This window comes from Notamacropus eugenii, chromosome 3 (assembly GCF_028372415.1).
Source record: "Notamacropus eugenii isolate mMacEug1 chromosome 3, mMacEug1.pri_v2, whole genome shotgun sequence".
In the NCBI taxonomy this organism is placed as follows: Eukaryota; Metazoa; Chordata; class Mammalia; order Diprotodontia; family Macropodidae; genus Notamacropus; species Notamacropus eugenii.
In genome coordinates this window covers 110,948,703-112,102,135 of record NC_092874.1, presented here as the reverse complement: position 1 = coordinate 112,102,135, position 1,153,433 = coordinate 110,948,703, and the positions used below count along the sequence as shown (strand labels likewise).

At 38.5% G+C, this 1,153,433-nt stretch overlaps 4 protein-coding genes, 3 long non-coding RNA genes and 2 pseudogenes across 17 annotated transcripts; 4 read left to right on the top strand and 5 right to left on the bottom strand.

Annotated features, from left to right (window-relative positions):
* Positions 1-28,981: 28,981 nt before the first annotated feature.
* On the bottom strand, positions 28,982-152,510 carry PTN (pleiotrophin). 9 transcript variants are annotated; one of them, XM_072652616.1, is made up of 5 exons: positions 152,055-152,510; positions 47,312-47,427; positions 46,585-46,758; positions 45,106-45,267; positions 28,982-29,508 (listed from the first exon to the last, which is right to left on the bottom strand). In XM_072652616.1, exons 2-5 carry the CDS (start codon positions 47,424-47,426, stop codon positions 29,453-29,455), a joined length of 507 nt encoding a protein of 168 aa, XP_072508717.1. In that variant the 5' UTR covers position 47,427; positions 152,055-152,510; the 3' UTR covers positions 28,982-29,452. The 9 variants fall into 9 exon arrangements, with proteins under 9 accessions (XP_072508717.1, XP_072508723.1, XP_072508720.1 ...); XM_072652622.1 differs by having other exon boundaries at positions 28,982-29,505; positions 152,055-152,505; XM_072652619.1 differs by having other exon boundaries at positions 45,106-45,264; positions 152,055-152,505.
* Positions 152,511-199,895: 47,385 nt separating this feature from the next.
* Positions 199,896-751,972, bottom strand: DGKI (diacylglycerol kinase iota). The gene is made up of 33 exons (XM_072652615.1): positions 751,480-751,972; positions 602,211-602,319; positions 580,030-580,125; positions 542,272-542,346; positions 539,340-539,396; positions 518,626-518,691; positions 501,008-501,079; positions 496,685-496,801; positions 487,657-487,731; positions 487,022-487,120; positions 465,173-465,255; positions 460,353-460,413; positions 454,989-455,102; positions 453,108-453,245; positions 449,377-449,455; positions 424,110-424,165; positions 421,694-421,756; positions 417,382-417,455; positions 414,979-415,090; positions 394,629-394,828; positions 356,594-356,694; positions 330,748-330,827; positions 325,250-325,294; positions 297,488-297,557; positions 294,128-294,168; positions 292,428-292,555; positions 291,571-291,693; positions 261,066-261,091; positions 233,858-233,895; positions 223,640-223,760; positions 209,425-209,461; positions 207,391-207,490; positions 199,896-202,636 (listed from the first exon to the last, which is right to left on the bottom strand). Exons 1-33 carry the CDS (start codon positions 751,884-751,886, stop codon positions 202,520-202,522), a joined length of 3,180 nt encoding a protein of 1,059 aa, XP_072508716.1. The 5' UTR covers positions 751,887-751,972; the 3' UTR covers positions 199,896-202,519.
* Positions 266,252-270,437, top strand: LOC140531040 (sodium-dependent phosphate transport protein 2B pseudogene; annotated as a pseudogene).
* Positions 698,956-705,929, top strand: LOC140533194 (uncharacterized). The gene is made up of 3 exons (XR_011976826.1): positions 698,956-699,206; positions 703,778-703,903; positions 705,404-705,929. It is a non-coding gene; the product is annotated as an uncharacterized lncRNA (long non-coding RNA).
* Positions 751,973-787,920: 35,948 nt separating the features above from the next.
* Positions 787,921-961,648, bottom strand: CREB3L2 (cAMP responsive element binding protein 3 like 2). Of its 2 annotated transcripts, none has more exons than XM_072652614.1 (12): positions 961,118-961,648; positions 864,890-865,106; positions 837,499-837,659; positions 831,038-831,125; positions 825,233-825,408; positions 819,950-820,096; positions 815,844-815,902; positions 813,120-813,188; positions 795,782-795,881; positions 795,358-795,484; positions 792,925-793,159; positions 787,921-791,084 (listed from the first exon to the last, which is right to left on the bottom strand). In XM_072652614.1, the coding sequence occupies exons 1-12, from the start codon at positions 961,217-961,219 to the stop codon at positions 791,009-791,011; spliced, it is 1,557 nt and encodes a 518-aa protein (XP_072508715.1). In that variant the 5' UTR covers positions 961,220-961,648; the 3' UTR covers positions 787,921-791,008. The 2 variants fall into 2 exon arrangements, with proteins under 2 accessions (XP_072508715.1, XP_072508714.1); XM_072652613.1 differs by having other exon boundaries at positions 825,233-825,411; positions 961,118-961,623.
* A 13,906-nt stretch (positions 961,649-975,554) lies between these two features.
* LOC140533192 (uncharacterized) lies at positions 975,555-994,205 on the bottom strand. The gene is made up of 2 exons (XR_011976825.1): positions 994,076-994,205; positions 975,555-976,204 (listed from the first exon to the last, which is right to left on the bottom strand). It is a non-coding gene; the product is annotated as an uncharacterized lncRNA (long non-coding RNA).
* A 13,571-nt stretch (positions 994,206-1,007,776) lies between these two features.
* AKR1D1 (aldo-keto reductase family 1 member D1) lies at positions 1,007,777-1,072,496 on the top strand. Of its 2 annotated transcripts, XM_072652611.1 has the most exons (9): positions 1,007,777-1,007,969; positions 1,018,460-1,018,627; positions 1,024,943-1,025,059; positions 1,040,461-1,040,538; positions 1,046,903-1,047,025; positions 1,047,402-1,047,511; positions 1,058,467-1,058,632; positions 1,060,028-1,060,110; positions 1,070,949-1,072,496. In XM_072652611.1, the coding sequence occupies exons 1-9, from the start codon at positions 1,007,883-1,007,885 to the stop codon at positions 1,070,989-1,070,991; spliced, it is 975 nt and encodes a 324-aa protein (XP_072508712.1). In that variant the 5' UTR covers positions 1,007,777-1,007,882; the 3' UTR covers positions 1,070,992-1,072,496. The 2 variants fall into 2 exon arrangements, with proteins under 2 accessions (XP_072508712.1, XP_072508711.1); XM_072652610.1 differs by lacking the exon at positions 1,024,943-1,025,059 and having other exon boundaries at positions 1,007,797-1,007,969.
* On the top strand, positions 1,025,071-1,032,050 carry LOC140533191 (uncharacterized). Its single transcript, XR_011976824.1, has 2 exons — positions 1,025,071-1,028,299; positions 1,028,826-1,032,050. It is a non-coding gene; the product is annotated as an uncharacterized lncRNA (long non-coding RNA).
* On the bottom strand, positions 1,050,282-1,051,229 carry LOC140531039 (tripartite motif-containing protein 59-like; annotated as a pseudogene).
* Positions 1,072,497-1,153,433: the final 80,937 nt, after the last annotated feature.

Genomic DNA, 1,153,433 nt, shown 5'->3' with positions numbered 1-1,153,433 from the left:
AGGGTCACCATTTCAACTCTTGGGGACAGTGAAAAGCATTAGCTTTCCTTGCTAGTTTTTACTTTAGTGAGGAGGGGGGTGTATCAGATAGTGCAGTTTTATGCACAAAGGAGCTTCCAAAAGAAAAAAAAGCAGATTAAGTTGAGAAAGGCTCACCTCAGGTTGGATCTATATTCCCAAAGACTAGATACTAAGTTATTAAAGGCTTACAATCAACTTTAATGAGGGAAACTTCTACTTCTATGAAATTACAGATCCTTGAAGTACTGAAATACTATGTGCCACTAAAGATGTCATCTGACTACACTATTACAATTTTTTTCAAAAATTGGATATCAGAACTTGATATTTTTATTCCATTGTTGACTTTATTGGATTCAAAGAAACTTTTAAAATGCCATGAGATAAAGGCAAAACACCATTGGTCCTTTTAGCAGATGGGAAAATCAAAGCACCCCGAAGCTGAAACCTACTCAAAATCACACACTGTAAGAGTGAAAGAATGTATGATGAGAATCACAGATAGATCTCTGTTTTCCCTGAATTCTGACTGCTCAGTCGAAGTGCCCTACCATTGCTGTGCTTGATTTAGCATATTGAAAAGCTGTCTTTAACTCCACAGGACCTGTGATATCTCAGTGCCATAATGGCTTTGTCTACACAATACCCTGATTGCAATGTAAATAACAAGGACTCCCAAAATATTTGTTGAATGATTGAATTAATGAATTAGCTTACAAATAATAGTGAATTCCATTGTTCAGAAGTCACATAGAAAAAGGAACCACTTGAAAAATAAGCTTAAAAGAGGTCACAAAAGTACTATTGATAATCACTCTAAGCCAGGATGGTCCAGACAACAGTCATTAAATGGAGCTTGGGTGGAACCTATTATTGCCCAATGTATGGGCTTCAGAAACTTGAAAATGAGAAATTAGCAACATGCTTAAGGAGGGCCAAAGCAGCCTAGGTCAGAAAAACAAAGATAAAGCTTCAGTGCTAATCAACATCAGAATTAGACCTTTGAGTGGCCACTACAATTCTACCTTGGGCAAGATAGGAAAGGAAGGAAGGAAGGAAGGAAGGAAGGAAGGAAGGAAGGAAGGAAGGAAGGAAGGAAGGAAGGAAGGAAGGAAGGAAGGAAGGAAGGAAGGAAGGAAGGAAGGAAGGACATGTACAAAAGATAGAAGCCAAAATAAATGATGTAGGATAACTACAAAATCATCATTGAAATGGAAGGAAGGCAAATCTGTTCAATTCAGATTCTGCTTGTGTTTTCCCTGTTAAAGAAAATTATTTTTTGTATAAGGATGGCCTCAGTAAAGATGGCAAATGGAGAGTTGAAAATAAAGATAGGTAGGGAGATATTAAGAGTATACATGTTTTCCTTAAATAAATTCAAGTCATCAAATTTAGATCGACTATATCCCTGAAAAGTGAGTGTGTAGGAGCAAAGTGATTGTGACTGATGACACACTCATTGTCAGTGATCTATGAATGATCATGCAGAATAAGATAGTACTCTAGTCATAGAACTGAAGAAGTTCAATTATTGTTCTCATTTTCCAAAAAGAGTAAAGTATAGGATTTTTAAGCATACCAAGAGAGAAACATTATTTCACAGCTGGGCTCAAGGCAGCTGGAGATAAAGTTATTGTCCTTTCCAGACATTCACTCAACCTCAACAATTAATCAAACTTAGCTATCATGTGGTACACATTGCTCTACTGATCAGCACATGCTTGACATGAGGAAAAATATATATTGATATCTCTGCTATCTATAAAGACTCTCAATAGACACAGAAAGTGGGTGAAATTGGTTTCCTTTCATTCAGCCTTCTTCCTTTTCAACAACCTTTTCCTCTATTACTATTCATTCCCCCTATGCCCCCTATGCCTAACCCTTCACATATCTAAACACATGTTATATTATTAGCCAATCTGCTAAACAAAATTCATATAATCCATTTATTCATTTAATAAACATTCCTGAAGCAAATTCTATGTGCAAACTATGGTATTACATGTCATGGGGAAGACAAAAATCTGTAATGTAACCCTTGACTTCCAGTAGCTTACAATTTACTAGGGAAGATTCAATTGCATTTAATCAGCACCTGCAAAGCACTTGATGTGCAAGAAATTATGCTAAGCCCTAGAGAAGGTAGAGAGATGAAACAGTATATGGTCCCTGCCCTCACCTGTTAGGAATTAAATGGGAAGAACTGAAACAAGAAATTAGAACCACAGGATCTTAGATCATGGAGTCATAGATTTAGAGCTGGAAGGGATCCTCAAGGTGACCAAGTTCAGTCCCTCATTTTATATTTACACAAATGAATACAGCACAGTTTAGGATAGTACGTGCATAAAAATCTGGAAACAGAAGCACAAAGGCATTGAGAAAAGATAGAAATAATAGAGTACAAAGAACATTGGAATTACAGGAAAAGACAGGTTCAAATCACAACTCTTCTACTTTAAAACAGTGCAGTCTTCTGACCCTTGAGCATATCAGCTAATTTCTCTGGGTCTAAGTTTCTTCATCTAGAAGATGAAGAGTTGAACTAGATAAATTTGAAGGTTTTTGGAGCTAAGATTGTCAGGGACATCTTCAGGGAACAGCTGGTGCCTGATCTTGGCCTTGAAGAAAAGAGATTGATTAGATTAATCAGTAGAGTTGGAGAAGTAGTCCATTCCAGAAATGGGGTACTATGTGGGCAAATTACACATAGAGGCAGGAAAAAAGGGTGGTAGACGATAAGGGAATAGCTACTAATTCTGTTCAATAGGAATTCAGAGGACATAAAAGGAACTAATCTTTTAAAAGGTTAGAAAAGGAAAAAAGGAAAGAAATAATTATTAAGTGCCTACTCTGTGTCAAACACTGAACTAAGAGCTTTACAAATATTTCATTTGATCCTCACAACCCTGAGTGGCAGGGTTATTATCTCTAATTTACAGTTGAGGAAACTGAGGCAGAGAACTTTGAATTCCAGAATGAGTAATTTTTGTTGTATGCTATAGAAAATGGAGAGTTGCTGGAATTTTTTTGACCAGGATAGTGACTTGGTGCTTAGACTGGCTCATTAGGAACTACTTTGGATGAAGGAGAAAAGATACATGGAAAAGGAGAGAGATTGATGACAGATGGATCAATTAGAAGACTATTAAAATAATTCAGACAAAAGTTCAGATGAAAGGATGCAGCAAAAGACTTTGTGGCAGCAATTTAAATCTGGGGAAGTCAATATGAAGTCAAGGAGTAGGCAGCATTAGTTATCTTTAAGATCATGGTTTGTCTCACAACCTCTGTGCTCAAGATAGAATTCTTTTTCATAATAATGACACACACACTCTCTTCAATGGATTGGTATTGCCATCGTCAGAGACAGAGAACCCAATAGACTGGTGACAATGGGTATGTAAAGTTGGTGATGCTAGAGATATTCCAGAGGGTAAGCAATAAAATGTGGAAAGTGTGTGTGTGTGTGTGTGTGTGTGTGTGTGTATACATATGTATATGTATATGTATATATGTATATATATATACATATATATGTTGTTGTCATTGTTGCTTTCAGTTATGTCTGATTCTTTGTGACCCCATTGGGGGTTTTCTTGGCAGATAGCTAAGATAGCTAAGTGTTTTGCCATTTTATTCTTCAATTCATTTTACAGATGAGGAAACTGAGGAAAACAGGGCTAAGTGACTTGCCCATGGTCACACAACAAATAAATATCTGAGATCAGATTTGGATTCAAATCTTCCTGACTCCAGACCCAGCTCTCTAGTCACTGTGCTAACTGTCCCATGTATATGAATAAGTATATACAAAATGCAATCAAAATAAATATGATATGTTTTAGAGGGGGGACATTAAAGGACTGAGGTTCTCAAGAATGTCTTCATTTAGAATCCATTAACTTGAAATAAGTTTTTGAGATGGGGAAAGGATTCTAAGACAGAGAACTAAAGTGGAGTCATATCTGAGATATAAGAAATATCCAGTGCAAAGGTGCAGAGATGCGAGATGAAACATCATGTTTGAAGAAGTGTAACAAAGTCAGTTTGACTATATCAGAGAATGAAGAAATGGGTATAATGTATAAAAATGCTAGAAAGATAAGTTGGGGTCAGGTAATAAAGGGTTTTATAAGTTAAGGAAAAGAACTTATTTTACATACTAGAAATAATAGTTATTGGAAATACTGCATAAGGGAAATGACATCGTCAGACCAACATGTTAGGAAAATCGCTTTGACCTCTGTGTGTAGTAGCATGGAATAGAGAGAGACCAGGCAAGAGGAGGACCTGATGGTGACCAGTATGTAAGCAGAGAGAATGGGATAGATTTAGGAGATGCTGTGAGGGAGACATTCTTTCTCCTGTGCACTAACTTCCAGGGAAACAGAATATAGAGGGTTTTATGTCTGGTCCCTGGTGTTTTATGGAAGCCCTTGGTATCATTTCCATGTGGCAAAATGTTCAGTGTTCCGGGAAGAATGGAATTTCGGGGGGAGGGGGGTGTCAGAGATAGCATTGGCTGTATTTCTATTATGGTGCTTGTTCTAAGACTGTCCAATTATCCCAAATGTGTGTCTGAAAGCCCAGACGTAGCAGATCTATCCAAAGTCATATTGAAAGGAAAAGGTGTCTAAAAGGATTAGTGAACTGGTGACCAACAGAGACATGGAACAGGGATCTCAGCCTGTCAGAGAGCTTAGGCTGGCATTCCAAGGCAAGAAGTCTTTGATGTAGACCTCTTGTTTCTAACAGGACTTCTGAATACATGGCTTATACAAAACCATTGTGAATGTGGACAGATTATTCCTTTGAGTACACAGTGTCTGAACTTCAGGCAAAGCTGAGCCATGATGATAACGCTGGACTTGGAAAGTTTTGATGCTTTGTATGTTCAGTGTCTCCCTTAGATAAGGATTCCTTTGGTGGTTACTGATTGGAATGGGATTTGATTAAAATCCAAGTCTGACTGAACGGGCTTGTTGTCTCTGCTCAGAAAGGAGTGGTATCAGTCAGAGCTGTGAAGAGTAGATGAGATAATTAAGTGAGAAAGAGTAGAAGCAGAAGAGGGCTCAGAACAAAATGTTGGGGGAGAGGCCCAAAAGGAAGGAAGAGGAAGAGCAGCTAAGGAACAAGAATGAAAGCAAGATACGCCATATACACAAATAACTACAAACTAAGGCAGCATCCAGCCAACAGGGCTAAAGTAATGGTACACGTGATTAAATGCTTATGGAAGAGGAAGGAAGAATCATTTTTGGTGATGTATTCAAGTATTAATGGGATAATAATGAGCTTTATGTGCTATCAATATTAATATTCATATTAATAATGAGAGTAACTACTCACCTTTGCATGGTGCTTAACAGTTATGATCCCATCTTATTCTCCTAACCCCAAGGCAAGTATGTTAGTTATTATCTCCCCCATTTTATTGAAAAGACAAATAAAGGTTAAAGAGGTGATTACTTTCCTTAGGTCACATGGCTTTGAAGTGGTGGAACTGGGTATAGAACCTAAGAGATTTTATGATACTTGACCATAGAATCCTAGTACATGGAATATTAGAACTGGAAAAGATCTTAGATATTAACTAATCCATAGGTTCCCAAAGTGATGATACTGCCCCTGGGGGGCACTGGAACAATGAGGGGAATAGTAGCAACTTCTGCTGCAATGGGGGGAATGTTGAATAAAACTAAGGGGGAAGTGGAAGCAAAAGAAAAGAAGAGAAGAAAATTTTGAAAATCCATTCATACATGTCTCATCTCTTATGTAACAGAGTTAAAGGTGTAGCGATTGCATTATTTTCCAAAATACACACACACACACACACACACACACACACACACACAAAATGCAAGTTATAACCAACAGGTGGTCAAGTCCACCAACAGGTCTTAACAAGCAGGTGTTGGCAGGCAAGTATGCCGCATATTATTGGGAAGTCCAGCATACATTGGCAGAAATATGTGTGTAATGACTTGTTTATTATATGATACTACATGGTTACATGACACAATATTGCATCATCAAAATTCTGATGCAGGAAAAGAAACCACAAGTTTACAACAAATTATTAAATTTAAGATGTATCATTTGATAATCATATATTTTTTGAAATGATGCAAATTTCAAAAAAGACTTGAGTTAGAGAAAGTAGATTTCTGGTGGAGGTGCTGAGTAAGTTTCTAATTCTTCTAATCAAACTTTTTCACATTACAGATAAGAAAACTGAAGCCCCAAATGGGGAATTAAGCTCATTACACAGGATCTGGGTTTGAATCCTAGCTCTGCTAATTACTGTGCTCTTGGTCATATCATTGATTTTTTTTCTTTGCTCATTTTCTTTATTTGTTAAATGAGAAAGTAGGTAGATGATCTCTCAAGTTTCTTGACATATTAAACTCTCCCATTTGATGCGATACATGGCATAGCTGTGGAGACAACAATGTGAACATTTGATTACTGTTCCAGAACACTTTAATTACATAATATGCTGTCTATAGTAGCAGTTTAACTGAAATTCCAAAGTTAAAGGCTCAATAATATTATGTTTATTTTCCTACAGCATCATAAAATGTTCATAAAGAGGAGGTAAGCAAAAATGGTGAACCATAATCTTGGAAGAAAGGTTCTGCCTGAAAATCAGATACCAGAAAATGTAGGAAACATAGTGAAGAATTCACTAAAGTTAGAATTACTTTAGTAGAATAGAATGTTTCAAGCTATGGCTGTGGCTGTGACACATAATGCTTTTGTGACTGAGCAGTGCACTTGACATCTCTGAAACTCAGTTCCTCTCTCTGTAAGATGGAAATAATGCCATCTGCCTTATCCATTAATCTATCTGTGTGTCTGTCTGTCTGTCTATCTATCTATCTATGTATCTATCTATCTATCTATCTATCTCTATCTATCTCTCTATCCAACTATCTATCCCACAGGGCTGATGTAAGAGCTATAGCTAGGAAATTCTACTTCACTCATATAGAGCATAGCACCTTCTTTGATACAGGCACATGATACTGAGCAGTCCTTTGCCAGTGTCTCCCATGTCTCACAATCAATTGCACAGTTCTTCACAGAGGTCTTGAGAATGAAAAGGTATTAGACTGCCTAACAAACTGAAGGTCTACAGAGCTGTTGTGCTGACCTCATTGTTGTATGCCTATGAAACATGGACTGCCTACCAACACCCAGGAAACTGAATTGTTTCTATTTGAACTGTCTTAGGAAGATTCTGAAGATCACATAGCAAGATAAGGTACTGGACATTGAGGTCCTTTCTTAAGCTAACCTGCTAAGCATTCAAACTCTACTACAGAGGAATACAACTGATAAATATCTAAGGACCAATCTGAATTCTTGTTTTCCTGAATCCAGGTCACTCTTTCTACTGAACTGCTCAGCAGAATAAGCTGCTAGGTGGCAGAGTAGAAAGTGTGCTGGGCCAGAAAGACTCATATTCTTGAGTTCAAATCTAGCCTCAGACACTTACTAGTTGTGTGACTCTGGGCAAGCCATTTAACCCTGTTTGCCTCAGGCTCCTCATCTATAAAATGAGCTAGAGAAGGAAATGACAAACCATTCCAGTATCTCTAACCAAAGAAAAGCTCCAAATGGGGACACAAAGAATCAGACACTACTAAAAATGACTAAATAATGATAACCTAGCAGAAGAGACAAAGATAACTCGGAGTTTGAAAAACTAAATGATGGAAAGATTCAACAAAAACAGGGGAGTTACAAGGAAAGAAGGAAGCAAGTTCTATTCTGAGCATGTTAAATTTTAAATGCCTATGAGACATTTAGGTGGCCACTAGGCAATTGAAAGTCAGTGGCTACAGCATAACAGAACCTTATGAGAGGGTGCATCTAGGAAAAAAAAGAGCAACATCTAAAAGAGAATTAATTCGAGCTTTTATATTGGGAATGAATGTCATCAAACATAACCACTTGAGAGTAGTACCCGTTTTCCTAGTTTCATTAATTTTTTTTTCTTTGAACATTTTTAATGGAAAGATTTGAGATTTTGGGTTTTATTTCATCTGTAGTGGGCAAACCATTAAAAAAAAGCTCATTGATGGAAGTGTCTTGGAAAAAAAACTGTAAAAGGAAAAGAAACTTGGAAAAGATGTCCTGGTTTCTTCTTTCTCTGAGAAGATGATGGAGGTTAATTATAGTGCTTGGGCATCTCTAATTATCATTATGTTTGAAATCTGAGCAAAGAATATATTTCATTCCTTAATTACTTAGATTGTGCTGGTAGAGGTGTATTTTCTCACTGACCTCCTTAGCGTGCTAGTCTTGAATTTGCTTGTTGTACCAAATATCAATCTTTCATTCTAACCAGATTTTCACCATTTTTTTCTTCTTATCAGTAAAAAGGAGATGATCCCTTTATATATAGAACAAAAGTAGGAAATCTTTCCACAGTGAAGGGAAACATAATGAGATGTATCCTTGAGCTGCTATTAATGTCTTAGTTAATCCTCAGGCATAATTGAGGGGTAGCTTATATGCATAGCACCTGAACGATGTTATCTTGCTTATTAATCTGCTGCAGCTTTTATTTTATATTTGGTCCTCATTCCTGCAACCATTATTTGGTGACTTCCAAGAACTAATTTATAGGATAATGGAGCTCAGATTTTGCTATGTGACCTTGGGAAGACACTTTCCCATCCCTGGGTCTCAGTTTCCTCAGTTATAAAAATAATAGAGTAGAAAGCAAAATGGACTTGAAGTGAGGAAATCTGTGTTATAATATATATTAGCCATGCTATAATGAACAAGTCACTAAACCCCTCTGAGCATAAATTTTGTTTTCAATGTTGATGTAGGAAAAGTGTAGTCTAAACCTTAAAATGCTACATAGGGTAGGCTATCATTAAAACTTTCAGTACCAAAATTCTGTGATCTTCTATTTAAATATTAATAAGTGATTAATATTGATATTATATACAATTTAGAATTAACATTCTGAGAAGTAATGTATTAGTGGTAATGGATGAAAAGCTGGCCCCAGATTCAAGATGTAGGTTCTCACTCATATTGGCTGTGCTACATTAAGCCAATTATTCACCCTCTCAGTGTCCCCAAGAAAAATATATGAATGCATGTTGAAGAGTAGTTCCCAATCTGTCTGTATGTAAGAAATGTCTTGATTTAGGATACTGGAGGTCAGTGAAATCACAGATCTGGTCTTAAAAACCATGTATTTTCATTACATTCCATACTGAAGAATCAGAATTTCAGTCTGTAATTTTTCGGATGTTTTTTTCTCAGTCTTCATTTTTTTAACTTCTATATAATATTTGATAATATTTGTCACTCATTATTCCTACATATTCTTTTCTCCTCTGAGTTTTCTTGATTCTGACTTCTTCCTTCCACCTATTTGTCTACATCTCTGTCTCTTTTGCTGCCTCATCATCCGTAGCTTGCTGCCTAACTTCTGGGTATTATCCCAAGGCTTTGTTATGAACCTTCTTTTCTTTTCTCTCTACCTTTCTGTCTTGGTGATGAAGGCAGTTCTCAAGGGCTTAATTTTATTTCTATACAGATCAGTCACAAATCCATATGCCCAGATGCAGTCTTACACATGAGCTTCAGTACCAGGCTATTGGACATTTTGACTTGGATTACCTGTAAACAACTCAAGATAAACATGCCCAACTATAAAAATGTGCATACCCTTTGACCCAGCAATACCACTTCTAGGTCCATATCTGAAAGAGGTCACACAAATGGGAAAAGGATCCACATGTACAAAAATATTTATAGCAGCTCTTTTTGTGGTGGCCAAGAATTGGAAATTGAGGGGATGCCCATTAGTTGAGGAATGGCTGAACAAGATGTGGTATATGAATGTAATGGAATATTATTGTGGTATAAGAAATGATGAGCAGGCAGATCTCAGAAAAACCTCAAAAGACTTTAATGAACTGATGCTGAGTGAAATCAACAGAACCAGGAGAACACTGAATACAGTAAGAGCCACAATGTGTAATGACTAGCTTTGACAGACTTATCTCTTCGTAGCAATGCAAGAATCTAAGACAACTCCAAAGGTCTCTGATAGAAAATGCTGTCAGCATCCAAAAAAAGAACTATGGTGTCTGAATGCAGATTGAAGCATATTATTTGCTCTCTTTTTTCTATTTTTTTGTTTCTTCTTTCTCATAGTTTCTCCCATTGGTTCTAATTCTTCTTTACAACATGACTGTGAAAACAGGTTCAATGTGAATGTAGATATAGAGTCTATATCAAATTACACACTCTTGAGGGGAGGGGAGAGATGGGAAGAAAATTTGGAATTCAAAGTGTTGTGGAAGTGAATGTTGAAAATTAAAAATAAATTACTTATTTTTTTTAAAGATAAGCATGCCCAAATCTGCAAACTGGTTTACTTCCCACTCAAATTCTGAAAGGCATTGTCTATGGATAGGCCAATGATAAGGGAAGGAATGAGAAAGAAGAAAGACTGGTGAATCTGAGATCCTTAAGGACCAAGAAGGCATAGACAAAAGGAAAAAGAGGATTGAAAACTTTGCCTTGGTCATTCATAGGCAATTCATAGGCAAACAGAGCAAACAGCGATTTACTTACTGAACATGGATTTCATATGTGGAAGGAGTTAACTGAAGACTCCTTGTTGTAAGACTATTTTGATGCCCTATCAAGATAGGGGACCACATCTCTGTTGCATTGGGTGAGTTCTCTGCTCTTTCTATTGGATTCTGGGGGCAGGATACAAAGGATGCTGTTTTCTTTTCTTTCTCTCATAATATTTTTTCTCTACTTACAGGTAAAATCAATTTTAACATTCATTTTTTAAAAGTATGAGTTCTAAATTCTATTTCTCCCTCCCTCCCTGAGATGACAAGCAATCTGATATAGGTTATACATGTACAATTATGTAAAATATTTCCATATCAGTCATTGTGTGGAAGAAAATGAAAAGATGGAGAAGGAGAAAGGGGAAGAAGAGGAGAAAAGCAGTCCCTTTTCTCAAGGAATTCACACTGATAGAATAAGTCAGTACAGTTTCATGATTTTCTCTAGTTTCATTCTGCTGCTTCTGGATAAGAATGAAGGCAGTTAATTGGCAGATAAAGCCAATGCTGAGACTTGGAAAGGAAAAATTACCAATAGGATAAGACAGCAAGGGACTGGAAAGAAGATGACAGTATAGAATTGAACTGATTCACAAAGGGTTCAAGGTGAGGAAGACAGGAATTTGTAGCCAATGCAAGGGTGATGCTCTGGCAAAAGAACAGAGAAGTGGAAAAATCTGAAGTCACAGCAAAAATGAAGGATAGGGTTTGGGGTTGCAATGCAAAGAGAAAGGTAGGATGACAATAGTCTATGATCAGACAAAGGAATTCCAGAGTTTTTGAACTTTCAATTTGTGAATTAGTGCTTGATGACCAAATCAAAGATATGACAATCTCTATGTACAGCTTTGTAGGGTGGAGAAATGAGTAAGTTGAAGAACCAGGAGGTTATGATCCTTGAGAAAGTACCAATATTAATGCAAAAATCCCCTAGCATGAGGGCAAGAGTTGGGAAGAGAAAGACTCTGAGTCAGGCACACCAACCATGTGGAGGAAGGGAGAATGAATGTCCTGGAGGTTGGTAGATAACAGTTACCAGAATCTTGTCTGGGTTGTAAATATGGATTGAATGAACCTCAAAGGAGGTTATTGAATGATAGCGGTAGAGAGAGACTGGAAGTAGAAGCAGAAAGCAAGGCATATTTAGACTCTCTCACTAGGACCAATGAGTTGGAGGAGCCTGAGTGAAAGTGCAGCCACTGTTGGAAAGGGTAGGCAGAGAAACTGAGTCATTAGGAGGGAGTCAGGTCCATTGAGTGCAAGAATACAGAAGGAGTGAGAGAGAGAAAAGGTCTGAAATGAAAGTAGGTAACAAGTGATTATGTAACTGAGATGAAGGGGGAATTTCTGGACAATAACCTTGCTCTCTTTGAACTATATCCTTCATAAGGCTGTATTCCCAACCTGGGACAGACAAAAGACTTTGAAAAGCAATAGGAGAATTCTTTTTTTTTTTTTTTTTAGTGTTTAACAATCACTGCCATACAATTGAGATTTTATCCCCCCCACACCTACCCCCCACTACCCCCCTCCCTCCCCACGACTGCATACAATTCTGTATAGGTTCTACATATGCTTTCCTATTGAGTATATTTTCACTATAGTCATGCTATGTAGTCAGACTAAAATAAATGAAAGAAATCATATAACAAATCAAAACATGATACACAAACACATACACATACACAAACATGATCTGCTACATTTTGTGAATGACTTCCATATTTCTTTCTCTGAGTGTGGAAGGCATTTTGCCTTGAGAACCAGCTTTGGGATTTTTTTTTTTTTAGAAGTTTTTGCGTTATTACAAAATTCCAAGTCTACCAGAAAAAACTCTCGCACACTGTGGTCGTTGCTGTGCATAAAGATCTCCTGGTTCTGCTCCTTTCACTCAGCATCAGGTCATATAAGTCCTTCCAGGCCTCTCTGAAGTCTTCCTGTTGATCATTTCTTATGGCACAATAGTACTCCATTACATTCATATACCATAATTTATTCAGCCATTCCCCAATTGATGGACATCCCCTTGACTTCCAGTTTTTGGCAACTACAAAGAGTGCTGCTATAAATATTTTTGTACATGTGGGACCCTTTCCCATTTTCATGATCTCTTGGGGATACAGTCCTAGTAGCGATATTGCTGGGTCAAAGGGTATGCACATTTTTGTAGCCCTTTGGGCATAGTTCCAAATTGCTCTCCAGAATGGTTGGATGTGCTCACAGCTCCACCAACAATGAATTAGTGTTCCAACTCTCCCACATCCTCTCCAGTATTTATCATTTTCTTGTTCTGTCATGTTTGCAAATCTTATAGGTGTGATGTGGTACCTCAGAGTTGTTTTGATTTGCATCTCTCTAATCAATAGTGATTTAGAGCATTTTTTCATATGATTATAGATATCTTTAATTTCTTCCTCTGAAAATTGCCTGTTCATGTCCATTGACCATTTATCAATTGGGGAATGACTTGTATGATTATACATTTGAGTCAGTTCTCTATATATTCTAGAAATGAGGCCTTTATCCCCAAGCTTAGCTGTAAAAATTCTTTCCCAATTTACTACATCCCTCCGGATTTTGGTTGCATTGGGTTTGGTTGTGCAAAAACTTCTCACTTTAATGTAATCAAAGTTATCCATTTTGCATTTCATAATGCTTTCTATCTCTCCTTTAGTAAAGAATTCTTCGCTTCTCCATAGATCTGATAAATACACTATTCCTTGCTTCTCCAGTTTATTCATGGTATCAATCTTTATACCTAAATCATGTACCCATTTGGACTTTATTCTTGTGTATGGTGTTAGGTATGGGTCTGTACCTAATTTCCGCCGCACTGTTATCCAGTTTTCCCAGCAATTTTTGTCAAACAATGAGTTCTTATCCCAGAAGCTGGGGTCCTTGGGTGTATCAAACAGAAGGTTGCTATATTCCTTGCCTACTGCATCTTGAGTGCCAAGTCTATTCCACTTGTCTACCTCTCTGTTTCTTAGCCAATACCAAGTGGTTTTGATAATTGCTGCTTTATAGTACAGTTTGAGGTCTGGTAGCGCTAGGCCGCCTTCCCAAGCATTTCTTTTCATTAGTCCCTTTGATATTCTGGACCTTTGGTTTTTCCAAATGAATTTTGATATTATTTTATCCAGCTCTAGAAAATAATTGTCTGATAGTTTAATTGGTATGGCACTAAATAAGTATATTAATTTGGGTAGAATTGTCATTTTTATTATATTAGCACGGCCTACCCATGAGCAACTAATGTTTTTCCACTTACTTAAATCTGACTTTATTTGTGCAAAAAGTGTCTTGTAATTGTGTTCATATAATCCCTGGGTTTCTTTTGGCAGGTAGACTCCTAAGTATTTTATACTGTCTACCCTAGCTTTAAATGGGATTTCTCTTTCTATCTCTTGCTGTTGGACTTTGTTGCTAATATATAGGAACGCAGAAGATTTGTGTGGTTTATTTTGTAACCTGCAACTTTGCCAAAGTTGTTTATTAATTCAAGTAATTTTTTACTTGAATGTCTGGGATTCTCTAAGTAAATCATCATATCATCTGCAAAGAGTGATAACTTAGTTTCTTCTTTGGCTATTCTTATTCCTTCAATATCTTTATCTTGTCTAATTGCTACAGCTAACATTTCTAGTACCATATTGAATAATAGTGGTGATAATGGACAACCTTGTTTCACCCCTGATCTTATTGGGAATGCATCTAGCTTATCCCCATTGCATATAATGCTTGCTGAAGGTTTTAGATAGATACTGCTTATTATTTTATGGAAAGTTCCCCTTATTCCTACATTCTCCAGTGTTTTTAGTAAGAATGGGTGTTGTATTTTGTCAAAAGCTTTTTCTGCATCTATTGAGATAATCATGTGGTTTTTGTTAGCTTTGTTGTTGATGTGATCGATAGTGCTAATAGTTTTCCTCATATTGAACCAGCCCTGTAATCCTGGTATGAATCCTACCTGATCATAATGTGTTAATCTCGTGATAAGATGCTGTATTCGTTTTGCTAAAATCTTATTTAAAATTTTTGCATCTATATTCATTAGGGAAATTGGTCTATAATTTTCTTTCTCTGTTTTGTCTCTTTCTGGTTTGGGTATCAAAACCATATTTGTATCATAGAAAGAATTTGGGAGGACTCCTTCTTCCCCAATTTTCAAAAATAGTCTATATAGTATTGGAATTAACTGTTCTTTAAATGTTTGATAGAATTCACTTGTGAATCCATCTGGCCCTGGAGATTTTTTCCTAGGGAGTTCATTGATAGCTTTTTCAATTTCTTTTTCTGAGATGGGGTTGTTTAAGTATTCAACTTCCTCTTCTGTTAATCTGGGCAATTTGTATTTTTTAAAATATTCATCCATCTCATTTAGATAATCGAATTTGTGAGCATAAAGTTGGGCAAAGTAGTTTCTAATTATTGTTTTAATTTCCTCCTCATTGGAGGTGAGTTCACCCCTTTCGTTTTTAATATTAGTAATTTGATTTTCTTCTTTCTTTTTTTTAATCAGATTGACCAAATGTTTATCAATTTTATTAGTTTTTTCATAAAACCAACTATTGGTTTTATTTATTAATTCAATAGTTTTCTTAATTTCAATTTTATTAATCTCTCCTTTGGTTTTCAGTATTTCTAATTTGGTATTTACTTGGGGATTTTCAATTTGTTCTTTTTCTAGCCTTTTCAACTGCAAGTCCAAGTCATTGATCTCTCCTCTTTCTCTATTTTATTTATGTAAGCATTCAAAGATATAAAACTTCCCCTAATAACTGCTTTTGCAGTATCCTGAAAGATTTGGTATGTTGTCTCACTATTGTCATTCTCTTGAATGAAATTGTTGATTGTTTCTATGATTTCTTCTTTAACCCAACCCTTCTTTAGGATTAGATCATTTAGTTTCCAATTGATTTTTGGTTTCTCTTTCCATGGCCTTTTATTACATGTAATTTTTAATGCCATTATGATCTGAGAAAGATGCATTGATTATCTCTACCTTTCTGCACTGGATTGTGAGATTTTTATGTCCTAGTACATGGTCAATTTTTGTAAATGTTCCATGTACCACTGAGAAAAAGGTATATTCCTTTCTATTCCCATTCAATTTTCTCCAAAGATCTATCATATCTACCTTATCCAGAGTTTTATTTACCTCCTTAACCTCTTTCTTGTTTATTTTGAGGTCAGATTTATCAAGTTCAGAGAGGGGGAGGTTGAGGTCCCCCACTAGTATAGTTTTGCTGTCAATTTCTTCCTTCAACTCCCCCAACCTCTCCTCTAAGAATTTGGATGCTATCCCACTTGGAGCATACATGTTTAGTAATGATATTGCTTCATTGTCTATGGTGCCTTTTAGCAGGATATAGTTTCCATCCTTATCCCTTTTGATTAGATCTATTTCTGCTTTTGCTTTGTCTGAGATTAGGATTGCTACTCCTGCCTTTCTTACATGAGCTGAAGCACAATATATTCTGCTCCATCCTTTGACCTTTATCCTATGTCTATCCCCCCATTTCAAATGTGTTTCTTGTAAGCAGCATATTTTTGGATTATGGCTTTTAATCCATTCTGCTATCTGTCTCCGTTTTATGGGAGAGTTCATTCCATTCACATTCACAGTTATGATTACAATCTGTATTTCCCTCCAACCTCTTTCCCACCATTTGTGCTTTTAGCTCTCCCGTCTCCCTACCCCTCCTCAATAGTATTCACTTTTCTCTCCCTCCTCCTGCAGCCTTCCCCTCCTTCTTTTAGCCCCCCTCCCTTTTACTTCCCTTTACTCTTATTGCTTCTTTCCTCCCTTTTAGCCACCCTCCCCTTTCTTCCCCCTTCCCCTCCTACTACCTATAGAGCTAGTTAGGATTATCTACTTAAGATTATTGTTCCCTCCTTTAAACAAATCAGATGAGAGTACCTCTCAAACAATGCTCATCTCCCTCCCCTCCTTCCCTCTACTATAGTTTTGTACTTCTTCCTGTGATATAATTTGCCATTTTCTGCTTCCCCCTTTTCACACCTCCTATTACAATCCCTCCTCATACTTAAATCATATTTTTGACATGACATCATTTACTTTATACCCATTCCCTCTACATATATCCCTTTTATCATAATAGCTGCACAGTTCTCAAGATTAACAGGTATCATCTTCCCTTATAGGGAGGTAAACAGTTTGCCCTAATTGAGTAGCAAGTTTTTGTTTTTGTTTTTTCCCCCCGTTTACCTTTTTATGATTCTCTTGAGACCTGCATTTGAAGATCAAATTGTCTATTGAGTTCTGGTGTTTTGGTCAGAAAGCTCTGGAAATCCCTTATTTTGTTGAATGACTTTCTCCTTGCCTGAAATGTTATGCTGAACTTTGCTGGGTAGTTGATCCTTGGTTGAAGTCCCAACTCCTTTGCCTTACGGAATACTGGGTTCCAAGTCTTTCGATCTTTTAATGTAGAAGCTGCAAGGTCCTGTGTGATCCTGACTGTATGTCCTTGATATTTGAATTGTTTCTTTCTGGCTGCTTGTAGTATTTTCTCCTTCAATTGATAGCTCTGGAATTTGGCCACCATATTTCTTGGTGTTTTGAGTTTGGGATCCCTTTTTGGAGGGGAACGGTGGATTCTTTTGATGACTATTTTACCCTCTGAGTCTAGTACTTCTGGGCAGTTTTCCTTAATGATTTCCTGGAAGATATTGTCCAGACTCTTTTCTTCATCATGGGTTTCTGGCAGGCCAATAATTCTTAAATTTTCTCTCCTGCATCTATTTTCCAGGTCAGTTGTTTTTCCAATTAAATATTTTACATTTTCTTCTATCTTTTCATTCTTTAGATTTTGTTTGACTGATTCTTGTTGCCTCATTGAGTCATTAGTTTCTACTTGCCCAATTCTAATCTTCATCGCATTGTTTTCTTCAGTTAACTTTTGCATCTCCTTTTCCATCTGACCAATTTTTCCCTTTAAGGAGCTATTTTCTCCATTTAATTTTTGTACTTCTTTTTCCATTCGACCAATTTTCCCAGTTAGCTTTTGTGTTTCCTTTTCCATTTGATCAATTTTCCCAATTAGGTTTTGGGTTTCCTTTTCCATTTGATTAACTCTTCCTTTTAGGGAATTATTCTCTCCAGTTAATTTTTGAACTTCCTTTTCCATTTGTTCAATTTTCCTTTTCAGAGTGATGTTCTCATCAGTGAATTCTTTTTTTATAATTTTAAAATCATTGGCCAGTTTTTCTTTTATTTCCTTCTTCAGCTCTTCCAGGTAATCTAGTTGAGCTTGCAAGAAATTCATAGTCCCTTCTGAGGTTTCAGATGGAAGTACAGTCTCAGCTCTGACCTCTTTGGTGTTTGTGTTTTGGTCCTTATCCCCATAGAAAGATTCCATGGTTTTTTCACTTTTCGTCTGCTTCATGATGTTGACTGAGTGTTGTAGCTTCTGGTTCTTTCAGTCAGAAGATACAGATCTTTGAGTTGAGATGATGTGTCTAGGCTAAAAGCAGGCTTTTGTTTTTTATTTCCCAGATCAACCCTGGGGTTAGCTTGTTAGGTGTGTGGGAGGGATGGTCTGGTCACAGGAGATCTCCTCAGCTGAACTGAGGCAAAGGCAAGCTTGGGGATGGTGATCCCAGCTTCCCTATTGTCTTCCCTTTTCCCCTGGAGGGCTGGGGCATGCCTAGAAGCTAATGCATGTTCCCGCCCCTCCTGGGGCTCGTCTCCCAGCGCTGAGGCTTGCCTGGATCTCAGTGCAAATTTTCTCTGCCCTGGGTCGTCTGTCCTTCCAGATCGCCTCTGCCACAGTAGGAAGAATCCCCCTTTACTATTTTTCTAGCCTCTGGTGTTATGAGACTATTTGCCCCTTTCTGCTGTTCCCGCTGATCCAGGATTTATCTGGGGAAATATTTTATGGTTCTTTCACGGTCATCAGGGGGGAGGAGAGAGCATTTACTGATCACTCTGCCATCCTGGCTCCCGGAAGTTCAAGTAGGTGACTTACCAAAGTTTAGTCTTCAGGCTGAAGGTTTCAAGGGCTGCTGCGCTGATATCTGGCACTCAGCGGCTCTCACCGGCTCGGTTTGGCTTGTCTCCTGCTCCGCTGGTTTCACCCGCCACTCTCGGGCTTCTCAGGTCCCTTCCGCCCTGCTGCACTGACCACGCTGCGCTGTGCGCTGGGGGCTTACCCCCGCGGAACAGATCCTTCCCATGAACCTTCCAGTCTAACCTGGGGTCTGAATCTGTCAAAGTCTGTCACCCACTGGATTCCACACCTCCAAAGTTTGGTCAGATTCTCCTTTCAGAGATATCCAGAGGAGTTTGTCCAGGAGCTTAGGTGAGTCGTTGCTTTCACTCCGCCATCTTGGCTCCGCCCCTCAGTAGGAGAATTCTTGTGAAAGATTCAGTGCAGTGAGAGGAAGAAGTACAGCAATTAGATGAGAAGAAAATGGCAGTTGTGCTGAATCTTGATATTCCTCTTATAACTTTCACATTTTGGTCATGTCATTATTCGTGTATCATTTGGCTGAAGCTCCAGAAAGTCATAGATCGTGTCTTAGTTTATTTGCCTACAATAATATCTCACACATAATAGACATCCAAGAAATCATTCTCAAATGAACCAATAAGGAAAAAAGCAAGATGGAAAATGAAGGAAAAGCAGTTGCACCTATCTGACACTTACCCACGCCCCTGTTGGTGGTTCTGCTTGCTGCATCCCTCTTTTCACTTCTAATAAGCACTCCTGCTTCTCTTCTATTCTTCTTTCCTATTCTATTGTCTTTTAAAAAAAACTTCTTTTCTTCTTCTTGCTCTTTCCTTTCACAAGTCTCTCTGCTTAGATAGAGTCAGGGCTAGAATTTAACACTAAAAATCTTTCACTTAAAGAAAAAACAATTGAGAACTCTTTTTATCTACCCCTAGACTTTGGAGGGGAGAACATAGGTAAGTAGAGTTGCTCCTTCAAGAAGGAAGAAACAATCAAATTTTAAGACAGTATTATGTAAGGTAATGCTAGAATTGATTTTATCCTATATGAAAATATTAAATTAAATGAACAATTTGTTACTTTATTAATTGTTTATATATACATTTTAGGCATTTAATAAATGTTTATTTACTGTCACTCTTAATACTATGTGGTAGACAAATCAGACAAGGAAAGATGAGGGAGAGACAGATCAGATAGAAGAATATAAGTTCATTCATTCCACTTTTTTCCTCCACTCCTACTAAAATTATTTTCATATTTTCCTTTATCCTGAATTTTCAATTTCTACATCTATAAAATAGAACAATAACTACTATTCTCTCCAAATCTCAGAAAATCATTAAGCATTCATTTTTGAAAAATGTGGTCTTGAGGCTCTTTTAAGGAAAATGTAGTAAAGATAAGGGTGACTGAACAAATGTAACAAAAATGACAATCTAGCCTAAATTATTCTGAGCCTGGTGTGATAGACCTTTTCTGTCATCCTACCAGGCTGTCTTCTAGATTTTGTTTAGCCCGTAAAATACTAGCAAAAAATTTTTCTAAACAAATTCTAGAAGAGCAGAAGGCACAAAATGACAGAGTGAAAGATATTTCCAGTCCAAGACAGCCTGGTAGGATGACAGAAAAGGTCTATCACACCAGGCTCAGAATAGAGCATGCAGCATGGCAGGGACAGGACTAGAGCAGGCTTCAGGATATGGAATCACAGGTAGTAGCTGTGGTTTCCATATTTCTCAACACAGAAATGTCAAAGACACCTTCAAAGGTCAATAAGAAAGCTCTTTCACCTGGGTGAGAGGGGTGTGCAGTCTGGTCCCAGCCCCAGCAGTGTCCACTTTTGGAGTCCTCTGGCCTAAAGACCCTGGGGGAATCGAACTGCTGATCTAGGTCTCAGTTCAGAATGGCAGACCTGGGGTGAGCAGGAATGCTGGTGTGGTGGGGTTGGTGGTGACTGCAGAAAGGGAATCCTACTTGTAGTTCCAGGGCAGAAAAAAGTGCTTGTGGTTGCCCACAGACCAGAGCACAGGCCAGGAGAGGAGTGAACTCCTCTCCCTTGATTGTGCCACCTTGGAGGAACTGAGATCTTACAGGTCCCAAAGTAAGCCCTCCACTTGACAAAGGACTCAAAACTTAAGTAACTGGCAGTGAAAATGCTCAAAAAAGAGAAAAAATTAGAGTGCAAAAGATTACTTTCTTGGTGAAAAGGCATTTTCTTCCATCCTTTCACATGAGGAAGAACAAAGAATACCATCAGAGGAAGATGTCAAGTCAGGGCTTCTGCATCCAAAACCTCCAAAATAAATGTGCAATGGTCTCAGGCCATGGAAGAACTCAAAAAGAATTTTGAAAATCAAGTAAGAGAAGTGGAGGAAAAACTGGGAAGAGAAATGAGAGAGATGCAAGAAAATCATGAAAAGCAAGTCAATAGCTTGCTAAAGAAGACTCAAAGAAATGCTGAAGAAAATAACACCTTTAAAAATAGACTAACCCAAATGGTAAAAGAAGTCCAAAAAGCCAAGGAGGAGAAGAATGCTTTAAAAAGAAGAATTAGCCAAATGGAAAAGGAGGTTCAAAAGCTCAGTGAAGAAAATAGTTCTTTAAAAATTAGAATGGAGCAGATGGAAGCTAATGACTTTATGAGAAAAGAGGAAATTACAAAACAAAACCAAAAGAATGAAAAAATAGAAGACAATGTGAAATATCTCATTGGAAAAGCAGCTGACCTGGAAAAAGATCCAGGAGAGACAATTTTAAAAATATTGGTCTACTTGAACACCATGATCAAAAAAAAGAGCCTAGACATCATCATCCAAGAAATTATCAAGGAAAACTACTCTAATATTCTAGTACCGGAAGGTAAAATAGAAATGGAAAGAATTCACAGATAACCTCTGGAAAGAGATTCTGAAAGGAAAGCTCTCAGGAATATTGTAGCCAAATTCCAGAGTTCCCAGGTCAAGGAGAAAGTATTACAAGCATCCAGAAAGAAACAATTCAAGTATTGTTTAAATAAAATCAGGATAACACAGGATCTGGCAGCTTCTACACTAAGAGATCAAACGGCTTAGGATATGATATTCCAGAGGTCAAAGGAGATAAGATTAAAACCAAGAATCACCTACCCAGCAAAACTGAGTGTAATACTTCAGGAGAAAAAATAGAACTTCAATGAAATAGAGGACTTCCAAGCATTCTTGTTGAAAAGACCAGAGCTGAATAGAAAATTTGACTTTGAAATGCAAGAATAAAGAGAAACATGAAAAGGTAAACAGGAAAGAGAAGCCTTAAGGAACTCATTAAAGTTGAACTGTTTACATTCCTACATAGAAAGATTTTATTTGTAACTCATGAGTTTTTTAGTATTAGGATAGTTAGAGGGAATATATATATATGTACATATGTATATATATATGTATGTATATGTAGGAGGGTATAGGTTTGTATGTATGTGTATAATATATATGTGTAGGTATGAATATGTACATGGGTGTGGGTATCTGTGTAGATAGACAGACAGACAGATAGATAGATAGATAGATAGATAGATAGATAGATAGATAGATAGATAGATAGATAGATAGATAGACAGACAGAGACAGACAGGCAGACAGACAGACAGACAGACAGACAGACAGATAGATAGATAGATAGGTAGGTAGGTAGGCAGACAGACAGAGAGCACAGGATGAGCTGAATATGAAGGGAGAATACCTAAAAAAATGAAATTTACTGTTGAATGGAATGTACTAGGAGTAAGAGAAAGGTAAAGGTAGAATATAGCAAATCATATCACATAAAAGAGAGAAGAAATTGCATTTATGATGGAGAGGAGGAAGGAGGAGATGAAAGGAAATAATTGAACCTTACTCTTATGGAACTTGGCTTAAGGAGGGAATAACACATACTAAATTGGATATGGAAATCTATTTTACCCTGCAGGAAGGCAAGGGGGAATGGGATAGGAGAGGAACGACAAGAGAAGGGACAGCAAATTGGGAAAAGGGATAATCAGAAGCAAACACTATTGTGGGAGGACAGGTCAAGGAAGTGAATGGAATAAATAAAAGGCAGGATAAGACAGAGGGAAATGTGGTTAGTCTTTTACAACATTAACTATTATGGAAGTGCATTGCATTGTTACACATGTGTGACCTATATTGAATTGCTTGTTTTCTCAGTGAGGGTGGGTGGGAAGGGAGGGAGAGAATATGGAGCTCAGAACTTTAACAATGAATGTTAAAAATTGTTTTAACATGCAACTGGAAATTTAGCCGTATGGACAACGGAGTATAGAAATCTATTTTGCCTTACAGGAAAATAGAGGGGAAGGGGGATGGAAGAAGTTTGGATAACAGAAGGGAGGACAGACTGGAGGAAGGGGTGGATGGGGTGCATGCTGTTCTGGGGTGGGGGGTTGGGGAGGGATGGGGAGAAAATTTTGATGTCAAATTCTTGTGGAAGTGAATGTAAAGAACAGAAAAATAAATAAATTACATATTAAAAAAAAAAGATCCCAATGTTACTTCATTGAATCAATCTGTAGTCAGGGTTCTGTTTAAAATATGAAAAAAAAATCACAGAAGAGATTTAATAAGAGTTAGAAAACTGATCTACCCATCAAGTGCCTTACAAGTCTTTCAATTCCATTATAACATTAGAGGTGCAATGTGTCTTAGACCTACAAAAACCAAATATTAAAAAGGATTAGAAGTACATTGCACCCAGCTACTATGTTTTCAAAAGTACTTTTTTTTCCAAAGGATGCAGGGAGAAAGAAGAATGGTAAAAAGGAGGAAGAATGAATCATTTTTAAAATAGGATTTTTTTAAATAGACAACCCCAAGTTTTAAATTGATCTCAGATACATCATTTCTGTACTTAATCAATGTGTTTAGGCAAGTGAGTCAGAAAAGCAAGATTACAGGGCTTACTGACCCTCTATAGTTTTAATGACTATATGGGGAAAGTTTTACATAATCTAATGTATCTATTTCTTCTTTACAACAACTCTGAGGTAAGTACAAAAAAGTATCTCCATTTTTTTTCAATAAGGAATCAATCTCTGAGAGTTGATGTGACTGGCATATGGTTAAACAGCTACTAAATGTCAAAAGTTGAAATTGATCACAGGTGTCTTCTCCTGATTACAAAAGCAAACTCTATCAATTACTCCATGCTACCTCTCTGAAAGGCACTCATAAATACAAGGATGATGATTTTGGTAAGTGAGGTAATTGCATAGAAGGTGACAAAACCACTTAGAAGAAGGCTGCTCAGCCTTTGATTAACAAATTAATTTTGCAGAAAGGCAACCATATAAATCCAACCTCAAAATAAACAAGAAAGAGGTTAAGGAGGTAAATAAAACTCTGGATAAGGTAGATATGATAGATCTTTGGAGAAAATTAAATGGGAATAGAAAGGAATATACCTTTTTCTCAGCGGTACATGGAACATTTACAAAAATTGACCATGTACTAGGACATAAAAATCTCACAATCCAGTGCAGAAAGGTAGAGATAATCAATGCATCCTTTTCAGATCATAATGCATTAAAAATCACATGTAATAAAAGGCCATGGAAAGAGAAACCAAAAATCAATTGGAAACAGAAAGGCAACCATATTACACTGGTTGGAAGGTGATTCAGCTACATATTCTTCATGTCCCCTTGATGAATGAGACTGATAGTATGAATTTGAAGAAGGAATCAAATTCCAAGGCATCTTATGTTTTCTGGAACTACTCAGTATTTGATCAAATTATGGCTTTCCCACACCACCCATCTCCTGCATTTCCAGTACAATAATTGATAGTCACCAAGGCAATGAGTCATCAAGGAAAGTTCAGCATAATCTATTTGTAAAAGTATGTAATACTTACCACTCTTCCATTTTTATCATATGAGTATAATAAAAATGTTTTGTCACTTAAAAAAATCAGCATCAATTTGACCTTTCCAGACTGCCAAACCCATAGCCATTTACGATGGCTGAGGTATTATTGTAATTCTCTCAGAATTTTAGAAAACTCCTAGAAGAGAATTTGAATTCTGTCTGATAGTTTTGACAGGCAAAAGACAACAGCCAAGTTCTCTGATTAGTTTATTTTTTTTATTTCTTATCTCCACTAAGAGCAAGTCAAGTAGGTAGATACAATCAATAGATGTGTACATTCTCTAAGGCGTCCCACCATCACAGGAGGCTAGGAAACCATTAGGGATATTATATCAGGATTATTCATGTTTTTATTCTATTATGCAGATATATGGCTTTCGTGCAGATTTTTAAAGACCAAAAGATAATATGCTTCTAACAATCAATATACAAAAAAAATTTTTTAAAAACTTCACCCAACTCCATGAGTAACTTGGTACTATAATGTTTAATAGGTATATACATGAGATTCATCAATCTTTTGTGCCTGTTAAGTTTTTATTTGAACATATTTTCTTATTTTAAGCTATCATAGCAAAGTTATGGATGCAGGGAATGGATGATTTGTTTATTTTTTTTTCCCTTCTCAAATGGAAAAGTCATTTAGACCACCATTTCCTCACATGAAAACATTCTTGAACTGGGATATTTCATTGGCTACCCTGTCTAGGCACTGCCAGGTCACCCTGAGGGCATATTTTAACTTTGGTTTCTACTTGGCGTAATGGGTGACTGGGAGAAATAAGAGAGAGATATTACTTTAGCAGGGGGACATTAGTCACCCTCTATGAAGTGTCCTCTACACTGTCCTTCCCCTGGAAGCCAGCATTCCAGACAAGTATGAGGTAGGCACTACTTGCTACACACTCAGGACCTTCTTCCCTCTTGAGCAAACTCATTGGAAAAGATCAATAGTTTCTTTGAAAACTGGAATCAGTGCCTTGATAAACTGCTTAAAGGACTCACTTCGTGCCCTTGTCATTATGGAAAAAGATTAAAAAGCGAGAAATTCTTTGCCTCCAACCCATTTAGCAAATTAAAACCATGTATAACATTTTTGCAAAATTTTTATTTTTCATATGGAAATAGTGTTATGATGATATAATCTGAGGGGAAAGACTCCTTTCTCTTTCTCTCATAAATCATCACACCCCAAGATGTCTCCTTACTTCTTTTACTTTTCACTTAAGAAGGTGAGGTCAACTGAATCATCTCTTTTTTTGATAACAAAAGTTGTGTAGCCTTTTCCAGCCACTCAAACATTTAAGAGTCCAGAAGTTGACTAAATTTTGATTCTTCTTGGGTTAGATGATATATAGGAAAAGACCTAGAAATCAATGCTTAAGGAAGGCTAATAAATTTATACCTTTAAGGATTTCATTCCGTGCCCCCAGTGAATTTTAAATACTTATGGGTCAAAATGGACAACAGTGAGAGTCAAATTTCATTTGCTTTTCAAATAAATGCATAAAGAAATTAAGCATTATCCAGGACTCACTACCATTATTTTCTTCAGTTTTTCTTAGTTTAAAAGCAACCCAGGTTTCTACAGTCATCTTTCAAACTTTCAGTCCCAGAGCAAAGCTAAGCATGACTCTATCCCTGTAGTCCTGAACTTGGATAATGAGATGGAGTTTTCTTCTTGCTGTTTCTTAATGTGGTATCCTAAGAGTGAGGCACCAGAAAAGTCTTCCTGAAAGTGAATTTTCCTTCTCTTTCTAAGTAATCAGATTCTTTACCATGGGCTGTAGAGTCTTTCAACTCCCTGTATGACTCTAGACAGAAATGGTTTCAAGGATGTAATTGTCTCAAAGAACCATCCTCTGATAAAACTGCAGAGACTGGGAATTTTATATGTAATCTCTTAGACCTTGGGGAACTTATTTGCCATCAACTGCCCAAACATAAGGGTTTCATTTCAATGACTCCTTTCTTCTCCCTCTTCCTTACAACCTGCACAAATTGGGTTGGAGCAGAGTCATAGCTCATCATGGTATGTCAGAATAACTAAGGAAGTAGATGTGTTACTAGTCAAGGGATAGCACCTTTCCTGAATACTAAGGCATGATTACTGGGGACCCTTTAAAGGGAATTCTCTTTTTAACTTGCCAGAAGATTTTGTGAGAAAGCCTCATGCCCACCATATTCTTCCACTCATGCAATTGGCAAATTCTGGAATGACAGCTCTTGAAATACACAAGGAAATCTATCAGAGTTTTCTCTGTAATCACCCTTCTTTCCTCCCAGACTTAGCATGTTTAAACTCTCATAAAATGAAAAGGATTTGAGAATGGGTTTCCCCTGATGTTCTCTGCGACTCCCAGGTCTGTAAGGATCATCTGTTGTTTTACCTCCACCACCAACAAATGAGATAAACATCCATGTTTGGAGACTGGTCGTTTTGATCCTCATCTCCTCCATTTCTCATTATGATTTAGCAAGTCAGAGAAAGCCAGTTTCGGTAGAAGGGTTATGGCAGTTGGAAGGAAATCTAATTTCACACGTATGCAACTGAGATTACAGCCCTGCTACACAAACTGACCTTTTTTTTCCATAACAAGGGAGAGAACCGGAGGGTCAATTATATGGTTTGTTAAGGGCTGGAGATAAAACAGCAGAAATCTCCTGCATTTCTTTGGCTTCTCATAATGTCCTGTCAATATAGGAGTGTGGCATGGATATTTACCAGACTGTCTGTCACTTGAGAGATCTTGTTCTGACTCATTACTGATTCATGGGCTGCTGGTTTTGGCTAGTACCCATAGTAAATGCTAATGGAAAAGCAATGCTAATGACAAGCTAATAAATGTAGTGTAGCTCCTTCCATCACTCCCATCATTCAGTTGTGTGAAATCTTGAACAGTCAACAAACAGTTGGATGCAAAAAATTTCTTTCACCTCATCCCTGTACCCCCATGCATATTTTTCCCTCTTGATTAGGGTTGACTTGAAAAAAAGACAACATTTCTTATGCATCTGGCTATCATTCATGTTTTCTAAGTCATTCTGCTTTTATTAAATGGAAATCAATCTAAAGGCATGACCCTTACCTCTTTCAAATTAATTTTGTGGGTTGGCATTTAAGGTAGAAAGAGAATTGAGGACAGCCCCCCTAACGGTGAGACTTTGCCAAGAATTTAGCATGAAAAAACCCAGACAAATAGTAGAACAGATGAAACTTCTGGGAATAAATCTCATGCCTTTTTAAGATTACTGGTGCATATATATATATATATATATATATATATATATATATATGTATATTTTCCTTTCTTAAAAGAAGCATGATAATAATTTTAATCTTTTGCCTTACAGAATAGTTGATTATGGCAAGCTTGATATTTTGAACTTAGGCAATGCCAAACAGCTTTCTATATCTCACAGAATCATAAACCTTCCACTCAGAAACATAACTGGGATGGTGTAATTGAGGCTTTGCTCCAGGGCACCAATATTTAGAGACTACAAAGATTTAACACATGTATTCCTGCAGCTAGAAATAAGAAATTACTACCTAGAAACTTATAACTACCTAGTTAACATTTTAAAAGTTAAAATAGGAGGCTACAAGTTCACAGGAAATGTTAATAGCACCCATCTGTAAGCAATTGCGATAACTAAGCCCCCCTTTTCAACTGATTTTGTCCTGATTACTAATTTTATTATTTGCACATCATGAATTTCAAGGTTTATTGGAGGATACAGTCTGTGCTTGTTTTCCCTGGGCCCCTTAATTCCTAATTATAGCTCTGCTCCCTTTATAAAAGCCCCTTGCAGGGCCAAGAGATAAAGGTGCTACACAGATGGTCTTTGGCACTCACATGATATCTACTGGAACCAAATAGCCTGGCATACACACAGGTCCCACACTCTTCTATTTCTCACATTGTTACCTCAGGACTGGTAAGGGCTTTGCAATTGCAAACCTTTCCATTAAAAATGGAATTCTTTCTTTCCTAGTCCCCAAAGCCAGTCCTATATGTGGCCTTGCTGTAGGCCAATAGCACCAAACTAACCAAACTTTCCAATAATTGATGTAAAGGAAAAGAGAATCACTTTTTAAAAATCTTCTGCTCATGCACAGATATAAGTGAAAAATCCTCATTGATATTACATCACACTGAGTGTAGTAGGAGTGGGGCAGTATGGTGGGAGGTAGGGGAGGGTTATGGAGGTGAATTATTTCAGAAAAAGGCATATTTTTCTTCCTAGTAATTTCTCAAATGAAAAAACCTCTTTTGTCTAGAAAATAAACATTGGTGTCAAAATAGGATACCATTTCTAATACAAAACAATATTTTTTCTTTAAAAAAAAACATTTGATCCAGAGCATAGAAGAAAGTTTAAGATTACTGACCTTTCCTCTTTTAACCAACTAAAAGCAAAGAAGAGTTCATTGGCTAAAAAGATGTCATTTCTCCCTATAATAAGTGGGCAGAGGAATTCAGTTTTATTTTGCTTGGGAAAAGTTCAGTTTTGAAAAGGGGGTAGGGAGGTCACCTAACCTGAGAATGTATTTACTCAGTCATCATGAAATCTTAACTCCCACCAAAAGAAAAACACTATATAAAGATGGTTGGTTTTAGACCTAAAATTGTGCATGACTTTGAAAATTTGACTTTAAGCTTTTATATATTGTTCATTGTATAATAGAAATAAATTTCTAAATGAAATTATAATCTTTTAATACAGGCACCTAACAGTGTTATGGTTACACATGAAAAAATACTACTATAAAAAAGTTCTTTTTTTTTTTCTTTCTGCCTATTGTATAATTAAGCTATAAATAACTTTAGGATAGAACCCCTACAGTTGGTGTAAATAAAACTGTTAAATGATCATGTTTGCTGATGTCCCTTTCATGTACTGCACAGCTTGCTGTCTTTTAGTCCAACATCTTCTCCTGTTTCTTGCCTTCCTTTTTCTTCTTCTTGGATTCTGCTGTGGTAACCAAAAGAAGAAAAAAAGAAAAGAAAAAATGACATTAAAATACTAAATCACATAAATACAAGAACCTGCCCTGCCTCTTATAAAAGGTAGTAGGATAGGGAGAGGAGTTCAGGGAGAGAATGAAGTGTGTCCCACCATCCTGAATGCAAATGCAAACATCTGAAGTGAAGTGGGTGGTAAGGGCTATATATATGTGCATGGTATATGTGCGTGTTTGTGTTGAGGGTGGAAACCGAAGAGGATATTTTAGTGGGAGAGATGATTCTTTCTGTCCAATTGGCTGCCCCTACTTGGCATGCAAGGTATTGTCTTGAGGTCTTATTTATAAAATAGGAAAATAGCAGGTGATGGAGACAAACCAGGTCACAGCTCAGTGGAAAGCTGAAGACTAGCATTGCATACCCTACTTCCCCTCATTCCCTTTCCTGCAAATCTGCCTGTAAGCCCTGATGTGAATATTTCCAGAGAATGGCAACAGAGGACTGAGACCCTAGATTTCCTCTCAGCTTCAGTTCCCTCTGCTTTCACTTAGCACCTTTCTGTGCCTGAAAACCCATGAAAAAGCCATTTGTAAAAAGTGTCCAACAGCAGTTGGGGTCTTTTGAGTTCCTGGGATTTCATCACCTTTGGGGAGGCATAGAGAACATGCCAAATTTGGTCCATCTGCAGCTGTCTAAGGAAAGCACAGATATGGATGATTTTCATGAAAAAAAAAACAACTCTGCTTTTGTCATGGAATGTGCTACTTCTCAGGAAACACCAACTCAAAGTCAAAATGGGCATGTTTGGGGGCTCCATATAGCACATAGGAGATGCTAGGAGAGTTAACCATGGGGTTAAGAGGGATTCTACGAACCCACAAGCATTTCTTGAAAAACTTATTATAGACTGGACATTCAGGATACAAGAACAAAAGTGTAACCATGGAACTTAAATGGAATTCTGGGATTCTATACTCCACCCACTATTTAAGTCTCTTGTATGAGGGAATGAATGCTGGTCAGTTGCTAATAATGGGAGAATCTCTACTTCTTCAGCATTCTTCACCTTCTCAAACATCACCAAATACTATTTATTACATGTTTTCGTTATGTCCACCAGACAGAAATTAGGATTATGCTTGTATTTAAGTTTATAATATGTTTCTTTTTCTTACTGTGTATTTCAATTTTAGTATTTAAGTCCAAAAGAAAAAATATCGTATCAGGCTCAGATCACCAAATATAAAATGTACATCTTTTCAAAGCCAGAGGCCAAAATCAATTCATCAGTCAATCAACAAACATTATTATGTTCTCACTATGTGTCAGGCATAGAGATAAGTGCTGAAGATACAAAGAAAGGTAAAAATAATTCTTGCCCTTCAAGGAGCTCCCATTCTAATAGGGGATTCAACTATGTAGATGGAAGATATTACAGATTAAATGGAGGTACTCTCAAAGGAAAGAGCATAAAGGTATAGGACACTACCCATTCCCTCATTCATTCAAGAAGTATTCGCTAAGCAGCCCTCCCTCACTCAAAACAAAGTCAAGTGCAAGTCATCATTATTTCTCTGATGGCATGGTTTTCTTCATCATTGAAGGATGAATACACACACACACACACACACACACACACACACACATGTTCATTAAGCATTTACTCAGTCCTACCCTGCTAAGTGCCCAGGACATGAAAACAAACAAACAACAATTCATGTCCTAAAGGACCCTATTGTAATACTAAAAAATACAGCAATTGGCTGAAAACAAGGAGATAAAAATTAAATCCGTTGGAATAAAGAAGTTCACGAAGGGAGAAAGATACATGCACACCCTTATGCAAATTCAGCCAGACACACATACAAATACATAGCCAGGAAGGGAGGCACAAAGTTAGAGGTCTGCAATAATGGCCACTACAAGATACCATCCAATGTTTGATAATTTGTTCTGCAAACCAGTCCTATTTTATGAACTTTGGAAAGGTTGAATGGTCATTGAGGAAGCAGCCTGGTACAGTGGAAAGAGCAGTAACATGGTAGTTACAGGACCTGGTTTCAATTTCTGCCTTGGATATTTAATACCTGTGTGATCTTGGGTAAGTCACTTAACCTCATGAGGCTGCACAAATTACAATTATTTGTAAAATTATTTCCTGGGGTTTCTTATACCTGTAACTCTATGATACTGTGATGAATTTAATTACAATGGCTTCTTAAGAGATCCTTATCTAAAGGATTTTAGCCTTACCTGAATGTGAATCCAGCTTCAGACACTTACTAGCTTTGTAACCATTTGCCTCATTCTTGTACACAGAGATTTACTTCTAGAGCTGGAGAAGGAAATGACAAACCACTACAGTATCTTTGCCAAGAGAACCCCTAGATGGAGTCACCAAGAGTCAGACATGACAAAGCAACGAAGATCATGATCAGAAACTGGTCTTCTAGGAGACTAGAAATATTCAGGGAAGGAAGGAAGAAACTTCAGACTTCTACTCTAGCATTAAAAGGAAGAGGGAGAGGGAGGGCTGAAGTACATATCTATGAGGATTGAGTTAATTCATCGATAATTTTTTTTTTAATAACAGAATTGCATATCTTGTGAGATAGTGTTTCTTACTACTTTTTTTTAATCACTAACAATGCACAAGTAGAGTCAGGACAACCACTTCTAGAGGGGTTACATGTTTGAATATGAATTGGAAAAAATCATCTCTGAGATCCCTTATGATACTGAGATTCTGTGACTCTCAATCTAAGGCTCAGTCCACGGATGGGTGAGATGAGTGTGCTATTCTGGGAATGCAAACACCTGGAAGGTATGTAGTCTTTTGGAACTCTTGGTTTGGAGTTTGAATGGATTAGTTTTCTGTGACCTTAAGTGGTACTTTATAATTCTGGAACTTCCATAAAATCTCCCCTTCCTCTTAGATCCAACTGACCAACACAGCTATCAAGGGCCTATCAAACTAGCCCAGTGCTATATGCACTGAGGGGAGGAGAGGGGAGGGAGGAAGGGGCAGGTTAGTAATTGTCTACTACTTATTTAATCAGGCACGGAACAATATGAACTCTTCTCACATGACTATGTGTCATAATATGATGTCATTCACTGAATTTCTCAATATTTGAACTTCAGGAAGAAAACATTGACCTTTATAAGTATTGCATTGCAAATGGAAAGTAATATACTCTTTTACTATTTGAGTTAATGTATTCACAGCTGTATTTCACCCTCACATTTGTGATCTTGGCTAGCAGTAATAAAATAAATGGAATGCATTATTCAACAGAAAAACTAAGTTTTGCAATGTTAGCATTTTCTGTGCACTTAGCTTACAACTCCCCCTCTCTTTTCTTCATATACTCTCTCTATATAGGTACTGACTCAATGTCTTCTCATCTGACAATCTTTTTACTCTCTCTCTTTGACTAGACAAATCATTAGCCTTATCAATCATCTACCTCACTAGAACAGGGGACTAGTAATACATGTAGGTATAGATATAGGTGTAAACAAGTACATGGATGTCAAAGTCAATGTCTGTATAAACGTAGGTACCAATGGGAATGCGCATCTGGTCGTAAACCTCTATGTACAAGAATGAACACCTCAGGTGTGTGCATGTATATTTTATATGTGTATCGCTGAGTCTATCTACAAGCATTCTAGCTTGTCCACTCTTGCTAGCTGTGTGAACCGAGGAAAATCCTTATCTATCAAATGGAGATAATAATACTTAGGCAGTTAGGTGGCTCAGTGGATAGAGCCTGGACCTAGAATTAGGAAGATTTATATTCAATCTGTGTGTCCCTGGGCAAATCATTTAACTTCTTTCTGCCTCAGTTTCCTCAAGTGTAAAATGGGGATAATAATAGCACCTGCCTTTCGGTGTTGTTGTGAGGATCAAATGAATAATATTTGTTAAAAAAACAAACAAACAAGAAATAAAACTAAGTACAGTGCCTGACACATAGTAAGTACTGTATAAATGTTTATTCCCTTTCCCTTCCCTTCCTTCTCTGTGCCCTGGCTCTTTCTCTGCATTTACCATAATATATAACTTGGGAGTAATAGTTCCTCATCTACAAAATAGTGAGGATAAAAAGAACAATGTTTACAAAGCATTCTGCACACCTACAAGTACTATGTAGAGGACAGTTAATACAATAATATATATACTCAAAGCACATTTTTTTGAGGAAAGAATATTCTTAGCATTAAGGTGCTTTTGAAATGTAATTATTGTTCCTAAACCTACTGTAATTATTTTTATGTAGCTATACTTGTATCTGCATGTTAGAGTATACTAGCATATGGATCTGTAGAGAGGGAAAGATGTATATGACTATACCTATCTACACTTCTATCACAGTGTGGGTTTTTGGGCAATAGCAAATTCATTCCAAAATTCCTGTTGCCCGCTAATTTGTGAGAAAATATTTTAAACCTAGCACACTTGTCTCATTCTTGTGCATTTACTACATTTACTTTTGGGTACTCCAAGCTATATTTTGGTCAAGGGGAATGTGAGTTTTGTGGGATGAGTGATATGTGTGTCTCTGTGTGTATATCTGTGTATGTGTGGGAGCGCACACATGACGTGTTTGTGTACATGACCATCTCACTTGAAGTATGGAGGCTGTCTTAACTCATGATCCCCTCTCTTCAAAAACACATTTGAATTTCCTAACCTCCAGAAAGGGGAAGATGCATGTGAGGAAAACTTTTACTACTGTTTCTTTTCTTATAGATACACCATGATACCATGGAAATATCATTGAATTTCAAGTTGGAAGACTGGTTCAATTCTGATTTGTGCCACTTACTTTGTGATCTTGGGTAAGTCATTATACTTTTCTGGCCTCAATCCCTTATCTATAAATTAGGGAATTGGCCCGAATTCAAAATTCTTTTAAACTTGAAATGCTGTCATCTACATCTCTACTAAACTATTCTCTAAGCCAGAGATTCTCAAAACCTCAGAAAGTCCAGGTATGGGAGTAAAAAAAAATTACATCTTTCTTTCATTGATGAATTTTTAAAAGATAAGCTAAGAAGTAAATATTCCACAGGTGTCACCAGGCTATGTAATGGATTTATGACACAAAACATGTTAGAAATATGTGACATGGAGCCTGGAAATTATTTTTCAACCAAAAAGGGAAAATTTCTACCAAAAAGGGAAAAATGTAATATTCACATGTTCACCTAGGCCAATAGCAATATGAAACTGAGCTACTATGCTAGGTTATTCTCAGAAAAATACAGAGCAATGTGGAAAAGTAACTTAAAATCTACTTCTGGATTTCTAAGCCCTATGGGAAAAATCTGTAGTGGAAGGAAAATGCATATCTATCTATGTCTGTATCTATCATCTACATCTATTTATATGTATGTAAGCAAATGTGTAGATATATGTATATATACATATATATGCATACACATATATGCACACACACACTCATATCTGTGTTTTTGCCTTTCTTTGTATCCATAGCACTTAGCATAGTGCCTGGAACACAGTATATTCTTAATTAACGCTCATATTGTCTGATTGGCAAATAGACTTCTTATTTCTCTATGGTCCTTCCTATATTATAATTATGAAAAATAAAGGAAGGATTGCATTTACTTTATAATTAACAATACTCCTTAGGTGCAAATATTATATTTAAATCTATGTATGTATATATACATATATATAATAGTGTATAGGTATTTAAGATGTATAGACCTAATATCTACATGTTAGACATTAGAAATAGTCTAACTCAAATAGGCACCCTGAAAAGAAGTGCTAAAGTGATGGAAGAGTCCAGTGGAACAGGATTAGCAAAACCTACTCTATTGTGCATATGTATTTGTATTTATAGCTATAGTTATTATGTGTATGAACACACATACATACATATAAATATCGCGGAAGGATTTGTTGTTTGGTTCATTTTAAATAGCCTTATACCAATATATTATCTAGTTGTCCTATTTCACATAGTTTAAGGGAAAGATTGAATGAGGTGAACTCTAAATTCACTTTTAGCCCTAAGCGTTATGATCCTAAATTCACTGTTGTTGTTCAGTAGTTTCAGTTGTGTTCAACTCTTTGTGATTCCATTTGGGGTTTTCTTAGCAAAGACACTGTAATGGTTTGCTATTTCTTCTCTTACAGATAAGGAAACTGAGGCAAACAGGGTTAAGTGATTTGCCCAGGGTCACACAGATAGTAAGTGTCTGAAGCTAGAGGTGAACTTAGGAAGATAAGTCTTTCTGGCTCCAGACCCAGCATTCTATCTAATGCACCAGGCCAGCTACCCTCAAACACTTATTAGGTACCTTCTATAGTCAAGGCATTGATCTACACACTAGGGAAAATAGAAAGTTTAAAAATCATGCAGGCCCTGACCTAAGTTTTCAATACAAAGGAAGAGATTCACAATTCATGCAAGTAAACTTTCTGTCCTACAAGATAGACTGTGATAAGGCAAAATAAAAAATTTAAACTACTCTAAAATCATCTGAGAAACGAAATCATTTCAGGTGAAGGAATCAGCACAAGGTTTATGAATTCTTCAAAGGGCACCTGAAGTGAATCTTCAAGAGATAAAGGTGTGAAGTGAGAGTATTTCAATCCTATGGATAGCCTAAAATTTGAATGAATGAAAGTATGAGAGAAAAGAGCTAGTGGATCAATGTGACAGGAGTCTTAGTGTGAAGGACAGGAATTGCTAGACTAAAATTCACATGAAAACAAAAAGATCTAAGGGTTTAGCAGACTTCATACTCAAGATTAGAATACATTATGATAAGCATCTAGCTGGTGTAGTAGATAGTGTGCTAGGCCTGGAGTCAGGATCTATCTTCCTAAGTTCAAATCTGACTTCAGATACTTACTAGCTCTGTGACCCTGGGCAAGTCACTTAACCCCAATTATCTCCAACAATAATAATAACAAAAAGGTATGACTACTTGGTCCCAAAAGGGAGGAGCAGCATGCTAGAGTGGATGGAGAGTTGGCTATGTAACTTTGGGGAAATCCTCACTGCTCTGTACAGAAAGTCTCCACGATTGTAAATTGCAGAGAAGGTGCCAGCCCCAGCCTGCTTTGGTCAAGTGAGTTTATTCCTCATATGGGAGGTTCCTTTAGTAATGAAATCACACGTCCAACCTCCATCCCAAAGGGTAAAACTGAAAAATGCTTAGAAGTTGCAGAGAATCAGATTTTGACTTAGCATAATTAAAGCAAGGGGGATAGAGACTGCACACTGAAGGAAACAAACATTTATCAAACGACAACTATCTGTCAGGCACTGTACTAGGCACTTTAAAATATTATCTCATTTGATCTTCACAACAACTCTGTGAGATAAGCTCTATTATTTCCCCTTTTTACAGTTGAGGGAATTGAGGTAGACAGAGTTTAAACTTATACCCAAGGTCATACAGTTAGTATCAGAGTCGGGACTTGAACTCAGGTCTTCCTGACTTCAGGCCCAGCACTCTATCTACAGAGGCACCCAGCTGAAGTGAATGATAAAACAACAGAAAGTTCATGGACGTATGTAATCAGAAAATCGCAATTAATTCACTGTACAAAGGGAGATTTTTTTGAGGAATGATTTACCTTAAGAGTGAAGAAATGCAATTGTTCTCCTTCCTGTTCTTTTGAAGCTAAAATTCCCCTCAATCCAGCAGCTAATAAGTTTGAGCAACATTCTATGACACAACCTTCCTTAATACTAATTACTGTATAACTGTGTGTGTGTATGGCTAATGAGGCTCAAAGCTTGGAATTTACCAAGGGAGTTCATAGCAGCCTGAAACTGACACTTAAGCCCCACAGACATTGTCAGTTTCCAGTTCTTGCATCTGTTTTAGCAATTAGAACCAAGACTTCTTTAATAAGGATGAGAAGACAACATCCAGAAGCTTCCTCGAGGTGAGATTTTCAGTGTCTAGCAAGCAGCAGATATTCAAACATGTGTCATCATGCACTTTAGCCATAGGCTAAAAGTCCAATTTAGGGGTCCTGGTTTTATTTGGTTAATTATAAACACATAGGTCAATCTATAGTTTAATTTTAGAGAATAATTTAAGAGGGAGAGGGAATGTGGTGTATAGAGTGGAGAATGAGTGTGCTGATCTTGGAGTTACAAGACCAGGTTCAAGTTTGGGCTTTCACACAAACAAGCTTAATTACCATGGAGAAATCACTAATTGCTCAATTCCTACCTAAAGTAACTCTCGTAAAATTAATTATCTGCTTTTGAGGAAGGAGTTTCTGTAATGGAAGTTTTTCTCACACTGATTAGTCAAATATACATATATTGTGATTCAGTCATGTCCTATACTCTTCATGACCCCATATGGGTTTTGTTTATTTGTTTTTTGGAAAAGATAACAGAGTGGTTTGCCATTTCCTTCTCCAGCTTATTTTACAGATGAAGAAACTGAAGCAAACAGTTAAGTGACTTGCCCAGGGTCACACAGCTAGTAAGAGTCCAAGGCCAGATTTGAACTCAGGAAGATAAGCCTTCTTGACCGGGCAAGGCACTTCATCCTAGCTGATAAATACATGCATACATACACATGCATACACACACACAGTATATATCCATATATCAATATACATCAATTAATAATATCAACATACATCAATTGATATATCTATATATAAAATCACATCAATGATATATATATATACATGTATGTATCAATTGATTTGTATATTGGTATATTAATATATCCATAGTTGTATGTGGATTAATGCATTTATTAAACATGCAATTGTAAATAATTTTAAAATATGTAACATATGTAGATAGTTTTAAGGCATTTTTTTGGTGGGGAGAGACTCCTCTCAATTCAACTGAATAAATTTTAAAAGTATTTACTTAATCCCTAGAAAGCTAGGTGATGCTGTGGACAGAGCAATGGGTCTAGAGTCTGAAAGACCTATGTTCAAATCTGTCATCACATAGTTACTAGCTGTGTGACCCTGGGCAATTCATTTAACCTCCACTTGTCTCAGATTCCTCAATTGTAAAATGAGAATAAAAATAGCTCCTACTTCCCAGGATTGTGTGAGCGTTGAGTGAGATGATATTTGTAAAGCATTTAGCACAGTACCTGGCTCATGACAGGCACTTAATAAATGCTTGTTTCCTTCCTTCCTTCCTCCCTCCCTCTCTTGCTTCCTTCCTTTCTTCCTCCTCCCTTCCTCTTTCCCTCCTCCTTTCCTTCCTTCCTTGTTTCCCATATACAAACCCAGTGTTAGATATGGAGAATATAGTGATAGATATGACTTAGACCCTGATGTCAAGGTGCTCATAAATTACTCTCTCAAAAGAATAGAAGTGATTCATAGGACCTGTGAGTTCAATTGATTTAAAATAGTATTACTGAGGTTAAATTTATGAATTTATTTCTCTTCTACAAGTTTGTTTAACTCTGATACCGTGGGCATATACTTCATCTCTTCATGTAGCTAAGAATCATACCAATGTGCCTCTAATCAAAAGGCGACTAGGGAGAAGATAATGTGGGAAGATGAGCACAGACTATTACATCGAATAGAAAAGGCAGAGGCCCAAGTACAAGTCATTAGTATCATTTTTGTATACAAAGCATTCCATATTATTTATTAATATGTAAATAGATATGCTAATAGCATCCTAGCCAAAAGAATATGGTAGATTCTGTCTATAAATCCAATATGCATAGAAAACAAAAATCACAAAAATCTCTATTTATAATTAGGAAAATGGTATCACTTTATTCCCTAGAATTAAGAAGTGAAGGGATTTAGGGCAAAGGAGTCAAGGAGTCAGGAAGCCTGGGATCAAATTCCACCCCCAAATCATAGGAGCTTTATAATGATGGGGAAGTCTGTTCAACTCTCAGTGATCCAGGTCATTCTAACATTATAAATATTTGAAGGTAATCTAAAGGTGTGGAAGAGAGATTCAACTTGTTCTATTTGGCACTACTGGGTAAAATCAGGTCAATTGGTAAAAGCTGTAAAGAAGCAAATTTAGGATAGAAGAAGAAAACCCTTAACAGAACTATCAAAAAAGGGAAATGGACTACCTCAGGAGGTAGTGAAATCTCCCTTATTAGAGCCCTTCAAGCAGAGCCTCAATAAATATTTGTTAGCTATATCAAAGTAGATCTTCCTTCTTCATTATGGGTTGGACTAGAGGACCCCTAAGGTCCCTTTTAACTTTCAAATGCTGATTGTGAAAAGTAACAGAGAAGTTATTGATCTTTATGTGTGAATGGAATTTCCGAACTGGGGGATCCTTATCCTGATGAAATCATGGATCTGGACTTTCCTGCCTTCCCCCTCAATATATACATACATACATACACACACACACACACACACACACACACACACGCGCACACACAAATATAGAAACACACAATAGAAATTCACCTCAGAACGATTTTAGATTGACCTACAGTAGTCAACTGGAATCTACCTCCATTACTAAGGATGAAGTTATGATCAGCATATTGCATGTTTGTTATGCATCTATAATAGGCTCTTAAAATATACAAGGTACTTTCTATGAGGCAAGTCTTGAGGTAACTGTAACAATAAGTAATGCTATTTTTCCTATTTTACATATAATTAAACTAGGCTCAAAAAATTTAAGTGATTTTCTAGTTAACTAGAAAATGCCAGAGCTTGGATCTCAACCTCGAGCTCCTTACTCCAGGTTTAACATCCCATCTGCTATCTGTATGCCTCTCTGTGAAGAAGGTATTTTGGGAACATTGGCACATTATTGTAGCCTTGGAAGTTTTCTACAAATATCAGGGTATGTATGTTTTGGTGGGGAGGAAGAGAGAAGGTACTGGATGGAAAAAGGTCACTGGTGGTATCTATTATGCAAAAAGGGGAGCTTCTGGTCTTCCTTCTCATGAATAATTCCTCAAAATTAACTCCAAAGGAAAAAGAAATTTCAACAGAAAAAAGAGAAGGATGGGCATAGGATAAAGGACCAAGGTTTTCTGAAGGCTACCCAGTGGAGCTGTGGACATTGTTCCAGTCATAATTCAATTCCATTTAGCTCAATAAAGATTCACTCAGTGCCAGAATTACACTAGATGTTGTGAAGATTACAACAAAAATATGAGACAATTCCTACCCCAAAGAAGATTATTTGACCAGAGAGTTGAGTCTTACCAGCATGAGACATTTGGAGGACCATAAAATACAGCATGTAAAAGGCAAAGTGCTAAATGGAGTGGAATCACACAACTTAGATGTGTGGGATTGACACTAAGTCTCTGGGTATTCTGGAAAGGGATGGCTAGAGTTCTGAAGGAAAACTATATGAAGGTAAAACTTAAACTAGATTCTGCAGAACTTCACAGATTCGGAAAGACAAAGGGGAGATGTAAAGGCATAAGAGACAGGAAAGGAGCAGAAAGTAATATGGTAGATATCATCCAGGTCTCCTGAGTGCTTTGGGTGGGAAGAGAAAGGAGGAACCCCAATGAGGCTTTTCTTAAAACACAAAAGTAGAGTCAAAAAAGGAGAGAAAAGAAGTATACTGTGGGGTTGAGATGAGCAGGAAAACACAGAGATACTAAATGAGTTATTTCTATCAGGAGAACAAGAAAGAAAGAGAATCCTGAAAGCAAACTCATGATTGTTTCCTTCTGACAAAGAAGACTAAAATGTTCTGAGAAAGTCCCATCCTGTCTCTTTTGTCAGTTGAAAGAGAAATAATCATCAATTCAACCACAGTGGCCATGGTAAGGAGTAGCAGATGGGGATGCATTTGCAGGAATTTCTGCCCATCAGAGCCTGGCAAAAATGCTTGTCTCCTTCAAATCGTCAGCATAGCTTCAAGGCTGTGTTTTGAGTGCTTTCAGGCTGCCAGATACCAGCTAGGCTGGGCTACTGGCACATTCCTATAGGATGTCAAAGCTCATGCAATTCAAGGGGAAGGCAGTGAAACTCTTCTGTTATTTTTCAAAGACCCAAGACACCTCTTGGCAAAGAGAGAACATCAACGATCACTTTTATTACCCTTTCTTGTTATTTAAGAGAATGTTCACCAGATGCTATGCCCTATAAACAACTGGAAAGACACAGTCACTGAACTCAAGTACTTGCTAATCCTTTGATCTTTCCAGTTGAAAGGTCAGACAAAAGAGAGTACTCGGTAAAGTTCCAAAAAAGAACAACAAAAAATAGTAAAAATAGTGGTTTTGAGTAGAAATTAAAGGTTATTGGGATTTTTTTTGCAATGCCATTCTCCAAAAGCTCAGGCTCTGTAACTCTGCTCTACTGATTTTAAAACAAAAAGAATCTTTGTTTTTACATCAACTGTATATCCCAATATATTCCCTCCTTTTTGCTGTCAGAAAGTCATCTCTTATAACAATGACTAAAAAAAGAAAACAAAAAAGTTTAACAAATCCAACCAACATATACATCAAATCCAACTTGACATGAAGTGCTCTATATCGATAGCCCCTCAATTCTCTAAAATGAGAAAGGTGATTGTATACTTTATATGATAGGTTTAATGGCAATGAAAATTTCTTTTTCTATTCTCCTTACATTTGAATGGAGTTAGATATCATTAGCAATTAGCAGTGTTAAAGAGGAGGAAAATTCTGGCCATCATTCCTGGTCCTACCTTGCACAAGTAAAGAAAAGGGGGTATAAATGGAATACTTTGACCTTCATAGAAGTTTGTGGAATTATAGAATTGGAAGAAACCTCAGAGATCATCTAGTACAACTGTCAATGCCTAACAGATGAGAAAAGAAGGTCTAAAGTGGTTCAAGGACTTGTCCTGTATTAGATAATCACTGGGTGAAAGCCCAGTGGCAGAATCATGACTGGAATCCTGTTGTTTTTGAGAACAGACACCAAAATCTGAAATAGTTTGAGAAAGAAATTTATTAGGCTGTTTGGTAGAGAAGAGAGAGCCGAAAAAGGAGTGGCTCTCTCTATTCAAATTCTGGAAAATTTACATTATACAGGAGTTTGGCAAAGGTTTCCCACATGGGAACTCCATGTACTCTGAGTATGCACTTGGGGTGAATTTCTCAAGAGTATGGTAACCCAAAAGAAGAATGCTTCAGATAGATCTGGGGCTTGGGAGAATTGGGAATACTTTCACCCATCTCTGGCATTCCTAGAGAGTTACTGGTGTCAAGCTACATTTTGGCTATGGATAACCTTTAATCTCATCAGGTTGGATTTAAACAGTATAATAAAATTTCCCAAACAGTATAATAAATTATTTTCCCCACAATCCAGAAAGGCTTTCAACATCCATTGCCCTTAAGGTCGCCTTTGGAGGTTCAAATAGGCTAATTCCAGCATTTAAATTCTACAAGTCTATATTCCCAAAGTATTTTCATCCCATAAAAAATAAAAACATGGATAAGAATTTCTGTCTATGGTTGACTTAGGTTTTTCCCAACTATTGATTAGAGCATGGAAAAAAATATGTTGGAAAAATGTAAAGCTACTCCTAACGTTAAAAATGACAAAAAGCAGACTATTATTGTCACTCATAGATATGAAACTATCACAAACACACAATCTACCTATACTATCTTTCATGTTACACTTGTATTTAGTCTAAAAAACATCTGGCTGAGTGGGAAATCTATTTGATGCCCATGAAGCAAATCATCTGAGACACGACACTGCCTCTACTCCTGGTATAAATTATTCCCAGTACTTTGTGCCTGATGCTGTAACAGAATTCATTAGTAAGCTCAATTGATTAGGAGAAAAATGAATGTCTGGTATTAACAAGAGTCTGTGACAAAAAGAAGAGAATTGCTTTGTGAGCTCTGAAGATTGACTTTGAAATTGGTAACTACTCTGTTATATGTATTTGGAGATGCTACACTACCCTCTCCTGTCTCTTTCAAGTACAACTAGTAACTTCGCAAACTAGGTCTAACTCAGTGCAGATACTATAACTAAACAATCCTGTATCAAACTCCATCAAAAGACCTTGAAAATGACCAAAAATATGCCCATTTGAAAGATTTTCACCTATACTTATTTCCAATATGGTAGACTGAACCAAAACTTTATGTTGTATCTTTAATAGTATATTGCACTTAGTCAAAAAAGTCCCTTCCTTTGAAATTTATAGAAGCAAAAGAAAAGTGGGAAGTATATGCAGTCCAATCAAAATAGAGTCAACACCTCAGAATGCCCTTCCGAACTAGTTCCCTTCTTTTCCTTCCATAGATCCACTGGATCATAATCTTTCTCTCTCTCACCTTCCTTGTATGTAGTCACTCTCTCCTATTCATTGAACCCTCTCTAACTTAGTAACTCTAAGAGTTTCTTCCCCAACCACCAACACAATCACTGGTTCTCTTGGTGGGAATATATACATTGATGAATTCTGTCAGTGACTATCACAGCACTAAACACAAAACAGATGTTTGTTGAATGAATCACAATTGGTCTCATATAATTTATTAGAGCAACAAAATAGTCCTGTTAATATTTCTTGCTTCCATAGCAAAGAAGTGCTGAATTTCTCAGGCACTTTTTCTGTGATGTTTATTTTTTTAAATCTGTTTCTTACATTTATGTTTTTATCAATGAATAGTTTTGCTTTCTTTGATTAAGTAATCCATCTATGGATAGTTAACAGAAGTGTTTTTATGTCCACTGCCAGACACACACACACACACACACACACACACACACACACACACACACCAGTTGCGAGGGATAGGTTCTAGATATCATCAATTTCAAAATTCCTCAGCCACTATAAACAAGCAAAGTCTTCACTTGTCTGAAGTGATCAACTTGAAATTGATCAAATCTGGGAGGGAAATGGCATGAAATTGGCAAACCCACCTGGAGAAAATGGGTTCAGAAGTGTGAAATACTCCTTTAGTGGCCACTATCCATAATATTGATAAATTTTACTTTCTTTTGTCTTTCATTTTGGAGACTTTTTTGTTTTTCTTTTGCAATATTTATTTGTAAAGTGCTATGCAATTATTTTTTTAGAAATTGCTTGTTAAGGAACAACATGATCTCATAAGAATTAAAATAATGGGTATTTTGTGCTATGGGTATAAGCAGGCTGACACTTGTTATCAACAACTTGCATATCAAAAGTTATGGGACAGATATTACTGAGGATGCACAATTAGAAAAGCAGGTGTACTAATTATGTCCTATCAATCGGACGTGTAGATAGCCTAAATGGGACATTACTAAATCCTGAAGTGCTAAAGAAAGAAACAGAGAGATCTCCAAGATGCTATGTATCTATTCTGGATGAAGAATTCATATAAATATATGAGTGTAAACACATTTATAAACACATCTCCATTGTCTATTATGTCTAAAATATATAGATAATAATCACAAAAATAAGACCTGAAAGAGTTTCATCTGCATGAGGATGTCCTCTGACAACACTATCTATAGACAATCTCACTATTGTTTGGCACTCCTCCAACTCTTCTTTAAGAAAATTCCTAAAATTTCCCTCTAAATTATCTGGGTTTTCATGGATCCAGATCTTATATAATTCCAATACCCTCAGAAGATTATACTGTAACCATCAGATTCTACCTTGTGGTTTGGGTTTGGTAACTTTCCCACACGGCTTGGAGATGGTGACTGTCTTCTGACACTCAGCATTATGAAGAGCTCTCTTCAGGTTACCCGTTCTTGTCTTCAAGGCAGTGTTTGCGTCACACTCTCCCCAGGCCTGGAACTGGTATTTGCACTCTGCTAAAAACAAGAAAGGGACCAAAAAGACATTTCAAGATAAGCTCACTATTGAAGAGTAAATTTTTTTTTAATTTCAGATTTCCAACAAATAGGTCTTCAGGGATTTTAAGGAATTTAAGTACAAAGATGCTTTACCTTTCTCTGACAAGTATACCTGCTCCTTGTGCTCAAAGCCAATAAATCACACATTTTGTGCAGTATGTCCCTTTATAAAGGGTGACTTTATACAGGGCTCATTCTGAAGTGATGAGATTTGACATACATCATAGAAAGGCACAGGGAAAAAAATCTAATGCCCCTGGCTAGGAAGGGCTCAAAATTTTGGAGGTAGAGGGGAAGTGTTCACTAGGAGTTCAACATTAGACTTAGGAGTATAAGGCCTGGGAAATTCAGCCTAAGAAAGAAGGAAAGAAACTATGTGAGGACCATTGCATAATGCACCCTTTGATTGCAGAGATTCCACATCTATTATATGCCCCTAAGCAATACAAAGACAGGAAGACCTCCAAACACATCATAATTTTTGTTGCTTTGGTTTTGTTTTGTGTTACTTTATTTACTGTTTTTGTTGCAAAGAACTAAAAACAAAGTAAGGACTCACTGGTTGGGCAAAAGCTAAAAAAATTATTACGTGATTGTAATAGAATATTACTTTGCCATGAGATACAAAGAAGATAAAGCATTCAGAAAAAACATGAGAAGATATATGAAATGATGTGCAGTTAAGTAAGCAATATATATGATTACTATGATAACATAAATAAAACCAAAAAATGAAAATGGACATTATATAATGTCCCTGGAGAAAAAAATGAAAAAAAAATACTTGCTCTTCCTTTTATGGAAGAGGTGAGGGATAATGGGTATAAAATATTACAGGGGCAGCTAGGTTGCACAGTGAATAGAGCACCAGCCCTGAAGTCAGGAGGACATGAGTTCAAATTTGGCCACTTGACACTTACTAGCAGTGTGACCTTGGGCAAGTCACTAAAGCCCAACTGTCTTACCTCTCCCCTCAAAAAAAAAACAAAACAATGTTGGAAACACCTGATACAATCAATGTGTTAGTTGGTTTTGCTAAACTGTTTTTTTTTCTTTTCTAAATTATTGTTATAAGGGAAGGGGAAAGAGAAGTATATTCAAAAATTATTGTGATATAAAAACAAAATGTACCCAAAACTTAGATTAATATAATGAATCATTGCACCATTGAAGAATCACTACCAAAAATTTAAGGAGATGAGTTGGAAAAATACTCTGATTCAAGAAAAATAGAAAATTAGTAAAAGAAAATGAAAAAGCGGTATTTATATTTACCTCCAAATTGTTTCTTCCAGTTGCATGGGATCTTACATCTTTGGGTCTTCATAGTTTGTTTGCACTCTGCACCAGTCCGGGTACCCTCCCGGGTACCCAGCCCACAATCCCCACTGGTTGGGACACACACACTCCACTGCCATTCCCCACAGTCTGATTTCTTCACCTTTTTTTCTGAAGAGATTTGATAGGAAATAAACAGCATTCAGGCAAGCTTCTTTAAGTACACAACCTTCTCAAGTACCCGCCTGACCTTCTGAAATGTGCCATAAAAAAAGTGTTGGGTGGGGAGTGGCCAATATTTAGAATTAGGGATCCAAAGTAGCTGACACTTAATGAGAAAACATTACCTGCACTCAGATTAACTGTCACAGTCTAGTTACTTCCCTTTTGTGAGGATTCAGTTTCATCTACAGAATAGCATGATTTACTGGAAAAAGTATTCGCTCTGGAGCCAAAAAACATGAATTCAAATCCTGTCTATCATCTACATGAATTTATATGTGATATCACCATTCGGGGCCTTGGTTGCTTCATCCGTAGAAAGGGAAGGTTGGTCTAGAAGATTTCCAAAGTCCTTCCAATTTTAAATCTCTGCCCCTCCTTGGGGCATTATACCCAAAAGGACTGTTGGTGCCTACCCTTTTGTGGCATGAAGGTCTTTGGGAATAAAGAGTGGTGCTAGCTATTCCACTTTCTCTTAGACCCAAGAGGATCTTTTACTTGCCTGGTTTCTCTTTCTTGCCAGCTTCAGCAATGTCCACAGCTGCCAAAATGAACATGAATGCCAGGAAGGCAGCTGCAAATTTTCGACGCTGCAGTTGCTGCTGTGGTGGCTGCATTCTGGGGATTAACAGAGAAACAAGAAGAAAGCAGTGTCAAGTGAAGTCAGAGAAGGGAGCTGAATGAACGCCATGATGAAAGAATTTCACTTTCCATTTCTGGAAGATTGGATCCACATGAGATTGGTATTAATTATATTTGCCCAATTTTCATTTTTTTTTTTCTCTAGGAGAGCTACTGAACCAAGAGCTCTTCTGCAATCAGCTAAGTATTTTCTTGCAGAATGCAATACACTCCCTACACATGACTTTACAGACAACCATTTGTTAAATAGCATTCTGAGACTGTAGAGGTGCTAATGAGAAAGGCTTCCTCCTTTTATGTTGCTTACTATCCAGCTAGTTCATTGGCAGAGAAATCAGTTTCATTCAAAAAGCATTGCTTATTGTGACTGTATGTGCGAGATGACATACTAGACAACAGAAATACAAACAGGAAAAAAAATACTCCTTACCCTTAAGGAGTTTATATTCTATTAGGAGAAACATGGATATCTCAATGACATCCACTCTGGCTGTTATCTTTCAGGTCTATTTATAAAGTCATGGCTCCTTCTGTAAACTAACCCAGACAATAGTATGACCAGGAAGTACTCTTATCTCATGCTGAATTACAGTCAACATGGTTCCATCTATAGTGCATTCAATTCTGAGTGAAAGGAGCTAAATTCAAATCCTAGTTCTCCCATTTACTACCTCCATTATCTTGGGCAAACTATTTAATATTTTTGGGTCTTGGCTGTCAAATGGGATAATTGGACTAAACGATTTTTATGGTCCCTTCCAGTTCTACAGGTCCAGGTTAATCATGGTATTTATGCTGATTGAGTAGTAATTCACATGTCTTTAAGAAACAAAATATATAGCTCATTTAAAGATAACATATTTATTTTGCATGTGGAGATATACATTTAGTCTCTAGAATCATGAGTACCATTAACATTCCTTGATGAACCAAACAGTGGAAGACAGAAGGTAAGAGGTGAGAAAGTAGCAAATCCATACTAGTTAACATTTCCATAGCGCTTTAAGGTTTGTAACCATCTCCTAGGTTATCTCACTGGCTCCTCGTAACATCCCTGTGAGGTTGGTGCAATTATTATAAATGAGGAAACAGATGCCTAGAGAAGTTAGGTAGTTTGCCCATAGTTACACAGCTAGTACAATGCCCAAGGCAGTGTTTGAGCCCTTCCTAACTCATGGTGCCTCCAAACTGCCATAAGTAAATTTGATCCCACCTATGGAAAGTAATTTAAGAGACTTAGGAGTCTATCCTTGGCATCCGTATTGACTACCTTGGGAACAGACAAGTCACAACCTATCTGGTTCCAGTTTCCTGTTGGTGAGATGCAACAATTGTTCATGTCTTCTCTGGTCCTCAGTTTCCTAAACCTCAAATGACAGCTATCTTTAGAGGTCCCTGTGATCCTCTTTTCTTCTCCACAATTTCAAGGGAAATCTCCTAAAGTAAAATAGGAGAAATATTTCCAATCCTTTTGGAACAAGAAAACTACTATGTATGTTTAAGTGCTAACTCTTGCCTTTCCCAAAGAGACAGGCAGACTTTGAATGTGTTCCATTTTAAAATGTCATCCAGAGCTTCATATGAAAAGCCCAGTTTACACTCTCATTTTTACTATCTTTCTCCAATGTATCAAAGACAAACACAATGAAAGACCTGGCCTTGCTAAAAATCCTTTAAATCCCGTGAGTTCCCACAGAAGAGTTCTCACACATGTGCAGAATTTGAAAGAGTTCCAGATCTCAGGGAGCTGAAGTCCCAAGGTGTCTTCACTCAAAAGTCTCATCTAAGGCCTGAAAGCACTGGTGGCAGCTGAGGATTGACAATTTACTGTTTCCCATATTCCTATGGTGTTTGTTCAGTCAAAGCCCATTCTGATCCCTGCTAATGTCACTAGCCAACAAAATTTTTTAAATCACCTACTCTTTATAGCATGTTGAAAATAAAAAGGAATTTATTCCAAACATCTTGGGATTAGGTCTAATAACTTGCTGACTCAACAGATTTGGTAGATCACAGAAACATGGATAGTCACACGCTACTTTCAAGCTATGTGTTTTTGTTTTTCAATTTTTAAAAATTTTGACTTAATGTTTTATTTTTCCCCAATTACATATGAATATAATGTTTAATATTCACTTTTTATATTTCGTGTTCCACATTCTCTCCCTCCCGCACTCCCTGAGAAGGGAAGCACTTTGATACAGGTTATATGTGTGTAGTAGTGCAAAATAGATTTCCATATTAGTCATATTATGAAAGAAAATACAAACAAAAAAAAGAAAAAGAAATTTTTTTTTAAAGTATGCTTCAGTCTGCATTCAAATTCCATCAATTCTTTCTCTGGAAATGGATAACATTTTTCATCATAAATCCTTCAGAATTGTCTTGGATCACTGTATTAGTGAGAATCAGCAACTCATTTTTTGACATTTAGAACATCTGATATCCAGCTTTGGAGACACTCAATTAATCAAATACTCCCCACCTCTTATCTAGATCATTCTTTGGTCTCATTCTGGTTCTTTAATCATAACACAGTTTGGTCACCCAAAGCCATAACTTTGTTATAATCTTTTTGATTGTAATGTTGTAATCTTTAGAGATTAGAAAGGCACTTTAGCAGAGAGAATATAGAGTAAACATAGTGACTGAGGAAGACCTGATTTCAAATACTACTTGTGATACATACCAGTTGTGGTACCATTAAAGGCAATGGCAGGTAGGTGGCAAGTGAACAGAGTACTTGGAGTCCAGAAGATCTGAGTTCAAATCTTGCCTTAGACATCTATAAATTATGTGGCCCTGGGTATGTTACATAGCCTAACTCCAGTTTCCTACTGTGTAAATTGTGGATCTTAATAGTACCTACCTTAAAGTGCTGCTGTGAAGATCAAACGAGAAAATACGTGCAAATACTTTTAGTATTATATTAACATAGCTTTTATTATTATCACAAAGGAAGTTGTTGTATTTCCACAACTCCATTTCCCAACAGCAATAAATCACAAGTTCCCTCCAAAAAATGACGTATTTAGGCATGACCCTTTTCCAAAAGCCTCCTATATGGCACACACTGTACTAAATGCTTTGCAAGTATTTTCTCATTTGATACAGACAACAACCTTGTGAGGTAGGTGCTATTACAATCCCCATTCTACAACTGAGGATTTCAAAGCATATTTGAGAGATAAATGACTTGCCCAGGATCACACATCTGAGGCTAGATTTGAACTTAGGTCCTCCTGACTCCGAGCCTCATGATCCATCCACTGTATCATGTAGTTGCTGTTGGAGCATTATGAAAAATAATGTGCCTTATAAAAACTGCCAGGAGTAGGGGGTACACAATTTGTGACCTCACGGTGAAGCCAAATGGTTCACATGGGCACCTAATTCTTGGCCTCATTGTGCTTTGATGAGAGGCACTGTGGTACGTGAAGGCAGCATGACTTTTGTCTAAAGCTCTCTGAACTGGAATTTGGAAATCTGGAATCTAGAGACCCAACAATCACTTGGTGAATATGTTACAGTGGGGATTCCTTTCACGAATAGGGGCAGGAGTAAGGAGGAAAAAGAAGTCATATGAAAGAATGCTTTTGCTTCTTGGATTGACTCAGGATATTTCAGAATCTGATAAAATGGTGGGCTTGTCTTGGGCTCCTTGACTAATAATAATGACATTTAAATAGGTATAATAACTGCAACCTCATGAAATAAGTGCTACCTTAAGGGAAAGACATTATTACCCCCATTTTACAGAAGAAAAAATTTATGCTTAGAGTGTTCAAATAACAAAGAGGAACCAGTGGTAGAATATGAACCCAGGTCTTCCTAAAGCCAAGTTTGTCACTCTGTTCACCACAGCAAGCTCCTTTGAGGGCAGGGTCTATGCTATATCTCTATCTTTGTATCCCCAGTGCCTAGCCTGATACTTTGCAGAAGAAACAGACTTCCTAAAAATTGAATTGAATTATAAATTGGTTTCCTGGAATAAGATACTATCTTGCTCCACCTAGTTTCCCTATATTACCTTGAGGCTCTATTCAGTAGAATGAGCAGTGAAAGTTTAGGAATCATAAAAAGCTTTCATATCCCTAACTATCTCACTCTTGGGATAAACCTGCCTTGTGATTTTATAGGTAAAGAAAATGAATCCTTGCAATGAAGCCTATTTGAAAGAAAGGAGCTTGGGGATTTAGAGCAGAATGATTATTTTTTTTAATCTCTTAAAAATCAAGTGAGCCAAAACAATAGCCAATTAACGGGCCCAAAGCCCGTTCTACTAAGTAAAGGAGTAATTAGTTTAGTTGTAGATAATACTTCCCCTTGCTTAGGATATTTGCATAGCTGATTGCATGTTTGTCTCCTGCACCAAAGGAAGGCAAGAGCCGCACTGCATATGCCTTAACCCTTCCTGCTCCCCAAATGAAATGATGCTAGAGGACACTTGGAGCCCCAGGTATTCACCCTTGAACCCAGTAGAAACATGCAAACAGTATAATTCAGCTGTCATTCTTACTGTCTGCCTAGCCTTGAGAAAGTCATAACTTTCAGGGCACCCTTTACTTAGTAAATTCTAGTGATTCCCAATCATCTCTGAGACCAAATATAAACTCCAAATATAAAACTCCTCACAAATTGGACCAGTCCTTATTTTATAGGCTTATCGTACCTGATTCCCTTCTATACACTCTATGATACAATAATCTTGACCTCACTGCTCCTCACACGAGATACTCCATCTCTCTTCTCCATGCCTTTGCATGGACCATTGTTCTACATGCCTAGAATGCTCTACATCCTCACCTTTCTGGTTTCTTTCAAGACTCATTCTATCAGCTTTCTAAGGCTTTTTCCAAATCTTCACACACACTCACACACACACACACACACACACACACTCATTTACTCATACACCAACTGTTAATGCTTTCCCTTCCAAGGTTACTATTTATCTGTTTTATGTTTATTTTGTATAGACTTAGAGCAGTTAAGTGGCACAGTGGATAGAGCTGAACCTGGAGTCGAGAAGACTCATCTTCCTAAGTTCAAATCCAACCTCAGACTTGGCTATGTGACCCTGGACAAAGAACTAGATCCTATCTGGACAAGAAACTTAATCCAGTTTCCTCATCTGTAAAATGAGTTGGAGAAGAAAATGGCAAACCACTCTAGTATCTTTGAGAAGAAAACCTCTAAATGGGATCACGAAGAATCGGACACAACTGAAACCAGTAAACAGCATAAACCTATACATAGGTCAGCCCTATAATAAGGAGTAACTCTTTTAGGGTAAGAAGTAGTTTCTCTTTGCCTTTCTATTAGTGTTTGCCTAGCACAATACCTTGCATTGGGTAATACTTATTTAATGATCAGTTCTGAATTTTCTCATCTATTAAATGCAGAAATTGGACTAGATAAATTCTAAGGTCCTTTCCAGCTTTGAATCATGATCTATAGCCCCAGTCTTCAGGGATGAGCATTATTCCAGATAAAAGCAAAATTATATTTCAAAATAGGAGATCAGTTAGTATTCTCAACAAGGAGGCATAACACATAAGTACTGTATAATCCACTGGGAGAAATGGATTAATCCAGAGAAAAATCTAAAGACTCAGATAAAAATAGAGACAAAATTGTGGAAAATCAAATTGAGGATTTTTAAAATGTATTTTATGAATTTTTTCAACTTAAGGAATTTCAAATACTTCAAAATGGATATCAGAAGACAGAGAAGATTGCTAGAAGGTCCAAGAAGGACTCTCTGTCTCTTTAACTGTTGCTGGACAACAGTTAAGGAGAGATTAGAGTATATACGTACATACACACACTCTGTTTTGAGGTATCAGAATGTACTCTGCTGAGATTAAATCTGTTTAAGATAGGATTGGGTAGTTATACCATTGATGTGAAGGGCTTTGTAAAAGTTTATTACACTGTGAAAAGACCGATGTTATAGAAACAGGAGACACAAAGTCAGTATATCATCATGGAGTCTAGGAAAAAGAACAATTACAACTGCAGTACAATTTGTCCCCAGTAGGAGACTGACTGCTTGGTACTTAATAGTTGTACCCCCTAAAACATTCCCCCAAAATGATAAAATCATAAATTTATAATAGGAATGAATCTCAGATGTCATCTGGTCCAATCTCCTTATTTTATAGATGAGGAAAATGAGGTCTAGAAAGGGTGTGCCTCACCTTGATCAATGCTAATCCACAATATCACTAAAGCATTATAATCTGATTTCAAAATCCCAAAGGTTCACCTTCATTCTACTTGGTGAATTAGCCAGATTGACAAATTGGATGTTTGCTAACTATCTGAGCTAACTCCGGAGCACCAGTCACATTAACTTACCTGAGTGTCCGTCTTCTTATTATTACTATATTATTTTGGCACATATGTAAATATCATACTTAAGGAATTGGCTGCCCCTTGTAACATTATTTTCCCTTAAGACACCTGCAATCAGTGTAATAGGGAAGACTTGTGCCATAGGCACAAGACAGCCATAGTCTTGATGAAGAAGTCTTTCAAGACATTCTACATAAGTATGTCATGGAATTATTGTTTTTCTTGTTTAGTCACTTATGTCTGATTCGGTGACCCTATTTGGGGTTTTCTTGGCAAAGAAACTGCAGTCATTTGCGATTTCCTTCTGTAGTTCATTTTACAGATGAGGAAACTCAGGCAAAGAGGGTTAAGTGAAGTACAGCAAAGATGTAAGAGACATTATTGAGACATCAACTCTGTATTGGATGTTTCTGCAGGTTTATCTTTGTCAAAAGAGAAGGTTCAGTCTGGAAGGGAATGGGAAATAACTGAGGTGTAAAAACAAAATGCATCAACAAAATGTAGACAGAGAGAGGGAAAAAGAGAGAGAGAGAGACAGAAAGAGAGAGGGAGAGAGAGAGAAAGAGAGAGAGAGAGGGAGAGGGAGATGGAGAGAGGGAGAGAGAGAGAAAGAGGTCCAGTGTTAGAAATTGTTTGGCCTTCAGATAGGATTTAATCTCTCTCTACTATCCTGATATTGGATGTCTGCCCTTTAGACCAAAGGTATCAAACACATGGCCTGATATGAACTTCAGCAATCTCAAGTGTTGCTGAACCAGAGTAAAATGTAATTGGGAAATATTTGACAGAATAAATAAAAATACAAAAAAACATACAATATTACCCTGAAAATTAAATTATATGTGGCCCACAAGGATCTTTATTATGGATTAGTGGTACCACCTCTATTTGAGTTTGACCCCACTGCTCTAGACCAGAGATGCCAAAAACAGGCTGCCATGTGTCTGAGTGCAGTGAGAACCAGTAATTGATTAAAACTGAGTAAAATGTAATTGAGTAATAATTAGCAAAATAAGTAAAAAATACAACATAACATAGATAATGTTAAAATGTTTCTTTCTAAGTTAATATATGGCGAGCAGAGATTCTTATGTGCGGTTTAGTGGCCCCCATTTCTATTTGAGTTTATTCCCACTCCTCTAACTCTGTCAATCAAGGTAGTAAATCATACTTCGAATCTGAACTTGACCTGTTTCTCTGACCATTAGTTCAGTAGCCGACAAGCATTCTCTGGCTATATATTACTATTATATACCAAGCCAATGCATCTGATCCAAGATTCCCTAAACAATAACACTGCACTCATGCTCTGAGACCATGGCATGTACTTCCCTTGGTGTATTTTGAAGCATACCAAATCATTTTACTCAAGTTGGATTAGGCCTATGTGAAAACAACCAGTTTCTAAATGTATGAGGTGAGAGAATGAACTCTAAAGCAGAACGAACCAACCCTGAAGCTATCAAATTTAAAAAATGAAAAGTTGGGTCAACTTTTATTCAAAGAATTCAAAGCTAATTCTTTTAAAATAGAATTTCACCCTCTACTACCATGTTTAAGGTTGACTTTTTGTTTTGTGCAGTTAATTTATTAATCTTAACAATATCTATTTTACTTGTAACTTTTCAAAATGCTTACAAGGGATCATGAGAACTTAGTGATCATCCCACCCATTATCTTATTTTATTGGTTAGACTTGCTTTGGTTCCCAAAGTGGAACAATCAAGGGAGGAGATTTGGTTTGGTTTGGTTTGGTTTGGTTTGGTTTGGTTTGGTTTTTAATGGTGCAAATTTAAAAAAAACCTTAAAGGGTTAAAGAAAGTAGATTTCTATGGGAGTGCTGCATAATTTTTTTTTAAAAAGGGGCAGCAGGTCAAATAAGCATGGGAACCTCTGGGAGAATGGCATGGCTACTGAAATCAAGGTCATTGGTTTGATCGTCTGCGTACTGCCCCTTTAAACTGATTATCTCTTCTTCTAGTATCTTCTAAGACTGACTTATAACATATATCAAGCTAAATGTTTCCAATCAAGAGTTTCATTACCTAAGATCATGAGTGACATGCCTGAATTCTCCAATCCCATTGCCCAGAAGAGATCCAATGTTGCCAACAGTTAACAGAAGTACCATCTACTTGTGATCGATAGAAGCATTAGGCACATAATGCTGAAGGCATATAGCAATCAACCTTCGTTTATTGTCTGCTATGTGCCGAGCACTGCACTAGGGTAAGGGGAGGGAGAAATACAAGCACAAGGCAGACTCTGTAGTAAGGAATTCATATTATAATAGGTATTTAGTAATGGTTCAAAACACATGCTTTAAATGCACCTTGCATGCATAAACACACACGTACACACAACACCAAATATGGCATTCCCAATAAATGGCAAATCCTTTCATGAGCTGTAAATCATGTGTAATATCTTTTTTATATAATGAGATAATCTATGTAAAGTCTTTCTGCAAACAAAAAACCTATATAAAATTGGTGGTAGTGGTGATAGCAGTTAGAGGAAACATGGTGTGATGAATAAAGAACTGATATTTAGTCAGGAAGATAGAGATACCAGTTCTACCTATAACAGAAACTGACTATATGGTTATTGAGAATGACACAACCCTGACAGCTATCTAAGATGATAAAATCAAAAAAGTTGGCAATCTGCATTGGTAAAGGAGGAAGAGGAGGAGGAGGAGAAGGAAAAGAAGAAGAAGAATGAGAAGAAGGAGGAGGAGGAGAAGAAGAAGAGGAGGGAGAAGGAAGAAGGAGAAGAAGAAAGAAGAAGGAGAAGAAGAGGAAGAGGAAGAAGAAGAGAGAAGAAGAAGCAGGGGAGGAGGAGGGGAAGAAAGGAAGGAAGGAAGGAAGGAAGGAAGGAAGGAAGGAAGGAAGGAAGGAAGGAAGGAAGGAAGGAAGGAAGGAAGGAACGAAGGAACGAAGGAACGAAGGAACGAAGGAAAGAAGGAAGGAAAAAGAAGACATATCAGTAATAATACTACCCCAAGGACCTTGTCATGCCTGCATACCATAAGCATTCAATAAATATCTTTGATTGCAAGTGAATTGAATTTAAGTGAGGGAGGACTGTGCAAAGTCACCAGCCTCTTCAAAATGAAATGCTAAATATCTGATATTAAAATCCGATTTTTATTCACGAAAAAAATGGTACATTTTTCAAATACTTGTGGAATTATAAATCCCTTTGTATTTGTGATTTCAGAGATGGATGACCAATCAGATATGTCTGAAGAAAACTCCTTCCCTCCCTAAAATACCTGGATCAGTTCTGCATAGCCCTGTTGTGTGGAAATAATTGGAAGACTAATTCTTCAAATGGAATAATTGGAGGATTGACCAGGGCAATAAGGGACCTCACATTCATGTCATCCATCCTTACCCTCTTCCTGCTAGGCCTAAAGATGACCACACCCAAACCTAGGACCCAGTGTTTTGGATGTGCTTTTTAACCGTTGTTTCCTCCTCACCTTCCTCCCCTCTTCTATGACATCCTAAGCATCTAAAGTAAAGTAACTTCCCCTATGTGAGATAAAAGTGTCCGTAAATAAAGGCTTATGGCTATTTAGCACTATTGATGGCTTTGTTTCTTTTATGGAAATTTCTAAATCCTCTCACACACACCCCCACACACACATACAGAAATAGCTGTAACAAACTGGGACATACACACACTTCTTACTTCACAGGCTTGTTGTAAGAAAAGGACCCTGCTGCCTTAGAAATGCTATAAAAACATAAGGTAGTAGCAGCAGCAACAGCAGTAATAGTAGTAGTATCAGAAATTTTATATAGACAGAGGCAAATGGACTGAGAATAAGACCTAATACAGAGACCAGTAAGGAATCAATAGATGGCTTTTGATGCTGCTGCTGCTAGTTGTATATCATATAAGACACTCAGCTTACTAACCCATTACAATCTACTTACCTCTAAATCTAACAAATGTATCATTCTCTTCATCATTTGTGATTCTGATTTAATTTACCAACAGCATCTAGCTACAATATAAGGTTTTCCCCATCCTTTCCTATAAAGAGCTCGATGATTATCAAATATTGACAAACCTATTTTCTAGGGCTTGTCATCAGTTAGGTGAGACAATCTTTTCTTTAGGCATTAAGTCATGGAATCACATGGTTACTTCTTCTCCCAACCTCTGGCACTTTACATTCCTTGCATTAAAAAGGCCACCTCATATATTGTATTATTCAGTCATATCCCAGATTTGATATTTTGAATCACCTGAATACTTCCTCCCAAAGATTTCTCATTCATTCAACCTTCTTTTCTTCCCTTTCTCCCTTCCTCCCTTCCTTTAATCTTTTGTTTGTTCCTTCTTTCCCTCATTTTTTCCTTCTTTGCTTCTTTTCTCCCTTCCTCCCTTCCTCTCTTCCATTCTTTCTCCCCATCTCTCTGTCTTATCAGTTAGTTATTTTGCTTGTTAAATCATACTTTTATACTTCATTTTCTATTCTCAAAGAAATTACTATTGAGCCTGACCATAAAATCATGGGATCATAAATTTAGAACTGAGAAAGGGCCCTTAAAAGTCAACTAGTTCAACTCTCTCATTTTAGAGATGAGGAAACTGAGGCCCAGAAAGTTTAAGTGACTTGCCACAGATCACACAGGTGCCCTTGACAGAAATCACAGAAGAAGGATTTCTAATCCTAAATCCAGTGTACAACAAGCTCTCTGGAGCAATGGATAGAGAGCTGGGCCTGGATTCAGGAAGACCTGAGTCCAAATTTGGTCTCAGACACTTGTGTGACCTTTGACAAGTCACTTAACCTCCATCTGCCTCAGTTTCCTCAACTGTAAAATGGAGATGATAATAATAGAACCTACCTCACAGGATTGTTGGGAGGATCAAATGAGATAACATTTGAAAAGCACTTAGAACAGTACCTGGTCTATAGTATGCATCTAATAAATGCTTATTCTGTTCATCCATCTATCCATCCATCTTGCCATCCATCTTGCCATTCAGCCAGTGTACCATGATACCTCTCTGCACATTCTCTGGTTATGCTCATTTCTCTGAATGTTCAGCTGAATATGTGTCACTATGTGAACCCAATACCCTGTATGTTCATCCACATACACAAGATCTGCAACCTAAATTGTTCAACCTGAGAACTAAATACTGTACTCTAACCCAGGCTAGACAAACCCAGAAATACAGACATGGAATTAGTAACACTTAACTTCAAAGTATAAAAAAAAATCACAACCTTCAACTTTAGGAAATGTCTGATTTTCTCCAAGAAAAAAAAAACCAACCCTTGATTTCATTTAGTCAAAGCATTTCTCTTCCCTTTTGCTATCTGAGTTTGTAATTTAGTGGGAAATCTGTTTAGACTGAAAGCATGTGGCCTTTTTACCTCTGCTCCCTATTAATCTTTGCAAAGATGCGTGGGCCTCTATTTATTTTTCTTGGAAATTGCCTCTCTACTTCAAATGAAAATCTCTGAACACCAGGGAAGAATGAAGAAATGAAAGAGAGAAAATTAAATCAAGTGAAACAAGTATTCTATGTAAATGGATTTTGTTTTCAATCCATGAGATGATGGTGATGTGAAGGTATGTTTATTAAATCCTTTTCGGGAAGCTAAATTAGTTTAAAAGGGACAGAACTTGACTGCATGCCTCTTTGCTGCTTTGATTCATTACAAAGAAAAGGCAACCTTTGGGACTCGCAACAACTTTGGGAATAGAGGACTTTGAGAATGTCTTCTCACCTTAGTGGCACTTATTAAATCTTTCCTTATCTTTTAAGAGTTAGCTCAAGCTCCTGTGCACTAGCTCTAGCCTTTGCTCTCCCTCCTTTGAATTTATGTCAAGTCTCTGTCATTCATTTTATAAGCATCATATCTACTTATAAACATTCCCTTTGGTCTGGTGGTAGTATTACAGTGAAAAGAATTCTGAGTCTGAAGTCAGAGGACATGGATTTGAATCCTGGTTCCTGTGTACTATTTGGGTAACTCTAAGCAACTCACTTAAGTTATCTTGACCATAGCAATTTCATTATTAAAAACAGATTACCTTCTAAATCCTGATCTTTGGTATCATTCATTATCTTTATACATAGCTGTCTTAAATAATTATGCCTATTTCCATTTAACTGGGGGAAACAAGGTAGTATATTCTCCCTGAAGACAGGAATCCTATCTATTTCTGTATCCTACTCAGCACCTGCCTGCACATTTGAAAATGCTCAAAAAATATTTTTTTGATCAATACATTGGACGGTGCTTTGGATTTGTCTTTTTGGGTTTGGTTACAGCAGCTATTTCCCCTTTTATTGAAGATAGCCAGTGAACTAAGAATTAAATGAAAAAAGCTTGACTAGCAGTTCTTATGCTCAGGGATAAAACATACTCAATGTGTTTTCAATTGCTCTTCCCCATTAGAAAGTGAGCTCCTTGAGGGTAGGAGATGATTTTGACTTTTTTTGTATCCCAGTATGTAGCACAGTGCCTAGTACATAGTAAGCACTTTGTAAATGTTTGCTGGCTGATTGATTCAGTTGAGGAAATTGAGGGAACAGAGACCCCAGGATTTAAGCTTTTTCAGGTGGGAGTATTGCCAAAAGACCCAAGAAGCAGGACAGGACTGGATAGTTGAGGGCTCACCTAGAAAGCCAGAAATGGAAGGGAGACCAACCATACAGGAGTTTTCTGTTTTAACTGTCAATGTGTCCTCATCATAACTATGAAGGTGTCATTGCAACATCAGTCATGTCCAACTCTTTGTGACTCCATATAGGGTTTTCTTGGAAGAGATAAAAAGAAGTAGTTTGCCATTTCCTTCTCCAGTTCATTTGCAGATGAGGAAATTCAGGCAAACAGGGTTAGGTGACTTGCCCAGGGTCACACAGCTAGTAAGTGTCTAAGGCCAGATTTGAACTCAAGAAGAATAGTGTTCCTGACTCCAGGCCTGGCTCTCTATCCACTGTGCCACCTAGCTGCACCCCCACACCTTTTTTTAACTGGGTATCAAGCTCAGCTAAAAATACTTAGCAGTATGTCTTCTGCATTTCAGTAACTGGGGACAAAAACCCAAATTTTCCTGCCTTGGTTATGGGTTTTGGTTATAGTTTCATATAGCTCTCACCAGATAAATATGTCAGACTACTTATCTATCATGAAAGGGAGAGTAGGTTAATATAAACTATATGGTGTAACATGTAGTATTAAGATAGGGAAAGGCCAGCCTTTCACTATTGTCAAGGCATATCTTCCATTACACAGTATGAGATCTGAGGGGCTACTAGACCCTGCCTGCTTCAAAGTGTCTTCTCTGAGGTTCTGCCTCCTTTTGTAATCTGCTTAAAATTTCCACCCCTGGAATTACTCATTAAAGTTAGAAAACATAGGCTGGATCACAGTGTACGCTGTTAAAATGTACCTAAATTACTTGGATGGAGTTGGAGGAGGTTGCCAATACCTTCTCCTTTTATCACAGAATCTTTTATCCATAAAGATAATTGACCTATTGGATAACCCAGAGGGGAGTCTGTCAGGTAATAAGATACAGGACTTTGTGTGACAGTGCAAAATATGAGGGCCTTAAGGGACAGGCTTGGGATCATTGGTCACTTGAAGTAGATGTTGAGTAAAAATGAGGGTAGGTATGACATGGGGAAGTGAAAAAAATGAGAAATTCATACATTGCTCACTTTTACCCAGGAACATGCCTGTTTTATAACAATTCAATAATGTCTTTCCAATGAATATTGGACTTGGTTAAATGTGTGGTAAATCAAAGGAACTGTTTTGCAATGCCAATAAGAACTTCACAATTTAACTAAATAGCTAAATAACTTAAATTTGCATTGCCTGGGATTACCTTGAATTAGTGTGTACATACATTAGTAAATATGCACTTATTTCACTCTCCTACTGATCTCCAAAGCTCTGAGACTAGGAGACTGATCACATAATCGTGGCACACAGGGGAAAGAGATAAGTAAACTTGGTGAATGGGGCATCCTGTGGGGAGATTAAGTAGGTGTAAGGAGGGGACATTTCTAAAGAGACAGAAGATAGGCAAGTGGGTTAGGAAAACTGGTTTAGATGTTAGTGGTTACTTAAATATATTTCTTTAGGCTAAAATGACTTAATTTTTTGGAAAATATATTTTGAAACCAATTCACACAGAGAAGAAATAGAGGGTCCTGTTGGATCTGAATTAAACATCACTTTCTCAGGAGCCAGAGTATTGTACAGTAAATAATAACCCAACAAATCTACCATTTCTATTTTAGTTGCTTATTACATTTTCTCCATCTCCCTCATGAGAATGACAGTATGCTCTGCATGCAGATGCTCACTGATTCTCTCCCCCCAACCTTTTCTTTGTTTCTTCCTCAGTTATACAAGGTTCTTTTCAGTTTAAAGGTCTGTCTCTTCCCTTGATTCATTGGGAAGAAAGGCAAGGGGAGGGGGGAAAAGAAGGGAGGTTCTGGATTCTCCTATAAACAGACCTTGTTTAGAAATGGAATTTCTCAATGAGTCAGTCAGCCTCTTAGTGTGCTGGGGTCATGTAGCTGCTTCATTTAAACAATCTGACCAAGCAGTACAGAAATAAAGTTTGACAATGTACAAACATCCTTCCTTTTAAGTAAATCTCTTTTCAGGATTTCAAGGTTGCAGAATTGGTAAAGTAGGGCACCTAATTCATTCTACAGAAACCAAAGCCTAAAATGTAAAGAACTTTTCAGCTGGAGTAAAGAGAGGATATTCTATACTACAGGGGCACCTGCTGGACAAGTGAGATATTGTAACCCATTTCTGTTAGGCATTGTAAAATTCTTGGAGAGAATAGTGATGGAAACTAATTCTGGGACTTGGGGAAGATGACATTAAAGATCCCCAGCCATGGAAAAGAGGGAGAGAAGCAGACAAAAGGTCCTAGAGCATGAAAAAGCTACAAAATACTCCTAATTATCAGAAAGATAGGTCTAGCACCTACCCACTATATTCTTAATAAAATCTGATTCTTTCCTCAAATTGTACATTGATGATATTTTGAAGTTCTTGCATTTGTGTGTTCTTTTCAAAAGATCTCTTGTTCAGCTACTCATCCATACTGCATAAAAAGGAACTCACTAAAGGTCAGATGAGTAGTTTGAACCTTCTGTTTCAAATGCGTGAACATTTAGTTCATGAGCTATTTAACCTCGACATTTTGTGCTCATACCCAGTGATCCCACTTCACTATCACCTCAACTGATGGAGGACTCCTCATTATACTTCTAAAATTCCTTTATCCAGCAAATATTTCCCATTTGGGGACTGTATTATTTTTGTACTATTTAGAAATGGACTTCTAACTGGCTATGTCGCCTCCTCAGACTATATTTCCTGTTTCTCAATATTGACCTTCCTGTCCTCTGATTAGGACATGGGCTTGAAATTAACTCAACACAGGGATAGCTATATTTAAAGCAACTCACAATTCTATAGAACCTTTTACTATGGAATCACAGGAGGGAAAAAGAGGAAGAGAAAGAGAGATTCTATAACTCCATAGTAAATGATATTACATGAAGGGGTTTCCTTTCTTCTTTCTTTCTTTGTCCCTTTATTTTTTCTTTCACTCTTTTTTCCTTTCTCCCTTCTTCCCTCCCTTACTTGTTTGATAACAAAGAGATTACACAGAAGGGATGTAGACAAAACATATTTCTCAAAGTAAAACCATCTAGTATTTGTTATCCAGGCACTGAATTCAATAGAAAGTTCACCTCCACTACTCCAAAATTGCAGAATATTTACAAAGGAACAAAATTATTCCTATGGTATTTCTACAGCTGTTTTATTCCTTTTGAGAAAACTGAATCAATTGAAATATAATTAAGAAAGGAGTGACATCCTTCTCAATGACACAGAGTCCAAGACTGACCATACCTGTGTATGTTTGCAAGTTAGCTCATATGTTGATGGGGAATAAAATTTTCAGGATTTACTGATATTGTGCAGATGTTCTTGGTTGTCAATACAAAACATAATCTTATCAAGGGAATACAGTATAACTGCCAACTCCTACTTATAAAAGCAGTTTATCTTTTTTGTGAGTTAGGAGGATATCCCTTCTTTTCTCCCTAGCTCCCAGAACAAAACAAAAAAACAAAAACAACTCCATCAAGGATAAATATAAAGAATTTATTTGTAGGGCTAAATGAAAACACACCTAAGTCCCTTTAAAAATATCATCTTGGGATACATTTTTTTAAAAAAAGGAATGATCATTCAAATTATTGTAAGTTTCAAGATTTTGAAGCAATTAGTGATTCTTAAAGACAATCTGTTATTTTACCTACGTGGGAGGTTTTTAAAGTAATTTTTAAGAAGAAAGCAAATCTGGCTTCTAGCTTAAAAAATAGAAGTAGGTTTGTAAGCAGCTAGAAATCTAGATGAGTAATTAGTAGGCAATCTCAACTATTTTATTTAAATTTCGGTTGTGGGTTATGTGACCAAAAAGATGGTCGGATTAGACATGTTTTTTCAGTCCCCACTCTCAAACCCCTCCTTCCAGAAGAATTATGCTCCAGAAGTAGGACAATTGCAACTGAATCCACAGGACAAGAAAACTAGAAGCCCAGCAAGGTAACAAACAGCTTTAATATACTCACTCAGCAATCCTCCCTCACCAACTTCCACTTTCCTGGAGAGTGCACAAATGCACCACAGGCTTGTGCTTGGAACCTACTCAAGGATTTTCTTTCTGCAGTAGACACCCTGCCAGCACGTCTCACTTCCTACTCATCTCTCACCCAGTTGTAACAAACAGCAGATATCAATTCTACCCAGAAAGGAGAGGAGGAGGAAAGAGGAGAGGTTCAGGCTTTTTTCTTCCCGGTAAATAAAAACAATTACAAAGAAGAGGAATAAATTACCCCATCTTTAAAGATAATTTATGAAAAAGAAAAACCTATAAGGTACCCATTTACTGGTGAACCAATTTATTCTGTAGGACAAAATTACAAAATGGGAGGGTGTACAAGTAGGGAGAGGAGAGAGAGAGGACAGAGTATTATGTGATGTTTCCTAATCAGGTCCATGGGTGAACAATGAAGGGGAGATAATTCTCTTAGTCTCTCGTTTAGAAAAGAATAAAAGAGAGGCAACATGGAAGAAAAAAAGGATTGAAATAGGAGGAATGAAAGGGGGAACTGGAGACCAAAGAGAGCTAAGGAAACCCATTGAACAGTACTCCCAAGGAAAGAGTTAATTGTCTGCAATGGAAGAGGGAGAGTCTTAAAATGAATCTCCTCTGTAGGGAGTTGGTACACAGGGAGACCAATTCTTCTTAGAGGGTGTTGTTCCTTTGAGAACAACATTCTACATCCCAAGAATGGATATCATAGCTCCTGGGAATAGCTAATACCCAGGAGGATGGGTAGACATGGACTCAGAAATGAGATTACGTGGCAAATGGAAAGGAGAATGATCACACATATAGTAGGGGCTAAAAAGGGGCCAGAAAATTACTGTTATGGGGTAACTTGTACCCAAAATGCTTCTGTCCTCAAATATTTACCTTATGAATTGATATTTTTAAAAATAAGACACATCAGATAAAAAGGATGATGCAGCAACAGGTATAGAAACAACAGGAAAGAAACTGGTTAGAAAGGGAAGTCAAAATTGGAGTTTTGGAGCTTTCAACTACATGATAAATGCAAAAGGATTTGAGTTAGAATAAGTAATCATAAAGATGATGAATCAAATAACAAAAATCTGGAATAGTCTGAAAATGAAGTGAATTATCGAAGATAACAAGATAAAGAAATTCTCCTAAGACAAGGGTGCAGAAAAAAATTTTTAGCAAAGAAACAAAATAAATTCAAAGGGAAGGGGGGGGGGGGGGTATTACCAACCAGTTAATTGAAGGGAGATGAAGAGAGGAAAATAAAATAACAAAATAAAGAAACAAAAGAAATCAATAAATTAAATAAAACTCTAAGACAAGGAGAAGGGATGACAAATGGATGCGGGGGAAGGAGGGAAAAGAGACTGTGGGAATATAATTGCATCAAAGTAGATTGAATCATAGGGGCAAAGTACTGACTTTAAAAAGGAAGGGAAAGAACAACAAAATCCTAATCAAATTATTTTCTATTCCTGCCATTGTCTTCAAAATGAAGGCAAAGGACTCCCGTGTGGAAAAATATCCTCTTAACTGAAACGAAACCATTACATTTTTTTTTTTACATGGCTCTTTGATGTGGAAATCACTTGTGCCATTTTGTTAATGGTTTGAATTTTTTCCTCTCCCTTTTCTTCCTTTGTCATGAGAAGAAGAGGAAGCTAGAGACTGGAATGGGAACTGGACTTAACCCTTGAGTACTGAGCTAGTAAGAGTGCGGATGGCTAACTAACAGGGGAGAAAAGGAGATGGGGGAGGGTGATTTCTACCAATGACTTTCAAAACCTTTGACCAATAGATATCTAAATTTAGATACTCTAAAATCTCAAAAAAAAAAATTATTCATTTTTGACTTCTGACACTAAGGAAAGTTTAAAGTTAATTATTTTAAGCCACCTTGGCATAGAAATGGAGTTAACTTAGATAGTGACTGATAACAATTGAAGGTAGGGTAAGAAATTTAACAATTTAGCCTCTCCTTATGTATGCAGTTTCTAGTTACAGCTTCCTTCTTCAGAAAACCTTGTATTTATTTATCTGTTGTGAAAGCTAGGTGGCACAGTGGATAAAGGGCAGGAGCCAGGAGTCAGGAAGACATCTTTGCGAGTTCAAATCTAACCTCAGACATTTACTAGTTGTGTGACCCTGGGCAAGTTGCTTAACCCTATTTGCCTTGGTTCCCCATCTGTAAAATGAACTGGAGAAGGAAGCAGAAAATCACTCCAGTATCTTTGCCAACAAAACCTCAAATAAGGTCACAGAGAGTCAGGCATGACTCAAAAACATAAATTCATGCTTTGCATATACTAGGGTCTTAATAAATGTTTGTTAAATTATACTATTATTTATATTTTAAAAATAGATCCTCCACATACTTAGATTATTCCAAATAAATATGATTGGTGAGGGAATATTTTTTCACTTTTCAGAGCTCCTAGGGCATTAATGGTCATAAGGCCTTAATTTGTGTTCATAAGACTCTCATATACCATAGATCCAGAACTGGAACTTCAAAGGTCATCACTAAATCACTGAATCACATAATTTGAGAGGTGTAAGGGACTTCATCAGTCATTTAGTCCAATTTATAGGCAGAAAACATTCCCATTATGATGTAATCAACAAGTTATTGTCCTGCTTCTTCTTGAAGATCAACTCCCCGCTTCCTACAGATATGGAAACCAAGGTCCAGAGTGTGATTTATCTGAAATCCTATAGTCAGTAATCATAAGAGGCAACATTTGAATGAAATTCCTTTTACTCTTGTACTTTGTATAACAGAAGCAAAATAACCAGGGGGGGTTCTATTACAAACCCAAATCTCTAAAGTGAAATTTTAAAAAACCATCATAGCATCCTGTTTCTCTTTGGAGAAGACTGGAGTTAGAAGGAGACGACTGAACACTAAAAGATATAGTCACTCAGTACCATGGAGAGAAAGTGCTCCTCTCCCTTTCTCAATTCTCTCATCTCTCCTCCAGTTTCCCTTACTCTCTCTCTCCCATTCTTGAAGTCCCTCCCTTGATCTCTCCCTTTCTTACTCCCTCATTAGAAAGACTTAAACAATGACAAGAAATGAAAATACAAAAGTGAAAAATTGATATTTCTGTGTCTGATCCTTCAGTTGCTGTACTTTCTCTATCATTAATTTCATCTGTAGCCTAGTGCCTGAAGGGAATGAGGCAATAACCATTATCATAGAGCATTTAACAATTTTCCAAGGTCTTTTGTCATTGGTCAATTCACACATCATCTTCTCCTTAGAATTATTTTAATTGTAGAATGGAGATAGATAGATAGGAAGAGTGATCTCAACCTCCAAAGGTCTTTCAGCAACTTTTAAAAAGTCATACAGTAAGTTGTCCAGAGTTAAGATGAAAAATTATCTTAAATCTACATATAATTAACCTTTGTAAATAATTTCCAAAGTCCACTCAACATTCACAGACTGTATTGGTCTTAATCATATTTACCAATCCTACTCCTCCTCAAAACCATTCCTATCTCCTATTGCTCTATAAATCTAGTTTCAATACATACACACACACACACACACACACACACACACACACACACACACACACACACACACCATGGAAATACATTATATAATTATATTACAAGATAAATAAATATATGCATCTATGAATAAATTCCTATAACATCCATTCTACTCCTTTCCTCCCAAAAATGTCAACCCTCACCCCAGAAAGGTAGAATATACCATATACCTTATTTTATTAATTCCTTAATTTCTTGTGTGCCTGTTTTTACTTATCCTATCATACTTCAGTGAGTGTTATCATAGGACTGTAAGTAAAGGCCAGAGTGATTTAAAATTAGATGCACATATTTTCCCCATAATGCTGTCTGTTAATTTGTCCATCCACAACACAAAGGACTCATGGGTCCAATGTTTGCTGCCCACTCCAAGGGGGTGCAGGATCCCCTCCCCCATGGTTCCCACACCACTAGAAAATGGCCAAATTAGGTCCTAAGGAAACCTGACATAGAGAAGTGGTTTTTTTTTTTTGGTGAAAGGCTGGGTTATTAATGCCTTGGCCTGTCTGAGGGAAAGAGCCCTGGAATCTGTGCACAATTGCTCAGGAAGCTATTTGGATCAAAGAGAACCTCTCTATCAGGAGCGGAAGAGGTGAAACTTGCCAATTTTGATTTGCACGCTTTTCACCCACCATTTCCAAAGGATTCAGCTCATACAACCTCCAGCTTTTATTTAGGGCTGAGCTCATTGACTGGGGAGGGGGGGAAATCAAGGAAAAGACTTGATTGCTTATTCAAAGGGTTGCTTTGAGAAAGGGGCAAGTGTTGTTATAAACCTGGCAAGCCTGTCTGATTATGAACTCAAAGACTTCATGTTCAACCACTAAGTCTTGTTCGTTTATTTTTAAACTCCATTTTGCCTATAATTCAAAAACTTAATTATGAGCAAAGATCAAATACAGACATAACAGTGAATTATTAGAACTCAGATATTCTGGATTGTTAAATTCTGCTTATAGCTGGGAATCGCAATAAACCCTCTTCATATTCAGTTAATTCTCTCTTCTCTATTCTCTCTTTCTTATTTTATATCCCTCTCATTGAAGAAAGATTAGATTCACTCTGCTTCGTCTCAGAAGTCATGTTATGAGAAGTTACAGGTAGGCACATTTTTTACTGAATATATAGAGAAGTTTGCTCAAAATTAGATCAGTGCAAACTGAAATAGGTTACATTAAGAAGTGGTTAAGTTTCTTAATACTAGAGTCACAAGCAAAGATTGAAATCCCACACTATTGGGATAGTGTGAACAAGTTTCATGCTTCATACTTAAGATTTTATGACCTAGAATCTCTTTTGAATGTAAGATTCTGTGATTCATTTCAAAAGAATGTTCATTAATGGTTCCGTGTCGATCTTTAGAAGTACTTGGTAGGAGCCAGTGAAATTTAGCAGGTAAAATGATACAAAGTCATTAATTGTGATTAAGAAATATATAGGATGGAGGAGACCTTGCTGGAAAACATTTCAAATAAAAAAAGTCTCTAAGGTATCTTTTAGTTCTAACTCCTATGACCATATGATCCGAGGGAAAAAAATTGTAGAGTCACCTAATAATTCAAAAAGATATAAAATGCAAGAAATCAATCAGTAATTGAACCTGTGGCTCCATTGTTTATAAATAAATGTACAAAGCATGAGAAACAACCAAAATGAACTAGATATTCCAAAACAAGGAAGCAAATTTGACAATATAAGTTGCACTGAGACTTGGTGGGATAGGGTTTATTCCTAGAGTAAGATTCTGGAAAGGCATACCTTATTTAAAAGGAACAGACTAGACAAAATGAGTGGTGAATTATAAAGAGCTATATTGATATAAGGAAATTCAGGATCCATTGTGGAAAGCATGGTGAAGAATATTTGGTTGAAGGGTAATGGAGAGATCATAGGATCGTAGAACTGGAAGGGACCTCAAAGGTCAACTAATCCAACCCCTCTATTTTACAGATAAGAAACCTGATGCTAAAGGAGGTTGAGTGACTTGCCAGGCAATGATTATTGGAGTCTATACAAATAAGGAAAAGATGGAAGAGTGGGTATCATCTGAATTTCACTATGACTGATGCTGATTGAAATGAGCAGAACCAGAACAATGTATATCCTCCTTTTTCTCTATATTAGGTAGAACATATCTAGAGTTTCATTCTATGTACTATATCTTCACTAACAAATTACAGGTTGTCCAGAGGAAGTCCACCAAAATTGTGAAGGATCTAGAAAATCATATCTTCTGAGGAATGACTCAAGAAAGTAGACCCAGTAAGACTACAAAAAAAACATAATAGATCTCAAAATGAAGGCTCCAGGAGGAACTATCCAATAAAAGATCAAGATATGGGGACTGAAGTAGAAAGCAACTGAGACATGGTGACAAATTCCAAAGAATAAAGGTTAGATGAACTAACCCTTAGGAACAATGGGAGAAAATTTTAGTATAGTAATAGTTTCTCTGAATCCTTAGGCTCTTGCATCAGATTCTGAAACCCCTCCCAGGACAGAGAAGAAGAAGTTTGGGAAGAAATAATACTAGACATATCAAGTTGGAAGTGCTATTATTATTTCAACTTTAGAGATAAGAAAACTAACTCTAAAAGAGGCTAAGTGACTTGACTAGGGTCCCACAGAGAGCATGAGGCAAAATTCTAACCCATATTTTTGTGATTCCATGTCTAGCACACTCTACTACTATCTCCACTTTCCATCAGCAGCTCTGCTTGTTCTGAATCCCTTCACAGGGTATCTCCACAGTGTCCTTTTCCCAAGTCCAAGTCCCTGCTTTCCTGCTTCCTTTTGTATGCAGTTTCCCCCATTGGATTATAAATTCTTTGAAGACAAACACTTTCTTTTTTATTTGTATCCCCAGCACTTGGTATAGTTCCTAGCACATAGTAGATACTTAATAAATGTTTATTGAATCAAACTGAATTGAAGGTAATATGCCATAGTGATTAGACTGAAATCCCTAATGAGGGTCTGAAGATTGTTTCCACTGCTAATTGTTTTAATCTTGATTAAAAATTTTACTAAAAAGAAAAATGAATCATGATATCTGCATTCAAATATACCATACACTGTGAGAGTTGAAAAAGATCTTAGAAGATCAGTTAATACATCTCCCTTTTTCTATAAAACGAGGAAAATGTGGTCCAAAGGAATTAAGCCAATTTCCCATGTTCTCCTCACATGACTGGAACACTTCATTTTTCTAATGATATATTCCCTAGATGAACTCAAGAGAATGAATTCTTAACTTACGCTCTACAGTCTCCCAAGAGGTAAAGGCATAGATTTCAGGGGCTCCATAAATTTGGATAGTGAAAAATTGCATCTTTATTTTCATTGACTTCTCAGGGAAATTTAGCATTTCCTTCAAATAAGAATGTAGGCAATGAAATTTATTCTGAGAAAAGAATCCATAGATTTTGTCAGATTGTAAAAGGGGTCCATGACCCCCAAAATATTAAGAACTTCTGCCATAGAGGGAGGAACTAAGATTCCACTATAGCCAAAAGAAAAGCAATGACCTTGAACTCATGCAACTGAGGTGGAAGAGGTTGATGTAAAGCACCTTACAATGAACCCTGTTGGCAGACTTGGATACTTAAATCAGTTTCTGTTAGAGGAAGTTTAATATCTTGGCACTAGTTTTCACTAAAGAGAAAGAAGTTCTTGGGTACTTGATAAGACAATAGGTTAAAATGAAAATAAAATTTGCTCCAGAATCAAAGAACTTGGATTCACATCCTTCCTTCCTTGGATGTTTTATTACTCATGGCCCAATGCAAGAAACTTTAACTCCTTAAGTTTTATTTTCCTAGAAAATCACTTTCGTCTCTAGTTCTAAGATCCTAAATTCATTTTTTTATATGTAAGTTGTTTTTAATCTATTGCAGACCACTTATGCTCTACATCCACCCTTCCATCACTCTTAGGCTCAATCTTTTGAGCCATAGACCCTTTTTTACAATGTTGATTTGGGGGAGAAATTGTGGTGTTTTATGGTTTTCCAGTAAATAGCAGCAACAGAATTATATTGGTATTGGAAAGATGAATTCTAGTTAAGAATGTTATACAAAGTAGATAATGAAGTCTCGGTTCTTGAAGCCAATTCAGAAAGACACTTGCCTAAGTTGGTTCACATATCAGCTTGACTAGTGACAGGTGAATGAGCTAGATGATATCTGAGGCTGTTTCTTAAATCTAAAATTCTGCGATTTCTATAAAGACACCTTCTGTCCAGTGGCACAATTCAGATTCTAATTTCTGGCTAAATTGGCAGCAGAGGCTGCTAACACCACCTGTAGCTTGTTAGGGTCCTGTGGGGGATTTTCTAACGGAACATAGGCCCAACACTTCTCTAAGCAGCATCATGGTGTATAGCCTTTGTGGAGCCCTGTATTAGTTCTGATAAGAACATTTGACAAAAATCACCTTTCACAGATTATATTAACACTTTTCTGCAGTGAAACGCTTAATGTGAATAGATCTCTGTCTTTCTCCCCACCTGGGATTTCTCTGTTATGTGAAGAATGCTATCACTTACAGAGTTCTTTGCCTACTGAAACTTCCTAGTCAAGCCTTTCAAAGATATAAAATAATGAGAAATAAGGAGCCAGAAAGAAGAAATGGCAAGTAGAAAATAAGTTCATATTGAGAGAGACAGGTTATCCAAGTCCTTTCCAAATGCTAAGAACTAGCTCAGTGTGTTGCCGCATTAATACTCTAGATGTTGAGAAGGAGGAAAGCCTGTCTTGAGGTCCAAGTGAAGAAAACATTCTCCAAAGTAAACCAAGCAATGTATGACAAGCAAAGTTGGCATCATACAGGAGAGCTACACTTTATATGCCATAGCTTGGTTCACTGAGGAAAGAAATTGCTGATCAAGAAGACCTGAGTTCAAATTCTAGCTTTGCTCCTTACTACCTGTGTGACCTTGGGGAAGTTACAAAACCTGTATAGGTCTCAGTTTCCCCCTGTGTAATATGAAAGGAGCTGGACTAAGTGAGCTCTTAAGATCCTTTCTAAGTTTTAATCTATGAGCCTAAGAGTGGCTGAAGTTTAGATCCGACTCAGTGCTAACATGTGACACCACCACCCTCTGCTGGCTGATTGCAAATTTCAGCTCTTGGAGCCAGTGTCCTGGGGCTCCTTAAGCAAGAGCGGGACATGAAAACAGGTGAGGGTCTTCAAAGGGCATTGGTTCTCTCCTTACTCTATATCATACTTCATTTTCCTTTCATTTTTTTCCAGAATAACTAACCTATCAGGTATCAAAATAGAACCTCACCTATAGGGGAAGAAAGAAGATTTCAGATTCTGAGATTCTCAACTATTTATCTAAAGACACACCTCCTAGGGTCTCTGGATGAACCACATAAAAGATCTTGATATAAAACCCCTGGACACAATACTAGAATTGACATTGTACTGTCAACCATCTGGGACAGGTTATACAATCTTGGGCAAGGCTCTTTATCTCCTAAGTGAGCGAATTTGACAATTATTCATGTCACCTCTAAGATTAAATGTAATCATGTTTGGCAGTAGAGGAGGAAGGGGAGAAGAATGGCATACTTGGTGAGGGTGGGAGGTGTTTAGGTAGGAATAGAAAGAGTCATACCAACTACCAACACAGCCAAGAAGATGAATGGTTAACTTTGATCAGAATGAAAGTATGGCAGCAGAAGATAATACTCAAATGGGGCTAGAGATTATTTACTTTCTTCAACCAAATGATAAATTTTGGGTAGCTTTAGGTTACCAATATAAATACAAGCATGGGAGATGCAGAATGTCATAGTGAATAGAGGGCTGGCCTCAGAGCCTCAAGAAGACCCAAATTCAAGGTCCATCTCTAATATCTACAGGCTGCCTGACTCTGAGCCAACTACTTAACCTCTCAGTGCTCTTGGTAATTTCCTAAAACTATAAATTGCATAGGAGAAGCCAACCTGCTTTGATAGAACCTCTATGCCAATGAACAGGTCTAGTCCTTAGTTTCTATTTATTAAGCACCTAACAATGGGTGCAGAGCACCATGCTAGACTACTCAGGAAATATAAAGTTGACATAACATATAGCTCCTGCCCTCAAGACTTTATAACCAAGTACAAGGATAGGATACCAACAGAGTTTGCCAACTATATACTATTAAGAGAAGCAATAAATAAACAATAACAAATCAGATGTCAAAAAGAAGGCAAGAACAACTTAACTTTCCTTATTCATGCTTACTAGGAAAAATGATTTCCATATACCAGAAACTATAAAATAAAAATGGTTAACAAGAGATTAGACTCCAAGATAAAAAACATAGCTGTCCTCACTGAATTTAAATTACCAGTACTGGGAAAGTTTCATCCCAAAAGAAATGAAATAACCTACGTATGCTAGATTTCTGAGTTTGGATTATGAGCCTGGCCATCTTTGAAAAATCATGGAGTTGGAGGGATATACTACAGAATAAAAGATGAGCAGGTACTATGCTGATTTTCAAAAAGGGGAGGAAGAATAATCCATCAAACTCTTAAGAGAGTGGATTTGACTTCAATTCCTGGAAAAAATTCTAGAATATATTATTAAATAGATAATTTATGAGCACTTGGGAAGAAATAATCACTATGAACTAGGATGAGTTCAAGATGGAGAAATGGAAAGAGAAGCAGAGGAGTATCTATGTAGCACCTACTATATACCAGGCACTACAATAAGCTCTTTGCAAATATCTCATTTGACCTGCACTACAACTTTGTAAAGTTATTATCCCCATTTTAAAGTGGAGGAAACTGAAGCAAGCAGAGGTTAAGTGACTTGCCCAGAGTCACACAGCTAGTAAGCATCAGAGGCTGGATCTGAACTAAAGTCTTCATGGACTCCAGGTCCAAAACTATATCCACTTGGATCCAGTACTAATTAAACTATCACGACCCACAGTTTAAGAAGCACTGAAGGAGTCACTAGTGGAAAAAGTTTAAGAAACCCTGTACTAAACCACCTAATATCTAAGAACAATTCATGTCAAATTAATTTGATCTAGTTTTTTAAACAGTGTTAGAAGACCAAGCAACCAATACAGAGAATGCAAGAGTTATATATAGTATGTGCCTAGGGATATGTAAGGCCCTACCAGTAACACAGTGGACAATCGTTTCCTAGTAGGATTGTGATATTTAATTAGCTGAACATCTTGTCATGGAATTTTTACTGTAAAACAGTTGCTTTAAAAAAAACTAGAGGGAGGACTTTACAAAGCAAAGTAAAAACAAAGAAAAAACAATTAGAGATCATAATGAAGTCTGACTAAAGTAAAACTAAACCAAAACCTTTGGTCCAGACTGAGTTGGCACTAAACTGAACTTTTGCTAAAGTTTCAAAAAATGTTTACAGTAGAAGTCACTAACAATATTCAATCTGAATTTCTTCCAGATTTGAGTAGTGATGCTAAGACAGTGCTTATATGCCACAAAAGAGTTGGAGATACAAAATGAGAGAGGAGACACACTATCAATTGATCATTACTATCTGAAAAACCAAAATCAATGCATCCCTGAATTTTAGGCATAACACGGTAAAATTTATACTAGCCATGAGGAGTCAAGAATCTCTATGTTCAATTCAAGCTTTTCTACTTGCAAGCTATGTGACCTTAAGAAAGTTAATTATTTACCTGAGCCTTAGTTTCCTCATCTGACTTAAAAAAAAAAACAACAGAAATGGAAAAGAAAAAGAAAGGTGAGGCTGGGTATTTGGCAATGAATATAGTCCTCAGTGCAAAGTACTCAATAGAGAATAAGAGAATTTGCTTTTCATTCCTACCTTTGCTACTTGCTGGGTTACCTTTTGCTTAGCATTAAATTAAGGTTTTTAACCTGAGATCCATGAACATTTTTTAAAAAAACCTGTTTTGAGAACTGTATTTCAATAGAATTGGCTTCCTTTGTAATCCTATGTATTTTATTTCATGCTTTTATTACCATTTTCTTGGGAAGGGGTCCATAGGCTGTAACAGGTGACCTAAAGGTACCATAACACAAAGAAGGGGCACTAATTTTTTACCAGACATCAGTTTTCTAATCCATAAAATAATGGATTAGATGATTTTTCTTTTAAGATTTCTCCTAACTCTAAATCCGAAAGGCCTATACCACACAGTTCCTAAGGTCTCTTACATGTTGGCAGATCTAGGATTCAGTTTCTCCTCTAAGTAGCACTAGCTTGTCATTCTCAGTGAATGACAGACTCCTCCTATCTGACGTATTAAGACGATAGCTGGAATGACAGTCCTACAATCGGCAACATTTTCCTACTTGGGTAAGGCTGGAAGTAAAGGAAATATAATCACTCTTATAAGGTAAAGAAGATCCAGACTCAGGCTGTTACTAGGTATTGTACCTACGATAAGTACAAGTGTCACAGCATACCAGGCACCTAATAAATGTTGTTTGATTGATTGGTTGATAAGTGCAGATAGTAAAAACAGTTGAACATCAGGCTCTCTTGGCCTAAGGCCCAGCTCTATCTCTAAGTTTCCACATCACAAGGAGTATATCAGAATGTCTCAGTTTTATTAAGTGTTAAGTGGTTTTTGCAATTCTTGTTGTGTGCCTAAAAGGATGTTCAAAGACTATCTGGGGACATCTGGTGAAAAAAAAAAAACAATGGACAAGTACATTACCAAGTGTTATTCATTGTTGAATGCTGTTATTTTTACTTTCCTATGAAAAGGAGCAGGACTCCAAGAAATCATTCCCTTGCTTGGAATCCTTTAGTGGATCCCCATCATCTAAATAAAATACATACTCCATTCAAAGGCTCCCATAAACTGATTCCAACCTATATTTTTAACCTTTCCCACATTCTAGGAAATAAAGATTTTCCAAAGCTTGTAAGCTCTGAAATAATTCTTTTTTTTTTTTGATCCAGTGTGTTATTCTCTGTATGTATTTCTGCACCGATATAGCCAATATTAAGTGCCTATATGAAGGGCCATATTGGGGGATATAAAGATGCAAAAACAGAATGACATAACCTGTCCTCCATAGACTTCCCACACTCTACATTCTAGGAAAACTGGATTTTACAGGTTTGAGTGGCCTGCTCAGGGTCACACAACTAGGAAGTGACTGAGGATCAGATTTGAATTCAGGTCTTCCTAACTCCAGACCCAGTGCTCTATCCACTGTGCTATCTTCCTGCCTCAAAAACAGAATCCTTTCACATATCTATCTGGTGAAATTCCTTTTTTTTCTCAAAGTGTGCTGGTGCCATATTCTCTAGAAAGCCTTGACTTACTTCCTGAGCCAAAAGCCATCCCTCCTTCATACCACTGACTACCAGTGTGACTTTGGGCAAGTCATTTAAGGATCTGGGCCTATCTATAACATGTAGTTTCCTTGTCTGGATTAAATAACCTTTAACATCTCTTAAAGTTCTAAATCTATGGTGCAGTGATTCTCATTCATGGCTTTGTGTTTGACATCTTCTACAAACTTAACAATGTTCTGACTTACCCTTGTGTACATAGAATCACAGCTTTAGCTCTGGAAAAGAATTCAGAGTATATCCCATCCAATCCACTCATTTAAAAGAAGAGAAAACTTGGACTCATGGATGTTAATTGATATTCCTCAAGGTCATACAGTTGGTAACTATCAAAAGAGGACTATGGAGTCAGGTTCTCAGACTCCAGAGCCAATGTACTTTTTCAGCTGAATAATGTTTTCGATTGTAAGTCTATGGAGGACAGGTTATGTCATTCTGTTTTTGCATCTTTATGTCCCCCAATATGGCCCTTCATATAGGCACTTAATATTGGCTATATCGTTGCAGAAATACATACAGAGAATACCACACTGGATCAAAAAAAAAGAATTATTTCAGAGCTTACAAGCTTTGGAAAATCTTTATCTTCCAAACTTTAAGAAACCAGCAACATCACAAGACACCAATAGAATGAAAAATCACCAAAAAGCAGGAGTTATTCCTTACTTTCAAATGATGGTTTTTCAAATGATGGTTTATAAACAGGAAGTTAGCAATTCTGCAGGTTTAAGCGTGTAAAGATGACTAGTTCACTAAAAATAATAATCCTCAATACCTATTAGAATATAAGCTCCTTGAAGGTAGGACCTTCTTTGTTCTTGCATTTGCTTTTGTTTTTATCTGCTTTGATATTAGTATTACTAGCACTCCCAGTGATTAGCACACAAGATTCACTTGGTAATTTTTTTTCCCATTCATTCATTATTTCCTTCATTCATTCTCCATATGATCCTGGTTCTATTGTCACCTGAATTTCAATCCAATTCTTGATTTTCTCCTTTGGCATGTAGCTCTCATAATTAACAAAAATAATATAACATCAAATATTTATGCTAAAGATACATGGGAAGGGGGTGGCGGATTATTGATGGAACATGTCATCAACATGGTAGGTAAAAGAGTTAACATTAGCAAAGAGAAAAATGATCTCATCCTTTAAGACTAGAGGAAAGGAAGAAAGCATAGGTGATGATATTGAGAGAGAGGGAATGGTGCCATAGAGGGCATTCAAATTGATTGCCTTGATCTCAGTAAGGAGGAGGTATGATAGTTTACTAAGGATAAGCAACAATGGAGGGATTCTGGGAGTTGAGAAGTAACAAAAATGATTTAGAACAGTTATTTGGGAGGTGAAAGAAAGTCAATAAGAAATGAATAAAATTATTATCATGCAACAAAGCCTGGTTATAGTTAGATAAAATATGTTTATAGTGGACCCAAACAACATGATTTTATGGTCTCTCCTAACACGACTTTACCACATGAGAACAGAGGCCGAGAAGACAGATGGTAAGAATTACCCAAGGTTAAGAGTTATCCATCAATAAATGATGATGATGTCAAGGGAGTAAGGAATTTACAGACAGAGGAGAAGGTATGAAGGATTTGCCTGTATATAAAATCAATAGTGGACAGGCAAGAAAAGTTCTAGTTAACTTGCCCAAGATGACAAAGCAATTAAAAAGCAGAATAGGACTTTTGAACCATTTTACAACGTATTATTGAATATGACATTAGTTTGAATTTAGTCTTCTTAATTACTCACTTAAGAGGGCCAGAAGAGAGGAACTTAGTTTGATAAGAAGGATAAAAAAAAGAGAGATAAACTGAATAAGAAGTAAAAGGACAAAAGGACGATGCTCAAACATTGGGGATTCAAAGAGATATAATCATATTTGTCCTCACAGAATTTGAGAAGCTAAGTGCCAGGACATCAGTACTTGTCAGGACTAGGTGGCAAGTATTATAGGGAAAGACAGAATACAAAGTTGACTTGGTGGGGAAAATGTCCTAGAAAAGCTGGGACTTGAACTAGTCCATAAAGGATAATGGAAGGGAAGGGGAAGCACAAGGCAGCTCTATGGTCAAAATGGAATGGAAATGAGAGAAATTATGAAAGAAGAATACAGAGGAATAATGAGATATACAAAGTAAGCTACAGGGACAAATCAAAGATGATAATAAAGAGTAGGAAATGATGTTTAAACAAATTTAAACAAATAGGAAAGCAAGGAAGCAGAGCTAATTTGGGATATTTGTAGCTAAAGATGATAAGCAATAAATATAAATCAATGGTGGGGCATCCAAATGGAAATGTCCTACAAGAATTTAGAGATGCAGGACTGGTGTTCAGAAACAGAGTCTAGAGCTGCAGATGTAGCCTGGGAATCATTCTCACAGTGACGGTAGCTGAATATGTGATATTACATGAGAAACTCAACAGAGAGTGAACACAGTAAATAACAATGGGTCAGGGGATGAATCTTAGAGTCAATTCACTTGTAGGGAGTTGTAGATGGAAGAGGATCTAACAAAGGAGACAAAAAGGGGATGACCAGAGTGGTAGAAAGAGAAAGACTATATGTTGTCCTAGAGATCAAGAGAGGACACAGTTTCATGGAAAGAAAGTGTTTACTAGTGTCAACTAGCTAGAGAGGTCTAGGATTTAGCAAAAACTTTAATAACTGGCAGTAAGAGGTTAATCTTGATGTTGGAAAGAGAAATTTCAGTAATTCAGTGGAGGTCAAATAAGACTGCAGGAGGTTAAAGAGGAGATGATAAAATGGAGGCACTGGCTATAGATTATTCTAGAAATTTGGAAGGAGAAAAATCGAATGGGAAATTAAGAGACTAGCAGGGGTTAAAGGAGCATTGTTTTTCAATTTAAGGGAGACAGGACCATATTTGCAAACAGAAAAAAATAGGTTATGAGAAGGAAAAGTTATAGTGTTTTACAAATGGTGTAGGATCTTAAAATGTGAGATACTTAACTCACTGATTAATTAGAAGGGATGGAAATTCAGAGAGAGAATAAATATGCCAGAGGTAACAGTAGGGTAGGGGGAGGAATGTAAAGCAACTGACTTGTCAGCAGGACCTGAAATTTGACTTTATTTCTCTAATGCATTCTAGAGATGCATTGGAGAGAGCTAACAACTGTCAACATATTATGACTATGGGTCCACATGTAAAAAACTGAGCAAGTCTGAGCAAGTCAGAAACAGAAGGTGATTTTTTTCTTTCTTCATCAAGACTAATGGGGCAAGTCATTGTAAGCTGGGACTTGTTAGCACTTCACCTTTAACCAACTGGACTATATAAATGGTATACCCATTTGTCACACACACACACACACACACACACACACACACACACACACGCACGCACCCATACTGCCAGAACCCATGAACACACCCATTTGAAATTATTTTTGTTCCTTTTCCTATCAAATTTAAGCTATAATTAGTCATCCCAAGGTTGGGCGGAGGGGTTCCCCTCTCCACAAAGCAGCATAATCTCCAAGTGTCTTTTTTGACAACATGGCTGAAATAAGACAATATATTGATAAATAAAATAAATCCAAGCATCATCCAAATGATGTGGGGTCAGGCTGAACCATCTACTACTACCTGTGTTTTTCTGAAAAATAAAAGATATTTTCTGTTTTCCCCCTGCAGCCTGAACAGCCAGGTTTCCCGTTAATTTAAAGTCTGACATACCAGCAACATTCGTTCTCTGAAGGATGACTGACTGGCAAAGAGTATCACAGTTGCATTGCTTTTGTCATCTTCGGTAAACACTTGCCTTGCTTGGACAATTCTGGGGATATGTCAGCATGAAAGAGTTTCTCTGGCATCTAGTCACCCTCCCCATGAGAGAGACATGCTGAACCCTGGCTCCATCCTCTCTATTGGTAGTTTTTTCCCCTCCTACCTCTCAGCTGGGCTTTTAGGTTTGTTTCTGCCAAAACAAGCTCCAACGATTAAGCTAACAACTACAAAAGTTCATAGTTTATTTTAACCTATTTTCAAAGCCAGAAATAGTTCCAGAAAAGGAAAATCAACCCATTGGTCAGATAGTTGCAAGGGCTACTTTGTTATATGTGTGCTGGAATTATATTTCCACCTACCTTGTTTTCAGAGTCTAAAATAATGCTACTTACTTTTTTTGGGCAAAAATCCTACAAGAAAGGATTGATAGTTTTATGGGATTTTTTCTTTTTAAGGAAGAAACCCAATCACTAAAACCATCTTTTAGACCCCAAAAGAGAATCTATTCTATAGCTCTGACAAGTGGCAAGGATAGATAAAAAGTCATTTTCATCTTCTGGGAGCACCAAAGACCCTGTCTATTCGCTCCCCAATCCTTCATGCCCTTTCTTGTACTGGTTTGTCCCTCCTCAACAAAAATGGCCAAACAAAGAATGTAGCTGTGGGACCCCAGAGAGAGGGGTTCCAGAATAGACAATCCAAAAAAGAGTGGGCAGCTAAATACAACAGCCAAGTCATATCTAACTTCTCCAACATAGTGAAAAGGAATCTTAACCATTTCTATGACCCTACTGCTAGAAATGCCTTGATAGATTTAGAATATTCATTGAAGGGTATATTTGAAAGGAATGTGGCATTTTTACCATTTGTGGAGTGAAAAGAGGAAGAACTGAGTGTACGAGGAGAGCAAAAGTATGACTTCCAACTGTGGTATTTAAAGAATGGATGAAGAAATGAAACTTAGATTTAAATCCCCAGAGTATTAGAGTAAGTTCTCAGGAGTTCATTTCATTTGGAATGACATCTTATGCAGCACCATTTGTCCTGGCTCACTCAAGAGCCCAGCAAAGTCTCTAGAGGATCAAATAGCAATTGCTACAAGAGTCAAACCTGGTTGTGAACATGGTTTGGACAAGCATTTGCCAATATATTTGTTAACAGACTGTATGGGCCATAAAATCTCTTGGCTTCTTTAAAAAGAAGTTTAAATGGCCACTAAAAGGTAGGAGTCTGACCCTGTACTTCATTCCCTGCCTCCTTGGAAATCATCAAAGCAGTTGTTCATGCATTTCAGTGCAAAAGAAAGTGACTTCCATGTCTCTCAGAATTAGATAAACAAGCTAAAATACTATTTCAACAATCTTGAAGTCTAGTGTTGCTTTTTATTGTTAGGCTATTAAGTTTCCCTTAGCACCCTTCACTAGGGACAGAGACGGAAGGAAAGTCAGTTTGCATTGTTCAGAAAGACATCGCTAGGCTGAGTCTGACGATATTGTTTCATTATTGCTGTCATTGAGACTGCCATGCAATGGAGTATAAGTGGCCTGACATCTAATCCTTTGCTAAAAGACATTCAAGACAGGGTTGGTCCTTTGGCTTTAGGTACTGTAATGTGTACTATAGAGGATTGACATCTGAAGGAGGAAGAGCCATTCCTTGAATGGGCTTTAAGGATCAAGAAGGGATGACTTCCAATTACTTTTGAGAACTCTCCCACTCTCTCATTCTCTCTCTCTCTCTTTTCTCTCTGTCTCTCTGTCTCTCTGTCTCTCTCTCTCTCTCTCTCTCTGTCTGTCTCTCTCTCTCTCTCATACACACACACACACACACTCACACTGTTGTTGACACAATCAGTCAACAATCATTTTTAGGTTATGTTCCAGGAACTGTGATAAGCTCTTAAGATAAAGGAACAGAAAGAACAGGTCCTGATCCTCAAAGTGCTTATATATTTTTTCTTCTGTATGTGCTTTAGGTTTTTTTCAGCTTAGAAGTATATTTTCTCTACCTCTCATTATGCCCCCACTCACTGAGAAAGAACAAAAGGAAAAACAAAACTTGCAACAAATATATAAGATCAAGTAAAATAAATTCTACTTTGAAGAAATTCTAATTTGAACATCAGCCATGGTCAAAACTGTGTATATCATTCTGAAGCTCAGATCATTATCCCTCTGGTAGGAGGTGGACAGCACTCTTCACCATCATTCCTCTGAAATCATGACTGGAATCATGTGATGATCAGAATTGTGAAGTCTCTCAAAGTTGTTCATCTTTACAATGTGAATGTTGTAATATAAATCATTCTCTTCCTTCTTCTCCATTTTGAATCAGTTCATACAAGCATCCCTGAGCTTGCTGGAAACTACTTCTTTCATCACTTCACATAGCAAAATAATATTCCAAGATTACATCCATATGACCCAATTTATTCAGTCTTTATGCAATTGATAAGTGCTTTCTTAGTTTCAAATTCTTTGCCACCAAAACAAGTTACTATTAATATTCTTGTACATTTGAGTTCTTTTCCTTCATCTTTGATCTCTTTGGCACATGAGCCAAATATTAGGTACTGATTTCTAGAATATACACAGGTTAATAACTCTGGGGGAATAGTTCTAAACTGCTATCCAAGATGGCTGGACCAATTGACAGCTCCACCAACAATCCATTTACGTACATATTTTCCTGTAACCCCTCCAACATTTGTCTTTTTTTCTTTTTGTTTATTTTGTCAATTTGTTGAGTATGAGGTCAAACCTCAGAGTTGCTTTTATGTGCATTTCTCTAATTATTAATGATTATATTCCAATGAAAAAGGGAGGACTTGCAAGGTTAGACACCACAGGCATTGCTGTAATAGCTTCCTCACATTTCCCAGCCACTACTCTTGCCTGCCCTATCTTCCCATTTAATCTCCCCTTCACCTCTGAGTGCTTATTAGCTCATCTGTTCTAGCCAAAAAACATTCTCTCTGGTTCAACCATTCTACACCACCAAATAACAGCTATAGTCTCTAAAACTGACAGATCTTTCCTTCTTCTTGTTCTTGTTGTTTTTATCCAGTTGTTTCAATCATGTCTTAATTTTTGTGACCTCATTTGGTGTTTTCTTTTCAAAGATACTGGAGTAGTCTGCCACTTCTGTCTCTAACTCATTTTACAGATGAAGAAACTGGGGCAAACAGGGTTATCACTTGTCCAGGATCACACAGCTACCAAGTAAGTGTCTGAGTCCAGTTTTGAACTTAGGTCTTCTGCCTCCAAGCTCACTGTTCTATCTGCTATGCCACCTTTCCTATATCTGCCCCTATATGCCACGCCCTTAAATTTCCTGATGGAAATGTCAACTTGACCAGTCTCATCACCACATCAGACAGCTATGGAGCACAATGGTTAAAGGACTGGAGTCAGAAAGTCCTGGGTTCAAATCCAGACTCAGGCACTTACTAACTGTGTGACCCTGGGAAAATCATTTTACCTCAGTGGAACAATTTGCCTCAGTTTCCTTAAATGTTAAATAGTGATAATAATAGCACCTACCTCAAAGGGTTGTTGCGATGATCACAGTAGTTGGCACATAGTAGGTACTACATAAATGTTCATTCTTTTCCCTTCCATTCCCTTCTCTTCTCTTCCATTTGCTTACCTTCCCTTTCCCACCAAATAAAGAGCTCTACTAAAGATGTTCTCTAATTTTGAAAATGGCAGCATAAGCATTTACTCCATATATCAGCCCTACAATAGTATCATCTCCTGACATTTCACATAAAACCAACTTAATTCCATTCCTAAACCTTTGTAAAAAAAAATCAGTCTTTCCCATGCAAGGATGGCCAGTTTCAATTCCATTTGACAACCATTTATTATGTACCTACTACATGCAAAGCATATTATCAGGGGCCAATGTTTTCTAATGATACAATTATTAATAATAACAGACAAAGAAGTATCCTACAGAACTTAAGCGAGGTTGCATCTCCAGTGTAAAAAAACAACAAGGAAATAGCAGAGAAGGAGTTGAACACAGTTATCTCAGAACAAAATGGAGGAGTTAAGAAGTTGTCTGCCATTGGAAAGTCATAGAATTGTACATTTAGACTGGAAAAGACCTGATAATACATCCAATCCAACACTCATATTTTACAAATAGGTGAATTTGGATCCAAATTAAATAACCTGCCCATTTCCACAAAATTAGCAAACAGTGGAGCCCCTACACCTAACATTCTTTTCACTACACCACAATATGTCATGAGAAATTGTATGTTTCTTGATGGCACCATAAGCTGAAATAGCCTTTCTCTTTTTCCTATTTTTGGACAAGAAAGAAAATATTCAGGACAAAGAAAAACAGGATAGCAGAGAAGGAATGCTGTGTTTCCTTCTAAAACTGTGAGTAGTTCATTCTCTTGACAGTTGACAGAGAGGCTAAGAAGGTAGCAATTGCTGAGAGACAAGGATGCTTTCATGTTGAGCCAAGCAAAACTTTGAGAACATATCTTAGATTTTGATTATAGGCTGACAATTTGAGGAGAATTGATAAGAGAAACATCAAGAATTAATGAAAAGGGTACAAAAACTGTACCTCTGATTTTGCTTTAAAAATTGCCCATCTTTAAATACAAAAGATCATTTACAATGTTTAAATTCTGTGTTTTAATAAACAACTTTATTTAGAATAAGAAAGTATAAATACCATAGTTATAAATGTGCAGAAAGCTATTCACAAACCTATCATATGAATTTCAGGTCAGCACCATATTTTGAACTTTGTATCACATGACCAAAACCACCTAATACTATTTATTTGTAGTTCACTTATGTAAATCACAAGTTAAAAGATAACCCTATTGATTAAAACATGAAGAAGCTTGTTTTCATAGTTGAATCTGTAAAACTACACACAGTGAAAACAATCCCATGCCCAATGACACTGTGAACAATACTACTTGTAGAATGAACCAATTAATGGAGGCCTTGAACATATATGTCCCAGACCAAAAACAACTTTCCTATTATTTTAGACTAATGGGTAAAGGACATGAGGAAGGGGAAAGGTTTTATTTTTTTTAAGTGAACTATATAGCATGAAAAGGAAAAAATATCAATATTGATTATGGGGCAGTAGAGAAGAGCAGGGATTTATAATATGCATACTTTTCCCAGATGCAAATATAACTATTATCTCTTCATTTGTGTAATGCAGGACCAAAGAGGAAAGCAAAAATTTTAAACCTTTGATTAGTTCTCCTGTTGTCGTGTTTGTCCTTCCTTCTTGAAGAGGACCACGACATCAAGCTGATGACATCACTTGCATTTGACTTTGATTTGAGTGAGGGAGGGCTGTGCAAGGTCACCAACCTCACTTTCTTCTCCTGAGCCATCTGGGTCCAGTGGCCTGATATTCATCAGGACGACTGGAGATGGCCCAGGATGCAATGAATAAGCTTCTTTAAGTAGTTGCTCAAGGGATGGCTCCTTTAATCAAAAAAAAAAAAAAATCAAACTGGGAGGAGAAGACCCTCAGGGTTCCTAGGTAAAAGAGAAAGTAGATTAGTTCTCCTAAACAGCTTAGGACAGCCATAAATGCAAATGTAAAAGTGATGGAAAGAGCACTAACCTGGAAGGGAGCTAAGGACCATTGTACGTTGAAAAGAATTAAGCAGCTACTTTTGTTCCTTTCAATTTGAATAGCATTTATTAAGTATCTACTGGGTACAGAGCACTGTGCTGGACAAGATAAAAGGACAAGATTGGCCATGACCTCTGTGCATATAAAGCTTCCAGTATATACCATATTTCACCGTATAATCATCACAGATTTTATGCCAAATTATTTTTTGCAAAAAAGTGGGTGCGACCACTCTGTGAAGCTTTAAAAAAATTGTGCCAGTATACCTTAAAAATTATTTATTACTAAAATGTCTTTGGTGAAAGATTTGGATGTATAAAATACTCATGAATATACCTCAAAATTGGGAAGATGCGAGTGTTACCATATCACATGTCTGTCCACTTCCCTTGCACCTACAGATCTTCATTGGGTTAAGAAACAATACCGTTAGTATGGCAGCATTCTAAATAAACCATGCAAGTCACTCTAGACAAACCACACAAGTCAGCTTTCAGAAATATACTGACATTGCACATGTGTTGAGAATTCTAGGCTGGCAGTTCAAAATATGCAAGAGATAAATGCTTATCCATATGCCACTGGTGAATACATTGCTGCTCTGTTTATCTTGTAAGCAGCATGACAAACAGAATTATACCATTTGATGACTATGCAATGAAAGGTCATAAACCAGCTTTTGAACTGAAAAAAATAGAGTGCAATGTTTGTGCAGTGGTAATGATTATATAGTGAAATATGGTAGTTCCAGGGAGATGATACAAGAATACAACCACTTACCAGTCAATGGGCAAGTAGCCTGCTCTCTCTGAACCTCATTTCTTTAATCATAAGATAGGGGATAACAGCATCTGCCTCACACTGTCTGATCTGCCTCAAGAGGCTGTTGTGAGATTCACATAACCAATGTATGTAACAAGACAAGAGAGCCAGCTCATATTGGCTCCACCTAATTTTTACATTTTCAGGGTGGGAATTTATGCTTCTGAAATCAGTCATGGTACATACAAATCAGGGCTTGTTTGATTGCTTTCTCCATTTTCTAGACTTAAGAAAATGATGAAGAAAATGTGAATATTACAGATGAAACTGAAATATGTGAAATATTTTTTTTAATTTGAGAGCCATTTGTTAAATAGTTAGCAGCATAACACTGAATAGATGGAATAGTACTTTGAAAATCAATCACTTCACAAATTATCTCACAAATGTCTCTGCCAATTAATTCAAGGCCACATCCAGTACTAGAATTTCTCAGATAACAATATATACCTGCAGATTGTCTATTATGAAATCCACATTTAAAAAATACAGTGAGTAGTAAAAAAGAAGCAATTGTTTTTTAAAAATGGTTTAAAAAGTCAATTAACAAGCATTTATTATGGGCTTACTATGTACTAGGCTCTGCACGAAGTTCTAGAATTGCAAAAAGTATGGTGAAGTGAAAATACCAAAGGTTTTAGAATCTAAGGACCTGAGCTGAAATCCAGTCCATCACTACATTTATGATGTTAGATGGGTTATTTACCTTCTCATCTATCAGTTTCCTCATCTACAAAGTGAGAGGGTAAGACTAGATAGCCTCTACAATTCATCCCAGCATAAAATCTATGACCACATGATCCTACGAACATTCCTTGTCTTCAAAGACCTTACATTCTAATGGAGAGACATACACATTTATAATAAATATATTGAATATGATTTATATATAAAATAATCTATGTATGCATGAATACAGGTGATGAAAAGTAAAAACTAAAATACGCTATAGTCTTTCAAAAATATTTTTCAGTTATGTTATTAGAAAAGGAGTTAGACTCAGGCCTTTAAAATAGAGTTGGGAACATAGACTATTAAAACAAGTAACTAATACAAAATAGAATATGGTGCATTAGAGGGAAATAAACAAAATGCTAGACCAATGTGAAATATTACCATTCAGTTCCCTATGTCTTAGATCCCAAAACGATCTGCCAGACTCACTATCCCCTGCCCAGCTTTATTCCTCCATATTTCTCCATGTGTTTGTTGCTGCTGCTTGGGATGTATGTTGGGGAGTGCTCAGAGAATTATTTATTGAAGAATCTATTGAAGAACATGAGCTGTTTGCAAGGCTGGTGCAATTTTGTCTTTACAAGAACCATGTAACTAACTCCTAAAAGTAAGTTCCTGAGGCATTGGTTTCCATCCACTTGTTATATATGCACAGGTATCCCTCCCCTAGTATCACAATGTCATTTCCTGCCTTTGACATTCCTAAGAGAAACTGTTTCCTGGAAATTTCAGGTATGCAAAAGTCTCAGAGGCTTGGATGAGAAGGAGATTTTTATTTTCAACACTTCTAATTCCTGGATCCCAACTGTGTTAACTCTTCTTGCCAACAGTTCATTGGAAAGTTGTCAAAAGAGAAGCTCAGGAGACTGTTCAGAAAGGAAAATGGCAGTTGTCTTCAATTGCAAAAGGAAGAGTGCTGGGAAGATCCCAGCCATGGTGGCTATTTATGTGAGGCCTCATGCAGTTCCATATGCCTCATGCAGTTCCTAATGCCAAGGTCCCCTGGCAATATCCAGTAGACACAGTCTGATGGCTCAACAAACCAATATGAACTTCACATTGCCTTGCAAGGTCTCTCCATACAACACTAGGCTCCTTTGCCCTGGGTTGTTGTAAAGGGGGCTAATTTGCATCACAATGACTTGCATCCCTGCAGGACACAGCATTAAGTATCCCCACTTAGCCTAATCCACATTATTCTGGGAACCACTTCTCTGTAGGGGGTAGGCTTACACTGCAAAGAATTCAGGAAAGCTAAGACTCTATTCGAGGTGAGTCTCTCAACCAAAATTGAACTAGTAAGCAAAAAATAACAACAAATATTTGGGGTAGCACATGGAAGGAGCTAGAAAGAAAACTTGCCTTCAGGGCTAAAAACTAACAATGTGCCAATGATAAAATTCATTCCCTCCTCTACTGTCCCTTTATCTTTTCTAGAGAAAACTAAGGGTTCAGTCCCCTAGAGAATTCTGTGGGATTTGCTAAACCATCTGACTAATCAAAACTAGCTTTAAGGTAAAGAACAGATTGCTTCTCATTCAGTCAGAAGCCAGAAGACTTGAGTGGTAGTGTAGGATAATGGAAAGGGCATTGGACTTGGAGCAAGAAATACCTACCTGGATTCAAAGACCTGCTTCCCTCAGTATCCATAACTAGAAAACGAGGATAATAATAGCACCTACTTTTCAAAATTGTTATAGGGGTTTAATTTTCAAAAAGAACTTGGGATAATACTCAGCATATAATGAGCACTATGTGAATTTATTCCTCTGTTCTATGAATTAAAATATAGAGGACCCTTCACTGAAAAAAAAGGGATAGGAAACTTTGCACATATTATAACATTATAGAATGCACCTTACCACTTGCCTGATCCCATTCAGCAATAAGGATTATACCATTAACCAAACTTTTCCAAGTGATTATACACTCCATACAACACCAGAGGGTGCAGTAGGGTAACACTGAGCCCTTCTAGCTCTCAGGAAGTTGATTATCTCTCTCCTGCCATGTTCTACCTCTTTTATGAGTGGCAATACTCATTTCATTAGTGTAAAGACTTAAGGTGCGTATACTCAATCATATTTCTGTTTCTGCTATCTGTCAACTGACATGACACATAGTTTTTTGTTCATAATATTCTAAAAATCCAAGTAAATTAAAGCTGAGCTCCCATGAATCTCCCTAGACCAAACAGTCTAAAACCCAAGAGGCTAAAAAAAGACCCAGTTTAGGTACTCTGATTCTAATGTCCCTTTTTTTTTTTTTTAATCTGTAGGCAAATTAAGTCAACAGCAGCCACTGGATTGGAAAAGATCCATTTACAATTCAGTCCTAAAGAAGGACAATGCCAAAGAATGTTCAAATTACCAAATAATTGAGCTTATTTCACATAGAAGCAAGGTTATTCTTAAGATTCTCCAAATTAGGCTTTAGCAATACATAAATCAAGAATTACCAGAAACGCCGGCTGGTTTTTGAAGATGCATAGGAACTAGAGACCAAATTGCCAATATTTTCTGGATTATGGAAAAAGCAAGGGAGTTCCAGAAAGAAAATCTAATTCTGCTTCATTGACTACACTAAAGCCTTTGACTGTGTAGATCATAACAAAATGTGACAATTCTTCAAAGAGAAGGGAATGTCAGATTATGTTACTTTTCTCCTGAAGAATCTGTTTACAGGTTCAAGAAGCAAGTTAGAACTGAACATGGAGAAACTGATTGGTTTGAGATAGGGAAAGGAATATAACAAGGTCGTGTATTGTCACCTTATTTATTTAATTTATATACAGAGTACCTCATGCAAAATATCAGGTTGGATGAACCAAAAGCCAGAATTAAGATTGCTGGGAGAAATATCAACAGTCTCGGATATGCAGATGATACCACTCTGATGTTGTGTTTGTCCTTAGTTCTCAAAGAGGACCATGACATCAAGATGATGACGAGACTTGCAGCTGACTTTGTTTTGAGTCAGGGAGGGATGTATAAGGTCACTATCCTGAGTCATCTGGGTCCAGTGGCCTGATATTCATCAGGATGCCTCGAGATGGCCCAGAATGCTATGTGAGACCCTAGCCCTTTCAGGCTACGGTCTTACCACATTCTCACTTTCAGTGAGATACACCCATTCAATGAATAGACTTCTTTAAGTAGTTACTCAAGGGATGGTCCCTTCAATCAAAAAAAAAAAAAAAATCAAACTGAGAGGGGAAGACCTTCAGGGTCCCTGGGTAAAAGAGAAATAATTACTATTTAGTAATTACATTCACTCTATGCTAGGTGGGTGGGGACTTGTTGTCCAGTCTAAGAGCTCCAGAGTGAATTCGGTTTAAGGCTTGATCTTTGAGCAAGAAATGTAGCCAGGAAATCCAAAGGAAAAAGGCAGCTTTTGACCATGGAATTTATATTCCCCTGGATAGAATGCCAGAGAAGAGGAAAGACTCTGATGACAGAAAACAAGGAAGAATTAAGAGGCCTTTTGATGAGGGGGAAAGAGAGGAGTGCAAAAACTGGCTTGAAGGGATGGAGTTCTAATAGAGTTGCCCCCAGCCCCAATATTCTCACTTCAATACAGGCCTACTACACCTATCTATTCCACCCCCCACACTGCCAATGTCCTAACTTCTTCATGTATGGCTCACTACTCCCTAGAATAGGTATGTCTCTGAACACTTAGTTCCAACAGAAACAACAGGTGTGTCCATGTAATGGGAACCCAGCCACTGCCTCTACCTAGTTACTGCCCCAAGACCCATTCCCACATATGTGAACAGGTGTGTTCTTGTATTCAATCACAATCGCATCATCCATCTAGCCCAACACAGGACCACAATACCTAATTACCTATCTTGACCAGACAGGACCACAATAGCTAGCCATTTGGAGGGCAGCATGACCAGAATGTTTAAGCACCCAAACTAGAAGGGAACCTTCCTCCATTGTCTAATCCCTTAACAAACTCTTCCTGCCTTTTTAATATTAATCACATTCCTATACTCTATGTAAATTTTGATTTTGTAATCAGCATCATATTCTCTATAAAATAGTATGCCTTGCCTTACTGAAGTGGCTAAATTCCTTTAAGGGATTTAGTCACTCGTCAGAGCATGAAACCTCAAAACTATAATAAATCTTTCAAAGTGGTTTGGAGTCTTTGAAATTCTTTTGAGACATCTTACCACAACTCTACAGGAACGTCATCAGAAGCATAGCTTAAAAAAAAAAACTTAAGGTCATGGCACATGGTCCCATCATTTCCTGGCAAAAAGAGGGAGAAAAAATGGAAGTAATGTCAGATTTGATATTCCTGTGCTCAAAGATCACTGCAGACCATGACTGCAGCCATGAAATTAAAAGACACTTGCTTCTTGGAAGGAAAGCTTTGACAAATCTGGACAGCATGTTAAAAAGCAGAGATATCACCTTGCCAACAAAGGTACATGCAATACAGTCAAAGCTATGGTTTTTCCAGTAGTAAGGTATGACTATGAGAAGTGGACTATAAAGAAAGCTGAGCATTGCAGAAACAAAGCATTCAACTTGTGGTGCTGGAGAAGACTTTTGAGAGTTCCTTGGACAGCAAGGAGATCAATTTTGTCAATACTTAAAGAAATTAATTCAGACTGCTCACTAAAAGGTCAAATGCCAAAGATGAAGCTTAAATACTTGGCCACATAATGAGAAGTCAGGACTCATTGGAAAAGATGTTGGTAAAAATTTAAGTCACTAGGAGAAAGGGACAGCAGAGGATGAGATGAAATAAGTAGTGTTGTGGAAGCAATGAATGTGAGCTTGGACAGACTTCAGGAGACAATGGAAGATACAAAGGATCTGGGATGCTATGGTCCATGGGGTCACAAAGAGTCCAACACAATCGAATGAATGGACAAAAAATTCCCTAAGTTAAATCCCCTTCAGATTTCAATACCTTCCCAGCCTGTATCTTCTCTAGGTTTTCCTCATTTATAACAAACCCTCCCAAAGGATAAATATCTAGACAATGGAGGGAACTTAGTAAACAGGGTCATCCAGCTAGTGACTGTCTTTTTCACCAAAAGCAATGTAGTAGATAAGGCAGGGTAACAACACGAAGACTGCATCCATGGATCCCTCGCGTGGGCTATCTGGTCTCTATTTCTCTTTGTAACTAGGCTTCTGATAGTATTCATTTGGTATTGCTTCAACCCTCTTTCACACCATCACGTGTGAAAGGAGGAGATCTCCACAAGGCATACTGAATGGAGATCTCTCAGTCCTATTCAATTACCAACATTAACTAATGTATAGATCTCTGTCCAGGGTCCATTCCCTCTATTTACCCCTTACTACATTCATCCAAAATTTGAATCCAGCATCCTATGCCACTCTCTGATAGGTTCCCACTTACCCAGATTACTATCTCATGGGCCCTATTCTTCCCTCTTCTTTGTGATTTCATGATTCTAAGCCATTCTTGTCCCCTGAAAATTATTTGAAATTCTATTGCATTTTAAAAGGTTATTGGTGGCCTTGGTTTTCAGTAATAAAGGTCATTGCTTGTCAGAGTACTGTAGAGGTCTGAGTAGTTGCCCTTTCCTCCTATGAACCATGAATCACATCTCATTTGTTATATGGGGGAAATAAAGCCTGAGTTACCAAATGGAGGCAAAAAGTCACTGAAGGGAGCACCCCTCCCCCCCAACTGATTCCACAAACTGGAATCCTAAAGAAAACAATGGGGAATAGTAACTAATTCTTTCTCCAAGCATTTCTATTATAGCTTCTGAATGAGAATTTAGCATAGCCCCTTGGTACAGCTTAACCAAGAAAGAGGATAGTAATATGTCTTCAAGGACTTCTGCCATATGTCTTTGCTCATGAGACATCAGAACCCAAAAGTGAGAAGAGAAACATTCAGTATTTTAGGAAGTGCTGTGACCTGCTTCCTGCCTGGGAATCTTGTTGTGAGGTAGACTAGTAAAGAGAGGAGCTCTTAGAGTCGTGTTGAACATAGAGTAACTAAGTAATAAGGTTTACAATAGGAGAGAACAGTGGGGACTAAAACTGAGCACATCCTCCTATTCTATTGCTAAGTTCTTACTCCCCTCAACTATATTTCACAATGGAATTCATCTCCAAATAATTTCATGAATCAGCTAAACCATGTAGTTCTCCTAGGACTCTCAGGTCTCAGATCACCTCACTGTAAAATAACAATGATGATAATGAAGAACTTATATTTATTTCTAGTGAGATTTTTTTTAATGTTCAAAGTACTATCACATCTGTTGAATGTCAAGTTTTCCATGCTAGAGATCAAAGCCAGTTCTTATCTAAAAATAAGATGCCTAAGTGAAATGAGAAGCACTGTGGTACAGTAGGAAGGATAATGGACATCATATGTATCCTTCCATAAGTCTTTTATAGGAGTCCATCCAATGTGCTTCTCCTTTTAGGAGACCGCACCAGATCCTGTTAGGTGTCCTTGCAGCATCTCAACTGGAACCAGTACCCAACAAGCCTCCGATTCTCACTATCCTCATTCCAGAGTATACCCTTAATGTCCTGTCAATGTTCCCTCAGTCTTTCCTTCTCCCTCAGGGGAAAATGAGCCTCTAGCCTCACCTCAACCTAAGGAAGCCTAGAATTCCCTTTCTACTCTTACCCTTAATCCCACTCCCTCCTTTCCAACAGTGCTGAACTATTGCTACACTTTCTCACAAGATGGTCACTGGAGAATCAATTTAATCAGTCAGCCTTAAGAAATTTTTTGAAAGGGATACTTATTAAGGTGGCAAAAGAATAAAAATTGGTACAAAACATCCCCCCAAATATTTGTGATACCCTCTCCCACAAGTACATGCAGAGTTCAAATGGAAGTGGATTCCAGTTTAGAGAGCTTATATGGCAGAGAGGTAACTCAATGGTCCTGGTTGCTCAAAGTCCTTTCCTCCTATTCATAGTGTACCCCCCAAAAAATCCCGTTAAGTCCAGTGAATCTGAAATTAGTTTGTCTCTGTATCCTGATACACACTGCTGCCAGCTTCTCTGGGGATGCTACATTGGACTCCAGTGGAAAGAGGGAAAATTCAATATCTTCCATGAATACAAATGAGCTATAAAGCTGAAAGGTCTTACTCTAGTCAAAATTAGGAATCAGGGAAGGAGATCTGTCAAAATCCTGTTATTCTATTCCCGCCCTCAGTCTCACAATGGTTCCTCCTCAGTCCTGTGGTAGAAGACTACACATGATCCAATTACTGGAATAACTCCATTCTAGCTAACTTGATCTTTTTATATTGGAGCCAGAGGGTATAATGGAATCCTTGGTATCATTTTACTTCATCAAAACTCTTTCAAAGAGTTTTATTCACTATTTTAAGGTCTCTTGAATAAATGAATGAATGACACATTGTCACATAGTTAAAGTATCAGAATAAAATCAAATGGGGTTGTTTTGACCCCTTACAACTGTATTCTCCACAATGCCTAGGATAGTATAGGCTATGGATTAGGATACAGTTCAGTGGTCAGTTAATGAACATGAGAACCAAAATAGCATAGATTTGAAGTATTCAGACGTGGTGTATTTCCCCCTCTTTCCAAAGCCATTGTCATAGCTACTTCTACTCCCTAAAGAAGACAGATATATTGGAAAGAACTTGAGCTGGAGTCAGAAATTCTGGGTTCGAGTTCTGGCCTTGCTATTCTTTAGCCTTGAGACTGTAAGTGAGTACATCCATTAAACCATCTGAGTCCTACTTTAAGCTATACAAGGAAAAAGTGGTTTTTTTATTTATTTTTTTGTCCATAGCACTGTAGCATGCATAAAGCCCTGCCCAGAAGGGGCATTCAACAAACACATACTGACTTGAATTAATGAATACAAACAAGATGAAGACAACTAATCTGGCTTATCCAGACTAATTTGTCAGCTACAAAGTGCTACTATCTATATTCATGTGTACTATCATACTTCTACCTATGATCTCGAATGCTATTACCTTATTTCCAGTGATATACAGGATATGTCTCTGCTATCTCAAATTTAACATTTTGAAGCTTGTATTCATCGCTTTCCTTTCTGCACCAACTTGGCTGATCTCAACTCTTCCATTTTTACCAGGTATTATTCTTCAATAACAAATATTTGATGGATTGACAGAAATCAGTTCCTTCTAAATTCATCACCATGGAGCAAAGCACTGATTGCCCCACCCTAGATATCTCTATGGTTTTGGGGTATGGCTCTTACTTTCTCTGTGCCTCATTTTCTTTATTAAAAATGAGGAAACAAAACATTTTCAAAGGACTCATAATACAAAATGCTATCCACAATCAAAGAAAGAACTAGGGAATTAGAACGCAGAATGAAGCAGATTATTTTCTCCTTCGTTATGTTTTGTTTTTCTCATGGTTTCTCCAATTGGTTTTAATTCTTCTACACAACATGACTGATGCTGAAAATATATTTGACATGAATGCATGTGTAAAATCCATATAAGATTGTATGCTGTCTTGGGGAGAGAGGCTGAAGGGAGGGGGAGAGAATTTGGAACTTATGAAAGTGCCTGCTGAAAACTGACAAATAAATTACTAAATTTGGGGGGAGGGAATGAGGAAATGACTTATAATGCCCCCTCCTGTTGTAACATTCTATGATTTCTGGGGAAAAAGTAATAACTATTTTATAGATTATCTGTGTTACAGTCAGAGTGAAGGGTTATATAAACTGAGCTCATTTAAAAAAATTGAGGAAGCATGATACAGTGGAAATGGTGCCACATCTAGAGTCAAGGGTTCAAGACAAAAGTCTATATTTACTACCTAAGCAAGTCACAATCTCTCTCAGTTTTCCCATCTTAATATCCTAATACTAGAGGGTTAAACTAGATGCCTTCTGAAGTCCCTTCCAACTTTATTTCTATGATCCTATGAACTTTATCTCTTGCTTCTCCTCTGTTCTGGATTATTCTTGGCAAACTGCTTAGTGATGTTTAAGCATTTTAATGATGCCAAGCTGTTCATTACCATAAATGTGCATTTCTAACACTGATATTTTCCCAGTGATGTTTATAGGGCTGTGAAACATGGAATATTATCATCTGAGAAGAATCAAAATTATAAATGGAGGGCAACAGAAACATTCCAGGTAGATAGAAACAGAGCATAACATTACCAACTACGACTTAAGAGAGAGAAGTGCTATAAAAGACAGAGAAGATGCATGGGTCCACTAAGGACCAGTGATAGACCAACTATGAGACATAAACAGATTGCACACATGTTGCATTCATATCCTCAGGATACTAAAAGATCTAGAGGGTGTCCTCTGGTGCATTGAGTGAATTCCCCATGGAAGGCTTATGGAAAGACATACAAAGGAAACAGGACAAGATGAAAAGTCAAAAAGGAATTGTAATCTGCAGATGGCATCACACTGATTCAATCTCAGATTCATGACAGTATGTGTCTGTGTGTTATTCTTGAATGTCCTTAGAAATTATTTCTTCTGCAAGAAAGCAAAACAAACAATAATAAAAATTGCTCTTTTAATATAAAGTTTGTGTCTGATCTCAGTGTATTAGAGCTGTTTGTTATGGGGGCCATTAAGTGTATATTTAAAGTAAACACATAGAAGGAAACAAGTATAGTCTTCTCAGAAAGGAAAAATAATGGAGAAAAGGATGTGACAGCCATCCTTCTGACTAAAAAAAAATAGACAGACTTCATTGTTGGTTCATTGATACACATAGTCAACAAAGAAAGGTGACATGTGACTGTCATCTCCTGCTTCTTGATAATAAAGAAGTTTCAAAACTGGAAGTTCCAGGTATCAGAAGAAATATCAAAGTTATCACTTTCTTTCAATCTATTAGCCTAGGAAGAGAATGGAATAGTCATTGGATCTTTGTCACTGAAAGAAAAAATGTTGAGCAACCAGGGAATTAGAACATGTGTATGGGAACTTTATCACCTTGAAATAATACTTAAGTTGTCCTGGTTTGACTAAAAGTTAAAAGGTGCAGATCAAGTTGAAAGAAGCTTTCTCCTGAAACCTGGGTGGTAAATTAGGGTTGGATTATGCAGGGATTATAAACAGTTGAGAACTAGTGAGAGCAGCACTGAATTGTATTGTACCTAGGTGTTTATATATTTCATTTTCAACCCATTCTTTAGTACTATCTACTTCACTTTTAAATACTTGTGCTTAACTATTTTAATGTAGTTCTATTTTGGTTGTTTGAGCTTTGTTTGTTTGCTTTTTCTATCGAGTAGAAAAGCAGCTAGTGTTCCTTTCAGTTAATTACACCTTCAGGAAGCCCACCTGTGTAGACTGTAAGGCCACAGATAAAACTCCCTCACAAGCCTAGTAGCAACAGCAGATTGTAATTGCATGAAAATTGCTTAAATGAAAAAAAATATTTTTATATCTATATATGCACACACACATATAGGCATTGTGTACATATACATGTATGTAAGGGTGTATATTTGTGTGTGTGTATCCTCCTGAACACTAGAAAATCTGATATGAAGATGTACAATAAAATAGAAACAAAGATCAGATGCAATTAAAAGACTACCCTAACACTAGGAAGGCATTTTGCATTATAAATAAAGACTGTACAAGGAAGTTCTTGATCAAAGAAACTGAACTCATTCCTATATAGAGTACGCACTCTATTAACATGGAGCCTTTCATCTTAAAGCCTGGGAAAGGCCTCTTGTGCAATTTACACAAATAATGACTCTTACATTAAGTCACTACACATTATCTTGACATTCCAAGTGTTGTTGACTGACAAGAAGGACTTTCATCCTTTCCCCTTTCTCTGATCTCCATCCTTCTCTTCTCTTCTCTTTCTCTGTCTCTTTGCTTTGCATCCTCTGACAGCCAAGTTCTTACAGAGTTACTCTAGGTTACAATGTGTTGTCCCTAGTGGAAATCAGAAACTTTAATTCAAAAAGTGGCTACTCTTGACCTCTCACCCTGCTGCCACCCACTCCGACACTCCCATCCTTTTTCCGTCTCCATGGAAATGAATGGCCAAGTGGAAAAATGGGAGCAAGTGAAGCCTAAAGCTATTCACCGAGCCCCCCGAGAGAAAGATGAATGAAACTCATTCATCAACAAGCAGGAGATGGAGAAAGCATTACTCACTGCAAAGCAAGCTGAGAAACAGAGAGGGAGAGAGAGAACCAAAGCCAGAGAAACAGAGAGGGGTAAAAGGATAGCAGGAAGGGAGCACGATATAGAAAAAATGTTACACAGGTTGAAAGAGAACACTAAAAATAAGTGAGTAGTAGCATTACCCAGTACCCAAAAATGGGCTATATAGAGAAAGACTGCTACTTAGGAAAGAATTCACCTACATATAAGAAGATTTGGAGAATGAAAAAGAAAATAAGGCAGAGGCTTGGATATAGGGCAGCTGTCCAGAATTATTTGCCTATAGGTCAATCAGCCTATTGATTTTGAATGGGAGTGAGAGGCTATGTCGGACTTCAAAGAGATGGCCATGGCTGGCTGCCCCAGGCACTCTGAATTCCTGAAACAATTTTGAATTGAGGAGCTCATCTATGCTGCCCCATAGTTCAGAAATGGTATTAGAAAGCAATCAAAGGTCACAGAATCACAGAATTTGAGAGTTGGAAGGGAACTCAGCAGCCAGATTTATATACTCATGCATAGATTCAGAATTCCACTTTCAGCAGCTGAGTTCCTTGTGTACGATATTTTTTTAAAATGAAGATAAATTCAAATAAAATCACTTTAGAGCTGGCATTGATCTTCAAGGTCTTCATTTTAAAGGAAGCTCAGGTCAGATTTATAGACTCATGCATAGATTTAGAATCCCAGCTAAGGGTATGAGCTAATGGTATCTATAACCAATGACTCAGAGAAAAAAAAGAGGTATCTAGACCACTTCTAACTACTGAGTATGCTGTATATAATATTTTTTGAAAATGAAAATACATTAAAATAAAATAAATACACCATAATGAAACATAACTTCTCATTATTTTTATTTAATAAAGGCTTTCCAGTTATTTTTTTCTATAGATCTAATAACTATTAAAGAAAACCTTGTTTCTTACAAGGTCACAATTGGACCAGATAGATTCTTTCCAATTCTAGATTTTATTATAATAGTTTTAGAACTGGCATTGACCTTAGAGGCTTTTATTTACCTCCCTCTCAAACAGCTTCTGGCTGAACAAGGACATGATCCCTGCACCTTCGAATTAAAAACCAGTTCATCTCCTTACTGAGATAATCTGGCAATCACAAACCTGATGAATTTACTCAAATGTTCTTGCTCTAGAGTTGCCAGGTTTTAGTACTTTACCAGCCAAAATGTAGGTTATCTTTGAACTTGGGTTCCATAACAAATGATTCATCTCATTTTATGCCCTCCCCTTCTCCCATGGATGGACTTTGTCTTTTTTCTTCAACTGAGTCTCTCTGTCTCACCCAGCATGAAAGTGCAGTAGCTTTCCACAGGCTCAATCTCGCTACTGATTGACAAAGGACCTTTCAAACTAAGCTAGTTAGCTTCAGGAAGTTAGGTTGTACAATGGATAGGAGACTGGAGTTAAAAAGACTTGAGTTCAAATCCAATCTCAGACACATACTAGCTGCTTGACCCTGGCCAAGACACTTAACACTCTCTATTAGTTTTATCAACTATAAAATGGGGATAATAACGGCATCCACCTCACAGGGCTGTTGCGAGGATCAAATGAGATAACATTTATAAAGTATTTAATATAGTACCTGGTACATAGTAGGTTTATTTCCTTCCCTCACCCTTTCTCTTTGAGGAGCCTGATGGCTCCAAGCTGCCAATGTGATACTATTGCAGATACTCTATCAGCTTAGATCACTGCAGCTCAGAACTCCTGAGCTCAAGCAATCCACCAGCCTCAGCCTCGTATGTAGCAGGGATTGATTACTGAAATACACAGTCATGCTTGAATTGACATTGTCTAAACCAAGAGAAGATTGGAAGATGGGACAGAAACTTTCCAGAGAAGTAAGAGTTAAATTATGTTAATACAGGCTACCAGCAAATCACCTCCTTGCTTTCCAGATAAATCCAATTTTTAATTTAAAGTAAAATCATTTGCTCTCTTGGTATCTCCTCTCCCGCACATCTATTTTAAATACAAAAGGTCCATGTAGGATGGATGGGATCACAAAAAGGTAAGAACCTCAGGAAAATCCATCTATGCTTTTAGGAGCAAGTTATGACAGATGTGTTCTTTGTCTAGGTATAATCACCCACTCAGTCATTCTTTCAACAAGTACTTTTCAGTACATTAGTGGCCTAGAATGGCATTGTACCTCATTATCAAAAGGGATGTTGTTCAGACCTTGAATTCTGACCACCATCAATCAGATAACAAGACCTCCCAAGCTATTCATTATCTAAAGAAGCACCTAAAGAAAAAACTATATTCAGTGTATGCAGGAAATAGGAAAGATTTAGCAGAAATCAGAAATGTGTAGATAACAATTGTCTCCTGGCATCCATATGATATATCCCTTTCTCTTAGGCACAGAAGATAGAGCTTTCCTCAACAATCCTCATCGTTTACCAGATGGAAAGATATCCTATGCTACGTGCATATGTTTAAAAAGAAAAAAAAATCTGTTGATCAAAACAAACAATATCCTTCAGTTCAATACCTAAACAAGAGACTTTCCCTTTGGTTGAAGGAACCTTAAACAAGTCATAGCTCTATAGGTAAAAGAAATACTGGAGATCATCTAATTCAAAAGAAATATAAGATGATTCAGAGGATCTTTGAAGGGGCTTCAAAGGCAAGATAAGCCAAACCCATCATTTTATAGATGATGAAATCAAGCTCCAGACAAGTCATTTGACTTGGCTGAACTCTCACAGGTTATAAGCAACAGAGGTTAGGTTTAAACCCTGGTCCTTTGACTCCAGAGCCAGAGCTCATTCTACTTTTTACTGCCTCCTCTTACTGAAACAAAACTGAGCATGAAGTCGGAGCAAAGCTCTGGGGATATGTCTTGGTTTTTTCACTAAGAAAGCAAGATTTTTCTTAATAGTTATGATCTGGGATAAATCATTTGACTTACCTGGCCCTCAGTTTCATTATCTGAAAAATGAGGGGATTGGACTAGATGACCTCTCAAGCAGCTCCTCACTCTAAATCTATGATTCTACGATCCTTGGATAACTTAATTTGAACCCAGGTACTCTATCTTGAAATCTAGTTCACACAGAATCATTAAGGTGGAAAAATCTTCAGCCGTCATTTAGTCCAACCTGGACAAGAACCTTTATAATTATACCTTATTACTTCTTATACTAAACATCATTAACTTTGGGGTATTTATACATCTCTGTAGACCATCTATTTCAATTCCCTACCATCAAAACGACCTCATTATAACATTCCAGATGAATGGTTGTTATGGGCAAATCCTACCCTTTTCAACCCCAGAATAAGCTTTTTCATTGCTTCACTTAGAAAAACTCACACTGACTACACCTACTAGTGCCTCTTACTTCTCATCATCTCCTGAACCCCATGTTTCCAGATTTTGCAAGTGAGCACAGAGGTCAGGGTCTGACTCACTGATGTGCTAAGAAAAAACAAGATAAGATCTGAGTTTTAGAAGTGGATCAGACCAGGAGTGCAACTCTTTATTTTTACAATGAAGAAACCGAGACTCAGAAAAGGTTTAACTTCCTCATATTTAAACTGAAAACAAGTGTCAAAGTCAGAATTTGAGCCCCATTTCTCTAACTATGAATTCACCATGACTTTTCAGACTTCAATTCACCAAGTAAATTTCTAAAGAAAACATAGCAACTTTCTATTTTTAGACTTTAGCACAGGGCTATGATGCTCAGAGGAGAAAAAATTCAACAACATGGGTGACTGTCCCATACAACCAAAATGAGCCCATCTACCCATGTCACTAAGCTAAAATACAAGCATCTGTTGGTGATAAATATACTTGAGTCTTAGTTCCCCTTCATCTCACACTCCCCGATTCACAGATTCCCAAGGAAAAAAAAATCAAAAATAGAAGAGATTGTAGAAGCAAAGTAGATTCAACTCTTTTCAGGCCCTCAGCCAGATCCTCATTAGGCCCTGGACATGTGAGCCAATGCTTATTTTCATGGCTGGTCTAACCTAAATCTGCCCTTCCTGAAACACTAGCCTTTGTCCTCCCAATCTACATCTCTAAATAGGGATTTGGGTGAGAGTGACACCAAGGGGCCCATTATTATGAAATTGATGGGCTCTAAGTCTTTCTGTTTAAAAGCTATTAAAGGGAAAAATCGCTATTCGATTTTGGAATCATTATTTCCTTAAGAAATCAGGTTACAAATGAGAAGGGGGAGGTGGAGAGATAAAAGAAGAATGCTTTCGCCTCAATTCACCTCCTCTTCCTTCAGGAGGGAAAGGTCATCCATACTCAGTAAAGGCTAATTATATAAATAAGATACCCTGGCTCAGGCTCCAGCCTCCTGGGAGCAGAGAGAGCTGGGAATAAATGAGACCCTTTGCAAACTGAAAAAAGCCTATTGAAAACATGCCGGAGCTGATGGTTACACAGTTTAACCCAATGATTTTTTTAACGTCAAAAAAGAAAATGTGGACCCAAGACAACAAAAGTTCCCAAGTTCCAGTGTTCCCCAGGATTTTGTGTTAAGAGCTCATTTACCACCACCTTTTTCATTCCCATTGCTAGTTTCCGCTCTTCATCGGATGCCAATGACCATAACACTGGTTGCATAAAGTAATCATGTTATGTACATCCCCTGACCTTCTTGCTTCTCGTATGTTCCATTTCCCATCTCTTTACCTTTGAACTATCTTTTTTCTCGTATCTGGAGTATACTCCCTCTTTTCCTCCACCTCCTAGAATTCCTGGTGTCCTTCAAAACTCAACTCAAATTCAATCTCCTGCATTAAGCCTTTCCCCAAATCCCTTCCCACCCATGCTCCTAGCTGCTAGTGTATACCTATTGAAGTTAACTGAAGATAGAAGATAGATAGATAGATAGATAGATAGATAGATAGATAGATAGATAGATAGATAGACAGAGAGACAGACAGACAGACAGACAGACAGATAGATAGATAGATAGATAGATAGATAGATAGATAGATAGATGATAGATAGATAGATAGATAGATAGATAGATAGATAGATAGATAGATAGATAGATAGATAGATAGACAGGCATAGATACAGATAAGTATCTATATATGCACACATATATGTATGTGAGGCACATGCACATTTATACATACACATACACATACAAATGCACATATATACATATTATGTGTGTGTGTATATATTCAGACAATTTTTGTAATCTGGCACCTAGTAGACAATTAATAAATGCTTATCGATTGATTGGCTTCCTTTCTCCCCTTTCCTGATGGTCAAGAAGCTCAAGTTTTTTAACATTCTCTCAAGTAGTAGTGATGGACATCTAACTTTTCTGAGCCTCAGTTTACTCATCTGTTTGCTTCTACCTCACAAGACACAATATTGGTTTTTTAGGAATTAGCTAGTTTTTCAGATAAAACAGGATTTCTAATAACAATCAGGCAACAATGAAGCTAGATAATAATCATGAATGAGTATAAAACTGGCTAGCAAATCTTAGGAGGTCCTTTGACAAATGAGAATGTGCCCACAGGAGGATGAGTTGAATGGTGAAGGACCTCAAAGGTACATTATTTTGAAGAATACTTGAAGAAACTTGAAAAATAATGATGAACATAACTAATCTTTATAGATACACACATATATATGCACATATAGTTATATATATATATATATAAAGTTGTAGCTATATAAATATATATATAATATGTGTGTGTATATTTGTTTTTTTATTCTGAACTTCAAATCCATATAGGCATTTCCATATACATAGTTGAACACTCAATGTATTATTGTACGTGAAGTAGTAGATTTCTAGCATATTTTGTTTGCTTTTCTTAAACCTGCCATGAGGAAGAAGGATCAACCTTGTCCTATGTGATTCTAGACAAAAGAACAAGGCCAGTGGGTAGAAATCACAAGGACATAGATTCCAGCTCAATAAAATAACTAAATTCTTAATAATTGCAGCTAACAAAGAATAGGATGTTTCCTTGGTCAAGGAGGTGGACAACAAAGATTGAATTTCCCATCAATGGAAGAGGATCAAGACGTGGAACTGTGGACTAGTTATGCTATGCCCTCCAGTCCCCAGCCTCTCATTCTTGATGTTCTCCTTGATGCTCTCCTTCTCCTTAAATTACATTATTTTTACTTAGCTGAATAGATGTTGTGCCTTCTCAGTCAAATTTAATTTAAGATCTTTGAGGGCAGAGATTTTTTTTCTTTTTGTATCCTCAAGATCTAGCAGAGTGCTTCATTTTTGCCTTTATATCTCCAGCACCTAAGTTCTTGGCACATAGTAAGAGTTTAATAAATGTTAATTAAATTGAATTTGTCAGGGATAATGTAGAGAAAATTGCTCAGTCAGGTAATACAGTACTTACACTAATTGACCCCTCAAGTCTCTTTGGATTTTTAAGATATGATTTTGCCTTCTCTGGGCTTCAGTTTCCTCACATGCGACCAAAAGGGTTTGACTAGATCAGTAGTTCCCAACCTTTCAGAACAGAACTACTTTAAAGTTGAGTCCCACATTTTAGAAAACCTTCATGTCAAAGAAGTTATCATTATCACTACCCATTAACTAAGGAATCAATCAGCAAACATTTACCAAATATTTAAGATGTACCAGGAACTGTACTAACCTCTATGAATACAAAGAAAGGCAGAAACAGACCCTACCCTTGTCAACAGGCATCATAATGTCACAAGATTTATGTGAAAATTCAATTCATTACAAGAGAAATGAACATGCATATGGAATCTGAAGGGTTCTCAAGGTCACATTTTGATAATATCAGGACAAAGAGAAGAGAGGATACCAGGAAGGGGCGTGAAGTGGGAGGAGGAATTATGCAGCAAAGGTGAGCAAAAGACAAGACCATTCCTCACAGGGTCAGGAATAAGGTGATGGCAAAAATCTCATTCATTTCCCTTGGGAACTGCTTGAGTGTTCATCCTTTGTTGCTGAAGAAGACCATGTCATCAGAGAAATGATGACGTGACTTGTACTTGACTTTGTTTTGAGTGAGGGAGGACTGTGCAGGTCACCAACCTCATTTTTCCTCCAGAGCCATCTGAATCCAGTGACCAGATATTCATCAGGATTACCGGAGATGACCCAGGATACACTGGGAGACCTTGGGCCCTTTAGGCCAAGGTCTTTGCAGGTACTCACTCAGGGTGAGGTAGTCCCCATTCATTGAATAGGACTGTTTAAGCAGTAGCAAGGCATGACCCCTTTAATGAGGCCAAGAAAAAGAAAGACATCAGGCTGGGAGGGAAACAGCAACAGTTACTATTGATTATGACTCTAAAGCTAGGAGGGTCCAGAAGAGCCGTTAGGCAGGGGCCCATTGGCATCCCAGCTTCAGAGTGCAGTAGGTTTAAGGTTTTGGGAAAGGAAAAGACAGGGAAGGGAAGGGAAGGGAAGGGAAGGGAAGGGAAGGGAAGGGAAGGGAAGGGAAGGGAAGGGAAGGGAAGGGAAGGGAAGGGAAGGGAAGGGAACTAGCCAAAAAAATCCAAGTCAACTGGGCAGCTTTTGGCCATCCAAATTTACCTTCCTTTGGAGAGGAGAAGGAATGGGAGGGGGAGGTAGAGAGGAGAGGAGGAGCTGAATTACCCAGCTAGTTGGGTCCCTATTCAGCCAGTTGCATCTACTCACAGGATTGTGTTCATCCTTCATTGCCAAAGAAGACCATGCCATCAGAGAAATGATGACATGACTTGCACTTGGCTTTGTTTTGAGTGAGGGAGGGCTGTGCAGGTCACCAGCCTCAACTGTTAGACTATGAAGAAAGGAGGGTCTGCTTATCTGCAAAGAACCCTCTCTGTACAGGCATTTTTCCCAACCTGGCACTGACTGCCACCTGTCTTGCCTTCCAAGGACACACAGGGAATCCAGTTGGGATGCAACAACAAATTATTTCAGCTTAGGGGGAGCTTCATTCTTGACACATTCAGGACCTCCTGTATGCTCTGGGTCCAGTGTTTCTGGAAAATATGGCAACTCAAAAAGACAAGTTCAGGGGACCCCTCAATAGCCCTTAATACCTTACTGTAGAAAGTGACAATACACTGAGTCTTGAAGGAAGCCAGAGCATGGAAGACAGCCAGACAAAGGCATGGAGTCTAAAGATGGAGTGTGTATGGAATAACTGTAGCTCCTCCAGGACCTGTAGCTCACAAGTTGGCAATCACTGTGCCAAATGATTTCTAAGTCCTTCTCACTCTAGCATTTGGTTTTTCTATGGAGCATGAAAGCTGATCTAAAAATCATTAAACATGCATTTATTAGGCACTTGCTATGGGCCAGGAATTCTACTAAGTGCTAGGGACTCAAAGATAAAAATGAAATATTTCCTGCCTTCAAGGAACCTATATTCTTTTGGGAAAAAACTATAAAAACATATGAGTAAATGTAAACATATATGAGCATGTATATATTCATGTATGAACACACATGCACACACATACGCACAAAGTAAATGATCCATCTACAATGGTGCTCAGCAGTATACACTAGACCAATACTAAACTAACTTCTTTACCTTATCAACAAGTATCTTTGAACAGTAAGAAAACAAAGGAAGGAGAATCCTCTGAAGGGGAACCCCTTTCTTCTTCCTGATTCATGGCATGCTGTCACTCCAGTATAATTAGCAACCCTAACGCCTACTTTCCATCAGATCTACAATTTGCCAGTAGATTTCTAATTTGGCAGCAACAGACTACCAATGAATTCACTACCAGTGAATTCAGATGGAAATAACCTTCAAAAATCCCAGGAACCGTTGGATTTTTAGTCCTCACTACCATGTGTTCTTAGACTTCAAGGTCTGAGGTACTGAATGAAAGTTTGTACTATGAGGCTCAGAACCACAAAAGGAACAAAGGGTCAGTCTCACATGTAATCAGCAGGCCACTGCAATAGTCTGGCAAGAGTGGAATATATATCTCCTTTGATGTCCTTTTTCTGCCTTGGCCCAAAATTATTTTCTCATCTGCTCCTTGATGCCTGAAATTCCACCATTAGAAACTCATTCTTTTACATCTAGACATGGTTCCCTGTTTAAATGTCCTCTCATGAATGCATCTTCAATCAAAAGTAACACAAAACAATGACAAGGAATTTTCCTTGTCCAGAGAACGATGACCCAGAAAGGGAAAGGACTTGAGACTGTGCTGCATTAGGCTCAGGTGAAGGAACTGAATTATTTAGACTGGAGAAGGAAAGACTCAGGAGGAACATGCTTGTGCTTGTCAAATACTTGATAGGCTGTCTCGTGGAAGATGGATTAGACCTGCCCTGCTGGGCTCTAGAGCTAAGAACTTGGAACAATGGGTGGAAATAGCAGACACCAATTTGGCATGGTATAAGGAAAATGTCTAAAATTAGGAGCTACCTGAGAGGGGAATGGCCTGCCTCAGGGAGTGGCATGTTCCCACAAAAAGGGGAGAAGACAGTAAACAAGCAAAAGCTGAATGGCTATCTGTAGGATAGGATGTACAAGAGATATTTGTTCAGATATATTCAAGTGTCTAAGGTCCTTTCAAATTTTGAACTTGATATTCTGTTATCATAAATTGAAGAAAAGCCAACTAGCATTGTTTAGATCAAAGAATTTGCTCATGGATAATTGGCCCACATGAAAAGTCAAGAAGAAGATATGCTGAGACAACCGTTCATTCGTTCAATGGCACCCAGATAGTTGTCAAAGAATGAAAAATTAATTCATAAAACTAATGCTTTATACACAGCTTCTCAGTAGCTATATAAATCAAGTGTACTATCGAGCCTACATGCAAAAATAGCACTTACCACAAACATCTTGCTTCAATACCTCAAAGCACATTATTGGATCACTGTGTGTCTCCCATTAAGTTGGAGACTTGACCTTTCTATACTTGAGCAGATGATCGTCATGAGTTGCCATGCTACATCCCCACAAAATCAATTATGTGTTGTTCATCCTTTGTTTGTGAAGGAAACTAAGGATATCACAAGGTGATGTCTTGATTCATGGGTGAATTGGATTTACGTGCGGCAGAATTACACAAACTCATCAACCTCACTCTTTCTTCCAGAGTCACTAAAGTGCAGTGGCAAGACAAAAGTCAGGATAACTGATGATGGTTCAAGGATGGCCTTGGCGTCTTCGATGTCTGGCCAAGCCATAAGCACTCCATAGCACTTGCTTCAGTCACTTGCATGGCCAAAGCCTTCCTCATTTCCACACTTATCTAGACGGATTGTTTTACAATAGTCAGTCACTGAACCCTATCCAAAATACTTCTTAGCTTGGTAGAATCTACTAGAACTTATGGTTCGCTGGCATATCCTGTTGGAACCCAGAGTCATCACTACAATATAATGAGACTTTGGGTTAAGACTTTAGCAGTGATCCACAAACACCATACCCAGGTTATTGAGCCATTTCAATAACGATACCTATGCCCATACTAAACCCTGTCATTGGGTCTAACTGCCAAGAATAGGTTACCACAACACAGTTCTATCATTAGCTCTGAAACTGTTCATCAAAACAGGTAGGACTCACTTGCCACTATTGGAAAGGGGAAGAAAGTAGGCAGAAGGCTTCCACATACAGTCAATCAAATGATAAATAAATAAGCACCAGTTGAGTGCCTAGTATATACTAGACTCTGTAAAAGGAGCAGTTAGGTAGTAAAATGGATAGTGTTGCTGGGCCTAAAGACAGAATATTCTTCTTCCTGAGTTAAAATCTGACCTCAGACACTTATTAGCTGTGTAAATCTGGGCAAGTCACTTAACTCTGTCTGCCTCAGTTTCCTGTAAAATGAGCTGGAGAAGGAAACGGCAAACCGCTCCAGAACCTTTGTCAAGAAAATTCAAAATGGGATCACAGCTAAAGTGACTGAAAAACAATAGCTATATAATTAAGTGGTAGGACATGATAATCACTGTTTCCTTTTAGCTCTTACAATCCATGACTGGACAAATTTTAAAAAATTTATCATATGCTTACTATGGTCAAGACACTGCACTAGCCACTAGTGATTTTTTTTCTAAAATTTTCATTATTTTGATCCATTATTTTAATTCATGATTTTTGTCAAGGTGAGGAACTTCTAGATGAAAACTCCCTCTACTAATATAATATCAGTAACTTGTCTGCTATATTTGCATAGATAGATTGAAATAAATATTTAAAGAAAGTAAGCAAAATTAAGCATTGTAGAATGTAAGTATATACCTATATATACAATAGCTGTGTGTATATGTGCATACACGCACATCCACACATATGCACACAACATTCCAAAGCTTTAATGTTAAGATATTGGGGACATCCTACATATATACTCATATATACACACAAGCAGAAAAAATATATGTATATATAATACATACATAAATATACATATACACACAGATACATAGACCATGAGAGCTGAAAAAGACCTGAAACACTTGGTCTTGTCCATTGTTTTTAAATAAGAAAACTGAGATCCAGAAAAGTAAATCTATTTGCTCTATATTAAATGGCAGATTAGGGGCAGAACTGCCACAGGAACTCAAGTCTCTTCCTATCATATCACTTGATTTTCTAAATTTAAAGGCACACAAAGCCTCTAAGACAGCTTCCATGAGCATAAACAAGTCTCCTGTGAAAGTCTATCAGTATTTTCCATGGCTGCATAAGTGATGCGACAGAAGATTATTTTACAAGATGGGTCAAAATCACTTCTCATTTCAAACTACAGTCTCATTTCTTTCAATTGCGAAGTATTTTTTTTAATGACCCATCCAATATAGAAGAGGATAATGGAGGGTGGGGAAAGCACTCCTTTCTTTTTTTTAGAGCTAATATTCCAGAGAGAGCACAATTCAACCCCATAATAGAACAAGAACGATAAGGCAGAGGGAATAAAGCTCTCGTGGGGAATATAGGTTTTCAAGAGGTAGGCCCCCCAAAGCATTACCTTTCCTGCAAATTAACCAGCTGCCAGGCCTGGTAAATATCATAAATCTCCAAGAACAGGGCCAGCACTCATGAGGTAATCCAGGTGTTGGACCATCCAGGATGTTGAAATGTGCAAGGCCAGCACTGCCCTTGCCAAATGGGTCACAATGGCTCCTCTGTGCTCCAGTTTCCCAAGGCCCTTAATGGGAATACATACAATGAATTGCTTTGTCAGTCACTAAGCTGGGCCTGCCCAGATTTAGGGTAGGATTCCCCCAGAGTGCTTCCCCTAAGGTTAAGTTTATAAACACACACACATACACACACACACACACACACACACACACACACACACACTCACACACTCACACACAATGCAAAATTCATCTGAAAGCAAATTAGCAAGCTTTTGCTTTTCCTAGAATGCATCCATAATAAATAATTTACTGTGTTGAACTCACCGAACATAGCTAAAAATGCATAGAGGAAAAAGACCTTGAATCCCTTCTGCTCACTCGCCACCTCTGGTTCTGTGGATTTACATCTCTTCCACTCCCTCCACAAATGAACCTGGTTCTGTTATTTCCACTCGATGTTTTAATTTTCACATCTAAAAAGAATGCGTAGAACTCCTACCCAATTCTCTTGAGGGGCATAAGTTGCAGTGCTTTATAAAGAGCTTAATAAACAAAAGTTTCAACTCTTGATTTGAGGAATTTTAACTTTAAAACTGACCTTTTTAACTTTCAAAAAAATTGTGGTCAAACAGAAGAGGAGGAGGAGGCAGAGGAGGATAGAAACTTAAAGAGACAGATGCCAGCGTAGAATTTAAAACCAACAAAAAACTCCAAAAGTGAAATGGGCTAGCTCAGAATCCTCACTCACCTATCATTGTAGGTCTCTAATTCTAGGTGGCCACTTGTCAGGATATTGTAGAAAGCATTCCTATGAAGGCACAAGTTATACTACATGACAACAGGGGTCTCTGCCATTCTAGAATTCTGTGAAGCCCTACTCAGATCACTCATTCCACCTAGAACACTCCAACATGTAATTACATTAAATCAAAATCTGCCTTCCTGCGATTTCTGCCATTTTGTCCTACACTTCTGTTCTAGTGAGTGGAAAACAAGTTTAATCTTTCTTAACATTTTCAGTGTTTGAAAACACCTAAGGAATGAGTATCTTCTCCACATTATCCATCCCCAGTTCCTTCCACCTAACCTTATATGAAATGGCTTTTAGTGTCCTTGCCATCCTGGTCACTTCTCTTCTAAATGGAGTGTAGATGGCCAACGTCCTCTCTAAAATGTAATGTCTGGAATAAGGTTCTATTATTCTAGATGTGATATGTACACTGCAGAGTATGGCAGAGCAATAGTCCTTCTCTCCGATATCAACCTGAGTTCTCTCCTTCCAACCCTAATTCTGTCTTATTGAATATTGTATGACAGGACTTTGGGGGATGGTTTTCGCTTATTTTATTGCCTGGAACCCTAGTTAAGTTGTAAGCACAATACTGGTGGCAGCAAGGTCATTGGAAAGAGGGTCCTCTCAAACTCCTTTTTAAAATGCAAATAGTCCCCAAGAGAGTTTGGCCCATTCACACTTTAATGTGTGTTACTTTATTTAGATAATGGAATCAACACCCAGCTGGGAACAGTAACTTTTTTTAAGGGAATAAGAATTATGACTGATGTGGGCAGAAAGGAGGGAAAAATGTACAAGTGGAAGGCATAGTGACTTCAGCAAGGGAAATAGGTGGGTGACAAAGACACACTTGTGTACTTTGGAATTTTGCATCAGTTCCTCTCCAGTGTGACATTTTAAATAACCATCTTATGTTTCCAATTTCTTTTAACACCACCCAGTTCTCTCCTTCTCTTACTATCTCTCTCTGTCTTTCTATCTCTCTATCTTTCTGCCTCTGTCTTTCTGTCTGCTGTCTGTCTCTATATTTCTATCTGTCTGTCTCTTTGTCTCTTTGTGTGTCTCTGTCTTTCTGTCTCTCTCCCAGTCTGTTGCTGGATCTCTCTCTCTCTCTCTCTCTCTCTCTCTCTCTCTCTCTCTCTCTCTCTCTCTCTCTCTCTCTCTCTCTCCCTCTTTCTCTCTCCCTCTCTCTGTGTATATGTCTTTTTCTCTCTGTCTTACTGTCTCTCTTTGTCTGCCTTTGTCTCTGTCTGTATCTGTGTGTCTGTTTCTGTCTGTCTGTCTTTCTGTCTCTCTCTGTGTCTTTGTTTCTGTCTTTCTGTCTCATCAGGGTTTCGATTTCATCATATAGTCAGTCAACAAGCACGTGCTAAGTGCGTACTATGTGCCAGGCACTGTGCTCATCTGTAAAATGAGTGAATTGGACTAGGTAATCTTTAGGGTCCCTTCTCTTCTAAATCCAATGACCTTGCAACTGATGCAGATGACAAGTTCCATGACTCTTCAGAAGAAGAGATCACAGATATCTAGAATAGCTATATTAGTTCTCATGGAGGTTTGATGGAAAAAAAAACAACACACTGCAGTGAAAGACACAGAATTCGTGCCTCATCCCTTCCTGTCTCTATTTTCCTCATCAGTGAACAAAAGGAGTTAGACTTAATGATCTCTAAAGTCCTATTGAGTGCTCATATTTTTATAATTCTAAGAGTCAAGGACTGACCATTGACAGAGGGATGATTCTAATAGTATTTCAAGCATCATTAGAGACTAGTGGGGGACACATTTGGGGAATATTTTTCAGCATCCTCAAGATCCCACCAGTGAACAATCATCTATTCTGCCTACCCACAAGATTGGCCCAATGGTAGTAGGTCTACAAAGCTGCCACTGCTCCAAAGCTTCTAGTTGTCAGTATGTTGGGAGACATTCCCATGGGAATCAGAAACATTTCTCTAAGTTTATTCTGTACATACTTTTCATTTACTCAGTTATGTACATGTATTTACCCTAGACCCACCCCTGCAGAATACAAGCTCCTTGTGGGCATTATTATTAGCACTTATCAATAAATAGTGTCTGGTACTTAACGCATGTTTATTGGATTGAGTTAAATAATTACCATCATCCTCTCAACTCAGATCAATGATTGTTTTCACCAAACCTTAAGGGTTTCCATCTTTCTCAAAATGCCCTAAGTAAAAATCAATGTTCCCAGGGAGCTTTGTTTCAATAGAGAAGATTTTATGCTTCAATCCACAGAATTACTTTTGGTAAGATTCCATTAATTTTATCATTGAATTGAACCATTCCACAAGTGCTAAAAGCAAATCCTTACACCCTCATTCTGGCACTGCTAGTATTTCTTCTTTTGGCTACCCAGATTCTGCTGTAGTCAAGAAAATGAAAAACCCAAATTTTCTCCCTTACTGGGTTTTATTTTCCATTATCTAAGGATCTAATGCTATGTGCAATGACCATAAGATGTATTACGGCCTGTGTGGTTAAAGAAAACCACTTCCATCACTCTTAAGATCTCCATGAGGAGGTAGAGGCTCTTATACACAGTGCATCCATAATTTAATTGGTTCTAAAAGAATGCTGAAGTTATGAAATATGGAAAATATGGAGGGAGGCTTGGAGGTAGATTTGCTTGAGATTTGATTTATTTCAAGTGAATTTCTGTACATTTAACCCCTCTCTCTGAAGCTACTATCCATGTCTCAAGGCACCATTATAGTAATTAATTATTGTTTACAACAGCTAGCATTTAAAGTTTACAAAATGTTTTACAAATATTATCTCATTTTATTCTCATAATAATCCTGGTAAGTAGGTGCTATCATTATCCTCATTTTGTAGATGAGGAAACTGAGTCATACAATGGTTAAATGATTTGCCCAGGGTCACACAGCTAGTATGTGTCCAAGGCCAAATTTGAATTCAGGTCTTGCTTAACTCCAGTGCTCTATCCATTATAGAGCACTCAGCTGCCTTCTTCCCTCTCCCACCCTAACCTTCACTTGATTTCCATAACAGGTATCAGTTTAATTCAATACAGGAAATAATTATTAAGCACTTACCGTGTGAAGAACATTTTGCTAAGTGCTGAGAATGATTCATGGGCGAAGAACCTTCTGCCTTGAGGTCACCTCTGGCCTTCTAGGTCCTTGGGTATGGCCTTTGGACTGAGTCTAAGTTTTATAGGACAAATTCTTTGATTAGGGGAATTTGTTCTGTAAAGTTTAGAGTCAGTCAAAGAGCCGCACTTGAGGACCTAGAGGGCCATATGTGTCTTCGAAGCCACAGGCTCCCCACCCTTGGAACTTTAAACAATCCCTGCACCTCTACTGAACTTTTAGTCTAATAGGTGATAGACAGAAAAGGCAAGCTGTAAATGAACAAAATTTGTGGAAAATACAATCAGGGGAGAAAAAAGGACTTAGGTGGGTGGGAAATGGAAGCTTCCATTAGGGAAAATACATTGATAGAACTCTTCAAACTTGCATTCAAAGCTATTGCATTTTTAAATCAATAGCTAGGGCATTTTATCAGTAATTTTCATCTCCTGGTGCTATCTTACTCACTCTGAGTATTGTTATCATGGAGGGAATCATGGGTGGGTCCATAAAACTCTCTCCTGAAGAATACCAGTTCAGAAGATTAAATTTAATGACAACTGATTTTCCTATCAGTCCTCCCCTCTTCTTTCCCCTTTCTTCTCTGTCCCAAGAAAAGTGAGACTATTATTCTTTCCTGAGCTGGACATTGTGGTGACATGCATTCATGGCCACGAGATACAATACAATGTGAGAAGCTTTATTAAGCACTTGTTTGTAAGAGGCATCATGCTAAGAGCTAGGCAGAAAAAAGCACTGTGAAAAAGTAGTCTCTCTCTCTCCAAAAAGTTACTACTTGTGGGGTGAAAACAGTATGTAAACAGAAAAGTTGCTTTGATCTAGTCTAGAACTGTGATTTCATCTGTATAGGTTACTTCCTGTGTGGAACTTCTCTCAATATCTATTAGTAACTCTTCTGTAACTTGCAATCTGATTTGATTTGGTTTTGTTCTGAATTTAAACTTTTTTTTTTTTTTAAAGCAGACTAAAGAGGATTCTCTATGAAAACGTGAATCTCTGTTTCTGCAACTTGTGGTCTAAAAAGTTTCGCCTCACATTTTAAGAACTTAACTGGTTTGCTTGGGGTAGCATGGTGCCCCCTGGAGTCAGGAGGACCTGAGTTCAAATCTAGTGCCAGACACTTACTAGGGTTGTGTGACCCTGGACAACTCATTTAACCCTGTTTGCCTCAGTTTCCTCATTTGCAAAATGTGTCAGAGAAGGAAATGGCAAACCACTCCAGTATTTTTGCCAAGAAAACCCCAAAATGAGGTCACAAAGAGTTGGACATGACTGAAACAACTGCACCACAAAAACAACACACTGCCAGTTTGTGTTAAAAACTTGGACACAAGTCTTCATAAGTCAGAGATCAGAGATTAGCTATTTATTCATTAGGCCAACCTGCTTCTCAAATAAATGTATATGCATACATTTCGTGTAAATATATACATATTTACACATATGAACACACACATATATGCATATACATATATACATACATATACGTATGCTTACATACACATACACATATATAAAGATAGATAGAGATTGATATTGGCTTCCCCTTTGAAGCCACATAGATATCTGTGTCCTTCAACAGACACTTCCACCCTCTGAAATTTCATCTCATTGATTCAAATTAATTTAGTGCTGGAGATTAAAAAGAGAGTTATTACAAGGTGCAAGAGTAGCTATGCCAAGAAATATGACTATGTATATTCTTGCCTAAAAACTGGAAACAAACATTTAATTCATGTATTTTTATAAGGATTATATTCCTCTCTTTCTCTTGAATTTCTCAGATATGAGCTTGTTGATGAATTTTCCTCCTTCATCTCAAAGTATTATCTAACCTTGGGATTTGTCTTCAGCAGCACTGCCAGCTCTCTATCATTCTTCCCCAAACGATGCCTTGTTATTCCACTCTATACCACTTGAAGAGACAGCTATTTATCTTCCAGAGCAATCTGGATTTGGCAAAACTTTGGGGTTGCCCATTTTCTCTTTAAAAAAAACTGAAATCTAAATGAAAATGTCAACATTGGGAAGATTTTTTTTTTTTTTTGCTATTGGGACATCAACCAATGTATGCTATGCAGACAGATGTGACATAAACAGAGCATTCCAATGAATTCCAAGTGGAGGATCCACACTAGCAGATCCTGAAAGCCAGGACCACTTGTCCATTATCTCTTTCTTTCTATGACTAATCTTCTTGTGATACTTGGTTCTGAAGACCACACACTACATACAACAAATGCTAAAGCTCTGAACCCACCATAGTCTTCTCACATAGTGAGTCAGAAAGAGTAACTCAGTATTTATTTACTACGTTCAACAAAACTCATTTATCGAATGTAGAACGACAGGCCGAAGGACAGGATTTATGTCAGCTCAGCTTGTCAAAGACTCAGAGAAGTTTACAAAACTGAAATCCCTTATTGCCACCTTCTAGTGAAGCATTGGCTTTCTCCTCTCTGGTTCCACAATGATATGAACCATGTACCTTATTTATCATTTTTTCCCTATTCAGAGTGCATTATTTTTCATTATGCCATTTGAAATGCATGCCACTGAACATTCACGTCTTGTTAGTGTATTTGCTCAGTTTTTTGTTTATTCTGCCTCTCCTCTTCTAGGTCTAACCATGTTACTTTTCCAGGTCCCAAAAGGGTTCCTTGAACAGAATAGGTGATTAGTAAATAGTTGATGACTGAAACTGAATTAATGAATCTATCTCAGATTGGAAGCTTTAAGATAGAAAGCCCTTCTTTGAAATTTGTCTCTCATGAAATGGTTTACATGGGGACCCCTAATTCATTGATAACAGTGCTGTTGTTGCTAGGTATTGATGAAGGTTAAAATTGAATTGTTATATTCTCCATGAGCGTCAGAACATGGCATTTTCTTTCTTTCCAAGAATTCTGAGAAATAGGAAAATATCACAGGCACATATACATACAGTATTTATAGACACGTGTGTATGCAATTCACTATTGAGCTGTGCGCTTGCTGACAATTTATTATAGGGTAAATATAGTGACAGGTAATAGCCAAACACTCAATGCCTAATGCTTGAAATATGGAAGAAAATAAGTGAATTCATTTAAAATATTTATAGCAGCATTGTTTACAATAGCAAAAAACTGGAAATGAATTGAGTTCCCATCAGTAGAAGAATGAAATAAAAAATGTGGTACATGAATTAATGGAATATTATTGTATAGGATTAAATCAGGAAAGAAAAATTCAGAGAAAATAGGTAGACTCCACAAACCAATGTAAAGTGAAGTAAGTAGACATAAGGGAATGACATACATAGTAACTACAATTATGTAAATAACAAGAATTCTAAAAGGAAACTAAATTCAGAATAATTTAAATTATCAATCTTTGGTTCTGGATAACAGAAAACGAATATTTTACTCCTCTCAGCAGAGAAGTGGGGCCTTGTGGGTGAAGAACACTTCATACAATTGTCCAATTCAATTGCTGTATTGTTCAGTTTGGTTTAATATTTTTGCATGTTACAAGAGAGAATACAATGCTGATGGTGGAAAGGGGTATACAAAAATGAGGAAATGAATAAGATAGAACAAAAAGGCATTACCAAACTTCTTTTTAATCATTATTTACAATTTCATTCTCTGGACTAAACTATTGATGTAAAATATTCTGCCATGGCTAAGGCTCTTAATGATCATGAGTAAGTAGAAAAGCGTCCACTGTTCAAAAATCAATTTAATTTTCAAAGTTTCCTCCAGAAAAATGTAAAGATTGGAGTAGATGACCTATAACCCAATTAAACAAATACTGCATACTTACTCTAATTTAATGATATGTGATCTTGCATTTCACTTAGGCTTAATTAGTAGTTATAGATATAATTAAGGAATATACATTGTTAAAACAGTATCAGATGATCATTCCTTCACAATAGAAATGCAAACAGAATCCTTTAATCAGTGAGTTCACAATTCCCCCCCTTCTCATATAACATTTGTATGTTGTTTTTTTTCATTTGTGCATTCAGAGGGAGCTAAGTTGGAAATATGACAGATATATATTTAATTCTTAGACCTACAGAATTTTTTAAAATAATCTATACACTGTCACTGGATCAAGAGCTGGAGGGAGAACTTAGTGATCCAGGGGCAGGGAACCTATAGCCTTGAGGCCACATGTGACTTTCTAGGTCCTTGGGTGTAGCTTTTTGACTAAGTGCAAGTCTTACAGAACAAATTCTTTTATTAAGGAAATTTATTCTGTGAAGTTTGGATTCAGTCAACGGGCTGTACTTAAGGACCTAGAGGACCACATGTGGCCTTGAGGGTGTAGGCTCCCCACCTCTAGTAGCCTAACCTGTTAATTTTATAGATGTAGAAACTAAGGTTAGAGAGTTGAAGGTGGTAATTACTGGGAATCAAATCCAGCACCTCCAACTCAAATGCAAGTGTTTAAGAAACTGGTATGGCTAAAAGGGATCAGTGTGAGATAAGGCTGCAGAGATGACAAACTAAATGTCACAGTGGTAAGATCATTGGCTTAGAAGTCAGATCAAATCCTACCTTCACTATTTACTGCCTCTTTGATCTTCACAAGTCACTTAATTTGCCTAGGGCCTTAGAGTCCTCAACTATAAAATGAGAAGATTGGACAAAATGGCCTGACATACATCTAGGATCCATGAGTTTTTACTGTATTTTCTAAGTAATGAGGGCTGAGCAAAGGGAAGATTTTGAACAGTAGAGTGAGATGAACAGAATCAAGCATTAGGGAGATCAAGCTGGTGTGATATATAAAACGGATTGGGGAAATAAAACTGGAGTCCTAGAAATCATTTAGTAGAGGCTACTGGAACGATCCAGATGAGGGACAATAGGCTTGTGAGCAAGAGAAAAGGGGATGAATGTAAAAGGTAGAAATACAACAGAACAGAACTGAGGGTCAAGGGATTTCTTAAAGATGTACTAAACATAAGATTTGTGAATCCATCATTAGGGTCACTTGTTTGCCTTCATTTGGACCACAACAGATGATAAATTATCTTTCCAATGGTTAGTGATTCATCAGAGATTACAACTTCAAGAAAAAGATTATGAGATCTATAGCCACAAAGGACCTTAAACTATTGTAGTTCAGTCCTCTCATTTTATAGACAAGGAAAGAGAGCTCCAGAGAAGTTGAATAAATTCTTCAGAGTGACAAAGTTATTCAGTAATATTGTTGGAATTGGAACCATGTCTTCTAATTCCAAGTTCAGGGTTGATTTTACTATGCTATGGTATTCCTTAAAGTAGAGACATCATCACGAGAGGCCCCAAATCTTTACCACACAATACCCATCTTTCTCTGGTCTAGGACATTTTCATCACTAAACTGGATATTATCAGCATCCTAAGCTTTCCTTGGAAAAAATCTTGTAAACAATCTATTCCCAGGACATTTTCTATCTCCTTTATCTCACAAATGAATTGGGAATTAGAAGCCAAACAACTTTGACTTCCTGTATCTTCTTGTCTTTTATCAAGACTGAAAGATAATTTTTGAAAACAGAAAATGAAAATGATCCCTGGGTTACTCTTAACACCATCGTTAGTAGGGAATGAATTCATTTCAGATGGACAATGGGCATATTGTAAGTGATGGTTGCTTCTTCAAACTCTGGCAGGATATATGGGGAAAATGGAGCAGATTGTGGATAAGGAAGAGACAGTAGAGTTATTAAATATCCACTCAGAGTTGGAAGTCTGCTGAGCAGTACCCACATGGGATTATTTCTTCCTTTCATGGGCCAGCACTTTATTTTTCTCCACATATTTTAATTAATATCACTTGGCATTTATTGAACTGTAACAATCTGGCTGTCTCTTGCATTATGGTATTGAGTTTCAGGAGTGGCTAAATTTTCCAGCGGAATTTGAGTGGCTGAAAGAATGCCTCCATACATAATTTTGGCAACATGTTTTAGAATAGGGAAAAACCAATGTTTTTACAGGCAAATCAAGCAATTATATGAGCCAACCTATATACATCTACATTCAGTTACTAAATTCACAGGAGACCAGGAAGAGTGTTTTAGGAGTACAGGCAAGTATGTTTCTAAATCAAATTTTAGTAGCTTTTAAAATATGTATATAGCTCCAAAACCTTTTTACATACAAGTTAAATTTGCTAAGCCTATAAATGATGTTTTTATGAAAGTTTATACATACAAGTTAAATTGATAAGTCTATAAATGTTATTTTCATGAAAGCTTATATATCCTGCCAGATCTCAAGATCTCAAGACCGAAGATAGGTTTGGATTAGCAAAGATCTCATAATGCAGGAAATAAAATGTCTCCCAAAATATGATATCATTAATGCAATCTTAAATTTTCCATAGCTCATCCTAGTAAGAAAATCTCCAGGAAAATAGACTGTATTCTATGTCCTCAGGGCTTACAAAGTTGATATTGGTCACTGTTCTCTTCTGAGAAAGAGTCAAGACATATCAAGGTAACTATTACTAGAACAAAATGAATGGAATGGGAAGGGATGGATTGGGATGCATCAGGAAGGCAAGGCAAGGGAAGGAAAGGGAAGGCAAGGCAAGGCAAGGCAGGGCAGGGCAGGGGAAGGGAAGGGAAGGGATGGGATAGAGTAGAATAGAATAGGTAGGACCAGATAGAATGGGGTAGGATGGGGGTATGATGGGGCAGAACAAAATAGAATAATTGATAGACTTGAACAGAATGTTAGAACTGGGAGGATTCTTAGATAGTTACTGCTTCAATCCCTTAATTTTAATTTTAAAGATTTGAAAAATGAACCCAGAGAGTTGAGATATCTTGCCTAGAGTTAAACAGTAACCATAGTCTTGCCAAACTTCTGGACTCCAACTGCAGTTCAAGTGTTTTGTTCTTATTTGGAAAAACTAACAAGACAGAGAAAATCTCAACCTTTGGTTCTATGACCAAAGGATAGAGGGTGAATTTTAGGTCAGCCGGGGAACCATTTCATCTTCCTATATGTCCTTTAAAATTACATATAACTAACCATTCCTTTTGCCCCTCATTCAAACAGCTCCCTACTCCATCTTTCAAATGCAGTTCTCTCAGTCATTCAGCCTTCAACTCTAAGTCATCGTTGATTGCTTGCCCCCTCAGATGCAGTGCCTGCATTCTATCAGTTACTTCTTTGTAATCTGAGTCTTCGTTTGCTTATCCACAAAATGGCCAACCTTGTAAGGTAAGGTTATAGTGAGGGAAGGTGCCTTGTAAACTTTAAAGCATTATTTAAGTATATTGTTATTATTATGCCTCTGGAATGTACTTTTATTTTCGTGGCCTTTGTCACCTACCTAATTCAGGCCCTCTTCAGTACATACACATGGCTACCAAATTAACTGTCCCAAAAAATAATTAGCCTCATCACACCACTCATTCAAAACCATCCATAATTCCCTATCATCTATACAGAATGAAACTCAACCTGCCTAATCATAGTTTGTACCTACTTTATCATCTCTAGCTAACTCCTCCGCCCCCTTGCATACACTCCATAGCAACAGTTCTCAAACTTTTTGGTCTTACACTCATAAAAGTTATTAAGGACCCACTCCATAGAACTTTGGCTTATGTGGATTTTATCCCTCAATATTTACCATATTTGAAATTAAAATGTCTTAGTATTATAATAAGAAATGATTTTGACCTCTCAGACCCTGTTAAAGGATTTTGAAGATCCCCAGGAGTCCCTGGACCAGATATTAAAAGCTACTTTTCTACATTCTGCACATTCTCCTCACTTTTTGCCCAGAAATGCCTTATTCCTTCCCACCTTTGTGACTATTCTCATGTTATTCTCCCTTCTAGAATGTAACCCCCCTCTCCATACTTAAACCTTGCCAATTCTGCATTGTCTTCAAGTCCTACATCTTTAATAAAGGTTTCTTTGATCATTCCTGTCTACACTGAATACTGGGTCCTCTGAACTCCTGTTATATATACTGTATGCCCCATCCATTTAATAAAGTACAACCTAGTAGTTACTGAACTTTTTCATGTGTCTATCTCTTGTCTCCCTGATGAGACTGTAAGTTTTTCAGATGCTATAACCATGCTTTGGGGTATTCCCACAATACCTAGCACAGTACCATGTGCATGGAAGGAATTCAATAAATATTTTATAGACTGATTGATTACAATTCAAGGTCAAACTGGATTCCTTCTCAAAGAGAAGGTGATGAAGAATTAGTTTCATAGATTCTTATGTAGGTGCAGTCATTTTGTTATTAGACTAACAGGGCAATTGTCCTACAGAAAAAATAAATTAGATATAGTCATGATGATAAAGAACAAAGAATTTCATTTCCTCTTCTGCTCACAAGTCATTGACTTTGCCACTGGAACATGCAACAATTGAATGAAAGAATGACAAATTTTCATCTTGAGAACCAAACTAGATCCATGTTTCCTTTCAACCTCTGCCAGTTGACCAATGCTTTTTTCCAGGCTGAGATTGGCCCATTAATGCACATGAAGAGGTCCAGCTGCTCTGACCCCTGATAGCATGGGAATCACTGCTGCTTTCCATTCCTCTACTATCTCTCTTTGCCCCCTGCTGCCCCCCACCAACCCTTCAGTCCCTCAGAAAGCAACAACTTTACATATGAAAAATTCACCCAGGCAGAGGGGAAAAGGGAAGATTTGATCTTGATACTTCATGGAAATAAATGAAGTCATCCTTAAGACCTGGTCCCTGGTCAGAGCAAGCACTTCTCCAAACTGTTCTGAACAGACTCCCCCTGTGAGCCACTGTGGGATCACTGAAAATGATACCAATCGCCTTCCAATAGAAAACTGTAACAGGATTTTTTTCTCTCTACTCTTTGGTCCCTATTGTATGCTCAGCTGCACTGTAGCCTGCTGCTAATCAAAGCCAGAGACTCTCACACACAAACAAAAGCATCATTGTGGCCTCCCCCAGGACTGGAACGCAGCAGCCCCAACAAACAGTTTAGTCAGGTGACATCAGGCTGGAGAGGCCAACAGAGCATCTTTCCTGCTGATCTGAGGAGTCTGGCTCTTTCTACTCCTTCCCCTCTTTCTACTAGCACAGAGAAGTGAAGCCATGAGAATGAGAAATTAGGGTGTTTGAGAACACAAAGGAGAAACAAGCAAAAGTAATGATAAGAAGGCATTCCAACCATACTTCATCAAAAAGTTCTTCGCTAAAAGGTCCCACATGTACGAAATATTTATAGCAGCCCTTTATGTGGTGGTCAAGAACTGGAAATCGAGGGAATGCCAATCAATTGGGGAATAGCTGAACAAGTTGTGGTATATGAATGTAAAGGAATACTACTGTGCTATAAGAAGTGATGGACAGGTGGACTTCAGAAAAATCTGGAAAGACTTATATGAACTGATGCTGAGTGAAGTGAGCAGAACCAGGAGTACACAGTAACAGCCACAGTGTGCGAGGACTGTTTCTGATAGATTTAGCTCTTCACAGCAATGTAAGGACATAAAACATTCCCTTCTTGATGCAAAATGCCACCCACATCCAGAGAAAGAATTATAAATTAGAATACAGAAAGAAGCAGACTCTTTTCTCCTGTGTTATGTTTTGTTTTGGTTTGATTTTTCTCATGGTTTCTCCCATTCATTTTAATTCTTCTATGCAACATGACTCATGTGAAAATGTGCTTAATAATAATGTTTATGTAGAACCTATATAAGATTGCATGCCATCTCAGGGAGGAAGTGGGGAAGGGAGAAAATTTAAAACTTATGGAACTAATTGTTGAAAACTAAAAACAAATAAATTAATAAAAAAAAGAAAAAAGTTTTTCCCAAGACACAAAATAGTACAATGGGCATAGGGGCATTTTCCCAGATATCAGGCAGAGAATCTTGTAATGGAAAAATACATCCTCACTAAATACTAACCAATGTGATGTCAAAGGTCCTCTAAAACATAGGTCTGAGGTTCTTGGTCTAAGGCAAAGGAAAGGCTAAGGAGGATTCAACTACTGCTCTGGCAAGAAAGGGAAGTGATGAGAGGGAGACAGAGACATTTTAGGTGGATGTCTCGGAAGTTTAGAGGAATTAAACATAGAAAAGGATCCTGATTTCCCCATCTGTGATGTAAGGAGTAATATTGACTGTCTCTGAGGCCCCCACAATGAAAGGAATTTGTTGAGTCTTCCATATGGAGTAGATTTCAGAGCAAGGATTAAAACTCAGGTTGTCCATTTCAAATCAATGCCATCTCCCCTTTGTACCAGAGGCATCAAACATGACCTGTAACGTTCCTGAAGTGAAGCTCAAAGGAAATTAAAATGTTATTGGAGAATATTTAACAAAATAGGTAAAAATACAATAGAGAATAAATAATATTAATATATTATTTTCTAAAGCAATATACAGCTCACCAGCACTTTTATGTATGGTTTAATGGCCCCTACAATTTGAACTTCACACCAATCAATACCTGATAATATAGGAAACAAAATCTCCTGCTTCCCATACTTTCCAAGAACAGCTTTTCATCCACTACATCTGGGCAAGTCCTAGGCTCATTCTTCTCAGGAGAGTTGGATGAAGACACCAGATAGGAGTTTAAATAACCATTCTAAGAGACTTTCCTGTTTTGATGTAGATGAAGCCAGGGCACCAAGTCTCTTAAGCTACAACAGGAGTCCTCATTAAGTAAGAGAAAAAGAGCAAGAAAAAGCTAGAGATGTTGAACAAAAATTTTGCCAAGCCCACACATTTGCTTTAGGTCATATCTACTAACTTCAACTTCATGTAGGCAAGTAGAACTGGTTTTGGCCCATATCCACACCATGAGTATACAGCATAATGAGAACTTTATAACTCAACTCTATGATTCTTAAAGGATGACGTCTCTGCTTCACATGACTTATAAAGCATTTTAAATAGTCAATTTCATTATCAAGTAGCCTAGCTCTCAAAAAATTCAATGAATTGAGGCATTACCATGTGAACTAGCAGACTGGGATATGCCAGCCTGAGAACCTTCTTCTAGTAATGAGAAAAAGCTGATCAGATATTCTTTACTACCAAGTTTATCTCTATATTTCCAATTCCCGTATTTCTTAATGAAATATTTCTTCTCAATGTCACTCATTGAAATATCTTGTCCATTTACTGCTTTGCTCCCTTCTCTTGATTTACTCAGTTTGAATAATATTTACTTATTAAATCACACCAAAGGATACTATTTCACCTTTTCATGTGATCCCGGCACAGAAGTATTGATCTTGGGATCGTAAGTCATAGGTTCATTCCTAGTTTTGATATTTGCCATTTATGGGATCATAACAATACCCATAATATCTTTGTCAGCAAGTTAATTGTGAAGAACATATAAAATAACATATTTAAGATATTTTGAAGAACTAAGTGTTAGCTATCATTACCTCATTCAAAGGATTGTGGCAAGGAAAACACTTCATAAACCTTTTAGTGCTATGTAAATTTAAGTTACTATAAGTAAAATAAAGATGCATGCATAGACGGTATAAGAACAATTAGTTCCTCTTAATAATTTCTAGATTATGAGGCTTGGTCAGATTATATCCCAGAGTAATAAAAGAATTGGTGGACTTAATGAATTGTTGATGATCTTTGCAAAATCATGGAGAGTGAAAAAAAGTGCCTCCAGACTGGACATAGGTAAATGTCCTTATTTTCAAAAAAGAGAAAAGAATGGTGCCTTTGGCACCAGATTCCATGAATCTGAGGTCAACTCCTAGCAAAATTCTTAAATGTTATAACAGGTCAGAAGCACTTAGAAAAAGAAAGTGGTGATGACTAAGAACCAACATGGTTTTATCTAGAACAAGCCAGATTAAACTCATTTCCTTTTATGATAGGGTGGATATAATAATGGCAGATATAATATAGATATGATATACCTCAATAGTATCAAGATAGATAACAAAGCCTATCATTATTTCCCTGTAGATAAAATGGAAAAGTTTTAGCTAGACTATAGTACAATCAGTGGGAAGGGGACAGGTTGACCAAACCTCCAAAGTAATCATTAGTGGATCAGTTTTGACCTAGAGGTAAATATATAGTGGTATGCTCAGTCCTCGACTCTGTGATATTCAACATTTTCATCAAAGATTTGGGAAAAAAAAATGAATGGCTTGCTTGTCAAATTTGCATATGAAATAAAGCTAGTAGAGACAGTTAACATCTTGGAAGGGACAGTCAGGATTGAAAAATACTTCAGGCTCAAACAATAAGCCAAATGGAATAAAATATGATGTAACAGAGATGAATGTAGCCATAAAGTTGGATTTTTAAAAATAAGCTATACAATTATATGGTTTGGGAGGCCTGGCTAGACAATAGTTCATATGAAAAAGATTCTGGGGACTTCCACTTCCATCAAACTCAACATGAGTCAATAGTATCACACTACAGTGAAAAAGTTAATTTAGTCTTAGATTCATACCACACACATCCCTTAATTCTAATGCCTTCCCTCTGTTGATTATCTTCAGTTTATTCTGCATATATCTTATTTGTGCATAGTTGATGTCATGTGGTCTCCGCCATTAAGCTGTGAGCTCCTTGGGAACAGGGACTGTCTTTTGCCTTTCTGTGTATCTTCAGTGCTTAGCACATTGCCTGGCACAAAGTAGGTGCTTAACAAATGTTTATTGATTAATTGCTAGAGGAGCAGTATACAGAATGAGGGAATAGTCTTATAGTCTGCTCTGGTCAGGCAACATCAGCAGTATCACATTCACATCTGGGTGGCAGATCTGAGGAGGAACAATGGGTATCTAGGATGATGAAAGAATCGGATACCATATTATGGCAATCATTTGATTGGGGATGTTTAATATAGAAAATCAAAGATGGAATAGAAAGGGGATATGATGGCCATCTTCAAACATTTAAAGAGTTCTCATGGGGAATAGAGGTTAGACTTTTCTTCTTTCCTTGGAGGACAGAATTATCAGCAATGCCTGAAAATAGCACAGACAGATTTAGAGTTAATAGAATTTAAAAAACATATATTTAGCAGTAATTAAACCTGTCTAAAAGTGAAACGTGCTTCCTTATAAAGTAGTGAGCTCGCCAGTACTGGAGGCATTCAAGCCAAAGTGAATGTCTACTTTTCAGGGATGTTATTTAGGGAATTTTCTTTCCAGGTACTTAGGACCAGATGGCCCTTGAGGTCCCTACAAACTCTGAGCTTCTGTAATACCTCCTAGGATTCTGGGAAAGAAAGAAATTTTTGAAAACCATGAAGAGTTCTAGAAGTATTTGCTAACATTATTAATTTTGCATCTGGAAAAGTTACTTTACCAATTGTTCTTTCCTTTTTTGGCCACACTCATCTTCCATCTGGTTCTACTAAGATTTTGTAAGGTATAGCTATCATGTAGACACCCCTACACCAAACTTAATGTTCTCCAGACACCGCTCTAATAAATTGTACACTCAAATAAAATGATAGAATGACTACTGCTTTTCTTGATTTCCTCATCCCTTGAACTGAATCCTCCCATTTCTGTATTTTGAAGTCTCTCCTTTCCTTTACTTACCAGGAAGCCTCCTCTGACTCCTCTCCATGGTAGTTCTCACTCCAAATTTATCATTTGCATTGGTATCGATTTCTCCTTTGCAGTCATCACATTTTTTTCTTGCTATTTTCATTTATGTGATAATGTTTTCCCCAGGTAGATGATAAATTTCTTGAGAGCAGTATTTATGACCTACTGTATCCCTAGTACATTATCTTATACAAAGTAGGTGCTCAACACTTGATTGTTGAAGATATGACTTTTTTTCATTATGTTCACCCTGTGTCCTACATTAAATAGCTGAAACCTGTCAAGGAAAAAATATAACACGTAGATTTATGAAACCCTTCCCTTTGCTTACTATATGATATAGCAGCATTTTTTTAAAAAAATAAATGTGTACAAAGAAAAAAAATCTTACACCTCTGATAATCTTTCCATCTATCCATATTTAGGCCAGAAGGTAAATCATCTATCCAATGGTTCTCTAACAAAGTTCTCCTGCAAAGCAACTCCACAAATTCCTTTAATAATAAGTCTGAGTTTCTAATGACTTCTTACCATCAGAGAAACTGAAGAGGCTACTTTAGAAAACTGAAATTGGATAACATTTTTCCTATTCAAATTCAACTAAATATTTATTGTGTATTAACTACATGTACAAGTGCTACTACTCAGAGTTGTATGGCTAATGAGACCCCATGTAAAATAAGGGCTTGTTCTCTCTCTACCCGAATTTTATTAGATCAATTTATCTGGATTTTTCCTTTCTTCCTATCACATACACAAATTTATGATTGTCATACATTCTACCCTTAGACAGCAAATTCTCTGAGGTCAACAGATTACATTTTTGAAAAGTTTTTCTGTTACTAGAACCCAGATCACTTCTGGTACATACTCAGCATTTAATATTTGTTTTAACTGGAATTGTATTTTGAGAAACTTAGTTCTGGTCTCCGCATAAGTGGGAAGTTAACATTTGACCTTCCTCTAATGTTCTAAGGCAGAATAAACCAAAATTCTTTAACATTCTGAAAGTATAAAGTATAACACTAATACTAGACAAAATACTGCCTGAACAGCCGTTTGAGTGGGAGCAAAGAATCCCATAGGAGTCTGGATGGGTCAATTAAATCTATGATGACCTTCTAACTATTTCCGTTCTTAGGAAACAAGATTGTGAAGTCTTAGTTTGTGTTGGATTATTCCAAGGTTTCACAATCTCCCCATGCTAACATAGCCATCTAAGCAACTTGGTAAAACTCCAAGAATTCTCAGGCTCTTCCCATCCCACAGTAAAGCAAACAGAAGTAGACAAAGAAACAAATTCGATTCAATATAGCAAGCCCTCCTGAAATGCCTACTGCAACAAATGGCATTGTGGTTGGTGCAACAGACTATGAAGACAGTGAAGTGAAACCATTAGAAAGCTAATGGACTGGGAGAACTGTGAGAAGCTGAAGGACTGGAGTTCTTACTGAAGACAAAGTTCAGTTTGGGGGAGTAAGGCTACAGGAAACGTGGAAGGATAGGAAATTGTGATCTGAGAGCAGAATGTTAACATTCAAGGTGTTGGAGCTGGAAAAAGTTTGGCACGATGGTAAGATCTAAGATGAAGCAATCAAGATGACTGAAGTAGTCATGGGTTCTGAAGAGGTCAAGAAAATAGGAGGTCAACATCATGAAAGTCACCATGGGCTTCTGAGATCCTTTATGACTTTATTTATATCTAGTAACAAGAAGGGCAAGGAGGAGGGGAAAAAATGGAAGGAGGCAACTCTGAATGGAATAATCATGGTAAAGTAACAAAATTAGTGAAGGTGGCCTATCAATGTAAAGGCAAGCCAGTTTCTCTCTCTCTCTCTCTCTCTCTCTCTCTCTCTCTCTCTCTCTCTCTCTCTCTCTCTCTCTCTCTCTCTCTCTCCCTCTCTCTCTCTCTCTGTCTCTCTCTCTGTCTCTCTCTCTCTCTCTCTCTCTCTCTCTGTCTCTCTCTCTCTCTCTGTCTCTTTCTCTCTCTCTCTCCCTCTCTCTCTCTCCCACACACATCCACATATCCTTCTCCTCCCCCCACCAAATCCATAGTAAGGGACATTATTTCGAGGAATCAATAGACCAAAGGAGGAGGGCTCACCCAGAAAAATCAGTTAAGGTCCCCAGATTTCTAAACTTTTACCAATGAACCTGAAATTTCTCAGACCAGACTTCTTTTTGGGGGGAAAAAGAGCATTTCAGTAGAACAGCTGAATAAGATTTGTCTTCAAACACTTCCTTTGCAAAGAGAAAGGCAGGGGGCAGGGGAACAGCACACAGTGTTGGCTTGGCTTCACAGGAATATTATGCCAAGAGGCATCTGAAGCCAAGGGAGATTTAAAAAACAAACACAACAAATCCACTTGGGAGAAATCTCTAATGAACACTGCCTAAGTTAGCCGCTCCTCAGGGTGAGTAGGGCCTGAAGGCCCAGAGTCTTTGGCCGATGGATCAGCCATATTAGGAAAGTATCCCTTAAATCTAGGCAGGTGTGGGGAACCTGCAGCCTCAAGGCCTCATATGGCCTTCTAGATCCTCAGGGGAGGCTCTTTGACTGAATTCAGGACCCAGAGGGCCATATGCGACCTGGAGGCTGAGGCAGCAGGTTCCCCACCGTGCGAGGGTCCCTCTCTCTTTAAGATAGGTCTCCTTAGAAAGAACAGTAGGACCCAACATGGAGTCAAGAAAACTTAGATTTTAGGCTCTTCTACTGTTCTTAGTGGCTTTGTGCGTACATCAGTCAACTTCAACTTCTTCCTTAGAATAGTTGTGAGATCAACCCCTCTCACAGGGCTGTTGACATCAGATGAGAAGGAGAAAGGGCTTTCTAATTATACAGAGGAGACCTATGATTTTTCCTATTTAATCATCATTATGAATTTAACCAACTGTCCCCAGATCCTCAGATTCTTTCAATCCAAGACCCTTCCCACTATACTGAGGATAGTGATAAAGACATAAATTAGATAGATAGATAGATAGATAGATAGATAGATAGATAGATAGATAGATAGATAGATAGATAAAGATTACACACACATATACATATAATACACAGCATCACAGACAATTGTGTGAGGCACTGGTAAAGTTCACATATGATGTGGCCCTTCTCCTAGGACCATAGTTCTAAAGTTGGAAAGAGACTGGGAGGCCAACTGGTCTAGATCAAATATCCCATTTTGCAGATAAAGAAAATGAAATCTAAAGAGATGAGCAGGCTTGCCAGAAATCACATTGGTAGCGAGTGGCAGGATTTATTATTTGATCCCAAATTCTCTCTTTATGGAACTCAAGGAACTCTCTGCTGAACCATCTTTGAACTATTTAGAATCATTGAATATTAGCTCTCTAAGGAGACTTAGAGATCATTGGGCCCAACCTCTTTATTTGACAAGTAAGGAAACTGAGATCCAGAAAGGGGAAGAGATCTGCTCATTATTGCACAGCTCAGAAATGGCAAAGCCAACTTTTCCAGATGTTTCTCTAATATATGACATCACTGAGCATGGAAACATTGATTGTCAGGCTTTGTGCCTGAAAATCATTTCCAACTAAGGATGATTTTGTTTTCGTAGTTGGTTATTCATGTTGGTAGAAATTCCAGTGCTGGGTTAGATAATAACAGAAATTTATTTCACTCTCCTTCTATAATCATAAATGTGGGTATCGAACCTATAAGCTAGCCATTTGTGCTGTATTCAACACCTACAATGGTAAAGCAAAAAATAACTGCCTAAGAGGGCTAAGTACCCTAAGAGAACATGTATCAGAAGGGCAGTTCACCCAGCCCAAAACAACTAGGGGGCCTCCAGACTGACTCTAAGGGGTGAATGGGCCTGAAAAGAGACCAAGGAGTCCAGAGCTAGACCAGGGACTTTTTCTCGTCAAGTTCCCAAGCCAGGGATTCATAGAGGAAATGGAGGGAAGATCAGTTCTTGGTCATTCAAGTTTGCAAAAGATCACCATTTATAGCAGGAAGAGACCTTGAGGTGATCTGATACAATAGTCCTTACTTTATAGATGAGGAAACTGAAGCACAAGGATGTTAAATGACTTAGCCAAGGTCATTGAGGTGGCAGAACTGTCTACCATTTGAGCACTCTTGTCATGGCTTTACCCTGTCTTCCCCATCTGACAACCTACACACACATTGAAATCTCTAAGAAGTAATTTTAAATTGTTTCCTTTCCCTTACATACAGATCCCTCAAAGCATCCGAATACTTCAAAGAAAATTTGTAATACAGTGTATTGTGTGGCTTGCCAGCTCAAGTCTAGACAATGAAGAATACCATCAAATTCCTCTGCTGGCAAAACAAAATGCTGGATTTGATTAAACTCCAGAGACTTTTCTGGTGCCTGAAACAAGAAGCCAATGGAGGTGTGGAGGCAGCTCGTAGTCATGAGCCTTTTGAAAACTGATTTCTGCTTTGGTTGTCAGTGAAGAGCATGAGAAAGAGCACTAGACTGAGGAATTAATGACCTGGATTCTAGCTCCAGACTTTTTGCTAATTACTTTGTGAATCTGGTCAAGGTGCTTCAACTCTCCATGCCCCAATTTCCTCATTGGTAAAATGGAACTGATGGTATTACGCTGTAAAATACATACATCGATTACATGAGGATCAAGTGAGATAATGTATAAGAAATTATTTGGATAAATCCAAAGCACCAAATTAAAGAGTTATTGTATACACACACACACTAGGAATTCAATAAGGTCCTGTGAACTGCTGTTAACATATTGTTAAAGATGATTGTAGGTTGGTTGGTTAGTCAGTTGTTGTCCTTCATTCTCGAAGAGGAACAAAATGACTTCACTATGCTACAGTTAAGTTTCAATGTGTTAGACTGTGGCTGATCAGATCAACATGAGCTTGGACTCAGAAGTCTCTTGAGCGTCTAATTCAAATGCAAAGTTTCTGAATAAAGAGGCATAAACACTTACAACAACTCAGAAAACCTTATAATGCTTATAGCAAAAGAATTCTTGGATTGAAAGAGAGTCCATGAGTCATCTCATCTAGCCTTCTACCATGGGCAAGACCTCCTCTCCTTTCATCTTTTCTCTTCTCCCCCCCTGTACATTATCCCCTACAAGAAGTCTGTTTGAAGACCTACAGGGACATGCAACTTACTCCATTCCATTTGTAGACAGCTCTAATTTAGGGAAGGTAATTTAATTTTTCATCTAAATTGTATGCCACTATCAGTAACTTCTCCCATTGCCCCTATATGTGCCCTCTTGAAAGGACACATCAAATAGCTGTAATCTTTCTTCCACATGCCAGCCCTTCGAATTTAATAATAGCTGACATTTATAGAGCCCTTCAGATGACAATAGAGATTTAGAGCCAGAGACTTCAGAGGCGATCAAATCCAGCCCCATCATTTTACAGATGAAGAAACTGGTGCTCAAAGAGATCAAAAGACTTACTACTTCCTAGTGGTCAAACAACTAGTAAGTGTCAGAGGTGGGATTTGAACTCAGGTCTAATCTGACTCTCAAGTTTAGGGCTGTATCAACTACACGATGATGCTTTTGTATGCCACATCATACCTTCTGGCCCTCCGAACAATTCTGTGACTTAGAGAGTTGGTGGATATATTACCATCTCCATTTTACAGATGAGAAACTAAGACTTAAAGAATTTAAATGACTCACTGAAGGTCAAAAGTACCAGAAAGTAGCAGAGTTGAGTTTTTCTGACTCAAATTCAAAGACTTTCTCCACGTGTCACATTCCTCCTAAGTTTTCTTTTCCCCAGGCTAAACATCCACAAGTTCTTTGAACTGGCCCTTCCATAAGGTGATCTCTTGTCCCCTCACTTATAAAAATGTATTATTTTTAATGAAATTCTTGGTGCCCATGTAGAAATGGACAAATGCATTTACAGTGGTCACTGAGGTGCCAGATGCTCTGGGTGACATTACAAAAGCGTGGATTGCTTCTAATTATCCCAAATAAGTTGTCCCCAGACCCTATATCCCCCAATGCCATGTATCTACTTGATCTTTCTGTTATAAATAATCTGTGTACACTTGGAATTCCCATTGTCCAGGAATAATCATAAGGCAACAATTCTTTGGTTCCCAGAACAGGAATTACAAACTTTTAGAATGCTAGAATTAGAAAAGACCTATCAGATTATCTAATGAATAGTGCATAATTAAATAATGCTAACTGAAATTTATACAGTACCTTGAAGTTTACAAAGTTTTTTGCATGTATTCAAGTCTCATAAACACTGCATGTTATTATTATCCCCCATATTCCAGATGAGGACACTGAGGCTTAAAGATGTTAAGTGACTTGCTATTGTCACGTAACATTTGTTGTTGCTATTCAGTGACTTTTCAATCACGTCCAACTCTTCATGACCACATTTGGGGTTTTGTTGGCAAAGAAAAAGAGTGGTTTTCCATTTCCTTCTCCAGCTATTTTTTACAGATGAGGAAACTGAAGCAAACAGGGTTAAGTCACTTGCCCAGGGTCACACAACTACTAACTGTCTGAGGCCAGAATTGAATTCATGATGATGAGTCTTCCTGATTCCAGGCCCAGCACACTATCCACTGTGCCACTCAGTTGTCTTTGTCACACAACCAGTAAGCATCAGAAGCAAGATTGTCCCAAGTTTTCTTAATTCTAAGTCCAGTACTCTAGCTAAGCTGTCTAATGACTGTAGTTTTAATTTATAAATGAAAGAACTGAGGCCCACAAGGATTGATGATTTGCCAAAGGTCACACAGTCATTCACTGGTAAAACTGAACCCACAGAATCTCTAGAGCAGAAGGAACCTCTGAGATCATTTAGTTCAACCCTTATCTGCACAGGAATTCCCTCTATAACATTCCTTCCATGTGATCTCCCAACCTATGCTTAGATACCTCCTACCTCTTGAAGCAGACAATTCCACTTTTACTCAGTTGCAATTCTTAAATACAAACTTTTGCAGTTTCATATATAATCATCTATTTCTTGTACTATGTTATAGAAATGCTTGTTTTATTCCATAAATTAAAAATAAAATTTAAAAAACCTTCCCTATAGCAAACTAAAATTTACAACCTCCTCCCCTTACCCTCTGGGTCAGGATACCCATGTTTCCTGATTCTCCATTCAGTACCCCTTCTAACATATCATGTTGCCCCTGCACATTCATACTCAAAGTAGGTGAATGAAAAAATCACTACATGAGTACAGAAGGTAAGAGAGGAGTTAGAGCCAGTCTTGCCTAGCATTCACAGGATGGGGAGTTAAGAGAAGGAAAAGAGCTTTAAAAAGTCCCGGGTAGGGACCTCATTTTTTTCTCCCATTATAACATGTAGTAAAGCAAAACAAGTTTTGACATTGGCCATGTCAAAAATAAAAAACAACCCAACATATGCCTCAGTGTAGACTCTGAGTCCTTCACCTCTCTGTCATGCTTCACCATGAGTCCTACAGATTGTGGCTGACTATTGTATTTACCAGAGTTCCTAAGTCTTTCAGAGTTGCCTTTACAAAGGTTTTTCTATTGTATAATTCTCTCTATTTGGTTCTGTTTACTTCACTTTGCATCAGTTCATACAAATCCTACAGGGACTTCTTATGTAAGAGAAAGGTCAAAACACTTCAGACTATCTTTGAGAAAACAGGGAAAATCAATCACCCATATACGCATGCACATGTACCACTGTGTGTGTAGAGCATAAACCAGCCACCAGATGCCTACATCGTCACAAATCAATTTTAATAATAATAGCACTAATCATAATCACAGTAATTAGAACAGTAGCCAGCATGTCTATAGTACGTTAAGTTTTGCAAAGTACTTCATATGTTTTATCTGACTTGATCCTCACAACAGCTGTTTGGTTGGGGCTATTATTATCACACTTTACAGATTAGCAAACTGAGGTTCAAAGAGATTAAGTGACTTGTCCATAGTTACACAGCAGTATCTCTAAGAGTATTTGAATTCAGGTCTTCCTGACTTTAAGTTATCACTTCTATCCATTGTTCCACATATCTCCCAACTTTCACATTACTGTCTCGTGTATATGTAGACCTAAAGGCAAAGCTACAAATGCTAGTATTTATTTCCTTACACACACACACACACACACACACACACACACACACACACTCAATTTTCAGACAATTCTAGTCATGAGGAGGTTTTTAATTATTTCTAATTGCATTGCCTTTCAGAAACTTCAACACTTTTTTTTTTCTCCTGAGACGGCAAGCCAGGCAAATTTATTCCTTCTTCTGTAATAGATATGATAGCCTTTTAAATACATAGGATCAATATTTGGAACAGGAAGGGACCTCAGAGGCTACCTCTTCCAATGCTAGCATTTTACCGATGAGGAAGATGAAACCAGAAAGTGACTTTGCCCAAAGCCGTTCAGGAAGTAAGCATGGAAGGCAGGACCAGAACCCACATCCTCCAATGTTCAAGCCAGTGTGCCACACTTCCTCCCTTTAAAGGCAACAATCATGCTATGCCCCAAGCCCCCAAGCCTTTTCTTCTCCAGCTTCTTTTGCTCATCGTCATTTGATATGCTTTTTTTAGTCATCTCACCACGCTATTCACTCTTTTCTGGACACTTCAACGTCTCAGCGTAATCTTGTATTTGGTCTCCAGGCTTTTGACATTGATCCTATCTCATTCGCAGGCTTCTCACCCAGCCTCTATAAGACAAAGTTGGGGGCCAGTGCCTTGGCCATCATCTTCTCTGTAAGTTGAAGCACTGAGAAGTCACAAATAGGAATAGAGTTCCAAAGGGATGGGACAGTGAGAGATTATGGCGATGGCTTTAGACTCCATAGCAGCTGCCTGATTGGGCTCCAAAGAGGGTTCCAGACAGTTAGCTCTCTAACCTCAGAAGCAGAGTGATCATCAAAGCTCCTCATTCATCAATGCCATGGGTTAAGTAAAGTATACACTGTGTGAGTAAAGCAGGAAAAATACAAGAAGGTTACAGTCTAAGAAAAGATTTGATGATTACATAAAACATGGAATGAGTGTCATGACCACAAATAGGTAAGAATGATTAGCAAAGACTTTATGGAGAATGGGAGAAAGCATTTCATGTGAATATACATCAAGTAGAGGCAGAAGGAAACATATGGGGGAAATGTTATCAGGTTTTCTTAATGACAAACTGGGAAGTAGTGGGAGGATGCTGATTAATGGTGAATGCCTTAGAAGTCTATTAAGCCAAACTAAAGTATCTGGATTTAACTTCTGCAACAGTTAGGATTTGCCACATACTTCTTTGTAGAGGTGAGAAGATATAGTCCAGAGTAAGAATCAGGAGAATTATGATTATAACAATCCTGTTTATTAATTATGTGACTTTGGGAAGATTACTTTTAGGCCTCGGTTTACTCATCTGTAAAATGACAGCAATAATACCTATGCTAGGGGGAGGAGCCAAGATGGCAGAGTAGAAAGACACACATATGCTAGCTTCAAACCCACAGCCCATAAAATACCTGTGAAGAAGAACTCCCAAAAAATTCTGGAGCAGCAGAAGCCACAGAACAACGGAGCAGAGGAGATTTCTGTTCCAGAGAGCCCTGAAAAACTGACTCGAAAGGTCCGTTGAGCACCTGACCTGGAGCACAGCCCAGCACTGAGAGGAGCAGATCTGAGCAGTTTCCAGGGAGAGAATTTCCAGCAGCCGTGCAGGTCCCTCCACCTACAGGTGCCAAAGGTCAGTGAGTCTCTTTGGCTGGCCGAGAGGGGAGCGGGGTGTCCCCATAACTCAGGCCCCCTTGGGAGGCAGCAGCAGAGGCAGCAGCAGACAAGGGCTCCCAAAGCAGGCAGGAGCCTGGATCCATTGTTGAAGGTCTCTGCATAAACCCCCTGAGGGAACTAAGCCCATGAGGTGACCCTGCCTCCATCTGAGCACCTGAACTTAATCTCATACTGAATAGCAGCCCTGTCCACCAAAAGCCCTGAGGCTGGGAAGCAGCATTTGAATCTCAGACCCTAAGCACTGGCTGGGCAGAATGGGAGGCATGGTGGGTGTGGAGAGGACACTCAGAAGTCAAGTAACTGGCTGGGAAAATGCCCAGAAAAGGAGAAAAAAATAAGACCATAGAAGGTTACTTTCATGGTGAACAGATATCTCCTCCCATCCTTTCAGATGAGGAAGAACAATGTTTACCATCAGGGAAAGATGTAGAAATCAAGGCTTCTGTATCCCAAACATCCAAAATAAATATTCAATGGGCTCAGGCCATGGAAGAGCTCAAAAAGGATTTTGAAAATCAAGTTAGAGAGCTGGAGGAAAAACTGGGAAGAGAAATGAGAGACATGCAAGAAAAGCATGAAAAACAGGTCAACACCTTGCTAAAGGAGACTCAAAAAATGCTGAAGAAAATAACACCTTGAAAAACAGGCTAACTCAATTGGCAAAAGAGGTTCAAAAAACTAATGAGGAGAAAAATGCTTTTAAAAGTAGAAATAGCCAAATGGAAAAGGAGGTTCAAAAGCTCACTGAAGAAAATAGTTCTTTCAAAATTAGAATGGAACAGATGGAGGCTAATGACTTTATGAGAAACCAAGAAATCACAAAACAAAACCAAAAGAATGAAAAAATGGAAGATAATGTGAAATATCTCATTGGAAAAAAAACTGACCTGGAAAACAGATCCAGGAGAGATAATTTAAAAATTATGGGCCTACCTGAAAGCCAGGATCAAAAAAAGAGCCTAGACATCATCTTTCATGAAATTATCAAGGAAAACTGCCCTGAGATTCTAGAACCAGAGGGCAAAATAAGCATTCAAGGAATCCACCGATCACTGCCTGAAAGAGATCCAAAAAGAGAAACTCCTAGGAACATTGTGGCCAAATTCCAGAGTTCCCAGATCAAGGAGAAAATATTGCAAGCAGCTAGAAAGAAACAATTTAAGTATTGTGGAAATACAATCAGGATAACACAAGATCTAGCAGCTTCTACATTAAGGGATCGAAGGGCGTGGAATAGGATATTCCAGAAGTCAAAGGAACTAGGACTAAAACCAAGAATCACCTACCCAGCAAAACTGAGTATAATACTTCAAGGGAAAAAATGGTCTTTCAATGAAATAGAGGACTTTCAAGCATTCTTGATGAAAAGACCAGAGCTGAAAAGAAAATTTGACTTTCAAACACAAGAATGAAGAGAAGCATGAAAAGGTAAACAGCAAAGAGAAGTCATAAGGGACTTTACTAAAGTTGAACTGTTTACATTCCTACATGGAAAGACAATATTTGTAACTCTTGAAACTTTTCAGTATCTGGGTAGTGGGTGGGATTACATACACAGACACACACTCACACATGCACACACACACACAAAGTACAGAGTGAATGGAATAGGATAGGATCATATCTTAAAAAAATGAAATTAAAGGGTGAGAGAGAAATATATTGGGAGGAGAAAGGGGCAAATTATCTCTCATAAAAGAGACAGGCAAAAGAGTTTTTGGTGGAGGGAAAAATAGGGGAGGTGAGAGAAAAACATGACGTTTACTCTCATCACACTTGACTCAAGGAAGGAATAATTTTTGGTATGAAAACCTATCTTACAATACAGGAAAGTGGGGGAGAAGGGGATAAGCAGGTTGCGGGGGATGATGGAAGGGAGGGCAATGGGAGGAGGGAGCAATTTGAAGTCAACACTCTTGGGGAGGGACAGGATCAAAAGAGAGAATAGAAGCAATGGGGGCAGGATAGGATGGAGGGAAATATAGCTAGTCTCACACAACATGACTACTATGGAAGTCATTTGCAAAGCTACACAGATATGGCCTATATTGAATTGCTTGCCTTCCCAAAGGGAATGGGTGAGGAGGGAGGGATGAAAAGAAGTTGGAACTCAAAGTTTTAGGAACAACTGTCGAGTACTGTTCTTACTACTAGGAAATAAGAAATACAGGTAAAGGGGTATAGAAAGTTATCTGGCCCTACCGGAAAAAAGAGAAGATGCGGACAAGGGAAGAGAGGGATGATAGAAGAGAGGGGAGATTGGTGATAGGGGCAATCAGAATGCTTGGTGTTTTGGGGTGGGGGAGGGACAAATGGGGAGAAAATTTGGAACCCAAACTTTTGTGAAAATGAATGTTAAAAGTTAAATAAATTTAAAAATAAATAAATAAAAATAAAAAAATTTGTTAAAAAAAAATAAATAATACCTACCCTACTTATTATATAAAATGAGAAAATAAATACCTTAAAATGAACACATTGTCAAAAATGACAAAAGTTTAAGAGAGTTAATGCTGAATATGCTGTGGGAAAATAGGTCTACACTGTTAATGGCATAGTAACTTAAACTATTCTGGGAAATGATTTGAAATTATGAGAGCTAAGTCACTAAACTATTCAAACTCTTTTTCTCAGAGATTCAGCTGCTGAGCATATATCCCAAGGAGATTAAAAATAAACAAAAAGAAAAGCCTCATATTAAGGGGAGAAAGAGCAAGCAGTTATTAGGCACTTACTATATGTCAAGGCACTCTGCTAAGAGCTTAAAAAATATTATCTCACTTAGTAATATGAACCAAAATACTCACAGTAAAAATGTTGATTGGAAAATAAAACAAAAGTTGGAAACTAAGTCAATAACTTCATCATGAACTAAGTCAATAACTAAGTCACATTGCCCATGTGTTGGGCAATGGCCAGATGAATTGTTGAATGCTATAGAATATTATTACTCCAAAAGAAATAGATATGAAGAATTCAAAAAAAAATGAGAAGACATTTGATTCTGGGGAAATCAGAATCAGGAGAACAATATATATTGTGACTACAAAAATGTAAATGAAAAATACATTCTAAAATGAGGCCAAACTCTGAGTAATTGTAATGATCAGTCTTGGCCATAGAGAACTGATGATGATGATGATGATGATGATAAAATAGCTACCATTTCCATAGTACTTTAGAGTTTACACAGTGCTTTGCATATATTATCTCATTTGACCAAACGAGAAACAGCTGAGGAAATTCACCCCCACTCTCAACCAAAGAAATGGGGCATTACATGTTGCATACAGTCTCCAGGCAGCTAGTTGCTCAGTGCATTGAGAACTGGCTTTAAAGTTAGAAAGACCTGGGTTCAAAACCTACCTCAGAGGCTTACTAACTACATGACCCTGAGCAATTCAATTAACCTCTGTCAGCCCCATCTGTAAAATGAGGATAATGAATGGCACCTACTTCCCAGGGTAGCTATGAGGCTTAAATGAAGTCATATATGTAAAGTGCTTTGTACACCTTAAATAACTTATATAAATACAACTATTACTATTACGTACTATAAGATATGTACACCATGTTTTGCTTAACTGTTCTTTGTTACAAGAAAGGCCTCATCCTTTGTGTATGTGTGTGAAGAGGAGATAACATATCCAGAAATGATTATGCAAAAAGGAATCAGCAAAATATTATTTTTAAAAGGCAAAAGCATTTAAAAAAGGAAAATGCTACGTCTGCCCAAGAGTCTATTACTAAAATTTTGTCTCCAAAAAATACCTAGTCCTGAAGATAAGAGTTAGAGGACCTGAGAAAGTTATGTGAATTCAGAGATGGTTTCATCTGTAGGAATAATGTAATTCCAATCTGTATTAAGGTCGTAGGTATAACTGAATATATGAAAGGGTTGGTGACTTTTTGTAGGAATGGCTCACAGTGTCAGCTAAGTGACATAGTAGATAGAGTGCTGGGCCTGGAGTCAGGAAGACTCATCTTTGTGAGTTCAAATCTGGCCTCAGATATTTAGTATCTGTGTGACCCTGGGCAAATCACTTAACCCTGTTTTCCTCAGTTTCCTCATCTGTAAAAATGAACTGGAGAAGGAAATGGCAAACCACTCCAGGATCTCTACCAAGAAAATCCCAAATGGAATGACAAAGAGTCAGTCATGACTGAACAACCACTCAGAGACTGAAGACGAAATCAAAGGTTATAAGACTAGAGGACACATTCAGTGGTAGGATAGAGAAGCTAGAAAGGATCGAGGGAATCTTAGGAATGGTCTTGGTGAGGAAAGAAGATGAACTCAATTTTTGGCATATTTTCTTTTTAATGTCCTAGAATAAGCCCCATTGACTTTGCTGTAAAGTAAGGTCTGATTAGAGGGCAAGGAGAATTCTGGCAAAATTCCTATAATAGCACTTGGAAAGGAAGGGGGATGAGAATATGTAGACCTCAAAATCAATAATGATTACTTTGTTCAGTGGTCCAGGGGCTGAGAGTTAAAGATGAAGGGGGCAATGCAGGCTGAGGAAAACAAATAATCAGGGCCATCCTAAAGTATAATTGGTTGATTACAGGTAGTTAATTTCCTATCAATGAAGGTTTTCAAGGATGGCTCACCATTTATCAGTGATGTCATAGAGAAGGTGTTCATTCAGGTATGGGTTGGATTAGATGGTCTCTAACATTCTCTCCTACTCTGAGATGATGGAGGCTAGGGAACTGAGGGGGAAAGAATAGGTGGTTTTACTTTGGGAAACATTCCACTGGAGACCCTGAGTTTCTGGGCGCTACCTAAACTTCACTCCAAATCCACAACTAAAAGCAAAGAATTTTGTTTCTCAACTTTACTGTCTCATTTTAAAATAAGAACAAGTCTATGATTAGAGTGCATTAACAAAAAGTAAACTGTGTCCAGAATCCCATTAGTTAAGGATGATCCCTTTAAATAAATATATATCCTACAGAGCCATAACTAAATTTCAAATGTTACTTTTCATATCTGCATTCCGGTCTGACTGTGGCAAATGTGAAAGGAAATGAGAGGCAAAATGTATTCGGCTTCAGTAAACAGTCCTAAAACTATATAAAAATCTAAATGGGTCTATTTGAAAGAATCATAGAATAGGAAAGAGAAGACCTTCAAATAATCATCTCCCCTCCAGGGTGGGCTGTATTTAAAGGTGTTATTCATTCATTTAAAAAACAATCTATTGAGTACCTAATATGTGCTTTCCTAGGCACCATGTGAGATACGAAGATGAGTTAGACGTGGTCCCTGTATTCACAGGATTTATAATACAATTGAGATATTATCATCATACAGATGATGAATACAAGATAGTATGTGGGTAAGTTCCACAAGAATGGTTCAAACTATGAATAATAGAAGGTCAGGCTTATGAGATCAGGGAAATCTACATGGAGTCAGTAATATTTGAGCTGCGTCCTTCAGAATTGGCAGTATTTTGACAATGTGGACACTTTAGGAGAAAGCATTCAAAAAATGGGGTACCCACTAAGTAAAGGCGCAGAGGTAGGAAACCACTAAATAACTTTAGTAATAACAAATAGTTCAGTTTGGTTGGATCCTAGAATCCTCACGAAAGGGTAATGAAAGAACAACATAGAAGCAGAGGTTGTGGGGAAGAGTGTCATACTATAGAAGATCTTAAATACCAGGTTAAAGCATTTGTACTTTCTTTGATGCAAAATGATAAAACATTGAAATTTTTTTAAGTGTGAGCGGGCATGGGAAGGGGTGATACAAAATAGTGATTTAGAAATAGTAATCTGGTGATGCTCAACAGGATGGATCAAAAAGGAGAGAGATTAGAGGTGGGAAAACCAATTAATAAGTAATTCTATATATGTATAATATTTTATTATAATAGTCCAGACATAAAATAATAAGGATACAAATTAATGTAATGGCTGCAGAAATGGAATGAAAGAGATGGATCTGAAAGATGCTAGGGTAGCTGAGAAGAGGGTTTAGTACATCTGTTAGCTCACGACCATGATGACATGTCAGAGCAAAGCATGGTTGGGTAACACACAATAAAAGACCAGAGCAGTACACAAAGGCATATTACATCAGACAAAGAGTCATTTTGCAGCCATCCATACCACCATGCCTCTAGATTTTCATGCAGACCTCCTTGGTTTCATGCTTTTGGCCCTTGGCTTTCTGCTTCCATCTTATCCCTTAGGTTTTTGAATTCCATTCCCAGTCTGTCTTTGGGTTTATCATCTCACATGGATGATTATTTAGACCTGGTCCCTCTTTCCCCAGAAAAGGGAGGAGTTCCCTCAGCTGGAGACTGGTCTATTCACCAGCACAGGTTGACCTCCTGCTGTGAATATAGCATAAAAGTTGTATGGGCAATTAATACCAAGGTTTTAAGTCTGGGTATATAATGATGTCATTAACATAAACAGAGGAGTAGAGAGGAGTAACTAATTTGGAGCTGGAGGGGAGTAAGGGAAGGAGGCAAAGAATGAATGTTAATAAGATAAAAAGTTCAGTATTGAACAAATTATTAAAAAAAAAATACTGAGATGCCAGCAGGCTACGTAGCTGCAGACATCCAACAACTGGTTAGGAATGTGGATGTCTTTGCACTCTGTCTAACTTTTCCTGTTTGTTATTATTAAATAGCAAACACTGGAGTGAGTTTCTGAATGTGCTCTCTCTCTCTCTCTCTCTCTCTCTCTCTCTCTCTCTCTCTCTCTCTCTCTCTCTGTCTCTCTCTGTCTCTCTCTGTCTCTCTCTGTCTCTCTGTCTCTCTCTCACTGTCTCTCTCTGTCTCTCGCTGTCTCTCTCTCTGTCTCTGTCTCTCTCTGTCTCTGTCTCTCTCTCTCTCTCTCAACCATTGAAGAACCATGTCACATAGGTCAATACAGAAATCAAAGACAGAGCATAAAAGGTTGCTGAGAAATCAAGGAAGAGAAAAATTGACAAAAAGTCATCGGATTGCATAATTAGGAGGACATTAGTGATCTTTGAGAGTGCAGTTTCAGTAGAACAGATTGAAATCATATAGGATCTTTTGGGCAAGTAGCATTTCTTGTTTGTATTGGGGAAAAATAATCACTTGAATTATAAGCTCCTTGAGGGCAGGGGACTTTGTGTATTCTATTTCTTTTTATCTCATAGTGCATCATACAGTTTGGCACACATAGTAAATGTTAAACAAATTTATCCAGCTTTCTCCGTTGACCACAGGAAAAAACTGCTGGGATGGGCCAGAAACATGGAGGACAGTGGTTTGAAGGGGACTGAATATGGAATTAAGATGTTGTAACATTCTGCTGAGGTAAGCTGAAGGAGTAGGGATGGGGGCCAACCTTTCTTGTGGTGACATAAACAAATGCTGAGCTTAGCTAGGTTTGAGATCTAGGACTAAAAAGGATGATATGCTTTGGACTGTAATAATGCCTACGTCAAAATGGGAAATAACCATCAGGAAGCCCTGATTAAGCACCTACTATGATTTTTGCCTTTCAAGAGTTAAACAGTCTAAGACATGGGGGCATGTGTGGGGGAAGGACACAACATGCTCACAAAAAATTAAATACAAGATATAGACAAAATGAATTCACAATGACTTGGGTGTGAAAGAGCCTCCAGTAAATCAGGGAATTAAGGGAGGCCCCAGGGAGGAGGCGATACTTAAGCTGAAGCTAGAGGTGAGGAGGGTGAGCATTCAAACAGCGGGTGACAAAGGTAGAAAATGGGATAGCATGTATTAGGGAACAGCAAAAAGACAGTGTGCCCAGAATGTAGGAATGAGGAGACATAACGTCTAACTTAGATGGAAAGGCTAGGATCAGTCAAGAGAGGCTACATGAACTCCCAAACTAGCTTCCAATATGTTCAACCATAAGAAAATGTCTCACTGCTAAGAATAACTCATTTCTATACACTCTAGAAACAGCAGACATTCCCAGATCATTAGGGGGTCCCAAAAATCTTAGTGCAATTTTAAGCTTTTAAGTACAGTTTTAAGCTATCAAGAATACACACAAAATCCCCTGACCTTTAGTGCACTAATACTTTGGGGACATCCTATAAAGACAGAGGAATAGATAATGAATGAAAGATTGTATAACTTTGTGGGTGGGGAAGGATGAATTAAGAGAGTGGGGGGGTGGGGTAACAGAAAATTAAAGTAAATGTGAGGGGACAAGTAGACAAAAACAAAGCGGAGTGGTCAAGAATCAACAAGCTAGCAGTAACCTTTGCATCCCCAATACCTAGCCCAGTGTTTGGCACGTAGTAGGCACTTAATAAAGGATTGTTGCTTTATTGATTGATATTAATATGTTGCATTATAATATTATCTCTGTGCACGTTAGGATTTTTACTCAGACATATTTCTGGAAGATGGATAAGAATTCTATTTGTTATGACTCATTTCCTTGGGGACTGGTGTAATTTAACAATGGAATGCTTTCTGGAAGAGAAACCAGTGGTTCTAGGAATACCATTTTTAAGAAATTTGTGATCAAGATCTCTCTTTAGCCAAATGCTAAACAGGTTTACCTATCAAGAGACAGCTTTTACAGTGAAGTCTAGTGGGGGCAACTGCATCCTCATTATTTCTCAAACCATGCCAAAATGACATCTGAAGCTAATCCTAACCTAATTACACTTCTGTTTCTTCTGAAATTAAGTTCGATGTGCTTACTATATTCTTTGACTGTCCTTAGGAGGTTGAGAGTCAATGATGCATCAGGCATTTTTGCATGATATACATACTGGCCAAAGGATTTAGATTTAAAACTTTGGAGGCAACAGAGAGATCATTTCATCTGACTCCTTCACTTTATTAAGATGAAATGGAGACCTAGAGAGTTTAAGTGATTTGCCGATGGTCACACAGATGACCATGGCAGAGGTTGGCCTCAAACTCAAGTTGTTTGATTTCAGACCCAAAGTGTTTGCCACCCCACTATGATATCATACATACATAATAAAATGCATAATATCACTTTACAGATAATATCTAATGGCTTAAGTTTAAGTCCCTAGTAGTTTAATGGAGCTAATTTTGACTAATTAAACATCAAAAGCAACAAGATTTTTGCCATCAGATTTTACTACCTCAGAAGAGTGAGATGATCTACGGAAAATCTGCCATACACAAGAATCGTATTGAGTGGATGGAAAATGAGCCTGTAGGTAAGAGCCTGAGTCTGCCAGAAACATCAAGAATGCTGAATGGCCTCCAAAAGGTGAGGTCACCACCCAAATTCTTTGCAAACTAATCAGCTCCAGATGGAAAAGGATTGTACTGCCAGAGTAAAGAGTTAGATTGGCCCATTTCAGAACCCTCTTATTACCCAGGGGATGTGTTCGGTGACCTGGTACCCACCTGGAGACTAAAGACCTCCTGTTGATTGATTCATTGGGACAGCCGTCAAAGGAGAGAGATTTTTTACTATTACAGTTGATCCCCATTTGGCTTCATGGTCAAGTACATAAGAACAAAAGCCAGCTAGGAAAACACAAGGCCTCTAGAGCCACTGCTCTGAAGGAGATGATGGTTTCAGGGGAATTCTCATTCAGGTACTCAGAAGAGTTCACTTTGCCTAGAAATAGAACCAGTTCACCCTTCAATAATCAAAGAAGAGGTTAACTGTCAGGAGAACCCTGAGATAAAGATGGTCCTCAGAACAGAGGAAGTAGGACAACTCTAATTCTTTACGGTCTCTATCAACTTATTATGAGAGTAAGGAAGGTAGGGACCTAGAAATTAAGATTCCAAGTCTGTCCCAGGTTCTGCCTTTGAATTGGTAAGACTTTTAAAAAGTTAATTTAATCATCTTTCCTTCCATTGTCTCCTCTGAGAAACCCTTGGGACAATATAGGTTCCATTTCTCAGTAGGGATGTGGTCACAATGTAAAAGAGTATGTGTTTCATGCATGTTGAGTTATTAAGAAAAAAAATTGCCTCTGAATAAAATGCATATCTGAGGTTGATTTTATTGATGAAGATTATGATAATAGAAGACAAATTTAGATCTGGAGGGTATCTTAGAGATTATTTAGTATAAGCCTCTATCTTACAACAAAGGAAACTGAGGGTCAGAAAATTTAAGTGGCTTGCCCAAGATGACCCAGATTTTAAATGAAAGAAGCAGGATTGGATCCAGGAAATTTGGCTCCAAATTCAGGGTTCTATTGCACTGCACTGCCTCTAAAGTATCTTAGATATTATTCCCTGTGGAACTTTTGAAATGTCCAGTAAGTCTCTCAAGTTTGAACCATTTCTTGGGAGTCAGTAGTGTAGATTTCACCTGAAGAGTCAAATATCTACCCCAAATCAATATCAGCTTTTAAAAAAATTGGCAAGTGTAAATATAGTACTTTCAGAGAAAATTCCAAGTAACAGTAAACTTTTGCCTTCTTGGCTCCATAAAAGTTCATTTTAAAGCAAAAGTTTTCTTTGTGTGTGGGTTGTTTTTTTTTTTTTCTAACTTTTAAGTTCACTTTGAAAGGAGTTTCCGTTTTGGTTAATCATTAACTTTAAGGAGACTAAATAGACTAATTTTTTATTCATTTGTTTTGGCAGAAAATAACTGGAGTAAATCAATAAGATTATGATTTCAGGTTAAGAATGGGGAGAGAAACTCCCCAAAGATATAAGATCTCTTGAGAAAAACCTCTAATGGTGTGTGAGAGTACAGGAAGGATGTCTGTGAATACATAGATGGAAGGCAGTGCTGTGGAGCCAGAGAGATAAAGTCTCTCAGGAAGAACTAGGATCCAATTCTATTTCTGACACATTCTGACTGTGTGATCTTGGGCCAGTGGTTTTATCTAACAGTGTCCCAGGCAATTCTCAAAGATGGCAAGCTGTAGAAAAGTTAACAATGTGCATGAGCAGAGAGATTTTCCTCTCTGAGAATTCCCTATACAAATGAAAAAATCTAAACCAAAGTACATACACATACATGGACACACAAATAGAGATGGATAGGAAGGTTCTACAGTTTCATTAACTTAGAAAACTCTCTTACTAAATAAATCCTAAGGATGTATTTAAGGCACACAGAAGTTAAATGACTTGTCCTTAATGAACAGGCAGAATTTGAACTTTATCCATTATATGTGTGTATACAATATGTGTGTACCTATATCAATATACACATATGTGGCACAGTTCAAATTCTACCTCTGATATATGCATATGTGTATTATACATGTATCCATAAATACATACATGTACATATGCAAATATTACTTTGTGAGTATATCATATATGTATGTGTGTGCGCATGTGTGTATGCAGAATATATATGTGCATATTGTAAAGACTCATGTGTACATGTACCTGCATGCATGTGTATATGTGTGTATAAACATGTGTGATTACATATAAATAGATATAATTACTATTACACATTTTAAACAAAACACATCCGAAAGCCATTCATTAATCCTAAAACAAAATAAAATCCCAAGCCTCTAACAAATACAAAATTACATGTATTTCTTTCTGTTCTGAAAGAACCTGAAATCCTAGGGAAGCAAATTCAAAGCAGATCCCTATCTGCATGGTAGACCATGTCTACCCCATTCTCCTTTGGGTCCGTTAGGCTTTTATATGTTTTCATTACTTTGGTAGCACACATGGGTCTGTAAAAAGAACACTAGAGTTTGGGGGTTTTTTAATGAAAAGGGTAGAGGAAGTTTCTTTTTCTATACTGGGATTATTTTTCTCCTTTTTTTGTCTCTCCATCTATCATCCTTCTATATTTCTACATATTGATCAGCCTTAAGACCTGAAGATGTTATTAAGTGGTTAAATAGAATTCTGCTGTTTCAGCAAATCCACACTTAGCTGAGATCATGGAACTGCTCCATTATCCTATTAGTTCAAAAAAACTCCCAGATATCTCCTGAATCTCCACATCCCTTCAGCTTTCATATGGTAAGAAGAAACCAGTGAGGGGTGGAAACAACAACAAAAGGTTGAAAAACTTTCAATGGAACTTCGAGATCCTTTATTTTGCGTTCTTCCCTCAACACAAACCCCCACCCCAGGTATGCCCAAACTTTCAAAGCAGTTACTAAATCAGAGGGAACAGCAAAACAGTCATTAAATTCATGGGGTCAGGGAGCAAATGGAAGGAGAAAATCAGGGTTTTTTCCTTTATTTCTTTTAGACGCATTGATTTATTCAACAAAACCAATTCAAAACACACACACGGACTTAATGAGTTTGTCTAAGTGTCCAGTCTTTGAGTCTATGTATTTAAGAAAGAATCAAGAATTCAAGTCTTTCTTTGAGGAACTTAATGAAAATTGCAATCAGAAGAGGAGATAAAGAGAATGGAAATCAATCTTTTTTTTTTAAGCTTGGAACTTAATCTTTCTATATTGTGGCTTCCAGGCTTCCTCATCATAGCACTAATAATACACGCTTCCTCTATGAATTTTCAGGCTTTCCGTCAAACAACCTAGGAAGGTGGGAGAGGCAAATACTGTTATCCCCACTTTACAGATGAGGAAAATGAGGCCGAGAGAAGTTCAACACTTGCCCGTGATCATAGCACAAAGTGTCAGGGCCCAAACTGGAACCCCTAGATTTTCGAATTCCAAATCCAGTGCTCTCTGCATGAGGAAAGTGTCTCGCTCCTCCCGACTGCCTCTGCTCGGTGCCCTTACTCTGGCCAAAGAGCAGCTGCTGCCCTGTGAACAGTAGCAAGCATCACTGGGCTGAGCGAGGATGGAGCGCCCCCCACCAACTCCTGCCCCAACTGGTCGGAGGTAAACTGGTCAGGATAAACTTCTAGGGAGCATCTGTGGCACTGGGGAGACGCAAGGGCATGAGCTGCAAAAGAAAATCCTTTCTATGTCCTGGCTGCCTTACCTTCATCCACTACCCCTCACCCACCTGCTAAGCGCCAACCTTCTTCAAGAACTAATGAGGTCACTTGAGGCATAATCCGGCTGCGTTCTCAGCACCAGCCTTAAAACTATACTAATATCCATGAAGCCTAGATACCAAGTGGCCCACAAGCGCTATCACCCGTGATTGCCTCAGTTTCCTTTCACGTTCGGTAAGACCTCTCTCATCTCCCCTACTTCAAGCGGAGCCACACCACCAAACACTCGGGCTGCAGTCAGAAAATCCAAAGGCGCGGTGATTGCAAACTAACTCTGAGGAAATTCAACATTCCTCCCTTTGCGCCTACTTACTTGGAGTTGGGAATCTCCGCTCTCCTGCTTTGGCCGCTGGTCAATGGAGAGAGATGAGGCTGGCTGCTAGGTTTCTAGAGACAGGAGATCGGGCAGGAACAGCCCCGCTGCCTCCGCCGCTGCCTCTGCTGCTGCTGCCGCCGCTGCTGCTGCCGCCGCCGCTGCTGCTGAGGAAGCTGTTTCTCCAGCTGCTCGCTCTCCTTTCTGGACAGGATCACTCACTTGTCTCTTCCTTTTCCCTTTTCCAGCTGTGGCTTTCCTTGCCTGCTGGGACTTGCTATGAAAGATTTCTGGACTCCAAGGCAAGGGAACCTGATCCTCCCTTGGACTCAATTAAGCCTTGACAGGGAGTGAGTCCAGAGAGAAAATGAAGAATGGAAGGAGGGAGTGAAAGGAGGGAGGGAGGCAAGTGGGCAAAGTGAGGAAGCCAGCACCAGCAAGGGCACTTTTTAAGTCGGGAGCTGGTTGGAAAGCTTATTAAAAGCAGGTCACTCAAGGGGCAGTCTCTCCCATTAGAAGCAAAAAAAAGGGGGGGGGGGAGGGACAGGGAAAAGGAGATGAGATAGCAAATTGGACTTCTTGACTAATAATTATTCCAAAAGGAAGTCTTGACAACACATTTCTTCTCTGAAACTTTGTGCAATTCAGAGGAATGAGCTTTTTACCCAGATTTTGATAAGTAGGGAATCAAAGTGATCTCTCAGTACTCTGAGAGGAAGGGTGTCTCACTGGTGTCAAACAAAATAGAACTAGGGATCACTAAACATAAAGATTCCTACTGGCATCTAATAGACCTCGAATACGGCATCTTAATATTTTTGTTACTGTTGTTGAATCATGATCAACTCTTCATGATCCCATTTGGGGGTTTTTTGGCAAAGATACTAGAGTGGTTTGTCATTTTCCTCTCCATCTCATTTTACAGATAAAGAAACTGTGGCAAAAAGGGTTAAGTGACTTGCCTAAGGTCACAGATGGTAAGTGTCTGAGGCCACATTGCAACTCCTGAAGATAAATCTTCTTGATTACTGGCCCGGTATTCTAGTCATTGCTGCATCTACCTGCCTTCATATTAGTGATATCAATGTTTTACTGCATTTTCTTTCTTTTGTTGAATATTTCTCCATTACATTTTAATTTAACTAGGGTAGCACTTGTGAGTCCTATGTTTGACACTCCTTGAGCTGGCCTAGAGATCCTGAAGACCCCAGATGCAAATGCTGACTGTGTGACCCTGCCCAAGTTGTTGAACCTCTTAGCATCCGCAGGCTACAACTTGCAGAGAAGGTGAAGACCTGTGGAGAAGGTGATCTTCCTCACAGGAAGCTTCCTAGATTGATGGTCTGGTCTAAAGCAAACAAAAAAAAATTGGTTCTGTGTAGTTTTTTGCTATTTACAAAGTGCTTTCTTAACAACAATCCTGTGAAGGTTCAAATACGATTATTCCAATTTTACAGTTGTGGCTGCGGCGACTCAAACACATAAAGTGATGTGCTCATGGTCATACAGCTACTAAATGTCAGAGCCAGGAGTTTGTCAGCCAGTCAATCAACAAGCATTTACTTAGTCCTTATTCTGTGACAGTCACTGTGCTCCCAATTTTCCTGATAAAGTAGGGAGAAAAAGGACAGAGACAGGATGGGGAGAAATGGATCTAGTGACCAAATATCTTCATTCCATTACCACCATCATTCCTTCCTCCTGCAATTTCTAATAGTTCAATTATCAAATCCTTCTTAAAGAATTTCCCATTTGGCTTTGTATAGTAGACTGAGCCCCAGTGATACTCTATGTAAAAAACTACTGAGGTCCCAAAGAAGGCTAGGTAGATGGACGTCTGAAGGGCCAGAAAGGTCAATTAAATGCTCCAGGAGGTGGGGAGCATGAAGGATTACAGATGGGTGCTTTAGTGGATCAGGCCCTGGAGACACTTGACCTCAGGAGGACCTGAACTCCAATCATCTCTCAGTCATTTACCAGCATTATGACCCAGATCACTTCACCATGAAGTCTGTTTCCTCATCTGTAAAATGGAAATAATATCATCTACTCACAAGGTTGTTGTGGGGATTGCCCAAAATAATATACGTAAAGAGCTTTGTAAAACTTAAAGCATTGTATAAGCACTACATAATCAGAAGTGATAAGGATGAAGATGCTTTCAATGAAGCACTTTTGTCCCCCAAGCTTTTAGGTGGTGAATGGTCTCTTAGGTCCTAAAACGCAACAGGAGGTAAGCCTTCTGACGAAAGAGCTCTGTGAGCTTTCTAGGACTTCTGATCAGGTCTGCGTATTAATGGTGTTAATATGAGCACCTTAACTAGAGAGAGAAAGAGACAGAGACTGAGACGGAGACTGAGTCTGAGAGACAGAAAAAGAGGTGAAAACAGACACAGAGATTAATGCTCTTTTCACTCAATTATATTTCTTTCATATTAAAATAACTGAACAACAACTAAGTATAAAATATTGAGTTGAATGAATATTTATTTTCATTTCAAGTAAATAGAACAGAGCAAAATTTAAAGGAATGCAAACATCCAAGAACAATTATTAATTTATTTATTCGTGTTGAACATATTTATATTAAGAAAATGTTAAGCACAAGCTACTATGTTAAACATCTTGGGGACACACAGAGAATAAAATAGCATGGTTCTTGATGTTAATGAGTTTATAATCTGGGATTAAGATGTTCACAAAAAATATATTACAAAATAAAATACTACAAGTGTTATAAAAGAGTAGAAAGGTACTGTGGAAATTCAGTGGAATAAGAGGCTATGACTAGGAGGATCAGGGAAGATTTCTTTAAGAGAGTGGCATCTAAACTGAATGTTCAAGGATGAATAGAATTTTGACAGGTGAAGACTGATGAGAAGGGTGTTAAAGGTGATATGTTGCTACACATGTGTCAGTCGTGTTAAAATCTTCAGAGGTCAAAGTGAAAGAAGACTGGGAAAAGACAATGAGATTTAGGGGAGAGGGGTGAGAGATTACCAGTATCTTTGGAGACAGCAACTTTCACAAGATGATGGAATTGGAAACCAGATCACCAGGGGTGGAAGGAGAAAGTGGACTGTGCTTGATGAAAATTTGGAAGGGAAAGGAAGGGGAGAGAAAAGATGAAGTTCAAGGTGACCATATTAACTAGGTTAAGGGAAAGATTTTGTATGTTTGTTAAGCACAGCAGAAACCAGGTTTGTTTGCTTTTTTTGCCAGAGGAAGAGCCATTACTAGGGAGAGAAAGATGGAAATGCAACAGAAAAGAAATAATTAATAGAGCAAGGTCCTGAGAGGTTTGAGGACTGTGACATAGCCCTCTCTGTTAAGAATAAGCACCATCATTTCCTCTAAGAACACAGGGAAGGGAGACTGGATGGGCAAAGATAAAAGAAAATTTTGGGGTGGAAAAGAATAATGGATGTTAAAGTAGGTCACATTGAGTGGGCCTCCTCATAGTAGGAAGAAAGCTCATCTACTAAGGGTGAGAGATTAGGGACCATTTGGAAAAGATTTTGCTAGGAAGTTAATTTGTTTTTTTAATCTGGAATGCAAATTTTTTAATCTGTAATGTAATCTGTAATGTAATGTAATCTGTATGCAGCCTAGTAGCTGCATAACTTGAAATCTTAGTTGCCTGGTCAGTCAATAAAGGAATATTAATCCCCTGCTATGTTCTAGGTACTATTCTAACCACTGGTGATACAAAATAATATAAAGAACAGCCCCTACTCTCAAGGAACTCACACTCTAAAGGGAGAGACATCATGCAAACAATTTTATAAATGAGCTATACACAAGATCTAGTGGAAATAATCATGAGCAGAGAGGCTGATAGAATTATCTGGATCCTGAGATCTTAAGTTACTTGCTCACAGTAACACAGCCAGTATAGGTCAAAGGCAGAACCAGGTATTCCTGATGCTCAGTAAATTTTTTTATCTACAAAGGCATACTGTCCAATTAGAGATGAATAAAGGAATTGTGGAATAGCAATGACCTTTATTCATTAATCCTTTACTTTTATCAATCCAGACTTGTGCCAGTCTTAAATAGATTCTTTCTTTATAATCACCCTGAATACCTCAGGTTAGAAGCCTTCTTGAGGTATGATTATGGGTGCAATATGATTTTTGCTTTATAAATGAAAGAGGTCTATACTTTATCACAAGCAATTAGCTATTTACTAACAATTGCTTTGCTCTAAGACCATTTGGGAAATCTTTCATTTCAGATTTCTCTGGAAATCTATTTGAAATCTCCAGTTGTCACTTGGCGATGCAGGTCTGAAGCTCAGGAGAGAAGCTAAGCCTGGATATATAGATCTAGGAGTCATTAGCGTAGAAATGACAATTAAATTCATGGAAACTGATGAGGTCTCCAAGAGAAAAAAAAAGAATAGAAAGAGAAGGGAAGGGAAGAGGGCTCAGGACAGAGTTTTGGGAACCACTTCCTTCTGGGAAGCTTTCCCTGACCATTCTAGCCTAAAATTCTCTCTCTTTCATTGAAAGTCTTGAGGGACCATTTCTGAACTCTCATATGTATATTGCTTGTAAAGCATCTGTCATTTACTCTATCCCATTATTATCTTTTTCTTAAGAAAGAAAATCATTGGATATTCCACAACTTGAAAATGTGATGACAATAATTCCTTTTTCTCAGTTCAGTATATCCCAAAGACATCACTTTACTCATCTATTATTTAAGCAATTGAATCAAGTGGATTTTTTTGGCTTGAATCAGAGGCAAAGTGTTCTAAGATATATATCTCACATGACAGATTTCATTTAAAGATGATGCCAACGTTTGAAGGGTCAGACAATCCATAGGATTGCTTCTTTCATAAGGATATAGCTCTCAGGTAATAGGATATCTGCATCATAGAAAGACCACTAAACTGCACTCAACAGGCCTACTGTAGTCTGAGTCTTTACTCAGTTCTCTTACTAGCTATATGTCCTTAGACAAGTCACTGCCTCATTCTGCTTATCTGTTTAGTAGGAATAATCAGTCTTGTACTCTTTGAAATAGAGAAATTTTTGAGGGGTAGCTCTGATGCTGATACTATCCACCTAGACCAGAAATGAAAATTTGAGAATATAAAAGAAAAAACAACAGTCTTCTGGACATTCCTCTAACATCTAAAAAACAAACAAGTGATAATAGCTCATATTTCTGTAGTGCTTTTCCCACAATGGGGACAGGTGCCAAGTGGCTTCTTTCTTGGCCACTACTCAGTTCTGGATCATAGATCCAGCAAAGATTGCAAAGGAGACCTGTACAATGGGTGGCATTCCCAGGTAGGGAGGCCCTATGCAATATTCTGAGAAAGGTGGAAGTTCAGAAGCAAGCAGTAGCATTGTGGCTTAGACACCCAGGTCACAGTGGGGTCTCAGTCCCAGCATTCAGCCCAGTCTGCAAAGGAATAACCAGGACAAGAATCCTAGACCAAAATTAAGTCTACAATTCTGTCACTGTGAGCTGACAGTTTTCCAGCTGGCTGATAAGGGCTGAGTCTGGCAGCATCTACCATTGCTGAGACTCAAACCCAGATCAGAACCTTTCAGAACTCAGACTGGCACCCCTGGATCAGATCACCTTGGAAGCACTGAAAGCTTGCAGGTCTCCAGCTTGTCTTTGACCACCTGGAGTAACATAACATATATATAATCTATCCATCTTTTAAGATCCAGATGAATTCTTTCTCAGTCAATCCAAAAAGCATTGATTAATTACCTGTCAGACAGTATTCTAGGTGCTGTGATACAAACACTCAAAATAAAACAATCCCTAATTCCAAGGAGCTTTCTTTCTTTTAGAGGAGGCAGCAAGTACATATATAAGTATATGCATGTTATAAATACAAAGAAAATAAAGACAAACTTGCAGTTATAGTAAATAGATGACTCTTCAAGTAGAAGATAACACTTGAGTAGTATCTTGAAAGAAGAGAGAGATTCTATAAGCCAGAGGTAAGAAGAGAGTATATTCCAAATATGAGAGTGACCAGAACAAAGGTATAGAGGTGGAAGTTGGAGTGTTTTGTGTGGAGAATGGAGAAAAGGACAGTTTGGCTGCATCAGAATTCAGGAAGGAGAGGAATATGGGTCTGGTAGTGCCCCAATGTAGGGCTGAGACCACTTGCCCTGGTGCTGGAGTCTTCCACAAGCAACCTGCTCTGAGTCTCACCTGTCTTCAGTGTCCAAAGAGCTCTGAACAAGTGATTCACTATGACTTTTTTCTGGATTTTCCTATCAAGATTCAATCTAGTGCATTTTCTTGATAAGTTTGGAAAGGTTTTGTAGGGGGAAAGTTGGTTTTACTGCTTCCTACAACTCTACCATCTTGGTTATACTTTTTGGATAGACTATAGATAGGAATAAAAGAGGAAAGACAGTCTAGGTAGGAAGGAGTATATGAGTTCAGCAAGAATCTAGAGGTCAAAAAACAAATCAGGTTGTCTGGAATAGGATGTTCATATTGGGCAGCATCAGGAGGTAAGTTTTGTAAAGTATCTTGGTGACAGAATACAGAGAATATGGAATATAAGACTCACTAATTAGGACAGAAACTTGGTGTCCTGTCCCAAATCCCTCCTTTAATTGTCCTTATTTGCATAGTAGACTCTACCATCTTTCTAATTATCCTGGTTTGCAAAGTTTTCTCCAACTCCATTTTCCTCTCCTTCACCCTCCATAGCCAATCAGTTACCTTCTTGTCAATTCTAACTACAGAAGTTCACATCTGACCCTTCTCTCCATTCTTATGGCCACTGACCTAGTGCAGGTTCTTATCACCTCTCACCTGAACTGTTACAATAGTCTCTTAATTGGACTCCATTTCCAAGCTTACTTCCTATCTTATCTGACCTCAATGTATCTGCCAAAGTAATCTTCCTAAAGCACAAATCCCACTATGTCTGTCCCTTAGATCAAGAAGATTCAGTGCCTCCCTATTGCCTCTAGAATGAAATACAAAGTCCTCCATTTGGTATTGAAAACCCTGGCCACAGCCTACTTGATCCAATTACTTCCCATCATTCCTCATCAAACATTCTAAGTTCCAAACATATTTTTTTCACTTTCCCCTTTTCACAGGTTTTTCTCTGGTACCTGGAATGTATTCTCACATATCAACCTTTACTTCTTAGAATTCTTCGATTCCCTGAAAACTAAACTCATGGAACCCCTTCTATGGAAAATCTTTCATAATCTCCCGAGCAGTTAGTGTTTTCTCCCTACTCAATTTGCAATGGATGTATAGCTGGAAGGGAGTTCAGAGGTCATCTAACCCAACTCCCTTATATTACAGTTAGGGAAACTGAAGCCTAGCGAGACTAACTGACAAATTTGTTCACAGAGTGTGTGCATGTGTGTGTGTGTGCACATATGTGTGCATACACACATGTGTATATATATACATATACATAGTTATATAGACTCACAAACATGTACATATTTATATACAGACCTATTTGCAAGTATCCCCAAATTATAATAGAAGTCTTTTCTTGAAGTTGCAAAAAAGATACTTGTTGGATTGGTTTGGCTTGTACATTGTTCTGTGGGTGGTAGAAAACTTCTTCACTAGGAGAAAAGGAGACATGTATGGCCAGAATGAAGGGCTCAGTTACTAGACAGAAGAAAGTGAGAAGACTTTTATCATCATTCTCATGCTCCAGTATCTATAATGATGCCTCATTTCCTACATCAAGTGCAAATTCTTCAATTTAGGATTCAGATTTCCATATTCTAGATTTTCCTTTCCTACACCAGTGGTTGCACGCTAATCCTGCCTACTTTCCTAGACCAATTTCCATTTCCTTCATGGATTCATTTTCATATTATCCACTTACATGAATCCATCCCTTTTCTGATCTTCTATAGCAAGATTCACTTTCCTTTTTTTAGTTAAAATTGTGGTTTGAACATTATTGCCAGATCACAAAATCATGGAATCTTAGAGTTTGAAGGAATCTTGCAGGTCAGAGTGTCAAATATGTACCTGAACAGGAGTCTCTTCTACAATATTCCTGGCAAGTACTCATTCAACCACCACCTGATGACTTCTAGTGATGAGGCACCATCTAAGTTCCAAGATAACCCATTCTAGCTTTAATCGTCAAGGTAGCTTTCCCTCACATCTACCTGGAGTGTCCTTTATCCTGTCTCTGTTTAATGAGGAAGAGGTGCTTGCATTGTAAATCCCAAGTGATGACTGTTCTTTAGGTTCCAGCCTGCATTGTAACAACCACAATTCCAACTATATATGTTGCCACTTAATGGTTCATTCATTCACTCATTCAAGTTTTAGTGAGGGTCTACTATATTAAAAGCACTGTGCTCTCTACTGTTCTATGCTATTTCTTCTCATCAAAATTGTAAGCTCTTTAAGTTCTAAGATCTAGCTAATATTTTTACAGTTCTTATAGTGTCTAAGCGTATAGTAAGCAATTTTTTAAAAAGTACTCACAGAATTTAATTTAATTTAATAATTATATTTTATTTATTTTAGCATTCCTTTTTTTAAAAAAAAAATTGAGTTCCCAATTCTCTCCTTCCTTTTCTGCCCCTCCTTTACCCATTGAGAAGGGGAGCAGTATTATAGTAATAAAACATATGAAGTCATGTAAAACATTGCCATTGAAGTAAATTCTTAAGAAACAATATTTTTGCATTCAGTTAGAGCAAAAGGAAAGAGACTGTGTGGTGGATGACATAATTTACAATTTTAGAGATGTTTTGCAATCACCCTCATTAAGGGAGAACTAATAAAATTTGAGAGCTGGGAGCTATAGTGTCAAAATCAACCCATTCTCTGGCTCTTCATTCTCCAATGCAGTCAAGTTGACTTGCCATTCTCCTACCATTTCTGTGCCTGAAGACCCTGGCCTCAGTACTTTAGGAGATGGGTTCTACCCCCAGAAAGAAGAATATGAGAGAAACTAGATGAGGAAGAATTGCCTTCATTTCGATGCTTCCTTACCCTAGGCATCTAGTATTCATTTTTTTCTGTATTCTTGCCTGATCCACTGACTTCTTTACCCTTCTGTACCTGTAAATTCTGTGATTCTGACACACAAACCAGAACCTACATCTTGTCACTTTTAAATATAGTACTTTGACTTTGACTTTCTCTGGGATTCACAATGTTCATGGTCTTGGCTTCATAGTAACTTGGGCACCTATCAGGACTTTATTGGAATATTTTAGGAATCATAATAATGATAATAATAACAAATTTATATAATGTTTTAAATTTATAAATATCTCACTTGAACCTTACTACTACCCTAGGAGGCAGGTGCTATTATAATCTTCATTTAGAGTTGAGGAAACTGAGATAGGTAGAAGTTAATTGACTTGCCGAGGGTCACAAAGGTCGTATGTCTCATCAAATCACCACAAAATAAGTGCCTGATGCTATGTTTAAATTTAACTCTTCTAGATTTCTTGTCCAGTGCTCTATTCACTGTGCCACCCAGATACCTCTTGCCCTAAATGGACTCAGAGTCCTTGAACTCTCAACACTGCAAATTATTTTTATAAATTGAATTTTTTAATGAACAAAAATCATTATTTTTATCCCTTTCATCTATCCCACCCTGCACCATTGGAGAAAATACTAAAGAAAAACAAAATCCTTGTAACAAATATGCACAATTATGCAAAACAAATTGATATACTCTCCATGTCATATATGGTCATATATGCATATATACATACACATAAATATGTGTGTATGTATACATACTCTTTATATATATATATATATATATATATATATATATATATATATATATATATATAAAATGTCTTAGTTTAGGGGGAGGAGCCAAGATGGCAGAGTAGAAAGATACACATATGCTAGCTCCTAACCCACAGCCCATAAAATACCTGTAAAGAAGAACTCCCAACAAATTCTGGAGCAGCAGAAGCCACAGAACAATGGAGTGGAGGAGATTTCTGTTCCAGAGAGACCTGAAAAATTGACACAAAAGGTCCATCACGCACCCCCAAAGCAAAGCCCAGCCCTGCCTTGGCAGCACAGCACCGAGGGGAGCATATGCGAACAGGTTTCAGGGACAGAATCACCAGCAGCCATGCAGGTTGCTCCACCTACAGGTGTCAAAGGTCAGTGAGAGGGTCTTTTCACCTTGCCGAGAGGGGAGCAGGCTGTCCCCATGACTCAGTTCCCCCAGGGAGGCAGCAGCAGAGGCAGCAGCAGACAATAGCTCCCAAAGCAGGCAGGAGCACAGATCCATTGTTGAAGGTCTCCTAATAAACCCTCTGAGGAAAGTGACTAATCTCACACTGAATAGCAACCCCACCCCCACCAAAGCCCTAAGACTGGGAAGCAGCATTTGAATCTCAGACCCCAAGCACTGGCTGGGCAGAATGGGAGGTGAGGTATGTGTGGAGAGGAAACTCAGAAGTCAAGTAACTGGCTGGGAAAATGCCCAGAAAAGGGAAAAAAAATAAGACCATAGAAGGTTACTTTCTTGGTGAACAGATATCTCCTCCCATCCTTTCAGATGAGGAAGAACAATGCCTATCATCAGGGAAAGACATAGAAGTCAAGGCTTCTGTATCCCAATCATCCAAAATAAATATTCAATGGGCTCAGGCCATGGAAGAGCTCAAAAAGAATTTTGAAAATCAAGTTAGAGAGGTGGAGGAAAAGCTGGGAAGAGAAATGAGAGAGATGCAAGAAAAGCATGAAAAGCAGGTCAACACCTTGCTAAAGGAGACCCAAAAACATGCTGAAGAAAATAACACCTTGAAAAATAAGCTAATTCAAGTGGCAAAAGAGGTTCAAAAAGCCAATGAGGAGAAGAATGTTTTAAAAAGCAGAATTAGCCAAATGGAAAAGGAGGTTCAAAAGCTCACTGAAGAAAATAGTTCTTTCAAAATTAGAATGGAACAGATGGAGGCTAATGACTTTATGAGAAACCAAGAAATCACAAAACAAAACCAAAAGAATGAAAAAATGGAAGATAATGTGAAATATCTCATTGGAAAAACAACTGACCTGAAAATTAGATCCAGGAGAGACAATTTAAAAATTATGGGACTACCTGAAAGCCATGATCAAAAAAAGAGCCTAGACATCATCTTTCATGAAATTATCAAGGAAAACTGCCCTGAGATTCTAGAACCAGAGGGCAAAATAAGTATTCAAGGAATCAACTGATAACCACCTGAAAGAGATCCAAAAAGAGAAATTCCTAGGAACATTGTGGCCAAATTCCAGAGTTCCCTGGTCAAGGAGAAAATATTGCAAGCAGCTAGAAAGAAGCCATTCAAGTATTGTGGAAATACGATCAGGATAACACAAGATCTAGCAGCTTTTACATTAAGGGATCAAAGGGCATGGAATAGGATATTCCAGAAGTCAAAGGAACTAGGACTAAAACCAAGAATCACCTACCCAGCAAAACTGAGTATAATACTTCAGGGGAAAAAATGGTCTTTCAATGAAATAGAGGACTTTCAAGCATTCTTGATGAAAAGACCAGAGCTGAAAAGAAAATTTGACTTTCAAACACAAGAATGAAGACAAGCATGAAAAGGTAAACAGTAAAGAGAAGTCATAAGGGACTTACTAAAGTTGAACTGTTTACATTCCTACATGGAAAGACAATATTTGTAACTCTTGAAACTTTTCAATATCTGGGTAGTGGGTGGGATTACATACACACACACACACACACACACACACACACACACACACACAGCATAGAGTGAATGGAATAGGATGGGATCATATCTTTAAAAAATGAAATTAAGGGGTGAGAGAAATGTATTGGGAGGAGCAAGGGAGAAATGGAATGGGGCAAATTATCTCTCATAAAAGAGACAGACAAAAGACTTTTTAGTGGAGGGAAAAAGAGGGGAGGTGAGAGAAAAACATGAAGTTTACTCTCATCACATTCAACTCAAGGAAGGAATAAAATGCACTCATTTTGGTATGAAAACCTATCTTACAATACAGGAAAGTGGGGGAGAAGGGGATAAGCAGGTTGGGGGGGATGATGGAAGGTAGGGCAATGGGAGGAGGGAGCAATTAGAAGTCAACACTCTTGGGGAGAGACAGGATCAAAAGAGAGAATAGAAGCAATGGGGGCAGGATAGGATGGAGGGAAATATGGTTAGTCTTACACAACACGACTATTATAGAAGTCATTTGCAAAACTACACAGATATGGCCTATATTGAACTGCTTGCCTTCCCAAAGGGAATGGGTGGGGAGGGAGGGATAAAGAGAAGTTGGAACTCAAAGTTTTAGGAACAACTGTCGAGTACTGTTCTTGCTACTAGGAAATAAGAAATTCAGGTAATGTGGTATAGAAAGTTCTCTGGCCCTACAGGGCAAAAGAGAAGATGGGGACAAGGGAAGGGAGGGATGATAGAAGAGAGGGGAGATTGGTGATAGGGGCAATTAGAATGTTCGGTGTTTTGGGGTGGGGGGAGGGGACAAATGAGGAGAAAATTTGGAACCCAAAATTTTGTGAAAACAAATGTTAAAAGTTAAATAAATAAATTTTAAAAAATGTATTAGTTCAAAGATTTTTATCCAGATTCCTCTGGAACCATCTCTTTTTATCATTTCTTATGGCCCAATAGTGTTTCATTACATTAGTACACCATCATTTGTTCAATCATTCCCCAATTAGTAGGCATGCTCTTCCATTCTACTTCTTTGTCATTCCAAAAGCAGTTGTTAAAATGTTTTTTGTACATATGGGTCCTTTCCCTCATTCTCTGATCCCTTTGGAGCAGAGAGCTGGTAATAAATAGCACTGAGGAATCAAAGGGCATGTATGCACAGTTGAGTGACCTTGGGGGCAAAGTTTCAAATTGCTTTCCAGAAGGATTGAAACAATCCATAGACACACTATCAACAGTACGTTAATATCAGAATATGGCAAACTAAAGTGACTTCCTTATAGGAGGAAATAGGATCTCTGTAATCCAAAACTCCAATAAAGGCCTAGCCAAAAATACTTTCAATTACATACCTATTCTCCCTCTTCTCCAATTTTACCCAACATAGTACATTGATAAGCAATCCTGAGAAAATGGATTAATTTCTGAACCAATTTTGCAATTCTCAGATAGTTCTGCTCTTGGAAATGTAGTTAAATGTTTTATCAAGTCATTGCAATAGGAATATATAAGATCTATATTATAGATTTAGAGAATCTATACCTACAAAGGTACTTATCATCTTGTCTATCCCTCCTCCATTTTAATAAATGAGAGAACTTTGGGTCCTGAAGAAAAAGAGGAAGGAAACAAGAATTTATTAAACATCTACCATGTGTCATCATAAACATTGTGCTAAGTGCTTTACAAAAATTCTCACTTAATCCTCACAACAACCCTGGAAGACAGGTGATATTTTATCCCCGTTTTATAGTTGAAAAAACTGAGGCAAAGAGAGATTAAGTGACTTGCCAGAGTCATACAGATACTAATTATCTGAGGTTCAATTTGAATTCAGGTCCCCTCAATTCTAGGCCCAGCATTCTAACCACTATGCCAACTGACTGCCCATGAAGGAACCTGACCTCTTGGTCATAGATTTGCCTTGGCTGCAGCTTTCTAAGTACTAAAACTCAACTCTGACTGTGCCTAAATGCTCTGATAGGGTAGGTGCTTATGTCTCATTTTACCAATGAATTACATATGAAGCGTATGAAGTAGTCTGAGGCAGTACATTGTATTAATTTCTTAGAGGGCTTCAAATTAGTCATAAAAGAGGAATCTACCATAAATGCCCATTTGGTCCTAGACAATTTTGTAGACGTTATGTCCAGATTGACCACCTTACATAAATATGGTGAACATACACATAATTGTAGGTCCTGCCTTCTTTGTGGGATCATCATTATGAAATAAATCATTTGCCTTACTGTTCTTGGATCCTTGGCTATATGTGACAAGTTAAAATGTCAGAACAAAAATAAAACCCATCACCAGTCTTAATGGAGTTTTAGTCAAGTAAACAATCAATCAGTCATCATGTATTAAGCACTTACTATGCTTTGGACATGGAATTAAGTGCTGGAGATACAAAGGTAAATATAACCAGCCCTGTCTTCAAGGAACTCACATATTAATGGGGAAAATAACGTATAAATGAATTAGTATATACAAGATACATACAGAGTAAATGGAAGGTAACTATAGAAGTTAAGGCCTTAGTAGCTGGGGAACTGAGAAATGGACAATATTTTCATTCAAAATTCTATTAGATCTTGGAGAGCATACTGTAGACCTTTCAAAAAGCATTGACAGTCCTCAAAGGCCTGGTTCCAATGATCATAATTCTATTGCACTAGAGTCAGCTGTCTCAAACAAAAGTTTCGAGGACATAATAAGTTACTTGGTACCTGGGACTGGAACAGGCCAATGCTAGTGGAGGTATTGGCCATGTCTCTAACCACTCCTTTTTGAAATCAGTTTTCTCAAAAGAATCATGTATACTTGTGACTTCCACTTCCATCCAACTCATCCATTCCTTAACCCTTTGACATCTGGTTCCCGTCCCCATCAATGGAGTTGTTCTCCTCACTAGCACAAATGAGCTCCTAATTTGAAATTAAATGCTCTTTTCTTAAATGTTACATACACCTGATATTTTTCCTTTTCTCTTGATTTCTATGATGTTACACCTTCCTGGTTCTCCTCCTACAACTCTGACTACTCCATCTATGTCCCCTTTTCAAGGTCCACTTGCACCTTCTAGTCCTTAATTGTTGCAATATTTCCAAGACTTACTTTTTGGCCGTTCTTTATATTCCCTAATTTTAGAAAACTCATCAGTTTTCATGGCTCCAACTCATAGGGTTCTTAGGTCTACATTTTTTTATCATGAATTCTTTCCTGTTCATTAGTCCCATATCTCTAACTGCCATGTAGGTATCTTTACCTGGTATAACAGCAAGCTCCCCACTTGCTGCACAGGTTCTTAGATCTGCTTTTGTAAAAGGAAAGCAGCTTTTGAGGGGTCAACAATCTTCTTTAATTGCATTTATCAATAGAGAAAATACAAGCAGAGAAATAAAGACCAACAGATAAGACTTCGTCTAACTGTCTGACCACAGTCACAGATCAACAGGTAGATCCAACTGTCTGACCATTACAGACATACATAGTTACCAACATCTGGTTTTTCAAAGCTGGGGGGAACGGGGTAACTCCTTAACAGCTACCCAGAGTCTCATCTCCCTCTGGAACTTTCTTCCAAGACCCCAAAGCAAAACCTCACCTCAGTATACATATACTCTTCAGAGTCAGAGAGCAAGACCCTTGTGACCCAGTGCCTTATTAATTCACAAAAGGTATGGGCCTTTCTACAAAACAAGCTTCCCCTAATCAAGCTTCCCTTAATGGGCTTCACTTGAGGTCTATCAATGGGGGGGAAGATCTAACTCTCATTAACATTCCACCTGCCATCTTGCCAGTATCTCAGATTCAGTATTACTATATCAGAATTTATCATTCATTGGCAGTCCCCCTCCCGCTCCTGCCCCTGGGGTTCTAATTTTCTATCAATGTCCATTATTCTTCCAGTTTGGGAAGTAGAAGCATGCTGAAACCGGCTTATACTGACTCACAGGAAGTGAATTAAATTTTCAATGTGGACAGAAACTAACCATCACAACAGATTAGGGCTTGATTTATCTTGCCGATGTCTAGACTTGAACAAGTAATAGAGAAGATGTTTAATAACACTGTTTGAATTAAAAAAAGGTCTTGGACATAAATTAACTTTTTAAGAGAGTCAGTTGTTAAACATTTATCCTTTGAATCTCTCTCTTCTTCGTAGCAATCACCCCCAAGTCTTGTCATTTCTTCCTTAATGATATTGTTTCATAAACATCTTTCCCTTCATTTCCTGCTTTCATTATCCTAGACAAATCCTTCATTAATATGTAGAGGAGACCACAGCAATAGTCTCCCCCGTGGTTTCCTTACCTTCAGTCTCTTTTCTCTCAAGTATATCTCATTGGGATCTAATTAATCTCCGTAAAACAATACTTCATATACATTGAATATATAGTGAACCCTTCATTCTCTTTTTTCAAAATCTTCATCCATTTTAAGCTATCATTTCTATTAATCAATAATTGGTCAAAATAATTCCTTACTTTTCACCTTGTGGTGACTTCTTTTTTTCACTATTGATACTGGCAATTTGTCTTTCCTCTCTGTCTTTGGATCAGATTAATTTTTTGTGTGTCATTGTTTTTAAACAGCCACAAATTCAATGTTTTTCTTTTAATTATAATTTAATCTCTCTTTGATTTTTAGAATTTCTGGTTTTGTGTTCATTTTTTAGAAATGATATTTTTCTAGTTGTTTATTTGGTTGCGTGACCAATCCGTTCATTCGTTCTTTTTTTTTGTTGATGATAGTATTTTTTTCCTCTATTCCTTATCAAATAACTTTGGATATTTTTCTATTGCATACAATCTGAAACTTACTTCCTTCCTTCTTTCTTTCCTTCCTTCCTTTGTTGTTGTTGCTCTCCTTCTCCTCCTCCTCCTCCTCCTCCTCCTCCTCCTCCTCCTTCTCCTCCTCCTCCTTCTCCTCCTTCTTATTCTACTTCTTCCCTCACCACATGTGAGCCCTCTCTCCACTTGGGGCACCATACCCTTATATGTGGGTGCTCTGTCCAGAAGAATATAATTTTTTATCTTATAGTTGTAAGATATTTTGGGGTTTAAGGTCTATATTTTTAAATATTTCCTTTTCTTTTTATTGTTTTCTTCAAAAGCTGAGACCATTTACTTTTCATACTGTGAAGTTTTCATTTAAAATCTCCCGAAATATAACTCTAGAAAACCAGGCTTTTAAAAAACCCACTGTGATTCAAATGGAGCTACTTGACTAGGCTTTTAAACTCAAATTACTCTGGCTTACAATGAATGGCCAAAACAGACCCCAGCCCAAGCCTCTGTTTCTCATTGTTTAGATTTTGATGGCTTAGAGTGATTATAAATAGCAATTTCTTTTTCTGTTCCTGCCAGAAATTCTGGAGGGTCTTCCCCTCCTAGACTGATACTTTTGTAATGGTAAATCTTTATCTCATTTTTTACCTAGACCTTAGTCATTAAATGGGCATTTCCTCAGACAAACTGAGACCAGCCTAAAACCTTAATTTAGTTATCCTACCAAGGATAACTCACTACATCCTGGGCCATCTCCAGTAGTCTTGACTTTTGTATTGCCAATAAACATCAATGACTCTGGAGGAGACAGTAAGACTTTGTGCATCTCAGCCTCATTTTAATCCAATTAATTCGCACCCTACTGAAGTCATTGGTCCTCTTTGAGGACCACTACAGGATGAAGGACATATTCTTTAGCCTATTGTCTTCCAAAGTTTATACAAATTTGCACCCAACTTCCCTTTTCAGTTTGTATTAATCAAACAATTCCTATAGAAACCCTCTGCTCATAATGATCAGAGACTTAAAACTAAGAGATCTTCTTTCCTTGTTGATTTGTTTCAGTCAGATCTGACTCTTTAGTTTCCTTGGCAAAGATACTAAAATGGTTTGCCATTTCCTTCTCCAGTTCATTTTACAGATGAGGAAACTGAGGCAAACAAGATTAAGTGACTTGCCTAGGGTCACACAGCTAGTAAACATCTGAGACTGGATTTGAACTCAGGTCCTCCTGACTCTGGGCACAGACCTCTATCTATTTTACCACCTAGCTGTCCCTGGAGGTCATCAAATTCATCCCTCATTTTGCAGATGAAGAAAATTAAGGTTTAGAGAGGTTGCCCAGGTTCACATAAGCACTGGGTGTTGGAAGAGAGAATTTGAACTCAAGTCCTATGCTCTGTCCTTTGCCCCAGTTAGCTACCTCTAAGTGAACTGCTTCTAAGTAAAGTGGTCTATTTATTTCCAAAAGATTTCTGCCTCAGCACTTTTGATCATATCATTCTCCCACCTTGAAATAGACTTTCCCATCCTTTCTGTTTCTATACATCCTACCTTTCCTTACAAGACTAACTTAATCCTTCCCTGGACTTTAATGACTCTTTTTCTAGACTTCAAGAAAACATTGTCTATACCATAAAATGTTATAGATAGAAGAATTCATGATCATTAAGTTCAAACCAGTAACTGTGTAGGTGAAGAAACTAAGACCTAGGGAGGTAATGAGATTTGTCCATGGTCATATACCTATAGTAAAGCATGGACCAGAAGTCAGATACATTAACTCCTGACTCCATGCCTTTTCTTATAGAATGCATTCCCCCCTCATTTAGTATTTAGCATATACTGACATATTACTATTTTCCTTTTTTTTTTTAATGTATGAGTGTTTTGCCCAACTAGATTATAAGCTTTTGGGCAGATGGAGATCTTGTAGCACTTTGCATTACCATTCCTAGTTCACATAAATTGCTTAATATTTTTTCTGTGATTTTAATATTAGCTAACATTTATATAGAATTGTTTGGTTTGGGGACCAAACATGTAATTCCTTGGTAGAGAGGTCTTGGTGAGAAACTATCTGTTCTTAAACTCCGAGTTGGTTGAAGATTCAGAGGTTGAATGACTTGTCTAGGGTCATGTAGTCAGTATGAATCAGAAATGGGACTTAGTCTCACCTCCACCCCCAACCCCACTCTTCTGAGTAGTTTACTCTTGAAACATCAAGATTCACAAATTACTTTTCTCTTCAACTTGTGAGGTAAGTGGTATAATTTTTATGCCCATTTCATGGATTAGGGAACTGAGGATTTGTGAAATTAAATTATACCTATAGTTACACAGCTGATAACTGAGGCTGATCTTTCCATTGGATGATGATCATATCAGGCTTCATGAACATAACACTTTTCTAATTTACTTGATTTAATTACTTATGAAAAGCAAACCAAAGGAACTTTTATTATCCTGGGTCTATTACTTGAGAAGTCAACTGGATTCCTGTCACTTCAAGTAAGACTACCCATTTGAAGAAGCATAAGATATTGTTTTTAATATTTTTCTTTTTAAAATCTACATATGTACATTTGAACAAATATAAATATAAAACGGAAGTGAATCAATGAAGTTTCCCTGATTATATACCTGCCTTTCTTATACAAATATCCTAAGCAATTTTTTTTTTAGCCAGCATTTTTCTCTATGGATTTTACTGGAGTCTTCTCTGTGGAGAATCAGTGGGGTCAATAGAGATTCTGCTTTTCTCTCCCTGTCCCCTACCCAATTCTCCAGAAGAGCATTGGTTTTGCAATCAATCAACTTGGGTTCAGGCCCCATTTTTGTCCTTACCTGTCTGAGCTTGAGCTAATCGGTTATTCTCCCTGGGTCTCATCTGTAAAATGAGTAAGTTTGGCTAGCTAGCCTCTCAGCATCCGCCCAGGATTATATCTCTGAACATGGTTTGCTGGCATAGTCTACTTTCATGTTCAAACTAAGATGTAAATGTTTTCTTTCCATGCCCTCTCTCTAGGCTGGTTTTCCTGAGAACAGGAAATGCACTTTTTTTTTTTGGAACCAGCCAAAGGATACATGGGTCTGTGTTGTATTGGCATGCAATGCCTCATTGCATTGTATCTAGGGTCTGGGCCTCATTTTAATAGAAGTTGTTTTTCAATGATTCATCATCTCAGTTACAGTCTACCTAATGGCTTTCAGAGTCCTCTAGGTAGAAATACTTAATAAAACAGCTTTATTGGTGTAGTTCTGAAGCTTTATCCTTGGGGGCTGAGTGGAGAATTCCCTGAGACTCACCAAAGACAGCTTAGGCACATCATTATTGCACAAGAGCACTGAGAAGATGAAGGAATCTACCACCCAACAGTACTCAGAGGAAACAGACCCTTGCTTTTCTCAAGACTAAAGAGAGAAGTCTGGTGACCATGAAGCAGTTTTTACTTTCAGGAATGTAGAATATCTATTTCCTGCTAACTGCATGCATGGTTAACACTACAGATGGTGGATAAGTTACTGGGAATGGAGACATTCTCCTTTCTTCTGGGATCCCAAAGCTCTGAGTTTGTAGCAACCTCTGCCCCTGCCATCCCTGCCATATTGGATTTTACATCAAGAGGGAGATTCTGTGACTAATATCAATGAGAACAGAAATAAAAGCTCTCTAATCCCTGGGCCAGCAGCCAGCAGCCCCACTGTATGGGGACCATTGGCCAGAAGTCCCACTGTATGCTGGGCCCAGAGCCAATTCTGGTTGGATACAATGAGTTTCAAAGCCACCTTTTCAGAACTGACACTGAATGTCAGGACACCAACAGCCTTTGATAAGGGCTCCAACTTTCTCTCAAATGCTTCTCCCAGATACTCATAACGCTTATTTTATTTGTACAGTGCTTCCCTCTTGAGAATCTCCATCATGATTTTAGAGACACAATCTCATTAATCTCAATGCTTACAATGAGTTTGTGGGTAGAACTGGTGGCCAAGAGGGGAAAATTAATTTTCTATGCTTTAAACAAAATACAACAAAACATGTCATTTTCAGCTACAGTTCATTCCATTATGGAAGTTTCCAGACAAAAGGTGCCATATGAATATTCCTCTTCTTTAAATGAAATATGCTTCTGATGAGATTACTAAACCTTGCCCTGTGTGGTTGTTTACTTAGAAAGCCTTCTGTCCTCATAAAGACACTGCTTGCTTTTGTCAGGCAAGTTAATACAGACACCTTGTATTAACAATTGAACCATTTTTTTCTCGCTTCACATTTGAATATTGATTTTTCCCCCATCATTCTCTATGACTCTTCCAAACAGCAGCAGCTGCTGGGAAGTTGGAAACTTAATTCCAGGAAAGCCCACAAAAGAAACCGACCACCATTTAAAGATTTTTACCTTTCTTTCCATTGTTGCTCTCCAAAGCTATTGAGTTCCTAGGCCCTCATACTGAGGAACCAGGATTGGCTATTTCTCTACTGGGGAAACATTGGATCCAATTTCCATTAGAGATTCTGAATTATTTAGTGGTTATTGAACTCCCAAATCAGTTGCTTTCAATATTACTTTTTCTCCTAGTATTTTTCACACTGGGCTTGAATTAGACTCCTTCTTTGAGCATAGACAGAGGATATATGATTTGCAACATGTTTGCTTTAATTTTGCATGGTTTGAGGAAGGAAAAAAAACAAACTCCACTTTCCAAGAATGAGGTTGGCAGACGTGCTTGTCTAGTATGCAAAGTGAGATACAGCACATTGGAAATTTAAAGAAACAGATATTCATAAAAGCCATGCAAAATCGCAACTTGTTTCCAATCCCAACTTTTGATAGAAAGCAATTCTAGCATATTATTTTCATCTTTTGAAAAGTGAAAATAAATAGGCAAGGCAAATCTCAGGATGCTACATTCTTAGCACTCAGATTACATCCACTAAACATTATGTTCAGCCTGGATGGGTAAACATGTTTGAAAGGCACTGGTAGAGAAAAATATGGAATTGGTCCAGGAAAACATTTTTAAAATTGGACCAGAAGAGGAAGACACCAGAATGGGGATACATGCTATTCTAGGAACATTTGTGAGCTAAATGGGAATGAAATCGTGTAGTAAAGTGGAAAGTGCATGAAATTTGGAGTTGAAAGAGTTTGGGTTCAATTTCATCTTTACCATTACTGTTTGCATGGCCTTGGATATGTGATTTAACCTCTCAGACCCTTAATTTCCTCACCTAAAAATGAGAAGGGTAATTAGACCTCTAAGGTCTCTTTCAGTACCATTTAGGGGAGCAACAACTAGCCAGTGGTTAGGTTATAATTTTCTTGCTAAAACCTGAGAAATGCCAATTTGACATTTTGAATCTTCCTATAGTCTTCTGTATAAAGAGGCAAAACAATTTTAACACTCATTGAAATTCTACTGCTCTTCCCGACCAGATCATGTAGCCTCCACCATCATAGCTATCTATTCATACAACACATTTGGTTGAATAAACTTGCCTGTCTTTGGGTGAATGCACCATTTTTGTGTGAATATCTATGAGAAGTATTCATAATAATTATTCATATTTCTATAGTGCTTTATGATTAAGGAATATTCTACTACTATATTATAACAATGTACATTCTTTCTCTAGGAATATATGCATTAAAGGGTATGTAATGCATGTTTATATGTGGGGAAGTTTAAGGCATTTCCCTTGGGGGATGGGCTTCTGAAAGGTCCCTCTATAAGAAGAAATGGAGGCCACTAGCCCATCATTAAAACAACAATTACTAGAATATGGGCCAAGCATGTCAAAAATAGTTCTGAATTCTCAGTTTGATTTTGTTTCTTTGACTTTTCCTGACTAAAACTTACCTCGAATATGCATGCTAGTTCCAGCTTTGTTTTTTTTCTGCCTAAACTATGGGCCCAGCCTTGGCTCTCCAGCCTACGTTTCTGATGAGATCCTTGACTTTCTTTTTCTTTTTGGAGAAGGAAAGGCAAAGCAGTTGGGATTAAGTGACTTTCCCAAGGTCACACAACTAGTTAAGTGTCAAGCGTCTGAGGCTGAATTTGAACTCAGGTCCTCCTAATGCCAGGGCCAGTGCTCTGCACCACCTAGGTGCCCCAAAGTCCTTGACTTTAAGACATCTTTTGATCTTTCTTTTTCTGTCCCATTCTGTCCGCATCCTCTCTTCTTCTCTCTGCCTCCCTCTCTCCCTGCCTCCCTGCTGCCCCCTCTCTTTCTCTCCTGTCTCTGTCTCTCTCTCCTTTTCTCTCTCTGTCATTTAATAAACACTTGTTGATTGATCATATTTCCCATTCCTTGATCTAAATTGGATCTTGCTGACCAAACTAGTCATGTGGACTATATACTCCTTTTTCGAGTATCTGGAAGACCTTTGCTTTTGGCCCCAGAGCTTTTTCTTATTACTAATTTTTAAGCCTCATTTATCTCTAACTCAAGGCAATTGCCCTCTGAACATTTTTAGACCTTGCACCTGCTTGGCCCTTTGGGTTACAGAATGGCTATCTGAAATCTGATCCCAAATTACCTTGTCCTCCGTCTTCGTTATTCCCATGTATTTTTTTTTTGTGCCCACTGTTTCTTTCCCCTGAAAATACTCCTGGCTATAAGAGCATACTTTCTGGGGTTTACTTACAGAAGAAAAGGGGTCTTCAGAAATAGCAAGGCCAGAACTGGGAGGGTAATCAAAAGTTCATGGAGCATCATTATCTAGTTTCTATCAGATGGCACCCTAACCTTGTCATTTAGCTGACGTTCCCCAGACCTTGCTTGGTCTGTTATTTCCTTGGCCTAGCTCCAAAATAAGGAAGGCAAATCTTGCCCAGAGTACCCTGGCCAGTTTGTGATTAGCCCACGAAGGTACCCTGGGATGAGTTTATTCTTTGAATTGCAATCCACGCTTATACTCTATCTGTTACAAATGCTCTTAATTTCTGGAAGATTTTTGTTATTTTGACCACTATCTGATATAATCATTCAGGTAACTATGTATTCCATCATGCCCCTGGGCAAAACATAGGCTGGGACTTGGTGGGTAGAACTATCACTGAGTAGGATCCATAGTGTTGATTAGTTCCTCTATTTGGGTAGTAGGGGCAAAAAGAGGGGTCCTAGTGCAAGAGGAAGTCAGGAATGTGATATCAGCCCTAAATATTAAGAGTAATATTAGGAAAGGATCAGAGCCTGGAGTGTAGACCCAAAGTGGAAGAAGCATTAAAAATGAGCAACCTACAATCACATCTGAGATGTCAGGAAGCAAGGTCCCAGTTTTAAACTGCTGAGCTGTAGAAGAGGCATTAAGATAGACAAACAGGGATCTACTTCGTCACATTCTATTTTCTCATGGACAGAAGTGATAATTAATCTTAGCCGCTAACCTTTAGCTTCATTGAAACTCATGTAACACCTGAGTTGAAATTTGGAGGATAAGGCAAAGAAAATAGTCTAACGAACTAGTACATTAACGAAGTTGTTTCCTAACATTCAGAAAACAAAGTAAATTTATATCTCTCAGTTCTGCCCTATTTTTCCTTCTTCTTTTTTTGTAGGGAAAGAATTATTTTGGTCTCCAAGTATTTATAGAAGGGAAAAGATGAAATTTAATATCCACTAACATCATTTTACAAATACACACACATGTACACACACACACACTCACATACCGCACATACACATGGAAACCAGGCAAGGATTAATGGATGTATCTATGCTAAGTCCTTCGGATACAAAGAAAAAAAGTACGACAGCCTTTTGCCTCAAGAAGGTTACATTCTAATAAGAGAAACATTTACATATATTAAAAAACATAAAACAGATACAAGGCCATCTGGAAGCCGGAAGGGAAAGGGAAAGTACTAGCAGCTGGTGGGACCAGGAAAAGCCTCAGGTAGGTGGCACTTGAGCTGAAGTTTAAAGGAAATTAGAAATACCCAGAGACAAAAGTGGAGAAGAAGTTATCAAACATCTATTAAGGGTTTATTATATACCAGGCACTGGCCAGCACCTGGAATTCATGGGAGAGATCGCATTCTAGGCACAAGGGATGAGCCACTGCAAAGATGCAAAGCAAAGAGATGGGAGATGGTGAACCATAAAGAATTTCAAGGACAATTGGACTGGACTGTCCATTGCACCCTTAGGATTTCTAGGCCTTTCTATCTGCCTTGTAAATGAAGGTTCCTTTATGCATTGCCTTCCCCAGTTAGAATGTGAGCTTCTGGAAAGCAGGGACCTTCTTGATTTTTCTATTTGTGTCCCCAACAGTTATCAATGCATTGGGCATTTAAATAGTAAGTGATTAATTATATTTTCTCATTCATTCACTATGGAGTATATTAGAGTGATTAATATAAGTAAGCTTGGAAAGATTTGCTAATGGCTTATTTTTCGCATATGTTTAGGGAACTTTACCACTGAAATAAGATTTATAGTTGTGGTTTTTTTAAATCACTCATCATATTATTTTTTAACTTTAGGAAACATGAAACAATTTGAACTGGTGAATTTCCATGTTTAATTATATTTAAAATTTCCCAGAAGGAATAAAAATATCATTGTTGTGTTTCAGGTAAGCCTTCTTATCTTTTCTCCCAAAGCCTCAACAAATGCCTCATTGTGGTGGAGAGATGACACTGCTGCCTTGAAGGACGTGCTGGTGGTCCTCTTCCAGAACAAAGGACAAACAGCCTCTGTGAGTAGAAAAGGTGCTGCCCACTGGGGATGAGACTGGAACTGGACATTTGGGCAGTTTCTTTTTCTTTCTTTCTTTCTCTTTCTCTCTTTCTTTCTTTTTTCTTTCCTTCTTTCTCTTTCTTCCTTTCTTTCCTCCCTTTCTTTCTACCTTTCTTTTTTGCTTCTTTCTTTCTGTCTTTCTTTCTTCCCTCCCTCCCTTCCTTCCTCCCTCTTTATTTTTCTTTCTTCCTTTCTTTGTTTCTGTCTGACTTTCTTTCTGTCTGTCTGTCTCTCTTTCTTTCTTTTTCTTTCTTTCTGTCCTTCCCTCTGCCCACATATGGCATCACAGGGTGCTCTGCCCAAAGGGCATGTAAATGTTAATCTCTGAAATCTTTTTTTTCTTTTTTCTTTCTTAAAAACCAGCTTTAACCTTAAATCACTCTGGCTCTCATTGATTGGCCAATAATAGGTCCCAGGCCAAGGCTTACTTGGTCATTGTTTAGGCCCAGACTGGCTCAAAATTAATGTAAATAGCAATTGTTTCTGTTTTGGCCAGAAACTCTGAGGGGCTTCTCCTCCCACATTGATCTTTTTTTTTTTTTTGACTAGGTAAAGAGGCCATTCTCTGCCTCATTCCTTACTCAGCTTTAATCACTGAATGAGCATAGCCTCAGTCAAATTCAGACCTGTCAAAGACTATCTCGAAAAGGCCAAGGTTCCCCACTGCATCCTGGGCCATCTCCAGTCATTCAGATCCATTTCTGGCCACTGGGCCCAGACACCACTGGAGGACAAAGTGAGGCTGGTGACTTTGCCCAGCCCTCCCTCACTTAAATCCAATTCACTTGCATGTCATGGCATCACCTCCCTGTTGTCATGGTCCTTTTCAAGAATGAAGGACAAGAAGCAATTACGACAGGAGAGCAGCGGCTCTGACAGGTTACCATGCTAGAAACAAATTGTGACCACTTTCTGAGGAACCAGCTGACTTGCTACAGAAAGGTTCATCATCACCAGCAGAATGGTTCCTTTGGGATGACTTTTTTTTGCCACAATACCCTATGAAACAATCAAAAGTACAAAATGGTTCTCAGTCCTTTATAACACTTATAACACTTCCATTTTCACACTAACTGTGTTAGGGTGGTGGATATGGGGCAGAGGATGCTAAAGATCACAAAGTTTTTAGCCTATCCATAAACGTTAACTTAGGATCTCTGCCCAGTGACAGATCAGTGGATCTGCTACTATATAAAGCAAATGATATCAACCTTAGCATTCTGGATATAAATGAAACTAAAAGTCAGAAAGCAGTTGGATCCAAATGGAATGATGTCTCCAAAGTTCTCCTCCAGGAGGAAAATTGTTTTCCAGAGAAAAACAACCAGAATAGTAAAGGGCCTTGAGTCAGTGTCATATGAAGATCAGATGAAGGAACTGAGCAGATTTGTGGTGGATAACAGGAGGTTAAGGGAATCAGGGGACATGATAGCTGTTGTTAAGTATTTGAAGTGCTTTCTATCAGTCAGTTAATCAATGAAGCATTTATTATGAGCTTACCATGTGCCAGTCACTGCCCTAAGTATGAGGGATTCAAAGAGAGGCAAAAACATGTTCCCTGCTTTCAAGGAGTTCACAATGTACTGGTGGAGATAATATACAATAAATGCATATAATACATAAGAAGGTGTGTCTGTGTGTGTGTGTATATATATATATAGTAGAAATGAAAATTAATCCTAGAGAGAAAGCACTAGCAATGGGGAGACAAAAGCTTCTAGCAGAAGATGGGATTTGGGCAGAATGTCGTTGACCAGGGAATCCAGAAGACTATGGTGAGGAGGGGTTAGATTTATTCTTTTTGGCTCTAGAGGGCAGAAGCAGGAGCGATGAGGAATTGCAAAGCAGTCAATTTATTCATGATGTCAGAAAAAAACTTACTAAAATTAGAGCAGTCCCAAAGCTGCTCCACAGATGGAGAGATCCATTTCGGTAGAGGGTAACAAACAGAAGTCGGACATCCACTTGGAATGCAGTGGTGTGGATTCTTTGTATGTATGGACACTGAAATGCCTTCTAACTCTGATGCTGTGCTTCTTTGAAATAAGAGTTGTTAGAGTTTTTGTTTTGTTTTTTTATCATTCATCCAAAGACAGTAATTAACATCTTCAAAAGCACGTTAAGCTAATCCTTCACCTGAGCCCTTGGGATTTGGCTTTTTAAAAGGTGACAGAAATGGAGAGCCACTGGAGGAAGGTACAAAGGATGGAGAACAGAGGGCCCACATACAGAGAGCATAACACCTGCTCCTCCACATCACAGTTCTGTCCCTCACTGTCCCTCAGCTCTGGCTTTGGACCAAGAACTTTTTATTGTCTAGGAACTCTGGCTTTGTTCAGGGACTTCCCTTTCCTCCAGGAGGCTTGCTCCAGAAACTCCTTCTCATGAGTTTCCTACTCCAGGATTCAGGGGAGGTCCTGAAGAGATGTCTAGGTTTTCTCCCACTCACCACTCCAGGACCCAAGTCCAGCCTCTATCTGTGGTCTCATCATCTTTCTCGGTCCTTAGGATCTCTATCCAGTAGCTCTCCAAGTCTGCCTACCTCTGCTCTCTTTTTTTAAAGATCAAGTCTAAGGGCTTAGCTCGGATGTCTCATCTGCCCTGATTCTTCAAGTGTGTGGTTTTTAAGAATGTTTCTTCAATGGCATGAGAAAGACCTTCTGTAGCAATGAGGATCCAAGGACCTAAGTTACATACCCCTGGCACTAAATTGATGATAATAATACCTCCCAAGTATATATATGTATATGTGTGTATATGTATATATGTGTGTATATTATATGTATATTCACATATATCTTCACACACGCACACACACACACATATATATATTGTTGGGACTGGAAGCTCAAATCCGTGTGGACAGTCTCGGGCGGGTAAAAGTGGGACTTCTAAATCTTAGAGTCTTACGAGGCCCTCCATGAACAGCGGGGGTTCGAGAAGGTCAGACCGAGCTAGCTCGGCTAGCTCGGGTATTTCCGCCTCTCCCCCGGAGATACCTGATGGGTGGAGTCTCCCTGCCCTCGAGGTCGTCCCGGATTGGAGCACACCTAGTTACCTAACAGCATGGTATTGAGATGCAAACTGTGTGGCTGAAGATTAAGTAGGATTGAGGAAGCCTAAAAGCTCTCTTAGCACGTGTGGAGCCAAAGAGAAAAGTAGGGCTCCGCTTCTTTTCTTTCCTCTCTCCCCTCCCCCTCTCTCCCCGCTTGTACTTCTACTTCCAATCCCTTAAGCTTAGCCTCCTTAGGAAATCTCCCCCTCTTCGTCCTAAGAAAGAAGACTCCCCTGCACTTGTAACCGAAACCCTGTAATAAAGCTCAACCCCTGTTTGACTCTGGAACGTCCTTTCTCTCATACGTGCATCCGGCGTGGCCAGCCGAAGACCTCGGGAGGTGAGGTAAGGAAGACTCGGGTAGCCCAATACAGGCCTCTAGGCTTGGCAATATATATATTCACATTTTACCAACCACTTTCCTACTAAATAGCTCATTCAACCTTAACATCTGCACTATAAGATAGGGTAAATTTGATCTCCATATTATAGAGTAGAAAGGAGATCAAGAAGATGGAGTGACAGTCCTAAGGTCACGTGTAAGTTAATGGAAGAGTCAGGACAAGAACTCAGATCTTCTAACTCATAGTCCAGTAATTATTTTTTCTACTCCTCTCTGAGATATATTTCATGGTACGTCAAATGAGTAGGTGTCAGATTTCTCTACACTGAAAGAACCATACCAGATCATAGGATTTTGAGCACAAAGGGACATTTGATACCATGTAAACCAAACTCCCTATGTTACAGATGAGGAAACTGAAATTGAGGGAGGTGAAGGGATTTGCTTAAAATCATTCAAGTAGTAAGTAACTGAGGCAGATGCAAACTTTGGTGCCCAGACTTCCAATCCAATAATATTCCCACTGCATCATGACCTAAATGTCCGGGGCAGCTTTTCCTTTTCTCTTAAAATACAAGAAAAATTGTGTGGCTAAATTATTAATTGCCTCTGCTGGATTTAAGATCAAATAGCCAGATATCTCAAACATTCAGAGTCTCATAATTTAGGAGCTGAGTCCACCTGATAAGTTTGGTGGCTATTTTACATTTTCTCAATGAAATATTTGGATAGAAGGAGGAGAAGAGAGAGAGAGAGAAGGGACACAGGGGAAGGTTGGTGCTGTATAGGCTGAGTAATTTCCTCCTGATCTCCCCTACCCAAAGAATGAAGCTCTCATTGGCAATGGGAGCAGCTGCTACTTCTCCCTACAGGGGCCTGGCACAGACCATTCAGCCAGCATAAAGTCAGACCATTGATTTTTCTTTTCAGATAATTGAAAGCAACTCTTATGCCTATGTCTCATAAACATCACCTGTGGCAGTGAGAAGGCTCAACTGGTGTGTCTTTAGTAAGGCCTCCACTGAAAGACCTAGGCTTAGATTAAGTAGATACTTTTCTTTCTGGAAAAAGGACAAGGTCTTTCTGAGCAAAAGCATTCCACAGTCGTGAAATGATTTTTCTCCTAGATTCTTCCTTTTGAAATGCCTCAGTTTCTTCAAGGTTCAGGTCAGATACCTCTTCTTACATGATGAATTTTAAAATATTTTTTATTTTATTTTTAATTTGTAGAATAAAAGAAGCATTTCTATAACATAGCATAATAAAAAAAGATGATCGCACATGAAACTGCAAATCTATTCTTTTGTACAACAATTCGTACAACTTTTTAAATATATAATTAAGTTATTGTGTAAATTTCTTTCTTTCCCTTTTCCCCCAAATAGCTACCATTAGACACAAATGTGTGTGTATGCACACATACATATACACATATATGTAAAGTCATTCTGTACATACTTCTATTTATCAGTTCTTTCTCTGGATGCAGATAGCATCTTCCTTCCTATGTCCTGTGTAGTTAATTTGGGTATTTATAATAGTCAAAATGACTGAACCGCTCAAAGTTGTTCTTAAAACAATGTTGCTGTTACTGTATACAACACTGCCTTAATAACTTCCTTATTGATTACCTTTACTTTCACTTATGAGTACTCTCTATCCTTAAAAAACATCATATTTTACTCTGTGTATATTTACATATGCTTATCTGCTTATATGTTGTATCCCCCCAGGAGAACAAAGAACAATTTTGTGTTTGTCTTTCTTTCTGTCCTCAGAACCTTGGGTCCAAGAGCTGCTTAATAAATTGACGCACAGAATTGTTAAAGAGGAGAGCCAAGAATGGAAGGGATATAAAGCTAATGATGCTAACTGACCTTCATATATAGTGCTTTCAAGTCAGCAAAGCAGATTTTACATTTTATCTCCTTGATCCTAACAACAAAATCATAAAATTGGTTGTTTGTTGTTGTTTTTCAGTAGCTTTTCAGTCATGTCTGACTCTTCATGTTCTGATTTGGGGTTTTCTAGGTAGAGATACTGGAGTGGTTTATCATTTCCTATTCCAGCTCACTTTACAGATGAGGAAACCAAGGCAAATGGGGTTAAATGACTTGCCCAGGGTCACATAGCTAGGAAGTGTCTGTGGCTAGATTTGAACTTGGGAAGATGAGTCTGCCTGACTCCAGGCTCCGCACTCTAGTCACCATGCCATGACATCATGTCCTTATGATATTGATACCGGTATTGATTATTTGTTTTTGAGGTGGGATTGGCCCAGATTTGTGCCTCCAATGGTATAACGAAAGGCCTCATGAGGAAACTCCCTATAGCAAGGCAGGTCCATACCTTCTTGATCACAGATAGTTTTAGAGAATTGATTGATTATATTGAATAAGTGACTAGAGAATGGTTGGTGTCATAGCTATTATTATCCCCATTACTTAGATGATAAAACAGAGCCTCAGAAAACTTAATGACACCCATGATTCCATAAAATAAGCAACAAAAGCAGGATTTGAACCCATGTCTCCCTGACTCCAAATTCAGCACTCTATCCACCACATCTCCACTGTGTCTTATGAAATAGGCTTCAAGCAACTGGAATTGGATGGTCCAGCCTCAGAACCTTGGGCGCAGGCCTACACTGACCTTGTAGACCTAATAGGTACTTATCATCAAAGTTGGAAGCTGAACTGATGGTATATTCATGAGTGAATGGGGAGCATCAGTATCACATGTATAGTGTGGGGGGAGGAGCGAAAGAAACGAGCATTTATATAGCATCTCTTATGTGCCAGACATTGTGCTAAGCACTTTACTAATTTGATTTCATTTGATCCTCACAATAATATGAGATAGTGGTTTTTCCCATTTTGGAGTTGAGGAAATTGAAGTTAAGTGACTTGTTCAAGGTCACACAATTAACAAGTGTCTGAAGCCAAATCTGAGCTCAGGTCTTCTTGATGTATCCTACTGCCTAGGTCTAGAGAGGCTCCCACACTATGTTCTAAAACCTGTCAGAGCTTTGGCTCTGAAAAAATGAACTCAGCTAATTCTTCTAAGAATGAAAACATCTTACTAGGAGGCAGACATGAAGAAGAATGATGTCTCTGATATTTCACCGAAAGGGATGTTGATTTCTAAAGATTATGACATGGTGATTCCTTCCTAAACCAGCAGTGACCACAGACTGATAAAATAGGAAACGAGATTGTATCAATAACAAATACAGACAGAACTAGATGGTTTAAAAATTATTGTCTGTGTGTGCATGTATTAGTTTAGTTTTTTCAAATGCCTCCCATAGTCAGTTTCTGACTCATTTTTCAGAACAGCATCTTGTTCATCACCATCAAGGTTGTTTGTGATGAAATGATTTCAAGATGCCAGAGAAGAAAAAAAGAGGCAGCTTAAAGGTCAGATCTCCATAGTTCAAGTAACACAGAGGGCTAAGCAAGACTGTTCAGTCTCAAAACAATGCGCATTTTCTTCGTCCTTCCTCTCTCATCATTTGTTAACATCCTATGAAGTCTAGATCAAATGTTACCTATTAGTCCAAGCCTTCCCTATTCCCTTCAGCTAAAAGTGATCTGTTTATCTCATATTAGACCACTCTGTATGCCCAAGCACGTACATAGTCTATTTTCTACTACCTTCATCTATGTGTGATATTCATTCCTGTCTTTGTGTATCCCAGCAACTAGAAAAACACATGATTTGAGGATCTATGATATCATCAGTGTGACTTGCATTCCCATAGATTGTCACCCTTCTATGCGTTAGATTCCACCTGTTGTTGGGGACTATGTATTTTTTCCCACCTGACTGCCAACCTCGTGATAATGATATTGAGCTTCTCTGAATTGACCTATGCTGTCCTTGGATAACAGACATCCGCTTCATTGTGTCTGTATTAAAAGTGTTTACAGCTTGAAACCACATGTCTCTGGCCTATTGTTCTCTGGCATAGACACTGAGAAACCCAGGTCATCACCTCAGTATCATGAGAAGGCATTGGAATGAGACTTTAGTAGAGGACTCTGACCTTAGTAGGCATTTGCTCAACATTGAATGAATGTATTACTCACAGTACCTAGGACAGGGACTAGTTTAGCACACATTTGGCAAGTGATGATGGTTGTTGAATGAATGAATTTGGGCAGGGTAAACAATTGTGAAGAGTAAAGAATATTATTTTAGGGTTTAGTCTTCCCAGGTGAACAAAATAAACAAAAAAATGTTTCATCAGTCTCAAAATACACATAATATGTACTTAAACATTATTGAACAGGGCACAATATTAGCAGTGGGGATAAAGAATATTGGACGATTACTGCATTGAGGAAACTGTTTTTGCCAGGGTAGACTCATTTCCATCACATTTAAGTTTCTAAGTGCCTTTGCTACAACGTAAGTCAGTCAACAATTTCATTGTGCACTCACTGTGTGCTGAGAACTAGCATACACACTGGGTATAAAACCAAAGAAATGGGACATAGCATCTGTCTTTTAAGAGATCATATTCTACCATTTTCTCAACTCAGGGAGAAAAAAATCAGTAGAATAAAAGGATAAAGGCATTAATATATACATGTATATATACATATACATACATTTATGTGTGTATATAGAGAGAGAGACAGAGAGACAGTCATCTAGAAAGTTTAATTCCTGACACTTGTGAAAAAGTGGAACAATTTATCAAAGGACTTTGTGAAAGTCTTCTGTGAATTTTTAAACAATAAAAGAAAAAGAATCTATTTTAGGAAGCCATATGTAAAAAAAGTGCACATCTTCTCTGGAGTTGTGTAAATTTTTCATTTAACAAATATAAGGAGCTGCTATCTGATATTTTGGCTCCCAGAATTTTACTCTAGAATACAGGAGAATCATATTGACCCCTGCCTAATGGAGCACTGAAAATAGCAACCTTTCCCAGAGAAGCTCTTTGCCTTGATAGGTCTAGAAATGAGAAGAACTAGGTATCCTCATGCCCCAAACTTGCTACCATTACATAGATTGACTTTGATTAAGGCCCCTGAATATCAGAGTTGGAAAGGATGTATAAGGTCAGTTAGCTCAACACATAACTGAGAAAGTAGCCCTTTCTATAATGTTTCCAGCTAGTAGTCATCCCACACTGCTTGAAAATCTTCAGTGATGAGTAATCCACTTACAACATCCTATTATTGGGTTGGTCTTTTAAAATATTTTTAAAATTTTTCTTTATATTGGCAGAAATTTCCTTTCCTGTAATTCCTAGACTTTGGTCTTATTTAAACATTCTTTAGCTAAACAGAAGAAATATAATCTTCCTTCCACGTAACAGTCCTTCATGTACTTGAAGAGAACAATGATCCTCCTAGCCCCATGGAATCTCCTTTCTAGGCTAAACATGCCCAGTTCCTTCAACTGGGCCTTATATGTCATGGCTGCTGCTCCATTACTTATCCTGGTCACTTTCCTCTGTATGAACTACAAATTTGTGGATGCTTTCCTTAAAATCTGGTGAACCTGGGATACCAGATGTGCTCTGACCTGAGCAGGATTTGTAACCCACCTCTACTTTGTTTTTGACTTGTTAATACTGGAGTTGTTTCATATATCATAGTTGTAGGAAAGCCATATCTTTATATTTCATGGCTGGAGAGCATTTGCTCACTAACTCCAGGAAACTGAGACCCACAAATGGGAAGAGAACCTTTCCATATCATGTGTGTAGCACAGCAGAACAAGGTGTCCTCTTCATGGACAGAAATCCTGCCCAAGTGGCATGCTCCTCTTCGATGCTTATGTATTTGGCAATTAATAAAATGGAAGTTTGGGGTTTTCTTTTTAATAACAAATGGGGTAAAATCATAGGGCTTGATGTGTGGAATATATATGTATGTATGTGTATAGAGAGACAGTATATACACATATACACATGTTTTGTGTATGTTATATATGTCTGTGCATATATGTGTGTATATGTATATGTGTGTGCACAAAATTTGTTTTGTTCAATCTTTTCAGTCATGTCCAAATGCTTACAATCCCATTCGGAGTTTTCTTGGCAAAAATATGCTTGTTATTTTGCTTCTCTGACTATTTTGCTATTTCTTTCTCTAGTTCATTTAACACATAAGGAAACTGAGGCAAACAGGGTAAAATGATTTGCCCAGGGTCACACAGCTAGTATCTTAGGTTGTATTTGAACTCAGGTCTTCCTGACTCCAGGTCTGGTGATCTATTCACTGTGCCACCTAGCTATTATCTGGTTCAATTCAATTTAATCTAGAAAATACTTTAGTAAAATATATTCTATATAAGGCTCAGTCAAACCCTTGCATTTTCTGGAGGCCCAGAATGATGAAATTATTTTACTTGCTTCAGGCCACCCAGTAAGTTAGGGCCAACATCAAGACTACACCCTAGACTCTGGAATCCTGGTTCAGTGTTCTTTTATAATATCCATAATCTAATCTACATTCCTAGCTTTTTCTTTTATCCCTTAGGTTTCCCATTAATGGCTATGGGTCAACCTATCTCTTGATACCAGTGTGGTAAAATAAAATAAAAAAAGAAAGAAGGAAACATTTTTAAAGTACTTACTATGTGCCTGGAACTGACCTAAGTGTTTTACAAATACTATCTCATTTGATCTTCACAAGGAGTCTACTAGATAAATGCTATTATTATTTCCTATTTTACAGCTGAGAAAACTGAGGCAAATAGAGGTTAAATGACTCGTTCAGGGTCTCTCAGCTAGTAAGCACCTGAGTCTGGATTTGAGCTTAGGTCTTCAGACTCTAAGCACAGAGCTCTATCCAGTAGATCACGTAGCTGCCTAAACAGAAAGAGCACTGCCTCTGGAATCAGAGGACCTGAGTCCAAATCCAGTCTGTACTTTTGTACCTGTGTGACTCTTGTCATGTCACTTAATTGCTCTGGACCTCAATTTCCTTGTCTGTAAGATTATATGGCTTCTAAGGTCCTATCTTATGAGTATAATCCAATTAAAGGGATTCCTGCACATAGGATTGCTTATAGGTCTCTGTCCATGTCCTAGATCTCCAACAAGGTAGTGTTGCCATACTAAAATTTTATTCAGTTCAATTCAATAAACATTGATTATTAATCTAATATATCCTAGATACTCTGCTAAGCTCATGATGACTTGTTGGTAAAATGAGCCAAAAATCACAAATCAAGAATCTCAATTAAATGAACAAGGACATGAGAAGGGCTATGTTTTGATGGAAAGAAAGTACATAGACTACATTCACTTTCTCATCCCCTAAATAAAAACCCAACTTCATGTATGAAGAATGATTAAGAAAGAATTCTATTCTGGGCACCATATGTTGGAAAGGATATTGACCAATTGGAGCCTTTCCAAAGCAGGCCGAGCCATATGATCAGGGGATTTAGATGTGATGGCATTTATGGATAAGTTGAATAAAATGGAGATATTTAAGTGGAAAAAGAGAATGCTTAAATGATACATCATAGCCAATTTTAAACACATGAGAGACTGTCATGAGAGAAGATAGATGATACTTTTCTGTTTGGCTCCATAATACAGAATTAGGATAAATGGGTGGAAGTTTTAAGAAGGAAAATTTAAGATAGATGTCAAGGGAAAAACAACAACAACAACCACAAACTTCTTAATAATTTAAGCTGTCCCAAAGTGCAATGGGCTGCCTCATGAGGTGGTGGATTCTCCATCTCTTGAGTTCATTAAGGAAAGGCTGAGTGCCCAATTTGCAGATGTGTTGCAGGGGGCATTCTTTTTGTGGCATAGGTATAATTAGCTGAACTCCAAGATTCCTCCTAGCTCAGGTTCTGAACACATCTGGTTTGTGACTGAAGGATTTTGAGGAATTCTTAAACATCTGCTCTATTACGGTGTGTAATGATAGCTGATATGCATTTCTACTATAGATAGCATTTTGAATATATGGCCCTATATATTAACACAGTGATGGGTGGTGCAATAATTAAATTAATTTTACATGTGGGAGAAAAGAGATTCAGAGAGTTTAAATGGCTTTTTCTATGCCATTTCTTTCTCCAGCTCAGAGATGGTGAAGTGATTTATTTGCCCAATGTCACACAACTAGTAAGTGTATGAAGCTGGATTTGAACTCAGGGAGATGAGTCTTCCTAACCTAAGGCTTGCCACTCTATCTACTCCATCACCTAGCTGCTATCATATAGCTAGTAAATTCCAAAAACAAGATTTAAACCTGGATCCTTTGACTTTAAATCCAATACAACTTCCATTTCACCATTCTGAATGGACTAGATAAGTTAAAAATAAATAAATAGAAGCTCTCAAATCAAATATATTTAAGTCACAACCTTGCTGGATCTCAGTTTCAGTATATTTGGTTTTTGTTTGTTTGTCTTAAAGAGGAAGGAAGAGAAAAGACTTTCTTCAATTTGTGTCATCTTGTTCCATTCATTGAATGCTCATATTCCCAATTGCCCCTTAGATCCTTGTGAATTCTGTGTAAGAGTTCTAAGATAGCCTTTGCCAAGATGAATCTGGAACTCGACCCTACAAAAAAATCAGGGTTCTATGCACTATTCTCCCTTGCCCCAATCTCATTCTCATTTTACAGAAAAGGAAACTAATTACAGGCCCACAGGATTTGGAGTTGGAAGAGACCAGCTTTGCACCAGAAATGATCTGGTGCAATCTCACTCCTTCTACCAGACAAGGAATGAGAGTCAAGTCTTATCAGAAACATGATCCCTGTGACCACACAATTTGAGAATTGGGAGGGATCTCAACTCCACTTAGTTCAATCTATACAGAAAGCTTGTTGTGTTTGTTCTTCGTTTTTGAAGAGGACCATGACATCAGGGAAATGATGACATGACTTGCAGCTGACTTTTATTTGAGGAAGGGCTGTACAAGGTCACCAACTTCACTTTCTCCTCCAGAGCCATGTGGATCCAGTGACCAGATATTCATCAGGATGACTGGAGATGGCCCAGGATGCAGTGGGAGACCTTGGCCGATTTAAGGCTAAGACCTTTGCAGGTATTCACTTAGAGTGAAGTAATGTCCATTCAGTGAATAGGTCGTTTTAAGAAGTGAGTTAAGGGATGGCTGCTTTAATTAGAAGAAAAATAAATAAATCTGGGAGGGGAAGATCCTCAGGGTTGCTGTTCCAAAGAGAAACAGTTACTATTGACATTCACTCTAAGCCAAGAGGGCCTAAAACAGCCATTACGTGGAGCTTGGGCAGGAACCTATTGTGGTCCAATCTATGAGCTTCAGAGTGAGCTGGATTTAAGGTTGCGTGAAAGAAGAAAAATAAGAAAGAAAGGAAGAGAGAAAGAGAGAGACAGAAAGAGAGAGAGAGAAAGAGAGGAAGAAAGAAAGAAATCTAGCTAGTAAATCCCAAGTTAATTGGGCAGCTTCAGGCAATCAAAATTTACCTTCCTTTGAAGAAGAGAGGGAGAGGGAGAAGATGAGCTGAGTTACCCATGTAGATGGGTCCCCATTCAGGCAGCTCAGTCTACTAACAAGTTGTATTTGTCCTTCGTTTTCAAAGATGACTATGACATCAGGGAAATGATGACATGACTTGTAGTTGACTTTGATTTGAGTGAGGGAGGATTCTGCAAGGTCATCAGCCTCACTTTCTCTTCCAGAGCCATCTGGGTCCACTGACCAGATATTCAAAGAAATCGTTACTATCACATACCTGATCTTCAAGATCCCTTCCAAATATGGCACTCTATGTTTTTTCAGAAATGGAAGACTAGTTCTACCCTTTTTATAGATTGAAATCAAACTTCAGAGATATTTTCTCATGGAATAAAATCACTGGAATCATCCCATCCACTCACCAGGCCCCAACAGGTCTTTCAACTGTTTTAACTTAATAACATCATTTTGCATAATATTTTCACATCTAAGACACTCAGGAGCAGTTAACAGAAATAGACTGGTCTAGTTGTGTTTCGTTTTTATTCTGTACATCTCCACAAGTCACAACACACAAAGTTTCCAAAAGTAACTGCAACCAGTTGTTTTCCTTGTTTAGAAATTATTCAGTCCCCAAACTGATTCAAATTTAAAACCTTTGTTCAGCAACACAGTGATCAAGATACTTTGTATAAAGAGGAAATGCAAGAAAAGTAGAGAAGAAAATACTTTGTGACTTTGATACAAAAAAACCCCAAAACATTCTCCTTCACTGCCTTATCTCATTCCCTCCCTCCCCTGCAGATGACCTAAACAGTTTTTTAAAAAATAGGTAATGCCATCTCTGCTACCTTTTTTTGGACTCCACCTGCCAGCTGGCAGCTTTGAAATAGCATACTGTAAAGGGGGGTGAGACAGTAGGATCAGAAAGCATGAAAGAGCCCTTTATGACATCATTGCAACTTCTGGTACAGATGTAGCCTTTGAGAATAAGGATGTGAAAAGCATGGGAACTCTGAATAGTCATGAAACATTATCAGCAGAGAATCGAATTCTATGTGTCTTTCCTGAAGGACCAATATCTTCCTTTCTGAGTTCCTCTTTGCTGAGGGAGGGAGGGAGGGAGGAGAGAGAGAGAGAGAGAGAGAGAGAGAGAGAGAGAGAGAGAGAGAGAGAGAGAGAGAGAGAGAGAGAGAGAGAGAGAGAGAGAGAGAGAGAGAAGGAATGGACAAAAAAAGGGAGGACTTTGTTTTCTATGAATGTTCTCTTTCATTCATGGATTACTCAGATTCACAATTTTCTCTGGAGTTTTTAGTGTTTTGATTTAAGAGTTCAAAGATTGCCTTCTCTCAACTGAATTCAGAATTTGACTATTTGCAAAAATCTATGTCATCTGTACTATTCTACCTTGCATCAGTCTCATTAGGATCAAAATTCAATTTGTGTCCCCAGGACAGTACACCACAGTAATGTCATGGAGATATAACATCAGAGACCCTCTCTTTCCTAGGAAAACATCCAGAGCTTTATTGATGAGTTCTATGAACAATATGATTCAGTGTTAGCTCTAGCAAAAAAAAGTAAGCCTCTACTTGTGGGCAAACCAGGCAGAGGGATCATGAGAAGTCTGCTAGACTCTTATCTTCCTTTCTATGTGATCTGGAGCTTGGTTTCCATGATAATCCAAGAGTTTTGGTTATAGGCATGTTTGAGATAATGTGTGAGCATGTGTGGATGGCATATACAAGGTGGGGGAGTGGGGAAGGAAGAAGGGTAGGTAAAGTACATTCTGTTACTGGTTCTCCTGGCATCTTTAATTTTAACCTTACTTGCCATTTCCAGTATTCCAAAAGCATCAGACCTTGGATACTGGTGATAGTATTGTAGCTCCTTTCCCACCTCAGACTCTATATCAATGATCACCTTTCCCACAGTCAATGTGTAAGATGACTTACTCCAACTATAGAGGGAAGAGGATTGAACCAACGACTAGGAGAAATAAGTGATATTGACAAGTATCTAAGGAGTGAGTGAGTATGTGAGGAGAGAGTCAGTTCAAGTTTTGTGGATTCTGTAAAATGTTTGTCTGGACGTTTGAGGAATTATTTAACAAGACTGAATTCACTGTAACCATATGGTTGTTACCACTTTATATGGGAGTTCAGGATCTCTAGATTCTAATTCCAGCTCCACTAATAACTGTTAAACCTCTGAAAAATATCTTCATGTCTCTGAACCTTGATGAGATGAGAGGTGGAAGAGATCATTTCTCAAATCTCTTCTAGATCTAAAATTCTAGGTACTAAAAACTGGGATCCATCATTATCTCCTCCACTAATATATATATATATATATATATATATATATATATATATATATATATATATGTTTCATCGTGGCATAGACAAGGTTTATTATTGGATGATAAATGGTTTTGGCTACAAGAACTCACAAAGACAGTCTACTAAGGCATAGAGGGGCAACAATCTGTGTTAGTGAGGGAATTGCTCATACAAACACAATAGCACATCCTTACAGTATAAGTAAGAAAAATGATTCATCACATAATCTTAAACCTTTCTAAAAATCACATAGTGGTTTATTTTGTAGGGGTGTCAGGAATCATCTACCCTAGCCTTCCAACAATTATAAGAATTGCTTCCATAGCGTCCCTGTGGACTGTCATTCAGTCTCTGTTTAAAATCGTAAAGGAACTCATTGTCTCTCAAAAGGTAACCAATTCTATGATAAGAGAGCTATGATTTCTAGAAATTCTTTCCTTATATGAAGCTTAAGATTGTATTTACTTTCTTGGCAAAAGCATCAGATAGAAGAAATAGTGGCATGAACAAATATACAAACTCCAGAGTTTTAGGAGCAGTACCCTGAAAGAAAAGCGTTCCCCTGGCTTTTCACACTGGTGACTTCAGAGTAGTTTAAAAAAATGTATTTGCTTCAGTCACTGAAGTTGGACCAAGACACAAATGATCAAAAGGACTGAGGAAGGATTTAAAACCTGTGAAGGTCATGAGATTTCATAAACAAGCTAGAAGAAAATTCAAGAAGTCAAATTAAAATCTGAATCATCTTTTAACCTGTACTCTTATTTATACATTTTTATCTGACTTTCTTATTCCATCTCTGATGACAAATTTTCTTGTTCAGAGAATAAGTAACTTAGGTCCAAAAGATGTGATTACATCATCCTCTTCAGCTCTGACCGTAGTTACTTGTGGCAGCCTGGGCAAGTCATTTCTCAAAGGAACAGTTTCTTAATCACAGAAATGAAAATAGGTCATCTCATAGTAACATTATATCCAATGGCTAAAAAATTCCTGAGAATGATTGAAGTAGGTGTTTACAATGTTACAGGTGTTGTCTAGAACGAAGAATGTATGTCATTGTCAAAGGTATTTCAGACTGGTGATAGGCACAGAATGTGGTTTAGTGGCTAGAAAGCTGTTCTTGAAATCAGGAAGACTGCCTTTGATCCATGCCTCTGGCACATATTGGAGATATGTCCTTGAGTAAATCACTCAACATTGTAGTGTTCTAGGCTAGAGGTATCACACCCAGCCTTGAGGACAAGCCAAGTGTGACCAGGATCAGATTAAAATATAATTGGACATATTTGACAAAATAAATTTAAAAACAATAGAACATGACGTTAATATATGGTTTTCTACGTCATCATACAGTTTACAGGGATGCATATGTGTAATTTAGTGGCCCCATTGCTATTCAGGTTTGATACCACTGCTAAAGGTAACTTTGTAGAACTAGAAATTGCAGAGAAGATGCTGACATACATTTGACAGTGGGCATTTAGATCTCTAAACCAGTGAAATTCCAAATTCCTTTCAGGATGAAATTTTTTCTGCTGCTTTTACACACACATGCACATACACACACATAAACATACACATATGTGATGTGTGTATCTATTTATATCTTAAATCTGAGGATAAAAATAAAGTGAAGAATATCCAGTGTGGAAAGAGAACAATGCATGTGTCTACTTTGGCATTGCTAAGAAATGTCTAAGAGTGGACGTCTCATAATACAAATTGGTTAAGAGAAATATTGAATACATTGTAAGACCATTAAAAAAAGAAAGAAAGAAAAATTAGCAGTTTTCAGGAGCCTTTCCTTTTCTCACAGGCTTCAATACATCCTTCCTGTAATATGAAAGATTTAAAAGGTTAAAACTGAATGTTATCTATGAATAATTAATTGTGTATACATACAAGAAAATGGAGAACTATTGTTAAAAGGTACTAACCGCTTTCCATGTGCTCCAAGTAATTGAAGTATAAATATAGCCTCTTAAATTCATATGAATTCTTATATGAACAACATAAAATTGAGAAGTAAAAAACATTAAAGCAACATGGTTCAGTGTTGGCTTAGGCATCAGGAGATGAGTTTTAAGTTCTAACTCTCCAGCTATCTATGATAATTTTAGCTGAGTCATTAAACATAAATAAGCCTCACTTTCCTCATCTATAAAAGGAGTTGTTTGGATTGGATGATCTTTAAAGTTCATTCAGGCTCTTGCAAAACTATATTAAGATGAATGGTTGACATCAAAATTTCTTGTTCCCTATTCCCATTCAAAATTCTCTGAAGAAAATTTAAATACCTCCCCGTTAACTGAACTTTTAAATGTGCTGGGGAATTGGTCTGTCTCTTAGGGAAGACAATTTAATTACATAAGAATTGCTTTTAAAGAATTATTGTACCTCAGAGTTGGAAGGTGTCTTCAAAAATCATCTTGTCCAAACTAGGCATTAAGAGAAATTCCCTATACAATATCCCTGACAAGTAATCACCAAGTTTCCATTGTTTGGGAGCTCCTACTCTTGATTATGGAAAGTATGTTTCTAGAATTCTATATTCAATGAGTATAATAATAGCCATTAGTCATTTTTTCTTTTTAAAATAACAGGTTGAGTGGGAAAAACTTTTAGATTTCAATCTTTAAAACAATTTATTTATGTTTCAGCCACTGAGATAGAGATATATAGGTTTATAACTATACATACATACATACATATATATATATACAAATATATATACACATAACTATATATACATATATATGTATATATGTGTGTGTGTGTATATGTATATATGTATATATATATATACATACATATATATATATATACATATATATATAGCTATTTTGCTAGCTAGCTAGCTAAACTTGGGCACCCAGGTTAAGTATCCTCTGGGTCTAGCAGGACATAGGAAGTGGAAAGGCTTTAAGTGTAAGCCTAATGGCAACCTCTGCCTCATTTCATTTAATCCCTAAAAGTGTAATATTTCATAACCAAAGAGTTGGGCCCCACAAAATTAATTTATTGACTACAGTAATATATGAAATGGGCACTAAAAATAGTCCTCATTCCTATGCAGTCCCCTGTTTCTTATATAATAAAGCAAGGCAGGAAGAAGGGAAGAGTGCCTTCACAACATTATTGGTATTCTCAATGCTTGATGTTCCAATGCCTGATTTTCAATTCCAGAAAAAATATTTGCTCCATTCTTAGTACACTTTAAAAAAAATGCACAATTAGAAATTTTACTAACTCTTCCATCTTCCAATGAGCTTCAGGGCTTTCTTTCCAGAATATGGATAAACATAATGAAGAAAAAGCCAATGGAACACTTTCAACGTTAAGTGGGTTCTCTCTGGAACAGTAATAGAAGGATATGAGAAATTAATGAAAATCACACTGGATTAAGGGCATGAAAAATCTGTGATTTCCACTCCTTGGGAGGAATGCTTACAATAATGAAATCACAGATTCACCAAAGGTTCAAAATAAGACTTATTTGCAGTTCGTGTGAATGTTTGTTAAAGGAGGTAGCTATGCAAGTTTTGAGGTATGGTAGGGTGATTCTTAAAATATAAGTAGAATATACACTTATTTTCCTTGACATATCTGTCAAATTTTCTTCTTCTTCCTCTTCTTCTCCTTCTTCTTCTCCTCCTTCCTCTCCTTATTCTTTGTCTTCTTCCTCTTCTTTTTCTCTTCTTTTCTTCTCCTTCTTCCTCTTCCTTCTCATTTTCTACTCTGCCCTTCCTTTCTTCCTATTTCTCTGGTTACTGTTCTATTTCCTTCTTTGCTTTTCTTTTTCCTTTTGTGTTCTAATTGTATCCATTCCCTTAGGTTCAGTTCTTGGCTTTCTGTCTGTCTCTTTCTGTCGGTGGCATAAGGAGAATCCCAGGGATGCAGGATCAAATCTTTGGAGAATCATCCTTGATTCATTATTGTTCTCTGTCCTCTTAAGTTGAGTCAATGAATATTGCTAGTCTCTCTTTTGATGGATCTCATATTCATCTCTTTCTCTCCATTCTCAACACTACCACATCAGTCCAGGACCTCATTAGCTCACTCTTGTACTATGGCTAAGTGATTTCCACAGTCTGAATCATGTCCTATTCCCGCTCAGTTTGCATATTGATTTATTGAACAGAAATATTCAAGAGCTTCCTGTTTCATACTGTGCCAAATCTATTCTCTGTTTAGCATGAAAGACCATAAAGTAATTTAGTTCTGTCTCACTTATTATGAAATAGCACAATGACCACTTCCTTCCCTCACTACTCCAGCCTTTATGTTCTCCCCTTTCTTCTGACATTTGTAGTATATATGGCAGTCTTAGAGAGGTAGTGTGGCATAATGGATAACAGTTATTCGTGGAGTCAGGAAGACTTGGGTTCAAGTCTTGCCTAGGACATAGTATAGGACAAAGAGGGACATGGGTTAAGGAGCACTGTGGCCTAGAAGATATAGGAGGGTAGTCTCTGAGGGTGCAATCTTTCCAGCAGGGCATGGCTGTTGTCTGAGAGAGCAGCACCATGGTGATGAGATGATGACAGATGGCACCCAGAATTAGTTATACTATGCCCCACTGATGCACTTTGAGGCAAGACACAGGAAAATCATTTACTTTCTGTAGGAATTATGCTGTTATATCCATAGGAAAAGCTTTGTTTGTCATCTGATAATTAAAACTGCTAACTTTCATATGTGTAGCCAAATCTCTCCAACTATTTCCTAGGGACAGGGACTGGGTCTTCTACTTTTTCTGGCTCACCCAAAGCATTAAGTAAAGTGCTGGAACACATATTAGGCATTTGGCAAATACAAGTAGATTGTTTCATACATGGGTTTGATTTAACTTGAAGCTGTGGGAGAATCAATTCAATTCAGTTCAATTAACATTTAGTAAACACATAGTATGTGCTAGGCAGGACACTAAGTGCAGAATTGTTATTATTTTTTTTGTATTTTGTGAATAATTACAGCCAAAAATATTCATAACATTAGTAGTCAGCCCTCCTCTTGAAGCAAAGGGAGTTATCTAATTTAGGGAGTGAAAAGAATGAGGAGTTTTCTCTTGAAGAAACTGACCTTTATATCCTCTGAGTTTTCTTTGGAAGTGACAACTGTTATAAGAAATTAGTGCTACCTCAGGTAATCATGCAGATTAAGGAATAGTAGTAAGGAATAGTAACTGCTTTCTTTTAACTGGGGGTGATATGGCCATATGGCACTTGAACTTTTGCCTGGCACATAAACATATAGTAAATGTTTCTTGATTAATCAATTGATTGAACATTATTTTGTGTATTTCACATTACTGACATAAATTGCAGAGGAACAATTCTATCTCTAGAAAGTTATACTCTTCTTAGATATATTTTCAAAATTATGTTCTGAGTGGATTAGTAACTTATGTCCTTGAACAGAAAGTAACCTGCATGGGGGGAGCAACTAAGTGATAGTTTTCAAGGGACAATTCAGCTGCCTATTTATTGATAAGCACCTTGGTAGATAACTGATGAGAGCACGAGCTTAGACTCGGGAGATAGGTGACAGGAAAATGTGTGATTAGGCAAAACTGATCATGATCATGGGATCGCTGGACCAAATAACTTGGACTTCTCCTTCGGCTTTGTTATAGGGTGAAATAAGATGCAAGAGAGCACAGTAAGAATATTCTCTATAACCATGGATGTCCAAAAGGTCAGTTCGACTTGTTCCTCCTTTAATTAATAGGCTAAACTATGTGAATAGTTTGGACGGAGGTGAAGAGGCATCACTCTCTAAATTTTAAGGTCAGAACAATTGTTTGGGCTTCTTACAGCAGAGAGATGATCACACGCTGGAAGGAAGCCATCGGAAAAGAGATTTGATACAAAGAAAAATTAGTTAATCAAAGATACTTGAGCAACGCACAACCCCCAAGAGCTTCGAAATTCAAGTAGAGATTCAGGGTGATTTAATTGTGCTTAGGCCTGAGGAAAACAAAGGTGAGATTAAGCTGCAATAGGGAATAATTAGTATGTGGTGAGAAAGGTCTTCAATTGTACTTGGGTGTTTGTATTTCTCTATATCTTATTCTAAATTTTTAATAATCTGTTTAAATATACTGGTGCTACGTGATGATTATAATTAGTTATTTTAATATATTTTAATGGCCATAACTGAATGGGAAAGCATGCTAGCCTCTGATTCAACCACACATAGTAGAAGCTTAGCTGTTTGCCTTCAAGGCCATAACCAAAGCAATGCCATCCACTACTAGTAACATCTTGACTTCATTATGGCCTTTTCATTTATTTTCTAAATCAATACAGGCTGAAATCCCATATGTTTTCAGACATGGGTATTGCAAGGCTTCTAAGTGAATAAGCTTCAGAAATGCTGTAGGCTAAGCCATCCTTTCCAGGTCCGAAAAACATATTAAAGTTCTCATAACACAAACAGATCTGGCTCAGCACCAAATCCAGTTATCACGTAAAGTTTGAGAGCAATGATATTTTCAATTTGTTTCAATATGGCCAGTGAAGCAATCAGCTTGAAGGCTGGCTTCTGTTCTGGGCTTCTCATCCCTCACATAGGTAAATAGAACTTCCCTTTGAAAATTCTCTTTTGTGTCTATTTCTTCCTTGCCTGCCTGCTCACATCACTAGAGATATGAAAAAGTACAATATCATTGGGTTCTATTTCTTAAATATGTAATACTGGAATAAGAAACTGCAAGAATAGCTAACATCACTTTGAAGTTATGTTTGAATAAGAATAGCCCATTTTTCATCTCTCTATCAGTATGAGCTAAAAATGGAACCTAGGAGCTGATGTGGCCACCCCAGGAAAGATAGAACACAGACCACAAAGGGAAACCACCAGCATATGGAACCATCAAGTGGTCTCAATGATTTTGGGAAAACACCATTTTCATAGGTGTATGTCTTTTTAATTAAGCTTTTGGTGGGATCTCCACTTAAAGTTAGTTTTGCCTGGGCACTTGGTACATATACGAGTCCAGAGAATGCAGATGCTGAGACAGTGAGTGGTAAATTCTTGAATGGTAAGGTTTGATTGTATTACATTACACTCATTTGTCCAACTGAACAAATGCTAAGGAAGGTTTGAGACAGCATGGTGAAATGGACAGTTGCCTTTGGAGCAAGAAAGACCGCATTTCAAGGTCTGACTCTGACACATACTATCTGTGCAATTGTAAACAAGTGATGCAAGTTCTCAGTTTTCTGTTCATCTAAGGCTATCTATTGTAGAGAAGGGGTCAAGTTGCATTGGCAGAGGAAGCCCCCAATGCAGAATTTCCTACATCAATGAAGTAGATCAAAGTGTGTTGCTGGAGGTGAATTTAATGATATGGTCATATTATAATTGGTGCTTTCTTGCATGCATGCTTGGGAAACCTAAGTCCCAGTGTTTATTTTTATTTTTGGAAAAAAATTTCCTCAGCTATATAAGATGGAATCCTCATTCCTTTATTTGCATAGATAACAGTTTCCGAATGGCCCATGGCCCCCCAGGAGTCAATACTTCATCCAGTCTTCACAATAGGAACTTCTTTCCTTCTATACTAGGGCTATCTGTAGTCACTTGTACCTTTTACTTATGCAGTATCAGTTTGGGGGGACTCATGGAAAAGTTTAAGACCCTCAGTGGTCAGAAATGAAGGTTTCCTCCTCACCACAGCCATGAAAACACACACACACGTACACACACATACACACACATGCATACACATACAGAGTACTGGTAGCTATGAGAGCAACTGCATTGCCAAGTGCATCTTCTAAAGCCAGATACAAAACTGGTTTTATGATTGCATTGCATTTTTCATCACTACCCCCTTCTGGCAGACTTACCAACTGGAAAATTTCCAGCAGAGAAGCACCAGGGATTAAATTCTTCTGCAGTATATTTTTTTTCCAGCTTTTGGAAATAATCTACTACAGTTTCTCCATTCACCCCTCCCCAATTTCCATTTTTGAAGGCTGGTATATAGAAATAGATCATTCACAACCTGCCTTTTTCTCTCACAGATGAAATAAGATCAAGGATGCAATTTGAAGTGACTGGGGAGACAGAGGTTATAATCAACAACTAGTTTGGGATAAGTCCTATTTTATATAGTATCTCTAATCTGTACTTGCAAATTGTGATATATAATCAAAATGTGATTCAAATAACCAGTGGATCAATGCATCACCACTGGACCTGCAAGTTAAAAATAGAAAGACGATAATTTAAGTTCACATGCAGAAACACTAGGAAAACACTTTATTCATGTCCAATGAGAGGGGATGGGATGGAGACTAAGACAGGGTCACTTTTAGGCAGTAGCAAAGTCTTTGCACACCCAGTAAAGGAATCATAAACATTCCATCCCTGCAGCTTATACAGAAGCAAAGCCAAGATTGTTTGCCCCACGCAAGAGGTGTTTTCATGGGCTCTAACGAGCACTAAGATCCTGGCAGTATAAACCCACAGAGACCTATGTGTGCAGTATGAGCTGAGGTGGTAGAGATGGAACAGCCCTACTCCACTGATGAAAGCAACACTGTCATGCACCCTCCTTCTAAGATCTCTCCAGTGATAGGTTGTGAGAAAGAGAAGGAAAAAAGGGGGATATAAAACCCTTCTTTTCCCCTGCAAAATGAGATTTTTAATGGTGTCAACATTGAGCCAAGAGAGTTAAAGATGTAATTTTGGTACCTGACATGCAGTGTGGTTAAGAGTCAATTGTAAAGAAACGTGGATATTGCCAAATTGTTGTAGTAAAACAGAAATGGAAGGTGCAGAGGCTATAGTTCTCTCACTTTGGTGACAATATATTTGGAATTGAGTGATTAAAAAAAACCCTAACAGCTGGAGGAGACACCTAATACAGGCTCTCTAAGTCTACTGTACCCAAGATGGTAGGTTAGGGTAGCACTGGTTAGAAGACCAATGGCTGCCATTTTGTTTAAATTGGTCTTCTTAGAAATTCACCGTTTTATGCCAAGCCTCTCCATGAACAGGCCTGCTCTCTATTCTCAGAAATGTCTGGAAATAAATTCAGCCACAATATTCCATTCCCTGTTCCCACAGTTTCCAAACTCATGATTGTCTGCTCTTTTTTTTTCTTTTTTTGCTGCAACTCTTATAAGTGGGTAGCTGTGCCAACTGTGTGACTGCCTTTGTTCCGTTCATCTTTCAATTCCATTGCACCAGAAGGCAAAAGTGGCTACACATAGGCAGTACTCAGCTATTAAAAAAGCCCAAGCTGAATCATTCTTTTGTTGCCATGGCCAGAGACCAGGAACCCCAATCTACCACTTTGGGTGCATGAGCAAGCCACCTTAGAGCCCTGCTCAGTGACCACATAAACCCACATGTTTCCATGCCACCTCACGAAAGCTCAGTGATTTATGAGGACACATTTCTGATACCCGTTGACATCATCCATGAGGTACTTCTCAGTTCCCATAAGATGAAAAAGGAAGAGAGGGACCCATGCAAAAAAGGGAGAACACTCCCTAGTCACTAAATATTTTAGATGAATTTAGTCATAGGAAACTGAAGCCGAGTCATGTTTTTTTTTGTGGGCCATCCAGAGCTCCTTCAAAGTCCTTCCAGAAACCACATTAGCTGTGAAGCCTGGCTATTAAGAGAACAGACATCCTTTTAATTTAAAACCAACTGACAGATAGCTGGAGTAGGGCTGTGTGGATGTAGGGAGCCACTCTGTGCAGAAGGGGAAAGAGGAGCAGTGCCATTTATAGAAACATCCTTTCCGACTTTAAAATAAATTATACAGGTGAACACATAAGTTCATGCTACTTGCTGGAAGCAATAAGGATCAAATTTTGTGGACCAAGTATTCCACAAACCTCCATGAATCCTGCCTCATTCCCTGGGGGCTATAGTATTCTGTGGTGCATCTCAGTAGCCCTTAGAAACTGGTGGCATGTCCTCAGACAGATATCTTGCATGATAAAGATAGACACATTGATTCCATCAGTTTCTTCTGCAGGAGCTGCCGGACTGCCAAGGGGCATTGTCGATAATTCTCACCAGAGTTCCTCTCTTCCTTCTACCTGAGTCAAACTGCAGTCTCTAGGTCTTCATGGGTAAGAACCGTGTAGCTCTGACGACTCTCTAGATACGAAGCCAGATCTGGGTCCCCAGCCTGCTGGGCTCTGTCTTGAGGGGTCTTGCCCTGTGATTTGCAGATAGAAAGAAACAGACACAAGCACAAAAGATAGCATATCAGAGACACACAAGGACAAAGCTGCACACACAGTGGCTGTTCAGAAACTGAATGTTAGCAGCTTTCTCAAGGAATGAGCTAATGTTAAGGGGGATGGATGCTATCATAGAAGACCTAACAAATAAGAGTTTTCTCTGCTGATTTTAAGGTTCTCTAGACTATTCCTTACAAACTCACACACTCTAGGTTCTTGAATTGAATTTTTTTTTAGTCAACTCCAAGATAAGATCATGACTAATAATTTGGTGTCTCAACCAAAAAGAATCTCCCTGTTATGCTTTGTTAACTGCAAAAAGGAGAAAATGCAGCCCCAGTGCTGTATGAGGATTGCCAGGAGGTTTCTGAATCTATGGGAAAAGGAAGCAGCTGGCAGAGAGGGCTATTTATCTTTTCTCTTTAGCTTGTTGATTTTCCTTAACCTTACTCATAAGAGAAACAATAACGAAGATCCCTGGATACAAATGCTATCTGGGAGGCATTATCTACCATTAACAACCTAATCTTAATTTGATGGGTCAGACCCAACTGGTGACATAGCAGAGCTCTGAGGGCACAAATGATCTGCCTGGAAAACGGCAGGTGCTTAATAAATGCTTCTTGACTTGATTTGATGATTTCATATGGAGAAGAAAAGATCCACAGCATTAGCGATGAAGGTCAGAGTATAATACCCTGAATCAAACAACCCCAGACATCTCTCTAATCATGTGACCAGTAGAGGAGAGAAATAGGGAGAGAAAATTACAGAATCACAGACTGAGATCTAGAAGTGACCTTTGTGGTCATCTGGCCCAACCCCCCTCAACTTACAGAAGGAAAAAGTACGACCCAAGAAGATGAAGTGACTTGCCAATGATTATGAAACGATGAGGGACAAAGCAGAGATCTGACCTTAGTTTGCCTCTAAAAGCATTGCTTTTCCCATTATATCATACCACCTCGGAGAGAAACCGGTACCAAACAGAGGACGACCCATAGAGTAGATGATGAGCAGCAACGGAAACCAGTTCAGCCCATTCCTTAATATTGCCTAATGCTTGCTTTGCTTACGTACACATCTTTCAAAAACATGCTTTCCTTATGGAGTATCTTCTCTTTCCGGATCGTCAATGCTCTCTTCAACAAGTTCTCGCAGGCAGTGCTCCCCACTTCCACCACTGCCCCGCCCCCTGCCCCGCAACTCTTTCATTTTGGATGATGGGAAATTTAAACAGCTAAAGGCGTGTGGATGAAAAGGTAACCCCGAATCAGCGGGGTCTCTACATACTTTTACTATCAGTAAACTGTGGCCACACTGCAACTGAATTTTCTTTTTTGCCTGAATCCTTGGGATGCTGACACTTCTCCTTTCCTATCTCTCCCTGCCCCCGTCTCCTATATCCTTAGTACAGGACACACTCCATTTGTCAGAGTACAGAGTCCCTTCACTATGGACACAGAGATCTCAAGGTGCAAACTACACATACGACAAGAATGCAAAGACCCAGCTTCATTACCTATACTCAGTTCAGTTTTGCTCAGTTTCTCTCCTTTCATCACTTAACAACTAAATCCAAAATGTGCTTACTTGGTGTTTCCTTGCTGATTCCTATTTATCCTATGTCAAATATTCTCTCCTTATAATCACCTGAACCCACCTCAGTGGTTTTATCTTCCTTTAAACTCGAGCTGGCATCCTCGATCAAGTACCTCTTCTTCTTGAACTTGTGTCTCTTTTCTAGGCACATAATTCCTAGGTCAGTTCTACTGGTTTTCTTCTTTTCTGATAACAGCTCAGCCTTAACTAACTCATCCAATATGCAGATCGCATGTCTGATACAACTGCCCTTTTTTGTTCTTCATCCCTGCCTTTGGCAACTCCCTACTCACAAGATGTCAGGAAGGTCATAATCATATTTCTTAACTCTCTCTTCCTTTCAGTAAAATAGCAGCACATATAAAATCCACATTTATAGAAAAGGACTGAGGGAATTGAGGGGATTGGAACAGCAAGTGGTAGTGGGAATTGAGTGAACCAAATTGACTCCATCATGTGACTCAATTCTGGAGCTAGCTCAGTTTCCTTTCTATTCAGTTATGGGTCCAGTCAATTTCTGTCTTGTGAGAAAACTTTATTCAATTGTGGGAACAGCTGGAAAATTTTATTGCATTGTTTGAACTCAGCCCTGCATGACTGGAAAGTTAGACCACCCCTACCTATTGTTTAAAGACCTTTACCTAAGAACTAGGTTATACATACCAGAAACTCCTCAGATATGAAGAATGATGCAAGAAGTTTTCTCACAATTATACACCTCAAGTAATCCATATGTGTTATCTGAAAACTGGTCCCACACTAACCAATCAGTTATTGTTTCCATGTTCTTTTGATTACTCATAGACACTTGGGGGGAGTGGGATACCTTTTTCAGATTTCAGGGAATTGCATCTCTTTACTCTCTCTTTCCCAATTTGGAAAGTCCTTAATCTTTCTCCTAATTAGAAATCAGCTTAGCTAATGTGGTATCCTGGTTTCCTTTTAATTAACTGGCATTATTTGATTGTTTTTCACCTATGAAAATGTCTCTTCCTATTCAGTGCTAAGCTGAGGAAAGGGCCTGGTCCCAATTTGTTAGGTAACTGATATGTACTGCCTAATAAATCAAAATGCTCAGAAGCCCAAACCTTTGTTTCCTTGGTCATTTTATTTTTCACCTACCATAGGGCAAATAAGAGTCCACACTTACATTTTAATGCCATTTTTTTTAATATGTGTTTATAATATATGAGGTGTGACTTTATAGTCCTGAGCCCCATAGGAAAATCAACCTCACTATTTTATAGTCACACTCACACTTAGGGTAGAGAACAGTCAGTACTCCCTTCCAGGCTGACACCTTCCCCCAACAATCTACCCACCTCATTAGATGACCTGTGCTCTGCTGGAGCTACTGAATGCTAATCTTTCTTTCCACCATTGAATACCTCAGTATTCCAGATCTTCCCCACACTTACTACCACAGTGCAAAAAAAACTCCATTTCTTCCCTCAACTGCTTTAGAGGATCATGGATTTAGAGCTGGAAGGGTTATCACAAACTCATTTTATAGGTGATTAGAACCCCAAAATGTTCCATGACTTACACAAGGACACACAGATAGGATTTGAACCTAGGTCCTCTGACTTCAGACCCAGGGCTCTTTCCTCTATACTAACTTTACTGGACCTAGAGTGTTAGTTGGGAATCTCTAAAGTTAGCTTCTGACCCTACCTCTACCACTATTACACATATGACTTTGGGAATTCAATCTATATCTCATTTTCCTCACCTGTAAAATAGAGATAACAATATATATCCCACCTAGATCACAGAATTAGTGTAGAAATCAAAAGAGATAATAGATGGGCAATCATTTTGAAAAAAAAATTTAACTGCTCATACATGCAAGGTGAGATAAATGATTATTAATAATGATGTGGAGAGATTCAGATTTCCTCTTTTTTCTTTTATCCTTATTTCAAAACCTCAGTCTCTGAAGGCTGGGCTAACCTTTTCCTCTATCCAGAGGATATATATTTCCTCTACCCACCCCTGGGGTGCAGCCATTGTGCTCTACTCAGGGTTGGGAGGGGATAAATTCTTTGGATAGATTTCCCAAGACTGGAGCTAACTTAGAAGTAAATAACATAACCAAAGTTCAGGTCCAGCCCCTCATTGTAATATTCACTCTCTCATTAATTGCTAACCAATCAGAGCTGATTGACATCCTCAGGAACACACCTGCCCCCTTCCAATGGGCACATAACTTGCTACCATGAATGTCTTTGATCTAAGAGAGAGGGCCAAATGACAATCCTTTGATTAAAATGTTGACATTATTAATATAATGATCAAATTACCCAGAGGTTATGTTCTTGAACCTTTTAAATCACCACAAAGGGATTATTATTGAGTATTGACCTTTATTGCTTGGGACACTCTCTTGGCCAGTGAATTTTATCTCCCCCCAGTTCCCACCCATGGATTTCTTTGTATATATTTATCTCTCTCTCTCTCTCTCTCTCTCTCTCTCTCTCTCTCTCTTCATACACACACACACACACACACACACACAAATAGAATATAAAGTCCTTCAGAGCAGAGACGATTATTTTTTTCAAAACATAGCACAATGCCTTGCATATATCAGCCACTTAATAAGAGTATTTTGAAAGGACTTAAATTCTATGTCACTTATTGGAACTCCTCCCATATGGTACCATGAACACCATAGTACATAAATATTGGGTTGAATGATGAATCCCATTCCTCTGCCTTCCTTCCCATGCTCCCTTCTACAACCCTGAAGGGTAAGAGTACTCCATACCCATGCCATCACTCCACTAGAATGACCCTGATTTCCATACTTGAACATTGGATATCTTCTCTGCCCATAGTCTGGCTGCCAGGACTTAGCCAAGCTAATAGACTAGCCAAAATAAGGCCAGGCACACACGGAGATTTATAAATGTACCTATGCAAACACACACCCTTTCTTTGTGGTTATAGATTTAAACTGCAGTTTCTCTAAATAAAGCACTTTATTTTTTCCTCCTTTTTTTCCAAAGCCCCAGGCCCTGCCATCAGCATAGAAAGGATGCCCTAGCTATGTGCACAAGTGAAGGCTATGGTGCCAGTGGCCGTGCCCAGCTAGGAGAATGTTTCCACTCATTCATCAGGTTACCTTGGAATCCCTCTTTCTCAGAGATGCCCCTGCATCCACCAGGAGTTGGCAGACAGCCCGGTTCCGCTGGCAGGCAGCCTTATGCAAGGCTGTCTCTCCCCTAAATCAAGACCAGAAAAGAAACTAGCAGTGAGCAACTTTAACCATGGAGGGGGAAACCCCACCTTGCTCTAGATACTGTACTCTCAACTATTCCCTGTCACTGTAAGTGGTGAAATGACATTTGGGGAAGGCTGAAAATCACTTGAGTCACTCAATCCACAGGGTTTCTTTAATGAAGAGTTCACATAAGCACAATATCCAGCATCAGCCTCTCTCTCTCTTTCTTTTTTTTTCCAAAACAGTATTAGTCAACTGGGCCCAGTGGTTGAAAATGTATGTATTTATTATACCAAATTATTAATTTTTCTTTATTAATAACAAATCTCCATGCTTCTTAGGGAGGCAACATGTTAAAAGAAAGCCACTTGAATGGGTACAGAGACAATGGATTGGAGGTCTCCAGCACTGGCAAGCCTAGAACTTATTAGCTTGACTGCCTTGGATAAATTATCTGATTTCTCTGGACCTCTGCCCTCTCATTTATAAAATGAGAATAACAGCTTTAGAACTGGAAAGGATGTCAAGGAAAATTTGGTCTGACCTCATTTTACAGATGAGGAAATAGAGACTTGAAGGGGAGAAATGACTTGCCCATGGTTGCCCATGTAGTAAACAGCAGAGTTGTTGGGAAGCTTGAAGTGCAAATGAAGGCACTTTGAAAGTTGCAACATGTACTACAAATGTGGAGTAGCCTTAGCTTAGTCTAGTGGAAAGAACACTGGTTCAGGCATCAGAGAACAAGTGTTCAAGTACCATCTCTGACTCTTAGTACCTGTCTGAGCTGAGGCAAATCCCTTATCTTCTCTGAGCAATTTCATCATCTATAAAATAAGGGGTTCAGACTATGTGGCCTCTTAAGTTCCTTCCAGATCTAACTCTCCAGGAATGAGCTATTTATCATCCACATTTTACAGATGAATCAACTGTGGCTTGTAGCGGGTTGAATGACTTGTCAGAATCATTCAATTAATCAGTGTTCTAGATAGGATTCAAACCCAAGTACTCCAGATTCTGAGGTTAAGATCAATGCTTTTCCTTATTATACCACATTTTCCCTCTATTAAAATATAGATGTTGAAGCATATCTCTGAGGTTCTTTCCAGCTCTAAACATTCTGTGATTCATTTATTCAATTCTGGGCTGCTTGTGTGCTGACAGATGAGGTTTATGAGAGAGAATCCAAATTATAGGATTCAGATTGCAGGGATGAATATGTTCCTTGGAATCCATCTTGTCTTATATTTCTATCCCCAAAATAATGTTTTAGCTTAGACCATCATTCTTTTTTAAGATTTCTGCCTAATTTCTGAATGTGGGCATCTCCTCTGGACTCAGTTTCAGCTGTAGCGACCACTGCCCAGAAGTTTCTGTCCCTGTTGGATATAGGATGCCTGGCTAGTTGAAACACAGAGTCCTGGGCATCATGTGACAGATCAAAAGTACAAAACCAGTCAGGAGTTACATATGATTCCTAGTCTAATGAATTGTACTACTTCTGTGTGTACCATTGCATCATTGTGTTTATGTCCGAGGAAACCTGTACATATCACGGATAGATAAATTGACACATATCCATCAACAGGTCTTGGATGTGCAATTTTATGCAATAACACATATCCCAATGCATTCACAACTTAATAGATAAGTCTTAGGGAAAGGTTAAATGACCTGTCCATGGTCACATTACCAAAAAGTATCAGGGTAAGATTTAAATTTAAGTAGTTCAGATTTGAAGTCTGGTATTCTATAATCTGACATGCTACCTTCTTACAACATAACGAAGATTTTGTACACAGACATATAAAATGGCCAAGCAGTGGACACTTAGTATCTAAGTATCCCTTTAAGAACTTACAGACTTCTCTCTTTCATTTTCCCAATCATATTCCTAAGAGAAACCCCAAACCCATAAAATGCTGGACAAGTACTCACGTTTCACTGTCTGTCATATCCAATAATTCAGAAGGACCTGTGCAAGAAACAAAGAATTTACATAAAGAAGAAGCCAAAAGAATTAGCCAGAGGCAGGCAACATTATAGAAATGCCCAGTGTATAATTCCCTGGAAAATAAAATGAAAACTAGGAAGAGTAGACTAGGAAGTCTGTATACTCAAAACCTGCCCTCTCTTTCAATCAACAATTATTTGCTGAATTCCTGCTAGATTCCAAGCTTGGTTTTAGATTCTGTGGGATATAAAAAAAGAAGTATGAAATATGATATCTTCTCCCAAGGATCTAATTGGGGATACAAAACTAATACATGAGAAACAATTGGAGAAGCAGCACTGAATGGTTCAGTTATGAATGCAATAGGAGTCCAAAGATGGAAGGGAGAGATGGCTCATATGGCAAGTTTTAGACTCACCAGTAGCTAACTTGGCTGGAATGACATAAGAGCACTATAGACTATTAGATCTGGAAGACCTCAGAGACCATCTGGCCCAAACCCCTCATATACAGATAAGTAAACTAAAGTCCAGAGAGACATAGAAAATGTTGTAAGTGGAATTTTTCTTTGGAAATTGTGAGGACTTGCTATACTTAATAACAAGGGGAATTCTTTCCAGTACTTGCCCTCCATGAATGTGCAATATTTTATTATAGAAAGGACAGTGCCAGCCCTATCTTTTCTACAGAGGCTTCCTCCTGGTGATTTCTTTCTGTCCATTTTTGTGGGCACTGGAACAAAAGGAAATGAATTTGCTTTTCAGGGAAAAAGAAAAAAATATTCAGGAACTATTCCCCTAATAGATAACTGCGAAAGGATATGAACAAACAATTCAGAAATAAAAGTTATCAAGAATGATACAAAATCTTTCAAATTAACAATGATAAAAGTTAAAATATCTCTGAGCTTCCATCTCTAACCCATATCCAGGAGAAGTTACTTGGCCCCAGATCTTTCTGTCTCTAAAGGTAGCTTCCAATTATTCTCCCAGTTACCTTGGCTTAAATTTGTCAAGTGGCTTTTGACTCCTTCCTCTCTCTTGCCTTTCATGTGCAATCTATTACCAAACTATGTTCCTTTTTCTTTTGTAAAACTTCTACTTTTCATCCCTTCATTTCTACTCTATCACAGCCACCCTAATTCAAGATCTTATAACCTCATGCCTATTCTATTGAAATAACCTACTGATTGTTATATCCTCTGAATATATTAAACACAATAAAATATATTGAATGAATGGCCATGGTACATTTTTGTCTTACTTCCTCAAATATGTTCAATAAGATGCTTCTGACTTTTTTAAAAAATCAAAAATATCTTTTTAGTCAAATTGCTTTACACTTAAAAACCCTTCAGTGGTTTTTCACTGCCCAGACATTAAGCAACAAACATTTAAGAGTGGTATTTAAGGCATGTCAGCAATCTATCCTCAACTTCCCTTTCCAATATTCTCTCATCTACTATTTTCCTAAATGAAATGTATGATCTGGTCAAATTGCTCTCCTCACTATTTCCCAGGCTGCTTCATCTTTTCTTACTTGTGTATATTTTCACATTCCATCCCCTAGTATTCTCCTTCCTCTCCATCTATTTGTTGTTTGCCATTTATTTGTTTGTTTGTTTTTAATTAGTATAAAATAATGATTATTAATAATAATTAGAGATAGTAATAATACCAATAGCTAACATCTACATAGTGCTTAAAGGTTTGCAAAGTCCTTTACAAATATCTCATTTGATAAAACAATCCAGAGACATAGTGCTTATTATTATCCCCATTTTGCAAATGAAGAAACAGCCTGAGAGAAGTTATGTGACTTGCCCAGAGTCATACAGTGAATAAGTGTTTGAGGATGGATTTGAGCTCAATCTTCCTTTCTGCACCGCTCTATCCACTTTGATACCTGACTAGCTCATCCATTCTTAAGTCAACATCACCCATGTGATTTTTTCTTCTATAGATTTTTGTGCCATTGATTTCTGAACCATTCATTTAGTGCTCATTATATATGCCTGGTAGTTCTTGTTATCTTGTTACAGGGAACTCTTATCTCCCTAACAGATTATAGGCTCTTCACAACCTAGAACTATGTCATATTTTTCTATTATCTCTGCGATAGTACAGTAATGATGAAGTCAAAGCCATCCCCTAGAATATTTCATAAAAATGGTCTAATTCCCTCACAAAGAAGCACAAGGCATTTAAGACTGCCCCTTGTTTATATTTGTCCTGTAGGCCTCCTCTATGTATAAAGCACATCTCACCTCACCATTGCCTTGCACTGGCTATTAATGGAGTCCAAGGTTACATGAGCTAACACTAGAGTTGCCAAAATCCTGCTTAAGAGTATGGAGCATAAAGAGCATCCTAACTCCCTCAAGTTCTTTTCACAGGAAATGCTTGCCCTCTGGTCATATCTCCTCCCTCCAGTTGCATGTACTTCATGCTTTGAATCTACAGATAGCACTTTCCATTCAACCATATTAGATTTCATCTTATTAGACCTAAAAATTTAGGAATTGGGTAATCTCATATTAAGCTCATTTTAATAATATTTTTAAGTAGCTATCATATGCAAGAAACTGAGCTAGTATGAGGGTACAAAGATTAAACACATGTACACATACAGACACACACACACAAATGGTAGACTCTGATGGTAGGGAGCTTACAATCTAATATGAAAATAGGATTTTTACATCAATAGCTACAATGTAGAATGTGATTAAATGCAAAGGAGGGATAAAGAATCCTATGACAAACTGGAGGAAGAAGATGTAATTATCAAATAGGAAGGTCAGGAAAAGATTAATGAAGCACAATGTGGCTCCTTGACTTGTTTCAGATGAGAGTGAGAGGAAATGATTCCAGGCAAGATCAGGGGCACTGAGTCCATAAAGGAGGCTCATGTGAGAGAGTGCGGGGATAACAGAATCATAAACCTAAGAATCTTAGAGATGATCTGCTCTAGACACACAGGGCCTGTGAGTCCCACTTACGGGTACTGTCCAAATTAGATCAAAATGTAATTTTTTCTCCAGTCTTTTTCAGTCATCTGACTCTTCAGGATCCCATTTGAAGTTTTCTTGGCAAAAATATGGGAGCAGTTTGCTGTTTCCTTCTCTAGCTCATTCTATAGATGAAGAAACTGAGGCAAACTGGGTAAAGTGACTTGCTCACGGTTACACAGTTAGGAAGTGTCTCAGTAGGATTTGAACCCAGAAAGAGGAGTCTTCCTGACGCCAGGCTTGGCACTCTTATAGCTGTGCCACCTAACTGCCACTATGTGATTGGGAAATACTTAACAAAATAAATGAAAATACAATGAAACATAGGTAATATCACATTTTAAATATGCAGCTGGCAGGAATCCTCATGTATGGATTAATTAAATTTGATTTGAACACTATTCATCTAGTCTGACTCTCTTATTTTGTTAGATGAGAAAACTGTGGCCGGGAGCAGTGGCATGATTTCCCTACAGTCACACTGATACTAAGGGGCAGGTTTTGCACCCAGTTCTTCAGGCTCCAAAACCAATTCCCTCTCTACTGCACCATGCTAGATTGTAGAGTGTCTTGAATACTGGACTAAGTAAATATTTTTATATGGCATTTTATTCAGTCAACTATGGAGAGTCAATGAAGGTTTCTGCACAAAGGAATAATGTGATTTGACGACTTCATTAAGCATATTACCTGGACCGCCCAAAAGGACCCACTGGATCAGAGACATTCTAGTTAGAAAGCTATTATAATAGCCCAGATGAAAGGTTATGAGGACCTAGCTAGGGTGATGTCCACATGGCTGGAGAAGAGGGTGCAGACACAAGTGAAATGCTTCAGCTGGTACTGATTGATTGTGTTTGTCCTTCATTTTCGAAGAGGACCATGACATCAGGGAAATGATGACATGACTTGCAGTTGAGTGAGGAAGAGCTGTGCAAGGTCATCAGCCTCAGTTCCTCCTCCAGAGCCACCAGGGTCCAGTAGCCAGATATTCATCAGGACGACTGGAGATGGCCCAGGATGCAATGGGAGACCTTTGCTGTTTTAGGCTAAGGCCTTTTCAGGTACTCACTTAAAGTGAGGTAATGCCCATTCAGGGAACAGAGATTATCCCATAAAATGAAGGCCTCCTCTTGGCAGTTGGCAGTAAACAGCAAAGGGAGGAAGCCTAAGAGAAAGTTTACTCTTGCCTGCTCTGCGCTGCCACCCCCCACCCCCCAGCCCCCTACCAGGCCCCTTTCCTCTCCATTACGCATGAAGCCTCTTGGTGCCTTAAATTACGAGCCCCTGAGAACCAGTCACTTCAGTTCTATTCATTCCTGACAGGGCAGCCTCAACAAGACCCAGGAGCAGGAAGGTTTCCAAAGCCCAACAGTCTTTTAAAGAACCACCGACACCCTCTGCTAACCTCTGGAGCCATTGACTCTGAAACAAGCGACCCAATCTCTCCAGTAGCCTGTTCTCATCATTACCGTTAATTGCAAAGATATTTGAGCAACAGAAGTGGTATCTTATTGAAGTGTCTGCTTTCTCCTTCATTCTACTCCATCACTCAGGGCAATGGGGACTGCATCAATAGAGGAGGTTCCCCGAAGCCATACAGGCCAAGTTTTAAAATCTTCCAGTAAGCAAGAGTGACAAGACTGCAAAATTATTTTCTCAGTGTAACATATCAATAGTTTGATGCTGGGGACAGGTAAGGCAGGGAAGGAATGGTGAGGGGGAAAAGAGGAGGCTTATTCTGACCATTTATGAGCGAGAGTTCTTAACAACAAAATGTTTAATTTTTTTTCCAGTACCTCCTTTTCATTGTTAGCATCTCCAACAGAAATGAGAGAAAGGAGAAGTGATTAATATCTCCAGTAAAACTTTTGCTGACTGAGACTGAAACCAAGGGCTGATTAAGGTTTCTAGATAACAGGTACTTTCACTGAAACTACCCTTATGCCCCTATTTGTAGAAATATACAAGAGAAGGCAGATCATCAAGGGAGAGGGGCACAAATCAGATGATCAGAGTTGAGAGGGGAATAGGTTTAGCCAAAAACTTGGCTTGGATGGCAGAAGTTCAAGAGGATTTTCTAACCTTCCATTCTCTCTTCTAGCTACATATTGGGCAAGCTTGGACCCTAATGCTTGAGGAATTATTTTTCATTTCTCTTTTCTCCGACTTCACTTTCTGGGCATCAAAGGCTCACAGATTCATTATGGATCCCAATTTTAGAGGTTCTAAGGCAGATGAAAGTGAGCCTTGAGATTTTTCTGCCTGAAATGGGGAAAGAGGTGGCATGGATAGTCCTGCTTAGCAAAGGTGCCAAAGAAGATATGCGAGTGGTTAGATATGAGTGGACCAACCAGCAGTAGCAGAAAGACCCAGTCATGAAAATATAAGAAAAAAATAAAATAAACACAACAATCCTGCTTGGTGAGGGAAAATGATTTTCTTTTAGCCAGGATAGAGAGAAGAGGCAGAAAGAAAGAAAATAGGAGTTGGGCTTTGCACAGGACAAAATACATCGGTGAGGAACCTTCTGAGCAAGTTGTCAGCAATGATGAAATTTAAAAGCAAAGCTTAGAGAAAGGTCACTTCACAGCTGGGCTGGGCACACAGAAAATGATCTCAATCTCCGTATTCTCCGAGGATCCTGTGATAATTTGTCTAGGTTAGGAGGCAAAGACTAATGTATAATACCTTGAAGATACAAATCTTACCTGTCCCATGAAACCTTTCCTGGACACCTCAGCCCCAGAAATAACCTATTCTTTCTTCTGAATCTGTAGAATACTTATTGCAGCACTCATGAGATTTGCCATACAGTCTTGTAGGGCAGCTATTTAAATATTGTCAGACAGACAGATAGAGCATTTATTAAGTTGTTCATTATATGCCAGGAATGAAGCTAAGCTCTGGGAATAGCTTTACAAGCAAGCAAGATTTTTGCCCTCAAGGAGATTATACTCTAATGAGGAAAATGTATACCTAAAAGGAACTCAGAAAAGCAGGTTAGGAAGATGGCATGGTATGGATATTTCTGGAAGTTAGGTGGAGGCTGGTTCTCAACAAGGTAAGGTGAAAGTTCACCTGTAAGGGCCTAAGAATCCAATTGGTAGATATGAAGATGATGGCCAGAGAGAAGATAACATGGTATGAAGATGTTTGGAAGTGAATATTTTAGCTCCTCTGCTAAATTGTAAGACCCTAGAGGTCGGGCATGATCTCTTTTACATTAAATCATCCACAGCACTCAGCTCAGCTCTTTGTCTTTATTCAGAACTCAATAAATATTTGATGAATAAATGAATGAAAGCCTCATTCTTGTTCGTGTATTCCCAGTACCATGTACATTGTAGGAAATTAAAAAATGTATATCAAATTAAATTGAATTGTACAAATGTAATCTGGTTTTAAAAATCCATTTGAACCTCCATAGGATATACTGATGGGTCTAAACAAATAAGATTAAACTGTAGTACTAACATTTGTATTTCAAAAACCAACTAACTATACAAGTCTGAGAGACGTGGCTAAGAAGCAGTTTATTTCAAAAAGAGCTTGGGTTTAAGATATCAGCAAGCTCCATTTGAGCCAACAGCATAAGATTGCAACAAAAAATAGTCTAAGATTGTGTATATAAGCTTACACTATATTAATAGGAGCATTGTCTTCAGAATGAGAATGGTGATAGCCTGCTATACTTAACTTGATAAAACCACACCTGGAGTACTGAGTCACTTCTAAGAATCATATTTCACTATCGACAAAACTGAGTTGCCTTAGGGAACGTATTTTTACATCTGCAATGGGGTCATAGAAACCATAGAGTCCAAATCTCTGAATTTATACATGAAGAAACTGAAACACAGGAAGTTAAGTGACTTGTGCAGGGTCACTTTGGCAGTCTGAGGCACAGTTTGAACACAGGGCTTCTTGACTCCAAGTTTAGCTCTTCAACCAGTATACTACATCTCATCTCTCAAGATCTCAGTGGACAATGGCAAGGAGGATGAGGGGATTCAAAACTAGACCATGGGCATTTCAGGTGAAGGAAAAAAAGAATATTTAGCTTAGAGAAAACAAGAATCCTTGGATACAGCCTTTTGACTGAGTCCAAATTTTACAGAACAAATCCTTTTATTAACAGGATTTGTTCTGTGAAGTTTGGATTCAGTTGAAGAGCCACACTTGAGGATCTGGATGGCCACATGTGTCTTTGAAGCTGCAGGTTCCCCACCTCTGCATAAGACTTTTGAGGCACAGGATAGCAGTTTTCAAGTATGTGACAAGCTGTCATTTGGAGGAAAGAATTGACTTATTTTTGCTTGGCCAAGGAGTGCAAAATAAATACCTCTGGTTGATAGTTTTAAAGAGGCAGGGGAGAGCCTAATATAAAGAAATACTTCCTATCAATCAGGGTTTTGCAAGAATGGGATGCAAAGGGTTCCTTGTCACTGATGGACCACCTTAAGATGCAATGGATTCCCTGTCAAAGAGAGATTACTGCTCAGGAAGGGGTTAGATTGAGGTTGCTTTCCACTCTGAGATCCTATAATTCAGTCTACTTGTTACATGGCCCAGATGATGTTTTTATAAGAGTGAGTTCATATTTGAAATGTGAGGTCAGAAGACACCGATCTCTAGAAAGTGGGAGAACCATGAAGGAAGGAAGGTAATGAGGCCAAGGTGCAGTGGATTAAAAATAGAATGGCTTTCAGGTAAGAAATTATTTGGGAAAAAAGCAAGACTTTCTAGAAAATCTTCCTCTGCTCCAAAGACAGCACAGTTTAGTGCATTATTCTAAACATCACTTTTTCTCCTTAAACATCTTCACCATGTAGTAGCAATTGCACAGGCCCTGTATGAGGGCATTCACTGGACCTCTGGATTCCTAACAGAGAAACTGGAACCTTTGGAGTCTTTGTAGTGTACACCCTTTAATTTGGAGTTTTTTCTCCTGTGTCTCCTACCCACTCCTCCAAATCCCCTTTGCTTTCCTTCCCACCTTCCCACCCCCTTCTCTTTGGCCCTCATTTTCCATTAGTCTCCCTGACGCTGCCAGCCGACCATTCCAAATCCCCCTCTGCCACGGGACAAAAGCTGCACAGATGTGGGGAAAGCTGGCACTGGGAACGTTCGCAGTACTGTCATCCTGTCCCAGCGGGAAGGTGGCTGTTTCTCTTGGGGACAAGAGGCAGGGAAAGAAAAAAGAGACTGAAGGCAGCACAAGACGACAGAATAACCCCATAGAAATCCAAAAGGAAATGCATGAGGGAGATTTCTATCAGGGAAAACGACAGGGGGGCAGGAGGGGGGAAACAAAAACAAAAGAACAAAATGTGTGGGGAGGTAAAAGAATAAAACGAGACAAAAGTCTCTCAGAGGGGCCAAACAGGGGAGGAGGAAAGGGGGGTGGGGTGCAAAATATGGTTGAAAGGAGCTGAAAAGCAGGAACCACTGGGGGTAAACTCAGCTGGAATGACTCTCCATCCTTAATGTCTCTCACCACTGTCTGTGAGGAATTGTTAACTCTCCTTGTCCCTTGATTCTCTTTTCAGCCCTCCAAATACCCAAAGTGGAGTTTTTCATAAAAGAAAGCAGCAGGTTGTGGCTATGAGAGAGGTCGGGGAGAAGATGAAGGGAGAACAAGATTCAACCTTTCATAGACTCCTCTACAATGTACGACATCCTTCAAGCCGAAATCCGTTCAGAGCCCCCTCCCTTTGCCTCATTGCTCAAAAGTCTGGTTTTTGAAAGAGCCCTTGGAGGAGAAATTAATCACTGATTACTGGGTCTGTGAGAGTCACTAATCTCTCATTTCTGCCTTTTGGAAATGGGGTAGTATTTAGTGAGCTAAAGTCGTGATTAGGGCTCCAATCCCTAACCACAAATGCCACAACTGAGAGGCAGGAGAGACAAGCAGACTTGGGGTGGTAGTGATGGAAAGAGGCAAGAAAAGTAGCTGATGTTAGAACCACATACCATGGCACTTATTCACTCTGCTAAATGGCCCTGTTGGGTTCTTAATGTTACTGTAATCAATAGTGTCTTTGCAAAAAGTCAGACAGTCTCATCATGTACCTTGGATATAGACCATATTAAGCCACAATGGTGACTTGAGTCAAATCAGAAAACCTTCATAAGATTCAGAGTTCACTGTCTAGGATCTTAAGAATATAAATTTAGGGCTGAAAAGGACCTTGCAGGCTATTATTCCAATCCCTTAATTTTACAGATGGGGAAACTGAACCTTGTAGAGTTTTTAAAGTGATTTGTCCAGGACACTTAAAGCTCAGGCATTAATTAGCACAGTGGAAATTCAAATATATGTCTTCTAACTCTAAATCCAATGTACCAGCTATGCCACTTCCCTTTTTTTCTTTCTTTCTTTTCTCTCTTTCTTTCTCTTCCTTCCTTCCTTCCTCCTTTTGTATTTCTTCTTTCCAGGGTTTATTTGACAAACCATCGAATTATTTTGTCCAATCTGATTCTATTCCAAATTTAAAATCATATTTCAATTAAATGAAATCAAATTTGCATATGTGGTGGCAATTTCTGAGTGTAATTTTTGAGGGTATGTGAAATGTGACTCAGTAATCTCATCATTTTGATAAACTATCAGCGTGGAACTTGTCTCCACATTGTCCTGACCTCTGAAACTTTAGTCTTAGAGAGTGGCCTGTGGCACTAAGTGCTTAAATGATTTATCTTGGGTCACAACGTTAGTGTCAGTATATGATTCAGGGTCTAAGTATATCTAATAAAGATTGGTAAAGGTAGATTTTTTTCTGTTGTGAGTATGATTGAAAAAATGGGAAAGGAAGCTCTTCTCAAGTGCAAGGATAGCTTTGGTCATTATTCCCTCATTATCTCTCCATATTTTATAGCCTTACTGACTGCTGTTTAATAGAGAGAACATTTTCATTGCCAGGCTTAAGAAACTGGACAGCTTTTGTCCACAATCCAATCTGAAAAGCAAGTGCTAATTTCATCATAGATGGCATTTAAGGGGTGTCTGCTGCATAAAGCGAAGGCTTTGTTCTAGGCAATTTGTACCTTCCCCAAAGGGGAAAATAATTTACTTGGGATGGCAGGGAGGAAACTTCAAAAGCTATATGACCAAAGCCACAAGTGACATGAACTTTACATCACAGACTACAGAGACGCACCCAAATGGAAGTGAGCACCTGTTCTTGCACATTTGTATAATTCAGACTTTATCACATCCAGCTCCATGAACAAAAAGACAGAGTACAAAGGACATTAAAAGTGAAGCTGGTATTACGTGCCAACTCGACAAGATGTAGATCTGAGACCAACAATGGTTGCATTTCACTTTTTCTTAACTATCTTTGGTCAACAGGAGATATCAAATTGGTTTGTTTGAGTAGTGGTGACTCATGCTGTAGCCTTCACATTCTATCAAGTCCCCTTGTGATCAATGGGACTAATATTAGTGAGAGAGCTGGCTGGAGCTGAGGGTATAGTTGATAGCCAGGGGAACAGTGTTTTTCTTGGCGTGGAGCTAATTGAGTCATATGGGAATCAAGATTTTGTCCTCATTAGTTCTATGCTCACACTAACTGGGTTCACTAACCTAGATTAAAATATATATTGTATTTAACATATTTCAGTTCTGTCTGTTTCTGTTTCCATCTTTTTCTCTGCCTTATTTTGTGTCCTTTCTAGATTTAGCAGAATGACTTTAATCAGTATATCTTACCCCTACTTCTTAGCTCCAGACATCACTATGGATCAAATAGAAGCCCTTGCTTGTGGGAAACATGATAAAATAAAAAAAGTGAGTTTTAATCATGCCAACATTTTAAGTGAAAAAAATTGCAATGCCAGGATATGTGTGCCTTCACATACTATATACTATATGAAGAAGTGGGAATGATCTCAGATGAATAAGGTCTATTGGTCAGACTACAACATGAATTTGAATGAGGAGTTGATTGAGCCAGTACTACATGTATTTTGGACATCCACTTCCAGCAGACAATGAGGTAGGTCTAGAATTAATAAGATTAAGAAAGTGTACTAGAGCATACTTAGAAAATTGCAAAGCACTTTCAACAAACTACCATCTGACGCAAAACTTTTTCTATTAAATATTTCTTTACAGCACCAATATTCTCCTGGTAATGCTAAATGGTTGTGAATAATGGAACATCTCAGTCTCTGAAAAAAACAAAAATTCTTATGACTCAGAGGGGAATGGAGAGTTACCTGTGATATAAATAGACTGTAGCATGTTATTCTTGTTGACATATGAAAAAGAAGATTATAGGCCATCATCCAGGCAAATATGTATGACAGGAAGAAAAAGCCATGGAGTAAGAATGAGGTATTAAGAGGCAGACAAACCAAGAACTTCACTGATACATACAAAATGTTTATAAATCTAGAATAAGGCTTCTAGTACTTCGGTAAGTCCTCTATGGAAGATTTATGGAAAGGTATGAACAAGAATTGCCCAGAACGGAAAGAAATGAATGGGTTGTAATCTGTACATTTTAAGAGAGTACCTAAATTGATGAGAACATGAATCCAATGAAATAATGAAGTAACATAAAGAATATGAAGTCCTATATGAACAAATGAAGATCTTAAAGGCACAGGGAATATTTTCATAATTGGTGTCATTTGAAGATATGGAATTTAGAGAATGAAGTACCATTTGGGAAGTCAATATCCAATTGACAAGATGGTGCCAGAGAATGGGATTTGAATTTCTGAACAGTAATTTAAGATACAGTAATGACAGACCAGGGATGAAGTACATTGTATATTGAACAAGGACTATTTTTCTGTTGTGAATGTGATTTAAAAAAATGGAGGGAGAAGGGAGAAAAACTACCTAAATGTAAGAATAAAGAGTAAGGACACTATAGGAAAAAGAAAAGCAGTGGAAGTCCTAGTTATTCTTAGGAGCTAATATCCAGAAGAAGGGCAGTAAAAACACTCATAGTCTCAGATGAATATGAATGCACACAAATGTACATTATAGTAAATAGTGAGCTAGAGATCTTAAGGCAATGAGTGAATTAATTAATTGATTTATTAAGTACTTAGTATATGTTTGGCACTATGCTGAGTGCTTGGAATAAATATGAACAAAACAAGAAGATCCCTTCCTAAAGGACCTTGTTCTATTGAGGAAAGACACCACATAAACGGGAGTGGTGGTGAAAGAAGTCATAAGGATAGGAAATGGAATCATAAGGTAAGTGACTGAACCATTCTATCCAGTAATGGTAGTGTCGATTTGGCTGTTGTTTCCAGAGCTAGAAATGTAAAGTGACAGATTGTGGAGAGGAAAGAGACATGCCAGCCACATGGCATGAAGACTGTCAGGGAACAGAGCCTGGGGCGTCTAGGAGGTCTGACTAGAAAAAGTAAAGGAGATAGATTCAGTGCCACAAATATTACTGAAAACTGGTGGGAGGTGACAAAAGACTATGATATGTGAAAGGTATCTCATTCCTGAAAGAACAGATTAATAAACTTGGTGGTGAAGATAAAACTGGTGAGGGAAAATACAGTGGAACATATTTGGGTAAGGATCAATACAGAGAGAAACAGAAATAATACTGTGATGGGAATATATTAAAGACTGCCTAGGCAGAAGGAGATTTATTCATGATAAATTCTAGGAGTAGGCTATAAAAACTGGCAAAAAGACATGATATAATAATGATTGAGCACTTCAACTGTCTGAACAATCTCCCTGTGATAAAAGCAAAGCAACTGAAAAATTAGTGACTTACTTCAATGACAATTTCACCCTTAAGAAGATGAAAGAGGTAGTGAAGGGAGCCATCTTTCTCAATCTGATTCTAACCAATAAGGAAAAATGTGATGCAGAAGCACCAAAACTGGAATCTGAAGGATTATCCGTTCTGCCTTAGAGGCTGTGATAGGTAAGGAAGTGAATTCCAAGCGTAGCCTAATATCTAACCAAGACTTTGAGGCACAGGATATAGACAACGTGTCAACAGAAGGGTAGGCCATATCCTATGGCCTAAGATTCTCCAGGGGAAGAAGGAAAAGGTACTCCTAAGGGCAAAATTCTTATAATACAAACACAAAGGATTCACATGAGGAAGAAATGAACTGTCTAAAGAGAACAATTTGGCTGTATAGAGAACTCCCTTATAAGCAGATGAAAGCAAAGGCAAATAACTGCAGATTACCAAAGTGTGGCAAAGTCCAGTAAGACTAGCGCATCTAAAGAAAAAAATCAACAACAGAATAAGCGAAGAGTTAAGATGAACATATGGTAGGCCAGTGTTTTTAAGCTGTCAGGGTAAGACGAACCCAATAAAGGAAACATCACTGCTTGGGAAAGTAAACAGTACAATGGTAACAAATATATACAAAAGGCAGGAAAAACTGTGTGATTTCTCTGTCAAGGGAGATAGTCTTCAAACTCAGAAGGATAGAATCCAAATGGTTAATAAGAGACAGTAAGAAAGTACTTAGTTGCCCTGAATGAGCTTCAGTCACCAATCCCTGATGAATGAAATCCAAGGATCTGGAAAGAACCAGTGGATTTGATTGCTCAGTTGTTGTAATTATCTCCAAAGAGCATAAAGAATGGTTCTGCAGGACGATAGAAAGACAAACACAGCCCTCTTCGAAACAAGAAAGAAGCTAGATAGTGGTACAATCAGATTCAGAACCAAGTAAATGCTCAGACCCAACTACTGGTAATTAGCGAATCCTTGACCTACCACTCAGAACCTGGGTGAATATTGGCAAGTTACTCATCATTTCTCAACTGGGGTTAGATGACTTTAAAAGTCTCTTGGAGTTCTAAAGCTCTGATCCTATGTCTGTCCTTCAGAGGGTTTCTGTGATCTACATAAACTGTGTGTAGATGTAGAAAGCTGAAAGTAACAGCTAAGCTTCATTAGCTTGTGACATTTCATTTCAGGAAACCTCTCTATGAATACCACTTTCAGAAGGATGCAAGACTCAGTGAAGACAGTATCTGGAAAGTGGTAGCTTTAAAATGCTAGAAATGTTAAAAAAAAAAAATAGTAGAAGCCCCTAAGATGAGTTTGGCCATTGAAGGGGTGTAGAGGGCAAATCAGACCCACTCTGAAGGTAGCCTGCGTCAGAGTTGGCTTCGTAAGAATCACTTCTGTCTGCAGGTAGCTGATTCTTAATTCAGTCTGCCTACTCACCATGGTCAAGGATGTATTTCACAATATCTCCATTCCCAGTTTTAGCTGCGTAGTGAAGGAGTGAACAGTGATCCGGTCCCTGGATTAGTAGACTGCCTCCATTCTTATAGCACTCGATGAGCTGAAAAAACAGACACAGAAAGAAACTGAGGAATCGTTTGGAACTCAGGTAGAGCGGAAGAGGCAAATCCTTAGACTAAAGGTGGCGCACCACAAATGCTGTCTGCCTTGGAGGACCCAGAGGAGAAGCCAAACAATGGAAATCACATCCCTCAGTTGGATCATTTCTCAAATAGGCAGCCAGGATGTTCAGCCATCTCTACCTATCTCCTGATATAATCATATTCATTACATAGCCAAAGTATAACTGATATACATGCAAATAACCACTTATTTTTTATTTCTCTTTTTTCTATGATAGAAGGGGTGTGTGTGTGTGTGTGTGTGTGTGTGTGTGTGTGTGTGTGTGTGTGTGTATGCACGTGCTTACATACATGCTGCATAAACCTATTGCCACCCCATCTGTTTAATAATTCTTCTGGACGGGAAAAGGAGAGAGAAGACTTAGTGGAAACAGGCACAGACAAAGTTTACTCCCATAGCTAAGCTACTGCTCCATGGATAAAGCTTTCTCATTTTCTTTAGACTTCCATATAGGGTATGAAATAAAAATAATAATTCAAACAGCATTGCAACTTTTGTATAGTGCTTTGTGGACATTATTTTAGTTGATTCTCCCAACACTGTGAGATAGAGACTATAGATATGATCATCTTAATTTTACAGAAGAGAAAACAGGCTTAGGGAGGTCAATACATGGCCACAGAATTTGTGGCAGTGACTTGAACCCAGATCTTAAAGACCTAATTCCCAAATTTCAAGTCCAGCAGTATTTCCTTCATAAAATACTTATGAAACATTAATGTGTTTAGTTGATGGAAGAATAATGTGAGTTTAGTTTTCTGTGGCCAAGAAGAGTTAGCGTGAATATCTGCTATTATATCCTGCCTCAGATTCTTACTAGCTGTGTGAATATAGGCAAGTCACTGAATATCTCTTGAGCCTCAGTTGCCTCTGAGGGAATAATGGGAACATAAGAATAATGGGTATAATAATAGTACCTATCTCACAAGGTTATTGTGAGGATTGAAATATTAATGTATGAAAACCATTGGGGCAGCCAGGTGGCACAGTGGATAGAGCAGCAGCCCTGGAGTCAGGAAGACCTAAGTTCAAATTCAGTCTCAGACACTTGACATTTTTTAGCTATGTGACTGTGGGCAAGTCTCTTATCCCCAATTGCCTCACCAAAAAAAAAATCATCTGCAAAACTTAAAGGAGTAGATAAATATGAGCTATTATTATTATCTGGTTATATACAGGATGAATGAGAGGTCATATGGAAAAATGAATGCATTATTATATGTCCCTGGTTCACCATACCTAGACTACAAGATGTTATTCTTGGTGCTGTAACCAAGAAAAACAACAGAGAACAGTCCACAGAAGGCTTCCTCTATTCAGCAGATGGAGTGACTTCTGTATGAGGATAGACTTTTTAAAAACACAATTTTTAAATTTTAATTTACAATTACAATTGTAATTTTAAATTTTAATGTAAAAATGTAAATTTTAAAATTTATAATTTTAAAAATAAAAATTATATGGGAATTATTAATCTAGAAAGATGAAAATCTAGGTGGAGATGTGGTCACACACAATCTAATAAGTGAGAATGTAGACATGGCGAGCAAACTTACATTCATTAAATGGCACATTACTAGAATTACAGAGCCCTCTTTGAAGTTTGGAAAAAGGAGCTTTAGGTACTGCCTAACCCAGCAGAAAGTAAACACACATTATTCTTTTATCTAGAGAGGCTATATATGAGGCAGACACAAATACTCACATCTTTAATAAAGATAATAAGGGTAAATTCACTGATGAGGAATACATACCAGGCTAGTACAAAGAAGCAATAGATTTTTTATGGTAGGGAGGAAAAGTGGTGCAGCCCTGAGCTCAACATCACACATAAACCAAAAGAGACAACTATGCATTGCCCTATGAGGTCACTACTGGAAACAGCATTAATAGAATACAAAGCTGGCTGAGCCCTCAGGTTAACTCAGGATATTTTTTATGTTCTCATGCAAAAATTACACACCCTGTAAATATCCAGGCCATGGAAAGTAGGGCAGGTTTGGCATTTTTCCACACTGTAGTTCAAGATAATCTAATATAGTTTATAGCACATACAAGGCACTGAGGATACAAAGATAAAACATAAGCAAAAGCCCCTTCGCTTAAGAAGCTTATATTCTCTTAGGGGAATGTCCTTTCTATCCCTAGCTATAGGAAATATTTCTTACAGTGATGTATTATTGGGAATGTATCCCCCAAAGCAAGAATAAATTAAACTCCAAGAGTATGCTCCTATTTTCCATTCAATTCAATGAGTATGTATTAAAGAACCTAATTATTATGTGTGGGACACTGTGCTAGGTAATGTGAGGTGAAAAAAATGAAACCATCTTCACCTTTAAGAAGTTTGCAATCTAATTAGGAGGATGTGACAGGCTTGCAAACATGGATTTTACAAGGTAGAAAGTGATAGAGTACAAAGAAGAGATATAGAGAAAGTGCTGCCAAAGGAAAATTTGAGGATGGGAGAGAGGGAGGGAGAGAGAGAGAGACAGACACAGACACAGAGACACACAGAGACAGAGACAAAGTCAGAGAGACAGAAAAAGAGAAAAAGAGACAAAGACAGAAAGACAGTGACAGAGAGAGGGGAGAGAGACAGAGAGAGAGACAGACAGAGAGACAGAGACAGAAAGACAGAGTGACAGAGAGAGGGGACAGAGAGAGGGGAAAGAGAGAGACACATAGAGAGAGAGACAAAGAGACAGATACAGAAAGACAGAGTGACAGAGAAAGGGGAAAGGGAGAGACACAGACAGAGTCAGAGAGACAGAGAGAGATGTTATTCAGTTTGAAGAACTGAGGACAGTCTTTATAAAGCATGTGGTACCTGAGCTGGTCCCTAAAGGTAAAGGATTCCCACAGGTGTTTTTGATATGAACTAGGTCTGCCCTGGTATGCACAGGTGAGAGAGGGCCACTAGATGAGATTGGGGAGCAGCTGGCTCATCAACCTATAAAATCTCCTCAGCCTGGGGGCTCCCTTTCTTCATTGCCCAATGCCCCTCTGGAGGGAGGGCCCACAAAGTCCAAAGGCTCCATTTAAGGAGGGAGTTCAGCTCTGGATGTCTCCTCATCTTTCACCAGGCTGCTCTACTTTGGGGCTTCTCTGATCTCTCCACTATGGCCCTGAAATGGGCACCTTCCCTGGAGCTCCCTGCCCCACACCTTTCTTTTGTGCACTGCCTTCCCCTAGTTAAATTGTAAGCTCCCTGAGGGCAGAGATTGTATTTCTTTCTTTTTTTTCCCATATTTGTGCCCCTAGCACTTAGCACAGTGCCTGGCATGTAGTAGGCATGAAATAAAAGTTTCTTGACTGACTATATAGAATGCATGAAGGGCAGTGAGAGCAAATAAGGAATACAGGAACTAGACTGTCGAGGCAATTAAATGACAGCCTAAGGAGTTTATTCCAGATACCCACTAAAGATTTTTTGGCCAGGGGGAGGAGACTGGTCAGACATGCTTTAGGCAGGTTATGTGGATGGCTATGTAAATGATGGATGAGAAAGTAACATAGACTAGAGGCAGAGAGACAAGATAGTCTAGAGAAGAAATGGTGAGCACCTGAATGAGCATGGTGGCAGCATGAGTAGCGATGATGTTGTGGAGGTGGTGTGGACAGGATTTGGCAGCTTCTTAGACATGGGGTGAGGTGAGGGAGAGGGAAAAGTAAAAGAGCATCTTCCATTTTTAAATTCCACTGCCACTGATTCCCAACTAGGGATGATAAGGGAGGGGGGGGGGTTGGGATAGCAGAAGATAGATTCCATTTTGAGCCTGTGTTTGAAATGACCATTGTGTCCACTTGTGTCCATAATATAATAACAGCTAACACTTTGTAATACTTCAAGGTTTAAAAAGCTCTTTATAAATATGATCTCCGGGGGCGGAGCCAAGATGGCAGAGTAGCAAGACGCACATACACATAGCTCCAAACCCACAACCCATAGAATATCTACAAAAAAGTAACTCATGGCGAATTCTGCACCCAGAGGCCACAGAACATTGGAGCGAGGGAGATTTCTGTTCCAGAGAGAACTGCAAACCTCTCGCAAAAGGTCCTTCGCGCACGGACTGGGCGCCGGGACTGGGAGCTGAGTACAGCCCTGCCGCGGCCGAGGTACCGAGAGGAAAAGATCTGAGCGGGCTTCAGGGGCGGAATCTCCACTGGCCACGCGGGTCCCTCCACCCACAGGTGACAGGGGTCAGTGAGAGGGTCTCTTTGGCAGGTTGAGAGGGGAGTGGGGTGCCCCCATAACTCAGGCCCCCTTGGGAGGCAACAGGGGAGACGGGAGCAGACCGGGGCTCCCCAAGCAGGCAGGAGCCCGGATCCATTGTTGAAGGTCTCTGCATAAACCCCCTGAGGGAACTGAGCCTGAGAGGCGGCCCTGCCCCCACCTGAGCAGCTGAACTTAATCTCACACTGAATAGCAGCCCTGCCCCCGCTGAAACCCTGAGGCTGGGAAGCAGCATTTGAATCTCAAACCCCAAGCGCTGGCTGGGAGGATCCGGAGGCGAAGTGGGTGTGAAGAGAATATTCAGAAGTCAAATCACTGGCTGGGAAAATGCCCAGAAAAGGAAAAACAAATAAGACTATAGAAGGTTACTTTCTTGGTGAACAGGCATTTCCTCCCTTCCTTTCTGATGAGGAAGAACAATGCTTACCATCAGGCAAAGACACAGAAGTCAAGGCCTCTATATCCCAGCCCACTCAATGGGCTCAGGCCATAGAAGGGCTCATAGAAAATCAAGTTAGAGATGCGGAAGAAAAGCTGGGAAGAGAAATGAGAGACATGCAGTCAAAGCATGAACAGCAGATCAGTTCCCTGCTAAAGGAGACCCAAAAAAATGCTGAAGAAAATAACACCTTGAAAAATAGGCTAACTCAACTGGCAAAAGAGGTTCAAGAAGCCAATGAGGAGAAGAATGCTTTCAAAAGCAGAATTAGCCAGATGGAAAAGGAGATTCAAAAGCTCACTGAAGAAAATAGTTCTTTCAAAATTAGAATGGAACAGATGGAGGCTAATGACTTGATGAGAAACCAAGAAATCACAAAACAAAACCAAAAGAATGAAAAAATGGAAGATAATGTGAAATATCTCATTGGAAAAACAACTGACCTGGAGAATAGATCCAGGAGAGATAATTTAAAAATTATGGGCCTACCTGAAAGCCAGGATCAAAAAAAGAGCCTAGACGTCATCTTTCATGAAATTATCAAGGAAAACTGCCCTGAGATTCTAGAACCAGAGGGCAAAATAAGTATTCAAGGAATCAACTGATAACCACCTGAAAGAGATCCAAAAAGAGAAACTCCTAGGAACATTGTGGCCAAATTCCAGAGTTCCCAGATCAAGGAGAAAATATTGCAAGCAGCTAGAAAGAAATAATTCAAGTATTGTGGAAATACAATCAGGATAACACAAGATCTAGCAGCTTCCACATTAAGGGATCGAAGGGCGTGGAATAGGATATTCCAGAAGTCAAAGGAACTAGGACTAAAACCAAGAATCACCTACCCAGCAAAACTGAATATAATTCTTCAGGGGAAAAATTGGTCTTTCAATGAAATAGAGGACTTTCAAGCATTCTTGATGAAAAGACCAGAACTGAAAAGAAAATTTGACTTTCAAACACAAGAATGAAGAGAAGCATGAAAAAGTAAATAGCAAAGAGAAGTCATAAGGGACTTTACAAAAGTTGAACTGTTTACATTCCTACATGGAAAGACAATATTTGTAACTCTTGAAACTATTCAGCATCTGGGTACAGGGTGGGATAACACACACACACATGCACACGCACATGCACACACACACAGAGACAGAGTGCACAGAGTGAACTGAAGAGGAGGGGATCATATCTTAAAAAAAAAATGAAATCAAGCAGTGAGAGAGAAATATATTGGGAGGAGAAAGGGAGAAATGGAATGGGGCAAACTATCTCTCATAAAAGAGGCAAGCAAAAGACTTTTTAGTGAAGGGAAAGGGAGGGGAGGGGAGAGAAAAACATGAAGTTTACTCTCATCACATTCCACTAAAGGAAGGAATAAAATGCACACTCATTTTGGTATGAAAACCTATCTTACAATACAGGAAAGTGGGGGATAAGGGGATAAGCAGGGTGGGGGGGATGATGGAAGGGAGGGCACGGGGAGGAGGGAGCAATTTGAGGTCAACACTCATGGGGAGGGTCAGGATCAAAAGAGAGAACAGAAGTAACGGGGGACAGGATAGGATGGAGGGAAATATAATTAGTTCTTACACAACACTACTATTATGGAAGTCATTTGCAAAACTACACAGATCTGCTTGCCTTCCAAAGGGAAGGGGTAGGGAGGGAGGGAGGGCAGATTGGCAGACAGGGGCAATTAGAACGCGCGGTGTTTTGGGGTGGGGGGAGGGGACAAAAGGGGAGAAATGTGGAACCCAAAATTTTGTGAAAATGAATGTTAAAAGTTAAATAAATTAATAAAAAAAAGTTTCCCATAAAAAAATAAAATAAAATAAAATAAATATGATCTTCGCTGGCCCTCACAGCAGCCCTGGAAGGCAGGTGCTCTTATTATCCCCATTTTATAAATGAAGATATTGCGGCAAACAGAGGTTAAGTGTTTTAGCCAAGGTCACACAAGCTAGTAAGTATCTGAGATTTTAACTCAGGTCTCCATGACTACAAGTCCATGTTCTAACCGTCCCTGGGAGAGAGTTGCTGTTATTATTTTCCTTTGACAGATAAACTAAAGCTCTGAGAGGTTAAAGGACTTGGCCAGTGTCACACAGCTAGATATTGTACAAGGGAAAATTTTTACTCAGGTTTTCTTGACTAGAAGTCCAGAGTGCCACCCATTATCACGCTTAACTACCTAATCTAATTCTGTGAGGGGCGGTGTACAAACTGGAATCACAGAAAGAGATGCAGCTTCTGAACTTATATTCACTAAAGACTAAAAGAAACAAGAAGAAAATAGGGAGCAAAACAAGGAAAGAGAAGAAAAAAGAAAGCCATTGTCTCTTTGCTTTCATTTTAGACTTCTCTGGTTACAACAGAGAAAGGTCAATATAACTATTACATACATACATATATACACACACATACACACGTGTGTGTGTGCCATCAGGTGTATGTATATATGTAGACATATTTATAGACACACACGTAAATGAATGTGCATATCTATATCTCTCTCTATCAATGAGGCAGCTAGGTGGCAAAGTGGCACATGGGGCTGGGACATAGGAAAATTCATCTTTCTGAGTTCAAATCCAGCTTCAGATTAGCTGTGTGACCCTGGGCAAGTTACTTAACACTATTTGCTTCAGTTCTCTGGCAAACCATTTCAGCATTTCTACCCCAGAAACAAATAAACAAAAAACAAATTGGGGTCATAGAGTCAGACATGACTGAAACAACTCAACAATAACAAAAATCTATCTTTTATTTTTTTTAAATAAAATACTACTTAGAAGAAAGGCAGAGTCATTTGAGGACTGGGAAGACAGGGCTGATGATCCGTCCAAAAGAATGGAGAAAATGGAATGAGAAGAAATGTCTAAGAATGTTGAAGTTTTGCCTTTTCCACTTGGATTTTGGGCCATAGGTTAAAGGTAAGTAATGTATTATAATCTGGATAACGAGAATCCTTTTTCTGCAGTGGAATGCTTACTTCTGACTGGCCAATAGATAAGAATCAGATTGGGATTGTATAAAGGTACAAGGAACCAAAGTGCTTAACTGTTTCTAAATTTACCTTTTAAAAAAATAGCTTCCCACCCACTTTGTGACAGACCAGGGAATGGACTCTGACTACAGAATGAGACTTTTTTTGGACATGGCCAATGAAGGAATTTGCTTTTCTTGATTATACTGTTTGCAACACATTTAATTTTTTTGCTTTCTCAATGAAGGTGGGAGTTGGTTGGGAAGGAGAGAATGTGAACCTACCAATAAAATATAATTAGATTAAAAAATCAAAAAGAAAAAATACCATCCTGCTTTAAAAAAAAAATAAATTTGTACCTTAGTTTAACACAATAAAAACATTCTTTAAAGGCTCCTTCTAACCTTAATGTGAGGAAACAAACACTTATTAACCACATTATGCCTTTTAAATGTGCAAAGGATACTATGTTTCTCAACTTTTATTCTATACCATTGTTATTTGCCCCCAGATCTAAAAATTCATAGCTATAGAGAATTTGCAGTTCCTCTTACCAATGCAGATTGGTATCCTATCTGATATTTATAGTCTTTTTTAAGCCTGAGCAACTGAAAGGCTAAGGTCACACTTGCCTGTGGTCACACAGCTGATACGTGTCAGAGACAGAATTTACAGAATCATAGATTCAAAAGTGGAAGAGACCTCAGAGAATACTGAGTCCAATTCCCCCCCAAAAAATACAGATGAAGAAACTAAGGTCCAAAGAGGTGACTTGCCCAGGGTCACACAATTGATACGTGTTTAAGTCTAGATCTGGACCCTGGTTCTACTAACTCCAAATCCTGTGTTTATCTACTGTCTTCATGACTCTCTAAGAAAGTCACAGATCAATATCTTCCTGACTTTTAAGCCAGCTCTCTAGTTATTCAAATTCTTATGGCCTATATGATGGATAGGGGGGTCATGTGCATTGATAACTGATGGCAAAAGAGAGGAGGTTTGAAAAATAAATTAATGACTATAATAATGGAAGGAGAGAACTAGAAAGGCAAAGGATTGAGTGAAAAAGAGAAGAACTCTGCATGGCTGTTTAGTTATTAGGCATGGGGCCCCTCTAGGAGGAGAATTCTCACGTAAGACTTCAGAGAATTGATCCAGCCTGATGCAGACAGCAGGAAACACATCCAATATAGATTTAGAAATGTATTCCAAGGGTGATGTTCACTTATTTGATTCAATTCTTGGCCACAATTCTCTCTGATGTTTTCTCTGTCCCTTTTCTATGACTCATTTATTTCTTCTTCCCACTAGACTCAAATAAGTACATCTTACAAATGTCATGCCTGAGAAGCCCTGTACTTTATCTACCTGACGGTACATATCGTCCACATGATCTCCCAGACATAACAGCTGGTAAATGATGAAAGGGGAAGAAGATGGGATGCATTTCTTACAGAGTGGGAAGTGGTAGGGGGCATACATAGTTCGTGCTTTCAGCAGACCCATATACTCAAAGTTTGCAGATCTCTTATCTCTGCTGAAAATGTGGATTAACACTGAGTTGCTATGTTTAAAAAAAAATGTTTTATGGCTGCGTTTTGATTTTACATCCCTGTCTACTACACCCCCTCCCTGGTTGAATCCTCCCTTATAACAAAGAGTAACAGTTAAGCAGAAACAACAGATAAAACAACCTTGTATTATAATGTATGCAGCATTCTGCCCTAGTAGCCCATCTCCTTTTATTTCTGAGAGGAGAGAGGTATTTTTTCATTATCTATGAGTCCACTCCCCAAAACCTTTTGTTTTGAAGCTAGAAGTAAAAGCCTCCTCTACTCTTAAGTAAATTGACCTGTACCAAAAATTACCAAGTTTCATTTTCAGTCCCACAGAAGAAAGATCTTTCAAAGGTTCACCCCCTCCAGAAAATACGATGCTGACATAATCCTGGACTATCCAACTTCCCTCTGGGAACTATGTTTCAGTGACTGTCAGAATAGTGCCTACAAAAATATATCAAGATGGTCTCTGAAAAGAAATCTCAGTCCCTCAAGCATCCATACTTAGAGATCAGGGACTAGATTGTATGCTTATTCTATTTCCTGCAGACACTCCATCTACTTTAATTGATCAAGGTAATTGCCTTATGGAGGCCACTTAACTTTCCTTCTTAATAAGAAATGTGGGAGCTACTACTATATCTCTCCTCTGATCTTAGCAATCCATACCTTTTTGTTAGCACGCAAGTTAGCTCAGTCAAAGAAGACAAATGGCAGATGGGCCTCACTCATGACAAAAGCCTGCTGGCTTGGGATGAGGGATGGCATTGAGAGTTCTTGAAGAATTTCTTACCTTCATTAGGTCTCCAGCTATGACTGCCTGTACAAGTGCTGTAAGAGACAAAAGAAAGACTTCCTATTAGTTCTAAGACCTCCTTTTGAAATATTTTCAAGGTCCAGGGACCTCATTCTCCGGAAATACAATTAACATGTAGGGGAAGAAGGAGTAAGGTGTGTGGAAAAAGAGCATAAATGGGGCAAATTTATGAAATTGATTGATTAGCCTTTTATATGCTCTTCTTAACCCATCCAGGCACCTTCCTATGGCACATACTAGCCCTGGATTTGGCTTCTTTGTACTCCTCATGTACTAATACTCAGAGCTTGTCACTGTCATGCTTTCCCAATAACGCTTGTTTTGTATTTCACTGACTTGGGAACCAAGGTATCAAAGAGTTTGTCTTAAAAAATTAATCTCAGTTAAAGGGAGAAAACTAGAGACCCAGTAAAGCAATGAGTATAGTGCAGTAGAAGTAGTAGTAGTAGCAGCATTAGTAGTAGTAATAGTGGTGGTGATGGTGGTGGTGGTGGTGGTGGTAAAGGTAGTGGTGAAGTAGTGATGGTAGAAATAGTAGTAGCAACAGTAGTAGTAGTTGTCATAGTAACTAGCATGGATATAATTCTTTGAGGTTTATAAAATGCTTTGCATTGTCATCTTGTTTGATCCTCATGATAATCCCCTTAGTTGGATCCCCATTTTACAGATGAAGATACTGTTAGCTACCATCCTATAGCTTTCCTTTTTGAAGCTACGCTTGAGAAGGTTGTCTGCAACTGATGCCTCCACTTCCCTTCCTCTTATTCTCTCTTAACTCTCTACAGTCTTTACATCATTCAGCTGAAATTGCTCTCTCCAAAATTACCAATATTTTAACTGTCAAATCTAATGGGCTTTCACAATCCTCATCCTTCTGGACCTTCCTGCAGTCTCTCACATAACTGATCACCTTATCCCTGATACTTCTCTTTAGGTGCTCATGACACTACTTCATCCTGGTTTTCCTCCCATATAACTCACTGATGCTTAGTCTCCTTTGCTGGATTAAGCTCCCAAACTGTGGGTGTCCCCAGGGCTCTGTCCTGGACCTTCTTCTCTTGTCCCTTTCTACTGTTTGGCTTGGTGGTTTCATTAGCTCCCATGGATTCAATGATCATTTTTATGAGGATGATTCTCAGATCTATTTATTTGTCCTAACCTCCAAACTCATCTCCAAATACCAGATACCGGGCAATCTGTAGATAGCTTAGATTCAGCACTTCAAAAACTCAATGCATTACCTTTCCTGTCCCCTTCTCAAATTCCTGATTACTATGTAGAGTATCCCATTCCTCCCAGTCACCCAGGTTTCCTATCTAGCTGTCATCTTTGGCTTTTCCCTCTCTCTCACTCCTCATATCTAATCTGTGGACAAGGTCTGTTCATGAATTTACCTTCATAACATCTCTTTTATATACACACTCCACCCCTCTGGCACTGCCAAGCACCACATGACACATGGCTTACTGTAATAGCTTGTTGGTGGTTATTTGTGCTTTAAGTCTTTCGTCCACTTGTCTATCAAAGTCATCTTTTCTTTAGCAATTATTTTTTTTTGACAAGTGCTTTGTAAACTTTAAAGTGACATATAAATTCTAACTATTATTATCATTAATTATCTTATTTGCAGACTCGTATTCTACTTCTTTCCTACTTCCAACAGAATATAAGCTCCTTGGAAGCAAATATGTATTACTGTCTCTTTAGCTCCAATACCTATGGTGCCTTTCACATCATTTAATACAATTTGGTTGAATTGTCTTGAACAACACTATTTATCTCAAAGAGTTGTTATGAGGGAAGTATATCAGGAACGTTTGTATACCTTAAATCAGGGATGGGGAATCTGCAGCCTCCAGAACACATGTGGCCCTCTAAGTCCTCAAGTATGGCTCTTTGATTGAATCCAAACTTCACAGTTTTATTTGGATTCAGTCAAAGGGCTGCACTGGGGGACCTACAGGGCCACAGGTGGCCTCAAAGCCACAGGTTTCCCACCCTTGCAAATCATTGTATATATGAGAATGATGGTGTGACTACGAAAAAGAGAAGCAGAAGCATTTCTTTGTCATCAGTTGCCAAGATATGATCTTAATTTTTTTTAATGGAGATTTGGGTTCTGAATGCCTTTTGATTATTTTTCTTTCCTTTAATTTTTTCTCCATTTGTACTTATAGAAAACCATCACAACTGCTGCATTTATATGTAGAAATGTATGTATGCCAGAGACAGACAGACAGCTAGTCACCTTCCCATAGGCATTAAGTTTATTTGTGTTTGATTTTAGTTTTTCTATGCAATGTTTAGGGGTAAGCACTAGTCCATCAGCCATTTCAGGGCCTAGGGTAGAAGAAAAAAAAATCTAACATTCACTGTCCTTTCTGGTAATGTCTTGATTTATATGGCCTTTTGGTTCTTCTTTATCCCCAAGAGACTTGCAATAACAAGGAAATATAACTCTCTCTGTTTGTCTCGAATAAAATCCCTAGACTGAGTACATGAAAAGAAGTTTACATTTTCTTTTCCATAGAAAATATCCCCACCTCACCGAGACACATGTTGCTTAGTCTTCTCATTAGATGGGGCTCAGAGATGCCACACAAGTGGTAGAGAATTCTCTATAAGAATCTTCAAGCATAACCTCAAATTTAGTTCTATAAATGTGTTCGAACACAGTAAGAATTCTGAAGCCTGAGTTGGGACCCCTGAACCTCAAGATACCCCATAATGTATATCCATTCTCCCTCCTCTCCTTACCAGCTTCTTGAACACAGTATAAGCATCACTAATCATCTCTATTTGAATCTACTCGCTCCCTCCCAGACTCAGTTCTCCAAGAGACAAGCTGCAAATGTAATCATGAATAATTTCTGAGTGCCAAGCTTCAGTATGGGAAGCAAGAAGGGTTATTTTTAAGTTGCACACTGCCCCAGGGCGACCATTATGCAAACATTAACTGGCACAAAGCTCATTTCTCTTCTTCTGACTAATGCTATTTCCTATGAGAACTGAAGCTTTAGATTTCTTCCCAATAAAAAAGAAATCTAAATTGCTCAGTATTCTGCTCCAGACAACTTCTCCTGAAAAAAAAAGTCTTAAGAACAAAGCAAGAGCAGGCTGTTATGATTACAGCATTTTTTTAACCATTTCTTGAACACTTTTCCTGGAGTCTGGCCTGCTATAAAACTTTCCTGTAAGGCAGAAACCACATTTCACAAAGTGAAATTGTTAATAGTGGAAAGAATACTGAGCAAGGGAAATGCTAGGTCAGATTCCCCGGTAGAGTTGGATGAGTGGACAGCCCAGGGACAAAAGGTATTGAACAGTTTACCTGGAGAGAGCAAGGAGAAAGAGAAATGTGACATCACATCACTTTAGCAATTAAAGCTGTCAAAAGTAGCAGCATTTCAGAGAAACTTCATTTCCTTTTAAAGCTTTTGCTTGACATTTCTGGAGCAGCCACTGAGTGATGTGTGGTTGGATAGTAGATTATTTTTTTAGTTTTTCTTCAGCTGTGGGTAACTAAGATTAAGCATAGGATCGCTTGTTTGTTTTCCTTTTTTAATAAGTTATTAAAATGACAGCAAAGGCAGAGTTAAGAGAATTTTGGAACTAGGAGTTAGAACAGGGGTTCTTAACCTTTCCTTTGTTTCATGGACTTCTTTGTCAGCTGAATAGGCCTATGAATCCTTTCTCAAAATGATGTTTTTAAATGCATAGGACTATAAAGGAAAGCAATTGTGCTGAAATGCTGTTATACACACACACACACACACACACACACACACACACACATATTGTAGGAGATAAGTTCAAAGTCTCCAGGTTAAGAACCCAGACCTAGAAGGGACTTTGATGATCATACACACTGAGTCCTTCATTTCTCAGCTGAAGAAACTGAAACTCAAGGAGACTGTGGTTATTGTCCAAGTCAAGGCATATACCCAAGTTTCTTTATTCCCAGGCTAGGCTTTTCCCTCTACCCCCAGGTGCCCTCAGATATTAGCTATCATTGATGACTGCGCTCTCATCTTTCTGTTCAGATGTATGCAACTCTTCGTGACCCCATTTGGGGTTTTCTTGGCAAGGATACTGGAACGGTTTGCCATTTCCTTCTCCAGCTCATTTAACAGATAAGGTAACCAAGGCAAACAGTGACTTGCCCAGTGTCACAAAGTTAGTGTCTGAGGCTAGATAAATTAGGAAGAGGAGTCCTGACTCCAGACATGGTGCAAATTTAGGAAAGGTCACATATGGCAGACAGAGCCAGAAAAACCTTAGCTCAGGTCCTACCCTTGGCACATACTTGGACAAGTCACTTAACTTCTCAGTGCCCAAAACAATGATCAAAGGCTAAGAGTTAGAGAAAAGGTCCTGATCTGCATGAGTGGAGGGAGATTCTTCATTGAGGAATTCCCTGTCCTCAAAAAACAGGGTATCCCTATCCTTATCATTTAGACACATTTTAAAAGAAATACACATGCCTATGTCTAGGACAGCTCAACTTAAATTAGTCACTTCTTAACTGGCACTATGATCCTTGGTCATTCCCTCTCTCTTCATTCCCCTGGTCCAATCAATTGCTTCTAATCAGTTACTGCTTCTAAAATATCTGTTCCTTTCCTTTCCACCCACACTAGCAACATCCTAGTTCAAGTCCTCATTATTTCTTGCCTACTCTTACCTAAACTACTATAAAAAGCTAGTCTTTCTATGCCCAAATGTTTCCTTCTCCAATCGCTCCTTGTTCACATAGCTGCCAAAAACAATGTTCTTATTATGCAGTTCTGATTATGTCATTACCGTGTCCAAAAACTCCTGGGACTTCTTTTGCACTCTGGATAATTTGCAAACTCCATAGGTTGGCATAAAAATCCCTCCCCAATCTGGCTGCAAACTACAGTGCCTTTCCAGACTCATTCCACAAAATTTCTCTTTGAGCTTTCCACACCCCAATCAAAAATCATTTGCTGTTCTGCCATTTAGTTCTTCTCCTATGGAAACGTGCCCTCCTCCATGCTTGAAATTGGCTTTCTCTCTGCTCTCCCTTTCCTCTTTCGGTGGAATAACTTGGGGCAAGAGGGCCCGAAATTAAAATATTAAACAGAAGTCAAGATCTCATGAAGGCAAACTGCATAAATGAAATAAGGGAATGATGGCATAACACGTCACACACATACACACACACACACACATACACACACACAAACACACACACACACACACACACACACACACACACTTGTTCTGCAAAGGTGCCCCCTACTTCTTTTCATGTCCTCCAAATTGGTTATATCTTTTGCCCCAGTTTTAAGTATCCTTATCCTCGTTTTAATCGTGTCCAACTCTTCATGACCTTATCTGAGGCTTTCTTGGCAAAGATGCTGGAGTGGTTTCTCATTTCCTTCTCCAGGTTATTTTACAGATGAGGAAACTTAGAAAAACAGGGTTGAATGACTTGCCTAAAGTCATGTAGCTAAGAAGTATCTGAGGTCAGATTTGAATTGAGGTCTTCCTGACTCCAGGTCTAGAGCTCTATCCACTGCACCACCTACCATCTCTTTGTACTCCTTTTCCAAGTACCATTGCTTTGCCACTCATGTCAAGTTAAGGGACTTACCTAATGTTACCTATGTAATAAGTAGCAGTGTTTGCTGTGCCTGAGGCAACTGGATATGTTGGCCAAGCTTAGTGGCCTTAGGACAATCTTTTAATGTCCTTATGCCATGATAACATAGATTCTTCATCCTCTGATGTTTTCCTAGATTGATGATTTTATAATCCATCCCCATCTTCATATTTAATAGCTCCACTGAAAGATCTAAGAGTCTAACATGAAGCATTTGGCTTTAAACTATACTCAAATGTGGACAAATTTCCCACTTGATATTTCCATATAATTATTATAACAGATAACCTTCATATAACACCTTAAAGTTTACAAAGACCTTTACATGTACTATCTCATTTGATCCCCAAAACTCAGTGAGATAAGTGTTATTATTGTCCTCATTTGACAAATCAGAAGACTGAGGTTTGAAGAGGTTTGAAGAGGTCAAATGACTTATCCAGGGTCACAGAACTAGTAAGTGTCTAAAATAGGATTTTAATCCATGTCCATCCTGACTCTGGAGTTTAGCACTCTATCTGCTGTATCACTTACCTGCCTTTTCTGTACTTAAATGTTTTACATCTATCCTTTAGGCCTCTAAAAATAAACTAGGTTGAAAAGCATACCCATATTTCAGACAGTAATAATCCTCCCCAAAATGGATAGAAATAGTTTTGAATCAAAGTAGCAAGATCTTCATTTTCCAAAGACAGAATCTGGGATAGTGGTGATGAGTGTGCCTTTTTATTTAAGAAGATCATGAGTGCCTAGGTCATCTGATCACCAGGAGGCACATTACAAGCCTTATCAGTAAACTGCAGTGAATTAATCATTGTTAGCCAAGGGCAGTTTGACCCAGAAAGAAGATGGAGTTGGACAAAGTTTCCTTCAACAAGACCAAAATAAGCAAACCTAAAGGGTTAATATAGAAGATAGCGTCTCATTGAATATACCACCACCATGTATACTCTAAGCAATTTAGTCACAGTCAGGGAAGGTGGAGAATGGGAGAGAAAAATTCCTGTATCCTAGTCTCACTTACAAAGAGATATTTGGAAAAATAATTTGTATTTACAACCTGCCATTTTAAAACATGAATTCATTAATCTTCCTAATGTCCATGCAAGGCAGGTGGCAGCTGGATGTAGAGAAAAGCTAAGTCATTAGTTTCAGGTCATAGAACAGGACTAAGAAGTGTCCTGACTCTCATACCAATGCAGCACAGTAAAGTGAAAGTGTTGTATTTGGAGATAGGACCTGGATTTAATCCTGATTCTTTCCTCGTGTGACCTTGGGTAAGTCAATTGACCCTTCGGGGCCTCATTTTCCCCGTCTGTAAAATGAAAAGGTAGGGTAAGGTAATTTCTATGGTTGTTTCTAGCTTTAAATCTTTGATTCTATAATCAGCCCACCTCACCTTTCTAGAATCAGATCTGTTCACTACTAACTTCTTTAGGGAGTTATATGTAAGCCTGAAACTTGCCTGGGGGATAAAATGTATGCTAGGCTGAATTTGAGTTTATTTGTCTACTACTTGTCCTCTATTCAATCATTTTCAATCTTGTCCAACTCTTTATGACCCCATTTGGTGTTTTCCTAGCAAAGATACTGGAGTGATCTGCCATTTCCTTCTCCAACTCATCTTATAGATGAGGAACGAAGGTTAAGGGACTTGCCCAGGGTCACACAGCTAGTCAGTGTCTGAGGCCAGATTTGAACTCAGGTCCTCCAGGGTAAGTAATGTATCCACTATGACATCTAGCTGCCCTATCTACTACATATATATACATATATATATACACATACACATACATACTACATACATTATATATATGCATATATACGTATATGTATATATGTACATATACATATATATGTATATACATATATATGTATATGTATATATGTACATATACATATATATGTATATACATATATATATATCTAATATATACACTACATATGTACTCAATACATCTATTGAGTATCCACAGAGTACAAAGATCTGAAGGAATTATAGTAAAGAGATATAAAACGAAATGAAGAAAACCAGAAGAAATATAAAGAATAACCAAAACATATCATTCACAGTAATATACTAACAAAATTATCACAAAAGTAATAGAGGAATACCTACAAAATATAAAATAAATGAACTATCAGAAGATCATATAGAAATCTTAAATAACCCAATCTGAGAAATAAAAATAGAACTAGCAGTAAATGAACTATCAAATAAAAACTCCTGATCCTGATGTATTCACAGGAGAATTTTATTAAAAATTTTGAAGAACAATTAGTACTAATACTTTGCAAATTATTCTCAACAATTAAGAAAGAAAGCACCCTACTATAATCCTTCTATGAGACAAATATAATTTTAATACCTAAACCTGTGAAGGTTAAAATAGAGAAGGAACACTGTAGATGAATATTATTAATGAAAATTGACTCATTAAAAAAAATCGTGTCAAACAGACTACAGTGATTAGTCTAAGAAACTATTCATTATGACCAAGTGGAATTTATACCAGAAATGCAAGGATGGTTCAACATTAGGAAAAGAGACAACATAACTAATCACATCAAAACCAAAATATCCAAAACTACAGGTTATTCAATAGATGCAGCGGGGGGGGGGGGGGGGGGGGAACTTTTGACAAAGTACACCATTCATTAATGCTAAATACCCTTCAAAGTAGAGGCATAGAAGGACCTTTCTTTTCCTGTCCTAAAAAAAAAAACTGTCTAAAATTGTATTGTTAATGTACTGTTAATGGAATGGGAAGATTTTTCTCATCCATTAATAAGCATATGTGACCTGCTTAAATTACATGGAAGCCTGAGTCACATGAGTCTAAGTCACATCAAGCAGGAAGGGTGTAGCAGAGCTAAGAAGAAGTGAGACAGAGCAGTTAGAGCTAGGAAAGAGAGAGGAAGCAAGCAGCTAGCTGTGAGTGAGAGAGGGGGTGATTTTGCTTAAGGGAGGTGGTCTGTGGGAAGGTCCAATAATGTATATAATCTTCTTGGTTACTCTAATGAATATCTTTGTTACTATGATGGATTTGGCTTTTTGGTGTTTGAAAAAATGTCTTGGTTCTGTTTTCAATGAAGAGAGTCTGTTATATCTTGTGATTCAAACCTGGAAATATGCCAATGTATTTATAACTGCCATTGCAGGTATCACCTTGGTGATATCAAAAGGAAAAGAAAGAATCATCTGCAATGGAGATATATTAGTATCTCTTCCATTAAATATGGGAGTGAAGCAAAGATGCTCGCTCTCCCCATGATTATTCAACTTAGTTCTGGAAATCCTAGGAAAAGCTTATAAGATAAGAAAAAGAAACCTAAGATAAAAATATAGAAAAAGAGAAACTGAAACAATTCTTATTTTTCCATTATATGATAAGATACTTGGAAAAATCCTTAGGAATCAGCAAAGATACTAACTGAGATAATAGCTTCAGTAAAGTTGTAGGCTACACACAAACTCAAAACCCACCAGAATTTCTATATAATAATAACAACAAAGGCCAAGAAGCAGTAATAGGAAGATAAATCTCATTCTAAACAATTACAAAATGAATAAAATATCCGGGCATCAACCTACTAGAGCACATAAAAGGATTGTATGGATTGTATTGCAAAGAATTCCTTAAAGAAATAAAGAACAATTTAAATAACTGGAAAAATATACAGTTTTCATAGGTAGGCCATCATAAGACCTAATAATAGCAACATTTATATAGCACTTACTATATGTCAGGCATTGTGTTGAACATTTTACTATTATTATCTCATTTTATCCTCACTAAAAACCCTGGAAGATAGGTACTATTACCCTGATTTTACAGATGAGGAAATGGAGTCAAACAGAGCTCAAGTGACTTGCCCAGAATCACTCAGCTAATAAGTGTTTAAGGATGTAAACAGTTATCAAAACACTTGCAAAGGAGTCACAGTCGCATGACAGAATAGTCCAAATGACCAATAAGAAATGCAAATTAAAACATCCCTGAGGTTTTACCCCACACTGAAAATTGGCAAAGATGGAAAAAAGAAGGGCAACAGTCAGGGATGGAGGGGTTAGAAAATGGTAAGTGCATAATACATTGTTGGCTGAGCTAGAAAGCAATTAGTATGTTTAAAAAAAAGTGACTAAAACAACCAATCCCTTTAAAGCAGAAATTCCATTAATGGGCTTGTATACTCTAAGTAAGTCATGGATAAGAAGGAAATCCCCATATACCCCACCATCTTTATAGCAGCACTTTTGGGGATAGCAAAGAATCAGAAACAATGTAATGATAACCAACATTGACAAAACACTTATTATATCTCTGTTTTGCAGATCACATGGACATGAACAATGTGGGAGTTTGTTTTACCTGACTATGCATATTTGGCATGAGGACTTTTCTTTCTTTCTCTTTCTTTTTTTCTTTCTTTCTGTCTTTTTTTCTTTTTCTTTCTTTCTCTCTCTCTCAGTGGGACAAGTGAGAGGGAGAGAAAATGTCTGCTTGTGAATTAAAAAATAAACATTTAAAAATGAAAATGAAAATTATTAACAGCTATGAAAATGTGGGAAAAATTTGACAGGAGTGGGGTTGCCTTGTAGTTTATATCTAGGAATCCTGCAATCTCTATCTTAAAATCTACTTACATAGTTCAATACTTCAAAATATCTGTGATTTTATCAGTGTGGCCACATTTTTCACCAATGCAAATTACAGCCCCCTCCACCTCTTAGTAGGCTATCTTCCTGAATTTCTTTGAACCAAAATAAATGACTTCCTGTTGGCCAACCTTTTGGTAAGGAGCCTCCCCAACTTAGTCGAGCTACTCTTGGGAAGACAGGCTGGTAGTAGATTTGCAACAGAAGCAAATAGGACCTGGCAAAGTTTGCCCTCTGCTGGCACAGACTTGGAAAACCCACGGTCCCTCTGCATGAGTCATGAGAGCACCATCTCCCATTTTAAATTCCTCCTTTCCTCCTCTTATCATTTGAACTTTTTAAAACAAAGAAGAAAGCAAACTCTGCCATCTCTGTAGAATTTAAATAATACACTGGATTCAGATGGCTCTAGAGGAAAAGTGAGGCTGGTGACCTGCACTGCCCTCCCTCACTCAAAAACAAAGTCAGTGCCAGTCATGTCATTGTTTCTCTGATGGCATAGTCTTCTTCACCAACAAAGGATGAACACACACACAAATAATACATTAATGGCCAGGAATCACTTTAAGATAATCTGTGCCCTATTTCCTAAAGGTGAATTTGGCCTTACTGGCCTGGCAGTGATGAAATAAGCTAATTAATAAGCACTTACCATGAGCATAAATTAAGCACTGGGGTACAAAGAAAAGTAACAACTTTCCCTGCCCTCAAGGAGTTTACATCCTAATGGAGGGGACAATATGCAAGTGAAGCCCATGCGAGATAAAAAGAGAGTATGTGGAAGGCAATTTAACGAAAAGGTAGAGGTGAGAAGGTGGCACATTTTCCACATGGGGCTTCTATCATGTATGATAAATAGCAAATGAGTCAGTGGAGCTGGAGAGTAGAGTACCTGAAGGGTATTAAAGTGGAAGAAGACTAGAGAGGGAGAAAGGGGCCAAGAATGAGCAACTTCAAATATCAAACAGGGTATGCTCAATCTCTTCTTGGAGGTAGCAGGGAGCCACTGCAGTTTAGTGAATAGGAAGGTGAGATGGTCAAACCCACGCTTAAGAGAAATCATTTTGGCAATAAGGGAAAGGTGGATTGAAGGGTGGAGAGACGAGAAAAGGAGAACAATGAGAAGGCTATGACAATAGTCTGGATAAGAGATAATGAGGGTCTGAACTTTGGTTGTGGCTGCGTGAGTAGAAAGAAGTGGGCACAGACAGATGTGAATTGTGAATTGTAGAAACAACAAGAATTAGCAACTGATTGGATATATGGGGTGGATGAGAGTGAGAAGCTGTGGGAGACAAACAGGTTGCAAGCATGGATAACTGAGAATACAGCAGTGTCCTCAATAACAATGGGAAAGTTGAGAAGGCAGAGTTTTGGGGGGATGAGACTATATGTAAGATCTCAGCTTAGATGAGGACAGACTAGATTGGCTAGTGAAAAGGCCACATTTTCAAAGAAGCCAAGGAAAAATTCCAACTTGGTAGTGAAACAAGACATGGTCTGGAGATATCATCAAGCTGAGTACATGATCAGAAGACCAGAGAAAATAATCACAGGAACAGTACCGCTTTGGCTGACATCTTTACTGTATTGTAAAAGTCCATTCTTTTTGTCTTTCTTTTTTTTTAATGCACAAGCAGGAGTAATTAATGTCACTTTCCAAAGTGATAGAGTGGAGGAAAATGTCACTGGACTGAGGGGGATTGTGGATGGGAGGATTCTGGCGGCTCCCGAGGCAATTTATCAACATGCAGCATGGCTTTGCTTTGGCTAGAAGAGAATTTCAGGCAGCATAATTAAACAATGATGAGTTCTGTTTTGTTTTTAAGGCAAACTAACTGTTTGGAAAGCTGCCTGCAGCATTTACTCATTTACAAAACTGATTTCCTCTCTTTTCACAAAGTGTGAGTTGCTGGAGTTTGCTGATAGCCCCATGGTTCGCCAGCGCAAGAAGCAATGAAAAAAGGGTAGTCTACCCTAGGAAACCATGCAAAGAAGTTGAGTAGGAAGCTCCTATTGCACTACAAGATTCCTATATGTTCTTCCTCAAGGTGAAGTTGACATTTCCAGTCATTTACTTATTTATTTCATTGTCCAAACACTCCCTCCTAGTAATCAAATTATCACTACCATTGTCTTTAGAAAGGATGCATCCATTGATATTATTCCACTTACCATCTTCATGACTTATGACTTCACAGACCATGACTCCATTCCCTGGCCAACACTCAATCATGTGGATCTTCCTCATTAAAATGTAAGCTATGGAGAGCAGGAACTAGTTTTTTGTATTTGTATCTTCACTGTTTAGCACAGTGCTTGGTGGATAGTAAAATCTTTTTTAAAAATTTATTTTATTTTCAATTCAGGGAAATATAATAACAATAAATTAATGATGCTAAAAAATCTTAAATGTTTTTCATACACACATACACCTCCCCACATCCTCCCCACAACACACACACACACACACACACACACACACACACACACACACACACACACATACACACACAAACATTTAGGAGAACCTAGAAAATCTAGCTTCAACCGAACACTGTTATACCTGTATCAACAATTAGAATAGAATCTCCTGTATACTTATTTTACTCTTTTTCTTAGTTGTTTTAGCTCCTCCAATTACATTATAAATTCCAAGAGACCAGAGGCTACTTGGTAGCTCTAATAACTAGCATTATGCCTTGCTTATAGACAATGTGTAATAGCTGTTTGTTGAATTAAACTGAATTGTTGTAGTTCAAGCAAACCCATGAATGGGGGCCAGAATTAAGCAAGCAATTCTCCTTGTACCTTGTGGTTAACCCCAAAGAAATGTGCTTGCCCCTATTAATGCATGAAACATGGAAAACCTTATATGGCAATGAAAATGAGACACATTGTATCAATTCGGCTCTGAGCAAAAGTCTTCCCCAACGTGGCTAATCCATTAAAATAGTTGCTATATGATAAGATATGGACAATTTTCAGAAAAAGGAGGTGTTCAGTGGAGTATTGTGATTTGAAGGTTGATACAAAGGACAACCTGCTTCTAAATTGTTCCAGTCAGCCTGCCATAGTGCCTTCCTCTTATTTGTTTTTTAAAGAGGCCTTTGTGTTCATCCTTCCTTGCCGAAGAAGACCATGCCATCAGAGAAATGATGACATGACCTGGCTTTGTTTTGAGTGAGGGAGGACTGTACAAGGTCACCAGCCTCTCTTCTCTTCCAGAGCCATCTGAATCCAGTGACCAGATATTCATCAAAATAACTGGAGATGACCCAGAATGCAATGGGAGCCCTTGGCCCCACGGGAAGGGAGGAAATCAGTATTTATTATGTACCTGTTATATCCCATTCTCATTGCTAAGCACTTTACAAATATTATCTCATTTGGCCCTCTTAAACATCCCATCAATAGAATCATTCCATTGGGTTAGACACCTAAGTGAGGGTACTATTTCCAGAAGACCACTGTTAATACGAGTGTAAAACTTTAAGCCAGAAAGCACTTTAGAGATCATAGAGACTAACCTCTTTATCAAATAATAATCAATCAACAAGAATTTAGCAAGAACTTATATTATGTGGTAAGCACTGTGGTAAGTGCTGGAGATACAAAGAAAAAGGCACAGTCCTTGCCCTCAAGGGGCTTATGTGCTAATAGGGGAGATCATATGATTTATATATCAGAACATAGACAGAAAAGGGAAGTGATTTGCACAAGATCTCACATTTGGTAGAGCCAACATTTGAACTGAGGGCTTCAAATCTACTGTGTTCAACTATACTATACCTAAGAAAGAAGGGACCCACTTTGGGGAATGAAGGACCTTCTTCCTTCTTTCATCCTTTCCCATTACTAGAGATTAGTCAGTATACAAGTGGGAAGAAAATGAAATACAATAAAGGTAGGTTTCCTTGTAAGCAGAAAGGAAAGGAGAAATATGGCAGTAGGTCTTGGGTGGCCATTGAGCATGAAGCTAGGCAGGACACATCATAAAAGTTGGAAGCACCCAGGATAGACACCAAAAGAGAATGTGATACTATAAACCAACTGCCTAACTTATTATTTTTTCCTATGGTTTTTACCCATCAACAACTATACCAACTAGGTGAAATAATTAATGAAAATGCAAATACCTGCCATATGGCAAGGAAAAAAGTGGGACGACTACAAGTAGGCTGGGCTGAAAAATGGTCAAAGATCTATAGCTACATAACTTGAGGTGCACACAGCTTTGCCGTGGATTTCTGAAGAATGATGTGTGTAGAGAATGCCATTTTATTTGTGGTACATGAGATAACTCCTCCTAAGCATTAGCTGTGAGTCAGATAGGGTCACAAGTACCAATGAGCTCAGCAAGAGGCAGCTAGCAGCAAAAATCAATAAGCTAATTTTATTTGGGTACAATGTGGAAGAAACATCTAGTTCTGCAGAAATGAACAAAAATGTATTAATCCTTCATAGCAGAACCACTGAAGGACAGTATGTTAAGTGAAATTTAAGCCTGGCTTCTCTATCAAGTGGATTTTGATAGATATCAAAAAAAAAGTCACCTTTCCCCAACATAGCAAGTCCATATTCCCAGTCCTCATGATCCTCTGAAGTAGCTGACATAATTAATCATTCACTTCTTGGTATTTCTCTTTCCAGTCCTTGGGCTTCCATAATAATGCCTCATCACAGATTTCCTCTTATCTCTGTGAATGCTCCTTCTCAGTCTCCTTTCCTTCTCATTCTCCTTTGATGGTCCTATGTATAGTTACCCACCAATGATTTGGTCTCAGGTCTCTTCATTTTCTCTGCCTTGACAATCTCCTAAATGCCCATGACATAAATTCTCATCTTAATATAGGGGAGCCCCAAATCTATATATCTAGCCCCTAATCTCTCCAATTATTTCCAACTGGCTTATGCACATCTCTACCCAGAAAGCCTCCTGTCATACCAAACTGAACATGTCCAGAATTTGAATTTCTCTTCTCAATAAAATATGCCCCTGCTCCCCAGTTTCCCTATTTCTTTCAATGTTATTGTAATCTTCTCAGTTTCCTTGACTTAGTGCATTAAAGTCATTTTAATTCCTTTCATCTTCCTGATATTCTGTATTTAAATCAGTTTCCAAATCCTGTTCATGAAATCTACATAATATCTGTAATGTCTGTCCCTTTTTCTTCATTTATGTTAATACAATCCTGGTTCAGGTCCTTATCATCTCTCACCTGGATTACTGTAATAGTCTTCTAATTAGTTACCTTGCCTCCAGTCTCTCCTCTCCTGAATTTCTTTCACAAAACTGCCAAAATAATCTTCCTAATGAGAAGATCTGATATTGTTCAAAAACACTAGTTAAAATCCTTCAGTGGCACCTTATTTATAAAATTCCTCAGGGTTTTCGCCTCCCAGATTGATTTTTTCTTTTTTGTCTAGGTAAAAGTCTTTTTTTTTTTTTAACCTACCCTTAATCACTGAATGGGTACTTCCTCAGACAAACTGAGACCCGGGAAAGACTTTAACTTAAAAAGGCCAAGTCATCCTGGGTCATCTCCAGTCATCCTGATCTATATCTTGCCCCTGGACCTAGGTGGCTCCAGAGGAGAGAGTGTGTCTGGGGACTTTGCACAGTCCTAGCTCACTTAGATTCAAATCACTTGAAAGTCATAACATCTCCTTTCTGATGTCATGGTCCTCTTTGAGAATGAAGGACAAATAACAATAATAACAACATTTATAAAATAGCAACTCAGTCAGACATTTGAGGACCTTCATAATCTGGTTTTTACCTACTTTTCCAGCCTTCCAACACATTACTCTTCATACACTCAAACTGAATTATGAGCTGTTCCCCAAGCTCAAATAGCCTCCTGCCCCTCCATTCATTCCCAAAAGAATTCTTCATGCCTGGAATGGAGTCCCTTTACCTACTGATTTAAATTTTTCTTCTTTCAAGACCCAGATTAAATGTTTCTTCCTCCAAGAAGCCTTCCCTAACATCAACAGTCAAAAATGATCTCTGCCTCCTCAAAATTTTGTTACACTATTTTATTTAGATCTCTCCTTTACCTTTATCACATTCTACTTTCTATCATATTCATTCTTGTTAGATTTTAAGGTTCTTGAAAAAAAGTCCACATATTTTTTCATATTTTTAATATTTTCATTTAAATATTTGGTGACGAATTCAAAGTTCAGACTCATACAAAACAATTAGTCTTTAAAGGAAACCCAAGGCCTATTTTCCAAAAAGCAGAGTTACAAAGCTAATATTGTACCTGGAGCTGGGATTTTCTTACCTACTTTAATTTATGGCCTCTTTTTACTAAAGAAATTGCAAGCATTTCCCCACAGGGATGTTTTTAGGGGGTCGGGGGAAGAAGGTACCTATAATGTAGCACTGAGATTATTTTAACCCAGATCTTCTCTGAGGTCATAAAACATATTAAAATTAAAATGGAGGTGAGTTTAATGGAAGAAATTCTTTCTGCAGATAAAATACAAATCTTTCCATTAATGATTTTCAGAAGATTGACCCTTAAAAAAAAACAGGACAAAATAGCAGGGTTGGCATTAGCTATGATATAAAAGAGTAGGAAGAAGTACAATTAGCTGAAAGCATATGGGTAAACTCCTATGACTTTCTGTCTATGGCCCGTAGAAGGTCTTTTTCTAGGAAGAAAACTAGCTCTGAATCCTAAGCATTCCTGCCCCCCAAAAGAATGCCATCACTACTCTGCCGCTAATAGTCCCAAAGAGGCTTGCTTAGAACTCTGTGTGTGTATGTGTGCACATGTGTATGTGTGCATGCTTAAAATCTCTATTTGCCAATACCATATACATTGGGAATTTTGTGAGTATTATCTATGTGCTAGGATGCTGATATAGAACTGGGCAAAGTCCCTTATCATTAGGCCTAAAATCTATGTAGAGAACTTCAAAACTTACACGGGGGAAAGACTGGAATAAAATTAAGAAAAAAAGGGAGCAAAAAGGGGGAGGAGAGATTAGTGAGATTTTTGATTTGTTAGTTAGACTTATCACTGGTTATCTTTGGATTTCACTTGTGGCATGAAACTAATGGTTCATAAGGTGAAACTCGGAGGAATTTAATGAAGGTAAATTGGCAGACAGCAGGAAAGAAGGTATGTGAAGCATATGGTCAAATGAATGCAAGGAAGGCAAGAGCTGGAGTTGTGCCTATCATAGAGGGAGAGATACGAGTAAAGTGGTGTTAGTGGTACTACAGTGGTGGACAGTCTCCAGAGTAAGGAAAAATTTTAATTTAATTTAAAAGTCACTGATAAAAACAGTAATAACAGATTTTCTTCTCCTCTACTACCTCCCACTTAATAAATTCCTGTGGCCTAGAGGATCAAAAACAAATCCATCTGGCATGTAAAAATTCTTCAAAATCTGGCCATTTTCTATATTTCTAGTCTTCTTATATACTATTTCTCTCCATCCACTCAACTGTCCAATCACACAGGTCTAATTGCTGCTATTCATATATGGCGCTCTCTCCCATCTTCATGCCTTTGTACTGGCTGCTCTCTCCTTCCTCTTCTCTATTTCTTATAGCCTCTGACTTCCTTTAAGCCTCGGGCTTGAGGAAGGGATCAAGCACTTCAAGAGCTCCCTGTTATAGGAGACCTTTCCTGGCTCTCTCCCCCACTGATCACTGGTGCTTTTCCTTCCAAGGTTACATTAAGGGCTTGGCACAGTGTGCACATTTAATAGTAATGACTGATTGGATTTGAGGAAGAGAAAATCAACTTCCTGTCATCATCCAGTCTGCAACCCTGTCCTTGGGAACAGAAGAGTTAAAAATGTTCTTTTGTATGTTAATTCGAAGGTCTTCTGGTGTCTTCCTGTGTGTCTTCAGCCCAGGGTCCTGATAACATTTTATTTTTAAATACTTCAGTGACAAAAACAAAGCTACCAAACTCTTCTGGGTTCATTCATCCCTGGTTTTCATCAAGATTGACTGAAGTCCTTTCTGGTTCCTCAACTATTAGTATCCCCCTCCCTGAGCTATTGTGTATAGTATATTCATGATGTAGTTTGCCATTTGCTTCTCTAGCTCATTTTACAAATGGGGAAACTGAGGCAGGCAGGGTCAAGTGACTTGCTCAGGATCATATAACTAGTAATTGATCTCTGTGTGTAACCACAGGTCTGACTACACACACACACACACACACACACACACACACACACACACACAGAGTTCTAATTTTAAGCTACCAAAACTTACTCAATGGTATATATTTACATGTGTGCAAGCTGCCTCCTCATTTTAAAGTATGGGGCTTAAGTAAGCTCCTTAAAAGAGTGAAGAACTGTTTCAATTTTTTCTTTGTATCCTGGTACTTAGTATAGTGCCTAGCACATCCTAAGTGCTTTATAGATGCTTTTTGATTAAATGGTTGATTCTCATCCTTATGAATTTCCTCTACTAGCTTTGTATAAAACTTTTTTTAAAAAAAATCTAAATTTCATTGATATATTTTGTTTTGATACCTTCCTTTCTGAATTTATTCTTGCCCTACACATTGAGTCATTCCTTGTAAAAAGTCATAAAAAGGAGAGAGAAAATAAAGGATTTTGCAAAACTAACACACTAATTCTGAAAATAACATTCTAATACCACAGAACAACATCCCAAAGAAACAAATTGATATTTTACAAATAGTTTCCTGGAAACAGTGATAGGGCAAATTTCAGACCAGAATTATCAGGAGAAGAAGGACACGCGAGGATGTAGCAAAGGACTGGGTCAAGAAGGCTGTGAGAGTGAGCGCTGAACTCCCTTCATGCCCTTACCCCAGGTCTGCTTCTCTTAAATAGAGCAGAAGATTTGTTTTATTATACCTGAATTTCACTTGAGAAAAACAGCAAGAAATAACATGAAGCCCCAACCATGTAAGTGTCAAAATATGATGTATCATGTTCTGTGGTTAGGAGGTGGCGGGGGGCGGGGGAGGTTGGAAATGAGGGTAATTTGAATTATTTAGCTAAACATTAGGGATCTATAATCAATTATTTCCAATTATTGTTTTACAGCACTCAAGGGCACCCATGTCATTGCAAAAAGTAGTGTGAATCTTCGCAAAACAAACAAACAAACAAAAAAAGCAACAAACTAAACTATCCAGAGCAACGTTAACATGAATTCACTTAGCGACAATGTCTCAGAGGATTGATTTTAGAGCTGGAGGAGCCCTGGAGAGGATCTGACCCTTTCATCTTCCGGATAAAAAAATAATGGGTAACAGTGGCACTTCTCTATGGCAACACAGGCAGATAGTGGGTGAGGTAGGACTAGTTCCTAAGTTTCCTGTTTCCCACTCTTGATCTTTCCAACATACCAGGCTGTTTTCCTATACAAACTTCTGAAAGGATGCTGGGTGGAAGAAAAGGCTTTCTCATAATCAAGGAATGTTTTATTGTCAGGGCTTCAAAGAGCTTGTGACCCAGTAGGATAAATTCTGGACCAAGTTTAGTATCTCTGAAAGCTCTAATGTTATTTCAGCAGGACCAAAATCTAAAAGTAGCTCCATCACTGTGTCCCCCATTATCAGGTTATAAATTGCTTGTCTTATGGTTTTATTTTACACATCACTGTGCTGCTGAGGTGACTTGACATGGAGTGAATTCTTATGACTAACAGGTCTGGAAAACAGCAAGAGATAGATGCCTGCTTCAGACACTCCAGGGGTAAGGCAAGCAGATCATTAGTGCTTTCTGATTCAGCACTCTGTTTCAAAGATGTCTATGAAATGCCTTTTACTTTGGAAGTGACAGGGGACCCTGATGCTACACTGGCATTTGTACAGGTGATTGAGGTAGGAGAGAAACTTTGAGGAGCTGAAAGGGAATCTAATCAAAGTAACCAAAGAAACAGAGAGGAAGAGGTCAGGGAGTGTGAGCCTCGAGGATTAGATCTCGAGATCCATGTACTGACCTCAATTCAAAGAAAAAGCTAAAATGAGGGGGCAATAGGATAAGAAAAATTTATGTCGGCATCATAAAGCATTAGCAAGCATACCCTTAGACAAGCAGTATGAGTATAGGTTTCAGACACAATATTAAAATGCAGAGTTTCTATGCGGATTTTTTGGGGGTAAGAGGATAAAGCATGGCAGGTTTCCCTAAAGTTTCAACGGCCCCCAATAAGCTGAAAGACTAGACATGTTTTTGTTTCCTTAGTCTATGGAAAAAATAATTTCCTGGGTCAGGGAAGGCTGTTTGTTTGTTTTTTAGGACATGAGAGAGAGAATTTACTTACAGTGTAATAAAGAACTTTCTATTTGGTTCAGGAAAAATTTCATCTATATCTTTCAGTCATTGAACTATGGGCCCAAGAGCCTTCCCTCTCTTCCACATGCCTCACCAGAACCTTGATGAGGTTCTAAAGATTTTAGTCTACAAACAGGAGCCTACATGCTCCCATTCTACTTCATGTGTAATATTATCCTGACCATGAAGCCAATCACACAGTTGCTGTTTTTTCAGAGAAACAGTTTGGCAAAAGAGTTGTTGTCATGCAATAGTTTTTCAATTATATTCAACACCTCATGATGTTCTCTGTCATTTCTTTCTCCAACTCATTTTATGGATGAAGGAACTGAGGCAAACAGGGTTAAGTGACTTGACCAGGGTCACATAGCTAGGAAATGTCTCAGTGGGATTCGAACCCAAGTCTGCCTAACTCCAGATCTGGCCTGTGCCACCCAGCTGCTGAGCAGACTATGAGAAATGTAACCAGCTACCACAGACACTTCCCTGTATGACATCAGGCAAATCACACCACCTTTCTCAGTCTGCTTCCTCATCTGGAAAGTGAGAATAATAACTGCACTTATCTCACAGAGTTATTGTGAATCAAATTAGATACTGGACACAGATCTCTTTGTAAAGCTTCACATACTATATCCATAACTGCTGTGATTATTAATAGTATTATTAGTCATTTGTACACTCCTTTACCCAGTATTGGATCTTTTCTTACCCTGAAACATCAAAGTTCTCAATTCAAGATTGACATTCAAAGATTTCCATTGCAGGAGACTGTTTTTCCTTCCCTTCTTTTAACTGCTGATATACTTTATATGCAGAAATAATTTCTGTACAGCCCTGATCTTTGATGCCAGCTTTCTCCTTCCTCCTTAATCAGGCTCTGCTTTGTCAATGGTAAAATGAAGGAGTTGTATTAGTTGATATCAAAGGTCCTTTCCCATTCTAATCTTATGTCTATTACATGCACTTATCATAATATCTAGGTTTTCTCTTAACGATGGAGTTCTAAAATTGCAGAATGCCAAACTGTCACATTTTTAGACCTTCCAGGGAATTAAAATCTAATATTTGAAATTAGATATTCCAAAGAATCTTATAGCTGGCCCAGGGATCATGTAGTTCAGATGGAGGTAACATTGATAGTGGAAAGTCAACAATAAGAAATAAGCGATCCTAGTTTTACCACTTTTTCTGTGTTTAACTATAGTCGAATGACTTGCTTTCCCTCTGCCTTAGTTCTGCACCTGTAAAATGGAAAGAACAGCAGAGGCAGCATGTCACAAGGGGTTGAAAGCTTTGAATCAGGAAAACCTGGGATAAATGAATTCTTGCCTTTGACACTATATGATCTTGAGCAAATAACTTCACCTCTCCTTGTCTCAGGCAATTCTAAAACAGTAAGTTGCAGGGGCAAATGCTGAACTTCTTTCTTAGATCATCATGGGGAGCTTCCCACACTGATGAAATCCCAGATCAGTGTAGAAAATAAGAAAGAAATGGAAAGAACAACTCTACTGCATACTCCTTTAACAAGTATGCTGTAATAATATTGAGCATATAAAAAGAAACTATCTTGATTGCAGAAACTGGAATAACTGAAGTGAAATGGTTAGGTACGATTTAAAAAGTAGATTAAAAATGTTATATGGCAGCCAACCAGTTACTAGCTGAAAATAAGACCAATATGAGGAAAAAACAAGTGAAAAATAAAGATAATAATGAAGGAAGAAAGACCCTTCTCTCCAAGGAGAAATAGAAAGGGGAAATGCTATCCACCAAGTTTTAAGAAGATTTAGATTCATAAAATTCTTTTACATTAGCTATTTAAAGCATAGTTTGAAAAAGCAGAATGGAATGAAATGAAAATTCAAACTCAAATGATGTAGCAGTTGGGGAGCCTGTTATTTTTGTGATGGTGCTGCTTCAACAAGTCACACAAACCAGTTATATAGTAATTATCAACCCTGCGGTACAGCTGCCAGGCTATGCTTTATTGTAAGGCTCTTTGTGCAATTAATGAAATTTGGGCACTTACTCTCTAGCAATTTTGTATCTTGGTAGGAGTACAAAATAGCAATCCTAAGAACCCCTACACTTAGGAAAGCAGCAAAATGTAGACAGTAGCCTACGCATTTTGTTTTGTGAAAGGAAGAAAAGAAGGAAAAAGGAGAGTTTGGCAAAATGCTACTCACAAGACCGTGGAGCTCAGAAGTCCTATAAAAACTCAGAAATTCCTTGGAAAGAACTTTGGTAACTGAACACCATTCTGAAAAGTTGTTTCACTCCAAGAGTGGAAAGGTGCTAAGTAACTAGAAGACATTTAGGGACAAGGTTGTTATCTGATCCCTCATGTTCCTTTGGAACAGCTAAATGGCTTCAATGCATCAGTGAAATGAGCTGGAGGATCATCATCACATTGATGAATCTAGATCATAAGTTGGGTACCATCTACTGCAACCTCCTCATTGCACAACTGAGGCACAGAGAGGTTAAGTGACTTGTATAAGGTCACATAGATAGGAAGTGAAAGAGGCAGGACTTGACTACAGGTTCTCTAACCCCAAACTTAGTGCTCTTTCCACTGTATGTGTGGAGGACAGAGAAAATACTTTCCTTACAACCTGTTCAGAAGTGCAGCTGAATATGTGTGTGTTATAGTCTGGAAAAACTTCTGGTTTCTGGGAGTCTATTCTATTGCCTTTTAACAAACTTTCTATCCCCTAGCCCCACTTTGTCCTCCTGCCTGACATCTTTCCCTCTTCCTAGTTCTTTTATTTGCCCCTGTCTCCATGGAATTTTCTATGGTTAGAATCTTCTAAGCTCATGACTTCCAGTTATGATGCTTATTAGCTTCTACCTGTCTGTGACCTCAAGGGCAGGAAACCACTCAGAACTTTCTGAAAACCAAGAGAATGTTGTGTAGAGTAGCAGCAATATTTTTAAGAACAAATTTGAGTGATAAAGTCATTTTGACTATTATAAACACCCAAAATAACTCCAAAGGACATATAAAGTAAGATGCTAACTGCACCCAGGGAAAGAACTGATAAGTATGTATACAATGGTTTTACATATATATATATATATATATATATAATGTGTGTGTTTGTATTTATATGTGTATATATGTATGTATGTATGTATGTATGTATGTATGTATTTGTATCTAATGGTAACCATCTCTAGGGTGGAGGGATGGAAGAAAAACAGGAAAAAATGAAAGGAAAATTATTTGATTAGCTTTATTATATATTTAAAATTCAAGTTGTACATAGTAGATATGCAGTTTTATATGAATCATCTTTTTTTTTCTATTCTACTATGTTACGGAAATGCTTGTTTTATGTACATAGATTATCTTGCTCACTTATATCAGTGTCTCCAGAGCTTAGTATAGTGCGTAGCACATAATAAATTCTTAATAAAAAATGATTAAATCAGAAAAAAATAAAGTTCTGAGCTGTCCAGGAAGATCTTGTTATAGCAATGTGCCACGTTCTGGAAGCACACTCTTATTAGAGATCCCTGGATTCCCTTTACTTGAAAGATCATGGCATCTAACAATGTCTTTGGTTATGCCTCTTCTCCATTTGGAAATATCAACCCCATCCCCCTCATCCCAGTAGAGAATTCTCAGGCTGCTCTCATTTGGAAGTATCAACTACTGCCCTGGTTTGGAGGGAATGCTGGACGCTGCCATAGTATCCTTTCCCTGTGATCCTTGCTTCCCTTTTGGTGCTACCTTATGTGTCTCAAGTTAAGCCTCTTTATCTCCCCATAAACATGTTAAATAAAAGTGTTTTCAACCCCAACTATCTTTTTTAGTCTTTACAATTTCCTCAGATAGAATGTTAAATATATTTACCACTGAATGATGGAAGACCAATGCTGCTAAAACCAAAAGATCTGTCTAATCTTTCTCCTGGTTATCATCAAAACATAATTAAATCCAGCAAATATTTATTGTGGGCCAGCTGAATACTGAACCTTGTGCTAAGTGTGGAGGGGGCACAAGGCTTAGATAAGACATGCATGCTGCCTTCATAGAAGTAGCACAGAGATAAGACATGGTCACTAATGGTTAATGATGTACAACAGCATATGCTAAGTATGTGCAAAACACATGAGGTCACATGGAAGGTCACTGCTGCAAGGATCACGAAAGGCTTCCCAGCAGATACGTTTGAGTTGGGCTTTAAAGAGAGGTAAAGACAAGGGCTGACAATGGGCAGGATTTCCACATTAGTGAAAAAGAGCCGGGAGTGTACATAACTGTTTGTCTGCAGAGAGCAGCCAGCTTGGCTGTGGCAGAGTTCTTAGAGGGGAATGGAAAGACAAGGTAATACCAAACTGTGGAAAGCTTTAACTGATGGCTCAGGCAGCTCCTTGGGCCTTGCCCAGTATGAGCTAAGCAAAGGAGACTTGCTTCATGAAGCCTCATAACAAAATGACAGAATTTACGAAAATGAAAAAAAATGAAGGAAAAAAACCTGATCCTTTTTCAGCTTAATGGGCTGTCCTGCCCGAAGCAGAATAGCTGACAAAGACTGTATGAAGGCGAGAACAGGCAGGCTTTTCTCCACCACACAATCTGTTTCTTACAGCTTATGGTCCTCCACAGGGATCATGTTTTCATCATATGTGTATCTCGTAGACTGTCTGCAACAGTGTTTTGCTTACCCATAGTAGGTACTCATTACAAATTGTTAAATATATTGATTTGACTGTCTGAAATTACCAGGATTAGAAATTACCAGAAAATATCAGGATTACTTCTTAGAATAATTAATTGGTCACTGTTAAAACGTAAATATTGTACCTAAGAAGCAGAAAGCTCTTAACCTAAGAAGATTCTTACCTGGGGTCCTTCAACAACATATCAAAATATTACTATATATACATTACTATACACATATATATACTACTGCTAATACATATTACTATATAATACTATCTGTTGTTATTATAGTTCAGACATTCAGTCATGTCCAACTCCATGAGCCCATGGACAATACTATCCATGAGGTTTTCTTGGCAAAGATACTGGGGTGGCTTGTCATTTCTTTCTGCAGAGGATTAAAGCAAACATGGGTTAAGTGACTTACCCAGGGTCACGCAGCTAGTGTCTGTGGCCAAGACTTGAATTCAGGTTTTCCTGACTCCAGGTCCAGCACTCCATCCACTAAGTCACCTAGCTACCTATATAATACTATATATGAACTAAATATATACGTATATATATATATATATATACACATATATGTATATAACTATCAGTTAATATAATTATTCTGAAGACTAGTTAGCCTTCCCTTAATATTATCACCAATTTATCCTGTATATTTTTTCTGTTTGTACACAGTAGTTTACTAAATGTTAGGAGAAGACATAGCAATATTACCATTAGAATGTGAGTTCACTGAAATCTGAGATTTCTCTTTATTTTGCAAGCACTTAGCATAGCGCCGCACAGATAACAGATGCTTACTAAATGCTTGTTGGCTTGATCTGACTTGTTGAGAAGAGGTTCATAGGTTTTATAAGACTGCCCAAGTAGTCTATGACACACAAAAAATAGTTCAGAACACTTAAAAGGAAAGTGGAAGCCCTAAGGAAAACAGAACAGAGACTCCTGTGATTCCAAAGTTCTAGAGATTTAATAAAATTTTGAAGGGAGAAATGACCTCTGCATATGGGAAGGTCTAGGCCTCGGGAAAGCCTGAGTACAAGAGGCATTTGGGAGTATTACTAAATCATGGGGAGGTAAATGGAAGGTGGGAAGAAGGTAATGACACAGGTTAACTTCCTAATTTTGTATAGAGTCAACCCCGCTTAATGAACTTAGAAAAGTGCAGTATGGTCTTACTTCATACCAACTGCTAGTTTCTAAACAATAATATATTTTACCATCATCTGACACTCAGATAAGCCATATGACTTCAAAATTCCTAATGGAGGGATACCCCCCAAAACATTTTGGATTACTTATAGTTAACAAGCTATTTCTTGCCTAATTTCTTTTGGAACAGAAACCATCTTTCAGCTCAGATCTTTGGAATTACAATTCAATCTAATTAAAAAATAATTAGACCTATTTGTCAAAATAGTTTAGCTCATCATCCTAACATCTTAAAGACTTCTTATTTGGGATTTTATTCAATCAATTGGATACTAATGTTCATAGACTCCATAAATCTCAAAATGTTAGAGCCAGAAGAGACCTTGGAGATCATCAGTCTCAACCTTCCCCCCAACAGGTTTTTCCTTGATAGATGATTAAAGTAAAGTTCAGAGTTTAAGTTACTTGCCTAAAGTCACACAGGGATTTGGTGCGTATCAAAACAACTTAGTTTGACCATTTTGCTAAGCAAAATAAATTTAGTAAAATAGAGGTTAGCCACACATACAATAAATTGATCTAGACTGACTTTAATAAAGGAACACAAGAGCTTGTAAACTGAAAAACAGAGGGCTTTCATCTTTGTGGCCTTTCCTCCCCACACGAAACCCCAGTTCTTTCTTCCGTAGTGGAGATCCAAGGTGAGACCAACTTCACAACTTTTAATCTTACATCAATGTTGGTAAAAACAGATTCTTACCTTGATCTTCTGAAGAGATTGGTGACCTAGAAGGAGATAATAAAGTTTGATAAATCTTTCATAAATAATAGTGACAACAATAAACATGATATACTATTGGTAATAGTTGTTTTTCAGCCATGAATGAATATATGGCAAGATTCCCAATAGCAATGTGAATGTTTGCTACTTGATTGCTTGCAGACACTGATATACCTGGGGTTAGGAGGGAGAGGTAGAATCAAAGAATCTGCCTTGAGGAAGAAAAGACAAGGGAATTAGGGTTTGGGGGGGGGGGCCAACAGAGGAATTCAGTATTATATCCACCCCAATTTAATGCTTGCAACCATAAAATCTGGGAGTCGCTTAGAGAAGTACTCTCTTATGTAGAGAGTTAGGAGAAGTCTTATACCATATGGAAGTAGCCTGGTATGGTGAGCAGAAAATGGGAAGACCTGAATTCAAGACCTGTCTCAAGTCAATTTGGAAAGAGCAAAGACTAGAGATAGAGGACCTGGGTTCAAATTCTATATCTGATGTTTACTATTTTCGTGTCCTAGGGAAAAGTAATTAACCTCTCTGGGCCTTAGATTCTTAATCCCTACAATGAGGAGGCCGAAGCAGATAGCTTTCAAGTTCTCATCTAGCTCTAGATCTATGACTCAGTTACTGAGAAGCTGTGGATCAGTGGTAGGGATTTCTAGAGCAAAGTTTCTCCAGATCAGTGAAATCAGAGGTCTAAATGCTATATATTTATTTACACAAAAATAACTATTCATAGAGGAATTGAAATTTTATATGGTGCTTTCCTATTAATAATCCTATGGGGATGTGTACTACAAGGACAATTATTCCCATAACATGAACTGCCAAAGATCACATGGGTTCTAAGTTGTAGAGCTGGGACCTAACCTACAACCTTTTGACTCTAAGTCTACTGTCATGCCACAACACCATGTGGCCTCTCATATAAAAAAGAATTCAAAGAGCTAAAGGTTCGAAAGGAACCTGCAGAAGTTGCCTCGTCTATCCTCCAGTCTCCAGAGAAGTTACACTTATTTCTCAGCTATGAAAATATGCATTGGCTCAGAAGCCCACAGGCTAGAAGAAATCAGGACAGGCCTACTGAGAAACAGGTAGTGGAAATAATGGAGAAGCCTTTGACTCTGCCTCCCGCCTATTTTCTTTAGTTCCATTTTTCATGACAATCATTTGGGAGAGAGCTCTAAGTAGAAGTATGTCTTTGTGTTTACTAGTTAATAATAATCTGGAGGAGATGGGAATCTCCTATGGGGAGGGGGAGATGAGAGGTCCAAAACAAACATAGATTATGATTATAAAGTTATTTTTGCAAGGTTACATATTAAACCATCTCAGGCAGTTGAGATCACATATTCCAAAATATACGTATATGTGCATACATATGTATGTGTGTATATGCATTATGTATATACATACATATATAAAAACACACATATAATGTTATATGTATATATATATATATATATATATATATATATATATATGCACACACCTCATAATACCTCATAGATAGGTATTGAATTCAATTGAATTTATGGATTCATATGGACTTTGGTTCTTCAGACAAGAGATATCCAACACAAAGCCCATGAATGCAGTCAACATTCTCAAAGGCAGCCCAAATCAGATGAAAATATAATTGGGAAATATTGGAAAATATTTAACAAAAGAATTAAATACAATAAAATCTAGATAACTTGACATTTTAAAAGTAAATCAATATATAGTCCACAGAGACCCTTATGTATGTTAGTGGCCTCCACTGCAATCTAAATTTGATTTCCCTCCTTCAGACTCTTAGAAACTAGGGAAGCCTTAATAATCTTATAGGGAAAAAAAAATGGGACGAATAGAACTGCTTGTTCAGGGAGAGAAAAGCCAGAGCAGGAGTACATTGTAGAGAAGTTGTGAGGGGTGGGAAGGGAAGAATGTAAAAGGAAGCCTCCTCAATAGACATGACATTTTCTCTGGCTCAGTGAGTCACCATCTTAATGTCACATCACATAGTGATGCTAGTGCTGCAACATTAACAAACATATTAGCACCTAGCAAGAATCTGGATTTCCATTGCTCTAAAGGGACTTGGGTTAGAGACCTGCCCACCCTCAACCCCGTTCTTATGTTCCTTAATAAAGGCTATAATAAGAAAGCCTACCTCCACTTCCAATCCTTACCCTTACTTACACTCTTTTTATGTCTATTTATTTGTTTGTTCACTTATTTATTTTTGCTACAAGGTACTCATCTTAAAACTTCTTAAGCAATAAGATCATCACAGAAAGTATCCACTGTAACAGTGAAAAGATCTAGAAATGGAAGAGGATAAGAAAGGAGTAAAAAAACAGATAGATAAAAGTCACTAAAAAAAAAAAAAGACAGAGAAGATCTGACTAGTTAAGCTACTCTGGGCACCGAACATCCAGTTAACTTTCTTTTTCCTGATATTTCCTACTGTAATGGGAAGTTGAAAGAGTTCTTGAACAGATGTGTACTTCTCTGCATTCTCATCTACTTACACATCTAGAAGGTAATGTTCTTCAAGAGAAGGATACTTAGGAGTGGCTTTATTTTTTAGGCTACACCAATACCATGGATCCATGTCAATTTCAAAGATGATTCCATGTGCACAAAGCAGAGCACAAAGATATATCCTTCCAAGCATCTATCACCCTATATGGTATGTAGTAGGAAGTCTATTAAATGTTTAATGAATTAGTGAATTAATGAAGGATTTATGATTAATTTCTCACAAAGAAAACAAGAAAGAAAAATCAAATGTGTGTCTCTCAAGTTATTCATGTAAAGAAACAAGCAGTAGGGCAGAATTTTTTCTCTATAAAATTAAAAGCAAGGGATTACAATTTAGTCTGAAAAATGCCAGATGGTCCCTTTAATGTCCCAGAGGGATGTATTCTGGTCTGCATCTAGCAACTAGGAGAAAACTATCAATTTCAGCATTTCGGCAAATGCTATGGTGTGCTTCTATGTTGAATGTCTTCCACACTCTTATGACTGGTGGAATGTGAGCCCAGATGCAGCACTTCAACCCTCACTCTGCATTTTACCTTTAACAAAAGATGGATGACTCATGGATGAGACTACCAAGGGATGTGAATCAAGCACCCCTGCTACACTGCACACTGAAAAGATTACATGGGATTTGGAGCCAGAGAGAGACTAGTTATAGAATGAAAAAAAGAAAAAGTTCCCAGCAAAGGTGAAGGTTGGATTCGGCCATCAAGTGTTCTCTAACTGAACTTATTAGGAATCAATGAAATTTCACAACTTTTTTTTTTTGTCCTGTTTTCTAAGACTGATCATATTACAGGATCACAGAATAATTGTTTAGAACCAGAAGAGACCTAAAAATCCACTGAATCCAACTCTTTTATTTTATAGATAAGGCAAGTGAGGTACAGAGTGTCTAGTCTTTAATCCTCTTTTCTACTTTCTCTATTCTCTTCCTTGGAAAGTTCGTCCACCACAGTTCCTCTGTAACTTCTACTAGAGTGATCTTCAGCTGTGACATCTCTTCCAAGTTGTAGTTCCACATTTCTGACTACGTACAGGAAATATCTACTTGACTGTCCCCCTGTTAACACAAATAGATGTCTAATGTTGAGCTCACATTCTTTCCCTAAAATCTAGCTCTTCATTTCCTTATTTCTATCAATGGCACTGTCTTTCTCCCCTGGTTTTATTCAAACTTGAGTACTTGAAATCATAACTGAAATTGAAAGGGGTCCAGAGCCATTTTGAGGAGGAAGACTAAATTTTAAAAAAAGTTGGGAAAAAAGAAATATTGGGAGATATATCTTGACTTTCAGTAATACCTTTTTATTCTTTCCTTTAACTACAAAGTATGGCTTTGATGAACCTGGATATTTGGGACTAACAGTGAGGTAAAAACTCAATTCTCTGACTTTCTCATCCTATCCTCATCCTACAGTCTTTCAAAATTCAAAGCTCCACTGCATGTATGAAAGAAGGAATTCCATTTACAAAAAAAAAATATCTAAAGTATATTCCATCTCTGGGCCTCTAGGATTCCTTTAGGAAGAAAAAAATCAACTACAAAAATAGAAGGCTAGAATGCTTTCATACAATCACTGCAGAAAAAGACCTGATGGTCATAGACAAACATAGGTTCAACATAAACCAAGAATGTACTGACCAATTTAACACAAAATAATGAGGCTTACTTTCATTTATGGCTTCTAGAATCACTTACATCACTCTGTAATAGTACGATGTATATAAAAGGAATATAAGCACACAAAAATGCAGGTCAGTTTCCTCTGCTAAGCATTACTGAGCTTTATGTAATGCTTCTTAAAGTTTTATCTGAAACCTATATCTGAACTGATACTGAGAAGCTTTAGAGAAGGTAGTAATAAAATAATACTAAATTTATGTTCATCTCCTATAATATATACCGATCTGTCTGACCATGAAATGTAGGCCTACCAATGTGACAGATCCACTTATTAGTTCACATCTAAGTGACAGTTGGATAGTTTCTAAATGACTGTTGGTTTCTCTACCACCCCTTCACTCACTAAACCTCTCAAATTTTGATATGCCCACACTCCCATTGGAGACAAACAGGTACTTTCTCAAAGTTCAAATGAAGTCACTAGATAGAGAAAAGGCTGTAGGGTTGTTGTAGAAAACAGAGAAATAGAGTCAGTAAATAGTTAAGTAGGCGCTTTGGAAAAGAAAGTGATTATTTAGGTGGGTGGATAACAGAGAGAGAATAAGTAGGAGAAGATTAAAGATAAATCTAAGGGGGTGGATCTAATCAGTGAGGAAAAAACTCAGGGAGAACCAGGGAGAACTGGGGAACATCCATGATTGTTGAGACCTTCATCTTTCAATACCTACAATGGGATCAGACATTAGATCAGTATCTTCTTAGTGAGAATTAATTTATCATAGGTCAAAGAATACAGAGTTATAAGAGACCTTAGAAATCATAAAATACAACTCCCTCATTTTGCAGATGAGGAAACTAAAGACCAGAGATTTTAAATAACATATCTAAGATCACATAAAGGGTCAGCACCTTAGATAGGAGTCAAACATGATTCTCTGATTCTAAATATAGTGCTCTTCTAAATATTCCATTATCACATTAGCTCTTGTAAAGATAAGGTCCTTAGAGAATGAGATATGAGAAAGGTAACCCCATTCATGGGTTTGGAGGAGGAAAACACTAGACTGGGGCAAAAATATAAATAGTACCGTCTCTTTGAAGAGGAAGGACTCCATTGTGAGGGTTTTGAAGGGAGAAGAAAATGAGAAGAAGGCTGTGATTTGTAACGTGTGTATGTATATATGTATACATACATACATATATATACATATATTTAAATTTCACTATGCTTTTATCCAATCTAATTAAATTGGGACTCATTTTAAAACTGAAGGGGAGTGAATGACTAAAGTAACATTCTGGGCCTGGGAAGGAAAGGTCACGTCCAGGATATGGAGGTAGAGCCAGATTAGCCTTTGTAATAAATGACACATATTCTTAGGTAAAGAGCCTGGGGAGATAGAAGGGTAGAGTGATTAATAGCTAGGTGCCCCAGGGTCCTTCTTGCCTGTTAACAAGACCCAGACCTCACCTCTGTTACAATAATGATAGCTGGCATTTATATAGGATTTTTAAACACAATTGCATTTGATCTATAGAACCAGGGCTCAATTTTTAACCTTTGAAAGTAAAGGGGGGAAAAAGAGGTGCCACAATATATTGATCAGTTCTTAGGGCCTAAGGAGAGAGAAATCTACCTAGCTTCCTGCCAGCACATTCTGATTCTATTCAGCCAAATAGGTACATTATTCATGAAGACAAAAACCCCAAGAGAAGGGCTGTGCTTCTTTGTAACGTAGGTTTGAAAAAAATCAATAAACCTGGCACTGAAACAGTTGGCACTGTAACTATTTAAAGCAGACTGGTTACTATTTCAGACCTCAGTCTGAGTAGAATGCCCTGCCATCACTTTTATTTGTGATACATGCTTCTCTTTGGTGATAGCCAAGCTCTAAATCTGTTCACACTGAAAGAATTTCGGTTGCTAGAATTAAACTATTTCACTTTTTAGAAAGATCTCAGCATCTCTTCCTTAGTTTTCTGGATTTAACATTTTTTCCTTGTGCTTAGTTTTAATCCAAGAAAATGTAGATGCTGCATATTTTAGCACTGTTCCCTAGGCTTTGTTACAATAGAGTTTCTATGCAATATCCATCCTTGGAGAATTTAAAGAGGACAAATATTCCTATATTTATTCAAGTTTAGATATAATATTGCCTGGAGCTTAAGGATGAACTAAATGACCTCTGGCGACCATGCCTATAATTCATCTTTCTCTTCTTCAGACTCACTCCTATAGTACCACAATCTAAGAATAAAAAACTAGGGAGAGGTAGTCACCCTAAATTATATCATAGAATGAACTCAGAAAAGACATTGTAGGGACAAAGCCAAGAAGTTACTATACCAGGGATTAACACTCTTTGGACCAGACTCATCAAGAGCAAAGCTGCAGCTAACCCATTCTTTCCAGTTCAATGATTATAACTGAGGCTGGAGTTTTATAAGCTAATCCCCATATATTTGTAAAAACTCACAGTGAGAATAAAGACTCCCTCCATGTTCTGGACACAGGCATTGTGTCAGGAATGAAAGTAGACTCTAGAGGAAGGTAGGAGTAATGGCAAATAAGAAATAGATATGCTAGAAATTGACAACAATGTCAAAAAATGGAAATAGTCAATGTTGGAGTGACTATGAGAAGACAGGAATAACAATACACTGTTGGTGGAGTTACAAATTGAACCAACTATTCTGAAAAGCAATTTGAAATCATGCTAAGAAAGTAATTAAAATGATCATGCCTAGTGACTTAGAGATTCAATCATTAGGCATATCCCAAGGAGTTCAAAGACAGAAGAGAAGGTTGAACATACTATGAAATATTTACAGCAGTCATTTTATGGTGTCAAAGAACTGGAAACAAACTACATGTTTGCAAATTTAGAAGTGGCCAGATTGCTTTAAATGAATGTATTGTAAGTGTCCTTTGGGGCTGCCAAGTACATATGGAAAGGCGCTACACATTTAATGGAACATAATATAGTGTATGGAATGGCAAATATGAAGAATTTAGAAAGGCATGGAAAGATTTTTATGAACTGTTGCAAAATGAAATAAGCAGAATTAATGTACAAAAGACTATAATAATATAAATGGAAACAATTTTTAAATGAAATTGAAATCTATATAATTATGATGATCAAGTATTATCCTGAAGCAACATCAAGAAAATGCATCTCTCTCCCATCAGAGTGAGACATTATCCCAACTCAAGACATCTTAGAAGGTAAGAAAACAAGATCTGTGACGCAGGAGTGTCTAGAGCTCACATAGATGAAACACCAGTGGTGGGATTAGGTTGTGCTGACAAAGAGAAGCAGCTTTGAGAGTTCTCAAGCTGGAGACAGCAAGGGGATCAGGAAGGGATTACAGGAGACCCTGGTGCGAGCACTGGACACAGGACCAGGTAGTGTTTGTAAACTCCACTGAGTTAGAACCACTTCTGAGTTTAAGGGCAGAGAGGAGCTCTTTTGGTCTAGAGGGAGCAGAAGCCCCGAGGAGCAGTATCACTTTCAACCCCAAAAGAAAAATGTCAAGGAATCAAGGGTCTGTCCTGAGCAAGGACCAAAGTGCAGGCCAGTAGAGCAGTGCCCATTTTTCTACCCAGATCATACCACCTTGGAAGCACTGAAAACTTCAAACCCCCAGAACTAGATCTGAAAACAATAGTGTGAAAAAACTGAAGCTTGAAACTATGCCCTTTTATCTACCTTGCCAGGAACAGAGCCTACCATTAACATAAAGTTCCAAGTCAAGAAATAGGACAGAAAAAAGAGAAAACAACAAAAAAAAACTTGACCATAAAAAACTACTATGGTGACAGGGAAGATCAAGACACAAACTCAGAAGAAGACAATGAAGTCAAAACAATTACAAGCAAAGCCTCAAAGAAAAAAAAGGAAATTGAACAAAAGCCCATCAAGAATTCCTGTAAGAACTAAAAAATAATTTCAAAATCAAATAAGAGTGATAAAGGAAAAATTAAATAAAGAAATACAAGCAAAAAGAGAAAATTATGAAAAGACAATTAACAGTTTGGTTAAAAGAAGCACAAAAATACTGAAGAAAATAATTCTGTTTTTTCTGGGAAGTGTGGCTGGAAATCACTGAACAGATGGTGGACCATGGCATCTTGGCCTAAACTGGGAAATTCCCACTCCGAGCCCAACAGAGGCCATCAAAGAGACCAACAACCCAAAATCTTCTATGTCTGAAAAAAAAAAAAGGAACCCCCACAGCAGTAATGTTCTTGTCTCTGTAAGCAAGACGGAATTTCTGCCATCTTACTCTACTATAGCACTGATGACCATGTCTTCATTTCTCTGATGGCATGGTCTTCTTTGCCAACGAAGGATGAACACAAGCACTGATAGAAGAGCTGACAGTAGAGCAAGACCCATGGGACATGCTTAGCTGTAAGGACTCAGGGATCAACTAGTCAGAGAGAGAAATATCATAAGGAAAATTATTGCTGTCTTCCAAGGGTTCCCGAAAATGATTATCCTTCTGGGATTTCTCTACTTTTTTGTCTGCTCTTTGAAGATTCTCAGTAGTGGCTTTCCAGTTGGCTGATGGAAAAATGGCTAAGGAGATTTTGTGTGATGGTTCAGTGTTGACCACCCCAAGACTGGTTTGGTGATTAACATGATGATGAGTGTCATGGTGAAAAGTTTCAATACATCCACATCCATCATCACTGGCCTGGTGTCCTCTTGACTCTTGAAAGTAGAGGCAGCAATTCCCACTACCACTAGAGCCAATATTGGGACTTTAATCACCAATACAATGGTGGTCCTTTTGCACACTGTAGACAGAGATAATTTAGAAGACTTTTTACAGGAGCTAATGTCCATGAGTTTTTTAAACTGGTTGTCAGTGCTGGTACTGCTACCAATGGAGGTGATCACAGGATACCTCTACTATCTCACCAATGTCATAGTAAAACCCTTTAATATCAAGACTGGAGATGAAGCCTCCACACTCTTGAAAGTCATTACAGATTACTTTACAAAATTCATCATGCAGCTGCATAAAAAAAGTTATAAATGAAACTACTATAGAAAATAAGGAAGCAAAAAAAAACCAGGAGACTGATAGAGACTTGGTGTAAATTTTTTTAAATGTGACTTTAAGCAATATCACCAGATAATCACCTTCCATCACCAGAAAGTTATCTTTCTCCCAGTCTCTGATGTACTAAAGAGAACACATTTGTATATATTATAACATATATTTGTATATATTATAACATATCTGTATTTATAGTCACTGAATTGTATAGCTTTTTCATAAGCTATGTACTAAATAATATGTATGTCTGCTTTTATATTTCTCACCATTAGAAACAAGAAAATATTTATCTATGAAATCTATATTTATATCCATATCTATATACATAGCCAAGAACATTTCGGTATTTTGTAGTATCTTTTAAACTTGTCCCTTTATAAATATAGAAGTTGAATATCTTTTTTTTTTTTTTGGAGAGGGAAAGGCAAGGCAATTGGGGTTAAGTGGCTTGCCCAAGGTCACACAGCTAGTAAGTGTCAAGTGTCTGAGGCTGAATTTGAACTCAGGTCCTCCTGACTCTAGTGTTGGTGCTCTATTCACTGCTCCACCTAGCTGCCCTGAAGTTAAACATCTCATTGGTCCCCTTTGCATTTTGTGTGACTTTTTCCAGTTGGACTCTTCATGTGATCTGTATACATGGTGTGATTTTCACATTTTTGAAAAGAAAAAAAAATAATAAAGGATATTCAACCTCCCTATCCCACTCTCCAAAAAGAAAGAGGTATAAAGCTTCACTGATTAAAATAACTCCTATAAAAGCAGAACTGACCAAATGGAAAAAAAGAAGTACAAAAGCTCATCAAAGAAAATAATTCCTTAAAAATTAGAATTTGGCAAGTGGAAGCTAATGACTCCATGAGACATCAAGAAGCAATAAAACAAAATCAAAAGTAAAAAAAAAAAAAAGAGAATAAAATGTGAAATATCTCATTGGAAAAACTGACCTGGAAAATTGATCAAGAAGAGATAATTTAAGAATTACTGAACTACATGAAAGTACTCATCAGAAAAACAACCTAGATATCATATATCAAGAAATTATCAAGGAAAATGACCATGATACCCTAGAACCTGAAGGCAAAATAGAAACTGAAAGAACCTAGTGATCCTCACCTAAAAGAGATGTCAAATTGAAAACTCCTAAAAAAAAATTACAGCCAAATTCCAGAATTTTCAGATCAAAGAGAAAATACTTTAAGCAACCAGAAAGAAACTATTTAAATATCATGGAGCCATAGTCAAGATCATACAAGATTTAGCAGCTATCACATTAAAGGAGTAGAGGGTGTGGAATATGATATTCTAGAAGGCAAAAGAGCTGGAATTACAACCAAGAATAATCTACTCAGCAAAGCTGAGCATAATCATTTGGAGGAAAATGGATATTTTATAAAATAGAGGACTTTAAAACATTCCTGATGAAAAGACCAGAGCTGAATAGAAATCTGACTTTCAAAAACAAGACTCTGCAGAAGCCTAAAAAAGTAAACATGAAAGAGAAATCATAAAGGAACTCAATAAGATTAAACTGTTTTACCTTTCTATATGGGAAAGTGATACATGCAACATTTAAGAACTTAATCATTATTAGATCAGTTAGAAGAATTCCATACAGAAAGAGGGCGTGGGAGTGAGTAGATTATATTGAGATGATTTTTAAAAAAATGAATAGGCAAAAAAGAGTATGCACTGGGAGAAGAGGGAAGGAAGAAGGAAAATAGGGAAAGTAATCTCACATAAAAGAAGGGTACAAGGAAGAGCTTTTACAAAAGATGGGAGAAGGAAAGTGAGGGAGGTATATACCTTATTCACATCTAAATTGGTTCAAGAGGGAAACACACACACACACACACACAGACACACACACACACAGTTAGTTGGTAATAGAAATCTATCTCACCCAACAGGGAAGTAGGAGGGGGAAGGGGATAAGAGAAATGGGAAGTGACAAAAGAGAGGCCAGATAAAAGAAGGCAGTGGTCAGAAATAAAGCAGACTTTAGAGGAGAGATAGGATAAAAACAGAGAGAGAGAAGGATCAACAGAAGAAAATAGTATGGAAGGAAATATAGAGTTTGTGAATAACTGTGAATGTAAATGGAATGAACTTATCCATAAAACAGAACTAAATTGCAGAAAGGATTAGTAACTAGAGTTCAACAATACATTGTTTACAAGAAATACACTTGAAATAGAGGAACAGACATAGTTAAAATAAGGGCTGGAGTAGAATCTGTGCATCAGCTGAGGTAAAAAAAAAAAAGGCACTGGTGGCAATCATGCTCTCAAACAATGCAAAAACAAAACTAGGCCTAATTAAAAAGGATAAGCACATCTTGCCAAGTAGACAATGAAGTAATATCAATACTGAATATGTATGCACAAATGGCATAGCATCCAAAATCTTAAAGGAAACGTAAAATGAATTACAGGAGGAAACAGACAGCAAAACTATACCTAATGGGGAACCTTCAACGTTTTCATCTCAGAGTTAGATAAATCTAACTATAAAATAAATTTTAAAAGGAGTTAAGCAGATGAATAGAATCTGAGAAAAGTTAGATATGTTAGACCTTTGGAGGAAACTGAATGGAAATAGAAAGAAATATACCTTTTTCTTCACAAAAACTGACCATGCAGTGGGGCAAAGAAATGTTACAACCAGACTCAAAAAAGCAAAAGCATTAAATGCACCCCTTTCAGACCATAATGCAATAAAAATTACATTCAACAAAAGGTTGTGGAAGCATAAATTAAAAATTAATTATAAACTAAATAAAATCATCCTAAAGAATGAGTAGGTCAAAGAACAAATCACGTAAACAATAAGAAAAATTCATTGAAGAGAATGATAATGAGACAATACTAAAAAATTTGTGGGATGAAGTCAAGGAATTACTTAAAAGAAAATTAATATCTCTAAACATATACATCAATAAAAGTGTGAAAAAGCAGGTCATGAACTGGGCATGCAATTCAAAAAACTAGAAAAAGGACAAATTGAAAATCCCCAATTACACAACAAAATGGAAATCACAGAAATCAAAGGACAGATTAATCTATCAACAATTCCTCTGGGATAGAATGGATTTTTCTTTGGCAATAGCAAAGGAACTCCCTCATATACCTGTTACAACTGAAACAATCTCTTTTTGTCTTTTTCCCCTTTACTCTCAAATGTTCTGGGGTAAAATATGCAACCATAAGTCTCCCTTATGTATGCCTAAGGTGATCAGCTATCCTTCATTAGGCAGAATAGTTCAGTACTTCAATGTCACGTGTCCTTACTGGATCTCAGATTTAAGCAATGTGGATACATCTACAATGTAGACCTTAATGCCTTTCTACTGTGAGATGTCTCCTTTTTATTCAACCCCATAAATTGTCTACAAAGCATCCACTTAATATATTTGAGATCTTTCACTCTCTAGCTTATTGAGGTGTGAGTACCAATGAAAATGTGAGTTGTTATTCCTTAAAGTATTGAAGTATCCATACTGTAATGCCTTAGAGGGAACATTAACTTTGGAGTTTGTGGGACTGCGTTCAAATCCTCCTTCTGACACTTAGTACCTGTGTGACTAAGTAAATCGGTTAAGCTTCCTGAGCATTAATTTTCTTATTCCTAAAATGAGAGGGGTTGAATTAATTGGCCTTTAAAGTCCCTTCTAGCTTCAAATCTATGATTCTAGGTTCTCCAAAAATGATCCTAACTGGGTTCTGTTTGCTTAGTATTCCTTTCTACACAGTTCCCATAGATTTAATGACTACATCTATGCTAAAGATTCTCAGATCCACTTATCTTACCTTAACCTCTCTGCTCACTTACAATCTTGCGTCTCCATGCTTTTCAGAAATCTCAAACTGGACATCCAATAGATAACTTAAAACTCAACATGTCTAAAACTGAATTTATTATCTTTCTCCTTAAACCCTCTGCACCTCCAGCAGAACTTCTCTGTTACTATAGAGGGCAACACCATCATTCCAAGCCCTCAGGCTTACAATGAAAGTGTCATCCTGAACTCTTCATTATCTCTCACCCTCCATATCCAATCTGTTGCAAAGGCTTGTCAGTTTTACATTCACAATATCTCTCGAATTTGCTCCCTGCTCTCCTCTAACACTGATATCACTCTGGTGCACGCCCTCTTCACTTCACTCCTGGACTAGTGCAATAACTTTCTTGTAGGTCTAATTGTCTCACCTCTCCTCACTGCAATCCATCCTCCATTCAGCCACCAAAGTGATTTTCCTAAAGACTAGGTCTGACCATATCAATTCCCCTACTTCAGTGGCTCCCTATTACCCTCAGAATGAAATATGAAATCCATTCTTCGTTGTTCATAACCTTTCATAATCTACTCTTCTATCGTTCCAGTATTCATACATCTCGCTCCCCAACATGCACTCTTTGATCCAATGACACAGGCTTCCTTACTCTCCCACAAACAAGATACCCCATTTCTCAGCTCTAGGATTCTTTCTTGCTGTCTCTCATGCCTAGAAAGTTCTCTCTTCATCTCTACCTACTGATTTCCCTGGTTTCCTTTAAGTCCCAACTAAAATCCCATTTTGTACAGGAAGTCTTTTCTAATCCCTCTTAATTTTAATGCTTTTATTCTCTTAATTATTTCCTGTTTAGCCTATATATGACTTGTTTGTATATATTTGTTTGCTTTTTGTCTCCACCATTAGACTGTTAGCTCCTGGAGGCAGGAGATAGCTTTTGCTTCTTTTTGTGTACTGGGATACAGTAGGCACTTAATAAATGTTTACTGATTGACTAACTACTAATCACCTTCATTGCTCAATGATACATTACTAGCTAAACCACCGTTCTGATATTTCTGGCTGTTTTTCACAGGGTTTGTAAGGTGAAGGGGACTGTGAGGGAAGTTATCTCATCTTTCTGATCATGACTATCTCCTTTCTCACACAACCCACATTCCTAAACTTGCCATCCTTTCTCAAACCCTTAACATCCAGGAAATTCTCAAATTTCCCTCCTTGACTCTGTAAACAGCACTGGACTTTCTGAAGTTTGGAGCCCTTCATGTACAGCCTACTAGGACTCCTTTAATTTTTCCCATGAAGGAACAGAATCTCTTCAGCTTGTTTTCCCTTTTGTCAGTTCTCTCTCTACATGCTCCACTTTCCCAACATGTCAAAGACTCAGTATTTATTTCAATTCCATTTTACTTTAAAATTACAATGCTAAACTAAATCAATTGGTTTTCACAAACTAGTGATGCATGAAGAATTTTTATTGAATCCAAATGGAAGAGGTGTAAATAATTTTGAATGATTTAAAAGCATTTCTTTCCTATGAGATAGTTACAAGATTCTCTTCAGAGCAAGCGCTAGCACTCCGTCTCTATATCTACTGGACATAGCAGGCCCTAGAGTCACAATGAAACAAAACCTGTGACACCATTTTGAGATTTCTGAGAGTGAAACATCAGCAGGAATCAAGGGGCCATGTGGTATCTTCAAAGATACCTCCATTCTCTCTGGTTGGTCTAGTTGGGGGAGGCCCAGTGAAAGATCCCCTAGGGCTGAGAATTCTCATCAACCACACAATCTTTTCTTTGTTGGTTTGCTTCTCCCCTAATTACAAATAATCTATGAATCTTTTTCCCTTAAGACAATGAACAAAACAGTACAGTTAAAGAAAAAAAAGATAAAAGTTACAGCAACCACACAAAGTCCCATTCAGATAAAAGAAAGACAGACCACATCTCCATTCAAAGGTCTGAAACCATTCAGGGATTGCCAAATAGGCTCAAAGGTAACATTCAATATCAGTAAGAAGGAGGAAAAGGAGGAAGAAAAAAGAGAAAAAATCCTTAAGAGACAGAGAAGACAGAGAAGAATTAGCATTTTTTGTTCAGAAAGAAGGGAACATTAGACTCCAAGTCATTCTCTATTTTATGTACATATTTTGACCCTGCTTTATAATTTTTACTAGCATGTAAATATTTGATGATTCCCTTATTTCTCATTATTTTCTACTCTCTTGATGCCCAAATACCCCTCCTCCCAGCAAAACATACACAGACACAGAAGGAACAGAAGAAATCAGACAACCAATATTGCCTGCCTCCATTTTGTGACAACACAAACCTATGATTTTTTTCAATCTATTTGATTTTTTTTAAAAAAAAAAAACAGCATTTTCTCACCATTTAGCTTTAAAATTTTTATTTCTCCTGTCCACCTCCTTCCTACTCCCTTTAATTGCAGTCCTGAAATGAGACATAGCAATCTGAATTTGGAATTTTACTGCCACCTAGAGGGCTTTCCCCAAACGACAATGGAAATATGAATCTTTAGCGCCTAGGAAAGTACAAAAGGAGGCTGAGAGAAAAGGATAGAAAAATAAAGAGAAGTCGGGTTGATTGTACACTTGACAAATCCAAATGTATCTGACCTATTTTTCCTCTATGACAATAGAAATATCAGATATTTAAGAAGAGTAAAGCATTTCAGAGGGAGAATAAGGGGGAAAAGTCACACTGGAAATATCAGAATAAAGCCATGCACAGAAGAGGTGCCTATTCATTAGAGGATGCATAGCCAACCTGTTTTTAAAAGGGGGATGAAGAAAAAAAAGCAGAGTAGGTTATTTTCCATTAACTGACAGCTATCACCTTCAGGCAATCAGTGAGTATACCCCCTTTATAGTTAAGCTAGACCACTGGCTTGATCTCTCCCTAATCACTGGAACCCCAGCCAAGTGTCCTCAGGTTGACTCATTGGGGCCCATTAGGATTCCTGCCAATGTTTTCTCTAATTTAAAAAAAAAAATGTGAGCGAATGCTCATGCTACATCAACAGTGGCTTAAGAAGCATACATGATCAGTTTAGTGTTGTAATCAAATAAAACACAATAAAATCACTCTAACATAGATGATATTATGCAGAATCCTTATTTTGCTTCATGGTAATTAAACACAGCTATCATTTTACACAGCCAAATCAGACATTTCTTGGACTGACTGGAGAGAAGAAAGGGTAGAACTGGGCATGGCAGGAAATTGACCAAAAGTGCCTGGCTCTGAAATCCAGGAAGACGCAGCTGAATGGGGTTCCCTGCTTCTCTCTCAGGGCACACATGTGTCCAAGGATTCAGGAAGGTAGTAACAGCTAGCCAGGGAGGAAGACTGGAACAGAAGCTGACTTCTAATATTCACCTCCTGGAGGAAAGAGGACTGGGGACGCTTGACTCTGGGATCAGGGAGCCCAAGGGAAATTTTGTGACTGCTCCCAGAATACCTAATAGAAAAAGAATCCCAAAAGCCTAGATCCCCCCTGGAATATGTATCCAAGAGATGTCCAGATGGGACCACAGAACAGCTTCCTTCTTGCCTCAGTTGCCCTATCACTTCTCTTACACCCCCAACCTCCCACCAGCAACTGCTGACATGGAATTAAGGACCAAACATTCTACTCCCTTCCCCCTACATCGTCTATTCTCTTCTTCCTGTTCCCTCTCTATGGCTACCTATACAAGTAGGCTCAATTGGCTAAGGTTATCAGGTACACCTCCTACTCTATTCTCCTGTCTTCCCTCCTTTCCCACTCTCTCCAACCCCCACCACAAAAAAAGAAAAAGAAAACAACTCCACTACTTGTTCAAACAATTAAAGATTCCTTTGGTTTAAAAAGCAAACACTGCTAGAAAGATTAAGTGTTGTGTGTCTGTGTTAGAAAAGTAGCAGTGAGTGGTGAGGTTCACATACTTCAGTGGCAGCCCCTAGGAGTAAGTGGTTTTGGGAGCTCAGTGCCACAGGTACTTCTTCTTTCCAATGTTCATTGCCCAAATTCCAAAGCCTTCTGGACTATGAACATAACCTGGCAGGTAAAAAAAGAACCAAGGGAGCCTGGGGAATCTCCTAAGAGATGAAATCAGGATAAACTGGGTTCCCTAAAGAGGTGTGTGATAATGGATTTTGATGTGAGCAACTTAGTGGGACCCATGAGCATTGCCCACTCTGCTAACTGTCCAGATTTTTTTAAAAGCGGTCTTAGAATGAAAGATTTAGAGTTGGAAAAGATCTTGGAGTTCACTGAGTCCAAATCCCATATTTTAGGGATAAGGAAACAGGCTCTAAGAGATTAAGTAACTTGCTCAGTGTCTCACAGCTAATAAGTATCTGAAGCAGAGATCAAACCCAAAGGTATCTGACTCCAAATCCAATGTTCTAACCACTACTCCATATTTGATGCTCATCAGGTTAAGAGACCTTATAAATTTAGTATGATGTCTGTCTGTCCCTGCCTGTATGTCAAGCCCATATCATCAGGAGACTAAAGCCTCAAAGAGAGAAATGTACATACTTTCCCTGAAACCACAGTCCTCTACTTCTGGTAGTACTACCTGTTTAGGCTGTTTAATTTCATTACACTCCAACCTCCCCCTCAGTTTACCTAACTAATGGGATTATAATGCCAGAGGAAGGCCCCTTGATTATGTGGTTCAAGGAAAAAACAGCTTGCTTGCTACATGTACTGTTTCTTTTGTTGCCAATATGTGGTGATTCTCTAAGGGCTAGGTTACAAGGTTTAGACATACGGCTTATAAGCAACCTCCTTGACATCAGATGAGCCACATGAAAACAAGACAACTCTCTCATTCTTCTCACCTCTAACATTTCATATAACTCTCATTCTGATTTCTGACTACTTAGTGACATGCATACATCATTTTTCCATTTCCTGTAGGATGATATGTAAGTGATCTTGTCACATGAGTTTCCTTGGCCTTCCTTTTTAGCTTCTCTTAAAGCTCTCAGATGGGTGACAGAATGTGTTAGGAAGGGAGGACCAGTCTATTCTTGCTTCATCGTTTACAGGAACTCAAGTAAATCTCTTAATAGGTTTGTCTATTGTTCTGCTGGCCAGGAAAGCAGGGAGCCAAGGCCAGTTATTAGGTAATTCAGGCAAAGACAGCCTTTCTACAGGGATTTTCCAGATAATTCACAATGCTCAGTCTGTGCCTTGACCTAGTAGAAAACGAAGACCAAGGATGCTACTCTTTGAGAAAGTCCATCTTTATTTTTCCTTTGGCTTTTTCCCACTTCCCATGGTCTTAGATTGCATTCTTTTCACTCAGATTCAAAGAACATCCAAACACATTGTGGGTTCTTGGGGGAAAGAAGTATTGACCCTTCTCAAAGCACAAATTTTGTAAATGAAATACAAAGAAAGTGATTCATGTACCTAAAATGAAAAAAAAAAAAGAACTTTTGCTTTTTCCTTAAATGATTCCACCCCATCCCACCCCACTTTAGTAATGCTTATATAATTTCAAGGTCATTAAGGGAGTGAATTTCAGTTTTCCATCACAGTCATGTCTTTGTTACTTAGTTTGATGTTTAGGGAATTTCCAGATCAGGCAAAGACATAATTAAATGGAAATATGAAAGTGAGTTCCAAAGCTGAATATGAATGATCTTTAGATTATCCACTTATATGTTCATTCACATAGAGCTATGTAAAAACAGCAATTATAATACCTTTATATGTGACCTTTATTCCTAAACTGCCATAATGATACAATTATCTTTCTATCTTCCCCCAGTACCCCACTGCCACTAAGTCTGGTTTGTACAAAATATGAGTATGGGTATTAGTAGCATTTTTCAGATTATACCATAACACTATATTTTAGAGAGATTTTATTTCAAGAGTACAGCCTTGTGGAGTCTGAGTAGTTGTTCCCCGTAAATCCCTACTCTCATGCATAATTACAGTGTGACAGTGACCCTGGGTTTTCAAGTTTTATGCCAACAGAGCACAAGCTTTGATGCTTTACAATGCTAGAAAGGCTTTGAGTACGGTGCTAGCAACAGATGACATCTACTTTTCAAGGACCAGTCTAGTCAAGTACAGAGAGACTCAGCATGAATAGATTGCCCAATTAACGATGAATTCCTTGGCCATTGAAATCTATGAAACAATAATTCAAAACTATTCTGAGTCTTATGTGGCCCCCTTCTACTTTTGCACTGATAGTGGTAGAATGATGGAAAATGAGGCAGAGGGCATTAAGTATCACACCATTTTTAGAAAAATCTATCAATGTCAACTTAACCACTGGTGCTCCACTTATGAAGCTGTTGACCAACTAAGGAATGGATGCACAACTGGGGGAATTGAATCTTACCCACCTCGACATTTTAACTACATTTTAAATAAAACCAGAAGACAGAAAGAAATTGCAGTAAAATTGAAGGATAGCTCATAGGTTCTCCTTGGAAAGTCAAATAAAGGAACTGAAATATTTAATGGTATTATTCATCCAAAGGCAATAAGAAATACCATTTGTTGGACATTTGATCATCTTGAATTTGTGGAACATTTGATTATCACTGTAGTACTTGAGACAAGTATTTACCAAAAAAAAAAAAAAGTAAAGACTTCAGAAAAGTCTCATGCTTCCTCATTATGAATAACTTCCTTTGAGAACTGCATATGCCACTATACAGGAATAGTAAATGTACCTGTGATTTCATTAATATGGGGAACTCTCACATGAAGAAATTCCCTCTACCAGTCAGGTGGGCATCTTTTCTACAATTTACAGTCTTAGAGAGTTGCCTAGGGCACTGAGAAGTTAAATGACTTGCCCAGGGTCACACAGCCTGTATGGATCAGGGGCAGGACTTAGACGTAGTGGGTCTAAGAGGCTGTTTCTCTATGTATTATGCCACACTGCCTCTCTGAGTATGACTAATTTCACAGAACTATCCTTAATTTGCTGCTTGTATACAGCCATACTAACAACTTGCTGTAGCTAATATCAAAATCAGTAGAAAGTTAAAAGAATAAAAATGAGAAAAAGACATGGCATGCAATCAAACCAACTTCAGACTGACCTAATTAAATAAGTTATTGTTGCAAAAAATGGGAAATGGATGGAGGAAAGGATATCAACTCTGAACAAAACACTTTCATTTAGAAATTTAACTGACATACATCAGCATAAATCAACAATGGAAAGACCAGAAGAATCAAAACATATTTTTGTCAGCAAACACTTGATTTGTCATCCACAGAGTTATGACAGCCAAAGACAAAACAGTTTAGGATATAAAGTCATTTGTAAATCTTATAGAGAAGGATATTGGAAGATTATGGGCAGCATTACTTTATAAAACAGTGTGTGTTCATCCTTCATTGCCAAAGAAGACCATCAGAGAAATAATGACATGACTTGCACTTGACTTTGTTTTGAGTGAGGGAGGGTGACCTGTGAAGGTCACCAGCCTCACTTCTCCTCCAGAGCCATCTGAATCCAGTGATCAGATATTCATCAGGATGACAGGAGATGACCCAGGATGAGGAAATTAGGGTTAAGTGACTTGTCTAAGGTCACACAGCTAGTGAGTGTCAAGTGTCTGAGATGAGATTTGAACTCAGGTCCTCCTGACTTCTGCACTGGTGCTCTATCCACTGTACCACCTAGCTGCCCCTTATGAAATACAGTAAGAAATGGTGAAAGGGAAAAAACAGCTTAAAGAATGCTTAGTAAGACCCCCTAATTAAGCTATTTACCATAAAAGCCTTTAGGGATGAAACTGGAAAGATGAAACAACAAACATGAAAAGACCTGCAAGGATTTTTATAAAATTCTTTTCAGCATTAAGGATAGGGAACTCCCAACATTTGGATACAAATACCATAGTTCTCATTATGGTTATAGAAAAAGAGGAAATGACAATGAAGAAAGCAAGGATGGGAAAAGCAGATGGAGTGGGCCAAGGATATACAAGGAAGATACCTGTAGGGCATTTGGTCTTGGATCATTTTTCAACCACATGACTAACGCTATGGAATTCACCGATTTTCACAGTATGGCTTGGCACATATAGGAGTACCAATTCTGGCTCTGCCGCTAATTTACCACAGGACTTCAACCCAGTTGTGCAAGTGTTCTATGCCTCTCTATCCCAGTTAGGACTATAGTACTGATCCATTTAATTGAATTGGGAAGGACTGGGAAGAAGACAGAATAAGAATATTCTTAAAGGAATTTGCAAATATAAACAGGCTAAATTGTTATTACATGCTTGGCTAAACAAAGATGGTAACAACAGCTGGGAGGAGGCAGGAAGAAAAGACGAAAAAGAAGATTGAAGTCAGCTCAGCTGCATTTTGCCAGTCTAAGTGATTAGCCAAGAAGATTTGTCGCTGGAGGGACAAGTATCTCAGAGAAACAGATGCACAGTTATCTCTATCCTGTCAGCAGTGATTTCATCTTTGAGACACATTTCAGTAAAACTTGCATTCCACTAAGAAGATTAACTTCCTAGCTCTTATCTGATTGCCATGTTCAAAGGGCATTTCACAACCAAACTGGAGCCAAATTGGCTCTGTTCATGGTAAGATACCTGATACCTTTGCAATGAACATGGTTATTTTTTTTTTCCATTAGGATCAATTCTTCATCAAATAGACTGAAAATAGACAGGGATGAATCAGGAAAAGAAGGAAAGAATAAAGTTAAAGCTTTTGGGGAGAGAACAAGAAGGGTAGAGGACATCTTCTTGGTACATGGTTTGGTGGTTTGCAAAAAATTTTCTCTATAGATGCCAATTTGTCACCTAAAGATATTTACAGGGTACATTTTAAGTGTTACTCTTTGCCAAAAACAATCAGGCAGAGAGTACAAGTAACAGAATCATTACTTGATCTCAGTTCCAAGCATGGGTTTTTTTAAGGAGGAAAAGGAAGGGAGCTAATGAGAAAAGAAGCATATGTGTGAAATTGAAAGGTCTAAGCCCCTACTTTTGGGTGCTATTTTAAATGGTTCTTCAAAAGCTCATCCTTATTTACAAATTTGGAGTGGGATTTGATAAAGAAACTATGACCAACAATGTATGTACCATTGCCTATCTATAATCCCCCAAATCCCCAAGGAAGGGGGAGATGCAAAAAAATGCACTTTGGACATTTCATCCAATGGGATGAATCCATATAATAGCACATTCTTCAAGAAAAAGGTAGAATATCATGATGGTCTATTCAGCTGCTTGTCTCTAAACTGCTCAAGATGGATGGAAGATGAAAGGAAAAGTTTCTTCTATGATAAGTGATTGGGACAGGATTTGGTAAGGAAGGTAGAATTTTACAAATGGTAATTTCCAAATTTTCTCCTTTTTTCATTTTCTACTCCTAGCCCCCACCTAAAAATTCACGTGTCCACAAAAATGATAATTTAAGTACATAAGATAGCAATTATAGCCAAAAAAGACAAATAATCCATAAGTATGAAGCACCTATTACATACTAGGCAGAGAATAAGCCGAAGACAACCAAGATAATGATATGCATTCTCTCTATATATTATCCAAATTGCATTTAAACTAATTTGCTAATCAAAGCATTCTTTCTTCACTGCTATCGGATCTTAAGGGTAGAAATCTGGGCTCAACTCAGCCTGTCCCTTAGAGAGAGGCACCTACACAATTCATTCCAATAAGTTTTGGTTAAGCCTTTTCTGTGTGCCAGACATGATTTTAGACATGAGGACGTCATGACAACAATGATTCAGTCCCTCTTCTCAAAGACATCATACTCTGTTGTGGATGAACTATACATGCACACAGATAAGTAAATAAATAGACATTCAAAGTAATTTGGGGGTAGAAAGGGTATAATGGGGGGAGGGGGATTAGTATAAATCTCTTACGGGACAAGGCACTTGAACTTGGTCTGGGAGGAATTTTCAGAGAGAGAAATGAGGTGAGAGAGCATCACAACCATGAGAAACAGTTTGTGCAAAGTTACCAAGAGAGGAGAGGGAATACTGCTATTTAGGGGACAGCAAATAGGTCACCATTATAAGTGGTCACATGCTAAGCTCAGCCCTTGACTACAGCAGTTCTTGCTACATTGAAGTTAAAACTTTGCACCAACCCTAGCTTTCATCAGAATGCTTGATATTTTTAATTTAATCAGGAAGCCCATGTTTTACCATGTGTTAGTTCATACATGTGGTCATACAGATTTTGGACAAATGACTGTCTTGCCTTGCCTTCTCAGTAGCCCAATGCTTGGTGAGAAATTCAGTTCTGCTTTCCTGGGGCAACTGGGTGGTACAGTGCATAGAGTGCCACTTAGGAAGTTAGGAAGGCCTGAGTTCAAATCTGATCTCAGAAACATACTATTGGTGTAACCTTGGGCAAGACACATAAACTCTGACTTTATTTCCTCATTGGTAAAATGGAGATAATAATAGCACTTACCTCTTATGATTCTTGTAAGGATCATATTTATAAAGGACTCACAAATTCCTGGCACATAGGAAGTGCTATATAAATGCTAGCTTTGATTCTCATTCCTAGTCTTCCTTTTGCACTTCTACGCATATGACCAAATGCCACAAAGACATTTCAGAGTTTTTTAAAAAGATTAATTTTGGAATTCTTTATGAAACCACTGAATCCTAAAGCTCAAAATGTTTATTCAGGTTCAAAGATTATACAGATCTTCCCAAGGTTATATAGACCATTTATCTGCTTACACAATAATTCATGATTTTTAAAATATTGACTCATATTTAGGAGTTGGAAGGGACCTTAGAAATCACCTAATTCGAGTCACTTTTTTTTGAGAGTAAGTCCTTCTATCTCACTCAGTATGTACTCATAGGCCTGACATCACTGCTGATCATCACAGAAGCTTTATTTATTTCTGACCTGGGCTGGTTTGTCCTTCATTATGCAATCCAATGCCTATGCTGGGGGCTCATTATATTGGTGTCAAATTCAGCATGGAAACTGATCAGCTTTTGCTCTATTACAACTCCATACTCTTCAACTCAAGCAATCAATGAGCCTCAGCCTCCCCAGCAGTTTAGAGACTACAGATGTGCACTACCACATGTGGCTCAAGCCACTCATTTTACAGAGGAGGAGATGAGACTCAGAGAGCTGTGGAACTTTTCTAGGGTCACACAGCATACAGCTCCAGAAATAGAAACAAGGTCTCTTGATCCCCTAGTTCTGTAGCTCTTTCTACCACATAATCCCATCTATGTGCATCTGTTCTGTACTCTTAAAGATAGTCGGGAAATAGATGCCACAAGGTCCTTTGGTAACCAACCAATTGTCATGTTTCAACAGTGGGAATTTCTCCTTCACATGTAATCTAAGTCTTGTCTACCACAATTTAAGTCTATTCCACACTTGGATATTCTGCAGATATGAGTCTGTTGATTAGTGATAATCTGCATATATGTGACTTCAGAGTCACATAAAGAGCAGTGACTCTAGTCTTTCCCTATACAGCCCAATCTAAGGCTATATCCTCCATATGACCATCTCCAGTCTTGCTTCTCCAAAATCACTGATGAGCTCTCCCTTCTCTAAACCTTCTCTAATGTGCCTCAAGGCACCTTACTTGTGTCTCTCTCATGTACTTACCACACTGCTTGATATTATTATTGTTTGTGTAGTATTCCTTCCATCAGACTGAAAGCATCTCTAAGGCTGGGACTACATCCTTTTGCATTATCAATAGTCCCTAACACAATGAATGAGTCTTACACTAACTTTTATACAAATCTGGACTTTTCATATATTTGCCAACATGTAAACATGAAACTTGGAGGCGTACAAAGCAGATACGACCTGAGACATTTATTAGCTGTGTTATGCTAGACAAGTCAGTTAAGCTCTGTCTCAGCTTTCTCAGTTACAAAATGGGGTAACAATAGCATTTACTTTCCATGGTTGTTCTGATGCTTGATCAAATGAAATAACACTTATAAAATGCTCAGTCCAGTATCTGGCACACAGCAGGCCTTTAATAAATTCTTCTTTCTTTCCATGATCAAAATAGTATTGTATTGTCTTCTGTGGTTCTCCATGTCCCTAACTTGGTACGTCTGTACTATAGAGACAACGCACTTCAGAGTACTGGCTATGGAATGAGAGGGGTGGAGTTCAAACCCCAACTCTGACCCTTATTACCTGTGGGGCCCTAAACAAATCATTTAACCTCTTTAGGCTTCAGTTTCCTTATCAGGGAAGGGAAAACGCTGGATTTGTCAGACTCAAGTCCCTTCCAAACTAGACTTATGATCATAAGATCTTTGAGGCTACTGAAAAACTTTTTCTTCTGAGATAAGAAAGTAGCTAGATGGGAATTATTTACATTTACTAAAGAAACTTGCTTTCCTGGAGGATTTGCTCAAGAATTTCTCTAGAAATCGTAATTTGTTCTAATATACTTAAGTATTTCTCTTTAGATAGTGATCTATTTGATGATGACAATAAGGAGAAAAATAAAAGGTGAAGGAGGAGAAAGGACCCAGAAAGGAAGCTTAAGTTTCAAGAGCCAATAAAAGATAAATCAGAAATCAGGATAAAGTCTTTCTGAAAGAAAAGAATATTCCAGTGGGAATATGGGAGTCGTATACAAATACAGAAGCATAAGACCTATGTTATACAGCAAGTCCCAGCTTTGAATAGAAGGTACAATGACTATCCCTTCCTGAGAACGGGTAACAATCAGGATTAGATTAGTGTGGCAAGTAAAAAGTACAGTAGACAGAGTATGGGATTTGAAGTCAGGAAATTCTGCTTTAGGCATTTGCTGGCTTGTGACACCTGGCAAATCATTTGACCTTTCTCAGGTTCAGTTTTCTTGTCTATAAAATGGGAATAAGAGCACCAACCTCACAGAGCTGCTTTACAATACTGGATGGATAAGATAATATGGATAAAGCATTTAAATCTCAAAGTGACACATAAATGTTAGGTGTCACCATTAAGATCCATAGAAAAACCATGAACGGGGATATTACATTAAGAGGAAGTATCTGAACATGTAGAAGGCTGATATGATAACAGATATTCATGTCATGCTTTCAGGGCTGCAAGGCACTTTACATACATGATCTCATTTGAACATCACAAAAGCCCTATGAAATAGGTACTGCAAGTATTATTATTATTATAGGTTTACCAATAAAGAAATGGAGACCCAGAGAGATTAAGTGATATGTCCACATTCACAAAGTTAAAAAGTGTCCAAAGTGGCATTTGAACCCAAACAAGATCAGCTCTGGTCATTTCTCCAGACTCTCTAATCCACAGACTAAATTCATGGAATTCTAAAATTTCAAATGTGAAAGAAAGGTTAGAGGTCATCTCCCCCAATCCCTACATCTTACCGAGACAAAGACAGAAGCCCAGGGATAGTTAAATGGCTTGTCTATGGTCATCTAGTTAGTGTCAGAGGTAGGTCTGGGATGAATGTCCCTATTTCAAATCTAGGACCATGCCACTAAGCCAAAACAGTGTTTTAGTTGCTTGGCTTCAATTTCTGTAGCTATGACTGCTCTACCACCATTTTGAATTAAAGTTCATGCTGAACCTAAGTTAAGAGAGAAATCTATGAAGTCATCAACCTCTTCCTGACTTTCCTTGTATTACCAACATCAATCCTACCAAGACCCCTTGCAGAGGAATAATTAAAATGAAATCTCTTTTTGCCTCAAGGGTGTGAGAATACTATCTGTGCCAAGGTAATAATTAGTTTTAGACTTTCCTCCTCTTTTTTTCCCCTCTCTCCCTTTTGGCACAATGGGATCATTTGGAGTCTTCTTTTACTTATGATGCATGATCTTGTCTCACCAGCTGACACCAGGGCATCCAGCAGCATACTGTGATGTATAGGAGTAAATGGCAGTTCACTGATATTGCAGCAAGGTCCTCTTCTGACCATTACTGGAGTGTACCCTAGGCCTTGTGTGTAGTCTCAGTGTCTAGAGCTATGCTCGCTTCAAAGTATTATCTATGTACCCTTCCATAACCTAGGGAGAACTAGAGACCAACCCAAAAGTAACATATTGGGGTGAGTCTATAGGAACCATGGAGGTGAAGCAATCTGCTTAGAATTCAATAGTAAGTGATCCTGACTGTAAGATGTACCTCAACCCTACTCTTGCTCTAAGAGAATGCCATGAATGAACAAATATAAATGGAATGGATTTATTCACTATTTATTTATTTATTCATTATTCATTTATTCATTAATATCATGCTCTAACCAACCAAGATAATTTCCCTGTTATATAAAGACCCAGATCCACAGGCCTAGAGAACTTGAAAAAAATAAAGTACTTCTGGGTTAAATGAGAATGGTAACAAAAATGACAAACCCTAGGACTATACTTCCTCATCCTTTAAATCAAGCAAATGAATCCTAATCATCAACTGATAAGCATAGGAAGGCCTGGGAAAGTTTTTGCAGACAAATAAGTTTGAAGGATACAGAATATCATTGAGCCCAACCATATGTAAAACTATGATCAGTTTGAACAAGATTCAGATGGGCAGAAGTTCTTTTTGGAGTTCCGACTGGGCCTCAACCTTCCTTCATTTCACTTGGAGAAAAATGTGTTAAATCTAATGTGTTAGAAAGTTCAGAGGATTATTCTCAACACCGGATAGGATACAAAATACAACTAAGTCATAATCCCTCTTTGCATCATCATCATCCTCCTCCTCTTCCTCCTCATCAATAGTATAGTCATCTTAATAGCTAGCACTTTAAGATTTGTAAGAATCTTTACATATTTGATCTCATTTGATCCCCACAATAACACTGTAGGGCAGATGCTGTTACTATGTCCATTTTACAGATAAAGAAATTGAGACTGTGTGATATTAAGATTTTAAATACTACTTTGCTTCATTAAGGCTTAATCAATTTATTACATATTAGTTTTTCTCCATTGGTGTGTGCCTCAGAATTCCTTAAACTTACAGCTGTTAGTTCCCTATTTAGCCACCCTCTACCCAGCCGGCTCAGGAATTTCTAGCCAAAAATTCTGATTAATCAGAAATCAGTAATGTGTAAACTACAAGATCCCTGTTCTCTCTCAGAAACTGCGAGACTGGACTTTCAAAGGGATGCTAGTCCACCATGTGATAAACCGATGTGATAAAGCTGCAGTTAGTGACCTTGACACTGACTAATCAGAAGTGAGATGTACCTTTGCTATGCCAGATTCATAGCACTGTCTATTTGGGGGTTCCTCTGTATGACTTTTTCAGAGCTGTCTTGACTGACAGATGCATTCTTGGTTACTGAGGAGCCTTGGGCTCCATTCATTGGCAATTGCTAGCTTTTCTAATAAATGAATCATAGACAGAACTTTGTTGTCTCAGTTTACCATTTCGATAGCTGAGAAAAGTTAAGCGACCTAACAAGGTCATAGAGCTAGTAAGTACATGGAGCTTATAGTCTAGTCCCAAGATAAGGGATAAAAACACAACTCTATAATACAGAATATGACATAAATCTATGAAAGGGTGCAAAGCCAAGTTCCAATATGATATGAATGAGAAATTAATTACTAATGGGTTAATCATTGAAGGTATCACTCAAGAGGTGGCATTTAAGTTGGGTTTTAAGGGTTAGACGGATATTCAATAAACAAAAATAGAGAGAAGGAAGATGTTCCAGGCATAGGGACAGAGTGAGCAGAGGAAAACAGACAGAAGAGTGAAGGATATGATCCCAGTGTACTGGAAAAAATGATGGTAGAGAATGATCCATTTTGTCTTAAGCATTGAATGGAATGGAGTAATATGTGAAAGAGGTGGAAAGGTAAGATGACAGCAGGTTACAGAAAGCCTTAAATTCCAGTCAAAGGAAACTAAATTGATTCAAGAGGTAACAGGATGCTATTAAAGATTTTTGAACTAAGTTTTGGAGGACACTTGGGGGCTAGAGGAAGTGAAAATAGAAGACTTGTAAGATAGGATTATTGCAAAAGTTCAGGTGGGTAATATTGGGGGCCTGTACTATGGCTATGGCTATAGTCATCCAATGGTTATGGCCAGATGAATACAGAAGAGAGTGCACATAAAAGGCATTTTGTGGGGTTCTTAGCCTTTTCTCTGTGTCATGGATCCCTTTGGCTGTCTGGAGAAGCTATGAACCTTTAGAATGTTTTTGAATGTATAAAAAAAATGCATAAGATTACAAAGGAAACCAATTACATTGAAAATGAAGTTATTAAAATGTAAAAACAACACAAATTCACAGATCCCAGGTAAGGATACCCCCCCCACCACCATATGAACAGGTAGAGCTTTTAGAGCTTGGTAACCAATGAGATTACATATGTGAGGGAAAGGAAAGGGTAAATGATAAACATGTTCCTTTAGTAATGTGCTGTGCTATCTTAAAGTTGAGGTATTTTATGCTCCACTTGTATCCTACTTGCTGTAAATTAAGCCAACCCCCTTCCCCATGGCATTTAGCAGAATATCTATAGATATTTAAACATAAATGATTTGGACATTGATTATAGATTTAAAGGTGAATGTACCTCCAATGTCTCCTACAACTTTCTTTTCATTTTACAGATGAGGAAATTGAGGCCCAAATGACTTGAAGCAAGGTAGTAGGAAGTATGGCACACTTGACAATAGGTGCATGAATAACCCTCCTATTATAGAAAGAGCAGGTTCAGAAGAAAAGGTAAAAGTAAAGCTTGGGAGATGCTGATTTTCATGTGCTGGTAAAACTTTTAGGCACAGAGGTGGATTTGGAGCTGAGAAGTAGGCAGAGCAAGAGAAAGAGATTTAGAAGTTACTGCAAGGCATGTTGGCTGAAGATATTGGAATGAATGAAATGGCCAAGGGGGAGACTGAAGAGAAGTTCAAGTACACACCCAAGAGAGTCTAAGTCACACTTAATTCACATTTAAACTACCTGAAAATGAGGAAAAGTAGGTAAGGAGAACAAAGTGATGGTCAGCATCGCAGGAGAGGGGCTGACATGTAATTTCATTTGACACAGGGAACTCCTACATGAGGGGGCTTCTTCTACCAAAGCAAGGGCACCTTCTCTGCAAGGTACAGTCTTAAAGAGTCGCCTAGAAAACTGAAAGACTAAGTGTCTTGCCTGAATAACACAGCCAGTATGTATCAGAGACAGGACTTAAACCCAGGTCTTTCTGACTTGGAGTCTAATTCTCTAATCATTATACCATACTATCACTATGTCATACAGAAAGAAGCTAAAAATGACCCCGACAGTCAGAATATCCACAAACACATACACAGAGATAGATAGATGGATAGATAAATAGATAGATGGGGGAAGGATGGGAAGGGATTGAGAAGGGGGAATAAAAGGAGGGTCATTTCCCACTGGTTGACTATGAATCCAAGTGATAGCAATGGCCAGGACACATTCCAAACAAGACACAGAAAACCCTTACGGTAGCATGTGTGAGTGGCTGAAGTCTTTCTTCTCAGAGACCTCAAAGTGTGGTGACATTTTTCCCAGCCCACTATCACTCAGCATGCGTTTTCGGAGAGCAGGGTTCCACCAATCTGACATCCTTGGGGGAGAAAAGGATACCAGTCACTTCTTCAAAATTAGCTTCTAGTCTGTAACACTTAATTTGTTCTCCCTCTAGCCCCAAGGCTAGGTAATTTAGCCTAGGCTAGAAACCAATGTATTGAAATCAGAAGCAACCAATGAAATAGATTCCTTCTTCTTCCCCTCCTCTCTTCCCCTTCTCCCTCCCTCCTTCCTTCCTTTCTTTTTTCCTTCTTTCTTTCTTTCCTTCCTTCCTTCCTTTCTTCTTTCCTTCCTTCCTCTTATTCCTATCACGATCCTAGCTGCCATCCTAATAAATATGTCACCCTGCTCTTCTTTATAAGTATCTGGGGTGAAATAGACTCCTCCCTCTTTCCCTCCTCTCTCCTCCCCTTCCCTCCTTTTCTCCCTCCTTCCTTCCTTTCTTCTTTTATTCCTATCACTATCCTAGCTACCCTCTTAATAAATTTCTCATCCTATTCTTCTTTCCTGGGACCCTTACTTCACTGTATCCCTGAGAAAGGATGTCATCTCTGCCTCATTCCCTTTTCTCTTCTTCGTTGCACCATGTCTAAAGCTGGTTTACCAAAAGAAATGTGTACTTTCCTGGCCAGACTAAGTTATCCCTATATGCATTACCCTGCCCCTCTTGGTCCTTGAAGTTGTCAAACTCAAAGCCATAACTGTCACAGATGCTAGCCAACATGGCAAGTTTTCCTCACTGAGCTCACCTGTAAAGAAGCGCTCACTCACCCAGAAGCTTGCTCCACCACCAGATCAGGCATCCCTGGAGGTGTCCCTGCTTGCTGTGATACCACCATGTCTGGATCCAGGATAAAAATCTCATCTTGTGAAATTTCCATCACAAAGTGCAAATGTTCCTAGGGAATATTATTATCGTTGTGGATGTTAAAATGACAAAATGGATATTTATGTGGTGCCTTCAAGTTTGCAGAGTATTTCTTCACACATTGTCTTGTTTCAGCCTCACAACAACTCTATATAGAAAGTACTATAGATACTATTTTCATTTTCCAGTTGAAGAAAGTGAGGCAGTGAAACTAAGTGACTCTCCCATAATCACATAGCTACTAAGTGTCTCCAGCAGATCTTCTTGACTCTAGCAGGGAAGAAAACCTGGTCTATCAGAGTGGATGTGGAGTGTCCCAGAACTACCATGTGGATTAGAACATAAAAAAACTACCTTGGAATAGGCAGGTAGAGTTCTGGGCCTGAAATCAAAAAGACTCATCTTTCTGAATTCAAATCTGGCCCCAAGACACTGTGTGACCCTGGGCAAGTCACTTAACCCTGTTTGCCTTAGCTCCTCATCTGTAAAATGATCTGGAGAAGGAAATGAAAAACCACTCCAATATCTTTACAAAGAAAACCCCAAATGGGATCACAAAGAGTTGGACATGACTGAAACAACTTAACAGCAAAGGACCTTGGAGAAACCACTAAGAAATAGGAGTGACGGACCTGTAGTAAATCAAATAGTCATTTAGGTCATAGCCTATCTGAACTCTGAGTCCAGAAGGACCTTGGCTAGGGTTCTGGAGCTAAAGCTGGTCTTTTCCATCAGGAATGGCACTGAGGATATGGACAAGACATGATCACCCTGGGCCTCTGTAGGTACAGAGTAATAGGTTTGTACTGGAACCTCTCCTGAGCCTTTGGCCTACTCATTGCTAGAGGAGTATAGTAGGGTAAAGAGATTGAGGGATCATGAAAGAGTAAAGGTTCCATCCCCTTCAGAATCTCTTAGGGAACCACAAGTGGCATCATCTATTCCAAATATCTCCTGATTAGTTCAATTCATCTTACAGTGATGGACTGAAAGAATAAAGAATTATTCTGGAAATTTGATTCTTCCACAAGGGCTGTCACAAAAAGGGAACACAATTAGGGTTTTACTACTCTAAAGACAGTCTGGATCACCACTCCCTGGACTTAATTACAATTGGACAGAACTTGTACAGAATCTATAGCAAAGGAATCCCTGTCTCACTGAACTAAACTTTAAAGTCTAACCCATGAGAAGCCAAGGGGCTAAAAGCTCCATTAATAGTGATCAGGCTCTGACTGTTTGTAATATTGGTTTTTCATTAAGTTTCCTTAAGAATCTATGGTTACCAATGACCTGGGGGATGATAGATAGATGATGATGATGATATTCTTTTGCTTTGGCAACAAAATACCTTAGGAGAAAGTGGAAGGTGACAGGAAAGCATTAAGTTACATGAAGCTACTGAAGATGTTCATAAAAGCTAAAAACCTAGTGACTTTTAACAGATCTGCAAGACTAATCTCCAAAGGTATTAGTGGTTCACAGTCCTAACTGGTAGGTCATTTCAGAGCCTCTGCAGTTTTTCAGTACACGCTATAGGAAGAGATAATAAAAATTTATTTACAGACAAGGCGTTGTCATTTGTACACTGAGGGAAACTCACCTGAGCTCTGTCTATTCGATAAAAGCGATCTGCAGAAGTAGCTAGGAGAGAAACAGAAAATGAAGAGCCACATTACAAGGGAATAAGCCTACAGTTAGCAGACTCATACTGCTTCAGAAACCGAGAGAAAACGCATTTGGAGTGAGGCTCTCACACAGTCTAGTTTGAGGGTTCTCCACCCCGGGGAAGGAATTCTCAGGTGCTGCAAATATTTGGAGAGGTTAAGCCAAGGCCTTGCTCTTATAGCTAGAACAAAACAAAGAAGGGGGACTCTTTAAGCCTGAAACTCTAGGGTCATTTTTACTGAGGCCTGGAAACATCCATGCTTCAAGAGCTATATGAAAACACTGGAGTAAGTACTCCCTCTAGGAGAGTGGTGCAGTGCATGGAGTGCTAGATTTGGAGTGAGAAAGACCTGAGTTCAAATCTTGCCTCATAGACTTTCTAGCTGTATGTCTCTTGGTAAGTCACTTCAGCCCTCTCTTAACCTTCTTTTATCTATTAAACAAAGATAATAATGGGGTTAGGATCCTACTCCATAAGATTGTTGTGAGAATAAAATGAGATAATATATGCAAAATGTGTTGTAAGCCTTATTTCACTGTATAAATGGTAATGTTACCACTATCCCTCATACTGTGAGATTTTTGTCTGTATCTTCCAATAAATCTTTCACAGGGAACCTACCTAAATAGACTGAAGACCTTCCTTTAGACGGGCCAGCATTGTAAGGCACAAATGTCAAAGGACATTGAACTAGGGTTTGTTCAATGACAGACAATGTCACAGGATGAGGGTTTCTAGAAGTTGCAATATAGCCTTTTGGTTAGTTACTCCATTTACTAAAGTGAATAACAGCCCTCCTCATTTGCATTTCTTTCTAAGTGGGCCTTAAGCATTACCACTACAATTCATGCAGCCAGAGGGAAGTACTCAAGATCCTGCCTTCAGTATGACTCATTAACAACCAATATAGTTTTATCTGTTACTAGAGCAGAAACCCACATAATGAAACGGACATGATGAAACTTTTAATCCAGTAGAACTGGTTTCTGTGTTAAAACTAAATGCCCATATCAGTATCCGACATTCATTTTTTTCTCAGTTTATATGCAAAGTAGCCTGGCTGGCATAAGAATACATAACACATTTCTCTAATATACTAATTTGTTCTTCTGTGACAGGCTAACACATTACCAAGGGTCCAGGAACATGCTATGCCTTCTTTCACCTTACCCTTTCCCAGCTCAGGCCTTGACAAGTCGGAGGATTTAACTCCATCTGTTAAGGATGTTATTCTGAAGGAAGGGAATTGTTTTGAATAAAATTAATTTCTTAGTCAAGGAGAGTCAGATATCCCATATGGGCAGGACCTATATACTCTAGTTTGAAAGACACCCAAGAAGTAATAATATGAACAATACTTAGGCATTTCTATGAGTTTTAAGATTTTTAATGTGCTTTCCGTACAACATATCATCTGCTACTCAGAATATCCCTATGAGGGAGGTGCTGTTATTATTATCAATATTATCGTTATTCCAATTTTTCAGATGAAGAAATTGAAACTCGGAGATGATGAGTGAATTGTCTGAGGTCCCATAACTTTTAAGCATCTGAGGTTAGATTTAACTCAGCCATTCCTGATTCCAAGCCCTGAAATGCATCCACTGCACCAGTGGTGTCAAACTTGAAGATGACTGGTATAAACAGTCATGAAACTCCCAAGTGAACCAAAGCATTTGTAATTGGAAAACATTTAAAAATATTTTAAAAAAATACAACATACAGGATGCTAATTTGTATTTTCTAAGTCAATATGTGGCCCAGATGGATCTCTTTTTCTATTTGAGTTTGACACTCCTATACCGCACCAAGTTATTCCCATGAATGTAGAGCTTGTGCAATATTACCACTCCCTCCTCACATATGTCCATTCTTACTCTCACCCATAGACCCAGACTATAGTCATGAGATCTGTTGAAAAAAAAAACCTTAAGCATTGTTCTTCAAGGAAACAACTTTTAGAAGCTGTATACCAGTTCCTGAATTGCTTCTTATAGAACTCCTCTTCTGGAATAGTCTTCAGAGACACCTTACAAGCTTCATAAAATTGGTCTCCTTTGTTTTATACTCACACCTCATACAGTCACATGTATTCATTTACAACTAATCTCGGTTGCATGCACAGTCTCCTTTATCAGTATGATACATTCTTCCCAGATATGTGCACATACATCATGAGCACATATGTACACAGAGGGAGACATAAAAAGAAAGAGACTAGAAAAGCTAGTGCTTGGATTTTCCTGAATCCTGCAGACCCATCCCATCACACTAGGTTTCCACCTGAAAACTTGGGATTGGTTAGTTCTCCATACTAAGCTCAGTTTTCTTAGCTATCAAAGATCACCACTTTTATTTTAATCATGTAAATAGTGTTTTATTGCTACCAAACATTTTGCATATGCTATCCCCACTGAGTTTTGAAATAGCTTCATGTTGTAGGTAAGGTAAAAAGCTCATAATTATTACCCAGATGAGAAAACTGAGGTTCAGAGAGGCTTGTCCAAAGCCACACAGCTAGTCAGGGGCTTCTCTGGGCCTCTGACCCAGGTCTTCTGGCTTCAGATCCCATAATCCTTCCACAATGCTAGATGAATAGACAGAGCTAAATATCCCCATGCCAGTGTGCCACCAATTCACTCCCTCTTTGTCATCTTCCAGATTCTCTTGGACTTCTCTAAACCACAGCCTGCACAACAGATTCCCATCCTATCCCTTCATTTATGTTTTATCTGCCTTTTTGTTTGTTTGCTAATCAATCAATAAGCATTTATGCAAGCCTATTATGTGCAAGGTTTTGTGGGAAACATTAAGAGATACAAAATCCTGCCTTGGAAGGTAGATTGGCTTGTCCTGGCAGTCAGAGAGCTAGCCAGCTTCAAGCAGGAAGCCAGAATGTTCAAGTACAGACTCCAACACATCCTGGATGTGTGATCCGAGGCACAGCAGGTAGCCTGTCAATCCCAGACTATAAACTGAAGGACAAGTTCAAATTTCGATTGCTAGAAGGAGTTTTCTCACCATGAGATGCCATCACCAATTAAATCACAAATCAGGATACACATACACACATATTAATACTCTGTATCTTAAAAGTGTTGGTCTTCTTCAGCAACAATCTTAATGATGCCCCTTTTTCTAGCACTGTCTCTTTTCAGAAATCCCCTCCTCCCTCCTCTAGATTCCTCTTCCTTAAGTGTAGGGGGGAGGATGAGAAAAGGAGATGGTGAATAATAAACTCTCTATTAATCGTGAACAGCTCTTTAGCCTTCAAACAAAAGCAGGAACACTTACCATCTAGGAAGCACCACCTGGGGGAAAGTCTCTGAGCTGAAAGAGCCCTGGGGAAAGAGGTTTCCTGATCCTGAAAAGAGAGAAACAAGATTCTTGACTTAGAGGGACTTTAGAACTCATTTAGTTCTAGGGTCATGAGAGAACCCATAGGCTAGAATAAAGCCTATAGACCCCTTCCCAGGATAACATCTTTGAATGCACAAAACAAAACAGAGGATCACAAAGGAAACCAATTATGTTGGAAAAGTTATCAAAATAGCTTTTAAAACCACCTTTATGGAACTCTGGTAAAGGGTCCAACCTTCTCATTTTATAGTTAAGGAAACTGAGGCCTAGAGAGGTTAAATTGTTATAGAGGAAGTAAGCGATAAAGCCTGAATTTGAACCCAGGTTCTCTGGCTGCCAAGTCCAGTGCTCTTTCTACTACACCATGCTGCATTCTAAGTAGTAAAATACTAATAAAATTATTAACAGTGAAATTTTACCACAGGTAACCATACGGTTCCAGTATCAAATGAACCAATAAATTTTATCTCATGTCACCTTAACAATAAACTAGAGAAGACAAGGATCCTCATTCTCACTTAACTTCTTGAGGCCTCAGTTTCCAGAGGGGTCAAGTGAGAATTCAAAGATCACACAACCATTTAGGAGTCCAGACAAGACCAGAAACCATTTCTTTTTGACTTCTACCCTTATGCTTCCTAGCTGATGAGGAAGGATACACATTCTTCTCTTCTCTGATTGTAAGGTCTAGCATTTAAACTACAAACAAATAAGCTTTCTAATTCCTCATAACACACTTCCTATATCACTAACAGTAATCAATTACTCCATCCACAGAGGCATCCTCTGTAAATCAGGCACAGTTCTCACCACTGAAGAATCAAAGACAAAAATGAAACAGTCCCTGCTCTCACCAACTTGATATTCTATGGGGGGTGGGGGGGAGGGAGGGAGTAAACAGCAATGTTTGAAAATGCTACTATCTTAGTGTGGTAATTAACCCTTTCTTATATATAGATATACATATAGATATATATGGCTAGAATACTCTGCTGAGTCTTTTAGCAAAAAGAACTGTATTAGGAAAAGTATGCAAGATGGAAAAAGAATAACTTCACACATAGTTTCTAATCGTAGTGTCCAATTATTTCATTAACAATTCATTTTTATGACAAACAGGATGATTTTGGGGAAAAATACTGGAAAGACTTATATGAACTGATACAACATGAAGTGAGCAGAACCAGGAGAACACTGGACACGTAACAGCAATATTGTAAGGATGATCAACTGTGAAAGACTAAGCTCTTCTCAGTAATCATGATCCAAGACAATTCCATTGGGTTTATGATTAAAAAATGCTCTCCATCTCCAGAAAAATGCTGTCCATGCCCAAAAGAACTGATGGGATCTGAATGCAGATCAAAGCACAGGGGTTTTTCTTAACTTTATTTTTCTTGTTTTTCTTTTTTTTCTGGTCCGTGTTTTCTTTTGTAACATGGTTTATATGGAAATGTTTTGCATGACTGCACATGTATAATCTATATCAAATGGCTTGCCTTCTCGGGGGGGGGGGATGGGAGGAAGAGGATTTGGAACTCAAAATTTATAAAAGTATGTCAAAAACTTTTTACATGAAATTGGAAAATAAAACATTAAAATTTTTTAAAAACAATTAATTATTAAGATAGCTTGAGGGAGAAAACATCATAAGGACATTTTTTTTCTTTTTCAAAATTAAGGAGAGAATAAGAACCAGTGGAGGTAATGATGTCACTACTTTCCTCTTCCTCATGATGGTAAAGGACATTAGAACATCTGAAGTTTTCCCAAACAGATTTCCTCTACTAGGCAGACTACACAAAATTATTTTGCTTTTCACTTAAAATCTTTGGGTAGTTGATAAAATCAAATTTAGAGGAAAAGTTCTTAGAGGTCATTTGGCCCAACCCCCTCATTTCAAAGATGAGGAACTGGGGCCCAGAAGGTTAAATGCCTTGTCCAAGATGATTCGGCTAGCACATGGCAAGGATGGGACTAAGATAAGCCAGCTAGCATTAATAAAGTGATTATTACGTGTGTCAGTCATTGTGCTAAGGGCTATGTTGGAAGCCAGATCTTCTGACTCTACCACTTGAATGATCCAATGGATGGGAAATATCATAATGAAAATTGAAAAAATAAAACAATCAAATAATTCTTAAATAATGTATTTAGGTACTACCTCCTACTCCCTATGCTTTAGTAATGGTAATAACTTTTATATAAAGGCAGTTTGGTGGCACAGTTGGTAGAGTGCCTGGCCTGGAGTCAGAAAAACTCATCTTCCTGAGTTCACATCTGGCCTCAGACACTTCCCAGATGTGTGACCGTGGGCAAGTTACCTAAACCTGTTTGCCTCAGTTTCTTCATTGTGAAATGAGCTGCAAAGGGAAATGGCAAACCACTCCAGCATCTTTACCATGAAAACTCCGAATGATTTCATGAAGAGTAGGACATGATTGAAACAACTGAATGACAACAACAATCATTTATACAGAGCTTTAAGGTTTTGAGAGTGATTTACATATTTTAACTGACTGACTCACAACACCCCTGGAAGGTAGCTGCAATTATTATCTCATTTTTCAGAGAGTCAAACTGAGGCAAACAGATGTTAAGTGACATGCTCAGGACCACAGCTAATAAGTGTCTGAGACTGGATTTGAACTCAGGACTTCCTGAATCTAGTCCAGCATCCAATCTATTGCCTAGTGGATTCTATCTAGCTGCCTAGTTGCTTTCTCTGTTCATGCCCTAAATGGAAAATTCAGTTGTGGGGACTATGGAAGGTCTCGTGGAAGAAGCTGGACCTTCAAGGAAAGGAAGAAATAGAACACACAGTAGTGAGGAGGGAATATGTACTACGATGACAGGTAGTCTTCACAAATACACAAAAGTGGAAGAACACAAGATGGGATAAGGATGAACTCCTAGATCAATTGATCTGGCATGTGGTGTTTGTGAAGAGGAAAAGAGTAAAAAAAAGTCTGGAAAGGTAAGATAGAACTAGATTTTGCAGGATCTGAATCACCAGCTTAAGAAACTTATGTTTTATCTTTAAAGCAATAGTGAACCACTGAAGGTTTTTGAGCAGAGGAGTGACAAGGTTAGTCCTGTACTGTAAGAGGATTATTTTCCCACCCCCCTGGATCTTTCTATGGCTTTTATTTTATTTCATTTCTTTCAGGAAATGCAGGATATATCAACAAATGAAAAGGCTAAGGAGAAGAGAATGCAGAAGAAGGATGTGGTTCAGTTATACCTCCAAATTCTTAGCAAATTCTCTGCCTATCTGTCTGGTTTTGGAGAAACAATTTAGAGGTCTTGACGCTTGAGCAAGATTAAGTGAAAACAGACATCAAGCTTTCTAGCCTGAGAAAATAATGATACAGAAAGCTCGAGAGAAAAAAAAATTTGGGATATATGTCAAGATAAGATAATGAATTGGGGACAAATAGGGTATTCAAGGGGAAATACCATATATGTGACTGGAAACAGAAAACTTGTGTGTGGGTAAAAGGTCAGAGATGGCCATTTAGACTAGATGTATTCAGTTTAGAAGTGATTACTAAACCAAGATGTGGATAAGCTTACTAAAGGAGTAAATAGACAGGACAGGGGTCAAGATTAGAACTTCAGAAACACTAAAGGGTAGGTGAAGGAAAGTGATCCAGCAGAGAAAAGAGAAGCAAAGTCACAATAACACTCAATGAATCATGAAGTGAAATAGGGTTGACACCATCCCACAGGCCCCAGGCAAAGAGTGCACCTGAACACTCGAAGACAAGGACAGGACAAGTCTATTCTGAAGGATCTTGGGGACACTGAGCTTTCATCCTCCACTGATTCAGAAAATTGACTGAGAATATGGGGCAAACTGAGACTGACCTAGGGTCGGCAGCATGTGATTTCTTGGATCCTGCAGGCCTAAGATGCATCAAATACCAAGGGGAATGTTGCCAAACACAGTGAAATAACCAAGTGATGGATTGGAGAACCCTCTCCCTGCTTTACACCCTCCCTTGAGTTCTCCTGTCACTGACTCAAATCCTCAGAAAGTCTGATCATCAGCAAAAAATAGCAATGATATCCAACAAATAAGGCTACAAACAGAAACCATGCAGCTCAGAGCCCAATTTCAGGTTCCCTTTTTGCCACCTCGGTGTCCTGTGCAGGAACTGCAGCAATATCAAGTGAATGCTACTTGATGCAATGATTCTTTATTCATCCTAACAAAGTCCATTTGGATATATAGAACAAGGAGTTAATTTCCAGAGTTTAAATCTACCATGTCCCTAGGTTGAGATACAAAAACTTGGACAGAATATGCCTATGTACATACAGAGCCTTTCCTCACTAATGGAGTGTGTGTGTGTGTGTGTGTGTGTGTGTGTGTGTGTGTGTGTGTGTGTGTGTGAAAAAGAAAGAGAGAGAGAGAGAGAGAGAGAGAGAGAGAGAGAGAGAGAGAGAGAGAGAGAGACAGAGACAGAGACAGAGACAGAGACAGAGACAGAGACAGAGAGAGAGAATAGTATCATGAAGTATAAGACTACCACCCTGGCATATCATACACCACTTGTGCCAGTGTTCAGAGCATTCAAACCACAGAAATGGTGCTTATGGGCAAACATACCCAAAGACCTGTACTCAACCACAGGCCAAAATAATCCTCCTACAGTACAAGACTAACTTTGTCACTCCTCTGCTCAAAAACCTTCAGTGGTTCACTATTGCTTTAAAGATAAAATACAAGCTTCTTAAGCTGGTGATTAAGATCCTGCAAAATCTAGTTCTATCTTACCTTTCCAGACTTTTTTTTACTCTTTTCCTCTTCACAAACACCACATACCAGATCAATTGATCTAGGAGTTCATCCTTATCCCATCTTGTGTTCTTCCACTTTTGTGTATTTGTGAAGACTATCTGTCATTGTAGAATATATTCCCTCCTCATTACTGTGTGTTCTATTTCTCCCTTTCCTTGAAGGTCCAGGTTCTTCCATGAGACCTTCCCTAATCCCCAGATAAAACTATTCTTGTCTTATACCACTTAATCAGGACTTCTCCTTTGTACTTAGACCCAACTACTTTGTATCCTATATGTCTGTGTACACATTCTAACTTTGCAAAGCTTCTTGAAGGCAAGCAACCTGGGCACGATGGCAGGAAATGTGTAGTCAATACAAAAGGTAGTAATCCCTGTCTTAAGAAAAATACAGGAATCACTGTAGTTATGTGTAGTCAAAACAATTTGCAAATGGTGACAGATGCATGAAAAAGGTGAAAAAATGGTAGTTGGAAGAAAGAGGAAATAAAGAGCCCAGCCAGTGTTTTTGTTGGTTTGATGACCAAAATGGCTCAATCATAAGGCCACTCCAATGTTGCCCACTAAAATAGCCAAGAAAGAAAAAAAGGTTAAGTGATCTTGTTTTCTGAACTGCAACAATTCCAACTTTATAAGCTTAAGGAGATTTAGAATTCTGTTTTTCAGCTGGTTCAATCAATTTCCTGGTAACCTCAGGGGCAAGTTTCACCCTTTATTTTGGATTGTCAAGTACCTAACGCAGACTAAGTGCTTAATAAATAGTTGTTTCTGTTACTATTGATTTTGCTATAGATGTGTGTGACTGAGGTGAGAATGGGGGTACAGGTTCAGTGGTGGTCTGCCCTCCCTGGGACTGCTGCCAGTAGTGAGTTATATAATGAGAAGTTGGCTCCTCTCTTTGGGAAGGCTATCTTTGTTCCTAATTGAAAGGAAAATGATAAAATAGTAAGTGATCTATTAAGGGAAAGACTATCAACATAATCAAGCCCCATGCTAAAATAAAAACAATAAAAAAAAAATCCAGCCTATATTTTAATAGGAAAATGTGATTAAAGCCTAGCAGCAAGAAAGACAGCAGGTGGTATGACACAAGTCAATGCAAAACCAACAATAACCACAAACTACTTCATTTAAAAAAAAAATACTAAGTGCATTTACATACCTGTTCTGTGGGCCTTGGAGTCTGTGTCATGAGATGGCCAGAGGTGAATTTAAGATATAGCATGTCCTTTTAAGATCCTCTTGGACAGCCCTGGGATCAGTTACAAAATCTTTCCAGACGTCCCCTGAATATGGATATTGTGACAGGCTGAATCTTCCTATTCTTTGGAACTGTGTGTAATTAACTCACAGCAATTCCAAGAAAATATCCAATGGGGATATCTCCAGTGGTGATAAAGAGAGAAAAGAATAAGGATAGAAGGGTATTGTGCTGGCCCTCAGTTTCCTCCTCTGTAAAAGGAGAGGACTGATATGGTGACTGCCAAGGTCCCTTCTTACTCTGTGGCTATGATCATACGAATCCAGAGACCACAGGATCCAATCTCAGGTCTTCTTAAGTGAACTTGGGTAGGGTAAGTTTTATCACTAGACCTCAGCACCTCTATTTTAAAAAATGAGGAAGTTATAGTCATGAACTCTAACAGTCCTTCTAAGGGTAACAATCTATGATTCCTATTAATAAGCAGGAGCATGTACAGTACTTTGTACTAAAGAGGTCCCAGATACAATGATCAGGCAGATGACGTGTAAGGAATCAGTAAGGAGAGGCTTCAAGCTGGTTTCCATGGTGTACAGCACAGGACACCGGGAACTGAATCAGAGATGGGAGTTGCTTTTCAGCCATCTTTCAGTCATATCTGATTCTTTGTGACCCCATTTTTTTGGCAAAGATACAGAAGTGATTTGTCATTTCCTTCTTCAGTTCATCTTACAGATGGAGAAACTGAGGCAAACACTGTAAAGTCACTTGCCTAGTATCATATAGCTAGTCAGTGTCTGAAGCCAGATTTAAACTCAGGAAGATGTATGTTCCCGGCTGCAGGCCTGGAGCTCTAACCTGGCTTTTCTATTTATTACTTGTGTGATATTTTGCAAGTCAATGCGTCTTTCTGCGTTCAGTGTTCTCATTTGTACACTGAAAGGGTAGAACTTGATGCTCTCTAAGGTCTCATTCAGCTCTCTATCAATGATCTTGTCACACTCTTTTTTGTTCTGTAGTAACTATCAAAGCAATCCCTGAAAGGGAAAATATTCCTGTGTCCCCACAGTATGAAACATTTTAAGGGAAAAAAATAGTCCCCCTCAATAATGACGAACTGGGAGACAGAATTTTAACAGTCTTACAAGACTGTACAGTATTTATACTTTCTAACTTTCAATGATGAAACAGCATCTGGACGATAACAAAGGAATCCTTTGGAGGAAGAAGTGCTAAATCCCTGTCTACAGCGGAGAAGAAAGTATAAATAAAGGATAACTAATGTTTTCCTGGCATTTATAACAGAGGAGAAAAGCAGAGAGAAGGTGACTTTATAATGTGCAAATGGATGTTTTGGCAGCATCTGTACTTTTACCAGATTATGAATATCAAATATTTATTTAACTTCTGTTATGTGCAAAGCATTGAACATATTAAGTAGTATAAAATATAATCCCCACCCTCAAAAAACTTATATTCCAGTTGAGGATGTAAGGTACAGATATAAGATAATAAATAACACCAAAAGATAGTATTTGAGAAGTGCCAACTGAGTGGTGCAGTCATTGAGTATAGAAAGAATTTAGAGAAAGGACAGAGATCACTCTGGGCTGACTCCTTACCAAGGCTAATCCCTCTACTTATTTAAACGATTCCATTCCACCCCAGCTTTTTCAACAGATTGCTCTCTCTGTCATCCCCACACTTTCATTTGTTTTCAATCCTTTCTTGTCTGGGCAGCTAGGTGTGCACTGGATAGAGCACCAGTGCAGGAGTCAGGAGGACCTGGGTTCAAATCTCACCTCAGACACTTGACACTCACTAGCTGTGTGACCTTGGGCAAGTCACTTAACCCCAATTGCCTCATCTCCAGTCATCCTGATGAATATCTGGCCACTGGATTCAGATGGCTCTGGAGGAGAAGTGAGGCTGGTGACCTACACAGCCCTCCCTCACTCAAAACAAAGTCAAGTAAAAGTCATGTCATCATTTCTCTGATGGCATGGTCTTCTTTGGCAACAAAGGACAAACACACATCCCTTCTTGTCTACTGACTCATTTCCAATTACCTATAAATATGCCTATATCTCCCTAAACTTGAAAAAATGCTCACTTCATCTTTTCATCCTTGCTAACTATTGTCCTCTATTTCTTCTGGCCATTGTAGCTAAATTCTTCTAAAAGGCTGTCTACATACAATTGGTACCTCTATTTTCCTCTTAATATCTTCTTAACTCCTTACAATTCAGCTTCTGACCTTATCATTCTACCAAAACTACTCTCTGCAAAGTTACTAATGATCTCTTAGTTGCCAAATCCAATGGCCTCTTCTCAGTCCTCATTCTCCTTGACATCTTTGCAATCTTTTGTCACTGTTGGTCACCCTTTCCAACTTGACCCTGCTCTCTGGAAGTTCAGAACACCACTCTTTCCTGGTTGACCACCTACCCACATGACCCCCCTTTTTCTCTATCTCCTTTGCTAGATCCTTTTCCAGATCACACCCTCTAACAATATATACCCTTCAGGGTTCTGGCCTGGAACCTTCTCTTCACTGTCTACACCACTTCACTTGGCAATATCATCAGTTCCCATGGATTTAATTACTGGATTTAAATCCTATTTCTGACACTTACTATCTGTGTGACCTTAGATAAATCACTTAAACATCTGAGCCTTAATTTCCTTATTTCTAAAATGAAGGGGTGAATTAATTGGTCTCTAAGGTCCCTTGTAGTACCAAACCTATGATCCTAGGTTCTTTAAAAATGTCCTTCATTGTCAATGTCATTTTTGCAACATCTCTAGAATATGTCCCTTTCTCTCTTCTGACCCATTCTGGTGCAGGCCCTCATCACTTCACATGGGGACTAGTGGAAAATGATCCTGCTGGTGGGTCTGCCCTCCTCAAACTCTTCCCCATCCTATCGGCCATTCAGCCACTAAAGTGATTTTCCTAAAGTACAGGTCTGATCATGTCTCCCATCCTCTCAATAAATTTCTATTGGTGCTATGCTATGCTTGCTTAGTCTTCCTTTCAACATAGCTCTCAGGGATTTAATTACCATCTCTATGTTGCTGATTCTCAAATCTCTTTGTCCTGGTTTAACCTCCCAGCTGACCTACAATCTTGCATCTCCAACTTCCTTTCAGAAATCTCAAACTGGATGTGCAGTAGCTATCTTAAAACTCAACATGTCTTGAACAGAACTCATTATCTTTCCCCTTAAACCTCTCTCCCTCCAGCCTTCCCTATTACTGTAAAGGACAACACAGTCCTTCTAGTGCCTCAGGCTCACAACCTAGGTGTCATCCTGAACTCTTCATTATCTCTTACCCTCCATATCTAATCTGTTGCAAAAGCCTGTCAATGTCACTTTTGTGACATCTCTCAAACATGCCCCCTTCTCTATGACACTGCCACCCCTCCAGCATGGGCCCTCAGCACCTCCCTCCTGGACTACTGCATGGCCTGCTGATGGGGCTGCCTGTCTCAGATTCCTCCCCACTCTGCCCTCCATTCAGCCATGGAAATGATGTCTCTGATGCACAAGCCTGACAGTGTCACAATCTCCCCATTTCCTCAATAAATTTCAGTGGTTTCTATTGTTTCCAGGATCAAATACAAAATGATCCATTTGGTACTCAATGCTCTTCATTACCCTAACCCTCTCCTACCTTTCCAATCATCTTACTCCCTGACATATAGTATTTGATTCAATATTACTGGATCTTACTCTTCCATGAACAAGGCACTTCATCTCAATTCTGGGCATTTTCTTTGACTCCCATCCCCTTCCCCCCCATTCCTGGAATAGTCTACTCCACTGAGACTACTGACCTCTCTGTCTTCCTTTTAAGTCCCAATTAAAATCTCATCTCCTGCAGGAAGCCTTCCCCAACCCCTCTTAATGTCAGTGAATACAGCTTAATTTCCTGAATATAGCTTGCTGTGTATATATCTGTTTGCATATTGCCTCCCCATTGGATTGCATGTTCCTTGAGGGCAGAAACTGTCTTTTGCCTCTTTTTTACCCTTATCATTTTGCACAATGCTTGGCACATAGAAGGCACTTAATATATGTTTATTGATTGATTGGGCTAAGGTGGTAATGGTAGGAGGTAATACTTCAAGGATGAGAAAGGACTTGACAAAGACCTTGAAGGACAATTAGGACCTTGGCAAACCGAGTAGAAAGAATCAGGCTTTCTTAGCAAGAGGAGGGTAAGCATGCGATTTTCTATTATCTTACAACGGAATGAGTTTAAGATTTGGAATCAGTCACATGAATTGGATTCTATAGCTTGGCCACTTGTACAAGTTGGGACACTTCTTAATCTCTCTTGTCCTAAGAGTCTTCATTTCTAAAATGAACAGATTGGACTGGATGACCTCTAAGATCTCTTTCTCTTCTAAAGTTATGATCCTATGTTTACTCAAAGAACACTTGGTACACCAGTTTAACTAAAGTGTGTTTCTACAGTGAAGTATTGGGAACTAAGGTTGGCCACATAGGTTAGGGTCAAATAACAGAGGACTTTGAATGCCAGGCTAAAGACTTGAGAACGGAAAACTTACAGCTCATACATCAAGCAGCAGCCCAGCCTTAGGCATCTTCCCAAAATTAACTCTAGGTAGTGGCCAATCCTCTGTAGATTCTGTAGACTTGAAATAACAATTTTGTAGAAATTTAAGATTCTCAGCAGAATTGGATATTAATCTATGCTTCCAGTTAAAGTAACGAAGAAGCAGGAAATTATTCACTGTCAAAAGCCTAAGAGAGGAGAATATGAAAAATGGAAGTCAAAGTCAAACTTCATGGAACTGAAGTTGGAGAACAGAGAATCATGAAAGGAATGCTTGAGCTCACTATTGCAAGTGGTGATCTGAGAACTTTTTTAGACTAAAGTAGAGTATCCGTATTTCAGATCAGAGAATGCCAGATAGGTGAGATAAGTCTCAAAAAAAGAAAAAAGAGACACAGGGAAGGAGAGAAAACAAAGAAAGGATGGATGGCAAGTTTATGATCAGTTTGGTTTTGTAAATAGTCTGTGACAGCTGGATTCTGCATAACTAGGTTTGAAGGTTCAAGGCTATTCTAGTCAGGATTAATAGACTTTAGCCATATATCAAAGTGGCAAGACACATCTAGAAGTGCTACTTTGACCCCAAAGTGTTTAAGCCCAATCTCAAACTTGAAAGGCAAGTTCTCAATATAAATATCACCTTTTAATAACTTTGTAAATCCCCATTCCACCATACTTCTCACCTGCCTCTTGCTCTTTGGAGAAGGGAACTGGATGTCCTTTTCTGGATGTGTCCTAATGGCACCCAGAAAACTTGACTGTGCTCAGGATCAGAGGCCCTCAGTCAACCAGAACCCAAAAGTCAAATGCCATCTCCATCAACTGTCCACTGGCTTTGCCTCCTGGGTAACATTGGTCTATTCATTTTCTGCGTTGAAGGCTATAATGTTTGCAGACTGATAACTCAGCTTATTCATGCCTTTGATAATTCTGTGATTAAAAAAGAAAATCTGTTCCACACCTGAGGAATGAGAGGAGGGGATTGTTTTGTTTTGTTTTAAAGCAAACAGGCTACTCCAAATCTTAAATTCAGCACTACAGAAAGGACAAAAATAGAGACTTCTCTTCCCCCCTACAGCCAGTGATGCTATAACAGGGAAGCTAAGTCAAATCAATAATACCACTGGGTATTCTACCTAACATGGCCAGTTTTAAGGAGAAGGAGGAAAGGGAGAGATCCTAAAACAAAAGGGAGCCATAGGATGCAGCTGTCTTGATAGATGTGGCTTAGCCTTCAAGTCGCTTACCAGAACTTAAGACAATCACATAGTTTCCAAGGCTCTCAATAAGAGATCTAAGAAATTCTAATGTTGGCCAGTGTTGTAACCACCACACCAACAAAAAGGATGAAGTCTCCTTTCATTTTTCTTCCCACAAAGCTTTCCTGTCTCTTTTTCCTCCCTGCACTCAGGCTTCTAAAGCAAATCCATTTAAGGAGGGAATGACACCATATTTATTCAACACCATCCAAATGAATTTGGCTGGAACATGACCATAAAACAAATGAGTTCCTGGCACACGGGTCCTAGCTATTGACAGGCCAACCAGACTATGTGAAATCCTAAGCTTTCTGTGCCATAGTCAACCCCACCTTGCTCCTGATTATTTTTCCTTTCTCAGCCCATTTGCAGTCACTTGTTCCCACCAGTTTTTACGTTCTTTCTCTCTACATGAGTTATCCCTTTGGTTTGCTCCTGATTTTGGTGTAATGTTGACACTGTGACTTCCATTTTAAGTCCATTGCTAATTCTGGCTCCCTCCCCCACACTGTAATAACAATAGCTCACATTTCCACAATTCATTTTTTTAAAAGTTCTGTGCAATAATAAGACTACTGGCTTTAGAGCAAGAATCCAAGAGTTCAAATACCACCTCTGACTCTTCCAATGTGTGTGACCTTGGGAAAGTTATGTAACCTTCTCTGGGTTCAGTGTTCTCATCTGTAAAGTGAAGTAACTGGACTAGGAAACCTCTGAGGTACCAGTTCTAGATCTATGATCCCATGATATTTTGGTTATTTTCAAGGAGAAAAAAAGTTCAGCTGGATTGATCCTGAAATTCTAAGATTAAGATTCTTCAGCCTGGGAAGAAAAATTGAAAATGCATAAAATCTTTACATAATGGATGGTAGGAAATAAGAGCTGCCAACACTGCAGTCAAACACCTCTCACATGCCAAGAAGGTTCTTGTGCCTGGTTGCAGCAGAGAGAATGTCACAATGGTTAGGCAAAAGGAATATGCTGGACTCTCTGTCCTGTCTTTTCCTGTCATAACACATTTTTAAAGTTTACCTTGATTGAAAGGCTCCCTATTCCTTTAGTTACCTTTCAATGGATTTCCTCTGTTTCTCCTATGTCTTTCCTGTCCCTAAGGTGCTTACTAGAGCAGTTAGGTGACACAACAGATAGAATTCCATTCTTGAAGACAGGAAGACTCATCTTTTTTAGTTCAAATCTGGCCTTAGAAACTTACTAGCTGTGTGATCCTGGATATATCACTTAATTGTATTTGCCTCAATTTCTCATCTGTAAAATGAAGGAAATGGCAAACCACTCCAGTATCTTTGCCAAGAAAACCCCAAATGGGATCATGAAGAGTTGGACAAGGCTGAAAATGATTGAACAATGATAACAAAGGTGCTTACAATCTTGTTGGGGGTTACAGTGAAGATTAAATGAAATTGCTATGAAAAAGTCTTGCAACTAGAAAGTCCAAGGTATTCAAGGTCAAGCAGAATAGTATGGTCAAAAGTAGAAATGGGATACAGGAGGTTTATTAGAGAGTCCCATTTGTCTAATTCCTGGCTAAAGAACCTACGATGACTTTTCCCTGGATCAAATCTCAACTACTTGTCCAACTTTTCTGAGCCCTGTCTCAAACACACCCATGTAAACTTTTCTCTCACTACTACTCATGAATATACATATCTATTCTGTTTAAATTTTTTTCTCCATATCATAGTCATCATTGCCCAAGCACCTTTGTTCATGTTGCTCATTCCGACAATTCTCTCTGACCTATCCAAATTGTATCCATGCTTCAAGTTTCAGCTGGGGCTTCCTATCCTCCAAGACGCTTTTCTTGATAACTCTAGTTAGCAGTGACATTTGTCTTTCCTGACTTCTCATAATACCCAATTATCTTTACCTTGAATTTTAATGTTTGAAATATGGTGTATCTCAAGACAGAGGATGACTAGGTATTTTCAACTGGCCCTGTGGCACTCCAGACACCAAAAGAAATATACTTTGTTTTAAAAGAAGAAGAAAACATAATACTTAAGCTCTTTAGCTGGCCAGACACTTGAAAGCTCTCTAGGCATGGGGAAAGAAGTAGAAAAAAAGAGAGATCATTCATGCTTCCTCTTTTCCACTATGGAAAAAGTAGGTCAAAATCAAAACCCTAGATCTCCCAAACTGCCAAATATTCTTCTCACGCGGAACTCTCTACATGAGTTATCGCTTTGGTTTGCTCCTGACTTTAGTGTAAGGTTGACACTGTGGAAACTGTGTTCCCTTACCTGTCTGGTACTTTCTCTCTTATCTTCTTAATTCCTCATGACTTCTCTCTGTAGTCTTTACCACATACATTAAGGGCAGGTAAAACAGTATAATTTTTCAAAATTCCTGACTATTTTATTCAATTAAACACTTTGCAATATACTATCTTGTACTGGTATCTATTTCTGTCATGTTGGTCTTGTCTTGACACCTGGAGAGCAGGAATCATTCCATATTATAATGGAGAGTGGGTATAGTCAAAAAATGATAAACTTGCAAGGAGGAAGGGATGGAAACAGCACCTACTATACGCCAGGCACTGGGCTATGCATTTTGCAAATAATATCTCATTTGTAGTAAGAAGACCTAAATTTGAATCCAAGCTCTGGTAGTTACTAACTGTGTGATGATGGTAAGTCACTTCATCTTTCTATATCTCAGTTTTCTTATTTGTAAAATGGACATCCTAATAGCTGTACCACTCACCTTTGTGAGAAACATTCTTTGCAAACCTTAAAATGCTATATAAATGTGAATTCTTATATCCCTTGCAGAGCATAAAATACTACTAGACATATGGTAATATAATAAAGTGACAGTTTTAGAACTAGAACTGGCTGTAGATCTCTTAGTCCAGTCACTTAACTTTCTAAATGAGGAAACTGAGTCCTAAGAAGTTAAAGGTCTTACTCAAAATCACGCAGACTATATATGTTCAGTAAATATCATTGATTGGAAGCATAGAATAGTGGATACAGACCTGGATTTGCAGTCAGTGAGATCTGGGTTGGATTTTCATTTCAAATATTTATTAGCTGAGTGTGACCTTGGGCAAGTCACTTACCTTCTCTGGGTCTCAACTTCCTTATCTGCAAAATGAAGGTATTGTACCTTTAAGGTTCCTTCTACCTCTTAATCTGTACACTTTGCAAATTTTGCAAAGCTCATTTTCTGCAATTAGCCTAACACTTATGTTCTGAGATGGTATGGAAAGGGCCTTGGGATTTCAATTAAATTGGTCATGTCAGGTAGCAATATCTGGCCACTCTGGATTATCAGCTTTCTATAGGTCAGCCCAGATTCTCCATGCTCCCTGATTTATATCCTCATTTAATTCTTAGAAACAAAACTCACCCTTTTGAAATACGGTTCATAATTAAACCCCACACAGATCCAAGCTCTATAGGAAAATTGTTTCTCCAAACCATATACATGTACTTTTAATTAAATAGTTTCACTTGCATACTAAAGGATTGGCTTCTTTGATCATTTTTTTTCTGCAGTAGTTGAAAGTAGAATATTCTGGGAAAGCAGGACTAGGAAGAAGAAAAAGAAATATAGCTTCTTCCAGAGGTCAAGGAGGCTTTGAGGTTCTGCTGCTTCTATGCATAATTTAACAGAAATTCAGGCCAATTTTCTAGGAGTTCTTTATCTTTGCATGTGTGCGTGTGTGTACATGTATGTTATATATATAACATATATGTAATATACACATTTTAAGTAAGGGAAATGTACACTTTTTGCCAATGCGTAATGTAGCTCTGGAGAAAGTTCCCTTTAAAAATGTATGTCAGTGAATGCTCCACAGAGCAGTAACTTCTTTTATAGATTTTATTTCTTCTTGCCCTAGTACTAGTGTAGATAAAAAGGACTGACCCTGCCCAAAAGCTGTGAAGTCCACTAAGCTCTTCTCCATTATCCCTCTCCTCTCTGCCCTTTCTTCTCATGCACTGCCCTGACTTCCCCCATCTTCGAGTACCCAGTGTTAGAACTATCCTTCCCCCTTTCAAATAGATCATGAGTTACTGATTTCTATCAATGCTGGGGTTCTTAACCCCTTTTGTGTCAGTGACTTCTTAGATGGGCTGGTGAGCCCTGTGGGCCCCCATCTTAGAATATTTTTAATTATATAAAATAAAATACATAGGCTTATAAAGAAAATTAATCCCAGCTCTGAGGGATGGGCTGAGGTATAAGAATTCAGGAAATTCTAGATATTCAGATGCTGAATCCAGGTTAGGTCTAAATATAATATTCTAGGAAAAATGATGGTTCTGATAAAATATAAAATTCTGATAAGCTTGAAAGGACATTACATGATAGCATTTATCCAAACTTATTACCACGGAAGCCGATTATGAAGAATTACATAGCATTGCTTGCATGTTCTTTTATGTGCTTACAAAGAGTAAATGTTTGATGAATATTATATTTACAAACAATCACAAATTAGTGAGCCAGGGGATGCTGTACAAGGGGAGATATTTTACCAGTTACAAAGCAGCTGTGCCTGACAGAGCAAAAACTGCACCTGGATTTACCTGGTCAAGTATAATTGCATTTGAATGGAATATAAAATCTTTAATAAAATCTGAGAGATATTCCAAAACATGTCATATCTATGAAGGAGAGGTTGATAAATGGGGATTTATTGATGTTCAAATGAAGGGGGCTATGTGGTGAGAGTAACTAGCTCTAAATCTCTGAATGGCAATCATGAATACCAGGGACAGGAGGAGAATCCTGAACTGAGAAGCCTGAGGACATGCTGGATTCTGAGGATTTGGGCTAGATTTGGACAATATTGATTTAGAATAACTGAATCTTCCAATATTTTGTATTCTCTAGAGTAGCAGTATCAAACTCAAATAAAAATGTGAACCTTTAAGCTATATAAAGGATCTCTGCAGGCAACACATTAACTGAGAAAGCACATATTAATGTTATCTTCCCCATTATATTTAATTTATTTTGATAAATATTTTCCAATTACATTTTAATCTGTTGTCTGTCACACTCTGGATTATAGGCCCCAGGTGTCCAGATGTTTAACCCACTGCTCTAGGAGAAAGAGTTCTTAGTGTTTCTTGGGTTTGGGATCCTCTTGGCAGCCTGGTGAAGTCTATGGATCTCTTCTCAGTATAATGTCTTTAAATATATAACACAAAATATGTAGGATTACAAAGGAAACCAAATTACATTGAATATGGCTATTAAAATATGTTTAACAATAATAATCAACTTCAATTTAAATAGTGATTTAAGGTTTGCAAAATGCTTTACAAATATGATCTCATTTCATCCTCACAATAACCCTTGGAGGTAGATACTATTATGATGCCCACACAGGATCCAGGCTAAGAATACCTGCTCTAAGGTCTACGCCATCCTACCTAGAGTCTTGAACATGATAGGGGCTTCATAAATGCTTGATGAACCGTTAGCTCCTACAAAGTAGAAAGTGTTCCACTGTATTTGTCTCCTCAGCACCTGGCACATAGTAGATGCTTAATAAATACAAGCCGATTAATTGATTCTACATGAATTCATCTCTGAAAGCACACACAATTTGAGGGGTGGGGCAAGACAGTAAGGCAGAAATCAGACAGGCAGATGTAAGAATCAGGAGTACCCAGGGACCAAAGGCCAAAGCAGACATTCAAAAGACTGAGCAAGCAGCCAGAAACCAAAAAGAACCACAGGCTCCAAAAGAGCAGGACAAATGCAATCAAGACAACAGAGCAAGGGAGGGCACTGGCACCAAGGAGACCTTAGATCTGAAGCAGTCTTCTATCCCAGGGAGGAAGCTTCTTGTGCACATTCTGCTGGGGCAGGAACCAGTCCCAGGGCTCTGGCAGACTAAAGCCTGCAGGAGAAAGCAGGGAAGTGGGCATACCTGACTGGAGTGACAAATGGAGAGATAGGGACTGGACTGTTATTTCACTGGTATAGGGAGCTGTCCAAAGTGAGTGAGGGGGACTCCCTCCATCAACACAGGGCCATATCTTCTCTGACTCATATTCCCAGGAAGTTGTTTAGAGTACTAAGAGGTTAAGTGACTTGTCCAGGGTCACACAGCCAATATGTGTCAGAGGTGAGACTTGATCCCAGGTCCTCCTAGATTTAGGGCTGGCTCTCTATCCACTACACCACATCACCTCCCATCAAATGTAAGCTCATTCAAAATAATTTGAAGAAGCAGAGGTGAATCTTAACTTGTGTCAAGGGAGTGGAGGGAAGAAAAGATTGTAATCCAGATGAAATGAAGATGAAGGACCCTTAAATATTTGGAGGCACGTTAATAGACATGTAACTCCATCCACATTGGTAAAGCTGAACCCTCTGAAAGTTAAACACTTCCAAGGAATAATAATATGGATCCACAAGCACCCGCAGGATAAAAGTTATCTGTTACCCTGTCATGAGCAATGGAGAGGTCTGCTATCTGCCTAGGAGATATATAGAGATAGAGATATACAGATATAGACAGAGAAAGAAACTTACCAAAACTAAAAAGCATTGCCCATTATTGATGATACAGGGCAAATTAGGCTGCCAAAAAAGAATCTAGAAAGCATTGCAAGGATTTATGAAATCCTGGCCATTGTTGAAATTTTTCACCACTATTGATTGAAGGTAGGTAAGCGGTACAGAAGAGAAAATCCTATCTATCAGACTACCTGTCTGATGTGTGCAAGTCATTTACCTTCATTTGGTCTCAGTTTTCTCAATAAAATCAATAGTCTCCAAGTTTCCTTTCAGCTCAAAATCTACAGTCCATTATGAATCTACAGTCTCTGGTAAAGAAAAACAATTATATGTGTGTACACATATCCTCCTGATATAATAAAAAGTCAATGCATGATAACGACTAACTGTTTCATAAATGATTATCTTTTTCTCATATTCTTTGCATATGGAAATGTTCACATTTGTTGAGATTTTCAAATTCACAATAGAAAAAGAAAATTTTGGAAATAAATTTTCTTGGAATCTTATAAATTTGTTTAAGAAGCCTTTAGAATAAAAAAAGTAAGCAAGGAAGAAAACTAAATATATACAGACACTATACAGATAAATTATGTAAAACCAATCACAAGGATTATCAGATGCAAAATAGGAAGAATATTTTTTAAAACCCAGTAATTTACCAGAGCCAATATCTAAAAATATGGCCCAATATAAAGAAAATACATAAATCCACAGCTTTCAATACACTCATGTATAAATATGAGTAACAATGCAGAAGATCAAATTTCAATTTATTGGTATTAATGAAATTTGGTAGGCTAGGACTCATGACTGGAAAAGTACTCTGGAAGGATTTCCTTTCATTTTAAAGGAAAGTAATAGAAGTATAGTTGTATAGCATTGTATATATAGTCAGAAGATAAAATCATTTCAGGGAACTCATGAACTAGAGGAAAAAATAATGGAAAATACTGAGTGATTTATCAACAAAAGAAAAACAAAAGCAATATTTAATGAGTGTATACTACAGACCACCTGGGCAGAAGAAGGAAATAAATATATAAGGATACAGATCATAAATTTCTTCTATTTCATCCTTGAGTGAAGAACCAGGAGTAATGAGAGAAGTAGCAGAAATGGGGACTCAGGCTCAGTTCAAAAGCAGGACTGATTGAGGCATTATGCCTTCACTGGAGGTCTTCAGGTAGAGGCTGGATGACCACTTGTTGGGAATATTGTGAAAGACATTCCTGTTCAGGATGGACTGAACTAGATGGTCTCTGAGATTTCTTAAATCTCTGAGATTCTCTGTGAAGAATGATGGCTTTTGACAACAGGGCTCTAGGCAAACTACAGCAGAGATTTCAGGTATCACTGAGAGTAAGAATCGCTGAAAATCACTGTGAGCTTCTAGATGACCATTTTCAGGAAGTGAACATAATACCTTTACCTCCAAAGGATTCCAAAGGACTGAAGCAAGATAAAAATGGGCAGAAATATCTGTGCCTTGGGAATGAAGCACATTTTTAAAAACCTATTGTCAGTGACCCACTTTTTATTGAATATTTTAAGCCAAATCCAAAGTGAAATAAAATATGCATTTTTGAAAGAATTTAAATGTGCATGTGGAAAACCAAAACTAAACACAGCAATAACCCTGTCCAGAAGAATGCTCAGAATATTCAGATGTGATCTGGACTTGATGAGATTGATAGCTTGTCAATTTTATCTTAAGTGGTACTAACAATCACTTCAATGGTACAACAAGGTTACCTAAATCAATGTCTGAATGTTTTTGATCTCAAGTCAAGGGATCTGGGTTGCATTCCCAGATACGGCATTTATTGGTTGTGTGGTTACAAGCAAATCATTTAACCTCACAACTAGATGGCAAAAAGAGTCCTTGAGTAGAGCACTTAGGCTGGGGTCAAGAAGGAGTTCAAATCTCACCTCAGGAACTTATCAGTTATGTGACCCTGGGCAAGTCACTTAACCCCTATCTGCCTCAGTTTCCTCAAATGTAAAATGGGCATAATAATACCTACCTCCCATTGTTGTTGTGAGAATAAATGAGATAATTTTTGCAAAGTGCTTAGCATAGCACCTGACACATAATAGGCACTTAATTAGTCCTTCCTTCTTTCCTTTCTGAAGCTCAATTTTCTTATCACCAAAATGGTGATAGCATTTGCACTACCCACATCATGGGACTCTTGAAAGAATCAGTAGGATCAAATATGATAAGATGGGTAAAACTCTTTTTTGAAACTATTGTCAATATAAATATTATGCTTAGCAGGATAATGCTGACAATATTTCTTTTGAAGTATAGTACTATATGTGCATTCCTAATTTTAAACTACTATCTGTTTAAAAATTCAACATTTTTAAATAGCTGAGAAAAATGTGCCATCCCCAAGTCCTGACATTTATATTTTCTTCCCTGTGAAAGGATTTATTTTTATGGTGAATCTATTTCTCAGCAGCTATAAAACTGAACCCCAAAACTGCCACCTTGCTTAAACAAAGCCTTGCTTTTCTCATGTGTCTCACATAGATGCTTAAAAGCCAACTTGCTTGAATTATTCCTCTATTGATTAGGAAAGCATTAACCCTACTGTTTGGCATGCGAATAACCAAATGGAGCACTTAATCTGCATTCAATTAACCCTAAAGGATGCACAGCAATTTAATGAGGGCACAGCAACTCCATTATGAACTGCAGTAGTTTATACAATTAAGCAATATCCACTTAGGATTGAGCTATACATTTGCTGGGAATGGTCCTACATCTCTGATTTCACTAAGCTTAGAGAAGATTAAGTCATGATGACCTTTTCAGTTTAATCTCTGGTTTTCTTTATAACTAACAGCCGATTTCACTTTCTTGACCACTCTCTTTCCTATCCAGCCACCAATCTCACCCATCTCTGAACCTTGTCCCACTAAATCTTTTTATTTGCTTAACTTCTTTCTTTTCCACTCACTAGATCCTACACTTACTTACATAAGGATATATTTTAGGGGACTGGTCTGTATATGTGGATCTATATATCTCCTTTAAAAGTCTTCATGTCAGAGTGGATACAATACAATTATCAAATTTAGAAAAACCTTTAGCCTTACTCTTTTTCTTCCATCCCAAGAAAGGGGGAGAAATTGGGGATAAAAACATAGGACAGCTGCTTCAGACAAGTCAGTCCAGTAGCATTTAAGCATCTACTATGGGCCAGACATTGTATTAAATGCTAGGGATATCTAGGAAGAGGGGTGGGGGAAAGCAACCATGTCCACAACGAATTATTTGTGTGAGGAGGAGAGGGTGGCATAAGAAATTTTAGGGATTCAATTCAACCTAACAATATTTATAAATATGACACATAATGGGCAGCTGGGTGTAATGAATACAAAGTTGACCTTGGGAGTCAGGAAGACCAGAATTCAAGTCCTGCCTCTGACAGATAATGGTTGTATGACTGTGGCTGTTGGCTTCTAGTCATTTTTTTAAGTCATGTCCAATTCTTCACAACCCCATTTGAGGTTTCCTTGGCAAAGATACTTCAGTGGTTTGCCACTTCCTTCTCCAGCTCATTTTACAGATGAGGAAACTGAGTGAAGCAGGGTTAAGTGACTTTCCCAGGGTCACACAGCTAGTAAGTGTCTGAGGTCAGGTTTAAATTCAGGAAGATGAGTCTTCTTGACTCCAGGTTTGGCACTCTATCCACTGCACCATCTACTTGCCCCTTGAGACTCTGAGCAAGTCACTTAATCTCTCAGTGTCCCAACAACTCTCTAGAATTATTAGTTTCCGAGTGGATGCTGATCAGCACCGGTAGAGGGAGTTTGCTCAAGTGGAGCTCCCCTCTACTAACGAAATCATAGTAATGGTTAAATACAGATACACACACAGAGCACTATGCTAGATGCTGGGGATAAAATGACCACATTGAAATAGTTGTCACCATTGAAAAATATACATTAGGTCATGGAGGAGGAGGAAGCTTGGAGTGGCATGGTGGTCCTCAGATGAAGTATTGGACAGATAAGAAGAGGGTCATGGAATAACATAACTTGGGGCATTATAAGGAACAGTTCATCTCTATTACTCAGACAGCTTCTTCTACAAGGGAGGCAATCACAAACAATAGGAATAGAACTTCCTTCCCTTTTAATAACTGCCTTGGGCATACCAAAGGATTCTGGACCTGGTTACATCTTGTTTTAAGTGTTTATCCTGGCTACTCTTGAAAGCCTCCTGCTACTCAAAAGAAAAGCCCTCTCCAAAGTTCTTAGCTCCCTAGATTTCAAGACCATCATTACCTGGCCTCTTCCATTATCAGTCTTTCCAGTCTTCTTACATCTTATTCAGTCCCAAATATTCAGTCACCCAATGACACTGGCCTCCTTGCAAGTGCTCAAATAAGACTCTCCCTCCATTTTGTGACTCTTGAATTTTCACTGATTATCCCTACTTTCCCTAGAACTTTCCCCCCTCTCTTTCCTCATCTCTGCCTTCTCACTTATCCCTAGTTTCCTGTAAGTCTAAGAAAAAATCTCACCTTTTCCAAGAAGTCTTTGCCAGTCCACCTTAGTGCCTTCGCTCTAAGATTACCACTTAGTCAGGATAGGGTAAATATATACATATATGTATGTATGTGTGTATATATATATGTACACACATATATATCTACAAATTGTTTGTATATACTTTAGTTATTTGCAGATTGCCTCTTTCTGTGAGCTTCTTTAGAGCAGGGACTGTTTTAAGCCTTTTCTTTTTATCACCAGCACTTAGGCCAATGTCCAATACATACTAAGCGTTTAATGAATTCTTGTTGACTGATTGGCCAACGTCATACACAAAGCTTAGGTGATATTGGATTTGGGTTCAAATCCTCTGACTCTTAAACTACCTGGACTTAAGACATTCCTTTCTAACTTGGCTGAAATCCTATGCCGCTACCAAGCACTTTTATGACCAAAATGTCTAACTTATCCTTCTCTAACTCATAGCTTCTTTGAGCATAGATGGTTGTATGCTGACTCCCTCATTAGACTGTGGGAGTCAACATCATCTTTCACCTTTCTTTATATCCCCAGCATTCAGCACAGTGCCTTGTATACAGTAGTGCTTAATTAATGTTTAACAGATTGACTTCTAGGTAACTTTCCTCGTATTACAGATGAGCCTCCCAGTCAGTTGGCCTGTTCATTCTTAAGTTGTTTAAGTTATTTAAAGGGATGGTCTTAGTATGAATTTCCAGTAAGCATTCAGAAACAGCTAATAAGCCCATGTTGCTATATCTATCTCACTTGCATCTTTTCTCCCATTTGTGTGAATCACAGAACATGGTTTTTGAGGAGTGTCTTCTCTCACACACTTACCCTCCAAACTAAGGAAATAGAATTTCTTTTTGAGGACGGCAGTGTTTTTTCACTAGAGCTTTTACTGTGTGGAGCCTTTCTTTGGATGCATTCAAAACACGTCATATCCCTCATTTACCTGGACAATAGAACAGCAAGGCAGCTGGAATACACTGTAGAAAGTATTTAACAGAGAACAAAACTGAGACACAAAGAAGATAATTGAACCCAGGTTTCCTTTTACCTAATTCACTGCTTTCATCATTAATTAGGGTACTTTTTAAAGTACCAGACATTAGATCCTCCATTGTCAGCCCTGGGTACTGCGAGTACTCTTTCATTTTTGCAGAAATTGTATGGCTTTTACTGGAGAGGGTATGAGTCAGGGCAAGGAAGGATGTGAGAACAGTTTTTAAAAATGACTTTATTGACATATCTCTTATGTAAATGAAATGACATTAGATGAAATAAACACGTATAAGGGACTAGCAGAGTGAAGGAATAAACTCCAATAAGACATTTGAAGCTTTGAGAAATCCTAGGCAGCCCACTCATTTGTAGCTGGGGATATTGGTTGACTCTGTCTAGGTCCAGATCAAACTCAAGAGGAACATACAGCATTTAGATGGGTCTACAAGTGTCCAAGACACCTTATTAGTGAGTTCTACAGCAGGTTCTATGGACTTAAGCTAGTTTTTGCTTCTGTTTCTCCCCTTTCATAATTCATGGTAGAATGTCAACAAAGTATTAAAGCTAACAGAATGACACCTCACATTAAACTAACAAGGCACTGGGGGGATATGCAGGAATTTGCTGGGTATTTATAGCCTGCTGAAAACTCCTACCTGTAAAATCACAGAAGACCAAACACAAAGGCAGTCTTCCATCAAAATGACACATCAAGTAGTTAGTGTATACCTGGTGAGTTCAAGACTGCAAATTCTGATGCTTGTATAGCTCTTGAAATGACCACTATACTCTGCAGATACACTTAGAATCTAGAAGGGGTTTAGAGTTCCCTATCTCAACTGGCAAAGAGGTTTCCCCAAGGGAAGTGGTCACATACTGGGGAGGGAAAGGGGGATGTTAGGCTGGAGGAGGTAATGCCTTCTCCTTCTTCATCCTTCACAGAGCTCACTGATGTTTGTCATTTTCCTAAGCACTTCTATTTTGTGTGGTTATTGGATGTAAAATATATTTCAACAATGACTTTAGCCCTGAGGATCACCAGGGGGTCCCTGAAGGTAGGAGAAAAAGGACAAAGGGGGAGAAAAAAGAGGAGAAAGGAAAGAGAAAAAAGAAGGAAGAGGAGAACAGGAGATAAAAAAAGAGGCCCTGATGATCAAATGTGCTGAAGAAAAGACTCATGGTAACTGTTTCAGTACCTCTGCTGGGGCCATAGGTTGCACAGATCTACTCTAGAAAATGTATTAGGGTAATTCTTACATGCACAATGACCAGTATACTATTTTTCATTTTATTATGTCCCAAAAGAAAAGAAAGATAATTAACCATACTTCTAGGAAGGAGTTATAGAAAAAATAGACAAGACAAGGATCCTTTTGGATGAAGAGAATGTGAATTGGTGTCTGAAGTATTCAAACACATGAGACAGTAGATCCATTAAAACTGTGAAGCAATGTCTGAAGTGGGTGATACAGAATTGTCCCTTTCTCCACTTCCCCCACTGCAAATCCTCCTCTATTCTAACTAAAACCTTCCTTTATCCTCAGTTTCAACCTCTGTCACTGCCACCACATATTTGCTCCCTCTCCCCAACAAACAACAATAATACATTTTCTTATATTATCTGTTATTGTGAGGATCAAATTAGATAATGGTTGTAAAGTACTTAGTATAGTACCTGGCACATAGTAGGTGCTATATAAATGCTTATTCCTGCCTTCCTTCATATCTGTCATAGAATACAACATTAACAACTCCAGTCTTCAAGGCTATCATCAATTTCCCCTCCTTTGACATCTTCATTGAAATAGTTACCTAGATAAAATCTGAAGAATAATTTTTCAGATGAATTAATAAACTAAATCAGAAAGACTAAGCTTGGCCAAACACCATAATTCAAGGTATAATATTCTGAGAAAATAGCCCTATCTAGTTTTGCAAAATGAGGCAGAAAATATATTTTTTCAATACCAACTAAACAGAATAAATGACCTGCACTGACCCTGATCTGTTCTAATACCAATGTCTCATGGGTCCTCAGAACATTAATTCACTGAGACATTGGCTATTGGTAAATAATTTTTTCTGCGTATTGCCTGACTGCTCTCATGTTCAAAACAACTACAGGAGAATTTCCCAATCAGTTACTAAGGTCAAAAAGAAAATAAGAGTTCCCAAGTAGGAGTTAGGGGAAGATAGATGCTAATCCCAATTCCACAACTAACTTTGCACATATCTAGCAAAATATTTGTTGTATTTCATGAGATAGGAAAGTCACTTAACTTCAATTTCCTTATCTGATGGATAAAGTTGCAAGACTGCCAAGCTCCTTCCATTTCTATAGCTCGACATTTTGATGTTCCTAGGTGACAGTGGAAAGTGATGTATTACTCTGTTCTCATTCCTCTATCTCCCTGGGGACTCTAGCACACCTAGCTCCTTCTACATACAGACATGTCATGCTTCATGTGATAGCTCTGACCTTGGAAAGCTATTTATGAATCAAGGTTCTGTAACCTAAACATATTTTAAAGGAGTTTGACTTTTAAAAGGAATTCTGTAATGAATCCATTTGCAAAGTACCTACCAGGAATCAGTGACACATGGATGCTAAGTTCAGCTTTGTTCCTTATTAGCTGTTTGATCTTGGTCAAATCACTTAACCTCAAACTTAACAATCTTATCTGTAATAGAGGAAGGAAGTCATAATATTTCATCACACATCTCATAAGGTTGTTGTTAGGGAAGTGATTTGCAATGAGGTACAGTCAAAAGAACATTGGTTCTGGAGTCAGAAGAACTGGATTCAAATCCTGTCTCTGACTTTTCCAAAGCCCAGTTTCCTTATTTATAAGATGAAAAGATTGAACTAGATTGTCTCTGAGGTCCCTCTGGCTTTAGAGCTATGATATAAATGTGAGTTATTATTATAAAGTGAAAAATTATTCTAAAATGCCAGTAGTTACTCTCTGAGTTTATGTTCATATAGATTCTTCAAACAAGCACATCTGTATTCTCCTATAAAAAATAACTCAGTATATAATTATACTTCTACATGTTTTTCATATGCAAAGATGATATCTTCTCAGAAGGGTTTTACATGTAGCTATTTCTCCAGGTGCAGGGATTCATTATAACGAGTCATTCATGTTCTATCCAGTGGTTCATTCTGTGACTAATGAAATACATTTGGGGAAAGTTTGGCTGGGATCATGGAAGCAACTGGAAGCTCGGGAACCAAGAATCAAACATATGTCACAGGTTTTGCTAATTTCACGTTATAATCAACAGAGCTCAAAGCCTGACATAAGAATGATGAACTGAAACTCTGCACTGTGAAGAAACTGTGAACACCCTAAATGTCCTGGGGAGAAAATCAATTATCCAAGGTTTCCTAGACTAATGACTATTCCAATAAAATCAAGATATTTCAAAGAATAAAAATAAGTAGAAGCTTTTCTTAAAAGATAATCTAGTGGAAAGAAGAGGGATTTTTTTTTTTTTTTTTTAGCCATTAGATATATAGTCCATCTCTGACATTTCTAGCTGTGTGACCATCAGGAAATCACTTTACATCTCTGAGCCTCAGTTTTCAAATCTATAAAGTGGGAATAGCGATTGTACTTACATGGACTCCCCTACGGGCTTGTAAGGAAAGTCTTTCTCTAAAACTTTGAAGTGCTCTATAAGTGAATAATTACAATTATCTCAGCATAAGGTATGACTTTTTAAAATGACATTAATAAAAAGATGAATTTCTGTTGGCCTGAAAGTAAGAAAAAAGAAATCAGCATAAATTACCTGGTAATGAACTCTCTGGGAACTAGAAGGAACTGACTGCAGATCCTGGTGGGAAAAATGAAAGAAATATTTATGGCTGCAAAAGAATTTCAACAAAGTTAAGCATAAGAATGTATTTATTCCAATCTAAAAAACTAAACCAAATACAATGACAATTTCAAATAAACAAAAACAAATGATAGAAGTAAAAAAAAAAAATCATTGCCAAGCATGGCAAAAACTACTCATTTTCAGTTCACTGGGGAAAGTTCAACTTGAACTACTCAAAAGTCAAAATCAAAGAACACATTTTAAAGGAATGTATTTCATTAGTTTCAAATGCATATGTAACTCACACTAACAGCTAGGGGTCCTTCCCAACCAACTTTAATTAACAGATAAGGATCATGTAATTAACACATTCATTGCTGCTATGTTAATGATACTACTAAAGTACCTTAAAATAATGAATTCTTAGAAGGTTAAAATGTCTTTTCTATCCTTATCCTGAAAATAAATAATTTGCTTAGGAAGCAAATTGCTTTTTCATAGACAGCAAAAAAAAGTTAACTTTTGACATTCAACGTCTAATGGACCACAAATCACAAATCCATGGAGTTATAATGAATGAGGACTTACTAAGCTGCTGAAAACTTGACCCACTTTTAAAAAAAAAGTTCTTATGGCTGAAATAGTTATATTTGTCACATTCTGTAACTCTGAGAATAATTAGCATGGTGTATCTATTCACAAATGTCAGCAATTCTTCAGACTTTTGTTCTTAAAGCCTCATACCTCCTTCCTACAGGGATTTTTTCCCCTCTAAGTTTGCTTCCTGTGGCCAACGAAATTGACTTTATTCACAAATCAGTATTTGGTATTTGGAAGTTATCTTTCCTTCCTCTCCTTCCCCACCTAGAATTCTTATCTGTACTATTTAGTTTTGTTAGTATTGCTTCCTATCTTAGACTACCTCCTAACTCCAGCCCCACTTCCCCGACTCCTGTTATGGTGGCATATCCAATAGATGTTCAGATAGTTATATCCCCAGATATTGATGATTTATGTGCCTTGCAGCACTGGTAAGTGACTCAGAGGTAATGGAAGTTTTCTTCTTTTAATTAGGAGGCCTATAATAAGATCAGATTAAATTCCTATTTTCACTTCTTCCTCTCTAGCCGATAGGCTACTTTTTGTTCCGGAGGAAAACATCTGAGTTATATCTAATGTCCAAACTCTGGCTGATATCAGAGATGAGGAAAATTCACATAATCTTGAAGTTGGAAGAAACCTTAGAGGTCATCTCATTCAATCTCCCACGCACTGTAAGAATCATTTTTGACAGATTATTACAAGATTGAACTGAGATTTTATGACTGAGAGCCCACTGTTTCATGAGGCAGCTGCTCCCATTGTTGGACAGCTCTTATTGTTGCACAGTGTTTCCCTACACAGAGCCAGAATCTGTCTCTCTCTTTAACTTCCTCCTATTCATTCCAGTATGCCCTTTGGATCAACTTCGAATCAATCTGCTTCAAATATTTGACAACTATCATGTCTCCCTCAAGATTTGTTATCTCTGCTATAATCATCCTCAATTATTTTAACTATCTGTCATACAACAGTCTCCTGACACCTCTCCGTGCTCATTTCCTACCTCTGGATGCTCCCAAATCAGAGATCAAGATAAGGTTCCAGATGCAGTCTGATCATTTTAAAGGATATCACTTCCAATGCTTAGAACACTGTATTTTTATGAATGCATATTGAGCTTCTTACTAGCCAATACACTCACATTTTCTGCTACCAAGTAAGGTCTCCTCAATTCAGTACTTAGGCAATTTTAAACCTAATTGCAATATTTTTTTAAAAAAATTAAATTTAGAACTTAACACTCCTTTTTATATTTCATCTTGTTAGTTTTGATTCAACATTATTAACTATTAGGATCATTTAAATTTGGTATTCTGTCACCCTTCAAATTGGCTCTTCCTTATAAGTTTGCACTTTCTGCATATTTAATTAAAAGGTCTTCTGTGTCTTTAAATAAGTTCCAAATAAAAAAAAAAATCCTGGCATGGATCTGTGTTTCATCATAGACTTCTGTTCTGAAACAGAACTGAATTTGTTTAAATAAGGGCTTATGTCTTCTGTTCAGATTTTAAGTATTAAAAAAAAGATTCCTAGTTTGTGTTAACACATTCATAGATGGTCAGAAATGGAAGGCACCTTTGAATCCTTCAATAATGTTCAGTTCCTTAAAAAAAGTATCTTTACATATATATCACACATTAATGTTTACAAAAATGCTCCCCTCTTTGGGAGGGGGCCTGATGTTTTCTGTTTTAAGTGTGAACAGATATAAAAAGGACAAAATCCTCACAACCCAGGGTAGATGGTTAAATATTATCATTCCCATTGTATAGTTAAGGCTATGGACTGGAAAAGTTATTATTAGGCCAGAGTCAGTGAAAAATGAATATACATCCATATGTCACAGCCCTGATAAAGGTAGGAATTCTTAAATACTTAATCGTACCAATAATGTTTTCAAATGAGTATCCATGAATTTACTAATTATTCTTCATTCACCTCTGACAATAAGTATCGTGCATGACAATCATCTTTTCTTCTACATAATTCTCCCCAAGTAAGCTGCCATTGCTGAGTCATAGGCATTGACCTCTAAAAATTAGTGGCTTCAGTTTGAAAGCACTTTTACCACAATGTGGAACAGAGTCTAGCAATGTTGTCTACTTGTATTACCAAGAGCAGTTCTTCTTAATTCTTTATTCTATTTGTGGGAAATATAAATTAGAAATCTCCCTCACAAAACTTTTTTAAATGACCAATGTATTTTCACTAAAGTTAGCATGGAAAGACATGGTACTGTTAGCTTTAATGATACAATCTGAATTCATGGCAATGATATGATTTTTTTCTGTGATTCTGAAGTTTTATCATATTGGGAATATCAAAAGTTGGGCATTCCTTATTCTTTTTTGCAAGAAGAAAACATGGGTTTTTTTCCTTTTCTGCAAGGATGAAAATAAAATCTAAAAATCCAGGTTCTCTCTGAAATAAGCTTGATCTGATTACTAGAGGGATGATTAACCCAAACACCTATTTATTTTCATTGATTTTCAATACCCTTTGAATTTCTAATTAGTTAGGGAAACAGTGACAGATGACTGGCTATCAGTTCCAGGGAGGTAATTAAGCTCTAACCAGAGTAGAGATGACAGCAATATCCCTATTCACCATGCCCCTCTCTTTGTCTGCAAACATGTTCACTGCTTTTCTTTTCTTTAAAAAAAAAAATTCCCTCCAACATGTCACTAATGCAAGGTGCTACCCTATAATGCTTCATCCTTTGCCTTATCAAACTTTTTGAAAGACTAATCTCCTACATTTTCTTTCCATCTACCTCCTCGTAACTCTATCGAGGTAAGACTTCTACCTTTATCACTTAAATGCTCTCTCAGTGACTTCATAATTGACAAATCCAGTGGTTCTTTCTATGTCTTCACTCACCTTGACTACTCTGCAGAACTGAAACTATTGACTCACTCGACTTTCTATTCCTAAAATTCTTTGTTCCTACTCCTCTGAACAATTCTTTGTCTGATTTAATGACTTTTCTTCCTCCTCCGACTCCCTTCATGTAAGGCTCAGCCCTTAATTCATTTCTCTTTTTTCTGTACACTCCTCAGCAAAAGTATCCACTCTCCTGGCTTTCATTATCATCCCTAAGTAGATGATTCATGAATCTGCAGCTCTAGCTTTGACCCATCTCTCTTGGCCACAGAACAGGATGACCAACTATTTCGTAAATTTCTCTATTTAGATGCCCACTAGCATCTCAAACTCAACATGTCCAAAACTGAATGCATCATCTCCCAATCCTCAAACCAACTGATTGCAGTTCCTGGTCTCTCCTCTTCTGTTTAGTACCACCAAGTACTCAGGATTGGGAAAAAACTTGAATCCATATTTTTCCTTCTTCTACCTTAAAGCCCGCATAGAAGGGTTTACTAAGTCCTGCTGATTTTACCTATGAAATATATCTAATATCTCCCATGAACCCTTATAAATCCTAAAACCACTGCCATAATTTAGGCCCTCCCTATGGCTTGACTTAACTTAGACAGCTAGATAGTTTGGTATATAGAGCACTGGACTTGGAGTGAAGAACACCTGAATTAAAATCCTGCCTTTAGACATTTAATAGCTGTGAGACTAAAGAAAACCATTTAATCTCTTAAAGTCTCAATCTTCTCATCTGTAAAATGGGAGTAATAATAGCACCTAGCTTATAGGATTCTTATGAAAAAGTCAAAGTGTAGTCAAAATGTTCTACAAACCTTGAAGCCCTAAATAAATGTATTAGACTGTTACAACAATCTCCTAACTAGTCTTCCAGTCTTGACATTTCACCCTCATCTATCTCATATATTACTGTCATTTTAATCTTTAATCATTGTATTAATTGCATGCCCCAAAACCTTCAATGATTTTCTATTGACTATCAAATAAAATAGAAACTAATTATTAGGTTGGTCTTCAGGCTCCCTTTAATCAACTCTTCTAGGCTTTTCTTCCACTACTAACTAATGCATACACTATACAATAGCCACATTAGATCACTCAGAGTTTGCACACACCTCATATTTTCCTTCCCTTTGTTTATCCTATTTCTTCTTCTTGGAATATACTTCTGACCAGTTTTTTCTTGTCAAAATTATGTCCATCCTTCAAGGTCAACTTTAGCTGTCAACTCTTTCAAAATGCCTTCACTAACTTACCCCAAATATATGTGTGTTGAAAGACTGTCATGTGAAAGAAATATTCGATTTGGACTCAAAAGGCAGAATTACATATAAATAAGTAGAAATTAAAAAGAAAAAAATTGGCTTGGTATAAGAAAAAAAAAAAACTTTCCTGTCCATTAGCACTATCCCAAACTGGGATGGGCTACTTCAGGAAGCAGCAGTGTGTAGCACATTCTTATACAGGTACCTTATGCTCTCCTCCAAAATCAGAGATTCTGTCATGTCTTCAGAGTTTAAAATCTGACAGCATGCTGTTTATACTTGTCTTAATAGCATTTATTGTATTCTACAATGTATTATTGCTATCTGTATACCTGTCTTACCTGCAAGACTGTAAACTTGTTGAGAACAAAGACAATGAATATCTTACTCAACTTTGTATCACCTGGTAATGCCAAACACAGGTTTTGGTATTTAATGAGCATGCATGAAGTATTTTTTAAAAATTTCATTGAGTTGATTAATGCATTGTTCTTCCCTATTTTAAAATTCTATTTCATCTTAGCAGTAAAGCACTAAAACTGAGGGAATTTTCTTAACAATTATACATTTTGAGGCAGTGCCATAGACTAGTTTTCCTCTTGTTAATCTTTCCTTAACTGAATTCACATAGTCAGGAATTGGTTATGGACCCCATAGTCTTATCAAGCAGTCATTATGAATAAACAATTGTCCAAATCAACTCACCTCCTGTAGGCGGTCAATGTACATACGGCAAGTTTCCAAATCACAGTCTCCTCGTACAACTAGAATACCCAAAGGAATAGCTGAGGGTTGGGGGAAAAAGAAAGAGCTAAAATAACTTATTTGACATTTCCATGTAGATATGAATGTGCTTTTATTGTTCAGAATATTGGAAAATATTGCATGACATTTTAAAAATACTATTTTTTTAAAACTAAAATTTTAATTCCTCCACACTCTTCATCCATTTGGTCCTTGCATGATTTGTTAGAGCATTTATTTTCTTGCGTAATCAGTACTATATTGTATAGCAAAGTTTTTATTTTCAAATATTTTTGTGCAGGTGGATCATGTCTGCCATCATTTCTAGAGATTAGATTTGAGAGACATGCATATCTTCCTCTATGAGATTAATAATCCCTCACACCATTATCCTTGCATTTCCCACAGATGCCACCAGTGGGCCTAGATAGACTAACCTTTCTCAAGAAGCTTTCTCCAAGTACTAAAAATGAGTCTTAGAGAATAATATACACAAACAACGGCAACAAAAATGCATTTTCCCTCAGTGGTCCTCTCCTTTCTAATGAATATTTAATAGACATGAAGTTCTTGCTTCTCTAAGGTCCTTCGGGTTTAAGCATTGCACAATATGCTGTTGTCCTATTTATAGGACCTTCCCTACCCAAGGTACAATCATCTACTGTTGTGATTGACTTGTTTGATAGTTTCCATATGATTTCCCAAAACTAGTTATTGAAAACTGATAAATCAACCAAACTGTGTGCTTGCATGTGTGAGCACACCGGCCAGAGGAGCAGTTTCATAAAGTCAAAAGCTAGTTTAACACATTTCACAGAATTTTTTTTTTTTAATATTTGGATTAAATGAAACATGGTCACATTGTTTTCATAAACATTTTTCGTGTTTTGTCAGTTTTGTCACTTTAGACGTGATGTATGATGGAGGAGCCATGATTCATTCTTGTGGCACAGACTGGACCAGATGACCTCAGAGATCCTACTCTCAGGGAATTCAGTGATTTCATAAGGTATTCTTAACTCCTCAGAAGTTTGAATCTTTCCATCCTTTTATTCTCCCTGTTTTAACTACCATGTATCCTAAAAACACCAAGTGCAAACTCTGTTTTGAAATCCCTTTCAACATCACCAAAATTAAGAGCCAACTTGTGGAGCTAACCCAATGGTCAATGTGATTTCTTCATCATATTGTCTAGTAGACATTAATCCCAAACTGTGTACTTTTCCTTGCTTAGCCCACTGAAAGGATAATTTTTTTTTAATACAGTAGGAGACACAAATAGAGCAAGTGTGTTACCACCATATTAAATTTAATACATATACCATATAATAATAATTTGTTGTTGTTGTTCAGTCATTTTCAATTGCGGCTGACTCTTTGTGACCCCATTTGGGGTTTTCCTGGCAAAGATACTAGAATGGTTTGACTATTTCCTTGAGGTTTTTTAAATTTAGATCTGTTTTCATTTCTTTTTTTATTTCTTTTTTTCTTTTTTTTTTGTACATTTTAAGTTCTTATCTCTCCCTTCTTCCCCACCCCACATTAAAGAAGGCCACAATTTGTCAGAGATATATACGTATAAATGTGCAGTAACTTTCACTGAATGTTCAATGTTTGTTTTTGTGCCATAGCCAAGGGATTGTTATTTTTATTCCAAGTGGGAGCTGATCAGACAGCTTTCCACACTAAAAGCTGTTAGGAAGAATAAAGCATTCCTGAAGAGGCTTTAATGGAAAAGGAAGAGTTCTGAGGTTGAGGAGGCATCCTTGTCAGATGATGGAAAATGCTACACAACTAGAGTTTAAAAACAGATGTGGGGCTGCTTCTGAAGAGTAAAGTTAGATGCTCTTAAGAAAGAAGTTGCTTTTTCTCTCAAGAAAGATATAGTAGAGGTACAGAAGCTATCAACTGAGAGAGCACCACTAAGGGACAAAGGGAGAAAAGAGGAGCTTTGTAGTTGTTGGTTCCCTGTTTAAGTTATTTGTCTACTCCCTAACAACTGAAAGGTCTTTTATCTTCCTAGATCATGTATCTTAGACACAATAGAAAACCCCCCAAAACTTATCAAAAGGGATTACAACTAATCACCTCTAGTAATTCACATGTATGCAAATGACACTGATAGAAAAAAATAACCATTTTTTAGGATTTATTATCATTTCGTTTCGGTCCCTCATATTGCCTATGACTATGAAGTCGGCCAAGAAATTAAAGCCAACTGAGATAGGAATTGGTTCTTCCTCAGTGCTGCACATTGAAGGTAATTAATTACAAAGAATAAAATTAATATTGGAAGTGAGTAGTTGGCTAAGATGGAGTCTTAGAGTGGAATTTGGATTCTGGATCATGATTTATCATAGAGACTTGACAGAGTCCTAGTCGAAGTTGAAGTTTTTATAAGCTAGCTTAGTGCCTGGCAGGTAGCAGACAATTAATAAATGCTTATTTACTTGACGACATAAAAAGGTCTAATATTTCTCTCAAGATTGGAGTTCAACTGGGATAGATGACTTGAATTCCTCAAAGGCAGGTAGATTTTCCTTTACTCTCTCTTTATTTATGGTATTTGCCAAGTACCTTGCAAATCTAATCCAAAGGGTTTAAAACTAAAATGCCAGGAGAGTTTTTCTTATGTATGTCAGAGAACAGCCAAAGGAAAGAAGTATAATAGCTGAAACACCCAAAAATATGCAAGAGACAAAAATCTAAGAAAGGAGCTCAAAGTAGAACACAGGGTATCAAATGTCTATTCATAAATGCCTAAAGTGTTGGTGCAAACAAGAATAATTAGAGGTTTTAATGCAAAAGAATCAAGTTAGATTTCATAGTTGTCACTGAGATTTGATAGGATAAAGTTTATGACTGGATTATAGTTCGAGATGGGTATATTCAAAAGAAAGAAAAAACGGAGAATTCATATTGTTTATGAGGAAGGTATGAGAAAATCTTGGAACCAATAACAGAGAAAATCTGGATAAAAGTTGAATGAAGAAGAATGGTTTTATCACTGGGGTATATTATAATGCACTTGGACAGAAAGAGAAAATAGATAAGGAGTATGTAAAACAGATTATAAGTCTGGGACAGAGTCATGAGATAGTAATAATGGAAGACTCCAATTATCCAAACATCTGTTGGCGCTCTCACTGCCAAAATCATGACAGCTAATCATTTCTTCACTTGTCTTAGTGATAATTTCACTGTTCAAAAAGGTGGTGGAGACTACAAAGGGAAATTTTATTCTGGTTCTCACTAACAGGGAAGATTTGGGTGGTGGAGAAGAAATGACTGGAACTTTGACAGGAAGAAAACACTCCATAATAGAGTTTACAGAAGAGGTTATCTGGAAAGTGTCTAACATTTTCTAGATTCTAGGAACGCATATTTTAAAAAATTTAGATGAAAGACAGAGTAGAATCCCAAGGACTAAAATGCTTCAACCCTTACAATCTGGCTTCTGATCTTATGATCAGAATCAATGATCTTTCCATTGAAACTTCTGTCTACCAAGCTATTAATTATCCTTTAGTTGCATATTCAATTACCTTTTCTCAGTCCTCATTTTCCTTGACCTTTCTGCATCCTTTGACATTTGATCATTCTCCCTTCCTTGATGTTCTCTTCCCTCTAGGTTTCCAGGATACCACTCTCTTCTACTAATCTACTTTCCTACTATCTTATCTAACAACTCCCCTGTCTCCTTTGTCGTATCTTCTTATAGATCATGCTCTCTGACCATAGATATTCCACAGGCTTCTGTCCTATGGCCTCTTCTCTTTATATCCTACTTTACTTGGTGATTTCATCAGCTCCTGTGGATTTAATTACCATCCTCATGTTTCTGAGATTCTCATATCTACCTATCCTGCCCCAGACTCTCTGCTGACATCTAATCTCACACCTCCAACTGTCTTATAGGCATTTCAAACTGGATGTTTAGTAGATATATTAAGCTCAGTATTTCCAAAACAGAGCTCATATTTCCCCCCAGACTACTCCCCAATCCTACTCTTTATCTTCCCCATTAACATAGAAATTAACGCCATTTTCCTAATCCCTCAAGATCAAAATCTAGGAGTCATCCTGAATTCCTCACTCTCTCTCTCTCCCTCATAGCAAATCCGTTGCCAAGGTATATTGGTGTCACCTTTGCAGCATCTCCCTTCTTTCCTCTGACATTGTCACCACCCTAGTGCAGGCCCTCATCACCTCATACCTGGATTATTGCAATGGCCTGTTGGTGGATCTGCCTGCCTTAAATCTCTTCCAAATCCAATCCACCCTGCATTTAGCCATTAAAGTGATATTCCTCAAATGTAACTTCAATCATGCCACTCCCTACTCATAAGAAAAAAAAAAGACAACTGACCTTGAAAACAGATTGAGAAGAAATTTTAAGCATCATTAAACTATCTGAATTTCAGCCCAGACATCATATTTCAAGAAATCTTAAAACAAAACTTCCTAGCTCTCTTAGAATCACAAAATAAAGCCACAAAACAGGTAACCATCAGTTACCTCCTGAATGAAATATCCAAATGAAAACTCCCAGGAAAATCATAACCAAATTCCAGGTCAAAGGAAAAAAAAATACTATGAGCAGACAGAAAGAAAGAATTCAAGTACTGAGGAGTCACAGTCAGGATCACAAGATTTAGCAGCCATCACTACAAAGGAGTGGAGAACTTGGAATATGACATTCAAGAAGGCAAAGGATATGAGTTTATAGCCAAGAATAACTTACTCATCAAAACTGAGTATAATGTTACAGGAGGAAATAGACATTCAAGGAAATTATTACTTCTAAGCATTCCTGGTGAAAAGACCAAAGCTGTAGAGAAACTTTGATATACAAACACAGGAGTGATGAGAAACATGAAAAGGTAAACATTAATGAACAATGATAAAACATTAAACAATGATAAACTGATTATATTCAAATATTAGAGATGATATATGTATCTTCTCTGATCAACAGGGTTCATAGAGGGAATACAATTAGACAAGACCTAGGAATGGTTCTTGTTCTGTCCTGATGATTTTAAGAAATGAAAGGAAAGAAAGCAGAAACTAGGTACAGAAATGCATTTTACTCAATAGCGAAACCAAAAAGGGAGAAGGGGGAGAGAAAATGAAAGGGACTATAGTTTAAGGGAGAGATTAGTCCTCAGAAAAACAAAGACTAAGGATATTTTAAAAATTCATAGCTTTTTTGAGATGGAAAATCTCAAATCTGAATCTGAAGAAATGCCCATAAACTTGGGGAATGGATGAACAATTTATGGTATATACATGTGATGGAATACTGTTGTGATGAACTCTTATCAGTGTCATGACCAACCAGAATTCCTGAGGTAAAGGATTCAAAATGCAGAGCAAGACAAATTTTTTAGGACATTGACGAAACCAGGAGTAATAGGAGGAAGTTACAAAGAAGTAAATTTAGACTTGATTTCAAGAAAACATTCCTAAAAATGGGAGCTGTCCAAAAATGGAGTGGACTATTTCAAGAAGGTGTGCCTTTTGCCTCCTTGGAGATCTTAAAGCAGAGGCTAGATGATGACTCAGGAGGTATGATAGACTCAGGATTCCTCTTGTATATGAGTTGGAATGGATGGCTACTGAGATGCTTTTTCAATTCTCATATTCTATGACATCAAAGGTCATTTAGTTGAACCCCCTCATTGTATACATGAAGATACTGAGGCTGAAGGAAGCAAAGTCATTTGCCCAAGGTCACCCAGATGGCAATTATTCATTTGAATGAAGTTCCTCTTATTCATAGACAATGCTCTTGCTACTGTGCTCCAGTGCCATTTTGATCACTGGATAAAGTGACTGACCTTCGAATGCTTTTCTTCATTACTATATGGAAATTGACTTGTGACTGTAACTATAGATCATTCCCTCTTGCCCAACCTTCAATAATTACATGAATTTATTACTAAAGACTTTGAGAGAAGTGATTGTTTTGCTATTGTATTAATAACCAATTATTAAATTAGGATTGAGGTTTTTCTTTCTATTTCCTCATTCAGGGACCAGTCTCTGTAGATCAATCTCTGAAGGACATTGCTGATAGATGAGATTGCCCAAATCCTCTAGGTTATGCTCTGCAATCTGGAGTGGGATCCCACCCAACTAGAAGACCTTATTTCTATTTAGAGTATAAACAGTATCTAATCTAGGTGAATTCTTGCCCTTAGGAAATAAGCCCATGTCATTGTACTCCCCCCATTGAGGTTTAGGGTAACCCAGCTTATGAAGGAAAAAACAACCAGAGTGGTCTGGGTACAGATGGGTTCCTTTGGGTCTGAATTGCTGGAGGCAACTGAGTTGAATGATCAAGTCATGTTCTCACCAGGAAAAACTGAAGACTTTCAGCCCACCTCCTCATTAATATGTCTATTGCTTCATTAATTGTTCACCAATTGGGATTGATTTTTCACCTGTCAGAGGCACCTCCTTTTCTAAAGATATTTAAGCATAATTTCCATGATTTTGTCATCAGTTACCAAGAGAAATCTGTAACCATCAATTTATTGATTATTTGCTAGCCTAATTAATAAACTGATTGTCAATTACCCAGAAATTCTGCCTCTTGGGCTTTTTATTCATCCAATTCCTTTTCTGTTCTGTAGCATCAAGCACTATCCCCCACCCCAATTAAAAAGAGAGAGAGAAGAGGACCAACCTGTCTTGACAGTAGAATCATGAGAAACAGAAGATCTAGTTTCCATTTAAGAATCTGTGTAACCTTCAGGAAATTCCCAAACCACTATGGTTCTAGAATTCTTCATCTGTAAAATGAAGTGTGTGGACAAGATGGCCTTTTTGGTCCCTTCCAGTTTAAAGAAATAGGCTCTGCTGCTCATAATTCTAAAACTGATTTTTCTCAACATTAGATGCCAACCCCCAGGAATATCAATATTTGACAAAGTCCATGTGAAAGTAATAATGGAATTTAATATAAAGCATAAAACTTCTGGCAGTATATTGCTACCCCCAGAACACTGAAGCCTTTGAAGGTGTCGTGTTCACCAGTGTATCACTGTGGAAGAAAAACGCTAAGAGTATGATGTATAACTTTAATTTAATTATCTTCAATTGACTATTGCTGTGTAAGTCCTGCTACAATCAGTTTACAGCTAAACAGTGACATTTATTTCTTCAAATCCTAAACAAAATAACTTGCAAAGAAATCATTAAGGAAGGTGTGAAGTCTTAGGGGGAAAGCCTCTCAGAAACTCAGGGGATTGCAGTGATTGTGATCTGAATTTCAAGTATTTATAGTTAATAATTTAAAAAGTTGCAGGATGGGGCTTTAATAAGGTTGCCACTTTTTGGGGGAAGGGGGTTTAATTAACAGGGAAGGGTGTGGTTCAGCACAAAGTAAATAGTTTATTTAAAAAAACAGACTTCCAAAAAGTGAGGTTGAAATATATGCAAATCTCAAAGGAGAGGAGAAACCCTAAAGAAAATGATCATCTGTGAATCTTATTAAATTAATTAATCTTGTGTTATTTATGTTCAGATAGTTCAGATAATAACTGCCATTTCTATCTGGTGAAAGCACAGAAGATTTCTGATCCTCCCCTTCCCCTTCTATAAAATGGTGGTGAACTCACATGGTGAGCAAGAAAATGCTTTTAAGCTATCTGAAGCCTAGACTCACAGGACCCTCTAATTAAATAATTAAGACAAATGACTACCATTTTAAGGCTATAATTTGAAAAAGTGTGTTCTAATTCTTTCCAATAAAAAAACTGACCTAAACTTTCACAATACATCTTTATCATCACCAGCATCCTTCTTCTCACAGTAGCAAAACTAAACTTCCACAAAAATGGTATAAGATACATCAATAAGTTCCCCACATATGGAATAGTTTTTCTTGCATTTAATAGCAGCTTGTGATCAAGCCTAAATGAACTTGATTTTACTGTTTCACTTTATACTATGAACACTAGATACAACTGCTTGCAATCAGAACTTCTTGGCTGATACGAGGAAATCTGTCAGGCAACTGCTTTCCCTGTAACTGCTTGAAATAACAATAAAAAGTGACTTTGACAGGCTTTAAACAAGAAGTCCAGTGAAGCTTGTTTCTTCGACCACTATAAAGAGGCATATAAACGACAGACTGCATGGCACAGTGGATGGAGGGCTAGCCTCAGAGTAAGGAAGACCTATGTACAAGGAAAGCCTGCCACTGATACAGACTAGCTATATGACAATGGGCTAGCCACTTAACATCTCCATGCCTCTTTCAACTCTTTAGACTATGAAAGTGGAAGGACTATTCTTCCAAAATAAGCTGCTCACCCCCCAAAAATCTGAATTACTATTAATTACTACCCCTCTAGTACATCCTTCACCTAGTTTTCAAATTGATCTTCCCAAGTAAAGATGTCACTAACATGTCACCAACATCACACTCTTCATCATTCAGTCAATTCCAGTGGCTCCCTGTCACCTCTAGGGAACCTGTTTAGAACCTGGCCTCCTCCTATCTTTCCAGTTTTCTTATTCATTTTCTCCCTTCCCCCGATGAACTCAGACATCCAAAGACACTGGCCTCCTTGCTGTTCTTCACACAACAATCTCCATCTCTAGACTTTGGGTATTTCTTTCTAGTTGTTCCTCATCCCTGAAAACTCCTCCTTCTCTCTACCTCCTGATTTCCTTCAAGTCCCAATTAAAATCCCAAATTTTATGATATTTTATGATATCTTTATGATATTTTTATGATATGATATCTCTTGATCCCCCTTTAATAATAGTATCTTCACTCTTTTTTGCTTATTCCAATTTATCCTGAATATATGTATTTTACATATAGTTGTTTGTATGTTGTCTCCCCCATTAAACTATTGACTTCTTGAGAAAATGGATTGTCTTTAGCTTTTCTTTGCCTCTCCAACACTTGGCACAGTACTTGGCACTTGATAAATGTTTGCTGACTGGTGTGGGTATTATCATCTTGCACTTTGCAATAGCTTTTTAGTTGGTCTCCCTACGTCAAATTTCTCCCCACTCTAGTCTATCCTCCACTTAGCTAAAGCAATCTTCCTAAAGTGCAGATCTGGCCATGTCACTCCTCTACTCAAAAAACTACAGGGGCTTCCTATTATCCCCAAAATCAAATATAAGGTCTTCCATTTGGCTTTTAAAGTCCTTCTCAACATGGCCCCTTCCCACCTCTCAAGTCTTCCTATACTTTTACTTTCCTCCATGTACTTTAGGATTCAATGACATTAGACTTTGTGATGCTCCTTACACAAGAAATTCCATCTTCTGACTTTTCGGCTTTTCACCAGCTCTGTCGTCATTTCTTTCTCCCAGCTTCCTTCAAGTCTCAGATTAAAAGCCTTCTTTTGACAAGAGGCTTTCCAGGTCTCATTCAGTGCCCAATTTTCCTTGAAGGCTGTCTCCAATTTATCCTGTATATAACTTGTGTGTACTTCGTTCTGTGCAGGTTGCCTCCTCCATTCAAATGTGAGGTGCTTGAGAAGAGGGACTGTTGTTTTGCCTTTTTTGTAATCCTAGCTCTTACTACAGTGTCTGGCACACAGTAAACACAATGAATGCTTGCCAACTGATTGACTGTAATCCCTATAGAGCAACTTCTAATAATTTAACAATACGGGAAAAAGTAGAGAAAGTAAAGGAAGAAGAGGATGAAAAAAGGGGCATTGGATGGGATAGAGATTCTTTCAACTTTAGCTCAATAATTTCAACCAGGTCAACGACGAATGAGAAACAGAATTTCGTATCTGACTGTTGGTAATAATGAGAAGAAATAGTTGTCAATCTTTCCCCATCAAATTCCTAGTGGACTAGATACAGGTCCACTTCACCCTAATCTGCCATCTTTAACTGCTCTTTAGGAAACAACATACATAAATGAATGTGTATGTTCAAAGTCAAAAGGAACTATCATACCTACAAGGCATTCATTGCCCTTCACAAGGTTTGTCTAAAACTTCCCAAAGCCCCAGGGCAGAATTTGAGGACAAATCCACAAAATTTCATCTTCTGACTCTGAAAGCCATAAAAATTAACATAAAGGAGATAAGATTAGCCAGGTGAAAGTAACCCATTGGAGAAATTTGAATAGATTCATGATGACATTAGATGTTTCTGTGTTTATAAAACATCAGAGCTTTTCAATTTCGAGTATAAGTAAAGAAAAATAAGTTATAATCTATTCAACTCTATCTACATGTCTAAGATAATGTTGTTAAAGCAGAAGAGTCTGCATGGAATTTAGAAAAAGGAAAACCAAAGAGGAACAATCTGTCACTGTTTATCCAATACTGCCCAAGGCAAACGATGTTTTGATTCTAATTAGTAGATAGATATGAATATCAAGAAACTGAAGAATGTAACCTATCAAGGTACCCTGACTTGGTAAAAATCTTTTCAGGAAGCAGTATTCTGACTTTGGAACTAAATTGCTGAGAGAACCTATCCCCCAGAAAAGGACGTCATGTATTATACAGGCTTTTTTTTTTTCATATTTAACTCCCATTGTACATTGACAAACTGGCACTCCCTTGTGATGAGTCCATGTGACACAATGCTCCAAAGCCTGATCAACCCTGGGTGAGCTGATAAGCTGGAATTCTCATGCTTATAGAACTCAGGATCAAATTGTTCTGTTTCTCTCTAATCTCCACGGACGGGATCACATAAGGAATGATGAGCCTCAGTAAGGTCCATAGAGAAGATCAAACCCTCTCTCCTCAGGTTAGTGAGCAGAGGAAAGGAATTTAATAGGATGTGAACTCCTCAAGATGCAGGACTATTTCATTTTATCTTTGTATCTCTATTTACATGGCTAGTACCCTACTTCAAGACCTCATCACTTCTTGCTTGAACTATTTCAATAGTCATCCATTTGATCTCTTTGCCTCATGTCCCTCTTCTATCTAATCCATCTTTTATAAGCTGCCAAAGGAACATCCCTAAAGTGTAGATTTGACTCTGTCATTCCTTTGCTCCATATACTCTGCTAGGTTTCTATTACATGTAAGACCAAATGAAAATTTAAAGTCTTCTACAAACTAACTTTGATATATTATTCCAGCTTCATGACCTATCATTTCTCATGATGTCACATACTCTGATCTTTTTGTTGTTCTGAGATGAATGAAAACTCTAAAAGATACAGTTTCTGGGTAATTAATAATCACTATATTAATTAGGCTAGCTAACAATCAATAAATTGGTGGTGAGTGGTTTCTCTCAGTAACCAAAGACCCTAAGTGAGACCCTGAAATGCCAAAAATCCCTTCTGAAAGGGAATTCCCCTGACAAGTGAAAATCAACCCTGACTGGTGGACATTTAATGAGGAGATGGGCTTAAAGTCTTCAGCTCATCCTGCTGAGAATGTGGTTTAGTATTGAGACTCAGCAGACTCAAGGTGTCTGGGGAAGGGGAAGCCATCTGCATCCAGACCTCTCTAGTCAGATTTCTCCTTCACAAGTTGAATTGCCCTAAACTCTAATGTAGGGAAACAAAGACAGTGGGTTCCTCCTCCAGGCAAAGGCTTACCCAGACTGGATTCTACTTATACCCTAAGCAGAAATTAGTTCTCCCAGTTAAGGAGCATGCATTTTGGAGGCTAGGAGCAATTTCATTAGTCAGTCATGCCCTTCACAGACTGATTGACCTTTTCAGGAGTTGAGTTTGAATGGAAATAAAAAGAAAGGAGTAGATCACAAATTAATAATTAGCTATTACTATAACAGTACAATAATTTTCTCAGTTCCTAATAAACATTTCCTGTCTCACTTCTGTGCATTTGTACAGGTTACTCCTTCTGCCTAGAGTTCTATGGCTTCTCATTGATTAGACTCCTCAAGCAGATTCAACGTTCAGCTCAAGTCATCTAAAACCTTTGGGGATTCTCTAATGATGCTTCCCTCATCCACCATTACTTTTTATTTACTTCGTATATACTTTTCATACACCCCCACCTTTGGACTTATTTGCCCTAAAATAGCTTTTTTCTCAAGTTCCAGGATATATTGAGTGTAAACACTTGCAAAACAAGAGGACATAAGCCTGACACCAGGAAGCTCCCTCCCATCAATGGTGTAAAAGCCGACATAATTAGCTCAAAGCAGTGGCATTCACTAAGATGGCATAATACAACCGCCATCACTGCCCCCATAAACCTGGTACTCTCCCCTACAAATAAACACAGCACATATGGGAAGAATGCCGACAGAGTACAGTGATAGTGAAGCCAATAGATAAAGAACACACGTTGCCAAAGAAATTCATACTTCTAGTACTCTCGGGCCAAAATGTTCCTTACTCTTCTTGTGGAGGCCTCATGGAATTACTACCTACTGCAGCATCCTGTTGGGCAGGTTGTTTAGCTGGCCTCCAAGGTTTAGTTTGTTCCATAGCGCAACTCTAAAAGACAGGGTTAGCTAACTCTTGAATCTATAGTGGGTTCCCTTCTCTGCTGCATTGAAGATGTTTCCAGACTCAAGGAATGTCTCCCTATGGCTTTGTCTGTCTATAGAGTATATACCTTTGCCCCATCAACTGTGCCTCCTATGGGGTACAGAGCCCCACTTCAAAATCTATGGTGTGCAACATTAATAGTTGGCACTTTGTAGAAGTACTTTAAGATTTTCAACAAAAGCCAACTCAGATGCCTCCTCTTAGCCTGCAAGCAACCCTGGGTTCTCTGAATAATAATAATATTAACCATTAATATAACATCATGTAATTGTATTCATATTATAATCACATAATGTTAACAAATATCCTACATGACAAATACCACATAGTACAATTCTATATTTATATCACATTGTATAATAAATATTACACATCATGTTCTATATTATAATAGTATGATAACATGAGCTAGGCATTTATACAGCACCTTAAGGTTTTCAGAATGCTTTACATTTTATCTTCACAACAACCCTGTAAGGTAGATGCTATTACTGTCCCCATTTTACAGTTAAGGAAACTGAGGCAGACAAGGGTCAAGTGACTTGCCCAGGGTCACCTAGCTAGTTAAGTGTCTGAGACCTGATTTAAACTCAGTTTTTTCTGCATCTGGGTGTAGCTGTCTGTCTATTGTACCTCTCTTAGACTGTTCCAACAGAATACTGTAGGTTGTTGCATTTCCTACTAAGCTGGAAAGGTTTCCAGTCAGAGGGTGGTAAAATCACAGCTTATTTGAATTACAGTAATGTGTCAAAGGAGATTTATAGAGTTTAGAGTTATCTGCAGAGAAACAACCCATAAAGAATTGAATGCAATAATACTAAAGGTGGAGGAAGGGAAAGCAGAATGCAGGATATCATGTGGTGAACAGACAGCAAAGCAAGAGAAATCGGCATAACTTATTTATATGTAGACCTAGCATTCATATTGCACTTTTAAGATTTAAAACATTTTGTAAATGTTATCTCACTGAGCCTTACACACAAAAAAGTTTGAAATGGGTCCTATTATTATCTTCATTTTACAGATGAGGAAACTGAGGCTAAAAGAGCTGAAATGACTTATCCTGGTTAGTAGTTGTATAAGGCAGGATTTGAACTCAGGTTTTCCTTATTCTATGTCCCACAATCTATCCACTGTGCCATGTAGCCATATTATCCCACTCCAGTCCCTCAGAGGTGTAAAGAGGAGGTCATTCTACAAAACTACTACCAGTATAGACTCCCTCAGATCTAGGGAGCTTAGACTCCCATGGCATTCAGGAGGCATAGTCAATCTTTAACTGTCCAATTCAATCAAGACTCAATTGTTATCTTGAACTAGTCTTCTGCAACAAGAACAGCCAGCACATTTACATTAGAAAATCAATAACTTCTAGAAACTGACCATTCCCTCCCCAATGAAAACGGCTGCACGTTTTTGAAAAGCCAATTGAATTCAATGACCCATATCTAAAATGAATTCATTAGTCTTGGACTAAGAACAAATGCTCTTCTAACCAACCATAATGGGATACGGAATGGTATGAAGTCAATGTATGAGTTTAAAGGTTACTAGAGGAGACAAGAAGAAAGGTGACAGGCTCTCTGTCTCTCCTCAAGGTCACTGTTTATGTAAGGAAAATGTGAAAGCTAGCCTTTTACACGTCTAAGTAAAAACTTTAGCCAATCCAGATCCCTAGTCACTGAAATAAATACAAGAAGTGGGGAAATAAAAGTGATGGATGGAGAAGAGGTGAACAAAGCAAAAATTATCCAACACAAAATCCTTATCCAATGTCAGTCAAAGAGAATAATGAAAATAAGAAGGGGGCAGGGAAATGAGACTTTTGCAGCAATAGTCTTTGCCCTTCAGAGAACAGACTGACATCACTTAACTGCCCCAAAAGACATCTAAAATGATATGTCCACCTCCAGGAGAGCAAAGACTAATCCTCACTGAATGATTCTGTATGTCAAGTTGTTAAATGAGGGGGGAAAATTCAATTTTAGATGAAGCAATTGATAGAATGAAATCATCATTTTAAGAAAACAGAAAAAGAAAAATGTATTTATACAATTTTAGGATGACCCAGATTATCATACTTGATGTTAGAGCCTTAGAAAATCTATTACAAAGACATGTCAGGAATAAATATCTTAATAGTTGCCCTATGTCATTACTATAAGGATGATTCTTTAAAAATCAGTAGAAATGCAGACTTTTCCAACCAGAAACCACAGAAATGATTTAGGCTAAGCATCACATGAAGAAGATGTAGGTGAGAGAGGTTAAGAGCTTTGCCCAAAGTCACAGAGCTAGTAGGTGGCTAAATTTACTTTCCTAGTTTGCTCTTTGTGTCTTCTGCACAAATGAGTTTTTCAGTCAATAAACATTTATTAAGCACCTACTACATGGCAGATATTGTGAGGACACACACACACACACACACACACACACACACGATAGTCCCTGCTCCAAAAGAGCTCATAGTAATGGGGGGAGACAACATGCAAACAAATAAGTAGAAACATATAAGATAAAACGTATAGAATAAATTAGAAATAATCAACAGAGGACAAGTACTAGAATTATGGTGGATTGAGAAAGGCTTCTAGTAGAAGATGGGATTTTAGTTAATAACTTAATGGAAGTCAGGGAAGCCAGGAAGTGGAGATGAGGAGGGATAGTTTTCCAAGTATGGTGAATAGCCAAGGAAAATGCCCAGTCTAGAGATGGAGTATTTTGTATATATCAGGGAGGCCAGTGTTACTGGATCTCAAAGTACATGGCAGGGAGTAAGATGTAAGGAGACTGGACATGTGGAGGGGACCAGGTTATACAGAGCTTTTCGTGAAAAACCACATAAAAGATTTTATATTTGATTCTAAAGGTGATAGGGAGCCACTGGAGTTTATTCTCACACCATGAACTCCAAATCCTTAGTATCTCAGTACTTACTCAGGACATCAACCCTGCACCAGCTAAACTAGCCTCCCTTCTCCATCTTGACCTCTTCCTTTCTTGAGTCTCTTACTCCCTTTTACCTTCACCAATTTTGCCCTGCCGTGCCTCAGCCTTGAATTGCTCCAGCTATCTACTGCCTTCACTTTTTACCAATGGGCTGCTCAAGTTGGAGAAAATCATGGTGCCGGGCTAACTGGGTTCACCACAAATTTGTGTTATGCAACCTGAACTGGGCCCTCTATGATAAAGCAATCCTTTTTGTATTTTCCTATTTAATTCACTATCCCACTCATCACATCAGCTCTTCCAAACATTTTTTATCCCTCCTCAAATATCCCATGACTTCCACCACCCCCTACCCCACTTCTAAAAACCTTGCCTCATATTTTAATAAAAAAATTGAGACCATTCACTAAGAGTTCCCTCTTCTTCCCTTCTTTTCAACTGACATCGCTTAGAAGGCTTCCCCCACTGTCTTCTCCTTCACCTTCATCTCATATGAAATGGCCCTTTTCCTTACCAGGCCAAACCCCTATACATACACCAGTGATTCCACTACAATCTCATCTTCTCCAGCAGGTTGTCCCTGCTGTCATCCCCACTCTCTCACTTATCTTCAGTCACCCCTTGTCTACTGATTGCTTCCCGGCTGCAAACAAACATGACCATGTCCACCCCTCCTCAAAAAACCTTCCCTTGATCCATCCACTAGCTATCACCCCACATTCCTTGTCCCTTTTGTGACTGACCATCTGCAGGTCTCCATTCCTCACATACTTTCTCTTAACTCTTTACAGTCTGGCTTCTGACCTGATCATTCAACTGCTCTCTCCAAAGTTACCAATGATCTTTTACTTACAACACACACACACACATACACACACACACGCACAGACATACATGCGCACACATGCACACACACACTTCTGACCTCACCATTCAACTGCTCTCTCCAGTTACCAATGATCTTTTAATTGCAACATACACACACATGCATGCACACTCACACATGCATACACACGCACATGCACACACAAGCACACACGAGCACACACATGCACATGCACACATGAGCACAGTCACACACATGCACACACACGCACACACATGAGCACACACGTACACGTTCTACTTCTTTTTCCAATCCCCATTATTCTTGCCCTCTCTCCAGCCTTGACCCAAGAAGATCTCTTCTCCTTGATGCTCCCTTCTCTCTAGGTTTCTGGGACACTCCTCTCTCTTGGTTCTCCCCACTCTTATCTAACTGCTCCTTCTCAGTCTCCTCTGCTGGACTTTCATCTAGGTTAGATTATGATCGCTAAAGTGGGTATCCTTTAAGGCTATGTCCTGGACACTCTTCTCCCTCCATGCAGTTTCACTGGGCAATCTCATCATCTCCCATGGTTTCAATTATTATGTCTATGCTGATGATTCTCAGATCTACTTATTCAGCCCTAACCTCTCTCCTGACCTCCAGACTCCCACTTCAAAATGCCTCATAGATATCTTAAACTCAATATATTCAAAACGGCACTCATCTTTCCTTCCCAAATCCTTCCCCCTTCTGAACTTCCCTATTACTACTGATGGCACCAACATCCCCTCCATCACCCAGGTTCGTAACCTGGATGTCATCCTCATCACTTCATTCTCCTCTCAACCCCATATCCAATCTGCTGCCAAGGCCTGATGATTTTACCTTCATAACATCTCATGTATATATCTTCTTGTCTCCTTTAACATTGCTGTCACCCTGATATATGCATGTTCTTATCACCTCATACCTGGACTATCTTCCTGGTTGGCCTCCCTGCTTCAAGTCTCTTTCCACTCCAGGTCATCCTCTACTCAGCTGCCAAATTAATATTCCTAAAAGTGAAGATCTTCCCACATCATCACCATAAAAATGGAGCTTAAAATAGTCACAGGAATGGTTTGTGGGAAATCTGATTAATGGTTGAAAAAGCTTGGTGATATGATATGAAATGTATGTCTGTAGAAAATAGATGGTAAGAAGTGAACAGACAGCAGCTCCATTTGCCAAACTAATTGGCCATCAGCAAATCTCTTTTCTCAAATCCTAATTTTTTCAGTTTTATTCTATCATGCCAAACAGTGTCATTGTTGTTACTCTCTAGGCTTATCTTCAAGGAGACTAGATAAATATAAATGCAAGCCTAAGGGGAGAGAGAGAGGGAGCGAGGGGGAGAGAGAGAGGGAGCGAGAGACAGAGAGAGACAGAGAGAGAGGAAGAGAGAGAGAGAGAGAGAGAGAGAGAGAGAGAGAGAGAGAGAGAGATGCCCTATTTTTCTTTGTTTTGTATCATTAAATGAAGGAATAGATGGAAAAGACAAGTAACAGTTTAAAACCTAAGGAATTAATATAATAAAATGTGATTAATCTGCATTCCACTAAATCAGAATGTGGGATAATTAAAGGTGGGATGAGCTAAAAATTTCTTGCATTCCATGAGTTTGTTAAGAAAACTTTGAGGACAAATATTTGCATGACTTATTTAAACCATTAGAACACTTTTTTAAAGGATCCTGTCTTATTAATGGTGATATTAATTATAATGGATGTTTATCTACTCATTAAAATAGACCCAGCAGGACCTCTCTTTAGGGACATTTAGTTAGCAATCAATCAAAATTTACTTAAGTTTGTGAAAGTAATTTTTTTTTCCCTTTGGAAGGAGATGGAAGGGTTTAGACGTGTAATTTTAACTATCTAAGGAATTCACAGGTGTGGAAATTCCCTTCACCTGTGCAGAATAGTACTACTGCTGAGTTCTGCCTGGGAGTTAATTGTTTTGTCTACACAGCTAATATATGTTAATGACGGGGCCTTACCCTATCTTTCTGGATGGAAGGCCAGCCGTCTATCCAAAAGTTACACCATGGATGGCTCCCCGGATGAAATGTTGGGACCTAAGACTATTCAGACATTCAGAATCTCACTCATTCCCCTGCAGTTCATTCCTGGTGGTAACATTAAGCTGGAATTACATCATTTTTTTTTTCCTGCCACAATACAAAGAAGATCTAGAAGCCTGAGCATCAAAGGTCTTAGCAGAAAAAGAAATCTGCCTCTACATGAAACGCTCACCACCCAAGTTATTAACAACAATTTCTTACTGAAAACAGGCCTTAGAAATAATTTAGGACAAGCCCTCAACTCTAGTGATGAGAAACTGAAGGCTAGGGAAATATAAGTGACTTGTCCAAGGTCATCCAGATAATTGAGAAACCAATAGCTGAGCCACCACAGCCACTTTTTCAGAGTAAAGTAGTACTTTTTAGAGTATACACATCTGGTCTGGAGGAAGAAAGGAACGGGAAAAGGATAGTCCTAGGGAAGAAGCACATACATAGTACAACAGAAAGGCATCTTAATTCAGAATCAGAGTACCTGGGTCTGAACTGCAGACTCAGCTTCAAAATACCTGGAAAACTATGGGTAAGGAAGAAAACAGGTATTTATTAAGAGTAAGAGACAACCTCTCTGCACATCCATTTCATCGTCTTTAAAATGAGAGGATAAGACTAAATAACTTCTGAGATCCTTTCCAGCTCTACTTATGATGCTCAGAGCCTAAGAGGCAATTAGGTGTCATAGTGCATAGAGGTTAGACCTGGAGTTAGGAAGATCTGAGTTCAAATTCTGCCAACCCCCGGCAAGCCACTCAATTCCTGTCAACTTTAGTTTCATCATCTATAAAATAGGAATAATAATAGAACCTACTTCCCAAGGTTATCGAGACAATCCAATGAAATTTGTAAAGTGCTTGGCACAATGCCTGACACACAGTTGGTGCTTAATAAATGCCTGTTTTCTTCCTTCTTTTCATTTCTATCCTCTCTCTATTCCTCCCTCCCTTCATTCTTTCCTTCCCTTCCTCCTTCCTTCTTCCCTTTCTTCTCTGCCTCCTTCTTTCCTTTTTTTTTTTCTTAAGTGGAGAAAAAACAAAGAGCAAGAATTCCAAAGGAGGCCTTCGGAGACTCCTACCTCACTTGGCTTGAGACAACAATAAAGGAATAGGGTGACCTCTACCACGCATTCACTATCCTTGATGACACTTTAGCGCCATGCCAAAGACAACTGGGTCCTTGAAAATGCCTCACTGATCTGGGACACTAGGGGTGCCCTTCTGTAAACCCTTTCTCGTAAGAGAAAGCTTTCCCCAGGCTCATGCTGAAAGATCCTGCAGGCTGATTAGATTATAAGATTTCCTATGAGTGGGCAGAGTATAGGCACTCTGAAAGTCAAGAAATAATTAATAAGCATTAGTAAAAAAAAAAAAAACAAAAAAAAAACAGCTACCATTTCTATAGTGCCTACTATGTGCTAAATGTTTTAAAAATATTTTTTCATTTGATCCTCACAACAATCCTGCAAGGTAGGTGCTATTATTATCTGCATTTTACAGACGAAGAAAATGATGCAAACAGAAATTTAAATGATCTACTCAGTATCTGAGGGTAGATTTGAACTAAGGCCTTCCTGACTCAAGACCCAGTGCTCTATGCCTTTTGCCATGTATGTATGTATGTATGTATGTATTTACATATGTATATAACAGAAGTAAATATGCCTATGTTCTTAATGATGAATTATACATTTGTACTGGGGGAAAGAAACATGTTCTACCATTGTTTTTCTTACTTCTATCAGGGACTGAGCTGCTTTTAATAGGTATTCACCAGGTGGTACCTACACAAAGTAAAAGCTTAATGCCTAAAAGGAGTTAATTCACTTTCTCAATTCAACTTTTGCACCTTTTAACCTAATTTAGTCACAGAAACATTACCATACATTTTCCAAAATAAGACTCACTTGAACATTACAGCTGACTTAGGGTCTTAGCAACGTTGTCTTTCTCTGCTCTCAGAAGAACTTGGAAAGACTGCTTTTAGATAAAGCTATCAGAACAGCTCATGTTTCACACCATGAAAGAGTACCAACACTCCTACAGCATATACGTTATCAAAAATAAAATAAAGACCAAATGAAGCCAAATATTTGTAGCAGAGAAGATAATTGCCAAATTTGCACATCGGAGTTCTGCCAAGAGATGAACTGTGAGGCTAATCACTTGTTAGCTAAGTTAAACCTTCATTACTGGTATAAAAATATTGACTAAGCCTGGAATCCCTACGTTAGAAATGCAAGCTGTGTGAAAGTCAAGCACATTATGACAATAAAAGCTTATTTTCATTTACTGACAATAATGAAGTGGGAAAATATAGATGATTAAACTTAAAAATACAAGTACAAACAACACCCTGTTTTAGGGTAGCAAAATATAATAAATAAAACATTAAACCAGGAGAAAGGAAAGCTATATTTTAATCCTCACTAACTCTTATTGTTTGTTTGAGCTTTGGAAAATTATAAATGGGGACAATTGTTCTTTAGTCATTTCAGTCATGTTCATGATGCCATTTGGGGTTTTCTTGGCAAAGATACTGGAGTGGCTTGCCATTTCCTTCTTTATTTCATTTTACAGTTGAGGAAACCAAGGCAGACAGGGTTTAGTGACTTGCCCAGGGTCACATAGCTAGTAAGTGTCTGAGGCCATATTTAAACTCGGAAAGACGAATCTTCCTGAATCCAAGGCTGGTGCTCTATCTACTGTGCCACCTAGCTGCCTGGGGACATCACTGCCTGCTCATCTTATGCTACAGGTATATTATAAATCAGAAAGACAAGCTATGTAAAAATTTAATAGTACAATTATAGCGGGAACTTCTCCACCCAGGTTCCCCAAGAGTGTAGGAAGAATCTCACATCCCAATAAGTCCACGTGACTGGAGGTTAATTGAAAAGAAATTTGTTGGTATGCTAAGGAGAACTGCTCACTAGTAGCAGCTTCAGTTTCTTAGGGTATTACTAGGGTTTTTATAATTTTCTAAGTTTTCTTAAAGTATGCAGCTGATCAGTAATAGCCCACAATAGAAAAAAAAATGAAGAGAAGTCTGCAATCATTCGGGTCACAGGAGTTGCTAAAGGGCAGCTTTCTTCTGTGGGAAAATATTTTCTCTGTGGTTAGTCTTATCAGAATTCTTTTTGTTGACAGGAAATCTCTGAAATGGTAGAGCCATGCTTTGAAACCTAATTATTCTCCTTCATCTTGTTTCCAAGAAAGAAATTGAAGGTCTTCTTTTACACAACCCTATAACTCCAATTCTTGGACCCTGAAGACTACTTTTTCTGGAGAGTATTACAAATGTCAGAATTATAATTTATTAACAACAATAATGATAATAATTCTTTCTTATAATAGTAACACTTGCAATGTTTAACTCAGACTTGTAAAGAAAATACATTGCAAAATGCTATTTTATCATTATCAGAAATTATTATTATCACACAATCATTATTATTGTTACACACCAAAGGCATTAGCTTACTTTGGTCTTTTGATGTGATACATGTAAAAAAAAAATATTTAGTTGGTATCCCAAACTAACAAAAACTATTCAGTTCCTCATGTGTTTAGGGGTAGTTGCTATACTAGATTTGGTGTCAAAAGCCCTACTGTCCAAATCCTGGTTCTGACACTTGATATCTGATAATAGAATCTTAGATAAGTCAGAACCTGTCTGGTCTTCAATCTCTTCTTCTGTAAAAGGACTAGGTTAGACTAGAGCTTCTGTAACATTGTTTCTAGTTCTGTATCTTGTGATCTCATGAATATAAATACTATTTGTCTCAGCTTCGTATACGTCTATATGTGTCTAACCACATAGTATGGAGACTGAAGAATTGAATCACAGGTATACTTCCTATCCTACCATAAGACAATCATTTTTCTGATGCTATCAAACTAATTATTTTGTTCATTTCATCCTAGCACTAGAATTTTTTCAAAGGATAATGTGGTATTTACATCTTATCTCCCTTAGAAGAGATTCAAAAGATGCCAACTTTTATTCTCCTTATTCTCATAGCATTCTTTAGAACTAGGCAAATACAGATCTTATCAATTTGCCTCATTTTAGATACAGGGTTATAGAATAATTAAGGTTAATCTTTCATAATTTCAAAAAGTTATTAACCTCTGAAAATAAAAAAAATCAATAGGCTATAGATAATAGGGATTCATAGCACCATACACAATCTTCTTTTTCTGTTCTTTTTGTTTAGGGAAATATTCATGTTTATTAATGTTTTCAAGTTTATAATAATGAAAAAAGTTATTAGGCACATAGAAAGAGTATCCTTCTTTATATTCCCTTATTTATATAGGGTATACACACCCAGTTTCTTTATACTTTTTAACCACTTTCCAATTCAGTAGCTTGAGAGAACACATGCACAATTTTCTTTGGCACTGGTCACTGGCAGAGGACAGGGTTGTTTTGTCCATGTCCCTTAAAAATTGTCCTGCTGTAGAATTATATTGTTCTCCATTAAGTGTAAATTGTCCTCACAAGGTGACTTATGGGATGGGAGGATGGAACTAGCAGCTTCCAGTTTGTGAGGAGCCTCGGCTCACAGACTCTTGCTCAAGCTTTAGTGATCTAAGACCCCAACTGTATTGAGAAAAAGATGAGAAAGGAACAGAGGAACCAATCAACCATGACATTTTGTCTAATTTTCATTAGAACCAGAAAGATTAAGTCTATTAGGCCCTACATTAAGGGTACCTGTCACGGTTGTTCAATGTCACAGAGTAATCCAGTAGCAGAACTGAAAACTGAGCACAGCTTTCAAATACTATTGTAAAACATCAATCAACAAAATAAAGATTTTTCATAAGAAGTACTTCATGTATCAATAAATCTTTTTAGAAAGAGTTAAAAAATGAAATCAGATTTACCCAAAGAATGATTACCTTTTTGCCCAGAATATATGATTTCAAGCTGGGTCAGCAGAGACACACTGAGAAACATAATTCAGCTGAAGGGAACAATTTTCTACTGTCATTGTTACAGCTTTTGCTTAAAAAAAAAAATCGGTCCTTCTTTGTTTATGCTCCACTGCTTAAGTTTAATAGACTTTCCTCTCCTGCAATTTGCAACCATCATCTTGTGGTTATTCTCATCAGCCTAGTGATGAAGACTCTAATTGTTTTAATTAAGTCTGAAATTTACCAGCAGGAGCCAAAGAGGAGAATGTCAAGGCCTAGCCATCTCAATTCTATTGTTTTGAGAGGAAAACCAGAGTGAATAGGGGCTGGAAGGAAGGAGGGGTGGGGAGGCATTGACATGGTATCCACATCTCCCTTTACAGTAAACTAGGCAAAGTAATTAAAAGGCCTGCTGTCCTGTAATTACCAGGGAGACCAGCATTACAGAGGGAACAGGGCCTTTGTTACACAACAAACATTCATTCCTGTAATTTAATATGAATAATGGTCCAGACACAAGAACAAGCCTCTGTTAGACTGATATCACAAACAGCCTGTATGCTGCATTCACCGGGTCATCATCAAGGGCATTTCTTTTTTAACCACAGAAAACTAGATTGAAACTCTTACATGCAAGGATTAAAAGACAGCCTCCACCCAAACCCACTCCCCTGCCATTATGGATGCATTTTTCTTCTGATTTGTACCTTGGAAAAAAGATTTACCAGTATGCTTTTTCTCTCTGCCTTCCCCTTCCACAAAAGATGAATGCGTGCACATACACACACACACACACACACACACACACACACACACACACACACACTATCTGAAACAATGCATACTTGGTGAACTTGTACCATTCCATAACTCTTAAGCCTAACACTTATTAACTACCTCCCAAATAGTCAGCTGGATTGTCCACCTATCCATCTCTCACTCTCTTTTCCTTCTTGAAGAGATAAGAATTCTTTGAACTGCCAGGTCAAGGAGGGGCAACTGATAGCATTCCCTATCTGGTTGCCATGTGCTCATGAACACATAACAACTTTGTGTTTATTCTTTTCTTAGGAAAATGAGTATTCCAGGATGAAAATTCTCAGGCAACCTTCTGGGTTCAGGAGATCCAGAAGAAGATCCCTTCAGGCATCCTGCCATTGACTAGGGTGGTAGCCATTGCTACGCGATCAATAGTGGCCAATGGCAGAGGAAGTACCTGCAGACACATGTATAAGAACAGCCTTACTACAGTGGTGGGAAGTGGTGACAAAGGAAATAACTGCTGAGAGATGTGGAAACCTTATTCCACCTTTATCATTACCAAGGCTGTGAAATGAGAAATTTGAGGACATACAGGTGGTCTAAATTGGTTAGGAATTGGGAAGGGGAGACGCCTAAGTATGCTTTGGTGGAAAGTGGACAACAAGAGGTACAGGCAGCAAGATCCCTTACAACAGAAAGAAATGCTCTCCATGGTATTGGGAAGGCACCAATGCTCAGAGCACAGCAAAGAGCAATATTTCAATGAAACTTAACAAGGAACATACAAAGGGAAGAAGGGACTTTTAAGGGATCCCTTTGTCACAAGTGTTCCCTATATTTGGACCTTACCACCATTATATTTTAATTTTCATCTGGTTGGTTGATAATTAAAAGCACATTAGGGGGATCTCAGAAGTTAGTGTATTAAAAGCAACAATCCCTCATGGTTACTCATAGAAGACTGAGAAGAGAAGGAGGCAACTGATCCTGTGAGAACCATCACCCTTGAGTACAAGTGTACGTTGAGAGAAATGAGTCTAGAGGAGCTACTACTTAGTTTAAGTCCTGGTTCTAATCTCATTAATCAGTCCTGTCAAATGCAAGTTTGACTCACCTGAAAATATGACAAATGGCACATAGAATCCATTCTACTACCCCAATACATTGGACCTTCAGCATAATGGACCTCACTGCAGCACAGAATTCAAGATAAGGTGGGCATATTTTAGATCCTCTCCAAGGTGGCTTAATTAAAAGAAGCACTAGAATGTCTAGATCATATACAGCTTCATTTCCAATAACTGGATGATGACAGCACATGATTGTTACATTTTATTATACATAACAATATCTGCAGACATCAGGGCTGAACACACAGGATGAGGATGAGGAGGCGGGTTGTGGTAGGAGAGGGTTTCTTGTATCTTGCTATGCTTTATATTATAATGAATCATTTGCTTTTTTCATTCATGGGGGAGCCTAAGAGACACTAAAGTTATAATTAAACCAACAGATTCTACTGTCATATCTACGGAAAACCGATTTCATCCTGACGATTTACTTCTCTGGTTTGCCTTTAAATATGTATATACATGCAGATATGTTCGTGTGTATGTGTGGGTGTGTATACATACTGTTCCTTTGTTCCCTCATTGTTAAAATTTTGATATATAAGGAATAAATGAATCTAACCACAAAATGAAGGAGAGTGAAGAAAGCTTTAAGTCAGTTGTATGAAACTCAATGACATACTCTTAACTTACAAGCTTCCCGGAGCTTTTCTTTGTCATAGTGCAAGCCTTCATAGTCTTGTAAACTAATTCTGTTCACTCGGATCCGCAGGCGGTCTGGGACAGAATGGGGACTGCAAAACAAGAAAGGAAATTAGACAGAAGTAAATGATTATTTTGAATTGGGGGCTCATAGGCCTCAAGATATCCATGTTAGTTTTCTCTCAATGACTGAGGGAGAAAATTTTTGTGAGAATTATTATTTGTTATAACATGTCATTTAGCTGGAGTGGAGTGGGGAGGTCCCTTACCTAGCAACCTCAGGTATCTGGGACATAGTTGATAACCAGGAATTATACATAAAAGATTTCTGATCAATCAAAATGAAGTCAGAGCCTATTTACTTTGGTTTTTCACATAATTCTAACAGTGTTACCTGTTTTGACAACCCACTGTGGAAAGAGACCATAGTTGACAGCAGGACAGTGAAGTAAGAGAGAAAAAAAAACTACCAAAACAAGATGTAAGAATTTCCAAAGTACAGTCCTCTGCTGACATTTAATGTAAGAGAAACCAGATCTAAATCACTAGCTCCTGAGAACATAATAATCCTGGGTCACAAAGAAAAGATTAGGTTATGTTGGCTATATTCTATTCAAGAAAGTAGGAAAGTGTATAATAAAACAGGTTCAAAAGATCGCACAACATAGTTTTGTAAAAGTTTTGATGATTATGGGCACATATTTCAGTTTTTTGGAAAATTCACTTTAATCCTCAAGGAGGTCTGTTAAATTACAGACAGAGGGATTACTGTACTTTCTGAAATATCCACTTCATCACAATATATCTGGACCCACTCTTTTTAGATTTTTCTGAACTTCTTCTCCAAAATACATATCACATCATTGTATGGATAAGAGATACAGCTTAGGTTTCATGACTAACACCATAAATCTATATATTTTCTAATATGTTCTTATACTTGCCCACTGGTACAGAAATAACATTTATGATGATATTCCTCTTAAAAAAATTTACTGATATTTTTGCTGTTCTACTACCCTTATTTACAAATATTTCTCTCCATGAAGCTACCCTTTATAATAATTTTTAAAAGAAAAAAAGCAATTCAGCACAACCTGTGACCAGTGTCAGTCAATCAACAAGTACTTATTAAGTGCCTACTATACTCCAGCCATTATACTAAGAGCTGGGGATAACAAAGACAGTCCATGAAACAGTCCCTGCTTTCAGAGTCTGAGTCCAAAGCAGGAGACAACATGCAAACAAGTGTATACAAACCAGAAACATACTGGATAAATTAGAGATAATCACAGAGGGAATGCACTAGCATTATGGAGGATCAGGCAAAGTGAGAAGGTCAGATTTTAGCTGAGACTTAAAGAAAGCTAGGAAAGTCGAGAAAGAGAGACTGGAAGGGAAAACATTCCAGGCACAGGAGACAGCTAGTCAAACTACATGGAGTTATGAGTTGGGCTGTGACATACAAAGAATAACAAAGAGGCCAGTGTCATTGAATTCTAGAATAAATGTAGATGAATAAAATATTAGAAGCTGGAAAACGTATGAAAGGGATAGGTTATGAAGGACTTTAAAAGCAAAAAATATATATATTTTTATATTTGACCCTGGAGATTATAGAGCATTTCAGTTTATAGAATAAGGAGTCTGAAAGGCAACAGATTAAGTATGTGAAAGTAAAAGATGATGACACCTAGGTTTTACAGACTGGGTGAGTTGGAGGACAGGAGAAGATCATGGTGCCTTCAACATGAGTAGGGAAGTCAGGGAGAGTGGAGGGCTTGGGGGCAGGGGGAAGGAAGATAATGCATTCAGTTTTGTACATATTGAATATCAGATGTCCAATAGGCAACTGAAGATGTGAGACCAGATGTCTCATCCCAGAATGTGAGGGTTGGATAAAGAGATCTTAGAATCATCCCAATAAAGAGATTATTGAATCCATGGAAGTTGATGAGATCACCAAGTGAAATATAAATAGGAGAAAAGGGGCCCATAACAAAACTCTGAGGAACCCACTTGAATTCTCCCCTTTGGTTGGAAACGGCATGATCTGGATGAAATCCAGCAAGGTAAGCTGAGAAGAGGCAATGACATAAACAGGAAGAAAAACAGGAGAAAGTGGTGTTGTAAAATTGTAGACAGAAAGGAATATCAAGGAGAAGGTGATGGACAGTGGCAAAGGCTATATAGAGAGGTCATGAAGGATAAAGATTGAGAAAAGGACATTAGATTTGGCTATTAAGAGATCATTACTAACTTTGAAGAGGAAATTTTTAGGTGAAAGATGAGGTCAAAAGCCAGAGAGCAGTGGTAAGAAGAAAATGTGAAGAAAAGGAGTGGAGGCAGTAATTATAGATGGATTTCCCATCTTGCATGAAAAGGAGGACCAAAGAAAGTAAGATAACAAGATGAGATGGATGGATCAAGTGAGGGTTTTTGAAGATGGAGAAGACATAGGCAAGTTTGCAGGCAGCAGGGAGAAGCACTTAGTTGTCAGGGATAGAGAAGCTAATTGAGAGAATGGAAATGACAGAAGGGACAATCTGTAGAATAAACGATAGAATGGGATCACTTGGGCACATTAGAGGGGTTTGCCTTGCTAAGAAGAGCCACTTTTTCATGTAAGATGGGGGAGAAGGCATCTGCACTATTTAAGAAGAGAGAAAGAAGAGGGAGCTCTCAGTGAATGGCTTGATCTCATGACTGAACTATGAGGCAAATCTTTCAGCTGAGAGGGTGGGGGAAGAAGGAAATTTGAGGAGGGTTAGAAAAGCTTTGGTGGTGAATGGGATAATGAACTGATTAGAAGATGAAGAAGGATTGCCTTGATGCAATGAGAGCTGATTTGGGATGTTATAAAATAAATTTGGAATGGACCAAGTAAGCATAATTTCCTGATTTTTCTCTAGCTTTGCACTTTGTTCAGCAACATATGAACGGAGCAAATGGAAGAAATAATCAAAGGTTGGAGTTTGGCAAAAATATGAGGGGAGGGGTCAGGGGACTGAAGAGTGTAGAGTTAAACTGGTTTGCCAAGGATTCAAGATGGAGAAGGGAGGAGACGATAACCAAGACTGGCAATATTACACAGCCATAGTCTCCCACCAGCACAATGAAGGTAGCAAAGGGTTATTGCTTCAACTTTTCTATGGGGCTTAGCTTCTTGGTCATTTTAATTATGTAGTGTTAAATTTCATTATTTTTATTCTTTCCCTTTACATTGTTTCAAGTCAGCGTTTTCCAGTTCTACTTCACTCTGCACTAGTTCATATAAATCTCTCCATAATTCTCTGAACTCTTCATATTCATTTATGACAGTCCTTCTGTCAAGGCTTGGATTGGCTGCCTTGTGAGGTCACTAACGACCCTGGGAAGAAGCTTCTCTAGAGGACTATTATAGATTGTTTTCTACCACTGCAATAATATTCTATCACATTCACACACCACAGTTTGTTTGGCCATTCCCCAGTACAGAAGAGCCATAGATGTTATTTCTAGTTCATTGCTAACACAAAGATTATGCTGAGATTTTATTGGCTCAGTAACTTTTACCCAATAAATAATTGCCCTCACACTTCGTAGGTTGTGGAAGAAAAACTAAGATTCTTCATGGGAAGTAGAGGGTGGTATATTAGAAGTGTAAGCAGCAGCATCATTGCCTAACTCCCTCTTCATCTCCCACAAACAAAAAATGAGAACTTTAAAAATCCTTTCCAAGGCGGGTTCCTCTTCAAAAGAGAAATGTTTCAGAGAATTGTACATCTCTGTATAGAGAGAGTTAAATTTTCCTCATTCTGTAATTTTAGAACAACTGAAAGAAGTAAAGCATTCCCTCTATCCCATGGGCATATTTGTGTGCATGAACACCCACACACAGAGGATAACTCTATTCAGATTAATTTCCCTGATAATACAAACCCCAGTACCAAAGCACACATCCAGATGCACATTCCAAAGATCAATGAGCTAAGAGGTGAGGGGGGGGAATAGAGGAGTAAACAGGTATGTGGATAAAGGGAGGACCTGGAGTTAATGGAGGGAGTAGGTAGGAGAGAGAAGATTATTGGGGAAAAGGGAGTAGAACGTGGGTGAGTAGTAAGGAATGTGAAGATGGATAAAATGACCACAGGATGTTAACACAAAATAGCAATTGCTGAGGTATCAAAGTCTGGTTTCCTCCTTCATCTCACTGCCCAGCAGTTGTACAAAGACTGAAAATAGCTAATATTTCTACCTGAGCTGATCAAATCTTTTAGCTCCATCTTCATAGACTTTCCTATCTCCTCATGGGAAGCAGGTAAAAAAAAAAAAGAACCATAGCAAAATAAGCTCCTTAAAGTCCAACCTGGGGGTACCTTGGCATTAGCCTGGCAAGGCACAAACTGTTTCAGCTATTTATGCCAGGCTATCACTAGGGTGGGATTTTGCTCAGGCATACCAGATTTACAGAACACTGACAGCACTTGAAGTCCTTCTGTATCTTAGAAATAAATTGGCTTATTTGTCTAGTTAGCAAGAATAATTCATTTAGATAGGAAGCTTCCAGATTGGTGGGCTGAGATGAACTTCCCCAGCCCATCCTCCCCAGTTGAGGGCATATTTCACACTGTTTACCCCAGAAATGATACGTAATACTTGTCCTACGTACAAACGCTTCCTAGTTATGGTTCTGGCTTTATGAGCTAATTTTAACATTGAATAATATGTCAAAAGAACTCAAAATTACTCTGTGCATGTGTATTGTGTGTATACATATGCATACATACATATTATATATACATATATACATATTTATATATTTCTTATATCCTGCATATTATGATTTAATATAGAATATACCTGTGGATTATATACTTTATATATTTATACACATAGTTCGCATATTTTTATATATGTTTGTGTTCTCTTCCCCAGTGGAAGTGCAAGCTCCTCATAAGGACAGGGACTATCTCATTTTTGTATTTAGAATCCCAGTAACTAGCATACCGTCCACACCTATTGGGCACTTATCAAATGCTAGATGCTGATTGGTTGATTCAACAATAGAGGGCATTCTTCCTAAAGTTTGTGAGGTTATGGTAGCTGAAGGGGATGTCGATCTCTCACTGTGCAATGAATAGTCTGCTCCTTATATGAAGAGTAGGAATCACAGGATATCATGGGCTCCTTGCCAAACCCCCTTCATTTTACAGATGAGGAAGTTGAGGTCCAGTGAGAAATCAGTTGCCCAAGCTTACATGGTCAGTAAGTGCATTATAGCACGTGATGTGCTCAGAAGGCAATTAGCTGATCATCACGGAAGGGGACTAATACTGCTGACTGACCCAGAAAGTGCCATCCAGTTGGCCTCCTTGATTCAGGGCTGAATAATATGCTCCCCCTTCTTTTAAACTATACCTCTGGGTGGTGGTCCATGGGTTCAGAATGAGACATAGATTTTCAAACACAATCTGTTAATGTTTTGTTCTGTGTGTTTTATTTAACTATACTTTGTGGTGAAAAGGAGCACTCTGCTAAGAGGATGAGATATCGGAAAGTGCCATAAATATAAAAATCAATAAAATGAAACATTAAAAAAGAGAGAGGATGAGAGAGGGGGGGATGGGATCAGTTTTGTGTGTGTGGTTTTTTTTGTTATTGTTGTTTTTAATGTAGCTATTTGTCTGGCTCCCAGCATGCACACCTCTCATCCTTAATACACTCAGGGCTGCCTGCTTCTATATCTAATCCAATCACTTGCCCATTTGGATCCCAACCACCTCACTTTCTCCCAGTTTCTTGCCTCATAAGCAGTATATTAGGGATAAATGAAGAGCCTAGAGGAACTGGAAAGCTGGTTTTTAATCATGAAGCTTGTTGGCAAGGTTTATCTTCCTTTGAATATTGCTGAGAAGGGGCAATATTCTCACCCTCCATTTAAAATCCATGAGCTATATTTCTGTGAATGTCTAACCTTTGGAGATGATACCTATGACACCTACTGGTACCACAGGAAATTTGAAGTTATGAGCACACACAGTAAACTACCTGGGCTAATTAAGGCAGGTCATCCCAGGATGAAACGATTGGGTAGCAAGGGCTCCTACACATCTAGTCCAACTCTCCCATTTTACAGATGAAGAGAACGAGCCCCAGGAAAGGAAAGTAATTTGCCCCAGGTCACAAAGTTAGCAAGGAGCAGTGTGAAAATATGAACCAGCTCTTCTAAGACTAAACTTGGTGCTCTGTTAACCATCCAGCTGTCATTCATCCAACAAGCAATTATTAGGCACCAATATATACAAGGTGCTGGGGATGCAATGAGAAAAAGGAAAGTCTCCGAGCTTGGGAAGTATATGTTCTACTAGCAGAAACAACTTTGTACACAGACAAAATATATAAAAGTAAATAGAAAGTTATTGGGGAGGAGGGTGAGGAGAGCATGCATTGAATGGATCTTGAGATCCTAAAAGGTGGAGGTGAGGAGGAGGTAACACTGCAAGAATGGAGAGCAACCTGTGCAAAGGTAGAGAGATAAGAGACAGAATGTTACCTACAGGAAAGTAAAAGTAGAAAGCAGAGGAAACAAAGCATTTTTTAAGCACCTACTAAGGGCTAGGCATTGTGCTAAATAAAGTTTACAAATATTATGTCATTTGATTCTCAGAACAACCTTGGAGATAGGTGCTATTATGAACTCTATTTTATAGTTGAGGAAACTGAGGCAAACTTAAGTGTTAGGTGACTTGCCCAATTACCCAGCCAGGAAAGGTCTGAGTTCAAATTGGAACTCGGGTCTTCCTGATTCCAGGCCCAGCACTGAGCTACCCACCTGCTTCAACTGCACAGTGGTATATGCCAATGGTGGCAAACTCAAACGTGGGCTGCGTATTGATCACTGCGTATTTATCTGTTTCTATTCAGTCATTTCCAGCTGTGTCCAATCTTTGTGACTCCATTTGGAGTTTTCTTGGCAAAGATACTGAAGTGGTTTGCCATTTCCTTCTCATTTTACAGCTGAGGAAATTGAGGCAAACAGTGTTAAAGATCTGACTTGCTTCAGGGTCATACACCTAGTAAATGTTTGAGGCCAGATTTGAATTCAGAAAGATGAGTCTTCCTTACTCCAGGGCTGGTGCTCTATCACTGTGCCACCAAGCTGCCCCCACATGTTGATTTAGGAAGCTACAAATTAACATTATCTATGTTGTATTATATTTTTAATTTCTGATTAAACATTTCCCTCTGATTTGGTCCCACATGGGAGTTTTTGATACCTTTGGTGCAGGCCACACAAGAGTACGTGATGGGGAGTAACATAAAATCAATCAAGAATGTAAACTCAGTTCAGTTAGCCCTCTGATTTTACAGATGAGGAAACTGAGCCCAGAAATGCTGTCGTACATTCGACAGACTCAGTCCCTGCTCTCCTGGTCTCCTATCCCCTAGAAAACTACTTTTTTAACAGGGAGCTTCCTTCCCAGAATCGTATTTTTTCTCAACTGACATGATAACCCTCTTCAAATCCAGATCACCCTCTGAGTCATTTCACAATGTAAGTAATAAGAGGATGGATAACTGATAAAGAGAAGATGGGAGGAAGAAGACACACATAGAAGAGGTGAAATCCACATAATTCAATTCTGTCCCTTAATGTCAAAGTGTGTTAGTGTCAAAACAATTGCTGGCTGGCTGAGCACTAAGGATGAACAACAAAGCTGTTTCTTCTGGGAGTTTAAGGAACAGCATTGCCAAGTCAGGAGTAGACAACAGAGTTTTCTGAAATTAAATTTTTACCAGGAAAGTTAGCAGGGCAGAGAAAAAACTAAAAACTTGAGGGATGAATGTGGATTTATAGCTACTTTGCCATATAGCACAAGCTATTTCTGCACTGATTAGATCCCATTCCTCCTCCATCCCACTGCTGAACTTCCAGTGTGGGGAGCGATTGAAATAGCAGCCAATCTATACCCCAATTTGTAATCTGACCAAGTACATTGGGCCCTTATCTGCACATGGGTGATTCTTTGCTAAACCCCAGTTTTCTCTTTCAACTTCCCCAAATGAGGCTTATCTGTCTCCAAACCTTCTATTCTCCTGTTATTCACATTTGCTGATCATGGGTACCTTCTTCCAATCCTCCTTACCATGCGTGTCAGACCCAACATTGCTCACCAGAAAGTCTTCCCTGGCCAAACACTCTACCAGCCCTTTGCACAGTGTTATGTGGAATTCCTCATGGAGAAACTTTTACTTATTACCAGTCCCAAACCCAGCCTCTCCCCTGAGCACTACATTTGGAGTTCGACAATCTAGGTTTGAACCTCAACTCTGTGACTTGCTCTCCAACACTGGGCAAATAATTTCTCTTCTCTGCCCCTCAATTCTGTCCTCTGTAAAATGAGGCAACTAGTCTATAAGGTTCCTTTGAGCTCTAAATGCTATGATCTTGTCCTACTGCCGATTTCCTACTGCTTACAGAACATTTCCTTGATAATCCACTGGAATATTAACATGTCCAAATTATCATCTTTCCACTAAATCTGTGTGTCCTCTCCAATTCCCTATTTCTGTTCATGGCGTTTCATCATGGCTCAAAACATGGAAGTCATTTTTTACTTTTCCTCCTCCTCCTTTTCCTCCTTGTCCTCCTCTTGCCTCTCTCTGCCTTCCTTCTTTCCTTCTTATCTTTCCTTCCCATCTCCTCCCAGCTTTCCCTTTCTGCTCAAATAAGTAAAATTTTCTGAACTCATGAAAACCTTCTTGATCATACCCTAGAGACTGTCCTATGTCTCTCTACTTTTACTTCTAAAATTCCAAAATTAGTCTTCTATAACCACCTCTTCTATTTAATGACCACCCATTCCCTCTCACTCTGTCACTCATGTGATGGTGTGGTTTGTCCTTCATTCTTGAAGAGATCCAATGTCATTATAGGGTAGTGTCTTGACTCATGGGTGAACTGGATTTAAGTGAGGCAGAGTTGCAGAGTTCTTAGCCTCTCTCTTTCTTCCAGAGTCATCAAAGTCCAATGGCAAGGTAAAAGTTAGGATGACTGATGATGACCCAAGATGCAGTGGATGACCTTGGCCTCCTTTTTGTCTGACTAAGCTCTCCACAGCACCTACTTTAGCCACCTTCCTGACTGTTGGGATGAATTTTTCTCATCTGACCATGCTGCCATGGGGAGTCACACATACCCGCCCCAACTCTGTTTGAGGCTATCACTGATATTGTACTCATGAAGTTACCAGTTATCTCCCAATTGACAAATCAAATGAACTTTTTCTAAGTATTCACCCTCTTGACCTCTCAGTATCTACTTACACTCTTACCTATTCCTTTCTTCTTGGAACTTTCCTGACACTGTATTATCCTGATTCTCCTTTATCTCCAAACTATCCCTTCCCTGCCTCCATGGACTGTGGTCTATATACCTTAATCTTCTGTCTTATGCACTGAGAGACACAGAATAAATAAGATAGTCCTTATTTACAATGACCTGACAATCTCCATTTAGTCCCCAAAGTGATGAAGGCAGAATCAGAGAAACTCACAAGTAGAGGTCATTTACTCCACCCTAAAATGGTATTGAGTGCTTAGGTGTAAAATCATTGCTAAACTATGGCTGTCATTCAATCAAACATTCATAATGGAAAAATGCATTTGCCTTGAGTCAGAGGAGCTTGGTTCAAACCCTATTTTGGACACCCAGACTTTTACTATCCATATTATCTTTGGCAAGTCACTTAACCTCCCTAGGCCTCAGGTCTCAGAAATGAGAGGGGATTTTGACTAGATGGTTCTGGAATTCGTTCCCAGTCTCAAACAATGATTCTATGAACACATAGAATATACATTATAGCTATTATATTTTACATATATATATAATATTATAGCTGACATACACAGAGCATTATGCTAGATGCTGGGCAATGTAAAAGAGATCATTTCTGCTACTTCCATATCCCTTTCATAAATGTGGACCTGCAAAAATAGTTAGCATATGTTATTTTTTTCGTTAAAAAGTAAAGAGAAGGAAAGGGTTAACTCTAGATTTTTCACTGAGGGCAACAATAGAAGACAAGACTGTTTTCAGTTGAGAGGAATCATCAAATCCTTCTCTTTGAGATTGACTCAGAAGGAGATTACCATGAGACAATCTGTGCAAAGCAGGATTTCTGCGAAACAAAAACTGTGCTGAAGGCAATTATTAGGACAAACAGAGAGAAAGCCGGTCTATGCTGTTTGAGAGGAAGGCTGAGGGAAGTTAGACTGTTTCACAGAATAATGTAGAGAAATGCCTATTTAAGGCTGAATTTTTCTTTTGCTTTTCTTCTGCACATGTCATCTCCTGAATTGTTGATTTGCTGTACTTAATAATCAAGTTTCCACAGTTTTTTTGGTTTTGTTTTTTAAATGTGATGTAATTGACAAAGCACTTACCTGGCAAGTCCCTTGTCATCATGTTTCACTACCACCATCTGGTGGCAGTGAAAAATATTACAGGGGAGAGTAGAAGATGAAATGTACCTTTGAAGAGCATTTTTTAAAATAAAGTGTTATAATATGCATAATCTCATTTAAGTACTTAACCTGGGAGAGAGGGGAGGCATTATCATATTATCATCATCCTCTATTTGGCAGATAAGGAAACTGAGTTTCAGAAAAGCTAGATGATTTGCCCAATTTTTTTGGTGGGATTGAAAGTCAAATTTTCTGGTCCCAGTCCACTGTAGAACTCTTGCCATTAAACCATACAATAGTTTAAAATCCTTCATTTCATTCAAATTCTATCCCAGGGCTGTAAGTGAGGGTTATTAATTAGGAAACTGTGACTTAAGAGGTTTATGTTAAAAAGAAATCCAAAGACATCTCTGTCATGTGGAATTTTAGTGTCATAAAGATGATGGGGCTACGTGGACTACAGGATTAATGATATAGATTTGGAGGGGTCATTGGGAGGCCACCTAGTCTCATCATCTCATTTTACAGGTATGGAAAGTGAGGACCAAACAGGTGCAGTCATTTGCCCAAAGCCATATAAATAGGTAGTCAAGTAAGATGTGAACTCAGATGCTCTTAGAAATAAGTTAGTTCAACCACTCTATGACTCTTCTAGTCTTTCTGCTCTATAACTTTCATTCTCTGCTGAACAATAAAATTAAAAGTCTCTTATCTGGGATTCAAAGTTGTGAACAACTGGATACCACCCTCTACTTGGCATTTGATAGTGTTCAGTGGTTCCCTGGCATGTAGAACTTAATGGGACATAACTAGTCTAAAATTTTTTGCAGCTGCAAGTATCTTAATCATAGAAAATAGTAATTCATTGTTGGTGGAATTATGAACTGATCCAACCATTTTGCAGAGCAATCTGGAATTATGCCTAAGGAGTTATTAAACAATCTATACCCTCTTACCCAATAACACTACTTGGTTTATTGTTGAATATAATTAGGGATAAAGGAAAATAAGTTCTAAAATATTTATAGCCTCTATCTTTGCTGGAACTTTGCTAGAACTTGAAATTGCCCATCAATTGGGGAATGACTGAACAAGCTGTAGTATATGATTGTGATGGAATATTTCTGTAATATAAGAAATTATGAGTTGACTGATTTTAGAAAAACATGGAAAGACTTGCACAAAATAATGAAGAGCAAAAGGAGCAGAAAAGAGAACATTATACACAGTGACAGCAACAATGTTTTAAGAATGCCTTTGATGCAAGGTTCTAAGACAACTCCAAAAGACTCGTCATAGAAAATGCTATTCACATCCAGAGAAACAACTAAGGAGTCTGAATGCAAATCTAAGCATTACTATTTGCTCTTTCTCCTTTTTGTTTAGTTTTGTTTCTTCTTTCTCATGATCCATTCCATTGGTTATAATTCTTTACAACATGACTAGTGTTTACTAAGAATGCATATGTAATGTAGTGCCTATATCAGATTATATGCTGTTGGGGGGGAGGAAGGGGGAGGAAAAGGGAGGGACATAATTTAAAACTCAAACCTTGTGGAACTGAATGTTTTAAACTAAAGATATGCTAATTAAACTTGAAATTTGAAAATTTGAAAAAAAATGATAAAAATGAAATTTGAAATTTGGAAATTTGAAAAATTTGAAAAAAAAGAATGCCTCTGAGTAAATAAGTTATTTTATCTATTATAAATACACAAATAACCTATAAAGGATATATGAAAAAAGATACTACCTGCATCCAGAGAAAAAACTAATAAACAGAAGTACGTATAGAATAATTGTACATATATGTATATATGCCTATTTGTGCCTAATGGCATCTCTAGGGTGGAAGGGGAAGGAAGAAAAAAAGAAATTTACATGCTAATTTTGTTGTATATTTAAAAGCAATAGCAAGTTGTACATAGCAGATTTATAGTTTCATATGTAATCATCTCATTTATTGTACTGTTATGGAAACGCTTGTTTTATTCCATAAATTAAAAATAAAATTTAAAAGAGAAAGTACTGCACAATATCTTGATTCAGGTACAGGTATAGTTCATCACTTGATATTTATACCACTGGACCAATGACATGGGTTGCATATCCAACTATATTCTGGCCAAAAAATAGGAGCTGGAGGAAATGTTTCTTTTGGACAAAGGTCATAGTGTTTGAAGCAGCCTTTCATCCTCATTCTAGTTAAATGTGTCTCTGGACATCACAGTTTTGTGCAGATGAAAAATAACAGTACTAGCCCAGCATCAATAACACACACACTCTGAACTGCTTTTCCAGTAACAGTGATAGATTTACACTAATGATAATTAATAATTTACACTAATGATGAGTTTGATTGCATTCAAAATGCCTTGTGTATTCCCAATGTGACCAATAATACAAGTTTTGAAAACTTTTAGACAAGAATTAAGTACTGCCTGAGGCCATGGAATTAAATTTATTTTAATTCAATAAAAATTAATTAATAACATACAATATGCAAGGTACTGGGGATACAAAGATGCACTTATTTCTAGGGAAAGCTGGATGGTGCAATGGATAGAGTGCCAAGCCTGGAGTCAGGAAGACTCAATTTCCTGAGTTCAAACCTAGCCTCAGACATTTAATAGCTCTATGACCCTGAGCAAGTCAAAGCTGTTCACCTCAGTTTCCTCATTTGTAAAATCAGTGAGAAAAGAAATGATAAACTACTCCAGTATCTCTGCCAAGAAAACCCCAAATGAGATCATGAAGAGTTGAACACAACTGAAAATGACTGAACACCAGCAACACTATTTCTCACTTCTCAAAGCATCAAGTTTATCCCAAAATCTCCATTTAAGGAAGATGCCCAGACCAGCCATCTCTTTATTTCTTACCTGGTTCCACTCCTTTGGACTTCTCCATCATGTTCCCATACTGGGTACCTTCATCCCTGCCCTCCTCTCTTCCCACTCCAAACTTTTCAGTTTCTTTTTGTGTGTTCCCTCATTAAATTGTGAACTCCTTGAGTGCAAGGGCTCTTTCTTTCTTTGTATCCTTAGCACAGAGCCTAAAACATAGTGGGTGTTGAATAAATGTTTACTGACTGATCCAGGACTCATCTATATAGAAGGGATAATTAAAGCCAGGAGATTTCCAAGGAGATAAATGTTCCAAAGATGAAATCTCAGGGGAAGCAAGAAGAAGCAATAAAGGAGACCAAGTAATGGTGAAACAGGTAGGAGGAGAAGAGCAAGAGAAAAATGTTATGGAAGTCAAGGCAAGAAAGGATAACTAAGAATACAAAGCTGCAACATTTGAGGTTGAAAACTGAGGAATGCCATTGAATTCAATTACTTAAATTGGGTCACCGGTGACCTCAGAAAGGGGAAATTAGCAGAGCAGTTGGGATTGGAAATTGAATTACAGGAATCTGAGGAGTAAATGATAATAATAGCATTTAGACAGTCTATAAGTTTTGCACAGCCCTTCATATGTTATCTCATTTGATGTGCAGAACCATTCCATCTTACATAAAAGGAAATGCAGCCTGAGAAAGGTTAAATGACTTGCCTTGGATCTTCTGGTTGCTAAGTAGCTGTGTAGGATCTGAACTAAGTTCTTCCTGACTGTGAGTCCAAGGTTCTGTCCACTAAACCACAGTATCAGAATAGACAAGAAAGGAGTAGGAATAATGAATAAAGGTTACCTTTTCAAAAAAATTTGTCAGTGAAAAGGAAGATATGTGTGTATATGTGTGTACCTATACATGCATGTGTACACATATATACATACATATGTGTGTGAATGTGTGTGTATATATGTGTATATATACATCTATGTGTATATATGTATACCTATATATGCACATACACATGTGTGTGTGAATGTGTGTATGTATATGTGTGTATATACATATATACACATATGTGTGTGTATATGTGTGTATGTGTGTGTGTTTGTGAAGGGCCTAGCAGGGATAGGTTTATAGGCCAAACGGAAGAGGTCAGAGGGTAAGCAGAGTGAAGATAAGGAATGGAAAAAGAAGGATGGGTGGAAAATGGAGGATAGCAGAGGAGATGGGAGAGAGGGCAAGAGATGAAGTATGTATATGAAATATTATTTTTGACAAAGAGAAATACCAGTTCACCCTCCATATTGGAGGGTGGAAGGAAAAAAAGAAAAGCAGCTTAAAAACTGAAAAGTTTTGAAGTATGGAGAAGAGGGGTGGAGGGAAATCGTATCAGATAACCTCCATCTTTCTAAAAATAAATCAGGAGGCAATCCCATCATTTGAGAGTGAGTGGTGTCAAAGTGAAGCCAGTGGCTTGATGAGAGAGAAATGTTGGACACAATGGAGCTGACTGGACCACAGAAGAATTGATGTTTATCGTGTCATGAGCACTATGATCTAGCAGCTGCAAAATTCCCCTCTGCAAATCCCAAATGGGGCCAAACCTGATTAAAATGTAATTGGGAAATGTTTAACAAAACAAAAATACAATACAGCACAGATAATATTAATTAGGGATTTCCTAAGTCAATATGTTGCCACAGATCTGTTTGTATTTGAGTTTTACACCCCTTCAATAGTCAACCAGCAAAGCTGATTTTGTCCCATATGTGAGGAAGTTGGATCCCTATCAAAAAAAATCTATGGACTAATAAATTAAAATTGGTTCTAAGTACCTAGAATCAAAAGGAGCAACCACATAGCACAGTGGGTAGAGTGCTGGGCGGAGGTAGGAAGACTCCTACAGAGTTCAAATAGAGCCTTAGACACTTACTAGACATGTGACCCTGGGCAAGTCACTTAACCCTGTTTGCCTCAGTTTCCTCATCTGTATAATGACATGGAGAAGGAAATGGCAAACCATTCCATTATCCTTGCTAAGAAAACCACAAATAGGGTCCCAAAGAGTTAGATACAACTGAAAAACAACTAAACAACCTAGAATCAAAGAATATTTAAGAATCTTGCAGAAAGGGCATTTGAAGTTTTTTTGTTCCTTTTTCTCAGTTACATATTGAAAGCTATCCGGTATTAAATGCTACCAAATATAAAAAAATAAAGAAAAATATATCAAATATATCATATATGTTAATACATGTATATATATATGTATATATATATATATATATATATATATATATATATACATATACATTTTTTAAAAGAAGGTTGAAGTCTGCAAGTCTGTTAGTTCCTGTATTTAGAGTCTCTCATGTTCCCGGATTGAGCAAGTCTGAATAGTCAAAAGGAGAGAGCAGACAGCAAAGCCAAAGAGGGTTTCAGGGATAGTGAAATGCCATGCACTGTCCTCAGAACCCAAATGCCTATATTTTGACTCCCATTTCGACTCAAACTTTAGTGTGAGAGCCATTTTCTTATCTCATCAAGAATCTGAATTTGAAATATATGCAACAACTCTTTCATCTGAATGGAGCTGTAAGATGTAACACAGAGACCTACTGGCTGCTTGGTGGTAGCATTAATTCATTTCCCTTTTTAAGTGCTCACAAGCTGTTCCTTTAATTGGTGAGAACTAGAAACAACCTTAGCCATGATTTAGCTATTTCATTTCACAGACTGAGAAACTAAGGTTCACAGACATGACGTGATTTGCCCAAGGCCGCAAAGAAATTGGGTAGCAGAGCCAGGTCTCCAGATATCTACTGCTGGACCCACCATATAATACTACTTCAAAGTAATGTAGCTCTGTTCTAATAGCTAGCTGCATGACTGTGGTTAAGTCACCTTACCTCTTAGAACAAAAGTTCTTAACCTTTTGGTATCGTACTCTTCTGGCTGTATAGTGTAGCCTACAAACCATTTATATAAAAGTAAAAATATAATTTTTCCCATCCAAGTTCAAGTACCATATGATCAAGGCATGGATTCCTTGTGGGGGAAGGGGGGCAGTCCATGGATGTCAAGCTAAGAACCGTATCTTAGATTATATCTTTGTCATTAAATTACTCTGTGACCTTATTTTCCAAATGAAGAAAGTGAGACCCTGATCTTCTGGGTCATGTGAGCAACAAAATGGCAGACTACACATTTTCTCTGTTCCCTACAACTTCTGAAATCTCTCCAAAACAGATTGTGCACCAAATATAAAACAACTCCAACTGTTTCCATGATCTAGGACATTCAGAATCCAAAAGAAGGTTTAAAAAAAATCCCCAAACTCAGGAACTCCTGCTCACCATCCCTGACCTTATTACACTGTCCCACCTCCCACACTGTGGTACTTTGCTAGCTTACTTACTTACTAAGGGCTTACTTACTTATCCAGTGCTACACCCCAATGCCTCTTCCCTCTTTCCAGTACCATGCAAACCCTGCTCTGGGCTGCAGAAACTTGCTCATGCCTCAATAGCCAAATGGACTACAGCCCTCCAAGAGCAAAAGCCTGCAACCCAAATGCTGGGGAAAAGAGACTCTAAACTGCTGGTGCCAGGTCAAAGAACTGAGGAATGGAGGTCAACAGGGGACCAGAGTACTAAGCTTATGGTGGGCTGTGCAACAGTCCACCAAGTCTGAGGGAAAGAGCACAGCAAGCACCTGGGGCCAGTTCTGACAACCCAAAGGTTGTTTGGGGAAGAGACCTGGGCTGGTGAACTATGGACTGCTTAGTATTGGAGGAGGCTGAGACACTTTGACATCTAGCCCTAAAAAGAAACCACAACCAAAGATTCCAGGAAGAAGAAAACTCAAAGTCCTTGAATGTAAACAGACAAATCAACAAGAAAACAGTAATAACAGAAGGAAATATTGCCTCCAGATCCAGTAAACAAGTTCAGACATGTATGAATAAATACTGCCAAAAAAAGGGAAAATGATCCCACAGTTGATGAGACAGAGGAACCTGTGGAATTTGAGAACATGGAAGAAAAACACATTGTTCCTTAGTGGTTTAAAAGAGCAATGAGAATTATGAAAGCAGAATCTATGTCCTTTACAGCAAAAATTATGAGAACAATAGAAGCAAAAAAAATCACTCTTTAAAAAGAACATGCTCACGACGCAAGCAAAACATTGGAGACTGGATGTTGAAGATAATATACATAAAGACAAACTAAGGATATAGGCCTCCCAGAAGAACATGACAGGTCAAAAAAAAAAAACTTAACATCCTAATGAAGGAAATAATAGAAGAGTACTGGTCAGAACTTTTAAACATAGAAAATGAAATTCCAATTGAAAAAAATTCCAGATCACCTCCAGGAAAAAAAAAAAAAACATGGCTGCAAACTCCAAGGTACATAGCGTTTACATTTAATAATTTAATTCAGAAACTACAAGTTATGTAAGCCATCAGGAGAAAGATTTCCAAATACAAAAGGGAAGGATATGCAAATAATGCAAGACTATTCTGCACCCACTAAATATGGGAGGAAGGCATGGAATAATGTGTTCTGAACAGCAGCAGGGCTCTGGATATAGTCCAGGGTGGCCTGTCATGCCAAATTTAGTGGAACCATACAGGACAAAAGATGGATATTTAATTATAAAGGAGAGATTGAAACATTTTTAGCAAGAAAAACAGAGATGAAAAGATTATTTGCCTTTGAAACACCCCAAACAACAGAAATGTAGGAAGAATGAATAAGGCAGCAGGTGATGATAACAACAGAGTAACACAAGAGAGACCAGTAAGAGACTTGTTTTAAAGGTACACAAGAAGACAGGAGTGAAGGGAGAAATCTGGTAGAGGAAAAGTGAAGAGGTGGGCAAGAAGTATTAGGAACAGAATTTGGTAACACCTTCCCAACAAGTGAATGTTTCCTTAGCAGGATTATATTGCAACATGGGAAGGAACATAAAACACAGCTGGAGGAGAATAGTAGGTTAGAGATGAGTGAGTGGGGGGGGGGTCAAATTCTGGGCTAAAATGAAGGGAAGGTGACCTCTGTGGTCTCAGAAAGAGAAGCACCCACAGGGTCGTGGGTGAGGAGGAGAGGAGAAACATTGAAATGGAGCAACGTCTTGATATGGAGTTTCAGGAGTTCCACTGATGAATTTTGCTATGAGTGATGAGCACCTTATACTGGAGGAGGCCTCTGAGATTTCCTACTTGAAAGTCTACTTGTCCTGGAGGGTGCAGTTACAACACCCTGGGGCAGTTGGCACCTGAAGGAGTAGTTCAACACAGACATAGGAAAGAGATTTCCAGGTCAAAAAGGTCCACAAGATAGAGTAAAATTCTTAGTACTGAAATGGAAGAGGACTCAGAAGTCATCTATCTCTTTAGGAATTATTAATCTGGGGTCTGTGAACTTATTTTTAAAAGACAGACAGATACCTGTACTTCAGTGTAATTGGTTTCCTTCATAATCTTATGTATTTTATTTTATGCATTTAAAAACATTCTTTAAAAATTCATATTGTTCTGAAAAACAAAAAATATAGGTTATAGCTTATAATTATATAGTACCAGGTTGAATAATCAGGGATGTAGTAGGGAAGGGGCCCTCCCATGGAGTAGTGCTAGATGGTACCGTGTTTGGAGTGCTAGGTCTGGAGTCAGGAAGACCTGAGTTCAAATTTGGCCTCAGACACTTGCTAACCATGTGACTCTGGGCACAGGGGCTGTTTGCCTCAGTTTCTTCATTTGTAAAATGTAGAAAATAATAGCATCTATTTTCCAGGGTTGAATGTGAGGATCGAATGAGATAATAACTGTAAAGTGCTGAGCACAGGGCCTGGCACAGAGTCAGTACTATATAAACGTTGTTGCAGTTGCTTCTATTGTAAATTGGCCATACAAGGAAGTGGCAGAAAGTGCCTACAAGGGACAGCTTAGAATGGATCCCTTGGAAGCTCTGATAGCACAAAGAATACAGAGAAAAGAGACAGACCAGATAATGACAGGACTCATGAATCAGAAAATGAAAGTCTAGGGCAAACAGAAGGAGATAAGTAATGAAGACTGTGAGACAAATCCTTTTTGAAAGGGGTGCAAAAAATGAAATCTAAAAACTAAAGAAGGAGAGAAGGGAAAATAGCAAATGAGAAGACAGATTAGAAATGAGAGGATGAGAGGTATTGGGAATAAGGCCACTTTCAAAAAAAGATGAAAGTCACGAAAGGGACATAACACTGTGTTTACAGCAGAAAAGCTTCTGCACAGACAACATTAATGCACCCAGGACAAGAAGGGAAGTGGGGAAATGTGCAAAAAATATCAAATTCCTCTGATAAAGTCTTGGCATCCAAGATATATGAGTAATATATGTATTATAATATATAATAATATTATATGTGTAATATATTATATAAGTACACATGTATATGTGCATATGTGTATTTATATTATATGTAATGAATATGTATATATGTATAGCTAACAGCTATTTTCCAATAAGGATACAAATAAACAGTTCTCTAAAGAACTGCAAAGTATTCACAACCATGTGGAAAAAATGCTCCAAATCACTAACAATAAGAGAAATTGAAATCAGAACAACCCAGAGGTTCCACCTTACACCATGCCAATTGGCAAAGATGACAAAAATACAAAAAAAATATAAAACACTAAAAAAATACTCAATGTTGAAGGGGTTGGGGAAGCATAGGCATACTAACGCATTGTTAGTGGAGTTGCAAAATGATACGATGACTTTGGAAAGCAGTTTGGAATTATGTAAATAAAATGTCTATATCCTTCGAATCAGAAAGTTCATTACTGAGTTTATACCCCAAGGGAGAAAATATATTCCAAAATATTCACTGCACTGCTTTTTGTGAGAGCTAATAATTGGGAACAAATTAGATGCACATCAATTTGGGAATGGCTAAAGAAACTGTAATACATGAATATAACAGAATACTACTATGATGTTAGAAATGTTTTATGTGATGAATACATAAGAAACATGGAAAGATCTATATGAATTAAAGCAGAATGAAGGAAGCAGAACCAAGAAAACAATAGATAACATAATAACCACAACAATGTAAATTAAAAATAAAACAATGACAGATGGTACAACACATTAGACAATATTTTAATTTTATGCCTGGCACCTAAAGGCATTTCCAAAAAAGAAAATCATTTCAAAAGTGTAACAAAGACATAGAGACCATTTGGAACTGGAAATTTGAAAGCAAGATTCACCAACCAAAACACTGGCCAAAATGTATAAAGAAAGAATGAGCTGAAAAAGAATATAATTTGCAGGAATTATAATGGAAAACCAAATGGGATCTCAATTAAGAAGAAAGAAGGGATGAATGAACCCTCAGGTACATTGCTCTGGCCTGCCATAATAAATGTTCTGTTGGGGCTGATGGCATTTCTAAGAAACAGTAACTACAAAGAAAAGGGTTGAGTCATTTGTTTTTTATCAAGAAAATGGAAATCAAATTTATTTTTTCTACAGGTGTCTATGAAACAGTTGCACAAGTGTGTTTAACTTTTCTCTTAATGGTATAGTTCACAATATGAATTGTTAATGTTTTAAAGGTCTGGGGAATGAATGAGTGAAACACTGCCTGTGAGATCCCTTCTAAAGGGCCTTATCCATTGGAGGGAAGTGTTATTTTGGCTTGCTCGGTTGCAGGGTCACAGGTCTTACCTAAGCCTCAGACACTCGGTTGCTTGCCAAGGTCTGGAAGAGTCAGTAACGAGGAACATTTGGCTCTGGGGAAGTTAGGGTATGAGTTCTATCCTGTTAATCACCCAACAGCTGGTGGAAGTCAGACTCTCTTGCAAGGAGCACAGCTGTGTTCCTTCTATCCTGTATTCCTCATTAGTTATCTGGGGGGAAAAGATAACCAGAGTGCTCTGGATCTCACTCTCCGACATGGCTCAGCCCAGCCGATGCAGACTGCTGGAGAAAAACTTTTTATCATCCCTGCCCTAATTCTCATCCCAATTAATAAAGGATTTCATGAACTGTTCTTCAAGTTCTTTTGTCTATGTAGGGAGAACTGTCAAAATCCAGACAAATTTCTTTGACAGATCCTTCAAGCTGCAGCCTACAATCACATCATACCAATGAATAATTCTATTAAAGAGATTTGTCTAAAAAAAATTAATAAGTGTATGCAAGTGGGGGAAAATGCTTCTTCAGGGCATGTTTGCAGTGGCAGATTAATGAATTACCTGTCTCCTGGAGAAGAAAGGAACAAGACACACACACACACACCTAATTATATGCTTTGGTGTTAGAAATACTATGAGGAAAACAGTAAGGGAGCAAAAGAAATTAACCCTACTGTTGAAACTGGAGCAGCAGAGTTTGGAAATTACATCCAAATATATTGTCATTTTTGGGGGGGAAGAGGGGAATAAGAGAGGTGATTAATATAATTGATTTGTTCCTGACCTCACAATTGTCACATGAAAATAGATCAGTTAAGTCCAAGCTACTAAATAAGTTTAGTCAAGAGAGATTTGTTTCATTACCATACTACCCCAAATCTATTGCAATACAGCTGCTGATCCTACCACTCACACCAAGACCTCTCTCCCCAGGGTCAACAATGATCTCTTCAGGAGCTTCTGGCATTGTTGACCACATTGTCTTTTTTGGATATTCTTGCCTCCCTCAGCCTTCGTGACCCTGCTTTCATCAACCACTACAACTGCAATGATTATTTCTAGGCAGATGAGTTCCACATCTATATATCAAGCTCTTGACTTTCTCCTGACCTGCAGTTCAGTATCTTTAATTAGATACCTCCACCTATATACCCCATGGGCAACTCAAAGTCAACATTTCCAAAATATAACTAATTCCCTCTCCACCCTCCCCTCTACCAGTTCCTTCTTCCAGTCATACAGATTCACAGTCTTGGAGTAGTGGATGTCCCACTTTTCACATCCCCTCCTCTCCTCCCTAGCCCAGATTCAATTATCTGATGGATCCTGTCATTTCTAACTCCACAATATCTCCACCTTCTTTCTCCTCATCAGTCAAGTGGCCGCTGGCCAACATCAGACCCATCACATCTCTCTTAGACAATTGCAAAAGCCTCTAACTTGATCTCCCTGCTTCCAGACTCTCTCCAATCCATCCCTCACACTGCAGTCGTAAAAATCCCTTTTCCATCCTTCTCAGGAACTTCCTGCCAGCTTTCTGCTGATAAAATACCATCTCTTCAGTTAGGCATTTAGAGTCCCTCACAGTGTGGCCCCCACCCACCTTTCCAAACTTACTTCATGTTCCTATCCTTCGCATTTTCTATGTCTAACATAATGGGGCTCCTTACTATTCTGTTTCTTATTTCTTTGCCTTTGACATTCTTTCCTTACCTCCTACCTACCCATATTGCTTCCTTCAAAACTGCCTTCATGTTCCACTTCTTTCCCTGAGAGGAACTTGGTTTTTTTTCATCCCCTGCCTAGCACAGGTAAGTAAATGTAGACTGAACTGAACATTTTAAATGGAGATGTTGTTCTTTTATTCAATGATGTCCAACTCTTCATGATCCCAGACAATAAATAGCATACCAATGCTGACCAATGCTGTTTCTTGGCAAAGATACTGGAGTTGTTTGCATTTCCTTCTCCAGTGAATAAAAGCAAACAGAGGTTAAGTGCCCAGGTTTACACAGTTAGTAAGTGTCTAAGGCTGGATTTGAACTTAGGTTTCCTGACTCCAGGTCTAGTGCTCTATCCACTTAGGCATCTAGAAATTTATGGAGGCCTTTATAATTTTCACTGCATTGGATCCTCACAGTAACCTATGAGATAGGTGGATCACGTATGAGGATAACCCATTTTTTCAGATAAGGAAGTTACAAGTCAAAAAGATTCAACAAGGAACTCAAGAACATAAAACTAATAGATGGTGCCAAAGGGAATCCAGAGATCTTTGCACACATGACCTAACCTCCCCACTTGGCAAACCTGGATTACCAGACTTAAGACTGCCTCACTCCCTAAGCGGAGGTCAGTCCAAGCCCCAGAACATCATAGCGAAAAGTGTGGGCCTACAGCAATGCCACTCCAGATGCTAGTCTCATGCCAGGCAAATATTTAGTGTGGGGCTTTAAACCTACACCATTCTTTTTGTAAATTCGGTACTGTGAGGATGTGTCGTCTAGATTAATTTTATCCTAGCTAAATAAGATTTCCCTTTTATTCTTTCTAAAATGTTCTCCCTTTTCATCTCATTTCATTTGAGCATTACAGGATATTGTGACAGACCAGGAGGGCCCAATTGTACCTGGATAATTAAATTAAGAACGGAGTATATATGAAAGGAACATTGCAGTCTGCTACCCCCACAGTAAAGTAAACACAAAATAGATGACTTACACCAGAGAAGCTTCCAAACTGAACCTCATCATTTCTTTATTATGAAAACACTCTTCTTTTCTCACAAGATCTATTGCTGCATTTTAATTCAATATTTGCTGTAGCTCAAACTCTACTGCCTTGCATTTCTTCTTACTATAACAATCATAATAAAAACTGTCACTTGTACAACACTTTTAGGTTTGCAAAGTGCTTTAGAAATGTCATAGCATTTTGTCCTCACGACTCTGGGAAATAAATGGTGTTGTTATTATTCCCATTTTACAGAGAAGGAAACTGAGGAAGACATAAGCTAACTGATTTGCCCAGGGTCACACAGCTAGTAAATATCTGAGACCAAATATGAGCTCTGGTCATCCTGACTCTAGATACAGTATTCTGTCCACTAGACTATCTAGCTGCCTCTCCGTATATCAGGCAATTCGTAAATGCTAGTTGCCTGACTAGCAGCTGGTTGGTACAGTAGATAGAGCCCTGGACCTGGAGTCAGGAAGACTCCTTTGCCTGCCTTCCTATCAAGACACTTACTAGCTGTGTAAACTTAGGCAAGTCACTTAACCCTGTTTGCCTCAGTTTTCTCATCTGTAAAATGAGCTGGAGAAGGAAATGGCAAATCACTCCAGTATCTCTGCCAAGAAAATCCCAAATGGGGTCAGGAAGAGTTGGACATGACAAAAACTGAAGTTGACCGACTAATATCACAAAAATTGGTTGATCTTCAGTTTCTCATCTGTAAAATGGGGAAAATAACTCTTATCCTAGAAATGTCAAATAACTATTTTAGGGTCACATAATAAAGAAATGAAAGATCCCATATTAAAACAAAGATTTGTTTGACTCCAACCCCAATTCTTTTTCATAATGACACAGCTGAATATTGCCCCACATCTAGCCTCCTCCCATTTTTAAATCCTTTTCCACCTACATGACCTACTTCTGATGAACATGAACATGTCCATAATTTCTCCCTATGCCTTTGTCTGATTCTGGAAGTGCTATTTTCATTTTAGAGCTTTGAAAAGTTTTTTGTACCCCCCCCCCTTACTTCTTATACTCTGATTTTTCTATCTTCCCTATCTTCCTTATGGGACTATATACCCACTGAAGGTAGGAGCTATATCATATATATATATATATATATATATATATTTGCGTACCCAGTACTGGCTCAGTCAATAACTAGCATTTATTAAGTATTTACTAAGTTCCAGGCACTGTGCTAAGTGCTAGAGATAGGAAGAAAAAACAAAATCACAACACTGCACACATGGGACTTAATCCATATTTGTTGAATTGCTTGTGCAGGTGGAAGAGAAAAAAACTGGGAATTTATATTCCCTATAAAAATTGACAGCCAAGGAGTTCTGAGTGCTGAGCAATGTATCTGTTCCCTATACCTTGACTATTTGTCTTTAAAGAAGGGGCAAGGGGCAGCTAAGTGATGAAGACCCTGGAGTCAGGAGGACTTGAGTTCAAATCCGTCCTCAGACATTTAATTAGCTAATCACATATCCCCGACTGCCTCCAAAAAAATAGAGAAGAATCAAAAGTTTAAGGCAAAATGCAAAAGTAATTTCCATGCTTCTTCGGTAAGCACTAGGCGAGGGGTCAGGAGGCTGAATTCTTGTCCCAGCTCTACCACTAACAATCTGTGTAGGTAAGATTCAGTTTGTGTGGATCCTATTAGTGTCTATGGCTTCATCATTTTCTTTTTTTTTAAACACTGAGGGAATTGGGATGGCTGAACTATAGTACTCCTTTTATTTCAAGACAGTTTATACAAATAAGATTATTTTCTTAATCTCTCTGGACCTGTGTTTCTTCTTCTGTGAAAAGAGATTTATGGACAGAGTGACGTCCAAGATTCTTTCAGATCTAACATTCTCTGAGAATATTTATTTAGTACAGATTCATGATTTCTTGGAAGGAAAATTATCTTTGCCTGTAAAGATCAGCAACTTGAAAATTTTATAGTGTTAGTTGCATGGGGCACAAAAAAGGTTAAGTTACTTGACCATGGTCAAATGGCTGATATGGATCAAAAACTGGAATTGAAGCTAGGTCTTCCAAAGTCAAAGGCCAGTTATCTAGCCACCATCCTAGCCTGTGTCTTTATTATATAGAAAAAAATTCCTGAGTTGAAAACAGAGCAAAAAGGAAAAAATGAAGAAGCAATTCCAGTTTTCCTGAGTAGAAAAAAAGTATTCTTGTTATGTTTAATTCTTGGAGTATTTTAATAGCACTTTATGCCATTTTATGTTTTCATATTCATTGACGTCAATCCTTCCAAAGACACAAAATTTCCTCTGCATAGCCGGATACTCCCTCCACTGTGTACCAATACAAACAGCAACTCTTTAATGCCTGATTAAACAAATTTCTGTGATTGAACTGGTGAAAAGCCTCAACAAATCTAGCTTGGTTGGCCCTTGGATAAATAGATTTAGAATATTCCTTTGGTGGTCTCATTCTTCAAACTCCTCTAGATTGGTGTAGGATCTTACAGATGTTGTTCTCCATTTGAACAGACAACATGAACCCAAGGTCATCTCCATGGCATCAAAGGAGGACTGAAGTGAAGGTTCATATCAACCACGGTACAGTGGAAAGAGCACTGACTCCAATGGCTAAGGGAGCTGAGTTCAAGTCCTGACTCTGGTGCTTAGGTACCTGAGTGACCTTAGGTAAGTCATTTAACTTCCCTTAGTTTCCTTATTGTGAAATGAAGGGGAGAAACTAGATGGTCTCTGAAGATCAGCTCCAGGCCTGGGATCCGATGACCTATTATCAAATTCATCTGTTTTCACTAAAAGTAATGCTATAAACCAAGATAAACCAACTATCAAGCTAAGACAGAACAGTATAACTATTGCATCATTAAGAAGTTCTACTCCAAGTAAAGCAGTTAGGTGCCATAGTGGATCTTCTGTTCAAATCCAGACTCAGACACAAATTACCTAAACACTTAACCCAGTCTTGCTTCTTATTTACTTTATTCATTTTTATAATATTTTAAAAATCTGAATTCCTTACTAATTACCCAATCAGCTAACCTCTCCAGAGTTGTTGGGAAGATCAAAAGGGATGAGTCTGTAAAGCACTTTAGCAAAGTGCCCAGCACACAGTAGGTGCTTAATGAATATGTTTCACTTAACAAGTGCTCATTTCTCCCCCAGGTGCTGGATGGGCCTAAGATTATATGACTGGTAAGAGAGACAGATTTGACCCTCAGTTTCTTGAATTAAGCCCAATATTCCTTGCACTATGCCATATTTCTGGCACAAAAGTTAGAAGTAAATAATCACCCTATTGTCATAGTAATCTCTTGATATATGGAACATATGATACCTGAAATTGTTTCTCAGCCTACACAGATATGATTAATCTTTTAAAATAACAATTTTAGAAGACTGTTTGAGACACCATTTTATGTCAAAGGTAGGACACTTATTTTGTTTTATGTAACTGCATATATCATATTACATAATTTTATAATAATATAAAAATATGAAATTTTGAAATTATGAAAAATAGAAAATATTGAGTTTCATATTGCTCCTGAGAGAATAAAGTAATAAGAAAAGCTGGAAGAGACATAAATGCAAGCGCACCCACCTCTGAGAAAACTCATTACAGGTTAAATCTTAACGCCATCCCAAGGGACTTTATGAATTCTTTAGTTGAATAAAATTTTTTTTTAAAGAAATATTATCCCCATTAGCTGGGAATGTGATGCAGAGGATTTATTAGTAACGATTTTTGAATACTAAAGCCTCTTACATTTGGAACACTAACTCTAAAGCTTAAATTCAAGTCATCTTTCATTTTCAAAGTTACTTACAAAAAGATATGAGGGGGAAGTAGGGAGTTGGGAATAATCCATGGTATCTCAAAAGTCTTAGTGCAGTTTTAAGCTTTAATCACTTAAAACTGCCCTAAGAACTTTGGGACACCCTGTGTGCATATATGGGTCTACAACCTTGAGAGCCACAGGAATCAAGGCTCTCGCCCACTCCTCAGCAGTCGTTAGCACCTCCCTAAAGAGGCTTTAGGGTCATTGATATGACCTTGTTGCCAGCTTCTAGGGTCACAATGGGAGTTGAAAGGAATTTAATCACCCTAGTCTATATATCAAGCCAACCAATGGCGAATTCCTGCTTGGATTGGGAGCAGAGGAATGACAGGAGTGTCTGATGAAAAAAAAAATCTTGACCTGAAGACCTCTTTTTTGTAGCAGCTGCAACAATTCAGAAGTGAATTGTGTTTTGGCCAGACAGTCTTACAAAGGCTGACAACTTCCCTTCCAAAGCCCCAGTCACTGAAGACAACTCCAGAAGATGGGAGCTGCTCAGGAAAAGGGGAAGCCCCATTGTCAGGTGATAGCAGTCCAGCACCAGCCAGCTGTGACGTCAGAGGCAGAGAGGAATAGCAGCTAGGGAGGTGGAATGGATCTGTAATAAAGCCCAGCTGGGAGATGGAGCCGTGAGAGCTCTTGTGACCACTGTGCCTCCCCAGGACCATGCACTATTCTAAGAAGCTTCCTGTTCCTACCAGGGATGAGGGACTCTTTGGGAGATTATTCCCCCTTTAAGGATGGCAGGCTTTTCTCCTTATATTTTTTCCTCTTTTTCCTAATTAAAAGATTTTGTATTTAATGTATGGTTCTTGATCTGCTGGTGAAGATTGCACTAAATGTGAGCTTGAGCCCTGTTTCTATAACCTTTATCGACCAAAACACCCCACGCTGAACTTGGAGGGACGAGGGATCCCAGCTGCTTCTTTGTAACTTCCGCACTTTGCTACCTTCTCCACTGAAATGCTTCAGTCAATGCTTCAGCAGCTTGGGCTGCTACTTCCCTGTGGAGTGTCCTCATCTTCACTTTACTTAACTGGGTTTCAGAGTTACTTAACTAATATGCTTTGATATTCTATATCATGTAAACAGAAGTAAACAGAAAGTGCCATTCTTCTACTGAGTTTTAAGTTTTCTGACCCTAAAGTTGCCCAGACCTAACCTGCTTTACTGACCAATCAAACAAATGAACAAAATCATGTTCATTTATTAGCAACGAAGAGGGGTAAAAAATCCTCCATCTTACTGGAAAAAGGAATAGAAAGCCCCTTTAAGGAAGTGACCCCCAAACCACAGCCAATAGCAGGAATATCAGTAATATGGTCTACAAAGGTGATAAGGAAACTATCCATTCTTTTTCGATGTCAATGGAGATTCTGAACATGATGAGCTCTAGTACTATTTCCTGTAGGGCACCAATCATGTTGGACTTTTCTTACTGATAGAAAGTACCCATGCCCAGATGGAAATTAATATGAACACCTACGTTTGGATGTCACTTTACAGTTTCAAAATGCTTTCATGTATTTTATATCACTCAACCTTTCCAATACGCATATACTAAGTATCATTATTCCCCTTATACATGACAACAACCAAGGCTCAGAGAAATTAAATTATTTACCCAAATTATTTGGACTCCAAAGCTAATGTTCATTCCCTGGAATTCGATTGCTTCTCCCATAATCTCCCATTAGTTTTAGGTTGGGGAATAAGGATAAATAAGCATAGATTTTTTAATCTGGAGATTAATTTGGCATATCATCAAGATGCAGATTTGAAAATTATTTAGCTGAGAAGAAATAGAATTAAGGATACTAGGGAATGCATTCTTGGGCAGCATAGTCGGAAAGAAAAAAAAAAACACAGTCCCCTCTCCTGTTCACATGGTCTTTCCCTTGTGATGCCCTTTCCACTCCTCTCCATTTTCAGAAAGAAAGGAAATAAGCATTTATTTAGCATTTACTATGTGCCAGGTACTGTGCTAATGAAGTACTTTACAAATATGATCCCCTTTGATCCTCACAACAACCCTAGGAAGTAGGTGCCATTATTATCCCCATTTTACAGATGAGGAAACTGAGACAGACAGCAGTTACGTGATATGCCCAGGGTCACACAAGTAATAACTGTCTGAGGTTGGATTTGAGTTCTGGGCTTCCTGAGGCCCATGGTTCTATGCACTGTACCACCTAGCTGCCTCTGCCTTTCCACCAAAGAATAAAGCTACACCATAACCTAAGCAGAACTGAAAGTAAGTGTAAAGGAAGTTTATTGGGTCTATGAGCTTTAAGGGCATATGATCTTCTGACAACGTTGAGGTCTTCATTCCATGAGAAATGAGCCATTCCATGAGAAAGGGCCAATCCAGAGGAGGAATCTTTACCTGGGGGTGATGAACTTGTTTGTTTGCAATATATTGAGATTTTGATATGATTGATATTTGATGTTTTTGATTTATTTCGGTTTTATGTGGTGGGCTTTCTTTGTAATCCTATGTATTTGGTTGTATGCATTTAAAAATATTCTCTTGAAAAGAGATCCGTGGACTTCACCAGACCACCCAAGGGGTTGATGATACACAAAAAGTTAAGAGCTCTTGGTCTAGAGTTATTATTATACACCTTCCCCAAAATGTCCATTCATAACATGAATATTTAAAGAAGAACCCCTCCCTTCCCACCCCCCCAAAAGTATAAATACAACATGAGACTGTTAACTTTGAAAAGAGGAAGCAAGAAGAAATAGGATAGGGTTATTGTAGATCAACCTAAAGCAGAAGAGGAAAAACATTAAATTACATTTCATGGGATCACAAAATCTCAGCAGTCATCTGGTCCAACCAAACCTAAATAGAAATTTCATCTACAAAGTCCCTAACAAGCAATCACCCAGCCCAGTGCCATAACTCGGAAAGGGATGCTGGAGCTTTTCCCCAGAGTGATGGAATTCAGAGTATGGACTTGCTCCCTCCAGTGGCTACACCAAATGCCCAGTCCTCCAGCAGCACAGAATACCAGTGGTCACTCAGGACACAATGGATGTTCTCTGCCCAGAAACAGCACCTCAAGTTAGCTCCTCCCTTTACACCAGGTGCAAAAATCCTTAATTATGACTCCAATACAACCTCTTCTTGAAGACCACCAGTGATTACAAACTTCTTCCTTCCCAAGGTAGCCCCTTCTACTTTGGAATAACACTAATGGTCAGAGAGTTTATCTGAATTTTGAAAGAAATATGTCTCTGCAACTTCCAGCCAGTGCTGACACAGCTGTTCTCTTGAGTTAAAATGAGTTGAACCCCCTTTTATAGGCTAGCCTTTCAAATCCTTGAAGAAAGTTGTCATGTCCCCATAAGTCTTCTATTCTCCAAACATGTTCAGTGCAGCAGCCCTGGAAGGGTGGAAGAAAAATCCAAGGATGCAGGTAGCAGATCATTAGGGAATGGAAGAAAATTTAAAACTAAACAACCTTATACTCACATGGTGAAGGAGCCAGGGGGAGCAGAAACTCTCCTCAGGTCAGTGGTTTGCACCTTATGGATACTAGAGGCAGCAGGGAATGAGCAGCGAAGACAGAGTCAGCACAACAGCGTGGACAGACAAGGAACAAGCCAGGAGAGAGAGAGAAAGACACACAAAATTTAAACAGAAATTAAATGAGTGTCTCACCAAAAGGTGAACAAAAAGAAAATGAAAATAATGCCAAGCATGGAAGGCATCCAAGAAGCAGGTGATAGAGATAAAGCCAGCAAAACAAATGGAAGGGGCTGTCTCCAAGGCCCATGAGCATCTGAGCACTGGGAGAATTAATGGTGATGGGTCAAATGGAAGGGATGGTACCATGAGACCATCCATGCTAGGATGAAGGTGAGGTCTGGGAGAAAAATATGGTTACCACTTCTTCCTCTTAGGGTTTCCAGGACACCAATAGAAGGATAGATACATTATACACTGGTTGGTTTGTCTAGTCAGTACCCCAAATCCCAAGAGAGTCTCTGGGGTTGCAAGGCATGTTCTAGATGAAGGTTGCCTTGGACACAGCCCCCTTAAGTTCCTGGATCATACAAGAGCAGGTAATCTTCCAAGCCCAGCCTACGTAAGAGGCAGTCCATCGATGCTGCAAAAATACTTTAAATGCCCATAGGTCCATACAGAAGTCATTTCCACAATCTCAGAGCAAACACCAAACAAATCTAGGCATTCCCATAATTATATGCCAAATACTTCAAGGGACAGACTATTTTCATATGATAAAAGATAAGGAGATTGCAGGGAATTTGAATGTCATCTGGTCCAACCCCTTCACTTTACAGAAGAGGAATATGATACCCAGCAAAGGTAAGCTACTTTCCTCTTGAATAGAAGTGCTCTGAGAGGAAGGCTTGAGTTCAAATCCTGCCTCTGACACATACAGCTTGTGTGTCCCTGCCCAAGTAACTTAAGATCCCAGGGCTCTGGGATCTCTGAGACTGTTAATTTCAGAGAAGGTACTGAGTTGCATTGGTAGAAAGAGTTTCCTCACCTGGGAGTTCTCTGTACCAATGAAATCACAGTCCCTATCCCCATCCCCATCGCTAATGCACATATTCTAGAAGAAAAAGGAGAAAGAGGAAGAAGAGGAGGAGAAGAAAGAGGGAGAGGAAATGGAGACAGAGAAGAACAAAACAGAGAGAGGAGAAACAGACAAACCCAGAGGGAGGAGAGACATAGAGACAGAGACAGACAGACAGAGACAGAGACACAGAGAGATAGAAAGATCTGGGATATGAGGTCCAAAGTCCAAAGAAAACACCTCTCCTTTCATCACAACTGTTTACTCTATTCTATTCCTAAAAGTCACTTCAGCTTGTCCTAGACAGATAATCCTACCTAATACTACCCTATGTAATATCTACAACTACTAGACTTGATAAGGATCCTAATGGTTTCACCAGTTTATTTGAAATCTCTAATTATCCTGAACAGTAGTTTAGCTACTCCAAAATAGATATCTTGGGGAAAAAAATAACAATTCACATTTATTCAGTGCTTTTAATTTTGCAAAATTCTTTACTATAATCTCATTTGTGCCTCAGAAAAGTCCAGGGAGACAAGAATGACAAGGATTATCATTATTCCCATTTTGCAGTGAAAGAAACTGAATTTAGGTTGAAACTTTAACTGACCAAGGTGAAAATCTTAATTAAGTACAAGATCTGCATTATTTTTGAGTTCAGGAATAACTGATATATTTATGTAGAATTTTTGAAGGTTTGCAACATGCTTTACATGTATTATATTATCTGCTCCTCAAAACGATCATGTGAGGTAGGTGCCAATATTAGTCCCACTTTTATAGAAAAGGAAATTAAAGTTGAGTGACTTGTCCAGGGTCGCAAACCGTTTATGTCTGAGGCAGGATTTAAACCCCTCTCTGGATCCCAGATTCCTCATCTGTAAAATGAGTGAATTGAACTAAATGACCTCTCAGATCCCTTCTAAGGCTAAATCTATAATTCTCTGATCAGGTCTTCCTGGCTCCAAATTTGGTACACCATTCATTACGTCATTCTCTGACCCCAACTCTTATTCTCTATGGGACAGGGAGAAGGGAGTTAAAGGAGAAGGAGATGAAAAGGGAGAAAGGGAGAGAAAGGAATATAAAGAAGGAAAAGGAGAAAGGAAGATGGGGAGGAGGAAGGAGAGAGTTATAGGGAGGAAGAGAAGGAGAAGGAAGGGGAGAAAAGAGGGGAAAACGTATGGGGAGAAAGAAAAATGAGGACTATTGAGAATCTCAATATGTTATGTCCCTGGGCTTTGTGATCTGCCATTCCTACAAGAGGCCAGGTTTAAATCCATTTCACATCTCTCTGTCCTTGGCCATTAGAATAAGGCTGCCTATTCCAACTAACAGCATTTTGTGCACTCAAGGAGGATGGAAACCAGGTGCTCAGTTCAAAGTCCCTATTCACAAACCACGCCACAGGATAATAGAAACAATCAATCTTTGGAAAGAGTAAGTGTGGAAGAAGGAGGAGAAGTCAGCACTTCTTGTTCTCCTTCCTAACGACTGTTCTATGACTGATTACAAGTTGGCTCAAGATTACAAATAGGCTGTTTGTTCTACAAAGAAGACTGAACCCTTATGGCTTCCTATCTCCTTACCAGCTGCTTTTCAGAGAAAGTTCTGTAATCATAACTTATCCAGCCATTATATTAATGGTACAGGAAAGACAACCTGGATAATGTTCTTCTTTCACTTTTGTGTGATAGGTATTTATGATAGCTGGATAAAGAAGAATTCCATGTACTGCAATAATGTGCAGTATGGCACTGCACAGGTATACATGGAAGTAGACAATACACAGTTTACATGCATAGGACTATTCAAAAGTCAGAAAGTAGTTGGCTTATCTCCTTTTCCTCTCCAAGAACACTGAGAGTCATCATCAAGATCCAAAAAGATGTCAAAATGCTGCCACAAGATGCTGAATGTAAGTTATTCTGATTCTTTGATGGACCCATGAGCTCATCAAAGAAGAAATTCCCTCCTTCAGAGTACATCTAAATCTCTCCATGACGTATGGTTTAAAAAATTAACTACTTAAGTACAAACAGAGACGTGGCTTAAAAACATGAAAGAAATCAAAGGGTTATTTAAGCTCAGCACCAGGCAACAATGTGATATCACTGCCCAAAAGGTTAATATTATTTGGAGCTATGATTTTAGGACAAAGCTCATAACAAGAGAGACGACAGACTCCATACGATCTATGTTGGACAAGCTATATGTGAAATGTTGTACATACTTTTAGGCACCACATTTTAAGGATGTTGACAAACTGGTGCATGTTTAGGAGAGGGTCAAAATGTTAGAGGGATTCAGAATCATACCATGTGAGGATAATTAAAGGGTGGAAGGGCATTTCAGGGAGGTAAAAAGAATATATTGGTCAACTGCATTGCCATGTTCCAATACTGGAAGAACTGTCTTCTAAAAGAAAGAAGAGGCTTTCTCTATGGATCCAGAGGGCTAATCTCAGCTTAATGGCTGAAAGTTCTACAGAGGCAGGTTTTGGAAGTTTAAGGAAGAGTCTTCTAACAAAGCCATCCAAAAATTGGATGGAACATTTTTTGAGGCAGTGACTTTTTTATCACTAGAAGTACTCAAGCAAGAGGTTTATATACAAGATACTCAACTAAATGTCTTCTAATCCACGATGTTATGATTCAGTAATCCTTTTTTGTTGTCATTAACTTTCCTCAGCAGCCTCAGGTTTAGTATGGTACTTCTTTGTGTCTTCAGAATGACATTCTCAAACTCTTACCATTGCTACTGGATGACTTCCACTGATGAATTTCAGTCCATGAAATCCTATCATTCTTCTGAAATCTGCTATGTCTAAAACTAAGGTGAACATAAAACTATGCCTGGCTTTCCTTTTCTTTGATACAAAGAGGGAGTCATTTCTTCTCCTGACCTTCCCCCCTCCCCAAATCCACCTAGTACTCATCTTTTTCATGCTAGGAAATAATTTGTGTGTTGGTAAGAATGAGATTTAGAAGAGAATTCCCCATGAGGTTCCTCCACCTTATCAAAGATGAAATTATCTTTAAAGCAAGTTTTTAAAAAATAGCTTCTTGCCTTATGGCTCCAGTTGATATCTAGATAACTGAACTCTCCCCTCACTACTATATCACACCTTGGTCCTCAGCTTCTGACGTATTTCTCAATATATTTTGTGATATATTTCTCATTTATTTTGCCCATGCAGCCCATCATTATATTCCAATGAAAAAAATTGTGTCTGCTTCTGCTCCCATGGATCTTCATCCAGATTTCTCCACCATGTTTCTCTCTTCTGGTTTCTGGATTTCCTCATAGGAGCATATCTTCTTGAATATATCTTCATAATATACAATGCTAATAAATGTTTGTTGGATTATTGAATTGAATTCGAGAGCTACTCTGAGAGGGATTTGACTCAAAAATAAGAATTTAAAGTGAGTTAGACAAAAGAATTCTAATTAGCTGGTGGATAAAACCAGGGGTAGATTAAGCAGTGAGTGATAACAGTAAAATATATGGCATCTTTTAAAGATAGTCTTTAGTAATAATGTCTGTTTAGTTATTTTAGTAAAGAATTTTATTCCATTTAACTTTTGAAATGGAAATCATATTATAAACGCCAACTGGCTATGATATAAAACTATTTTTCCAATCATCTGGCTAGAATGGAAAAAGCACTATGAAATGTTAGCAGGTTACTCTAACTTCAGATCCAGTTCCTTTGAATTCAGTTTTATGAGTGCAAAATTTGCAAACTTAGCAGAAATTCTTAATCTTTTTTTGTCATGGACACCTTTGGCTGTCTAGTGACTCCCTTCTCAAAATAATGTATTTTAAATGATTAAAGGCAATGCCATATTTCAGGTAGAGGTTAGTAAAAGTGAAGTAATTTTTCCACCCAACTTAAGAGCCCCTGAAATATAACTATATTCCCCTAGGAATTTCATGAATCCCATGATAAGAACTACCCTAAGATTACAGCAACGTCACATTTACTATCAGTGGGAACAAAGGACAGTTTATTAATTTCCTGTTCCTGGTAATGGTTTATATAGTTAAAAAAAAAAACTGGAGGAGAAGAAGGACTAGGGATGGGAAAGCACACCAGGTTTAATCAGAGAATCTAAGTTTAAATCTTAGCTCTTCTACCTGGCACTTGTGTTTGACTTTGGCAAAGTTACTTGACTTTACTAGATATGTCAGGCCCTTGTTCTATAAACTGAATATGTTGATATTAAAATCCCTTATACCTTTACCCCTAGCGATTCTTTTTTCCTGTGAACTCTCCAATCCAATCCAATTCAACGATCATTTATTAGGTGCCTACCATGTGCAAAGCACTGTGCTAGAGTTCTGGGGATACAAAGACAAAACAAAAAACAACATCACAATATTGAGTATTAGATACTGCAAATTCTATCTCAGAAAATGGGCAGTCTATGCTGGTTATTTAGAAAGGGTTTCTTGTTGTAAAAGTTACTAATTTGTGAGGTAGGCAGTGATCCTTCTACCTAGAAGTCTTTCTTTCCCTAACGAATAGCATTGTATTTCATTCTTGTGCTCAGTTGTCTGTCATATACATAAGATCCCCCACTGGGAATATTTATTCCCATATTGTTCTGGAACCAGTCATTGCTTCTCCCAACTGATAATGCCGGGGAGAAGTGAGCACTAGATGTGATTTCAGAATAGAAGGGGGAAGTAATTGGAACTAAGTGTTTGTATCTCCCATAACAGAATCACAAAGGCAGAAAGAATGCTAAATAACCTCTCCAAACAGGACCATCTTACATGAGATGAGTGCCAGGGAATTTAGCAGGAATTCTGAGAAGAGAGGAAACAGAAGTTAAGAGAGACCCCTCCCCCCACCTCATTTTCAGAAGTACCGACAGAGGATGCACATTTATTTCCATTCCAAGAATACTCAGTTCTAACAATGAACTTAGCCTAACAGTGTAAAAAAAAAATGTGCCTTGACAGAGAGATGGGTTAAATGGATCTCTTTGAATGTTGGCTTTGACTTCAATTTCAGAATTCTTCAGGATGACATTAAGATAGGTGCACTCACAGAGATATTCTAGGCTAGGAGAGAAATGCCTTTATGTAAACTCAAAGCAAGCAGATTATTTTTTTTGCTAAGGCACTGATGACTATCATTAAGATAAAATGTTAGCTGGAACGAGCACCACATTATTAGCCACAAAACTTTATTTCAATTCTTTTTCCTCCTTCAGATTAGCAATTCAGTCAACTGGCATAGCCTCAAGGTTACTAAATACATGGAGGACAAGTTTTGTTACAGGGTATAAGGGGTCAGCAATTGTTTCAAATGTGAGACAACATCATCCAGGGAAAGCCTTGATGGGTCATAAAATTGGGAAGCATGAGGAAACTGTATACCTAGAAAGGGTGGGGGTAGGGTGGGGGGAACATAGTGAAAGACGGGAGAAGATTGTACAAAATAGACAATGAACTTTTTTTACTTCGTGATTTTGCCTAGGATCAGTTCTGGATAAGACTACCTCTCTCTAAATAATCTAAAACTAATCAAAACAAAGGGCATCTCTTTGGTGAGATGGGTAGAGATTCATCTAGACTGTTCCCTTAAGGATGAATAATTTGAAATTACTCTGCCCCCAAACCAAACACACTTGAACACCAAGCAAAAACACCTATCATGCATGAGATAGTACTTTGTACAAAAAAAGAGGTACAGGACTCTACACAATAAAACACAAAGACAATGCATTTTCCCATAAGCTGGAAAGCAAGGAACCCCTGGGGCACCTGAGGTTTTCTTTTCTTCTTATACATACACAGACGAGGAGGCCACCAGTCAGTCCATGCACATGCTATAAATTTTCCTTTCTCTAAGCTGTCTCACAGAAATAATTTAAAACAAGATTATGACTCACTCATTAAGTAAAGGCATGGACGTTCTCCTCTTGCTCTTCTGCACCATGTTGGCCTGATTTCTCAGGGATATCCGAATCAGAGCAGGAGCCAACTTACAGGGCTCTCCATCCACTTGCATGGGGATGGATTTGTACGTTAGGAGCATTACCTCCCGGCACTGATGCAGTCTCTCTCCATGGCCTCCAACTTGCAGGGCAGCCTACAGAAAGAAAAGAACGAAAGGAGGGTGGAAATGCCTTCCATGTTTTATCAGTCACTCAAAACAGCTGGAATCTCAAAGTCCATTATTTAACCAACAACTTTCTGACAAAACATGTTTGAATTAGGTGTCCCCAGTATAAGTACACCAATTTTATAAATGAACTGTGTTCTTAGGTCATGTACTTACTAGCCATGAGACCTTAAAATATTAACTTATCTTTTCTGGGTTTCAGCTTCCTCATCTGTAAAAAGAAGGCTACATAAACTCTGACTTTCTACAACTCTAGGTTAAAACAAATCTGCCAATTCACAAATATATTTGTAGGATTGCATATAATCTCTCCTGTCCACTTTTTACTCCATCCTATTTCTAATCACATACCACTGGGCTAAATTTGAACAAGAACCTGACCATCAATACAAATTCCCATCAAAAATCATGGAAAGAAAATGTAGACGAAATCAAAGAAACGATGCAAATGACATAAATCCTGTTCTAAATTTTTTTTATCTAAATGATAAAATTTTAACTCTCAAAAATCCACCAGATGATCATAAATGGCCAGTTTTTAACCACTGACTACCCCTTTGCTTTTCCCTTGGATGTAGACCCATGCTGTTTACCCCTCGCCAGTTCATTGGTGAGTACTGCTGGAGTGACAATGTCAAAACCAGCCTATGCCAAAAATAATCAGGAAAGGAAAGCTATTGCATGGACATGGATATCACCCGGTACACTGGAAAACAAATTTAGTAAAAATAACCTCAACAGTAGGAGACAGTATTCCGGTTAAATGAGGGGTTTATTTTAAAGACTTTTATTTTCTAAACTATCTTTTTAAAAAATCCATGGCTCTACATTCCTCCCTGAGTCATCACAATTTAGTGAATACAATGAAGACTTTCCTGGGTGACAGTGGATACTGAAACAGCAATATAGTAGAGAAAAGCAAGATAGCAATATCTATGGCATTAGCCCATGAGTGTGATCATCCTCCTGCCTTCACTTTCTAGTATGAGACAGAGCTTAGAGAGAGAACTCAAAGCCTGTGCATGGTCTGGGGGCTTTATACATATATGTAGGTATGGAAATAGCTATATGTTATGCTAATATTAGAAGCACCACTTATTATTTTACAGTACCTTCAGATGCATGAGGTTGTCCCGGGCTTGTACTGAACCCAAGGAACATCTGGAAAAGATTATTGTCTGTGTGTGCCTCTATAAAAATAAATCCCTGATATCAGCTTGTTTTCTTTTTACACTCCTTTTACTCCTATAAATTGAGTGCCAGAAGAATAATCTGATTAACTGGGGTTTTGACTATATGAGTTGCACTTTTCCATCAATTAGAATTGTCCTTGCCACAGCCCCCCTCTGTTATCATAAACAATTGAGAAATGACTATATTTTGATGCAAAGGATAAGGAATAGAATATAAAATTTCAAAAATGTAAAATATGAAAGTTAAAGAAAATAAGACCTGAGATGAATGGTAGAAATCCAAATTTTGAGGGAAAGGACAACTCAATAATTCTTAACTCTTCAGACTACTGTGATAAATAATTCCTTACTTTTATCTTTCTGGGTCTATTTAAAATATCTATTGTAGTTTCCATTTAATTTAATGAAAATGAATTCCTTTTAAGACCTGTTATATAGAAGGCATTAAAGTAGATACTGGGGATACAATGATTAAAAAATACTAGTCCATTTTATCAAGGAGTTTCCCTTTCACTGTAGGAGTAGGGAGAATCTCACATATACTCAGATAAGGATAATACAAGATAGTGAATCAGAGGGGCAAAAGGGAAATCCAGAGTATTCTAGGAACATTTGATGAGTGAAGATACTTGCAGGTGGGTGTACCAGTAAAGACTTCAAAAAGGAAGTGGCACCTCATCTAAACGGGCACAATAGAAGGCTAGACGCAGAGCCAAGAAGAACTGAGTTTGACTACAACCTCATATACCAGACAAGTAACTCTAAAAATGTCATCCATTCTTTCCTTCCCTGATTTTCCTCATCAGAGACATGAGGCTGATAATACCATCTACTGCATAGAGGCTTCATAAGGAACAAATGAAATAACACAAGTAAAGCATTTTCCAAACCCTAAAGTGCCATGTAAATACTAGCTATTATTGTTATTATTAATAAGTCTTAAAAAAAGATAGCGTTCTGAAAAGCAGAAATTAGCAAGGAGTACATTCCCTGCAGAGGATGCCCAGTAAGAACGTATAGAGGGAGACAGAAGAGGAGACAGGATGCTAAGTTTGGGCACAGTTTAGTAGTCCAGCTTGAGTGCTCTTTAGTAAGTACAAAAGGGGAACAAGGTGAATCAATTCTGGAAAGGTAGGCTGAAGTCACTGTGTGGCTTTGAATACCAATTCCTATATGTAAGAGGGAGTTGCTGAAAATGTTCATTCAAGGAATTGACATGATCAGACTTGTTTTTTATGAAGATTATTTTGTCAGTTTTATGGAGGCAGTGTGGATTACTGGACAGAGTGCTGGATATAGAAAGACCTTGGTTTGAATCCTTCTTCAGATACATACTGTATGGCCTGAAGAAGTCACCTAACATTTTTGGTCTCAGTTTCCTCATCTATGAAATGAAGGAGATGGGCTTGATTATTTCTAAAGCCCCCACCAGATCTAAATCTTAGTAGCTCATTAGTAGAGGAAGAGAAAATGAAGTCTGGGAACATGGTTAGAACCTATTATAATAGTCCAGTTGAGAGTTTTAAAAATTAAAGGCCTAATATAGGATCATGATGGTATGAATGGGGAGAAGGAAATGGATATGATTGATGTTAAAACTACTTTCCTTTGTTCAACCCACTCCCTTTGATTGAAATTTGCATCTGAATCTCCAAATTCCATCTATCAAAATCCTAGTCATCCTCAAGAGACAAAATAAAAAATCAAATATCATCTCCTTCATGAGGCTATCGCCTATCATCCTGGCTAAAAGTGATCTTTCCTCCAAACTCTCTGCAGAGTGATTGACCAATCTGGACTGGCGGCATCAATGTATGAATATGTGTAGATAGCTATATCCTTACTTACGTATATGTACAGAGTTGAGACCCCAGTCCACGCACATGCTCTAAGTTCTTATTTCTTGAAGTTCTGTCTCATATTAGAAAATGAAGGTGGGAGTATGATTCACTCCTTGACCAAAGTAACAGATGTTCTCCTCTTGCCATTCTGTCCTATATTGACCTGACTACTCAAGGATATTCAAATTAGAATAAGTGCCAACCCAGAGGAATCCCTATCCACTTGTATGGAGATATATTTGTATGTGAGAAGCATGGAGAATGCTTTCTGTCCTATATACCACTAACTTCCTGATATTCATATATATGTGTGTACATATATACACACATATACACACATATGTATGTGCATGTGCCTACACATACCCACAAATTACATATAATACACATGTGTGTACATATGTATATGCACACATATGTAGGTATGTACATATACATACACTGTATATATAAATACAAAGTAAATATGATATTGATAGACATATATACATCAATATCTATAATTTTATTTACTGTTTTCTATTTTATATGCATGTGTGTTTTATTTCTTTATAGTATGCTCTCGCAACATACAGATGAAGTGTTTAATCCAAAAATATTTATTAAGCCCCTACTATATGCCAGGTGCTGTGCTAAACTTCTAAAAATTCATTTCTCTTTGTATGCTCCTTTGTATTCAAGATATGCCAAGAGTTAGCAATACATCAATTTTTTTTCACCAGGAAAAAACATTAAACAAAAGAAAATTGTAACGGGCTATTGTCTCAATTCATTAGTGTCCTCTCCATACATAAAAGCTAGCTCACTGCAGCTAGGCAGGCAACTGATTTTATTAATATTTCTTTTATAGTCATGGATAAGCCCAAAGAATGTTCAAAAACTCAACATCCTTTGACTCAAAGACTGTAAGTTGTGTGAGTCCCTGGTTCTAGGTTGATTCAGAGGATATTTTTTTAAATTACATCTTATCTCTTGGTGTTTAAATGAATGAAGCAAATACATAATGAATTCAAGAAATATTAAGCCATTTCATCAGCCACTGAAATGGAACAGTATGTAATTATTCCAGACACAACAGGGGGAACTAAAAAACAAAACAAAACAAAAAAATCTCTGCTTATTAGTCGAGGTGATTTCACAGAACCAGCAAGAAGATTTGTTTTTCATTTTTATCACAGTATTTTACTGCTCAGATCTGTCTTAACACTTAGCAAAGGCCTTAATAGCCAAGAATCTCATAATTGTCTGTGTAATTATTATCACAGGATTTAATAGTATTTTGAGCTAAAAGGATTGTGGCATCATAGATTTAAAGCTAGAAGGGCCTAGGAAAGGGGTAGGGAACCTGTGGCCTTGAGGCCACATGTGGCCTTCTAGGTCCTTGGGTGAGGCCTTTTGACTGAGTCCAAGTTTTACGGAACAAATCCTTTTAGTAAGGGGATTTGTTTTGTGAAGTTCGGATTCAGTCAAAGGGTCACACTTGAGGACCTAGAAAGTCACATGAGACCTCAAAGCCATAGGTTCCCCACCCCTAGCCTAGGAAATCATTTAGTCCACATTTTTCATTTTATAAATTTGGAAACTGAGGCTCAAAAAAGTGAAGTAATTTATCCAAGGTCATGTAGGTAATAACAGCAGAGCTAGCATTCAAGTCCAGGTTCTCTGATGCCATAACTAGTGCTCTTTCCACTCTCCATCCCTGCCTGGTACTATTTAATATTAATAATATTGCAAGTGAGAGGCATCATGGGTATGGTGGAAAACATGGTAGAATTAGATTCTGGAGATCTGGTTTCAAATCCTAGCTCTGCCAGCTATTACTTGTGTGAATGCAGGCATTTTAAATCAAAACCATGAATTTCCCATATCAACATCATTTTATAGCACAGTTAAAGTCTACGATGTTGTTTGGACATGTAAGGGAGGATTCACACTCACACACACACACACACTCAATCTGAGAAAGTTTCTCTCTTATGGGATGTGGACATGCCCATTGGTGCCCACTGCCTCCTAAGCAGCCCATCCCACTTCTACTCAGCTTGATATATTAGGAAGTTCTTCCTTATCTCAGGCCTAAATTTTCCTCATTCTCATTTCTACACATTGCTGCTGATTCTACCCTGTGGAGCCAAGAAGAAAATGTTTAAGCTTTTTCTACAACAGCCCTTAAAATATCTGAAGGCAGCAGACATCACATACTCCTTGAGTCTTCTCCTCTCCAGGCTAACCACCCTTGTTTTCTTCAGTGGTTTCTCACATGGCAGGAACTCAAGTCCCCTCAACTTCCTGGCTTCCCTTCTCTGGATATTCTCCAACTAATCAGTGTCTTTCCTAAAACCTGGTGCCTGGATCTGAACACGACAATTGAGATGTGGTCTGGCAAAAGCAGAATGGATTGTAATTGCCTTTTCCTTATTTCTGGAAGCCATGCCTCTTTTAATGAAACCCATGATTACATTAACTTTCCTGACTAACCTGTTATAGACCATTGACTCATATTAAGCTAACATTCCATAAAAATCCCCAAGTTTAAAAAAACTATCCATGCCTCCTCCATCTTGTATTTGTGATATTTTTTAACCCACATGTAATATTCTCCATTTATGGATAGGGACTAGACCTGTGATTTCACTGATCCAGGGAACTCTTGGGTGGGGAAACTCCCTCCACCAAGGCAGGTTAGCACCTTCTCTGTAACTTAAAAGTATAAGAGTATAAGAGAGTTCCCTAGCACAATGAGAAGTTAAGTGATGCATTCAGGGTCACACAGTCATTATTTATCAGAGGTGACACTCAAACTCAGATTTTCCTGACTTTAAGTCTGGCTTTCAGTTACACCATACTGTCTTTCTATTCAAGTTCATCCCAAGAGGTCTGCCCCTACATTCTAGCTTGCCAAGATATATTTTTGAACACTCATTGTTGACCATTATTTAAATTAGTTCCTTCATCTTAAAACAGGATAAGGATGCTATTTCTCCTCTCATCCAAATCAATGATTGTCCAATCACCTCATTTGAAAGAGAAGTTAGAACTTGCCCAACAGCTGACAGGTAGTAAAGAGTGGAGCTGGAAAAAGGCCCTCTGACTTCAAATTCATCTTTCTCTCTACCATACCAAATGCCATAATACTGTGAGTTTAGAATAGTGGGCAAGAGGAATTTATTTGACTTAATGGCATATTATTTGCTATCCTATACTCTATACATTTGTAAATCCAGAGAAAATATTAAATACTGATGGTAATCCCCACTGGCAAAATGAGGACTGATCCTGATGTGAATTAGATGTACTCAGAAGTTTTACAGAGACAGTTATATAAAGCAATTTAACACTAGGTTTTCCCAAGATTAGAAAGGTAGAAAGGACTTGCCCATTGATCTTGCAAAGAAATTAATGAACACTTTTATTGTGGGAGTATTTTTCTGACTATTCATCTTCCCTCTGATTTATACAAGAAACTTTGTCTTTACAGATTCACTGACTTCCTCCCTTTGGAGCCTGCATTCATTCCTTCCAAACATCTACTAATCCTGTCTTTTAACCTACCCCATCTCTTCTATCCATCACTTACTGTTTGTTTCACTTAATATATTGCATACTTGTCTCCATGTTGTTTTTGTCTGCCTTCTCACATAGATCTAAATACGAGTTAATACAGATAAAAGCTTGCTGATTAATTATGTAACCACTAAAATTAGTAATAGCCTGTGTTTCTTTTACACTTTAAGATTTCCAAAGACTTTTTTTTTTCATTTGATCCTCACAAAAACCCTAGGAAGTAGTTATTACAAGTAGCGTCTGTTTAATAGATGAAGAACCTGAGTCCCAGAGAGGTTAATTAACTTGCCCACGGTCACACTGCAAAATTGTATCAGAGGCAATTGTATCAAAATTGTATCAAACATCCTTCTCTACTGACTCACTTCTTTGCCAGTACTTAGTCTTTTAGTTTCATTTTCTCGCTTTATTGCAACACTGTTATTTTTCTAAAACTATGTCATGTGGTAACAGTAACAATGTTAGTGATAATGTTTATTTCTCCATTGAAGAACATTCTAGATGTTATTTGTAAAAACTTATGCTAAGGAGCAATCATTCCATTGTTAGGTTTTAACAAAAATAGATTTCTGTCTGTGTATAAGTCTACTTAACTGTGTGTAGCATCTGTAAAAAAAAAAAAACCTAAAAAAGTTGCAGCAACTTTTTAAAACTTCTCATCTTCACCTTGGCTTGACCTCCAGTTGCCAATGGATCTTAATACTTTAGCTTTAAGATTTTTCTGTCATTTGCTCTAATAAGCATAGCAAATACCCAGATAAGTCTATCACATGGTTAACAATTATTTAGTCATAGTCATTGTGGAAAGGAATCCTTTGTTGAACTTTTGGTGAAAACATGACCTTTTGTATCTAAATGCATGTATATGTATATATATATATATTTACATATAAATGTCTATGCAATTTTGAAATTCAGACAGTTTTTTTTAAAAGCAGGGAGTATCTATCTCTGTAGACATGATTTTAGATCCTTATGAGTTTAATTAGAGAGAGGAAGTGGCATTTAAGTGACTTTCAATGCAGCAGAAGTAGCAGTTTATATCTTCATCGTACCCTTCCTCACCAGAAGGTTATTTAATCTGATTAGTTGAGCAGTGATATCCCTTCAATAACTGAAGTGCAATATAACAGGGATAAGTTTAATTGACTAGTTAACAGTCCCCATACCTAACTAATGTGGACGAATTAATAGATATAAGTATCCTCACAAGTAGGGACAAAAAATGGAACTTAATCCAATCAAATATAAAATTGATTATCAGATACTTTGTCAGAGTTAGCAAACAAGAAAACTGTGTTTAGTCTGTCTTTTCAGAGTTTAAGAGTTCTAGAATCAGCTACCAACTGCCCAGTGGGCAAGGACAAGGGCTTCTCTGAGAACACCACCACCAGGATGATCCCTTAGGGGAAGAACTCATGAAAGATAAAATCAAGCCAAGCCCTGGCTGTCCAGGAGATCTGGATCTTGTGATTTGCTCAGACAGCGAAGGCCTTAAATGAATCTGAATCATCATAAAGATCTATTCAGCCGTTCCACAAAGTTGTCTACCTCCTCTGAGAGCATACTGTGAATGACGCATTACAGTTCTGTTTCTGACTTTACGAATGCCTGCTTCTCTATTGTTTTTGGATTAAGCATTTTCCATGTTGGAAGAAATAAAGTGCTGTCCTTACCTAATATTTACCTATATTGTACATTAAGTACCCTTTCAAGAAGAAACCAGAACCCTAGGAAGCCTCAATCTCACCAACTAGATACAGACTCCATGTTCACTTCTGTGTGTGGCCTCAATTTTGAGGTCTTCACTCCATGTACTAGATGAGGGTTCATCTGTGGGAGCATGCTGAACCCTCTGAGGATATGTACTCAAAGGCCCCCAGTGTACCTCAGCTCTCTAGCCCTCCTTAGCCATGCTGACTTCCACCCCTCTGGTGACAATGACTCACGCTCCTAACACTTGTACTCATTAATAACTGCTCTCCATGATTCCACAGACTCTGGCCCCTCTTATACTTTACCACAAATACCCCAGCAGGCAGCTTCAAAACAATTCAGAATCCTGATTAGCAGCCTCCTGTAGCTTTCTTACAACCCTGGGCGGACTGACCTTATAAACACAATGAGGTCAATGACTCTTGCTTTCCATAAACAACTGGTTGCTTCCAAATGGGAAGGCCCAAGAGTCTAATACTGGGGGTAACCATCTGTTTCTCCTGCCTCATACCTCACCTATTAACCAGGTCCCTAGGGATCTTACCAGAATTCCTATTCCCTGATTCTTTTAGGGCTGGAATGCTATTTCCTTCAAACAAAACATGACAAAAAGTTGAAGTATTATTCCTGATTCTCCAGTTCAGGAACCCAACCCTCATTGATGCCAAGCAAATGTCTAGACTTCTACCCGCAGCATATCCCCAGAACGGCATGATATCCATCCCATCAGCACCTCATACTTAACACGTCCAAACTTGGACTCATCATCTACCCCTAAAAAACCATCCTTAGCCTTAAATTTTTTATTTCTATTAATGTTTCCACCATCTTCTTAATTGCCTTTAGAAGGCTTGTAATCTTGAATTATCTTGACTTGTTTTTCTTCCCTCTTCCTCCACTCATATAGTTGTCAAATTCACCATTTTCTACCTTTACAACACTTCTATCTCTTCCCTCTCTTCCACACCCACTGCTATCACTTTCTTTTAGGCTCTCAGATTTTCTAGTCTAGACTGTTAGAATTACCTCCTAATTGTTCTTCCTGCCTCCCATATGTTCCCTCTCCAATCCATTCTCTTTCAGGATAGAAGCTTAAGCAACCTTCCCAATGCTCAGCTATGATCATTATTATTTTACTCAAAAATCTCAGATGATTCCCCACTATCTACTAAATATAACTGCCGTTGACTCTAGCATTCAGTGTCCCACAGTATGGATGCAACCTACGCATATAATCTTATTTCATATTACTTCCGTTTATTCAGTCTATATTCCCATCAAAATGTATTATCCTACATCCCTTGTTGTCTTCTGCCCCCTCTCATCTCTGTGCCTTTACTGAAACCATCCCCCCCCCATGCCCAAAAAAGTTTTTCTCACTCAATCTCCATGTGTCAAAGTCCCTTCATCTAAGGCCCAACTCAGATTCCACTTCCATCATCGTAGCCTTCTCTGTTTCCCCCGGCTGTGGTGAAATGCTCTCTCTCAATGAAAATTACTTATAATTACTTGCTTTGTTTCACTCCTATCCACTCATTTCACTCTCCCTCACATCATAGCAATCTCTGCATTTGTCTTTCTTCCTTTCTGCCCTTTTCCCTCATTAGACTGTAGTCTCCCGGAAAGGTAGCTATGTAGAATAAGTAGTAGGACATAGATAGAACACTGACTTGGAATCAGAAAGACCTGGTTTCAAATCCAGCTTCTGACACTTGCCATGCTATTTAACCTCTATGAGCCTCAGTTTTTATTCTATCCTTTTATCCTTTATTAAAAGATTTGTGAGGATTATAGGCTCCTCATAGGACAATGTGGACCAAATGAGAGAAAGAAATTGAAAAATTTGAAAGCATCATAAGAATGTCAGTGATTGTTAATACCTATGTTTATACCCACAGGACATGGCAAAATATATGCTTAATAAATACTTGTTGCATTGAATTGAATTCCACCTATCATCTGGGAACTTGCGCCCTCTGATGGACTTCCTTAGCAATGACTATCTATCTAGTCTGCTGCCAGAGTCCCCAGACATCATGTACCTTCGCTGTCTATAAAGATAGGCCTTTTGTCTACTGCCGAGGCCCCCAGACACCCACATCCTGGCTGCCTGGACTGCCTCCTGTTGTCTACCGCTGAGACCTGCCTCACCTGTCCGATCCATTCCAGTGAGCCTGTCTCATTTCCATATTCTGGTCATCTCTGACAAGTAGACAGTTTTTACTGCTGCTGACCAGACTCCATTTCACTCTTATTCATTTTTAAAAGAGTCAAATAACAAGATATCCAGTTTGTTGGCTGGAATTTGTTGACATTTTTGCAGCTTTACTTCAGTCTGTATTATAGTGAGTCAAAGACAGATACAGTAAGATTTTTTTTCTAAGGGCTCAAAGGACATGAACCAAAGTCATAAAGAATTAGAGGGCATGGATGGACTGAATCGACATCACTGGAGGGAGTAACCATATCAATGAAATTGCAGAATGATTGAAGTTCCAACATATCCAACATTTTTTTATTACTCTTTAAATATTAACAAGATACATTATAGCTAGTAAACGATTACATATTTTAACCTCATGAAACTCTTGATTCTTATTCTCCCTCCTGTTGCCTATGGGCATACTCTTTAGTTGGCAGAAATGATAAAGCTAGTCACTTCCAACAATGGAGAGGGCAAGAACAGAGCAGAAGACAGAGCAGTCCTGCTTGAAACAGTGACCTGGTCTGACCACATGCAGAGGACTGGATTCATTTACAGGTGTCCTCCTATGGGAAGGATGTTGTCAATGTGGATGGCATCCAGGAAAGGGTAACCAAGATGATGAAGTGAATCAAAATCATCTTATAGGAGGAATGATTGGTCAAAGGAACTGGGGATATTTTGCTTGGAGATGAGAAAATCTATCTGTTTTTAAATATGTGAAGGCAATCATGTGGGAGAGAAATCAGATTTTTTTTCTGTTTTGTTCCAAAGAGAAAAATAAAAGACCAAAAATCAGAAGTTTCAGAGAGGCATAAACTTTCTCATTGGAAATAAGTTCCTAATAATTGGGGTTTTCTTTTTATAAAAAGGAATGTATTGCCTCAAAGGAGAGTAAATTCCCTATCAATGGAAGTATTCAAGCCACAGCATCACTTCTTGGGAACTTATTCTTTAACAAGGCATTGGTCTAGATGACCCATAAGGAGCCTTCCAACCTCACATTCTAAGACTATGAAACTACATGTTTCATCTATTCCTACCTTATTTCTATAAGGAAGTGAAGATGCTTAAGAGGTCAAACACACCCACATGTGGAGGGAGAAATTTGGAACAGAGGGGAAAGAGTCCTCATTTCTTTATTTCTGTCCTTAAGGAGGACTAATTTTAATTCAGAAGGATCATGGTCTCATATACCTTAATCTTTCAATGGGTATAAGGCTGAATTGATGCAGGGGTTCCTCTAGAGAGGTAGAGTCCTACCCAAAACACCTTTTAATCCTATGTAATTCTTATCCATATTTTTTTCAGAAGACCCTTCTTAAAGAGTCTACCCACCATGCTAGAGGCTCTCCTCTAGGTATTTTTATATTTTGTGGGCATCAATCTAAGCTGTCCCCCTCACCCCCCACCCCTGAGGACTCCATGAGAGTTACTTTCTGTTACATAATTACCACAAGATCAGGCAACTTCCTTTATGTATCAGAGGGTTAGAGGGATCTGGCTTCAAGTCTTGCCCCTGATACATGTTACCTTGTGAAGTTGAGCAAGTCACTTAATCTCTCAGTCAGGCTTCCAGATAAACATCTAAGACTAAGCAGCAGAACTACAGCAGGATTGGTTTTCTCACTGGATTTTCCCTATCTCAGACAAATCAAAGTTTGGACCAAACCAAAAAGATCCTTTAAAAGCGCTCACCATTAGAAAAACGTATACAGTCTACTCATGTACACTACGTCCATGTCCACTGACTTTTAAGTCACATACAAGTGATTCATTGGAAATTATGATATTGCAAGATTCACAACCACATAGCATCACCTAAAAACACAGAAAATAAAATGATTTGTTTTTGCTTTTTAAAAAGTTTTTTAAATTGGATTTTTTTTCTGGTAGCAGATTGGGAACTGAAAAGGACTGCATATTGTCCCATATATAAGCCAGCCCACTTTTTTTCCCTGCTAGTCAATTCTAGGCCTAGCTCACTGTCCATTATCCAACTGAATATTCCATACTAATGCACTAATTTGACAGGCTACCCTACTAACCCCTGCTTCCATTTGGACAATAGGTATTTTTAATTCCTTTGGTTTTTCCCTAACCCTTTCACATTTCACCCCATTTATAGGCCTGGCTCCCAACAGTGACCAAAGCCTTAGGCTGCACAAGTCTATGTCTTCCAGTTCTGTGCTTCACTTAACATAGATAAAGGCATAATTATCTCTATAGCTATATTTATCAAGAAAGCTTGCATTATCTAAACATAAGATAGACTCCTTGTCAGAGGAAAGCCTTTGAGGCTGTACTAAAAATTCTTTTTTTCTATTTCCACATCTTCCAGTCAATTGTTTACCTCTTAAGATGTGCTCTATGATCATTTAATTTTGGAAAGTTTGCTTGAAAATTTAAAAATTCTATTTCCTTCTTACATTTTCATCAAGGACACCCTTGCTGTGTGTGTAGATCAAGAGTTCTTCAACCTTTTGCATCATGGAACCCTTCAGCAGTCTGACAAATCCTATGGAACCCTTCTCAGAATAATGTTCTTAAATGTATAAAATGAAACACATAAGACTCCAAAGGAGACATTTACTAGCTGTGTGACCTTGGGCAAGTCAATTGACATGTTTGCCCCATTTTCCTCACCTGTAAAGTGGGGATAATAATAGAACCTATCTCCCAGGGTTATTGTGAGGATTGAATGAGATAATAATTGTACAGTGCTTAGTACAATGCTGGCACATAGTAAGTGCTATATAAATGTTTATTGTTACTATTATTATTATATTGAAAAAACCACTGTAAAGCATTCTCATGGAAATTGTATAAAAGTGAGAAAGTAGGTCCACGGAGTGGGTAGTTAATCACATCCTTTCAGTTGCCTTTGTGGGTGGCAGGAAGGGCAATATTTTACACACAAAAGTAACATGGTATAAATGGGAAGAGAGGTAACCTTAAAGTGAGAAGGATCTTGGTTCAAATCTCATCTCTGATTGATACTGGATGGGTGATCCTGAGCAAGTCACTAAAACCTCTCTGCGCCCTCAGGTAATTCTCTAAATCTCTAAATTCCTATTCAGGTGCTGATAATTACATTAACAGTATTTCCATAGTGCTTTGTGGCTTGCCAAGAGCTTTACACATCTTTTCTCCACTGATCCTTAGAACTACTCAGCCAGGTAGGTGCTATTATCATCCCATTGGACAAATAAAAAAACAGAGGCTGAAAGAAGCTAAGTGAATTGCCCAGGATCACAGAGCTGTTTTCTATCTTCCTGACTTCCAGTCAAGCACCCTATTCACTGAGACCTAGATGCCTGATCTTCATTGGTAAAGAAAATTCTCTCCATACCAATGAAGTCATGGGTTGTAACCAAGAAATAAATATTTTAGAAGATGGATAGATAGATAGATAGATAGATAGATAGATAGATAGATAGATAGATAGATAGACAGATAGATAGATAGATAGATGATAGATAGATAGATAGATGATAGATAGATAGACAGATGATAGATAGAGAGAGAGAGAGAGACAGACAGACCGATAGATAATCGAGAACCATCTCCCTCTTTCTCACCATTTCTTTGCTTCCCTATCTTCCTCCTGGTGTTAGCAGTAAAGTCTCATCTTATGTAAGTAGCTCAGGGCTCCTGAATCTCAGTGTCTTCCCTCTGAGCTGATCCTGTTTGCTCATGGTTGTCTGCATGTTGTATTCTCTCATTAGACTTTCAGCTCCCTCTGAGCAGGGCCTGCTTTCGTTCTTCGTATCCCCAGTATGTATCCAAGTATGTGCCCAATGCTTGGCACATGATAAGTGCTTAATAAATGCTAGTTGATTGATTGAGAAAGATTTCCTCTGCATTTAGGCTTGCCCAACCAGTACAATTCCTAGTTTGTCTTTAGCACATTTTCTCCTTCCTCATATAGCCCATTTGGAGTCAGAGGATTGGATTCAAATCCTGATTCTGCTCCTTATCACTTCTGTGACCGTGGACAAGCTATTTAACGTGTTTAGGCCTTTGGGTTCCTCATGTATAAAATGAAGAGACTACTAAATGATCTCTAAAATCAATTGCAGTTTTAAATTCTGACCAAAGGAGCCTGCAAACAATGGAGAGTTAGACAGTAGAATGTCACAGTGAGTTTAGGGACCATTATCTTACCTCCAGGAAAATGTTGGGAGAGAGCGAGGGGAAAGGAAATGCACAAGACCCCCAAGGGGGACAGGCATGCAAAACTACCAGAAACTGCTTTCTGACCCACTTTCCTGCTCACCCTCACCTTCCACCTTCCAAAAATTTGACATTTTTTCTGTTGTTCTTAAGAAAACTGGGCTAACTCTTCCAGGACATAGAACCATGAGACAGCTATTGTACATTAGCATAATTACTGCTGCTAAGGAGACTTACATCTAAACAGCTTATCTTCTGCAAGTGGAAAATTTCAGTCCCGTGATGTCTTCAATTTCATTATTTCCCATTTTATAGCCTGTCTTTTAAAACTAATTCACAAATACATAAAGACCTCATTCACACGTTAGAATTTCGAATAGCCAAAAGAGAGAGCATTTTCCTTAAAATTTTCATAAAACAGAAGGAAAAATCTTAGATTTTGTTGTTGGGAAATAAAAGCAGGAGGGTAGGAAGGGAGAAGTGACAAGAAATCAAATCCTTAAGCTGAATCTCATGCTGAGCTATCTGTCTCAAAAAAGTTTCCAATCATGTCACCAAAGAAAGAGACCTCTTGACTATAGTGATCAGAGAAGAAAATTCTGGCAAGAAGAAATGCAGATCGTAGGGTCTGATTATCTGATTATGGGCCTAATAGAAAGTTAACCAGGTGAATAAACATTCAAGAAAGATAATCTTAATTTGTAAGGAATTCATTTCAATTAGAAAAAAAAAATTGAGGATGTCTCTTTTGAAAATTCTGGAAAGTAAGCAATTATTTGAAAAGGAATATTCTTTCCCCAAAAGACTAGTCCTGTTAAACTATCTTATAAGGAACAATCCTGGATTGTCCTGGTCTTTGTCCTTTGCTTTTCTCAGTAGGGAAAGTACAAAGCATCCTTGGTATTCTAGATCCATAGCCTTAAACTGTTTTTACTTATTTTAAGCCTTTTCCATTTCCACACTGAATTACTGTGAAATAAATTCATTTATGAAGGGTATTAAACTACTAGGTATGTTTGGGGTGGTGGGGAAAGAAGGAAATTGTACAGCAGCTATTTTTAAAAGGAAAAGTGTGTATTAGGATACTTCTCTGCTTAAATATTATCAACAGATGTTTTAGTTTTAAAAGAAATGTTACCATCTCAAAAAAGCATTTGAAATTTCCAGAGCATCTAATAATTTTTAAGAAACTCAGAGAAAGGAGAGATTGAGGTTAGGGAGGTTCTTTCAGTCTGAATGAAGGGAAGAGAAATATGAGGACATTATATAACTAATGGGATGTGACACACATCTGGTCTGAGTATATAGAAATATGAAAGATTATACTTACACATGATAGGTTATACTTAAATGTACAACATAAGCCATATTTTTAACTTTGTTATTTTAGAGGTAGGTTTTTAAAGCCTGAAAGCAAATCCTGAGTCATCAGAATCTGAGCTGAAACCAGAGCATTAGATGCTGACTATTTTGTATGCATTTCATTATTCATAATAGGCGAGTCGGAAAAAATGATTGCTATCATTTAAACTTTGAATTTCCTCTTCACCAACTCATATCTACTGATATATGTCTTCTTCTGATGACGGAAATTAGGGGTAGAACAGAAAAAAAAGTTCTAGCCAGTAATAATAGTATCACCTAGAATGCATGAAATGCCTAGACAGGATTATGATTCCCCTCTCCCTCCCTATATTAAAGATAATAGAAACTGAGGTTACAGCTAAAAGCACAAGATTGGTAAGAATTCTTAAGATTTTATCTTGTCAATTTGCCTGTTCCTAGAGGAGAATGAGCCAATATTTCAATTTCCAAATTTTCCTAGACTGCCTATACCATTGTTTATGCCCCTTTTTGCAAGAACTTTTGGAGGTACTAGTTCAACTTCCCTTTTTGCAAATAAATCCTTCAACAAGTTGGAATTGTCTCATGTTATAAAATAAGTCCATTTTCTCACAAAAATTATTATCAATGTACCCTTCTGCCTTTTAAGAAAAGTAAAACTTTTTATATGTATATGTGTATATACATACATGTATATATGCATATATATGTATGTATATACATACATATACACACACATATATATCTATCTATATGTGTATATCCATCCATCCATCCATCCATCTATCTATCTATCTATCTATCTATCTATCTATCTATCTATCTATCTATCTATCTCTCTATCTAATCTATCTACTTTCCCCAAAAGACTAATCCTGTTAAACTGTCTCATAAGGAATAAACTTTTCTAAACTGGTTCTTTTTTTTGGACACAGTTTTTTCTCTCATCAAGATTCTCTCCAAGGTCTTCTCATTCTCCTTCATTTATAGAGCCCAGAATAGACACAAGAATTTAACAAGGATCGAGTCTAGTGCTAACTTTAATAAAAGGGTGAGTTCACAACTCCCACATGTCATTCTACTGGTCCATCCCATTATTGTGCTTGTGCTACTAAGCAGAACACTACATTCATGTTGAATACATGTGTCCTAGACACATGTTTTGTGATAGCTTGTTTACACTCCTCTGTACTTGCCTTAAATGAATTTCACACTTTGTTAATTCTTTAACACTCTTTCAACCCAAAGTAGTTTTTCTCTAAGTCACCTTGAAGAGAAAGAAAGAATCTCAGAGCTCAGTTTAGCCTGAGGTCCTCAGAATGACACAAGCACACAGTTATAGAATCCCAGTTGTGGAAGGACACTAAGAAACCATGCTGACTAGTGATGACAGAGGGAAATATAAGAAGCAGCCCTCAGAGGGGCATTTACCCCTTGACAGTAGGGCAAAGAGAAGGGGGAGTGTCCAAGGAATTCAATGATGATCTACAGTAACACAATCAGGACTAGAATCCAGGTCTCACAACTCAGGACTTAGTACTTTCCCCAGTGTACCAAAATGCTCTGAACTATGTCATATGTACATAAAGTAAGCATGTTCAAAATGTCAAAAAAAAACACAAAAAGAGGAGTAAAATTAGATCTCTATTCTCAAAATGAGCTTATGATTTAGTTGAAATGGTGGAAGGAATGGGGTGGGGGAGAGAAACAATAAGTTCCTTGCTCTGTGATATTTTTGTTTTACAAATTCTTGGAATAATTATAAACTCCAAAATATAACTTTTTCATCTAATAGTAAGACCAATATTTCCAAATAACTCACCTTCTTTAAAAAAGGAGGGAGGGGACCAACCTCATCATCCCCTTAACTTACTGTCCTACATCCCTTTTCATTTTCACAGCAGAATTCCTAGAATAATTCATTTTCATTTGCTGAAGGCTTCTAAGTCCACCAATCCACTCTCTCTAAGATTAACGACAGTCTAAATTCAATTACCTTCTCCCTCTTTTCTCATCTTCCTATTTAATGCCTCTGCAGCTTCTGACATTGTCTGTCACTGCCTCCTCCCAGATCAGGGGTTCTTAACCTGAGGTTCCTGAACTTTTTGAAAAGCACTTTGGCCACTGAATTTCTACATAATTGGCATCCTTTGTAATCCTTCATATTTTATTTTAAGCATTTACAAACATTTTTCTAAAAGGGGGCTGATAAGCTTCAACAGACTATCAATTATTTCCATGACATAAAGGTAAGTTCCTCTATGGTGGATGCTCTCTCCTCCATTTGGTTTCTATTACATTGCTTTAACCTGGAACTCTCTCTGCCTGTCTCTTTTTAAAATGCTTTTGATGGATCTCCATGCTGTTCATTCTCAAAACTCCATAACTAGTACTAAAGTGGTTTTATTTTTTTGACTGAATTCCAGTTCCACATGTTGCTGGACATTTCTACCTATAAAGTACCATCATCATTTCAAATGCAATGTGACCAAAAGAGAACTCATTCACTTCCCCTTAAACCCATTCCCTCTCCACACTGCCCATTTTCTAAAGAGGGCATCATCCTTCTAGGCACCCATATCCAAAACCTTAGTGCCATCATCATCCTTGATGCTTCTTTCAATCAACTGTCAAATATTGTCAATTTTACCTTCACAATATTTCTCTCTTTTGTCCCCTTCCAATGTGTTCAAGTTCTCTTTACTTCTTATACCTGTATTATGTAAAAAGTTTCCTAGCAGGTTTTTAGCCTCTTATCTCATCATACCTTGTCATTCATTCTTCCACATGGCTGCCAAAATTAGCTCTGATCATTTCCTGACCAATGATTCCCTTTAGGATATAATGTAAATTCCTTAGCCTAGCATGTAAATCCTCCAAAATCTGGCTGTAATATTCCTTTCCAGACTCAGTTGATATTTTTGAGTCATTTCAGTCGTTTACCTCCTTTTAAACACTCTATATTCCAAGTAAAATGAACTACTGGTTGTTCTTCAAATTCACAATTCTATTTCCCATCACCATGTCTTTACGCAGGTTGTTCCTGAAGGGAAAGTACCCCCTTCTCTGCTCAGGTCCCACCTCCTAAGCTTATCCTTTCCTGATGTTCTCCTTTGTTAGTGTTCTCTCCCTCCTCAAAATATCTTGCATTTATTTTATTTCATATAAACTGTATGCTCTCAGTACAATGTAAGCTCTGTGAGTACACGAGTTCTTTTGTTTTTGTCTTTATATACCCAGTTTCCCATATTTAATAGGCACTTAGATGTTTTGTGTGTTCAGTGGAAGAGCTCAATTGGAATTAGCAAGGTATTAGCTGAATATTGTTTTTGCTTTCTAAATATGAAATTTTTATTTTATTACTTGTGTGTATAGTATCAGAAATGAAAGGCCAATGAAGTATTACCAAGTAGAATTCTGGTCTGAGGTGCTTTAATGGTCATTTCAGCAATTATGTGCTATCATATGGGACTGATTTCTTGGAAAACATATTTTAAGTTGATTAAATAGTCCATTTAACATAAGCATCTTACCCCCTCAGATAAATTTCTCCTCTATCCAAATTAACATGAATTCCAAATTAGTGGGGCCTGAATGATTTTCTATATTGTCTTCTTTGGGAAAGAAGAGAAAAATGGGACGTGCCAAAACTTAATGCCCAGGGAAATGTGTGTTAATAACCAACTATTTTTTACCTAAATCATTCAAGTCATTTGGCTACCCTTTAATGGATAAGAGTGTAGAATGCCAAAATACTGTGATAAGTGTATGGTTAAATTTAAATAACATTCCAGCTAGGGAAGGGGAAGGAACATTTAATTTTTACATGAAATTTATAAGGAGAATTAGTAACCCTCCCTAGATAATGAATTTCATGAAAGAATGTTGGAGTTTTTTCAAGTTAAGATATATGGTTTCCCCCTCAAAAAAAATTTTCTAAGCTTTATACTGAATAATGTATGTGGTATTCTTAACTAGGTATCTGAATAGAAATAAAATTATACTAAAAGCTTTGTGACACAGATATAATTCAAACAACAAAATAATATTTCATATCCATTAAGTAGTCTGAATACTTACCAAAGAAGCCATGGTGAATCCAATGACCTCAATATAGCCATCATCATGGCGCTGAGGCTCAAAATCTAGATGATCTCCTGGATTTCCCCAAGGCATTGTGCCTGCACAGTACCTGCAGGGTAAAAATGGAAATTCTAGGAAACGTAATATAATAGATATCACCATCAAAACAAACAAAAAAAAAAATTAGTAACAGCAACATCTCCCTCTGGTCTTGCTGTTCATTTCCTGAGGGTTTGGGGGTAGTGGGAAGGTGAATATTTTCAGCAGGAATTTATTTTTTCACAATCAGACTGAGAAAACTGGACGTATCGTTATCCTCTAAGTGGATCATGTTAGCCAATTCCTTTTGGATCAAGTTCGGCATTCTGTGACTCACCTACAGCTCTCCATGTATACTGTAACATTGGGAGGACTCGTCTTTAAGGCAGGGATATGTGTATAAGCTAGTGAAGACAGAAAGTAAAGCTGAAGGGAAGCACTAGGAGAAGCATTTACTCTTTAAGAACAGGAACTTAATAAATTCTTGTGCACTGATGACTTAATGAAGACATACAGGGGAAGAGAACAGAATAAAGAGAAGAAAAGGAGCAGGAGCAAGAAGAGAAAAGAGTGGAACGGAAAAAAAGGGAATAAAATGTAGAAGAACCTAAACATTCTTTTCAAATACCTAAGTATCCGAGACTGCAGGCTAATAGTATCAATGACAATTCTAAGCCTAAGTAGCCACAAAAGTAATTCAAGAGAGACCTCAGAGGTTCTACAAATACTGTTTCTATGCAACGCACACTTTAATTAAACACTACTTAAGTTTCCCAGACAAAAAAGGGAGTTTAGATATGGATTTGATGTTGTTCCTTTTTGAAATTTTAGGTTCAGAACCTAGAGGTCTGATATTAAACATTATTTTTGTCCTACTTTGTGCATACTTAAGCTTTGGTTCTTAATTAGCTTCTCTGAAGTCTTCAGGAAGCACAAATGTGTTTCAACACTCACTGAGAGGGAAAAAAAGACTAATTCCTTTGCCCTACAAAAATAACCAAAAAACAAATCCCAAAATAACAACAATAAAAATTGGTCAGGGAACCCATATAAATGGGTTGAAAATCCAAATCTAGACCATAGAGTTTCCTGGTGTAATTCATGGTAAATGGGAAATTTATGACAGTTTCCCATGCCCTTCTTTCACTTAAAACAAAGAAACAAGTAACAAATTATCTAATACAGCCATTCATAGGGATACCCTTGGACTCCAGGGTGGCTTCCAACTCTGAAATGTGGTCCACAAATGAGAATGGGGAGTCAAATGGAATAAACTAAATTGAAAAGGCTGTGAATGCAAAAAGGCATTTTAAGCCAAATAATCTGGCCTATCATCGCATTCTCTTGGAATATACTATTGGAATTTATTCTCCCAAACTCATGTTCTAGAGGAGCTCATCACCTTCATTTCTAAGAGGGAGCCAGACAGGCAAACTATCATCAAGAAAACTTCTGATATAGGACCTTAGATTTAGCACTGGAAGAGACCTTAGTGGTCATCTAGTCAACCTCCTCATCTTACAAATTAGTAGTTAAGGCTTAGGAGGGCTAACTAATGTACTCAAAGCCACATGGGTAGTAAAAAGTAGAACCAGGATTTGAACCTACATTTACTGACTCCAAACCCAGAATTCTTTCCATGGTACCAACAGAACAAGTTTTAAGATTCCATTATGATTTTCATCTAGGCAGCTCTGCTATTGAGGGGTAGGAGAAGAATGACAAAAATGAGGTTCATTTGTAATAAAGATCTTATTTTATTTTGCAATTAGTGATGGATGGGAGGGATCTATTTAAATGTTGTGTGTTTGTTGTTGTTTGGGAACCCTGAATTCAAAGCTAAATCAGGGCCTTACAAAATGAAATAAATGTATTGTCTTTCTGTACATTTCTACCAAGAATAGCAGAGAACACTTGGTAGAAAACAATGTCTAGTAGGGAAGGAAAAAAGCAGTGAGAGTCCAGGACATTTGACTTCTCGTATTATTTCTGCTACAAATGCATGGCATGATCTTAGGATGGTAACTGAACTTCTCCGTACTTCAATTATTGCATCTGGCAAAAAGGGATAACTCATGACCCAGCTATCCCCAAGGGTTACTACTGAAACTAAAGTAACATAATAAATGTCCGTGAGCTTTGAAAGACTATTAAGTACCAAACTAATATAAAATATTGCTGAGTCCCCTGATCTCTCTTGTTTGCAAATAATACAGTGTACTTCACTTGAGAAACCTAATAGGAGAGCAAAAGGGTCAAGCCTAATGACTTTTTAACTGTGGAAATAAATGATTCCTCGCATCTGTAACTGGAGGATTCCTGACATGAGAACAAAACAACACAAAGACAGTACATACTTACCTGGGTATATTTAAAAACACTATACATTGGAACTTCAGCTCCTGAATCTTTGGGGTGAGGTCTGTTCCATCACACTGCAACAAGCAAAACAATCAAGGAAGGTCTTTGAAATGGCCTAAATATTGAGGAAGAAAACATACGCTACCCTCTTCTTCTTTCTAACTTTGTCTTTGAGGAACAAGAATACCAGCTATTCCAAGGAGTACGTGCTATGGTTCTAGCTGAACTAAAATTGCAAATGATAATTTTTTAAATGATAAAAATAACCACAATTTCTACTACATTTTCACCATTAGCTACTGTTGCCATCAAGATGATTGTTGCTATTTTAAAAACCTCACATTTATACAGCACTTTGCTGTTTAAAAAGTGCTTTCCTTATAACAATCCTGTAAAACTGGTATGGTAAATACTATAAATTCTGTTTTATTGATGGGAAAACTGAAGTTCAGATATGAAGTTCAGATAAAAGTAAAGTGTTACAGGCTGTACTTAAACTTGGGTCTTCTTATTGCAAAATCAGGTTTCTTTCCATTGTATACTTCACATCTCCTACCCCAACAGTGAGTTGCTCTCATATGTACCATGATCATATTTTAGGTTTTGCTTTGTTATTCTATTTCCAAGAGGTTTCCACCATTCAAAAGAACTGAATTGGTTGCTAAGGTAAGCTCTCTACAGGATTTAGTGATGCATCCATATAGCTACATAATTTAAACAGTAGGCATATGTCATGAACATACTGCATCCGAGATAGTGAGAAGCTTTATGTAGCAACACAGGATTTCATCTGTTGCTAGAGGCAAGTGGTACAAATGTCATTGCTAATGTTCTTCAAGTCTTCTCCAACTAGCTCAATCCTTTCAGTTTTCACAGAACAAAGAAGCATGGTAGCAGAAGTTTGAAAACTGTTCCTCATCACAGTTTTACTCAATTCCTTTTCTGTCTGAGGAAGTAGTCTTTGGAATATTTTATCCAATCAGGGACATATGGTAAGAGATGAAAACTTAATAGGTTTCTGACCATATGTCAGATAATTGAATTAGTTGAATTGAAGAAGTCAGAAGAGATAATAGAGAAGAAAGGAGTTCAAAGAAAAGATATAACCTTAGTCTGGGCTTCTACCTTCTGGTATAGCCTGGCTGAGGGTTAGTGCTTCATAAATATAGACTGATGAAGCTATAATTCTCACCTTTCAGAGTGATTTACTAACAACAGCATGCCTTAGTGGATGGTGGCTGGAGAAGCAGGGAGCCCCAAGAATATCATCTAAACTGACAACTCCAGCTGAAGCTCATATGAGGGTGAAAGGGCCGGCTGAAACAACTGTAGCCTTTCTCTGCAGAAGAGAGGCTTACAAACTACAACATCTCCAGTAGATGATGGCAATGAAGACAACCGAACGCCAGTTAGAACAGAGAGCAAAGAACTTGACAAGAAGAAGCAGAACTGTGATACCCATCAGGAAATAAATCCAGCAGACAATAATTCTGTGAGATCATCAGAAGACATTGGCAACTCTATAGAATCAGAGGCAATAGCAGCCACCAAGCCTTCCACATGCTGACAATATATACCCATCCACCTCTGATTTTCCCCACATATGTATGCCCTACATGCAATCACTATGTCTGTTTACTCTTCTCACTGAGAGCATGATATAGGATTAAGGGAGAGGGGAAGGGGTGACGTGAAGTACATATTTCCAAACAATGCCAGTTGGACTCCAGTTATCTTCCTCATCCTCCTTATCTTCAATGTATATAGTCTTACCGAGTTGAAGTACTGATACATTAAGTGACCCATCCATGGTTAATAAGATGTATGTTCAAAGGTAGAACTTGAATACAATTCTTCCTCACTCCAAAGCTAACTCCCTATTCACTAACAACATGCTACCTCCATACTGTATTTAAACATAAAAGAGTATAAATTATATGCCACATGTAAAAAGCAATACTGATAAACTTTTTAAACCACAAAATACAAAAGTAATATGATAATATTTAGCTAACCTTAATTTTATCATCAGACCTTGATTAGTCTTTTATGTCATTCCACATTTCTTAAATTAGAGCCAAAATTCCTTGCCCATATGCATACAGAAATTTAGAGCTCTACAACACTAGGCCAATTTGGGACAGCAAATCTTTTTTCATCTACTGGATTTTTACCTCCTCTAATAAGAACATCCTTCCCTGATTGCTGCTAACTAATCAAAAACTTTAATTTGTCTTTGCAGCTTTCCTTCCTCCCTTTTGCTTCTCTTCCCAACTTGCATCAAAAGTTAAATACATTGCAAATACATTAATATAAGGAATCTCAACATCAGCCACACAAAATCTATATGATTACCTTTCCATAGTCTCTGATTTAACTGTGGAAAATGAATGAAATAGTATTTTATCCTTAGTTTCTGGGATATATGTATAAATCAGTGAAAGAGATAAAGAAATATAGAGAAGACAGAAAAAGTGTGTGGCAATTTTTTAAAATTATCTTAATGAAAAAATATTATGTGAGTTTTTAGAGAGTTTGTTAGAAGGTACAGGACAAGATCTAAACGGGACAAAAAGAAAGTGACAATGTCACTGGAACATTATTGGTCTAAAAGAAATTTAGAATACAAGAAATTTAGGCAAACATGAGAAGACTTGTATAAACTAAAGAAGAGTGAAGGAGAACTAAGAAAGTAACATATATAAGAAATACAATTGTGCAAATTTAAAACACACAGACACACAGACACACACACACACACACACACACACAGAGTCATCTGAACTCTCATGAAATGCAATGACCACTAATGATTCCAGAGGAGAGATGATGAAACACTTCCCTCCTTTCAGTGCTGAGGCTGAAGGCTATGGGTGCAGAATATTTTATGTACTGTCAGATATGGTTACTGTCACTTTGATTTGCTTAGTGTTGTTACTATTAAAAATGTCCTGCGGGGAGGGTTGTATATTACTTAGTGGCTGTGGTATAAAGTACAAAAGGCAGCAATGCAACTTTCAAAAAATTCCCTCTACATATGAAAGAAGAGGAAGGGCAATATGAAGAGAGCCAAAATACAAATTCTATAGTTAATCAAGCAAATCTGAATCTTAAATTACGCTGTGGAAAGATGTATGTCCTAGATCAATGAAAGCAAGAAGCAAAAAAGCCTAGCTTTAGAAGTAGTTTGCCATGATACAGTAGGATGATATCATTAAGTAGAGGGTTAGCATGAAAAAATATCTCTGTATTTTATTTGAGATGGCAGCATTTTGGGAAGTGGAACTTTGCCTTTCTAAGCTATGTAAAAGAAGCTTCACATGGTTTATTACATGGATTGTTTTTTTCTTTAGAATTATGATAAAAGCTACAAACATGACAAGATACTTGAGAAAGTCAAGGATCTGTCATTTCATCATGGAAGGTGCTCCCTTTCTATCACTTACAGTAGTAGATGCTCTTTGACCGATGCTATGAATGAAAAGTTCACCATGCTGCTGACAAGTCAGTGAATGACCTCTCCCCCAAAGATTCATACCTAACATCTTTACAACTTGAGAAGACCTACCAGACTTTGCATTTCATAGGTATAACCTTTGAGAACCATCCAGGGTCACTCTGTCACCATGAAGATGCATGAAAGATATTATTAAAGGTTCCTGATCAAATAACCAGATGTGAAATTTCATCACTAATTCATGGTGTAACCTTGGACCATGAACAATGAACTGTGGTGTAAATCTGGACAAGTTGCTTCACAGAATCACTGAACTAAAAGGCACCTCAGTGATTACCTTTTCCAGCTCCCTCATTTTACAGATGAGGATACTGTGGCCCTGAGAGTTTAAGTGACCTGCCTAAAGTCACCTTTCTGATCCTGGATTTCTTTATGGCAGGTAGGTGGTACAGTGGACAGAGCAATGGGCTTGGAATCAGGAAGACCTGAGTTCAAATCCAGTCTCAGACATTTTCTAGCTGTGCAACCTTGAGCAAGTCACTTAACACCCGTTTGCCTCAGCCTCCTCATCTGTAAAATGAGGATGATAATCTAAGGGTTGTTGTAAGGCTTAAAAGAGAATAATGGTAAAGAGATTAGTGTAGTGTCTGGTACATAGTAAGTACCATATAAATGTGAGCTATTATCTGTATCTGTAACATGGTGGGGGCGGACTAGATTAGCTCCTCAACTCCTTTCTAGCAGTAGTATTCTGCGAGTTCAATTCTACATACATGGGTAGAGTTAATATTTCACTTTATGAAATGCACCCATCCTTAGAGTCAAAAGGGACTGTTCCCCATGTTCCATACTTACCACAACCTTGACATGTTTGGATAAATCCCTGGAGCTTCTCTGCAAGAAGTCAGAAAAGGCTGCCTGTACCACAAAGAAAGAAAAGTGAAAAGAAAAAATACATGTACTACACATATATACATATTATACATAAATTGAACATATGTGTGTGTCACTAAGTAAATCACCAACGCCATTCCCAGCTCTGTGACTTAATATTCATCTCACATTCCTTGTGGTATTCATTAAATATGAAGTCATCTTCTGTAACACCTGTATGAAGTTGCTTATTAGCTCTAAGTGGGTACATATTTCTTTGGGACTATAAATAAAACACATGAATGGTACTAGCTAGGGTCAAGTTACCAAGTTTTCCTCCTATTAGGACTAAAGACAGCTAAAGGAAGAAAATGAATAGACCTCCATATTTTGCAAATTTCAAGGACTTACTCTAAAATTCACTTACATAATATTTTTTTTTCTCCCTGGTCTTCTCACTTCTCTGTTGTTGGGCAGATAATATTTTGTCCCTATTACTCAGGTTCCAATTTTTCTATTAAATGATGTAAGTTTAAGTTCCAGGCTCCCCAAAATATAATTTGGATTTTTTTCCTTCTCCCTTCTCTTCCCCCCTCAGAAATGCCCTTACATGTCTCTTATGGGGAGGGACCTGGGAATCTTTAAGCACACACATAACTCCATATAAAACTCTGAAGATCTCATTTATTCCTAACTCAACTGTGATTTCCCCATGTCAGTACATAAGACTCACTATTCAGTTAATCCATCCTAAGAACATTTTATTCAGAAACCCTGTGGACAGATCCCTGAGCTAACAGCAGATTATATTAGTTCAGCCTTTACTTAAATCTCCCTCCTTCCCTCCCAGTCATGTCCCATCTACTGCTTCACGCACTCATTCTGTCTCTCAGAACCCTCCTCAAATCTTCTCTCTTCTCTGAAGCAATTCCAAAGCCAACATAGGATTTTCAAAGGCTTTAAAACTTAAAAGGAAGAAAAAAGTAGAAAAAAACAAATAGGACAAGTCCTGTCTCCACCTACCAAGCTAAGCACCTATTTCCCAGCCCTTTATTCCCGGACCAAAAAGATGCACTTTGATATTCTGAAGGAACTCAGATTTCTTGTTGAGGCCACTTTTACCAGCAGAGACAGCACCACCTCCACACCCTTTCATCCAGAAAGTGTTCTTGCCTGTACTCTTACATAGCAGATGCAGTCAGTGTGGATCTAAGTGTCTGTTGTTTTGATATTGTCAGTGTACTGGAGACTTTGATCTCATTATTCTAGCATATTCTAGCATCTAAAATAAGGAGAACAGCTGACATTTGGATAGCACTTAGGCTTTTCAATGCTATTATCATCTTCATCTTGTGGAAAAGGAAACTGAGTCTTGGAAAGTATAAATGATTTTTCCCGTGGTCACATATCAGTAAACATCAGAGGCAGGATTTGAATCTCATTTAATTTGATCCTTGTGACAACCCTAGGAAGGAAGTGCTATTATCGCCATTTTACAGATGAGGAAACTAAGGTTGTGGGAAGTTAAGTGACTTGCTCGGGATCACACAGCTAGGAAATGTCTGAGGTGGGATTCAAATTCAGGTCTTCATGACTCCAAATCTAGCACTCTATACACCATGCCACCCCCAATGAAGACGTATAAGAAAGGACTTCCTTCCACTCCTTTGCAGAGATGGAGGACTCTGGATGTGACATGTTGCCTATAATGTCAAACATTTCTGATATGTTGGTTAGTTGTGCTGAACTTTTTTTTTCTTTGCTATAAGTGGTGGTTCTCTGGGAGGAAAGGAGGATGAGATACACCAGGAAATATAGGTGACATAAAAACAAAAGACAGCAAAATAGATAAATGTTTGAAAAACATTGTATGTTCATTGTCCACAACCATCACAACTACATTTGAAGAGTATCATTGTAAAGAGTTTACCACTAAATGATCAAAAGTTGTAGAAGTGATTATTTACCAAAGAAATCAAGAATCCTTAAAGTATTGAAGCATATATATATATATATATATATATATATATATATATATATATATATATATATATATATATATATATATATATATATATATACACATATGTACATATGTTTGTATTGTAGGTAGGTTTATGTTGCATGTCTGTGTCTATGTATGTGTATGTACCTTAATAACGGCAGTGATTTTTTTCCCAGCCAAGCTATAGGATCTCTAATTTACATAACTGTATTGAATCCTTAAATCTTTGTCCTCAATGTCCTCTATCTCCCAGCAAAGGTGTTCTCTTTTGTCTCCACTCCTCCTGTCCAATATGTTTGATCATCCACAGGAATAGACCTTCCACCATGGAGTGAGAAGCATTTTGTTACTGAAGCTAAAATAACTTTAAAAAGAAGAAAGGCCCATACTCACCCCTGCATAAAACATTTTATTTCTAAAGCGACTGTTGAATTTCTCTGGATTTGCTTCTGTAAAGGAGGAAAAGTAAGATTGTTATAATAGTCTCGTTAAAGATGGCTACCCAAGTAGCATTGCTTACATAGTTCCAGGAGTTTCACTGCCACTTTTCCCTTAGGCAGGAGGCCAGCTGGGTACCTAGGCATTCTGGTAGTTATCAATCCAGGGAAGGAATAAGGAGAGAAAGGATGGAGAAATACAAACTGCTCCCAGGGATGTTCTCCCTATGACATGGATACATCCTCCAAATAGAATGAAATGTGACAAATCCCAGGCAAGATAATAATGAGAAATTTGTAATGTACCATCTGCTCCCTTGCTTGTGACAGAATTTGTAGCATTCTTTGGTTTAGTGCACACATCAAAGGCAGATGGTCTGATAAACAGATCTCTGGATTCATATTATAGTTAAAGTACTACTGGAAAAGTTTCAGTCTAATCTTGGCCATGGAGAAGAAATAATGAAATACAACTACCCCTTCTTGGCAAAGAGGTGGGGACCATAGGGATAGGGTGTGGCATATACTGTCAAATAATATCACTATATCAGTTTTTTGTTTGATTAACTGATTTTTCTTTATTGTAAGAAATGCTAGAGGTAGAGAGATTTCAAAATGACTGTGAAAAACAAAAGGCATTGATATTAACTTTTAAGGAAAAAATGTTGATCACATTAGGATTTAAGAAAGAATAGCTGTCAACCCAATATGTTCTGAGTTTTGAGACTCTCTCATATTCTCTGCTAGAAGCACCAGAAAGAGACAAAGTTAGTATCAGGCATGAAAAAATGTTCCCATGAACTAAGAGTATCATAAAATGGCTAAATGAAATGTTACAGAGCTTTCTCCCAGTAACCGAAACTCTAAGACATTCCCAAAGAAGCACCTACCAGCTGTTTGTCTCTCCCTGTTTTGGCTCACACTCTCCCTAATCCAATCTGAGAGCTAGGTCTTTTCTCCAGATCAGTTCCCATTAGTAACCTGACTGGCTGAACACAATTGGAGGCTTGTTGCTATTCTGAATGTTTATTTCCTCTTAATGGCAGATAAATGAAGAGAAATACCCAGGTGTCAGTTCACTAGGTCTTGGCAGGAACTCAACTACAGGGCCTCAGGAAATCTTCCTGGCAATAACTATTCAAAACCATTAGGACAGAAATACTATCCCATGAACTGGAAACTGACAAAGGACATCCAACTGTCAGAGGGAGCATTATCTGGCATTTATAGTGCAGTTTACAGTTACCACTGAATGATCTCCATTATTTGTCCTTTCCACAGAAGAGATGGAGCTGGGTAACCTCTGATAAAGTAAGGAGTCATAGAAAGGCCAGAAACTACAACTTTTTTTAAAACTCTTCATATATTACTTCTCCAATAATTGGTGGAGATAAAAATAATTACATCTGCCTGAGACCAAATGGTGCAAGGCTTGGATCTCATTGTCTCTGATACCCTGACCTAATAGCTACTTTCAGTCACAACAGAATGTTATTATTTCAGGCTCCACCGTTTCAAAATGTGTGATAATTCAATGTGAATGGGCTGAAGTTAAATTGTGTACTGTTCAGGAAAAAGGGTCCCCTGAGCAAATTAATAATGTAAAGAAGTTTGCAGGGGGAATGTTGAACCTAAGAGAATAAACTTTTGAGTATACAACAGTAACCATTTATATATACAAATTAAAATATGAATAATAAAGTCTTTATTTGTTCACTTAATACAGGTCTAGTAGGAATTTGACTTGGTAATGTGTTATGATACATACTTGAAATTTCAAATACATCTATCTATATACATAGATAGATGTATTTGTGTGTATGTGTATTCTTTAAGTCAGAATGGCCTTTCCAATTGGTTCATATTAATGAGGTATTAACTAATAGATAAGATGTTGTCCATTCCATCTTTGTTATCCATTTCAATTCAATTAAAAAATTCAGCCAGAATTTATTAAGTCCTTACTAGGGTCTAGGCACTATACTACACACTGAGGATACGAAGTCAAAAATGAAACAATGCCTGCCCTCAAGGAGCTTATATTTTACTAGGGGAAAATGATGTGTTCCCAGTCAAGTGAATGCAAATAATAATAATCCATAATTTAAAAGCAAAGGAATCTTAAGCACATTTAGGTAAATCAGAAAAGGTTTTTGTAAGAGATGGAAACTACTAGGGATTCCAAAAGTTATAGGAGAAGAGGAAGGGCCTTCCATGCATAAGGAGCACATTCTATGCAAGGGTATAGAGGCAGATGTTGGAGCATCATATTTAGGGAATAGCAATTAGTCAGTTTGGCTAGAATATGGAATACATGGGCCACTTAATACTTGAGTGATGTAAGTCATTAAAATTTTCTGGTCCCCAGTTCCTAAACTATAAAATGGTTTGACTCTAAGGTTCAATGTCTAAGTTCCCATCTAAATCTACGAACCTGAAGGGCTTTTTGTCTTATGAATTATGTGAAATAAGTCTAGAAAGACAAACCAGAGTCAGTCTGTGAAGGGATTTTTATGTCAAACAGAGGAATTCACTATTTTATCCTAGAAGCTATAAGAAACAACAGATGTTCCTTGTGTAGAGGAGAGACATGGTCAAAAGATGGACTGGAGATGGGAGAAACTGGAGGCAAAGAGACCAATTAGGAAAATAGTAAAGTAGGAGACAATAACAAGTAATGTGATTTACACTGTAGCAAGAGTTTAAATTTATTGTATTGTGTTATGGAAAGGCTTGTTTTATTTTCTAAATTAAAAATGAAATACATTTTTAAAAATTAAATTTAAAAAAGATTTTAAATTTAGTTCTAAGACTATTCTGCATATAAAATCTATGACTCAGGCAGAGAAGACATCTCCAAGATTGGGGTCAAGGCTATTGATATTTTTTAGCAATAAGGCCCCAACAATAATTTGGGGGAACTAAAAATATAAGTAAATGGGGGAGGACTCAGCCAACAAGGCAATGCCCCAGTGTCATTAAAGTCCTAAATAGGGTAAAAATATTTCTTTCTGATGCTTTACAGACAGACAGCCTGAAGCAAAATCTAAAATAAGTCCTTTCTGTAGTCCCTTCCAGCCATAGGATTCTCCGCTTCTTTATTTAGAATCTAAATGAAGAGATTTTCCTAATTAGAGACCAGAACAGGTCTGCTTATAAGACAACAGCCCAGTCTTGTAAGGAACTAAGAATATGCCAGGAGTTTACGACTAGACTCTGGGTAGAATTTCATGGAAGCTTCCTTTAAATGCCCTTCCATAATCCGAACATAAGCAGATCTTCCCCTTTATTTTCCTGCCCAACCACTTGAGTAGTATCTGCATTAAAGCCAATGTCCCAAGGGAGGCTTTCACTTCTCTAGAACAGAATGGAGAAAACTTCATCTACTTCTGTGGCATCATTAGAATATGTCAGATCTAATTGAACAGAAATAATATGATTGGGCAAAAGTTGAGATTTATAGAACAGAAACAGCGGAGAGGACAAAGCAGGGCGCTCTGGAGACAGCACTGGACTTAAGAATCAGAAGTCCTCGGTTCCAGTTCCTGTGCTGACATTTACCACTTGTATGATCTTGAACAAGTCATTTTCCATTCTAGGCCTCAGTTTTCTCATCTATAATATAAGTAGGTTGGACCAGATGATCTCCAAGGTCCTACAGGCTCAGATATTCAAGGAGTCTAGGAATCTATTATTTGATGAAGAATAGGAAACTCTCATTGTGAATTCCTGGTACTCACTAGCAATGAAACAGAGCCAGGAATAAGAGAGCCATTGGTTATTGATAATAAAAATGCCTCTAAGTGCACAGATAATCAGCCCAGGATAGTTGGGAGGTTACTGTAAGAGAAAATATACCCTCGGCTAAATTAAGCTGCAATGTAACGAGATAACTTCAAATGGGGAAAAGGTACAGCCACGGGAACATCCTGCTGCTCCCAGCCTCACTCCTCACCTCCAGGAAATGCTTTTCCAACCTTCAAGGCAGAGCCAAACGAGGACACCAGTATCTACCTTGCTCATAAAATGCAGGAGCTCAGATGAATGAGAGATTTGTCTTCCCAATCTCCTCTCTACTAGTCTGGCTGGGCAATCTCTGTTGAGGCCCACCCACTAATCACTGCATTTTTTTCCTACATTTTTCACTGGATCACAGAAAGCCTAAAGTCTAATCCCCTCAGATGGCCCACTCCAAGAACACAGCAGGAAGCAAAGGTTTGACAACCGGCCTCCCTTAGTTTCCAATTCTTTACCACCACAAAGAGAGCTACTATAAATAAAAATGAATAAGTCTGAAAGACTAAAGAACTCTTATCAATGCAATTATTCAAGAGAACTGATAATGACTTCTGCTTCTCACAGCCTAGAAAAGAGGTAATAAACTAAATATGCAGAATGAGACAAACATTTTTATCATAACCAGTGTGGCAACCTGTTTACCTTGACAATTCTTATTTGTTACAAAGATTTTCTTTTATTTTTTTAGTTGTAGGGGAGGATGACAAGGGAAGAAAATAAATGCTAAATAATTTAAATAATAGATTTTTAAAAGCAGCAAAAGATGTGCTTATAAAACCCCTGCACAAAAGCCTAAATGGGCAGGTGTCATACACATAAATGTGCAGAGGTATTATATCAGGTTCCTGACAGTCTCACTGACCAAAGAATTATTTGGCCACTGTTTAGAGACCAACTTCCCAAAAAGGATGGTTCCAATACCAAACTCACTTCTTAAATTGTATTCTAGGATAGCCATGGGAACAATGAGAGTTCAGAGACAGAAATTAGTCCCAGGCTTGGGAAAGGTAGGAATCACAAAAAAGTCATAACACTATAAAAGAACTTATTTGGGCTACTAATGCCCATTGACTTTACTATGCAATTTCTTGTGCTTTATGGATTGAGGAAGCTTTTACATTATTATTGAGGCTGCTAAAAAGGGCCCTGAAAAGATCATACATTTCCCAAAAAGAACAATTTTCCTCTACTTCTTCATCACTAACTGCCTTTGGACACCTCACACTGGATGCCCCGTAGGCAGCTTAAAGTCAACATGTCTAAAACAGAACTTGTCCCCCACCAACCCCCTCATTCCCACACTCTAACCCTTCACTCTTCTGAACTTACCTATTTCTGTCAAGGACACCACTATCCTACCAGTGACCTAGGCTCACAACCTCAGTATTATCCTTGACTCCTCCTTCTCACTCATCCCACATCTCCAATCAGTAGTCAAAAATTTTCCAGTGCCTCTTATATGTCTTATTCTCTCCATTCACATTGCTATGACTTTAGTTTAGTAGTATCAAACTCAACTTGAAATAGGGGCCACTAAACCACACACAAATATCACTATGGGTTGCAAACTGACACAGAAAACTACATGTTAACATTTTCCATGTTGTTTTAATCTGGTTCCACCACATTAGGGAGGTATTGCCCACCATGTTTGATACCTTCGTTCTAATTCAGTCCCTCATCCCCTCTTACCTGAATTAATGAAATATCTTTCTAATTGTTCTCCCTCCCATAAGTCTCTGCTCACTCCAATTCATCTTCCACTCATCTGCCAAAGTCATTTTCTTAAAGCTCAGGTCTTACAATGCCCCCCACCCTGCTTTTCTTCTCAATTACTCAATAAACATCAATGGCTCTCTATTACCTCTAGGATCAAATATAAGTCCTCAATTTGGTATTTAAAGCTTTTAAGAGCCTGGTCCCTTCCTATTTTTCCAAGCTTCCTATACTTTATTTCCTTCCATCCACCATTTAATATAGAAATACTGGCCTATTTGCTGTGGCAAATTCCATTTCTCATGTCCTTGCCTTTCCATTAGCTGCCCCCCATTTCTCCTATGGTCTCCCCCTTTATCTCTGGCTCTAAGTTTGCCTGGCTCACTCAAAGCTTACCTTCAACATGTAGTCTATCCTAGTTCCTCCAGCTAGTAGTATCTTCCTCCCCTCTGAGATGAGCTGTAATCTCCTCTGTACACATCGTGTATGTACCTAGTTTTTATATGTTGTATCCCCCCACAATCCCATTAGAAAGTAGCTCCTTGAAGGCAGGGGCTATCTTGTTTTCCTTGATATCCCCCATGGTTAACAAAGTGATGGCACGGGGCAAGTTCTTAATAAAAGCTTATTGACGTAACTCCACTGGGTTCCAAGAAACCCATGGGGGAAGGGGTAGAATTTAAACAAGAAGAAGAAGAAATAAATGAAAGCTGCATTGGAAAACAAAAGCGTCTAGCAAGAAGTCACCCCCAGCCTGGATGACATTTCAGTGAAATGAAAAACTTGATGAGAAGGAGTATTTCAGGAGAACTCAGAAATATTGTCGTTGCTGCTGTTCAGCCGCGTCTGATTTTTCATGACCCCATTTGGGATTTTCTTGGCAAAGATACTGGAGTGGTTTGCCTCTTCCTTCTCCAGCTCATTTTACAGATAAGGAAAGTGAAACAAACAGGGTTACATGACTCACCCAGGGTCACATAGCTAGTAAGTATGTGAGGGTGGATTTGAACTCAGGTCTTCCTGACTCCAGACCCATGCTCTATCCACGAAGCCACCTAGCTGCCCCTGACCTCAGATATGACTGACATAAATATAAGTGACTCCCTTCCTTGATTTAGGGTTTAGAAAACGAGCTGAATGCATGCAGAGTTCTAGGAAGCTCCCTAATTCAGCCCCAAAGAATTCTGCTGTTGACTTATCGACCTGAGTTTAACTCAGACTTTCAGCATCACCCACTAACCCCTGGGCTCAGGCACAGTATAGAATTAAAAGCAAAAGCCAAATGGGACTCCAGGGGCAGGAAAGATATTGAATGATGTGAGATGTGGAAAACAGAAAAGTAAACGAGGAATGATTGGTTTACTAGGGTCTGCCAGACCCCTGGGAAATAGTTACAGAGTAACTAAGGCATGCACATATACACAGCATATACCTATCACCAATGGTGGGAATATTCACTGGCTATCAAAATGTTGTTAGGGGGCCTCAGGAGCAACTGACTTCCCTTTCAGGGCTATACCTCAAGTAGCTGCTCCACTCCTTTATAACTGGATCCCTAACAAAGAAGAGGGGACAAAAGGGTGCTGGACAATTGGGAGAGGGGGTTACATGGCTTATTTCTGCCTGCTGCATTCCCATTCCCACAATCCAGAGACCTAGGGCATGCCTAACTAACACCCTATGCAGTACAGGCTTCTCAGCCTTAAACATGTATGAAATATATATTGCTTCAATCTCGCAGACATTTTTTTGGAGCTTTGTTTCTCAGCACTTTTAGTCAACATTGTGATATTATAAAAATCAGGACAAAGGAGGCCTGTTGGCCAAAATTCACAAAGCAGCTAGCGTACCGCAGGATGAGCAAGGAAAATAAACAGACTGTACCCTGGAACCATGCATATCAAGTACATCACTCAAATATATACACAGAGAATAGTGCAAGCCAGAATATTCTTGGAAATTTAATGACGCACACAGCTCAATGCACTTCATAAGGAACTTGGGAATAGAACATGTCCTATGTACATGAAGGGCAAAGGGATATAATGTAGTAAAGTGCTGGAGGCAGAGTCACAAAGGCTTGGGCTCAAAATCCATCTCAGATACTAACTGGATAAATGTGGGCAAATTCTTACTCCTGTGCCTCAGTTTCCTAATCTGTAAAATGAGGGGATTAAACTAGATGACACCTAACGTCCTTTCTCCAGCTATGATCTTGTAGAACTGGGATACAAATTCTACCCCTGAGGCTTGAGAGCTGTGCATCCATGGGCAAATCACTTAATCTCTCTGAAACTCTGGCAACTGTCTAAGATTTATCTATAAAACTACAAAAATTCTGTGATTTGCCTCAGTGAATGAATTTCCCTGTCACCTATAAATATAGCATCTATCTGTCTCAGGCTAACAACCTTTTTATACCAAAGATTTAAATTACATCAAAGATGTAGAATTAATAATCTACAAAGAAACACATATAGAATTCCCATTTACATAACTGATTATAGACAACTTAATATAACTGATCATAACAGCATAAACGAAACCTTTCCCTTGTACACTGATGAACCATAGAAGTTAAACTGGACTTCTGTAGCTACAATTTCATTTCTTTAAAGTTTGCTCCCTATCTCAATCCCCAGAGTAACTTTGAAATCTCTCTCTTCAAGTTCCTAGCCACACCCCTATTTGCCCTCCAACTTTGTTGAGAAGGTTAAGGCCATCTGATGGGAAATTCCTCAACTCTATTCTCAATTATTATTGGCCATCCTCTCCCTTCCTTTGGTTTCAGATACACATGCCCTACTCTTTGATAAAGTTAATCCTTCTACACACATCCTTTATCTTCTTCTCTCCCACTTCACCTAAGACTCTGGTCTACCAATCACCCCCTCTATGTCATGTACACACAACTCCAATATAAATTACTGTATTCCTCCCTTCCCACCAGAGCTTTCCCATCTGCCCTCAGACATGCTCAGGTCTTCCCCAATCCTCTCCCTTGTCTTTTTACTCCACGCAGAGTTTATTCCATCTTTCTTCTTTACTGTAAGATGATGCATCTCCCAGGGCCTCGTCACCTCCCTTCCCCTCATCCCCTTGCAGTTCAGCTTCTGGAACCGATCTCTCCAGTTTTCAACAAGGATTCCATGATTGCTCTATCAAATAACCTTTCTTGGTTGCCTACCTCCTGTAAGTACGCTGCACGTAACATGTGACGTTGGTGACTACCTCTGCTTTGGGACTCTCAATCTTTCCTTTCCCTTGGAGACATCCTTCACATTCTCCTTGTTCTCATGCTACTATGTCAATCATTCTGTCTCCTTCATTGGTTCATCATCCTCTTCCTGATGGTAATGGATGCTTTGTAAGTTTCTAATCCCACTGATCTTTTCATCTTTCTCTATATTTTATTCCTGGGGCAGCTAGGTGGTGCAGTGGATAGAGCACCAGTGCCGGAGTCAGGAGGACCTGAATTCAAATTTCACCTCAGACACTTGACACTCACTAGCTGTATGACCTTGGGCAAGTCACTTAACTCCAATTGCCTCATCCGGGGTTATCTCCAGTCATCCTGATGAATATCTGGTCACTGGGTTCAGATGACTCTGGAGGAGAAGTGAGGCTGGTGACCTACACAGCCCTCCCTCACTCAAAACAAAGTCAAGTGCAAGTCAGGTCATTATTTCTCTGATGGTATGGTCTTCTTTGGCAACGAAGGATGAACACACACACTTTATTCCTAGGCCATCTAAACTAGTATAATAGTTCAGTTATCACCTCCATGTCTAAGACATCCAAGTCTAGGTATGACTATGTCATTCTTCTGCTCAGGAAGTTCTAATGGTTCCCTCTTGCCTGTAGGATAAAATACAAACCTCTCCAGGCTATCAAAACTCATTGCAGTCTGGCTCCAGTCTACATTTCCATGCTTAGTGACTGCACAATACTCCCCATATAAGAGTATTGTGTGGGAAACATGGAAATGTAGACTGGATGTTCTTGATGTACACTTGATGTTTTAGTCAACCTGGACTATTTGCTGTTCCTGGCACATAATCATCTACCTATAGTTTCTATGCCCTTAAAGGTATGTGCCCCATTTCTGCACTATGCTTCCTCCTCTGAAAATCCATGGATTCCCTCAAAGCTCAGTTCAAATGCCAACTTCTATAAGAAGCTTACCCTTATTCCCATCCCACTCCTCATCCCAGTTACTAAGCACTTAATAAATAGTTTATCATTCATTCAGTCAGTCAGTCCTTCTATGTGCCTTGTACCTCCTGGCTTCCTTTCCTTTATAGATGTGATTTTTTTATACATCAGAAAGGTGTGGCCTTCTCTTTGTCCCCCCGCTATTGAACATCTCCATCCTTCAAGCCCAACTCTTTTGCAAATGAAATTTTCTCTTTTTCAATTAATGAGCAGTTATTTTCTCTCCCTCTCTTAGAGCCTCACCCCACTGAGAAAGGTAAAAAGAAAAGGAAAATCTTTGTATGCAGAGTCAAGCAAAACAAATCTCCACATTGACCACATCCAAAAATGCCCCATCAATTGTGAAATGACAACTTACAGCACATGAATGCAATCAAATGCTACTGCGCCATACAAATTATAAAATGAACAGTCTCAAAGAAACCTGGAAAGACTTTAATGAGCTGATACTGAGTGAAGTGAGTAGAACTAAAGGAACAGTTCATAAAATAACATCAGTATTCTAAAGGCCAACTCTTAATTCCTGGATCTTCCCTTCCACCTCAGTAACAATGCTTCTCCCTCTTGTCACTTTACTTACCCCTCTCCTATGTCTCTATAGTCTACTATTTTGCATCACAGTTATTTGTGCTTGTGCCATACTTCTTAATGGATTCTAATTTCCATGACAGCAATGACTATCTTAACTAAACTTTCCCACAATGCCTGGCACAGTGTTTTAAAAAGAGAGAAGGGGGTAAGGGGAAGGAGGGAGAGAAAGAGAGGGTGCTTCAGAAGTATTTGCTGAATGAAATAGAATTAACTTGCCAAGGTCTATTTCATGCTTGCTTTCAGATGGCCTTTTTTCAGTTGTGCATGTAAATTTTCTTGTGTGGGATTAAAGTGAATTTAAAATGGATCTTATATACAAGTTGGGCCCCAAACTGAAACTACAGGCCAGCAAACATTCTGCATGGTGGTATGTGTGATGGCAGCTTGCAGAATGAGATTATCCACAGCCTCCAATTCCTTCACATCAGCAGTCCTGCCTCAAGCAACAAATTCTGAATCAGAACTCAGCTTAATGAATTTTTCCACCCAGGTATCTGATGCTTGGAATCTGTTATTTCTGTTTCCAATTCCCTGTTCCTCCAGAGTCATTACAGAGACAAATTTTCAGCAGGCACTATGGAAACGAATCTTCAACTTAAAGAGAACATTATATTGGCTCCAGTTGGCAAAATGATACTTGAACAATATTAGCAGCTCCGATTTTCCCCTTTGGCATTCTCAGCCACTCCTGGCTTCAGCTCTCACCCCAACACAAATGACTACCCAGACTATATGTCTAGCCCTTATGACTTTCTGGAGCTCCAATCCCACAATTCTAACTTCCAAATGTCCAACTGGATACCTTTTCATCATCTCAAATTAATCATCTTTATTCCCTTTCCAGCTCTGGGATTTCACTATTTCTGACAATGGCACATCCCTCCAACACTCACATTTAAAATCCAAAACCTAAGCTGATAGCTCTCTCCCTCATATCACCAACATAGAGCCAGTTGATCCTTCCTTCACAATGTCTTTCACACTTATCCTTTTCTATTACAGATGCCACTGCCCTAGTCCTAGTCACCATCTCGGACCTATATTACTGCTATTCAGCCTCCTAAGGAACCTCCTTAGCTCCACTTTCACCTCCTTCAAATCCGCCTTAATTATAACTACCAAACTGATATCCTTAAAATACATGAAGTTGCAATCAATAACATTTATTAAGCACATATTATGTGCCAGGAGATGCTAAGCACTTGAGATATAAATGGAAAAAAGAAAGGCAACTCCCTGCCCACAAGGAGCTTACAATCTAACGGAGGGGGGACACAGAAAAGAAAATTAAAAAGGGGGGAGGGGAAGGTACCTGGCTCAGGGGCATGATGGAAAAGTCCAAAAGGACATACAGGAAATGAAGAAATTACTAGCCTGAGCTCCCTTCATAAATGGAGACTTTGGAGTTCATGGATCTCCCCTCCAAATCAGAGGGGCTAAGGTTACTGTCAAAACCCAACTAAAAGTTGTTCATATCTCCCCCACACCTACAAAATAAAGTCCAAACTCCTTATCTTGGCATTCAAAGGTCTTTAACAGTATAAACTCTCTTTACATCTCCAATAAACTCTCCTACATTAGACAATATGATGTAGTAGAAAATATAGTAGACTTTAAGTAAGAAGAGAACTAGATTCAAATCCTGACTCTACTTGTCTAAAAATAAACAAAAATAAAAACTCATGTGGCACTTACTATATGAAATCTGCTGTTTTTATTAAGTTGTTTCAGTGATGTCTGACTCTCTGTGATTCCATTTAGGGTTGTCTTGGCAAAGATGCTGAAGTGGCTGGCCATTTGCTTCTCCAGTTCATTTTACAGATGAGGAAACTGAGGCAAACAAGCTAAGTGATTTGCCTAGGATTACACAGGGTCTACTGTTATTCATCTTTTAGTGCTCATGCTGTATCATCTTCAACTAGACCTTTAATAGCATGAGATCAGGAACTGGATCACCCCCAACTTTTAGCATGCTACTTTACACAGAGCACAAAGGAAACTGTCCAGAAAAAGAATGAAGACTGATCATCAAATTATATGACAATACTCAACCCAAAATAATACTATTCTATGGGTTTTTTTCTTCAATATATATACATACGTTGTAAAAAAAATATACATATATACATATATACATGTATATGTATATGTATATGTATATGTATAAGTACTTGCTATCCCCCTATTAGACTCTGAGCTCTTTTCAAGTCAGGTTGGCTTTCTTTGTTTTTTTTTATCCCCAGTGCCCAGTATAGTGCCTGACAGGCAGTGGGTACTTAATGATACTTACTGATTGATCAGGGAGCCTAAAAACTGAATTGACAAATCTTTTATCCCTGATCCCTCCCAATGAACTTATTCTCTCCCGTCAAATTTTCCCACAACATTTTGTTTGGATTTTTTTCCTTTGCCACCATTACACTTCACCTTGCATTATACTTAAATATGTAAAATATCCTCTATACAGCAAATTCCTTTGGGGGCATGAGCTGTGTGTTATTTTGTATCTCTGTATCAGACTCTTAGCACACAAGAGTTATTTTATATGTGTGTGCATGTGTGTTTGTGTGTATGTATGTATGTATAAAGTGAAATTCACCAGTCTGTTCATTTAAATACCTTTATCAAAAATGGTGAATTTTAACACAAATTCAAAGCCTGCCTGCTCTAGATACTTCCTGTCTGTCTCAGATACTTCCTATCTGAGATACTTCCATACTGAGCAAGTCACTTAATTTCTGCCTGCTTCTGTTTCAGATACTTCCACAATGAGCAAGTCACTTAATTTCTGCCTGCTTCTGTTTCAGATACTTCCATACTGAGCAAGTCACTTAATTTCTGCCTGCTTCTGTTTCCTCAATATGGGGATGGAATCATAACAGCACCTACCTCCAAGATGGAATGAAATAACCTCCATAAAGGGCTCAGTACAGTGGCTAGCACACAGTAGGTGTTTAATAAATACTAATTCCCTTCCCTTCCATCTATAGACCAAGTTCTATTTCTGTACTCTTGTAATTTAAGCTAAAATTAATCTAAATGACCAGTAATGTGATAAGACCAAATGTGTACAACAGTGACAGTCTGAAATATCAATACATTTAATATCCTTTATATTCCAAACTGATTTAATCTTACTTATTCTGGAAGCAAAATGAGATAACAATTCTGCTTCAAGATAAGCAGAAACGCTCTTGGGCATGAGTGGAGGAGGATGTTGTGGATGCATAAAGAAGCAGTCACAGAAACTGATGATGATTAAGGTCTTGGGAAGGAACATAACTGGCAAAATGATGGTAACCAGTCCATTATCTATGTACCCAAGTTCACTGCCATATCAAGGACAATAAAAGAACAATCCACAAGTAAGTGGTTTAATGATAAAGAGAAGCAAAGGAACGATGGGATATGATGGAAAAAGCAGTGAACCAAGAGTCAGTAGACCTGGATTTGGTACTGGTAGATTTCAGCTTGATATGGGGAATAACTTCTTAAAAAATAAAGCTGGAAATTAAATGAAAACATCTTTAAAAATTAAAGTACATAGCAGATTTGCAGTTTCACATGCAATCATCTTTTTTGTTATACTGTTATGAAAAAAAAAAAGCCATAAAGGACATATGAAGAACAACTCTATCTCCATCCAAAGAAAGAACTGATATGGAGAAGTACATTTGGAATAATTTTACATATATATATGTATATGTATGTAAAGGTGTACGTATTTTTATATGTGTATGTGTGTGTATATATGTGTGTGTGTGTATGTATATCTATCTCTCTATCTAGAGATATATGTTTTGTTTATCCATATCTTTCTAGCTCTAGTCTGAGAGATAGAGAGATAGATAGAAAATTTGTGCCTAATGGTAACCATCTCTGGGGAAGAGAGGAGAAGGAAAAACTGAAATTTCATGATCATTTTGTTGTATATTTGAATGGAATAACAAGTTGTGCATAGTAGATTTGCAGTTTCATTACAATTATCTTTTTTTATTTTACTATGCAATTGAAATGCTTGTTTTATTTCATAAATTAAAAACAAAATTAAAAAATTAAAGCTATTCACAAGAAGAATATGCTTAGGAAGTAGGGGAGTCCCCATAGTTACAAAACTTCCATCTAATGGAGTTGAAAAGAGATTCTCTCAGGGGAATAGGGAAGAGAAGAAAAAAGAAGAAAAGGAAATCTACACAATAACCATATTATGTATTTAAAAAAAATAGCAAGTTCTACATAATAAATTTGCAGCTTTGTGTACAATCATCTTCTTAACTGTACTATGTTATTGGAAATGCTTATTTTAATCAATAAATTTAAAATGAAATAATTAAAAAAAAATAAGACAAGACATTCCCACTCAGACATGGATTAGACTGGACAATCTCTGAGTTCTGTTGTGCCATTGAGAGTTGACCATTCCATGACTTAACAGGGTAACAGTATCCTCATTTATCAAAACAATGTTTTGAATTAAATGATCTCTAAGATCTTCTGACAGTTTATGATTCTAGAAAATTCCTCATTTGGATGGTGTGGGCATAATACCTTCACAGAGAAATAGGATTATCTGTATATAACCCTTATAAAAATCAGTTTTGTTTTGAAGAATGCTTTCTGTCTCTTGCTAAAATTTTTACTCATAATATTGAAAACAGCTCTTCACACAGTATTGCTAAAAAAAAAAAAATATTGTGCAGGCTGATAACATTACCTAAATCAAATGTTTTCTCCAAAGTGAAGCAACAAGAAATAGACAGAAAGCTTGCATTTGTTCCTTATCATTGGGTTGGGTTATTTTCACAGTCCTGATGTGCTATTTTTGCTGATAGTTCATTTTCTGGAGGATTTCGCTCTTGCAGAACTCATCATCTATCATAGGATTTAGACCTGGAAAAACCATTCGCTCATTTTACCAATATATTACTGATGAATAATCTCCAGAGGTGAAGGGGGAAGGGAATAAACCTTTATATAGCACTGACTATATACCAGGTACTGAGCTAAACATTTTTACAAATATTATCTCATTTGACCCTCTCTTCCTAACAGCCTTGTTAAGTAGGTGCTACTATTATTCCCATTTTACAGATGAGGAAACTGCAGGAAAATAGAAGTTAAATGACTTGTCCAGCATCATACAGCTAGGTAGCATCTGAGATCAAATTCAAACTCTGGTCTTCCTGACTCTGTACACTGCGGTGCCCCTTAGCAGCCTAGAGAAGTGAAAGGCTTCCTCTTACCAATGAGACCATATAAGTCTATCTACTTCTTGAGCTTTCTCTTTCAGTGATGTTTACCATATAAGCAGGCAATTTTGTCCAAAGTGAATTTTTTTTGGCTATGATTTCTCAAAGGCATTTCCCCCTCTGTGTGTCACCCTGAGACTGTTCTGTTAAAAAAAAAAAAGCGCTCCATATTTTCTCACAAAATGCCATTCTAAATTTGACTTTTATGTTGTCAGTCTTTCACCATATGTTAGAAACTGTAGAAACCCCACCCCATCCATGCACACAAAAAGGCTGCCCACTGGTTAAGAAAGGAAATAAGTCCATCTTTGCCATTTTTTACCACAGAGGAAGGGGAGAGGCAGTTACAAAGTCCTCCCTCGAGGATGATGATGTAAAAATTTCTTGATCAATTAAATAAACAAGGGGAATGTGAATAACCCATATAAATAGAATGAGAGGATGCTAAAATAAAGTTAAAAATGAAAAAAGGGGGAAATTTTAACATTAGAAATTATGTTTTTCAAATTTCATATTCATTTTTCACTTTTTAAATGTCTATCTTAGCAATCATGAAAGTGCTATGCTGAGAAAGTATGATGTATGAAGTAATTAGCTAGCACAGTGGATAGAGCACTGGACCGAGAGTCAGGAAGACCTGTGTTCAAATCTGGCCTAAAATACTTCCCATCTGGGTGACTCTGGGTAAGTCTTTTAACCTGCCTGCCTCAGTTTCCCCATCTGTAAAATGAGGATAATAATAGTACTTACCTTCCAGGGCTATCCTTAGGATAAAATGGGATAATAATTATGAGTTACTTTTCACCTTAAACCATCACATAAATGCTATTACCATCATTATTATTATTATTAGAGGGATAACCTTAGAGTCAGGAATCAACAAACAATCATTTATTAACTGCATACTATGTGCCAGGCACTGATCTAGTGTCTGAGAATAGGAAGACAAAAGTGAGACCATCTCTGCCTCCAAGGAGTTTGCATCCTACTAGAAAGAAAGTGGTATGTCGTGACATATAAGTAATAAAGAAGAGATACAGCATAAATGCAAAGTGACTTGGGAGGGCACTAACAATAAAGTCTCCTATAGGAGATGACCTCTGAGCTGAGCCTTGAAGGGGTCAGGAATGCAAAGAGACAGTACTGATCTCACGCACTGGAGGCGGCCGATGGAAAGGCATAAAGGTAGAAGATGGGGTGTCATGAACAGACAAGAGCAATCAGACACATGGGGCTGGAACACAGAATGGTCAGTGAATGTGTAAATCAGTCAAGAAAGCTCAGATAAAACCACACTATTAAACTGCACTAAATGCTAAAGAGAGAAGTTTAGTTTAGTTTTGTTTTTTTTTCCTAGAGACAATTATAATGAAGCACTGAAACATCTTGATTAGAAGAATGAATCAATCTGTTCCCATATTTTCTAATGCAGAAGGCAAATTTCATATATATATATACATATATGTATACATATACACACACATATACATATGTATGTACAGAATTGTAAATATAGTTATATATACTTGTAAATATATTTACATATAAATATAGAAGCATTTATATATTCATATATATAATATTTATATAATATATATTATATGAATACATAGCTTACAAATACATATGCGTATTTATACATATGTATATAAAGCATTTAAATACAAGCTCATTTGGAAAGGGAGATACAGTTAGTTGGAGGGATCAGAGATGGTTTCATGTAGAAGATGTTTTCTGACCTACGTGTTAAAGAAAAACAAGATTCTTTGAATTGAGGAGGAAGTAAATTCCAGGCATAGGTGATGACCAATAGAAAAACAAGGAGATGAGAGATGGCACATTGTGCTTGACAAACTGGATCAAAACATCCAAGTCAGGAGTAATATCCAAAGAAGATAGAAAAATAGGTTAGGACTAGATCAATTAGGGCTTTACTGGATGATTTTCCAGGGCATCTGAAAGTAGAATTGACGGAGCCTTCATTCCACCAACTCTTTTCAAGTATTAACTTCAGCCTTCTGAGTCCAAAAGAAGAGTTTGTTTCTATTTTATTCAGAGGCAATAAGAAGCCTTTGGAGTTGGGTGAGTAGGACAGACATAGGGTCTGATTTGTACCTAAGGAAAATCACCATGGCAGTGCTGTATATAATGTACTGGAGGGGTGAGAAATGGGACAGTTAACTAACTAGGAGGCTGTTTCAATAATTCTGGCAAGGGGGACAAAGTTCCACACTAACGTGCTAGTTATGTGAGGTGCTTCTCAGTAGAAGCAAGTCACAATGATAATGACAAATCTAGCTCTGGGACTTTCCCTCTATGTAAACTTAAAAAATACAAATATCCAACAACTCTGGGACTAAGCCACAGTGCAAACTTAACTTCTCCAGAATTGAGGGTCTTCATTTGTGAAATAAAGGTAATATTGGAGTTGCTGCAAAGATCAAATGAGATAAAATGTACATGAAGTACTTTCCCTACTGAAAATGCCTCCTCCTCTGCCATTTCTGATCAGCAATTCTTTTCTTTAGATGTTTGCCTCCCCAGATCTTCCCTCTGATAAAACCTTGGTCAGCTAATTCAGCTGCCAGAAACAAAGTTTATTCTATTCTGGTCTTTCTGCAACTGCCTGATTTTCCAGGGTCTCTGAAAGCGGAATGGATGGAGTTTTCATTCTGCCAACTTCTTTCGAGTATTAACTTCAGCCTTCTGGGTCCAATTATTATAAAGTGTATTTTTACACTCTAAATACATTGTCAAACTACCTTGGGGCTTTTGGTTACAGATGCCAAGGAGACCTGCCAACACTCTGGTCAGCAGGGTAGGCAAAGATTCCATATACTCATCTTCGGCCAAGTCCCACTGCCTTGTGGTTTTCTCCAAGGAGATCAAAATGTGTAGGTCTCCTCGAGCCACAAATAGGAAGGTATTGGAGGGTAGGTCACTTTAATCTTGACCTTTCTTCCGAGCTGTTCAAACAATTTTTTTCCAATCTCTTCAATACTTACCTGCATTTAAAATTTTTGTTCAAAGGCCAAAGTCTTTATACTCTTTGGGTCAATACCCCTTACTGTCTTCTCATTCTCCAAAAGGTATTATAACTCAGTTCAAACCTTCTGTTCAGGTTCATGATTAAAATTGCTCAAAGCTAAACATTGGCTTCATGTAACTCAAATTTAAGTAAAACTTTTAGCATCTTTGAATCCATTCTCCTTTTCATATAAGATAATATTCCCTTTACTTGTCTTCTACTTAAATTGTTACAAAGTCTGAGAAAGAAAGGGGCCCTAAGTGGTGCAGTGGATAGAGCACTGACTCTGAAATCAAGAGGATCTGAATTCAAATCTAACCTCAGACACTTAATAACTATGTGACACTGGACAAGTCACTTAACCCTGATTGCCTTGAAGGAAGGAAGGAAGGAAGGAAGGAAGGAAGGAAGGAAGGAAGGAAGGAAGGAAGGGGAAAAAACTTTTAAAGATGTGGGTTCAAGCTTAATTCTGATTGGTTTTGAATTTTAAAAAGCAATTTCCTCATTACCAGAAGTAAACCGAACAGCCCTATTTCTGCTGCTGCAAAATAAGATAATTCTCAAATTACACTGTCCACTGTTATCTAAATTTTTTCATGCTGTCAAAATTAGAGCAAAAAACAAGACCCAACTCTAGGTTAAAACTGTCAGTCTCTATACCTGCCTCCTCAGCAGTGTTTTCTAGTCATTTCCCTTGATCCATAGCCATCTAGCACACACAGAACAAAATAAACTTTATTACCACCTTAGGGAATACTGGGATATAAATCATATATTGGAAAATATCATCAGTATAGTTTCATATTACACGAATTGCAAAGTACCTGTGATGAAATCACAGGGGAATGTCCAGTGTGAGAGCTCCATCCAGAGACACAGATCCAATAAGTCCTGGGGGGTTACCACAGAGATCCACAGAGGTTCAGTGACATGCTAAAGGTTACATAACTAGTAAGTGTTGGAGGGAGGATTTGAATTCAGGTATTCATGGATTCCTAAACTAGCCAGCTCATATTACTTAGCAATAAACAGTCTTACAGAGGTACCATATGGCATTCATTTTCATTTTGATTCATTCTTTTCCTGGGTTTCTTCCAGTCCTATAACAAAGTTCTTTTGTCAGATTTTTCCCAGGCTTTGGCATTCCAGGATCTCTACCTTGATGCTTCCAAATACTAGTAAAAATCATGGTATCTGAAAGTTGTTTTGAGAGATTTGGAATTTTCATTAAGAATATCAGGAAACCAGAGGCTTCTGAGGAGAGGGGCAATCTGGTGAACAAGAAGAGTATTGAATGTGCAGTTATGCTGTTCAGATCTGCCACTTATCAAGTATGAGCATGGACAAATCATTTCATTTCCCTGAATTTTAATTTGCCCATCTGTAAAATGGGGGTGCAGTGGGGGAGGGGGCCTCTAGGACTTCTTCCAGCTCTATAATCACAAAAAGGTGATCAAAAGGGAGTTTAGAAGACCTAAGTTCATGCCTACCTTTGACATACCTGGGCAAATCAGCCTTTCAGTACCCCTAGTAAAGTCTCTAAAACTATCCGGTACAGAATAATTGCTGAACTGTATTGGGAGAGGGAGCTATCTCACTAGGTATGTCTAAAACCAATGAAATCACAAGTCTGGACAGAAAAAAAATACCTGGCACCTCTTAAGAAAGGAACAAGGTATTAGCCAGCTTGGAATGGAATACCTCCACCACCACCACCCTTCCACCACTCTCTTGGGCTTAAAGTTGTCAGGAAGCTGGAACTAGCTGAGCCTTCCATTTGCACCAACTTGCTTTCCTAACATATCCTAGCCTTCCTTCCAGTTAACAGATTCCTTGCAAATGCTACTTTGGGACTTCATGATGCCTGTCTCCAGCTCCTAGCCTCATGTGCTGTGCTCACGACAGATTTGTTTACCTCAATAATAGGACCTTAGAGCTTGATTCCAAAAATGTGGTGCATTCTAACAAAGTTGATGTTGGATCTCATTTTATTCCTGCTTTAGAGGGAGGTCTCTTCAGAGCTCAAGATCTTTGAACTCTAATATTGCCACTTGCTCTGAGATGTTTTTTTTGCAGACTGCTTGTGTTTGGAACAACTGATCCTTGAACTCAAGTTTTTGATAGTCAAATCCTTTAGCTGTCTATATAGCCAAATACATCTATGCTTTTACTTACTGGGTCATATTAACTTTGAGTAAAGAGTCAAGGAACTTGAGGGTCTTCCACACCACTGATTTTGCTTGAGAGCTATCCTTAGTAGGACCACATTATAAACTTGGACAGATACACATACAAAGGGATCAGGATGAAGAAATACTAATACAACAACACATCTTGTTATTCAGTTGCTTTCAGTTGTGTTCGATTCTTCATTGACCCTATTTGGGGTTTTCTTGGCAGAGATACTGGAGTGGTTTGCGATTTCCTTCTCCAGCTCATTTTACAGATTAGGAAACTGAGGCAAACTGGGTTAAATGACTTGCCCAGGATCACACAGCTAGTAAATGTCTGAGGTCATATTTGAACTCAGGAAGAAGAGTCTTCCTGATTCCAGACCCAGCACTCTAAGCACCATGGCACCACGAAGCTGCTAAAATAAATGAAAACATCATTAAAGGCAACAAAATTCTGAGTAAATACAGTGGGAAAATGTTGATTCCATTTTCTTCCTTTCTATTAAGAAATAGTAAATGTAACGTACAGCTAACCTAGGTGCCCAAAGATCTACAATCAAGTCCCCATTCTGGCACATGCTGACTATTTGACGAAGGACAAATCCTTTAACAACCCAATGCCCTTGGTGGCTCTCTAGAGCAAGTGTCAATCTGTGTTGATAACATTTCCTCATGAAGAGTTCCCTATGTGGTGCACAGGTGGCACAGAAATCAGGGAGACCCGAGTTCAAATCCAGCTTCAGATTTCTACTTACCAGAAGTAGAACCCTGGACAAGTCATTTAACCTGTTTGTCTCAGTTTCCTTTTCCATAAAATGAGGATAATAACAGTCCCTCCCTCCCAGGGTTGTTGTGAAAATCAAATGAGATAACAATTGCAATGCACTTAATACAATGTTTGGCACATAATTAATTATGTATAAATATTAGCTATTGCTATCTCAATGGAATAACTTTTACTGGTTCAAAAATAAAACAAAACACAAACATATAACAGTACATAAGAAATGACAAATGGCATGAGGGTGAGCATAGACCATAATGATTTTTTCAAGTATGGAAGCAGGTATTTTTATCACACCACTGCAAGGTCATTACATGTTCTACATCTGCTAGGATAACATAGAGGAAACTCTGCAGTACTGCTTCATTTAGAGTTAACATAATTATATGCTGCAATGATTTTACTAATATAGTTCATAAAAACTTTTCTTCAATGACACATCTTTATCTTGCTATACAAATCACTTTCTACTATAAAGCTTCTAATAGAGTGATTGTAATTGACAGTACATGTAACTTCAATCAACAAGCATTTATTAAGGACTTGTTCATATATACATATACATGTATATACTATTTCTATGATAATAAGGATGTCCTTGTCAATTTAAGCATTATTCTGCTCTACAAATGTTTTTAATTTTGAATTATAAGCAATCAGTGCCTCAGTGTCATCTGATACTTTGGGTTTAAACAGAATTCCAGCCCAGTAAGCTGTAGTTCTGTTTTTATTAAAATGTTTTATGTTCATCTTAATGTACTATTCATAAATTGTTTAGCATTCTGGAAAGTTCATGCTGCTAAGTTTAAGGTAAAAAAATTCTTCTTTTCAAATAAATAATCAAGGAGCTTAGAATGGCTGCCTTTTATGGAAAAAAGCTATGATAAAAATTGAGTAGACCCTGAAAGGCTTGAAGCTTTTGCCTTGTCTAAATAGTCCAAATGTAAGCCACTAGAAATTCCAAATCCACAGCTCCCTTTTTTTTCACTCAGACTCACAACCAATCGAAACCACACAGAACTTCCTCAAGTTTTTCCATAAATTCAATTTTAGCTGGTATCATAACCAGGATACCACTGAAACAAGGTGCCTCTCACTTTACACATACTTACCTAATGAGAATTCTACAAAACAGAGGCTCCAAGAAGCACAGAAGGATGGCCCTGGGGAGGCCCTTTAATATGGCTGGGCATCCACAGTTAAATTGCCTCAGTGATCATCAGTTGTTGATGAGTTTGGATGAAGTCAAGTAAAAATAAAATATTTCTACCCCAAACATGAAACATTCACTATATGATATGCACACTGCTCTAGTCCCTCCACAAGGTTCTAAATTACCATTAAACTATTTCTTTAACATGCAGTGAAGTGGATGATGCTGTAAAATACGTGAAAAGTAAAGCAAGGGAAATCATTGAATCTAAATGCTGCCTCCTCCCCCACAGAATTCTGTCCCAGGGATGGAGTGGGGATGGGAAGTAATTACTCCAAGAGTGTTTTACTCCAAAGTAGTATGAAAGGATTTCAGATTAAAATACATTAAACATGTTGCCTATAGACAAATCTGGGGATAAAATGTTTCATAGAGGCATTTTTCCTAGCAATCACTGTCTGATTCTGATCACACTCTGATTCTAGACATAACTCGTGGACCTCTCCAAATTACTTCCACAAAGGAAATTAAACACAAAAATACACCAAGATGTCTGATTGAGAAGATAAATATCCAGTGAGTCAAAAAACATTCCCATCCAAAGGTGGAATTATGATGCATTAGTAGGTCAACTAGAAGACCATTCTCCAAACTCTGTCACATTCAGATTGCTCTGCTCCATAACATCCTCTGTAGAAAATGGTGAAAGGCTAGTTTCAAGTCATCAGAATTCCAAAGTTGACCACCTTGCTGCTCAGTGGTTTTTTTCAGTCATGTGTGACTCTTCATGACCCCATTTGAGGTTTTCTTAGCAAAGATACTGGAGTAGTTTGCCATTTTCTTCTTCAGCTCATTTTACAGATGAGGAAACTGAGGGAAACAGGGCTAAGTGACTTATCCAGGGTCACACAACTAGTATCTGAGGTCAGATTTGAACTCAGGAAAATGCATCTTCCTGACTTCAGTCTTGGCACTCTATCTACTGAACCACTATGCATTGCCCCATCTCCCTGCTGGGGTCCATATAAAACACCCTGGGAATAATTACCCTCCCCTCTGGAGCAAAATTCACAATGAGTATTTTTTCATCTAAAGACTCCTTCCAATGTTATGCATCATCATGCTATAATTGAAAGGCATACCTGTCTACTGCTAACAACTAGACTATTCAGGCTATTGATTCTGAATGTCACTTTAAATATCTGAACAACAAGCAGCAGTGCTGGTGAATGACATATTTCCAACAATGACCCTAGATCACCAAATATCTTATCTTAGATAAATAAATGTAGTTGTGATCTCATTATAAAAAATGTATAGATTCCAGACTATCAGAAGCATAACATACTTCTATTTAAAGAAATTTTTGTTTTCTTTGTTTAAAGATGGGTCAGACTCTATATGAAACTTAGGAGTCAGGTGGACCTTAAATTCTTCAGTTTGCTGGTAGGTGGTGCAATAAATAGAATACTGGGCTTGGATTCAGGAAGACCTGAGTTCAAATCCAGCTTCAGATACTTACTAGCTGGGTGATCCTGGGGAAGTCACTTAACCCTGTTTGCCTCAGTTTCCTCATCTGTAAAATGAGCTGGAGAAGGAAATGACAAATTATCTTTGCTAAGAAAACCCTAAATGGGGTCATGAAGAGTTGAATATGACTGAACAACAAAATATTTGGACTCCAAAATGAAAGCTATACTCAATTACTTATCAGGAATATTTGAGAGTAATGTTGCAATGCCTGTGGCTACTCATCTTTAACAGAGTCTCATCTTTGATGACAGAAAAGATGAGGTAGCTGTCAGCAACAAGCAAACCTTCAATAGTACTGAATTTACTGTTGCAAAATGACTCTACACAAACCAACTTCCTAAAAATCATTTTAGAACACAATCACAAAAATTCAAATGGAACAAGATCTGATGGAATTCAAAGAAACAAAAACTAAAATCATACCCCAGTGTTCCCAAAATACATACATGACACAACATGTCCCAAAAGTCTTAGTGCCGTTTTGAGATTTAACAGCAATAAAGGAAATATTTTGCTTATGGTCTATTTTTGTTTTTCATGTTGGTTCTCAAATCAGAAACATGTAGAGGTTAAAACAACCTCACTCTTCGCATCATAAACCATCATCCTAATCCATCTGATTGGTTATGTTGTAAATAATGAGGAAAGAAATACTGTAGTCAAATTTGTCCCCTTCACATCATTCTGGGCATTTATAAACCATCCTCCTTTCTTCAAACTCTTTCTTCCTTCTTATTTCGATGTCTGGTCTGTTTTGTATTGACCTCTATGAGAGAGAGGTCTAAAGAGAGATTTGGGGAGAAGGAAGGAAGAATTCAAATATTCTCGTGAATGTTCTGTTATAAATATGGGATATCAATATCTGTCCCTATCCGCTGTGTACTTATATTTCACCTCAGGTCTCCAGCAAAAGAATGGCAATAATAGTAAGTTTAATGCCAGTTCGTTCTATCCTAGTATAAGCGCAAAAGATGTTTCTCACCTCGGGATTCATGGAATTCCAGTGTAACATGAGCATCAAATCCAAGGCTGAAGTAATTATTGAAAACATTGAGGGGAAGCTGTAATGACAAACAGAGATCCATGTAAAGCTGACTGACAAAGGTGAAAAGGCAAAGACACTTTATGATGCCAGGTGTGACCAGTCGTTGGCTTATCCCTCCCAATTGAAATCCCAAAAATAAGGGAAAAGGGCAATGAATTTAAGACCAGAAACTCCTCTGGAAAAGTTCAAGGAAAGGAATTACAGCTAAAAAAAAAAAAAAAAAAAGAGAAGTGCAACAAAATCAATAACAAAATGCAAATACCAAATGCATAATTCACTGGTCTCAATTTTGTGATGATAGGACCCGAAACAGTACACTGCTTAAACTGAATTTGTCTAGCAAATATATGTGTATCTATGTGTCAGTCAGTCTATAAGTATTTATTATACACCTACTATGTGCCAGGCAGTGTGCTAAGCACTGGGGATATGTGTGTGCACATATACATAAAATATTTCCTTAAGAGAAAAAAAGCGTTAGAACATTTGGCAGGCAGAAATAGCTCATTTAAAATGAACTATATCTCTTCTGTAAGTACTTATGGTGGGGCCTCTACTTGGAAACACATTTAAACTGTTGATCCAAAGTCACTACACTTGAAAGTAATGATAATCTAAATTTCCAAAAAGAAAAATTCTAATTTGAACATTCCACTAATTCAAACTGTGTCCCATAGTCTGAATTACCACATCATTAACCCATGAAAAAAAAAACTTCCCTACTTTATGTGGGTTCTCTCTCATAGCTACCCCTCATGATTGATTGATTGACTGCCAAAAGTGTGGCAGAATGAAAAGAGCATGGGTCATTTCACCCCCCTGAGCCTTAGCCTGATAAATCAGGGAACTGGACTAAATTATAATGGCTATGGCCTTTCCAGCTCTAACATCCTAGAATCCTAAAGGCCAGCCCAAGCCTTTTTGTCCGGGATAAAGCAGAAGGAAAATAGCCAGGCATGCTGCACCAAAACAAGCTTCATGTTGCTCAGAGCAAAATGCAACTGCTGAGATAATCTTTCTCTTGTCACTAAACTGAAGCAAAATTAGAAAAGTGCATGGCGAGTGGCGAATGGGTAACAGATCTCTCATGGACTCAACCTTTTGATCATAACCCCAGCATGAAAGCATGTTAAATGAAAGTCGAATGAACCAATTCATCTTCACTGGGAGGACAGGTTAATTGTATTATCTCTCTGCTGAAGCAGGATTGTGCCTCATTCTTATCAGTTCAACAAACATGCACAAGACACATAGTAGGCCACTTGATATTAGAAATACCATATCTAGGAAATTATTGCCATGTCTCACTTTCCCTATAACCACCAAAATTTTCCATCTGGTTGAGCATCAAAGAGGGAGAACCTTTTACTACAGAAGAAATCTTCTTTTGTGACATAAAAGTAGGGACTCATTGGGTGACCAAAGATGGACTGTATATTAGAAATAACATGAAGTAGAATATAAACTTCTTGAGGGCAAGAACTATACTATGGTAGAATATCTTGATTATAGTGAACATTTAAAATATGTTTACTGAATTGGATTGAAACAGGATAGACTGATAGATCTCACTTAACAGGATCCTTGGGAATGGTCGAAACAGAAATATGAAAGGTTGTCACAGAGGAGAATGATAGAAACTCAGAAACTGCTGAGCTGAAATAGAAACTGAAATTGCTGCTCAATCTGTATCTGAAACATTACTGTTTCCCCAGACTTTCACAAAATACCAAAACTGTGTAAAAACAACATAGTATAGCTAACCTACCTGTGGTGAAAACATTATCCTTCTAAACCACTTAAGTTCATTAAGCTATGACTTCCTTTTCTTAATATTACTGAGAATAAACTAAAGAGAAAACCCAGCCACCATTTTCTAAATAATAGCCCTCCTTAGGCTTGAGGAACATTTATTAAATTACTCTTTAGCTTCTCCAAGCTAAAAAATCCAAATCCCTTTCAATATTCTTCCAAAAATCTCATTTTTAAAGAATTCTCTGACTTGTGTTTCTTTTGCCATTAAGGGGGCTTCCAATTCTTCACACTGTAAAGACCAGAAGTGAATGGGATAGTCTAATAATAGTCTGACCATCACCATGTGTAGGAGACAGGCTGCCTCATGGTGACCACATGGGTTACTTATTTTAGTTTGGGTCCTGCTCTTTCTAGTCACATGCTTTATAATTAGCACTAATTTCATGGTGTCCAAAGAGATGTTTCCTATTTTAACAGCACCATTCTACTACTGCTGACTGTTCAGATGGTCTACTGTGAAACAGAGGAAGTCTTTCAACTTCTAGTTCATGGAATAAGTAAATAAATGATGAAGACAAGGCAAAAAAAATCTCCTTGATTTCTCTAGACAAAAGAAAATGGGTGCTTCTGACTAGGAATCTAGACCAGATTTACAGATCAAGCTTGGGAGCAACTAAGTGGAACAGTAAATAGAGTGCTGGCTTGGAAACAGAAGGACCTAAGTTCAAATCCAGTCTCAGACACTTACTAACTGTTTGATCCTGAGAAATTAGCTAAACCCCTGTCTACATCAGTTTCCCCAAATGTAAAATAAATGATGATAATATCACCTTATCTTGCAAAAACACTTAGCACAATGCTTAATACAATAGCTCCTATATACTTATTTCTTCTCCTTCACCCACCCAATGTGGACAAGTTAGTTATTCCATGACTACCAACAACATCTCTAACCACAATCTCTCATGTAATGAATGCATACCACAAATAAAGGTATACCACAGGCAATGATGGTGGTGAAAAAAAGACAAGGTAAGAGAATATAGATGTATCCCTTCCATCTCTATCTCTACTACTAGAGAAATAAGTCAAAATGTACAACTCAATGATGGTGAGTAAACTGCATTATGTATGACACATGTGTGTATAGACATAGTCATATGTGTGTATATATACATGTAACTACATAAACATGTGTATGTTTATGTATGTGTGTATATTACTAGACATTGAAGGGGGACAGGAGGAAAACAATATTGAGTATTTACACATTCAGAAGAGTCTATTGTGTAGATCTGAAATTATGGCTAAAACTGAGAACTAATTCATTTATTCTTTAAAGCTTAGTTCTGCCAGATTTTGGAAAATGTACCTTGGTTCCTAAAACGTCAGCTCAAAAGTTAAGGCTGAAGAAAGATTGTGACTAGGTATCCTATATTTCCAGTGAGGACAATGCAGGTGGTGAAAATGGACTAAATCTGATGTGGGCTGTATTCAATCTGGCCATGAGGAAGACCACACGACCAAGATATTGGATGAGGTAGGAGTAGTTGCCTTTCTTGCTACAGATCGCAAATCGAGATATCAATATCCTGGATATGGGGATAAGAATAACCTTGAGGGATCAGAAATTTGAAAAATACATCTCTTGTCATATTATTACACAATTCTGCCTAGAAGGGAAAGAGGATGAATTGGCTGACCTTTGGAAGAGACTATGGAATTTAATCATTTCTAAGTCTAAGAGGAACAAGTATTTGATAAGGCTATGCTGAATCCTCAACTAAGATGGCACTCCTTAATCCCACAAAAAGGAATCACAGGGAGATTCCCCTACCAGGAAATGAAGGACCTGTTTCCTATAATTCAGGTTGCTATTTTAAGGTCCTCTACTGAAGAAATATCCTTCTAACCTTGCATACACCATCTTCAAGTTCTTCAGGGGGCAAATCAGGGTTTCTTTCTACATGGAGATTCCATCGATCTAGCTGCACAATAGTTCCATCTTCCACATGGCACAATATCTTGGAGACAGGTTCATCTGTGTAACCCTAGGGGATCAGAAAACACACACATTACTTACTCCCTGCCTTCCTGGGCACCAAGTATTTATTCCTTAAACAGGCAAGGTTGAAATTGCAAAAAATAAAAACAAAAACCCTTCCTTTTGAAGATATGCATGAAAAGAGGAACCTCTCTCCTATGGAGAACTGTTTATTTTACAGACAACCAATTCTAAGTGAAACTTTTCCTCACATACTTACTTGTATTCCTAGAATTTAGCTCAAAAGGACATGCAAAAAAACCACCTAAGGCTAGACAGCTGTGAGTCAAGAGAGCCCTTCTCCTGAAGCCAGTAACTTTACCTGTCAGGAATATAGCCTTTCATGATCATAAAGACATAACAGCAGCTGGTTTATAGAGTTCACTACAGCCTCTCCTATCCTTTCTTAATTCTGGTGCCTTCCTTCTGTTATTTCCTATTTATCCCATATACAGCTTGATTGTACCTATCTGGTTTTTTTTTCTTGTTGTCATCCCAGTTAGATTATGAACTCCTTATGAACAGAGACTCTTTTGCCTTTTTTTTATCCCCAGTGTGTATCACTGGCACATAGTAGGCACTTAATAAATGCTCACTGACTGACAGACTATAGGACACCACTCTTTCCTGCTCCTAGAAATCTCACATTGAGAATATACCCAAAATTTAAGTTTGGGTAAGGCAAAATTTGGCAAAGAGTCAGGCTAAGGATGTAGAAGATACGGAAAGTAATACCTAGCAAGGAGCTTTGTTCTCCTCAGTCCCCCCTTCTCACCTTCCTAGCAGCCCTATTCTTTGTGCTACTGGAACAGAAGTCAACTAAAACACAGTAGAACCAAAAAACTCAATGACCTAATCACCCTGACTGCAAACTTGGAACAAGTTTTGGAAGAGGACAAAAAGTTGTTATAGATGAGAGAAGTCCAGCTCCCCTCCCCCCTCCCCAGGAAAGGAAAACTTATTTCCTGTGAGAGTTTACTGAATTGCAGCCTATGACATCAAGCTCCCTCTCCATGACACCAGAAGTTTTAGCTTTAAGGAAGCTACTCATGTGCAATGTCATTAGAGACAGAACTATTCCTGTGATGATGATAAATATCAAAGCTGCTAGTCAACAGTGCCTCCTCACCATCTGCATTCTGGAAGAAAAAAAAGGCAAGATAGCTTGCAGATCAATAACTTTCACTACTTCCTGCTGAGCTAGCTTGTAACTGGCTCATGATACAAACTTAGCTGGTCGCTCCCATTACTAGCTATGGTCGTTCTTCTATCAGGATCACCATTTTAGAAATAATAGCTTGAAATACAGAGAAGTATATCAGCACAAAGGAAGGAATTACTTCCACGGGGTGGGGGAAAGATGTAACTGTGACCTGGATTTGGTCCTCCAATTAGTGCTCAACATAGGACGGAATGATAAAATATAACATCCCACTTCTTTTCACTGCCTATTGAGAAGACTTGATTAAAGTAGGATTTATGTGAAAAAGTCCTGTCACATACTCCTTTGTTCCACACCAAGCACTTTCATGACTTACACCTAATTATAAGAGAATCTGAAAAATCAATTGGATTGGATCATGGTTCCTGGACATTCATCATGTCCCTTTAACCCCTAAACTTAAATTATTATTCTAGATGAAGATACATCCTGATCTCATGTTAAAACATCTGCTTGTTACAGAAAAACGATTTCTTGGCAAAATGACCTGTCTTGTATCACTACAGGCCTTTGAGAGCTAGTCCTTACCCCTCCCCAGTTGAGAGTTCGAGCCAGGTCATTCCCAGTACCCAGAGGAAGAACCCCAACAGGAGGCTGGGGACTGAGTTGAAGTTCATCGAGGATGGAAAGGATCCAACCGACCTATAGACAGAGTGGGAACCAAAAGGGAGAGAGAAAAAAACTATATGAGAGAGAAGCATTTCCCAGGGGACTGACTAGAGGTAAGGAGAGGAAAAAGCAGCCTTTAATAATAATCATATGGAAGAGTTTGGCTTATTTTTTTTTTTTTTGGTTTGGGTTTGTGTTGTTTTTTTTTTTTTGTAAAAACAGAAACCATCTTTGGAAGAGAACATTCTTTATTTTAAACTTTTAAACTCACTCCAGAATGGTAATCATCTTGAAATGAAAATCATCATTTAGAGCATGTCCTACATAAACAAAACTAGATGCAATCATCCATTCATTTACTTCTTAACTGACTTCAAGAGGTAACATTTTTAAAGAAAGTTTCAGGTCTGAAATAATTCAATGCCAACCTTTCCACATATTCTTTCCACCAATAAACATATTGTACATTTAGTCCAAGAGCAAAGAGCCCTTTGAAAGAATATTCTGTCTCTAATTTACCACTTTTGTCACAGACTTGGCTAAAAACATAGACGACATATTTATCAAATTTGCAGACAACACAAATTTGGGAAGGAGGGCTAACACACTAGATGACAGAATCAGGATGCAAAAGTTATATTGACAAGCTTGGACACTGAACTGAATTGATGAAGATGAAATTAAATATGAACAAACAGAACATTTTATAATTGGCTTTAAAAATCAGTTTCACAAGTATGAATTTTAGGGAAGTATTGCTAGATGACAACTTGGCTCAAAAAATCTGGAGGTTAGACATGGAAAGTCAGCTGAATAGGAGCAGACAGAAAAATATGGTGACCAAAAAAAGCAAACTTGGGCCAGATTAAGAAAGGCATAGAGTCTAGTATTAGGGACATGACGATCCCAAGGTGAAGTAAACATATACGACTCATTACCCCCAAGAAAGTACTAAGGTCTGAAAATGAAAATAGGGTCAAGGAATTAAACATTTATTGAGTGCCTATGATGTGTACAGTATTGTTAACCATATCAGTTCACAAAACAAAAACAAAAAACACACATGACTCACCCACTTAAATGTATAATTTAATTAGAAAAATGGGGAATTGGACAAAATATTGAAGATGCAATTTGATCAATAAAGAATCTGGTGTCGTAGAATCTGAAATCTGGAAGGGACTCATTCAACGGCAGTCTCCCACTTATGCAGATGAGGAGACTGAACTACAGAAAGAACAAAATTACTTGCTCCAGATCATGGCAATGGGATAGCTGGGACTAACCCTCAGGTCTTCTGACCATTGTCCAGTGTTCTTAGCATTAGATGAAAGTTACTTTATAGAGTCATAAATATAGGATAGGAAAGTGCTTTAGACATGATCCAATACCTTTAATTTTACAGACAGGGAAACCAAGACCCAAAGAGGTTCAGTGACTTCCCAAGGTCACAAAAGTAATAAATGGCTCCTATGATTAATTCTTCCGTTGATTCACTCAATACAAAATAGATTTCATTTCTTTGGAGGCTATCCTGTGGTGCCAGTTTATGTTAAGTCTGTAATCAACTCAAACCATAGGTCTTCTGAAAAGGAACTGATGCTGAAATGTCAGAAACTATATATACTGAGTGAGACATCCATTCAGTTTAAACCTGCTGCTAACAAATTTGCTTGACTGGTGATACATCCACCTCGCATTAGAATGGGCAATTGGGGTCAACTACACCACCTGGTAACTCCAATGGGAAAAAAGAATTCACAGACTGGCACTGATGGAAGAGAAAGGAAATCAGAATATGAATTCATGAGAACTAAAAAAAAAACAAACAAGAGTTGACATCTGGTACCAATCAAAGTGAGGGAAGGAACCCTACATAAATAATCCATGAAGTATTACTAGATGTTCAAATCAACAAATGTCCTGGTTAGAAGGAACCTTAGAAATCATTTAGTCAAACCTCCTTCCCAAAGAATACAATCCTTTCTCCAGCATCCCTGAGAAATATCTATCCCTTCTATGCTTTAACACCTCCAGTCAGAGGAAGTTGATTGTCTCCCATGGGAGTCCATTCCATTATTAAAAAGCTCTTGTTAGAATGTTATTTCTTGTAGTGACCCAAAGTCAGCTTGTCTGTAACATCTACCTTTTGGTGTAGCTTTCTCTAAGGCCTCACAGGCCATCCCGAGGATCACTGGAATTTTTATCCCCTGGACTTTTACCAGACTCTACTGATGAGAGAGGTAAGAAGATCAAAACTGCTCAGCAGTTGCAAAGTATGGATGTTCTATGAAGGACGTTGACTGTGAATTGTCTCCCTGATCCCCTGGCACATCTCCTCTCAGCTAAAAATGGAGGAAGAATTTGGTTGGAATAAAAAAGATATTCCCTATTCATACCAAGGGATTCACTTTCTAAACTAGCTACAGATGCTCTGAAATCTCATCATTTCAGCGACTATGGGGCAAAGTCTGACATGACTCTGAAAACATGAAGTTAAGCCTATATCTTTTGGCACAAGAAAACCTTCAGAGGCATCTATAACCTGCCTTCCTGACTCACAGTACAATTAATGTTGAGGTCCTGAAACCTCTTCTGTTACACGATTGACAACTGAGAGCTAGCCATCCTCTAGTCAAGGTGAGTAGGTTCCTGATTAAAGTAATCCTTCAATAATGTCCTTGTTAAACAGCTGTTCTGACCATGGCTACAAGACTGACCACAACTTCCCTTCTTCCTTCCTTCCCATTACAATCACTAAGGCCCTGTGCTGCGTTCTTCTTCTCTCTTCCCTTAAAGGCCTTAGTAGTAGAGTGTCCCACCCCCAGATTTGCAAAGCAGTCCTGAACAAACAACAGGCCTTTAAAAATTCTTTTCCTCAGAATAGCAGGAGAAGGCATAAACAAGCCAGCACTGCAGCAGCAGAAAAAAAAAAAAAAGGAGCAAAGGATCGGATGAAAACAAACTCCAGCTAAAATATCAGGAGACATAAAGAATCTTGTATCTGAGTCCCTGAAATTTTTCCTGGTAACTGCAAAAACAAGATAAAATGAGGTCAGACTACAGTGCTGTCCTAGAAGGATTATAAATATAAAGCTGGGAAAAATCTTCAAGGTCATCCAATCCAATGCTCTTAGTTTACAGATGAGGAAACCAAGTATCAGAAAAGTTAAGTAGCTTGCCCAAGATCATACAGATGGTACGTTCTCAAAGGCAAGACTGGAACTCTTCTATCCTCCAAGTCCAGTACTCAATCTAGGATGTCACACTTCCTTTCTAAGTCTTCCTTACCAGTAAAACAGCAATTTCCTCAAGGGAAAGGGGCTACATTTTAGAATGTCTTCACTTTCTTTCACCCCAAGTTACCCAAAATGTTGCTGAGCACGTATAAGAGACAAAAGAGCCTGCTCAGTTAATTAATTTGCCTGAGAAACGATAACCCAAAGATAAGGACTTTTTTTGGCACAAGAGATGAGAAAATGTAGGCTGACTGTTCTCACCCTTTCCCAGTCTGGAGAATCTTTTTCTTCTCCTTGCATAGCAAGGAGGTGGGTCCTCAACACCAAGCCCTCCCCTTTTGTCAGAGGAGAGACAGTCATGATGGCAACAGCCGTCGGGCATCCGGCTGCTAGCTTTGTTTCGAGCACAGGCTGATGCATTTTGAGTAAGATTTTCATTCTGAGACATAATGGCTTTAGGGAAGACAATGAAGCATTAATTTTCATCAAATATAAGAGTTTGGAGTTCTTTACACAACCGCAAATGTGCCACCTTCTGCTGCGTATGCTGGAAAGTGGAGGGAAATCATATAGAGAAATGAAGGAAAAACAAGGGCTGGTGAATCTGTGCTCAGGAAGATAACAGAGCCAGAGAAGTTTGGAATAATACCCTCAGTCATTCACAAGCTAAGCAATATATTTTTTGTGTGTACATTGTGATACTTTTATCTGCCATTTTAATTCATTTTTGCATTTATTACTGATAAACAAAATTATTAGATTTAGAATATGGTCATGTTAAAAATGCTAAAAGAAATTCCTTTAAGTTTAACATGAGAAAAATCTAGATTAGTATTAATATTTAGGTTAGAAATAAGATGATACAGATTTAACCATTCTTTTAACAAATAAGTGTGCGCCTTTTATATGCAAAGTGAGCTCTTTGAGGCCAAGGGCCATATTTTTACCTTACTTTTTATCTCTAGCTTCTTGGCACAGTGCCTGGCAAACAAAAGTGCTTAACAAATTCTTGTCGAATGATTGCTGAGAATTGTAAGAGAATGCAAAGACACATAATACATCCATGGTTCAGGCCCTCACAAAGTTTCCATGCTGGATAAAGAGGCATGAGACTACAGTAGTAAAATGATGCATGAATTTATCATTAACATAAAGTAATAGTATTCAAAGGTAGTATTTGTGCCAAAAGAATGGTATAGATAGTATGGATGAGGAACATCACAGGAATACAGAAGAGGACTAGAAACCTCTGAGTTCTAGAGTGCTCAGGGAAGGAAGCATGGGCCTTGAAGGATGGGAAAAGTCTGAGGACTCCTTCTACAATGAAGGAACAGGAGCAAAGGTAAAGATATGAAAATAAAGATGGTGCACTCGGGAGATACTAACTACAATCTGCTTAAAGAAGTGGACAGTAACAGCAGACTAGACCCACATTTCAGCGTGCTTTGAATGCTGGACTAAGGAATTGGGACTTACCATAGGGAACCACCGAAGACTTGGGTGGACAGGAAGAAAGAGAATTTAATGCAGATCAATGGCAAGAGTATGTAGAACCCTATAAACAACTTGAGGTCAGGGATTGTTTCTTCTTTTGTCCTTGTATCCCCAGTAAATTGCCTCTGCACAAAGTAGGCACTTTGTAGGTGTTTGAATGGAAGAATGGATGGAAAGATTCTCTTCCTACTTTAGGTTTAAAAGCTACTAAAATAGTACAGATATTTAACAAAGCTTTGGAATTGGGTAGTTGCAGTAGGGATAGAATTCTCTGCCTCCCTCAGAAACTTAATCTGTCACCTTCCTGATAGTAATTCCACCAGGCTGTGCTGGTTGTTCTCACTGACCATATATTTTTTAAACCTGGTTAATTTCCCGTTAGACTAACTAGATAAAGGAGATATGGGGGGAAAATCACCCCTTGATAGGCAGAACCTCAAGATGAGAGGGGAAGGCAAAGTAAGGTAGGAATAAAGAAGTCTTGTTACCCTATGGAAACCAAAGGAAAATAGCAACAGAAATTAAAATGGGGATCATTTCATGTACCTACCGTTCCATCCCCGCCGCAGGCCAGGATTCGAAGATTCGGCACTTTTCTGTAAAGCTCAAGCCTTGCAGAAGAAAGAAAAAAAGTCCATATTAACAAAAGAAAAATCACACAATAAGCTGGCCCTGTCAAACCAGAGTTTGAGTCCCATACAACAGTGGCATCAGGGAGCTCCCGCTGGCATGACAATGGGAAGCAGAAACACCAACATTCACATCAAAGATGGGAAAGGAACGAAGGTCTCCAATTATCAACTCTCTGTCTGGAATTTTAAAAGGTACAAAATTTCTACCCCTTCTCAGTATGACTCTTGCCTTCATCAATTTGTTCTTCTTTCAGCCCTGTTTAACCCTCACTTAATCTTGATCCTCTCTAAAAAATCTTTCCAGCCTTTTTTACCTCTCTTTTTTCCACTCTTTCTCAATAAGAACTATATTTACTTACTAGAAAACAGCCTTTATATTTCTTCTACTTTTACTTTTCAGGGAAATGCCATGGTTGATTCTAGCTGCCTCCCCTCACTTGTCATCCATTCTGACCAAAGAATCAGGAATTTAGAGCTGAAGGGAGCTTTGAGACTATCTAGCTGATCCAATGATAAGCATATATTAAGTGCCTACAATATTCCAGACACTGTGCTAGACATCGAGGATACAAAAAAAAAAATGAAATAAATGATCCCTACTTGAAAAAAATTTACATTTTAATGGGATAGACAACTATATATGAGAATATAGATGCATATGTATATATATAATATACATATATATGGCATGAATATAACTTAAATAAATCCAGATATATACAAAGTAGTTAAAAACAAAGCTATTTATTAGGAAGAGGTCATTAATAATTGGGGGGGGGGGAGAATCAAGAAAGGCTTCATGTAGAAGGTAATGTTTGAAATCTCTCGCTTCTTTCAAGATGCCCTGGTCCCTCCACTTGCTAGGAGGCCTTGGAGACAGAAATGAGGAGAGAGTATCTTTAGGCTTGGTTAATGGCCAGTGCAAAGACACAGACATAGACAATCATGTAGGAAGAACAGAAGGCCTGTTGGGCTGGATCACAGAGTGAGGAAGGGTGAGTGGTATATAATGAATATAGGCCAGGGCCATGTTGTGAGGGGCTTTAAAAGCTCAAAGTAGTTTATATTTTATCCTGCAGGCAATAAGTAGATAATTCATATGATCACATCCATGTTTAAGGAAAATTACTTTGGTAGTAGTAAGAGATTTGAAACAAGAAGACTAATTGGGAGATTATTGAAATAATCCAGCAAAACGTGGTGGGAGCCTGATCTAAGATGGCAGCTGTGGGAGTAGAGAGCCAAGGCCAGATAGAAGAGACATTTCAGAGGTAGAAATGGCAAGATGTGGCAATGCATTAGCTATGTGGGGTGAGGGAGAGAAGTAGCTGAAGCCTAGTGAGGTGGTTCAGTTATTTGTGCGAGGTCACATAGGCAGGAGGATGCAGAGCAAAGATGTAAAACTCCAGGTGTCTGACTCAAATCTAGGGGTCTTTCTTCCTAGCTCACATACTTTTTCTAGGCTAGATTCTTCACCATCAAATTTATGAAGTTTACCAGAGAAAGTAGGTGGGAAGAAAACACACAGACAGACAGACAGACAGACAGACACACACACACACACACACACACACACATACAGATACAACAGAATATAATGATTTGGGGTTGGGTTTTTCCTGATTGTTCTTGATATCTGTCAGAATCTGAAATCAGGTCTTTTGGTTTTTAATATCCTGAAATTCTCTTGCCAGGTATACAAAAAGGGCATGCTGCTGTATACCTTAGAGAAGATGAGTGATCCAACCCCTCAGAAATTATGTGTATCAAATCAGTTTTCATATATGCTGATCCTCAAGCATTAATTAAACAATTTGCCCCAAATAAACTTTTTTTTATTGACATTCTTCTCAGTGCTCTCTGAAAGGTATACAATTGCATTAAAACTAGCCAGAAAAGACAACAGACAAATGACAAGCTAGTTGAGTCAAGAAGCCTTAAGGAGACTGAGCCCAGAGAAGAAAGGGCTTTTCAAAATCCTGCAGCAAACCCTAGTGGCAAAGAATGTAATAGAATCTGAGCAGGAATGATCTTACAAATACTGTATTCTCCAGTGACCTCCTAATATGTTGGTTTTTCCATTACACAAAAAGCTTGTTTTCAACGGGTTTAAAAACAATCCGAGTGACAGTAACAGCAATGACCCTTCTCCTTTCCAGTGCCTTTGCTCTGCTAATTATTTCCTATTTATCCTGTTATATAGCCTGTTTGTACACAGTTGTTTATACATTGTCACTCTACTAGACTGTGAGCTCTGTTAGAGCAATGACTAGCTTTTATCTTTTTCTGTATTCCTGGGGCTTGGCACAGTGACTGGCACATGGCAGGCATTTAACATTTATTGACTAACTCATAATGAAGATGATGAGGCATAGTAGAGCAGAAAGTACCAAATTAGAGAAGGGAAGGGAAATCAGCAAGCATTTTTAAAGCATTTACTATGTGTTGGGTATTGTGCTAAGTCTTTCACAAAAATCAAGTCCTTAGATCTCGCTGGATTGGGACTTAAAAAGCAGGGTCTAGTCTCAATTTACCCACTCCCTGGCAAACCAGTTAGAATCAATTAACCTCAGTTTCTTCATGTACAAATTGTCAGACTAGATAATAATAATTAATATTCGCATACTCCTTTAGGGTTTGTAAGGTACTTTCCATACATTATCTCACTTGAACTTCACAGTAAGCCTCAGAGCTAATCAATTCTTCCTCATTTTATAGACAGAGAAGTCAAATGACTCACTCCAAGTCACAAAGTAAGTGGCACAGTGGAAACTGGAATTCAGGTCTTGACTCCAAATCCTCCTTTTTGTACCATATCATATAGTCTCTAAAATATTTTTTCCCTTTTTTTTCGGGTAAAGAAGCTAGGGCTCAAAGCAGGTTAAGTGACAAGCCCAGAACCACACAATTACTCAATGTTTGAGAGGGCATTCCACCCTAGGTCTTCCCAATTCCAAGTTCTGTGTCTTTTAGAAGTTAGGTGGTGTAATGGATGGAGCACTGGGTCTAGAATCAGGAAGACTGAATGCAAATTCTGCCTTAGACACTTATCAGCTAAGTGGCCCTGGAGGCAAATCATTAGTGCCCTCCTCTATAAACTGGAAGGAATAATAGCACCTAGCTCCCAAGGTTGTTGTAAGGATAAAAATGAGACAATGGTTTGCAAACCTAAGGTGTTCTATAAATGCTAGTATTACTATAACATGCTGCCTCCCTGCTCCAACTAGGCTAAAAATAATAATTCACATTAATATGGTGATTTGCAGCATGTAAAGTATTTTAGAGTTTACCAAGCTTTATTTTAACCATTATTAAACCAGTATTTGCCATGTTCCAACCCTAGGCACACTCAATATCAGTGAGGAGATGGCAACATTATCTGGGGAGAGGGGTGAGAAACAGCTGGATGGTGGCAAAGGAGTCACTCTTTTCCTTTACCTTTTCTCCCTAACTCCTGCCCCCTAAAAATATAAAGAAACAGGATTAAACTTTGCCTCGTAGAAAGCCACTTTTATACATGAACAGTCCAAAGGAACTCAGGAGCAGTTCTGGAAAGATTATGAATTTCCCACATATCATCCATCAAAAGAGCACACATATGGTCCCTCTCATCCATGAGCATGCACATGCTCAGAAATAACCACACACATATTCAAACATTCTCCACATCCAGATATACTAACAGATACATACACCCACACTCACATAATTTAACAGCTCACTCCTGCTGTACATGCAAAGATACCTACCCAAGAAACACACCAAAGATGCATGCATACCAAGGATACAAACACACAAACACACACTCAGAGTTACCAACAACTCCATGTTCACTGACATTCAGGTACAATCAAAGGAGTGAGTCAATAAATAGGTCAATTTGTTAGGAAGTGATCAGAGAAATAAATAGGACAAATAAATAGGCTAAAGGGAGAAATAAATAGGATTAAAAAGAAAGTGGGTGAATAAGTAGACTGGTACCTGAGAAACAGTGACAGTTAAGAGATAGGGGAAATGGTCAGTGAAGTGACTACAAGATTTTGAGGGTCTGGATCTTTAACTTCACTGATGTATGGATCTACCAAAATGGATACTGTCAACCTAGCTTAAAGTCTCAGAGACTTAAAAGACTGGAGCACTGATAGTTTAAATGATTGTTGATGGTCGTGCAGCCAATACATTTCAGGGTAAGGATTGATTACTGTCATCATTGTCATTATCATCACCATCTAGCATTTATATAATACCTACTATGCGTCAGTCACTGCGCTAAGCACTTTACGTATATTATCCCATTTGATCCTCACCATTTTGGAGGTGGGTGCAATTATTATCATCATTTCAGAAACTGAGGGAAACAGAGGGTAAGTGACTTATTCAAGGTCATATAACTAGTAAATGTCTGAGGCTGGATCTCAACTCAGGTCTTCCTGACTCTAGGTCCAGCTCTCTATCCACTGTGCACAAATCTAAAACAACTACAAGGCCAGTACTCGGTCTACTCCATAGAAGAGGCTTCACTCTTTCCAATAAGCTATTACAGAACCATTATTCTCTATGTCAATCTAAAATTGAAGACTGTTACAAAACAATGTGCGTGTGTGTGTGTGAGTAAGTGGGAGTGTGTGAGGGTGAATGTGTCCTTCCCACCTACCTCTTCTAGGTTCTTCTCACCAGCTCAAAAGAATAAAGGAAAGTTTTGACCAGTGAGTATCCTGGTGGGTATTTCAGAACTTACGCATCTCTCGGCCCTTCCTGAGAAAGATCAAAGACCTGCCGTGGATTCAGATACCACATGAACATCTGGAGAATTTTGGTCCCCTGTAATGGAAAACAAAAGAGGGGGAGGATACATAGATATTTTTTAAAATCACAAAGTATACATGATTTGAAATACTGTGTCTAAGATTTTGGGATAGTTAGAAAATATAATACTGAAGGGTTGAATGTTTCTGGTGGAAAAGTTACCGTGATATTATCAATTTTCTTTTTATTATTCAGATCGATCTCATTTCAAACAACCTCACATTAAACCATAGGTGTCCTAATAGCCAAAGAGAAATTTTTGTTTGGGTAAGTTATCTTCTAAATTAACACCTAGGTAGGATAAAATTCCTAGTTTCTCAAGATACACTAATAAAAAATATTTAACATAAGATCATATCACTGAAAGGAATCTTAGAGATCACATCCCTATAAAAAGGGATAGTCTATACTGACTACATAAGCTGCCACCTTCATCTATTTTGGTACTGGTAGAAAATATCACATGTATAGATATAAGCAGTGGGAAGTCAAGTTTAACCAATGGCTACTCTTGGGACCAGAGAGATTATGAAAGAAGATACACAATTCCCCATCTGAGTGATTTTCAGGACTTCTTGATCTCCAAGAACTCACATCTTACAAGATGGCATCAACTCTGAAACTCATACTTCCTCAGTAACCCCTGCCTCGAAAATCTTTCCCTTTATCTTAGTGGAGATGGAGGAAGGAGGACATCAGAAAGCTCCTCCTAGATCATTTAAGGAAGGTGCCTAGCGTAATCATCTCATCATTTCCCACCCAGATATAGACTTCATCATGCCATATACTGTTTTCTCCTATTAAATTATGAGCCTCTTGAGGGCAGGAACTATCTTTTGTCTATGCCTGTATTCCTGATAAATGATTACTGACTGACTGACATGTCCCTCATCCTGATAAAGAAGTGGCAGATTACCAGTGACAACTGTGACATGGGATCATATTTTGCTTGATTATTATTTTTTTTTTTTTGCTACAGGAAAGAGTTTTATGACAGACTTGGGGAGTGGAGATGACATTGGGAAATGTCAGGTGTACAAAAAAAGCATCAAAATATTTTTTAATATTTAAGATTTGCTTAAGAAGCAAAGCACAGGTCTTTACTATTAATATTAAAGAAAAGAACAATGAAATGTGAAGGGATAGAAAGTAGACACCATCCAGATTAATAAATTTTACTGCATTAGATCAGAGGACTTGGTTCAAATCCGATCTCTGCTAAGATCTACCTATGGGATCTTGAGTTAGTACTTTTGGCCTCAGTTTCCTTACCCACAAAATGAAGGAGTTGGACTAGATGATCTGCAAGGTCCTTTCTATCTACTACAGTAAAGAGCCAACATTTGATCTATTGGCCAGGATGCCTTCTGTAGAGAACCTTGAGGGGTTTGAAAGAGCCCCTTATCCAGAGTTCCCCTCCTCCAAGGGAGAGTAGCTGACTTTAGAAGTTAAGTGATATATTGTTCTCAGGTGCACATCCTTGAATTCAGGTGTTGAAGTTCCAGGAATCAGGGCCCCTGCTACACAGGATAACATTCGATAAAGAGGCCTTGAGGCCTCCCTTGCTACTTATCACGATCTGTTCCGTTTCATGCCTCAATCGCTACCCCTATGGTTTTTCACTATTGAAGCACCCCAACCCCCAATTTATTGGCTCAGTATGTCTAGAATAAACTCAGCTTGTTGAGACTGCTGTGTCCCACCTGTCTTTCATCCTTGGTCTATGAGCCCCGTAACCACCCCGGACCTGCTGGACTGTGCTGGCCGCAGCAGCCTTCAGTGTCATTATGGGCTTATCTTGGCATATCTTAGAGTTGTTATTTTCTAAAACATCCTTTGTTATGTTATTCTGTGATTCCATTACTTCAAGAAATTCCTTGTGTGGAAACTCCCTCTATCAGTATAGATCAGTCACTCCATCTGTGACTCATACAGAGTCCTAGAGATTTGCTTGGGGCATTGAATGGTTAAATGACTTACTTCTTAGTCTCACAGCCACTATAGCATATACAAGTGGCAAGACTTGAACACAAGTCTTCCATCTTGTTCTGGCTTTCTTTCTATTAGGCTACAGTACTTTCTTTTTCTCAAGAATAATACCTCAGACTTAAGTTTGTCCATTTAGTATTTTTGTTAGTCCTTTTACAGATTTTTATTTCCAGGCTAACTCCTGGTTTATAATTAAGTGGAGTGTGAGAGTTGAATGGTACCTTGGGATTTGTAGTTCACATGGACAAGAGTTCCACTGTCAACCCTGAAAAGTGATTTGGGACTAACCTGATCTTTGAACCAATAGACAGAATGGAGTCACAGCTGAAGTTCTTAAAGAAACACACATGGTCTGGAGAAGAGATGGAGAGGAAGTAGGAGGGCACTCAATAGCTGAGTAGCGGTGGTAGTAACGGGGTCAGCCACCCCAGCCCAACACGATGAATGGAGCTCACAGGAACAGCTAGATGGCACAGTAAATAGAGTGCTTGCTCTAAAGTCAGGAAGACTCATCTTCTGAATTAAAATCTGGCCTCCCTTAGAAGTTGTGTGACATTGGACAAGTCACTTAACCCTGTTTGCCTCAGTTCCTCTTCTGCACAAATGAGTTGGAGAAGGAAATGGCAAACCACTCGAGTATCTTTGCCAAGAAAACCCCAAAATGGGGTCACAAAGAGTCAAATTTGACTGAAATGATTGAACAACAACCAAAATATGCAGTATGTTGGCATGCAAACATACATATAATATATAGAAATAATATATACATCCACATGTGTATATATGTACACTGTGTATCTATAATTTTATATATTATATTTTCCAGAAGCCAAAATATTTCTATTGTTTCCATACTTTGCAACAACCAAAGTTCCCTCTTCTGTGCATTTATAACAATGTTTAGCTGCCATCACCACTATCTGGATGGCATCCAACTAACTGTTGCACCTCATCAAACAACATGTTTTGCTTCAGCCCTTTCTAGACACTTTTATCTACACAATCACAGCTAAGGTGATGACTAGAGGAGGGGGAGTGTTGTTATTAGGCCATCACTGTCCACTTGCATATTTACTATTGGATCATTTGTAGATGGTCTGGCCCACTCCTAATCTGCCTTGTTGAGTTTTCATGGGGTAACGCTATAGTCATTTTAATGACTGATTTATATACATGTCCATCTGACTTGCTGTAGAGGCAGTCCAATGTTGCAGCGTGGGAGCAGTATTAATTATTGACCTAAATGACTCCTTTCCACCTTTTGCCATGGTACAGTGAGCCTCAAAATTGCAGTTTTTTTCAGGCAAAATATGCAGTGTGAGTTATTAACATTCTGGTTCTACATGCCTCTAGGATCACCTTATAAAAAAGGAGCTGAGGAAAAAAACTGGAAATCATTGAAGAATTATGCTCGTAAACCCACAAACTCTCTAGTAGGTCATAATGGTAATAGCTCTCATTTATATAGTGTTTCAAGGTTTACAAAGCATTTTATAAGACATTATCTCATTTGACCCTGGGAACAATCTTCTGAGGTAGGTATTAGCTCACAATATCCCTACTTTATAGACGAGGAGAGACAGTGGTTAGTGTATTTCAAGGGACAGACTTGGTTTTCTGGAACCAGGTCTTGTCACTGAAATACACTCGTTATACAATCAGGGACACAACTTCTCAGAGTCCCTAGTCAATTGTATGGTAGAGAAATTAGCTATCTGAATAGGTGGAGGGAATTTCCTCTAGCAGGAATTCTCTACATGGATGAAATAACAGGTCTGGATCAAGGGAAAGAAAAATGAGAAGTGGGGAAGCCCAGGGAGATTAAAGGACTTCTCAACATCACCCAATCAACATCTGAACCAGAATTGGAACCCAGTTGGAACCACAAGGCCACATTGACTTTAGGGACTGTAACAAGCCATACTGAGAGTTTAGATTACCAAATTAATTGGCTCAGCTTTGCATGACCAGTTCTTTATATTTCAGTCATGATCTAATTACTTTTTTTTCTACAATGTGACTAAATCTTTCCAAACTAATATGTTCATTAACAAAAGCAATCAATACCAGAATGAAACCACTGGACTGTGTTAAATCAATGGAAGAGAGAGTTCTAACTCACATCTAAATGATTTCAATTAATGGTTCCCTCATCTCCAAGGTCTCCAATTTTAATACTTTGTCAGATGCAACTGATTCTTCTCAGAAAGAGAAAACACTTTTTCTCACTGAAAGCCTCATTGAATGCCTCAGCCACTTCCATGGCTGCTTTTCATTGTGAAATTCCCAAGAACCACAAGCTGTACGCAATACGCACAAATAGCACCCATGATACAATATTGTCTTTTTATGATCAAAAGGTTAGAGCTAAAAGAGACCTTAGCGATCACCTAATCCAGGTGTCAAACACCTGTCCTCGGGCCACATGCTCCTAAACACTCTGGAGTGCCCAAACCAGATTAATCTATATCTAGGAAATACTGAACAAAATAAATAAAAATGCAATTAAAATAGATAAAAATATATTTTAAAACTATGTCAACATGGGGTTGACAGGGATCCGTATGGATTATTGGCCCCATTTCCATTTGAGTTTTATCAATACTGATTCAAGTCCAATTCCCTTCATTTTACAGATGAGGAAACTAAAGCCCGGTGTGGTGTGACTTGCCCATGATTACAAAGCTAGCAGAGTGACAGATGCAGGAATCTAACTCCAAATGTTCCCATTCCAAATTCACTCTTTCCCAAACACTCCCCTACTCCCACACACTGAGAGTGGCAAAAGCACCCAAGAGTCCATTGGAGTTTGAAGAGGTATGTATAGTTCTCATTCCTATAAATACAAACCACTGGCCACTGGGAGGAAATGGCAGGAAAGTATATGAAATGTTTCCTCCCTCTCTCTCCTATTGGGGTGAACAAGCAATGCCAAACTGTTAAGGATCATATTAGAAAGGCCTAGCCAGTAAAAGGGTAGCTAAATGGCACAGTGGATAGGGTGCCAGGTCTAGAGTCAGGAAGACTCATCTTCCCGAATTTAAATCTGGCCTCAGACTCTTAGTAGCTGTGTGAATTAAGTGACAAGTCACTTAACCATATTTGCCTCAGTTTCCTCATCTGTAAAATAAGCTGGAGAAAGACATGGCAAACCCTACAGTATCTTTGCCAAGAAAACCTCAAATAGGGTCAATTAAGAGTTGGACAAGACTGAAAAATGACTGAACTGAAGCCAGTAAATGTGTACATTGAATCCCAAACCACTAGGGATGGAAAAGGACCTTAGCAACCATTAGTCCAACTCCCTCAATTTGACAGAAGAAGAGAAACTGGGAACTAAAGAGGAAAACTAACTTTAAGCCCACAGCTGTGTAGGAGACTAGTGGAGCCTATGTTTTCTGTCTCTCATTGTTCTGGAAGTTTCAAATTGTATTTAGGGCCAAAGAGAGAAACAGAAGTAGAAACATTTGTGAAACTTGATTGAATGTGGTTCAGAAAGCATTTATTGGACTTACACAATAACTGGAATTATCAAGAGTTCTAAGTATACACTTCAATACTTCACGGAAACTATGTTTTAATCAGTGTTCATACTCCCTCTACTGACAAGGACTGAAATTCTCACACACATATATAAGTTACTATACAGTTCTTCAAGAGCTGCTGACTCTATATACATACGTGTGTGCATTTATTTGTGGATACCATCACCCAGAGGGCAATGTAAAAATACAGGATGTGTAGCAGTAAGCTACAACAGATCACAAAACAGGAAATTGTAAAGGAAGAGTAAAAGTTAGCAAAGAAATGTATACTTCTGTATGTATATACAAAAACAGAGCTGGTCATTTGACAAGAGTGAAGGTTACCCAGAAGACAGCCCTTGTGCTCCACTAGTACCTTCACAATGCCAAGCAAAAGTAAAGAAAGCCTTGTAGCATGTTGGGTGTATTTTCATAGTAAATTTATGATAGAACATGGACAAAAAATTCACAAGATGAGCAGGCAGAGATGTCTTGTGATCCATATCACTGGAAGTAATCAATAAGATCATAGATCCATTGGAGTGAATATATGCATGTATGTCTACATGCATGCATACTTATACATGTGTTACATATATATGCCTCTACAAAACGTATGTGTAGATACAATGCATACGATGAGATCTGTGATCTCATTGATGTGAATATTGCCTCCAACGAAAACAGATCAAAACACATCTCTACCTAAATATATATATATGTATACACACACATATATATGCACATACATACACACACACATATATATACCATATTATATACAAATATGTGCTATACACATATATGCATGTATATTTATTATATGTGTATATAAATAAATATATAGCATTCTGGGGTCGTAATCCAGAGGAAACATCCAATATAAAGGCTCACAAAATTCTACAAAGTGCTAAGAGCAACATCTACTATAAGAAGAAAACTTAAAGGGTGTAATGGCAAGTAAAATAGGATCTCTTGCTGCTTAATGCCCTTATGTGAATGTGACTAGGCAGAATCTTTCCCACCCATTGCCCAGCCTGGGAAGATTTGTAAGAAAGCCCATGCCTTTTGTTAATGAGGCTCCGGTTCTCTAGGGATGTTATGCCCTCTGGTTCTAAAAAGTATATAAAGACTCTGAGGTGCAGTTTTATTTTAGGGCTTACTGACAGGAAGTTTGGGCCAGAGGAGGACTCTGGAAGCCACTAAGGAGCCCCCAGTTTTGAAAACCCAGATGTTCTCTCTCTGGTAAAGATGTTATGCAGGTTAATGGCCAGACATTTTGGAAGCATGTCTGTTGACTTTTGATTTCTTTGCATTTTCTTTGAAGTTTAGGATGATGACTCCCCTGAACTAGGTGAATGATATATGTCCTTGGTTAAAGGAATGATAACATGTGCTTGATTAAAGCAATTGTTAACCCTTCAGAGTAACCTTTCCTTTTATGAATGCAGATCTAAGAACTTGTTATATCAGGCCCCCTTGTGTATGTTGGGGTGCTTACTGATACAAAGGGCCTGCCATATAAGGTCCTTTTTTCCCTAAAAAGGCAACGAAAACATCCTTGAGACTTAATTGGTCCAACCAACTAAGACTCTAATTACTGACATAAATTCCTGATTGTCCAAGATATAGCATTTTCATAGTTAGGATTCCAAAGGCTCGATGGATTTCTGTTCCACTGACCTTCAATTTCACATACCCTTCTGATCAGGCATCAAGGAAAATGAAGACATGAGGGTAGTTCCATCCAACTCATACCCAACAATGTATCTTTGCTAGATATCCTTCCCATGCTATTGTTACGTAAACTTTTTTTGTTAAAAGTTATGTGATATACAAATGTTTAATTCCATTTCAATCCTACATGTGAATTAGCAGAGTCAGAAAACTGAGTCAGGCCTGGCCCTGAACAGTGTACAGGCACAAGACATAGCTTGGCAGAGACTACAGTGAAAAGAATTTTCCCAATATAGCCACCATCACAATAATGAATGTAAACCTGATCCCTTCAACTATTTCAACATGTAAGGGTATAGGTACTCAAGGCAGCGAATATAATGAGCCCCTTCATTAAAAAGTGGAGTAGATCTTGAAAAACCAATCAACAGCACTGCGTAGGCAGTTAGATTGAAGGAGTGTTCCGTAGGGAAAGAAAGCCAAAAGCCATTTTGCCTGAGTGCTTAGGATCAAGAATACAGAAATCATGGGGAGAAATAGGAAGGAAGGAAAGATATTAATAGGCTGGAAGTACTTATCAAAAATAAAAATAAAAGACCAAAATTACTCCATGAACAATGAAAATTTAATTAGGAAACAAGGAGAAAAACAATACAAAGAGGGGAAAAGGTAAAGGAGCTTAGAATTGAAAAATATTGCACTAGGACAGGAAATAAAAAAAAAAAAGGATAGAGAGGGAAAGAGCACATACTCCAAGGCCATGGCATGTTAGGTTCTTCCTTAGTATTTCACGTCTGTGAGTGATTTATACAATCAGTGGGAGGAAATTATAGCCCTGTCCCTTTAACCAAAAGAAAAATACTTTGTCTCTAGCCAGACTCTGAGTACGTAAGATGACATTCAGAACTCCAAACCCAGCTGCCAAGCAGGAAAACTTAAATATGGGGGGAAAAGCTCAGGTCGTGACTGTGCTTGGTAGATGTTTAATAATAAGCTTTACAAAGAAAGAAAAGAAAAGAAAAGAAAAGAAAATGGACTTCCAAAATGATTTTCAGATTAATCTGCATTTTCTCCATCATTTTTTTAAGTCTAGACTATTAACCCCCCCCCAAAAAAAGGCAAGCCTTGATTTGTAACTTTGCTGATTTCCAAAAATGCTAAATCTCAAAATGAGTTTAAGAGGACAGAGCGGGTTTCAACATACTCCTGGTGCCTCGACTTTTCTAGCTTCATTGGTAATAAAGAAAAAGCTAAGCAAATCCTATAAAGAGTTAGGTCTATGCCCTCAAAGTGGTACCCTTTCCTAATATGACTGACGAAAAAGATATTTCCATCAAGAGTCTAGTATGGAAACAACATCTTCACTAAAGTCCTACTCACTGTAGCCTGCAGGGGACCCCAAGTTCTCAGAGGGTGAGCCAACAGAATACAGGCAAAGGCTTTTGGAAGGTCATGTGTGACTGTTATCCAAGGACCTGAGTGACCCTGGACAAATCACTTAACCTCTGTGTCTATTTACTGATCTATAAAATGTGTGTATCCATATATGCAGTGTGCATATTTACATATATACACATGTATATACATGAAAACATATGTATATATACACACATATGTATGCTTCAAAAGTCTTAGTATAGTTTTAAACTTTACACACATACACACACTTTTCATGTTTACCCTACTGCGCTATAATAAGGATCAACTGCTATGTTGTATACAGAAGTGCTCTGAAATTATGAGGCATTATACAAACATAGAAAATTTTAAAACCTGTCTGCCAACTGCTATGGGAGGATAGAGACATAACAGAGGCCTGAATATTACATCAGAAAAGGGAACAGAACAAGATAGCCTGCTAATAAGAAAACAAGCAAATGAATAAAATTTAATTGGGAGGGCAGGAAAATGATGCTCTTGCAATAACAGGGAACAGATGAATAGATGAGACTATTAAACAATACCCAAATAGAGTATTGGGAAACACCTACCAGGGATGTTATTCAGCGGATACCTTCGCATGAGAACTCTATGTTATAAATACTTATGTTTCTTGCTTTGTTTTGTACTTTGTTTTGTCTTTCTTTTTTTTCTTTATGGAGAGGATGGAGGGAGTGGTCTGGCATATAGCTTTCATCAAATAGGGAGACTATATCAGCACTGTCCATCTCATCATAGGGTCAAGGACTCAGTCTTCTTGGGTGCTACAAGAGCCATTGTAGGGTTAGACATCAGCCTCCAGAGTTCTCAATTACATGGCACTATGTAAGGCATCACGGCACTGACTGGGTAGTTGGGAAGGCCTAGGTTCAAATCTCACCTCTGACACTAGCTATGTGAGTATGAATAAGCCATTTAACCTCTGGATCATGGTTTCCGTGTCTGTAACACACAAGGATAATAATGCCCATAGGACTGAGCTCACAGGGTAGCATGAGGTTCAAATGGGGTAAAAAGCTTTGAAAATTTGAAAGTGCCATATAAATATCAGTAGTGATTATTATTTCTGTTACATTTATCAGTGCTCAGGAGCAGGTCAATCAAAATTGGACACTGGACTAGGTCATCTCATGAGCTCTACCCCTAGAGAATGATCTCGTGAGTAAATTAAGCTGTAGGAAACTTCCAGCTAGAGGAGATATTAAGTCAACATGAAGTCAACAGGGTCTAGGGGTCCTTAATAAACTATGAGACCAAAAAAACAAAAACTATAACACTGACAGAGAGAGAGAGAGACAGAGAGACAGAGACAGAGACAGAGAGAGACAGAGAAAGACAGAGAGAGAGAGAGAGAAAAGAAAGGAAGGAAGGAAGGAAGGAAGGAAGGAAGGAAGGAAGGAAGGAAGGAAGGAAGGAAGGAAGGAAGGAAGGAAGGAAGGAAAAAAACGGTGACAGGAAGAAACTGTGAGGCAAAAATTATAAGAATCAGAAACAGAATGAAAGAGAAATATTGATTTGGGGATTGAGGAAATGAAAAGCTATTAAGTTTAAAGTGAGATGACCTCACTAGGTTTCAGTTTCATCATCTGTATACGGAGAGTGGCTGGCCTTGATTAGGTTGGGCCATGCCAGCTTTCTCCTTAGAAGCACCAGACACTGACCAGCGCTGAAATTAATGGTTTTAACAGCTAGTGTTCCTCCCAAGCTTCATTTCAGGAATGTTACACCAAAGGCTATGCCAGGAACTCTCTATGGCCTCCTTTCTATGTGCTGACATTTGGGCTGTGACTAGGGTATGCCCCTCCAGTTTTCACTTGGCTCTATAAGTGGCACATAAGGAAGACTGATACCTTTCTTTGTTCTACATTTCAGCATCTCAACTTCCCTCAAACTTTATTAAACCAGGGGAGATTAGAATTACCGACTAAATAAGCCTATGTGGTGACAGGAACCAAAATTACCTGGAAAGATGGACTACCCTGAAGATTTATTCTTATATGGAAGGGTGAAAAATGGTTGTTGAAAATGCTGGGTAAATAAGTCTGGAAATAAAATCAGGCTTGAGATTTAAATTGGCACCAAGAGATTAACTTACAATTCTGGGAGACATTTTACGTATGTGTAGAGTACAAATGTGTACATATATACACGTATAAATATACATATCTACATAAGCATATAGGCATAAACATATACTTTAAAACATGAAGTGCATGTGCATAGGTACAGTAGCTTAAACCTACATAAAGACTCTTGGCAGACCCTTTCTATGATAAGGAGCCTTGGATTTCATGGCACAGCACCTAATAATTTATAGATTAAGGGGAAAAAAAATCTCTCAGGGGGTTGTTACCATACTTGTAAATTAACATACTTTTGTAGTCTTGGTGAGAAAGAAAAAGAAAAGAATATTGCACCAAGCTGGCCTCGCAAAACAGAATTGTTTTTACATTAGCTACGGGATGATTAGGTAAGAGAGTACCTTTCTCATAAATTGTGTTGGAAAACACTAAGTAATAAATGACCTGGAATAATCTAAGGAAAATGAACAATAAAGCTAGAATTGGAGTAAAATATATATATTATGTATAATATATATATATTTCTTCATCTTCAAGCTTCAGGAAATTCTTTTTGCTCACGGTAATGTATTACTTCTCTAAGTTAGGAATCTGAGGGATAAGATTTAACAGATATGTGTGTGTATGTGTGTATGTGTGCATGTGTGTGTGTGTGTAACACATTCTAAATCATATGATTAATTTATTATTGGTATTTCATTTAGGTCACAATATCCTTAAGCCAAGAAGGATATAGAGAATAAACATAAATATCGATGTAGGATAGAGTTACAACAGATTCTTGTTAGAACACATATATTATGATGTGGGATGGCAAGTCTTAGGGTGAATGAATATTTTCAGGTATCTTGGACTCTTCGAGGTCATTTGGATGTTCCATTTAAGTATATGTCTTCATATTCTGATTGGACAACAGGTCCCCTGCCCACCTATCACTGAGTGAACATAAATACTAAATACTGTTTCTCTTTTAACCCAGGAACCCTCAGGGTCTGCCCCTCCCAGTTTAATTTTTTTTTTTTTTATTATAAGGGGCCATCCCTTGAGTAACTACTTAAAGGGGCCTATTCATTGAATGGGTGTGTCTCACTCCAAGTAAGAATCTGATAAGACCTTAGCCTAAAGTGGCCAGAGTCTCCCATTGCATCCTGGGCCGCCTCCAGTGGTCCTGATGAATATCAGGTCACTGTACCCAGATGGCCCTGGAGGACAAAAGGAAACTAGTGACCTTGCACCGACCTCCCTCACTCAAACCAAAGTCAACTGCAAGTCACGTCATCATCTGGATTTTATAGTCCTCTTTGAGAACAAAGGACAAACACAACAGCTAGAGAGGCGATTATAAGTAAGGCTAGAATGATACAAATGGGTATCACCAAACCCAACTGGACAGTGTATCCTCAAATAGAGTTCTTTCAGTGTAAGCTCAAATGACAAGGGCAGAATCTATGGTGCATGCAGAGATACACAGCTATTGAAAAATTTTCTCATTCAAATTCTATTTAGAATATTAAGCCAAGGAGTTCTGGGGCACCCAAATTATAATTACAGAGAGAAGCTAGTAAATGCAAATGCTCTGGAAATTTCCAATTACACACAGGACAAGAGGAAAGAAGGAGCAATGATTGCTTTTGAGAGACCTGAATAAAGGAAGTGAAGAGAAAGTTAACAAATGACCCGAGGGTCAAACACACTTACCATCAATATTTAAAGGGAATATTCTACCTGTCCTACCAATTAGGCAATTGTTCAAAGACTAGAGAAAGAATATTCTAGATCTAGAAAATGCTAGGATAGCCAACAATGGAAAAGGGGATCAATCAAGAAGAATGTTAACAGCAGCCATATATTAGGTATGAACTGATTTTTGTTCGTGTTATCATAGTGAAAAGAAACAGTAGGGAAAAGCAGAAGCAACACTAGACTTGAAGTCAGGAGACCAGGGTTTTAATTTCAGCTCCAATATTTACTAGCCATAGAATCTTAAGCAAGTCACTTAACTGAGCCTCAGTTTCCTCATCTGTAAATGAGGAATCAGTCAGATAGATCTGAGTTTAAATGTGAATTCAGTGGAATATTATTGTGCTATAAGAAATGACAAGCAGGATGAGTTCAGAAAAACCTGGAAAGGCTTACATTAACTGATGCATAGTGAAGGGAACAGAACCAGAAAAATGTTGTACACAGTAACAGCAATATTTGTCCAATGAAGAACTAGGAATCATTTAGCTATTCTCATCAATGCAACGATCCAGGACAATTCCAAAGGAATAATGATGAAGCATACTATCCATCTCCACAGAAAGAACTGATATTTATTGAATACAGACTGAAGCATACTCTTTTTCACTTTCTTTCTTTTTCTTCTATTCAAGTCTCCTTGTACAAAATGACTAATATGGAAATGTTTTATATAAAAAAGGAAACTCAAACACCTACTAGTTGTATGACCTTGAGCATGTCACTTAACTTCTGATTGCCTCATCATTGGTGGATAATAATTTATCTTGAGGAGTTGTTGTGAGGATCAAATGAGATAGCAGTTGTAAAAAGTACTTACCAAAGTATCTGGCACATAGTATGTGCTGTATAAATTCTTATTCCCTTCCCTTGTCTTCTCTGGCTTCAGAGGGTTGTTGTGAGATTCAAATGAGGTATTGCATATAAGGAGCTTTGCAAACCTAACAGTCCTGTGATGGGTCACTGTCCTATTATTATTCTTTAAAATTTAATATTCTACAGATTTTTGTGTAGGTAGATAAAATGACAACTTTTGCCACTGTCTAAAATTTTTATCCTCATCAATATCCTTGAGATCTAGTTCCTCACCTACAAAATGGAGATAACAGTATTTTCACTGGCAGCATGGTGTAAAGGCTAGAACATTGGTCTTAGGGTGAGAGAGACAGCTGTGTGGCACAGTGGATAAACTGTGAGGACTGGAATCAGGAAAATTCATCTTCCTGAATGCAAATGTGGCCTCAGACACAAGCTGTGTGACCCTGGACCAGTCATTTGACCCTGTTTGCCTCAGTTTCTTCACCTGTAAAATAAGCTGGAGATGGAAATGGCAAAGCTACTCCACTATCTTTGCTCCCCTAAAAAAACTAAACCCAAAATGGGGTCACAAAGAGGCAGACATGACTGAATAACAATATAGGATTAGAAGACTTGGGTACAAGTTCTGAATTGGATACTAACTAGCCAGGAAACCCTGGGCAAGTCCTTTCATCTCTCTGAGTTTAAGTTTTCTCATTAATAAAATGAATATAATATCTACCTCTGATTAGAGTGCTATATAAACACCCTACCTCCCAGTGAGGATCAAATAAAATTCTGAAGGTATGGCCTACTGATGGTGAATCCTGAGTATCTTTGTTTACCAAAGACGACATGTGTGTCTCACTGGTCATTTTTCACCAGTTTCACAGAAATCCTATAAGAAGCAATACAAAGTAGGAGTCAGGAGACATGGGTTCTAGTCCAGATTATGCCATTAAACAGCTGTGAGAACCTGGGCAAGTAACTTGACTAACCTGGACCTCAGTTTTCTCAACTCTCAAATGAGAAAGTTGGCCTACATGATATGAGGTACCTCTCGTGCTAGAACTATTCACTTTCCGAGCCTTGGTTTGCTCATTTACAAAACAAGAGGATTAAATTAGATGATCTTCGGGGTTGCTTTGGACTCCAAAATTCTGTTTTCCTGTGTTTAAGAAGCAAAACATATGGACAAACCCTACCTATTTTTCATCACCACGCATTCGAATAAACTGAGTCCAAAAGCATAAAAGCATTATTTTTAGCTCCTATAAAATCTGGGTTCATAGTAAATTATTAATTACCCCTCTCACCACCAGATGGCAACCGAGAATCAATTAAGACAAAAACACCAGCTCTCTCCAACAGTACAGGATTATACAGAATCGCAGTAGATTGGAGTGGGAGCTGAGACCCTCCAATCCAAAGCCCTCATTTTACACAAGAGTATATTTCAATTATTTTCAGATTCTAGGGAGAAATGCTGAATAAGCTCATGAAAGCAGCTCGAAATGAAGCGATGGCAGAGCAATCCCAGGAATTGTGAGATCCACGTCCTAGTCGTGGCTCCAGAGCCAACTCTCTGTTTGGTGATTCCTTTCAAATGTATGGTTCTAGTTGTTAATCATGAGTGGTTAGGAGCATCAAAAATGGAAAAAGGAGTGAAAAGGGAAGCATCGGAAAGCTGAGATTGCCAGGACTTGGTCTAACTCTCTATAAGCAGGTAAAAAACCTCTCCCTCCTTTGTGCTTAGTTCATGTCACAATGATATTACAAAAAGTGAAAATGAAGGGGACTTCTCTGCCCTCCTCTCTAATCCCTTTCCTATTCATATGCTCAACAACTAAAATAGTGCGAGGTTTCTTAGAGGTGTTTAAAAATGCTTGATTCCTCAATAGATAAATGGTCAAAAGATATGAACAGGCAATTTTCAGAGGAAGAAATTAAAGCTATCTATAGTCATATGAAAAAATGCTTTAAATCACTACTGATTAGAGAGATGCAAATCAAAACAAATCTGAGGTATCACATCTATCAGACTGGCTAACATGATGAAACAGGAAGATGATAAATGTTGGAGAAGATGTGGGAGAGTGAGAACACTAATTCATTGTTGGTGCAGCTGTGAGCTGATCCAACCATTCTGGAGAGAAATTTGGAACTATGCCCAAACGGCTACAAAAATGTTCATATCCTTTGACCCAGCAATGCTGCATCTAGGAATATATCCCAAAGAGATCATAAAAATAGAAAAAGGTCCCACATGTACAAAAATATTTATAGAGGCTCCCTTTGTAAAGAACTGGAAATCGAGGGGATGCCCATCAATTGGGGAATGGCTGAACAAGTTGTGGTATATGAATGTAATAGAATACTATTGTGCTATAAGAAATGATGAACAGGAGGACTTCAGAGAGGCCTGGAACTGATAAACTGATGCTGAGTGAAAGGAGCAGAACCAGGAGAACATTATACACAGTAACAGCCACAGTGAGCGAGGACTGTTTCTGATACACTAAGCCCTTCACAGCAATGCAAGGACCTAAAACGTTCCCAAAGGACTCTTGAAGCAAAATGCCATCCACATTCAGAGAAAGAACTATGGAATCAGAATGCAAAATGAAGCAGAATATTTTCTCCTGTGTTATATTTTGTTTTGGTTTGGTTTTTATCATGGTTTCTCCCATTCATTTTAACTCTTCTTTGCAACATGACTAATGTGAAAATGTGGTTAATAAGAATGCATGTGTAGAACCCATATAAGACTGAATGCCGTCTCAGGGAGGGAGGGGAAGAAAATATAAGATTTATGGAGGTGACTGTAGAAAACTGAAAACAAATAAGTCAATTTATAAAATAAAAATGCTTGATTCCCTCTGCGCTGGCTACTACCCCCAGAATTAATATCTGAGCTCAAAGAATCAGAGGGCATTAGGGATAAGTCCAACAGATACTCATGTGATTCCAAGTTCTGAGGCAGAGTATGGCACACTGGGTGTCTGTGGCCAAGTCACTTAACCTTCTAGTAATCTACTGAGCTTTCTAAAGCTATAAGCTGTAAAGCTGATGTGCACTGATAGAATGCTCCACACTAATGAAATCATAAGTCCAGTCTAGTCCAAGCTCTATTCTAACACAATGGTTAAGTAACCTTTACATGAAGTTGCAATTCCCAAAAAGAACCAGGAACAAACTGCTTGTTCCCTAATTTTTATTGAGTTCTTTTTAAAAAAAATGTTTTTGAGGCAATCAGGTTTTAGTGACTTGCCCAGGGTCACGTAGCTAATAAGTGTCTGAGAACAGATATGAATTCAAGTCCTTCTAACTTACTTCAGGGCTGGTTGCTTTACCTACTGTGCCACCTAGCTACCCTGAGTCCTTCTCTTCAAGTGGACCATCTGCCTAAAAATGCAGCTAAGATCACCTAATACAGGCTCTCAAATCAGAATGTGGACATGATTTTTAATTTGAAAATTAGGAATGTGATCAAGCATTTATTGAGTTTCTAGAGACAAATGCAGTGCTATTGTTAAGGACAACTGAGGAAAATTATTAGACATGGTCCCTGTCCTCAAGAAGTTTGTAGTCTGGTTGGGGAGATGAGAATTGGGTACAAGAAATCAAAAGAGATCTAAAAACTATATGCTATCAAGGACTGAAACATTAGGTAATTTAGACTTCAAGAACTGGAGAAATTCAGAAATGGAAAGAATATGGTCTGGAGCACTCATGGATTTAGGGGGGAGGCTGTTGATCTGAAAGGAATGAACTTAGCCAAGCAAAGATGAAGAGAGAGAGCATTGTCATTCTAGCGGGGGAAGCTGCAGGATCAAAGTGTACATGCAACAACAAAGAGATCAACTCAAATGGAATGAAAACCCTACAGAGATGAATAGTAGGAAATTAGGTTAGAGGAGCAAAATAGAGCCAAAGCCAGATTATGGAAATGTTTGGAATGTCTAGTAGAAGAGTCTCTTCTTTCCTCCTCTGGGGTCTTCCATCTCTCCCTCTCTAATAGTGCTTTAACTCAATTTAAATGCAATCAGAAGACCTCCATTGAAATATCTGTTTTTGATTTTATTAAGCTGTATGACCCTGGATAAGTCATCAAATTTCTCTGAGCTTCGGTCGTCTCATCTGTGAAATGAAGGTAAGCCTTCTACAGAATGGTTTTGAGGAAAACGCTGTGGAAACTCTAGTCCCATACAGTGAATGTGAGTAATAATGATGATAATGACAACGAACGTCACAAATCTCCTATTACTTGAAAAAGCCTTTGACCCCACTGTCCTTTCTAACTGCCTTCCTTAGAATCCCAGAAGTTTAATGACTAGTGTGGAAATATATTTAATATGATTGTACATATATAATCTATATCAGATTGCATACCATCTTGGGGAAGGGGGAGTCGAGAGAGGGGAAGAAAATTTAAAACTCAAAACTTTATAACAGTGAATGCTGAAAACTGAAGATAAATAAATAAATTTTAAAAATAAGTTAAGTAGAGGAGAAAAGAATCCCAGAAGTTTAGAACTAGAAGTGTTTCTTTCCCCCTTCCTTTCAGGGCCAAACTTTTTAAACAAATCACTGGTTCCAACTGTGCTAAGTCCTGGCTTTATAAACAAGGGCATAGAGGCTCAAGTGGGTGATTGATTAATCACCCATCCTTCTTGAAACTTTTCTCCAAGCCACCCATAGCACAGCATCATTCTCATTCTCTTCTTGATTCTCTCTTTCTTCTCTGTCCCCTCTGCTTGTTCCTCCTCCTCTTCTTGCCTCTAAGCAAAGATATTCTCCAAGATTCCTTCCTTTCCCTTTGTACCTCTTGCTATTTTCACCCTGAGATCTCATGGCTTAAACTCCCACATCTATACTAATGAAGTCATGAGGGAAAATAAACTTCTATTTCTGCTAAAAAAAATAAAATAAAAGCTTATTGTGTGTGTATGTGTGCTCTTACTGAAATGTTTTAATGTCTTATTTGCTATGGAAAAGGGCATACTCCTTTCGAAAGTGTTTTTGTCAGTTACGGCACAGGCTAGGCTAAAAAAAGTTTTGGAGGAGCCTGTCTGTATAGTGTTTAATGAGTAAACTTTAGAATTGGTTTTAAATTCAGATATAGCCCAGCTACTGCTTCAAAGTTCAAAGAACTGATAAGTGCTTAATAAATGTTTGCTGAATTACATGGGAAGGGGAAAGAAAAGGGAAGGGAAGTTCTCCCAGATCACCTATAACACAGAGCAATGCTGATTTTATAACAGGCATCTAATATATACTTACTGATTAATGTTATGATTTCGTATATGCTCCATATCGTGTTGACTGGCCCTGACAGCTCCTTATACAAATCAGGATGATGGACAATCTGGCATGAATTGAAAAAATATGGGCCTCAAGAGGTCATGGTTATGAATTTAATTCCAGCTATTTTTACTCTGCTTTAGGATCGCCAACTGTACACCCAACTCCAGCCAAGTCACCAGTTTTATTGGTCACAAGATGGACCAGACAAGACATCTGAGATGATAGTACATATTTATCCCCATTTCTGGGGAAAACATCACAATTACATGCTTTATTCTTGGTTCATCAACAAGATGGTAATCATTTAAATATGAAAACCAGAAATTGCCAATATAGATGACAGACTTCCATTTTTGTTCCCTGAGAAATCATTTTAAAAGAAGAGAAATTAAAATAGAATAAATTATGTCACTGAATGGACTGACAAAAAGGTTGTCCTAGTAGTTATTCATTATTACATTAGCAACATTAATCTTACACTACCTTTAATACAGATTCATCCTCAGTCTCCTCATCCCTTTCTCACTGGAATCTTTGGTTCTGACCCTGGGCTCTGAAACAAGAACTTTTGCCTTATCTTGCCCAGAATCAGAATTCTCCATCACTTCCCAGTCATTTCCAAACCATGCTGCCTCGTGCTTAACCCCTACCTGACTTCCACCTCCCTCTTACATGTCGTTTTCCTCCATTAAAATATAAGACTATCAGAGGCAATAATTGTCTTGTTTTCCTGTATTTGTAGTAAATGTTTTACCATTTGTTCATTCTTAGCCTATTACACCAAAGGACTCACTTCTGAATTTTGTATCCTGCTTAGCACAGGATCTGGCACATTGTAAACAATTAATACATGCTTTTTCATTTGCTCATTCTTAACAGTTTTGCCTTTTTGGCTAATTCTCCTGCTTCTATCTGGAGAATGAAGTCTCTCAAATTCCATTGTTACAACTTGAGCCTGGAAAACCCTTTAAATATTGAGATTAAAAAATGTGCACCTGAATTAACAGAAAGGGAGAATATTTTGATATCCCCAGTTACCTCAAAATATGTTATTCAAGTAGAGAAAAAAACAAGTCCACTGAAGGCTCTTCATAAAAAGTATGAGATACTGAAGGAAAATTTGGGTGTTAAACTTGATCTAGGAGCTTGGATGCCTGGGTTCTGGTCTGGGCTCTGTCATTCAATGGTCATGACATCTTAGATAAGTTACAACTGACTCAATTTCCTCATCTTGAAATGGGGACAATACCTTTTTCAACTGTCTAACATTACTGAAAGAATCAAATGAGATTTACAGAGCCGTATTATCCTAAACCTCAGAGAGGTGACTAAATCCAATTTATAAGAATTACAGCTGAGATTTGGACCTAGGTTTTCTGTTATTAAGTAGAACATTCTTTTCACTATGCATTAATCCATCCCAGTAATTCACCAATTATAACAGTGTCTCGTAATTATATTCTATACTGGGATGGTGCTAGATCTCTGATTTCACTGGCGTAGAGTACTTCCAATGAGGAACATCCTCTTCCCAAAGCAAATGGGTACCATCTCTGGAATTCACTTTTGAAGTTTTCTAAGTCATTGAGAAGCTAGGTGACTGGCTCAGAGACATACAGTCAGTATATATTAAAGGAAAGGCTTAAACAGCCAGGTCTTCCTGACTCTAAGACCAATTCACTATTTACTATACCACACTGTCTTTACATACCATATTATACTTTATCATTACAGGCAACTCAGAGAATCTAGTTTCAAATCCTGGCTCAGACACTTACTAATTATGTGACCTCTGGTATATTAATTCACCTTGATCATCCTTAATGTTCTTATTTACAAAACTGGGATAATAAAACTGCCCTATCCATCCCACAGGGCTATTAGGAGACTCAAGTGAGATAATGGTTGTAAAAGTATTTTATAACAGCAAAGTGCAACAAAAATGGATAGGGATGTGTGAGAATACCTACTGTCCCCTTTTTTGAGGGCAAAATGAAGGAAAGCAGGGGGAAATTTGGGCCAGGTAGTAAGAAGAACCTCGTAACAATAAGGGTTATAAGAATTTGAAAGAAATTAAGCAAAGGAGATTAAGGGACTGCCTTCCTTAGGGCCAGAGGATCATATATTTGGAGCTAGAAGATCCCTTAGAGGTTATCTCATTTAGCCCTCCCCTCATTTTACTAATGAGGAAAACAAGGCCTGAGCAGTGACATGATATGTCACACAGGTACTAAGTAGAAGAGTTATGATTTGAACCTAGGTCTTCTGTTTCTAAAACTAGAGCATACTCCACATTACCATAATCTTGAAGATTTATCAGAAAAAGACAACTGAAAATTGTGGAATGGTTTAGCTGTAATCTTTCCTGGAAGCAAGTTGTTAGTCAGTCAGTGCAGTCATGAATGACTCTTCATGACCCTATTTGGGGTTTTCTTTTAAAGATACTGGAGTGGTTTGTTATTGCCTTCTCCAGCTCATTTCACAGATAAGGAAACTGAGGCAAACAAGGTTATGTGACTTGCCCAGGGTCACTCAGCTAATAAGTGTCTGAAGGGAGATTTGAACTCAGGAAGTTGTCTCCCTGACTCCAGGCCTGGCCCTCTATCCACTGTGTCATCCAGCTGCCCCTAGAAACATCTCAGTCATACATCTAGTAGGTTATTAAAGAATTTTTGTTGAATCGAAATAAATTTAATTCTAAGCAAGAGAACAGACAAAATTTGCTTCTCAATCCAAAAATACTGAAGACATAATAAAACATAAAAATCTTTCACTGCGGACCCCTCTGCCACCCTCCACAGCCTCAGCACAAAGACTGGGCATTCCAGGAAGTATAAAGAAGGGGCCAGGATCTAAAAGGAGGACACATGGGAAAGATGAGCAGTCTTCTGGGTTTTTGTTATTATCGTTATTGTTTGTTTTTTAAATCTGTCTTGAGAGGTGGGGACTTTAGGTAGTAAAAGTTTTAGAGACCAACAAAAATGTGCCATGAACATACTGCCCTCAAGAATGACCTTTTCTTTTATATTGCTGGGGTCAGTTTGTTTTAACTAGCTAAAGGTCTCCAGGATTCTGTTCCTCACCAGAACAATAACTTGATTCAGTCACCTGTGGATTTTCCTCTGTTGCTCTAAGGTCTCATGGCATTATTTTGGTTGAAGGGGAGAATTTTGCTTTTGAAAATTCATTGAAGCTTCTGAGCTAGGTTCAGGAAGATGTTCTCACCTGGTTGCCTCCACTCTTGGGATTCACAAATATGAGCAGTGGCTTCATGAGTGGAGAGGAGATGGGTTTTATCACAAATGGTCGGCCTTTATTTTCTGGCTGAAATAAGAAAGCACCAGTAATTAAGTCCATAAAACTTTAAAAGTTTCATTTTACCTTAAATGGTATATACACAACATCAGAGAAAATTAAAGAAATCTCTCTCTCCCTCTCTCTCTCTCTCTCTCTCTCTCTCTCTCTCTCTCTCTCTCTCTCTCTCTCTCTCTCTCTCTCTCTCTCTCTCTCTCCCCCCCGCACCCTCCATCTCCCTCTCTCTCTCTGTGTCTCCCTCTCTCTCCATCTCTGTTTCCCTCTCTTTCTGTCTCTCTGTCTCCCTCTCGGTCTTGCTCTCTTTCTGTCTCTCTGTCTCCCTCTATTTCTGTCTCTCTCTGTTTCTGTGTCTCTCTGTCTCTCTCTTTTTTCCTCCCCACCTCCCTGTCTGATTAAACAAGCTCACCAATGACAGGGAATTTTGGATTTAAAGCAGGAGAGATCACAGAGAAGTGGATTATCTCCTCAGCCTGAATCCTCAGCAAGGCTCTCTGCCAGGCCCTCAGACTGAACTATCCCCTCGAATATTTCATAACTTCACTTACTTCAGCTCCTCTTTTGCTGGCTTTCCTTTTAAAACTTGTCCTCTTCTTCTTCCGATTTGAAGCCTTTAATGAATTCTGTAGGGAAAAAAACACATTGCTGGCTTCAGAGGTTGGCTCTATGCAGATGTTCCCCCATGCATGTTCCTGTGGAGGACGGTAAGCAGCACATGCTTTTCAATTGCATGCTACTCATGCTTTGACATTTCCAAGCCACTGTTCATGGATAAGCCACAGACAGAAACCAGTAAAGTGCTTTGGAGTCAAAGACTTCCCCTGCCACACTGAAAGGCAGGGAAATGGAAACCCCAGATGCTCTCATGGACTCACATGACAACACATGTTATACCTGCCAACCCTCCCAGTACAGGTGGGAGACTCCCATATTCTCTGTGGGGCTCCAGTCTCCCGCCCAACCAAAGTCGTCTCCTGGTATGGAGACCTCCTGTGTGAAAAATGTAAAAAAAAAACATGATAAAAGGTGACATTTTTCATGTTTTTTTTTTCCTAAGACCTGCTGTAGCGGTGGTGATAAAGTGACTCAGAGGATCCTGGAGCCATGCCGGAGATTTTTGCCCAGATATGTAAGAAAGGCTTCTCTCTCTCTCTCTCTCTCTCTCTCTCTCTCTCTCTCTCTCTCTCTCTCTCTCTCTCTCTCTCTCTCTCTCTCTTTCTCTCTCCTTTTTCTTTTGACAGAGTAGAAGCAATTAGCCCAGCATCTGTAATGGTTTCCTTTGCAATGGCCAAGAGACTCACTTTGAGTTCATAAGCTTGGCGATTTAGAGCTAGAAGTTGCCTTAGGAGGTCATCTAGTCCTAATCCCTCATTTTACAGATGAAGAAACTGAGGTGCAATGAAGTTAAGTAACTCACCCAAGGTCACACAAGCAGAGCCAGTTATTTATTCCAGAAGAACAAGAAGTACTGGGTATGATTCCTGTGCCTCTAGAACTGTTGCTCTGAAGCCTATTTAGTTCTTCTGAATTTTTGGCTTTTCCATAGCAACTAGCCTACAGGTTCCCTAAGCCTCCTGAAATGTATTTTCACAGAGCCCATCTGGTTTGATTGTTTAAAAACCTATCTGCTTTCTGTCTTTTCCTAAGAATCACTTAGACTGACATTCAGTGATCACTTGAATTTTCTTCTACTCTTCAATTTTCATGCAAGTAATAGAATGGAATTTCAGAGAGCTTTGAGAATTTTTCAAAATATAATTAAGCCTCAATAATTCCGACTAATTCAGACTGAATTAGTGCAGTGTCTATAACTGAAAAAACTGTTCAGTCCCCTGAAGTCAGCGGCCAAATTCTGTATCTCTTTTGTACTCTCACAAGGTCTTGAATAATTCATATTTTTATTTCCATCTGAGTGCCAAGTTCAACAAATGAAACTGAAAGTCTCAATGACAGACTCTTAAAACATGATAGAGTTAATACTTTTAAATATATATAATCACATGACCCAAGCTAAAGAAGTATTGCTAAATAGGTTCTACCTTACTGATTAAATAAAAAAAACTTGTAAATAGGATCTCAGTTCATATGTAAGCAAATGGAACTCCCAATATGTTTAATCTTACATTCTTACTTACAAAACTCATGTTTTTAAAAAAATCTTTTTTTTTCAAGGAGAAGGTAAAGACCAATCACCTTTCTTCCAAATAATCAGAAATTTCAAATCAGTAGTTCTGAATTAATGAAGTTTTAATGGACTTGGCTTATTTCTTCAAAAAAATAAGGTATTGGTTTATCTAAATTTTCCTGAGTCATAAAATTCTGATTCTAAGAAAACTCTTACTAGGTCTTCAAATGTTCTAAAATTCTCTATTCTCAGCAGACTAAAAGAAAGTGGCAGAGTGGCAAAGTGGCAGTGCTTCCTTCTGACAATATTGGCACAACAGTATTTGGATATGTGTGTCCTCTGATGATCCCCCTTTATCTATCCTGGACTGCGTCTTCTTGGGGAACTAGATTCCCCATATGTCCCCTATACTTCTTTGCTGCAGTATATCCCTGAGTGGTATGAGCATATCACTATGGCTCTCTGTGGTGAACCTTCTGGCTCATTTCTATTCCTCCTCTATGTTTTAAAAATGGCTTGCCATATTTTGTCCTCTTTCTGTTCTGTTTAAAACACATGTGAAGAGGTTTAGCCCACCTAAAAGTCTTGTCTGCAAAGGGGCCCACGTTGGAAACATGCTAAATCTATGAGGCTAGCAGAAATAATCCCCACCAACTTGAGCACAAAAAGCCACATACCAATCACAAGTGGAAATAGATAGTAGTTAATGAGAGGTAGTTTAAGTCAAAAGGAAAGACCATTGGACTTGGGGAAAAGATGACTTTGATGCTTAGAAGTTTGGCAAGCTTATGTAACCCTCGCTAAGTCAAAGTTTCTTCATCTGTAAAATAGGGATGGTAATACTTACAATGCTTACCTCTCAAGGCTGTTGCAAGAAGAGCTTTGAAAACCTTTAAGCGCAATGTACGTGTGAATTATTATTGTTATTTCCTAACTACAGAAAGACTCATCACTAGCAGGGAAACTCAGAAGTAATAACCATCTTCCTTCTTCTGGGTTATCAATTGATTCAGAATGACCAGAAGAAAAAGCAGGACATACTGAAGTGCTGAGGGCGACACTAGGCTATGTAAGGTATGTAAGGAAAAGGAACAAGATAGGAATTAAACTTCATCCTTTTCTGATGAAAACTCACAGAAGAATGCTTTGTTTTGTTTTCAGGAGAGATGAGAAAAAAAATAAGGATCCCTTGCAGGGCCAATTGCACAAAGGCAAATAGCAGGCATTGATTCCTGGAAGGTAACTGGATGCTTGGATGTGAATTCCAAAAGAGTCAAAATGGTTCATAGAGTAATTCAAAAGAGCCCAGGCTTTCTAATTCTTCAAATCTTGTTCATGAATTTTTTTTATTTATCCAATATCTTATATTCTTCCATAATGATATTTTAATAGTTTTCTTTAAAAGAATTTTATCTCTATCACTTACCTGAAGAGACTTTATCACTTGGTCCACATTCTATAATGATTGCTCTTAGATGAGAGCTAGTTGCATTTCAAGTCATCAGGAACTAATAATCATTCTCAAGAGGGCATACTTTAATAACCTTACTCTAACACATGACAAATGGATCACACACTCCTCAATTGCTTCTAATATTCAGCTCATTTCCACTCCTCCTTGTCAAGAAACTGAAGGAAAGTACAATTTTCCCTCATCCTTCATTCTTTTTCCACATTAAATAAAATGAACTAAGAAACTCTCCAAAGCACTAATTCCATTTAAGCCAACTCTCCTTACATGGGTAATATCATCAACCTTTCCACATTGGGACCTATTTAGCATTCACCTGTTACACGTAATATATACCACTGCCAAAAGCCATAGAGGGGCTCTAATATCACTTTCTGGAGCTCTGGGCGAGTGCTAACTGGGCTTGTTACATCATCTCACAACTCTACTTTAACATGTTCCCTGAGAGCAGGTATATCTATCTATCTATCTATCTATCTATCTATCTATCTATCTATCTATCTATCTATCTACATACCTCTCTCTACATATGTATGTGCATATGTATATATGTATGTGTACATACATACACACATACTATCATGGTAATGTATCCAGCAGACCAGCAGAGCACTATAACTTGAGTATTAGGATCAAACAATTAAGAAACTCTTGACAAATGTCATGCCTATGTTTTTATATGTTTAGGACAAGCAAAGTAAATTTTAATGGCTGGAGAGTTAGCTCAGGAGTTGAGAAGTCTGCCCTTTGACAAACCCTGTCTTAGGAGTATTGTTAAACTCTCAATTCTCTAGGCAAATCTTTAAGACTATAAATTGCAGGTGCCAACCTGCAGTGATAGAGGGAGTTTCCTCCCCTGGGAGGTCCCTATACCAATTAAATTATAAATACAGTTCCTATGCCTTACTCCTACGATGGCAAAACAATTTAATTTATTAATCATTAATCAAGCAGGTACAAATTATAAGGCAAAGTGGCAGGGGCAGGGCAGGAATGTCAAATAAGAAGTTGTGACATTTCTTTTTTTGTTGTTCTGTTTTATTGATTTTTTTTATAGTTTTATTTATTTTCAGATTTCAACATTCATTTCCACAAAATTTGGAGTTCCAATTTTTCTCCCCATCTCTCTCCTCCCCCACCCCATAACTCCTTGCATTCTGATCATCCTTTCCCTCACTGTGCCCTCCCTCCTATCACACCCCACCCTTCCTTTATCCCCATCTTCTCTCTTTTCTTGAAGGGCAAGATAGATTTCTATACCCCATTACCTGTATTTCTTATTTCCCGGTTATATGCAATAACAATTCTCAACATTTGTTTCTAATACTTTGAGTTCTAACTTCTCTCCCTTCCTCCCTCCCCACCCACCCCCCCTGAGAAGTCAAGCAATTCAGTATAGGCAATTCAATATGTGTCGTTTTGCACAAGACTTCCATAATAGCCATATTGTATAAGACTAACTATATTTCCCTCCATCCTACCTTATCCCTCATTTATTCTATTCTCTCATTTGAGCTTGTCCCTTCCCCAAAGTGTTTACTTCTAATTACTCCCTTCTCCCATTTGCCCTCCCGTCTGTCATCCCCCTCACCCCACTTGTCCCATTCTCCCCTACTTTCCTGTAGTGTAAGCTAGATTTTCATGCCAAATTGAGTAAGCATGTATTCCCTCCTTGCCATATGTGACGAGAGTAAGCTTTACTTTTCCCCTCACCCCTTCCCTTTTCTCTTCCATTAAAAAAAAATGTTTAGCTCTTTTATGAATGATAGTTTGGCCCATTCCATTTCTCCCTTTCTCCTCCCAATATATTCCTCTCTCACCCCTTAATTTTATTTTTTATAGATATCATTTCTTCTGATTCAACTCAACTTGTGCTCTCTGTCTATATGTGTGTGTGTGTGTGTGTGTGTGTGTGTGTGTGTGTGTGTGTGTGTGTGTGTATAATCCCTTCACCTACTCAAATACTGAGAAAAGTCTCAAGAGTTATACATATTCTCTTTCCATGTAGGAATGTAAACAGTTCAGCTTTAGAAATTCCTTTATGATTTCTCTTTCCTGTTTACCTTTTCATGCTTCTCTTGGTCCTTGTGTTTGAAAGTCAGATTTTCTCTTCAGTTCTGGTCTTTTCATCAAGAATGCTTGACAGTCCTCTATATCACTGAATGACCATTTTTTCTCCTGAAGCATTATATTCAGTTTTGCTGGGTAATTCTTGGTTTTAATCCCAGTTCCTTTGACTTCTGGAATATCCTAAATCCAAGCCCTTCGATCCCCTACTGTTGAAGCTGCCAGATCCTGTGTTATGTTGATTGTATTTCCACAATACTTGAATTGTTCTTTCTAGCTGCTTGCAATATTTTCTCCTTGACCTGGAAACTCTGAAATTTGGCCACAATATTCCTAGGAGTTTCTCTTTTCAGGTCTCTTTCAGGAGGTGACTGGTGGATTCTTTCAATATTCATTTTACCCTCTAGTTCTAGAATGTCAGGGCACTTTTCCTTGATAGTTTCATGAAAGATAACGTCTAGGTTCTTTTTTTGATTGTGGCTTTCACCTGTCCCATAATTTTTAAATTGTCTCTCCTGGATATATTTTCCAGGTCAGTCATTTTTTCCAATGAGATATTTCACATTATCTTCTATTTTTTCATTCCTTTGGTTTTGTTTTGCATTTTCTCGGTTTATGATCTACTCATTAGCTTCCCTGAACTCCACTGTCATTTTTAAAGAACTATTTTCTTCAGTGAGCTTTTGAACATCCTTTTCCATTAGGCTTATTCTGCTTTCTAAAGTCTTCTTCTCCTCATTGGCTTTTTGGACCTCTTTTTCCAATTGAGTTAAGCCTATTTTTATAGGTGTTATTTTTCTCAGCATTTTTTGGGGTCTCCTTTAGCAAGCTGCTGACTCACTTTTTGAGCTCTTCCATGGCCTAAGCCTATTGTGTATTCATTTTGGAGGTACTGGATGCAGAAGTCTTGACTTCCTCTGATAGTATGCTATGTTCTTCCTCATCCGAAAGGATGGAAGGAAATATCTGTTCACCAAGAAAGTCACCTTCTATGGTCTTTTCTTTCTGGAACAGTCTAAGATTTTTTTCATCACAAAGTATAATCTCAATTTTAGAGCAAAACTTCCAGATCATTTCTTCCTTCTGAAGTAGGTCTCTCCCTCTGAGCTTCTCTAAGGATCAAGTATCATCCTGAGCTGAAAAAAAAGTATCTCTCTCTCTTCTGAGCTATCTGTTTTATCCCAAAAGTCTATGCAGATATTATTGTGTCTCAGCTTATTTCAGCTAAACCCTGCAATCTAAAGCTGAGAGTCATGGATCAAAAACCAAGTGTCAACCAATATCCAAGGCTCTGAATAAAAGAAGTCCAATGCAAGGTCTGCTGCCCTTGCCCCCCAGATATGTGTGTGTGCACACATTATATATATATATATATATATATATATATATATATATATATATAATGTGTGTGTGCACACATTATATATATATATATATATATATATGTGTGTGTGTATATATACATATATATATGCATTATGTACATATATATATATACATATACACACAAATATAGATATATTTTCTGTCTGTTCTATTGGACCATAAAGGAACTTTGTGATTACGAAGCCTAGCTATCAGTCTCCCAGTCATCTCTATTTACAGCTATAAGTTAAATGACTGAATCTTGTTTAAATCATTGTTAATGAATACTGATTTTCTTATCCTTATCATTGTTTTCTTTTAGGGAATAAATGACAAAATTATTCTTCCAAGATACATTTCTGATTGCACCACTCCTTTATTCAAGGGACTTTCAGGGACTTCCTATTGCTTCTAGGATAAAAAAACGAATTCTTCAGGTTAGTATTAAATATTCTACCTCCAGCCAACCCCTACAGGCTTATTTTGCATTATCTTCTTTCAGCTGCTTTGTGTTCCAGCCAAATTGGTCTACTTTCTGTTCTCCACATCGGTTGTTGCCCATGCCAGGAATCCATTTCCTTCTTGACCTTCACCTCTCAATCCCTCTCTTCATAGAAAGCTCGGTTCAGGTATCGCTGCATGCTGGAAGCTTATAAGTCTCCTAGTTTCTACTGTTCCCCAGACTGGGAGTGTTTTGATAGGTGTTATTTTGCCTTTTGTCTTTGTATCCCTAAAGGTTGGCACATAGTACACACTTTATAAACATTTGTTGCCTAATTGATAATTTAGCAAAAGAGGCTGAGAAGGAATGGTCAAATTGGAATGCCAGAAGATAACAATGTGATGAAAATCCAGGACTGAGAGACTATCTAGGATGAGAGCACAGTCAACAGTGTCAAAGAATGCAGACGTCAAGAAGGACAAGGACTGAAAAGTGGTCATGGGATCTGGTAGTTGCCAAATCTCTGGCAAAAGACACTGCATAGACACCATTGAGCACAGGTACTACCCTGGAATTAGTTATCTAGATCTCACTATATGACCAGTCTGCCTTCTTTTGAAGCCAAACATCTACTGGATGACATCCTTCACACTGTTTTACCTGAGTAATTCTTAGCTGGCAATACACCGTGGCCTTTTCCTATCTATCATATTCCTCTCTATTAACCATCAGATCATCTGAAATGTGCTCTTATATATTACTCATAGATATCATCTGCCATCATGAAACACTTTTTCTTAAAATGTATAACTATATATATAATATACATATATATAGTTATATAATATATAACTATAGTATCCTGGCATCCTAGGAGAAGTTTAAGAGGATGCACAACCTCTTTTGCTCAAACACATTCAGACTGTCTGATTTTTGAGAATATGAAGCTAGCTGCCTAGGACAGGAGATTGAGGAAGAAAGAGTCCACCCAGCTGTTATGTCTGTTCAAAGGTACAGTACACAAAACTAGCCAACATAGGCAGGCATGCTTAATAGGAGAACCCAGACAACAATGCTCTGAGATAATGGCTCTACACAGCATTTATGGCACAGAGGGTCTGGAGTCAGGAAGACTCATCTTCACAAGTTCAAATCTGGCCTCAGACACTAGGCAAGTCACTTAACCCTGTCTGCCTCAGTTTCCTCATCTGCAAAATGAGCTAGAGAAGAAAATGGTAAACCTTATCAGTACTTTTGCCAAATGGGGTCACAAAGATGCAGCTGAAATGACTGAACAACAACAATACATTATCAAAGACTACTATCCAATCTCCATTTGCTTCATATAAACCTAAACGTAATAAAATGTCCTCTTCCCACAAAAGACTACTAAGTCAAAGCCTCCACATGACACCTAACAGGACTGTGATGGAGAAAGCTTTTCTTCCACATCCTATAGCATAGGTTTAGAACCACGTTCCATTGCCTATGACACAAAGTACAATGGAGATATGTACAATAAAGAAATGCTTTGGCAATGATCAAGTCTATTTGACCATGAATGGAATTTTGCTCTGAGTAGGCTTTACATCCTAAGAGGCAGCAAACTCAAACCCATCCCTCCAGATAGGGAAGGAAGTTCAGAAATAGAGACCCCCTTAACCATGCAGTGGGATCTCAACACATACCCTTATTCTTACTCCTTACAGCCAAGAGTTGAGAACAAGGGATATTATACAATTGCACCAGCACTTACAAGTTCTGACTTACCAGTACCCATCACTGACGCTCCGTGAGATCCAGAACTGAATCCCATCCACCTAGAGAGGTATAGCCAGTATATAACCAGGGAAGAGATTCCCCTAATTTGGATTCTTGATTTTATTAGAATGGTATGTTGGGTTTTTTCTCCATGACAGAGTCCTCCAGAGCATAGTGATGTGAGAGTGGAATGTGGCCATGGCAGCCAAGCATGGGGGAATGTGTGTACATAAGCATGGGCCATTGGAACCCAGAGGCTAATTGAGAAAAGCAGCAAAAAGCAGCAGTTATTATGTTTGTAGTTTGCCTGGAAGCATTAGTAACTAATGGTGACTAGGCAGTTACCTGAGGTTTCTTCACCTTAATGATCCAAGTAGGTGGGACAATGACAGCAGCATGAGCCCCGAGGGAGCATGGCTCCTCGATGTGGTGCATCATGAAGCAGGTAACCTTGTTGTGAAACTGGGGAGAGAAAACAGAGTCACAAATGACACGGGAACAGATGGAGAGGGGCAACAACTCAGAGCAAAAAGACCAGGTCATTTGGGTGTGGCTACCTCTAAGGAAGCTAATCCCTGCTGAAGACTGGATGTTCTTAACCTCAGAGTCATGGACTCCATGGGTCCATGGATAGATTTTGGGGGGGAGGGGGCAGAAACTTTTAAAGAACATACTTTGATAATTGTATTCCAAAATATTTGTTTTCCTTTGTAATCCTTTATATAAGCCAGCTTGGTGGTATAGTAGATAGATTACTGAATCTGTAGTCAGAAGTTGTCCTTCACCTGTGTTTGACTTTTTTTGGGGGTTTTCTTGGCAGTCATACTGGAGTGATTTGCCATTTCCTTTTCCAGTTCATTTTACAGCTGAGGAAACTGAGGCAAACAGGGTTAAGTGACTTGCCCAGGGTCACACAGCTAGGAGGTATCTGAGGCAAGATTTGAATTCAGGAAGATAATAGTAGTCAGGAAGAGCTGAGTTCAAATCTGGCCTCAGACACTGCCTCGTTGTAAAGTCTGTCTGCTTCAGTATCCTCATTCTTAATAGGGAGAATAACAGCCTCTACATCCCAGGATTGTTGTGAGGATCAAATGAGACCATATTTGTAAAGCACCTTGCAAACCTTAAAGCTTTATATAAGTGCTAGCTCTTACTATTTTAAGCATTTAAAAACATTATTTTGAGAAGAGGTCCATAGGTTTCATCAGACTGTTAAAGGGGTTCATGACATAAGAAAGTTGAAGAACCCCTGGATGAGGGGAACTAGGAAACTTAAAGGACCAATTCAGAAGTCATAGTCATAGGACTGCAGCAATCTGACCATAATGGAGTTTGTCCTATCTCAACCAGAGTGATTTAAATTAAGTTCTCAAGCATACACTGATGGGCTATTTGTCCTGGATACTACAGTAAAGGTCCATCAAGACGTAGGGAGTTGATTAAATTATAAGATTTAGAGCTTAAAGGTACCTTAGAGATCCATAATAATTACAGAATTTTAGATTTAGGGATATGACAGACCTTAGGAGTCTCATAGTCCAGTCTTCCTTGTATAGATGAGGAAATCAAGCCCCAGAGAAGGAAAGTGATCTGCTCAGTTAAGCAGGCATCTGAAAACAGAGCTTGGATCCAAAGCCAAGTCCTCTAGAAAGCAGTTCTCATTCCATTACACCAGAGGGGTCAAACTCACTGCCCCTAAGTGCCAGCATGAACCAGATCAAAATGGAATTGGGAAACATTTAACAAGATAGACTTTAAAAAGCAATGCAACATAGATAATGTTAATTTATGATTTTCTAAGTCAGAGTGCAGTGTATAATCCATATCAAATTGCTTTCCTTTTCAAAGGTGGGGGAAGGGAAAAAGAGAGGGAGAAAATTTGGAACTCAAAATTTTAAAAAGTACATGTTGAAAAATGTTTTTACTTGTGATTGAAAAAAATTAACTAAATAAATGCAAATTAAATCATTATGCAGCCTATAGGGATCTGTTTCTATTTGAATTTGACACCACTGTTCCACAGTACACTGTCTCTTATGATAATCTTTAAGGCATCTTCCAATTCTAATATTTTATGATTTTGGCCACTAGGTAGCATAATGGAGTGCTAGGCAGATGCTGAAAGAATTTAAACAACTTCCTAGATATGTGACCCTGGACAAGTCATTTATCTATTCAGTTTCCTTATCTGGAAAATAGGTCAAATAAAGTATCAACCTGGTAAATTGACATGAAGGTCAAATGAGGTAACATATAAAGCACCTTACAGAACTTAAAGTAATCTGTAAATAGTAGGTGGAAGCAGCAGTAACAGTATTCATGGCAATAACAGCAGCAACCGCAGTAGCAGTAGCAGTAGCAGTAGCAGTAGTAATACTAGCAGTAGTAGTAATAGTACACTCTAGGAGTCTATCCAGTAGTGAATTTACCATACAACTATTGCCTATTCAGCCAAACCATCTAATTTTGCTACGGTTGTTCATTTGTCTAAAATTAGTTACACATTTTGGGGCTGGGAAAGGTGTGAAAGGCAAGAGAACAAGCTAGAATCAGAGCAAGGGAACTCTTTCCCAGACATGTTAAGCTCATCCAAGCAGCCCCCTGAATTCTAGGGGTCAAAAGAGTATAAGATGACTAGGGTCCCTCTCCTTCTAGACGGATTCTTTTACCAGAAAAGAGAATAAGGACAATTTTGCTGCCTTCTTTTTGCTGGAAGGCAATAAACTTGAACTTTTAGAGGGGAACACTGATACTCTACAAACACAGTACTTGCCATTTCTAAATGGAAGGAAGGAAGCTTGTTTTTAATAATTATAATGACAGACTAGAGGGAGGAGACTCGGTGTCCATGTCCAATGCTGCCACTGATTCACCGTATGAACTTCCAAGCAAGTTATACAACCTGCTTCTCCTTGCGCATCCTCATAAAACGGGGGTCATCCTTTGCAGTCAATGTGGAGTTTGTGCAAGTGAGCTTCACTTTACATAGTCATTTTACATTTTCATAGAATCATAGATTGAGAATTAGAAGGAACCTAAGAGGTCATATAGTCAAACCTCCCATGTTTTATAGGTGAGAAAACTGAAGCCTAGGAACATGGAGGTAGTAAGTGGCAAGTTTAGGACTCACATCCAGGTCCACTGATTCTATATTCAGTGCTCCTTCCATGGGGCCACATTGGAAAGTTAATGGATTTGATCCTATTTACCAGCTGTTCTACATTATAATGGTGGTGTGTATTAGGCCCTGGCCCTAAGGACCCTGGACCTAGCATCAGGAAGTTGATGGTATTCAGTGGATTCAGTTGTGTAGGCTCTTCATGATCCCATTTGGGATTCTCTTGGCAAAGATACTCATTTCCCTCTCCAGCTCATTTTACAGATGAAGAAATTGAGGCTAACAGTTAAGTGACTTCCCAGGGTTGAATAGAAAGTGTCTAACGCCAAATTTGAACTCAGGTCTTTCTGACTCCATGTCCAATGTCTATCCACTATCCTACCTAGCTACCCAGAATCAGGAAGACATAGGTTGAAATCCCATCCTATGTATTTACTAGCTATGTGACTTTCAGCAAGTCATTTAAATTCTTTTTTATTTCAAATTTTTTTTATTTTATATAATTTTATATTTTTGGAGGGGAAAGCAAGGCAGTTGAGGCTGACTTGCCCAAGGTCACATAGCTAGTAAGTATCAAGTGTCTGAGGCCAAATTTGAACTCTGGTCCTCCTGACTCCAGGGCTGATGATCCATTCACTGGGCCACCTAGCTGTCCCTAAACTTTTTCTTTTAATTCAGTTTTCTCATCTGCAAAATGAAGTGGTTGGCTCCAAGTTTCTAAGGTCTATTCCAGCTATGATTCTATATGATAATTTCATGGAGCTTTGCATGGGCCACAGATTCCTCATATGTAAAATGACTAGATGACCCCTAAGGTTCCTTTCAACTCTAAACTGTTGATGTTGAAAGTGACAACGATTTTAATTTCTGATTGATCTTTAATGGATGGTGGATGTTTAACATATAACATGTAATTTTGTCTTCTAGTTGTTTAAGCAACTGTTTAGGTCAGTTGCTCAGATCCTGTTGATACTACAACAGACTTGGGAGTTGACCCTCATGAGTAATCATTAGAATCAGTATGAGGATTCAGGTGCTTAATAAATGTTTTTGGAATGAATAATACAGAAGTAAAAGAAAAAAATATTTTCCACCACATCAAAAAGTACCTGAAGACAAAGGACATAACCACGAGGGGAGAGAGAACAATAGTATAGGTGACGTTGTTCTTGGTACAACCTGGGAGGAGTGATCAGAAGCTATAGATTTGGTTACATGACAGTAAAGGAGAAACAGGAAGGGTTAAACAAAGAAGATAATCATTGGAAGAAGTAATCACCCTCAGTGGATTAGCACTGGGACATGAGGGCAACATGGGACAATGAAAAGAACACAGAAAGACTTGTAATCATAGGACCTGAGTTCAAATCCTATCAGTGAAACCTTGGGCATGTCACTTAACCCTCTGGGCCTGTTTTCTCATCTGTAATATAAGGAGGTTGGATTAGGTGGCTTTTTAGGTTCCTTTTCATTAGGATCATCCTAAAGTGAACTGTGAAATGAAAAAGTGCTATCATGTCCCCCACTCCCCTTGAATCCCTGGCACTTACCGCCTGCTTACACCAAGAACAGCTGATGGCCACAATCTCTTTACTGTGAAAGGAGAATTTCTGTTGGAACCCCTAGGAAATCAGAAGGAAAAGGAGATTTCTATAAATGGCACTTTTTTTCCCTTTGTCTTTGAGTAATTCATTAATTCATTCAGTAAGTATTTATTCATCACTAATTGTATGCTGGTTGATGAGAATATAAAGACATAAATGACACACAGTTCCTGTCCTCTGGGAACTTGTATTCTTTGTGTACACAGAAAAACCAATATAAATTATATGCAACTTAAGTGCAAAATAAGTGAGGGATGGAAAGTAGCACAGCAAGGCAGCTGGGTGGTACACTGAGTAAGACCGCTGGGCCTGCAGTCAGGAAGAACAGAGTTCAAATTCAGGTTCACTTACTTACTAGCTGGGTGACAGTAGGCAAGTATCTCAACTTCTGTTTGCCTCAGTTTCCTTTCAATGGTGTAATAGGGATAATAGTGGCACCCTCCTCACAGAGTTTTTGTGAAAATCCAGCATTTAGCACAATGTCTAGGATATAACAGGAGCTGCATAAACACTTATACCCTTCCCCTTTTCCCTTAAAAAAGAGTGGGAAGGATCAGGAATGGCCCCAAGCAGGAGGCAACACTTGAGTTAGGCCCTGAAGGACACAAGATCTTTACTGCTACACTTCACCATGTGTCTAAGCCAACATAGACTAGGGATCATGCACCACATACATCACCCCTCTTTCACCTCTTTCAGGGATTTATTCAATGATATATGTCACTACAATATATTTTCAATTAAATCAAGTTCCACAGTGTTGAGTTTAGAGAATTTTATCATGTAAATGAACATTAGTATTGGGGTCATGGAGTTTTTAATTAGATACATAATAATGGCTTTCAACATAACCTCAAAAATATCTGAAGTCCCAGAGATAGAAAAATCAAACAGCAAGAGAAACAATTCCAGGAGGGTCGACTTTGAAGAATGCAGTACGAGCATGGTAGTCAGGTCAAATACTCTTCTTAGCTCCCTCAGATGTCTGCACTCTAAATGATGCCTTTTTAATTATTTATTTTGCAACTGCAGGCAACAGATGACCTTGATGAGAGAGTCACAGGCGCCTTAAGTAAAAAATATTCCTCTGGAGAGGATGGAGGAGGTGATTGGCTCCTTTGGCTTCCTCTGCCAAACACACAGGGAGAAACAATGAAGGAAAAGATTTCTTTCCTTCCTTACTCTTCCTCTCCTTAGCCTATTGCCCAGGCTGACTAAGAAAACAAAAGACAAAACCAAAGCAGGGCCTTGAAAGGCATGTAGAAGGAAGCAATGGGGCCAAGAGGATGGACCAGAACCACTACGAGGGACTTCCTGATGTGAGAAACTATTTCAGAGCCTGTAGTCCAGGCATGAAAAACTGAGAGATGACACAATGGACCTTTTAAAACTTTTTTCTTTTACTTCTCAGCAACATTTGACTCTATTGACAACATTCTCCTTTTCTGAATTTTTTCATAGTATGATTCTTAAGCTGATGCATTATCTTGGTTCTTTTTCTACTTCTATAACTTCACATCTTCCTTCCCGTTTCTCTCCTCCCTCCACTCCCATTATTCTCCCTTGGAGATTTAATACACTCTCATATCTTCAGCTGTAATTTTCATATAGATTACTACATAGTCCACATCTCTAGACCCCAGTACCTGCTTGGTATTTCCACTCAGCTGTCCCACCATCAAACTAAACTTATCATCTCACAAAAACACTCATCATTTTTCCCTCAAAACTGGTTTTGCCCCCTCATTCTCTTTTCCAATTATCATTCCAAAATCCAATCAGCTGGGATAATCTGTCTCTGCTATGTCACTCTTCCATTTTTCACTGCTCCCACCCTAGTTCAGGCTACCATTACCTACCACTTCATTAGATGCAATAATTTCCCATTCCTCCAGCCTCTAGTCTCCCTTTGTTCCCCTAATCCATTTTACTATAACTATGTCAGTTTAAGTTACTTTCATCATGCCACTCCTCTACTTCAAAACATTAAATGGATCCCCACTTACTAAGGATAAAGCCCAAACTCCATGAGCCTGGTTTTCCAGGCTTTCTGTAACCTGGTTCCAAGTTTTCTTCCCATCTTCCCCACCCCCATTCTCCTACATGAGTCCTGTGCTGCAGCCAAATAGATCTCTCACTCTTAACGGATTTTATATTTTCCTTCTTCTCATATCTTTGAGGAAACTAAGGTTTCCCCATTCCCGCTACTCCAGGCCCTACTCATGATTCACTCTGCTTCTCTTCACCTGTCTGAATCCTAGCTATCCCTTAAGATCTAGCTCAAATCTCACCTATTTTGCAAAGTCTTACATCATCATCATTGCCAGCTGTGTTCTCTCCCTCCTCTGAAATGAGCACGTCTTGCCAGCACTTATCACATACTTCCCAGTGTTAGTTATATTTATGTTTTCCTCCTCAACTAGATTTGAAGCTCTTTGAGTGCTCTTTTGTTACCCTTTGTGCAACCCTACATGGAGACAGCATAGTATTTTACACATGGTATGTGAAATGACAGCTGTAGAGAGATAGTGGAGAGTGGCAAAGGAATATTTAGAGGAGGAAGAAACCACCCAACAAAGAAGTTCCTGGACCCAGATTTTTAAAGATAACCTGGAGAAGCAACAAGGAATAGAGATAATATTAGGAGGAATAAACCTAGACCTTGGCCTCCATTGATATTATTGAGTTTCATTTTAATCCAATGGGAAGATTGATTGTTGAGAAGCCCCAGATGCAATTTCCCTTTGGGGAGCCTCAACCACAGGGTGGTATTATAAATCTGGAGGACCTAGAGGGAGATGGGAGTGGCCACAGGATGAGAGATGCAACTCTATAATAATTTTGAGTTCATTTTCCTTCCAAAAAAAATCATCAAAGGAAGGAGGCTTATTAAAAGGAGGATAGTTGTTGGCTTAATGGCTCAGGTGCAATTTTTCTTTGTTTTTCATTTTTTTTTTTTTGGTGATATGAAATAAAGGTAGTTCTATAGTCTGAAATACATAGTTATCCTGAGTATTTGTATAGGAAAATGAGGTCAGTTTATATTTTCTTCAGAGACCTAGACATGAACAAAATTCTGATATTCTTAAAAAAACTTTATTTGGGAGCACAAGCCAAGGAGTGACTTATGAGAAGCCCCACCCCACCCAAGACTAACCCTGTTCTGTGTAGACCCTGAGCCTGGTGTTTGGGGCCACAGGTTATACAATTAAGAGATATTTGTTGCTAATCTAAAAAGTATGGTCAATATCATCACTTACTGCTCTTGTTACAAATTCTGGCTCTTAAATCCAAAGTCCTTAGTCAAGTCACCTGAAAATTTGTCTGATTTCCTTCAAGAAGGTAGACTGATAGGACAGAACCAAGATGGCAGAGTAAATAAAGCACTCAGCTATGTTTTCCAACATTATCTTCTGAACAAATTTAAAATAATGCCTCAAATTGAATTCTGGCATGACAGAGACAACAAAAGGTAAGAGCTAGGCATTTTTCCAGCTCAAGACAACTTAGGAGGTTGGAAAGAGAAATCTATACCACAGGGATGGAAGCTGGCCCAGAGTTTACCTGGATGAAATAGGAGTGGTGGGACTAGCTGATGACAAGAGAAGCAGCAGCAGCTTCAGGAGCTCTCAAGCCAGAAATGTTAAGGGAACTTAGCAAGTAGTCAGAAAGAGATTACAGGGGAACCTATACCAGCACTGGACACAGGACCAGATGCTTTTTGGTAAATCCATTGCTTATACCCACTTGTGGATCATAGTTCAAGGGTAGAAAGGAGCACTTTCAGTTAAGTGGGAGACCTGAGGAGCACCATCTGTTTTGATCACAAGGGATCAGGAACCCTGAAGAACAGTATCCCTTCCAGTCCCAAATCCAAAACCCCAGAACTATGTCTGAAAAGAGCAGTGTGAAAAGATCTAAAGCATGAGACAGTTCCCCCCACCATCCCATATCAAGAACAAAGCACAACTTTAACATAAAGTCCAAAATTAAGAAATAGCACGGGGAAAATGAACAACAACAAAAAAGAACCTGACCATAAAAATCTATTATGGTGACAGGGAAGATCAAGACAAACCCAGAAGAAAACAATGATGTAAAAACAGGTACAAGCAAAGACTCAAACAAAAAATATGAAATGGAAACAAGTTCAACAAGAATTCCTGGAAAAAGTAAAAAATATTCAAAATTAAATAAGTGCTAAAGGAAAAAAGAGAATAAGAAATGAGAACAAAGGAAGAAAATTATAAAAAGAAAATTAGCAGCTTGGTAAAAGAGGCACAAAAAATGCTGAAGAAAATAGTACCTTAAAAAAACAGAATTGGCCATGTGGGGAAAAAGGCACAACAATTCACTCAAGAAAAAACTCCTTAAAAAGCATAATTGGCCAAATGGAAAAAGAGGTACAAAACCTCACTGAAGAAACTAATTCTTTAAAAATGCTCTAAACCATTACTGATTATAGAAATGCAAAATAAAGATAACACACCTATCAGATTGGCTAATTTGGAAGAAGAGAAAAATTTAAAATGTTTGAGAGAATGTGGGAAAATTGAGACACTAGAGGTGTAAATGATTCAATTATTCTGTAGAGCACTTTGGACCTAAGCACAAAGGGCTATAACACCATGCCATACCCTTTGATCCAGCAATATCACTACTAGGTCTGTACTCAAAAGATAAGAAAAAAACAGGAAAAAGAACTTCTATGTACTAAAATATTCATAGCAGATCTTTTAGTGGTAACAAAGAACTGGAAATTGAGGGGATACCCATCAATTGGAGAATGGTTGACTAAGTCATGGTATATGATTCTGATGGAATGCTATTATGCTATTACTATAAGAAATAATGAGCACAATGCTCTCAGAGAAACGTGGAAAGGCTTACACGAACTGATACAAAATGAAGTGAGCAGAACTAGAAGAAGAGTGTGTATAGTAACAGTAATATTATACTATGATCAGCTGTGAATGACTTAGCTATTCTCAGCAATGCAATGATCCAAGACAATTCTGAAGGACTTATGAGGAAAAGTGCTATCCAACTCCAGAGAAAGAACAGATGGAGTATAAATACAGATCAAAGCATATTTTTAACTTACTTTATTTTTCTTGTTTTTTATCTGTTTTCTTTCACAATATGACAAATATGGAAATACATTTCGCATGACTTCATATATATAATCTACATCAAATTGGTTGTCTTCTCAATGAGAGAGGAGAAAAGGGAGAGAGGAAGGGAGAGATAATTTGGAACTCAATTTTTAAAAAAAATAAATGCTAAAAATTGATTTTATGTGTAATTGGGGAAAAATTAAATATCAAATAAATTTTTTAGAAAAGAAAATAATTCCTTAACTATTTATAGAATATTGTTTACAGACTGAGGCAACTGGAAAATTATAACTCCATGAAACATCAAAAAACAAGAAAACAAAGTCAAAAGAATATAATGTGAAATATCTCACTGGAGAAACAATTGACCTAGAAAATAGATTAAGAAAAGATAATTTAACTTATTGATCTACCTGAAAGCTGTGATCAATAAAAAAAAAAAAAGGCAAAACATATTTCAAAAAATTGTCAAGGAAAACTGCCCCATTATTCTAGAACCAGAGGGTAAACTAGAAATTGAAAGAATCCATGGATCATCTCCTGAAAAAGATCCTACAAATGAAAACTCCCAGGAATAGGATAGCTAAATTTGAGAGCATCCAGGTCAAAGAGAAAATACTTCCAGTTGCCAGAAATTAGCCATTAAAATACTGTGGAGGCACAGTAAGGATCCACAAGATCTAGCAGCTTTCACATTAAAGGAGTAGAGAGCTTGCAATATGATATTTCAAAAGGTAAAAGAGCTAGAATTACAATAAAAATAACCTACCCAGAAAAAGTGAAATCCTTCAAGGAAAAAAATGGGTATTTAATGAAATTGAGGACTTTCAAGCATTCTTGATGAAGAAGACCAGAGCTGAGCAGAAATCTGACTTTCAAATACAAGATTCAAGAGAAGCATAAAAAAGTAAACATGAAAAAAAAATTGTAAGAGATGCAATAAGGTTAAACTGCATAACTGTCTATATGGCAAAGTGATATATGCAACTTCTAAGAACTTTATCATCATTAGAGTAGTTAAGAGAATTCTACATAGAAATAGAATACAAGACTAAGTCAATTATGTAGGGATTATATAAAAAAATTGGTAAGTGAGAAAGAAGAATGCTCTGGGAGAAAGGAAAAGAGAAAGGAAAAATAGGGAAAATTAGCTCACATAAAAGAGGTGCACAAAAAAGAGCTTTTGCAGTGGAGGTGTGAATGGGGAGGGCAACATTACAACCTCACTTCTAAATTGGTTCAAAGAAGGAAGAAAAATGCACACACACACACACACACACACACACACACACACACTAATAGAAATCCATCTTACCCTACATGGAAGTAGAAAGTGACTGTACTCTTTGAAGATGATGTGGTGGTATATATAATAGAACCATAGAGAATCAACAACAACAACAAAAAAAACCAAGTTGAAACCATGAAAAACTTTAGCAAAGTTGCAGGATGTAAAATAAACCCACATAAATCTTCAACATTTCTTTATACTACAAACAAAATCCAGTAGAAAGAGACAGAAAGAGAAATTCCATTTAAAATAGCTGCAAATAACATAAAATACTTGGGAGTCTACCAGCCAAGACAAACCCAGGGACTGTATGAACACAATTACAAAACACTTCACACAAATAGAGACATATCTAAACAACTGGAGGAATATTAATTGTTCATGCGTAGACCAAACTAATATAATAAAAATAACAATTCCACCTAAGTTTATTTATTTAGTGCCATACCAATCAAACTACTAAAGAATTGTTTTATAGAGCTAGAAAAATAATAATAAAATTCATCTGGAAGAACAAAAGGTAAAAAATATCAAGGGAATCAAAGAGAAAAATATGAAAGAAGGGAGCCTAGTAGAACCAGATTTTAAACTATATTACAAAGTAGTAATCATCAAAACAACCTGGTACCATTTAAGAAATGGAGTGATGGATTAGTGGAATACATTAGGTACACAATGTACCATAGCAATCTAGTGTTTGATAAACCCAAAGATCCAAGCTTGGTGAATAAGAATTCACCAAATGAGAAAAATTGCTGGAAAAACTGGAAAGCAGTTGGGCAGAAACAAGGCATAGACCAACATCTCACACCACATGCCAAGATAAGGGCAGAACAGATAAACTGACTTATGATATTAGAAGTCAATTAGGGGAACATGGGAAAATGTACCTTTTAGATCTATAGATAAGGGAATAGTTTATGATCAAATAACAGAGATGATCACAGGAAGTAAAATGGAAAATTTTGATTACATGATATCAAAAAGCTTTTTCACAAGCAAAACTAATGCAGTCAAAATTAGAAAGAAAACAGGACACTGGAGGAGAAGAGGAGAAATTTTTATAGCAAGTTGCTGTGATAAACATCTCATTTCTCAAATATGTAAGGAATGGAGTCAAATTTGTAAAAATAAGAGCCATTCCTCGTTGACAAATGGACAAAGGATATGAACAGGCAGTTTTCAGAAGAAGAAATCAAAGCTATGTATAGTCACATAAAAATGCTCTAGATCACTATTGATTAGAGAAATGCAAATTAAAATAACCCTGAGATACAACCTCACACCTGTCAGATCAGATAATATAACAAAAAAAGGAAAATTACAAATGTTGGAGAGGATGTGGAAAAATTTGGACATTAATGCACTGCTGGTGGAGTTATGAACTAGTCCAACCATTCTGGAGAACAATTTGGAAGTGCACATACAGACCTATAAAACTATGCATTCCGTATGACCCAGCAATACCACTATTAGATCCGTAATGGCTAAACTAGCTATGATATATGATAGTGATGAAATACTATTGTGCTGTAAGAAATGATGAGAAGGATGGTTTCAGAAAAACCTGGAAAGACTTACATGAGCTGATAATTGAAGTGAGCAGAGCCAGGGAGAACAATGAACACAGTAACAGCAATATTGTGAAGATTATGAACTGTGAATGACTCAAGACAATAATACAAAACAATTCCAAATGATCCATGGTGAAAAATGCTGTTTACCTCCAGAGAGAGAACTAAAGAACTCCGAATGCTGATCAAAGCATACTTTTTAAACTTTCTTTATTTTTTTCCCTTTTCTGTTTGCTTTTTCTTTTGCAACACAGCTAATATGGAAATGTGTTTTATATGACTTCACAAGTATGATCAATACCAAATTACTTGCCTTCTTCTCAAGGAGGGGGGAGGGCTAGGAAGGAGGGAGAAAATTTGGAACTCAATTTTTAAAAAGAATTGCTAAAACTGTTTTTACAAGTAAGCGGGAAATATTTAATGAAATAAACATATATATAGATATGTATATATCTATCTACCTATATGTATATATATTTAAAAGACAGTAAATTAAGCCTAAATCCTGAAAAGATTATATGGCTCTGATTTAAATTTTGAATTCAATTCAACTTCAATAAGACAACAACTTTTCAAGCATTTTCTACGTATGGAGTATTTACACAAGATGGTGAGAAAACAAATGCAAAGACAAAAGAGTCCATGCCCTGAAGAATTTTCTATTCTATTTGGGGAATACAGAATGTACATAGATATAAAAGAACATACAAGATAATTTGAGGAGGGAGATGGCACTAACTAGTGTGGTCAGGAAAGACTTTTAAGTAAGAGGTCAAAACCAACTTGAGCCTTGAAGGAGTATGATATTCAAAGAGGCAGAGGAAACAATGGGTACATTCTAAGTATAAGTGATATCCTGTGTGAAAACAAAGAGATGGGGAAAGGAACAGTTAATTTCAGGGGACAGAGAGTAGGCCAGTTTGAAGAATTTGTAAAGTAATTTTATAATATGAAATTAGTCAAGAGAGATAGGTGGGAGCCAGACCGTGGGAGGCTTTAAATACCCAGCTGGGATGAGTTTACATTTCATCTTATAGATAATAAAGAAGCACTGAGTATTTTTAGCTAGAGAATGATACAGTCAGATCTGTGTATTATAAATATTAATTTGACAGCTGTGTGGAAGAGAATTGGAAAAGGGAGAGCCTGGAATCAGGGAAATGGATATGAAGTCTATTTGAAATAGTAGAAATGAGGTAATAAAGAACTAAACTAGAGCAGTGGGCATTGAGCAGAGAAAAAGAGATGAATGTGACAGATTTTATACAGATAGAGTTGAAAAAACTTTGGAACTGATTGGATAGGGAGGTGTGGAGGAAAAGGAAGCATTAAGGTTGACTCTAAGGTTATGAACCTTGATGACTAGAAGGCTGAAAACGCTCTCTACATAAATAGGTAGGTGGTGGAGAAATGGTAAATTTAATGAACTCAATCAATAAATATTTATTAAGCACCTACTATGTGCCAAGCAGTATGCTAAGCAGTGGGGACACAAAAACAGACCAAAGACTGTCCCTGGCCTCAAGGAGCTGACAATCTAATGGGGGAGAGCACAAAGACGTACAAACAAGCTATAAAAAGAATAAATACAAAATATTTAAAGAACGAAGGAACCTGACTTAAGACAGGTTAGGAAAAAGTTCTAATAGAAGATAGGATTTTAGTTGGGACTTAAAAAGAAGCCAGAGAAGCCAGTTGGTGGAGAGAGAACATTCCAGGTATGGGTAACAATCAGAGAAAACACTACAATCCAAGAGATGGAATGTCTTCTTTGTGGAACAACAAGGAGAATATTTAATTCCATTCAGCATTACATTAAATTTGAAATGGGACACTAAGATGGAGATGCCCAACAGGCAGTTGGCAATACAACACTAGAGATATGGGAAAGAACCTTGAAAGTGGGGGAAGGTTAGATAATGCTTGGACAAAGGAAACTGATAAACATCAGAGAACCAGGAAAGAGCAATGTCACAGAAAGGAAGCAAGGAAAGAGTGTCAAAAAGGACAGGGTATTTAACAGCATCAAAAGCAATGGGAGGGTCAAGTAAGATAAGGCCTACAAGAAGACAATCAGGCTTGGCATTTAGATTATTTATATCTAACACTGAAGAAAGCAGTTTTAGTCAAGTGGTGCAAACAGTTGAAAAGTGAATAGAAAGATGAGGAAATGGAGGCAGTGAGTATAGATGGCCATTTTGTACAAATGAAAAGGAAAAGGGTGGAAAGATTGCACTTAAGGCAATGACACCATCTGCCACCTCACACCTATCAGATTGGCTAATATGACGAAAAAGGAAAATGATAAATGTCAGAGAACATATGGGAAAACTGGAACACTAATGCACTGATCCAACCATTCTGGAGAGCAATTTGGAACTATGTCCAAAGTAGAATAAAACTGTGCATACCTTTTCATCCAGCAATACCACTACTAAGTTGGTTTCCCAAAGAGATCATAAAAAAGGGAAAAGAACCCACATGTACAAAAATATCAGTTCTTTTTGTGGTGGCAAAGAATTGGAAATTGAGGCGATGCCTATCAATTGGAGAATGACTGAACAAATGGTGGTAGATGGTTGTGATAGAATGCTATACCTCCATAAGAAATGAGGACCAGGCAGACTTCAGGAAAACCTGGAAAGACTAACATGAACTGATGCTAAGTGAAGAGAGCAAAACCAGAAGAACATTGTACATGGTAACAGCAACACTGCACAATGACCAACTTTGATAGACTTAACTCTTCCCAGAAATATGATCTAAGGAAGTTCCACAAGACCCATGATAGAAAATGATATCCACATCCAGAGAAAGAACTATAGAGTGTAAATGCAGATCGAAGCTTGCTATTTTCTCTTTCGTTTTTTTCTTTCTCATGGTTTTTCCCTTTCGGTCTGCTTCTTCATTCACAACATGACTAATGTGGAAATATGTTTAATATGACTGCAGATGTACAGCCTATATAAGATTGCATGTCACCTTGGAGAGGGGAGAATGGAGGGAAGGAAAAAAAAATTTTAGAACTCAAAATCTTATAAAAGTTGATGATGAAAACTCTCTTTACACATAATTAAAAAAAATAAAATACTATTAAGGAGATGACACCATCAAGTGAAGGATTCTTACAGAAAGGAGAAACACAAATATGTCTGTAGGCGGCAAGGGAAAATTCTTCAAATGCTGTGACTGAAACCGATATCACATATTAAGAATCAATTAACTGTAATTAAAAATGAATCACTCACAATTATGTAGCCTAGTAATGTTGACAAAATGCTTGCACAAAATGATCCAGTTACATAGGGCAAACATTAATATCTCCATTCTACAATTTTGGAACATAAAGCCCTGAGAGGTTAATTAATTTTGTCAGGGTCATAAAAGCTAGCAAGTGATAGAGCTAGAACCCTTAGATCTAGCTTTAACTAGTTCTCTCAGACCATATCATGCTTGCCCCTCCATGATAGGATGGCACAAGCAACCATCCTTATGATTTCAAATGCAAAGAACAAGTCACCAGCCCGTGACTAACAAGGAGCCTTTTTTAACTTCCTTGAGAATAGTTATATAAATACTAGAGTAAGCAAACAGGAAAAGTACACATGATGGGAAGGGCACTAGACTTGTAGTCTGAGAATGTGGGTTTAAATCCAATTTAGTAACTTGGGCAGGTTAGTAACTTAGGCAAATCTCTCACACTTTCTGAACCTGTCATCATCTTCCTCATTCTCTCCATCATCATCATGATCATCAATAATTCATGTTTTTTTATGCACTGGCCAACTTTGATAGATTTAGCTTTTCTAAGCAATACAATAACTTAAGACAACTCCAAAAAACTCATAATGGAAAATGCTATCCACAACCCGAGAAAGAACCATGGAGTCTGAATCTAGAACAAAGCAGGCTATTTTCTCTTTCTTATTGCTTTTTTCCTTCTCATGATTTTTCCCTTTTGATCTGATTCTTCTTTCACAATAGGACTAAGGTGGAAATATTTTTAATATGATTGCACACATATAACCTATATCAGACTGCATGCTGTGTTGGGGAGGGAGAAGAGTAGGGAGAGAGACAAATTTGCCATTCAAAATCTATAAAAGTGAATGTATAAAACTAAAAATTCATAAATAATTTTATAACAATAAATAATTCATGTTTTAGAGTCCATTTAGGCTTACAAAGCACTTTATATATGGTAGTTGATTTGATTTTCATGCCAACCTTGTGAGGTATTATTATTATCCCCATTATACAGATAAGGACAATAAGGGCTGAAGAGATTAATAATGGTCTGGAGCAAAATTCAAACTCAAGTCTTCCTAACTTCAATTCCAACTTTCTTTCCATTATGATCACTGCCTTTCATCTGCAAATGGACAGGTTCAACTAGTCCACTGCCCATACCACTGGGGGCATTGGGTAACATGTTTATTCTGAAAATGTAGTGAATTTCTGAGTCATTGATTTTCAGATCTGTGCTTCTTGGGATTCCAACCTAGTGGAGTTACAAGCAAGGATGATTTTGGTGTCACTGTCTAACATGCTAACATAAACAGAGTCATATCACAGTCTCTATAGCTGTGGTTCTCACATACCACCTGCTGTAGAGGAATTATCTTGGCTAGGATCTCAGTGCTGTAAAGAGATCCAGATTCTTAATTACTCAATTTTAAGAGTCTGTCTAAAAAAATCTGCCACTGTGGGCGTTGGCAGATGCCATGGCTGTTTGAACACTGAATATTGTTAAGGTTTCATTATTCGCTATCAAATATGAACATGGAGGGAAAGTTTAGAATTGGATGACCTAGGCACTACAAATACCAACGTCCTTCTGTAAGAGACGCAGGAAGGAAGGATAAAGGATGAAGGATTCCTTCAGACCGCTACAGCACCGAAAGTCATTTTTTAAAAAAATCTCCATATTGAATATACTTGAGCTTCTGTTGACTGTCTCCCTTTTTCTAGCAACCTGAAAAAGGTGGCTAATAATATCATATAACAGCTCTGTGTAAAAAGGGAATAGACTCTAATGAGACTGCTTACTTTCTACAGGAAAATGCTGGGGTTTGGCTTATTGGTGATCATTTGATTTTTAAGTTAGCTAACTATTAATATAAAGCTTTCTGACAATTTAAAATAGGCATGGAAAGTTATCAAGACATGGCCTGATTTATACAGTGACTTTGATTTTATTCAATTCATACAATCTTTCATATGCATGTCCTGCTCTCCATTCACATCATGTATGTTGTAGTTTAGGCCCTCCTCACCTGTCACCAGGACTATGATAACAGCCTCCTAACTGGTCTCCATGACTCATGTCTCCCCAAAACTTCTTTAACCTACTCTCCACACACTTGAAGCCTAGAGGGACTATAATGGCCCCTATCATTCATGTGATTCCTTCCTCTGAACCTCTGGGAGTTAATTTTAAATGGAGAGTTATAAAGCCAACCATAATTGATCCCAATATTTAGAAAGAAGTTGAGCTCCCAGTCTTAATCCACATTTCTATCTACTCTTATTAGTCCCTGGCTTTGTAGTTCAAGCATCATTCAGATTATAGAGGCGGAGAAGAAGTAATCAAACTGCAGATTATTGGGTCTATGAATATAAAAGCACTGAAAGGGAAAATTAGGGGGAAAGCGAACCTTTTCTTGGTACTTCCCTTAGTCTTTGAATACATGGGTATTGGTGGTATCAGCCTGTGTCTTCTGCTCTGAGATTCCTATGAGTTAATGGCTCCCCCCTACCTTTCTCTCCATACACACACACACACACACACACACACACACACACACATATATGTATATATATACATATATATGTACAGCCATATACATATATAGATGTACACATGTGTATGCATATATGTGTGTGTACATATATATCTATATCTATATATAAGTATATAGATATATAGATATATCTTCCTTCTCTGATACAACTTAACCCAGTCTTCTCTTTCTTCTTTTGCTGACTGCCCATGGGCTTCCAGATCTTTTTGCTTTGAGTCTGTGCATCCCCACTCCTTCCCCTCCATGGTTAGACTTTCAGAATTTCATGTGGTTCTAACATTACTGTTCCTTTTCATACAAGTTCCTTAAGATGTGAAACTTGTATTAAACTGAACGATCAAGATTCTCAAGAAATGTCTTTGGTTAACACAGGGATGCGTACAGGCCCTGTTCACACTCTACATTGGATTATGACTGAGACAGTCAATCAAGAAATGTTCTTAGCTAACAAAGGCAATTCATTTTAAGTGGGGTGATCAACACATTTATGCTGAGATTCCTAAAGCACAATTCTGATCATGCCACTCCTCCAAGGACTGAAGCTTCAATCCTTCTCTTGTTTCGAGAATCAAATCCAAGCTCCTCACTTCTGGAGTGTGAAGTCATTCACAATCAAACTTCAGCTGACTTTTCCAGATTACTCCCCTTCACATACTTATGGTCCACTCAAACTGCCTCGTTGTTGTTCCTCACACACAGGACTCCATTTTCCATCTTTATGACTTCACTTTATGCTCCAGCCAGACTGGCCTACTTTCTTCTATTCCCTGTAAATGACATAGAATGTACCTACTCTATCTTTGCATAATCTATGTCTAGAATGTTTTCTCTCTTTACCTTAGTTTCTAGGAGCCTAGAGTGTTCTTCAAAGGGAAAAGTCAAGCCCCACAACCTAAAGAATGCCTTTCTTACCTTCCTCGTTTGTTACTGTTTTTGTCCCCATGTGAAGCTTTGAGTTTACTTTTTGTTTCACTTAGATTTGCCTATCTGTGTATGCTTGTTCTCCCTCCTCCATCTCCTATAAATTGTAAGCTCTTTGAGGCAGAGACTATGTTGTTTTTGTCTTCATATAGTCAACACCTAACACATTTCCTTGCAAATAGATTTAACCAACTCCTGAGAAACTGAGGATTGAATAGTAGACATGTGAGGGAAGCTGGGCAGGGGTTGGAGGGAGAATCTGGAGGAAGCTTCACTCATCACTACATCCAGGACTGTCTGAGTAGGTTGTTGTGTGATGGCTGCTGGCTGAGGTCCTGATACCCACCTCATGTAAAAGAGCAGTAAAAGACAAGCTGAATGGAACAAGGTGATTACGATACACTAGACAGGAAGAGTGACATAGTAAGTCATATGTCCTAAGGTCAGTAAGTTACACCAATTCGTTAACAATATCTTTCTTTTAGGTGACAGTCAGTGGTTATCACTTAGTTCTCTGTTTGGACAGTCTCTGATGTAGTCCTAGTTGGTTCTCCCCTCTGTCCCCCAATTTCTTCAGCATGGCTGCCCCTTTTCCTCCTATCAATTCCCAATTTTTCTCAAAAGTCCATTCAAGTCAAAAGCAAAACCACAGGAACCAGAAGAAGTCTAGATAATCTTACTAACTTAGAATTTGGCCCACCAAATTTCCATGGTAACAGTTTGAAGGCAAGGGATCCCAAGTTACATTCATTACAACTTCAAGGACTACAGCTAGGACTACCAAAATAAAAACTCTTTCAAAAATCCTTAAGAAAAGTGCCACCAGCTTTTTTAAATAAAATAATAAATACTGGCCACTTGAAAACTCTACCTACAGGTGAAGTAATTAGAATATAATCTATTTTACAACCTAATAAGCCATTCCCATCACTTCCTTCTCTATTTCGCTTCTACCTCTTATCTTTTTTTCTTTCCTTTTATTTTTTACTCCTTTCTCACTCTATATCATTCTCTCCATTCTTTAGTCTTTTTCTTTCTTTTCCTGTATCTTTCTCCCTGTTTCTTTCCTTATAATACTGTCCTCTCTTCACTTTCTCTCATTCTGTCCTTCCCTTTTCATTTTAATTGCACTGAGCCTATACAGAGAAAAATTCTATTTATAAATGGAAAACAAAGTAAACAAATAACTTATATTGCCCAGGTTATGATATGAGGCTGGACAGGCAGAGCAGTGATTTAGTATATTAATATATCTGTTTCAAACAACCACTGTAGACTGGTGATAGTTAAACCTTGGCTGAGCAGGAGGAAGAGATATGTTAATGCTTCTACAAAACTCTGTGGTGTTTTCAATGATCCTAAACTATTTATATTTGTAAAGGGCCAATAGTTTAACAATAAAAGTCCACCAGTGATATTATGTGGCTGTGGCTCTTTGACTACCATAATCTTAAAAGAATTAAAATGACAAAAAGCCAAAAGGATAATAAAATTTCATGGAAGACCTAAGCAGGCTTAAGTATTTTACTCAGAATAGCTTTTGTTCAAGGTGTCATGTATGACATTACAGGAGACAGAATCAGAAGAAGAGGCAGATCTTTCCTGTGGTGAGAATAAGAGATAACAGATGGCTAGCCCATGTGGTGCTCTGATACATCTGGGATATTAAAAGGACAAAAGGAAATCTTTCTTGCAAGGGGTAGATCTTCTTGGGATGATTTGACAGAATGAAAATAGGCATAAGACTCCCACTTGATGAGAAGGTAGGAAGGACTTGCCACACCAGTTTGTTACTATCAATGAACCCTAAAATGTGAGTGATTGATATATTTAAACACTGCAGTATCCTCAAAAGATTTTTATTTTAAAAATGAATCTCCAATTACAAATACTGAAAGAAAGTCTGTCCTGTGCCTGTTCCCCTACCCAACCAGTCCACTAGAAAGGAAAATACCTTGAAACAACTCTGTTTAAGCGTACCATACGCCTTTCCTTTCTTGCCTTTGCAAGTGGCTCTGGACTCTTTCCCCAACACTGCCCCCCAGCCCCACCATAGATTCAATAAAAACAAGAAATATACATAGCACATACTGGAAACCCACTAGGAGAAAGGTCTCATACAGAGTTGTTGTGAAAAAAGCACTATATATTACCACCACTGGATAAGGTCCTAGCAAAACACTGCATTCAGAACTTCTGGCTGGATTTCCCTTCAGCTCAATTCATTTCAGACCTTCATTGACAAGCATTGTTGCTCAGCAACCTAATAGTCAGTTGTTGAGCAAATAAATGTTACAGGCTAGCAGTTCTCATTAGTAAGATTTAACCATCAAAGAGTCATTTTTCCTACTGAACACCAGGCTAAAAGAAAGAAGCCAATTTATCACTTCTTAAATGTAATAATAACCTCTAATGAGGTTAACGGATTCTCACTGACTATGTTAGGGAACAAATTGGACATCATAAAGCAGTTTTGAGAAATGTGTTCTCTCTGAAAGGAACAGAATGGAATGGAAACATACACAAAGTGCTTACTATGTGTTCTAGCACTGTGCTAAGGGCTAGAAAGGAGCACGCACAGGTGTTGCCCTCAGGAAACACATTCTAACAGGGGAAGACAATATATAAAATACATGAGTATATAATGAAGATAGCTAGAAAGTAATGAAGTGAGTCTGGTCAAGGCTATAAATGGGTGAATGCTTACTGATCATAAGCAGGGCTTGGAGTTTCATGACAGAGTTGGAATAGATTCACTATTTATTTAATACAGGAAATAACACTCATTACCCCAGAGTACTTGATTATGCCAGAGGGAATCCTGGTGCAATGATCACGAGATAGCTGAACCCCTTACCTTACCACACTGCTTACATTTTCCTTCCTGGCGCCGTCTGTGTACCCAGTGATGACGGACAAAATTCTGGAGGGGGAGAAAGTAAAATGAGTATCTTTTGGAAGAAAAATAGCAATTAGTTTTCACTATACTTCTAGAAAATAATTTCTCCCAAAGCATTTTCCAAATCTGTATAAATGAAGGAAAGAATCCCACCTCCATTTCCATACATATACACAGGTAAACAGTTCAAAACCAGACCTAAAGCTTAAATGCTAAATTCATTCCCCAGTGATTATCAGCATTAGGACTGACCTATGCATGTGAGAGACAATGCTTCATATCAGAAAAGTTGTTAATGAATTCAGGATTCAATGAGTTTTGTCTGTTTTTTCTTTTTTGGGTTTTGGGTTTTTTGGTTTTTTTTTTTTTGAGATTAGGTTTCCTTATCTCACACATAGGCTGTTAAGTGCAGAGGACACTCATGAGCCCATTGCAATACTGACCAAAAAGGAAACTAACCTGCTCTACTTTTCTGACCTGAGCCAGTTTAGCTCACCCTAGGCAGCCTAGTGGTTTGTCCTCCACTACCTGGGCTTCCCTATATTGGTGCTGATCCTTGATCAGCTTAAGCTCTACAGTAGCTCATGAATTCCCAAGTCCACGTGATCTGCCACCCCTTTTCTAATCTCCCAGCAGTGGGAAATTATAGGCATATGCAACTACACTGGACCAGAGCTCATTGTTATTGTTAGACTACATGACCACTGAGGTCCCTCTTGGGTCCTTCTGGTTGAGGATGGAGGAGACAGTATTGTTTAGCAGATGGTTGTTTCCCAGCTTTCTTCACTGCAGATCTGTGAATATGCCAGTGGGACGTTGAGTTGGAGTCCTTGGAATCTCACAATCTTTAAGGTAAACTGAGAATTATTCTCTGGTGGTGGCAAGAGAACATGTTAAGAGAAGGAAAGATCAAGAAAAAAGAAAAAATAAAGGACAGAGAAGAAAGAATAAGCTAAACACATTTGTTTACTCAGATCAGTTATATCCCACTCTTCATGACCCCATTTGGGGTTTTCTTGGCAAAGATACTGGAGTATAAATATAAATGGGGCAAATTAGGGGGATTTGTAATCCCTGCAAATCCAATCCAATAAATGTTTATTAAGTACTTATTATGTGCCAGGCACAGAGCTAAGTACTGGGGACACAATTAAGAAAAAGAAAAACAGTTTACAAAAAGTTTACAATCTAATAGAGCGAGACAACACAAAAAAAGGAGAGGGGGGAAGTGGGAAGAAGAGATCAGAAATTAAAAATGCCTTATTGGTTACTGTTCCTCATAGATGGCATTCCAGATCCTAGCTTTGTGCCTTGGTGCTGGCTATACCTCATGCTTTCACGTACTCCTTCTGAGAGAAACATGCTTGTGGGAATCACAGGACTTCCTGGGCAAAGTCAGGGAGTAAGTCAGGGCAAGCTGCCACCGCCCACTGCTTCCCTGGTTGTGTGCCCTCAGGAAGATCTATGTGATAAATCTATTCTCACTGAAAGAACTCAGAAACAGAGTGGACAGAAGGCATTTATTACACTTCTCACGAGAAAGCAGTTGTGGTGCTCATTAGGAGCATCCACACCGTAACAGATGCAGGAGAGAGCTTAAATGGTCACATCCTGCCCATCAGAGTCAGGATTGGTCCAGACTCCTCAGAGTTGCCCTCTTCATTATCCTTCTACTACATTCCCTCCTTATGCATGAGTTTAATTACACAGGTGTAGCAGTGAAGACACGTGACCAGGGCATGACCCCCAAGGTCTGAGCCATTTGTCACATCCCCACCTTTCTAGTGTCCCTGAAGCCAGGATGTGCTAGACCATCATCTTTGTCAAACAGATTGTGCATGCTCATCACAAGCTCCCATCAGTCTGGGAGCGCTATTATTCCTCAAGAACATTTGTGGGAGCAAAACAAAATACAATAATATTCATTTTTACGCTTCCTTACCTCCTACTCTCAGAATCTCTAGTTTCCTTAAGGATTCACATCAAGGGCCACCTTTTACAAGAGGTCATTCCTGATCCTCTTCCAGCTTCAAGTGTCCTTGCTGCCACCAATCACCTAGTGTCTATTTAGCTTATATGTTGTACATAGGTGTGTGTGTGTGTGTGTGGCTCTGTATGTATATGCATATATATATGTATGTATGTATGCATGTATACAACTTCCCCCAAGGGAATAAAGGCTCTTTGAGGGCAGGAAGGACATTCTTATCTTTGTATCCCCAGTGTCTAGCACAGTGCCTGGCATATAGTGGGTACTCAATAAATGCCTGTGAAAAGGCTATCAGTCACAAGTAGCAAGACTTTTTCATGGTACTAAAAGGAAGAGAAAAGAATGAGTAAAGAAAGTGAAAAAGCTCTATGAGTCAAAGTTTCTGTGATAAGTAGGGGAAGTGGGGCCCAGTCTACCACTTGAAAGACACTTACCTAGATGATATTTAAGGTTTTCTAATCCTAGGATATGGTGATCCAGAATAAAGAAGTTGCTTGACTCACCTTAGATAGAAATCTACTTATGGAGTAGACAGTTAAATGGCATGTATTAATACCAGCCTTTAGGATAAAGTATGAAAAGGAAACCAATCCTTGGTGCTACAAATCTTCATGTAAAATGTAATAGCCATATGAACTGACTAGAGAAACCTAGATTGTTTTTCAAATTAAAATAACATTGAAGGGGGGGAGAAAGGAAAATCTCTGAAGAGTTGGAGTAAAGTATTATTTTTTTTCCTGTGCTATTTGCTGAGCAAACAAACCCCAAACTAATGTTTCTGGTAAGCTCTGACCCAAACCACCTTCCCCTCCTTACTAGATTAAGTAAGCAAAAACATTATAGAATCATAGACTTAGAGGGGGAAAGGTCATCTGGTTCAAAGCCCATCCTGACCTACCCCATTTTACAAATGAGGAACCTCAGCTTGGCAAAGTAAAATTACTGGAGCAAGAGAAAGACACAGATAGTAATCATAACTATGAATGTGAATGGGATGAACTCTCCCATAAAATGGAGGTGGATAGCAGAATGGATTAAAAACCATAATCCCACAATATGTTGTCTACAAGAAACACATTTGAAACAGGGGGATACACACAGGGTAAAGGTAAAAGGCTGGAGTAGAATATATTATGCTTCAGCTGAAGTAAAAAAAGCAGGGGTAGCAATCCTAATCTCAGCAAAGCAAAAGTAAAAATAGATCTAATCAAAGGAAGGAAACTATATTCTGGAATTACTGAAGCAATGTCACAAAGATCAGACGAGCAAGTATTCTAATTCAGACTCTTTGACTTCAAATACAGCACATTTTCCAGGGTATGACCCTCCCTCCAGAAATTAAATGGGATTTTTATACCATTATGTGAGATGTACTTGGTGATAAGGATAACTCTAATCAGAATGGACACCTTCAGTGGACAAATTTTACATCTCCTTCAGTACTTAACAAACCATTCACTGATCAAAAGCCCATGGATTTTAATGTCTATGAAAAATAAATGGTGGTAAATGAGGATAATGTTCCCTAAAATAAGTCTGATTTTCTTCTTGATAGAATTTTACTACAGAAAGCTCCATTCCTGCCCTGTGCCTCAAAGTAAGGATGTAGGCAAAATTTTTAAGATGATATCTAGAGAGGTAAGGATCATAGAATTTAGCTCTTAAAGAGGCTTCAAATATTATCTAGCACCTCGTTTTTTTACAGATGAGGAAACTAATGCTTAGTTGAAATGATTTCCCTTTGGTCATATAATAATGATAGCGAGCTATCCATTCACAACGTGCTTTATGATTTGCAAAATATGTTACAAATGTTATCTCAATTTGTCCTCACAATAACCATAAGAGGTAGGTGCTATTGTAATTCCCATTTTACATATGAGGAAACCAAGGCAGAGGTTAAGTGACTAGCCCAGGGTCCTACAGCTACTAAGTGTCCGAGGCTGGATCTTCCTGAAGTCACTGCACTCTATCCACCTAGTGGCCTCTTCTACTAGTTAGTGAATTTCACTATATTGCTATTTAGTGGACACATGAGATTGTTATTGTTCTGTTGCTTCAGTCGTGACTGATTTCTTGACACCTCATTTGGGATTTTCTTGACAAAGGTACTGGAATAGTTTGCCATTTCCTTCTCCAGTTCATTTTACAGATGAGAAAACTGAGGCAAACAGGGTTAAGTGACTTGCCCAGGGTCACACAGCTAGCAAATGTCTGAGGTCACATTTGAACTCAGGTCTTCCTGACACCAGACCCAATGATCTATCCAATGAGCCACCTAGCTGTGCTAGATGATACGTAGAATAAGTCATATAACTCTCAGAGGGAAAAGACCACCCACCTACCTGCGCCCCAAAGAGGTCTGTTGTTTTTACTGAGCTATTTTTCAATCATGTCTGACTCTTTGTTACCCCATTTGGTGTTTTTTTGGTAAAGATACTAGAGTGGTTTGCCATTTCCTTCTCCAGTTCATATGACAGATGAGGAAACTGAGGCAAACAGGGTTAAGTGACTTGCCCAGGGTCACACAGCTAGTCAGCATCTGAGGCCATATTTGAACTCAGAAAGATGAATTTTCTTGATTCCAAGTCTCCCCAGAGAAGTTACAGTGAAAATTAATTTTAAATTTAAAATTAACTAAAAATTAATATTGATACTGGGGGCAACTCGAGCAATGATTGGGTGCATCCCCTGCCTGTCCAGAATATAGAAACCTGTTCTCTTGCTAAAAATTTCATGAAAAAATTCAAGATGTGCAAATATGGCCAGAGGCCTACATGCAATAGGGTGACAGGATTATTATATGATACTATGCCACGAGAACATGAAGTAAAGGAACCCAAAAATGCCAATTAGTACTACAAATGAGTATGTTAATTTCCTAAAATTCCAAATAATTTGACTAGAAAATAACAAGGGTGGGAGTCAATGAAAAGGGATCACTGAAGTCTGAAAGGCTACCAGGGGTGGGGAACCTGCTGCCTCAAGGCCACATGTGGCTCTCTAGGTCCTCAAGTGTGGTCCTGGGAAAGGTCACATATTCCTTGCCCCTGATTGACTCATATAGATGAAAGTATCTCTGTTTCCTAGAATCCGTAGGAAGGGACACTCAAAGAAAACTGAGACTCGGTGCCCCTAGAGAGCTGTAAAGGGATCTCAGAACTCATGGAGACCAACCCCTTCCTTTCACAGATCAAGAAAGAGTAGCTCATTGAAGTCACTGCCCAAAGAGATGCAGGATTTTAACTCAGGGTTCATGCCTCCAAGTGCTCCAAGTTCAGCCCTTCTGCTTTTCCCACTATTAATCATGCTCTCTCTTTTTAAGGACCAACTAAGAGGGGAGAAATCATTCTGATAAGCAGAATCAGTACAATACAGTAGACAGCGAGGGGACCTTGAAGTTAGGAAAATCTGGTTTCAAGTCCTGTCTCCATCACTGGCTACAGTAGTAGCACTTAACCTCTCTCTGACTATTATAAATTGCTTTGATAGAGAAATTACACTCTGAGAGTTGCTGGGCAGCTAGGTGGCTCACTAGAGAGAGCCCTGGGCCAGGAATCAGTAAGAGCCAAGTGAAAATATGACCTCAGACACTTACTAGTTGTGCAAGCCTGGACAAGTCAGTTGACCTCTATTTGCCTCCATTTCCTCATCTGTAAAATGGGGATAACGATACCCATCCCAGGGTTACTAATGAGATAATTGTAAAGATCTTAGAAAACCCTATAAAAATGTTAGCTACTATTGTTACTATTAAATCAATGGAATCATAAGTCTGGTTCAGAGCAAGAATGAATCCACAGGGACTGGACATTTCTGACACTGCACATCTGTGCCCAGAGGCATAATAAGCAGTTTTCCTACCCAGAACAAACATCTCAAAAAGACTTCCCCAGATCAAGTTTTAAAGAGAAATTCAGTTGGAAATGGAGAAAAAGAAATCCTGAGATACCAGCCACCAGTGGTGAAGACCCTAGAAGAAGTAAAACCCTTCCACTAAGGGCAAGGTGAAGTTCATTTCCGGTGCAGCAGTCAGGAAGGGGAACTCTTCTTACTTGTTCATGAAGTGCTAACCTTAGTTATTCTACGCTGCTAAACGAGAATCAAGGTTATTAGCTCCCTTTAAATGTGAATGCCCAAGATCCAGGGGCTTCACCTTATGGAGGACTCTTCTTAGGTCAAACTCACAGAGCTCTGTTCTTAGCTGAATCTATTTTAAATTTAAATCTTTTGGAGATTTCAGAACAGTCATACCATTCTAGGGGGCAACAGCTTCTCTCGTCAATGTGAAAACAGTGACTCTCATAATCTCTGTTTCTTCTTACGTCCCATTTTTCAAGCACATTCATTCTGTCATCCCTCTCTCTTCTGAATCTTGTCCATATCTCTCAAGTTTTAAGGACAAATTAGCCCCTCACCAACAAAAAGAAGTTTAACTGACAACTCCTACACAATATGCTTCATTTAAGATACTATTGTTCCGACCTAGTAATTCCAACGTTGGGGAATGCTTATCTGTTTAAAGATTTTCATAGTGGCATTATGAAGAATTTTTTTAAAAAGCAAAGTAAATGTTCAAACACAAAACAACAATTAAATAAATAGTAGTACGTTACTGTAACAGACCACTGCAATGCAACTGAATTCAGCAAGGAGGAGGAGTGCAAAGAAAGCCGGAAAACTTTATGAAAGAATACAAAGTGGAGGAAAAACAACGTAACAAAATATACATTAAATATAAGGACAATATAAGTAGAAAAAAAGAGGACTGAGGAATTCTATAGGAATTACTGGAAAAAGTGTGACGCTACTTCATGTGCTGATATTAATTTACGTATGAATAATTACTAAGCTGGCTACGTTTGTGCGTATGTGTGTATATATCTGTGATTATATACGAATGTGCGGATGTGCGTGTACGTATGGATGTGTACGTGTATGTATTGAGTTTCACTTTTTTTAGTCTGCTCTGATTATTTTGTTAATGTGGGGCACTCCTACTATGGAAATTCTGGCTGCCAACGTAGATCAGCAATTTGTAATTTGTTGCTTCTGAGAACTGCTTTAAGCACGAAGAGCTTCAGTGATTTAATTTCTGGTGTCATTGTCAATAAGTATCAGAAACAAGACTTGAAACTAGGTCTTCCTTACTTCAAGCCCAGCCCTAACTCCTCTACATCTTGATGTCTCTCCTTATTGGATGTATTAATGATAAACATTAATGTTTTAATACATCATTTTTAATGGTAGCATTTTGGTCTATGTAAAGCAACCACCCTGCTATACTGCTAGTAAATCCACTGGAGGCTGAGAGTACATCTGGGGAAAGACTATTACTGTAACAGGGGAGACTAATTACCAAACATATCATATTTCAGATGCCTAGTGAACGGGAACACAGAAATCACTTCCAGCTTCTGTTAGTAGCCAAACACTGTAAATCTACTGTTCCCTCATTTCAACAAATTATTTAATTTCATCCTTTATCTTTAAACAACCCAAATAACACAAACTACACTGTAACATTCAAATACCAGTTGTCCTTTTGTATTTTGAAATATACGGATGGACTGTATCAAATGTACTGATAGATTCCCACAACCCACTCAACATTCTGGAACTGATTTCCTTCAGTTCTTTTTCTTCTATTTTGGATCTTTATCTGTCCCTTGTATGAAACAAAACTCACTCTTTCCATCCCTTTTCAATCAACTTCTCTTGATTTCCTGGAGTTAGAACCTTCTCCCCTACGCATATGGTCAGACTCATGTCTCTGCATTTTTCTGGATTTGCAGCCTTTTCATCCAGCTCAGGCCTTCTCTTCCTCTTGCTACTACTGATACATAACTGCATGGGATAGCAGTGAAAAGAATACAGACAACCAGGCCTCCAAATAATTTCTTGATTGCTGTAAAATCTAATCTAGGCAAATTTCATGCCATAAATCCCTACAGTGTACGTTAGAAACATTTTTTAATGCTAAAAGAAACTCAAAAGGAAAGCAAATATGAACATTACACCAAAGCATTTCCTGGAATACATGACACTTTTTCTCTCTAAGGTAATAATTATTTTTTCATAATTAAGGTTCTGTTTTTTAATGAACAGAAATCTATCTTGTCATCCTCTCACCCCATACCCCATGGGGGGTGAGGAAATAAATAAAATTCAATTCCCTGCAACAAATGAGTACAGTCAAGCAAAACAAATTCCCTTATTGCCCATGTTCAAAAAACTTTATGCATACACTCACACCCACCCACACCCACAGAAACACATATATACACAGACACACAGACACACAGACACAGAGACACACACACATACACACATGTGGGGGGGTGGTATAAACATCTTATTCTGTATCTGGAATCCAACACTTTTCCATCAAAAGGGGACTAGCATGCTTTATTATCAGTCCTTTGGAATCATGGATTATCGCTGTGTTGACCATGGTTCTTATAGTTTTTAAAGTTGCCTCTTTTTTACAACGTTGTTTTTATTGTATAAATTATTCTCCCGGTTGTACTCATTTCATTCTTTATTAGTTTTTTCTAGTCTTCAATATTGTTCACTTTTATAATATTTTGATGTTCTAAAATAAATTGTTATTCTGGTTCTGCTTACTCCACTTTGCATCAGTTCATCCAAGATTTTCCATGTCTTTTTGAAATCACTTCTTCGCTCATTTCTTAAAACACATTTCTTACAGCATTCCATCACGTTCACATGTCACTATTTCTTCAGCCAGCCCCCAACTGATGAGCATTTCCTTAGCTTTTAGGTTTGGTTGTTGTTGGGGTTTTTTGGGGTTTTTTTTGCCATTACAAAAAAAGCTGCTAAAAATATTTTTGTGTGTGTATAGGACCTTTCTCTCTTTCTTTAATCTATTTCGATTATAGGCCTAGCAATGGTATAGTGGGAGGAAAACTGTCTAGTAACATTTTGTGTATAATTGCTTTCCAGAATGGTTATATCCTTTCACAGGTTCACTAACAATGTATCAATATGCCTGTTTTCCCACAGCCCTCCAGCATTTGTCATTTTCCTTTTCTGTTATCTCTACCAAACTTAAAAGTGTAAGATGAATCCTCAGAATTGTTTTAATTTACAATTTTAAAGGTTTTTTTGTTGTTGTTGAAACATATCCAATAAAACTAAGACTAAAAAGGAAATAATTGGTTGGGGAAAATCTTCGCAATTTTCTCTGATAAAGCATCATTTCCAAGATATGTATGCAATAGATTCAAATTTATAAGAATCAGAGCCATTCCCCAATTGAGAGATGGTTTAAAGATACAAACAGGCCAAAAGAGAAGAAACCAAGGCTATCTACAGTTAACAATCTTTTACCAGAAAAACTTGTTAGAATAAGTACTACTACTACTACCAGAGTGCTCTTTAGGAAAGCTTTCTCTGTATACTACAGATTATAAGAATAGAAATCCCAGGTTCACAAATCTTAAGTTTAGAAATCTTGAGGTTAAATACCCTCATTTTACACATGAAGAAACAGAGAGCCAGAAACCTAAAATGACTAGTCTGTAGTCATAGGCAGTAAATGGCAGAGCCAAAATTTTAACCTAGGTCCTCTGATTCCAAATTCAAGAATCTTTCCAGTTCATCATTTTTATACCTGGGATGGCCAAAAGAGAATTATCTAATTTTACTCTGGGCTTTTACTTTTACTCTGATGAGCTTTTGAAAAAGATAGCCAAGAAAATCAACCCAAGGTAGCACTGAAGGAAAGGATTCTAATACTTCTTCTGTTTTCAAGGACCATGGAAAGAATATTTTTGCAGCTTAATCATATGGTAATACCAAAAGTAGGTCTTGTAGTTTAAAATGGGAGAATAGATATAGATGGAACAGCAAAAAAACACAAAATATGCAATAAAACAAAAAATGCAAAATATGCAAACCCCAGATAAGTCTGAATCGTAGCAATTTGAGGCAAAGCTTGAAATTAATAAGTCATTAGAATTCATACCTGTTGCTGAACAAGAAGTGAAACTTTGATGAGGAGTCTGATTTTGATGGCCAGCCTCTGCTCAAAATTGTTTTTAAGGCATTCTTAGTAGTCTGTACAACTGTTCAATTAGGCGTAATAGAAGATAACTGAGGTAAGGTACCTGTATGCAAATTCCTTAAACTCAACCTTGGTTAATTCATCCATTTAACAAATAGTTATTGAATATCCACTATATGAAGAAAGGCAGCATCACATAGATTCTAAGGAGTTGACCTCAGACCAAGGAAGACCGGGATCAAGTCCTATCTTGGATACAACATGGCTCCATCGTTTTACTTCTTATCACTTTAGGGCACCTTTTAAGACTCTGTAAGTTGGGGAGGAGATGCTAATGCATATTGCTAGGGGATGTTTCCTTACCAGGGAGTTTTCTATAGCAGTGTCTATCCCTATTGTCTGAAGGTCCAGGTCCAGCGTCTACTACTATTACATAAAAGGTGCTTAAAGATGCATAAGATAAGGTTGTTGCTGTTTTTCCCCACACCAAACTAACAGTTTCTGGTAAGGAAGAAAATATAAGTAAACAAATAATTATGATACAAAAAAGAATTTGAGGTTTATTTAACTTCATTGGCCTCAGTTTTCTCAATGGTAAAATAAGGAAATTAGACTAAAGATTCCTTCCAGCTTTCTATGGTAAAGACATAAAATGCTATCATGTTTAGAGGTGGAAGACCTTAAATGCAAATCTGTTGTTGGAAATAATAGTATCCCTTACTGACCTGAACACAACTGACAATAAGCTTTGATTGCTGCAGCAAAGTTTTGCGATGGAACTAGGAATAAAATGAGTCATTTTGAAGAGCTGACCACAATCACTAATAAAGTGGAAAGAACACTGAATTTGGAGGCACAGAACCTGGAATCAAATCCTGGCTCCATCATTCATTAGCTGAGTGATCTTGGAAAAGCCACTTAACATCCCTGAGCCTCAGTTTCCTAATCTCTAAAAAGACCAGAATAGCAATTGCACTATACACCTCATAGGGTTGTTGTAAGTAGCAAATGAAGTAATAAATATAATCCTAAAGCACCTGTTAAGTGTAAACTGTCATCATCATCATCATCAAGAAGCTCCACTCCTGGAACAATCCTGGAAAATCAACATGGAATCATTACCAAAGTTTCTTGGTCACTTCCCACAGAAAATCAGGTGCCATTTGTGAGCTCTGCCAAACTGTCTGGTATGTGCTACCCTTCATTTCAAACTTTGAAATATCTGAATAACTTCCAAGATATCAGACACAGAACTTGTAGCCAATGTTTTCATCAGAACAATTCCCAGATGTGCTGCATTTTACGTAGCCAAGATAATGTGATGGCTGTCTTCTGAAATCAAAACAACATTTCTTTTCTTGGAAGATGATTCATGTTGATGGCTTTTACACGGATCACATTCCTTAGGTAATGTCCCCTCTGGATGCCCCATACAAGTACAATTCAAGGAATGAACCAACCTAGTATCCCAATTCAGCTAATGATCTAATGAGAATGGCCTGAAGAAGCGGATCAACGAAGTCATTTAACATCAAAATTTTCAGTAGATGTGGCACAATGTTACATTGGATCTACAGTGGCACATGACTCATGGCATCCTCATTTCCATGTACTTCATATTATTTCCATATTGTTCATAAGATTTCCATATTATTCTTCCATACTTGTAATCAAGCATGTAATCACAAGCACTAAGCAGTTTAATTCAATAAACATTTATTAGGTACCTACTACATTTGAGGCACTGTATATTTGAGGATACACTTAAGGGACAGATTATTTTCTTAAATTCTACAAAAGCTTATAATCTACACACATTATTAGAGCTAAGACATCAAGGCAGATGAGGGTCTTAATGATTTCACTAATAAGATAATAAGGTCAAATATCAATGAAATTAAGCATTTTATGCTCACCATAAGGTATTAACCTACTCAGAAGGCAATAAAGGCAATTACAGAAAATAGATATCTTTTTAAATTCAATGCCATTTTTAACAAGTGATAAAGAGGCTCAGGAACAGTTGTCTTTTATGGAAGAAAATGTGCTAGAATATTGTATAATCTCAATAAATCCTTACAATATTTTTAGAGCAGGCTCATCATGAATTGCAAATAGGTTAACCTGAGGATAGAATAAGGTGGATATCAGCATTATCCTAAGAAGGTAAGACTTAAGGCTTCAATTTCACATTGCTCTTATTTCCACTTAGATACCTGATACATCAGAAAGATGTGGACTTCCTCAAGTCTTACTCTGTTGATCCCATGTTCAAGATATCATGAAAGTATGGTAGTGGACCTAAAATACAGTAACATACTTGAAATCCTAGGCAGCAGACTCTCCACTAGGCACTGGAAAATACTAGGAACAAGAGAAGTGCTCAACAGAGAACGTCTCCGAAAGCATGATGACAGCCTAGATGTTTGCATCAACAAGCAATTGTTGATGAGTTTGGCGAAGGCCAGCTTTCGCAAAGACAGGCTGCAAGAATTTGACTGACTCTAGACATCAAAATTCATTGCCAGTAAGTGCCTTATCACTGTAGTCTTTAACAAAAAATTAAACTGTAGTAGTAGTATTATTATTCTAGAGGGAAAATACTATTGGAAGAAACTTAGAAAGTATTTATAGGAATTACGAATGTCTGTGCAATACATTTAAGACATCAAAGGCACACAAAAGTATTTTCATTTCTACCACCATTGAAGGTAATCAACTCAAAAAAGAAAGGTGCTTTTAGGAAACAAAAAGCTAGTTAAGAAGATGGTGTTAGAAAAAAATGATTTAAATAATGTAGGAATATTGGACTCTTGGTCAATGATACAGTGCATCCAATAATGAGCAACTGCAAATATATTTGCCTGCAGAGTAGGAACTCTGATCAAGGGAGCTTCCCACCAAAAACGGAAGGGGAAGAAAACTGTCCACATAATCTCCAAGATGAATATCAGTGAAAAGAATCAAAACTCATAACAGACTATACTCCTGAAAGGACAATAGTAAAATCCATCAAATATACATGTGTCTCAAATATACATGTGTCTGCATTCACATGTACTTGTATGTGTGTGTGTGTATTAGTCAGTCAATCAGTTGATGAACCTATTAAGTACCTATTATATGTCAGGCACTATGCTAAGTTCTGGGGGTAAATAGAAGGGCAAAAGATATTTCTTGTCCTGAAGAACCTCAGTCCACTGGAGACAACATGTAAAAAACTATGCGCAAACAAGCTATATACAGCATAAATAGGAAATGATAAATACAAGAAAATTCTTAGCATGAAGGGGAATTCCCATAGAAAATGGTATTTCTGTTGGACTTGAAGGAAGCCAGGAAAACCAGGAAGCAGAAATAAAGGGGGAAAACATTGCAGACATAGGCGAACTGACAATGAAAATTCCTGGAGTCGGGAGATGGAGTGTCTTGTTTGAGAAGCAACATGGAAGCCAGTGTCACTGGATCAAAGTGTACTTGGAGGGGTATAAGGTGTAAGAAGACTAGAAATGTGGCGAGGGAACAAGCTATTAAAGGCTTCGAAAGATAAACACATATATTTTATCCTGGAGGTGCAGGATGACATGGTCAGACATGTAATTTAAGAAGACCATTTTGACAGCGTAGTAGTAGTGTGTAGATTTGAGTTAAGAGAGATTTCTGGGAGGGAAATTAACTAGCAGGCTATTTTAATAGTCTAGATTTGGAGGTGAGGAGGTTGTGGTGTGTAAAAGGAGAGAAAGAACTATATGCAAGAGATGTTACAAATATAAAGTCAACAGGCCCTCACAAGAGATTGCCTATGGTAAGGGGTAAGAGAAAGTGAGGAATTAAGGATGATGTGTAGGTTGTGAGCCTGGATGACTAGGAGGAGGAGGATGCTCTTGATATAGTAATGGAAAATCTAAGAAGAAAGGAAAGTTTGGCAGGCAAGGAAATGAGTTCAGTTTTATACATGTTGAGTTTAAGTTGTGAATCAAGCATCTAGCTCTAGCATAGAATATGAATAATAAATATAATCAATTAAAGACGGCAAAGTAAATCAGTAAATTCAAAATCTTGGTATCACAGTAACACCAATAGGCAACAACGGGAAGAGAGTAGAATTGAAAAACTACGCCAGTTAGTAAGTGATTTCAATTTCTCACAAGGATCTAGAACACATGAATGGCATGATAAGTGACCCATAGAAAGGAAAGTAGCATTCACTAAAAGCCAGCATGTAATCAAGAATGAATTAATGAAAAAAATTGTTAAATGTTTATCACATGCAAAATATTGTGCTAAGCCCTGGGGATATATAGAAAAATCAGACAGTTCCTGCTCTCAAGGAGTTTCCATTCCAAAGGGGGAGCCAATACATATGGAAGGCTTCAGCTCTATCAGATGGAAAGGTCTCATGGTCCTTAGGGTACAGCAGCAAAGTAGATGGTCTTTAAAGTCATTTCTAAATCACAGACTTTCTAATGTTGAATCATTTGACAGTGCCAAGGACTTTGGTGGCAAGACCTTTTCTAGTGGTAAAGCAGCTGAGGCTGTTGCACCAGCAGGAGCAGGTACCAGGTTGCATCTCCACAGAGATCTCCACATTTCCAGAATGATGGCCACGGCCCCTGGGCAGGAAACATTGCTGCTTCCAAAGCTGTCTGACTCAGGATCCTGATCCATCTCTACTGAGCTATGAGGACAGATGGTGGTGGAAAGGGTGGTGGTAGTTGGACCTGCCTGACACGTGCTACCTTTTGTTTCCCCCTCAGGTTTTCTTGCTGCTTCAGCCAGGCTGGCCTACCTGCCCAGGAGGAAGCTGTTGGTGGGGATGGCTGGTCCTTTCTCAACAATCATTGGAAAATGGCTGTGAGGATTGAGCTACAAGCAGTACCAGTAGAACAGGAAGAACATCTAAACTAACTTCATTCCTTTTTGTCCAGTTAATATATTGATAGATCAAGGGAATAATAAAGGCATAGTATATTCTTAGATATTATTTGATTTTATTCTAAATAATTTTTAAATTCCTTTGGAAAGCACATATATTCAAATATGCAAATAAGAACAAAAAAAACCCAAGGAAATCAAAAAGGACAATAAAAGTGATGTAAACTGATTCTTTTGTACTCTTCCATGATTCTGAGGATCTCCAGTTAAGAAGTTAAAGGGACCTCAGAGGCTATGTAACCTAAGTCCCTCCTTTTACAAACGAGGGCACTGAAGACCAGAGAAAACAGGAGGCTAGACACAATAGGAAGTAGTAGACCTAGGATTTGAACCCTGAACCTGACTCCAAATCCAATAATCATTCTACTGTATTATTCTATCTCTTGGTTCTGTAAATTTTTGGAATTAGACAGCGTCTGCTTGCTGGAGGTGTGTGGGATAAAGATGTCCTTCTGAGCATATGTGTTTGAAAAACAGGATACTAGCATTTAGAAAAAGAAGATTGTGGCCATTTCTAGTCCATGTGGAGCCAAACTGACCAACGGAAGAAGAAGCAGCAATAAGACAGAGATGCAGATGCCTGGAAACAGGGAGCTCACCATTTAAGTCAACCATGGAAAATAGTTGAAGCTCCTACCATCATGCACAGTATGAGCTGAGATGATTGGTGCTTCCCCAGACTATCTGAGTTTGTTACAACCCCCTGAGGCTCCATTGGTCCAGGACTGATAGACACTGTAGGTCCCAGGTGGTGAGACTTCAGCATTCATCCTCCAGACAAGTCCTTGCACACAAGGGACCCTGTCTGGTCCCTTGGCAGTAATGCAGAGCCAATACAAAGAGCACTCATAATGCAGAGTGGCTCATTAGAGGAGGAACATGTAAGGCATTTCCCCTCCCAACCCACCCCCACAAACATGGTGGTGGAAGGTTTTATTTTGGAACATCATTGGTAGGAGTTGTTTCGCTCAAGTTTTATCCTTTAGGTACCTTATATTTCTGCAGTAAATGAACTATTTTCACTATCACTGTTGTTATTGTGTTTGTCCTTCGTTCTTGAAGAGGACCATGACATCAGGATGATGACATGACTGGCAGTTGACTTTGATTTGAGTGAGGGAGGGCTGTGCAAGGTCACCAGCCTCACTTTCTTCTTCTGAGCCATCTGGGTCCAGTGGCCTGATATTCATCAGGATGACTGGAGATGACCCAGGATGCAATGGGAGAGCCTGGCCCTTTCAGGCTAAGGTCCTATAGCATTCTCACTTTGAGTGAGATACACCCATCCAATGAATAGGCTTCTTTAAGTAGTTGCTCAAGGGATGGCCCCTTTATTAAAAAAAAAACAAAAAAAAACTGGGAGAAGACCCTCAGGGTTCCTGGGTAAAAGAGAAACAATTACTATTTAGTATTTAAAACGACTCTGTGCTAGTATGAAGTCATGTAATTAGTAACAAAATTGACTGATGTTTTGATAAAGAAATTCAGAGGGTGGGGTGATGAACGTTTGCATAGGATCATCATTTGCATCAGGATTTAAAATCTACATGTTCAGTTTGGCTTCTGGGATTTTTTTTTTGTTTGTTTGCGTGAAAGGTTTCTTTTTCTTCTCACAGTGACCACAGAAATATAAAGTGTAACCATAAATGTAATTTCCCTTTCTCATACACTGATAAAAACAAAAGACATACATATTTAACTCTAATTCGGTAGTGACAAAATTGCTCCATTTATTCCTGTGACCTCTCCTAAACTCCTTTCTCTGTATCTCACTGGGTTTTGTTGCTCCTGTTGTTGCCTGGGAGATTAATTGATAGTTCCACCAAAATATCATTCTTTTTATTTACAAAGTTGTATTTATCGTGCATGGGCATAATAACCTTACTTCTCTTCCCATTACTTCAGTTACTTATATTTATATTTTAAAGCCCTGCTTCTCAAAGCATGACTTTCAAACAGTATGATTTACTGAGTTGAGTGATGGAGAATATTATGGCATTCTTAGACTAGAATTTGCCTCAGCTGAAACCAGGGATTGGGATAAAAAGAGAAGTCTCTTCCTCCTGTTTGTCTTCTTCTTCCTTTTCTCTCTCTCCTTCCTCTGCTCTCTCTCTCTCCTTCCTCTGCTCTCTCTCTCACTCTCTCTCTCTCCTCTTCTGTCTCTCTCTTCCTCTTCCTCCTCTTCCTGCCCTCCCTCCTTCCCTTCCTCTCTTTTCTGTCCTTTTCTCTCTTCTTTTTTAATGAAGGGGGAGGGTGAAAGAAGTTACACTGCCAAATCTTATACAACTTCTCCCAATTTTATTTTATGAAGTTACAGATATTTATAACCTTAATAAATCAGTTCAGAAAATGTATCTCCAATACTATCATACAGGTTTTAGACTTTACCCAAAGCCAACTTTCACAGCAACCGTAAAGGGAAAGGGTCTTCTCAGTCCCATCTTATCATAAATGATTATCCTTTGAGAAACGAAAGCAGCACGTCAATTCTTTATTCCTTCAAACAGTAGATTCTACTTCGCACAGGACAAAGTCTAGACTTAGAAGATTTTGTTTTACTTTTAAATTCCCAACACCAAAAGTCTGGCTAGATTTGAACACTTATTCTCACTTCCTCTTTCACTTACATGCTCCAGCTTTTGCCATAAAGTACTAAAGAGTTCAGAACTACTACTGGATTGGTTAACCTCGTCTAGTTCTTTTCAACTGTGATAAAATAACTTTATGTTTTAAAACCTTATTACATTTCCTTTTAAAATATTAATTAAAATATAATGTTCTGGAGACAGTCTTTCAGAAAGCATTTGGATCAGAAACAAGTTTATATTTGATACCATATTGGAGTTAAGAGAATTAGCACAAAAGCTTTTATTTCGCAAACCATATTATAGCATCTTAATTCAAGGTCAACAACCTACTAGGAAATAGTTATGGAGTAGAAGTGGTTTTCTTTCTTAGGAAGAAAGTGAAAATGACTACTTTTTGATTGGGAAAAGGCTTAGAATTTTAGTGCTAGAAATGACTAGAAATGAAGGAATGAGAGCCGGGAGAGGTTTATATAAGATCTTAGTTCATAGATCCAGTGTTTTAAAGAACCTCAGAGGCAAACTAGCCCAACACCCTCATTTTACACATGAGGAAACAGAAGTTTGTTGAGGTTTAATAACTTGCAAAAGGTCATACAGGGGTTAGGTGTCAGATGTATGACTGAGGTCAGACCTGGTAGAGCCAAAGCTGTTTCCACTGTAAGCATGCTGCCTTCTTTGCAGCAGGGCAATGGAGAGGTACGCCTGGGTAACTGAAATTTCTCTCTCTATTTCTGCCCATGTGGAGGAGAAGAAAGAGCAGTGCTTCAATGAGTGGCCTGGTAGGTCTCCCTAAGCTAGGTAAGAGACTGGGGGACTAAGACACAAGTCATAGACTCCAGGTGTGAAAATCTCTGGGAACTTTGAAGCTAAGTGAAATCCCATCAATGAGCAACCATGAATGAGTTGAAGAATTTCAAGGTCAAACTGAATATGACAGGAGGAGTTAAGGATCTCTCTTTTTATAAAATGGAAGGCTTAAATAAAACAAAAAACTTCTTTATTTAAACATTAGTGATAGAAGAACCAAACTGTATAAAGGATTTGGGTTTGTTAATCTATAAGACAGCTTCTCTAAAATGTCTTACTCTTGCCTCACCATAGCATGGAGGTGACCCTGTGTTCTCCAAGATTATAACATCAAAATCCCTGCCCTGGGAGATTTCACCTTTCTGGAAAGACCAGCAACAGAAGCATTTACTTTACACAGACCACTCTGGGTATGGCAAACAGATTCACTGCCTAGCCAGTTGATGAATGGCAAACCAAAAATCAAAGACAAACATAAAATGATCCTCTGTCCTGGGTAGCTTCCTAGTGCTGTAGGGATGGGGGAAAAGTTGTAGAAAAGCTGCAGAAGATAATATAAGTCATGCAGTTTTTGATTAACTTAGCTGTGGGTACTCTAAATGGTGACCAATGAGTACAACTACCTATGGAGAAAAATATCACGGGAGAGACAAACAATGGATAGCCTGTGTACTCTATTGGAATCTCCAGTGGAGATGAAGAGGAAGACCCTAGGCACTCAGGAAGACTAGGTGACAAACAAGCATCCCATAGGGTGGGAAAGTGTGGAAGGGTTGTGATTCTAAGATGAAAGAAAAGTATCCACATCAAGGAGATCAGAGGCAAATGCAGAATCTTCTAAAAAAAAATCTCTGTCCTGGTGGAATGCTATTTTTGCTTGTTTGAATAAAGAGGTCAAACAATGAAAATGATAAAAATAATATAGATTTCCATCTTAGATAAACCACTCTTGTAGAATAAGCTTAATATTCTTAAGATTGTAGATTTAGCGCTGGAATAGATTTTATAAATGACAACAAGGAGAATGAGAGAGAAGTGACTGGCCTAAAGTCACACAGCTAGGCAGAATTTGAACTCAGGTCTTCTGGACTCCAAGCCAGCAATCTATCCTCTATGTTGCATAAACCTCAGTTAGGCAACTAAGGCCCTGAGAAATCATGCGAATTGCCCAAAGTCACACAGTTAGGAAATCCCTGAAGGACGATTTGTATTTGTCTATCTGACACTAAGCATTCTGTTCACATCATTATCTAGCCACCTCTGGGAAATTGAGGCCTAGAGAGGTTAAGTTATGAGATTTGCCCAAGGTCATGGAGGTATTAAGTGATAGGGCCAGTATTTTGAACCCAGGTTCCCTGACTCCAAAGCTACTGTACTATATGGCCAAAGTCAAAATACCACAGGCATTCTGATGATTGGATAGTCTGTCTGCAGGGAAAGTACCTACTGAGGCAGCACAGGTGAGAAATATAATGATAACGGTGATCATGCAAATTAGCATTTATTTAGTTCCTTAAAGTCTGCAAAGTGCTTTACAGATATTACCCCATTTTATTTCATTTTATCCTCACAACAGCCTCGTGAGGTAGATGACTCTTCTAATCCCCATTTCACGGATAAGGAAACTGAGGAAAGTAGAGGCCAAGTGACTTGCTTAGAGCCACAAAGTCAGTAAGTGTCTCAGGCAGTATTTGAGCTCTGGTCTTCCTGACTCCAGGTCCAGAACTGCATTTCAAACAGTTTTAGGTATGTCTGGTTTAAGGTTTTACTGTGATTAAATCAACATTTGTTTTGAATTCATTCTGTAATTAGTGAGAAATCCTTATTTTCTTTCTCCTTGAACTTGAGTTGTTTGGTGGGGGAGGAGCAAGAAAAGAAGGTGCTGCTTATTCTAGTGTCATCCATCCATCACTTTGAGATGAAGAAGGGAAAAGAGAGAGATAATAAGGGCAGGAAGAAAGGGAGAGCTGAGGGGAGAGAGAGCATCTTGCACCTTCTCCAAAGTAAGAATGGAATTAAAATCACCTGACGTCCTGAAATTCTGCTTTGCTTCCTCTCCCTCCACCCTACTTGGATGTTCACTAAGAACTGACCCGCCCCATAATGGCCTTCAGGGAGAACACGTACATGCTGAGGCACCATGTGCCAGATGGCATGCCAGCAAACTAGCAAGAGATGATGAACTCCACTGAGGATAATGAATAGAAAGAGAACGAATCTGTTCATCCAGTGGTGAGGAGCATCAGAGACGCATTTACCTCTAAAGCAAGTGAATCATCAAGGGGTGGGAAGCAGGGCTTGGGACTATACTCAGGCTACTCACTTCTCGAGGAGATCTTGAGCCTCCTTCTCGGAAAGTTGGTTTGCATCTGAAGTTAATCTGCCAATCAAAAGACACATAGAAAGAAATATTAGGGAGAAGTATAGGCAAGTTTAAATACTGAACTGGAAAGGAATCAACATTGGTCAATACTGAGAATGCACAGTAAATGGGACCATTAGAATCAATCAAAGGGTTTTAGAGAGATGTTGGAGATTACCTAGGCCTGGGGTCTTAACCTGTGGTCTGCAGGGTCTATAGATAGATTGTTGGGAATTCAGGAACTTGGATGGGAAAACAATTACATTTTTATTTCCACTAACCTCTACCTGAAACTTAGCATTCTATTCAATTATGAATGTAGGCAACAAAACATGATTCTGAGAAGTGGGGCCATAAGTTTTGCCAGACTGCCTGTGACCCAAAAAGGGTAAGAACCCCTGATTCTGATCCAACCCTCTCCTCTTCTAGGTGAGTAAATGGAAGTGGTGTGAGAGCTGAAGTGTTTTGTGCTAGTTATTAAGCCCTAAGGGAGTAACTGCTTTGTCATTATGAAATGCCCATATCTGAGGATAAGTGTACTAACTGGATATCTCAAATGAGTCATTTTCCTGAAAGGTGACACTATTCTGTCCTATTCTCCCTGAAAATAGTCCCTATAATAGCAACATGACTCCATCATCTGAGTTGATCCTTATCACAAGTTTATGAAATGGGCAGAGCAGGTATTATTCCCATTTTACAGAGAGAAAACTGAGGCTCAGTGAGTCATTTGTCCAACATCACACAGCTAGCAAGTGGCAGAGGAAAAAGATAACTAATTAGAAGTGATTAAGAGGTAGAGAAGTGACCTTTCAGGGACTGAAATGATTCAAAGCTATGCTCTAGTTTTAACAAACTGAAAGCTGGAAATTAGGAAGTTGAAAATTTAGGAAGCGATGATTCACAATGCAAAAGGCTCCTAGAATCAGAGATTTAGAGCTGGAAGAAATGCTACAGACCACCTAGCCCATTTTACAGATGAGGTAAGGCTCAGAAAAGTGAAATCTTCCTTTACAAAAGGATTCACCACCATGTTTCTTTAAATATGTCGAGTGGTTTAAAGTGTTTGTTTATAGTTTGTTGGTGTGTGAGAGGAAGGTAAAGGAGGATGGGGATGGTATCGAGGCAACAGAGGACGAAGGAGGCAGAAAATCATGGGACATATGCACAGAATGTATGCATTGAACACTAGAAGGGATTTTACAAATTATCTAGTCTAATCCCTTCATTTTAAAAATGAGGAAACTGAGAGAGGGTTGTCATTGGCCCAAGATCACACAATAGTAAGTAGCAAAGCCAAGATTTGAACCCAGTTCCTCTGACTCTGAATCCAATGCCCTTTTCACTGTTCCATGCTGAAACTTAAAGTGTTAGGAGCCGTTGCTGAGTGAAGCCCAGTTAGAAACATACATCTAGATTGAGGTTTGCAAAAATTCAGTCTACACATAGTGTTTTAGGAACATAGCTACCATCTAAAGGAAGGTGCACCTGGATTAGAAGAGCACCTGGATTAGTAGAGATGGGGAAGGAGGAATGAAATGAAAGATAACATGGACAACGAGAAGGATGGTGATTTCAGGGTGGGAAACAGGGTACAAAGAAATATTGCAAATATGCTCCTTCTTTGCAGAGCATGCTCCTTCTTTGCAGAGCAGTAAAGAGGGCAAGGCAGAATTCAAATTTTCCCAGTTAAGCATCTGAGATGCCATCTCCACCCCCAAGTTTGTTGTTGTTGATGTTCAGTCATGTCTGACTCTTTGTGACCCCATCTGGGGTTTTCTTTGTAAAGATACTACAGTGTTTGCCACTTCCTTCACCAGCTCATCTTACTGATAGGGAAACTGAGGCAAACAGGGTTAAGTGATTTGCCCAAGGTCACACAGCTAGGAAGTGCCTGAGGCCACATTTGAACTCAAGTCCTTCTGACTGCAGGACCAGTGCTCTATCCACTGAACCACCTAGCTACCCAACCTCAAGTTTATGTGGTGGTCATCTAAGGGAGGTCTTAGACCTAATAACTGGCTCTGTGTGTGTTTCTCCTTCTTCTCCTACCCTTCTCCCTTTCTCCTCCCTCCCCAAGAAAATCCAAGTATTCTAAAGAGGAGCCTGGTTAGAAAGATCTGGATTCTAGTTATGAAAGGGCTTGTTTTTTTCTCCTATTTTTCTGTGTTTCACAGAAAAACTCAAAGGGAAATGAAAATAGGAAAAGTGTAAAGAAAGGAAAAGAGCTAGTGATCATAAGACCTTTCTCTGTTCTTACTGGCCACCTGTAGTGAGGGTTGTATGTAGAATCGTTGGATTAATGGGGTTACAGAAATAGTTACAAGGTGCATAAAAATGCAAGGAACTAGAGGCCTCTCTGTGTCTCTGTCTCTCTGTCTCTGTCTCTCTCTCTTTCCCTCTCTCCCTCTTTGTCTCTATATCTATCTGTCAATCTCTTAAAGCCTCCCAAATAGTTTTAAGCAATTCCGAACCACAGTAGTTTCTTTCAGCAGTAGGAAAGCAGCTCTCAGCAGCCACACGTAGAGCACAAAAGCAACATGGGTGGGTGAATTACCTTTTATTTTTTCACAGTAGATCTACAGACCAAATGAATAGAATGTTATTAGCTTTGCACCAATGCTTGTCGATCAAAGTGAACCAAAGTGGAAGGTTTTCCACAACCAGCAGTTAACTAAAGAATATGGTAGATAAAATTAAAGGTGTACATGTTTGGGGTTGTTTTTATAGTTTCAGTATAATAGAGATTCTTTCCCCCTTGGTTTTATACTGGGCAGGTACCTTTGGAACTCCTTGAAAAGGGATGAGATACATAAAAGGCACAGAGAACTGGCTTCTGGAAGTGGGGATGCATGCACTACAGGAGGTTGTGCAGCAGGGGGCGCTCTCTTACCTTTTCTAGCTGCTCCATACAGGCAGTGTGGACCACAATTTTACAGACTGCACACTTCCTCCTGAGAGCTGATTTCTACAACATTTAATTTAAAAGAGAAGTTAGTGAAAGTCTGTGATTCAAGTTTCTATGGGCTAAAGAATGTTTATATCAATGAGAACAACAATAAAATTCCCTAATAACCCAACTACTTATATTGATAAAAATAAATGGTTCTGTTTATCAACAACCAAATGTTATACACTAGGACAGCACTTAAGAAATTCCTTATATATATGAACTGTTCCACCAAAGGTCAAAGTCCTTAGGCCTCCTGGATCTGTGAGCTCCAACCAATCAGTATGGCTTCTGTGAAATGCCTCCACTGCTCCAAGGTTCGGTGTTCCATGGTCAGAGATTCTCAACCTCTTTGGTTTGGGGACCACTTTACACACTTAAAAACCATTGAGCACCCCAAGGAGATTTTTTTATATTACTTACGTCTATCGATATTTACCAGACACTACGAGAAATTACTAGAAATTAAAAGTGATGAAATTTTAAAATATTTGTTAATCTATTTAAAAATAATAAAAACATTTCATATCAACATAAGTAATATGTTTATGAAAAATAACTATTTTCCAAAATCAGTGAATATTTATCAAACTCCTACTATGTTCCAAACACTGTTCTAAGTGTTAGGTTTCTAAAAAAGAAGCAAAAGACAGTCCTTGCTCTCAAGAAGGCATTGCTTTATGTGTTTTTGTAAACGTCTTTACTGCCTAACTTAACAGAAAACAGCTGGAAATCATATCTACTTTTGCATTCAATCTGTTATAATATTTTGTTTTGGTTGGAGTATAAGAAGAAACTCTGGCCTCACACAGGTAGTTGGAAAAGGAAGTGGTATTTAATAGGCAAATAATATTTTATTATTATTGTTAAGAAAATAGTTTTGAACTCAAGGACCCCCTGAAAAGGTCCTGGGCATCCTCATTACCCTCGGTGCCAGTTATAATAGGAATTAATTTCCACGTAAGTCACACAAATAAGCCCCTGAGTCAGGAAGACTACAGGAACTTGTTTATAGCCTCAGGAAGAAAGAAGTCTTGTCATGACCAGGAATCACACCAAGAAAGTAATTAAAGAGGGGAGGAAAAGGAGGGGTTATTTAAATTTTTTTTAAAACAGCAAAAAAAAAAAAATTTCATTGCCTAAAGCTGTTTCATTAACAGTAGCAACAGCAAGGAGAACAAAGTCAATGAAACACTAAATATGAATCAAGTATAGCATCTTAGTCCCCTCCATGCTTTGGAAGCCACTGAAAGTCATACGATCAGCATGTAAAGGGAGAGTTCCTTCAAGGTGGAAAAATACGACCCCAGTAAGCATTTGGTCTAACAAGAGGAACTAAAACTAAATACTCCCAGAACCCTGGCTTTCTTTAATACATTCTGTTTTTACCGAAACTGCTAAAGGAAGAGCCAATTCAAGGGGAGGCCAAGGATCAGATATAATATACACTTACTGTTAAGAATGACCTTTGTAGCCTAAGAGCTAAGAACGGAATTGCTTTTTTAAAAAAGATAAAACTGCAAAGAAAATTGAGGTCAACATGTATTTCTTATAGATAGATAAGCTTTTTTTAAAAAATGTAATAATGATGCTTTTCCCCCTTCACAGTCACTTCCAATAATGCCCCTCCATCTTTACCCCTGCATAGAACACTACCTAGCAACAAAGAACTACCATAGAGCAACACAAACCACCCCGGTGACTGTATTTAGCAATGTATGCAATGTTCCACACCTGTAGTCTATCACCTTTTTAGAGGAAGGAAGGAAGGAAGGAAGGAAGGAAGGAAGGAAGGAAGGAAGGAAGGAAGGAAGGAAGGAAGGAAGGAAGGAAGGAAGGAAGGAAGGAAGGAAGGAAGGGAGAGAGAGAGAGACAGAGGGAGGGAGGAAGGAAGAAAAGAAAAGAAAGATCAGACTTTTGGAACCAGACTAGTCTTTATTTATTCTAAATTCGGATGATGTGCTTTTACACAAAAACTGAAGTTTTGGGGGTTTTTTCCCCACTATTAACAGTAGGTCTCTATTATTTATTGCATTTCTAGCATGTGCAAAGTCCTAGTATAGTTATTTTCAAGGCAGTTCTTTTCTCCCAGGATAGATTTCCAGTGGTCATATCTTTCATACCTTTCTTCTCCATTGCAGAACAATTGTAAGCTAGGATAACAAGTGGATGGCAAGGAATAGTGATCCCCACACCCTTTTTCAGCTCCTTTTTGTGTGCTTTCTCCCTTCACTAGCCTGTAAGTTCTTAGAGTGAACTTCCTTTTTTTAGTATTTGTATCCCCAGGGTTTAGCTTGGTTGCTGGCACATAGTAGGCACTTAACAAATGCTGACTGACCGATGGACTGAATCAAACAGGCACAGCTGAGCCAGGAGATCTAGGGCTTGAAAGAAGGTAAGACAACAACTTGGAAACTGTATTGGAAATGGGATGGTATTCTCCACTTTAAAGGCTCTGTGGATTCATTTAAAAGGGGCACCTGAAGATTGAGATAACACCAGGCTCCACAAAACACTGCATTCACTTAAACATTGCTTCAGTTAGGCCCTTCAGACTTTCAAAAGTATCTCCTTCCTAAATTTTGGTTACTCAGAACGATGAGATTCAATTACCCTTGTGACATGAGGAAAGTACATTGTTAATTATTACAGATTGGTTTATTCTTGCTATTTACAAAAGGCAAACTCTTTCTCAAATGTTTCCTTAGGACCCTGGATTTCTAGGAATGTGCTAAATAGAGAGAAGAAAAAAACCATATAAACGACATAAAATTTTCATTTGGAAATGACTTGCAAAGGGACCCCATAATATGCGTGAAAATATAGAAATTATTTTAATTAGTCCTCCAAATTATCAACATACCTAAGTCTACCACTGGGTAGAGCCCCACTGTGCCATTTTTCTACTTTGTACAAGGCTTGAAAATGTGCTACTGGTCTACCAGAGCCTTTGAGGCTTTGTTGTACCACATGACTTAACACAAGTGAGATCATGAAACAAAGGCCTAACTGCAGGCTATGGGGAATGGAATTTTATTTTGCACACTTATAAAAAGTAATAGAAAAATGTACTTTTCATTTTGCCCTCATGTCTTATATTTTAGGAAGCTATTCACTTTGTCTTAGCTTAGTCCTGCCTTAGTAACGGGATGGGAGTAGGGGGAGAAGAGGAAACTTCCTAACAGTGTTACAATGGGAGATAGTAGGTGGTATTCCCCCTTCAATTTACTCCTCCCCCCAGATATACACACACACACACACACACACACACACACACACACACACACACAACATTAAAAGTCTTCAACGGAAAGCTGGAGGCATTGGAAATGTTCCATCTGAAATAGGGAGTTCCTCATAGACTGGAAGAGGTAGTTTCTAAGATTGCTTCCAAATCTGAAATTCAGTGAAATTCTAATGGAGCCCATTTCTTTAACACCAAAAGCACAGTATGTAATTAGCAAGTCCCTTCTTTAGAGAGAAGGATAGCTAAACAGAAACCCTGAAGTCATCCTTTCCTGTGACTGTTTTAGCAGAACTCAGCAAACCAGACTGGATTATAGTCAGTTCCCTATAATTTGCAGGGCATCTAGGCAGCACAGTGTGCAAAGCATTTGGAATCCAGATCTGAGTTCAAATCCTGCCTTAAACCTTAGTTGTGTGACCCTGAGCAAGTAAATGGACCTTTGTCTGATTTGGTTTCCTCACCTATAAAATGGAGACAAAAAGAATGCCTTCCTCTCAGATACTGTGAGGGTCAAATGTCATATTTGTAAAGCGCTCTGAAAACTTTAAAATGCTATATGAATGACAGTTATCATCATCACCATCATGGCAAATTAACACCTAAGGCCAGACCGAAATGGTAAGCACGGGGGAAGGTTCTTTTTTAAAAGTTAAGTACATATAATTCAATCCAACAATTAATTAGAAGGCACCTGTTGTATTCCAGATCAGTGGTGGCAGAGGCATAGCAGCTCCAGAGCTGGCCTCCAAGTCAAAAAAGACCATGATTCAAGGTGGTCTTCTGCTCATACTAGCTATAAAAAGGGATTCACCCCTTAACCTTTTAGGGCTTCTAAGCAACATTTTTAAAAACAAGTTTTATTGATATCTTCTGTTTCTTACATCACCACAGTTATCCCAAGTATCCCTCTCCCTTTCCTTCCCAGGGAGCCAAACCATTTTTTTAAACTGTAGTTTTTAGAGAGGAAAAAAATACACCTCTGATTAATACATCGAGAAAGTCCAAAAACGTGCAATATTGAACACCTTCCATAAAGGGGTGAATCAGAGGTGTCTTCTCGTATCTCTTCATTCTAATCTGGCTTGATCTTGATAAATCTGTTACATCTGCTATTGATTTGGTGTGTATAGTCCTTTATCGCATTCACTTTGTTGCGGCTACACTGCCACCCCTACCCCCCAAGTCACTTAACTACTATGCTACAGTTTGCAGCATAGTTACTGATCTGTATTGTAAGAGCTTGTTTCCACATTGGAAGGTCCATGGGTAAGGTGGGACAGGGACTGACCAAAGAGAGGTCCATCATTTGAGCATCAGCCCAGTATTCTCAATGCTGTAGCCCCAGAGAGGAGGCTCAGTGAGCCTGCTCCAGAGCTTTCCTACTAAAGGACCCTGATCTCTACTTCAGAGCATGTGCAGATAGTCCATGGCCTTTGTTAACCTACTGATTGGCTGCTGAGCCAAAATTGGGTGTGCACTCACAAAGAGCTAACTTGCCAAAAAAAGCCTCTCTCCTGCCTAGCTGGGGATGCAGCCTTCCATTGGGCCTCCTGTTGGGCCTCTCATTGGCCAGCTCCCACACACACACACATACACCAATAAAATCACAAGTATGTACCCCAAAAAATGTTCCAGTAGTACCAGGAGCACTTATACAACAAAAATTGAATAATCCCTGTCTTCAAGAAGTTTACAATCTATTGTAATGTGGGTAAACTTGTCTCAGAGTTTCACATGGGTATCCCCAAAATTCCATGAGGTCCCCTAAAACCAGGCAGAGAATATCTGCCTGTGCTCCAAAGAATGGCTCCTATAGGCCCAGTTCACTCATATGCACTATTTTATAATATTGCTTCTATGGCAAAATGTACTATTTCCATTTGAGCTGCTGCCTCCTTACCCCTATACCTACTAGGTAGTGAGACCAGATTCCCTCCATTCCCAACCCACAGGGTGTCTCTCCTGGAACACAGACTCCAGCACGGTGAGAGGTGGGGGGGGGGGGGGGGGGGGGGGGCGGGGAGAGACGCATTCTATTGTCCATCTATCAGGGGCCTCAGGGAGAGTGCCCTGGGCAGGGCAGGTACTCTGGAGTTTAAATTGAGAAGTGGGGTTGGGGGGAGAGCTAGAGAGTACAGATGAGGAGGACATGAAATCAGAAGCAAATTCTGGAAGAATAAGGAAAATTTTCATCAATGTCAAGTTTGTTTTTCCTGATTTCTTCTTTCTCCTCTTCTCCAGTCCATTTGCCTTCCCTTCCCTGAGGACTGAAATGGGGAAGGAATGGGGAAGGGGGGGAGATAGTCAGTGGTAGAAGTTTACTGATATTCCCAGGAATTCTGCTACCAGGGAATGCTGGGACAAGGTGAGGACTGAGGACTGCCGGTGCAGTTAGCGCAGACTTCTCAAACTCAACCTGTCCAGAGCAGAAATCATGATCTTTTCCCCCAAACCCACACTTGTCAGCTCCCCTACTTCTGTCAAAGGCACTTTCATTTTTTTCCACTCCTCTAGGTTCTTCACCTTGGTTTCTGTTCCACTCTCCATTCTTCCATTCTCCACCCATCCAATCAAGTACCAACTCTTCCCTTTTCTATGTCCTCCTCTCTTAACATCCACTACTTTTTGTCTATTTCCATAGCTACCACTCTAGCCCAGGCCCTCATCATTGTTCTCCTAGATTACTGCAAAGGCTTCCCAATTGACCTCCCTGCTTCAAGTCCCTCCCCACTTGTCCATCCTCCACATAACTGCCAGAATGATTTTCCTGAATGGCAGATCTAATCATGTCACTTGCTAATCAGTACACTCCAGGAACTCCCTGTTGCCTGAAGCATAAACTGTGAAGCCCTTCACAAATGGCGCCCAACTCATCTTTCCAGTCTTCTTGTACATTACTCGCCTCCTGCACTTTGCAGTCCAACCAAACTAGTCTTCTCTCTGTTCCTTACACATAATATTCCACCTCTCATCTCCATGCTTTGCAATGGCCATCCCTCACACCTGGAATGCATGCATTCCTCACACCAGCCTGGAGAACCCCTCTCTTCTCTTAAGATTCAGCTGAAGCACCATCTTCTACATGAAGTCTTTCTTATCCCTGTAATTTAATGTGCCATCCTTGCCTGACTGCCTTGTATTTATTCCCTTTATATTCATTTGTATTTATTTCCTCTATGTTTTTTCCATACCTAAGTATGGGTCTTCCTGATTCTAATCACTTCATCGTGAGCTCTTTAAAAATGCAGGCTCTTTCAGTCCTTATATTTTTATCCCCTGCTGCACTGTATCTGGCACAGAGTAGGCATTTAATAAATGCTTGTTGTTTGATGAACTGACTGATTGATGACGGAGAGGGAGAGGGAACATTTCCAGACAAGGAAAGGGAGTTCCTGCACTGGCTCAGTCATTTCCATGTAACAGACATAAGGAAGTGGGCTGTCTTTAACACCAGGACTTTCTGTACTTTGAGCTCTGATGTGATGAGTACAATATACACATGAGACATTGCTCTTGTTCCTACACTCCAGGGCAAATGAGACCAAGGAACACTTATTTTATCAAAAAAAGCACCATCCAAGAAGATGCTGAGCATCCTCTAGCATGTTCTGAAGCTTTGGGGAAACTGAGAGTGTGATCTATAAACTAATACTGGAGAAAATGAAAAATAAAATTAGCTGAAGCTGACATTAATGTGTTCTCAGAGCTGACAAGCAGTCATGGGTTGCTTACATCATCTATTTTCTTTGGATAAAATGTAACCCCTTTTGTCCAAGAGCATAGATAAATGATGTCCTTGTGTACCTATATTATCCTCTTTCTAATATATCATTTTCTCTACCTACAATATTCTGAATGCCTACAGACCCAGGAGAATTTCTAAGATGACATATTATAACTCCTCAGATTATTCCCAAATGCAAGATTACTACTCATATCACCCTGTCCTCCGTGCCTTTCTTTCACATTCCTTGAGTAAAAAAAAAATATTTGTGAAAAACATCCAGAGGGATATTTGGGAACTGTCACTCACCCAAACACCAAAAAGGGAAGAAAATCAAAAGCCTATTGTGTATAGGAATAATGCCAACAAACTTCAGAGCAATTTCAGGAAGGAAAAAGTCAGAAGTTACAGGTGACCCTTTGTGAAAAAAGAGTCCTCCTCTTCTGAGATGCAACTTAGGTAGATAACCTCTGAGCTCCCTTTCATTTCTAGGGCTATGACTATAGATATGTCATTTTGAGTTGTACATATGGTATATTTGAGTATTATACAATGGTAGTTTTAAGATTCTGAAACATCATTACCTTAGAGACACCTGAATGATGAGTTATTAAAGAAAACACAGAAAGTGAGTCAATCTGATAGCCTCAATCAAAAAAAGGCTTTTGTGCTCAAGGCATATCAATCATTTTTGTACTGCAAACAAATTGGCAACTAGGCATTTTTCACACAGGAGAAAGGAACCTAGAGAGTGGTTCAAAAGGTACAGGAGATCTTGAAATTGGAAGGCAAATTCCTTCCACCCTCCTAACTACTCTTCCTACATTTAGTACCTCTGCCTCTCTAATCGACCCTACATACCATCATCATCATCATCATCATCATCATCATCATCATCCAATTAGTCTTTCTAGAGTGCTGCTTTTACAATATGTATCTCAGTATTAATATAAGCTGTGTAAGTAACAGGCAAATCGCAAAATCTCAGAGTGAGACAGAACTTCAAAGGTCATGTAGTTCTACACGTACCCAAATGGTTGGTTGTTGTCCTTAGTTTTTAAAGAGGACCCAAATGACATCACTTTGCTAGAGTCAAGTTACAGTGTATCTCACTGTGGCTGATCAGACCAATATGAGCTCAGAATGCTCTACCACAGATCAGTCACAGATAGTCCATGTGAATATTGGGGTGAGGGGGCAGGGAAATCTCTAAATTTCCCTATCTCACATTTATTTTGAGCTGTTTCAATTCTGATTTGCTCATAGAGCACAGCACCTTCTCTGATGTGTGCATGCCACGCTGAATGGTCCTGTGCCAGTGTCTCCCATGCCACACAAGCAATTCCAAAGTTCTAAAGGGAGACCCTGAGAGTGTTTTCATATGAGACAATTTTTAGGGCACCTTTTCTAGTCCCTTTCCCTGCACCAGGAGGTGAGCAGTGTCATCCTTAAAACCGGAATAACTCCCCTCAACAACAAATACAACAAAGAGTCAAAGTTTATTTCACTTGTTGCTTGTTTTTTTGCTGTTTGTCCTTCTTTTTAGAAGAGGACCATGACTTGGGGAAGATGATGGGAATCAGATTTAAGTGGGGGCAGGGATGTGCACAGTCACCAGCTTTACTCTCTCCCTCCTCTCCCTCTGTTTACATAGGAAATCATGCCCTTACTTGCAAATACTCTGCCCAAAAGAATATACATTTTGGTCACTAAAACTGTGCAAGATATTTTGGGGTTTATAGGCTAGATTTGTTTTTTAAGGACCATGCCTTAAACCTTAATCACTCTGACTCTCACTGACTGGCCAACAATAGGACCCAGCCCAAGCCTACTGGGTCATTGTTTGGGTTTTGAAGGTACAGAGTGAGTGTAATTAGCAATTGTTGCTGGTTTTGGTCAGAAATTCTGAGGATCTTCCCCTCCCAGATTGATTTTTTTTTTTTTACTAAGTAAAAGTGGTCATTTTCTGCTTCATATCTTACCTAGTCTTAATCATTGAATGGGCATTGCTTCAGATAAATTAAAACCTGGGAAAGACCTTAGCTTAAAAAGGCCAAGATATCCCAATTCACTTGAATGCCTTCAGGGAAGGACAGCTCCAGATTTCCCCAGAGGCAGCCATTCAATTCAGGATGGCTCTAATTGTTAGGTTTTCCTTATTCTAGCCAAAATTTGTCTCTTTGCAACTTCTTCCCAATGTTCCTAGTTTTTCCCTCTGGGATCAAGCAAAGTGAATCTAATTTGTTTCAATGCTAACTCCTCAAATACCTAAAGCTAGCTATCATGCACATCTTCAGTCTTCCTTTGCATGCAGGCTAAACAATACCATTTCCTTCAACTTGATTGTTATATGACAAGATCTCAAGGACCTTCATCATCCTGGTCACCCTCTCTTGGGTGTTCCCCAGCTTACTGGTGTCCTTCCTACTAGAAAAAAAAATAGCTAGCATTTATATAACTTTACGTTTTGCAAAATGCTTTACAAATGCCTTCTCATTTTATCCTCACAACCACTGGGAGATGGGTGCTATTTATTATCCCCATTTTATGGATGAGGAAACTGAGACAAAGAGAGGTTAAGTGACTTGCCACTTATACAGCTACTAAGTGTCTGAGGTTGGATTTAAACCCAGGTTTTTCTGACTTCAGATCTAAGACTCTATCCAATCTGCCATCCAGCTGCCTCCTCAAATGTGGCACACAGAACTAAGCACAATACTCCAAATATTGACAAGAGCAGAGTACAAAAGAATCATCATCTCTTCTTTAAGCACTAACCTGTTAATGCAGCCTAAGATTTCATTAACTTTCTGGGCTGTTGTGTCACAGTCAACACTAAGACATGCCAGCACAGTGAATGGAGCACCAGGTGCAGAACTAGGAGGAAATGAGTTCAAATCCAGCCTCAGGCACGCACTAACTGTGTGACCCTGGACAAGTCACTTAACCCTGTTTGCCTCAGTTTCCTTATCTGTCCAATGAGCTGGAAAAGGAAATGGCAAACCACTCCAGGATCGTTGTCAAGAAAACCTCAAACAGGGTCATGAAATCAGATATGACTGAACTGACTAAACAACCACAACAAAAAACTCACCAGATCTTTTCAAGATGAACTCTTCTTTAGCCATTTCTCCCTAATCTTGTCACTGGGAAGTTGATTTTTTTTTTTTACCTCAGTGTAAAACTTTGCATTAATGTTCATTAAAGGTCATTTTATTCAGTTCAGCTGAATGCTCAATTCTGTCAAAGCATTTTTAAATCCTGTCACTCACTTATAAGCTATCCCTCCTGTCTTTGTATCCTATACAAACTTCCTAAATACACAATCTATGATAGATGGATACACAATCTATAATTATGACCCTTTGAATATGTGTGGTAAAACAATTAAAATTTCTAGTTACTAAACATTTTCTCTCAATGGGAGCTAGCTGCCTTAACATTTCAAGAATCATCAAACTGTCCTTATTCTCTTTAAACTTAATTGGTGCCATTTATTGGGGGAAAGTTGGAAGACACTTCAAAAATAGATCAGTTTCATTGTCAATAAAATTGTTCAGGGACAGACTATGTTTAGAATTGAGTTCTATTTTTAAAAATAACATTTCTCTGCAGTGTCATGGTACATTGTTTTTAGGCAGATTCACTTTGCCTTGTACCACTCTGGAATGACAATACCAAAGGCTCCATCAATTACATTTCCTCTTTAAAATTTTTATTATTATTTTTATCATCATCATTAAGCATTGGATCAGACATATGGGAATACACTGATTTTTTTCATTGGGAACCACTACTACAGAACATGGTTCAAATGGTATTATTTAGCCATCTGCATGGCGTGGGGAAATAACAATTTACCACTGCAAATAATGTTATCAGCTCCCCATACTATGAATGAACTCGTGCTGATTATTTTTTTAATTCCCTGTTAACCCTTTCCAAGTCACGTATTAGTCGCTAATTTTCTCATACTCTTCTACTTTGCAGTTGACTATAGCAATGGTTCTCAAATTTTTTTATCTCAGGATTCCTTTGTACTGTTAAAAATTATTGAACTCCAAAGGAATTCCATTCATATGAGTTTCTACTTCTTGATATTTACCATACTAGAAATTTAAAATAAGCTTTTAAAATATTTATTGATTCACTTACAATAGCGACAGCAAACCCATTATATGTTAGTATTAATAACATTGTGTGAAAACAACTATTTTCCAAAACAAAAATGTTTAGAGAGGAGTGGCACTGTTTACATATTTGTGCAAATCTCTTTAATGTCTGATTCAACAGAAAGCAACTGGATTCTCCTGTCTCCTTCTGCATTCAATCTGTTGTAATATGTTGCTTCAGTTGAAGTATATGAAGAAAATCTGGCATTACACAGGTATATGTAATTGGAAAAGGGAGGAGGGCTTTAATAAGCAAATTTTACAAAAATATTACAAATATTACAAAAATAATTTCCACCTTTTGGGCTCTGGAAAGGTCTCAGGGAACCACAGATGCTCTTGGAACACATTCTGAGAACCACCTAACTAAGATTCCATCTTTTTTCAATTTAATTTAATTTTTTTTTGTTATATTTTAGATTCCAAGTTGTCTCCTTCCCTCCCTCCCTACACTGCACTAAAGAAGACCACTACTTTTCTCTCTTCTCCCCCCCTCACACATACACACACACGCACACACGCACATACACACGTAAGTACATGTACATACATATATACAGACATACTATAATACATGTGAAGTCATACTATGCATAGTTCTATTTATCAATTCTTCCTCTGGAGGTGGATAGCATTTTCCTTCATAGGTCCTTTGTAGTTTATTTGAATATTTATAATATTCAGAATAGCTTAGTCATTCAGTAATTCTTTAAACAATATTGTGGATACTATACCCAATGTGCTCTTGGTTTTACTCCTTTCACTCTTCATTATTTCATGCAAGTCTTTTCCTAAAATCAGCTTGCTCATAATTTCTTAGAGGACAGTGGTACCTCAGCACAATCACATACCACAACTTATATAGCCATTCTCCAGTTGATGGGCATCCTCTCAATTTCTAGTTCTTTGTCACCACAAAGAGAGCTATTATAAATATTTTAGAACATGTAGGTTCTTTTCCTTTTTCCTCGATCACTTTGGGAAACAGACCTAATAGTGGCATTGCTGGGTCAAAAGGCATTAACAGTTTTATAATTCTTTGGGCATCATTACAGATTGCTCTCCAAAATGGGTGAATTCAGTTCACCATTTTCCCAACAGTGTGTTAGTGTCCCAATTTTTCCATATCACTTCCAACATTTTCCATTTTCCTTTCTATCATTTTAGCCAATGTGTTGGTGTGAAATGATTTCTCAAAGCTGTTTTAATCTGCATTTCTCTAATCAATAATGATTTAGAGCATTTTTCATATGACTACATTTAGCTTTGTTTTCTTCATCCAAATTTGATTATTTATCAATTGGGGAATGATACATATTCTTATAAATCTGACAAAGTTCTCTATATATTTGAAATATGAGACCTTTATCTGAGAAACTGTCTATAAAATTTTTCCCCAGTTTTCCATCTTTAGAAATACAGACTCAACCCATGTGACTGTTTGCGTACAGACTACAGTCCTGAACTTTAGCATGGCTTGACTTGGTTCTCTACTACCATAATGATAGCTATTTTATATGTTCCCCAAATGGTAAGTTTTATTCTGTTCTGAGGGGCCCTTGACCTAAACCTGGATGAAAGAACAAGTATTAAAGAGAGAGTTGGAAAAATGGAGGAGCCCCGCTCTGCCACTTATGAACTATATGATTTGGGACAAAATGTTAACTTCAATGAGGCCCCGTCTTCTCCTGGGTAAAATGGAAAGGCAGGACTAGATGATCTCTAAGGTATATTACAGCACTAATTCTTTTGATACTTTGACTTTCTGAGTCAATTTATAAATGAAGCCAAAGCAAATAAAAATACTGGCTCACATTTATATAGTTTTCCAAGTGCTTTCCACACCATGAGATGGTTAAGTAACCTCAGCATTAGGTATCAATTATGAAATCTACTCCTTTAAGAGGAAATAATGAAATAAAAAAAAATAACTTCCTAAGAAGTGGTCGGAGAAACATGGGGTTTTACACTTCACAGAAAGGGGGGCCTTCAGAACCTTTCTTTACGAATAGAGAAAGATAACATCAAATAGCAGAGTATGAAAGGAGGAGGCAGTTAAAAGGGAATACTGGAAAAATAAACTAAAACTTTCCCCTCTGAATGTCTAGGAAACAGCCCATTTGAACTGAATACAAAAAAGAGCTTAGCATGGCTTAGACAGTGATAGGACTGGTTAACCCAACAGTCCTGATAGCAAATGAAAATTTAGAATGAGTTCCAAAGGTGGGTATGTTTACTGAGGTTGTTTTGTTTTGTTTTTTGTAAAATAAGAGCAGGGTTAAAATCAGTTAAACATGTATGTTAGTCACTATCACTTTTTCTGGGAAAGTACACATCATGGTGTTGGGACACGTGATCCTGGCAAACTACTGTCACCTGATAGAAGTACATCAACATTGTAGGCATAGCTTCATAAAGCTGGATAGATCTCCTAAAGGAGAGGAATTACAAAATAAGTGATTTGGTGGCAGCTTTGTGAGAAAGCAGCAAATGCGCCTGTTCAGTGTTGCACCATGTAGGATGCCATGCCTTCATCATGGCATTGTCAGAAGTCAGAGAAGATCTATCAAGCTATTGAAAGGAGCACAGCTAGCTTGCCTTCCAACACATTATTGTTCTATAGATTGGTTGTCATTCCTTCATTATAGTACTACTAAAATAGAGTGATGTTCTTTAGGGGACACTGAACATTTCCAAGGCAGATTGGTGATGTAGTAGATAAGCACACTGGACCTTAGAAGGGAAGAACCTAGTCCAAATCTAGCCTTAGATACTTACTAGCTGCATGAAGTCAGTTAACCTGTGAATGCCTCAATTTCCTTATCTGTAAAATAGAGATCATAATAATATTTACCTCTTGTGGTTGTTGTAAAGAACAAATAAGATAATATTTATAAAATACTTTAGAAGTGCTATATAAACACTAGCTATTTTCTCACCCCTTCAATGCCACAAGTAGTACTGATCTAATTGGCCTTTCTATGGTCTTCTCCCTCAGGGTTACCTTTGTGCTCTGATGTCACTCCTGTCAATGTCAGTAGGTTGACTTCATATTGTAGCCATCACTACAACCAATTCTGTCTTTAGCCATTCATTATCTCTGCTTCACATTGTATTTTTTCCTTCTTGTCTCATCTCTCTATTTCCTTTGTCACTTTTTCCAATAAGTTAACGTATAAAGTATTTTTCAAGCCTTAAAGTCCCATATAATTGCCTGTCATTAAATTTGGAAGCAGTGGGAATTGGTTTTCACAGTCACAGGTAGCCAATGAGTACACTCATTTAATACAGTGCCCTGGGTAATGTCTTAGCTCTTTCTCAGCTATTTCGGTCACTGTGGACACTCAAAGTTTTTTTGCAAACTTCTGGATTCACAGCTGTTCCAGTAGGTTGCGACTGCCAGACAGCTGAGAGTCAGCTCACTGAGGCACTATGCATGAACACAAGTAGATCTGCACACTGAAATAAACACAGAGATTTATACAAAAAGACGTATGCGCAACACACTAAGATGTAGGCTTTTCCGGATCCCACCTAAATGCTAATGCCTGTTTACACGCACATTTTCCCAGGATCATAGAACTGAAGGTGGAAGGAAACTTAAAGACAATTTAGCTCAACCCACTTGTGTTACAGTAAGGAAACTGGGACCAAGGGAAGCTAATGTGAAACATGATAAACCTAAGCAACAAGTTTTCTAATTTACCATGATCAAAATGACCCTCCAGCCTGAGGAATATCAATGACAGTGAAGAAGTATATGTGAATCTGGAATTAGATTCTATAACATGCAAATTCATTCATAAATATGTAATATAATGCCTTTTTGGCAAATGAATTATTATATAACTGGAAATATAAAATTAGCTCTCATTATGGAAACTTCTTCCAGTAATACAGACTCAAAGTTCACCTATAACAAACTCATAGAGTTAGGATTCTTAACCTGAGATCCACTGACTTAAAAAAATTCTTTTTAATATTTTTAATTTTGATGTTTAAAAATTTTCAATATATTTGGTTTCCTTAGTAATCCTACATATTTTATTTTATGCATTTAATAACACAATTCTGAGAAGGGCTCCATGGACTAAATCAGACTGACAAAGGCATCTAAGATACCCATACAAAAAAGTTAAGAATCTCAGGCTCGAGGTTGTCTCGGCACAGAGAGGTTAAGTGACTCACTTATGTTAGAGGCAGGATGCGAGAACACATATTCCTGAATTTGAGATCTGCCCCTCTACTCTAATCACCATGTATCTTCCCGCAGCAACATTAACTCACATCAATTATGCTTCTCTGGTACACATATAGAATAGACCTGCACACAGACACACAGACACAGACAGACAGACAGACAGACACACACACACACACACACACACACACACACACATACGTACACACACTACAAAACAATACAATTTCATCCTAAAGCTGAAAAAATTTTCCAGGATGAAAAGGAAAAAAAAACCCCAAACCCTAATACTTTCCTCTCTCTTTCCCTCCCTGACTCAGAGTCAGTCAAAAGAAATGAACAGAACTGGTCCTAAAGCATAATGCAATGCCTGGGTTCCCTAAATCAATCGATAAAAATCACCCAGCATTTATTAAATATCTATTATATGTCATGTACCATGTAGATGTCAGGTATACATTTTTTTAAATAATCATTAATCTCAAAAAGTTTATATTCTGGGGCAGCTAGGTGGTGCAGTGGATAGAGCTTCAACCCTGGAGTTAGGAGGACCTAAATTCAAATCTGCCCCTAGACACTTACTATCTGTGACCCTGAGCAAGTCATTTAACCCCAATTGCCTCAAAAAAAAAGTTTACATTCTATCTTTACTATCAGGAAACAGAGGCACCAAAACTGTACCTTCTCCCAAACCCAACTTTTTCTATTTTTTTCCTGGACACATGCGGGAAGCACAGCCATTGCTTCTGCTCACAAAAGCAACCTATCCCCTCCTCTTCACTCCTGGTCATCAACCAAGCAGCCAGAGGTTAGGAATGAAATTGGCCACTTGGTCTACTGTGTTTGTTATCAGTTTTTATAGGTTATCATTTCCCCAAGTCATTGTCTAGCTTCATTAATCTCCCTGATGACTCCCATCAGTGGGAAGAGTCCACTGGCAGTGGGAAGGCTTTGGCACATCCCAGAGGCTACAGCTCTGAGCTGGCACCCAAACAGCTCAGAAAGCTGGCTTTGCCTCCTGGACTTCACTGCCATACACGTTGTTACCTCTGACAATTAGCACCCAAGCCTAGCAAAGCTGCCATCTGGGTGTGTTGATCATCAGTCTGCTATGCTGGACAATTGGCATTCAAGGCTGACAGAATGGGAGTTCACACATGGGTCTTGTTTTGGTATGTTCTGGGGCCTGGGTCCAATGTTGGTGCTCTGTGGTATCCAACTGCCAGGACTAAACACAGAGACTGGCAGTAAGCCACCAACGAGCTTTCAAAGCAGTGCATACTGGGAAATTGTTCTCTCCCTCACAAACACCCCAGGATCTGCACATGCAACTGCCTAGTCTTCAGATCCCAGGGAAGGAAACAAATGCACTGTACAAACCAGGCTTTGGAACTTGTTTATTTTCAGAAACTGCAGGTGGTTGAGAGTTTTCTTCAAATAGAACAGAAATCTGCCCCTGCACAGTTCCTAGAAGCCACTTCTAAGAGCTCAAAAACACATGGCCAAGATCCCTAAAAGGAGACAATATCCTGTCCTTCCTACGTACAGATATGACCATTGTCACATCACTAATAAGGTATGCATATGGACAATCTGCTCAGGTAATGGAGACGGATTGCATGGTGCTGCAGACAGAATACTAGGCTGCAAGTTAGGAAGATTTGGGTTTGAATTTTTCTTTAAATACTTCCTATCTATGGTACTAAACAAGTCACTTAACCTGGGTCTTCATTTCCTCATCTATAAAATAGGGATGATAAGAACATCTCCCTTACACAATTGTTATGAGACTCAAATTAGATCATGTATGTAAAGGGGATAGGGACCACATCTCTCATGTCATTGCTATAGAGAACTCCCAGGAGAAGAAACTCCTTCTAACAGTGCAAGTGAGTATCTGCAGCACACCTTATAGTCACAGAGAATGGCTTGGAGCATTCAGAGGTTAAGTGACCTACACAGGGTCACACAGTCAGAATGTGTCAGAAGAAGAACTTAAATTTGAAATCCACTATAATGAGCTGTCACCTGCTAATGCAAAACACTTTGCAAACCCCAAAGATTTCTATAAATGTCAGTCGTTACTATCATCTTCACACTCACAAGGTTCTTCTTTTGATCAGAGCAGATCTAGATTAATAGACACAGATCTAGAAAGAACTTCAGAAGTCATTTAGTGCAACCCCAATCTCATGGGTTTGATGGATCTCCTTTAGAACAGACTCAAAATATGGGTATGCAGTTTAACTGAAGGATTCCAGGAAAGGGGACTGAGTACTCAGCTTGGCCCATTTGATTGATTTTAAACCTGCTTCTTTCTTTGGTGCTAGTTCTTTTCTCTGGAGTCAAGTCAAACAAACCTAATCTCCTTTTCACATGACAACTCTTAAAATATTTAAAGATGGGGATCACATCTCCCTTCAAATCTTTTTAAGACTAAAGATCATTCATTCATTCCTTAACCATTCATGACTGAAGTTCTCAGAGCTACCAGAGTTGGCAGGTTGGTCAAGTTCATGAAATAAAGCAAGAAAAATGCTGGCCCTGGTACCTCATTAGCACCATGATCTAAGTAATTAATTAATCAAATAAGGAAAATGCTGTTTTATTGACATGTGAAGAAGGCACTTTATAGGCCCCTCAGAATCAAGGGGGACAGGTAAGGTTACAAATCTCCTCCCAAATTTTGGATACAACCTACCCAATCAAATTTACTCTGAAAAAATAAGCAAAGCAAAACACATGAATGAAACAATGATGAAACCAAAATAGACCTAAAATTCTGCCCACAAAAAGTAGGCAATGTAAGCCTATTAATAGAAGGAACATAGCTGGTACTAGCATTCTGGCGTCTGGCTGCTCCCCGTATTTCGTTCCCACCTACTCATTCCCTCTTCTTCTCAGGCCCATCTTCTCCCGCCCTCCCTATATACTCACCCCGTCTCCTGCCCAGCAAGCCACAGATCCCCACATTACCACATGTTATTCATCTACCCACCACTCTTGAAAATGCTCTCTGTGTATATATATTTGTATTTAATCTTGTTTATCTGTAGGGGTAGCTGGGCATGTGTATTCAGATTACGCACATCTAGGGCTACAGCTGTGAGGCCATTATGAGTGTGTTATGTGAGGTTGTGTTTCTCTCAAGGGTGAGAATAGGCATGAGGATGTGTATGTGTTTATCCACATATGCTATAAAAGGAATGAAGAGCCTGTCTGTGTGTAATTATGAAAGCATAAGAGGAGATATTCATGAGGGGGTGGGAGCAGCTAATAAGATTTGTGAAGATTTTTAAGCAGTCTCAAACTGGGCATGAGACTTACCTTCTACCCCAACCCTTCATCCCTACAGCCGCTTTGAATCTCTATTGCCCTGATGCCATATACAGGGGCCCCACCTAGAAAGCTTTGTTTTTTCTATTTCTTCTTCCTTTGTAGACTGTGTCATGGTGGTTCTTCTGCCCCCAACTTGTTATCCCTAATTCCTTTTTCCACCCCCTGCCAGGGTAACAAGGAAGGTGGAGAATAGGTTGGGAACATTCTCTAAACCAACAGAATATTAGCTCACAGACTGTCCCCAGGCCAGTGGGAATCCTGTGTCAGAAATGGGCAATTAAACATATTAGAGAAATATAATAAAAATAATATATTCCTTGAGGAAAGGATTCAATAACCTTTTGCACTAATGTAGACTTAAAAATGGAATGAGAACAAAGGAACTTGGAAATACCGCAGACCCTACATACTAGCAGAGAGGAGGAAAAGAAATAATTATCAGATGACAGAAAGATGAGAAATCAATGTTGCTTTCTCCTTGACGCAAGGCATCTGTGGCAGCAACAGCAGGAAGTCAAGAGGGAAGGATGGAAGGTAGCGGCTACAGTGCCATGAAAGCACAGAGTTTAGGATTCCCTGGGGAGGTGAGCAGGTAGTTTTAGACGAGATAGTATTAATAGGATGCTGTGCTTTGTGTAAGCTGTCTTTTGCGATTTTCTTCAGCCCTCAAGAACATTCGGAAATAAAACAAATGACCTTAAGAAAGAGGTAGATTCTCCAGGTCCACAAGTTGGTAAAAGTCTTACTGAATGAAAGATAAAATTGGGCAGGGGGGAGAAATTTGTCTTGCTCAGTTCCCCCACTCAGAATCCCTATAGTTATACTACTGAAACTGCTTAAAAACAGGAAATATGTCCTGTCTTTTCTTTGTGACCCTCTTGAGTCCTGAATGCGAGGTAAATATGGTAGCTCTTGGAAAGGATAATCATTTTAGTCTATCAATGTAAGATGGTATGATTTCCCCATAGTTTACAGGAAACCATTACTCCTACTAGAGGTACTGGTCCTTCCCCCACAGTGGTCTGAGAAAACAACATCAAACAGCAGCGTTGTAGAAAAATGGAATCACAGGTCCTGGGTTTGAGTCTTATTTTTGTTCCTTACTACATGTGTGACTTTGGGACAATCAACCTTTCTAAGCCTATTCCCTCATCTGCAAAATTAGAAGTGAAGAGGCTGGACTAGATGACAAAAATGTCAATGGCAAAATTGTTTGTTTGGTTTTCTAACTTTAAATCCAGTGATCCTATAAACACCAATGCAGGGAAGAGACAAACGGAAGATCAATCACTTGAGCATACCTTCTGGATGTAGCCCTTTCAAACAGATTGTATATATGTGTATGAGGGTACTCTGTGTCTGTCTGCAGGGGAAATGAGAGAGAACTGAAGGGGCTAGTCGGTAGAACAGGAAGAAGCAAAGGGTTCACTTAGGGGACTAGAGGAAAATAGCAAATGATGTCTAGACATGAAGATCGTGACATAAACAGACGCAGAGGCTGTGACTCATTCTGTCCCACAATTCAATCCTCCCTTCAGCATTATTGCCATCCACTGTTCTGGGCACAAATCTCTCATCTCTGCTGGGTCTAACTTAAACCAATAGTTCTTTACCCTCTTTGTGTACTCCTACTCCTTTGGCAACCTGACATCAAATGTATAAGATTACAACAGAAACTGATTATATTGAAATAGTTATCAAAATATTTTATTTTTTTTTAAAAAGTTGATAGATCTAGGTTAAGAATCCCAGATGTTGCTCAGTCATTTCAGTATATCCAATTTTACATGACCTCATTTGGGTTTTCTTGGCAAAGATACTGGAGTGGTTTGCCATTTCCTTCTCCAGTTCATTTTACAGATGAGAAACTGAGGCAAACAAGGTCAAGTGACTTACCCAGGTCACACAGGAGGGTCTTCCTAATTTCAGGTCCAATACTCTATCCACTTACCACCTAGCTATACCATCCCAGACTTAGATCCACCCAATATTATCCCAGTGTCTCCTTCCCTTTCAACCTATTAAATTCTTCTGCTTCACCCAGTATAACTCCTACTCCCTCTTTTATTGTAAAACTATTTCCCTTCACTTCCTCATTATAAATAAAGCCTCGTTTTCCCCAGAAAACATCACATCCTTGCCTCATCCTTGGAAATTGACTTGCCTTTCCTCTGATCTTAGTGGAACAATGGTAAGGGAGTTGGTCTTGTCATTTCTCAATCAGCTTGCCAAAACACTAAACCAGAACCTTATCTACTTCTCATCATTAGAAATTCAAGTCCTCTTTGTATACCGCGCTCTCCTTAAATCCTCACTAATAAAGTCTGTCCCTACCCATCTCCCAAACCTACCCCTGAAACACACAAACACAATCTCAGCAGTCATCTCCCACCATATTAGATGACCAGTCCCTGGCACATTCTCCTCCACCCCCATCCTCCACTATTATCCTTAAAAATTCCATAATTCTTAGTGACCAGCTCCCAGACAGTCAGTCTCCTTGACTGTCCACACCTCCATATGGGCAATGTGCCAACCAAGCAATACTCTAAACTTGAGCATCACAAAATACGCCTCTAACTCTGAGACTTCTAATTTGGACCTTCTCTGACCATCATCTCCCTCCCTTCTATACCTCCTAGTCTCTAACCAAACCTACCAAACTTGCTTGTCCATTATTTACTATCTAGTTATGTCCAGTTAACCTTGGGAACTAAGATGATGTGATAAAATTCAACAATACTCCTGCTTCTCTAACTTTTTACCATGTTTCCCTCAATAATCGCCAGTCCTATAACCACCTTACTCTCCCTTCCATCCATTCTTTCTACTGGATTACAGAGAGAAAAGGAGAGCCATGAAGACTGAACGCACTAAGGATCCATGCTCTCCAACTTCCACGGGACTATATAAATACCACTCACAATATCAAAACACTAATTTTAGCACCCCTAATCTTAATACTAGTGTCTTTCCTCCTTGATTATCTCTGATTTATCCTATCTCTAATTTACCCTGTCTCTGCCTTAAGATCAGTCTCTTTGAGGTTGCCTTCTTCCTCAAGTAACTATCCTTTTACATCTGGGTTTGTTCTTAGTACTTTTGTTCTGTGGCTAAATGCGTTATTTCCTAATAGTAAACGGTACATAGACTGAAAGGGAGGGAAACATTACCTTCCCCTCCCAAGAAGTAATTTTCCTCTCAGGAATCTTTTTTATTCTTCTACTTTCAGCTCCAGTTCTCAAACCTGGAATCCTTAACATCCAAGCTGCAATCCTCCCGTGCTAAAGTAGAGAACTCTTGAACTGACTTGTTTTTATATCCAGGTCCAAAGACTGTAACTGATTCTCTCAGCTAATCACAAATTTCTTGAGTGATGTCAGTAATCTTTATACCACGGCTAAGTCCTATAATGTTCTCAAACTGATTAAGAATTGTTAATTCATTGTCTTTAGAGTTGTAGGAAAATACCTTAATATCTACTTTGCTCTCCCCAGTCAATGATTGATTGACTGATTGTGCAACTGTGTCCATTGAGGTGGGGAAGGAATTCCCTGTTCTGAGCCTTCTGAAATGACATTATGTGAGGTACAGAGTGGAATTCTATTCCTTAGGTAAGTAAGGAAACTGAGCTCAGAGAAGGTTAAGTGATTTGCTAAAAGTCACAGAAATAGAGAACCACCAGATCCACTGGGATCTCCTAATTCCTCATTCAGTCTTCTTTCCACTTTATCATGTGATCTCCTATTTCCACTCAAACAATTGCTAAATGATGAAAAAAGAACAATGTGACTATTTTTCTTTAATTGTTTTATTTATGGGAAATTTTTAGAAGGTGAAATTTTTAGAAGAAGAACAATGTGACTATTTTTCTTTAATTGTTTTATTTATGGGAAATTTTTAGAATGCTGTTTTATTTATCAGATTTATTATTTTTCTTTTAAATTTGACATGGATGATTTGAATGCTTCATATTCCCTTCCAAGAAAAGAACTAAATTAAATTACTTTTTCCTTGCGTATGGCTCCTGATTTCTTTTGTATGTAGAACAGTGGTCCTCACCAGAAACAAGCGCTGTCACTTCTCATCTAGCTTATAGGCATGAAATCTCCTCTTTCAACCTATTTTATGCTCCCTCTTGAACTATTATTTTTGAATTACAAACATTACTCAATTACCTTCTTTTTTCTTCCATTTAACCTTGGATAAAATAATAATACAGCAATAATGGGCAGGGAGATAGCATCTTAAGGTTTACAAACTGCTTTACATATATTCTCTTTTTAAAATTTCACACCTCTGTGAAGCAGGAACTACATTTATATTATCTTAGATTTAAATATGAAGAAACTGACACTCCTAGAGGCTTAGTAATCTGCCTGCAATCAATCACATGACTAGTGGGAAAAAGTAGAATTTGAACTGTGGATTTCCTGACTCCACATCTAACACCGTATGGATCAGATAGGAACACAATCATTTTTAAAATCAGTTAACAAGGAAGAAAGTTTCTTACTATTATTCTTCTCAATTTTCAAGTTTTTTAAATTTACTTTTATCTGTGAAAACCGGGCAGAAATCGAGAGGCATCACTAAGAAGAAAAAGGGATCCAGTATAAAGGGGTTCAAGAAATACTTCCTATAGAAACCAGGGTGAATTTGGTCTCCAAGCACAGAACTCAGTGCAGCACAATTTGCAAAACCATATGTCCGTCCCTCTTTCAAACACTTCCTTTATTTAAGCCCTGCAAAAGAAAAGACATAGAAGGAAGATGTTCAGAGGATGCCCTACCTACCCCAGTTCAAGGAGCTGGGAATAGATTGTGCAGGGTTATGTTAATGCAATATTGAAAATAATTGAAATTTAATTCTTTCTCTCTCTCTCTCTCTCTCTCTCTCTGTCTCTCTCTCTCTCTCCCTCCCTCCCTCCCCACCCCAGTCCTTTCCGTATACTTAGAAATGGTTACCATGGAAATGTGTCTTGCATGATTCCACATGTATAATGATATCATTTATAGCTAAGTGGCATAGCAGACAGAGCGCAGAGCACTAGGCTTGGAATCAGGAGGACTCATCTTCCTAAGTTCAAACCCAGACTCAGATACTTACTAGCTATGTGACCCCAGGAAAGTCACTTCACCTTACTTGCCTTGGTTCTTCATCTGTAAAATGAGTTGGAGAAGAAAATGGAAAAACCACTCCAGTTATCTTTGTCAAACCTCAAAATAGGGTCACAAAGAGTCAGACACGACTGAATAACTACAAATTACTCTTTCATGCTTATCTTTTTATGCATCTCTAGAGTCTTATGTTTTTTTATGTTAAATTTTCTATTACCTCTGGTCTTTTCATCAGGAATTTCACTTAACGTTCATTTGTTTCCCCTGAAGGATTAAACTGTTTTGCTGGGTAGGTTATCTTTGATTATTAATCCTATCTCCTTTGCTTTCCAGAATATCAAAACACCAGCCCTTCACTTCTTTGACATGGAAGCTGCTAAATCTTTCATGATCCTGATATCCCTCTACAATATTCGAACTTTTCTTTTTAGCTATTTGCAATATTTTCTTTTTGACATAGGAGTTCTGGAATTTGGCTATAGTATTACTGGGGCTTTTCATTTTAGGATCTTTTCGGAGATGATCAGTGGACTCTTACAATTTCTATTTTACCCTCTTGTTCTAGCATATCAAGACAGTTTTCCTTGAGAATTTCTTGAAATTAGGTTCTTTTTTTTTATCATGGTTTCTAGGTAGTCCAATAATTCTTAAATTATTTCTCTCAATCTATTTTCTAGGTCAGTTGTTTTTCCAATGAAATATTTCAGATTTTCTTCTATTGTTGCATTCTTTTGACTTTTGTTTTAATTTTTCTTGATGTCTCATAAAGCCATTAGATTCCACTTGCCCAATTCTGATTTTTAAGAATGATTTTCTTGAGTGAGCATTTGCACCTCTTTTTCCATTTGGCCAGTTCTACTTTTTAAGGAGTTCTTTACTTCAGTGAGTTTTTTTACTTCCTTTTCCATTTGGGCTATTCTTTCTGATGAGTTTTCTTCTTCAATGAATTTGTGTGCCTCTTTTGCCGTCAGGCCAATTCTGGTTTTTAAGGTATTTTCTTCAGTATTATTTTTGTGCCTCTTTTACCAAGGTGTGAATTCTCTTTTCATAATTTTCTTGCATTACTCATTTCTTTTCCCAATTTCTTCTCTACCACTCATCTTTTTTTTTTTTAACTCTTCCAGGAATTTGTGTTGGGCTTTGACCCAATTAGCATTTTTCTTTGAGGCATTGCCTGTAGTTTTGAGGCATCCCTTGTTGTCCTCTTATAAAATTGTACCTTGGTATTCCCTGCCCTATAGTACCTTTTTATAGTCAAGTTCTTTTTTGTTGTTGTTGTTTGCTAATTGTTCCATCCCCTGAATTTTAAGGTGGACTCTGCTCACCTTGGGGTGGGGAGGCACTGTCTTAAACTTCAGGCTTTTTTCATGCTTCTATTTTAAGACCTAGTTCGGGGGGGTCTGCAAGTTTTTGGTGCTTTCAAGGCAGTATGATCTTGGGACAGGTTGGATCACTGCTCTTCTGGTCTGTGCTCTGGTCTTTACTCAGGAAAGGCCACTGTTCCCCTGCAGCCATAAGCATTAGTACTCTTTTCTGCTTTGGAACTGTGATGAGGACTCCTGCTCCCTTATAACAGACCACAGGCACTCCTCACAGCCCTGGAACTGTGACCCAGAATTGCTTATAGGAAATAGAGTTGCCAATCAATACCAGTGGCACCCAGTGCCAGGAGCCTATAATCTCTTTCTGATTAGTTGTCTGACCCCATTACCATCTCTAGGCTGAGAGCTCCTGAAGCTACTGCTGTTGCTGCTCTCATAGTTGCTTCCAAGGCTCCATTCCCCATTCCCAGCTTGTGCTGCTTCCCCCAATGTGCAGGTTGCTCCCACTCCAATCCCAGAGACCTCTTGTGCTGACCTCCTAAATTGTCTTAAACTGGAAAAATGTCTCACTTTGAGTCTTTCTTGGTTCTGCCAATCCAAATTTGATTTGAGGAGTTATTTTAAAGTTTTTTGGAGTCAAATGTTGAAATAGCTTGGCTGGATTGCTGCCTTTAATACATCATCTTGGCTCTACCTCTCCTTCCCCACTCTATCTTTTGAAGTAAGTATTTCTGTGAAAGAGCTAATCTAACTTCTAGTGGCTAAATGGAACTGGGCTGCAGAAGATCAACCCCTGTACATGTGTATGAGAGAGGGATATTTATGAAACTCTTTACTAAAGTATGGAGGGATAGTGATCCACATCAGTACATACAGTACTTAGATCCCATAGGTGTGTGTGTGTGTTCATTCTTCGCTGCCAAAGAACACCATGCCATCAGAGAAATAATGACATGACATGACTTGCACTTGACTTTGTTTTGAGTGAGGGAGGGCTGTGTAGGTCACCAGCCTCACTTCTCCTCCAGTGCCATCTGAACCCAGTGACCAGATATTCATCAGGATGACTGGAGATGACCCAGGATGAGACAATTTGGGTTAAGTAACTTGCTCAAGGTCACACAGCTAGTGAGTGTCAAGTGTCTGAGGTGAGATTTGAACTCAGGTTCTCCTGACTCCTGCACTGGTGCTCTATCCACTGCACCACCTAACTGCCCATTTCCCATACAAACGAAAGATGGGACCACTGAAATATTTCTGTTGAGTACATGTTTAGATTCTCAATTCCTCAAAAGAAGGGAGAATTGCTCATCTCAATGGCTACACCAAGGCTGAGTTCAATACTCTGCATTTCATGACCACTTTATAAGTACTTGTTGACTAACCAGACTTGACAAATGATGAAAAAAATCTTTTTCTTAATATTTTATGAATCCTGAAATACAACTAGAAGTCAATTAGAAGTGAAATCTGTTCACTCCTTCCAACTGGTTCTTTTTTTTCCTTTCTTTCTTGCCATTCTCACCTGCCAATTATTCCCTCACTTGAGTCCTTGACCTCCCCTCATCACCTATCCTTTCCCTCCAGGGCCCTCTCAAACCAACACCAACTATTATGTCCCAGAGACTACTTCCCTTAATGACTTTTAAGCTTCCTTCAGTCAATATAACTCCCTCCCAAACCACAACTGCTATGCTCTGAACACTCCTAGAATCCCATTTGCCAAGGGAAAAGTGTTAAATGCTTTTGATTGCTCGGAAAGTTTTAAAATGGATCATTAAAGAGATGGTTAGCAAACATCTAGAAAAGAAATTGATGATTAGAAAGAGACAGCACAGTTTCATCCATAACAAGTCATGTCAAACTAACCTTTTCTTTTTTTTTTTTTGACAAAATTACTAAAGTGGTAGATCAAGGAGATGTCACAGAAATAATTTACTTAGATTTCACCACTGCATTTGATAAAGTTATCTCATCCTGTTTTGTGGTTTGAAAAAAATGAAGAGAGATGGATAGATAATAATACAATTTATACTCTCTAACTGCAACTGGGACCTTACAATGCTGCTCCTCCCTAAATGATTTTCCATCTCACTCCACAGCAGCTGTTCCAAACTTTTTTTCTCTCCACAAGCCTCTCAGGAGTCTCTCTCCCCGTCTTTTCTGCTTAGGAGCTAATTCATACTTCATTGATAAAATTTAGGTTCTCTCTTCTCCCCACCTCCTCATCTTACAGCCATTTGAAATCATCCCCCACTATCTCATCACTGAAAGTTTCTAGTAATGAGAAATCCTTCTGCTCCTATCAACCTCTACAAGTACTGCTGATCTCATCCCCACCCATCTTCTCCAGAAGATTGTTCCCACCACCATCAACACCCCCCTTTAATCTTCAATGTCTCCCGTCTCTCTACTGATCTGTTCCCCATGGTCTAAAACATGCCCAAGTCTCCCCTACCTTTAAAAATCTCTTCCTAGAGCCCTTCACGCCCTCCAGATATCATGTTTCTCAGCTAAATGCCTTGGAAATGATGTCTTACAAGCAAAGCCGTCACTTTTTCCTCCTCTCCCTCTGAAATCTGGCTTCTGGAATCATTATTCAGTTGAAACTGCTTTCTCCAACATCACCTTTAGGTTTTTAGATCCAATGGCTTCTCACAGAACCACATCCTTCTTGACCTCTCTACCATATTTGACGCTGGTGACCACCTTGTCCTCCTAGAAGCTCTTTCCTCTTGAATGTTCTTTCTACTCTGGGTGACTTGGCTTGCTCTTGGTCCCACTCCTATACGCCTGACTAATCTTTTTCAGTTTCCCTTTCTGGCTCATCATCCATATCATGTCCCCTAAATGTGGATTTTTCCCAACGCTCTGTCCTTGTTCTTTTTTTCTCTCACTCTTTCTGTCAGTGATCACATCAGTTCCAGTAGGTTTAGTTTTCAGATCTATGCAGGTGATTTTCAACCATTTTTCAGTCACATCTGACTCTTCATGGTCCCATTTGGGGTTATCTTGGCAAAGGTACTGGAATGGTTTGCCATTTCCTTCTTCAGTTCATTTTATAAATGAGGAAACAGACAAATAGGATTAAATTACTTGCCCACGGTCACACAGCTCAGAAGTGTTTGAAACCAGATTTCAGCTCAGGAAGATGAATCTTTCTGACTCTAAATCCAGCACTCTATCCACCATGCCACTTAGCTGCCCCAAGCAAGTGATAGCCAGATCTATAAACTCAATCCATTCTTTCTCCTTGAGCTCTACTGCTGAATCGCTAAGTGCCTGTTGGACATTTCAAATCACAAAGCCAATAGACATAGCAAACTCAATTTGTTTAAGACAGAATTCTTCATCTTTTCTCTCAAACTTGCCCCTCGCTTAACCTCCCTATTACTGTCATGGGGACTACCATCATTCCAGTGACCCAGGTTTGCAAACTCACTGTCATCATTCTCAAATCTTCTTTCTTGTTCATCCTACATATCCAAGCAGTTGCCAAATATTGTGATTTCTTTCTCCACAACATCATTCACATACATGCTCTTTCCACACAACACTCTTTCCCATCCCTTTGACTTTGTATTGTATATTCCCAATGTCTGGAATGTTCTTGCTCCCACCTTCTGACTCTTAGAATCCCTGTGCTCTTTTAAAACTTAGATAGAAAAAAATACTTAACTCAAGTAATACTTCCTCCAGGAAGCCTTTCCTGGCTAACTCCCAGATACTAATGCCATTCCCTCCATGTGCTCTGTCTTTCTTCTATGTTTTGATTCATAAATGTTGTCTACCTGTTAAAATATAAACTCCTTCAGGGCAAGGGCTAATTTAATTTTTATTTTTATCCTCAGCACTCAGCACCCCACCTGGCATATAGAAAACACCTAATAATTGCTTCCTGGTTGATTGAATGATTAATGTAACTAAATGAATTTAGAAATGGTTGAATATCCAGGCTCAAAGAACAGTTGTTGCTACATCAATGTCACCATGGTAGAAGGTCTTCAGTGGATCTGTGCTGGGTCCTGAAATATTTAACATTTTTACCAATGATTTAGATAGAGGCAGTAGGTTCATGAAAGTTGTAGATGACATAAAGCTGGAAGGGATAGCCAACACACTGGTTAAGAGTCAGGATCCAAAAAGATCTTGAAATGCTGAATCTAATAAGATGAATTCCTTATAGTGAATCCCACACTTAAGTTCAAACAATCAGCTTCACAAGTGTAAGTTACATACAGTAGTTGTTCTGAAAAAAGATCAGGGATTTTGGGGTGCTGTAAGAGAGATACAAGCCAGGTAATGATGATTAGCCAAAAAAGTGGATGTTACCTGCAACTTCGGTAAGAGTGGCATAGTTTTCAGGAATACTGCGATCAACCCACTGTACTCTGCCCCGGTTAGAATACATCTGGGATGTCTGTAAGAACACAAGGTTTGTAGGGGAGGAAACTAACTTGCCAGCTAGGCCAGCTGTAAGGTAGCTGATCTGTTCTGCCCTAATATGCCAATTGTAGGGATGAAAACCCTCTAAGAGACTACTGAGGTACCTCTTAAGAGAGTCCCATGCCAACTTAATAGTAAATAGGTCTTATTGGGGTTTATTGGCTTAATTGGGCTGTTGAAGGTAGTTTATTACATAGATATTATATAATCTATATAATATAGACCAGATATTATATAGAAACAAAATGAAGAAGGCATGGTGCCAGTGATGACTCAGGGTCACGTACAGGTGCCCCCATGAGATAGCTGGAGATTCTTTGGCTGTTTATATTTACTCAAGGTAGTTAATATTCTCTGTGGAGTCATAGGTCATGCTCCCACTCTGGCTACCACTGCACAGTGTTGTACTCAGTTATGGGAAATACAATTAAAGAAGGACATTAATAAGCTGAAGAATCTTCAGAGGAGAGCAGTTAAAACAGTGAAAGCTCTTGAGGTCATGCCATATGGGAACTGGCTGGAGGAACTCAGGATGTTTGGAACAGGAGAAGGAAAGGCTCACAGGCCTTTTCTGACAAGTGCCTTCAAGTATCTAAAGAACTATCATTCAGAAGAGGAATCAAATTTATTCTATTTGACCCTTAAGGACAGAACTAGAAGCAATAGGCTGAAGAAGCGAAGGGGCAAATGCAGGCTTCCCTTTAGGAAAAAGCACAAATCATGGAGACAGCAGAAGGCATTCCTTCTTCTCTTGATGGATCAGCAGTATCAATGATCCATAAAGAGAACCTAGAAAGCAAAGAATTGGCTGGAAGTAGAATGAATACAAGAGGGAGGACCAGCACTGCTTCATGTCCTTTGAACTTATCCATCTGGGTCATTTTAGTTAAGAAGAACACTTTTTAACAAATGGGCAAAGATGGTCAACTGTGTTAAAATAGATCTACTTAGGGTAGCTAGCTAGGTGTTGTAGTCCATAGAGCATCGACCATGGAGTCAGGAGGACCTTAGCTTAAATTTGGCCTTAGATATTTACTGGCTGTGTGACCCTGGGCAAGTCACTTAACCTCAATTGCCTCCAAAAAAAACCAAAAACAAAATAGACCTACTTGATTTAGACAAACTAAACTAGATTATCCACTGTTATGGGCTGTGAAATAAATTGTCTGAGATAATATTAAGTATCAATACAAGTTTAACATTTGGCTTTCTAGCAGAATGTAAGTTTGGCTGGGACTGGTTTTTGGTTTTGATTTTGTATTCTCAGTGTCTTGAGTACAAAAGGTGCTTAATAAATGCCTGTTGACTTTGGTTGGACTGAGAGCTTCATTTTGCCCAGCGGCCAGAAATGTAATGCTAATCAAGAAGTATTTTGGTTGCAGTCAACCTATGGTTGGAAGATGTCAGATATGGAAATCTGAGAAACAAAGCCTTCGACTGAGAGGCAAAGACTGGGGGAAAAAATGGCCTAATACTACTATCTATTCAACAATCCTTTACTTCCCCTAAACCAGAGCAGCCCAGTGAACTCCCATCCCCTACTCTGATACTGGGGGGGGGAGAAATGAGAGGGGGGGAGGGGAAAGCTCACTGCTGGTATTTCTTTCTCCCACCACCTGGAGTAGCCATCTCCTACCCATTCCAGATGACAACAAAGCACCCAACCCTATCTTGAGATCACAGTGCATGATACTCTACTTGTGCCAGCTTTTCATTTTTTACTACACCTCTAGCATTGAACACTACAATATTTATCAATCATTCGCTCAACAAATATTTTATGCTAAGAGCTTTAGGAACCAGAAATAGGGATAAGGACTAGACTTGTGATTTCATTGGTACAACTGATCCCCTAGATGAAGAAACTTCCTCTGCCAATACAGGCTGCACCTTCTCTGCATTTTACATTCTTAGAGCATCATCTAGTGCACTGAGAATTGAAGTCACTTGCCCAGGATATCAAAAACAATATGTGTCAAAAGCAGAGCACGAATCCAGGTCTTCCTGGCTTTAAGGCTGGTTCTCTATCCACTAAGCCCCAGTTTCTGTTCTCAGGGAACTTACAGTATCTATAATGTAAGGAATCTTGGCATATATACAAGTAACACTGGGTGGTGGGGTTCAGATCTGTGATTTCATCTGTGTTGGTAACTCCCAGTATGCAAATTTTCTCTACCAATTCAGATTGGTAACTCCTCTGTAACTTAGGGCTCTTGGAGAGTTGTCTGAGAGGTTAAATAATTTTTGTATACATCTAAGGCAGGACTTGAGCCAAGCCTTCCTGATTCCAAATAATTACAATACAACATAACGTACAATAAGTACATAAGAGAGATACAAGACACATGGGGGAAATACCATTATCATTAAAAGATTCCAGGAGGAAATGACATCTAGAGTTAGGCTTTAAAGGATGAGCAGGAATTCAACTGGTGGAATAGTAAGGGTAAAGGAATTGAGGCATAGGGAATAATAGAAGCAAAGGAGTTTGGAACCAGTGCCTGAGCATCCATTCCTGGGTCTTATTGGGGCAGTTATATAAACAACTGCATTATTACTACTTTGTCCAAAAGTGGTTTGTTTACTTGTTACCATGGGTAACTACCTGGTATTCTAAAAAAATGCACCCAAGTGGAGATGGTAAATCAGGAGAGAGAAGACTTTTACAATTCTAAAAGCAAAAAGGAAGCAAACCAGGGGCCAATAAATGTTAGCAAACAGAGCCAAGTCTGGTGGCTTTTTGGATATGAGCAAATAGCTGCTGCACCAAGGCTTGGGATCTTTCCTTAGGAGAGCACTGAGCCCCAATTTAGGTATCCTGTTGGGATACAACCCAACAATTTGTCCTAGGACCAATAATAATTTGGAGCTATGTCCCAGTTCTCAAAGGGCCTGACCTAATGCAGTTCCTATTGGTCCAGATACGTAGCAGGAAGTTGATCAGACAAACTCCTAATCAACTGAGTACCCTCAATCTACTTTCTGAAATTCTAAGGTAAACACAACAACTCACCTCCCATAGAGCTGGGCATGGACTCCAGATCCTTGCTAAAAAGAGGTGAAATTTGCTCTAAAGACACAGCAAAACATGTTCTTTTCTGGGACAACACAATTTTACTTGACTGGACCCTATAAGATCTTGTGTCAAAGATGATTGGCACAGAAAGATAAGGTAGGACATGCTTCTGAATCAGAAGGATGTACTTACTCTCCATATGAGCTATGGAAATAGCACTCTTTCTTTTGAGTCTTCTCATTTGGGACTCTTTGCCAGAACTTTCTAGTCCTTGACATTCTAGCAAGGGTCCATGGAGGGAAGGGATTTTTTTCTCTCCTTTTCCCCATCCTCAACAGGCAAGAGTAATCTATAACTACAAGTACATGGGAGGAAGAACGTGCACTTGCCTAAGTGAGCCTGAATCTTGTTCTCTCTTTCTGTTTCCTTCCCTGAGCATAGGTCAATGCCCATTGTTTCTGGAAAGATGACATTTCCAGCCTTGAAAAGAAAAGTTCAGAAGTCCCTGTCGGGTGCCAACTACTCAACAGAAGGTGTCTGAAGAAGAGGAAAACAAGAGAAAGAAAGAGGAAAAGGAGGGGGGAGGAGAATGACAAGAGGTAAAAGAGAGAGAGAAAGAAGGGGAAGGGGAGGAGAGCTAGGTTAAGAGGAGGATCACTCCTATGAAAACCATACCTAAGTTTTATTTCAGAGATTTTACCAGAATTACTCAAAGGTAAAAGCAAAAAGCCCAGAAAGAGAGACAGAAATCCTAATTGCATTCTTTATGGTCCATTTCCCTAGGAATAATCCTGGTTCCTGTGAACCCACAATTATATTCCCTTATGGGAACATGTTACCTGGGCACCTGGATCATGAAAAAAGCAATGAAAAAGGACATAAGGTAGTGTCATCACAACACTGTCAATGTATGTATTACATATAAATGAACTTGCAGCTCTAAGCCTAGAAAGTACTACACGCGTCTAGCTGTGAAAAGAACAGTGACTAATCTAAGATACCATCTGTTGCCAAACTAATATAAGTCAAGTCAATAAACATTCATTATGCTAAAGTGCCAGGGACATAAAGAAAGAAAAAAATGGTCCCTGTCCTTAAGGAGATTACACTCTAATGGAACATAAGCAGGTTACCATACCTTCTCCAGTAGATAGATGGATGGATGCCATGGGAGACCATAAACTAAGTAGCAAGTTAAGTCCTGATCCTAGAGCTGAATCAGTTTAACAGTCAGGCATTCCATAGGAAACCTTTACAGACTGTCCTATTTGTTAATTCTTTAAATATTAGGTATTTATCTGCTTACATATTGTAACTGTCAGAACATGAGCTCCCTGTGGACAAAATGATGGCGTTAGATTATAGGGCCTCTGAAGCCCCTTCCAGCTCTAAATCTGTTATCTCACTGTCTTTATATCTCTGGTGCTTACCTTGCAGTAGAATGCACTGAAATGCTTGTTAAATTGAAAGTTACTAAGTGATCTCCAGTGCTGAGCTCCTTCTTCTCCTCACACTAGGGACTCAGTCTCTGTCTCCTTCCCTATCATTAACCCTCTTGCCTCTTGACTCTGGTGAAAAAATTCCTAGTTCTGGGTGGACCATTTATAACAAATACGTAATGTTTAAGGAATAAGCATCAAGTTACTAAGTTATTTTTTTCCAGAAAAATGAAGGTATCAATCCTCTACATCCAAAGACTATCCTTGTTAAACCATATCTTTCTACTAAAGTTATACTTTGCACAGTGGAAGCAAGATGGTACAGTGGCTGAGGTGATGGCTATGGATTCAGGAAGACTTGAGTTTAGGTGCTGCTTCAGGCTCTTACTAGTTGTGTGATCCTGAACAAGTGACTTAACCTCCCTACCCCTCACTATCCTTATCTGTAAAATGGGGCAGTTATATTCAGTGGTCCCTGTGGCCTGTTTCAGCTCTAAATGTATGATCCTATTAAACAGTTAAGAAAAAGACAGGAAGACATAAACATGTAACTGACTCAAATGAACTTGATTAGGAAAAAGTCTCCCTCGATAAGTTCATTAAACATCTGTCTTTTAAGAAAGAGGTCATAGAACCAGAAAGGACCTTAGAGATAACTTGGGCAAATCTTCCTCATTTGATAGTCAGAGAAATAAGGATCTATGAGGTTGAAGTGGGTTTCAAAAAGTCTCCCAGTTAGTGGTAAAGATGGAAATAGAAATCAGTGCAATTTCCTGAGTTGACCGGTATTCTTGCCACTAGATCATATTGACCATTTTCTTTTCGAAGCAAATCTAAAATGGGTAGATAATATGGAATTTAGAGAAAATGAAGCTAAGAAGACTTTCTTTTATCTATTTCTGAACTTTATCACAATTTCAGAGAAACTTTAGTCTACAAATTGTAGGTGGGATTTGTTAGGGCATGAGGAGGGATAAAAAGGGTGCACATGTATTGAAAGGGGCACTCTTGCCCAAGAAGCTATCTACAAAGAAACTTTATCAAAAGGAATAAGAGTTCAGTGCAAAAATGGGACAGAACCAAACCAAACATGTCCCTATGTGGCATTTGCTGGCACTTTACAGGATTAGGTTTATGATGATGCTAACATGAATAATGATAATGATAAGAGAATCAAAATCTTGGAATTAGAAGGGACCACCAAAGGCATCTAATTCAAGAATCTTCTCTATAACATACCTGAGAAACATCTTCCAGCCTTTTATTGAAGGCCTCTAGTTAGGAGGAACCCACTCCCTCTGGAGGCACCCCCTATCACTTAGGGGCAGCTTAGCAAGTTCTTAGCAAGCTTTTTCTTACTTCAAGCTGATATTTACCATTTTGCATTTCTACCCATTCTCCTAATCCAGCCCTCAGCGTCCAAGTAAGAGCTTTTTACTCATAACAAATCTTCAGTAACAACATCTGACACATAAGTTTGGGCTGTTTTTTCTTTTTCTCAAACTGATCTGTGATATTGCTGATATGGGAAATGTCCAGTGAGAAAATTCTCCTTCCAAATGCATATTGGTACCTGTTTTGCAACTGTCTGGGACTCTAGGATAATTTAGGTAATTTAATAAATTAATTAGATAAATCAGATAATTTACCTGGAGTTATAAACCAATATAGGGAGGAGGTAGGATTTGAACCCAGGTCTTCCTGACTGCAAGGCCAACATGCTATCCCTTATGCCATACTACTTCTCGTAGCTCTTTATGTTTTATAAACTATTTTCATACTATGTAATTTACAAAGCCAAGGCGAACGAAGTTTTTTAATTCCTCCTATATACCTATCTCACAGTCAGGGTAAACTGTTGCCAGGTGGTAGTTGCTGTTTTGAAGGGTGCCCAAATAACTAGGCTTCCCAAAAAATTGATTAACTGAAAATAACACTTTTCCCCAATTACATGTGCTTCTTAAAGTTTAAAAAAATGTGAGTGTGTACTAGAATTAAAAAACCCAAACATGAAAGAACACTATAATTAAATAGAATGCACCACATAAAGCAAGATTTGAAGAAGTACAAAACTCTAGGTAAAATAGAAATTTCATTTACTAGCGTTTAAACAGAAAGATGGAAGGAAGGAAGGAAGGAAGGAAGGAAGGAAGGAAGGAAGGAAGGAAGGAAGGAAGGAAGGAAGGAAGGAAGGATTCAATAAACATCTACTGTGTACCAGGGAGCATAGTAAAAGCTTTACAATAATATCTCATTTGATCCATACAAAGACCTTGGAAAATAGGTGCTTAATTATTATTCCCATTTTACAGATGAGAAAACTGAAACAAACAGAGGTTAAGTGACTTGCTCAGGGTCACATAGCTGGTAAGTGTCTCAATTTGGATTTGAACTCAGATCTTCCTGACTACAGGCCTGGTACTCTATCCATTCAACCACCTAGCTGACCTTCTTAAGCTTAACAAAATAAGTCTACATTAATTCTGATTCCTCCCCAGATTTGAGTAGATCTAACTTCCCCACAAATCTATTGCCTCAAAATCAAAGTCTTTACTAGATGTATACAGTTTATACTTTTCAACTTTTTGGAGCTTCCGAGTATCTAGACATCAAAAACACTTGTAGATTTTCTTCTGCTCCGTAGTCTTTAACGCCTCCAGGAGGGAAGGACTTGGCCTCCACTTACAAATTAGTAGAAAAATGAGCTTTCCTCTCTTCACTCCCTTCCCCACTTTTTCTCCTATTCTTGTTGCCAAGAAGAAAGGGAGAAATGATGTCATGTGTTCTTCAATACCGAACATCCTGGTATTGTCTTTTTCCCATACAGAAAGGAATGTTGCCCTCTCTTCCTCTGAGTAACTTAGTCTAAGCTTTCTCCACATCTTTTCCTGATCAATAATTTGAATATGCATAATTCTATTTATTATTAATTAGACATTAAGGGCTACAGCTCCCGTGTGATATTTTTGAGTTGTTCTCCAATAAAGAATATTTTCTTTTAAAGGAATCATGTCCTTTTCCATGGAATGCGATAACAATTAAAACTCATTTAAGCACAGTCATCTGTGTAGCATATCATTCCCCTCATCTGTTTCATAATGTCACCATGCATGTCTGTGCCTATCAGAAGTTACAAAGTTTCTGGTAAATTGGTACTCCTCCTCAGTTCCTGTTGGGCCATGTTCTCCCCTTGCCCTACCATATAGCACATATACTGCGTATAGCACAGACGTATACTCACATCCCACCCTACTGTGGACCCAGCCATGGAAAAATTCTGCTTACGTTTTTCCTCTAGTGGAGAGTGTAAACTAGTCTCTGATCAAATGATTCCCCTCTGCTCTGTTCCCTCCCCACCCATCATCACACTTACGTGATTTAGTCACAAAAAGTAAAGGGTAGAAAACACAGTGCCACATAATCAAATCATAAATGTTGACCTCGACTCTTGAATACTATGATGTTATAATGACTGGGGAAACTGTGTCCTCATCCTGACCCTTTACGCTCCAGGAGATAACCAATGGCCTCCCTTTTTCAAGACAGGGTTGTTAATTTACTTCTTGGAATATAAGGAAAGAAAACCCTTCCTTTCTATCTGATCAAGCAGTCTCATAACTCTTCTTGCAGAAAAAAATTACACAGACATCAGGAAAGTATGAGGCTAACACTCACTGCAAACTTGACTTGACAGTTTTCCTCCCCGAGGTAACACAGGTCTCCTGAGACATTGGTCTCCAGCCACAGGTGTTCTCCATTCACAGCATTCTCCTGGAGAGAAAAGACCAGTTTTAGTTTGGTTTTCCCTTTCAGGGGTTGAGGGGAGATGCAGGCATGAGAACTAAGAGTAAAAAATGCAAATCTAACAGCTATTTTAAAAGGAAAAAAGTTAATGAATGAAAATTCATTCTTCCAAAATTCTGGAAAGGGGGAGGGAGAAATACAAATCTGCTGGGTTGGAGGGCTGTATTTGATTTGGGACAGAGATAGCCCCAGGCTTTAGGAACAGTGGTATTTTTAGCCACGTGTGCTAAGGATTAATGGATTCTGTCATTAACACACTCATGTGGGCCTCAGTAATTCGGAATCTGTCACAATTCAAAAGGTGAAGGGATTCATTTGCCTTTGCCCAGCAAATTCTTGTTGATACTGCATAATGTAAAATATCTTACAGGAATGATGTTTTTACTACTTAAAGAGAAAGAGACTTTTCAAGCACTTAGATAACATCTATATTTTAAGATATATAATTGGTTATTCACCAAGCTTTCTTACCTGTCCATTAAAGCAAGCCCCCTAAGACAAAGGTTCTTACCTTGAGATGCTAGAACCCTCTTTACATATTATTTTGACAACTGTATTTCAATATCAATGGTTTCTTTTATAATCCTACATAATTTGTTTTATGCATTTAAAAACATTATTCTGAGAAGCATCCTATAGGCTTCACCAGACTGACACCAAAAAAGAACCCTTGCCCTAAGGAGAAAGATAACATTTACTTGACAAAGCTATTTTGAACCACTAGATTAACCAAATGGTGTTTAATTTAAAATAGAAACAACCCTATATTTCCTTAGAAATGATCTGCAGTTACTAAGTTAAATGGATATTTCTTTAATTCATCCTAAATCGTGAGCTTTCACTGTAACATCAACTTGGATCTGCTCCAACCTGAAGGGAAGGGTAGCTATCAGAACTGTGAGGTTCTACTGCCTAGAACGTACATGAAGGGCCTTTGAAGTGCCACCTGGGCTGTTTTAAAGTGTTGGAGTTCTGCTGAAGTAAATTCCTTCTTACATTTTGCTAAATGGAAACTTGGGACCATGAAAAAGTTGGTCACAGCTATTGAACATCAACAATTTATATGCTCCCACTCAAAAGCTGAATCAGGCCTGCTGCCTGAAAAAAAAAAATAAGCTTCTAAGACAAAAAAAAATTCTATAAAATATACTGTAAAATTATGAGAATTCTATAAACCATGCAGGAAAATCAGTTTCAGTTCTTCATGATGACATGGCATAGGATCATGGATTCAAAGCCCAAAAGAACCTGAGATGTTAAATAGTCTAAACCTTTCTTTTTCAAAAACTGAGGAACAGAAAGTTTGTCTAAGATCTCAGGATACCAAGTCACAAGTCAGAATTTGAACTCAAATCCACATCCTCCAGATTCAACATTGTTTCTCATGCTGCTCACCATACAACTGCTATTGTGTCCCACTCCTTGTGACCTCATTTGGGGTTTTGTGGCAAGGATACTGCAGTGGTTTGCCATTTCCTTTTCTAGTTCATTTTACATATGAGGAAACTAAGGCAAACAGGGTTAAGTGACTTATCCAGCGTCACACAGTTAGGAAGTGTCTGAGTCTGGATTTGAACTTATGAAGAGGAATCTTCTATACACTGTACCACCTAGCTGCTCCCAGAATGGCTATTACTCTTTTCCTTTCACATGATTATAACATAGGCTTGAATGTGTATTGTATAGGTTTGAATGAAATCATACAGTCAACTTTATCTGAGCCACCTAAAATCTAACCCACGCATAAAATGTACATGCAATAACACTACAGCTTTCCTAGTAGAACCCATTCTCATTTAGGTTCCAGAAGTTTAGTCAAGGGTGAAACATTTTCTCACCTTAAAGAAGTGAAAATGTAACTTAAATTCATATTTGTAAAAACATATCTTTATTTTTTTAAAGCAAACTTATTTTCTAGGTTTAAGTAGAAAACTAGAGTCTTACTGTAGGGACATTAGCCTTACTCTCCTGTAATTATCAAGCTGTCAAAATCTTATTCCTTTGGATTGTGGAAGCAACGTGCAGGAAGGAAGACAGTCTCTAGAGTTTGTATACCTGGGTTCATCCCCTCTGATGATAACTATGTGGTGGTGGACAAGTCACTTCATTTGCCTGAGCCTCAGTTTTCTCATCTATAAAATGAGGAGACTGAACTTCAGCTAGGGGCAGTTGGGTGGTGAAATGGATAGTGTCAGGCCTAAAGTCAGAAATGCTTATCTTCCTGAGTTCAAATGTGACCTCAGACACTAAACAGCTGTGTGACTCTGGGCAAGTCACTTAACCCCATTTGCCTCAGTTTCCCCATCTTTAAAATGGGCTAGAAAAGGAAATGGCAAACCAGTGTCTCTGCCAAGAAAACACACAAATGGGGTCACAAAGAGACATGATTGAACATCAGAATGATATATTGATGCTTAATAAACATTTGTTGAAGAATTTCACAGAATTGTAAAATCTCAAAGTTTGAAAGGACCTCAAAGATCATCTAGTGAAACCTCAGACCCCCTTTAATAACTGCACAGCAGGGGCCATCATGCCTCTACTTGAACAGCCATGGTGATGAGGAGCTCATTTCTTCCTAGGGTGGCCCAGTCTGTATCTGCATAGCCCTGATTTCTGAGTTCTTCCTTGTATTGAACTGACATCTGATTTTCTACAATTTCCATTCTGTCAGCTCTGAAACCAGGCAGAACATGTCTAATCTTTCCTCTATCTGACAGCCCTTCAAACAATTAAAGACAACAATTATGTGTTTCCTCCAGGTTTCTCTTCTCTAGATGAAAAATCTCCTACTTCTTCCATCAATCCTCATACAATATGGTTTCAATTTCCTTCATCATCCCAGTCAGACTTCTCTGAATGAACTCATTTGTCTTTGTTCTTCTTAAAATATGATGCCTGGAATTGTACACAATGCTACAAATTGACCTGGAGTTAAATTTGTGGGTACTATATTCTATTGTGCATGTAATCTAAGGTTGCCTTAGCTTTGGGTGGCTGACACATGATACTGCTGGCTCATATTGAGCTTACAATACATTAAAACCCAGAAATATTTTTCTCATCAGCTGATATCCAACCATGACCCTCCAATCCTAGACTTAAAGTTTTTTTCTTGGACTCAAGAACAATTTACATTTAATCCTATTATACTGAGTGTTAGTAGAGATGTCATCTATATTCTAATCTTTTAAGATCTTTTTGTATCTAAATTCTGTCATCAATCCTTTAGCTACCCCTGTTTCACGTCACCTCCAAGTTTCATAAAAAGCCATATATGCCTTCAAGCAATTTGAATTTAGAAATCAAACTGGTTACGGCAAGTGACTTGCATTTGAAAGGACTTTAGATTATTCCTGCATTTAAAAGAAGTCTCGTCTCCTACAACTGGATGTATTTAGCCTCGAAAAGAGAAAGCTTAGCAGGGATATGTTTACTGTCTTCAAATAAGTGAAAGGTTGTCATATAGAAGTACAATGAGACTTTTTGCTGCTTGGTCATAAAGGAGAAAAGGAAGGAAGGAAGGAAGGAAGGAAGGAAGGAAGGAAGGAAGGAAGGAAGGAAGGAAGGAAGGAAGGAAGGAAGGAAGGAAGGAAGGAAGGAAGGAAAGAAGGAAGGAAGGAAGGAAGGAAGGAAGGAAGGGAGAAAAAAGAGATTTGAGTTCAAGCCTTAACAATAAAATTTGTCCCAAAATTGAAAAGTTCACCTTAAAGAATAATCAGTGCCCTGTCACTGGAGATCCTGAAGTACAGCAAACAGAAGCTGAATGACCACTTGTTACAGGTATTGTAGCCAAGACAAAGTATGCATTGAACTAGACAATCTCTAACATCCCTTCAGCTCTAGGATTCCAGGTTTCCTATTCATCTATGCTTCTAAGAGTCTCACCCAAAGTTGATTATACGGATGTTATCTAAGGCAGAGAGGAACCAATAAATATCCTAAGTCTAGATGCACATCCATTCCACATTTTCTGGATTTCTTCACTTCCCTTCAATAGCAAGACCAAGCTGGAGATGCCTTTACCCAGCAGCCCTCTCTTCTGATTGGTGGGTCTCTGGCCAGGGGACCAGGAATTCATCCTTCCAAATAAGCAGCATTTCAGGAGGCCCTCAGACCATGCTCACTTCCCTGTGGCTTCAATCTCCAGGCTTCTCTCACCTCCTGGTCAGCTGTCATGCCCCTGAATAGGTATTTATCACCACACCCTTTCCAGCTCCCCTTTACATACTATCTTCCCTCATTAGAATGTAAGCTCCTTGAGATAGGGATTGGGTTTGTTTGTTTGTATTTGTAAACCAAGAACTGAGCAGTGCTTGCCATTATAGTAAGCACTTAAAGGAAAATATATAATGCCTACTATGTGCCAAGCACCCTAAAAACCTTACAAATAATATCTCATTTGATCCTCATGACAACCCTGTGAGGTAGGTGCTATTAATATTCCCATTTTATAGTTGAGGAAACTGAGACAGAGGCAAAGTGATTTATCCAGGATCACATAGCTGGTAAGAATCTGAAGTCAGATTTGAACTTGGCTCTTCTTGACTTCAGGTCAATTGCTGTAGCACTGCACCACTTAGCTGCTTAAATGCATTATCTCTCAATTAAGTTTACAATGACACACCTGTTAACCAAGCACCATTCAGTGGAAAGGGCAGAGGAGGCAAAGAAAAAGAGCTGTCATCTTGGACATGATTACTCTATGACTGACTTACCATTAAAGTTCTAGGAAAAGAGCTAATAAGCTAGATGACTTGTCTGCACCAACACAAGAAGCACAGAATACATACAGAATAATTACTAAAAATGCTACCAAGTCATCTCTTCCGTCATCACCATCATTATCACTATCACCACTGCCACCACATTAGCATTTACAACATTATCTACAAAGATTCACAGGTACATTGTCAGAAGGATCCCTCTTATTGACCTTCCAAAATGAAGGCCAAGATCTGATTAACCAGTTGGAGGATGGAAAGACAGGTTGCATCCACCTCACACTGTGATAGCCAATCCAAGAAGCTGTCTCCAACACAACCCCACCTACCCTTATCCTCCAACAATCCACCAGCCTTTCTCTCCCTCTGCTGTATCAGATTCCTGGTTCCCTCCTTCTGAGCCTCTTAGGATGGTTGTAACCTCAGCTAATTGCTATCCACAGCAGCTGTCAAAGCGTCACCAGGATCTGATCATGTCATTTCCCTACTCCATTAACTCTAGCAGATCCCTATTGCCTCCCGGATAAAATATAAGGTCCTCTGTTTAACTTTTAAAGCCCTTCACAACTTGTCCTCAGTCGACCTTCCCCCTATCAGCTACAGCCCTTCACTCTGTGATCCAGCAGAACTGGGCTTCTCTCTCTGTTCCTCAAACACAAAACTCCATCTCCCACCTATATACATTTATACTACCCATTCCCCATGGAATGGAGCCTAGAATAAACTCTCTCCTCACCTCCATCTCACAGAATCACTCTTCCTTCAAATAGCCCCCAACCACCACTGCAATGAGTCCCAACATTTTAACTTTAAAAGTGAATTCAGCATAGTGATGTGGTGGTGGTGATAACGGAAGATAGCATTATTAGTAATCTTTCTGGATATAATCTGTATTGGTGCAGACAGATCATCTAGCTTATGTCCTCTCCTAAAATTTAATAGATCCTCAATCATAGAGCAAACATGTTGAAGATAATTTCTGTTTTCCCTTGCCCTCCCCTACCTTCCCACTGAACGGTACTTGGCTGACAGAAGTATCATTGCCTCCTTACCTCTTTTCTTTATCTCCACTAGTTAAATCAAACAACTGATGATTTATCAAAAAAAGAAGAACATTTAAAAGATCTAGGTCAGCTCATTGGGACTTGTCCTGATCCAATCCTTCTGAAGTTTTTCCTTGTCTCCCCAACTGCAAATTCCCTAACTAACTGTGCTGTTGTTCAGTTGTTTCAGTTATGTCCGACTCTTCATGACCCCTTTTTTTTGGCAGAGATACTGGAGTAGTTGCCATGTCCTTCTCCAGCTCATTTGACAGATGAGGAAACTGAGTCAAACTGAGTTAAGTGATTTGCCCACGGTCACACAGCTACCAAGTCTCTGGGGTTGGATTTGAACTCAGGTCTTCCTGACACCAGGTCTGGTACTCTATCCACTGTATTGCCTAATTGCCCATACTTCCTGCCTAATTACCTTCTATTTAATTACTTTGTATTCATTGGTATTTCATCACTTTTTATTTATTCTGTATATGTTTATATTTGTATTTACTGTTTTGCCATGAGAATATAAATTTCTTGGGAGTAGAAATTGTTTCATTTTTTGTATTTACATCTTGCACACCTAGCACAGTGCCTGGCATATGCTTATTCATTGGTTAAGGACAGCTATGTGGGGCAAGAGTACCGGGCCTGGAGTCAGGAAGATCTGAGTTCAAATCCAATCTCAGACACTCCCTAGCTGTGTGACCCTGGGCAATTCACTTAACTCTCTTTGCCTCAGTTTCCTCATCTGTAAAATGCTCTGGAGAAAGAAATGGCAAACCACTTCAGTATTTTTTCCAAGAAAACCTCAAATAGGGTCATGAAGAGTCAGACATGACTGAAATGACTAAACAACAAAAATTCATTGGTTGACTCCCTGGGAAATTGTAACCTCAGTCCTCCTCCTGAACTTGCCCTGAAGATCAACTCATGGCTGTGAGAGGTGCCCCCTGAAGGTTGGATTCTTGACTTGGGTAACTGTGACTGATAAAGAAAAATTGTACCTTTTTTTGCTTTGGGCGGGACAGAGTGAAGCATCTAGAATGAGCAAGTGTGGTGTATCATGATCTGTATCATAGATGACATGACTTTATACACTCCCCCATCTTCCAACCTCTTTTCACCTGTGCGGGCACCACTGTCCTTCCAATCACCCAAGTTTTCTCAACTTCAGTATCATCTTTAACCCCTCACTTCTCCCACCTATGTAACTAATGAGTTGCCAAATTTTATCTACTTTTCCTCAGTTTCTTTCTTATTTGATTCCTTCTATCTACTCACCCAAATACTACCCTAGTTCAAACCCTCATCACCTCTCACCTTCAACTTCACTGTTGTCCCACCTATGTAACTAATGAGTTGCCAAATTTTATCTACTTTTCCTCAGTTTCTTTCTTATTTGATTCCTTCTATCTACTCACCCAAATACTACCCTAGTTCAAACCCTCATCACCTCTCACCTTCAACTTCACTGTTGCCAAAACTCCTAAATGGTCTCCCTGCCTCAAGTCCTTCCCCTCTCCAATTCACCTTCTTACATTGCTGTCAGTGTCATTTGGCAAAGTGAGCAGATCTGACCATATCACTCCATTATTCAGTAAATACCACTGGCTCCTTACTAAACAGAGGATCAAGTATTATTTCACCTCTGTCTCAGCCCTTTAAAACTTCTATTTGTGGTAAGTTATGTAATCTGCATCAATGATGTCAAACTCAAATAGAAACAGGAATTACTAAACTTTTTAGAAGGATCCCTGATGGCTGCATATCAACCACACGTTAACATTATCTACATTTTATTGTATTTCATTTATTTCATTAAATATTTTTCAATTACATTTAATCCGATTAGACCATCACTAGGGGGTGTTGTAGTCACAGTGCATTTGTCACCTCTATTCTACATAATTATTAGTACAGAAATACGTGCAAATACTTTACATGTACGTGCATACATACTGGGAGGAGACTCAAAAATGTTTTATTGATAGGGTTGTATAATCCAGGTAGCACAGATACCCCTGGTCTATAGGATAGATGTGGAAGAAAGACAAAGACAAATACAGAGAGGAAGAAAAGAAGGAAAGTAAAGAAAGAACAAATAAAAAAAAGAGGAAGGAAATGAATACAGTTGAACCTAGCTTCAGGCAAGAGAGCTTCTCTTGAATGGTTGCAAGTAAAGTTATATCTTTATAACTAAATTATGATTCCCCTTGGGATTACTGGAGGAGCTCACATCAGAGGTGCTTTATCTTCATTTCCAGTCTAACTCTCAATTAGAAATAGCTCCTAACCTTTTAAACTTTAAAAACGTTTGACTCCTTGCCTCCTCTTCCCCTCTATTATTTTGGTCAAGCAATTGATGATTTATTAAGATAACCTTAAAAGATGTAGGGCAGCTTATGCGGACCTTATCCTGAATCCTTTTTTTTTTTTTAATAAAAAAATCATCTTTCTCTAATGTATCTATTTGGGATTCTTGTACACAGGCAGTCATAGAATTATCCATATAAATCCACATATGCATAAACATCCATGCCCTTCCCTTTATGCCATCAAACATACACATGTATCACTGCCCCTACCATCACTGATACAGGAGTCACTATGAACAACGATTGCATTTTCTAGATATTATGTGGATCCATCAGTAGATGAAGAGCAGCTAGGTGGCACAACGGATAGAGCACCAAGTCTAGAATCCGGAAGACATAAGTTCAAATCTGGCCGCAGACACTTACTAGCTGTGTGACCCTAGCCAAGTCACTTAACTCTGTTTGCCTTAGTTTACTCATCTGTAAAATGAGCTGTGATAGTGAATTCCTTTCTCCCTCTGTGGTAGTGGTGGTAGCGTGATGGTGGTGGCAACAGCAGTCGTAGCCATAGCAGCAGCAGCAGCAGCTCTAAGAATTCATACAGCACTTCAAGGGTTTCAAAGCACTTTATATATATTATTTCCTTGGATGTTCACAGCAACCCCTGTGGAGTACATTCTATCATTGTTCCCATTTTACAGATAAGGAAATTGAGGCTAGGAGAGGTTAAACGACATATTCAGGGTTATACAGCTAGAGTTTGAGGCAAGATTTAAACTAAGGTCTTTCAAGTTCCAGACCCAACACTGTCTGTTGTGCCAACTAATTGCTTATAAAAATACCCTACAAAAAAACAAGAAATACAAGAAAAGAGACTGAAATTTGGCTTTATGATGATCATAGGAAATGTATATGACTAATTAAAAGCTTAGGGAAATAGTTTTTATTTGTTTACTGATGGAAAAAGAATTACAAAATGAATCCTTGGCAATAACTTTTATTGAGACATGGAATTTTTGACTTGAGAGAACAGACATGGAATCATGGAAAGCGCAGGACATCTGGTGTCTGAGGGCCTTGTCTGAAGGCCAGCCCTGTTTATTATTCACTATCCCATGATAAACACATTCCTTCACTCTGCTGGGCTTCAGTTCCCTCATTTATAAAATGGGAAGGTTGAAACAGCTGATCGCTACATTCTTTTCTAGCTCAAAAGCCTCTGGATATATTCTAAATGAATTAATAATAATATTTGACTTTTATTTGACACTGTCCTGTTTGAACTGTTTAAAACACTTTCTACATGCAGTAGGTTTCAAGCTTTTACGCGTCAAATTGTAGCTCCCTTTCAGGCACATTATATCAGATACAGAAGAAGGCTTGATTCAAACCTCAGTATCTCTGGACTCTAAGCCCCCTTCCCTTATATCATCACATCTGCTCTCTAGTTTTCTTTCACTAGGCCATGTTTATTTTCTAAACACAGAAACCCTGCTTAAGAATTCTTTTTTTTTCATTGTAAAAGATAACTACAGAGTTTCCTAAAATATTCTGACAGAAAACTCTCAGAGGGCAAAGGGTGTTTTTGTCTTTCACCCCAGTGTAATGAATAAATGCTTGCCGATTGGTTGACTGATTCAATTTATAATGCAAATGCTTAGGAATTTCTGCCTGAAAAGCAGGAAATTGGACCCAGAGAAATGTTTGAGGGACTCTGCAGCTTTAGGATCTAGTTGTTGAGTTTGGTCTGACTCTCCATGACCCCATTTAGGGTTTTCTTGGCAAAGATAACGGAGTGGTTTGCCATTTCTTTCTCTAGCTCATTTTACAGATGAGGAAACTGAGGCAAACTAACTTGCCTAGCGTCACAAAGCTAATAAGTGTTTGAGGTTAGATTTGAACTCATGAAGATGAGTCTTCCTGACTTCAGGCCTAGGATTTTATCCACTGCTCCACCTTGCTGCCCCTCAAGATCTAGAGATTTTCCTATTAACCTGTGGTGATGAATGAGTGGAAGAGTGACCAAGGTAAAGGTGTGTATGGGTGTATGGGTGTATGTGTGTGTGTGTGTGTGTGTGTGTGTGTGTGTGTGTGTGTGTGTGTGAGAGAGAGAGACTGCTCACTCATTCTTATGCCTCACATGCAGACACTACATCTGGGCTATCTCCAGTCATCCTGAAGATGGCTTTGGAGGAGCAAATGAGACTGGTGACCTTGCACAGTCCTCCCTCACTCAAATCAAAGTCAACTGCAAGTCACATCATCATCTTGACCTCATGGTCCTCTATGAGAACGAAGGACAAACACAACCACAGCAATGCTCGCCTCTCATCCTCTCATCCTTTTTCATCTTCCCTTCCCCCAATATGGTAGCTCAGTTCACCTCGTTCACAAAGGTCACACCAATCTGTAGAAGCTCTATTCATCAGGGCTCTACCCAAGGGCCTAGTATCACAGGAATTTGCTTGGCTGGCCTTGTAATCCATTCTGATGTCAAAAGTGCTAGTGACAGAAAAGTCAGGGCCCAAAGCCTGAAAAGCCAGCTCAGGTCTCCTTGGACTTGCCACCTGAAAGAGGGCTGAAATGAGAACACACACGTTTTAAAAAAAAACCCTTCCTCCTCCTGACTTTTCATTCAAGGTTTCTAAAGATAAGATGCCCTAGTTTCATAACCCACTTTAAGCCAATCCCAGCACTGAGACTTTGTTTCCCCAATCTTGTTCCTGAACTAACCTGAGTAGCAGCTTCCAAATTATGTTATCTCCCTACCTGTCAGGAAGAGGTCCCTTTTTTTAGAAATAGCAACAGGAGGGAGAGGAGGCAAAGGAAAAGGAGTCTATATTTAGAATCTGGGTTTTTTATTTGGTGTTGATGTATTTTTCCTAATTCTCTGGGTTGGAGGAAGCTTTCTGATATGGAAGGGTAGGTAGACAGGGTAATAGTGAAGAAAGCTGGGATTAAAGCTCTTTGGTAGCTGCTGCCATGGTCTGATCCACTTTAGGCCAGCTAAAGGGCAATCACAATGGGAAAGGAGTCAAAAGCTACACTTGCAACAATACCCAAAGAGCAAACAAAAAAGAGTCAGTTCAAATTGCATTCCCAACATGAAGGAAGCACATCAAGTGCACTAAAACACATGGCATCAGCTGAGCGGGCATCATTATACATGTGTGACTTCCTTGAAACCTGGAACATGGACTGAAGACTAGGAGGTCATCCTGTTTGTTTCCCCTCTGAGCACCGCTTTTTTTGGCCTTTCTCCCCTGGAGCTTCATGGTTTAACTTCTTCAGACAAAGGTCAACGTCACAATCAAGATGACCAGAGACAAAGAGCTTTATCAACCTGGAATGCTGATCAGTCACCAGTTTTTTCTTAATGATTGTTTTTCTTTAGATGAATAGAACACATTGTCAAAAGGGAAATGTAGTAAGCACCACTTCAGAAAGAAAAACTTGCCTATGAATTCAAATAGCAAAGTGGGGTTAGAAGGGACTTCAGAAATCATCTAGTCCATACGTATATGAACAAGAGTTCTTTCTTCAACACTGGACAAGCCGTTAGTTGATGACCTCCAGCAATGGGGAATTTACAACAAAAACAATCCATTTTCCTTTTAGACAGTTCTAGTTGTTAAGATCATATGTGTGTGTGTATGTGTGCGTGTGTGCATGTGTGTGTGTGTGTGTGTGTGTGAAACTGAGGCTGACTGAGACATCAAGATGGTTCAGTGCTGGACTTGGAGTCAGAAAGAGTTCACATCTACCTTTAGACTTACTAGCATGTCACATAACCTGTCTACTTCAGGTTCCTTATCTGTAAAATCAGAATAATAGGAGCACCTCATTCCCATGGCTGTGGTGAAGACAAAATGAAAACATCTGAAGAGATCTCAGCAAACCTTAAAACAGTATACAAATGCTACTGGTATTGTTGCTGTTGTCTCCGTTGTGTGGTCTGAGTAGAGCAAAGGAGAGTGCTTAACACTATGCCTCTCTGAACAAAGCCTGTGATCACACTAAATTACACGGTGGCCTTAGGACCCTTTAGAGTCACACTGAGCTTACCATCCATTTAACACACACACACACACACACACACACACACACACACACTCACACCCAGTCTTTTTTTTTTCTTCAGATGAACCGCCGTCTTTTTCTTCTTGCGCTTAGGAAGATGCATTTTTAAAATCCAAGCATAAACATTTTTCTTTATCATTATTAAATTTCATTATATTTAATTCTAACCTGTCAAGATCTTTGCTAATCCTGGGTGTCATTGGGTGTGTCAGCTATTCCTCCCATCTACATAGTTCATCATTCATGCTTTTATCTATGACCCTGACGATGTTAACAAGCACCAGACCAAGCACTCCAACTGAGGAGTTCCACTGTGGACCTCAATCCAAGTTGAAATTGAACCATTAATGACTATTCTTTGGGTTCACCATTCAGCCAGTTCTATATAAACCTAACTATATCATATCTTCATCTTTTTCCATAATACAGCTTAAGAAAATCTATCAACTCTTGGTTAAAAGCTACATAAACTTTATCTTTGGGGTATATTTGGAGAAAGAACTGGGTCTGAATTCTAGTTCTGCTGTTTAGCACCTGTGTGACCTTAGTGTGAATTCACTTCATTTCTATAAGCCTCAGTTTACTCATTAACAAAATAAGTGGACTGGACTAGTTGAACCCTGAAGTTCCTTCAAGCTGTAAATTTATGATCCTATGATTTACAGCATTTCCTTGATCTATCTGTCTAGTAATCCTGTTCAAAAAGAAAAAAAAATAAAGTATGGCATGACTCGATCTTGGTGAAGCTATACCAGTTCTTACTTCCTTTGCTAGATGATCATTAAGCATACCTTTAACAATACATTCTGAAGTTTATCCAGGAATCAAAGTCAAGCTTACTAGTGCATAGTTTGTAGATTTCATTCTCTTCCTCTAAACCCTTTTTAAATCAGGACATCTGTCTTTCAATCCTGAGGTAGGCCTTCTATTCTCTATGCTCTTTCAAAGATCACAGCTGTGTCAGTTCTGGGAGTACCCAAAGACACAATTCATCTGAACCTACTGAACTGAAAGAGAAGGTGGGTACTCTCTTCTCTCCATACTTATCTCAGCAATCAAACTCCTATTAGCCATTTTTTCCTATTTTTTCCAAGCCAAAGATCAGTCACTCTGGCAGAGAAAATAGGAGCAACATGAAAGATGAAGATTCTTGTCTTCTCTTTATTATGTTATCATAAGACCATTTACACTAATTATTTGTGTTATCTCTTCTTTGATCCTCTTTTTCCCCCAATATAACTTTTGTAAAAAGCCCCTTTTCTCACCAGATCATTCTATGCATCAGTACTACCCAAACTTCTGCTATAGGACTATGCCATGTTTTTGTATTTATATACATACACACACACACACACACACACACACACACACACACACACACACACATATATATATGTATGAGTTCCCTGTGCTTCCATACCAATTTCTTCAGAAAACTCCTTCTTTTCCTCACCGGAATTATTTCTCTTTGGGTTTCAAAACTTCACTCTTAATAGTTTTCCATCCTTCCTGGAGTAACTTCCCCTGTAGAATTTTTAATGCATGGACTCTAAACCAGAGTTCATGTTTGAATGTTCCCCAATTTCCTTACCTCTCCTAACACAAACTCTAAGATAGAGTGGTTACTTCTCCCCAAGTTTGTAATAATGCCAACCTAACAACCAGCTCTTTCTTCTTCATGAGATTCAAATCCAGAATAAAATTTGCTTAATAAAATCTTCTCCACTTTCAGGAGAATGAAATTCTCAGAAAACCAAGTCATGAATGAAAGATGCTGAAGTCCCATCCACCAACCTTCCAAGGGATTTCTATCTTGCACAATGCAGTGGTACAGATTTCATTGGTGTATCAGTATGAGTTACTGAGAATCAGTTAAGGCCACAGCACTCTACTGTGACCTATGGGAAAGTAAAAAAAGAAGCATAAGACATAATTCCTAACTGCAAGTAGCTTATAATATAGGTGAGGAAAGGGAACAAAAACAAAAAAACAATTCAGCGAGGCACTATGCTAGATGATAAGGATACAAATGCAAAACCCAAACGAATTCCTGCTCTTAGTGAGCTCACATTTTACAAAGTTGTGAGCTGAAGCATGTGACATGAATGTGGAAAAGTAAATCCATGCTCATTTGAGAAAGGAGTAAATAAGGACAACTAAGAAGACGAAGAAAAATCTCCTTTAATAAGTCATAGCTGATTGGTGATGGTGGTGGTCCTTTGTTTTTGAAGAGGACCAATGACATCATGGGGTGATGTCTTGACTTGCAAGTGAATTGGATTTGTGAGGCAAAATTGTGTAGACTCATAGTCTCAATCTCTCCTCTAGAGTTATCAGAGTCCGGGGCAAGACGAGTCAAGAAGACTGGCGATGACCCATGATATAGTGGAAGGCTTTGGCCTTTTTATGGTAAGGTTTCCCCAGGACTCAGTTTTTCAACAGCAGAGTTGGACCTCAGAAGAAGTTCAGGTTTCTAAGAGGTGGATGGAAGTGAGTCAGAATTCCATTCCAGGCATGATTGTCTATGACAAGCACAGAAATTTGGGGTAGATACAGAGTCTGGAGATCAGCGTATGGAGAGATGTCATTTGGAGTAATACTATGAAATGAGTCTGTAAAAATAAATTTGAGCCAGACTATGACAGCTTTAAATGTCAAGGAAAATAGTTTCTATTTTATATTAGATATGATAAGGAGACATGGAAGTTTCTTGAGCTGTTTAGGACTATGGTCATTCTATTATTTCAGGAAGATAAAAAGGAAAGTCAAGACAGAGAGATCTAAGAAAACTTGAGGAGGAAGAGCTGGAGGAATGGGGTAAGGCTTCATCAGTCAATCATTCAGTCAATAAGTATCTATTAAACGCTTATTATGTGCCAGGCTTGTGCTAAGTGCTAGGGGAGAAAATTGCTGCTGGTAAATAAAAGATACATTTGGAATTGATGGAAGGTATCTGGAGAGGAGAGGGCTCTAACAGATGGGGGTGGGAGTGGAGAGAACTGGGGAAAAGCCTCATATAGAAGATAACATTTGTCTGTTTCATGGAAGAAGGGGCATGTGAGCTGGAGCTTCATAAAGCAAGATGAGGAAGAAACGGCATGACAAGCAAAGAGATGGCAAATAGATTCAAGGAGGCTGAACAGTGCAAGAGATTGATTTATATGTCTAGCTCGAAGCCAAGTCTGGCTAGAACATAGATTACCCCGAGGGGCAAGGTCTCCACCAATATCCCACTACCCAGACCACTCACAACCAATAGGTCACAGTCAAAAGGCCTTGAAAAGGCCCTCTGTAGAATCCGAACTTCACTGGCATTGGCATCCTTCTGATTTTTGACATCCCTTGCTCCCCCAGCCCTGACGGGGCTCTGCATCCCAACCCTTGAGCAATGCAGAAATGTGTCTCGAAGCATGACGTGTGAGTCACATCTCATAGAAGTAAATATTATAACAGTGAAAATATCTGTCTAGCCAAAAGCTTTTCAAATACAGGGTACAAGTTTACCTAATGGAGCAATATTCAATATACCAAAGCACCAAACATTCTGCACAGGACCTGGAAATTTCTCATAATTAATGGATAAATTATACATTAATCATAAAGAGAAATAGTGTAATGGAATGCAAATAGGATTAGACAGAGTCAGACGGCTGAGGTCCAAATCCTAGGCATGATACCCCTCAGTCATGACACTGGGATAAATCATTTGACCTCTCTGAGCCACCATTGGCTTATCTGCAAAATAATAATTACACTATACTACCTACCTCGGAGCATTGCTCTGAGAGTAGTGGGAGGCTCAAAGAAGATAATATTTCCGAAATACTCTGCAATCCTAGTTAGCTAGTCTTATGGGATTCAGTAAGTCCTCTTTCTGGTGATATAAGCATTCCTGTTTCAGCATGCATATACACATCGGTTTAGGAACCACAAGGTAATTCTCACATTCTCCCTGCCCTACTGAGTCTAAAGAATCAAGATTTTCCTTCCATCCTCATTCTGGATTTCCCAAGACAAGCTACCAATCCAATTCTACATTTAAGTCACTGGGGAAGATCATGCCCTCAAAATAACCTTTTTTTTTTTTATTCTAGTTCTAACTTATGGACTAAAACAAACACTTCCACAACATAGTACAATAAAAAAAATGACTGTACATGAAACTGCAAATCAGCTATACATAACTAGCTATTCCTTTCAAATATACAAAAAATAATGATTTTTTCTTTCTCTAAAATAACCTCTTAAAGACAAACAATAACTCACATGTATACAGTACTTTAAAGAAGCAGTGGCAAATTCAAATAGAAACAGGAGCCACTAAACCATATGCAAGGATCCCTACGTGCTACATATTGACTTAGAAAACCACATGTTAATATTATCCAGATTTTACTTTATTGTTATTTATTTCGTTACCTATTTCCCAACTGTACTTTAATCTGGTTCAAGTCACACTTGTGAGTGTTGACATTTATGCATTAAATTAGTTTCAAAATTGATCTTCACGATGACCTCTGGGGTGGGTAGTGCCATGCCAGCATTAACCTACATTACACATAAGAAAGAGCAGACTCATAGAGCTTCTCCCCATAGTCACACAGCTAGTAAATGTAGAGCCAGGACTTGAATTCAGATCCCCCTGACTTTAAGTCTAATTCTCTTTCCATTATTTGGAGTCAAAGTTCTTATTTCGAGTCAGCCTGATTTACCCTGAAATCTTAGATGTGTCCCAAAAATTCTCCTTAACTTTTAAAAATTACTATTGATTGTTTACGAAGGATAGTATTGGACCCCCTAAAGGAGTACCTTCCAGCTACAGTCAGACCTGTGGTCAGACAGGCTGAACAGACCTCAGAAGTCATCTAATCATCCAGGCTAGCCCCCTTAGTTTTTCAAATAAGAAAACTGAGGCCCAGAAAGGCTCAATGACTTGCCTAAAGTCACACTAGTAATAAGTGACAGAGGGAGGGTTTTATTTTAACCCAAGGTCCTCTGGCTCCAAAGCCAATTCCCTTTCCATAGTGCCAAGGTCCTGCTGAACAATGTTTGAAAGAGAGGCATGACAACCTCCAACAAGCACCTAACGGTGGCAGCGGAACAAACCAGTCTTTGGTTCAGCCCCAGTTTACTTTTCTGTTACCACAACTCAAGGAATCAGACAAAAGCTGTGTTTCTGAAACAGCAGGTTTTTGTCTCTCATTTATCAGGCAGTCTTCCTCTGTGGTGAATTCCCAGCAAAGCACCTGGCCTTGTTGTTTAGAGTATGTACACAACTAATTTCACTGAGGTGTGAGGATGGCTCAAAGAGCGAACCACATACAGATTAGGTTAAGTCATAGGTACTATGGTTTAGACTATAAATAATAGCTAGTATTTCTGTTATGCTTTAATTATGCTTTAAAGTTTGCAAAGCTTTTTAAATATCATTTTATTTTTACAACAAACTGTGAGGTTCCCATATTTTACAGATTACAAGACTGCGGCTGAGACTTACCCACCTGGCTATTAAGTGTCCAAGGCAAAACTCAAAATCTGGTTTTGTTGATTGCAAGCCTAGCCTACTCTCTACAATGCCACCTAGCTGGCTCTGTAGATCCTTGTCCTCACTAAGATTAATGACTATCACTTGGTGTTATTTAATAAAGTCGTAGGCATGTTTCCTGAAGCCAAAGACACTGACCATTTCTTCTCTTTCCTTGGTATTTTCATTCCAGCTCCTGTCCATTCCTCTTTCATTGCAAGGATATTCCCAGAGTAGGTATATCTGGGGACTGAGCAATTTTAATTTAGTCAGTCAGGATAGAGCTGGAGATGCTAGGGTGATGTGGGAGGCAGGAGTCATTGATTTTCTATGGATTAGCTATGTATATTTGGAGAACAAAGGGAGGGCCTGAGAGTGGACACCAGAATATTCTTGGCCTCTACAATTATTTTCCCTCAGTTTATAGTTGTTAGGATTTGGGGATTTCACCTTCTTGGACTGGTTTTCCTATTCCCAGTCTAGGAAAGCAGTAGTGAAAATAATGCTGGACATGGAATCAAAGTATCTTGATCTGAATCCCAGATCTACCATTTTCTTCTTGAATGTTGTTGTAGTTCAATCATGTCTAACTCTTCATGACCCCATTTGGGGTTGTCCTGACAAAGAAATTAGAGTGGTTTGTCATTTCCTTCTTCATCTTATTTTACATAAGAGGAACTGAGGTAAACAGGGTTGAGTGACTTGCCCAGGGTCACATAGCTACTAACTGTCTGGGGTTGGATTTGAACTCATGAAGATGGGTCTTCCCGAATTTGAGCCCAGTGCTGTATCCACTGTAGCATCTGTTCTACCTGAATGACATTGAGCAAATCAGTTAAGCTCATTGAGTCTCAGTTTCTCAATTATAAAATTAAGCAGTTTCACTAGATGACCAGTAAGGTTATATCAGCTCTAAATCTATGCTCCTATGCTCCAGAAAAAGAGAAATAAATATAGATACCCTCCAGTAGCATCCACTGTACTTTCCAAGAATAAAATACATGCTTGCAAATAACTTTAATTCAAGGAGGGGGGGGAGAACAAGCATTTTTTTAAGGATCCACTCTGTGCTACACACTACACTAAGCACTTTACAAATATTATCTCATTTAATGATCACAACAATCCTAGGAGGTAGGTGGTAGTAGTGGTAGTAGTGGTAGTAGTAGTAGTAGTAGTAGTAGTAGTAGTAGTAGTAGTAGTAGTAGTAGTGGTAGTAGTAGTAATAGTAGTAATAGTAACATTTTATAGTTGATGGAAATTAGGCAGATTAAATAACTTGCCCAGTGTCGCAAAGCGAGGAAGTCCATGAGGTCACATTTGAACTTGGTTCTTCCTTGCTCCAAGTCTAGCACTATATCCACTGTACTATCTAGCCGCCTAATGGTCAGAAATACAGTTTTTCAAGATCCAAATATTCCAAATTTCTATTCACCAAAAAACTATTAAGCAGTGTAGTATCCTGGGAAAATTACTAGATCAGAGGAGGTGGAGCTCAGGGTCTGGCACCTCATAAGAGTTTAACTGAAACGTTTTTCATAGATTCATCTATCGATCTATGAAGAAATTTGTCACTGACAGCATGCAAACCATAGCAAGCCCTGTGGCATCTGGGGCAAGCTGCCTACTTGATCTGGTAATCTTACCCAGTCATTCACTGATACCTATATGCATAAAGTTATACAACTGTGGAGTACTAACACTGGAAATGTCTTCCAAGCATTTTGTTTCACAGATGAGGAAAATGAGGCCTGGAGAGGTCCCATGTCTAAACCAGAGAAACCCGGCTAGTTGATGATAGAGCTAAGACTTGGGCCCGGGTCTCCTGACTCTCCTCATACAAAAACAACCAAGTTAAGGTAAGCCTTAGGCAGCTTCCGTTCCAATAAAAGAAAACATATGTAGAGGGCTTGGTGTTGGGGGAAGACACACAGTGGTTTGACATGAACATGACCCAAAAATAACATGGGAGGTGTGCCTTAGGGCTAGACATGGGAAACGCTCACTCTCTGCTTTCCCTCTGCCCCTTAGTTTGGCTTGAATACCATTCCCCACCCTGGAGAAGCTGATCCCTTGAAATCTCATCATTATGCGCCTTAACAATGTTTTAGACACTTAGCATTTTCCCAGCTTCCCCAGCACCCCTCCTCCTTCATAGCTTCTTTCTGTGGGCTATCTTTCCCATTAGATTGGAAGCTCGTTCAGGGACTGCTTTTTTTCTTAATTGTATCCCTCAACACTTCCTATAATACTTGGCCCATAGTAAGTGCTTAATACATGTTCAATGAATTGAATGGAAATTCTCCCCAGTCAAAATGCAGGCTATTCTGATCTAAGTTTTTATTAAGTAAGTATCCTGAAATACTGGAAAACTCCAGGAGGGAGGGTCCTATTTCTGAAAAAGTCACCCAGCATCAAGACTCACTACAGGTAATTCCATTAACAAAGAGCAAGAATTTACATAACATGCTTTTCCCTTTGCCAGAAACTTTATAACCATGGGCAATACTAAAAGAAAATGCTGCCTCTAGGATATCAGAAAAGCAAGGATTACAATATAAAAAAATCACTGAGGGGCAGCTAAGTGGCGCCGTGGATAGAGCACAAGCCTTGGAATCAGGAGAACCTGAGTTCAAATTCAGTCTCAGACACGTACTAGTTGTGTGACCCTGGGCAAATCATTTAGCCCCAGTTGCCTCTCAAAAAAAAATCACTGAACCACCAACTAAAAAAATATGAAAAGCTCTTGGCAACAAGGTGTGTGTGTGTGCATGTGTGTACGTACACATGTGTAGGTGGGTATATAGGTGTACATGTAAACATACATACATCTGAAAGTTTTGGTGGGCAAGGGAAGGACAGGGATTGGGTTAGGGATAGAGAAGGATGGGGGATGGGGAAAGGGGAAAGGGAAAATTTGAAAGGGGGTCAGTCTAGAATAGAGAGAATATGCAGAGAGATATTCAAAACATTATAGGTCCTGGAAGAAAACTTTCCTGTCCCCCAGTCACCCATGAGACTAAATTTCCAGCAGCCTTAGCAAGCTAGCTTCCAATTTATTGTCCCCAAAGAAGAAGGGAAGTTTCTGTAGGAGAAGAGTTGAGGTGCCATCTCTTCTGGCAATCTCTTACCTCTAGCCAAATGGGTTAAATTAGGCTTTTGTTCAGTACTAGCTAAGACCTAGAAGGATTTCGATTTTCCCTGGCTCCCTTCCCCCCTCAAAAATTTTTTTTTTCCAATTATTTTGATGTTGCCTAAAATTCCTCTATGGAGATCTTGTTCACTCAATGATCAGTCAGTTTATCAGTCACCAAATATCAATGATCATTTTGCCAGAAAAGACAGAGAAGTACTTGGGGAAAATGTGACCAAAAAAGAGGGAAAATTAAGCAAAAAAAAAAAAAAAAAAGAATGGGAAGAAGAAGACATACATTGCAATTTTGCCCTGGTGGGTACTATTTCCATTCCACTGGGTGGGAACAAACACATTTCACCCAGTTATATTCTGAGCAACAGCTGCAAACCCATACAAACCTACTTCCAAAGAGGCAGCCTAATGCAATGCAGAAAGTGCTGACTCTGTGGTCAGAAGATTTGCTCAAGTCTCATCTATGCCCCTTACCACCTGTGTGACGTATGGGGGAAGAGGAGAAAAGAAAGCAGTTTGTACTAAGCACCTACTATGTGCCAAGCACTGTGATAAGTATTTTACAAATATTATCTCAATTGGCCTTTACAACAACCCTGAGAGATAGGTGCTATTATTATCCCCTTTGTACAGTTCAGGAAATTGAGGTAGACAGAAGTTAAGTGATTTGCCCAGAGTAACACAGCTAGTAAGTGTCTGAACCCACATTTGAACCCAGGTCTTCCTGACTCCAGGCCTAATGCTCTATCCACTGAACCACCCAAATGCCCCAAGATTGGGCTCCATGTCTACTGAAGCCCTTTCGCACTCTTGAATATTGTGATCCTATGATTCTGTGATTGTTTTAGCTTCAGTTTCTTTGTTAGCAAAATGATGGAGGGAAGGCTGGTTCTGATGATCTCTAAGACCTCTTCCAGCACTAAATTCTGTAATGCTATAATGATTTACAAAGTTAGGATCACATTAGAGCTAGACATCATTTTGGCCTGCCTTTTTAAATAAGGATAAATTTATATAAATGATCTTTTCCAAAGGACTCATTAAGTGAGGTAACACTGTATAAAGATTTGAGTCAGGGAACATCAATCACCCTCATTACCACCTGAAAAATAAACACTGGGTATGAGCCAGAGGTATTACAGTCTAGAGAATAGGAGAGCATTTAATTACGGTAAAATATATATACATATTTTTTTTTAAAAAGTCTAAACCAACACCTACACTCCAGTCTAGTGTTGCTCTGGGTTCCTTCGCTGGACCATTGGCAATAGGTAGGCTGAGGGAATGCACTGGAGCCAAATGCTGGAGGCCTGATCGAGAGATTGCCTTCCTGCAGCAAGAAGAGAAAACAGAGAGAGAAAAGAAAATCAGAAGACATTGCATAGCTCATAGGTTCCAGTGGGATGGATAGTGCCAGAGGTTTGCTTGTTGGTTGGTTGGTTGGTTTTGTTTTGGGGCGTTTTTGTTTGTTTTTGTTTTTTGGATGTGAATACCTAAGAAAGGAGATGGAATCAGCAGAAGCATACATGTACCTCATTCCCAGCTAAGCAACACTGGCAGAGTGAATGGCCTGGGAAAGGAAAGGCTTCTCAGACTTGCCCAGTGAAGACTCTATGTTCCACTGGAGGGTTGGAATTAGTGATTACCAAATGGGAAGGGGGAGGGGCGGGGTGAATGTGAACATAAGTCATTGGGCAGGAACGGGGAGAGGAATACACAGCTGCATGCCTGAAGCTAGAAGATACAGTTCCTAGGGAAATCACAATGTTGTAGACAGCTCTAAGGTCTTCACAAGCATGGAAACAAGGGGAAGGAAACAGAAGGAAGATCACAGGTTCATAGATTTAGAACTGGAAGGAAGCTCAGAGGTCATTTAGCATAGACAGATGAAGAAACCAAGGTGCAAGGAGGTCAAGTGACAACCAAGGTCACACAGGTAGTAAGTGTCAGAGACAGGACTGGAACCCAGGTCTTCTGATTCCAGAGTAAGTTGTGGGAATGGTACTCCTTCAACTCCACCTATGAACAAAAACTACAAATCTGGCCTTAGTTCACTTTGAATCTTGCACATGAAGCCTCTGCTCCTAGCTTGAATGGAACTCACTCTTTGTAACAAAAAGCTCCTAAACCAAAGAGAGGCTTTAGAACAATTTGCTACCTCCAAGAAATGGCTGATGCTAGAATGCAGACACCATTTCAAGGCTCTGTGCTATGTAATATCAATTTTATCCCTAATAAATCACGTCTAACTTTCACAGCAGAAGATAAAATCCAGATAAACTAACTTGGTTTCTGGTTCAGTGGACAGAATCTAAGAGGAGATGGGTGAGAGGAGGGGTAATTTATCAGGAGAGGCATATAGGACCAAGATGAATTGCCCCTATAATGTGGAAAGAAAATCAATACAAGGCTATAGTTTAGAAAGTAAGCATGATGCGTGCTAAGGAAAATTAAACAGAGAAGAAAGAGAAAATGTAGGCAGGAATACAAAAGAGAAAAAGAAGAAAGAAAAAAGTTAAAAGCACAGCCCCATCCAATCAGAAATGTGTCTTTCAGAGCAAACTTCAAGATAAACAGGAAGTTGAAATTCAGGACAATCTTGAATGCTATATACAACAAGCGTCTCAGTAACAAATCCATTATTTGATTAACTAACTCACCATGGAAGACATAGAAAGCCTGGATTCAGTAGGATGAGATGTCAACAGTACAGGTAGGAGGAGGGGAAAAAAGGTTATTGAGAGCTAAACAAGCATGGAAAGGAGTGAATGGGAGGATGACATACTGATCCAGAAGGTCTGAGCCCCAAAGAAGGAGTTGGGAGCACTGAAAATAAACACTACCTGTTTTGCAGTCCTACCTCAGCGCAACATATTTGATCACTTTAGAAATGAAGGTGAGGATGTTGATCTCTCAGAACCCTAAAAATCACAGGGTCATTAGCTATGACAAGTAACAGGGTTTGGGGATGTGGGGTTAATTCCTTAGATCCCTCAGTAAGCAGAACACTGAGGAGAGCAAGGGAATTCCATTTTTCAGTAATTACAAATGTGATAGGAAAGAGAAGGGCCCAGTGGCAAGAAGAATATGGGATATCGTCAGGTGTGAGGCTGTGAGGAGGAGGTAACAGATGGGAGTAGTGTAGGAGGGTGGTAGCCGAGAAAAAGGGCTGGCAGTTGCCAAGGGAAAGGGAATGAGAGAGGAAGGCTAGAGTCTTTTAAAGGGATTCAGAAAGAGAAATATCATAAAAGAAAGATCTCATTGACCTCTTTAGAGGCCCTCAGTACCCCTTGCACATATGTCCTCAGCAAAGCAAATGGATTTAATGGAACAGTCCTCCCCCAAACAGAGGCAGTTTAGATGAAAGCCAGATAGGAGGCAGGATGGATAAATTAAGCTATTGGTCTGACAAGAAGTATTCCTTTAAAGCCTACTATGCACCCAGAACTGTGCAATCTGTCTACTGACAAATGCATTATTAGATTAGCTAACGGTCACCTCAGAAAGCACAGGAAGCCTGGCCCCAACAGGATACAACAGCAACAGGAAAGCATTAAAGAGATAGGAAGAAAGGAGATTAGGGCCTTCCTTTAGTCAGCCCTCAATAAGCATAAAGAGGAAATGGGAGGAAGACAAGGCATTGATCCAGAAGGGCTGAACCCAAAGGATGGCCTTGGGGTCACTGACAACAAACTTTGTCTACTTTGTAATTTTGTCTCTCTGTAACACATTTGGTCATTGTAAAACTAAAGATGAGAACTCTGATTTCTGACAGCTCTCGAACCCATGATATGTGGGGGTTAGAGATGGTTCCTTCCTCAGAAATTACAATCAGCACCAAGGACAGCAGAAGAGTTACGAGCTATAAAAGCTGGGACGCAAACTCAGATCTTCCAACCTCAAAACTTCAACTCTACATCATATTAAGACTGGTTTTTGCATTTTAAAACAATCATCCAAGAAAGGCTTGTCTCGTTAAACACACACACACACACACACACACACACACACACACACACACACACACACACACACACACACACACACACACCCCTCACTGTAGGAAGCTGCACACTAACTTCAGTGAGGACAGGAACAACATGGTATAGTGGCACTAGCAATAGCCATGAAGTCAAGTGCACTTCAGTTCAAATGAAACCTCTGACACTTATCAACTAGGTGGCACAAGACAGAGTGCTGGACCTGGTGTAAAGAAAACCTAAATTCAAATCTGGCTTCAGCCTCTTCCTAGCTTTGGGATACTGGGCAAGTCACTAATACTCAGTCTGTCTCAGCTTTTCTCAACTGTAAAATGGAGATAATAGTACCTACCTCATAGAGTCGTGGTGAAAATCAAATGACATAATACTTATAAAGCACTTAGCTTACTGTTTGGTATATAGTAGGCACTACATAAATGCTTATTCTCAATACTTCCCCTCCCTCTTACCTGTGTGACCATGGGTAAGTCATTTAACCTCTGCACCTCAGTTTCCTTGTATATAGAATAAAAAGGGGGAGACAAGCTGGTACCTAAGAGGATAGCATGGTACAACACAAAAGATGCAAGAGGATCTGTGTTCAAATCCTGTCCTTGTCATATATTCCCTGTGACTTAGGGCAAGTCATTTCAACTCTCTGGGCCTCATTTTCCTCATGTATAAAATGAGAGTTGGATTAGGTGACCTCCAAGGCTGCTTCAGCATATAAACCAATGATCCTATGACTTCCCAACTATGGGGAATCTATGGACCATATGATCTATGAACCACAGCCTCTATTGTCATTGATAAAGCATTTTGGAATTGCCCTCAGGGCCTACACTATATTCTCTACTATCTTCTTAGGGCTGGCCCATTTTTATCCTTTGAGAATGGATTTAATTTTGAAATAGCCAGAAGTCATTTGGAACCACATCTGGTGAATAAGGCCAGCTATGAAGCTGGGTCAACACCATTTCATGGTTGGTTGTGAAGGGCAGTACAGGAAGCAACAGATGGGCTTATTACCAGAATGTGACTGGACCGAGTCTGCTAGCAGACTATAAGCTTCTCTTGGACCTCTTCTATTAGCTTCTATTAGGCCAGAACTATTTCAGAGAGCCTGCTTTCTATAATGACCCCAAACAGTTTTGAAATGGATACTAGCCCTTAACAAAGATATTTCACAATAATATCCGTGACTTGGATGATAATCATTTCAGTCCCCTCAGGTGAAGGAGGACTTCTGATGGCTGAGCAATAAGAAGAATGAAATTGTCTGGTTCCTCTCTGTCTTCTCTTTTGCCAACATCTCACCAAGTTGTTCCATTTATCTTTTCTGTTACGCTGTGGAGCCTGCTGACTGGCATAAACTCTATATAATTACATTGTGCACTGCCATCCATGGCAAGGGGCCACGTCTCTACAGGATCAGAATCTGGAGATATCAGGCTTAGTTGTACAGACCTCACTTCAACCTAAATTAGGGTGGCTGACCAGACAAAATTAAATATGATGTAACAGCTGCATTTGCAGATTTAGAAAGACTGGCCAAACTCCGATCTTAAGGTAAAATGGGCAGCAAAGATAAAAGAAAAAGGAGGACAAATGATTTTTTTCTTTTTCTTTCTTTCTTTCTTTTTTTTTCTTAGGAATAAAAGGAGGCAGCATAGCATGGTTTGTTGAACAGTATGCCAAAGTTGGAGTCAGGGACCTGGGTTCAAATTCCAACTCTGCTATTTACTATAATCTGTGTGACTTTGGGCAAGTTATTCAATGTGCCCATACCCTAGTCTCCTTATCTGAAAAATAAAGGCCTGAACTAAATGGCCTCTAAAGCTAGGAGTCAAGAGAACAGAGTGTCTACACTAAGCACCACAGGACAAATGAAGTTAATTCTCATGCCATATGGGGCTCCTGCAACTGAAACCTGGCTATTTTTTTTAATCCATAAGACTAGGATAGGATAAGAATATTTGTCTACCAAGTTCATTTTCTTCAGAATATTGCATACCTAATCTGGCTCACTGACTGACACCTCTATTTTTTAACTTGGCCCAAACAGTTTTGACAATTACTGCTTTTTGGTACAGTTTGAGATCTGGTATTTTGAGGTTCTCTTCCTATCTTAAATATGTATAATTTCCTTTAAGATTCTTCACCTTTATTTCCTCCAGAGGAATTCCATTATTGTTTGTTTTGCTTTTCTGATAGAGCAAAATGTGGGTAGTTTAATTGGTATGGCATTGAATGAGTAAATTAATTGACCTAGCATTGTCATTTTTATTATATTGGTTCAACTTACCCTTAAGTAATTAATATTTTAACAATTATTTAGGTTTGTTTTTATTTCTGTAAAGGGTTTTGAAATTATATTCATAAAGTTCATTTGTATATCTTGGAAAGGAGATTCTCAAATATTTTATATATTAATAGTAATACTATAATATACATTTCTGTCTCTTCTCACTGAGTTTTGTTGGTAATATGTAGAAATGCTGGATATTTATTATTTTTATATCGTATTATTTCAATTAATTTTAGTTGACTCTCAAGGGTTCTCTAAATAAACTACCATATTATCTGCAAAAGTAGTCATTTTGCTTCTTTTTTGCATATACTTATTCCCTCAACTTCCTTTTATTATCTTAGCTAGTATTTCTAGCACTAAATTAAATAATAGTGGCAAAGAACTGGAAAGCAAAGAATATCCATCAATTGGGGAATGACAGACTAAATTATGATATATGATTATAATGAAATGATATTGTGTCATGAAAAATAATGAAAGCTATGGCTTCAGAGAAACCTAAGAAGACTTGTATAAACTGATCCAGTGTGGAGTGAGCAGAACCAGGAAAAAAATTTATACAATAACAAAAACATCGTAAAAGCAAAGAATTTCAAAAGACCTAAAAACTCTTATCATTACAAAGATGAATCACAGTTCCAGAGGAACAATGATGAAGAGGCCTACCCACTTTCTGACAAAAAAAGTGGTGGACTCTGGATGGAGAATGAGACATACCTTTTTGTACATGGCCAATGCAGAATTTGTTTTGCTCAGCTATGCATATTTTTATGAGTGCTTTCCCCATCTCAATTAAAGGAGGGAAAAATACTATTACAGGGAAATGCCTTTAGGCTAGCATTGAAGCTCTCTACAATATGGTCCCAATTCAACCACTCAAATATTAACCTCTAACTACTACCAATGTCACTTCTTACCTATCACATCTTACCTATGGTCCGTCAAATATATCCTGACCTTTCTTTCTCATATCTTTGCTCACACTGTCCTGCCTGCTTGCAATCTACCTATCCAAAGTCACAAGAATTAGGATAGTGAAGCTGGTTCAACGACCTCATTTTATAGATGAGAAAGCAAGCTGAGTGACTTGCCTTAGGTCAGCAAGTTTGGGGTAAAAATAGGACTAGAACCTAGGTGTTCTGCCCCTTAGTTCAATGCTGTTTCTGTAAAATCACAGCTAAAATGAATGTCACCTACTCTTTGAAACCTTCCCTAATTGTCTCATTTGTCCCTCACAAAACCTCATAACACTCTGTATTGCTTTATACCCTTATATTTAATTTGGAATACATTTATATGTGCTGCTCAATAGAGAAACCAAACAGATGAAACCAGGGATTTTCTGAATTAGTGAATAAAGTTTTAGAGGAAATGAACAAGCAATTCTGAAGAAAGTGCTACTATTTATTTAAACGAAAGGATGGCTCACACGAATCATTATGTTGCAGAAGGAACAACTAAGAAATTAGGGGAGACTTCTGAATAGTTAACTGCTAATTACAGCTTTCCATAAACTTGGCTACCTTCTTTCCAACGACTATTAGAGAATTCAGTGCGGTAAACGCCAAGAACACTTGTGTGGCACTTACTAGGTAGGTAATCTTAAATAACTGCTTAACCACCTGGGGTCTCAAATGAAGGGATTGGTCTAATTGATCTCTAAGGTCTCTTCCAATTCTAACTTTTAGGATCTAAATTGGTTTTTATAATAGTGTATGCATATGTATACATTTCTTTTAAATTCAAAAGCGTTTATGAATCTGAGCCAGAAATAAAATAAGTGCAAGGTGTTTACCCCTGTATATGGAACACTACACCCAAGTGTCCAAGAGTAGTGAAAGTCTCTGTACTGCAATTTGCTTCAACAGCAAAACAAACTAACACAAGAATATCCTCCTTATACTGCTGTTCTCTGACTTTGACTTCCTCTGATTCAAGCAAGAAAATCATTAACCATCCTCATTACTCTCAATGAATTCAGTTACCTACGACTTTGCCCTAAGTCTGTCTTCTGGGTTCAAGTAGAACAAATTTAAACCCTCTTTCAACTTGATAGCCTATTAACAACTTGAGGATAACTATCCTGTTCCTTCCAAGTCTTTGCTCAGGCTAAAAACCCCAATTACTTCCCCATGGATTCTAGGCCCTGTGCAATCCTGACTGCCTTCCTCTTTCCTCTCTCCAGTTTGTCTTGATCAATTTATGATTGTTGCCAACCTCACCGGTGAAGCAATCTTGACTTGCATTTCCAAGTACTCTATGCATTTTTAAATGTCATTATAGTAATATTTCCTTTAGTTAGACCAGGCAGCTAGATGGCTCAGTGCATAAAGTGCCAGGCTTGAAGTCAGGAAGATACATCTTCCTGAGTTCAAATTCGGCCTCAGACACTTACCGGCTGTGTGAAGCTGGGCAAATCACTTGACCCTGCTTGTCTTAATTTTCTAATGAGTTGGAGACGAAAATAGTAAACCACTCCAATATCTCTGCAAAGACTACCTCAAATGGGGTCATGGTGAAACAGCCACAACTGAATAACAATAATCTCTTAACCTGGGGGGCGGGGTGCAAGAATTTGGATGCAGGAAAAAATGACATCTTTATTTTACTTACCTCTAACTGAAAATTAGCATCTCCTTCAATTCTTTAAAATATGATTCTGAGAATGAGTTCATAAGCTTAAGCAGACTGCCAAAGGAGTCCATGACATAAAAAAGCTTAAAGGCTCCTGAGTTGGACTGTAAGGGCAAGGTTCTTTCTATTTTCTCAAGTGTGTGGGTTGTTTTTTTTTTTCTTTTATACTAGGAGAAGGGTGACTGTCTGTAAGGCTGGATGATGTTATAGTGACTATACAAAGGGAGCAAACCGTGCCATAAGGGAAAGAAATTGGAGCTAAGTTTTAATTCTGCTATTTACTCACTGGGTGACCTTGAGCACTTCACCCCTTCTGGCCTCAGTTTTCTCATCTTTAAAATGGAAATAGTATATTTATCTTGCATGATGATTAGAAGAAGAATTCTTTGAAAATTTTAAAAGGTGATATCAAGAAGAGCTATTCTTTATAGCATAATTTTCCATAAGTTAGCTAGAATCTCTATTTCCCCAGGTGTCCACCAGACTACTACCTCCTCCGAATCTATGATTTTTTTGCCATTTCCCTTCTTACTTATAGTCTTGAACAACTGAGACACTGAAAATGAGGGATGTAGATTTCATCCCAGAAGCAAGAATATCTTTCCAGAAAGAGATACATGCTCCATTTGTGGCTTGGCCACTGAAGTAGTCAATACAGAGCACAATGCCCAGCACATCATAAGTGCTTCATAAATGCTTGTTGATTTACTGAATAAATGAAGTAGGCAGAGAAGTTTGCAGGGACAGGGCAAGGTTGGAGAACTAGAAGAGTAGCTCTTTTGCTTCAGAGCTTGAGACAGAATTTATGAATTAAAGAATGTTTTATTGTAACATAGATTTGGTGAATAATCTGGCAATATAGACATCAAAGATAAGAGAACTAATACAAAGCAATATGTAACACAAGATCTAAGGATTGGTGATTCAATGTCCTGCTTAGCAGACCAGCTTCTTGGCTCAAACAAACAGGAAGCAGATCTCATGTGTTTATTTTCCTAAATCTGATTTTCATTCTGACCCTCCCTTGAGTCTGCAGAAGTTTTTCCCAGTCCTACTAATCTTAGCACCTTCCTTCTGAGAGTAGCTACCACTTACCACAGATACGGAGAGACAGAGACAGAGACAGAGACACACAGAGAAAGAGAGACAGAGAGAGACACACAGAGACCGAGACTGAGAGACTGAGACTGAGAGACAGAGACTGAGAGACAGAGAGAGACTGAGAGACAGAGAGAGAGACAGATATATATCTATATAGATATATAGATATGTATGTATATATATATATATATATATGTATGTATGTATTGTGTTAGGACATAATGTTTGCATGTTGTCTCTCCACTGAACTCCTTGAGAGCAGGGACTATCTTTTGTTTTTGGTTTTTGCCCTTCCTTGTTTCTCCAAGGCTTAGCACAGTGCCTGGCAGATAGCAGGTGCTTAATAAATGTTTGCTGATGGCTTATCTTTCCCTAAGCACCTTGCTGGGCACACAGAAGCATTCCATAAAAGCTTAGGGAATTCATGAATTAACTTCATCCAAGCAATAAAGACTTAATGATTTCACCAAAAGAAGCAAAATTAAATAAGAGGATTTAAATTCTATCCCAGAACTGTTTCCATGACCTTCTCTCCTTCCATCAGATGCCCAGAAATCAATCTTCCAACAGAGCTGTTCAAAGAACAAAACTCCTACTAAATCCCCCACAGTAGAAAAAGACAAATACAGAGAAAGATCTGTTTTTAACCAGCTGGAAGAGGGCATTAAAACAACTACACTGTAGCCAACCCTCTTGAAAATAAAAGCCTATTGCTACAGTGCCTAAAAAGGGTGTTCTGTATCATTTATGGCTTATTGGTTTACATGAAACGAATGTTCATTGTACACTGTATTTATAAATAGCAACAAATTGGTGGGGGAGTAAAGGAAACGTTTTTCCTAGTTCCAAAAGCTGCTTCTATATTTATCCCTTCTGCTGTAACTGTATTTGAATCTATTATAAGATATTCTTAACATGGTGATTCTTGGGGTGGAGCAGTTTTTTTTATTTCTCCTTTTCTTTCTTTCTTTCTTTCTTTCTTTCTTTCTTTCTTTCTTTCTTTCTTTCTTTTTCTTTCTTTTTATGTACAGATTGGTTTTTGGCTCCAGAAATCAACTCATATTTTTACAATAGTATAGCAAGATGATAAGTACCTATAAAATATTATTTATTACCATTTCATCAACTTAGCTTAAACATTCACAAAGTTCCTGTCTCACCTTTCTGTCTGTCATTCACTTCCCATCTCCTCTCTACATTGGCTATGCTTTAGTGTTAGGGGGACTACGAACCCTGGAAAAAGGTCTAAAAATGACCTGGGACTGTTTAAATATAGTGTGCATGAATTCAAAAAGACCTACTTTCCAAAGAATCTTAAGGTCTGATATCCAAGGCTGTGATAAGAGACTCTCTAGGCAAGTCAAGGCATCACCTTCCTGTCATGTCATGGTCCTCTCTGTGAATAAAGGACAAACATCACTGCTTCTGTCCTCTTTGTTTCAGACTCCTTTATCTCGCTTGTATTTATAGGTCCTTCCAACTTTAAAATCCTCTGATTCACTTTCTTTTCTTCATCTTCCCTCCTTGTTCAAAACCAGCTTTAATGCAACTGACCAGGAAAAAGAGAGATGGAAACTACCAAGCCATCTTTCCTTTGTCTCTGAACACAACCTCTTCCCCATTCCTAATTTAACTCACCTGTGCTGAAGGTTCCTCATCTCAGATTAGGCCCACACTACTATCTTCAGCTGTCTCCCCAAATCAAAAGACCATATTTCTGACCAAAAAGTCCATGGGGCCTGTTGAATAGGGAGCCAGCCTCAATGCTAGGAAGACCTGGGGTCAGACACACACGGACAATGTGGCCATAAGCAAGTCATTTACCATCTCAGTGCTCTACAGAAGTTACTGCCTCGGTAACTTTGAGACTCATGTTGAAGATGAGGTTTTGACCTGTATTAATAAAAGAACTTTTCTTACCCAGTAGTTTCCAATATCAATGAAATCACAGGCCTAGTCTCTGTCTCTATCCCTATTTCTGAACAATGTTAAAGAAGAGGTATGGGAATGAATGAGAGACTGGGGAGATGAGTGCTGAGACCAAAAAATAGTCAACCTACTGTCTAAAAAGCACAGCTATGATGACAAAAAGAAAGAGTTAGTAGACTTAACCTTTCATTCTCTTTCATTACAAAACCAGTAAAGCTCAAGAAATAGGAGGTGGTAAGGTTGGAAGTTAACCAATTCCACACACTAGACAAGGGATAAAGACTACAAGACCCTTTTCTTCTCCTCTTTTCTTCCCTTCCACTGTGCCAAATAAATTCCCATTCCATTATAAGTCAATATTCCAGCATCCTTCACCTTTCTCTGAATTGTCATTAGGCACTCTGTACTCTGTAAGTACTTCCACTGCTAAGAATGAGCAGAACAGTCTGATTTTTGGCTAATGGCAATACCACCTTTGCAACACTTATTGATGGAGATTGTTCTTTCTCCCATGCCCCCTTCCCCGTTCATGGGGAGAGTAGGATGGGTTGGGTTGATACGTACTTTGAATTCTACTGTAGTGCTACCACCAAGTCACAGAAGTCTTCACTTACATTGTGCTCCAAAGTTTGCAAAGTATTTCATCTGAACCTGGCTGTACACCCTTTGCCCATCCTTGTGAATCTACGCATATGTTGCTATCTAATAGTATTAGAATACAAATGATAGTAAAAGAATACAAAAAGTATCCAAATAGGACAGATACCATCTCAATCGGAATAAGAGTTCCATCAAAGTCATTTCTGCTTCCTAAAGAACTCTACTTTGTGAAAATCGCCACCAGTCAAGTTATCAACACGTCTTGAAAAATGTGTCAAATTTTATTGTACAGTAAATATATCTACCATATATACATACATGTATGATATTTAAATAGATTTAGTCTGGATCTGATTTCATTTGCATAGGGAACTGCTAGTATGGGAAATCCTTCTACCAATGCAAAAAAGCAGTCTTAAGCAACTTATATTTTGCAATAGTTGGCTGGGGCACTGAGATGTTTCTTGACTTGATCCCAGTCAGATAATGATCATTTTTGATACATAAATGACATTCACCAAAGTCAATACATTTGCTAAATTTGTTTACAATTAAATAAGGACTTGTAAATTCATCTGTTAAACAACATTTATCCTTCAGCTATAACTCACTGGAAAAACATCATCAGAGGAATATTGGTTAGTATGAGATGGATGCTAGAATATGGAAAAATCTTTTCTATATGGGAGTGAATGGAAATTCTTATAAAGCTATTCTGTGTGTAGTTTAAGAGGTATCATTTAACATAAAGGAATAGATACTCAGAAATAGGAAATAAAGCATTCACAATTTCAAGTTGAATCCATTGTGAAGTCAGTTTCAGTTCAGTGAAATTTAGCTATCCAGAGAAATCTGCATTCATTTTATCAGTTATCCTGTAAAACCCAAATTATCTTCCCACTTTTGTCTATCAATCAATCTATTTCCTTATTCATCTATCCAGCTATCTAAAATTGTGATATAATTATAGAGATCTAGTAATAAAAAAATGCCTTCTAACAATGCAGATAGGCAGCTGTTCCTCAGCTTTAAAGTGTCTTCTAGAATTGCCTGGAGGCATTAGGAGTTTAAGGAACTTGCCCAAAGTCCTACTGCCAGTACATATCAGAGTTGAAATTTGAACCCTGACTCAAAAGCTGGCTCTCTATCCACAAAACCACCCTGCCTTTCTCCTTTTATGTTATCTTTCAAAAACTGATATTTTTAAAACAAGGAAAGCAATTCCCATAGACATGCCCCAAATCAACCAATGCTCAATTCATGGTTTTGGTATCATTTAAATATCTTATTGTGATGTAATCAGCTTGACACTTCGAATTTATATTGCCTCCAAGTGTAAGATTTATCTGGCTGGTCAAAAGGCTCCCAGTGCGAGTGATCTTACCCTTCTTTTATGGCTTTGCTACTTGGGAAGACTTAATAAAAAGAAAACACACCCCTCAGTAACCTCACAAGAAGACAACCTGCTATATGGTAAATTTAGGCCATAAGGAAGAATTTCTAGCCAGTAAGAGCTCTTTGACACTGAGGGAAGGATGTGAAATCTCCCTCTGCAGGATAGATCCTCATCTATCTGGGGTCAGCGACTTACATAAACTATTTGCATAGGGTTGTACCTAGAAAACTCGCCAAATTCAGCCCTCAGGTATTGGCATACTCTTGTTTTCTGATGCTTATCTGACCTCTGACTCATGACTGCCCACACCTTTGCATTTCTTCCTGGTCCTGCTTCTCCACCCCAGGCATCTGGCCTGGCTAACTTGGCTTGGTGCCATCCACGACCCAGTATAATGGCCAAGCTGAACACAAGCCTAAGTATACTCACAATATCACCCCTGCAATTCAGCAAGCATTCAAAAACACTTCCCTTTTCTTAAGGCAGGTAGTGTATAATTAAAAGCTGCAGGTATTGTAGGGATCACTGTCATTCTTTCTTACACACAATTAGTACTCCCAGTGGGGAATCTATGAGGGAGGGTGTTGAGACCACTGGGGAATTCTCTTGCTTATTGCCAAGATCCTGTTTTTCTTTTCTATAATTTTTAAACAATTTCAAATTGTATTAGAAAAGGTCCATGCTTGAAGGATTATTTCTGCTGCCCAAGGAAAACCTGGGACTTTGGCCTTACTTTATACTAATATAAAATACACTGGAATCTCATTCACTATAGAGAAGCAATCCCAAAAAGCTCATTGGGATTAGATTTTTATCTTGGTGAACTTTGTTTTTAAAGTACCAAAAAAAGCTTTGTTCTAAGATGTTTTCACCTCAAATGCTAACCTGCAGAAAAGATTCAAAATAGTTAGATCTATTTAAGCTTCAGTGTCTAGAAATGATTAAAATAATAGGTCACATTCATAATCACTTACAAAAGTCTTAGTATAGCTTAGCTTAATGCACTAAGACTTTTGAGACGTCCTCTATAGTGCCTTAAGGTTTACAAAGTACTTTTCTCACAACCCTGTGAGATAAGTAATATAAAATATTATTTTACGTTACAGACAACTCACATTTACATAATTAAGGTCTACAAAGCACTTTCCTTCCATGGACTACTGTTAGATTTGTACGTACATAATCTATCAATGTGAATAGAGGGCTCTAATGTATTTTATAGTCTAAATTTTTATTTCATGTGGTTGACTTAGTAAAGCATGCTAGATTATCTGGATTTTGAAATTCACATTCTGTCATCCAAAAAAAAAATTTGCTATCCAGCTAATTTAATAAATCATGTCTTTGTGTCTTTATCCAAGTCATAGATATAAATGTTGAAGAGGGCAGAACCTCTCTGGGCCTTTCTCCAAGTTGACATTTATCCATTAATCAGCAATGCTTAGGTAATGTTTAATCAGCTCTTAGTTCACTTAAGCATATTATCATCTAGCTCAAATTACTCTATATAAATATCTTCTATGATATTTTATCAAATATATTGTTGAAATCAAATACCATGACATCTGAACAATCTAGTGTTTGTTTTTTTTAACTCTGTGCAACTAGAAACTGTTTTATTCATTGCAGCTAGCATAATGACTAGCATGTAGTCAATACTTTTAATAAACGTTTGATGACTGATTTAGCTAAATCAATCCTGTGTTTCCAAAGGCACAGGAAACCTCCGAGAAGAAGACTTCCTCCACCAATGCAAGTCATGCCAGTTTTGAAAATTATCGTCTTTCAAAGATGTGGAAGGAAACTGAGAGTTTAAGTGAGTTATTCACGGTCACCTAGCTAGCTTGAGTTAGATACAGCACTGGGACCCATATCTTTATAAATCTAAATCTACTTCTTTTTTTAATTTATTAAACTTTTTTTTTAAAAGGAAATGAGGTTAACTTGACATGATTTGTTTCCAGGGAACTATTGTTGAGTTTAAGTGATCACTGCTTTCTTTTATAAGTATTCTCAGATCATCTCTTTAATAATCTGCTTCACTGGGGCAGCTAGGTGGTACAGTGGATACAGTTCAAGCCCTAGAATCAGGAGGACCTGAGTTCAAATGTGAGCTCAGCCCGTTACTACCAAGTCACTTAACCCTGATTGCCTGAAAAAGAAAACTCTATTTTATGCTTGAATTAGAAAAAGCATGAGACTAGGAGATGGGGTAAGCCGAATTCTAATCTCACCTCTGCCACTCATTAGCTATGTATACTCAGCTATGTTATTTCACCTCTCAAATTATTAGTATCCTATAAACCTAAAAAGTTCCAGTTCTCCTATTCTATGAATCTGTGAATTTTTCTGGGGATTGATATCATATTTACTGATCTCATTTTTTTTTTTTTACCATCCCAATGAATTATAACATCTGCCCTCATCTGGAAATTCTTCTACTCTACTGGGCAGCAAAATTTGAGATTTTCAGTATGTTCAATGTTGATCACTTACATTCTGCTACTTTTTTGCTTCTCACATTAAAATATTCATCAGTGCCAATGGAAGAATTTCATCCAAGCATTTCTCACACACCAACACCTACCTGAATTCCAAATCCACTTGAAAGTTAAGGACCTAACACCCTGAGTTCACCAGGCTGACTTCTCAACCATTAACATATTCTACAAGTTCAGGATGTTCATTAAAGAGTTAATGACCATGTTTGAAAGGCCTAATTGGATGTTGTCATAGCCTGCAGCAGAACAATAAAAATTTAACTCCACTGGAACCAAGTGAAGCCATTCAACCTGTGATCACTAATCTGTGGGATGCTTATTACCCTTGAATCCCAACAGATCCAAAGCTTTCTGAAGATTAGACTAGGAAGCAGGAGTCCAGGATAGCCATGCAGGAATTCTCCACCAAGAGTAAGAAAGTATTATTGTAGACACAAGGGAACCCACCTTACAACCCAACTTATGTTGATATCCCTCCCATGCCACATGCTCTTCTATTACCACACTACTGTATTTCATCCTTGATATATTGATAGTTATCCAACAATAACCAAGAATCATTTATTAAGCATCTCAATGCCCCAGTGCTGTGCTGAGTGCCAGGATACAAAAACAATAATGAAACAATTATTGCCCTCAAGAAGCTTATATTCTCTCAAGGGAAACAGTATGTATATATGCAAGTATATACAAAATAAATTCCATATAATTTCAGGGGTGGAAGAAAAGCATAGGGGTCAGAGAAGCCAAAACTTCTCAATGTGTGCCAAGAACAAGACTGGTTTGTGGGGTGTCTCAGGCATCAAGCCTGATGACACTTGGTCTAAAATTCAAAATCTCTCCAGGCTCTATTGCTGTAGAGGGAATGTCATGACAATGAAGAATAAGGGAGAGATGATAACTTGAAACCACATAAGAAGAAATAGAAGGAGAGACAGTTGAACCACAACTAGAGACAGACTCCAGTATTATATAGATAAGCACGCTGCCAACTAAGCTACAAGGGGGTGAGGTAGATAAGCAACAGATATTGTTAGGACCTGACAATGGCATTTAGAGACCACAGAGACAGAGAACCTTGAACATTCAAAACTCTGGGTTCTCAGGTCTCCATGTTTTCTGAAGTCTGACTAGCTCACATTTTTTACCTTGTCTGTGCAGTCAGGCAATCTTTGGTGTCTCCATGACTTCACTATCTCATCCACATGGCTCTAATCTCACTTCCTTCCTATCATGCACTTCACTGTGATAAGAATCCTTCACTCTTGGCATAACATTTTATAGGAATCAAAGCCATAGTTCCTTGTCATTAAGCCCAGTGTTTGGTGACTTGAGCCTCATAATAAGTATATTTCCTAATTAAATGAATATAGCACATCAGAAAATGTAGACTTTTCTTTTTCTGGTCCCCGTCATAAATATATGTATATATGTGTGTCCATGTATGTATAAACAACTAACATGAATTTTGTTTCAAGTCCTTAATAAATGCTTTAGAGATTCAAAAGTACATTCCTTACTTTTCATACAATAAATCTTAAAAAAAAAAAAAGAGTTAAGAAACTGAAATGTCCATTAGCTGCAATTTCTCAAAAAATTAACAGTGTTTCTGGGGATCTGTAACCGCAACCACAATAGCATACATAGGATGGCTGCTAGCACAGGTTCTTGGATCTGCTTTACTAGGAGAGATAGCTGGGGTAAACAAGATAGTAAAGGGTCAACAAACTTTTTTTAACTACATTCACTAGTTCAGAGGAAAAGTCAGTACCCTGAACTTCAGAGAAAATACAAGCAGAGAAATAAAGATCAACAGACAGGGCTCTAGTGCCTGAATCAAAACAATATTGCTATACACTTTACATACATCACTGGATCTGAGCAGTTGGGGAGCTCTGAACATACGGCCACTCAGAGTCTCAACAAGGGAATCATAAGATCCTTCTCATAAGCAAACTCCCAAAGGAAAATACCAACCTTCCAGTATATATAACAAAGACTTGGCTCCCGATTGGCTCAGCCAGTAGGCATGAAACCTACATGACTCAGCACAGCTGTGAACTGTCAGGGTTCAAAGCCGATCAATCCTTCAGATGTTTTCAATGAGCCTGAGCCTGGGAAACTGAACTCCAAAAAGAAAACAACAAAAATCCCACGTTGCTTGCTTTTGCAGCATCTTATATTCAATTTTTTTTCAGTACCCTGGGTTCTCAATTATTTGTGCTAGGAAACTTGATTTTAATTTGCTCTTACCAACCGTTCCTCTACCCTTTCCAAATTTAAAGCAATTCTACTTGGTAGAGAAAACAGAAACAAAACAGAAGTTGAATAATTCTGCAGTCCTTCTGTCACTTCTTACCAATAAAACATCTTCCCCAAGGAATGAATCTATTACTGAATTCTAATCAGGTTTAAAACCCCTGGCAAACATTTCATCTTTCTGAGTCTCAGTTTTCTAATTAGAAAATTGGGGGATGGTATTATTTATACTGCTATCTCAGAAGACACTATACGCAAAGTATAACCTAAAAGTGTTCTATAAACCTGAGCTAATTATTATTGTTGGTATTTATGTAGCTTTTCAAGTGTACAGAACTGCCCTATCACAGAGTTTAGGGCTAAAAGGGATCTTAGAAGTCATTAGCCCAATCCACTCATTTGACAAATGAAGAAACAGAGGCTCAAATGAATAAAATGATGTACTCAAAGAACTGAAAAGGAAAGCCAGCACAGCTGGGTTCTGATTAGTGCAAATAATGAATCCTAAGGAGTAGCTGTGTAATTCGAATTCACAAAGCATATTTCCATTTGGCTAGAACCACTTATCCTATTTCACATATTAATTACAACTTTGAATAGTATATAAATCAATGTAACCACTTCAATGGATTCATTATTCACATTAATGTGGACCTAGTTAAAGCCCAAGCCCTCTGTCCTCAAATTTATATCTCTTATCAATCTGTCCTTCTTCTTGTTGTTTTAATATTTTCATCCTAGTGTTCAACTATGGTAGACTTAGTGCTTCTCAGCAATACAGTGATCCAAGACAATTCCAAAAAACTCATGATGACAAATGCTATTGATATCTGGAGAAAGAGCTATGGAGTCTGAATGCAGAGCAAAGCAGACTATTTTCACTTGTTTTTGTTTTTGGTAGTTTTCTCCTTTTGTTCTGTTTCTTCTTTCATAACATGATCAAGGTGGAAATATGTTTTACATGACTGTACATGTATAACCTTTATAAGATTACTTGCCATCTTGGGGAGAGATGAAGAGGAGAAGTGGGATGGAGGGAGAAAAATTTAGAACTCAAATCTTATAAAAAATAAATACTGAAAACTACGTTTACATGTAATTAGAAAAAATAAAACACTATTTACATCCTAGTACGAAAGAGTTGGAAAGGACCTTGGAGGTCACCTAGCCCAACCCCCTCATTTTGCAGATGAAGCTATTGAGCTTCATCTCCCTCTGGGCTTTAACCTTTCTCACAAAATGACCACTACTTGAGAGGTTAACATGGTGTCATGGAAATAACATAGGACTTTAACACAGTAAGATGTGGTTTTTGGTCCCCAATGTCTCTGTTCTGTAATGCTTGTATAACCATATTATTACTGAATAGTTACTTCTCAAGGGCCCTGGATCTGGATGATGTGGGTTCAAATCCTGACTTTGCAACTTTCCACCTGAGTAAATGATGCGGTCAACAATTTTTTTTAATCTTTTTTATACATCTCAGTTTCCCATGTTAAAAGCAAGGATTACATAGTTAATTAAAAGCTATAAATAGACATAAGATACTAATAGAACATTTTAAACTTAAAGTAGCTTTCTTTTCCACTTCCCTGAAAATGGAAATAAAAATAGAAAATGAAGAACAATATCTATTAATGATCTGGGGAAAGTTATAAAACTGAGAACGAACACAATCAAAACAAAAAAGTCAAAAAAGTTGTCATGGTTTCTAATAGTATTCATTACATATCTCCTGCCTATATTTCCTTCAGAAGAGTTTTTGAAGATGAGAACTTTATAGATTTTGAGTTTGAATATCCTATATAACTACCAGCTCAAAATAAAATAGAAAAGGGGGATGGGGCAACACAAAGGTGGCAGACAGAAAACTGGCTATGGAGTAAGGAAGATTCAGGTTCAAGTCTTGATTCTGACATATAAAGGCTGTGTCACCAGGATCAAGTCATTTAATGTCTCCAGGTCTTCAAGCAACTTTTTAAGACTGTAAGTTGTAGGCAAGTTATTGATTTGCATCATTGAAAGGGGTTTCCACACCATCATATGTGCCATTCAGTAATGGAATCACAGGTCAAGTGCTTCCATTTTGTTGTTGCAGTTGTTTTTCAGTTGTGTCCAACTCTCTCTAACCCCATTTGGGGTTTTCTTGGCAAAGATCCAGTAGTGGTTTGCCATTTCCTTCTCCAGCTCATTTTATGGATGAGGAGACTGAGGCAAACAAGGTCAAGTGACTTGCCTAGGGTCACATGGTTAGTAAGTGTCTGAAACCAGATATGAACTCAGGAAATCTTTCTAACTCCAGGTTGGGCAGTATTTCCACTGCACCACCTGATTGCCCCATACCCCATCCCACCCCAAAAAAAGAAAGTTTAGAGAATCTGGCAGGCTAGGTAGGCCAATGGATAGTCATGGTCCTTAGTCTTTTTTCATCTAATATATGCTACTTTCATATTTTTTCAATTAAGCAAAACTCTTCCTTGCACACTGATCCTGTTTTATCTGTTAAGGAAATAGAAAATCATGGAAATAGAGCTGGAAGGGACCCCAGAAGCCTTCTAACCTAATATTTACATTTTACAGATATGGGAACTGAGGCCCAGGGACGTTAAATAATTTGCTCAAAGTAACACAGATAGTGTCAAAGGTGAGATTTGAACGTAGGTCCTGTGAATCCAAAATCAAAGCTCTTCATACTGTCTTGAAGAAACTACTACCTCTAAGAGAGTGGGGCACCATATCTTGTGGGGTTGCTACTTTCCTAATAAAATGAATACAATTTCCTCTTTGTGGTTTCAGGGCTTAGCTTCCCTTTCAAATATTGGGAGTCCTAACCAAGAAAAAGTGGAGAAAAGAAGAAAGGATAGGCCACTTAGAGTAGTGGATAGAAAGCTGAATTTGGAGTCAGGATAAATTGTGCCTTAGAGCTGTGGGGTTCTGAACAAGTCACCTCATTTTTCTCAGCCTCAGTTTCCTCTTCTCTAAAATGGGGATGATAATAAAAGCACCTAGGACCTACCTCACAGGGTTTTTTGTCAAGAGCAAAACAATAATATACATAAAGCATTCTGAAAACCCTAAAGCTTTAAGGCAAATAGTATTTATCACTAAATATTACTAGGATTTGACCTGAAGACAAGGAAGGAGAAGAAGGGGTAAATCTCTAGAAATAAAAGCTATGTTTTAGACATAGAAATAAAGGAGTGATTATACTCACGCAGTCTCCCACGCAGAGAGTAGCCCCGCCCTAAATCTCCATTTGTTAAAGTTTCCTCTTCACTTCCTTCAAGGTCCAATTTAGATATCACTTCATCTTCATATCTTCTCACCAAATTCCCCATAATCCCTCTCTTCACCTGCCTTGAAAACAATTTCTCTCCTCAAGTTTCTCATGACACTTGGTGGAGCTCTCCTTTGTCCTTATTGCATTCTACTTTGCATTCTACTTATTTAAGCACAACATATCCTCAACAATCCATTAGATTGCAAGCTCCCTGAGGATAGGGACTACGACATTTTTCATCTTTATATCCTCATCACATAGCAAAGAGCCTTGAATACAGTAGGTGCTTAATAATTATTTGTTGAATTTAGTTGAACCTCAAATACTATCCAAAGAACTAGGTACAATGCAATATGAAACCTGGGGTACCTCAATCTTTTATTTAGATAGTTTGATTCATTATCAACTTCTTTATTATGCACACCATCATGAACAGGGTAAGATGTAATCCTTGTCTCTCTGAAGATGAAATTCTAATAAAATAGTCTCTATCAGGATTTCCCCAAGAATACAGACTATCAAAAGGACTCAAAGTGCACTTGCATAATACATAAGTAAACTACTCTATCCACATGCTAGGGGCCTGTAGAGGATGTTATGTATAGATTTTCTTATCTCCATTTCTTCATGTCCACTTTCAATTACTGACACAAATTCCTTTTACCAGAAATATCCTACACAGGATAACAGGGGAAGGGAAAAAGAAAGGTAACAAAGGTCACCTCATATCTATGCCAGGTCAGTTTAGAGATCAAGATAGAGAAAAGTAAGTTCTCTTTCCAAAGTATCTATCCAATCTCAGCCTTCATCACATCACTTCTGGGTTACTGGCATAGCCTCTGAGGAGGTGTCCCTGGTCATGGTCTTTCCTCAATTGAACACATAATAGGAATCAACTTAAATAAAATTTTGACCCATCACCCTCTTGTTCAGAAACATAGAGATTCCTGTTGTCTCTAATAGCAAATCCAAACACTTAAGTCTGGGTGTCAAGATCCACTTGCCAAATGCCTCCCTTTATTCTTTCTTATTTCCCAAAATAATTTGGGAAACTAATATTTCCCAAACTAATTTGTTTCATATCTCCTGCACAAGCCTTGCTAGGGTTGTGCAGCACAGTGCAACGGGTTTTCTAACACAATTACCACTTCTTGAGAGGTCAACTCAGTGTCATAGAAGCAATATAGGGCTTTAAAACAGGAAGATGTGATTTTCAGTCCCAAATGTCTATGACTTTGTCTATGTGACCCCTCTGAGAACATTTCCTTATCCACAAAATTGTGGTAGTAATCTCTGCCCTGCTTATATTAAAGGGCTGCTTGTTATGAGGTTCAAACTAAGTAACATATGTGAAACTGCTTTGCAAATAAAGCTTAGTACATAAATGTTAGCGGTACAGACCTCAAAATATTTTGAGCAATGAATCTCTAGATTCCTAAGGTGATTCCTGTGAAATGAAAAACATGCTTTTGGATATATTCTATTATACCTCTAAAACACTGAATAGTTTCATCTCAGACAACATGGGTGCAAATCTTGATTTTGCAACTTACCACCTTAGTGAGTGATGCTACATGTATATATCAGTATATCTACACTGAGGCTACAGTAGATGACCTCTAAGGTTGTTTTGGGCTCTCAATTCGTAATCTGATGATATATCATTTCTATTACTTTGCCAATACTCTCCTTCCAGCCACAGCAGTCTCTACCAAACAGTACCCACAAATGATGCCTGACTATTCCCCAAAAGTTTCTTCCCTTCGAAAACCTTGCTCAAAGCCCATCTCTCCCATAAAGCCTTTTGGGTAATTCTACCAGGCTGTGCTCATTTTCCTTGATTATCTTTTTCCCCAGTACTTTGCCTCTGAGTGGAAAAAGGGAGCAAGAGAGGTCTCAGAGGTGCTTTTCTGATCCTTATTACAGCTCTCGATATAGGAGATATGATGTCATTCCAACTCAGATTATGTAAAACTACATACAGTTAGTTATTTTGTGTTTGGGACATAGAGGAAAGAATAAATATATATGAGGAAATATATGTGTGTATATACACACTGATACATATAAACATATATTGAGATTAAATATATATTCTCTCATATATAAATATATTCTCTCTTGAAAACATATGTATAACATATATACAAGCTTCTATATACTCATAGATATACATATCTTTAAAGGAGATATTCTCTCTCTATATAAATATATATACATATATCCACACACATATCATATTACCCAGATGTACTTCCATGAAAATGGACCCCATTTGAACTTTTTACTGGAGATGAATGGCTCAGATGCCATTAGCAAACTGTCCCCTAAACTTGCTCCAGACTCTGGTCACCACAAACCTATTCTCCCTCCATTTCCATGCCTGGCACAAAGTAAATGCCTGGAAATATTCTTATAGAAGTGTTTGGAAAGGAAATGACTTGTAAAAAAAAATTATCTTCAACTTCTTGAAGGACTGTTATATGAAAAAGGGGGATTAGATGTGTTCTGGTTGGTTCTAGAAGAGTAACAGGAATTACATAGTATTTAGGAGAAACAAAAATTGCAGTGAGGATGATATGAGTTCAATATAAAGGAAAACTTGTTAAGAATTAGAGCTCTCCATGGCCAATGAATGATTTGTTTTGTTTGACTTGTACATGCTTGTGACAAGGAGGGCTTCTATTTACAGGAGAGGAGTTGGGTTAGTTGGTAGTGATACATATGAGAGAGGGCAAGAGAATCTAATAAAGCAATTTTTAATGCACAAAAGAAAACAAAAAGTACAGAAGTTTATACAAATAAAGCAAAACTTTGATCACCTTGTTAAACTGTGTTTTTAAAAATCTATTAAGAACCCATGATAAGATCATAGATTTTTATACAATCTTCCTTGTTCCTTTTTTATGAGATATTTTTGCTTGTTGATGATTAAGTTGGGAATAAAGAAGAGATAAAAAATAAAATATTCAGAGCTCTTCATAAGTGGAATGGGCTGCTTTAAGAGGCTGAGGTTTTCTTCATCATAGATTCTTTAAGCAAATGCTACAGGAAGGGCTTCTTTACTCTGAGACAGGTTGGATGAGATCACCTTTTAACCCTGAGATTTTGTGAGATACCTAGTCCAACCTCTGTCTTCAGAAGAATTCAATCTTAAATACCACTGCAAAAAAAAATGAGAGTCAACATTGTTTGTGAAGAACTCAAAAGACAGCATTTCTAAAACATCCTTTAGTAACACACAGGAGTTTGGGCATCCCTCACTCTAAGGAACACCCCCATGGGTCTAACCCAAATGCCCCCTTAAGGAAGTTTGCATCCTATTTCTCTTGTTCTCATTAAGAGAGATTAAGAATAGCTGGTGTCCATGCTCTCACTAAAATTCCTTAATATACTTACTCATACAATGAAGTTAGGATGGAAGAGCCTTTGGAAATCTCTTGTTTTACAAATGAGAAAAATGAATAATGACTTGTAACCATTCTCCTGGTATGTTTTGCACATGTGGATTGGGCTAGACATGTACCAGGTCCCAGAGGGAGCTGATGACAGACCTGGAACCTGAACATGGGTCTTCTGACTCTCAGTCCAGTGTACTTTTCACTATATCACATGTTCTTCCTCTAGTCTTTCAAATTTCCCTAGTTTAGGCAATATGGCAGTTTTTGCTCATGACCAATTCCCACTGGTGACTGAGTACTCTCCCCTCCAGAGTTCTAGCCCCCTTATATGGGTTTGCCCGATACCCTTTGTTTAGCCATGGCCAGGTTAAAAAAAAAAAAGATACACAAAAGCAAGCTCAGCTATTCACAGGTCATATAAAAAGATTCTAGATAAAATAAGATCTTGCTTTCATCATTGCCCATTCCATACTAGTAGACACTGAGTTAAGGTTGGGGGTGAAAGGAGAATAACAACTAGGTCACAGGCCTTATCTTCGTGTACACGGTACAATCTACATGCAGGGAAAGCAATCCTTGTACTTTCATCATTTTGAGTATCTCCTTCTACTAGTGAAGATTCCAGTTTCCCTGCCTTAGTAGATATCTTCATGGGTTGTTTTGACCTTGTGGTCATATGTAGTGCTGCCCTCACTAGGCATCCCTTTCACCTGTCAGACCACTCTAAAAATCCACACTTAACTGCAACTACTTTCTCCTTTTATTTAGTCTTTAACCTTACTGGAAACACACTCCCATTCTCATTCATTATAACTACAGCCTGTTTCCACTCCTCTTCTACAGTAAGGCTGAATGCACAATCAAAACAAACTCTCTCTACAACCACCCCTATGCTTACAGCACTCAAGCAGACCAATAAATACTCAAAAAAAGCACATTCATCTGGCTGCTTCCTGATATCCCCAAGTGATCCTCCTTCCCCTTCCCTCAGCACAGAATTGTAATATCCATCATTTCCTAGTCACCCCCATGTTATCAAGAAATGAAGAGGAAATATTCCCATGAAAGAAGCACCACCTATGTTAGTCCTCCTCTCTGAGCCCTGCAGTACCCTGTGATGCTGATCGCCAGTCCTTCCACACACTCATCACTCACTTTTACATACTATGGCAGGGAAATTGGAATCTGCACCCAGTGGAAGGAGATACTCAAAATGATCAACGATGAGTATATCTGAAACAGGAAGCATGGCTCCTTCCCTCTATAAGTATTATTAACCAAAGATAAACAGACATTCCTGGAGAATCTCTTCTTACTGTCTGTCCCAGCGCTTGATAAGCTCTTAATAAAAACTTGTTGATTAAGTGACTCACCTCCTCCATACTATCTACACTCCATAATGATCATTCCAACAGTCTCAATTTTCTCAGCAGTCATATACCAAACCATGAAACATCAGTCTGTATCACACTGTTCACATACACTCTCACAGTAAATTAAATTCTGCCTTGGACTTTTGGTGCCATCATGTAATTCGATTCAACAAACATTAAATTCCTATTATTTGCAGGGCAATGTATTGGCCACTTCGAATATAAAGATGAAAAACCATAGTCTCTGCCATCAAAAAGTTGCCAGTCCAAGAATCACAAATTTTCAGAGGCAGAGGGATGGCAGAGACCATCTAGTTCAAACGATACTTGAAAAAGTCACCTTCATAATATAACCCAAAAGAGGTCATTCATTCTGCTCTTGAAGCTCTTCAATACAGAATAACTTACTGCCCTCCATGGTAGTCCAATCCACTTTTGAATAGCCAGAAAGTGTTAAGAAATATTTTCTTGTGTAGGGTCTAAATATGCCTTTCTGTAACTTCCATCCATTACTAGTTCTATGCTCTGGGACATACAATTAGACGCAAGTCTAATTACTCCACATGAAAGCTCTTCTAATACCTGAAGACAACTATCATTTTCCCTCTAAATATTTTCTTCTTTCTAAAACAGTCTTAGTATGAACTTGAGTTCTCTCACCATTCTGGTTCTTCTCCTCTAGTCATTCTCCAATTTATATTACTATATCTATATGCCCCAAGAAATACTGAGAAGACATTTCAAAAATATCTTCAATTCATCTTCAAAAATACTCTAGACATGTTCTGATCAGGGCAGGGTACAGCAGAAATATCACCTCTCTCTTCCTAGACACTCTGCCTGTCTTCATGAAGCTTAAGATGAGTAGTCTTTATATTTATCCCTACTGAATTTAATATTGCTATATATGGTTCAATTTTGCAGATTATCAAGGTCTTCTTGGATCCTGGCCCTGGATTAATTATTATAATTAATTATTAATGCCCCCCCAGATTTTGTGTCACCTGGAAATTTGATAAGTATACAGTGTCATCATCCAAACCTTTGTGTGGGCAGATATTTAAAAGCATGGGATAATAGAAGTTTGTGCATTCCACTGGACATTTCCCCCTCTGAGTTCATGTCAGGCTATTAAGGACTATTCTATGATCCCAATTATTCAACTAATTCCAAATCCTTCTAACTATATTATCACCTATTTTGTATATCTTGAACTGACCCCCAAAAGATGGCATGAGACACTTTTTCAAAGGTTTTGCTAAAATCTAGGTAACCCATCCCTACTGCATTCCTCTGTCTACTGGTCTAATGATAGATCACTCTGACAACAAAAAAGGAAATGAAGTTAGTCTAGGAAGACCTGTTCTTGAAGAAGTCATGCTGACTTTGTGATTGCCTACAATTTAGGGGTGGGGTGAGAAATATACACAGCTCTCTCTTATACAGATTAAAAGGAGAAAAGTAAACTGAGATATTAAACAGAAAGCCTTAGTGATAGGAAGCAAAGGGATATCCTCTGGCTGAGGGCATCATCGAAGGTCTCAAAATAGCTCCAGAGCTTAATCCCATTAAGTAAGAGCCAAAGTTCAGTGGCCTGCCCTTTGTAGATGTCATCTGCCTGGAAGGAGAGTAAAAGTGCTTTGGGCATGTGGTACTAAGCAATATTCTTGGAATGCAGTTTCGTCCTAGATACAAGTTGTAGCTTATCTCCACTCTTCGTAAATGTGACCCCACATTCTCTCTTTGGTAAAATGAGGAACATCTGGGCTGACCTATTGGCCCCTGGATAGTTATGTTCCTTTGAGTGACCAAACCTGTTTGAGCTATGGCTAAGGTGAGACATCAGTTATCCTACAAAGAATGAAGCTAAAGGCCATTGGTTTTCCAGTGAGGTAGATCTCCAGGAAAGAAAAGTTCATTATAAAATCTCTTCTCTTAGATGCAGAATTATGATTTCATTGGTGCAGGGAGCACCCTTAAGGAAAGTCCCTCTACTTGCACTGCAATTTATAGTTTTAGTAATCTGGGACACTGAGAGATGAATTGACTTGTACAGTGTCACACAAAACAGAACTTGTAGCCAGATCTCCCAAGATTAGCCCTCTATCAACTACTATAACATGTTGCCTCTCATCATCAAAATCACACTGAAAAAGATCATCTGGTTCAACTGTCTCATGCTAAAAGTAAGGGAAACTGAGTTTCAGAGCAGCAAAAGTGACCTGCCCAAGTCCTCTGTGGTAAAGAAAGTGCTCCTGGCTGCCCCAAACATTTAGAGGCAATAGAGATTCAACCATGCAGATCACCATCAAGAGAAGTGAGGCCTGTTTTGGCAACTTGATGTCAAGGGCAGAGACTAAACTAAAAAAAAAAGTTACTTTCTAGCTCAGTCAGGATAGGGATTCTCATGAGTCTTCCTGTTACTATCTATGGTGTCCAGGAAATGCTATGGAAAACCTGTGGATCATGTGTCTTAGGCACTCAACCATTAGGGGGCTGAATTGTAGTAGATGACTCAGATCATCCAGGAGATGACTCCTGGATCATGAGATGGAATGCTTTTCCAGCACAGCCAACTTCAAAGGAGCATCCTCACAGGCAAAAGGCAATAGAGAAGGCCCCCAACAGCAACAATGAAGATTAGGATGAAGATGATGACTCACATTTAAATCTGAATTTATACTTACAAAAAAAAAAACTTTTCTGACAATAATCATATAAGGAACATAGGGCAAGTGTAATTATTATCACTTCAATTATAGATATGAAGAAAATTAAGTTCAGGGAAGTTACATAACTTAGCCAAAGTTATAGTAAAAATGAACCAGGGCCTGAAATAGAATCCAAACCTTCTAACTTCCAACTCAAACCCCTTTCTTCCTTCCTTTTACTTTCCTTTTTTTTTTTGCCTTATATCATTTTATAAAATTGTTTCCATATTTCTTTATATTCTTTATACTTATCAATATTAATTGCATTACACTAGTCTATTACATTAATAAGCTACAATTTAGTCAACCATTCTCCTGTTGTTAGGCACTTAGGTTGTTTCAGGTTTTTTTGCAATTACAAATAATGATATTAGGAATATCCTATTATCATCCATATAGGAGCAACTTTTCAGAGTAGCTGTAGTTTTCCAGCTGTCCTACCAAGGGTTCCATTCAGTGCTCAAAGCATCACCCCAATGATCAATGATATACAGAACAAAAATTCAGATAATTGTCAACTGATAGACTTTTATTAAACTCTGTGTCAGGAGCTGTATTAAATGCTGGGGATACAAAGAAAGTGAAAAAAAAAAACAACATGTTTCCTGCCCTCAAGGAACTCATTTCTGTAGGGGAGACATGTGTAAACAAATAGGTACACAAAAGAGATATATGTTGTACATGGAAGGCAATTTCAGAGGGAAGGCAGATAGCAGCTTGAGGGCAGAGAGAGACCAGGAAAAGTATCTTTACAGAAAGTGGGCTCTGAGCAAAGACTTGAGGAAGCCAAGGAAGACTATGGGTTGTGATAAGGAGAGAGAGAATTTAGGCATAGGCGACAGTCATTGAAAAAACACAGAAAGGGTGTGGAGCCAAGATGGTGGAGACAACCCACACGATACAACAGGATGAGACAGTATAGGCCTTGGAGGCAACTGAATTGTCAGAAGCAGTTAGTGATCATAATTTTAGGAAAATTTTTACAGCAAGTTTCTCTGAAAAGGCTTCATTTCTCAATCTATAGAGAACTGAGTCAAATTTATAAGAATACAAATCATTCCCCAATTGATATATCATCAAAAGATGACGAACGGACAGTTTTCAGATGAAGTAATAAAAGCTATCAATAGTCATATGAAAGCAATGCTTTAAACCATTATTGCTTAGAGAAATACAAACTAAAAGAACTCTGAGGTACCACTGTATACCTATCAGATTGACTAATATGACAGAAAAAGAAAATGACAAGTATTGGAGGAGGTATGGAAAACGGAGGCCCTAAGACACTGTTGGAGGAGTTATGAACTGATCCAACCATTGTGGAGAGCAATTTGAAACTTTTACCCAACAATACCACTGCTAGGTCTATATCCCAAAGAGATTAAAAAAAAAAAAGAGGACATATATGTACAAAAGTATTTAAAGCAGCTCTTTTGTTGTGGCAAAGAATTGGAAAGTGAGGAGATGTCCATCAACTGGGTAATGGCTGAATAGCATGGCTCCCCACCACAGTGGCTGCGATATGTCATGATGTCAGTCTAGAAAATCTTACTTCATCCTCAACTCCTCCCTCCACATCTCTACTATGTTGCTCAATCTGGTTGATTTCTACCTTCCCGCCACTCACACAACCACCATCCTGGTGCAGACTCTTATTACCTCCCTCCTGGACTATTTCAGTATTTGGTCCCCCACCCTCAAACTCCTCCCCACTCTAATTCATCTGCCACTCAGCTGTCAAAGTAATTTTCCTAAAAATGCAGGTATGACCATGTCGTCCTACTAGTCAGTGAACTGCAGTGACACACCATCATCTTCAGAATCAAATGGAAAAAAAAACACTTTAAAATATTTGATTTTTTTCTCAGTTACAGGTAAAAACAATTAACATTTTTAAAAAACTGAGTTTCAAACTCTCTCCTTCCCTCTCTTGCCTCTCCCCTCATTGAGAAGGCTCTTCTTCCAAATTTCCAACTCACAGCATCCCTGGCTTCCTTCAAAACTCAGGTCAAATCCCACCTTCTACAGAAAACCTTTCCTGGTCCACCCTTACAGTTAGTACCATCCCATATAAGACTACCTTCTATCTACTGGGTATTTATCTGGTATATTCTCCCTAATGAGAGAGACAAAAATACTTTATTTCCCTCATTAGCATGTCAGCTCCTAGAGGGCTTATATCGTTTCTTGCCTTTCTTTATATCCCCAAGACTTAGCATTATACCTGAGATAGGGAGGGCTTAATAAAAATGTTTGTTCATTGGTTTATTGATTCCCATTCAAACAAACTCTGAGGCCCAATCAGTCCCAACATGTCTTACCTTATTCAGAAGAACTGAACTTAAGAGGCAAGGACACTTTTTTAACTGGAAAAATATCAAATACAAAATGTTTTTAAGGTCTAGGCATTCTTAAGAATAAAAAACAAAGAAAAAAAAGCAACCTTACTTCTGCTCTCTGCTAATCCTGTAATAGCATGTACAGTCCTCTGCCTTTGATCTAAACATTTTCATTCCACAGTGAGTCATGCAAGATTTCTCCTAACAGATGATTTCCCCTTGTGGTGATTAGGGCACTGGACTTGGAGTCAGAAAGATCTTAGTTCAAATCCTGCTTTAGAGATTTACTAGCTATGTGACCCTGGGCAATCTATCTGTACCTATTTTCCCATCTAAAGGGCTTGAACTAAATTGCCAGCTCTAAATATATGATCCTATGTTCCTATTTTCTTATTGTGAAGTAAAGAAAAAAAACTAACAAAAGTTCATTTCTATTTGTTTCATTCACCCAAATATCTATTTATGCATATTAAATTTTGAGGGTTTTGTTGTTGTTTCCAACATCTACAGAAGGGAGACAAACTTATCTACTAAATAGAGGTTCTTTCATCTCCTAGTGCCACTTCCTAATGCGATTTCCATGGAAACAGGTCCTTGCTGCTAAATAGAAATGACATTAATAATCAGGTGTCTATAGTCACACACAAAAGGGAGGAAAAGGGACAGAAATTACCAACTATTCCTTTCTACATCACTGGGAAACACACGGGTAGAGAATCCAAACTAGGAGGCGAGTAAATGTTCCTCAAGAGATTCTCTTGTGAAGTCAGAATAGAAAACAGGGTCTACTCACTTACATAATTTTCATTTTCAATCACTTTCATTGCTAACCAACAGTAAGAAAAACCTGACATTGCTAACAAGGTCTTTTAATGAAAGCTTTTCAGAGTGGTCATGAGGGATGCCAAGAAAAGCAGGACTCAGAAGATAGGCATTCATGCTCTGGCCCTATAACTAGCTAGCTATAAGCCTTGAATAACTCACTTCAGCCTAATCTGCAAAATGAAAGGGTTAAATCAGATGTTCTCTCATGTCTCTTCTAGCTCCAATGGGATATGATTTTATATAAACTACAGAATCTTAGGCTAGCCTCCCATTCCACTCCAGAGCCCACGCAATCTCAGCATTACCATTTATAGTCAAGCAAAAAGATCAGTGCATTTTGCTCAAATATTCGGGATGAAAAAAGAAAAGCATGCTTGAGGGATGCAATGCCTTACCTTTTCATCTCTTTTAGTCTGAGTTTAGATGACAGCAAACAAAGAGATGAAAAGAAGAAAACAAATATCAAAAATCAGGAGTTTTCCAAGTAGCTGAACAGTTGACATTCCATAGACCAAACATCCATTTCAATTTCCATCCAGATGTTTGCTCTCCTGTTTAACACAGCCTTGGGCTTTAGTGGTAAAAGCTAAGTCAAGTCAATCTGATTCAAAAGGTATGGGAGAGTGAGGGGGGATGGTCCAGAAGCCAAACTATCATAAGGATTTGGAGCTCCTCTCAGGAACTGAAGTTTCTGTAGATATTTCTGTAAAGAAAACTAGGACTGAACAAGTATGAGTGGTACTGTGGAAAGAGCTCTGGATCTGAAGTCAGAGAAACTGTGTTCAAATCCCACGTCTGCCTGTGTAACTTTGGGCAAGTCCCTTCATCTCATCAGGCTTCAGTTTTCTCTTCTATAAAATTAGGAAGTTTAATTAAGGGTCTTCTTGAGTCTCTTACAGCTCTAAATCTATGAACAAGTGAGCCTAGTCATAAGAGACAGAGTCAACTCTTGGTGTTCTAAGAGCATTTCTTCCTGGCTTGGTAATTGGAAGTCTATATTCCAAAGCTAGAACTGTCTTCCAACAACTGCATCTAGGCCAGGTACTCCTGACTGAACTTTTTAAAATATATTTTGATAGTTGTATTTCAATATGACTGGTTTCCTTTGTAATCCTATGTACTTTTACACATTAAAAAATCTTATCCTGGGAAAGGGTCCATAGGCTTCATGAGATTGCCAGAGGAATCCATAACACCAAAAAGAGGAAGAACTTCTGATGTAGGGGTTTAAAATAAATATCAGAGGGAAGGAGATCCAATCAGTGTCCCTGAAGTTTTCTGATTGCATCCAGACATCTATCCCATTCTCTTTCTACCTCTCTGGAAATCTGGATACAGACAGAATGGCAAGGTGGGAAAAACATTAGCTCTGGGGCCAGAAGACTTGAGTGAAAATCTAGCCTTTGACACTTACCACCCATGTGTCATCCTTGGGCAAGTGACTAAATTGTAAAATGAGGGAGTTGGAATAAAAGGCCTCTGAGGTCCATTCCACTTTAAATCTACAATCTCATGACTCTATTTAAAACTCAGGGGACATTTAAAACACCAGGAGTTAGATTAGGAAATTGACTAGGGAAACATTATTTTAGAGTTTCTCACATTTGTATGAATAACTCCAAATTCCAAGACACTTTATGTCATCTTTATGTAGAGCTAAAAAGGTAACTGTTTAAAATCAGCCTACTCAACAATATTACAAGCTCTCTAAGGATCACAGAGGTAGAGCTGGAAAGGACCTCAGAAGTCATCAATGCCAACCCCTTCATTTTACAGATTAGGAAACTGAGGTCCAAACAGGTTAAATACTTAAAGTCAGAGAGATAGGAAGAACAGTGCCAGGATTCAAATCATGGGCCTCTGATTCCAAATCCAACAACTGTTCAAGTATGTCACATTGCCCCAGAATAGGCAGGTAACACACTTCTAGCCAACCTGAAAGGTTTATAGGTGTTGATGGTGAAGTTTTTCACTCTTGTCTTCAATTCGGTAAAACCATTTTAGGTTGAATATGAAATGAGATTACATCCTTTTGATTTTTTTTGCTTACCCTGCAATTGACTTGTTTACTTGACATATCGCCAAAACCAACTGGCAGTCATAACATGTGTTTACATCTTTAGTCATAAATGCCTTATCAACATTCAGCCTATGCATACATACACTCCATAATAAAGGCTCTTACATATTTAGACAGATCACTTCTCCTCTCTCGGGTCTCTAATTCCTTACCTATAAAATGAGGACCTTGGACTTCAGAATCGCCAATGACCCCTCTGCCTCTCACAGCTAAGAGCTCTAAGGATGTCCAACAATTAACCTAATTCATTTTCATTAAAGCCTCTTGTTGAACACACAGTCCCTCATTTCTTAGAGACAGAGATTTAATGACATGCCATTTGGCCATAGTTCAAGAATAGTTTGATCTTAAGAGAAGTCTTTGATATCTATTTCAGAATATCAAGCATCTGAGGGACAGGAAAATCTTAAAATGAAGCCTCTTCCTTCCCAAACCTACTTGCTCTGACATTCTTCCTATATTTTACTTTCAATTTCTCTCCCCTACCCTCCTCTCTTTCTCCCCATCCTAAGCCCATCCTCTCTGTCCCTCATGCCTGGAACTCACTCCCTCACTTCTGTTTCTTGACTGCCCTGGCTTCCTTCAAGTTTCAGTTAAAATCCTATCTTCTGCAAGAAGTCTGTCCTGCTTCCCCTTAAAGTTCTGTAATTATCTCTGACTTGTACTGTTTGTAGCTTGTCTCTACATAGTTGTTTACATACTGTCTCCCCCATCAGACTGTGAGCTCCTTGAGGGCAGGGACTGTTCTCCGCACCCCCTTTTTGTAACCCTAACACAGTAGCCAGCACATACTTAACAATTAATATTTTTTGACTTGACTTGTTTATGTTTGGGGAGCCTTTGGTCGTCCCCCAATCAGTTGCTTTCTTTCTCCCTCTCCTATCCCCCAGAAGGCTATGTCCCCCAGATTTTCTCTCAGAAACATCATGTAAAACAGCATTTATTGACTAATAACCTCAAGATCACTGTGAGCATAAATACTGCCCCAACTCTAATGGGAATCCTGTAGGTTAGCAATAGACATATTAACACATTAAAAAAAACAAAACCCTGTTGTTTTCAGTCCTCCTAAGTGGTCCTTGAACAATAACCACTTAGCTTGAACCTAGCATATACTCCTAATAAGATCAGTGGCAGAAATTAAGACCACAAGTACAATTCACATCAATTCACTAAGCATTTTATTAGTTTCCTACTATGTGCCAGTCAGTATTTTAGATGCTAGAGACACAAGGACAAAAATAAAGCAATCTCTTACCTCAAACATTTATATTCTATTCATAGCAGCACTTTGTGGTAGCAAGAAACTGGGAACAAAGTGCGTGCTCATCAATTAGGGGAAATGACTGAACAAATTGTGCAGCATAAACATAATGGAACACTATTAGACCCCTCCTCAAAGGGATCTGTGATCTCATATAACTGAATGTACCTGCCAACAATGCAGATTAAAACTTTTCCATAAAGGAAACGTACAAAAATATCTATAGCAGCTTTTTGTGGTAGTAAAGAAATGGAGGGGCTGGGCTATCAGTTGGGGAACAGCTGAATAAGTTGTGGTATATGATTAAGATGGAGTAGACCTGTGCTATGAGAAATGATGAGCAGGATGGTTTCAGGAAAACCTGGGAAGACTTATATGAACTGATGCAAAGTAAAGGAGAAAAACTAGGAAAAACTATACACAGTAACAGCAACATTGTAACAATGATCACACGTGCAAGACTTAATCATTCCAATCAATACAATAACTCAAGACAGTTACAAAGGACCTATGATAAAAAAACGATATCCACCTCCAGAGAGATCTAATGAACTTTGAATGAGATGGAAATACACTTTTTTTTACTTTATGTTTCTTGTTTCTTATTGAATTTTTTGGACAACATATCCAACATGGAAATAGATTTTCCATGACTTCACATGTATAATTGATATCATACTGCTTACTTTCTCCATGGGGGGGGGGGGAGGAAGGAGCTAAAGAGAGAGAGAGAATTTGGCACTCATCCACTGTCCCACCTCGACATCCACATATACACATATCATTCATTTTCCCTGACAGAATTGATAAAATGTAAGGTCTTTGAGAGGAACACTCTCTTTCATTTCTTTCTCCAGTGCCTAACACAGTACTTGGCACATAATAAGTGCTAAATAAATTTTTGTTGATTGATTAACTGAGAAATTACACACACACACACACACACACACACACAAGAAATATGACACTTTTGGATGCAAAGGCTCTGGCATCTGGGGCAGTAGAAATAAGAAAGTATTCATGTAATAAGTGGTAATCAAGCTGAGTCTTGAAGGAAAATGGGAATTTTAACAGAAGGTAAAGAAGGCACATTCAAAGTCTTTGCAAAGGCACATGGCTAAGAAATGGAGGACCATCAGAAAGACTAGTTTGGCTAGAGTGTGTGGGGAGGGGAATAGTTTCTAATAAGACTGGGAAGGTTAGCTAGTTCCAAGCTGTGCACAGATTAAAAAGTCAGATACAGGAGTCTTTATTTGACCCTAGAGATAACAGAGAGCCATAGGTACTTATCGAACAATGGAATGGCATTATCCCATAAGAGATGATGTCTATTTTTTTTAACAATTTGTACCCAAAAGCACTTGACCTGTGATATACTCATACATATATATTTCTTTAAAGTTATTTCCCAGAAATATAATGTACCTCATATTAAGAAAAATTAAATATGCAGAAAAGGTTAAAAAGCACTAAACTGGAAGTTGGGGGCCATGGTTCCAGCACCAGCTCTGTGTCTAGCTGTGACTGTATCTCTGAGCCTAATTCAAGAATATAACTATGGCTCTCTGATCCTCAATTTCCATCATTTTACCAGTTCTTAAATTCTGTGATTCTAAAATGAAAATTTTCAAAGCAAAAGCTGAAGGGCTGAGGGCTGGGTATTATTTGCATTTGTAAGAGATTATTTCCCTTACATAAAGACTCCTAGATTTGCACCATATATTCACTCCTTTCACTAGAAAGCTCCTTAGGCTATCACTGGGTTTACAAAGTCTTAATTTACACAGGACTCTTTAGGAAATTGTCTGTATAAATTGAGACAGTTCTGTATTGCTAGCATTATTTTACAGACCTGTTTCTCTCTGTGCTTTACTGTTTTGAAACTGCACCCCTCCCCCCCAAAAAATTGACTATCTATTTAAAATAAGCAGGCAAGAGCTGGTTCTACAGCTTCTCCTAGATTACTGTCCCTAAAAGGTGGTCAAAATACCCCTCCAGGCTGGTAGTGGTAGAACAGGACCAGCCACGCTCTATCTGAGCTCTGGCCACAAGGAGATCAGTTTCACAGGCAACACCCACACCAATTTGCAGCTACATTCCTCAGGCCAAGTGACTAAAAGTACACCCAGATACCAAACTTTACATTCTCTTAAGCATTTTCAAGCAGGATACATAAAGACTTGGCCAAGAGTGTACTGGGCATTGGACAAGCTGGTCTAGGGCCATAGGATCACAAATGTAGAGTGGGAAGGGATCTCAGAGGTGATCCAGTCCTACCTCTTTAATTTACAGAAGAGGAAAGCAAGGATCAGAGATGTCAAATGACCCAGGTCTTTCTGACTCCGCCTCAAGCTCCCAGTGAAAAATGATGACAATTTGTTCAATGTTTGGTTTTGATCCTTTAGAAAAAAACTTCCTTTTGCCTTTATGTAAATCTAGATAGTATTTAATTGAACTTTGTTTGCAAGGAATCCCTTCTTTTCCTCTTTTCTCCCTTGCCCTCTCCTCTCTCCTCCCCTTCTTTTCTATCTCTCTCCTCTCTTCCCCCCTTCCTTACTCTCCCCATTCTTCTTTCACTGTTCCCTCCCCTTCTCCTCTCTCACTTCCCTCCCCTTCCCTTCTCCTCCACTCTTCTCTTCTTCTCTCCCCTGGTATCCTTTTCCCTCCTCTCTCTTCCCTCTCCTCTCTTTTCCCCTTCTACTCTCCCTATCCTTCTCTGACCCTCCCCTCCTTTCTCCTCTTCTCCTTTTCAAAGAACACCACCAAATATTCCAATCTTCATAGCTATTTCACATCCTCCTCACTATGAAACTTGTCAGACTTTTCATCCAGTCTCTCTTTCTCTCCTACACTATCTGACATTTTCATCCTCAGTCAAATCATCATGGACATGACTAAATGTAAGCTAGCTCTCCCATGTCCAGATCCACAGCAACGGAAAAATAAATCCATCACATGTTATATGACTAATCTCCCCCAAGGAGCAAATGGCAGATGAGATGCCTCCCTCCTGACCCAAGTGATCTTCCCCTCCTTCCCTAGTAATGTTTTCCTTATATGCCAACTCTAGGTGATCTTTGGCCAAGCAATTTCACCTCTCATATTTCTCACCTGTAAAATAAAGGAATTATATAAGCAGATCTCTAAATCTTCTTCCAGCTCTAAAGACCAGCTGAACTATACATTGTGTCCCAGAAGTCATAGTCCAGTTTTAAACTATTAAAGCATAAAATCTTAGTGTGAGTTGAAAGCTATTAAAATTAGTACAGTTTTAAGTCCCAAAAGTCTTAGAGAAGTGTTAGGCTCTTAAAGTTTAAAATCACTAAGATTTTTGGGGACATGCTGTATAGTGCTATGCAAAGAATAGAGGCTTTGGAATCAGGGAGCATGGGTTCAAATACCAGATTTATCATTTACTATTCATGTTTGTTATTGCTGTCCAGTAGTGTCCAACTCTTCATAACCCCATTTGGAGTTTTCTTGGCAAAGATACTGGAGTGGTTTGCCATTTCCTTCTCCAACAGTAAGTGTCTGAGGCTGGATTTGAATTCAGGTCTTCGTGACTCCAGATCCAGTGATCCATACAGTGAACCACTCAGCTGTTCCTACCATCCATGTAACCGTGGGCAAATCACTTAACAGCTGTGGGTCTAGGTTTTCTCAACTGTAAAATGGACCAGTTGGCTTCTAAGCTGTCTTCCAGCTCTCAATCTATGATCCTATAGATCTTTATATTTTCTGTTCCTACCTGACAATAAGTCATGTGATAATTAACAGTTTGTTTTCAAGTCTATTTTTGGTATTCAGAATATTAAAGGGAAGAGTGAGGAGGAGATTAGTAGTTGGGTTTGCCTCTTTAGAAAGAAATGATCTGGGATTCAATTTTTCCACCTCAAAGCACTCAGTAACTTTTCTGTAGCATGTTTCCAAGTGAGGAAATCACAAGGGCTGGGGGAAGGAAGAAAAACAGATTAAGAGACAGATTCCATAAAACACCTCATCTTTTCAGAGGCTACCAACTGAATAGCTGCATCTTAATGGGTCTAAAGATAAAATTATTCTCAGTATTTTGAAATCAAATACAGATATCCCCTGAACAAGTTCAAATAGTGGGATTCTGAACTGAGGGACTTTGGTCATTTATGAATCATATGATCTTAGGTTTAGAGACAGAAGAGACCTCAGGAGTCATCTGTTTCAATCCTCTCAATTCACCAATGAGAAAACTGAAGGTCAGAGAAGTTATTGATTTACTTAAAGCAACATAAGAAGTAAGAAGCAGCACTGGGAGGAGGGTCCAGACTCAGGTTCTATTGCCTAAAGATTTGGATTGGTAGATTGTCAGTGTCATTCCTATCCCCTGTTTTGCTGGTGAGAAAAAGAAATAAGCCTTATGCATAGAAGTTGGCACATAGGAAGCATTCAGTAAATACTTGTTAACTTAATTTGAATGGATTTCCTTCCTTTGCTTATAGATTTACCTCAGTGGGCCATCTCCAATTGTCTTGATCTGTATCTAGCCACTGGATCTAGATGGCTCCAGAGAAGTGAGGCTGGAGATTTTGCCCAGCCCTCCACTTAAATCCAACCTACTTGCATGTCATGGCATCACCTCCCTGATGTCATTGTCCTCTTTGACAATAAAGACAAACAAAAGCGATTTACCTCAGTTAGCAAGGATGCCACTGAGCTGGAAGCAAGAGTTTCCTTCATCTGCATTTGAACAAAAGAGGCCCCAGTAAGGCTGTCTATAGGAAAGGGGATTGCTATCATGGCCATACTGCACAGGTGAGGCACTATCTCTAGTTCAACAGCCCCTAAGTTCACTGGATGTTCAGACATCTCTAGGAAAACAGGAAATGACTGCATTCTAATTTACTATCCTCCCTCCTATTCTAGCTAACCATTTGGCTTCTGGGACTATTCACACCACCAATCTATGGCAAAGAGAGGCCAATAGAGAGTAGAGAAAATAGAGCACAAAGTTGAGGTCATTTAGTTTGTTAGAGGGATGAGACCATTACAAATCTTTCCCTGACATTGTCACCACTGAACACAGAGAATATCAAGAATATCAAAGCTAGAGAGGACTTTAGGGCATCATCCCACACTATCCAAAACATAGCTGGCCAAATGTGGCTCACCTAAACATCAAGGAGAGGTCTCTCTGATAGTTTCAATTTTTCAAATTTTCTCTTTCATTATAGATTTGATAAAAATGCAGACTTCAAAGAACAAAGAACAGAAAACAGAGGACTTTTTTCCATAAATGTTTTAACCTAATTAGCAACTGGTAGTCCATAGCGTCCACCACCATAGTTGAGGCATCAAGGTGGCGGGCTAGTATCAGGTAGCATTTGTAATTGAAGATGAGCCAACACACATATGAATTTCTAAGCATGTAAGAAAACTTGCACACCTCTGAGCTAGTTCAACCCTCTTTTTTTCCAATGGAGGAAACTGAACCCCAGAGTCCTGAAATGAGTTGACCATGGTCATATATAACAAATTAGTAGCAAAGTTAGGACTAAAATCAGTCAGCCATTCAGTTATTAAGCATATATTAAGTGGCTACTATATGCCAGTCACTGTGCTATGGAAATACTGTATTATGGAAATACAAAGAAATGCAAAAAACAATCCCTGTCCTTGAGGAGGTCACAATCTCACAAGACTAGAGGTTGCTGGACTCTAATAATAATTATAATAATAGCTAACATTTATATAGCACTCACTATGTGTCATGTACTGTGCTAAGGCTTTATAATCATCTCATCTGATCCTCACAACAACCCTGGAAGACAGGTGCTACTATTACCCCCATTTAACAGATAAGGAAATTGAGGCAAAGAAAGGCCAAATGACTTGCACAGAATCACACAGTCTGAGACTGACTTCCAACTCAAGTCTTCCTGACTCTGGGACCTACTTCTCTTACCCACTTCACCACCTACCTGGCTCTAGGTTTGTGCTTTTTCACTTATACTAGGATGTCAGAAAAATAGGATGTCTCTCATTGGATCTGTTTGAATGGTGACCATAAAGTCTTTTATATCTGTGGTCATTAAGTATTGTACTAAGACTCTCAAGGGGGAAAAAAATATATATATATATTAGATTGATAAAGAATATATATATATTCTTTATCAATCTAATTGTTGTTTTATCTTCTATTTTACTAACTTCTCCTTTAATCTGACAGTTCCTTCTTTTGTGCTTGCTTTCAGCATATTAATTTGTGTATTTTCTAATATTTTTAACTACCCACATAAATCATTAACTCTTTTTCTCTCCTGTATAAATCTGGCTTTAAGGAGCTTTTGTTGTTCTTCAGTCTTGTCAGTCATGTCTGACTCTTGGTGAACCAATTTGGGGGTTTTCTTGACAAAAATACTGGAGTTGTTTGCCGTTTCCTTCTCCAGCTCACTTTACAGATGAGGAAACTGAGGCAAACAGGATTAAGTGACTTGTCCAGGGTCACATAGCTAGTATCTGAGGCTATATTTGAATTCATATCTTTCTGATTTCAAGCCTGGTGCTCTATCCACTGCACCACCTTGTTGCCTGTTTTTAAGAAAAAAAAAAACAACCTCTTTTTTTAATATCAGTATAAATTAAGTTCTTTTGAATGGGAGGCAGCCTAGTTAAAATGACTAGACTGTAAATAAGGAAACTTGGATTCAGGCCAATGCCTTTAATTTCTGTGGCACCCGAGGTGAGTCATCTGTAGATTTATAAATGGCTAAAGCTAGTGGGGGACATAGATGTCTTCTAGCCCAACTGCCTGTTTTTATAGAAAAATAAACTTTTAAGTTCCAGAAAAGTGAATTGATTTGCCCAAATACTAGTGAAAGAGCTAGTATTTAAACCAAATCTCTTTATTTCCAGTGGAATAGTCTTCCTACCTCCTTAGGCTTTATTTCCCCCTACACAAAATAAGGATCACTTTATGCCACACAGGGGAGCATCAGGGAGAAAAAATGACTGAATATGTTCTATTTATCCAAGGTATCAAAGAATACCTGCTTGATTCAGTTAGAAAAAGAACACTAAAGTGTACTGAAGGCTGTAGGTTGTGCTTTCTCTTGTACCTGACTGCCAGAAGTATTACTCATTCCCCCAAATGAGTGCAACACATAGGCTGTTGGGTATACTGAGAGTAGGCAAGATTGACAAGGGAAATGCTGAGTCGTGAAACTAAATATGTGGAAAATATGACCCCACCTTAAAAAAATAAAACCCCATGTCACTCCCAGGGTCTTCATCCCTGCTTCTCATGTTGACTATGTCATAACTTTCTCTCCATTGGCTCTTTTCTGTCTGGATCTTAGAGAAAGGACAGCTTATGCCAGAAACTGTGGCATAAGACTGGATGCATTAAAGCCTACAAAAGAGGGAGAGGAAATGTGGGGGGAGGAGCCATTTAGACTAAACAAACCCCAGGTGCCATACCTGGACAGAAGCCTGCTTTCTAAAGATCACCACCTGTATCCAAATTTCTATTTGAATTACCGGAGACAGTAATGCGTTATGGGCTCCGCGTTGGGATTTGGCTGAGGCAACTAATTTCCCAAATTTGGATACTCATTCAAACTTAATGAACTTACAGGATTAGGTGGAGATTTGGAAGAGCACACTTAATAGTTAGGTTTCCAGTAATCCCAGCTTCTACCAAGGCAGAACAATCTATAAGCTGCCTAACAAAATAAATCTTCTACCAAGATTTTATATTAGTCCCTCTGATAACTAGAGAAAAGTTTCTATTCCTCAAAGATATCAGTGACTTTTCCCTCAAATTACTCCAGAGCAGACTCATCAAATTCTATATTTTAAGATTACCATTTGCCATTTGTGAGAAGCATTGTATTAAAGTAAATGTAAAAATTCAGTCTTGGGAGTCACAAAGATTTGGATCCAAATCCTGCCTCTGACCCATACTAGCTATATTACCATGGGCACAACAATATACCCTTTCAGTGTCCTAGGGAGCCATCTCAACCTAAAAGATGCAGAGTAGGTAGGCTTCCACATAAAACTAGTGGCCCCCTCAAGTATTCCCTATACCAATGAAATGACATGCCCGGTATTTAAAAAAAATTAAAATGACCACTCATTACTAATAACTTGCTTAGGAATTGTCATCTGTCTGAATTGCACTTGTAAAATAATCTCTCCCATTTCTATAGAGTTTTATATTCTACCCAGCACTTAGCAGTATATCCCATAGTAGAAGCTTAATAAATCTTTATTGATTGATTGATTGATTGTCAAGCACTTTCCTCACAGCAACACTTTGAGGCAGGGAGTTAAAGTATTTTTATTTCCAATTTAGAGACGAAGAAATTGAGTGCCTGAGAGGTTAGCTCTATCAATAGGTAATAAGTTTCCAAACTAGTTGGTTTCTTGATTCTAAGTCACATAGCTTTTCCACTATAGCGATCTGTACCTTCTAACAAGACATAAAGAGAAGGTACTTTTTTTTTTTCATGAGCTCAGGACATTTTATAATGACAATGAATATCTGTGCAGTGATGGCTTTCTCTCATATCCCCTCACCCTCCCTATGTAATGTCTATCCCTATTTCCAGATTACCAGCATTAATAAAAGATGGGGTTAAAACAAAACAGAACTAAACCTACTTAGAGGAATATATACACACCCCTCACCCTTGCATAGTAACAGCTCACAATCATGTGTGCTTATATTATATACATATACATGTGAAGATATATACACATATACACAAATACATACAGTTTACCAAAAATGTTGTGCCCAATAACCCTGTGAGGTATCATTATTCTTTTTCACAGATGTGGAAACCAAGGAACCACAAATTGTAAATAAAAACAAAAATCATTATTCCTACTCCGGGATAATCATTCTTCCCCCAAAACATGCTGGTTGACGGAGTTTTCTGGAAACTTTCAGGGAATGCAGTTCAGAATTTTGAGGAATGGTTACATGACTGCAGGTCCAATGAAAAACAAATACACAGATGATCAGCTATGAATGACTCAGGTCTTCTCAGCAACACAATCATTCAAGACAAATACAAAGGACTCACGAAGGAAAATGCTATCCATAAAGAACTGATGGACTCCGAATGCAGACAGAAGCATATTTTTTTTACTTTATGTTTTCTTCTGTTTTTTTTCTCCTTTTGATCTGTTTCTTCTTTCACAGCTGTGACTAATATGAAATTTTTTTTACACGATAGCACATGTATAAGCTATTTCATACTGCCTATCATTTTCAGAAGAGGGTAGGGAGAAGAGGGATGGAGAAAAATTTAGACCTCAAAAACTTGTAACAATTGAATGCTAAAGATTTGCTTGACATGTAACTGGGGAAAATACTATAAAATTTACAAAAGAGAAAAACAAATATACACATATATACATACATACATACGTGACTATGGGCATATGCATATCTGTGTATATATGTATATGCATATACATCCACACATATATATGGATGATATACATACACATATGAAAGAAATATAGGAAAATGGGAAATTGGTCATAAAAGATGAAAAAGCTACTTTAAGGGCAAAGCATATACACATATATATGTATAAAAGAACATATATGCCAATTTATACTTCTGTTGTATGTTCCTTTATATACATGCATAGGTTTTGCCATTTGAGTAGCTTGTTCCTCTTCTATGGCTAACAATTTCCTATTTTCTGCCAATATAATTACCTAACCAAAAATGGAGAAGAATCACCTGGGTGAAAAGAGAATTTAGAATTTCCGGCACAAGCAAGGTCTATAATCAATACTTGATCATTCCCAACACTCTCCCTGCTCCCACCCCACAGAACCTTCAACTGTTCTTTCATCATCTGACAATTCAAAGAGAATCTTGGAGTAAATAGCCATTGCTTATCCCAAACAGCTGCATTTTTTTTTTGTCTTTCTAAACTATATAACCTAAGGGTGTTTTAAATGATGGGTGGGGAAAAAGAATCAATAACTGAGAGACCTGCAGACCAATTACTCAATGATTAAAGAATATAAGAAGCTTTCATCCTTCTTCTATCCCTTCCCTACAAACCATTCCTTCTATTATTGCTATGATCCATCATGGATTGTCCTCACATGAACTATCTCTAGTGGGAATTACTGGTGTGCTCTAGCGACTGCCACTTCTCAGCCCATCTAACCTCTTAGCTTTCTTGTCCATCCCCATTCCCCAGTTTTCCTAGAGTCTTCCCTCCTCTCTCCTGCAGTTCTCTCCTACTAAATCTCCTTAGCCCTGGCCTAAAATGGCATTTTTCCCCATTGGTTGGCAAAGTAAGGAAGAAGAATAGAAAGGTGAAGAAAAGGAAGGCAACAGGTGATTCTGATATTCTAATTCTTCCTAAGTTTGTTCCTTCTTTGAGAAATTATCATGTCCTGTTTTACTTCAGCTTACTAAACCATCATAACTACTAATACATAACTTTAAATCTATGAAGGGCTTCTAGTGTTACATATCTCTTAAGCATACTCACACTGGGGTCACTCATACTTACCTGGCCACCTCCCAAGATGCTCTCGTTCTTCTCACGAAGAGATTACAGGGAGCTCAGACATTTGTCATTCTAATGAGTGGTGCCATAGAGAATCAGAATGGGATATGCATCCCAGTTTCCCAAAGCTGAGATCAATATGGTGGGGCGTTAGGGACTGGAACCAATCCCCACCACGCAGACTCTCATTTGCACCAAGTTCCAACACACTCACTGGGGTTACAAACTTTGCACGTATATTAATTCTCTATAGTGAAAACTTTCTCTCAACTACACTTTAATTCCTTTCCACAAACTCCTGACAGCCCCACAAACGTACTAATCTCCAAGGTACAACCACAGTAGGCCAACCTATATCTACATTTTAATGGAATGGGAGAGAATATTTGGTTCATTAATGTTTTTTTGTTATTAATATTACAATTAATTTTTTTAATTGACAGAAATCTATTTTCTCTTCTTCACATTCCCCATCCCACTGAGGGAAAAATTAAAAGAAAAGCAAAATCCTTGTAATAAATATACATAATCAAGCAAAAAAAATTCTTTCATTGGCTATATATGTCTCATTCCGTATCCTGACTGTCAGATGGTAAAAATCATAAAAATTATTCCTCTGGAATCATGGAGGGTCACTTTGCTGCTCAGAATTCTTAATTCTTAACCTTTCAAAGTTGTCTGTTTTTACAACATTGTTATTGTATAAATTGTTGGTTCTGTTCATTTCATTTTTTATCAGTTTATAGATGTCCTCAAAATTATTCATTTTTTAAAAAATAATATCAGTGTTCTAAGAGTAATTGTCCTTCTTCCATTTGCATCAGTTCAAACAAATCTTCATGTCTCTTTGAAATCATCTATTTCCTCATTTCTTAAGTAGTTTATTGTCTTTACTGGTATAGCCCTACCTCTATGGATGAGGTGAATAGACTGAGTTCAAAGGAGTAGATATGCTTCCTTTCATGGTTGCTCTAAAACTGAAGGTCTTAACCTTTTTGAGAGTTTCATAAATTTCTTTAGATCCCTAGCAAAATAGTAATATTATCATTCTCAGGCAATTTTTTAAAGGTTGAAAATGAAATACATACAACTAAAGGAAACCAATTATGTTGAAATACAGCTATCAAAAAAGTATTTTTAAAGGTCATGAACCTGAGTTAATACCACTGAAAATGAAAGCAGCTCAAGTTCAACATTGCCAGTACTTAGCACAGTATCTATTGCATAGTAAGCATTTAATAAATGCTAATTTACCGATTGACTGACCAACAGATCTGGAATGTTCAGTGCCTTTGAAAATCCAGTGTCAACTATAGGGCTAAGAAAGGGGAAAAAACATTTTTTCTTTCTCAAAGAAAGGATCAAACAAATAAGCATTTATAAAATACCTACTATGCACCAGGCACTGTGCTAGATATTGGGGATACAAGTACAAAAAATGAAACTCTCATTATGCTTAAGGAGTATACATTCTTTGTGACAGGAAGTTCTTCCACCTGAACTAGAGGACAATACCTTCAAATTCAAGACTTATGGATCCATTAAAAAGAGGCCTACAGAAAGGCTTGGCCTACTCCTTAGTAGCACTCAGTTCAGAGAGAAGGGCACTCTGAATCCACAAAGAGGATTGTCACCAACACTGAGACCCAGTAGAACCCACTGGGGTGAAACCATTATGCAAATAAGTGAAATCTCTTGCACAAACCACTTTCCTTGAACATAATCAGGGTTAAATATTCCAGGGACATGAAGAAGGTTGAAAACTAAAAAAAGGTTTTTGCATTTGGCAATTATATTACTAGTAACTTTTTAGAAGATGATTTTAGTAGAGTAGTTGAGAATAAAAGCCAAATGCAGAGGCCTAAAGAGTACATAAATAATAAGAAAGTCGGAATCAGAAGCTTTGTTAAAAAATGTGGTAGGAAAATCAAAGATACAGAGTAACAGAAGTAGTAATGGCAAGTGAATCAAATTAAGGACTTCTTTTCTCTTCCTTTCCATTGTTTAAGGACTTTTTCAAGATGGAAAACCTAAGTATCCTTTTTTTAGAAGTATTTTTTTGGTTGGGCAGCTAATAGAACCTCAGACACTTACTAGCTGTGTGACCCTGGGCAAGACACTTAATCCTGTCTGCCTTAGTTCCTCTGTAAAATGAGCTGGAAAAGGAAATGGCAAACCACTCCATGATCTTTGACAAGAAAACTCCAAAATGGGGTCACAAAGAGTAAAACACAACTGAATAAGGACACAAGAAATTTATCCCCAATGTGTCTATATACTATAAAGACTGTAATTTTTATATCACTTTATATATAGGGAATCAGAGGAATGATTACTGATGTAACTTGCTGTCATAGTTACTTAGGAGAATGAAACAGTTGGTTGATTTCCCAATTTCTATTCCTTTCCATTTCTACAAGGAATTCTCCTGAGGATAGGTAGCATATCTGCTTCTTCCTCCAGTAGTGCTGATGACAGAAGGAAAGTTATTTTTGTTTGTTTGTTTATTAAGTCAGCAAATAAACATGGGAACATAAGAATGAACAAATTTACATTTGCTATTTGATGTGCCAACAACCTCCAGAGTGGAGAGCACTTATTAGCTAAATAAATAACATACAAGATTGGGAACAGAAGGTTCAACACAGGACCAAATTATCCATTTGATGACTGTGAATGGACATCAGCCATTTGATCCACATGGATACATATGTGTATGCTTAAATACATATACAGGTTTGAAGAATAACTGGGCACATAAAAATTTCCTTTAGTAATTTATAAATCCTAGAAGCTTCACTTCATGGTCTAGTAGAGTATAAAATTGCCTGGTCCAGGCCATAAGGGATTAGAAGCTGGGATAAAACAGGGGTAAAAGATGCAACTCAAGAGTATGAGTGGTGTTTTCATATCACAAAGAAATGGTACTATTCTCGAGTTCCACAAGTGCATGAAAAAGCAGGAGAAATCATCACTTTCTCACTGAAGAAAAAAGGCCTTGCTGAGGTGTGGACCTCCCTACCTACATAGTGATTGTGTGGATGGCTATGGTGGCTTATACAGCTGATCTCTCTCACATCCCTTCAAATGTGTGTGTAAAGGGGCTGGAAGGGGGAAAGAGAAAGGGTATTTGCCAAAGACAACTGAAGGAGGATAGAAACCAAAGAACTGAATTCTCCTGCCACTCTGTGCCCTCTGATCTCTAATGGAATAACCTGGTAGGGACTCGGTATCAAGATTCCTACATGCTCCCTAGAGTAGCAGCAGCTTCTCTTCATTTCTAATTCATTAACCTTCCATTGAGATCTCTGTCCAATTCACAACTCTACAAACACATATTAAGTGACTGCTCTGTGTCAGTCATTTGTGCTAAGATGACGACACAGAGACAAAAATTAAACAGTCCCTGCCCTCCAGAAGCTTATACTTTAGTGGAAAAAACAACAGGCACACAGAGAAAGAAGCACTGTGTAAATACAAATTGTATGGACAGGAATTTCATGAAGAAAGCACTGGCATTTAGGGGAATCAGGAAAGGTTTTGTTAATAAGAAGTGATCCCTGAGCTGAACTTTGAAAGAAATCATGGATTCTGTGAGGCAGAGGTGAGGAAAAACATTCCAGAGATGAAAACCATCTATGCAAAGGTACCATCGTGGAAGATGGAACAGAATGCATGGGGAACACTTGGAACACTTAGGTTCCCTTAACTATAACAGAAAATAGAAAAACAGAAAAAGGGGGGATGAAAATGAAATAAAAAGAAAGATGAGCAAGAGCCACATTGTGGAGGTCCTCAAATGCAGACTGAGGGCTTTGTATTTTATTCTAGATACAACAATGGACCTCGTACAATTGGGGAAGTCTAAGAGTTGAAGCCACTCTAGATGTCAGATCTCAGGCTCATGTAGGGAGAAGAAAATAAATGTATACGGCATACTAGAACAAAATCAGACAGGGAGTTAAGAGACTCCCATATAGTAACAATGGAGAGAATAATAGCTATGTCAGTCTGAAAGGCTGCAGTCACTGTCTTTTCTTTCTCACCTATCTGTTGTTGTTTATAGTGATTTGTGTACGGATTCCCAATCACCAAACTGATCATCTGTGCCTCTATTAAACCTTTTATTTTCAATCAAGTGATCTTTCTAAAGATAAACTGGAGCCAACTCTAACCACTGATGGTTAAATTTTCAGTGTGAGCATAAACACGTCAGAAATCAGCAGTCATAAATCAGAGTATAATTTGCTGTTTGAGTAACCTAAGAAAGTGTAATAATGTCAATTAAATTTAAAAGTGTGTATGTGCATATGTTCATACACACATATATGCATACACACACATGCAAGCACACACACACACATTGTGGTTGTTAAACATTTACCGTCACAACCCTATCGTGCTTTATCAACACTGCTTACATTCAGCAGGAATGTAATTGAATGCTCAGGGAATGAAGTCAATATCAGATTGAAGGCCTGGTAACTGTAAGATAATAATTAATGATGATGATGATGATAAATAATAATAATTGGCATTTACATAACACTTTCAGGTTTGCAAAATGTTTTGTATCTATTATCTTATCTGAGCTGCACAACACCCCCGAACCACCTTCAAAGTACAATCAATTCTACTTGTCCATAGGCACAAACCAGTTTGTAACATGAGGTAAATCATTTAACCAATCTTGGCCAATGTTAGTTTAAACCAGGTGCTCTTTGTGATCTCTTACAGCATCAGAGTCAAACTCAAATAGAAATGGGACCTTGGAGCTGCATGACTGAGAAAACCACAAATTAACATCATCTGTGCTGTATTATATTTTCATTTAGTTTGTGAAACCCTCCCAATTACATTTTAATCTGTTTTGCTCTGCACTACGGAGTGTTGGCTTCCTACAACAATAGGTTGTGAGTTTGACACTTCAACACTAAACACTGTATTACTTATCATTCTCAGTAGCACATTTTTCAGAGGCAATAGAAATAACAGGAGACAAGAAACCTGGGTTTTGGTCCTGGTTCTACCACTAAATCATTCCATGTTCTTGGGCATGTCTATTCCTTCCTGCAGATCTCAATTTCTTTATCTATGAAGTGAAAGGCTTCTTGAAGACCCAATCCATTGCAGTGCCTAGCCCAGGACCTTAATAAATGATTGTTGGCCACTGAATTGGAGGAACTCTAAGAACCCTTCTAGCTCTGACATTCTGTGATTCTACAAGAATTCACAGGAAGATGGAAACATCTGCCCTACTTTATAGTCTTCAAGTCATATTCAGTTAACCCCACCCAAGGTGAAGGAACAGGGAAATGGGAGCTAGAAAATTAATCAATCACATCAGGCAATGTAAAGGTAGAACCAAGTAGGCAACCTTTTACACACTTAGCAGACATCTGAGGACTCTCATACTAGCAGTTTGTATCTTATCCATTTCCTGTAGCTTCTGAAAAAAGACTTTCTTTTATTCCCCACTCATCCGTCCAAGGAAAGATAAAAGTATGTTGGGGTGGGGGGGTGTCTTTGAGGGAAAACAGAGGAAGAAGAGGAGGAAGGAATAAGCCACAAGCCCATCAACGGCTAGCCACATGGGCATTCTGTCTCCAGGGAAATCTCAAGTCACTATAATCAAGTCCCTAAATAATAAACCAAGGTGAACTTGAGTGGTCTAACCACACAGGAAAGGAGAAAGGAAAAGAGAAGGCTGATTTGTTTCAAGATAATGGAAGCTGCAAGCTGATCCTTAGGAAGTCAGAACTGGCGAAGACTCTCAAATACAGATATTCTCTGACACTTACAGACAGACATTCTCTGATCCTGGACACTATTCTGGAAAGTGGATTAGCTTGGCAGATGCTATCAAACCTTGAGCCGCTCTTGAAAGCGGAGCTATCCTAGTCAGTCAGTCAGTCAATATGTAGGGAGCCCTCACAAGGAGTTCTACCCTTTATATCTTTAGGCTAGGAAGACATTAAGTACACAAAGGCTACCTTATGATCTAGGTAGGAACATGTATTCAATATGAATAATTTAAATTTTCACTGTCAAACTTTTGCATGAGGGAGGGGTAAAACATAGGATCATATATTTAGAGATAGAAAGGAATTTGAAATCATCTAGTCCCAAACCCACATTTTAGGGGTGAGAATTCTGGGAGACAAGTTAAGTGACTTGCCCTAAGTCATGCAGTCTGGAAATGGCCAAGCAGGAATTTGAATCTAGGTCTTCTGGCTCCAAATTCAGTGCCCTTTCCACTATGTCACACTTCAGGGAAATGGGAAATGGGGCCCCAATTATGGTGACTTGAGATTTCCCTGGAGACAGAAGGCCTATGTGGCTGGCTGCTGCTGGGCTTGTGGTTTCCCCTTCCTCCTCTCCTTCCTCCAAAGTTCTCCCCCAAAAAACCCACAACTCAAGACTATGTTGAGAAAAATCTTACTGAATCATTCACCAGTTTTCTTATTTCAGTTCATTCTCTCCCTTCCTTCCTCCTCTTTTTTTTGGGGGGAGGAGGATCGAAATGACTAGCAATCTCTAAGGCCCCTTACCAGCTTCAAATCTTATGATCCCATGATTCTCTAGCTTTAGAGATGATTGAGTGGAGAAGAAAGTTGGAAGAGGAAGGTAGAAAGCAGGAAGCACATTCCCTTCCATCCACTGTCTCTGTGATCAAAGGCAGCTTGTATTCACCTCAATCAGTGAACGAAAATAGCCAAGGCCTTAAGCTTAAAGAAAAACCCAGTAAGAAAAAAATATTATATAATGGAAAAGTCAACTGTAGAGCAATATTTTAAAAACCTAATAAATAAGAAATAGGGAACAGCAGCAGCAATCTGCCACACTGATATAAGGATTATGACTTCCCCCTCCCCCCACCTCACTGTCCACACACAACAATTATTGCTATATAAGAGACAGGATCCCCAGTTCATTTTGGGAAGTTCTACTCAAGCACTGATCCAAAGCCTTGTGATTGATTGTTTTAAGGAAAGATATGAGGAAAGTAAACAGGAGCACATGGGTACTAGGCAGTGCCTAGCAAGAAAGTACGAATTTGGAGAGGAAAACCACAGTGTGCTGGTTACCTCTGGCATTTCAACCTGAGTGGCTTCCTGCCATGTTGCTGCCCAACAGGAAATGCCCAAGGAGAACACAGGATGGGACTTCAGCCTTCAGCCACAACCCTTACCTCTAGCCCCTGGTTATTAAAAATGCCAGCCACCCCCCCAAGGCCACATACTTTCCATGTGTGTGGCTCATGGGCATTTCAGGGAAAAGAAGGTGACCCACAGGCCAGATCTGGGGATTAGATCAACCTGTTGAATCCTGAAGGTGTCAATAAAATGGCACCTCATTGTTGCCCTTTCCACCTGAGTCCCCATCTGTCCTTAACCCCTTTATTCTCTCACCTCAAGGCACCTGCCTCAAATAATTTCCTTTCTGTTGTCATTCACTTCATGGATAATTGATAGCATGTCAAGGAAATACTAAGAAAAAAACAAGGTGGTTAGACGTGTGCCTTCTATAAATAGATACACGACATGACCAGCATTTGCCAATTTCTGAGCAAGGAAAGGCAGCAGTCGCATCCCCCTGGGTCCTGGGGAGAGCTGGCTTCAGAGAGAGCATGACTATGTAAGCTGCTTCTATTAATAATGCACTGGACTGGAAAAGTGAGCTCCCTCCATTTTTGTGTGTGAGAAATATCACAATATCCTGACAGGATAGTCGGTTTGACAGATCACAGGATTTCAGAATTGGAAGGGAAATCAGAGGCTGTCCAGACTCATCCATGCCTGAACAAGAATCCTCTCTATAACAAAGTGAAATGGCAACCCAGCCTTTGCTTAAATATCTCAGGAAGATGGAATCCACTACCTCCCTGGGCATCCCACTCAGTCTGTGGAGAATGCTGATGGTTAGGAAGATTTTCCCCTGCCTCAAGCTTGCTTAGATCTCTGCCTCTCTGCAGCCCCTTTTTTTCCAGTCCCACCTTCTGAGTTTGGTAGGGTGCCTTCTTTGTCTATTATTCCAAATAATTTATTTAATATTGGAATTAATCTTTAAATGTTTGATAGAATTCACTTGTAAATATGTCTGGTCCTGGTACTTTTTTTTTCCTTAGGAAGCTCATTTATAGCCTGTTCAATTTCTTTTTCTAAAATAGATCTATTTAAATAGTCTATTTCCTCTTCTGCTAATCTAGGCAATTTATATTTTTGTATTTATTCTTCCATTTCATTTAAATTGTTAAATGTATTGGCATATAATTGGACAAAATAGCTCCTTATAATTGCTTTAATTTTATCTTAGATGGTGGTACATTTACCCTTTTCACTTTTAATACTAGTCATGTGGTTTTCTTCTCTCCTTTTTAGATCAAATTAACCAATGGTTTATATATCCCACCTTGGGGGGCCAAGAACAAATCTAATCCATCTGCTACAGGATAACCCTTCAAATGCTTGAAGACAGCAATGATAACCACTGTCCCAAGTTTGTTTTTTTCTGAAACAAACATCTTTGGCTCCTTCAATCAATCTTGGATTCAAAAAATCAATTTCACATCTACAAAACAGGTGAAGGATGTCTAGAGAGCAAGCAATTCACCTGAAAGACAAATGATGTTCAAGCTTAATACTAGACCATAACTGGATGCAGTAGCCAAAAACTACTAAGGAAACTTAAGAAAGCATTTAAGTGCCTACTCTGTGTCAGACTTTGTACCAAGTCCTCTACAAATATTATCTCATTTGATCCTCACAACAACCCTAGGAGGTAGGTTCTATTATTATCCCCTTTTTACATTTAAGGAAACTGAGGCACATAGCTATTAAATGGCTTGCCCAGGGTGACACAGCTAGTAAAATTTGAACTTGGGTCTTCCTCTGACTATAGGCCCAACATTCTATCCATTGCACTACTAGGAGTGTCCAAGACTAGGGAGATGATTGCCCTAATGTATTTTGTACCAATCAGATCACATTTGAAGTATGATGTTCAGTTTGGGGTTCCATATTTCAGGAAAGATATTCATTAAGTGGAACATATCCAGGAGAGATCAATCAGAAGGGCCTTGAGATCACACCACGTGAGAATCAGCTAGAGGAACTCGACATGTTTAGAGTGAAGATAAGAAAACCCGAGTGGAGAGGAGATAGAATAATAGTCCAAGTGTCTGAACGGTTTCACATGGAAGATTGATTAGAATTGTACTGTTTGATTTCACAGGGCATGAGGGTAGAAGTTACAAGAAGTTACAGTAACTTTAGGCTTGATGTCAGGAAAATCTTCTCAACTAATCAAAAATTAGCTTATTAAAATCAATTAGTATAATTCATTATTGTTTACTAACCAAATAAATCAACAAGCATTCATTAAGCAGCTGATATGTGTCAGGCGCCTTGCTAAGTGATGGGAATAGAAAAGCAAAGAAACAGTTCTTATCCTCGAAGAGTTCCCATTCTAACAGAGGAGACAAGATGTTCATATGGAGGTATATTCAAGACACAGATAATCAAATACATTGTAGTCTTGAAGGGGAAGGTATTGAGAACTGAGGTGAGAGGGGAAACAAAAAAGGTCGATGGAGTCAGAGCTTCTTTGAAGGAGCCTTGAATTCCAGGAGCTAACAGTATGGCAGGAGAACATTACAGGCACAGGGGTCAGTCAGGATAAAGGCATAGAGACAGGTCAGCTCTCCAAAAGTGGGATGATTTGCCTGTGTGGGAGTGAGCTCTATCTTGCTCATTTCTTCAGTCGTATCATATATGCTGTACAGGACATCTCTGTTTAGATCCAGATTGGACTAAAGGATTCCAGAGGTCCCTTCTAACTCTGATATTCTGTGACTCTGTGATCTTTGATATGGCATGATCTTGAGGTCCTTCATCCTGCTCACTTTCCCCTGGATACAGTTTACCGATGTTCATGTCTGATCCAGAGCAGATTACAACACAACAACTGCCTCCCTAGACCTAGACACCGTGATTCTCTTAAGACATCCCAAGATCAAGTTAGGTTGTCATGGTTGTTTTTATTTTTGGCTTTCAAAAAAAAAAAAAAAGATACATTACAAAATCTTTGCCTGGCCTCCCCCAGAGTCTCTTTTTATTCTTCTTCTATTATCTGTCTTGTCTCATCTCTTTCAAGTTGTTTTTAACTCTGCTTTTCTATTAGCTTGATTTTCTCTATGAGCACTAAAATTCATTCATTCATTCACATCATTCATTGTACATACATTTACCAAACGTCGTTAAGCCAATAACTAGGGAGGAGGGAGGGGAGTAACAAGATGTTAAAGACAGAGAAGACTTGGTTTCTCTCCTCACAGGATTTACAACCTATTTGGGAATAAGGAACATACATATGTAAAAACAGGTAGGAAATAATCATAAAGGAACTAAAGCATTGAATGATAACTCACATTTCCATTGTACTCTGAGGTTTACAAAGTGCTTTTCTGCTCATTCCTCTGATAGCAGGCAGGGAAAGTATTGTTACTGTTTTAGACCTGAAATATTTGAGGCTCAGAGAGTGATTCTCATGGTCACACAGCTAGTAATTTACTTTATTTCAACAAATATTTATTAAGTATCTACAAGGCATTATATCAGGCACTAGGGATACAAAGAAACTGATCCTACTCTCAAGAAGCTTATACTCTAATAGGGAAAGGGACAAGTTTGCAAATAAATGCAATGAAGGGGAGAGTGAGAGAAGTTCAAAGGAGGGATACAGGTTTCCAGCTGAAAAATATAACAATGGGAAGGTTATTTTCACCTGAAAGGGGAGGTCCTCTGGGACATTTTTTCTGGGGTGGGGAGGTTTGAAAGGCATCACAGTTGGATCTTAAGGTAAAAGAGGGATTTCAAGATGTAGAAATGGGTATGAGAAGAGACCAAGCTAGGCACAGGGGATGGAATGAACAAAATGAACAAAGGCATAGAAATGGTGAGAGAAGAAAGGATATGATGGGGGAGGAGGGGGCTAAGAATAGTTCAGTTTGGTTCAATTTGCAATATGTGGAAAGCAGTAGCAGCAAATAAGTTTACAGAGGTAAATTTGAGACCAGTTATATTAGATCTTGTATACAAAGATCAAGAGTTTATACTTTATTAAGACACTAAAAGCTTTTGAACAGAAAACTGATAGTATCATAGCATGTAATGATTTTTGTGGGGTGGGTCCACAGAGTGTGGATTGGAAAGCAGTAGACTGGAAGCAGTAAGACAGGTTAGGAAACCATTAAACAAGCATAGCTGAGAAGAGATGGCATATTAAACTATTGTGGTTGTAATGTAACACCTTCTGGTGTTCCAGATGCAAGAGGAATTATAGGAGAAACAACAGGACTTGTCAGTCATTGAATATATATTGTGAGAGAGAAAAAAGAATCAAAAATGATTCCAAAGTTATGACTGAGATATTCAGAGGACAGCAGTGCTATTAATGGAAATATTCAAGTTAGAAAGAGAAACAGATTTGGGTGGGTGGGGTGAAATATGAGGACTTCAGTTTTAAACCTACCAAGTTTTAAGATGCTTACTGTAGAAATATCCAACAGGCAATTGGAAATATAGGACTAGATCTTGAGGCAGAGGAGGCCTCCTTGGGGATAGAGATAAAGATTTGGGTGTGGGGCTTACCTTCACAGAGCTGGACGAAATCACTAAAAGTATAGAGAAGGAAGAGGGGTTAGGACAGAACCTTGGGACATCCATACTTAATGCGTATGAAGAGGATAAGGATTCAGCAAAATAGCAGATAAGGAACAGTTAGAAAAGTATGTGAAGACACACAAGATGTCAGAGGCCAAGGGAAGGGAGAATTTCAAGAGGCATGAGGTGGCTCTTAGCATAAAGGCCACAAGGAAATCTAGAAAATGTGTATACAAAAAAAAAAAAATATTACTGGATCTGGGCAATACAAAAGTTGCTAAAGACCTTAGAGGAAGCCGCTTTACTCAAGCGGTGGGCATGGAAGTGATATCACCAAGAATGGAGAAATGGGTGTTGGAGATTTGAGCCCAGGGCTTTTGAATTTAACTTGCTATCCACTACACCAAGGTTGCAACCTCTCTATAATACAAATAAAAGGAAATCTGTATAAACCGTATGATGCCCACCCAGGGGAAACGCTTCCTCAATGATGATGATGAGTGGAAAATCAAAGATTCTTTAGCAGTACCAGCACATAAGCTAGCACCACCCTTTCCTGCTCATCTTCCTCTTTTCTTTTTGTCACTAATTTCATTTTCCTTGCTTTCTTTCATGGGAATTGACCTGGATGCCAAGACTTCCTGGTGACTGTATTTATGACTCTTGTTTACAATCATTTATGCATGGGTGTTCTGAGTTGCTCTTTCAGAAAGTTAGATTCTTTCCTGCAGTCACCTAGATCTGCTTCTTGACCTCAGTGATCATAGTACAGTTGAAATGCCCCAGCACTCACTCAAAAGGAACTTCTTGTCATGTTACCCTTTGTTTCCAGGGAAACAGGCACCACTTCATGAACCCTGGGGTCTTCTATCTTGGTTCCCTCATGTCTTGTCCTGGCTGGTTTGGACTGCTCATCTCCTCACATCCCAGGGCAATCAGACTGCTGTTTCAGTTTCCATCCCCACCTCCTTTTATCAGATTTCGTTGTGCCCACCCCCATCAATGATGCTGCTCATTCAAATCTTACCTTTGGCCCATTGGAGTTAAGTGAGCATCTCCAGCCTCATTAATTCACCCACCCTACCCCCAGCAACTTTGATAACATGGTGTCGAGGAGTGATTTGAGAGTGGTGAGTTCAGTTTTAGATATGCTGAGATGGTCAAAGAAAGTTTCTTGGAAGAGGTGAATATTGAACCCTCTTGAGAAAAAAGCTGAGTCAAGTAAAATTTTTACAGTTATTCCTAAAAGGAAGTTGAATTAGGTGTGAGTGTAATGACCAATCTTGACCCCAGGCCATCCATATATGATGAAATATATCCTTTTGGTGTAGAAGTGGGAGGATACAGGTATGGAATATTCCATAAACTGTAAGATAGGATTGTTGCATTTGGTTGATTTTAACAGTTTTTCTTTGTTACAAGAGAAGGATACTCACTGGAAAAGGACAGAGGTGGGGTGGAGTGGAGTGGGGTGGGATGTATCTGGAAATGGCTATCATGTTAAAAAAAATTATTTTAATAAAATTTATAAAGTAGAAAAAAAAGAAATCAAGAAGATTTTTCCTTAAATGATGTAATAGTACTTGAACAAGTGTATTCGCAGTATATCTGTATACTTCACTTCCTTCCCAATTCTGAGATGCTGATATCCTGGAGGGTTGTGCCCTCCATCCCTGAACTCAAACTGTGGGAGCCAACAGTTACTATAGACACCAACTAACACAACAAGCTATGTGGTGCCTGCTAAGCTAAGCCTGGTCTCCAAGGCTCCTGATCATCAAAGCCCTGGGGCAAGGGCCCAAGAGCTGCTGGAAATGTACCCTTCCCTACACAAGCTCTTCCTTTATTCATTTGCAAGCTACACTAATAAACCAGTGAAGCAAAGATAGGGCAAAAAAATAAGAAATCATTTGGGAGCCTTCACAAAAGTTATTTTTGCTAGACATGAGGAAATGATTATAATGATTTATTAAAAGTATACAGTGTGAGAAAGTAAGATCAGCAAACAAAATCCAATTAAGGAAATCATCAAATAAAAAGGAACTGAACCCCTTCAGCCCAGGACTGACAAAGAAGCTATTCAGTATGAGCTTTCTACACTAAACTTAGCTGAGTAAACCTAGTTATTTTCCATGCAGTGTTGCTCTTAAAAGAGCCATTTAACTTCATCCGTCTCTAGGATCAGAAAGACTAATCATTGAGGCTTATACGATTTTTTTTCTCTTTGAAACTCCAATTTGAAAGTGAAGTAGCATACTTAGCCACAAAAAAAAAAAAAAATGAAGTTAATGTAGATTTGGGAACTGAGACCATATTGTGGACCACCCACACTCTCCTTCCCACCCACAAACTCTTTACCTATGGACCTACTCACCCTCTCTCCTCCAACCCTCTTCTTCTCTGGATAGCTATCCATTCACCCACTATCCTTCCTACTCACCAGAGCACCCTCTCACCTCCAACCCACCTAGGCTTTTGATAGTGTTTTTCTGGGGGTGTGCATGTGAATGGTTTAAATTTGCATCTGGGTTTATACAGCTGGGTGGTACAATCTATATGTGTTTGTGTGGGTTTAGAGGTCTATGGATACAGTAGGGGGAATGTGGATTTGAATGGGAGTCTCTATGAAGACGTAGGTAAGAAGGTGTGCTTTGTACAATGTAAAAGGATAGGGCAATGTGATAGGCTCTGTCAATGAGCCTCAGAAAGGGGAGTGTGGGGACCACCTGAAACTTTTCTCTCTTCCTCATAGACCTAGTATGTAAGATTCTAAAAAGCATCAGAGGCAGTATGATACAATGGAGGCTATCTGGTAGAGTTGAAAGAATCCTGGCTATGACATCAGAGGACCTGTGTGACCATAGGTACACCAGTCACTTCAGCCCTTAAGGCTTTAGTTTCCTTCTCCAAAAAATGAAGGGGTTGCACTAAATGACCTCTTCTATAATCCTTTGTTTCTACATAAAGGGATTTTGCCATCCAGTGGGTTTTGGTCCTACTTTCTTCTTTTATTCTTCTTGTTTGGGGAGGTTAGTTAAAACTAATGATGTACAAGAAGGGAAGGTTAGGGGCAGAAAGCACTGGTTTGGAAAACTGTCCCTGAACTAATGAAATCTTAGTCTTCAGATTGTCACCAAGCAATGGGAATTTGGAGCATCAGGTGAACAAATCTAAGTATCTGAGAATTGGGTAGATGGTATAAACGAGAGAATCCATCTACTGAAGTAATGAGCACTCCTCCTCTTCCTAGAAGAGCAGAAATAAGATTATTGAGGGATATGAAAAGGCAATCCTGAGTCACTTCCCCTGGCTCCACAACTCATGGGACCTGGGCACAAATGAAATCACTTTACACAAAATAGGGATTTCCTTCTCCCCTGTCCCCCAATATCTATCTTTGCATTGCCTTAATATGCATGATTACCTCTTGAGCGGAAGAATCTGAGTCTTAGGCTGTTGAAGGCTAGGGTGCTGAGAACCACAAAATACAGGGCAAAGGGGGTGGATCTGCCTCGAAAGAATTCAACCACTCAAACCTTCTTAAGGTCAGAGACAAGGTCTATTGTGTTGCCAATAGAAGTGGGCAGGATTTTAAGAGTCTGTTCTATTTGTGACACCAATACAAGTGGGCCAGATTTTAAGAATCTTAGCAATTTAATGGGGACAACATGGACACTTTTATACTGAAAGACTGTGGGAAGACTTGGACTTGATCTAGGAGTAGCCAATAGCCTGAGGTGACCTGGAGATCAGGGAGAAGGGATTTGGACAGAATTAAAGGTGGGAAATAGCTTAGTATGGTCTGGAGATAACAGACAATGAAGGGTTGGGCTGGGGGGGGGGGGGAGTGGAGCACAATGAAAGGACAGTTAAAAGGATTATTGAGTATCCAGGTGGGGATATGCAGGAAGATTCTGGAGCTGGGCTGTATTTTGGGGGGTCCAGATCCCATATCCTGTCATTGTCACACAAAACCAATTTTATGGAAGAAAGATTTGGGGATAGAAGATTTGTTATGGAGGTTTAAGACTTTTGGAGAGCTAACCTATACTCACTATCTGGGCTAACCTATACTCCAAAATGACTGTAAGGCATGAATTTCACTGAAATGCAGTCTAGTGACTGTAAGGCTAAGTTTTTGTTTTGGCCACCATATTATGCCACATATTATATTTCTTAGGTGAAAAGGTACTGAGGCCAAAGGGGATTTGTTCTGGAACCACCGCTATTACTAGTCTTCTCTACTCTGGTACTTTGGATTTCTTCAGAAAAGAGATACTATCAATAAAAAAATAAAAACAATTGGTACTTTCTTCTTCCCCCTATCCAAACAGATTCAAGGAGCAACAGTAAGTATAAGCTGCAGGGGCTTGAGTTTGTTGGACTAAATATGACTGCGTGAACTCTCTCTCTAGAAAATTCTTGACCAACCAGAGGTTCAACACCTATCACCCAACTTACTTAGAAACTCCCGTGGATCCATGATCTTATTGACAGATGATACTAGATATAGAGCTGGAATAAAGCTCAGAGGTCATCCAGTGTAACTCCCACACTTTACATAGGTGGAAACTGAGGTTAAATGACTTTCCCAAAGGACACACGTGGTAAGTATCAGAGGCAAGATTCTTTCCACTCTACCACACTACTCCATATACCACAGTGATGAGGTCAGGGAACCATAATGTTGAGATATAAGGTGCTTGAGAGTCCAAAATACCAACATACTGGTTCCTGCCACATGAATAAAACTCAAGCCTTCTTTCAGACAAAGTAAAACAAAGTTTATTAAAGATCTGCCATATTGGGTTGACTCTTAAGAAGCCTAACCATTTGTGACCCTCGTTTTGACAGACTGACCAGATTGAATCTCAGCTAGACAGAATCAAAGCTGGATTGAATCTGAGCACCTTCATGGAGGTGAGATGGAATTTATATACAGAAAAACTGTGGGAGAGATCTGGGGGTGGTCTAGTAGTCTGGGAGGAGGGTCTAAGGGGGATCTTGATGAGACACGGGTAACGGTAACGAGTGATATTATCAAGGAGGAGAAACAATTAGGAAGTATCAGACAGTGGAGGGCTTGGGTGGGAATCAGGTGTGGAATTCCAGAGGTAACAGATAATAGGGGACCAGGCTAGGCTAAGGGTAATAGATTTGGGTATGAAAAGTTGGATTAAGTGGAAAGATTCAAGGAAAGTTCAAAGAGGTTCCCAGCGTCTGTACCCCATGAACATCATAAGGCCTTCCTATCCTATGTCATTCTAGTCCACACCTCTCCATAAATTCTCTAGAGACAACATACCCAATATGCCAGTGGCCTTACTTGGCTCTACCATTTTGTTGATATCACTCAGTCTCTCCCTCTTTTCTCCCTTCCTCTAAGTACATGACCAGTCCATACCCTCCCTCAAACACATTATTGCTTCAGAAAAGGCTTGCTTCCTATAAAGGGAAAAACAGGCTTGGCCTTGTGTTAAACATGCTGTTAACAAGAAATGGTAAAAACACAATTCCTCCATTTTGTTTCCATCCTTGCACTCATATAGCCTCTAGCATCACAAAGCAGATGAAAAAATGGGGACTGCTAGAAGCTACGTGTGCCAAACTGGATGGAGGAGAGGAAAAGGAAAACTCTACAGAGATGCTACACCCATCTTCTCATCCACTGGAGCAAGGGATACTATATATGTTCCACTTCTAGTATTCTCTTCCTTCTCCTTCTCTTTTTTATCCAACTGAGTCCCGATATCAGAACAGAGGAGCTGGTCTGCTTCCCCAAATGTTCTAGAGAGTTGTGGGGCCTGCTGTATCCATCTCACTTATCATGAGTGAGAGTCAATTTAACCTATTCACCTCTGTTCTTCTCTGTTCCTACCTGTACCTTTGTGACAGCCAGGAGCCCTGGAGGAAAGAAACAGCTTCTTCCAAAATTCTGGGCTTCTACTCAGACAACTCACTCCACCCCAAATCCAGAGTGCCTCTGCTAGAAGTATGTCACCATGGAAACCCTAATCTTTATCTGCTTTGCTTGTTAAACAAGCTGGCATGGTTCCAGTCCTTTCCTTGTTCCCCTCACCTCAGTCTCCTTCTCCTACCTCTTCTTCTTTTGCCTGCATCCCTCTCCACTAACTGTTCTTCCTCCTCCTCCTCCTCATCTCCTGAGAGATAAAAGAGGCAATCGCTGGCCAGGATTCCCCTCCCTTTGAAAGAGAAAGACTTTCTATTATGGTTTCTTAAATCAAACTAAAAGGTTGATAAAAACCAGTATCGTCAGGGATGTGTCAATAGGCAGCACTATGAGGGCTTTAGAGATAAGAAAAAGGGAGAAAGGAGTGAAGAGGAGGAAAAGGAGAAAGATGATGGTCCTCTGAAAACATAACAGAAAGCCAGATACATAAAGAACTGACTCCAAAGGCTTGTCAGGTGTTTTTAGAAGCTATGCCATAGAATACTTTTGGGCTAATGCTGGAAGAAGCCTAGGCAATTCTAGGGTAGTGGTAGGAGGAGCACCATGCTTGGAGTCATAAAGTCATATCAGCATTCAAATACCATCTCTGCAACTTGCTTATTACTACGTGAACTCAGCCAAGTCCCTCAATCTCTCTCTGCCACAGTTTCTCCCTCTGTCAAATGGTAATAATAACATTTTCATCTCTTATCCAACAAGTCTTTTTGCAAGGATTAAATGATTCATAGGCAAACATTATGTAATGCCACAGAGGTTAAAGTGATTTCCCTGGTTTCTCTGCTTCCTTCAAGCAGCTCAAATTTCAACATAGATTGTCCCAGTGGTCAAGGAGAGAGGACATAGGAGAGGACAGGATGTTTTACTGGGGAAATCCTTCATACCTACAATGCAAGGATTTATAAAACACAGGACAAGATACAAATACTTGCAGCCCTATATATCATTTTCTCAGATACCATATTGGAGTTCTTTGTTAGTATGTATTTGAGTATAAAGAGTCTGGATTTTGGATCAGAGGAACTGGGTTCTAATTACTCAATTATCCTACTTACAACTTGTATAGCCTTGGGCAAGCTATTTATTCTGTGTGGGCCTCAGGTCCTTATTTCTAAAACTGGGAACCTGGATTCAACGAGCTTTAAGGTTTTTTCCAGCTCTGAATCTATAATCCATTTGAAAGTAGAAAAAAATCCACATGATCATAGTCAACCGTGAATCTGTACCAATTGACTCAAAAACCACCAATGGCCAACACTATCAATGACACCCATGGATACGGTCTGGGAAAGAATATGGACAGTAATTATCCTCCCAGATGTTATTTTCAAAAAGCTATGCATGTACCCCCAAAACATTCATTAATAGCTGCATAAATAAATCACTTCACTGCCCTGAACCTCAGTCTCCACATTTGCAAAATGGAAAGAATTGTATTTCCTGTTGGCCAAATACACAGGTCTTTGTGGAAAACCAAATAGAAGATATGCAAAGTGCATTACAGCCAATCACTATTTAACTGCAAGTTCGTATGATTATTAGAATTACTAGTCAAAAATAAAATAAAATTTTCAGAAATATTCATGTTTTTCTTAGAGAATGCAAAGTTGCTACTTTTCTCTATACCATTAGATAATGTAGGGAGCCTGGAATTGGAAGTCTGGAAACCCAGATGGTGGTCTACCTTTTCACAAACTCTATTTTCTTAACAAACTTTTGCCCTACCCCGTTGGCCTCCATCACCTCTGTGTATTACCACTTTTGGCTCCTACTTCTGTAGGAATCCTCTTTCATTGAGGGCCAGCTCCATCACCACTTTATGAAAACTTCCCTGACCTCTCCAGCCCTTCCTCCCCCAACAACTGAATTTGATCTCTCCCTCCTTAAACTTAATATGGAACCTCACCTATTTCCTCCTTCAACTTCATCACATTCCATCCCCTATGCTATTTATCTGTCCACTTCTCCTTAAGGTTTGAGACAATGTTTTTCATCTTTGCATGCCGGATTCCCAGCACATGGTGCTGTACAGTTTTGGACAGGAATGGAATGGGATTCAGACCTATATCAGTGGAGACAGTACCCACACTACAGAAATCACAGATCTAGAACTTGTATATGTTTTCCTGCCTTCAGCTAGAGTAATTTCAATGGTCAAAGGAACTCTTCCAACCAATTCTGGGAAACAGAAAGGTTAAATGATTGCGACAGCCCAAGGTCACACAGCAAGATGTGTCCAAAACAGGCTACATGACTCTGAGGTCAGCTCTCTATTAGACCATACTGTATGTTAAATAAATGGTGGTTGAATTAAAATGAATCCATGAATCAGATTCAGATGTAGTATGGTAGAGGGGGAAAGAGAAGCGGCTCTGGAGTCAGAGGGCCTAGGTTCAAATCCCAGCTCTGATGTTTGCTCCCTGTGTGTTCTAGGGTAGTCATTTAACCTTTTTCTTCAGTTTTCTTTTATGTAAAATGAGGTGGTTGGACTGCATAGACTCCAAGACCCCTTCCAAGGCTAGATCTATGATCCTAATTTTCTGTGAATTCCTCCAAACTAGTCTTGAGCCTACTGACTTACTCTTCTGGCCCATCCTAATTCAGATCTGCTACGGGGAATTTCAGAAGTGCGGCAGAAGACAATGGTGCCACCACGACTGAGTAAGTGACTGAGGCACAGTTTTATATAAGGATGATATTTTTTAACCACCGGCCATTTACAATATTTCCCCAGTGACTGTGTTTATGTTATCTGAATGGCAGGTCCTGTTAAAAAAAAAGAATCACAGCTTTCTGCATAATCCTTATTGGCATTTGTTGAACATTCAATAAATTGGTTGCTTATCTTTCTAGAGCAGTGCAGGCAGGCAGCTCAGCCCAGTTGAGAGTCTCATAACACTTATTAAAAATCCTTCTCCCACCCAACTACATCAATAAACAGAACATTCTGAGAAGTAATGCATAAGACAGAAGAGAGAAGTCAGATAGTTTCAGGAATAGGCCAGTTGGGTGTAGGCCTGTCTAGGGACTTTCACACATGGCCTGCTGGGAGTCAAGGGTTTAATGAGCAAGAAAACAATGTCCACACCCTGAAGTTAACGGGAATACTTCAAGGACAGCTTGTGTACAAAGTTTCTTCTCTCATCATGTATCATGACCACTACTGTGCCATTCACAAAGACACCCGGCCTCATCTAAACAAACAGCCCTTTCCGTGACAGAAAGACTTTCCTCTTTTCTGGACTTAGATCCTCTCCTCCCTCCTTTTCTCTTCTTTTCTTTCCTCTCCTCTCTTCTCCTCTTCTCATTCCATTTATTTTTATCTTCTTGTATCTTCTTTCTCTCTTGCTTTCTATTCCCAATTCTCATATCTTCTAGGAGCTAGTCTTTTCCTAGTCCTCATAAATACCTCATACTTTAGTGACCTCACGTCTTAAGTAGTCAAAGTGGAGAGAGCAGCAGCTCAGGTCTCTAGAATGTAAAAAAGAAGAGAAAAAATCGGTACTCACGTCACACATCTTCTAGTGTTCTTATCCACTGATGGTCCAAATCACTTATCTAGAGTTTGAAGGTAGCTCAGAGGTCATCTAATCCAACCCCCTCATTTAACAGATGAAGAAATTGAGGCTTGGATGGAGGTTAGATGACTTGCCGGAGGTCTCATAGGAAGTAAAGACAAAGCAGAGGCTAGAATTTAGTAACTAACTTCAAAATCAATGTTCATCCTCCTATCTGGTAGGAGAGAAGAATGGGGGGAAACAGGAAGAAATTAAGACCAAGAGAGTTTGAGTGAACTGCCTAAGGACACACACAATAAGTAGAAGAGCTTAGACCAATGGAGGAGCCTTGGAAAAGAGGATAATTATTCAATGAGTCTTTCCATTTGTTTTTTAATTTAATGTTCGTAAGAGATCTTAGACAATGAAAAAGAAAGAAGTTGCTGTTTGATACGTGGAAATCAAAAGAAGTAAAATGGGCTTAGGAGATGCAAACCTCTCTATATTTTCCTACAGATCTGACCCTTAAAATGGAGAAACTGCCACTGAGAATGAGTGGGTAAAACACTATCTAACTGAATTTCTTCTTGGCATTCTCCCTGAGAAAACCAGAGACCCCGATGCTGTTAACTCCCAGCTATATTATGCTTTAGAGTAGCTAATGCACATTCTTCACAACAGTGTGTATGTTGGTAATGCATGTATTCACCTCATTTTACAGATAAACCAAGACTTAGACAAATTAATAACTAACATTTATATATTGCTCATTATGTACTAGGCACTGTGCTAAGTGCTTTATAATTATTATCTCTTTTGATTCGCACAACAACCCTACAAAGTGAGTGCTATTATTGTCCCAGTTTTACAGAATTTACAGAAGAGGAAACTGAGGCAGACTGCAATTAAGTGACTTGCCCAGGATTACACAGCTAGTGTCTGAGGCACAATGTGAATTCAGGTCTTCTTGACTCCAGGCCCAGCACTCTATTCACTGTACCATCTAGGTGCTGAATTAACTCACTGCTATACAAGTACTAAATGGAAGAACCTGAATTGGAACTTGGGTCTTCTGACTCCCAAGTCCAATCTGGCAGTAGTGCATAGTTTGGAGGAATCTGTAATCAGAACTTAAATTTTATCGGGTCCTTTCCTAACAATCCTGGGAGGAAGGACATGCAAGAATTATTAATCCCATTTTATAGATCAAGAAAATAGGGCTCAAATTAAGTGACTTGCCCCAATTCATGCATTTTGCAAATGGCAGAGTCTACATTCAAATCCAAGACATCTAAGAAGATTGAGGGCTTGATCCACTCCCCATCTGGTCTTTCTGCTTGATAAGAGTGCTTAGTCTCTCAAAATTGAGCTTTATTGCCAGGAGTGGGGATTTGTTCCCATTCATATTTCCAGGTGCCTGGAAGAAAATGTTCCTTAATTACACCTTCCCATTATTTAATGGTTTGTTGAGTTCCTTGTGACTACAGCATAATCAGAATCCATTTTTCTCCCTGAATAGTGTTATAGTTATCCTACCATACCAGCTCCCAAAGAGTAGAGAGGCACCAAAAAGGGTCACATTAGTCCAACATGCATCTGAACTGCCCCAGTAAAGGTTAGCTACTCCCTGGAGTTAAATGGGCCAGATAATAACAGACATTAGCCCTGCCCCTTTCCTAAAAAGGCTCTGGTTCCCACTCCCACAAGAATGATCCACTACCTCCTTGGGGCCATTGCATCCCTGGTACCTTTTTATCACTGGCCCTGAAGTCATCTCTTTCATTAATGCTGCTGAAAGACAGCTGGTTCAAATCAGCAACATGTCAGTTTATGTCCTCTGCTTCCCAGGCTACAGCTGCCAGAAGTTGCAAAGGAGGGATGCCACCTACACCTATGTGAGAAGAACATGACAGCAAGATAATCCAAAATCCTTTGAAGCATCTGCTTGCCTCCTCTGTGGAGCAACCTCACAGGCTTGTTAACAAAACCACATCTACCCTGTCTTGCAGATAAATTTGGTAGAAACTGTCCACAAGTTTACAACTCAACTCTTCTCCCATGCAATTAACTGCATCCCATGTCATGGCCCCATGTTTCTCCTCCTTTTTCCAGAACAAACCCAAGTTAACAGCAAGCAACATATCTTAGAATCCTCATGCACACACACATACCACTTACTGTAAAGGTTGCCTTAGGTACTCTCTGTGAAAGGCAGAGCTGTATCCTCAAACTGTTCATTCCAAATGACAGTTTAAGTAAATGCTGGGTATTTTGCAGCAGAAATCCCTCAAAATGGTTGGGGGAAAGGAGTTGCATATTTTCACATCTGCAGGCAAATCCACAGGTAAATCGTACTGCCCTCCTGGATGTTTTGATTTTCAGGTAGCACCCAATAATGGTTAGGTCTCAGAAACAACTCCCTCAAAGTAGGATTTCGTAAACTTTTTTGCAAATCATGGCATATGATGAAGCCTCCTCTCAGAATAATGGCTTTAAAGGCCAAAATAAAATACATGTGATTGATTACAAATGACAACATATTAGGAGACACCCTGTTTTCCAGAGCGAAGGCCCAGCAAGCAAGCTGTGCCCTGACACTGGCATTACAACAATCCTTTGCACTCACCCTTTGGATGATCTCACTCTCTAGCAAAGCCATATAATTATCGTATTGCTTTGACCAGAAACCAGGTGTTCTCTCAGATCAGACAAGCTAGGACATGTTCAGGTCATGCAGCCCTGCTACAAATGAAACTTGGCTCCATGTTGCTGTTACCCCTCAGAGTCAGGGCTACGGATCACTGAGTCGCCATTGGTATAAGCATCAAGGTTTAGCCATGCTAAAGCAGGTCCCCCTTCCCCAGGGCCCCAGCACACGTATCCTTGCTTGCAAGCTGATTCCCTCACTTTGAAATTAAACTTGTTTGATTCCTGACTCGCCTGTCTCTGGCCTGCTGTGTTTGGCTCTGGCCATCCATAGGTTAAAGGCCAGTTCAGTCCAGTTGACACAAAGGAAGTTAAAGCCTAGTAAAATGAAGATGTATTCTTTTTCCCTCTCAAGTTCATAGACCACCTGAAATCTATCCACCAACTCTTGGTGATGAGTTGGGAAATAGAAGATTAAAAGACTTCAAGTTAAGAACTCCTACATGAAAGCATGATACTACTCAAACACTCTTTTGGGCAAAACATATACTTTTTTTAATAGCTATTTTGACCCTTTTTTTGAAATGTTAGAGATTTATGACTTTCAGGGAATTTACAACTATCCAGTTCTACAAATAGGTGATAAAAGCATCCTTCTTGAGGACAAAGATGTGTGAAAAATGATTATAGAAAAGCATAAAAACAAATTGACCCTGTAGTCTCACTTCAATTTCATCTCAAGTAACTGGAGAAAAATGCAGAAACCTTCCTTTAAAAGTACCATTTCCAGCAATGCAAATGGATGAAAAAGGAAGCTGATTTTTTAAGACAAATTTCAAAGAGCAAAAGATCTCACTAATTGCCTAGCACTTCCTTTCTTTAAAAAATGTCAGCCTTGTAGGTTGAGAATACATGTAACCATTCCTAGAAATAGCTTTAATTATTACAGAAGGAAAATAAAATATTACAAAATAGGAATTATAAAGAAGAGAAAAATGATATCATGAGCATAAATTAATTAGCTGTAAAGTTTATTTTTATAAATTATGTAAGTTTTCATTTTGATATAAAACATGAAAGCAAAGGTATCTTGAAAACTCTACATTTGTTTCTTTAAAGGGAAGTAGCATGATATTGGGGAAATTTCACTGCAGTAGAAATTTGAGGTCCTGAGTTCAAATCTCTGCTTTGCCACTTCTAAAACCATGGACAAATTACTTAATTTCTCTCAGCTTCAATTTCTTTATCAATTAAATGAGGAACTCGAACTAGATAACCCTTCAGGTTCCTCTAGCTTTAAAACTGTGAACTTTAAAGCCCTAATTTATTCATTTCATATGGGGAAAGGGGAAGTGGATTTTGCTAACCAGAACATTCTCCTCCAGGGAATAACTCTGTCTTCCAAAACTTCAGGATTCATGGATAGGACAAATAAATATGAAAAAAATGACTTTCTAAATTAATTGTTATCCAATGCCATACAAATCAAATTACCAAAAGATTATTTTCTAGGATGAGAAAAAATAAATTCATGTGGAAGTAAAAAAAGTCAAGAATCTCAACAGAAATAATGATCTCAAATTATATTACAAACCAATAATTTTCAAAATAATTTGGTACTGGCTAAAAATAAAGACTGGTCAGTGGAACAGTTTAGGTGAACAACATACAAAAACAAATGTATCTGGTGACCTAGTATTCAATATAACAAAGATCCCAGCTGCTGGGATAAGGACTCACTGTTTGACAAAATGGCAGTATGAAAGAAATAAGATTACACCAATACCTCACACCTTCAAATGGATATGTGGCCTAGATATAAACAGTCACAACATAAATTAGAAATATGGGGGGGGAGGGATTACCTATAAGATCTATGGGTAGAATAAAAGTTTATAACCAAAAAGAGATAGACAAGATCACCGAGGATAAAAGGGACAATTTTAATTGTATAAAATTTTTAAAGTTTTACGTCAAAAATTCAATAGAGCTAAAATTAGAAGGAAAATTATCACCTGTGAAAAAAATCTTAGCGGCAAGTTTGTCTGACAAAGGTCTCACATCCAAGATACATAGGGAGCTTATTCAAATTTATAAGAATAAGAGCCATTCCCTAATTGATAAATAGTCTAAAGCTATGAACAGAAACAAAGACTATCTATAGTCATATGAAAAAATGCTACAAGTCTCCAAGACAGGTTCTGTCTAATGGTAGTTTCACTCCATCTGGCATCAAGAATCTGGGAGCAGTGGTGGCAAGAGCTGGGGTGGGGAGAAAGGATCACAACTCAGCAACATCAAAGTAACATAACAGGGAGGGGAGAGAAAAGGGGACTTCCTCCTGAAGCCAAGCATGTTAGTTAAAAGAACACCAAATTTGGAATCAAAGAACTATGAGTTGATTCAAGTTCATCTATTGACTACCTATCTGACTTGGGCAAGTCACTTCCATTTCCAGGTTCTGATTCCTCATCTGCACACAGAATGTTCCATCTCCTTCCTTTGTCTTTGGCTATCCACCCCATCCCATGTCTGTAACGTACTCTCTCCTCATCTGTACCTACTGGAATCCCTTTTTTCTTTCAGGATTCAGCCCAAGCACCATCTTCTGCACACCTTAGCTGACCCCCACAACTTCTGATCCCCAAAAATGACATTGTAGTCATTTTGTACTTATAAAGGGCATTCCAAAAGTCTTAGAGTATTCTTAAACTCATAAAGCTTTAAAATGCACTAAAACTTCTAAGACGCCCAGTACATATACATATTGTCTCGATTAGAACGTAAGTTCCTTGAGAGCAGGGACTATTTAACTTTTTGTCTCTGTATATTCATCCTTTTCCCCAGTGCCTGGCACATGCTGTTGTGTAGAAATTTTTCAGTCATATCTGACTCTTTGTGACTCCATTTGGGGGTTTTACTGGCAAAGATATGAGAGTGGTTTGCCATTTCCTGCTCCAACTCATTTTACAGATGAGGAAATTGAGGCAAACAGGGTTAAGTGACTTGCCCAGGGTCACACAGCTAGTAAGTGTCTGAGGCCAGATTTGAGCTCAGGGAGATGAGTCTTGTTGACTGTAGGCCCAGCACTCCCTCCACTGTGCCACCCAGCTACCTTCCTGGCATATAGGATGCCCTTAATAAATGCTTGTTGATCGATTGACAAGCTGAAGAGGAGGAGAAGAAACTGGAAGGGAGAATAGAGAGTTTGAGGAAAAGAAGGTCAGAGACTGAAGATTCTAAACTTCTTTAAATGCACTATCTTGTTAAGCATCATTAATTAGCATCATTAGCCATTGTCAGAGCATGTGTTCAACTAAACCTTAAGGAACTTCTTTCACGTGAACATCTATCCATAAATTTCACCTATGCTGATGGAAATGATTTTTTACCTAAATACAGGACTTGCATTTATCTTTGCTATGGGTTATGTTTTTTTTGTATTCCTAACATTCTGGTGGTGTTTTTTGAAATGATTTTGAGTTTTGTCATTTGTCCTCTTAGCAATCCTTTCCACATATGTGTCTGAAAACTAGATGAACATTCCTTTCAACGGGGTCAATAAGGCCCCTGCGTCATCCCACCAGAGACCTCAAAATGCTTCTGACTACACTGAGTGTTCACTTTTGCCAGTGGTTCCATACTATCATCCTTGTTCCCCAAATTCTTTTTCAATAGTTTAAAAATTTACTGATCACACAATAGGGTCAAATTTACCTGCTCTCTCTACCTGGAATAGGATGGCAGTGCTCGACTCCTTACATACATGAAGGAACCAGAGTGAAATAACAGAAGCCAGGGCTCAAGCTGCTCCCAGGGCTGGTGCTGTCCTTATGGGTGGGCAGAGTGGCTGACTCCCTCCCTATCTGAGGGATGATTTCAGGGCAACCAGGAAGGTTACCTTGGGCCCCTCTGATCTCCTTCCACACTAGAGGGGTGACACCTGAAATGACCTCCTGTCATATACATTCCAGTCATTTAGTGAGATCCTTCCATTCCTTAAAGGACCAGTTCAGGAGTCAGCTCCTCAAAGAGGCCACCCCGAACCACTCAGAAAAAAGTAATCCATCCCTCCTTCAATAACATGGGTCACTCTGACCTTGGCTGTGTATCTAAACGTCCTCCAACTTGTATTACACTTCTTAGAGTACATTTCACTTTTTCTTCTCACTAGATTTTAAAGCTCCTTGAGGGCAGAAAGGGCCCACGTTGTTTTTTCATCTCTGCATCACCTAGCACAATGGCTTGCACATAGCAGATGTATAATAAATATTTATTGAATTATTATAGAAAACAAAATACATTTTTCCAGGTTATCTATTTTTGTCATGCTTTAAGCAAACAGGATCACACTAAGTTAATCAAGTCAAGATGCTCTGTGTATAGATGTATGGGGGAGAAACTCTGGACCTCAAGTCAGAAGACCTGGGTCCTAGCACTGAGCTCCCCCACTTCCTAGTTATGTAACCTTGGGCAAATCATTTAATCCCACTCCTTACTACTCTAAAGGCATTTATTACATGCCTTTTATGTGCCAGACATTGTGCTATGCACTAGGGTAAAAAAAGGCATAAAAGAAATATTCCCTCCCCTCCAGGAGTTTATGTTACTTATCTCTCCGGGCCTCATTTTCCTCATGTGTAAATAACTAAGCATGGGATGACTGAGCCTCTCAGGCTCCTTCCAACTCTGGCAAACTATGATTCTGATTCCAGGTAAACATCCTTTATTATTTCTTACCACAAAATATATTTTAAAAATCTATTTAAGAAAAAAACATAGAAAATTTAGGATGGGATAAAAGATGCCCCAGTGTTTCACATTACCACAGCAATGCTGTTTTGCTTTTTGAGGTCAGCCTGTGCTCAGAAAACTTTGCACACTAAACAGATGCTGACTTTACTTATCCTTTTATTGCAGACTAATATTTCATCCCATCAAGTTGCACCAATTTAATGTTTATGATGATTAGAGCTGGAGTGCAGCTGTACCATATCTCACTGTCTATGAAGAAAGGGTTTTAGAAATGTAATAGTACAAGAATGACTAAAGGGAGGAGAATGTTTAATCTCCCCAAGAGGAAACTGTTTTTAAGAACTTTAGCACATTATTAGCATGCAAATTGGTTTGTTAATTAGCAGTTTATTATTATTAATACTATTAATTGCTATGGGGTGGTATCTTATTTTCCTAGACTTCTGATTCTACCAGTGTAGATCAACAGCCTGTCTATAAGTTAGAGAGTTGCCCGTGAGAGGTTGAGTGACTTGTCCAGGGACAATATATGTCAGAGGCAGGACTTCAACCCAGGTCTTCCTGACTCCAAGTTTGGCCTTCTGTTCCTGCTGCCTCTACACCAAGTCTACATCAAGTCTGAATTGCTCACCATTGTGACCCCAGAGAAATTTCCTTGCTTTCTGTGTGTGTGTGTGTGTCTCCTCTCTCTGTCTCTATTTCTCTTTGTCTGTCTCTGTCTCTCTCTCAGCAGAAAAGCAAAACAAAATAAAATATAGTGTAATCCCATGCCCCTCTTTGGACCTCCCACTCAATTCCTGTTTTCAGTCTAAGGGAAGTCTCTCTAGCTTAGAGATGGCCAGTATATCCTGGCCCCAGTGAATATTCACATCTTTCCCGCTGCAGGCTTCCAACTCAAGCCACTGCCTAGGTTAGCTTTAAATGGCCTTTCTTTCTCCTGCCATAGGAATAATTCTCCCAAACCCTACCCTCAAGATGTTTTACAGCATCAAAAACAAAATTTCCACCCTTATTAAGAAAAAGGTCATTTCAATAGAGATGGCCCATGGTAAGTCACACACTAGCAAATCCTGATCCCTATTTCCAATCTCCAAATTATTCCTTCTGTCAACTGGATTGGAAATTTTTGCTACAGGTTCCTAAATAACCCTGGCTATGCTCAGTTTAAATGAACATTAGTTCAGAAGGAAAGAGAATAAGGTTTTTGTTATTTCTGTCTCAGAAAAGATAGTAACTGATCCTCAAACATAGTGATATATTTGAAATGAAAATTATAGAAAATAATATTGTTACAAAAGTCTACTATTTCAGTTCCATTTTGGGCTATGCAGGCTTTGGGGACTACCATGGAAAAACACTACCCATCATCAGACTGTGTCTCTGGGAAACCATCTTCCATAACTCATGACAAGAATAGGACACAATTCTAAGTCTCCTCTTCCCCATCATGGTCTCTAAAGAGACTGGAAAAACTGAAGGGGCTGAGAATTCAGGAAGGGAACTAAAGCTAGGGAAGCAGAGAGGGGGAAGGGAAAGATCACGAGGAAAATCATTTTGATTGTCTGTTGAAAATAGTGCAGTTGGAAAGAGAGAAAGACTGTGCCACAGGGATGCTTAATAAGGCTGAACTTTCTTAAGACAGGTGACAGAAATAACTGAGCAAAAGTGTCTTTCTACAGTTATAACAAGAAAGGGCATGTTCTTATCCCCAAAGTTGGCCAGTTTTTTTTTCTTATATCTAGAAGAAAACATCTTTCTGGAAAAAAAAATTACATTTGCATTGGCTCTTCCATCTCCATTATAATTTCCTGAATATTGTTTATTGCAGGTTTCCTCCATCCCCCATCAATTTATTTTAATCTGTTTTCTTGGGTGTCTGTTTTAGCCAAGGCTTTTAAAATCCTATTGATTTTCTACTAAGAGGTACTCAGAATTCAATTGTCTTGGAATCAGGAGAGATGGGTTTAGTCCCTGCCTCTGCCACTCAGTGACTTTGGGTAAATTATAGGTAATTTGGGTAAACTATAATGCTCAGTTTGCTCAACTGGAAAGTGAGGTGGTTTGGACTAAGTGATCTCTAAGGTCCTTCCTAATTCTAACATTCTATAAACCTATGGTTTGATCACAATATAGCAACCAACCCGCAAAGCTGGACAGTGAAAAGACGAGGTGGCATTGGGCAGGTCACTTAACCTCTCTGCAACACAGACTCACTGAAGGAATGTGACATGGGAATTGTGCCACATGGTGCTCTATACTAGAACCCAAAATAGCAATTTGGGCATGTGAAGCAATTAGCATGAAACATAGGCCTAAATTAATTTTTAATACAAATTCAATTGGGATGGGGGACCTTGGGATACAAAGGACCATAAGGCAAAGGCCAACAGATACTCCAAGACTGTAGCTATCCAAAGAGGAAGTGGGAAGAGTAGGATATGGACAAGGCAGATCAGATCATCTAAGGCATAGCCATGGAGTAAATAAGCACTGGTTTGTATTTTACCTAATTATTCTTGGCAAGATAGTATTATTGTTAGAGATCTTATCTCAGAGACAGGAAAACCTGGTTCAAGTACTGCCTCTGACAAATATTGCCCGAGTGACCCTGGCTAAGTCAAATAAGGTCTTGGTTCCTCCAGACAACCTTTTAGCACTCTACACTGCTAAGCAGTTGACACTCTGCAACAGTACCAGGAGTTTCTTCACTTGGAGTAAAAGTCCGCTTAAAAATATTGGTAATGGAGAGTCCATGTGCCATCATGAGGAAAGAAGTAGAGAAGGGAACTAGAAGATATTAATTGCCTACCATGTGTTGCTACAAATACGTCATTTGGTCCTTACAACAGTCTTGGATATAACACTAACCATATTGTCAAGAAGTCCTGCCTTGGCCTCATACTATGTGACCATCGGCAAGTCAATCAACCTATAAGTGCCCTGAGTAACTAAGATTACAAGCTACAGACCAGTTCCTGATCTGTAATGGTAGAAGTTTCTATCCCAGAAGTTCCTTATGGTAATGAAATCACAAGCCTGAATCCAAAAAAAAAAAAAAACCAAACCCAAATCTTAATAAATAGTTGCTAAGTTCAGTTGTTTCTATTGGTGGTGATAGTATTAAAAAAAAAAAAAAAGCTCAGTTGTTTCTATGCTGCTGAACAAGTGCTATCAGTGCCCTCCAAATTTCTGTGCCCAGGACAAAGCCCCAAATAGCCCCCACTTTAATTATAACTTTGTTCAACTAAGCAACATATACAGTACCTACTATGTGCCAGGCACTATGTTAGCACACACCTAGAGAGACAGTTTTGAGAGACAGTGACATGGGATAGTGTACTGGGCAATGAATTATGCAAAGCTTACTGAATACCACAATCCTTATCCTCTTCAGGAAAAGTAAAACTCTTAGTTTTTAAAAATCCAAATTGCATTTATTTTGAAAGTATTCATTAAGCCTGTTGGGTTCAAATTCTCCAACTGGGAATAATTTGGTGTTGAAATTTTTTTTAATGAAATTTATGTTTTGGGTAACTTCAAAAACCAAATCTGATTAATTTTATCAGTGTAGGATCACAGAAAAAGGAATGACTCTGGAGTCAAAGGATCTGGGCTCAGATTCTATCTCTGAATCTATTTACCCCTGTGACTGAGGGCAAGTGACCTAAAGTACTCAGGCCCTAGTTGCTTGTCATGAGTATGTTGGACCAAATAACCTCTGAAGTACCTTTTAGTTCTAGAGCTCATTGTTGGGTCTTTTCAATCATATCTGACTCCTCATGACCCCATCTGGGGTTTTCTTAACACACATATTGGAGTGGTTTGCCACTTCCTTCTCCAGTTCATTTTAAAGATAAGAAAACTGAGGCAAACAGGGTTAAGTGACTTGCCCAGAGTCACGTAACTACTATGTGTCTGAGTGTCTGAGACCAGATTTGAACTCAGGTCTTACTGACTTCAGGCCTGGTGTTCTATCTACTGTGCCATGTAGTTGCCTCCAATATTCTAAAAAAAGAGTTAAATAAATTTTAACTCCAGCTTCCTAAATAATTTTTTTTAAGCTAACTCTAAAAGATTTAACCAAAAGGAAAAACTTGAGAAAGCTACATGTTGGGGAGAATGGGACAAGGAAAATTATAGGAGAAGCTATTTAATATTCTTCATTCAATCTCCAGGACACCAACTCTGTGATCCTGGGATGACCTTTCACTATAACCTTCCAATAATAGTAGCTCACATTTACATAACACTTCACAAAGTGCTTTTCTAAAACAACTCTGCTTAAGAGGTAATGCAAGTCTTATGCTCATTTTGCAAATAGACCAAGAGAGGACAAGTGACTTAGCCAGTAAATGGCAAAGACAAAACTTGAGATAGTAGAATGAGTAATGCCTGTCTTTGCAATTTATTACCTACATTATCTTATACCTCTGGATCTCACTGTTAGATTAAATGATTGGATATGGCATATTTATTCTCATTCTCTCTCTCTAGGCTTTTGCCCACAGAATTTCCCAATCATTTCCAAACCATGATATCACGCAGCCCTTTATGGGTTGTCTTCCTCCACTGGTAAGCTCCTTGAGGGCACAGACTGTCTTGCTTTCTTATATTTCTTTCTCCAATGCTTAGCACAGTACCTGGCACATAGCAAAAGTTTAATAAATGCTTTTTCACTCATTCTCTGTCTCCCTATAAGTAGGTAAGTAGTCAGGTAGATAGATACATACATACATGGACCTATACAAACATATATATTTTTGTATGAGGATAGTAATATTCTGTCTATCATCCACAGACAAACAGACAGACACATACACACATACACAAAGGCAATGAAGATAAAATCCAGCCCAACCTTCTCCCCGTCCAGGGTCGCTTGTCTTTCCAGCGGTCCCACATGCCTGAGAGACTGGAAGGACCTCAATATCGAGGGACTAGTCTCACCAGATAACTTCTTCTCCTGGATAATCACATGCTCTGTGAAGTATGTGGCCATCAGACAAAATCATGGCCAAGACTGGTGTCCTGTCTCATTCTCTCTTTGAACTGTCCTCTTGGGTCACAATGGGAGAGGGGAAAACAGGGCAGGTCTGAAAAGGAATGACGAAGGGGAAATGGAAGAGACAATTCTCCTGTGATGTCATGGAAGTGTTGTTCGTGTCTGTTAACCTTTCTGAAAAGAATGAAACTCTCATCTTCTATTCTGATATATTTCCATTCAGCAGTAGTTTTTTTTCCAGGCAGGTTCTCTAAGATTTCCATTTTTAAACACTAAGCTGACTCAATTGCATAAGCAGGAGTCCTCTGACTCACTTTTCATTTATGTTTTAACTATTTGTCTCCTGGAATCAAGAATTCTCCTAGGAATTAGTTCCTTTCCCACTGCAGAGATTTTAGCCTCCATTCAAGGCTGCCCTAGGGAGTTTAGCACAGTTTGTGCTAAAAGGGCGTTAAAAAGTTATACTACAGTCACTGGAGAAAACTTGGAGGAAAAAGGAGAATTTATCCTAACACTTGTTGGGTTTTTTGTTTTTGGTCCAGAATGGTGGTTAGATCAGTGTGAAGATCTCCTAGTATGGAGACTTCCCCTCCCCGCCCCCCTCCAGATAGAATGGCAACTTGTTGATAACTTCAAGTCTCAGAAAACAGCATAGGGTATTATTGAGAGATTGTGGGCTGTCCATGGCCACACAGTTAGGATTTGTCTAAGGCAACATTTGAACTCAGGTCTTCTTGACCCCAAGACCAGTTCTCTATTAACTACATTGTGCTGCCTCTCAAAATTTGGCATGAAGCCATGAAAATGTCCAAATTTCACTGACTACCACTACTCCTCTCTCCTCCACCCACACCATCTCACCATATCTACCTACCCATTCTCATATCTGTCTCTAATTCTCCCATCTACATATTCACTCACTCTCTTACCAAGTTACATATCCTTGGACTTAGACCCATACCTGAGCTTTTGATTGTGTTTATCTAACAGGAGTAGGGAACCTGCAGCCTGGAAGCCACATGTGGCCCACTAGGTCCTCAAGTGCAGCCTTTTGACTGAATCCAAACTTCACAGAACAAATCCCCTTAATAAAAGGATTTGGTCTGTAAAACTTGGACTCAGTCAAAAGGCCAGGACCCAGAAGACCACATGGCCTGGGGCCACAGATTCCTCACCTCTGACTAGATGTTTGACTGTGAGTACCTTTGTGTATGTTTTGCCACACAGGCTGTTGGGGGTGGGTGGGAGCTCTATTTCCATCTGTCTCATGGATTTAGAAGGTAGTACCATATCAGATAAAACTTTTATACATGTAGTAATCAGCTGATCGTAGGACAAGTATTCCCCACTGGCATATTACGACCTGGACCTAGTTCTCAGTTTACTCCTGAATCTTATCTGCACAGACTACTGAAAACTTAACAGAATTCTTTACTCCCCTGGAGAACAAAAAAGCAGGACTCGCCCCTTGTGGTTGATTTCTGAAGCAGGAAACTACAGAGAGCTCAGGAAAATTCTGTTCAGAATATATTAAGATTGGGAACAATCATGTCTCAGTCTGTTGTCAAATAATCCACCTCAATAGTGATACCAGAAAGAGTGTGGCTAGTTTTGGCAAATCACGAGCAAAGGTAAGCTTCTGGGCACAGTTTTTGTGCTTGTCTCTTTTTACCTCCTTGTAAGGCTTCCATGTGTCCTAAGCATTGCTGGCCTGTGCGTGCCTGCTACTAATAGAAATAGGCTCCCTTTTGATTATAGTACCTATCTAAACTCAGCCTGTGTCTCAGTGTTGGGAAGCAAGAGTCATTTGTTCATGGGACATACCCTGAATCAAGGTCAGAGGTATCTGAGTTCATTCACAAGGAGACAGATGCAGAAAAAGATAAGCAGAGTTAAAAACAAAGTCCAGGAGGGGAAAGACTCCTAGCTACAAGTGGGTTCTTAGACCATTAGTGAGCAACTCTAATACAGAGATGCAGATTTGGAATCAACAGATTCAAATGAAGACAAAAAGGGAAATCTACTTGTCTCAGGGAAAGGAATAGTGAGTAAGTTTTCACTAAAGACTTGGAGGAACTCTTTGCCCCAGAGCTCACACTGCCCCTTATCTCTGCCAACCTATATCCCACTGGAATTCTCTGCACATGGGCTCCCACAGGTCACATACACCCCTTAAGTGTTGGGGGAACAACTGCACCTAAATCATAATAGGTAACCCATGTGCATTCAACTCAATGCAAAACATGATGTTCAATTTGTTTTCTGACATTCCTAAGTAATGATATCAGTAATGTACATAGAAGTACACTTGATGAAGTATGTGAGAGGTTCACAGTATTCACAAGTATTTTCTACTTGGAAAGCATAAGGTTAGGAAAGGTTATTAGCTATACTATGATTAATCCAGAAGGTTTCTTGGAAAAGATTGAATTGTGGGAGCTTTTTGAATAAAGGAAGGAAGAGACTTCAGTGAAAGAGTAAAAAAGTATTCCAGGAATGAGTTGAAATTTGAAAGGGGTTGAGACAGAATTAAGGTGAACAGTGGAAGGAGAAACTGAGCAGATCAGTCTAAAAGGGATAGGGGAAAAGGTTAGGGGAAAAGAAGAGAAATAAAGTAAGCGAGGTACTCCTGTAAGTCTTGCTAAAGGACTATGAAGTAAAGAGCAAGGGTCTTAGAACTAGAATTGGCTATTCTACAATGCCACCAAAGGTCAAGAGGAAGCTAGGTGGCAAAACCAGAGTTATAAGGAGGAGGGGGGAAAAACTTTGTAGCAATAAAAATTAACTGCAGATTCCTCTAGAAGTGGAGAGTCCATGAAGAAAGTGTCAGTACCGGTTAGAAATGGCCATGGTCAAGCTTGAGTTTATGGAGGCAGGAAAGAAGAGGAAAAGTTGGGAGATGTTGTAGACATACATATAGGAAGATGGCCACAGGGTAGACTCAGGGGTGAAAGATGGCAATCGCTTAACACTGAAACAAGGTTTTGTTGCTACACCAGCACTTAAGGCTTCTCCAAGGCTGACTTCTAGATAACAAGTGGTATTACTGTAACTCCATTTTCACTGTATTAAGTTTGAACCTCCACTGATGTATGGCGAAAGTTTGGGCGTGGGCAGGTGTTCCTGCACAAGAGCTGAAACACAGATAATAACATACTATATAACCTGAGTTCCCTATAAACTATACAGCCTTACAATGGCAGGCAGTAGGCATCAGGCAGCGATACATATCAATTAACAAATCAAGAAGCATTTACTATGTGCCAGGCACTAGGGATATATGGGTAACATAACATATTTACAGCTGTCCATGACAGCTACATTCAAGAAGCCCAGATGCTGCTGGTGCTTTGTCTCTGAGATTAAAATAGTAATTGTTTCTCTTTTACCCAGGAACCCTGAGGGTCTTCTTCTCCCAGTTTGTTTGTTTGTTTGTTTGTTTGTTTGTTTTTTTAATAAAGGGGCCATCCCTTGAGCAACTACTTAAAGAAGCCTATTCATTGAATGGGTGTATCTCACTCAAAGTGAGAATGCTATAGGACCTTAGCCTGAAAGGGCCAGGGACTCACATTGCATCCTGGGCCATCTTCAGCTGTCCTGATGAATATCAGGCCACTGGACCCAGATGGCTCAGGAGAAGAAAGTGAGGTTGGTGAACTTGCACAGCCCTCCGTCACTCAAATCAAAGTCAACTGCAAGTCACGTCATCATCTTAATGTCATTGTCCTCTTCAAGAACAAAGAACAAACACAAAAATCTTCCACGTCCACTGAATATACCCTGGACTTAGTTATTTGTCCCCCCATTAAAGTTTGAGCTCCTTGAGAGCAGGAGGTGTTTTTAAACCTTTCTTTGTCTCTCTAGCCCTTACTACAGTGCCTGGCACATAGTAAGCTCTTAGTAAATGCTTGTTGACTGAATACCTGCCTGATGACTCCCATTTCCAATATCAAGTAAACCAGAAGGACATGAGGACATGTCTTCCCACCACCACCCTAAGCCCTTTGATAGAGGGGCACAGTATAAAATTCACTGAGTACCCACACATATATTAGTAAGAATGGTGGTGTATATCATTACTGAGGGCACTTGAACAGCTAAATCTCTGAATCTGATGACCACACTTTGAAAAGTATCAAGTCTCTTACTTTGGACTCTACTTTGTATTTCACAGTTGCCAGATTACAAGCTCCTTGAGGGTAGGCTTGTGTTCTACTCATTGTCATTTCTTCCTAGAGGTGGGAGTCCATTAGCAAGGAGGTTTTGAAAGTTCAGACAAGAAAGGGTTAGGTCCTGGATTCAGACCATGGTAGAACGGAGGAAGATATAAAGGATCCAGTGAAGGGATAGGTAAAGATTGGTGTATGAACAGATCTGAGTATGAGGATAATAAATTTAAAAATGGCCTCAAGATTTTCTTTCTTTTCTTTTTCTTTTTTTTTGCACAGTTAACTCTACATAGATATAGAGGTAACACATATTACATATAGGTAGTTAGTTGCCTTTGGCATGAGATTTGTTCTGAAAAGATATATGCTACTAATAATAACTATTGTTAAGTTCCATTTGAATTGAATTCAAGAAGCATCAGAGAGCTTGTATCTACTGATAGTCTGGCTGTGGCCAAGTAGGGGAACTTAAAATAAATTATGATAAAGGAGCTGAGAGTGGGGCTGAGAGTGGGGAAATCTTTCAGCTAAAAAAAAGAAAAAAATTAAGACAATCACCCACTGCCCCTACTGCCCTCCCACCTGAATGACTATAGTTTTGCCAGTCACAATTGAACTGCTGTTTGGAGAGGGTCCCTATAGCAACCACCCTCAACCCTTCCCCTAATGAAAGATAAAATTTTGCCAAAGAAATAAATAACAGGCTCGTATAGCACTGATTATCAGGCCTTCCCATTTAAGTAACCTGGATAATTAAATGTTTCAAAACAGAATATTTAATTAGAGCTAAAAAAAATTCTACAAAGTTTATTGAAAGAAGGAAAAAATTCACAAGCATCAGCTGGCAAACTTGGTTGCTTCGGTTCATTATTTTTTTTATTTTTTAGAAAGTAATAATTTTCCAAGCTGGCCAAGATTAGAATTATAGGTAGAACACAATGGTTCAAATTGGAATTCTGGGTCATCAATAAAAATTTCCTAAGGGATTGTCCTCCCACAATCCCAGAAACTGTCACATGCACCCTGGTGGGAAAGCACTATCTTTCCACTGTCACACCCCACCACCTCACCTCCAAATCTATAGGAGTTGCTAGAGAAAATCATACTGATAGCAACAATGACATGCACCGTGCAGGAAATGATAGATATATCTTCGCTCTTGCCACTTCTCTCTGTAAGAGTTTCTTCTTTTGCTAATGATCTGGGCTACCTTTCAGCTTCTATGTAGTCTGGATACCAATGGGTTGCTACCACATGTAATTTTCTATCGAGTCTAATCAACAACAGCTTAGGAATGACCTCCATAAACCTGTGAAGGAGAAGCTAAAGCAAGGACAGGGAAAAATGAGAAGAGGGGATGACCTCCTCAGAGACCAATGGAGCTGGCAAAGGACGCTGTGACCTGCCTGAGACTAAATCATCATTCGTGGCATGTGGTGAAAATGGCTGTAACCAGCTACTGTGGGACACTGTGGGACTTGTCTCCTAGAGGGACTCAGCAAATAAAATAGATAACCATCTGTCTGAGAAGGGTGGGTGGAATCCAAGTGGCAAGGAATGAAATTCTGTTCTCAATCCCTTCCAATCCTCAGAATTCCATTATTCAAAGAAAGGGATGGGTTTAGATTCATCTACTGCTCTGGCCCAACAAATAAATATCTAGTAGCTATTCCCAAAGTGGGGCATGCTAAAGATGTATTGATAAAGAACCATGGAAGAAGATATACCTGTTAATCGGTGTTGTGTAGACAAACTGATATAATAACCCATATATGGTGACATTGTAATACAATAAAACAGATTAAAACTCAAGAAGGTGAATGACAAAAATATATATTACTATTTTCTAACATAAAGGATGCTACTGACATCCAAGAGAACAGCAGAACATGCTGAGAAATTTACATCTTCAATGCTTACTACATAACTCACTGAGCTTTCCTACCTCAGGGTGAGAACATCTGCTTTCTGTCACAGGGATGTCTTGATGATGAAGGAGGACTTGGAACTTCTTGGAAAGAATCGCTTATTAAACTTTGTATCTGATTTGTTCTCCTTTCTAATCTGATGTCACGATGTGATTGGGGTGGATAAAAGGTTCCTGACTTTTCCTGAAGTTTTCATTTAAGCAGTGGGTGAAGAAATATTAGTGAAACATGAGCCACTCACTTCTTTCCCCCTCAGTTCAATTATTCTGTCAATTACCCAGGAAACTTTCAGACACACATACAGGCACACTCACACATTGAATTTTATTTTAGTAATTCACAGATACCTATGTTATATAGCAGGTTAGCCATACATGAATGTAATATTTATACCAAACAGGCCAGGGAACATTCCATGTTTAAAAAGCTGTCAAACAAACAAAACTTAGAACCAAAGAAATATCAAGTTGGAAAGAACCTCCAAGATTGTCTAGTTTCAAAGCATAAAATCTTGTGCTTCACTTCTTCCACTAAATTCCCCCTAGATTATATATATATATGAAATAGGTGTGCATATATACACATACACACACATATATATATACACATATACATACATACACACACATTTCACTGCCTGGACACTCAATAAGCACTTAATAAATGCTTATTGGTTAATTGACTACATATTTTGTGAGTGTGTGTGTGTGTGTGTGTGTGTAGCATGTGTTGTCTCTCCAATACAGAACATGCTCTATAAGAGCAAGGAGTTTCATCTTTGTGTCCTCCATGTGGCTGGGCACATAGTAGGCACTTAATAGATACTTACTGGTTGATTTATTAAAGACTTCCAGTAACTGAGAATTTACTGCCTCCTCAGGAAGCCCATTCCCTTCCCTTGACAGGCAGCTCTAACTATCAGCAGTTTGTTTCCTTAAATGGAGCCTATAACAATGAACCAAAGCAGACTACAACTTCTACCATTAGTTGTATCTCTGCCTTATGGGGCCAAGCAAAGTGAATTTAGTTCCTCTTCCATAAACCTGCATAGCTTTCAGATACTAGAAGACAGCAATCATATCCTTCTATAATAATTCTCCTCTTCTCTGAACTAAGCATCCTCCAGTTTACTCAATCAACCCTCATTTGGTATGATCTCAAGTCCCCCTACCATCCCTAACTGAAATGATATCTCCTTCATTGACAGTATGGCTCTGAGGAATATGTCATAAGGTTCAGATACCTGTTTTGAAGTTAATATATATTTCCTGAATTCATACTAAAGCCACAATACTTTACCCAAACAGAAGAAGAAAAAGAACTGAGTTTCAGAAATGTTCAATCACAGGATCCTTTGGCACAAGGAAACTGGGGTGAGGGAAAGGGATGGGGATGGAGGAGTGATATTTATGTGTACATGAAGTTAAGGTAGAGGTCCTGGTCACAGGAAAAAAATTATATAAAGTTCTGAAAGTGCAGACTTGGCCCTATCATACCCAGCTTCCTATGGCTTAGGTCAACATTTGCGAAAATTCTTTTCCTTACCAAAAGTTTTCAACTCAATCGTTTGAGGCATTATCACTCATCCTTCCCCCCTACTTTTATAACAGAAGTTAAGTTAAAGTACGATTCCATTTTCAAAACTGTATTGCTAGCCAGAATATCTGTTCTATAAATAAGGGGGATAGCTACACATTGTTGTTCAGTCATTTCAGTCATGTCCAACTCTTCATGACACCATTCAGGGTTTTCTTGGCAAAGATATTGGAATGGTTTGCTATTTTCTTCTCCAGCTCATTTTACAGATGAGAAACAGAGGCAAGTGCCTTGCCTGGTATTACACAGTAAAGTGTCTGAGACCAGATTTGAACTCAGGGCTTCCTGCCCCCAGGCTCTAGCCATTGTGCCACCTAGCTGTAAGCTAACTATCGTATTCTTCCTACTATGCCACATTGTCTTTGCATTATTGTGCTATACTAATGTCCCATAGTCTCTTCAAGAAGATACCTTATGCAATATTTTGAGTCCAGATAGATAAAATGGAAATAAATCTTTTGAGTGTTAGACAGAATTCTAATATTCCAAATGCAAAAGCAAAAAAAAAAAAAAAAAAAAGAAAGAAAAGAAAAAAAAGAGATACAAAAACATATCCTGGAAGAAATAAGTATGGATTTTTTTGTCCGGAAAACTCAATGCCAGGAAGAAGGCAGGTCACAGCTCCCTCCCTCTGTATGAGAAGCTCTGCCTCTGGGAGCAGCTGCATGACACCTCATGGAAAACTTTAACAAATAATTCCTTTTTAGCAGCAACCCTGCTCCATCTGTGTATTTGCCACATCTTTCTCCCTTTGTTCTAGACTTCAAACAGTGTTAGTAGGAAAACAGACCCTTTGTTTCAGAAGGGCCCCTTTGTTCCAGATGCCTGTTTCCCCACACCCAATATCAAAATAACCCATTCTTGGTGGCACCATAATTGTTTCTACAGAAAATCAATATGATGTCGCAGACATTATGACCTAAGGAGATGAATGAGAATCAGATGTGTTGCTGTTTTCCAATCTGTAAAGGATACTAGTGGAGAGGATGATTCCATACAGATTTTTCTAAACCATACGCATTAGATGGGAAAAGGAGACATTGCAGAATGGGAGTCAGAGAAAATTTGAGCCAGGAGGACCTCAGAAATCCATTCGTCAAACCCCTTCATTTTGTAGGTGAAGAAAATCAGGGCTAGAAAAGTACATAGATCTACCCAAGTCGTTTGTGGCTAAACCAGATTGAAAATAATAACAACTCATACCTACATAGTGCTTTATAATTTGCCAAGTAGTTTCTTTGCAATAATTCAATGAGGCAGGTGGTGTATTACAGTTCCCATTTTACAGATGAAGACATTGAGACTCAAGTCAAGCTATGATAATGTAGCTTATAAGTGTCAGGGCCAAGATTAAAATGTCGTGATCTTTAAATTCTCGGTCTAGTGTTCCATTATCCCCAAGCTGCCTGTTCTCCTTAGAATTATCCACAAATGGTCATAATGTCACCTTATGATGGAAACTTCCATCCTTATAATCCATGACAGGATCAATTTACTCTTGTTTCATGTCATAGAAAGTCAGAAGCTTCTAGAATCTATCCTTTCTGATTCTTTACATAAGCTTTTTATACAAGCTTTTAAAGCATAAAACTGCACTAAGACTTTTGGGATACCCTGTAACATTCTAATCTTCATGCAACTCCTCAGAGGCAGCATATCATAGCAAATTGTGTGTTAGACTTGGAGCCAGGAAGACCTGGGTTCAAATCCCCTTTTCATCACTCACTTGCTGTGTAACTGTGGGCAAATCACTTCATTTCTCTGAGCCTCAGTTTCCCCATCTGTAAAATGAAGGAGTTGGACTAGAAGCCCTCAACTGTGCACTTTCTCCTCTGGAGCCATCTGGGTCCAGTGGCAAGATATAGATCAGGATGACTGGAGACAGCCCAGGATGCAGTGGGAGACCTTGGCCTTTTAAGCTAAGGTCTTTTACCAGGTCTCAGTTTGTCTGAGGCAATGCCCATTCAGTGATTAGGGCTATGTAAGAAAGAAGGCAAAGAATGGCCTCTTTCATCTAGTCAAAAAGAAAAAAAATCAATCTGGGAGGGAAAGACCCTCAGGGTTTCTGGCCAAAACAGAAACAATTGCTACTTATACTCACTCTGAGCCGCTGAAACCCAAACAGTGACCAAGTAAGGCTGAGGCTGGGACCTATGGTTGACCAATCAACGAAGGCCAGAATGATTTGGGTTTACAACATGATCCTTAAAAAGAATTCTAGCCTATAAATCTCAAGATATTTTGCAAGGTTTCAGCAATCAAAATTTATATTCCTTTGGGCAGAAACCCTGAAGGTAAGAGTATGATTCCCTATATGAACACAGGAAGAGGAAGAGGAGGAGGGAGGGAGAGAAGAAAGAAAGGAAGGAGGGAGGAACAGAAAAACTCCCATTCAGGGCCAATATCACACCTAGACAAGATCCACAACTAACTACATTTTGCATGCAGCTGGAAAGGCCAAGAGATCGCCAAATATATCCTCAAATGACCTGTGGCTAAAGCTGAAATCTCATCATTAGAGACTCTTAACTTTAAGGTTAAGGCCTTTAGCTTCCTGGGGTTCTTAGTTAAAAAGGCAAATAATCCCCAGGGGTAAGATAGTAAGGCTCTATCAATCATTAGGAGTCTATTTGAAATGATATTCGTTTACCAGATGGCTTTCCAACTGTGACAACCCACTGAGAGAGAATAGAACAAGTAAAGGGGAAGTCTTATTGAGGAAGAGAAAAGAGGGATAAGTTCAGAGCAGTATTTGGTCTCTAGTCCTGGCAATCATATACGATACTACTGTGCTTATATAAACTTTCCCATTCAAAATTGTTAGAATAAAAAGTTAATTGATGAGCGTTTGTGAACACCTGCTACATGTTAAACATCACACTAGGCAATGTGAGGACAGAGAAGAAGAGCAGGACTTTAGAATATAGTAGGGAAGATAAGTTGGGCTTGATACAAATTATGAGATAATCAGTATAACAGTTGGAGGTAGTGTGAGTGTGATAGAAGGAACTCAGTACAAGGATTCAGACACATGGCTTTTGTCTTGCTACTAAACCAGCTGGATGACCTAGGGAAAGTGTTTGTATATCATTGAACTTTTTCCTGCATTGGAATCCTGACTCTACTGTCTACCTACCTGAGTGACACTTAGCAAGTCACTTAACTTTGTGGACCTCAGTTTATACATCTGTAAAATGAGATTGGACTAAATGACCTCCAAAGGCCCTTCTCTAAGAGGTTCTAGGTTTCAAGTACTCAATGACCTCAGTTTCTTCATTAGTAAAATGAGTCTGTTAGATCACTGATTCTCAAAGTGTTGTCTGGGGGACACCTAAAGAACCCTAACATCCTTACAAAAGGTATAAGAGGGTATAACTATTTTTGTAATAGTATTACATTTTCATTTCAAATATGGCAAAAATCTACAGGTATTGTTATTGGTGAGTCATTCAGTCATGTTCAACTCTTTATAACCTCATGGACTATAGCATGCCAGGTCCTTCTATCCTTCACTATCTCTCAGAGTCTGCTCAAGGTCATGTTCATTGTTTCCATGCCACTATCTATCCATCTCATCCTCTGTCGTCCCCTTCTCCTTTTGCCTTCACTCTTTCCCAACATCAGGGTCTTTTCCAATGAGTCTTTTATGTGCCCCAAATAGTCCAATGAGTCCATTATGTGACCAAAATAATTAAGCTTCAGTTTCAATATTTGACCTTCCAGTGAACAGTCTGAATTAATTGATCTCCTCACTCTTCAAGGTATTCTCAAAAGTCTTCTCCAGCTTCACAATTCAAGAGTCAATTCTGCTGTGCTTAGCTTTCGTAATAGTCTATCTCTCACAGTCACACACCGCTACTAGAAAAACCATAGCTTTGACTGTGTGGACCTTTGTTGTCAAGGTGATATCTCTGCTTTTACTATACTGTCCAGATTTGCCATTACTTTCCTTCTGAGGAGCAAGTGTCTTTTAATTTCATGGTTGTCGTTGCCATCTACAATGATCTTTGAGCACAAGAATATAAAAATCTGACACTGTTTCCATTTTGTCTCCTTCTATTTGCCAGGAAGTGATGGGACCAGTTGATAAGATCTTAGCTTTTTTAATGTTAAGCTTGAAGCCAGCTTTTACACTCTCCTCTTTCAGCCTCATCAAGAAGCTTCTTAATTCTTCACTTTCTGATAATGATATTTCTCCCAACAACCTTAATTTTGTCTTTTGATTCATCCAGCCTGGCTTTTCTTATGATATATTCTGCATATAGGTTAAATAAGGTGACAATATACATTCTTGTTATATTCCTTTACCAATCTTAAACCAGTCAGTTGTTCCATGTTCAATTCTAATTGTTGCTTCTTGACCCAAAGGTTCCTTGAGAGACAAGTACGATAATCTGGTACACCCATCTCTTTGAGGACTTGCCATATTTTGTTGTAATCCACACAAAGATTTTAGTGTGATCAATGATGCAGAAGGGGATGGTTTTCTGGGACTCTCTTCCTTTCTCCATAACACAATGAAAGCTGGCAATTTGGTCTCTAGTTCCTTTGCCTCTTCAAAAACCAGCCTACTCTTCCAGTAATTCTCAGTTTGCATATGACTGGTCTAGCTTGAAGAATCTTAAGCATAACCTTGTTGGTGTGTGAAATAAATACAATTGTTCAGTAATTTGAACATTAGTTGGCGTTGCCCATCTTTAGTATTGGGACATAAATTGATCTTTTCTAGTCCAGTGGCCACTGCTAAATTTTCCAACTTTGCTGACATAACGAGTGCAGCACAACAGCATCATCTTTTAGGATTTTAAATGGCTTAGCTGGAACTCCAACACCTTCACTAGCCTTATTGTTAGCAATGTTTCCAAAGGCCTGCTTGACTTCACTTTGCAGGATGAGGGGTTCTAGATCTGTAAATACACTATCATGGTTACTGGTAATGTTAAAATCTTTCTTGTATAGCTTTTCTGTTTATACATGCCACCACTTTTTAATCTCTTCTCTTCTGTTAAGGCCCTACCATTTTTGTCTTTTTATCATTTTTGCATGACATGTTCTCCCAATATCTCTAATCTTCTTGGAGATGCCGTCTTTACCATTCTATAGTTTTCTGCCATTTCTTTGCATTCCTCATTTAAGAAAAACTTATCTGTCCTTGCTATTTTCTGGAAGTCTGCATTCAGGTGGGCATATCTTTGCCTTTCTCCTTTCCCTTTCCTTCTTTCCTCACTATTTGTAGAAGCTCATCAGCTATTCTGCTTTCCTGCTCCTTTATTCCTTTGGAATGTTTTTTGTTGTTGTTGCTGCCTCCTACACAGTACTGCAAACCTCTCTCCCGTATTTCTTCAGGCACTCTATCTACTAGATATAATACCTTAAATCTATTCATTACTTCCACTTCATATTTATAAGGGATATTATTAAGATCATAACTATACAGTCCAACGATTTTCCCTAATTTCTTCACTTTAAGTTTGAATTTTGCAGTAAGAAACACATGATCTGAGTCAGCTTCAGTATTTGTTTTAATTGACTGTATAGAGCTTCTCTACTTTTGGTTGCAAAGTATATAATCAATCTGATTTTGATATTGACTATCTGGTGATGTTCATGCATAGTGTCACCTTTTGGGTTGTTAAAAAAGTGTTTGCTATGACAAAACTCTATTTATTAGTCTCTGTCCTGCTTCATTTTGTACTCCAAGGTTAAATTTGCTTGTTATTCCAATTATCTTTTGATTTCCTACTTTGCATTCCAGTCCTCTGTGGTAAATGTAACATCTTTTTAGGGATGTTATTTCTGGAAGATATTGTAGGCCTTCATAAAACTGATCTACAGATACAACTCACAAACAAAAGCTTTGTGTGGAAGGGCATCCTCAGTAATTTCTAAGACTGTAAAGGGGTCCTGAGACCAAAACAATTGAGAACCACTGGCCTAGATCGTATCTACATTCTCATTCCAGTTCTGTGATTTTTAAATGCTCAAGCGTATGCTATAGCCACTAAATACTGTTAGAATTCAGAGTTCAATGAAGTCTGGAATGGTTATTGCTAGCTGTTATTGCTAGTAAGACTGCAATAAGAAATCAAATCAGAAATATTTGAACTTAGAGGAGAAGGGAAGATTACTATTCTAGGTTGACAGGAAGACATAAGTGAAGGCAGAGAGATCACACTGAGCATAAGATGTGCTACTAGGTCTCTCTCTTAGCCAGGGTCTATTCCTCTGTTTTCATCACTCCTATACCTGATAGAATATAAGCTCTTTGAGAACAGGGATTGTATAAGCAGCACCAAGCACAGTACCTAGCACATAGTAGGGGCTTAATAAAAAATCATTAATTGATTTATAGCATAGCTACAGCATTACAGATTTAGTCAGAAGGAACCTTAGAGGTCATTGAATAAAACCTGCTAAACTTCCAGCTGAGGAAACTGAATCCCAGTGAGATTAAGTTACTTGTTTAAGGTCACACAGGTAATTATGGTAGAGCCAAGCAGGAATCAAACCAGTCCCTGTGCTGCCAAATTCAGCAATCTTTCCAGTCTAGTAGACATATCTGATTTTTGTGGATGGGTGGGGGAAGGGAGAGTATGGCAAGAAAGGAAAATACCATATTAAGTCTATATTAGAGGTCTTTTAAAACTATCTCAAAGACAGAATGATATGGAAGCCCAAATTCATAAGTTAGCTTGGCTACTCATGATCTGAATCAAGTCAAAAGTCAACAAATCAACAAGCATGTATTAAATACTTACTACATAGGAGATTTAGGGATGCAAAGAAATTGTCCTCTCAACAAGATATACAAAGGATAAACTGGACACGTTCTCAGAGAGAAGGCACTACATTAAGGGTTCTTGAAGAAGGGATTTTAATTGAGACTTACAGCTAGGTTAGTCCAGAGACAGAGACAAGGAAGAGAGCATTCTAGTCATGGAAGACAACTAAAAGGAATGAATGGAGTGGGGCGATGAAGTATCTTGTGTGAGAAATAGAACAGACGCTACAGTTCCTGGAACACCGAGTATATGGCTAGCAGTGACATGTAAAAAGACTGCTAGGGTAAGCAAGGTCCTTTACAAAGGACTAGGCAAGTCACTTCTCAGGACGTCTCTGTTTCCTCATCTATCAAATGAAAGAACAAGTCTTGACAATCTTGAGAACCTGCTCTCAGTACTATGCCTGTTAGAAATCCAGAGAGAAGGGGATTGGTGACTATCCTTAGAGATGGAGAAAAGAAGATTTTTGCCCAATTAATAGAAAGTGTTTCAACTGGAAGGTGCGGTGGAGAGAGTATTCTTCCAAAATACCCATTGTTCTCTTTCCTTTTGTTTAGCCAACTTGAATAGCTCTCGGCCATAATCTTTGTCATTCCAGCTGTTTTTGTTACACATCCACCAACTCAGCCTCTAAGAGAATGACTTTAAAAAAAAAGAAGGAAACAGAGGCTTTGGGTTTGTGTTTTGCCTACTTGTTTATATATCTCTGTCATTAAAAACTACAGGTTGATACACATGGATGACTACACCATTGTGTTATCGGTGTGCACTGAATGCTATTTTGCTGAGGTGCTTTATAAGATAATTTCTCTTTTTTAGGCCTTCCTTTTATTTATGTTTTCTAGCATAATAGGAACTGGTTTGTGTGCAGCTCTAGTAAATCCATTTCTTTGTCTTACAGCTGTGCTTTGGGGAAAGCTGTTAAAACGGATTTGAGATGGGCCCAACAACTCCATCAAGCTGCCTGTTACTCTCAGTCCCTAATCAGCAACGTTGACCCATACCTGGGGCCAGGGGAATGATTAAAGGGGAAAACCCTACCTGGTTCACAGAGATTAAGTGGGGGAGGGGGAGCAGGTAGGGAAATGGAGCATAGAGATAGGGACGAAGAGATGCCCTGACCATGGGGGAGCCTAACCAGATTCTCCCCATGAGTTAGGGGGAAGCAGCTCCCCAGTTCCCTGAACAGGGACTTGATTTTAATTGTTCTTAGGCTAGCTGCGGTTGCTCATGCTTGGACTTGTCCCCACTGATGCCAAAGATGAGGAATAGGCTCTTGAAGGCTGAATGAAGGTAACCTACAAGCCAGAGACTGTGCCAATGCCCAAAGGCTAAAATGACTCAAGCCAGTCTATAGCATGTGTTTCTCTCTAATTCCTCTGAATTTCCCTTCCATATCACTAGTTTTTCTGGGTTCTAATGGACAGGGAAAGATGAGATAGTAGTCAGTGCAAATATCTGTGATTCCAGGCCATAATAATAATGATAAATATAATAACAATAGGTAATACTTATATAGTGCCTTCTGTGTCTTAGGCACTATACTAAATGTTTTAAAAATATTTATCTCACTTATTCTACAAATATTATCATATTTATCCTCACAACAACACTGAAGGGTGGGTGCTATTATTATCCCCATTTTACAGAAAGTAAACTGAAGCAGACTAAGGTGTAATGACTTACTCAAGGTCACATAAACAGCAGTTGGTTGAGGCTGGGTTTGAACGCAGGTCTTCCTGACTCCTGTTCTATCCAATGTACTACCTACCTGCCTCATGAATTAGTAACCTTTGGGATGGACTATAATATGGGGAAGGGACCCTTCTCTTAATGAAAAGAAAAATCTTTCTCTTGATATCTTTCTCTAAATAAGAGCTCCCTCTCCTGATTGGCAAGCCCCTGTCCTAGATGACCCATTTCATATAGGGCCCAGGCCATGTTCTCTTTATTCCTGAGTCAGTTCCCCCTCCAGATCTCCTCTTACCTACTTGGCAGCAAGTTTACCCCTACCTGGGTATCCTCCCTTTCCAGAAAAGGTCATATAAAAGAAATCACTTTTAAGCTGAGCTTTGAAGAAAATTTGGGATTCTATGAGGCAGAAGAGAAAACATTTAAGACATGGGTACTGTCAATAAGAAGCTCCAAGACAGGAAATGGAATGTCATTTGTGAAGAAAGACAGGAAGGCCAATTTGATAGAATTGGAAAGTATCTTAAGGGAAATAATAGAAAGGCAGATGGGAGTAAGGTTGTAAAGGGGTTCAGATACTCAATAGTGGAGTTGCACCTAATTTTAAGGGGAATGGAATTTATTGAACAAGGGAATAACACAGTCAGACCTCTGTTTTCAGAAGACACTCTGGCAGATGTAAGGTCAAGTCAACTAGCAGTTACTAAGGGTTTACTATAGGTCAGGCACAGTGCTAAGTGAGAGAAGCACAAATACAAGCAGAAAGCAAAACAGTCCCTGTCCTCAAGAAGTTTACATTCAAAGGAGGAAAGACAACACATAAAAGGAAACCGAAAAAGTAGGGAAAATACCCTAGAGGGGTATTTATGAGAAAGTCCTCAGAGTCAGGAGTTAGCTTGGAGTGGAACTGAAGGGATAATTGACCTGGGCATCTGCCTTAAAATGGAAGTTCTTGGAAGAACCCACCAGTCAGAAGAAGAAGCCATGAGAGTGGAGGGTTCTTCTAGTGGGAGAATTCTAGAGGTGGAACAAACTTCCAAGGTGAAGGTTTCTGTGTCTTGATAGAAAAACATCCAAGAATAAGAGATGCAGATAGGGAAGAGACTTGAGGAAGGATGATCCATTAGGAGACTATTGCAGTATAATAATAGTAAAAAAAAGAGATTCAAGGATGAATTCAAGTTATATATAAGTGAACAGATGGAAAAAGGAGATGGATATGAGAGGTACTGTGGAGATAAATTGATAAGACTGGACATCTGACTGGATAAGAGGAATGAAGGAGGGTGAGGAGTTCTTTGATAAAGTTCTAAACCTGATGACTGGGAGGATGGTGGTGTAAATCCTCACTCACAGCTGATGAAAATCATTTGTTAGTATCACTTTACGTAACAGCCAGATTGCTGGGTTTGAAGTCAGGAAGCCCTGGGTTCAAGGTGCTCCCCTGACACTTTCTAGCTGTTTTACCCTGGGGAAGTTATTTCACCTAAATATACCTCAGGCAACTTCTTAGAAATCTGCTAAGTCATTTGACATCCTAGAGCTATAAAATGACGATAATAATAATCAAATGAAGTAACATATATATATATGATATATATATACAAAGCACCTTGCCTGTGCTATATATGAGATATATCTATATAAAAGCATAACACAAGAGCACAACATAAATGTTTGTTTTATTAAGTCACAAAGGGTCTGCATTTTGTAATCTGCATTAGTGAAGGGCCAAGAAAACCACAGATCCAGTGGGGCTTCAGGTAGATGCTTTCTTGAAGGAAAGAATGAGATATGAGCCATGATTCACTGACTGGCACACAGATAATTGGGGAAAGATGGCAGTTGGACTGGGAAAGTCATAACTGGGAAAGTTATCAGACCCAGCTAGGGTTAGTTTTTCTCTGCCCTGTAGATGGGTAAAACATGCACAGTGGAAAAAACAACATATTCAGCATCAGAGGACCTTGGGCGACATCCAGGCTCTTTACTATCTATAACGTCCTTGGGTAAGTTACTTATGCTGTCTATGCCCCAATCTCATCATCTATAAAATGAGGTGATGAGAATAGGTGATCTCTGAGGTCTCTTCCAACCCACAGCTTATTGGGATAATAACAGGAAGGTAGGAGAAAGGAGACGCTTGGAAGCAAAGGCTTGATGGTACCATAATTACGGATGCCTGGCACACACTAGCAGCAACAGACCCGTCTGACATGTAACTGTAAGCTATGGACTTACTCTTTTTGAAGAAAGAGTCAGGGCCACCCACATATGGAAGAGACAGAGTCAAAAATAGAGAAAACTATTTTGAATATTTACTATAGATGTGAATAACAACAGTAGTAGTTCATATCTCTATGAGAACCAATCAACACTTATTAAGTGCCTACTACGTGCCAGATACCGGGGATGCAAAAAGAGGCAAAAGGAAGCCCCTGTCCTGAAGGAGTTTACAAGCCAACGGGGGAGGCAACATGCAAACACATATATACAAAGCAAGCTATGAACAGGATAACTAGAAAATAATTAACAGAGGGAAGGCACTGGAATCAGGAGGGATTGGGGAAGACTTCCAGTAAAAGATGGGATTTTATCAACCACCCTGTAAGGTTAGTAATACAAGTTCTACTATTTAGTTTTACAGCAGAGGGAAACTGAGGTTAAGAGGAATGAAGTGATTTGCCGATGGTAATGCAGACAGTGAACGGCTGTGGTGGTTCTCAAACCTATTATCTGATGCCAGATCCAAAGCTCTTCCCCCTAACACTCTGCTGTGCATCAAGGGACAGACTATACCTCAGTAGGATTATCAATCTAAAGCTGGGAGGGTCCTCAAAGGTCATCTAGTAATAAGATGAGGAAACCATGGTCCAGGAACACTAAGTGACTTGCCCAAAGTCAAAACTGAGCTGTGAAGCCAGATGTTCTGACTCCTGATTTTCCACTGTCCTATACTGCACTGTCCTCCACTGTGTACCTCAGAGGTCAAGGGTCTGTTCAGTCACATTCAAATACAAACAGCACACCCAGTGGAGGATTATTATCTTCTAAAACTAAGAAAAACTATGTGTTTCTGCGTATGCATGTGAAGACACTCACATTTAAATCTTCCCTTAGCCATTACTCTCTGCCTGACAATTGCTAATCACAGGGCCTAGATGCCAGGGAAAGTGATAGCAGCAGTCAAGAAAGGCATCCCCAATATGCCTTGCTATAAGATTATGGATTTAAAGCGAGAAGGGACCTTATAAGTGATCTAGACTGTCCCCCTCATTATTTTACAAATGAGGTTACTGAAGCTCAGAGGGGCAAAGTGAACTTGCCTAAAGTCACATAGGCAGTAAGTGAGAGAGGCAGAATTTGAACCCAGAACTTTTGACTGTAGATCCAGAGGTCTTTACACCATGCTGCCTCTAGGTCTTCTCATCTTTACAGCTATACTCCCATCTAAAACAAAGATCAATTACGTGTGTATAGACACAAACTGGAATCTTGACTTGGCCACTAATTCCCCCAATGTGGTCGAGATGAAGTTAGAACTGTTCATCCTGAAAGGCACCGTATCTAATGCATTTTTGACAGATGAGAACAGAGAGGTTCAGAATGATTTGAATGATTTGATGTTGCTATGACCACTGATATCTTTCCCCAGTTTTATTCCCTCTGCCAATGAACGATGATGAAGTTTTGCAATGCCCTAACACAGACAAGACAATAAGCAGAGAAGGACCCAGACATCATTACTCATCATAAGTCACTGCTCTGTTGGTTCTGACACCACAGCATCCCCTCAGACACAAGACATGACTATCCCAGTAGCAGCAGCTATGACTATGATCAGCATGTACATAATTCACAATAGGAAAGCATTGGAAAGTAAGGGTCACCCCTCCACACTGAGGGAGCAGAGGTGGGGAGAGGTTTCTGCAAAGGTGTCTGCAATAGCAAAGACACCGGCATACCCAGAACAGCTGCTGGCACAGGTTCTTGGATCTACTTTACTAGCAAAGAGCTTTTTAATGGGTCAACAATTCTTTTTAATCACATCTATAAAATACAGAGAAAATATAAGCAGAGAAATAAAGTCCAACTGACAGGGCTTCTGTCTGACCATTACATACAAATACATAGTTTACATACATACACACATTACATATACATACATAGTTATCAGAGAGGGTTTTCAAAGCCAAGGGATGTCTTAACAACTATGCAGAGTCTCAGCTCCCTCCACAGAGTGAGCCCCAAGGCAAAATCTCACCTTAGAGTATATATAACAAAGATTCAGCTCCTGATTGTCTCAGTCAATAGGCACAAAAACTGTGACTCAGCACAGCTGTGAATTATCAAGGTTCAAAGGAGATCGAGTCTTCAGATGCTCACAATTTAGCCTGAGAAACTCCAAAAAGAAATCAACAAAAAATCCCACTTTGCTTGCTGTTACAGCATCCTAGAAATCTTGATTTCTAGAACACCTACTCTGAAGAAATCACTCTGCATGCTGGGGAAGTAAGGTACATGATAATTAAGAAGCAATAGGGGAAAAAAAAAAGGAGATGGATACGAGCGATATTGTGACTGACTTGCCGGATCTTGTAAGAGATGCTGTCTTTTGGTGTTGTCAGCGTAAGGGAAATCATAGTTCAGCAACAATACTGGGATAAGAGAGTTTGTTTACTTATGGCATACAGCATCAAAATACATGAAGATTTAGCCAATTCAACACCTTAGCCAGGGGTCTTTTTACCACCAGTGTTAATCAATGCTATCTCTGATGCTTTTAGTGAGAGTGTAGTTTCAAAGGAAGGAGCTGAGGAAGGATGTAGAATGGTCTCCATCAATTCTTTGGTCTAATATCAAGTGTCTGAATCTCTGTGGCCTAGGGCTGCAGACATGCTCTAAGAGCCAACTTAACATCCATTCATTACTGTTAATGTAATGACACATTTCTCCATCAATATTTGTTTAGTTGCCAAGGAAATGACATTCAGGAATATTTAGGGTGGGCAGGATTTCCTGACCAAAACCCCTCGATCCACTCTTGTGTCCCTCACATCCAGGCTGTTCTCAGGACACTTCCTACTGCTCATCTCCAACAACATTCTGAATTGTGAGGAAAATAATGACCACTGACTTTTATGTGGCATTAAAGTTTGCAAAGCACTTTATATACATTATCTCATTTGAGTCTAAAAACAACCCTTCAAAATGGTAGACACCATAGACAAATATTATAATCACCATTTTACAGATGAGGAAATTGAATCTCAGGATAAGTCACTTCTTGATCCATAATCATATTTCAGATGTTCTTGACTTGAAATCCAGGACTTTATCCACTATATATCCTGACACAATGAATAGTGTTATTGGATCTGGAGTCAAAAAGACTCATTTTCCTGAGTTCAAATCTGGCCTCAGACACTAGCTGTATGACCCTGGGCAAGTCAATTTGCCCTGTTTGCCTCAGTTTCCTCATCTGTAAAATGAGCTGGAGAGGGAAATGGCAAACTATTCCAGTATCTTTGCCAAGAAAACCCCAAATGGGGTCATGAAGAGTCAAAGACAACTGAAAACAACTGAACAACATCCTACTTCCTTTCTCTACAACTCACAGACCCCACTGCTTGTGACCTCCCTAAATTCCTTGTATTTAACACGCTTTGTATATGTATACATATTTCATATGCTTATTTATACACATCTCACTTGATGGAGTATAAAATTCCTTCAAGGCAAGGACTATTTCATCTTCTGTCTTTGTATTCCCAGCACCTAGGACAGTATCTGGCACACAGAAGGTACTTAATAAATGCTTTAATATTGCTTGTTTGATGGATTGATGGATACATAATGTATTGAGGGATACTTCATGCTGCCTCTTCCAGAATATCTGTAAGTATTTAAACTTCATATCCTTTAAAAGATCTATGAAACCAAGTTTGGAAGAATATTTTTGTTTTTTTCAAATTCAAACCCATTCATACTTAGGGATTTTTGAACTTGACTCTTGCCATTTACGAATTCTATTTGATGCTCTCAAAATACAATTTCCTGCTTCAGGATATCTAATAGCCCTAAAACAGTTATTATTTAAGATAAATGCAAGTTAATCTAACATAGAGATATAATACCCCTTCAAATACACGATTTGTAAGCTCAGGAGGAAAAGTATTTATAATGAAGTATAATGGGTTTCTCTAAACACAAAAATAGCATGGGATATTTTGCTAAACCTCAAATCCTATATTCTCAGCCCCTGTTTTAATCAATAGCTTCTATTTTCAATTCTCCTTGGTTAATGGAGCTCCAGATTTAAAGGGTACAAAGAGAGACAGAGAGGAGAGATAGATAAAAGAAGATGAAGCCATAACAGGAACACATAACTAATGGAGAATAGTGACCCTGATGTTCTCTATATCCACTAAGAACAAAGCTTAATGAGCTTTAATTCCAATGGAAGACATTTAGGTTTTATTTCAAGAAACACTTTTCATATTGTATTGTATTGAGTTACTAAGTTTTCATATAATATAGTATTGGGAGTTACTAAGGGAGATGTTGCTTTTCTTCCCAGAACATCCTTAAAAGGAAGAGGAACCTCTAGTATTGCTCAGTCCCATTATAACCAGTTCTCTTCTTAAAGGGGATAAATATCCTGCACACATGAACATTTGGAAGTCTGCATCTTCTCTGACTCCAGGTATGGTCACTATCCAGCCTGGTACTTACAGGATCACAAGTTCAATAGGAACTTCAGATGTTATCTAGTCCAAACTATATATCAATAGAAATTGCCTCTACAACACTCCTGACAAATGGTCATCCAGCCTCTACCTATCCAAAGACCTCTCTCGTGAAGGAAAATCAGCCATCTCCCAAGGCAGCCCATTCTACTCCTGAATATCCCTAATGGCTAGGAAGTTTTCCTTACAATGTACCTCCATCCATTGCTCTTGGTGTCTCCTATGGGGCCAAAGGTGCTTGGGCAAGGACCTATTATGGTCCAATCTGTAAGCTACAGAGTAAAATGGGAGGGAGGGAGGGAGGGAGGAAGGGAGGAAGGGAGGAAGGGAGGAAGGGAGGAAGGAAGGAATCTATCTAGTCAGTAAACCCCAAGTTAACTGGGCAGCTTCCAACCAGCAAAATTTACCTTCCTTTGGAAAGGAGAGGAGAGGGAGAGAGAGAGGACAAGCTGAGTTACCCAACTGGCTGGGTCCTCATTAAGGCAGCTTGGACTACTCACAGATTGTGTACATTTTGAGCCCTACAGGCTCAAAGTGAATGTCAATAGTAACTGTTTCTGTTTGACCAGCAACCCCTCCCAGTCTGATTTTTTAAAATTAAAGGGGCCATCCCTTGATTCACTTCTTAAAGAGGCCTATTCACCAAATAGGTGCTACCTCACTCAAAGTGAGAACCTGAAAAGAACTTAGCCTAAAAAGGGCCAAGTTCTCCCACCGCATCCTGGGCCATCTCCAATAGTCCTAATGAATATCTGGCCACTGGACCCAGGTGGCTCTGGAAGAGAAAGTGAGGCTGGTGACCTTGCACAGCCCTCCCTCACTAAAATCAAAGTCAACTGCAAGTTACGTCATCACTTCCCTGATGTCTTTGAAAACAAAGGACAAATACATCATGAGGCCAAAGAGAACAAATCTAATGTTTCTTCCATGTGACTGCACTTCAAGTCCTTGAATCGAGCCATCATGTTCCCATTTATCCTCCCCGAATGGGGTTTGGCATTGGATGAGCAAGTATCTTCACTATGTAGGTGTTTTAATTGAAATGGTACCAGTCTCTACATAGAGACTTCTGACCTTGAAGCTTGAGCCAAAATATTCAAAGAGAAAGGGTCAACTTAACATGTGAGGAAATAGTTAAAAATTAAGATGCCATACTATGTTTAGTTCAAAAAGGTATATGGGCTTAAAATACAGTTTTCTTAAGAGAAAACTACCTCCTGGCTCTTACACTATCAAAAATGGGAATGTGTCCAAGCTTAAGGAAAAGAATAAAAAACCTGAGCTTGAATTATCATGAATCTTACCTCAATATGTATACCTCAGTATGAAAATAATAGTTGACAATGACACAGAGCTTTCTAGTTTGCAATCTGCTTCACATACTTTATTGCATTTGAAACTAACAAACTATTTTTGAGACGGCTGCTCTATGTAATATTATTGACCCTACTTTACAGATGAGAAAATGGAGGATACAAGAGGTTAAGACATGGACATGCAATTCATAAGTGACCAAGGCAGTATTTGAAAAGAGAAATAGCCTTTTGGACTATAAGCCCTACAGTGTATCAACTACATCATCCTGCCTCTCACTCTGAAGACACGGATGATATTCTAGGTGACAAGCGAGTGAGGTATGGTGGGAAAACACTGCATCTGAGAGTCTGGAGGCCTGGTTTATAGCCCAAGTTCTGCCACTAGATAACATTGGGCAAGCCATTTAAAATCTATCTCTACACCTCACTTTTCTCTCATCCACAAAAGAAGCGAACTGAATAAGAAACATTAAAATCTCACACTTAGGTGGAATTTACCTAATTTAATCACTAGCTAGACTATTAATCCCTTCTATACACCTCTAAAAACTGAGTTTTCAATTCTTCCTTGAAATCCAATGACAGCTAGCCTATTGTTTTCAGCTTTCCTTGTTAGAAAGTTCTTCCTTATACTCAGCCCAAAACTGTCTCAACCACCAGTCAATCAATAAGCATCTTTTAAAGCACTGAGTATGTATTCATTCTCCAGACTACACCCTATGCTTTAGCAGTCTCCAACCTGAAGGCCCCACTGGGCCCCTTCTCCAACATTGGTGAACTCTTCCCTGAACTTCCACTTTGGGGAAGGACCCCCCCCCCCCCCCCAAACCCTTATCCCTGATTCTCTCACCTTAGTCATCATTCATTAGCTGCCTCTTGGCTCCTCTCCTGCTGGACATTCTCCCACTACTGAGCTCTTCCACTTTGGGGAAGGACACCAAACCAATCACCACTGATTTTCTAATATTAGTCACCATGGCCCTATTAGGATACCTCCTCCCAATCTTGCTTTTAAAAAAAAATTGCTACATTTGAGTTCCAAGTTGTTTTCCTCCCTCCCTCCCAACCCCACACTACAGAAGGCCAACATTTGACATAGATAAATGTGTAAAACTATACAACACATAGTTTCCGCCATCAGCTCTTTCTCTGGAGGTAGAGAGCATCTTTCTTCATAGGTCCTTTGTAGCTGATTTGAATATTCATATAACTCGGAAAAGCTTGGTCATTCATATTTACTACTAACACAACACTGCTGCAACATTCTCTTGGTTGTGATTTCACTCTTCATTATTTCATGCAAGTCTTTCCATGTTTTTCTAATGAAACTCATTATTTCTTATAGCACAGTAGTATCCCATCACAATCATGTACCACAACTTATTCAGTCATTCCCCACTTGATGGGTATCCCCTCAATTTCCAGTTCTTTGCCACCACAAAGAGAGCTCCTGTAAATATCTTAGAACATACAGGTTCTTTTCCTTTTTCCCTGGTCACCTTGGGAAACAGATCTAATGGTGGTATTGCTGGGTCAAAAGGAATACACAGTTTTTTAACTATTTGGCCATACTTTCAGATTGCTCTGCAAAAGGTTGAATCAGTTCACAGTTTCACCAAGGGTGCATTAGCATCTCAATTTTTCCACATCCCCTCCAACATTTGTCATTTTCCCCTTTGGTTATTTTAGCCAATCTGATAGGTGTGAAATGGTATTTCAAAGTTGTTTCAATTTTCATTTCTTTAATCAGTAATGATTTAGAACATTTTTTCACATGACTATAGATAGCTTTGATTTCTTCCTCTAAAAACTGCCTATTCACATTTTTTGACCATTTATCAGGTGGGGAATGACTCAAATTCTTATAAATTTGACCAAGTTCTCTATGTATTTGAGATGTAAAGCTTTTATCTGAAAAACTATAAAATTTCCCCATTTTTCTGCTTTCCTTCTAATCTTAGCTATATTGGTTTTATTTGTACAAAACCTTTTAAATTTAATATAATAAAAGTATTCATTTTACATCACACAATGTTCTCTATCTCTGGTTTACTCATAAATTCTTCTCCTATCCACAAACTTAATGGTATTGCATGCTCTTCTAATTTACTTATGTATCTCCCTTTACATCTACGTCATATATCTATTTGGATCTTATGTTGGTAAACGGTATGATATTAATTTACACCTAGTTTCTGTTAGACTGCTTTTCAGTTTTCCCAACAATTTTTACTAGTGAATTCATATCCCAAAAGCTTAAATCTTAACATTTGTCAAACACAGGGTTACTATAATAATTTATAACTAGGTTTTGTGTATCTACTCTATTCCACTGATTCATCATTCCATTCCTTAGCCAGGAACAGATAGTTTTGATAATTACCACCTTGTAATAAAGTTTAAGATCTGGCATTGCTAATCCTCCTTCCTTTACATTTTTTCTCATTGATTCTTTTGATTTTCTTCTGATAGAATTGTTATTTTACTTTATTGGCTCAGCCCACCCATGAACAATTAATATTTCTACCATTATTTAAATCTGACTTTATTTGTATAATAAGTATTTTGTAATTATATTCATCTAGTTCCTGGATTTGTCTTGGCAGATATACTCCCAGGTATTTTGTCTAAGTGGTTATTTTAAATGAACTATCTTCTACTATATGTTCTTGCAGCACTTTCTTGGTGATACATAGAAATGCTGATGATTTATGTGGGCTTATTTTACATCCTGCTACTTTGCTAAAATTATTATTTCAGCAAGCTTTTTAGTGGAATCTCTAGGATTTTCCAGGCATACCATTACATCATCTGCAAAAAGAGATAGCTTTATTATCTCATTGCCCATTCTGATTTCTTCCATTTCTTTTTTTTTCTTATTGTGGTTGCTAGCACTCCTAGCACAATAGTGAATAATACTGTTAACAATAGGCATTCTTGTTTCATAATCTTATTTGGAAGGCTTCTAGCTTAGCCGCATTGCAAATAATGCTTTCTGATGGCTTTAGGTAGATGCTTCTTATTATTTTAAGGAAAAAATCCATTTATACCTATGCTTTCAAATGTTTTTTAACAGGAATGAAGGTTGCATTTCATCAAAAACTTTTTATGCATCTATTAATGTAATAATGTGATTTTTGTTACTTTTTGTTATTGATATACTCAATTATGTTAATAGTTTTCCTTATATGAAAACAATTCTGCATGCCTGGTGTAAATCCCATTTGGTCATTATATGTAGTCTTTGTGATATATTCCTATAGTTTCCTAGCTAGTGTTAGGATTTTTACATTCATATTCATTAGTAAAATTGGTCTATAATTTTCTTTATCTGTTTTTGCTCTTCCTCATTTAGGTATCAACACCATAATTGTCTCGTAAAAGGAGTTCAGTAGGATTCCTTTCCTATTATTCCAAATAATTTATTTAATAATTGGAACTGGTCTTTAAATGTCTGGTAAAATTCAATTAGAAATCCATCTGCTCCTCATGCTTTTTTCTTAGGAAGCTCATTTATGACCTGTTCAATTTTCTTTTCTAAAATACATTTATTTAGATATTTTACTTCCTCTTCTGTTAATCTGGGCAGTTTATGTTTTTGTAAGTATTCTTCCATTTGACTTAAATTGTTAAATTTACTGACATATAATTATAGGCAAAATAACTCCTAATAATGGCTTTAAATTCATCTTCGTTAGTCATGTATTCACCCTTTTCATTTTTAATACTAGTGATTTGGTTTTCTCCTTTTTAAAATATTCTATTAATCAATGATTTATCTAGTTAATTGATGTTTTCATAAAACCAACTCCTAGTTTTATTTATTTAATTCAATGGGTTTTTTCTATTCAGTTTTATTAATCTACCCTTTAATTTTCAGGATTTCCAATTTGTGTTTAATTGGGAGTTTTATTTTTTTTCTAGTTTTTTAAATTGCATACTCAATTCATTGATCTGTTTTTTCTCTATTTTATTGATGCAGACATTGAGATGAAACTTTTCCTACAATTACTGTATTTGCTACATTCCATAAGTTTGGATATGTGGTCTCATTATTATCATTTTCTTTAACAAAACTATTTATTGTTTTTATGGCTTGTTCCTTAACTGGTTCTTTAAGACTGGGTTATTTAGTCTCTAATTAATTTTTAATCCGTTTCCATGGCCCATCATTAAATTTACGTTTGTTCCATTATGACATTCAAAGAACGCATTTAAGATTTCTGCTTGTCTGCATTTAGGTATAGAGTTTTTATGTCTTAATATACGGTCAGCTTTTATAAAGATGCTATGTATTGCTGTGAAAAAGCTATATTCTTTTCTATTCCTATTCAGTCTTCTCCAGATGTTTATCATATCTATCTTATCTAAGATTCTATTAATCTTCTTGAGTTCTTTCTTATTTATTTTCTTGTTAGATTTATCTAGTTCTGAGAGAAGAAGGTTGAAATCCCTCACACTTTTAGTTTTTCTATTTCATTTATCTTTTCCTTTAAAAATCTGAATACTATATCATTTGGTACATATGTATTTAGTACTGATACTACTTCATTATCTATGGTACCTTTTAACATAATGTAGTTTCCCTGCTTATCTCATTTAATTAAATCTATTTTAGCTTTAACTTTGTCTGAGATTGTGATCACTACCCTTGCTTTTTTTACATCAGGTAAAGCATAATAAATTCTGCTCCAGTCCTTTATTTTTACTCTATGTGTGTCTCTCATTTTTAAATGTGCTTCTTTTGCCATATAGCCAGATTCTTGTTTCTGATCCATCTGTTTTATGGGTGAGTTCATCCCATTCACATTCAAAGTTAAAATTACTAGTTGTGTATTTCCCTCCATGCTATTCTCCTCACTGTTTATTCTTCTCTCTCATTCTTTTTACCTTAATCCCCCTCAGAAATCTAATTTACTACTTACTTTACACACTGCCTTCATAATCTGCACACCCTTCTGAAATTTCCTCTTTATCCTGTCCCCTTGCCTTTCTATTTCTCTATAAGTTAAAAAAAACTTTTATGCCCTACTAAATGTAAATCCAATTCTGATGAGAACATGGTTCTCACACAACTCACCCTTTACCCCACTCTCCCTCCCATTGTAACAATTCTTCCATTCACACCTGTTTTGTATGAAATAATTCGTTCCATTATCTAGAAAACCAGTAGAGTAAAAGTTAGTTAAATTAAATCAGAAGAGAATGCATAAGGTGATATTTTTTGTCTAACCTTTGACTTTTCTCTTTCTTTCCTCCTTACCCCTACTCTCATCATCCTTATCTTTGAATTTTGTTCCTCAGCTCTCATTTTCTCCATCCCTATCTTTATTTTGATCACTGAGTCAAGTCTCTTACTACTTATCTACTTTCTTTTTGCTTGCTTGATCCTGACCAGGGCCATCTCCAGTCATCCTGATCTATATCTTGCCACTGAACCCAGATGGTTCTGGAGGAGAAAGTGAGGCTGGTGACTTTGCACAGCTCTCCTTCACTCAAATCCAATTCATTTGCAAGTCATGTCATCATCTTTCTGATGGCATGGTCCTCCTGGAGAACAAAAGGCAGACCACACATTGGAGGACCCCCACAATCTTCCCCTGATCAAGCTCCCAAACTTGACGTTGGTCATGGGGAGAAAGTTCTAGAAGCTAAGGTTTCCCACTTACACAGCTGCCACCAGGGCTTCTGTTTGTTGACTTGAGTTGGGATCTGCCAGGGAGGTATCTACATTTCATTCAGGCCAGACCACCACCCCAGAGGTCAGATCTTTCCTAACATCTTCCCAAGTTGTCTTGGGTTCAATGATTGGTTTTACCTCAATTTTTAATCATTTCTGCTGCTCTAAAATTTACTTTGAGGCATTATTTTGAGTTATTTCTAGTAAGATTTGGGAGAGTCAGATAGTTTGCTGCCTTATTCTGCTATCTTTCCCCAATTCCTTCTTTTCACCTTCTCTTTTATGTTGTCTACTCCCATTAGAATTTAAGGACACTCAAGAATTGAGGACAATAACTGTTTTTCTCTTTGTTTGTATTTACATCTTCAGCACTCAGCACAGTGTATGGAACACAGTAGGTGTTTAATAAATGCTTGCTGACTGACCAACTCACTGCCAGACACTGTGCCAAGTGCTGTGGCTATGAAGACAAAAGTAAAACAAGTGCTCTACAGGAGCCTCTTCCCAAATAGGTATAGGTAAGATAGACACAAATCAAATATACACAACTGGGAGATGACAGTAGGACTCTCTGACCCCCAACACTGTATATATACTGTACCACATCTCCTCTCAAGGTCATTGTATTTTTATCAGTTCAAACTAAGACTGTGGTGTTTTTGTTTTTTGTTGTTGTTTTGTTTTGTGTGCTATTCTTGCTTTGGGCCACCACCATATCATAAGCCTCCAGTTCTGCACAATCTATTCCTAGAAATGAAGAATAAGGTCAAATTAGAATTTCTGTGGCTACTTCACACCGCTGACTTCCCAGAACATGTAGCCCAGCCAACCCAGGCCTTTTTCCATGTGAATTTCCATTTGGTCATGCCTGCTACTTCTATACTCAGATACTGTATTTTTCTAATCTAAGAGTTAGAGCACTGGTCTTGGAGCCAGGAGAACCTAGATGAGAATTTTGCCTTGGAAACTTATTGTGTGACCTGGAGCAAGTCATTTACCCTCTCTTACCTCCATATCCTCACCTATAAAATGAAGGTGCTGGATTCAATGGTTTGTGATAATAACAGCTAGCATGAACATAGTGCTTTAAAATTTTCAAAGAACTTTACATAAATTATCACATTTGATCTTCACAATCCTATAATACAGGTACTATTCTTTCCCCCATTATCCAGATGAGGATGCTAAGGTGGAGAGAAGTTAAATGTCTTCCTAACTCAAAGTCCAGTGCTCTAACTCTATGATCTCAGGTAAAACTTTATATTTTTATTCCTATCAAATTTCACCTTATTAAATATCCTCTCTATGGATAAATTCAACTTATCGTTTCAACATGTTGAGATCTTTTGGGATGCCTCCTCTGTTATCCATTGTGTTAGCTGAACATTCTAGCTTTACGTCATTAACAAATTTGATAAGTAGATTATTTTTGCCTTCAAATCATTGTCAAAAATGTTGAATACAACAGAGCTAAGGGCTGATCTCAACGTGACACTGATCCCTTAATCAATGCTCTTTAAATCTGATCTTTCCCCCAGTTCTGAATCCACCTATTCGGTTATTATCCAGCCCATATCTCACTCCACATTGTCTACAAAGGTTATCACAAAAAACTTTTTTAAAGTATCTGGATGTATCTCACCCATGTTTTCACCCTGCCAAACACAGAAATGAGCTTAGACTGGCAAGACTTGTCCTTAGTAAATCCTTGCTAGCTCACAGTGCTCACCACTTCTAAGGGTTCAAGAACCATCCTTTATCTGTTCTGCAATTTTTTTTCAGGAATCAAGCACACCAGGCTATGGTTTGAGGGCTTCTTTCTAAAATTCTGCTATGTCTACTAATCTCCAGCCATGCAGAGCCTCTGTTCTCCATAATTTCTACAACACAGCATCAATAATCGCATATAAATATTCATTCAGCACCCTGTCTAGGGTATAATTCACCGGTGTCAAATGACTTGAGCTCACTGATGGCTGCCACAGAACACAGAACTCCTCATTTGTCTTGGGTTTCAGTTCCCTCTTTACCAGCTGAACTAAAGTTCCTTCCAATTATAAGAGGCTACAATTACTAAACAGATATATTCTTTAAAGGCCTCTGCTTAGCACCATATATTCATAGTCACTTGTCCCAGGCTCCAGTATAAGCAAATTGTGATGGCCAATAGGCATACATCTAATAGGATAGGAAAAAAATGAAGTGAACCTCACATCCTGGCACAAGGACAAAGCGCCTCTCAGATTCTAAGCAACACAATTAACTTCCCCTGCAGTTTTGAGAAAGTCATTTAACATATTTTCCATGACTCTGTGATAAGCACAGGATAAAAATATGTCACTCAGTTAGAAACCCAGGAAATATAGCATGAAATATAGTGTCCTTCATGGATGAAGGAGATATTACTGACCCCTGTCTGGAGGACATTCAATCCCCGGGAGTGAGGAAAGGGATGAATTTGTATGGCTCCATTCCTACTCTCTTCCATTATCTCTTTGTGATCAAGCACAAATCAGGCTCATTAGAATTTCACATCTGCTAGGTCTCATCCAGCCAAACTGGTGTCTAGGGTTAAGTGGGAAATGTGTAGTTGTGTAGCTGAACAAAATCACTGGCTCACTCGGAGATTATATCCCCATCTTGCTCCCAGTTGTGTAAAGGCAAAGACCCTAATCAGTCTCCTAGTATAAAAGTTTATCAGTCAGTCCCATAGGATATTGCAGGTAAAAGTATAGTGCTATTAAGCAGGGTACACACAATAAAGTCTATCCCAAAGCTGTAGAGGGTCTGAAGTTCACTCAGCTCCCTCCACTACTAGACAAATAATCACTACAGATACCAATAGACTATTTCAACATTAAAATCAAGCAGATGATTCTATGTATGGGTCACCTATTTACTGTAAGGGCAAAAGCTCTATTTAGCCACAATCTGGTTCCTATCAAACAGTCCTAGTTCAGAAAACATAGACCACTCTGAATGGGAAAATGACTAGAAATGATGCTCTAAGTATTGAATGCCTCATCAAAATCAGGATCATCAGAAGTTCCTATCTGTTAAGCCTGTCTAAGAATATTTGTATAGCTAGGCACTGTACCATTCGATGCAATCAAGTGAACTGTGGCATCCTATACACGAAACAGCAATATATAGGGATGATATATTCCTAGTGAAAACAAGATCCAACTGAAGAATATTTCTTTGTAACAAAGGTTGCGTAGAACATGGATAAAGGTTCCCTGCCTGCTACTGGCCAACTGCACGGGTATGAATGACTCAGTGTTTTGGGGGCTCAGGGTTCTGAGATGATGAAGCCTGCTGCTGCCAGACGTGTGCTATTTGGGGATGATTCAGTGAGCCTTGAGTGGTCCCTTGGTTCTCACCCCCACCCTGAGACAGTGACAAGATCTTGGAATGCTTTGTCATTTTAAAAGAAGAGATATTTTCCAGTTCCCACTCTTTCTTTGACCCTCCCATATGGCAAGTAGTACTATCATCAGACTTCTCATGAAGGGATAGAGGAATCACCCTTGCCCTGCTGACACAGACATTCCACAAAGAGCATGGATTCAACTAGATAAGCCTGTGCCCAGGCTCTCTTTTCCACTTTGTCTTTTGTTTGTTTTTGAGATGAATGTGTGCAGGTTTGGAGAAGAGCTTGTAAGTTTGAAAGACCCTGGGTCCATTGAGTGGAGGTGACTGGCAGGAAGGACCATCCTTAGTTGAACAAAATTAATTCACATTAATCTAAAGCTTTTTGGACAGTACAGAACCAAGGTGAAACATGGAATGCCTATTCAGCACTCCCATAAAATGCTTCATGTTCCAATGTTTATGATTCAACCTCCTGCAAGAGTAGACATAAATCATTTAAATTCTATTTTAATTCATTCTGTCAATACATAATCTTAAGAGTTTTGTGACTAGATTAGCAATTCTTTCATGCGTATGAGATAAATAGTTGTCCCACATTTAACTCATATTGTGCATAGAACACCGTTGTCCTCTGACCCCTTTCAGGGAACTCATAAAAGGGAGTAACCTATGTAAAGTAAAAGTAACCTATGACTTAAATAATTTTTCTCTAGGGTGTCTGGATGAAATTATTATACTGGACCAAGAGGGAAAAGGGGAACTTAGTCCTTCTTATGGATGTTCAGACTTCTCTAAGGATGAATTCAATCTGACTGTGTGTATGGACACAAAGTAGGGGGCTCCTAATAAATAATAGAGTGGGTACAGTGACCCAGTCTGATGAGCCTGGAAATGGTTGCTGATAGTAAAGTATGAAGAAGACAGCTGGCCTAGCTTCCCAGGTGCATTACTCTCCACTTACCAACCACTTCTCTTCCATGGCCTTCCCTCTTTTGCCTCTGTGTCTTTACATGGACAGCCCTCCATGCCTAGGATGCCTTTCCTCCTCATCTCTGTATCTCTAACATCCTTGCTCCCTTTAAGACTCAGCTCAAATGCTTCCTCCAACACATGGCTTTTTCTGATCCCTTCTCCTTCCTCAAGATGTTAGTGCTCCCCCATCCCAATCCTAGAAATCACTTTGTGATTTCTAAACCTTTTCTAAACCTTTCCTGTACTTTTCTGTGTACATGTTGTATCCCCACAGTAAGCTCCTCCAAGGCAGCTGGGTCCCAGATACCCACCCATCTCCCACAGCTGCTGTGAGAATCAGATAATAAAATATTGGTAAAGCACTACATAAAAGCTAACTCTTGTTACTGTTATTTGTGTGCCAAGCTGCCTCATGTCTACATGGAACAATAATACTAAAATGCAAATGGATATTTTATCTCATCAGTGTGGATCTTCCCTCCAACAATGCAGACCACAAACCATCTATACTTGTCCATCTGGGGCAGCTTTTGTCCACATCATTTCCATAAGTTTGCTACAGAGGATCCACCTATATCCTGAGGGATTCTTCTGATATTGAAAGGTTATCAGTGGAACCTGCACATGGTCCATCAGTCATCCCTCATTTTGGCACATGCTCAGTTCATCTTATTTCACTCATACATGTAATTTCTGGGCTCTTTTATGCCGGCTCTTCTTGGTTTCATATTAATTATAGGTTACAGCATCATTATGTATTTCTTCTTCATTTCAAATGGTTGCCACATCCAAAGAATTCACCACTCAGTGGCTGGCCTCACCCTGCACTTTAACATCACCTTTAGAGGCCGGCCACTGAGCGATGCATTTTTTTAGATGTGGCAACCATTTAAAACAAAGAAAAATATCAAAGAGATACCTGCTCCCTTGTAGCTCCTTTCTATTTCTGCAGCAACCATGGGAAAGTTAGGGGCAAAGAGCACTAAAAATCACGGATTTAGATCATCTAGAAATGCTAACTTAGCAAATGGTCCTCTAAATATGAGACCCTTGTCCAATGGACCATTAAATGAATAATTGAAACATGTCAGTCTCAAAAACTGCACTCTGAAGAATAAACACTGAATATCATTCAGAAGACAACACTATGAATACTGTACCTTGAAATAGCACCACCAATTTCCACCACTAAAAAAAAAGTAAAGTATGACAAAATATTACAAATAGCTACAAAGGAATAGACAATGTAACTTTCACTTTCAGAAAGAAACACTGAAGTAAAAGAAGAAAAGTAACTTAGTTCCTAAAACGAATCAAGGGGGGGAACAATATCCTAACCAGATTATTTAACTGGAACTAAAGCCACTGACCGGTCTTTACCTCTCCATATACCTACTGAGCCCATGTCCACGCTGAAACACCCTCACTCCTACTAATGTTAAGCCAGAAAACACTTCACATACTAAGTGTATACCAAGAGCTACATCTGCTTGCCCACACTGAGAATCCTGGAATGCTTTTGAAGTTGAAATTAACCTTAGGGATCACATACTCCAAACTCTTTCTTTTACAAATGAGTTAATGAAGGTGTGGAGAGGTAAACTCAAGGTCACTCATCTGAAAACACTGTGCTCTCAGTTTAGAGGCTGAAGTCCCCTTCTGTTCATACTGTGCTACAAAACAGAAGTGAAGTCCTTGTCACCAAAGGAGATGAAAAACTTCCCCCACCCACCTCCACCTCTATCTCCCTGACTTCTTTCTAGACTGAATCTTCCATTTCCTCCCACCCTACCCTTGTCTCCACTCTGCTGAGAATGTACTGGAGGAACATTATGAACTTGCCAGAGCATTAAAAAAAATTGATCATGGAGAGCAGATCAGGTGAAGAACGTAATTGAGCTAATGTGTCTCTTTAACTAAAGAATAATGAACAAATACTTAAAGGGCTTATTATTATTAAAGGACTTACTCCCACCTCCCTCTACTCCTCAATCTTACACCATCCCAACCCCTACAACAGCATGGCTCCCAAGTGGCAGGGTTTCTTATCTCTGTTTTTGCAATATCTGGAAAAGCCCAGAGACTGATCATCAGTCTCTCATGCTTGTACTAAGGTAGAGTTCCAGGAAAACCAGCCAAAAAATTAGAGAGAGGAAAGGAACACAGAAGGGGATGTTGCAAGTGGATGGTTTAGTGTCCAGACTGGCCTCACAACAGGAGCTAGACTTGAGGTGAGGAGGGATGCCTCGTCATGCACAGGCTAAGCAAGGCCAGTCTCAATCTCTCCTCCTGGGGAATGAGGGAACAAAGAGCAGCCCCTCCCTAATGGCTACAAATTTGTACTTCATTAGTAACAGTTTCTCCCTTGTGAATGTCCGCGAGAAATCACAGTTTGAGTAAGTAGCTGGTGCTAAATGGACTAGGGTACTTGGAAAGCAGGCAAAATCCATAATTATCTAAAATATTCATAGAATGTTAGAGCTGGATGGGGCCCTAGAGATCATCTGGTTCAAATGCTTCCAGTGGCCAGTAGGCACAATGTATTGGATACTTGAATCAAAAGCCTTGAGTTCAAATCTAACCTCAGGCACTTGCTAGCTCTGTGTCCCAGGGCAAATCATTTGACCACTCAGAGACTCAGATTCCTAGTCTGCAAAATGGGGCTAATAACAGCACTTACTTCATCGGTTTGTTTTGGGGATCAAATGAAGTCACATGCAAAAAGCTTTGCGAATTCTAAAGCACTATACAAATGCTGGCTATTATTTTACAGGTGAGGAAACTGAGGCCCAGAGAGAGGAAGTGAACTGCCTAAGGTCAATATCAGACTGGGGACCAGAATCCAGGCCCTTTAACTCTTAGGCCTTTTCCACTTCATTGGCCAAAGTCCAAGAAGCAGCACATGGGCCTGTAGAAGAGAGCAGCCTCCTGAGGGGAACGCAGGCACCAAACACTGGTAGAGTGGCGTTTTGAAACCAATGCTAACAACTTGGTTTTAGATGATGCCTGCACATGGGATGGTATGATCCATCACTGAACTGCTGCAGGGAACAATGAGAAAGTTATGAGATTTCTTATCAAATTCCTCCACTTGTCAAACTGCTTAACTTATTAGGTGACTTGAACTTAATCTCCTTATTTGCAAAGAGGAAGGTGAAAGGGTGACATGGGAGAGGCATATGGGCAATAGTTGTGCCTTACCAACCTTACAAAGATTGACTTAGAATAAATGAAGTAGCAGAGGGGCAGTAGCTACTGCACCATATACCTAGAGTCCCTGCTCTTGTTGCGACTGGGGCTTGTGGACTGCTTCAGCTTGGGAGTTCTGAGATGCACTCAGTCAAAATCCAAATGGGTGTCTATACTAAATTCAACATCAATATGATGATGGGGAGAGGGGAAGGAAGGGCAATACCACAGTGTTTAGGGAGGGGGTAACTAGCCCAGACTAGAAACAGAGCAGGCCAAAGTTTCCATCTCAATAGTAGTAGAATCAGACCTGAGTGGCTGTTTCACTTTCAGTCTGGAGATAAAAATACCTTATATTCTTAGATAGACAGATAGATGATAGATAAATGGATGAATAGATGAAACAAAGTAGATGGCCATCAATTTGAGAAAAGTTAAATTGTGGTGCTTGAATGTAAGGGAATACTACTGTACTAATGTACTAAAAGAAATGAAGAATATAATGAATACAGAAAAGCACAGAATGATTGATATAAACTGATGAAGGTGAATTGAGCAGGATCTAAAAAACAACATACTCAATGACTGTCAAATTTAAATGAAAAAAACAATCACCAAAAAATAATTAATAAGTGATATTGAAAAATTACAAAGAACAAGCTTGGCCCCCAAAGAGAAATATGAGGAAATCACTCCCCATACTCCTCTGCAGAGGTAGGAAGTACACAAATATGGAACACTGCATATAGAGAATTTTTTTCAATGCACTGATCAGTTTTGCTGAATTTTTTTCTCTTCCTTTTTTTCTCAAAAAAAAATTCCTTCATAAGGGATGATTCTCTGGCAAGGAAAGGGATAGAGGGAAACATGATATCAAGGTGATGACAAAATCAAATTTTTATAAATAAAAATCTACTTCAAAAAAAATGCCTCTATTTATGCAAAGAAAGGACAGGTTGGCTAGTCCAAGTGAAGACCATTGGCAGGGACCATTAACAGGTCTGTCCACTAGCAGGAATATACAAATCTGGTTGATCTGATAAACTCATCAAGACCAGAGCTTCACCCCGGGGTGCCAACATGGCAGAAAATGTGCTTTCTACTTGCATCATCACTGCTGCTTGGCACGTCATGGTCACTCACACTTTGCACCACATACCCTGTAACTGACCTTGGACAGCCACTACCAGGGTCCTGTTACTATGGGCTATCTGCCCCTTCATCTAACCCTCCAAGACCAAAGGCCAGACTCTCTGAAGGATAAAATACCCCCTATGCTAATATGACTATATCCACAATTATATTGTCATCACCACACCCCTACTGAACTGAGATGACTCCATGATGGTCATATCAGAGTGGATGGTGCCTGACTCATTCCTCATAAAAACAGGAGTGAAAGTAATAAGGTTCTGAAATAGTTCTGTTCATGTCTAGTTTCCCTATATTAAACATCTGTGCTTGAGGACACAAGGGGCCTATAAGCTTGTTCCTTAGTACAGAATTCATCCAATTCCATCAGCTGCTAACACCATGAAGCCTTGGAGAGAGTCATCTAGGAACTGGCTATGCTGATACTGCACTCTTGCAGTATTTATACCCCCAAGACAAGAGCGATGCAATGACTGCTAACTGCTGTGCAGAGTGTGATGAGATTGAATGTAAATGAGATCATGTGCTAGTCTGCATTGGGGAAGACCTTGTAATAATATCAGCTCCTATTTATATAATGACCCAGAGTCAGGCTTCCCTCATAACAACCCAAGAAGATAGGCAATGCTGGTATTATTCATAGGCTATAAGTCCATCATGAATTAGCACTAGAAGAGACTTTAAATGCCTTCTATATGAATACTTCCTAGCTTTGTGACCCTGGGCAAGTCATTTACCTTCTGGATGCCTCAATTTCCTCAACTGTAAAATGAGTATACCAAAAACATCTACCTCTACAGGGTTATTTTAAGGATCAAATTTGACAATATTTATAAAAAGTGCTTAGCACTGGCACATAGTAGGCACCATATAAATGCTTATTCTTTTACTTCCTTTCCGTTCTCTCCCTATTGTCTCCTCAATCTCTTTTGCTCGATCATCAACCATATCATGCCCAATAACTATGGGTGTCCCCAATGCTCTACCCAGGGCCTCTTCTCTTTTCTTTCTATAATCTCTTCCTTGGTGATCTCATCCGCTCCCATGGGTTCAGTTATAATCTCTATTCAGATAACTTCCCAGATCTATTTATCCAGCCCTAATCTCTCTCCTGAGTTCCAGTACTACATCAGCAACTGTGCATTAGACATTTTGAAATGGATGTCCCTTAGTCATCTCAAACTCAACATGTTCTAAACAGAACTCATTATCCTTCCCTCCCCGCTTCTGAGCTTCTTTATAACTGATTAAGGGACCACCATCCTCCCTGTCACTGATGTTTGAGTATAACTCAGAGACTGTGAATCTGGAAAAGATAATGAGCTCTGTTTCAGAGCTGTGCTCAGAACACACGGTGACCTGGGAGGACAAAGGGCAGCCTGTCACTGCACTACCTGGTGGCTCACAGTTATCCTCACTTGAAAGTTTCCAGGGATTAAACAGAAAGGTTGTCTGATTGAACCTCCTATATGGACCATCAGTTCCATCTCCTCAGACCATTACAATACTTGTCACCATAGTGGCAGTCTCTCATGGCTAGAAATAGATTCACCAAGCCCTCATGTGTTAGATTGAAATGAAGTAAGAAATATTGTTTGTTCTCTATATAATCCACTAGGAAAAGAAAATCTGTGCATGCTCTAAGGACTGTGCCTTCATTTCCCAATCTCCTCATTACAGAAGCATATATTATATAAAGAGCACTGTGCTAAGTTCTGGAGCTACCAAGACAAAAATTTGAAAAGTTCCTGCTCTCAAGGAGTTAACAGTCTCTTGAAGGGATATAACACACATATAACTAAATAAACCCAAAGCAGTAATACATCTGGCTTCTTGAACAATTTCATCAGCCCTGCTAAAATGAGGTGGCAATAAAAGCTCCCCAGTGATAACAACCATTGCCAAAACTAAAGCAAAATTGAAACTCTCCTAGGCTTGACTAACAATAGAATGAAGGGATGATACCAAGATACTTAAGCAGCTGCTATATGCCATGCCCATGAGGTGCGCTCACAAACGAGGTGATGAGAAAAAAAAATATTTCAAAGAGGTACTGAAACACATGCAGTAATGTGGTCCTTCTGTGGACCAGTACAAGGGATGGCAAGCAGAGAGAGCACCCAAGGGTGCTACTATAATGAACAGGAAGAAGGGAACATTCCTATTCAGCTCAGATTTCAGATTGACCATGAACTGAAGAGTCAGAGGAGCAAACAGTGACAAACTGTTAAACAGTTGTAGCAGAAAAGCAAGAAACACGGGTGTTAGATAGAAGAGTCTTGGTCATGAATCTGATTAGGGGTTTTTTTTTCCACTCACACACAAAGAGAGAGAGTACTCTTAGGGACATCATGTTTTAACAGAGTCGCATACTGATGAATTTAAATTCTTTTTAGTTTTTTGTTTGTTTTAGCAATGGGGAGGTTGTCTCAGTTTCTTGTGTTTTCTCTCTTCCTACTTGTTAAGATTATTTTCATCTAAAAATTCTCTCACACTCTCTCCCTTTCTCAGTTTCTCTGTGCCACTTTGTCTCTTTCTCTCTATCTCTCTCCTTTTCTATCTTGAATTCCCTGAGGAAATGTGATAATTTCTATAACACAGATGTCAGGTACTGCAAAAACAATGTAATCCAGCAGATTAGGAGTCAAAGGAACTGTTGAATACTAGATCTTTCAATAATTCACTGTGTGACCTTTGACAAACTGCATAACTTCTCTGGCTCTTCATTTCTTCATATATAAAAAGAGAGTTGGATGACACTTTCTTCAAATTCCTTTCCAGATCTAAATTAATTATCATAATGTATGGGTAAAAGAGGCATGAAATTGGCCAATTCCTAATCCTGGATATAATCACAGATAGTAAGGGACAGAGAACTGATCCTGAGGTCTCAGATGAATGACTTGCTTAACCAAGATAGTACAATCAGGGAAGAATATTATGAGGAGTGTAGTAAGGTCCTGCAGCACTAGAGAACAAAGGTACCTCACCACCATTATAACTTCATTTGGGCCCATTTTTCCCATAGATGTTGTATGTGTTTATAGGAGATGCCCTAGATTTGAGGGCTTGTAATTACTGTTTTTTACTATGCTATGCTAGCAAATGTTTTTGTTTTTAGCTCACTGTATCTACTGTATGACTGTTAAGAGGAAGCTCATCAGTGGGAGCTCTTGAACTATAGTTATAGGAAGTGGTGACCCTTGAACTTGAGAGTAGCAGCCACCCTCTAGGAACCTAGAGGATTCCTTACCACTTCCCAAGATGAGTATAATTTGGGAGAGTAGCCCAAGGCAGGGATTACATAAATATGAATATAAATATGTATGTATACAGAGAGAGAAATAGAAATATAGATAAACAAACAAAAAACAAGAGAGTAGCATCTCTGTGAATAAGGAATATGACTGCTATATTCTTCCATGGGCAGATCACACTTGAAAGATTATGTTCAGTTGTGATACTATATTTTAGAAACAACATTGATAAGCAGGAGAATTACAGAGGAGGGCAACAAGGATAGTGAGAGGCCTCAGATTAGATGAGGATCAGTTAAAAAAACTAGGCACAGTTAGCCTAGAGAAGGGAAGATTCAATGCATATATGAAACCTATATTATCATGTAGAAGATTGATCAGACTTGTCAGATTATTTTGCTTGGCCCTAGAGAGCAAAACTAAAAGTAATGGGTAGGAGATGACAGGAAGGAAATTTACAGCTGGTATCAGAAATATTTTCCTAAAAAATAGAGCTATCCAGAAGAGAAATGGGTTACTTTGGATGGTAATGGGTTCCCCACACCCCCAACTAGAGATGGGTGACCACTTCTGAAGGAGATTGTGGAAAAAAGTTTTTCACTGTTATCAGTTGGGCTACTTGACCTTGAAGGTCCCTTCCAAAAGCCCAATTCTGCAACAATGACATAAGTATATGATAGGAAACTATTTTGTTCCCATCATTCACTTTCCACGATAATGTATATCCTCAGTTTGCTAAAGATGACTTTATTTCAAACACACCAAGAACAACACAGACTTTGCTTCTGAGAGCAAAGCTTTTATAGCAGAGGAATCATCTTTCTTTTAATTGGTCTAGTTTAAGTCTTTTTGAATATCAGCTTACTGTGTTTGTTCCCTATCACTTCCAAAGGTAGACTCTAAAAGAAAGAATCAGCCAACAGAGCCCAGAGCACTTAGATACCAGTCATCATGGTCATCATCGTCATCATCATCATCATGGATTTAATGGTCATTAGAAATTATTTTTGACTGGACCTAGTTCAACATATTTTTCTCAGCTCTGTCCTAACATCTTCCTCCTCAACCCCTGTGAATATTATAATAATAATAATTCAAAGAAATAAACACACACCAAAGAAACCCAGCTTTCTTAATTCTTTACTTGTCCTAAAAGAGTTAGTTTTTTCACGATCAGTCCAGTATTTCCAAGCCAAAATAGAGGCATCATAATATAGCAGAAGCCCTGTGCTTCTAGGGTCAGAGCCCTCATTGGTTCTAAGGTCAGAGGACCTGGGGCTAAAGTTCCATCTCTAAGATTTATATGTGTAATCTTCCCCTCTCCATGTCCACCCCACCCCCCACCCCCACCACTGCTATCTCTCTTATGCAGTGACACATCTCTCAATGATAACAGGTAACATTTAGGATGATTTGTTCTTATTCTCCCAAGAAATTCAGAACAGATACTAATACCATTATATTCCCTGATATGTTCCACTGGCTTTTCAACAGAAGTGGATAGGTTTTTTTGTTTGTTTTTGTTTTTGGAAATTTTTAATGACATGGGTTTTGAGAGAGCAGAAGCTCAAGAAGAGATTACAGCCCAGTCCCCAATTTAGAAATGGTAGTTTATTAGTAGAAAATTTTTAAGGACTCAGAATGCATTTCCCCCCATAGAAACAAGTTATAATTAGTGGTTAACCACCTATAGGATCTAACCATCACTGATAATACTTTCTGTATGAAAATACATTCAAATGGTAGACATATGAATTCCCAAAGTTGGAAGAGAGCTCAAAGAAGTCCAAGGATGAATCTCTCCAACATCATAGCTGCCAGTGACTCCGGTCTTTGCTCAAAATTCTTCAGGAACAAGGAATTATTACTCTTCCCCCCCCCATGACAACTTATCTCCCCATTTCACCTTCCCTCAGTTTGTGCAGAAATCAAGGATTCTCCCACTTATAGAACAACACAACAGGAATCTGACCTTTGTGGAAGGAAAAACAGGTCCAGAGAAGAGATGCTAGGGGGCTAGGGAGGGAAAATGATGTTATTCCTACTTGTGTGACCCATTAATATGTATAGATCATTTGCAAATTACAAATTTTGCAAATGTATTTCTTGGAAGGCAGCTAGGCAGTGATAGTGGATAGACAGTCCTGAAGAAGGTTGGACCTGAAGAAGATGGGAATTCAAATTCTGCCTCTGGCATTTCCTGGATCTGTGACCCGAGGCAAGTTACACTTAGCCTCTCTCAGACTTAATTTCTTCATCAGTAAAATAAGGATAATAATAACACCTGCCTTACAGGATTGTTATGAGAACAGAATGTGATAACATATGTAAAGTGTCTTACAAACTTTAAAGCACTATATAGATGCTAGCTATCATTATTATTCTCTAGGCAGATGTCACCACAATAAACTCCTAGTGACCGATACATGATTTGCTGTTGTTGTTTGACCATCATTCTAGTTCTCAAAGAGAATCAATGACTTCGTGAGGGTGATGTCTTGACTTGTAAGTCAACTGGATTTAAGTGAGGCAGAGCAGCACCAAATTATGGAACAAAGGCATAAGAAAACCCAAGAGAATACAGATTTTTTGTTTTTATTTAGGTTTCAGGTGATATTTGGGAAAAGAGACTGTCCAATTCCCAGAATTCTGAGAAAAGTATTCATCAAGATGTAACTGGATTCCATCACTATACCAGCAGAGGATATGTGGATTTTAAGAAAATATTGATGAGAAGTTTGGAGAGGGATCTGATAACATAAATGGATGCTCAGTGAACTCAATCTTTGGCTTTGGGGCCCTCTCCAATGCTAACTGTGACTATTCTCCAGGTAATCAAAGTTTGGAATCTCTAGATCTGTTTAGTTGTTTTTAATTCTTCTCTCAGTGCTTCAAAACAGTCACTTAAAATAGCAAGAGTTGACATCAGGAGTAAAGCAGAGAGCATACCTAAGGGAAGGTATACCTAGAGATTTCTGGATTTTAGGTGGGTTCTGAAAGCTATATCTCCCCACTTCTACTTTCCCTTGCCCCATTCCAAATTTATAGAACCAAACCACTACAAAAAATATATATATCTCTATTCCCTTACTGAACTGTCCACACTTGGATGGAAGAAATTAAAATGTCTCTGTATAAGGACTCTCTGATATAGAAGTCCTATAGAAGGTACTTAGGGAATTTCAAAAATCAATTCTATTTAACAAATTCTTATCAGGTACCTGCTGTGTGCAATATATTGTACTACAAGCAGGGGATACAAATACAAAAATTAAGGACTGTGCCCTCAAAGAGCTTACATTATACTGGAGGGAAATAACATGTTGGAACAGGTAATATTCAAACTGCTATGAGACTACAGTCACCTGGAAATGGGGAAAACACACTATAAAATACAGGATGGGCAGTGAGATTTCAGTACGCATTTAAGGGATTCCTAGCCCTAGGGTAGGACAGGCTGATAGGGTGACAACTGGACTTCAGATTTTGCTTTTAGGAATTTTATTTAATGAATAAATACAAATCAAGCCACGGTGAGGATCACTGTTCTACTTTTCTCTCTTTGTGACTTTGCTATTGGGAGTTCAGGGGGTGTGGATATCTGATAGCCATCTTCTACAGATAGCTTCTGGATGTGTTTGTGACTTAGAGAAAGTGAAACTGAAAACTCAATCTTAGTGTAATAGACTACAACTGAAATCTGTGAATGTTGAGATTTCAGACCTCACAAGAAGTGGAGAGTTGCCAACCCCTCAGGGTACAACATTAAAAGTTCTTTCTTTTACCCTTATTCCATTCAGTAAATCTACTCTATAATGTAAATATGTAATCTTTTGGGTCATAGGAGGGAGAGGAGAATTTGATGAGATGGGGCTGGACCACTTGAATAAATCCATGAAGTGTTGATAATGTTACAATCTTCTGCCCTCAATTAAGACAACATAGAAGCTAAACTGATTTCTAAGGCACTGAGGAAATGGGATACAAGAAGAACCCAGGACAGTCTGTTACTATTCGTGCAGAGGTCCAAACAGGCAGCCTGTGTCCACACATGTATTGGAGAGTCAGAAGAGAGTATAGGTGCTGGGGCAGGCTGGATTCAGCTTATTCAGAAAGTTCTAAGCCCACCTACCCACCTACTTGCCTTTCTAATTTTAGTGCCCATAGAAGGCAATTACTTCTGTGAAGGGAATAAATCCTTTCTATACCTTACATAAAAAATACAAGACAACTGGAGGAGGGAGGGAGCATTAATGACTTGGAGGATTAGCAAAGACTTCATGTAGGAGGTGTCTCCTAAATTGATCTTGGAAGTAAGCTAAGGATGCTAAGAGGTGGAGACAAGGAAAGAGTGCATTCCAAGGATGGGGAATAATCTGTGGGAAGAGAAGTGTAAACATGCCACATCTCATAAGTGTCCCATATCATCAACCCAAAACAACAACCCCCCTGAAGGTGCCCAGGGACGATCTCGAATGCTTGATGAAGAATCATGGCATGAGAAATTCAAAGTTACAGGATGGGAATCAAGGGTGGGGGTGGGGGGTGAGTTCTCTCTGTTGTTAAAAAACAAAACAAAAACTTCAGTCTTTTAGATACTTAGCCTTCTCAAGCATCTCTTTTTAGAACAGAGGGTAGTGGTAATAGAATAGTGCTAAGAGGTAGAATAGTAAGTGTGCTCCCTCCATCCTCTGCACCCACATTGTAACTGATGTACAAAAGAAGTAGATTAATGGTATAATGGACCATGAAATTATTCTAACTCCTTGAGGCTAAATGGTACAACAATTGATAGTGTGATAATTTACACAATATGTATGAATCTTGGATGAAGAATGCATTAGATGTTATGGCAAGCAGGTAGGAGTTCCCTCCCTAATTTCATTCTATATGCATATCGAATGCTAAAGAAAATATTATAATAAATATATGTGATAATGGCAATGCATAAAATCTTCATGAGAATGAGAATTGATGAAAATACAAGAAAAGAGGATTTTGTAAAGGATATTCTACACAAGACCACATTTTCACAGTCATGCAATTGTATGCAAGGAGTAGAGAACACAAGCTCCCACTGTGATTATTATATGTTGACTATCAAAAAGGCATTTGACTCAGCAGAGCAAAATGCAGCCTTAAATGTTCTTCTCCAGACCCACACGAACTGATGCTGAGTGAAGTGAGCAGAACCGAGAGAACACTGCACACAGTAACAGCAACAGCAACACTGTTCAATGACCAACTCTGAGTGACTTAGCTCCTTTCAGTAACGCAATGATCTAAGACAATTCCAAAAGACTCGATGGAAAATGCCATCCACAACCACAGAAAGAATTATGTAGTCTGAATGCAGACCAAGGCATATTATTTTCTCTTTTGTGTGTGTGTGGTTTTTCACTTTTGTGTTGTTTCTTTTTTCACATTGACTATTGTGGAAGTATGTGTAATATAATCGTACATGTATAGCATATATAAGCTTGCAGGTAATCTTGGGAAAGGGAAAAATTTAGAATTCAAAATCATATCCAACTTCATGTTGAAAATAATAAACAAACAAACAGATAGATAGATAGATTTGTAATTAGATTTCTCCTTTCCAACAAGTCATCTCCCTTGCCTATATTAAAATCATGCAAGATTCCATGGTGGAATCAACAATTGGGACATTCAACAGACATTCAGTTCAACAATTCAACAACCATTTAAAAAGCACTTTTATGTTCAAGGCAATAAGAATGCAAAAGCAAAAATAAAATAATTCTTGTTCTCAAGAAATCTCAAGGATATTACAGTTTACTGGTGAGAGCTAGAGAAGCTTTACAGAGGAGCTTAGCCTGAAAGCCTGAACTTAGCCTCAAAGAATCACAAAGATTTGCTTCATGATTGTATGATTATCAGTATCAAATTTGGTATGACAGGATGTGTAATACAGAGTCAACACAAAAGATCATATACTGAGAGCTAGAAGAATCATGAAAAGTCATCTAGTCTAACCGGAACCAAGGTCTTCCCAACTCCAGAGTCTCTATCTACTATGCCACTCTGACTCATACAGAGAAATGAAGTGTCACCCAGCTAATACCTGGAAGAGTTGGGATTCAGTTCCTGGTCCATGGAACCCAAAGTTCAGTGCTCCAGCCAGTACACCATGCAGGCTATAAATGATGTGGCCTTTCAATTACCTGTGTTTGTGAATGACACTGCCATAACTCCCTTCAGCTCGGGAATACTGGAGAAACTTCAAAATGAAATTCATTCAAAAGAGCTTGCTCTCCCTTCTTATCTTTGCTTCCTGGCTTTCTTAAGACATAGCTATAATCCCACCTTCCACAGGAAGCCTTTCCTAATATCTCTTAATTCTAGCCTTGATCATTTCCTATGTATCCTATAGATAGTTTGTATATACATAGCTGTTGCATGTTGTCTCTTCCATTATGTTGTGAACTCCCCGAGTTTAAGAACTGTCTTAGGCATTTATTTGTACCCCTTGCATTTAGCAAAGTGTCTGGCACATAGTAGGTGTTTAATAAATGCCTACTGACTGGTTAACTGACTTAATTATCCATACATTAAAAATCCATGTTTTTAATGTCTATGTTTTAAAGTCTATAACCTATAGAGCCTGTCCATCAGTACATATATCTGGTACAGGCACTAAAAATGGACCATGAGCTAGATCCAATATTGAATAGGAAGGTCAAAGATCTAGAGCTAGAAGGAATGTTAGAGGTCACCTAGTCCAAGTCCTTCATTTTACAGCTGAGGAAATAGAGGGCCAGAAAGAGTGGGTGACTTGCCTAAAGTCAGAGAGGTAGAAGGTAGCAGAACCATAATCTGAATCTCAGAATGCTGACTCTAAGGGCAGCTTTCTCTCCACTGTACGACACAGCTCAGCTGAACTATCTTTGAGAAATGGAAAATTTCTGCCACATAGGAAGTCCTTAATAAATATTCATTGTTTGGTTGGTTGTTGACTAAACCATTTTCTCTGAGGGAGGGAATACCTGATTCTGGGTGAAGAAGGATTTCTTCTCTAAAATCCAACATTCTCAATCAACAATTCTCTCCTGGACCAAATGAGATAAAATTTGTAATGTGCTCAGCACCGTTCCTGGCACATAGGAGACTCTTAATAAATGCTTACTTCATTCCAGACAGTTCCACAAGAGACGCTTTACAGGTAAGACAATTACGCCTGAGGATTAGAATCCCTCAACATCCCTTCTCTCTTCTCCCCCCATCATCGATTTCTCTGAGAGACACTGATTATTTTGCCTAAAGCTAGACCCAAGCCTATGTCACATGTTTGAGCCCCATTCCCCTCAATGCTTTCATGACGGAATTTTGCCACTTAAATATTGGGCATGGTAACCACATTCACCTGTTCGTTCAAAGCTACGAGGAAATAAAAATAAATATTTGGATAACAAAAGACTAAAGAAGCACCCCACCATAAAGAGGCCCAATCACAATGAAACTCCTAAGCCCGGCACCGCAGTGGGAGTAACAGCGAGCCCTCTGTGGGCTCACCCCTTTGAGGCAAATGGCCTCTTCCAGGCATTCTGCTTAGTTCCTGGAAGGATTGCTTTGCCTCAAATAGGAGGAAAATTTACTGGAAGCAAAAGACCTCTTCCAGGCAGACCATCTGCTCCCAGGAAAAAGGCATTTTTATCTCAAATGGGGGAACACTTTCCCTCTCAAGGGGGAGTAGACTTTGCCTACTCAACACTACCCTCAAATGTACCTTAGAATAAAACCTATTTATTTTTATGGCAAATGGGAGTTTTGCAATCATTAGTCTGGACTACAGCAGGAATGGAGACAACATTCCTCACCAGAGAACTCTCTAAAAAGTAAGAACCAGGCCTCCACTCCTAGTGACATTCATGTTGTATGTGACAGGTGATAGGATCAGAGAGTTAGACTTTGCCAGCCAATCAGTCAAAAAACATTTTAAATCACTTACAATATGCTAGGCATGCTAAATGCTGGTGATACAAAGAAAGGCAAAGATAGTCCTTGTCTTCAAGCTCACATCCTAATGGAAGAGACCTTAGAAGTCACTGAGTCCAACTTCATCACTGTACAGGTGAGGATACTGAGGCATTGAGAGATTAAAATATATCAGACATAGCTCCTTCCCCTCTTTGCAAAGGTAGGGAATATGGATACGAAACAGTGCATTTGCAGTGAGTTGCAGTTGATGTCTTGGTTGGTTGTTCTAAATTTCTTTCCCCTGTTCCTCTTTATTTTTTTTTTATTTTTAACACACACACACACACACACACACACACACACACACACATGAATGAATGAACAATTGCTCTTCAGGAAAGGAGGATACCTTTGAAAATGAAGATGAGGCAAAAAAACAAAAGATCTCCTAAAAAACTGTTAAAAAACAATCAAGGTATATCTGTTGGTGTTATTATTTTTATTCCATCTAGACTTATAGGAAACTCTTAGTGAAGACTCTTTATTGATCAGATCAGCAACTCATCTGCCTGAGTAAAAGGTTAAATTATTTATCTGGAAAGGAGTACTTCCTGACTTCAAGTTTGAAGTCCCTTACCCACACTGCCACACTGCATCTCACTGTAATTATACCAATGAGTAATTTCATGATTCTGATATCTCTTCTGTAATCTTTCAAACCTAACTAATACTTCCTCTGTCTAGGTCAAAAGAACTTGTTTTTTCAAGCATTTTGAGCTTTGTATTTTAATAATTGGGTTCCTTTATATCCCTATGTATTCTATGTTTATTCATTAAAAATACTGTGCTACATAGGAGTCCACAGAATTCCCCAAACTGCCAAAGTGGCCCATAACATAAAAAAGGTTTAGAACCGCCACTTTAGACCTATATCTATTAACCTGAAACCTAAATATACTTATAAAAGTAGATACTTATAAATTATATATTATAAAAGTATACAAGTACACTAACCTAGGACAACTTTACTTTCAATCTTTAAGGCATCTAAGAATAGGTTAAATATCACTACAATGAATTCAGAAGACATGCCCAAATCTTAAGACATGGCAAAATTTAGTTGCATCAAATACTTATTTTGAGGATCTGTTTTTCAGTTGGATATTCCCTCTGCCAAGGCAGTTTTCATCCCTCAGCAGACTGTCTTCCTGAGTTGCCATTACTAAAAAAAAATTTTTTTTTAGATAAAAAAAAATCTATCATCCTGTACTTATCTTCTTTTTTTCCCACAAAGTCAGTTGGGCAGGTCCTCAGAAGACATACAGAATTCCCCACTGAGCCCATATTCAAAGCTTCTCCAACTTGACAGAACCTTCCATAACTTGTCCTCTTTAGGCAGAGTCTTTGAGAACCCATGGTCTCCTCTATCTACACTATCATGAGACACTTAGGTGGCTCTGTGGATAAAAGAACTATCTTTGTAGTCGGAAAGATCTGACTTCAAGACCTGGCCTCAGGCACACTAGAAGTGTGACCCTGAGCAGATCACTTAACTCCACTGGCCTCAGTTTCCTCATCTATAAAACAGGAAAATAAAAACATCTAACTTACATGGCCGTTGTAAGAATCAAATGAAATAAAATATGTAAGGAACTTGGCGTATTTAAAGTGCTACATGAATTCTAACTATTATTATCGGTACTAATTTTATTTTTATTCTGAGACATCACAGTAGGACCTTCAGTAGTGTCATATCAAATATAGCTCAAAATAACTGAGCAATCAATTGAGGTTTAGCAATCTTATAAACAGAATTGTTTTCTTTTCCCCCATGAAAATGGTCTTTGTTATAATGAGATTAAACTGACATGGCTTACCTGTCGTCCAGCTGTACATTCAGACGTCATTTCTAAATCCTTAAAACCAAAAGTAGCCTGCTTATCAGTTGGAATCACTGGTGGATCAGAGGTGAGGCTCTAAGATGCTCAGCTATTTTCCATTGCCTCGCTACATTCACCAGATCTGGTTAAATGAGTATTTGTTCCCCTGAAATACCCTGAACCACATGAATGTATGCTATATGTAGGCTAAAAACGCAATTCCTATAAAGCTGACATGCTATTCTTAGAGATGCGATGTCATTACCTTAACTGAATCTCCCTTACGATGAAACGGCAGCTGCCTAGCAACCAAAGCTAAGGAAGAAGGAGACATTCCTTTCTCCCTGCTTTTGGAGAGGATAAAGACTAAATTGAAACAGCCTAAGTTACACTCTCTCTTATATCCTTAGAGTAATCAAGTCAGATATCCAATAAAGTGGCTGGACCTCCAAAAATATGAAGCTGGTGGTGCAGCCAATGCCTTGTTCCAATTTTATCATTTATAACTAAGCAGTTCAGATAAAGTTATATGAATTAAACTCATATGTATATGATTCATATGTATTCATAAATATAAATTAAATTTAAGTAGAAATATTCCTAAATAACTTTCAGAGAGGAATTATGTGTGTATGTATGTATATATGCATGCACATTTATAATACTCTCTATCTATAATATATTTATATCTATGCCTGTCATATATACATATGAGGGGTAACATAACAAAGGGGATGCTAAAATTGGAGTCAGAGTACCTGGGTTCAAATCCTGGTTCTGCCACTTACTACCTGTATTACCTTGGGCAAGTCACTTAAATCCTTTGAGTCCAGTTTTCTCATCTGTAAAATGATGCTAATAATACTGGATAACTCTCCAGACTTCACCATCATGCTTCAGCAACCTTCTAACCCTCAACTTCTAACTTCCCTTATCCCCTATGGACTTTTTACCCTGGAACAATCTTCTGCCCTTTCTCCCTTTCTCCACTGATGAGTTTCTCTCAGAAACTCCAGTTCTTTCATTCCTGTCCCATCTCTGCTTTTGCTTCTATGGATTTTGTCAACATACCTCCTTATAGGTACTGTACCCCCTCCATCCCTTTCCAGCTCCCTCTTATGTACTCTCTTTCCCCATGAGAATAAAAGCACCTTGAGGGCAGAGACTACCTTTCTTCTTGCTTAGATTTATATCCCCAGAACTTAGCATCTGACTGGTAGTAAAGGCTTAATAAATGTTTGTTCATCTTGAGAATATAGCTCAACAAACTTTTATGTGATTCCAGTGAGAGAGAGTTTATGACTTTGCAAACTTGAAAAGAGTAATGCAGCTAATATATATACATATCTATGTTTATACATATCATATACATGCATATACATGTTGTTACTGATCAGTCATTTCATTGTGTCTGACTGTGACCCCATGGACCACAGCATGCCAGACCCTTCTATGCTCCACCATCTCCCTAAGTTTATCCAAGCTCATGTTTGTTGTTTCCAGGACTCTGTCTGTTTGTCTGTCTGTCTGCCTATCATCTGTCTCATCTTCTGCTGTCCCCTTTTCCTTTTGCCTTCTATCTTTCCCAGTATCAGAGTCTTTTCCAATAAGTTCTGTCTTCTCAATAGGTGGCAAAATATCTAAGCCTCAACTGCATTATTTGACCCTCCAGTGAATAGTCTGAATTTCTTTAAAGACTGACTGATTTGATCTCCTCACTGTCCAAGAGACTCTCAAAAGTTTTATCCAACACCACAATTCCAAAACATTGTTTCTGCAATACTCAGCCTTCCTTATAGTCAGTTCTCACATTTATTATTCTATAAAGCAGAGTGATGGTGGAGGGAGGGAAGTGCTAGATTGGAAGTCAAAGGATGAGTTCATATTCTGCCTTATCACTTACTACCTGTGACCTTGGGTCACACTAACTTTTCTAAGTCTCAGTTCCTTCATCTGTAAAATCAGCATAATTCTATTTACCTCTCCTACCTCATAAGATTGTTGTAAGAAAAGTACTTTGCAAAGCACTATACAAATGCAAGGGATTATTGTTCATATACACATGTATAGATAGATAGATTGATAATAATATATAAAAATGAAAACTCTCATTTACAACTACAATCCACGCCTTGGTGTGTTAATGTTGGGGGTCCTGCTTATTCAAGAAAGATAAAAACCAAATAGAGGTAGCAGTGCTCTTTTAGAGTCCTAAAGCCATGGATGTAAACATCTTACTATAGCCCCAGCCACTCCTGCAGTCTCCTTGAGAATCCATTAGCCATAACCAGATCCCAACATATGGCAAGGATTCACACTAGAATGTAGAAATTAGTAGGATGGGTAGAAATTAAAAGCAGAGTGGAGCCACAGGCAACAGAAACATAGTGACTCTGGCTCCCAAGATATGCCCTTCTCAGCTCTCACACATAAATAGGCAAAGGTTCTGTGATTTTTTTTAAGTGTAAGGAACTCTCAGAATAGGAAAACAACCCCCAACACAAATCACAACTCTCTATAAATTAGAAGATAAATCCTAAGGAAACACTAAGCAATGGAACAGTTAAGTAACTTGCCCAAGCAGGATCACACAGCTAGAGAATGTCAAAGGTAGATTGGAACTTGGGTCTTCATGATTCCAGGCCCCACACTCACAAAGAATGGAAGAAATAACAATACCTCCACACACACTTACTGAAGCAGACAGTGAGTCTCCAGTTGTTCACATGACTATTATATTCACATACAGTATTAGATTATGAACTCCATGAGGGGAGACATTGTCTTCTGTCTCTTTTGTATTCCCACAGTACCGAGCACATAATAGGAGCTTAATAAATGCTTACTGACTGAGTGACATAGGTGATTTAGAAGAATGGGATTGGAGTTTCTGAATGATGATGTAAAATACAGGAATGATGGGTTCCTAGGCAAGAGATAGGATAAATGCTACTATGAATTTATTTGCCTGGTGTTGTTCAAATCTGTCAAAAGGTCTTTAAACTGAAAAGGATGGGGCAGGGCAGAAACTCCTAATGCATATTCATTCACCAAGCCAGAGACCATAGAGAGTAGTTATAATGCAGAAAAAAATAGATATTGAGATAGGAGACAAAAATCAAAGAAAGGAGCCAAGACTAAAACCCATAGCCTGAAATATCTATACACAACTGCTTTGAAGTTTAAGCAACAAGCCAGAGAAGCTAAAATTCTGAACACTGAGGTAAATTTAACTGTGAGACTTGGTGGAATGAGATCTATGATGAGAATGCGGCTCTGAATGGGGTGTACCTTATTCCAAAGAAATTGGATTGGTTATACTATGAGAGTATACTCTTATGAGAAAATCCAGAAGGGAGAAAGATGATGGAGAGCATTTTGATGAAAATCAATAGGGGTAGAAACAGAAAAGACTTTACTATCAGAGTATACTACAGACCACCTGAACAGAAGGAGGAAATAGATCAGGAGTTGAGAAAACATATGCCAAATCTGTTACAGAAGCATGATACAGTAATATTTGGGGACTTCTAATTGTTCCGACATCAATTATAGCTCTCTCTGTGCCAAAAACAAAGCAAGTAATATCTTTTTGATTTGCGTTTATGATCATTTCATTCTTTTAAAGGTGAAAGCCAAAAAGGAGAAGTACTGTTCTAGATCTGATTCACCAGCAAGGTGAAAATGGTTGCTGGGGTGGGCATAATAGGAATCCTGTGAGAAGTGACTATAGTTTCTTAGAGTCTAAGATAGAAAAGGAAAGGAAAGTCAATCACTGTCTGATATTCACCCTAAAGTTTTGGAGAGTATATTTCAAGAAGTCTAAAGGAAGGATAAATAAGACCCCCATGGACTAAATTTTACAAGGAAAGGCAGTCCAGGAGGGAAGGAAAACTCAAGAATGAAATTCTGAAGACACAAAAAGAAACAATTCCAACGAGAAGAGATAGGAATTGCCTGGAGAGTCTGATGGAGATGCATGTCCAATAAAGCTGGCAGAAACAACTCTCCAGTCACCTTAAACTTTTAAAAGGATATGAATAGAAGATGGGAACAAGTACAGGTAACAGGATGAATGCAAAAGCATAGCATGTTACTGTAAGAATAGTTTTAGAAATGCTAAAGATAGAAATAAACCAAGCCTGGTAAGGAAAGCTAAGGACAACAAAAAAGACTTGTGTTTTTTTATTCTATATTAGGGAAAAGCAGGCTGTCAAAGAAGAGATTGGACCACATTTCTCAGTGTACCCAAATCTAATTTTATTTCTGTTTTCTCTGTCAAAGAGAAAGACCTTTGTATTGGTAAGGACAGAACAAAGAGGCTATTAGGGAGCTGACACCCAAGACAAATAGTAACAAGAGAATACCTAGTTACCCTTGATGAATTAAAGTCATCTGGTTCAGAAAAACTACATCCTGTTACTGAAAATACCAGCTGATGTGACTGCTGAGCCTATGTCAGTGATATCTGAAAGGCTGTTGTAGAATAGGAAAATTACCATAGGACTCAAGGTGGCAAAAATTTGTCCCAATTAAAAAAAAAAGTGAAGATAACAAAGTCTACAAACTACAGGCTACTGAACTTGACTTCAATTCTTGGTAAGATTCTAAAATGTATTATTGAATAGATGGTTCATGTACATCTAGAAAAAAGAAGCCATGATCACAAAAAAATGGCACAATTTCAAGAAAATTATGGCAAACAAAACTCCCCCTACTACCCCTGTCCCTTTTTCTGATAGGAATGTGGTTGTAGCTACAGTTTACTGAGATCTTAGCAAAGGATTTGACAAAGTAATGCATGCTATTCTGGTGGATGATCCACAATTCACTAGATGATGATACAATTATATGGATTTACAAGGTGAATGGCCAATGGATAGTTATTGATGGCTCAATGTCTGCTGAGGAGGTCTCAGGTGACTCTCTTCTTGGCTCTGGACTGGTTTACATTTTTATCAATGACATGAATAAAGAAACAGACAGCATTCTTATAAAGCTGGCAAATGACATTAAAGTGAAACTGATGATAATACACTGGATGAGAGAATAAGGATCAATAACATTCTTAAGATGTTAGAATATTACACTTGGTTCAAAAAAACTACTTTACAAGTATCAAATTGGAGAGGTATGGTTTGACAGCAATTTGCCTGAAAAAAAAAATACAAGGGTTTTGGTAGAATGCTACCTCAACATAATTCAGCAATGTGATGTAGCTGCCAAAGAAAAAAAGGCAACAGACTTAAGTTCATTAAGAGATCTATAGCATCCAGGAACAAGGGAATGATAAACTCACTGTATTCTGCCTTCATCAAACTTCATCTGGAGTATCATTAGTTTAGGAAGGAAATTAATAAACTGGACAATGTCCAGAGGAGAGATCAAATAAGATAATACATGCAAAGAGCTTTGCAAACCTTAAAGTGATATATAAATGCTGCTATTATTATTATTAATCAGAATAGTCAAAGGCCTGGCGTTCATGCCACATGAAAAATAGTTGAAAGACCATGAAATATTTAGCCTAGAGGAAAGAAGACACAGAGAGAAGAAATGATAGCTGTTATTAAGTAATTAAAAAGCTATCATATAAAGGATGAATCAGAATTGTTCCATTTGGCCTCAGAAGGCAGAACCAGGAGCAGTGGGTTAAAGTTTCAGAGAATTAAATTCAGGTTTGGTATCAGAGGGGGCAAAAAAATCACCTTCCTAACACTAGAAGCTAATGTCACTATAATTATCAACTTTTACTCTAAAGAAGAAAAGAAAAAAATCCACTTATCTCCCTTCTCTGAAGAGGTGGGGGACTATGGGTCTGGAGTACTACATACACTTTCAGACTTGGTTGATATGTTGATTAATTTTGCTAAACTGATTTTTCCCCTTTTCCCCTACCCCTCCACTTCCCACCCTTTTATTCTTTGTTACAAGAGATAAGTGTCTGGGGAGGAGAAAAGGGAAATTTGGAAATGAAACAATTAAAAAAATTAAATTAAATTAAAAAATTAAAGCTTTCCAAAGGTGGAACAAGCTATCTGAGGAAGCAGTAGTCTGCTCCTCATCAGTGATCGTTAAGCACAGGCTGGTGACCATTTATTGGGTATGTTGTGGTGAGGATTCTTGTGGGGGAGCATTTTGGTCTAGATGGCTTCTGAGATCCCTTCCAACTCCAAAATCTTGTGATGTGAAAACACAGCTGCACTTAGCAGAGGGAAGAATCTCACCAAGGACCTTCTGTAACAAAGAACATGGCTGCATTCCTACATGCACTTTTGTTCTGTCACCGGACTTCAGTGACTCAGGAAAAGAGACTGTGAGCCTGACCGCTTTACCTAACTCTGGCTCACTTAAATCCAATTCACAAGCAAGTCAGGGCATCACCCATGTGGCATTGGTCTTCCTCAAAAAATGAAGAACCAACAACCACAAAAGCCGTCAGGATCACACGCGTAGGTGTGCATCAGCATCCTTTGAGCCACTGGTTGAACAAAAATGAGCTTCTTCCTCTGTAAAGCTGCCAGCAAAGAGTTTGAGGTTTCAAGGGATGCTTCAGTATGAAGAGAAATCAATTCAACAAGTCAAGGCACTGGACTTGGTAGTGAAGATACAAAGAACAGATATAATGGTCCCTGACCTTAATAAACACATTCTACTGGGAGAATAAAAAGGGATGTCTTGGGACATGACAGGTGGGAAACCAACTGGATGTGGCAAATTGTGTCCTTGTAACCTCTGGTGTCTTATACTCCACCATGGGGAAGGTTAAAGAGGAAAGATACACTTTCATCTCGGTTTACACGGTATACATCCTGTATGTACATGTTGTTTCCATGTTGTCTCCTCATTAGAATGTGAGTGACTTAAGGGGAAGTACTAATTTTTTCTCTTTCTTTGTATGGCCAGTGCTAAGGATGGTAATTAGCCCATAGCAAATAATTAAGAAAGTTTATTGGATTGATGTGACTCGACCCTGAAGGCAGTCAGATTAAAGAATGAATTTAGGAAGCTACAGTCTTGAGCTTGTGTAAGGGGGCTTAAAAGGAAAAAAAGCCACTACTTTAAGTTAAAGGGTTTAAAATTTTTTTTAAAAAAAGTCTTTAAGAAAAATTCCATCCAGCTGAACTAAGCTATTTCAAGAAAAGACAGTGAATAAAACACTGTCCTTTAGTATTCTGAAGAGTTCTCTAAAAGTTGATTCCAAAATGTTGTTAGTCCTTTATAACTGCTTCAGCATTGACTCATAAAAAGTTCTTTTACTTTTAAATAGCCTCAAAGTTTATTTTTGAAATCGAGTTTCATTTTCCTGTGGAATCTTGGAGGTTGTCCTCATGTGTGAAAGAATTATTCAGGTTTTAGAAACCTGTCTGTTTCCTAGCTACTGCCTGGAAGTCCATTTGGCATTCAAAACCTGTCAGATTGCCTTATCTTCCTTCTTTGAGAGATTATGTTTGCTTCATTCAACAACGTCTGAAGATACCAGTTGGAGCCAGCATTAATTTCACTGTTTGGAGCTCCTTCCTTCAACTCTCCCTCAAATATTTACTGAGTATCTATGCATATAGTTTGGGGAACATGGTGGGGGGAGAGGAGTAAAATTTGACTTTTGGGCTTGCACAGTTTCTATAAGAGATGAAAGTAGAATTTCCTAGAAGCCTCTATTGATTCCCTCTATTGATTATCCCCAATTTATCCATGTATCTTGTTTATATAAAGTTGTTTGTATGCTCTCTCCCCTATTAAATTGTGAATTCCTTGAAAGCAGGGGCTGTTTGCCCTTTCTTTGTCTCCCTAATACTTAGCATGGTGCTTGGCACACAGTAGGTATTTAGTAAGTGCTAACTGACTGACTATTAGACCCCTGGAGTCTTGCTTTCTTCTCACAGCAAATACATGCCAACCATCCCTTGTCCACTCCAAACTAAGCAAGAAGCCACCTACCTTTTCCTCCTGAATCAATGTTTACATCCTTGCTGAAATCCTAGGTAATTTTTTTTTTGTCCAGGCTTCTTGACAGAAACTTTATAAAGTAGTCAACCTGTTTTGTTTTGGAGTTTCTTCCCTCTCCACTGAACATTTAAAAAGATATGTGAATTAACATGCACAATTTGGAAAGAGACTTGTTTTTTTTTCAGGGATTTCCATGAGATTTGTTCCTCCACTTGATATGATTTATGAAAAGGGAAACTTTGGATCAAGCCACTTCCATTTAGTTATTTGTCCCTTCCTGGGCTTGCTACACAGGGTTTCTGTTCTTAGGTTCCTGACTCATTTGCTCAGTCTTTCAGAGGTGGGGCCCTTTGTGTGTCTGAGGACTAACCTCTCTGTCTCCTAGGATACCAGCTTGGATTCCTGATCCTGAATGCCTGGCCTTCCCTACTTCTATGAACAATGACCTGGGCCTTCCTACTTGGACTCTTTCACCTACTTGCTTAATCTCATGAAGCCTTAAAATCAGAGAGAAGAATGAAAAACATAGAGCAGAAGTCAGAGGAAATAGATTTCAATTCTATGTAAAGGAAAATGGGCTAGCAATGAAAATTGTCCAAAAAAAGGAATGGGCTTTTTATTTTAAAGATACTTATATGTATTTAAGTAATAGGAAAATAATGTATCAATTCTTTTGTTTTTCAAGTTTTAGAAACAGTTCAAATAATATGCCTTGCAGCTAAGAGTAGAAATAAGAAATTTCAGGGACATATGTGTATATGTGCATGTGTATGTGTATAGATGGATAGATAGATAGATGATGGATAGATAGATAGACAGAGAGATAGATGAGATGGATGGATGAGTAGGTAGATAGATGGACAGGCAGATGGATGGATGGATAGGTAGATGGGCAAATGAATGGATGGGTGCATGAAAGGATAGATGATAAGTAGACAGGTGAATAGGCAGATGAATGGACGGATGAATGGATGGATGGATGGATAGGTAGACAGACAGACAAAACAGATAGATAGATAGATAGATAGATAGATAGATAGATAGATAGATAGATAGATAGATAGATAAAAAGAAAGAGGAAAGTATATGTTCCTAACCAGAATGACAACTTCTGTTAATCCTCTATTTGTGATTCATTTATTACATATGTAGATGCTATGACTAAAGTGTAAACTCTACCTAATGTGCACATTACCTAGGCAGTTTTAACATTAGCCCTGAAAATCAAGCTTATGTTAAAACTTTCAAAGACCAAAGAGAAGTTTTATTTTTACTAAGTGGGTTTAAAAAAGTGCACCTACCTATGTGAAGTATTGTTTTTTAAAATATTAATTTAGTGATAGTCATTGCCAATTCTGGCTTGTTCTTCGTCTCAGACTTAACAGTACTCAGACTTTTTTGGCTAATATTAAGATTTGTTCTATATTATAACATTGCCTATTAATGGCATAAGCTAATCTGGATCCAAAGAATTTTCTTTTTCTTTTCCTTCAGAAATTTTTGCCTGAATGCAAAAGCCAAGTAAGTCCCTGGGAGGGAAGGGGAAGAAATAAACATTTCCATAATCCTGACTATATGGCAGGTATTGTTCTAAGTGCTTTACAAATATTTTCTCATTTGATCCTTCCAACAACCTGGGAACTAAATGTTATTATCATTCTCATTTTACAGTGGAGAAAGCTGTGGCAAACAAAGGTTAAGTGACTTGCCCAGGGTTACATAGCTAGTAAGTGTCTGGGGGCAAATTTGAATTCAAGTCTTCCTGACTCCAGGTTTGGTACTCTCTCCACTGGGCTACCAGCTGCCTCCTAGAAAAAAAACAAATCTCTTTTTAAAGTGTACATCATCTATGTCCACTGCAGATGGTCAATAAATTGGACCCAAAATTGAATGGGAGGAAAAGAGTGGGCTGGATTATATTTGCAGAGCTAAGAAATACTTTCACTGACCCCAACTTCCTCCCTGAAACAAAAAGTCATCTTTTTAAAACCAATTTCTTCTGGTGGTGCTATATGGCTGAGAATCATAAAATAACAGAAACTCTGAAAAATAAAATTGCAGGTCACCCAAAGGACAATGGAGAGACATATGGTGGGTGTGAAGAGGCTACAGCATATTACTAATGACAAACTGCAGTTCAGAGCTGTGTGAAAGATATTATCAAAGAGATGTATGACCAGAAAAGGAGGTAGGCCTGTAATGTAGCAAGAGTAAGGAAGAACAGATAGCCTCTGTGTCACTGTGGTAGCCACAGCACGTCAAAAGATCTAGCATACCAGAGAGATCCCTTGGGGAGGATTAATTTTGACAAGAGTTATAGGAAATGAGAACGTATGGATGAGCCATGATCTGAATTGCTGGAAGATGAGTTCATAAATCCATTTAAATATTGAAATATGATCTGTTTTTGTTCAGTCATTACAGTTGTGTCCTACTCTTCGTGACCCCATTTGGGTTTTCTTGGCAAAGAGACTGGAGTGGTTTGTCATTTGTTTAAATGTGTTTTTAAAACATTTAACAGGAGAGAAAAGGGAGTTGGCCCACTTTAAAACATACAAGAAGCTAGATTTTTAAAAAAAAGCATTGAAAATTGATGAGTTGGTTAAAGGATATCCTTTAGCAATTCACCATACAAGGACTTTTACACCAAAGCTGAGTTTGATCAGTTACAAAGACGGAGTTAGTGACAGTAGCATAATTGTCAGAACCTTATCTGAAAAGTACAAAAGACAGTTGCTGGATTTCACACAATCTCCAGGCAAATTAAGTAGCCATGACTTTTCTCTCTATTTCTGGTCTAACCATGAAAGAAAAAGTAAACACCAAGTACATGCAGTAGGGAATCAATATTCTCCCTTGGAGAAGGACTGGCTGGACTAAAGTGTTCCAGAGCTAATTGGTAGTGTTGGGGAGGCAAATTAATGCCTTCTCTTTGACAGGCACAAATAGATACTTAAAGGTTTTTGATACCACTCTGAAGCCCCCAAGAGGTTGGCAAAATAGCTGAAGCTATGAACATACACAAGACCAGAGGCATTAGGACACCAGAATGATAAGTAGGAGAGAATTAAAGGGGTTTTTTTTCAGTATAAATGAAAATAAGAAATAAACTATGCAGCAACTGATAACAGTAGAAAATTGGCAGAAGGTACCAAACTTGTACCTAGGTGTTTTTATTTCTTTAATTTTGCTCTATATCGTGTCCCTTCAAAATAGCTAGCAATTAGACATTGGTTAATTACATATAGCATTATTTTAATGAGTTACACTTTCACAGAAAAATGCATAATTAGCTATATTGTGTACTCTTCTTTCCCTAGTTCTCATTTATTTACATCCAATGAAACTGGCCTGTCCATACCACTAAAATCCACATCACTTGGTAGCAATCACTGTAACTGGAAATACAATGACTGTCGTTGTTCAGTGATTTCAGTCAAATCCAACTCTTAATGAACTATTTGGGTTTTATCTTATTTTGTTTTTAGCAATGATACTGGAGTGGTTTGCCATTTCCTTCTCCATCTTATTTTACAGATGAGGAAACTGAGGCAAACAGCATTAAGTGACTTGCCCAGGGTCGCACAGCTAGTAAGTACATTTCTGAGACCAGAGTTGAACTCATGAAGATGAATCTTCCTGACTCCAGATCTGACACTCTACCCACTGTGCCACCCAGTCACCTAGAAGAAAATAAACCATCTATAAGGTAAGCATTTTTAACTCAAACCTATTAGGTGTCAATATATAGCACAATCCCAGTGGGTTAGCCCATGCTTTTTACATAGTCCTCTCATTCCAAAGTATCTCTCTGAATATCCGAGAAAAATGTTTGTTCAGCCAGTCTATGCCCTGGCTATGTGCCCTGGAAAATGTACTGGAGAGAGCATCCCATGCCTTCATTAGAATGTAAGATTCTGAAGAGCAGAAACTACTTCATTTTTATCTTGTATCCCCAGCACTCAACACCAGGCCTGGCACATAGTAGATACTTAAAAAAAAAAAATTGTGCTTAATGAATAGACATTGGAGTCTTAAAAATAAAAACCTAAAAATAAAACAAAGCCCTACAAAAGGGCAAAGAACAACTAGTTTAACACTTTAGAGGTTACTTTCTTCTACATTATTTCATGAGATTCTCACAGCTAGGGAGGGTTGGTAGCAGCCTTGTTTTACAGACAATGACACTCAGGCCAAGAGGGATTAAGAAACTTATTCCAAATCTCAGAGCTAATGACTCAGGGTGGTAGGGCTTGAACCAGGTCTTCAGACACTTTTTCTATTACGTTATCCTACCTCCCTAACAGAAATACATATTGAATAAAGTGTTTTGGATACAACATCGCACACCAGAGAATAAACTCGTCTTCCCCATTTTCACCACAATCCCTTGCCAAAGTGGGCTTCCTGAGTTATCCCAATTAGAACTAAAAGTCAGAAGGAGAGGAAGACTGAAAGAAGCACTATTAAAAAATGGATAAAATAAAATGTTTTTTCAACTTCTCATTAAGGAAATCAACACTCATGTCTTGGAGGGGCAACTGGGACCTTCTCTGCCCTAAGGAGCCAAATTTATACAGTCCTAAGAGTAGCTTAAGTCCTTCACCAGAGTAGAAACAACAAAGCTTAACACTTAGCTAAAAAAATTAATTAAAATAGGAACCTACCAGATGGCAGGCTGGGGAGAGCTTCTCTATCTCACCACACTGTCCCCTCCCCACAGCCTCCCCAGAAACAACCTCCAGCTACTGTCTCCAGGTCCCTACTTTGTTCCTTCCTACTCCTGTTCAACTTGAGGGCATGTCCCAGGTGCAGTTGATGGGTATTTCCTAGTCAGCACTCACCTAGAACCTGAACAATCCTGGAGAGAGAAAAAATATTTCCAAAGAATTATGTTTTCTGTCTAATGGCGAAATCACTATTTAATGCAGTGTATACAACTGTGGCATCCTACATATAATCCTCCTAGGGCAGCCAGGTGGTGTAGTGGATGGAGCACCAGACATGGAGTCAGGAAAACTTATCTTTCTGAGTTCAAATCCAGCCTCAGACGCTACCTGTGCGACCCTAGGCAAGTCACTTAACCCAATTTGCCTCAGTTTCCTCATCTGCAAAATAAGCTGGAGAAGGAGACAACAAACCATTTCAGTATCTGCCAAGAAAATCTCAAATGGGGTCACAGAGAATCAGACACAACTGAAACAACTGAACAACAATACAGTAATCTTCAGGAGAAGGAAGTCTCATGATTGTAAAGTATCTGGTTTAGTTAGGGCCAAAATACACTTTCAATAGCTGTTTCTAACAACTCACCAGTGACTGTCTTATCCTAACATCACACCACCCCAATGAACCTCACTTTGCATAGAAGCAGTAGTCCTGGAAAACTCAAGTAAATCCTTATTTGGCAAACCAAATACGGTTTTCCAACTGCCTTATAATTTCATTTCAAATACCCTTTATTTTCATCTCTGAAACATCTTCCACTGGCAGTGGCTTCTTTTCTGCTTCTTAAATTGATCTGATTTCATAATATCTCTGACAAGCAGATGACTCATAGACAAGGAGATAGGATGGTGTAGTAGAAAGAACACTGAGCTTGAAGAAAAAGAGATCCGGGTTCAAGTCAAGCACCTTCACCTCAAAACCTCAGTTCCCTCTTCTGTAATACAAGGATGGCATGGTGTATCAACAGCTGGTCTGGAAATCAGGAATTCCAGGATTCAAGTCTGACCTTGGACCCATTCTGGCCACATGACCAAAGAAAGTCTTAACTTCTCAGTATCCTCAGGCAACTCTAGGTGACTATAAGTTGCAAAGTAGTTGAGAATATGTATTAGTAGAGGGATTTTCCTCACAGGGAGTTCCTTTCACCAATTAAAGCACAGGTTTAGTCCAAAATAATAAGTATAACAATAATAATAACATAGCTCACAAAGTTGTTATAAGGAAAGCACTTTTTAAAGTGTTCCATAAAATGTGAGTTAGCATTGAACACCTCATAGAATTAATGAGTTAGGATGACCCTTAGAAGTCATCTAGCTCAGTCCTTCCCTGTTACGGGTAAAGAAACTGAGTTCTAGAGAAAGTCAGTGACTTGTTCAACAGCTAGATCTTGAACCCAGATCTGACCGGCTAAAACTATTACCATAATACCACATGCAAGTAACCAAATAATTAAAAATCACAGGTATCCAAGGAACTCTTTTCTAAAACACTGCATGAAGCAGAAAATTCTTAATTTTCCTATTTGACTTTCTTGAAGAAAGCCATCACTGTAATAATTAAGAAGTAAAAATGGGGCCCACTTCATCCTTTCTACGCTCACATTAGTTTTTCCTCTATCTTTATGCTCCTGCTTTAGGGACAGAAGAAATGAAATGCTAACGTAATGCTTTTATTGCCAAGTTAGGCACTAAATAAAGATTTGTTGAATTGGAGTACTTGGTGTATATTCAGCATTCTAGTCTTAGCAATGTTAAAGCAACCTGTAAAGCGATTTTAATTCACCTTCCTCTCGCCCCTTCAAGAAGGACAGGAGGGAGTTATTTTCACCCTCATTTTACAGATAGAGAAACCAAGGCAAAGGGCAACAAAACACCTTGCAAGTAGGTGAGAGCATAAGAAGTATCCCAGTGCTTTTCCCTCTTAAAATTATCCTGTATTTTCACACTCAGTTGCCCATATGATAGCAGAAGTGTGAATTTCTCATTGGAATCTATACTCACCCACATTGCACCTGGGTAGTATTTTTTTTTATCACCATATGAAAATCTCATAAGAGTATCTTCATAGAGATGGCATGTGCCATGTGGGTGAAAGAATGTTTCTCGGCAGTCCTTAACAATTATATTTTTCTCTCTGCCATGTGTTAGAATGTATAAGCTTAACTACAAATCAGCAGAGGGAATTTTTTCAGTTTAAATATGGAAGGGAGTACAGGTGCCCAAAGGTGTTGGAGTCAATGTGATCCCTAAGTAGATAAAAGGTCATGGAGAACTGCATTTGGAACAGCTGGAAAGAGAAAAGGCAGCAAGTGGGCAGCTGTGTGCCCACACACACACAAAATCTCTCTCTCTCTCTCTCTCTCTCTCTCTGTCTCTCTCTGTCTCTCTCTGTCTCTGTCTCTCTCCCTTCCTCTTTCTCTCTCTCTCTCTCCCTCTCTCTCTCTTCTCTCTCTCTCTGTCTCTCTCTCTCTCTCTCTCTCACACACACACACACACACACACACACACACACACACACCAGACCTTAAATGAAACCCCTGAAAGCTGATATATTTCTGAGAATAACTTCTATTGTGCTGATGTAAATGGAAGTCCAAATGGAAGGAAAAAATAGTCTCCTACACATGACATAGTCCTTTGCATGTATGTATCTGTTGCAGCACCATAATTTGTAAAGAAAAAAAGGTACTAATTTTAAGAGAAAAGTACTGGCTCACTAACACTGCCTTATAAAACCCTCAGCTCAGCTGTCTACAAAGCCTGGGGAGCAGGAATTAAAAGAAAGGAAATTTCTCATGAAAAAATGGTGCCCCCCCCAAAAAAAAACTCAAGAAAGATGAGATAATGAGGGGAAATCTGGGGTATAAAGGAGTTTATTTTCCTTAACAAAGTCAAAGTGAAGCAAAATGAATAATCTGCCTCCAGAAATGGCTATTTAAAGGCTTTTGAAAAGGGCTCTGGTCTCTAAAAAGACAGGAGTCACTGCATGCCCACCCACTCCTCATTTATTTTTAAACCTTGGCTTATATGTTCCTTAGCAACAGAAATAGATGATGAGACCCCCACACAGACACCTCCCCCAAAACATAACCCCCTCCCTCACTCCGTCAAGTACCATTTCACAAGAAGCTCATGTTCTTCAAAAGAGCCCAGAAAAGCAATAGAGCAGGTAAGGCACTCATACTTTAAATCTTCTGACAGTCATAAGTTTATTATCTTACTTTAAAATGGAAAACTAAGACCATATTTGAATAAACTGACCTCTCTATAAGGCAAAGAAAACCTTGAAACTCAAGCCTGCACTCATATCAATATTCTTGAACAATTTTGAGTGCTTCTGTGGAAAGCCTTAAATTTGGAGACAAAAGATTCCAGTTCAGATCCCAGCTCCATCATTTAATGACTATTATGTTCTTGAGTAAATTTCCTCTCTCAGTTTCCTCGTCTGTAAAAGGAAGGGAATGAACTGGCTGATTTGAAAGGTTCCTTCCAACTCAAAGCCTTACCTATAGTCCTGGGATATTATCACCCTCCCCACCCATTCCCCAACCCCATATACACACAACACAAACACAGTTCATGACCCATCTCAAATTAGATCCATATTGTGAGCTTTCTCAGATCCCTTTTTCTCAGGGAAAAGTAGACAACATGCTGCATTTGGAGTCAGGAAGGGAGACTTGGATTCAAAGTCTGCCTCAGACATTTACTGGACAAGTCATTTAAACTGTCTAAGTCTCAATTTCCTCATCTGTATAATGAGGGGGATAGACTCAATAATTTCTAAAGCCCTTTCCAGCTCTCAGTCTATGGTCCTTTGATGCTATGACATCACCTCTTCTCCCAGGTGCTATCAGAGCTGTGGTAAAGAGGTAAAGAACTCCTAGGCAAGCAGACACCTAACCACAAAAAAAGCTTTCTTTCCCTTCCTTTCAGACTATCAGCAAGCATGCTCAGGGCTCAGGCCAACTGTACTTGACTCTGATGCAGATGGCTGTCAGGAAGGTAATCTTTCCAAGTTACCTGGAGCAAGAATAATCTGTAGGGGTCTTTTGCCTTCATTCTCTTGCTTCCATATCATCCACCTACCATCTGACCCTGTGTTGTAGGCCATAAGGCATGAGGTCAAAGGTCATGACTCTCAAAACAATAAAGAAATCTTTTCAAGACCTCAGAAAATCAGCAAAAAAAAAGATTTTTGAGGAGATATAAAGCTTAAAAAGCACACACCTCACTAAAAGGGAATTCAAAAACCTATTGTTATATACGCATATAAAAATGATGTGGGCACTAACTGGCACTGGACATGTTTTCCAATACATTCTCTTAAAAAAAAAAAAAACTGACCAGGCAGAAAATCCCTTTGGGAATTGATCTGCTTTCCCTTGCAAATGTTAGCCTTAGACCTACACAGAGAGGAGCTGATACAAATGACAAGGTTGGATTCTTCCATGCCAGGAGGTGCTTTGGATCATAGAAAACAGAGACCCAGCAGTATAAATATAAATTCACATAAATTAACTCCTGATCATTACAGCAGTGGATTGCACAGCAGCTCCAGCTTCCCCAGGACTAACTAAGAAGTAGCATGCTCCATGTCCTAACATGCCTCCCTAGAGCCATCACTTCCCATCACTTCCACCCCCTCTTACCCTATTTTTAGAAACCCAAAATATGAAGATTGAGATCTGATTGGTCCTGATCTGAGTGAGTAACTGAAAGAGCAACTCAGGTGGGAAATTCCCTCAGCCTACTGAGAACAAAAATGCAACACAGGAATTCTGGAATGCAACTACTTCACCAGCAATTTTGCAACAGTGAAAAAGTTAAAATCATATCACCTGTACTCAATAAATGACCAGAGCAAACAGAGAGGTAAGTCTGGGGGACACCAGGCAGGCACAATGTCTGTAGGGAATCTTAGTGATTCACCTATCAACCCCCTCCCCCCCCACAAACACACACACTCTCAAACCCACACACCTTTGTCATCTGCCTTTGCTTACATAACACTACATGGGTTAACAGGCTTGATACTCTATATGGTTTTCTGGAAAGGAACATGTAAATTTTTTAAAAAAAGAAAGGAGGAAGCTTGCTTTTTTCAGACCCTTTCTCCAGTAATCAAACCTCAATAAAAAATAGATGACATTAATCTATGGCCCCCACATTACCTCAATCCTTGATCTATCACACGATAAATAGCTCCTGCCTCCATTTGAGCTGCCTAAAGAACACAATATCTTGACCCTATCTGCATAACACTGATTTTTGTCTTTTAATGTGATGCATTACAGGGGAGAGCTTCCCTTCTAGACCCTTCTGGCTAGCGTAGCTAGCAGCACCTACCACCTTTACCTTCCCCCTACTCTCCCCTCCAGTAGCCCCAATTATATAGTTCCAAGGAGCGGTTATGATCGTGTTCCTCTTAATGTTGGCTCTCTCATCAGTATGACACCAACAGTAAACTGTTGGCTACACACCACACTGTTGCACAGAAGACACACAGGAAACATAGATCATGATACCAAGGATATGTCTCTAGTTAGACATATATACACATATGTATATGAACGTATAAGATACATTTGTTAGTTGCAAGTTTTGTGACCATAATGTTTCCTCTTAAGTATAAAGCTATACTTCCTTTCTACCTGTCGGAGTGATCTCAGTTCTTAAGTTAGTGCCAAGGTGCCATCTAGAGAAATCTGGGGGATTGGAGGAGTGGTGACTAAGGCAGGCTATGACTGATGGGCAACTTTAGGGACGACTTTCGGGTTACCTGGATTTACCTTTTCCACCCCCACCCCCGTGTTCTTAATTAAAAGACCAAGGGAGTCTCTCTTCTCCAGTCTGGTATCCGAAGCTCAGCCCGAGGACTGGGTGGGTGGAAAATGAAGAGCCTCAGACTCCAGATACGAGGATGTGCGGAGGGGAAAGATTCCAGGGGGGGTGGGAGAGAGAGGAGAAGGAGAAGGGAAGCTCGGCAGGTGTCTCCGACTTCCTGACATTCGTTCTGAAGGAGAGAATGGAGTGAGATTGGGGAGCACCTTAAAGGGACTTGGGGACCCCTGGATCTCCTGGGCTTCTCTCCTACCTGTAAGAGACCTGCTTCCGGAAAGTTAAGTTTCTCAGCTTCTCCTCCAGAGCCTCGTCTTTCTCCTTCTGGCCGGTGGCCTGAGGCTCCTCCAGCGCGGCTGCTGCAGCCGCCGCCGCCGCCGCCGAGGCTCCAGCCCCTGCGCTCCGCGTGTCCGGTACACCGCCCTCGGCTCCGCGGCAGCAGCTCCCGCTCCCGCCGCCGCCGGTGCTGCTGCCGGCAGCCCCTTTCTCCTCTCCGCTCCCCGAGCTAGTGTTCATGTCGGCGGCCCCAGGAACCACGGACCAAACTGAGGTGGGGCGACTGCAGGGACCGGGGCCGGGGCCGAGCGGCAGCGACTGCAGGAGACTGGGCAGGTCAGCGCGCCGCTGGCTAGGGCGGCAAATGGCAGCCCCTTCCCGCAGCATCCATCCGCGGCTGCACCGCACCGGGGCATTGTGGGAAACTCCGTGCCTCCACTCCCCCTCCCCAGCCAATCAGGGCCCGCCTCCCTCTGCCCTCCCCGACACCCCTCCCTCCACCAACCTCTCCCCCCGCCACACATACAGGCACCCGCCTCCAAGCCCACTGCCTTTTCCCTAGGATAGAAAAAGAACCCGGGAGGCAAATATAAACCTTGCCCTATGAGGGGCCGGGGAAACTAAGGAAAAGGGAATTGGGGGCGGGGGTGCGAAGGCCGGTTGGGGGAGGCTGGGAAACGGGGAATCCTAGAACATCAGAATTTTAGGGCTGGGGAAAGGCCTCAGAGATCAACTCCTCAGCCCCCTCATTTTACAGATTAGGGGAACTAGTCCCCAAAGAAGAGCTTTCTCCAAGCTCTCAAATCTAATTAGTAACCGACCCTAGACGAAATGCGAGTCTCCTGATTCCTACCTAGTCCCGGGCTCTCTCCACGGAAATGGTCAGCATCAACACATCTGGAATAAGAGATGAAGATTTCTAGATCTGGGAATATTTCTGAAGGAAATTCTTACTTGTTCCTCCCTGGTATTCAGTGGAGTTTTGTTTTTCTCTATAGTTCCATTTTAAAACATCTCTACTTGGCAAAGATCCTATTATGTCTTCACACCTGTTTGTTTGGCTGTGTACATATCATAGGTTAAACCACATATCCTCCAACAGAGCAGAAAAAAAGGAAAATCCAGGGAAGGAAAAAGGTTATCAGATACAAAGTGAAATCTGACTAAGAGACAGAGCCAGAAAGGGAAAGTGGGGACTTTAGGCCAAGAGAATTCTGATATTGAACTGAATCAGACTAATTTCAGAAAGAAATCTGAGCTGATAAATTGTACAGGAGCTCACAGCTTACCTCATCCCTACCCTGTTTTATAAGCTAAAAAAAAAAAAACCAAAAAGTACAAATTGCCCATGATACGGAAGGAGCTATGGCTAGTGATTTAAAGAATTTTCCATGACCTTATGTTTTCAAACAAAAAGCATTATTGCAGACAAACATGAAGAAGACGTGAACGACTGGATAATAAATATTCATCAGACACACACAGGAATAAATATTTACATTTCATACAAACCAAAGCTAAGTGTAGGGTGGGGTAGGGTAAAGGGGATGGCAATCATGGCTGGTGTCACCCTAGCAGCTTTGGAGATGAGAGAAAGCAGGGAAACTTTGAGAATTGTGCTCTCCCTTTTCAAAATTGTGTCCTTTTTTGTTACTTTATATCAGAGACCTTTCATGATATAAGTACCTACCTAGCATGGAGAAAGGAATTTTTGATAGTGACAATGTGTACAATTAAAAATGTACTTGTCAATGTGCCCTCCTATCCCTCCTATTGTATATTGTACCCTTGGAAAGGTGCCTACCTCACCTACCTGGCTCTGGAGAAAATCTGCTTTCTGACTTATGTAGTAACACAGAACACATTTCCCAGAGGAGGTAGGATTTCAGGACCTAGCTAAGTAAAGACAAGTACACTGTTTTGAGGACGGGCTTGGGGTTTGAGAGTTCTTGGTCAAATAAAAGGACCTTCAATCAAATTGACCTGAGATGAGAGGAAGGAAAGGGATGAGGGAGATGGAAAGGAGATAGTCTATAATGGCCTGATGAAGTGAAGGGTGTGAACTTTGAAAACTGCTTTGGGAGGTTTTCTAAGAGAGGATTAGAAGAAAAATCAATCGGCAAGTGTTTATTGAATATCTCAACTCAAGTGCTCAAATGGATATAATTTCATCCATGTAGGTACTCCCTTCTATGATCCGGACTGCCACCCACCCATACCATACCTGCCTATCCTGTGTGACACTTGTTGTGTCTGTCTATAAATTCTTCAAAGGGAATCTATCCGAAGTGCTGGAAATTTTCCTGTCTCTTTTTATCATGAAAACACCAGCCAGTGGAATTTCAAGCCTATCCTTTTCTCTCTTGCCACATATCTATTCTGTCTTCCTATTTGCTCACAAATTTCTTCGATGGTATCATTTACCTCATATTTCTTTTAGTACTCATAGTGTGCATAAACATTTTCTAGGTTTCTTGGACAGATAGGAATTGGTGCTAAGTCAACTAACTCAACTCAACTTTTTTTTAAAGAACTTGCTCTGCTGGGCACTGGGAAAACAAAGACAAAAAGCTAATATTTATCAAATGTCTCTCACAAGCAAGAATCTCATAGGTTTGTAGAGTTAGAACTGAAAGGGTCGTTAGAGGTTGTCTACTCCAGTCTCCTCATTTTACAGATGAGGAAGGTGAGGCCCTGACTAAATGGCATAGGGGATAGAGATATGAGCTTGGAGTCAGGAAGACCTAAATTCCAACCCTGCCTCAGACACATACTAGCCAAGTAATACTGGGTGACTTACCCTCTCAGTGCCCTAGGCAACTCTTTAATGAATAAATAAATGAAAATACATTTATTAAATGCTTACTATGTGCTAGGTACTGGGAATACAAATAGGAAAGGGAGATGACCTCTGCTCTCAAAAAGATAATTCTTTTTTTTTTATCTTTTCTTAGTTCTAAATTCTCTCCCTCCCTTTACCTCTCCCCTACTCACTGAGAAGCAAGAAATATGATACCTATTACACATATGAAGTCATACACAATATATTTCTGCATTAGTCATGTTCTAAAATAAAAAATTAATAAATATTTATTAAGCACCTACTATGTGGCAAGCAAAAGAGACAAAAGACAGTCTCTCTCTTCAAGGAGCTTATCATTTAATGGGAAATAATATGCAAACCAATATGTACAAATCAAGCTATATGTAGGATAAATAGGAAATAGTTAACAGAGGGAAGGCTCTAAAATTAAGAACTGGGCAAGACTTCCTGGAGAAGGTGGGATTTTAGTTGGGACTTAAAGCAAGCCAGAGAGGTCAGTAGTCAGAGTAGAGGAGGGAGAGCCTTCCAAGCATGGGCTTGCCCAGAGCCTAGAAACAGTGTCTTATTTGTGGAATAAGGGGGGAGGGGGGGGTGGAATAGCCAAAAAAATAAAGAAAAGAAAAAGATATCCTTCCATCTGTACTCTGAGTTCATCAGTTCATGCAGGATATTTCTTCATGTCCTTGTCATTTGAGTTTATGCCACCAGGTGGTTTCTGGCTGTGGCTTATGGTTATGACAACCATCTAGGTTTCCCCTAGGTTTGAATATAATGTTAGAGCATACATTTTTTGCATGGCAGTAGATTTTCTATTTAAAAGAATGATGTGTATTAAAATAAATCAACAATATTAACTACTCATTCATTTAAAAATATTTATCTCAAACTCATACTGTGTCCAACTCCTTCTTCTGACTCTCCTTGTCCTGTCAAGGACACTAGCTTTCTCTTTGGTGATAGAGACTGGAATCTTTCAGTCAACTTGGAGTCTTCTGCCTTCCTTTGTTGCCAGGTCTGCTGGATTCTACTTCTGAAGTGTCTCTAGGATCGGTCCCTTCCTTTTTATTCATACTGTTGCTGCCCCTACCATAGTGAAGGCTCTTTAGCGACAATATCTGAAAACAAAATTGATAAATGTTTCATTGCGCAGGGATAAAGTAATGTGTTTGAAGTGTCCTTGGACACTTACTAGATATGTAATTCTGGGCAAGTCACAAACTTTCCTAACCTCTGTTTCCTCATCTGTAAACTGGGAATTATAATAATATCTACTCATAAGGTTGTTGTGAACATCCATTCAGACAGGTACTTGGCAGACCTTAACAGACTATATTCAGTTCAGTTGGAGAAGCATTTATTGTGTTAGTGCTGAGGTTAAAGAGACACTTAGCACAGTACCTGTAACGCAAGAATTTCATAAATGTTTAGTGACTGTCTACCATCCTGTTGGAAGAAAGCAATAAATACAACTGTAAATAAATTAAAATATATACATATTAATTTCCAGGAGAAAGACTTGGGTCTAATAAAGTATGAAGGACAGTTGGTTATAGAATAGGGTTTCCTGAGGGCATGAGAAAAGGCTAGAGAAACATGGGATAGAGACATTGAGGGATGTGACTAACAGGGTTAGGCATGAAGGAGCAAGGAATGGTTCTTTAGGGAAAGTATAGCACAGGCAGAAAGATTCTGAATCACAGGTATTCTAAATGGAGTCATAGGGTAGTAAATTGTTATGTTCTCAGTTTCAAAGATAATATGATTATTAATCATTAAGGAAAGAGGGATAGGATGAAAGAATGTAAAAGGAAAGCCCACAAAGTTACAAAGTCAATGTCTGGTTCCTGATCTTATATGTTTGATAGTCTAAGCATGGGTTGGTAGATACCTGGGGCCAGACTGGTTATAAAGTGAAGTATGTTCATAGTACTTACCCTCATCCAGGTTAAATCTGTATTCATGCCCCAAGATTCATGCCAGCGCTGAATAGAGTATTTCTCCAAGGCAGGAAAGGACACAGAAAGAAGGGTCTTTGTCCTGGGATTGGTGGCTTGTAGGGACAGGTGAACATATTCCAAACCCTTGTTCTACCTGACAGTCAAGTGAAAGTTCACTGGGCCCAAGCTAATTATAGAAGGGTTAAGTCAGGCTTCAGGTACACGATCCTAGCCTGATCAGGTCATATAAATGCAAGCTATTATTACTAGAGACTTCCCAGTCAAGGGAAGGAAATGGATAACACTTTCATAAAGTAATTTGCAAAATTAACATAGAAGCAATCTTTCAAGGGAATGTAGCATTTTTATCAGCAGCAACATTATTATTAATAACAGTATTAATAACAATATCATATTTATATAAATGTTTTAATAATTATAAATCACTTTACATGTGCTATTGTATTTGCTCTAACAACAACCCAATGAGGTAAGGTTATGATTATTTTCATTATTATTATTATTATGTTTTTTTTACAAGTGAGAAAATTGACTCTAGGACTTTGGAGCCTACTGCTTTGGGATTTTAGAAAAGTTTTTAGTTTATATGTCTTCAGAAGTCTTCAATTATCTTTGCCTTCACTAGTAGGATCCACCTTTGGCTTCCTATTTACAATTCTCCCCAAAATAGGCTACATCGTCTTCTCTTCAGCAATATGGGCTTTGATACCTAGATGCAATGTAATTCAATTCAAAAAAAAGCCTAGGTACCTATTCTGTGCCAAATACTGTGCTAGTCTGGGGCAGATTCTGCTGTTGTTCAGTCATTTTCAACGACCCCATTTGGAGTTTTTTTGGCAAAGATACTAGAGTAGTTTACCATTTCCTTCTCCAGCTCATTTTACAGATGAGGAAACTGAGACAAAGACAGTTAAATGACTAGTCCAGGATCACACAGCTAGCAAGTGTCTGAGGTCAGATTTGAACCATGAAGAAGAATCTTCCCATCTTCAGACCCAATTTGCAAGCAATCATAAGCTAAAGGAGTGTATGTTTATAAGAAAATGCCAAGGGTTATATAACTATAAAATTCATTTCAACAGTTCAATGAATATTTATTAAGTGCTTATTATGTGCAAAATATTATGTGAGGCACTGGGGATGGAAGGACAAAAACAGTTTCAACCATCAAGAAGAATATGTTTTTAGTAGAATAGGAAAAAAAAGATGATTGTACGTGAAAGTACAAATCCATTATGTACTACTTGATATTCCTTTTAAATATATAATAAAATTATCATGCAAACTTTAAAAAAAGGATGTTTCACTGAGTGGTTAGAGAAGAGTGGAGAGGGGGCATATAGATAAAAAGCATAATAAAAATATCAAAAGTTGGAGAATGTTATCATTTGGGAACACAAAATGCCTTGTAGTGGTCACTGAACTGCTACTACTACCACTACTACCACTACTACCTTAACTACCACCCCCACCACCACTACTACTACTGCTGCTGCTGCTGCTGCTGCTGCTGCTACTATTATCACTAATTGCATTTATATAGCATTTTAAGGTATACAAAGTGTTTTACAAATATAGTCTCATTTTAACTATTGCTTACAAGAAATTAGAGACTCCTCCAAGGAAGTTTAGGAGGGAGTACATTTGAAAGATATAAAACCACTTGTACAAATATGGAGGCAGGTGATGGAATGTCATATACCAAGATTAGTTTAAAATATATAGATATTTTAAATATTTTATTTTTATTTTTAAGTACATAGACAAAATATTTTTATTAAAATTAAATATTGAACATCAATATAACCAATTAAATGTACTTGGTAACTACATTTAAATCAATTAATTTAACTTATAACAGTTTTTCATTCATACCAATCTCCCATCAGGATTGTTTATCCATTCTTATTCATATTTTTTTTTATTTGGTCAAAATGTTGACTCCTTCTGGTGTTGTTTTTTTACTGCTTCACATTATTTAATAAAAGTATTTTCAGATTTCTTGCCATTTTTCACACTTGTCAATCTGATTGACATCAAAGTGCTCCATGATATCAACATACCACACTTTTAGTCATTTCTCCTATTTATGGGTATTTAAGTTGCTTCTAATTTTTTGCAATTACATAGAATGTCACTATGAACATTTCTAAATAGATAGCTTCTTTTCTTGTCACTTTTGATGTCATTTTCAGGAAATATTTCCAACAATGTAATTATTGGGTCAAACAGTATGATTATTTTTATAACTTTTACCATGGACTTCCAGATTGCTTTATAAAATTTATTATATACATATATATTATATATTCAAATTAATTGTAAGCTAATTTGACTAGAAAAGAAGAGAAATCATGTGAAATTAAATAAGAAAGGAAGATGAGATCCAGCTAGAGAAGGAGATTAAATACCAGGAGGAGGTGTTTGCATTTTTTCCCCACAGACAATAGATTTAATAAAATATTTCTTTGCTGCCTCCTTCCTGTAGTTTTATGGCCTGTCACATACTGCTGCTATGAGCTGCTTTTTAAAGCGACTATGTTTTTTCTTTTTCTTCTGAACATCTAATACTTCAACTGAAGTATTCTCAAAGGAGTTGGACTTTTTATTCCTTCTGAACATTATTTTTTTTTTTTAGGAGAGCAGAAAATTTTCACAGACATGTATGGTTCCTTGACACCAATTCTCAGAGAAGTTACAATTGATAGTCTAGTTAAAAGCAGAATAAAAGAAGAGTCATGAAGGAAAAAAGCAGACAAATGAGCAAAAGAATCTTTGAAGTTTGGAGTTAGAGTTATTTGAAATGACGTGGTGTTGTCCACCGATCTGGTGAAATGTACATGAGGGAAGATATTGCAGCTCTGTCTTAGATGCCGTGATCTTCTGTTTGAAAACCTATATCCAGTGTCAAAATGTCATATGTTTAGAGGACTGTGTGGAATTAGAAAGAAAAGGAAATTCTGGAGGTAATATGTATCCTCCTTGAGGACAGGGATGGTTTTGATTTCTGTATGCCCAGTTGCCAGGCCTAGAGGCCTGAGGGCTACCCGAGTCTTACCTTACCTGTCCCAGGTCTTCGGTTGGCCAAACCGGATAAACATATGAGAGAAGAGACTTTCCGGAGTCGAACAAGGGTTAGGCTTTATTCAGGGTCCTGGTTACAAGTGCAGGGGGAATTCTTCCTTACGAGGGAGAGAGAAAATCTCCCAAGGAGGCAAAGATCTTATAATAAGAGATTGGAAACAGAAGTGTAAGTGGGGAGAGAGGGGGAGGGGAGAGCGAAGAGAGGAAAAACGGAGCCCTCTGTCCTGTCAGGGCCCCTCCGAGCTAAGAGAGCCTTCAGGCTTTCCTGATCCTAATTAAGCTCTCCGGCCGCATAGTTTGCACCTGAATACCGTGCCTGTTAGATAACAATTGGTGTGCCCAGATCCGGGACAGTCTCAAGGGGGATGCTCCTCCCATCACGTTTCTCACGGGAAGAGGCGGAAATACACGAGATTGCTCGGTCTCACTCCTTGATTCCCTGCTGTTTTCTGGGGGGCCTCATGAGAACTCTAAGATTTAGAAGTTTCCACCTTTACCCGCCCGAGACTGTCCACATGGAATTGAGCTTCCACCCCCAACACCCAGTGCCTAACACAGAACCTAGAATATAGCAGGTGCTCAATCAGTCTGTCTTCTTTCCATTTCCTCTCTTTGTCTTTGTCTTTTAACTTCTCTCCATTTCTCTTTTCTTCTCTGGCTGAATAAATAAGTGAATTATGAATGAAATAATGGGTAAAAGATCAGGTTTGTATATCATCCGTAGGAAGAGGGTAGCAATTCTTGGAGCAGATAACTATCCAGGTTCAGAAAGATAAGAAATAAAGTAAAGGGGAATGGACAGATCTCTGGAGAACTTTGGCATTCATTTGTAAAATGGGGATAAAAATAACTTGAACTACTTACTTCATAAAGATATTGTAACGATAAAATTAGATAATGTGTAGTTAGATAAACTATGTAACACCATATAAATGTCAGCTGTCATTAGGAACATGTATTATAGTACCATCACACAGAAAAAGGTAAATGATGAGTCAGCTGTGGCCAGTGCCCCAAGGCCCAAGGAATGAGAGGGTTTTGAGAATGAGGTCACCATTTTCATTGCTAAATGGCAAATCAGAACAAGAAAAGGCCTGTTATATTCAATGTTAAAAGTTCATTGGAAAGTAGAATTTACAAGGCAGACTGAAGGTAGATTCTGAAAAATGCTTAAGTAGTTTTTTTTTGGATGACATATATCTAACGAGTTATGAAGAGAAAAGAAGATGGTAGAGAAACAGTGCCTCACCATGCCTTGTCACTTGAAGCCACTGTCTGATATCAAAAATGTGACCATTCTTATGTTCATAGTGATTCTGAACCCTAGTTTTGTGATACCTTGGTGTGTTTTTTTTTATTTCAGCAGGTACTATAATATTCCTTCAACCTGTTGATAACTAAAGTCATTTAAAGTAATTTTCTCAAATAAAAAAAAATGACCATAGTTTATTTGGGGGAGTAGAGATTTTTGTGAAATCAAAACAACAGACTGCTGTAAGTCTACGAAATTTCAGGTTCATCCTCTTAGGAGTGTAGGGGAGAATTTAATTATGAATGAGTTAAAAATTTAAACAGCAGCATGTTGGGGTTTTTTAATCCTGTTATAATCAAGGCCTTTTAATAAATGATTAAAGTTGGCATTTATTCCTTTGTAAGAAAAAAGTAAGAGGTAGTTTTACAAATGTCCATACTGGAAGAGACCTTAGAGATCACCTAGTCTGCTATCCCCACACACCTGCATTTGATGAAGCATAAATTTTGGGCCAAGAGAAAGGAAATTATTTGCCCAACATCATGTAATTAGTTAACAGCAGACCTGGATTTAGAACCCAGGCCTCTAGCATTGCTCCCTGAATCCTTACCCTATACTATACTGCATGTTGAGTTCCAACAAGAAATAGACACCCCAGAAATTAAATCCCACAAACACTTGCTACAATCTATTCTGTGTAATGTGCTATGCTATTTCTTAGGAACACACAGACCAAAACAAAACAAAACAATCCCTGTCTTTAAGCAGCCTATATTCTACAAGAGGAAGCAGCATGTACACAGATGAGTTTTTTAAAATATGCAAAGGAATTACCATCTAATAATTCTAGAAAAAAGAATAAAAGTATGGTCAGGTTTTCTAATGGCACAGAATGATAGCACAATACTAAGATTATCTTTGTGGTTGGTTCAGTAATAATCATGCAAAACTACCAGGTTTAATCAATCAATCCTAGCTAACCATGTAATGAATATTCTAAAGAAGAATGAGAATGAAGTCAACAACTGTGTTTGGGAGGTGGAGGATGGGGGTGGCATAAGTTGGTCTTTGTAGCAAAACTAAATAAAGATATTATAGGAAATAATAAAAGCCATATTAATTTCAAGAAGTATTCAAAATGCATTCATTCCTTTATCTAAATCATATAAAATAGGCAAGGAAAATAAATTGTACTCAATTTTGCATATGTGGGTTCTAATGCAAGCTTTGCCATTAGTAAGTGGTATGACCTTGAATGAGGCCTATCTGTCAAATAAGGGTGGTGGAAAAAAATTATCTCATGTACCCTTCTAACCCTAAATCCTATGCTTTCTACAATCATTTCAATCCCCAATATTTTGTGCATCTCAGAACCTCTTAAATAGCTGGAGATGATTGACAAGTAGAGAGGAGAAGACAATTGCAGGGCAATGAAGGTAAATGATTTTCCACTGGATTGGTTCAAGCTTGGCGGTGACAATCACTGCACTGCATTCTGGGGGCTTGGAGGCTTGCCCTTACCTCTTCTTTAATCAGAGATAAAGCAGCATTACAGGGTCTTATTGTTTGTTAAGAAACCTTCCAATTTCTCCTTCTCTAAAATGCTGCTGATTGCCGCATAGATGAAGTTCCCTAAGCACCATTGCCACTGCTCTCAGGACAGAAGTTTGCTCAGAAGAGCAATTTTCAGAATTCTTTATACACAATTCCTCAGGGAAAACCAAGTTCAATTAGCCCCACTCACTCAGACCAATCGCTGCTAGACACAAGCACATACTTAGTGTGCATTTTCCCTTCTGCTTCAAGGGAGTTGGATCCTTAGTTGGACAGCTGTGATTCAAGGCTGCAACCACTGCTTACCACATCCAGAACGTTCAAAAGCAAATCCTGTTGTATTTATTATAAAATGCTATTGCCTAAACCGTAGTTCCAAGTTTTAGAGACATAAAATGTATACTAGCTGCAGATATATATGTGTGTGTGTGTGTGTGTGTGTGTGTGTGTGTATGTGTGTGTATGTATGTGTGTGTGTGTGTATATATAAAACCTTACAATTTCCTCTCACTGAGACTGTAAAAAAGAGGGTGGGGGGGATAAAAGTAGGATTTCCCATTTCTAGCTAGCCAGCTATGCGATTCCTGAGTGGTCAGAGTGTCAAATTCCTAAAAAGTACAAATGGCATTCAGTCACCCGAAATTGAGCAGTAACATGTGATATCCTGTGATGTCCTTAAAGGTCTAAGATTGAATTTGGTGAAAATACTACCTACCTCACAGGTCTGATAGTTTTCTGAGTCAACCTTAAAAATCAACATGATCAATATGATGTGCTATTAGTATTATCATCATTATTATTTGTTCTCTAATTGTTTCATAACATCCATATTATCTTCCCCACCAAACTATGGCCTTCCAGAGGATAGGCTCTATATCCTATACTTTTCTAAATTCTCCATTCATGGTTCTCGAGGAGAAGTGAGGCTGGTGACTTTGCACAGCCCTCCCTCACTAACATCCAATTCACTTGCATGTCATGATGTCACCTCCCTGATATCATGGTCTTCTTTGAGAACAAAGGATAAACAATATTCGCCAATATAGAATTCTATATTCCTCAATATAATTTCTATGTTCTTCAAGGTTTCCAGCACAGTGTTAGTTCAAAAAATATAGTCTTAGAAAGTTGCCTGAAGTTCAGATAGATCAAATGACTTTCCCATGGTCATATAATTAGTGAGAGAAACAGGATTTGAAATTTAGTGCTACCTGATGCCAAGTCCATTATGCTGATTCTTATAGTGCTGGGAATATAATAATAAGTAGTTGGTGGTTTTTTGGTGCGCTGCTTAAATGTTTTTAAACCTTAGAGATCTGAATCATTTAATTCCTTTCATCGGATCATGATTCAAAGAAGGCCCAGGTCATTTGGCCTGTATGAGTCTTTTAGATGAGCGGAGAAAAATGGTTGCTTGACTGTAGACTGCACCCAAAGCTCCTCAGGTAGATACAGACTGTCAGTCAAATCCTTCTTCTGTCACTTCCTACAAGTAGGACTTTAGAAAATCACTTTATCTCCTTGGCTGGAATGTCCTCAACTGTGAAATAAGGGTGTTAGACTGGATGGCTTTTGAGGTTCCCTGCTAGGTACAAACACTATGAAGATAATCAGTTTGTAAGTGGCCCAGAGAAACTCAGCCCCAAAGTGGAAAAGTATGGAGCAAATGACTTGCTAGAGGTCATATAGCAAGTTTTAAGAGAGTCAGGACTAGCATTCTTAACTCAATCCAATTCTATTAGCCTCTGGGTGAAAATTAACTCAAAGCACATGTTCCACTGACAGAAGCATACTTTTTACATATAAAGCATATTATTATGATCAATAAAGTTGATGTTCAAAGAGGAATAGATAGGAAGAGCCTTAAGGAAAAGGCAAAGGAGTGTGTGAGAAAGAACTTATAACCATAGTGTCACAGAATCAAAGAATTACAGAACAGTTAAGCTTGGAAGTTTAACCCTTTTCATTTTACAAGTGAAGAAACTGAGGCCCAGAGAGGTCACAAAGAGCTCATAAAATTGCTGGGGCCTGGAACATACTAGAAGAAGACAGTTTCCAAGATGTGTTTGGTCAGTTGAATTCAATTCAATACTCATTAATTGCCTTTTTTTGTGCATAGCACTGTGCTAGATGTTGAGAATCAAAGTTAGACAAGCCCAGATTTTGCTCCCAAGAAACATATCATTTACTGGAAGTGGCACAGGAAAGAGGTCAAGCAATGGGAAAACATGAACAAAAATAATTGAGCTCTGAGGGAGAGTATGATAAATACTATTCTATGAAAAATTGGAGAAAGATCTTTCAATTAAGGGCAAAGAAGAATCAATGGAGAAGCAATCAATGTAGAATCTGGCATCTGAGCTGGGTATTTAAAAAGGGACTTCAATAAATAGAATCGGGGAAAGGAACATAATACATTTTGGGTATGAGAGGCGACCTGAGGAAAGGAAATTCAGTTTAATTCAGTGAATATTCAAGTTCTCTTCACCTTTATTCTCACATCATTCAGTTTTTATTCAAAGTTCTTTTCCTAATCCTTTTAGGCATCAAAATGTTTACCTATAACCACATTAATATCTTACATGTTTTGACAATTAATATAAATCTTTCCCTTCATACAAAAATTACCTTTTTTTTCCATCCAATTTATTACTAAATTGTTTGATATGATAAGGGTCTTACACAGCCAAGAATACACATATTGAACTCAGGTCTTCCTGACTCCAGGCCCAGCATGCCACCCGTTGCCTCTCTGTCTTTCTCAAGCTTTTGAGAGAGGAGGTGTGTGTGTGTGTGTGTGTGCGTGTGTGCGTGTGTGTGTGTGTGTGTGTGTGTGTGTGCGCGCGTGGGGTTTTGAATGAAGAAGAAGACAGTGCTATCCTGACCCTTTCCGTCTCCTTGAAGCCTCCTGGAGCGATATTTAATTTCTTCTTTCCTCTGTTCTTCTTTTTTCTTTCTTCTGTAGCTAAGTAGTGATTTAGAAAAAGAGAGGGGCCAAGATTGCTTCAAAGACTTAATGTAGGAGAGAGGGAGTATGCTAACCCACACTACTGTGAATCTTTTCTCTCAGATCCCCATTTCAAGCAGAATATTCCCAATTCCCTTACTCCCATTTCAAGAACTCTCATGAACTGCCTTAAGGTTGCCTCCCTGTCTTAGAAAGGCAAAACATGACTTCAACCCTTTTGTTTTGTCTCCATTACTGTTTCCACTATACCAAAATTCCTCTTGGGAAGCTTACCCAACTTAGCCCCAGAGGGACTCAAGTCTCAATCTCTACTTAGAATGACAGTGATTCATTCATTGGACACCAGGACATTATCTGAGCACTCACCATCCTTCTTTCCCCTGCCTTCTATCACCTCAACAAGAAGCCCAACTAGAAAAAGAAAAATGAGGCATATAATGAGGCAGGCATTGGAAGAGTTACAACAAATCTTGCACAATCGAAAGTCAAGTTTCCGAGGGACAAGCATAATGATTGTTGTTGGGTCTTTTCAGTCATGTCCAACTCTTCATGACCCCATTTAGAGTTTTCTTGGTAAAAATACCGGAGTGGTTTACCATGTCCTTCTCCAGCTCATTTTACAGATGAGGAAACTGAGGCAGACAGGGTTAAGTAACTTGTCCAGGATCACATAGCTAGTAAGTATCTGAGACAAAGTGGTAAGAACACCTAAATGATAATTGGATGACCTGGAGTCAATTCCCAGCTCAGTTGTTAATTAGTTTGTGTTATCCTGCCCCTCTCTGAGTCTTGGTTTCCTCACCCATAAAATAAAAGCTTTGGACTAGATAATCTTTAAGGTCTCTTTCAACTCTTAAAACTGTGGAGGTGGGAGGGAGGGTGAAGAGAAGGATCTGCACAGTGCAGTGAATAGAGAGAAAGACTTGGGTTTAACCTCCTCTTCTGAAAGATAGTAGCTTTGTGACATTGAGAAAGTCACAGTCTCTCAGTGCCCCTTGGTAACAGTAAGTAATTTATAAAGAAGGTATGAAACTATGGGCAAGAGGAGGAATTTTTGTTTCTTGAAAAAAATATTGCTTTTGGCTAGCTCTCCACTGGTGGAAAGAGTTTCTTCATTAGTGTGTTTGTCCTTTATTGCCGAAGAAGACCATGCCATCAGAGAAATAATGACATGACTTGCACTTGACTTTGTTTTGAGTGAAGGAGGGCTGTGCAGGTTGCCAGCCTCACTTCTCCTCCAGAGCCATGTGAATCCAGTGACCAGATATTCATCAGGATGACTAGAGATGACCCAGGATGAGGCAATTGGGATTAAGTGACTTGTTCAAGGTCACACAGCTAGTGAGTGTCAAATGTCTGAGGTGAGATTTGAACTCAGGTCCTCCTGACTCCTGCACTGGTGCTCTATCCACTGCACCACCTAGCTGCCCTTCCTCATTAATAGTTCTATACACACTGAGGAAATCATGTGTCCAGTCCAGCCCTGCCTTCCTATTCTGTGACAAGGATTTGAGAAAATGTAAGGGGCATAGACCAAAGCATTATAAATGAAGAAAGGGGTTGGAAGGGCAGAAGGAAGACTAGACTGGGTATGTGGAGGCATTTTGCCATCTTAATTCTTTATATTTCAATACTTTCTAAGACCTGTATCTTCTTCAGTATGAGTAGACAGTCCTTCCCCTTCCAGGGTCATAGCCCACTTCTTAGGAGGCGATTTCCAAACTTAGTTGGGCTGGTCCCTTTATAGTAAAGACACAGCTGGGTTATTTTTCCAGTATCAATATCCAAACCAAGTTTGTGATTTTCTGCAGTAATCTTCAAGTACTGAGAGTCAACTCCATACCAGTATGATTTAAGACTGGAGTGGAAGTTTTGATTATATAGAATGGCACACATTTAAATCCTCATCTGATACTTCATCATAGTATAGAGGTGACCCTGAATTCTCAGAACTGAGGCCCACTGAGCCCAGATTCTGGTAGCTTTTACCAAGTCAAGCTTCTATGGAGTAGGTGATAGATAGATTGGAAACTGTCTAAGGAACAACCTAGTTAGTTTCAGAAAAACTTATCACAATGGAGGTGACAGGGTGATGAATTTTTAAGCCACAATTCATGGACAAAGTCTACTAAAGCATGAAGTTGAGAAATGCATCAATGGAATGAATATTGATACTAAGGAAATCACAGATCTTTGAAGTGATGATGATGATGATGATGATTGATGATGATGGTGATAAAGGGAGTTGGGAAATCCTTGCATCACACGTGTAGATCTGAAAAGTACCTTAGTCCAACCTTCTTATTTTCCAGATAAGGAAATGAGCCCCCAAAAGATGAAATGATTGATTATCTTGTCCAAACGTCTTGTTTTAGAGGTGAGAAAAATGAGACCTACAGAGATAAAATGACTTGGCATCTAGTCCAAGGGATCTTTAAATCTTGCTTTTCTCTTTGGTCCCTTGCCTCTCTAACACTCTATGATCAAATCCACTACAGATCAAGGCTTGAATTGGGAGACATGGGTGAGATATATAATGCCATTCTGCTTGATTTTATTCACCCCAGAGCATTCTGGGATGGTTTTTAAACCTCTTCTCTCCCCTCTCTGTCTCTCGTCTCTACTTCTCCAGATAAGACTGATGTAAGCCAAGACAGGGGCCAGGGTTAATTCCAAAAGGTCTTTTTATGTGGGGTGTGGGTGCAAGAAATGTACTTGCCCTTACCCTTGTGATCCCTTTTCCTCACACACATATTTACACACACCCCCTTTTCGAGAATTCCCATGAGCCACCTTAGAGTTGCCTTCCTGCCTTAGAAAGTAATTCTGAGTTACCAGCCCCGACTTTGAAACATTTCCAAGAGACTGCTTTATCGACACTAATGGGGAGTTGTTATCTGTAAGACAAAAGTTCATTGCTGTAGTTCCTGCCCCATCACTCAATAAACATTAAATAACAATAACAGCAATGATATTAAGGAAGTTCTCTTTGGCAGAATCCTGCAGTGATAGAGGTAGGTGATGGAGGGCAGGCAGGGGAAGGAAGAGTGAAGGGAACAGAACGAAAGAAATTCAAATTCTCTTCTGAGAGGGTCATGGGTATGTGCCCAAGGCTAACCCAGTTTATAACCTTGACTTGGTGCTGGAGCCACAGATGCTTAGGATTTCCAGATACTTAATAAGGTTTAGAGTTTTCCATTTGGAGTTGCAGATAGAGAAAGTCAGGGGAGAAGCAGCCAATACTATTAGGAAGGGGCCAGTTATTATTCTTTGTCCTTGAAGAGTGGCTGGCCCTGCACTTCTAAAAGGATGTGGAGAGAATGGTAGGGAATTAGAAGAGATGAACAGAGCATTATAAAGGAATGGAAAAATAGCCAGTGATTAAAGGATTGAGGTTGTTTTGCTTTGGGAAGGACAAAGTGAAAAGGTGACTTGATCATTACAATCAGGCATAACAAAAGGCTAGGGGGAGGAGATGGAGGCAGAGGGAGATGCCAATCATAGAATGCTAGAACTCAAAGAGACCTAAGAGATGCATTTTATGCCCCATCCAACTTGATCATTTTATAGATGAGATCTGTAGTTGAAGTGGGAGGAGGAAAGAGGTTAAGTGAAATAGGTAGCTGAGAGGTAGTTAGAAGGCATGGGGGATACAACATCGAATTTCAAGTTAGAAAGTCCTGGGCTCAAGTCTGGTTTCAGATGCATACTAGCTGGATGACCCTGGACAGGTCACTTTACCTCTGTCTGCATCAGTTTCCTCATCTGTAAAATGAAAGTAGCAATAGCACTTGCTTCCTAGAGTTATTATCATGATAAAATAAGGTATTTGTAAAGTGCTTTGCAAACTTCAGATTACCATACAAGTGCTGGTTATTATTATTATTGCCCCAAATCAGACAGATAATGAGTGGCAGAGGCAGACCCACCACCACCAATAATAACTGGTGATTATTTTTTAGTTTTTTTTAGTTTTAAAATTTTTGCGGCCCTTGGCAATATATTATCTCATTGAGCCTCACAACAACTGAGAGGCAGGTATGGAAGGCATCACTATTATTATTTCCTCTTTACAGATGAAGAAACTGAGGCTTACAGAAAATTGATACAGTTAATAAGGGTTGTAAGTGAGATTTGAACCTAGGCCATTCCATTCCTAGCCCATTGTTCTTTCTACTACACTCAACTCTTCAGCTTTGATCTCTTTCCAGAATATAAAACAAGTAAAAGTGAGTGAAATTAAATCAGGGGAATTGCATAAGGTCATGTATCCTTTAGTCTAACCTTTAACCTTTCCCTTTCTTTCCTCCTTACCCCCACCCTCATCATTCTACCTTTGAATTCTTGGCTCTCATTTTCTCCTATCTTTATTTCAATCACTGAGCCAAGTCTCTTTCTACTTACTTTCCTTTTGCTTGTTTGGTCTTGATCTGGGGCCAGCTCTAGTAATCCTGATTTATATCTAGCCCCTGGACCCAGATGGCTCCAGAAGAGAAAGTGAGGCAGGTGATTGCACAGCTCTGCCTCACTTAAATCCAATTCACTTGCAATTCATGACATTGCCTCCCTGACATCATGGTGCTCTTCAAGAATGGACAACCAACACGCTGGTCTTGACCTGTGATTTCATTGGTGTAGAGAGTACCTGCTGAGAAAACCATCTCTATCAGTGCAGAAAGGCAGAGACTTATGCCTTAGTAACTCAGTTAGTATTGAGTTACTAGCACATAATCATTCAACTCGTACATGTCAGAGGTGAAGCCAGGTTGTCCTGACTCTAAGGCAGGCCCTCTATCCAGTCTACCATATGTTTTCTCACTACGTCTCTGCACTTTTAAACATTTTGGCATCTTTATGATATTGGGGAAAGGGGCATATATATCTGTCTATGTGTAGGTGTGTCTCTGTGGATGAGTTCATCTGCATTGAGTTCCTAACTACAGCCTCAGAGGATGAAAAGATCTCAAGCTTTGTGGAGATCTGAAAGGTCGTATTGTTATCAAGTTATTTTTCAGTTGTGTCTGATTCTTTGTCATCCCATTTGGCAAAGATACTGGAGTGATTTGCCATTTTCTTCTCCAACTCATTTTACCGGTGAGAAAACTGAGGCAAACGGGGTTACTTGGCTTGCCTAGGATCGCACAGCTAGTGTCTGAGGCCAGATTTGAACTCAGGAAGATAATTCTTCCTCACTCCAGGCCCAGCATTCTATTCATTGTGCCCAGGAGAAAGTACTGCAGGATGATAATTAAAGGTGCAAAGACCAAGGAGCACGTGAACCATGCTAGGCTGACATGAATCCTTAGGGGGATCTTAGATGACCAACTATTATGGCAATTCTGGATACCTGAGACTAATATACTATTAGTAGAGTTACAAATTGACCCAGGCATTCTAGAAAGTAATTTAGAACTATGACACCAAAGTCACTGAACTGTTCATATGCTTTGACCTAATTATATCACTAGTGGGCCAATAAACCCAAAAAAATCAAAGAGAAAGGCAAAGGATTAATATGTACAAAAAGACTTATAGCAATTCCTTTTATAGTAGACTAGAAATTAAGGTAGGGTCTACCCACTGGAGAGTGGCTAAACAAATTAAAGTATCTGAAGGATAATAGAATATTATTGCACCAGAAGAAATGACAAAATGGACTGTTTCGAGAAAATTGGGAAGACCTCTATGAATTGATGCAGAGTAAAATGAGTTGAATGGAGAGAACAATGTGTACCACATTATAAAGAAAAATTACCTTGAAAGACTTTAGAATTCTGATCAATGGAATGATAAACCACAAATCCAAAGGTTTAAAGATAAGGACTCACCTCCTGTCAGAGAGGTAAGAGAGTTAAATTACAGGATAAGACATAAATTTTTGGATGTGATCAATGTGTAAATTTGTTTTACTGAACTATTCATATTTATTATGAGGGTTTTGCTCTTTTCCTTCTTTTTCACTTTCTTCCTTCCATCATTCTTTCTTTCTCCCCTTCCCTCTTTCTTTCCTTTTTTTGTTTTTTTGCTCTTCCGTTGTGGGGGAATAGTAATAAATGTTAGTTTAAAAAAAAAGACTATCTATGAGTGTCAAAAGGGCAAGTGGAGTCAGAACATGTACCCACATGACCTAAACAGATCCCTAACGGTCCAGGGCTACTTGCCCTATTCCCTGAAGACAACGTCTCCCATTTTTTCTTCTGCTAAAAAACAAAAAACATTTCCACTTCTTTCGACACAATAACACATGCCTTAGGTCACTCTTCTCTGGTCATACTCATTTGTAAATTATCCTTTTACAATGCAGTGTCCAGAAGTAGGCGCATCGAGTCTGACCATGTCAGAGTAGAACAGAACTGTGTGAACTTCCTTTTTATGGATTACTATCCTTCCTCAATGCAGTCCAGGATGGTATCTGCTTTTTAGATTGTATTCTCATATTAAATGTGAACTCTTTTGGCTCATATTAAATTTGCAATCCACCAAAAGCTGGTTCATCTTCCACTAAGGCACTGCCAAGTCAGGCTTTGCTTTTGAGTTCCTTAGAGATTTATGCCTCATAGGTTCCTGTCACAACAGATCTCCTGAGCATGTATGGAAAGGGGCGGGGGAGAAAGGAAGAATGCTAATTTAAGGTGGCCAGGAGCTAAGTGGCCACCCTTACCACCCCAGGTTCCCACTCATTTCAATTCCCATTTACCCACTCTTGTAAAAAAAACTCTGTAGCATGTAGCCCAAAGCATGTAGCCCAGGTCGAGAGACCTGGAAAGAGAAGGCAATAGAGTAAATTTCCTGAAGGAAGACAACTCAGGATCATAAGCAAGGGCAGTTGTTGCTAGAGCCTTCTCAAGTTCCTCCTCACTCCTACTTATACAGGCTCAACTTACCTTTGCTTGGTGCCAGAGCCATAACTAGGGTAGGAGGGTAATAATTAGAGGGCCCCAAAAGCATCACTTTCAGGGTGCTCCCTTCCCTCCCCATTCTGCCTACATAGGGGAGGCAGCAGTAGACTTATCCTCGGGGCATTTCTGCTTGGAAACCTTGTAGTGTCCCAGGCCATACCTCATTTTTCCAGTAGCTGCACCTCATAGGAGCTCACATGCCTCTACCTTGTTACCTCGACCTCTTCTTTTTGTCCCAGGTGCAGAAATTGCTAGTGACGGTGTTGGTCACTTGTGTTCCCAGCTTTCAATGATTTCCGAGTATCCTGAGGTACAGACTCAACATTGTTTTCTTCATATATAAAAAAAATAAGTAGAAACGGTTTCCTCCCTCACATTAGAGCAGGTGTTCCCTTCAGGGGTTTGGAGAAGGTCAGAACAGGACAGGAGTTTGGGGAAGGGGAGAACATTGTCTCATCATTCATTCCAGGCACTGACCTTATACTTACAGCACAGCTGGGCAGCCTACTCTACAGTAAGTGCCAAATAAATCCTCGTGGTCCATCAGTCAGTTGATTGATTGATAATAGACCAGTCAGTGGCTTAAACACTTGAGGTCTAGTGGTTATACGGCCAGATTTCCTGTAGAAGCCAGATGGAAGGATACAAGTACGAACTATTGTAATAATGGTGATAGCGTCTGTCTATACAGTACCTTTCTTTAAAAAGTGTTTTATTGATATATCTTAAGTCACTTACAATTTCATCAGGGTGGGGAAGCTCAAATTCTGGGTTAACATCCTGCTAGTTAGTATGTGAATGATTTGGGACAGGTCACTTCATGATGCTGGGTATCCATTCTTCATCTGAAAAAATGAGGGGGTTGGACTAGCTAGCTTCTGGGGCCACATCCAGCACTATATCCAGAATGTCTTTGAAACAATCCAGAACCTGCCTTTCTAACAAAGAGAGCCATTTAGGAAAGCAAATATGTCAAACATGTCGGACATAATGATGATTTTCTATACCTGTGAGGCTGCTAAGTGGTACAATGGAAAGAAAGCTGGACCTGGAGTCCGAAAAAAGTAAGTTCAAATCTGGCCTTGGACACTTACTAACTGTGTGACCCTGGGTAAGTCATTTGACCTCCATTTGCCTCAGTTTCCTCATCTGTAAAAATAGAGATAATAATAGTACCTATCTCCCAGAATTGTTGTAAGGATCAATTATAGTTATCCCTTCCACATCAAAGTGGTTAGGGGTATGGTGCACTGGGATCTGGAAAATTCACACAAAAATTGTTGGTGCTCCTTCATTCTGGTGAGGAAATCTGAATTATTATGGTATTAAAAGATAAAATATGTTAATATTATACAATTATATATGTATATATGCTTTTCTGCGTTTCTAAATTTTTTCTGTGTCATCTGCTAGCCTTCACATGTCTGCAGCTTCCACAAAACTCCACCAAAATTCCACTGAATTTCTTATGCTGACCCATGATATATTAAAATTTCAGTGGGGAAAGTGGTGATGGAAGGGATAACTATAATTCTAAAGCACTTAGTATAGGGCATCTAGGTAGGGCAGTGGATAGAGTGCTGGATCTGGAGTTAGGAAGACCTGAGTTCAAATCTAATTTCACACACTTATTAGCTGTGTGACCCTGGGCAACTTAACCCTGTTTGCCTCAGTTTCCTCATCTGTAAAATGAGCTGGAGAAGGAAGTGGCAAACCACTTCAGTATCTTTAAAATCCCAAATGGGCACATGAAGAGTTGAACACAACTGAACAACAAGTTAGTATAGTGCCTAGCACATAATAAGTGCTACATAAGCGGTAATTATGGTTGTTATTTTTACCCGTAGTCTCCCACCTTCCTCGTCAGTTCTCCAGCATTAAGATTAATCATTGCTAGTCTAAATTCTGCTGCCTTTTAAGACTTGTTCTCCTTTACATTATTTAGGATACAGTGAACATTGTTGTCTTTGTAGATTTTCTTTCTCAGTGATGTTCTTCACAAAGTAATTTATAACAGGTGTTGAAGTAGAGTTAAATCTTCTGGAATAACTAAGCTGGTGCTTATATTAGCCATGTTCACAACATTGAAAGGGGCAAAGCTCTGGCTTGGGCTCAATATCACTCTCACCCCTCAAGTAATTACATCTTCTGATAACTACATTTATATTGAGGTATTGACATTTTAAAAGAAATCTGAAGATGCAGCAAGTGATGCTTTGCCTAAGGAAGGAAGGAGCATAGGACTGAAAACTAGAAGGGGGAGTAGAGGCCATGCAACATTGAGGAAAGAGTCCTGTGTCTGGACTCAGAGGACTTGAATTTGAATTCCAACTGGGCTACATTCTCGAGAAAGTCACATAACTACTCTGGGCCTCAGTTTCCAAATCTATAAGATGAAGGGGTTTGGCTTAAATGGCCACTAAGGGTTCTCTCAACTTTAAATCAGTGACCTTAATGGTCATCAAATCCCAATTCCTTCATTTTATAGAAGAGGAAACTGACACCCAAGAGAATTGAAGTGACTTTCTGCAGAAGTCAGATATGTGACAAGTAGCAGAGTTGAGATTAAATTTCAGGACCTCTCACTCCAAATATAGTATTCATTCCCTTATACTTCATTTTCTGACATAGGATCATGAGATCTAAAGCTACTGGAAGGTACCTTAGGGTGCATTTAATCTACCCCTTCATTTTACAGATGAGGAAACTGAGGCACAAAGGTTGTGACTTGACTGAGATTGTGCAGTAAGTGACAAAGCCAAACAAATCAAGTCCTGTGATTCCAAGTGCAGTACTCATTTCATGACTAATGGTGGAATTTTAGACCCTGTTGTTGACGTGAGAGGAATATAGTTTGAAGTGGAGTATTCAGTCACACTAATCACACCATTCCACCCATGTATGCCTAACCTGAGAAGATAATATTCGAGAGATCATTTTTCTTTTGGCCTGGATTGGGGATCTTCTCTTCTCCTCTCTCCCTTTCTCCCCCAAATTGGGGGAATACTCAAATGTCCAAATTACCAGGAAACAAGGATATAGGACACATGGGCAAGGTAAAGGAGACAATGAAAAGTACTCCTAAAGTTCTTCCACATGAGTCCAGGGGGAGAGCGGGAGTAGAGAGAGGGAACAGCATAGATTTTTTTTTTTAAATAAGGCAGCATCAGCAAGGTAGGGAGGAAGAAGATTAAGGAAGGAGAAGGGGATTACAACCTGGGTCCTCTGACTCCAAATTCAATTTTCTTCGAATTTTATTCTGGCCAAGAGTCTCAAAAAGCATGTGTTATATAGGACATTCAAAGGAAATGAGGAGATATCACTTGGAGAGAAGACTCAGGGAGGATATTATCACTGTTTTCAAAGAGTGGAAGGGCTATCGTGAAAAGTGATGAGACAACTACAGAGAATAGAGGGGCAATGAACAGGTGGCAGGTACATATTAAATTGGAATTAAATTTTACCTATTCAAATTTAATTATCAACTAAATTAATAAATAATCTTTAATATTAATAATTAATAATAGATTAAATTTAATTTTATTAAAATGGATTTGATATATCAGGGAATTTTAGGGTAATTGGGAATGTCTAAAAAATGGAATAGGTTCTCATGTGAAGTAGTGAGCTGCTCATTGCTAGTAGTGTTTGGGTAGATACTCATAGAACACCTGTCAGGGATGTGCTAAAGGAGACTTCTGCGTGAGGTGTGCAAGATGTCCTCTAACATTCCTTCCAACTTTCAGAATCAATGATGTTATGTTTCTAAGAGACAGAGCCATGTATCATGCCTGGTACAGATTATCAGAAGTGAGCCTACGTTTTGCCCCCATCTTTCCTACTCTCATCCCCCACCAGGCCATAGGAAACATCACTAAATTTTTAAATGGTCATGCTTTCAGGCAAATCACAGCATTGATAAGCATCTACACAAAATCATGGTGCTATTGCTCAGTTATTTTTCAATCATGTCTGACTCTTTGTGACCCCATTTGAGGTTTTCTCAGCAAAGATACTGGAGTGGTTTGCTACTTTCTTTTCCAGCTCATTTTATGGTTGAGGAAACCGAGGTAAATAGGATCAAGTGATTTACCCATGGTCACACAGATAGTAAGTGTCTGAGATCAGATTTGAACTCAGGAAGATGGGCTTTCCTGACTCCAGGACCAGTGCTACATCCACTGCAGCACCTAGTTACCCATACCCAGTCATAGGATCATATATTTGGAGTTGGAAGGGAAATCAGGTTTCATCTAACCCCCCCCCCCCATTTTATAAATAATGAAACTGAGTTCCAAGAAGTTTAAGGGAACCTACCCAAAATTTCATGGGTAATAAATAACAGAGCCAGGATTTAAACCCAAGATTCTTTCCACTACGTTCACTGCATTTCTTCTCTCGTGAAGGAATTTAACACAGAGACACAAGCAAGGGCATAGCAGCTCAGCAAAAGATCAACTAAGCTATGAGATGAGTGGGTGAGTTTTGACAAACTGAACCTCTGGTACTTGTTTAGTTACACCTCTGGTAAGTAGAATAATCAGAAGATGGCGATGTATGCTGTGGTCCCTACCAGTCACTCTCTTCCTTGCCCTCTCAGCAGCTCTGGTCATCAAACACATGGTATCACCAGGTTTAATGTCTTCTGAGGAGTGGATTGTTAAGCAGTGGAGAGTTCTAGGACATACCTTCTGACAAATTATGAAGCAAGTAAGATTTGGTTTTGGATCCCCCAGTGTCTCATTTCTCTATCTCTTCTTACCTTTCTCCTTTCTCAGAACCTGCTCTCTGAAAAAACTGTCATTTCTTTTCTATTATAAATATTTTCAACTATGGTATTACCTCTCTCAAAGATATTCCTCTCTCTATCTCTCATGAAAAGTTAAAGAAATTTCTGGAATCTGTAAGTAAATTGGGAGGTGGAAGATATTTGGGAATAGCAGGGAACCCTTCTATTTACCCTGAAATCTAACCTGAACTGGAACATTCTAGAAGAGAGCAGAGAGGGTTTCTTCCTCGAATCCATAGTCCCATGCTGGTTTTGACACATATCATCCCTTACCGTATTCATCAGGAAATTGAATTTGTGCCTCCTAGCTTCTCTGGTTTCCTTCAATACTCAGTGCAAATCCCATCCCCACTGCTGCCCAGTGTTTTCCTTCAGATAAAAACCTTCTATTTATTCTGCATATGTCATATATGTACATGGTCATTTTCATGTTAGTTCCCCCATTGCAATATAAAATCTTTGAGGACAAAAACTACGTTTTGGGTTTTCTTTATGTTTCCCAGTGCTTAACACATTGCCTGACCCATAGAGAGAACTTAATACATGTTTGTTGACTTACCAACTGTTGGATATAGCAGGGGACATTAATTCAGATCATTTTGGTAGTCACTTTTGAAATCTTTTACCTTAAGAAATGTGAAACATTTTGAAACAGCTGCCTTGAAGAATATCACAGGAGCCTCTTGGCAGTTTTTATGGCATTCCACTAAGACTATTTTTGTCCTGCTGTCTAAAAGAAACAGCAGGGGGTGGGGAGGGAGGCGAGGAGACTCACACATGGACTTCTCATGGGGACAGACATCTCCTGTAAAGTTGTCAGCCTTCAACTCTTCAGGAAATTGAGAATCCAAATGGGCTTTTTTTTTCTCCTTGCGTATTTTTTTAAAGAAGAAAAATAACCAAGTTGGATCACTTGTCAAGATGTTGTAGAGGGAGGTTACAGTCTTGGTAGGAGTTACATGATCTGGCCTTTTAACTTTAAGATTCTATGACTCTGTACTCACATTCTCATCAATCAATTGCATTACTATGTGCATTTTTGGCCTATTAATCAAACCATCCTCTTAGACAGACTACTTGCTTCATTGCCTGGGTATGTCAAAGTTAAGTTAGTCATTCTGCCTCAAAAGGAGAAGAAACCAATCTGTGTGGCCTGTGTTTTCTGAGCCCTAGAGTTTAAACTTGATTTTTTTTCTTCGTATCCAAGGAGGGAATCTTTTATGTTCCAGATGCTACAATCTTTAGATCACTAGCTGGGTTATCGTTAGGTCACAGAGTCATTCCAAGGCACTTTTAATGACTGAAGGCTAGCAAAGACATTACTGCTGAACTAGATCAATTTTGGTTGAAAATCAAACATTTAAACTCCAGTAAGATCCTAATTTGATGTCTCATCATATCGTGAAGGTGACCCAGAGCTGGGCAATGCTATGCAGATAATCTAGTCCAGCTCTCTCATTTTGCAGAGTCCCAGAGCAGTCTAGAGATTTGTCTGAGGTCACACAGGAAATTAGTGGTAGAGCTAAAACAGCGGTATGATATGAAGCTTCCCAAAGTCTTAGGACTAAAAACCTAGCCCTCATGATTGATAATCTGGGTCAAGTTATTTAACTTCCCTGAATCTTTGTTTCCTCATCTGTAAAATGAGAATGATGGCTTCTGAGGCATCTTCTAGCTCTAAATCTTGGCTCCTATGAGCTATGAACTTCTGGTCCTGAGATCTTTACGCAACACTATGACATCATGCTGCCTCCTTGGCTCTGTGGCTTTTATTTTGAGATACTGATACAAGGACTTCTGGGGTAATGGATGAGAAGTCAATTGACAAATCTAATTTGCCCTCTTTGACCCTGGAAAACCCATTTAATTTCTCTACAAATATGAATTTCTTTATTTAGGTGATAATGACATTGTACATGGAGTGAGATGCTCTAACATGTGGTCCTGAAAAAGTCCTTTCTCCAATCTGGGCCACTATCTCCTCTTCTGTTAAAAAAAGGGGGGGGAAGGTTTGGATTGGATCAGAGGTTTTTAATATTTTTTGTATCAGGGACCTCTTTGGCAATCTGGTGAATTCTACAGACTCCCTTCCCAGAATAATGTTTTTAAATGCATAAAATATATGATATTACAAGGGAAACCAATTACATTGAAGTTTGGCTTTTAAAATATTAAATATTTTAAAATATATCATATAAAAGTTGCAAATGAGTACTGGACAACAGGTTAAAAATCCCTAGATTGCTTGATTTCTAGAGTACCTTCAAACTTTGGATCCTTAAGAACCTATTTTCCCATCCCTGACACACAGGATTCCCATAGCAACGAACTAACATTTCATTGGTTTAGAGAGCATTCTCAAAGCAGCAATTGAAGCTACACCCTCCTTACCATTCTACTGAGATCCCTGTCTTGTCTGGGAGAAGGAAAGTACAGGAAGAAGCAAGAAAAACTCCAAAAACAGAAAAGAAAAAAAGGAAGAACCTATATTAAGAGCCATTCCAATGGAGAAAGTTCCCTATAGAGGAACAGAGAAAGAGAATGCCTGAGTAGCCCAGAGAAGGAAGAGAACTGTGGTTAAAGTGACCTCCATAGTGAAATCTGTAGAAGACATCATGGCCCTCTGCTTACTGAGAAACAAATCACTTTCATTTCCCAGGGACCTGCTTTATTTCATCTGCCCTACTGAATTCCTCACCAGCAGAGTCAGCCTTTTTTTTCAGATAATCCTGCATCCTCCTTCTCAGTTCAAGCCAGCAAAGAGTTAAATGAACTACCAACTCTCTTTTTGTATAGAAGAAATTGACATTGACACCCAGGATTGCAATAGGAATAAATATTAAATTGCATGAGTGTGTTGACCTTTATCAACAATTTCATCAGAATTTCTGGAGCATGAAACTATGCTTTGCACACTCCACAACTGCTTAAATGAAGGATTGTTCCTTCCTGAATTGAACATCAGCTTTGAGCATCTAAAGGCAGAGGAAATGTAAAATCCAATTCAGAGTGAAACAATATATTGTGGGAGAGAATGCTGAATTTGGAGTCAGAAGACCTGGGCTTAGTTTCCAGTTTTGCTTTTCAATAGCTATGTGTCTTTGGGCAAGTCCCTACTCTCTGAGTCCAGCTCTTCATCTATAAAATGAGAAATTTCATGATCTCTAAGATTTCTTTCAACTTAAAATCCTATGATCCTATGAAACCTAGTTAGAAATTCATTATAGGAAATGACTAAAATAGCAGCCAGCTTGCATAAGGCCCTTGGATCATACTAATATTTTCTTCCCATGACTGGGTAAAATAAAATTCTGTTTCTCAAAACCCTTCAGACAGAGATTTAGACTCATAACATGCCAACTGCTGGTTTTAGTCTCCTTTTGCAGTTCAGTGGCCAAGAGAATCAGGTAAAAATTACTGGGTACTCTCAAAGAAACTCAAACAAACCGCTTTTAGTAACCTAGAAAAGAAGATTGAAAAACCTGAGCAACATTTTTGCCTTTTCAGTGAAAAATATTTATTTAGAAGAAATGCAGGAATGAATTTTTTAGTTTTCCCTCCATCTGGCCACAGGCATCCCACAATTCATTTATGATTGTATTTACCTAGCTTTAATAAACCCTTGACTCTCCCAGAAAACAATTCATTATGATGGGACACATGATAAAGGGTCATCATACTAGGACATGAGCACCATAGTTTTGCAACCTATCACAAAGAACAAAGAGCCACAGATATCACAGACTTAACAGACACAGAAAATCATGCTCCATAAAAATGCTCATAGGCCATACTGGGCATTATTCCATAAAGGGTCCCTCACAACTTACCAAGGTGGCACCAGTTGCAACCTTCTCAGTCTGGTTATGCCATTAAAAAAAAAAGTGTATTCTGATTCATTCTACCTTTCAAAACAGACCACAGCAGTGACATTACTGAAATGGTAGGGATGTGGTATATAAAGTGGGCACAATGAGACCAGCTGGAATGTCTCAAAGGTGGAGTCAGGACTTGTCTTTGGCATTGGGGATCTCATGTTTTCAGCTCGGAACAGTGGGTCCCATGTTCTAGCCCTGAGTTACCTCAGGAGAGGTCTAGTCCTGGGGCTGAGAAGTACAGTGACTACAAAAGGATGAATGCAGATAAGCTGAAAGCCTTGTCTAGAGCTATCTGAAGCTTAACCATTACTCATAGTAACCCTTTAAAAACATAATGGGGAGGGGAAACTAGGTGATGCAATGGATAGAGCACAGGAGTCAGGAGGACCTGAGTTCAAATCCAACCTCAGACATTTACTAGCTATGTGACTGGGCAAGTCACTTAACGTTGTCTCCCCCCCCAAAAAAATGTGATGGGGGAAAAGAAATCACACCTGGAGAAGATAGCATAATTCATGGAATTGATCTATCAACTACAGGCTCCATCACAAGAGAGATTCTATTTAGGATCATGGGTCTAACGCTGGAAGGGACCTCAGAGACCACCTGGTCCAACACTCATTTTACACAGAGGGAACTGAGGGCTAGAGGAAGGGGAAAAATGACTTCCCCAAGGTCACAGAGGTAATATCTGGAAGATCTGGGATTTCAACCCAATACCCTGACTCCAGACCCACTTTCTTTGCATTTCCTACACTGAGTATCTAGCAATGAAAGCAGTTTACATTTATATGTAAAGAGATGCAGTTACGTGTCACTGTGAATATGGTCCTGGCATTAGGAATATCTGTGTAGACATCTACTAGTTCCTGGAAAGTTCCTTAACCTCTTTTAACTTCAGTTTCCTCAATTATAAAATAGGGATCATAATTTCACCTACCTCACTGGGTTGCTGCAATAATTAAATAAGATATTGGTAAAGCATTTAGCACAGTGTCTGGCACATAAAAGATGCCTAATTAATACTTCTTCCTTACTTCCTTGAATATCCAATTTCCTAATTTAAAATGATTACAGTTTACAATTTAATCATAGAAACTCAGCACCTCTTAATTTTTCAGCTACCAAATGCTGGATTTACTCTTAAAAAAAAAAGGCAAGAACATAAAGTCGATTACCCATCTAAAAACAATCATGCCACGAGATTAAAAACATCATCCCTGTGTTCTATGCCCCCCAAAATGAAAAATCTAAACAACGGATTCCTGAAACTTTTGACACTTTCACATGACATGAAGCCCAAAGAGGAGTTCCACTTTGGGATAAGAGTCTGGTCTCCTGTGGATCAGTAATTAGAACACAGCACTCATTCAGTTAGCCACTCAGTCAAGTATTTAAGGGCTCACAGAGCTGCAGTATGCATAGTGGCCACAACCTGGTAAACCGTCTAGGCAGAAGGGCTAAACCAGGCTGAGAGTAATCAACAGGCTTCAGTCCCATCTGTGAGTTAAAGACATGTCTACCCCAAGCATATGAAGATTTGTTCCTGGCAGAGTGGGTGAATGAGAACAATTTGTTCCAATGGTCATGGGGGCTGGGTAGCATTTAAAGCTGAGTTTAATCATCGACGATGCCAAGGTTTTTCCACTGAATCCTGAGCCATCACTAGTTGTCTTGACTTTTGTCCCGTTACTGGACTTCAGTGACTGAAAAAGAGAGTGAGGCTGATGACTTTGCACAACTGAGCCTCATTTCAATCCACTTCATGAGCAAGTCATCACCTATGATGTCATTGGTCATCTTTGAAAATGAAGAACTAACAGCAACCACAGCAGTAAGGCCTCACTATGTGCCAGGCACTGTGCTAAGCACTGGGGACACAAAGAAGGGCAAAAGACCATCGCTGCCCCCAAGGAGCTTATGATCCAGTAGGGGAGACAACAAGAATGGCTACGTATGTACAAGATAAACTGGAGATAAAAGAAGGAACTAGGACTGAGGGGGAATGAAAAAAGCTTCTTATAGAAGATGCCACTTTAGCTAGGACTTGAAAGAAATCAAGGAAGCCAGGAGACTCAGATGAGGAGGGAGAGAATTCCAAGTAAGGGAGATAGTGACAATGCATAGAATTGGGAGTTGGAGTGTTTTGTTCAAGGAACAGTAAGGATGCCAATGTCATTGGATCACAGACTACTTGGAGGTGAGAAAGGTATACTTACTAGAAAGGTAGGAGGAGCCAGGTTATCAAGGGCTTTTAATGCCTGCGTATTGTAGATTTTACTCTGGAGGTGATAGGGAGCCACTGAACGGGGGAATAGAGGAGGAGTGTCATGTTGGAACTGCACTTTAGGAAGGTAATTTTTGGCAGCTGAGTGGAGGATAAACTGGAATGAGTAGATATTTAAGGCAGGGAAATCAACTCAAAGGTTACTGCACCAGTCCAGACATTAGGTGATGAAAGCCTGTGCCAGGGTAGTGGTGGTGTCAGAGAAGAGAAGGGAACATATATAAGAGACAGTTTTGACAGGACTTGGCAACAAATTGGATATAGAGGATGGGAAAGAGTGAGTATCTCAGAAGGACATCTATTTTCAAGACCTGAAGGATAGTGACACCATCAATAGCAGTAGGGAAATTAAGAAAGAGAATTTTTGGGGAAAGACATTGAGTTCAGTTTTGAACATTTAGAGTTTAAGATATCTATAGGGCATCTGGTTCAAGATGTGCAAAAAGCAATTGGAAATGTGAAACTGAGGTCAGAAGAGAGGTTAGGGCTATATAAATAGATTGTGAGAACCATCTTGAATCCATGGGAGCTGCTGAGACTATCAGTTGAAATAGTATAGAGGGAGAAGTGAAGAGGGCCCAGGACAAATCTCTGGTGGATATTCAACATCAGTAGATGTTATCTGGAGAAAAATCCAGCAAAGAGAAACAGTAAGATAGGTAAGGGGAGAACCATGATGGAATAGTGTCACAAGAACTAAAGAAAAGAGAGTATAAAGGAGAAGAGGGTCATTAGTAATGTCACAGGATGCAGAGAAGTCAAGAAGAGTGAAGATTGAGGAAAGGCCATCAGATTTGGCAATTAAGAGATCATTAATAACTTTTGAGAAAGTAGTTTTTGTTGAATGATAGAGTTCAAAGCCAGACTATAGAGAGTTAAGAAGAAAGGAAAAGGAGGCGCCAGCTGTAGATGGCCTTCTCAAGGACTTTAGCCATGAAAGGAAGAAGAGTTATCAGACAATAGCTAGCAGGGCCGCACAGATCAAGTAAGGGCTTTTTGAGGATGAGGAGGGACATGGCCATGTTTTTAGACAATAGAACAACAGTATACAGAATAATACGACAGTATACAGGGAGAGTTTGAAGGCAAATGAGATTGTGGATGATAAAAGAGACAATATGATGGAGATCAGTTGAAATGGGATTACTTCTGCACATAGAAGTGTTTTCCTTGGCAAACATCAAGGGGTGAAGGAGATAGTTACAGAAGACAACTGAATGATTGAAATGAGGAGGAGGGGAGAAGAGAGCTCTCAGAAAATGGCCTCAATTTTTCAGTGAAATATGAGGCAAGGTTCTCAACTGACAGAAGGATCTATAGGAGGTTTGAGGAGAGATTAAAAAGTTGGGAAAAGTTTCTATAATGAATGAGACAGTGAGTTAATTAGGGAAGTGTAAAAGGATTGCACAGTGAGAGACAGCTTGAGACCATGTAACATAAATTTGTAGTGAATCCAATCAGCATGGTTTCATAATTTTCTCCAGCTTCATTCAGGAACAAATGAATAGAAGCAAAGGCAGTGAGGAATGGTGGAAGTAATCCAAGACTGAGGGCTGCTGGTGCAAGATCAGCTATAGAATAAGGGGACAAGGGACTTGAAAGAAGGCAGTGTAGAGTGGAAGTGGCTCATTGAAGAGTCAGGGTGGAAAAGGAAAGAGTGTAGCCAGTGTAGGCATCATAGTCTGGGAAGAACTAAGGGGTCAACTATGGAGGTCATGATGAAGACAAAGAACTTAATTTGGGGGTACAAGGCAAAGGGAGAAGTGGAATGATAACAGGTTGTGATTAGGTAAGAGAATTTCAGAGCATATGAACATAGAAGTGGTGTATTTTGTGAGTGATGCCAAGGTCAAGGATATGATCATCTCTTGTGTGCAGCTGAGGTATGATGAAAGAGGTTAAAGGAAATGAGTAAGTTGAGGAACCAAAAGCTTAGGATGTTTGAGGGAATATCAATTGAGTATGTTGTTGAAGAACTCTAGTAAAAGGACTGGAGTTTGGGAGGAGAGTAAGACTGAATCGGGCACTGAACTCATTGATGAAAAGGGGGAAAGACCTTGGAAGTCTGTGGACAACAGCTACAAGAATTTTGATTAGACGGTAGATAGGGGTTGAGGGAACTGTAAAGGAAGAGAAGTTACTGAGTAATTACAGCAGACAGAGACCTTGAAAATGACAATAGGGAGCAAGTATAGCAACTCCTTCACCTTGAACAATGAGTCACCACTTCTCAGATAAGAGCCAGAAGATGGAAGGAAGGGGAAACGAAAAGATGGAAGGTGAAAGCAAGCTTGTTACCTATAGAGAAGGCACTCTAGAGAGCAGTGGGGAAGGGACTAGTAGCTTTAGATTGAGACATTTGGTTGAAGGGGATGGGACTAAAGGATCAGAGTGGGCAGTAGGTGATGAAGAATGAGGTTTTAATGATGACAGCTGAGGTTCAGAATGATTAGGACTGGAAGGATATGAATGACCTGGTCGGTTTTTTAATCATTGAGGAATGAGTTCAGGTAGGTTAACAACATCACTAAAAATTCACCAGGGTTTTGGTCTCAGGGTGAAGTCACCTCAGGGCTCAGGAAAGGTGACTAGTTTGGGAGGTGAGGAAGCAAAATAGAATGGCATTTCTATTTCAATATCCCTACTTAGTTACCAAGTCAGGCCATCAATAAAAGGAGTAATAAGGGAAAGGTCAGATCTTGAGTTGGGCCCCTAAAAGATCTACCTTATCTGGCACAGAGAAAACTGCTGTGCTAAGACCATGACACCCTTAATCTTGTCCTGCCTTCTTAACAATTGGGTCTTCAGTGGGGACCTTTCCTGATAGAAATAGCCCCACTCTTTCCTTAAGGTCCCTAAGTGTTACAAGGTCATTTTCAAGAAACCATTTTAGAAACAACTTGAACTAATGAGTGCAAACAAAACAAAATTTAAAAATATAAATAAAAAAACCCCACCTCTTCCTTACACTGTTTTTTAAGTCATTTCTGAAAAATGACATGAAACCAGGCAGGTCCTGATCTGTCAGGCCAAGGCAAATCCAGGCAAGTTTTTTGTCTTAAAAGAAAGAAAAGTGTTTGTGTGAAGCCAGGAGATGGGAGTTACCAGGTTGCCTTGTATTTTGAGGCCAGGAAGTTCTTAGCTTAAGGAGCTATTTGTTCATGTTCCTGTTCCTTAGAAGCTTATTCAAAGCTCATCTTCAAAAAACTTGGAAACAGGCAGTTTGTTTTTGGCATCCTCCTATTTCCCACTGCAGTGCCTCTTTCCCCACTCCTGGAATCTCTTCCCTTAGGTGCCTGTCTTATTTATTGCTCACTGAAAAATTAATGCCCCTGAAGTCAGGCACCAGGCGGTAAATTAAAGGGATGCATAAGAAATCATGGAAGCACTGACTAAGGTTTGGAGTATCCAAACCAACAAAGTCCCGCATCTTTTGAACTACTGAAGGGACTATTTTACATGGATTTTCTTTCCCAGGGACTTATTCATTTGAATAAAAGGTTTCTTAGAGATAAGAGTTCCCAGGACTTAATTTCACACATCATGATGCACGTGTAAGGATGATACTAGAGGTAGCCAGATCTCCTTATGTGCCTGAGGTCATACATGTAGGAAGCTACCTGTTCCTTACTCCTCCCTCCTCCCCCAACACACACACACACACACACACACACACACACACAGAGATTTGTAAGGCCAGCCCTAAAGTCCACAGATTGGCCTTTTCCTCAGTACTAGAGGATGTTGCTACTCCCAGTCCTGGAGGACTGTGCCATGATGTTTTTTGTTCAATCATGTCCAATTCTTCATGGTCCCTATTTGGCATTTTCTTGGCCAAGACACTGGAATGGTTTGCCATTTCCGTCTCCAGCTCATTTGACAGATGAAGAAACTGAGGCACACAATGTGAAGTGACTTGCCCACAGCTAGTGTATGAAGCCAGATTTGAACTTATGAAGATGAGTCTTCCTGATTCCAAGCCCAGTGCTCTATTCACTGTGCCACCTCGTTGTCCATAAGCAGTGCCATAACTTATAGTAAAACACTCATTTCACCAGGCTTTTGCTGTACAAGAAAGATTGCTGCTGCTGGGTGTCTGAATTGATCCTTGGATGTTTGGCCTAAGGAAATTGGAGGGCAGAGACAAAGTAGAAAAACAGTTGGATCCTAATAAAAAGAGACTTGGGTAGCAAAATGCAGGGTCAGAATGAAACAACCTCAGTGCAGGGACTCTGTAGGAACAAAAGATTAATTCACAACCATCCACCAGAATTCAAGCTAAACAGACTAGGATGGGGCGGGGGTTGGGAAGGAGTGACAAGGGAATACTGGATGCATAACTAGTGGGAAAAGCTTCAGATATGACTGCCAAAGATACCTATAATTTTTCACTTTGAAAGGAAAAATTGAGTCCCTTACCAATGAAAATGCTTGGCATTAATGAGGAGCTTTCTAGTGCCAACACAAACCAAACCCACACAACATTTCTGGTATTAGATGGGATCTGAGTGAGAAGGAAAGGCAACAGTTTTCTGATGTTAGTAAGAGCCCAAAAGGTCTGTGAAAATCTCTTTTAAAATGACACTGATGCTTCCTTCTCATTTATAGTTTCCCTTTCCCAATAAGAAGCAAGAGTGTTCTGAAGAGACTGATTACTGGGAAATGAGTATGGTTTTTCTCAAAACCACCCCAGCTCTGTGGAAGAAATGGGGAGTGGAAGTGCCATGGGGAAGAGGGGGGGAGGTGCACAATGGGGGGACAGGGCAGACAGAAGGGAGGCTTCGATGAGAAAAGAACTGAATCGTAACAGCCCAAAGAATTGCAGTGTGACATCCTATCACTCACAGGTGTTGCCAAACGGGTTGGGGGAAAGAAACAAAACAAAACTTATCTACATGTTGAAAACATCATTGAAGTTAGCACATATGTTTGATTTCCACAAATATAGTTTATTTATTTATTTTATGGCTCCTCTAATATCCTGATTCATCAACACTTAAGCTCCCTAGACCCCAACTCCTGCCAATCCTTGGGAACTGCTGAAATCATCAGGGCAAAGCAGGCATCTTGGACATGGACCACATTATAGGAAATTCACATAAATCAAACCCACTGGTGGTACTGGGTGAAGCTAAGGACCAGATGGACTTTGCTCCACCTTCATTCTTCAGTCTGGTCACTCTGCATCTGCTGTGACGAAGCCCATGGTGCCCTTTAGAGAATGCTTATTAAACTACTTAGTAATAATACCAAACAACAAACAACAATAATAATAGCTTACATTTACAACATTACACTTAAGGATTTATAAAGAGCTTTACATAACATTATCTCATTTGATCCTCACAACAGCCCTGGGAGGTAGGCAGTACAGGAATTTTACAGATGAGGAGGAACAGAGGTTTAAAGAAATTAAGGAACTTGCCATTATCACACATCTACTAAGTGACAGAGCCTAGACTTGTACATCAGTCTTCAGCCTGACAGCCCATGGTTCTTTTCCAGATGCCACTGGGTAGCGGGCCACTCAAAGGCACTCAGAAGCAGATTAAGACTTAAAGCTTGTTCCTTCCATCGGCAAGAACGATGCTGCACAATTTACTGCTGGCAAGACTGTTCTCTGGCTTTTCCGTCAATAGATGAGGTGGGGTGGGGTAGGGTCAAAGCACAGGACAGGGGAAATCCTTAAAGTCAATCTTCACTGAAAATCTGCTTCTTTTTGCATAAAGCAATGAGTCTTCCACTATTCATCACAACTAGTGATCATTGACATCCAAGATGGTGCAGGAATGATGAAGGTCATTACACTGGGTTGTCCTCTCACTTCATCCCTTCAAAAATGAGAATCTCTCTTTTAAAATCCCCTGAGCCTCACCTTATTTAACTCCATCACCCAACTGAGCAGTATGCCATAGTGAATGTTAGACTAGGAGGCAGGAAACATAGGTTCTAAACCCAGCTCTGCCATGTGTGGCTCTGTTAGTTCACTTTGCCTCAATTTCTTCACCTGTAAAAATTAGGGGGGGTTAGATGACTTCTAATATCACTGTCAAGCTCTGAAATTCCATGTGTTTAATTAGAATCAAAGAGGAGATAAATCAGAAATGGTCTTTCTTCTCTCCTCCCCAAATGCTCTCCCCCAAACTCCTACCAGTACCACCCAGGGCCCAGGAGATGGTTTTTAAGGACCTGTTGTTCTGGCCTAATAATCTATGATTCTAGGATCTAGGATCAAAAATCTGGTATGAGAATAGAAAGCAGGAATTTAGGGCATATGCCATAGAGTAGGGATAGAGGAAAAACACCTGTGATCCCCAAATGGACCAGAGCAGACACAGCAAGAAGCCATTTACAAGAGACGACAGGGAATGTTAATGATGCCAAATCCTGTTACCTGTTATTGGACTGGAGGCCCATGGATCATTCTGAGAATCCCTCTTAAGGTGTAGCATGCAATAACAGAATGGACAGATGGGATGAAAGAAGCAGAGAAAGAGGTTATAGATGTAAATACGAAATGAAAACATTTTTCCTACAAAAATATTTTACAAGCTAGGAAAAAAAGAGAGCTTGCTATATTGTACAATTAACAAGGCAATTTCTACTGCCTATTCATATGAGAAGGGGCAGAATCTTTTTTCTTTTATAAAAAGTTAATTTTAAATCATAAAAAAATAAAGGCACAAAGGTCAATTAAGTAACGTCTCTTTGGATGAGTAGGGGCACAGTAGCCAAAGGCTCCCAAGAAAAACAAACAAACAGGCATAGGTGCCAAAGTTATCTGCCCCACCAACTCAAGGAACTGAAAAGTATTCCTTGTAGCACAAGTAGGATAAATGGAGCAGAAAGCTAAGAAAAGTTAAAGGCAAAGAGGGCAGAGAGGCAATGATCAGGAGTCCCTGGTCCCAGAGACAGGACTTTAGACTTCCCTCATCAAGAAACAGGGAAGGAGCCATGTTCCTAGGTCACAGGAGCCCAGATGAGTCTGCCTAGAAAGAGACAGAGTTTGGTGTTCTGTGTCTGGAAGTTACATGCTGAAGCGGCTGCTATTGACCTGTAATTTTCTTACAGGCTTAAGGTTAAAAAATAAAATAAAAGGAAAATAGGAAGTGAAACTATGGCTGGAAAGTGAGGGTAGGAAGAAGGGTGGGGAAGAGGCAGGATTCAGAGCCTCCCACACCCTCTCAATGCCAAAGCTCAATTCAAGCCTCTGGCTAAGAAGAGGGGGAGGTATCTAATCTCTTCAGTTTGGCTGCCAGAGGGAAGCCTCAGAAAGCTAATAAATACTATTTACAACAAGGAGAAGTTCGGGAGGTAGAATTCTGGGCATATGGATGGATGGGAAAAGGGGAGGAAAAAACTACAAGCAACAAGAATAGACAAGGAGATCTGGAGTAGGAAAGCCTCATTCCCTCAGGTATTATACCTCTAGTCTTGAGAAGAGAATGGTGGTAATGGGAAACCCAAATGGTGAAAGCATAAGGGGAGTAGGTTGGAAAGATGAATGTCCATAAGTTTTCCTGACAGTTGAGACTTCACCCTGGTGACCTCAGTTTGACCTCCCACCCCAAGGCTAAACACCTGGACAAGTCTGATGGGTAGTGGTCAGCCACTTCTCATAAAGAGACTTCTGGGATTCTCTTTGCTGAGACTGGGGACCCTACTTAAAAGGACACATCTCTTCCTCTCACATTGGTCTTGCCAATGCTGAGGGCCAGGGAACAAACTTCTTGGCACAATTGTTGCAAAGAGGCCTGTGATCTACTCCCTGACCCTAATGCTAAAGTAATTTTCTGGGGCAATGAGGGAAAAAGAAACACAAGGAGGGGAAAAAAGGAATGGCATTTGAGAAGGAGATCAAGATCCCTCAGTATACATGCTGAAGCCCCAGCCTCTCTTCTCAGCTCAAACCGATGCTCTGCAGTGCTTTGGTTAAGGTTGGGTGGGTCCTATTCAATGAGAAAGGTAATGGGAGTGAAGGAGGACGTGAGGGACAAGAGTAGAGAAGGAAGCTCCTTAAAAAGTAGCGTTGACTCTTCGGTCAATTTCGATGACTTTGAGCGTTTCATTTGCCTCCAGTTTGGAGCTGACCCTGTAAAAGGGAAAAAAAAAAAGAGTCGTCACTTAATAAGGACAGCTGCCCTCTATTACTCAAGGTTGGACCATCTAGTTTTTGTCAGTAAACTGGGTATCTCTCCTCTTATCGGGCAAGGGAGCATGGTATAATGGACAGAGTATTGGACTTAGAGTCAGGAAGACTGGCTCAAATTACTACCTCAGAAACTTGCTAGTTTCAACTTCTGTGCCTTAATTTCCTCATCTGTAAAATAAAAGGGTGGGACTAGCCAGTCTCTAAGATTCATTTTAGCTCTACATCAATAGTCCTATCATCCTAGGCCACTTAATTTCCTTGAGTTTGTTTCCTCACCTGTAAAAATGAAGGAGTGAGACTATATATGGCCACTGTGGTCATCTCTGTGGTCAACTCTAACATCCAATGCCCAAAGTTACACAACTAGTAAGTTTCTGAGGCAGATATGCAAGTAAATAAATCTGGATTCAAACCCTTAAGTGAAGATCATTTTTCAGAGAAATCTTGGGGAGGCAAGGAGGGGGAGAAGAGAGGAAGAAGACAGATGGAGGGAGCTGAGTGGAGTGGAGTGTATAAGTGGGTGGATGGGACACTAGTGAATAGCTGGAAAAGCCTCAAACCCCACAGTAGCTATATGACTTTAGGTATGTCCTTAAATCTCTCTCAGCTACAATTTTTTTCAGCTGTAAAATGGGAATAAAAGTCCTGCCTTGCTCACTCCCCAGGGTTGTTGTGAGGACCAAATAATGTGCCTATAAAAGTGCTTTGAAACCTACAAATCTGTATGCAGCTAATTCTCATTACTAGCTAAGACAGAGTAAGACAATGGTGCCTGGGGTCACACGGGTGATAGGTGGCAAAGGGAGAATTTGAACGTAATTCAGTTCCTCTGACTCTAGAGCCAAGGCTCTTTCCACTGTCCTACTCACAACAACCCTGTGGGGTAAGATAGTCAAAGAGCATTAACTTGAGCCTAGTTCTTGTTGACTCCAAGCCCAATGCTTTTCTCCCACTGTATAAATATTCTCTCTCTTCTCTCCCTCTATTGTCTATCTGTTTCTCTCTCTCTCCCCTCTATTTCTCTTCCCCTTCCTCTCTTTCCTCCCCTACCCTCTTCTCTTTTCTTTTCTCTTCTTCTCTCTTCTCCCTCTCTTTTGTTTTCTCATTCCTCATTTTCTCTATATCTGCCCCAGTGCCTTGCCTAGAATAATGAAAGTTTTCCATATAGTCTTTCTTTTTTTTAGTTATTGTAACTTATATTAATTGCTTTTAAAACCACCAGCAAGTATAGGGTCTTGGAACATTTGTTTTAATGAGTAGATGGGTCATATGAAATTAGCAGCATCCATAACATCAATCTGCTTTTTTTCATAGACAGCAAAAAGGTAAACTCCAGTTTAGGTCAAACCAAATTCCAACGTAATGTCATATAAAAAAGTCAGTCTCTTGAAGTTTAAAAAAAAAACAAACCATGTACCTAAAACTTCTTAAACTGGAGGTTGACCTATGCTGGGTATGTGGGCAGCTGAGTTCTCCATGTTCCAGCTCCCCACTGTTACTTAAGTAGCTGCTAATGTGTAGAGCTTATTGAAGTCCTCACTTCGATTACCAACTCAGAACAGCAGCTAGCAGGCAGCAGAGATCCCTATAAGCCCCTTTTCCAGTATCACTAGCCTCCACTCCTACTCAGTGATGCTAGAAAGGGAAATCTAGTCTAGTCACTAGACTAAGCTCACATGGTCATCAGAAGTCACAAAACTATGTCTCCAGCTAGGTTCCAATATGTGGTCTTACAAATCGCAAAGCAGAGGAAAATAACCATGGTTTCCATTCCACTCACCTGTGCTGTCCAATTTCCAATAGCACTGCCTTCTCTAACCTTGTCTCATTTGATATCCTGAACTGAGCAACATCAGCCTCCTCAGCCCTGGGTCTTGACTCCAACATGGGCATCCCAAGGATTGGGGACCCTCTTTCTCTGTCTTCAATGTCCCCCCGATCCCCAGGAAAGAGTAGGCTCTGAGACTCCTCCAATGGAGGGGGTTCTTCATAGATCAGCAGACTCCTGGATCTCACTAAAGACAGAATAAGGCAAGAAATGATCAAGTATATCATAACTATGGTCAGTCTTAAAATGCAGGTCTCCACAAGCAGTAAAGTGTTTTGGGGGCTGGACACTGTCACCTCTTTCAAATAACATCTACCGCTACTCAAGACAGACCCTAAATTGCTAAATGTCAGAGAGAGACAGAGAGACAGACAGAGAGAAGAGAGACAGAGAAAGAGACAGAGAGAGAGAGAGAGAGAGAGAGAGAGAGAGAGAGAGAATGAGTAAGAGTGCACAGGCACTGAAGCTGGGTTTCCATGATTATTTCCACACTTTCTACATTTAAAAATGATACTGTACTGAGAGGAACAATACAAAAGCATATCAACACAGGGAATTGTCATCCCAAAAACCTTGATATTATGCCTCCACCTCCTCAGTTTCCACCTCATCTTTATCTCTGGAGAGCAATATGCAGATGGTGGTGACCAGTCAGGGATTTGGGGAAACCCAAAACCAGAGAGCACCAGGGCACCTCCATTCTATACTTCAAAGAGGAAAATAGGGTATAAAAATGATGAGAGTTACCATGGTCATCTCCAAGCTAAGGCTATAAGCCATAGTTCAAGCATCCATCACTTTTAATTGAATAACAGTATTGCTCTAATGTACATCTAATTTTTCCCATTAACTTCCTTTACAATCTACAGCTACATCCCTGTGGTTAATGGTAGAAGCAGAAGTGGTGGGAATTTCCCAACAGCCCACTTAAAATGTGCTTCTAAGCTGCTGCTCCTTCCTTGTCATTATGGTACAAGAGCATCACTCTTGTTTGAAATGCATTTGATCACTTTTGGAACTTAGTAGCACTTTCTCTGAAGTCAAGAGCCCTTCCTTGAATTCCACATCTGCAATTATGAGCATTTTGGTTTTCTCTTTCTATTGTTTTATGGCTATTTAGATGGCTAATATAGAGGGGTTGGAATATCACATTTTACCAGTAGGTGTCAACACTTAATACTAGGCATTTCTTGATGCAAAAATATTATAATTTTACTTCAAAATAAAAAGATTTCATCCTCCTATTTCTATTTTCTTTGCCTTATATATTAAAAAAATGCATTGCATCAAATAATGAAACTTGGTCTTCCAATGTATTCTTAAATTCTGATCATTCTAGTATTCACTATATAGTCAGACTAGCAAATTCCTAAAGTTCCAAGTTTTAAAAAATAAATTAGGTTTGGTTTTATTTTTGCTTTTTCACTTCTCTAAATTTAAAATGTTGTACATATTCAGTTTCTGGAGCAACACCTGGGGAGTATTGGAAGAGGCAAATGCAGTCCCAAAGTTGAGGAATTAGGCACAAGGAAAGTTTGGAAAAACCTATTCTTCCTTTTGGGACTCTCTTCCTTTCAATGTAAAGTGCCTTAAGGTCTGTCATATGAAAGTAGGAACAGGAGGGACAGAAGTGAACACTCTTTATGATGGACTGAGTTAGGTCTGTGTCTGTGTTTGTCCTTTGTTTTTGAAGAAGACCATGACATCAGAGAAATGATGACATGACTTGCACTTGACTTTGCTTTGGGTGAGGTAGGGCTGTGTAAGGTCACCAGTCTCACTTTCCCCTTTTACTTGGTCCATGACTAGGTACCCAAAACAGACACTAATAATTTTCCCACTCAACAGAAGACCTCATCCTCCAACAAGCTTGTTGGTTCTACCACATTACATCATTGATCTTCACTGAGGAGATTCCCTTATCTAATTATGATTCTTCACTTTACCTATAATCCTGTGCTACTGTTCTTTCTCTCTTCTCACCACAAATAACTTCTCTACCTGGTACCTAGTCCCTAGTATCTTTGTAGCCTCAGCATCCTACCATGAGTCATGAGAGCACTCCAGGTGTTGTTATACTGAAAATTTTAAGAATCTCTTTCTCGGGAGGGAAAAAAAACACCCTATTAACTTCAGGACCCTTCCATATGGAGATTCCTCCTCCAAATGTTAAGAAGAGCAAAGTCCCCACAGGGCCAGAAAATTCATATCATAGGTTAGAAAGAAGAGTTAAGGATTTATCAAAGGATGTCCTCTCAGAAGAAAAGGAAAAGAAAAATAGAAAGTGGAACGAAAAATAGAAAAGGAAAGAAGGAAAATAGGACAGAAGAAGAGAGAAGGGGAGGAAAGATAACTGATAGGTACTGGTAGAATTCATTCCCTTACCAACAGAGGCTGTATATGACTCTGGAGTAGAATGCTGGCTTGGAAGCACCATCTTGGTAGCAGAGGGATAGGGCCCATAGCTCTGGGAGAAGCTGCCAAACACAACAGCAAAACATAGCACAACCACCTGCATGAGAAAGAAAACATTGAGAGTTTGTCATTACAGGGGAAACCACACAGAGAAAATTTTCTGCTTGCAGGAGGAAACAAGAGAAACTCCTCTTCTCATGCTAACAAGACTCAAGGTCAAAGATCAGGCAATTAAATACACAGAAACAGTGACAAGCTCGAGGATGGCTTTCCCACTTCTCTATCCCCTTAGCATTGAGGCACAGCACTTGGAGGAAATAAAGACAGTAAGAATTAGATGAGGACAGTTTCTATGACTTTATTTATTTTAAAGCCTCCACCCCTTGGGACTCACCATGAGACAAGTACCCGTCTGAGTGCTGGCTGCTTTACAGGAACGGGAAACCTTGCCCACAACCATAGACTGGAGCCTCTGGAGCTGTTGCAGGAGAGTTCTGCAGGGGTGACATGTGAAAAAACCAACCATGAAAGGGATCTCAGAGACAAGCAGGCTCCCTCCCTGCTGTGCTTCGGGAAACAATTGTTCCCTACAGTTTTGTGTCTGGTTTTTAACAAAAAGTACACAGTGATTCTGGCAAAGAAAACATCGAAACAAACTTCTTTCCTAAAAAGTAAGATATATAAGAGCTAATGCCTTCAAGCGCAGCTGTCACCATTATTGATCATTAGTTATATTGTGTGTGTATATGTATATGTATATGTATATGTGTGTGTGTACATATATATATCTCTATATATACATATATAGAGAGAGATATATAGATATTGGTGTATATTGAGTACTGAGAATGTGGATGAAGACCTAGCTCCTGTCAGGCAAGAGCTCATAATTTTGCAAGTGAGATAAGAAAAATATGCCAATAACTACAACACTAGGCAATTGTGTAACATAATAAGGGTCTAGCAAACTTCAGCTTCCCAGACAGTCTTCTGTAACAGCCCCCCTTTTTGAGATAAGAGACATGCCTAGGCACATGGAAACTGGCAAAAAACAAGATAATCCAGAGAAGATATCAGTTGGGACTAGTCACCACACAGAAAGAGACTACAACTGAGGAGCAATACCTATTTTTTAAAAAAAGCCAGTCTTTTCATAGAAAAAGGAAGATCAATAGTGGCCATGAATATTGGTAGTAAGCGAAAGACACTGACTGCAAAGAAGAGCCATCGATGTTGAACAAAGACAGCTTCCTACATCTTAACATTCTTCATGTACCTAGGGGTATGCTGGGCAACAGCACCTCAGTATTACTTGCACCTTGGAAGGCATAAGGTATCTCTACAGTAACTGATTCGATCATCTTTTTGTACCTGTAGAAAAAGGTTATTTTAGACCCAGAGGCTTACCAGAGGATAATGAAACTATTCTATTGCTAGACAATTCTAAAGCCTGCCCCAAGAGAGCTCAGTGAACAACTGGGAATATATTCATCATCTTTCTGCTTCCCTCATCAATGTTATCTTACTGAATCAGCCCATGGACCAAGATGTTGTTCTGAATAAAAGAGCTATTAAAAAGAAAAGATTTTGTGTAAAAGTTAATCCATCACACAGGCTCCACACAGGACTTTCAATCTAACATTTCAGATGCAATTTTGAATGTTGCCAGTTACTAAAACTGGGTTAAAAGTCAAACATTAAAAGGAGGACTGTAGAAACTGTGGCCTTGCTTGCCTGTCTTTAAGCTACCTATCTCCACCACCTTTTGAGAACAAAAAAGTGAACTTTGGGGTAGCATAGTATTTTTCACACGGTAATTATTTAAGAAATATTCATTAAACTGAATTAAGTAAGGTCCCTCCCATAAAGCATTCTAGCATGTATCTTTAATGTTCCATCCTACCTGCAAAGCACAGAACAGAGAAGCAGACATACAGTGCCTAAGACATGCCTAGTAGTCCGTCACATTAGTGAGGCAGGAATCAAAATCACTATTTTTGGATAATGATGATATATGGGATGATGTTACGCATTTTCTGAAGGGAAGGGAAATCACTTGGGAGAAAGTCTCCAGCCTGACTCAGTAATGAATCTGATGAAAGGCAGACATGGTACAGCATTACAGAGATCATTCACTCTTTTCTTTCTAAGAAATGGGCAAATGAATGAAAGAGGGGCTTCTCAAGAAATCAAGCATCAGCGTCATTTCTGAGGTCAGTATCCATCATTATTTATTGGTTCGCAGCACTTTTCAAAGCATAAAGATAACTGTACCCTGAACCCAAAGATACAGGTTTTTGTCTTCTAGAAACTTCTAATTCGGCTCTAAATTCACAAAGGAAGTTTCATTTCAGATAAAAGGGAGAATCACAGGATCATCAATTTGTGGCTAGAAGAGACCTCAGAGGCCATCTACTCCAGCCCCATCACTTTACAAACAAGGAACCGAGACTCCAGAGGAAGCTAAATGATTTCTCCAAGTTTATAGAGATTGTAGGCAGCAGGGCTCAAATTTGCAAGGGGGCTCCCTGACTCTGAATCTGGCACTCTTTCCTCTGTCTATATTGAGGAGTACCTTGTCTTAGAATGTGCTGTTTGTCCCTGTCTGTGATGATGTTGTTGAACTCAATGGCCAGTGGAAATAAAAGTCTGAGGACCCTGCCCCTCAGCACAGCTGAAAATAGCAGGAACACACACAATTCACTCAAACACGAAGTAATTCATCTTTACAACATACCTTGGAAACACGAGGTAGCGTGGAACAGTAGATGACAAAGACCTGATGCTAAGCCTCACCTCTAACAAATACTCTCTTTGTGACCTTGGACTTAACCTCTCAGTTCCAGGGAATTGTTTAGAAACTTTGAGTCACAGAGGAGTTGCTGATCTGCAGAGATGGTGGGAAATTCCTACACTGAAATCATAAGGCTTGACCAAAGACTCTCAAAATATTAACTGGTTTTAGAAACTCCTCTAATAGAAGTTCTTAACTTGGGTCTCACAAACTTGTTTTCAAAATATTTTCATAAATATATTTCAATATAATTGTTTTCCTTTATAATGCTACTTACTTAAAAATCTCCTGAGAAGAGTTCCATAACCTTCACCAGACTACCAAAGGAGTTCATGACTCTAAAAAAGATTAAGAACCCTTGCCCCATAGTGTTTCAGAGCCATGAAATGCATACTTTGAAATGAGAATAAACAAAAGCTTTCTCCATGATCTGGAATAGGACTCAGCAGCACTGGCAGAGGCTCAGTTTGCTCTCACCTGAGGAATGAGGGAATTGAACTAGATGATGTTTCTGGTTCCTGTCAATTCTATGGTTCCATGGTCTATGATCTAAATCAATCCTAAATAATGCAAATGTTAACCATAAATTCCCCTAAATCCAATTACATAACCAAAATATTGACAATAATATGATAACCTTAACATTAAATAATAAAGCTATAAAGAGAACTGACATGAACAATAACCTAATGGAAGTTTCCTATGCATGGTAACCTTGTTAATCCATCCTCAGTAGGAAATGCACTTTAAGTTGTTCTTCTAGAAGTGCAGATGACTCACCCTTACCCCACCAGCCCTTGTGACCATGTTACTGAGGTACCTACATGTCACTAAGGGTATGAGCCAGGTTAAGGAGTCCATATGAGAACCAGAAATTTCATCATCAGCATGGTGCACTCAATCAACTTGAATCCACCAGTGTAAGAATGACCACCTAAACATTAGCTGATAATATCCCACTGATGATAACCCAAATCCTCCACTAAAATCCTAGATTGATCTCTTATAATAGAACTGATCTTGGGCCCTGCAAGCCTAGAAGTATCATGGCATAGAAGAATGAGAACCATTTAGGAGACTAGAAGATTTCAGTTCAAGTCCTGCTTGTGACACAAACTAGCCATGATTGACCAAACACAAATCATTTAATCTTTTAATGTTCTAACAGTGTCTCAACAGGTCAAACTGAGACCTGGCAAAGGTCTCCCACTGCATCTGGAGCCATCTCCAGTCGTCCTGATCTGTATCTTGCCACTGGACCCAGATGGCTCTGGAGGAGAAAGAGGGGCCAGTGACTTTGCACAGTGCTCCTTCACTAAAATCCAATTCACTTGCATGTCATGGCACTACCTACCAGATGTCACAGTCCTCTTTCATAATGAAGGCCGAATGACAACAACAAACCCTCTAAGACTGTAGATTGTTCAGTCATGTTCAACTCTTTCTGACCCCATTTAGGGCTTTCTTGGCAAAGCCACTGGAGTGGTTTGGCATTTCCTTCGCCAGTTTATTTTACAGATGAGGAAACTGAGGCAAACAGGGTTCAGTGAGTTGCCCAGGGTCACACAGCTAGTAAGTGTCTTGAGGCCAGATTTGAACTCAGAAAGAGGTGTCTTCCTTACTCCAGGCCTGGCACTCTATCCACTGAACCACCTAGCTGCCCCCTAAGACTCTAAGTTATAGACAAATTGTTAATCTGCAATGGTAAAGGGAGTTTTCATCCAGAGTCACCTACAGGCCCAGACAAAAATAAATTAAAACAAAAACATAATCCAGTATGGCATCAGAGGACAAGCTCTGCCAAGGCCTATCTAGAAAGGTTTTTAGTAGGAGTTCAGTGATCAAATTGAGTCTCCACTATAAGGATTTTCTTAGCTAACTTCAAAGAGGCTTGTCACCTGAAGATTGTCCTGCAAATGATGACTTTTTTTTTACCCTAGCAACTCATGAAGCCATTTATTAAGTCATGGAAGGGTTGTAATCTACATTGGTAAAAGAAAGAAATACACAAACTAATGAAATCACAATATCTTCGGAGGACTAAATGCCATCACAGTTTCACCATCTCTACTGCGAGTACTATTTACCACCCGTAAATTACTCATTTACTCATATTCATGTTAATAAGAAACACCATGGGAGAACTAATATGTCAGGCAACCTCAAAGGATGCTCAAGACATAGGATGGTAGAAATCATATTTATGCTTCGATATTTCAATGTACCCCAAACCTAATCAATGCGGTATCTCTTCCAGTCCTGCAAAAGTTGCAACCCATGCCTATCTTCCTCTCAAAGCACCCCAAAATCCATTACAAAAGACCTATGCCACAGGTTGGAGATCTCCCTTTAGGTCTTTAGAAATGGAACTCAATGGTGTCCAACTCTTACTTTTGCTAAATGATTAGTCCACTTCCTTTATCAATTATACATTTCAGGGATCCTATCTAGGACCAAATTCCTATTCTATCTTAATGGAACAATCAGCTATTATTTGTAGAGGGTAGTGATTAATAAATGTTTGCTGAATTGAATTGAATGTCTGGCCATTTAAAAAACTTCCCATCCATTAAGGGAGAATTGCTGACCACATACCTTAAGTAGGTGTGGGATGATATGATTGTTTTGGTGATACAGCTAGGGCAGACTTATACTGTGAAGCTAAGAGATTCATGACATCAACCTGCCTGGAAGCCATCTGATGAAAGGAACAAAATTATTTTTAAAAGTAAAGGGATTAAAAGCCAATTGTATGGTAAACCCAATGGTGCATTTAAAGTGCAATATTCTTCTTTATTATAGTATTGTTAATAATCAGCAATCATTACTAATTAAGTTTTAATAAATTCATGGACTTCCAGGAGCATGGTCTTATTTTAGCATAAAGAACACCCTCTGAACAATCCCAGCACACATTTTTTTTTTCCAACAGATTTCTCACTATTAAGGAGGTATGTCCAGCACTCTGTGGGAAAAAAAATGAATGTTCTGGCTCAAAATAAAGTATTATCCAATATCTTGGGAGATGCTTTGACAGAGATTTAGTAAAACATTCAAAATTAGACTAAGTTGTGAGATTTAATCCTATAATAAAAGACACAGTACAGAACTTGATATGTTTTTCCTGTCTATAGTTTGAGAAATCACTGTGAACATTGGGCCATGGCTACTTCTTTTCTATATCAGCGATCTTTATTTATCAAAGACAATAAACACGGTTATTTATTTAATTTGAGGCCCCAAGAGACACTGAGTTTGGGAAAAGGAAATTTGGGAGGACTCAAGAAAAATAAAAAGAAAGACATGTGAAGAGAAGGAAAAGGAAGACAGAGGATTGAGCTGAAGGATAGCAAAGTGAAAGAAGTTGGCGAAGTTAAGGGAAAGGAAGTTGGTGTGGCTACCAAAGGACTCCAAGAAAGTTTGTCCCAAAAGCTACTAGAAAGAAGAGCAAAGGACTGAGGAACCTGATTCCAGAAAGTACATGAAGTAGGAAGAATTTTTGCAGTGCCCCTCAGCAGTATATGTGATGTTTGCTTCTTTTCCATAGCTCAGCAAACATCATCTATGCTCAAGGAGTAGTCCAGACAACAAAGAGAAAACAAAGGGACTCAAAGAACACACCTCTATTTTCCAGGAATGTTTCTTTATGAGAAAAAAAAATCATAGAACAAAGGTTTCAGTGTAAACACAAAGAATAAGGATCTGAAAAGAGAAGTCAGGACGTGAGACGGTGGAAGAAAGTGACAAAGGGGAGAAAGGGAAGAAAAAGGACTGCTGAACAGCTGGAGCTAACTAACAAATAGAGGTTCTTCCAGATGAGAAATGGACCATCCAAGGAGGCAGCAGCTTGTCCTTAAGACAGTAGATTCATAGGTGCCTTCATGTAAAGCATCATCCAGAAAAGGTCAAAGGAAAAAGAGAAGGGTAGTAAGGGTTGGTGCTTGCAGAAGAGAACAGGATGGCTAATGTTTTGACCTGACATTAATCCATAGAGAATTGCTAAGGATTCAATGAAGGAACTAGAAATGTTTACCCTGCAGAACAGAAGACTTGGGGGAGGGTACAGGGGTGTGAGGGGCAATCCCAAGAGCTCACTTCAAATGTTTAAAATGTTATCATGTGAAAGAGGGATTCTATTTGTTCCATTTGACCCCAGAGGATAGAGCCTGCAAAGAGGCAGAATTTAGCTTTATTTAAGGAAAAATTCCCTAACAATCACAGCTAAATAAAAGTGCAGTATGGTACCTTAAAAGGTGATGGGTTCCTCCCCACTCGAGGTTTTCAAATAAAGAAATGGATGACCATTTGTCAGGTATATCATACAAGGGGTTTTTGTTACAGAATAGGCTAGACTAGAGGGGCTACAAGGTCTCTGTCAACTCCAAAATTCTCTAGATTCTATGAAAACCAAACCCTTAAGTCACTAAGGGGAAACTATACCAGGAACCTTCCAACTGCAAATTAGAAGCTCTAATCATTCACTATTATCAAAGATCCATGATCTCAAGAGTTAGGAGAAGCAGAATGGCATGGTGGAAAGTTAGTCTCATAGCCAGGAAGACCTGGGTTCAAGCCTCCTGCCTCCAACTCATACTGCCTCTGAGCAAATCACTTGGTCTCTCAGTGCTCTAGAAAAGTCTCAGAGATTATCAGCACCACCAACAGGTGCACTGGTAGATAGAATTTCCCCAACAAAGACTTTCCTATACTAATCACAGATCCAATCTCTATCACTATCAGAGTGTTCTCTAAGGCTCCATTAAACATAGCATTTTACAGAGAATTCTCACTCCAACTAAATCCTTTCAATGGGCAGTATTCACTCCATCCGAGGAAACTCATTTGATAAATGATGACTTGTAATGGTCTCCCCAAAGCTACCTATCTAGTCTGTCATCCCCTAGCCCCTAAGCAGAAATCTCCTCTGCAACATCCCCAACTAGTGATCATCCAGTTTCTACTTCCCTATCTAGTAATGAGGAACTCTATCTCCCTAGCTCTTCTAATATTTGAATGCTCTAATTGTTAGAAAGTTTTCCTTACATTAAGAGTGGAAATCTAGAGGACTTTCAAGCATTCTTGATGAAAAGACCAGAGCTGAAAAGAAAATTTGACTTTCAAACACAAGAATGAAGAGAAGCATGAAAAGGTAAACAGCAAAGAGAAGTCTTAAGGGACTTATAAAAGTTGAACTGTTTACATTCCTACATGGAAAGACAATATTTCTAACTCTTGAAACTATTCAGTATCTGGGTACTGGGTGGGATTACACACACACACATGCACACGCACACGCACACACACATAGAGACAGAATGCACAGAGTGAATTGAAGAGGATGGGATCATATCTTAAAAAAATGAAATCAAGCAGTGAGAGAGAAATATATTGGGAGGAGAAAGGGAGAAATGGAATGGGGCAAATTATCTCTCATAAAAGAGGCAAGCAAAAGACTTTTTAGTGGAGGGGAAAAGAAGGGAGGTGAGAGAAAAACATGAAGTTTACTCTCATCACATTCCACTAAAGGAAGGAATAAAATGCACACTCATTTTGGTATGAAAACCTATCTTACAATACAGGAAAGTGGGGGATAAGGGGATAAGCGGGGGGGGGGGGGGGGGGGGGGGGGATGATGGAAGGGAGGGCATGGGGAGGAGGGAGCAATTTGAAGTCAACACTCTTGGGGAGGGACAGGATCAAAAGATAATAGAAGCAATGGAGGGCAGGATAGGATGGAGGGAATTATACTTAGTCTTATACAACACGACTATTATGGAAGTCATTTGCAAAACTACACAGATTTGGCCTATATTGAATTGCTTGCCTTCCAAAGGGAAGGGGTGGGGAGGGAGAGAGGAAAAGAAGTTGGAACTCAAAGTTTTAGGAACAACTATCGAGTACTGTTCTTACCACTAGGAAATAAGAAATACAGGTAAAGGGGCATAGAAAGTTATCTGGCCCTACAGGACAGAGGAGAGGATGGGGTCAAGGGAAGGGAGGGATGATAGAAGAGAGGGCAGATTGGTGATAGGGGCAATTACAATGCTTGGTGTTTTGGGGTGGGGGGAGGGGACAAAAGGGGAGAAAATTTGGAACCCAAAATTTTGTGAAAATGAATGTTAAAAGTTAAATAAAAAAAAAAAAAGAGTGGAAATCTGTCTCCCACTACAATTGCTACCAATATGTCCTAAATTCTGTCCCTTAATTCTCTGGTGACAAATGGAACAAAGGCAATCTCTATTCCGCAAAACAGTTCTTCAAATATTTGAAAGCTAGCTATCGTGCCCAGAACCTAATTATTCTCCAGGTTAAAGATTCCTAGGTCCTCACTTTTTTTCTTACATGGCATGTTTTTCAGTCCCTTTTCCATCATAATCCCTTTGCTTCCTCTGATCTGACTCTAGCTTATCAATATCTCTCATCAAAAAGAAGAATATTGACAGCACATTTACTTGGCTTGTTTAGGATTAATTACTCAAGGGACAATGGTGTTCAAGTAGAAAGCACAGACATAGTCTTCCCTTCCTAGATATAAATATCACCCATATAGACCCTCCACAGCTGGAGATCTGTTTATTTTGCAATTAACAAAGGGTAAAGAGAAATAAAAATGCTGACATTTTTGCTTAGAGTCACAGAATTTCTTGCTTTCCCACCAGATTACACTCCGTGATGCCCATCTCTTCTTCAGGAAATTCATTCTAGTACCTAACAAGCCTCCAAGTCAAACACATTCCCACCTAAAGGTCCACAATTTACTGTCTTCTCTCTAGGCAAGATGTAAAGCTAGGGAGCTGAGAGAGGAGAAAGCTATGGGATGAGATGAGATCAGAAGGGTATAGCCAAAGATCGCCATCAGGATATAGAATTGTATGCAAAACCTCTAGGGAGGTGGAAGTCAGAGAAAAGATAAGGGATATACAATCTGAGAGAGGATACTAGACCTTATACATGAGAAGCAGTATAAAAATACATATAAAGCCCATGCAAACTGACTATAGTATGAAACCACAAAAAGAGGAAGCTAAGGGAAGGTAAAGAAAATGGTTGGATTAGTGCTCAGAGGATAGAAAGAAGTGGAGATGAACGGTAGGAAGAGTAATTAAATAATTGATATTTACATATTGCCTTAAGGTTTCCAAAAAGCTTGATATAACATTATGCTTTTGAACCTTACAATAATCCTGTAAGATACTTAAAAAGTATTCTTATTCCCATATGTAGAATGGGGAAACTGAGGCTCAGAGAGGTTATGTGACTTGCCCATAATCATAGTTCAGTAAATGTCTAAGGCTAAGAATGACAGAATCAGAGACCATCTAGTCCAGCTCATATACAAAAGAATATTCACAATAGATCATCCAAGCCTTTGCTTGCAGACTTCTAACGAGGGAAAATCCACCACCTCTTTCAGCATTCCACTTTTGGGCGGTTCAAATTCTAAGAACATTTTCCTAAACTGGCCTCTTTATAACTAATTCCCACCCATTGCTCCCGGTTCAGCCCTCTGAGATCAAGCAAAATTTCCCCTTCATTTAACAACCTGCCAAACCTGAAGACAGTCATCGTGTTCCCTCTCAATCTTTTCCCCAGGATAAACATTCCCTGTACCTGCAATTGTTCCTCATATGCCATGAACTCAAAGCCTTCATTATCCTGGGTGCCCTCTGCGGACATTCTCCTGCTTAGCAATGTCCCTTCCTTGTGCACAACACTCCACATGTCTGACAGAAGGAGGGGTGGTGAGATTATTGCCTCTCTTTTCCTGGAAACTCTGGCTCTCCTAGTGCTGCCCAACATTGCGTTAACTTTTTTAGCTGTCACACCCTATTGCTCATTCATTTTGGGCTTGCAGTTCACTAAAACCCCTGAGTATCTTCAGAACAAATGCTGTCTGTTCATTCCTTCCCCATCAAGACTTCTCGGTACCCAAATCCAAGACTTTGCATTATCTCTACTGAATTTCATAGATTCAGCCCAATATTCTACCCTATCAAGATTCTTTTGGATAGTGATTTTATCATCCAGCACATTACATATCCTACCAGATTTGTATCACCTGTAAATCTGATGAGCATACATTTATGCCTTTATCCAAGTCATCAATAAAATTGCTAAATAGAACAGGGCCAAGTATAGATACCTAGCATACTTATCTGGAGACCTCTTGCCATGCTGACATTAAAGCATTAACAATTAAGCACGGCCATCCAATCTGTTCTACGTCTAACTGATTTTATTACCATCTAATCTAGGGGTGCCAAACACTGGACCCAAGACAAATTAAAATGTAATTGGGAAATATTTAACAAAATTAATAACATATAATTGGACATAGATAATGCTAATATGTGGTTTCTTAAGTTAATATGCAGCCTGCAGGGATCCTATGTATAGTTTAGTGCCTCCTCCTCCGCCCCAGCCATTTGAGTTTGAGATGACTAATCCAAATTTCTCCTCTTCTCCACAAGAATAATATGAGATACCTTTATCAAAGACCTTACTAAAATCTAGGTAAACTATGTCCATAAGGCTCTTCATCTACTAGTTTAATAATCCTGAGAAATTCAAAGAGAAATGAGGTTAGACCAGCATGATCCATTCTTGATGAAGCCAGACTAGCTTTCCATCCTTTCAAGAATTTTCCCGTGAATCCAAGTCAAGCTCACACATATATGATTGGCAGACTCAGGTCTCTTTCTTTTATTGGAAAGTTAGGTCAACATTTGCCCTTCCTCAGTCTTGTGGTGTCTCTCATTTTCCATGATCTTTCAAATATTTACTAACAACACTTCTGTCCACATATCTGTTAATTCTTTCAGGACACATGGACTTAGTTTATCTGGGTGAGGTGACTTGAATTCATTAAGTGCAGGTAGGTGTGCTTTCTAACTATCTCCATTCCTATCTTGGGTATCAGCTTTCTATTAATTACTTTTTGTTGTATCATTTCCAGTGTAAAGATCATTCTTCTTTACAGAGAAAATAGAAGCAAAACGAGAAGGTCTTTGTGAATCTGAGTAGAGCACTATGTTCATTATATCACATTAGAAAGGACAAAAGGAGTCCAGGTTGAGTTTTAGAAACTCCAAAGAGAGAAGGGATCCTTGGCATCATTTATTCTGACCCACTCATTTTACAGATGAAGAAACCAATGTCTAGGGAAGGTAAGCACCTCACCCAAGATCATACAACCAAGTTCATGGGGCAGTTGGGACCAGAATTCAGAGCTCCCACTGGCTCTCACCCCCAGGACTGTTCTCTCAGATCAACACGGGTTCACTAAAAAGAGTGGCACTGAAATTATATTTTGAGTAGGGAGAGTGGTGTGGACAAAGGCATAAAAGCTAAACAATCATTTCTGACAACAAATTAAGAAGCTAGGAAAGGTTATTGGTCCTAGAAAAACTTCTAAGCAGGCTATGGAATGGGGGATACACTGGGAAGAATGGTAGTGTAGAAAGAAGTGGTGAATCAGTGTTCAAGTAATTGGAGAGTAAGAGATGTAATGCTAATGAGAGGTAAAGATCTTCCCCACTCAGGGATGGGCCTGCCCATTAAGGGAAGTGCCCTTCCGGGAGGCCCACACCTTTTGTTAATTTCTAATGAGGTACTTGTTCTTGTGATGCCCTCTGGCTCTGAAACGTGTATAAACACTCTGAGGTGAGGTTTACTTTGGAGTTTTCTCATTAGAAATGTTTGTTTGGCCAGAGGAGACTCTGGGGCAATGCCAAGGAGCCCCCTCTCCCCCTTGCGTTGAAAACCCAGATGTTGGTGCTTCTCTCTCTGGTAACTACGTATGTATGGCTTATGGTCAGACAGTTGGAAACCTTGTCTGTGGATCTTTGTTTCTCTGTATTTTCTCTGAAGTTCAGGGTGCTGACTTTTTCCCCTAAACTAAATGAATGATACATGTACTTGATTAAAGTGTTTGTTGACCCCTCAAAAGCTGCTTTCCTTTTAGAAAAGCAGATCTAAGAACGTGTACAGCAGGCCCTCCCGAGTGTGGGGGAGCTTGCTGATACAGGAGAGTAAAAGAGATAACAATACATAGCTATGTAGATTTAGATCTAGAGGGGAATTTAGAGATCAAACACAACTTCCTCAGAGGAAGAGAACTGAAGCCCAGATCAGTAAAGGGATTTGCCGGAGCCAGGACCACAAGAACCAGGATTTGAACCTAGGGCCTCTGATGCCACATCCCCTTGACTGAGTTCAGAGAGGCAGGAGGATATAGTGAGAATAGGCCTCTACTGGCAATCAGGGAAATGAAGATCTAGTCCTAGCTCAGCCATTAATTAAGCTGTGGGACTTCAGGAAAGTCATTGTACCTCTCAGACCTGGCTTCCCCAACTTTAAAATAAGCTGGCTGGACTGGACTCCCTAGATAATTGCCCTTCCAGGGCTTACATTGTGAGCTGACAGATTAGAGCTGGAGAGAGCTGACTGCTCAGATTCTGGCCACATAGTGAAACGGGAGCAAATCAAGATATATAGGTAGAGAGCTAAAGAAGGTAACAGAAGTAGGAAAAGCAGAAATCGGCCAGCTGGTGTGCATAAAAAAGGAAGGGAGGAGGCAGAGGAGGAGGAATAGACAAAAGGGAGAAAATGAGAATAGAAAAAGGAACCTCTCGTGGAAAGGAGGTTGTTTCAAAAAGGGAAGGGGGGGCAGGGGAGCTTCGAGGATGGAGGTGACTCTGAACGAAGAGTTCATAGAATTGAATGACTTCAAGGCAGGACAGGAGTAGAAACAAAGCTCAAACCTTGCCAACATAATTTCAGGAGAAAATGCACAATCTTAAAGAAGGGGGAGAGGACCTGCAGGAACCACCTCACTCCCATCTTACACATTCCCTGATGACATTCAATTAGTGGATCACCTCAGCAGAAGAGGTGTGAATGTGATTTCACACTGTCTGCAGAGGGAAGCTGCTCTGGGGCCTGGAACAGAGGGCTTAGAAAGCTCCCTCCTCTCCCCTTCCTTCCTCCTCCTCACTCATCTTCTTCCAGTTTTCTGGGATTACCCACATCGCTCGAGCTTAGCTGGGAAGTTTGCTCTCACCCGGGCAGGAATCAACACGCTCGGCAGCAGCTGGGCCCAACACAACAGCAACATACACCGGAAAAATGGTTGACTTAGTATTCTCAACACGAATTTTCAACTTGAGGGTGAGGTCCTTGGCAGGTTTGGTTGCTCACTGGACCTTGAAACCCCTGGTCTCACTTCTGGCCTATCCTCTATCCCCCTTCCTGTTATATAGGACCCGCAGACCTCACCCGCCTCTTGTTTCCCTGCCTCTTTCCCCTTCTATCTTCTTACTATTCCCCTCTCTCTCAGGAACACACCAGATGGGATGAGAGGAAGGAACAAGCATGTATTGAGCACTTACTGCTTGCCAGGCACTGTGCTAAACACTTTATAAATATTATCTCATTTGATCAACAGCCTTGGAAGTTGGGTGCTATTATTATCCCCATTTTACAGTAGAGAAACCTGAGGTCTACGGAGGAGAAGTGGCCTGTCCAGGTTCTCAAAGACAGTATGTGTCAGAAGCAGGATCTCAATCCACATTTCCCCCCATTAGGAGTTGAAAATGAAATTGGTATCTACCAATGAAGTCACATGTTGGACAGAGCCCCAACTCACCTTAAAAAAAAACAAAAAAAAACGAGTTAGTGGCTGACACCTGCTCAGCCACTAACATGTTAAGAGACATTATTTATCAGGACAGGTAAGTTTTCATGTGAGAAGGGATTAAGAAAAGGTGCTTGGGGAAATGAGGAGGGAAACCTGGAGTGGGATACAGGTTATTTGGGAACCAGGCATTTGAGGTAGAAGGCACTCAAGGTAAGGAGGGAAGCATCATGAAAGGAGATGGAGAAACTCCAGAGAAAAGATTTCCTTACTTCTCACTTTTGCCAAAGCTGACCCTAATTCCATATACTTAAGAGAATCCTTTGGTGCTGAGAGAAGCCCACATACAATCATTTTAGGGATACAGATGAAAAAATAAGAGATGTTTGGGTTGTACAAGATTACATGAGTCAGGAACAAGTTAGAAAGAAAATCTCGATTGACTTCCTATCCAAAATTCTAGTAACTCCCTAAGCTAAATCATACTTTCTGTTAATTTTGTTTCTATGTTAACTCATAGAATTGTGTCTTTGGAGCTGGAAGGGATCTTAGTGTTCATCTATTCCAACCACCCTTACTTTACATATGAGGAAACTGAGGATCCAGAGTTAAGTGATTTGCCCAACCAGAGTCACACAGGTAGTCAAGGGGCAGAACTAGCATTCAAACTCAGGTTCCTCAACCCCAGAGCCAGTCCTCTTGCCACTGTATCTTTCTGTTTTGGAAAACAGTGATAGGAAGAATGCTGGATTATAACGGGTCAATTAGCCTTCCCCACACAGTAATAACATGGAGTCATAGCCTGAGAAGATGGAATCACTGCCATTCTTGATGAATGCAGAGAAATCAAAAAAGAACCTGGGTCAGAGGAGTATCGATTTAAAGCAGGAAGGGAATTTAGAGGCTAACAGGTTCAAATTGGAGGCCCAGAGAGGTAGCCCAGGGTCACACAGTTAGTTAATGACTAAGGCAGGATCTGAATTCAAATCTTCCTGACTCCAGGCCCAGAACTCTTATCTACTGCATGAACCTAACTGACTCTTTGATTTTAAGTCAGAAGTCTTGGGGGCAAATGCTTGCTTCCCACTTTGACTAATTCAGGACATTAACTGAAGAGCCTCAGTGACCTTATCTATAAAATGGGGAGAGTATTTTTGTACTTCCTATTTTACAGGGCCACTGTGAGAAAACTTCTGTGTAAATTTCAAAGTGCTACGTAAGCAGCATAGCACAGCAGTAAGAGAGTAGGCTTCACATCCAGGAAGACCCGGGTTAAAGTCTCATCTCTGACACACACTGGCTCTGTGACCACGGCAGGTCAATTAACCTCAAAGTGCTCCAAGTAGTTCTTTAAGACTAAATTGTAGCCAAGATTCTCTATCAGTGTTGGTAGAGCGAGTTTCCTCACTGGGAGTTCCATTAGCCTGTATAAGCTCCTTGAGAGCAAAGACTGTCTTTTGTTTTTCTTTGTATCCTCAATGCCTAGCACAGTGCTAAGTGAGTGCTTAAAAATCCTTATTGCCTGACTGACTGTACCAATGAAATCTCAGGTTCAAGCCCTATCCCTATTATTATTAACTATGAGTATTACCCATGTAATCCTGGGCAAGTCTCAACCTCTGTGTTTCCTCACTTATAACAGAAGGGCGTTGCGTAAAGAGGTTGTACTACGTAATCTTTATAGGTACCTTCCACCTCCAAGTCCTGTGATCTTATGTCTGAACCAAGATCCAGGCCGAAAGCAACCTCCTTAGCCCTGGGTGACAGTGCATAACTCATAGCTTCACTCCTTCCGCCCCCATGTGGCAAGAGGGATGATTAAACAATGGTACCTGGCAATGATTAAAATTCAGAAGAAATTGGAGAATTCTTTTTTTTTTTAAATGAACTTTTCCCTTTTCTACACTGGATTTATCTGAGAGGAACAATTTGGCTTATATGTTAAAACCATATATGTGGGAGGGAGAGATAAGGCAAGGGAAGGAAGGGGAAAAGGAGAGAGAGGAAGGAAGGGAGGGTGGGGGAGGGAGGGAGAGAGGGAGAGAGGGAGAGAGGGAGAGGGGAGAGAGAGAGAGAGAGAGAGAGAGAGAGAGAGAGAGAGAGAGAGAGAGAGAGGGAGAGGGAGGGAGGAGAGGGAGAGGCGAGAAAGAGGGATCCTTAAAAAGTTCCTGTGAGAAAGGGGATATTATCCTCATTTTACATTTCAGGAAACTGAGGCAAACAGAAGTTAAGTGACTTGCCCAGAGTCACATAGCTAGTCAGTGTTTGAGGCTGGATTTGATTAAATGATGTATTTGTAAACCTTAAAGCACCACATATAGGCTCGTTATTATTACAATATAGGCTTACAAAAAGTTTGATATACCTTATCTCATTTGATTGTAACTCTGTTGGCACAGGGTGCAAGTATTATTATTCTTATTTTATACATAAAGAAACTGAGGCACAGAAGGGCTAAATGATGCTCAGTGTCAGTAAGTGACAAAACTGAAATTCCAACTCCAGTTTTCTGACTCCAAATCCAATGTCAATGGCTTCATTGGTTAATTCATTCAACAAGTATTTATCTGCCATATACACAGTATGGTGCCAGTGTCGTTATAAGAAGTTATAAGTTATAAAAGTTATAAGAGGATAAGTGTTTTTCTTGCTTTTGACCACAGTATAGGATTTAAAGAAAAATTGATTTATTTTTATTTTTCCTAATATGACTGTCACAATACGCTATCAATGTCAAAATGCTAATAGCACTTTGTCTCTTAGGAACTAAGAAACCCAGCTTCTACACGGAATGTGCTAAGTCAATGGTAAATGGATGGATAATGAATACACACACATGACAATGCTTTAAAATGAGTATATTTAGGAGCTCAGTCAAGGAAAACTACCCCCAGAAACAACAAAAGCTCTTCTTGCCTCTTTGGTAGAATATCCTATTACAAAAGCTGGGTTATAGTGAGAAGACTAGTGTCACACTCCCCACTCACGAACTCAAAAGACATTAAAGGAAATCCAAGTTGCCTCCATTTTTTCCCATGCTTTTTCTTCATAAGTCTTGCCCAGTCCAAGCTCTTGTGACTGCCTCTAACAAAGAGCTTAGCTAGGCTCTCTCTGTAGGCTGCTCTGTCTGACTTGGAGATCTTGAGTCCCAGCTATGGTGGGCAGACAACAACAGTCTGGACCTTCTTTTTCCTACTCTATTCCCAAGCAAGATCTCTATCTTTCCTTTTCATTTAGGCCTATTCTTTTTTCCCTACCTTCTCCCTGGTGAATAACTCTGCTATACCTTCAGCTGCTTCTTACCTGTTAGTATTCTCTAGGACCTCCACCTTCTTCCTTAGCTCCATATTTTCATTTGAACAAGACTCTACCCTGCAGAGGAGAAAGAAGCAGAAGGGCAAGAATAGTTATTATAGGGAAAACTAAGCCGAGTTGTCCTGTCTGTTAAGAAGGGAGGGCAACTGCTCGCTCCTACTATCTCACCAGGGAGATAGCTTGGTCAGATTCAAAAATGGGAGAGATAAATGAGTATACCTCTGCCCAAAGCAAGAAGACAAGTAGAATACACTGAGGGCATAAGATATCACAGAGCACTGAGAGCCTTCGCATAGAAGAAATATACACTCTTAAAGAAATTGGAAAAAGGCATTCACATATAGCTGAATCCCAGACTTAAATAGGGAAGACACAATGAAGGGGATGAGGCAGCCCATCATTAAACCAGTAGCACCTAAATTAGCCAATGGGAAGACTCCTTTATTTTTTTCTAAAATTGTATCCTAAAAAGTTTAAAGAAAACAATTATTGTACATTTCATGGTTTTTAAGTAAAGATTTATTGATTTTGTTTTTACGTTGTTGTCATCTAAAATATTGCCCTCACTGAACCTGATAATATAGAAGAAAAAAAATGTAAGTAAAAGTAAGCAAACCAGAGACCACATATGACCCAGTGCATTCAACCTTTCTGCATCTATAGTTCTCCACCTTTCACAGAGGGAAATGAATATGTTTTCATTGTCTGTTCTCCAACACTGGCCATCACAATGAATCAGACTTCAGCTCCTTTTCAGCATTTTCTTCATCATGTACATTGTTCTCCTGGTTCTCGTTAATTCACTCCCCATCAGTTCATGTAAGTCATTCCATGCTTCTCTGAATTCCCTATATTTATCATTTCTTATAGATCAGTAACATCCCATGACATCCACAGACTACAATATATTCAGTTTCCCTCAATTTGATGGGAGCCCAACATTGTTCCCAATTTCTTTTACTACAGAATAGTGTTGTTATAAATATTTTTGCATATATGTGAACTTGAATTGAGCTGAATTGTAGGATTTCTGAGTCAAAGAATACGAGTAGTCTAGTGGCTTTTTTTCCATAATTGTTTTCCTAAATGTTTGGACCAAATCATAGCTCCATCAACAGTGTATTAATGTGCTTCAGGAATGCCAGTTTTTAACAGAAATACCAAGAACTAACCAGGACCAACAGAACCAGTCTTATTTCTGGGAATATGTAATGGTTTCTTTCCAGGATCTAGAGTAAAACCTTCAGTTTATCTAATTAGCTAAAGAAATAACTCTTTAGGGCCAATAGAGACTAGATGTTATTTCTTTTTTTTTTCTTATCTTCAATTTAACAAACATCAAAAAAAGAGAACACTTACATATGCAAAGCAGAACAAAAAATATACTTTATAAGTGAAACTGTCGATATCCGTTATGCATAACTTATTTACTCTAGCCATGACCTCCACACCTTACCACATAGATGTTCCTAATTTTCACAAGAAGAAAGCATATTAATGCTATTTTACCAATGACCACTCACCCAGAGTAAGAACTTAGAGAGGAAAACAAATCAAGAATGATGTTGTCACTTTATGAGTCAATTTCTGATTTTCCTGCTACCTATAGTAGTACTTCCAACATTCTGTGAGTCTATATGTGATGATGGTACCAATGGGGTCAGGTAAAATAACAGACCTTATATAGCCAAAGTGATGGATTTTTAAATGGGCCACCTTCTTTTCCAGATATATATCATTCTGACACCATTTATGCTGCTTCTTTCCACAATTTTTGTTTGGCAATACACTATGGCCTTCTCACACCTATTTTGCAACTCTCAGTGCCCTTTCAGTGACCCTCAGCTATAATTCTTCAGAGACTATAGTATTCCATGACTCACCATTATACAGCATTACCAGAGTGGTGCCATTAAAAAGATGGACCTTTGTTTCAGGGAGTAATGAAATCATTAAAAGCACTGATTTTTCTTAAAGAAAACAAAAAAAGATCTAACTGGCTCTCCTTCTGTTCAATTTTGGACTCACCTTATTTCCCCTGCACAGCACCAATCCAAGATATATGTACAGATAGACCAAAGGGAGATGAACTAATTATGTTGCGAAAATGAAGGCTAACTAGCTGATGGCCCATTTGCTCCTCTCCTACACATTTCATGTTATGAGAACTAGAGGAAGAGCCCCGGCACTGAGTGGAGTGGTTATGGAGGGCTGATAGCAAGCTAAGGACATGAATCATATAAGGTGAGAGGGCAGGGATGGGTTATGAGCAGACTTACTAGTGGAAGTACCTATCTTGATGAGTTCAATAAATCAGCAAATCTACAATCAGCGCCTACCACGGGTCAAACACTGAGGCTTACATTCTAACTAGGGAGACCATTCATCTAATGAATTAAGAAATACAGGCTTTTGTGGCTTTTTTGTTCATGCCTGTTGGGGAGGAAGTTTTCAACGACTTGGAGAGACTTGGTTAGAAGACGCATGAAGGGAAAACTTGACTGCATTTCTGCTTTTTGTCTGAATAGTATTTTGCTTCCTTTCCAAACTACCACTAGGCGTCAGGCAAAGCACAGCTAACCATGCGAGAAGCTTCAGAGACAGCAACCCAAAGAGTACCAAGAGTCCCTAGAATAGAAACCCCAAATACAGGCTTCCTCCCCATCCCAATCACTGTTAGTGAGAAGACCTGTTTTGTCAGGGTAGACTTACTTTTTCTCTAAACTGTCCATATATTCTTTCTTCTTTCTCCTACTTTCCTGGGCAGAAATCTAAGACAGAAGAAAAAAAACCCACAAAATATAAGGTATGAGTTTCCGAGCCCATGACTGGATCAATACTATATATGGAAGGCAGTTATATGTCATAAACAAGGAGATTATTCGAGCTCTTAACTCAATATCACACTTCAATGGCTACTGGCCTTGCCTCTACTCATTCACCCCTAACCCGTTTCTCACACAATTTTCCTAGCTACCAGGGTGGTATAACAGTTAAAGTGCTGAATTCAGAATTAAGGAGACCTGGGTTTATCTCCTTCTCCTATGAGTCATTACTAAAGCATCCAGTCCAAACCCCTTAGTTTCATAGTTGAGGAAACTCAGGCTCAAACAAAGTGATTTATCCCAGACTACACTTGCTGTAAATAAGAGGTGGGATTCTAGCTCAGGTCCCATGAGTCTAAGCTCAATGCTCTTCCCACTGTACCATAGTGCTTTTGATCCAAGGAAGGCTCTTAATTTTCTATAGTTTCCACCCATTTGGTCTCATATCGCTGTGTCTTATCTTAATCCTCCAAGGACCTGGTGTAATGAAATACAGCAGGTATGAAATACATGATTTGTTGAACTGGTCTTGTTCTGCCTTCTACAGTACCAAAATTATATCCTTTCAGACATGAGAAAGCAATGATCATTTCTTCTCTTGGATTACTCTTTTCTGGGCTAAGAATGGCCAGATTCTTAATTGTTCCTTGAATTACATGGTTTTCAGATTGACAACTATTATTTTCCTCTCCCCATTCTCATTCATTAATGTCCCTTTTAAAATGACACATCCAAAATTGTACCTGGCTCTACAGGTATGAGCTGATTAGCCCAGAAGTATCTTGTGATCTGGACACTAGACTTCTGTTAATGTGGCCTATTATGTAAACATTTTAGGATCACTGTTAGCTGATATTAAGTTTGTGGGGAACTGAAACCTCCAGATTTCTTTTTGTATAAACTGAAATCAAGTCAGGTCTCTCTCCTGTATTTTGCGCACCTAAATTCATATCTTTACATTCATTTCTGCTAAACCCCATCTTGTTAGCTTTGGCTTGAGTTCATAGACTGTCACTACATTAGTTATCATTTCTTTATTTTCACTTAAAAATTTGGTGTTTCAATAAATATTTGTTGAAAGAGTGCATGAATATTTTATGTCCTTACCCAAGCCACTGGCTAAACGATTAGTTATTGCGGTATTCCAGTGGAGTATAGGGAATCTCCTTCCAGGTTGACATACTACCAATAACCAATGCACCATAAATATGGTTATCCAACTGGCTGCAAACCCATTTATCAATACTGGGACACTTCCTACATTTGAGCATTTGCCTACAGAGATTTTATAAGCAACTTATTAAAAAAAGTTACTGAAATGAAGATGCCTTAAAGATGCCTACAAAGTTTCTAGTCTAGCACATCTATCAATGAGAGTCGGTGAGATGGACTGAATAGAAGGCTGGTCTTGGAGCCAGGCAAAACTGGATTACAATTCTGCTTGTGACAACATGTGAGCCCCAATGTCAAATTCACCTCTCTGTCCAGGTAATTAAGACAATAAGCTAAACCCAAGTTGCTGATCTCCCTCAGAGGAACTCTCACAATGAATTTTCCTGTAGTGATGAATGTAAAAGTGTGAGGTTATACTTCTCTCCATTCTCCCTCCTCAAGACCCTTCCCCATTTATCAATAAATTATGAAGCCAGTTTGAAGTGACTTGTTCTTATTAACCCCATGTTAGCTCCTTTCGCAAATACTCATGGACAATTTGCTTAGTAAACCATTTAAGAATTTAGTTGGGGTTTATATCAGAAAGCTTAGTTTACAGTTTCTAGAATCTACCCTTTTGGCTTCATTAAAAAATCCACATAATAGTTTCCCACCATCTACTCTTCATCATTTCTCAAAGATCACAGACGATGTTTCTGATACCACATTCAGGCTCCTCTAAGATTCCTTTGGGCCTGAAGATCTGAAATAACTTAAAATAGCTAGGTGTTCCTTTTGACTATTTCCTCACCTATCTTGGGCTATAATTCTGTCTTTATAGCCTATGTCCAAAGCTTTCCAAATTCAAGGTCATTATCTTTGCTTCAGCTTACTCATTAAACCTTTTCCTTAGCAGCCAAGTTTAATAACATTTTTATATGCTCACGTTTAACATAGACAGGCTTCTGTTGACGGGACATGAACTTATTAAATTCGTACATAAAAATAAAACATTTTAAAATTGCAATTAAACATAAAGATGTTTAAGAAGAACAATAAAGTGATTTATTCATAGAGGCTGAGAATTTCAAATTTATATACTACTGAGCTTTTATAGCCATGTGAATGAGTATGGAGATTGTGTGTTTATGTTGTATGCATACTCGGTTAATGAGTTTCAAACTAGAGAGTGAGATCTACCTTAAGTCCTTCACCTTTAACCCCTGAAAAAGCTATTTTGAAACCTTCTGGATGAGGTCCCATGTGAAGAGACTCCTGGCTAAAGAGGCTTTACATCCTGCTCTTTCCTTTTCAATCCTGTTTCTTTCCTACTCCTCCAAAAGATGCTCTCTACTATCCTCTCTGATATGGCTAAATTCTCTCTAGCAAAGCTAGGGGAGAAGAATTTTCAGCCTCCTCTTAACCCCTTCTCCTCACCATCAGCATGTCTTTCTTCTCCTCCTTCCTTTGTCTGTTTTCTTCCTTTGCAGTTTCTCCTCTGCCTGAGCTTTTTCCTTCATGTGCACTACTGAGTCTCAGTGGGAATCCCCAGCACTAAAGAGCTTTCTGAGGATAAGTCAAGAGGAAGGATGGGGTGTGAATGGAGAAAAGACTACCAGACAGTGATCATATAGAGTGATGACTTTGCTCCTCATGGAATCACCCCTGGAAGGAGTAATGAGACCATTCAGGTCAAGGGTTGGTCTGCTAACCAGGGTGAGAAGATGGTGTCACAGTCATGAAATTCCAGAATTTAAGAGATGGAAGGGACTTCAGTAGCCATCTTGTCTAGCTCCCGCACAAAAGCAATCCTCATTATAATATACTCAACAAGTAGTCATCCAGCCTCTCCTGCAAGTCCTCCAAGGAAGGGGAACTTGCTACCTCTCCACTTTTGGATGGATTCTCTTCACTGGTGGGAGGTTTTTCTCAACAATAAGCCTAAATCAGTCTCTTTGCAATTTCCACCTTTGCTCCTGGTTCTGCCCTCTTGGGACCAAACAGAATGAGTTTATTCCTTCTTTCACAGGAAGATATTTGAAGAAAGCTATCATGTGCCCCTTGAGTCTTCCTTTCTCCAGGCTAGCCCAGTTCCTTTAATTGATTCTCACAGGACAAACTTAATGCCCTTTACTCTCTTGGTTGCTTGCAACTGGACACTTTCTAGCTTATCAATGTCCATAAGCTGTGGTGACCTGAACTAAAAGCAAACTCCAGATGAAGCCTGACATAAGCAGAGTACAGTGGTATTGTTGTCTCCCTGTCCCCAGAAGTCTGTCCCTCCTAATGAAGCCCAAGATTGGATTAGATTTTTGGCTGCCACATAACACTGCTGACACACATTCAGTTCACTAAGACCCCTAGATCCTTTTCAGAACAAATGCCCCTCCCCACATGTCTCTCTGTCATATATTTGTGGAACTGATTTCTTGTACTGAATCCAAGTATACTTTTTATCCCTACTGAATTTCTGCTAGTTAGATTCAGACCAACGATGGGGCCTTGTCAATACTGACTGTCCTCCAGTTAGTTATTTCTGCCTAATTCGCATCACCCACAGATTGACTAAGATATTTTTTAATGCCTTTATCCAAGTCACTTGGCACAGGTCCATCAACATTCCCTGGAGTTCTCCAGCCCATTGATGCTGAACCATTAACAATGACTCTTTTGAGTCTGGCCACCCACCCATCCAGTTTGGAATTCTTTTAATTATGTATATTATCATCTAAACCAATCAGAGAAGGGAAGATAGAAAGAACCAATTCTGTCCCCTACATATAAATGTCTTAGTGTCCACAGAGTCATATTCCTGGTGCCACCCTGAACCCAGGACCTCACTTTGTTCTTGATTTTCCTCCTGATTTTCTTCAGAGCCTTTTCCTCTGCTTTAGTCAAGGGCAGTTTGGTGGGGATAGGGTACCCCTCAGCAATCAGTGTCCTCTTCTCCTCCTCCGTCAGGATCAAGGGGCCTGACCCCTGGAGTTTCTGCATAGGTCCAAAGACAAAAAGGAGGTAAAGAAAAATCACTGAGAATACAAAACCATATTCTTGAAATAGCGAAGGAAGTGAAGGATGTTGCCATTAGACTGCAAGTTCCTCAAGACCAGAAACTGCTTTTTTCTTTTTCTGTGTATCTCCAACATTTAGTACAGTTCCTAGAGCTAGGAAGTGCTTAATAATCAATAGACTTGAAGAGTTTTAAAAACAGAATGGGCCCCTATTTGTGTTCAGTGGGTACAGAGCCTGTACTTGAATGGAAGTAGGGCTTGGACCTCCTTCCTCCCTCATGGTGCCTTTTAGGACCCAATGTATTGAAGAATTACATTCCTTTGCATTGATTTATCTTCTGTTTACAAATAGACAGAAGCCAACCCAGCTCAGTCCCTGTCTGTGGGTATTAAAAAGTTGGAGAGTACCAGCACTTAAAAACATATCACATACTTAATTGAGCCTCTGTTGAACTGAATTGAAGGAATATTTAGTGACCACTGTGGAAAAAAATAATCAGCTTCTCCCTGTGGCTGACATGTGAATGTGTTGCTATCCATATGACAGGCAGGAGAAAACTGAAGGCATGGGAAACCACCCATCATGGAGGAAAGAAGTTGAGGACTTACGTCTCCCGCAGTCTGTGTGGTGAGAATCAGACTGTAATCATTTCTTGCCCTACTAGAAAATCACCCCACTGATTTCAGGATGGTGCTTGTCTCAGGGACTGAACAGAAAAAAGACCAGGCTTTATCCTACCCAAGGGACCGAATGAGAAGATCATTTCTTTCCCCATCACTGATAAAGTACAGAAGAGTACTGGGGATTTAGAATCTGAAGAGCCAGCTCTGAATTCCTGCTCTGCCCTTTATTTCCTGGTGTGACCTTGGAGAAAACATTTAACTTCACTGGGCTTTCACTTCTTTATCTATAAAAGCAGGAGGTTGGACAAGATGAACTCTAATGCTCCCCCCTCTCCAACTCTAAAAACGTATTATTTTACGAATATTTCCCCAAAAGGACAAAATTTTTTAAAAAAAGATACTTGAAGAAAGCTATGTTCTCCTTGAGTCTTCCTTTCTCCAGGCTAGTACAGTTCTTTTAATCAATTCTCATACAACAAACTTAAGGTCCTTTACTATCTTGGAAAAATAAAGGAGTAGAATCTTATGCAGAGCCAGAATTCCTAGTAATTATCAAGACTTTGGACAAACGATAGTTTCAGTTGAAACTCCTCATTCGGTGCTGGGGGACAGGGGTCAGAGAACAGGAGGGAAGGAGATGGGGTGGAAGAAGGAGGGAAGGAGATGGAGTGGGAAAAAGAGAGTGGGAGAAGGAAGGAAGGAGATGGGGTAAGAGAAGGAGGGAAGGAGATGGGGTGGGAAGAGGAGGGTTGAAACAGTAGCATAGCAACCTTGTAAAGGCTCTGAACTAGAAGTTTAAAGACCCAGGACAATTCATTTACTTTCTCTGAACCTCAGTTTCCTTACCTATAAATGGGACAATAATACCCACCCTACTTTACAGTCTTGTTGCTATGTGAATCAAACAAAATAATGGGTGCGCAAAGCACATGTTGGAAAGCATAAATGCACTACACAAAAGCAAGGGACTGTTCTATTGAATTTTTCCACATGCATGTTTGCAAGATGAATTTAGCAAGTTTTCTGCTACTTTCAGAGTAGCATGAGCCTCAGGAATAGTTCACAGATGTGCAATAGGCATTCTGAGTTTAATACTTCCAGAAATATTAGACAAGAAGTGCTCTGTACAATCTGTTTTCAGCAGAATACAAACATAACATGGGATGCTATAGGTATGCAAGAGTGAGAGAATTCTAGCCTGTATTACTGTGTCTACACTGGGAAATGAAGTTAGACTTCTGTCCTGGGCCGTCTTCTCTCTTCCCTCTATACTACTCAGTTGGTGATCTCACCAGCTCTCGTGGGTTTACTTACATCTCTTTAGTGGTAATCATGTCTATCTTTCCTGCTTTATCCTTTCTACTGACCTCAATCTCATAACTCAGACACAATGACCCATGGACATTTTAAACTCAACATGTCCAAAACTGATTTCATGATCTTTCCCCCTAAACCTTCCCCACCACCTACTTTGTCAATTACTCTCAAAGGTGACACTACCCTTGTAGTCCCTCAGGGTCACAACCTAGGAGTTATCCTCAACACCTCACTATCTCTCACTCTCCCCTATGCAATCTGTTGTCAAAGTCTGTCAATTTTACTTTTGCAACATTTCTCCAAAACACTCCCTTCTCTTCTCTGACACTATCACTGCTCTGATGCAAGCCCTCATCATTCATACCTCAATTATTTCCACAGCTTGCTGGTGAGGCTGCTTGCCTCAACTCCCTCCCCACTCCAATCCATCGTGCATTGAGTCACCAAAATGACAAGATATTCCATCTCTTAGCTCTAGGAGCATTTTCTCTGGTGGATGTGTATGCCTGGAACTCTCTCTCACCTCTGATCTGACTACTGATCTTCTTGGCTTCCTTTAAGTCCAAACTAAAATCCAACCTTCAACAGGAAGCCTTTCCCAACCCCTCAATTCTAGTGTCTTCTCTCTGTTAGTTATCTCCTATTTATTGTCTCCTCTATTAGATTGTAAGCTACTTGAAGCAACGACTGTCTTTTCCCTCTTTTTGTATCCCTTGAACTTAGCAGAATGCCTGGCACACAGTTGGCACTTAATAAATGCTTCTTGAATTATTTTATCTAATTTAAATAACTTAAGAAAATAAAATGAGCTGCACAGTTAAGATTTAGTATGTGGTAATCTCGAGGCAGCTATTATTTTTAAAAATTTGATAAGTATTTTTGTAAATAAAGTTGTGATTTTTCTCCTCTTGACCATCGTAGATATATTGTGTTTTTTGAGATTCTTAGAGTTTTATAGAGTTTCATTTTGTGTAATAAGTTTCCATCACATTCGCATTATTTTGTAATCCAGAAGCTTGAAATGTATATTTGGAATGTGTATTATATAATTTTATCAATAAAGATGATTGATAAAAATTTTTTTAAATGCTTTTTGATTGAGTGATTGAGTTAGCTTGTAGCATAACCAAATTGTTGTTCAGTAAAGTGTTTTTAAAAATAAAAAATTCAATTTTTATTGAGCTGCAATATTGTGCCAGGTTTTATGGAGATTTGCTGTTGTTAATCGTTTCAGCTGTGTCTGACCTTCTGTGACCCCATTTGGAATTTTCTTGGCCAAGAGATACTGGAATGGGTTGTCATTTCCTTCTCTAGCTCACTTTATAGATGAGGAAACTGAGGCAAACTGGGCAAGTGACTTGCCCAGGGTCACCTGTGTCTGGGGCCACATTTGAACTTGAGTCTTCCTGATTAGACCTGGTGCTCTGTCCACTGTGCTAGCTAACTTCCCTCTTATGGAGGCTGCGTAAGTATAAAACATGCTTTCTGTCTCAAAGGTGCTTACAATATAGGTTAGGAAGCATGAAATATACATGAAATACCTGGATTTAAATACATAAATATCCATGTACACACATATGAATATGCATGTGCATATAATACAATCACACATACACATTTCCTACACATGTTGTATATATATGTTCATGTGTGGGTTGTTTGCTGGCCTAGGCCTGTGATTCATCAGTGTGGGGATCTCACTTCCTTACGTAATCATGGCAGATCAGCAGCCCATTTGTAACTTAGAGTCCTACTTGCCTGGGAGCACAATGGGAGGGTGGTCACTAGCATGATTCAGAGGAAGCCCTTCCTGACTCCGAGGTCAATTCTCTATCCACAACATGCTGCCTTTCTTAGACAATAATTAAGTGTTCAAGCTGAGCACAGCGTGAAGTTGAATGCTGCAATGAACAGGCCTCAACATCAGGAAGCCCTGGGGTACTCAATCCACCGCAGATACATGCTGACCTTGTTACTCTGGGCAAACCCCTTGATCTCTTAGTGCCCCAGCTACCTCTCAAAGACTGTATATTGAAAATCTGTTTGCATGAAGGTATTTTTGATTTGTTTGTTTACTGGGCATTACTTATACCAGTGAAACCACCAGTCTGATCCAAAAACAAAACAAAACAATATTAAGATATTGTCAGTGGGAAGGAAAGGCAGCAGGGAATGGAGATATGGAGTATAAAAAGACTGCCTAGAATGGTTGCAGTAAGACCAAGAGGGAGGCCATTTTATTCTGGAAAAAGAGGAAGGAGAAGGAATGAAGGAGGAGTAAATCCAAGGGGGCAGTTATAAAACAAAACAAGATTTAATAACAATTTGAATATAGGAGACAAAAGACAGGGGAAACCCAAAATGACTCCAAGATTTCCAGATTGGGTGTCCTCAGAATGCTTCTCCATCCCAGTGAAATAAATCCTAAAGTTTTAGGAAAAACAATTATTTTTAATAAAAACACACTCAATGACCTTCAGGTAAATGTGGTCTCTTCCTTCCTCCCCAAAGCAGTTGGCAAGGAAGTTTCCATAGGGGTGTCAAAAGCTCCCTTTTGGAACTACACAGAAGGCCTTATATACTTCCTTACCGAGCAGACCTACAACTGGGATTTGGATCAATCTGCCAGGGGGCAAAGCTAACTCAAACTATGAGGCAGTTCCATAGCAACCTGGCTCACAGCAGCCTTGGTTGTTGGTGTGGGGGTTACCTCAAGCTACCTCAGTCCTGGCTCACAACAACACTGTGGTTAGGTGGCCAGCAGAAGTGGGATTTTTATATAATTTAAGGCTTGACTTTGTTCACACAGAATATTGTAGGAAAAAGAGCAGTGGACTTGAAAGCAAGACACCAGAGTTCTAATTCCAAGTCTGCCACTCTGCAAGGGGGTAAATCACTTCACTGCTCTGGACCTCAGTTCTTTCCTTACCTGTAAAATTAGAGAGTTGAACTAGATGAACCTAAAGGTCCTTTCAGCTTTAAAATTCTATGTGAAAATTTTTTCCATGAGGTAGATACTTTTAAAATCACTGAAATACCAACTTTTTTTAATCTCATGTTTATCACTTATACAATGTATAGAAACAAATATTAAGGAAGGTCTGATTTGGTGAAGATAGTAGGAACAAAAATAAGGAAAACTCACATGCAAAGTTAGCTGGTTGCTACTTACATGAGGTGCTGTCAGGAGAGGGGAATTGGAGAGGGCTGAGGCTGAACGAGATGTCACCTTCCCTGGGCCCTGGGTGGGACTGGATGGTGTCAGGGATGGGCTGGGGCTCTGGCTGCCCTCAGAATCACTGCCATGACTGCTGGGAGGTGTGGGGGGTAGATGCAGGTGTTCCACCACTGCTGGAAGAAAAGAAAATGGTGTTTCTGTCATGGAAAGAAAAGAAAAGTGATAGGTAGAAAAAAACCTTTTCAGTTCTCCCAGAGTCAGGTAGGAAAAAGGTGAATGTGTCTAGAGGGTTAAAGGTGCTCTTTTCTTGGACTCTAGCCTCTACTTTATCAGTCACTAGGCATATTTGACCATGATCTTTCTCTGAGCTCTGATGTCCATCTCCTCCTTCATCATCACCATCATCATCATCATCACTAACATTTCTATAGTGTTTAAAAATTTGTCAAGCTATCTTATCTTAACCCTCATGACAATCCTCTGAAGTATGTACTATTATTGCTATTCCAGTTTTATAGATGAGGAAAATGAGGTACAGAGTGGTTACAATGACCTTCCTAAGGTCACACTGCAAATAAGTATCTGGAGCAGGATTTGAAGTCCCCCCAATTCCAAGACTTATGGTCTGTCTATGAACTGCAATAATGCCGTCAAGGCTATTATGAGGAACAAAAAAATATGAAATAATTTTGCCAATGTGAATGAAATATAAAAGAATAAGCTTAACTAGCTTCTTCTGCCAATTCTAAGATTACTTTCCTCAAATTCATTTTTCAGAATTTGATGCTGCAGCTGCTGAGGCTACAAGGGAAACAGCAATATCCCCAAACCCTGTAAGCAACTACAACTCAGCCTGACAGAGGAGGATAACCAGTGGACCATGACGTGAAGTTAGAGTCCAGACTTGGAAATTTCCTCTGCCAAAACAGTGGCAAAAGCTAAATTAAAAGAGTTAGAAGGAACCTGGGAAGTTATTTAGTCCAACCCTATCTCATGGATCTTATAAAGCCCCTCTAAAATATGTCTAAAACACAGTTATGTAATCCTTGTCTAAAGGCTTCCTGTCATGCAAATTAACTGCTCCTCAGGTCAATGAATTCCATATTTATCAGTTTTTTTTCTAATTGCCAATATGTATCAGAAGTAGGGTTTGAACTCAGATTTTCCTGACTCTAAGGCTAGTTTTCCATCCATTATACTATGCTGCCTCTCTGTCGTCGTCGTCGTCATCGTCATCGTTATCATCATCATCATCATCACCATCATCATGTGACCTTGCATGGGTTGATTAACTTCTCTGGGCTTTACTTCCCTTATCTATAAAATAAAGGTAGAGTGGAATCAGTGGCTTCTGAGGTCCCTTCCAGCTCAAATTAGTTATGAACCCAAAAGCAGTAAAAGAGAGCCATTAGCCTGAATTATAGACCCTAAAAATGGGGGATTCTTGGAAACCACATAAATAAGATGTGTTTTGATAGCTACACATTAGGATAAAATTAAAGGAAAACCTCAAGGATTATGGGTAATCTTAGCTAGCAAGGAAAATACATATTTAATATTTTTGAAAGATTCAACAATTCAAAGTCTAAAGTCAAAATTTAAAACATTTAAGGCAAGAATTGGGAGAAAGTCAGACTTACAAAAGGGCAAGGGTTTGACATGCCCAATAAGAACCAGACCATTAAGTGAACATGCCAAGGGTGTATTATAATGAGCATCAACTTCTCCATACAGAGTATTTTCATTTACTAAACACTTACTGAGTACTTATGAACATGGTTCTATGCTATGTGCAATGGGGACACACCATTCATTCATCTATCAATTCATTCAAGAGGAATTTATTGAGCATTTAAAAATGTTCTCCCTATCTTGTCAAACACCAGCTGCTGAGACACATGACCACTTCTAAGGACACTGTTGAGTGGTGGGAGAGCAGTTCTACACATAGGAAGCAGCTTTTCCTATCACACAATCATTTTTAGAAGTGTGAACTGCTATGAGTCTTTGGCACCCTCCCTGAAGTACACCCAAGGCAGCTTTTGTTCTCTCTACCCCTCATCACTGTTGAGATTTTTTTTGTCTTCTCTCCAATTATCTTATTTTCTTTATTGTCCCTTTTTCTTTATCTATCCATCCTTCCCCCACCTCCCTATTTTCCCATCTCTCTTTGTCTCCTCTGCTTATGTCTTTGCAATGACCCCCATGGATATCCATTAGCCTAAAAAGGTCTTCTACAACATTCTATGCCCTTTTATTCCAGTCAGTCTACATTCCTGCCTACAGTGCCTTTCAAGAAGGAAAAGAGAGTGGTTAGTCAGAACTTAGGGGCTGCTGAGAGATCTCCCCATTATTCAGTACTCTCACAATATCATAAATACAGCTAGGATTGTGTGATGTAAAGCAAAGAATCCACTGACCTAACCCAGTTCTTTAGAATTTGTCCTTCAATGCTACTCAATTTGTATTGGGCTAATCAGCCAAGAGCCAGTTTGGCTCTATCAAAATCATTCCTGCGTGGCTCACCTTTCCAGACAGAAACTCCACTCACTTCAAAGGGTTATTCCCTTAGAAAGGGAAAGAGGGAAGCAGCAGAAAAAGTGGGCCAAATGTGAGTCCACTGTTTCCTATTGGGTGAAAGCCATCCATTGGGCCCCAGGTGGTTCAGCATCAGGTTTCTAAACCTCTTTAGAAAAGGAAAACAGCTCTTGGATTACTAAAGAGGACAGAACAGGGCTGGGGAACCTGCTGCCTTGAGGTCATATGTGGCCTTGGGGCTACAGGTTCCCCACCCCTGGGTGAGGGTCACTAGAAAGCAGCTCCAAGGCATGAAGAGGTGGTCAGTTACTTTATCATCTTCCACCGGGTCAGGGTAATCAGGAAGTACATGCATTTTATTTATCTTGGAAATGCTCCTCTTCAAAACACCAGAATTATCAGTTACCACAAGATATGTATCTATGTGTCATAACAAATTCGAGGAACAAGATTTGTTGGAAAGAGTCAAACAACTTGCCTAAAATATCACCTTTCCCATTCTACCTTATATTATTTTTATTGTTACTGTGCACAGATCCCATAGTTTTTGCTGTTCAGTCATTTCAGTCATGTCCCATTCTTTATGATATCATCTGGGATTTTCCTGGCAGAGATACTGGAGTGCTCTGCCATTTCCTTCTTCAGATCATTTTACAGATTAGGAAAGTGTGGCAAATAGGGTTAAGTCCCAGGCTCACACATCTTGTAAGAGTCTGAAGCCAGATTTGAACTCAGGCCAGCTCTCTATCCATTGTGCCACCTAGCTGTCCCAAAAATTTAACTCTCTCTATATCCGCAAATGGTTGCTCAGCAGCCCATGACATGGTGGATGGAACACTAGCCTTGGAGGCAGGAAGCCCTGGGTTCAAGCTCTGCCTCTGATACATACTGACTGGGTGACTTTGGGCAAGTCACAATTCCCAAGCAGCCTTCTAAGATTATTGAAAAGGGAAGGTGTCCATTTATATGGAGAGAGGAAGTTTTCTCAACAAGTGTTCCTTACGCCACTGAAATCACAGGCCTCATAAAAAAAGGAACAACTTTCATTTATATGGTACCTTAAGATTTACACCATTCTCTACATACATTATCTCATTTAATACTGCTATGAGCACCGGAATGCAAATATTATAAAATCTCATTTTATGTATGAGGAAACAGGCTCAAGTAGCTCACCCAAGGTGAGAGAGTGAATAATATAATTTCATTCAATTCAATAAACATTTCTTAAGTACACACTATGTGCCAGGCACTGGGCTAAGCTCCCAGGACAGAAATAAGAAAAAGAAAGACAGAATCTGTTCTCAGGAAGCTTATATTCTGACAGGGGGAAAGACAACACACAAAAGGAGGATGGGAGGGTTGAGCTTGAGTCTCAAAGTCTATAAGTCTTTGTACTAAACTACGCTGCTTACTAATTTCTTTAGCACACTCTTTCTCCTTGGACACACAAAGGTAAACATCAACCCAACTCTAGTTAGACCAAGTCTGTCAGTCACCTTGTCCAGCCCCAAGTAACGCTGTGTCTCAAGTCTTTGGCCTTCTGTTCTCTTTCTGTACTCTCTTCCTTAGTGATCTCATCCCCTAGAAGCTGAGTGTTTCTAATAGGCATCAACTTCTCACCAAGACCTGTATGTATCTCCTTCTAACTTTGCAAACAATAAGCATTTACTAAACGCCTACTATGGGTCAAGAACTGCACCAAGTTTTGGGAAACAGTCCCCATCCTGAAGGAAGTTGTATTCTATTAGGAGATATAGTTACATACAAAATAAACACAAGGTTAGTTTGAAGGGACAGATACTAGCAGCTTGGGGGGTAGGTGGGGATTAGCAAACATTTCATGTAGCAGGTGGCACTTAAATAAGATTTTGAATGAAAGCTAAGATTCTAAGAGAGATATGAGGGAAAAGCTCATTCCAGGCACAGAGAATGATCAGTGCCATGTGTCTCTGCTGAGACAAAAGTCTTGTGTATGAGGGAAAGTAAGAAGGCTAGTTGGTCTGGACCATAACGTGAGGGGAGAAATGTATATAATAAAGCTAGAAAGTTATGTTGGGTCAAGTTAAAAAGGGCTTTACTTATCAAAAAGCAATGTTAATCTTTGCTTCTATTGGTATTGGGTTGCAGAGGGAGTTTACTAAGTAAGGGACTGACGTGGTCAGATTTATCTGTGCTCGGGTCAAATCACTTTTGTGGCTGCGTGGCGATGTTTGGAGGGAGAAATTACTTTATTTTGGTCTCCCCTCCAAGTCACTCCAGCCTGAAACCTTGGAATTACCCTTGTCTCTTCCCTCTGCTCAGAAAATGCATATCCAATCAGTTCCCAAGTTTTGTTGATTTTACCTCCACAATATCTTTTGAATTTACCTTCTTGTCTCTACCCAAACTTCCATAGCCCTCATTAGCTCTTACCAAGACCAATGTTAGTCATCTCTTAACTGGTCTTCCTGGACAGCTAGGTAGTGCTAGGCCTGGAAGACTCATCTTCCTAGAAAGGAAAACTCATTTTCATGAATTCAAATCCAGCCTCAGACACTTACTGGCTGTGTGACCCTGGGCAAGTCACTTAACCCCAGTTGGCTCAGTTTTCTCATCTGTAAAATAAGCTGAGAAAGAAACCACTCCAGTATCTTTGCCAAGAAAACCCCAAATAGGGTCATAAAGAGGTGAACACTAGTGAAAAATGACTGAAATTAGTTTTCCTGCTTCTAACCCTTCATAAATTGCCAAAAATAACCTTCTTAATGTATAATCTGACCACAACACTCCTGTGCTCAAAAAACTTTGTTGGCCCCCTCCTGCCTCTAGGATAAATGGAAAGATCTAACTCCAATCTAACTTTTCACTGTACTCCTCTTCCCAGGTTCTGTGTGTCAGAGTAAAACTAAACTCTTGCCTTCTCTCACCTTCACGCTTTCATGTTTTACAGAGGATTAACTATTCTCACAGCCCTGGCAATCAGAAAAGGGCAAAGTGAAGGTATTAGAAGTCACTGACCCCTGAAAAAAATCCAGAGATTAAAGTGAACATATTACTGGAATGATCATGTCAGTCTATGGTGAAAAGGGATTTGATTTTCAGAACTGGGATTTAAAGGAAGCTCTTCAGAAAAACATCTATTGCACAAGGCCAGGTCTACAGGAAGCACAACATGAGGCATCTTACACATTGTCCCTCCCCTTCCCACATGCCCTTATTCCCCTACTGTTATGCAACATCAGCATCCAACCCCAAATAAAGCACTGAGAACCAACAGACCTTCCTTCGAAGAGAAGTTTAAGAACTGATCCACTTCATGAGGCTCCAGTTTAATCTTGGGAAGGATTTTCAGGCTTGGGGACTTGACCTAAAGAAAGAATTTCAAGCAAGTTTTTGAGTTGTTTGTTTTTAAATAAAAGAGTAATGACATGGTGTGTAGCTATAGAAGAGCTGTTTAATCCCACTTTTTTTTTCTTATCTGGGGACACCCTACCCCAGTTTCTACTAAACTATGCTGCTTACTAATTTCTTTAGCAAACTCTTTCTCCTTGGACACACAAAGGTAACATCAACCCAATTCTAGTTAGACCAAGTCTGTCAGTCACTTTGCCCCACCCCAAGTAATGCTGTGTCTCAAGTCTTCTCTTTCTGTACTCTCATCTTTAGTGATCTCATCCACTCTCCTAAAAAGCTGATGAACAGAGACTAAGAGCTGCTTCTTTCAAAATTTTATAAAGCAGGTAGAACTCCCAAATGAATTAAAGTTATTGACCATGTACCAATGGTTTGACCCCTTCAGGGTTAGAATACTGCAGTGGTATTTAAGACAGGAAGTCGAATTGTGTTTTAAGGGGCTCTCTTTTATATAAGATGATACAGCTGACTCTCTAGTAATTTGTCCTCTGTCCCACAACAGTAGAGAGTAGCCTGCAAGGAGCCATCCACAATCTTCCCACCATAACAAATGACAGGCACCTGTGAAACAGCAGGTTAGGGAAATGGTCTGCGGTCATGGAAGAACCAAGCTAACTAGCCCAAACAAGGGATCAAGTTTGTGTCCTTGGCCTTGTAAGTACCATGATCTAAACCAACTGAATTAATTGTACTTTAGCAATGACAGCAAGGAAAAAGCTTACAAATATGTAAGAGGCCCAGTTCTTTAAAAGGATACTAGGACGATAGGTTTACAGCTGGAGAATGTAAGCTCCTCCATTAAAATACAAGCTTTTAAGAGTTTATATTCATCTGTAGTACTTACAGCCTCAGGACCTAAAATAAGTGGGCACTTAATAAATATTTGTGGATTAACAGAAGTGAAGTCCTACGTTCTCATTTTACAAATGAGAAAACAGAGACCCAGAGAGGTTAAGTAACTTGGTCAAGGTCACTAGTAAGTGACTGAGGCAGGATCGGAATCCATATCTTGAGGATTCCAGGTCCAAAACCTCTCTCCACTGACACTTAGCTGCCTAAGATGAAGGAATTCAAGTACCTGTGTAGAAAAGGACCACAAGAAGGCAAATTCATAGACTTTTTTTTTCCTCATGATGTTTTCTATTCTAATGAGATAGAAATAGAAAGCGGTTTAGCATTGTTTTGTCTGAGGTGAAGCTTCCCAATTCTACTCCTAATGGGTTATTAGCTTCCAGCACAAGTGATTTTCCTATGTAAGACAGGTTCACCTGCTAGTCATATATTTCTGTAATACTTTTATACAATTTCTTGTATGCAACATCTTGTGCAATTCTCAGAGACTTTGTAAAAAATACGAAAATAGGTGTGGGTTGGTAGTTAATATTTCTTGGTTGCCTTGGAAGAAGCAAATGTTTATTCAGAAAACTGAAACACTAATGCACTGTTGGGGGAGTTTTGAACTGATCCAACCATTCTGGAGGGTAATTTGGAACTATACTCAAAGGGTGATAAAGCTGCACATACCCTTTGATCCAGCAATACCATTACTAGATCTGTATCCCAAAGAGATTTTTTTTAAAAAAGGTAAAAGGACCTATTTGTATAAAAATATTTATAGCAGTTTTTTTTGTGATGGCAAAGAATTGAAAATTGAGGGAGTGTGCATCAATCAGGAGTGGCTGAACAAGTTGTGGTATGTGATTGTAATGGAATACTATTGTGATATAAGAAACAATGAGCTGATACCTTCAGAAAAACCTGCAAAGACTTACATGAACTGATGTAAAATGAAATTAATCGAACCACGAAAATGTCATACATAGTAACAGCAATACCACACAATAATCAACTGTAGGAATTAGCTATTCTCAGCAATTCAATGATCCAAGACAATTACAAAGAACTCATGATGAAATATACTATCTCCAGAGAAAGAACTGATGGAGTCTGAATGCCGATTGAAGACTGTTCCTCTATTTTTAAAATTGTTTTTGTCTGTGTTTTCTTTTACAACATGACTAATATGGAAATATGTTTTGCAAGACTGCACACGTATAATTTGTATCAAATTGATTATGGTCTCAGGGTAGAGGGAAAGAAAAAGGGAGATAATTTGGAACTCAACATTTTTAAAAAATGAATGTTAAAAATTATTACATACAATTGGGGAAAATATTATTTTAAAAAAGAATCAATATCTCAATGTTCTTGAAACAACGTGGTTTCCATCATGGGTCTCATTCATGTATATTTATTTGGTCCTGTCTCTGTTACCTTTATTACCATTTCTATCAGCTTTCTCATGCAGAACATCAGGGACTATGATGTTAAAATCCAAATATGGTGATTCAACTATCAATGAGGAATAAAATAATTATAGAAATCTTTACAAATCTCTTCTTTCTTCTATTTGTTTTCCTCCTTTCTGTTTCACCTTTTAATGTTCTTTGGATAATTTGCATATCTGACTCTTGTGCTAAGCTTTCCATAAATTCGTTTCTCCAATGCTTTCTGTTGTTTTAGGAAGTAATACTGTTCATAACCTTATACCACCTTCCTCTGTAAGATTTTACAGAGTTTATATTCTGAAACTCATGCTGCCTTTGGCTAATCTCTCTCCCTGCTTGGAAAAGAAATCAAGAGTTTATTGGCTAAATAAGTTTATAGGTTATTTTGGCCTCCTAAATGTGGTGACTGATTCAACTCTTTTAAACTTCCTCAGGAAGCAGTGATAGTATCCACTGATGTCCATTCCTTTTTCTATTTCCAGCTTTTAAGCATCAGCATCATCATGTTGTAGCTATTTTAATTGCACTCTGTAAAGTCTTCTCAGAGAAGTAACATTGGGCACTGGGATAAAGAACTGTCCTCAGAGACTGGAGGACCTGGGTTCAAGTCCTACCGCTGTCAGCTGTCAGCTCTGTCAGCTACCTTACTAGCTGTGTGACCCCAGGGAATTCCATGAAATGTTCCATGCCTCCAAGCAATTCTCTAAGGTTTTAATGGCAGGAAGGTCCTGATCTTCATTGGCAGAGGAAATACATATTCTTCTCACTTTTATTCCTTTATCTAATTTGGTATTGCTTTTGATTTTTGGGATTAGAAAGTAATTTGTTGTTCAGTCATTTCAATTGTGTCCTACTCTTTATGACCCCCATTTTGGGGTTTTCTTGGCAAACATACTGGGGTAGTTTGCCACTTCCTTTCCAGTTCATTTACAGATGAGGAACTGAGACAAACAGGGTTAAGTGACTTGTCCAGGGTCACACAGCTTGTAAGTGTCTAAAACCAGATTTGAACTCATAAAGATGAGTCATCCTGATTCCAAGTCCAATGTCTATCTATTGTACAACCTAGAGAGCTGATTTAAAATTTATTCCCTCATTGGTATCTAGGAAATTCCTGTCTATTAATATATTTTCCATTTCTTTTGTGTGTATGATTCTATTTGGTGCTATGTCCACCACCTTCTAACTCTTTTCTTTAATAAAACATTTTTAACAGATGAAACTTCTGTGTTTTCTACAAGTCTTTGGCTTCTTTCAATTCTTTATCTTAAGCTATGTTATTTTCTAACATTATTTTGCTGCTTTCTCCTCTGTCCACTGGGTACTGAAGCTACCAAGTATTAAAACATATTCTGATTTAATTCTGAGCGTTTTACTGTGTTCTGTATAGGACTTCTTTACTTCCTCATCCTCCACAATGGATGCTGAACATTGTTGCCTATGCTGCAATTATCTTCATCATTTTTTGCCAGTGTTCACCATGAATACTGATTGCACACAACCAAATATTCCACAAAATTGTGTTTCATGTCGCCTTTGGAAACCAAATGAAAGCAACTCCACCAGCTCTTTTAACTGCCTTTCCAAAGAGAACTTGTGATTCATCTGCCCATTTATCTGTAAGTCCCTTTTAGCATTTGATTACATTTATAGCAAAAATGTCAATATTTAATATGATTCCATTTTTCCAGTACCATGTTGACCCATTGGCTATGGGACAATGAGCTTACATTTAGAATGCCAACAGCTAAGCTAATGTTTATAGACAGTCTAAAAGCTATGTAAATCTATGTACCTTCCTTCCCTTTTTCTGGCATCTTGCTACCATTGTACAGAAGCAGAAGGAGTCTATATAAGACTGAGTGCCATTCTTGGTTGTATGGGTGGTCATAACCAAAGAATTAAACAATAGAGGCTGGCCTACTTGTTGGGGGTGTAAGCTCAGTTCCATGTGGACAGTCTCAGGCGGGTAAAGGTGAGAACTTCTAAACCTTAGAGTTCTCATGAGGCCCCCCAGGGAACAGCAGGGAATTGAGGTGTGAGACCGAGCATTTCCGCCTCTTCCCGTGAGAAAAGTGCTGGGAGAGAGCATCCCCGCCCTCGAGATTGGCCCAGATCTGAGCACACCTATTGTTATCTAACAGGCACTGTATTCAGGTGCAAACTATGCGGCAGGAGAGCTTAAGTAGGGTCAGGAAAGCCTGAAGGCGCTCTTAGCACTGAGGGGCCATTAGAGGACAGAAGGCCCCTCTTCCCTCTCTCCTCTCTTCTTTCTTCCCTCTCCCCTCTCTCCCCACTTCCACTTCTGCTTTCATTCTCTTACTGTAAGATCTTTGCCTCCTTGGGAGATTTCTCTCTCTCTCCTAAAGAAGAGTTCCCCCTGCACATGTAACCAAGACCCTGAATAAAGCCTAACCCTTGTTCGACTCTGGAAAGTCTCTTCTCTCATACGTTTATCCGGTTTGGCCAGCCGAAGACCTGCGATAGGTAAGGTAAGACTTGGGTAGCCCTCAGGCCTCTAGGCCTGGCACCTACTGGTGATGAATCTGCCTGGATAGAGCTAGAGTGGTCCTAGGGATGCAGGTATGGTCTTGGGCCAGTATTATACTTCTGAACTTTTCCAGTAAGGCAGAACCTGTAGAGTATGTGGTCTGTACCATATTTCAAGAATCCAGGATCATCTCTATCCCACAATGAGGGATTGGAGTAGAATCTTTGAGATGTGCATTCTGCAGCAAATACAGACATGGGGATGGACACACACACACACACACACACACACACACACACAATCTGAGGCCACACTAATTTAACAGTGTCCAGAATGAGGAAAGTGACTGTTCTAGACTACTTTGTACCCTATAAAACACTACTATAACTGCTTTGGTAAGACCATACCTAAAGCATACTTTTCAGTCCTAGGAAGCATCTTATAAAAGGGATGTGGACACAATGGATCTCATCTAGAGTACACTGAATAAGATGGTGAAGGTCATTAGAATTATTTCATTCAGACTGGTTGTAGGACTTGGGGATATTCAACTTGAAGATTTGGGAAAGCATTTCATCAAAATTCTAAAGAATTGTTTTCTGAAAGATTGAACTTAGTCTGTATAGCTCCGGGGACAGAAGTAGGACCACTTAGTTTAATGGATAGGGAGGCAGATTTTAGCTCAGCATAAGGAGAACTTTCTAAAAACCAGAGCTTTCCAAAATTGAAATAGATTGCCCTAGTTCCTCATGAGCTACCCATCTCTGAAACTGTTTAAGTGGAGACTAGATGACATCAGATTTCCATACATGTAATATAAATATATTTATATATGTATATATGGAGAGAGATGGAAAGAGGACTCTTTTTATTATTTAAGGAGCTGTATTCGGTGATCTCAATTGCAATCCCATTCAATTCTAAGATTCTTTTTAGATAACACTGTGATCTACTCTTATTAAGTATGGTAAATACCTAGATGGAAGGAAAACAAGATGAGCTAAGTCATAGAAGCTATGGAAATTGGAATTGAAAATAAAACTGAATTTAAAAAAACCTACGGGTATGGAATCAGGTAGCAGAAGATCAATTATGCTTTCACGAGGGCAATAGAAATGGCTGCTGGTGATGGAGACATGAAGTCCACAAAGTCTTCCAAAGTGCACATACAACAAAAGTAAAATGCTATTCAAAAATAGGAAAACTTCCAACAATCACAGAAATACATTACATTTGTATTGTGAAATTGCCCCTCACTATAAACCTTCTCTCATCAAAAGTTTTCCACTCCAATTTACTGAGACACCACTTTTCTCCATGGAAACAGATCTCTGGTTGTATAGGATTTGCCATATCATTACTTTTGATGGGGCCTCTGGGATGGCAGAGAAGGGATACCTATATTACAAATAGAAAATAAACACATTTCAGGTCTTGAATATTCGAGCTTCAGAATTGGGGGGAGGATCAAAGGTTTTGCTGAAGAAAGCGCATCTGCATTTTTTTTTTTCATTTCAGCTTATGAAATGGAATAAAACCAGGCATACCTCATCATCATTCTGCAGCTGAGGATCTTCACTGCCCAGAGGGGCAGGAGCTGTAGTGATGGTCAGAGTGACTGATGGGACAAGGCCAGGGGATTCGCATAGGATGGGTTCTGTTTTGATGGTTGCTGAAGTCAGGCACCATTCCTCACCTGCCAGATTTGCTGGTAGAAAAAGACAACGCACACAAGTTAGAATCAATGAGGGGACTAGATTAAATGAACAAACACAATTACCAACTTTCCACTCCACAGAGAAATATTCCCAAGAAAAAAGAAAAACAGTTAGGATGTGCACTATCACTTTCCAAAGATGCCTTGATCAATTACTGGTGCATCTCTCTGCCACTCCCACCATTCGGTGTCCCAGTTTCTAACGCCTCTTCCTTCTTCCCCTTTTCTTTCATTTTCTTTCTCCTCCCTCTTTTCCTGCCCTTAGGTGACAAGTGTCTAGAGGATCTCAAGTGAGTACTGCCCCTTGTTCTCACAGTAAGCCTCAGGATTCCAGGATCCTAGTTCTGTCTCAACCCCTGATTTCTGGGACTGAGTCACACATCCCTTAAGACTTCCCTCAGACTGCCAAAGTCTAAATCTTGAAGTAAAACAAGGGAGAACTCTAGGGAAGCATATAGGAAGCATTACTTTTTTTATTTTTAAAGTACTTTGAAAGCATCTCTTGGTTCTTAGCAGCTTGGTTCAAAGCTAGATACGTGTCCAGCAGAGAAGAGAAGGTAAAAGACAGAGTTAACAATTTACACCACAAACGGGTGCAAATAAGCTATTAAGCAAGAAAAAACAGCTGTCGAACCCAGGACCCTGAAGGGTCAGCAAACATAAGACTGGCTAGGATGGGTTTACAGTGAGAATAAATGAAATCAAATATCAATTTAAGAACAAAATGAAAAACTAAAAGGTTGGGAGCAGGGATAGAAGGTGGGCAAAGTAAAATGGTGAAAAGGAGATAAAAATGGGAATTATTCATAAAACTATCACCACAGTTTCACTGAAGGACTCTGATAAATGTCATACTATCATTGAATTATTTATTTTTCAGTTAGCAAGCTTTTACATTTCATGTGTGATAAACTGTTTGGAAATGGGGAAGAGTATGGACAACAAAGAGTCTAAAAAGGAAAGTTCGAGGAGCCACTGATAATTAGCAATGAAACAGAAATAAAGATAAAGCATGTCAAATAAAAAGAAGAGATGTCAGAGCAAAGATTTCATTCAATAAAAACTCAATTTCAATACAACGTTTTCACAACATGCATCATAAACACCACCTTTAAGCTTTCTAAAAGGACAAGGTACATCTTTATAATGGGGCCAGACGATTTTTTCACCCTCAGTTTAAGTTTGGAATGGATCTCACTTCAATTTGCTATCCCCCTTTCCCATTTTATTTTCTAAGGTAACAAAAACATAGGCCAGAGTTCTGTTGCTTGGAAAGGTCTGGACTTTAAGCCAAGTTTACAGAGCTGTTGCACCTCCTGGTGATTCATGGGTGTTTCCACTGCCTTGCACAAGATATACCTCACAACCTGGCAGAGGGAGGAGGGGCAAGAAACAAAGGTCTTTTTGATGGAGACAGGAGGAGTGAGACCATACTGTACTCCAATCGAGTTCAAATACAAATTTAAGTCTCTAATCTTGGGAGGCATTTTCCTACAAAACCTACAAAGCAGAGCCCTATACTTCTATCTGCTATCAAAACCCAGGAAACGTATTCAGATCTTCTCAGTCCTCATCAAATTTTCTGCAGCTTTTGATACAACTGATCACCCTTCCCCCTTTCTGGATACTTTTCCTCCTCCCTTGATTTCAGTGACTCTATCTCCTGTTTTTCCTCCTTTCTCTGCTTTTTCTTCAGCTCTTTCAAGGTTTTTTTTTTAAAAAGCTTTTTATTTGTTTTATTTTAAATTTATGGACTAAAACAAGCATTTCCATAACATAGTATAATAAAAAATTGCACAAGAAACTGCAAATCTATTATGTACAACCTGTTATTCCCTTTAAATATATAAAAGTTATCATGTAAATTTTTTTCCCTCCCCCCACGGTAGAGCTGACTACCATATGACACAAACATGCATGGATATATGTAACATATATATATATATGTAAAATTATTCTATCCAGACTTCTAGTTTTCTTTCTTTCTCTGGACACAGATAGTGTCTTCCTTAATACATCCTTTGTAGTTAATTTGGGTATTTATAATAATCAAATTAATGTATTCACTCAAGGTCGTTCTTAAAACAATACTGCTGTTACTGTATACAGCATCCTCTTGGTTGTGCTCATTTTGCTCTTTGTTATTTTGTGCAAGTCTTTCCATGTTTTTCTAAGATCACTGAGCTTATTTCTTACAGTGCGGCCATCTTCCATCACAATCATACACCACAACTTGTTCAGCCATTTACAATTGAAGGGCATCCCCAACAATTTCTAGTCTTTGCCACCACAAAGAGAGCTGCTATAAATATTTTAGATTTATAAGTTGATAAATTTATAAATCCCCAGCTCTTTCAATTTTTTTCACTTCCTTCCCCTATTCCTTGAGGGTAGGCATATCATCCTGCTCCTTCTTGGGGATCTTCTCTTCTTAAATGGCTTCAGCGATGATCTGTGCAGGTGACATTTAAATCTTTATCTGCTGCCTTCAGTCTTTCCCTAAAACCCAATCACTTCCAACTGAATGCTATACATCTTTACCTAAATGCTCTATTGACAACTTAAACTACATCCAAATCAGAGATTGTGATTTTTCCTATAAAACCTGCCCTTCCTCTTTAACATTCCCATTTCTACTGACCACCAGCTTCCCAGCATCATGATCTCTGGGTCATCTTTGTTTCCTTTCCTTCATCTCTTAATTCTAATAAATAGCCCAAATCTTTCAATTCCACCTCCCCAAATACCTGCTCTTGGTATACAGCCAGTTTTGAAACTAAAAAAACTTAGGTTCAAATTCCACCCTCTGCCACCTATTGGCCATGGGATCCTGTACAATTCACAACCTCTTTGTCCTTGAGGCAACCCTCTAAAGCTATAAGTTGTAGTTAAGGTGCCAACCTGCTTTGATAGAGGGAGTCTCCTTGCCTGGCAGGCCCCTATGGGAGAAATCCCAGGCCTAGTACCCATCTCTTTCCTGTTATAAACTTTCTCTGGGAATTTCTTCTAATCCAGTCCCTCGATGCCTGTGGCAGACTTCTCAGACATCTCCAAGTGTTGGAATCCTCTTCCTTGAAAAGCTTTATCTTCCATGAAACCTCCCCCGATACCCTCAGCCACAAAAGATTCTTCCTTTCTCTAGTGCCATTGGTTCATTTTTGTATCCTAAGCTTTCCCAGTTCCTTGCCCATAGTAAACAGTTAGGCAATGCTGATTCAGTTCTCTGCTGGCAAATGAAGCCACATGCTACCAAGATATAGGAGCAGGTTTGAAAGAGAGATGCCAGGGAAGGGAGGATAGGGAGAGAAGCAACTCGTGCTCACGTAAAACTCCATCATTCATAAAACATTTTTCTTACAAAAACCTGCAGAGAGAGATAATTCTTATAGCCCCTGTATAAGGTGGGGAAGGGGAAACAGGTTCAATAACCTTCACTAACTCACTCAAGGTCATACATCTGGGGAATGGCAGCAATGCCAGCACATGAACAGAAGCCTTGATTTCAAGCTCAGGATTATTCCACTGCCTTTCTAGCTGAACAGGACCACCATTTCTCTGCTCATCAGGAAACTGTAACATCATAGGTAGTAATGCTGTTCTCATTTCAGGATTTTATTTTCTGGAACAATATGCCTACCCATCATGCAGCAAACATTACCTTCCTCCATATTTAAAACATAATGTAAGGCGGCAGACCTGAACACAATTCCTTTGTGATTGTGAGATGGAGATAGGCCCCTCTGCTGTTGTTTAAGTTTACAACGATGAAATCCAATCGAAATGGCGGGCAGGAAGAGATGCAATTTGAATAAATGGAGAATTGAAGATGAAAATTAATACAAAACCTGTAATTAGATCCTCTAACCATGACAAAACTATATGATTCCTCTCCATGAAGAAGACGGGGAGTGGGGGTAGAAAGGGGAGGAGAGAAAAGGGAGTAAGTACTTAGACAGCATCTACTATAAGTCAGGCACTGTGCAAAGCTTTTTGCAAATATTCTCTCAGATGATCCTCACATCAACCCTGTGAGGTAGATGCTATTATCTCCATTTTACATCTGAAGAAACTGAGGCCAACAGATTTTGTTATTATTATTATTATCCAGGGTCACAGTTAGAAAGTGTCTAAGTCTGGATTTGAACCCAGGTCTTTCTCACTCCAAGCCTATCACTGCACCACAGAGGTTGTAGCAACCGTAGACAGATGAGTCATAGAACAGTGGAAAGAACACTTGAGTCAAGCATCTGGGGACCTGAGTTCAAATCTTAGCTTTGTCATTTGCTACGTGTGGGAGTTTGGAGAAGTCACTTCATTTCCCACAACTGTAAAATGAGGAGGTTGAATTCTATGGTTTCTAAGCTTCATTTCCATTTTAAATTAGTGATCCTGTAAGCCTGTGAATTCATTTCTCAATACCAAGATATCCTAGAGTTAACTTTAAAATACTGACAAGTTCACTAGTAAAATAGGGAATCAGGGGAGGAGGAGGAGGAGAGATAATGGTACAATATAGAATTCCAGAACTCTCCAAAAAAAATGCCTCTTTCTGAAACAACTGACAAATCAGAGGTCAAGACAATTATTCTAACCAATGAGGTAAGTTCACTCTTTCTACCACATAAACATGTCTGAGTGGCTCTGGAAGCATTTTTTTTTTTAAATAAGCTAACTCCCCTATGGAGGAGCCCTGATCCATTTCTTCCTTGAGATAACAGTAATGAGGAGCTATTTCTAGATCTGCAAAACACTAAGGTGATCTGCTGACAGGTTGGAGTGCATTCAGAGGAGAAACAACCAAGATTTGGAAGATACCAGGGAAGACACCAGTCATAGAAGGACTTTTGGCTAGTCCATTGCTACTACAGCACTGTGTCTCTAGATCAAGTGCTCTTACTTTGGCGTCCAAGAAATTGTTGTTGTTGTTTGTTTTTGCTAACTGTAGTTCAACATAATTGGTTTCCTTTATAATTCTTTGTACATAATTTTATTTATTTAAAAACATTAATCTGAAAAAAAGACTATAGGCTTTACCAGACTGCAAAAAGGGTCCATAATACACACAAAAATAATTAAGAACCCCTGATCTAAAGTGTATGGTATTTCTTTGTTTGCATGTGCGTGTGTGTGTGTGTGTGTGTGTGTGTGTGTATACTATGTCTTTACAAAAGTAAATTTGCTTTCCCAGAGGAATTTGTTATTCAGTTGTTTCAGTCATATCTGACCCCCTTTTTGGGGGGGGGGGAGGTTCTTGGCAAAGATCCTGGAATGGTTTCCATTTACTTCTCCACCTCATTTTACAGATGAGGAAACTGAGGCAGGTTTTAATGACTTGCTTAGGGTCACACCTCTTGTAAGTATCTGAGGCCAGATTTGAACTCAGGAAGATGAGTCTTCCTGACTTCAGGCCTGGTGCTCTATCCATTGCACCATCCAGCTGCCCTCCCAAAGAAATACCATTCTGAACAAGGTGGGTTAATATGCCTCTTCCTATAGGGGAATACTTGCTACTGTACAAGACCCACAGAAAAAAGAACTGGGAATTCAGTTGTTCACCATACACTGCACTCACTGCCACCCATAATGCTGCATCTACACCAGTCAAAGTCAGATCAACTATAAGGATAGTCTTAGAAAACTAATAACCCTCAGTAGGGAAATAAGAGACTATAGTTTGGAAATGTGGTATCTGCTAACAGAAACAATCTCGGTTTAAAATGTTGTTCTTTGTTACAAGGGTGGGGTGGGGAGAGAGTAGTGAAAAATTATATTGTGGTATAAAAATAAAATACATCAATATAAAAGTTTTAAATGCCTTGTCTAAAAAAGTTTGTGGCCAACCGGGTAGATCAATAAATCTCTATGAATATATGCATTAGGGGGTCTTACCACAAGAATGCATATTTATATTTCACATTAGGAATTTTTTTACCAAAAACATTTTCATGCTGTACAGCAGTTAGGTAGAGCACCAGATTGAGAGTCAGACAGATCTGAGATCAAAGTAGGTCTCAGACACTGACCAATAATGTGATTTAACCACTGTCTGTCTCAATTTATCCATCTATAAAATGGGGATAATAACAGCACCCACCTCCCAGGGTGACTGAGAATAAAAGTAGATATTTGTAAAAATGCTGCGCAAACCCCGAAGTGTCAAATAATCCTAGCTATTATTATTATTTACGAATACTTATCCAGGGTAATGGAAGGCTAACCCAGAAGCACAAATGCATAAACCTGTTAAGTGTTCTTCCTCACCTACAAATACCGGCCAAAGTTCTCTCCTCACTTACGACAAGAGTTTGGGGAACGAATTACAGCAGGGAGCAGGAGCAGGCCTGGGGCGCAGTAGAGTGCTGAGCGTGGAGTCAGGAAGACCTGAGTTCAAAACTTGGGCTCATACACTTACTATCTTCGTGACCCTGGCCAAGTCACTTATCCCTTGTTTGCCTTGGTTTTCTTATCTGTAAAATGGGGAAAAAAATAGCACCTACCTCCCAAAGATGTGGTGTGGATCAAATGCAGTCATGATTGTCAAGCATTTAGCATATCCCTGGCACATAGTAAGTGCTCTGTAAACATAAGCTATTATCATCATCATGAAGGTTTTATGGGTTAAAAAGTAAGGAAAGTCACAGGGAAGTTTGGAGAAACTCATAGAAATGGCTTTGAAGGTCTGCATGTGTGGAGTTTCTTTTTTTTAAACAAGCTAATCACACTATAGAATATTTAGATCAGTTGTTCTCCAAACCAACGATATCGTCTCATCCAAACTAGCACATTTAAGCCATCGTATCTGAGTGAATGTAAATGAGTATTTGTGAAGTAACCAGTCCCACCAGACATACCAGGTCCTAACTCTGGCTCTGTCGATAATCCTCTTATGATTCTGAACCAGTCACTCAATCTCTCTGGGCCTCAGTTTCCTTTTTAGTAAAATGAGGGCACTCATTCACTAGATGACCTTTCCAGGTCTACCCACCATGCCATGGTATTATGACTCTAACTTTAGACTCAGAAATCTAGGCCTGGTAAGTGGTTTAAAGAAATAGCAACTAAAATGGAAGATGAGCTCTCTGGCTGAGCTGCTGAAAGCTAGTTTCCATTTTGTGCTCCCAAACAAATAGATCTAGAATTAGAGAAAGATGGGAGGTGCAACTTTTAAGGGTAGTGGGAGATGAGGGCAGGGGGTAGGGAGGAACCCCTCACTTAACTATAATTTTTCTATCCAAACTCTTTCTTTTTTTCTTTTATTTTTGGTTTTACTGGCAAAAAGACCAAAAAGGCCATAATAGCTCTGAATGTGAACTATCACTTAGAGATTTAAATTCTTGGCAGCCCTACAAAAGCAAGAGGCAGCAAGTCTTTAACACAGCACAGGGGCTTCTGATTTCTAAACATTTGGGGAGAAGCACAAGGGTCAATAACCATATTTTTGAACATAGAAGGGGCGCTGTGTTTTACACAACATGCCTTTGTTTTTTTTTCTTTTTCTAAGCAAAAACTGCCACCCAATGAAGCTAATATAGAAATGCCTAGCACCGTCTCTTATTTACTAGTCATCTTTTCATCTCTCTAAACTTAGTTTCTTCTACAAAATGTGGGTAGCATCTACAACTTAAATCAGGCCTTTAATAAGAAAAAAACATTTTATAAACTAAAAGTACTACATAGATTTGAACTCTTTATTTTTTTAATTTTAAAATATTTGTTTGTTCGTTGTCAACATTTGTTTTCATAAGATTCGCTGTGCCTTACTCTAACGTGCTAGTTACCATCTGTGGCTCCCCTAATAAATTAGTCCCACCTAAGTTTTATCCCCAGAGTGTCCTAAGATTTTATAAGATTTTTCCCCCTCCCTCTACTTCTCCCTCCCCAAGACAGAGTGCAATCTGATATAGGCTATACATGTATGATAATATTAAACAAATTTCCACATCAGTAATGTTGTGAAAGAAGAATCAGAACAAAAGGGAAATACCATGAAAAAGAAAACACAAAAAATAACAACTAAAAAGTGAAAATAGTCTGCTTTGATCTGCATTCAGACTCCATGGTTCTTTCTCTGGATGTGGATAGCATTTTCAGTCATGAGCCTTTTGGAGTCATCTGGGATCATAGCACTGTTGAGCCCTTTTTATAATCATTGTTACCTCCACCTCTCCGAGAAACTAGCACCCTCTCCCTCCTGAAGTTGTATTGTGTACACTGTGTGTCTACGTTCTTTATTTTTTTAAACTTTCAACTTTATTCCTCACATAGGATGCAAGCTTCCTGAGGACAGAGACTCTGTGGGTGTGTGCCTCACATGTAGTAGGAACTTAATAAAATTTTGTTGAATGAGGTTGAGATAGTAAATCACTAATAATGTTGGCAAAGCTATAAGAGGATAGAGCTGACTTCATCTGTTACTTTACATTGTTTTTTAAGGCTCAAAAGGAAGGTTTAGTAAAGTGGAATGAACACTATCTCGATAGGAGATCTGAATCTTATTTCCACTCTCTCACTAGCTGTATGACCTTGGAAAATAAGAGCAGGTCCTCTTTATATGGTCATACATCATCCCAGCTGATTCTCACAATAACACCGTGGGCTGTCTGATACAAGTATTATTAGCTCCATTTTACAAATAAGGAAACAAGTCCAGAGAAGTTACACAGCTTGCTCAGCTCTCCACGGCTACTAAGTAGCAGCATTTTTGTCTGTTTTACCATGTCTGCTCTAGTTAGTATTTTCATAAGTTCATAGATTTGGATCTTGATGGGACCTTAGAAGTGATCTAGTCCAGCACCAACCCCAGTTTTACATATAGGGAAACTGAAGTTCAGAGCCAGTGTCCATCACCACACACTTGGCAAGTATCTGAGGCCGGAACATGAAGAGTAAAGTTGTCCAGATTTCAAGATCAGCATTATAGCTACTACTTCATGCAGCCTCCTAAGTTACTAAACTCTGAGCCTCGGCTGTCTCTGTATATTCAGTTTCTAAAATGAGAGATGGAGCTATAGGATACTCACTGTCCCTTTCAGATCTTAAATTCTGTTTTCATGAACAGTATTTGGTTTTATCCTTAGGGTGTCCTAAGATTTTCTATGATATGACCTTTGCCACTGCCATGCCACCCTTATCTCTCTTTCTTCGCAAACTGTAATACAGAATTGAAGACTGAACCACAGGTCTCAACATGTTACCTCCTGACCCCAATTTGACAAACTCAAGTGGCCCCTTATCACCTCCAGGATCAAATATAAAATTCTGTGTTTGGCTTCTGAAGCCCTTCGTAATCTGGCCCCTTCCTTGCTTTCTTCCAGGTATTCCATGATCCAGTGACAGTGACCTCCTCATTGTTCCTGGAACATGACCCTTCATTGTCTGAATTGGTACATTTTCACTGGCTCCTCCCTATGCCTGGAATTTTCTCCTTTCCCCATTTACTTTAAAGCTAGCACCCTCCTACTGTTATCTCCAATTTATTCAGTCCATCTCTTGCTTATGGTCATACATCATCCCAGCCGATCCTCACAATAACACTGTGAGCTATGAGTTCTTAAAGAGCAGAGATTGTTTCTCACCTTTCTTGTATTCTCAGCACTTAGCACAGAGCCTGGTATTCAGTAGGCACTTAATAATGCTGTTTAGGGGCAGCTAGGTGGTGCAGCGGATAAAGCACCAGTGCAGGAGTCAGGAGGACCTGAGTTCAAATCTCACCTCAGACACTTGAGACTCATTAGCTGTGTGACCTTGGGCAAGTCACTTAACCCCAAATGCCTCATCCTGGGTGATCTCCAGTCATCCTGATGAATATCAGATTACTGACTTCAGGTGGCTCTGGAGGAGAAGTGAGGCTGGTGACCTGCACAGCCCTCCCTCACTGAAAACAAAGTCAAGTGCAAGTCATGTCATCATTTCTCTGATGGCACGGTCTTCTTTGGCAATGAAGGATGAACACACACACAATAATGCTGTTTACTTGATATGACTTCATACAACTTAAATAATCTCTTGTCAAAAGTCAGGTTTAATTAGCACTTTTCCCCAATGTTACCCAACTATCTGCATAGGAATTCTAACACCTTAATTCTTTCAGCTTTTCATAAAGCAAAAAATAAGTTGTTGGTAGGCAACATAATCATGACACAAACACAAAGAAAACCCTAACAAGCAGGATAATTGGGATGAGGTAAATTTTGAAGCTACAGAAAACAAAATTTACCAATGAAACTGAAGTCAGAGAATGAACAAGTCAGGCTATGCATCCTGTGCTATTCCCATGAATACTGCTTGGAAAATTGCATTGGAGAAATGCCAACCCTCTGAAAAAAGAACTAAGAGAAACCTTCAACTGGGGAGTTGGAAGTATCTGGTTATTTTATAAATAGACCAATTACACATGTGTAACACATACAAACATTCATTGCCGAAGAAGACCATGCCATCAGAGAAATAATGACATGGCTTGCACTTGACTTTGTTTTCAATGAGGGAGGGCTGTGCAGGTCACCAGCCTTATTTTTCCTCCAGAGATACCTGAATCCAGTGACCAGATGTTCATATGTGTGTGTTAAAAGACTAATCACAAAAAGAAAGCAACCACCTTGGAGTAAAGTAGACATACACGCTACTTAAATGAGTCCAGTGGATCCATATTCTCATCAGTGTTGGAGTTACTATGTGAAATGTAGAACACTGAGCTACTTGCTACTGACAGGATGGGATACAAAGGTCAGAGAAGACAAAAGTCCTTGCCCTCATGGGACTTACAATCTAGGTTTGGGGGGGAGGGGAAGTAAGACATAATAGATCAAAGTAGTATAATGTGATATGTATGTGAAAAGAGCAAGACAGAGGTATATGTATCACGAGAGGCCAATGTGGGGAAAGATCATTATTGAAGGGTGAGAATTCAGAAATTTTTGTGGAAGGAGTGGAATGTAAGCTGTGCTTTAAAGAAAAGATAAAATTTCAATAGATTTGGGTAAAGGAGAGCAGGGAGGGACCAAGAAGACATTCGAAACCAGAGGCATATCTGGAGGAAGATGAGCGCTCTGTCATCTTTAAAAACTCCTCAGAAAATTTGTTGCACTGCTAATGGGTCTTCAAATTGGGATTCAGCTTACCAACATGAACAAGTAATGGGTATACTTCCTGCATATTTATAGGAGATAAACACTCCCTTACTCAGTCGAGTTAATAGATAAAAACTGTCTTTAGTCTATTTAATATTAGGTAAACTCTCATCAAAAGGATCTTCCTTTTGTTTTTTCATTTATTCTGGGATTTCATTTTTAATTACTTGGAAAAATAAAAAAGTGAAAATATCTCTAAGTTATTAAGAACAGTGATGGAAATCTTTTCTATATAGGTTGCCACACTATTTGGTAGTGTTCAATAATATTCATTCAACAAATAATTATTGGACTCTTATTATGGTAGGATCTGTGAGAAACACAAAGATAACTAAGACATGGTCCTTATCCTCAAAGAGCTTATAGGTCTGTCATAAATGCCCTTTCAGTGAGTAAAGACTAAGTCCAGAAGAAGGAAGGATTATTTTTGCCTGCAAATGCACTAACTCACTGGCTAATTATTTTTTCTTTTTAAAAATTTTTGATTTATTTCTTCTGTTTTTTGATACCACAATATGTTCCACCCTAACAGAATCCTCTCCTACAACAAATATTTTTAAATACTTCCTATGGGCTAAGCAGTATGCATAACAAATGGTGAAATAATAAAGAATAATTTTTTAAAATTTAGCAAGCAAAGCAACTAACCTTGACAACAGTATCTGAGACATTCCACACTCAAAATCTTTTTTCTTTTTAAAAGTAGAGAAGAGTAGTTCATTACCTGTACTCCAGGAATAGACCAAGACTTTTGGTGTTGTTTCATTAACTTTATTGTGTTTATTGGGCATATTATTATCTTGATTTGCTTTCATCACTTGGTATCAGGTAATACAGTTCTTCCTATGATTTGATTTTCCTCATATTGATAATATCTTGTGGTATAATAATATTCCATTACATCCATATTTCATAATTTGTTCAGCCATTCCCCAATGACTGGACATTCACTTTGTTACCAGCTTAAAAAATATAATGCTACCACAAAAATGTTGCTGTGAATACTTTGTTGCATGTGGGGCTTTTCCTCCCATCTTTGAAATTCTTGGAGTCAATTCCCCCAAATCAAACTGCTTGATCAAAGGGTATGAACTATTTCAGGACTTCTCACATAATTTCAAATAGTCTGCAAAACTATATGAATGCAATGTGCACTATTGGATCAATGTACCGACTGGAAGAGTGACCAAATATAAGAGGTTATATCATTAAAAAAAAAAAGTAAGTATTTTTAGGACTGTGACTAATGCAAAAATAGATAAACAACTAAGAGTTAGAGATGACAAAAGAAAAAATTGACAATCTTCATTATACAAAACTAAGAAACCTATTGTACGAACAAAATCAATGCAACCAGAATAATAAGGGAAATTATTGATTTGGACACAAATCTTTACGCCAAATATCTCTGGTGAAAGCCTGATATCCAAGACACACATACATGCATACATATACATGTGAAAAACAAACACCAACACTATTATGTTATAAAAAATTAAGAAAGAGGTAGTTTTAGAGAAGCCTGGGAACACTTGTATGAACTGGACCAGAATGAAGTAAGCAAAACCAGGAGAACAATTTACCTATAATATCAATATTGAAAAAAAAATCAGAAAAACAATTCTGATTAATACAGTGTTTCAACCATGATTTCAACAGAGTGATGATGAAGAATGCTGACCATTTCATGACAGAGAGATACATGCAAAATGAGAAACACATTTTTGGATGTGACCAATGAGAACGCTTGCTTTGCCCAACTATACCTACTTATGATTTGGTGTTATTAGTTGTTCGGTCATTTCAGTTGTGTTATACCCTTCATGACCCTATTAGAGGTTTTCTTGTTAGAGTTACTGGAATGGTTTGCCATTTCCTACTCCAGCTCATTTTACAGTTGAGGAAACAGAGGCAAACAGGGTTAAGTGGATTGCCCAGGGTCACACAGCTAGTAAGCGTCTGAGGCTAGATTTGAACTCAGGTCTCTCTGACTCCAGGTCTGGAGAATTATCCACTGCACCACCAAAGTTGCCCATGCTTATGATACAATAGTTTTATATTTCTTTTTCCCCCCAAAATGGGAAGGAGGTGGGAATGAAAAAAAAATGCTTAATAATTTTTTTAAAAAATGAACATTTTTTGATGGATAGACCAATTCTAAACTTCACTCACAGTGTACTCCTGTCTTCCTACAGTGTCTCCAACACTTTTATCACAATGGTCAAACTGAGGAGTATGAAGTGAAATGTCAGAGCTGTGATAGTTTGAATCTCTCTCTTATGAACGATTACAAGCACTTTTAATATTCTTGTTAATAATTCATGGTTCTTCTTTTAAAAACTGTTAATATCTTTTGCCCCATTTACTTATTGGGGAATGGTTCTTGTTTTTACATATATATGTATGTATAAATGCATGCATGGATACCTTGGATATCAGGCTTCTACCAGAGACATTTGGTGTAAAGATTTGTGTCCAAATCAATAATTTCCCTTCTTATTCTGACTTTATTGATTTTGTTCATACAAAAGCTTTCTTAATTTTATATAACGAAGATTGTCAATTTTTTCTTTTGTCATCTCTAACTCTTATTTGGTTATGAATTCTCCCATTAGTCAAAGTCTTAAAAAATACTTTTTTTTAAATGATACAACCTCTTATATTTGGTCATTCTTCCAACTGGTATTTATGAATGTTGAACCTACTTTCCGCCAAGCTGAGTTATTTTTCCCTAGTAGTTGGTTGATTTATTGAACCCTGGGCCATTGTGTTCATTGCTGATTCATCCTGGGTCATCTCCAGTCATCCTGATCGATATATAGACCCAGATGGCTCTGAAGGAGAAAGTAAAGCTAGTGATTTTGTAAAGCCTTCCCTCACTCAAAGCAAATTCAATTGCAAGTCATGTCATCATCTCCCTAATGTCATGGTCCTCTTTGAGAATGAAGGACAAAAACACTGTTTAATGAACCTCACAGTACAACCACAATATTAATCAATACACAGGGTATAGGATGCCCTTCTCTATTATTCTTTCTGTTCTTGTTGCTCAAGTTTACAAATTATTATGCAGAATTCTGGGCTGACTCCAAGTGAGGGAGAATGTTCAATTCAAGACCTACCTGGAGATTTACCTCTTCTTAGAATACTTCCTCTCATATGCACTCAGGCATACAGCATATACACTATTTTCGTTACTTGATGTACTGTTTCTAATGTCTCTGGTGTGTCTCTCCTACTAAATTACATTGTCCTCAAGGCAGGGAGGAGTTTTCTGAAATCATATTCCTTCATCCCCCAAGTATTCACTGAATATTAACTGAATGTCTGATACAGTACCAGGTTCTTTGGTATGGAACATAAGCAGAATTTTCAGTACCAAAAGCATCTCCCTTCCTTACCCCAGTAATAAGTGAAAAAGTGACACTTCTCTGAAAATACCCAGTTTCTAGAATTGGAGAGCTAGGGACTTGGTTTTCATATACTGCTGTACTATAACACAAAGTTCTAAGCAGACAAAGGAGCCACTATCAGCAAAGAAAGACTGCAGTCCCCTTGTCTAACAGAAAGGAAAAGTAAAACACAAAGAAAATGAATGGTGAGTGATGAAAGACCATGTCGTTTTATTCAAAGGCAGAAATTCATAATCACTCAACCTAGCCGATATCTGATCAGGTTCTTCCTTTTTAGTTCATTTGTGCAAGGAGATTGTGCCACCGAGTCTGAGCTGATGATTCATTCTCATATGTTCTCTCCCTCCTTCCCCCCTCTCGACCCCCTTCTCCCCCCCATCAACCCTTCCGTTCAGTCCTACACACTGCTCTGTTTGCAAGATATCTAGGACTGAAGAAATCAAACTAAACCTAGCTGGTCATCTTCCCTATCCACAATTCTTCTCCTCCCCCTACCCTCCCAAGTATTGTTGACAAAAGCCAGATTTCTTCTGTACTAGAAGCTAGAAACCTGAGGAAACAATGAATCATTTCTATTTTTTTCTCGGCACACTCCATCAACTGTCAAATCCTGTTGCATCACAAATTACATCACTTCCTATATCCATTCATTCTTTTCCATTCATGTTGCTATGGTTCCTAAGCTAATTGTCATCTGGACAATTCTACCTCCTCTTAACATCCCACATCCTCCATTCACCTTACCATTTGCCAAGCTTCTCTCATTTCCCATTCCTCCAAACATACTGGTCTCCATCTGAAGACTCCAGTGATTTCCCATCATATGTATTTTAAAACTTGATTTCATCAGTGTAGATATTCCCTTTCTTGGCAAAATGCAGCTTTTTTTTTTTTTTTTTTTGCTGTTTGCCTTAGTAGATTAGCTTCCTGACTGAGGGTGGCCAGAACACACAAACAAACAAAAACAAAGCAAGACAAAATCCTCATTACCCTGCAACCAATCTTCTGGCAATGAATCACTCTAAACACTTAATAGGTCTGGTCCTTGGATGACAGACATACAGTCGGGGGAGGGGATTGAATTATACTTTGAATCTAATTAAAATTCCTTGTTCTCTGTTAGAAAAACTTCCATAGCACACTGGAAAGAATGCCGAACTTGTCATAGGGCCAGAGTTTGAATCCTGACTTTGCAACTTGCTACTTGTATGATTTTCAGCAAGCCATTTAATGTCTTTGGATCTCAGTTTCCTCATCTATAAAATGGGGGAGTTGGACTGGTTGACTTCTAAGCTCCTTCCAGCTCTAAATTCATTAGCCTATTACCTTCTATACTATTTCACTGTCTTTGTTTCATCTTAAATGCCACCCTCTACACCAAACGAGCAGCTAAGTAGCACAACGAATATATCACCAGGCTTGGCATAAGGAAAACCTGGGTTCCAATCCAGCCTCAGGCACTTACTAGCTATGTAACCACGGGCAAGTCACTTTAACCTTTGACTGCTTCAGTTCTCTTAACTGTAAAATGGGGATGATAATAATGATAATAATGCCTACTTCTCACAGGGTTGTTGTGAGGATCAAATGCTATAATATTTGTAAAGCCCTTAACACAGTGCCTGACACAATGTTGTTCAGTTCAGGTATATTATCAGACACTCAGTCCTGACTTTTCACGATCCCATGGACCATACCATCCATGGGGTTTTCCTGGTGAGGATAATGAAGTGATTTGCCATTTCCTTTTCCAGTGGATTAAGGTACACACGGGTAAGTGATTTGTCCAGGGTCACACAGTTAGTAAGTGTCTGAGGCCACATTTGAACTCAGGTCTTCCTGATTCCAAGCCCAGCACTCTTATCTACTGAGCCACCTGGCTGCCTCAGTCTCCTATGTGCCTGACACATAGTAGGCACTCTATAAATGCTTGTTTACCACCCCCATGCACTTCCCCCAATCAATCTTGCTCATCTCAGGATTACACTAATTGTTCCATTCCTGCTTTTGAAAACTAGATCATGATTTCAAGCATGTCCTTCCCATCTCACCCTGCCAAGTTGTCCTTTTCCCCTCTAAAAGCTTTCAAAACTATACTTTCTCCCAGTATCTTCCTGGGATTAATCCAAAGAAAGATGACAGTTGTTTATAATTATTCACCCCCACCCTCTGTAGACAAGAAATACTCATGCATATTCCCCCTGCTTTCCACTAAATTCATACACAGGCTGCCACCATTAAATAATAGTTATTTTATTGCTGTAAAACAATTATCTGGGAAGGAAGATAGCAAATGAGATAATATTCATAAAGCTAGCACAGTGTCCAACACAGAACAGGCACTTAATAAATGCTCATTCTATCCACTCCTCCACTGAAGTCACTGCAGAACAGAATGAAGAGTACTTAAAAGCAACAGGCCATCATTGGGAACTCAAAGGGAATGAAGGGCATTGCTACTGCTGCTGGGTCAAAGGAGAAGGAGTATGGAATTTGATTCTTGGAATTTGTATTCAAGTGAAGCTCTAGATTCAAATCCTACCTCATATACTTACTAGTTGTGAAAGTAATACCCTCTCTGAGATTCAAGCAACTTTCAAAGACAGTAAGTCATAGATAGGTTCTGATCTCAATCAGAATTCTGAATTCAGGAGCTCCTGAACTGATCAAAATCATAGATACCATATACATAATGATACTCTTAAGTGTAAATGTTGCATTGATTAATAATAAACATTTTAAAGCACTTACTCTCTACCAAGCACTGCACTATACTCACTTTATTCTATTTGACTCTATATGCTCCATGATGGCAAGGACTCTGCCTAATTTTCTTTGTCTCTCTCTCTCAGTGCCCACCTACCTAGCACAGAGCTCCTGCACACAGTAGGTATTTAATAAATGTTTGCTAATTGATTAACTTTCTTTGGACTGGTCCGTCACAGCCCTACACTGCAATTACAAAGGCAAACTGAAATGAAGTTTGATACAGCTGATACAAAAACATGACAAAGTCCACAGGGTGCTGGAAGAGATACCAGTTTAAATGAGATGTTCACTAACCTCAAGGAGTTTAGGATCAAGAATAATCTTGAATTTTACCTGTATATTGTGCCTATACTTTCATGTGTCTATATGGTTTCCTCCAATAGAATACCAATTCCTTAAAGGTAGGGACTTTCATTTTTGTTATCATATTCATCACATACATATGTGCTATATATACACATATATCATATGTATAACTATATATGACATATATACATATCATACATGGAGAGACATGTTTTTCTCCATATACACATAAATGTATACATCTGTATATATAGATATTTACATGTGTATATACACATAAGTGGAACAGTGAATATAGACCACTGGACCTGGCATCAGAAAGACCTGAGTTCAAATGAGGTCTCAGAATCCTAATTAACTGTGTGAGCCTAGGCAAGTTTCTTAACCTCTGTCTTCCAACTAGTTAAAATAATAACACCTACCTTCCACCATCATTGTGAGGTTAAAGTGAGATGACATCTGTAAAGTGCTTTGGAAAATTAAAAGTCACCTGTAAATGTCTATTATTTTTTCCAGTATCTATTACTGAACCTGGTACACAGTAAGAACTTCATAAATGCTCATGGATTGATAAGGCAGTAATCACTATAATGCACAGACAGTACATTAAAGAGATGCAAGATTGAGAGCTATGTGAGGTCTGAGGAGGGAAGCAGATAACAGCATGATCATCATGGAAAAATCCAGTTTGATCCATGAGTGTGTACACTACAGGATACTAGCCGAAAAGTCTGATTCGAACTAAAATGCAGTGTCCCAAAAGTCTTTGTTCAATGTGAAGCTTATGTAAGGTAGGTAGTGATCACACAGGGAAATCTACAACTTGCTGAGCAGTCAAAACTTACTGGCCTCATTTTCTGATACAAAGCAAAAAGAAAGGCCAGAATGTTCATGGAAACCTACATCACCTTGGCTCAGATTCTTGCTGGCTCTTCTAGATCCTCCTTATAAGGGAAAGGCTTGCCTTGAAACTAGCTGGTTGCCTTGGACACTGACGTTGGGCTACGCATGATGTGGTTAATGTCCTTCTTTCAGTCTCCTGGTGGTTTTTTGGTGGGTCAGTCATCCCAAGATTGGCTCCCGTGGTTTCTGGGCCACACCAAATTCTGAGACTTTTATGTTTTAAAAGAATCTGTGGCTTCAATTCATCCCTAAATATAGAAGAGTCTGGTTTCTATGACAGTTTTTTTAATATATATAAATCAAGTTTTTATACATCCATAAAGGGTAATTTCTTTAAATCTTTCTTTGACAGACGTATCTTCCACTAGGACTACTTGTGATAATTCTTCCAGGTTACAGGGAAATTATAGGAATATCACTGTCTGAATGTTAGTGGAATCGGAATCTTAAGACTCAGGTTTAAGCTGAAACTCAATTTACCTATTTGTAAAAATAGGAATAAGCGCACCTGTCCTGTCTACCTCATATTCCATTTTTGTCTCTGTAAAACAGCCACGCAACATGGTGCCTTTAACATTAAGTGCAAATAGTGGGCACTTAATGAAAGCTTGTTGAACTGAATGAAAGTAAATACTACAGGCAAAATTACAGATGAAGAAAGCAGGACTTGAGAACTTAAGTAGCTTGCCCACAGTCACTCAGCTAGTAAATGTCGGAGGCAGGATCTGAACCTAGCCGTCTGCTGCCCAATTTTCCAAAACACTTACTCTGTTGCTTTTATCAGAATTTTTCCCCCTACAATTAAGTTTGTTGGTATTGTAATAAGGTTTTTTTAGACCAGATAATTTTTAAAATTATAAATCATTTAAAGACCAGGAATATTACGTAATATGAACATATAATGTATAATAAAAAAATAAGTAAATATAATCTAGAAATGAAGAACTTTAAAAGCCATCTAGACCAAACCAATTATTTTGCAAACTGAGGCCCCAAATGGAAAAGTAACCTAACCAAGGTGTTATTTTATAACTTATAAATGTTAACTGTTCAATACTGAGTAAAAGTCAAAACTGAACTAAACTTCAAACAAACTGGCATATATAGTAGGTGCTTAATAAATGCTTATTGATTTCAAATATGCAGTAATGCATCATCACATCACTGAGCTGCAACTGACTCCTGATGAAATGAAGCCTGGAAATGGGGGTAGAGAATGGAGAGGAAATAGCTTCTAAATAAAGTCAAGGTTAGGAAAATATGTGTCTAATCTGGTGGAGACCTACATTCCTCATTCCTTCATGCTCAGTTTTTATTCTCAAGACTAATACACAGAATTCACCAGTAGATGTGTGATTTGACATATTGTCTTCTATACCTGAAATGTTTGCCAGCGTGCACTCCAGTTCCTTCTAGCGGAAAAGAGAAGGAAGGCATGATGATTATTATAGCAATGCTGAGAATGCTGAGCTCCCCAAAAGGAGGTACCACCACCTGCATGCCAAGTTTTTCACATTAAGAATGAAAGATTCCCTGTGGGTCTGATTAGGGCATGACAGCATGAAAAAAAGATGGTCTGAATACAAGGAAGACCTAATAAACCCAAACAAAAAGCAGTAAATTCTTGAATGATTAGTACTTATTTCTTCTAACAGATTCAGGTCCAAATATACCATTCAGATGTGAACTCCTAAATTCTAGAGGAGGCAGTAAAGCGCTATCCTATCCAAAGCCTACTTACCAGTTCCAATCCCAAAAGGAAAGAAAGAAAAGGTATTTTCAGTAATTTTATAAGAAAGTAAATTGGGGCATCAAGATGTGATGGGATTTTCCCCCTTTCAAATAATTATCCATGTAAAGGCACAAAAAAATTATTGGTTCATGTGAGGAGTGCAACAAGGGGCCTCTAGCCTCCTGGGCAGACTTTCTCCATCATTATATCACACTATCTAATTTACTTAATACATTCTCAGCTCTTCTCTTTATGCCTTATTCTCTTGATTCCAATAAGTAGGCAAGCTTATAGAGAAGTAAAAGGCTAGTTTCTATTCCACATATGCAGCATCTGGGATTCTAGGCAGCAGTGAGTTATAGAAATAACAACTCAGATTTAATAATGTTTTTAAGGTTTGCCAAGTGCTTTGCTCACAAGAAACCCATGAGGTACTTGATGTAAATATTATTACAATTCCCATCAGTTTCCACCAATGTCTGATGCAGGATCTGCCTCTCAGTCCAATCCTCTTTCCACTATTCTATGCTCAGGAATAAATTATATCAATATTTTACATGTTGAACCTGTTTTCTGCAAATAATCAATAAAATTTGTCACCCCTTAGCACTCCCCCGTAAGAATCCTAGGTGGAAGAGGACACCTACTTGGAACCGAATGGCATGTGCCAATGATGTGAGACTTTTCCTGTAAGAGAATCGACTGACTCCTGATAAGATTTAACTCACACATGAACACACAGTTACTAGAATAGACTGACTGCATACATTCAGCTAAATTCCCTTGATAAATTTCATACAGCATTCAGACTTAGCAAACCTAAAATACACAATAGCCCCAGAGCAGAAGAAAATGAGAGCTTTGAAGCTTTAGTTATGGTCCCCTGAACCTGAATTCTAAATAACAGCCTAAACTGCAGCAAAATGTAAACAGCTTGAGGGTTAGAACAGTGCCTTTTACTCCTAGTACTTAACAGAGTACCCTGCAGTAGGAAGTTAATAAATATTTGTTGAATTAAATCATGAATTTTCCTAGGCATTACCTATGCCAAATAAAACATAAAAATGCCTATGTGTGAAGCATCGTGCTAAGCATGTTATAAAAATTATTTCGTTTGATTCTCACAACAATCCTGGGAGGTAGATAGCTTTTTTTATTATCTTCATTTTAAAGATGAGCAAACTGAGGCAAAAAAGTTAAGAGATTTACCCAAGGTCGCATGGCTAATATTAGAAGCTGAATTTGAACCTAGGTCTTGGTGACCCCAGGCCTAGTGCTAATTTTGCCACTTAGCTGCCTCCTAGTATAACAGCAGTCCCACTCTCATGCATCCAGTTCTTCAATATGTTTTTATTGAAGTCAACAATTTTCCATTTGTTAATGCCCAGTATCACACTAGGGTATAAGATGGGGGGAATAGTTGGAAGATCCGCTTCCTATTCTCAGAGAGCCTAACAATACAATAGAAAAGACAAGCTTTTATGTATGTATGTATGTGTATTTATATTCATACACATGCACAAAAATGCTTAAGACCTATGATTTCATCAGCGTAGAAATATAGGAATAAAATTCTCACTATAAGAATTTCCTCTATATAGGGAGATCTCAATTCATCTATGGTTTAGTAAGTAGATGGGTCTTACAGAAGTGACTGAAGCCCTGTTTAGAGACTTGCTTAGAGTCATGCGACAATTCAGTGCCAAAGGTAAGAATTAAACCAAGATCTTCAATCTGAACTATTATCCAGGAGAGGCAATATCAGTATAATAGAGAGAACACCGGATTTGGAAACAGAAGACCCAGGTTCAGATCCTGTCTATGGAATTACCTGTGTGACCTCAGTTAAATTCCTTAAGCCCTCTGGATCTCAGTTTCCTCAACTTTAAAAATTAATAGGTTGGACTAGATGGCCTCTGACACCCCTTCTAGTTCAAGGTCCTATGACTCCATGATCTAATCCATCCAATCAAATCAATGAGTATTGTTTAATATGTACAAGGCACTGTGCTGGGCATTTGGGATACAAGTACATGTGTTAGAGGATCCCTTCCCTGACAGAGCTTATATTCTACTGGGAAACTATAATATATGCAAAGAGAAGTCAATTCCCTACACATACACACATACATACAAAAAACCCACCAAAATACAAACTACCAGCAAAATCATGTCTAATCAAGTGCAATGAATCCTATCTATCCCTTCCACATTCTATTCTAATTGCCATCTCCCAAATTCATGCCTATAATACCTTTCACCTAGAATTAATACAGTGGTCATCAGGATGACTGGAGAGATGGCCCAGGATGCAATGAAAGACTTTGGCCTTTTGAGGCAAGGCCTTTTCATATACTCACTTAGGGGGAGGTAACACCCATTGAGTGAATAGGCCTCTTTAAGAAGTGTTCAGGGAATGGCCCTTTTAATGAACAAAAGCAAAAAGTAACTAAATCAAACTGGGAGGAAAAGAAAATCGGTTACTATTGATAATCACTCTAAGCCAGCCATTAAGGGGAGGGAGGGAGAGAGGGAGGGAGGGAAGAAGGAAGGAAGGAAGGAGGGAAGGAAGGACACCTTGCCAGTAAATCCCAAGGAAGCAGAGAGCGAGACAGAAGGGAGAGGATGAGCTGGGTCCCCAACTTAGGCAGCTCAACCACAACAACAAAAACAAGGGATAACAATATTTGTACTATTTATCTCACCAAGTCATGGTAAAGAAAAGTACTTGCTTGGTAAACCTGAAAGCATTCTGCTTGAGTTATTATCACTAAATCCAACCACATCCTTCTTTTTTACACATAAGAAAACTGCGTCCCAGAATGAGGAAGTGATTTGCCCAAAGACATACAATTATTTAGTGGCATAGCCAGGATTTGAGACTAGTGTTGGCCCTGCTGTACCACATTGCTCCCCTCAAGATGTTGTCCATCTTTCACGTGAAGATCTCTAATAATGAGAAACTGACCATATTTATACTTTTGGACAATCCCTGACTATTATGAATGTTTTTTTTCCAACAATCCATACCATGCTGTTAGAAGGAACAGCTGGGGTGTGCCAAGAACAGGACAGAACAGGATATCTAAGCACTTGAAGGGATATGACAAGTCTAGAAAGGGAGTTCAGAAAAAGAATTGGAAAGGCACAGTGTTTCAACTTGAGGAAATTAGTCAATGTGTCATATCCCTGGACTGCCAAGAAACATAAGCGGCAGCCTTAACTAGCCAGGCATGTGCTGGAATGCTGCCCAGTGCATACAGGAAGCAAGAATAGCACATTCATCAATTATACCAATTTAACACTAAGGTCACACTATGTTCAAAGTATTGGGGACACAAAAGATAAACAAGACCTTCCAAAATACAATACTTATGGTCCTTCGAAAAAATAAGTACTCTAGAGCCAATAGGCTCTTACAATGATGAATTTAGATCTTATCTAGAGGAACCAAGGCACAAAACCCCCTGAGACATAGCCCTTTCATTCTCTTTCTCCATTCTACCCAGGCCATTACACAAGTTAGCCAGGAGGATCAGCTAAATAAAGATTCTTGGAAGATCCCAGGAATTCATAAAGGGATATTCATAAGGGATGGGAGATAAGGGAATAGGATGTTTCTCTCTGTGGTCCCTTGCTACTTCCCCCTAGAACTTACACTAGTGAGTATTGTAGTGAGTACTTTCTTTCTAATACTATGGGACCACATGAATCATCATTCCCTGTAATCCCAGATCTTCTGTTTTTAGAGAGGGTGGGTCTGGGCAGCAGGGCAGGGTCAGCCACAGAAAGATGCTGCTGTTCTGTTTCTTACGCCAGAAACCTGGGGTGCCCCCAGAGTATTAAAGAGAAAATTGTGAAGATGGCGGAGTAGAAGGACACACCTCTAGAAGCTCTCCTCCCACAGTCCATAAAATACCTATAAAAAACAACTCTAAACAAATTCTAGAGCAGCAGAAGCCACAAAACAACAGAGTGAAAGAGATTTCCAGCCCAAAGCAGCCTGGAAGGTCAACAGGAAAGGTATATCACACCAGGCACAGATCTGAGCACAGCCCAGCTTTGGTCCTGCAGCAGCAAGAACAAGACTGTGGCAGGCTTCAATGTGCCACTGGGCAGCAGCTGTGATTTTCAGATTCCTCAACCCACAAACGCCAAAGGCAGTTTCAAATGTCAGTGAGAAAGCTCTTTCACGTGGGAGAGAAGGGAAAGTGTCTAATCCTGGCCCAGACAGCAGCAGCTTCCATTGTTGGAGCCCTGGCCTAAAGATCCTGGGGGAATTGAGCAGCTGATCTATGCCTCAGCCCTGAGTAGCAACCCTGGGAGGAGGAGTGCTGGCTGGCGTGGTGGAACTGGTGGAGGCTCTGGAGAGGGAATCCTGCTCACAGACCAGAGAGCAGGCCAGGAAAGGAGTAACTCTTCTCCCTTGATTGGGACATCTTGAAGGAACTGAGAACTTACAGGTCCCCAGAATATATCCTCCTCTTGACAAAGAACTCTAAAGTCAAATAACTGGCTAGGAAAATGCCCCCAAAAGGGAAAAAGAATAAGACAATAGAAGGTTACTTTCTTGGTGAACAGGTATTTTCTTCCATCCTTCCAGATGAGGAAGAACAATGCTTACTATCAGAGGAAGACCTAAAAGTCAAGGCTTCTACATCCAAAGTCTCCAAAATAAAAATGCAATAGTCTCAGGCCATGGAAGAGCTCAAAAAGAATTTTAAAAATCAAATAAGAGAGGTGGAGGAAAAATTGGGAAGAGAAATGAGATGCAAGAAAATCATGAAAAGCAAACCAACAACTTGCTAAAGGAGACCCCAAAAAAGTTGAAGAAATTAACACCTTAAAAAATAGACTAACTCAAATGGCAAAAGAGGCCCAAAAAGCCAATGAGGAGAAAAATGCTTTGAAGAGTAGAAATGGCCAAATGGAAAAGGAGGTTCAAAAGCTCACTGAAGAAAACAGTTCTTTCAAAATTAAGGAGCAGATGGAAGCTAATGACTTTATGACCAACCAAGAAATTACAAAACAAAACCAAAAGAATGAAAAAATTGAAGATAATGTGAAATATCTCATTGGAAAAACAAGTGACCTGGAAAATAGATTCAGGAGACACAATTTAAAAATTATGAGACTACCTGAAAGCTATGATCAAAAACAGAGCCTAGACATCATCTTTCATGAAATTATCAAGGAAAACTGCCCTGATATTCTGGAATCAGAGGGTAAAATAAAAATTGAAAGAATTCACAGATCACCTCCTAAAAGAGATTCAAAAAGAAAAACTCCTAGGAATATTGTAGCCAAATTCTAGAGTTCCCAGGTCAAGGAGAAAATATTTCAAGCAGCTAGAAAGAAACAATTCAGGTATTGTGGAAATACAATCAAGATAACACAGGATCTGGCAGCTTCTACATTAAGGAATTGAAGGGCTTGGAATATGATATTCCAGAAGTCAAAGGAGCTGGGATTAAAACCAAGAATCACCTACCCAGCAAAACTGATAGTATAATACTTCAAGGGAAATAATGGTCATTCAATGAAATAGAGGACTTTCAAGCATTCTTGATGAAAAGACCAGAGCTGAATAGAAAATTTGACTTTCAAACACAACAATCAAGAAAAGTATAAAAAGGTAAGCAGGAAAGAAAAATCATAAGGGACTTACTAAAGTTGAACTGTTTACATTCCTACATGGAAAGATAATATTTGTAACTCTTGAAACTTTTCTCAGTATTTGGGTAGTTGGAGGGATTATACACACACCCACACACACACACACACGTATATTTATAGATATATAGACAGAGGGCACAGGGTGAGTTGGATAGGAAGGAATGATATATAAAAAAATAAAACTAAGGGGTGAGAGAGGAATATATTGGGAGGAGAAAGGGAGAAATGGAATGGGGCAAATTATCTCTCATAAAAAAGGCAAGAAAAAGCTTTTTCAATGGAGGAGAAAAGGGGGAGGTGAGAGGGAAAAAGTGAAGCTTACTCTCATCACATTTGGCTTAAGGAGGGAGTAACATGCACACTCAATTTGGTATGAAAATCTATCTTACACTACAGGAAAGTAGGGGAGAAGAGGATAAGTGGGGTGTAGGGGGGATGATAGAAGGCAGGGCAAATGAGAGGGGGGGAATTTAGAAGTAAACACTTTCGGGGAGGAATAAGGTCAAAAGAGAGAATAGAATAAACGAGGGACAGGATAGGATGGAGGGAAATATAGTTAGTTTTTCACAACACGACTATTATGATAATCTCTAGCAAAACCACATATATAACCTATATTGAGTTGCTTGCCTTCTCAATGGGGATGGGTGGGGAGGTAGGAAGGGAGAGAAGTTAGAATTCAAAGTTTTAGGAATAAATGTTGAGAATTGGTTTTGCATGTAACTGGGAAATAAGAAATACAGGTAATGGGGTAGAGAAATCTATCTTGCCATGCAAGGAAAGAGAGAAGATGGGAATAAGGGAAGGGAGGGGTGTGATAGAAGGGAGGGTAGATTGGAAGAAGGGGTAATCAGAATGCACAGTGTTTTGCGGTGAGGAGAGGGGAGAGATGGGGAGAAAATCTGAAACTCAAAATCTTGTGGAAATGAATGTTGAAAACTAAAAATAAATAAATAAATTGAAAAAAAAGGAAAAAAAGAAAAAATTCCCTGTTTGAGGAGGAGAGGGACCACAGGCTAGCTGTAGTTCACTTCATTTTAGAGGTCTCAGCATCATTGGGACTACTAGATATATTCTTGGTATGTCTATGGAATAATCTAGCTCTGACATTTTATACATAATGGGTGCTGTAGCAATGTCTGCAGATGGCAAAAATAGATAGGTATTGCCTCTGGTCTCTAAAAGAAAGGGCTCACAGCCAACGAGAAAGTCCAGCTCACCACTACTATCCCTTAAACCAACCACATTCCAGGTATTTCCATCCAAACCACCTTTTGTCTGCTTTTCCCTTACCTTCATTGAAAGTATCTTCAGTAGAGATGTGTGTGAGTGGGGACTGAGGCCGGGAGTCTCCACATAGGGAGTAGCTGTGTTCTGCCTGGATGAGAGGAGCAGGAGAGGCTGGAGATGGCTCCACCTCCATCATCTCATTCTTCTCAGAGAGGAAGGGGTCATTCAAAAGCTGGCCCAGGACATTCTGGGAAAACTCATCCAGAAGCTCTGTGAAATGCTGTAAAAGAAAGGGTGGTAGAACTCAGTTTCTGATAAATCAGTGACTTCATGCAGAAGCACAGTTCAGGTGGGCCAGTGGGGCTTTACCCCAAATCAGTTACATTAGGAGTATACAATTCCTCACTGCAATAGTCCTCTAACCTACCAGACCAGATACCACCCTCAGAGTCCAGTTGACATAGTACCCTTCTTTCAGGACCCAATACTATACCCCCAGTTTGCCCCCTCTATCTTCCTGTCTTCTCCAAGAAGAGTCAGGGGTCAAAGGCACAGGTTAGACTCTGGTGAATTGCCTATTCCCTATCCCAGTGTTTTCCAATTGGGGAGGATTGTTTTTCCTTTTGTGAGAGATATTCAGGATTCATGGTAATACTGAGATATGCTACTGAGATTTTCCTAAACCTCAAGTGAGCTTTTCACATCCAGTCCATCCTCCTTCTTCCCCTAGCAGCCCTTCCAACCATGGTATTCCAGACTTTCTGCCCAGAGGAGCCATCCTGATATCTTTTTCTTCCTTTAACCCAAGACTTTTCCCCTTGAAGGGTCTTAGGTCCCAAATCTACTTTTCTCAGGCACTAAAATTCCTAGTCACAGCTCTGACCTGCCATTTACACTCTGGGACCTAAGAAGAAAATAACTCCTTGAAAGTTAGAATTGGCCAACAGAAGCTAAAGACTTCATGAGACATTAATAAATAATCAAAGTCAAAAAGAGAAAACATGAAGTATCTCATAGAAAAAACAACTGGCCTAGAACACAGATTGAATTATAACCTAACCCTAATTAAAATTTTATTTCTTTTTACAAAATAGCTAATAGTAATTGTAAAAAAAAATAAAAATTATCTAAATATTCCAAAATATGGGAGATGGCTAAATAAATTGTGGCACATTAATGTAATAAAGTCCTACGATGCCATTAAGACCAACAAGTATGAGGAATACAGATAAATCTGGAAAGACCTTTATAAAATTATTCAAAGTGGCAAAAGAAGAGCCAAAAGAACAGATTACATACTTATAATGACTATATAAGAGAAAAACTGAATGAGAGAAATTAAACAAAGTATCCTGTACATAAGATACTTAAAAGGAGTGATGGAAAAGCAGTTACTTTGTACTTTATTTGTCCTAAGTAATTAAACTTTCAAGGGTTACTTACTCAGTGTGACTGGTTGCACTGATGTTCAATATTGTTCAAAATTTTAAAAAGCATTCAATTTAAAAATAAAAAGGATATGAGAAAAGCTATCTTCCTTGCATTGGTTACCAGACATTTAGTCAGTTCAATATGAAAAATAAGTACTAGTCAACCCTCATCTTCTCAGAATTCTCTGAATCCCTGTAACAATTAGGAACAATTTCATGTCGTGGTTGAAATGCTGGACTGGGAGTCAGGAAGCCCTGGGTTCAAATTCTGAGTCTAACGCTTCCTCTCTGTGTGACCTGGAGCTCATCACTAATCCTTTCTAGATCTCAGGTTCCTCATTTTTAAGATAGATGAGAGTCAGACTAGATGATGTCTTGAGTTTTTTCCAGCTCGAATTCTAAGATTTGTGGTTTCATAAATTAGCCTTCTAAAAAGCTTCCAGTCTTGTTCCATACAACATGTGAATATCTTGAAGGAAAGGTTCCGCAATGCTCCAACCATCTAGCAATAGCATGGTAATGATGGCTCAGAGAGTTTCTCTACCTTGAACACTTCAAGCTTCTCCTCTATGAAAATACCCTCAACCACTTTATAATTCTGACACTTGGGTCTTTTTTTTCTAAGCTAAGAGAAACACCTTCTGCAAGGCCTCCAAGTATATCAGCCATATGTGAAACCCCCATTCAAAAAAAAAAAGTGCACTAGAGGAAAAGTGCTCAGGAGAATTTTAAGGTTTTTGTCCGATCATCCATGGACAGCAAAGGCTTTCTAGTACAGAAGAAATTTTGATCACTGAACTAAGGGTTCTGAGTTTTGTTTTGACTCTGCCAATAATCAGCTATATCACCTTAAAGCAAATCACTCCAATTCTCTTGACTTTCCAGTTTTGTCATCTGTCAAATGAAAGGGTTGGGCTTGATGATTTCTAGGATTCCTTCTAGTGTGAACATTCTAAGATTCTAGTGGTGTGAGACAAAAGACTTGGAACCACCCTCAAATCCACCCACTTCTGTAGGTAGTTTCTTTTCAAAAACACTGAGGTTGGTGACCTTGCACAGCTTTCTGTCACTCAAATCAAAGTCAACTGCAAGTCTTGTTATCATCTCGATGTCATGGTCCTCTTCAACAAAGGACAAACACAATCTGTGAGTAGCAGCTCATCCCCTCCTCTCCCCCTCCACTCCTCCCCTTGCTACATTTCTTGCTCAAAGATCAAGCCTTAAACCCAATTCACTCTGGAGTTCATAGAATGGACAAGTCCCCACCTACCTAGCACAGAGTAAATGTAATAACTAAATTGTAATTGTTTCTCTTTTACCCAGAAACCCTGAGGGTCTTCCCCTCCCATTTTGATTTTTTTTTATTAAAGAGGACATCCCTTGAGTAACTTAAAGAAGCCTATTCGTTGAATGGGTGTAACTCACTCAAAGTGAGAATGTGATAAGACCTTAGCCGGAAAAGGCCAGGGTCTCACATTGTATCCTGGGCAGTCTTCAGATGGCTCAGGAGAAGAAAGTGACATTGGTGACACTGCACAGCCCTCTCTCACTCAAATCAAAGTCAACTGCAAGTCATGTCATCATCTTGATGTCATGGTCCTCTTTGAGAAAAAAGGACAAACAAACCATACAACTTAAAAGGCCTCTTGAAAAAAGCACCTAGTTCCTATGCATCTTGGCCACCAAAGCCACCTTCAGTCAAGTTAAGGTACCTTTAGCTTGAATCGTTGTTTGTTCCACTCTAACTCTTAGGTTAGTAGATAAATGTTATTAAAGATTATTGGATAATTAATCATTGGACAATCAAGAAAAATGGAAGGAGATGCCTACAGTCAGAGGCACTCCCAAAGCAGAGAACTCAATGCTCCTCCTACTCTGGATAATCAAAGAATCTAAGGATTGGAAGAGACCTCAGATATCATTTATTCCAGACTCTTCTTGAAAACCTCCATTGCAGGGAAATTTGACATCTAGCAAGACAATCCATATTGCTTTTGGACAACTCTAATTGTTTGGAAGTTTTCTTTATAGCTGGCCTATGTGAATCTCCTGCTTCCTACAACTTTCACCTGCTGCTCCCAATTCAGCCTTTTACAGCCAAGTAGAATAAATCTAATCCCTGTTCCATGTGGAACCCTTCAGATAATTAAAGACTTCTATCATGTGCTCTGTCTAAACTACTCATCCCCAATTCCTTAACATATGCTCAAACGACTCTTTCTCCACTCCTCTTCAGCATATGCTATAGTGTAAGTTCTTCCTGAAGTGAAGCATCCAGAACTGAACCCAGTTCCCCAGGTATGATTTTACTAGAGCAAAGAGTAGTAATGATGGGGATGGGATCTGAACCCCATGTCTTAGGGATCTGGACTCCCAAAAGGAAAAGTGCCTAGACTTTCTCCAGTGGCCCAGGTCCCTGGCATCCCATCAGCTGGGGCACCCGGCCCTTCTCTATTAATCCTTTCATCATTCTTTTTAGGGGTTCAGAACCCATCGCCATCAGTAGAACTATTTCCTCCTTGTTCTTGATAGTCCATCTTTATTAAGATAGCCCAAGAATTCATTGACATTTTTGGCTCTGCCATGCCACATTGGCAAGTCATACTGGGCTTGTAATCCACTAAGAGGCAATATAACACAGTGGAAAGGACCTTGGATTCAAGTCAGAGGACCTAGAATTTAATCTTACCTTTTACATTTACTACCAATGTGGCTTGGATAGTGATCTTAAAGTACCTCACTCTCAGTTTCTTCATCTATAAAATGAGAAGGTTGAAGTAGACATTCTTAGATTCCTTTCCAGTTCTACATCTAAGCACTGGAAAGGATCCCTGATAGCATTTATTCTAGACTATATTTCAACAAGATTCCTCCTCCTTTGTGTCACCTGTCCTTGAAAACTTCAGCGAAGGGAAATTTGACATCTAGCAAGACAACCTACCTATGGTCCTATGGTCTGTCTCATAGTCTCTTACCTAGTCCAGTCTCTCTGCACTTCATATTTGTGAAACTGATTATTAACTCATGGATAAGTTATATTTATCCATATTTAACTTCCTTTTATCCAATTGGCTGATAAGTGTGGGTAGCTGAAATTTTTAAAATGCTAACTTTAATCTAGATGTTAGTCATTCCTCCCAAATTCCTATCATTTGAAAATCTGACAAATAAGGCTTCCTCAAAATAATTGATAAAAATGCTAAAAAGCACAGAGCCAACAAATCCCTAAGGTCCTCCATCAGAGACCTTTCTCTTCTTTACAACAATTATTCTTTGACTTTAGCCATGAAATCAGTTTTGAATTCACCTGTCATCAAGCCTATGCTTATCTTGTCCACAAAGGTGGCAAGAGAAATTTTTTCAGCAAACACTTTGCTAAAATTGAATTATGTCTACAATATTCCCTCTCAGTTACCAGTCTAGTTACCCTGTCAAAGAAATACATTTGGCCTGGCATGATTTGTTCTTGTTGAAATCACATTAATTTTTGGTGTTAAATGTTTTTCTTTCTAAATGTTCATGAACTATCCCTTTAAATAAATGTTCTAGAATTTTTCCAAGAACAGAAATTAGCCTCACTGGGGTATAGTTTGCTATCCTTTCCCCCCACCATGTTTTTTAAAGATCAGGACATCTGAACTCTTCTAACCCCATGACACCATTCCCATTCTCCAAAACATTTCAAAGTTCACCAATCACAGTTTAAAAATCATGCCTTCCCATTTTTTTCAGTACTGCAACTCTACTGCACTCTGAAGCTAGGACACCACTGGGACTCTCCTGGCTTAAGAGTGATTATCAGTAGTGACTGTTGCTATTTCCCTCCCAATCTGATGTCTTTCTTTTTCTTTGCCTCATTAAAGGGGCCATGCCCTGGCTAGTTCATAAACAGGCCTTTTCAATGAATGGGTGTTACCTCACCATAAGTGTGTACCTGCAAAGACCTTGGCCTAAAGGGGTGAAGGTCTCTCAGTGCATCCTGGGCCATCTCCAGTCATCCTGATGCATATCTAGTCACTGGATTCAGATGACTCTGGAGAAGTGAGGCTGGTGACCTGCACAGCCCTCCCTCACTCAAAAAAACAAAGTCAAGTGCAAGTCATGTCATCATTTCTCTGATGTCATGGTCTTCTTCAGAAATGAAGGACAAACATTAACAGCAAGTTTGTGGTGAACTAGGGACTTGAACTCATTAAGAGCAATTAAACACTGTCTAATTGCTAGATAATAGGTTTCCACACATCCTTCCCAATCCAAAGGTCATTTTCCTTGGAAAAGAAAACAAAAAAAAGTTGAATAGCTCAGTCTTCTCACCAGAGTCAGTTATCCTCATCCCATTCACCCTAAAAGGCAGTCCAAATCCGACTTTTGTCTTCTCTAGCTTTTAAAAGATGGTTTTGTTTTTGTTTTTTAAATAATGCCTTGTTTATCATCAGTCTCAACTGATTACAGTCTTTAAAGCTCCTGATTTGAGTCTTATAGGACCTTCATTACCCCTCGACTCTCCCCTTTTGTCATCATTTGGAGTAATCTATGTCTTCCATACTTGACTTCTTGGGAGCTTCTCATCCCTCAGGATGTGACCTTTTCTGAAGAATATTAGGTCATTGAATTGAATCCTACCTATCCTTTTTCTGAATGGTTGAAATCCACTCTCCCCAAATCTAGGCTGAAGCGGATTCTGCCTATTTGTCTTCTCCTTCTATGCTGCGGACTGTATAACAGGCTGGCCACTTTCCCACAATTTAACATCATGCTATTATTTCAGCAACTAGTCGTTGTCAGTAAGAATCAAGTTCAGAAAGGCAGCCCCTCTAATGGCTTCTTCCACCTTTTAAAAGATAGACAGTATGATAAGCCAGTAAGCTTGCTGTGGTTTTTGGCAGACAGAGAGTTACAACAAACAACTGGATAACTGAAGTGCCCCTTTCACATGACGCCATGCCAAACTTGTGATCTGGGTCCTCAAACTCGGGATCTAATTCCTCCTCCAGCTAGTCTGTAACATACTTCTACGACAATCATTTCCATTTCATCCTCCACTGAACTTCACTCAAATAAATATGCTTTCCAGCATCTTTCTCCACCCAGGTTCCTGGCTTTCTCACATGAGTATATCTTCTTAATGTAATGCTCCCTTGATCTATTCTGTTCCTTTATTGCAGTCATGGCTCCCATCCCATTAAGGCTCAGAGACCTTTAAGGTAAAATTTTCCTCCCTACATTAAGATCTCTAGTTTATGCTATTTGTGACCCATTCTTTGTATGTTTGTACACAGACATCTGAATTATTCTTGGCTTTTATTGGATACTGTCTCCCACAACTTTCTCGTCCTTTCTTTTGCTACCCTTTTTTCCCATGGTTCCCCATATGCTAGATAAGGAAAATGGACTAGATAACCTGTAAAGTAGGGACTTCAGAGTTCTAAATCTAGGATCTATGGTTTACTAAATTGTGTTTGCCCAAAGCCCGTAGTCTGGTCTGAGTAGACAACATTTTTCCAGACAGCGTATGAATGCATTCAATGGAAGATTCTGCAATGCTTCAACAATCTTTCAGCACCATGGTAATGACGTCCTCAAAGATTTTTCTCAACCACTTCATACCTTTGACACTCTGAGCTTTTCTTTCAGGTGATCTGAAACTACACTAAGATTTTCCCCACCATCACCACCCTCCCCCCAGGCTACTTGAAAACATCAGCCTCAAAAAGTGCCAGCTAAGTGTGAAACAAACAAACAGAAAAATACACCTTAGAGCAAGTGTGTAGAATTTTGAAAAGTTTATCACTTCATGCACAGGACAGCAAAGGCTTTGTAATCCAAAGAAAAGAACATGACAGAGTCCAAGAGACTAGATTTAGTCCTGGCTCTGCCACTAAATTAGCTGGGTAGCCTTGAGCAAAACATTTTACATATGTGTGTATGTGTGTGTGTATGTACATGTATATATATAAATATGCATATATAGATATATAACATTTCTGAATCTTATTCTCTATAGTTCCAGGTTTAGAAGATCTATATGGTAGTAAATTTTCAATCTCCTCTACCACTACTATCTTCAGACAAAAATCTTCCTGATCAGACCTTCAAGACTCCAGATAACTATGTTTTTGCTACTTCTTGTTAGGGGCACATAATCTCTGTCCCAGAGCTCCTCATTCTCATATTCTAAATTGTAATCCAGAAACCCAAATCCCTTTCTCAAACACTACCTTTTTAGCCAAATTCAGTTCCCTAACCCACTTAACTGTTCTGAATTGTCTTCTTTTAATCAGCTCTAGTAATGAAAACATCACCATGAATTCATAATCCTTAACAATGTTTCTCAGTATGTTTCCATGGTTGCACGTGTAGAATCTGTATCAGATTGTTTGCCATTTTAGGGAGGTGGGAGGGAAGGAAGTGAGGAAGAAAAACGTGGAACTCAAAATCTTATAAAAATGAATGTTGAAAACTATCCTTATATGTGACTGGAAAAAACAAAATACTGTTTAGAAAAAAAATTTTAAATAGCCTTTTGAAAGAAAAAAACAACACAATGTTTCTCAGGTTCTTTGGGGTGGTATGATCTTTCTCCACATGAATCACCCAGAAGAATCTTAGGAAGAAGATCTCTTTCACAGACGAGAGACATGCCCCAGGAAGATAGCAAGCTTTATTGTTGTTTGTCACATTAACAAACAGCTGTCTCGGTACTTCTTTGCAGGGAGTCAGTAATCATTGTCACCTGTCCCTTCCTTGCACTAACTTCCCAGAAGCCCCAGTACCCACACTCTTAAAACCTGCTAACTTTCTTGGCCAAAAAGATTTTCTTTAAGCACTGACTGAACATATCATTCTTCTAGTAGGTGAACTCCAATGACTATTATCTGTAGGGCAAAATAAAAAACTCCCAGCTCAGCATTTAAAGATCTTCACAATCTGATCCCAGCCTAACTTTCCACACTTTACTCCATAAACTGGGCTATGTTCTCTCTCTCTCTCTCTCTCTCTCTCTCTCACACACACACACACACACACAAACACACACACACACATATACACCCTTTATACTAGCTGTCCTCCATGTCTAGAACGCACTCTCTCCTCACCTCTGCTTTTCTGAATTCCTGGTTTCACAAATGATTACACAAATGGCTGTGTGTCTATGCAAGTACATACCCTGGAGAAAGGAAAGAAGGACCATTGGAGAAGTGAAAGAGGAAAAGGTGATGAAAGGAAAGAGGGAAGGAAGCAAGAAGAGCCTACTATTTGTGAGACACTGTGCTAAACCCTTTTTACAATTATTATCTCTTTTGATACTCCCAACAACCCTTGAAGGTAACTGTTATCCCTATTTTACAGATGAGGAGACTGAGGCTCAGTTTCCACCTCTGCAAAATGAGGGGATTTAGAGGAACCAGCTCAAAATTTATGATTCTCTGTCTAGTCTGCACTGGAAAAGAGAACTCCTCCCACCTGGAAAGGTGTCAAGGACAGGCACATAAAGCATTCAGGCAAAAAAAAAAAAAAAGATGCTGACAACACACTTCTCTTGGCTGCCTTCTGTTGGGTCAACAACATATGGCAGAAACATATGCAGACAGAACCCAGACAGTGTAGTCATGCCCTTCATGAGCCCAGAGGCTTACCTGAGTCTGAACCTCACTTTGCAACCAACCACATCCACAACCACCCAAAGGCAACAAGATGCAGCCAGGCCAACAATCCCACAGCTGTAGTTACCACCCTTCTTCTATATCCCAGCTAGGTGTCACCTCCACATACTTGCAATGGGGGAGCGGGGGACACCTACAATTGACTCCATAATACTCACACTACCTTCCTTCATAGATCCCCACTCTCTCCCTACCATATCCATTCACATCAATTTTACCTTTAATTTTTACCTGTTGATTTTACCTTTCCAACACCTCTGCCATAGGCCCTCAAGTCACCTCAAACCTGGACTATCGCAATAGTATTCTGGTTGATCTCCCCTCCTCAAGTATCTCCCCATTCCAAGGCATCCTCTACTCATCTTCTTAAAGCCCAAGTTTGACCATGTCACTCACCTAGTCAATAAACTCCATTGGCTCTCTACTTCCTCCAGGATCAAATATCCTCCATTCAAATCCTTTTATAACCCGCCCCTTCCCCCACTTTCCAGTCATCTTACATCTTATACTTCTCACACCCCACTCTGGGATGCAGTAACAGCTGCTGTTCCTCCAACAAGACACTATCTCTTGAACCCAGACATTTGCACTTACTGTCCCCCATGCCTAGAATGGCCCTCTCTCTTCATCTCTGTCTGTTGGCTTCCTTTAAGTCCCAGATAAAATCCTACCTTCTACATGAAGCCTTCCCCAATCCCTCTTCATTCTGGTGCCTTCTCTACTGATTATTTCCAATTTATCCTGAATACAGCTTGCTTAAATATAGTTGTTTGCACATTGTCTCTCCCATTAGATGACGAGCTCCTTAATTATTTACCTTTCTTTCTCTCTCCCAGTGCTTAGGCTTAATAATGTTTATTGATGACCTACTGACAGCTGCAAAGAAAGCACTTTGTAAACCTTATGGCACAATACAGATAGGATCATAGATCTGTTGGTGCAGGCTGAAATCAGTTCACACATCTTGAGTCAGAAGGAACACACAAACACACACACACGCACATTTCGCTGTTATATATAAAGCCCAGAGGAGTTGAAGCTATATAAGTTTTTATTTAAATGATTTGTTTTACCACAAGTAAAAGATGAGATTTTAACCTAAATCCTGACTCAAAAACCAAAATGTAAATATTTTAAAATAATTATAATATTTTTGAAAAAGGAAGAAGAGTGAGCCAGCCTCAAAGCCAGGAACACCCAAGTTCAAATCCTGCCTCCAGTACATCCTGGCTGTGTGACTCCAAGCACTTAACCTCCAACTAACCTCTTAGTACTCTTTACTCAGTGGTATCAAACTCAAATAGCAATAAATCCCTCTGGGTCTCATACTGACTTAGAAGACCACAAATCAATGTTACCTCTGTTGCATCCTGTCTTCATTCATTTTGGTAACATTTCCCAACTATATTTGAATGTGATTTGGGCCTCAATCAGAGTTTTGTGGCATCACATGCCAGGAGTTTGATGCCTCTATCTAGGCAACTCTCTAAGTTACAAATTGATGGACATAATTACAGAGAAGGTCCTTAGTAGACCTGCATTGGCAGGGGGCGTTTCCTCACCCAGGCATTCTCTCTATCAATGAAATCACAAGTACAATCCTGATTCTTTCTTCTTACATATTCAAAACAAAAGACTTACTTCACTTTTTCTTGGTCTAGACTTATGCTTTCATTGGTATATGATATTACTAAATGAAGAAATATCCTCTGCCAATGCAGAAACACAACCCTTGTCCCCTTAGGGCCTGATTCCCTATCCTGCTTGCCAGGAAAGAGTTCTGCCCACCACCTGGATTCAAGTATTCCATTAATGTTTGGTCAGTTTCTTAGGGCAGAAGAAATTAAGGCAGCAATGGAAATGTAACCTTGAACAGGTAAGTCCCTTTATCTCTCTGAACTTAAGTTCCCACATCTGTACTATGAGAGAGCTGGACTGAATGCTCCCCAGTTTCTAACATCCTAGTCTCAACTCTAGAATTTGATGATTCGTGGGGAACACAGAGACCATAAAAAATACAAATAGTATGGGCGATATTTTAGCCTTCCATTTCTCATCCACCAATCCCCTTGAGGCACAGAAATCACCACCATCCCCTGTCTGGCTAGAAACAAGCCCAGGCCGTTCAGTAGGAAGTAGCCAGAACACAGCCCTACCAATGTTAGTCACACAGACAGCTTTCACTTCATCAGCCAGTTCCTCCAGAAATACCTCACAGTGATTTGATATTCTTCATTCATAGATGGGGTTGAGGAACACTGCTGTGTTATCCCTAAAGTGGGGAGAGGGAGCAGGGGAGGGCTGGAAAGCAAGGCTGTGTTTGTATGCCTAGGACCTGGTGGGGAGGTTGTATAAACTGAGCTGGCTTTGTTAACACTGTGCTCCCCTTTTCCAAAGCAACATCTGTTCCCTCTCTGCAGCACAAATAAAGTTGTTTTGTTTTGACTTTTTTCCCCATCAGCAACCCCTGGATAACCAAGAAGGCCTTCCTGGGCTAGCAAGGCCTCATTCATCCCTCTCTTCTCTGAACTTCTGAACCACAGCAATACCCATCAGGCAATGGTCTTTCTTTCCTTTACTTGTGTTAGGCTTGTCTCTTCAACTAGTCTGTAAACTGTAAACTCTTTGGGGAGGGGAGGATGTCATGACTTACCCTTCTTTATACCTTCCTTCCAGTGGGCCTAGCACATGGATACATGCTAAGTACACAATAAAAATAGAGGAGGATTTAGAGTTGGAATCAGTTACCTCGGAGTACCACAAGATATTTTGAACAGAACTGGAAGATACTTTAGAGGTCATTTAGTCCAACTCTGTCATTTTAAAAATAAGGAAACTGAGGCCCAGAGAGATGAATCAACTTGCCTAGAAGCAGATAGTATTGAAATACTTAGATAGCTGGATTTAAAGTGAGTTTGGTCTGACTCCAAATCCCTGTTCTTTCTACTACATTATTTTGCCTACTATGGTACTTCCTGACTATGCCCAAAGTACAGGTCCCCTCCCTCGCCTACTTAATCTTTTACCAAAACTCAGCAAGGAACATTTGCTTCAGCTGGGTCTCTTTGGCAGTTATTAGCTTCAGGGATGGGCGGAAAAAGTTAACACCCTAAGGGTATCATTATGCAGGCCTCAACCATGTGTCTTCCTTCTATGAATGTCATATATTCATTAAGTGAAAGCTAGGATCTAACTTTTTGGAAGACAATAAACTAAACAAAACAAAGCTTGCCATGTTACAATATTCTCCACCCAGGTTGTACTCCACCAGTTGAACAATCTCCCTAACACATATCTACAATCAAATCACTTCCCAGTTTAAAACTCTTCAAAAGACTTCAGCTCCCTAATGTCTGCCATATAAAGTCCAAATTCCTTAGCCTGGCATTCAAGGCCCTCCACTATCTGAATGCACCCTGCTTTCCCAGCTTCCTCTCACACTGCTTCCTTTCATTTAGTTTATGCCCTAGACAAGAGGCTGTTAATCTTTTTTGTTTGTCATGGACCCCCCTTTGACAATCTGGCGAAGTCTTATATATGTGGTTTGTCCTTCATTCTTGAAGAGGAACACAACATCAGGGAGATGATGACCTGACCTGCAACTGACTTTGATTTGAGTGAGGGAGGGCTGTGCAATGTCACCAGCCTCACTTTCTCCTCCAGAGCCATCTGGGTCCAGTGGCCAGATATGGATCAGGATGACTGGAAAAGACCCAGGATGCAGTGAGAGACCTTGACCCTTTTAAGCAGAGGTTTTTCCAGGTTCTCACTTTGAGTGAGGCAATGCCCATTCAGTGAACAGACCTCTTTAAGAAGTGAGTCAAGGGATGGCATCCTTAATCAAAAAAAAGAAGAAAGAAAATCAAACTGGGAGGGGAAGACCCTCAGAGTTTCTGGCCAAAAGAGAAACTATTTACATTCGCTCTGAGCCAGGAGGATCCAAAAAATAATCATTAAATGGTGCTTGAGCAGGGACCTAGTGTTGTCCAAACCATGAGATCCAGAGTGAATTGGGTTTAATGCTATGGACTCCTAAAAATAATACTATTAAATAACTGAAGGAAAAGTTAAATTTCAGTCAAGGGTTACTAAAAATAAAGAGGCATTTCTTTTTCTTTCCCATCCAAGTACATGGACTTACCGAAGTCTATCTCCAGACCCCTTCATGGGCACCAGTTTGAACACATCATGTAGTATGCTTTTGTCTCTGTCACTCTTCATTTGCTCAAACTATGCTTATGCCTGAAGTTCGTCCCCTCTCACCTTTACTTGTTAAAATCCTACCATTCTTCCAAGTTCCTATTCAAATATCAAGGGTTTATTGAAAGCTTTCCTGGATCCCCTCTATTCACAATGGATTCCTCCCTCAGAACTCTCACAGCACTATGTACCTGCATAATCTACCTATATGTTATTTTTCATTATAATTATTTGCTTACATGTCCCACCTCCTAGACAATATAAGTTCCCTGAGAACAGGATCCCTTTTGTCAGAGCTATTACACATAGTTGAAAATGAGCTAACTAGTTGTCAAATAAGCTTGCAGAAAAACTGGGGACAGGGCTACTAAGAAATGTGAAGCAAATGACTTAAGACACCTATCCATTAAATTCATGCTGACCACATTGATGATCATTCTAAGTGATAGACAATCACTTTAAACTATAATGGAAAATACATGGGATTTCAAGTGACCCTAAAGCTAAAGACCTGAATCTCCAATTCAGGTAACACCCATCAACCCATTCTTGGAATGATGGTTATTATTCTAAGACATTATCATTATTATTCTAGATAGAGTCGAACTCCTGTGGATTATTCCAAACCCTAGGGTTAGGCTGCTAGGCTATGGGACTGGATAAGGATGGGATGAGGCAGGACCAGCTTTAGAAGACAGGAATACAAAGTCTTAATCTAACTTCCTCTTCCAGTATCTCTGCAAATTCATTTTTAACTTACAAAATCACTGAAACTCTCAATGAGAGGGAACTATAAAGATTATATACTCCAAACTTCTTGCTTCACAAATAAGGAAATTGAAGCCAAAAGAGATAAACGGACCACTCAGTTCCTTCATCACTCATAGCAAGGCCTCATCAACAATCTCAGGCACTTAAGATCCTTTTCTGACTCTCTTGTTTTGTAGCTTGTGAGATCAGCTGTAGTCCATGGAGGGAGAGAGGGAATGGTGTCATTGCTCTTGGGAAAGTTAGGGAATGAGGTGGCATATATATCCACCTACCCAGAATTATTAGTCATCCCAGCACATTTCCAAAAAACATTTATTGTGATTTGACAGTGGTGGGAAATACTTTTTCACTAAGCTTCTGGTGATAAATAGGTTGTGGTGATACTGAAAAAACACAGGATTAAAAGTCAAAGAACCACGGTTCAAATCTCAGCATTCCTACCATCTATGTAAGTGACTATAGCCTTGTCACATCACTTTTGTGGGATTCAGTTTCCTTATCTATTGACAAGCTGAGTTCCCAGGTCCTTTCAAACTCCAGATCTATGTACCTGTGAGCTGACTGAGATTAAATTGTAGAAATGCTGTTTGCAACTTGAAGTTAACAGGAAGGCCAGGTGCCCTGACCTGGATCACTCTGGTGTCAGGCACTAACCTGTCTGTCCCTGAATTAGTGGTAGAGTTTTCATAGAGCCATAACGCATCTAGTCCTAGTCACCAAGGGCTTTGCCAATCACTCACCTTGACTACAGATGCAGGCAACATCTACCACCGTATTTATAGGCTGATAGAGATTCTGAAATCAGGATCCTCAGGGTAACCTAAATCAAGGTCAAAATCCTCATTTCCCAGAATCTTCCCAGAACAACTCTGGGACTATTCTCGAGAACCATGTGAACTTGGAGTGAGGTACATGCTTCTTCTTTTTTTTTTTAATAGAATCTAAATTCGTAATCTTACTACCATCTGTTTCTGTTATCAAGTGTTTATAAAAACTAGGGCATTCATAAATACTATTTCCCGAAAGTTTCCACATCATATGAAATTGGTCCCTGCAAAGAGTGTCTCTCTGCACATAGGTTTGCTTATATGGCCAAACTATGCTGACATACTGGATGCCATCATCCACAATCCCTGTTTCTCACATTGATTTTTGGATGGACTATAGGTTACCCAGTGAGAGAGGAAAATGAGAAATTGGTAGAGACTGAGCAGAGTCCACTGGCGTGTAGTAGAAAAAGAAGTAGACTGAGTGTAAACAGACCAGGGTTCTAGTTTTGGCTCTTACTGTTACCTAGCTGTGTGTTCTAGAAGAGTAACATCTCAGTCTGAAGGGACCTTAGAGACCATTTAATTCCAGTTTCCACATACACACATACACCCAAATCTAGAAACCTCTAAGACTTAGTCAACAATTTAGTCATTAAGCACCTGTTTATCAGGCATTGTACTAGGTTGAATGGTACATGAAAACAAAAGTGAAAACTCAGTCTCCAAACTCAAGGGGCTTGGAAGGGGAAGCAATGCGTACATATACAAGTACATTCAGAACATATTTAAAGTAAACACCAGGTAATTTGGGGGTGGGGGTGGGAGAGAGACAAGCATCTAGGGAGGCTCATATAGAAGGTAGACCTTGAGCAGAGCATTGAAGGAAGTTAGCCAGGCATTGCAAAAATATAGAGATATGAGATGCATTCCATGTGTGAGGAATCAAGGTTAGTTGTAGAATACTTGAAGGGGAGTAATGTGGAAGACTGGAAAACAAGGTTGGTACTAGGTTGTAAAGAACTGTAAATGTCCAACTAAGGAGTTTGCATTCAATTCTTTTTTAAAAATTTATTTATTTAAGTTTTCAACAATCATTTCCACAAAATTTTGAGTTCCAAATTTTCTCTCCATCTCTCCCTTCCCCCAACCCCAAAACATCAAGCATTCTAATTACCCCTACCACCAATCAGCCCTCCCTTCTAACATCCCTCCCTTTCCTTATCCATATCATCTCTTTTGTCCTGTAGGGCAAGATAAATTTCTATACCCTATTACCTGTATTTCTTACTTCTTAGTTGTATGCAAGAACAATATTCAACAGTTATTCCTAAAACTTTGAGTTCCAACTTCTCTTCCTTCCTCCCTCCCCACTCATCCTCATTGGGAAGGCAAGCAATTCAATATAGGCTATATATGTGTAGTTTTGCAAATGACTTCCATAATAGTCATGTTGTGTAAGACTAACTATATTTCCCTCCATCCTATCCTGCCCCCATTTCTTCTATTCTCTCTTTTGACCTTGTTCCTCCCCAAGAGTGTTGACTTCTAATTGCTCCCTCCTCCCATTGCCTCCCTTCCATGATCACCCCCACCATGCTTATCCCTTTCTCCCCGACTTTTCTGTATTGTAAGATTGGTTTTCATACCAAAATGAATGTGCATTTTATTACTTCCTTGGGTCAAATGTGATGAGAGTAAGCTTCATGTTTTCCCTCTCACCTCCCCGCTTTTTCCCTCCATTGAAAAGTCTTTTCTTCCCTCTTTTATGAGATAATTTACCCCATTCCATTTCTCCCTTTCTCCTCCCAATATATTCCTCTCACCTCTTAATTTTTTCAAGATATGATCCCTTCCTATTCAACTCACCCTATGCTCTCTGTGTGCATGTGTGTGTGTGTGTGTGTGTGTGTGTGTGTGTGTAATCCCACCAACTACTCAGATACTGAAAAAAGTTTCAAGAGTTACAAATATTGTCTTTCCATGTAGGAATGTAAACAGTTCAACTTTAGTAAGTCCCTTATGATTTCTCTTTCCTGTTTACCTTATCATGCTTCTCTTGATTCTTGTGTTTGAAAGTCAAATTTTCTATTCAGCTCTGGTCTTTTCATCAAGAATGCCTGAAAGTCCTCTACTTCATTAAATGACCATTTTTTCTCTTGAAGTATTATACTCAGTTTTGCTGGGTAGGTGATTCTTGATTTTAGTCCTAGTTCCCTTGACTTCTGGAATATCATATTCCAAGCCCTTTGATCCCTTAATGTAGAAGCTGCCAGATCCTGTGTTATACTGATTGTATTTTCTAGCTGCTTGCAATATTTTCTCCTTGACCTGGAAACTCTGGAATTTGGCTACAGTGTTCCTAGAAGTTTCTCTTTTTGGATCTCTTTCAGGAGGTGATCAATAGATTCTTTCAATATTTATTCTGCCCTCTGGTTCTAGAATATCAGGACAGTTTTCCTTGATAATTTCATGAAAGGTGATGTCTAGGCTCTTTTTTTGGTCATGGCTTTCAGGTAGTCTCATAATTTTTAAATTGAATCTCCTGGATCTAGTTTCCAGGTCAGTTGTTTTTCCAATGAGATATTTCACATTGTCTTCCATTTTTTCATTCTTTTGGTTTTGTTTTGTAATTTCTTGGTTTCTCATAAAGTCATTAGCCTCCATCTGTTCCATTCTAATTTTTAAAGAATTATTTTCTTCAGTGAACTTTTGAACCTCCTTTTCCATTTGGCCAATTCCGCTTTTGAAAGCATTCTTCTCCTCACTGGCTTTTTGAACCTCTTTTGCCAATTGAGTTAGGCTAGTTTTCAAGGTGTTGTTTTCTTCAGCATTTTTTTGGGTCTCCTTTAGCAAGTTGTTGACTTGCTTTTCATGATTTTCTTGCATTTCTCTTTCATTTCTCTTCCCAATTTTTCTTCCACCTCTCTTACTTGATTTTCAAAATCTTTTTGAGCTCTTCCACAGCCTGAGCCCATTGAATATTTATTTTGGATGTTTGGGATACAGAAGCCTTGACTTTTATGTCTTTCCCTTATGGTAAGCATTGTTCTTCCTCATCGAAAAGGATGGGAGAAGATATCTGTTCACCAAGAAAGTAACCTTCTATAGTCTTATTTTTTTTCCCTTTTTTGGGCATTTTCCCAACCACTTACTTGACTTTTGGGTCCTTCATCAAGAGTAGGGTGTACTCAGGATCTGTAAGATCTCAGTTCCTCCAAGGTGACACAATCAAGCATGTACACTGGTCTGGGAGCAACCAGAAACTTTTGTGCCCAGAATCTGTGAGTAGTAGAGTTTCCTCTCCACAACCACTTGAACTCCAGTTCTACCAAACCAGCACTGGGGGCTGAGATTCAGATAAGATGCTCAATTCCCCCAGGCTTTAGGTGGGGGCAGGGCCGCCATTCAGTGTGAGATAAAGATCTGCTGCTCTATTCCCCCAGGAGCATTGGGTGGGGGCAGGGCCACCACTCAGGGCTGAGGTAGGGATCAGCTGCTCAGATCCTACAAGGGTTTTAGGATTCAATAGTGGATGCATGCTGCTGTGGGAGCTCCTGCTGCCCAATATGGCCTCTGCTGCTGCCACTACTGCCTCTGGGGATTCTGCCCCCCAGGCCTGCTCGGGTCCTCCTCAAGGCTTTGGGCCGCACAGCCAAGGATGAGCCAGGCTCCACTCTGCATCCGTTGCGACAGACCTTTCCTGTCAGCCTTTCAGGTCACCCTGGGCTAGAAATCTCCTCCACTCCATTGTTCCATGGCTTTTGCTGCTCTAGAATTTGTTGAGAGTCTTTCTTTACAGGTATTTTATGGGCTGTGGGGGGAAAAGCTAGTGTATGTGTGTCTTTCTACTCCACCATTTTGTCTCCACCCCTGCATTTAATTCTTTAAAAAAAGGAGCCAGAAGAATTTATTGTGCAGGGAAGTGACACAGTGTGAGCTCCCTTTCCTTCTAAGCCTATGCCTCCATGACCTATACTTTAGAGCTGTCACTTGGCAACTTTGTGGAGGATGAAATGCAGAGAACAGACTTGAAGACTAACTGTAATAGTCTAGACATAAGATGATAAGGGTCTGACCAGAATTCTACAGTACGAGCCTCTGATTTCTGATCCATGGAAGGACTCCCTTATCACCTGAAGCAGAAACCTGTCTGCATACCTTGGTCCTGTTTTGATTCTCTGGCACTTGCTGGATGAACAAATGATTTAGTAAGAAGGCCATTAAACTCTCATCCACGTAGTAGCCTTTTAAATATTTAAGCATAATGATCATCTGTTCCCCAAATCTATTCCCTTCAAAGGCAAAAACCCTCGATGGTGTGTAGGCCTTGGAAACAACTTCCCCTGCCCCAGCTTCCCCTGAATTCTCCCACATGGTCTTTTCTGGTTCACCTGAGGCATCCACCTGTTGCAGTCCTCTCAACTGGCCTTTCATTATGGTCTATATCCAAACCTCCAATTCTCTGTTACCTCTAACCTAGCCCAGGCCTTCAATGTTTGTTACCTCCAGATTCCAGATTCCCCTGGCTCCTTCTCACCCTTGATTCCATCTACACGCCTTTCTTCCTTGGCCACCTTGTCCAGGTCTCCATTATTCACCTAGGGCATATGCCCCTTCTCTGTTACCTCCTCCCAGTCACCTCAGATTACTTGGCCACTCTGAGATCATTGCCACAGTCTTTCATTATGTAAAGTTCATTTTGCCTCCAATTAAAATGCTCAGATTCCTTAAGAGTCTGGTCAATGCTCAGATTCAATCTGAGTCCACTTGTCAATACAAGTGTCATGAATATGGCAAATTTTTAGAACTTCACCCACCCTGACAGGTGTTCTAATAAATCTTGTCTTTGGCTGAAAGAAGACTTGGGTCAAATTTATTGGAGGCAGGACCTGCACATCATTTACCCTTGAATTTCAGGGTCCCACCCCTAAACCACAAGATTCCCAAATCCTTTGACCTATCACATGACAGTGATCTCCTCATCATACTAGTCACCATCATCTTAGACACATTTTTCTTTAGTCAATGTCCCCCCTAAAATGCGGAGTCTAAAATGTTAAACAGTGCTCCAGATGGTATCCATCACATACTTTGTTTTGGAAGCTGTGATTCCATTAGTGCAACCTAACATCAAATTAGTCACACTGCTGACTCCCTCTGAGCCTGCAGTAGACCAAAACTCTTGAGTCCTTTTTTTATATGAACTGCTATCTAGCAGAAAGTCTTCATTGTGACAGACTGGTATAGTTGTTTGTTTGTTTGTTTGCTTTAAATCTAAGTACAGGATTTAACAGGGGCAGCTAGATGGCACAGTAGAGTGCCAGGCCCAGAGTCAAGAAGACTTCCCCAAGATAACACTAGCTGTGTGACCCTAAGCAAGTCATTTAACCCTGTTTGCCTCTGTTTTCTCATCTGTAAAAGGAATTGGAGAACCATTCCAGTATTCTTGCCAAGAAAACCCCAAACAGGGTTACAGAGTTGTATACACCTGAAAGCAATTGAACAACATACAGGACTTAACATTTATTTTTGTGACATTTCACTTTAAGCACTTTACAAATATCTCATTTGATCCTCACATTAACTGAGGCAAGCATCAATTTAAGTGCCTTGCTCAGGCCACACAGCTAGTAAGGGTCTCAATTCACATTTGAGCTCAGGACTTTCTGAGCCCAGGCCTGGAACTCAGTGTACCGTAGAAACCCCTAACTGGCCCCAAAATTGTGCATCCCACATCTCTGTGTCTTCCATTTACATGCACTCTCAGTTTACTTCCCTACATCCCAACATTCTGTTTACTTCATCATCGTGGTCTATATCAGCTACCTTTGATAACTAGGCAGAATTCTCTTTATCTTGGAGGACTACCAGGGGAAAGTTACTAACCCTCCCTAAACCTTAATTTCCCAACCAATAGCCCCAGAGATAAGAATCCCAGGACTATTTACCCCCAAAGGAATGTTTTTGCCAAAGGGATAGGCAAACCTTTAACTGCTATTGAAATGGGAGCTATTCTTTTAATTAGCATGCTTGTTTCCACAAAGACTTCTCTATGTATAATTATAACCATAACAATAACCATTGATATTTATATCAATGGGCTTCAGAGTTTGTAAAATACTTACATATTATTATCACCTGAGGCTCACAACACCCCTAAGAGGTAGATGCAATTTTCTCCACTTTACAGATGAGGAAATTAAAGCTGAGAGAGGTTAGGTAACTTGCCTAGAGACAAAGCTATTAAGTGCCAAAAGTGTGCTACTGTATCCTCTGTAGTCTCTAGAAATGCCCTTCCTGTCCAGAATAGAGAATGAAAACCTGCAGTCAAATTTGGAGATTGGGATAGAGAACAGAAGAAAAAGAAGGATTCATGTTCAGTCAAATCTCAAATCAATTGTTATTTAAAACTATCAACTTATCTATCTATATACACATATGCATATATATATACATATATATTCTAATGTTCATTTATTCATTCAATAAATATTTATTAAATACCTATTCCCTCTCATGATCTTAGGCTAAGTTCTATAGAGATAAAAAGATGGAAAACACAGTCCCCCTTCATCAGTGGGAAATGAGTTTACAAGCTGGCTGATGAAAAGGTATTGGATACCACAGAGAAGAGACTTCCAACATCAGATTAATCCTATAAAGATTTCCACTCTCCTGCAAAAAGTCCCATAACCTGTATACAACAGCAACAACAACTCACATGTATATAATGCCTGACAGCTTTCAAAGTATTTCCTACATTACACTCTTAAAAGGTAGACAGTGCAAGTATTATGCCCCTCCCTTTACAGAGGAAGAAATGGTACCTTAAGAGAGCTCAGGAGGTGACATGCCCACCATGTTGTCTAATAAGAGGCAGGACAGGATTGCGTACCAGGTCTTCTAAGTTCTGCACTTTGGGAATAAAAAAAGCCTTACTGTACCAAAGTCATGGGGCTACTGTAAAGTCCAGAAGATAATGTGTGTACAGTGCTCTGCAAACTTGGAAGCCCTACATAAATGTCAATTGTCATTTTTATTTCCATTACTTCATGAGAACGCAGGAATGGTCATCAGCACACCTGACGTCCCAAATGAGAGGCTCACAGATTTAGCACTGGAAGAGACCTACAAGGTTACAGAATCCAATGTCCTTGTTTTATAGATAAGGAAATTAAGGCAGGTAAGTGATTTGCCCAGATTCACACAACTACTAAGTGTCAGAGAAGGGTCCAAACCCAGGTCTTCCTCACTGCAAGTCTAACACTCTCTCCACTATGGCACAGTTCTATCTCTTCACTTGTTGGGTGACCTTGAACAGGCTGCTTCCCTTCTTTGGGACAGGACTCAATGATCTCTAAGGTCCTCTTCCAGCACTGACCTTTAAAGAGTTTATGAAATCCTGCTGTGAGACTAAAGAGAGTTCTAGGATGAAAAGAATCCATAGAATCCATACACCCTTCTCCTGCTTTCAGAATCGGTTTGAATCACCCTTGAAACTCTGCACCTATGGAGCAAACTGGACCATATTCCAGTGTACAGCATATTAGGAATGTAGGGAGAGGAAATTAGAAAGCAAAACTTGGCTTTGGGCCAGTGGGTGCCCCAGGCTGAACTTCTCAATTTACTGCCTCTTCCAGCTCTTCTCAAACAAAGCTCCTTTCTTAAGACTTGCTGCCTCAAGGAAGTGTTTCTCTCCTTTCTGCTGGCTGTGGTTGAATGGCTCCCTCAGGTTTGAAGAAATAAGGCTCTAGTTAAGCATTAAAGGACTGCAGACTTTCACCCGCAAATACCCCTGCTGGAGCAAGGTCAACAAGTAGGGGGTCTCAGCAATGCAAAGATCAAGATGGTAGCCAAAGAAAGCACAATGACCCAGAAAAGTCTTGAAAACATGGAGAGAATGGATTAATGCGGTACACAGGTCAAAATTTCTTTATAACCAAGCAACCACAGGTGATAAGGGCTCCTGAGAGCAAACAGTGGAGAGGAGGGAAAAGATGCCCTCCTTTGTCCCCAATAAATTCCAGTAGCTTCCTATTGCCTACTGGATAAAACAAAATGACCTGTTTGACTTTTAAAGCCTTTTATAAGATGGCCTCTTCCTGTCTTTCCAGTTTCCTTACACCTTAGTATGCGATATACTATATGATCCAGAGACACTGGATTCTGGGCCACTCCTTGCACACTTTACTCCATGTGCATTTTCACTGGCTGTCCCTCATGCCTGGAATACTCTGCTTTCTCATCTGCCTACTGGCTTCTGTAGCTCCCTTCAAACCTCAACTAAAGTCCCCCCTTCTGCTAGAAGTCTTTTCCACTCATCTTAATTCTAGTGTCTTCCCTTTGAGATTATCCCAGATTTATTCTCTATATACATTTGTTTACACGTTGATAGATTCCCTTGCTCTTTTTACCTGTCTTTGTATCCTCAGCATTTAGCATAGTGTCTGACACATAGTAATTAATCATTACTGACCCTCTCTCTGGCTGAGTCAAGAGCCATTATTTTTGCTCTTGATTCCCTGGAAGCACAAAAAGAGAGCAGGTGTGAGAGTAGTACGCACTCTAGCAGCTCAAAGGTAGTTCCCCTGTATCAAAGAGAACAGATACTTGATTTAAAAACCTGTCACAGAAAGAATATAGAACCTATGTATGATCACTCTGCTGTGGCCTCCAACAAGATTCTAAAATTATGTTCCAAGCTAAAATGGGCCAAATGTCACGTATAAGACTATATAGTATCATCAAAATAATTTCTATTTAATCCTTGGTCTGTCATTACAAGAAGAAAATGCTCAAATATCATGACAGCTAACCTCAAGTGGCTGCCCAAATTATTTTGTTGGGCTAGAATTTTATTGTATCAAATGCTGTTCTAAATAGGACACTTTTCTGAAAGAGGCTGGCTCAACAATATATTGTTATGAAAACATATGTGTAGGAATGGAATGGGTAGGATACTGGAACTTTATATGTACTTACAGGAACCTCCCAACTCAACATGCACTCCTGCCTTTCTATACACAAGTGTGCTTTACTCTATATAATAGGCATATTTATTTTCTCTGAATCAGAGTTTTGTATCTTTAATACACGAGGTAACTTTGCATTTAAAAGATCAGCATCATAAATCCTTTTGTAAAGTAAGTGGCTTAGGGGTTTTTGTTTGTTGTTTTGTAAAGAGAATAATCACCCAATAATAACCCACAGAAACTCTGAGATGGAAGGGACCTCAAAAACTTCCTAATAGACCTTATACCAGAACAAAAATCCCCTGTACGGCCTAAACAAGTGGTTATTCAGCTTTTGCTTAAAGACTTCACCAAATGGGAAACCCACTTCCTCCAGATAAAACTCACTCTTCACATTTGGATAATTCTAATTTTTTCCCTAATGTGAAGCTTCAATCCACCTCTTTTCAACTTCTACCCATTGCTCCTCATTCTCCCGTTCTGTTCTCTGGGGCCAAGCAGAATAAACTCAATCCCTTTTCTATATAAAAGCCCTTTAAATACGAAAAGAAACTACCATGTTCCCTGCCCCTTTCTCTCCCCCTTTCTCCCACCCCTACCCAATCTTTTCCAAATTAAATATGCCAGTTTCTTTAACTGATTTCCATATGGCATGATCTCAAGACTCTTCAACATCCTGGCTGATCCCCTTTGGCTGATCCTCAACTTCTCAATAGGTTTCCTAGAACATGGTGCAAAGAAATGAACATAGTCATGTAGATATGCCCTGACCTGTGCAGACTATAGTGATGCTGTCACTTCCCTAGTGCTGACACTTTGCCTCTTTCAATGTAGCACAAGATCATATAAGCTTTTTTTTTGATAATATCACACTGTTGACTCATAAACCCCCATATCTTGTTCAGAGAAACTGCTATCTATCTGCATCTCCCCCATCTTATATTTGGAAAATTGATTTTTTTCAACCCAAGTCTAAGATTTTACATTCATCTCTGTTATGTTTCTTCTCATTCCAGATGTGAAATGTTTTGTGCACTTTCAGATAAGGGCACTCTATTAATAGTTTAACTTGACCATTTTAATTTATTGTAAGACAATTTTCATAAAATGGAAGTAATCTGTAAATGTTTTTAATGTAAAAATAAAACACATCAAGTCTTTAAAATGAAAATAAAAATTTCATCTTATTAGATTTGGAACACTATTTTATCAGAGATGTTTTTCAATCCTAATTCAGTTGTCCATTGTGTTAGCTATGTTTCCTAGCTCTGTGTAGCCTTCAAATTTGACAAGCATGCCTTTGTCCAAGTCATTAAAATTGTTATAATGTAAATTTGGAGTTTCACTTCACCAAAGTGCTTAAACTAAGCCACATCCATACTGACTTTCATAAAAATCAGGTCATTTTTATTCCTTTCTGCATATCAAGATGAATAAATGTGATTTAAATTTAAACAATCTTCCTCAAAATACAATCCAGTCTTAAAAGAACAGCAAGAAATTTCCTTATTATTTAGTGTGAAAAATAGATTGCTTAATTTAAAAGAAACAAATAAACCCTACCTGAATACTCTCAGCCTTTAAAAACACAAATCAGTCACCTGATGAAAATGGTTGTAGGGGTAGTTCCCAATAGACAAAAGTAGGCCAGGAAATTTAAAGTCAATGGGATTACAGAGGAATTCAATCTGCATATCTTTTGGCTCATTTAAATAGCTGGAAGTGCAGAAGTTCATGGCACTGGTTTTCCCTGGACCACAACCAACCAACCTCATGCCAGAACTACACCTCCACACACTATACAGCCAGTTGTTATGTTCATACAATTCATTAACAAGCACCTACTAAATGCTAGGTATGGAAGATACAAATACCAAAAAAAAAAAGATAAGCCCTACTTTTGAGGGAGCTTACATTTTAACATATACTAAGGCTAGTTGTATCACAGGAGTAATTTGTCCAGGGCTTTTTCCAGTAGAAAGATGGGAAATCTTTCTTGAAAAGGGAATCAAAAGAGCTGGCAAACTAGGGTTTATAAGTTTCTTTCATACCATTATCTCCCCTGACTTTCACAATGACTCTGTGGAGACAAAGCAAGTTATGCAGATCACAGAGTTATAGATAAAAAAGAGTTGAAAGGAACCTCTACTGTATAAGAGTCCTCATTTTATGGATGAGGAAAATATGGCCAAGAAAGGTTGACTTTCCCAGGAACACATAGTGAATAAATGTCTGAGGCAGGATTCAAACCCAGGTCTTCCTGACTTCAAGTCCAACACTCTATCTGCTATACCCCACTACCTCTCAAATGTCATAGCCCAGTACCAATTTCTTCTTTTTCTCAAAAGATCCTTCTACAACATTGTACTGTCTTGCTTCCTATTTCTGACAGGCTCTCTGATACCTATCCATTTCTTTTTAAGTAAGATTGGTTTATTGGGAATGAGCAGGATGAAGGTTATAAAGGGGCATATCTAGATGAAGCAAAAATACAAAATTAACAATAAAAATGTATTTTTTAAAAAAGACTGGCTTGTGTGTTGGTATATGTTTCAGGTTATTTGGACCTGAGGGAGTATAGCAAAGGGCTGAAATACAACTAAAACAGAAGATGTTGTCATGATTTTGTCTAATGTTCTTTCTATTACACCAAGATGGAGACAGTGAAGAATTATTAGTTATTCAATGACTTTTACATTTCAGACTGGGCTTGATATCAGGGCAAGAAGTTTATTTCCTTTTTATTATGGGAGCATTTCTTTCTTTATTATTTGTACACACACCCTACCCCACCCAACCCATTCTCTCTCCTCCCTCCAAGGAAGATTGGCCCAAACCAAAATTAACCCACATAACCCAAAATAATGAAAGAATTGTCTTCTTGCTTTTTAAAAACTCAGTTATTGCTACCTAACCTTTCACTCCTCTCCTCCCTTCCATCATAACAGTTATCTAATCTCACTAGCAAACTAAGATTGTAGAAAATCATAATCAAATCAGAGATTTAGGACTGAGACAGGGCTGGGTTTATAATGCAGTTCTGGCTTCTCACCTCTTCTCTGCCCCTCCCCAAGCCTTGGACAATGGCCACTTGTAACACTTGTGACACTAGTCCAAGTGTATACCTAGGGAGAACATGCCCAGGAACTCAGTTCTCAGAGAGCTCTTTGTAAGGCAGTGATTTCCTCCTGGAATGTGGCTGGCCCCTTCCAGAGACTGAGCCCCACAGAACTCAGAATCTGACGCTCACCCCGGTAGATGCAAGTATTCAAGAGTATCACAGACTCCACCCTTCACCTCCCCTTGGGTAAATGGGGTTTCTTGTCCAAAGAAATTAGCCTCCTAAGTCACCATAAGAACAACAAAGCTGGCTATGCCTAGGCCAAATGCCTGTCAAACATCTCTGCCATGAGTTGAAATCTTCATTATTAGTTAGGTTATGCTAGACCTTTCTAAAAGAAAGTTTTTACTTTAAGAAAAAACTTTGTCTTCATTGTATCTGCTTAGGGATAGGGATAGGAATAAGAATCTCTGTGATGTATCACTATGATATTGGTATGAGGAACTTCCAGAAGAGGATTATTTCTTCTATCAATACAGGTTAACTCCTTTTTTGAAACCTTAGAGAATGCCCTAGAATAGTGCGGTCAAACTCAAATAGAAACAGGGCCACTAAACCCCACATAAGGATCTCTGTGGGCCACATAATGACTTAGAAAACCTCCTGTTCACATAAGCTATGTTCTATTGTATTTTTGCTTATTTTGTTAAACATTTTCCCATTACAGTTTAATCTGGTTGGGGCTATCCTAAAGCACTGAGAAGTTATACACAGCCAGGATGTATCAGAGTAAGGATTTGAACTCTAGTCTTCCAAGGCTTAAGGTCAGCTCTCCACTAAGTCACAGTGCCTCTCTAAACATCTTAACAACTTATAAAAAATAATTATTATTATAGGACTGCAAAAAGACTTCTTAAACAAATGATTCTTCCCGCCTAGAGAAAATACTTTGCCAGAGATTCCAAATGCTCTGATTAGGACAAGCTTCTTCTCCACAAAGTGTATATGTGTTGGAAGAACACTCGCCTACAGGGAAGTCCACAGCTCTGATTCTCTGGAATACAATCTCCCTCTGTCTGTACTTTTATGGTTTCTCCTTCCTTTCTCTTTCACACAACCAATTCCTGTGGGAAAAGAAATTCTAAGAAGCCACAAGCCAAATGGCCTTACTACACCTTAGCATATCAGGAACAATATGTGTTATAGAATCCCAGGGTAAACAGCTTAGGCAAACTTCTGAAGAAAAGAGGCTTAAATTCAAAAGTGTTGTAATAGAATACTGGACTAAGGTTAAACACAAGATAACCAGATTCTTCTTTTGGGCAAGATTACTCTAGGTTTCATCTTTTTAATCCCTCATAAAGTCCTCTTGAATGTCCCCCACTTAGACTGAGCTAGAAGAGACATCAGAAGAGTAAAAAGCTTTGAGGCCATGTCATATAATGCTAAGGAATTGAGGATGTTTAGCTTGGAAAAAAACAAGGTTGGAGGAGGGTGGGGATGGGGGATGGGATAATAGCTATCTTCCAGTACCTGAAAGGCTGTCTGCCCTGTGGAAAGTGAATTCGATTTGCTCTGTTTGGCCACAGGAGGCAGAGCTAAGGGCAAAGAGTGGGGGTTTCAAGAGGTAAATATTCTGACAATGTTAGGAAAAACTCTTTTCTTTTTAACAAAAAGTGGAATGAGCTCCATCTGGAAGGATCTTCATCTGAGAACTTAAAACAAAGACTGGGTGACCACTTGTCAGAAATGTTGTGAAGGGTTGTGAAGGGGCTTCCAGTTCAAGTACACAGTGCACCTTAAGTTCCATTGCCTGGGATTCTGTGACCCATTCTCCTCTCCCTTATTCCCACTTTTCTTATTCCACAAGAACCATACTTTCTTACTAAGCCATGATCCTTCCAGTTCCTACTTTACAAGGGAATTTTATGACTCATCCTGTCAGCTTCTCCTACATGGTCCATCTCTTTCTTTGGCTCTGTTCACATCTCCCCTGCCCATTCTTAACCCTACCAGTGAACATCTAGAAGTATTTGTCTACTTCTCTGGCTGAGAAACAAAATTTATCAAGGTCACTAACCATGACCTGTACTTCAACGTCTATCTACAATGTGGTTGTTTGTGTCAGTCATCTCAGGGACACTTCAGATTGTGACATCTGGGTATAGAACTAAATAGCCTGAGGTCATAGAATTCTGGAGCTGGAAGGAACCTCTGTGATCATCTAGTCTAATCTATTCATTTAACAATAGCTGACACACAGCTTGTCCCAAAAGCTTCAGTGTAGTTTTAAGCTGAAAACTATACTAAGAATGTCAGACATCATGTATTGTATACACAAGTACCTTAATGTTTGAAAAGCAATTTATATATATATGCATATATCTGTATGTATATGTATATATGTACTCATACATATATTACTCATCTATATCTTCTCTCATATTATATCATATTATATATTATCTCAGTACTATATATAATTTCAGTTAATCATTTGATAACTACCTTTCGTTTACATTGTACACATTTCACATACACAATTATTTGCATGTTGTCTCTTCTATTAGAATATGAGCTCCGTGAGGGCAGGGAGAGAGTAGAGAGGTACCATGTTTCACCTTTCTTTGTATCCCCAGAGGTTCCCTGTGGAATTTTGCTTTAAAAGTTTTCAGTTACTGATGGACAGGTTCTCTTGACAAGTCTAGGATGCAGTTGCTACTGTTATTTTCCCCATTCTATACATTGAGAATAGGTTTCATGACTTATCCAGGGTCACTCATAGATAAAATGTCAGAGGCAGCATTCAAACTCAGATCTTCCTAACTCTAAGTCCAACACCCTACCCATTGCATCACCTAGCTGCCTAGAAGGAGGAAGCTGAGACATAGAGAGGTTAAGGAATTTGCCCAAGGTTATATATACTACTATTGTAATAGTCTGCAGGTGGGTTGGACTGCCTCAAGTCTCTCCCTTCTCCAACCCATTCTCTATTCAGCCACTAAGGTGATCTTCCTAAAGCAAAGCTTGGATCATGTCACTCAGTTACTCAATAAACTCCAGTGGCTCCCTATTGCCTCCAGGAGAAGCCCTTCTCAAACTATTACTTTCTATTTTTCCAGGCTTCTTATGTCTTATTCCCCAAAATATGTTCTTTGATTCATTCACTCTTGGCTGTTGTTTCACAAGCAAGACACTCCATCTCTCAGCTCTGGGCATTGTCTCTGGCTGTCCCCAAAGTCTAGAACGTTCTCCCTCCTCTGCTCTATTAACTTCCCTGACTTCTTTTAAGTTCCAACTAAAATCCTACCTTCTACAGGAAGTCTTTCTAACCACTGTTAATTAATTCCAAGGTTTTCCTTCTTTTATTTATTTGCTAATTATCTTGTAAGGCAGCTAGGTGGCAACCATGTAGAGTTAGGTCTGGAGTCAGGAAGACCTGAGTTCAAATCCTCTAGCCTCAGACACTTCCTAGCTGTGTAACCCTGGGCAAGTCACTTAACCCTGTATGTCTCAGTTTCCCCATCTGTAAAATGAGCTGGAGAAGGAAATGGCAAACCACTCTTTGCCAAGAAAACCCTAAATAGGGTCATGAAAAGTCAGGCACAACTAACACTTTTAATAAACATTCATTGACTGATTATTAGTAAAACCAAGACTCCAACCTTTGTATCCTGACTTTTAGTTTAGAGCCTTTTTACAATATCCACATACAAGTGCACAGCTGACAAGATTCTGATAAAGGAGCATAAAACGCTGACATGAGTAATACTCATAAAACAATGATAAATAACTCCCATTTTTGTTGCTTTCAAGAATTTACAAAGTACTGAAGTAAGTTCTATTCCCCTGGCGTTCTCTTCGCTTTGCTTTGCCCCTATGAGGCATGGAAATATTTACTGAATAAATAAAGGACCAAATCACCACACAAATGCCCAGGGTGGAGAAGGAGTCACTCTGCCTCAGAGTGGGGCCCTTCTAACTAAGGCTGATGAAGATGGAAAGGCATGCTGGAATCAGAGGAACCAAAAGCTCCAGGGATTTATATGCTTACTGGAAGTCCTGCCCTCTCTCTCCCTGCAACCCAAATAGGTTGGAAGCATTAATAAGATCATCTGATCCCCAAGTTACTGGACTAGAAAAAGGAAAAAGTGCTCAGGACTTTTCTATACCACCAGCTCACATACACAAAGAATGAGTCATTGACAAGTAAACTAGCTCACCAACCCAGATGGATTGCACTTTCCCCTGGGCTACCAAAAAGAAGGACTAGAAGGCCTTCCTTGCCTTTGAAAAGTGGAAGAGATTAAAATGGGATCAATCTTAGTTCTTCCCATAACTTTAAGGGAAAGGAACTCTGAACCCTTTCCCATGTTTTCCTTATCTTCTCCACACCTACACGCTGATATGTCTAAAGGACTCAAGAATATTGCAGGGACTGGATGGCTGAGAGTCCTGCATCCTCACCTCTCTGCCCCACACCAGATAATATTATTATCATGTATAGATGTATAACAATGGGCAACTTGTCAAGTTTCTCTGACCCGTAGTTTTCTCTGTAAAATTATATTAACTGGTTTAGCAACCTAAGAAGGCTGTGGTCAGGTTCAAATGAATGAGGAAATTATTTCTATTCATTGTTCTTGTTCAGTCATTTTTCAGTTGTGTTCAACTCTTTGTGACCCTACTTGGGATTTTTTCTTGACAAAGACACTGGGGTATTTACCATTTTCTTCCCCAATTCATTTTACAAATAAGACAACTGAGACCAACTGGGTTAAGGGATTTGCCCAGAGTTACTCAGCAAGATGAGTTTAAATCCTGGCTCCTGGCCTGGCACTCTGACCAGTGTGCCACCTAGCTGCCCAGGCTCCCACTTTTACAATGTCCCATTCAGTGACCTAAAAGTGTCTGATTCTGCTATACATTAATGGACTGAGAAGGAAATCAGACTATAATGAAACTGTATATCCTACTTTCTAACTAGAACTTCTACAGCCATTCTCATTACTCATTTGGGGCAGCTAATAAGCAGCAGCATAGCTTGGGTGATTGGCACTGATTTCCTGGATCCATGACTGTCAGCTCCTACAAACCACCCCTCCACCCCTCTCCTTTCTCAACAAACTTAAGATATCCAGTACAGTGATTCCCCTGTCTCCAGAAGTTCCTGTGCTGTCCCTGGATTAGGAATGACAGAAGTTACCTAATACATTAATTTTCCACAAATACATTAAAGGCATTCTGAAGGATGCCAAAGGATGAATAAATTATGATCTTTGCCCTTATGGAGTTTATAGTCTAGTAGCAGAGGTAAATCACACATAATACAAGACTGAGTGTGAAAATAAAGTAAACGACCTTCTGACAAAATACTATGTCTGGCTGGGAGAAATCTCAATCTTAACTACCTGGCCAGGGCTGCTGGGCAAGCCAGGTCCCATTCTGAGATATGGAAATGAAGCTAAGACAAGACTATGCTACCCAAGAATAACAATTATAGCTAGTACATAGCACTTTAAGGTTCGCAAAGGGCTACATAAATATTATCCCAGAGGAGGAAGGAAGAAAACAAACATTTATCAGGCTAGTCACTGTGCTATGGGCTTTCTAATTATTACCTCATCTGAGACTCACAACCACCCTGGGAGGTAGGTGCTATTATCCCATTTTAGAGTTCAGGAAACTCAGTCAGACAAGTTAAGTGACTTGACCTGGGTCACAGAGCTAAAAAATGTCTGGGCCTGGATTTGAATGCAGATCTTTCTGATTCCATGCCCAGAGCTCTATGAACCGTGCCAGCTAACTGCCTATAACACTAGAAATGTGAACTAGATATGGGATGAGGAAGAAATGCTTTGTAATCCCTTTCCAAGAAATCAGATATTAAAATGGGCAAACCACAAACCCTTTGCACAAGTTCACAAAACAGAACAAAATAAGTATCATATCCGACACTGTCATTTGGGGAGCTTTTACTGAGGCTACAGTCTGAAGCCAGACTCTAGATAGAAAATTATCCTTAGCCTTTTATCACTTCTGTTTTAAAACCTATCAACCTCAAAATGGCACCTAAGTGCTACAGGAGATACCAGGCCTAGAGTCAGGAAGATTCATCTTCCTGAATTCAAATCCAGTCTCACACACTTATTAATTGTGTGACCCTAGGCAAGTCATTTAGCCCTGTTTGCCCCAGTTTCCTCATCTGGAAAATTGAGCTGGAGAAGCAAATGGAAAACTACTCCAATATCTTTGCCAAGAAAACCCCAAAAGGGCTCACAAAGAGTCAGTCATGGCTGAAATAACTGAACAACAAAGCACAAATTTTCAAAAGAATATTTTATGTGGCATACATTTTAAGGGAATTAATTTCAATTTTGTTTTGCAATTTTAGGATGATTTTTATCCTGTTCCTGGAAATAATTGGAAACCTTAGCAGGGATGTTTTAGAACCAAGCCAGTGTTAAAAACTCCTGCTAAAGTATACATACCAAGAAAGATAACGTTGTAAGGAGGAAGGGTTTGGGGGCAAAAGGGAGATTAGTTTTTCTGTTTAGAAAATCTTCTAGGAAACATGATAGCAGTAGTTAAGTAATGCTCAACAGCAGGCTGGAACATTTAGATGATCTGGTGGAAAGCACATTGAATCTGGAGTCAGAAGATGTGGGTTCTTGTTACTTTTGAAGCTTTCTACCTCAGTGACCTGGAGTGAGTCAGAGGCTCCCCAGGCCTCAGATCATCTGTCTGTAAAATGAGATGTCTTTTCCAGCATTAGCTCCAATGATTCTGAGACTGTATAGATGTAGTTTGATAGGAATTCTCTTCTGTGTATATAAACTTAAGAGAACCATTACACCTCAACATAAAGATGTAATACTGTATCACTGAGTCCCTCATGAAAAGAAAGGCTATGCGCTGTCATGGAAAAAATACGTGAGATGTGCTGGATGATAGTTAAAATACTGTACGTTGTCAAGAGCAATGAGTGTCTTTGATTAGGACCTGGCTTCCAGGTCCCTCATTCAGAGACTCATTTTCTGTATGACCATGAAGAAGGTACTTAGGCTCTCTTTGGGCCTTAGTTCTAAATCTGTAAATTGAGAGGGTTGGACGAAAAAAAGTCCTTTCCAGGTAAAAGAGAACCATTGCAGCGTAACAAAAAGAGCCCTGAGCTTGAAGTCAAGTCTGAGCTAGTATTAACTGGATGACCATCAAGATACATAATCTCTCCAGGTTTAAATTCCTTGATTTCAAAAATAAGGACAATAGCTTTACACAGCCTACTTCACAGGCTTGGGAAGAAAGCACTTTGGGAAACCTTTAAATTCACTAGGCATCCAAGTTGTTATCATTATGAGCCTGAAGCCAGCTGTTCCATAGGCCAAATTCTAAAGTCCTGAGGGAATAAGATAGTCTAAAAACAATTCATTATTCTGACTCATTCTTCCTTCAATCCCGGCCCTTCAGCGTTGACTGGGGTAGGCTCGTTGACCAGGGCCTGGCTAGTTGCTCTGGTGCAGGCTGACCTCACACAGCTGAGCAGCCCCTGACTGTTTCCATCCTAAGAACAGCTGGAATATGAGACTTGAGCGACAACACAGCCTTTCCTCAATTAAGTGATCAACACTGACCTGCTCCCTCATCCTTCCACCAAGACAGAATTCTTCCAAAGTAAGCTCTTCAGAATCTATGTATCAAGAAGAGAGGTTGGGCTACATACCTTCCAGGAAACTACAGAAAGCATCACAGCTATGGTCCACCATTTTCCCTTTCATTATTTGGAAGACAAAAACAAAACAAAACCCTAAGAATGAATGACCAAAAGATAAATTAATTCAGTTACTGAATGAATTTAGGAATCTCCAAATGAGCTAATTTGAATTACAGAGGCACTGGTATATTGACCTAAAATCTTTTCATAGGTCTAAACTTTTTCAGTATTAAGATAGAATCCATCCTACTTTAGCTGACTTCCTTCTTTCCTCACATGGTCAGCCACCCCTCTACTATTCTTGTCTTGTCTCTCACAAGCTGTGCAAAAAGTGCTCAGTTCTTTGCCTAAAGCTCATTCAGTTCTACTCAGTCCACTCAACATGCTTATGCAAGACACTGTGGCAAATAGGGTCCCATCCCTTAAGGTGATATAGTGAAGTAAATGAGAAGATCCAACCAGAATGCTGAAAAATAACTGCTCCCAGCCTAGTTAAGTAGCAAGGAAGAAATAAAACTACTCCCTTTATTTGGAAAGAGGGTCATGGAGGCAACAGAAGAGAAGAAAAGGAACAAATATTTATACAATGCCTACGTTGGACTAGACGTGGTGCTAAGTACTTTAAAAATATTACCTCATTTAAGACTCACACAACCCTGGGAGGCAGGCACTGTTATTATCCCCATGTTGCAGTAGAGAAAACGGAGACTTCACAGAGGTGAAGTGACTTGCCTAGAGTCATACAGCTAGTGTCAGAGACTGAATCTGAACTCAGGCCTTCCTGATTCCAGGTCTAATCCACAGCATCACCAGCTGACTCTAAGAGTTCAGAGTTATTTAGGGAGTGAAAGGGGCAGCTAGGTGGTGCAGTGGATAAAGCACCAGTGCAGGAGTCAGAAAGACCTGAGTTCAAATCTCACCTCAGACACTTGACACCTACTAGCAGCTGTGTGACCTTGGGCAAGTCACTTAACCCCAACTGCCTCATCCTAGATCATCTCCAGTCATCCTGATGAATATCTGGTCACTGCATTCAGGCTAGTGACCTGCACAGCCCTCCCTCACTCAAAACAAAGTCAAGTGCAAGTCATGTCATTATTTCTCTGATGGCATGGTCTTTTTTTGCAATGAAGGATGAACACACACACATACTCATGAAGGGAGTGAAAGGAGTAAGGACTTAGGTGGCCCTTATTCCCCAGTTTGAAATCTGACAGAGCACATAACCATAAATACCATCATGCCCAAATACACAGCAGGATAGTCCCTCTAAATTCAAAAGTAAATTTACATATACATATACAAAACCCCTGCACTGAGAAGAGGTGGACAGACCAAAATGAGGGTATGTGACTGGACAAATGGATAAAGGGAAGTAGGTGAGATTGGGCAGAAAAGAGTGTGAGGTAACCGAGGGTGTAGATTTTGCTACTCTCTAGATAAAAAATATCACTGATTTGGGAGCTGGGTAAAGGCAAAGGAAAGTAGGAGAAGTAGATTTATATATTTGGTCCATTATGGAATAGAAACCAAGGAAAACATTCAAGTCTAGTAGCTCTGGGAAAAAGGACAGAGCAGATTCAGGGACTGTTTTGATACTCAGCCCTAGAGTGAGCAAAGGGTGAACAAGCGCGTGTTTATTCCCAGAGACCCATCGTCAAAACAAACCCTTCTTCTTGGCCTTGAGAAGCCAACCTGATGGCAAGTCGACTCCTAGGCAGTTTCAGTTCCCACACACCCATGAACTGGAAGGCACTCAGAGAAAAATGAAAGGCCACAGGGGAGAATCACTGGTTATGTGTGTAGAAATCAGACTTTTTAGTCTATAGGCTGGCATTCCTGGCTTGAGGCAGAAATGCCTGTGGACAGTTGTGTACGTGATAAAGGAAGAAAGTCCTTTGACCTGCTTATCTAGCCATATTTTCTAAGTACTGGGGATCACGCATAGGGACTCAATGACCAAAGCAGGTACACCTTTCCTTAGAAAGCTCAATGAACTGCTCTCTTCTCCCCATCTCCACACTCCCTTGGTGACTCTCTTTTGCATCATTTCTGTACAGGGAACTTCCAAAGCTTTGTCTCCAACTCAGACCTAGCTCCTGGGCCTCAGGCCTCTGCTGCCAGTTGTGTATGGGACATCTCTACTTACATAAGCCACTCACACTTCTTATTTTCCTGTTCCTCTTAAAGACACCACCATTCTTACATCACTCAGGCTCAAAAACTTGGCAGAATCTTTGAGTCATCTTTCTCCCTCACCTCCCAGATTCAGGCCATAAATCTTGTCAGTTCTACAGCTGCAATCTCACTGTCATTCTTTCTCTGCTTTGCCATTTCCACTAATACTACCCTAGTTCCCAGCCTCAGTGAAGCTTTGCCTTGAATGTTGTAAAAAGCCTCCCAACTCAATTCCCCATCTCAAATCCAGCCTCAGATACTCACTAGCTATGTAATCCTGGGAAAATCACTAAACCTCTGTAGCTGCATCAGTTTCCTCAACTATAAAATGGAAAGAATAATAGGGATCACGTAAGGTAATGTCTGTAAAGTACTCAGCACAGGCCTGCCACATAGTAGGCACTTGCTTGATAAATGCTTGCTTCTTCTTCTCTCCCATCCACCCTTTACAATGATGACTGATCAATACTCTAATGGCACAACCCCTACTCCAAGCAGATACTCAAAAACCCCTTGACCTACTCAAGCTTTTTAGAATCATATTCAAGGTTCTCCACAGCTGAGTGCCAAACAACCTTTCCGTGTACATTACTCAATTCAATATAAACATTTATCAAGCAAAGTGTTGTTGATAAAGAGATTTAAATGAAACATTCCCTGCACCCATGGAACTTACATTTTGCTGAGGTGCAGGGTGGGGAAATATCACATGTACACAGATAAGTAAACACATGGTAAGCTGAGGAAGGAGAGATCAGTAACAACTGGGAGAATCAACACTTTACCTAGGAGGTGGATAAGAAAAAGAGGAAGAAGAAGGTCAGCTCCAGTCATGGATGTTGCCCTGTGTGATGATATAGAGAAAGAGGGAACGCCAAGCTCAGGAACAGTTAGTAGGTCAATTTGTTTGGACGACTTTGTAAGAGGAGAGTAAATCTGAAATAAATTTGGAAATAGGGAGACTTTGTAGGAAATATTAGATCTCTAAAAGTTCATAAGAGCCATCCCTTCTTTTTCTCATGTATCTTTAATTTTGTCTCTCTCTGCTAGCTCCTCATCTACTTATAAACTGGCACCAGTCTGCCTAATCCTAAAATTTTTTTCTTGGCTTCTTCTATGCCCTCAATAGTACTGGGGAAAACTTGCTGGATTTGGAGTCAAAGAATTTGAGTTCAAATCCTAGTTCTGCTAGTTATTTAGTGACCTTGAGCATGCCTGGACCTCAGTTTCATCATCTGTAAAACAGGGGAATTGAATTATTTTATCTCTGAGATCCAATCGCTCAGGTTTGATATCTTGGTGTTATCTTTGTTTTACCTCTTCTTCACTTCTTGTATACAATTAACTGCCAAGTTTGTCAATTCTACCTCCACAATATCTCCCACATTCATCCCCTCTGCTCTTTTTCCATCACCACCTTAGTAGGAGCTCTTAATATACCTAAATCTTCCTTATAGGTCTCTCCATTCCATTCTCTTCCATATAAGTCTATCCTTCATACCACTGATGGATCATGTATGCATAATTCCTTATGGATGGTTCTGGTCATAGAATTGCTCTACTCAAAAAACATTTGGTGGCTCTAGACTGCCTACTGAGTCAGGCTCAAACTCCTTTCCCCTAGTATTCAAGAGCCTCCAGGCATTCCTCTGCCCCTCCAGCTATATCTCAGAGGAATACCCATTAGGTACTATTAGGTCTATTTCCCAGACTCTCTTCTGTCTCCAAAACACATTGTGCTCTTCTGCTCTGTCTTTACTCATGCTGCTTCCTATTCCTAGTTTTTTACCTACTCCCTATTTTTACCTACTAAACTATATACAAATGCCATCTCTTCCATGAAGATTTCCTTCACCTCCCCACTGATGATATTTTTGCCCCCTTTGACTTCTCATTACCATTTTGATGCAATATTGTATGTTGCCTGCATTCCAATCATATCTGCACCACCACCATAACTCCCTCACCCCAACAAAAGCACCAAGGACAGGGACTATATCTTATAGCACAGTGCTTTGCACACAGGTGTGTTTGTTGAACCAAATTTCATTGGCATGCTTTATCCTCCTCTCAATTCAGATTATCATCTGGCATTAGAAACACTATGGTCAGATACAGCCAACTTTCTGGGGAAATTATCTATGGAGCTTCATTTCCCTGAGCTAGACAAAGAGAAAGATTCAAAGGGTGGCAATCAAGCAGAAAGCACAAATCATCTTACACGCTTTCTGTATGACGAATATGCTTATCAAAACTGCTTGTACAATTGATAAATTCTGTAATAAGAGTAACTGATTGAGAAACTCTTCCTTGAAATCTTGGACCTTACTAACACGGTTTCCAAATTTAGATTTACTGGTGTTTGGATGACAAAGTCCATCTGGAACCCAACCTTGAAGCATCTGCCAGAGCTTGGGATCCACTGCCTCACCATCAAGAACCCAGGTTCATACCTGTACCACCACAAAACAGTGGAGAAGTAATTGAGGGAAGTGTACTAGCTCTGTGTGGCTTATAGCACCACATGCTGCTGGCCACCCATGTTTGTTTGTTTGTTTGGAAATGATGGAATACTAGAAAGGACACTGAATTTGAAGATGAATAGCAACTAAAGTCCTTATCTGCAAAGTGAGGAGTTTGAACTAGAGATTCCTAAGGTCTTCTTAAGTTCCAACATTCTATGACTACTACTAGCTAATCATCACCAGATATGAGTTACTACTTATAGACACACAGACACTCAGACACACACACACACACACACACACACACACACACCCCTTGCCTGCTGGAAGGAGACAGGGAAAGGAAAACTTAACACTGAATAAGAAAATACCAAACAAGAGATACATGATAAAGAAATACCTATCGTACTGAGCTTAAATATGAGTCCCATGTCTGTGCCCAAGTTCAGAGATCAAAAGTCTCTGTATGATATCAGCAACACTACCATGACAAATTAATTACTTTATCTATCAGACACATCACAGTTTTCCAGAATCAGGAAGAAGCCCTGAGGATTCAGAGTTTAACGTGTATTTACAATTCTACCATTCCTGTTAAGATGAAGGGTCCACAGCAAAGTAGAGGAAAGGCTATGAGGACCTGGGGATTCAGTTGCTGCTTTATTGTTTCATACCTGTATGACCATGGACAATTCTCTTACCCTCTATGAGTTTGTATATGCTCTTCTATAAAGTGAAGGGACTGATCTAGAGCAGGGGCTCTAAACCTGTGGTCCACAGGCCTCCCAACTCCCGGATGTATAAATAGATTTGAAGGGGTCTTTGAATTTGATGGGGGGAAAATTACATTTTTTTTCACTACTTTCTAACTGAAATTTAGCATTTCCTTCAACTATTTAAAAACATTATTCTGAGACAGGGCTCTACCAGACCACCTAAGGGGTACATGATATGAAAAACTCCTAGTCCTGACCACCTCTAAGCCCCTTCCAGCTGCAAACCTATGAACCCAAGTTGCTAGATGTTTATCAGCTAAATTCAAAGAGGTCTTCTAAAATGTAGCCATTAGAAAGTTGTGCTCAGAAGTCTGGAGTTGATATTTCATAAACAGTTCGATGAGTGCTTGTGCAGAGAACAGAGTTGCTTCTTTCCCTACTTGCCCTATCCACACCCCCAAACCAAAATCATCTCATTCATAAAATGAGGAGAGCTGGACTAGATCATCTCTGTAGACGATTCCAGATGTAACATGCTATGTTTCTATGATGTGTATTTTTTTCTCATTCATCAAATGGATCCCAATGTTGTATTAACCTTTTCCCCAACAGCTATAACTGAGTCCTCTACAAACTTACACTATTTTATTCTGCAGACTACCCCCCACCTACTTTTCCAATACACACATAAAACATAAACCACCACCCCCAACCAAGTTTAAAGGCAGTTTACAGGATAGTTCAGCAAAGTGAGTTTTAGAGGATTAATTGTTCTCACCAGAGAAGGAAATTATGTATCTTGAACAAATAAATATGCCTGGAGAACTAAAGCTTAATAGATTCAAGCCAAATTAGAATTAAAATGCCCAGTGATGCAGCATTTACTTCACACTAACTTACTAGATAAGATTACTATTGGGAGTGGGCATTTCTGGGCACAATCCAAAATGATCAATGCCAGAAAACAAAGGTCACTTGCAAGATTATTCATTGATCTCTCACCCTCACTCACCCACATATGCAATCACTTGCCAAATTTGGTTTCTGTCCTTTCTATTTCAGATCTTCATCATTTCTTACTTGGACCACTGCAACAGTCTCCAAATTTCCCCTCCTGTCTCATCTCTCATCTCTAGGCCTATACACAGCAGTCAAGGTGATTATCCTAAGGTGTGGATTGAGCCATGTAATTTCCTATTCAATAAACTCTAGTGGCTCCCCAACCCTTGATGAAATGAAGATCTGTTTGGCATTTAAAACTCCAGCCCATCTATCCTGCCTTATGAGGCTTTACTTTCCTTGACTCAACCCCACAATCAAGCCAAACTGACCATTTTGTTGTTCCTTACACATAACATTCCATCTTATCTCTGTGTCTGTGTACCACCCCTCACACATGCTTGGAACAAAATCTCATTCTCTGCTTCTTTAAATTCCTGGTTTCATTCTTCATGAGGCATTTCCTAGTACTTAGCTGCTAGTGCCTTCTCCTTCCCCTCCAAGTTTCTTTATGTCTGTTTTGTCTATTCCTATATTTATACAAATTGTTCTATTAGCACATAGCCTCTGGAGGGCAAGGACCATCACACATTTGTTTTTGTATCTCCAATGCCTAGCACAGTGTCTGGCTCAAAGAAGACACTTAATAAATGCTTCTTGATTAACTGATAGCTCATAATGAATCAAAAACTAAGGACTACTTGATAAAGGTGTAACAATAAGAGGCACACTTAGGGTTTAGAATAGATGGATGCTAATACAAATCTCCACTTTGAATGTCAAGTAGAATTTGTTGCTCCCCCCCAGAGCAGGATGAAGCAATATGCTTACAAGCAACAGCCAGTCAACAAATATTTATTAGGAAAAGAAACCTATGTGTCAGGCACTATGCTAAACACTACAGATACAAAAAAAGGCAAAAACATTCCTTCCCTCAAGGAGTTCACATTGTATGGAATAGAACAAATAAGAAAATAACTACATACATACAAGATATATGGAGAGTAAATGGATGGCAATTTTGGGAGGAAAGCATTAAGCAGCAGAAGAAAGAATTGGGGAAAGGAGAATCCTCCTACAAAAGGTGGGATTTGATATGACTTTTAAAAAGCCAGGAAAACTAAGAGGAAATGGTGACATGGGAGAGGATTCCAGGCATGGAGGTCAGGCAGTGCAAGAGGGAAGAGGAAGAAGATTGGAAAGAAATGGAGGAGTCACATTGTGAAATTTATAAAAGACAAAGAGGAAGCCACACCAGAGCTTATGAGTAGTGGTTGTTACCTGATTGGGACCTATCCTTCAAGAAAACTACTTTGACAATTGACTGGAGTTGGAAGAGATTTTAAATAAGGACTCCAGTTAGAAGACTATTATAACAGTACTGATGAATGATGAGAGATTGAAGTAGGGTGAGAGCTGTATGAGTAGAGAGAAGATACATAAGACTTGTGGAATGAGAAAGGACAAGATTTGGCAAAGAAGTATATATGTCGAATGAGTGCAAGTGAGGTTCAGGGATGCCATCAAAGTTGGGAACCTAGGTGATTATGATATTTTGGGAAGTAAGAAGGTTCTGTTGTCCACATTCCTAGGTGATAAAGGGTTGTGACCTAGCATGGGCAGGCTAGAGGTCAGAAACTAATGTTCAGGTCCAAGGAGCTGTGTGAGGAAGGGCCTATCAGAGAGGAGAACATGGAGTCACATGGCTAGGGGACGCTGTCACGGGAGATCCAAAGTTCAGAAAACAGTATAAGAAGCCCCATCTTCCTGCAAATGTTGTAGTCTTCCTGGAACCTTACTGGGGGAGGCTACTTGTCCATTCAGGGGGAATGGACATAAAGATTAATAAAAGTTTTCCTGATTTCACAACAGGCACTGTTCTTTATTTAAGGCGAGCATGTTTCTCACTGTTGGGGGCTTGTTAGACAAGCCCACTTCTAACAATCCTTGGGGGCTAGTCCAGGATCTTTAGCATCCCAAAGGTCAAGAAGGAATCTTGCTTGTGGGGGATGGGAGCTCACCCACTGATTGTTCAATGGCCCAAACACCCACAGGCAAGGTTCCTCTCTTCTGACTGCTAACTTCTCCTGGACTGTTTGAGATTGTTGTGAAGTCAAGAATGCAGCTAAAACAATGGATTGAATGGCCTGAGACAGTATAAGTCCGGGACATGAGCAGCAGCAGGAAAACTGGTAGCTAAGTACTGCCTTGTGTGCCTCAGGATCTTAGGCAGGACTAGTCATTTGGGGGCTTTCAGAGTATTAAGTCCTAAGAGGGGAGTGAGCACTGGGTACCAGGGAAGGGATGAGTAATCCTCTGAGTATTCCTTCGGAAGCCGTATGAAGGAATGCTGGCTATATTCCTTCATCTGTCTGCTCTGGAGAGAGAGAGCAGAGAGAAAGAAGGGGGAGGGAGAATTTAGATTCTGGGAAGGATCCTTTTCAAATTGGCTTGAAATTAGTCAATTTATTTGGCATGAATAGTTGGATTTTGATCAGTCTAATCTAAAATTAGTTTATTTCCTAAAAAGAGAGGATCTGTATTGCTCTATCTGTTCCGTGTTTGTCTGTATGTTTGTTAAATGTTTCGTGAAATTGTAAATGCAGCTCAGAGAAGTGAGTGGGGTGGGGAGAGAGGAAAAGGAAAAAAAATGCTTTACTGTTTGACTTGATAATGGTGTTAATAGACAATCTGAAAACTTTTAAGAAGTTGCTTTAAAAAAAAACTCTTTTTTTCTGCTTTCTAGAACCCTGGCCAGGTTGTGAATATGAAAAGAAAGATTTTGGCTCTTTGTAGAGTATTCAACTTAAAAAAAAAATGTGGCTCTCTTGATAAATTAAATTGTTAAGCTCTTAACCTCTAAGATTTCTTTGTAAGGAACAAGGAAACTGGAAGAAATGGTGAGTCTTTGGTTTATTTGAAGGGGAGGATATGGGTAGGATGGTGGAGTGTTCCATGTGCTTGGACCTTGCACTCCCTTCCTCCTCCCCCATCTTGCTTAAGAAAATGTTTAGCCTGATTGGGAAACCAATAGACAAAGTTATGGAAGGTTAGTGGATTTAAAAATTGTTTAGTGTGATTTGTAATTATTACTACTAGTTATTTATATCCTTTTGCCTAGGCAAGGAGGATCTCTTTTTGTAATGGAAATTAGCAGAGTAAATGATACCAGACTATGTGTGTAAAATTGCAAATTCACTTTGGAATTTCAGTGATTTCTCTTAGAAGCATTAACTCTGTCCATGTGCTCAGACCACATGGACAAGGGGAAAGTTACCACTTCCATATGATTTAAAGGCTGGGATGAGACTGGGAGAGCTGGTCTGGTGGGCCTGGGAGGAAGAAAGGGCAGCTAGAAAATGGCATTTCAGCTCTTCAAGGAAGTAGAGTAAAAAGAGATTGTGGGAAGTTATAAATGAAGTTTTCTTTTAAGAAGCAAGAATATTTGATTGAAAAAAAAGGAGGGCTAAAATGCTTATCATAGTGATTATAAATCCAGGTTTGATATGATTTCAAGTTAAAATCTGTCCTGAAGGAATAACAAGTAGCCTCTGAGAATGCTCTTTCTATCAGGATTAAGCAGAAAAAGATATTGTTATTTGGCATTTATGATTATAAAATGCTTAACATAAGGATTGGGTATGTTAGATGCAACATTAATCTAATGTAATTATCACATGATTTTTAAATTTGTTATATAGAGATTGGGGTTTTAAAAGGATGTGATAGAAATTTGATAATTTGAAACTTATATTAGGTTATAAATAAGTAGTGAAAATGCTGATGTTTGCTATATAACGGTAGAGTTAACTTCTTTGCTTTAAGCCAGAAGGGGATTCCAGTGAAGACAGTTATAGTTAAGATGCGGAGGAACTGGATAATCTGAGTAATGGATTGAGAGACTTGGAAAGATAAAAGTTTGACTAGAAATATGAAAGACAGATAATAAGGTTTGAATCGCTGTGGATGGGTCAGTTTTAGATGGTTTCAGTAAGTAGTGAGGGTGTGAGGAAGTATCTTAAGAAGATAGAAAAACCACATAACTTGATTTGATAATTAATAGCTCAATCAAATTTGTGATTACTGTATCTGAAAGGATATCAGGTGATAGAGTATGCCCACGTGGTGGTAAGGTTACTGGGCAAGGTGATGTGGAAATGCATTCAGTGGAATGGGTAATGGCTTATTTAAAGTTTTAAGTGAACTTAAATAGTTTTAAATTTTTAAATAAATCTCAATGTTATTATATTAGAAATTGCATTGTTAAATTCATTATGCATTGGTTAAAAGGAAACAGTTATGAATTCTGTGTAAGAGTTTCTGTGTTGTAGATTTCCTATTGAGAAAATGAGAATCCTTGGGAAAAAAATACATATATATTTTTATATATGGTTGTGAATTTCAAGCCCATTGCACCTAAGGATGTATTACGTATGTTAAAAGTTTATTTCTGCTGTTAAGAAAGAAGTTTTAACTAAAATTGTTTTTGCTATGAATCAAGCATTTACAAAAGTATGTTTGTAAAATGAAACTTATGGGCAAATGTGAAAAAGCCTTGGTTTTAGATCTTTTGTAATTTTTGTCAATTAGGTTCATGAGGGTTTTGTGAGAAAACGTAAACTGTTCTTAGAGGAAGATATATCTGTTGTATGAAGAAATGTTTTGTAAAATCTTTTGTATCATTTTTGAAAGACCTACCTACCAAATTATATTTGTAAGCTAATTTGTTATAATAACTTCAGGTTTTATGGGGGGGGGGGGAGGGTTGGAAGATAGGGGACAAGATAAGGGAGACCAAGAATTTTATGGTTCCAGGAAGCTCTGTGATACTTTTAAGACAAAAAGCCTCCTGGTCCCATCCCCCTTTCCTTTTGAAGTCCAGTCATTACTGAAGGACTTCTTAAGATCTAATCTGAACTGGAGATGCTCAGAGAAGAAATGTTAACTCTTTCTATTGTGGAAGGAAAGGAGTGGCCCCAGCCCCACTCAGGGGCTGAAGAGTCTAAAATGATCACCCAAGTGCTATGGCCCTTCACTTTGTTAAAGTTGTAATCTCTTATGTAAAGTATAAACTGCTTGTATGTGAAACCTGCCATCTAACATACAAGCCTCAGGGGACAATAGTGTCCTCAGCCTGGGATGGGATCTTTCTGGCTCAGTTTCTCCATTGTGTTCCTTTGGAAAGCAATGTTTTCCCACTTGACTATTTCTGAGTCTGGCTATAAAGTGGAGATGATATCTAATTAGGTCCTTGCTTTTCATCTTCATGGCGTGTTTCTGTAATCGAAGCAGATAATTTAAAACATAAGCACAATGCAAGTAGTGGAATCTTACTGTTTTCAATTAATTGGTAAATGAGTACTCTGGTATGGTCTTGTGAAAGATAAATCTATGAAACAGAACATTCTTTCTGAATTTTATGGGATTAGATAGAGGAAGGGAAACCAAAGTATAAATGTGATGTTGTATCATTGTTCCATAGAACAAGAATGGGATTTAAAGTTAGGTGTAATTGTATCTTATCTGCAGAGGGACTGAGGAAGGAGTCTGGGGTGGCCCCAGGTAGTCGAGGGGTTCCAGGCATGGTCTTGATGGGAGTGACCAGTAACTTGGAGAACTGGATTGATAGGGCACAGTGATATGCCTCTATGGGCCTCTAGAGAGCCAGTTCATGTTGGACAAAGTGAGGTTTTCCAGGGCCCTTTTAGACAAATGGGACTAAAACTCTTTGGGAGTAATGAACAAAGGTCCCAACTTAGAATAAAGTCTTTACATGTTACAAAATAATGTAAAAGCCATTGGTATTAAAGCAATTGACTGAATTAATTACTGAGACATCTTTAGTTTGGGGAAAAGAATTACAGTCTTCAGTTTCTTAGAGGCAGGTAACCTCTAGTAGTATTTTACATTGATGGCAAAGTGAAATGTTTCTGTTTTGATTTGAATTCATGAACATAAGTTGAAGTCAGTGTTCGAACTTATTATATGTATAGCTCATTCTTTTACATTGAGCAGGGTTAGAAAGGGATAGAGTAGTTTGGGAAATAGATGTAAATCTATTAGAGCAATAATATGATTATAATGGTAAATTTGATTTTATGATTATTATTTAATCAGGAACTAGAACATATATAGAGAGGCATGTAAGCTACTTAAGACTTGCTTCAAAAGATGTTCCTTAGTCAATGTGAAATTATAGTCATATCTGAAACTGATTATTGGAGCTTGTTATTTTAAGATTTTATAGGGCTATTAACTGACTGGTCTTCTGAGTTGAACTCCAGGTGTGGATAGCAAGAGAGACAGTCTGAGCCACTGATTCATGATGCCAGTAAGCCTGTGAGATGCTGCTATGAACTGCAGAAAGGTGATCTCATGGGAAGGTTGGGAGAGCGACTGTTCAGCCTGAGCTGAGGTAGGATTCTCCTGACTCAATTTTCCCACTGACACCTGGCAGACTTTAAGCCTGGCTGAATGCCAGTTGACAACGTATTCCTGCCTGGAACTGACACGAAGTTAGGGAGATGTTGTTTCCCTGCAATGTCCCTACTCTTAGTGGAAATTTCCTATAATCAAAAGTTTCGTAAGCATAATGCCAGATCTATTAAATAATAGATTGTTGGTAGGGGAACATCTGAGGTTAAGTCTAAAATTAAGCTATTAGGCTTAGGATTTTAGACCAACAATAATAAGTTAAGGTCCTTTAATTCTTACTAATAGTGTGGAGACAATCAGGTCAAGGGCTTGTGAGGTTAGCATACATAGTTATGATTTTTGTCTCAGTTGATGTTAAAAGAAAAAATGGTTGTGTGTTCTATAGTGTAAATGCTTTAAAGGCAGCATCACATGACCAGAGGTTGGGATTGTTTTATGATATGATATGTACTGTGTTAAAAATGACTATTTATTGTATTTATGTAAGTACTGGAGCCTGTTACTGACTCCTTAGTGAAATCTCATCTTCCTGATGGGAGAAATGAATAGTGAATTAATGTAAAATGTAAATAGTGGGTTCTAATGTGGATTTCTTAAACATGACAATTGGCCAAAGTTCCGATTTTGATTTTGTAAGAGGGATAAGAGTATAAAGCTTAGGAATGATAATCTAAAATTGTATCAAGGTCAGTTTTGTAGGAGAGTGGACATCTGGGTTTCTACAAGAAGATAAAGGGAAGAAGATGCTGAGATGCTGAGCTGAAGACAGCTTGAAAGAGCATCCAGACCAGAAAACTGCATCAGATGATGTTCCTCCCCAGACTGCTGTATAAGATGGAACCTCTGAATGGACAATTCATTGATCTACCTTTTCCTTTTGAATCTCTGTATCTGTACTTATAACAAGGGGACTGCCCCCTTGTAATGTGTCAATGCGTCCAGTCAACTTTGCTCCCTTCCCATATTCATATAAAGGGGAGATAGATGAAGGGAAGAATTCATAGGGGAAAGAATGTGAAGAGGTATTTATTGGATTTAGGTGTGGAAACAGAAATTTTAATAGAGAAAAAGAAGGGGGATTTTGTGGGAGGTAAGAAGGTTCTGTTGTCCACATTCCTAGGTGATAAAAGGGTTGTGACCTAGCATGGGCAGGCTAGAGGTCAGAAACTAATGTTCAGGTCCAAGGAGCTGTGTGAGGAAGGGCCTATCAGAGAGGAGAACATGGAATCACATGGCTAGGGGACGCTGTCACGGGAGATCCAAAGTTCAGAAAACAGTATAAGAAGCCCCATCTTCCTGCAAATGTTGTAGTCTTCCTGGAACCTTACTGGGGGAGGCTACCTGTCCATTCAGGGGGAATGGACATAAAGATTAATAAAAGTTTTCCTGATTTCACAACAGGCACTCTTCTTTATTTAAGGTAAGCATGTTTCTCACTGTTGGGGGCTTGTTAGACAGGCCCACTTCTAACAATACTGATGCCACTGACAAGAGGGAAGATGAGGAGAAGGATTTGTTTGGGGGTGGGCAGATGATGAGTTCTGTCAGACATCCAATCCAAATCTATAAAAGGTAGTTGGTAATGCAGGTTTGTAGCTCAGGACAGAGAACAGGGCTGGATATTTGGATCTGGAAATAATCTACAGAGAAATAAGTGAATCCAAAAGAGCTGATGAGGCTACCGAGTAAGATAGTATACAGGGAAAAGAAGCATTGCCCAGAATAGAATGTTGAGGTTCATCCACAATTATGGGGTATGACATAAATGAATACCTAGCAAAGGAGACTGAAAGCTGTAAGGTAGAAGAACCAGAAAATAGAGTTGTGAAAAGACTAGGTATTCAGGAAGAAGCGATCAATGATGTCAAAAGCTACAAAGAAGTCAAGAAAGACAAGGATTGAAAAAAAGGCAAATAAGAGATCCTTAGTAATTATGGAGAGAGGGGGCAGTTTCAGTTAAATGAAGTCAGACTGCAGAAGGCTAAAAAAAGAGAGGAGAAGAAATGGAGGTATGGCTTCTTCAGAAGGGGAGAGATAGCTAGTAGAGATAGTTTGGACCAAAAGAGAGTTTTTGAAGGATGAGAGACACATGGGTATATTTGTAGGCAGAACAGAAAGAGCCAATACACAGAGAGAGACTGAAGGACACAGTCATCTCATGAAGGAATAGGAGCTAGCCAATAACAGGGCCAGGATACTTTTCCCCAGAAAACCAAGAGCTGGGATTTGGCACCCTCAGAACAAAAAGCCTTATAGCAATTTCACAAATAAAGTACAAACCAATACAAGTTTGTTTACAGCCTGCCTCACATGACCTGGACTCTTTTTCCCTGAGCAGTTTGCCAAACAGCTGCTCTGAGTGAGGTTTTTTCAAGTGTTTAATGAAAAGGAGGGGGTATTCACTTGTACATGTGAGCACAGCACAAACATCAGGGGTGTGTTGGTCCACACTTTCAAATGTGAGTCACTCCTTACTACATGTGTGAAAACTCAAAGAAGCATTTATTTTCTGCTTGGTATCCAGTACTGAGTTGCCCTCAACCACCAAAAGGAGACTCAATCCACCTAGGGAACTCAGAGTTTACCTATCTTCCTAAACATGTGTATATTATACACCTACACTAACAACTTAACCCACAAAACAAAGCTAACATATCCCAACCACTCCATCAGTATCAACAATCCCATAATATTCTCAATATCTCAAGTTCCAAGAGTTACCTTTATCCCTATTTCTTCTTTGATTTCTGCCTCCCCCCATCTCCTGCTGCCACCCAAATCCAGACATCATATTTGAATCAACAGAATTACTTCCTGACAGGTTTTCCTGCCTCCAATCTCTCCCTTCTTCAGGCCATCTGGCATATCACCAGCAGACTGACCTTCTTAAAAATAAGACGTTCACTCTCCTACTTAAGAAACTTCAGTGATTCCCTGTTGCCTTAAGAATAAAATCCAAACTCCCATTGGCCTCCTACACCCTCTTTATTTATCCACCCATCTCTCCCCAGGACAGGATCTCGGAGCTCAGAGGAGCAGAATTTCACTATAACACAGTTTGTTCTAGAATACTATTTGGCAGAAGGCAGGATCATCATTCCAGGAAGATTTAGTTACTTAAGTACCAAAAGAACCTCATTATGAAAGCTGCCACCTCTACCTGGCAATCCCATTTCATAAAGCTCTAAGGCGGCTACAGCAAGATACCAAGGTGCTTCATGAATGAATGGATTGTGGTGAGACCATCTATAAAGAATCCCATCCAGTTATCTTCCACAGTATCTAACTTCCATATTATATAAACATGGAGAGATACTGTGGCATAGTAGATGGAAGCATAGAGGACAGAAGGCTGACCTTGGAATCCTGCTGTACGTTGTTTCCTGTTTGTCTTGTATATAGTTTACTTGTATATCTTTCTTTGCGTGTGGTTGCCCTCACTAGATTGTTGGGTTGTTTGTCCTTCTTTCTCAAAGAGGACCATGACATCAGGGAGGTGATGCCATGACAAGCAAGTGAACTGGATTGAAGTGAGGGAGAGCTGTGCAGTATCACCAGCTTCTCTTGGGGTACAAGGTCCTTGAGGACAAGGGCTCTGTCTGCCCTCTTTTTGCATCCCTAGCACTGAGCACAGTGCCTAGTACACAGGAGGCACTTGATAAATGTTTATTGATTGATAATGATTGTGTGATCCTGAGTATGCAAGTCACTTCACTTTTTATTGTCCCCAGGCAACTATGATATAAATTAGGAGAAGGTGGCCAACTGCATCAGCAGAGATTTCCTTATCAGAAGCTTCTTACAGTAACAGAAAGAGAAAGGGAAAGAAAGTTACCTATGTTTATCCATATTCCATTATAAGTAATAAAAGTGAACTACTGCACACTTTGAAGTAATTGGAATTGGGCAAGAATATCCTGTCATACAAAAAGCTATGCTACCATATCATTTACATACTAATAAGATATAAAACTATTCCAAACAAAAGGTTACAGCAAGAAAAGATAGGATCTGTGTCATGTTCAGAAAACCCAATCCAGCAGAAGAACCAAGACTTGGGTTCTAGAAAAGACAATTTCTTTTTCAACAATTCACCAATGTCGTTGCTCTGTGAGCCAAAAAGAAAGCAAAATTCACCAAATTCATGTGGATTTGGAGGCATGCCTAGTCTAGCTGTGACCAGAAGAATTGGGGAAAAATTTCATTCTGGACTTAGCATTATTGTTCTGTGTTGATGTGTGAGAAGAGAAGCTGGTCCCCCCAAAGGTAAGGACTGGCCTGGGTCCTAGATGGGAAGTTGAAGGTTCTGAATGGTGACTCTGGAGAAGTCACTTTTATCTATCCAGAAACCTTGTTTGTTAAATGGTGTTTAAATGCATTGTGGAGGATGACCTTTCTCTAGCCTCTTACAAGAGAACAGCTGTAAAAATATACTAAATCTCCTACTCATTAACTGTGTGACTTGGGGAAATGTAGGTAACCTCCTTGACACTTATTTTCCTCATCAACAAAAATGAAAGGGTTAGACTAGATTTTACCAAAAGTGTGTGAGAGACAGAGTGTGTGTGTGTGTGTGTATGTGTGAGAGTGAGAGTAAGAGAGAGAGACAGAGAAAGAGAAAGAGAGAGGGGGGGAGGAGGAGGGAGAGGGAGAGGGAGGGAGGGAGGGAAGGGGAGAGGGGGAGAGAGGGAGAGAGAGAGAGAGAGAGAGAGAGAGAGAGAGAGAAAGAGATGGATGGATCCCATTGGCACTGTGAAGAAGCCTCTGGATCCCTTCTCGGAGTCACATTTTTAAGTAACTGAAGGAAATACCACATGTCAGTGAGAAGTTAGTAAAGTGTCATTTTTTTTCCCCATCCAAGTTTATTGATGCCCTGAGAGCTAAGGGTTTTGTGGCTCCCAGATTAAGAATTTCTGAACTAGAGGATGATTAAAGGTTCCTTTGGGTTCTAAATAGTTCATAATTCTAGGAGAAAGCAAGTTTCACATAATTTGCATATTTTATGAAGCTACAGACAAATAACAGATAGATGCTTTCTGAGGGAGGGAAGTTAAAGGCTAGTCAGTCAGAAGAGAAAGGGAAAACTATTTGGAAAGAATGAATGATGGACTTTTCACAGGGCCCAGTCATGTGATTAAGTTCCAAAGCTTTACTCTCTTTTTCTGCTTTAAGATGCAAGAGAGAAAGAAGAGCCTGTGAGGAAGGGACTTGAGCCAATAGTTGAGGCTATGCCTCTCATAAGATGTGAGGGGAAAAAATAAACCTAATATCTTTTGCTAGACAGATTAAAATCTGAAAGGAAATGGTCTCCTGGCACATTTAGTGCCCAGCCACCCCGCTATTGTTGCCAGAGCCTTGTACACACTCTAAGTCTTCCAGGCATAACTTCCCTGGGTTGGATAGTTCTAACTCTAGCCTAGGACAAATCAAATTTAAATCAAATGGTGACTCATAATAATTAAAGTTTATTAAGAAATGGGCTTAGGGTGTACTTCCTTAGGTTTTACTCTAAGTATGTGTTTCTTTAATAAATATTTTCATTTATGTTTCTTTTAGGTAATTTCAATGGGGTAATTCAGTCATTTTAATAGAGTTCTATTTTTAATTTGGAAAAGTCTAATTGAGTGGGAAAGCATAGCAAACTAGGCAGTTAATTATGCCTAGAGAGGCAGGATAGGATAGGAGGGGATATAGAGCTGGCCTCAGCCAAGAAAATGTAGGTTTTCTGCCACAAACTGTGTGACCTTGAGCAAGTCATCTGACCTCTCAGTGCCCTAAGAACTTCTCTAAAACTAGAAATTGCAGAGAAGGTGCTGACAGGCATTTGCAGAGAGTCTCCTGGTTGGGAGTTCCCATACCAAATGAAGTGACAGGTCCAGCTCCTATTCCCCTATGGAAATGATGACTGAGTAGCATGTAGAGTGAAAACAAAACCATTGACTTTGGAGTTAGAGCACATAGGTTCAAATGTTGCCCCTTTGTAACTTAGATAAGTCAATTAACATCTTTGGGACTAGGTTTCCTTCTCTGTAAAATAAAGAAACTGGATCAGATGGCCTCTGAGATCCTTTCCAGTTCTGGTCAGGTAGTCAACAAACATTTATTAAGCACCTACTAAGTGCTAGGGGATACAAAGAAGGTCAAAAGACAGTCCCTGACCTCAAGGAGCTCACAGCTTCATGGGGAAGATAACACAAAAGAAGCTAAAAGGGGAGGGAAGGTACCATGCAGCTGAGAGCCATGAAGACATTTATAGGAATGCCAGCCTGGTAGGAAATGACAAGATGGCTGGCCTAGCACTCTCCTGAAATGGAGAATCTGGGATCCAGATCTAGAATTTTGTTCAGACTTGGAGGTGGTGCCAACCTAATGAAAGCTTACCTTAATTGCAAGTCAAGTGTTTAAGAGGAAACAATCAAATCAACCACTCCCCTTGCAAAACAAAATTCAGGAACCAATAAAACTATGGAGGAGTAAAAAGGATGTAATTAATTTACATGCTAGAACTTCAGGGAGAGTTAGCAGCTTTAAGAGCAGATCAGCTCCCCTGGAGAGGGCATTACGCACCTGAAATGTAGCAATTTTCTGTTAGTAGAGTCCAGAAGACACCTAAGGAATTAAGATTCAATACAGGTGACTATTAGGAAGGTAATTTTAATTTTGACTGACAGTCAAGGTGAAGGCCAACAAGGGGAAAAGATCCTGCTTCCCCAAAGAGTTAGGAGAAATGATTCAGTCTGGACCTGCATGTGAAAGTATGATGAAATAATAGGAAAATACAAAAACAACCCCCTGCCTACACATACACCCTACACCACACACACACACACACACTCCCCCAAAGGATAAAAGAGCTAGAGACAGAACAAGGAAGCTAGGATTTACTGGAAGAGAACAAGAGTATAATTAGCTGAAAGAGTATAGAGCAAGGAGCCCTGGGCTCTAATTCTGGCCCTGCTTCTCACTCTCTGTGTGACTTCAGTCCAGGCATTTAGCCTCTCAGGGGCCTCAGTTCCCTCATTTGTAAAAAAAGGAGGGAGCTTGGATCAGATGACCTCTGAAGTCCACTTCAACTCTGAATCCTTTCCTATGATTAATGTATGCTATAAATCCATGGCAAGCAAACTGGATAATATGAGATTATCCACCTTACCAATTCTATAGAGGTTCTCCCAGGTCAACAAGTGCTGTACTGCAGCAGTTGGAAAGAGGAAGGAACTACTAAGTTATTGTTTTTCAAGGTCCCTGAAAACTACAATGTTCTAAATAATAGTTTAGATTAAACTAAATTCATAATTTATATTAAATAAAATTGGTAAAATCAAATTATTTACTTTGGAGCACTGGACAAATTCAGTGCAGTCAAATTTTTCTTTGCAAGTCAAAGCAACAAGCATTTTAATAAGCACCTGCTATGTGCCAAGCACTGTGCTAGGAACACTAGGAATCAAAGACTCTGCTCTCTCAGGAAGCTATTTGGGGAATACTACAAAATATACACAAAATAAATATTTCAACAATAAACATTGTGTTTCCTCCCATTTGTTCTAATTCTTCTATACAACATGGCTAATGTGAAAGTATGTTTAATAAGAATGTATATGGAGAGTCTATATTGGATTGCACGCCATCTTGGGGAGGGGAGGAGGGGGAGAAAATTTAAAACTTATGGGAAGTGAATGTTGAAAAATAAAAATTAATTAAAAATAAATAAACACAAGGTAGCAAAAGAGAGGGCACCAGCAGTTGGAAGGAACCAGAAAGCTTTCTGTCTTCATAACTCAGATGTGAAACTACATCTACGTTAAAGAAATGTATTCACCATTGTGGTGGTTGGTGTCAGTCGTCTTAGCCATATCCAGCTCTTCTTGATCCCATTTAGGGTTTTCTCAGCAAAAATCCTGGAGTGGTTTGCCATTTCCTTCTTCAGCTCATTTTACAAATGAAGAGATTGAGTAAACGAGATTAAGTGACTTGACCAGGGTCTTCGCTAACAAGTAAGTGTCTTGGGCCCAGCTGCCTCTATTTTTTTCAGGCTTCTGTCACATTGAAAAGCTTTGTGGACATAGACAAAAAACACACCAGATGAGCAGGTGTAGACAGATTATTATCTGGTCTTAGGGAGTCCATATTCAGGAAGAAGAGACAAAGAATCCATCAAAGTATTGTCCTTTTATAGATTTGTACAAAAAAACCTTGATTTATGAACTGCCAAAAGCCTACCCTTTCATTCAAGCGATGTTCCCTGACTGAGAATCATGGAATGTCATGATCTCAGCAGAACACTACTACAAATAACCCAGGGTGGTGGATAAAAGCATATCAGGGCACAAGAAGTAATAATAAAAATAGCTAATAATAGCTAGCATTTATATAGCATGCTAAGTACTTTGTACATGTTAATCCATAAAAGTTATCACTAAGGAGATGTATGAGCAGAAAGGTAGGCAGGCTGACTCTGCAGTGACAAGACCACAGCTGAATAGCCAGGCTGAAACCTTCCAAAGAGACCAGAGAAAAGGCTCCATTTCACTGAATAAATACTCATTAGAAAATTTACAGAAAGACAAGGGATAAGTTGCGGAGGAGCTACAATCTTTGGCTATGGAGGGACTACCCACAATGAGGTGCTCACAGATGTAAATAGTTCTTCTCCATAACTTTTTGCTCTTCTACTCATGTCTACTCTTCCCTTTGGTCTGTGCCTAATTTTTCAACTCCTGGCAATCACATCCACATCAGCTATCTGCATCCTCCAAGAGAAAGTGGACTTACTTCCTTGCTTCAAGTTGTCCAGCTCTTAACACAGATGCTTCTTGAAACTGTTAGATTAGAACCTCTTCGAGGGCAAGGATAGTAACATTTTTTTCATCTTTGCTTCCCCAGAGTCTAGAATAGTGACTTATAAATTTGTTGAACTGAGTTGAGAATCCGAGATTAAAAATCCACAGCAAAAACAAATTACAGCTCAAGCATAACGTTCAGAATTAAGTTGCATTTGGACCTTTGCAAAGTCTAAGGAAAAAAAATTAAGTACAGTGCAATCTTCAAAGTTAGTTACAATTGGTATCTATGTGGGAATACATAGCCTCCTGTAGGAAATGTCATAATTATTAGAACATATACTTAAGTCATTGGAAGGATCACCAACTGTAATTCAATAGGTTAACTATAGATAAACATGGAAATATTTTTCTGTGTTCTATAAGGAAGATAATACTTTCTCCAAAAATTAATTAGCCCAAATCATTTTATGGAACTAAAACTATATTATATATTCAAGACAGATTTATTTATGAAATTTTGTAATCAAGCATGCCTTTTTTGAATACTTATTAAGTTATAACAATGATATAGGGGTTCTCTAAATTATATACTTTAAACTTTCCTTGCATGGTATTATTCTTAGACTCTTTACCATTCTGTACATCCTTTTCTGAATGTAGTATGGTGTATCAGTATCTCTCTTAAAATGTAGGACCCAGGATAAAACACAGTACTCATAATGTGGCCTGACAAGTAGGGCATAATTCTATTTTCCATAATCCAGTCTCCACCATTCAGCTACCATCCATCTCTGTGCCTTTACACAGGCTGTTCCCCCATGCCTGAAATCCAATCCCTCCTCACTCTTACCTACTAGAAAACTTGGTTTCCTTCAACGCTCAGTTCAAGTAATCTCCTTTCTCCTTCCTACATGAGGCATTTCCTGATCATCCCCAAGTTATAGTGACATCCACCTCTACCAATTGCCTGGCATATATTTTGTACATGTTCCCTCTCCCAAAATAATGTAAACTCTTGGGAAGCAGGAGATATTTCATTTTTGTGTTTGTATGCCTGACACTGATCCACAAATGCTTATTGATTGACTGATTGATTGATTGATAGAACTGAGTCCCGCCTTAGGACATTTCCTGTATTGTTACAATAAACCTTTAGAGGATTTCTTGATTGTATTGTAATTTAACTTTATTCATGTTTATGTCTAGTGTCTCCAACTAGACTGTAAGTTCCTTTCCTTGTTCTTTCTGCTCTAAATACAGTTTTAAAAGTTTTCTTCACTGCCCTTCACATGTTTCACAATCTTCAGTTCACCTTGAACTTCAAACTTCCTGATACTATTCTTAAAACTCTGACTTCCTTTTAAAAAGAAAAAAAGATACTCCTGGATGTATGTTCTTCTTTCTATTTAAAAACTAAGCTCAGAGAAAATCCTATGCAGTCATGTTTTTTCCTTGTTCTCTCTCACTAAGGATCAGAATTTCAATTTTGAGAATCTCTAATCCTTTATGAATCATATTCCCTTTCAAGCAGAGGATCTTAACTTGGGGATCCTAGACCCCATGAGGTTCCATGCATTGATTTCAAGGGAATCCTTGAACTTGGATGGGGAAAAAAATGCATTTTGTATTTGTAATCCTATGAATTTTGTTATGCATTTAAAAACATTATTCAGACAAGGCATCTGTGAGGCTTCACTAAACTGCCAATGGGATCTATGACAAAAAATGAGTCATTAAAGAGCTCCTCCTTATCCAGAGCATCTTGGCATGGGATCATAACAATCTTTTCTCTGAACATTATTAAAGTCCTGTTTCCTAATATTTATAATTCTGTCTGGCTTTACCCAGCATTCCCTTTTCTGTCCCCACACACTCAAAAGGGGCACGTTTATCAGATCTCTCAAACTTGGTGCCATTTTGACACTGCCAACCAAATCTTTCCTGCTAACTAGGATGAAGTCCTGAGTGTTGCTTACTCTCTGTGCTTCCTCTTCCTTCTGAGAAATGAAATGGCCTGCAAAGCAAATCAAGAATTTATCAGATAATCTGCTTTGTACAAAATTGGGCTTCTACCAAATGTCAGGAGTGTTGAGGTATTGCATCATTATGACTTTCACATGAAGAGTATGTTAAAGAAACCCTCCTTTATGCTAAATGCCTTTAAAATTACAGTTCACTTCTCCTGGCTCCAGACAGGCTAAGCACCTCCCCCAAAACACTAAAACCTTTGGGAAAGCAGTATTTTTTCCACACAGTTATCTTTTTTCACTGTAAGTACCATATGCCTAAATCTAGGGTGTATGTCATAGATTCAAACCAGATAATACAACAAACACAGGCCAACATGTATTGTGGGATATTTATTTATTCATGGGTAGAGGCAGATCAGTGTCCTAAATTATTGGGACTAGATGCCTAACTAATTCTGAATTCATCCAATTAAAAACCTACATTTTGCAGAACCAAAAGTCAATGTTCACTAAAATACAGTTTCAAAGACTAGGGGTGTGAAGCCAATTCAAGAACCAACTGTGAAATTTTTAGTGCGAGCATTGGCACCTTGGAAATTGGCAAATGGTACAAAGTTGGTATTTGATTTACTAACTTGTTGACTGTCCAAATTTAAGAAAGTGATGGAGAAATGCAAATTAAGTTTAAATTAAATTAAAATTAAAAGTGTGGCTCCCTCCCACTCCCCTCCCCTCCCACCCCAGGGCCTACTGTTAAACATTTACCAACACACCCTGGAAAAGACCTTAGGTATATTATCTTTTTTAGCCCCTGAAAAGAGAGCAATCCAATAGGAGATGGACAATAGAGTTCTGGCTGGTACCATTTTCTAGGACTCATCATCCAAACATCAGCCATGGATCTCTTCCACATTCACCCTAGCTAGGAAAGAATGAAGTTATAGCCCATGTAACCATCTAAGCCCAACAACCTCCAAAGCACAGTACAAGACCTGATCACAGGGCAAGGTGACCAACCTAGTTCAAATCAGACCATGAGCTATTTTGCCAGCTCCAAGAATAACTTTTTTTTTCCAAGATTCCTTGAAATTTTCTTCCAAGTAGGAATTCAGTTTCTCTGTCTCTCTCTCTCTGTCTCTCTCTGTCTCTCTCTCTCTCTCTCTCTCTCTCTCTCTCTCTCTCTCTCTCTCATTTACTCAACCTCCCAATTCCAGTGTGATTCTTGTCTCATTACTCTTACTCAATCTATTGTCAAATATTGACAAACATTCAGATATCTCCTTACAGTCACTTGCCTAATATAAACTTTCATTACCTCTTGCCTGAACTATTGCCATAGTCTCCTGATTCCTATCCCTAGTTTAAGTCCCTCCCCTCTCCCATCTATCTACAGAAGTGATTTTCCTAAAAAAGCAGGTATGATCAGTCATGCCCCCCTCTCACCACATTCAATCAATTCCACTTCCTCCCCAGAACTAAGCATAGACACTTCTGTTCTGTTCTGGTCTCTTTCCACCCTTCCAACTTCTTCCACTTTACTCCCTTCCATGTTCTCTAGGATGCAGACCTCCTGGACACAGGACACTCCTCCTGATAATCCTCGTACACTAGTTATCTCTTGTGTCTGGAACTCTTTCTCTCTTTACCTCCAACTCTCATTTCCCTGGCTTCCTTCAGGACTCAGCTCAAGTCCTGCCTTTTGTAGGCAGTCGTTGCAGATTTTGCTCCTTCTCCAAACTCTCTTTCTCTCTGTCCCTTCCATCCCTCTAAGATCCCCTCTCATTTACTCTGTAAATCTCTTGTATGTACATATTTGTCTCTATCATGTCTCCCCCATTAGATGTGAGTTCTTTGAAGGCAGAACCACGGTTTTCATCTTTCTTTGCATCCCCAGGATTAAGCATAATGTGTGACATATAGTAAGGCCTTAATAACTGCTTTTTGACTGATTGAACCTAGTGAATTTTGTGCCACAGTCAGGATGATAGGTCTGGAGCTGAAAAGACATTACAAGTCTAATCCAATCTTTTCATTTTGCAATAAAGAAACTGAGTCTAAGAGCCCACACTTAAGTAGCAAGTCACAGAGGCAGGATTCAAACCATGTCCTTGGACTCCACTTCCTGTGGGCTTTCCAAAGCACCCACAGGTGCTGTTTCTCCTTTTTGTATCTGGATGCCCAGTGCCCAGCAAGCAGTAGGCAGTTAATAAATGCCTGTTGATTGCTCAAACTATGCACTCACAAATGGGATTTGTTTCATCACTATTCAGGAGTTAGGATCTGCTAAGAGTCTAGCATAGGAAAAGTAAGTAGAACCAAAGAAGATATGCGCACCACCAAGGAATGAAGAATGATGGGGAGGACACATCCAACAAATGAAAATTATCCTAGAAAGTAGAAGTAGAAGGGATTTGTTGTTATTCAGTCATTTTAGTTTTGTCTGACTCTTTGTGACACCATTTGGGGTTTTCTTGGCAAAGATACTGGAGTGGTTTGCGATTTCCTTTTCCAACTCATTATACAGATGAGGAACCAAGGTAAACAGAGTTGAGTGACTTGCCCAGGATCACACAGCCAGGAAGTGGCTGAGCCTAGATTTGAACTCAGGAAGAGGAATCTTCCTGATTTCAGTCCTAGTGCTCTATCCATCATGCCACCTATAAAACAAATATAGAGAGGGCATTTTGTATTTTTTAAAAATTCTTTAATGATATATCCTATTTAAATGGGATTATTTTCTTAGGACTATCTCTTCTCCTGACTGCTAAATAAAGATAAAACGTGTTTCAGAAATGCAGCACATGTCAACAAATGTAGATTATAAAATACAAATGACCTACCTATAGTGCAATAGAGAAGGCAGGTCTCCCAAGAAATTTAATTTTGCATGTGTAGATCATGCCAATTGCAAGGAACAAAAGAGAAACTTCACCTTTCCATAGAGTAGTTAGATAGGATGGGACAGGGACTATGAGGCTGGAAGGAATTTAGGTATGGATAAAATAGCTTCCCTCCCTTGAGAGGAAAGATTCAGAGAGAAGTAAAGGCCTGGAACAATCCCTCCCTCTCTCTCTTTCTTTCCCTATCTCCTTTTCTCTCCATTTTTCTTTCTCTCTGTCCCTTCCTTTTGCTCTCTCTCTCTCTCTGGTTCTCTCTCTCCTCCCCCCACTCCCCCTTCTTCTCCCTCCCTCCCTCCCTTTGGTGACTATGCTGATGATGACGGAGGAGAAGCCCAGACAGAATGAATTCCACAGGGCGGGAGAGCTGGCAGGGGGCCAGGTGGCAGTTAAACACCACTTTTGTATCCTCCAGCAAGAAAGAATGTCTGGAACCAACAGCATGAGCCTTGTTCTAATGGAAGATTTTTCCCCCAGCTACTTTGCTGTCTGCCTCCACAGTTAGCACCCTGACCATCTACCTGGAGTACCTGCATTTTTATATCTGGGTGTCTAATTGTGAGGGATTTGATAATAATATCTGTCTTCTCAGAAAAGACCTCAAGCATCAGAGGTTTCCAATGTTAGCATTAGTCTAATGCCTGAATTAAGATAACAAGTACACCAAGACTTTTAAAGAGACTAATGCAAGTTTAAGAGAAAACAGTCACATCCAGTCATGGACAGGCTTCCTTCTCTCCCTGATGTATTACATACCCTCTTGATCTCTCACCCTCCAATTTTTGTCTACATACCAATAATTTTCATAAGCCGTAGAGTGTTGTACTTCCACTCTCCCAAATCAGAAATGTCTAGTTCTAAAGTTCAACTTTTTGTTCTTCAAATTTAAGCAATTTTGTCAATAAACACAAAGCCAATAGCAAAAATAAAGCCAGAATTCTTAACTATTCAAATGGAAAGTGAGTGGTTTGTATTGTTTTGTTTCTTCCTTCATGTACTCTTGTAAGCTCAATGGATTTCATTAAATTTGGACCATCAATGCTAGGAGCATGCTCTGTCCTTATAATTCGAGATTATAGATGCCGATTTTCCATTCTAGCAGAATTCTTACTTGGCATCCTTTGGTCACTTTGCTGCCCACTCTCTGAAAACTCTTACCCAATATGCCCTCACTTCCACCCATTTACTAAATCCATTCACCCACTCTCTCATCAACTACCCACCACTTACTTCACTTTCAGGAATTGAGGCCACATTACAATGGAGTCACTCTAGCTGATCCATTTCTGAATACTGGTCTCAACCTGACCATCAGGCTAAAGGAAGCCTTATTGATTTACGATCAGCTCATCTCAGATCAAGTCAACCAAGCCATAAGCAGATCCCATTGCTCACACACATCCACAAAAGAGTATTAAAGGGTATATTGCACCACAATGAAGACAAATGGAACTGACTCTTCCCCCTTCTCCCCTAAAGTAACTACACCTTAGGAGCATGTTCTTGGAAACTGGAATTTCTTGCATGCCACTCCTTTGTATGGTACTGAGATAGAGATGTGACTAAAGGAGCACAAAGTAAACATGGCAGCTAAGTATTCAAGATCTCCTAAAGACATGATGTGGAATCCTGTAACTAACTTGTGAATCACTGCAACTGGGGAAGTATTTTCTCTCTTGCTCAAATCTTAAAAAGATTTCTGATGTTCACCTCCAGTGTTCCATACTTGCTACTCACTGCTTAATATCTTGCTAGCCTGCATACTGAAAGTTGATATTAAAGGCCTTAACATCTGTATTTGTGGTTATCTAAATAGTATCTATCCTCCTTGCCTGAAAATCTTCACAGGTAAAATACCAGCTCTGAGGCTTTCCAGGTTCACCATTGCTGACAGCTGTGGTAACCTCAAAAGTTGTGACAAAAGGCCTTAAGGAGGCTTCCATGCTTTAAAGAGGCATTTGAAGTATGTTTGTTATCTCTGGGGAATTCCCCCTTTCCTTACTCCTTGGACATGTTCATTTTGGGAGAAGATTCTGGGAAGATGGTGGAGTAGGTCAGAAAACTTTTGGCTTTCCAAATTTCCTCAACAACAACAAAAGAACGCTGCCTCAGAGGGCACTGGAAATAAACAAAACTTAGGGTTAAGCAGTTGTTCTTTTAAGTCTAGAGTAATCCCATGAAAGATCCAACTTCCAGGGGCAGAGGTTCAGTGAAGTGCAAATCTTTCCAGGCTGACCCTGCAGAATCAACAAACAACAAGCCTTGGGGGTCGCAGGAAATCAGCATCAGCCTTAGAAACTGTCTTCTCATGGTGGAGAGGGGGTAAGAAGGGGTGTCTGATGACTGAGTAGGAGAATATTGAAGGACCTTCCACCATTGAGGGTTGCCAAGCACAGCTGTGCTGAGCAGACACATCACAGGCTGTGAGGAAGAAAGAGCTAGCACACACCTGGTGAGTGCAGCAGCAGTAGCTTCTGGCTGTGGGCTCTCATGGAGAGCGGAGTCCCTCATTTCAGTTCCAGGGCAGAGAGGACAGCTGTAGCTTGCAACCACCTGAGAGACTTCAGGGAGCAAGATAATTTGTGATAGTATGGTTAGGGGCTCTAGCTGTGGCTTAGGAGTGGTGAGGAGAGCCCAAAACTGAGCCCTGGGACAGACCTCAGAAAACAACAGAAAGAAGGACTTGAGGCTTGGGGCATCATTCCCCATACCTTGGAATGATAATTTGATTACACTAATAGCTGCTAAAAACAAAATAAAACATAAATAAATAAAAATGAGTAAGCAAAGGAGAAAAAACACAACCACAGATAGCTACTATGGGAATAGGTAAGATTTAGGTTCATATTCAGAGGAAGACAAAAGAGAAAAAAATCTCACTCCTTTTTCAATGAGAAATGTCAGATGGTCCCAAGCACAAAAAGAGTTCTTGGAGGAACTAAAAAGGACTTTAAAAATCAAATAAGAGAGACTGATGAAAAATTAGGAAAAAATAAGAGTAATCCAAGAAAATAAAGAAAATTATGAAAAGAAAATCAACCAACTTGAAACAGCAAATCAAACTTAAGGAAGAAAATAATTCCTTGAAAACTAGAATTGGGCAAAAGGAAGATAATGACATTCTAAGACATCAAGAAATAACAAAACAAAATCAAAAGAATGAAAAAAATAGAAGAGAATGTGAAACATCTCATCAGAAAAACAACAGATTTGGAGAAGAGATGGAGGAGAAATAAGAGTAGTCAGATGACCCAAAAATAATGATTAAACAAAGAATCTTGATACTATATTATAAGACATTACCAAGGAAAATTGTCCTGTCTAGAACAAGAAGGCAAAGCAGAAGTAGAAAAAAAACCCCACTGATCACCACCTAAAACAGATCCCAGGAGGAAAACTTACAAGAATATCATGGCCAAGTTTCAAAACTCCCATGTTAAAGAGAAAATATTGGAAGTGACAAGAGACAGAAAAGATACAGGAACCCCAAGACTGGAGTTCCCTGTGTAGGCTGTCTGGAAAAGAATTCTGTGACTCAAGCATTCTTGAGGTCAAGGTGGTAAAGATTTATTACACTTTTCAGCAGACAAGAGTTCTTGGGGAACCTGCAAACTTAGAGGGGTACAATTAAAGTTAATATAATATATTCTATAGTAAGACATGTGCCAAACATGCTACCTAGGTGATTCAGGGATTAGGAAGTGGTTAGTTCTTAAAGGAACATGCACTTTTAGTATCTAGAGTTCATCAGGAAATACCCCAAGAGAGGGACTACATGGAGGTGTGGTTTTAGGCCTGAAACTTCACTAAGTCAACTAACAGGCAGGGCTGACTGAGGAATACCAGGCTGCTCTCACCAATGTCTTGTTAGACAAGATAAACGTAAGGGAGTATACATACCTTTAAGTCTAGAATACATATGATTGGTCAGTGAATAGTAAATGTTATGACCCAGTATACCGCCAGTTTGGCCAGTACACAGCTGATTCAAACTAATAAATTCTGACTACTGTATCAGGAAAAGATAAATAAAGTTTTTGCTAGGGTAGGTTGTCCTTGGGCTGAGGAGAAACTGCCTGTCACAGTGTTTTGAGGCTAGGGAGAAAAGTGACTTTTAGAGAGAAATGTGCTTTTAGGATTGGGGTCCAAGCGCAGGTACCCAAGCAACCCATCAGAAGCAACAACAACAAAAAAATTCAATCTCATGGAGCTACAATAAGGATTACACAAGACCTAGCAGTCACTGTGTTGAAGGACCATAGGTCTTAGAACACTATATTTTGTACAGCAAAAGAGCTAGGGTTAAAACCAAGCAAAGTTAACTATAATCCTGAATGGAAAAAAATATGGTCATTTAATGAACTAAAAGACTTTCCAGTATATGTGACAAAAACAACAGAACTTAAGGGAAAATTCAAGGAGAATCCATCTAGGAGAAATGTAAGGTAAATATTAAAGACCAATAATAAGGTACTCAATGAGGTCAAATTGTTTACTTCTTATATGTGAAAATATTATCAGTATTCTTATGACTGTCATCATTACTTGGGTAATTTGAAGAAAAGGCTTGGGCTGAGCTGTGTATGATAAGGTGATTCTAAAAAAAAAATTGTACAGGGAAAGAGAAAAAGGAATAATTATGAAAATGAGGGGAAAAAAGGAAAAACTGATACAGAAGAAGCTAGTAGGGGGAGGGTGGGTAGTGATGGAACCTTACATTCACTGGGAATATGTTAAAGAGGGAACATATATACCGAGAAAGGTATAAAAGTCATCTAAATACACAAAGAAATAAGAGGCCAAGGGGATAGGGTGGGGTGGCGGAGGATAAGGGAGGCACTCTTGGAGGAGTGGATAGGTTAAGGAATAGGTGGGTGAGGGACCAGGTAGAAGTAAAGTAGAAGAGTGAGGAGGGCTAGGAATAGGGTGAGAAGGACAGCGAGGAAAAATACGGAGGAAAATATACCATAAGTAATTATAACTTAGAATGTTAATAGGATGGATTTGCCCAGAAATGGAAACTGATAGTAGACTAAAAATTTGAATTCAGCAATATGTTGCTTTTGGTAAATGCTTTAAAATTGAGAGATGCACACAAAGAAAAAATAAAAGTCAGGAGTAGAATTCATTACGTAAAAAATGCAGGAGTAGTAATCATGATCTCAAAGCTAAAATAGATATAATCAATAAGAGAAAAATAGGGAAACTACAATATGTGCCAACAATATTATTTAATATTGTTTTAAATCATTTAAAATACCAGTATAAAATACCTGAAAGTATACCTGACAAAACAGACACCGGAACTAAATGAACATAAACATAAGATACTTTTTTATATATATAAAGTCACTATTGTTCATGGGCATGTAAAGCCACCATCATAAAAAATGACAAGTTTACCTAACAAATCTATTTTTTCAGTGCCAGCCCAATTAAATTACTAAAAGACTATCTGAGTTAGAAAAATTTTTTTAAAAAGTTCATATGGAAGAACAAAAAAGGTCACGTCAGAGAAACCAGGGGAAAAAAATGTAAAGGAAGCACATTCAGCGGTAGCAGAACTTAAACTATATTATAAGATGAGAGCATTGTTGAAGTATAAAATGGATAATTTTTATTATTTTAAACTAATTTTTTCTTGTATAAAATAAAGCCTGTGCATCCAAGAATAGGAGGAACACAGAAAATTGGGGAAAAAGCTTTCATAGCCAGTCTCTCAAGATGTGACTGGGTTGGAATACTGCTGAAAACATGAGAAGACTTGGACGTATGAAGGAAAATGCTATCCACCTTCAGAGAAAGAGATGACAAATGAAAATAAGCATACACGTGTATGAATGTTTATGTGCGCATATGTATGTAGATACATACATGTGTGTATCTATATATACATACATATGTATGTATCTATATGTGTATATAGATCCATGCTTAATTGTAGCCTCCTTTAGGAGGAGAATGTAGGGGGATTGAGGGGAGGAGGCAGAAAAATAAAATAAAAAGTACACAGCACAGAACAAAAGAAAACCTACAAGGAAGCAAAGAAAACCTGGGCAGTTTTGAAAACAATGTATAGTATTTATTACATAGGTTTTCTTGAAATGGAAATTTATTATTTTATATTGAATTCTCTCATGTTCTACTGTGTACATGGCAAGGGGTTTTTTTTTTTTTGTTCTGTATTTAAGTTTTTAAAAAATAGTAAAATTTACAACAACAAAAAAAAGGGAAGTGTTCATTTTGTGCCAGTCCATATGGAATTAATTTTGGCCTCTCATCAGACCTCCAATTTACCTTGATCTGTATGTCACAGACCTGTCATTTTATTATCATATTCTCTCTCTCTCTCTCTGTCTCTCTCTCTCTCATTCTTCCTCACCACCCCCACTGGATCTCCCTATCTTGCCCAGGCTGGAAGTACAGAGGCCTCTCCCAACCACAACTCAGAACTCCCAAAGCTCAAGAGATCTGCTGACCTCAGCCTGAGCCTGCATGGCCAGAAGTCCAGCACCCTCCTATTGATAATACATGGCTTGCTCTATTTAAGTGCCAATTAAAAATGACCCATTTGCTTAATTGTTTTCCTTTGGCATAAAGAAAGGTTATAGTAAGAGGGATTAACTGGGAATTGAGTGTAATATCAAAAAAAGAGTATACGTAAAATATATTTTAAAACCCCAAACCCTAGCACAAAGGCAGATTTTCTCTTCGGGGCTGGATGATCATCTGAAGAAACTAGAAACCAAGGTATCTGTAGCATCCTTCTTGAAGTAAATTATGCATAAATTCACACAGGGAATCCTTTCAGGCAGAAATCTTCCCCTCCCCTCCCCAGTATATACACACAAATGCAAACACACCTGGGACTCATAACCCTTATGTTTGACTTGGTTAACACAACCACAGGGAGAAATCACAGTGATGAATAGAGCTTAGTTGGACCCATTTATAGAAAGAGAATCCCAAGAACGCGCGTGCGCGCGCACACACACACGTGGGTGCCACACACAGCACCAAACAATAAGGTAATTTGAACCCCTTGGGTTGGGGACTAACTTGGTTACAGAGCTGTTTGTCATAACCTGATGCAAATACAGTGAGGCAATGGGGGAAGGGAATGCCCTTGAGCATTCTCTGGATCACACCCACAGCAGGTTTGCTCTCAAAGTAGATCAGCTGTAATGAAACAAGTTTGACAACTGGAGTAAGAGGCATATCTTAGCATTTCACAGACATGCTTCAGGGAGAACTCTATAAAAACAGACTATCAATAGAGCTCCATTGGCAAGAGACTGGACTCGGAGGGGAAAAAAAATCTATGAAAAGAGTTGTAAACTGTACTCCATGAACTTTAAAAATATATTTTGATAAATATTTCAATATAATGAATTTTCTTTGCAATCTCATGTATTTTATTTTATGCATGTAAAAACATAATTTCAGAAGGGGTCCAAAGGTGTCACCAGACTGATGAAGTGGTTCATGACAAGAAAGGCTAAGAAACTCTGACCTATGGTTAAATTACTAGGCATTTCTGAACTCCCTAGAGATGTTAGCAAGTACCAACCAGGAAAGTATGTGTGACTCTGGATTCCCAAATACATGTTTCAAGACCTAGTTGGAATATAAACCCAGTTAAGCAACTATACCAAGAGAGCTTTCAGATGGACACTTGAAAATCCAGGAGGTAACAATTAGGGACTGCAAACTAAGACTGAGTCACCAGTTCTTTTCAAGTTTAGCCAAAGCACCCTATCCACAAAATCCTGCCATCACGGTGTCTGACATGGCTACTCAGAAATACCTATAAAGAGAGCCAAGTCTTACAAACATCCTGAGGCTCTTGACCGTATTTCTCAAATATGGAAATTTATACATTCTTGACATACAGGATTCCTATTGGCTGGAAAACCATCCCTAAGCAGGCATGACATTGGCTTGGAGATTGCTTCTAGACTGATGACTACTCATTCCTGATGTTGCTAAGAAAATGAGGGTGGGAATAGGAAATGACCATCTAAAGATGAGTGAATGAAACCATCTTAAGTCAAAAAAAAGTCTCAGAATCTAGAGCCAGAAGGGACTGTGGAGAAATCTGTCCAGTCTCTTCATTTTACAGAATAAAGAACTGAAGCTGCTCTCTTCCAAATTACCAATGAAGTCTTAATTGCCGAATCCCAAAGACCTTTTCCCAGGCTTCATCCTTCCTGATCTCTACAGCACTGGAAATGTCCAACTTCCTCTTCTCCAGGATTCATGATACTGGTCCCTCCTGGTTCCCCTCCTATCTATATGACTCAGTCTTTGCTGGATCTTCATCCTGGTCACACCAGTGTTCCTCAAGGCTTTGGCCTGAGCCTTTTTCTCTTCTCCTTTTTATACTATTTCACTTGATGATCTCATCAGCTCCCATGTATGCAATTATCATCTCTATTAAAGATGATTCTCATTCTATTTTTCCAGCCCTCGACCTTTCTCCTGACCTTGCATCTCCAAATGCCTATGAACATCTGAACTTGATGTCTGTGCATGCATGCATACACATACATACACACACACACACCACCACCACCACCACCACCACCACCAAGTAGTTTCCTATTGTCTCCAGAATCAAATATTTGATACTTATAAATTTTAAAAATTTTAAATTTACATTTTGAATTAAGGAAAATACTTTTTAAAGTTCTTCCTAACCAGCTAGCTCCCTTCCTACCTTTCCTGTCTTCTTGCACGATACCCCCTTCTACTTATTCTGGGATCGAGTGACACTGACTTCCCCACTGCTCCTCCCACAAGTTATCTCCCCATTCCTCCCATTTGTCTGAAAAACGCTTACCTTCCTCATCACTACCTTCTGGCTTTCCTGGTTTTCTTCAATTCTCAGCTAAAATCTCATCTTTTGCAAGAAGCTGTCACCAGGTTTCTTTAATCTTAGTGCCTTGCCTATGTTAATTATCTCCAATTTATCTTATATGTAACCTGTTTGTGCATAGTTGTTTGCATGTGGTATCACCCATTACACTCTGAACTTCTTGGGGACAGGGACTATTTTTTTGTCTTTCTTTGTATGCCCAGTGCACACAGTAGGTGCTTAATAAATACTTGTTTGCTGACTGACTACAGAAGAGGAAAGTAGAGGCCCAGAGAGATTAAATGATTTGCCTCAGGTCACAGAACTAAACAGACTCCATATTCAACCCTGGGTTCTGATTCCAAATCCGGAGTTCTTTTACATATTTAAAACCACACGGAATCTTACAGGTCATATAGCCTAATCCTTCCATTTTCATAAGGAAACTGGCTGTCCCAGATGGAAAGTACAAGATCACATGAGGAGGAAGTAGAAGAGCTGGGATTTGAATTCAGATTCTTTAACTCCAAAGCCCAATAAATAGTATTTTAAACCTTCCATTTTCTACCAATGAACTCTCTATAAGTGGTCCTCTCTTAAGTGCAGGAGCAGAGACAGAAACAGAGTAGACTCAAGCATGAACCTTTGTCAAAGAACTAGGGAAAAGGTATTGTGCTCCAGAATGGGTGTCAGGAAATCACTAGTCCCCTCTATGTTTTTCCCTAAAATGAGGGTATGTATTATAATGACCTCCTATGTCTCTGGCCAGCCACGTCCTAGGAGTCTAATGGGGGCAGACTGCTTTACCTTAAGTCTGAGGCCAACTCCCCTACATTTGTTAGATAAGGCCCAGAAAGGAAGTGATTGGCACAAGGTTACAAAGTAAGCAGAACCTGCCTTCTCCTCCTGCTTCCCTCTCCTTAAGTTTTTTCCCCTGGACCACATTAGCCCCTCACCATGAGCCCAAGGAGCTTCTGACAAAGGACTCAAAGTTATTCTCCACAAGTATGACATTTCTTTTCCAGGACCCACAAATGAGTAAAGCTCTCAGTCTGCCCATGAAATGAGCTGGCTGGAGATCCCAGGGGCTGGCCTGACACAATGTAATCTCACATCTGGAGGCCTTCTGCAGGCGCCTGTTGGCCCTGACTCCTACCCTCCTCCTCTTCCCTCCCCCACTCCCTCCCCACTAAAGGCGCTTTTGTCATTTGTGCTCGAGCCCCACAGATGAAGACAGAATGGCCTTTGCTTCCCAGCTCCTGAAAAGTTCAGGAAGGGTTTCAGAGCAGAGAAGGGGAGAAAGAGCTTCATTCTCAAGAATTTCACAGAGGAATGAGTTTCTATGACTCAGAGGAGAAGGAGTTGGAAAAATGAAATCCTAACATGGACAACCAACAAATATGCACATCCTTTAAGACATCACCACCTCACAAACTTACTTTGAGATAGCCAGAAGGAGGGAGACACCCAGGATATGAACAAATTAACTTTGGAAAAAAACAACAACACTTTTAACACATTATACATTTTGATTGAAAGAAGTTTCCCTCCAAAAAGTTCCCCCCAAAATATGCCTCTAGAATCATTCAATCCAGCTCCTCAAAATGAGAGAAGACAGCTAAGAGGGAAGAAGCCATGAGATTAGACCATGGTTCCTTCCAACTCTAAGATGTTAGGAGAGCCTATCTCCAGGCATAAGCACCAAATGTTCTACACATATCTTCCATAAAATGATCAATCACATCTTTTTAAAACTTCTCTTTCTCTCTTAATCTTGTCAGAACCAAGAAGCTAGCAAGAAACAGCATAAAGTGGTTAATAGGACTAGGATCAGGATACTGTGTGGCTCAAGTCTCACCTCCATGACTCCTTGCTGTGCAACCTCAGACAAGTCAACCTGAGAAACACTTTTTAAGTACCTACTCTGTACAAGGTATTCTCTGCTAGAAGCTCGGAATGAAATGACAAAAAACAAAACAAAACAAAACAAAAAAAGTCCATGCCTACCATTGAGGAGAGCAACTCCAGTGGCACACCAGGCCTAGAGCTTCAGCCACTTAGTAGCTGGCATGACCCTGGGCAAACCACTTAAAACTGTTTGCCTCAGTTTCCTCATCCATAAAATGAGCTGGAAAAGGAAATGGCAAACCACTCCAGTATCTTTCCTCAGAAAACTAACTCCAAATGGAGTCACAAAGTATGGAACATGACTGAAAAACGACTAAACAACACCTCTGAGGAGTTTACATCCAGTGGGGGAGGTGGAGAGTGGATGAATATATATATATATATATATATATATATATATATATATATACACACAAATATATAAAAACGAAGCATATGACAACCATACCTAGTACTTATATAGTATTTTAAAGATCACTTGTTTATCATCTGTTTTGATCCTTACAATAACCCTGTCAAGTAGGTGCTGTAATTATCTCCATTTTACAGATGAGGAAACTGAGGCAGAGAGGTGAAGTGACTTGCCAAGGTTGCACAGCAAGTAAGTGTCTGAGGCTGGGTTTGAAACCAAGTCTTCCTGACTTTAAATCCTTTTAAAAGGAAGAGAGTACTAATAGCTGGGTGGAATCAGGAAAGAATTTGGAGGTCCTAGTCGGAAAGTCTATGCTCAAATCCCAGGGCAAGTGACATTCTTTTGGAGGCTCACTTTCTTCACCTGTAAAATGAGGGGTTTGGGCTAGATGAGCTCTAAGCCCTTTCCAGATCTATAATCCGGTGACCCTATGTTTGTTCATACGGCCCAATCCACAATGTGATATGATCACATTTGCACACAGTCCCACAAACAAAAAGCATCTGTGAAAGATCAGCGAAAAGAACACAGCCTGTTCCCTATCTTCTTTAAGAAGCTGTAGGAGGTAGCAAAGAAGTAGGCAGGTATTTTCCTTCATCCTTTAGAACTTGAGAAGTATCAGCTGGGAACTTTCAGGCTTGAAACTGTTCCCTGGGTTTTCAAAAACCATGTCTATATCACATCTACCCAGTTGCTTCCCTCCCATCATTCTTCACTCCCAATTCCTTTCCACTCCTTCATAAAACTGCCACCTTTCCAGTACTGGCCTATACCGAGTGGAAATTAGAATTCTAGCCAGCAGACTTCCTCAAAGTCTGGGAATGGGGCGAAGACTGTTTTTGAAGTCAACAGTGACTGCATTTTCCAGACCAATAACAAAGTAGAGACCACTGGCAGCAGCAATCTCCATTTGCCAGCTCTTATACTGAGGTAATTTCTATCCTTTTCTCTTTCTTACAGTTTCATTAAATAAATGATTTTTGGGGCCAAAGGGGCAAGACAAGGATTGGGAGGATTTTCACCACAGCAAAGCATAAATAAAGAAAAAGAAGCATCAATGTTCTTACTGTGACATAGTCGATAAAAAACTGGAACTGTAGTCAGAAAGACCTACCTGGATTCAAATTCTTACCCATGTGACCACAGGCAAATCAATTAGCCTTTCATTATTCAGTTTCCTTCTCTGTAAGATAGGGGAGGGCTTCCACTTGATGCCCCCTAAGATCCTTTCCCGTTTGATACCCCTGAGCCTATAGATTATCCAGGTGTGAGAAAAAACAAGGGTCACCATCAATGAATGTTACTGGCTGACGTATTGTTATGTGTTGGGCATTGGACCATGTGCTGGGATCACAAACATTTTCAAGACAAAAGCAAGCCTTGTGTACTGAAAAGAGCACTGAATTAAGTCAGAGGGCCCAGGTTCAAATTTAGGCACTAGGATGTATTAGTTGTATGACACCAAGTAAGGGGTTACTAAAGAAGACCTCTAAAATGATGGGGCCCGAGGGGATTGGAAGAGATGATATTTCTGGCCCCTTCAAGATCTAAATCCTATGGCCTTTGATCCAAAGGAGTTTACAACCTACTTAGGATGATGGACCAAATTTATGCAAGGATAAATAAATAAGCCAAGGTCATCCATTATCAGTGCTAAATGAGGAACACAGACAATGAGTGCTAGGGAAGTTCTGGGGAGAGAACAACTGTTGAAGAGCTCAGTGATCAGAAAAAAGGTTGATGGATATGAGGCTTGAGTAGACCCTTAAAGAAAGGTGTGGGGTGGGAGAAGAGAGGACACTGCACAGGCCCTCTCTGGAGAATGAATAGACCAGTTAGAAGGGACAGTTAGAAAAGAATATGAAGAACCTTGAATGTCAGATTAAGGAAATTTAACTCTACCCAGTAGAAAAAAAAGAAGCCATTAAAAAGTTTTGCATTTTGAGGTGGGGTTTTTCATTTGGTTGGTTGGTTTGGGCAAAGTGATTGTATGAGCCAAGCCGTGGCATTTATCACATACTGCCTCCTAATGCCAGATTTACTTACTTCCTGACTAACTTTATCCCACAATAAATCCCACACTTGCCTTTGTTTCCCCAGCATTTCTGTCTTTTATATCATGCAATCTGGCATGCATAAATCCATGTTACCTTACAAAGAGTTTTAAAAGACAACACTTTTATATTTCCTCTTTCTCAGCATTCATATCTCCTTCTTTCTTAGTATCTCATCTAGCTCCTAGCTCTGTTCTATTCTGGGTACTCCATAAAGGCTTCAACAAGCTCTTTTTGAATAAGCACTGAAAAAGCACCTGGTTAAGCACCTCTAAAGAGAAGCATGGTTTCATTCATTCAATTGTGCACTCCTGGCATTCCAATGTTAGAGTTGTTCTACCAGTCTTTGATTTATGGAACTACCTGGGGTGAAGAACTTGTTGACAAGACCATGGACGTGCCTTGGGAGAATCTCTCAACTTCTTTAGCTCATTCACCCCTGCCTAGATGAAACTAGAAAACATCGGTATCAGACACTAGACAAAGGGTGGCCAGAGCATTCATTACATGAATCTGGTCTGTCTGCCCCTCACAGATGGGACATTCAGACAGGCCACTACTCAAAGAGTGTCTATACACTGCCTCAATGCAAGCACTCAAACTCACAAAGCATCAACCACAAAACAGGTTTTCTTTTTAATACATAAAAGGATAGGAAAGGAACTGAAAGCCTACCCTGTAATTGCCAAGAAGCCTGCAACCTCATTCCCTTTCTGATGGGCGTCTGCCGTCTCCAAGCATACATGCCATCATCATAAATTACAGATGTACCCAGATTTGCCACACCCCAGCCCCGATGGATAAGTTCACCAGGGAGTTAAGGGACTCTCCCCTCCTTCTGACAGCACTTTTCCTAGAGTCCATGTAACTCGTATACTTGTCCAAGAAGAAGCTCAAGGAGAGAGGGTGATGGCTGACTCTTCCTCATGAAGGCCCTGTGCTCCCTGCTGCTCACAGTTCCTACACTACATTGCTAGAACTCCTGGTCACACTGCCTCTCACTGGTGGTACTCCATAGCTCCATTACCATTGCTGTCCATTCTCAGCAGGTGTTGAGGGCTGTTCCACTGCTGCTTAGCTCACCTCCTATGGATGGATGGATGATGGATGGATGTTCACTGCCACGGCTTCTGGACACTCTCTGTCATATGACTTCTTACCGTGGTCCTCAGGTCCACTTTACTGCTCTAACTCAAACTAAACAGCCTCCCTCCCATCAGCATACAAGCACTCTAATAAGTTTATCTTTTCCCAGTGAATGTCATGGTCATCCTTGATGATTTTAATTTTTGAGGCAGCAAGGTGGCTCAAAGAATAGAACAAGACTTGGAATCAGGGGAATCTGAGTCCGAACCAGACATTTTACTAGCTGAGTGACTCGAGGCAAGTCACTAAACCTCACTCAGCCTTAGTTTCCTTATCTGAAAAAAATGAGGATAAAATGAACACCCACACCTCACAAGATTGTTGTGAGGATCAAAGGAGACCTCATGGAATATGCTTTGCAAACCTTACCTTAAAGCACTCTATAAAGACTAGCTGTTGTCACTACTATAATTCCTCGACTAGGCTGTGCAGCTTCAGCTCCCTGCTGCCCTGTTTCTATCTCCTGCTCAGGAAGTGGTGTCAGTGTCTTCCAGGATGTTACAGCTTTTTTTCTGAATGAAATCATAAAGACTAGAATGGGCTAATTAATGATTTTTGGCTTTCATATAGCATGTATTACTACACAGGATGCTCACTACGTACCAGGCTCTATGCTAAATGCTGGTGATATAAAGAGAGGCAAGGCCTGATGCCTTTGGTCATTTAAGACCTTCTGCTTTTAGTTTCCATATCCACCATACCAGAAGTTCCTATTCTCTATCCCAGGCCAAGTTAGAATGACCTGGACCTACGTATGTCCCCTCCTCTAATTCCTGGGCCTTTCAGCCCTCTCTCAGTCAGCACCTCTCACTAAGGCTTTGGGGAACTCTGAATGGCCTCTGTGTATGTCTTCCATTCTCTTTGCCTTTCTGTTTCCTACCCTCCTTCTCCAGCAATCATTCAGCCAGGCCCCAGGTCATGCCAATTAGTATGAGAGCTTCTTTAAGACTCCAGAAAGCAATGGCAAACAAAGTAGGGATATGGAAGGAAGGACGGAACGGGTTGTTTCCCCAGCAGGACCTGTGATATGATACATATGCAGACTGAAAGTAGATAGGGGCAACCCAGATGCACACTAAAAACATTCTTTCTTCACTGTATGTGTAAAGGTATTTTGGGCATACATGGATGTTCCAACTTCAGACATCACCTTCAAGGCTCATAAAGTTGGTGATATACAGGAATTTAGGATTTTTAGACACAAAAAGTTTCCTAACAAGCCCTGACAGTATCATAACACAGGAGGCAAATGACATTATTCTAGAACAAGTACCAAAAAAAAAAAAAATTAGACACGTTTTTGTTTTGACCAGACCTATGATTTCATCAGTGTTAGGAGCTCCCAGACATGAATTCCTTCCATCCATGAACATCCACAGCTGCTCTGCAATTTAGTCTTAAAGAGTTGTTAGATGACTTACCTAGGGTCACACAGCCACTTTGTAGCAGAGGCAACACTTGAACTCAGATCTTCCTGACTCTGAATCCAGCTCCCTATCCACCATACCATGTTTCCTTCCTCTCAGACATAAGGTTATCCTCCTAAAATTATCTTCAAAATGTTTCATTTCTTCATTCCCATGAAGTTGTAGAGAAAGCACTAAATTTTGCAAGACTACCAGTTCAGAGATCTATAACTAAATGAGATTTAAATCTGGAAGAGAACTTAGAGTCTATTTACACCCACCCCTCTCATTTTATAGAAAAGAAACTGAGACCCAGGAAAAGCTAAAGCTGAAGAAAGAGAAGATAAATAAAGAAAAATGAAGAGAAAGAAGAAAAAGGAAAAAAAGATAAAGGAAAAGAAAGAAAAGGAGAAAGAAAAAAAGCATATGGTAGAAAAGGCAAGAGTCAACAATTGTCTCTACTATCCCACAGAGACTATTCCCCAGTGATAGGTCACACAGTCCTGAGTTATTCCCACATCTTCTGAGATGTGCACACAGCCATGGGAGGAGGAAAGGAAGGGAAAATGAAGTAAGAAATCTGTGTCTGGGAAACTCCTACACTCCCCAAAGTAATTGATTTTAAAAAGTCATAAACCCAGAACGTAGCCAGCCCCCAAACCCCGGTATGGAATGTGGCTGTTTTGGAAGCAATGCCTCACCAGGTGACCAAGCCAAGTGCATAATTACTTGGCAAGACGCTCTGCAAATGAACATGAAGGTTAGAGGCCTGTATTTCACTCATGGTCAGAAGAGATTCCTGCAAACTTTGTCTGATTTTTCAGTTAGAATTTAATGGGTGCCATGAAATAGCTCTAGTGTAACAAGGCCTAAGATATAGATATCAGAACTGCAAAAGACATTAGATATAAACTACCCTTCCCTGCCATTTAAGGATGAATTAACTGTGACCCAGACAGGTGAAACAACTTTCCAGTCATTTCATTGTAATTCCACCAAGTCAGCTACTTAGGGGCCAAGGAAGGTCTAGAACTTTGGTCTCCTGTTTCCTGGTTCAAAGCACTTCAAATTCCACAACACTGTCATTAAGAAAAAGTGAATGACCTTGGGCAGCATGCGTTATTGTCCTAGACCTTGGCTTCTTCATGTCTAAAATGATGGGGTTGGATTACTTAATCCCTAAAGTCTCTTTCAGTTTTGAAACTCTGCAATTCAAGGAACCCAAGAGATAGTAAGAAAGGTGTGAAGAGTGGATAAGATACAGATTAATCGCACTGGGTCTTAAAACCTTTGAGAAGTCTAGGTTTTGCCCTTCCCACACAGACCATCACCCTTGCTCACAGGGAACATCTAGAAAAGTCCACTCTAGATCTCAAATATACAAGCCTGATACTGGAATGGTCTAGGTCCCTGATGGGGTGCCTGCAAAGAGGAAAGTTCAGATGCAGGTATGATAATAGTATACCAACCCAGGCAGCTCTGGAAGGTTAGGTTAAAAAAGTTTTCTTAAGTGGGGGGTGGGGGTGTCAGCTGATCCCCAAGATCAGTGGATAAATTTCAAGGGTTTCATGAATTTGGATGGGAAAATAATTACATCCTTGTTTTCACCCATTTTTGTTTACCTTTGTAGTCCTATATGTTTTACTTCATGCAATTAAAATACTATTTTGAGAGGGGGTCCATAAGCCTCACCAGACTACCAAAGAGGCCTCTGACTCAAAAAAAAAAAAAAAAAAGTTAAGAAGCCCTGTAAAACTACAATAGTTAGCATTTTATAGAGTGCTTTAAGATTTACAAAGTGCTTTACAAACAATATCTCATTGTATCCTCATATCAGCCTGGGGAGGTAGGAGCTATTATTATTCCCATTTTACAGACAAGGAAACTAAGGCAAACAGAGGCTAAGTGACTTGTTTATCACACAGCTAGTAAGAATGTGAGGCCAAATTTGAATTCAGATCTTCCTGACTCCAGATGCAACACTATCTATTATACCACCTGGATACCTAGCAATAAAGGGAGCTGCAAAACCAGACTAATCTGGGAACTGGGAATATGAGCATAATGCCCAATAAGGGATTTCTTGCTCTTTTGTCATTTCTCCACTGATTTGTCCCAATACTCTTGATGCTATAGTGGCAAGCATCTTGGATCTGAAGCCAAAGATTTTCTGGTCTAAACCTGAGCTTTCATGGAACAGGGTAAATCTGATAAGAAAACTCCCTCTCCTAATGCAGATGATCAGCCCTTGCTAAGAAATTTAGGTCATCTTAGAGAGTTGCCTGTAGTCAGAGGTAAAGGGACTAGCCCAGGATCACAGAGCCAGTATGTGTCAGTATGACCCCCTACATCTGCCTGACTCTAACAATGGCTCTCTATCTACCAGGCCTTGCTGTTGCTGTAGACCTCATTTTCCACCTCTGTAAATTGAGGCTCATTGGGCTGATTCAGTGGTATCAAACTCAAACAGAAGAGGGACCACTGATCCATAAATAGAGACACTCATGCGCTGTAGGCCACTTAGTTTGTTGACTTTAGTTGCATTATGTAATATAACATTATATAATGTTATCAGTGTTTTATTGCATTTTTATTTCTTTTGTTAAATATTTCCCAGTTACGTTTTCACCTGGTTTAGGTGGCAGGGCAGCACCCAGAAATGTTGCCCATTGGCCAGGGTATTTGACAGCTGGGGCTGGATGACCCTAAGGTTCTTTTATAGTAGTTCTAGTTCTATGATCTTATGATTTCTCTGCACACAGCAGGCACTCAGTAAAGACTTACTGACCCCTAGACTTGTAGAAACTCAGACTTACAACTCAAGAAGGTTGATCTCGGAAATTCCTTGGTTAATTTTCTCAAATATCATTCCTCATATACCTGGCATGTCCTCCTCCCGCCCCCTGCAACCACCAAACAATTTTCTCCTTTTTCAAAATCCCATTTGAAGCTCACCTCCCTCTAAGACCCTTTTCCTCTGGCTAGTCCATTCATTCTAGCACCACCACAGTGTGAGTCTGTTCTATCTTGTGTGTTTTATCTCTTTCATGTGATTGTTCTGCTGTTGATTTAAGAGCTCTTCAAAGGCAGGGATCATGCCAGCTAGTTTTTGTTTTTGTGACCACTACTCGGTACTGAGAACAGTGCTCTGAATTTATCAGGTGCTCAATAGTAGTACTGACTCTTTTGCATCATACCCTCCACCCCCATCCCCCAGACTAGATCACAATTACAGAACAGAAACAGGTTGAAGACTAGTATAGCTCCACTACTAGGCCTTGCACTGGCAGCCAATGGAACAGAGAGAAGTGGGAAAAAACAAATAAATTTATTGAGAGGGATTTTTACCCCTACAAACAAATGGGGTTACTCATTAGAACGAGGTCAAGGTGTACCTAAGCACTACAATGTCCTAATGCACTCTTTTCCATCAACAAATGTTAGAAACAAGCTTTTCCATGAAGGAATCCTTAGCCATCAACCCAAGGACATGCTAAAGCAGTCTCAAAATCTTGACAGTGCTCTAGAAGTAATGTATCCTGGCCAACAAAAAAGTGGGGGGAAAGGAGGGGAGGGAACCACTATGAAATTTGTCAACATCCACAGCTACCAAACTCTCCCTTTGAAGATCTATCCTGAATTGTCTTGCAGCCCAACCCTGTCTCGTTTCAAGCACTAGGGTCTTCTTTAAATCAGAATTTCCCATGTCTATGAGAAGGAGTCTACACTTTACCTCTATGGGCCTCAGTTCACTCCTCATCTGTAAAATGAAACTGGAGCAAGGGTTCTTGATCATTTTTGTGTCATGGACCTTTCTGGCAGTCTGGTATAGCCTATGGACCACTTCACAGAATGATGTTTTTAAATGCATAAAATAAAATACATAAGATTACAAAGAAAACCAATTATGTTGAAATACAATTTAAATAGCATTGAAGTTCATGGACTCCAGGTTAAGAGAACTCTTGGACTAGATGCCCTCCCAAGGTCCCTTTCATAGTTTATGATTTTATTGTGGTCCTCTGGAAAGAACAGTAGAAGTCAGTCTGAATTCCATCTCAACTACTTATTGTTAATCAGCTGTAAAAGAACACTATGGTGGGAGGGACAAAAGCATGGCATCTAAATTACACTCAGCTATTAAGAAGCAGAAAAATCCCAGATCTCCTTGATTCATATTCATATTTTCTCATTCATTTTCTCTTTCTCTGTGTTTGTCTGTCTGTCTTTTCCCTACCCCCCTCTCTATTTCTGGGTGTATGTCTCTCTCTGTCCCTCTCCCTCCATATCAGTACCTGGTGTGGGGAATAGAATGAAGACACTAAAAGATAAAATCTGATGTTAGTGGAAGGTTAGTGATTACCAAGCACACTGTCCTAATGCACTTCTGTCTTCTATTTCAAGTCCCCAAATCCTTAACACCTGTCATCTGCCATCTCCTTCCCCTGCCTCACCAAAAAAGTTTCAGTTTCTTGGAAACAGATACCAGAAAAAGAGATATTGTAAACAGTCATGTAAATTAGCAAAGGACCACAGGTGGAAAGGAATTAGCCCACGGTTAAAAATCAAAGACACTGAGTGCTGATAATCAACATTGCCAGAGCTTATGTCATCAATAGATTGGTATGACCTGGACATGAAAGAGAAAAATTCTCTTTTGGCTTCTACCCTGACCTATTCAAGGTGTATTCAGTTATACCTATACAGGTTGACAACTTGTCCACCCTACCCACTTTCTCCCCCACCCCAAATTAGAGGTAAATAAAGAACCAATAAGCATGCACTGGGGAATGGCAGTGGGAAAACTTAATAGCAAAAAAGAAAAGGATTAACCTATGTCTTCATGTTCCAGAAGGCAGCACAAAACTCAAACAGGAAAAAGACTGGCTTAACATGGAGCTGAGATATGGAGGTCATAAGATTATTAGATAGATGGAAGGGCTCTTAATGGTCATCTAGTTAACCCCATCATTTTATAAATGAGGAACCTGAGGCCCAGAGAGTTTAAATGACTTGCCCATGGTCACACAGCTAATAACCACTTGAGGATGCATCTTAAAGCAGATGTCTTTTACTCCAAATCTAGCATTCCATTCACCATGCAACACTGCCTCTCTGGGTGTGGAGAGGAGAGAGAGAGTTTCATGCATGATAACCCAAAAAGGATCATAAGATCTAGAACTCTCAATTTTACTGATGAGAAAATCACAAACTGGTGAATGGCCCAAGGTCATACAGGTGATGGTCCTTAGACTCCAAAGCCAAGGCTCTTTCACCAGAAGAAGGCCTCTCTATTGTACTTGGGTGGTAGAAGATTTGCCCAGAGATCAGTTTCAAAAGAGTAGTCAAGACAAAAACCAGAGAGTAAGAATTTAAGAAGGGAATACAATGAAGAAACTGATATAAATCTTCCAAAAAAGAGCAGCAAAAAAGGGATAATACATAATTGGGAGGGGCAGTACAATGTTACAGGAAAGATAACTTTCAGAGATTGAAAAACGGAATGGAAAGAGTCAGTGGGAAGGGAGAGGTTAACAAAAGGAGGGGAAGGAAGAAAATAAGTACAGAAATAAGGACTCCCAAGAGGAGGGGAAGGGTTTTTTGAGCAGAGAGATCTTGGAGTAAGGTTCAATTACCCAATTACCATGGTAATTTACAATTGCCTTAATAGGAGAAAGCTGACTATGACATTCCTTCAATTCCCCCTGGGGGAATCTAGCCCTCCAAAAAACCAGAACATCAGGAAGAACTTGACTGATTCATGAGTAGCCATAGCATAAGTTCAGAGAGATCATAACCTTGGTGCCCAGACCCCCCATTTCAGTGTCATTTTCTCTCGCCAAAACTCCCCATCTGGGGGGAACGCCCCAATGTAAAGAGGAGGGAAAGGGAACTGATATGATCCTGTGTACCCCAGAATGTTGATTTTCGGGTAAAATTTCAAAATAGGATTGTATAATTGCTATCCTCAAGATGGTCTCCAGAGGCCTGGATTCCACATGGGCTTCTAGTTTGGATACCATATTATGGGGTAGAGGACCCTTCTGTTCTTGGAGGCTATGCCAGCAGAGAAAAAGCTCTGGAAGCCTCTTTTCCAGAGCTAATAAAACTTCTAAGTTGTAGCCATAGTAATGGACTAGATCTGTCTTCTGAAGACAAACTTAGCTACACAGAAAGTACCCACACCAGAAAAATAGCAGATTCTTGAAATGTGGAAGTATGAAACAGTTTGTTTTGCTCTGTCTGTTCCAAATCCACAGATGGCCGGCCCCCTTAACCTCAGCCAGCTGTGTCCAAATTGCGTGTCCTTGGTTTCAAGAGGAACTGCCAAGAGAATAAGGATGAATCTGGGCAAATCCAGGTGTTGAAATGGAAAAGCAATTTTTAACAGGATGTTCTACTGGCAATGGATGAGACATGGCATATACATGTACAAATAATAGCAAATGCAAATTAAATGTGATAGCTAAGAAAATTGACTTCATTACATATTTGGAAGCAAGATATTTCACACACACCTCTTTTTTTCCCCTCTCAAGACTTCTTCCTAAACCATTAGTGAGGAATGGGGAAAATTTTAAAACTTTGCATTGCATTTTACCAAATGAGACTTGAAATGGAAGGTCTGCCTGAGTTTTGGGAGGAAAAACACATAGATGGTTTAAAAACACCAATGACTAAGATGTTATCATCACTTTTCCTCATCCCTACTCTTCTACCATAGACCCTCCATATTATGCCACCCATAAATTTTGGGATTGTAATGAGATAGGCATGACTAGTCATTTCATTCAATCTTCCTGCTGGCCCACAAGTGAGAAACAGATGCTTCACTTAAGAAAGAAATGTGAAAGTCAAACTCTACTACAGGCAATCTCCAGCTCCTGAATGGGAGAGGGTCCAAAAGTTCATTTATCTCTCAGTTGCTTGAGCTCAAAACACAGTTCCCCATAGAAATGCTGGTATAATTAGCTCTTAGGTTCACAGGCTAGCCCAACAAAACCTAGCTAACTAACTTGTAATGTAGAAACCTGAAGGTCCAAGTTTAAGTCTAGGTTCTGCCACTGAATGGCTATGTCCCTTTGGGCAAGTCACTCAGTCTCTTGCAGCCTCAGTCTCCTCATTTGCAAAATGAATATTGCATCCTGTTTCAAGTGCTGGACACAACTTCTTTCACCAGAGTCCACTCCTCTGGATGAAAACTTTCTCCCTGCTATGGTACTCTGATCTTATGATAAAAGGGACTTCTTTTTACTCCCTCATCTAAGGGACAAATATGACCCATTCCTGGCAGTAAAGTGGCTTCTTCTCTCTTCCTTCCCCTCTCCTTTTCCTTTCCCACTACCCCCAGTGCTAAGAGGGAATCACTTCCTCCTTCCTTGTCCTGTAGCATTAGAAGAAAGAAAGAAGTTTGATGTTAGCAAATGGTGATGAAAAACCACCTCAGGTGTAGGCAAAGAAGCTGGAATATGAATATGAAAGGAAAATCTGTATGTCAGGTGCTTGCATCTGACAACCTGGAAAATGGGAAGAACCTAGGATTTGAATTTCAAAGACCTGGGTTCTGATTTTGCCCTTAATAGGCCATATGATCTAGGATCAGTCAGTTTATCCTCCCTGAGAATCAGTTTTCCCAACTGTAAAAATGAAGTTAATACCACTTATATATCCTACCTTACAGTATTTTTGGCAAGAAGAGCTTTGTAAACTGTAGAGTGCTATCTGACTTTAGAGCTAGTTGTTCTAGGGGGTAGAGTGCTAGATTGGGACTCAGGAAGACCTGAGTTCAAATCTTGACTGAGACATTTACTAGCTGTGTGACCTTGGGTAAGTTATTTACAACCTCTCTCAGCTTCAATTTCTCCATTTGTAAAATGGGTACAAAAATAGCACTTACATCACAGAGTTGTTGTGAGGATCAAATGAGATAATATCTAGAAAGAATTTTACAAATCTTAAAGTGATGTATCAAACATTAGTGATGATGAAGAAAGAAGAAAAAGAAGAGGAATGTAAGCCCTTATCTCCATCTGTAAAGGTGAATTTTCTTTGGGATTTTAACAAACCATTTAAAAAATATGTTTTCCACTCAACTGTCTTCATGCCTGTAATCCTTTTTAAAAAGTTTTATTGACACTTTGTTTTTCTCACACTCATCATTTCTCAATATATGACCCACAAATACACACCCTGAGACCTCCTATATAATAATAAAAAAAAAAACAGGCTAGCAAAACTGACCAACAAGACAACTTCACCTGACAACGAAGATAACATTCTGGCCTCAAAGTACCTCACCTCTCAAATACCTACTTCTACAGGCTCTGAAAGCAAATACTTCAGATGAGAACCAATCAGTTCCTTTTACTGCTTCCATATATTAATGATTCACTTGTGATTGAGGCTATATTAGGCATTAAGTTGGATAAACCACCACTCCACTGCCCCAGCGGGAGGAACAGGATGGAAAAGGCCAAATCCTTGACTTCCTTTGTTTATTTCAGTTTCCTCTGGTGCACCTGAATGGAAGGGCTAATGATAATTGCCACCGCATATAACTTCTCCCCATCCCTGCCTCCCCTCCTTATTCCTGCCCCGCCCCCCCCCACCAAACTATTGTTTTATAAAAAATACATCTCAAAAAATACAGTGACAAGAGTATGGACTCTTAGAGCTGGAAAAGAATTCCAAGACCACCTGAAAAAGATTCCCCTCTACAATGTGCCCAACAAGTAAACCCTCATCCAGCCTGTGCTTAAAACCTCCAGTGAGAACTCAAACACTCCCTCCCTACCTTTGAATAGTTCTAATTGCTGGGATGTTTTCATCAAGTTAACCCTGGCCCACAGTTCTAGCCCCAAGATCTTTTTAGACTCATATGCTGCCTATCCAATCTGTTAAGTCCCTCCAAACTCTGCAACATTTGCATATCTGAGAAGCATACCATCTATACCTTGATCCAAGTCACTTATGGAAAATGTTGAACAGAAGAGGACCAATCATGGATTCCTAAAGCCTTCTACTACAGAGCTCTGTCCACTTGACCTTCCTCTGGGTGTACACACACCCTTGCAAAAGAGGTCCAGAGAACATTTTCCTCCATGACTAGTTCAGGTTCTCAAGTCTAGAAGCCCACATGTTGCACAGAAATTGAAAAGGGGCAAGAATCTTCTAACTAAATAAAGGGATGAAAGCACGAAATGCTCAAGTCTTAGCATAGACTAGAAAGAGGAAATAGGGCAAGCATACTTACACACCTACTTCAACACCAGTGACTGGGTCTCCAACAGGAATTTAACACTGATTAAAATACCTGTTATAAATTCATATAATAGAATGCTGGACTTGGAGTAAGAAAGACTGGGAACAAGTCCCATTTCTGGAACTAATCAGCTGTATGACCAGGATGAAATCATATAACTGTCTGGTACCTCAATTTCCTCATATGTAAATAATACCACTGACAGAAGTATAATATAGACATAATACTACCTATCTCACAGAGCTGTTGTGAGGCTCAATTGTCCTACCAATTTTTAAAGTACTATATAAAAGCTGATTATACAGTAAACACTCGGCCACTTCCAGGAGGCTGAAAATTACGCATAAGACAAGGTAGCCCATCTTCATTAAGTCCATGCTCCCAATGAGTCAAGACTTATTACACACATTAATACGCACACACACGCACACACACACACACATACACACACACACACATACACACACACATACACACACACACATACACATACACACACACACACACACACACACATACACATACACACACACACACACACTCAGACTTACCTACTACTATCCCTGGCGAGGTAAGCTAACATGCAACCTTGCAGAGCCTTGGGGAAAGGGTACAAGACCATGGCCAGAACCCAAACATGAATTTAATAGTGAGAAGACATTTTAATATTCTCCAGGCTTTCTCAAAAACAATCTGCTCCATCAATTGAAATTATAAATATAGGCTCCTCAGCCAAAAGGAATTCCCCTTATAAAGCTACTCAGACATTTCCAAGGTAGAGAAATATGAAAAGACCAGGATTTTCCACACTGACCACTGGAAGATGACGTGGTGGTTGTTGTTTGTTTTATTTTTCCCCCTCCAGTCTCCTTTCACATGCCAAGAACTTTAAAGAGATTTCTTTCTGATGCTGGAAAAAAAAAAAAAAAAGGCTTCCCACTGCAGTGTCTGTCTTTTTTAGTTCCTTGTTTTGTCTGGATTTTTAAAGATTAAGTAGGCTAGGGAGCAGAGACTACAAAACCCCCAAATTGCACCTGACAGTTGAGCTGAACAAATCAGATACACAACTAAGTATGCAATGTAAAGAATGCTCTAGCAACTTTGGGTATTAAAACAAATAAATAATCCCTTTTGTCAACCTAGAGATTAATCTCTAGTGAAGTGTCTCAGGGATCTGTCCTTGATCCCATTATCATTTGATTTGGATGAAGGCATAGATAGTATGCTTGTCAAATTGGCAGATGACATGAAGTTAGGGAGGATAGCTAATCCACTGGAATGCAGAATCAGAATCCAAAAAGATCTGAATAGGCATGAAAAAAATGGAAACAGCTTTAACAACATGATGATCATGAACAGTATTAAGTACTAGCCTTCACTTCTGAAAAATTAGCTATAGCCCTTTAGCTTCTAGTTTTTTGCCAACAGCAAAGAGTAAAAATTAAGGGAATGCCCATCAATGGGAAATAACTGACCAAACTAAGGGAAATAGATATAATGGAATAATTTTGTGTTGTAGGAAATGAAAGGGATGGTCTCAGAGAATTCCAAGGACTGTATAAAGTGATGTAGAATGAAGTGAGCAGAATGAGGTGAGCAGTTGTCAAGATGAAAGCAAGATTATCAACACAAACAACTTTGTTAAGACTTCAGAACTCTGATCAATGCAATGACCAACCATGATTTCAAAGAATTCATGATGAAATATGAATGAAAGGTGATAAACTCAGAGCATAGTTTGGGGTATATATATATTTTTTATTTTTTGGGGCATGGTCAGTACCAGAATTTGTTTTGTTTTACTATGCATGTTTGTCACAAGAGGGTCTTTGCTATTCTTTTTCAAAGGGAGGAAAGATAGATGGGGAGGGAGGAGAAAAAATAGATTTTTATTAATTAAAAAATAAAATTGAATTTAAAAACTAAAACTAGATAAATACAAGCAGGACACAGGGCTAGACTTCAGTTTTTAGAGAGGGCAAAGGGAAAGGGACAAAGGCTTTAAGTGGATTTCAAAGTTGATAGGAATCTATATGATATGCAAATGAAAAAAATTAACGCAAACTGAGGATACATTAATATAACTATAATATCTAGATGGAGACAACTTTGTTTAGTTTGGCCATAGAAGGCAAATAGCAACAATGGGTAGGTAGAAATTCCAAGGCAGTAGATTTTAGTTAGTTTAGTTCCTAATTATTAGAACTTTCCAAAAAATAAAATAAAATCACCTGATTCAAAAGGTTCAGCATCACTGTACATCTTTTAAGCAAAGACCGAGTGTCTATTTGTCTGGAATGTTGGAGGGAGCTCTTTAGGCATGAGCAGGAGTATTCATGGCCTCTGAGATCCTTTCCAACTAAAAGACTTGATATGATTGATACCTTTAGGGTTCAATTTCTTTCACACAGGACAAAACCAAACCAAAAATATAATCATGAATTTTAAAGACTGCAGTCTATACTTATGACCTGGGGAAGGAGGCAAGAAAATGTGCTTAGATTAAGCCATTTTATATCACATAAAAAAGAATTCAAGAGTTGTCTCCCACTTCTAGTGAGTCAGCAGATCTTTATCTACAGAAGACAATATGTTAGAGAATATGGATAAACAAAATTATCTGAGAGATTTTACATATGCCAAGTATCAGATAACTCAAAGGTTTGGTTGACCTGACATGAGGATATATAACTCCTGTGGGCACACATGTTGAATAATTCCAGAAGTTATATAAAGTGTTAGCACTAATTCTATATAAAGTTTTAGACAAAGTTTACACTCAAAGAAGGAAAACACCAGTAAAACTAAATAAGCTCTTTTTGGCTAAAGAGGGGACGTCTGGCTCAGGGCAGGTGGGACACTGAAAGGCTTTGGCCAAGCTGGACGACCAGTAAAACCTTAGCTGAGACACAATGAAGTTCAGGAATATCAAAGCTCTAAGTAGGGAGCTCTGTTTCTCAGTGTTTACATAACAGGCCCAGAATGAGTCACATTCCCAGAGATAAATTCCTCACAGAGATAAAGATGGCTCAAAGTTTCTTTAGCCTTTATTAACTACATAAATACTCCTGACAAATTTAAGGTTTGCTCAGCTTGGGGAGAAGGGGAAGAAAGGGTGTGGCTGGCTGCACTTCAAGGCCTACTACAGTAGGCCTTCTTGTTGAGTTGGAGGGATCCCCAGGTTTCAAATTTATCTGCATGGAGATAATAGTGGAAGTCTCACAAAAGAATGAGTATCTCAAAGGAGTAAGTGTTGAATAAGAAAAGGAGAGCCAGAATTGAGAAACACACTACATTTAGAGAGTAGGAGAAAAAGAAACCAGGGAAAGAAGGGAAGGAATACTAATGGTGAAAAATCACAGAGGCCAAGAAAGAGAGAGAATCAAAAATAAAGGGGTGATCCATAATGTCAACTGCTGCAGAGAAGTTAAAAAAAAAAGGAAAGGCCTTTTATATCTGATTCCTAGGAAGTCCCTAGTGACCCTTGATAGTGCAGTTTCATGAGTAGTCGGGCTCAAAGGCAAAATCTTCTAGGGGTTAATGAGAGAATGGGTGATAAGGAAACTGAGACAAAGGGTGGAGACTTTGGTTCTAAAAGTTTGACAGTGAAAAGAAGAAATTAAATGGTTATTTGAAGAAATAGCCTGGTCAAGCAAAGGGGTTTGGTTTTGTTTTCAAGATAATAGGGTCCAATATACTTACTTAGACAAGGGAGATGGAGACAGTGATGATGGGGATGCTAAAGAAGACAGAGAGATTGGGAAGAAACTACCTGTGATAAACTGTTAGGGAGCAAGGTCCCAGATTACATAAATGGGAGAGGGATTCTGAGCAAAATATGAGGGTGGATGAGGATGCAGGCACTAAATAGCTTCAACTTTCTCAACAATGCAGGAGGCAAAGTCACCAGCCAAGTGTGAAGAGAGAAGTCAAGATGAGGATTGCTGTGCCTGGTCAAGCCCAAATGAGAAAGACATGATTGTACCTAACTTGCCGAAGCATATTTCAAACTAACCAAAGCCATCTTACAATATTTAAATAGCTATCTCTCCAAGACACTACATTAAAAAAAATTTCATGAAAGACCATGTAGGTCAGGAGTTCTTAAACTAGGCTCCATGAACTTATTTTTCTTAATATTTTGATAACTATATTGAAATCTAATTGGTTTTCTTTGTAAATCTATGTATTATATCTTATGCATTTAAAGACATTCTGAGAAGGGATCCATAGGCTTCGCTAGATTGCCAAAGGTATCCATAATACATATAAAAAAGCTTAAGAAACTTAAGATCTATACTTCCTCCAAGACCCAGCTAAAATTCTATATTCTACAACCAGGGTGGGGAACCTGGGGCCTTGAGACCACAAGTGGCCTTCTAAATCTTGGGTGTGGCCTTTTGACTGAGTCCTCGCTTTACGGAACAAATTCTTTCCTTAAAGGGCTTTGTTCTTTGAAGTTTGGATTTGGTCAAAAGACAGAACTTGAGAGCCTAGAGGGTCACTTGTGTCCTCAAGGCCAAAGGTTCCCCACCCCTGTTCTACAGGAAGCCTTTGCCAATCCCTCTAAATCCTAGTTGTTGATTCCCCTAGTTGATTATCTTCAAATGATCCAGTCCATATTTCGTTTGTACGTAGTTGTTATGTTGTCTCCTCCATTTGATCATGAGTTTCTAGAAAGCAGGGACTGTTTTGTAGTGGTGGTGGTTGTTGCTGTTTTGCCTTTCTTTGTATCCCTAGGGCTGGGCACTTTGCTTAGCACAAGGTATTGACTAAGTCAAGTTCCTACCAATAGCATTCAATGATCCGTGGACCTTTTTACAAACATTTGAAAAGACATTTCTCAAGCACCACAGTGTATCCAGCCCTATTCTAGGGACCACAGGAGAGATGACAGAATTAGCAAAAAAATCATAGCTCCTGCCATGAAGTACAAAACTCTATACCTCAGTTTTCCCAAGGGAAGAAAAACAACTCATTATTTACAGATACAGAGTAAACTGAGAAGGTCTCCCACAGGTCTCCTTCGTTTGGTGGCCACAGAGAACACAGCATAGACAAGAGAAGGTAAAGAAACGGAATCATAGTTCTCCCTTCTCCCCTACCAAAAACTGGGGGGTGGGGGGAAGAAAATGATTTTTTTTCTTTTGAGTCTGACTTCACAGTGGCTTCACCTACAGAAGAATACAGATGCCCTAGTAGCAAACTTCCCTTCAAACTTACCTACAAGAGCATACCTGAATGGTTTTGAGATGGCCACTAGTCACACTGCTTAAACACTATAAGGCATCCACCTGAACACCTAGTGTCCTCTGCTCCAGGGAGAGTAATTACCATGTAAAGTGCAGCTTCCAGGAAAGACCCAAAAGGAAGGAAGGTCTGGCCTCATCAATATTTAAAGAGCCACCTGCCATGGAAAATACCTTCTATGACATATGAGCATCTGCCTTTCCTGATGCTTTGAACAAAGAGCAGAACAAGTCATTCTTGTCCAGCATGGCATGCATGCTTGTGGCCTCAGCTAGCTGCCTCGGGCCTTGCCATTTGATCCAGAAGCAGAAAGCCTAGATATTTTAGTAAACTAGGGCAATGTTTTCAGTGTGTCAGGATATATGAGTGTCTTGTGTGGATCTCACTGGTATGTAGCAGAGGCGGGGTTTCCTCCACAACTCCTCCCCCATCCCACTTCCAGATTTATCTTTGGTTTATAAATAAGATTACTGTTGCCCCTGTGTTCTATTAGCATAATTTAACACTATTTGTTGAGCCTGGCAAGTGATAAATTATGATTGAGTTTATTAATAATAATTTGTTGTTCAGTCATGTCCAATTCTTCATAACCCCACTTGGGGTTTTCTTGGAAAAGATACTGGAGTGGTTTGTTATTTCCTTCTCCTGCTCATTTTACAGATGAGGAAACTGAGGCAAACAGGCTTCAGTGACTTGCCCTGGATCACACAGCTAGTAAATGTCTAAGGCCACATTTGAACTCAGGTCCTTCCTGTCTCCTACCCACGCACTTTATCTATTGCACTACCCATCTCTTTCATTCCATAGAGAACCATTCTTGATTTAACACTGTTTTTGAATCCCTTTTGGGGATTTTTTTTTTTGTTTTTTTTTTAAACACTAAAGTCATTTCTATACGTACCCCACCCCCATTCTAAACACTCCCTCAGAATAAAGAAAAAACACCAAATAAAACTATTCTACATTCTAAATTGATTGTATCTACTAAGAAGAGGGAAGTGTGCCTCATTACCCATTTTCTTAGAGTGAGGTGGTTCACTGATCTATCAGAGTTTAGCTGCCCTTTGACATTGCTTTTATTAACACTGTGGTAATTTTTAGACTACTTTTACACTTTTGATGAGCTAAAGTTTCCTCATGAGAACTGATGACACTAGTATTAGATAATAGGAAGGGCAATCGAAGAGTTTTTGGAAACTCAGATTCTAGTTCCAGGTCTACCACGTGCAGCCTTGGGCCAAGTTACTTTCCTTCTCTGAAGCTCAGTGTCCTGATTTGTTAAAATTAGATGAGAAGACTAACACTGGTATACTATTTCAAGACAAGTCACTAAGCTAGGAAAAAACATCAGTCTAAGCAGATCCAACTAACTCATGGATGACTGGGAAGTGTGTGCATATCAACAAGTCACTGTAACATCAGCCTCCACACATTAATGCTTCCAGGTTTCCTAGATGGTGATCAAATCAAGGATTCTTCAAGATATTGGGGAAAATGACAAATCATACCTCCTTCTCCCCATCCCCAATTCTCACCCCACAGGGCTACATCAAGTAAAACTGACTTTGCCTCACTTTCCCTTACCTGATTTACCCCATCTCTAAGCTTACAACACAAGAAACAAATTCTGACTCAACAAAATACTGACTTAATAATGTATTCCAGACCAATGGGAATTCCGCATATCCCAGACAATTTAGCATGCAACATTTAGGGGTGACATGTAAGACCACCACAAAGGTTCCCCAGTCACTGCCAGCACCCAAAAATAAAGTTCTCCTTGAATCTATTTAAACTTTCACTAACACCTCTTAAGGTAATAGTTCCCACAGAGAAATGGACTTGGAGTTAGGAAGACCTGGGTTTGAATCCCCACTTTCAACACTAATTAGCTATGTTGCCCTGGGGCAAGACCCTTAACCTCTAGGAACTTTATTTTCCTCATCTATTATGTCCAAATGATAATAGTGCCCACCCCCTGAAAGGTTGTGAGGATCAAATGATTTAATGTATATAAAGGGCTGCACAAAACTTAAAGTGTTATAAATTGAAACTTTAAAAAGATACCAAAGTAATATTGGTACTAAAAAGATAAGCTTTTGCTATGACTGTCTCAGAATCATCAAAAAAACACTACCAAATGCAATTCAGATCACTCTTTCTCTTCAAGTTTGGATCTATTTCAGTATTTATCTGCAAGGTCTATGCATATATATATGTGTATGTTTTCATATATACACATACACACATATATGCATATATGTATGTATATATATATATAAAGACATACACATTATATATATAGCATTATATACTACATATTATATACCTATACTTGTACGTATTATATTTATATATGATATGTGATTATATCTATTCCCCCCTAGGCTATGACAAACAGTTGATGCACAACCCAAAGAGTTGGTACATGTGTGGGTGTACTGATAGAGATAGATGATACACATAGACATATGTTGATATATACATTCATATACATGTATATGTATATATGATATGTATCGTAGCCAGAGTTTGTGTGAGTATATAGACACATAATGATACATATATACACACTATATATACACACGATATAGACATATATAGATACATACTCTAAATGTATGTGTGTATACATAATATTCTCTGTGTGCATGTATAGATGTGTGTACATATTCTGGCTATGAGATATATCATATATACATATGTGCATATGTATGTGTACATCAGCATGTGTCTATCTGTATCAACACTTTGTGTGTGTGTATGTGTGTGTGTATATCATACCCTTGACAACAGGTATTTTTCATCCACTTGGTTTTTCCTGTGCAGATAAGCCAAATATTTTTCATTTATTTGTGATATGATGAAAAGAGTGATGATGGATTTGGAGTCAAAAGACATGAGTTCAAATGTGGTATGCTGTTCACTACTAGATGAGAACACTGAAGCCCAGAGAAAAGAAAAAATTTACCTCTCTGGGCAAAAATGATAAGGTCGGAGTACGTGAATTCCAATCTAGCTGTGAATCTACGTTCCTGTGACTATTTAAGAGGCTCTATAGTGTTTCAGGGTTTGACACAATCAGCAAAATTTCATTCTCAAAAAGAAGCATCTGGAAGACCTCATGTCTATAGGTAAGTTATTTCATATGGAAACTGCATGGAACCATCTCCATGGCAGGAACAAACACCTTTTTCAAGTAGTATCAAAGTATCAGAGTAAATTAAACTTCCACTTTATGTCTGACTTTGCTTGGTAGTCATTATATTCATACCTTTCATGGTTTTATAGACTTTAACCACACCTTCTCTTTGACTGTCTGAAAGCCAGTTCTGAAAACTCCTAAAAATATGTAGGATGGAAACATGAAAAATGATCTGCTCCTGAGAGTAGTGATCGACTCTGTAATTCCAGACAGAGGCACTGGGAAATTTTTACATTCTTAAGACCAGGTAAAGGCATACAAGCTGTCCCAAAAGTTTGAGACACCTAGTGTCTAAGAATTACTGGACAGCCTCTCCTAGATGACTAAAATGGAAGCCCGACTGAAGGATATACCCCTAGAAGTTTTCTGACACACTCTATGTGCTCCAGGAAATTAAGGGAATCAAAATAAAATTACTGAAAGTGAGCAATGCCCTAAATGCCTACTTAGAGAGTTGCCCTTCCAAATTCATTCATTCTGAAAAATCTATCCAGCATTGTGCTAAGGACTCAGAATACAAAAATAAGATAATGCTTAAACTCCTGCAGCATATATTTCAGTACAGAAAATGAGGTGATACTAGCAACTCCAATGTAAATTAGAACACGCTAAGTGCATAACAAAGCAAAAACAAAGGCAGCTGGCTTGGTCTTCTCAGGACCTGAATTTGGTAATAAATTCATCAGATTACACTACACATCTGGTTACCACCTAGTCCCAAAGAGTCTCTTCTGTGGAAGCCCAGAGCTGTACATTTTTCAGACAAGGCTTTACTCATCCACCACAACTGCTGGAAGGGGCCTCATCCTTTTTTCCAAAGAAACTTAAGATAGAGGCAGAGACCCAAGAGAGGTGGAGCCTTTGTGGGCATTTTGCAGAAAAAGTTTCAAATATCCTGGCAGTGATCCTATTAAAAGAATCATGAAGGGGAAGTAGCCCAAAGTCTCTTATTTTCTTATTGGTGTCTTATATTTTCCCCTCCCCTTGAATTACAAACTTCTGTATTTACCAAGAAAGAAACAGAGATCACAAATAAAGTGGCCTTCTCTATGACGGCTGCTCAGAGTCCCGTTTCATAAACTTCAAAACAAAATCCATGCCTGATGACAGTCCCTGAAAGGGACTCCAACCTCCCCAGTGAAACCTTGGGGGAACGCATTTCTGAAATCTCCAGCTTCCTCACATTTTCCATACTTCTGGACTGCAGAACCGCAAAAGCCCAAAGTAGTACAGCCTCGCCCTAAAACTTAGCTTGGCTCTTCAAACAATAAAAAAAATGATGTTAAAAGGGAGAGGAAGAATGAGAGAAATGGCGGAATGGTATACTTTTTCGCCTTAATTGCAGCTTTCTTTTAGATATGCATGGACTGTGACTTTTGCTGTCTTATCACCAACGCTCATCAAAGATGCCATATTAAAACAGTGTTGATACCAGATCATCCCTGCCTCTGAGGGGGTTCTCGAGGGCAGTAAAGTGAGATTCCTGATGTGAAAGTGATTTGAGAAGGAAAGGCAGTGGTGTCGGAATTACGCGGGCCAGCTACCTTTCCTTTTACTCAAATAAATACAATTTCACCTCTCCCTGGGCTTTTCCTGGCAATGCCCCCTGGCCGAGCTCACGTCCTCCTGGCTTCCCACTCATCTTGCTTCCAGCTGTTCCCTTCGGAGACCTCCTCCTCCCTGCCCCCGCCCTCCCAGAGCTGCCGGCCCCGTGGGCACCCAGGGACCCTGCGGGATCTCCGTGAACCCCCTGCACGCCTCCTCACCGTGTTGTACATCAGGTTGTCGGAGTCCACGGGCTCTGACAGCTCGCTGAGCTTGCGATCCCAGTGCAACAGGTTCTGCTCCCCGCTCTCCAGCACCTCCATGGTGGGACCGGGAGCCCGCTGAGCCAAGGCTGCGGGGAGGACCTGGCACAGCTGGAGGCAGGCGGGCACCGAGGACACTAAGTTCTAGCGGTTAGCCTCTCTTGCCTGGAGGTCAGGGCTTTAATCCCTGAAGAGGATAAGGAGCCTCTCCTCCTAACAGAGGAGAAAGAGGAAAACCTGCCCTCCCGGGGTCACTGGAGAAAAGAAAGTGCCTGGGAGCAGGCTGGAGCAGGAAAGGAGACAGGCTGCCCGAACCCAGGACGCAGGATGGAAGGACTTAAGGGGGGCCCTCCCGTCCGACGTGCAAAGAGGAGGGGGCGTCTCATCCCAAGAGGATTCCCTTTACGTCTCCCAATATCCTCAGCCCCCTCAACTTTTCCACAGCTGGTCAAAACTCGAAATTCACACTCTGCTCCTGCCAGAAGCCTCGGCTGAAGACTCCTCCTCCTTCTAAAGATAAGAACCAATCGTGTTAGCTCTCGGTAGATCTGACCCAATCGGTGATGTACTTCTCCTCCTCGTCCCGCCTACATGGGCGGAGAGTGAGGGAGCTCCACCGCCCCGACTCTGGAATGTGGGAGGGGATTCCCGGTTTGACGTCACTGGGGAAACTCCTCCTCCTGGAGCCCCAGCTGAGGGGGTGGAGTTTTTCACTGCGAGCCAATGGAAGGAGATGACCCAGGGGTAACGGACAGGAAAGAAAACCACTGGAGACTGGGAAGCTCTGAGCCAACTGCCAATGAAATAGGGACAAGAATACTTTTTTTTTTAAAAGAACGGGGGCGAGCTGAGCTTCCGCTCGCATTAACCTGATCCAGTGAGAACCAGAGGTGGCTATGAAACTGGAAAGATCTGAGACTAGTTAAAGGTCTTGATTTTATACTTTGATATATTATAGTTTCCGAAGGGCTTTGGTTTCCTTCAACTCATTTATTTTATCAAAATTAATTTATTTTATTAAATATTTATTTAAAATATTTTATTGATATTTACTTTTATTTAGAATTTTAATTAAATTATATACATCTACGATTTATTCCCACAATTAGACAATATCCATAATGTATTCCAATTTATTGTGAACACCCTCCTCCAATTGTTCTCTCCTTCCCATTTCCTCCTGTCTCTTCCAGGACCTCGTTCTATTGATTCAATGGCAGAAGAAGGTAGGGAGGCATGTAGGGAGCAATTAATTGCCTGCAAAGAGCTTATATTCTAATCAATACAGTAGAGGTATGTATGTATGTGTATATATATAAAACTCTGTGAATAAATACGTACAAGTTAAATCATGGCAAATTCCTAAGACAAGTAGGAGGAATCAAATAACAGGTACCTTCTACTGGGGAATTAACGATGGATGGATGGATGGATGGATGGATGGATGGATGGATGAATGGATGGATGGAAAGAGAGAGGAGAAAGACACAAATATAGCCCCCTCCTCAAACAGCTTACCCATTAGGTAGAGACAATGCATTAAGGGGAATTAGAAAATGGTAGGGACAGGGAGACTTCACATTTGCGCTGAGTTTTGAAGGACAGGTAAGAAGTCAATATTGAAATTCCTCTCGTGATCTCTTTATTGCCAAATTCAATAGCCTTTTCCCTTTCTTGCAGCATTTGATGCTGCCCTCTCCTCCTAGATAGCCCCTTCTGGAAGAATCTTCTGTAATACCTTTTAGATTAATGTCTGATGACACCTTGACATTCCACTCATACAGTAAAAGATGAAGTGTACTTCTTTGATCATTCTCCTTATCACTTTAATTTGGACTAACTTTGGACCTTCTCTTTTTTCTTCAAGTCTCTTACACAATCCCTCCCCCCATCTTGGCTAAGGATATCATTTCATATTTCCCCCCCAAAACTGAGGCCATCTGTTTTGAGCTCTTTTTTCTCTCCTTTTCATTTCAAATCTCCCTGACATTATTTCTTATTAATTAACCCTTCATCCCAGTCTCTGATGATGCCATAGCATTTCTCCTTACCAAATTCTCTAAATAAGATCAAACTCTCTAAATTAACCCATCCACTCCCATCTTCTTTAGTAGATTACCTCCAATATCATCCCTTCTCTCTCTTTAATCTTCAGTCTCACTCTATTTACTGATTCTTTCCTGGTTGTTTGCACAAATAAACAAGTTTTTCCTGTCCTTAAAAACATTCTTTAAAATATTATTCTCCTCACCCCTTTCACGACCCATGACTGTCCCAAGTCTCTTCTCAACTAAATTTCTTGAAAAATCTATCTACCAGTGGAACTTCTGTTTCCTCTTTTCAAAACTCTTTATTATGGCTTACAATTTTATCATTCAACCACAACTGATCTATCCAAAATTGCTAGTGATCTTTTAATTGCCAAATCTAATAACCTATTCTTAATACTTATTCTTCTTGATCTCTTTTCAGTTGACAGCTGAGCTTCTGGTCTCTCTTCCCTGAATTTTTGTGATATTGGTCTTTCTTGATTTTTCTCCTACCTGTATTGACTGCTCCTCAGTCACTTTTTCTGTGTCTTCATACATGTCATGCCCACTTATAGTGGCTATCCCTCAAAGTTCTGTCCTAGGACCCTTTCTTTTTTCTCTCTATACTTCCTTTCTGACTGATTTCTTCAGATCCTAACTCATACATTCATTCTTCATCTCTCTGCATATGATTTCCAGATCTATATATGCAGTTTCTCTCCTGAGGTCCAGTCCCAAATCACCAGCTCCCTCCTAGATAAGCCTTAGGCCTATTAAACTCAAGATGTTAAAAAACTAAGCTTATTAACTTTCTCCCAAAACTTACCTCTCTTCTGAGCTTTCTTATTACTGTTGAGAGCATTCCCATCCTTCAAGTCACCCAAGTTTACAACTTCAGTGTCATACTCAACTCCATATTTCCCTTGGTCAATAACTTGTCAAATTTTGTCATTTCTACCTTTACAGCACCTCTTTATAGCCATCCCCCTTCTCTCTATTTGCATAGTCCCCCACCTAGTTCAGGTCTTCATCATCTCTTGACTGGGCTGTTGTAATAGCCTCCTAATTGGTCTTCCCACCTAAACTCTCTTCCCATTTCAGTCCATCTTATCACTCAGCTGTCGAAGTGGTTTTTCTAAAATGTAGATCCTTCCAAATAATCCACACTCGATAAACTTCAGTGGCTCCCTATTACATCCAAAACCAAATGTAAGCTTCTCTGTTTGGTATTGAAAACTCCTCACAACCTAGCCCTTTCCTGTTTGATAGTCTTCTTACACTTTACTCTCCTGCATGAGTTTTCAGTCCTGCTGTACTGGCCTGCTCCCTGTTTTTCACACATGACGACCTATCTCCCATCTCTGTGTCTTTGTACTGACTGTTCATACCTGGCATGACTTCCTTCCTTACCCCTGCTTCATAAAAGCCCAAAACAGCTCAACAGCCCCCTTCTGCAGAAGCATATCCTTTTTTCCCATCAATCCACAACTGCTGGTGCCTTTTCCTTGTATGTATCTTGTGTGCATCTTGCATATACACATATATGTATAGATTAGCTCTGTTATCTCCTCTATTAGGATGAAAGTTCCTTGAAGGAAGTTTTCTTTATTTCTTCGTGTTCCCAGCACGTCATGCATGCCTTGTACCTAATGGACATTTAATAAAAGTTTGTTGTTGACTGATTTTAGGTTCCTTCTAGCAATAAATCCTTTTGGTTTCATGCTCATCACTGGAGATCAAAGAGGCAGCTAGTGGAAATTAGTGGTGGGCTTGGAGTCAGGAAGACCTGGATTCAAATCTAGTTTCCCCACACTTAGTAGATGTGTGACCCTGGGCAAGTCACTTAACCTCCATTTGTCTCAGTTTCCTCAACTATAAAATAAGGATAATAATGGCACCTACCTCTCAGATTTGTGAGGATCAAATGAAGTGACATTTGTAAAGCACTTAGCATCTTACCTGATACAAAGTTGGAACTTAATAGATGTTTGCTTTCTTCCTTCAGAAGCTCATACACTGAGAGTTAGAAGGGACCTCAGAATCCATCTAGGCCAACTTCTTTAATTTACACATGAAGAAACTGATTCCCAGAGAATATTAAGTGGCTTGCCTGATCTTTCTCATCTCTCCACGGAGTGTGAAGATGCCAAGAACCTTGGTATAAAATGTTTGGAAAAGCATATTTCAGCAGTTTATCTGTCCTCTATATTTTTACATCAGCTTGGAGAAAGTCACAGTCTACTGAACTCTTTTGTGTTCCCCCCAAAGGCCAGCTATCTTCCTGTCCTGTATGCCATACTTCTGCTTGTGGAACTCATAATCTCTGCTTTAATCAAACTTCCCAGCAGAATGTAGAATTAATCATTTAATCAGTGTTTAGTGGTATCAGCGTAACAGTTGCTGACGCAAGTGAGCCTGCTTCTAGGAAAGTCCCTAATGATGTATAATAGCAGTGCCACTGAAAGACTTAAGAATGTGTGGATGTTCTGCAACTGGTTTTGGTCTGCTAACCAGGTGTTTAGGAGAAGCCTTTTCGATTGGCTGTGTAGCTGGAGCTGGAATGTGCTAGCCATGAGAGCTTTGGCCTTTTCCCTTTAACTGTTCTCTTGGTCTGACTCTTTCACTGATGACATTTAGTGAGAGTTAGTGTTTTGAGGGGAGAGGCCTTGGGCCCTCCTCACCAAACCTGATGTGTAGCTCCATGAAACAGACTTTAGTCCTTTGTTTCAATGCTTGTTATCCTCCATTTTAGGTGAAAGGATTGAGACTCCAACCTTATGCTTTCAGAATGTCAGGAAAGTGAGTCTATGGGTTTATGGGCTTCCCAGAGTCTCAGCATCCAGGTTTCATACCCAGCTCAGCATCAATGCCCTGCTTTTCCAAGCAGTGAGTGGACCTTTGGGACCCAGTCCGACAGTAGCTAAGATGAAGCCTGTCTGGTATGAATGTTGCAACTGAACATGAACTTGGTCAGATTGATGTTTTTTTAGAAACTATGTGCTATGTCTGAACCTTTCCTCCTCAGAAACTAAGGTAGTATAAGGGAGAATAAGCCCTGAAGTGTTGAGAGAAATGTTTTTTACTTTTATTCCTGCTATATCTTTGAAGAAATATCTTTTTGTATAAGTTAATTGATATTAAATGGTTAAATAGAACCCAGGTGCTACTCATTGGCACCTGAGTGAGGAAAATACAACCAGTAGAGGCTTGGTCCAATGGCATTACAAAAAAGGTACCCCAAGCTCTTCATGGTACCCCTAGGATCCTTAGAGGGAGATGCAAGCCATCTGGCCCTGGGATAGTTGTCTCCAATATACTATCAAGGGTGGGGAACCTGCAGCCTCAAGGCCTCCTGTGGCCTTCTAGGTCCTCAGAGTCAGCCTTTTGATTGAGTCCAAGTTTTGCAGAACAAATCCTTTTATTAAGGGGATTTATTCTGTGAAGTTTGAATTTCATCAAAGGATCACACTTGAGTACCTAGAGGGCCACATGTGGTCTTGAGGCTGCAGGTTCCCCACCCATTAGCTACATCAGTTTCTACTCTTATCTTTTAAAAATATCTTTGTTAACCCCACCCTAAGAAATAGTTGGCTTAATAAAACCTCTCACCTAAAGGTCAATAAAATAGTAGTCCAAAATTTATACTAAGCCTCAGTTCTCAAAAGTCTCCTAGATCTCAGTAATGGTAACAACCGTCTAGAAAAACTGCTCTTCAACTCATTTAGGATCAGAGAATCACAAAATCTGAGCTAGAAATGACCTCAGAGGTCATTTCATGTCTAGCCAATACCTGACCAAACCCTGCCTTTGCAAATCTTTATCCATCAAACATCCAGTTTCTGCTGGAAGATCCCCATTGAAGTGGAGCCCACTACCTTCCAAGTAGCCCCCATTCCATTTTTAAATATTTTTTATATATTCCATCTTGTATTCTCGAGGGTGGGGATAATTTTATTTATATCTTTGGGTGTCCCAATGCCTAGCAACATAGTATGTCATATAATAAATACTTGGTTGATTGATTTTGGATGCTTGAATCATTTTACAGAATATTTTATGGATGCCTTTTGGTTTTTTACTACACCAATGCTTTTCTATACTTCCCTTACTTATAAAATGCTTCTTTGTAACAAAGAAGCCCAAGGAACTGATGCAGTCTGACAGTAAGTGTATCACTTCTCTACTCGGAGGAGGGAAGAGTGTTTCATATTTAACATTCTGGAGTCAAGATTGGAATAGTGCTAAAAGTTTTTCCTTACCTTAAGCTTAAGTTTACCTCTCTGAGACTTCTATTCACTGTTCCTAATTCTGTCTCCTGGGTCCTTCTTCTTGTTGCTGTGGTTACTCAGTTGTGTCTGACTTTTCATAACCCCATTTGGGGTTTCCTTGGCGAAGGTCCTGGAGTGATTTGCCCTTTCCTTCTCCAACTCATTTTACAGACTAGGAAACTGAGGCAAACAAGGTTAAGTAAATTGCCCAGGGTCACACAACTAGTAAGTGTCTGAGGCCAGATTTGAACTCAGTCTTCTTGATTCCAGGCCTGGTGCTCTATCCAATGCACCACCTAATAACCTTTTTCTAAATCCTAGTCATTCAGTTACTTGAAGATAGTGATTAAGTTTCCTCTAAGCTTTTTCTTCTCCAAGATAAATATGTCCAGTTCCCTTCATTAAACTGTGTATAACATGGTAACTCCCTTGGTCCCCTTCTCTGGACATACTTCAGCTGCTCATTGCTTTTCCTCTGGCACCCAGAATGCAGCATAGTATTCCAGATAAAACCAGATCAGTACAAAATGACGAAGAACTATTGGTACCTCCCTTATAGATACCATGCCTTTCAATGCAGTTTAAAAGTTTTAGAATTTTTTGCCCATCACATCACATTGTTGATTAATATTGAGCAGTCCACTAAAACTTTCTGATTTTTTCATAGGAACTATTCTCTATCACGTCCCCTGTATTCTGTTCTTATGTGGCTAATTTTTTGACCCCAAGTAAAAGTTTTTTAAAATTTCTATTAAATTTTACTTTATTCGATTTGGTCCATTGTTTGAAACTTGTCATATCATCTTAGATATTCATTGTCACCCAATATGCTAGCTAGCCTCCAAGCATTGGATCATTTGTAAGTTTTTGAAAAGCATGACCTCTATCTATGCCTTAGATCAAGTCACTGTTTAGATTTGATGATCATAGGGCCACAGAGATTCCTAGGATGCTACTTAGAAACCTATCTCTAAGCAGACAACTGTTCACATGTTGCCTTTTATCATACATGACAATAACACAACAGACACAACAATAACAACTACTATTGGCATTTTGTCATTCAACCAAGTCTAAACTCACCTAACTCTGCTTTTTTCTAGTTCATATTTCTCCATCTTGTCCACAAGGATAGCGTGAATGACTGTCAAATGCTTGCTAAAAGTAGCCATGTAAGTCTGTAACATTACTCTGATTTACCAGTCTAATAACCCTGTCAAAAAAGGAAATGAAGTTAGTCTGACATGAACTGATCTTGTTGGAACCATGCTTTCCTTTAACGTAAATAACTTCCTCCCTTTCTAACTATACCTTTAATTATCTTTTTGTTTCAGTCCATACTTATTTCTATCAATGTAGAAAACTCCCTCCCCTGATAAAAATGAGCAATTTAGAGAACTGTCTGAGGAATTCAAAGTTTAAGTGACTTTTACATGGTCACATGGGCCAGTTTATGTCAGAGGAAGGACTTGAACCCAGGTCTTCTGACAATGAGTTCTTTATTCACTGTGCCATGATGTACCATTAATAATATGCTGCATAATTTTACCAGGAATCAAAGTAAGGCCAGTTGGTTGATCTTAAAGGTTCAATGCCCTTCTGTTTTCTAAGAACAGAGACATTTGTCTCCAGCCCCATGGCACTTTTCCTGTTCTTAACCGTATTTCAGTATCACTGACAGCAGCTCAGCAATCATACAAAACAGTTTTTAAAGTCCCTGGGAAATAAGTCATCTAGAGTTGGGCATCTTCTTGAGTGGTCCTTTTCTTAGTTATGTAATTATTTGCTTTATTCTCTAGCTTCTCAGTTGTTTTTTCAGTCATGTTATACTCAATTGTCTTTATGATGCCATTTGGGATTTTCTTGGTAAAGATACTGGAATGGTTTCCCATTTCCTTCTTCAGTTCATTTTACAGATGAGGAAACTGAGGGAAACAGAACTGAGTGACTTGTCCAGGTCACACAGCTAGTAAGCGTCTGAACTGACTCCAGGCTCGGCACTCTATCCACTATACCTAAATGCCCACTTCAAATTTCTCTAACTTCTATCTCAGTTTATGTTTTTAGCATGTATCTTTACCCAATTCTCTATGCCTGTTCTCACTCCAGAGATACTTCCATGATGAACTGGCCTGGTATATAAGGCACCGGACCAGAAGTCAGAAAGACTTGAGTTCAAATCCCAACATAGATCCTCACCTGCTGCATGACCCTTGGCAAGTCACTTAACATTTCTGGGCTTCAGCTTTCTTATTTGCAAAATGAGATGATTGGACTCCATTGCCTCTAAGGTTTTTCTTCACTCTAGCTCCAATGATCATCTCTTCAACAAGCGGTATTTTTTGTTGTTGTTGTTTGGGGCCATTATCTTTTGTATTTCTTCAGCCTACCACCACTAGCTACACTGATAAAAATGATTAATCCTTGAACACATATTGAAATGGTATTCTTCATTAATTTCTTCTGCAGATAGAAATAACAATTTTCTTCTTTAGGCCTTTATCTTTATTCCTTTCTCTGAGGTTATCACTATTTTTTTTAAGTATGTCCCACTCCTCCCATCTCGAAAGCCTTACTCAGGCTATCTTCCCTTTCAGTCACTTCTCTTACCAAATTTAACATTTTTAGTATTCTAAAAGGAATGTTGCCATCCTACATATTCCTCTGTCACATATACAAGCCATTGAAAAATAAATTCCAGTTGTTACCATTGCACTATTAGAAAAGAGTATCTTTCATGGTACTTACCAAATGCCATTCTTTCTTGCACATAATAAAACAATTATAATAGCCCATTTCCCTTTATTGGTGCATATTTCAGACTGTTGAGTTGTAGATCCAAATAACTATCCTTAAATCTGATATTCTTAGAGGTCTAAATATTAGTTTCATAGGTTACTTTTTTGTGGTAGAGTAGACAATACAATGAGCTAGGAGTCAAGAAATATGAGCTCTATCTAGATCTTGCTACTGACCACTATGGGCAACACTGACCTCTCCCCCAGGCACTGTCAAATCTATTGATGATCATTTTTTAAAATCATTCCTGCGATGTGTCTAGCCCACTCGGAACTTCGTCTGGTCTGCAGTTTGTTTCCTGGTGTTTTTGTTTTATCTTTTCCAAGTTCAGATCACCACTAGCTCTGTGACTTTGGTCTACTCACAACTTTTCAAGGCTTCATTTTCCTCATTTATAAAATAATAATGATGTCATTACTGACAGTGATGATAATGATGATATAACACACTTCTGTAGTATTTTCAGTTTTATACTCAATTCCACAAACATCAATCAAAATAAATTCTTCACAACAACGCCCTGAGTTAATGCTTTCTTAGCCCATAATTCTCACATCTGTCCCTTCTCTCTACTCATACCACAAGTATCCTAATTCAAGCCCCCATTCTATATTTCCTAGAGCACAACATTAGTTTTCTAATTGGTCTTGCTGCCTTCATTTCTCTTCCCTTCAGTACTTCCTTCATATAGCTGCCAAATTGAGTCTTAAAGCACAGGTCTGACCATGTACCTCTCCTACTGAAGTTTCAAGGGCTCTCTGTTACCTCTAAGAAAAAAAGATAGAAACTCCAATTAGTATTGAAAGTCTTCCATAATCTGCCTCCAATTTATCTTTTCTGATTGATTTGATATTACTCCACTCATGTACTCTGTGTTCTAGCTGCACCCAGAACATGGCATTCCCTCTCCCATTTCCATGTCTTTGTACAGGCTAGCCCAGCATCTGGAAGGTTCCCAATCATTATCTCTTCCTCTTGGAATTCTTATTTCCCTTCAAAGCTCAGCTCAAATATCACCTCCTCCAGAGACTTCTCCTGAATCTCCTCAGTTATTAGGGTTTTCCTTCCCACACTCACCAAAATGCATTTATGCATATATTGTTTTTTTCCAGCAGAAAGTAACCTTCTCGAGTGTAGAAACTGTTTCATTTTTATCACTGTCCACCTATCTCTTGGCGTAGTGTCTTGTACATAAATGCTTAGTGGATTGAATTGAATCTCCATTCTAGAGGTGAGTAAATCAAGACTTACAGAGATTAAATGATTTACCCAAGCTCACATAATAAGGGGGTCAAGCCAGACTAAGATTCAGGTTTTCTGACTCTAAGACTTCCATTTTACCATTGTAACAGAAATAGGTGGTTCCTAAGAGCCTTTTCAGTTCTAAATTTCTATCATTTGGTGCTTCTAGTGCCTTCTTTCTGAGAAGAGCTTTCATTTACATTGTATAGATCTTATATATATGTAATTATATGCATGGTGTCTCCAACATTAGACTTCAAGCTTCTTCAGGGCAGGGACCATGTTTTTGCTTCTGAGCTTTCTCTGCTCAAGTCACTTCCATGACTCCATCCCCAGTTTCTATCAAAGGACCTTGCAAAATGTTTTATTGAAAATATGGCACCATCATTCGAAACTCTATTTTCTCTCCAATTTTATACTCCAAATTACCTCAGTGTTATTTAAGGATAGGGGAGTTGATAATCTTATCATCTCATGTGTTCATTTATCATCCCTATATAGATGACTCCCAGATCTGTATATCCAAACCCGAGTCTTTCTCCAGAATTCTAGCCTCATACCACCAATTGCCTTTTGAGCATTTATTTCCAACTATACATTCTTTAAGCACCCAAACTCCACATGTTCAAATAAGAATTCATTTTCTTCCCCACTCCTCCCAATGCTTCCCTATTCCTAATTTCCCTGTTTCTTTTGAGGTTACTATTATCCCTCTAGTCAGCTAGATTCAGAACCTCAAAATTATCCTGATTCTTTCTCCTTCTTCCTCTGTCTCTGTCTCTCCACTTCCCACCCCTCCTTTCCTCTTACATTCAATTTCTACCAAGTCTTGTTGCTTTTACCTCCAGAACACAACTTGTATATGTCCCCTTCTTTTTGCTTCCATGGACAGCACCCCAGTTCAGGCCCTCTTTAGCTTTCAACTGGACTATTGTAATAGCCTTCAAAAAATATGCATGAAGAGTGCTCTATGATCTACACACAGCTCTTGTGTCCATCAAATTGCTGTCCTTTCCTCATCTCTCTTCCTTCTTTGATCCATTTTCCACATAGCCCTCCAATGGATATTCCTAAAACATGGGTCTGACCATGTCATTCCTATGTTAATGAAAATTCATTGGCTCCCTCTTGCCTCTAGGGTCAAATACCAATTTGTTTGACTTTTAATATTCTTTACCATCAGACCCTTGCCTCTTGTAATGGGGAAAATGGCCAACGAAGACTCAATTCTTAGAGCATGTGTAGATATTTCCTGCCTGGATTCAATCCTTGGGGGATACAGAGATATTCCCTACCAGATTTCAGGCCAAGCAACTATGTGGAAATGTATGAAAGACGGTTTCTGGCCATGCATAGCTAAAGAGGTGGTAATATGTTATATGATGATGAAAAGCCTTCTAATTGACTGCCAACCCAGAAAAACAGATGACTAAGAGGATGCTAAGCCAGAACTAAATGTGCATACAATATGGACAACCCACCCATCTTTCACTCTCTCTTACTAGGTGGATTCCAAAATTTATGCCTGTTTTGAGTTGATAAGTAGGAAGAAGGGCAGTTGTCTTTTCTTTCATCCAGTCAGTCTTCTACTAACTTCAGGTAGTAGAAGAGTCCACCAGAACCAATAGCAGTAGCCATAGGAATCAAGAAATAATTGAAAAGCACACTCAAGTTGGACGTATCCAGGCAGTATTCTTGTGACTTTGGGAAATTCAAAAGTTCCACCAGAGAAGTCCCATTAGAGGTGTGACCAATAACTAGAACAGGAAGTAGAGTCTGCCAGAGCTGGTACTGATGATCACTGCTGCTTCCTCTGGTCTCTGGACCTGTGATGAGATCTCGGGATCTCCCCAAATCATCACATCATCTGGACACTCTAGTCTCAAATATTCATTCATCTAAGATCAAGAAATAATTAACATAAAGGAAACAGAAGCACCCTATACTTAGAGACACGTGACAGTAATCCATGAAATAGGGCAACCATACTTCCCTATAAAACAGATCTCCAAATTGGAAGCCACTAAGGAAGAGAGCATGAAAATAAGTTTGTCATCAGTTTTATATGTACACTCAGTTCTGGCTCAGTGTCTTCTGAGTAATAAGTTCTGGCTCTATAGCTAATTTAAAAGACCTTTTTTTAAATCATCACATAGAATCAGCCTACGTCTGTGAGTCCAGAGGCTATCTCCCCTTACTTTTCCACATGATTACTTGGCTTAAAACCAAGCAGGAAATATATACCATCAACTGGATGGAATCGCTTCTGGTGGCTGGAGCTGAACAGAGCAAGCTAGAGATAGGAGAGTCAGGAATCACATAGAAGTTTAATTTCAAAGTGAGGGATATGACTTGCAAGCAAGGACACATCTGCTGGGGCCTCACTTCTAGTCAGGGGGGATATCCACTTTAGTGTGGAGAGATCTCAGTATTTATACCAATGACTGCTCAGTGAGCTGTGGCCGTGACATTGAGGGGTAACTGCAACAATGTGACAGGCTTGATTCATAGCAGGGCTTTATGACCAGAAACAATTCTAGGATTTTGCTGTGGCTGAACACATGCAGAGGGTAAGCGCAAAGGATTGTCAGGTTATGGCAAGCTCAGGGCACAGCTTGCTTGCTGAGTCTTAGTTCTGGAAAACAGGTGTCTCCTAATATCTCAACAAAACATCTTCTAGAAGGACTGAACCCCCACTGACCAGTCAACTCTCTTTCCTTTTCCTTCTTTTCCAGACTTCCTGCCCATTACTAACCTTCCTACTTTCTGCAATCCAGCCCAGGTGGTCTTTTAATTATTGCCCATCCAAGACATTCTATCTCCCATCTCTTTGCCCTTGTATAAGCTGTACTTCTCCCCCTCTCCCTCTCAGAAACCCTAGCTTCCCTCAAAATACAGAATAATTCCTAGAGAAAGCCAGTTCTCTCCTCCCCCTCTACTCACTAGTGCCCTTTTCTAGAACTGACTTTTTATGTATTTTATATTTAATTTCCTATGTGCATAGGTTGTTTTTCCTTACCCTCAACAACATCAACAACACAAAAAAGAAGAAATTGCTTTAGTTATGTCTTTGTATCCCTAGACTTAGCACAAGTAGAGGCTTAGTAAATGCTCCTTGAATGAATGAATAGGGGCAGCCACGTGGGTAGTATTGAGAGAGCTGGGCCTGTAGTTCGCAAGAGCTTGGTTCAAATACAGCCTCAGTACAGGCTGAACCATCTCTACCTGCTGCTCAGGGACCCTTACCTAAAAACCTAGGTTATTTTGACCAGAAACCAATCTGCTCCAAAGACTGATGCAGAGTTTTCTCACAATTATAAATCTCAAGCAACTGATACGTCTTATCTGAAAACTAACCCTGTACTGGTCAATCAGTAACTATTTCCTTGTTCCTTTGATTGAACACAGACACTTGGGGGTCAGGGAGTAGGATGCTTTTTTTTCTGATTTCAGGGATTGGTCCTATTTACTCTCTTTCTCTCACCTTGGACTCCAGTTAGAAATCAGATTACCTAATCTTGTATCCTGGTTTATATCCTGTTTGCTGTTTTCTTTTAATGCATAAAAATCTGTCTTCCCCTGTATTCAGGATCCAGTGCCAGTGCCAAGCTGAGGAGGTCTGGTCCTGATTTGTTATGCAATTGGCATGCATTACTTAATAAATCGATGTGCTCAGAAGCTTGAACCTTTGTTTTCTCAGTAATTTCAGATATCAGCCATCACAATTCTCATAAATGAGTTGTGTGGGGGTTTTTTCACTGAAAATAATTCCAAACACAATTTTTGAATTTTTTGAAGATTTTAAAAATTATATTTCAACTGATAAACTTTTTAAGTCCTTTGACATTTTGCTTAGAGAATTTTTATTTTCTGTTTCTGAAAGTTGTATAATTCAAATGTCTGGAAAACTTTTTAAGTCCTGTGCTTTTGTAGCCTGGGTGTCTCTTCAGTTCTGAGACTCTGCTCAGGTTCTGGCAGGCATTGGTAACCATAATTATGCAAAAAATGACTCACATCCATCTTCTAGTATACACAGTGTTATAGACCACCAGAAACTTTAAAATAAGTAGCCAAAGTATTTAATTAAAACAGAATAGCAAGTGAAATAATAAAGGAAAATCAAATAGTGGAAACAGTCACATCTAAGTAAAATCTACATTGAAAACACAAGGAAGTGAGAAAACTCTGTCTCCTTTGTGGAAGTGGAAAAAGTGGGAGAAAGAATCAGTTGTTCAATATCTCCCATCTTCATCTTGGTTACTGGCATGGAGCTCCATCGAAGCCTCTTTGCTACAGAAATTTGTTTTGCTGGCTCCAAGATCATCAGGATTCAGCTGGGACTCCTGGGTTTAGGGACACCATTGCAGACTCACCCACATGTCACTTCTTCCTTCTTCCTCCAGCTGCAACCTGACTGTGACCCTTCTCTATCCTACCAACTAATGGACTCGGGTACCACCTTGCCTCTCAAACCTCTTCAGTTTTTTGTTTATCTGCTGGATCTCTGTGTGGATGTTCTTCTGCCATGCTATATTGGTTGCCATCACAAATGTTTTCTACAAATGGGACTTCTCCTTTAGAAGTTTACCTCTCTTCTAGTGAAGAAATCATCTCTTGCACAAATTTAATGGGATTTTAGTCCAAAGAACTTCAATTAGGTCCATCCTTGAGTCCTGGAGCTCTCATCAAGGATCTATGCTTCATCTCTATGAACAACAAGAATAATACATAATTACAAAGTATAAGTGTTTTCCTCACAACTCCATAGAGTAACTGGCAAAAGCATTATTATTCCCATTTTCATTGAATTTCAGAATTTCAAAGTTGGAAGAGACCTCAGAGGCTAACTAGTTCAATCCATATGTGAACAAGAATCATTCAAACAATGTACTCAACAATGACCATCTAGTTTTTTTCTTGAGTATGTTTATTGAAGGGAAATCTACCTTCTGTACAGATCAGAAAGGTTAATGACCTTTCCATGGTCACAAAGATAATTTCAAAACTGGGACTCGACCCCAGGTTTTCTAGTGTCAAATGTTGTTTCAGTTATACTGGTTGGTTCTGCAGCGATGCATACCTATGGTTAGTTTGCTCACATAGTTTTTATTGAAGGATATATAGAGAGATAAAAGTTAGCAGTCTCTAGATATCTAATATAAATCATCATTAACTGCTTTAACATGGCATCTTCTTGATGCCAGGAATGTTCCAGTCATTGGCAATATAAGGCTAGAGCTGAAAGTTTTCTGTTCACAGTTTAAGACTTGTATTAGAACTGAGAAACCTGCCCCTGACAGGATATTTGTGACCTAAATAGGATATCTATGGAAAACATTGTGTGCAAAATGGATCTGACTCAAGCCCAGCCTGACCTAGGTGATATTGATCATGGGAGTGTTTTCTCCATCCTGGTCTCAAGTACTTGGCATATTCCTCAGGCTGGAATGAAAGGAACCAGGACCAAGAAAATTACAATGGATCCCAGCCTGCACCACTTTCATAATGATTACATGTAAATGATATGCTGTGATTTGGGTGATTGCCTCAGAACCAGGTGAAGCAATTATATCTCCTGATAAAAATTTAAGATTTTGTGCTTTTTATACTAACAATCGCTAATGCCAGCCAAGGGTAAACTGAAAGCATTTGTTTCACTGTTGTTTTTGTGCACAAAACCAAGCAATATCTCTTGTATTTTTCCACTCATTTAAAAATCACCTTTAGATTTCTTTAGCATTTGTATTCATCAAAAGTATACCCTGAATAAATCTTTAAAAACAAAACTAAAATAATTAAAAATAAATGCTCAAAGCCACTAAAAATAAATATCTCCCAACATTTTATGACTGATTCTACATAGACTGAGTACAGTGACATACATGCCGTGCAGACATGACAATTTCCTTCCCCTTAACCCCCCATTTAGGTCTATGTCATCATGCCCTTCCATCCAAGAAAGTCTTTGAGAGCTAGGACCTGTTTGCGTTGTCCGCATCAAGTTAGGAGTCACCTTGTCTGTGTATATGTATCTAATGGTAGACTTCTCTAGGGCAGAATGGGGAGGGAGGAGAAAAATAAAACGTGCATTGCACAGGACAAAAGAAAACTTAGAAGAAAGTTCAAAAAAAGCAGGGTAGCTTTGAAAATTATGTGTGGTATTTATTACATAGTTTGTCCAAAAAAAGTAAACAGTGTGAAATGGAAATTCATGATTTTATACTGAATCCTTTTTTTGTGTTGTACATCATACTCATAAATGTTCATTGTTTTTGTCTTTTGTATTTAAGTTCAAAATGAATAAAAAAAATTTTTAAAGCAAAAAAAAAAAGAATTCTTCCTTCCAATTAGGTGAATGTTCACCCTTCTACTTTCCACTCATTGATCCCCATGTGCTTTGGAGCTGGTGCTGGAGCACACTGGTTGCATGCATGCCCTCCCCACCCCCCAGAGACACCCTGCTTCTTCCACATATAACCCTTCAAATATCTCAAGATAACTATTATGTTCCAGTCTTGTCTTCTCCTCCCACTCTGCTTTCTCCTCATGGAGAAGTTGTATAGTGAACTGAGTAGCCCTGGTCCTATTATTAATCTCTAATGTACATCAGGTATATCACTTAGCTTCTCTGAACCTGAGTTTCCTCCTGTAAAAGAAGGATAATGCATGTGTCCTACCTATTTCACAAGGTTCCTACAAGGATCTCACTGTACCCTACCAGTAACTGAACTGTGCATAATGAGAAGAAAAAGTACAATCATTGACAGTAAAGAAGGAGGAAGGTAGTAGTCAGCTAAAGATGACAGAGAAGCAATTTGGAAAATCACGACGTGCGAGAGAAGAGGGGGAGGGTGGTGAGACCATGGGCTGGGGACAGCTCAGATTGGCTCATGATGGCCAGTTTCTAAATTCTTGGTGTGAACACTTATACCTCTGAAGTTGGAAAATGTTGCAAATGAGGTATTGATTTATTGTTTTATTGAATGTCTAGATTTAAGAAAGCAATGGAGAAAATGTCTGTAATTCAGATTAAACTTAGAAGTGTGTTGTGTAGATTTTTTTTTTCCAGAATCAGTTGTTAGACATTTACTGGGACACCCCTGGCAGAAGCTGGTTCCCTGGTAGTTTGTGTTTGATACTGGAGCAAAATGAGACATTCATAAGGCGTTCAACAGTTGAAAGGAGATCCACCTATCCACAGCAGAAGAATATTCAACAAGGATATTCACTGTGCACATTCTGAGTTGATCCGGTTAAATGAAGCTCCCTTGCCTGGGTTACCCATCATGGTCTATTACCAACCAGAGAGTACATGGCTCTCCTCCTAACTGTTGTACACAAGTGACCAGAAAGTAATGTCAACAGCTGAACCTTTGGTTTTCTGAGCCAATCAGGTCTCTAGGATAGTGGCAAACCACTCCTGTTTCTTTGACAAGAAAAACCCAAATAGGGTCATTCAGAGTCAGACATGTCTAAACAATAACAACAAAAAGTCTAACCTGCAGGGGGCAGTGGTTAAGATATTGCTCCTACTTCGTGGATTCAATTCATTCACACTCTGGAGAAAGAGAAAGAAGCACAGAGACAAGGATGATGGCAATAGCAGGAACTGGTCTGTGAGAATCTGGACATGATATACCCGGCTCTGGACTTCTTCTTCTTGAGTTTGCCCAGGGGCACAATACTTTAGATTTAGAACTGGAAGAGACCCAGGGGCCATCTAGTCCAGTCTCAGCACTTGATAGATAAGGAAGCCAAGGCCCAGAGAACTGACCCATCCATCATCACCCATCTGTGAATAAGTAGCAGAGGTGGGATCTCAGTGCAGATCGTTTTCTTTCTCCTGCACCATGCTGGAGTTGTAGTACATGATGAGCATCAGCTCTAGATAAAGGCATTTGAGGAGAGTAATAGCAGCACTACTTATGTAATACTCTGTTCTATGTATATTATTTCATTTGAGCAAGGTGATGGAGGAATCATTATCCTCCTATCTCCAGTTAAGAAAATGAAGCACAGCTGGTTAATGGTCCAAGTTTTTTCTCCAAAGCCAGTGCTTTTTCCTCTCTACCATGACTGCCTCAGTTGAAGAGCTGGAACATGATCATGAAGGAGAGTCACCAAAAGGCAAATAGGAAGAGGAAAAGGGAAAGGAAGTGCTTTCCTCACCAATCATCAGCCTGGTGTTCAGCCTGACTCCTAATATTCAGTACCATCAAGGGCCACAAGAAGAATCCACAAGGAAAGAACGTGGCGCCTGGTAACTTGGGGTGGTCTGCCCTGCTGGTAATGACCTTCCTTCCTCTTTCCTGAAATTTTGACCACACAGATCCATAGGCGTACTTGGGAGCTGTTTATCGATCTTTTCTTTAGGGAGCTCCTGTATGGTATAACTTCTTTTTACCCACTCTTCCACTGGTTGACTTCAAGTCAGTCTCATACCTGTTTGGGCTTGGGTGAAGGGTTGGGTAGACAAAGGCACTGAATAAGCTGAGAACTGGTTAAAGAAGGAATGTCTTCATCTACATTTCAGGATTCAGGACCTCCCTAATCAGGGACCAAACCTATAGGATAATGACCTGATGTGGCTACAAATTAACTTTTCTTTCAACCTAACCAGCCACCCTCCTCAGCAGGGACTAAGCCTGATTTTCTGCTCTTTTAGCCTGTTTAGCTTTTCCCAGCTTGCTCTGGAGTCTTGCAAAGATAGCATGTATGTCCTAGGAAACTTCGTTGTTGTTCATTTGTTTCAGTCATGTCCCACATTTCATGATCCCATTTGGAGTTTTCTTGGCAAAGATACTGGACTGGTTTGCCATTTCCTTCTCCAGCTCATTTTACAGATGAGGAAACTGAGATAAACAGGGTTAAGTGACTTGCCCAGGGTCACACAGCTATTAAGTACCTGAGGCCAGATTTGAACTCAAGAAAATGAGTCTTCCGGACTTCAAGCCCACCAAAAGATGCTTATATTCACGAGATGAGTTTAGCTCTTCAGGTGATTATTCATTCACTCAGTCAGTCAGTCAGTCAACTAATCATTGTGCAATTACGCAGAAAGAGGAGATAGAATGTTGAATTCAGGTAATAGCTAGTAGTTTCCATAGCCTGGAACCAGGGTTTCATAAAGGGGAATAGGATGAAATAAAGCAGAAAAGTTAAGTTGGAGCCAGATTGCATTATGTCTTATATGTGAAGCTATTTTATTTTATACTGAAGACAATGGGAAACCTTGGAAGATTTTTGAGCAAGGAAATGAATGACTTAATTACAGCTATTGCTTAAAAAGATTACTTTGGTAGCTATGTGGAAAATGCATTCTAAAGGAGAGACTAGAAGGAATGAAACCAGTAAGGATACTATCACCTTTGTCAAATCAAAAAGGATAAGAGCTTTAACTAGGACAGCAGCTGTGTGAATAGAAATAAGGGAGCAGAAATGGAGGACATGGAAGTCAAATTGATAAGATTTGGCAACTATTTAGATACGGGAAGAAGAGACCAATTATTTATATAGTACCTACTATGTGTCAGGCATTGTGGTAAAAGTATTTTGCAAATATTATGATTTGATCCTTACTGTAATCTTGCAAGGTAGGTGCCCTTATTATCACCCCCATATTACACTTGAAGAAACTGAGGCAAACAGAGGTTAAGTGACTTGCCGGATCACATAGCTAGTTAAGTGTCTGAGTTTGGATTTAAATTCAGGTCTTCCTGACTCACCAGGTCCAAAAGCTCTATCCACTGTGTCATACCTCTGTTAAGGATGAACTCTAAGGCTGAAAATCTGGATGAATGGTGGTACCCTCAGCATAAATTGGTAAGTCTAGGGGAAAGGTAGGTTTGGGGGAGATGAAGAGTTCTGTATGAACATACTGGGTTTGGGATGGTAGGATTTAGGAGGAGGCAAATCACAATCAAGCAGGCATTTGAGGGCCCTAGACATGAGATCAAGAGAGAGATTATATCATGGATATGAAGATTTGGGAGTCAGTTGAATAATTATTGAATCTATTGGAGTTGAGGAGGAGCAGTGAGTTGGGCAGGAGAAAAAGCAGAGAGCAGCATCAGAAAAGCCAGGAAGGAGATAGGAAGGAATGATCAACCATGCCAAAAGTTATAGAGTGATCAAGGTGAGCAAAAACTGAGAAAAATGCTATCTGATTTAGTAATTAAGAGATTGGTGATTACTATGGAGAAAGCAATTGTAGTCAGGTGGTGAGTGTAAGAAGGTCAGGGATGTTTCATTCTTGTCTTGTATCCCCAGCACCTAGCCCAGAGTAGGTGCATAATCACTTTTTAACAAACTGATAAATGCTTATCCATAGATAAAAATGAGAGAGGGGTTCAGAAGTAAGAGAGTAAGGAGTTAAGAAAAGAGTGGATGTGGAGGAGGTAGAGGCAGCAAGTGTGGAATAATCAAGATAACCAAACCTCCATTTCCTACTCCTGGCCATCATTAGTGTACATCTGCTCCGTCTATCTCCTTCCTCTAGTGCCCAGGACTTGGTTCACTTGCTTATGTCAGTACCCCTCCGGACTCTTCTGTGGGTTTTGGACAACTTCCTCATTCCTCTCATCTGTTGCCTTACAGCGTCTCACAATTCTCCTGGGAGCAGCTGGGTAGGGATGTACAGCTCCTGCCAGCATTTGTGACTCAGATGGGGAAGGGCTATGTTTCCCAGACTCGTATTCTTGACTGAACAACTTGCAAATAATGAAAGTTTATGATTTGATATGTAATCTTTTGGTGAGAATAGCTGTCAAATTTTTATTCAGAAGGTATGTGTTTGCTGATAGCTGTCAAATTTCTAATTTCATATTTACATATACATATATCTATATACATCTATATAAAAAATTAGCTAATCAGATTAGGTGCCAAGAGTTAAATCTGGGTGGGGTGGGATCACAAATGTTCAACTATATATTCATCAGTATAAAGAAGAATTACCCTTGTCAGCTACCTACCATGACAAGGAAGAAGGGTTTTAGGAAGAGCGAAGGTCTTAGAATTAGAATTTTGATGGCTATTGGGGGAAGAGAGGGAAAGATCTTTGCCTTGAAGTTCTGCCCTTGAAAGTACGGGGAAAATGAGTTGGAAGGCTCGGTATCCATGGAGTATAAGAGCAGTTGGTTGATGGTAGTGATTGGTAGTAGGCAGGGTTGAGGTTTGGAAGGAAGGAGGCTCACGTAAGGATTTCCTGGAACCAACCTCCATTTGATAAAGAGGTGATACTGTTGCTGAAAAACTTTTTGTCAAACCCTAGTCCAATTTTTTAGTTTGGAGAATCTGAGAATGACAGATAGAAAGGCTGCAAAGACCATTTGCCTTCACATAACTAGGTCAAATATCTTCCCCTTCCCCAGCTCTCTGAAGGATCACAGGGAACAATATAGCCAGTGAGACTCATCTCTGTCTGGATACTTTCTCCTTTCTAGATTTTGATGACAGTTCTCTCCTGGTTTTCCTTCCTAACTTGTCTTACCTCTCTCCTGCCCTTTGCTGGACCACTGTTAAGTTTACATTTACTAACCACTTATTGAGTAGTTACTAACTATGGGTATCCCCCTTACCCTCAGGGGTCTGTCCTTGTTTCTCTTCTCCTTCTATAATATCTTGCTTGATAATTCACTTACTAGCTGTATGACCTTGGGCAAGTCACTTAACCTTGTTTGCCTCAGTTTCTTTCTAATGAGCTGGAGAGGGAAATGGCAACCACTCCAGTATCTTTGCCAAGAAAACTCCAAACAGGATCATGAAGAAATCATACACAACTGAAATGAATGAACATGCTTCAGAGGGGGAATCAATCCGTTCCTTATACACCACTGCCCTCTGGTGGCAACAAAGGAGCTTTGCAATGGTAATTCTGATTGTCTCTAGGTTTAAAACACATTTTTTTCTCTTATTTATTGTAAATTCAACCATCATCAACAATCACAAACATCTTAAAACACAAAGAACAAAGAATAAGCCTTCACATGATTTGATGGGTTTCAACCACCATGCTTTGGGTTTTTAAACACACATAATACTTAAATAAATATACACACGCACAAATGCATACATGCACACGTAGATTCCTTAACCAGAGAGTAAAAAATTATTCTTTTTTTTTTTTTTACCTATTCTGTACATCCCTTCTGTTCTTTCTTTTAAATACTTCCTCTTCCTTTCTCTCAACTCTTCCTTTCTCTTAAGTAGAAGCCTTTCTTGTAGCAAATATCTATAGTCAAACAAAATAAATCCAGATATTAGGCATTTCTGAGATTTTTGTGCCTGGATCTGTACCCCTAGTCAATCACCTCTCTACCAACAGGTATAAGATGTGCTTCATTAGCAGTCTTTTCAAGTCTTCATTGTTTACTGCTTTAGTCACTGTTCTGGGATCTTTCAGAATTATCTCCTCCCACATTATTGTGGTCATAGCATGTTACCCTGATTCTGTTCATTTCACTCTGCCTTTGTGCATATAAATCTTGCCATATTCAGAGAAATTGCATTTTTTGTTTCTTATGGTAGAATAAAATTCTATTAGATTTATTTACCATAATTTATACAACCATTCCCTAACTGAAGACCTATTTTGTTTCTAGTTTCTTGCTACAACCAAAAGAATGGATATAAATTTTCTTGTACAAATAGCTATTTTCCTTTTGTTCCTAATCTCCTTGAGATACATGCCTAACAGAAATATTGATAGGCCAAGGGATATGTACATCTTAGCATTTTTAGTGGTACAATTCCAATTTTTTTTTACCAAAATGGCCAAACCAATTCACAGCCTGGCTCTTTTTTTTTTAAATGGCCCTCCTCCATCTTAATTTTTTACTTACCTTGGGAATTTTCTAAATTAGCGAAATAAGAGAGGTACTGATTCTAAGAAATTTTCAAACATACTGAAATTTGTTACAAATGCTATCAATTTTATGTGGAGCTTGTTTGTTGTTCAGTTATTTCAGTTGTGTCTAAATCTTCATGACCTCATTTGGGGTTGGCTTGCTCGTTTTTTGCAAAGATATTGGAGCAGTTTGCCATTTCCTTCTCCAGCTCATTTTATAGATGAGGAAACTAAGGCAAACAGGGTTAAATGACTTGCCCAGGATCACACAACTAGTAAGTGTGTAAGATCAGTTTTGAACTCAGGTCTTCCTGATTTCAGGTCCAGTGCTCTATCTACTATGCCACCCAGCTTCCCTATATATGGAGTTTATTGCCCTACAGTCAGAGCAGAAATAATCCTCCAATTTCTCCCTTCTTCACTAAAATTCCCCAGAAACACATTCTTTGACACTTGAAATTCCTGGCCCCAGTAACTATCCCATGCGCCAAACAACTCAAGCACTGTAGTTCCCTAGATCTCCCTCATTATTAAAAATTTTCACTTGATCCTACAACAATCCTTTTCCAAGTTCCCAGAAAATTTTCTGTATTCACTGTTTCCACTCCACCAACTTTTAAGTTAGTAACTTAAAGGTTATTGACGATCTTTTCACTACTAGATCCAACGGATTTTTTTCTAGCGTCATCTTCGTTGAACTCTGAAACTCTTCCTGGATTGAGTTAGGCACTTCAGAAGCTGTAGACAGATGGTAGAAGGTGATCCTAACATTCCATTCTTAAGTTGTTAAAGCAGTAAAGGTTCCACCCTTCTGACACAAGAAATAAAATTAGGGGAACCTGGGTCAAGAGACTTAACTGAGCTTTGAAATATGATTAAGACTAGGTTTGAGAGGTGGAAGGGGCCTTAGAGAGGCTCCTCATTTTCCAAATTAGAAAACCACAGCCAAGAGAGATGAAAATATTTGTCCAAGGTCAAATCATGAGTAAGGAACTAGCTAGGATTTGTACTCAGATCCTTTGAATCCATATTTAGTGCTCTTTACACTACACTACGCAGTCTCCCTACCATAAGCTAGGAGAAAGAACAGTGAAGAAAGAGTCAAGAGACTTGAGGCTAGTAGACGGAGATCTAGACTTGAAATCAGCAAGGCCTGAGTTTGAATCCCATCTCAAGGATGTGCCAGCTCTGTAACCCTGGCAAAGTGACTAATTTCTTGGAGCCTCAATTTCCTTATCTTTAATTTGGGATAAGTGTATGGCCACCATCAGATTATTATAAGGGTCAAATGAGATAATGTAAGTAAGGTGCTTTGGAAACCTTAAAGTGCCTCTCATTTTTTAGATCCAGATCTGGGCATTCTTAGGCCTTTCTGGACCTCAGTTTCCATATCCGTGAAATGGGAAGGGCTGGACCTCCATGATCTTTCCCAGTTTTGACCCTCTATTATTCTATATGACACTATTTCAGGCCTCACAAGGCATTTCAAGATATCAAATTCCACAGATTTTGAGGATTGGAAGAGATTTGAGACATCACCTAGCTCAACTCCTTCATTTTACAGTTTAAGAAACAAGTTATGAAAAAGGAACAAATGCTTTAATATTTTATAGCTACATACTGGGGGCTTACATTCGACCCTATGGAATATGAGCAGTTGTCTTGCCTGCTTTGTGCAAACCATATACGCTGGCTCAGCACAGAAGAACTCTGCATTTTGGAATAGCAAAGCTGTTATGTTATTCATTCCTTAGACCTTGAACAGAAGGGGAGGAGTGTCTGCATTACTTTTGAAAAGGAGATAACTAACTCACTCTCCTCCTTTGACCCTCCCCTGTGGCAAATAGCTTTGTATCATTAGACTTCTCAGGAGAAAGTGGGAAAGGAGCATTGCCCTTTCCCCCACCTTCCCAACATGGCATCTCTCAGTATGTGGCATCTAAACAAAGGTTTAGGAACCTGCTGCCTTTTTCTACTTTGAGTTTCCTTTCCTGAACGAAGGGAAAACAGTGATCCCAAGATATATATGTCGTGTATATTTGAGAGGTTGGGAGATGCTTGTGTCTATTAGGGTTGACTCATAGCAAGAGAATGGATGCCACCAACAGAGGGAAGAGCCCAATTCCTGGATCCCTGGCCTGGCTTACCAGAAGACATGAACCTGAAGGGAAGTGTATGGATAATGCAGATCCAAAGTGAAACGTAAAATGCCTATTCAGAAGCCTCATAAGTTGCTTCATGCTTAGTTGAAGTCACAGTTTCCTAAATGTAATTACAAGTTTTTGTATCCTGCTTTAAGTTTTGTTAATTTGAGTTTGCAAGAATTTTTTTGTTTAACTTTCTTTTTGTTTGGCAAAAATCAATAGCTGTTCCATGTCTAATTCATATTTTATGTTTAATACCTTTTTTATTACTTCTTTTTGGAAGACTTTACATAGTAATCAAACCTAAGCATTAAGTAAATGTTCCTGGGGTTTTGGGGCAGAGTAGAAAGAATGAAAAGGTGTACGTTTAGAGAAAGGTATTGTTTTATCTTCCAATTAAAAAAACCCTAAAATTTATTGATGTCAATCTGTGAGGATTTGGTAAGCCATCTATGGAGAATGTTTGTAAATGGAAAACTTATATCCCTTCTCCTTCGTCCCCATCAGTGCCACATACATAATGACAAATATAAGGCTCTTGAAAAGTGCTATTAGTTAATGCTTAGTAACAACATCTTTACGTTATGAATATTGTAACTGGGTGTCAAAGGCCTTTTCATAAACTCCAGGATTAAAAGTACACAGAAGGAGCGGGCAGAGCCAAGATAGCTGAATAAAAGCAGAGACTTGCTACAATTCTCCCCCCAAACCCAGTCAAACACCTGTAAAAAAATAGCTTCAAACAACTTCTGGAGCTGAAGAACCCACAAAATGACTTAGTAAAGCAAATCTCCAGCCCAAGACAGCCTGAAAGGTCAACAGGAAGCATCTATTACACTGGGCTGGGAGCAGAGGGCCAGTCCAGCATGGGCCACGCCAACATAGGACCTGTGGAGGCGTAGGAGGGACTGAATGACTGATACCTGTGGTGGTTTCCAGATCTCATGACCCCAAAATGCTGAATAAAAATTGAAAGGTCAGTGGAAAAAAACCTGTTGGATCTGTGTGAGAGAAGAGAGTGGTCCAGCCCCAGTTCCAGGGTGGAAGAGCGTGGCAACAGTGCCAGCAGCAGTGGTTGAAGATGGAAGCTAATGACTTTATGAAAAATAAAGAATTATAAAACAATACCATAGGAACAAAAAATAGCAGACAATGTGAAATATCTCATTGGAAAAACAACTGATCTGAAAAGTAGATCCAGGAGAAACAATTTAAAAATTATTGAACTACCTGAAAGCCATGATCAAAAAAAGACCCTAGATATCATCTTTCAAGAAATTATCAAGGAAAACTGCCCTGATATTCTAGAACCAGAGGGCAAAATAGATATTGAAAGAATCCACAGATCACCTCCTGAAAGAGATCCCAAAAGGAAAATTCCTAGAAATATTGTAGCCAAATTCCAGAGCTCCCAGGTCAAGGAGAAAATATTGCAAGCAGCTAGAAAGAAACAATTTGAGTATTGTGGAAACACAATCAGAATAACACAAGATGTAGTAGCTTCTACATTAAGGGATCCAAGGGCTTGGAATATGATATTCCAGAGATCAAAGGAACTAGTATTAAAACCAAGAATCAACTACCCAGAAAAACTGAGTATAATACTTCAAGGGAAAAAAATGTCCGTTCAATGAAACAGAGGACTTTCAAGCATTCTTGATGAAAAGACCAGAGTTAAATAGAAAATTTGGCTTTCAAATACAAAACTCAAGAGAAGCATGAAAAGGTCAACAAGAAAGAGAGATCGTAAGGGAATTACTAAAATTGAACTTTTTACATTCCTACATGGAAAGATAATATTTGTAACTCTTGAGACTTTTCTCAGTATTAGGGTAGTTGGAAGGATTATATATGTATAGACAGAGTTCACAGGGTGAGTTGAATAGGAATGAATGACATCTAAAAAAATAAAATTAAAGGGTGAGAGAGGAATATATTAGGAGAAGGAGAAAGGAAGAAATAGAATGGGGTAAATTATCTTTCACATAAAAGAGACAAGAAAAAGCTTTTACAATGGAGGGGAAGGGGGGAAGGTGAGAGAGAAAGAATGAACCTTGCTCTCATCAAATTTGGCTTAAGAAGGGAATAACATGCACACTCAATTTGGTATGAAAATCTATCTTACACTACAGGAAAATGGTGGGAAGGGTATAAGTGGTGGGTAGGAAGATGATAGAAGGGAGGGTAAATGGGATGGGGTAATTAGAAGTAAACATTTTTGAGGAGGGACAGGGTCAAAAGAGAGAATAGAATAAATGGGGGGGCAGGATAGGATGGTGGGAAAACATAGTTAGTCTTTTGCAACATGACTATTATGGAAGTATTTTGCATGACTACACAAATATAACCTATATCAAATTGCTTGCCTTCCCAAGGGGGGTTGTTGGGGAGGCAGGAAAGGAGAGAAATTGGAACTCAAATTTTTTAAGATGAATGTTAAAAAATTTTACATGCAACTGGGAAATAAGGCATATTGATAATGGGGTATAGAAATCTATCTTGCCCTACAAGAAAATAGAGGGGGTAAGGGGTAAGAGAAGTGAGAGGTGTGATAGAAGAGAGGGCAGACTGGGGGAAGGGGTAATCAGAATACATGCTGTCTTGAGGTGGGGGGAGGGTAGATATGGAGAAAAAATTTGGAACTCAAAATCTTGTGGAAGTGAATGTTGAAAATTAAAAATTAATTAATTTTTTAAAATACACAGAAGGTACCTGTTAGCCCTGATGGGTCCCCCAAAATAAATTTGCTATAAGAGACTGTCTACAGAATAGAAATAACTATCATTGTATGAGTTTGGCAAAGTGTTTTATGTACATTATTTGCCAGTTTTCAAGTCAAGGGCAAAAGAATGTATTAAAGTCTTACTAGGTTTCAAAACTTTGTTGTTTGTTTTTTTACAGTAAATATTAAGCTTTAATTTTCACAATATCTTATTTGAGTTTTGAAATCAGCCTACAAATATTTCACTACATTAACATCAATCTGGTGATTATTTAATAAATAATGTATATATATATGTCTTTGTAAAAATAAGTTTGATATATTAAGGATTCCCTACAATGGCAGCAGTAGACCTGATTCCCCAGGGATCACATGCCTTGAGTCTTACACACACATCACTAGCAAAAAATCAAGTTGTTTTACAGAAAGAAAAAAAACACAAAAAACCCCACAATTTTACAAACTTAAATACTATCTAAAACTGCAATCTGGTGTTGGAAACAATATGAAATCACTAATATCAGTGCTGAAAAGTGGTATCATATTAAAATACACAATTTTCAGTTGAGAACAGTGCAAACAAGGATGATAATTTCATTGGATATGGAAGGGTGCTAATTGACATTACCAATACAAGAATTCAATGAAACACTGTATTCAAAAGATTTAACACATGCAGTTAATGAAGTTGATATTATAAAAATATATTTTTAAAAATAGACATTAGATGTATGGTCAGTAACCCCATTAGCTGCCAAATATAGAGAACTGGTATGAAATGCAAACCACAGTCAGAAACACAGCCGTTGAAAAGCCTAACTTGTTTCCAGTCTATATTCCCCAGGACAGGGCATTGACAAAGCATTTATTTAATAGCAAAACAGTTAGAAGAATGCAATATTCAGGAACAAGCATGATTTCTACCAGCTACTATACAGAATACTCACTGATTGATTACATTACTGCCTGGAACATTTCTCCCTTTCTCCTCCCAGTATTTTCCTCCCTCACCCCTTAGTTTTTATTTTATATATATATATATATATATATATATATATATATACATTTTTTTTGTGGATATCATCTCTTCTGATTCAACACAGCCTGTACTCTCTGTATATATGTGTGTCTGTGTATGTGTGTGTGTGTGTGTGTGTATGTGTGTGTACAATCCCTCCACCTACCCAAATACTGAGAAAAGTCTCAAGAGTTATAAATATTTTTTTTTCCATGTAGGAATGTAAACAGTTCAACTTTAGAAAGTCTTTTATGATTTCTCTTTCCTGTTTACCTTTTCAAGCTTCTCTTGATTCCTGTGTTTGAAAGTCAAATTTTCTATACAGTTCTGGTCTTTTCAACATGAATGCTTGAAAGTCCTCTATATCATTGAATGACCATTTGTTCCTTTGCAGTACTATACTCAATTTTGCTGGGTAGGTGACTCTTGGTTTTAATCCCAGTTTCTTTGAGTTCTGGAATATCCTATTCCAAGCCCTTTAATCCTTAATGTTGAAGTTGCCAGATTCTGTTATCCTGATTGTATTTCCACAATACTCAAATTGTTTCTTTCTAGCTGCTTGCAGTATTTTCTCCTTGACCCTGGAACTCTAAAATTTGGCCACAATATTCCTAGGGGTTTCTCTTTTTGGATCTCTTTCAGGAGGTGATCAGTGGATTCTTTCAATATTTATTTTGCTCTCTGGTTCTAGAATATCAGGACAGTTTTCCTTAATAATTTCATGGAAGATAGTGTCTAGGCTCTTTTTTTGGTCATGGCTTTCAGGTAGTACCATAATTTTTCTATTGTCTCTCCTGAATCTATTTTCCAGGTCAGTTGTTTTTCCAATGAGATGTTTCACATTATCTTCTATTTTTTCAAACTTTTCATTTTGTTTTCTAACTGCTCGGTTTATCTCATAGTCATTCATTTCCCTGAACTCAATTCTCTCTTTCAGAGAACTGTTTTGTTCAGTGAGCTTTTGAACCTTCTCCTCCATTTGGCTAATTCTGCTTTTTAATGCTTCCTTCTCCTCATTGGCTTTTTGGACCTCTTTTTCCAACTGAGTTAGCCTCTTTTTAAAGGTGTTATTTTCCTCAGCATTTTTTGCTTCTTCTTTAGCAAGCGCTAACTCATTTTTCGAGCTCTTCCATTGCCTGAGACTACTTTAAGTTTACTTTGGAGGGCCTGGAGGCAGAAGTCTTAACTTCCTGTGACAGTAAGCCTTGTTCTTCCTCATCCGAAAGGATAGGAGGAGACACCTGTTCACCAAGAAAGTAACCTTCTATGGTCTTATTTTTATTCCCTTTTTTGGGCATTTTCCCAGCCAGTTATTTGACTTCTAAATCCTTTGTCAAGAGATTAGACTCAGCTTTGGGTGGGGTTGGAGCTGTCACTCAGGGCTGAGGTTTAGATCAGCTGTTCTCTACCTCCAGAGGCTTTAAGCTGAGCTGCCTGAACAATGGACCCAGGCTGTTTCCTGGCCTTCATTACTGCCTGCAGTCTGCTGCCTCGGCTGTTGCCTGGGCTATTGCTGGAGAAACCCCAGTCCTTCTCGCCCAGCTGGGAAAGCTCTCCCCCTCTGACCTTTGGCACTTTCTTTGTCACTTGTGAGTTGAAGTATCTGGGACCCTCCCTGCTGGGAGCTCTTCCCAGAGGTCTGTTCAGGTCCTCTTCCTCCCAGTGCTGCGTGGCCAGGGCTGTGCTCCACTCCCCTCAGCATCCCATGAGGTAGACTTTTCCTGTCTGCCTTCCAGGTTACCTTTGGCTGGAAACCTCTTTCACTCTGTTGTTCTGTGGCTTCTGTTGTTTTGTACTTTATTGAGAGTCCTTTTTATAGGTTTTTTGTGGACTGTGGAGGAAGCGGTAGAGTACATACATCTTTCTACTCCACCATCTTGGCTCCACCCAGCAAATAAGTTTAACAGACAAAGAACCAACAAGAAACGGGAGACAATAACCAGAAGCAAGGTAGATTTAGGGTCAACCACGCTTCTGGAGTCCATGAACCCACTATCTATGCCTCATTCACAGTAGAATATATGAGTTAAGGGTACAGTTTGGTAATCATCTTCTCCTGAATAAACAACAGTTACAGTGTTATCTTTCCCATGTGCTATAATTTCCACAGCCTTTGGAACATCTTCTGGCTTCTGTTTTACTCATACTTTAGCTCCCAATTTTATTCTATCAGTAGAACCCAATCCTTCAGTTCCTCTGATAGCTATTTTGGAAGGAGAGTCAGTTTCCATAAAGGGTATTGTTTCACAAGGAATAATAATCACTTGAGCTATTCTATCATTTTTGTAAAACTGTTCTTCACCTAAATTTTGGAATGTCTCAATAATTTCTCCTAGGTGATACAAAAAATAGAATTCTGGGCCTGGAGTCTGGAAGTTCTGAATTCAAATCCAAACTCTGACACCACCAGTGCAAATCACTTAACCTGTGCACCTCAGTTTCCTCAACTATAAAATGTGACCAATAATAATAGCTGCTATCTCCCAGGGTTGTTGTAAGGATCAAAGGAAATATTTGTAAAGTGCTTAGCACAATTCTTGGCACATAGTAAACATTAAACAAATGCTTATTTCCTTTATTCCTGTGCATTTTTGAGTCCAAGATTATCTTGCATTTATATATTAATGAATCTTATACAGCCCCTCGAAAAATATTTAAAACAGTTATGAAAAAAAGCGCAGTAAGAGGATCTACCTGTATTAGATCTCAAACTGTATTACAAAACAATAATCATTACAATCATTTAGTTCTGGGTAAAAAGTAGTAAGGTCCCTCAGTGAAGCTCATTAAGTATACAATATATGGGAGCAAATATAGAAGCAGAGAGTTTGGTAAATCCAAAGAACCCAATTATTGGGAAAAGGACTTGCTATTTGACAAAAGCTATTGGGCGAACTAGACCAAAGTCTGGCAAAAATTAGATTTAGACTGAAACCTCATGCTATAGAACAAAAAAGTTCCAAATGTATGTATGATCTAGACACAAAATGTCATGTCATAGATAAAGAAGGAAGAAATAACTTTTCATATCTATGAGCAGAGGGGGAGTTTATCACTAAAGCAATAGAGGAGATTACACAAGACAAAGTGGATAATTTCAATTATATAAAATTGTGCAGTGGGTCAGAAAATTCCAGGCTCTCCAAATTTCCTCCAAAAATAAGACAGAATATTGTCTCAATATCAATATACAGTAGCAAAAGTCAGGTAAAGTATTTGTCCTTCTAAGACAGCTTGAAAGGACCTGAAGGGGGCTTAGTGTTTGGAAGAAGGTTTGATTGCCAGATGAGAGTCTGGGAAGCCACTAAGCACCCCCTGGCTTTGAAAACTTTCTGGTAAAGATGTATGTATGTTAACGGTCAGGCAGAGTGTTTGTTTGTTGATTTTTTTATTTCTATGAAATTTTGATTTTGATTTTCTCTGATACATGTGCTTGATTAAAATGATTGCTAATCCCTCAAAAGTTGACTTTTCTTTTAGATAAGCAGATCAAAGAACTTGTGGTAGTAGGCCCCCCTGTGTATGCTGGGGTCACTATATTATGATGAGGAGGATGAGATCTGCATAAATTAAAAGGAAAGTATGGGGACTAGGATAATTGTCTGTTGTTTCCCAGTTGTGGTGGCTGTGATTCTATGGAGCCTCTGGAAGTTGGGGTGGCCAGAGTTAGGGCTCAAGTGGATAAGCCCGGATCCAGACTGTGCTAAAATAGTGAAGGCCAAGAAAGTATGTTGTATTCAGAAACTAGACCAGTACAGCGATTGTTTGAAACAAAGCCCTGGAAACTGAGTGGAATACTGCATGCCAAACCACCCAACAGAAGGGGAGAATGGCCTGTGTACTGACCTTGGTGGGATGAGAGGAACAGGAGTGCAGAGCTGCCTTCTCACAGACCCAAGCAGTAGCTGGGAGTGGCTGGTTTCTGCTGGAAAAGGAAGAATTTAGGAGCTTAGAGTTCAGCCCTGGGGCAAGATTGGGATTGTGCAACAAGTCACTGAGTGTGCTTTTTTGCAGTGTTCTCTTGGGATAGTTTGGGCCCCAGGGGGTGGAGTTGCCTATGGTGGGTGGGGGAAAAGTTCCATGTACCTCCATGGACACCACCCCAATGGTGTTGCCCAGTCACCCCTCAGGTCTTGGAAGTGGGGGCTGAAGCATTGTTAAGACAACTTGGCTCATTACAGCACGCACCTGAAAATGCAGGGTAGAGAGGACACACCCCCAAGAGGACTTTTCTTGGACATTTCTGTTTGAAATTGAGAAAGGAAGAGCTGGTTGCTCTCTCCTCAAAGAATGATTTTATGTTATGCATATATCTTTGTGTTGGTTTAAAGCCATTTGACCACCCTGGTAATAAGTTACTGTGTTATGTATTCTGCAGATGTTAATTATGTTGTATTTACTTAAGAAATGTTAATGTCTGTTTGTTCCAGGAGCCATAACCATTTAGACTGTAAAGCCAAGGATCTTGGAAGGGTGGAATGTGAAGGCAAACAAAGTAGAATCTTTTTGCTGTTTTTGTTTATACCAAGAAGTATAATGTCTTTGAATAATGTGATTAAGGAGGATCTTTCCTACCCATTGATGGGCCTGCCCACTGAGGGAAGCTTGATTAGGGCAGTTGTTTTGTAGGAGGATGCCAAGTACCTTTTGTTTTTTCTATTGAGGCAATGGATCAGAGATCATGACCTCTGGCCCTGAAAAGTGTATAAGGGTAAGATTTTACTTTGGGGATTAGTTTTTGGAAGAAGATTTGAGTGCCAGATGAGAGTCTGGGAAGCTGTTAAGCAGCCCCTGGCTTTGAAAACCCAGATATTGGTGCTTCCCTCTCTGGTAAAGATGTATGTATGTTAATGGTCAGGCAGTTTGGAAGTGCTGTCTGATGATTTTTGATTCCTATGAAATTTTGATTTTGATTTTCTCTGATACATGTGCTTGATTAAAGTGATGGCTAACTCCTCAAAAAAAGAAAAAGGACCTTAGGAAAGACACAACCCCAGAGGTGAAAGTTTGACATGATTGAAGTACAAATACCTCCTGGCTGACTCTGCTGAGTCAATGAACAGCAAGATCTGGAGGCAGCTTGGTCAGGAAGTAGCCTAGGCTTTAGCAGCTTTCACCTCACAGATAGAGTGGGGGTCAGATAGCTGAGTAGGAGAAGGTTGAACAATCCTTCACTTTCTCAGGATACTAGGCACAGCTGTGCTGACCAGATAGGGCCCTGGTCTGTGGCTATGGGCAAGAAGGAGCTAGCACAGATCCAGCGAATGCTGTAGCAGAGGGTCAGAGACCTTGTTGCTGTGGGTCCTTGCAAGAGTGTAGAATCTCTGGTTTCAGGTCCAGAGCAAAGGAGACAGCTGAAGTTTGTAGCTACAGGAAGGAATTTAGGAAACAAGAGTGGTTTTTGTTTTGTTTTGTTTTTGTGAGACAGTGTGACTGAGGGCCCTAACCATGGCCTGGAGTGGAGAAGAGGGTCCAAGGTTGGGCCCCAGACAGACTTCAGAAAATAATGTTAAGAAGGACCTAAGATTCAGGGCACCATTATCCACATCTTAGGATTAGAACCTGATTATAAGAAGAAGAAGCTAAAAATAAAATAAAACTAAATAAAAACACTGTTAGGTTATCTTTTTTTTGTTAATAATTTGCTTTTAGTTTTCCACAATCACTTCTTTCCTTCCCATGAAGGCATGCAATCTTATATGGGTTCTACATATACATTCTTGTTAAACATATTGTCACATTAGTCCTGTTGCATAGAAGAATTAAAGTGAATAGGAGAAACCATGAGAAAAACCAGAACAAAACAATACAGTTGGGTTCTTTCCCCTGTGCTTATTCACTTTTAGAAAGTTACTATGGGGATAGAGAAGGTCTGAGTTCATATTCAGAGGGAGAAAGTGAAATTTAAAAAGGTACTCTTACCTCTAAGAGAAACATCAAATGGTCAGAAGCCCAAAAAGAGTTCTTGGAAGAACTTAAAAAGGACTTCAAAAATCAAATAAAAAAGATAAATGAAAAATTAAGAAAAAAATAATATCAATCCAAGAAAATCTTGAAATTTTTGAAGAGAGGCAACCAATTGGAAAAAGAGATCTAAATATTTAAGAAAGAAAATACTCTTTGGAAACTAGAATTGGGCAAAGGGAATCAAGAAATAAAACAAAATCCAAAAAAAAAAAATAGAGGAGGATGTGAGACATCTCATTAGAAAAACAACTAATCTGAGAACAGATCGAGGAGAGACAACGTAAGAATTATTGGACATCTAAAAGTTATGATCAAAAAAAGAATCTTGATACAATACTGTAAGAAATTATTAAGATAAATTGCCCTGAAATTCTAGAACAGGAGATTAAAGTAGAAATAGGAAAAAAACCCCACTGGTTATCATTTAAAAGAGACCCCAGGATGAAAACTTGAAGGCATATCATAGTCAAATTTCAAATCTCCCAGATTAAGAAGAAAATAACACAAGCAACAAGGAAAAAAACAATTTAAATTCTGTAGAGCTAAAATCAAGATTACATAAGAACTAGCAGCTTGTGCACTAAAAGACTGTAGGTCTTGGAACATTATATTTCAAAGAGCAAAAGAGCTGGAGTTGTGATCAAAAATAACTAACCTAGCAAAGTTGAAGATAATCTTGAATGAAAAAAAAAAGTTAATGAACTGAAAGACATTCAGGTATTTGTGATAAAAAAAAACAAACAGAACTTGATGGAGAATTTGACATATAAGATCCAGAAGAAATAAATAGTAAACATTAAAGACCAATTATAAGGGACTCAATAAGCTCAAACTATTTACTTCTTATATGTATAAATATCTGTACTTTTAAGAATGTTATCATTACTTGGGTAGCTTGAAAGAAAGGTTGGGGCTGAGCTGAGTATGGGTGATTCTAAAAAACAAAATTGGGTAGGGAAAGGCAAAAAAGGAGTAATTATCTTATAAAAATGAGGTACAAAAGGAAGAATTGATACAGAAGAAACAGGTGGGGATGAGGGCTGATAGTGCTAGAACCTTACTATCATTGGATCTGGGGTAAAGAAGAAACAACACATATCTAGAAGGGTATAAAGATCTTCTAATTTTATTAAGAAATAAGATGTCAAAGGAATAGAAGAGGGGAGGGATTTTTTAGAAGGGTCTGTAGATTAAGATTTAAGAGGGTAGGGGAGAAGATAAGGAACTCTTGGGGGGTAGGTAGAATAATTAATATGAGCTTAAGGGGAGAGAATAAGGGATTCTTTAAAATGGTATAGATTGGGGAGGTAGTGATTACATTTTGAAAGAACTATTTTCTTCAGTGAGCTTTTGAATCTCCTTTTCCATTTAGCTAATTCTGCTTTTGAAAGCATTCTTCTCCTCATTGGCTTTTTGAACCTCTTTTGCCAATTGAGTTAGACTGTTTTTCAAGGTGTTATTTTCTTCAGCATTTTTTTGGGTCTCCTTTAGCAGGGTGCGGACCTGCTGTTCATGCTTTGACTGCATATCTCTCATTTCTCTTCCCAGCTTTTCCTCCACCTCTCTAAGTTGATTTTCAAAATCCTTTTTGAGCTCTTCCATGAGCCCACAGAATATTTAGTCTGGATGTTTGGGATACAGAGGCCTTGACTTCTATGTCTTTGCCTGATGGTAAGCATTGTTCTTCCTCATCAGAAGGGAAGGGAGGAGATGCCTGTTCACCAAGAAAGTAACCTTCTATAGTCTTATTTCTTTTCCCTTTTCTGGGCATTTTCCCAGCCAGTGACTTGACCTCTGAATATTCTCCTCACACCCACCTCGCCTCCTGATCCTCCCAGCCAGAGCTTGGGGCCTGAGATTCAAATGCTGCTTCCCAGCCTCAGAGCTTCCGCAGGGGCAGGGCTGCTATTCAGTGTGAGATTAAGTTCAGGTGCTCAGGTCAGGGCAGCACCACCTCTCAGGCTCAGTTCCCTCAGGGGGTTTATGCAGAGACCTTCAACAATGGATCCAGGCTCCTGCCTGCGTGGGGAGCCCTGGTCTGCCACTGCGTCAGCTACTGCCTCCCGAGGGGGCCTGAGTTATGGGGGCACCCCACTCCCCTCTCGACCTGCCAAGAAGACCCTCTCACTGACCCCTGTCACCTGTGGGTGGAGAGACCCACACGTCCACTGGAGATCCCGTCCCTGAAGCCCACTCAGATCTGCTCCTCTATGTGCCGCGGCCGCAGCAGGGCTGGGCTGGGCTCCGCGTCCGCAGCGTGACGAACCTTTTGCAAGAGGTTTGCAGGTCCCTCTGGAACAGAAATCTCCTTTGCTCCACTGTGCTGTGGCCTCTACTACTCCAGAATTCGCCGTGAGTTCCTTTTTACCGATGTTCTATGGGTTGTGAGTTTGGAGCTATGTGTATATGCGTCTTTCTACTCCGCCATCTTGGCTCCGCCCCCCAGAGGTAGTGATTACAAGTAAACTAGACTATGAAGAGGGATGGTGTGAAAAGAGAGCCTAAGAATGAGAATATGAGGAAAAACAATTGAAGGAAATGCACAAATACTAAATATAACTTTGAATGTGAATGGAATGAATTAACTCATAAAATAAAAATAGTAAAATGGATTAAAATCAGAATCCAACAACATGTTGTTTACAATAAACATTTAAAAATGAGAGATACACACAGCTGAAATAAAGGGCTGGAATAGAATTTATTATGTATCAGTTGATGTAAAAAAGGCAGGGCTAGCAATCATGATTTCAGACAAAACTAAAGCTAAAATAGTTTTAACTGAAAACGATAAACAGAGAAACTATATTATGATAAAAGGTACCATAGTCAGTGAAGCAGTATCAATGCTCTACCCATATGTACTATATATTATAGCATGTAAATTTTTAAAATACAAGTTAAATGAATTACAGATGGGAAATAGAAAGTAATATTATAATAGTAGGGATTTTAATTTTCCCTTCTCTGAACTACATAAATCTAACCAAAAAATAAATAAGAAAGAAGTCAAGAAAGTGAATGCAATTTTAGATAAACTAGATATGAGTTACCTGAAGAGAATTAAATGGGAATAGAAAGAAATACACTTTTTTCTCGGTAGTATATGTACCTTTACAAAAATTGACCATATATTAGGGCATAACAATTTTATAGTTAAAAGTAGAAATAATAAATGCATCCTTTTCAGATCACAATGAAATAAAAATTTTATTTAATAAGGGATCATGGAAACATAGAATAAAATGGAAGCTAAGCAACCTAATATTAAAGAATTGAGTGGGTCAAAGGACAAATTAGCAACAGTCATAATCAGAGGAAAATTTATATCTCTAAATTCTTACATCTGTAAAACAGAGAAAAGTTTTACACAAACGAATCTAATGTGGTTAAAATTAGAAGGAAAACTGGTAACTGAGAGAAAAAAAATCTCTGCAGCAAGTTTCTCTAATAAAGGTCTCATATTCAAGACATCTAAGGAGCTCATACAAATCCATAAAACTAAGAGCTATTTCCCAGCAGCTAAGTGGTCAAAGTGGCAGTTTTCAAAGAAAGAAATCCAAGCTATTAACAACTGTTTAAAAATACTCTGTCACCCGTAATTGTAGAAGTACAAATTAAAGCAACTTGGAGGTCTAACCTCACATCCATTGAAATGGTAAAAATGACAAGAGGAAAATGACAAATGTTAGGAGAACTATAGGAAAATAGGCACACTAGTGCACTGTTAGTAAAGTTGTGAGTTGGAAGAGCCATAACAGAACTATGTGTGTACTCTTTGACTCAGTTATACCAGTACCTGCACTCCAGATCAGTCATTCAATAAACATTCATTAAGCACTTTCCTTGTCCCAGGCACTATGGCAAAAGCTGGAGAAACAAAGAAAGACAAAAGACGTTCTCTGTCCTCAATAAGCTCACAATTAATGTGAAAAACAACAAACAAATAAACATGTACAAATACGCTATATATGTAGGATAAATACAAAATCATTAACAAAGAAAAGGCACCAGAATTAAGAGGGCTTGGGGAAGGCTTCCTGTAGAAGGTGGGATTTTAGATGGGACTTGAAAGAAGTTAGGAGGGAGAAATGAAGGGAAAGAGCATTTTAGGCATGGGGGACAGCCTTGGGACACGCCCAATGTCAAGAGATGGTGTATCTTGTTCATGGAACAGCAAGAAGGTCAGCATCACTGGCTCAAAAAGTACATGTGGTTGTTGTTATTAAGTTGTTCAGTCATGTCCAACTTTTTGTGATCTGGTGGACCATAATATACCAGGCCCTTGTATCCTCCATTATCTCTCAAAGTCTATCCAAGCTCATGATCATTGTTTCCATGACATTATCTCATCCTCTGCCATCTCCTTTTCATTTTTACCTTCAATCTTTCCCAATATCAGGGATTTTTCAAAGGCGTCCCATCTTCTCATTATGTGGCCAAAGTATTTAAGCTTCAGTTTCAGTATTTGACCCTCCAGTGAATAGTCTGAACTAATTTCTTTAAGTTTTGACTAATTTGATCTCCTTGCTGTTTAAGGAACTCTCAAACGTCATCTTCAGCACCATAGTTCAAAAGTGCTGATTCTGTGGTGCTCAACTTTCCACAACTCTCAACTCTCATAGCCATACATTGTTACTGGAAAAATCATAGCTTTGCTGTCTACAGTAAATTGGACGGCAGGAGGAGGGGTGTGTGTGCAAAGTATAAGAAGATTGGAAAGGTAGTGGGGAGGTTATGAAGGACTTTGTGTATGGCTGAGGTGGGGTCATGAGAAGTGAGTAGGTTGAGGAAACAAATAATTAGTAACTTTTAAGGAGTGTCAACATGTATATTGAAGTTCCCTAGTGAGAGAGCAGGAGCTGGAAAGGAGAGAAAAATTTTGAGCCTGGTAATGAAATCATTGAGGAAGGAAAGGAAGCATCTTAGAAATCTGTAGACAACAGCTCTCAGGAAGATAATTGGGTGAAAGATGCAAATTTTAAGGATTTCAAAGGAGGAGAGATTACTGAAAAATGGAGGCAGAAGGAGAACCTGGAAGTAGCAATAGGGAGCAAAGAGTATTTCAACTCTTCAGTCTTAAATTGTGAGCTGAGAACATCGAGTGAAAGTGAAACCAGTACTAGAAAAGGTGTCAAGGGTGGTTGCGTCATCAGGGGGAACTAGGTCTCAGTGACCTCCAGAAGATGGAAATATAGGGAGAGTAAAAGACTTTAGATGAAGGAAAGTTTGTTGCCTATGTAACAGGCATTCCAGAACATACAGAAAAAGGGGCACGCGCATGGCATTTGGTTGACTCTGGGGCAAGAGTGTTGAGAGGGATGGAAATAAGAAATCAGAGTGTGGGAATGGGGCATGGGGCTCTGGTGATGGCTTGCAGAGGTTCAGGATCACTGCAATGTGTAGGGATATGACCAGCTTTATGTTATTCATTAAGCTGAAGGTGCCTCCCTTTGTCCTAAAAAATGACTAGAGATGGGGCAGGAGATAGAGTAGCAGTATGGCATCTGGGTAGCAGGTAGATGAAAGTCTTGCTCGCAATCTACTTTCCTCTCCCTCTTTTTTTCAGGGGATGAATGGTATTTCTCTTAGTACCAGAGATCAAACTGAGGATTAGGCAGGCAGGAAGTTGAGGAAATCATAATTTTGTGGGGTAGATGGATGCCATGCCCAGCTGAGTGCCACCTTTTCTTAAAGATATCAAAGAAAGAGGAAAAAGGCTTATGTGTACAAAAATATTTATGATAGCTTTTTCATAGTAGCCCCAAATTGGAAACTAAGGGGAGATCTTTATTATCGTGGCTAAGAAATGATAAAAAGGGCAATTTCAGAGGTAAGACCTTTATGAACTTAGAGTGAAGCAAACAGAACAAGGAGAAAAGTTTATAATATAGATAACAGTATTGAAGAAAAAAAGAACTTTGAAAGACTCTAGGTTCTGATAAATGCAGTAATAAATCCCAAGTGCAGAAAACTTAAGATGAAATATCCAATCACCTCCTGATAGGTGATGAACTTACAATGCAGAGAGAGACAGAATTTGGGGAATGACCAATGTGGGAATTTGTTTGGCTGGACTATGCATGATTATGATGAATGGTTTTTTTTTTTAGGTTTGATTGTAGGGGGGAAATGTAGTGGGAGTAGATTATAAATGCATATGAAAAGAAATACTTTTTAAAAATGCGGAACAGTCAGGTACTTATGGTAACTGTTGTAGTGCAAATTTCTGGGTTCAGCTTTCCAGTGGTCTGTCAGTTAGAATTTATTTACAGTTATTTTTCTTGTATACATTTTTTTGAAGAAGTCAAAAGGATTTAAGTTAAGCTGCAAAAGCTACCCTGGGGTAATTCTATCTAGGTATATGCTGAATCCCAAAAATGTGATAGCCAGTACCAGGCATCTTCTTTATTAGGATTTACGTCAGAGCCAGTACTTGTGGCTTAAATAGGATTCTTGGATCAAGAATTATGAAAAAGGGAGATTTGACTCAAATTTTCCTTGCTGGTCTAAGAATTAAAGTTTCTCTCAGAGCATCCATTCTAGGATACTTTTTTAATCCAGGTGGTATTTAGAATGTTTAATGTTTAAACACCCTAATTTTAAAAATTGTCATATTTGAAAATTTGTGTGATAAATGTGACCCTGGTCTCTCAGATCATACTCACTTCTCCTCAGTGGTCTACCTACAATACAAAAGAAAATACCTTTTGGCTTTGACTTGACTCCTAATCAGGAACGGCTTGTCTCACTACTCCTGTCCTCCAAACAGAAAACTTTTGTACTTCCATGTTTGCTCTGGCCCTCATCAATGTAACTAATATGGCTATATAAGTATAGTGGCTTTTGTTAAGAGGAAGTGAAGGCAGGAAATTTTTAAGAACTTGATTATGATAAAGCAATAGTTGTCAAACATTCTATTAAAACTCATACACAGTTGGTTCTTAGATAGGAATAACCTCCTGAGAGATCAATTGTTGGAGAGGCTATTGTGGCTCATGATTAGTGCCTACTTGCAAGGAATGTTTGGTAAGCAGAAGCTTTCCCTCTAATCCAAAAAATAATTCTTAAAAAATGGACATATGTATATTATATACTTCCCTAAATGAAGTTTGCTAACCTAGTTATTAAGTATATAGAAACTTCCCTGTATATAGGTGGAAATCAGTGGTCAAACACAGAGTCTCTTCAGTTCAGCTAGAGCCTAATAATATGCCAGTGATTACACTTTTAATTTTTAAACCAACTTGTTTCACTTAAAATGACCCTTTATCTGTTTTTTGTTTCAAAAACAAAATGTGACCTTCACATTTTTTCCTGTGTGTATTTTGTTGTTTTGGAGTAAATTTGTTTTGGTTTGCTCTATTAACTAAAAACTTTATAAATGATATTGCAGACAGCTATACTATAACTAATACAAATTGTAACTTTTTCTCATGAGTAAAATTTCTAATACCTAAATTTCATACATTTATCTAGGTCAGGACTTAAAAAAAAAAAAGTCACCCAATCTATGGCTGTTTTTAGAATCCTGTCTGTGTGCTAAGTGTACCAGTGTTTACAATCTGGTCAAAGTTAAATCCTTATAGATTTAAAAATAAAACAAACAAGCCAGGTTTAAAAGATACCATGACAACTGAGGACATGTTCCTTCCCATCTTTCTAAATGAACCCTTGGCATGCACATCTTTATTTTATTGGGGGTTTTTTGTAAGTACTTATTTGCTTGAGCATATATTCCATATGTATATTCCAGCATATTTTTAGGGTGCTGGGCTAGGTTGTGAAAGGTCTAATTATGCCATTCATATTTTAGAAGTCAATATTTGCATTCAACAAGCATTTATTAAGTACCTACTATGTGTAAGGAAGGCACTGTAAGGACTGGAGATAAAAAGACAGTAGATTATGAGAAATTCCTACCCTCAAAGAGCTTATATTTCCCTGAGTGATACAACCTATACAGCTGCAAACCCAGTTAGTTGATTGGTGACTAGTTGATGTGTGAACCATTCCATGTAACCCAGTGGATATATAGTCCCACCCCCATTTCAATGAAGACTGAATCTTTGATTAATCAGAAGTGTCAACGAGTACAACCCCATGAGTTGAGGCTGGAAGAGTGGGCCCACAGTCTACATGTGCTAAAGGTAAGGCTTTTTCTGAGTGGAATGGAAAACAGTACTAACTTTAGAATCAAAGGATCTGAGTTTGGATCACAGAATTGTTCCTTACTTGTGTGACCTGGCTATGCATTTCACTACCCTGACAAAACAACTTGCCTCAGTTTCCTCATATGTTAGATAAGGGGCGTTTGCGGGGGTTTGCACTCCAAGTCCATTCCAGCTCTAGATCTTCTGGTTTTCTATGATGTGAAGTACAGTAGCATTTTTCTGAATATTGCATCACTAGATCAGTATATTAATGCTGTAAAGACTGGAGGTAGTGTGATAAATTCTGAATCCTAATAATTAACATTTATGTATCTCTTTAAGGTTAGCAAAATTCTTTAAGAACACTATTCATTTTATCTTCACAACTCTGGGAGGTGGGTGCTAATTGTTACCCACATTTTACAGATGAGGAAATGGAGGCAGTCTCAGGTGAAGCGTCTTGCCCAAGACCATACAGCTACCATATGTCTGAAACTGAATTTTAATTCATATCTTCCTGACTCTAAGTTCAGCTTTCTATCCACTGCACTATCCAGCTGCCATTTAGATGATAATAATGATAATGATGGTAGTTGTGAGCCCTTATGTTTGAAAGAAGGTCTAGATTCTAGTTCCACTTTTACCGCTAATTTGCTGTGTGTGAACTTGGGTCTCAGTAGCTGCTTTATCTTAATTGTCAGATGTAATGACCTTTCTGGGAGAGCTAGGTGGCCTGGGGATAGAGCATTGAATCTGGAGTCAGAAAGACTTGAGTTCATATCTAGTTTTAGATTGTTTTTAGCTTTGTGATCCTGCACAAGTCACTTAACCCTTAATTTGCTTGCCTTAGTTTCCTCATCTGTAAAATGAGTTGGAGAAAGAAATGGCAAATCATACCAGTATCTTTGTCAAGAAAACCCCAAATAGGGTCATGAGGTGTTGGACAGGACTGAACAACAATAACAGTGACTTTTCTCCATCTTGATCTCCCTTGACCTGTCTTTAGTATTTGACAGTGTTAATCATCTACTTCTCCCAGATACTCTCTCCTCTCTAGGTTTTCATGACACTACTCTCTCCTGGTTCTCTCCCCTCAGTTTCCTTTGCTGGACCTTCATCTAGGTCACATCTACTAGCCATGAGTGTCCCCTAAGCGTCAGGCTGTGCCTTCTTTTCTTCTCCCTCTATTCCATCTCACTTGGTGATCTCATCAGCTCCCATGCTTTTAATAATCCCTAGCAACATGAATCTCAGATACACACATGTAGACCTAACTTTTCCCCTACATTCCAGTTTTGTATTTCCAGCTACCTCTTAGAAATTGAATGTCCTATCATATCTCAAAATCAACAAGTCCCAAAATAGAAATCACTATCTTTTCCCTAGAAGCTCTTCCCCACTTCCCAACTTTACCATTAAATACCCCACCATCCTTCCCATCACTCAGGCTAGAAATCTTGATGTCATCCTTAACTCCTCACTTGCCCTCATCCCACATAAAGATTCTGTTGCCAAATCTTGGTTTGATGGTGTTTTCTTTCTTTTAACCTCCAAATATTTCTTGTGTATGTCCTGTCTCTCCACTCTTCCAGTTGCTGCCTTGTTTCACCTAGGTCCTCTTCTGTTCAAGATTGGTCTTTTGCAGTAGATTTCCCATTGCTCTCCCTGCCTCAATTCTCCCCCACCCCCATCCAAAACATCCTCCTATTTTCACTTAGCTGCCCAAGTGATCTTCCTTTCTTTCCATTTCCCTATTCAGTAAACTGCAATGGTTTCCTATTACTTCTAGAATCAAATATAAAATGTTCTATTGGTCTTTTAAAGCCTTTCACAACCTGACCCCCTTCCTATTTTCTAGTCTTCTTACAATTTATTCCTTCTGCAACTCTCTAGTCTATGGACTCTGTCCTTCTTGGTCTTCCTCACACATGACACTCATCTCTTGACTCAGTGCCTTTTCACTGGCTGTCCCCTGTGCCTATAATGCTTTCCTATCCCCCCTTCATCTCTTGGCTTTCCTCCTTCCCTTCAGACTCAGTTCCAATACCATTTTCTGCAGGAGACATCACCCCACTCCATTCCTTTCTTAAGCTACTAGTTCCTTCCCTCTGAAATTGCTTTCCTTTAACATGATGAATAATTTGTATGCAAATAAAGGCTTGCATGCTGTTTCTTCCATTGTCCTTATCATCCAGTAAAATTCCACCTCATTCCTACCCTCTGCCTCTCAAATTGGGGGATAGGACCATGAACTCCAAACCTCTTTCTAAAGATGGAGGAGGCTCAGCTTAGACATTTCCAAATTTCTCACCTAGCTGCAGTACTTTGGGACTTCTCTGACTGACTGCTATGGTGACGGCATAGCTTACCAAGAGGAACAAGTCTTATGCCTGACCAGCAGGCTGCTCTTCCTCCTGTGGAGGTTGTGAGTAAAAGAATGAGGTGGGAGAGCGAGTCATGAAGCAACTCCGATTTATTCAAGCAAGCATTCTGATTATATAGTCTCTGCCAGTCAGCCCAGTGAACCATGGTAACACACACAAACAAACCTGAAACTATAGTAATGAACACAAGCTGGAACTATAGTAACAAACACAAACCAGCGCCATCTTGTTCACCCTTCCCTGCACCAGACTCAGTTTACCTGATGTCCATCAGTGTGGCGTCCCAGATGGTGTGGCGGTCAGCGCCCCTTACAACTGACTTTTTTACTTCCTTTTGCATGTTGCAGATTAGATTGTGAGTTTCCTGAGGGTAAAGATTGCCTTTCTTTTCTTCCCCTGCATTTGTATCCCTAGACTATGCACAGTGCCTAGCACATAATAAGTGCTTAATTATACTTACTGACTGTATTTATTGACTATTGGAATATGAAATCTATGTTTTGCCTTCCTTTTTATCCTCCCTGTTTACAACAGTGCTGGCACAAAGTAAGTGCTTAATAAACATTTGCTGTTGATTACTTTATTTGTTTTTTAAAGCAAGTGACCTAAGAAGAAGATTCAGTTTCATATATGATCCTCTTTTTGTATTCCTTTGTGCCTATGGAAATGCTTTTTCATGTTTAAGTTCAAAATTTTAAAAACAGATTTAAAAATACTCTGAATTTTCAGCAGCATTTCTTACCCATTTTCTGTGGTCTGTTTTGGTGACCATCACAACTCTCCACTCCTCAGCCCTTTTCTTGGGGGGTAAAACGAGTTTTGTGGCCTGAGAAATAAAAGGAAGGAAGTATGACTGATCTAAGTTAAACTTGAGGTCCTTCTGTTGTGGCAGTCATTTTTAAGGATAAAATGCTTTACTAATTTTTTTTTTAACATTTCACTTGGAAAAACCAACAGGTCAAACTGAAGGACGATGATAGTTTGTGTTTCCCTATCATAGAAAAGGTTAAAAAACTAATATTTAACTCTCCACCTCCCTCTAGCTGCCCCTCCCCAGTAGTACTGCCTCTACTCCCAGACAGTTTTAAAACCGTCAAAGGTGCTGGCAACAACTTGGAAATCAAAGCCTTGGTTCTCCCCTTCTGCATCATGAACCTGACTGCTGGTGATCACCGAATACCTCTGAATGATGGAAATAGCATTCCTATCATTGGACTGGGTACCTTTTCAGAGAAGGTAAGATGATTTCTGTTTTTCCCTCCTGTGTCATTATTACAGCAACTTTGTTTTGACACATACTTGTTTAAACTTTATCTTGAGTAGATTGGATGGAGTCATAACTTGTTCTGCATACGCCTAATATCAAAGAACTGTTATTCTTTTCTGTGGATACTAAAGATTGAGTATTTACTCTAAAGAATATCATTGATATTCTTTTAAATGCTAATGAATGTTTTACATAAAGACTTGTGTCTTTCTATTGACCACCTTTTGTTGAGAAATTCTCAGAGTGTAGGGGTCCCCAAAACTCTTTCACGAGGTTCCAGGAGGTCAAAACTATTTTTGTGATAACACTGACATTATTTGTCTGTTAAAATGCTCATTCCTTTTTCAGCTGCTTATCTGTGTGAAGCCAGATTTCCTTCCTGTATACTTCAATTAAAATAATATATTGCAACAAATTGAATGCAAAAACAAATATGAGAATCCAAGTGTCTTCTATTAAGCTGGATATTAAGGAGATTTGCAAAAATAATAATAACAACATAATAAAACAATAGTATTCTAACTACATTTTTGTTTTGGAAAGTATAGGTATTTTCCTTTTAAAATATTATTTATAATAACCTTTAATGGGTTTATCATTTTGAATGAATATTTTAAAATTTTATCAGTTTTAATTTCTAATATGATAATCATTGATAGATATAACCCACTTAAATAAAAGTTCTTTGGTCTTTTCCATAATTTTTAAGAGGTCCTGAGGTCAAAATCTTTGAGAAGCACTGCAGTAGGTCAACATAAAAATGTTCTTTGGTTATGAGCCATATGTCATGATTTAGAGCTAAAGGAAACTTAGATCATCTAATCCAACTCCTTCATTTTTACAAATGAAGAAACTAAGTCCCAGAGAGGTAAATTGACTTCCCAACCATATTTGGATAGTAAGTGGAAGAGCCAAACTTTGAACTCAAGGTCTTTGATTCCAAATTCAGTACTCTTTCCCCTGTAACACAGATTAAAGTCCTTGCTCTCACAATATTATGGAAGAGACAATAAGCAAACAACTTTGTACAGTCTGTAGAGAGAATAAATATGATATGATCAACAAAGGAATGTTTAGAATAGACTTTGTGGAAAAATTTGCATATGCTAGTGTAATGTACTGTGTACAAAGTAATGGCAATATTTATTGTAAGATGATTGGCTGTGAATGACTTAGCTATCTTCAGCAATACAACAGTCCAAGACAACTCTGAGGGACTTATTATGAAAAATACTATCCATTCTCAAAGAAACAACTGATGGTATCTGAATACGTATTGAAGAATACTTTGTTTTACCTTTTTTTCTTGAGGTTTTCTTTGTCTATGTTTTCTTTCACAACATGATTATTATGTTTTCCGTGTATAAACATATCAAATTGCTTGCCTTCTCAACGAGACTGGAGGAAGAAAGAATTTGGAACTCGAAGTTTTAAAACTAATGTTAAAAATTGTTTTCATATGTAACTGAGGAAAAATAAAATACTAAATATTTGGGGGAAAAGACTTCCTGTAGAAGGTAGAGTTTATACTGGGACTTGAAAGAAGCTCCATCCTAGACCACTGGTCCTGCTTCCATCTGGGCCCCTGCAGCCATCGTGCAGTGAAGTGAGTCCTGGAGAGATGCAGTCTGACAATTGTTTCTTCAGATCCAATAGCCCCTTCCTCTTCAGCAGCCCCAGCTATTCAAGAACTCAGAAAGAAGGCTCTCACTACCAAAATCCTTGGTTCCATCAAAGGGTTCAGTGAGAGAATGGATATGGTTTTATCAGTGGGAATGACATTAAAGATGCATTCCAGTCTGCTTTACTGCTATACCCCAAAGACCATGGACCTTTGCATTTGACCTTCAGACAGCTGAAATCTTCCATTTGTAGTATTGTCCCCACTGAATGTGCTCCTTGGGAGCAGGGGTTGTCTGCTTTTTCATTTATATCTATGATGCTTTACACATAGTAAATACAATAAAAGCTTATTCATTCATTAATTTGAATATGCCAGAGAACATGTGTGTACCATAGTTCATGTGATTATGATTCTTGTGAGAATCAAATGAGATAATGTGTAAGTCTCTTGGGAAATGTTATGATGATATATATGGCAAGGGCTATCTTTCACATGTAGCATGGGAGTGTCATGATTTGAAGGGAGACAGAATAGCCTCTTCTCTAGCCTCTTTTCCCCTCACCTTTCTCCAAAAGAGACTTTAATTCCTGCCAGAAGAGGAAGCAGGAAGTTGAGGCCAGATGATCAAGTTGCTCTGCCCTTCTAAGAGAGCAGGAGTACTAAGGTAGTACATCTAGCTGCTCTATGAAATATTTGTGGTCTAGGGGTGTGGTTTTCAGATTCAATCGAAATTCTAATCACCATTTCATTAATTAAGGAGAAGCAGGACCCTAAACTTGAACTCTTTCCCACTAAATGTCAGTTCCACGTGAACCCACATATCAAAGAAATACATTTATCTAATTCAATAGCAAAACTGAATTCAGAGAAAGTAAACAAGAAGATACATACGAGACAATACAAAGCGAAGCAGCTCTCTTATTGGAAGCGAGGTAACTCTATTCAGCTAAGAGAGAGACCTAGATACCTCTCGAGGGGAACTTCCCCAAAATCTCTAGGCAAGAATCGTTTCCTTCTGCAACCTGAAATGGGATTTGTCATCACCTATCTTCTCTCCCAAAGCTGGAAACCAGAAGCTACCCAAACAACTGCAGGGCCCTAAGAGACTGAAGAGCTGGAGGAATGCTTTAAGAAAACTCAAAGGAAGGCAGAATAGACAGACTCTCACCAATTCTATCCTGCTCCGCAGGCAGGCAAGGGGCATTGTTCTCCAATATGAAGAAAGTCCAGTGCTATTTGATTTTGGCACTGTGGTTACATTCATAAATACTAGCTTTTGTTAGTACAGATGAACATTTTTTTTTGGTCCCTACCTGTGATCTGAATAGAAATACCTCTACTTACATGGACTAGCAACTAAGCTCTAACAGTTTTAGAGAGATGCCTGGAACACTGAGAGTCAGCCTAGTGGATAGAAGCCTCCCAAGTCAGAAAAATCTGAATTCAGGTCCTGTCTCTGACCAATACTGACTGTATGGCCACACATGGAGAATACATTTTTGTGGCCATTTGTAAGAATATCTCTGATTGCCCATTCCAATGTGACTGTGGTTCTCTGTGGTTATATTAGTGTATGAAAGATGATTACAGGTGTGACTGTATATGAGCATATCTAGGAAACAGTGCATCTGAACCGTGTCTGTGAATGTTCAGTTCTTTTTAAAAAATATTTGTGTATTTATTTTTAGTTTTCAGCATTCATTTCCACAAGATTTTGAATTCCAAATTTTCTCCCCATCTCTCCCCTCCCCAACTCCCAGACACCATGCATTCTGATTACCCCTTCCCTCAATTGCCCTCTCTTCTATCACACCCCTCCCTTCCCTTATCCCCATCTCCTCTATTTTCTTGTAGGACAAGATAGATTTCTATGTGCCATTACCTGTATTTCTTATTTCCAAGTTGCATGTAAAACCAATTTTTGACATTTGTTTTTAAAACTTTGCATTCCAACTTCTCTCTCTCCCTCTCCACCCATCCCCACTGAGAAGGCAAGGAATTCAACATAGGTTATACATGTGTAGTTATGCAAAAGACTTCCATAAAAGTCATATTATGAAAGACTAACTATATTTCTCTCCATTCTATCCTGCCCCTCCATTTATTCTCTTCTCTCTTTTGACTTTGTCCCTCCCCAAAAGTATTTACTTCTAATTACCCCCTCTTTCCATTGCCCTCCCTTCTATCATCCCTCCTCACACCCCACTTGTCCCCTTCTCCCCTACTTTCCTGTAGTGTAAGATAGATTTTCATACCAGATTGAGTGTGCATGTTATTCCCTCCTTAAGCCAAATGTGATGAGAGGAAGTTTCACTTTTTTCCTCTAATCTCCCCCCCTTTTCCCCTCCATTGAAAAAGCTTTTTCTTGCCTCTTGTTTGAGAGATAATTTGCCCCATTCCATTTCTCCCTTTCTCCTTCTCCCAGTATGTTCCTCTCTCATCCCTCAATTTTATTTTTTTATATATCATCCATTCCTATTCAACTCACCCTGTGCCCTGTCTATATGTATATAATCCCTCCAGCTACCCAAATACTGAGAAAAGTCTCAAGAGTTACAAATATTATCTTTCCATGTAGGAATGTAAACAGTTCAACTTTATAACTCCCTTAGAATTTCTCTTTCCTGTTGACCCTGGACATATCACTTTAAACTCTTGTCTGACGCAATTTCCTCAAATGAAAATAAAGGAGGATAATAACAACTACCTCACAAAATTTTTGTGAATATCAAATGAGATATTTGTAAATTGTTTAGCACAGTGCATGGCACACAGGAGGTACTTAATAAATTCTTATTCCTTTCCCTCTCCTTCCCTTCTATATATCTGTGTGTCTTGTTTTCCTCTGTTCCTTTTTTTTTTAACTGTTATAACTTTATTTAACAACTTAGTAAAAGCAGAGGTTTATGGTTCTTAACATGGTTTAAGGAGACCAAAATAAAGTTTAACAATACAAAGTGCCTAAAAAAAAAAGCATTCAAACTCAGGAAGCAGTCACTTCAACTGGACTTCCAAACTTTTCCTAATCAAGCCTTAGAATAAATAAAGACTAAGAGCAACATAAAAGACGTTTAAAAATGAAAGTTCATTTTTGCCAATTTTAACAATCAAGAAAAAGAAAGTCTGGCTATAATATTTAATGACATGAGCATCATGTTTATATAGAAAAACACACAATGATAAAAAAAAGTATCATCACTGAAAATATTGCACAACTTCAGCTGTTTCTTTTCAGATTTGCTTTAGGTAATTGAGTGTATCAGAATTAATAAATAAAAAATTCGACCAAGAGACAAGGCTAAACAATTTAAATGGACCTGATACTAGAATTTCCTTTAAACTTTTTTCAAATTCACCTTCGTGTCTTTCCACTATGGATTAATAGGGGGGAAAATTAATCATGTGGAGACTCTCCTGCACTCAAATGACAAACCTTTTAAAAAGTACTTATCATATATTTTTCCTCTGTTCCTTAAAGGCAAAGCCTATATTTTTTTGGGTGGCAGAGAATTTTGGATCCTGGGTACCTGGCACTTTCCTGGGTACTTAATCAATGTTTGCCAAATTTAATGGCCAGTCTTAGCTAATACAGGCCATAGACACAGCCTGTTCTGGATGGCCACATTCAAAATCTTCACTAGAACCAAACAGAAATCATTTTTTATTGGCACTGACCTTCAAGAGTGCAGGGTTACAGCAATGCCACAATGAGGTCCCAGGGTAGTCTCTAGTAGAGGGTCATTCAGTCAACAAATCTGATGGTTACCAAATTTGCTCCTGTATGGATAGGGAAGGAGAAGAGGTGGCATTAGAAAACAGAAAGATACTGGGCAGCTCAAAGGTGGAGGGAAGTGAGTAGTTGTATCATTTATTTTTCTAAAGAATGCCTTTGAAGAGGAATTTAATCTTATTTCTCCCAAATACTTGTATAGTTGACCCTCTTCTTACATTTCCTGGATCCTTTTGTTCCTTGACATGAGGGCATAAGACAGTTCCAGGAGAGACACAGGAGAGATTAATTTTGGCTGGTGTAGGGCTGGGATCTCAACCTTCCAATACATTGCTGGAGAGTTTTGCTCTTATCTAAGCAGAGACATTATACATGAGCCATTTCACAACTACATTTCTATAGACATAATTACCATGAATAAGGTCTGCATCTTTGTTTATTTGTTTTTTAAAGATAAATTTTCTCTAAAGAAAGACACATAATAGTAATGAGAAGTTATGTAAAGAAAAACAATTCTGAAACTCTTAGAAACTCTCCTGAATGCGATAATCAATCTAGATTCCAGAGGAATCTCAGTCCCTCTGACTCCCAGTGAAGAATCACAATGCACATTTTGCAAGATTTTCAAGGTAGAACAGATATACATTTTCAAACATGGCCAATATGGAAATCTGTTTTCTTTGAACATACATGTATATCTGTGGGAAGGAAGGAAGTGAAGAGGGAAGGTAAGGAAGTCATTGAAACATTTTTTTAAAGCACAAAGAGAATGTGAGGAAGTCCAGAAAGAAATGGACAAACTGAGAGCTTTGAAAGCTACACGTTGAATTTATTTTATACATAAAAGAAAAAGCAGGTTGCGTGTCATAGAGATTTGTGGTTTCATGTACATCCAAATATGAGAAACAGCCTGAACTTTACACTAAACAAAGGAACTGGAATGTTGTATATGAGCAAGAGTAAGTAAGCCAATTTGTTAAGCCCACATTATGTGAAAAGGAATAATATGTAATCAGTCTGGGAAGATAGGCTGGAATCAGATTGTGAAGAGTTTTCAAGTATGGCAAGATATGCCATCAAGTATGGTTTATATTTTGTCTTCTAGGCCACAGAAGGCTACTGAAACTTCCTGATCTGGGCAGTGACATGGTTAGATCTGGGCTTTAGGAATTTCAGTTTGACAGTTGTATGGAAGATAAGTTAGGGAGATTGGATGCTGTGACTATGGTCTACGGAAGAGATGAGGAAGACCTCAACAAGGGTGGTGGTTGTGCAAGTGGAGAAAAGAGAATGAATTTGAGATATGTTATCTAATGAATAAATAGCATTTAAGTGCCTAATATATACCTGACACTGTACTAGGATCTATGGATATAAATACAAAAACAAAACCATTGTTAGTCTCAGAGAGATTCCATTATAGTATAATGAGATGTATCTCATCATTATAGTAGGATGAGATAACACATAGAGAGCACTACCAGGAGAGAAAGTTTTGATCTGGGGAGTCATGGAGATTATGAATGGAGTCATAGGAGAGTTGATTATCATACCCTTTTTAATAACATTGATTTGATTATGTTCCAACAACAGAGCAGGTAGAGGGGGGATAAGGTGATAAGATATACTATGGCAAGTCATGTGACAAGATACCCATGCTTGGTAGGCCCTGGTTTCCTGGTGAATGACTGGATGGGATGGTAAGCACATTTTTGGACCACCTGGATATAGGTAGTTGGGTAAGTTTTCATTATCCACCAATTAGGATAGCTCAGCTCCAGTGCCAAATGGCATAGATGAATGGATTGTCTCCCTCAAATTGGTAGTCTTGGTCTCTAGAAGTCAAGATCCAGAAGGTCTCTGTTCCTACTAGGACAAAGGAGGAGAATTGCAAAGTAGATAACCACATAAACACTTTGAGGACACAATGGTTTCCTGGTGGATGATTGGATAGCATGTGAAGATAGACTGAATAATTAATTGCAATAACTAATTGCATGAAGAGTAAAGGACTACTTTGAAGTTTTGAACCTAAGTAATTAGAAAGCCCATGATACAGTAATAAAATAGAATAGTTAATAAAAAGGGTGGTTTGGGGCTGAATAATAAATTTTGTTTAGGAATGTGTTGAGCTTGAGATGCTTGGGCATCATCTGTGTAGAGAGGATAATTGAATCCATGGGAGTTGACATCACCACATTTCACAAATAGCTCTTCTATTGAATTTAACTCTCTCTCTCAGGGTTTAATTTCTTCTTAGCCATCTTAGTTTTTTCTAGCAAGTGGCTGGTTGGAGCTCAGGAGAGAGTTGTGAACTAGATATATTGACTTTGGAGTCATTTGCATAGAAGGGTTAATTGTAACCATTTTCTTTATCACTGTAAGCCTAGAATGAAAAAATAATAAATCAAGCCTTGATTCGTAACATTTGCCAATTTCTGAATTGTAAATGGTTACGTTGAAAATTTAACAATGGGCTCTTTTAAGCCCTTTAAAGCCAGTTCCAGCACACCCCTAACTGTAGCTAAACTATTCATACAAAGTAAACACAGGGGTCTTTCCTCTTTGTCAGTGATAATATTCCTGAATCATAAAGGTAAATAAAATGCACAGCATTTTCTGTATTTTGGCTTTTTACTTTGTTCACATATTTGTGCTACTTAAACTATTTCTTCTGTCTTTACTGGTACTAGTTTTAACAGTTCCAGTAGACTTTTTTCATTCAAATTGGTTATGTATATATCCCTCACAAGGGCCATCATTTCATTTTTTTAAAAATTAGGAACAATAAATTTAGGCAATTTAAATGTAATTGTTAAAAATTTCAAGCAATTATCTGTAATCATTCTAATTGTTTCAGTTTTTAATGTTGCAATTTTTAAAATAGTTTCTTGTATTATAGTTACCAAAATGAACAATATTGAGAAATGTGGTAGATAGTATGTTTTCAATTTCCACATAAAGGTTATTTTACTTTTTTTTCCACTTCAAATTCAAATACAGCAACCAGTACAAGACCACAATTTATCTGTATCATGAGTCTCTGTTAACTGATGATAACTGGTATTGTACTCCTGTCAGTTTTGAAGGGATACTTCAAATTTGACCCTTTTTCTTCATGCTGTATTAAATAAACAGACTTACTGATAGTTGGAATGAATTCACCATGGTGTCTCATTTTTGTTGACTTCTGTTTAAACTTTGCTTCATTGAAAAAGGTGAACGTATCTGCACAGGAGTTGTATTTGAAAATAGCCAATGATTTTGGCTATTAATTCCCACACATCCCTCTTGAGAGTTATGTGTTCCACCTTCAGAAGAAAATTTCGAAAATTCTAGAATGTGTTTTGCTACATGCACCAAGGAAAACGTGGATATTAGATATCAAATAAGACTTAGAATCAACTTTCAATGTTGTTTAGTTCCAATAGTTTACCTTTTCTTCTCTTTTTTCTTTCTGCCTTCTCTGTAATCCATTCTTCCATTTCTCAGCTTCCTGACATTGCTTTAATTTCTTTTCACTTCCTTAGAAGTTTTTTTCTCGATTGCTTCTGAATTACCTTTTCTATACTGTCAAAAAGATCTTCATTTTAACAATATGCTAGAAGGGGACAGATCAAGGGAATAAGAAAGTGATTGAGAGGATATTACCATATTTCCCAGGTAGAAGTCATATGTCAATACCAAATGAAACCCTAGTTAGCAAAATCTATGGCCATTAGGATAGTCCCCTGATTCTTTTCCGTCACCCACAGAAACAGAGATCAGTATGCCTTGATCTGGGGATCCCTATTTTCATAGGAATCTAAGTTCTAGATGAGACAATTGTCCCTTGTACTAGTGCCCAAAATGCTAATCCAAAGACAGACACACAATCTCATATGAAGGGCAAATTGAAGAAGGATCCTCAAACATTATCAAGGGAAACTCTGAGAGGCACAAAGTCCTGTACAATTATAATAGAAGGAGAATAGCGAAGCCCCTATTCTGGAATAATCATTCCCAGGAAGGTGAGATGATCAGATTTTTAGCATTGGATAACTCCTAAACACTAGAGGTTATATTGCTCCAAGTTGATTACTTCTGACAGGTGTGGCAGTGGACAAGTTTCCTATTTTGAAGACTGACATTTTGAGATGATTGATTATTATTATCCATTATTAAATAATGTTAATATAATAATTATTAAAATATTTGGTTTTTACTTGCATGAACTGTTGCTGAGTGAAGTGAGCAGAACCAGGAGAACATTGTACACAGTAACAGCAACACTATGCAATGATCAACTTTATTAAACTTAGATCATCTGAGCAATGCAATGATCTAAGATGATTCCAAAAGACTCATGATGGAAAATGCTACATACATCCAGATAAAGAACTATAGAGTCGGAATGCAGATCAAAGCAGACTATTTTTTTTCTTTGTCATGGTTTTTCCCTTTGGTTCTAATTCTTTTTTATAACATGACTAACATGGAAATATGCTTAAAATTATTTTACATGTATGGCCTGTATCAGATTGGATGTCATCTTGGGGAAGGGAGGAGGGAAGGAAGGGAAGAAAATTTAAAACCCAAAATCTTATAAAAGTGAATGTTGAAAACAATAAAGAAATAAAAAGATTTGGCTTTCATATGATCTTTGATTTTGATTCTTATAACTTCTCTGTGAAGTAGAAAAGACAGGTAATATTATTGCTATACAGATGAGGAAACTGAAATGTGGGGAGATTCAATAATTAGCCCATAATGACACAGTTCCACCTGACACCATTCATACTGTCCTTTAATGTATGGATAGACACTATCACATTTGAACCAATTGCAGAGCTGATTGTTTCCATGACTGTTTTTCTAGAGCTCCAAAACATCTTATTGACAGTGTGAAGAGGCTACCACATTCTGTTGGTAATTATCAAGCTCCTAAATGAGAGAGTTTAGAGCAGCTTTTGAAAAAAATAATGGATGTAAATTGGCAGAAAAGAGCAAGGAGGAAATGAAGTTATCAATTAGCAGTTTTAGTTGATCTAAGGAAAGAAATGTTTTAGAAATAACCAATCTAGAGTCAAATCCAGGTCACCTTTTTTCCTCTCTTTTTATTCTAGAAAACTAAAGACCTATGCAAACAATCTGTGAAGACTGCCATTGATGTTGGGTACCGCCATTTTGATGGTGCCATGCTTTATGGAAATGAACACGAAGTGGGAAGTGCAATCAAAGAGAAAATTGCTGAAGGAAAAGTGAAGCGAGAAGACATCTTCTACTGTGGCAAAGTGAGAACCTATTCTGTCACTCTTCCTTTTATAATTATAGGACACGGCAGGGCTAAGAAAATTTAGGAAACAGTTGCTATCAACAATTATATATTATTGAAAATAATCTGTGTAAAGTACTATGTTAAACCATTGTAGAAATCTAGACCATTATTTGTGCTAGTACAGACCCAAAGAAGGAATCCCAGGAGAGGGATAGGTGCCAGCTCCCTTCACTGACAGGGAAAACGTGAGTCATAATTTTCCCACATTCTCATTTTTCTTTTATGTGGGAGTTTGGGCTCAATGAGAGGGGATAGTTTATCCCTTCTCTTAATCTCTCCTTTCCTCACAAGGTGTTGCTGGAATGGGTAATGGCCATCCCTCTGAATACAAGGAAGATTTTATGTCTTCATTGGTGACTTTACTTTTAAAAAAATTTGAAAGTCAAATTTATACACTAGGTAAGTTGGAGACCAGGAGGTGGGGCAGGAAATAGAAGGTGGGGGGTGGGAGAAATTGTGGGGGGAAGAATGGGACATTTTTCACCTTGCCCAGAAGTATCATTAAGGTTTCCTTTTAAATAAGTATTTGTAATGACTTGCTAATGCTTTTTTCCTCACATTATTGTTATTCCCCAATGACCCATCTCTCTCTCTCTCTCTCTCTCTCTCTGAAACACACACACACACACACACACACACACACACACACACACACACACACACACACACACACACACAAAGGCCTCATAGCAAAGAAGCAAAGTTCAGTAAAACAAATCGATGCTTTGACTTTGTCTGACAATATATAGCTCATTCTGCACCCGAAGTCCACCATCTCTCTCACAAAAGAAAGGAAACATGCTTCACTGTCAGTCTTATAAAGTAAAGATTAGTCACTGAGTCAATCATTTCTGATGCAGTATGGCTATATTGCTTTGAACTGTGTTATAATGGCAAGAACTCTGCATTTGGGTTAAGAAAGACTGGGATTTGAATTCTGGTTTGATATTTACTCAGTATGCTATCCTGGCTAACTCATTTAGCTTTTCAGGGATTACAGTTTTCTCACCTCAAAAATGAACAGGTTAGACAGAATAACTTCTAAGTTCTAGTTCTTGATCCTATGAAATGAATAGGGTTGAGAAATTCTCTAATCTTTGAAGTTAGTGTTAAAATTTCACCTGTTGGTTCATCCCCACTGTAAAGCCAATCATAGCAGCACATGTGAGGACTGCTGTTGTGAATAATTTTAAGGGTCTAATTGCATAGTGTAAGGAACTCTCTATTCAGCAGTAAACTAAACATTGTTCAATAAAGTAAAGCATAACATTCTTAGCAACATCCTTAAGCAAAACATATCACCTAATATATTTATGGAGATATATATGTATATATATCTCACAACACTCATAGGGTACATGGCACATATTATTGCATCCCTAAAGTCAGGGGGTCCCAAGCTAGGGTCTTCCCTAGTACCATGTATCCTTAAGGGGTAGCAGAAAATGCCACGCCATCCACTCCTAGATCACTATAAGAACAATCTCATTAATCAGTATGTAGTATCTAAGTAAAGACCTCTCTCATGTTGACTCGACAGCTTGCCTGGGTTCACATGCAGGCAGCTCTCTGCTCTTGCTCCTTGTCTCAGATCATGGGGACTGTTCTACTCCAAACTCTTTCTGCTTCTACCCAATAATAGGTTCCAGAGTCTTCTGCTCAATAGCTTCTGTTTCTAGTAAAACAAAGCTTAACAGAGCTATAACAATATTTATACACTTTACCAGTGCCATCATCTCAATTCACTTTAACAGCTCTTAAAAGGGGCTTAAACCAAGCCTCTTTCCTATGGGCAGATCTCCAATCTTCAGCTCAATTCACTCATAAAGACAGGGCTTCTGTTTGAACAATTGACACAGATCAGCAGACAGGACTTCTGTCTGAGGAAGTCCACACAGGCTAATAGACAGGATTTCTGTCTGAGAAATCAGCGCAGACCAAGAGACAGGTCTTCTGTCTGAGCAATCAACACAGATCAACAGACAGGGCTTCTGTCTGGAATTAACACAGATCAACAGACAGGGCTCCCAACATAACACAGATTATTTCTTTTAGACCTCCCCACAAACAAGTTCCCCTAGCCAGCTCACACTCACTTCTCTCTCTCAGCTCTGCTTCTCTCTCCAAGCAATATAATATATATTCTAATCAAAGATCCTTGATTGAGTCAATCAAAGGCAAGACTCAATTAAAGTCACTTGATTGGCTAAAACTCAATCCAGAAAAATAGCAAAAAAGCCTACTTTGCTTTCTGTTACCTCCCCCCTCCCTTGCTTCAAAGAACCAATGCTATTCAGAAAAAAATCTCTGCCTTTACTTTCCATCAAACAGACCTGAAGTAGTCTTTGTTTCAAGATGTTTGTGAGATGTCAGTCTGTCATTTTCATACTTAACACTTTCTAGAAGTGACTTAATGTTATAACTCTAAGTCCTACTTTCTCCTGTATAGTAAGCTTGTCTATTGCAGGTAAAGACAACTAATGCTTTATGATGAATTTAACTGTCACTATCTACTCCTGAATGTGGTTGTGGAGCAAGAGGTTGAAAGGGAAGTCATTTTTGTAAGAACTAGCCATTTCCCCAAACTGAGGTGTATATAAATAGTTAAGTAATTTTTTGTGCTGCTGCAATTGTGTGAAGTGTAAAAGAAAACCACAGCTGTCTTTGATCCATGAACTGACTTGGAGGACTCTTGAAGTCCTCTATTCTTTCATAACATCTATGGGTAGCCTCAGATCCTGGCCTTCCTTACGCAGTCAGTGATGCCCAATTTGACATTATACAAAGATTACAAGAGACTTCAAGTCCTCTTAACAGAAATAAGAAAGATTGAAGTGAACAAGTGAACATGAGTTTGTGGGACAATGTAAAGAATTCTATTTTGGACATGTTGAACTTGACCAGGCAGAGATATTCAGGTAATAGATATGGGTGAATAATGAGGTTTTGTTATATGGTTTTGGGAGTCATCTGCATAGAGATAACTGAATACATGAAACTGATCAGATCAAGATTAAGAGTGTAAAGAGGGAAGACAAGAGGGTCCAGGGCAGAGCCTTGGGAGCTGTTCACAGCAAAGGAGAAAACAGGTAGAAGAGACATGGGAGAAAACAGAATATTATGGAAGCTATGTGACAGTCAACAGTACAAAAGCTACAGTGGGGAACTGGTCAATGAGAATAAGGACTAATAGGAGACCATTGGATTTAGCAGTTTAAAGGCTACAGGTAACCTTGGAAGGAGTAACTTCAGTCAAATGGTGGTGTCAGAAGTCAGGACATAAGGAATTAAGAAGTGAAAGCAATTAGTGCAGATCAAGAGTGCTTAACCTGCTTTCACAGAGCCCTAAGGGGTCTCTGAATAGATTTCAACTTGGATAGGAAAAAAGTTATATATTTGCTTTCACTAACCTCTAATTGCTTAGCATTTCCTTTCATTGTGAATTTTTAAAAAAATATTCTGAGAAAGAGTCCATAAACAATAATATTAGCTGGCATCTACTATGTATCTACTGTGCATCTACTATGCAGCAAACACTATGCTAAATGCTTTTTACAAATATTACTGCATTGATCCTCACAAGAACCTTGGGAGTTAGGTACTATTATTGTTCCAGTTGTATAGATGATGAAACTAAGGCAAATAATGGTTAGATGATTTGCCCAAGGTCAAACAGCTAGTAAATGTCAGAGATCAGATTTAAACTCAAAGGTTTCATCACATGGCCAAAGAGGTCCCTGAATCCCTGTTGTAGGTTGGCATGAAATTAAGAAGGGTCAAGTAAAGGACTTCTGTTTCTTTTGCTTTTAATACCACCTGGGCTCCAAAGTATTTCCATTTTCAACTCCAGATAGTAAAATCACTAGATACTAATCAGGAGTGTGGTTTCTTCTGATTTATAGCTTTTGTTTACAAAACAATCAGTAGATATGAGAGAAATCAGTAGGTGTAATGCATTTTGACAGGTTCTCCAAAATATTTTTGATACAGCTTCTATAAAGATAACCTACCTACCAATTTACAATATTGGATCTATGTGTGGCAGATAGTCACTTGTACCAGTTGACGATTTCCTCCTCTTTCTAGATACTAGGTAGCACAGTAGATAAAACCCAGGACCTGGCATCAAGAAGCCCTGAGTTCAAATCTGATTTTCCACACTTGGTAGTTGTAATTCTTGGGCAAACTACTTAACCTCTGTCTTCCTCAGTTCCCTCAACTGTAAAATAGGGATAATAATAACAACTAGTTCCAGGGTTGTTGTGAGGATCAAATGTGGCAAAATTTGTAATGTGTTTAGCATAGTGCCTGGCACAGAGCGGGCACTAAATAAAGATTGTTCTCTTCTCTTCTCCACATACCTTTGCCTCCAGACTTCTTAACATGATGGCTTCTTCCTCTGTATTTTGCTATAAATCTCCAAGAGCACATCAACATTTTAGTCTTCCTCATTTTTTCATTGAGCATGGGACTTTTTTTTCTTCAGGAAATCCACATTCTCTATCTATGGGAAATAAATTTTGAACATATAGTTTAGCTCCAATCATGAAGAATCTCACAGAAATTTTCTGTGTCATTGTCTTTACCTTGACAGTTCCATACCGATTTGGATTCCTCTGCATATCTCTGGGATCTTTTTATTCCTGATTTCTTTCCTTGATAATTTCCTTTATCCTTGCAATGGTTCTTTATTCCCTCTAAAAAGTTAACATCATCAATACATGGCATAGGAGGGATATGATATTCTCTTAATGCACTTATCATTTATGGAAACTTTATAAAGACTAAGATCTCTTACTTGGACTGACAAGTTGAATCCCCCAGAGCAAAGCTCCATCTCTCCCTCAAGGGTCTAGTGGGAGGGCAGGACAACCTGAAAGAGTGTCTTTCTCTAATGCTATAGCATTAGACCTCTATTCCATTGTGGTCTGCCCAATGTCAGTCGCTAGCGATTAGTGTCCAAGTATCATTTAGCCAATTATCATCACTTAGATTTTATAAAGAAATATTTACTGAAAAGATAACATAACATAAATACAAACATCTCCCTCTAGCATCCAGAGGCGCACTCTTCCCCATACCACCTTTATCCAGAGGAGGGGAGGCTCACATGTAAAACAGTTTCTACATGGCATTAACCCCAAGGATTTCACTTCCAAATGTAGCCAATGGAAGAGTCATCATCATTCTTTCAACTTCTTTTGATCCAATATTCCAATGGATTAATCAGATCTCTTAGGACTTTACTTCTTACAGGGTTTAGTTGTCCATTTTGGGATGGACCCCACCTCACAGACCTCTGATGATTTGATCTCTCAGCCCTTCAAACCTCAAAAGGTAGCAGCCTAGTTGGATATATCTTCATTGAAGAGCAACATTCAAGGAAGCAAAGACTAGAGAACTATATACACAGTTAAATGTGGGCCTTTTCCTACATACAAATTTAGATTAAAATTCCAAGTCTCTCTCCCCTCATCTGCCAAAGGCTTACAACATACCTTCCTTCACTTGTAAAGGGAGAAAGAAAGAGAAAAGTTTGCTATAGTGAGTCAGTACCTTTCAAATGCTCACCTTTTTCTGGATCAGCAGTCAATCAAAAGTTCATTTCTTCATGTGGTTAGCCAACTTGAACTGTGCATGCTCTGAAGCCAATGTGAGAATATCATTAGCCAAGCAGCTACTCATGTTCATAAAGCTTGGGCTTGTCTAGTCCTTTGATATTCCTGTATACATCCCAAATTCTACCTCTATGTCCAAAATACTCTCCCTTATCATTTACAACCCTTGGAAACCATAAAGTTTTTCAAAACATAGCTCAAGTGCCAAGGACCTTCCTGATTCCCCTAGTTGTTAGTGCTTTCCCCGCCCATATTACTTTGCACATTTATTACTGTGTATCTATACCCTACTTACCCCGCAGAAGAATATAAGCCTCTTGAGGACAAGGAGTGTTTTGTTTTCATCTTTGAAACCCCAATACCTAGGCAAAAGCTTGTTGAATTGAATCAAACTATTTTTCTTCACCAGCAACATCATGGAAAGTGAAAAGTTTGCCAGTGCAAGAGGGATATTGACACCACCCAGTATAGGACAAGGACAAATATGGTCAGATTGTTCTTCAGTGACCCATGTGCATCCTTTAAATCCATGTGCTCTTTGATAAATGGAGAACATTTATTTGATTTTATCTTTACCCCACCAAGTACTATAAAACATGGAATTTTTTATACTAGATGAGTTTGTTTCATAATTTTCCTTTGTTATATTTCAGTTGTGGTCTACTTTCTTGAGCCCAGAGATGGTACAACCAGCTCTGGAGAAGACACTCAACAGTCTTCAGCTAGATTGCATTGATCTTTACATCATCGAGATTCCAATTGCTTTAAAGGTAAATGGAAATCCCCAAAGGCCACCTAGTTTGCCTTCAGCCTAAACTTCTGTATGGAAACTGTAAAATATATAGGATGAGTTCAACATTTTGGGAACCCTAACCTTCTATCATACCATTCCTCCTTATGCCTCCCCCTTCCTAAATCTACTCTTCTTCATCATTATGACCTCCAATCCCTCCATCCCTCAGTACTTTTCTCAGGTCATTATTCCTGCTCTGACTTAACTTTCTTCCTTTCCCAGTCTTGTTAACAGTTCAACTGTACACTGTCCTCTCTTCTTGAATTCCTTCTCCCACCCCACTTCCATCCTTTCACCACTCACCCTTTGCCAAAATCCAATCCTATATTATTCCCATGATCTGTCTCTTCCCCTCTTATTTATGGGCTGCTGAGTGGAGTGAGAGGAAGTCACACCCCCAGGATGACTGGTGACTCTCTAAATTTCTGACATCTAACCTCAACTGGGCTCTTTTATTCCTCTTATTATTTTCTATATTGCTTTCCTATCTCATTCCCCACAGAAGCTATTCCAACACTTTTTTCCTGAAAGTTCCCAAACCTCTCTCTCAAAGGAATATTCTCTTACCTTACTAAGAAAATTGAATTAAATTGCTCTCTCTTTTCAAAACCCTATCAACATCATCTCCTAATCTCTGCTCTCTTCCTACAGTCCCTGATGAAGCAGCTTTTCTTTTGGAAAAAAGTCATCCCTTCTATAAATGCCCTTAATCCTATCCCTTCCCCTCTTCTCTAATTGATGGACCCTTCCATTATCCCCCATCTCTAAACTTCAGTATCTCCCTATATACTTTTTCTTTCATTATTGCCTTCAAATATGCCCAAATCTCCCACATCATTAAAAAAAACTTTCACTAGATCCTAATATCACCTCAAGTTTTCATGTTCTTTTTCTCTCTGACTCCTAGAAAAAGTTATTGATCTACATAGGTTTTCTTTTTTTTCTTATTTTTTCCCTAGTTCACTTCTCAACCCTTTGCAGTCTAACTTCCAATCACATCATTCAACTGAGAATGCTTTCTTCAAAGTGATCAATTTTCTCTTCATTGAAAGATCTAATGTTCTTTCTCAGATCTTATCTTCTTGGGCTTTCTGTTAATCACAGATATTCTCCTCTTAAGTTTTCATGACAATGGCCCTAAAGTGTAACCTGTAGTAAAACTCACCTTTTGTATATTAATTAATTGTAATAATTAATATCCTTTATAAGTTTTTGATTCATTGGGAATTTGGTTTCCACACTGAATTTAACCTAAAGTAGGAATCTTCTACATGATCAGAGCTAACAGGGGGAAATTTTGTCATTGTCATTTCCTAGAATGAAGAATTGTATAATTTTAGTTCTACTTGACTTTTAATTTTTGGCATAGAATTTAGAATTATGAATCCTAAATGAGGTCTGTAATTATTTAAAAAGAATTTTATCTACATACCCAGGAAAAAACAAATGGATGAAGAATACCTATTGCCCTGATTAAGATATACACTTGTATAGACAATTGAAAATGCTAATCCATAAGTACCTACTTCTTCGATCAAGCTAGTGGACAGTCAACTGGGTGCAGGATAGAATAGGAAGAACAGATTGATTGTATGTCATTGATTGCATCATGTTTTATTGACCTCCACACAATCCTATTCTAAAGTCTCATTGTGACATACAGGTGATCCTGGATTTCCAAAGATCTTCAAAGTACAAGTTCCAACATGCTCTGATTTGTTGGACTACATTTAAAATAATAGTCTACATCAATTGTCTAAGGCCAAGCTTTGTTAACTATAGAGAGGCTCTTGTTAATTTCCCCAACTTTCTCCCTGGATCGATGATCTTTTTAATAACAAGATTCTTGTAGAGAACTATTGTGTGGCTCCAAGTTATAGAACACTACAATCTCAGGAACATTGTAATTCAGAGATCATGTAAAAGGCAATGGAGAGGTGCATGATGGATGTGAGCAAGCTATAACATGTTACAAACAAAAATTATATGAGAGAAATAATAAAGGCCATCAATAATAATCATAATAGAAACAATAATCAAAAAAGATGATGGGAAGACCATTTAACAAGAGCAAGGGATAATCAATGTATAGCAGAAATGCTCTGCTGGAATCACCGTGATATCAAAAGAATAAGAAGAAGGCCCTCAATACACTAAGTGGACCTCCTAGGGTGAACTCATGGGAGGGATATGATGAGAGTTTCACAGGATGGATAGACATGAATGGGTTTCTGTCTTTATTGTAGTTAAGAATAACTACACTTATGAGCCATAAATCTGTTGGACACATCAATTCTCAATGTATCTTAAGATGTTTCCCCTTTGAAAGAGAAGAGAATATCAAAGACTTGGGGTAAATCTCATATCTCAATATTATCATTGTAGTAAAGATCATATCTATGAGCCCAACTGAAGAACCTTAGCTCTGTGTCTTGAGTCAACACACTCATAAAACTTTGGAGAAAATTAAAGCTGGATATGTACAGCGGGCTTTGGCTACTAAGAGAAAATAGAAAGAGCCAAATAAAGGGGAAGAGGAGCCTTTTCTGGGTGAAAAGCAGAACTTGGACCTGGAAAGCAGAGTACATAGCTCTCTCCAAATCATACCACCTTAAAAACAGTGAAAATTTACAGAACTCTCCCCCTCCCAAATTAGCTTTGAAAACATGAAAAAAACCTGAAGCTTAGGACAGTGTCCCTCTACTCCCAAGTGAGCAAAGCCCACCTCTAACATAAAGTTCAAAGTCAAGAAACAAGGTGGAAAAATGTTCAAACAACAACAAAAGAACCTGACCATGTGGTGATGGTAAAGATCCAGACACAAACTTAGAGGAATAGAACAATATGAAAACATCTATAAGCAAAACCTCAAAGAAAAGGGGTGGGGGTGGGGGGGTGGAGCCAAGATAGTGGAGTAGAAGGACAGACCTATTGTAGCTCTACCCCCATAACCCATATAATATCTGTAAAAAATGACTCTAAACAAATTCTAGAGCAGCAGAAGCCACAAAATGATAGAGTGAAGCAGATTTCCAGCCCAAGACAGACTGGAAGGCCAACAGGAAAGGTCTATTGCACTCAGCTTGGAGCAGAGTACAACCCAGCATGGGCTGTGTGTCATGGACAAGACTGGAGCAGACTTCAAGGTGCAGAATCACGGGTAGCTGCTGTGGTTCTCACAGTTCTCAACCCACAAACACCAAAGACAGCTTCAAAGGTCAGTAAAAAAGCTCTTTCACCTGGGTGAGAGGGGAGTGTGGTGTGGCTCCTGCCCAGGCCCAGGGCAGCAGCAGCCACTACAGCAGCAGTTTCCACTTTTGGAGCCCTCAGCCTAAAGACCCGAAATGGCTGATCTGGGTCTCAGTCTTGAATGGCAGTCCTGTAGTGCAGAGGAGCATTTGCTTGGTGGAGCTGGTGGTGGCTGTGGAGAGGAAATCCTACTCACATTTCCAGGGCAGAAAAGAGTGCTTTTGGTTGTTCACAGATCAGAGCACAGGCCAGGAGAGGAGTAAACTCCTCTCCCTTTATTGTGCCGTCTTGGAGGAACTGAGCACTTAAGGTCCCTAGAGATATCTCAGTAAACAGCTGCACAAAACTTCTAAAGCCTATGGTAGTATGCCCTCCACTTGACAAAGAACTCAAAAATCAAGTAACTGACTGAGAAATTTCCCAAAAAAATGGAAAAAATAAAACTATAGAAGGTTACTTTCTTGGTGAAAAGACATTTTCTCCTATCCTTTCAGATGAAGAAGAGCAAAGCATACTATTAGAGGAAGACGGTAAGTTTACCTTACCTTTGGCTTCTGCATCCAAAGCCTCCAAAAACATATGCAGTGGTCTCAGGCCATGGAAGAGCTCAAAAAGGATTTTGAAAATCAAGTAAGAGAGGTGGAGGAAAAATTGGGAAGAGAAACAAAAGCAATGAAAGAAAATCATGAAAAGCGAATCAACAACTTGCTTAAGGGGACCCAAAAAATGTTGAAGAAAATGCCATCTTTAAAAATAGACTAACCCAAATGGCAAAAGAGGTCCAAAAAGCCAATGAGGAGAAGAATGCTTTAAAAAGCAGAATTAGCCAAATGGAAAAGCAGATTCAAAAGCTCACTGAAGAAAATAGTTCTTTAAAAATTAAAACGGAACAGAAGGAATGAATGACTTTATGAGAAACCAAGAAATTACAAAACAAAACCCAAGGAATGAAAAAATAGAGGACAATGTGAAATATCTCATTGGAAAAAAAACTGACCTGGAAAATACATCCAGGAGAGATAATTTAAAATTATTGGTCTATCTGAAAACCATGATCAAAAAAGGAACCCAGACATCATTTTCCAAGAAATTATCAAGGAAAAATGTCCTGATATTCTATAATCAGAGGGTAAAATAGAAATGGAAAGAATCCACTGATCACCTACTGAAATAGATCCCAAAAGGAAAACTTCTAGGAATATTGTAGCCCATTGCCAAAGTTCTCAAGTCAAGGAGAAAATATTACAAGCAGCCAGAAAGAAACAATTCATGTATTGTGAAAATACAATCAGGATAACACAGGATTTAGCAGCTTCTATACTAAAGGACTGAAGGACTTGGAATATGATATTACAGAGGTCAAAGGAGATAGGATTAAAATCAAGAATCACCTACCCAGCAAAACTGAGATAACACTTCAGGGAAGAAATTGGAATTTCAATGAAATAGAGGATTTCCAAGCACTCTTGTGGAAAAAACCACAATTGAATAGAAAATTTGACTCTCAAATACAAAAATTAAGAGATACATGAAAAAGTAAACAGGAAAGAGAAGCATTAAGGAACTCATTAAAGTTGAACTGTTTACATTCTATTTACATGGAAAGATGTTATATGTAACTCATGAAACCTTTTCAATATTAGGGTAGTTAGAGGAAATATGTGCCTGCATGTGCACGTGCACATGCACGTGTGTGTGTGTGTGTGTGTGTGTGTGTGTGTATACACACACATATATATGTGGGTATGCATGGGTATGTGTGTGTGTATATTATATATATGTATACACAGGTTTGTATGTGTATATGGGCATATGTGTGTATGTATATAAATATACGTAGACAGAGGGTACAGGGTGAGCTGAATATGAATGGAGAATACCTAAATAAAATTTACTATTGAGTGGAATGTACTAGGAGTAAGTGAAAAGGAGAGGTAGAATGTAGCAAATCATCTCACATAAAAGAGGCAAGAAAGAGCTTTTACAATGGAGGGGAAGAGAGGCGAGAAGAAAGAAAATAAGTGAGCCTTACTCCCATGGAATTTGGCCTATGAAGAGAATAACACATACTAAATTGAATAAGGAAATCTATTTTACTTTGTAGGAAGACAAGGGGGAAGACAGTAGAAGAGGCAACAAATTGGGGAAAGGGATAATCAGAAGCAAACATTATTGTGGGAGGACAGGTCAAGGGAGAGAATAGAATAAAGGGAGGGCAGAATAGGACAGAGGGAAATGTGGTTAGTCCTTTGTAACATAACTATTATGGAAATGTTTTGCATTGTTACACATGTATGACCTATATAGAATTGCTTCTTTTCTTAATGAGGGTGGGTGAGGAGGGAGGAAAGGAGAGAATATGGAACTCTAAGCTTTAGTAATGAATGTTAAAAATGGTTTTAGCATGCAACTGGAAAATAAGATATACAGGCAATGGGGTATAGAATTCTATTTTGCCCTTCAGGTAAATAGAGGGGAAAGGGATAGAAGAAGAGGGGGTAAAAGAAGGGAGTACAGACTGAAGAAAGGGATGAATGGAGTACATGCTGTCTTGGGGCGGGGGAGGGGAGAGATGGGGAGAAAATTTTGAATTCAAATGCTTGTGGAAGTGAATATTGAGAACTGAAAAATAAACATATATTTTTAAAAAGAAAGAAAAAAAAAGAAAAGTGCAAATTGGACCTAAACCTAACAAGAATTTCTACAAGACTTAAAGAGATAAAAGTAGTTGAACAAAAATTGGGAAGAGAAATGAGGGTGGTGCAAGAAAATTATGAAATGGGAATTAACAGTTTAGTAAAAGAAGCACAAAAGATACTGAGGAAAACATCTTTAAAAAATCAAATTGGTCAAATGTAAAGAGGCAAAAAAATTCACTAAAAAGAACTTCTTCAAAAGCAGAATTGGCCAAATATAAAAAGAAATATAAAAACTCACTGAATAAAATAATTCCTTAAAAAAGCAGAATTAGGTGAGTAGAAGCTAATGACCCCAGGATACACTAAGAATTAATCAAACAAGGTAAAAAAGAATGGGGGAAAAAGTAGAAGAAAATGTGAAATATCTTATTGGAAAAACAACTGACCTGAAAAACGTATCAAGAAGAGATAATTTAAGAATTGTTGGACTGCCTGAAAGCCATGATTTTTAAAAAAAGACTAAACATCATATTTCAAGAAACTATCAAGGAAAACAGTCCTGATATCAAATCCAGAAGATAAAATTGGAATTGACAGAATCTACTTGCCATTTCCTGAAAGAAATGCCAAAAGGAAAATTCCCAACAATATTATAACCAATTTTGTGGAGCCATGATCAGGATCACACAAAATTTAGCAGCTTTCTGTAATGGTAATTTAAATGGGAAGATCTTTCCCATTCATTAATAGGCCTATGTGACCTGCTTAAATCACATGAAAGCCTAAGTCATGTGTGGTGAGTGGAGCTTGCTGAACGGATGGAGCAGGAAGGGTGGAGCAGGACTGGGAGAAAGTTGGTCAGGTTAGTCAGAGGTGGGAAGGACACAAGCAGCCAGGCACAGCTTAGGCTCATGAATGTTTGTGGGAAGGTCCCATCAGGGGGCAGGGAGGCTTGGGAATGGCTTTGCCCCCTGTGGTGATGACCTGTATTGACTTCTTGGTCACTATGACTGATTTTGCTTTCTGGTTCTGGGATTTGGCTTTCTGGTGTCTAAATAAATGTTTTTCTTCTGCCTTCCATATGGAGAGTCTGTTATTCTTTGAGATTGAGAACTACCCTGGCATATTCATAGTCACCACCAGTGCTGTGAATATTGCCTTAGTGATACACTTCCACATTAGAGGAGTGGAGGGCTTGGAATACAATAGTCTAGAAGGCAAAGAAGTTGGGATTATAACCAAGAATAACCTACTCAGCAAAACTGAGCATAATCCTTCAGGGGAAAAAATTAATTATTTAATGAAATAGAGCACTTTCAAGCATTCTTGATAAAAAAAGATTAATAGAAAATTTGACATTCAAACACAAGATTCAAGAGAAACATAAAAATTTAAGCATGAAAGAGAAATCATAAGGGACTTAATAATGTTACAGTGTTTACATTCCTATATGAGAAAATGACACATGTAACTCTTAAGAACTTTATCATTATTTAGGACACTTACAAGGAATCTACAGAGAGAGAAGGCATGGGTATGAGTTGATTTTGTTGGGATAATCTAAAAAAATGAAGGGGTGAGAAAGAGGAATGCACTAGGAGAAGAGGAAAAGGAGAGGAAGAATGAGGGGATAAAAGAAGCATACAAGGAAGAGGTTTTATAGAAGAGGAGAAAATGGGGGCAGGTGGAGAGCAATGCTTAAACCTCATTAGTTAAAATAGTGTCAGTACCTTCTACTGTTGTTACCCACATCTTATGTGTATCTTGGAAGATAGACTCTGAACTATATTTATATTCTGTAGCAATTTTAAATGGAATTTCTCTTTTGTCTCTTCCTGCTGATAGTATTGATATTATGTAGGAATGATGATTTATATGAATTATTTTATATCCCAGAACTTTGCTGCAGTTATTTAAATTTATTTTTAGTTGCCTCTTTAGGGTTCTTTTAATATACCATCTTATCATATCATCTGTAAAAAGTAATAATTTATTTCTTCTTTACTTTTGGTTATTTCTTCAATTTGTTTTTCTTGTCATATTGCAATAGTCAGCATTTTGTAGTGACACTGGACATCTCTATTTTGCCCTTTAATTTATTGTAAAGGTTACTAGTTTATCTCCATTAATGGTAGATCTTGGTTTGGCATATATATTATTTATCATCATAAGAAAAGAAGCATTTTTTTGGTTTTCTAAGTTATTTTTTTTTTAAACAGAAATGGCTGCTGTACTTTGTCATTTTCTCCTCTTCTATAAAACCTCTTCCTTGTATGCTTCCTTTATCCCCTCATTCTTCCTCTCCTTTCCCTCTTCTCCTAGTGCATTCCTCTTTCTCACCCCTTCATTTTTTTAGATCATCCCAACAAAATCAACTCATACCCATGCCTTCTCTCTGTAGATTCCTTGTAAGTATCCTAAATAATGATAAAGTTCTTAAGAGTTACGTGTCATTTTCTCATATAGGAATGTAAACATTGTAACATTGTTCTATATCTATTGGCATAATTATATGTTTTTTTGTTTTATTATTACTATGGTTAATTAGATTTATTATTTTCCTAATATTTAAAAATCCTATATTCTTTGTATAAAGCCAACTTGGTCATAGTATATAATCTTTGTGATGTGTTGTTTCAGACTCTTTGCTAATATGACATTTAAAAATTTTCCATCTATGTTCATTTGAGCTATTGGTCTGTAGTTTTCTTTTTCTCTTTTGACTCTACATGGTTTAAGTATAAATGTTATATTTATATCATATAAGGAATTTGATAGGATCCTTTCTTTTCCTATTTTTTCAAACAATTTATGCAATACTGGAATTAATGTTCTTTGAGTGTCTGATAGAATTCACTTGTCAATTCTTCTGATTTTAAGGGCTTTTTATTTGGAATTCATTTATGAATTGTTTGATTTCTTTTCTGAGACTGGGTTGTTAAATGACCTATTTCCTGTTCTGTTGATCTGAATATCTTATATTTTTGTTAATAATCTTATTTAAGTTATCAGGTGTTTTTTCTCTATGATTGGGCAAAATAGATTTTAGTAATTTTCATTTCTTAAGAATGTTATGTTTTAATTTTTTGGTACTGGGACACAACATTGGGTAATTTGATTAAAAAGAAGAGGTTTAAATCAGATTAGCTAATGATTTCTCTCCCCCCCTCCCCCAGCCAAGTAGCTCCTACTACTACTTCTGAATCCAATAGATTTTCTTTTCTTTTGTTCATTTCTTGTTTAATTTTTAGAATTTCAATTTTGGTGTTTAATAAATGATGTATTAAAAATTTGTTGGGTGTTCTATATTTTTAACACCTTCTCAATTCATTAACCTGTTCTCCTTCCATTTTGGTAATAAACATGTTTAGAGATATAAATTTTCCCCTAAAGATTGATTTGGCTATATCCCAAAAATTTTATCAATATTGTCTTTAATAAGATCATCTGTCATTTCTCTATTTCTTAAAATCCATCCATTCATTAGGATTTAGTCTCCAGTTGACTTTTAATATATTTGGTAGCCCTTTAATTAATATTACATTGTAACTGCAGTGTAAGCAGTGAAGAATGTCTATACTATTTCTGCTTTTTACATTTGATTGTGAGATTATGCTATAAAACACGATGAATCTTTTAAATGTGCCATGCATAGCTGAAGAATATTATGTATACTCCTTTTGATTTCCATTCAATAATCACCAGAGGTGTATCATATCTAATTTTTCTAAAATTCTATTCTGGTTCTTAATATTTTTATTTTATATTTATCTAGAACTGATGGGGTAAATTGAGGTCCTTTACTATAATTGTTTTATTGTCTATTTCTCATTGTTATTCATTTATTTTTTCTCTAAGTATTTAGAAGCTATGACAGTCAGTGTACATGTTAAGTACTAAAAAAGAATTCATTGTCTATATTACTTTTCAGTAAAATGTAGTTTCTTTTAATTGAATCTATTTTTATTGTTGCTGTTTCTAAAATCATAATTGCAACTTCTGCTTTTTTTAACCTCTTCATTTAATTCTGAGTGAGATTTTTATTTTTAAGCCTGTTTCACATAAACAATTCTTTACATAAACAAAACATTACTTTCTAATCCAATCTCCTGAGCTTTTTGCCTTTGGGGATATGTTCATTTCATTCACAGTTATGAACTAATTGTTTCTTTCTCTCCATTCTCTTCTTTTACACTTTCTCTCCTTTTTACTCCTCAATCTCTGTGTTTTAAGTTACTATGCTTTATTTTTTTCTTCTTTAACTTTTTTCCCCACTGTCTTTTGTCTAAACTTGGGTTTGTTTTGCTTATGAGAAATTCTTCCCTAAATCTATTCTCCTTATATTTCCTTCCCTCTCCTGTTCTGATCTATACCTCTTTTAAATTAAATATATTTTCTACACCAAACTTTGTGTGCATATTCTGCCCTCTTTTTACTTATTTAGATGAAAAAAAGCTCATGTTGCCCACACCTCACCTCCTCCCATGTTTCTATATGGCTCTATTTATGCAACCTTATTATGTGTTAAGAATTGATAACAATTGATAAATGGCCATAAGATATTAATAGGCAATTTTCAGATGAAAAAGTTAAAACTATCTGTAGTCATATGAAAAGTGCTCTAAATCACTATTTTTAGCAATATTTAAAAGTTTATTTATTTTTAGTTTTCAACATTCAATTCTATACGTTTTAAATTTTCTCTCCTTCTCCAAGATAGCATGTAGTCTGATACAGGGTCTACATATCCATTCCTATTAAAAAATATTTTCACATTAGTCATGTTGTATAGAAGAATTGGAATGAATGGGAGAAACCATGAGAAAGAAAATAAAACAAATCAACAAAAGAAACTAGTTTGCAGCGCTCTGCATTTAGACTCCATAGTTCTTTCTCTGGATATGGATGGCATTTTCCATCATGAGTCCCTTGGAATTGTTTTAGGTCTTTGCATTGCTGAGAAGGGCTAAGTCTATCAAAGTCACTCATCACACACTGTGGCTGTTACTGTGTACACTGTTCTCCTGGTTCTGCTCACTTCACTCACCATCAGTTCATATACAACTTTAAATTACTGTTTATTAGAGAAATGCAAATCAAAACTACTCTGAAGTACCACTTCACATCTATCTGACTGGCTAGCATGAACAAATAGGAAAATGATAAATGTAGGAGAAGACTGGGAAAATTGGGACACTAATGCATTGCTGATGGAGTTGTGAACTTATCTGACCATTTTGGAGAGCAATTTGGAACTATGCCCAAAGGGCAACAAAACTGTGCATACCCTTTGATCCAGCAATCACACTACTAGGTCTGTATCCCAAAGAAATCATAAAAGAGGGGGAAGGGCTTACATGTACAAAAGTATTGATAGCAGCTCTTTTTGTGGTGGTAAAGAATTAGAAATTGAGGGGATGTCCATGAATTAGGGAATGGCTGAACAAGTTATGGTATATAAATGTAATGGAATACTATTATTCTATAAGAAATGGTGAGCAGGTAGACTTCAGAAAAACCTGGAAACCCTTGCATGAACTCATACTGACTGAAGTGAGCAGAGCCAAAACACTACTCACAGTAAGAGCAACATTGTGCGATTGACAGCTTTGTTAGACTTAGCTCTTCTGAGCAATGCAATGATCTAAGACAATTCCAAAAGACTCATGATGGAAAATGCTATCTACATCCAGAGAAAGAACTATGGAGTTTGAATGAGGATCAAAGCATACTATTTTCTCTTTTTTATTGTTGTTTATTTTTTATTTCTCATGGTTTTTCCCTTTTGTTCTGATTCTTCTTTTACAACATGACTAATGTAGAAATGTATTTAATATGATCATACATGTATAGCCTATATCAGATTGCTTGCTGTCTAGGGGAGGGGGAAATGGAGGGGAAAAGGAAAAATTTAGAACTCAATTTTATAAAAGTGAATGTTGAAAACTATAAATAAATAATTTTGGGGGGGAAAATATTTCATTGCTTTTCCTATTTTCCTCTAATATATTTTCTCCATTTTCTTTTTCCTTAAATCTTTAATTATAGCAACACTATTTATTGGTCTTCTTTCTCAGTTGACTAACTCTATGACCTCTTGTGACATTAGGATTCTAAATAAACCTTTTTAACATAGCCCCCTCCCATTAAAATGTAAAAAGTTTGTCCTCAGAAAGTCCCTTCATATTATTCACTTTTTATTTTTTTTACTTCTATATTTTTATTACAAAATTCTTTTTCAACTTTGATTTTTAATAAAGAATATGTGAAAATTCTCTATTTTATTGAAGATCCATTTTTTTTCTTAGTAGGATTATAGTCATTTTTGCTGGGTAAGTTATTCCAAATGTAGACTTTTATCTTTTGCCTTTAGGAATATCTCATTCCATTTTCTCCATTTCCTTATAATGATAGCTGCTAAATTCTGTATAATTCAGACTGTGTATCCTTGATTTTTGAGTTCTTTATGTCTGCTTGTAGCAGATTTTTGTTGTCTGAAAGTTCTGGATTTTGGTTGTGATATACTTAGGAGGGGTTTTTTGGTGATTTCTTTTAGGAAGTGATTTTTTACTTTCACATTGCCCTCTTGTTCTAATATTTTGGGGCTATTTTCTTTAATGACTAAAATATGATGTCCATGTTCTTTTTTTGTTATGGATTTCAAGAAATTTAAGATTTCTAATTTATTTCTTTTTTTTTTATTTTCTAGGTCAGTTGTATTTATATGAGGTATCTTATATTTTCTTCTGTCTTCCCATTCTTTCAACTTTGTTTTAAGAGTTTTTGTTGTCTCCTTGAGTAATTACTTTCTATTTGGTCTGTTCTGAGTTGGAAATTTGTTGCTAGGATAAGTTTTATACTTCTGTTAAGGTATTAATCTTTTTTCCAGTTCTCGCCTCCATAGCTCTCATTTCTTTTATAAAACTTTTTTTAGAACCCTTTAGTTTTTCTTCAAAAAATTCTAGTTGGTTCTGAAATTTTCTTCATATACTATCACAATATTTGCAAAAAGTTACACTTTTTTTTCATCTTTGTCTATACCTATTCTTTCAATTTCTTTTAAAAAACTATTGCTATAATCACCTGCTCAGCAAAATGAGTATAATGCTTCAGGGTAAAAAATGGACATTCAATGAAATAGAGGACTTTCAAGCATTCTTGATGAAAAGACTACAGCTGAATAGAAAATTTGATTTTCAAATACAAGAATAAAGAGAAGCATGAAAAGGTCAATAGGAAAGAGAAATCATAAGAGACTTACTAAAGTTGAACTGTTTACATTCCTACAAAGAAAGATGATATTTGTAACTCATGAGACCTTTCTCAGTATTCAGGTATTTGGAGGAGATAGAGAAATAGATAGATAGATAGATAGATAGATAGATAGATAGATAGATAGATAGATAGATAGATAGATAGATGGATGGATGGATGGATGGATGGATGGATGGATGGATGGATGGATGGATGGATGGATGGATGGATGGATAGATGGCACAGGGTGAGTTGAATATGAAGGGATGATATCTAAAAATAAAATTAAAGGGTGAGAGAGGAATATTATGGGAGAAGGAGAAAGGGAGAGATAGAATGGGGTAAATTATCTCACACAAAAGAAGCAAGAAAAAGATTGCAGAGTGGAGGGGAAGAGTTGAACTTTGGATTTACTTCCAAGGTGTGTGTGTGTGTGTGTGTGTGTGTGTGTGTGTGTGTGTGTGTTATACTACTTCGGCTTAGTAAGATTCAAGTGATGCCTTCTTTCCCCAGTGCTTCCACTTTTCTGTAGACTTTTATTTGCACCCTTGATTATGTATTTCCCCATCCCTCTTCCTTTCTTCCCTAGTGTTTTCTTGTTTTCCCCTTCCTTCTTTTAAAATAATCAAAACATGACAAAAATAAATCATTCCCAGGCCATGTATCTGATTTTGTTCCTGCTACAATCCTCAGTGATATTATAATTCTTAGGGAATACTTGTATCACACACATCTCCATTAGAAAGCAAAGACTTCATCCTTATCAAGTCTTTTCCAATTGCTCACTTGTATTTCCTTTTTTACATTTGTCTTTATTCCCATATTTGTATTTCAAAGTTAATATTCAACTCTGGTCTTTCTATCAATAATGCCTGTAAGTTCTCTGTTTCATTAATGGCCCATTTTTCCTCACAGCGTTATACTCAGTTTTTTCTGAGTAAATTATTCTTGATTGTAAGTCTATGTATTTTGACTATCGCAACATTGCATTGCATGCTTCTCCATTTCTTTAGAGAGATAGTTGTAAATCTTGTACGATCCTGATTGTGATTCCTTGGTATTTTAATTCTTTCTTTTTGTCTGTTTTCATTTTTTTCTTTCTGACCTAGAAGCTCTAGATTTTGGCTATGACATTCCTAGGAGCTTTCACTTTGATCATTTTTTCAGGAAGTAATTGGTGGATTCGTTCTGTTTTCATTTTGCCCTCTTGTCTGAACAGTTTCCTTTCATAATTTTATGAAATATGATACCCAACCTTTTTCCTCTCTCCTCTCCCTTCCCTCCTTTTCTTCTTCTCTCTCTCAATGAGAAAGGACTTTCAGACAGTCCAAGGATTCAAATTTGTGATCTTGGGCTAGAAAAATGACTCACTGTAATTTCTCTTTTGATTTCTCAATCTGGAATCTTTCTTAGACCACTGTTGGAATAGATGTGGGGGTAGCTGGGCTGCAAATCTTCCTCCTATTCTATCATCTTGGATTGTCCAAAACTTCATCCTCATCTACTAAAAAAGATAATGAAGGAGTGGAGTGAGAAACATCCTGTCCAATTGCACTGAAACAGGAGACGGCATGTTAAGTTAGAAGAACAATCAATCCATTGTGACTGGAACTTAGAGTATGTGAAGGGGAGTAATATGGAATAAGTTTGAAAAGATAGATTAGAGAGAGGCAGCCTTGAAGAGAGTTTTCCTTTTAGTCAGGAAGGCAGATTAAAATACTGCCTATAATGGATACTGGTTGTATCAACCTGGGCAAGTTACTTAGTGTCTATAGACAATTCTCTGAGACTATAAATTGCAGAGCTGGGGCCAACCTACATTGATTAGAGGGAGTTCTTCACTGGAATATCTTTTTTAGCAAAAAAAAATCACAGGCCCAGTGAAAAAGAAAAAAAGACAGAGAGATTGGATCCAGATAGCCAGGGTGCTGGAGAGGAAGTAGAAGGAAAGACATATATTTTTTCCTGAAGGCATCAAGAGAACTACTTAAGTGTCTTGGTGGTGGGAAGGGATGGAATGATAAGGTCAGAGCTTAGAAGATCTGCCTTTGAAGATGATCTGACAGATTGGAGAGAGAGGACAGATCAAGTGACAGAACACTGATTTTGGTGTGTTGTTTTTTCTAATTGTAGCCTATACAATTTCCAACTCTAAAATCTTATGATATATTCATTTAAATTGCCTGATTCCTACATCAAGAAATGAGTAACAAAGAACTTCTCTCTCCCCCTCCAGCCTGGAAATTGCTTGTATCCTAAGGATGAAAATGGTAAATGGTTGTTCCATGATGCAAACCTGTGTGCCACCTGGGAGGTAAGACTGAACCCTTCTCCTCATTACCTAAACCCCTCTCTTGCTTTTCTCTTTGATTTGGAACTTTATTATTGGGAAGCAAGATGTGCTGGATTTGCTCTGGTTGATACTGATAGAGCAGTGTGGAGCAACTGCTAGGGGGATTTTTAATACCTGTTTGCTCTGTGTATGCTGGCTTTTATGTACTTTTCTTGTGCCTTGTCTTTCTTCCCCAAATACCTGGGGTCTTGAAGACATTAGTTTGGATGAAACAGACTGACCTGCAGAGATATTGACATAGGTGGTCCAGAATTTAAGGGAGAAAGTACAAGTGGAATGTTTAAAGATGTTCAGGGAGCACAGCTCAGGGCAAATGGCCTCTTCCAGCAGCCAGACATTCACATGCTTCAGTGTAGTCCCAGGGAAACACAGAAACACCACACCAGGACTCAACACACGCTGGATACCACCACTAGGATTCCAGGTTAGCACCAGGTAAGCTCCAGACCCCTTCAGCCTGCAGCAGTGACAGCCACCTCCCACCTCAACCCCTCAGCACAGCACCAGACACAAGGGTTCCCTGAGGGCCTCACAGCAACATCAGCACAACACAAAGTAAACAGCCAGGGCCTACAGCCACTGGCACAAGAAGTCTGACACAGTGCCCCTTCCTCCTCCCAGGAGTAGAGCTCAAATTTAAAAGAAAGGGGGAAAAGGCCAAAAAAGATGAACAAAAAGCAACAAAAAAAGAATCTGACCATAGAATGTTGTTATGATGACAGGGAAGATCAAGATACAAATTCAAGACAACAATGCCAAAACACCTAAGGGCAAAATCCCAAAGAAAAATGGAAAGTGGTCTCAAGCCCAGAAAGAATGCATAGAAGAGCATAAAAGAGGTAGAAGAAAAAATGGGAAAAAATTAGTGATGCAAGAAAATAATGAAAAAGAAGTCAACAACTTGAAAAACTAGTTAAAGAGCTGGTTGGTTGTTGTCCTTTGTTCTCGAAGAGGACCAAAATGACATCACCATGATAAAGTAAAGCTTCAGTGTGTTGGACTGTGGCTGATCAAACCAATATGAGCTCGGAATGCACTACCACAGGTTGGGCACAGATAACCTGTGTGAATATTTGGGATGGATACTCAAACTTGCTCATCCTACATTTACTTTGTGCTGTCTCAATTCTGCTTTGCTCTAGAGCACAGCACTCTCTCTGATGTGGGCCTGCATGCTGAGCAGTCCTGTGCCAGTGGCTCTCATGTTGCACAGTCAAATCCAAAGTTCTTGAAAGAGACCTTGAGAGTGTTCTTGTATCGCTTCTTCTGATCACCATGTGATCACCTGGCCCAGGTGAGTTCTCCATAAAATAGTCTTTTTTGGCAAGTATACATTTTGCATTCGAACAATATGGCCAGCCCATTGTAGATGGGCTCTCTGAAGCATAGTTTGAATGCTTGGCAGTTTAGCTGGAGCAAGGACTTTGGTGTCTGGTACCTTATCCTACCAGGTGATCCTCAGAATCTTCTGAAGACAGTTCAAATGGAAGCAATTCAGTTTCCTGGCATGGCACTGGTAGACTGCCCATGTTTCACAGGAATACAACAATGAGGCCAGCACAATGTCTTGGTAGACCTTCAGTTTGGTAGTCAGTCTAATGCCTCTTCTCTCTCACACTTTTCTTCGGAGCCTCCCAAATACTGACTTAGCTCTGGAAATGCATGTATCAACCTCATTGTCAAGGTGTACATCCCTGGAAAGTACACTACCAAGATAAGTGAACTTATCCACAGCATTCAAAACTTCTCTATTTGTTGTAATTGATGGTTCCATGTATGGATGATGTGGTGGTGGTTGATGGAACACCTGTGTTTTCTTGGTGTTAGGCCAAAATTAGCATAAGCAGCAGAGAATTGATCCATACTTTGTTGTAACTCAGCTTCAGAGGCTGCATTGAGTGAACAATCATCAGCAAACAGAAAATCATGCACCAACACTCCCTCCACTTTGGTCTTGGCTTGTAGTAGAATTGGCCAAATAGTAAAGAGATACAAAAATCCACTGAAGAAAATAACTCCCTAAAGAGTATAATTGCCCGAATAGAAAAGAAAGTACAAAAGCTAATTGAGGAAAGCACCTTAAAAGTTAGAACTTGGCAAATGGAAGTTAATAACTCTATGAGATATCAAGAATCGATCTAATTCAAAAGGATGAAAAAATGGAAGAAAATGTAAAAACACCTGACCTGGAAAATAGAGTCAGAAGAGACAATATCAGAATCATTGGATTACCTGAAAGCTATAACCAAAAGGAGGGCATCTTTCAAGATATTATCAAGGAAAACTGCCCTGATGCCCTGGAACCAGAGGGCAAAATAGGCATTGAAAGAATCTACCAATCAATTCAGGAAAGAAATCCCCAAATAAAAACTCCAAAGAATATTATAGCCAAATTTCAGAACTATCAGGTCAAAGAAAAAAATACTAGAAGTGGCCAGAAAGAAACAATTTCACTACTGGGGAGTCACAATCAGGATTACACAGGACTCAGCAGCTGCAACATTAAAGGATGGGAGATCATGAAACATGATACTCCAAAAGACAAAGGAGTTAGGACTACAACCAAGAATCACTTACCCATCAAAATTAAACATACTACATCAAGGGGAAAAAAAAAAGTCATTCAATGAAATAGAAGGATTTCAAGCTTTCATAAGGAGAAGACCAGAACTAAACCAAAAATTTGACCTCCAATATCAAGACCCAAGAGAAGCACAAAACTGTAAAAGGGGAAGAGAAAACAAGGCATTCAATAGAACTAAATTATTTACATCCCTACACAGGAAGATGATATTTATAATTCTTAAAAATTGTGTCACTAATAGTAGAGCCCAAAGGAATATACATAAACAGACAGTATAGATAGAAGGTGAATTTGAGGGAATGCCACAAAAAAAAGTTAAGGGATGATAAAGAGGAGTACATTGGGTCCAGAAGGCAGGAGGAGGTAGAATGAGGTAAATTGCAATATCAATACCAAACATATATCTACTGATGGTATAGCATCCAAATTGTAAAGAAGTTAAGTGAGTTACAAAAAGAAATAGACAGGAAAACTGTACTAGTGGGGAACCTCGACTGTCCCCTCTCAGAGCTCAATAAATTCAACCAAAAAGAAGCAAGAAAGAAACTAAGGAAGTATATAGAATATTAGAAAAAGTTAGTTATGGTGGACCTTGGGCATGATTTAGACATAAAGGGTGACACCATAAGCAAATTAGAAGAGCAAGGAATAGGCTACCTGTCATGTCTATGGGGAGGAGGAAAATTCATGCCCAAACAAGAGATAGCCTTATAAAGTGTAAAACAGTTAACTTCAATTATGTTAAATTAAGGGGCTTTTTTTTTTTTACGAACAAAATCAATGCAACCAAGATTAGAAGGAAAGCAGAAAGCTGTGAAACAATTTTTACAGCAAGTATCTGCTCATTTCTCAAATATATAGAAAACTGAGTCAAATTTACAAGAATATAAGCCATTCCTCAATTGATAAATGATCAAAGGATATGAACAGGAAGTTTTCAGATGAAGAAATCAAAGCTATTTATATACATGTGAAGAAGTGCTGTAAATCACTTTTGATTTTTAAAATGTAAATCAAAACAACTCTGGGGTACCACTTCATACTTAGCAGATTGACTAATATGACAAAAAGGAAAATGATAAATTCTAAAGATGTGGAAAATTGAGTGACTAATGTATTGTTAATGGAGTTGTGAACTGATTCAATTATTCTGGAGAGCAATTTGGAACTATATCCAAAGAGCTATAAAACTGCACTTGCCCTTTGATCCAGCAATATCACTATTAGGTCTGTATGCCAAAGAAATCATTAAAAAGGGGAAAGGACCTACATGTGCAAAAGTATTTACAGCAGCCCTTTTTGTGGTAGCAAAATGTTGGAAATTAAAAAATAAATAAATATTGGAAATTAAGGGGATGCCCATCAATTGAGAAATGGCTGATCAAGCTATGGTATATGAATGTAAAGGAATACTATTGTGCAATAAGAAATGATGAACAGACATTTCAGAAAAACCTGGAAAGACTTGTACAAACTGAGGTAAAATGAAATGAGCAGAACCAGGAAAACTTTGTACACTATCAGCAACACTGTGTGATAATCAACTATGAATGACTGAGGTCTTCTCAGAAACACAATGATCCAAGACAAGTACAAAGGACTCATGAAGGAAAATGCTATACATATCCAGTTAAAGAACTGATGAACTCTGAATGCAAATTGAAGTATATTTTTTCACTTAATTTTTCTCATGATTTTTTTCCTTTTGATCTGTTTCTTTTCTACAGTGACTAATATGGAAAGATTTTTATTTGATAGCTCATATGTAAACTATATCAAGCTGTCTACCATTTACAGAAGAGATGAAGGGAAGGAGAAAAATTTAGAACTCAAAACCTTTTTAAAACGAATGCTAACAATTTTCTTGACATATAACTGGGAAAAATAAAGTGATATTAAAGATGTTCTAGGAAAAGAGGATTAGATTTAAAAAAAATAATAAATTCTAGAAAGACCTCAGACATGGAACTGGGAGGCTACAAAGTGGTAAAGTCTGAGCATTCACACATACACACACAAACACACATACGTACATACCACTTGGCCAAAGTGGCCTCATTTGTGTGCTCTCTTCAGTGAATATCTATCTCAACCACTCTAGGACATCTCATAGTAGAGCAAAAATTCTAAATGCTTCTTCTCTTTTTTTTTTTTTTTGAGAGAGACAGAGAGAGGAGAAGAAGGAGGAACAGTTACAGTAATTTTCTTATTTAGTTGAGATTCAGAAAAGTGAAGATGGAGCAGTGATTCAACGAATGTTCATGGACAAAAGGGAGAAGAAAGAATAGAATTTCTGCTTCAAGATATCTGATACCATCAGGCTAGAGTTGCTCTGATTTCTATCACAAAGCATTTTCTCTGTTTTATTTCAATAATTATGAGATTTCTTTGTGACTCATCCTGAAAATACAATTATTATAAACTTTAAAGAGCTCACCTATATTGAAATACTCTTCTTATCATCTTGCTGAAAATAAGTTTCAAAGATTTTTTGTTTAAAATAGTTTTCTAAAGTACAGACCAGGGTTTCTGTCAAGAGAGAAAATTATTTGGTTACAAAAAAGAGCCCAAACTTCCAGAAAGTCTGTTCTCTCAATTTGTCTATAAAGAAATTCTGTCTCTCCCATTTTTTAAATTGCTAAATGGGAAAATGTTTTCTCATCCTCTCTTAATTTGTTGCTTTGGGAAAATAAATTGGATGACAGCAATTAGGGTCCTTTTCACTGAATAGAGGTGAGGTTTAGAGGCTGCGAAGAGAAGGGATGATTTATAGTCATGCTGAACTCTTCCTGACCTCATTTGGGGTTTTCTTGGCAAAGATACTGTAGTGGTTTGCCATTTCCTTCTCCAGCTCATTTTACAAATGAGGAAACTGAGGTAAACAGGGTTAAGTGACTTACTCAGGGTCACACAACTAGCAAGTGTCTAAGGTCGGATTTGAACTTGGAAAGATAAGTCTTCCTGACTCCAGGTCCTGTCTTCTCTCCATTTTGCCACCTTACTACCCTTTCTACCTATTACCTCTGCAGTATTGCACAAATCACTACCAGTCTTTGGACAGAAGTATAGCTAGAGTGATGCGCCTGGAGCTTTGCCTTTGAGTAAGGATTTCAGAAAATGCCAATAATGCAATTTTTGAAGACATTTCCTCTCCTAATGGTCCTCTCTCTGTAGTACCAATAGTAGCAGTGGTGGGGCAGCTAGGTGGTGCAGTGGATAGAGCACCAGTGCTGGAGACAGGAGGACCTGAGTTCAAATCTCCCCTTGGACACTTGACACTCACTAGCAGTGTGACCTTGGGCAAGTCACTTATCCCCAATTGCCTCATCCTGGGTCATCTCCAATCATCCTGATGAATATCTGGTCACTGGATTCAGATGGCTCTGGAGGAGAAGTGAGGCTAATGACCTGCACAGCCTTCCCTCACTCAAAGTCAAGTGCAAGTCATGTCATCATTTCTCTGATGGCATGGTCTTCTTTGGCAACAAAGGATGAACACACATTCAGCACTGGCATTCTCTTCCCATAACCACTTCCTCTGTTTTCAGCAATATTCTAGGTGGATCAACACCACCATTTTTCCAGTCCTTTTCTCCACCACCATTTGTCGCAAGTAAAGAAATCACTAGTTATAGCTATGTCTTTGGGCATCAGGTTCCCCCCAAATAAAAGGTTTGGACCAAATGATATCTAAGGCCTCTCCCAATCTAAATCTATGATACTATGATGTTTTTGGCACAGGCTCTGGAAGCTTGCAAAGATGCTGGCTTAGTGAAGTCCCTTGGAGTATCTAATTTCAACCGCAGACAGCTGGAGCTCATTCTGAATAAACCAGGACTCAAGTATAAGCCAGTCTGCAACCAGGTACAGATTTCTACTGTGCATTACAACAACAAAAAAATGTTTTTTGGGAAGAGAAAGTATAGTAGAAAGATATGTGAACTGGAATCTATAAGAATCCCATATGGGCAGAAAGGGAGGAGATGGGAAGGTTCTCAAGTCCAAGGCTTCTCTCAGTCTAGTATCACAGCTTCCTTTCCCTAGCAACTTTGCAGAATGTAAAGAATCACATATATTGGAAAAAGGTAAAGAGGAGACTACCAGCAATTGCCTCAGTAGCCATTTAGATTATTAATATGGTCAACACTATATTCTTATGTTTTCTGTCAATGTAGAATATCAATTACTTCAATATTTTAGGTTTTGATTGTTCATTCAGCTTTATATTTCATCCATACAGGTTGAGTGTCATCCATACTTCACCCAGACAAAGCTTTTGAAATTTTGTCAAAGCCATGACATTGTCATTGTGGCATATAGCCCTTTAGGGACCAATAGAGATCCATCATGGTAAGTAACATTGTTTATATCAGGTATTGGGTTGGAATTTAAGGTTATGGTCAGAGTTAAATAAACAGTAATATATTGGAAATAGAATCTGCTGTGATTGGCACCAATTTTTTTTGAAGCAACAAATAACATTACCAAGTCAGGAGAAAACTGAACTGTACCTTTTTAAAAAACTGACTCAGAAAAATCCTGAAAATTTAACAGTCAGTTCTGGTTAGCCATTACAAGCTGGACCAGCACACCTCTGATTGTAACAGTAAGTACCCTTACCTTTTTAAGTTATATAAGTTTTCCTGTCAAAGCATATGTCAGTTTTTCTGCTTAGTATTTCCTTTGGCAAAGGAAATAAATAGCTGTCCCATATCTTGTTGATGTTGTCTGTGGTGTATCTTTCTACTCCATGATTTGTGGAGACATTAGATATGAGCCCAAACTTAAGCTTCAAGTAATTTTCCCCTTGATTCAGAGTGTAAAATGCCAAAGAATATGAGAAAATGAACCTAAACTATCCCATTAGAAGCCAAGCTCCCTCAGGACTAAAACTTGTCAATGTGTCCATGTAGAGGAGAGATAGGAGGGTACAGAGTCACAGCCCCTTGGACTCAGTCATGGCTGTAATTATTAGATGTATTTTACCAGGTTTTCATGTAGAGGCTAGAGCTAAACCTTTATTAGATAAAGATGATGTACATTCAAGGATCAAGTTGATAACAGACCTAGATGACCTCTCCAGTGACTTCCAATTCTATTCAATAAACACTTTTAAAGTATCTAGTATGTAAAAAAAAACCCACCTGGGAATACAGACACAAAACAAATAAACAAAGTTCTGCTTTCAGTGCATCTGCCTTTTATACATCATGTTAAGATAAAGAAAAAACCTTCAACTCTTTTAAAAGGCCTTGCCCATATAGAATACTTAATATAAAAGCTGCTGGGAATTTTTAGGCTAGTTAAAAGATATTCCTTATTTCGTATTATAAATGTCACTATTAGATCATATAATCTATTTGTATATTATAAATGTAACTATAAACAAAAACACATTATTCAATAAACATAAAAATTAAGAAGTAAAATCATATATAAAACACAAAAATTCTAGCATACCGAGAATCCAAAAATTAATAAACAGAAACTAAGTTTTCTGGGTCCCTTTCTGGATCCATCTGATTGGATTTGTTTTCATATATGTGTATATATGTATGCATATCCACACATACATACACATACACATATGTACATATGTTATATGATATAAAGATATAACAATCTACATCATGTTAACATATTATAAATATTTCAAAAATGAACCCATTAATATTAAATGCTGAAACTGATATAATAAATATTTGCACTTGCTATAATATTTATTATAATAGCTATAAAATCAAATCATATTTATGATATATTTATAACAATATCAATATATAATGTTAACAATACATACATGTGTACACATGTATGGCATATATACAACTGTAAAGTGCTTAGAACAGTGCCTGGCACATAATAAATCTTATATAAATGTTAGCTCTTATCAATATAATGAAAACATGCAGAGTTTTTAGTCTTCCTATTTATTATTTTGGTTCTGCTAATCTCCCTTTAGATCACTTCATATAAGTTTGTATGCTTGTCATTTTCACCTACTATAATATTCCATTACATTAATATAATTTTTTTAGCCATTATCAATCATTAGACATGTGGACTGTGCCATTTGAGGTGGGTGTTGGCTATCACAAATAAAGTAGCTCTGCACTGTTGTTGCTATTCAGTCATTTCAGCCACATCTGACTCTTTGTGACCCCATTTGGGCTAGTAAGTGTCTGAGACTAGATTTGAACTTAGGAAGATGAGTCTTTTCTGACTCCAGGCCCAGAACTCTGCCCACTGTTCCACCTAGCTGTCCTCAAGAATCCACAAAACAAAGGTGAACATAACTCAGATTTGAATCCTCAGAAACAACAGGATATGAATAACATATTAATTCCTTCATTATATAATTATGGCATACTGCTTTCTTTATTATATAGGTATTGTTAAACAAAGTGGGATACAGAGATTGAGACACTTCTAAGAAACATTCTGAGTTACACCATTTAAAATGAGCAATATATGTTTGTGAAAGAGTAATAGCAATATCAATATTCATGGAATCATTTTCAACCTAAAAACACTTAAAAACTTTTTAAAAATCAATTTTCTTTTCCTCCTTTTTGGCTTTGTGTAGTAGCAACCACACTAGCATACAGGGTGGGCTGCTAACGCAAGTTGTTTGATCCACTTTTCTAAAGGAAAGATAACTTTAAAAGAGTCAGTAATCTTACTTTAATTACAGTTAAGTAGAAAGAAGTGAGTATAGAAAATACAAGCAGAGAAATTAGCACAGAGATTCAACAGACAGGGCTTCAAATGTCTGAACAAAAAATATAATCACCTACATTCAATACCAGAACGGTAGAGCACCAGCATCTGACTAATCAGGGGGCTCTTAACAAACAGCTACTCAGAGTCCCATCCAGGGAATCAAAAGGTCCTTCTCATGAGCATGCCCCCAAAGCAAACTGCCAGCCTCTCAGAATATATAACAAATACTCCACCCCTGATTGACTCAGAGCCAGAAAGCATGAAACCTACTTGACTCAGCACAGCTATGAATTATCAGAGTTCAAAGGACATTAATCCTTCAGATGTGTACAATTTAACCTGAGCCTGAGAAACTGAACTCCAAAAAAACCCAGCAAAAATACCATCTTACTTGAGATTACACCTTCATACACAATTTTCTTTTGGAGGAACACATTATTTCTGAAATCGCAAGTTTTTTTGTTTTTTTAATTTGACCTATTTCAGTTCTTGACCACATTTCCTTTAATAAGTGGCCAATTCATGGATAAATTTCAAGAAGTGTGATGTCAGGAAGTTGTCTTTGTTTCAAGCTCTGAACACACTGAAAAATATTATAGGCTTTTTCAAAAAAAATTTTAAGTGAAGATTCCTCCTCTTCTAAAGTTATACCCAATGGCATCAATTCAAGCTTCTTTTTCTTATTTCTTTCATCCTTTCAATTTGTGGAAGATATTCCACATCAGTAATGACTCCAATATCATGTAAGGCATGTAGAAAACATTTTTTTGAGGCCCAGTATATCATTAAACTTCTTAAAATAATAGAGGACAATTTCTTTATCACTTTGTATAATTTGCTCAAAATGAGATTTCTGTTCCTCTATTTTTTTCAGTGAACACATATATGAGCAATGTTTGACAGGAAGCTCTTCTTTGAGGAATATCTTTTTTCAGATTTGCACTCTGAAGGACATCTATGGGATGACCTTCATAGATAAAATGGTAAGGCAATGACCACAAACAAGTGTTTGATCTCATAGACAGAAAACATTTAATGGCTGCCTCCAGTTTTCAGTATAAATAACAATATCTGCATGGTTTTCTTGCTAGTATTTTTCAATAATAGCTCTCAGAGCAAACCTGATAGGTAAAGCTGCAGTACCAGGTAGGGGAGTTATGACAGTGATTCTGTGATTAGACCACCTAAGTGGAATTATTATGGGTTTCCATATATAAAAGTTACCAGATCCCTGAAGAACATTTTGTAGACAATTTTTGCAAAATGTATTGGAGAATGTTAGTATTCAAGGATCTTTAAGTATACTGTAACAAATGGAATATGTTAATTCATCCTCAAAGTTATATATTTACTAAGCTTTAGAAAGATCACTTTGGCAGTTAAGAGGAGGATGAATTGTAGTGAGGAGAGACTTGAGTCAAGAAGACCAACCAGCAGGCTATTCCAAGAGTGTAGACCAGGCTAGTTCTCAATCTCTACTTGGCTCTCTTCCTTCCTAGTTCCCCGTAAAGACACTGAAAGGTCTCAATCCAGCTCAAGTGCTTTGCCCCTGCTCTTGTCATCTTTCTATGCCCATCTCCAGCTTGGGGTCAGGGTGGTCCACTTTCATAAGATTCTCCTCATTGCAGAGAGAATGTTGCCTTGTTACTGTATGTCTGTGAGAGTAACAGAATTAGCAAAAGAACTTTGGAGAGGAGAGATATCTTTCTTAATTCTTGCTTCAAGACATAGACATGTAAGTTTCAGAATTCCTTTGAGGAGAGATTCTGGAAGAGAGAGAACAGACTTTGAAAAGAAGACATGTACAATAAAGCTGATTCCTCAACAGGTCCCTGAATTCCAAGTTGCCTTCTTAGAAACTGGGGAATTTCCACTTGGGTATGATCTAAGTCTCTTTTGCTTAAACTGAGGTGGGTTATTTCCACCAAGAGAGCTCATTTACCCTTGGTATTTTCTAATATACTATAATCTATATGACTTCCTTGATTTCTGTTTTCCATCTGCTTGGATAAGTGGATTTACTTACTACTCACTATTTGTGGTAGTCTTTTGTGAAAGTAGCACTTGGTGGAAAGGAGTCAAACCTGCAGACGTAAGTTTAGATTACTCCTCTTCCTTTAAGGAATTTCCTTTAAGCACCAGGAAAGAGGTTTGAACCTAAAAAGATATCATTCCCCTAGAGGGGAAGTATTTAGGAGACAGAGGCAATTCTAGTCCAATACTCTAGATTCATGATTCTATGAGAACAAACACAAAGACTGTCGTGAATATGTCTGCTGCTTCTTCAGCAATATATATTTAAGAATCATTGGACTTCCTAAAAGCCATGACCAAAAAGGAGTTAGGATATCCTTTTTAAAAATGATGGGAGAAAAAACCTCATCAGACATATTAGAAGATGAGAGTAAAGTGAAAAACAGAAAGAATACAATGGTCACTTCCTGAAAGAAACCCCAAATGAAAACTCCTAGGAACATTATAGCCAAAATCTAGAACTTCCAGGGCAAGGAAAAACAAATTGAAATCAGTCAGAAATAAAGAATTCAAATATAGGATCACACAAGATTTAATAGTTACCAATATAAAAGAGCAGAAACATGGTATGATACATTCCAAAATATGGAAGACTTAAGTTTATAACCAAAAATAACTTATCCAGACAAACTGAGTATAATTCTACACAGGAAAAAATGGACCTTCAATGAAATATAAGACTTTCTGATAAAAAGACCAGAGTTAAGTAGAGATGTGACAATATAAACTCCTGAGTCAAGAGAGCATGAGAAGGTAAACACAAGGGAGCATTTGGAAAGGTTTTTGTAAAGATTTTTAATAGAAGGTATATGATATAAGTATTCCTTTAGAACCATAATGCTATCAGGGTTCATAGAGGAATTCAAATAAGACAGAAGGCCTAGGAATGGTTTCATTACATTTTTATGATACTGAAAGTAGAAAGGAAAAGGAAAGGTAAAGGGATACAGTAGGGGAAAAAAGACAGGAGGGAAAATGGGACAACTTACATCTCAGAATCAGAGGGAATGGGTAAAAGTCTATTCAAATATGGAAGAGGTGTGGAGGGGGCGGACAACATCACTTGGATCTTTCTTTCATCTGAATTGGTCAAAGGTAAAACACATATACATGCATAAAGAGTTTGTAGTAGAAATAGATTGGATTTTACAGGTAAATAGGAAGCAACAGGGAAAGAGGAGAATAAAAGGGAGGGTAGATTCTGGTAGGAAAACAAATCCTTAGCATGAAGGGGACAATCATAAAGAAGGATTTAAAAGTAAAATTGAAAGAAAGGGTAAGAATCTGTGATAAAGGGAGGTAGGAAGTAAAGAGAGGAAAAAAGAATAAGGGAATAGTATAGAGAGGAATACACAGTTAATGATTATAATTGTGAATGTGAATGGGATGTACTCACCCTCAAAATGGAAGAGGATAGCAGAATGAATTATAAAGCAGAATCTAAAAATATGTTATTTAAAAGAAACACACTTGAAACATAAAGAGTTAAAATAAGGAGATGTAGCAAAATGTATTATGTCTTAGCTGAACACATACAAAAAAAACCAGGTGTAGCAATTATGATTTTAGTCAAGGCAATAGGAAAAATACACTTTAATTAAAGGAGATAAAAAGGGAAACTGCATTTGCTAAAAGGTGCCTTATGTAGTGAATTAGATTCAATACTATGTGTGTCCAAATGTCATACCACCAAAATACTTAAAAAAAGAATAAAAGCATAAAACATTGTAAACATGCATAAAGCAATGCTATTAAACATATTCATTACCACAATTCAACAAAATTATTTTAAATAAAGAGACATTGAAGAAAAGATTAAAATTCAATAGGCCACAAAATAATTTAATCCTGGAGAATTGGTGGTTCAAAGAAAACAAATTACAAAATGATACATAGATGCTGACAAGAAGACCAAAATTTTGGGGACTTAGCTAAAGCATTTTTAGGGGAAAATTTATATCTTTAAACCATTTCAACAACAAAAGAGAGAAAGAACAGATCAGCAAATTGGGTAGCAATTAAAAAAATAAACTAGAAACTCAATTGATTAAAAACATAATAAAACAGCAAAATAGAAATTCTGAAAAATAAAATGTTAACAAACAGTATTGAAAGAAAAACAAACTTCCAGTTCTTTGCAGTGGCAAAGACCTGGAAAGGAAATAAAGCACCAATTAATTGAGGAATGGCTGAACCAATTATGGTTCATGATATATAATATATAGATAGAATAGAATAGAATATTCAGTATAATAGAAGAAATGAAGAAAGTGGTGGTTTCAGAGAAACCTGAGGATGCCTTGCATGAACTGATGCAAATAAAGTAAAAAGAATCAGAACAATTTACACTGTGATTCCAGTATTATAAAAATGAACAAATCTGAAAAACTTTAGAACTCTGATCAATGAAGACATTAGCCAGGATTTCAGAAGACTGATGATAAAGAAAGCTGCCCATGGCTTGACCAGAGAGTTCGTAGACTAATTGGCAGAATGAGACACATTTTTGCATGTGGCTAATGAGGGAACTTGTTTTACTTGACTACGCTTGTTTGTTACAAGGGTTTTGTATTTATCCCCCGCCCCCCCTCCCAAATTGCACATGAAATAGAAGGGAGGAAAAAATGTTTAATGATTGAAAAATAAAAACATTTTTAAAGGAGAGAAATAAAGAAAAAGTTAAAAATGCCTAGAGTAGAATGGAAAGAAATTCATAATGAAGTACAGATAATCAGATTGTTTGGAAAAGAATGTGAAAGTTACTATATGCTTTAAAAAACATGCAAGTCGAGTGAGCTTCACCTACAATCCTCATGTTCGGCTGTGCATATGGAAATTCTAATTTAGTGTGTCTGGATCCAAAAGGGGTCACAAAGAGTCAGACATCACTGAAACAACTGAACAAAAACAGCAGTCAATTCTTAATTAGCTATGTTAAGTGGGAACATGATGTGATAAACAGAAGCTCAGCCTTAAATTAAAGTTGCAAAAAATAGCAAAATTTCACCTTTGTCTTGTAATGGTCAATTTTAGTAGAGGTAATGAGCCAAAAGGAAAGGAAGGAAGAAAAGTAGAATGTTTGGATAGTCAACTCCTAAATTAATCAAAGATAATCAGAGTTTTCTAATAGTTATTTTAAATCAAGATTATTAAAAATATACTTTTTCTATTTGGTAAAAAAAAAAAAGTTGACTATTTTACATTAAAAAAAAGAAACTTAGAAGCTTGAGGCCAATGTTATACTTCCTAAAATCTCCCTCCCTACTCCAATCTATCTCATACATTACTGTCAAAGAAGTCCTAACACAGAGGTTTGATCAAACCATTCCCTTGCTAAAACAACAGGAGCAGTCTTCAATTATTAGTTGCCAACAGAATAAGTTCCAGAGATACCTTGGTATTCAAGGTGTCAAACCATCTATCAGAAGATAAAGTTACCCACCAGCAAGAATGCTATGTGATGAAGTTCTTGCAGGAAAAATTATTGCAGGAATTTAATGGCACTGTTTAGGTTGATGTAGGATGACAAGGTGTTCCTATCTCATCAGCTTCTAGCTTTGTGTCTTAAAGGAGACACCATTGTAGGATTCAGGAACCAGACATAAGAATTTTCTACAAACTGGCCCCAATATACCTTTCCAGTCTTACTTCATGCTATGATCACTTTTCGTTCCATCAGAATGGGGACCTTGCAGTGAAGCATTATCACCAATCACCTACAACTTAGCAGATAAATCTTTATTTCCTGAGGCTCAGGAGTTCCCTGATTTACTCAGGGTCAACACAACTAGAAACTGATAAGATAGGATTTGAATCTGGGTATTTCTTGGCCCAAGTATAGTGCTCTCTCCATTCTGTCACATTTCCTCTTCCTTTCCCCTATAATCCAGCTAAATTAGATCACTTGACATTTTGAAAAAATTTCCTCTTAAATTTCTGTGATGTAATCTTTTCCCCCCATTTAATAGTATTTTATTTTTTCCAATTACATGTAAAGATAGTTTTCAACATTTTGAATTCCAAATTCTTTTCTCCCTCTCACCCCTGTCTCTCCTCAAGAAAGCAAACAATCTCATACAGGCTATACATATGCAATCATATTAAATATATTTTCACATTAGTCATACTGGGAAAGAAGAATCAGAACAAAAGGAGAAAACCACAAGAAAGAAAAAAAGAGAAAATAGTATGCTTCAATCTGCATCCATTCTCCATACTTCTTTCTCTGGATGTAGATAGCATTTTCCATCAGGAATGACTTGGCATTCTTCAAAGATACTAGTACACTCTTTCCTTTTTCTGTATCTTTGCTCATAACATTCCCTATGCCTGAAATATCCTCCATCCCATCCTGGCTTATTAAAATCTGACCCATCCTTCAATGCCTAATTCATAAGACACCTCTTTTAAGAAGTCTTTTTCAATTCACCCAATGAAATGAAATCCCACTCCAAATTTCTGTAGCATTTTATTAATGCTTTAAAAAACCCTCTATACTCTTTATCTTGTATTTAACTGCATCATTTCAACTATTTTTTGAGACCTGAGATCATATCTTATTCATCTCTAGTTTTTGGACTATCTGGCTTTGAACTTCTATAGATCCTAAGCTGATTATATCCCCAAAGACAGTTAAGACACAGAGACAGAGAAAGACAGAAACAAAGACACTGTAACCATCAGCTAAGAGCAGAGAACAGCGACCTTTTCATTCACAAGAAGACAAAGGTTAGCAACCAGCAACTGTTCTATGCAGTTTGGAGCAGGGAATAACTCTTGCTTGAAGTTAATGATGCTGAAAAGGTTGTTGCACAGCATGAAATACCTATCTGTAGTTTCTTATAGCTATACAAAAGTAGTGTGCTCTGAGTGCCTTGTGGGCTGCACGCAAATATGACTGTTACATATCTTTGAGGCAGCTAGATGGTACAATGGATAAAGCTCTGGACCCGAAGTCAGAAAGAACTGAGTTCAAATATAGCCCCTGGGAAAGTCACTTAACCATCTTTGTTTTAATTTCCTTATCTGTAAAATGGAGCTAATAATAGCACCTGTGCCTCAAGTTTGTTGTGAGAATAAAATGAGATAATATTTGTAAAGTTCTTTGCAAGCTTTAAAGCATTGTATAAATGCTATTATCATCACTAATGGCTCCTCAATAGCAGATGGACAATATCTTTTGTTGCTTTGCTGAAAGTCTGTTATACATTCTTGATCAGAAAATCTGTGATAGACATTAAGAATCACAGATCTCAAAACTATAAGAGACTTTGTTGTTGTTCAGTCATGTCCAACTTTTTGTGACTCCATTTGGGGTTTCCTTGGCAAAGATACTGGAGTGGTTTGCCATTTCCTTCTCTAGCTCATTTTATAGATGAGAAAACTGAGACAAACAGGGTTAAATGACTTGCCCAGGATCACACAGCTGGTGTCTGAAGCTAGATTTAATCTCAGGTCTTTCTAACTCCAACACTCCTTCCACTTCACCATCTGGCTATCCTGTAAGGGATTTTAGAGGCCATCTAATCCAGAATCTTCATTTAACTGATGAGAAAACTGAGGCTTTGGGAGGGTTAAGTGGCTTGTCCAACATAATGCTGGCTGTACATTGTCAAAGGTGGGATTTCAATCCAGGTCCTCTCACTATGTTACTCTGTTCACTGTACCGCACTATAGCGCTATAGATGAATAGATCAATAGAGATATATACTCAGTTTGAACACATACATATATATACCTATATACGTGTGTGTATATGTGTTTATGTTTATGTATACACCCCCTTCTATACGTACATACATACATATAACAAAGATCTGAGACCGCAGGGTGGAGTACTTCTCAGTATAGGAAATCCCTTTACCAATACAGATGACAACCCATCTGTGACTTAATAGCTTAGTCCTAAATTGTTGCCTGCGGAATATAAAAGTTAAGTAATTTGACAAAGATCACACAGCTAGTAAGTATCAGACTGAGGATTTGAGCATGGGTCTTTTTGACTACAAACCTATTATTGTATCTACTATACCATATTGAAAAGAAGGAAGAAAAGAAACATTTTTAAGTATTTACTATGTGCCATGCACTGTGCTAAGCACTTTATATATATTATCTTTTGATTTGTTACTTTGTAAATGCTTTGGAAACTTGTAAGTTAATTTTAATAACAGAAATCTAAACAAAAGTTAATGAGCTAAGACAAATAACTGGGAATTTCAGCACTGTGTCCAAAAATTTCAAAAGCTACCGCCTTAGGGAGGTAGAATATCCTTATCTATCAAGGTTACAGAAGAAAGCTGTGTAAGAGTCACCTCCCCTCAAGATGGAAGACAAAGCTAGAGAAGACGCAGATAGCTCTGTGAACTTGTCCTCCTTCACAAAGAAGCAATCAGCAGATCAGTAAGCTTTTATTGAGGTCCTATCATGTATTCAGGAAATCTGACTTTAGCTAATGTGTATTATCTGTGTAGATGATCGAGTGGGAGGGGAGAAGGTGGATTTATGACCTCATCCAAATAGCATACATGTTTTGTTCTTGTTTAAAGGGTAAACTTACATTGTCCTCCCTTGCTAGAAGACCCTTTGCTGATCTCCTTGGGTCAAAAATACCATAAGTCACCAGCACAAATCTCTCTACGTTTCACTATCCAACGAGGCATGGTTGTCATTCCCAGAAGTTTTAATGTGGAAAGGATAAAAGAAAACTTCCAGGTAAGAAACTAGTTTGTGGAATTGCATAAAAAGGTATCCACATAATGGGCACTATACCTCTTATCTAGAGAACGCAAATAACAATGGAAATGAGGTGAATCCCCAATGCCCTTATCCACAGTCACTTTCCTGTGCCTAGATTTAATCTGACTGAATTATAGCCAAGGATCAATTATTCAGGGGTTGAATTTCTAATTTGTGAATTATCCAGTTCCATTATTTTTCCTGTTTTCTTCTTCTGTCATCTCTTGCCATTGCTGGTTAAGTGAGAAGGGAAAATTTCTCACTTGTTAGATGAGAATGCAAAAAAACTTGAAACTTTTACTTAACTTTTCTAATTGTTAGTATATCTGGATTTAAAAAAAAAAAAATCAGTGCAGGCAGAGGTAGATACAAATGAAACTTGAAAATCATCCAGACGCCAAACACTTGAGTCTGTTTCAGTGTAAGCCACTTATAACCAATCCTATAATGCCAGCTTCTTTTTGTGCAGTAAAAACAAAACTTAGCCAGGTTAAATGACTATGCTGTGACTTCAGAATGAGAAAACTGAACAAATCAACTAAGAGCTAAGAGTTTTGGAATCACCCTTGTTATGTTGATAGCTCAGCTAAAGACCAAATCCTAGGTAATGTCCTTGACCAAAATTAAAAATCAATTAAATTCATAGCTAATCACCAAGTTCACAATTCTGTTTCAAAGTTAAATTCTTAAATTGTTTAATTAAGGGCATTTACATTTGAAATGTTTATTGCTTAGTTTGATTTCATCATATGAAATTCAAAGATATTAAAAGCCTGTCTTCCAAATAGAACATCTTAGCCAATGAACTAGTTTTTTTTCATTAAAAGGAAGCCAGAAGGATAATTTATAACTTTGCCTGTTGTCCTTTCCTCTTATAAGTATTAGGCAGCATTTTGCCAAATAATACAAATCACAACTGGATTTATCTTTTTGCTAATTATCTAGACTTAAGAAAGTGATGGAGAAAATGTTAATAACGCAAATAAACTTAAAAATTTGTCATTGGGGTAGAGGGGAGAGCAGACTGTTGAACATTTGCCAAATGCAACAACATTTAACAGTGTGATTTCCCATACTGTTCAGCTTCCCAAAGAATAGCAAAGAGCATTAAGGCTGGAAGGGGATCTCAGGAAAGACTAGAAGACTGCCATGGACTAGAATTTCCATAAACTTTCCCATTAGAGCCTCTAAACATTGATTCCTTGGGAACTAATTTGTATTTGGCTCTCCAGGGGATCTTTGAATCTGTAGGAATTTGTGGTCTTGGCCAGTCGTTGTTTTGTATTGTCAGTGGTCATCTTACTTAAAAGCTTCAACGTTATTGCAGTGCTCCTGGAATTATCTCAATCTTTCCTATTTTCCTTTTATCAGATTTTTGACTTCTCACTCACTGATGAAGAAATGAAGAACATTGAAGCATTGAATACAAATATTCGCTTTGTGCCATTGCTGATGTAAGTTCTGTGGCATCCTCTATCAGGTGACATTGGATTTAGGGGGATTCAGCTCTTGAGACTAAGTCCTCTTTCATAAACCACACAGACAGCAGTGATCTAATAGAAACAGCTTTGGTTTAGGACTCAGGATCTGTGAGTTCTAATCTTGGTTCTGCCATAAATCAGCTATTTGACTTTGAGGAAGTCACTTAAACTTTCTGGGCCTCAGTTTCTTCATTTGTAAAATGAAATACATAATCTCTTTTTAAAATAACTTTTTATTTTTAGCGTAAATATCAATAAACACAAATCCAAATAAAGTCAACATGCACTTATTAGGTATCTACTAAGTTCCAGTTTGTGCTAAGAGTTAGGGATACAAAGAAAGACAAAAAACAATTCCTGAGATCAAGCATCTCACAATCTGAGGGAGAAAAAATGCAAATGACTATGTACAACAATATAAATGCAGGATAAATCCCTCAATAGAGGGAGGGCACTAGCATTAAGAGAGATCAGGAAAGGCTTCTTGCAGAAGATAATATTTTTAAACTTTTTTTTTCAATCATCAAGAATTCTTTTTTTTTCTTTTTCCCTTCTTCCTTCTTACTATCCCTCACTCACAGTAAGTAAGAAAGGGAGAGATGGGAGGGGGAAGGGAAAGAAAAAAGGAAGGAAAGAAGCAATGAAGGAAGGAAGAAAGGAAAGAAGGAAGGAAAAATTAAGGAAGGAAGGAAAGAAGGAAGGGAGGGAGGGAAGTAGGTAGAGAGAGAAGAAGGGAGGAAGGAAAGGAAAATACCTGTGTTATATTAAGCAAAGCATTCTCATACTGGTTCTTTAAACTTGTCAAAAAGTAGACAGTATTCCTTATCAATTTCCTGTAATCATAATTGATCATTTGATCAGAGTTCTTAAGTTTTCCAAAATTATTCTTTTGTATAATATTTATATCAGAGTAGAAATTATTCCAGTTCTACTCACTTCGCTGTGTATCATTTCATTCAAGTCTTTCCATATCTCTTTGAAATCATCTTTATTCTCATTTCTTCTAGCACAATAGTATTATTCCCTTACAGTCCTCTACCAAAATTTATTTAGTTGTTCCCCCATTTATGGGCATCCACTTTGTTTCTAGTTCTTTGCCACTAGAAACTTTTTCTTTTCTTTGGGGGTATAGGTCTAATAGCAATATAGTTGAATAAAAGGGCATGCATTGTTTAACAACCTATTATACATAATTCCAAATTGCTTTCCAGAATGCTTGGATCCCATTCTTAGCTCCAGTAACATCTCATAAATGTGACTTTTATCTTGAAGCTTCTCCAAAATTTGTGAATTTTGGAGTCATCTTTGCCAATCTGATGATTATGAGATAGGACCTCAGAGTGACTTTATTAATTATTACTGATTTGGAACATTTTTTATATGACTATATATAGATAGCTTAGGTTTCTTCCCTTGAGGACTACTTGCTCATATCCCTAGCCCATTTATCAGTTTATGAATGGCCCTTAATCATATGAATTTGAATCAGTTTCTTGTAAATAAGAATTTTGTTAGAACTTGCTGCAAAGATTTTTCCCCAGTTAACTGATTCCATTCTAATCTTGGCTATCTATAGTAAACCTATTTGTACAAAAACTCTAATTTTATTAAATCAAAATTTTCCATTTTATCATTTGTATTCTTTTCTGTCCCTTGTTTAGTCATGAACTCTTCCTCAATTCATGTCTCATCAACAATTTTTTCCTTTTTCTCTCTAGTTTGTTTATGATGTGACCTTCTATATCTGGATGACATATCCGTTCCAACTTATTATGGTATATAGCATGAGGTGTTATTCTAAATTTAACTTCTCCCATGCTGCTGTCCCATTGTCCCAGAAGATTTTATCAAAAAGTAAATCCTTTCTCTAGTAGCTGGGGTCTTTATGTTTATCAAACACTGGGCTCCTAAGATTGTTTCTTTCTGTATATTGTGTACATAATCTGATCCAGTGATCAATCTCTATTTTTTAACCAGGTCTATATTATTTTAATAATTGCTGGTTTGTGGTATAGATTTAGATATGATACTGCTAGCCTCCCATTATTCATACTTTTTTCATCATTTCCCTTGAGATTCTTGACTCTTTGTGCCTTCTTGTGAATTTCATTATTACTGTTTTTGGTCTATAAAGTAATCCTTTGGTAGTCTAATGATTGTGGCTTTTAATAAATAAACTTAGGTGATATTACTTTTTTACATTGACTTGGTCTACCCTGAGCAATTAATATTTCTCCAAAATAAAGGTCTAGCTTTATTTTTGAAAACAGTGGTTTATAGTTATATTTATATAGTTCTTATATTAGGTAGATTCCCTTTTGACATTTTGTAATAATTTAAAATGAAACTTTTCTATCTCTTCTTGCCAGCTTTTATTGACACCCTAGAGAAATGCTGATGGTTTATATGGATTTATTTTATATCCTAAAACTTTCTTGAAGTTATTATTTCAATTAATTTTTAGTTTGACCCTAGGATTCTTTAACTATACCATCACATACTCTGCAAAAAGTGATCATTTTGTTTCTTCTTTATTTTTATTTATTCCATCAATTTTGTTTTATTCTTTTTCTTATAGCCAGTATATCTAGTACTATATCAAATAGAAGTGGCAACAATGGATAGCCTTGTTTCACCTATTATTTTATTGAAAAAGATTCTATTTTACCCCCATTACATATAATGCTGACTCTTGGTTTTAGATATATATTATTTATCATGTTAAGAAAAGGCCCATTAATTCCTATGTTTTCTGATGTTTTTAATGGAAATGGGTATGGTATTATATCAGATATTTCTACTTCTATTGATATAATCATGTAATTTTTGTTTTTATTACGAATATGGGTTAAGATTATAATTTTACAAATATTAAAACAACTCTGCCTTGCTAGTATAAACCCTACCTTATCATACTGTATAATCTTTGGGATATGTTGTTTTTACCTTTTTTACTACGATTTTATATAAAATTTTTATATCAGTGTTCACTAAGGATATTAGTCAATTTTTTTTTCTGTTTTTACTCTCCCTATTGTAAGTATTAATACAATATTTGTAAATAGAAGTAATTTGATAGGATCTTTTCTTTTACAATCCTGCTAATAGTTTAGATAATATTGGATTTAATTCTTCTTTGAATATTTGATAGAATTCACTTGAATCTATCTGGTCCCATGTTCCCTCCCTACCTACCACCCCACTCAAAGGTTCATTTTTTTTTCAGTTTCTTCCTTCAAGATGAGGTTATTTAAATTTTTTTATTTCTTGTTCTGTTAATCTTGATATTTTATAATTTAGTAAATATTTATTTAATTTAGGTTGTAAATTTTACTGGCATATAGTTGAGCAAAATAGTTCTATAATATCTTTTCTTCTTCAATTGTTGTCAATTCTCTTTTTAATACTGGTAATTTGGTTATCTTCTTTCTTCTTTTAGATCAAATTGACTTATTGTTTTTCTGTTTTATTGCTCAAAAAACAATTTCTAATTTTATTTATTAATTCAATAAGGCTTTTGCTTTCAATTTTATTAATCTCTTCTTTAGTTTTCATGATTTCTATTTTGCTGTTTAATTGTTTTTTCTATTTGTTGGTCTTGTAGGTTTGTTTTTAGTTGCATTCCCAATTTTTAAATGTTCTTTCTCTTTTTTGTTAATTAAATTGTTTAGAGTTAAACATTTTATCCTCTGCTTTGTTACATCCCCAAAATGTTGGTATGTTATCTTATTATTGTCATAATCTTTAATGAAAAGAACTATTCTATGATTTGCCCTTTGCCCCACAATTTGTTGGGATTAACTTATTTATTCAACAATTGATTTTAATGCTCTTTTACTTAAAATAATTTTATTATATTTTAATCTCTAAAATATATTTAATATTTCTGCTATTCTGCATTTGTTTATGATATTTTTATGCCTGAATATTTCTTCAACTTTTATAACTGCCATGCACAGCTGAGAAATAAATATATTTCTTTCTATTTCCATTCAGTAATCATCAGAGGTCTATCAAATCTAATTTTTTAATAATTCCATTCAGGTTGTTAATGTCTTATTTATTTTTTGGCTAATTTGTTCAGCTCTGAAAAGGAAATGTGCAGTCCTGCCCCCCTCCATTATAGTTTTACTGTCTATTTTTCCTTGTAATTCATTTAAATTTTTCTTTAAGCACTTACATAGTGTGCTAGTTGATGTACTCTGTGATTCACCATATATGGTATTTTGCACCAAAACATGGTTTTCCTGGTTCTTTTATTAAAGTCTATTTTTCCTATTGCCTTATCTGAAATCATAATTTCTCTCTCTGCTTTTTTTGTGTTAAGCTGGGGCATAATTGACTTCCAATCCTATAGTTTAACTTTGTGTCCTATGTTTTTTTGTAAAGAATATATTACTGGATTTTCCTTTCTAATCCATTTTATTCTCTTCTGTTTTATGAGCGAGTTCATCCCATTCACATGTACAATTAAAATAGTTAATTGTATGTTTACCACCATTTTTCTTTATACTTTTTCTTTTCTTTACCCCTCCCCTTATTATAGGTTCCTACCTTTTTGTTCTTCCCTTTTAATTCCCTCTTCACTCTCTTCTTTAAGGGTTGGTGATGAATCCCTCCCTGAATCTGCCTTCCCTCTTGTATTCCCTTTACTCCTCTTCTTCTTCCTTTTTCTATGCCTATTGAGTTGAATGTATTCCAGCACTAAATTCTTTGTGTGTGATGTGAATGTATATGTTCTGTCCTCTTTTGACCTGCTTAGATGAAAGTGAAGTTCAAGTGATTCCAGTCCATCAATGACATCCATGATTGTATATCCTTTTCCTTGTACCCTCAGTTATATGAGATGCTTCCCATCTTTCCTCCAAGTTTCCCCCTAATGTATCCTTTCCCTTTCCCCCTTTCTTTCTTCTTTTGGCATCATGAAAACTTAACACAACCTCTTCAAGGTCTTCTATCTTATTTAACTATTTCTATGATCTTTTATGATATTAGATTTCTGAAAAGGACTCTTTTATCACTCCCTTCCTCTCTTAGAATATAAACAATTCATCCTTATAAAGTCCCTTCTATTTGTTTGTTGATTTGTATTTACATTTTAAATTTTTTCTTCATTTTCATTTTTGCATTTCAAAGTTCCTTTTCAGCTCCAGTTTTTTCATTAGGAATGTTAGAAAGTCCTCTATTTAGTTGAAGGTCCATTTTTTCCTTTATACAATTATTCTGGTTAAGCTGGTTAAGCTAGTCTTGTTTTTAGTACCATATCTTTTGCTTTTTGAAATATCTCATTTCATGTTCTCTTTTTGTTTAGAAGGATAGCCACTAAATCTTGTGTGATCTTGACTGTGACTCAATGATACCAGCTTGAATTCTTTCTTTCTAGCTGCTTACAATATATTTTTTCTTTTGTCTAGAAGCTCTGGGTTTTTTTTAGCAATGACATTCCTGGGAGATTTTCTTTTGGGGAGAACTGAGCTGTACCATTTCCTTCTGCTCCAATAACTTGGTCAGATCCACAGGAGGTGGTATTTTAGCTGCTGGAACTTGAAGGAAGCCAGGAGATGAAGATGAAGAGGAAAGAATTCTAGGCATGGAGGATAATCAGCAAAAATTCACAGTATCAGGAGATGGAGACCTAAGTGAGAAAAGTGACAAGAAGTCAGTGTCACTGGATTGTAAAAATACTTAGAGGGGAGTAAGATGGAAAGACCAGAAAGGTAGGAGGGGCTCAGGTTATCAAGGACTTTAAGAGACCAAGGATTTTTATTTGATCCTAGAGATGATAGGTAGCTTCTGAATTTCTATGATTATATTATGATTTGAGTGAGTGAGCAAGGAACTATGTCTTTTCTAGATAATAAGGCTAAAAGTTAGGGAATTCAATATTAACTTTGCTAAAACTTCACTTGGTGAGTAGATACATCATAGGAATAATAAAATTGCAAATCTTGGAGTTAGAATGGAACTCTGTAGTCTTCTAGTCTTTTTCTAATCATGCAGTAACCCTTTCCATAATGTCCCTGAATGATACTCATTCAACCCCTATTTAAACACTTTCATGCATTGGTAACTCAGTAATTCATATCACATCTTATCCTATCCCTTATAGTGAGCCAAAATCTGTTTCTCTGTATCTTCTACCTATTTATTCTTCTTCTGTCCTTGGCAGCTACATGGAAGTTGAATTCTTCTCCCTTAAAAATCCTCCAAATATGTGAGGACAAGCAGTTATGACAAAGTAGAAAGACCACTGAGTTTGGATTCAGAAAACCTGGATTCATATCCTATATCCATTACTTCCAATCCCTATCAATCCACCAAATATTCACTAAACAATTACTATGTGCAAGGCACTGCAGTATTCACTTGGGATACAAATACACAAAGAAAAATGCCCTTGCCTTGAAGGTACTTCTATACTACTAAGGGAGGGGAAGGTACAAAATGTAAATATACAAATATATACTTTATAATTCAAAGAAAGAAAGAGGGAGCAGAAAAGGCTTCCTATAGGAAGTAAAATGAACAACCCTAGGGATATTAGCTGTGTGACCATGGACAAATCAGTTCAGTTATCAGAGCCTCACTTTCTTCATCTTTAAATAGGGATAACAGATTTGGTACACTGCTGAAATTATAGTGGCCACTGTGAGAAGCAAATGAGATAATGTAGGCCAAGTGCTTTGGAAACCATAAATAACCATGTAAATATCGCATATCAGTGTTATTAATTACACCCCCTAAATCTCATCTTCTCTGCTAAACTTCCACAATTCCTTCTGACTTTTTTAGGTAAAGAATAACTGGGATTATCAGGTTTAAAGCACTTGTCTCAATCTGTTAACTATCATCTCATCCACAGAAGATTCCAGGCAACAGTAGAATGACATTCTTTTGGAGATCCTCAAACTAGATGAGATCTGAGGAAGACTTCTTCTCCCTCAGTGACTATATGTCCCCCACCCTCACCCTTTTCTGCTAGCCAAAGAAAGAAAACATTTTTTTCCTTTTCTGAAATTTAAAAACAAAACAGAATAAGGTTGAAATGAATGTTTGCATAGGTTTCTTCACCACACCATATCTTCATGAACAAACCAACTCCCTTTAATATTTCCATTTCCTGAAATCATCTGATAAATAATTGTGCTTAACTGTCTTCAGCTCTTTTCAAGTGAAGTATATAAACAATTATTAAAATTTTTAAATTTTATTTATTTTTTGTTACATATTAAGTTCTAAACTATCTCCCTCCCTCCATCCTCACCCTGAACTAGAGGAGATTACCATTTGACACATACACACACACACACATACACACACACACACACACACATATATATGCATAGATATATACATATATGTAGACATAGATAGATAGAGACGTATGTATATACACATATACATATACATATGTGTGTATACATATATATATATATGTAAAATCATACTCTGCACCTTCTATTTATCATTTCTTTCTCTAGTTGTGGATAGCATGTTCCTTCATAGGTCCTTTATAGTTTATGTGAATATTTATAAAACTCGGAATAACTTAGTTATTCACAGTTGTTCTTCAAACAATATTGCTGTTACTGTACATGCTGTATTGGATCTACTCATTTCATTCTCCTTTATTTCATGCAAGTCTTTCCATGTTTTTTCTAAAATCAATCAGCTCATTATTTTTTACATATTAGAAGTATTCTGTCCCGATCATGTGCCACAATTTGTTTAACCATTCTCCAATTAAGGGGAATTCCCTCAATTTTCATTTCTTTGCCACCACAAAGAGATCTGCTATAAATATTTGAGAACATATAGGTTCTTTTCCTTTTTCCCTGATCACCTTGGGAAACATACCTAACAGTGATATTGCTGGATCAATGGGTATGCACAGTTGTATGATTCTTTGGGCATAATTCCACATTGCTCTCCAAAGTGGTTGGAACAGTTCATAGTTCCAACAGTGTGTTAATGTCCCAATTTTTCCACATGCCTTCCAGCCTTTGTCATTTTCCCCTTCTATCATTTTAGGTAATCTAATAGGTGTAAGATGATATATCAGAGTTGCTTTAATTTGCATTTCTTTGTAAAATGTGGATAATAATAGCACCTACCTCCCAGGGTTACTGTGAGAATCAAATGAGAAAATAATTGAAAAACTCTTAGAACAGTGTATGGCACATGGTAAGTTCTATATAAATGTTAACTAGAGGAAGCAGCAGTAGTAATGATTGGAAGAGATCACTGATGGCTGCTAGACCATTAAGATTGTTTCTGGTTTCTCTCCAGTCTATCCCAATCTCAAAATAATATTTTAATTAAAAGACCAAACTGGTTAAAAGGAGATCTACTTCTTCCACAGAATCATTGTCTAAAACACACATCTTTGGCATCCAAAGTTGCTTCATCCTTTTTGGGAAAAGACAGTTTTGTAAATACCAGGGAACTGCCAGGTGGCTCTTCATACTTAATCGTTCATTCTGCTCACAAGTATCCAACTACCAGCTCCCTAAAGAGCTTTCCCTATGCTGCCATTTTTTGATGTCTTTCTTTTGTTGATAAAGAATATTAGCATTTCAAAACTAGAATGGATCTTAGAGATCATCCAGTCTAATTCCTTCATTCTACAGAGAAGGAAACTGAGACCAAAAGAGGTTAAATGGCTTATTCATGGTCTCTTAGCTGATTAGCTCCAATTCTTCAGCAAAATTCCCAGATCAGAGTTCTAATTGTAGCAGGTTGCTAAAGTAGATAGTAAACATTTCCTTTTCAACATTTTCTATTTGCATAGTTTGTTTTTACATTACTTTCATTTCCAAATTTATGTTTCTCTTCTGCTCTACCTAAAAAACCCCCACTATCACTTGTAACAAATTAAAACACAAGAAACAATTGGGGGGAAGGAGTGGTAAAGCAGTTCAGCAAAAATAACCAAAATATTACTTGAATGGTGCATGCTATTTGCTACACCCATAATCCCTAACTCCTCAAAGAAGACGGTAAGTTTTCTCATCTTTTCTCTGGGAACACACTTGGTCATATTTCCATAGTTATATAACTTTCAGGTTCAGAAAATACCATTTTCAGAGACATTTCTGGATAGATCAAATAAGGAGATTATGAGCATGTTCCCATAACTAAAAAGTAGTAAATTATCATGAATCAATTGGGGGATGGCTGAGTAAGTTGCGGTATATGATTGTGATGGAAATATTACTGTGCTGTAAGAAATGATGAGTTCTATAATCTTAGAAAAACATGGAAAGACTTGCAAGAAATGATGAAGAGTGAAATAAGCAAGACAACATTGTATACAGTAATAGCAATATTGTTTTAAGATTGACTTTGAGTGAATAAGTTATTTTGACTATTATAAATACCCAAATTAACTAAAAGCACATAAAAAGATGTTATATACCTGCAGAGAAACAACTGATAAATAGAAATATGTATAGAATAATTTTACACATATGTGTATGTGTATACATATGTGTATACATATACATGTGTGTATATATGTGTGTGTGCATGTATATATATGTATATACACATATATTTGTGTCTAATGGTAGCCTCTTTAGGGTGAGATAGGAGGGAAGAAAAAAAAGAAACTTACATACCGAGATTGCCTAGTGTTGCAGAAGAAAGTTACCAAATCATACTCACTGGATCCAAGATAAATTTACCTTATTCATGCTCCATTGAACCCTTATTACCATTAGGATTTATTCATCCCTGTTGATGCAGTCAAGTTGCCCATAGAAGTTGATCTAGGTCTTTTGCATTCTCTCTAAGATTGCAGTTCCACACCTGCACAACTTTCCACAAATGGCTTCACCTCCTACTTTACCTAAGAAAATTAAGATTTGAAATAGCCATTGTGAGAACAATGGAGAAGCAAGGAAAGATTAATAAAAAAGATTTCAGAATTCATTTGTAATTAAATAACTTAAATGAAGTGACTGAGTCTCCCCAATGCTGTGTCTTTCCCCAGGAATTTTCTTTGGTTCTGTAGGAATAGAGAGAGCAAAGGGCAGGATGATTTTGGTTTGGGGATTGACACACTGGAAATACCTGAACCTTAAGGGAATTCATGAAAGAAAACTAAAGGGAGAAGGGATGGGAAGGGGGAGGTGGCCATAATTGGAATGGAAGTATAGGAGGTTATAGAAAGAAAAACATTTGCTCAGGGCGTTGCAGATGTGCAAAACAAGGCTGAAGGAGGCTTGTAACTGAGGAACACACTGGGCCAGGAGGAAAATTAAACATCAGCCAAGTAACACCTTAGTACTTGAGAACCTTAGAGCAGTTGGGAGAAGGGAAATAGGCAGAAAGACAGACATATACATTTAAGTGGTTATTACCTACTACCACTATTGTATGGATTTTTTGTGGTGGTGGTCATGGTGTTTTGGGGGGAACAATCAGAGTTAAGAGATTAACCCAGGATCATATTTAGTAAATGTCTGAGGCTGGAGTTGAACTCAAGTTCCCCTGACTCCAGGATCAGTGCTCTATCCACTGTGGCACATAGCTGGTCCTACCACTATTATATGTTGATACTTACCTTTTGAGCTGCTGGCCAAGATTCAGTAGGTAAAATTCAAGGCTAAGAGGGTACATGAGCTGGTGTGGGTGGGTGGCCATGAGTAGGTAAGTGAAGAGGTGAATGGCTCGGCGGAGAGTAAGTAGGTAACAAAGAGATTGGTATGTGTAGGAGAAAGGGGTGGTAGTTAATAGTTATCATGACATGCTACATTAGTAACATTTTCATTGTAAAATTATCTTCTTTGGGGGAATTATTTTGGCAGGTGGAGAGATCATCCTGAATACCCTTTTCATGAGGAATACTGACATCTGAAAATACGTCTACTGATTTTTACTCCCATATGTTCACAAAACATAAACCAGAGGATTCTGTCCAGTCTGAATGGAAAAGGGCAATTGAGCTATACTTCTCTTGTACATATTCTTACTGATTATTTACTGTTCATGCAGGACTTTTTTTGAATCTGTCAGAATCATAAGGCAAAATGATTCATGTGCTAGTAGAACCATGGTTCCTACTGGGTTTCACTGCCCCTGAAATACACCCCTGGGATGCTATGTACAGGCTGGGAGGCATGACTCCTGACTGGAGAGAGAGAGAGAAAGAGACAGAGAGATAAGATGGAGAGAGAGAGAGACAGAGAGAAGGAAGAAGAGAAAATAGAAGAAAGCAATGGAGAATGGGAGAGCTCCTAAAGTAGACAGAAAAGTCAGCACCTCTGCATGTGTCTTGATTCTCAGCTCTTATATCCCCAAAGAGTGGAGAAGACTCATTGGATGAGATTGTTTTTCTCCTCAGTTGAGCTGAAAATTCATCTTACCCCCAGATCACAGACTCCCTAACTCTTGAATATTCTATCAACTCAACAAGTCCGTATGGCTTCCCTGATTACTGTCTTACTAGCTTACTTTGATAAATATGTTTGCTTAGCATCTATGATTATCTTTTTTGTAATAGTGTATGCTGGGGAGAAAATGCTAAACTAGCCAAGCTCAAGCTGTTACGCTCCAGTTAGGGTAACTTCTTAGGTAGGACAGAGCTACTTTCTCCTTAAAATAGCCAGGGAAAGTAATTCATCCAGAAGCCCCTCTCCCTCTTCCAAAAAAAAATAACCCACATCTTTAGACTTCAAATATCTGATGTGTAGAAGGGGTATAATTCTAAGACCCAAACCCCTGTTGAAGAAAGGAGAGCCAGGGGATACTCACCCAGCCATGACTATCCTACCCATAACAAAGATGTAAATCCAGCCTTCCTGAGAAGTGTCATTCCCATCTCTGTCTGTCTCTATCTGTACCTCCCTCCACCTATGGTCCAATTGTTATAATAGTAACTCATTCTACTCTGAGTCCCAGATATCATAGTGCTACCAGTGTATACATTTCATTAGAATTTAGGTACTAGCAGAATTGATCTAAGGATCAGCCTTCAAAAGAAGATACCTGGTGACAAAGGACACTTTAATCAAGATACTACCATCAAGAGATATGTGAGGCCCTTTCCCCTCCTCCATTATTGTGAAATAACAAATATCCAAAACAAATATGTAGATATTTAGCACAAAACAGCTTGCTTTATTAATCACAAATTTTATTATTGAAGAGGAAAGTAAGAAAATTAAAAAGGAGATTTGGGGTTCATAATGAAAGGCAAAGAAAAATTCAAAGCATTGTATTTTCTATATTCACAGAAAAAGAGTGTGCAGAAGAGGGATGGGCTATAATACTATACAATGTGAAATCTCTCCAAGAAGGAAAGAATTAATTCTAAACTATGAGAATCCAATGAAATAAACTGTAGTTGCATGGAACCTGGACTGGTGTCTGTCATTAATTCACTTGCAGCCTATTTGGGATGGGGATCCACAGAGGAAGGAATGAGAGGAGCTATACAGAGAAAATGTTGCACCACTGCCATGTGATTAGGAGTAATGCTTGGTTATAGAACCAGGTACATTCCTGAGATGTTTACTGTAAAGAGAATTTCATTATCTTGACCCTTTTGTTCCCTTTGACTCAATTATGAGTTTGGAAATACCTTAGCATAGTGGATAGAGGGCCAACTGTAAAGTCAACAAAACCTAGATTCAAGACCTGCTTCTGTCTTGTTCTGGCTGTGTGACCCTGGAAAGCACAGAATCTCAGGCACTGAGACATCACTTAATTGCAAAGCAAGTATAAATAAGACTTAAAGGTTATCAGTTTCAGAGGTGTTAACCTGAACTAGCAGAATGTGTTTTCTCACCCCAGAGTTCAATGAAATCATAGGTCCAGTTGCTCTCACTTGGTGGCAGTTTGAAAAACCTCTGGCACCAGGAACCTAGCAATTCTAGAGGGCAAGGCTACTTCTAGATAGACTTCTCCTTCCTGCTATCCTCACCCTTCCCCTTCTCTTGACACCCCCTCCCATATCTAGAATCTTCCTTCCTGAAAATGTCCATGTTCCAAACTATACAACATCCTTTGTTCTGTGAATGTGATGTGAAACCAGGTGATGTGTTGGTGAAGCCAGGTCAGACCAGCTTCTAAGAACCAATGATTAAATTTTCAATGTGAGCATTTATACCTAGGAAATCAGCAAACACCCCAAATCAGTGCCTATTTGATTGTTTTCTTGGTAGTCTAGATTGAAAAATGTGATGGACAAAATGATAGTAAAGCATATTAAACTTAAAAATGTAGGTACATACATTTGGGGGGGGGGGAAGAGTTGATAGTTAAACATTTGCCAGCACACACCATTGTTGTTCTATAAACATTGTTAGAGCTCAGTAGAAGTACAAGGGAAGGCAAAGGCAATGAAGTCATCCTCAGGTTGGAGATCTGGTAACTGTAGACTAACAAAATCATAACAATAATAGTACTAACTGCCATTTACACAGTGTTTTAAGGCTTACAAAGTGCAAACTTCTATCCATTGTCTCATTTGAGCCTTACAATACCACCCCTACTGGCAGTCTTTGCATCAGAGCCTGTCTTTCATATGCTCAGACACCCTTTCTCCTCACACTGTGGTCTCATGATTATCTCACTCAAGACCTGGACTCCCCCACTACCAATGTTCCAGACATATCCTACACTTCTAGGCATCTGCTTGTGTCCCCATCTCCCAGATGCCTGTGATCTTGATATATCATTGTCTGCTCTTCCTCTGATTCCACAGGCTCCTGGTTGTCTTAAATGAATCACCTTGTCTTATATGAGGGTAAAATGTACCTAAAACAAGGCCCATTACTCAGCATTTGGGGCTTACTTGATTCTTCTGTGAAAATGTTTAAAGTCCCCAAAAGACAGCTACAACAGAGACAACCTTCCTCTTCATGGTATTTTGGGACTCAGACAATCAAATTAGATGATTTAGTCCACCCTGTAAAAAGTAATATTAAATTACTCAGAGTCCCACCCACCCCTAGCCAATTTTTAAAATCAGAAATCTGGAGCCTTCATCATTGCTTCCTCTGTATTGATGTATGCTACATGAGGTGGCCACTAACAACCAGGCTGTAATTCCTAGCCTGTGCGCACACTTTGGTGCCAGTATAAAAGAATGATCTCTACTACACCATTTCTGTGCAGTTACTACCTTTATTTAACCCCACTCTCAGCTGTCAGGCCCTCTCCTGATCCAACTACCAAGGAGCTCATGGCCTCATCCTCCACATTTGCTCATACTGAGTTTCTTTCACGTTATGGTAGGAACAATGTCCTAACCCCTCTTCCCATGCAAGTAAATCTAATCTTTCCTTAAAGATACTGAGACTTTCCCTCAAGACAAGATTGATTCAGGGAACTAAAGGTTCAAATTGTTGATATCATTTCCTCATTCCCTGCAAAGAGCTCTAAGATGTTCTGATAGTTGGCTGGTAGGTGATCTCCAAGCCTATCCTTGTTGAATATTCTTTTCCTACTATGGTTGAGTTAATCTCCTTTCGTTAATGGTTGAATGACCTACGGGTATCTCATTTTGTTCAAATATCAAACCTAAACTACCAGGGCATTGGCCTGTGTCAGGCACAGCCTAGAGCATTCTTAACATGTCAACTCAGATTCCATTTCCACACAACCATTCTCAACTGAAACACATGCACCATGAATACTACCTCTCTTTCCATACTGCCATGCATAGCCAATACCATGCATGCCAACACTATGCCTGCTTCCTGAGCAATCAATCAGCAACCTTTTATATAAAAATGATTTCTATGTGCTAGATCTCTAAATATCCCATCGGGGAATACCCTCCTCTAACTATCCCCCTAAAAAGCAAAAATATCACACAATAACATCTGGTGTCTATGTCCTCCTCTCAAGTCAAATAGGTCCTAAAATATATCCCAGGTTCAAGGTATTCTGTATTAAGTTTTAGGCCTTTTAGAAAGATAAGGTGAAAAAGAATTTCAAACTGAGGGGTCACCTTTCAACTGGGGAACGGCTAAACAAATTATTATATGCAAATATAAGGGAATATTATTGTGCCATAAGAAATGACAAAAGAAATGGATTCAGAGAAGCCTGGAAAGACTTGTATGAACTGATGAAAAGTGAGTTGGACAGAACCAAGAGGACAATTTATACATTGACTACAACATTGTAAAAGACAACAACTTTGAAAGACTTAAAAGCTCTGATAAATACCATGACCAATCATGACTCAAGAAGACTGATATAAAGCAATCTTCCCATCTATTGGCAGAGAAGTAGTGGACTAGAAGTGTAGAATAAGATGTACATTTTTAGCTACAACCAATACAACATAAATTTGTTTACTTTACTATAATTTCTTTAAAAGTACAACTTTTATTTGGAAGAGTGTAATGAGGGAAGGGGAATGGAGGTAGTCATACTGATTTGAAAATTTTTAAAAAGTGTCAGTGAGATTTTTTTTAAAAAAAATTCACAGAGGGGAGCGGAATGAAATTCATAAGTGGACAGAGGCAAACAGCATTATTAGTATTGCCAAGTTAGGTGGTTGATATTTCAAAAATAAGCTGTCTGTGAAATATTCACAATTTCATATATAATCCTTTTTTTCTATCATTTGGATTCTTTTCTGTCCTTTCTATCCTTCTATCCTTTTCTTTCCTTCATGTTTATTGATGATTATCAAGCTTATAATAAAGAAAAATTATATTTTTAAGAAGATGGCCTAGTGTTACATGTCAAAGGATGAAAAAGTTTCATCCCAAGAGCTCCACTGACATTTTTGTGATATCAGGGAAAATGAAGAAAGCTTCCAGCACATTAGGTACACCTCTTGTCAACTTATGGAAGGACTTGCACAAGAGTAAGACAAGATTGATAAGGAGGGAGTGAGAGATGGCTGGCTGGCTGTCTGCATAAATCTGTGTCCAGATTGTTGAGATTACAAATCTATTTGACTATTTGTTTGAAAGAACAGAAAAGCAGATCAATAAAAGAGATTTGATTACATTGAACTAGAATCAAATGTATAGAAGACATTAGTAGTGTTCAATAGATTCAAGTTCACAAAACTTCCCTAAGGAAGGAATTCTTTATTCATTCAAAATTAGTTGGAAGAATTAGACAGTAGTATGTTGGGAAAATGAAATTCAGTCAAATTTCAGAACATATACTACAATAAATTCCAACTAAAGCAAATTTATGTGTTTTTTAAATCTCAAGCAGCTAGATGATGGAATAATAGCTGTCACAGCTTTAAAGAAGTTAAATTCCTGGGTTTTTTAACCAATAGAAGAAATTATGAAGTAATCGATAATATAAAATATAAAATAATTGAAATAATTTGATCATATAAAAATGAATAGCTTTTGTTCAACAAAAGAGAAATGCATTCAGAATAAAAAGCAAAGATTCAGGTTGAGGGTTCTCTCTCTTTTTTTAATTAATATTTTATTTTTTTCCAGTTATATGTAACAACAATTGACATTTGTTTTTTAAATTTTGAGTTTCAAATTCCCTTCCTCCCTGCCCCCCACATTGGGAAAGCAAGCAATTTGATATCAGTTATACATATGAAGTCATGTAATGCATATTTCCATATTAGTCATGTTGTAAAAGAAAACACACACATATACAAGACTAAGGAAAAAAGTATACTTTGATCTGCATTCAGACTTCATCAGTTCTTTCTCTACAGGTGGATAGTATTTTTCATCGTAAGTCCTTCGGAATTGTCTTGGGTCATTGTATTGCTAAGAATAGCTAAGTCATTAGTCTTTTAATATAGTAGGGCAAGATACCCCATTGAGTGTATATATTATTCCCTCCTTAAGCCAAATCTGATGAGTAAGATTCACTCATTCCTTCTCACCTCCCCCCTCTTTCCCTCCATTGCAAAAGCTTTTTCTTACCTCTTTTATGTGAGGTAATTTACTCCATTCTACCTTTCCCTTTCTCCTTCTCCCAGTACATTCTCTAATTTTATTTTTTAGATATCATTCCTTCATATTCGACTCAGGCTGTGCCCTCTGTCCCTCTCTCTCTCTCTTTCTCTCTCTCTCTCTCTCTGTATATGTATATGTGTACACACACATATATATATACATATACATACATATGTGTGTGTATATTCCCTCCAACTATCCTAATATTAAGAAAGGTCTCATGAATTACAAATATTATCTTTCCATGTAGGAATGTAAATAGTTCAGCTTTAATAAGGCCCTTATGATTTCTCTTTCCTATTTACTTTGTCATGCTTGTCTTAAGTCTTTTATTTGAAAGTCAAATTTTCTATTCAACTCTGGTCTTTTCATCAAGAAAACTTGAAAGTCCTCCATTTCATTGAATGTCTATTTTTTCCCCTGAAATATTATACTCAGCTTTGCTGGGTAGTTGATTCTTGGTTTTAATCCTAGCTCCTTTGACCTTCAGAGTATCATATTCCAAGCCCTCCAATCCCTTAATGTAGAAGGCGCTAAATCTTGTGTTATCCTGATTGTATTTCCATAATACTTGAATTGTTTCTTTCTGACTGCTTGCAATATTTTCTCCTTGACCTGGGAACTCTGGAATTTTCCCAATTTTCCTCTACTTCTCTAATCTAATTTTTAAAATACTGTTTGAGTTCTTTCAGGAATTCTTTTCTTCTTTTCTTTTGGCTTGAGACCAATTCACATTTTCTTTGAGGCTTTGGATAGAGCAGTTTTGACTGTTGTCTTCTGAGTTTGCATTTTGATCTTCCCTGTCACCAGAGTACCTTTCTATGTTCAGGGTTGCTGTTGTTGTTTGCTCATGTTTCCAGTCTATTTCTTGACTTTTGACTTGATGTTAAAGTTGGGATCTGCTCCTAGATTGGAAGGAGCACTGCTTCAGGGTATTTGTGCAGTAGTTTTCAGATCTAGTTTTGGGGATCTGCAAGTTTTTAGTTTTTCCAAGGTGGTATGATCTAAGGAGAGGTGTGTTTTCTACTCTCCTGACCTGTGCTCTGGTCTGTAAATGACCACAAGCACTCTTTTTTTTGCCCTGGAACTGTGACCTGGGTGCAGCCACAAGCTCTAGCAGGCTAATGCTCCTCCTCATCTTAGGATTTCAAACCAGGAGTAGGACCCAGATCCAAGTATGGGCAATGCAACAGAATCCTGCAATGTGTCAGCAAAAGGACTCCTGTTATCTCTTCTTGACTAGTTTTCCAGTTCCCTTACCATCTATGGGCTCCAAAAACCACTGTTGATTTAGTTGTCCTCAAGTCCTGCCACTGGTTTGCTGGGGCATGGGCTGTGCTGGCACATCCTGTAGAACTGTGCTCTACTTTCACTGTGTTATGACAGAACTTTCTTGCTGAACTTGAAGTTCTCTCAGGCTAGAAAGTTGTTTTGTTCCATCCTTTTATGAGTTCTACCCCTCCAGAATTCTTTTTGAGGCATTTAAAAAAGTTGTTTGGAGGGGAATTTTGGACAGCTCAGACAAGTCTCTGGCTTTTCTTCACCCTTTTGACTCTGCCCCACCCACCTCCCCCTCCCCCATTCTGCTTTTTAAGGACTTCTTTTCTTCACTGAATTTTTGTACATCTTTTTCCATTTGGCCAATTCTGTTTTCTAATGAGTTCTCTTCAGTAGATTTTTGTACTTCTTTTACCATTTGGATTATTCTATTTTTAAAGGTATTATTATTTTCCTTAGCATTTTTTGTGTGATTCTTTTGCCTCACTATTGACTTTTTTCTTGATTTTCTTGCATCACTCTAATTTCTTTTCCCAAATTTTCCTCTGCCTCTCTTATTTAATTTTTAAAATCCTTTTTGGATTCTTCCAGGTATTGGCTTTTCAGTCTGAGGCCAATTCACATTTTCCTTTGAATCTTTGCATGTAACAGTGTTAACTGTGCTCTGATCTGTGAGCAATCAGAAGCACTCTTTTCCTCCCTGGAACTTGCACCAGGGTCTTTGTTCCACTGTGATCACAGCTGTGGTGTGCTAGTTCTCCTCCCTACCCTGGATACTCCTATGGGCAATACAACAGAGGCCTGCACCCAGTGCCACCAAAGGGGCCCCTATAATCTTCTTCTGGCCACTTATCCACCACCCTTACTTTCTGTAGGCTGAGATCCCAGAAGCCACTGCTACAGATTCAGTTACCCATTCTTACCCCTTGTGACAGAATTTTCCTGCCAATCTTTTCTAATTTATGTTTGGGAGGATAATTGTTTCACCTCATCCTTTTGTGGGACCTACCACTCCAGAATTCATTTTGAGGCATTAAAGCTTTTGGAGAATAATTTGGGAGGACTCATGCAAGTCCCTGCCTTATTTTTTTGCTGTCTTGGCTCTTTCCCTAATCTATTCTAGGGGTTCTCTCTTGCCTTAATCATTACCCTGGCTTTGTTCACTTCTCCCCAACAAGGTCATCTGGCCCTGCTATTTACTTGGCCTTTGCCATTGAACTTTTCTATTTGTTTCAAGTGATGTCTCCAATCTCGTGTGTTTTAAGGGGTCAGGAGAGGACACAATAGGAATCAATAGGGACCAATAGGGTCAGGGTCCAGGCTTGGTTATGCAACCAACCCCCAAGACCAAACAGTCATGTCCAATCTGAATGTGAATTTAATGGGATTGACACCATGTAGGAACTGACCTAAACTGTGCCTAGTCTCCCAGTCCTCATCCACATAAAGACCTTGATGGTATAGTATACCCCTGAGGTATCTTGTTTTTTCTATGTCTTCAAAGTAACTATCCCTTGGTAAAAACTAATTGATGTTAAGTGTTTAAAAGAAACTGGGACACTAGTAATTGGCCCCTTACTACATGGGTTATGGAGATGGGCAGGAAACAAAACCAATGATGATTACAACCAATGGCAGTAGAAAAGATATACCACAAAACCCCTCAAGGTATCCTATCATCCTAAGATGAAGATTTAGACAGCCTGTGTGAGTCAAAATGTAATCATTAAATTTACATACACTCATATATTCTACCTGTTATCTCCCTTTGTAGAATTTGAACTCTTTAAAGGCAGTAACTGTTTTGATTTGGGGGTTTGCCTGACATATATCAGATACTTAATAAATGCTTGTTGCTTATAGGATTGTTTCTGTACTGTGCTATATACCCACTCACTATTTAAAATGTCATTTGATGATGAGTATGTGGATTTCAGAATGACTTACATGAACTGATGCTGAGTGAAGTGAGCAGAACCAGAAGAATATTGTATACACTAACAGCAACATTATACAATGACTAACTTTGATAGATTTAGTTTTTCTCAGCAATGCAATGGTCTAAGACAATTCCAAAAAACTCATGATGGAAAATGCTATCCACATCCAGAGAAAGAACTATGGAGTCTGAATGCAGACTAAAGCATACTATTCTCTCTCTCTCTCTTTTTCTTTCTTGTGATTTTTCCTCTTTGTTCTGATTCTTCTTTCACAATATGATTAATGTAGAAATATGTCTAATATCATTATACATGTATAATCTATATCAGATTGCAGGGCATCTTAGGGAGGGAGGTGGAAGAGAAGGAGAAAAATTCAGAACTCAAAATCTCTGTAAAAGTGAATGTTAAAAGCTAGAAATAAATAAGTAAATTTTTAAATTTTTTTTAAAAAATTTTATTCAATAGTTTGATAAGAGAATTTTTATTCTTTGACTCTATTTCCATTTGCTTAAGACAGCAAGGTATGCAGCTGATTGTCTAGAGTATGCAGAATTTAGACAACATCAAACTTTAGACATCAAACTGTAGTTAAGTGGTTAGTGAGAAGAGAATTTCTGGCTCAGCTTCATTACCTCAATTCATCTAAGATAAGCATAATAAGTAACTAAGTATACCCCCAGTGTTAATGCTTAGTCTGCACATTCCAATTATATCCCCATTGTTTACTGAAAAGTTTATAATTTTTCTTAATGCAGATCTTCCCCTTGTGCTATCTGTTCTTTGATATATAAATATTTATCTTTCCCTTCTTTCCTCTATAAAATTCCACTGAAACCACCCTACCTATTATTTGTGTTTGACCTGTGGTAGAAGCTTCCAAGCATGTATCAACCATGTGATCAATGGACACACTGTACATTGACCCCGACAACATGATATTATGTGTGGTCCTCTTCAAGTATGAAGCACAACAATAAATGAACAATGTAAAGGTAGTTATATTGAGACCTACATGAAGGTGTTAAAAATGGATACTTGAAACACACTGGGTTTTGTATACCATGGGCCTTTGCTCTGCCCATATAAGAAACTGATTGTTAAAATGCTTTTGTCTCTTGATAAGTATGATTGGCAGCAGTATCTGTCAACAAATGCTTGGACACTTTTTAAGTCAATAGTCTTCATTTATGTGTAGTTCTGGCTCTTTTGTTGAAGTTTTCTTTGTTGTTGTTTAGTCATTTTTCAATCATGTCTGACTCTTCAAGATGCCTTTTAGGATTTTCTTGGTTAAGATACTGGAGGTCTGCCATTTCCTTCTCTAGCTCATTTTAAAGATGAGGAAACTAAAGCAAACAGGGTTAAGGAGCTTACCCAGCTTCATATAGCTAGTAGATGTCTGAGACCAGATTTGAATTCAGGTTTTCTTAGCACAGTTTCCGTTATTGGTTGCTATGTCTGTTGTCTACAAAGAATATGAAGGCTGTTTCTAGCTTTTGATGTATTTATGATTTCTTCATGTTCTAACACAGGATTATTTTTTGTAAATAGGATTTCTTTTGTAACAATAGAATGTTTCTATTATTTACTTCAGAAATCAACACAGGTCTTTGAAATATGTTTTTCCAACATTTTGGTAGAATTCTATTCCTTCTTGTTAGAATTATCCAGATCTAAAATAGGAATATTAATATTTATATAATAATCATTACTAGCAATGTCTTTTCATGATCCAGTTAGCTTTTTCTTTAAGAATTTAGATGCTATGCCATTTGATATGTACATTTCCTGATATTGTTTCATTTTCTATTGTATCTTTAAACAAAATATAGTTTTCCTGTTTTTCTCTCTTGACTCTCAATTTTGATTTGGCTTACCTGAAACTTCTGAGATTTTGTAATCACCAGAAATATGATAAATTTTGTTTTAGCTCTTAAAAAAAGAGAACCAGGCTGAAGGAAAAAAAGCATTGTGGTAAACAATTCTGATATGTCTGACATCCAAAACTCCACAAGCAGTTGACAAAAAATTTAAATAGTGAATAGATAAGGGGTAAGTGGTCAAAGGACATGAACAAGCAGTTTCTATTAGAAGAAACACAACTTATCTATATCAGGGGAAAAAAGAGTTTGCTAATAACCAGAGAAATTCTCATTAAAACAATTCTGAATTATCACCTTGTACCCATCAAAGAGACCAGAAAACGTTAAAAATGATAAAATTCAATATTGCCTCTACAATCAAAAAATATAGGCATGCTATTAGAATTCTAGGAGAGCTCTGAACTGGTGCAATCTTTTTCAAAAGCAATTTAAAATTATGCAATAAGAGCTACAACATTGTAGCTGCTCTCAGCTGAGCAATTTTATAGCTCTTATTAACCCAGTGAACCCACTTCTAGGACTATTCCCTAAAGACATTATTGGCAGGAAAAGAAGATTTATCTCTACAAAAATATTCCTAGCAGCAATATTTATGAAGGGATGACAGTAACTGCATTGCTTTCAAGAATGCAGAGCCAAAGAGAAATAGGACAAAGATCATATACCCCTTTCAGTCCTTTCTAACTAATTCCTGTAATTTACATGATTGGCATCAGGCGAGTGGAAAAGAGAAATAATTTTCTCATTCTAAGTCAATTAAGAATTCAGACTGAAAGAGTCCAAGCAATAACAGGTGAAAAGGTATCCATTCAAGAGCCAGGCTTAAGATGGCCAAGTGCTTCCCTATGAAGCTGAGTGGGTACAATTGTCTGGGGTATGCATCACAAAAGAGTTTAATAGAGCTCTTGGGCCTCTAAGCTAAATTGCTAGTAAATACCTCCTCTTAAAGGAAAGAAACTATCACGGTTGAAGATCTGCAGCAGAGCAGGAGTAGCATGATGGCATCTCAGAGTATTTCCGTGGTTCCAAGGCCCTAGAAGTATGAGTTTCCCCTACTTGTGTTCCCTGCCCATACATGTTTCTTCAATATGTGTCCTTTCCAATTCCCCTCTTCAGGAGGAAACCCATATATATTACTTAACTGAGTACTGAGTATTCTTTTTTCTTTCCTTCATATTCTGTGACCCACCTTTCCCTATGTTTCCAATGGTTTAACAGATCCCTTGGCAGAGGTCAAGACTCTTTTCTACCTTTTTTAGATCCTCCTTTCTTCTTTGTCTTTAATTCAAAGTGCTGCCTCCATTTTTTCGAAGGAAAAAATCATTTTCCCTAATAATCTTTTGAATTGTCATTCTTCTAAGTCAATCCTTTTCTCTTTCAGTAAAGAAGTTAACTTGTTCTTTATGCAAATATAGTAGTTAATTGGCATTGGCAAAAGTACAAATATCACCAATTATTACAGAATTCCCTTTGCCCTCCAAAACTTGTTGGAAGCAAGATCATCAATCCCTATTTTTATGATTCCTAACTCTGGTAGCCAATTCCTATGGCAAATTGCTTGGGCACACCTGTTAACTTCACCACTCACTCAGTGGCCAGAGCCTCCTAAGAGAGGATTTATTTGTTGATTGAGGTCTTCTCATCTTTTCTTGAGAGATGGAGCCTGTTCAATCTGCTTTTGATTAAAAATTGGCAGGTTCCTGCCAAAACCCTGATACTGACAGAAGTTAAGCACAGCTGATTATGATTAAGGGGGCTTACAGCTGAATACAATTACCTGCCATTTTGCACCTCCTTCCTTCAATTCTCTTTCAACACATTTTAGTTTCCACTTCTACATAATTCCTTGTCTGTGAGATTGAGTGTGAAAGTGTTTCATAAACTGTAATCTATACAAACATGTTGTTTTTTGTTTGCTATTGTATCATGCTTTTCCATTTGATTATGCTTTTTTAATTTACAAAGAATTCTATTAAACCAGCTAAGAAGAAATAATTACTAATCATTATGCTATGATAGAGTAAGATTTTTAAAAATACAGACACCTAGATATAACTAGGTGTTTTTCTTCTCCCTAACCTTCCACTGTTAACTGTGCATTTCTAGGGAGAGAATCAATTCTGATACAACATAAGACAAATGTTATCAGTTGTGGAGTACAAAATTTTCCAATCTGTGAGAAAAACCACTGAGGCAGAACTTCAAGCCCATAGCACTTTATTAAAGTGTCCATGTTCCCCACTAATGTAGTGGACCTCAGATCTTCCTCACAATCTGAGATGCCTCCTTTCCCCAGGGCCTTCCTATATAGGGTTTGATACCTAAACATACAAAAGAGTCATGGTAAAATTCAGAATCTCACTGGTTGATAGTCCTTCATGTTAATCCTCTAGGAGGGCCAGAAATGATGCATCTGCATAGGTGGTCACAAGAAAGGCAAGGCAAGGGTCATCTGCAGTGACCAAATGGTCATAAGATAGGCACCTGCTCATGTTGGACAAGAGAGCATGGTCCAGAGGTACAAAAATAATTGAGACTTTCCATATCACACTACCCATGCTGGGCTTAGACTTGGAATTTGTCAGCATTCTTGTGGTTGTACAAGTAAATTTCATAACAGGTAAACAAGTAATGGATGTTGGATTAAAGTCTGAGGCCTTCTATAAGAACCTATTTTTTCTGATCATCTCCATATGATTTATGTATATATATATTTTTATACATACACACACATGCACTTTTATTTTTATACTATTTCTAGATAACTGACTAAATGCACATTTCTAGATGAGTATGTCACTAATGGTTGTTAATAATCATTACCCCTTGTGGAATCACACTGAAATGATTAATACTGATTGGAATGGAGTAAGGACCAAAATCAATCATTTCTCACACAGTTCTACCAACCCCCTCCAGTCTTTCCCATATGAAGCTTCAGAGTAGGATACTAGCCAATACTGGCTACAAGGGACTTGACAACAGTTAAAAAGAATTTTCTTACTGTAACCCAAATAGCATTAAGACCTGGAATAGTGAGTGTATGAATGAATAAAGCATCTTTAAGTACTTATTATGTGGAAAGCATTTGTGCTAAGGGCTAGAAATATCAAATGAAAATAAAACAATCCCTGCTCTCAAAGACCTCATATTTTCATGGGAGAGACAACACACATGGAAGGTAAGATGGAATGGTCCCATGGTCCTTAAGGTGTAGCAACAAAACAGATGTTAAGACCTCTTCTTTAAAGGAATCTTCACTGATAAAATATCCATTCCTAGTGTTGAACCACTTGACAGTGCCAAGGACTTTGGTGGCAAGAACTTCCTTTTCTAGTTCTTCTCTAGAGGACTGGAACTCTAGAACTAGGGTGTTATGGCACCTGCAGGAGCAGTTGCCAGACAGCATCTCCACAGGGATTGCTTCACAGGATGCTTTCTTAGGGCACTGGGATGGAAGTAATGATATTCCCAAGATTCTTAGGCTCAGGGTCCTGGTCTGTCTCCATTGTGGTCTGAGGGGACATGAGGGTCAAGGTTGTTATGGTGATTTGACTTGTCTGGTACATCCCTTCTGTCCCTCCAGGTACATTACTGTTTCCAATAGACTGACTTGCCTGCCCTGTATGTGACAGTTGGTTGGCAATTGACAAGGGTTGTTGATCCATTCTTCACAGGAGTTGCTTCTCTGTATGATGAGTGCAAAGGCTGGGCTGGAAGCAGGACTTGTGGTCTGGGGGTTGCTGCCCCTCCCAGGGCTTCTTTACTGACCTGCCTGTTTGTGGCATGTGGTCAGCAGTTCTTGCTAGGGGTGATGAGGAAGGTGGACTCCCTCTCCCCTCCATGATGGCTGTGGCAGCTGGACTTGAAGCAGATCTAGGGGCTTGACAAGCACTGATATAAAAGCAAAGAGGTTCAAAAGAAATTTCATCTAAAGATACTTCTGTAGGTCTTACTCACAAAAGAGTTGATATAGTCCAAGGCTACGAACCATTTTCCACAAAAGATCTGTGACCCCTCTCTAGGAGGAAAGAGACTACATAGCAGCTGCAGTTCAGCAGGAAGCTAGCTAGTCAAAAGTTAGCAAAGAAGTCCAACCAGGAAATGTCACTAGCTGTTGCAATTCAAGGAAGCCCTGTAGATGGCAATAGAACAGAGGAGCTAACCCAGTAGCTCACAATTTACAGCTGGGCAGAGAAAGCAGCCCTACAGATGATGTCACCAGGTTGGGCTGATAAAGGCAACATCTCTTCAAAGAAGCAGCAAGTGGCAGCCTTAAAGGCAGAGAACTGTTGCATCTGGGATGTAACCCCAGGAGGGCAAGTTGTCCAAGATACATGCTTTTCCCTATCGTATTCGTGTTCATGGATTCCCTTTCCCATTGATGGCATGGGAGAGTGTGCAAAAGTATGTTCCTACAGTACAAGAGGAATTTTTCTTATGATTTAATTTGTCATCGTTTCAATGAAATGCATTTTGATTTGGATTAATATGTCCTTTGACTTTGTCTACTAAAAGAGAAACATTGGTGGGGGCTTGTGACCTATGGTTTTGAGTAGATGCTAACTCAAACCATACCTTGAACTTGATATAGCTTTCAGGATCACATATTTGAGGGAAGTATAGACTACACTAATCAATCTAATCCTAATTGTGCCCCAGGTTTTAGAAAAATTACCCCTGAATCCTTTGGGGTTTCTTTGTGCTTTTCTACATTTGGGAACGTTTTGCTGTTGGTTTTTACTCAGAATCAATTTTCTTATGATTGGAGAGACCTGCCTGTCAGGTAATGAGAGAAAAAAGCCCATTCTAAAGTATTTAGAACTCTGGTATCTCCAGTGCAAAAGACTTTCTTTGTAGCTACCATGAGGAGGAGTTCCTGGACAGCAGAAGATATAATCACCTACATAGCTCTCCCTGATCCCAATCTCAAAACTTAGCTCCCACAAAGAGTGCCTCCCATGCTAAACTCTTTTCATAAGCTACTGAAACAATTGGGCATCTAGGTGGCACAGTAGATGGATTATTAGGCTTGAAGTCAAAAAGGCTCATCTTTCTGACTTCAAATGTGGCCTCAGACACTTGCTAGCTATGTGATATTAGACAAGCCATTTAATCCTGTTTGCCTCAGTTTCCTCATCTGTAAAATGAACTGGAGAAGGAAATGGCAAACCATTCTGTATCATGACCAAGAAACCTCAAATGGGATCACAAAAAGTTGAGGCAACTAAACAACAACCAAAAAACAACAGGCCAAACTTATAGAAATGATTGTTGAAAATTAAAAACATATAAATAAATCTGGAGTGGAGAAAAAATCCAACAGGCCAGGGCAGCTAGATGGCACAGTGGACTGAGCACCAGCCCTAGAGTCAGGAGGACCTGAGTTCAAATGTGACCTCAGACACTTGACACTTAGTAACTATGTGACCTCAGGTAAGTCACTTAACCCCATTGCCTCCCCAAAACAATTGTAACCACAACCGTAGCCTGGATTCTTCTTTAACCTAATAATAACTAGCATCTCTATTGTCTCAAGTATTATTATTAAGACTATTATAGATAAAGCAACATTGGCTAAAAGAGTTACACAGCTAATGAGTGTATCTGACAGGATTTGAACTGTCTTCCTAAGTCTGAACATTCTATCCAATGTACTGTATAGGTATAGTCATACATGACAGACTCATTGGATAAAATGAGTCAAGAAGACCTGGTCCGAGTCTCATTTTTGACATGCTAAGTGAGTGCCCCAGAGAAGTCACTGAATCTCACTTTAGTTTCTTCATCTGCAAAATGGGAGATCATAATATTTGCAGTATCTGCCTAACAAGGTTGCTATAAGACATTTGTTGAAACCAAAGTTGGTGAATTCATCTATAGAGGTGTTCCTAACCTGGGGTCCATGGAAGGGTTAGTGGATAGATTTCAAGTGATTCATAAGCACGGATGGGAAAAAAAATTCTATCTTTATTTCAATATAATTGATTTCCTTCATAATTCTATACATTTTCATCTCTGTATTTAAAAAAGAAACATTACTCTGGGAAGGGGTCTATAGGTTTCACTAGATTACCTAAAGGATCAGTCAGTCAATCAAATAGCAATTAGTAAGCACATACAGTATGCCAGGGACTGTGCCAAGTCCTGAGGATAGAAAGAAAGGCAAAAAACAGTCCTTATCCTATAGGAACTCAGTGTAATGGAGAAGAGTATGCAAACAACTAGGTACAAACAAGATATAAACAGAATAAATTAAGGATAGCCTCTGAAGGAAGGTACTAAAATTAAAGAGTGGGAAAGGCCTTGTGTTGGGTGGGACTTTAGTTGAATCTTAAAGAAAGCCAGGCAAGTTGATAGGCAGAGAAGAGGAAAGAGCTCACTCTAGGACTATGGGACAAGCAGTGAAAATCTTCAGTGGTGACATAGAATGTCTAGGGGGAGGAAAACCAAGGAGGCCAATGTTAGGGAGGAGGAGGAAGGGGTTAGGGTGAGGGAGGAAGAAAGTATAAGAAAACTAGAAAAGTGGGAAGGACCCAGGCTAAGAAGAGCTTTAAAAGCCAAACAAAAGATTTATTTGATCCTGGAGGTAATAGAGAAACATAAGACCTCATTGAATCAAGGGGGTAATATAGTCAGATCTGCATTTCAGGAAGATCAATTTGAGAGTAAGTGCAGGATGAGTTGGAGTGGGGAAAGACTCAAGGCAGGGAGACCAACCAGCAGGCTACTGCAATAGTCCAGGCATGAGGTGGTGAGAGGCCCCACCAGGGTGGTGGCACTGAAAGTGGCAAGAAAGAAGGGAGCCCATAATAGGGATGTTACAAAGGGGAAAAGGCTAGCACTAGACACCTAAGTGGATATGGCAGGATAAGAGAGAGTGAGAAACTGAAGATGACAAATAGATTGTGAACTTCGGTGGCTGGTTTGCCTTCCCCTACTCCTCTAAAAAGAGTGATCTATATAATGCTCTTTGCAAAACTGAAAGAATTATGTGAATGTTAACTATTATTATTCCCTTCTAGAGGAAAGTGGTTAGGACCACTTGACTCTCAAGAATCATAAGGGACATTTACCTTGGGGAGAGGAAGAGAGAACAGTTAGAGGAAAATGTTCCCTTTACATTTTGATCTCCCCTTCCATGCATGTGGTTTACATGTTTTTACCAGACCATCTGACCTACTCAAAGCCCATATTTTGGTTGATAAAATGTTTAGACTAAGGGGGGAGGGGGAAGAGTTAAAAGGTATTAGTACCATGACTGTAAAATTCAGGGTCCAAACTATGACAAAGAAGAGTTATTGACTGCTCCCAGCTTAGCATGCCACCATTATGTGAGGGGACAATGAGGTGGTGTAGTGGACACAGCACCAGGCCTGGAATCAGGAAGACTCATCTTCCTGAGTTCAAATCTGACCTCAGACACTTATTAGCTGTGTGACCCTGGGCAAGTCACTTTACCTTGTTTGCCTCAGTTTCCTCATCTGTAAAATGAGCTGGAGAAGGAAAGGATAAACCACTCCAGTAACTTTGCCAAGAAAACCCCAAATGCAGTCCCACAGACTTAGACATGATTGAATAACCACAACATAATTATTGAGGGAGGGTGCTATGTAGATGAGGGGTCTGAGGAGGAGGAAGAATGGGACCTACCATTAGTAATTAAAAGACTGACCCCTATGGTGGAGCTTTGTGAAAGACCTAGTTGGTTAGAGAGAGTGACTCAGATTCATGAAAGCCTAGGATGTGGCCACTTTGTTTAAGATTCCCTGGAAACCTTCCCTGAAGTGGGTATTTTTCTGTAAGTGATATCACAACTATGGATGATGACTGTTCCTCTTTCTCCTAGATGTCGTGTGCTATGGCTAAACCCCGTACCTCCTAATTTGCTGGGCTTTAATCTTCTGATACAGGCAAATCTATGATAATAAAACCTTCCTGAGATAACACGAGCCATATGTCTGATACAGCAGCAGTCTCAAATCCTGCCCCATCCTCCTAGAGGTATGTTTGAATATACTGACAATTGGAGGGGCCTTACAGCAGCCCCATTACTTGATAGGTAAGAAAACTGAGCCCCAGGAATGTGAAGATTAATCTCTAAAGCTCCTTTTACTTATAAATCTTATGATCCCTAAATTTGTAAGTGATCTCTAAAAGTCACAAAGCAATTCTTGGCAGAATCAGGACTAGAAATTAGTCTGTTTCAGTATTCTTTGTATTTGCTCACATTCCTACTTAATAATAGTTAAGATGTGATAAGAGACAACAAATATTTATTTTTGCTTCATAGATTATCACCTTTCAAATATGGACCTTATTAATTCTAAGTTCAGATTTTTAATAAAATTACTTTTCTCCTTAAAAAATAGATAATGACTGGGGAAGCTTGTGATATAGATGTGCACCACATATTTCATTAATGTATATATCTGAGGAATTTTAACTTTTAAATCAAAACATTAATTACTCATCACAAAGAATATTTTTAATCACAAAACTAAAAGTTTAAATTAATTTAAATTTTAAATTAACAGATAAGTTTTTCTTTACAAAAAAATTGTGATACAAAATATCAAGTTTTTGTTATTGTAATAAACAGGCTTATATAAGGATAATTCAATTTTTGTGACCTTCATCTTTAACCAAATGAGCTGTGACACAGATGAATATTTCTTCATTTTCCTGTCCTAGAGAAAGAGATGTTGTTCGTCACATTTTAAATTCGTCAAGTACATCATTGTAACTAACATCTTCAGGCTTCCATTTTCTGAACTGAAAAATGAGGAAATTAGACTAGACAGTCTTGAAGGGCTCTTCCAACGTAAATCTATGATGCTGTCATGAAACCAATTCTTACTCGGTGTACAAAATCATAAATGTCAAGGCTCTGTTATTTAAAACTAAAAGAATATATCATGTGATGATTTTTTAAACTATGTTTTTGTGGGGGGGAGGGGTTTAGATGTAATAGTGTGTCATCCATTTACAGACACACCCTTGTCTGATAAGCAATATGATGGCAATGAATGAGTATTGGCCTTGGAGTCAAGGAGACCAAATTTGACTCCCAATTCTGATGCTGACTAGGGAGCTAACCTTGGCAAAGTCACTTCACTTCTCTAGGCTTCTGTTTTGACATCTGTAAAATGAAACAGTTGTACTGAATTAGCTCAGAAGTTCCTTCGGACACTGAAATGCTATGATTCTAAGCCCGTTCGCGTATGACGGCTCCTACTGCATTGTAGCAGTACATAGTCCTGAGTTCTAATCTGGCCTCTGTTTGCCTCAGTTTCCTCCTCTGTAAAATGAGCTGGAGAAGGAAATGGAAATGGAAAACCATCTCTGCCAAGAAAATCCCAAATGGGGTCAAGAAGAATCAACTGAAATGACTGAACAGCAATACCCAGATTATAGGACTGTTCTGAGGGGTACACAAACCTCAAAAAGATGATAAACTTACATCCTAAGACAGGACTCATCACATCTAATCTGGAACTCATTCATTTTCTCCCTAAACCTTTTCCTAATTCCCTCTTTCTGTAGTGTACTACCATCTTTTCAGTCACCCATGTTCACCACCTCTCCCTCAACTCCCACATTCAATCAGCTGCCAAATCTTGTCACTTTCATTTCCACAACACCTCTCACAAAAAACCAGTTGTGTCAACTCAGTGGCTACTGCTCTAATTTAGGGCCTCAACACCTCTCATCTGGGTCACTGTAACGGCCTTCTCTCCCTGTCTGTGGTTTCTTTCTCATACAGTCCATCCTCTACGTGGTTGCCAGATTGATAAAGCACAGATCTGACCATGCCCATCTCTACCTCAAGAAGCTTTAATGGCTCCCTATGACATGTAGGATAATATGCCAATTTCTTTGTTTGACATTTAAAGTCCTTCCTGATCTGGCTCCAGTCTGTCTTTCCAGAGTGATTTCATATTACTCCTCCTTCATGTAATCTCTGTTCTAGCCAAATTGGCCTTCTCTGAGTATTTCTGTTCCTTTGCACTGGCTTTCCCCCAAGCCTGGAATTCTCTCCTTCCTAACCTCCACTGGCTATATCAGGTCTTTCCTGACCAAATCCCTTCCCCCACATGTTAGCTGCCTTCTCTCTTACACACCCCCAGATTACTATGTATCTTTGTACAATGTTTTTATCTTCCTTGTACTCTCCTCCAGATCACTCCATATTAATATATTTTGCCCTCCTTAAAGGCAGGTTCAGGGTTGTTGTTATTTTTATTCAGTTCCTAGCACATAGCGCACAATAGGTACTTAATAAATGCTTGCTCAATTGACAATAGAATTACATGGAATGAGCAAAAAAATCTAGTAGAGATTAGAAAGAACTGAGGGAAAGAAGTAATTTCATGTATTAATGTGGTGATTCTCAGTACAGGTTTGTATATAGCCCAAGGCATCTGCATTTATCTTCTGTGCCATACATGAAATTTTCAATATTTCTTTCAAAACAAGATTACCTTGACTCATTTTAATTTAAAAATAAATAATGATTAGAAGGCACTTTTAGGCTCGATGACAGTGTTAGCCTCATCCAGCTTGAATGTTCCTTTAAAAGCATGAATCTAATGTATTATAGCCATTTTCTAGCTGGCAATCTGTGTCTTTTGCTATTGTAAGGTTTTCTAGATTGTCAAAGTTCCTGATTAGGATGCTAACTCCACCCTGACCAAATGACAGAGATTTGTCCTGCGCACAGATGCCAGTTTCCATAATACTATGATCCCCAGAATTGGAAGTTACTTGCAAGGGAAGAAGGGAAGCCATCTTGCCCTCCATCCCTGCCTGATTTGGTTTCCAGGCTTTGTTTGTTGGCCAGGGAATCTTCCATCCTCCTACACGTACCAGGTTTCAACTCTAAAGGAGAGCTGAAGCCACTGTAAATGCTCTGGACGTTAACCCCATCCCCCCAGGACTCAGAGGGGCTGCCTGTTCAGCCTGACAACCGCCAGGTGGCATGTGGTGTCTGAATCCAAGACAAGGTAACCATGGAAACCAGTTACCATCCCAGCTCTGCAGCTGCCATCTTTTATCCCAAACAAGGGTTTTGTGCACGCTAGGGGCTTTCTCTTTGAAATGGCTGTTCTGTGTGCTTTTCATCCCTCTCTTGGATAGACTTCCCATTTCTGGGAGGGGAATTTCTGTGGCTGTGAGGAGATAAAACACTGGCCATTGATTCCATTTTCTGTGCCTTATTGATTTCATATCTGCTTAAAACAAGCTCCATAAATGAGGTCCTGTGAGAAGGCCACACCTTCCTTCCACAGCTGGCTTTCTCTGGGAGCCCCAGGGTTGCTCTCTATGGGGGAGGGGGCAGTGAAGACGAGAAGGGAAGAGAGAGAGAGAAAGAGATGATGGATTGGGTGGGCTCCTCCCAGGAACCTGGGGAGGAATGTGATTGCCCATCTCAGACCTTGGGGAAAGAAGCTCTGCTTTCAGGTTGTAAGGACAATGGCTGGGAGCACCGCTCTCACACAAATGATGCCTGGAGGAAATGCTGTCCAGCTACTGAAGCCAGGGACATCTGTTTGCCAGCACCGGGAGTACACATTGAATATGAATGCTGCATTCCTCTTCATATTCTACTTTGTCTCTGCCATGCAGTAATAACCTACAAGACAGGTGCCCAAGAAACAAGCTAAAACTGTGAAATTTTCTCAGCTAGGGTTTTCAGGCAGGGTCGGATGGTATCGCCTCAAACCAATTCCCTACAGACCTTTCTTTTTCCAATATGAATGGCCACAATGGAGAGACAGCATGCGTAGAGTGTTGGATCTGAAGTCAGGACTTTCTGGGTTGAAATTTCTGCCTTCTACCCTCCTGTAACGATGGTTAAGTTGCTTAACTTCCGAGAGGTTTGGTTCCCTGATTTGTAAAAATGAAGATAATAAAATTCGGAGTGCATGCCTCACCAAGCTGTTGAGGTGGAAATAAGCCTGCATATACAAAGCACTAGTCACACTTTAAAACATTATATAAATGGCAGGTGTTTTTTAAACAGTTGTCACATGGCAGCCCTCAATTCCAAAAGGCCTCTAGCTAGGCTGAGTATACAGTCTCACTGAGATACTTCAGTTTAATAAATATTGCTCTTCCAGACAGCTGGATAGAGATCAAACTAGCTACTTATTAATTTGCTCTCAGTGGGAGAGAGAAGGCCTTCTGACTGAGCGAAAAGTCAGAATTACAGAACATTTATGTTCTACTTTGAATTGGTACTTAAATAAAATAAACGTGTACCCTTGGAGTTTTTGAATTGTTGCAGTGGCTACTCTGAATCCTGCTTGAGGACCGGATTTGCTACATTAATAGTTGGAAGGGAAAGGAGTCTCTCATCTCTCTCATCTCTGTCACTGGTTTAAGTGCCTACTGATTGTGTTCCCCTAATTTTAGGGGTCTACTTCATTTAACTACTTAACAATCAGATTAACTTTCACAAAGGAATATTTATTTCTAAGGTATAATAAGTACACTTATAGACATGTTTCCCCTAACACTCTGGGGTAATAATTCTCCAGCTACACACTACCCGTTGGTGTCTTTGGGGTTATTAGGTTTACAGCTAAACTATTATTTAGGGGTATTAGGTTTTTTATCTAAACGCAAGTCCTATACAGCATTGGCCCCACCAAGTTCCAAGTCCAAAATTCCTGCCTCTCTCTTGTGTTCCTTGGCTGGTCAAGACTTTTCAGCCTGTGCCAGTTAGAACATCTGGCCTGGAATCCTGGGCTCCAAGGTCCCCATGGCTCAAGCTCCTCAAAGTTAGGGAATCTATGCCCTGAATCTAGAATTGTAAAGGTCATACAAAACAGAAATAAAACTCCAGGCCTATCTCTTTCAGGGTCACAGCACCTAATGAGGGGGAAGGTGGTCCTTCCCCCTACCCACTTTACTGCTGTGAGTGAATGAGACCTTCACCCCTGGACACCACCAGAAAGATAAAATAACAGTGCCTCAGTCACATAGATTTGAAGAAGAAGGTAATTCTGGCATTGGTTAGAAAGTCCTTGGTAAAAAAAAAAAAAAAAAAAAAAGCTGCTTTCAGCTGCCTGATAAGCACATGTACAATGGCTTTTCTCAGAATAAAGCCTCATTATACATTTTTTTCATTCCTGATTGTGTATTTGAATATTAGTTGAGGTTATAATAAAAAGAATTGGAAATAATGTATTACTTTAAAGGTCTAAAATATATAAAGGCACTGTTATGATGCTCCATAGGAAATCAGTTCTGAGAATCTCTTCTTACATATCTTCATTACTGTATGTGCCTGAAAATCATTGCTGGGAAAAGATCAGCTGAAGAAAAATGGTGCTTAAATTCAAATAATATGATTACCTACAGCAATACTGCTTTAGAGGAGGCACATTTCTCTTTTCATTAAGAAACAGTGAAAAGTTCCCTCCTAATTGGTGGGGTTTCTGCACCCTTAGTAGCATTCTGAAGCTATAACATTATCTTTTTTCCATCCTCTTTTGAGTGAAATAAATAGCAGAGGACTCTGAGGGAATTGAAACCAATGAGAAATGATGGCAAGAATAGATTGTGAAAGAGAGCAGTAATGGGCTTTCCTTCACCTTCATTAGGTGAAGCACCCAGAGTCAACAGCTTTTCTTAGGGAAGCGGAAACAATGAGGTGAACAATTCCTGTGTCTTCACTGAGCAATAAAAAACAACTTGCCCTTACAGTAAATGAAATAAGAATATTGGGAGAAATTAACCGTACCAAACTGTTTATAATAGTCAATGAAAGGAACATTGGACACAGATATTTACCTTACTCTTTAGCACATTTCAATATGTTCAAAAGAATGGTAGGCATGAGATTATTGCCAGAAACTCTAAAAGTGAATAAGACTTTAGAGAGGTAGGACGCATTCAAAAACAAAATTCTGAAAATAGAAATCAGAATTATATGGAAGAGGAAAAGGAAGGGGAAATTTGTAAATGAACATTTGGATTTTTAAATAATGTTTTTTCCCAATTTCATATGAAGATGATTTTAGCATTTGTTTTTAAAATTTTCTCCCACCTTCTCCTGCTTTCTTCCCTGAGATAGTAAGCAATTTGATATAGGTTGTAAATGTGAGGTCATGCAAAGCATATTTTCCATATTAGTCATGTTGTGAAAGAAGATATAGACCAGAAAAGAAAAAAATATGAAATTTTTTTTTAAAATGAGAAATAGTATGCTTTGATCTAATTCAGACTCCATTAGTTCTTTCTCTGGAAGTGGATAGCATTTTTTATCATGAGTTCTTTGGAATTGTTTTGGATCATTGTATTACTGAAAACAGCTAAGTCATTCACTGTTGATCAGCATACAATATTGCTATTTTACTACTACATTGTACATTCCTCTCCTGATTCTGTTCATTTCACTCTGTATCAGTTCATGTAAGTCTTTCCAGGTTTTTCTGGAAACATGGTGCTCATCGTGTCTTATAGCACAATACTACTTCATAATTTGCTCAGCCATTCCCAATAGCCATTTCCCCAACTTTTAATTTTTTGCTATTATAAAAAGAGCTGCTATATTTTTGTACAAATGGATCCTTTTTTTCTTTTTTAAATATCTTTGGGATACAGGCCTGTAGTGGTGTTGCTGTATCAAAGGGTATGCACAAAGGGTATCATTTGGGCGTAGTTCCAAATTGCTCTCCAGAATGGTTAGATCAACTCACAGTTCCACCAACAATGAATTAGTGTCTCAACTCTCCCACATCTTCTCCAACATTTATCATTTTCCTGTTTTGTCATGTTAGCCAATCTGGATAGGTGTGATGTGGTACCTCAAAGTTGTTTTGATTTGCATCTCTATAATCAATAGTGATTTAAAGTATTTTTTCATATGACTGTAGATAGCTTTAATTTCTTCCTTTCTGAGTTGTTTTAATTTCTCTAATCAGTAGTGATTTAGAGTATTTTTAAATGACTATAGATTTTCATCTGAAAACTGACTATTCACATCCTTTTACTATCAATTAGAGAATAACTTATGTTCTTATAAATTTGACTCAGTTCTCTATATATTTGAGAAATGAGGTTTTTATCAGAGACACTTGCTGTAGAAACTGTGTCCTAACTTTCTTCCTTCCTTCTAATCTTGGTTTCTCTGCTTTTGTTTGTGCAAAAGCTTTTAAATTGCATATAATCAAAATTATCCATTTTATATCTTGTAATGTTCTTTTTCTCTTGCTTGTTCATAAATTCTTCCCTTAACTATAGATCTAAAAGGTAAACTATTCCTTCTTTTCCTAATTTATTAATGTTATCACCCTTTATGTCTAGATCATGTGTGCATTTTGATCTTATCTTGGTTCATGCTGTAAGACATCTGTCTGTACTGACTTTTCTGCCATAGTGTTTTGCAATTTTCCCAACAATTTTTCCCAACAATTTTTGTCAAATATGAGTTCAGACCCTAAAAGCAGGGGTCTTTGGATTTATCAAACCCTAGGTTGCTATGGTCATTTACTACTATGTCATATATACCTAATCTTTTCCACTGGTCTACCACTCTGTTTCTTAGCCAGTACCAGATTGTTTTGATGATTTACTGTTGTATGATACATTTTGAGATCTGGTATAACTGGACCACTTTCCTTCACATTTCTTTTCATTAATTTCCTTGATATTTTTGACCTTTTGTTCTTTGTTATTATTTTTTTTGGCTCAATTTTTTTTTTTTTGGTAATTTGATTGGTAAGTAATTTTATTTGATAAGTAAATTAATCTGGGTAGAACTGTAATTTTTTTGGAACACTAATGCATTGTTGGTGGAGTTGTGAACTGGTCCAACCATTCTGGAGAGCAATTTAGAATTATGCCCAAAGAGTTTTAAAACTGTGCATATCCTTTGACCCATAAATATCATTTCTAGGTCTGTGTCCTAAAGAGATCATAAAAAAAAAAGGGAAAAGGACCTATATGTACAAAAACATTTATAGCTGCTCTTTTTGTGGTGACCAAGAATTGAAAATTGAGGGAATGTCCATCAATTGGGGAATGACTGGACAAGTTGTGGTATATGAATATAATGGAATACTATTGTGCTATGAGAAATGATGAGCAGGCATACTTCAGAAAAACCTGGAAAGACTTACATCAACTGATACTGAGTGAAATGAGCAGAACCAGGAAAACATTGTACACGGTAACATCCGTTATGTATAATGACTGACTTTGATAGTCTTAGCTCTTCTCAGTAATGCAAGGATCTAAGACAACTCCAAAAGACTCATGACAGAAAATGCTATCCATATCCAGAGAAAGAAATTTGGAATCTGAATGCAGATGGAAGCATAGTATTTGTTCTCTTTCTCTTTTGTTGTTTTGTTTTGTTTCTCCATTCTCATGGTTCCTCTCATAGCTCTAATTCTTCTTTACATCTTGACTAATGTGAAAATATGTTTAATATGAATATGTATATAGAAACTATATCAGATTGCACACTATCTTGAAGAGGAAGGAGAAGAGAGATGAGAAAATTTAAAACTCAAAATCTTATGGAAGTGAATGTTGAAAACTAAAAATAAATTATTTTTTAAAACACACACACACACACACACACACACACACACACACAAGTCCTTCCAAGTCTGGAGACAAATAAAAAAATATTTATAGCTGCCTTTTTTTTTGGTGGCAAAGAATTGAAAATCAAGATATCAATTGGGGAATGGTTGAACAAGTTATGGTGTATGAATGGAATGGGACACTATTATTCTGTAAGAAATAATGAGCAGGTGTATTTCAGAAAAACTGGAAAGACTTACATGAACTGATGCTGAATGAAGTGAGCAGAACCAGTAGAACATTGTACACAGCAGCAGTCACATTGTATAATGACCGACTTCAATAGACTTAGCTCTTCTCAGCAATGCAATGATCTAAGACAGTTCCAAAAAGATTCATGATGGAAAATGCTACCCACCTCCAGAAAAAGAACTATGGAGTCTGAATGTAGATTGAAGCAGACTATTTTCTCTTAAAAAAAAAAAAGAATTATAATTTTTACTTGTATTGGCTTAGCCTACCCATGAGCAATTGTTATTTTTCCAGTTGTTTAGATCTGACTTTATCTGTGTGAAAAGTGTTTTATAATTGTGTTTATCTAGTTTCTGGGTTTGTCTTAACAGGTAGATTCCCAAGTATTTTATATTGTCGACACTTGTTTTAAGTGGAATTTCTCTTTCTATCTCTTGTTGATGGACTTTGTTGGTAGTATATAGAAAAGATGATAATTTATATGAGTTTGTTTTATGTCCTACAACTTTGCTAAAGCTGTTAATTATTTCAGCTAGTTTTTTAATTGATTCTCTAGGATTCTCTAAGTATAACATCATATTATCTGCAAAGAATGACAGTTTTATTTCCTCGTTGCCTATTCTAATTCCTTCAATTTCTTTTCTTCTCTTATTGCTATAACTAACATTTCTTGTTCAATATTGAATAGTAGTGGGCATTCTTGCTTCACCAGTGATCTTATTGGGAAGGCTTCTAGTTTATCTCCATTACAGGTAATGAAGGCTGATGGTTTTACGTAAGTATTACTTATCATTTTAAGGAAAGCGCCATGTATTCCTATGTTGCCTTGTGTTTTTAATAGGAATGGGTACTGTATCTTGTCAAAAGCTTTTTCTGCATCTAATGAAATAATCATATGATTTCTATTGGTTTTGTTATTGATATGCTTAATTATGCTGATAGTTTTTCTAATGTTAAACTAGCCCTGCATTCCTGGTATGAATCCCACTTGGTTGTAATACATGATCCTTGTAATATATTGCCATAATCTCCTTGCTAGTATTTTATTTAATATTTTTGCATCAATATTCATTAGGGAAATTGATCTATAGTTTTCTTTCTCTTTTCACTCTTAGTGATTTAGGTATCAGCACCATATTTGTGCCATAAGAAGAATTTGGTAGAACACATATTTTCCAAATAGTTTATTATGGTTGAAGTTAATTGCTCTTAAAACATTTGGTAGAATTCACTTGTGAATCCTTCTGGTCCTGGGGATTTTTTCTTAGGGAGTTCATTGATGGCTCATTCAATTTCTTTTCTAAGATAGAGTTATTTAAATATTCTATTTCCTCTTCCATTAATCTGGGCAATTTATTTTTTGTAAATATTCATCCATTCTGCTTAGATTGTCAAATGTATTGGCATATAATTGGGCAAAACAGCCACTAATAATTGATTTCATCGCCTTTTCATTAGTGGTGAATTTACCCTTTTAATTTTTGATATAATAATTTGGTTTTCTTCTTTCTTTTTTAAAAAAATCAAATTAAATAATGGTTCATCTATTTTGCTGTTGTTTTTCCCATAAAGCCAGCTCATAGTTTTATTTATTAGTTCAATAATTTTCTTTCAATTTTAGTAATCTCTCCTTTGATTTTTAGGATTTCCAATTTGGTGTTTAATTGGGGATTTTAAATTTGTTCTTTTTCTAGTTTTTTTAGTTGCATGCCCAATTCATTGATTGTTTTTTCTCTATTTTATTGATGTAATCATTTAGAGATATGTTTTCCCCCAAGTATTGCTTTGGCTGAATCCCCTAATTTTTAGTGTGTTGTTTCATTATTGTCAAAGTTAATTAATACAAGTTTACATACAAAATACAAATTAATACAAGTTAACACAAATACAATTTCAAAGAGATGTGGTTGTACAAAGAGCTCTCTAAGTTTTGATTTAAGACAGAAATGTGCAAATTTTGAAAGGATAACATATCACTTCCTGGTAGGATTGCCTCTGTTCCTATGAGAAGTGTTGGAGTTATAGGAATCACCTCACAAGTACCCACTACCCAGAAATTTGAGGCCTTCCAGACTCAGATGGCCACTACCAAGCCTAGAAAGGCCCATTTCCCTTAGTAATGTACTTGTCATATAATAGGTTCTTAATAACTGCCTATTGACTAACTGATTGAGAAATCTAAAAAAAAAAAAAAAAATACAACACAGAATATAGCCAGAAATAGCCAGGAATTTGAAACTCATGAGATTGGAGTCTCTAATCCCTTTACTGAGGATAGAAAAGAATAACTGCAGAGACCAAGGGCCTACACCTATTTCTTAGTTATGTGGCCTCAACAGGGAGAAGGAAACAAGCTGTCTCCCCTTATATCATTGTCTCTCACTGGACACCATCATCAAAGGACTAAGGCCACCCAGCACAAACAGGAATGGGGCCTGCTAATCGCATGGTACTCAGACCTTTCTCAAGACTCTTCAGGTCTTGAATATACAGCAAATCAAAAAAATAAAAAGGCTCCTAATATGTGATTAACAAACTGGAACCAGTTATAGAATGTCTACAGGTGCTCCACAGTCTCTCTAAAGTACTTCCGTAGCATGTTATCCCATTGTTCTTGGAAGCAACCTCTCCAGTCTCTCCTCCCCTTTCACAAGAAGACATTGCATCCATCAAGCATGTTAATGAACTTTGTACAAACATCAATTCTACTATAAGTGTAGCAGGTGTCTTGCACATGCACACAGTACCCTTGATGCTACTTGACACACAGAAAAGTCAAGGGAGCCTGCTTCAGAACAGTTACAGAATGTCTACACATGCTCAAGTGTTTATAAGGCATATTATCATACTCTCCTGGAAACAGGGTCCTAGCTTCTTCCAAATGGTATGTTGCATCCAAGGTGCTCTGTACATATGCCAGAACCCATTATATAAGTAAACTACAAATGACAGAAAGATGGTAATGATAGCTAATCCATTAAGTCATGAAATCAGTAAACAGAAAGACCACGATGAGATGAGATGAAACTTAAAAAGAATATATAATAATAACAAATGTTAAGTACGATTGGATTTGGTAACTACCCAATGAAAGTAAATTTTTGGGATTCCTCACCCTGTTGTACTCTAACCATAGCATCCCAAGAGACACAATCCATGAAAAGGCCCAGTCAAATATATATTACCTTTATTCCTGGACTGTTTACCCCAAGTCCCTTCTCTCCTATATCATGGTCTTCAAGTTCTCATTCAAGACTTCATTATCTAGAGCAATGCTTTCTAGATTCCTCCAAGCACTCTCATTTCTGGACAAATGTATCACTGGACATAAGTTATCTGATCTGACAAGTCTTGAATGGATCTCAGTCACATCCTGGATCCTTGCTCCTTTCTATTGTCACTATCAAGTCAACAAATAATCAACTGCCTTCGTATCCCTCAGAAAAAGTCATCAACCATCACTACTTAACAATTCTTCCTCTGACCTTTTCTGAATTCCTTTCTCACATAATAACATTGGTGAAGCCAATGGCTTCTTATTCATGGTGTCTACCTCCTGTCTTTGGGGAGAACTTCATCTTTGTTTCTTAAATGTAAATGTTTAGTGGTCCCTTCTTTTCTGTATGACATTCATCTGTTCTCTAATCTCCTAACGTAAATCAAGACTCTCTTTTACTTTTTCATATCCTTTTTTTGATTTGTTTTCACCCTGAAGCTCTTCTTTCATTGAAAAAAAACCCATTTCATTCTCTTTCTGATAATGTTCAAAGTGGAGAAGCATTTTTCAAGCTCATTTACTTTCTCTTCTCTTTTAAAAATTCAATTGTATTTTTATTTTCTGTTCCAAATTATCTCCTTCCTGCTTCCCCTTCCTCAATCTATTGAAATGAAAAACAAAATCCATTACAAAGATGTGCTATCATGCAAAAGAAACTTCCACATTACTCATATCAAGAAAAAAGAAAAAACAGTATGCTTCAATCTGCAATCTGAGTCCATCAATTCTCTATCTGGAGGTGAATAGCATGCTATATCATGAGTCCTTTGGGATTGTGGTTTGTTATTATATTCAATTGCATGGAGAAGCTAGGTGGTGTAATGGTTAAAGTGCTGAGCCTGGAGTAGTCAGGAAGATTGATCTTCCTGAGTTCAAATTTGGCCTCATATATGCACTAGTTGTACAACCCTGGGCAAGTTATTTAACTCTGTTTAGTTTGCTCATCTGTAAAATGAGCTAGAGAAGGAAATGGCAAACTATTTCAGTATCTTTGCCAAGAAAACCCCAAATGAGGTCACAAAGAGTCAGACACAACTGAAACAAATGAACAACAACATTGTATTGATCATAGTTACTAAGTCTTTCAAAGTTGATTGTAATATTTCTCCTGTTATATAAGCTATCCACCTTGGCTTTTTCCCTTGACTTTGCATCAGTTCATGTCTTCTTAGGTTTTTTGAAAACAATCCCCTTTATCATTTCTTATAGCACAATAGTATTTCATCTAGTTCACATACCATAACTTGTTCAGCCATTCCCCAAATGATGGGTGTCGTCTCAGTATCCAATTCTTTGCAACTACAAAAAGCTGCTATAAATATTTTTTGTACATCTGAACCCCATCTCTTTTTCTTTGATCTCTTTGGGATATAGACCTAGTAGTAGAATTGATAGATCAAAGGGTAGTCACAGTTTAATAGCTTTTTGACCATAGTTATAAATTACTTTTCACAATGACTCGGACTAGTTCAAACAAACACCAACAGTACATTAGTATACCTGTTTTCCCACAACTTTTTCAGCATTTGTCATTTTTCTTTTTTGTCATCTTAATCAATCTGAGGGGTTTAGCTTCTCTTCTGCACTTCTGGGAGGAAGACAGCAGGAACTTTTAACAGAAAGTAGTCACTCAGCCAAGGCTAAAATGGAAACATCATATATTCTGTGCAGTTCACTGTGGAATTCCCCTTCTCCGTACTTACTGAAAGTGATATCCTCAATTCTTTGTCATTCTTGCTAGTAGTTTCCCAGGTGATCTATAGTGACAAATCACTAGTGAATTCAACAAACCACTTAAGAGTTCTCACTTCTTTTTATAAATGTATTTATTTATTTTTAGTTTTCAACATTCATTTCCATAAGATTTTGAGTTCCAAATTTTCTCCCCATCTCTGCCCTCCCCCACCTCAAGATAGTGTGTAATTTGATACATATACATTCATAATAAGTTTATTTTCACATTAGTCGTATTGTAAAGAAGAATTAGAACCAATGAAAGAAACCATGAAAAAGAAGAAACAAAAGAAAAAAAGAGAGAGAACACAAATAATATACTTTGATTTGCATTCAGACTCCATAGTACTTCTGGATGTGGAGTTCTCACTTTCCTTATTAGAACTTTGATAGGGACACCCAAACTCCTTCCTCTCTTCTCTCACTAACTTCCTCCCTTGTCTTGTCAACTTGTCTTACTTACCTTGTTTTATCAACTATATCTCATAGGACCATAGAGCTAGAGTTAAGAAACAACCTCATAAACCTCCTTTTCATTCAGTGCTTCCCCTTCTCCTCCTTCTCAGGTATTTCTGTTTTAACTCTTTTCTTCCTCTGAATCAGGTTCTTCACCTTCTCTAAGTTATTTTCCTGCATCTCTATTCTCCCTCTTCCTTCAGCTTGAGTCTTTCTTTTTTTCTTCTTGAGACCTTTAAAATTTTCCATCGCTAAATTCAATCTTTCTCCTTCACAATCCCAAAGCCCTCCAAATCATAATTTCTCTTACTCCTTCCACATGATATTTTCCTGCTGGGTCAGGAGGTATTAATATTCATCCCATCAAGACCTCAAACACAAAATGAATAAAATGAAACCATTACCTCTACTAAACCCACCTTTTCCCAACTTTTCTATTTCTATTGATAGCACTATTCTTTCAGTCACCCAATATAGTCAGTAAACAATATTGGTAAAATTATTTTCATGGTCATCTTTTTTTTGGCAAATATTTATCATTAGCATTGCAAAATGTGATGCATAGACCAGAGTTATACATAAGGAAAATTATCATGGCAGTAATGTTAAGAATGGATTAGAAGATGGAATCAGTAGAAGCAGAAAGACCTGTACTATGGTGGTAGTAGAGGGAAGGGTGTGAAGAGGATGGCTATGAAAGATGTTGCCAGGTGGATTCAACAGGAATTGATAACAACTTGCATATATAAGAAAGAGACAAGAATTAAAGGTAATTCCAGGACTGGAAACATGGCCAAAAAGGGGAACTGGTTTAAGTGAAAAGGTAACACTTGTGGTTTCATACACGCCAAATTGGAGATGCTGATGAGATGTTAAGTAGAAATAATCCTGAAAACAGCAGGAGATGCTGTTCTCAAGCTCAGAGGAGTTCCATGCCAGAGACAGAGATTCAAGATAGAGAGAGATATTTGTTGAAGCCTGTCAGGGAATTAATGAGAATGTCAAGTGAGTGAATGTATGGGAAAAGACAATGTGGCCCGAGGACATAACACTGGGAGACCTTCACATTAAAAGATCAGAAGATAAAGAGATAATGAAGGAAAGAAAGAAGAAACATTTAGGGGGTAGGAGGAGTAGAGTGTGGTGTCTTTGAGACCAAGAGAGGAGAGGATATAGTAGAAGTGGTCAAATATATCAAAAACAACAGAAAGGATGAGGACTGAAAAAAAAGACTGGGATTTGGGAATTCCATTGTTCTAAGTCGAAAATCTCTCAAGAACAAACAATGACTCAGGGAGGTTAAGTCTACATTCCACTTTAAGCCCTTGGCCTCCTCATCCTAGTTATGATGGGGCATAGATGCTGGTAACCTCCTAGAATGCCCCTAGAATCTTCCAGCTTTATCTAGTCTTTCATACTCATATCTACTGCCCTTACCCTAGCCTGGCCTTCCATTGTCTGTTAGCTCTGGATGGCCTCACCTGCTTCCCACCCAAGACCTCCATTGTGTCATATCTCCTGATTGACTCCAGTTGTTTCCAACCCTTGACCAGTCATCCCAGTCCCATTAAGGTCCTTCTTGGACTTCTCCGCAAGACTCTCCCTAAACCCCTCCTCCCATCACCCTAGACTACCAGACCACTCCTAGTTCCCTACCACAGTCTTTTCTGTATTTCTTCCATCTTGCTTCCATGAAGATACTCAGATTCAATCCAGTTCAGACTCTGTCTAGCTAACATTCTATCTGGCCCACTTGTTAATACAAGCATTACAAATGCTTAGGTTCCTTAAAAGTCAACCCAATATGGTGAATCTTTTATAAACTGTTTTACTTTGGCTGAAAGAAAGCTTGAGCTGAATTCATTTTGTGGGAAAACAGGAAGTAAGTTTTACTTCCACACTTTGATGGGGATTGTGATCTAGGATGGATAGGTTAGAGGTCAAAAACTAATGTGCAGGCCCAAAGAGTTGTATGAGGAAGGGACTATTAGAGAGGAGAACATGGAGTTACATGGTCAGGGGAACAGTATTGTGGTAAATCCAAAGTTCAGAATTCTATATGGTCCTGCCTCATCCTGACCTGATCATAGTCCTTCCAGTGGACTTGTGGGAAGCTACTTGTTCCTTCAGGAGAAGGAACGTAGGCCTTTCCTACTCTGAACTCCATTTTTAATAAATTTTTCTTGATATCTTTTTTGTGTGTTAAGTTGGTCTCCAACAAATATGGTGCCCAACATGGGGCTCCCTCAAATGAGGGGTACCTGATTCACTGCCTTGGAGGAAGTGAGATTAAATTTACAGGATGAGTGCTCCTGTAAGAAAGGGTTTTTTTTGCAGTCCCTGTAAATTAGATATCCTCCAATCTAAGCACACCACCTCAGACTATGGACAGGAGTTCATAGGAAGGAAGGAAGGAAGGAAGGAAGGAAGGAAGGAAGGAAGGAAGGAAGGAAGGAAGGAAGGAAGGAAGGAAGGAAGGAAGGAAGGAAGGCAGAAAACTTTTGCTGGCGGACTACATAAGTCAGTATACTGAGCAAAGATGATGTCACCCAGGGAGCTTCCACTCTGGATCAGTCTTTTACTGAGGAAGGGGAGTTCAGAGTGGCAAACTCTTTGTTGACCCCTTTTTCCTGTCCAGAGATTTTTATTGGCACTAAGCAAATAGAGAAAACCTGGACAGAATCCTGGGAATTTGAGCCATGGCGGGAAAGAGTCCTTCACTGAGGAGGGGTAGCCCCAGGTGGTCTGGGGGTTCCAGGAACAGTCTTGATGGGAGTGGCCAGTAACCTGGAGATTTGGATTGATAGGATTAAGAGTGGGAAGTAGAAGAGAGATTTGGGCATAGTGACAGAATGGGCCTTAGGAGAGGCAGTTCATGTGGGAAAAATCAAGGAGTTTTCAAGGTGAGGTTTTCCAGGACCTTTTAGACGAATGGGACTAAAACTCTTAGGGTAATGGACAAAGGTCCCAACTTGGAATGAAGTCTTTACCTGTTACAAAGACCAATTGGGTAAATCCTGTTGACTAAATCAAGTTACTGAGACTAATTCAGAGACATCTTTAGTTTGAGGAAAAGAATTTCAGTCTAAGTTTCTTAGAGGGAGGTAACCTCTGGTAATATTTAGCATTGATGGAAAAGTTAAATGTTTATTTTGATTTGAATTCATTTCATGAACATAAGTTGAATTAGTGTTTGAACTTATCATATGTGTAGCTCATTCTTTTAGACTGAGCAGGTTTAGAAAGGGACAGTAGTTTGGGAAACAGATGTAAATCTATTAGAGCAGTAACTTATGATTGTGGTTTAATCAGGAACTAGAACATATATAGAAAGGCATGTAAGCCACTTAAGACTTGCTTCAAAAGATGTTCCTTAGCCAATGTGAAATTACAGTCATATCTAAAACTGGCTATTGGAGTTTGCTCTTTTAAGATTTTATGGGACTAGTAACTGACTGTTCTTCTGAGTCTAACTCCAGGTGTAGATAGCAAGAGAGGTGATCTGAGCCACTGATCCATGATATCAGTAAGCCTGTGAGATGCTGGTATGAACTGCAAGGGGGTGATCTCATGGGAAGGTTGGGAGAGCGACTGTTCAGCCTGAACTGTAGGACTCTCCTGACTCAATTTCCCCACTGACACCTGGCAGACTTTAAACCTGGCTGAATGCCAGTTGACAATCTACTCCTACCTGGAACTGACAGGAAGTTAGGGAGATGTTGTTTCCCTGCAATATCCGTACTCCTGGGGGCAAATTCAAAATTCAAATTCAAAAGTTTTGTAAGCATAATACTAGATCTATTAAATAACAGATTGTTGGTAGGGGAACATCTGAGGTTAAGTCTAAAATTAAGCTATTAGGCTTAGGATTTTAGACCAACAACTATAAGTTAGGGTCCTTTAATTCTTAGTAATAGCACGGGAACTGTCAGATTGAGGACCTATGAGGCTGGTACACATAGTTATTATTTTGTCTCAACTGGTTAATGTTAAAAGAAAAATGGTTTGTGGTCTATATTGTAAATTCTTTAAAAGAAGTGACCAGAAGTTGGAATTGTTTTATGATGTGATATGTACTGTGTTAAAAATGATTATTTATTGTATTTATGTAAGTACTGGAGCCTATTATTGACTCTACTGAAATCTCATCTTCCTGATGGGGGAAATGAATAGTGAATTAATGTAAAATGTAAAAGCCAAGTTCTAATGTGAATTTCTTAAACATGACAATTGGTCAAAGTTCTAATTTTGATTTTGTAAAAGTGATAAGTGTATAAAACTTAGCAATGTTCATCTAAAATTGTACTAAGGTCAGTTTTGTAGGAGAGCGGACCTGGACTTCTACAAGAAGATAAAGGGAAGAAGATGCTGAGATGCTGTGCTGAAGACGGCTTCAATGAGCGTCCAGACGAGAAAATTGCATCAGATGATGTCCTTCCCCAGATCTACTGCGTGAGATGGAACCTCTGAATGGACAGTTCATTAATTTACCTTTTCCTTTGATTCTCTGTATCTGTACTTATAACAAGGGGACTGCCCCCTTGTAATTTGTCAATGTGGTTGGTCAATTTTGCTCCCTTCCCATACTCATATAAAAGGGAGAAAGATGAAGGGAAGAATTCATAGGGAAAAGAAAGTGAGGAGGTATTATTTGGATTTAGGTGTGGAAACAAAAATTTTAATAAAGAGAAAAAGTGAAAGTTTGTGGGAAAACAGAAAGTAAGTTTTATTTCTACACTTTGATGGGGGTTGTGACCTAGCATGGACAGGTTAGAGGTCACAACCTAATGCGCAGGCTTAAGTTGTTCTGTGAGGAAGGGCCTATCAGAGAGAAGAACATGGAGTCATATGACCAGGGGAACAGTATTGCAGGAAATCCAAAGTTCAGAATTCTATAAGGGTCCTGCCTCATCTTGACCTGGTCGTAGTCCTTCCAGTGGCCATGCTGGAAGCTACCTGTTCCTTCAGGGGAAGGAATGTGGGCCTTTTCTACTCTGAATTCCTTTTTTAATAAATTTTTCTTGATATCTTTTTTGTGTGTCAAGTTTGTCTCTAACAATTCGAACAGGACCCAGAGTGTTGGCATTTTGGGGTCCCCAGCACCCTGAACCTCAACAGTTATGCCTGATAGTATAAGGATCATAAGACGGCACATCTAAAGCTGGGAAGGGCCTTTATGGACATCACGTATGAATACATCGAGTCCTCATTTTATGGATGAAGAAAATGAAGTATAGAGATATTAAGTGACTTGCCCAGGGTCACCCAGCTAATAAAAGATGAAATTCTAACATAGATATTCCTGACTTGAGTCTAATCCCTTATTTACTGCCTCTCTCTGTAACTTCTCAGTCAAGGTGTATGTGGGGTGGCAGGGAGGGACACAGGGACAGTGACTCCACATATACCAATTCAAGGGATTTGAAAACATCTGAACTGGATGGTCAATTGTCTAACAGTAAAAACATAACTCTGGGTTATTAAATTAAGTGAAGGTGAGAGTGTTCAGAGCTTTGGCTAGGTCTTCTTTTGATATGCTGAAATTCTGTGTAGGGCCTCTGAGCTGCCCAGCCTTTCCCCTCAGGTGATAGCCTCAGATGCTTATCAAAACTGGAAGGTTCTCTCTTCTCAGTTTTTCAGCACAGAAGGCTCTTTGTTTTTCACCAGTTCTCAGAGATGATTGGGAGTGCTGTTATTCAGATGCCGTTGTCCTCATTTCCTGAAGCTAATTCCAAGGGCTTCCTGAGTTGGGAGCAGGGGCGGGATCGGAGAAAAAAGGAGGAGGAATGTTCTCCTGGTTATTCAAATTGGTTAAGGGAGACGGTGCTGCTAGTCTTTGTCTAAGTTGCATTAATTTTGTAGGGAGACCTGTCCCCAGGATAGCCCTTACCTAGAAAATAGTCCATCAACCAGTTGTATGCCTGGGAGTAGGCTTTTAACACTGGAGATTGCCAGGAAAGGCAAAAAATAAATAAACTAGTCCTTGACCTCAGGGAGCTTACAATCTAATTGAAAAGACCTGTAGGCAAACTTTTGCCTGTGTACATTTGCTACGTACAAACAAAATATAATGTGATCAATTGGAGATAATCTCAGAGGAGACGGACTGAGATTAAGAAGAACTAGGAAAAATTTCTTGCAGAAAGTGGGACTTCAGCTAAGACTTGATGGAAGGGGAAAATAATGTTCCAGGCTACAGATTCTCACCCTGAGATCTTCTGAAAGGAGGGCAATGTTAAATTTGCTTGCTGATGGATATTTACTGACTGATTAGAGCTGCTGGCTAGTGTAGAACTCAGGTAGTTCAGATCCATTATTTTATACAAGATGAAACCAAGAGCCAGAAAAGGTACATGACTGACTGGAAGTCACACGTCAAGGTAGTTACAGAGTAGGGAAAGGAGAGGGGAGTGAGGAAACACTGGTCTCCTCAATCTTATTAGGCTGAGTTTAACACAACCAAACAAAAGTTATCTCTTCCACGTTGCCAGTGTTAGGGGTGTGGTGCCCCACAATATGGACAATCCACATTAAAAAATTTTGGCCCTCCCTTCATACCAGAAAAGTCTGGATTATTTTGGTATTAAAAGATAAAATGTGTTGATATTATGCAATACTGTATGCATATTTTATGCATTTCTGAGTTTCTAAACTTGTGTCATCTGCTGCCCTTCATGTGTCCTCAGGGATTTCCTAAAAAGTCCGCAAAAATTCCCAACTAATTTCTTATGCTGACCCACCATGTATTAAAACTGCAAGGTGGAAGGGATACATGTACTAGAGTCTTCCATTAATTCTAGTAGCTTCTTGACTTATCCTTCATAATTTGTCTTGACTACAGACACATCCATACCGGACAAGGGTAAAATTGGAGCAACTTCTTTTCAACAAGATATCTGGCTTTTCCTTTTTAAGTTGAAGGGTTGAGAAAGCCATTTATCTTCACCTGTATGTTGGAAGGAAGGCGTTGGTTTGCCACAGTATATGGGCATACTGACAAGCTTCATTCCTTAGTAGGTTATCACAGTGTCTCTCATAAAGCCAATGGAAGACCAGCAGGCCAGCACCCCAACATTGTTTTCTTCTAATGTTTCCAAAAGGTTTTAACAAGTTGAGTAATCTTCTCTGGAAAGGCAATATATCCTGGGTACAGGCCCCTTTACTAACACTGATGCTTTTGGGGTCCAGCTCCCCAGTTAGTGATGGGCAGAGAAACAAAATGCTACATTTGCACCCCCAACCCAGTCCCTGAGACCAGGATGATAGGACCAATAGTCTACCTTGCCTCATCCTCTTTATCTTATCTGCGGTATAGCTCTCCTAAAGAACTGTCATAAGAAATGGAACTCACATAGAGTCAAATACAACTGTTGTGTTATTCAAGATGTTGTCAGTAGTAAAAAGCACAGACTGGAAGTCATAAAAAGCTGAATTGGTGAGGAGAGGTAAAGTTGGGTACCTCACCTCAGTGGACCTCAGCTTTCTCATCTGCAAAATGAGAAAGATGGGCTAGACGATCTCAAAAATTTGAGTTCTTAAAGTAAGGTCTTAAGCTGATAGATGTCAGCATGTCTGTGAACTTGGATGAGTATAAAAATTATATTTTTATTTTTACTAACTTTCAATTTCCTTTGTAATCTTATTCATTTAAAACATTTCCCTAAAAGGGGACCATAGACTTCCCCAGACTGACAAAAAGGTCCAAGATATGCAAAATAAGTTAAGAACCTCCACCTCTCAGAAAGAGGGGGAAAAAAAATGTTCTCCAAGGTCCTCTCCATCTCTAAGAATCTATAATTCAAGATAAGCAGAAAATCCAAAAGGCTGTCTACTTGCCGCCAGCACTTTCATGATGAATGGAGAGGATCACACTGAAAGTGACTAGCCCAGTCTTCATGTTACTGCTGAGTGAGTCACACAAGCCCTGTAGTGAATTTCCCAGGCTTTTCAGTTTAAAATAGGAGGCTACTCCAAGGCATTCATTTCAGTCTGGAATGTCCCCCCCACCCCATCTTCATAAAAAGAATTCATTGTGTTATGATTAACCCACGCTTGACCAACCTCAGGAATGTTTTCAGGGTGACAGAATATTTATTTCTCAGAGACCACTCTAAGGATCCAGGGGGTCTGATAAGCCCAGACACAAAACACCCAAGTTTCTGAAAGAGTGCCAGCCAAATCCTCCTCCCATTCAGCATTCTTGTTACTGCAGCCTCACTCTTTTAAAGACACCCACCTTTGCTTCAGAATAGACTGGGAAAGTAATTAGTACAGCCTAATTACTGGCAACACAAAGACATTGAACTTTTTATCTTGCTCCCAAAAAACTGCACTTCCCATGTCTTTTCAACCAAATTTTAATCTTAGAAAATTTTAGGCTTAGCAACAATTAAAGTAAGCTTTCTTCTACTTGATTATAATTTTTAAGGAATAATAATAATAGCACATACACAACATTTTAAGGTTCGCAAAGTAAATTTTGCACGTATTTTCATATTTGATGCAGCAGTCTTGGAAGGTAGACTATCTCCGTTTGACCCATGAAGAAACTGAGGGAGACAGAGGCTAATAATAGTAATTACAGCTAGCACTTATATAGTGCTTTAAGGTTTGCAAAGTAGTTTGCAAATGGTATTTCATTTTATTCCCGTAACAGCCCTGAGAGGAAGGTGCTATTATTGTCACCATTATAGAGATGAGGCAAGCAGAGGTTAAATGATTTGCCAGGATCACAGTTGGTAAATGTCTAAGGTTAAATTTGAACTCAGGTCTTCCTGAGGCCCAGTCTTCATACCACTTAGCTGCCTCACAACTTCAAGTTTTAATTTCAAAAATGTCTTCCAGTCCAAGAGAGGCGGGATGATGTCATGAATCAAGAACTGATCTTGCAGTCTGCCAGGCCTAGAGGCCTGTGTGGGCTACCCAAGTCTTCTTACCTCACCTCCGAGGTCTTCGGTTGGCCAAAACCGGATACTCATATGAGAGAAAGGACGTTCCAGAGTCGAACAAGGGTTGAGCTTTATTTCAGGGTCTAGGTTACAAGTGCAGGGGGTCTTCCTTAGGAGGAAGAGGGGGAGATTTCCTAAGGAGGCTAAGATCTTAAGGGATTGGAAGTAGAAGTACAAGCGGGGAGAGAGGGGGAGGGGAGAGAGGAAAGAGAGAAGCGGAGCCTACTGTCCTCTTGGCTCCTCACGTGCTAAGAGAGCTTTCAGGCTTCCTCAATCCTACTCAACCTTCAGCCACACAGCTTGCATCTCAATACCGTGCTGTTAGTGTGCCCAGATCCGGGACGACCTCGAGGGCAGGGAGACTCCACCCATCACGTATCTCCCGGGGAGAGGCGGAAATACCCGAGCTAGCCGAGCTAGCTCAGTCTGACCTTCTCGAACCCCCGCTGTTCATGGAGGGCCTCGTAAGACTCTAAGATTTAGAAGTCCCACTTTTACCCGCCCGAGACCGTCCACACGGATTTGAACTTCCAATCCCAACAGCAGTCAGACAGATTTGGTTCAGATATTGCCTCTGACATGTACTGATTCTGTGATGTTGGGCAAATTACCAACATCTCAGTCAGTTCCAAGCTAGTGGCGTCAAACTCAAGTAGAAATGGGGTATCCGGCCATGCCTCATATTAATTTAGAAAACCATATATCTATCTATTTTTTTTTAATTAATACTTCAACACATTGAAATCAGATAGAAATTAAATCTTAATCTGGTTGGGCTGAACTTACCCATCCTATGGCTCATTTGATACCTCTACTCTAGGCAATTCTCTAATGATAGTAATTACAGGGAAGGTACCAACACGTACAGGTTGCTATTTTGGGCATGTGGGACAAATTACTTCATTTGGTAGCTTCACAACTACTCTTTTAGGTAGTAGCTTTTATTCTCTCCATTTTATGGATAAGGAAACTGAGACCGAAAGAGGTTAAGAGTGACTGCCTAGGGTCACTGAGCTAGTAAGAATTTCTTATAACAATAAAAAAAAAAATGAAGAGTTTCTTATCCCTTCTGATCTAGAAAAAAATGCTCTTTGTACTAAAATCCCACTAGCTCATCCCACAGGAGTTTAACCATATCCCCTAAGTAGGGAAGTGAACCCTGAACCCATGGACCAGGCTCACTGAAACAAAAAAGGTAACAGACTTTTCTCTTCTTCCCCCAATCCATAATACTTTATCAACAGCAACAACAAAAAAGAGGAAATAAAGAAAACAACAAGAGTATAGTCAGGGCTATTTACAATAGTTTCATGCTTTTCTATTCGATTGCTTTTATATCCCCCAAAACAGAATTCCATATTAAAAAGACCCAGTTTAAACATTAATGGGAATTAACATGCATATTATTTAAAGTAATAGTGCTAAATTTAGAGTAAGATTTGAAGGATCAACTACAAATATACTGTGTCAAAGAATCATATGTGACATAAAGGGCCTAGGTATACTTTGGGGGTTTTCTTACTTAGTCCTTACCCAAATAACCCGGGAATTTCAGTATTTGCCATGGTGCTATTACCAAGTACTAGGCAAAACAGTGCATAGAGCACTGGACTTGCAGTCAGAAAGACCTGGGTTCAAATCCTATCTCAGACCCTTACTAGCTTTGTGACCTTGGCAAACCACTTAACCTCTTTCAGCCTCAGTTTCTTAATCTGTAAAATGCAGATAATAGCTACTACCTTACAGGGGTTCTGTAAGGACCAAATGAAGTAACACATGTAAAGTGCTTTGCAAATTTCAAACCACTAGATATATGTTATTGTTATTATTATTACCTTTCCAAGTATATGACTTACAAGACTCAAAGAACAGACAGGTTTATTTATACGTTAGAGAAAAAAACATATATAGCTTACAACAGAATTCAATGAAAGTAATGATACTGCCATTCTTAAAAACAATTTGTTACTATACTCAAAAAGTCACTTAATTGTTCATATACTCTTTGATCTGGCAATTCTACTTCTACACCTATACCCCAAAGAGATCAAAGAAAGAGGAAAAGACCATATGTACAAAAATATTTATAGCAACTCTTTTTGTAGTAGCAAAAAACTGGAAACAAACAAGGTGCCTCTCAGTTGGAGAATAGCTGAACAAATTATGGTATGGAAATATGATGGAATATTATTGTATTGTAAGAAATGGCAAAAGGTATGGGTTCAGAGAAATGTGGGAAGACATGTATGAACTGATGCAAAGTGATGGGAGCAGAACCAGGAGAACAACCTAAGATGGGTCAATGGATAGAGCATTGGGGCTTGGAGTCAGGAAAAAACCTGATCTCAGACATGTCCTAGCTGCCTTAATCTCAAATGGCAAACCACTCAAGTATCTTTGCCAAGAAAATTCCATGGACACAGGATCACAAAGAGTTGGACACAACTGAATGACAGAACAACATTGTAAAGACAGACAACTTTGGAAGACCAGTTTGAAGTTCAGAGGACCAGTGATAAAGCGTGCTACCCATCACCTGACAGAGAGATGATGGGCTCTAGATGAAGGATGAAATACGTTTTTGGATATGGCCACTGTGGGAATTTGTTTTGCTTGGCTATACATATTTGTTACAAAGATTTTGTTTTCCAGCAGGGTGGAGTGGTTGAGATGAAAGGAAAATAAATGCTTGTTAATGGGGTGAGGGAGACTTTTATTTGAAAGGGAGGAAAGAATGACACCCACATATAAACTCTATTTTCTGTCACTTGCAGTCATATCTTGAGTAGTACTCCCAGCAATTGGCATTGCTTGTAGTGTGACTTCTCATATGTGAATCTTACTGAGGTCCTGTAATGGCAAGTAAAATAGGATCTTTTGCTGTTTTTGTCTCTGTATAATCAAGAATTATAATGCCTCTATTTGAATGTAATTAGGGAGAATCTTTCCCACCCATTGTTGGGCCTGGGAAGATTTGTAAGAAGGTTGAAAACCCTGATATCAGTGCTTTCCTCTCTGGTGTCTATGGTCGGACAGTTGGGGTCCAACTGTCTGTTGAATTCAGATCAGGAAGTCATTGTCTATTGACTTCTAATTTCTCTGTGTTTTCTTTGAAGTTCAGGGTATTGACTCCCCTGAACTAGGTGAATGATATATACGCTTGGTTAAAGGAATGATACATGTGCTTGATTAAAGGGATTGTTGACCCCTCAAAAGCTGCCTTTCCTTTTATGAATGCAGATCTAAGAACCTGTGACAGCAGGTCCCCCTGTGTATGTTGGGGTCCTTTGCAGCTGTGGTCAGATGTCCATTGTCACTTTATGGGCTTTCCCCTCCGAGGGTCCTCCAGACATCTCTTCTGCCATCAGATCTCTCAACCTTCAGGAGATGGTGGTCCCTATCTCCACTTCCCTTGTTCCTTCTGCCTGGATAGACAGAATCAATCTGGCTGATGTTCAGGGACAATGGCTTTGGTTCTCTTCCTTGCCTCTACCTTAAAGCCTTCCCTCGTACTATGGTTTGTTCACGAGGCACTAGTTTCCCACAAGAGAAGGGTCAGCAACATACTACCCTATCCATTTTTCCTAGTGGATGACCATCTCTAATACCAAACATTAGCTCATCAAAGCAAAACTGGTTGGTTGGTTGTTGTCCTTCGTTCTTGGAGAGGAAAAAAAATAACATCACCATGATAAAGTGAAATTTCATTGTGTCTGACTGTGGCTGATCAGACCAATATGAGCTCAGAATGCTCTACCAAGTTTGGGCACAGATGGTCCATGTGAATATTTGGGGTGACTATCCCAAATTTGCGCATCCTGTGTTTACTTTGTGCTGTCTCCATTCTGCTTTGCTCAAAGATCACAGCACCTTTTCTTATGTGGGCATGCCATGCTGAGCAGTCCTGTGCCAATGTCTCCCATGTTGCATAGTCAAATCCAAAGTTCTTGAGAGGGGCCTTGAGAGTGTCCTTTTATCTCTTCTTCTGACCACCATGTGATTGCCTGCCCCATGTGAGTTCTCCATAAAAGTCTTTTAGGCAAGCGTACATTTTGCATTTGAACAACATGGCAAGCCCATCAGAGTTGTGCTCTCTGAAGCATAGTTTGATTGCTTGGCAGTTCAGCTTGAGCAAGGACTTCAGTGTCTGGTACCTTATCCTTCCAGGTGATCCTCAGAATCTTCCTAAGACAGATCAAATGGAAGCAATTCAGTTTCCTGGCATGGTGCTGGTAGACTCTCCATGTTTCACAGGCATACAAGAATGAGGTCAGCACAAAGGCTCTGTAGACCTTCAGTTTGGTAGTCAGTCTAATGCCTCTTCTAGGTATTAGAACAAACACCTAGAATCATTCAAAAAACCAACATCTTGTTCCAAATTTCATATAATGCATACAAAAATCAGAAGTATGCTGGTAAATATTTAACAACCAACTGGGGGGGGGGGTAATAACATGGCACATTCTTAAGGTTAATCTGAATCATTAACATTTTTCCATAACTTTCTGAAATCTAGACAAACAATAAAACAAGCCATGATTTATAGTGCTACTGTTTTCTGAGGTATAAATTCTCACATTGAAAATTTAACAATGGGTTCAGCTGGCTCCAGAACACCCCTGGAATAACTAGAGTGTACTCTGAATATACAGGAGGACTCAAATGTTTATAAAAAAAAATCTAAGCTAAAGCTAAAACTAAAACTCAATGGGTGGAGCACTGGACCTGGATTCAAGGAGGCCCGAGTTCAAATACAGCCTCAGATACTTACTAGTTATGTGACTATGGACAAGTCACTTAACCTCTATTTGCCTTAATGCACTGGAGAAAAAAATGACAAATCACTCCAGCACCTTTGCCAAGAAAACCTCATGGACAGTCTGGTCTGCAGGGTCACAAAGTCAGATATGACTGAATGACTGAACAACAACAAAGCTAAAATAAAAACTAAGCCATCTGCAAAAATAAATACCTATTGATAATTAAATAGACATGATAACTTAAGCCACCCCACTCCTAAATCTAGCCAGAGCTATAACTAACAAATGTGGCACCTGGGCACCACAAAAATGCACCTAAGCAGCAGATTGCCTTCAAATGAATTTTGAAGATAAATTCAGTTAAGGATAAGAGAGAGAGACCTCATAGGGCAAGACATGAGAACCTGAAGAGAAATCCATCCTAGGACACTTCCAACTGTGAGAGAGATAGAGACACTAGAAATTTGACTCTGCCTGGGAGGTTGTCATAGAGGGAAGGAGCAGGGCAGAGCTGAGTGTAGAGAGGATCTTGACTCCCAAGCTCAATTTTTCTACCTATACTGAGAATAAGTTTTATTATCACATGAGTCAGGAAGAATAATTTTGTCAACTTAGTTTAACTCCATTTTGTTTTAAGTCAATATTTTGAGATTGAATGTTATTAGTAAGCTGTTTTTCAGTAATAAGATAAGCGCTTATGTGATATGATGTAATAAGCAGAATGTTGTCATTTTTAAGTTATTTCAGTCATGTCTCACTCTTTGAGTTTTCTTGGGGTTTTCTTGGCAAAGATACTGGAGTGGTCTGACATTTCCTTCTCCAGCTCATAGATGAGGAATCTGAGGCAAACAGTGTTCAGTGACTTGCCGAAGATCACATAGCTAGTAAGTGCCTGAAACCACATTTGAACTCAGGTCTTCCTGACTCTAGGCCCAGCATTCTACCCACTGAACCTCCTAGTTGCATATGTTCTTAAATAACTGATAAACACGTGGATCTTCTGATAATGTAAACTACAATTAAAAAAATATTATAAACAATTTTATGGCAATTTATATAGTAATCTACCAATCAAATTATGTGGTAATCAACTTAAGAACACCTATAACTAGAACTACAAGAAACCCACTGGAGGTCCCTCCTCCTAGGTATCAACTAAGACTGGCTCCTGCCTGTGTTCACTGGAGGACAGTACTGATTGACTGATGGAGGTTTGCTAGGTACCTCCATTTCTGAGGGAGATACACAGCCTCCAGCTGGGCAAAGAGGGCATGTTGTCATGAGTCCAATATGAACGAAAATTATTGGAACCTCTAAGACTTAGAAGAGAGCATGGATTGTCACATGGTTGCATGGATTGATTAGTAAAATTTGATTTTATGCATTGAGAAGTAGAAATCTAGTTGTGGCTTCCTATCACACAAGTTGGGAATCATTATACACTACCCATGTAAATTGGGGCCATATGCATGCATTGTTCATTGTACTGCCTGCTCCCTAGGCCAAATTCCCAGGGGCTGCTCTAGTTACAGCTCTAAGTTACTCCTAGACCTGCCTGTCCTCTTCTGACCCACTCTGTTCCATCGCTGGCCAAACCATGACCTGGCATGGGATAAAACTGGTTTTTCAATAATTAATTAGAAATGTCCCAAGACAATGAATTGTAGAACCTGAGTCTACTTTTGAGCTTTGCCACTGGGTGACTTCAGGCAAGTTTCTTAACCTTTCTCAGCTTCAGTTTTCTTCATTATAAAATTAGGGGATTGGACTCATTGACTGCTCTGGCTCTTTACTGGTCTACATCTGCAATTGTACAATCCTTTGATTGTGTAGACCAAACTGATTCAAGAATCATGGGAAGAAATGGCATATCTTAACTTGGAACGAGTTGATTGACTTTTTGACGGAGATGAATCATCAAAATGATGGTCAAACCAATTGGGAGTTGGAGAGAGACAGTGAAGCCAGCAAGTTGGCATTGAATTATTTAATGTCCTCAAAGATTTGCAGCCTGAGAGCCATGACTCTGCGAGCTGTACATAGTAAAAAAAAAAAAAAAAAAAATCAGCTGGGAAAACAGATGCTGTTTCTAACAATCTTAACTTTCCTTCCTATTATGGCAGATGGTTTAAGCTACATTTTTCTTAAACTTTCTCTTACACTTAAAAAAAAAAACCTAAGTGTTTTGGATGTGCTTGTTACATGATTGTTTCTCTAATAGGGCATTCCTTTACTCTGATGCTACAGGCAAAAGAGAGTGCAATTCAGGCAGCGTTCAGGGTACCAAGCAGCTCAGTAAACAAGGGTCCCTGTGCTCCAATGGTGGATTTCCCATGTGGTAGAGGGGGGAATGGGAGGAGGAGACAAACCAAAGGGTTCACTCCTCACTGGATTTCTTATGAACCTCCTATAAGGGATTTACTGTATTTTGATTAATCCATGCTTCACCCACCTTGAGCATCTCCATAGCAACAGGATATTTGTTTCCTGAAGATGGGCTTTCAGACAGTGGAAGGTTCATTCAGCTCTATACAAAACCCCTTGTATTCCTAGAGAACCACTTGTTTGAAATTCAGTATGCATAGGCAAGACTCACAATTTCTTCTCAGCATAGCTGGTGCCAATGCTAATATCCTATGGTATCATTTTATCAATGACACAATATGATCAATTTCCATTTCTGAAGCCTCATCTCAGAGCCACTAGATGAATCTATTTCAGCCATTATTCAGGGTTGGAACATTATATGTGCAAGCTAGATTTGGAGGACTGTGCAGCTTTAATAAAAGCACTGGCAAAGCTTGTTTTTAATATTTCAGGTTTTTATTTTGAAGTGGGCACAGAGGTATTGCCTTCAGTAAAAACCAAAACAAAATAAAAAAACAAAAACAGCTGTGTACTTTACATACAGTCTACTTCCAATTATGCCTTGAAGGAAAATTAAGAATTAAATAAGGCAAAGTAGGGGAGGGTATTCTAGGCAGCGAATGGTATAAGCAAAGATTCAGAGGCAGAATTGTCTATGAAAGGTTGAGGTGTGATGAATATGATTGATTTGTCTGAATACAGTGGAGGGGTCCACGTTATGCAGCAGAGGTTGATAGGATAGGGTCAGAAAGTCTGCCTACCAGGATGAGAACATCAAGCATGGGATGACAGACGTGCCGTGAGTATTCATTGTTATGTGGTGCGATGGGTTCAGACCTAAATGTGGAAACCATCCTGCTTGTGTGATGTTGCTTATATCTCTTGGATTCTCTTGGCCTCAGTTTCCTCATCTGTCAAATGAAGAAGACAGAGTTCTAAGGCCCCTCCTAACTCTGAGTCTTCTGACCAAATGAAATACAAACTTTTGTCCCACATGACAAAAACAGTGACCGTCTTTTTTCCAAATATTCCAGTTTCCAAGGGATAGGTTATAACCAAATAAATCTTTCATCCCATTAGGATAAATTTTCTTTTTAAAAAAGAGAAAAATCTCATGTTTTGTAGTCTGTTTTGTATTTTTTTTCTCAAGTAAAATGTCCTTTGTGTTGCTGTTTGATGTGAAGAGGTCCATGTAATTCAAAAAGAATAATCAGATTAAAATTCCTTTTTCCCAGAAGTGCTTAAAGTAAAACAAAACAAAATCCCCCAAATAATATGAAAACATTAAAGAAAGAAATTTCTTGTTTTTCCTTTATGTTTCAATAGCATCCAAGAATTGAGTGTCCCAACATTCTTAAACTTAATGAAATCCTTTCTTAAAGACCAAAGGAAAAGTAAATTAAATGACTCACTGACGTTATAGTAACAATGTATTAGCTGAAAAGATCTTCTAAATACCCCAAATCCTGCCCTTCCTACCACCACCAGTGAGTAGTGACACAGCAGACTGGCTAATTCATACTGGGGGAAACTAGATTCATCTATTTTAAAAGTAATAATTATTACTATTAAGAATAAAAATATAAATTATACTTGATATTTGTTTATATAACTCCACCAGTCTTAGTCTCTCTCATTCGTCATTGTGGTATGGAGGAGACCTTGGATTCTCTAAGGTCTATGCCATGGGAGCAAAAGCACTATCCAGTTCCACAATGCTGGAATGCTTCCAGCAGCAGATTGAATCTGTTTTGGTTTCAGCACATGCTCAGAATACCTCAGGTGGTAGTACTCATGGGAAGGATGCTAAAGAGAAGGTAGCATCTCTCCTCATGGAAGAAGCTAGGAAGCTGCTTCCAGGAGAAGCATGATGTCATCACTGGAGAAACAAACTGTGCAGCATTCTTACACATTCCATAACGTGTTCTCACTGGCTGAAAAGGAGATTCTCTGACTGACTACAGTGGCAGTTATAATAGCCAGTCAGCTTTATCTAATATCTCTTTGTCTCATTTGCTTATGGAAGTGAGGGATAGGGTGGGTCTTGACAACTTCTTTACTCCTGGCATCTGATGAAAAGAATAGAGTCTCTGACTTTGAGAGTTCAAAAAGTTCAGAGGATTTCTCAGTATCCCATCATTCCAGAGTCTGTGTTTCATATCCAGTGCAGCATCAATACCTTGAGGAACAAGAAGTAACCTTCGGAACCCTAGTCTAGAAGGACCTGAGATGCAGTTCTTGTCCAGTAGTTATACCACATCTGGACATGAATTTGGTGGGACCAATGCTATATAGGAATATGTTGGGGAAATGTTTATATGTTTATTGTTGCTTTTTTTTTAAAAAAAATATCCTTTTCCTTTTTTTCTTAAATTTTTCTTTATTCTTAACTTTGTTTTTTAAATTTTGAGTTCCAAATATTATTGTGTTATAAGAAATGATGAGCAGCTAAATTTCAGAAAAAAAAAAACCTGGAAAGACTTACATGAACTGATGCTAAGTGAAGTGAGCAGAACCAGGAGAACATTGTACACAGTAACAGCAACATTGTGTGATGATCAACTGTGATAGACTTAGCTCTTCTTAACAATACAAGGATCCAAGACAATTCCAGATTCACGATGGAGTCTGAATGCAGATCAAAGCATAAATTTTCGCTTTGTTTTTGGTTTTTGCTTTCTTGTGGTTTTTCCCTTTCTTTCTGTCTGATTCTTCTTTCACAACACGACTAAAATGGAAATATATTTACTATGATTGTACATGTATAACCTAAAAAAAGTTCTTTGAGTTCCGAATTCCCTCCCTCCAGCCATCAAGAAAACAAGTAGCATGATATCAATTGTACATGTGAAATCACACAAAATATATTACCTTATTAACCATGTTGCAAAAAAAGCAAGAAAAATAAAGAAAGTGAAAAAGTATGCTTCTGTCTGCACTCAGAGTTCATTGATTCTCTGGAGGTGGATAGCATTTTTCATGAATTGGAATTGTCTTGGTTCATTGTACGATATTGCTGTTAATATGTACAATGTTCTCCTAGTTCTGCTCACTTCATTTTGCATCAGTTTATATGTATTCCAAGGTTTTTCTGAAACCATTCCCTTCATCATTTCTTATAGCACAATAGTATTCCATCATAGTCACATACCAAGACTTGTTCAAAGATTCTCCAACTGATGGCCATCCCCTCAATTTCTAATTTTTAGTTGTTATTAATAGTAAATATCCTTTTGTAAAAGCTAATTAATGTTAAGTGGTTAAAATAGAATTGTCGTGCTAGTCACTTGGTGGGGGGGAGCAGTTAACAATGGAGGGAACATAGCCACTGGGGACTTGAGCCAATGAGAATACATAAAGACGTGCCCCACAAACCCTCAGGGTACCCAGCAACTCTGAGAGGCAATGTAATTTTCCTAGCATTGAGAAAGTGGAGTCAGAGTTTATACTTTACACAAGGGTCAGACTAAATAGAGAGCTAAGTATGGAGAGGTTCATCACCAGTACACTGACAGCTTAGTGATGAATTCCTTGGTCATGGCAACCCACTAAAAACAGAAAAACATAGATAGTTTTCAGTATTATTGAGCTCTGTTCTACTTCTATAGTGATACTGAAAGAATGGTGGAAAAGGGAACAGAGAATCCTTTTTTAAAATCAGTTTTTTTAGACTATATATAGACTTCTGCTTAGCTGATGGTACTCTCCACTTGTCTACTGGTGCTCTTCCTAAAACTCTGATCATGTTACCTCTCCCCTATTCAATAAACTCCAATGACTCCCTATTCCATCCAAGATCAAATACGAAATCCTCTGTCTGACATTTGAAACCTTTTATAATCTGGCCCCTTCTTTCTCTTCCAGCTTTCTTATACTTTTATCACCCTTCATGTACTCAGCAGTCCAGATACCTATACACACCATTTCCCAATTCCAAATCTATGCCTTTTCAATGACTGTCCCCCATACCTGGAACACTCTCCCCCCCTCACTACTGGCACGTCCCCAGACTTCCTTGCCTTCCTTCCAGACTCAACTCAAAGCCCTCCTTCTAAGAGAAGCATTTCCCAATCAACCCTCCCCCATATCTCTCTCTTTTATTGTCCATGTCTTGTAGGTGTACTAAATAAAATTCCATAACACAAAGTTCTGTGCATTAAAAATCAATTTATTAATTAGGCTGGCCAATAACCAATAAATTGAAGTTGAGTGATCTTTCTTGGTGATGAAAGTCAGAAAGAGAGTTTCTAAGCCATCTCAAATTAGATTTTCCTTCTGACAGGAACTTACCCTTACAAGGACAAGCAACCCTGATTGGTCGAGATTAATGAGGAGATGGGTTAAGCGTTCTTAACTCCTCCTGCTAAGAAGGAGTCTTAGACATGAGATTAAGCAGCCTCCTGCAACCAGAGCAAAGGAAGCAATCATATCAGGACCTCTCTGAGTTTTTGCTCCTTCATGAGCCCACACACCCCAAACTCTAATGAAGGGGCCAAGGTCACAACGCCAGCTCTGTTTAGTTTCTGTTTACAGGACAAACAAAAAGGTCTGTAAATGTGAGGATATTTCTCAGCTAGAATGGACCAGGTGGGTTTTCTTTGTTAAGCTAGTATAAAAGAGGGTCTTTTTGACAGAGATTAATATTAATCATCAAATGATACACTATTAAAATGAATTTTCCTCATATGAACATAATTGTTTGCACACTATCTCCCTGCACTGGAATCTCAGCTCCTTGAGCAAAAGGACTGTTTTTTTAACCTTCCTTTGAATCCCCACAGTCTTAAAGTAGAGTGCAGAGCATATAAAAGGCATTTATGATGCTGGTGATAGATCCTTCCTGGTCTAATGAACAATGAACAGACATGCTACATAATCAATCTTTATATTTTCACTATAAAGGAAATCAGAAGGCAGAAGGAAGTTGAGCTAAATGAAGGATGGCTCTCTTTAGAGAAGAAAAAAAATTTGGCAGAATTAGTTTTAATGTGCATGCACAGGCAACAAGGGTAGCTAGGTGAACAGTTAAAGGAATACGGGGTCTGGAGTTAGGAAAACATCTACAGCTGCCTATGTTCAAATCTAGCCTCAGTCATTTACTAGCTGTGTGACCCTGTGCAAGTCCTTAACCTTGTTTGCCTCAGTGTTCTCTTCTGCAAAATCAGCTGAAGAAGAAAATGGCAAACCATTTTAGTATCTTTGCCAAGAAAATCCCAAATGGGGTCATGAAAAGTCAAATATGACCGAAACAGCTAAAAACAACATAGGCAACAAGAAAAACCATTTCATGGGATGTTTGATCTCCTTATATTATTGATGTGGATAGAAATAGTGCTGTAAGAGTTAAAATAATATTGATTAACTTTGTGAAGCCCTTGGTGCCCTAAAGTCTCTCCTTACCACAAAACTTCCCCTTAACCTGGACCATATAATTCCCTGTCCCCACCTCTCATCCTGGGGAGTGGGATTTCTTTATCTTGGGACATTCGTAGCCCTCATGCTGTGCCTTTATCTTGCAAGACTTACCCTAGATCTCCAACCCCCATAAGGAAACCCTAAAAATCATCCTATATAAGCCTGGTCCTTTTCCTATATCACTGCCTTTGTCTAGCTCCTTGCTAAATTTCAGGCCCAGTGCTTTTGCTTTAATAAAGCTCCCAGTGGCTACAGAGAAGGTCTAAGTGAATTCATTCACATTTTGAACCAGCTCTTCCATCTCTTTCTTCAACAATATGGTGCTTATAAATATTTTCAAAGAGGCCACTACGAAAGTAATTAATATTTATGGACCAATATCTATCACAGAGAATGAAGCTGATAAGACCCTCCAAATTAAATCAATATATGTTCAACTACTTGGGAGCTTTTCAAAGCAAAGGTTTGGGGCTGGTGAAAAATACATCAAGAAATATGATTCTGAAATAAGGAATGAGAGAAGCCAAAACCTCCTAAACTACACAGCAGAAATTAGAATTACTTTCTTCTGGAAAGGAATTTGAAGTTTCTGGTCATTCCTAAATCAGTTGTCTATTGATAATCAAATTAACAACTGGTCAAAGAGAAAATTAAAATTAATACAAATTCAGAAGAGAATAAAAATGGAAGAAAAAACAAGATATAACATAAACTTGAGGCAACTGCTACATGACCTATTTAAAGAAGTTTTTGACTTTGAAAAATAGGACATAGAAGAAATTTTATGGGCACTAAGTACCGCTGTTTCATGCTGAACTTTAACGAATGCAGATCGAAGAATGCAGTATGTATGATATAAGGGAAAGAATTAAAAATTTGGAATCTGAAGGGGATGGGGGTCCAAATCTCACCTCTGAAGCTTATTATCTATCTGTACAGCATGAAGGAAATTCATTTTTCCTCCCTAGGCTCCATTTTTTTTTCTACTATAAAGTGAAAAGGGTTGGATTAGATGGTCTCTGAGATCTCTTTCAGCTATAGATCAATGATCCTATGGGAAGTTTCAGTTATTATAACAAGAAAGCCAAAGGAACCTTAAAAATACCTCAGTCAGCAAATACCTGGATAATTAGCCAAGGGGAAGAAAGAGATGGCAGCCAAGGACAATACCTGTTTAGAATAAAATCTAACTCCTTATGTCTTACAGAGAAACATGGAATATTATGAGTCAAATCTTTGCATTAAAAAGGCAGAAGCAATGGAGGGGAAAGTCGTTTGAAAGAGCACTTGGTGAGTAAGTAAAGTCAAACGGAGGACATTTAAAGATAAAAGTGGAAGGGGGACAACAATGGAGACAATCCACCAAGATTTTTATAACAAACTCTTTTCTCCCACAAGGAGAATGGAGGCAACATACTGAGACTGGCATCACAGTCTAATATGTGATTCTAGAGGAAATCCAAACGACCTTAAAGAGACCAGAGATGGGAAAGCAGTTGGATTCAAGGAGATCTCTCCTATATGTGACACTTACAGGACTTACAGGTCACCAACTCAAGGGTGCGTAGCACAGTGCCTGGCACATAGTAGGTGCTTATTAAATGTTTGATTGACATATACACATAAAAACATATACAGACACATGCTCCAAATGCTTTGCAAGTCTTATGGTGCTATATAAATGTTAATCCTATTATGTGTAAATGTGTATTTATATATCTGGGACAGGCCCATCCAATGGACAATGAGTGAGGCGCATAATTAAATAGGAAGAGGAGAACAGGTTGAATTGCCTTTGGGAAATTGCAAAGTTCTTTTAATGATCCCAAACTTTTTCCTGAGACAAAGGTCTACCTTTTTAATACCAAAGTTATTTCATTATCATTTTATGGCTGCGATCCATGAAACACTACCTGCTCCAAAGATTTAAAAATCAGCATCACTCAGATGGCAATGAGAGGTATGTGGTGAGTGTAAATGAGTATATAAGCACATAACAAATCATCCAAGAAGCTGGAGAAAGAAAATGGGCTGGTTGTATTGAGAGAGTGAGGGATGGAAGTGCTCTACTGGTACCCTTGCAAGAAAAAGAGAAATGGCTCCCAGACTAGTGAGTGGATCCCCTATGTCAAAGTATTGGAAGACACAGACAAGTGTCTCACAAGATAGTCAAGCAAGGAAGGGTTACAATTTACATGTTTGGAGGAAGCACATATATCAATGAGATCCCTGATCCTTTTGAGTATTTGACCATCTAGAAAATATTTTAAAACTTACAAAACACTTTATAAATCACAATCTACCCTTTTATCCTTGTAACAACTCTATGCCTGGCATGCACTAAGCAATCACTTAATGTTTGTTGATTGATTTGGTATATAGTTCAAGTCAAGTTAAACTTGCACTTTTTATGCATTTGCCAGGCTTGGTTCAAAGTACTAGGAAAATAAATGCAGGCAGAAAGTTCCGACCCTCAAGGAGCTTACTTTCTAATGAGGGGAAACAACACCTAGAAAGAAGCTGAAAAGGTAGGGAGGGTTCCTAGAGAAAGTCAATCAAGTCAGGGCACCTTTTCTTGGAAAGGAACGAAGACTTGACTGGCTGGATGTACTCCTCAGTATGGAAGTTCTGGGAGAAACCAGACAACTGAACGGGAACCTGTGTGGCCTAGAGGCCACATGTGGCCTTCTTCCTTGAGTGTGGCCTTTTGACTGAGACCAAGTTGTACAAACAAATCCTTTTATTAAGGGATTAAGGGAATTCCTTCTGTGAAATCTGGATTCAGTCAAAGGGCCACACTTGAAGACCTAGAAGGCCACATGTGACCTTGAGGCTGCAGTTTCCCCACCCTTGAATCAATCAGAAAAAAGGTGGCTACTTCCAGTAAGAGAAGTCTAGTGGTAGAGCAACCTTGAAGCATGAAGAGCTTTCTGTGGCAAGGGAGGGAAGCCCCAGAGTCAGGAATACAGCCGGGAGAGGAATGCAGACATTTAAATATGATTAAATTAAATTAAATATGAGGCAATTGAGGCTGAAAAATCTGTCACTTTTTTGAAGTTGTAAATTTCCCACAAATCTCATTTCAGCCCTACAATCACCATGTGGGGTACACATAAATGTTATTATCCTCATTTTATATCTGAGGAAACTGACTCAAAATTTAAGACTCAATCATGGTCATACAACTGGTTAATATCAGAGGAAGGACACCAAACCAGGTATTCCTTCTTCCAAGTACAACACTCTATCCACCACATGCTGCTTTTCTCTGTTATTTATTAAATAAATGTTAAATTAAATTTGTTAAATTAAAAAAATAAATTAAAGCTTTAAATTAAAAATAACAAAATTAAAAGAAATAAAAATGAATAAATAAAATATTTAGTATTAAAACTCAAATTAGCAGATACAAAGCAAAATCAATCTGTTCAAGGACTTTATCAGTCTTCCTGCAAACATAATTGTATATACCCTGAATCATTGACCTTGAAGCTGAAATAGATTTAAGAAATCACCTAATGTTGGGGCTCTTAACCTAGGTCCAGGAATTTCTCTAAAGGTGTCTGTGCATAAATTTCAGGGAGTCCATAAATTGGATCAGGAAAAAAATTGCATTTTCATTTTTACTAACTTTTGTAATCCTATATATTTTATTTTATTTATATATTTAAAAATATGATTAAAGAAAGTGTCCAAGACTTCATCTGACTGCCAAGGGGTCTTCTGACCAAAAAAAAGTTAAGAACTCTTGATATAGTTCAGCCTCCTCCTTTTACAGATGAGGCCCAGAACACTTAAGTGATTCGTCAGAGGTTACACAATGTTTATTTCAATTCAAAGACTAGAACCCAGGTGTTCTGTTGCTGATTACAGTGGAAAGCACTGAACTGCTCTGCCTTTCCCATATCAAAATAAAGGAAATCCTGAAGCTTACACCTAAATCCTCAATAAATAATCCTTAAACTACTTAGAAATTGTATTTAACATTTCCACAGAAATTTCTTTATCCACTTAAATCTTTTTCCTCTGGCTCTAGAATTGAAGCCAAGAATACTTTAAATCAATTTTTGATGCCTTTTATTTTTAACTCACACTCAATTCTAAATATGATCCCCTTTCCCTCCAATTGAATCTTCCCTGGTAACAAAGAAAACCAGTTAGGCAAAAACAATCAATACACTCACATACAACCTTTTTCTTACTCAACTTCCAGGATCAAGACTGGTTATTTCAATTACTCAGAGTTCAGTTTTCTTTTAGTGATGTTTCTATTTATATTACTGGAGTTGTTTTAAATATTGTTCTTCTAATTCTGTTCATTTCATTCCGCATCAGTTCATCCAAATCTTCCCATGTTTCTCTGAATTATTCACATTTGTCACTGAATCCCACACAATAATATTCCATTACATGCGTATTCCAGTTTTTTCAGCCATTCTCTAGTCCAGAAAAAAAAATTTTTAACTTCTAATTTAATTTGCTGGTCCATTTTGTTTAATTGACTAGTATTACAGCAGTCTTATAAAATGTTATGAAATCATATTAAAAAAAAAAAAGTTGGGAATTGAGGCTGACTATTGTGTACTGTTTTAAAACAGGCCCCACATGTGATTTGAAAACATTCAAAGCTTCCAAAATGGGAATTCTACTTCTGAATTAACTCTAGCACATCAGCTAACTGTGACTAATGTGCTATCTTGGGACCTTGGACCAGATTTTTAGAGTTGAAAAGCCAGTGCCCAGTTCTGATTCTGACATTCAATTACTAAGAGTAATGACCATCTGCCAGGGCTGTGGAGGACACAAAGCAGAGTACAGAGGGCCATATTTTTGCATGAGAAAGGAAGGTCACTGAAAGTCAGTACAATTGAAAGCCTCTCCCCAGGTGGTAGAAATGATCTGCCAGCAGCTTGCAGACATAGGGCGCATTGCAAGACTGAAGCCCGGTAAAATCTCTTTGGTGCTGTATTTCTCAAGAAGTTTTGGTTTTTATTTGTTTTTTTTAATTGTGCCTAGAATATATTTAATCAGATGATCTTAAAGCATTGCATATTTGGGGGAAGGAAAATTGCAAGAGACTTCCTCTTCCCCACCCCATCCCCAAGTTTAAAGCCAGATAATCAAATACTTTAATTTCTCATTTCTGTGTGGGCTAGCCTTTCTTTGGTGTTAGAGTGTTTATACGAATGCAGCTCTCCTGTTACTTGCCAGAAGTAAGCGTGAATTGCAAAGATTCAGTTCAATAAAAAGGTTTTAGCAGATTTAACACTAGCATTCTAATAACGCTTTATTACAATGGCATAGTCTTTATGTGACAGTTCAGGGGTTCCCACTCCATTAACTGGTGCACCTGGGTTTGGGTCTGGGAGGAAGAAATGCCTATTCTAACAAACAGCTGGCTCCTTTTAGGCCAGGAGATTTAAAAGGAACCTTGGGGACTGCCAATAGACTGGTCAGTCACCCCACAGTAGCCCGTCTCTTTCCAAGTTACTCCAGTCTCAGTGGGTGGTAAAAGAAAAAAAAAATAGAGCTTAAGTGGACTGGCAGATGTCAGGTGAAATCTCCTGGGAAAGAGAAGAGTTTCTGGAGAGTCCTAGCAGGGTGAGAAGGAAGCAAGTTTGTTAGAAAGGCTTCCTCTAGCTTGCTTTCTAAGACTGTGCAACAGCTAGCTGAAATCAGCCGTCTGTGACAGAGACTGGAAGAAAGAAAGGCATTGAGTAGCTCATCGTGGTCTCACCACTGTGGATGAATAGGAAAGGTACGGTATGTGAAAAACTGAACAGATGACGACTCAACTAGAGACCAAGCTTCCAGGGTTAATACAATTGACAGCCAGGTCCTGAATGTCCCTTTTATCAGTGTCATCCAATGTTTTCTTATATCAGTGTCATCCTTTTTATATCTGTGGCCTCTATCTTGGTACAAGCCTTCATTATTACCACTCTAGACTAGTGCAAAAACTTTCTAACTGCCTCGATTTAATTCAATAGTCTTTTATTAAGTATTATCTATGCACAAGGTCCTATCTATGCTAGGTGCTGGGGATACAAGGAAAAAAAAAAACCCTCCTAAAACCAACCCCAAAACAAACAAAACCAGTGCCTGCCCTTAAGCAGTTTATATTCTACTGAGAGCTACAATATGTAAAAGACTGAACAAATACAAATAATTTGATTAAGGAGGGAGAACAACAACTGGAGTTTGGGGTGGATCAGGAAAGATTTCCTACAGGAGATGGGATATAAAGGGAGCTTTCCTTTCATTTTTAAATTTTTTTTTAATTTTAATTTTAAAAAATTGTTTTTAATTCACCAGTATTACATTTATTAATTAGTAAGCAAAGGATGCTAAAAGGCTATTGAAATGAGAAAGTACATTCCAGGCATATGGAGCAGTTATACAAAAATTGGAGTCAGGAGATGGGAATATTGAGTTGGGGGTACAGCCAGTAAGTATGTCAAGTCCTGAAATAAATCAAAACCATGGGTTGAGGAATAAAGCAACTTTAACTGACATAACAGGGTAGCAAAACTGCCACTCTGGGGGATATCCAGTGGACATTCCATAACTAGAGGCCCATGGAAAAAATGTTCATACCCTTAGGAGGAAAGGGGGAGGAAGCAATATGAGGTAGCTAGGCTGGGTCATGAGATCACAGACACCCCCAATCCAAGTAAGGAGAACCACTTCTTTCTGGCTGCTTTGCCCTTCATGACATGAATTCTGTTGGAAGGGGCCAGGACATCAAAGGCCTAGATTCATCTTGAGCTGGGCTCCCCATAAGGCAAGATTTCAGGACTGTCTCCTCAGCCTAACTGACTGTCTGGCCCAACCTAATCAACACTATCTTGCTGGGAATGCCATTGACATTCTGACATAGCTAGGGTCATTTAGGGAGTGGCAGGTAACATTATATATGGTATTAACATTACATTTGGTATTTTGTCCTTATGTTAACAATTTTCTGTCGTCAGTATGGTGGAAATATTGATTTGCTCTGGAAAGGTAAATTGGAAACAGATTGTGAAGGGTTTTAAATGCTAGGATAACAAGTTTGTATTTCTATCCCAGAGATAATCTGTTTTGACCTGGTGGCCATGGGGAGCCACTGAAGACTCTTGTGGAAGAAAGTGTACTTTCAGAATATAATTTTGACTTTATTGGCTTCAATAAAAACTTCATGTAGAATATATTTGGAGTTGGAAGAGGTCAGAGAGAGAGAAAGCCACTTAAGAGGCTGTTGCATTAATCCAGGTAAGAAATCCAGGTAGATATTTCCTAGTAAATGTTTTGAGTCTGAAGTAAATATAAGACATTCAGATGAAAGTGTCAAGAAGATACTTGGTGATATAAGACAGGGGATTGAGAGATATTGGGACAGAATATTTAGATTCAGTTGTTTTGGGTTTTTTTTTTCATGGAGATATTAATTCCACTGGATCATTACTAATATCACCTAGAGAATAGGGGAGGGGGGGAAGAGTATCTAGAACAAAATTTGCCTATAGCTGGGGATAGAACAAGGATGATAATCTAGAGAAGGAGTAATCAGATGAGTGAAAGAAGAGCCAGGAGAAGAGAGTGTCATAAAAGTGTCATAAAAGAGACCATTAAGTTCAAATGGTCCTTAGAGATCATATTGTCCAAACTGCTTGATAGGGTTAAAAGATATAGAAAGGTCAATAAAGATGAGGACTGAGAAAAGACCAATTAAGAGATTGGTTTATAACTTTGGAGAGAATAGTTTAAGTTGATTGGTGAGGTCTTAAACCTCCAGTCTCTGCCTCTTCCAATCCATCCTTAACACTACTTCATTAATCACAATTAAATAGATTTATCTTCCTCATGCAGAAGTCAGATCAAATAAGTCTTCTTTGAAATCTTTCCAAGACTTTGCTATTACCTAATGAATAAAGACCATAATTCTTTTTTTTTTCACTTAATGAAAAGATGTTTATTTAGCCAAAGCATGGAAAAGATACTCATCAAGGACACTATTGCACCGGTTCAGGTAGACATATAGACAGTGCCCCTCATCTCCATTTAGAACTGTATTTACCAACATAGTCATGGAACATCCATGAAGATTTAAGAGCACTGATTCTTTGTGAGCTGGCCTATTAATGCCATAGATAACTGGGAGGCCACATTAATGTTCATACTTTGGTCTCCTGGTTCAATCAAGACTTTTTTTTAAATTTGTTTTCATTATTCTACAATCATTTCCATATAACTTAGATTTTTTTCCCCTCCCTCCTCCTCCTTTTTCCCTCCCTCCCTGAGGTGGCATACAATTTTATATAGGTTCTACACATCCATTCCTATTAAATACATTTTCACCTTAGTCATGTTACGTGGAAGAATGAAAATGAATGGGAGAAATCATAAAACAAACCAAAACGTAATACAAAAGAAAATGATCTGCTACATTCCATGATCAAATGCCATAGTTCTTTCTCTGGATGTGGAAGGCATTTTGCCCTAAGAGACCATTGGGAATTTTTTAAGTCCTTGCATTGCAATGAAGTTCTAAGTCTACCAGAAAAAATTCTCACACACTATGTTTGTTGCTGTGTACAAAGTTCTCCTGGTTCTGCATCTTTTGCTCAGCATCAGTTCATGTAAGTCTTTCTAGGCCTCTCTGAAGTTTTCCTGTTCATCATTTCTTATAGCACAATAGGGTTCCATTATATTCATATACCACAATTTATTCAGTCATTCCCCAATTGATGGACATCCCCTTGATTTCCAGTTTTTAGCCACCACAAAGAGTGCTACTATAAATATTTTTGAACATGTGGGACTCTTTCCCATTTTTATGATCTCTTGGGGATACAGTTCTAGAAGCGGTATTGCTGGGTCAAAGGGTATGCACATTTTTGTAGGCCTTTGGGCATGGTTCCAAATTGCTGTCCAGAATGGTTGGATAAGCTCACAGCCCCACCAACTCTCCCACATATTCTCCAACATTCATCATCTTCCTGTTTTGTCATGTTAGCCAATCTGATAGGTGTGATGTGGTATCTCAAAGGTGTTTTCATTTGCATTTCTCTAATCAATAGTGATTTAGAGCATTTTTCTCATGTAACTATAGATAGCTTTAATTTCTTCCTCTGAAAACTGCCTGTTCATATCCTTTGATGATTTATCAGTTGGGGAATGACTTGTATTCTTGTACATTTGACTCAGTTCTCTATATATTATAGAAATCAGGCCTTTATCACAGGTACTAGTTGCAAAAATTCTTTCTCAGTTTTCTGCTTCCCTCCTAATCTTGGTTGCATTGGGTTTGTTTGTACAAAAACTTTTCAATTTAATGTAATCAAAATTATCCATTTTGCACTTCATAATGTTTTCTGTCTCTTGTTTAGTCAAAAATTCTTCCCTTTTCCATAAATCTCATAAATATACTATTCCTTGCTCCACTAATTTGTTTATATATCAATCTTTATACCTAGATCATGTACCCATTTGGACTTTATTTTTGTGTACAGTGTCAGGCATTAGTCTATGCCTAGTTTCTGCCACACTGTTTTCCAGTTTTCCCAGCACTTTTTATCGAACAGTGAGTTTTTATTACAGAAACTGGGTTTATCAAACGGTAGATTGCTGTATTCACTGACTACTATGTCTTGGGTGCCTAACCTATTCCACTGGTCTACACTTCTGTCTCTCAGCCAGTTCCAAATGGTTTTGATAATTGCTGCTTTATAACACAATTTGAGATCTGGTAGAGCTAGGCCACCTTCCCTAGCATTTCTTTTCATTAGTTCCCTTGATATTCTGGACCTTTTGTTCTTCCAGATGAATTTTGATATTATGTTTTCTAGCTCTACAAAATAATTATCTGACAATTTGATTATTATAGCACTGAATAAGTATATTAATTTAGGTAGAACTGTCATTTTTATTACATTGCCTCGGCCTACCCACGAGCAACTGATATTTTTCCACTTACTTAAGTCTGACTTTATTTGTGTGAAAAGTGTTTTGTAATTGTATTCATATAATCCCTAGGTTTGTTTTGGCAGGTAGACTCCAAAATATTTTATAGTGTCTACCCTAGCTTTAAATGGGATTTCTCTTTCTATCTCTTGCTGTTTGGCTTTGTTAGTAATATATAGAAATGCAGAAGATTTGTGTGGATTTATTTTGTAACCTGAAACTTTGCCAAAGTTGTTTATTATTTCGAGTAGTTTTTTACTTGATTCTCTGGGATTCTCTAAGTATATCATTATATCATCTGCAAAAGAGTGGGAACTTAGTTTCTTTTTTGCCTATTCTAATTCCTTCAATTTCTTTTTCTTCTCTTATTGCTACAGCTAACATTTCTAATACCATATTGAATAATAGTGGTGATAGTGGACATCCTTGTTTTACCTCTGATCATACTGGAAATTCATTGAGCTTATCCTCATTGCATATAATACTTGCTGAAGGTTTTAGGTAGATACCACTTATTATTTTATGGAAAGTTACATTTATTCCCATGCTCTCCAGGGTTTTCAATACAAATGGGTGTTGTATTTTATCAAAAGCTTTTTCTGCATCTATTGAGGTAATCATTTGGTTTCTGTTAGTTTAGATGTTGATATGATCAATAATGTTAATAGTTTTCCTAATATTGAACCAGCTCTGCTTTCCTGGTATAAATCCTACCTGATCGTAATGTATTATTCTCATGATAAGTTACTCTATTCTTTTTGCTAAAATATTATTTAAAATTCTTCCATCTATATTCATTAGAGAAATTGGTGTATAATTTTCTTTCTCTGTTTGGCTCTTCCTGGTTTAGGTATCACAACCATATTTGTATCATAAAAAGAATTTGGAAAGATTCCTTCTTCCCCAATTTTCCCAAATAGTCTATGTAGTACTGGAATTAACTGTTCTTTAAAGGTTTGATAGAATTCACTTGTGAATCCATCTGGCCCTGGAGATTTTTTTTTCCTGGGGAGTTCATTGATGGCTTGGTCAATTTCTTTTTCTGAGATGGGGTTATTTAAGTATTCAACTTCTTCTTCTGTTAATCTGGGCAATTTATGTCTTTTAAAATAATCATCCATCTCATTTAGATTATCAAATTTATGGGCATGCAGTTGGGAAAAGTAATTTCTTATTATTGTTTTAATTTCTTTCTCATTGGAAGTGAGTTCACCCTTTTCATTTTTGATATTGGTAATTTGGTTTTCTTTCTTTTTTAAAATCAAATTGACCAAAGGTTTATCAGTTTTATTGTTTTTTTTTTCAAATAACCAACTCCTAGTTTTATTTGTTAGTTCAGTAGTTTTCTTAATTTCAATTTTATTAATCTCTCCTTTGGTTTTCAGTCCCTCTAATTTGGCACTTACTAGGGGATTTTCAATTTGTTCTTTTTTGAGTTTTTTCAACTACATGTCCAATTCTCCTCTTTCTCTATTTTATTCATATAGGTATTCAAAGATATAAAGCTTCCCCTAAGAACTGCTTTTGCACTATTCCATAAAATTTGGTAGATTTTCTCATTGTCATTCTCTTGAATGAATGTTGTTGATTATTTCTATAATATGTTGTTTAACCCACTCATTTTTTTAGGATTAGATTGCTTAGTTTACAGTTAGTTTTTGGTTTATATTTCCATGGCCTTCAATTACATATAAGTTTTATTGCATTATGATCTGAGGAGGATGCATTGACTATCTCTGTCTTTCTACAATGGATTCTGAGGCTTTTATGGCCTAGTACATAGTCAATTTTTGTATATGTGCCATGTACTGCTCAGAAAAAGGTATATTCCTTTCTGTCCTCATTCAATTTTCTCAAGAGATCTATCATATCTACCTTATCCAGAGTTCTATTCACCTCCTTAACTTCTTTCTTGTTTATTTTGAGGTTAGATTTATCAAGTTCAGAGAGGGGGAGTTTGAGGTCCCCCACTAGTATAGTTTTGCTGTCTATTTCTTCCTGTAACTCCCTTAACTTCTCCTCTAAGAATCTGGATGCCATACCACTTGGAGCATATATGTTTGGTAATGAATTGCTTCATTGTCTATGGTGTCTTTCAGTAGGATATAGTTTCCTTCCTTATCTCTTTTGATTAGCACTATTTCTACTTTTGCTTTGTCTGAGATTAGGATTGCTACCCCTGCTTTTGTTACATCAGCTGAAGCACAAAATATTCTCCTCCAACCTTTTATCTTTACCCTGTGTGTATGTCCCTGTTTCAGATATGTTTCTTGTAAACAGCATATTGTTGGATTATGGTTTTTAATCCATTCCTCTATCTGTCTCTGTTTTATGGGAGAGTTCATCCCATTCACACTCACAGTTATGATTACTATCTGTGTCTTTCCCTGCATCCCCTTTCCTCTTGTTTGTGCTTTTAGTTCTCCCTTCCAGGGGCAGTTGGGTGGTGCAGTGGATAGAGCACCAGTGCAGGAGTCAAGAGGATCTGAGTTCAAATAGAACACTTTCAGACACTTGACATGCATTAGCTGTATGACCTTGGGCAAGTCACTTAACCCCAATTGCCTCATTCTGCGTCAGATCCAGTCATCCTGGTGAATATCTAGTCACTGGATTTAGATGGTTCTGGAGGATAAGTGAGGCTGGTGACCTGCACAGCCTGCCTCACTCAAAACAAAGTCAAGTGCAAGTCATGTCATTATATCTCTGGTGGCATGGTCTTCTTTGGCAATGAAGGATGAACACACACTGAGTTCTCCTTTTCCCTCCACAACAGAGTTTTAATTTTTGACCACCACTTCCCTCAATCTTCCCTTCCTTCTTTCAGCCCCCCCTCCTTTTTAATCCCATTTTCCCTTTCTACTTCTTCCCTCCCTTTTAGTCTCCCCTTCCTTTTCTTTCCCCCTTCCCCTCCTATTGCCTATAGAGCTAATTGTATTTCTATACTTAGTTGAGTTTGTTTTACCCTCCTTGAATCCAATCAGATGAAAGTTCCTCTCAAGCAATGCTCATCTCCCTCCCCTCTTCCCCTCTACTGTAATATATTTGTGTACCTCTTCCTGTGATGGAATATATTTTTTTTCTGCCTCCTCCTTTTCATATCTCCCATTACAATCCCTTTGCATCCTTAAATCACATTTGTTATCATCACATCTATGTCTATGTATATCCCTGTATATCTGTCTATGTATATCCCTTTTACATTTCATAATAAATATATAATTCTCAAGATTAACAAGTATTATCTTCCCTTATAGGGATGTAAAGAGTTAGCCCATATTGTGTAACAATTTTTTTCCCCCATTGACCTTTTTATGCCTCTCTTGAGAGCTACGTTTGAAGATCAATTTTCTACGGCGTTCTGACCTTTTCATCAGGAAGGTCTGAAAATCCCTCATTTCATTGAATGTCCATCTCCTTGTCTGAAATATTATGCTCAACTTTGTTGGGTAATTAATCCTTGGTTGTAGTCCCAGCTCCTTTGCCTTATGGAATATTGTATTCCAACTCCTTCAGTCTTTTAATGTAGAAGCTGCAAGGTCCTGTGTGATCCTGACCGTAGCTCCTTGATATTTGAATTGTTTCTTTCTGGCTGCCTGCAGTATTTTCTCCTTCACTTGATAGTTCTGGAATTTGACAACAATATTCCTTTGTGTTTTTAGTTTGGGGTCCCTTTCAGGAGGTGAATGGTGGACTCTTTCGATGACTATTTTGTCCTCTGGGTCTAGGACTTCTAGGCAATTTTCTTTGATGATTTCTTGGATGATATTTTCTAGGCTCTTTTTGGTATCATGGCTTCCTGGTAGACCAATAATCCTTAGATATTCTCTCCTGGATCTATTTTCAAGGTCAGTTGTTTTTTCAATTAGATATTTTACATTTTCTTCTCTCTTTTGATTCTTCAGATTCTGTTTGACTGATTCTTGATGTCTCATAGATTCATTAGCTTCTACTTGCCCAGTTCTATTTTTTGTCAAATTGTTGTCTTCAGTTAACTTTTGCATCTCCTTTTCCATCTATCCAATTGTTCCTTTTAAGGAATTATTTTCACCTGTTAGATTTTGTACTTCCTTTTCCATTTGTTCCATTTTCCTTCTTAAGGAGTTGTTCTCTTCAGTGAATTCTATTTTCACATTTTTAAAATCATTGGTCAGTTTTTCTTCTATTTCTCTAATTTTGGTTTTAAAATCCTTCCTGAGCTCTTCTAAGAAGGCTCTTTGTGCTTTAGATCAGTTCATATTCCCTTCTGAAGTTTCAGATGGGAGTACAGTCTCAATGCTGGCTACTTTGGTGTTTGTGCTTTGGTCCTTGTCCCCATAGAAAGATTCTATGGTCTTTTCTTTTCTGCTTTGTTTCTTACTCATGCTAATAACCCTTTTCCTGGCTTTTAAAGTAGATCTCTGCATCTGTGGCACAGGGAGCTTTGTCCCACAGTTCTTGTGCCTAAAACTTGAAGCTTTGTGTGTTGGTTTGTGTGTTCTTTCAGCTGGAAATTAAAATGTTGCAACTTATCTGGTGCTAAGCTGGCTGGTGCTTGAAAGCAGAGGTCAGTTGAGGTCTTTTGGGGTTTTTCCCATAGTTACCCTGGGGCTAGCTTGTTAAGTGTGGGAGAGGAGTGGTCTGGATGCTGGAGGCTCCTCTGCTGAGCTAGAGCATAGGCAAGCTCAGCTGTCTGCAGTAGTGTCTTCTCGATTCCGCTGGGGCACATCTTGGGGTCCTGGTGTTGGCAATTGTTTGCTTTACCCCCTGGGGTTCAGGATCTTCTCCTGGTTTGTTGAGGTGGGACTGTCTGGGACGATTCTGATCCTGCAGTGGTCACCTTTGGCCACAGCAAGAGGAATTCTCCCAGGGATCTTTCTAGCCTCATGAGCTGAGAGCCTGTTTACCCCTTCTGCTACTCCCTCTGTTACAGGGAATTTCCTGGGGAGGTATTCTCTGGGCTCGTCCAGGTTAACAAGGGGAGGGAGATAGGAATTACTGATCAGTCTGCCATCTTGGCTCTCGTAACTGGAAATCCCAAGACCATAATTCTTAAATGGGCATTCAGACCCCTTCAGGACCTCAAGTTTCCTTGCTTTTGCAGTCCTGTCTCTCATTTCTGTCCAATGTGGTGGGCTATGTTCTAGCCAAATTGGGTTACTTGTAATTACCTATATTGGTCCCATGCTTTTCTGTCTCTGTGTCTTTGGAAATACAGTTCCCTCTTCAAGCGACCTTACTGAAATCCATGCACCCTTGTAGACCTAGTTCAAATGCTTTGTTGTTATTCAGTTGTTTCAGTCCTATATGACTCTTTATGATCCCATTTGAGGTTTTCTTGGTAGAGATACTAGAGTGGTTTGCCATTTCCTTCTCTAGTTCATTTCACAGAGGGTGAAACTGAGCTAAATAGGGTTAAGTGCCTAAGGTTGCATAGCTAGTAAATGTCTGAGGCCATATTTGAACTCAGGTTTTCCTGACTCCAGGCCTGGCACTTTATCCACAATATGGAAGCCAATTCCTCCATAAAGCCTTTATTTATTATAATTAACCTTATCTTTCCTGGATTCTACATTATACTCTTTACCACACATACTTTTATTTTGCATTGTATAGTTAATGTAGATAGTACTCAATACATATATCACATTCCTTTTGCTAAATTGCAACCACTTTGGCTGTAGAGAGAATGTCTTCATTATCCTTGTAACTACCTAATATCTAATCATTGCTTTCCACATAGTAGAGGCTTAATAAGTTGTTGAATGAATAAATGGATGAATGCCTGAGATTGGAGAGGAAGGTAGAGGTTACCTGTCAAATGGTATGATATCTCAATCCTTAGTTTTCCTTAGTAAAAGATTTTATCTGTTTCCTCTTTACACTAACACCTAAATTTCATGGGCACTGAAAACAGCAGAGTTGCTAATTCCTAAGGGTGTGGACTGGACTAGCTACTCAGAGTGAAATCTCCACATGACCCACCAGGTGGTGATCTGTATCCTACCTACAAATTCTACCCATCCTTTGTTCAATCTTGCATGGTCGAGAAATCAGCCAATCCATATCTTGGCCTTAGTCTGGGGTTCTAGTTCAGCTCTTTTGTTCTTGGTTTTTAAATATGTCAATCATTGTAATGATAATTTGAATAGGAAGATCTTTCCTATCCATTAATAGGCCCATGTGACCTATCTGGGTCACATGGAAGTCTGAGTGACATGGAGCTTTGGTGGGAGGAGTTTGAATGGGTGGAACAGGAAGGAGTGAGTCAGCAATCAGAGCTGGGAAAGAGAGTAGGCAGCAAGTAGCATGAGTGGGAGAGCTTGTTGGTGATTTATCTAAGGAAGCTGGTTTGTGGGAAGCCTAACACAGGGAAGATTTAGGGATGGTATTGCCCTCTGCATTGTTACTATGTAATGTTTTGTTACTATGATGGATTTGGCTTTCTGGTGTTTTTTGTTTTTTCAATAAAGTAAAGCATAACATTCATCCAACATATTTAAGCAAAATATACCATCTAATACATATATGTGTCCCATAACAATAGCAACATCTGTAATACCAAGTATCCAACTAAAGTCCTTTTTCAAAATACCACACTATCCACTCCTGGGTCACGGGAAGAACAATCTTCTTAATCAATATCAAGTGTCCAAGTAAAGTCTTCTTCCATCTTAACTCAAGGTTGACTTCCAAGTCCCATGACTCTTCCTCTATGGACTGACCACTCCTGGCTCTTGCCTAGGTTAACACATAGGCAGCTCTCTGCTCCTGCTTCTTGTCTCAACTCACAGGGACTTTTCCACTTCAAACTCGTACTGCTTCTGCCTGACATCAGGCTCCAAGGGCTCTTGCCTGCAGCTTCTATTCCTAGAAGAACAAAACTTAACAGAGCTATAACAATATTTATACACATTACCAGCACCATTATCTCATTTCACTCATAAAGATCTATAGAGAGGGCTTCTGTCTGAGAACCCCACTCACAGTCAATTCTCTTTCAGGTCTGCTTCTCTCTCTTCTCTCTCAGCTCTGTTTCTGACTGCTCCCTCTACAGTATATATTTTCTTTCTTTTTTTTTAAATTTATTAATTTAACTTTTAACATTCATTTCACAAAATTTTGGGTTCCAAGTTTTCTCCCATTTGTCCCCTCCCCCCACCCCAAAACACCAAGCATTCTAATTGCCCCTGTCACCAATCTGCCCTCTCTTCTATCATCCCTCCCTTTCCTTGTCCTCATCTTCTCTTTTGTCCTGTAGGGCCAGATAACTTTCTATACCCCTTTACCTGTATTTCTTATTTCCTAGTAGCAAGAACAATACTCAACAGTTGTTCCTAAAACTTTGGGTTTCAACTTCTCTTCATCCCTCCCTCCCCACCCATTCCCTTTAGGAAGGCAAGCAATTCAATATAGGCCATATCTGTGTAGTTTTGCAAATGATTTCCTTAATAGTCGTGTTGTGTAAGACTAACTATATTTCCCTCCATCCTATCCTGCCCCCCATTGCTTCTGTTCTCTTTTTTGATCCTGTCCCTCCCCAAATTGCTCCCTCCTCCCATTGCCCTTCCTTCCATCATCCGCCCCACCCTGCTTATCCCCTTATCCCCCACTTTCCTGTATTGTAAGATAGGTTTTCATACCAAAATGAGTGTGCATTTTATTCCTTCCTTTAGTTGAATGGATGACAGTAAACTTCATGTTTTTCTCTCACCTCCCCTCTTTTTCCCTCCACTAAAAAGTCTTTTGCTTGCCTCTTTTATGAGAGGTAATTTACCCCATTCATTTCTCCCTTTCTCCTCCCAATATATTTCTCTCTCATTGCTTAATATCATTTTTTTAAGGTATGATGCCATCCTATTCAATTCCCTCTGTGCTCTTTGTCTGTCTGTGTGCATGAGTGTGTGTGTGTGTGTGTGTGTGTGTGTGTGTGTGTGTGTGTGTGTGTGTGTGGGTGTGGGTGTGAGTGTGGGTGTGGGTGTGGTTGTGGGTGTGTGTATGTGTGTAATCCCACCAACTACCCAGATACTGAAAAGTTTCAAGAGTTACAAATATTGTCTTTCCATGTAGGAATGTAAACAGTTCAACTTTAGTAAGTCCCTTATGACTTCTCTTTGCTGTTTACTTTTCATGCTTCTCTTCATTCTTGTGTTTGAAAATCAAATTTTCTTTTCAGCTCTGGTCTTTTCATCAAGAATGCTTGAAAGTCCTCTATTTCATTGAAAGACCAATTTTTCCCCTGAAGTATTTTACTCAGTTTTGCTGGGTAGGTGATTCTTGGTTTTAGTCCTAGTTCCTTTGACTTCTGGAATATGATATTCCACGCCCTTCAATCCCTCAATGTAGAAGCTATTAGATCTTGTGTTATCCTTATTTCCACAATGCTTGAATTGTTTCTTTCTAGCTGCTTGCAATATTTTCTCCTTGACCAGGGAACTCTGGAATTTGGCCACAGTGTTCCTAGAAGTTTCTCTTTTTGGATCTCTTTCAGACAGTGATCGGTGGATTCCTTGAACACTAATTTTGCTCTCTGGTTCTAGAATATCAGGGCAGTTTTCCTTGATAATTTCATGAAAGATGATGTGTAGGCTCTTTTTTTGATCATGGCTTTCAGGTAGGCCCATGATTTTTAAATTGTCTCTCCTGGATCTATTTTCCAGGTCAATTGTTTTTCCAATGAGATATTTCACATTATCTTCCATTTTTTCATTCTTTTGATTTTGTTTTGTGATTTCTTGGTTTCTCATAAAGTCATTAGCCTCCATCTATTTCATTCTAATTTTGAAAGAACTATTTTCTTCAGTGAGCTTTTGAAGCTCCTTTTCCATTTGGTTAATTCTGCTTTTGAAAGCATTCTTCTCCTCCTTGGCTTTTTGAACCTCTTTTGCCAATTGAGTTAGCCTATTTTTAAAGGTGTTATTTTCTTCAGCATTTTTTTGGGGTCTCCTTTAGCAAGGTGTGGACCTGCTTTTCATGCTTTTCTTGCATCTCTCTCATTTCTCTTCCCAGTTTTTCCTCCACCTTTCTAACTTGATTTTCAAAATCCTTTTTGAGCTCTTCCATGGCCTGAGCCCATTGAATATTTATTTTGGATGTTTGGGATACAGAAGCCTTCTATGTCTTTCCCTGATGGTAAGCATTGTTCTTCCTCATCCAAAAGGATGGGAGGAGATATCTGTTCACCAAGAAAGTAACCTCCTATGGTCTTATTTTTTTTTCTCTTTTCTGGGCATTTTCCCAGCCAGTTACTTGACTTCTGAGTTTCCTCTCCACACCCACCTCACCTCCAGATCCACTCAGCTAGTGCCTGGGGGCTGGGATTCAAATGTTGCTTCCCAGCCTCAGGGCTTTCAGCAGGGGCGGGGCTGCTATTCAGTGTGAGATTAAGTTTAGGTGCTCAGATGGGGGCAGGACCACCACACAGGGCTCTGTTCCCTCAGGGGGGTTATGAGGACACCTTGGACAATGGATCCAGGCTTCTGCCTGCTTTGGGAGCCCCTGCCCTGCTGCTGCCTCAGCTGCTGTCTCTGGAGGGGGCCCAAGTTATGGAGACACCCTGCTACCCTCTCAGCAAGCTGAAAAGACCCTCTCACTGACCTTTGGTGCCTGTAGGTGGAAGGACCTGGGCTGCTGCTGGAGATTCTGTCCCTGAAGACTGCTTGGATCTGCTCCTCTCGGTGCTGCGTGGCCAAGCTGGGCTCTGCTCTGGGTCCAGTGCACAACAGACCTTTCAGGTCAGTTTTTCAGGTCTCTTTGGAACAGAAATCTCCTCCACTCCATTGTTCTGTGGCTTCTGCTGCTCCAGAATTTGTTGGGAGTTCTTCTTTACAGGCATTTTATGGGCTGTGGGTTAGGAGCTAGCATATGTGTATCTTTCTACTCCACCATCTTGGCTCCTCCCCTCTGGTGTTTGAATAAATATTTTGGCTCTGTCTTTCATGTGGAAAGTCTGTTATGTTGTGATTCAGAACTGTGCCAGCCTATCATAGCTGCCTGTGAATACCATATTGGTGCTGCAATCTTATATTTTATTAAATTATCGAATTTGACTCAGTCCCCATTTTCCATTAAGACTTATCTCTTGCCCAGTATGCTATGGCCCATAGGAATAACACTTGCATTATAGACTACATTTACTAAATGGAATCAGAAGTGAAAAGCTATAGTAGAGAAACTTCCAGCTGTTCCATCAGTCTGATAAAGATCTGAAATCTCTGCTCTCCCCTTCTGGTCTTAGATGGAGCATCCCAGCTGTACCTGAATGGCCACTCAGGGAAGCACATTGCTGCATTCCCATTTCAAAACCAATGGAAGAAAGGGAAGGAATCATTTCACCAATATCCACTGCTGCTCTCAATACTTTTGTTAGCAGATCTTTGGAGTGTCCAAAGACAGGAACCCTCATGGCCTTCTCCTAGGATACAGCTGCTGCTCACCATTCTCTCTCAGAATATCTGCTCAGCATACTACCATGTGCCATATCTACCTTCTCTTATGGGTCTCTGGCTATTTTCACTGACATTCAGAGACCTACAGCATTTTTAGCAGCTCAAGTGCTGCTAGATCTGTTCCTGGATACCTCAGAAATAGAATGGAATTACTATTCAACAAACAGAATGAACCCCATGCCATCTCACACCATAGGATCAATGCCCATGTGGTACACCCCTCAGTCATGTCTGGCACACTTGCCAAATCATGCAGCTTTCTTGACTTAAAGGGTTCACTCAAAGTGATATTGCAGGATCTTATGCAACTCCTGGATCCTGCATTTTCAGTTTTTTTTAGAGATTTTCTAGAGATTTGGAAATTATAGGGACAACCCAACCTGTTTCAAAAAACACTGGTTACATTAGCAAAAAGTATGAAGGCTGAGAAACACAGCTGCAACTGGACCCCAGAGAGAATTGGGAGTTCCATCCAAATTCAGTAGAATAGAGAAAACTTTAAGCTAATTTGCACTGTCTTCAATGCTGGTATATAGAAGTCCAGAAGTGCCAAATACAAAGGCCACATGTAGCCACAACACTGGTAAGTGTGGCTCAATTGGAAGTGTGAGTTCCTGCAGGACTCGGGATATCAATTTAAGAATTATGCTCTTTATTTATTAAGTAATAGGGAAGTTTTGGAAGAATTTCGAAGACAGGACTGATCTGATCTGATTTCTGCATGAGAAAGATAAATCTATTTGATTGTGATTAATTAAATAGTATTAAGGATAGATTGGAAGAGGAAGAGACTGGAGGCTTAAGACTAAACCAATCATCTGACTTTAATGTGATGATGAGTATGTGTGTATATGTGTACATATATAATATATATATATACCTACTTAAATACATGCATATGTGTGTATGTTTTCTAAGTCAAAATGAGGCCTGTAGCCTGTTTCTATTTGAATTTGACACCATTACTCTCATCAGACCAGCCCAAATTTTGGAGTGAGTTATAGTGCAGTGAGTTAGAGAATAAAGAAATGAGCAACGGGTCAGATACCTAGAAATAGGTGTGGCTCAGGAAAATAGCCTGGAGCTTTTGGCTCCAGAAGCTCCCTAGCATTATGTGTGATCAGGGCTGCTATGGTGCTAGGGTCAAGCAGTCAGAAGCTAGTAAGGTATGACTGTATTTCCTTGGGGATCTTCTGTGGTCCACGGCTGGATCCTGTACTGCTTGGGAGTGAAGACTTGCAAATAAGAGAAGCAATAACAGTGTGTCTTGCAGATTTGTCTTCAGAGTTATACATGTAAGTACTGGGCACAGCCTGAACAAAGGCAAAAACCTAAGATCATGCCAGCTTCATGACTAAATTCATGCCCAGTTCTGCATAAGATTATTTCTCCCAGAAAATGATAGTTTGAAGACTCATCTAGAAGACTAGCACTTGAGTCAAAGGAACTAAGTTCAAATTATGCCTCTGATGTTTATTGCCAATATGACTTAGGCATATTAAGTTCCTGGATTTTAGTTTGTTTATCTGTAAAAATGAGGGGGTTTGACTGTATGACTTCTGCAGTCCTTTCTAGCTCTAAGTCTACTTGTAGAAGCCAAAGTGAATGTGGGAGGACAAGGTATAAGTAAGAGAACATCATGAATAAAGACCCCATTTGAAATTAATTTGAGAGCTATAATCAAATTCAATTAAGCCTCTCTTCTCCAAAAAGAATCTTGAAACACCATCTCCTAAACAGAAAAAGTATAATGAAGCAATATGTAAATAAAAAGGCAAAGTTAAATAGGATTCTTCCTTCCTAGAGTCTCTTCCTTTATGAGATCAAGTTACAGATTGGAAGGTTCCTTATTGAACGCTGAATTAGAGAAAATGCTGGTGAAAGTTCTTAAGGGTTACTTTGATTAAGATATGTTAACCTGAGGGATTGTCTTTCTGTATTCTAGGCACAGTATATTTCTTTCTTTCTTTTAAAAAAATTTTTTTTCTAAAACTTAAATACACAATAAGAAAAAGAAAAGAAACATTATAAATTTAAATACTAAAATTAAATACAAAATAAGAAAAGAAAAACGTATTGCCATGTGCACAGCAGAACATGAAAGAATTCAAAATATACAGCAAGAAATTTCCATTTCAAGGAAGCCAACATAATAAATTGTTTTTAATATATATAAAAGATATGATATAATATAACATAATATGATATGATACAATATAATACAATTACATTGTGTTCCAATATGCCCATCTTTTCTTTGCTTCCTTGTAAGTTTTCTTTTGTTCTTTGCTGTACACTTTTTACTTTGTTTTTTTTCCCCCTCCTTCCTTCCACCTCCCAACCCAGAAAGGCTACAATTAAGTGTGGATACATGCATATATATATATATATATATATATATATATATATATATATATATATATATATATATATATATATGCGTGTGTGTATACATGTATATATATGTATGTGTGTACATATGTGTTTCCAAACATATATACACAAATATATACATACATAAACACATATGTACACACATATATAAACAGATATCTATAATCATGTTCATCTAGACATATATATGCATCTATGTAAGACTGTACTATACTTTTTTGTCCTGTTACTCTGAAGGTTCATAACACCTTCCTTCATAGGTCCAAATTTTTCCATATATTTCTTAGTCCACCAATTCATTGTTTGCCATACCACAGCAATATTCTAACCTCATACTGTCTAGTTATAGTCTAAAACAGTATTGATTAATATGGGTGACATATAGTGTAGTTTTCCTATTTTTCTCTTTTGATTAAATGTATTTTAGCTTTAACTTTGTTTGAGATCATGATTTCTACCCCTACTTTTTTTCCCCTAACCAATTCTACTCCTGATCTTTATTTTATACTTGTGTGTATCTCTTATTTCCTATCTCTCCTAGCTCCTCTACTTTACTTCTAACCACAATCCTTGCCCCCTCATTACTTAACCAACCCCCCACCAAAGATCCTTCTCTTCTTTCTCCCCACCCTAAAATCCCTCCCTTAGCCTTTCCCCACTTCCTATCTCTTTAGCTTTTTATTTATTTCTAAATTTGGAAGGTTTTTGTGCTCATATATATGTATATGTATATGTATATATATATATGTATATGTATATATACATGTATATATATAGATATAAACATACATATATGTGTATATATGTATGTATGTACATATGTATATACTGTTCCTTCTTTAACACATTCCTGATGAGAGTAAGTTTCCAGAACTACCAGCCCTCTTCCGCCATCTAATACCTCTGAGTCAATTCTTCTTCTTATACCTCATTTGTATAAAATAATTACTCTTTTAACCTTTTCCTAGATGGTTTACTTTTTAGTATCACATCACATTAAGTTTACCCCAATCTTTCTTTTGAACTACCCAATTACTAATAACAATCTTAGACATATGATTTACATTTCCTCATATAAAAAGTGAATAGCTTGTCCTTATTAAGTTCCTTGTAATTAGTCTTTGATGTTTACTTAATAATTCTTTTGGATCTTGTATATCAAATTTTCTATCAGTTTCAGGGTTTTTTGCAACAAAATTCCGAAAGTCTGGGAATTCATTCAGTCCTTTTTTTTTTTCTGTTCAAGATGATATTTGACTTTTCTAGGTATGATATTTTTAGCTGTAATTCCAATTCTTTTGCTCTTTGATATATAGTGTTCTGAGACCTGCAGTCTTTTAGGGTAGCTGCTGCTAGGTCTTGTGTGATTCCAGATATGACTCCACCATATTTGAACTGTTTTTTTTCTCATTGTTTGTAATATTTTCTCTTTGAGCTGGGGGTTTCAGAATCTAGTTATAGGTTTTTCTCATAGGATCTCTTTTAGAGGGTGATCAGTAGATTTTTTCTATTTCTACATTCCACTCTTGTTCTAACACTTCAAGACAATTTTCTTTAATTATTTCTTATATTATTGTATCAAGTTCCTTTTTTTGATCATAACTTTCAGATAGTAGTATATTTCTTTCTAAAGCTGAACCAGCCCATTCCCTAGAATGAGAGCATCATTTAACAAAAATCTATTTTCTCTTCTTCTCCTCTGTCCCCCATTGAAAGAAAGGGTAGGAGGAGAGAAACCCTTGTAACAAATATGTGTAGTCAAGCAAAACAAAATCCTGCACTGGGTATATCCAAAAAGTACATGTTTCAGTCTCCAGCTAAAACGTTTCTGTTCTATGGAATTAGAGTTGATCACTGAATTGATTAGAGTTCTTAAGTTTTCCAAAGTTATTTGCCTTTATGATATTGTTATAGTATAAATTGTTCTCCTGTTTCTGTTTACTCTGTATCAGTTTGTGCAAGTCTCCCTGTTTCTCTGAAACTATCCTTTTGTCTGCTGTATGGCCAAATAGTATTCTATACCACTCTATACCATAATGGATTCATCTATTCCACACTTGGTGGGCACCTTATTAGTTTCTAATTGTTTGGTAAATCCTTATCCTCAGTTTCCTTCTTTTAGTGTTTCTTGTCCATCACCAAAAACTATTACTACAACCACCTTCTAACAATATCCTAGATTACAGCTTATTTTATGTTGGTTGGTTTTTTATTTATATGGTATCTCAACTTCCTGATGAAAGTTTTAAGTAGTTATTTTGATTTCATCAGTAACATAGTGACATATTAACATATATTTTAAGATGGATTTACTTCTAGAAAGATTTGTGCAAATGTTTAGTTCTATCCTATGTAAGTTGGTTCTTGTGGTTTTTGAAGGTACAACTCTTCTATTTGTAGGGCATAGCTCTTTTTTTGTCTTAATATCTTCTATCCACTTATCACTCAAGTTTTAGACCTGTGTTCTTATCTTAGAAAGCCTGGAAAGAATCTGGTAGGATATCTCCAAATCATTACTTATTTAAAATGGCAGAAAATATCACATGGTCTTCTCATCTTATGTTCAATTTCCCTGATAGATACAAATATAGCAAACATTTATAAATCACCTACATCAGTCTGAGTTCTATTTAAGTAAGAAATAGGATTTCTGGGACCCAAAATGGCAGAGTAAGCAGTAAATCACTGTAACTCTCCCATGCTCACCTCCAAATAACCATAAAATATTGCCACAAAACAAATCGTGAAACAGCAGAACCAGCAAAAAGATGGGCTGAAACAAATCTTAAACCTAAGAAATTTCAAATATCAGCAATAAAGGTCCATCTCACTCAGATGAGAGAGGAGCACATTCCAAGATAGAAAGTATCCCAGCAAGCAACATCTCAGCAAACCAGAAAAAGATTCTGAGTCCCAGTGTGGTTGGCAAATGCCAACATGAGGACTCCCCACATGCCTTAGCATAGCCAGGGGAACTAGCAGATGCCAGCTCTAAGAACTACTATGTGCTTCAGTGCAGCCCTGAACAAATAATCATCCTCTGGTGACTGGACTACCATATGCTTCAGCATAGTCCGGGGAAACAGGCTTCCTCCAGCAGGCAGGCATCCACATGATTCAGCATAGCCCCAGGGAAATACAGAACTACTCCAAGGCCTCAGCACATGCCAGACAAAGCCACTAGGACCCCAGTTCAGCTCCAGGTAAGTTTTCATGCCCCTATGGCCTCCAGCAGTGCCAGCTACTTCCCAATCCTTCAGCACAGCACTAGACATGAGAAACCTTTGTGGGCCTCAGGGCAACATCAGTATAGCACCAGGTAGACATCTAAGGCCACTTGTGAAAGAAACCTGAGATAGTGCCCTTTCCACCCTTTACAGCAGAGCTCAAATTTAAAAGAAAGGAAAAAGACAAAAAAAAAAAATGAGCAAAAAACAACAAAAAAAGAATCCAACCATAGAAAGTTCTTAAGACCAAGGCATAAACTCAGAAGAGGACAACAACATCAAAGTATAGACAAAAACCCCAAGAAAGGTAGGAAGTGATTGCAAAGTCCAGAAAGAATTTATAAAAGAACTCAAAAGGAAGCTTTAAAAATAATATAAGAAAAATTGGGAAAAGAAATGAAAGTGATGCAAGAGAAATATGAAAAAAGAGTCAATAGCTTGGAAAACTGCTTAAAAAATAGAATTGACCAAATGGAAAAGGAGATACAAAAACTCACTGAAAAAATAATTCCTTAAAAACAATTGGCCAAATGGAAAAGAAAATACAAAAACTAACTGAGGAAAACAACACCTTAAAAGTTAGAAATGGACAAGTAGAAGCTAATGATTCTATGAGACATCAAGAATCAATCAAATTCAAAAGAATGAAAAAAGTAGAAGAAAATGTAAACTCTCTCATGGGAAAAACAACTGACCTAGAAAATAGATCCAGGAGAGACAATATCAGAATCATTGGACTACTTGAAAACCATAATCAAAAGGAGTACTTGGACAATATCTTTCAAGAAATTATCAAGGAAAACGGCTGTAAAATCCTGGAACCAGAAGACAAAATAAGCATTGAAAGAATCTACTGATCACCTCAGGAAGCAGATTCCAAAATAAAAATTCCAAAGAACATTATAGTCCAGTTTCAGAACTATCAGGTCAAGGAAAAAATACTACAAGTAGTCAGAAAGAAACAATTCAACTGTCAGGAAGTCACGATCACGGTAACACAGGACTCAGCAACTGCAACAGTAAAGGATCAAAGGCCATGGAACATGATATCCTGAAAGGCATAGGAGCTAAGATTACAACCAAGAATCATTTTCCTGACAAATTAGGCATAATACATCAAGGGGGGAAAATGGTCATTCAATGAAATAGAAGTTAACCTTTCATAAGGAGAAGAACAGAGCTATATCAAAAATTTGACCTCCCACATCAAGACCAAGAGAAGCATAAACAGGAAAAAAGGAGAAAAAATTAAGTAAGAAATAATCGCTGCCATCAAGGAACTCATAGTCTAGTAGAGGGATAAGACTTATATATAAATGACCAACTGCAACACACTGGGTAGGCAAGCCAAGCTAGCTGAAACAACAAGGGATCCTGAAGGAGAGGCAAGCAGTATGTGCTAGGCAAGTTAAACCACCACCACCACCACCACCACCACCACCACCACCTTGACCATCTGTTATCCTCAGATGCTGGGGAATATAGCCCATGACCATGACCTCAAGAACTTTGGGAATTCATTGTCCCCCCAACTACCA

What these genes read in the sequence shown, in the direction of transcription:
- PTN (XM_072652616.1), bottom strand. Translation starts at nt 47,426, where the DNA reads ATGCAGCCACCACAGCAGCAACTGCAGCGTCGAAAATTTGCAGCTGCC. An exon ending in CTGGAAGAAACAATTTGGAG is followed by an intron (nt 45,268 to 46,584) that starts GTAAATATAAAT and finishes TCTTGTTTTTAG; the next exon opens with CAGAGTGCAAATACCAGTTC. An exon ending in TACCAAACCCAAACCACAAG is followed by an intron (nt 29,509 to 45,105) that starts GTAGAATCTGAT and finishes TGGTTACCACAG; the next exon opens with CAGAATCCAAGAAGAAGAAA.
- DGKI (XM_072652615.1), bottom strand. Translation starts at nt 751,886, where the DNA reads ATGCTGCGGGAAGGGGCTGCCATTTGCCGCCCTAGCCAGCGGCGCGCT. An exon ending in TCCATGCCTTTACTTAATGA is followed by an intron (nt 356,695 to 394,628) that starts GTGAGTCATAAT and finishes CTTGTTTTGCAG; the next exon opens with TCCCCATTCTGTCCCAGACC. An exon ending in GTGGTGGAGCAAGCTTCTGG is followed by an intron (nt 291,694 to 292,427) that starts GTGAGTGAGCGC and finishes TTCTCCCCCAAG; the next exon opens with GATGTCAGATTGGTGGAACC.
- AKR1D1 (XM_072652611.1), top strand. Translation starts at nt 1,007,883, where the DNA reads ATGAACCTGACTGCTGGTGATCACCGAATACCTCTGAATGATGGAAAT. An exon ending in ACATCTTCTACTGTGGCAAA is followed by an intron (nt 1,018,628 to 1,024,942) that starts GTGAGAACCTAT and finishes GTTATATTTCAG; the next exon opens with TTGTGGTCTACTTTCTTGAG. An exon ending in GGATAAAAGAAAACTTCCAG is followed by an intron (nt 1,058,633 to 1,060,027) that starts GTAAGAAACTAG and finishes TCCTTTTATCAG; the next exon opens with ATTTTTGACTTCTCACTCAC.
- CREB3L2 (XM_072652613.1), bottom strand. Translation starts at nt 961,219, where the DNA reads ATGGAGGTGCTGGAGAGCGGGGAGCAGAACCTGTTGCACTGGGATCGC. An exon ending in GTCCTAGAGAATACTAACAG is followed by an intron (nt 795,882 to 813,119) that starts GTAAGAAGCAGC and finishes TCACCCCTGCAG; the next exon opens with AACTCTCCTGCAACAGCTCC. An exon ending in TTGGAAATTGGACAGCACAG is followed by an intron (nt 791,085 to 792,924) that starts GTGAGTGGAATG and finishes TCCCTTTTACAG; the next exon opens with GGTCAGCTCCAAACTGGAGG.